The sequence below is a fragment of the Lepisosteus platostomus genome, chromosome 25 (assembly GCF_059453375.1).
Source record: "Lepisosteus platostomus isolate fLepPlt1 chromosome 25, fLepPlt1.hap1, whole genome shotgun sequence".
Lineage (NCBI taxonomy): Eukaryota > Metazoa > Chordata > Actinopteri > Semionotiformes > Lepisosteidae > Lepisosteus > Lepisosteus platostomus.
In genome coordinates, this window is record NC_142635.1 from 14,340,193 (window position 1) to 15,490,762 (window position 1,150,570).

General features: G+C 44.3%; 23 protein-coding genes and 9 long non-coding RNA genes across 100 annotated transcripts; 20 read left to right on the forward strand and 12 right to left on the reverse strand.

The window, feature by feature from the left end:
* Positions 1-6,351: 6,351 nt before the first annotated feature.
* Positions 6,352-10,455, reverse strand: LOC148641186 (uncharacterized). Its single transcript, XR_015930231.1, has 3 exons — positions 10,201-10,455; positions 9,296-9,417; positions 6,352-7,778 (listed from the first exon to the last, which is right to left on the reverse strand). It is a non-coding gene; the product is annotated as an uncharacterized LOC148641186 (long non-coding RNA).
* Positions 10,456-10,627: 172 nt separating this feature from the next.
* LOC148641187 (kin of IRRE-like protein 3) lies at positions 10,628-196,239 on the forward strand. Of its 4 annotated transcripts, XM_088618885.1 has the most exons (16): positions 10,628-10,770; positions 11,262-11,388; positions 131,921-132,070; positions 136,907-137,056; positions 153,171-153,328; positions 160,460-160,610; positions 170,507-170,612; positions 178,272-178,420; positions 179,234-179,361; positions 180,422-180,548; positions 185,171-185,271; positions 186,964-187,174; positions 187,753-187,860; positions 188,609-188,718; positions 189,587-189,673; positions 193,413-196,239. In XM_088618885.1, the coding sequence occupies exons 3-16, from the start codon at positions 131,932-131,934 to the stop codon at positions 193,878-193,880; spliced, it is 2,193 nt and encodes a 730-aa protein (XP_088475011.1). In that variant the 5' UTR covers positions 10,628-10,770; positions 11,262-11,388; positions 131,921-131,931; the 3' UTR covers positions 193,881-196,239. The 4 variants fall into 4 exon arrangements, with proteins under 4 accessions (XP_088475011.1, XP_088475008.1, XP_088475009.1 ...); XM_088618882.1 differs by lacking the exons at positions 10,628-10,770; positions 11,262-11,388 and adding an exon at positions 16,714-17,250; XM_088618883.1 differs by lacking the exons at positions 10,628-10,770; positions 11,262-11,388 and adding an exon at positions 16,714-17,250 and having other exon boundaries at positions 186,964-187,162.
* Positions 196,240-210,338: 14,099 nt separating this feature from the next.
* On the forward strand, positions 210,339-318,533 carry LOC148641188 (uncharacterized). Of its 3 annotated transcripts, none has more exons than XR_015930391.1 (3): positions 210,339-212,782; positions 312,714-314,672; positions 317,871-318,533. It is a non-coding gene; the product is annotated as an uncharacterized LOC148641188 (long non-coding RNA). The 3 variants fall into 3 exon arrangements; XR_015930390.1 differs by lacking the exon at positions 210,339-212,782 and adding an exon at positions 304,820-304,992; XR_015930389.1 differs by lacking the exon at positions 210,339-212,782 and adding an exon at positions 306,707-306,819.
* barx2 (BARX homeobox 2) lies at positions 286,704-306,664 on the reverse strand. The gene is made up of 4 exons (XM_088619949.1): positions 306,064-306,664; positions 293,127-293,445; positions 289,576-289,660; positions 286,704-289,252 (listed from the first exon to the last, which is right to left on the reverse strand). Exons 1-4 carry the CDS (start codon positions 306,248-306,250, stop codon positions 288,971-288,973), a joined length of 873 nt encoding a protein of 290 aa, XP_088476075.1. The 5' UTR covers positions 306,251-306,664; the 3' UTR covers positions 286,704-288,970.
* rbm7 (RNA binding motif protein 7) lies at positions 318,324-325,782 on the reverse strand. The gene is made up of 5 exons (XM_088619950.1): positions 325,014-325,782; positions 324,110-324,272; positions 322,791-322,878; positions 321,989-322,091; positions 318,324-319,345 (listed from the first exon to the last, which is right to left on the reverse strand). The coding sequence occupies exons 1-5, from the start codon at positions 325,104-325,106 to the stop codon at positions 319,016-319,018; spliced, it is 777 nt and encodes a 258-aa protein (XP_088476076.1). The 5' UTR covers positions 325,107-325,782; the 3' UTR covers positions 318,324-319,015.
* On the forward strand, positions 324,889-332,325 carry rexo2 (RNA exonuclease 2). The gene is made up of 8 exons (XM_088619948.1): positions 324,889-324,973; positions 325,780-326,122; positions 326,887-326,970; positions 327,103-327,180; positions 327,775-327,886; positions 329,189-329,297; positions 330,150-330,203; positions 330,924-332,325. Exons 1-8 carry the CDS (start codon positions 324,912-324,914, stop codon positions 331,051-331,053), a joined length of 972 nt encoding a protein of 323 aa, XP_088476074.1. The 5' UTR covers positions 324,889-324,911; the 3' UTR covers positions 331,054-332,325.
* Positions 332,326-333,833: 1,508 nt separating this feature from the next.
* LOC148641192 (CXADR-like membrane protein) lies at positions 333,834-391,213 on the reverse strand. 3 transcript variants are annotated; one of them, XM_088619235.1, is made up of 7 exons: positions 390,757-391,213; positions 345,861-346,018; positions 344,390-344,591; positions 341,922-342,089; positions 340,621-340,743; positions 339,097-339,238; positions 333,834-338,815 (listed from the first exon to the last, which is right to left on the reverse strand). In XM_088619235.1, the coding sequence occupies exons 1-7, from the start codon at positions 390,857-390,859 to the stop codon at positions 338,491-338,493; spliced, it is 1,221 nt and encodes a 406-aa protein (XP_088475361.1). In that variant the 5' UTR covers positions 390,860-391,213; the 3' UTR covers positions 333,834-338,490. The 3 variants fall into 3 exon arrangements, with proteins under 3 accessions (XP_088475361.1, XP_088475363.1, XP_088475364.1); XM_088619237.1 differs by lacking the exon at positions 390,757-391,213 and adding an exon at positions 363,244-363,268; XM_088619238.1 differs by lacking the exon at positions 390,757-391,213 and adding an exon at positions 352,550-352,741.
* Positions 391,214-396,345: 5,132 nt separating this feature from the next.
* Positions 396,346-410,104, reverse strand: LOC148641193 (uncharacterized). The gene is made up of 2 exons (XR_015930395.1): positions 410,016-410,104; positions 396,346-396,570 (listed from the first exon to the last, which is right to left on the reverse strand). It is a non-coding gene; the product is annotated as an uncharacterized LOC148641193 (long non-coding RNA).
* A 10,586-nt stretch (positions 410,105-420,690) lies between these two features.
* Positions 420,691-443,789, reverse strand: LOC148641194 (uncharacterized). The gene is made up of 3 exons (XR_015930139.1): positions 443,571-443,789; positions 442,874-443,082; positions 420,691-420,770 (listed from the first exon to the last, which is right to left on the reverse strand). It is a non-coding gene; the product is annotated as an uncharacterized LOC148641194 (long non-coding RNA).
* Positions 443,790-443,888: 99 nt separating this feature from the next.
* Positions 443,889-632,178, forward strand: LOC148641195 (protein Aster-B-like). 16 transcript variants are annotated; one of them, XM_088619612.1, is made up of 25 exons: positions 465,146-465,388; positions 518,546-519,639; positions 529,189-529,254; positions 539,416-539,442; positions 588,613-588,823; positions 593,760-593,780; positions 595,859-595,882; positions 598,759-598,779; positions 602,003-602,026; positions 610,815-610,899; positions 611,771-611,874; positions 612,659-612,754; positions 613,170-613,250; positions 613,834-613,949; positions 615,500-615,668; positions 617,005-617,176; positions 617,609-617,752; positions 618,485-618,603; positions 618,731-618,873; positions 619,126-619,229; positions 620,178-620,378; positions 620,814-620,904; positions 621,918-622,025; positions 622,603-622,723; positions 622,997-632,178. In XM_088619612.1, exons 2-25 carry the CDS (start codon positions 519,266-519,268, stop codon positions 623,084-623,086), a joined length of 2,712 nt encoding a protein of 903 aa, XP_088475738.1. In that variant the 5' UTR covers positions 465,146-465,388; positions 518,546-519,265; the 3' UTR covers positions 623,087-632,178. The 16 variants fall into 16 exon arrangements, with proteins under 16 accessions (XP_088475747.1, XP_088475738.1, XP_088475740.1 ...); XM_088619613.1 differs by lacking the exon at positions 465,146-465,388 and adding an exon at positions 501,615-501,979; XM_088619621.1 differs by lacking the exons at positions 465,146-465,388; positions 518,546-519,639 and adding an exon at positions 443,889-444,275.
* LOC148641196 (uncharacterized) lies at positions 452,656-457,444 on the reverse strand. Its single transcript, XR_015930257.1, has 3 exons — positions 457,068-457,444; positions 456,549-456,750; positions 452,656-454,469 (listed from the first exon to the last, which is right to left on the reverse strand). It is a non-coding gene; the product is annotated as an uncharacterized LOC148641196 (long non-coding RNA).
* An 8,982-nt stretch (positions 632,179-641,160) lies between the features above and the next one.
* On the reverse strand, positions 641,161-674,500 carry scn3b (sodium channel, voltage-gated, type III, beta). Of its 7 annotated transcripts, XM_088619656.1 has the most exons (8): positions 674,170-674,500; positions 663,869-663,982; positions 654,010-654,116; positions 649,984-650,144; positions 647,806-648,031; positions 645,956-646,094; positions 644,888-644,976; positions 641,161-643,376 (listed from the first exon to the last, which is right to left on the reverse strand). In XM_088619656.1, the coding sequence occupies exons 3-7, from the start codon at positions 654,059-654,061 to the stop codon at positions 644,913-644,915; spliced, it is 642 nt and encodes a 213-aa protein (XP_088475782.1). In that variant the 5' UTR covers positions 654,062-654,116; positions 663,869-663,982; positions 674,170-674,500; the 3' UTR covers positions 641,161-643,376; positions 644,888-644,912. The 7 variants fall into 7 exon arrangements, with proteins under 7 accessions (XP_088475782.1, XP_088475780.1, XP_088475781.1 ...); XM_088619654.1 differs by lacking the exon at positions 663,869-663,982; XM_088619655.1 differs by lacking the exons at positions 663,869-663,982; positions 674,170-674,500 and adding an exon at positions 654,517-655,581.
* On the forward strand, positions 668,437-673,213 carry LOC148641198 (uncharacterized protein CXorf65-like). Its single transcript, XM_088619665.1, has 6 exons — positions 668,437-668,909; positions 669,261-669,347; positions 671,315-671,431; positions 671,815-671,889; positions 671,974-672,078; positions 672,562-673,213. Exons 1-6 carry the CDS (start codon positions 668,885-668,887, stop codon positions 672,651-672,653), a joined length of 501 nt encoding a protein of 166 aa, XP_088475791.1. The 5' UTR covers positions 668,437-668,884; the 3' UTR covers positions 672,654-673,213.
* Positions 674,501-674,628: 128 nt separating the features above from the next.
* LOC148641199 (uncharacterized) lies at positions 674,629-744,232 on the reverse strand (the record flags this gene model as incomplete). The annotated part of the gene is made up of 99 exons (XM_088619611.1): positions 674,629-675,362; positions 675,914-676,045; positions 676,937-676,971; positions 677,104-677,171; positions 677,273-677,376; positions 677,520-677,632; positions 677,829-678,173; positions 679,139-679,270; positions 679,361-679,448; positions 680,918-681,048; positions 682,461-682,593; positions 683,040-683,200; positions 683,566-683,636; positions 684,536-684,698; positions 685,272-685,483; positions 685,669-685,795; positions 686,111-686,278; positions 686,776-686,908; positions 687,096-687,243; positions 688,205-688,332; positions 688,791-688,936; positions 689,419-689,631; positions 690,521-690,720; positions 691,319-691,445; positions 692,195-692,419; positions 693,304-693,483; positions 693,801-693,926; positions 694,432-694,571; positions 695,536-695,644; positions 695,988-696,156; positions 696,760-696,911; positions 697,262-697,426; positions 697,761-697,907; positions 698,297-698,517; positions 699,754-699,968; positions 700,250-700,353; positions 700,817-700,966; positions 701,729-701,950; positions 702,812-703,003; positions 703,216-703,395; positions 704,063-704,269; positions 704,381-704,560; positions 705,164-705,267; positions 706,645-706,807; positions 707,412-707,576; positions 707,936-708,038; positions 708,167-708,345; positions 708,641-708,856; positions 709,104-709,265; positions 709,366-709,533; positions 709,968-710,186; positions 710,681-710,842; positions 711,865-711,981; positions 712,160-712,315; positions 712,663-712,770; positions 713,056-713,202; positions 713,516-713,655; positions 713,918-714,068; positions 714,268-714,388; positions 714,585-714,772; positions 715,713-715,946; positions 716,342-716,508; positions 716,855-716,954; positions 717,101-717,254; positions 717,632-717,738; positions 718,239-718,457; positions 718,975-719,189; positions 719,507-719,651; positions 719,735-719,839; positions 720,149-720,364; positions 720,736-720,888; positions 722,375-722,524; positions 722,849-722,965; positions 723,844-724,023; positions 724,675-724,824; positions 726,889-727,092; positions 727,280-727,413; positions 727,649-727,775; positions 728,096-728,167; positions 728,896-729,081; positions 729,644-729,784; positions 729,908-730,109; positions 730,784-730,936; positions 731,350-731,484; positions 731,569-731,737; positions 732,724-732,872; positions 733,693-733,887; positions 734,337-734,519; positions 735,196-735,336; positions 736,293-736,484; positions 736,668-736,791; positions 738,022-738,163; positions 738,856-739,080; positions 739,424-739,560; positions 740,637-740,829; positions 742,002-742,112; positions 742,738-742,929; positions 743,468-743,569; positions 743,905-744,232. Coding segments are annotated over 99 exons (15,627 nt in total), but the record flags the coding sequence as incomplete, so codon positions are not given.
* A 1,638-nt stretch (positions 744,233-745,870) lies between these two features.
* On the reverse strand, positions 745,871-757,160 carry LOC148641200 (uncharacterized). 2 transcript variants are annotated; one of them, XM_088619653.1, is made up of 6 exons: positions 757,025-757,160; positions 752,059-752,620; positions 750,787-750,904; positions 749,892-749,979; positions 748,836-749,024; positions 745,871-746,111 (listed from the first exon to the last, which is right to left on the reverse strand). In XM_088619653.1, exons 2-6 carry the CDS (start codon positions 752,177-752,179, stop codon positions 745,965-745,967), a joined length of 663 nt encoding a protein of 220 aa, XP_088475779.1. In that variant the 5' UTR covers positions 752,180-752,620; positions 757,025-757,160; the 3' UTR covers positions 745,871-745,964. The 2 variants fall into 2 exon arrangements, with proteins under 2 accessions (XP_088475779.1, XP_088475778.1); XM_088619652.1 differs by having other exon boundaries at positions 752,059-752,819; positions 757,025-757,114.
* On the forward strand, positions 747,132-758,845 carry LOC148641201 (uncharacterized). Of its 5 annotated transcripts, XR_015930259.1 has the most exons (7): positions 747,132-747,428; positions 747,980-748,095; positions 754,040-754,110; positions 754,482-754,722; positions 755,570-755,884; positions 756,232-756,276; positions 757,107-758,845. XR_015930259.1 is itself a non-coding variant. In XM_088619662.1 (6 exons), the coding sequence occupies exons 2-6, from the start codon at positions 748,088-748,090 to the stop codon at positions 757,175-757,177; spliced, it is 510 nt and encodes a 169-aa protein (XP_088475788.1). In that variant the 5' UTR covers positions 747,145-747,428; positions 747,980-748,087; the 3' UTR covers positions 757,178-758,845. The 5 variants fall into 5 exon arrangements, 3 of the variants coding, with proteins under 3 accessions (XP_088475790.1, XP_088475788.1, XP_088475789.1); XR_015930258.1 differs by lacking the exon at positions 747,980-748,095 and having other exon boundaries at positions 747,135-747,428; XM_088619662.1 differs by lacking the exon at positions 754,482-754,722 and having other exon boundaries at positions 747,145-747,428.
* A 1,728-nt stretch (positions 758,846-760,573) lies between these two features.
* LOC148641202 (cell adhesion molecule CEACAM20) lies at positions 760,574-783,386 on the forward strand. Of its 6 annotated transcripts, none has more exons than XM_088619639.1 (16): positions 760,574-760,725; positions 762,149-762,490; positions 763,155-763,463; positions 763,549-763,866; positions 764,767-764,874; positions 765,775-765,802; positions 767,145-767,191; positions 767,296-767,346; positions 768,282-768,394; positions 769,139-769,976; positions 770,397-771,505; positions 775,330-775,494; positions 777,133-777,411; positions 777,630-777,659; positions 779,172-779,204; positions 779,791-783,386. In XM_088619639.1, the coding sequence occupies exons 1-10, from the start codon at positions 760,656-760,658 to the stop codon at positions 769,286-769,288; spliced, it is 1,536 nt and encodes a 511-aa protein (XP_088475765.1). In that variant the 5' UTR covers positions 760,574-760,655; the 3' UTR covers positions 769,289-769,976; positions 770,397-771,505; positions 775,330-775,494; positions 777,133-777,411; positions 777,630-777,659; positions 779,172-779,204; positions 779,791-783,386. The 6 variants fall into 6 exon arrangements, with proteins under 6 accessions (XP_088475765.1, XP_088475762.1, XP_088475763.1 ...); XM_088619636.1 differs by having other exon boundaries at positions 775,330-775,397; XM_088619637.1 differs by lacking the exon at positions 770,397-771,505 and adding an exon at positions 778,516-778,545 and having other exon boundaries at positions 775,330-775,397.
* A 3,360-nt stretch (positions 783,387-786,746) lies between these two features.
* On the forward strand, positions 786,747-789,152 carry LOC148641203 (sialic acid-binding Ig-like lectin 5). Its single transcript, XM_088619668.1, has 4 exons — positions 786,747-787,064; positions 787,587-787,904; positions 788,280-788,351; positions 788,530-789,152. The coding sequence occupies exons 1-4, from the start codon at positions 786,944-786,946 to the stop codon at positions 788,622-788,624; spliced, it is 606 nt and encodes a 201-aa protein (XP_088475794.1). The 5' UTR covers positions 786,747-786,943; the 3' UTR covers positions 788,625-789,152.
* Positions 789,153-789,349: 197 nt separating this feature from the next.
* nrgnb (neurogranin (protein kinase C substrate, RC3) b) lies at positions 789,350-837,715 on the forward strand. 5 transcript variants are annotated; one of them, XM_088619634.1, is made up of 8 exons: positions 789,350-789,427; positions 791,532-791,727; positions 792,629-792,699; positions 793,899-794,032; positions 797,302-798,400; positions 825,157-825,373; positions 835,602-837,070; positions 837,179-837,715. In XM_088619634.1, exons 2-7 carry the CDS (start codon positions 791,574-791,576, stop codon positions 835,655-835,657), a joined length of 1,731 nt encoding a protein of 576 aa, XP_088475760.1. In that variant the 5' UTR covers positions 789,350-789,427; positions 791,532-791,573; the 3' UTR covers positions 835,658-837,070; positions 837,179-837,715. The 5 variants fall into 5 exon arrangements, with proteins under 5 accessions (XP_088475760.1, XP_088475758.1, XP_088475755.1 ...); XM_088619632.1 differs by lacking the exon at positions 789,350-789,427 and adding an exon at positions 789,708-790,070; XM_088619629.1 differs by lacking the exon at positions 789,350-789,427 and adding an exon at positions 790,921-791,375.
* A 3,946-nt stretch (positions 837,716-841,661) lies between these two features.
* On the reverse strand, positions 841,662-856,087 carry LOC148641205 (uncharacterized). Of its 2 annotated transcripts, XM_088619667.1 has the most exons (7): positions 850,138-856,079; positions 848,462-848,507; positions 847,824-847,883; positions 845,752-845,832; positions 844,721-845,520; positions 843,542-843,609; positions 841,662-841,985 (listed from the first exon to the last, which is right to left on the reverse strand). In XM_088619667.1, exons 1-5 carry the CDS (start codon positions 850,144-850,146, stop codon positions 845,390-845,392), a joined length of 327 nt encoding a protein of 108 aa, XP_088475793.1. In that variant the 5' UTR covers positions 850,147-856,079; the 3' UTR covers positions 841,662-841,985; positions 843,542-843,609; positions 844,721-845,389. The 2 variants fall into 2 exon arrangements, 1 of the variants encoding a protein (XP_088475793.1); XR_015930260.1 differs by lacking the exon at positions 843,542-843,609 and having other exon boundaries at positions 850,138-856,087.
* A 2,500-nt stretch (positions 856,088-858,587) lies between these two features.
* LOC148641206 (hepatic and glial cell adhesion molecule-like) lies at positions 858,588-883,529 on the forward strand. 5 transcript variants are annotated; one of them, XM_088619651.1, is made up of 13 exons: positions 858,588-858,865; positions 865,275-865,616; positions 868,046-868,327; positions 871,033-871,126; positions 871,916-871,983; positions 872,816-872,883; positions 873,198-873,242; positions 874,521-878,102; positions 878,516-878,573; positions 880,937-880,996; positions 881,668-881,748; positions 882,276-882,367; positions 882,622-883,529. In XM_088619651.1, the coding sequence occupies exons 1-8, from the start codon at positions 858,778-858,780 to the stop codon at positions 874,785-874,787; spliced, it is 1,254 nt and encodes a 417-aa protein (XP_088475777.1). In that variant the 5' UTR covers positions 858,588-858,777; the 3' UTR covers positions 874,788-878,102; positions 878,516-878,573; positions 880,937-880,996; positions 881,668-881,748; positions 882,276-882,367; positions 882,622-883,529. The 5 variants fall into 5 exon arrangements, with proteins under 5 accessions (XP_088475777.1, XP_088475773.1, XP_088475774.1 ...); XM_088619647.1 differs by having other exon boundaries at positions 858,642-858,865; positions 874,521-880,314; XM_088619648.1 differs by lacking the exon at positions 882,276-882,367 and having other exon boundaries at positions 858,642-858,865.
* A 2,002-nt stretch (positions 883,530-885,531) lies between these two features.
* On the forward strand, positions 885,532-897,820 carry ccdc15 (coiled-coil domain containing 15). Of its 2 annotated transcripts, XM_088619646.1 has the most exons (11): positions 885,532-885,883; positions 887,415-887,564; positions 887,974-888,165; positions 888,485-888,601; positions 889,406-889,564; positions 890,156-890,275; positions 891,186-891,289; positions 892,546-892,740; positions 894,264-894,412; positions 896,014-896,167; positions 896,541-897,820. In XM_088619646.1, the coding sequence occupies exons 1-10, from the start codon at positions 885,683-885,685 to the stop codon at positions 896,130-896,132; spliced, it is 1,506 nt and encodes a 501-aa protein (XP_088475772.1). In that variant the 5' UTR covers positions 885,532-885,682; the 3' UTR covers positions 896,133-896,167; positions 896,541-897,820. The 2 variants fall into 2 exon arrangements, with proteins under 2 accessions (XP_088475772.1, XP_088475771.1); XM_088619645.1 differs by having other exon boundaries at positions 885,533-885,883; positions 896,014-897,820.
* A 2,695-nt stretch (positions 897,821-900,515) lies between these two features.
* Positions 900,516-913,395, forward strand: slc37a2 (solute carrier family 37 member 2). Of its 3 annotated transcripts, XM_088619642.1 has the most exons (19): positions 900,520-900,668; positions 901,200-901,285; positions 903,984-904,065; positions 904,212-904,302; positions 905,022-905,100; positions 905,251-905,386; positions 905,674-905,750; positions 906,503-906,669; positions 907,055-907,092; positions 907,388-907,543; positions 908,278-908,368; positions 908,486-908,548; positions 909,064-909,149; positions 909,646-909,694; positions 910,197-910,270; positions 910,747-910,825; positions 911,396-911,493; positions 911,933-911,997; positions 912,971-913,395. In XM_088619642.1, the coding sequence occupies exons 2-19, from the start codon at positions 901,227-901,229 to the stop codon at positions 912,984-912,986; spliced, it is 1,506 nt and encodes a 501-aa protein (XP_088475768.1). In that variant the 5' UTR covers positions 900,520-900,668; positions 901,200-901,226; the 3' UTR covers positions 912,987-913,395. The 3 variants fall into 3 exon arrangements, with proteins under 3 accessions (XP_088475770.1, XP_088475767.1, XP_088475768.1); XM_088619641.1 differs by having other exon boundaries at positions 900,517-901,285; XM_088619644.1 differs by lacking the exon at positions 912,971-913,395 and having other exon boundaries at positions 900,516-901,285; positions 911,933-912,001.
* A 3,360-nt stretch (positions 913,396-916,755) lies between these two features.
* LOC148641209 (high affinity cGMP-specific 3',5'-cyclic phosphodiesterase 9A-like) lies at positions 916,756-938,453 on the forward strand. 5 transcript variants are annotated; one of them, XR_015930057.1, is made up of 22 exons: positions 916,756-916,978; positions 918,206-918,260; positions 918,909-919,112; positions 921,885-921,955; positions 922,484-922,561; positions 923,077-923,120; positions 923,341-923,395; positions 925,305-925,375; positions 925,730-925,817; positions 927,574-927,655; positions 928,658-928,732; positions 929,561-929,647; positions 930,173-930,277; positions 930,866-930,948; positions 931,342-931,498; positions 932,544-932,657; positions 933,058-933,162; positions 933,678-933,806; positions 934,194-934,289; positions 935,198-935,276; positions 936,689-937,195; positions 938,088-938,453. XR_015930057.1 is itself a non-coding variant. In XM_088619292.1 (21 exons), the coding sequence occupies exons 3-20, from the start codon at positions 919,044-919,046 to the stop codon at positions 935,246-935,248; spliced, it is 1,560 nt and encodes a 519-aa protein (XP_088475418.1). In that variant the 5' UTR covers positions 916,756-916,978; positions 918,206-918,260; positions 918,909-919,043; the 3' UTR covers positions 935,249-935,276; positions 936,689-938,453. The 5 variants fall into 5 exon arrangements, 3 of the variants coding, with proteins under 3 accessions (XP_088475418.1, XP_088475420.1, XP_088475421.1); XR_015930058.1 differs by having other exon boundaries at positions 936,689-937,128; XM_088619292.1 differs by having other exon boundaries at positions 936,689-938,453.
* A 3,125-nt stretch (positions 938,454-941,578) lies between these two features.
* Positions 941,579-948,644, forward strand: LOC148641210 (uncharacterized). Of its 2 annotated transcripts, XR_015930060.1 has the most exons (4): positions 941,579-941,729; positions 942,471-942,631; positions 945,721-945,887; positions 947,677-948,644. It is a non-coding gene; the product is annotated as an uncharacterized LOC148641210 (long non-coding RNA). The 2 variants fall into 2 exon arrangements; XR_015930059.1 differs by lacking the exon at positions 941,579-941,729 and having other exon boundaries at positions 941,741-942,631.
* Positions 948,645-949,227: 583 nt separating this feature from the next.
* LOC148641211 (uncharacterized) lies at positions 949,228-951,595 on the forward strand. The gene is made up of 2 exons (XR_015929933.1): positions 949,228-949,414; positions 951,341-951,595. It is a non-coding gene; the product is annotated as an uncharacterized LOC148641211 (long non-coding RNA).
* Positions 951,596-977,515: 25,920 nt separating this feature from the next.
* On the reverse strand, positions 977,516-983,321 carry LOC148641212 (uncharacterized). The gene is made up of 2 exons (XR_015930475.1): positions 983,066-983,321; positions 977,516-982,889 (listed from the first exon to the last, which is right to left on the reverse strand). It is a non-coding gene; the product is annotated as an uncharacterized LOC148641212 (long non-coding RNA).
* Positions 982,749-1,003,809, forward strand: oafa (OAF homolog a (Drosophila)). Its single transcript, XM_088620161.1, has 4 exons — positions 982,749-982,979; positions 997,592-997,726; positions 998,775-998,955; positions 999,945-1,003,809. Exons 1-4 carry the CDS (start codon positions 982,749-982,751, stop codon positions 1,000,220-1,000,222), a joined length of 825 nt encoding a protein of 274 aa, XP_088476287.1. The 3' UTR covers positions 1,000,223-1,003,809.
* Positions 1,003,810-1,012,755: 8,946 nt separating this feature from the next.
* Positions 1,012,756-1,035,141, forward strand: pou2f3 (POU class 2 homeobox 3). Of its 5 annotated transcripts, XM_088620157.1 has the most exons (14): positions 1,016,235-1,016,979; positions 1,017,310-1,017,475; positions 1,017,915-1,017,971; positions 1,025,259-1,025,293; positions 1,027,280-1,027,381; positions 1,027,819-1,027,915; positions 1,028,724-1,028,812; positions 1,030,266-1,030,445; positions 1,031,148-1,031,289; positions 1,031,715-1,031,848; positions 1,032,126-1,032,290; positions 1,032,432-1,032,495; positions 1,033,156-1,033,270; positions 1,033,581-1,035,141. In XM_088620157.1, exons 3-14 carry the CDS (start codon positions 1,017,917-1,017,919, stop codon positions 1,033,621-1,033,623), a joined length of 1,221 nt encoding a protein of 406 aa, XP_088476283.1. In that variant the 5' UTR covers positions 1,016,235-1,016,979; positions 1,017,310-1,017,475; positions 1,017,915-1,017,916; the 3' UTR covers positions 1,033,624-1,035,141. The 5 variants fall into 5 exon arrangements, with proteins under 5 accessions (XP_088476281.1, XP_088476285.1, XP_088476284.1 ...); XM_088620155.1 differs by lacking the exons at positions 1,016,235-1,016,979; positions 1,017,310-1,017,475 and adding an exon at positions 1,012,756-1,013,714; XM_088620159.1 differs by lacking the exons at positions 1,016,235-1,016,979; positions 1,017,310-1,017,475 and adding an exon at positions 1,013,778-1,014,228.
* Positions 1,035,142-1,035,353: 212 nt separating this feature from the next.
* Positions 1,035,354-1,042,628, forward strand: tlcd5b (TLC domain containing 5b). Of its 3 annotated transcripts, none has more exons than XM_088620162.1 (3): positions 1,035,354-1,035,759; positions 1,040,204-1,040,526; positions 1,041,562-1,042,628. In XM_088620162.1, the coding sequence occupies exons 2-3, from the start codon at positions 1,040,331-1,040,333 to the stop codon at positions 1,042,086-1,042,088; spliced, it is 723 nt and encodes a 240-aa protein (XP_088476288.1). In that variant the 5' UTR covers positions 1,035,354-1,035,759; positions 1,040,204-1,040,330; the 3' UTR covers positions 1,042,089-1,042,628. The 3 variants fall into 3 exon arrangements, with proteins under 3 accessions (XP_088476288.1, XP_088476290.1, XP_088476289.1); XM_088620164.1 differs by lacking the exon at positions 1,035,354-1,035,759 and adding an exon at positions 1,036,793-1,039,435; XM_088620163.1 differs by lacking the exon at positions 1,035,354-1,035,759 and adding an exon at positions 1,039,457-1,040,038.
* A 606-nt stretch (positions 1,042,629-1,043,234) lies between these two features.
* LOC148641216 (uncharacterized) lies at positions 1,043,235-1,046,226 on the forward strand. Its single transcript, XR_015930476.1, has 2 exons — positions 1,043,235-1,043,436; positions 1,043,995-1,046,226. It is a non-coding gene; the product is annotated as an uncharacterized LOC148641216 (long non-coding RNA).
* Positions 1,046,227-1,050,558: 4,332 nt separating this feature from the next.
* Positions 1,050,559-1,137,183, forward strand: arhgef12b (Rho guanine nucleotide exchange factor 12b). Of its 8 annotated transcripts, none has more exons than XM_088620145.1 (41): positions 1,050,559-1,052,285; positions 1,092,047-1,092,070; positions 1,093,468-1,093,559; positions 1,097,615-1,097,671; positions 1,100,229-1,100,327; positions 1,103,067-1,103,116; positions 1,103,629-1,103,686; positions 1,104,183-1,104,379; positions 1,104,960-1,105,037; positions 1,106,351-1,106,470; positions 1,106,619-1,106,762; positions 1,107,852-1,107,986; positions 1,108,467-1,108,562; positions 1,109,268-1,109,378; positions 1,109,754-1,109,852; positions 1,112,720-1,112,762; positions 1,113,687-1,113,792; positions 1,115,582-1,115,719; positions 1,116,231-1,116,263; positions 1,117,162-1,117,279; positions 1,118,036-1,118,141; positions 1,118,934-1,119,149; positions 1,119,866-1,120,016; positions 1,121,060-1,121,095; positions 1,121,308-1,121,465; positions 1,122,377-1,122,523; positions 1,123,822-1,123,907; positions 1,124,475-1,124,597; positions 1,125,220-1,125,334; positions 1,126,480-1,126,580; positions 1,127,210-1,127,287; positions 1,127,973-1,128,048; positions 1,128,494-1,128,661; positions 1,129,776-1,129,863; positions 1,129,950-1,130,027; positions 1,130,442-1,130,539; positions 1,130,825-1,131,091; positions 1,131,589-1,131,873; positions 1,132,444-1,132,676; positions 1,133,377-1,133,449; positions 1,134,772-1,137,183. In XM_088620145.1, exons 1-41 carry the CDS (start codon positions 1,052,254-1,052,256, stop codon positions 1,134,780-1,134,782), a joined length of 4,524 nt encoding a protein of 1,507 aa, XP_088476271.1. In that variant the 5' UTR covers positions 1,050,559-1,052,253; the 3' UTR covers positions 1,134,783-1,137,183. The 8 variants fall into 8 exon arrangements, with proteins under 8 accessions (XP_088476271.1, XP_088476273.1, XP_088476272.1 ...); XM_088620142.1 differs by lacking the exon at positions 1,050,559-1,052,285 and adding an exon at positions 1,064,737-1,064,813; XM_088620143.1 differs by lacking the exon at positions 1,050,559-1,052,285 and adding an exon at positions 1,064,737-1,064,813 and having other exon boundaries at positions 1,130,445-1,130,539.
* Positions 1,137,184-1,150,570: the final 13,387 nt, after the last annotated feature.

Sequence of the window (1,150,570 nt, forward strand, 5' to 3'; positions counted from 1 at the left end):
TACAGCAAATAAGTTGCATAATACACATCTTACAACAATAAAACATGCATTGTGTTTTTTTTTTATTTCCATATGGTCAAATCCCAGGCGTCTGCCTAAACTAGTTTGCCACTCACTGTGCACGTTAGGTTTCGCTGACTTCTTTCCTAGTTGGGCCAGAGTTTTCTGGTTGCTGTTACCCCTGCAGGTCTATCAAGGGGTCTCTGGAACGCCGAGCTGAGAAAAATCTCAATTACTGCTCCCTGGCTCTTTCGCTGTGCTAAAGCATTGTGGGGCCTCAGCCTTCGACCCCAAGTGGGAAAAACGTCCAGCAGCCATATCACTCTCCAACTCACATCTGGCAGCCCCACTGGAGCTCAGCAGGTGTGAGCCTGGTCAGTACCTGGATGGGAGACCTCCTGGGAAAAACTAAATGTTGCTGCTGGAAGAGGTGTTAGTGGGGCCAGCAGGGGGCGCTCACCCTGTGGTCCATGTAGGTCCTAATGCCCCAGTATAGTGATGGGGACACTATATTGTAAACAGGCGCTGACGAAAACGAGACGAAAAACCAAGGTCCTGACTCTCTGTGGTCATTAAAAATCCCAGGGTGTTTCTCAAAAAGAGCAGGGGTGTTACTCCGGTGTCCTGGCCAACTTTTTCCATTGGCCCTTGCCAATCATGGCCTTCTAATAATCCCCATCTAAGAATTGGCTTCATTACTCTGCTCTCCTCCCCACTGATAGCTGGTGTGTGGTGAACTTCTGGCGCACTATAGCTGCCGTCGCATCATCCAGGTGGGGCTGCACACTGGTGGTGATGGAGGGGATCCCCATTACCTGTAAAGCGCTTTAAGTGGAGTGTCCAGAAATGCCCTATATAAGTGTATGCAATTATTTTTATTATTAAATCCTGCAGACAGGGACAAAGCCACAGCAGGCTCTCCCTGGTAATCCTGGGACGTAGGGCTCAGAGAGGAGGGAACGGTGTTGTCCGAAGACAGAGATTCCGAGGGAAGAGCTCAGAGGTTAGACCGGAAGCATCAAAGAGGAACATCGAAGTCTGAACTGAGACACTGGGTTTGATGGGCATTAGTGCCAACAACTGCTTAAAGTCACTTATTTTTTTTAGCTTTTTTTTTTTAATAAGGGAGTCAATGCAGCTACAGAAATACGTGAACAGATGTTAAATGCTGAATACACAATAACTCCTCTTTTACAATATTTAAACATTAAAGTGACATGCTTAAAAAGAACTTTGCAGAATTCACGGAATACAATTGTATTGATATATACAGTATACTGTATGTATATAACCTTGCAGAAAAGAGGCGAATCCTTTCCCTGCCCCTAAGTCCAAGACAAACTGAATGAAAAGAAGAGCTCTCCGCCCCAAAGAGGGATCTCTGAAAATGTAACTCTTGAGTGAAAGAGAGATCAGTGTTTTTCAAAATGTCTTAAGACATTACCCAATTCTGAACATCTGTAGTGCGAGGACCTTGTGGAAAATCTTTAGGATAAGACCTAATTAAGACTCTCTGCAAAGCGAGATTCAGATCTCTAACTCCATCATATTATACAGATGAAACACTGTGCTAACCATATCATCAAGAAGATGACTAACAACCATTTGCAAAAGGTCAAGGAAGTGCCTATAAACAAACACTGAATTTATATTTCCTAATTCCCACTGAAATTTCCAATTATAATAGCTGTTAAGCTCTTGGTTTAGTGGTGGAACTGGAAGTCAAATTTAGTTGTTAAAAGCTCAAATATGTGTACTGTATAACCCTGAAATACATAAAGCCACTGCATGTCGTGATATGTAACGAAAGGGTCATTGGAGGACAGTGCCAATACTGGAGAGTTACACAGGGGAGGAGTCATAAATGGGGATCCTGTATCCAGCAGAGACCTTAGTCAGAAACCAGGCTCACTGTGACTGTCAATTAAAACTATGAAACCACCTAAACTCAATTCTTTTGTGCAATAGTCTACATCGGATGAATGGCTTCCCATCTGTTGGGATCTGACGTGTTTTCATCTAACAGTTGGCAGCATCTTCCAACAGTATGGTGTTTTTGTTAAGGGAATTAGTTAAGCATATACTAGTTAGAATTTGATTTCTTTTTTGTAGCAACAGTGGTAATCGTAATGTTAATAATTAACACGGATGCTTAGCCTGACAGAAAAGAGCTCAACGAAACCAACTCCTTTTTCAAGCTGTTAATTCAGAAATGCAATACCAAGAGGAAACATAAAAGAAAAAACGGTGAGAGGCATGGTGATCACACTTCAAGAAAGCAGGCACTTCTGTTTGACAGTTATACAGAAAAGGTGTCCCCCCCCAAAGAAACCTCATAAATAAAAGCACGTGCAGGGTCCCATTTCCTAGACAGATATTTCTCTTAGATTTACCTATAACAATTCCTGACAACCAGCTATGTATCCAACACACACAGTATTTACACTGCAAAAATAAAACTGAAACGCATCGAGAGAGAGAAAATGAGAACGTGGCTGGGAATCTGGGACGTCCCTGCATTTCCCAGTCTGAACCGAGAGAGTGAACGGGGCAAGCTGGGACGAGGAGCTCTGCGCCCCTCTTAGGTAAACCTGAGCTGAGCTGGGAAATGTGCGATGAGCACCTCCTTCCCCTGGACGCCTCCTGCACAGCAGACACCTGGAGCTCCTCAGTTGCTCTTCATTCGCCTACTCCGAGGCCGCCGAGGAAGAGAAAAACCCGTCTGAAAGCTGAGGTCCTCTGCACATGTCCCTCCCCCCTCTCTCCGCGTCTCGTCGCCCCACAGATGTAGGGAACGGTCATAAATCCAGGTTCAATGGTTGGGGTCTCACGAGGCGGGGAAAGAAAAGAGTTTTTCAGACCGACGCATGTAACATTCTACAATTTAACCTCCTCAAATGATAGTTCAAGGTGGATTATAGCACATTATTATTAGGAAGACGCTGATTTTCAATTTAAATGTAAATCAGCCCCCTTTTTTTCCAATTATTATAGTGCTGCAGAACTTCCAGCAAAATGTAATGGGCCACAAACTTTGAGAGATTCCCTCAAAATTAAGAAGCGCCTGCAAGGCAGGGGAGAAGCATTAAGAGTTTAACCATTGCTGCACTGCTGGAGAGGACCGCTAAAAGAGGTCAACCAGGCAAAAACGCAAACAAAACCACCAGCGCGTTTGTTACCTCATGTTTGAGATTCATCTTTTCTGACTTCACTGGGAATGTCTTAGCTGTGACGGACATGTTTTGACAGCTTCATTATCTGTCTCGTGGGACAGGTTAACAGTTATAAATAATCAGTGTTTTCGCCAGGCATTCCTCTGTGAAGTGTCACGCTAAGGTGCATTAGACTAATACTGGCAGCCCAATGAACTGAAATAATATCAGGAGGTAGGACGGCTTAGTTGCAATACATTTAGGAAGCGTGACATTATTAAAGTATTAACAGGACTGGCAGTATAATCTTAGCAGGGATGCTTATGAAGATTGCCGGCCTGTTGTGAAGAAACCTATTTTGAAATTTGCACTGCCTCACTGTGGGAAGACGCCTTTGGGTACAGATGAAGTTCAAGTAGGGAGCTGCGTCAGCATGCTCAGGCTGCAAAGGAACAGGTGGAAGTTTATCCCTTGCTGAAATAAATGTCATACCTAAACAATCTCGCACCTGAGAAGCCTCCTCAGCTGAAACGTTGTGTCTCTTTTCTTTTCAGTGTGGAATAAACCTTTCCCTGTTCCTTTGCACTTACAGATGAGACCATAAACAAGAGAAAACGTCAGACAACACTGCAGTTCAGTGTTTCCGCCACTGAAGCCCAAAATGACCTACATAATAATCCTTACACCTATTTAGCTGGTAAAAACTTTAATTTTAATATTAATTCATTAATATTAAAATCACATCTCTTCCACCCCCACCGGGAAACCTATAGTCGTACTGATCCCGCCACGCAAGGGGACACACTCCTTAACACTGAACTACTTACAACCCTCGTGTGACTCCGTGGAAGTACAGTACATATAGAATATCCCACAAGTACATGAATGAGAGGGTATGAGAAGTTGTTCATTGACCTCTATGGTCATCGTCCACAGAAATCATCCCCTCTGTAGCGATGCAAGGAGTCACTGCGCAGTCCGGTGGAGGTTTGAGATGAGTTTAATCTATGAAGACTAGCTTTATTCCCAACCTTGTCCACAGTTAGATCACTGTTACACAGAGTTTTATAGTCAGAATCCAGCCATGGTCACCTTATCTTATCACTACTGATGGGGGTTCGGAAGTGACCATTCCGCCTATGACCTAGTGACTATTCCTGATGATGGTATTCCGCCTTTCAGCTATTCCTGATATGTGACGTACAGTATGACAGCAGGTGTCTGTTTAAAACACACTCAAGCCAGAGCTAGATTTCAACACCTTGTTACCAAGATTGATTGATTCAAGGCGCATGGCTTTCATGGTATAGTGTATCGAAAATATTAACTATTTAAGCGTTCTATTAACTGAAACACAGTACCCAAACTGCCCTCAACGCAGCACTCCACCTGTTCACAGGTAGCAGAACAACAGGAAAGCCATTGTGTCTGATACAGTAAGAAGTACATAGAAAGAAAACGAGGCTTTGGTATAGAATGCAATGACGCAGACCCAGGAAGAGCACAGGTCCTGGACTTTTCACACATGTAGGTGTACACTGATGATGTAGGAAGCTTGGGTTAGAGAGCTCTCCCTGCTGCTCAGAAAGAAAATACCTACAATTGCAAAACAAGGATAAGACTGACGGAGTATGCAGCATCTCTGAACCAGTCCACAATCGCTTTGAACTGGAAGAAGAAACTAAGGATGTCAAAGACGTACAAAAATGTGACTCAAATGCTTGAACTCCAAACAAGGGCAGCCGAGTGGCAACATACGACTGAAAGTTTGTTAAAAGCAGACGAATGTGTCGTATAAGAAAGAAGAGACTGTCACATGAAAGAATGAACCTTCCAATCCAGGCAAGACCGGAATAGAAGGACAGAAGCATAAAGGCTTCTTTATATCGAAGAATCAGTTTTCTTCTGCACTGACGACAAGATTGTTATTTTAAGGGTAGAGCAGAGCTCCTCCAGGTAGTCTGTCACTGGAGAGATTTTAAATCCCAGGACTTCAGTAAATCTTATGGATTTTGAAGATGTTTTAATGACCTAAGTCATCCCCTCATCTCCCACAATCTGATTATTAGCACTGGGGAGGGCACCAGGCTAATTGAAGTGTCACTCAGTGCAGAACTGTATTTTTACTTCTCCAGCAAAAAATCATCTGTTTGAGTAAGAAGTTGCTTCTTCCTTTTCAGGATACACAGTGGAATTCGATTCTGCAAACTGCTTAAGCTTTGTGGATTTTGCAATAAGAACATATATATATATTAATGAGAGCCAATCTTTAAAAGTTTCCATTAGTAAGAACATATTTATTCAGCGTGAATTTCGATGCTGGTCAGTACATTTAACTGCAGTGGTCCCACCTTCTAGCCTGAACCAGGACAGTGGTGTTAGTTGACCAGAGGACACGACATTTCTTAAACCGAGCCTAGATCAACACTTAACTCAACCTTTCTCTCTCTACACAGTGAGAATTGCTAGATTAACTTTACCCAGTCAAACCAATGGAAGGGATCTGCTAAGCACAACACAACATCTAATTGTACAGTAACCAGAAATAAAGATATAATAAGAATAAACTGTATTTTATATAGCACCTTTAAAAGTGGCTTCTCAAGGCACTTTACAGGAATACACAATAAGACGAGACAGCAGAATCACACATTATCTATATAGGGCTTGAAAAACAGTTGGAAAGCAAAGGGGTAGACACAAAGTTAGTTAAATAAATGCCCTTCTAAAGAAGAAGGCTTTTGGTCTGGACTTGAAGGCAGCTCTCTGATATCTATAGGGATAGAGTTCCAGGGCTCGGGGGCGCAGCAGAAGAAGGCCCTGTCACCCACAGAGTGCAGACAGGCTTCGGGGACAGGCAAGGCGACCAGACTTATACAAACGAAGGTTGCGAGACTGGGAGTAACTCAGACACGTACTGAAGTGGCAAGACACGTGGAGCCTTATAGGTGGGCATGGGAAAATAATATGTTCATAGCTGTTAAAACCAGTTGCTAAATACCATATCCATCCATTTTCTACCCACTTTATCCAATTCAGGGTCGTGGAGGAGCCAGAGCTGAGCCTGGCAATCGATGGGCTCAAGGCGAATACACCCTGGACGGGACAGCAGTCTATCACAGACCAGCCACACAAACAGACACACACGCACGCGCACTCAAAGCCCAGACGCAAATATTCACCTACCGTTAAGTACTGGGACTGCGGGAGGAAACTTGAGCACCCCGAGGAAAGCATACAAACTCCACACAGACAGTACCCCGGGAATTCAAACCCACAGCCTGCGAGGCAGCAATGCTAACGACTGCGCCACCGCGTCGCCCAATACATATCTTACTTTTGATTAGAATAGTTTTTTATGAAGAAAATTATTCGAGATGCAGATTCGAAGTGGCCTGTTATTCTTGGAAGGTATGTTGCACACAACACAGCATGATGAAGCCAGAAATCCATTAAAAATGTCTAACTCAAACTCCGGCGACAGAGCAAGCAGGGTCATTCGTTAACACGCTTTAAGAGAGAAGAACTCATTGCACTCGGTACTGCGTTTTGTAGGCGCATCTTCCTCTCTGGCCGCAGAAGTCTGGGGATTGGAATGAAAAAGTAAAACCAGACGACCTGTTTTGCCTAACGTTTTTCAAGAAGAAAATCCAAATTGGATCAAAAAGAGTGTTTTGATTAAAGCAGAACAACCACTAATATAACTAGAGTTAATAAAATGTCATTTTGCCAAGGTGACCCAGTTAAAATGTGTAACTTGCAATCATTAATGCTGTACTTCCAGGGACTTTAGGCTTTAGTTTAGCTGCAGTGCTTTCTGTGATTACTACAAATAAGTTCTAGGTCAAGGGTGAGCTGTGCATTTCCGGCAGTAAGAGCACAGTGCGATATAGGCTGCTGCAGCTTGTCATTATTTTTTTCCCAAAGACGTGTACAGATGAGGATCTTCCATCTGAGGGCAGGTCTGCACTTATAGCCATTAATCAACCCCTTTCCAGACAAATACTGCACTGGATCCTGTCAGGGGATAACGCAGGACGACCCATATAAAGCTTTCATTGATCCAGCGAGTCCCATAATCCTTGGGGATTAGAGCTGGCTAAAAGTAACCGATACATTTGCAAATAAAAGCTGCTTACATTCAGGCCATCCTCACAAAAAAAAAAACATTTTCCGCTGAACAAATCTCCTTCTCTGTTTGCACACAGCTCTGGGCAGCGGTGAGTGTTGTCTGCTTGCCCACCATGGGCGGAGAGATCACTCAGGGACATGCCAGACAGCCAGTTCCAGGATATGACCTAGTGATCTTTGTTACTTTCGATGCAGGATATGTGCAGAGAGTCTAAAACAGGGTTTGTCTTCTTTCTCCAGGCCTGCAGCAGCTGTGAAAGAATCTTGTCTAAATACTGCATTCGTGCACTGAAGGTTACAGACTTTTTTTTTCCTTTTTAGGAGGAGGACATGATCTGATGGTCTGAAACTGTGGACTCTGAAAGGGCACAGAAAAAAAAACAACCCTGCGCCACTACAGCAAGACATCTGTCAAAACACTTGCCTTCGGTGCTCTCCCGCTGTCAGTTCAACTGCCGGTGAGCCAATCCCAGCTTCTGCAGACAACGAAGTTACCTGTTTGGGAAAAAAAACAACAACATCTTTTCATGCCCTCAAGCAGAAAAGACGGTGGATTCTAAATTCATCAGATCTGATCAGATAACCAGATCGGTTTGCTTCTCACCAGCTTCTACTGCAGCACCTCAGCTACTGTATCCATGACAGAACAAAATCCCTGATCTATATTCAGCCGGTCAGCAGTCTCAATAGTAATTAAATAGATGCTCAATAAAAGAGAATAATTTAGTGCATGCACAGTAATTGGAAAAGGTTTGTTTTTAATCGCTCCAAATATCTGACACCACCGCTATTTAGTGCTCTTTTATGATGTTTTGTAATGTCTCTGCGAGATGGTTATTTTTCAGGAATGTCAACCCAAAACTGAAGCAATGAAGCTTTGTGTCAAGTCAGTGAATACAAGGGCAAAAATTTCATTTTTAAAAGAGTTTTTTTTTTTTAGTATAAGCTGCCTAGAAAATGATTTAACTGTACCAACCTGCATGCAAGCCCTTTTCTAAGCAGTTTTCTACTTTTAATGTGGTCTTAGTCCCAGGAGAAAATTAGCTATTGCCCTTGCGCTGGACTCCATGTAGTGCCCTGAGCGATTTTCTCCTAAAACGTCCTGTCCCTTATTTTTTTTTCTATTTTCTGTTCTTCTCGTGTTTTGCTTTAATCATGATTGCTTAGTTTCTTCTTTTTAAAAAAAAACACGAGATCCGCACGCTGCAATGTTCCGCAGTTGCACGATGCAGACGGTCAAAACGAAGACGCACAACAAAGAGGAACGTGCTTAAGAAGACAGCTGCGTCAGCAATGCGTAGGCTGCAAAGGAACAAGTACAGGTTTATTCCATGCTGGAAAGAGAAGAAAGGAAACAACGTTTTCGGCTGTGGGGTCTTCTTCTTCTTTCGCCACCCGAAGAAGGCTCCACAGCTGAAACGTTCCTTCCTTTCTTCTCTTCCCGGCATGGAATAAACCTGTACTTGTTCCAAAGTGGGGGATACGTGCTTCAGACATTCAAAGTTGCGCAGGTTAGTTAGCAAACGAGTTACCTGATCTCCGACAGCCCTCCGTCAGGCTGTCGGGGTCTGTCTCCCGATCAGAAGAATCGGATGTGTGCTGTGTTCGGCGCAGAGCTGTCACTCGCTGCAGTGCCACTCAGCAGCACAGAATGGAGTGCAGATCTACAAAGACTGATGTGCCATGTAGCAGGCCAGGCACTGTACAATCTCGACATCTGATCTCTTCAATGCACTTTTTCCCCAACACCGGGTTTACATTGCTATTTATTTCTGTATATGTATTTAGCTTTTGAGAAATGCCGAACAGTTTTGCACTAACTGAGCTGTGGGTTGAAGGGCACGTGCTTTTTAACATCGATGATCGAACAGCATAAAATAATTAAATGGACCCATTTAAAAACAACCAGCCACCAAGTATTCTCTTAAGAACTTTGGCCATGCCTTCTCTACCTTACAGAGGCAACACTGATGCTTCCATATAACATGCAGAATTAAAAATGCATTATTTACCTGTTGTCCCAGATGTTCACCAACATCTGTTGTTTCTTTCCAACATCTTCTTTATGCAGATTTATAAGAACAAGATGTCACAGGGTTGTAAAAGCTGCATTCCTCCTTTGGAGAGTTTGAGCCTGGAATCAAACGTGGGAGAAAATAACGGTTTACTTTTTGTGTAACCGTGGGGCTGGTGGACTAGTAAATATCCCATTCTTGCAACAGCACGCTTTCCGCTTTAAGGTTAAAAAACCTTCAATAAGAAATTGAAATAAAATCCGCGTTTTAACATCTCGGCAGGTTGTTCACATAATTCTTTTTAACGACAAACGAGATGGGAAAACGTTATTTTAGCCCGTTTTAAATGTGGGTAAAGCGCATTGAGGCAAGAGTCTTACAAAGGGGGAGATGTAGACCCAACAAGATCACATCTGGACGTCTGCATTTGACATTACTGAAACACCTCCGTAAAGCACCACAAGCATACAGAAAGGAGGTACAGCAATATCGACGCCGGCTCCTGACCTGCGGTAGCACGGGCAAACCCACACAACGATATTCTCGCATTGACAGCAGAATCTCCCTGAGCGGTAGCTTTATGAGGTATTGAATAAATATCACCTCATGCAAATACGTCTTCAGCCACATAACTCGCGTTTTCTACTACAGGAATTCACATCGTGTAGCGCTTCTTGCTGCCCTGAAAAAGGCGTGTTGCTTGTTCCTGAGTTTGCATAGACCTACCATAAGGAATCAGGGTGAATTATTTCCACGGGGGCGAAAAACAACCCAGGAAAATACAAAACAGGGCGTTCTCTGTCTCATGCGGTCAGACATTTGAGTATTTCACTCAGTTTTGCTTGTGAGCGTAAGATACTGCGACCTGTTGTGGTTATCGTAGCACACCTCGCCATATTTACCTGACACATTCTCGTCAAGCAACTCCGGGGTCCCAAGACCGGCCGTTGTCTGATAGACACGATAACAGCGTAAAGACAGGAAGAAGGTTTTATATCCACAGTTTTAAAAATCTGGCATCTGTGCTCTTTCAGAGAGTTTTCGGCGATTTAAACGCTATCAAGTCGCGTTACACGTGTTCTGCAAGCGCGGAGTACAAGGTTACTGGACGTTAAGATAAAGAACTTGGAACCTCTTGGAACAAGCGCACACAGTTTAAAATAACTTTACAATCAATTCATCTGAAAAACAAATCACACCTTCGCGCCAGCACAATAAGAGTGGGCGGGTTGTTTCGGAGTAATTGTCCAATGAAACCATAAGCTTTGAGACGGACATTGCCAACAACCACTCAGATCGCAACATTCCGATCACGTGTTCTATTTTTTTTCCGTCACACGGCAGGCTCGAGTTCGCGGCAGAATCCTGTCGAGGAAGTTCAAGGGTATATTACGCGAATTTTACCAGGATGTTCATTATTCTTCCCTCAAACGTGCTGACAAAGATGCAAACCTCGTAACATCCATAGATAAGTGAGTGAATAATTATAATTCACGATAACGTATAGTCATAGCTACTGTGTTTAAATAGTAAACCATTGTCAGTTCTTAAACCTTAAACCTGATGGAACTGTATATGTTAGTATGACGACTGGCAGCTAAATTTAAAGAAAAAAAGATACACACTTAGAGGAATTAAAGAGACAGCATTTTTTTTGGTCAAAAAACCGTATTTAGTGAGTAACTTCTCTTACCTTGACCAAAACAGGCGTAATAGTCGGGCGGTGCACTTTAACAGCAATGTGAGGCAAAAGTGTTTGAAATGGGGCTCGTTTTGGCATAGTATGGTATTTTATTCACACAATACACGACAATTTTAAGATTACAGAAGACGGTGATTTTGATTCCTCTCACATGACAACACATGAGTTTCACGTTTAATGCGTCGTGTCGCCCGCGTTATTCGGGCGACGAGCGGGGGATTCAACACGCCTGTTGTGTTTTTTTTTTATGCCTTGTTAAAGGTGCACCGTCTTAAGAGGTGCTGAAGACAGACGGCTTTGAACGGCAACTTTCCCTGGCGGCAGACCAGGGCACGAACCAGGTCCGAACCAGACCGAAACCCCCCGGGTACAGTTTGGAGGACTAAAGGTAGGAGGGCGCTCAGCTTCCTCGCGGAGACAAACGTCTCTGTTGCAGATTGTGGAGCGCGAACGTTCTGCAGCGACGTTCTGCGTGATTTCAGAGGGAGCGCGGACGTTCTGCGTGATTTCAGAGGGAGCGCGAACGTTCTGCAGTGACGTTCTCCGTGATTTCAGAGGGAACGCGGACGTTCTGCGTGATTTCAGAGGGAGCGCGAACGTTCTGCAGCGACGTTCTGCGTGATTTCAGAGGGAGCGCGGACGTTCTGCAGCGATGTTCTGCGTGATTTCAGAGGGAGCGCGGACGTTCTGCGTGATTTCAGAGGGAGCGCGGCTGGCTGTGGGGACGGAACCTCTTTATTTTCCGCCCCCCACCGGGTCAGAGCTGTACTTCTCCCGGATAACACGCAGAGGCGCTGTAGAAAATGGTCCGGGGTTCGAGGTTATGGATGGACTCCAAGTCATTTCGGTGGGTTTGGATTTCATTTTTTAAAGTACACCTGTGTCACAATCTCTTTTTTTTTTTAGCCCAGCAGGGTGGGCTAACTGGTTCCCAGTCCTGGTCCAGGTGACTCACACACCTGCTGGGTTTCAGCCCAGCCCACCTTCATTGGATAACTGAAGCCTTACTTGATCGAAGACGTTGCTTCAATTGCATTTTTGAATTTCGTTTCTTGTCGCAAGGTGGGGATTTTATTTCACTGGCAGAACGCATCGTTTAAAGCTCCGGCATGTTTCAGACCTAGGAACAGACAGTTCAAATCTATCATGATTATTGATATAATTAAGTCAATGAAGGGTTTGAGTGTGGAACTGGGGGCTCAGCTGGAACAGAAACAACAGGTGTGTACAGGTCACCAGGACCAGGTTTGGGAACCACTGCTTTAACTACTGAACTGCTGCCGTCCAGAGCTCAGGACTCCTTTTCAGTGCTACAGTAGTTCACTGCTTGTTTGGCTGTGATAGAGTAACCAGAAATGTACAGAGACAATTCTCCCTCTGTATCGACGGGTAAATGAACACAGTGACTGATGATTGCACTAAAAGACGATCATTTGGAATTTAAAAACCCACAGACGAGAAAGAAAACAATGTCCATCGAGGCACAGATAGCTTTCTCAATGAGCGAAAGCCGTGTTGCTTTAACATCACCCCGGTAGACGGTGGACTTTTTTTTTTTTTATCAATGAAAACATTTCTAATGTCTCTGCTTTCCGAGCCAGTGCCTCCTTATTTAATTCCATTCGATTAGAACTGCCGCTCTCTGGTTTATGAGTTGATTAAAATAAAAATCAAACGCATCAGGGGTTGAATTCTCTGTTCCCCCTCCGGGGGCCGTTACAGACGAAGGATGTGAAAATGTCCTGCTTTAAAAGGCAACTTGATGATGGCGCCTGTTTAGAACTGACACAAGTAATGTTAACCGCCCACCTCCCACGTAGTCGTTCTTGCACACAATTGCTCCGCGCTTAACGACATTCATGTGGCACATAACAATAGTATAGCGCCTACGAAGGCACGGACCCGGTAAACAGTCACGTCACTTTTTATCTGTCTCAGGACTGGAGTGGCCGCCTCTTACCCTCCACGCTAGAGTCATTGTAAATGTGATTCTGAGTACTTAACAGTAAAGTACAGCAAACATGGCCTTTAGCAATCTATGCAAAAAAAAAAAGGACGAGTTCCTGGCTTTTCTTGGTGTGTCTCCTTCCTCCTGTAGTCATATCCTTATCCTGACTTTGGGATGGAAGGGATCGGTATTGAAGGTAGTGTTTAGGCAAAGCCTGCCTTTAAAAAAAAAAAAAATAGCAGTGTGCTATTGATCCGAGGAAAAGTTTAATTTCACAGTCATGTCACCTGAAATGACTGTATCTGATTAGTTGGTGGACTCATTTGTTTGAATTTTGTTTTAGTTTGGCAGCTGAGTCCTGCTTCGCAGTTGGAAAAGGACCTTGCAGCGATTCTGACTGGCTCGTTGGATCTGAAGGGTTTCAGCACTCCTCACACTGTGTCTCCGGGCCAAAGAGCATCGGCCTCGGGCAGATCAGGAGAACTAGGCAGCAAATCGCAGTGAGGCGCGTGGTCTTGTTCTGTATGTGCAGAGCTTTTTAAGAGATCTCTGTCCAAAAGCGGGTCTGTGTTCCTCAGGCCTGTCTGCGGTGGCCATTAAGGGATAGCTTGATGTTTTCATGCCTTGAGTTCTAAATTCTTAATTGGCTCTGATTTCAAATTTTACCCTGTTTTGCAGCGTGTGTGGAGTTTGCTTTTGTACAGCATCTTAAGACATGCGCTAGAGCAAGTCCTCTATAAATAAAATGTATTGCATTCCCTTCCGAGGGGGAAGAAGAAACATCCGCCTGCTGTTTGTATAATAAGGATTATCTTTAAATAGGAATCGCATGCACGACGCTGTTCTGTGATCCTTATGGAAAAAATAAGGCATGGCTTTTTCATATTATTGCTATTTTCTCAAAGTGATCTATTCAGCTGTGCATTGATTGCAGAATTTAAAAGGAACATGTGAGATAAAAGAGGATTAAAAATGTTGCTCGTGTAAAAATAGTCAAGTCGGTAAACTAGTTGTCAAGAGTACAGTGCCATGCAAAGAAAACACTCAAAAATAGGACATTAGGAATACATATTCATGATAAACCGAGGAAAAGCTACAGATTAAAGCAGATAAGGCACTGGTATGAGTGAGCAGCATGGAGTAGCTTAGCTCATTAGGGAGATGTGGACATTATGAAGTATGTCATGGTTAAACAGGACTCAAGACTTGCATATTAAGGTCCTGTAAAAAGTTTTTACACATCTTCTTCCTACAGGTTCAAGATTTCCTGTTTTTGTAGAGGTTTTCCTGCCATTTTATTAAAATATTTTTACCACTAAAACGAAGTTTGTTGCCGTTGCTCTGGAACGCTATCGAGAACCCTACAGAATACGTATCAAGGTAACTTGGGCAGCAGCTGCTGGTTCTTCCCAGCAAGTTGATGGACTCAGTTGGAGCCGAAAAAGCCGATGATGATGAAAGAAAGGTGGGGTGTCTCCGACGATCACTCAGCAGCTCTCACGTTGGCAATTAGGCCCTGGTCTAATTTTCAGTAGGTGATTGACGTAAATGTGCATGTGGAACTTGTAATTGGGCAATGACTGATGCACTGCAGCTGTGCAAGTGGGACAAAGTATCGGTCTTACAGAGCAGATGTGCATCTTCAACGCAGGCGAGTTATAATCTTGACGTGCAGCACAGCCGTTGTGCTTATCCAGTGAGTAATGTAGTGCATAACACGTCTGTTGTGCTCCGGAGAATTGGGTGTTAATGGCAAGTCGTGGGTCTCTGTCGGTCAGTGGCAGTATAATTTCTTTACCGAGTGAGTGCCTATTGGTAGCCATGCTAAAGGAATGCTGCCTGTTCTTGGTGGACTGATGGGGTAATCAGTGTGCCTTGTTCCTGTGTCCATTTCCATGTCTATTAGAGTGATCTTGGAAACCAAGCTGGGCTGCACCAGGGTAGAAGCGGGGAATATAATGTAGCTGCTGCTGTAAGTGATGCTGGACCAGCAGGCGGCGCTCTTTCGGTGCTCTTCTGTACAGTGATGTACGCCATGCTGTCCCCTGGATGAGATGATAGACTGAGGTCCTGTCTGCTCGGTCAGTAAAGATGCCATGACACTGCTGGTAAGAGCAAGGATGTTAACGCTAGCGTCCTGGGTAGATTCCACTGTGAGCTTGCACTGGCATCTAGTTGCCCTACATTTCCCCCGTAATTCAGCTGGTGTGGGAATTTCTCGCTTTTCTGCCTGATCTGATGTGAACCATCCAGGTTGATGCTGTGGGTGAAATTGGTTGTATCCTACTCTCTATATAAAATGCTCTTGGATCCTTACACTCCCTCGGAATTCTGTCATATAAATGCAGCACCAGGTAGTAGTGTTCAGGGTTATGAACTCAATATGGGAAGGCTGTGAGTCATTGATGTAGATCACTCCTCTTGTTCTCTCCAGCAGAGTCCTGTGTATCTGTTGGAATGATACAGTAACTACCCAGTAAGTTGTTTTTGTCCAGTAAGAAGACAATGACACTTGTTGTCTTTTTTTATTATTTTCTTGTCCTGATTGGACAGTTGTAATTTTCATGTGGGGAAATGGCAGATCGCTTGTGATTTAAGGCATCCAGAGGTGCTACAGCAAGTCCCTGGGGAGTCTCCTTTAAGACACCGAAACACATTGCAGTGGTCTTCTGTTCCACTGCGCTGGTTTCTGGAAGTCGATATCCGTGGTTAGTGTTGGATGGGAGTATACACACATTCCAAGTTGGTCCATATTGATTGAGTAAACTGTACTGCTGGTTCAAGTGCTTATTTGTTATTTAAAATTCTGCGCTTCTGTTCTTGTTACATTGCTAAGCTTTCTGCACATGAATGATACCATTTTTATTCGTCCAATATAATCGAAAACTGGCAGACACTGGCGTTTTAATTTCAAATTCTTCTGGAACAGATGAGGTGTATGAAAGTGATTTGTATATATACAGTATATTACCCTGTGATATGTAAAAATCACAGAAAATGAACTTCGTTTATATATACAAAAGTACAAAATGCTCATTAAATATTGATTCAGGCAGTATTTGGAGTGATCTGCTGGAGATCTCAGCTTTTGAAAATCTAGCAGAAAGTCATTGATTGTCAGAGCTAACAAGCACCCTAGGCATACATTTACACTAAAGTTGACAAACTTTCTCCTTGAAAGTCAAATATCCTCATTTTCCAGATTTGGCTGGAAGCTGTACTTGCTTACTACCGGCACAGCAATCGGATTTCATTCTCAGGAAAACAAGACATAAGTGTTTACATTTTTTTTTCTAGCATTGATTTCTGAGCATCATACGCATCATACCCATCATTAACTTGGCATTTCTGCCTGTCCACTAAACGGTTCTCTGCCGATTGTTAATGCTCATATATACAAAGCAAAGGAAATTAAAACAAGCTGCAGGAAGACGGGAGACTCTGGCCCATTGAAAGTCGAGATGGGAATGTTATTTAAAATATTTATTAGTCGGTACAAACTTGGTGGATTGCAATACACAATGCTGGAGTTAATTCTCACAGCAGTGCCCTGTAGGATAAGCAAGGTACTTTAAAGTGTGCGTCTCACTTTAGCTGAAGACAGTGATGCATTGAATCAACATTGTGATATTGTGGAAACAAACAACCCAGAAGGTGGAGATGCTCTCTTTCCTCTGTTACAGGTCTGCCTTGTGGGTCTCCTTTAATTGGCACTGCTGCCTGCCTGCCTTCCCCTGGCAGCCCGGTTCCCAGAGATGAGGTCTGATTCTTTCAGCGCCCCGCTGAGGCACAGTCACTCAGGCAGGCAGGCAGGCAGACTGGCAACCGGCTGAGGGAGGAGCAAAGCTGGGGAGCAGTCTCTGCTGTTCTGTGCCGAGCCGAGTCGCTTGCTCGCTGTGTGTGTGCGTGTGTGAGTGAGAGAGAGAGCCGCGCGCTGATGCTCCGAGATTGAGAATGGAACAGCGCTGAAAGAGGCAGAGAGCAAAGCCGAGAGCTCACTTCAGCTGGAGAGTAGAGCGAAGCTGTGCGCCGGGCGACTGGGGGAGAGCGGGCTTAGGGGTCGAAGAGAGAATTGAGGGGGGGGGAAAAAAGAGGACGCTGAAGAGAAGAACACGACCTCACCCTCAAAAGAAAGAATAGAGGAGCTAGGGAGGCTCGAATTACTGTCCTGAACTGTAATATAGAACACCGTAGTATCTTGACTGAAGTTAATGTCTGTTCTTGCTTGCTGCTCCGTACATATGACTTCTTCACCAGTCATGACCGCCTGCATCTTTTTCTACTTTTGGCTTGTGGGACATGGTAAGGAAACTGGTTCTACCTTCTGTTTGCCCTTAATCTCTTGTACTGTTTTATGTCTAAGATGAGCAAACCTGTATTCGTGCGTTCCTGCCTTAGTTTTCCCAGTTTGGAGGGCATGTGCTCCCAGCTTAGCTCTGCTGAAAAAGGCATGCTATTGCATACGCAGCTGGAGAAAAACAGATTAATTTGCAAGTTGCATGGAGTGAGCCTCGAAATGTAGCTGGAGGGAATCTTGGTTAATACTTGAATACCTGCTCTTATTAGGACTCTGCTGTTTTGTGTATGCCAAAAATCCCTTAGCAATCCCTAGAGCGTGTTGAAAACAGTTCAGAGAAACCGTCTGTTCCTCAGGGACTTGCAGGGATGGGAATCCATCCAGCTCAGGATAGATTGGTGAGAAGGGCTTTTAAATAAGCGCTGGAATGACCATACAAGACAAAACGAGGATTTGTAGATGTGGTGCTTTCGGGAACAACTGTGGCTGACATCCCCACCTGGAGAGCCACAGCATGCTGCTTGCTCTCCGATATTTCAGATGTTTTTTTTATTGTTGAAAATATCAGTACAGTGCTTCACCTCTTAGCCACCAGGTGGTTTCCTCAAGGGTGGCCAAATAAACACCTGGCAAAAGAAGAAAGTAACTGAGGTGATTTTTTTGGTGTAATCCTTCAGGTTTGGTGTTGGTTGCGTGCTGGTGGTTTCTTCCAGACCTGTTCCGAGCAGTGCCACTGGTGAAGACCTGCGAGCTCTCTCTGTCCACGTTTGCAGGCTTGCACAGTGTTGGCTCCTTCAGGTTGCAGTGTTGTGTATTTGCGTGCCGGCTAGTGTGCCTCACCTCCCAGTGCCATTGAAGTGAAGGGTGGCAACACGATCCTTTATATTGGAGTCACATAGCTCATAGCACTGTCTTTTTGAGGGCCGTGATTGAAAATGGAACATTTTTCACACTTCAGCTTCTTGTCCTTACAAGCTGTTTTTTTTCAGTTCCTAAAGTTTTATTTTCACCGACGTGCATATGGACTTGATGAAATCAAACCAGATGTTCTTCTCCTGTACATTTGTCGCACACACGCGCGTCTGCGGTGATGTCTTTTCAATTTAAAACTGGCAGTTCCTAATGTGGGGGGGGGCGAAATATGGCTTTTTTTTTGACCCAGCAGACTCAAAATCTCAGCATCTGCACACTAAGAGAACATATTTGTGTGTACCCAACACATACCACTAATTTGAAACTGACACCAGTAATAAAGGTTTTAATATTGCTCTCGGCAGCGCTGTTTCACGAACGGTAGATCAAATCTCAAGAGGCTGTCAGTTTTATTATCTGTTTTTATGGGCGTGAGAGTGCGTGCTGCGAAGTTGGAGCAGGAAGAATGGTTTCAGTCTACAGTTCGTTAGTCTGCAGCGGGGTTGCTGGGCTCTCTGCTGTTGCTCCCAGAAGAGCACTTGCTTCTATAGGTGAGGTTTTACAAGTGGCCCTGCCTGCCCCCTGACATGAATGAGCCCCGTTTTACAACAGCGCATGAAAGGGCAAACGCAGTTAAGATGAAACAGCCTTTTCTCGCCTCGTCCCTGGTGAAAGTACGGCGTGTAAATCGCAGGAGAGGTTTAATGTACGTAATTACTAGAACAGGGGATCTCTTTACAGCAGATAAGAACGGAGCTGTAAATTCCGGCAGTGAAGATGTCAGGGACTGCAGAGTAAAAATAATCTTTTTTTTTTTCTGTAATGCAAGAGTTGGAGATGAGCTGATAGTTCTTTTAATTCTCTTGATAGGGGGTGTTGGGGGGGGTGACCTAAGTCTAGTTTCTATTGTGGAAGGTGATTCCTCTTTTCAGTTATGCCATGTTTCTTTGATTGAATCCCCATTTAAAAAAGAGAAACGTTTTTTTTTGCAGTCCATGCCAGTTCGGTTTAAATCTACACGACCGCTGCGACGTGGGCAGTGCATGTCTGAACGGTCTACGGGCAGCGTAATTAAGATGTTTTTGTGTTAACAGATTGCATGAAGACCAGTACATTCAAGGCTTCAGAAATGAAATAATAAAATGGTGCTAATAGACAGGTTGATGGATAAGGTGAGGAATTAGCAGTCCGGTGTCATTTTGTTCTTTCTCACCATAATAGGAGCTGTCAAGCTGGAGGACAGATACTTGAAGCCACTGAATTCTTGAGTTACAGCTGACACAAGGCTGTATTATTTTACAGTTCAGCTCAGATGGTTATTACTATAATATAAAATAATGTCGGCTCTGCCAGGTAAACATGAGCTAACAGCCTGCTCCTCTCTTTTTTTTTTACCAGCCCCTTGGGAGCCCTCTTTTTCCCCCTGTAGCTAATTCTTGTTTTACAAATTATTGCTCTGTTTGTCGCAGCTTCTGTCGGCAGACAGAGGGGTGGAAAAGGAGACATTTTCTTGTCCGTCACCCCCCGCAAAGCAGGATTCTTCCTCCGTGTCTCTCTCAGCGATGCCTTGTCTCTGTGAAAAATGAAGTGCGCGTGGAAGCTCATCTTTGTGCCACAGAGGTCACTCTCACGGGCTCCTGTCAGGCAGTTGTCAAAGGCTGTCATGAAGCCTCACCTAAAAACCTCTATAAATAAACATGGGAGGTCGCGGGGCTGTGAGGCAGCCTGAAGACGTATGCTGGCATGTTAATTAATCTGTGACAGTTTAACGGTACCGCTATTATCGGTGAGCTAATGAGATCCTTTTCCTGTTTCTGTCTTTGATGTCTCGGGTGATAAAAGATGGGGCTAATCAGTATATTTTGAAAGGATATAGTCATTTCATTTCCATAGAACAACAATCCCTGTGCATAATCCCACAAAATGCATTTAAGATGAATAATTTCTTAAAATAAGGAGCTGCTAAGAGTTGATGGTTTTCCTCGCACTTTTCCTCAGCACTGCTGCCCCTAGCTTTCTACACTGGGGGCACTGCTGCACCACGATCCCCACGCAGTCTCTCTCTGTGCCTCTTCCTCTGTCCCCCCCCCCCACCCCCCCCAACCCTACCAGCCTCTTTTTTTCCTCTCCTCACAAGCACACGTTCGCCATCCCTAATGACTCTCCTGCAAGCTCCACACATCGGAGTTTTAAGTCGCAGGATTCTCATCAGAGCTCGTTTTTAACCTGGTAAAGCAGCCAGGACTTCTCCTGGAGTTTTTTTTTTTCTTTCTTTCTCTCTACTGTGAATCCCAATCCTGTAATTACGCGGTGGGAACACTCTGAAAACCCATGTTTAAGCAGTTGAAGCCGTTGGGGGTTCGAAACGGGCGATTGTTGAGCACGTTGACCCATTCATATTTATTGGCGATAGTGGCGAATGACGTCTGCTGTTACAGGGAAAACCTCATTTTGTTTTTGGACAGCGGCGTGTTCTTTTGATGCTGTTCTCCCTTCTCAAAACCAATTGAAGGAGGGCTTCATAAACATCATGCCCTGTAAATTCTAGCTAGGGCTAACATGCAGAAGTGAGCATAAACATAAACACAGCACTGACCAGGCAAAATGACATCGTTTGTGAATTAGACATGTAGCATTCCAAAGTGGTGCGGGGATATTAGAAGTATGGATTATGTTCCGTTTTTTTGGCTGATCTGTATTTTTAACGACGGGGAGTGAGAATGAGATGAACAGTTCGAGTGTGTCGCTTTCGGCTTTGTTTGTTTGCAGGGATGATTCCAGCAGTTGGCCTCCAATCCTCTGACCTCCTGCTTCCCTCTGTGTGATGTCAGCCGGTGCCTAATCCACCGCAACCTGGAGTGGCTAAAATGGCTATCTTAGGGCTGCTAGTTTAACTCTTGGTAAATAAACAAAACTGAAAGGCTGGTCGTGAAGTCTTTAGTCCATCTGGTCTCCTTTTAGTTTGCCTTTGTGGCCCGAAAAACAAAACGTTTTCTGCAACCTGGCTGTTGTCTGAATCAATAGGCTATGCCGAATGAAATTGGGTTACATGCACTGGGTGATGTTCATTGTGGAAAGCAGGGAGAGAGATTCTCTTGCGCTGGGTTAACGAAGCACAAACCTGCTGTACAGGACATCTATGTTCACGTCTGGATGTATTCCCTTTGCTCTGTGATATTTTCAGAATTATGGATTTTGATTACCTTCTTGAATTTTTCTCCTACCAAAACAGGTAATAAAGCACCACATTAAAATGTGCAGCAGAATATAATGTATTTAGTCTCTGATTGTAACTACAGCGCGTGCATATAATGTACACGCATGTAAATCTACCCAGATTCTTTAAACAATATGCTAGACAGCTGCTTGTTTTCCCTCAAAAACATATTTGCATTTACTAATGTATTTATGATGGTGCTTCTATGAAATCATAGCCATTAAGCTTCTTCAGGAAATAAAAAACAGAATCCCCCCACCCCTCCCTCTTCCCTCTCTGAGAAATTCTGCTTGGATGTCATTCCCATGGGATGAATTTATCCAGATTGGGGCACTCTCGGCAAAGGGAATTATCCTGGATTACACGCTGGCTGGGTGCAATATTAAGTAATTCAACCAGATGCTGCTGTGATCGTAGGTCACCTGTGGAGTGAAGATTTCACACTGGCTCCTCCTTCGACATATTTATTTGATACCAGCCTTTTTATTTAATCGTATTCCGGTTTATACGGTCTCCCCCGCCCGTCCCCATTCTCACGGATCTGCAGGAGCCTCTTCCCGGTCCTTTTTAACATATTACAAGATAAATTAATGGCTTTGATATTGCTACTTAATGGACGTAAAACACAAGCAGTGTTGTTTTCGTCTGTGCATTTCCACTTTACGAGCCTCAGTAAACACTTAGCCTGGGACTGGGTGGAATGCAGACTCCGTCTTCAGCTTTGCCTCTGAATGCAGAAATGCCATGAAGTATACAATTCATTGCCTTATCCGTCAAGAGCTTTGACCTCTCTTTTCGCAGAGTGTTGAGGATGTTCTTTTAACGATCACGGAGCTCTCTCCAGGGCAATCCGTCACTGAACCTGGGAAATAAGATAAAACTTGCAGTTTGTGGTGAGCTCAGCTTAGCTGGGGTGGAGTTCTAGTTCAAGATTACTTAAGACTCTTCATAAGAACAGAGCAGCGCTATATTTTAAGAATATTGTAAAGTATTTGAAATATTCAAAAAGCTGCATCTTTACACGTTGAAATTCAGGGTACACTTCAAATGTAATTTGTCACTGTAATTTTTAATCAACACCTTCTCCCAGTTTGATTTTGTTTTTCTACCAGAGAGTAATTGCTTTATGGATTATGTTCACGTAAGATGATTGTATGACCATCTGCTCAAGAGATTATGGTTATGGTCTCCAGTGATCTACTGTATTTTAACGGAGATTTAGGGTTTCTTCAAAGAATTAAAAACGTTCTTAGCAGATTGAAGAAATGACCTTATGAGAACTTTAGTTTCACATTTTACAGCAATAAAAAAAGTCTGAATGTTTTGTTTTTTTTTGCTGTTGCAGGACAGGGTTTCTCAAACCTGGTCCCGGGTCACCTCTGTGCTTCCTCGTATTTACTCCAATTCTTTAAGGTGATCTGGTCTATAATTCTTTTTTAGACTTGTTTAAAAACAACTTGATTAACCTTGATCAAGGAGAGAACCCAGGAGATGCAGGAGTACCCCATTACTAGGAGACAATGCATTTGTTATTATACATTTATTATCATCGTTCAGCATTTTCTTTACTGGTTACTGTTCGCTAAAGCATGGTCTCCTGCAAACCATCCCCTTGCTGGGTTTTTTTTTTTAAGTGTTGCACCTCCATTCTGCTGTACTGCTGGGGTCGTACTCCATTGGGCGTTTTCACAGTGCAAAATGTACTCTTTTGACTGGGAAAGGAGCATGGAAAGATGGGGGTTCGGTGCTCGTTTCTGACGGTCCCTCTCTGAGCTGTGCGACCGGTCCCCCAGCGCGATTCTGCAGGAGGCGCTTTCAAAAGGCTCAGCCTCGCCGGGCAGCCGTGTGTGTGTGTGTGTGTGTGTGTGTGTGTGTGTGTGTGTGTGTGTGTGTGTGTGTGTGTGTGTGTGTGCGTGGAGGGGGGGGCTGCTCTGCCACACCAATTACGGCTGCAAAGCTGGCTCTGCAATATAAATGCAAATCAGCCTTTTAACTTGTGGGCTGGGGATGAAGAGAGAAAGGAGCGTCTCACCTGTGGATAAAGTGTGCGCTTCCCTGCTATTGTAATAGGAATGCATCTGCCAGTAAACACTGTGGCGATCAATAGCATGCCGCACCGCGGGAGGCTGGTCTGTGGCCGCGTTGTGTTTTATTCGCGGTCGCAGGTCGGAAAGCGCGTTGAAAACGCCTCTCGCGTCCAGCCGCGTCTCCGCGGACAGGTCCCCCCCGTCATGAGCGGCTGGCTCTTCATCCTGCTGCTGCTGCTTCAGGGCAGGACACACTCCAGCGCCCCGGGTTAATCCTGGCTTTGAGAATTTCTTCTGGTGAGCAGGGGAAGGATATGCGCCCTGGTTCTGGAGAGGCCCCGGCGGGGATCGAGCGAGGAGAAGGGGATGTGTCCGATGGGACTGGGGCGCGGATTTGGAAGGCTCCCCCAAAACGGAAACAAAAAGAGGCAGCTCTTCCCACCGGTGCCGGGTGTGGCGCCGAGAGGAGCGTCTGCACGGGGCCAGAGGGTGAACTGGCGTGGCCCGTTGCTGTACTGCTCCGCCGGAGTCCGGACCGCCTGCCTTCGGGCCCAGTCCCGTTGGACCGGGCCGCCGTGTCTCCCAGGGCTGGGATGTGCTGGGCTAGGCTGCAGTCGCACCGTGCCAGAGGGTGGCTTCGCAGTGCCTGCTGAGGGAGCCTGCTGCAGGACGCGGGAGAGCACTTGCCGCGCCACCTTGGGCACGAGCTGGGCAGAGTGCAGCCCCCTCTGGAGTCTTTTCCCCCTTTGCCCCTCAGCGGCCTGACTGCTCCTGCGGTGCTGCCCCAGAAGGGGCAGTTTCCCGTCCCACTCAGTGTCGCAGCAGGTCCCAGACTGCAGCAGCGCTCCTGCCCCAGCCGCCCCCACCTCTCCCAAGGAAGGCTGCACCAGCACCCTGCCTGCTATATCTGTCTCGCCGTCTGCCTGTGTATCCAGCCACATGCCCACGCGTAGCTGTTAAGTTCTAGATTTGTTCATAGCAGGTATCTGGTGAAGTCCCAGAGGCTGGTTTTGCCTCTTCTGCCTCTTCTATACCTGACGCTACCAGGCCAGCTCGCACCTCTCCGACCCATGGGAACGGGATTGGGATTGGGATCCCCCTCCTTGGCAGGCTTTTTTCCTCAAGGCGCCGTTTTCCCCGCCTCCTGTCCCCGTTCTTATCTCATAGGAGTCCAGCGGGAGGTGTGTGTGCGTGTCGGAACGCAGAAAGCTGGCTGTCAAAAGCAGGGAGACGGCTGTAATTGATGGGCTTCGCTCTGAAAAGGAACGCGGCCCACACAAATAAATGACAGATTAGCGTGCTTAATTGTCTCGTTCTGCGGCCGTCATCCTTCCTGACATGATTATAGTGGATCTAAGGGCTGTTTCTATTAGGAGGGCTGGGGGGGGTAGATCTTCTTGGGGCAGCATTGACCGAAACCAGTGAAGTAATGATCATGTGTGCATGAATGCGTGGCAACAGCAGTGTGGATAGTGACACCCTGTGGAAGCACTTCAGCTAAATTTTCAGTTTATTTAAGCATGGAATTCCTCAGTTCAGTTCTCAAGTTTTTTTTTTTTTTTGCAGGTTATAGAAAGGCCGAAGGTAATTGTTATTCTGATGGTTTCTCTATGTAAATAACTTTTCTGAAGTGTGGTGCCATGACAGTTCAAGGATTTTCTAACGTGAAATCATTTTTTTTTTAATGATTTGAACCCTGTTAATTCCTGTTCGCCCCGCACTCCTGCTGTTGAGTTCAGTTACAGTTTAATATTCTGAAATTTGTTTTGCACGTGGCATTGGAAAGTGCTAATGGAAGATGGGGGCAGTGCAAATAAGTGTTTTTTCTCTTTGCTCAAACCTGTTGACAGGGGGGTTTAAATCTGGCTCTGGTGCTGAGGAAATTGATGTTGGTTGTTGCTCAGTCCCAAGGGGACATTAGTGCAAATCTCAAAACCACACTGAAGTCATCACAGTTCACCACTCTCTCCTGGCTGTGGACCAAAGACTGATAGCCTTGGTCTCATTGACACTGCTGTGCTGGTGGCTGGATAAAACGGAGCTGAACTGTTTGTATCTGCAAAAAAAAAGAAAAAAAAATTGAATACTGTTAAAGATGTCTAAAGCATCACTGAAGACTGGGGATGAGATGCTGGAGGAGATTTAAAAAGAGTGGATTGATGAAACTGAACGCTTCAAGAAAGGGTTGATAATCTTTGCATGAAAGATTGGATGAAAAAAGAGAACTTGGAAAGGGGATTGCAGTTTAATGTATCTCCTTATCTAAGTGATATCACACGGAGGGCCTTATAACGAGGGGTGAGTGTAGTCTTATGAAGGCATAATGTCAGATCAGATTGCTAACGGATAGGACTGAATTATATAATATTTTTTCAGGATCAGCCACTGCAGAGATCTCTGAAATGATTGCTGAGAATAAAGTAATCTCATGAAGTGTGAGGTGCAAAATCACAGATGCATCAACTACGCTGTTTTCTCTTTGTCCTCGGAAACAGGTGACCAGCTGCATTCAGGCGCGCCAAAAATGTGGTTTCTGCCAGTAGTCGAGCGTCCTTTTCCTGTTCCTTAACCTTTTCCGAGACCTCCTTGCGCTCGCATGTAGGGATATGGAGTTCTAATTGAAGTTTTATCTTGTTATGTTTCATCAAATCATCACGTAAAATCTATGTCTGACAGCAGCAGTTGCCTGGGAGGTGTTCTCATTAGGAAGGTTAGCGTTGGCGTGTTCTTCCTGCGATGCAGCACGTGCAGGTCTCGCGTGTTCAGTGACCCCTCGTTCGAGGTGTGCAGGTGAGCCAGCTGCTCTCCCTTCTGAGGAGGGGGCTCTGAGGTTTTGTGGTGCCCCAGAACACGTTCTCAAATTGTTGTCTGATGAGATCAAAGCAAACACAGCGTCCACAAGACACAGACGGGGTCTGCTGTTGGTGCTGCTGTTTCTCTTCCTTAGACGTTTATTTTTTGACGATGGATAAATACTTTGTCTTCTATTGTGGAAATTTGTTTTTGGCTTCTCCCATAGAAGTATAAAGTACACAAGCAAAACATAAGAGTCGCATGAAATCACAACAGCGGTATGTAAGAAATGGATACAGTATTTGGGGGGTCTACATTCACAGTACTTACTGTACATGCATTGAGCAGTTTTATTGCAGAGGGATCAAAAGATTTCTTATAAATGTTTTTGTTTGGTGCTGTATACCGTCTTCCTGATGGGAGCACTATGAATTGAGAATGGAGTGGATGTCTGGTATCAGCTGTGATGCTTTTTTGCCATTCTGAGAACAGTATTATGATGTAACTCGCAGGTCTGGGGCTGCTGTTTCCCACTTATTTTCCCTGCCATTTTCACAATCCTGGACAGTTTGCTTTTGCTTTTCAACCCCAGGTTATCATCCCAAACTGTCACGTTAAGTGCCAGGATGCTCTCAACAAGGCTTTTATATTTTGACTGACATGAAAGTTCTTCAGCCTTTGAATTGAAAACAGACTCTGATTTGCTTTCTTAAAAATGTCCTATATTCTCAGCGTAATCCATGTGTTTTCCCAGATATTTAAAACTCTATAAGATGAGTAACTGTCCCATTGCACTCTAGAGTGTTAGGACTAAAACTTGTTGTTGAATATTGTGGAATTCGTTTTGATCCAAAGACCTTGAATCATGTTGCCATTATAAAGGTTTTAATAGAGAAATAGAAGGGTGGCTCAACCTTTTATTCAGTCACATCTTGCGTGTCGGCAAACCACAGTTGTTCTTTCCGTAAGATCTGCGGGACTGTTGCATCATGGGTCCTTCTGTCTTGAGTCAGCATTGAGATCATCTCTGACTTTCGGATACCTGATCCTAATCGACCAGTAATGACACAAGCCGTTGCCCTGTTGATGTGAATGTGAATATTAAAATAAAAAAAGATCTAAGATTCATTGTTCGTGAAAATGTTTTTTTTTTTCCTTTCAGAGGAGTCAAAGGCTGTCATTTTCTTGACAGTGGTCCTTGTGTACATGCTGTGTAAATTATTTACAGCCTCTCATTAAAAAGCACTTTGCAGCAATGCGGCGACAACAGGCTTCAGCTTTGCTCAGTGTTTGTGTAGATGGTGCTGAATGGAAATGTGTAAGATCAGCGCCGTGAAGCCCCTGGCCCCTGCAGTCTGGAGGCTCTCATCCAGATGGACGTACTGTAGCCACACCTCGTGGTTCGACTTAACTTCAAATGGGACGGGCTTTTCATCTTCAGTAAACTTTCATTATTCGGAATGTACTTCTCCCGATGGATGGCTTCCCTGTGAATGCACAACCTGCTCCTATTCCCATCTTCATTGCTTACAGTATGTGCAGTACGCTTCTAGCCTTGGGAATGTGAAGTGAATTGATCCGACTTTGTTTTCTAAAGACCCTTCTATCAGTGGACGATGTATCTCCAGTCATTTCCTTGAAGAATATCATCCCTTCTTATCTTAAGACCAAATGGTTGCAGTCACTTTAAACAGGATATTGCAAGCACAACAAAAGCTAAATGGAAGCCGGTGTATGTGACAGTATTGCATTTTTTTCTTACTGTGTGTTTCTACATAGCATGCACTGTCAATGCCATGACTGGCTTGTGGGCCAGCGTTTAGGAGCGAAGCACAATTTCATTTTATTTTTGCAGGGATTTTTTTTTTGGGGGGAATGCAATAATCCAGGAAGAGAATGCTTTTCAGCATTATCCTTACATGTAATTGTTAACAAATCAATCCTTGTTGAAAGCCTATGTGTCATAGGTATGTCAGCTACGACCTGCGTCTAAACAATTCAGTGTTGGAATGAATTAATAAAAAAAAATGAGTGAGATCCCAGTTTTTAAAACGTTGTTTTGTTCTCAGCTCAATTTTGGACCTGAGGGATAGAGCAAAGTTTTTTATTTCTTATTTTTGCAGCCCTGCTGGTCCCTCGTTGGCTGCCAAGTGAACAGACAAGTTAATGTTTCCTGTTGAAACCCCAGGATGTTCAGCACACCAATGCCGATAAGCACTGTTGGATCTTCATGTGCGAGAAAGTGGCCTTGACTGTTTGAACCGAGACTGAGGTTTGGGGATGTTGTAGCACCACCACTTTTGTAGATGTTTTGGGAAACCTAAACAACTTCTCTTTTTCCTGAAATCCAGAATCCACTCTGCAAACGTCCTAATTTATCATCAAAATAACTTCTGTGATGAAGCGCTTTGCCATTAGCGGCTGTTCTTGACATGTCCACGGGATCTAGCAGCAGAAGTTCAGCTGTTTTATTCTTGTTGGTACTGCAGCGCTGCGCCGTGCAGGTGGGCAGTGTCCAGGCTGATCAGCTTTCTCCTGCTCTTTGCCCCCACATGTCCAGAAGCTAGTCTTGTTGAGGTGCATCTCTGACGAAGTTCAGGAGAAGCTCTTCTCCTGCTGTCCTCTTCCTCCTCCCCCCCACCCCCCCACTTAGAAACAGGACACTATCTTTAGTTTTGCAGTGCTGCAGTCCTCGGGAACGACTTGTCTCTGAATAAAAAATGGACCTGGAGCTACTGCGGCCCAGTGAGACCTGAACCAGATTTCAACCCAAGGTCCCAGGAGGTGACGCGTGTGGCGTCCGGGCGGGAGGATCCCGGGACTGGACTGCGGGTTTCGGCCGCTGCGGAATCGGAACGATTTTTAAAAGTAGGGCAGCTGCCGGGGCAAGGATGTGGCCTGGCAGAGAGAGAGAGAGAGAGAGAGAGAGAAAAGAAAGCGAGAGAGAGAAAGAACATTGCATCATTAAGAAAGACAGTTCTAATAAATTAAGGCGGCGGACTGCTGAGAACAAACAGCCTAATGGAAATAAAGTGCAAATTATTATAACCAAAAGAGCAAGGGGAAAAAAAAGTTGCGAGAGGTGTCTCTTATTGCAAAGGCAAATTACCACTTGGAAAATGAAAATGTTTTTTTTTTTTCCCCCATTATTATTTATAATGAAAGTGGGAAAAGGAGAGAGCTTAATTCTTCGCCGGAGATGTATGCCTCCCCCCTCCCGCCCACCTTGCTCAAAGTAAGCCGTGCTCTACTAATACTGCGCGGCTTGAGAACGCCTGCGAGCATATGTCATTAAAATGCTTAGACATGTGGAAAGGAGCGCGGGGAGATGGGCGAAAGCTGAAAACTGGATGTCTGGGTAGAGTTTGTCAGATACGATCAGGGTGACCCTCCCCCATAGTAAAGCTCCTGCCATGTAGAGACACGGGATAGCATGGGCTGAGATGTCTGAGTCGCGGGTTTATTTACCGAATTCATATCAAGAAAGCCCTGAGCCCCGACAGCACCCCGACTGACCTCGGGAGAAACGTCTGTGCCGTGTTTCCTAGTTGCTGCGGAACTGTCGGATGTTGAAGATGCCTCCTTCGGGTGAATTAAAATTTTCTTTTAAGGAGGTGTGTGGAGCCTTGTGATTCTGTAACCCCCCCCAACGTTAATTTAAATCGGAGTTTGTAAAAGATCTATAGAGGTACGACAAACCCCCAATTGCTGCCAGTCTCCGGCTCCCCACGGTCTAAAGGCCTGTAGCCGATTATGCGTGCGAATACCCCACTGCCAGCGCAGCAGCTGTTTGGGTTAGTGTGGAGGGGCCAGGCAGTCATTTCCTCGAACGCACCCAGTTAAAGACAATTGCAATGGAGTTGTTGCAGTTTCATTTGCTGAAAAAAAAAACGGATTAAAAGCCGTTTTAGCTTTTGGAACAAACACTTCCAGCTTCTGACAAAATGTTTCCTCTTTTTGCAATGAAAAGTTCAGAATTCTCTGACAGATTTGAAATGTTTGGGAAAACCTACCTAAGCTCAGAGCTTTCATACAGCAGTTGAGAAGCACGTCCACGTTCAGAAGTTCAAAAAGCCAACTTTTTGCATCTAACAATTGTGTGGAGGTATATCTGAACCCAAGAACTGCTGACAAGGATAAATGCACTTAATATGCTATCAGATTGTGTACATTTTCTGGAGGACATGAAAAAGTTCATGTCTGAGGTAGCAGAGGGTGAAAACTCTGAATGTAGGAAAAACTACAGGTTAGTAGGGTTGCATACCATGGACTAATGGGTCATTAAATGTAATTTTGCTGTGAGCAGAGGAGAAAGTTGGGGGAATTGTTATTATGGATGGTTCAGGGCAAATATAAATGGAGCATGGCGCAAGTATTGCTGAAAAAGTGGAGGCATGTTCAACAGAGTACACAGACGTTGCAGAAAAGCTGGAAACACCCAGGACTAGGCTTGAGGAAGCCTTGGAACAAGTAATAGATTTATTCCAGGCTGAAAAGAGAAGAAAACGCAACGTTTCGGCTGTGGAGCCTTCTTTGGGTGTGAGGAAGCCTTGTAAATCCCAATTACCAATTACCGATTTGGGCCAGCGGGCGTGCATGATGTCAGCTCCACCTCTTCGGACCTCTCTGTTCCCTCTCGTCAGGGCGAAAACGTCGGGAAGCTGCTCTCCCTCGGGCGAGACTTCCCCACTGCGAGGCGTGGTGCAGCCTGAGGAGTTGGGAGGAGGCCTGCTTGGCCAAGCCAGGAGGAAGAGGAGCAACCCACCAGCGTGAAGGGGGGGAGGCGGAAAGGGATGGGGGACCTCGGTGGTGGCAGGTGTTGGGGGGGGCTGAGGGAGAAGCAGGGAAGGAAGGCGTCTGCAGCACAGGTGCCAAGACGGGTTTGTCATCGTGGGAGCGGACTTGAGGAGAGAAGGAGACCGAAGACACTGAGCTTCCTGAGGCATGGAGCGTCTGTCATGCAGATTAAGCTGCTTCAGAGAGTGCGAGTTGGGAAGTTGAATGGGCGCGTGCTGGGGCTATGCCTCTGCAGCTGTGCATGTTGTGAAGGAATAAAAAAAAAGTGTTAAAATTACTGTGCATCAGAAAACCACTTACCTTGTCTAGGGGGTTTTAAATACATTCTGTAATAATGTTTTTCCTTCTCGCAGTCTAAAACTACTCAAGCCATTTTGAACTTTGCAGAACACGATCTCGAGTCTCCACAAGAGGCCCATAAAATGCTTTTATTATTACTATAACACGCAAAGAAGCTAGTCGTAAAGTTTCGCCTTCGGGGCTTCAGAAGTATTGGAGGGGAGGTGGGATACAGAAGCGTGTTCCCGTGCTATGAAGAAGAGGCAAGCTAGAGGAGAGTCGTAGCAGTACTTGTGGTGCTTTTCTGGACAAACAGAAGGCTGGCTAGGCTTTGTCTAGTGTCCTGTCCCCAATCAGGATATAGTCTTTTCTTGCCCCCTGTGCTTTCAGCTTGATTTTCCCTGGTTGCCACAGACCTTCCCTGGAACAAGTAGCTTTCTGATAATGGATGACTCTGTGTGTATATATACTGGATACACAAGTGCATATCCTGTGGTGAAGTCCTTCCTCTTGCCCTTTGTCTTCACAAATTAATGTTAATGTTTGTTTCCCTAGCAGCAAGGTCCTTCTTAATATTTCCACATCACCTGCCTAAAAGTTTCCCTCAGGTGAGCTTCTGTATCATGCATAAGAGAGATTAGACAAGGCACTTCCTGGCGCTCTTGTTATGCTTTCAGTTCTGCAAAACAGCTAGTCTTTTTTTTTTTATCTTCCCCTGTTTTAACATGCGGCTTGCACCACTCATCAGATCCTTTTCATTCATCTGGGAACAGTGATTCTTGGAGAACCTGGGACTTCAAACAGATTGGTAATTGGTACAGAGCTGTGCTCAAACTGGATAGGAGCCCTGAAAAGACAATGCAATGAAATATGGAAATCGAGCAGGGTAAACGGCTCAGATAACGAGTTTTAAATGGTATTTGAAATGGGTTGCATTTTCTTTTTTTCTTTGACCTTCTAAAGCTGGTTTGTAGGAGATAAGTGTTTTTTTTTCCTTATTTTAACTAGAATTGGCTGGGATTCTGTCACATGTCTTGCATACTCAACAGAATCAGAGAAGTGCTTGAAAATGACTCATTGGATGGTATTCCTTCGAAAAGGAACAAGAAATTTCCTTCACTTCATTATACTTTATACAGTGTTGTATTTATCTAGATAATCTTAACAGGGGTTTTGGCGAGTAAAATGGATGGTGCTACTGTTTTTTTGCTAATTTTTTTAACACTTACAAGGGACTTTCAGACACCAGCTTTTTGAACAGGAAACCGATCTGAGGTCTGCGGTCCAATGATGACATCCTGAAAAGAGAAAATGGAGGGTATTTAAAATCTCAATTGCCTCCTCCACACCCCCCCCCCCAACAAGAAAAAGACTGCCCTGCTCCATAACATCACAGATGGTTGAAGCCATTGCCAAGAGTTTTTCTGACAATTTTACAAATTCCTGCAGCCCTCCTCACTAAGAAGGAAGAGTGGGCTTGAAGAAGCTGATTTTTGGGCTGCAGCGATTCCTGCATGCAAGTCAGGATTTCAGAAGGGATCTGGTACCCTCAGGAGCAGGGGGGTGTTTTTTTTAGGGTCCATGCTTTTAATGAAAGCTGCCCACCCGCCCTGGCCCCTCTCTTCGCCCATGTATGGAAATCCTGGCGTTTCGGTCTTCCAGATGCCCTCGTCTCGAGTTGTCCTGCCAAAACGGGGACATCCACCTTACAGATTGTAACGCACCAGACAGCTGAAAGAAGAATTCTGCCAGGAACAGCTATAAACAAAAAAACAGCATTCAATATTGCTTATTTTCGATGCTGCAATGCAGTCAATGTCGCTTCATTTCAGCGAATGACTGTAAATATGATTATTTATGCAAATGTGAACCACTGTGCTTTACTACAGAGTCTTTCAACTTAATTTTGGTCATTTTCTCGCTCTGTAATGCGGTTTTGAATGGTGCTGGTCACATCTAGGGCGATCAGTTTTCAGAGTTATTAACCGATGTTTATAAGGTAAAGTATCCATTGGGAGAAAAAAGTGCATGAAATGATCTAAGTGCTTCAGGTCTTTGTTTTCTTGTGCTTACCTTTGCAAAGTGATTCCCAGCAATCAATCCCTCCATCCATTTTGTGAATGCTTTATCCAATACAGGCTTGCAGGCTGGACATTATCCTGGCAAGCAGCAGGCCCAAGGCAGGATACACCCTGGATGGGATGCTGGTCCATCGCAGGGCACACGCGGACGGAGAGACATACTGTAGACACAGAAACATACACGCTGACACCGGCGCCTGTTTTCCCCAAAACCAGCTAACCTACCAGTTGCTCTTTGGACTGTGTGAAGAAATCCTACAGGAAGCTCCTGAAGGAAACCCACGCAAACGCAGTGAGGAGATACAAATTCCATGTGGATCGCATCCCAGGAATTAAAACCAGTCCCCAGTTTGGTTTTGTCAGCCATCCTGACATTGTTAAGTGGTTTAATACATATGCAATGTGTGTACTTGGAGTTAATTATTTCTTTGTTATGAAAGAGGAGAGAATGAATTTGTTCCATTATTGTTTGTTGAATGCTATCCAACTCGGCTTTTGTAGAGGAAACACCAGGAACCTGAAGGGAGGATTGATTGTGAAGCATAATAGGCAAGTTCCTGTGTGATAAAAACAAATGAAAATGGAGAGATTATATTGTGATAACCAGCCTGCTCTGCAGAAGAAAGCCAACTGAGAAAACTCCCAAGATTAGCTTGCTTGGGCTGCGCCCACTCTTGGTAGGCCAGTTATCGGTCTCTGCTTTCTTATTGGTTCGTAAACGCGCAGAGCGCGTTCTTTGTTTGTGTTCCAGTGCGTGTGTTGGTCAACGTGTTGATGGTGGCTTTTCAGCTAACCTGGTTCATCTTATAAGTAGAGTGCCCAGATTAAAGTGCTGCATTTAAGGCGGGGATCTAAAGAGGATTAGAGCCCTGCTTTAATAGTGTAGTGTGTAAAAGGGTGCTTGAACCCTGAGCGACAGGGCTCAGATTAGGACAGTTAATGCTGCCGTCCCGTCATATGTGCTGTTTTTAACGGGTCTGTCCTTGACGCCCATCTCAGAAAATCACGGCTCCATTTTTTTTTCCCTTTGTTTGAATTTCCCGTTGCTGGTGGATCTAGAAGAGATAAGCGATCACTTTATTACCCACATACAATTTCTTGCATTAGGAATTCAGTTCGTCTTTTCGCATACCCCAGCTTGCTCTCCATGAGACACACAGGCACACAGACAGGGAGAGAAGCTTGTACAGCGCCCCTGGAGCAGTTGGGGTTGAGGGCCTTGCTCAGGGGCCCAGCGGAGTAGGATTCCTCTTCCGGCTGCGGGATTTGAACCGGCAACCTTCCAGCCCAGTGCCACCACTCTATATCGGTCTAGGAGATTGATATAGAGCTCCGACTCAGGTCTCTTACCATCTCACCACCCTGATGCTGTCTCTAATATCTGCTTCCTCTTCATTGTGAATGACTGAGCCAAGAGAGCAGCTAAACCTCTCCTTAATCAGGTACTCCCACCACTTAGTAGCTTAATCAGTTAGATTTGATTGTTGAGGCACAAATGTCTCCAATCTCCTTCCCTTTAATAGGTAGGACAATGGTACAACACAGTAAATATAAACAGGGATGCTTAGTGCCAGATAATAAAGATAGACAAGGTCAAGAAAAGTCACCTTGACTTGAGCTGTGATGAGGTAATTCTGGAAAGCTTTTAAAAAGGGAGAAAGAAAACAGGAAATGTGAAAGGGTGTCTCTCCCTCTACCTACTCTAAATCTTGCACGTTAGGGGACTCCATTGCTGGGGATTCAGAGCCGATTTGTTGTCCGAGATGAGCTCTACTTCCAGGAAAATGAAACAGGATGATGGAGATCAGTGACAATGCGAGAGGATAATCACGCCCAAATCACAGCCATCTGGTCTCAATCTCTGCCGCTATCCCCACGCAAAGCTGCCAATCCATCCCCCTAAATCCCTAAATCCCCACAATCTGCACCACTCGGTTTACTGGCTGCATAATCCCCTCGCCCACTCTACAAGAACCTGACCCCCCCCCCCCCCCCCCCCGCAAGGCTGTTTTCCTGAACTGCAAGCTCACCAACTCCATCCCCCCCCCACCAGCACCGGTTTCAGCTGACTGTCCTTCTGGCGTGACTTCCTCTTCACCCCAAGCAGAACCAGAACCGTCTGGCTGAACCGTCGGGTTGCCGGCCTCTCACTTGCACGCGTGTAAAACAGTCGAAAAGGACCGTGGCTTCCTGGCTCCTTCGGGGGAGGCAGGAAAAAAACAAAAGTCGCAGAAACGGAAGATCTTCCAGATCTGTCTGGGGATACTTGCTGGGTAATCTGATGTGGGAGGAATATTAAAAAGGGCGCAGCAAAGCCTCAGAAATCTGGATTGCCGGTAGAACTTATTAAAGCCAAAGATCTTGTCTTCGGTGACAGCTGTAGGCTGCCAAGCTGGCAGCTTGTGGAAGTGTGGGCTGCCCAGGTTGATCCTTCTGGCCTGCGTCTGTGATCAAGCCCAGTATTCTTGCATCCTCTTTTGTGATGGGCCACGCTCTTAATTTACGTCCCCTTAGCGAGGTTGTAGCACGGTGGCAAGTGAGACCTCGAACCCGAGCTCGAGCGCGAAAGTGAAATGTATGTTTGTGGCTTTTCACCAGTAATAAATCGTTCCCTTCTCTTTTGCTACAGAGTCTTATTGCACTAGTCTTGTAGCTTCCTTGCGAGCAAAAAACAAAAAGTGTCATTGCAGTTCACTGCTTAAAAGGAAAGATCCCTGCTTTCTCAAAGAAAATATATAGTTTGGGGAATTTTAGTTTTTAACTTTCAAATCTGGAATGTTTTAACAGTATCACAACATGACTATCTAGAGGCGAGACAGAATGTTTTAAAACTAGCGTTGTTATTATGTTTAAAAGTCCGAAGAGCAAGGTACCAATTGGACTCCATTATTAATAGTGATAGCCGTTAACGTATTAGTAATGACTATTGGAAATAATCTGTTTTCAGCGGGGTGTTTACATCTCTGCGAGGAGAACGGAAGGAGGAGCAGTGATTTTAGAGGTGGATGGATGGGACGGGGGGGTAAGAAGACAGCCTGTCATGAGTGTGTGTGTCTGTCCAGGGAGAAAGAGAGAGGGAGAGACATTGCAGGAGCGCGATGCTGTTGGTTCGTCCACGGGGACCATTTGACGCAAATGAGCGCAGTGTTGCATTTAGTCACCAAGGTCTGCCTCTTCCCATCGGCTGCCTCGAAACAAACAGAAGTTTAAAAAAAATAATATTCCCACCGGTGTAGATAAAAACAAATGTGCAGTAACTTGTTCACTGCTGAGAGAACGGAAGAGTGTGCAAGAGTGGAGCGTCCGGATTCGAGACGTCTGCTGGCTCAGGGCAAGACTTCTAGAGAATCCTGCTGCTGCACAGCCCGGCTGTCACACGGGTCATGGACGGACCGTGTGCGTTCCAGGTGGGGCATGGGCACGGTGGGCAAGGAAGCGCTGCGGTTCTGAAGCAAGAGCCTTGAAGGTCGTTCCCGCCCATCTCGGCCCCCGGGACAGAGCGGGTCTTGGAGACGATTCTGCGCCACTTCACAAGCGGTTCCGATAATTGCGCAGCTCCAATCCGCACGGCGCGTCACTCCCAGGCATTCGCGTTTTAATCTTTGAAGTTCAATATTTATGCTTGTTAAAAGATGCGCCTGCTTCTAATTTCTGTTCTTGGGCATGGGGTCCTGACTTGCACAGGCGCGGTATCGAAGTGCGCTGGCTGGCAGTGAATCCTTTGGCTCCTGGGATCTCCAGGCCATTGGCACTTGGACCCTGACTCAGAGTTGGCCGTCAGTAGCCCAGGAGGAAGGCTTTCATTATTCATTTATTCAGAATCCACATTTTTCTTTTTGTTTTTGCATACATAGCTGGAATCTACAGACACATTTATTCTGTTCCGTTTTAGAATGGTTGTCACAGTTTCAGAGGCAGTTAGTGGTGGTTTTGAAGGCAGGCAAGGAAAAAAAAACAAATTCCCGATAACTATATATTCAACATCGGGCAAAGCTTTCTACGCCTCACGAGAAGCTCCTTTTCCCTTGATATGAAATCTATTGATTCCGTTTTACGGACCTAATATAAACTAAACATGAAATGATTTTAATTTTTAATCCACCCCAGATTCATGACACGTTACTGAGAAGTGTCCCAGATAGTTCTAAAACTGACTTTTCATTTCTTTTTTGTATTTATGAGATTCTGCATATATATGTTTTAAATATTCATGCCCCCGGGTTACTAAGGCGGCCACGCTTTAGTGTAAGAGACAATTTAATAAAAGCTGGAACTCTCTGAGTGTGTCCCTTTACCACCACCTCAGTGAGCTGTGCAGACAGTATGATGGAAAGCAGGGGAAAGCCTGTAAAAATACTGTAAGTCACTTATTCAGGAATAGTCCTGCTTTGTAGACCACCCAGTCTGGGAGCGGCGGGTGTTGGAATTTGTCGAATCCGAGTGCGAAGAGGGACCGGGGTTTGAGGATAAGGTGGGGCAAAGCCGTTCAAGGGGGAAGAAGAAGAACCCGCCGTGTTGTGAAGGCGAACTCACAAGGGATGTCGGTCTGAGGAGGAATGGGAGCATTACGCTATGAGTGGGGCGCATCATTCCCGTTTAAATTTTTCATTCGCCACTTTTGCGCAGAATGATCTGTGGGGATTGTCTGTTCTGGAATTGGTATTGTTGTGTTCAGACAGATTTTACTATAAAGCCAACATCCCTCCTGTGCCAGGCTGCAAAACGGTTGATGTTTGCAATCTTGGAAGTCCTCGACCAGGTCAGCGCGGGGTGGGGAGTTCCTCAGGATCAGTGATGAGAGAGGGAGCTGGGGGCAACCCGAGAAGGTTTCAGGGTGGAAAAGCGTGACCTGCTTCCTTACGCCACGTGGGAATGTGGGAGTCCGTATTGTGGTCCTCCGAGGGGTTTGCTCCTATTTACAGTACAATGGGAATATGAGCCCTGCCGGAGCACAGGATGCCCTGGCACAGGGGGGGCGCGTTTACTCAAAATCAGGGATGGCGGAGGGTTAATGAATCGATTAACAGACTGCGGGCCAGTGCCTTCTGCCCGTATTGAAACAAGAGAGAACGGTTATGCAACTGAACTGCAGTCGTAGCCCAAGTGGGACAAAAGAGCCGATGGAACTGGCTTGGCCTGTCATCCTCCATTCCCCTTACAGACCTGGGAGAGCTGTGGGTGCAGCCAGAGAGCCTCTTAAACAGGGCTCTTAAACAGGGCAGTCAGTCTTGTAAAACAGCCCCCCGTGCACTGAAGTGAAGTAGGATTAGACCGAAGAGGAACTGAGACAAATGTGTTTTTACAGTATGTGTTTTTTTTTTTTGTGTGTGTGTTTTACGTGTTTTCATTTTCCAAGCACTGGGCTAAAAAAGCCTGGGGGCTCCTAGTCGAAGGACTCTTGAAGGCACTCGCCATCCTTTTGACACTCCACTTAATCCCTCGCATTGTGCGCTTATGAATATTAAACAACAGGCTTTTCCTGCGCCGTGTTCCAGGCGATTTCTGCTTGGCGCCGGCTTTAGCCAGGCAAGGCAGATCTGGCCGCCCTCACAACACTGGCACCCCTGTGGAGATGGGCGCTGCAGTTAAAATTATTGCAGTTAAAAAGATCCTTCCCAGTTACTGCATCTTAGGAGCTTTAAAGTTGGCCGTCGTTTCAGTTTCTTTATGTGTAGTTCGCCCCAGTCCATTTTAGTATAGTCTCTCAGCTTTGCCCCTGCACTGCTTCAGGATGGAGGGGTGTTTGCTTGTTAGCTCATCCGGCACTCAGGGCCAGCTGCGTCCTTTTGCTGTTTCTGTAACATTCGGTTTTTACGGGACAGGGTTGTTAGCCTTGTGCCCCACCTCCAACATGGAGGACCCAACATGGGACACGAACCCACTGCCCTGAGACTGAGTCTCGTGCTCTACCAACAGAGCCAGCTAGGGCCTCCGCACTGCTTCAGGTTGCGATTCCAATGTTTTGTTGTTTGTTTGTTTGTTTGTTTGTTTGTTTGTTTGTTTGTTTTTTCCTGCGCGCTGGAATGCTGAGCCTAATTGGCTGTCGCTTCTTGGATCTGACGGTCCGTTTAGCGCACTCAACGGCTGCACTGCGCAACAGGTAACTGCTTCCGTGCTGACTGCTGCACGTCAGCAAGTTGCTCGTTAATTTTTGCTTCCCCCCCCCTGCTTACAGTTCTGAGGCCTTATTTCAGGGAGTAATTACTCAATCAGCCAATGCAGGTTCTGTTTTTAGCACTAAGCACACAAGATTCATTATCCAAAAAGCAGGAGGGGTGGCCGGCTGTTTCCACACTTGTTAGTCGGGCCTGGAGTTGTGATGCGGGGCGAGACCACGTGAGGGGCCGCGGTGAGGTTGGGGTGGTTCACGCTGGGCCTCCGCGTCGCGTCCCCCGTCATGCGGACACGGCGCACTCGAATCATACGTGTGAGCCGACTGAGGAGGAGTGTCGAGAGCTGGATGAGCACAGACCAGAGGTGGTTCTGAGTTGCTCAGCAGACTTCCAGACCCCGGCTTCTCCTCTTCTTTGGAACGGGCTCTCGGTATCTGCGGAGCCAGCTGTCGGCTCTCTCTGTAGTCGATGTCATTCAGTGCGGAGGATAAAGAGAAGAAAGTAGATTCTATCTACTAAATTGTTTTATGTAAAATAAGGCAGTGCTTTGGCTTTCTTTCCTGTAGGATTAACTAATGTAGTTATGGTGGGGAGATGCTTATGGATGTGTTTTTATTTTAAGCAGCTTGTGAGCCCTGATGCCGGTTCAGGCTGAACTGAACAGGGATAACGTGTTTTTTATTTTTTCAGGCTGAAGCTGATACTGGTGTGACTGTCTCTAGATTTCTAGAGAGAGAGAGAGAAGGGCAAAGAATTAAAAGGAAAGCTTTGGTGCAGTGATATTTTTCTTTCTGTTAAATTGTAATTTGTAAATTTGGCACCTTGTTAAATATGAACTTGGTTGTAATTGCAAAAAAAAAACCCTCGCTCACTGCTCTTTATCTTTTTGTACTGTATTTTATATTTCTGTAATCTTTGTGTGTGTGAAAACTGTGCAGCACGCATGGAGCTTGTTTCTTTGCAGGAAAACTGGGTGCTCAGAATAGACATTATCGAGTTCTTGCTCACAGCCACTGGCAACAGGCATCCTTAAGTCTGATCACAAATGAAAGTGAGTAAGATATATCTAACATTATCTCTGAAGGCAGTGCTGTTTAATGAAAATTTAGAGGGACAGTTTACATTTTGTATCCTCAGCCCTAATTTGTTGTCTCTTCTCCAAATCCTATTGATGATTTTTTTCTGCTACATCAGTTACAATAAATGCCTTTTATGCCTTTTGGCTTTCATGCTTGTGAAGTTAATTATTTTGATGTATACGCCCCACCTTAATTCACATCCATTTTGTAATGTGTTCATCACTTCCTAGCCACAGGCCAGAGAGGTGAGTGAGCCTGGGCGAGACGTGACCTCTGGGCCCAAGAAGCCATCGTGCTCTTGCCCGGACTTCAGCAGATGGGCGTCGATGTGCTGGGTCACTACAGATCTATCCTCTTCTTCTCGCCTGTGAAGTGTGCTCTGCTTTCACAGAGTGTTTGGGCTAATGTGAGGAGACTGAGAAGAAATACAGCCACAGTTTTTAAAACAGATGGTACATCAATTGTTCTAGTGTTACTGGTAGTTTTTTTTATGAAATCTTCAAAGTAGGCCTACTTTTCCATGGGGATTGTTAATAAATAAGTTGCTTGGGATTTATAACTGTGGAAACCACTTCTGCATTCCCAGTTTAGAGCAGTGAGCATTTTCATTATTTAAGAGTGGATGTGTGGAGCTTAAATCTATTTTTTTTATCGCTGGTGCCTTTAGTAGAACATGTGAAATTACAGTCATGTAATGTGGTAATTAACAGCCTTTGTTAATTGTTAAATGTTCTGTCAACTGATATTTTCTTAGTTGACCAAATCAGCGATATGACTAGAGCAGATTTTTTAGAGCTTAGATTTTTTTTTTACACTTACAATTTAGAGATGTTATCTATTTAAGCACGGTAGTGGCCTGCTATCGTGGGGACACACTTCCAGAGGTCTCCCAAATAGAGTATTGGTGGAATTTTTACCTAACACCAGGTAAATTCGTATCTGCACATGAGCAGGTTGCGGTCATTGTGAAATAAGGCACTGCAGAGATTTAAGTTATCTTTGCATCTGGCCAAAAAAAAAACCACGCGTTTTGGAGAATTTGATTGAGAGGAACAATGCTGGGTGAAGATGCCTCTTGCACACTACAGCACTTTGACTGTTAATGAGCATTTTAGAAGACTAACAGCTTTCAGCTCTGCTTTGAGAAAGGGAAGAAAGAAAAGCCTTGCATTAATGCACAACTCCGTTGAAGATCTGTAATATTCTGTATCTCTTCAGCCTACTCCTCTCCCCACTTAATAAAAATTTACTTACAGAGGAGGCTGTCCGCGCTCTCCTGCCAGGCGCTGTCAGAGCCTCTCCCTGCTGAAATCTGGGGGAGGGAGAATTTGTGCGAGAGAGAATCCAAGCAGTGCTTTCACAGTATGATCTCTAAACCAAGGGTCATGCACTCATGAGTCCTACCTTTGTTTTGTTGTGCAGCATCTTGCTCCTCTCTCCCGGTCGTCTGTTTATGCCGAACCTTTTTTTGTGGGGAGGGGGAGGCATGTTCCGTTTTCCATTCCGTGCGTTTTTGTTTCCCCTCCACAAAATGGAAAAAGCTGCAGGGAACCTCTGTATTGCCAACAGGACTGTCTGTGAATTAAAATATTTTGATTGGTGCACTCCATTGCTCCTAGCTGCTCTGCTCCGAGTCGTCACTAGGCCGCCCAAAGCACTGATAAGCGCGCTATCTGTGAGAGCCTCTGCAAGCCTGGCAGCCCCCTGTCTTTCGAGATAGAATTATTTGGAGAAATGGCATAATTCAAAGTGAAGTATAAGTTGCGCATGATCTAGCCGATGCAGATGCTGCATTATCATAACATTAAATTAGCTTTCCATATTTTTCATAGACTGAACCTCTCCCTCCTTAATGACGTCCACTTCCGTTTTGATTTGTTGCTTTGTGTTATTAATTCCCATGCGTTTGCTCAATGAATCCTTCTTTTCTTCTTCCCCAGTTACATTGTGTTTCCTATAAAAACAAGCCGGGCGCAGTGGTGGAAAGCGCGCCTAAGGCGTTGTGGCATTTCACAATCATTGTCACGTCTTGCTTCATGTGTACATCTGCCCTGGTTATCGTAAGGCAGATGTGTTTTGTGGTAGTGATCGATCAGGAAAGTCCTGTTTGTAGCTCAGTGTTCGTCTGCCCTCATTATTCAACACAATTTTTCAACACCCATCCATCCATTCAGCACAAAGCTGCCTGCTTATATCTGTGAGGGTCAGCACATGCTGGTGTCCTGGGAACACTGCACGCTGGAGGGGGGTGCCACACCAGAGCAAGTTAGGGACAAGAGGTGATGTAGTTAGCCTGTCAGTGGGACGCAAGAGGAGGTACTGAGAATTTGCATTGTCTTATTTTTCACTTTTCTTTAGAAGTCGTTTACTGCATGTTTCAAAGAAGCATGAACTCAAAAACAAAAAATACCTTGCCTTAACAATCTCTCTCACCAAGTTTGTTATTGGCAGTAATTTTCTGTCATTTAACAGATGGGACCTATTTATAGGGGCTTTCTGCTAATCAAATATTTTGAGCAGCAGTCTCGTATCATGTTTAACAAACGAGAGAGAGATTCAATTCCCAAGACTTTTTTTTTTTCAGCGAACGTCGAGATTGGTCACCTTGCTGAGCCAACAAAAATGGCTGAGGAATTGGTTTTGTGAAGTGCAGGCTCAAGGAGATTTCAGACTTATGAATATCGGTTTGTTTTACAAGACAAAGCAAGAAGGATTCTGCCTTTTTGTTGCCTTGTTTGTGCCTAGTACATAGTAAATAATTCAGTGAATTCACACACAGCTTCAGTAAGCGTTCCAGTACCTCTTTCAGTTTTCAGAGGAATTGTTCTTCAAGAATTACTCAAGCATCACATTTCCTGATGCGAGTTGCATGCAGTTCACTACCTTAAAACTAAAAAGGATGCTGGAAAGCCAGACACTTTGTGAACAGTTCTTCTTTTTCCCCACTAAACGCTGAGGGACAAGGAAGTAATTCCAAGTTTTGCCTATAGTTCAGTCCTCCTACCTCAAGGCCACAATTTAGTCTCTGTAGTGTCAGACTAATTAGTAATCATTAAACAATTGAGTCACTGGTTTTCTGTTTCCTGGGATTATCTCATTACTATAATCTGTATATTAAGAAACGTGCTCCATTAAATGCCACTAACCTTTTTCTAACCTTTACCAATGTGTCAGATTTACTTAATTTTTTATTTTTGTAATTAGACTTTGCACAGGACTGTTTTTTTTCACACACATTGGATAGTACCTGAAGCCATTGTGGTTTCTAAAAATATAGTTTTATTCACTCCTAGCAGCATGTAGGGGTATGTATTGTGTAACATGTAAGTCCATTTTTATTCAAGTCTTATTTATTAACTTTGAATACCTGCAAAGTTTGCAGCAAAGCCTGAAACATTGAAATGGAAGCTATGGAAAGGCTGAGCTGAGACTTCAGGATGAGTCATTCGGCTGCTTCTGGGAAATAGAGATGGAAAGGGAAAGAACAGCTCCACTATGGGAGTCTGGGGTTCAGTCTTTGGACAGCACCCAGAATCATCGATGCTGTGAACAGATGAACAAAGACAACATCTCATGGTCCCACCTGGCAAAAATAAGAGTAATAATGGAACAAGAGAGTCTCCTTCTGCAGACCAAACCGGTTTTCACTTTTTGAGTGTGGCATTAACTTTTTTGTGTTTTGTAGATCCTCCTCCCTGTTCAGCTGCTACTGATATTTTTTTGCAGACTTATATTTGCACCCATTTATATACAGTAGCTGGACCTTTTATGGGAGCAATCTGAGTGAAGCACTTTGCTCAAGGATACAACCGCAGTTTCTCACATGGGATTTGAACCCACAACCTTCCAGCGAGCACTCCAGAGCCCTGACCACAACTCTGTGCTCCATACCTTTTTTAGTAGGAAAACTGACTTTAATGATTATTAGTACAGTTTCACACTACATAGACCAATAGTTTTAAGGCAACCTGCCTGCAGTGGACATCTTTGACTGTGTTACTGAAAGGCATTTGGCAGTTCAACCTCTGAAAACGGCCCCCAACCAAGGGCTAATTAATTCCACTTGAAGCTTCTGTGCTCAGGGTGGTGTCGCCTCCGCTAAAATATTTCTGAGAAAGAAATGGTCAGTAAAGAGCAGTTGCCCCCTTTCAGCTTGGAGGTCATGCCCAGCTGCCCTTGGAGAATTCTTCAGTGCTTCACTGCCTTTGTCTGGCCTGTCTTGTTAGGCACAGGTGATAAAGGGAGGTATTGAACTAGAGAACAGGCAGGCCAATTACAGTGTAATCCTGTTCCCTTTGATCCTTCTTTTTTTACTGGGTTTCAAAGAGGTTGTTTCAGAAGGAATCTGTTTTAAGTTAAAAGTATATATCAAAGGGTCTATCAGTGCCTGAGCAAATGGCAGTGACTATTTTTCCGCTGCTTTCACAGAGCTATGGCTGCCTGTGAGAAATGACAAAGTCCCGCTAATTAAATGCCCTGGTAGATGCACACAGGTGATGAGGACCTCCGCGGCGTGTTACGGATATAATGTTACCACCCAAAGACTGTGCAAATCTGATTAAACGGGCTCTGAATCCTGCTTGGTGTAGCAGCGTGTTCCGAAACTTTCCAAGACGTTAATTAAAAGGGCCCTTTGTGGTGCAGGCCCTTTTTTTTTCTGCCCTACTTGGCAAGTGGTGCATCTTAGTTTATCCCTCTGCCTACTGTGTTTTTCTTCTTCAACAAGAGAACAAGCATATTGATCAAAGGCTGGTAAGTCATTTTTCTCAGTGGACTTAAAAAAAAAAAAAAACAACACATAGAAAAGAAATACGATCTGCCAGAACTGTATTTTGCCTATTAAATGAGCCACTTTTGCGAACATCAATACTATAATCCCACGAAAATGTCATTCATTTTATCTCTGCACCTGTTCTGCATACGACTGATAACTATATATCGATCTGTTTTTTTTTTTTTAGACTCGCTTTTGGCAAGTTTCAAAAGAGAGAAAAACCCTTCATTAGAAACAGGTGTGGAAGATTTTAAGAGCTGGTTCAATTCCAGTACAAAAACCCCTTCGTCCTGCCAAGCCTCTGAAACAGTATGACGCTTCTCTGACCTGGAGTTTATCTCCTCTGTGGTGTGATCCTTTTGTCCCATTCTCTTTCCTGCCCCCCCCATGCGTCAGAGCTCCCGCTCTCTCCCCATTCTCCGAGATTAATCCGAGGCGCTCGCCATGAAATTAAGAATCGATTATCGCGAGTCCCCCCCTTGCTTGGTTAGCCCTGTTCGGCTCTGTCTCCACGCCTGCTCTTCGCTTGCCTCGGCCTGTCATCAATCCTCGGGGAGCAGAGCAGGCCCACTCCTTCGTTGAAAGATTTACTCTGGCAGGCTGCGCGCCGAGAGTCCTTGTCGGGGGCAGAGAGAGCCCCCTGACAGAATAGGGTGGCGTCACAGGTGGGTGCAGGTAAAAAGGCCCCTTTTCCCAGTCTCACCGCTGTTTTTAGAGATGTCATTCTGTGATTTGGGGCCTTATTGTCCATCAGAATGAATCCTGCGTCTCATTCCGGAGGTGGAGGCCAGTGGAGTGTTAATAATCCACAATAAAAGTCAGGAGTTCTGCAAGGCTTTGGCCGAAGGTGCGGGTGCGCGCGATGTCGGCTGCCGTGTATTCGTGAAGCTGCAGGAATCTCCCGGACCAGGATGAGCGGCTGTATGTCCGTCTGGAGTTGGTGCCGTTGGATGACTCATCTGTGTGCCACTTCTGTTGCAATTTGCAGAACGTGCTTAAGCGAAAGAGAAAGCTCCCCAACTCTGAAATGAACCGTAAAAGCATGGAAGCTGTTTGGGGGGGGCAATAAAAAACCAAACAACTCCTCAATCCTAGAGAAAAGGGAGACTCTTGAAGCATGGGAAGATGAGTCAATAGGTTATCAAACCAGTGAGATTCATCCATATCTCCCATTCAGTCATGAGGTTGAGCAGGAGGAACTAGACCTCTACCAGTCTTTTCTGCTTTTCTTTTTCATGTGCTCTGCAACGCTCCAGGATGCATTTTTCTGCACCTGTCATGTGAAAGCCTGCAACCCCTTGTCGACAAAGGAGCTTCTTCCTGCGTTGCTTCAGTTCTAGTCTGTTTTACTGCACTTTTTATTTGCTTATTTTATTTTGTTTGGGATGTTTAAATTCGCCATATACCGTCTACCTATTTGAACGAACTCCAGCTCTTGATTAGAAATAATGCTCTGCCAGTGATTGTCAATAATGCCTTGCATTGATACAGGGCTTTCCTTCCCAGATGATCCCATCTGACTGAAATGTACGCATGCGATGTCGGAGGCCACTCTAAACAGCAGGGCAGATGGAGAACTGAGCCCTGCTTCACCAATGGAAAGAAGGGGGGACCTGAGGGTGCCAGGGATAGCACCCCTAATCTTTCAGGGTGTGGCTTTCAGGGGGAGTCGACAGAACCCTTCTAGGGCCCCGTCCGGAGCTTAGCGGGGCCGCGCCGAGGAAGACTTTGAAGTGGCCATCTTCCCCATTCATCAGCGCTGCTAAGTGGCTGCTTTGAAGCGATCTCTCCCTGAAGGGGCCCAGAGACAATGCAATCGGCTCCCATCTCTTCATTAAGACAAATAAGATAAGAATTGCAATTAATCAGCTAGCGGTCTGCGGCCGAGCATAGCGGCAGGCTGAAGAGGCTGTTAGGGCCCCTGCAACTCGTTACGGGAGGGGAAGCGTTCAGATGATTAAAAGGCTTCGTTTCTTATGTGGTTATTGAAATGCAAATGCCTGAGAAGCCCAAGCTGCATATGTTGTGGGCTCCTGGTGATTCTCCTAATTCTCCTTCTCGCCAAACTCAAAGGCTTCGTCGAGACACACACACACAGCCTGCGATTCAGTCGGCAGCGAGAAGATCTGAACCCAGACCCTCTCCCCCACCACCAACCAGGGAGTGCAGGCAGAGGCCTCTTGGAAGTGAGGAAGGCTGCTCTCATCTTCTGTGAACGTTGGAAATGTCGTCCCTGTGGGTTTGAGCACCAGGGGACGGCTGGAGATTTTTCTTGTTCATTTTACCAGTTTGTACACCCAACCCCCTGATTAAATCTTAGAGAAACATCCCTGCTCATTCTTTCTGAAGAATGTGGTTGCCATCAGGGTATTCAGATTAAGTCTCCAAATGGCCACACTGATTATACTTGGGGGGGGGGGGGAGTGAAAACAAGTTTCCAGTGAGAACAAGCATTGTTTTTATTTGTGGGTGATTCTCTGATTCCCAAAAATCATCATTAGTATTTGAATAGTAAAATACAAAGGATTAAACGTAATACAAGTTTCTGGAAGAATAATGTTCTGGTCTAAATGGATCAGACCCATCCCATAGGATTAACTGGTGATCAGCAGCTCGCAGTCACATGTGGTTGTACTCCGCTCTCACCAGGAGTAACTGGTGAGCAGTAACGCACACACATACAGGGGTGCGTTACTGCTCACCTGCTCAATGCTCGTCATCGTGCTCTGCTCTCACCAGGATTTGCCGATGATCAGCGATGCACGCAAATCCAGTTGGATATCATCGTTCTTGGTTCTGCTCCTCATACAGGAGCACCCTGGAAACTGACACGACCAATCGGTCCCCTTCCCTTTCCGCTCCGCGACTGTCCAGCGCATTTGCACGATCCCCGTTTCCGCCTGTCAGCGGAGGAAGTTCCAAATGTCAGCCTTGGCACTTCCTCGGAAACAGCCCTCCGTTCCCTGATGCAGTAATTCCGGCTCTGTGCAGGTTGATATTTGTTGGCTTAAAGGCTGTGTGGGGCTCTGCCTGTCACTCGCCACGTCGGGGCCGCCTGCTTATTTGCGATTCTATTTTGAGTCGTGATTGACGGGTCGACAGGCTTGACATTCTCAGCAGAGGCGCGCAGCCTGTTATTATGCTTACATTAACATTCTGATAAACACATGGTAGGCCATTGAAGAAATAATTACAAGCCATCACTCCACTGTCTCAACCAAGGGAACTTTTTTTTTCCCCCCCCTTCCTCCCACCCCCACCCCCTCTGCTCTCCCAGCAGCGCTGTCTCTTTCCCTGTAGGGACGCTGTGTGTTCTTAATATTCACATTTTTGCAGCAGCATCAATTATCGGTTCACCTTTCATGTCATGTCTGGCTATACTTGAGTCCTCGGCATTTGTGATGCTCCGCAACACACAGACAGTTTGCACTTTCTGTCTAGGAAGGTGTCAGGGAAGGAAAGTTCCATTTCATTTACCTTCTGCTGCGGGGAGCGTGTTGGCTCCAGTGAACTGTTTTTACTTGCTTATTTATCGTTTATTGTTATAATATATATTTTTGCAAACCTAGATATAAATGAAGATATGAGCAATAATAATATTACATTCCGGTATGATAAGTGTCAAAGAATAAAGAATATACAGTATAAATATTAAATTAGTAATAATAGTCTAGTTTTATATGAGGTCTGAGTGAGACTGCAGTTTACTTTGGCCAAACAGGAAGAAAGCCTGACCCTTTCAAGGAACTTGTCAGTAAGGATCAAAGATCCCTCCCAGCCCATACGTGAGATTTCCATTTCATCTCTCCTGGTTGCAATTACTCCGATCTTTGAATCTGCATCCTTCTGTTTTCCAGTTCCAGATAAACGTCAGCCGCCAGGATTATACTCCACCAGCTCTCAAACACACTTATTTCCTTCTAAACCCCTTCATTTACAGTTTTCAGCTTTTCACACTTCTGGAGTTTGTACCACAGGTTTCTGTTCATTTGGCTTCTTTCTATTTTCTCGCCCGATGTGCCCATTTGCACGTTTTCTTTTATCGTGCAAAGGTTTTATTTTATTGTAGGAAGGTTCAACAGCAGAAGCGTTGCGTTTTTGCCATTATTTCTGCCACAGAAATAAATCCATCACGGCGCTCATACAGTATGCCTGGTAATTTTGGGGGCTTCTGGTTCGGAAATTTTCTGCATGTTTAAATAAGCTACAAAAAAGAAATGGTCAACTTTGACCCAAAATGGTTAGTTGTAAGGATGTGAAGGAGAAGTACAATAAACCATTTATCAAATATCAAATATAATTTTGAGTTTTTTTGGCTTTTCTTCATACACATTATATATGCACTGTGAGGAGGTTTTGGAAAGAGAAGTGATAGAAACTATGCTTAGTATTTCAAGCCAGACGGAAGATACTGCCTGTTATCAAAATAACATTTCTCCTGGTAATTCTTTTCCCCTTCCTGTTTGAAAAAGAACAATATATTTTTGCTTCTTTTTTTGATGCTGGAACTATTCTTGGATTTTGTTTCATTTGTTCCATTTCTTTGGACTTCATTCTCTACAGAGATTATAGAACCTGTTTTATATTCAAAATACCATCCTGCAGTCTGTAACTACTTTCTGTGGAGTGGTGTGTGACTAGCAAACATAAGCATGAAAAGTTTTGTTGTGTGGGGACTGGGTGGCACTACAGGTCAGGTGAAATGAGTTATTTCCCAAACTGGAGCATGTAGAGGAAGAGCAGACCACCGTGCTCAGGGACAACGTTTGAACCAGTCCATCCATCCATCCCCCAGTTTTCGAACCTATTCATCCAGTTCAGGGTCAAGGGGGAGCCAGGGCCTGTTCTGGCAAGCAACAGATGCAAGGTCGGATACACCCTGGATGGGACGCCAGTCCATCACTGGGCAGGCAGGCAGACAGACACAAACGCAGATGCAAGGTCGGATACACCCTGGATGGGACGCCAGTCCATCACTGGGCAGGCAGGCAGACAGACAGACACAAACGCAGATGCAATGTCAGGTACACCCTGGACGGGACGCCAGTCCATCACTGGGCAGGCAGGCAGACAGACAGACACAAAAGCAGATACGAGGTCGGATACACCCTGGATGGGACGCCAGTCCATCACTGGGCAGGCAGGCAGACAGACAGACACAAACGCAGATGCAATGTCGTGACCGTGTGTGGATGCTGTTGAGATGAAAGCAGGACGTCCTAATTCCCTGATTGTGTCCTGGGACAGTTTCTGAAAAGAAATCCTAATACATAAATGTTTGCATGTTAATTGCTAACTAATCTAAAGGAGTGGACTCTTAGATGAAGTCTTGGGCTGTTGTCCGAAGGATATCCATTTGGTTTCTAAAATTCAGGTCAGGATTGTAGCTCTGGCTCCTTACCCCTGGCTTTCTTCCGTGTCAAGGGTAACCGCAGGGCAGCTGGCTTGGCCCCTGTGCGAGTATTCCCGGGAAAGGTTCCGTAAAGTTCCAAATACTGTAGGTTACCCAATCCATAAAACGCAAAGCGATGCCGTAGTCCAGGGATGTAGAGCAAGGATTTCAAGAGCCAGGAAAGACGGTAAGGTTGAGAGTGTTAATCCAAAGGGAGAAGCTAGGAAAGGGCTCGGAAGAGGGTGCCTCAATAGTGAGCGGAGACTGAGTGGAGTGAGAGGGTGTGGAAAGAGAAGGGGTTAATCAGTGCGTGGTCCTTTACGGTGAGACGTGCTCGCGAGTGTGCAGTGACGTCTAAGCGCCCGCGTGCGGTTCGTGACATTACGTTAGAGACAAGAGCGCGGGAAGTTCTCGGAGTTATGACTGCGTCATCGCAGACTTCTCCTCCTCCCCCCCCCCCCCCGATTTGCAAGATCGTTTTGGAAACCGCCGTCGCCGCTTCCCCTAGGGCAAGCCGGGTCTCGTTGCAGAGCCACCCGGAAGGTGCTGGTGTGGAGACGGCGGCGTTGATCCAAAAACCTGCGGGAGGGGGCTTTTCGTTTTCCATTTGATCATGGCTGCTCTTCAAAACGCGCCAAGCCAACCTAAAACCTAAAAGCAGGCCCTCCGAGGTTTCAGCGAAACCCCGCAGTAAACGGAGCGCGGCGCATGAAGTGCTTTAACGCTATTAAAAGTCTCTTCTGACTTGAGGGAGCCCCTCAGTAAACTGCTGTCTACAAAGAGTCTGCTGGAGATTGACTCTGAGCTCTTCCTGCCTGTTGGGGCCCCTTTGGTAAATCAAAGTCTGCAAACAGAACTGTTTTACCTTGAATGGGGCTCCTTCACGCACCACAGGGAATCCAACAACAGGCATGAATAACTTAAACAGCTGCATCGCTTTCTGCTATTAAAGAACTAGTGCAATCAGATTGCAGGCTGATCTTGACATGTTTCCTGGAGAAGCTTACCTTTAAAGTTGTTTTTTGTACTTGCTGTTTTTTTTTTGGGGGGGTGGGGAAGTGTGTCGTCCCTTATGCCAAGTTGCTGTCTTGAAGCCATGAAAGCTGTTCTCGCCAGGTCTGAATCAGAAAGCACAATAAGGTACTTCAGATTCTTTTACATCTTCCCTTTGCTGCAGTAGGTACAGTATCTGAATGAAAGCTGGCACTGTGTGCTCCACAGGTGAAGGCCGAAGCATTGTACTCCGCAGCGTGAAATCAGATCTTATTTTTTTGTTGTATTTCTGGTACTTTATTTTTGAAGCATTAAGCACGGTAGATGCAGCTGTTAGTTAATTGACTGCAAAAACAAGATGACAGGGAAAATGGTAATTGATAATCAGAAACTGGCTTAATTAGCAGCACAGCGTCTCTGATGCTCCGTTTTACAGGTAGCAGACTTGGTGCTGGCAGAAGCTAAAACACTGAGAGCTAATTAATCTGCTGAAATTTCCGTCGGTTAAGAATGAAGTGCAGCATTTAATTTCTAACAACTGATTCATATCCTACGAAAATCCCTGGATTCAGGAGACTTTCCTCGGGGGAACAATTATATTTTTACAACACTGGAACGTTGGATTCACGGTTTGGGTAAACGGAGATCGTATGGGATCACAATCGTTGTGGCATGTGGTAGCAGTGTTGCACTTTTGCTCTGGCATGTCATATGTGTACTACTGAAATGTCATGTTCCTTGAAGAGAATGTTCCTGGGAGGCTTAATCCGGGCTCCCGTGTCATTTCGACCTGTATCTGAATTGCACTGGGAGTGGAAGGTCTGTTTTGAAGCGCAATACCTCTGACCGGATCTGAAGTGGTAGGTGATGAGTATCCTTGATGGGCCGCGGGGATGAGCAGGGCTTTTCCTGCTCGGCAGCTTATGCATCTTTTTCCTCTCTCGCAGGGGGGTTAGTCCACATGGCTTTAAACAGCCAGGCCAGGGCATGCTGATCTCGAGCTGCCGAGGAGGAAATATTTTTCAGAAATATTGCTTTTTTATCTTTAGGCAAATATGTTTCGCTCCTTATCTGCTTTCTCTGTATCGTGGAACCTGATAGCCGGGGTGGTGAGGAAGATTACTGCTGGTGGTGTTCCTGACCTGAAATCAAGCTGCGCTGCTTGTTCCCAGGGTGGGATTCAATCTCCCTTCTCCTTTATCACTCCGCAGAGACACCCTTTCAAACACTGGTGTGACCTTTAGTGAAGACCTCCCCTGTTGTCTTCTTTGAAATAAAAGCTGACCTTTTTAGTCATTTTAGTCACCGCGGGTTATCAATTAGCTCAGGCTGAGCTTCTTATAGCTAGAAATCAGAGATGGGGGGAGGAATAGTTTTCCGTCCTGCTTCCTCACTGAAGCAGTACAAGAGCAGGAAAGGAGGGGAATCCGGGGGGAATGTACTACCTTGAAAAACACATTTTAGATGATTTGTATTAGTAGTAGTTTTTTATATGGTGTTGTTCTGGAAGAGACTGCAATAAAAATCGTTAGGAAGAAGAGCAGAGTCCTGCGTAGCACTGGAAGTGAACTCTCCTGGCCTCTATAGGATGAAGAGCAGAGACTACAAGAGACTACTAAGTATGTTTTGAGAAGGCGGTGCCAAAGTAAGCTTGCAATCAAAGAACGATTGTTCACCCTGTCAATTCAAAGAAACAAAGGCTGTTCTATTTTACCTTGTGGCAATGGAGGCTTCGATAATAGAAGTATTGGTGTTCAGGCCTGCGTGACTGGACTTTTTGAGCAGTAAAAAAGATTTGTGCTTTAGACATCCTCCATCACTTCCTAAACCTCTCGCTGCTGCCTTAAATTTTTGTATCACAAAAGAACCTTGTCAGTTCGCCCTCTTACTTCTTCCATAATCTGTGGAATTCATCTTTCTAGGTTTGATGCTGACTCTCTGTAACATCGACCTTTGAACCTCAGCCTCCAGATGCATTGAGGAATGGATGTGCTTATTTTTGGCCCCCCTCTTCTCTATTAGAATGAAAAAAGCACGTTCTCGGTCTTGTTAGGGCGCCACAAGCCAAAAGGAAAATGACAGAGTCGAAGCCCTGGCTTAACGAGATGTTTGTCATTCACAAATGAATCTAATGAGCACACAGGAGCCAGCACAGCAATGCGAATGGAAGTGGCTGCATAAAGTTCAGTACTGGGCGACGTGTCCTCACCTTCTTCATGCTCATCTTTGTTTTTTTGTGCATTTAATAAACTTCCCAGCTGGAGGGCCCAGGGTCTCGCAAGTAGAAGAGGTGTTGACTGCTTCTACAATTGATTTTGATTCATCCCAAAAAAATCAATCGAGTTGAACGAATGTCCTGAAGCCAGATGAGGCTGGATCTTCTAAGCGGCACCTGCTGTTTCCAGTTGTGACGGCAGTCCTGGCATTTTGTCTCTGCTTTTTTTTTTTCCCCTCCCTGGGTTTTCACTCAATTCAGCTTCTTGCTTCTCGCGTGTAATGAAAGTGCTCCCTTTTCTCATGTTTTCTTGGTATCATCTTTCAACTCGTAATATTACAGTAACATCCTGACCAATTTTTAATATTGTTACTTATAACACTAGACGAGAGTCTAGAATGCCATTTGTGAATAGAATATATTAAAGTATTAAATGAGTTACATAAATGTGACAATAAAATGACTGCTGTAGTTTAATTACATGTTAAGTATTTAATCCCAAACCTTGGATTATTTATACCTTTTCATAAAGCCTTGCTACTCCTTTACAAATGCCTCAGCAGAGGATACTGTTCAGTAGATTTATTCTGTAAAATCTGAATCATGGAGGGCTCCTGCTGTTGGAACTTCATGCAAGTGTATGTGAAGGTGCCGTGATGTCTTGATTTTAAAAATGAAGGAATGCTTAAATAATATTGAGAAGAGAAAAATAAAATCCCTCATCACATACCCCTATGGACTAGATTAATATAGATGGGCACTTCGATGTCCTTGTAAGCATGAAAAGTCACACAAAGTCATGCATACCCATGCTGACCTTCCCTCTGCCGTTTTATCCTTCCTAACCTCGAGAGTCTCATTTGCGAGAAACTCCGACTGCTCCAGTGTGCTGAGCTTGGAATCTCCTTGTCCCATTTGGAAAAAGAGGAGGCTCGTGCAATTCGCCAAAGGTTAACAACTTCTTGCTGAGGGTACCTTGAGCTTGCACACCCCCCAGCCACTTCATCACTTTGATAAATTATAAACCCCTGTGGAGTGCACGAGTGTAGATGGTCACAGTGTTGTACTTGTAATCGTGACGTTAGATCTTCAAGGTTCCTTGTGATGCTTCTTCCTTCCTAACCTTGATAGTCTCCTTGCCCCTTTTCCTTCCTCTTCAAGAAGAGCAGCTTCTGCAGTGGGCCAACGGTCAAGTCCCCCCTTCTCTTTAGGCAGAAGAACCGACTTCTGCAATGCACCAGACTGAGGTCAGGTCTCCTGGTTTCTGTGGGAAGAAGACCAGACTGTAGTGCTTTGAAAGTCTCCTTGTCTCTTTGGGCAGAAGAGCAGACTTCTGCAATGCAGTGAATGTCAAGTTTCTTGATCTTTTCAGGAGATAGATATGCAATGGGCTGAAGGGTGCATGTCTCCCGGTCTCTTTACGAAGAAAAGCAGCCTCTTGCAGTGCTCTGGAAGTCATGTCTTCGTATCTGTTTTGCAGATAAGCTAGATTCTTGCAATGCATTGAGGTCAAGTCTTGTGGTCTCTCCAGGAAGAAGGACAGAATCCTGCAAACGAATTTGAAGTTGCCTGGTTTCTTGTGGAGAAAGAGCAGGCACTCACTATGCATCGAAAGTCAGGTTTCCTGCTCTTTTTGGGAAGAAGAGTAGACTAATGCAATGTGCACAGTGTCAGGTCTCCTAGTGTCTTTTGGGAAAAGAACAGACCGCATTTTGTTGAGGCTCAGGTCTCCTGGTCTCCTTTCAAAGAAGAGCAGAGTACTGCAATATTCTGAGGGTTAAGTCTTCTGGTCTTTTCTGAAAGACGAACAGACTCCTGCAATGATCCCTAGACTTCTGTGTTTGGAATACTGTTAAATAGCAACGAACTGGAAGTCGCCTGCTCTCTTTTGGAAGGAGAGCAAAGACTTTGCAAAGCATCAAAAGTCTGGTCTCCTGGTGTTTTGGGAAGAAGAGTATACAACTGCAATGCCCTGGAGGTAATGTCTTTTTGCGTTTTTTGGAAGAAGTGCCTTTTTCTGATTTATCCTATTTTTGTAATTCCTCCTGAGGGCTTCACCGATCCCTTAGGACATGATATTGTCAACCCCTCCAGCTGGTGCTGTGGATAGAGTGTACCTCCCCTAAAGAAACCAAATAAACATCAACCACCCACTAACAGAAGGGAAGTATTTTCCATCTTTGGCTAACTACATGGTTAGAGGAATTCAATTAATCTTCCTGTTCTATGTCAACATAATATGCTATATAGATTGTGTAAATATGTTTTGCTTTTTGTTATTCTTAGCTGAATGTTTACCTAGAACAATGCTGTAGAGAACAGCCTTAATCATGGGGACTGTATTCACACTACTTTAACCTGGTCCAGTTCACCCATCTCTATGTATATGCAAAATATACATTACCCATAGAAACCCACAGAAATAGAGCCATACTGTTTATGTGTAGTATATTTTTGCAACTCACAACTGGCAGCCCACTGAAGCTCAGCAGGTGTGAGCCTGGTCAGTACCTGGATGGGAGACCTCCTGGGAAAAACTAAGGTTGCTGCTGGAAGAGGTGTTAGTGGGGCCAGCAGGGGGCGCTCACCCTGCGGTCCATGTGGGTCCTAGTGCCCCAGTATAGTGACGGGGACACTATACTGTAAACAGGCGCCGTCCTTCAGATGAGACGTAAAACCGAGATCCTGACTCTCTGTGGTCATTAAAAATCCCAGCTTTGAGTGGAGTGTCCAGAAAAGCGCTATATAAGTGTAAGCAATTATTATTATTATTATTATTATTATTATTATTATTATTACTCTGAGTAAGAGGGTTGGAAGTCAATTTGTCCCTTCAGCAGCAAATAGCTGTGACGCATTGCCTTTTCTCACATAGCAAGTATTTTCAGTGCCATCAGAACAAGACAGTTTTGAGCTGTAGTGACAGAGGAAAAGACCGATTCATTATTAATACTGAAACATCTGTGTGCTGCTTGTGAAGATCGCTTTGAAACCCCCGTTTTTCTATTTTCAAGTTTCAAACACAAGTACACAGCCATGGTGTGGTTTCATAACACTTGTTTATTGGAGTGGTTTATTTGGTTTATTCAGACCACCATCTTGTGCATCAAAACATGCTCAATTGTATTTGAACTGTAGACATTTAGAATGTGTGCGTCTTAATCTAGTTGAGGCATCATGAATTAATCTGTACAATAATATTAAATGCTGTTGACAATGCTGTTTTATTTTATTTTTCCTTACCAGTAAAGGTCTGCTTTAAAACACGGCTAACGATGGTCCCTGGTAATCTGGAATTCATTCTTGTTAATGCTGGGATTTCCCTGAAAAAGGTTATGCTTTCACATGTACAACAGCTTCCCACTCTCTCTCTCCACAGTCTAGTGAGGTTAATGCAATGACCAGTTGTTGGCACACTCATGCATTTGTTCCTGTGCTTAAACTGCTCTGAATGGCTTAAGATCGAGCATGCCTCTTGTTTAGGGGAGGCTTGTTGGCAGAGTCATTGCGTGTAATAAGAGCTGTTCTGCATAAATTATCAATTTTCTAAACCACAATGACTAGGAGCTACAGCTAATTGGAGTCATGTAGATCTGCAGGGCTTACAAGGAGGAAAAAAAGGTTTCTGAGCAGTATGGGGTTAAAACAGGGGGAAGCACACTCCGAGATTAAAAAAAAAAAGTGGTGTGCTAAATTTGAGCCTGTTTTTTTTTGCCAGCAAGCTCCATTTGTTGTTTACTGATTTTGCACGGGCGTTTTGGCATTTTGTTAGAACGAGCTCTCTGCTAGAGTCGTGCAGGGGTCACAGAGAAGGACTGCTTGTTTTATGATCTCATTAAGACAAGTACACTGCTCGGAAGTGCACCTCTGGGAGCATCTCGCTCATCAGCTGAGAAAGCCATCCAAGCCCAGCTGATCCTCTGAGAGCGAATGACACTCACACAAACCATGTGGAAGAACTAGCACAGGACCTTAATAGAACGCAGGAGACCTTTTTTTGCAAATTATCAAGGCTCTTAAGCTTTCTACATTACTTTTCCTCCTCGGTTTTAAGGAACACATTTTATACTAGATTTCTTGCATAAACTTTTTAGTCCTTAAAGCAGTTTAAAAGTTTCACAAGTAAAATCTTGAACTCGTGAAGGGGAAAGCTGGAAAGGATTAAGGCCTGCTGGCTGGCTTTGACGCTCTTAATAAACACTGAACTACTCCTGGCTTAGGATTGAAAACTAGGAACAGCTACTATGGATTTCCATGCATTATTGCGGAGTTACTTCCCAGCTGAATCCTAAATTGGTGAGCAGGGGGACCTTCTCAGCAGTTACAGGTTAGCTTATCAGCCTGAGCAGATGCTCAGGACTCGCAGAGCTTCATCATGTAAGCGCAGGGACCTGCGACGGGTAGCAGTCAGCCATTACCTCTCTACGAGAGGAGCAGCCCTGCTGCCCTCTGCATCGGGGGACTTGTGCAGTCATACAGCCTACGGAGGGAAAAAAAAATCGTATCGTAAATGTATTACACCCTGAATGAACCTAGGGTTTGTGAAAAGTGGGGAACATAGAGTTTACGGAGAAAACAAATAGTGCAGAAAGGAGCGGAGGCAGCTGCTCTGACTGGGTCCTTTATAGTTAAGATTAAAAGTCCTGCCCATGCTTACCGAAGCAACTGAATATTAGTTCACAGCTTTCCAAGTAACTTTGTACCAGCGCAGCACAAAAAAAAAAAAGAAATAAGGCTGAAAATTTGCCTGACTCGTCCAGAGAGATTGAAGTCCTAATTATGGAATAAAATGAAGCAGGATTATGACAGGGTCGCCTGAAAGCCTTCAGTTTCTTGTGTAGTAATTAAAAAATGATTGAACTCCTTTCGTGCCTCCAAGAGCGCACACGATTCAAGATGGGGATGATAGCTTGTGAAAAGATGTCCATAAAATGTAAAATAGTTGCGTGTGTGTGTGGCATTTTGGCCAGTTAGAGCCGTGTATTTCTTGTCCTCTATATATTATCCCTTAAGTAACCAAAAAAGCTTCTGAAATGGGTTTTCTTTTCATTTCTTTTTCTCTTTTTTGTTGCTACAAGAATCGCTAACCACAAAAGGAGGAATAAAGCACCATTTTGACTATGTCTCCACTTTAAAACTACACAGGGCTGCTTTCAAAAAACTGCACCATGGGGTGGGGTGGGGGGGGACCTCACCAGTTCAGAGATTCGCTGACCTTACAAGTTCAAAGGCTTTTTTTCTTATTTTGTTTGCCTTTTAGATATACATTTTTAATCAGCACATCAAAAGAGTTTTCGGAATTAAAACCCTGATCACATCTTGCTCTTGGTTTGTTTGGTATTAGGAAGTGGGGGAGAAGGCATGCCGCTTGCAGACATTACTAAGCTCAGCTTTCTGGACAGCTGGGCTCTGAAAGTTTTAGTTTTTTTTAGTTCATTATGTACCGTGGCCACTGTTAGCTACACAAGTATGCTGTTGTGCTGTTGTAAGTCGAACCCCACAGGTAGGGGCTGTTGTCACAGTTAAAGGTGTTTCCTTTATTGAGGAAAAAGTGAGGTACTCCGTTTTCACACTTTCAGTTTTCTCATCATTTTCTCAACCGCCGGACACCATTTAAAATGTTATTTTTTAGCGGAGCGGATCTTGTGATTCCGTAAAGAGCGTCGGTGAGACACCGCGCCGCCCTGGTTGAAGAATGAGGGCGCCAGTTACGAGAATTTGTAACTTCTGTGTCTCGTTTGTTTTCATCAAACCGATTTAGCCTCCCCATATAATGGATAGAAGTATCCCTTTCCACCATTTGCAGTAACACACAACCACCTTACTACGTTTACTGGGGAAACGTTTCAAACTGCTGGATTGCTTGCTTTATGAGTTTGCTTTAGATCTAGACTTGATTTCAGCTTTTATTCGTGCATCGTAGTAATAACAGAAATTGTAATTGCAATGGGTGGAAAAAAACACAAACTTCAATAGTTTTTAGTTTAAATCCAATATTATTTTATTAAAGTTATTTTTTATCTTGTGACATATGCCAGAAGCAACATTTTAATGGTTTTCTTTTTTTTTTTTCAAGAAATTAAATGAACTGTCGGGCACTTTCTGTGGTGCTCGGGGTAGAAATCTGCTGTATGCTTTCCATCCTTGAGCCTTTAAATGTGATTTGCTGTTGGGCTCCTCTTCAGAATTTCTTCAGGATTTGCCATCCCCCTTGGGTTTAAACCCAACCATGTTGTTTGCAGAAAGCAAATTTCAGAAATTAAATTTGCACTGGGAAAGTGATAAACTGGGTTCTATCCAGGTTTCGTAGTGCTGCAATTCAGCACTAAAATGTCCTATAAATCATCAGGCATTCCTGATCCCAGTCTTAGTGACCCACATGCCTCCTGAACTTGGAGCCAGCCAAGCTCCCCTTTACGCAGCTGAACCCCTGGTAGAACTAATCTGAAACAGTTTACTTGTTTTCAGCTCTTAAACATGCCTTTCAAAACTATCGCATTTCATACCTACCAGAGAATGCCAGCCTTCTGAGGAGAAAAAAAAAAACTGTGTTCCAATCAGGCAACATGTTAGTTCAATGAAGTCATGAAGCTGAGCTGGAATAAATCGGCTGGTCTGTGGGCTTCTAGGAACAAGCTTGGGAGCCCTTGCTGTAGATGAATGTGTGCTGCTGTCCATGGTGCTGAAAGACCAGGTTCGCATACTGTACGTGCTGTATTACTCGGCCTTGCGACAGAAGCACTGTACAGACTTACTACGTCTTGAGATGCTGTACAGTGCCAGCTCATTGCGCAATCCAAAGTTTTTACATTAGCATTTTATCAGGCCCCTTTGTTGAGAGATTTTAAGCTGATCGTTCATAAATGCAGCGAGCAATTGAAGGACACCAACTTGACTGATCAGCATTGATTCAAGAGGTGTCTAAAGTCAAGCAGCTCCTTCAGAAATGGTTCTCTTTGATCTTATTGAATTCCCCTGTGGTGTTCTGGTATTTAATGAAAGAAAGTACTCCTCAATTTTCTTAGCTGTTTTTTTTTTTTTGCATATGAAACAGAATAGTAACTTTTAGAGCAAGAATAGTTATCTCGCATTCAGGTTTTCTGAATGCACTTCTGACCTCTCTGGTGGAGTATTTACTTCTGAGTCAGACTCCCAGTTGTCGTGTTGTATGCTCTGAATAAATGTTATGCATTTCACTGTCTGAAAATTAAACCGAATGCCCCAGGAAAACCCTGAACCCTGGTTTCCAAGGTGGTATTGCACCATGCCCTGAATTTTATGTGATATTAAAAATTTGACTTGGCATGTAAATCTTTTGATGGCCAACCTGTGCATGAGATACCCAGCTCCCCTTGACATGAGTGACGTAATCGGCGTGTGCCGAAAGCGTGGACCCGCTGCTGCAGTGAGGCTCCTCTCCAGGGCCGTCCAGGTGTGGGAAAGGCCAGCTGACTGGCGGACACAGAGGCAGGGAGAAGGTTAAACTCGAGGCGGCTCTGGGGAGGGAGGGGCAGTGTAAGAGCTTGCTTTCCTTTTCTTTCTTTCTCTTTTCCCTTCCCCGAGATTAGTTTGAGAGGAGTTGTCAGTTTTGATTTATTTAGTGCAGCCTCCCTCCCTGACTGCTGGTAACTTGTCAGTTTCGACATAATGGATGGAACTCACAGCTCAGTGCTTCGTGATTGGCTTTTCCCCGTGCAGAGAATAAGGTGCCTCTCTTCATTCGCGATCTGTTTTTAATTAATTCATTATTCACGCTCGCCCTCTACCCCCTCGCGGCGCGGAGCAGCGGAGGATGTGCTTGCGCGTCCTCCTATTGCTTCTCTTTTTCAAGGTTTATTTCCCCCCTCCCTCAAGTTGATGGAAGGAAGTGGCTTCTCCTCTAGCACCATCATTCTTCATGATGCTCTTTTTTTTTTTTTTGTGGCGCATAATGATTGCTGTTTGACCACTACCACCAATCAAGGTGAGCCCGATGCGTCTCCTGACCGGGGGAGAGGAGCTGAGCCGTTCTTGCGGAATATTGGCTTGAACTCGTCTCTTAAGATTGTGATAATTAGGCGACGTGTTCGTTGGGCGAGCCGGTTGTATACTGTACAGCAGTCAGTTAAACTTCATTTTACACTGCTGCTTTTCAGCCTGACTCCTTTCAAATGCCTTTAATCCTATAAGGAGTTGATGTCCCCCCAAAAAAACAAACACTATTACAGCAGGCAAATGGTCGTGTTGGCTTGACCAGATTGTTGACGGTGTGTGTAGTGCAATGCATTGAAGCCTTAACTGTGGCCAAAAGGAGTTTGCTAATGCCGCAACAGTGGAGCAGTGCACTACACACCCTAACTGCACTCAGACAGCGGGGATCCTTTCCAGGTAGATCCTCATATTTCTTGTACTCCGGATAGCATCTCTTGAGTAACCAACATGCTTCTGAAGTGGGTTATCTTTTCATTTCCTTCTCTCTTTTTTTTTTTTTGCTTGCTGCATGAATCGCAATCCTAAAATGGGTGGAACTCTCTCCCTCCCTGGCCCCGATCAGAATCGGACCCGGGTCAGTACGTTTCTGCCAGGTTGGACGGGTGGATTTCCAGACACCTGTACGCTAGCCGGCGAATGTTGGAGCGCGGGGCTCTCGCACGAGGTTCATCCCCGTTAACACCTGTTTCCAAACGTGGCGGAGGAGTGGTGCTTCGGGCGCACGCGTCGGTACAGCTTACAGCTCGGTGGCGGGAAAGGAGACAGCGTGTTGTTGTCCGGAGATGAGATGACCGCCGACTCTGACGGTAGGGGAGGTTTATACGACCTGACAGCGTGGTGGGCCTTGAGAAGACACCAGAGCAGAGCCCGGGGGCCCGAGGGCTGATCAAGGCACGAGCCGTGCACCCCCCTGACACCCGCACCGCGGAGTGGCCGCTCGGCCGGCGGCGTGCGCGAGCTGGTGGGGCGCGCCGCGGCCGCCCTGTGGCCCTTGCCATCCCCGGCTGGTTCTCCGTGGTGACGTCTTGAAGGATTACCACCATTGCAACGCAAACGGAAATCAGCTGTGCGGGGAAAAAGTGCTGCGTGTCAGAATCCTTCCAGAAACGAGTCCTCCGGCATTGATTTTCCGCAGGTGACTGGGGCGGGAAATCGCATGAGATGAAGTGCTTCTTTGATTGCACCGTGGGGTTAAGTTAGAAACCGAAAAAGAAACTGGGTGAGCTTGTTTATCAACTCGGTTAAAATACACCCTGACCACTGACTCTGGATTACTATCGAGATGACTAAGTTGTCAGAAAGCAAAGCTTGAGTCAAAGGAGAAAATGGAAATAAAAGGGATTTTAGAGAAATGTATCCTGAGGTGTGTTGGATGGCGATCCACATGGGGGGCGTGGGGTGGGGGAGAGTGAGAGCATTATTATGTAAACCAGCATGGATTCACAATTCAGGCTTGTACTGCATGAAAACCATTGGAATGAGCTTCCAGTAATGGGGAGGGTGTCCGAGTTTCAGTCTCGGGGCATATTTTAGTCCGTTTTCCCCACCCTCAGTGCCTCCGCGAACACAAATCTGTCAGCTATAAAGGCTCATCTGAAAACCCTGCAGAACAAATATCTGAGGAGCAGAGAATAATGCATTCCGCAAGAAGGATTGACAGACTTGTGCAGTCGCAAGTCCTTCTCGGCCAAGGCTTGAGCAGTGAAGCATTAGTATCCAAACAAGGTGAGACTGGCAATGAGTTTTCATTGTAAAATATCTGTGTTTTCAGTGGTGGTGTACGCAGGTGTTGGAATAAATCAGGACTCCTTAGATAGCTCACAGTGAAGCTGTCATTATACAGCAGTATTTCCAGGACTTTCCAGGGAGCAGCTTATCGATTTAAATAAACCCACCCCGCAGCTAATGGGGTGCAATGTTTTGTTTCCTGAGAGCGGGCACAATTTATTTCCAATTTGTCAGGCTTGGCATTAGGCGCCCGCTATTGTTTTGGTGATTTATAAAGAGTTTTGTAAAAGGGGCAGTTTGTCATTCAGAACGGTTTGTGTGCAATATCTCAATAGCTATTGAAGCCGTTGAATGGTGCTTGTGCTGAAATAAAAAAAAAAACAGAATAAAAACAGAAATCAATGCTTTTTTGGACAATATTACAAGAAGGGCACCTGCATCTAGCTTTTCGTGTTGATCTGAGGTTTGGGTCGCAGCACGGTACTCCAATTTACTTTTTTTTTCTTGTCTTCATTTTCAGCATAGACCTACTGTACGGTAGCTGTCACCCCCAAAGAAACCAGTCCAAATGTCAAATCATTGACTTTTGTATAAAAGAATAGTAAATACTGACTTGCAGCTCAGTCTTAAAACAATGTTTTCAGAAATGCTGGGAGGCTGACATGTGAAGGTCAGAGTATATGAGATATCAAACCAGCACTTCTTGACAGACAGCGCTGGTGATGTTTTTCCAAGCTGATATGTGCTTGGCATCTGGGAGGATTGTCTGAGTGATGTGCGGGGCTGGTTGGAGCACCCTTTTGACTTTCCACAGGAGGTGTTATTGAGAAAGTGGAGCTGCATTGTTACCGCACTGCCTTTTAAACGTTCGGATCTCGGTTCCTGCTCTGTGTTCTACATTAAATTCGCTCGGCTCTGGGTTTAACGTTGTGGGCTCCTGGCCTGAGACGTTTAAAACTGTCTGCGTACATCCGATGAAACCAGAAGAAAATAAAAGAGCAGAAAATACACAAAAATAATGCAATGCGTGAGTTTTACCCTGAATTTTAAGTTTTCTCATAATGTGTGAATTCTTAAACCCTTTTCCCCACCGTCCCACAGTTACACAGGATGAAAAGGTCGATGCGAGAAGAAACTAGCAGGCGACATTTTAAAATGAGATTTTTTTTTTTAAATAAAGCCAGGCGGTCAGGGGGAATGCAGCTGTTGGGCACATGCACTGTAATCCATCTGCAGAGCTGAGTGACTGTTCTGCTTCACGTACGGCTATCAATGGCCTCGATCACTGTTGCTGTTTGTGTTTGCATGCTGTAATGGGTTTCAGCGCTGTTTCGTGTTGGTTTGCTGTCACACAGCTTTTACAGTGAAGTACAAGAGCCTTGTCTCTCAGTGACATTCCCCACAGGGCAGGACTTTGAAGGAAGGCAAGCGCTGGAAGTGTCTCAAGAGGCACAGTGAAGTGTTGACTTTCTCGTGTTCATCCTTATTAATTTTAATAGAGTGTTCTCGGCACTACCTACCAGCAGCCCCTGTGCATCCTCTTTGAATAACTGTAGGAATTACTCAAGTGCGCCTTATAGTGCTGGTGGCACCAGAACCGTACTTCAAAATATCTTGGGCTTTTTTTTAATCGGAAATTTGGAAGCAGTGGCCTCATTGCACTTTCTTGGAGGTGTTAATGAGCAATTATGATTGGGATTTTCATTTTGGAAAAGGCTTGCCTCTAAAAGCATTTTGGGGTTCCAGCTCTGAGATTTTCACTGCAGTGTCAGAAATCACCCTATGGTGGCTAAAAAAAAAATCGTCTCGTGGTCGAAAGGCCATGGCCTGACACGCTTGGCTCACCGTCACTGCATCTCTTCAAGTCTGATGTCATGCATCCTCCTGGCACCACCAGCTACTCTATAACACCGATTTTCGGTCACAACTCCCAGACACGGATTTGACTGGCTATGGACTGTAAAGACCAGGTCACTCAGCACGGGGGCCTGTGCTAACTGGCGGTTATTCTGGCTCTGAGAGTTTAACAGCTCTCGAGATCATGATTGCTTGGACTGCCAAAGTGGTTTTCTGATGGGCTCCCAACTTGCACTTCTCCCCACACCTCCTCTGGGAGTAACAGAGGGCGGTTTTACACAGTCTGGGGTCTTTCATAAGCCCTTGCTCTTTACTTTTCATTCTGGGAAAGGTGCTTTTATGTGTCTTTGTTTGTGTTTCTATTTTTACTGTTGTAAATCAGAATTGTTGATCTTTGTGTTGGCCGTTTGTACGTGTCTTTTCTGTTGTGGATCCACAGTGTTGTCCTTGTCTGTCTCTTTCACTGTTTTGCTGTGATAAAGACCCTGACTTGCTTCTGGTTGAAATGAAGTCTACTTGTTCATCAAGAGGGCCAGAGGTGCCTTAGGAGTATAGTCACATGTCTGAAGGAAGAAAGGAATTCAAGAATGATTTGGAAGAACAATAGAAATGCTTGTACCTGGTTTTTTTACCTTGCTTTTCATCTGGGGCGGAGTGGTGGCACTGTTGCTAAGGATTTGCACCTGTGGCCAGTTCAAGTCCTGCATCAAGTCCTGATAGTAGAGGAATCCTACTCCGGATTAGCCTGTAGCCTGGCCCAGGCCAATTTCAGACCAACTGCAATTCAGTTTCTTATCCGGAGAGAAGCAAAACCATGTCCTGTTTCCTTTTAAGAGGGGTCAGAGGTCAAATGGAGATCAGGGCCTTGGTGCATCAAAGAGAATTAAACCAGCCCTATGGTGGCAAAATAGTTTTTTTTTTCCAAGGTTTAGCGCCTTTGAGTTATTTGGTACAAGCAGTTTTGGATCGCATGGAGGTGTGCAGAGCTCGAAAAAGGCACTATGTCATTCAGACTTGAGATTTCCTGCAAGCTCGCAGTACGAATATAAGCTGTGGAATTACTTGGCAATGCAGTTCTTTATGCAGAAATTGCTTGCAAAGCCAGGCTTTACTTTTGCTTAGGCAGAGTGTTTTATTACCACATGACGATTGTGGTTGGGTTTGCATGCTTTGGGAGCGGGTGCATGCAGGGTCGTAATCAAAAGAGGATGGGGTTGGGCCTTGTGAGGACAGTTGTGACTTTGTGCTTGGTCCTCGTGTAACATTAGGTTTCTGTTTCTTTTTTAAGTATACAAGGATGGGAAAACAGTGGGAGCAGAGTCTGGCACTTTGTTGGGGCTCCACTAGAGGGCTTCAAGTGATGAAACACTTCCTACAGGGGAGGAATGTACATGCTGCCCTGCATGCCTGCACACTCATGGGTTCAGATGTTACTGATGTCCTGGATGTCTCGTAGAAATAAAACAAGTGATCCTTTTTATATCAAGTAAAGACTGGAATGGTACTGTACATCACACTTAATGATTTACTGTTAGGAAATTAAATAGGCAGGAAATAGGCTTTCCTTCATGCAGGAAAAGAATAAATGTCTGAAAACACTTAAGGAACAGCATTGCATTTTTAAAAGAGTTTGATTTGATTCTTCAGTTGCACAGATATTTTCTCCATACACTGGTATTTAATTAACATAGACCAGCATAGTCATTTCTGTGCAAATAAGCCATCCTCTTGTGGCTGTGATCAAGTTCCTTAAATCCCCACAGGACTTAAATGCAGAATTGTGTCGGTATTCCTGTTATGAGGCAGGAGTTTATTTCTGTAAGCTGATCTCATACATTATGAAAAGCAAAGGAAAGACCCTTGTGTAGTCGTCTTACTGCTCTTCTCATTTTTGTGAAGCTCTTGGAGGAAATTAAAGCCGTCAAAACACTACTGCAACCCCGTGATTGCAGTTTGAATATTTCCCTTGTTTCTTCTTTAGTCATAGTGGGGCCTTGTGCTATACAATAAGTAGGAGCCTTAATTTGCAGTTAATCCTAGAAGTATTTACCTCTCTGACCGGCAGAGAGGGGGAGATCTTTATAAAGCAATGTAATAAAATGCCTCTCAAGAAGCGAACTGAATTATGGGTGGCATGATGTGTCACATGGGTTCTGCATTTGGTTCCTTCCTGGGCATCTTCTCAATGGAGTTTGCATGTTCTCTCTGCTTGTGAGGAGCATTGGCCCTTCTGGGATGTCCTGTCTTGTTCCCCGTGTTCCTGGGGTGGGCTCCAGGCTCTAGTGGTCCTAAACAGCAATAAGTAGCTATCCTAGCGACTAAATTGAGATTGCTTGATATGTTGTTTTTTTTAATCAATAACAGCATCTGGAATCTTACCAAATTTGACTTATTGAGTTCCTGGACTGTTGAATCGCTACAATTGCGATTTTTAAATAGTTGGCAATGCTTAAACCAGTGTTGATATTTGATTCCTTTTTTTGTCAATATGTTCACCTGCTCTTATTCATCATCATATCATAGAATTGGAAAAAAAAGAAAGCCTTTTATCATTAGTTTGCCTTTGAGCAGCAGTGATCTTTGCAGCGTGTTGCCTTTAAGCCCATTGCTCGCCAGTTTAATTCTGCATCGTGATGCCCTGATCCTCCTTCACTTGGAGGATTTGGATGAAGTTGGGGTTTTTGTCATGGGACATGAGGGTAGGGCTGGGCGATATGGCCAAAAACATTATCACGATAAAAATGTTCATATCAGTCGATATCGATAATTATCACGATAAAAGTCAAATCATTATTTCTTTCAACTTTAAAAGCAGATTTTTTCTCCTGAGTGAAAGTTGAAGAAACCAGACAGTTAATTGGTAAATTAAACAACTTCTTATTTTAAGAACCCAACAAACACTTGCCATACAGTAGAAACATTAAACAAATCTGTTAGCTACCCGGTCTGCAACATGCATGCGCACTCGCGCACAGTATTTTGTGTGCATGTGCAAAGCATGAACATATATATCGAACATTTATCGAACTTTTGTTAAAATTATATCGCAGAAAATTATATCGCAATAATTATCGCCCAGCTCTACATGAGGGCATGCCCTCCTGTTCCTCTCCTAACCAAGACGTTAATTATTTCGCCCTTCGTTTCTGGGAAGAAATGGCATGTGTCCGTTTGTCAGCTGTTGAGAATTCTCTCACCTTCCATCCTGAACAACTTGCTGACTTGGATAGCGGTCCCACTGTCGCCTGCACACCTTTGACTGCTCTCGAATCGTTATGCCACTACCGCCTCGTGGGGCAGTGGAGCTCTGTCCCTGCTGAACCTGTGACAGGTGGCACGGGGTATTTCAGCAAACATTGGCATGCTTTTTATGCCCATGAGGAGAGCATGGAGATCAAGAACGAGCACAGCAAATGTCACCTTTGTTTTCAGCGAAACTGTTTCCGGCACTGTGTGGTATGTCTGTGTTCCACAGAATATCACAGCTCAGCCTCCAAAAGCACAGTGGGTCCCCACTGACCTGAACCGTCACGATCCGCCTCTGTGACAGGGCAGGGGGGCCTGCGGTCCTCCCTGGAACCTGTCTTGTACGTGTGCACCAGCTCTGCGGGCTTTTCTGAGGCGTGTGTAGTGTCTCAGAAAATCGTGCACCGTGCATTCTGTGGGCCTGTAATTGAACCAGGACACTGGGTTTAGAGCCAACCTTGTGCGGAGTACAACCCGGGAAAGGCGAAAGGTTCCGCTTTTTATTGTTTGCTCAAAAGACAGAGAGCGGTAGGCATATTCTTTCGCATGTCACCTTCATTGTGTCCGCCAGTTTGAAAATCTGTGGGTGGGGCCGTAGCCCCCGGCGCTGTCCGCTGCGAGCTCGTCAAGTGGGGCAGAAGAGACCTGCTTCCCCACACCACTGAACGACAAAATGAAACAAGCTGCCATCCTGGCTTGTCTGCAAAACAGCTTCTTTCTTTCCTGATTTCATTTTTCCGTATTGTTTTCAGTTTCTTGCTTTGATAGGCCTCCTTCTCTGTTTCTGTCGGTTTTACTCTCTCTTTCTCCCCCTCTCCCTCTCTCTCTCCTTCCCAATAATCCAATAATTCATACTCACGATCTGCGGGGCTCCGGGACCTTGAAGAACACAAGCCAAAAAAGCCAACGATAGCACATAATTATCCGCAGCTGCTGGTGGGACTTCAGTGGGTTTTCTGCCAGCAAGGGTTGACAAAATTGTTATCAAACGCAATTAGAAAAAGGCAGGCAGTTCTAGGAGATTAACTAGGCGGGCAGGATGGAGGAAATGGAGAGGTGTGATGCCGTGGGGGGGGGGGGGCGGAGCAAAGGATAGTGGTTGTTTCAGTTTTTTTGGGTCCGTCGTGTGCTGTAATCACAGTGTGCTCTTGTGGGGATCTGGCTCCGAATAGCGCAGCACCGGGTGAACCAATTCAAAATTTGTAAACTAGGCTTCTGGTTGGGGATGCAGGAAAGGGGTTGGGGGGGGGGGGGAGGGGTGATGTGAGGTTGCTGGTGCCTCATTAGTTAATGCACCTTGATGGTGAACCAGGGAATAACAGTTGGGCACAAGGCGCCGGCCCACGTTTCCGGTCATACGGGCGCTGCGTCGGAGCTGGGGTGAGTGGACGCTGCCTGGGCCTGGTCTTGGGACAGATTTTAAAACAAAAAGTGCTCTCCAGCAGCCGGCAAGCCTGTGCCAGATCCAGGAGCTTCCAGATGGCTGGATAGGTAGGGAGGCTGACGTTTGGGTAGACTTGTGTTCATCAATTTCATTTAAAAAATATTTTCAGACATGTAGGTGATGCCCTAGGCTTGCTCTTACATGCTCCACACTGTTTTAATGAGGAAACTGGATAGGAGGCCTTGACCGACATGCAGCCTACTGGAGTAGGTCAGTTCGTTACACAGAAGCAGCTTGAAGACAAACGTGATCTCCTTGCATCTGGTGGAATGGTACTGGATGTTCATATTTCAGTAAAGTGATATTAAGTGAAAAGAAAGCTTGTCCTTCTGCACATCATCAATTTCCATTTTTCATACTAATTAAATAAAAGAGGTTCTACTTGTTGTCTGGAAACTTGAATTTAGCGGGAGATGAAAGCCCCAGACTCTTTGCAGATCAGCACTTCTTTTGTAGATAGAAACATGCAACAGAAAAATAAAATCCTCTCCTAACAAATTACTGTCTTTGCTTCTTTGGCAAACGTTTCCACTGTCTGGTTTTGTGAACAGATGAAGGTTAAGATGCCAATATTAATTTATTTGCGTTTTTCTTCATTTTGACAGACAAAACAGATTAAAATGTTAAATGTGTAGAGAGTGGACAGCCTCTGCAGAGTGATGTATTCTGTTGGAAGGGGATGGTATGCGAATTAGCCTGAAACTGGGCTTATCACTGAAGACTGTCTGGGCTCTGGACACAGCAGGAGGATTCAAGAGCTCTGCGCTCAGTGTTTGTCCCTGGTGCCTCTCTGGGCTCTGGGTTGTGCAGGAGAATTTGAGGGCTCTGCGCCCTGTATTTGTCCCAGGTGCCCGTCAGGGCTCAGCGGTAGAGTCTGAGGGCTCTGCGCCCTGTATTTGTCCCCGGTGCCCGTCAGGGCTCAGCGGTAGAGTCTGAGGGCTCTGCGCCCTGTATTTGTCCCCGGTGCCTGTCTGGGTTCCGGACACAGCAGGACGGTTCAAGAGCTCTGCGCTCAGTGTTTGTCTGGACACAGCGGGGGAATTCGAGTCCTCTGCACTCCGCGTGTGTCCCAGGTGCTGGTCCTGGCGCGGGGCCGAGCTGGGGGGAGGTTGTGGCTCGCCGGGGCGCCGGCAGCGGCTGGAGAGAGGCAGCAGATGTGAATTGTCAAGCACCGTGTTTGGCTCATTAGCTGCTCCCCCACTTGCACCAAACACAGCTGTCGCCACGAGAGGACTTGGGAGGGGGAGGGATGATGAAGTTGTTAAGCTTGTGTGCGCTCATCTGCGGTGGCATCTGAAGAGGCTGGCTCCAGGATCACCCCTCCAGGCCTGCCCCCCCCTCCCTCCCCTTCCCTCGTGCATCGCACCACAGACTTTGTCCTCCTTATTCTTTCATCTTTTGTCCCTTCTGCCTCTGTTTTTTGGAGTCAGCATTCCCCTAGCTTCTCATAGCCAGCGGTCCCAGGACCTGCCTTTGCATATGGTACAGTGTGAGCTCTCGTGATCCGTGTGTTTCCAACAGGACAAACGGGCACGAGAGATGTGAGCGTGTTCCCTCTGCGCACACCCCCAGAGTACCCCCCTCCACACAGTGTCTCTGCTCAGATTCTGTTTTTTTCCATTTCGAATCTTCTGTTGTCTGACTGTTCAGCTGTCTCTTAACAGCTGTCAGGGTGGGCTTGGGGGCAAAGTACTCTTCCCATGGCCCCACTGAACTTTCTGCAGCTCTCTGTAAAAACTCCTCGCGCCTCACAATCACAGTTCTGTCTCCAAACCCTTTGTGCACAGACAAAGTATATATGGATATTAATCTGGATTTTAATTGTGCCCCCTGAATTTTAATGTCTTACATTCTGAAATGACAGTCAGCACCCTAGGCACCGGCTATTTGCAAAAAGACAGCATGACCATCTGCTGGTGGAAAAGTAAAGGTTTTATTGACATGTAATTATTTCTTTCCTTTGCACAGACTTAATTGTTTAGCAAAACGGACCTTTTAAAACGTAAATATGCACATGCACGCATGAATTTCTGGGAATTGTCTGGGAAACGGCTTACGTACTGTGGAGAACTGATGCCTGCAAGGACAGACTTTTCCAGAGGTTCCTTTTGTGCTGGTAATTTATTTTTTCTCCCCCCCAGTGACTTCACTGAAGTGTTTTATCATTCTTTGAAAGCGTCTGAACTGTAATAGTCAGCTCATGGAATAATTCCTGATTCTCCATGTTTGAGCCCTCTCGCGTGGACCCCAAACTGTGACACGTCTTCTGAGGGACTTGTAAGGCAAAGTGTCTCACTTTTGAGGGTGAATTAAATTAGACTTCATTTATTAATGTGGCTACGTGGTATGGGTCAACCCCCAGCCCCTCACACCTACAAGCAGGTGTTCAATACATTTGGGGATGATGGCTCATTTTTTGATGTCCTTTTAAAGCTGACATTCAGGTTACTATGTGGGGGTGGAGAATTGGCATTGTGGCTGTGTTGCTTTAAGGTGGGATGTTAATGATATGAGGTGCACTGTTTATGCAGTAGCAGGTCCCCCACCCCTGTTTCAGATTTAAATCGTGTTTGTTGTTTTTTTCTAAAGTCATTAGAATCAGTCCCTGCTGGAAGGCCTCCTACTGTAGGTCCCCTGTCTGCTGCAGTCCCATCCAAATAATAACTCCTTTCATTGACTGTACTTATCGCTTTTCTGGACACTCCACTCAAAGAGCTTCACAGGTAATGGGGACTCCCATCCTCCACCAGTGTGTCGCCCCACCTGGATGATGCATCACTCACTCAGGGCACACCAGCTGTCAGTGGGGAGGAGAGCAGAGTGATGAAGCCAGTTCATAGATGGGGATTATTAGGAGGCCATGACTGGTAAAGGCTGAAGAGAAATTTGGCCAGGACCCTGCGGTTAACAGGCCTACTCTTTTTGAGAATTTTTAATGACCATGGAGAGTCTGAACCTCTGTTTGATATCTCATCCGAAAGACGGCACCTTTTGACAGTATAGTGTCCCCATCACTATACCGGGTACATTAGCACCCACATAGTCCTCAGGCTGAGCGTCCCCTGCTGGCCCCGCTGACACCTCTTCCAGCAGCAGCCTCAGCTTTCCCAGGAGGTCTCCCATCCAGGTACTGACCCGGCTCACACCTGCTGAGCTCCAGGGGGCTGCCAGCTGGGAGCTGCAGGGTGATCTAGCTTGCCGGCTACCTTTCCTTCCTCAAGCTCATTTTTCCTTGAGCGCTGCTTCCTCCAAACGCGGACAAGACTGCCATGCGAATTGGTATTGTGCGCTGTATAAATATTTACATAAACTGCTGTCCTGCGGTAATTAACTCGAACGAGGCTCGAGAAATTCTATTATCCACTTCACAGGGAGCGCTGACAGGTTTCTGGGCTGCAGGTCAGTAAGCGGTGGGGGGAGTGAGGAGGGGGTTGCAGTGGGGTACGGCAGGACCTGCCAGAGCAGCACCAAGGTAATTATGTCAAGATCCCCTCCCTTCACTGCGTCCAGCGTCCCTCGCTTCCTTTCAGACGGACGGCTCAGGCTGCCGGCTCCCCAGTCTCCACAACGCGAGTGGGCAAGTAACACACGTGGTGAGAGCCGAAACCTCCCCCCCCCACCCCACCCCCAAAAAAAACCTTTCTGACTAAGGAAAGAGACTGGTGCATTCGCAGCTCACAGTGCCCTGCCCCCTGTGCAAGAGCCCCAGTCTCCACAGTGGGCAAGTAACACGCGATGAGAGCCGAAACCTCCCCCCCAAACAAAAACCCCTTTCTGACTAAGGAAAGAGACTGGTGCATTCGCAGCTCACAGTGCCCTGCCCCCTGTGCAAGAGCCCCAGTCTCCACAGTGGGCAAGTAACACGCGATGAGAGCCGAAACCTCCCCCCCAAACAAAAACCCCTTTCTGACTAAGGAAAGAGACTGGTGCATTCGCAGCTCACAGTGCCCTGCCCCCTGTGCAAGAGCCCCAGGTGGACAGATTCGCAGGTCTTCTAGAGTTTTTGGAGAGCGTCTGGAAGAGCATGTTCTGGCCCATCATTATTTCGCTTTTGTGGTCTCCTCTCCTGCCTCTGGTTCGGGGGTTGTCACCCAGCTGGAGCTCGCTGGCAGGCCTTGCCCACGGGGATCTGAACCTTCTGAACCACGCAGACGGCCCGCCCCAGAGAGCTGGGATTGGCGCCGCAGTGAGCCGTGATTGAAGGGATAGAAAAAAGGTTTTGAAACATAACTTTGTTTGCTCTGAACGGTTGCTTGTAAGCATTTCAATCAGCACTCTAGTGCCATTATAATTTAAAGCAAAAAAAAAGGAAAATAAGAGTACTGAAGCAGAAGACGCTTTGGTGGTGCTGGTGCAAGTAGAAACCCTACCACTTGTTTTTTAATGAAATCCCTCCAGCCTAATTATGTGAAAAGCACAATATGTTTGCAAAGCACTCTGCATGCCACACAATAGGCACTAAAGAGCCATTGACAGCTAGCAAGTGACAGGCCGCATCCAATATAGGACTGAGAGCCACTGGGGCATTTACTGAACCTCCACTGTTTGCACACATGACATCTTAATAAGATAAGCACAGAGGAATGTAATACATTTAACGGGAAGAGAGTGCAAGACCCACCATTTCTTTTACTTTTTTTTCTAAGACCAAGGTCCATGTTCAGGTGAACTCGATCAGAACTACTGCTTTACTTTTTTTTTTAATATAAAGGTGAAAAGATGGTTCTTCTGCAGGAGCAGAAGAAAAGTACAGAATTCTGCAAACTGTAGGAGTGTAAGTGGAGGTTACTGGCAAGCAAATTATACAGCACCACAGTAGTGTAAAGCGATTGTGTCTGCTTTAGAAAGAAAGCTGAGCCAATTTTAATAGGTTTCATGTAAAGTAGTAATTCTGAGTTCATTAAAAATCAGTTAGCAAGGCATTAATGAGGCGCTCCATTGAGAGGATATCGGAATGCACCAAAAAACTCTGTACCTCTGAAGAGTGATTCTTCATTTTATTGACGTTAATAAAGTCATGAAAAGTCTTTTTAGGTTTAAATGAAACAGACTGTGTTTTCATACTAAACTTTTAAGCACTTGGGGAAATGTCAGTCATTTGACAACACTACGAGAAAAAAAAAAAGTATTCGCTGCTTTAAACTTCTAGCTCCAGAACTTTTGTGAAGATTATTCGTTTTCTTCCTGATGTCCGACGGAGCTGGACACGCCGGTCAGGGCCGATCAAGCCTCTTCCCTGCAGGTGAGCCACACTCCCCTGTCAACAGGCCCCTCTGCTGCGGGGCGGCTGGCTGGCTCGTGTCTTTCTTTAACCACCTCTGCTGGCTCGCGGCACGCCGGGGAGACGCGGGGTGGCTGAGGAGGAAGAGCCACAGGAGGTCCCGGCCATTCGCACGCGCTTCGGGGCACGCCGCCCCAAACGTGGGTTTGGTTTGCAGGCCGATGTGTCTCAAGGCACCGCTCTGGAGATCTGCTGATGAAGCTGTTTGCCACGAAGGAACGCCCCTCGTCCGGTTCCAGCTCATTAAATTGGATGTGGGGTTTGTTGGTGCATTTAAACCAGGAACTGGAATGCGCATTCCAGTCCGGAATTCGATTTGACTTGGAATAGTTTTTAAAAAGTTATTGAAATGAATGAATGCTGCCTGAGCATCTCTGCTTTCATAATACAGATTTTAGGCTTGCAATGTGTATAAAACGGTAAAAAGAAAAGGCTGAAAGAAATAAAGAAACGTTAGCTCTGTCTGCCTGCTATCCTTTAATTAACCAAGCCAGATGGATTTAATTGCAGTCATGAGGTAATGCCAGGTTTCAGATTGGTGCCAGGGATCAGCTGTCTCAGAGGTGAGAGCACTTGACCATGCTGCACAAGAGAGTGTGCCTGACTCCTGCTTCAGGGAGCTGGCAGCTGCTGTGGACGTGTAGCCCAGCTGTTGAAATGCACCTTATTTAGAGCCTGTGGGTGGGCAGAGCAAGGCACTGGGCAGGGTGAGATCCAGATGTGTGACTGTTGTAGTGGGCGGGGCACGGCACTGGGCAGGGTGAGATCCAGATGTGTGACTGTTGTAGTGGGCGGGGCACGGCACTGGGCAGGGTGAGATCCAGATGTGTGACTGTTGTAGTGGGTGGGGCACGGCACTGGGCAGGGTGAGAGCCAGATGTGTGATCGTGTTGTAATGGGTGGGGCACGGCACTGGGCAGGGTGAGAGCCAGATGTGTGACTGTGTTGTATTGTGACCGTGTTGCAATGGATTTTGTAATGGACACCCATGAACATCTGCAGTGTTCAAAACTAAACACACAAGATCTAATTCATAAAAGTGGTCATGTGACATGTGATATACATTGACTTGGTTTGACATGGGTGCAATTCCTCAAAAATGAGTTGTTTGTCTCATAGAGGTGCCAGTACTCTGAAAAGCCTTCAGATGAAGCTTTTGTACAGTAAATGCTTTTCCGAAGTGCACCCCCAGATGTAGTGCTAAGAAAAGCGTAAAAGACTGTAATTGCAGGGCTTAAACTACTTTGTTCCAAGTGCCCTTCTTTCAGCATCACCTGCAATGTGGTTAACTTCTTTTTGGAAAGTGTTTATTTTACCTGTAAAAAACAGTGGAGCAGCTACAGGAGATTTATTATTGATGCCACATATAAAGTAGGTTCTGCCACTGAATTTCTTGCATTATGAATTAATAACCGAAGTCTCCGGAAAATACTAACTTTATTAGGATGTGAAGCAATTCTGTCGAGGTATTTTGTGAGCTACTCCCGGGAAATGTGGAAATACACGTTTACAATACATCCAGACAACTGGGACTCAAAGTGTAATACAAATGTCATTTTTAATGCATTATTTACTAAAAGGATTACTACTGAAAGACTTTCAAATGAAAGAAAAATTGAACACTGAAAGGACAGAAATCTCTGAGCCATGTTTCTAAATGTGGTTTTTAGACGTTACTTGAGATAAAATACCATTCTTTCTACCTCTTTATTGAGCCCACTGAAGACTACATGGGGTTTTGAATCTCTGATGGTCCTTCAAAGGTGTTCTGTTTGGCAAAGCTTTTAAGTTTATTTTCTCACATACTGTATTCTCTACCTTGAGGGTGATGTTTAAATCCAGAAAGATTTAAAACTATAATATGCTGAGAGTAATGAGAGACTAAAGTATGACAATGCCTAAAGAGCAGTAGTAAAAGGTCAGATTGCCTGAAGCGCAGTGCTTCCGATTTTCCTTGCAGAATTCAGTGGCGAGTAAGCCAAGCGCTCTGGATGTTTCCTTTCTGTGATGCATAACTTTCGTTATTGAATTTTAAGAAATTAAAGCTGTAATTTATCTCGCAGCTTTAAAGTATGCAAAGAATGTTGGGCAGGAGGCATGACGTCTGTTACTGCAGGGTTTTTTTTTGGTCTTTTTTTGTCTTTGTCTTTGTCTTTTTTTTTTTTTTGTTCCACCCGGTAGCTGCCAACTTAGATTCTTAATCACGAGGATTTCTGCTGTATGTTTTTTTCATTTGCGGTATTTCTAAACTTCCACTGCCCTTCTAAGCACAAAACCAGGCAACACTGAACTGAAAGCACTTTTCAAGACCCATACCAGCTTATTTAAAACAGGCAGCCACTGGCGAGGCCCAGCTGTCTTGCTGTGGAGTGTGTAGTCTTGCCAGCACTTTCTGGATGATAACTTAGGATAGATGTGTGTTTTCCTTCTTGCGACTAATACATTTTGGCATTTTTGAAAGGAAGATACGCGAGGGGCAATTTTATTTTTGGTAGGGGCTGGTTTTGCTTTCTGTGTCATTTCCCCACCGTCGGTAGGATGTTCAGTCTAAGTTAAAGGGGGGACGCATCAAGCAAGACTCGTTAGAGGAAGTGGGCAGGCCGGCACATCGGAGAGACTGGCGCAGCCGTGACCCTTGAGCTGTCGGAGTCGGGAGCAGGAAGGAGAGCTGCATGGCGCTCCGCCGGCAGGAGCTTCCTCTGCGACTCTCCTGGGAGAAAAATACCTTGATGAAAAGGCGATGTCGCCCACCCCCCCCCCACCACCACAGCCCTCCCTTCTGCGGTGTCTTAAGCTAAAGATCCACAGACACAATCTTCAGCCCCCTAACGTCTCGTTTGCTCCACTGCCTTTGCTCCCTTTGTAGAAGTTTTACCTCTGTAGGTTTCAAAAAGCCATTACAGGATCTCGCAACCCCGAGCTGCGGCTGGAATTATTACCCCCCCCCCCCCCCGGGGTTCCCCAGTGGCTGACAGGGGGCTTTTAAGTGCCCTGGCCTAATTCGGTTTGCTCCTGTCCGTCCCCGCGACATGCTTCACTGCCACTTAGTGCCAGGAGCTGCGGCCGTCGTGTAGGTAATGCATGCCGAACGCCCTTTTGTGTTTTGCCGCGCAGAGCAAATTGCGAGAGAAACTCTGAAATGTAAAAACCAGGGTTTTCTAGAAAATGGGATTCCTTGGTAATGGTGATCGCCCGGTTCTGCCAGGGGCGCTGAGATCGCAGCCGTTAGACGTAACGCGCTAACAGACGAGTTGCGGGCAGCTGAAGTGCTGGGAGGCGTATCTCTGCTGTGGGGTGGGGAGGGGGGTCCAGACTACAGTTGTGCAGTGCATTTGTTTAAATGCACAACCAGAATAAAGGCGCACTTGGAACCAAGTCATCTGCTCGTTCCTATTGTAGATGCAAAAAAAAAAACAAATGAAAATTGCTTTTAAGAAGAATCCTGTTTCGGGGATTTTAGTACTGCACTTTTTGTGATAGATACCACCACAGGAAAGTAATTAAAACCATCGTAAATGACCTGTCGTAGTTCTGGTCAGTTCACTGAGGGGCAGCCAGCTCTTCCCTGCCATCCGTTAGCTGGAGTTCTAATCATGGTCACCTGTGTCCACCTGAGCCAGGTGTGTGTTGTTTTGATGGGAAAGTCCGATTCCTCCTGATTAGCTGGTCAGTGTGCTGAGATGGCCTTTAAAGGGGAAATAAATATCTAAATGGTGGGAAAAAAACAAACCTCCTGGTGGATTAGTTGCTTTGTTTCTATGTGTGTATTGGTGTGTGTGACCTGTAAGGGATTTGAGTTCTGTGAGGAGCGAGTTCAGTCTTGAAGCAATGGAATGAGCAGGAGTGTTAAAAGATTACAGGGATCAGACCTAGAGGATGAGTTCAGTTATTGGACTTGGATTTGACTTCACTCAAAACGAGGTCTGTTCATTCTGCAGGTTGCGGAGAGAAGCTGTCTGCAGGGCCACGGGGGTCGTTTTGGAAATAATGTAGAGACTATTTTTGCTTCTTTGGGGATAATGTGACCCAAAAGAAAATAGCCGTTTCACAGCATAAGTAACTCTTCAAGAGGTCATTTCAATTTCTGCGGGATTAAATAGCAAGCGTTTTGGCAATTATTCAACAGGGTATGGTGCTCTCACGTGTCCACGGACTTGAGCACTACTTCATACAACACTGACTTTTAGCTCACAGCGATTAACTTACGAGTCAGCGTCTTGGTTTTAGACCAAGTTCATTGCTCAAGGGGGTGAGATGGTGAATATCAATCAGGTTAACTGACTGCAGGCAGTGAAGGTGCTTACTCAAACACCCATCTAGCTGCACGAGCATGGGTTCGACCTTGGATCACATCGTTAGCTAGCTGTCTAGAACTACCAGAATTTTTACCAGGCTGGGAGTGTGATTTCATAAGCTGAGATCTTTCTTACTCATATTTTTAAGAATAGTTATTGTACTTTAAGAAAATGCAGTTCAATTAATAGTTTTTTTTTTCATCAACGTTGTTAACGGAAGCTGATACAAACCTCTGCAAGGGAGGGATTTTCTTTGTCGAGGAAGCGGCAACATCTCTGTGAGAATAATCATGTGACGTTGTGATGCCATTGAACTTTGAGTTCGTATGAAGTCATTTTAGTGTCCTTATCATGGGAGTTACCTTGTGTGTATAAATATAACTTCTTCAAGAAACGTCAAATCAGCTCATGGCTCTGTGAATCTGTTTGAAGCTGCTTAAGAGAGACTGGGACCCGAATCAGAACAGATGCGCAAGATTGTTAATTTTTGCAAAACCAAGCAGTGATCTCAGAAATACCTACCAAAGTGCCCAACGCTTCAAGCCTCAAGCTATTCGATGACCCTGAAGCGCACTGTGGGTTTATCAATGGCGCACAAGTTCTGTTGTACTTGAAATATCATCCCATTCACGTTAGAAGCAGACAGTGCTGTGCTGGCGTAGCAGATAATGGGTAACGAGCTGGGTAACGAGTTCGTTCAGAGTGGCTCATCATGTGCAGATGAGGCAGGCTGTGGAGGGACGTTGGCGCCTCTGGAGGAGACCCGTAGCCGCAGTCCCGTGGCAGATGTGCATGTCACAGCCTGGCCCTCTTTCTGAAGGCAGAACGGTAGCGGCCCTGTTAATCTGTTCATCTCGCGAAGACGCAGCACGCTGGCCTGCGGGTCTCGGACGCCCCTCCAGGGGTGGGCCGGGCTTTGCTGAGCTGTGGAGCAGGGGGGAAGAGGAAGTCTCCCCCCAGGTTCAGCTGACGGAGGTGGTTCTGTAGATTAATCTGTCACGGAGCTCCGAGCATCTCGCTCGAAGTCCTCTCTGCACCTCGTCCTCTCGGGCGGTGAAAGGCGCGGGTAGATAAAAATGACCCCTTGCAGGCAGAATTCAGAAGCCACTTTCTTTGTATCTTTGTCAAAAGTAGCTTCCACCCCCCCCCTCACCCACCTTTTCAAGTGCTTGGCAGCTCTGTCTTCACAGCCAACGCCGACAGCCTTACGGTAGGTGCAGCGAATGCATAGTGATGGTAAGAGTATTGCGGGACCAGGCCTGTGTGGAGCAAAGGCCAAGCTTTCCCAGTAACTTAACTGAACTGGGAAATACTGTGCATGGTGGTGCAGACGTAAGGTACTCTAGGGCAGTGGTTCTCAAAGTGTGGTCCGGGCTCCATCATCAAGTCATAAAAACATGAGCAAAATATGCAGTTCTGTTTGTAAAAATCTGAGTACTTGCATGAAATTTAATTCAATATTAATTTTAGTGCATTAATAGGTGAGGCTTTTTACAGGGTAAGAAGTGGGCGAGGGCATACGATAGGTGGTCCACCGCATCTGTGACTTGGTTTAGGTGGGCCGTAGAACTTGGAGAGCCGCTGCTCTAGGGAATAGAGCGCATACCTAATGAAGTCTTTAGAAATTTTTCAATTGGGTTTTACGGAACTCTTAATTTTTTTTACCAATCCTCACTGAGATCTCTTCTTTGCAAGTCAAGGCACTCATTTTCTTATGGGTTTCTTACCATTATTTCTGTAATATTCCCCGGCAGTTTCTTAGAAACTTTTCCACCCAAGGAAAAAAAAAAAGTTTATCATGCTATATTTCACCACAGGGGTTTTCAGAATGATTCAGTCTTTATTGGCATCCTTTGGCCAAGGAGGAATTGTTAAACGAGTGTGAGAGTGGAATCTGCAAGTCCCCATTAAAGTTAGAAAAAAAATAAAATCTCCACTTGAAGTGAGAGTGCAGAATTATGCTGCTCATTAAGGCACAGTGCTGAAGATTTCAGATGTGTCTGTGCATAGGTTAAAAAACAGAAACATTTCTTGCAATGAAAGGTTTTATTTGGGATGTTTGGACGGGGTTTTTTTCTTATGTTCTCTCAAACGAGTCTATCGCTGTTGTGACAGCAGTGGGCAGCTGAGACAGAAAGGACGAGAAAGTTTTTTTTTTGTGTGTTCTGGCGGCGACTTCGTGTTTTATTGTCTTACCTTTGCCCCTACGAATACGGTACAGCTCTGTTGCTATGGCAGATCATTTTGTTGAGGGAATACTTGGAAATTAAATGCGGCTGGCTTTCATTTTGATAGATGCGTGTTAGGAGTGTGGGAGGGGGCGTTTGTGAACGCACAGTATACCCCGTACATGTAAATATTGACTTAAGCGTTTAGATTTATTGCCGTGGTTAGATTTATGAAGCTGCCTGTGTCTGGGTGATTTACCCTCTTAAAGAAAATGAACGCAATTTTTTTCTTTTCGTAGAAAACATTCCTGGGACACAAATATTGGGGGAAAAAACTCCCCCCCCCCAGCACACCTGTTCCGTGAGTCCTGTGCCAACTCCAAAGTGGTATTTCAACACGGTCAACTGCTGTTTTAAGAGGATACACAGCCCCCGACTCCCCCCCCCACACACACACACACACACACCCCTTCCTATTTATTGAATGCAGCTGAGTTTCCTGAGGAGAAAGCGCACATTTACGTAATAACAGCCTGATGCATCCAGGAAAACAAAAGCCAGAATTGATTTCTAGCCTTGAAAACGTCCGCAGCAGATGCCCTGCGTGGCTGCAAATGACTGGAAACAGCTAAGCCTTGGAAGGAAGGGAAGGCCAGAGCCGGCATGTGCTGGAGCCGCAGAATATGAAGAGCGCAGGCAGATTTAAGAGCGGAATTACACCAGTGGGCCGTGGAAGCAGAGGCATCTGCCTCCGCCTGGGGAAGAGGAAGGCAGGAATAAAGAAACGGGCAAATTCCACATTTAAATAAGCACAACCCCTGGAAATCCAAACGCCTTTTATTTCACCTCGCGTTGCTTAATGAACAGTGGGGTTTATAGCGAGTAACCGGGTGCAGGTATTGTGAGGGGATTACTCACAATTTGCTTGTGCCTCTCCAGTAATTTCAGGAAGAGGATAAGATAGGCTTTGGTTATCTCCTTTGGGGCTTATTTGGGTTATGGGGAGGAAACAAATCTGATGTCCTTCCCTTAATAAAGTATTAAAGAGACTTAAAGGCAGAAATAAGGCTAAAGTCTGTCTGTTGTTTTGGGAGAGGTTATCCAAAAGCATGGCTTACGAAATCTGTGTAAAGCACCTTGCTCAAAAGGATGGCCCAGCTGGGATCTGAACCATAAATATCTGGTTTCAAGTCTGGAATTCCATCCACTAAAATGTTATCGTTGAAGCATACCTGTTTTGAACCTGCGCTCTGACTAGAAATTCCCAATGGAGCAGATGTTGGAGGCCTAGAGTAGAGAGGTCTCTGTGCTGGCTGTACCCTTCTTTGATAAAAGAGTAAAGAAATAGGGCCCAGCATTGCAACAGATCAGTAATAACATTTGCACACACGCATGCACTGTTGTGCAGCAGTCTCAGACGTTTTGCATTAACTCTGCTCTGTTTTTCCTCCTTTGTGCAATAAACAAAAGTCAATAGGAGTGAACTTTTAACCATGATATATTTAAGAGAATCTAGTGGCTAATCCTGATAGATCTGTATTTTGGAGTACAAAAACTATCCTTTTAGCTTTACGGACGCGTGGAAAGAGACAGACAACGTTAATGACAGGCGCAACAATGAGTCAATTAGGCTTGAGTAAACGTGATGGATGAGCTCCTGCATCACTTCATATTGGCTGGTGATGTATAGTCTACCTAGAGCAGCTGTAATGGAGTTCTTGGAGATTGTGTTCGATGGATGATCTTCTCACCCACGCTCAGCTGTATTAATAACAACTGTAATATAACAGCAGAAACCACTACTGATTAAATTGCTGATGCTCATACAGTACAATACATGCATTGTACTTCTTAATTATGATAGTGTTATATAACAATCCTATTGTCTATAATTTATGCTTTTGAACATCGGTGTGTGTAGGTACTGTATATGTAATGTGCATATTATTTTATATTTTGTATTGTTAGTGTATAAACTGTTCTGGTCTGCTTATGGCATTAATCAACATTGAGGCAGTTGATTTGGGGATTTTATGGCACTATTTCAGTGTTGTTTTTGCTGTAATGCTTGTTTATTTGTTTCTGCTGGAGACGTGCCTTCATACTCCTCTCCGTGGCTGGCTGGCTCAAGCCAGTGTCCAATTAAGTGCCTGACCGTCATTCAGCATCCTGTCCTTTCTTCAAGTTATGAAGCATTTAATGGGTTTTGCCTGAGTTGTCAGTTAAAGCAGTCTGTGTGCAGTTAATACATCTTGCCATTAAACATTATATTAAAACCCTCTGGATATTAGATACAAGTATTATTTACCCAGATCTTGAAGTGTGTGGTTCTAGGTTTGTTCTTTATATATATTTATATAGTATATCTTAATATCTACTGTTTAATTACTGTTTACTTTCACTGCTATAATGTATTTAATTTTAGTTCTTTTTGAGCTGCTCTATTATTTTTAAATGCTGTAAACGCCGCTTAGAATGACAGAGAATACATCATTGCAAAAAGTTCATAAGAGCGTAGCCGCTGTTGGTGAAGCCGCTCGCTTTCAAAGGCATGACAATTATTTCCATTTTAACAGTGTCTGCCATCTGTTTCTCCACCAGCCTTCTTTTGTACTTCTCAAATCAGCAAAGGGTTGTTTTCAGCCTTTCCACTGGTGAGTGCCCTCTTGCTGTGCAGTTTCACCTTATTCACTGAACTGAAGAAAACAGTCCTTTCTTGGTAACAGAGCTGTTTTTTCCCCCCCAGTAGATATTGATTTAACAAAAGCATGACTTTGTAATAGTGTTCTGTTTTTCACTTTATTGAAGGCGACGGGCTAGGATGTTTTAACGCTCTTTATTACTTCCAGATTATATAAATGCTAATCATTATTTAAGAAGATTTTGTGCTCCATTAAGGCCTTATTAAGACAAGAGAAATGTGTTTGATGAAGAGTGGCACTGCATATTTCAGTGGGATTTAATTCTGTGGAGCTGGTTGGTGTGGGTGCGGGTTTGGAGTGTGGGCTGTTAGACTTCTCATTGTGGTTTGTGAGAGACTGGAGCACCAAATGAATATCACCATGCATTAAATAAAACGTACCTACTTCAAGCAAGGGCTCAGAACAATAAAATCAATTTAGATCAGTCTGTTCTTTCATCAGTGTGGGGCTGAAAGGATTAACCTTTTGGTTTCATTTTTGACTAATTGCAATCATTTTTAAATTAAAAATTACAGTCTTCTTTGTTAGTGTGATATTCTTTGGCACAGTCATCTTCATCCTTAACGCACATGAAGACACGGCAGTGCTTGCAAAGGAAGCCATGATTTTGCATCTTCTAATTGAAGTCAAATTTGAGCTGATAGAGGGCAGGTGCCCGTGTTGTGTTATTGCTGTGCTTCATATTCAATCATAAGTCATGTGCTTGTGGAACATAAAGACAGATGTTTGGGGGCAAAGCAGTATTTTTTTTTAAATCTTAGGTGCACAGGACGCAAACATGAGGGTTACTTTTCCAACTGGCGTGCAGGAAGCCTGGACCATGGTGATGAGACGTGCAGATGTCCACTTTTGCAAGGGAAATGTTTTTTTGTGTGGTATGTTGCCTTCTTGAAAAGATTATCATCAGCAGGTAGTGTTTTATGTAAAAAAGGCAAGCGGACCACAGCAGCTGCTGGGCAGTGCACTTCCATGATTCATCCACTTCAGTTGTGGGGTATCGATTATTTCCTCACGTTGTCAAAACTACCAGTTTTCCACCGAGTGAGGCTCTTTTTACAGCTCCATTACGGCTTTTGTAGTGCAAGTCTGTAATCAACATTTAAACCTCCCTTTTAAAGGCTCTCCTGCTGTTTTCTTAATAACTGCACCCCACATGGCCAGCCGCAGTGCCTTGTCAGTGCAGGCTATACCAGCGAACAATTCCACAACTTTGGAAAAAGGATGAACAAAAGGTAAATATGAAACATACTCATCACTTGCGGAGGACAGAGAATGCATAATGGGCAGATCATTTGCAGATGCAGTGTTGGCTCGACTCTGAAATAGCAGTATTCAGGTTTACCATTAATGTGAGTAATTAGGTGTGCAATCCATTGATTTTCCCTTGCAGGTACAGTATATCCTGGTTAATTGTGCTTCTGCCTAATTGCACATTGTTGTGTGGATCATGAACTGGAATGTGTTGTGCCTTAGACTGTGTCCCCAGATTTGCCAGCAAGGCTAGGTTTGAAACCCCCTGGAGAAAACATTGCAACTCAGGGCAAAATTAATCTGTGTTGTTTTTTTTTTTCAAAAAGAAAACATTTCCATTGTCTCTCTTGCAAAGAAATAGGTTCAGAATTTCCCTAGACTAGAACATCACGTGCTCTTCAGCGCATCTCCTGTAAATACAGTAGGGCTCCAAATCCTGTGAATCCAGGTAAAGGCTTTGAAGGCAAAGATACGAGACAAATGGAAACCTGTAAATCCTTCGGCATTCACTCCTGACTCAGGCAAATTTTCTATTATTATTTTTCCTCTGAGACAGGAAGAGGATCTGCTCAGGTGAGGTAGTAGCTGCAAGGCTTTTGCAGAACAGGAAAGGATCAAGCCTGACACCCTCCCATCGTTACCTGGAAGTATTAACTTGTATTAAAATAACACACAGAAACTGTGGCTTCGCAGCTGTTGTGTCCATATACAGTATTGAACATTGTGATGTTTATAAAAAAAATCAGTGGCTTTATGCTGTTCAAAACGTTATGGACAGAGGAATGTCTTTTCTCTGCCTTTGGCTGATGAATGACTATATTAATCTGTTGAAGTATTTTCAACTTTTTTGGTATTATTGTAGGGGCGGCGTGCTGGTGCAATGGTTAGGTTAGCTTTGATTGCTGCCTCTCAAGTCCCCCATCCTCTCATTGCTGGGGCCCTGGGTTCTGTTCTGGGCATGGGGCACACTATGCGTGGAGCTTGTATGTTCTCCCCGTGTTCGTGTGCGGTTCCTCCGGATGGCCAGCCCAGAGACTGGTACTGCCGGTTAAGTACTGGTGGGGTCGTTGACTCCTGGGCCCTGGTGTGCGTGAGTCTGTGCATGTCTGCACCTGTGTGTGCAGTTGACTGGTATCCCATCCAGCGTGTTCCCGTTGCTCGCCTCTGGTTTCCCCCTCACCCCATATTGGATAAAGCCGTTAGAAAATGGATGGATAATGTTAGCGGAAACTGCCGCCATTAATGCATATATTACACTCGATGCTGAAATGGTTTTGTGCCATATTGTCAGGGCTGTATCGCACAGCTGCCATGCCTAGTTCTTGAACCGGGAGCGCTGTGCGTCTCTTCTGTCGATGTATTTTATTAGTGTGTATTTGAGCAGCCTGTGTTACAGGGGCCTCTGTAACGGTACACAGAGAACAAAAAGTGTCTCTTTGTCACTGTCTCTTAATTAACATGAGAAACAGAGTTTAGGGATTAATCCAGGAGGGGCAAGGAATTAAAGTGCTGCTAATGAGTTGAGGCTGCTTAATTTGTCCTCCCCGTAATTCCAGTATGGATAAGCAAGGCTTTCTTCGCCTTTCAGTTCGATTAGCACTCGGTTTAGGAAGCAAATCGGGAAGGGATTAGTGAGCTTATTAGGAGACTGGCTCGATGCGTTCTGAGCTGTTTGTGAGATAACGGCGCTCACCTTTTTCTAAATTTGAAACAGTGTGTAATTTTCCAGAGGAAAGTCAGAAATGTTTTAATGAAGAATATCTCTGTTCCTGTAACGGTCTGACCTATGGAAGCCCATTTCCGCCAGGGAGTAAAAAAAAACGCGCTATGGTATCTCAGAATTGCGACTTAGTATCTCAGAATTGCGACTTTGTTTCTCAGAATTCCGACTTAAATCTCGCAATTGCAACTTTTTATCTCACATTTGCGACTTCGAAATAGCCCATATTTCATTGTCTGTCCTTTTGTTATTGTAACGGATTCGGGTTCTAGGGCTTGTGCCCTCGCCGCTCCCACCCTACTTCGTGCCTCACTGCATGGGCTCGAACCCGGGTCTTGCCGGAAACGGGCTTCCATACTGACCAGCACCTTTCACCTTTCTCCTAAGAAGAGCTTGCTTCAGAACAGTTTCCACCATCAATAGCCTTTTTAAGGGCTGCTGTTCTTTTTTTTTTAACGAGAGAGCTGAGTCCACTTCGAAAGAGCGTGGGGCAGAACGGCAATCCCAAAATAGAACTGCCTGAAAGTGGGGCAGGTCGGTGTGTTGTTGCAGCTTGTGTCATTCCCGTTGCGGGGGTGCTTGCGCCACGCCACGCCACGCCCCGAGCCCTCCCGTGATCGGCGTCGATGCCCGTCGATGCCCGCCCAAGGCCGGCGTCAGGCATCGCTTCTCGGCCTTTTGGCTAAATTGGGGCGGAGCGGTGGCTCTGTGGCTCAGGATCTGCGCCTGTGACTGGAAGGTTGCCGGTTCAAATCCCGCAGCCGGCAGAGGAATCCTACTCCGTTGGGCCCCTGAGCAAGGCCCTTCACCCCAGCTGCTCCAGGTGTACTGTATAAATGGCTGACCCTGCGCTCTGACTCCAAGCTTCTCTCCCTGTCTGTGTGTCTTATGGAGAAGAAGCTGGGGTCTGGGAAAAGACAAATTCCTAATGCAAGACATTGTATAGGGTTAATAAACTGATGTTATGTTATGTTATGATGGAATCCTGCCCTCAGAGACACGAGCGACTCCAGCAGCCGGGCGGGAAATCTAACCCTGTGTCACTTCCCCACATGCTCCTGCGTGGCCTTCAACTTCAGTCTGTCCGTTAGGGTTAAAAGACCCCAGAGCTCGGCGGGGGTTAGCCAAGCATGGAGACCGAACCTGGCGTGGCACCTGATGCTTAATAATGAGAAATGACAGGCCTGCTTTTAATTCTCCGGCTGCAGGCCATAGTGCAGCGTTGCACAGCGGCGCCTGAGGGGGAAACCTACATCTCCAGGCGGTGCTCCTGTTAAGTAGGGCATTTCCCAGCCTCTGCCTGCTGGACGTTTGGGGGTTAATAACACAGAGAAGGTTTCTTCCTTCTTTAATTAGAACCCAATCAGGCACTCCCCCACAGAATACCTGCACGCCTGAAGTTAAAGGACAGATATTCAGCAAATTAATTTTGCAAATCCTACCTTAAATGCACTGCCACATCCGTAAAAAAAAAAAAAAAAAAAGACTATGGAAGGATGATCCCTCTGCTTTCATTATTTTCTTTTCAATATCATGAGCTTTAATTGAGTATTTCATACTTAACGATTTATGAAACTGAAGGGACCATTGTCATATTTCTAATACGATTTAAATTTCAGTGCTGGGAAAAACTCGGGTCTTCGAGATGAAATTCGTGCTAAATGGTATCAAATTCCCTTTCTTAACCGGCACATTCTCTTTTCAATTTGTTTTCTATTAGCTGGAGTGTGCTGGCAATCATTGTCAGGCACTGGGGGCTACATTGCACTGTAGTCTGGAGGAGATTATTAGCACAGAACTCTTACAGTACCTGTGCATTTTCCCTGGCAGGTTTTGCTTGAATTAATTAAACTTCTATGACACTCTCGGTGTCGTATTCTCACATCTTTGAGATTACTCCCCTCCGTTTCATCTACGTGAGATTGTTTTGGCCATGAGTACCAGTTTAGCTAAGTTTCCGAAGCTTCCCCAGCCTGAGATGATGATAAATACGAACCTGCTGTACCAGTTTCCCTCTGCACGCTTCATTATTTGCAGCTTCGGCGCTCATCCCTGCACTGCGAAATAACACCAGCTATCCGGGTCGGCTCACGCGCCCAGAACGATCTGTGTCCTGCTCTTTTCCCTTCGGAGGCCTTTGTCCGAAGCCCAGCGGGCCTTGTGAATGCCCGTCCCATTGTGAGGAGCGCTCTAGCGCCGGACACAGAGAAGGGTGTTGGTTCCCTGCTTCCCCACACCTTGTCGGGAATGTTCTGGCCCCCGGGCACCCGTCACCTGTGTGCATGCGCTCCTTTCAGGCCTGGCTGGTGAAAGCAGGAGGGAAGGGAGTACAGAGAGTTCATGAACTCTGGACCCTGCAGCGTTCTCTTTCCGGGAGGCATGCCACCTGGGGGGGGGTTCGGATGGGCAGGGAGTCCGATAAGCGGGCAGCCGCTGTGGGGGCGAAGGGGTGGGGTTTGCGGGGTAGACAAGGGGAGTTTTTAAAGTCCAGAGGCCGGGGTGAAAACGCCACCGTGACCGGGCGTTTCGACTTTCCCTCGTGCTCGAGGAAGGAAGTCCCTCCTCCCCCCCCCCCCCCTGAAATAGATGTCAGAATGTGGCGTTCCGTTTAATAACCAGGCTGGAACCGGCGTTGTGCAAGGTCTACCGTCTGTTTGTTTAGCGCCGTGTTCCCTGCACCTCCTGACTGAGAAACGAACGGAGGAGGGTATCGCCGCGAGCTACAGACGCCCCAAATCAAAGTCCGTTCTCTTCTGGCTGCAGCCACGGCCGGCGATGAAAATGGAAAGCAGACCAGGAGAGGGATGGAGATGCAGGGGCCTCTGGCCATCACTTGGAACCCCAAGACCCTGAGCGAACAGTAGGGGGCGCTGTGCACCAGTAGCTCTAACGCTAAACTAGAGTGGTGGTGCTTCTTTTAACACACGCCTCATCATGGGCATGCCAGCAAAAGAATGGGGCAACAAAGGGCACGTTAAACTCAAGACGTCACAGTAGGCTTCCCTAATGTTAACTTCACAATTTCACTTTGTTTTTGGCTTGTCTTGCAATCTGGGAATACCAAACAGACGCAGTCTCTTAATAGCCCATACCGCTTTGTTTTCTCTTTGGCAAGAGATATCGTCTACAGTAGCATCTTGCAGGCAACTCGGCTTATTTTACCTTTGAGGTTGTTTTTTTTTTATTTACCATATGCGTTAGAAATGTCATCTAATTAAAAAAAAAAGAAAGCAGAAAAATATATTGAGATGTTGGAAAGGCCTTTCATAAGGGGTTTCCTGCTCATTTTTCTAATGATTTTTACTGCAAAATTATCTTATTTTTTGGGCACTTTTGCTGACAGTTTTGCTATCGTCCTTGTAGTAGCTGCTGTGATGGCCAGTCTACTAGTCATCATTAAGAGGGATGATTTATTGCTTAGACCTAGTTCCTTTTCTTCCTAGATAGAGTCTAAAGGATCCACTCATGGCTGCCGCGCTGCAGCTCAGGGAGAGAAGAGAAAAGGATCCACTTCAGTTGAATCCGGGGGTTGGCGGGCAGCCGGGTTCGGTAGGCCAGATGGGTGAAAAAAAAGTGTTCTAAAATTATCCCAGCATAACCATTTTAACCTCCTGTTTAGGTGCTCCGGGGGGGGGTTCTGTGTAGGCAGCTTTCTCAGTCCTACAGTAGCATGGCTCATCAAGACCAAAATTAAACACTGGGCAGATACTCGGCGACTTCCAATGTGGTGGCATTGAATCACTCTTTATGTGATATAATGATAGAATTTAAAGACTTTAAATTTCGCAAACTCGTTGTCGCCGCCTGTCCGTTGCGGTCCGGGTTGATTGTCTTCCGTGAATCCCAAGGTGCTGGAGGAGACCGGTGGGGCCATCCGTGCTCTCCGGTAGGTTGAGCAGGTGTTCCAACACCTTTGTGCTTCATCCCCAGGGACTCTCGCTTGTACCTCCCGAAGGCTTCCGTCAGGGGAGGCTAAGGGATCTGCTGTTCGTCCTAAAGGATGCGTGCACAGTACTTGCTTTTTTTTTTTACCGTTTGTTCTTGTGCAAGAACGCAGAGGCTTGCTGCTTAATTCTGCAACGTAGGTTGACTTTGTGTTACTTTTTGTGTTTGAGGAGACTGTGGGAGGGAGGTTTACAGTGAAATAAAACATTTCCAGCTGAAAAGGCAGCCTGCCTTAGAGACAGTTTGACTGACTGCCCTCTGTGCTGGTCCTCGGGCTCACTGTAACGCGTGAGTGGGCCGAACGGCAGCCCAGGAAAGCCCCCCCCCTTCTCAGGCTCCTGATTACTTCAGATGGAACGATATGATATCTGTGATTCCTGACTTCCCGTGTTAAAATCTCCAGTGAGCTTGGCAGAGTCTCCCTGAGACTAATGCTCTGTGGCAGGCCCGGCACTCCGCTGTCCAAACACATACATCACGTTATGTCACACTGACACGCCGGCCAGCACCTCCCCCTCTCTCGGCGGCAGGGACCGAAACCCAGCGCGGCACGGCTCTCGCGGGTTCTCCGCTAACATCATAACTCTCCCCCTCTGACCCTTTCTCTGTGCCCCGGGCTCGCTGTGCTGGTCTCACTGGGTCACGCTTTGCAGTGAACCTCAGCTCTTTCCTTGTAATAATTGAGGAAGGGCGATCCCTTTGTGTCTTGCATTAGTTCCTGCACGTTGTCGGACTCCTGGACCAACTTTTGGTTAACCAGACCCTTGTCGACATCTGTTAGTGGGGAAAAAATCACTTTGAAATATTGTTCCTCTGTTTTTTTTTAAGCATTCTGTGTGCTATGATTTAAAAAAAAGAGATAATCTGATCACAAAGCATTCCAAAGGGGGAAATTAGAGCATTCAGACTATTTATGATGCTAACCCTTCTGCGTTCCAATGCTGGCACACAGAATAAATTACATAAAGCTGTAAAATTCCTGAATACTATAAAGGGCAAAGCAGTAAAGCAAAGCTAAAAGAACTGGCAAAAATGATAGCTAACGTGTATTACTTTTGCCATGGTACTGATTCACAAGATTCTCTCATGACTTCGCACGCACACTGGTTTACTTGCCACAATTCTTTAAATACCTCAAACTGGGGGGAAAAAAAGTATAGGGAGAGGCATTTGAAATGCAACAGATGATATTGGTTCCAGTGCTTTTTTTTGTATATACTGTATATATAACCCCAGTAAATATTGACATGATCTCCAAAGTGCAAGGCGATGTTCCCTTGTCATCCTCTGCAGGAGCTAACCAGATGTGACTGGCACTGTTCATTTGGGTCAGGTTGCCAACTGTCAAAGTTGGAAATGCAGAGTCTCTAGGGCTGTGTAAGATAATTACAAGTTCAGTGTTACATGGCAAGATGACAGAACTTCTGAAGAGGAGGCATTTGCAGGAACGTGTGATGGAGTGGGGGGAGTTGCGTTGTAGATTCTGGGAAGTGACCTCCGTCCGATTGGTCCTCCATGATCGAGATGTAGCTCACTCCTTGGCACATTGTTCAACTGGAAGGATGGGGGAAGGGGCGTTCTCCCTGATGAGCTTTCTTCCTTGGTGCATGCCACAATGAGAACAATGACTGAGCATTCAAGCAGCAGAAGTTAAACATACCACTTGCTATGCTCAGGTGTCCTAAATATTTCTGACAGTCTGGATGCACGGAAGTTGCATTCTATGTTCCCTGTGACCAGACATGGTCCGCCAGTACCAAACCAAGTCTGCGCTAGGCTGGTTCTGAGGATCGTCTTCTCACCGTGGGGAGATGCAGATGAGACTCCTATTTAACATCGCTCTCCGTCGGCACATGTTGATTTTAGTGTTTTATCTGTCATTTAGTTCTGTTGTGCGCCGTGTGCCTCCCAGGAGCCTGTAGTGAACAAGATGTTACATCTTGGAGAGATCTTCTGGGTCGGGTGTGTTTTGAATTCTTTCTGCTGCACCTAAGGCGCTCTTGTCACAGAACTGATGCGTACATTACTTGAAATGCGCTGCAGCGTTCGAAACAGTGTAGCAATGTGGAGCTGATGTAGGATTTTGTTCTGAGATATTTAAGAATTTAATGTCGGAGAACGTCAACCCAAAATGTTCTTTTAAGAGTGACTTTCCGAAAGTCTTTCGTGACTTACCTATTAAAACAAACTTGAAAATTTAACTGATTTTCGGTAGTTTTCGTAGTGAAAGCAAACGGACACCTATCAGTGGTACTGAGAACTAAATCAGTATAGTGTGTAATGACCTGTGTTGAAGCATTCACTGAAATATCAAACCTGAGGTGTTTCCTTTCAAAGACCCTTACTGTTGCAGCAGCTACTTTTTCTGACACTGAATAACTGACATGCTGCCAATACTGTAGCAGTTTATTGATCTTCCTAGAAACGCAGAAAAAGATCATGTTGGAACATTAAGAAACCCAGCCATGTCAATATTTTAAAAGGTTAACACAAAACGGCTCGTAATGCATGGAACAGAGCAAGACTGTGAGGGCAACGGGTTGGATGATGCGAGTTTTTAGCTCCTGTGCACACCGCTGTCAGCAGAAGAACAGGCTACAAGCTGAACAGACCTGGCGTAAGACTGGTGCAAACATCTGACAAAACGGCTTGTAGTCTAATGCGGCCCGAGCAGTTCCTCAGGAGCTGGAGAGTGACGCGTTTCTCTGGGGAGTTAAACTCAGCCGCAGAGGAAGCGATGGGTCCCGCCGCTGGTGGATTCGCCTCCTCAACCACGGGCTCGACCCACTGGGGGGGCTGCTTCTTCTTTGCCCAGCGGAGAGGCAAGCTTGATGACAGTGACCTTGTAAAGCCGCAGAACGAACTTCTGGCGGTGAGCTGTACGGACTTGCTTCTGAGGAGAAGGTGTGCTCCTAATTACAGACCTTTCCTTCAGGGGAAAAGACAAGGCTCTTGACACCCCTTAAACAATAAGGACTGAGCAGCCAAGTGATAGACAGTAGTACGTTCAGTAGCCAAATTACGTTTTTTTTTTTTAAAGATGAATAGTTTACTTCCAAATCAGTACCAGCCTTCTGACTGCTTCATCTGAGAGCCTGGCTCTGCAGCACTTGACGAGAGCAGCGCTGGGGACTGGCTGAAGCTGCCCACACCAAAGCAGGGGTGTCATCAGTTTAATATACGATCCCCATATCCCAGCCTGACATAGAGCACGTTGAGGGGGTATGAGATTTTTAATGGAGTCTTTGAAAACGAGGGCCCCAGCCGAGAGATTCATCTCCTCGCTGTCTTTTTTTATTTCTTGGAGGGGAGTGTGGGGGGCCACAGAAAACATGCCAGAGGGCTAGAAGGAAAGAGAAAAGAACAGCCCCACTTCTAAGGACAGCTAAAATACAGCTGCCGGTGAAGGAAAAAAAAAGATCTAATGGTGATTAAGGCAAGCTTATCACGATGGGCAGCTCGAACACTAATTATGGAAGTGGAGAACATGAAACGAGGAAGGAAAATGGAGGGGAATATGAGCTCTTTAATTATTTTTTAATTGTCAGATTTAAGCTGATTCTAATGATCAGCCTGCTTTGCTCCATTTCCCCCATTTCCTTTTTTTTCCTTCAGTTATCCGTGTTTGTATCGGCACCGGTTCCCGATTTCCAGCACAGCTGGAGGCGGACGCCCCCGGGCTCGTGGGTAATGGCCCACAGTGCGTGCACATGTTCTTTCTGCCGTCAGCCGCGGTTCAGTCCTGACCGGGCAGACCCAGTGTGCCTGGGAGATCAAGCTGTCCTCCAGGAATATTACGTTTGGAAGAAAGAAGTGCAACTGTCTGATGACGACGCTTCTGCGACTCGTAAATGATCATGCATTGCAAGGGGTGCTCTTTCCTAACTTCTTTAGGACTGTATCTTTTGCACCTTTATAGTTAGGCTTGCACGAGCTAGTTGCATTTTCACACCTTGAATTTCTAATGTGTTTTTTTGATTGTGTCAGTGTCTCCTGAAGCGGTTTAGTCTAGATGCATGTGTCTACACTGGACTCGAGCTGGGTGTGTGGTGGGCAGACCTGTCCGGATCTGCTTTTCCGCTGATCCTGCTCTTCAGACAGCTGGGGAGTGACGTGGTCCCGCTCCAGGAATGCAGGATGGATGTGGCATATGGCCAATTAGGACCCATTATGCCTAATTGCAAATGATGGAGCAGGTGTCAGGTTAAACATACCTGCTAAGTTCATGCACGGGTGTGGGGAGTAAGCTGTGTGCGCTGAAGAAGAGGATGAAAAGAAGAGTTTGGGGGGAGGGTGGGCTGAAGCAACACATTTGCCAAAGGAAACACTGCCTGCCTTGATCTGTGCAATACAGCAATATAGTCTTTGCCTTTCGGTTGCTGTACCACAGGCTGCTCTTGTCATCAAGAGGACACGGCTCTATCTGGGTATCTGGTAGGCTGACAATCTTCTATTGTCACACACAATACATCAGTAAAATAGCAGTATGGCAGTGAAGGGCTCCCTACGATTTCACAATTGAATGCTGCATTTAGAAGAACAGACATGAGCTGCCATTAGTTTGATTGCCGGAAAGGTTAAATGTACACCGTGTTGAAAGCATTTTTAGAAAAGTGAAAATGTCCCCGGCAGTTTAAGAGCACATTAATTGGAGGATCTTTGAAGAGCTCCCCAGTCGGAGGATTAGGATGATGTGCTGAAATCTGAAGCACTGGTTTGCGCAGATAGTCATGAGCCCCTTTTCCACAGGTACTGTCTTCTGGCTCTTCCGTGCTGGCAGCTGCAGTGAAATCCTTATTGCAGTCCATTCCATGGGCAAGCTGCACCACTAGTGGGTACAGTACTATGTAGTATCCTGGATTGTTTAGCTCTGACTCCTTATCCAGACGTGGATGTGGTTCTGATCGGTCCCTGGTTCACTCAGAACCATTCGCCTCCACTGCCCAGAGGTAGCACTGCTGAAGGACTGATGTCTTTTCACGTCCGTCTGCAAGAATTCCTCCTCTCCTCCTCTCCTCCTCTCCGCGTGCTTTCTCAGCCCAGCCTGGACTTTGCTCTGGAGGTCTTAAGATCTGCTCCCACGCGCTGAAGTTAGAGCCGTCCGCTTGCAGCGTGAGCGTTTTGAAAAGCCGTGGCAAATTGAGACAGTCAGTCTAAACTCGCTGCAGACAATCGTTAAGTTAAGGTTGACCCCAGTCAAGTCTAGACAGCGCTTTAGAAAGGAGCATGGTTATTAAATGACCAGTTCTAACCATCTGTAACGACCTGAAAATGAATATTACAAAACCATCAGCATGAAAAGACAAGCTAATATGGGAGAATGCTATTATTTTCACATGGCAGTACAATAACCCCTGCTCTTGACTTTCATTAGAATGAGTGAGTGTGATATAGAAAGCGATTTACTGCACGATGTCTCTCTGCTCAGTCCCAACACACAATTAGGGGTGTCTGACCTGGTGTTTTAATAATCTGTCACAGCTGTAGTACTTTGAACAATTCTCTCTATAAGGAAAAGGCCGGTCTGTAGTTAGATTTCTGTATAAAAGTGGTTCCTCACACACAACGTTTGGATGCTCAAAGTTCACTTAAAGTCAGTTGCACAGAGCCTTTTTCTATGAGTGAAACGGAGTCCAATTACATCTTATATCTTGATCTGCCTTTTTTGCCATTAAAGAATTAAATGCCAGTTTTTTTTGATTGATAACTAAAGTCTCGAATTGGTGTTTTGGAGTCGATTACAGTCGAGCGGTCGATGACAAGAAAGAACAGCTCTGATCTAAAACTTTCCAAGTACTGCTGGATGAGCTGAAAAAGAGGCTACTGGTTTTTCCTCGATTTAAAAATATCACCGTGACACTGAAAAGTTGAGTATGCTCCTTCCTCCTCCTCCTCCTCCTGAGGTTTCGCCTTCTTGCGGCGTCCGGCTCGAATGTGTTCTCGGCGGTTCTAGAACGCTCCCGGAGCGCCTCGGGGGTTCCGTTCGGAATCGGAGATCGTGTTCTCCCTCTGGCCTCTGCATCGCATCACTGCCGCTTCCTGACATCCCCCTGAAGGTTGCGCCGCTCTGTAGGTTGTAAAGTGAAACAGCGGACGGTTTCAGTTGCAGGCCCGGCTGTTCTCTTAGTAAGACTCGAGGGCCGCGCTCGGGGAACGCGGAAAACGTGTGGCGAGAGAGCGGCGGTAAAACACGGTGAAAGATTTCAAGCGGTACAAGACGCCCGGGCCGAGCGGTTTTGCAGCACAAGGTCGACTGTGTTGGTGGGGCGCAGTGGCCTGGGAGTGGGGAGGGGGGGGGGCAGAGGAAAACTGCTCGACGAGCTCGTACGGCCGACGGACGGGGCGGGGGGCCGCAGCTCGGGTGACCAGTTGCTGCGCACATGTCCGGTTTTTTTTTTCCCGCCTGGTTAAACTCCTCTGAGCGTCAGCCCTCCGAGCCGGGTGGCTCCCCCATGCTGGTTCCAGCGGGTTGCTCAGTCAGGCAGCCCCCTGTAGTTTCCTCTCGGGACACCAGAGTCCCACCCCAAGCACACACCCGGAATCCGTTCTCCTTCCCTTCGACGTTTTAAAATGTCAGGGCAATACGCAAGCCCTTCTCTCTGCTGCACACCAGCGTGCCTTCTGTCGTACCTGGCTGGTGAGGACCTGGTAATTAAAAGCCCAGCTTTCCACCCCCGACAGCCTCGCAGCTGAGCCATAATGGACACCGCTGACACACGCACACAGCATATGGATGGAGGCTGCTGTCAGACGGGGAGCAAATGGTGCTTGCAGCTTACCAGAGCCCAGGGCGCCTCTGACCCAGAGGAGTAGCTGCCGTCAGTCGTCAATGTTAGGGCTGCTGCTGTGTGACAGCTTTCTTTTAGGGTAGTCCAGCGTTGAAAGGCCACTGCCATCGTGTGGTTCCAAAAGACGGAGATCTCTTTTTTTAAAAAAAAAAAACAGGGAATTTGTGAATTAAAACCAGTTGCAGGAGCCCTTCCAAACTGAGGGCTGAAGTGGTCAGTCTTGACAAGGGTTGTGAGAGTGTCATGGTCATCATCGCTGACTTAAAGATGGGAAGCCTTTAATTTGGGTACTGTTGGTCACACTGCCCAGATATCAGTGTAGCAGCCTGTTTTTTGATTTTATCGAATCCCATGTGGAGCGCTCCTGTTGCATCTCCGAGCCAAGGCACGTCACTCTAGTTGTGCCAGTAAGATCCCTGCTGCCTGAATAATTGATTAACCTGGATCATTTAAAGGGAGTAAATGAAGATTCGGGCTTCGGGCAGAGCTTGCGCGTTATCTTCACTTCTGCACCTCGTACCAAAGACAAGCCGGTTAGGTCAGTCTGCGCGTGTACGTTTGCGTCTGCCCCGCGGTTCGCTCGGCTCCTGGTCTTGCCAAGCGCCCTGCGTTATTAGGAAATAATCTTCCTCAAATGAAAACCATGGAAAATAAAAGAACAAAACAATAGCAGCTGGCATGAGAACTGACGCGTGTAGGTGTTGCTTCGGCAGCTGTGCTTACTCAGCTGGGCCAGCAGAGCGCCGCCTCTCATAATTGTTCATTCCAGCACTTGCTCTTCTGGAGCAGCTGTGATAAAACCTGCGAGATCTGCAACCGGAGCTCCACCCTGGAAACACACATTCGAGCGGAGCTGCTGTTGCAGAGCCCTCAAGCCTGGGTTGATCGGCTGAGCATGCGGTACCCTTCACCTTCTGCCCTGCAATTTGAGGCCCTTTGCGGTGAAGCACCAGGCCGCCACCAGGGTCCAGAACGCCTGCCTTAAGGAACGCAGTGAGTTCTGGGACGCTGCGCTGACTGGCCATCAAACTAGTGTACTCTGAAGCAGATTCGTTTTTGCAGCTGTATGTAGGTTAAAGAAAAAGTGAATGGCACATCCATGTTAATGTACAGTAACTTGCTTGTAGTGAAGGTTTCAACTTGTGGTGCTACTGTAGCCTTTATTTTCTGTTGTTATGTGCGGTGTCAGCGTCGACCGCATTGACCTTAGTTGCTTATAACTGGAAAAGACTAGTCACAACTCCCCAGCCCTGTTCAGTCCATCGCAGCGCACGGCACACATCACATACGGGTCGGGCGCAGATGTTCTGCTGTACCCGTTCCCAGTTCCAGTCCTAGGGCTGTGCTTGACGGGGCAGAGCCATGAGCCGCAGCTCATATTAAGTTTCCCAGCTATCCATTTTCTGACCCCTTCATCCAGTTGGTCCATCCTGTCCCAGCACGCAGTGGGGGCAAGGCAGGGTGCAACCTGGGAGAGATGGCAGTCCAGCACAGGGAAGATGCACAGACGGGCACACTCGCAGCAGAGACAGTTTTCCCAGGAGGTGTTGGGCTGTGGGGGGAAACCAGAGCAGAGAACCAGAGAAGGAGCTCCATGTGTATGTTAAATATTATTACATGGAATTAATAATTCAACGCAGTTAATTCTAGTATACAGTATGTCTGAATGCCAGCAAGCATTTTCTTCTCTGAAAACACCAACCCCCCCCCCCAAAAATAGCGAACGTGTCCTTTTTTTTAAATCTACGGAGAATGCCAGAGGTATTTTCCCCTGCAACAGGGCGAGAAAATAAAACCACCAAAAGCAGAAACCTCATAACCAAACATTAGGAAGCCATCAATCAGGAGGTGTCGTGGCCCTTTGTGAAAATGCTGCATTCTGCTCTTTTTAATGTTAGCACTATCATGAGAAACCCCTTTCTTCAGGATGAATGGTAGCCTTATTAATCAGTCAATGTAAGAACACTTTTTGCCGAATGCGAAAGGATTGTACAGGAGTCTTATTGCCTGTCGGCCTGCTCCTGACGGTTTCATTGTGCTGTTGTGATTGTTTTTTCCCCCTCTCTGTTCTCGTGTTGTGTATGGCCCTGTGGGTTTGTAACCAACTTATATACTTTTTCAAAGGAAAAAAAAAATGCTCTTTGGTAATAAACAAAAAATAATAGAATATAAAGAAAAATGGAATCTGACATTCCCTTAAGAGTCTCCTGGCATGTTCAACAAAGCCCACTCCTTCCAGGGTGTATTAATGTCTGTCACGTGCTAGCACGCCTGCATCGTTGCAAAGAGCTGCATCGCGAAAAGGAGAAGGAAAAATAAAAATGTTCCTGCAGGAGCAGCGCACCACCCAGAGAGAGGAGAGGAGGGATCTCACCGGCGTCTGGTGTCAAGAAAGATTGAGTTCCAGTCTGTCTGGCACAGATCACCTGAAGCTGTCAAGCCCTAGGAGTGATCATCTCGCACTTGGACAGTTTTCTTGCCTCTTAAGCCTTCACTTAGTGCTTTGACTTTCTTCTTTTTCATTTTCCTGCCGGGGAGGTGATCTTTTAAAGTCCCGAGGAACTTCTGAGAAGACGAGAAGAAGATTCTGTTTGGGCGGCTGAATAATTAAGACTGTAGTAGTCTTATCCGTATGGGCAATGTGGCCCACTCCTGCAGTCTCTCCCTGGCCCACCAATGCTCTATTATTGATGCCGTGACTGCATTATAATTACTGTTACCTTAGGCTGTCGCTGTTTATCTCCGATTGAATAGTTTCCGTGACCGCGGAGCATTACAGATGTATAAGTAGTTAAGCAAACACTTGAGAAGGCGTCACTGGAGGCTGTACAAATGAAGAATCCCGAGCCCGAGTCCAGAGTGAGTTATTGATCTCACCGCCCGGAATGTCGGATGATGGATGACCAAATCCATCAATGTGGAGAAGGGAAGGAAAAAAAAACACGTATGCAAAAAAAAAATAGTTGTTAGAACCTCCTGAAGTTCAAAAATGCACATGGGGTCCAGGCTTTCCTCTTTGATTAACCAGCTGCTGTGCACTCGGGAACAGAATCTTCTTGAAGGAGAGGAATTAGAAGTTGCTTATTCTAATTCCCTATACCTACAGTATACAGTACCTTTAAATCAGAACGTTGCTTTTAACCTGCTTTTGATGTTTGGTTTGTAAACAAGCATCTGTTTTTTTTTTTCTTAGCTCTCGCTGAAGCTAAAGACAAGTAGAAAACTTTTCACCCCCCACCCCCACCCCTTTGTAGGAAGAAAAGGTGTCATTTTAGTCCAAACTCCTAAGCTGTCACCTTTTCAGCCGCTCCGCATAGGACGGCTGTCATGCTTAAACCACAACAAATATTTCTAATTGAGCTGCGCGCCTCAGCGGCGCGGAGCTGTCAGAGCCTTCACAGTCCCCTTGACATTCGGGGGAACCTCACCGCACAAAAATCCTCCTTGACGTGGCTGACAGGCCTGCTGTGCTTCAGGTAATCGCTGACATTTCTTCATTTGTGCGCTTAATTGCTGATTTACACGGTCACTAATGGCTTCTGAAGCCTGATCCACAATCTCTGCATTTGTTGTGTCCCCGGGCTTACACTCAGCTTCTCTCTCTCTCTCCGTTTTATTCTTCCGATTTCTTTATCTGGTTTTTCATTCTGTGGCTTCTCTTTTTTTTTTTAAAAAAAAAGGAAAATCAAAACTTTTCCCAAAAATGTTCTCTCGTATTTCCTTATGTATGACTGCTATTGCCGAATAAACACATTTAGGATGAGCGGATATATAAACAGGCTGAAAATCTGATAGGAAATTAGAAATGTAAGTACAATTTGAAACTTAAAATGAGAGCTAGTTGTGACTTAGCGTTAAAAACTGTCCCTTTCAATACCGTTCCAGTTTGTCTGATAAATTATTCGCTTTGTAATGGTATTTCCAGCCTTGTTTAAATAATTTTGTAACAAAAGTGAAGACTGGGTACTTTTAACAACAGTAAAAAAAAATCTAAGTCTAATTCAATATAGAGGAGTTGTTCAATATACAAATCCAATATATATGAAATAATATACTGTATGAAGAACACCACAGGTCTGCTTCCACAAAATGTCAGGCTACAGTATATTAAATTGCTGCACATCAAACCGCTGTGTTTGTGTTGCCAATTCAGGAGATCAATTTTTAAGCATTGCGTGTTGGTAAAATAAAGATGAGCACACAGATTTAAAAGGCTGGCGGCTAGGTGGGAGACGGCCCGCTCTGTGGCTTCTAATTACGGCGAGATTAGTTCATCCTGCTCCGTGTCCAGAAAGCTCATTTGCTGGGAGGGGGAAGAGCAGTGCTTAATAGCTGTGGAGGCTGATCATGGCGCACAGGGTGTACACTAACCAAGGCTGACATTAATGGATCTTTTAATGAAAATCGTGAGCCCTAATTAAGCCATGTTCACATCATTGGGGATGGCTTAACTTCCTTTTCCCCATGTAGGCTTTCTCTGTCTTCGGTCTTGGATAGATTAACTTGACACACACACGCTGCTTATTTAGGTATATATTCAATCATTCATTATTTTCCATATTTATATATGATGCATTTTACTCCTCCCACCAAAGCTATTTTGATTCTTAACAAAATCAGCTGGCAGCCATGTTCAAATGGTAGATTATTATTCATTAGAAACACACGTATACTATATATATATATTTTACAGGAAAGTTTAATGCAGTCATTCATTGACATGCACGCTTTGAGGAACAAAATCTTCTCCCCAAAAATAATCCAGTGCAGTTGTAGACGGAGAGGATCCTGTGGTATGAAAGCACATAGTTGAATTATGGAGGTCCGTGGTTGAAATGATTAATGCTGTGCAAATTTTAAGGCATTGATACGTTCCTAGAAGCATGCAATTAAGTTAAGAAGAGCACATTGCTTCAGAATTTCTTAGTACCAGGATTGAGTCGTGTTTCTTTTTAGTCCAGTGCTCTTCGGATGACCACATTCCCTTAAACTGTATATTTGTATCTGAGGCTTGAAAAGGACTCGACAACTGCATCACAGGCTTCCTGTGGCTTCGCCTTGTGTTCCAAGTAAACAAGTAAACCAGCACCAGGTGCTGTTGTGAGCGGGTCTGTGGGCACGGGAAGCACATTGTCTGCTCAGCTTGCTGTGTCAGGCTGGCCCCGGTGTGTCTGTTCCGTGCAGGGATGTGTTTCGATTGGCTTGGGAATTTGTTGCGCTGTACCAACACCGGCACAAGCGAGTGATTTGATCGAAAGGGTCGTTCGTAATCACTGCCGATCTGGTACATTTAAATTCCAGTGGCACTAATTTAAAAGTTTGCAACGGCATAATTTTCCTTCCCACCAATGCTTTGATTTCCTTTAATGCTTGTTTTAAATTATGTGCCATTTGAGATGGGCATGTGAACGGGTGATGTGATAACTCCATGGGTCTGTGACAATTATATGTAAAACAAGGCTGTATGCTGTACTGACCTTATTGTGACTGACAAAAGCCTGCAGACAGCAGACGAGCTCTGAGTAGACATGGCTGCCATGCAGACTCCTGCACCCTCCTCTGCTCTTTCCAGATCTCTTGTGGTATTGTTATCGTACCTGCCTGGAGCAATCTGTTGTTTTCTTTTCCAGTCTAACTTCCCTGCAGGTTCCTAAAAGAGCTAACTCTGAGTACAGGCGTGGATTCCATGCGGTTTGTTTTTTCAGTAGTTCGTTCTTAATTTTTTTGGCAGAGTATTACTAGCATTGCAGAGTATCGTGACATTGTAAAACATTTAAAATCCTTTCCTGAGGATGTAACAAAGGTTATGTCATGTTAGGATGTTCCTGAGAGGCTGGCAGTTTGTAGTGGTCTGAGCACAGTCTTCATTTTCCAAAGAGCACTGAGGTCAGACTGGGATGCTCGCTGCCAGACTTGACTGAATGCAGGTATTGAAGGAGGACTTTTTCTGTACAAAGCTCCAATGGCTACTGAAGTAACACATTCAGCGAGCTACCTGTGGATTCCTTTTGACAATGATGAATCCTCATGGATGTTTTAATCTTAATGTGAGAAATTAAGACCTTCTTCTAAATGAAAGCTGTTTCATGACTTCACAATTCATTGCTTCATTAGTTAAAGAAATCCCATGAAGGTGTAATATAAAATGAACCTGGACTGGATAGATTTTAAAAATGGAATATAACATGTAGTGCTTTTGCGTGCAGAGAGATTTAAAACGCAATGAGCAATTTTGATGCCAGTATTTCCCCCGCCCCCGGAGAGGATGGAGAACTGACAGGGTGCACCCCCTTATCATTGAACACCCTTTACTTCGATAAGGGAAACAGTCAAACGTTATCAGATTTGGCAGCATTCTGCCTAATACATAAATCTGATATGCTCCTCTTTAGTAAAAGGTGATGCGAAGCTTGTGGCCGTTTTAGTGCCTCTCGTTTATGTGAATTTAGAAAGCACAGGTATAGAATGCAGCAGCATGTCTTGTTTTGAAATCCCCCGGTTGCTTATGTTCGCAAAGTGATGAACACGGTGCTGCTAAGCAGCCTGTCAGATGGCCGAGTAGGGCTGTGGAGAGTGGAGGGGGAAGAAGGCAGCACGCCCACCTCCTTTCACTCGGACCCGAGAGAGCCTCTGAACATGTGCTGGAGTTAACGGCCTCAGAAGAGCTGTGAAACGTAGACACGTCTCACCTTTGGAGGAGGTGGGAGCTGAAACACCATCCTGTCTTTTTTTTTTCCCCCAAGTATAAATTCAATCCACCAACAGCTGGGTCTAAACTGTACTACTCATTAAGTGCCTTGGGGCAACCTTGTTGTGAAAGGCGCTATATAAAAAATAAATTGAATTGAATTAAACGCCGACATTGGCTTATCCGACATTGGCTGTTTTTTCTGGAAGTTAATACTCCTGCTTTCCTATGAGGTGAAGTTCCAAGTCAGGCACAAAATCTAAAGTCAAAGCAGAGAGTGTCCACGTTTTCTGTTTATCGCGTTTGCTCTACTCGAGAAAAAATCTACCGGCCACATCGTGGGGCCAGTGTAGGTGGCTCTGAGGTACAGTATCTCCTTGGAGATTTCATCTCCACCATGTGGTCTTACAAATCCTGCAGGTCTCCCCTCCCTGCCCACCCCACACCATTGTCGCTGTCACCCTAAAGAGGCCCTCTCAAAAGCCCGTGTGCAGTTTTCCCACAGCAGGGGTGTCGAGTCAATCACGGTGGTACAGTAAGTGGAGTGAGTCAGAGCTTCTGGCTTTCAGTTCCTGTGAAAGGAGACCCAGCTGCTATTAAAGAAGCCAGTCTCGTCCCTTCTGTGAAACCTGCTGCCTCCTCTGCGCCCAGGCTTCAGAGAGGTCAGGAATGAAACTCTCTGCTCTGGGGAGACAAAGAGGAGTTAAAATGGAAGGCAGGTACCCTGCCTTTCACGGAAACTGGAGGCTGTTAGTCGAAAAGATGAGCCGCCTGGATGTGACACAGCTGACCCTTTCATTGAGAAACTGCTGAAAGGGGAAGAGTTCAGCTGTGAAGTTCCCTGCCTGGAGAAAAGTCAGACCATTAATGTGGACAAGCCCCGACGCTAGGGATTTTCAAGGTGTTTAGGATGGATGTAATGTCTTTAAATCTCTATGTCATTCCCCAGCCTTCTATTACAATAGTAGAACAGGGCAATAAATATTACTTGGTAGGGCTGATAAAAACTGAAGAGCATTTTGGAATTGTGCTTAGCAGTCCTGTTTTTTTTTTTTGAAGGTTATAAGTAAGCAATGTCAAAAAAAAATCATCTGCGTATACAGACACTGAAATTACAGCTGTGTTGAGGTCCTGCTGCATTCTATACTTATTTCTCTCATTGTAGTGCACCTGAAACTTTCTACAGGAAATGAGGAAAAAATATTCTAGTACGAAGGAACAGGTAAAGGTTTATTCTGTGCTGAAAAGAGAAGAAAAGAAACGCAACGTTTCGGCTGTGGAGCCTTCGTCGGGTGTGAGACACCTGAAGACACCTGTGTCACTTGTTCCTTTGCAGCCTATGCATGCTGACGCAGTTACCCACCTGAACTATTCCAGTACAAGTTTGTTACTCAATAGACAGACTTTTCATCAGAAGACAAAGTTCAGGGAAACAAAAAACAGGAAAGTATAGTCAAGTGATGCACGTTTCAGACTGGAGGTGTGTCACGATTGTAATCCGGCTTGTTCACATTTTAGCTGATTTTGTGCACCTGCTCCCTGTCCCAGCCTCCCTAAAAAAGCCGGATGCTCACTCTGTTCCGGGCTCTGCATTGGAACAAGGACGCCCGGAGGCCCGCCTACCACCGAGTCGCCCTGCATCCGCGGCTCGAAGGCATTGGCCTCCTATCAGCGTCCTGAACCAGCCGAGTCCGGGACCTGGAGTGCCGTTATCCCTTTTTTATATCCCCGACCCTTCGCCGGATCCCACTCCGGCTTTTAACTTTGTCGTGTCTGTCTCGGATTGGATCACCCGGCTCTGGACCTTTGCCTGTACTAGATTTCCCTTCGGACTCCCTTTGGACTGTTTGCCTGGACCTCTCCCCGCCCCCGAGCACCTTTGTCACACCCCCTGTTCGTCTACCAGCCCAGTTCCTCGTCTGTTCACTCCTTTCCGGATTGTGCTGTCTGCATACGGTCCTAAAAGACACTTCGTCACAAGGCGTTGAAGAGAAAATGTGTGGTAGCAAAATATTTAACATAATACTGACTGGCCTGTAAAATTGGAATGAGCAAAGACCTGGACAAACTTGCATGCTTATTGATTTAAGGGAACTTGCACGTGTGTATTTGGTTTTTTATAGCAAATCTCATGCCCACAGCAATTGGCTGTATACTACATCTATATTGAGACACAAATAGCCTGACTAAAATAATTAATAGCATTGCACCTGAGAAATTGAACTAACCAGCATTATGTCTAATATTTTAATGTAGTCATGCATTATTAGGTATCTTTGACCTTCTGTGGTATCATGCATGTTTAAACCTTCCAGTACACATTATTTATGTAATTTTTCAAGGTTGAATAACAGCAATAGGACATTTCACAGAGCATTGCACAAATATTGAGCAAAATTGGTTGTTTACTAGCTTTTGCATGAAAACATATTGATAAAGTAACATTTTCAATAATTAAAACAGTAAGGAAATCGTGTTTTAGACCAGGCTATGCTACAGTATATAGAATAGTGCTTTGATGCAGTTCTTTGAAGTCATTGCCTATAGAATATATGTACTGGAAATGCATTTTGTATTCCTCTGCTGTCTGACTTTCAGCCTGTGTTAATGCTTAAGTGAAGTACCTGACTAATGTCATTTAACAAATTTTCTAAGTGGGTGTTGTGCCTTTCATTTATTTATTAGCGTCATTGGGAAAGATTACTCTCTTGATACAGGGCAGCTTCAGCTTGCGATGAGATTGAAAGATTGAAAGACAGGATACTACAGAGCACTGTATGTGCAACTCTTACATGCTCAGATACAGTAGCAGGGAATAAGCATTCCAACCAAAGAAAAGATGCAATTTCTAGACCTCCTGGAGCACATCCTTTCTTTCTTCCTTCCGCACAGGGCTGAAGGAGGATGGATGTTCTCCTTCTTTGCTCCACCAATGCAGAGCAAATGGACACTCTTGTCCAAGGCCTTCTCTTGCTGAGCCTGACAATGAACTTTCCTTTCCAGGCTGGGCGAGCAGGAGCACAAGGCGCCCATATTTCTGTGTTCTACCTGCGCAAGGGCGCAGGAGGTTGGGACATGTGCCTTCTCTCCCAGCAGCAGTGGGGGAGGAGGCCGTTCATATTATATTTAACCCCAACCCCACAAACACACCTCCGTTGCAGCAGGGGCCTGGGACCTGTTGCCAGGTTGTCAGCAGCTTGTTTACCACGTCCAGGCTGCAGAGCTGACAGTGCGTGTTAATGAGGAGTTGATGCGCTCGGTTATGACACATCCTGTCACATCGGCCTCAGCGCAGGCAGTCATTTGTGTGTGTGGAGGTGGTGGCAGCGGTGGTGGTGGTGGGAGGGGTGGAATGGGGAGGACACCAAGCAGCTTTGACATTTTAATTACAGAGGAACGTGCTCCGGCAGAGCCAGGTGTGTAAATGCCAGCCTTCAGTGTCTCCGGGACTCAGAAAGAGAGAGAGAGCTCTGCTCCCTGCTAGACTGAGTGTTTGGCTTCAGTGCCCCTACACCAGCTGTTGGTCTCAGAGGGGTGACTTTGCTTCAGGAAAATAAGGCTGATGGTCCTTTTCCAGCATCCTACGGATGATCGGTTGAGCAGCCCTCCGATATATTCGAAAGTGTTCGGTCATGTTCACTTGTTGTACGCCGATTCCTTGCATTCCTCTGGAGGTGTTCCGGTTTTCTTTCGACTTTTTCTATTTTAGTTGCAAGTAAATCGTTTGATTAAACCTTGCCTTTTGCTTAGTGCTTTTTTTTTACCTACAACAGACACAGTAGTTAGAGTAAGAACACAAACGTTAGTCGGAAATGGATCCACGGTGGTCTTCTGTAGTACTAAGGCACAGGACATGCAGTTGCCAAATCTGCCAAAAAAAGAGCAAACCGAAGCTGTTTCCTTCAAACGTACAGTACCATGGTAGCAATAGATGTCCACAAACATGGAGTCTTGGAGTGTTTGTGGGCCTTTTCCGCTAACCTCCCCTACGTTGTTTCCTGCGTTGATCACGCCTGTGACACTTGCATGCCCTCCCGTCTGTAAGCCGTCAGCTGTGAAAGGGAGAGAGATGGGAAGGAGGAAGGGCAGGAGGCAGCAGGTGACCGTGAGATGTTTGCAAATGGCCGTCCTGCCGCCCTGTGACTCCGTTCTCCGCTGCTTCCCGCCGTTCTCCCGCGGCACGCGCGTGTGGGCGGCGCCCCCCCCCGCTCCCGGGCTCCCACGCAGCTCAAGTCGAAAAGCATCTGGTCTCTCCCCCTGTCAGAGCCGCGGCGCGTTCAAGCCGCGCCAGGCCGCCGACATGCGCTGGGCCCCTCTCGTCGGGGATTAGAGTTGATAAGGTCAGGCTGTCAGAACGGGAGCGCGCGCTCTAATCCTCCCCGACTCGACCTTTACGCCGCGCATTAGCTCCATTAGTTAAAGGCAGCCGCTGCGATGAATTATCGCCCTCTAAATTTAGTCGCGGAGTGAAGGACTCGCCGAGCTGGCTGCCACAGGTAATTCAGCCATTCAGGCAAATGATATCTTGTATAATGGCTACAAACTAGAATAATCCCAAAGGCCAGGGCTATGGTAGGCAGACATGACGCAGGCTGCCTGCATATATATCTAGCACAGCGGCGGGAGAAGGACGTGTTGGAGATCTGGAATTCAGTCAGTGGCGTTATTTGGTGTGGTGTTTTTCACACACACCCCCACCCAGTCAGACCACAAGACTGTAAGATGCACGCCCATTGCTTTCTGAGTTTTAAAACAAACTCGGCCGGGAAGACTCCCTCCACCCATGACATCCCCGTGTGGTGGACGTAGCACAGTACTCTCTTGGTTTTCACGTGAATCGAATTTGGGTTTAAAGGACAAAATCTGATTGAGGGGAATTTTGTCTGTTACAATAAGAAAAGGACTTTCCTTGGGACGGCAAGGAAATGCACAAATACAACACAGGTGTAAAATGCTGCCCTATTGGGGTAGGTCAGTTGTTTGTGTTGATTGTGTCTCATATGCTTATGTGAATGTCATACAGAATATTTATGATGTGAAATAAACAGCTTATATATTTCTGATAAAAAGGCTGAGGAACAACTTTCATTGACTATTTGTTTTTGAAAATAAGTAAATAAGTTAATCTTGTATATGTGCGTTTTTGGGGCTGAAAAAGCGTCTTTAGTGGTCTAACTCCCCTTCCCCCCTGTTAATCTGTTAAATCAAGGGGTTTTGCTGTATTTCTCAATTTAATAAAAGTAAATCATTGGGATTGCTAGTGTTGCCATTGAGGAAGGAAAAGGTGTGGTGCTATACTCCCTTAAAAATGCACAAGAGTAAAATGCAGGAGCTGTTGGATTTCGTACCCTGGCACCTTAGCCCATGTCCTTCTCCAAGGACTTCCAGCTGCCTAACCCAACCCCGTGGCACTATGGCCCTTGTAGAGCCCTGGCCTCCTCCTCCTCCTCCTCCACGCGTCTCGGTCCCGAGCCAGTCCTCGCCATCCTCTCGCTCTCAACTTTCTGAGGTCTCCTTGGACAGGGTCCATCCATCTCTTGCGGGGACGCCCTTGAAAGCTGCCTTTCCTCCGGCTTTTAACGGAAGACTCTCCGTTGCAAGTAAATCGTTTGATTAAACCTTGCCTTTTGCTTAGTGCTTTTTTTACCTACAACAGACACAGTAGTTAAAGTAAGAACTCAAACTTTAGTCGGAAATGGATCCACGGTGGTCTTCTGTAGTACTAAGACACAGGACATTCAGTTGCCAAATCTGCCCAAAAAAGAGCAAACCAAAGCTGTTTCCTACAAACGTACTGTACAGTACAATGGTAGCAATAGATGTCCACAAACATGGAGTCTTGAAGTGTTTGTGGGCCTTTTCTGCTAACCTCCCCTACGTTGTTTCTTGCGTTAATTACACCTGTGACACTTGAATGCCCTCCCGTCTGTCTCCGGTCTCGTCTGTCCCCTCTAGGTGTCCAAGCCAGCGGAGTCGTGCCGCTCTCACCTTGGCGGTTAGTGAGGGTTCCTCATACAGCTCATGAAGCTTCCATCTACCTTCTGCAAGTTTATTAACGCCAGCGTCAGAGAGAGAGAGCTTGCTGTCTAAGTTTAGTCATATAAAAACTTAACACATTCACATAATTATCCGGAACGTGCTCCCGTCCCTTGCTCCCAGAATCCCATTAAGACCAATGGAGTGTGATGTGCTTTGGGCCACAAAGGAGAGTTACTTTCTCACTGGTGTTAATAAGATGGGAACATTTTATTCCTTTGTTTTGTAAGAGAGTCAGATTGTTGTCAGAGTTTTTAATTATCACGTTTTGAGTCTGTGTGAGACAGTTAACAATCTCTCTAGACCAACAGCAGCAGGTTAGGCCTTTACAGTAGCACATTATATAGTATCACATATAATAATAGAAGTTCCTTGGTGTATCAAATATGCTTTTGCAGAGATGGACATGAGAGGGTTTTTAATTGTCTTCAATAATTCTTCTGGTGATCTGATTCTGCTCTTTCTTTGAGAAGGCTGGCTTCCTGTATTACCAGCGATTCAGTTGCTTAAATATTGTGTGCAACTTGGTACTCCGCATGTTCAGCTACATTTACTGCTGTCTTTGCTATATTCGGTTAAATGTGACATAGTTCACAGTACACTAGTAATATTTATCCCAAGTTAGAGAACACTTTTTATCTTACCGTTCTGATGACTTGGCTGTGGGGATGATAATGCAGGTCAAATGCGTCGACTTCATATCTAATGTATTTTCTTCTCTTACACAAACAGCAAACACATCCTTTGTACCTGGACTTCTTCCATTCTGTTGACTGTTGCCATTTTTACCATTCCCGACAGTGAGTGTGATGTTGTTCACAGTTTAGTTAAGTGAACATTAAACTACACAACAGTGTGGGTCTCTGTGCCTTTCTTTCAGTGCGCTCAATCCTGTACATCGACTCCTCCACTGTCTGGGTTACAGGGTATTACTGCTCCTGAGCTGCGGGAAGCAAGGACTCGCATTAATACACAATGTTGTTCAGCACTGCGATATTATGACTGTTATTTCAAAGTTAATCCGATGGATACATTAATCATAATGTGCCAGGGTTATGGGAGCAGCCCACACATCAAGTTAAATAGGGGGAAAAATAAACAGAAATGAAAGGCGAGCAGGAGACAATGTAAAAGGCTTGCAGGCCGTTGGGGGGTGTATTGTTGCCGGAGGCAACGCTGGGGGCGAGAAACAGTCCGAGGTGCAATGGAAAACCCAAAGAGCTTCGCTCCATCTTTATAGTCTTATTATAGTGCAGCTCTTAGAGGATCTGGAGGTGTCCTGTGAGGCTGTAATGAGATCTTACAAAATTGTGATGGAGAACTGTTTAAACCCAGAGCAGAACCTTCTTGGTGCTGAATTCTCTTATTTCCTCTGCAGAATTTGGGATCCTTCGTGTTTTCAAAGCCCACGGGTGCACACATGCATATATACTGTAGCTTGCGTTTTGGGAACTACTTTGCATGACTTCCTTCATGTTCATTCACAGAAAAAAAATAATCAAGGCCGATCTGGCACATTACCGGTGGAACTCTGAGATGGAGGGCGTTTCAGATTGAGCGTCATCTCCGTTTCTGACAGACACACGGGGGGCCTGCAGGTTGTACTCCTTTTCAGTCCAGTGCTGTGGTTTGAGGGAGTCAGAGGCAAGCAACAGCAGGCGAAATGCCACCCAGGCCTGCATGCGAGTCCTGCACGGTCAAGTGTGTTCTCGAAGAAGGCTCCCTCTCGGGACTGGAAATCTGCATCCGCAGGAGGAAAGTTGATCGTAGAGCAAGAAGCCGCATTTTGTTTTTGATGAGGAGGTTTATTGCACAAAGAACAATCGTCACACCAACCTGCACAGAACAACCGGCATGTAACATATTGAAAACAGTATAAGTAAGTTTGTGGCCAGTGTTACAAACAACCAGAACCCCAAGAGGTCATTGTGCTGTTGTAGCTCACCAAGTTGGTATTTGATCGCAGAATCTCATTCTGCAGGTGGGGAGCCCCGAGCAAGAGGTTAGTCCAACAGCTCGGCTGCCTAACTTGTTTCAGACTCCCATTGCGGGAAGAACTGCCTCCTGTTTTTAGTTTTACTCTTTGTCCTCTGGTTCAGGTTTCACTGACTTTTAACAATACCTTCGAGGATTCACGTGAATCATGCGCCCTTGTAGCACTTTTTTAAATTCAAGTCTTAAAAAAAACCTGTTCTTTTAACCTTTGTCTGTTCAAAAATGTGCAGAACATTTTGGTGTCTTATGCTTTTAGGAAAACTGGCTGTTGCACTGCAAACCTTTTTGGATCTTTTTATAATCTGCTAGTGTTTGAGGCTCATTTATAATCAACTTCAAACCCCCCTTAAATCCAGGCCTACATTTACATAGCACAGCTGTGCACTTTTATGACATTCAGCAATGTACTGTAAAGGACATAAAATACAAATAGGTTCGTTTTCTGCCAGCCTTTTTTTTTCCCAGGCAGATGTGGTTTTATTTACATGTCGATTCTTTGGAACGTGTTTTTGAAATGCAGAATGGTCTTGATTGAATGAGTTTTGAGGCCTGTGTGGTTTAATAACGTCGAGGAGATTACCGGTGGGGTGGGGGGAGTAAAGCAGGGATTTTTTCGCGATGGCTTGTTGCCTGGAAAGCAGCCAAAGGGATATTTTTAAAGGCAGTCTTGTTTTCAGATGGGATTCGCAATTTGACAGATTAGGTATGTTTGTGGTAAAGCAGAGGTTTACTGCTTGTTGCTGCTGATTAAATACTCCAGCGCTCTGTATTTGTTTGTTTTGTTCGTAAATTTAAACACATTCTTCCATAGTTTCTGTGGTCTGAGGACGATAACTCGCTCTGTTGCCTCTTATCAGGACTGCCTATTCTCCAGCCCCACCTAGATAGGCTCTCTTTGTGCTGGCACTCCCAGATCTGTTGTGTAAAACTAGCTCTCCTGTTCTGTCCTTTACTTTTCCTTTGGTGCCCTGTTCCCTTTCTGCATCTCACAACTATCTTCTTTGATTTGGTTGCTCCATGGGAAACACACTCTCGCTGACTCCTGTGAGCCTCGATATGTCAATTGCAAAGACTGGCTACGGCAGCAGCTGCACAATTTTAAGCTGCCCGAAATGGCTCCTCTCTACAGCAGGATCCACTGCCTGACGTGATGCTTTCATTCTCCGCAGGAATCATGAGGCTGAGGGGAGGAAGAATATAGCTTTAACAAGAATCCGTTTGTCGAGGACAATGAAATTATTGGTCATATACAAATGTTACAAAGAAACCATGCCTCCCTGACTTTTACAGCTTGATTACTTTGTTATGATGCGAGCACAACAGAACACGCTTTAAGATGAGGCAGCTATCTTCTGTCAGTGTCTGCTTGCACACTTTCTCTCTAATAACACTGCTATCTACGCCACACCAGCTCTAACGCTTTATTCTGACAATGCTGCTGACAAACGCCTGCTGCTATCCATTCTGTGCTCGTACAAAGGCGCTCTGCTCTAATGCTGCATATAATATAAGACGTTTTTTGGGCTCAGGTCAGAAATATATTAGACTCTATCAGTATCTTCTCCAGTGTAGCATGACGACTGCTTGGATCCCGAGGAATGTGTCCTAATGAGAGAGAGAGCTGTATTTTTTTAAACCCTATTACAAATCCAGTGCCCATGAAGAATAACAAAATTCGGATCTACCCTCTGTAATTATTGGGCCTTTTTTTGTCTGCCGTGGCGAAATACTCCCGCAGGTGCAGACCTTTTTTCTTTGTCTTGGAATTGGACCTGGGAAAACAGACTTCACTCTTGACTCCCATCTCCTCCTGTGGTGAAAATGTCTAGAATGACCCAACTCCCACCTACTGTACCTGGAGGCGACCTTAGACCTGTCTTTATCTCTTTATTGGACCTTCTCCGGACACCGGCAGGATCTCCCAGACACTGACCGTGACACCGGCCTCTTCTGTCTTCTCTGGGTCGGGAGCCGACGAGCCCAGCCTGGTCGATCTGTGATCTCGGTTGAGGTAATGCAGACCGTTGCCAGGACCCAGAAAGAAACCGGTCCAGTGGCTACCGGTCCTGGCAGACTGCCGCCAGCGATGTGTGCAAGCATGCAGCCAGTGACAGGGAGGTGATTGAATGGGGAGCTATCCGCTTCTCCCTCTCCGCAGCATTTCTGTCCCGACTCGGCACGTGGGTCCTTTCTGGATATGAGCCCTGTGCTTGTCCAGTCACAAGATGGGGGACTCCAGGGAGAAAGCGTGGACTGAACACATCTCCCGTCGGGGGGGGGGGGGGGATTTCCACTTGGTTCAAAAAATTCATGGGCGACTCTTGGAATTGTTGCCGTTGTGACCTGTCACATCAAACGTTCTCCTGTTGGCGAGAGTGGGGACGCTCAAACCACACGTGGCATCGCGCTGCTCCATCCAGAAGATCGAGGGAGGTGTCTTGGAAAGGGTGCTTGGACTGCCGGAGAGCATGATGTTTGGCGTGACCTTCTGTTGTTGCTCCAGACTTGGTACGCAGAAGACAAAATATATATTGTGATAAATAAACATTTCCAACATTGATTTTACGAGACGGATTTTACAGTTTTCTATTTTTTTAATTTAGTTTTCTTTTGTGTTGCCAATGAATAAACAGAATTTGAATAAAAAGTGCAATCTTTCAAGATGACACCACTTAATGTAGACTTAATGAAAACATCTTTTAAAAGCTGCAAGAGGGAAGCGGCATACTTATCTTAATAACATGTGGCTTTATGTTTGAGACACAACAAAAGAACTGAAAAAGGCAATCTGTGTGCTGTTAATGTAATGAAAAATCCTATTTAGGCATATCATTAAACTTCCTAATTATAGCCTACACTGCAATAAACAACCAGCAGATCGTTACATCAAAGTTTATGATTCCAACACAACTGTGCATGGTAATGTCTGTAAGAGTCTCATTTCTGTTACTCAGCCCAGGTCTTAGTTTGCAAGTACAGAACCTGGAGTCAGCAGTCTGGACAGGCTAAGGCTTTGTTTCAGGGTGATAAGCTGGACTTGATTGTTATGTATAATGTTAGCTCTCATTCACACAACTGAATGGAACAGAAAGAGAAACATTTGATTAAAAACATCCGGTTGTCAGTGTCAGTAATGCACAGAAACTGCTTTCAAGGTAGAGCAAATTATTGCTGCAGGATCACAATGCATAATTTAATCTTCTTTAAAAAGTGTGAATTCTGCAACATTATGGTATCACCATTCTTTTAAATGCATGTATCTGTCGATCTGTTGGGGTGCAGTGTTATATTTTAAATCGACTAGGGAGAAATGTCTGGCAAAATGTTTATTAAGAAAACATAACATGATGTTTGAATGATTAAAAAAATACAGATTTGTTACGCAAATAATGCTGGTAGCTGGATCCTGCTAAAACCTTGATAAAAGACTGAGCTCTTTTATCAAGGTTAATAGTCATGCTGTTGTCTGACTACTGGTTCAGAATCCTCTCAGATCACACTGGGGTTCGTAGAATGAAACAGTGTATCTGAGCACTTTTTGTCTTGCCCACTTAAGACAAATCATTAAGATCTGTCTTCAATTTCAATTTCATCAATTTCCCTTCGGGATCAATAACGTCTTATCTAATCTAATCTAAGAATTTCTTCAGTGTCCGGATCATTTGAGTGGATAGAAACACCATCTTTTTCAGGATGCTGTAGCATTTACCGGTAAGTTGTTTTTTTTAGTTCCCGTTTAATTCCTAGTTATCCGAGGAGCCTGTCCTATTATGGAAATGAGGCTATTAAAAAAATCAAGTAATTATCGTCTATTAAAAGAATTACCGCCAGTCCTTGCAACAGGTGTTTGGGTTTTTTCACAGCTCTTATTAGCAGTTGCGTCTCCTTGGTGCTTGAATTTGTTGTTCCGTATGCTGTATGTTTGATTTTTCCCTGAAAAGGTGGCACAGTAAAGGAAGACGCCAGCACTGTGGTGGGGTGAGGGGGGGGGGGGATTTCATTGCTACGGCGGCCTCATATCTGTCATCGTTATTCAGGGTTTGTTGCCGAGCTCTGTGTGTGTGTGGATGAGAGAGACCAAGGCGTGCAGCCTTCACTTCTTGCTTACTGCCTCAGATGTCTGTGTCGGCAGCGGCTTTGGAATTATTTTTTTGTTTAATGAGCTGACAGGTCTTGTTGGGGGCGGGGCCCTACCCCCTCTCTCCACCCCCCCCACCCCCCTCGTGAAGCACAACTGTTGAAGCAAAACAGAAAGTCGAGCTGCTCGCAAAAAATAAATTGAAGGGAAAGGAAGATGACGAATGAGAGTTGTTACAGTTCCTGCGTTGTGAGCCATAAACGGTGAGCCCCAATCATAGAAGGCTTTGATTGAGCTTCTTGGTGGATAACAGTGACCCCTACAGGGAGACAGGGGTTTTGCCACATGTATACTTTTACATGACTAACTTATAGATGAGCTTCGCAAGAGGGTCTGGCTCCAGAGTAGAAATGGCCCACATGCTGGCTTTCAGCACAGGGGAGCAGCATTAAAATCCCATTTTCACTTCTCTTGTTTACTGGCAGATACTCGGTTAACCCAATCTACAGTATTAAGGCCTAGAAGACGAAATATTTAGACGCTTGATTTTCCGGTTTTGAATGAGCCATGGTGTTTCATGATTTCTTTTTACTTTTTTAAAAAGGGTATCATTAAGCCAACAATAATATCACGTTATGAGTAGAGAGGGCTGCCGATCCAAAGATTTGAGTACGAGCAAATTCAGTACATCAGGACCGTTTGTAGTAGAGGCAAGTTTCACTGTATAAATGTATTATTAAAATTACGTGCTCATAAATGGACTTAAACCTAAGTCTTTTATATAAAAATGAAAAACTGTTGACCCGAGCCATTGTGAGCCCCCTCCACTGCCTTTGTCTGAAAAACCAAACTGAAATACATTTTGATTTTTAAAGCTTCTCTCTGATTTCGAAGTTTTTCTCATGCGGGCGGCCTTGGGCTCTGTTTTGGAGTCTTTTGTACTTTCAGCAGGAGAATCAATCCAGGAAATCAAAGTCTTTGAGGCTACATTTCTTCTCTCTTTTCTCTTTTTTTTTTTACTTCAGTTCACTGAAGACTACGCACACAGAGCCTATTGTCTGATATCGAAAGCCTTTCAAATGAGAAAGGAGCATGCAAGTGCAATGTTCCACTGTATGCTTTCAGGGACCAAAGCATAATTCTTTAATTTTTCTGCTTGAAACTCAGAACACAACAAACCCTATTCCTTTATGGTAAATATATACTGTATGTGAAATGTACAGTTTTTTTTTCTGGCTTTCTTTCTGTGTTTTGAAAGCCAGTATGTTCTGCAATTGTTTTGAGATTTGAATATTGGTCATGCTCTTAAAACGTGTAATAAAAGAGTGTGAAATGCAGTGTAAATTGGATATAACAAATCAAGGCCACTTTGCCCTTCATTGTGTTAAAACTGTAGGTGTTTTACCAGCAAAGGCTTTGGAATTATTTGAAAATCAGTATTACTCCACAGGTTTTGTAATTATGAGTTTCCATTCTCTGGGCTTTAGAGCACTGTGATACTTTTAATATCCTTGTGGCCACTACTGTATATGCTCCTCTGCTTCTTAGAACAAAGATCTCTTCTAAAAACACCTATCGGCATCTGTTGGCCAGCAAAGTTTCATGATCCTGAAAAGAGGGTCTAATACCTCAAGTCGCACTGTTTAGCTGATTTTTTTAGCCTCACGAACAATAAATCACTGTTTTGGTTTGGTGTGAAGTAATTCAGAGAGTTTCTGTAGTTACAGTGTGGAAGTGTAACTGCATTTAGACCAGCTTTAGAGCAACCCACCATTGTGCCTGGTTTAATTAAGTTTTATTCCCACCCACAGAGGTATTTAGGGAGAAAACAAAATTGTACAATAAAATAGAGAATGGGGAGCGATCTTGATTTGAACTGAACTAGGAAATCATCACTGGTATTGTAATTAAACTGCTCAATTCCTACACTATTTCTTGCAGGCACTCATTTCCGTTTCCCCTTGGACTATCTATTTTGCAATCTGTTGTACAATACCAAAATCCTACATGTGATGTGTTACTTTTCTGTTTTTAGTGTTTGGTATAAGACAGCCTTCTTCTGTCTTGGTTGCCTGAAAACACATGTCAGCGGTGTGCTGTTTTCTTCAATGACAACAGCCAGTACTCAAGAGGGTGTGCAGATGAGGTAGCCATTCTTCCCACATACAGTAACTCTTTGGTAACCTTAATAAAATGGTAAAACTGTAATAGGCAATTCTTTCGTATTTGCTGTGCATCAGGTCAGTTGGGTCAACAGCATTAAAATGCATTATATGTTTTTGGACATTATAGACATTTTAAGTCAGTAGCACTTCCGTACTGATACAGCGTTAAAATCCATAAAACAAGGCACATCTTCTGAAAAGCTACTTTCCTGAGCTTTCAGGGATTGTAGCCGAGTTCTTTGCCATGCCTGTCCATAAAGGAAACACTTTGTGCTTTCTTATTGAGAACCTTTATCATCGTTTTGCTCTGAATTACTTAGCTCAATTATTCCTCTAAAAACATATTTACACAGGGCAGCCGAGGGCGTCGTCCTGATAAGGTGTGTAGCTCTTTCATTTGAAAGGTGCTTGAGATTGCATGAAACTGTAATGAACACTGTTGCTATCATTTATTTTTCTCCCCTACCCCCAGCCTTTAATCGAATGGCTAAACATGTGGAAATAGAAGGTGAGGCACAACAGTTTGGTAGAAATAAGACTCGTGTCTGATCCGATTGAAGTAAACAATACCCTTTCGCTGATGGCAATATTGTGACCATGCTGTATGTTTCCCATTAAGCAGCAGCAGTAAGTGCAGAATGATTTCGTGGAGGTAAGGGTAGGAACCGATTTAGCTAGAGATAATCATCGCAAATAGTGACAGTTGCAACAGTTATTTAAGGTCGTGGTGAGGCAGAAGCAGAAACACTGGCAGCCATCACAATAGTACAGTGGAGTTATACGAATCTCCGCAGCAGCGTATTTCTGAAAACGATATGCTTTCATGAAAATGGGACCCTAAAAACTGTAAGGCATCAGCCATTTGTACATATAAATCGGTCCTCAGTCCTCGTCTCCTTGGCAGTTTTTTAAGCGCGCGTGGACGTACTGTCTCGCTCAGATCATCGTTTTCTGCGGTGCATTAAAAATATTGACAGCAGTGTTCCGCGAGGTTAAACTGCATTGTGTTTTAATAAGGGAAGACAGGGGTGGCATAAAGTTTCTAGAACACTTTGGACAGCAGTTACCTTGGAAACAAACCCACGGTACTCAGAATTCTTTGGTGAAAATGCTAATTCCAGGTCAGCTTTTTATATCATGTCATTTCATTTATTCCATTTATTGTTGATGCGGTGAGATGTCGGCCTACCCGAGGGAAAGCATAATCAACCGTTTAGGTGGTGGAGTTGTTCTAACATTAAACCTTGGATCTCGCCTCCTTTCTTCTTAGACATGTTTTCCTCGCAGCAGAAAACAGACTAAAACCTGAAGCGGCGCATCCTTATCTGTGGAGGAAATCGTTATACCCTTGCTTCCTCGAACTTCTGGGTGCCTTGCAAATCCTATTCACTTCCTCCCTAGACATAATATCTCCTCGAGAAAATTAGAAAGAGAGTTCCGAGCGTGACTTGAGAAAAGGTTCCTGGGCTCAGGAAGCCTGCAAGCCCTTTTTCAGCTGTCGGTTTTATTACCTCTCCTCCTGATTCTCTGCTCAGCTTCTCATAGAGCACTTTCATTCTCGCCTTTGCACTGGCCTGCCCTGCGACATCCCCTGTGTCTCCCTCGCTGTCAGGTGCAGCACGTCTACTGTCTTCCTCCTCCTCCTCTGTCTCTTCCTCTGATATTTACCTGCCCATCGTCGCCCACGGTCGGTCTTGACTCTGCTCGAGCGATCTTCTCCTTTCCCTCACGATAGCAAAAAATGAAATGTAGGAGCTTGCAGCAACAGCGATGTTTATAGTTCCCGCTCAGGACATCTACCGTAGCTGTTTTTTTTTTTCAGAAACGCGTTTATTAAATCGCAAAAACTGTATCCCAGTGCGTTGGCTGGGCCTCCTGCTGTATTTATTATTCCCATCTATGAATACAGTACATAAAGTTCTATTATTTGGGGGGGGGGGGTTCTGAGGTGTTCTTTCAATGGACTTAAAACCAAAAAAATAAAATATTCACAAAAGTATCGTCTAAAGAAAAAAAAATGGACTGCTGAGATTTCCGGTGCCGTTTTAGGGATTAACTGAAATCACTCTTTCCCTCCTGAAAGCAATAAAAGCACGAAACTCTTTTGTGCTTCTCAAGAGTAGTTTTTTGTACGCAGTCTGCGCTGTTGAAGGCTACCTTTTATCTGTTTAGCAGTTTTGTACATGGGGCTCGGCCACGTTTTTGTTTACCATTCACAGCCACACATCCTTGTGCTTTTTCTACACTACACTTAGCTAATCTTGGATTATGTCTTCCCCTGTAAATGTTTCTACTGGGCTCTTTTCCAGTGTTTGTGCCCTGTCGAAGGTAATTTTACACTTGCCAGAAATGTCGGTGGCTAGATGGAGATGAAAGCAATTACTGCTAAATCTTGCTCTTACTGTGAGCATGATTTGGATTTCTGAACATCTCCTTTAAGCATTCAGGTGTAATACCTTCAATCCCTGTACACAGCGAGACGCATCAAAGACATCTTACTCGGCAATAGCCAGTTAATCAAATCGCATCACGTTCTTTCTCTCTCTGCCCCCCTCGTCATCTGCTCTGTGCACTGCCCGCCACGCGATGGGCAGGAGTCAGAATTGGAGAGTTCAGCGCAGCTCAAAGACAAAACTCAACTGCAACAATGGAGAGACTCAACAGCAAGTGAAAAGCAAAAACAATGGCCGATAGCCATGGAGCAAGAATGGCCATTTTTCTTTCAGCATTTCTGGTAGGATTTATTTTTAATTGGGGGTAAAAAAAAAAAAAAAGATGGATGGGTCAAAGATCCCAGTGTATGTGCTTGCTTTAGGAATTATGGGCGATGTGACTGTATTCTGTGCCGTGAGCACACCTTTATGAAGAGCAACCCAACTGTAACTGCTGCACCTGTTAACAATTTTTCTTAATTTCATGTCGTTAGAATGTGCCCATTCAGCAAGTTTTTTTTTTTTTTTTTTTTTTACAGATTGAAGAACAAATGCATTGCTATAAATCTTGCAGCAGAAGCACGCGGTTGACCTAATATTGTTTGCTTTAGGTTCGACCCATCACAGTTTAGGATTCAGGCCTGTAAATGCCAGAGTACTGCGCACAGTGCTCTACCAATCATTGCTTAAATCATTTTTCTTGACACGAAAGATGGCTGTAGTTCTAATGCTTGATTAATGAGTTTTCTGAATGATGGGAACTTTGCCTCTTCGCTCAGATTTGTTTTTATTCTAGTTTGGTTGAATGCTTTTTTTTTTTTTCCAGAAGATGCATAATTTCTAGACTGCTGACAGACTGTCTTTAGGTAACATTAATCTCCCATCCACTTGGCCACCTGAAGGAGTTTATCACTCCAAAGATGAAATTAATACCTTGAAATTGATACCACTCCGCATTAAAGCTGAATGTTTTAGTGCAGGTCTCCAAACCCGTCTTAAGAAGACAATCAAGGAAGAAACTGACCCTTGGCTATGAGGGCAGCTACTGGAGGTTGTATATTTATTATTACGAATATAAATAGTTTATTGCTAAAAACAACAGAATTTATTGGATGCTGTGTTTTGAAAAAGCATATTTTAACAAAAGCACACATCTGCACAGTATATTATACACACGTTTGCTCAATTTAGGGTAAATGGAGGAAAAAAATAAATGTCTGAAAATCGTTGGGTCAATATTAGGAATAAAAATTAAAAACCACTTTTTTGGGAAGCCATTAAACATCATATTACAGTGAATTGTAATAGGTAGTTGGAGATGAAGCCCCGCGGATGTATTGTAATGGGCAGAATGCTGGCGGTCCAAACAATGCCTGGACTGCGGCATTTCATTTTCAAGTTCCTGATGATATAGCACACGTTCAGTAAATGAACAAAGGCTTTAATCTGTATGCCTGACGTGTTTGACGGAGCCAGTGCTGTAGACCATACATAAACCGTGCAGCAGTCCAGAAGTGGAAGCAATAGCTGTCAGTCATGACAGCTGGGCCCTCTGTGACGTAGCCCCTCCTGGTCACTCAGGCAGGGACAGCGTTAACGCCTGTTGCCGCCGAGCCCACGCCTAATGAAAAGAAATAGCATTCCGTTGCAGCAGAGCATTAATGCATTCATCGAGCCCCGAGATCTAAATGAAATGAACCTAAAACCTTTGCTCGAAGTAATAAATACACTGCCTTTCTCGTTCGCATTCCCTTAATTAATTGATGCACTTCTCGGCAAGGTTCTGTGGGATTGTTAAATTAGTGATTGCGCCGCAGATAATTAAGTACGTCAATCAAGTGCTGCACCTACATGCCTACTGGTTTCGAGGAGTTAGTGTGTGAGTGATCGGCTTGCGTTGACGAAAGACTGAAGTGTGCGAGACTGTTTTCTCTGAGTATAAAGGACTCAGGGGAGAAGGGAATGGTGGGGGCTTGTCTCTTTGTCTTCTTATTAAAGCTCCGGGCCTCTTCTTTTGCTCATTACAACATGAAGGCTTGATAATATAATTTGACTTGACTTGGGCAGAAGGCAGTTTCGGGCTGAAATTCCGTCAGGGCTCTGAGCAATTAGTTAGAAGGCATGGCGAAAAGGACCAGATCGATATCGACCTCGGGGCACCTCCTTGTAGGATGGACATGGAGATTTGTCTGGAGTTCAGAGGCAACTTGTTGCACAGCTCTGCCCGGTGCTTCTTAGTCTTCCTCATCCTAGGGGGAAAAAAAAATCTCGTTTGAGGAAGTTAGTGAAGTTTGATGTAGTGCCTTCCAGTGCAGGTTGTTTTAGTGACCCTCCCAGTAATTTTGAATGAATCGTAGTGGGTCTGAATCATCCAGTTAACAGCCTCCTTAGTCGAACTGATGGTTTAAACCGTACACTTGGGGTTTTGAGAAGGAACAGTTCGTAAATGACCATTTATGCCAGTGTGATGAGCGCTTATAGCATTGGCTTGAATTGATTTCTTTGATTTGTGAAACCACATGCCTGTTGTTTTTGGGTCTGTGTCAATAATGGGTGTTTTTTAAAGTTAAATGTACTATCAGAGTAACAAATTCAGATTTTCGCTTTAATGCAAGTCAGAAATCTTCCTTTAATCTCTATGAAACCCTTCCGTGAATCTGTGTTGGCTTGCATGAAAGCCTCTGTTTCCTCTGTTTCGGGCCCCTTGTGTTCTTGTAATTGTAGACAGTAAAATAGATGTGACATACAGTACTGTACATACGCCAACATAGAAGTCTGTCCTTTTTATTGTTTGAAATCTATTCATATCTCAAGGGGATGTTCCTTCATTTTTATAGACGCCGGTGACTCTTGCCTTGTGGGTTTTACATCACAATTACCGCAGTTCATTTGAAGCCTGTTAGTAATCAGTGCTGCAGTGTGTCTATGCTGAAGTGAAGAGATAAGTGTGCAGAGTCTGTCAGGCCAAAGCAATGAGAATTAGTGAACCAAATTGATGTATAGGAAGATAAGCTGATAGAAGAGCCAGAGATAAACAGTTAGATACGGATCTATAGGCAGAAAGATAGAAAGCACAGATTGATCCAGAGAACAGGTCATCCCAATAGGCAGAATTCAATTAGGTGGAGATCAGATTAGATAAGGTAATCCATATTGCTTGGGTTTGTGTTTATTTAGGTCCTCAGGCATGGATTAACTGAACCGCGGGAGTTCTGTAACCAATATTATATACTCAAATAACTCAAGCTGCTTTTGTGCAGGTGGCATCAGAGTTTAATACATTAATTTGACTCTAAATCTTGAATTGAAAGATGCAATTTCCATTTTTAAACTGTCCATTTTAACCACGCTCGGCTCAGTCACTAGCTGCTACAGGATTATAAAAAAAAAACAGTTATTGTGCTTCAGTTAACCTGCAGGGTATTTCTCATGCAGAGCTGTGCAGTTTTGGCTGTTTCAAGTGCAATATGAACCAATATAGATTTTGGTTCAAAATAGAATAGAATAGGTTCAATATAGAATCCTTTAAAATTAAATCTTATTTGCATTTGGTGCCAAAATGCCTTCTTCCGTGTCAAAGTTGAAAAGTGAAGGAGGCTTCCCAGGGAGTTTGCTTGCCTGAAAGGATGGAGCACAGTTTCAGATCCACTGCCCCACCAATGGCAGAGGAATGGAGCAGCTCTGGGGGGACCAGGACCACCTTAACGGCATCCGATCAGAAACATGGAAAACCTACCAGCTCTGTTGGGACCACTTACTGATGCATTTCATTGAAACTTGCACACAAATGTAAATGCAGGATATATCAGAATAATATGCTGTGATTATGAAACGGAATGAAATATATCTGCATTCTGCTGCAGAATAGCTGATTAGTAAACATGCCAGCTCAAGTGGATGCGCGGTTTTAATGGTAATTTCAAAGCTGATTGGCAGAGTGCTCGAAGATTGGAGTCTTAACAGCGAACAGCAGCATTGCCAGCAGGTTGTACCGTATGCAAATATCTTAAGTCTTGGAAAGTGGGTTCAGTTGACTGATAAACAAATTACTCTGGGCGAAATAGAAGTAATGGAAAGGCAACATGCAGCATTTCTTTTCTGGGAGGTATTATTATGTCCATTTGCCATGCTGTGCACCCCCTTTCCAATGCGCACACACACACACACACACACACACATCTCGCTCTTCATTTTCACTGTATCACTTCAGAAAGCATAATCAGGAATTACCGTGGGCACAGAGCGAGACACTGTTCCACCCTTCCGCTGTGTGATGTGTTTTATCAAAGAGACGGGCAGCTTCTTCTCCTCCCCGCATTGCCTGGCTAGATGTCCACAGCCCGTGCCGTTCCGAGGGAGAGCACGTCGGGGAGGGTGCTGGCGTCTGGGGCGATGAGTAGAACAGTTGTCGGGTTCAGGTGGCGCCGGCGTGCGATGGGGAGAGCGAAACTCGGGGTGAAAACGGACGGGGTTGTGGCCTGAGGAGCGAAGCGTGACTTTGGGACAGAGGCTCCAGCAGATGCCCGTGTCAGAGAGGGGTCACCACGCAGACGAGCTGCAGTGGGGAAGGGGCGTTTATTTCAGGGGGGAAGACCATGGGAGGAGTTTAGGTTTCAAAACCTTCTTCTGAACTGGTGCCATCAGGGGTCGTAGGGGTTCTGCAAATCACAGAGAACAAGACGATTCATTTTGATTAATTAAAATTAATTAAAGCTCTTAATTGTTACTGTATTGTCTTATCCTTTATTGGTTGATAGCAGTCAGTTCTTTGTGCTTTCTGAGTCAATCATCTTGACAAATGGGATCGGACTGTTGAAACAGAAGCCATTTGTGCTGTTGGTCCTGATGAGGATGGAAACGCTGTGCTGGCGGTAAACAAGCAACAAGTTCTTGTGGTTCAATTTTAGTTTTGTCTTCCGGCATCATATAAGATTTTGATTGCAGAGGTTTTGTTTAATCATTACTGACAAAAACAAATAGAGAACAAGCTAATAACTCTCCCTCCTTAATTATCGTTTGCCCTATGGGATCCTGCGTTATGAGCAGTCTCTGTCCTGATTTAAATTGCACGGCTCCACTCTAAAAGTGCATGAATGGACAGGTCCCAGTTGCTGTATCTCTTACCAGACGCAAAGCCACCTTCACCTACTTGTACTCATCAGTGTCCTGCAGCTGGGACAGGATATTCTTAAAGCAAATACTGCTGCACACTCTTCGGCAGCTGAAAACTAGCAGAAAAAAAAAAATCCAATCAGTCATCTATAATCTAAACACAATCACGTCCCCCACATCCACAGCATACTGGTAGGATAAAGATTATCCACAAACTAAGCCGGCTGCTCACAGTGCACACAAACATCACACGCGCGTGCACGCTCTGGCACAGTGGAAGATTGGAGAGATTCAGGTAATTACTAAACTAAACAGCTTACCCCCCTACAGACGCACACTCGACGAGTTGGCGCTATTAGATAAAGCACCTTCAGGTTATCTGAAATTACAAACAGAACTGGTGGTGTTCAGGTGCAGAATCATGTGTGCCTGATGAGTAGGCCTACTACATAGCTGCTTTATTTCAACCCAGCTCTCCAATCTCCCTTGCCCACCGCCTCTCTCTCGAAGCATATTGCTTTGTCTAGACATTTTCAGGGACCATTCTCCTTTGCCATTAGTGAGGCTAATAAAGCGTTGTTAAAAGGGATTTCTGCAGATCAGCCTGCCAGCACCTGAGCTACAACAGAATCAACAATACCTGGTTTACAGTCCCTGCTTGTATGGAGCCTGATGCTCTAAAGGAGATGTTTTGTTTTTGTTTGTTTTTTTCTCCTCCTTTCTCGTTTTCCAGCTGCATGGCTCGCGCGGTTGTTTTGTTCTGACTTCTGATCATCTGGTGTTATCGACCCATTCCTCATGGCTGACGGGAGGGAGGGGGACAAACCTGTTGTTTTCACTTGGTTGAGCGCAACGCTCTGATTCACTCGGGGCTGCGCCGGCGTGAGGAGGGGAGCGAGGGGGCCGGCGGGCCCTGCTGCCGACCGGGGCCTCACTGCCCCCCGGAGTGTGTGAGCGAGGCAGATGGGACGGGCGCGTGTGCGAACAGCCCCCGTGATCCAGCCGGGGCGCGTTCGCCAGACCTTCTCCTGCCTCGGCATCTGAAGAAGTAACCCCCCCCCCCGAACAACACACACACACACGCTCCCCTGCGCGTGTCTGTCTCCTGGTATCCTACATATGTCTGCCGCCATCTGAGAGGGTGAATCGCAGATGACTAAGCCCCACTCGATTTGACTGGTCAGCTTTCCTTGGTGATGCAAGCGTTTGCACAGTCCTCTCGCTCTTGGGGGGGCAGCGAAAGCCATCTTTTCGGAGGTCTTTTGGGGTTTTCTTGTTCCTCGTTCCGAGCAACGAGTGGTAAAGGCGCGAGAACGGCCCACTAACGCCTTTGAGAGAAGCACACCGCTGGTTTGGAGCGCAGACCCGAGACGTCCGGAAGACCGCGGGATTGCGTTTGTGTGGTCCGTGCTTTTGATACAAGAACAAATAGACAGTTCAGTAAGGCCACCTACTGTATCAAGAGTTTGTTTTCGTAACGTCCGTTCCACATAAAACACGAAACAAACCAGGGCCGCTGCGCCGTCGGAGCCCGAGACCGTCGGCAAACGAGAGAGTCGGCGGGTTGTGGCCACGTTCCCGTGTCATCGTGTCCGTGCAGCGCAGCGCTTGGCCCGGCCTCCCTCCTGGGCGGAGTCCCCCTCCGCTTGGGTCTCCCGGTGGGAGGAAATCCCTTCCTCGGGCAGAGGAGCGCGGGCCCGCGGAGATCCGGGAGTTCCGGTCCGTTTCCCCGTCTCTCCGGCGGTTCGCGGCGTGCGCTCGGCTCCGCCGCGGGTCTCCGTCTGAGAAATGAAATAGAGGAAGCTCCAGTCAGGGGAGGGTGTTGGCAAGGGGGACGCGCGGATATTTGTGTTCACAGATGAAGGGCTGGCTTTTGTTTTTTTTTTTTCTAATTAGCCGTTAGCGATAATCAAAATAATTACCCTAGGCTGTGTGGTAATAATTACAGGAGAGCGGGAGACCTGACGCGAGGGGAGGGCAGGCTGAAGCAGCACTAGAGAAAGTAATCATCATCTGTCTAATTTGTTACTGTGACAGCAGGGGGTTGACATGAAGGGAGAGAAGGGTGTTTTTGAGGGGGGAGAAAGCAGGGGGGAAGTGTGTGTATGGGGGGGGGGGGGGGCGGGGGGTGCTCATTCTGTGGATATCTGGGTGTCTCGAGCATTTAAGCACCCCAAGACAGGTGGAGCTTCTTGATCCCAGATTGTTTCTTTTTGGGGAAAACGCATATCCCTCGGCCCTGGTTTGCCGCTTGCGGATCTTCACAGTAACACCTCCTGGCGCACAGAGCCTTTGTTCTGCGAGGATCGTGTGGGTCTTTCTCGAGCGCACGTGCGTGTTTGTCTGGGAACAAGCGCGCACTCAAGACGAGCCCCTCTCGTGGGGTATCAACAAAGCGGACTGGGTAATACAGTAGTCGTACAAAACAACTTGATAGCTCCACAGAGCATTCCGAGAGAAACCAACAACGAGAAAGATAAATAGCACAATACGGGCTTAAAAATTCAGCTTGCGCATGGCGGAATGCTGATTTAATAATGGGCAAACGGAGATAATGTCAGAACTGAAAGGGAAATCTATATAAATCAATCCATACACTCTGCGTTCACCTTTCAACAAGCCATCAGTCAATTTGTGCAGGGTTTAGAGTATAGGGATGACTGATTTGTTCACTAATGTAATATTTCTACAAAACGGAAAAGCGCTGCATTGTAGTATTTTAAACAGCTCGGCTTATTATTTTTTTTTTGTCTGAAAGAATAAACGCCGATGTATGCATGCTCTTAACTAAAAAGCTTTGAATAAATCAGAAGGTGAATTAAAATAAAGTGGTCGGGGTTTGAATTATTTAATCTCTGTCCTCAGAATTGCACATCCGTTATCTTGCAGTAAACATAAAGTTGGTTGTCCGTGTTAGGATTTTCTTCCATTTAAGCATGTTAAAAATGAAGAAAAACACTCAGCATATTACCATATTCCACCTCCCATTAGTAGAAGCCATTTTTAAAGGGGCGTCTATGTTTCTGGCCGCTCCCTTTTATTAAGATATGAAAAGAACCACCGGTAATGGCAGCCATAGAAATGCTGGTCATTAAAATGCAGCAACGGACCAGAAATGGAAGGGACAGGCTCCGCGTGCCACTCAACAAGTGTGGATGCTGAGAACGCTTATAACAGTCGGTCCATAATAGTTCTTCAGGTCTAAGGGAACTTGGTAACTGCTGTCTAAAGAAAGAAGAATGAAAAAACGTTGTTGGCTGTACTGTAATCTTCTTACTTGCACCCTTCCCATCCTTCAGGACCCCACAGTGCCTCCACCTATAGGACAGGACACTTCTCCCCACTGCTGGAGAACAGCGTCTGCCTGGGCAGCGCACAGCACGCCTCCGTACCGCTGGACGGGTGGGGAAGTGATAAATGGCTTCATCAGTCGAAGTCTAGGGGGATACTCCGGGAGGTCGAGTTGTACAAGCTCACTGCGTAATTGAGCCCCGGATAACAGCGACGTCTCGTCGGGAAGCGTGCCACCTCCCGCAGCGCAGGGCCACAGGTCAGCGCGCTGGAGGTGCTGGTTCGGGAGTTCTGGTCCGTGGAGAAGAACCAGCTCCTTTTCGGGGCTCTCCCAGCCCGGTACCAAGCAGGTGCGACCTTTCCCCTCGCTTCTGAGGACTGGTAGGGGATGAGGTCAGGCTGCCCGGGGATAACACTGCTGTTGAAAACCATACCGTGGAAATTCAGGAATGCAGTCGTTTTCTCCATTACCGTGCTCGTGCTCTGCGTATCACAGTAAAGATCCGCACAGTGTTGGGAATAAAGCATCAGCCTTCATGGCTTTATATTTGAAAGCATTTGTATTTTTTTTTTTTAACCTAGACAAGGGACTTCAATTAGGCTGTTTTTTTTTTTATTTCGTGCGGGAGAGATTATTTACCCGCTTCAGCGTGGAAAAGCTTTTACCATTGCTTGTGTCCATGTCGCTAACACTTCTGCCTAAGAGCCCCCTTCCAATAAGTTTCATCAGCAGGCACTCAGAGCCCCCGCACTTAGAGGGGTCTGCCGCCGCCATCACCCCCCCGCCCAGTGGCATCACGTTTTCTGCCTCGGCACAGCTGCTCTGCATCAGCACAATTTGGGGGGGGGGGGGGGGGATCTATTGATGTGTATGCGCTGGGGGGTGTGAGGAGACAGACGGATTAGCCTCACACTCAGGTCAGCAGCTCTAGTCTCAAGCCGCAGTGTGCCTCAGACCTGAGAAGTAAAGAGAAACGCACCTTTTCAGAAGCAAAACCATAGTTTGACAGAAATGTCTGTCTGTTTCCAGTCCTTTATGTGTCCTGTCTGCTGTTGAGATGGAGATGGAAAGTGCTATTCCTTTAGCTTCCCATCACGGAATTGTTAAAGGTTCCATGCTTTTAGTGTTGATCTGAAAGAAAGGATTGTGATCTTCAACATGGGAACTGTATTGGAAGTATACTGTTTGTATGGCAACCTCAGCCCGATGAAATGTGTGCGTGTGTGATCTTGTATGTAGATGCAGTTTACCTGTATGTCAGCGGCTAGCATTGCTGCCTCACAGTACTGGGACTCCGAGTTCAACTCCTACTCTGGGATGCTGTCTTTGTCGAGTTTGCTCATTGTCCTGCGTTTGCATGGGTTTCCTCTGATTGCTCTGGAGACTTGCTGGTAGGTTAATAGGCTTCTGGGAAAACTGGCCCTGGTGTGAGTGTATGCCATCTTCATGGACTGGCACTCCAAGCAGGGTGTACCCTGCCTTGTGCCCGTTGCCTGCCAGTTTGGGCACCGGCACCCCTGTGACCTTGGATTGGAAGCAGCAGTGGGAAAATGGCCCGATCATGACATTTCATGATTTTGAGCGGTTGAGCAAAGAATTTGCAGGCTTCTAGTTCTGACAAAGAAACCGCACAACGCGTAGCTAAGCTCAAGAGTTACTGGGTGGGGGTGGGGGGTGGTCTCCATCTGTCGGCCGTGGTTTTAGGAGGTGTCGACGAGATCTGCCCCTCTGCTCGGAGGTCCTGCAAGGTGCGCATGGCCCACGCCTGTGTCCCTGACAGGCCCCTCTGCTCTCCTCCCTCTCTTTCAGGAGTGCTCGCCATGTTTGCCCAGCAGCCGCAGGACCTGGTGGTCGTCGCCGGGCAGCCGGTGACCCTGCACTGCGCCATCCCCGGTTACCATGGCATCGTGCTCTGGATCAAGGACGGCCTCGCGCTGGGGGTGGGCAGGGACCTGTCAGGTGAGCTGCTTCCTCTCCCTTCCGCCTGTCCTCGCCTTAGACAAAGGGGGTCTGCAAAGCCTTGCCCTCTTCTCCTTGACTTTTAGAATCCATGTAAAGAAGAAAAAAAAGCAGCAAACAGTCATAAAGCAGCAAGAGCCCGTGACATTTATATTGCCAGGGTGATCAAATCACAATTGGCACCACTAATGCAGTTTGATGGACTTGCAGAGTCCAGTCGGGATGAGAGGGTTTTCAAAAGCGTTTGCTTGAAGGGGTTATAAAGCATCTAAGCTGAAAACCAGGTTCTTACTCATTGCAGCAAACATCAAGCAGGACATGTGCCACCTCTGTTGCAAAGGGATGCATCGACACAACACATTTTCAAGTTTTAAGGGGCTTTTAGAGAGTAAATAGATTTGAAATGAAAGCTTCAAACTATGCTGCTCATATAATTACCTTGATTGTTTAATTTGGACTAGCACTTGCTGCTGTGCTGTCAGTGCTGTAGCCCACAGATTCCCCCAGATAGTGGCATCTAATCCATATTCATAGAGCATGATAAATATCTGTATAAAGCATCTCTGTCTTTTATCACCCAAGCACATAAATATTTACTGCGTTTTAAACTAGTAGCTGTGCAAAAAATAAACACAGATTTGAAAGCTGACGTGATTTAATTTGAACATCTGTTGCCCTGAACTGACGGTAAAAGTGCATTTTGAATGTCTTTGTTTCCCCCCCATGTGAGCATTACAATGGCAGAAACAAGAGGTTTCCGTCTTGGGGGGAGGGCAGGGGGGGGGGAGTTGGTGAATTAGTCATTACAAAATCCATTAACCCCCCCCCTCCCCCGGTGTGAGAGTTAACCATTGCAATGTCGTCGTGACAGGGGGAGTAGAATGAGCGCGTGCGGGGGGTGGGATCTCTGGGGAGCAGGGAGTGTGGCCCCCGGTCCGAACCGTTTTCCCCCTTTTGCATCGGTGTCCTTAAAAATCCATCCTGGAGAGCTGGGGGAGAGGGCGGCGCTGCTCCCCCGAGCCCACGGTGCCACGCTCTGCTTCTCCTGCGCAACACGTCCTCTTGGATAGCTACACTCTAATTAGGCCTCTGAGGGCGCTGGCGTCCCATTAAAGCCGTTCGATCACCCTGCCAGCATCCATCAGGCCAAGCGAGACGCTGAACCGCGGCCCGCTAATAGCAGTAAACACTCCTGAATGTCTGGCCCGCGTGACGTTTAAACACACTCCTCGGTGGTAAAGCGAGTGGCGTGTGTAAGGGCGGCGTGTGTGTGTTTGTGTGTGTTTGTGTGTGTTTGTGTGTGTTTGTGTGTGTGTGTGTGTTTGTTGGTGCTCACATGCTGCTTCTGCTTCTCCGAATGAAACATCGGGCATGAGGCGAGCTTTTGCAGGCTTTCATTCGTCGCCTGCCGTATCTGTATGTACGGCTTCTGGCGCTGTCACAGCAGTGTGATACAAAGAGTCAAAGTTAGAATTGTTGTAAGAATAATCTTTACAGTTAGTGCTGTATTTCCTGGTTTCTTGCTTTAGTACTTTTAATATACCATGTTTTATGAACGAATTGCACAAATGGTGAATAAACGCCTTTCTGATATTACTGTATATGGAGGGAACAAATCTGTGTAAGAAAATTAAAAGTCACTGCAGCTGCAGGGGATGTCGGAAGTTAACTACTGGTGAGGTTGGGGTATGGGCCGTTTCCAGAAACAAAATGTAAAATGTAGATTTTAACTTTTAGCCCATCGGAATACCATAAACTAAATAACACAGCCCATTTTATGTCATGTTCCCTTAGTGGCAAGCTGATGCAAGTACCCGTTCCATTGCACGCTCTGAAATCCCGGTTGTGCGTTTTCACGCGAGTCTGCAGCCTGAGTCCTAAGTCTCTGTTTCTGTACGAGTGGCCGGCAGGTTTGCTTGGCCCTGGTGAAGACGCTAATGAGTGGCAGAGAAAATGCCACTTTCACAGCACCCCTGTATAAAACAGCGCACTGATAATTGACATTCAGTTCCATTCCCTGACACTGGTCTTCCACCCACTTTAGCATCCTAGAGTTAAGTACCACTCCTGACAGCCTTTCTTCCCATTTCTCTCCACTGACGTGTCAGTAGGATGCCTGCACTTTTCTACGGTGGAATAAATCACTGTCCGTGATACTATTCAATACCATTTCCATGCTATTGATCCACCATAACGACTAATCCATTCATCCTTTGATGGATTCATTACCTTTAATGGGACCATTTTACATCATTTGCTCCCAGTGACATACGGTGTCTTTAGGAATTCATTAAGGTCCAAAGGGGTTTTATTTAATACCTCCTGGAGCTCCAGCTCTCCCGCGCAAAGCTTGCATTTGTGTTGACTATTTCTCCGAGACTCAATCCCCCGCCTCTTGTGTCGTGTTGAAGTATTGGTTTCTGTTCATTATTCTTCCAGCAAAGAGCTCAGCGTTCCACTGGGTCGACTTGCAAATTAAACATGTTAATAGTTAGAGAAACTGGCTTAATTGACATACTGTATATAGTTGCAAAATTACTCTCCAGGTCTTGGAGTCCGTCTTAGAAATAGTGTGATGTCAGCATGTATTTTTTTATTTGTCCATTCGTTTCAAATACTCCATGGGTTGAGAATAAGAATGTGAGAATTATGTTGTATATAAGGGAACAAAGATGTTTCTGTTTTTGAAGTTAATCACACTTCTGTGCTTATTTATTTTAAAGGCCCTGCATTTCAACCTCATGCTTTGACATATTGATCGTTTACTGAATTGGAAATTGCAATGATTTACTAGAGACTTTCTGTATAAAACTCTACAGAATGGCTTGAATTGATATGCTGAGAGTACTATTACAATACATGTGTCTGGGCTTTGAGGGCATTCTGAATGCTAATGGTTGAATGACCAATGGTGTGCTTGTTTTCCGTTAGGTTTAGCTGCACAGAGTGGATTCTTAGTGTTAATAGGCTCCCCTCTAATGTAAAACGAACTGGGCCCCAGCTGGGTATCAATGGTTATAGATGGTGCAGAGAGAGAATTGATCTCTCAGTGGCAAAATAAACCATGGCATTTTATACAAAATCAATGTTCATTAATGTTATTTACTGCGTGCAGTTATGTTTGATCTTTCCTTTCTTTAACCAAAGTCTGACCTTTCAGAACCTGTGTGCAATTCAATCAAGCAAAAGCATTTTTAATGACTTACTCCACCTCCTCCCAATACTCTATATATTGGAAATTTAATCTGAATAAGATACTGAAGAAGAGATCTCCTCGTTTCTCCATCTGTTTTCCCCAGAGCATTTAATGAGATAAACGAGGAGCCTCAGGGGACATGTTTACAGATTTTCCCAGTTTTTTTTTCCACGTTACCTTGAAACAAAATTAAAAGCACTTTGTAGAGAAATGAAATATTGAGTGCTGTTATGGGCAGTAATCCTTCCCTCAATGGGCAGATGAGTGGTACTTCATGGCCTATTAAAAGTGAATAGGATTCAATGATGCCATGGACGCTAATTGAAGTTCTGGAACGCTCTGGCCTAATGGGTGGACTAGAGAACATAAAAGCAATTGAACACAGGCTGAATCTATAAAGATAATTCAGGTAGACATCAGTCTTTAAGGCTTTTTGATCAAAGTGGGAAAAAAAACATCTCTTGAGGGTATATTGACTTCTTTGGTAAGTACGTTGGGCCGAGTGGAACAGTATACCCATACAAGAGGAGAGCAGAGAGTATTCGGATCTAAAACAACTCTTTCTGAATGGTCATGAATACTGGACATAGTGGGCACAGGTAGGAGTTTATTAAGTGCTATTTTTATATTTTAGAATAACAATGTAATATATTTAATATAATTTATTATATACTGAATATTTTTATTATATTATTTAAAATTACTTGTAAATACTATACTTTATCTTAAGTCATCTGTATCCTACTGTGCAAAGTCTTAGAAAGAAACAGTATTGGTTCAGAGAGTTGATGGACTTGCTGTGAGTTGAAAGTTGATGGGATGCATTGAATGTCCTGAACATGTACATGTTTCAATTGTAAAACATCATGTTAAAGAAGTCACTTAGCCTGGAAAGCACTGCTGAAGTCAAAATCACATCACCTTGGAAAGTATGAAAATTCTCCGACGTGGAGCTGGAGAGCTTGGAACGTCGGCAGGAAAGGAAATGTCCCGCCTGCTCACGCCAGCGACGCACAACTTCTGCTAACCGGAATTGGCCAGGCTTCAGAGCCTGGGCGTTTTAGTCAAGCAGTAAAGCAGACAGCCCTTCTGAAAGCACCACTCTGTGTTATTAAACTGTAAATCATGTGCTATTGTATTACCAACACCCATTTGAAGCATTCCTGTCTCATTCGGTTGTAGCAGTAATGAAATTACTGCCTTTTTTTTGTGGCTACAAGTAAAGGTTTGTTACCAAGCTAATATTGTTTATAGCTTCTTTCTCACCCTCTTTAACGTCATTCTGTCTACATTATTTATTTAGCCAGTTTTTGTTGTTTATACCCCCGGAGTGTAATTTATCGTTCGCTGCTAATTTAAATATAAAATCCTGCAACAGGCGTGTCAGTGGCACAATAGTCCAGGGGAGTTTTGCGGTTTTTAGTTCCTGCCCTTCCCTTCCTCTAACATCTGTGGAAGACACAGGGCTGCATGCTGATACCAGTCCTGCTCGGCAGTGCCTTCTTCCAGCGCAGGGGACCAGTGAGGAGACTCGGGTCTCCTGAGTGGCTGCAGAGAGGCTCTAGGCGCGCGCGAATTTTCCAGTGTGGGTGCCGGCGGAACCGAAGGGCTGATGGCGACTCCTCTCCCACCTGTCCTAGGGTATCCGCGGTACTCCGTCGTGGGCGACCACAGCGCCGGGGAGCACCACCTGCGCATCCAGAGGGCGGAGCTGATGGACGACGCCGTGTTCGAGTGCCAGGCCATCCAGGCCGCCATGAGGTCGCGCCCCGCCAGGCTGACGGTGCTGGGTAAGTGGCGGCGCGAGCGAGTCTCCCGCCGTAGGGCCGCCCGACCTGGCCGTCCTCGTTGATCTGCGGTGCGCGTCCGTCCGCGTTGAACGGCCGCACCGCGCCGGTGCCAGGACCCTGTCGGTCGCGAACACTGATTTTCAGAAAAATGGAAACGTCATGATAAATTCCGCAAGGAAGTGTGACTGTTAACAGCTGACGTGCGTTTGTGGTCCTTTTAAACAACTTGCATGTCTTAACAGTCGCACAAAACCCTCCCCAGCAGCGCTGGTACTGCATGGACGAAGACTCTAAGGTCTCCAAGCCTTGTTTCCATGCCTAGGGTAACAAGAAAGGGTAAAACCAGCTTGACAGGGTGGAATGGTGCTCCAACTCACAAAACCCTTTTCCAATCAAAACCCATTTACAGCCTTTTAACAATAAATGAAGCTGCATTGCGACGTCTGTGAATTGTTTTTGTGGCGACCCACTGCATTATAACGATTTCCTCATTGTTGTCTGTCAATCAGATGTTATAACCGCAGGTCATTCTTAGCCTTTCAATACCCCCTCGAGTGCTTGTTAGCAACTTCTGTCACATGAGATGTTCATCCGAAATCTGCCTTTATAATAAAGCTCTGATAAAGTTGTTTCCTGTGTATTTTTCTTAATCAAACATGACTGTTTATTGCTTTTGCTGAAGACAGCTGATTATTCCCCTGAAACATCCGGGGGAGGGGGGTAATAAAAAGGGAAGACACAGTTGGTATCATTCTTCCCCGTTTCCACTTCTTGCTTCCACTTTTCTGTGTTTTGGCCCTTCTCCTTGCTCCCCTCTCCTCCCCTCTGCCTTCGCTTCTCTCCCTTCACCCCTCTCCCCTCACTCCTCTCTCCTCTCTCCCATCATTCCTCTCTCTTTCCTCTACCCTCTATCCCTTCTTTCCTCTCTCCTCGCTCCCCTCTCCCCTCACTCCTCTCTTTCCTCTCCCCTCTCTCCTTGCTCCCTCTCCCCTCTCGCTCCTCTCTCTTTCCTCTCCCCTCACTCCTCTCTCCCCTCTCCCCTCACTCCTCTCCCCTCTCCCCTCTCCTCTCTCCCCTCTCCCCTCACTCCTCTCCCCTCACTCCCCTCTCCCCTCTCTCCTCGCTCCTCGCTCCCCTCTCCTCTCTCCTCCCCTCACTCCTCACTCCCCTCTCCCCTCTCCCCTCTCTCCTCTCTCCCCTCACTCCCCTCTCCTCTCTCCCCTCACTCCTCTCCCCTCTCCCCTCTCCCCTCTCCCCTCTCTCCTCGCTCCTCTCCAGCTGTGGTGGGAAGGCGGGGGGTGACGTGAGTGGGGGCGAGTGTGAGCGAGCTGGAGCGTGGCATTGCTGCGTCAAGGGGCTGTGCTGCGTTATTGATCTCCCCTAATGAAAAGTGAAGCTAATGATCTGTAAGGTGGGGAAGCAGCAGACGGGGAGAAAAAGAGAAGACAAATTAGAACCCAACATCTTTCATTGCGAAACGCTTCTTGGAAATGATAATTAATTGATAACCTTTTTTGTATTTTTAAAGATTGGAGAATGGAGATTTTATTTTTTCGTTTTCCTCCCTTGTTTTCTTTTCCAGGGTTCCAGTACCTGGATTCAAAATAAGAAAATATCCTAGTCTTGGAAATTGCACTTTACGAGGGGCAATTCATTGTAAAACGTTGGACATAACTTTTAATTTTGTTTACTGTGTTGTTTGTTCTTATTCGAAGGTAGCAATCCATTACTTACGTTTAGAAATAAATTGACTCCCGTATCACAGCTGACATGGCGCAGGTTGATATGCAAAAGGCATTCTGTGGCGATTATAATTATTCATTTACCTGTTTATTTTAAACCTAAAGGGCTTTTTTATCTAAGTGAATTAATAGGTGATGTGTCAGTTCATTACTTTCCTCTCTGCTAACTGCATTAGTTACACTCATCTACAGCCCCTATCCAGCCATTTAAGAGCAAGCAGAGAGGTCTGTTGCTGATGTTCCATTAAAATGATTAATTATCAATAACTACAGGACAATTTGTTTTTATTTTTCGTTCCTGTTGGGGGGAAGACAAATTGCGGTCTTCCTAAGATACCATTATCTCCGCATTTAATCTCGGGCTAACTGGCTTACTTCTGAAACGGGAGACAGATCAGCACACTGATGGGAGCAGCAGGGTAATAAAGGCGGAGAGTCTCGGTCGCCCCTGGACCGCCTCACCCCACTGTGGGGACATCGTGCCGGACAGGCAGCTCCGTCAGCACTGCCAAGACACTGCCGACTCTTGAGACATCCTGCTTGTCCTCTACAGATCCCGTCTGCTCGCACGCTTTTTTTTAAAACATTGTTTATTAAGGATTGTCTTGCAAAACAAAGCAATAAAGGAAAAGGACGGGCCAATTCACAACGATGACAGGCACGTCCTCGCTCACTCCCTCGGCACTAGCTGCAGTCAATACCTCTCAGATCCTTGGCGATTTGCAGTAAGGAAAGATAAGTAAATAAGAGAAGGTAACAATAAAGAGTATGTATTTTACATATAAATAGACCTCCGATTTAACACAAGCGTGTACATGATGCATTGCGCAGTACCTTATAGAGGGGTACATAATGCTTCGCACGTGGAGGTTCCCATGGGGAATTAGAAGGTTTTTCACAGGAGCAGTTGCTCCTGCTAAGTGGCACTTTGTGTTGTTGTATTTTTATTGTCTCCTTTGTAGTATTTCAGGGAAATAACATCTGTTGCTGCGGTGGCTTTGGTATGAGTTCTGCCCCGGTCCCCCTCCGCCCTCCCCCCGTGCCCCCAATTCCTACATCACATCCTTTCTCGCAAGGCCGAGCACCCCCCAGCACACACCGTGCCGAGATCCGGCCCCAGTGGTGTGGGCCGACAGTCTCCTTCCACTCGCTCATGTTCCTTTTGCGTCTTCGCCGGGATTCACTCCAGGCCGTGCAGTCATTCAATCCGGCAGCTATAGAATATTGTTTAGGATCCAATAGGTTTTAAGACCCCCAGAAAAAAACAACACTCATTGTTTCCTCTGAACTTTTAGTAAATCCGTGCGAGGTGTAAAGCTAATCACACCGCACACTCAGAATGAGGTGCTATACACAATACTTTAGGTAGCCTGGTCTGCCTTTTACTTAAACTAGGTAAGTAAATGGGGCTTTCTATTATCAGGGCTGACCTACTGTCGCTTCACAGCGGACAGTAGCTTAAGAGCCTTTACCGTACGTGAGTGCACTGCAGAAGAGTCATGTGAATATCATTTAACAGAAGGAGGAGCAAGAGTAACTCGGGAGCCGAATTTAAACCTGAAAGCCTACCCGCGCTGCCTCTCGTAGAAAGGATGAAGCCATACTCTTAGGGTGGCCTCCTGACCTTCGAACCCCACCGAGTTAAGTAGCAAAGAGCAGGAGCCTCCTCAGCCCCAGCTGCTGAATGAAACATGAGCTCCAAGAGTATGCGGGTACAAGAGGAGACCCCAGAGGCTAATTATATGCCTGGAAATCCCCTTAAGCGAGGTAGAAAGCCTGCACACTTCCCTGCAGGTCCAGGTGGTTTGTTACAGAGAAATGGCTTTGAAAAGGTCACCCCTGGATTTTAATGGACCTGGGACTACTTTGGTTTATTAAGGTTTAAGGTTTATTTTTTTCCCCACTTTCCAATATTCTTAACATTTACCTTGAACACGGGCACCCGCTGTTCCTACAGCAGACCCTGTCTCTGCAGATACAGCTTCTATTGATCTTCCTTGTTTGATATTCGACGAGTTATTAAGCACACGTGCAGGGTTGCTATTCTTTTAATAATTTGCTGCACTTTGCAAGCCTGGCAGGTTTTTTTTGTTAATACCCACCATACCCTGGTGGTACTGACGTAGACCGAGGTGAAATTCTGCTTTAAAGAAGTGCTCAAGAAGGATCATAGTACATACTGTACCTGATTGTTTCTCTGTAAGTGAAGATTCAGAATCAGTCAATAAGAAATATTTTTGTTATTAGATAGTTGGAAAGCATCGAAAAGTATGTCTGTTTTTCTTTCAAGATCAGCTTTTGCCTTAAAGTAAAAACGAAATTAGTAAATGAGGACCAGGGAGGGTTTAGCTTGAGGTTTCTTGCATAAAGGTTTAAAATACAGACCTGTTTTTCTTTATCAGTCCAATATTTTCTTATAAACCTCACTCGTGGTTTGCTTTTTCCCCCGTTTCCACAAGTGCATTTGTTAGAAAAGAGCTCCTGAGCTTGATGTCTTTTATTTTAGGAAAATGGTAATGTTTCAGGCATCCATGTTCAGTAACTGCTTTATCTTTAGAGGGTCCTACTGAAGCTAAGCTTAACCTGGCAGGCTCAGGGCCTAAGGCAGCTAGATTCTCTGTACTGGACGGCAGTCCATCGCATGGGTAGGCATTCACTCACGTCTGCATGCGGGGAGTCACTTAGAGGTGCCGATTAACCAGGACAGCATGTCTTTGCACCTGGAGCAGCTGGAGAAAACCCACCTGGACACTGCGAGAACATGCAGAGTTCACTCAGAAGGTGCCCCAGGCCGAAAGCAAACCCAGGACCCCAAAGCTCCGAAGCAGCTGCGCTAGATTCCCTGCCAGCGTGCTGCCCTGATTATAACGGTCCGTTTGAAATCATCTCTAAGCTTTAAAGTTCTGATCTTTCAACAGTCAAGTTCATTCAGTTCATCATGAGCTCTGTGGCTTTTCTCCACGAAGGCGAAGGTCGCAATAGCAGGTTCTGTATTTTAAAAACGCAGAGCAAAAGACAGCGCTTCATTTCCTTGAGAATCTTTATTGGAAGGGTATTTTATTGTGCGAAGGTGTGTTTATCCTTAGGCACATTTCATTCCGAAGTTTCTTTATTGTGTACAGTGTAAGCTCCCCTACTCAAGAAACAGAAACCAAATGAAATGAGTTGGTTTCACTGCCACAGACAAATATTGATAGCAGTTGTATACAGGGCACCCGCACAATGCATTTTTTTCTTCTGTTGCTCAGGTGATTGATGGGCTCTCTGATACAACATGCCATTATTTTTATCACATGCTGCCGCACGCTTTCCGCGCAACAAATGTCTACTCCTTCTTTAATTTGGTAATACCGCAGTGCTTTTCCGAAGACTAAATGCTGTCTTTAAAAAGTCTGTGCGGGTTGGCAGCTGCTGTCCTCTGAAAATTGAAAAATGGTTTGATACTGTTTCAGGCCAGTCAGAGCACTTGCTCGAGTCTGAAAAATAATTTTCTCCTAAGTATCTTTAAACCTCTCTGTCTTTCACTGGAGCCAAGATCTTATCAGTTGAAAATGAAATCTTTTACTCTTTTCAGAGCCCCTTATTTGAGTTATACTATCACTTGAAGGACGCCTTCGAGTTCCTTAAATGAAGCTTCTTGCTGATGCAAGAATCAAGGATAAAGAGTTTTGACCGTGAGCCTGAAACAATAGCGAGTGATTGCATTTGAGATTTGAGATGGGAGCCAAACCACAAGATTTTTTTGTACTTATTACTTTCAGGAAATTCTGCCATCAGGGAGGTTTGTTTTTTGTTTTTTTTTTAATCTGCACGAATACCCAAAAAGATGTGGAAATAAAAAAAAAAAGTGAACTACAGGTCTTTGATAAGAGTGAGAGGCTTTTTTTGAGGTGAGATTAGCTACCAGAAACTTCACTCTCTTCTGAGTGTTTTACCATTTGTGCATCGACCAAAATAAATTACGTACTATGACAAACTCCGCATTTGGCCAGAGAGGTCCCAGGGATCTTAATTAACACATAATCTCAGCGTGGGTGGCAGAGTAAATTACATTGGACCTTATTCTACAGCTGTTCCAGGTTTTATCACCAAATAAGAAGCCTCTCTCAAACTCTACTCCTTTCACCATTTTCAAGCTCTGCCACTAAATTAAACCCATGTGAGAATGTGGAATTCAACCATTCACTGCTAATCTCATGACATAACACCCAGTGAGCCTATTTACAGGTGTTAGAGGCTTTCTGTGACTCCTAGTTGCAGGTTCTTTTTAAAATATTTTTAATAAGCAGTTGCAGAATGGCCTTTTAGACTGCACTAGCACGAACAAGTGGTCAAAGAGCTGCAGCAACTGCTTCTCACAGCAGATAAATGGTGTCTTCCCCAGTTGCTGATCTGAACCTCTCCGGTAAGAGAAAGCACAGCACATCGGTTACGGTGTTGGTTGACAGAGAAGTTCAACACAGTTTGGTAGCCCCGTACTGGAACTTATTAGCATGTTTTGATTTCTCGTATAGTTTTAGGAAAAATAGAAAACATCGTTTCTCTTATTTGGTCATTTCTTTTTATTTTATGTAGTTTGCGATCTGAAACAGGATCCATTGTGAGGTATTTTGGGTGTTTTCTCTCATGTGAAGAATAGATCCTTGGAATTGATTTGTGCTAGACTATACTGTAGGTCTGTACAGGTGTCTCGGATAAATTTGTATTTACTGTAGAAGCAAACGTGAGGAACAACAAATCCAGATAAAATTAACAAGACATCCATCCTCCGCGGAGGATGGTTCGGAGCTCCAGCAGGTGCATCCCGACAGTGTTGGAAGTCTCTTGTCTCAGCCCTTTGCACATCTTTTCGGGATCCATCTGTCATGATAGGGGAGGTGGCATCAGCCCTCGCGGGTGATGATAATAATAATAATAATAATAATTGCTTGAACTTACAGTATATAGCGCTCTTCTGGACACTCCACTCAAATTGGCTGTAAGGTGGTTGGTGTGGATTGGTTGGGCAGGGTTTCTTGAGGAGGGCGACGTGGCATCGGGGGGGGCAGCGCCATCGTCAACCCTCCCCTTTCTGAAAAGTTCTCTCATTCATCGTCTGCAAATTTGCAAGGCGGCGGTTGCCAGCCTGCGTTAATGATCACGCCAGCAATTGCATTAGCAATCTCATCCTCCACATTTTTCCAGTTACTATGACACTTCACATTATATTGTAATGCTAGTCTAATTACAGGTCGTGGAATAAGTCTCGGTAAGGTTGCCCTGTTTTTCTTCTTTGCTGTTTCTCTTCATAGCATTCCTGACCTCACGACATACATAGTAGGAACGCTAGATAACAGCAAGCAACATGTAATCACATTCGTTGAATGCTACTTAAGTTTCTAAGTTTTAATTGCTTCGCACGGTTTTAAGGTCAAGCAGCTCAGATGTTCTTTTTTTAGATCTTTACGTTCCTGTCACGCGATCTGAACTCTTTTTTAAAGGAAATGTCCGTTTCTGGCTGACGGAACTGGGCACAGGCTTCTCTTCTGCTTCTGTCATCACAGGCAGGTTTTGAAAAAGCCTCCTCACGCCCAAGTAGAGATGTAGACCAAAACATTATCTCCCATGCAGGCGTCTGCTTCGCTTCCAGTTTCCAGTTTGCGACCTCTTCTCTGTACACAGGAGGTGGTGTAACCTATGACAGATGGCCTTTGCTGAATACTCAGGTCTTGCTTCACTAAAAGTGGCTACAAAATGTATTCAAATATAAAGCACAGTAGATTCGACATTGATCAAGTTATCTGCAGTGGTCTTGGCTTTAGAGTGACTTGTGGGAGGAGTGCTGATGCTGTAGGCATGCGTTCTGCAATTTGTGTTGTGTGTAATATCGGAGAAACAACTCTTTGTGCTAGTAGTAGTCTTGCTGTAAGGATGGCTGCAAGCTAGATGAGTGCACCATTGCAGAGCAATGAGAGGTGATGAGTTTTTTTGCCTACTGAAGGTGTAAAACCATATGACATTTATAGGAGAATGGCTGTGCAGAATTTAAACAAAGAGAATGTGTTAAGAAAGATGTAATGTGGACAGTTTTTGAAAATTATAGACCATGGGAGACAGAGAGGTTTAAAGATTACCATGCTGTAGACCCGTCTCATTGGATCTGGGAAGCTGATCAAGGCTGGGTCTGATTAGTGCTGGGATGGGATAGCAGTTTGCCATTGTTAATGGTATTGCTCCACGACCAGGCAGCATCCTTCCCTCTGGACAACAATCTCCAAACCAGTATCAGTTTGGTGAGCAGGGATGCAATCCTTTAGATGAGTCTTTAAAATAGAGCTCCGTAAAGTTTGGTAATTGAAAGATCCCATAAATCCTCTGGACTACGGCTGTCATCTGGTTTACATTCTGGGGCTGCACCTGACATCTCTCTAAATTCAACTAGTGAAGCACTTTCTCGCTTCTGCACCTGATGTCCTGTGAAGTGGGTGGCTGGCAGGCATCGCCCAGTTGGCTATACGCTATACTTCAGGGGTGAATGGTAAGGGGACCCTCTGATATAAGAATGCGAGAATGAATGAATGAATGAATGAATGAGGGGAGGCCGTTTGCTCCATCTAGCTAGCTCATTCAGTTGCTGGTAGTTGATCTAAGGATCTCATCCGGCTAATTTTTGGAAGAAGTGATGGTATCCGCTTTAACACCACGTGGATGGGTAGCACGTTCCAGACTCCCACAAGTCTCTGTGTTAAAAAGTGCCACCTGTTCTCAGTATTAAAGGAACTTAATAGTGCTTAGTTTCCATTTGTGTCCCGTGTTTCTGAACTTAGACGATTCTGAATACTTGAACGTTTGCAAAATGCTTTCAGATGAAAAGCTCTGTGTCAATTGTTGCTGTTAAAGGTACTTACCAACGGCAATGTGTGAAACAAGCAAGTCGTCTCTGCTGGACAACTCTCTTCACACAAACTCCCTTGATTTGCTAACCTGTCTTCACAAACGCACAAACGTGCTAGAATATCACTGGCGGGAAAGGCAGATGTCTTTCAGACTCTGTCCCTGGTTTTTCAAAGGGGTTGTTGGGAGACAGACTTTTGTCATGTAATGGAGCGAGGGAAGCCGTGAAAAAGTGGATTAATCCACTTCAAAAGCAATTCTGGCAAAAGGGCACTGAAAATCTCAGAAAGGATTCGCTTCCATTATTGGGGTGTGTCACTCTCCCCTTGGAGCTCGTTTTTTAAGTGGGTGCTTATGATCTCAATTTTCCCTCTCTGAATACAGAATTACTTTGCGCCTTATGTAAAGGTCCCATAAATATGAGAAAAAAATAATGAGAAGAGATGTATAAAAGGGGGGGAGGAGAAAACAGCCGCAGCTTGAATGAAAAGGGTTTCGGGAAAGCAAACCTGTAATTAAGGCAGAGCAATCAATCTGAACCGCTGACCAGCTCCTGAGAAAGCTATCGAGTGGCTGCAGCAAAGCGCTAATTTGAAACCATTAGGGTCTGCCGAGTTTGCAAACAGACCCGTAATGATGATTGGTGACGTGGTTAGAGCCCAGAGACTCATGCTCCAGTCAGGAAATCAGCGCTGCCAGTAGAATACCGAAACCAGAACTGCAGAATGGAAATTGTTCGATGCCGTTTGTCAACTATTATCTGTATTGTTTGGCTGTATTCTCTGTTACTGCAGTTCATTTCATGGTGACTTCTGGAAATCCGGTGAAGGTTTTTGTTTTGTGAACACCTTCTACATCACCTTGTAGCCTAGTATTGTCAGATCTTGAGCTGGGCCTGCTCAGTACCAGGATAGGAGTCCTTCCTGGACAACCAGTTCCTGCTGCATGTGTTGGTGGACCAGTAGGTGCTGCTCTTCTTTCCAGCCAGTGCGCACTGTAGAAGATGCAGCCCTTTGGGTGGGACATGAGTCGAGGTCCTGACTGCTGGGTCTTTGGAGATACTGTCCATAAGTATGGTCTTGCTCCTTCTGGCTTGCCTCAGTTTCCTCTTCAGTCCGACTGGTGAAGCAGGATACCGATTATCCTCCTGCACTGCTACGCAGTGGGGCTGCTGGTGCCCATTGGCTGCCACGCATCACCCAGGTAGAGCCTCGTTTCACTGATGGGTGAACTGGGTCCCATCATGTCTGTAAATTGCTTTGGGGCTTCCCTGGAGGCAAAGAGCACTTTACCAATGCAGGGCGCTGCTATTTATCAAAAACGTGGATTGTAAATCAGTGGAGTGGGCCCGTTCCCTGCGGACTGCAGCCTGTCAGGGAGGAGACGCGGGGGGATTCGGTGAAGCCGGAGAGCTGCAGCTGGTAGTTGTGCGGCCTGTGCACTTCCTGGCAGTCCCACGGGGCAGGGGGACTCCCTGTCGGTCACAGTGTTTCCAGACGCCACTCCTCGGACATCTCCCGCTGCCACAGGCGGCACAGTACGTACTGTAGGTGTGGGTAAAACCCAGTACACATGTGAGATGCATTCTTCAGAAGTGCCACGTGTAGCAAATCGTCGGATCACGGATCGACTTTCCCCAAAAGGATTCATGTAACGGGGGGCTGTTAATGTAGGTTTTGGGACTTGGAAATGTAGTCCACCCTGTTGCCTGGGAAGCATTTTTGTACTCCTATTCATTTTTTAATACATTTATCTGTACAAAATAAAAGAAAACACTGATAAGGAAATACATTCGTACCCTATAAGAGTAAAAAAAATCATAATCCTATTGTGTTTGAGCTTGGCTGTGCAATACCCTGTAGTGTGACGTTCTTCGAGCTTGGCAGTTGTTTTCCTGTAGTGATTAGCACACTGATGCCTACCATTGTTTCACACGAACAATAGAAAAGAATTGCACTGTTAAAAAAAACTTATGCACTGCACATATTTGTGTGGTACTGTCTGGTGTCGCACGGTGATGTGATAGTGTGGTAACATACATTGAAAATGAACATAAGACACAGTGTTTACGATGTGATGTAAAGTAGTTGTGCCGAAAGCTCCCTTAAGACTTCTTAATCGTCAGAGCAACGTTTTCAGTAAGCACTGGGCAACAGGAGCCCAGTGGTGGTGTAAGTACTGCAGCAACATGTGCAAATAAGCAAATTTAAGCAGGGTACACCTGCATTTTCTTTTATTATTTTGTGCTTTACCCCCCTCCCCTGTTTTACCCCATGACAGCTGAAGTGTGTGGTGAACGAGGAGAGAAGTGAGAAAATGAATAGAGCCATGGCACACGGAGAGATAGGCCAGGAAAATATGACAAATGCAAAGCAACAGGAAGTCAGGCAGCACATGAAATTAAACCTGTCAATCTCACTATATTGTACTTGCTGTTTTGTGCATTAATTTCATATCTGACAGTTGCATTTGTGCAGTTATTACTGCAAATGCTGTACGCTTTCTAGCAGCTGTGACATTTTTTGAACAAATTTACACTCAAAGCTAGGACAGGCTTTGCATTTCTTAGGACCTGCTGCTTTTGGGATTTTATCGGTGTCCATCACGAAGCAGTACCTCGACGTTCTCTTGGGAAATGGTTCCTTCCACAAGGCTGCGGCTCTTTTGTGGATGAAAAGAGCTGCTTACTTAGAGAGGTGGAGAGAACGTTTGAAAGCTCGCTGGCTTTTTCTTGGAAAAGACAAATTGAAAGGAAATGCCACACTAACCATCCCTCTTTGGTAGAAAAAAGCCTTATTAATTTATTTTTGCTTTAAAGAATTGAAAAAGACATTTTTTGACGGATCATCAAAGCTGCCGCAGAACAGAGAGATGCTCAGATACAGCAGACATATTAAGCGTCAGGGGCTGTACGGCTCAGTACATTTCCTCCAGTCACGTCCTCGCTGATGGAGCGGGCAGGCTGTGGCTCTGTCGCCGACTGAACACCGTTTCCACCACGTCTCCAGTCATCCCCCCTCGGTATCGCTAAACCCATTTCAGACACATCCACCTCAAATGCGGTTTTGATGAGAAAAATGGCTTCTGAATCTTTTGTTTCTCCGCTTCTCTCAGCAAAAAAAAAAAAAAAAAATAGCTTGGGGCCACCAGTGCTCATCTCAGTTGATGGGATTACAACTCCCCAGCCCAGTGGCTGCAGGCGCATGCTTGCCTACATGCACAAAGCACACTTAACAATGTTCCAGGAGTCCTGCCGGCCCCATTTCAGTCAATGCAATTTGCTTAATTTTGCCTTTCCAGTGTGCACGTCCACATATGCCTGTTTAAAGCAGCAGCGCCATGGACCCCCACCTTAGTGAGGAATTGTAAAGCACAGAGATTAGACAGTAAGAGGAGACCCAGGCAATTCTGGAAGCACAGCAGGCAGCGGTAGAACATGAGAAGGGTCGGTGAGTCGCGGTGCTACCCTGTGCCCTATTAAGGGGCAGTAACGATCTTGCAATCAGTAGAAATGATACATTGAAGGTGATCAGCTCCCTGAGTCTGTGGAATTTCAGCCCATCTCCTGCACAGAGTCTGTAATAATGGAATCCCAGGAAGCAAGATTCTCTCTGGATGAGTCGATAACAAACCACATGGATTTAATGGGTTTAGAAATTGGTCGGGGTGTGACGAGAGTCATGTCATACAGAACTATAACAACAAAGCTCCCTGTGCATGCAGTGAAGATTGTTCATAATTGTGCAGTGTGTAAATCAGACGGGATATCCATGAGCACGGTTTGATAACGCTCAAATTGTTAGCACACAGCAAATTGCCATATACAGTAAACAACTTGTGTGTTTGGAGATGAAAAGGGTTTACATTTCTACAAAGAGTATGCAGTCTGGTTTAGTCAAAGTACAGTATGTGCTTTCTCAACACAGAAGCACATCAACCACATTAGCGGAATACTAATAAGTATAGAAAAAGTATAGTAGTATAGAAAAGACAATTGCGTCCGAGGCAAATGCAGTCGTGAAATGCAGTAAGGAGTCGTGAATTTATGAATGAAAACGCAGATGTTGTCTGCAACAGGAAATCTGCTGATCTGAAAATTCGACCAGCCTGATTGTCCGAGTGTTTTTCAGACCCTGGTTTTAACAGCGTTGTTGATCTTTGTTCCTTTCTATTTGTTTCCTGCTGTTTAAATTCAGTTACAGTCAAATGTGGAATGCAGATCTATCTTCTGGGTTGGTCTGATTGATGGGAACAATTCTGTCTTGTGCTTTTGAGAGAACGAGGGGTCAGGCAGGATTTACTGTAAGACAAAACTGCTTGGCTTCTGCTTTCCAAATCTAATGCTGCAATGCTGTAATCTTTTATGTTTATTTTAAAACACAAATTTAAAACACTCTGATTGTATTAATGTCTTAAATTATACTATAACATTATATGATATTGCATTATATTGCATAATTAACATACTTTTGCTATATAATATGATTATAAAATAATGCAAAATGATTAATCTTTTCTTTCATTATTTTCTATTCAATATATTTCAGTCCAATATAAAAGGCTGGTCATTGTATTTCAACTTTAAAGCAATAAAAATGGTGCTGTCGGAAACTTCAGAAAGAGCTGTACGTAACACAGAAAGCTTTAAGTGCAACTTTTGAACAGTTGTCTATTATCTGTTACGCGATGGGCAAATGTTTGATATTGACCAGATGTCTTAACCCCTTCCCACATTGATTGGTCCCACCTGAACTGAGAGCACAGATGTCAAAAGATAGAGATTAATGCCCTGTGCCAGTAGATGAGACAGATCTTCGGCGTGTTCGCTGGGAATCAAATCCAGGATTGTAGCCATTAACCTACACTGTCCCCAGAGCTGATTATTCAAAAAAAGATGGAAGCATGGAAAAAAAAGTCACCCTCTTACCATCGTAAATACAGTATTTCAAAGAAATTCTGAAATACTTCCTTAAAGTTTGTCTTAAAGTTCTTAAAGATCTCCGCCCCTGTGTAAGGAACATGAGTGTGTGAATCATTTTCTGTGACTCATAACCCATAACCAGACCAGACAGAGCAGGGGCCCATAGACTCAGCTGAGCCACATTGGCTACAGGACCGTAGTAAGCTTGCTCTTAAAATTACTCCTGCCTTTCTATTGCAGCTTTCGAAAGCTTTGTAACCATTAATGAATCTGTCTTTTAGCAATTTTTTTTTTGGGGGGGTAGCAGAGATAGGAATGGAATATGTTACCTGTAGGTTTGACATTGTTTTTAAGCTTTTTTCCTTGAAAGAAAATAGAATCACTTGAGCCTGAGATAAAAGTTTTAAACATTGCCACTTCTTTTCTATCTAGCAGCCATATCACTCTGCAACTCACAACTGGCAGCCCCACTGGAGCTCAGCAGGTGTGAGCCTGGTCAGTACCTGGATGGGAGGCTCCTGGGAAAAACTAAGGCTGCTGCTGGAAGAGGTGTTAGTGGGGCCAGCAGGGGGCGCTCACCCGGCAGTCCATGTGGGTCCTAATGCCCCAGTATAGTGACGGGGACACTATACTGTAAACAGGCGCCGTCCTTCGGGTGAGACGTAAAACCGAGTTCCTGACATTAAAAACCCAAGGGCGTTTCTCGAAAAGAGTAGGGGTGTAACCCTGGCGTCCTGGCCATATTTCCCATTGGCCCTTACCAATCATGGCCTCCTACTAATCCCCATCTATGAATTGGCTTCATCACTCTGCTCTCCTCCCCACTGATAGCTGGTGTGTGGTGAGCGTTCTGGCGCACTATGGCTGCCGTCGCATCATCCAGGTGGGGCTGCACACTGGTGGTGGTGGAGGGGATCCCCATTACCTGTAAAGCGCTTTGAGTGGAGTGTCCAGAAAAGCGTTATATAAGTGTATGCAATTATTATTAATTATTATTATTATTATTATATATTCTCCAGGCTGAAACTTGTACGAGTGGTTTTTACATTAGAAATGATCACATTGCCAGACCAGCGTACTGATCTTCACCTTAACGGATGTGCTCTCGTCACATTTGGCTGTGCACTTTCAACTAAGACGCCACTGTGATCTGTAACACTGTAAGTGAAGGTGGGAGATACTGTAGCAGTAGGATTCAGGTCTGTCCAGCACAGACCCCAGAATGGCTCAGTTTACCCATTGAAGGGGAGAGTTAAGGGAAGTGAGCAGTTTATATTAAAATATCCAAGTCTCATTGTGCGGCTTGATTAAAATGTTTCTGAGACAAATGCAGTGTTTGCCGAGGGCTCATCAGATATCCCCTGTCTACAGGAGAAGAATAATAAGTGACAGCCTTTGCTGGGTTTGAATTGTGACGTATATTGGCCTCCATTCTCCTGTTTTTGGATATTAATGTTTTGGTCAGTTTTAGCTACAGTATATACTGTATGTGTGTTGTGTGACATGCATTTTGGGCACTGAAGGTGGCTAAAAAATCTCTTTATCTCGCTCTGTCTCTCCCTCTCCTTCTCTCATTCTGTTTCTCCCTTCCTCTGCCTCGCTCTCGTCTCTCTCTCTGTCCCTCCCTGTCTCCCTCTATCTCTGCCTCTTTCTCTCTCGCTCACTGGTGTGCCAGCTGCTGCCGCCGCCTTTGATCTCCTCCTGCCCCAGATCTGCACTCTAATGAGCTGAGAGTCCAATCAATAATTCACTGGAGTTTGAATAAAACTGGGGTGATCAGCGCTTGTTTAAGAAAAGAATGCAATCAGTGCTATTCAAGACTCTTTTCTCTCCCTATCTCTGTCTCCCTTTCACTCTCTCATGCACAGAAAGTGTTTTCCTCTGCGTCTTCCTGCCTTCACCATTCACAGGTTTCCTCGCTTGCAGTTAAATCTCCCGTAATTGAATACACATCACACACCTGCGCAATCCGTGCCCAGCGGATTTCCCTTTCGTCCCGTAATAAGACCTGCTGTCTCCCTCCCCATGGCTCCAGCACTGAAAAACGTACAGTGCAGCCTGTACAGCGCCAAGGCCTGCAGGTGCCTCGGACTCCAGGGGAACGTGGGGCGGTACTGGACCCTGCAGAAGCTGGTTCTGAAGAGGAGAGGTTATCCTTCTGTCAGGAGTGGATCGATTCAAGGAAATTCAAGGAATAAACAGGCTTAAGCCGAGACGAGGCCTGTTATCATAGCAAGGCGACAAGGGGAATAAAGTTTCCCATATCCTGGACCCATGATACTGTATATCCTTTCATTTACCTTGCCCATGTGCTGTCAGAGGTGCTGAAGTCATTCCTGTAAGTCCAGTGTGTGGGATTACATTACTTGTAGTGCTAACAAGACCGTGAGCTGAGCTTGTGTGGTGTGTGCTGTTGGTCATTCTAACCAGTATTAAATCTGAGCAGGTCCTGAGATGTTACCATGCTCCCTGGTGCTCCCAGTTCCCATGCTTGGCGTGTTTTACTGTCCTCCGTAATCGGGGAGACAGCTGAGCCAGTTGCTTTCCAGCTCCTTATCCCTCCTGTTTCTCATTGCAGTCCCCCCCGATGACCCGGTGATAAACGGAGGCCCGGTGGTGAGCCTGAGGGCAGGGGACCCCCTCAACTTAACCTGCCACGCCGACAACGCCAAGCCTGCCGCCTCCATCCTCTGGATCCGCAACGGCGAAGTGCTCAACGGGGCCATGTACTCTAAGGTGCGCGCATGCCGGGCTCGGTGCGTTCCCCTGGAGGCGGGTCAGAGAGACGAGAAAGCTGTGGCGCGGGCAGGCAGGGAGGAACTGGCTGCAGAGGGAAACGGGTGTGCCACTGCTTCAGAGCCAGCTGCTGCTGCTTGCTGCAAGCTGATCAAACACTCGGCAGAAGATATACACAGTACCGTATGCGAATATAAAATAGATGTCCTTTCCTTCACCCTCCTTTATCCCTGCTTTGCAGTGTGATGCACCTTTGCTGAAATGCATTAAATACATATTTAGGACCATTCAGATTTATTGTGTTTACGGACTATAAATGAGCCTCATTAGTGGACGATCAAAGGAAAATCTGTGGGTTCACATCAGATGTCTTTAGTCTCTTGTCTCCTGTTAGATCCAGTCTTAACATTTTCGTACCCCATTGTGTAACGCATTCAGTGCAGGAGCGTCTTTAGAAAGGGATAGCTGTTGATGAAAGTACAAACCAATCTTTCCGCGTTTCATCTTTGATGAGAGACAGACCTGCGCTTTGTTCTCCCATTCAGCAGAAATGAACTCGTTTTCCTGCCTCCCGTTATTAAAGTGTTCTAATAGCAGTTGGCTCGATTGTCAGCTTTTTCAGCTGTTTGTGCTTGCTGAAAGAACGGTTGGGAAAAGCACTGCCTTGATGAAGGATCCTTTACATATGACATTCCTTTTTCTTTTCAGAACTCTCATGCCTTTAAATAACATTCTTTGCTGCTTTTACCACAATTAGGCAGAACTTGAGTAATTTTGCCTGAGTGTGTTAGCTTGACCCACGGACAGGAACTTTGATGTTTTGAACTCTCTGCCTGAACACGTAATCAACAATACCCCGTAAATTAACATATAAATGAACACAGGATATGAAACCTTATGGGCATCAATGAGACTAGCAGTTTCTGATCTCATTACTGGCCTTTCAGCTGTTTAGAGGGAGATAAATAGCGTTGATTGAGCTAAAGTACAACGCAATTTCCCTTGAAAAATGACTACTTGGTGTGGTGCTGATTGAGGTAATTTCTCAGCAAAATGCTCAATTCTTTACACGCAATACTTGAAATATATCAAGGAGGATTTAAATCCAGACCTGTTTGCAACTATATATTCATTAGAGAGTGGAAAGCTCAGTATACTGTATGTACTATAATATATATGCATTTGCTAATGTGATCAAAGTCTTGTGCTGGGAAGATGTTGACCTAAGGAAGGATGTTCATATATTCTGAATTTCACATCATTGAAACCATCTGTGATAAGTGGGGGAGTGGGAGAAGTGTGTGTGTGTGTGTGTGGGGGGTGAGGCAGGAGTCCCGACTGAACTTATGTGTTTGAGCTTGATAAGAAAACACAGAAAGGGTGCAGATGACGTCCCACTACAGAACAACACACTCTAATCAGCTGTTGTTCTTGTCTCCTCACTTGTAGGGCATCTACTCACAGCCATCACTGGGGGGGGATGCCCCCTAATGTGCCCCCCCAAAAAATTATTTTATATTTTCTAATAAAATATTTTTTTTTGTAGAAATATTGGACAAAATATATGCAACTAATCTAACATTTCAATAAAATTTTCATTTTCTGTCACAACGAATGAAAACACGTACAGTAGCGTCATATGTATCAGAGTCACGTGTCTCAGACAGGCGCTCGAACCAGGACCCCCTCCCTGGTTAAAACCAATTCCCCACCCGTGCGAATTGTTCTAGCGAGGGCCCTGCTGTACAGTAAAATGTGAATTTTGTCTTGGAAAAAAACGTTGCAGGGTAGTTAATGGCAAATAATACATAATTGCAAGTCGCTGGACGTCAGAAGCAACGGATTCAGTGTTTTATCTCAGAGGGTAGGTCACAACCTGAGCTGCAACATTCCTCTCCCTGATTGTTGGCTTGGCGTGGGTCTTGCTGAAGAACGGGCCTGAGGGTCAGAGGTTTCCAGCCCGAACGGGGGTCAGGCAGACACTTGGCTAGCTCAGATCAGAGGCTCTTGATCAGGAGTTGAAGATTATGAAAGCCTCCTTCTGTTCTCTTAAAGTTATCATTTGTAGGGAGTGAGGAGGAGTTTAGCTTACCTGTACTTCATAGATAAGTGCTTCTTTAACTTTCAAAGCAGCTGCTTTATCTGTCTGTCAATTTCATTATCCTCTGTACAGCCTTCATCTCAGCCAAACATTGCTGTATAATTAGTCTTTTTTTTCCAACTCCATTGGTCGCTAAAAACTCTGGAAAGTGTTACTAATTATCTGTTGAAAATACATTATAATTGTCATATATTCCTTTGTTCATAAGACAGGTAGAGCGTCTAATTGTAGACTAGAATATTAATTTTAAATATGTCTCATTTGCATTCCTCTCGACTGTGTGACTTATTTTTTTTCTTCGTTTTACTTTTTTAGTCAAACTAATTAACCTCCTTGGCTCGCAGTAATAAATGCTAAAGAAATTAAAGGTGGATGCTGGGAGAAGGTAAAGGAGGATTTTTAATTGAAGAAGAAAAGGCCTGAGCTTCCTGTGATGTGATGGGGTTAGGATCAGAAAGTAAATTACAGCAAGGCAAATCTCTTGTCTGCTTAGTGTGAAATGCATTAAACTGCACGCACTACCCAAAAATAACGGGAGTTTTATTTTCTGAAATATTACTTTTGCTTTCCATGTGTACCCCTCGATTTGGAACTTCTAATTGCTCGTTTGAACATTTGAAATCACTTCTTTTCACTTTTGGGGTGCCATCGGGAAAAGACTGAGGGCTGTACTGTTGGAGCCATCCACCGTTTCCAACACGCTGAGGCTCAGCGTAGCTGCTGGAGAGCTGGCCCTGATTCGAGGAGCAGTGCAGCTCTCACTGATGACACGGGTCAGCTGGCAGGTTCCCGGGAAGATACTGAGGCCCTTCTTGTTTGGGGGGTTCAGGATTGTCTGGTCAATTGAAATCATCCCACCACACCATTCGAAACCAGTGACGTCCTGAAAGTGAGGCTCTATCTGCTCTTCCAGGTCTCTACTGGTAGTTACTACTAGGACCCATCAGAGAAATAATGTACTGATGCATTTTTAAGTGTGATGCTCTGTAAAGGGGCAGTAAAATTGCATTAGATTTAACTGTAAAAAAGTGCCATTTTGAATCTGATCCAAGCGTCAATATTCATCATCCTGTTAATGTTGAAGGTCATTTCAGTTCTTCATTTGTTGAAGGATTAAAAACGATTAATTTTGACCAAATAAGCTTATCATTACTAATTGGAAGCTTGGAAGTAATAATGAGAAAGCCCTGCTATTTATAGGGGCTGATGTAGTTACTGATGTAAGATGCTAAGAATATTTGTAAAGTTTTAAGAATGACTCTAAGAAGTATTTTAAAGAAAAAAAAACATTATTTTTTAATTTAATGTGACAGGTGTGCCAATTCTTATTTTTATGCTCAGAATATGCCAGTATGCTTCATTTATCTCCATTGAAGTAGTAAAATATAACATTTTTTGGTTAGCTCAAGTGTGAATAAATTCATAATCAAGGGAATAAATATAGTTTTAGTTTGTTCAAAGTACACTCTTCTTTCCCCACTAAAAAAATCAGTGTAGGCTGGTTCAGAATTTGCTTTGAACTGTTTCAGTAGCTTTTTTTTTCTGGTAGACTAGAAACGATCCAACAGGTAATCAATTTAAAAAACGGAAATAAACTTGTCTCTGACTGAACAAGTCAAGTAATAAGTATAAACTGCACAGAGCAAATTAAACAGGAGCCATTTAGGTTCAATACAATTTTAAGCAAAGGATGGTTAATGCAATGATATTTTATTAAATGAAATTTGCTGCATAATATGAAGGATGAAGGGGTTTGCTTCCTCATGTTTGAAGCACCTGTGTGTGATTGTGCATGTGTGTACCCAGTCGGAGATATTCTAATTACACGCTACACAGATTCACCAGTAGTTCCTCTCACTAAGGGGAAGGCCTGGAGAGAGTGTCATTTTGTTCACAAACAGCTCATCGCTTACGGGGACAATCATATTAATTCATTTATTTCAATTTTTTAAATACTTGTAAAATTGCCTTTTCAGCTTTCTTCTTATCAATAGAAACCTGCATGATCATCAGGATTCTGATTGGAGCCCAGTGGAAGTATGGACTTGAAAAACTGCATATACTATCTATCTAATATACTAGATAGATACTTTATTGATCCCGTGAGGGAAATTGCAGTGCAACAGCAGCTTAGCACAGTGTAACGAAATGATACAATAATACAACAATACAATACATATAATACAATCAGTTCAGTCAGTGAGAAGTGCACCAAGAAGAGTTGGTCACAGACGAGAATATACAAAGAACAAACCAGAACAGTACACAAAAAGTTGTATAGCACATTATAAATATAAATATATTGCACAAGTCTCTGGCATACAGTATATTGCACAAAACAGTTGTAAATGGGAAAATCTAGATGTAAGCAGAGAGCTTACTGTTTAGTCCAAAAACAGGTCAATGTCAGTGTTGCCCCTGCCCAGACACAAAGTGGATGAGTTGTACAGTCTTATGGCAGAAGGCAAGAATGACCTCCTGTAGCGCTCCCTGTCGCACCGTGGATGGACCAGCCTATTGCTGAACGCGTTCTTCATTTCTACAAGCATGTCATAGAGGGGATGGGAGACGTACTGTGGGATAGGATTTTAAAATCAAGAGAAAAATGAGAATTAAAGTGTTTAATTTATGGTAAATTTGCATTTTCTCCTAATTAATCTGAATTCATGTTTTCTCCTTCCAGAAATAAAACTTTTTGTGCTGTTTTGTATTTAGAATGTCTCCAGACAGAAATTTGGTAATGTTGTGAACTTTTTTTCACACCTCAATAAAGTCTCAAAACTGTGATGTTGCACACGTTGGGCTCCATGTTCTCCTGTTGATCGAGACATTTGTGACCTGGCTCGTGCAGCAGAGCTTCTGTTCATGCCTTGCTTGCTGTTTCCTCTCTGGCCTTTGCAGAGGGAGCGGTACAGTATGTCCTCGGTCGTGTGCGTCCTCGCTGACAGGCAGCAGGGGGAGTTCGCACTGATTTGGCAGCCGGTTAGCGGCACCATCCAGCCTGTCTCCCAGCACCAGTTGCTATGGAATCCAGTTGACAGGAGGTTTGGATCACCTGGAGATGATTTACGACCACACCTGTTCCATGTGATTCAGATGATAAATACGTGGATCTGGCAGAGCTGGGGGCTCAGTCATAGAGTTTCGTCTTTGAGCCCTCCGAATCTTGCTCCTCAGGTTCTCTAGCTTCTTTAATCCTGACTTCTGCTTTGTTTTGTACCTCACAGATCATCCCCTGTGCTGGTTACTTTGCTGTGTTTTCTCAGCTTCAGACCCTGCTTGTTGTTATCACTACATCTCCTGAACTCTCGCCTGTGATCACCTCGCTCCCTGGTCCTGACCCTAGCTTCTCTCTGACCACAGGTCCAGAATTCCCCTTTTTTGCTAAATTAATTTTCTTGACCCCCGCCTGCTTGACCACGATCTGGGACTGTGTTCATTTCCTGGTTGTGTGTCTTGCCACAGAACACTGCATGCACTGCTGCACTTCTGAGTCCCAAGCTGACTACAGCACTGTGCCTCCTGCACAGTTCCCTAAATGTGTGCAGTACCCCCCCCCCTGGTTTTCCTGTCTCATTTGCCTCTTGCCCAGCAGTTGGATTCACTCTTTGCCTCAAGATCTGCTGCTAGTCCCATCTCAGCAGCGGATTATTACAGTATGACTGTGCCCTGAGCTTGGTCAGATCCGAGTGTTTATCTTCTGCATCACCTGGAACAGGCGAGATGGTAAATCGCCTACAGGTGATCCAAGTCTTCTGTTAATTGGTTTCCATGTCATTTGGTGTCGGGAGACAGGTTGGACGGTGTTGATGACCGGCTGAATGGTGGATTGTGATTTTCATATAAGAGTAGTACCGGTGCAGTTAGTGTTCCAGTCTATCTTGTGTTGACTGTTGCTTTGCTGAGGCTGTGCAGTTGTGCTGTACATGGTTTATGGCTCTCAGGATGAGTCCAGGGCCATGAAGAAACAGTCCTGATAGTGTCAGGAAAGGTAACGCATTGACACAGTCTTCGCAGGACAGCTTTAGAGGTAAACGCCTGTCAGTGTTTTTAAGTACAGCGGCCTGCTCACCCGTTAAGACCTGTGTTGTGATTACTTAATCACCAATCCATCTAAAGGATTTACTGCTCATTTTAAGGTGCCTGTGAGTTTGGTTTAACTTCAGCAAAGCTAGACGAGGATTTCTCCTGGAATTATATTAGTAAGAGAAGATAATCTACACATGCTGTACAGAATGTTCTTTGCTGAGAGAGGGAATATTTTGTGTTTGCCATTACTTTGTGCGCTCCTGGATGCTTGTTTCCGCTCCATATAGAAGCCAAAGGAGAGCTGAGGCACTGCCAAACAATCCAACATATTGTGGACCCCAAACTAAAGTAATAACATGTTTCTTGGCACATTAATATGCATTCATTATTCATCTCATTTAGGTAGGATGTTAATACAAGGTTTCATTAGTTTATCAACTTAAATGAAAGGAGAAAAATGTAGGACTAATTACTGCCATTAGTGAACAGGCTGTCAATTTTCTGAAACTCAAAGACAAAGAGTAATTAAGATGTAACTTTTATTGCTATTAAAAGCCGTATTACAGACGCATTTTATAACCTTAAAAGATGGTTAGAACATATAGGTATTTGAAAGGGTTTGTGCTGTAGGGCAAAACAACTTCTCTTACCTCCTACACAGGTAATAATATATGGCTTACATACTGGGTGATGGTCTTCGGAAAGAAACTATTTTAAATTGCTTTAGTTCCGCATAAGCTGTTTGCTCCAAATAGGAAAAAAAAATACATACAGTAGGTATTACAGTTTGCAGGGGTATTTTTATTGAAAACTGTCTGTTTATACACCAACCCGTGCTTGAAATTGCTAATCACTTATCTTAAATCTTAAATTGAACGATGACTAGAGAGAATCTGTTTTAAGACGGCCGAGCAGTTCTCCTCCTCTCAGGTGCGTAGTCGTCTTGCGCCGCTCTCGGGCGGTCTGAGGGCGCTGACCGTGTCCCCGGCCTGTTTCCCCAGACGCTGCTGCGGGACGGCCGGCGGGAGAGCACCGTCAGCACGCTGTACGTCTCGCCCTCCAACATCGAGACGGGCCAGCAGATCGTCTGCCGCGCCTCCAACAAGGCCGTGCCCGGGGGCAAGGAGACCAGCGTCACCATCGACATCCAGCGTGAGCAGCCCCGCTCTTCCTCTCTTCCCCTTACTTCTCTTCCACTCTTCCTCCTTTCCTCACTACCTCTCTTCCTCACTACCTCTCTTCCACTCTTCCTCCTTTCCTCACTACCTCTCTTCCTTGCTACTTCTCTTCCTCCTTTCCTCTCTTCTTTGCTACTTCTCTTCCACTCTTCCTCACTTTCTCTCTTCCTCCTTTCCTCTCTTCCACTCTTCCTCACTACCTCTCTTCCTCGCTTTCTCTCTTCCACTCTTCCTCACTACCTCTCTTCCTCCTTTCCTCACCGCCTCTGTTCCTCGCCACTTCTGTTCCACTCTTCCTCTCTTCCCCTTTTCCCTCGCTACATCTCTTCCTCGCTTCCCCGGGCGCCACTGGAGGACAAAGCTGACGGAGTAGTTCTCCTTCGCGTTCTTCTGTGTCTCTGCTGCCTCCGCCTCCACAGCTCCACGCCGCGGGACAGAGGTCCCTCTGTCAGTCCCTTGGCCGCACGGAGCCGGTTCTGCCCGCGGTAGCTCTGCTCGGCACTGCAACGTCAGACAGGCTCAGGCGGGTGCAATGCTGGAATGCCCTTCCTCCCTTCCATTTACTTGTAAAGATGTGCTGAAACAATCTCCTGAATTACTGTCCCGCCTTTGGTTTAAATCAGTTTCCATTCCGTTTCCTTTCTGCTGTTTTCCTCCCTCCTCCTCCTCCTCCTCCTCCTTCTCCCCCCGTGGCTGAAAGCGTTTTTATTCTACAGAAACGTGTCTTCCACAGTTAAAAAATATGAACTTGCCTGTGTAAGATACCTCCAGCTTCAATTGCCAGCGAATCCTTTTAGATCAAGCAGCACTCACTTTAAGTGAAGGATTTCAAACAAAGGGATTTAGCATCACTCATGGCTCCTCCAAAGCTATTAAGTATGACTAATAAAGCAGAAAATGCTATTTAGAGATCCATTACTGTTGACGGCTCCATCCTTTTTTTATGTATGTCAGGCGAAGGAAGAACTCCTCAGTGCAGTGCAACTGAAAACAGAAAGGAGTGTAATATCATTGATTAACAATCATTGCTGTTTTCACCATTGGAATGGTTTTATTATTTTTATTAGGCAAAACAAAAGAAGGAGTAATACTGTATGTCTGTGTGTCATGGGCGGTCCTTAAGAGGCAGTGCTTTTTTTTAATGTGAATTCTCACCACCGGTTCAGACTGAGAGAGCAACGTTAGGTTAAATTTTAATGCCCTCTAATTCCATTGCGTGATTCCTTTGTACTGTATTACAGTAAGAGAATGAATAATACAGACGGGGCCTACCTAGATTGCAAGATTTGTGACGAGCAATTTCAAAACAGTTTAAAGTAAATATCCTCCCGAAGGCAACTGGACCTGTAACGAGCTAACGAGCAGTCAGACATCGTCATCGCCCCTGGCTGGAGGCCTCAGAACCTGCTCCAGAGAGCGGCTTGTTCAGTTAAATGTGTCCGTTTCCACTTTCCTGCTTACAAAGGGAGAGCAGGAAGCAATTTGGCAGAGGGAAGCGGGCTATCAGTCTCTAGGATTGCGGCTTACAAGGAAAACAGGTGTTTCATGAATAAGTAAACAGCGTTGAGTTTGCGAGGCTTGTGCTGGAGCCTTTCCTCCCACAGGCCTGCGGCTCCGCGGGAGACCCCCAGACCCACAGGGGGCGCCGTCCTCGCAGAGCACTGCATTAATATTAATGAGGGACAGCTGTCAGCCAGGGGAGCCGGGGGAGCCAGGGGCCAGCCAGGAGCACAGGCAGGGGAGAGTGGGATTGCATCAGCAGTCAGCGACCGGGCCTGCAGAGCCGAGGAGCGCTCCAGCTGAAGAACAGCGCGGCGCAACGCAATGCTGCGTTCGGAAAAGGCTCTTCGTTTGTCTGACGCTGATGCCATTTTTTTCTTCTCTTCACACCTTTGTTTTTAATAGTTTTGCCACTGTTGCTTCCTCTTACATGGGAAATCGCCTCATTATAAAAAAAACAACAACATTCTGATTAAATTGTGCTTTTTTTCCTGTCTTAAAAATTAAAATAAGATTACTCCTAGCGTAACTAGGGGCGAATGACCGTTCAAGGACATCGCAGAGTTATACACCTTTTTTGCAAACACTTTTATTAACCAAAACTAAGGAAAGCCAAAAAATTATTTCTTGTGCTTTATGTCTACTGTAAGTGCATTATTGCCTTGATATATATACTCTGAGTATTTTCTGACTTGTGTCCTTCTGCAACAATTGAGTTATGATTGAATTTGCTATTCAATCTCTGTGGCCAAATTCACTTTGCCTTTTCTTCTGTCATCAGGGGAGCGGCTGGCCCTCTGCCAAATACCTGCAAATAAAAAGGTCACAGGCTCCTTTTTTTAATGTTTGTAGCTCAGAGTGACCCTCTAAACAAATTGAATAGTGTCCTATTCAGATCCCATGTACTAAATACGATCTTCAAAATGCCCATCGTCCATTGAAACGTACAGTTGGAGCACTTGGCATTTCTGAAACGACCTCAGGGACCATTATTCTTTCAACTCACTTTTACTGAGTGCTGCTGTAAATGCCCTTCATGATATTCTGCTTTGCCTTGTGCAGTCACTTCTTAATTCAGTTCTCATTGCCTTAAATGAATTGATTATGCACGGTGCCCTAAAATAACTTTTTCAGCAGGAGAGGTATTGTGACTGTTTAGAGCCGAGATCAGGATTAACCTTGAGGCCAACAGGCAGCTGCCTGCCCGGTGCGCAGGCGCCCTCTTGGTGACCCTGCTGCCTGAGCTTGGGCTCCAGCAGTGGGAGAGCTGTAAGTGGCGCTAAAGTGGTTTCACAGGGCCCTGTCCTATTTTTTTCTTTCTTCTGCTTCTTTAAAGCCATCCTGCGTCTAAGCCGCCCCTGGAGGTTCGGTGTGAGGTACGCTGCAGTTTATTAATTCAGCTGAATGGAAGGAACTTTAACGTCGAGAGCACCAGTCTTGACTTTTCTGCCCGACAGCGGTCTCTTTGTGGGAAGCATGGGGGTGACATCCGATACAGGAGGGAGGGGGGTGGTCTGTGAGTGACAGAGGGCTGTCGCGTGGGCCGCCGCGTCCCACCCAACCGCCCGGCCACAAGAACAACCTTCCCCCTCGACTCGGCATTCGACCAACTGACTCCCCGGCTCAATGCGATCATGTCAGCTCCAGCACAGTGTGATTGAAGGTGTCCTGGAATGAGGCGTTAACGGCGAGCGTTGTTTTGTTAGCCCCTCCTGATCGGCCTGAGGGACAGCTGATCCATTTCTCTACATTTGCTCTGCTCTTTTTCTCCTTGCTGTGCTGCAAATATTTCCGCTGTGGAGATATAATTGTTTTTTTATTTTCCCCCCAATAAACACATACGTAGGCTCGCAGCCCTGGGCACTGCCTTGCGTATCTGTAGGTGACCCTCGAGTCCTGGTCCTTCTTTGTACTGGGGCCAGGGCTGCTTTCAGCTCTCGACTTCTTTGCGCGGTCTCCTCTGTTGCCGAGCGTGTTGCCAGGACCGGCCCGCACGAGGGGACCCAGAGTCAAATCTAATGAGCAAAACCAGTGAGGTTTGCCGAGAGCGATGAACGGCGCGGTCGCAGATGCGTTCGCAGGGCCGCGGTAAGTGACGCTCGTCCTGCCTGGTAAAACATTACATGTGACGAGTTTGTCCGTACAGAAAATGCCTTTTCCAGTGAACTGCAGGACCTTCAGTTGCCGGTGCTTTGAAAGGCTCTGCGGGGGACAGAAGGATGGGCAGAGTCGCCGGGGGAACAGCAGAAACTTCCTGGGGCCTTGTCGCCACACGCCATCCTGGCATCGCAGCCCGCCCTGGGCTTCAGGTTCGCCCGCGCCCCGCTGCTGTTTGAGTCACGGGCCCTGTTCAGGCCAATTGGCCCCCCGATCTGCCGCCCTCTGAGAACACGCTCCCCGTGGTTAACGAAACCGTGGATCTCGGCGTGGGCCGTGGCACTGTGTGCTGGAGATTTAAGAGGCATTTGACCCCGCCACCGGTAATAACTTCCTTCCGGGCCAGCAGTTTGCCTGATTTATTGCATCTTTGCACTTCCATTAATCCTGTTTCCCCACCCTCTTGGCACTCCTTCGCAAACCCTCTCCACTAAAGCCTGGGTAATCAATCGGGGGAGACGGACTCCACTTCCTGACAGTTTCTCCTTGAGCCAAGTGGGTTTTCCCTACTCTGAAACAGCCTGTCACGTCCTTATTCCTCCTCTGACATTGTTCCCGGGACACACTCATTCACTCTTGCCTGTGATTTATATCTCCCCGACAATTGGACGTCGTGTCTTTTTTTTTTACTTTTCAAGGCAGAGACTTTATATCCTTTATTTCAAAGCTTGTAGTTATTTGCGTTGCTCTTTTTTTTTCACCCGATTGCTGCACTTCTTTTAAATTCAAAAGGCTAACGTTTCTCTTTTAAAAATGTCCTTGAAACTACAGTAGTGGTACAGTAGATCCTCAGAAATGTTATGCCTTATTAAAGGTGGCATGTTGATTCGCCATTCTTTTTGCGAGCCTATTTTTATGCGATGTGCTTTTCTTCTGACATTCTCTGATGTGTACAAGTCATTGAGAAAAAACGGTATTCAGTTTTCTCTTTTTGACTCTCATTACTAGGAGAATGCACTCCCTCTTCTCCTACCCCCCCCCACCACCACCACCCAAAGGATCAGGGCAAAAGTTTCCTCCAATCCATACCCTTCAAAACAGCTGCATAGAATGCCCTAAAGTGAAAGTGAATTCCGCTATAAGAAGAGGAAGACAGCAATTACGCTGGTGCATCTCGGCAGCTCTGGAGAAGTTGGCCGATTATTTAAAGTGCCATCTGGTCTTCTCTTTGAACTTCCGATCAAACACCGAGTGCGGGCCACTGTTGTTGATTTTTTTAAAGTTATTTCTCTTTCTCTCTCTCTCCCTCCCTTAAAAAAAATAATTCAAGGAATTAGCGGATTACATATTAATGCCCTGTCGCGTGAAGCCTCCATCAAGCTCAAACCTCATGCATTTATGCATCAAAGTGTGATGCCACTCAGGATCGACTAACGGTTTCCTCTATGAATTGTTTGTCGCCATTCTGTTGTTACTGGAGTCTCTGGTTTGGTATTGAAATCTGTTTGGGGCACCTTGACTAGGCCATTCATTCAGATGGGGAGAGCGCACACCTTCACTCAGTAACACCTTCTGTGTGATCTGTAACCCATAGTCAGGTTATCTGTTTGTGGACGTGACCGTTTTTTTTCCTAAGGCGGATGGTATAGTTTGGAAGGACAAAAATTGGAAGTTTAGTCACACGTTGATCGATTTCCTAATGTCACAAGTTGTAGATGGCAGGATAACTCAATTCAGTTCAACTCAATTCAACTTTATTTGTCATTATACTTACACAGGTGCATAGTATAGTGAAAGGTGTTTCTCGTGAGTCACTCAGGTGCAGTATATAAATAGAACAGAAGATAAGACAATAGACAGTAACATAATAACAGTAACGGTGTAATAATATAACAGATAATCAAAACTGTGCAAATACGCAAACAGAGAAAGAATACAACAGGACAAAAACAGTGCAAAAGTAACTCATACGGTTTGAAGTACAATTTCGGCTTACATTCAGTTGTGTATGTACAGTAGTGGTGTTGGAGTACAGTCCTTGTGGGTACAGGAAGAAGTGAGGAGGGATCATAGTATGATGGCAGGGAGTGGGGGAGTGTTCACGGGGTGGGAGAGCGTTAAGCAGGCATTTGATTATGAGCCTGAAGAATTCGTCCGATCAGTCAGAAAACATTAGCAGGTAAGGCGGGCTGTGCAGAGTTACCGGATTGCGATCTTCCAAGAAACGCTGCTTTTCCGTGTCCGGGTCCGTGCGGAAGTCCCTCTGCTTTTCCACGGCTCTGCCCAGCCTGGCCCTGGAAGAAGAGTGCCGGGCTGGGGGCTCGGTTAAGGATTGTCCCCGCCGCTGGAGAAACCTTGCGGGGCAGAGTCCCGGGAGAGCGGACGAGCAGGGGGATTGCACCTGGGCCGGGAGCGTCTCCGGGGAGCGGCGCCGCGGCGCTGCCTGTCCCAGCTGCGCGGCCGCGGGGTACCCAGGCGCGAGTCTGTGCTCAGTGAGGAATCGGCACCCCCGGGGTAGCCCGAATGGGGCACAGCGGCAAGCTTACTCGCATCGCTCGAGGCATGGGGCAGAGGGAGAGATGCCTGTGCTTTTGCTAGCAAAACAGAATAAGGGAACCCATCTCAGAGAGTCAGGACTCATTTGGAATGTCAGTCAATTATTTTTAGTTGCAGCATCTTTCAGTGTAGGCGTGTTTTTCCAAACCTATGCTTTTAAAGTGCCCACTACCCACTTGAACGCTTTCAAAGGACCCACTAGTTTGAGTGTTCCTCTATGCAATGGGGGTGTCTGGCTGGAGAGTAATAAAGGAACTGCAACAAAGAATTACATTTTCATTAAGAACAAACAATACTTTCCTCTCACAAAGGGTCGGCGAGGCAGAATTCGGTTCCACGGGCTGCAGATGAGCCTTTTTCACTCAGCGTTAGGAGGCCCTGGAGTGGTTGCCTTACTTTATTTGTGACAGTTGTGAAGGGTCTGTGTTTTGCTTGGTTAAGTGCAGTGCGCTTAGAGAGGAAGATTGATGGGTGTTAAGGAAATCCCAGGGCTGTCACAGAACTTAAACTGTTCAAATAGTCATTCATATTGTTGTTGTTTATTAATCTCGCCTAACGGGTGATATACACACGTTTACAGTATAAAAGGTATATTCTTACACCGGTAAATATGCTGTTGCTTCCCTTCCGTGGAGGATGATTGCTCAAGTCTCTTTCTTCATTTCAATTTCGTTATCCATTAGCACTGCCGTGGAAATATACGGTTGCATCCTGTAAATGTGCAGTTGTGTGTTAGAAATAACAAGCTGTGCTTTTACACTGCTTGCATCACCATACCCTTCTTCAGAGTAGTCGTCTTTCGAAGTCCCCAGGGGTTAGGCACGACACAAAGCACACGCCCGGGCTTTTTTAGCCAGCGGCTAACGATTAAGTCATTTCAAATCGTTAGAGTCAACCGGGACGCTTCGGTGCTCTTTAGACGGTGAGCGTGTGGAGCCGATTTCCTTTCTGGACATCAAAGTGAAGTTGTGACTTTGCAGAAGTATCCCCCCCACCCCACCTCTCTTCCCATTGAGAAGGGAAAGAAAGCGCTCAGTTGACTCGGTCGTGATGAATAGAGCTCTGTGGCGCAGTTCCTGCAGTGGATGCTGGAAACCAACAGGAAACCTGTGAAAGGCCTGACGCTCCTGGTGCTTTTGCAGCGCCTTCACTTATGGCCTGAGGTGTCAAAGACTGATTCAAGAGAAAGAAATCCAAGCTGCCTGCCTGCCGCTCCGTTCTCCTCTATGCTTTTTTTTTCTCCTTCTGCGCCATAAATGCTCGTGCTGCACGGTGTTTGTTCCCTCAGAGGTTTCGGACCAGGGACTGAGCCCTCCCTGTCAGCTCTGTGCAGATGGGACTGGGGAGAAGCCCCGCGAGCTTGCTCTGTGGGTTCCTGCCCTGTAGGGATGGGGTGCGTTGCAGAGACTCGGGGGGAGGGGGGCGCAGCACATTCTTCAGAACGATTCTCTCCCGTCCTTGATGAGCAGGACCGCGGGGGGCTGGAGATGAGCCGCTGCACTCGGTGACACCCAGAACCGCAGTAATTGAGCCATCTTGTTAATGGCCTCAAAGCAGAACATCGCATTAACCTCTGTCTTCATCCCCCCCTTAAAGGAAAATAAGTTATTAGCGGCTCCTCTTTCAGGCTCGCCGTCGTTTTCCAGCATTAGCATAATGCGGAGATAACGACCCGCACCCTGCAGTTCCAGCTCTCAGCGGCAGCACGTGCGCGGGATTCCAGACCTACCTGGCCAAACCCGCGCCGAAAACCACTGAGCAAAGAGTGGCACACTTCTGGTGAAACAGCCACGCATACTGAAACATGGAAGACTGCAAACACACCCTGGCAGATGTTTCTAAATGAGTGCGCGTTAAATGAGTGGGGGTGGACCTCCACAGATTGATTTTTACATTTCTTCCTTTAGGAATTAAGTGCGTTTTGCATGCACTGCGTGCATTTTTCACTTAACGGTACTCTTACAAACAATGGTTTCTGACTTTGCGGGGATTTCGTGCGTTATCACAGAATGTGAACTTGGCGTGTAAAGTTGGAATGCTTTGATTTTGAGGTGCTTCAATCACCTGGATGTAAAATGGTCTTCATTTGCTTAATTGGCCAGTCTTTTACAGCCATGAACTATATTCAAATCAATCGAATCCTAACGTCTTAACTGTAAGATCTTTTCCCTGCTTACATACAGTATAATAGGATTATTTTTACTTTAAGTCATCCGATGGGGGAGTATTAGAAAAAAAGTCTCAAATTGAAATGCTGTTTGGAGTTAAGAGGTTAAGAGGTAGCATTTGTAATTTTATAAGGCATTTTTAGAAACATCCGTTAACAGAATCATTGCTTCAAACAGAATCAAGGATGAGTCTGCATGCACTGAACACATATACTGTAAGTGAAATCAAAGACTTTAAATGCTCTATTGAAGACCATGGAATGTGTACAGGCCTGCCAATATAAGGCCACTCTTTTAGTGAAGCTGTACACTGTATGATTAGAGGAAGAATTAAATAAAGCCACACTTTTACTTTGTGACCCTCACTTCCAGCTTCCATTGTGCCTGCTTTACAAATCTGTGTAATAATTGAAAGATGACTCACTCTATTTTAATGAAGTGCATGAAGACATTATTAGAATTAGCATTCAACTTCTGAGTGAAAATGCAGAGTGGTTTAAAAAAAACACCCCTGTGCTATTAGGATTAGTCAATCACCCAATTAGTTAATTGAAACATTGGAGTTTCAGTTTTGTCAAAGTTGTGTTTTTTTTGTTTTTTATGCTCAGTATGTGTACCAGTACCCAAATACATCCTCATTTATATATCAAGAGCACACCAAAGAACTAATTTAGATATGTAATATGATGTGGGGTAATTTGCAGATTATTTGCTTTCTTATTTCCTGATGTAAAAATGAAATGATATACTGATGTATTTTTAATGCACAATAAATCTTGTTTAGCGAATTTAGGTCCTTAAATTAAAAAAAAGGTGTTTTTTTTCAAGTTGACATCAGACCTGCCAGAATTTGGACATCAACTGTTCACTTAACTCTCTAAAATACCCAACTCCTGGTTTCTCCTGGTTTCATTCTGATTGATCGACTGACCAACCACTACCCTGTCAGAACAGACAGACAGTATGTTGCAATAAAATGCATATTGAGAACTGACCTCAAGAATCCTTATGCACCCCTGAGTTGGAATGCAGAAACAAATACACGTTTCAGGCTCTCAGAAACAACTTTGGAAAGTCTGTAAGGAGGAATCTTAATGACAAGTGGCCTTGTGTGCCTTTCCTTCGCTTGGAGTCAGGTGTGGCTGTATGAGTAGATTTGCTCAATGTTTTTATTTGCACTGGGAGAGATCTGCAGACCTGAGCTCTACGGAGCTCAAGGCACCTGCGGAGGCAGTAGTGGCGGAGTTATTTAATAGTGCTGATTGATCACTCTGCTTTCCTTCAGGCCTACTAATTAAAGGTGCTCTGCCCGGAATGAATGTCCTGTTTCAAGTTATTTAGATCAAGAGGAAAAGAATGACTTGTTTTAATCCGAGCTTCTGCCCGTCTGTGTTTGTGATACCCTCCCTGTTCGTGCTCTCTTTGTTTTTTGCTAGTTCTGCATTCTGGCGTTGTGGGTTCAGGAGCCAAGCTATATACAGTAGGGTGTGAGCGGGCTGGCCTGACAGGGCCACTGAACCGAAAGACTGTGCTCTCTTTTCTGATGCAGACCTTCCCCTGGTGAATCTGTCGGTGGAGCCCCAGCCCATCCTCGAGGGAAACCTGGTGAAGTTCCACTGCTCTGCCAAGGCCAACCCTCCAGTCACGCAGTACAGGTAAGAATGGGTTTTCCTCTCCGGAAAAATTGCCTACAGCCGGGACCTGGTCCCCCTGCTCCTTGTGGGACCTTCTTGCGGGAGACGTGTCTCTGCACAGCAGACACACAAGGGCGACTTGCGTCCTCAGACCTACAGGTCCTCACGTGGCCTAGTGTCATCGGTATTATAGAGTGAACATTGAGACCACTGTCTCTCTCAGTGAAAGTAGGCATGGTGTAGTTTTATAATTGTGCCGCACACGCACAGGACTGAGGAAGGCACTATGGTTGTGTAATGGTGAGATGAATGTGACCATCTTTGTCTAAAGAAACGTCTCTGGAGATTGCAGGGTAACAGCAACTCGGAACATATGAATGTTTTATTTGTACTTTTTCTTTCATATTTGTATGAGTGATTCGGAATCCTTGCTGAGGCTTTCAGAATGAAACCTATAGCTCATCGGGATAAGTGTTTCGTGTTTGCTGGGTGAAATTGTGTTTTTTTTCACCTGTTAAAAAAAACTAAATCTAAAATTGGATGCATCTGTTAACTGATGTTTTTGTGTGTTACTTCTGGATGCTCTGGACTCCTTCCACCTATCAAAGATGTCTCTGGGTTGCACCCTGTGTCCCTGTGTCCCTGTGTCCCTGTGTCCCTGTCCATGTGTCCAGGGAGTAGTTTTTCCTTGCACCCACTGCTTTCAGAATTGGCACTGGGTCCTTACCAGGAATAAACAGCTTCCCCACAATGAATGGATGAGTATATGTCCCTGTTGAAGAACTGCTTCATAAAGGTACTGGGGTGCAGAGATGTATCGCTTGTTTTTTTTTTTCAAAAGACAAAAGAGGGCTCTGTTTGGTTCCTTGAACCCTCAAATGGAAGCGTGCATTTCACATTATCACTTGGGTTTCAGGAGTCACTTGCCTGAAGCACAGGGATGCCTCAAGTGAGAGACATGAATTAGTAAAGTCCTGCAAAAGTTCTTGTGCGTCTCTGCTTATTCACACAGGCTAGCAGCCCTGCCAGGGGTACAACACCTCCGCTTTTACCTGCCGTAGACTCAGGCCCCTGTCTCTGCTCAACAGATGCGAGCCAATGAATAATTGATACCACTGAGACTGGGAGTGTTCCACATGTTTCTCCACCATCTGTTTATATCATTTTAATTTTTTTTAAAAAGTAACAGTAAACTGTAGGCAAAAACATCAGTGCTCTTAGTCAGATGTTGTTGTTGTTGTTGTTGTTGTTGTTGTTGTTTTTTATTTCACTGAATGAAAAGTAGGAAAAAAACAACATTTCGGCAAAAAACAATGGAGACGTGGAAAGTAGAGGATAAGTAAAATAAGGGGTCGGTCAGTCCCTGGCCAGTCTTTGAAACTGCCTCTGTGATGCTTTTCCACCCATCAAAATTGTGTTACCTTAATTTAGAAGTACAGTACATAAGCATTCACTGTACAGCTTTGACAAGAAAATACCCTTAAATAACCTTGTAGTATGAAAGCTAGACGTTGGGAATATCAGAGAGGCATCTATTGTACCAATTATTGCTTCATACAAGATCCAGCTCTGGTAAATGTATAGGAATTTGTAAGGAAATAGATACACAATATGGGTCATATTTATGGCAGAAACCATTGCCTATTTTGAGCAGCAGGGAGGAACTGACTGTCACACAGAACAGTGAGCTGCCATGATTCGTGTGAAGAGGGCTTTCAGGAATAAAATCTGATGCTCCAGAAACAGCTGAGATGGACAGCACTGCACCTTAAGGAAGAACCTCTCAAAGATATAGAGGTGTCATGAGCCCCTGCTCTCTGTCAGGGTTTTCCGTGCAGCCTGGTAGGATCTCTACAGGTCACACAGTGTATGCTGGTGTTAGCCAAGCTGTTAGAAATATTTCTGCACTCTCAAACAAACCTTCCTTGGTGGGTTGGGACCATGCGACCCTTGGGGACAACACAGTGGTCTTTCAGGTGGAATATGATATCTGATTGAATAGGGGGCAGTGGTCATGTGACCTTAGGGACAATGCAGCGGCCTTTCAGGCAGAATGGGAGATCTGATTGGATAAGGGGCAGAGGTCAGGGAACCCCAGCGACAGTGCAGTGGCAATTGGGTGGTTCGGTCCCGTACGGCTGGGTGAGTCCACAACCACAGGCTTCCGTGAAAGAGGTGGAACAGAAATTGAGTGAAATAAATGAGGAAGGAAGAGTTTGCATCTTCATTAGCAAACCGGAGGGGCGGTCAGCAGCGATATATCACAATTATGCAAACGCACCAGTGATGAAGAAATAATTCATGCTGGGTGGCAAACCTTTGCGCACAGGGACAGGAATGGAATCCATTAGCAGGTGTTTGTTTTATAGTCTGCTGGCTGTCTGAGAAAAAGATAGAAGGTGGGGGAGGGTGTTTTTGAGCAAGATTTCTCTTGTTTAGTAGTGCAGCACAATGAAACTGAATGCTGAATTCTCAGTGGGTTTATTTTTGGTTTGTCACCTCGTTTTCTCCCAATTAATTATCAGGAATACTTGATGAAAAGCTGAAGCCTTAATTACACAGCTTTGTGATTGCTCATAAAATCATCTGATAAGTACAGATGGACATAAATAGTGCCGTCTGTGGTCAGTCTGTTCATTTCCTTAATTGTCTGTTTTTTTCTGTGGGTAAGTCTCAAGTTAGTTTGTAACAACTCATTATATTGAATTTTGATCCATTAACTAAAGACAATCTGCAAAACAATACAACTAAAGAAAACACATTGCATACGAGCAGCCCAACGAGGTCCAGTAGGTTGTGTGAATGGCCTCATCTCATGTCTAACCTTTCTTTCCTCTTATTAGAATATGCAGATACAGTGTGAGTTAGAATGCAGGTTATTTTTAAAATCACCCCATACTTCTGTATCTTGCAAAGAATATGTTACAGGGTTACTTTAAGATCAGGCGCTCACTATTTACTATTACACAGAAATCTTATTATATGAATTATTGTAGCCCGGGCCATTTCTTTACACAGGAATAATAATAATAATTGCTTATACATATATAGCGCTTTTCTGGACACTCCACTCAAAGCGCTTTACAGGTCATGGGGATCCCCTCCACCACCACCAGTGTGCAGCCCCACCTGGATGGTGCACCAGAACACTCACCACACACCATCTATCAGTGAGGAGGAGAACAGAGTGATGAAGCCAGTTCAGAGATGGGGATTATTAGGAGGCCATGATTGATAAGGGCCGATGGGAAATTTAGCCAGGACGCCGGGGTTACACCCCTACTCTTTTTGAGAAACGTTATGGGATTTTTAATGACCACAGAGAGTCAGGACCTCAGTTTCACATCTCATCCGAAGGACGGCGCCTTTTTACAGTATAGTGTCCCTGTCACTATACTGGGGCATTAGGACCCACACAGACCGCAGGGTGAGCACCTGCTGAGCTTCAGTGGGCTGCCAGGTGTGAGTTGCAGAGTGACATGGCTGCTGGCTAGGAAGGCAGGCCTGTCTGAACAGATTGTTACTTCTGCTTTGTACTGTATATATGAAGTCAAAGCTTGCAGCCCTTGGCAGAAGATTCACCCTCACCAGGGCTCATCGATGTGACACAGGTAAAGTATGGTGACACAGGTGTGCATACAGTTGTTCTTTTCACTGGGTCTCGGAGTCCTCGCTTGGCACATCTGGCTTGGTGTTGTTGTTTCCCATGACTGGGACATGTTTCCATTTTGGACAATGTCAATCGAATCCATATTTTTGATATATAGTGTTTGACAGCAACCCTATGCCTCAAGTGAACTGACCCAGCACTGCCTGGGTTCTTTCAACCTTATATGTGTATCGCTATACCTTCCACCTGGTAAGGAAAACTACTGATTTTCTCTGCTGTCACAAAATTCAGCAGAGATCAATGAAAGAATGCTATCACTTAAAAAGGCACCAGGAGAAATTATCTTCCTTTCACTTATGTTAAGTCTGAAATTAATTCAGCAAAACAACTGTCAGAAATTACTTGCATTTGGAAAAAAAATAACACTAGATTTAATTATGCAAATTTAAGGTTCATTCATTTTGTTAATATTATGGTCTTCAACTTATGTAATTCAATTGTACACATCTGTGAAATGCTTAATAAACATTTTCATTCACTGGAATTGAATTAAAAATAAATTACTCTTGTTTATAAAAGGCCGTTTTTGTTTTGTTTTTTCAGCAGACTTTATTGCAGGCCAGTGGAAGCTGGATTTCTTTTTTTTTTTATCCATTTTTTTCTGCCGTACCTTCCCAGCTTCAGAACACAGGCGCCATAAATGTTAGACATATTACAAAAATGGTGAGGGCTGCATACAACATGAGCAGGGTGCCTGATAATATGAGTCACTGTTGGAAGTATCCTCCAAACAAGCAGCAGTCACACTTCTAAATAGGACTGAGGCTGACTTCATTGAGTCATCTTCTGTGTGTCAGGACACAGTCTATATATACACACACACAGTAAGTTAAATCTGTACTTGGGGGGGGGCAGCACTAATGGTGTCTATTCCCAAAATAACAAATAAACCCTAGTTTGAATTTCCAGCTGTCAGCTGACAGGCCCTTTTCCCAGGAAGAGATGCAGGTGCCTAGTGGCTCTTGTGCTCATATGCTTTGGAGTGTTACCAACCACAAGCACAGCTTCCTCGCTTCCCGCGGCTGCCGGTACTTTGTCCAAACGTAATGTGCCATGAATCGCTGGCGAGAGAGCCCTCTCCGTCTGCAGTGTAGTTGCCGGATCACTTTTTCGACGAGCCTTTTTCGTTTAACCCTTCATACGTGCGGGAGTCTTCCATGAGGAGAATTTCACCGTCTCTAGGACCTCGGGTTTTCTCCGTGTCCTTGATGCTGTACAGGAGATGAATACAGATGTTCTCAAAATAAAAAAAAACAGTTTCCTTTTCATGTTGTTTAGTAGTGTGCAACATTGCGTTACGTGTAGGTTTCAACTTCTGTGAGGTACAGTAACTGTATGCTCTTTGACCTCTTCCACTAACAGCCATTTGCTCAGATCCTTGTACTGAAGCAGATGTTTTGTGTGATTATATGATGGAAGATGGTTTCTACAGTATGTCCATAAAAAGCACTGTGGTATCCTTCGGGATTGAAAGCATTAGATAAATGCAAAGAATTTCTGTAATTATCATTCTAAACCCGGATGGTGTACTGAAAGCATTATTTATCCAAAGTGATGAAGCAGCAGCGCTGCGGGGATTGAGCCTCTTCCTCATTAACATGTCATGAATATGAACACATTATACATTGTCTGGGAGCTATTTAAGTTTGGAAGCAGTGTTGTACTGTATATAACCTATTCCGTGTTGTGTCTTTTAGCTGAAGTGTGGAGAACTGTGAGGAATGGAAAATAGATCATGCTTCTTGTTACACTGTATTCCAGTAAGATAACATTGACAGAAGACAGCGAAGGACTAAAATAATTGTGAATCAAGACTTATGAAGTTGTGAAAAAAGAATGCTTGAGAATCACTCCCAAGTTCTAAATAAAAAAGGACAGCCTTGGTCAGAAAAATCTTTTTTTCTGAATAAAAGAAAAGAAATTGAGAGGCAAGGCTCTCCCAGAACTCTTGGTGGTGCTTTACCATGTTTTTGTGTTCTTCTTTGTCAGTACAAACGACTCCTACATCTCATTGCCAAGGTCGTAAGAACATATCGGTTAATGACAACATCGTGCTTATGCTATCATTCTGTTTATCAGTAGTCAATGCAGTGCATGCAGTTTGAGTTCTGAAGAGTCTAGTGTCTAGACCATATGCTGTATATCTTGTAAGTATACAACATTAAACAAAAAGGATTCTTAAGACCACTGAGGCATTATTTCCTGTAAATAACATCGCCAATAACATGATTTTCCAGGACCGATGTGTAAGTGTACCTGTGAAATACACTTTGTCTAATACTTTTTGACACTTTAGAAGAGAGTTGAGTGACATGGCTATGCCCATGAATAACATATAATGCCAAATCACTTCTGCCAAATATTAATTATGCCACTGTTTGGGAAGTGTGCAAAGTACATTTCATTAACTATTTGACTGCTGGGATAGGATACTATGTTTTTGGTGTTGTTATCTGATAAAATGTCTTTTGTAGTTGAACTCCAATACTATTTGTATCTGAATGGTATAAAATGTAAGAAGGCTTTGTTCAGTGTGCTTAATAGTTTAAAACATTTCAAAACATAGTGTCTGCTATTTTATATGACAATATGACTCAGATTGCAAGCTTTTGTTAGCTCCAAACTTAGTTGCTTATTATTGCTGAACATTTCCAGCTGCATTTCACATCTACTGTAGGGATGTACAATGCAAAGATAGGTAAATTCACATTAAAGACGTTCGAGTGGGTACAGTACCTGCATCAACATGAATGGGCTGCAAAGGACGAGGTAAAGGTTCATTCCATGTTGAAAGGAAAAACAAAAGAAACAGAACTTTTTTTTCTACTTTAGAGCCCTTACCTGTTCAGTTCAGGACAATCGTGTTCTCGAAATCTTTTAATGATGGTAAGGACCCTGTGCTGTGAAAGTTTGCTTGAATGATGACCATGTACAGTACATTATCCCGCATGCACTGAAATTACAGTATGCAAGAATTCTTTGGAATTTTTATTGCTACCTACGGGGAAATAACTATTTGACATTCTCTGATTTACACTGTATTTCATGCAATTATTGCTGCTCAGTAATGGGGTATTCTGCCTGTGTATTGCATTGGAGCAGCACGTCACTTACAGAGCCATGTCTGTGAAATATGCTGAGGCAAGCAGAGATCCATTGCTGAAATGATGTATTTATATGACAGTGCAATAACTCCTTCATCAAGTCAGTGGGCATTGAGTACAGCATCTGTCTGTATTTCCAAATTCTGGCGACTTATTTTCGAGTGCTTTTGCATCATCATCATCATCATCGCAAAAAAGCTAGTTAAAAGTAGAACATTGAATAGTCAATAACAGTCAATAAAAATATACATTCTCAGTTCCAAAAGCAGCCAGACATATGGCAGTGTATAAATTGAATGTATAAATGTCAGATGCACTGAAACAGCCCATTTGTAGCCCTGGGGTGTCCAAATGAGCCTACATTTGTGGGCTGAGGGCTGTGTTGCTGGGTTATTGTTTCAGAGAAAGTAAACCTGAAAATCTGCCGTGATCAGCTGAAAGGCCCTTGTTTCTGCCAGGGATCTACTGAGCTCAAGCCAGTGCACATGTGACGATGGCAGCGCTCCGTGGTACAATCCCGGTCACTTGCAGGGCCAAGATGTTGACGGTGCCACTACCTAGACAGCGCATAGCTCCGCCACGCCAAGAGGCCACAGCAGAGCTCTGCTGTCTCAAGTACAGAGAGGAGTGAAGTCCCATCTCTAACTCGCATTGGAACTCCTGTACCTATTGCATGCTCCAGTCCACAAGCCCAAGGACAGATTAACAACTGTGCAGAAAAACTGAATGTGAGAAAACTAGTCAACCCAATCTGCCAAACAAAATTGGGAACAGAGTCCAAGCCTTTGCCATGAAGATGCAGGTTCATTAATTGTTCAACTCGTCTTTTGTTCCCTCGTGTTGCTGTAAATGCGAGCTGGTATGTGATATGTCAGATCTCATTTCCTGTCTGTCTCGTTCGCGCAGGTGGGCGAAAGGTGGCAGTGTGATCAAGGAGGTCACGGGTGACGTGTATGAGGTCATCGTGGACCACTCGTTTTTCACCGAGCCCGTGTCCTGCGAGGTCACCAACCCTCTGGGCAGCACCAACATCAGCCGAAACGTGGACGTTTACTGTGAGTAACTCTCCCTGCAGTCTCTGCCGGGCTTCAGAGAAAGGCTCCACAATGAATCCAGTTCTGAAAACACACGAGTTAGTAAACTCCGTGTCACTTGCTCAGTTCTGTAATGGTGATGAACTTGCAGCAGGAGAAAATAAAAGCTGAAATTTCTCTCCGTTGCAGAATCTTTTTGGATCTGTACGAAAAGAAAGATTTGTAATAAATGGAAGTCATCATATCATTTCACATCTCAGGCCTTGTGAGATGTTTTTGCTTTAAATTCACATGCATGTGACAAGGGAAGAGTTTGGCTGCTCTAGACTGGTCATCTTACAGTCTCATGTACATTAATAATGTTTCACTGAACAGTTTTAATGCAGTGAAACGGAAAATGTTGCTGTTAGGTAGCAACTGCAAAGAAAACCATCCTTAAACTCTGGACTGACCGTGTTATGGGCACTTTATGTAGCTGTCTTGTTAAGTTTAGGGACATAGTCTGGACAGATCCACTTCCATTTTGCAGGGTGCAGACGTAGAGGTGCATTAGAGGTGTGGGATCTGGCCTCAGCTTACCTGGCCAAGTGTCCGCTATAGTGACCAATTCATCAGCAGAGATTTTAGCACTTTATATATCTTAGTTCTGGTCTGTCAGTTTCTTTCCTATTTTTTTTCCTCTTTCAAAAAAGAAAACCCCAGCATTTACAAATCCTGTGAGACATTTCCTGTAAATGACAGTGTGCATTTTTTCGTGACGTGTTTACGCCTGTGCTAAGTGGAATCGACTTTCTCCCCCCCTGCCCCCCCCGCCCGGCGCGCTCTGTTTGCTAGTTGGCCCCCGGATGGCCGCAGAGCCGCAGTCCCTGCTGGTGGATCTGGGGTCCGACGCCGTCTTCAACTGCGCCTGGACCGGCAACCCCTCCCTCACCATCGTGTGGATGAAGAGAGGCTCTGGAGTGGTGCGTACCCGCGAGCAAAACTGGGCCCTTTGTCCCGTGCCCCCTGTAAACTGGTGCTGCCCCTTCGCTGTAAAGCCCTGCTAGCCTGGGGATCTAGCCCCTTCAGCCATCTTGTCTTGAACTACCACAACGTTGATCTTCCAGTGCAGATAGATCGTCGAGGTGGTAGTGATCTTGATGACATTTCCAGATTGAATGAAGTACCCTCGCGTTTGACTTGTTCACTTTGATTGCTCAGTCACAGTTACTAATTGGCTTTTTTTAAGGTTAATTGTAGCCGTTTTCCACACATCATTGATGCCTGGCTCATAACAAGGCTGTTTCTCCATATGTAATACTGTATGTAAATTACTGTAGGTTGGAACAGTTGCTCTCAAACTGCATCTCCAAATGCAGCATAGAGTAATAAAACACGCTGCTCTTGCAGGATGGCAGTATAATTGTGAGTCTTAACACTCGGGACACTTTTAAGTTACTTACCTTAATTGGAAGTGATCTTTATAGAAAAGCCTACATTTATATCTACAGCTTAGTTTTCAGCAAGCGCTGCAAGAGGCCTTCTCTTGGCAGAAGTCAAAGATAGTACCATGTAAGAGAGGAGAAAAGTAATTATTTTGAATAATTCTATATCCGGATTATGCACATGTATATTGTAAGCGTTAAACGAGAATAACATTTAAGCAGTTGAAAGGGAAAAAAAATTGGGGTCACACACCCCCAAAATCCTATTAATACCAGCGGCGCTGGTTTTGCAGGTCTTCCGAGGCACCAGCAGCTGCAAGCCCGATACGTGAAAGAAATGCAATCTGCTTAAGGCGAGAGGACTCGTGCGCTGGCTAGGAATGAGCTGCAGATTCTCAATCATGTCTTAATTCTGTCCGGCAGTTCCTCATCTGAAAACATGTTTTTGAATCAGTGGTGTCACTTTCTGCAAAGCTCCCCCTAAATTGGATTTTAATATTTAATAAAGAGTTCACAGTGGCACAACGGGCCTTGTGTCAATAGGCAGTGTGTCCCGGCTGCCCTTTTGCCATAACCTCCTCCACTTGCATCCCTGCAGGTGCTGAGCAACGAGAACATCCTGACGCTGAAGGCGGTGAGGCAGGAGGATGCTGGGAAGTACGTCTGCCGCGCCGTGGTCCCCCGGGTCGGCGCCGACGAGAAGGAGGTGTCGCTCACCGTGAACGGTAAGCCGCCCTCACCCGCTGCTGCTCAAGGGGCAGAGCTGTGGCGACTGGCGTGCCCAATACTTCGCTTGTTTTGTTATACACGCGGTCTCTGGGGACAAAAAGAGGCACTTCTTTACACAAAGGGCTGTGGGAGTCTGGAACAACGAGCTGTGCTGTCGTAGCGGAAACCTTGTTTTCCTTCTGGAAGTGGCTGGGTGAGATCCTTGGATGAAACCCGGATGTGCTTGATTTGAATAGTCTCCTCTTATCTCTCGTTTTCAGACCTTCTTACAGTATGTCCTTCTTTTCGTAGCCAGGTTGATTTGGGGCAAGGGGTGACAGAAAAGCAGACAGATGTTCTTGTAGATGTGTGTCGTGCTGTGTAGCGTGGGCTGAGCAGAAGGATGTGTGATAAAGTACAATCATCAGGAAGTGCAGGGAGATGTGGAGGGATGCGATATGAAAACGTTTGAAAATGGTCAGTTCACAGTCGGGTTTACTCCATTCACCCACTGGGACAGAGCCAAGGGTAGCCCCCAGTGTGGGCATGTCATGTCAGGAGGGCAACAGGGCACTGATTTCAAGCGTCTGGTGAACTGCTCGGCTGTGCCACACTGCCTCCGTGTTTGACTGAGGCGAACAGTGGGGAAACTCGGGGCTCTGGACCCGTAACGGGGAGGCCGTGGGTCCAAATCCGGGCAAAATACCGCTCTGTATAAACGGGTGCAAATTTAAGTCACTTTGGATAAGAAAATAAGAAAAAAATAAGGTCTCTCACCTTCTCAGCTCTTTCCGTAATCCCCGTTTTAAGCCACAGCTTCATTTTAGAACATTGATTTTAAGGAGGAAGCAGTGCATTAGAAGGTTCAATGTGAAATAGATTTTTTTTTTAATCAAAGGATTTTGGATGTTTCTACTGTAGCTACTTGAGACTTTAAAACAGTCTAACTTTCATGTACTAAAGCTTTGGTCGTCTTGGAAATAATGGAAATAATTATGGAATGGAAATAAAATGTCAGCATTTGCTTAAATACAGATCAGATCATGGTTATGTTTGGTCCTATTTGCTCATGTGTAGTACAGCTACTGTTTCCTTTACTGGAAACACGTACAGACCAAAGTAGAACAGTTTGGATTTCATGTTGGTGTTCAGTCATCTATTTGAAGTGTCATGTTCTATTGCTTTTGTCTAAAATGCTGAAATAAATAAGGATACTGTAAAATGTATCTGTATATGCAAAAGAATAGCATAAATTGATAACTTTACATAAAAAACAGGCACTTTAAAGCTCAGTATTTTGGTATTTCAAGAAATCTGTGTTAAATACAAGACATTGTTTACAATACTTATTTAAATTGCAAAGAATTCAGAAGTAGTAGAGGCACAGGCAATGACTGACTAATGAATGTGCAGAAATTCTATGAAATCAGCAGTTTCAGACAAACCTCTTCATTATGATTGCTTGATATTAAGAATTATAATCGCAATGGCTTTCAATCTGGAATACATTAATCTGTAAAGTGTCTCTTTATCTTTCAGTCTATTTAAAGTGTGCTAAAGGAGTGTGTCAATGTGAATTATTGGCTACACTATTAAAAGAAATGTCACTGAATAATGACCAAAGCAAATTCAAAACCTAAATCTAGTCTTGTGGCATTTGTGCTGTCTCAGAACTTGCTATCCTTATCTCCTTATATTCCCAGATTCTCCAAAAGCTCACCGACATGAAAACGCTTCACATGCCATTTCTGCATGAGACTGTCCTCTGTTTCTTGAACATTTAAATGGAGTCAGATTTCAGTGAAGGGTTGGTTATGTGTGTGGCCGTGTCTCAGAGTTCTGCTATAAAGAATTCTTGGGCCTGTTCTGTCTTTTAACCATTAAGCACAGTTTCAGGAAAAAAAAAAAACAACAACTTGTTTTTGTAACATCTGAGAGTTTTGTAACATTATGCAAATGAGATATTTCCAGGGGGTTTTAACAACCTCTCTGTAGTGGTTAAAACTAATGTGTGAAGAGAAAAGACAAAGAAGAAATGCTTTCCAGTGACGGCCTTTCCGCCTGTCAGTGGATGTGACATTCCTGTGAGCAGCTCTCAGCTCTCTGCAGACCCAACGCGATCAGGAGGTCTGGGAGCCCGTCTCTGTAGGAGCCGCCCTCTCTGCTAGTGCAGGGCCCTGGGTGGTCCTGAAGGATCCCAGAACAGCTTGCCGTTTCTGACTAACGACTAGACCTTCAGTCTGAGCGCCAGCACGGCATTAGAATGGTTTACTTTCCTCTCTGTCTTTTTCCCCAGCACATGGCACCAGTCTCCACAGTGTACCAGCACAGATTAGAGACTCACAGCGTTCCCCAGGGAGGGCCGTAATTTAATTAAAATTAAATAGCTAGCAGGAAGAGCAGTTTATGTAGAAACCACTAATGGATACATATTGCTTTGTTTTGGTTTGTATGCGTTCCTTATGTGTGCTAAGAAATCAGATGCAATTTGTCAAGCAGCCCGGGGAGATAGGAGTGCGATAATGGCCAGAAAGTTGCTCCTATGCCATCAGAAACCCCATAGGGTTCATCATTTATCTTTTTAGGATAGCAGTGTAGACAATGCCCTTGATTTTGGCATAAATATGCAACTTTGTTTTCACCAGCAAAGCCAAACAGTTAGATCATTTCTGGGAGATGCATTGTGGGAAAAACAGGTTGTGATGGCCACGTAATGGAATAACCCAGCTCAGAAATACCATTCAACTATAGGAAAACTGATAAATAGCGATCACATAGCCGTTGTTTTTATTGTGAATGAAGTTCTGTAACAAACAGAAGTTATTTTTTAAACAATTCTTAAATGTATTTCTCTCACTTCAGTTTGTTTTTTCAAAACAAAGTACCGCAAGCCTGCTGCTAGGCACAGTAAAAAATCATAGTAAAAGCCTGGATGGGTGTATTACTGCAAGTGTAAAAAAAAAAAAAAACAGGAATACACGACCCATGGTCCAGTCTTTGTGGTAATATCTGCTGCTAGAGTAGAAGACACGGTCCTGGGTTTTCCGTGGTCCTAGGTTGGGCTCTCGTCTCTTTTCATGGCCTGCGTGTGTGCAGTTTGCGTTTCCTCTCTGCGGTTGTGTCCATGTCCTCCAGCCTGCCGAGGATGTACAGGGTGGGATAGATTGTCCCTCGCAAGATCTGATCCCTGGTCCCCGACCTCCTCCCCTCTTTCCCTGGCCTTGTCCAGAGTGGCTCCGGTGCCTCCGGTGTCGTGTCCGAGTGGCGTTAATAGACGGGGACCAGGCCGATGTCAACTCATTAAAAGTGGGGCTTGCCTCCACCATTTGCAGATCTGCACCAGACAGCTGCTGCAGTATGCCGAGCTCCCAGTGGCTCTTGCGATTTTCCTTGAGAACTGCAAATGAAGCTAATCGAAAGGGAAAAGTAGCAAGCGCACACAGCCCCTTCATCATGTTTCCCCTGCGTGTAACAGAAAGTTATCAAGGGTTTCTATGGAGGGAAATGGCTCCACATACAGCCAGGACGATAAAACCATCTTATTAAAATTCCTCGTTTGCTGCTGTGATCTGGAGTGAGATTTGTTTCGGGGGGCCTTGCGTTTACCTTGCCACCCCGGGGGAGATTCATCGGAATAAATTTGCCGAAGAAACCCTCGAAAAGCCCTCGTTCCCTCTGCCTATCGAAGGTTGAGAAGCCCTGCATGTCGAGAGCGGAGAGATGGGTTACAACATGACTAATTTGCGCCACGCCACATTTGTATGCAGTGAGCCTTGCACCAGGTCGGCCTTTGGTCTCGGTACATGTCCTGGTAGTCACACACGGAGACACCGGCTGTCAGATTCTCATTAAAATGCAAATTTATTTTAATTAGAGACTGCTAATAAACTGCAATTATGAGTGGTTAGAGAGATGGGGAGGGGGGTGCGAGCTCAGCCAGGCCTTCCCCGGTTTCCTTCATGCTCTACTGTGGGTCATAAGTGCCCCTCAGCCGTCGCAGTTGGGACCCCAGTGGGGTGTCGTGCCCGGCAAAGAGAACATGGAGGCGCTTGTGTTCCTGGACGTGGCCGGCCGAGTGAGCGAGCTGGTCAGTGCTTAGACCGCGGTAGGTTTGGCGCTGCAGACAGGACTGACGGGCTGCGCAGTCAGGGGTCCCCCTGCAAGAGCGACCGAGCGACAGCGGGAATGAAGTGAGGTTCACAGAGGTTTTTTCCTTCCATACTATCAAATGCTTTTCTTTTATTTTTCTTCTCTGCTCCCCCCCCCACCCACTACGACGGAAGCAGTGATGGAAAGCTAGCCTGCGCCCCGACAACGATGCCGTCTTAATCGATTCCCGAAGGCGGCTGGGCAAGGCGCCCTTGCTTGTGTGCAGCATCTGAACGTGAGCGTGCGTGTGTGTGTGTGTGTGTGTGTGTGTGTGTGTGTGTGTGTGTGTGCGTGCGTGCGTGCGGAGGGTCCTGTCTGTCTTTACAAGAGCGGGCTCACGAGCAGTACAAACAAGCCTCCACACCTGATGGACTGAGCCCGGGCGGGGGTACTTCCTGGTGCGCTCTCGGGGGGTGAAGGCCGGCCGTGAGAGCGCGGCGCGGGTGTGCCCAGCGACGCCGGTGCTGATGCCCAGCTCTTCCTGTTGCAGGCCCGCCCATCATCTCCAGCACCCAGACCCAGCACGCGCTGCACGGAGAGAAGGGCCAGATCAAGTGCTTCATCCGCAGCACGCCGCCTCCCGACAGAATAGTGAGTCTCTCCGAGCCATCGCCTTTCCAGGGCCCCAGCTTCGCCTTTGATGACCCGTTATTGTTGTTGTTATTGTCGGCATTCTTAATAATCCACTTGTTTTGTTTTTTGTTTTTTTCCTGCTGCAACCTTCTTTTTAAATACAGGCACAGATACTAATGTTGCTAATGTTTCTTTCGCCTGACTGTTCGTAAGACAAATGCAAAAATTAAAATGAATTCCCACTGGTTTATATTCGAATCCCTCCCATTGGTTTCTGAATTCCAGAAAAATAGCTCAATCATTTTCAAACTTATCAGCCTTACAGTGAAAATGGTATTATTATTTATAATTCACCAAGGTTAATTCATTGTTATTGTTTCCATATGTTAAATGATGTTTACATTCCACAGTAGCAGTGGGATTTAAAGTAGTTTAAAAAGCGACTGAACAAATAGTTCAGGTGACCTTTTTCTTCAATGAAACCTTGATTGATGATGTAAAATGAAGTGTATTCCTTTGCCTACAACAGGATGGTCAAAAGTGAAAGAATTTGTTACAGCGAAAACATATTTTTCAAAAAATGGGTATAGATTTGCACGCTTCTTTGTAGAGAAAATTGTAAAATTGGTTTTCACGGGATCAAGCTATGCCTGTACATAAACATACTGAATGTTATATACTGTATGTAAAATAATTGAATTGTGGCTCCCTTCTAATTTTGTTGGAGCACTCAGGGTAGAATACTTTGCTGAAGAATGTACAGTATCTATCATCTTTTTGAGATTTGAGATTTGAGTCAAGAGACCAGCTCCCCAGTGCTCTTCACCTGTATACATATCCGATCATAACGTTCTGGGACTCATGTTGTTTTTTTAGCATTACAGCATTGCCTGCAGAAACGTTTTCTACTACATCATGAAAATACAAGGACAAAAGGAGATCCCAAGGCTTTAATTGGAATCGTTTCTCAATTACAGAGTGAAGATAATAAATATTTAACCACGTTGCTGATTATTTTCTGGTGTACAGAGTACAGGTGTATTGTTATAGGCATAAATTGTAAAATTGCAACAGAAACAGGGATTTCATTTGAAAAATGAGTGCATTTTCACAAATGCTTTGCCAGGGATTTGGAAGAACGGTATATTTTGGACCTCATGGATAGCCACACGAATTCCCTGTGGTTTAGAGTTGTGGAGGTGATGGTGTTTGAGGTGTGCCCATATCCAGACTACTAATGGCAGTATCGCTGATTACCTGAGGCGCACCTAAATGAAGACTTAGATAAGCTTGGTACATCTCCAGTTTCTTTTTGATTAGCGTATTTTCTCTATTTAATTTTCCACCTTTAACTACCTGTCACAATGAAGGCATTCAGAGCTGTAATGCTCACAAAGGGAAAAATATTTTCAGTCGTGAACATGAATATATTAACAAATAAGAAATGTACGTGTACGATGAGAAAGAATATACAGTATACACTGTGTATACTGTAAGTAAAGCAAAACGTTTTGTGTTTTAAAGGCAGAGCAAAAATACAATCTGAAAATCAAAGTAGTCTAGCCTTGTGCTGTCTCACAGGATTTGTTCAACACTAGAGTGCACATTACATCTGCGGTGCGCGATTTTCTTTGGTTCCTTGGTTACTACCGTTAGAACGTTTGGGGATTCTCAACCCGTCCTTGTAATGGCCTCCATGCTCCCTCTCAGGCCTGGTCCTGGAAGGAGAACGTGCTAGAGTCAGGCACATCCGGCCGCTACACGGTGGAGACGGTCAGTACTGAGGAAGGGGTCATCTCCACACTGACCATCAGCAACATCGTCCGGGCGGACTTCCAGACCATCTACAACTGCACCGCCTGGAACAGCTTCGGCTCTGACACCGAAATCATTAGACTCAAGGAACAAGGTGGGAGCCAAGGTTCGAGAACTCTACTTCTCTTTACACCTGGGGAGAGCTGTCCGCTGCAGGGATGTGGGTGACCTCCAGTAATATACTGGACACAAAAAGGCAGTGCTTTCATGTGAAAAATGCCACAAAATTAGAAATAATAGATATTTGGGAACCAGAGTCGCCAACCCTGGTCCGGGAGAGCCCCAGTTCCTGAACGCCTGGAACACCTTCATTGTGATCCAATGAAGTCACACAGGTGATGTGTTCCGTTTCAATCAGAGATAGTTTCATTTGGTAATTTAGATCATTGTGAGGTAATGAGATCGTTTAAAAAAAAAAATCAAACCATTCCTCAGCCCTTAAGAACCACTGTTTCTTTCATTGAAATCTTAATTGAACAATTGCTGAACAAGTGTTATTGTACTCTGACATAACAATGACTGGGTTGAGTCCCTCCTGATTTAAGCTATATTGTAGCCAAAATGTTTACTGCAGGAAGTATTAGAGGTATTGTGTTTTCAAGCAATATCTGTACATGTATTTTGCACCTGTGAAGTGCGATGCTCTGGGGTGTGTGATTGTAGAAGGCGCTGTTTTCTCCACAGAGTCGCTCCCCATGGCGGTCATCATTGGCGTCGCGGTCGGGGCGTTCGTCGCCTTCATTGTTCTCATGGCGACCATTGGCGCTTTCTGCTGCACCCGCTCCCAGAGGAGTAAGTGTTGTTGGCCAATTTCCTTGAATAAAAACACACGCTTCTCATTTCTATGTTTTCGGAATTATATGGTGCTTCGGCTATAAGTGCATGTGCCTTTTGTCTTAAATCTGTTAAGCAAAGGATATTTAATGCACAAAATGTATTCATGCGTAACACTGCTGGTGATTTGTTTGTTTGTTTCGTTCCTTCCATATGCCTAAAGCCTTAATGTAGAAACCCCCTTATATCAATGGGGTCCGGATCAATAATGCTGTGCGAGTGCCTCCTGGCCCTGAAACCCTGCAAAAAAGGTTCAAGCAAACCTTTGACTGATCTTCTAGTGAGTTTCAGAAATTTGTCAGTAGGTGACACTTCCAGATGTAAGTTCAAGTACTAAGAAAGACATAACTTTAAAGTTCTTCAGGAATGCGCACATTAAAATTGGGGCCCTGGGATTTTCAGTTGCAATTCAGAGACACCAGTGGTTCTTCTGAGGTTTTGCAAGAGCTGCCCTTAAATAAAAAAATCCTTTTGAAGGATCACATAACCAGTAGATGCAGTATCGGTAATAATTGGCGACTTACTGTAGGTATGATTTTATATTTAATCACACAGTATTCAAATTTTGATTATTTTTGTTAAATGGAGTCTTTCAATTCGAAAATTTTGTAAAGCCCTGCTCTGGATAACACAGGGCATTGTGGGAAGACAAAATGGTGTCGTAGGTACAGTAGTTAAATATACTGTATGTTCCTGTTCTTTTCAGACCTGAAAGGTGTGGTTTCTGCAAAGAATGACATCCGGGTAGAAATTGTGCACAAAGACCACAGCGCCGCTCGGGAGACAGAGGAGCACGCAGCCATCAAACAGCTCATGGTACGTGTTTTCCTGCCTCATGCACCTTGACGCTGGGATGACTCCCAGATCATTCTCCGTGCTTCAAATGTCATTGAATGAGGAGTTAAACATCTTAATATAATTTATGCAAATTATTTGTACTGCATATACTACTGCTAATAATAATCTCCACTTGGATCGTCCCTATGAATAATGCACAGCACTCTGGAATATCAGGGTTTGTTTGAGTACGGCACCAGCTATATTTAGCAATCAAGCTGATTTTCCTGGGAGGATCAGAGCCAGCCATGTGTAGCCTTGGTGATCTGATGATATCTTAACGGATCATAATCCAAGGGGGTATGGCTGCAGGCGAAGATGGGAACCTGTCAGAATCGCATCCGCTGACGTTTGGAAAGGGAAACGGAGGTGACACTCTGATAATAGCAGAGGGCTGTGGCGTTCGGTGCCACAGGAGGCTCTTCCGCACACGTGTGATGGTTCGTCAGTGTGCCGTCCCTTTGCCAGGAAATTGAGTCATTGAAATGCCCGTTTTAAAATCACACGTATTCATACATCGGGAACCCTGCAATTAAGGAAGTGCTTGCGAGGTATCGTTGTACCATACACTGAGCCCGCAAAAATGCCTCTCGGCGGACCTCTGCTGTGAGTGCTGGCCCAGATTTGCTCTTAGATCCAGACACGAAGCTATTCCAGGTGCCAAGATGATGGTTTCCTCTCTGTAATCCCACTGCCATTGTGATTTGCACCTCTCCAGGCCACATCATAGCCAGTAAAGCAGTGCGATACGCACGAGAAGCATGTTTTCTGCTAGTCCAGAAAGTATTTCATGTTTCTTAGATTGTATGGACGATTTCAACACCCCCCCCCCCCCCCTTCTCCCCAGATCGAGAGAGGAGAGTTCCAGCAGGAGTCAGTCCTGAAGCAACTGGAGGTCCTGCAGGAGGAGGAGAAGGAGTACCAGCACATCAAGGTGAGTGCTGGGGCTGAGGAAACCGCACGCGCTGGGTACTCTAGACCCCCTTGACCCGCCGTGTTCAAACAAAAGAGTTTTTTAAATCGCTTGCCCTCACGGTAACTCCTCCAGAACGAGAGCCCTCTATACATCACAGATCACACTGGCAGCAGACATTCTTTTTCACAGAGTGCAATGCCCCATTTTCCCAATGACCCTTTTTTTCCCCCTTTGTTACAGTAGTTCGCTACGGAAATAGCAGTTTTTGGACCAAAGAAAAAAAAAAGTCGAATGGTTTTACCCGTCTCGGAGAGTGGAAGTCACGCAGGTCCCATGCTCTCCAGGACTTACTGGGGTTTTGATAGAAAATCGAGTCCGTTGCGCCAGCCCGCTGCGTGTTTCCACACCGCTTGACACATCCATCTCCTCACCCTGTTTGTTTTTTTCTCTTTAATGAGAGGATTGATGAAAATCAGAGTGAATCAGAACTGTAAAAATGATAATTGATGTCATGTTGAATTGGGAAGTAGTTAATGGAGTTCCTTTCTGGTTAGGAAAATGGCATATAATTTATTGCAATATTCATTATTTACACCTCAGTAAAGCACAGTTTAAATATTTTTTTCTCTTTTTAAATAAAGTTTCTGCAATTAAGGAGCTTAAAACAGAGATAGAAATGCACAGAGCTGATCTATTCAACCAAAACCAATAATTTCCCATTCATGTCCTTAATTGCTTTTCCTATACTTTCGGTGATCACTCACTCAGCTATGCAAAACACTTGCAGTGACTCAGCTATGAAGTGAAAAGTAAGTGCAGAGGATTTCCTGTCAGGCAGTTAAGTCTTTGAAGATCTGCGTGACACCATGCCAGTGTTCATCCTGCATGGGAGGATTTTGAACAGAGCAAGAAATCAAGCAGGTCCAAATAAAGGATGTTGGGCCCTAAACCCGACTAACAAACACATTCAAAAGGTCTTGTAACAGGATTACATGTAATTAGACTTCATAGGAGGATTACAAGTGTTGTAAAAAACGTACAAGACAACCAACACTCAACTCTGATACAGGCTCTTTCAAAGCATTTCTAATTCAAAAAGCACTCAGTTTTACTTTTTACGACCTTTTATTATAAATTACCTTTGGAAAAATTATAAATTGGTAATTGCTTTAGACTCAGTAATTGATAAAAGGCTGCAGCGCAGAGTAGTGCCGCAGATTCTGGACTCCAGCCCAGAGGGTTGCAGGTTCAGCCCCTGGCTGTGTCACACGTCACCCTTAAAGAAATGCTCTAATAAATACCATGCTGGAAAAATGGGTCTGGACATTGTCTGTTTTACAATGAGAAAGTGTTTTCATTAGGCTAATGTGGTTTACATGCTACAAAATGCCACAATACATATTAAGGCTAAGATGTCTTGATTTAGAAATATTGTAGCATCAGCACTGGGATGGTAAAAAAAGGGGCAAAACTCACAAAAGCCCAGATTTACTCATACAGTAGGTCATCCTACTTCAAAAGACAGGCACATTTTCAGTGAATTAAGCAAGTATTCTGATAAAAACAACATAAAAAACATTTGTTTAGGTCCCTGAATGGCTGAAAGATCATCAAGATTTTGATCCTAAGCACCTGCCAAAATACTCAATTTAATGAATCACCTGTTTGATCAATCACAGTGAAATTCTCTTTGTTAATTGGTAATTTCATGGTGATTTATAAAATGTGCTGGATTGCGTCTTCCCAGGAGTGGGCCAGAAGCTCCTGCTGCTTTGAATGTACTTTTGAAAAAGTACTGAAAAGTACTTTTCAAGCTCCATCTATTTATGTTGTTTTTACCCTTCACTGGTGTCATCTGATGCTGATGTACGACTATGGCTTTCTGCCATTTTCTGTGGCTGTCACATAATTTTAGAAAATCTATTTTTTTTAAATACTCTAAAGGTTCACTGGTTCAACCCGGGATTGCGGATTTGTAATTGTTCGGGTTGGTTTTGTCACGACAGCCAAGCTTTCAAAGCTGCACGCATCCCCTACTTCAAGATCAATCAGTGCCCCACAGTGATTGATGCACGGTGGTGTTTTCTGGGACTGGCAGGGAGACGGCGTATGTGAAATAAGTGCTCAGATTCAGTATGAGGTCTCTTTAACTAAAAGAACCCCCTGGTTTTCAGGTATGTTAATACCTCAATTAAATGAGTGAAGAAGTTCATAAAGTTTGGGTTGCCTACATCGTGGAGAACTTGTTACATTGCTTAACTCCTTTGCATTCTGAAAAAAAAAACAGAAGACCAAAAGACTTTCTCATTCTCATCTTAAAAAAAAAAACAAAAAATTTTACAGTTGACAAAACTATTCTTCTTGTCAGTTTTTTTTTTCTTTTGCACTTTAAAGTTAAAAAAAAAAGGCAATGAAGTGTGTTGAAGGGAATTGGAACCGAAACGGTGATCCTGCGTCTGCGTTGTCTTTCTTCTCCTCCTCCCGGTGTCTGCTTTCATCCCCTGGTTTTGATTTTGCTGACGATGCGCACCGCTGCTTTTTATAATATCGTTTTCTGTTTTGATCCCCCCTGAACTTTGCATCCTTATCCCGAGTCTCTCCATGCGCCTCCTGCTTCCTAACATGCTTTCATGTGCTCCATAATTTGTGAAGTATCAGCGGGAATAATGATAGTTTTTTTAGCTTGTCATAGTTATGTCAACTTTCAGTGATTAACATCACACCCCCGAGATCCTAGAGCACGAATGACATCTATCTCTTTTATAGCTGTTCCTTGGTAGACTGCTTTGTAGCAACAATGAGCAATATCACCAGACACAGACCACAGCAGGCTTGACAAGGGAATCATTTTTTGTGTACTGTGCGCACGTGCAGAGCAAAGGATCTGTGAAACAAACACCCTCCGAACTGCAAACTGATTTCTTTTTTTATGAGAATACTGCACAAAATGGGTCACCCAGAAAATCAGCTGCACAACTTCTGGGATTTTGAAAATAAACACATTTGAAGAAATAGTGAACTTTTGGGATTTGTTCACTTACTGTATATTGTGCTTAGTTCTGAATTGTCAAGGCTTTGTCTAATTAGCTGATAACAGGATTCCTAGGTTTATGTGCGGGATGAATGTCTCACACTGTTAAGCCGTTTAATTCCTGTTTTGCTTGGAGCCTGAAGCTCTTGTCTCTTTATTTACTTGGCTTCCTGGCTTTAATTAATGCCAGTTTGACCTTGACGTGGTTTAAGTTATCCAAAGCATAATATAAATCGGAAATGTGTTGTTTTCTCATGCACAGAGAAACATTTGAAGCACCTCCCCTAAACGCTGGTACTATACTGGAACAGGCAAATCCCCCAAATCCTTTAGAACTCGACAACGAAAGTTCAGTCGATTACAGCAAATCTATACGTGTTATTAAGCTTAAACAATATATAACCAATATGTATAAACTCGAGTTTGTGGAACATGAGCATCTTCGTAGTTTGTAGACTGCTTTTTCCATTTTATTAGGTGATTCTGCTTGTTTGTGATGTGGTTGGTTTGGGTGCTTGTTCATGCTTGAGCCTGCTTGTTCCGGACAGAGGGGTAACACGCGAAAGATTCTCGAAATCTTCGTAGAAAAGGTTTTACCACGTGGAAACAGCTTTGTAAACCAGTCCACCTGTCCCCTTATGAAAATCATCCTGGACCAAAGTGTACATTATTGAAACCTCTGTCTTGTTTTTTTTTTGTTTTGTTTTTTGTTTGTAAAACTGAAAGGACCCCACCAATGGGTACTACAGCGTCAACACGTTTAAAGAGCACCACTCCACCCCCACCATCTCGCTGGCGGGCACCCAGACCACCGAGCTGCGCAGCACCACCACTGCCACCATGGGCAAGCAGCGCGTGCCCACGGGCATGTCCTTCACCAACATCTACACCACGCTGGGCGCCGGGCCCAACCGCCTCTACGACTACAGCCAGCGCTTCGTGCTGGGCATGGGCAGCAGCTCCATCGAGCTGTGCGAGCGCGAGTTCCAGCGCAGCTCCATGAGCGACTCCAGCTCCTTCCTGGACACGCAGTGCGACAGCAGCGTCAGCAGCTACAGCAAGCAGGACGGCTACGTGCAGTTCGACAAGGCCAGCAAGGCCTCCGCCTCCTCGTCCTCCCACTACTCCCAGTCCTCCTCCCAGAACTCCGACCTCACGCGGCCCCTGCAGAAACGCATGCAGACCCACGTTTAACCTCCGGGGGGGGGCGCTGGAGAGGAGGGGGGGCAGGGGGAGGGATGGTGGCAGGGTGTAGGTTCACCCCTTGGGGAAAGCAAAAACCCCAGGGGTTCAATGGATGGGGGAAACTTCTTAAGAGCACATTTTTTTAAAAAAAGGATCTTTTTATAGTTTACTTACGTTAAGGAGAGGCGTCTGAGCCCTGAAGATCTGGAAATCCGGGCTTGTGTCAGCGGAGCGAGCTGGGATGGCCTGAACGGCCTCCCCTCGTTCGCAAGCCTTCCTGTGTCCTCGTACCCGATTCCCAGCCCAGTCCGTCCTCGGCGAGAGCTCTACCTCCTCGTGCTTCTGAGCAGCCAGTGAGGTGCGCGCTGCAGTCCCGCGGCCCGCGGAAAACGTCTCGGGCGGCTTCCCCCAAGCCTCAGCTCACCTTCGCTGGGAGTGTCTGCTAGGAGTGTTCAGCATGACAGCTGCTGGAGAGCATAAGCGGTCTGCAATTTTACCCCAACTGGGCGTGCGAAGGAATAATCCCAGGATTTCAGAGGAAAAAACACACCTATTTTCATTACACATTAGCTCTTATGAGCTTAAATTCTACTGACCATTGCATTTTGAAGCACAAAAAAAAAGGAGATGGTTCACAGCATTCTTGTCACAGAAAAGATGTGGTTTTCCGGCCTGGATTATTAAACTTTACTGCCCGGTGGCTCCATTCAAGCTGTTAGCATCCAGCTTCCAAACTGTTTTTGTTTGTAGACGTGCAAACGGACAAGTAGTGCTTGACTGTTTCTTCAGTCCTGCTCTGTGAAAATCTACAAAGAATACAGGATAGTGGGACGGGAGGAAAATTGTGTGCCTCGTTTTGAAACAAATGTCAGTGGTTAATAATGCAGAGAGGTTGCAACCCACAGCTAAAGAATTGTTGTTGTAAAATACTATGTAGTATTGCTTTCATTTAAAATGCTGTCTAGTATTTTTTTCAGTTCATCTTTTTGGGAATTTGACTGCACACTATATGTGATTTGATTTCGCCTTCTACAGAAGACAGAGGGGAAAAAAAGAGTTAAACGCACAGAGCCACAGGATTCCCACACACAGGTTTGCAAGGCAAGAAAGAACACTGCTTTTGAAGTTTCACATCTCTCTAGATGCAGTTTTCCATCTTTAAACCATTCTGTTTCAGGCCCCTTTCTGAGGCACAAAGAGGAGATTCTTCCCATACTGTTCTCTGTTCTTTGCTGACATGGCACATAAACTCACAGATGAAACAGAAAGAATAAAATGGGATAGCTCTGAAATCCTTTACTAGCTATAGAGGCACTGGGTCTAGGATAATGGGAGTGCAACACTGTAAGGCTCAGGACAAACGGAGAGCAGACCATGCCCACATCTGGGATGTGAAGTCTCGTTTCGCAGGACAACAGGGGACCTAACAGCTGATATCCAGACTTTCACTCATGTGACCCAGATGGTTCTGTCCTTACTAGGCACAGTCTTGTTTACATTTTAGTTTCGTGAGCCAAGCTTTTTCCCCACAGTCAGCCTACTGAATTAAGGGTTATATAGGGAGTGTATATGTATATAGTTTGGTGTAGTGTCTTTATAATTTATTGGGAAACAGTTTTCTCTGCCTAAGTCCGTTGTGTCACTGGAGTAATGAGTGTGTTCACTATTACTTGTGAACTATTCTTGAGCTCATCTGTAATCTGCTAAATGGATGAAAATGAAGTGGTCAAGACCTGCGGAGCCTGTTGAATTCCACTGTAAACTGATTTAATTTGAAACAATAGATTTGATGTGGACACGATGATGACTTTGTAGAGACTATAGTCTTATTAAAGCAGTTTGTGTTTCCAGCTACCACAAACAGTGCAGAGCTGAATCAAAAGGTTCGCAGGCAATATGCAGTGCCCAGTGATTGTGACAGAGTCATCAAGGGAAACAGGGGAGTTTGCTTATTTATTTGCCTTTCAATTATAAAATTAAGGTGACAGGTCTAATACTTCTTGTGATGTTGTAAATGTTAGAATACCGTTTGAACTGAAGTATCAGAACCACGCTATCCGTCAAGCTCATGACCTGATTGGAGTGCAGTGAGTCACTTTACATGTCTGCTGTGGTTTCTGTACAAACAAAATCTGTAACAAGCTCCTCCTTTAGTGCAGCTGCTCCAGCCCCACCTGTCTGTATCATCGCCAGCATCACAGAGCAGAAAAACTGGTCCTTCTTCAGAAAGACACCGTTTTCAAAATCCGGTCATCACATTTGAAACTTAAATGGTTACGTGTAACAAAGCTTTTTTTAAGCATATAATGATTGTGTCAAAATGACAATCCGTACGATCTCAAGCTTCAATAAAAATGATGGATTGGCAGCGTGCTGCCGTCTGAAATTGTCATTGGTGCCTGTCATTTCAGTGTGGTGAGAAGACCACCTGCAACCCCCCCCTGATTCGTGCATTTGAACAAAATGTGATGTGTATGCGGAGGAGTCTTGCAGGAGTTTCGAAAGTCTGAAAAACCAAAAACAGTGTAATCTTCAGGTGAGAACAAGAAAATGTCAATGTTCTGAGTTCTCTGTAAAAGTATCTGACTTCTGCTTAAATTTCTTGCTGTAGAATTTAAGTCCCTATATTTTGCTTCTAGTTGTTTTTGGTCATTAGAAATCTGACAAAACTGTTGACTGTAGCAAACCTATCCTAACCTTCTCTTCACTGGACCAGGAGAGGAATGTTCCCAGTCGTCCCTGTAGTTGCTAACACCATGTCACCTTTGGAGAAATGTTGACAATCCCTTGTGTTAAAAGCCTCCATTTTTAAAAACAGAAGTGACAAAGGAGTGAATTACTGCTCAATGCACTTTATATATATATATCTATTCAAGACTTTTCAATGGGTTTTATATATCGGTGGTAAAGTCTGACTTTTATTTAGTTGCATTATGGGGTCAAATCCATTAGTAGAATGATATGAAAGGGTTTGTTTCAATGGATGTAATGTCTGAGAGCTTTGTCTGGTGTATATAACTCTCAGATACTTTCTGTACATTTTTTTAGTCATTTTATATTTTAGAAAAAAAAATCAATTTAATGATCATGGTAGAGACAATCAAAAACATTTCCTTTCCTGCTCTGTATGTCGGCAGCTGAGGTTGTCTGCACTTTGAAGTGCTGTTTTGTCCTTTCAAACGTGCTTCCCGTTGGAAGGAGACCTGGTGATATCCAGTGGCTGCAGTCTGTCACTGTGTCACTATGAGTTGTCTCAAGTGCTTTGAAATAGTCTCTCTACCCGGTGGCTTGACTACATATAATGTAGCCTTGTTGGAATGGTTCGCGCACCAGCTAAAGTTTGGTGTAAGCACCTTATTCCGTTGTTAGCCAGACCGTGATTTCTTCTATCGCCAGTGGAGAGGAAGATGCATTTTTCATTCCGTGATCTAAAACCCAATCTACTAGAGAGAGCAAAACCCTTGGGGACCCATCAGACTGCTGCTCTGCTCGTACCCTCTTAACTAAATGAGGACATCCATGGCTCTTTAAAAGCTGGTTTAATCCTTGCTCCATGCAAATTATGGACTCACTCCATGTTCCTTTTATAACAACTGCTCTTGAATAGCTGCAACAGTACAGGCAGAACAAAGAAGTATAGAGGAAACCCGCCTATTACTTTTATACACCATAGTCTTCTGAGTTCAGGTAAATTAATCCTTCCGGCGCAAAATCTTTTGCCCTTTTACCAAAGCCAACCTCTTTTCTATAACTCCCTCAAGTCGGTTTCATATTGTAGTCCAGTATTTTAAAATACAGTATATGTGATTGCTTTTTTTGAAGATCTGAAGGAAAATTAAAAAAAAACAAACTCTCCCTATACATATATACCAAACCATGAAATAAGTTTCCCTTTTCCCATCACTCTTAACAGATTGTGCAGTGTTCCCTGAAAAGTTCTTATCTGCTAAGGTCTTGCGAATCCCCCAGTTGTGTGGTGTTTCTGATGTAATTTAGTTCTTTTGCTGTGTTCTCAATGCACTGTGTTGCTCTCCATCCCCGAACAACCGTGCTGTACGTCTGCAGGAAATAAAATGGATGAATATTTATAATAAAGTCTCACTGGAGACATGATATTCAAAGTGGTAGATAATACATGATTGATTATGTAAGTTTTGCATCATAAAACGTCACTGAGTTTTCTATAATAAAAAGCACAGCATTGTTGTACTCCAAGGGCACATCATAAAATAAGATCATTTACAGTACAGTGGTATCCCTCAGTATGTGCAGCTGTACTGTTGTATATACAGATGTACTGCGGTATCCCTCAGTATGTGCAGCTGTACTGTTGTATATACAGATGTACTGTGGTATCCCTCAGTATGTGCTGCTGTACTGTGCTGTTCCTCAGTACAGTATGTACAGCTGTACAGTTGTACTACTCTACTGTTATCACACAAAGAGAGACTGTTTCTTGGGGAAGCAGGTTTCAAACAATAATTGTTGCAGTATTGTTTTTTTGAGAAATTCATTACCTTTTCGTGAACTGGCTACTTAATTGCAGTGAAAAGCCTATAAAATGTTTTGTATAAAGGAGTAACTTTTCATTTTTAAGCTTCATGCTAAACACTAGCACTTTATCAACACACTGCACTTCCTGAAATGTGTGGTTTACAGTTTCCGAAACCTGAAACGTTGTTTTTCTTACTTATGTTCAGGGCCCAGCGACCATGCTGGCCTTTACTGGGCCTGCTGTGTGTGGCCTAGTGTGTGTGCGCTCCCCGAAGTGTGTCACTGTACAGTCAAGTCTGCTGTCAATGCAAGGATAACAAGCCCACCCTCTGCATCATCAGCGGTGTGAGACCACTTAAAAATACTTTAAAAGTATTTTTAATTAAGAATGATTCATCTCTCCATTATCTTAAAGCAAAACAAAAAGTGCAAATGAGTGATAACCCGCATCTATGTACAGTCAAATTGAAAACTTGCACAGAACAAAAAAAAAGTAAACCACTACTTTCAAACAGTGTATTACAAAAATAAAGTTCTCTAATTGTATTAGTCTGTGAATCTATGATGCTATGCTCTGTATATTTGGGGAAAAAAAATACAAAGATAAAAAGAAAAAAAAAGTATTCTATGTGTTAGTGCCCTGTTTGCCAGGGTCCCTTCTGTGTTCTTGAGTGTGGTGAAGACCACAAGCATTAACATTACATCTTCGTCATCGTCTGGACAGAGAACTGTGAGGCTTTCGACTGTGTGTGTAGAGCGGTGTTACCAGTGATGGATCGTAGCTCTTTTTTTGTGTTTATCTTCCTGTATGTATCCATCTGCGCTGTAGAGATAGATAGTAACTTTTATATCTTACAAGGGATCCATCTGAAGACTGTGAAATGGCTTAGCTCAGCACGGAGAGTTCAGGTTGGCGTCAGCAGTTATCTTGGCTTCCCAGCCCCCAGCGCAGCTCATGTCTACTCCTCCTGCGCTGGCACAGGGGAGGGCGTGGGCCGCTCGCATCGCCCGCTGACAAGCCACGCCCCCCCGCAGCCCCTGGCAATCAGACCTGCCCCTCAGTGCCCTGCGGAAGGGGCAGCTTCGCTTGGCGGAGAGCGGCTCCGCCGGTTGTGCGAGAACCCCATCCCCAGTTAACTGAAGGAGCGCCCCAGGTTCGAGCTGGGACATTTAAGTGCCCTTCCTGGTTAAGCTACCTGGGAGCACCCGGCGTCTGTCATTGGAATTTCATACTGTATGTATACCACTAAAGTTCGACTCAATTAAGCACGGCAACACATGAGCCCACTGTATGGGAACAACCTGTCTAATCGTGTTGTGTGCATCATGCATTCCTGTGCTTCCTAAATTGATAGCCTGGCACTCACTTTCCCCCTAACATTCAGTGGTTCCTAATCTCATCCACAGTGCCACAGTGGGGTAACAGGTGAAAATTGTGCTTTCGTTCAGTAAAAAGCCCAAAATTCTCAGAAACACTCAGATTCCTTTGACATACTGGCTGATGCCAGATAGAAAAATAATCTCTGCTTTGAGTGAGATTGCCTGAAAGTCCAATTTGTTTATTTAAAATGGTATATGTATATTGCATTCACTTTTTGCTAATACTACTAGAATCTGAGCTCACTTTAAAACACATTTAGTGCAAAATGTGGCAGTCCGGTGTCTCTTTGGGAAGGTAATTGCTTTAATGATATACTCGCAGGTGTGCCTTTTTGTCTTTACATTGATAGCTCCACTAATGAGTCCCATCAAGTCAGTAGCAGAGCAGAGTGTTGTTCAACATGGGTTTTTACTGAATCATTGAAGAGAATCGCTTCACAAGATGATGTGGCCGCTGTAGTTGTCCTGGATTCCTTTTTTCCCAATGAAATCAGTGTGCAGTGATCCAAACACTAGCTAGACTCTTGAGAGAAGTGTCAATATCCTGCAAAAGTCTAGCTTTCCATAGCTTCTGAGCAATTGCACATACAATGCTTCCCTTGCTATCATTTGTTTAAAGTCAACTGTAGTAGAAGAAAGCTAATTCAGAAACATCTGTCTGTTATTAATTTATTACGCTTTAGATCAGAACCCCCCACAGCTCAATTCTCAACAGAAATGCACATTTGTAATTGCAGAATTTACCCATTACAGTTTTACCATATGGGTTTACAGTAGGTTTTTATTGGTGTGTGTTATGCACAAACTAATTTTTCTAAACATTGCTAGTAAATATTTCATTGTTTTAAAAAGAAATATTGCATCAGAGAAAGATGTTTTTTTTTTTACATAACATGAAAATAAAAGCCTGCCTTTTTTTTCTTTTTTCTTTATAGCACTAAAAAAACACGATAAAAATCGTAATTCCTATTACTGCACTCACTTATTTTACTTCTTTGTTGTAGTGTCATTTTTGCTTATAAGGAAAATATCCTCGTTTCATTAACCAAGTATTAATTCTGACATGTCGCTCTGACAGGTGTATCTGCAGAAACATGTCGGCCTCCAGGTCAGTGGCTTTTCAATACTGCTGCAACTCGGATCACCACCACCATCATAATGATACACAACAAAATGCAAAGGTGAACTAATGAAAAAAGAGATAACACCTTAGTCATTATCACTAAGCTGAAACATTTCATTGCTGTAATGCATTCTGTACTGACTCCGTTCTTTGACAATAATATTAAATCAATGCAGTTATTTGTGGATAAAAAGCTACAATTTTAATGCAGTTCTGCTGTTTAGGGTATCTGCAAAGACCTTATCATCTTTGTGTACAATTTAAAGGCTAGTGAATTCCAAAGAGCTGGGCCCTTAATAACTATAATGCATTGACATGCATGACAGATGAGATTTCTCAGTAGTATACACAGATAATTTACCATCAGTGCACTTGATGACATTTGGTAAATGCCAGAATGCACTGGGCTACTTTCCAGTGAATAACTAAATAAAACATATGTTGGAAAATGTAAAGAAGAGCATGATGTGTAATTAACATTTCTTCGAATGCAAAGCCATTCGAAACCTTTTGAAGAGCTTGTGAAATCTAATATAATCCAGAAATCAACTTTTCAATAACTGTTTAACTAAAATATGTATAAAATATATTTTGTTTACAGCACACCAATGTTATTTTTAGAATTTCAGTTTTCTATAATGGAGAAGTCCATTTCAGCCATTTCCCATGGTCTTTCATGTAAGCTTTTTGGAAACATCTCTCTGCCTCCATTTTGCATTTTGCAGCTGAAACATCCTGAGCACCCTCAAACATGAATGTTGTGTCTAAAGTTTTACTGTATCCTGAAACAATTTAAAAGACATTATCTGTGCATATTCCCCATATAGTTTAATCAGAAATGTTTGTTTTTAATCAAAAGGGAAAAAAAGTCCCTTATTCTTTGTTATGCATTATTCAATTCTCGTATGCTTTCTCCTTCATTAAGAATTTAGTATAATTATACTCAACACCTAATGCTATGATGTAGAAAAAGATGTGATCAATCATTGGCCTAAAAAAAAATACTGGTCTCTGAAATATTGAATGTGTTAAAAACATACTAAATAGGCATCACTTTAGCATTTGATATACTGTACATGAGGCTAATTTCTTCAGTGATGAACCAGTAGGAGGCTGGAGGCTGGATCTTTTAGAATAGCACCAGTGAACTTGGAAATTCCTTCTGAAGGACCAAATATCTGGGAGTTTCACTGCTATGCTGTCATTCAAACATGGGGGAGTACTTACTGAATTAAAAAAAAACAGATTTGTAAAGTGTGATATTTAGGGATTATAAATCATTTTACACTGATTTCGAGCACTCCTGAGTAGCTCAACCAGTTAGTGCACCTGTTCAGAGCAAAGTGCTGAACGCCGTAGTCTTTGCTGCTCTGGACCTGGGCTCTGACTGGGGATCTCCCAGCAGAGTGGGGCCTGAGCAGACTGCAGTCACTCGGGTTGTCCGCGGCTCACTGTGACACCCCCTGACTTGTCAGCCTGGCATCTACTGTATGTCGCTGCATGCTTACTCACAGGCCCATGTGTGCTCCTGCCGTTGGCATTTTGAGCTCCTGGTGGATTACAGAAGCAGATGCTCAGACTGTGCTTATTTTTCAGGGTGCATGTCTTAGCCTTTCTTTGCGCTATGCACATTGGGCTGTAGTGGTGAGTTGACTTGATTAAGAATTGGCTATTCCAGACTGATGAATATTAAAGTAATTGTTAATTTGATTTTTTATTAAACAAGTGGTTATTTCATGCACTCGTTTGCCATTGTTTATAACGTCGAAGCTAAGCCATGCTTTAACAGAATTAATAATCATCCAGATACTGTAGGTTTGTACTGGCTGCAGTCCCAAACTTTGTATATTTTGCTGCCAGAAGCTCTGCTTTTTTATTGCTATAAAGAAACTTCACAGCTGTCGCGCAAAATTGGGGAGAACTTATTTTCCCAGGCAAACCGACTGTTCTGACACCTGTCGAACTGCAAATGCAGTTAGAAAAGGCGAAAGTTTTTTATTCATTTATAAAGGCACACCCCTGCTCTACTGAGGCACTTGTGTTTAAGCGCTTAGTCCTGTCCTCCTGTCTGTGAGATCCTTGCTGTTTTAAGTCAGAGAGATTCATGACTCTTCCTCATGCCATCTGGCTGAACACATCATGTTCAAATTATTGAGAAAGGAAACTTTCTGGTCTGCGGGTCAAAGAATCCGAAGACAAGCGCCAGAGCATGACGGGAGCAGGCGAAGGGAAACTCGCTGCACTCCCCGGCCACAGAGCTGATGTAAGAAGGCCGTAATTGTGCCCCCCAAGATGCTGCAGAGTCGAGCAAATACGTCTCGCAAGATACCGATGTCGACATTTGTTCAGAATGAGTACAACAACATGTTGTCACGCCCTCTGCAGCCAGAGGGCGTTCCTTCTCTGTCCTGTCTCTAGTTTCCGGTCTGCTGTCCTTTCTGTCCCTCTCTTTCCCTTGGGCTATATATTTCCGGGTCTTGCACTCTGTCCTCGCTCAGCATTGATGTTCGGATGTCCTGAGACCCGCCTAGCACCAGGGCGCCCCACGTCCGCTCCCTGAGGGCATAGGTTTCTATACGGCATTCCTGAACTCTTTGCACTAATGAGCCCGGGCCTTTTTCCCGTCTCGCCGCTACGCATATGGGTCTTTTTCCGCTCTCCTGCTCCCCACGGTTAGTCCCTTTGGACGTCCGTGACACATGTGGGGTAAAAAGAGTCATGCTCAGGTTAGGCCACAACGCCTGATGTTGTTGTACAATGACAAACCAAAACGTAAAATAACCCTTTCATAAATATACACAAAACCATCGAAACCAAAACTGCTTCTTCACATTTAGGGTTGTAGGGGGAGCAGTCGCGTATCTCAGCCAGCTACAGGTGCACGGCAGGTCACACCACGGTCAGGACGCCAGTCCATCGCAGGGTGAACACACAGAGACACACTCACACCGGGCCGGTTTTCCCAGAAGCCATTTAAGCTTCCTCTGGACTGTGGAAGGAAACTAGAGCACCCTGAGCAAACTCATGCAGGCATGGGGAGAACCTAAAACTCCATACAGATAGCACCCCAGGAACCGAACCCAGGAACTAAGCCATCTGAGGCAGCTATACTAACTGCTGTGTCACTGTGGTGCCCTATACATAAAACCACATTTTTAAAAGGTTGTCACACAATTACAACATCATTTATGTGTGCTGCATTCTGAGCTGTTAATGTCATATTAGTTTGAATTGCATGTAATTTGCAAACCTTTCCAAACCTAATTGAAGGATAGTTTGCAGCCATCTAAAACAGCCTTTAGATATGTTAAATCAATTAAAATGGGAGCCTGTCCTACCATTTCAGCGTTTTGAAATGGGGAACTTTTTAATTTTGCTCTCATTTTGCCTTAGCTGGATCCTTCTTACAACGAATCTCTGCCTCCCTCTAGTGGACAGCTCCAGTTAAAGCCAGTCTTGGATTGAAGCCCTGCGTTTTGCACTTGTGCATCCCAAAGAAAATAAAGGGTTAGGTGAAATTAAATAGTAATAAATGTAAACATAATTAAAGTCAAGCTTGTTGTGACAGTCAGTCAACACCCACACAAGCACAGTGAGAAAGACTGTGTCTATGAAACCAGGTGATCTATTTTTGCCATGTACTTTGTATTTGTAATTTGAGATATTTATTTTTAGCTCATTATTACATGCACTTAATATTTAACATTAACACAACTAAGCACAACCTGTGCAGAAGAAACACCAAAACAAATGTGGGCAATTTTACACCTTAAGATCTCCATTTAGATCACTCTCTCATTGTATCTACCTGTAGCAAAATCAGAAGAAGTATTTTCCCTACACTCAAGTGAAAATATGATCAAAATCTGTAGGTGTGTCAGAATTGTCCAGAACACAAGAGGCTTACTTTTATATCATCAGTGCTGTGTGACTGTTTACCTGTGCTAAAGGGATGTATTCCTAAAATGTCATTACTGGATGTCAGTGATGCTTAAGTAGAGAAGAGTATTGCCTGGCTGGACCACATGGGGCTCAAACATCTCTCGTGACACCCTCTACACACTTAACTGTCGGTGCCAACAAGGCTCTGATTTGCATCTGGGCGTGTGTGTGTGTGCGTGTGTGTGTGTGTGTGTGTGTGTGAGAGAGTGAGCGTGCCCAGGTGCGCGTGTGACTGTCTGCCACCGATCTCTCTCACAGCTGCTTTCCCAGTCGCTATGAAAGTGTTTCCACTGTCCTGTCTGTACACGGAATTGCCTCGCACAGGATGTCCTGGTTTCTGTACCTTGCCTTCCTCCCTTTCCCAGTTTGATTCCCTATCTCCCTGTGTTTCTATGTTGTTGCTCTGCATGAGCCGCAAAGCTTGGATATTCCAATAAATCTGTTACTCTAAAATTGACTCCTGTTGTTTTCTCTCTCTCCCTTTTTGGATGCATGCCTCGTGCAGCTTTTATCCTTTATCCTTTTTCCTTTAACCAGTTTCCCTTACTAACTCCCATCTTTTGGATTATGCAACCTGCTCTGCAAAAAATCTTAGACCAAAATTGTTGTCATTTTATGGTTTTCATTCTTTTCTCGGTGATGAAACACTGCGGTCGCCATCTGCAACCATTTCAGTTAGAGCGGTCAATGTGGTAAATCCATGTTTTGTTGTACAGTAAGTTGCATTTTAGGTCTAGGGATATGTAACGATTTTAAGAAAATGATGTCAATGATGGGGAATACTTGATTGAGCCAATTCGATTTGATGGGTAAACGTAATGTATTAAACGTTAAAACACTTTATATTGGTTCCATACTTTTATAAGGTAGTGTTTACTGTACTATGACCTTGGATTGTTGTGGCCAAGCTTTTGAAGATCCAGATTAGTGTGATTAAAAGAATGACTTGTTTTCCTTTCACCCAGACTAAACTGCATTAACAACAATGTTATTGCTGCTATCAGTAGAAAACAGCAGAGAAGCCTTTGCATAAATTGTTGATCCACATTACATGTATTTGAACTCCAAATTGTGCCTAAGATATCGGAGGCTTGTGCATGATCCTAAAGACACTTTCCCAATTGCATACACTTCACAGGGTGTTGTGAATACTGAACAACAAAATAATAGTGCTCAGCCTGTTTAGAGGAAGTGAATGACAGCGAAACTGGTGGAAAACCATTTTGCTGCCTGTTTTTTGCTCTAAGTGTAACTGTGTGTGAGAGTTCAAGGGGTGAAGATGATTATCAATAATAGACGGCACCTACTGCATCACTGCATGTTGTGTTGGCTATGAGTCACTTCTATGCCAGCAGCTATATCACCCAGAAATTAACAACTGGCAGCCCCACTGAAGCTCAGCAGGTGTGAGCCTGGCCAGTACCTGGATGGGAGACCTCCTGGGAAAACTAAGGTTGCTGCATGAAGAGGTGTTAGTGGGACCAGTAGGAGCCACTCACCCTGCAGTGTGTGGGTCCCAATGCCCCCAATATAGAGACGGGAACACTATACTGTAAAAAGGTGCCTTCCTTCAAATGAGACACAAAACCTAGATCCTGACTCTCTGTGGTCATTAAAAATCCCCAGATATTTCTCAAAGAGTGGGGGTGTTACTCTGGCGTCCTGGCCATTACCAATCAATGCCTCCTTATAACCCCCATCTCTGAATGGGCTTCATCACTCTGCTCTCCTCCCCACTGGTGTGTGGTGAGCGTACTGGTGCATCATCCAGGTGAGGCTGCACACTGGTGGTGGAGGGGAGTCCCCATTGCCTGTACAGTGCTTTGAATGGGGTGTCCAGAAAAGTGCTATATAAGTGTAAGCCATTATTATTATTATGTTTTGAGAAAGAGTCGTCAGGTACAAACATCTAGATCTTCAAGTAGCAGGGTTCTTTCAGAACCTGTTTAAAATACCCATTGCAGAGCTTTGAGCCGGCAGGTATTTTTTTATTTCTAATTCTGGAGCCCCTGCTACAGAAGGTCAATTAAATATTGATTATTTGGAGCAAGGTGGGGTAACAAATTGGTGGTGGTGGAGGGGAGTCCCTATAAACTGCTCTATAACTGTCTTATATTTCTCCAAATCCCCCTTTCAGTAGGAGATCCACAGCATTCCCAAGAGTTTAGCCTATTGAAAGTGTCTAAATGTTTCGTAAAAACTGCTTTTAATCCAAAAAGGTGTCTGTGTGCCCTTGCTGCTCTTCTCTAGAGTAGAACATTTCTTGTTGGGTTATGTCTGCATGTGTCTGCCTATCTTTTATGGGAAATATGCAAATTAAATTGCTACATTTCTCCACATCAGAAACAGAGCCGTCATGAATATTGTTAAACAGTTAAAGATATTTAATTTGCTTATTTCTCACAGCTCATAGCTCTTTTTTGAACACTCAGACGATTTTTGTGTCTGCCAGCCTGCCCATCCACCTACTCACCTGTCTGTTTTTGCTTATAGATTTATATATTTTTTAAGACTATCGGGCTAATGTTTTTACATTCCTGTGTAATATCAGGTCCCAGACAAGTCAGGTTGATTGACTAGTGTGTGTTCCACAACAATCTCCCCTTGCACATCTAAAACAAATGATCAAAAGAATAAATACCATGCTTAAATACTGTAGCTAATGATGCTATTTAAGAACTACATCTAATTGCAAAATAATTACAAAGCTACACATTAAAATAAAGCTCAAAGGAAACAAAATAGGTCAGTATTGTGTTTCAAATCACGCACGCATGGTTATATTTTCTTACCTTTCCACAGAAACAGTTTAATATGAAGCTACAGTGTACATCATATTAATCACACTGCATTATTTCAATAGGCCACCTAGGAATTTTTGGCTGGGTGTGCTGGTTAAATAAAATAGATCCTCATGGATTTTGGAAAAGTATGAATGTTGCAAGAATGTTTTATGAATGTTTTTGTTTGCCAAAACAAATTTAAGTGTCCAGAATGCAGAATGCATCCACATTTCATGTATAGTTAAGCTTGTTAATTAGAACTGAATTTTGGGCTTAGCACACACACACACAATTCCATTCAATTCAAAGGGTTGTGAGAGGCAGCTCCTTAAGAAAGAAACATCTTTCCACCTTAAAGCCAAGCTTGTTTTTTGGAATTAGTTAATTATCGTATTTAAATGAGCATTTAAGCACCTGTGCACACAGACTGGTTGAGTGATTTAGATGTATTAAAAATGAGAAAAGCTCCTTTTACGACTCCTACACCGTTGTTTATGTATTTATTTTTGCAATCACTCAGTTAAAGGATGAATATATTAAATCAAAAGGTATTTTCCTCTGATGCTTCTATCATCTCACAGCACAAATTAAAGAGAATTGGAGTGAAAAGCCACCCAAATCCCATGTGGGCTATCAATTATGGGACTTAAACCAGAGGATAAGGATGTCTTTTAAGGAGAAAAGTAGTAGCAGATCTGCGTTTGTTTTGCATCTGGCACCCTGAATTGTTTGATTTTCCTAAGTCCATTCAATAAGTAAACCATGCAGTTTTTGCTGTATTACATCCATTTTCACTTAATATTTTCTGCTGTTTTTTTTTCCACTAACATTTTGGCACATAACCAAGCTGTAGTGGCATTAAGACCTACTGTTTTCGCTCCAAAGATTCTACAGCTTTGCCAGTTCAATACAACATAGATCACAGAAGCACTGTGGATGGGATTTTACATCATGTTGAATCAATAAACTGTGACATCTGGCACCGGGCATCGGAGATCTGGCAAATTCAATAGAGTATAGAAAAACAATATCAGCTGGGGAAGAGCCAGTATACTTTACAAAGCATCACAACTGGAGCAAGGTAACTCAACCCAGTTTACTCATTGTGTGCCATTCTGCATGCTTCATATAATCCCAGGCCTTGCACTAAACAGAACCAGGAATCTGGGAGAAATAAATAAGATCAATATCTTATAGATGGCAGCATCAAAGAGCTGGGAGCTAACCAAATCAGTGCAATAAAAGGTAGAAATTATTGAGAAGCACAGAACTGAGGCCTAGGGATCCAAAAGCCCTGACAATGCAATTGATTAAAAGAAACTCAGAAGCTGGGTTCCAGAGGTAAGCGGATTCAATAAACAGAGCTCTGCTTTAATAGAAATTTCTCAGTGCAAGGATCAGAGAACTTGGGGAAAATTCCATCCACAGTGCTTAATGTTAAGAATTTTGAGTATGCTGAAAACTCAGGTAGATGTACTGTATGCAGTATATATATAATCAAAGCAATTGGACACGCTGAGCTCAACGCAGGAGTCTGACACCAGATGCAAACAATATAAATAATTCTGTTCTGGTATTTTGGAAATGTGCAGATTCATTCTGAAAGCCCTGTATTCATTTCAAATTCCTCAATTGGGCTTCTGGCTGTCAGAGAACAATTCGATTTGACCTTCTAGCTTTGAATGGACAAGTATGAGGTATGAACTACTTCATTCCTGCGATATGAATAAGGGAAAAGAATCCCATCTGTTCTTGCTTTACCTTCAGAAATGAGCACAATCTCCAGTAACCCTTTAGATTTGAGGAACCATTCAAAGTGGTTTTACATTTATATGGAATATATTAACAGTAACCAAATAAGGAGAAGGATATTTGCAATACTTTGCAAACATTTTAAATGTGTTTTTGTAGCTATTTATGTGTGATCCAGATTCAATGACTTTTTAAACTAAATAAACGTGTGCATTGCGCTTTAGACTTTATACAGTACTTCAGAAGCATTGCAGAAGATGAAACAATGCTTTTTCATGTGATTATGTTTTTTTTAAATCCTAAATTGTACGGCTTTACAATTGCAGCACACATCAACATACTTTCTGCTTTGTTTCTATTGTGTGGGTCTGGAAACTTAATAAAGTTCGAATCTTGTAGGTGAATTGAAACAGGTCACAGATTTGCTTATAGGAGCATCTTTTATTGCCTGAGTGACCTCTATGTGACAGCAAGCAAGGAGGAACTGAAGGCGTATATAGCCATGGCGTTTGTAATTAAAACTCTGAAAGCAGTATATACACACAGACATATTGCCGAACTGTTGGCCAATCTGGCCCAGTCCTGTCAATGCTATTTGATGGCAGAGCTCTAAGGTTAATTAAAGAGCCTCCATCCCTCGTCCCTGCCAATACAGACGGACAAGACAGCCTGTAATTAAAGTGACACCTGTTTGGTCTCATTTGCAGCACTGTATACCAATCTACCATCCACCAGCTCTCAGGGTTCAGAAAGCTCCATAGAGGTGAGGACTGCGTTTCAGGACTGCTTTTGTGCGTGTCTATAAACTCAATCTAAGCTTCCTCAATTTTTATGTGTTTGTCTGTGTATGTGAACAGCCTGCTTGCCCAAAACCTGGCTGTAATTAGTCCTCTCTACCTGTCAGTGCCTGACTGAGCCAAACATACCACCTTTTGGGAGGACAATGCCCACCCAATCTGTACCTGGACTTGCTATGGCTATGAAAAGTCTGTCCTAATTCCTAGTGAAGTTTTTTTTTTTAAGTGTGTTAGTCATCTTAGCAAAAGTTTTAAACGTGAGGAAAAGAGACCCTTTGTTTCCAGCTCCAGCCTTGGTCTAGTATGTTAATATGATTTTATACTATAATAGTTCCTTTGCTCCCACATTCTGTAGCAGTGCCACAGTGCAGATAGCGACAGCGCTGTAGCGTTGGGGATACTCACTCCTCCTTCCTTGAACAAACACCTTGACTTGCAGTCCCTCAGGCATCTCTCTAAACACGGCGCATCTCTTCCAGCGCTCTGTGTGCTGTAGAGAAAGAGACAATCAAACATTGTTATCGCAATGCCAGACTTCCACCTTCTGTTTTCTCACCACTTGATCCAGTACAGGGGCGCAGGGGAGCCGGCAGGTGAAGGGCGCAGGGCAGGTTTCACCCTGGACACGACCAGGGCACGCACACACATACACCAGGGCGAATTTTCCCAGAAGACAATTAGCCATGTCTTTGGACCCTTATGAACATGCAAACTCCATGCAGACGGTTCCCCAGGATTCGAACCCAGGACCCCAGCCCTGCAAGGCAGAAATGCCCAAAGCCAGACTCTGTCCAGATTTGGACAGATTATTGCTGTCCAAATAGTTTTTAATATAGCTATCCTGCTGTCCATAGCACACGATTATACAAGATCAAAATCACTTTATTAGCCCTGTACAATTTCTTGCATTAGGAATTTGTCTTTTCGCAGACCCCAGCTTGCTCTCCATGAGACACACAGGCACACAGACAGGGAGAGAGAAGCCTGCGGTCAGAGCACAGGGTCAGCCATTTATACAGCGCCCCTGGAGCAGCTGGGGTTAAGGGCCTTGCTCAGGGGCCCAACGGAGTAGGATTCCTCTGCCGGCTGCGGGATTTGAACCGGCAACCTTCCAGCCACAGGCGCAGATCCTTAGCCAAAGTGCCACTGCTCCACCCCATTTAAATAATAAAGGATGAAAAGCATTTCTGTAACATGCATTTTCAAATAATGTGGAAATATAAATTATGTTAAGCATGTGATGTTTTGCATTGATTTTTATCACTGACATAAGTGCTTATGAGAAGTGGCATAACCCTAATCCTATGATATTCGAAATATATATATATATAAAACGAAAAAATGAATCTCTTTGGCCCATCTAGACCGTCAAGTACAGTAGTTAGTGGTTAATCGATTCCAGCATCTCATCTACCACTTTCTTGAAAGATTGATTTTGAACCTGCACCTTGCGCAGGAATGAAATAGACGACAGGAAATTACGTACGAATAGTACCCGTCCCGTCAGTCATTTCGAATATAACGGAAAGAAGCCCGAAGCGCTGCTCTCTTCAAAAACCGTAACCGAGAACGACCATTAAAAATGAGAAGGAGGGTGTTAAAGTTATCCGTTTGTCCGAGCCGAGTCCACAACGTGTCCGCGTCGTCGAGACTAGACGCGCAGCTCTGAGCGTGAAAAGCCCTTCGCAGGCTTTAACTTCAAAAGTTTGAGAAGTAGGTGAATTAACGAACAACAAAAGCTCGCATTGTGTAAAAACCGAGTCGAAGGCGGACAAAAGACGGGTGAAAGTGCGCTTTTTTTTTAAAGAACTGTATCCCTCAAAGTCACATTACAATCGTGTTTAAACCAAGAGAAAAGTTCGCAGTTGGCCGGTTTTTTTTAACGGAATACAGCCGCGGGCGGAAAGGCCGCAGAGCACCGTCCCCAACGGTCACATCCGGGTGCTCCAGTGTCCCGGGACGCCTTCGGGTCCGAGCCGCGCTCTTCTCGGCAGCCAGAGAGATGCGCTAAGCCGCAGCGGGGGACATCGGGGGTCTGAGCACCCGCGTTGGGCGGCGATATAACGCATAAATTGGATTCAGTGTCCTGGGACATTGGCAACATCTACTACTCCTCTCGGCTCCGGGAACAGCCGTGTGGCAAGGTGGACCACGTGAGAGGTACCGAATTTTATGAAGACTGCGGGGGCTTTAAAACGCCGCCAATTCCAGGCCTTTCGCGAAGCATTTTTTTTTTTTTTTTGTGAAGGAGAGGTTTTTACCCGCTCGGCAGTGAGAGGTGGCGCTTCTCATGAGGACAAAAACCCGCTCCTCGCAGGGGCGTGACTGCGCAGCGGGCAGGGCAGCGAGTCGCAGCCGAGATGCACGACGGCGCAAGTGGAGGAAAGGAAAGGAAAAAAAAGGGCGCGTCACGCCTTTTTCCTCGTTGGCAGAGCCCTAGCTCCCTTCTTGCTCACGACGTGCGCCACTTTCCCAAATGCAGAGTTGGGGGGCCTGCGTTTTCAGACGATCGGCGATTGAGTTTGCAGGTCTTCGGCAACCGGATTGAGGTACAGTAGACGGTCGCGGTGCGGCAGATCCCTGCATCAGACCGCTCGTCGGGTCTGCTCGACCCATGAACCTGCTCAGAGCAGCAGTGAGGTAAGAAACGCGCTTGCAGTCTTGTCACAATAATTCTTTCAAAGCACGAACACATTTGTCCCTAGACCTGACGTTATGTTTAGATGATTATTTCTGATCGTTACAGAATTGTGGCGAGGCTCTCTGATCTGTACATCCAGAATCGTGACATTGTCATGTGGCCTGCACTGAAACTGAGTCTGACACTCCTTTTCTAGAGAGCTTGCTGTGCCTCCTACAATGAGCTTGACCTGATTGTACCAAAAACTAGATCAAGTCTACTGAATCCCTTTTAATCTGCTCCTTTGCAGGTTTTTGATCCAGCCATTTTCTGAATCGCTTTAATAGCAGTCTCCCTGATTGCGAGTTAATTAAGGATCTGCCTGCGGCAGATTTGTGTGATGGACTGTATTGGAGAGGAGCTAGGTTGAGTAGCCCTGATCTAGATTGTTGACGGACATTTTGGAAAGAGTAGCAGTGCTAAATAAGGATCTGAACAGGCTACCCAGCCATGGTGTTGGATACCCTGTCCTTTTTCAAGAAACGGCTGTGGGTGATCCTTGGCTAAAGGAACTATTTCACACCAAACAGGCCAGATGGGGCCAATGGCCTCCTCTCATTTGTAAACATTCTTATGTTCTTATCTCTGCGGTACACTGCTAATTATATCACCGCAATTTGAGTATTCAGCGCTTATCTGTACTCTGTTTTCTAGTCAATATTAAGTTATTAATGCAGTTGCCTGCATTTAATTGACTGCCTACTGCCTTTTTGAGATTTGAGAATTAATCTTTTATGAGGATCTTTTTTTTTTCAAAAGCCTTCTGAAAATCTAAATATATCATATACTCTGTATGTATTACTGACTTTTCTGACTCATTAAGTTATTTAAACAAGACCTACCTTTTCCGAATGCATGTTGACTAAATCTGAGAAGCAAGAACAAACTGGGCAGTCTTGTGAAAACATGTCTGAAGTCATTAGTGCTGATCTTCCAGCCCTCTCCTCTATCTGTCATTCACGTGTTTTGCGTAAAGGCAAATCCATCTGTGGCGATCCTTCACGCCCCTTGTTGGATAATTTCCACTTACTCCCATCAGAACGCAGATGCCGGCTCCCCAGCCCCAAAACCAACAGATTCAAGTTCTCATTCGTACCTGTAGCCGTGTCCTTACTTATCTCTTGATTGTCTATGCAAATCTGTATGTATATTGTTATTTCTTTTTTCTGTCTGTCAGTAAACCAACACTGCTGCTGTAAAACAAATTGCCCCCCCCCCCGGGGATAATAAAGACTCTCTCACTACTCACGAGGATCAAAATGCCATATTTGATCCTCTAGTTCTAGTTATCATGTCTGTAATGTTACATGTAATAGGAGTATTTTTTTATCTATGATCGCTTTGTTTGGTTACATTAACGATTGTCGCATTAACGATTTTCCAATCGGTGTTATTTACACCTTTTCGGCGCTGCCGTAAAGATAGCTGGTGTTACAGTGTGAGAACAAATACTATTACTCTGGCTGTGGTGTGTGTATGTGGGAACAGAGGTTCAAGACAACATGCTTTGTCTACACTAAGGGAACCCTCTCTGTTTGTCCAAATGCAAAGAATGTGCCGCATGTATATAAATGCGGCACCGCAGTCCCTTAGTCTAGAGACATAATTATTAGCATAATCACCATATTGATGATTGTATTTAAATTAGAATAATTGATATGTATATGAGGGTTGTTGTTTTTTTCCCAACACCCTTTTATAGACCTGTCTCATCAAACCAGGAATCATTTGATTAAGATTCATTAAGCGTTTCACCAAGCATTTAATTACAGTATGCTGCCTTGAAAAGGGTCAGCATATCTAACTATATACAATGATTTCGGAACTGTAAAAAGGATGTATTATATAGACATCCATTTTCTCCTTCAACTCTCATTACCATTGAAACTAAGCAGCTTCAGAATCTTTGGAACCACTTAAGTCCATGAGATTGTGTATTGACTGCCAAAGGATACTGAGCAGAAGCCTCCTGTACAATGGAATATGCGATAGCAACAGAAATGACAAAGGAAAATCTTAATTCTCAAGCTGGATTTGTCAGCTAAATTCTCAGAATGAAGCTGTATGTTTTGTGCAGCTCAGTCTTCCCAAATGAAGGATCCCTTTTATATAGGACAGCCTCCTAAGAGATGTTTTGACATTTGTCATCAGTTAAAACCCTGTTGTATTTTACAGATTTGTGATGCAGTCAATAGCTTCTTTAAAAATAGCTTTTTTTGTTACTTGCTTCATTCTGTAGAGTTTGTTTTTTTAAGATAAACTGATTTTTTTTTGACTGACCCCAGCCTAAATAATAATCTTATGACACAAAGGGCAATATTTGGACTAATGTGAGTCGGCAAAAAAAAAGATATGTAAAACTGTTCTTAGATTTGCTTACCCCTGATATAAGTAATTACTTAACAGCTAAATTAAGAAAAAGGAAATTGCAAGGATGAGAAAAAAGGAGCTGTTTATAAAAGACTGTAGTTGCCCATTTTTTTCTTTGTTCTTTAAATGAAGTCACAGACCTTAGATACAAGTGCAGAACGTAGAAAAGTCTTATGTTTATTCTGCTCTTGAGTTAGCATTTGGAGATGGGAGGGTGCGGTGGGTATCTAAACTGATAGTGTACCAGTGCTCCTGCCGATGGTGACACAGTGACACGTTCCGTGCGGCAGGACCCATGACGATAAATGACCCAGAACATATTAATGAAATTATCTAAGCAATATCCATTATGTTTTATTTAAAAAGTGTATCCCAAATGAAGTAGTTAATCCTGCTTTAATGAGGGCTCCAGGGCACAGCAAACACATCTTTCAAACATTTCGTCTGCAAGAACATCAGTGATAAATACCGATTCATGGTGGGGGACATGGCAGCAGGGAGCCTATCAGAAGACATGTTCTGGGGAATGGAGAAGCAAGAATCTCTCCTTTGGCCTTTAGCAAGTAATCCCGAGCTGGTTTATTTTTTTCCAATGGGCGGTACCTAATTATTTCATGAACGATCCCAGGACGTCTGATTCACCATCAACAAGAAAACTAGTACCATTAATTACTCTATATTAGAAAATACAGTATGTTTCCAAACTTTGTTTGATTTTTTTTCATGTGTTGTGTGAAACTCTTTCTTTCCCCTTCTCTCTGGGATGTCTTTTCTTAATTCAGCACCACAAACATTGTGTTCTCAGCTATTCTTATGGTCATGTTTCCGTTTAGATTTTGAAACAGTTGTCATACTGTATAAATTTAATATTGTCAGTATGCAATGTTTACCGCTTGTGGTATATACACATGTAAAGTATACAATGGTGACTAAATAGTTTTGGCACAGGCTGTAAATTCATATGCTCTTACCTGTATAGCAGTTGTAGCTCCTGAGTGTCTTATCTGTAACTTCCATGCTGAAGAAAAAAATGTTGTGTGTCTAGTATACCTCAACTGTGTTTTAACACCTTGCTTCTGTAACTCGGTGATAGCAAGGAGACCAGACTGCTTCACTTGACAACAGCTCTGATGAGTGCAGAACCTCTTGGAGATAGTGGCCTTTAACCTCATGTCCTTTGACGTTTTCCTTTAGAAGGCCAAAAATTTTATGCAATTCCTAGCCCTTTGGAGAACAGAACTAATACAGAACATAGCCCGCAGCCTATTGACATTTTTGAGTTAAAAATGTATATATGTGTTTTTTAATAAATAACTGCATATTAAAGGTCATGAAAGCACTCTCATTCTGGTACCTAAAAGATTGATTTTTATTGAAGAGGGATTAAAAGCCAATCTTTTAAACTTAGAAATTGATGCAGGAACCCCGCCTCACATTCACGTTAAAGATTTGTTCCTAGCTACATTATTTTTGGTCATGCTCTCAGGTCATTAGCTGGAAAGCTAATGCATTAAACTGTGAGGCTTCTATCTTTTACAGCATTGCTTTTTGAGTTTATCCATCTTCTTGCAGGTCTGTTGCACAATGAAATCAAATGCAAAGATCTGTAAAATGTCTTACATCTATGTGACCAAAATGAAGATTTGTTAATTAACTTTGCAGGATGAACATTTTCTCTTTTTGGTTAAGAAATAACTGCACATGAACATATTTTTTTTCCCTAATTTTAGCCATTTCTTTTTTTTTGTTGTTGTTGGGAGGTGGAATTCTTCAGTGAAGCGATGTGTAACGGTCTATTGTATTGTCTACCAGGAACAAACCTGGAACCTCCTCAAGCAGAAGAATAGGAAACTGCTTGAGAAAGAGCTCTTGAATGTCTTCTTGCCAAAAGGACCAAAGCCTGCCAAGCAGCTGACCTGTGTGATGCTTATACATTGTTTTTCATTTAGTTAAGCTAATTATGTAATAAAATCAGACTAACTCCTCCTTCTAGTTTCTTAAAATGGCAAAGTGCTTAAAACCTTATTTCCCTGCTTATTAGTATTGCCAATATTTGGGGACATAAAAAAAAGAAGAAAATGAGTTTGTTACTCTTTATACGTAGATACAGTATGGTATAGAGCATGCTTGGAAAATCTTGACAGACAATATTGCAAACTCGGCTGTTGTAGCAAGCTGTTTAATTTCCTGACTCTGTCAGTGCCTTTTTTCTTCCTGCTCTTTATATCATGTTTTTTTTTTATTTGAGCCCACCATAAAGACACTGTTACGACCGCAAGTGTTTAGGGGTAAAGGGGTGTGACATTTAAGATAATTGTTTTTGAAGCGGGTGGGTTCTGGTGAGGGACTAGGAAGCGTGATGACAGAGGTGGGTGCAAAAGTGAGGATTTTAAGTTGAACAAGTGACTGGTAAGACACGGTAACACACAGGGGTAAGGAACTAGAGTGGTGCCAAAGGAAAAGAAAATAAACAAAATGGAGCTGGCTAGGAACGTGAGGGAAAGCTAACCTGCCTACAAAAGAAAACCCGAAACACATGGTTTTCGGCATCTTCAACACCCTAGCTATCCTCCACTGACTACCCAAAACCATACAAGACAAATGGCACTCACCCGTACTAAACTAGTGTACTAATACAAAATCAACTAAGTGTGTAGAATGTACCCAACAACCTAAACTAACCCTTAACACAAAGGTTCACACAAAAACACAATTGAACTAGGAATACAAATAAGGGAAAACGAGAGTAGTCAACAGGAACGGGGTACAAAAGAACACAAAGGTTGAACATATAACACGTTAGGGCAAGGTAATGGCAAAACATGGATAAACACACAAACGAACGAAACTACAAAGAAACTAACATAAACCAACGAAACAACAAAGCTGAAGCTATACGAAAATACACTTACACAAAGCAAAACAACAAAGCCGAAGCAAAAACTAAACGAAACGATAACCGAAGTGAAGCGAAACCAAACGGGACCGAAGTCAAATGAAAGGCCTCTTCCTTCAGAAAACCTCCACGTTTTATGCTGAATAAGATGCACTCTGATTGGCTGAGAAGCTAATTGATCATGATGTCATACGGAACTGTGGTGTAATGGTGGGCCAATGGGGGAGGGAGAACAATGAAGGGTCAGCAGTGTGGAACATAACAACAAAAACACACAGACCACACACTGGGACGGAACTGACACTTAAAAGAGTTTTTATTTTCCTATAATTGTCTTTCTTAGTTCTAGAATATCCTGTCATACATTTTCAGAACGGACCTGTCCTCCTTGGGTGGTTATTCTTTCTCTGCTAACTAAATACTTCAGGAAAGAACACCTTCTGGCACAGATTCTCTACGACCATTGGTCGACAGTTTATGAGAAAAGCTGCTGTAGACCATTGGTAGTGCTATGTATAGCACCCGCAGTAAGTACAGCACAAACAACTTCTGTTCAGTTTTAACAAGTGGTTTTGCAACTGTTTCCTTAAAAACATATAACTGTTTTTTTTTGTACATGCCGACTCCCTTTACGGTGACATTGGTCATCCACTCAGCCTTGCTGATCAGAGCCTCGCTGACCTACAGTATATGGGAGGAATGAAGATTGAACATGCTGACTGCTGAATTCTCATTCATACCATCAGCCCACAACCTACAACCTATTTGAGATGGCATCAGCAAGAGGAGTGGAAGGCCAAACAGTGGCTGGACAGCACACCATGGAAGCCCAGGCTCACTCAACCCCATCCAGTTAAGACAGATTCAGATGGGGAATCTAGTTAGAGTAGACTAATGAAACAGTGTGGGCTCATGCTTGCAATTTCAGATTGTAGGACTCCATGACCGCCTTTTATTGGTAGGGATGCTTGGAGAGTATGTTTTATTAGTACATAGGCCGAACAATATGCCACAACAATACAGAGAATCAAGTAATAGGTTTATTCCATGCTGAAAAAAAGAAGAAAGAGAACACAACGTTTCAGCCGTGGAGCCTTCTTCAGGTGTGAGAGAGACAGGGCAGTAGCTGCCCTGTGTCTGCCCTGTGTCTCTCTCGCACCTGAAGAAGGCTCCACGGCCGAAACGTTGTGTTCTCTTTCTTCTTTTTTCAGCATGGAATAAACCTATTACTTGTTCCTTTGCAGCCTACGCATGCTGACGCAGCTACCCACCCAATATGAGGATGACATATAACAATCTAATGCTTAAGAAGTATACTCTTTTTCCTCTGTAATCCTATTGCTGTGCATTTTTAAAGTCAGTCTCGGAATCTAACAGTGAAATCTTTATTGTTCAGCAGGCGTATTGACCTACTAGAAGGGTTCCTCGAGCTATTCAAAAGAAAGATTCTTTGCCAGCTTCATCATTTTCAGCCATAAGCCGAAAGGTCCAAGAATGGCACAATGTAATAATAAATCTCAAAGGCGGTCAGAGCCACAGCGGTGCAAGCTAGCCTGTGACCTCATGGGCCAGGAAAGGCTGAAATCCCTAGCTGCCCTCCAGGGAACCAACAGCATAACTGCTTCCTTCAGCAGGTGTGGAAGTGATTCTGTTGTTGGACATCTGCTCTTTAAAATATTGTATTGACCCTAAACATGGTGTTCTGTAAGCCATGCTGAGTTTTGATTTGGTGTATCGCCGTGAGAGAAGGCTGCAAGAGGTTTATTTCCTTGCCCATTTCAAGGTGTTTGGTAAGAAAAGGAGGATTAGCTGCATGTTTCCTGTAGTCTTGTGTTCTGTAGACATAACACCATGCAGTGTATCTGTTGTGTTTTTTTTTCTCGGTGGAATGCGGTGGGGGTGTATTTATGTAGTTTTGCTGCCTTGTTTAAGTAACACAATGGTGTGATTCCAGAGGAGGAGGACAGTCTTCTTTTCTGAATACAGTGATTAATTCCCCCTCGTCCTCTCATCCCCCTAGTGAGTTCACCCTATGGCATGATTCACTTTAAAGCTGCCCTGTCTTGGAGTAGAATTTCCTTTGTAAAACATACATTTGCTTGTTTTCTTTTGATATAGTCCTTCTTCATGCCTTATTTCTGGTCTTCACAGGGTCCGTGTATGGCTGTTTAGTTTGTTCAGTTTCGCCTCACTTTCCAGTTTCCAGTTCCAGGCGAAATCAAAACCTAAGCAAGCAAACTACACAGTTGTGGATGTAAATCTGTGTTATAGGTTTACTATGTAAATATGCAGTGGTTGTGTATTTTAACTTTATCAAATTGCTCTATGGGGGAAAAAATGGTGTATCCAGTATTAAGACTAAGCTCAGAGTTCTCACCATCTACAAAACATTATTTTTCTTTGGCATCTTATTGACACATTGTTACCATATTTACAAGGGTGTTTCTGGTTTGGGATTTTTCACAGAGATTGTATGGAATATTTTGATTTTTTTGACATTCTACCTCTTCCTGTCCCAACCTGCAAATGAACCTTTTAAAGGTGTTAAAATCAGCTGAATGATCTCTTGACTTTGCTGAATAGTACTAGCACTACAGGGCAACATTTTAATGCTCTGAAATGCTTTCCATTCTCTTCCGGATTTACAGTAGGAGATAAAACTTCAGTGTTTCGACATGACTTGTATAATTAAAAACCATTCCCCGGCTCCTGTGTCCTAGTTCACTCACTGTGGTGTTTTTTTGGGGGGTATGATGAAATATATATAGAAAGGTATTTTTAAGACTGAGGTTCAAATGCATATTTGATTCCATGCTCTGTGTCAAAGATACCATAAAGTTACTATTAATAGCTCATTCTGATTTATTATGGTGAGATTGCTACCTCTGTGTTACAGCTGGCAGGTTTTCAGATGTGATGCATTCATTTGTGTTGCTTATGTTGCAGTTTTGAAATGCCTACCTCTATTCAAGAGGCTTGAAATATGAACTTGAAAGCTAACGCAACATTCAGAGTTGCTCATTTTAAGGTCTGCAAGGTCCAAGATGATAAAGTCCACAAATGCATATTAAGTAGGAAGTATGTGTATATACAGTATACTGTATTTTTTGCGTTATGTAGTTTTTCTGTCTTTAATGTTCTGTTAGAAGTGAATTACAATTCCATGGGCTTCTGCTGTTCTTATTTTTGATCTAATATGTCTTATATCACCTCCCAGTATATGAAGTGCAGCTGTCCAATTCATCTACAGTCTTTTGTGTATGCAGTTTTAAACATGAACCTTTACTATAATTGTCTTTATTGGGCTTAGTCTGATGCAAAAATGTGAGAATCCCAATGATGTCTTGCAGCCTGTTATGTTTTGTGCCTGGTGTTTTGTCCCAGCTATGTTGTTTTAATGTTCATTCATGTTATATATAACTGATAAATATACTATGTGCCACAACATATTATAGAACAGAGCACAAACTGAGTATATTACTGAATTATACTCAGTGTGTTGTCAGACTATTGCACAGGCTCCCCACAGCAGATTAAGAGGGTACTAGAGAGTAAAACAAGGTCAAGTTTGAAAGCATTTAAAATAGCCTTTCCAGAATCTGGCAGGTTATGGGTTCATTTTAACTTCTGTGTGTTTTCAGTCAGCATCACACAAAGGGAAGATTGATTTTACTTTGCACTTCAGCTGGGATTCGGCTTGACAAAGAAACGAGCACGGCTTGCGAATCGTCAAAGATTATAGGACTGTGGGATGTATAAAACAAAGTGAAAAGCAAACTCCTGGACCCAGGGTCAGCAGTGCTGTATTAAGTGCAGTGTTCAGGGAGAGGAGAGAGTTCTTGTTATACCTCCAGGTGGCCATGTGTTTTTGGAAAGTAGTTATAAGCGACCTTGAAGGGGAAAGAATGGTAAAACAACACTCACATATACACTCACATAAACACACAAGACAAACACCAAAGAGCTCGTGGAAAGCAGCCAAGATGAAATCCCTCCCGGCTCCAAAGAACTCATTAGAACCAAGAGAATCAATATCGAGATTTTGTAAGCATGAGTGGGAACAGTGGACTGCTGGAGCTCACTGGCTTATTTTGGATCAGCAGTGTAAGCTGACTTTGATTCTTTTCCATCCTGGTTTGTGGCCCACAGAACTTCTCTTCTGTCATCCCTGAGCTCTCTGGCCTGGTGAGCATGATAGGGTTCATCTGTCTCAGCGAGTGGGACTGTTTCGTTAATTAACCCTTTTTCCGTGTCTCTGAACCTGACTGACTTTACAGTGTTTTATGTACAGTACATACTCTACAAGATTTTGAAAGTGCTACAGTAAGTGTCACCTTAAAAATAACAATCTAATTTTCTACTAAAATGTGCAGATCATTCAATACGATAATTTTATATCCAAGTACAGTAAATATGTGTCAAAACATATGTGCCTATACTGATTCCATCTGGTTATGCTCATTACCGCTGTCAGTCTTCATCAATTATGAGACAGCTAGGGCATTTAATAATAACCACTTGGCAATCTTCCGAATGATATGCCACAAATATTTCATTTTTACAGTTTCTATAATTCCTTACTATATCAAATATCACCATCATTTTCGGTAACCCTGAACAAGTTTGGGATACTGTGGCCAGGAGCCACATCTCGGGAAACCCTGGAGAGGATGCCAGTCCATCACATGGCACATAAAGACACACACACTTTTTCCCAGAAGCCAGTTAAATTTCCAGTATGTCTTTGGTCTTTAAGAGGAAACTGGAGTTCCTGGGGGAAGCCCACACAAACATGGGGAGAGGATACAAACTTCATGCAGATAACATTCCAGGAATTGAACCCAGAGTCCCAGTGCTGTGAGACAGCAATGCTGACCATTGCAGTTTCTCCCATTCAGTGCTACCCCTCCTAAAGTCTGCTCAGTGGGAGCTGTGATTACACTATGTTACATCATGTTGGAGAAAAAGATGGGAAGGATCAGGGTGTTTTTTACACTTTTACAAGATGGTAAATGGTCCAGAGCCATGTAGAGAGACAAACGGCGCTCCCTTTCGGGTATAAAAGGCAAAACTAATCCGCCTGGGGCAGAAGAGAAGAACAGGCATGGGCCTCTGCTGCTGTTGCTGCTAATTACCTTGCATGCCTCATTAAACAGCAGCTATAAAAAAACATCTCTGCTTGTTATTGAGCTGTAAACCTCTGCTCTTTCTATGCTGGATCTTTAGCTTTGCTGGTTTATTTTTTAGGCCTGTCACAGGCAGGATGCAAATTCAATCTCTGAGCATTGCTTAAAAAGTGACCTCAGGCCATTAAACATGTTCCCTCTGTGTCATAACTTTAAGAAGCACCTAGCAGTCTGGCCTCTTCATTACTCAAAACTGTAATAATTCAGGGGTATAATTTTCCAGCTGGCCAACCACATTATACCCATATATCAGGTGTCTGACAACATGGTAATATATACAAGTATATTCTCATCTCCTGACTTCAGCGTCTATTAATAAAGTTTTGTGCTGTAAAATTGGTTTGATCTCGACTATTTTTACCAACTTTTGTGGTGCACCAGATGTTATGGAGTCTGATTATACAGTGCCTTCAGAAAGTATTCAGACCCCTCCACTTTTTCCAAACTTGTGAATTGATGAATGATGAATTGATTCTCAATCAACACACAATACCCCATAATGACAATGTGAAAACACGTTTTTAGGAATGTTTGCAAATTTATTAAAAATTAAAAACTGAAATCTCCCATTGACATAAGTATTCAGACCCTTTAGTCAGCACTTTGTAGGACCACCTTTAGCAGCGATTACAGCTGTGAGTCTTCTTGTGTATGCTTCTTTCTGCCAGCTTTGCACACCTGGATTTGGGCAGTTTCTCCCATTCTTCCCTTGCAGATTCTCTCAAACTCTGTCAGAGTGGATGGGGAGTGTTCGTGAACAGCCGTCTTTAGGTTTCTCCACAGATTTTGTATGGGGTTCAAGTCGGGGCTTTGGCTTGGTCAAGTCAAGGACATTCAGAGACTTGTTCCGAAGCCACTCCAGCGTTGTCTTGGCTGTGTACTTCAGATCGTTTTCATGCTGAAAGGCGAATCTTCGCCCTAGTCCATGGTTGTGTGCACTCTGGAGCAGGTTTTCTTCAAGGACCTCTCTGTATTTGGCTCCATTCATCTTTCCCTCAATCCTGACCAGTTTCCCAGCCCCTGCCACTGAGAAGTATCCCCACGTCATGATGCTGCCACTACCATGCTTCACTGTAGGGATGGTGTTAACCAGGTGATGTGTGATACATGGAGTTCAGTTTTTGTCTCATCAGACCAGAGAATCTTTTTCCTCATGCTCTCAGAGTCCTTTAGGTGCCATTTGCCAAACTCCATGTAGGTTGTCATATGCCTTTTACTCTCAGAGTGGCGTCCGTCTAGCCACTCTACCATAGAGACCTGACTGATGGAGGGCTGCAGAGATGGTTGTCCTTCCGGCAGGTTCTCCCATCTTTACACTGGAACCCTGACGCTCTGTTAGTGTGGCCATTGAGTTCTTGGTCACCTCCCTGACCAATACCCCATTTGGCCAGACGGCCAGCTCTAGGAAGAGTCTTGGTGGTTCCAAACTTCTTCCATTTGACAATGATGGAGGCCACTGTGCTCCTTGGAACCTTCAATGCCTTGCCAATTTTTTAATACCCTTTTCCGGATTAACAGATTGACACAGTCCTATCTCGGAGGTCTACAGAGAGTTCCTTGGACTTCATGGCTTGGGTTTTACTCTGCCTTGCACTGTGAACTGTGTGTGCCGTTCTAAATCATGTCCAATCAAGTGAATTTGCCTCAGGTGGATTACAATCAAGTTCTAGAGACATCTCAAAGATGATCAAAAGAAATAGGATGCATCTGAGCTCAATTTGGAGTGTCATAATAAAGGGTCTGAATACTTTTGTAAATGGGAGATTTCAGGTTTTTTTATTTTTAATAAATTTGCAAAAAAATCTAAAAACTTGTTTTCATTTTGTCATTATGGGTATTGGGTGTCGATTGATGGCAAAAAATAATTAATTCAATCAATTTTGAAATAAGTCTACAACACAACAAAGTGGAAAAAGTGAAGGGGTCTGAATACTTTCTGAAGACACGATGAGCTCATTGAATCTAACTCTACTTGCTCTTGGATATTTCTTCTACATATCACCTTGAAGCAACTAATGGACTGCCACTTTTGGGGGGAATTCAAGAAGCCTTTCAGGAATAAGAATGCAATACTTTTCTATTTATAAAATACTGAGAGACTAAGAAATGGTGGAGATTAGGGCTTTCCTGTTCATGTACTGTACAACAAAAAATTAGTTTGACAAAATAAGGCCTCTACACGTTTGCACTTATCCATTACTTTCTTTGCTTTGGGGATCCCTTCAACACTGCACTTAAGAAAACGTCCTTCACAAGGGCATCTAAAGGCACTGCCTTGTGACTGGAGGTGACCTAGCAGAGGACCTAGGCCATGTGTATGAAGATGGGCAAAGAAACTACTGACAGACATGCTAACAAGAATCTTTCAGGAATACCAGGAAACATTGTTTCTTGAGCAGGGGTTTGTGAAATGAAATGTGGGAAATCAGTTAAGAATCCTCACAGAGTCTTTAAAGAGTGAACCTAAAAGCACTTTATAGCAAATTTGGAATTGTTAGGCCTGGTTCTTTGTTGTGTATGGGGGCATGGTCAAGAGCTTTTATGCTGTGTGCAAATTCGTGCTGTCCTTCTGAGACCTTACCTTTTCATCTCCCTCGCTTGCAGTGACTGTGAGAGGCAGTAGACTACCAAAACAGAATGAGTCTCATGTTCTTAACCAAAACATAGTCACCACAGGACAGGGAGGCCGAAGAACACTACGTGAGGTAGCGGTGTTGTAATGCAAAACATCTGCTCTGGCCTGCTTATTATTTTCATGAATACATTTGTAAGTGTTTTACAGATGTTTGTATGCAGCCTTCAACGCTAGACAGATGGATGAATCTTCATCCGACCCCAGATATTCTACTACTGAAACCTTCATCTCTTGCTCTTTCATATAAACATTCAAGAGTTTTAACAAGGAAACAATATAAATTAAGCAGATTTAATTGTTAATTATTTTCTTTTCGGTAGCTGCTTCAATTAAGAGAACCACATAGAGTCCAATGCTCATTTGGGAAGTGCCAAGTATCTCTTGACACTGCCATGCAGGCAATAACAGACCTACAGAAACAGCAGACTAAGTCCCTCTAGTCTGTATACCCCTCAATACAGTACTAAAGATGTGGAACACAGTGTACAAGCACAAGCTCACTGTAGCCAAGCCAAAACCCATACATGAATATAAATAGAGGCCTGGGGCAAACTGGAAAGAAGATCTTTAGATTGCATCCCCGTAGGATGTGTTTGGTGATTCTGCTTAACCTACCCATAAAGGCAAATAAAACACACTATGAGGTCCCAGAATGAACCTGCCCTCGTAATGTTGCATTAATTGTACGCTGTAGTTGCAGATGTATGCCCAATTGGGATTCTTTCTCAAGATGTTTTTGGCTCTAATTTAAGAAACTAGGTTAACAAACTTTTACTTTTTTCCCATATTCACTCATGTGCCTTCTTAAAGTTTCAATGTAGTTTAAAAAATCTCTTTGGGATTAACCAATTAGAGGTACACGATTCTGTGCTGTTATGATTACAGTCGCTTAAGAAAAAAATTAAAATATAATTGACACTAAACGTTCACCATCAGTACCTGCTTTTTGTAATTCTGGATGGAAATCCGGTATTCTGCTTATTGCTTACAGGGCTTCAAATTATTTTTTGATGGATGTTGAAAATATTTCAGGGCCATTATTTTAATCATACTGTATTTGCTTGTGCTTTTATGAGCAGTGGACAGTTCATTTTACGATAGTTTAGAACTTTATGAATCATCATCTTGCACAAGGTACAGTATATAATGTATAATATATAAATTGTTGGGCATCTTAATTATTGTGCAACACAATAATTATGTTTTTTATTGGGGGCTTAAACATTTGTCCTGACCATTTGCAATCTTTAACCTTAAGCTGTTAATATTCCTCACCTTTGTTTGCTAAAGGAATGCATGCCAAAGACCGTTTTACCGTCTGCATGTAACTGAATTACATTGCTCTTGTGCCCTGGGCATGATTTTGGCCTGTGGCTCCTTCTGTGTGGAGTTTGCAGGTTCTCCTTGTGGGTTTTTTCTGGGCTAACAGTATTAGCTTGTGGCAGAAATTGCATTACTTGATATGTGTGGCAAAGCAAAACTAACACTTGCTCTTTCTCTTCCTAAGAGTACTTCGTTATTGTCGTTATAACACTCAGCACCACTTAGTGTATATTATGTTACACTGATAGAAACAAGCAAATCATCATTGGTATGTGGTATTTCAAGAAAAATTAATCATGTCACTTTGGATCACACAGATATGTGTACACATTATTTTATCTTTCTTTGGTGTGCTCTGATTAAAAAGCTTTGAGTAGTCCCACAGCAATTTCAGTGATCGTACAGAGGATTGATTTAAGGTGAACAACTATGGCAGAGAGATCCTTCTGACTAAGAGGGAAAAAAAATCCCCGAACTCTTCAAGCATTTAACCCAGGATTAGTGCTAATCTTTCAGGTATTCCATGGAGAACATACATCTCCTTCTGAACAAAAATAAGGAAGAAGAAAAAGCAGTTTAAATATTTGTCATTTTCACTAGTTAAGAAGCTTAGAGCAATAGATTTGGCAATGCTTAGCACTGATCCAGGCAGTTAAGAAGGCGACAGATTAAAGAAGAATATTCTTACAAAGGAAAAAATATGTCAAGGCTTTTGTGATAAGGTGGTATTAAAAGGAAAATACATAGTTATATAAATAACAAACAATCTGTGGAAGCCAGCAGCTGTTTCTTAAATCTTGTTAGTGTTTGGGTGGGTGGGGGCCTACTTCACAGCCCATTTCACTCAAACCTTAAACTAATCTCACTCCCACACTGATGAAATGCCCTTGGCAGTCCTCATCGGTTTCCTTAGGAGTGTGCCTGCTGCGAAGGTGCAGTGGCTTGCAGCTCCTGTACATATTTCTCTAGTGCCATCTCCTGGTTTTCAAAGGTGTAAGCAGCTTCCTGATGTTTGTCAGACAGTTAGTATTGCAGCTACAGTACCTGTTTATAATTATTTACACTTGCCTACGTTAAATATCATCTGCCAGATTTTTATACCATCCTGGCATTTTCACTAAGCATGTAAACACAATTAGAGAAAGTGGGCTGATGTTGCTTGCAGTTCTTTTTGCTTTGACTCTTCAATTCTTCTTTACGTTAGAACATCTATTTACTGTAGAAGAGTCTTGTGTATGATAGGCTGGAAACTGAAATGCTGTTACTGGTTATTGGTTCTCAGCAATACAGGTTATCAGTTGTTTTTTTGTTTTCCTGTGAATCATAAAAAAGAATTTCAAGAACATGATTTTGTGCCATGCAGTGTTAGCAGTTTCCTCCGAAGAGGATGCTGGCCAGCCAGTGCCTTTCAGCAGCATTCATCTGCTTTGGCGAGGGATGTGAAGAAGAAGTGTGCTTTTTTGCATGCTTTTCCCCTATTCCACCTTTTGGGAGTCTGTTCATTTAATGATGCTTGTGTTCATTAATTCCCATTAAGCTGTGGCCTCTGGGCTGCTGGGAGCCAGGTGCCTTCAAAGAAATACAGAAAGCTCAGAAATCGGGGCTGTACAAGCCTATCAGTAACACTGCGCTATACTGCAGATCCTCTTTTATAAATCACTGATGACTAACAAGGTGATGTGTTCTAAATCTTTATACGTTTCTGTGTTTAACCACTAGAGGGATCATGATGTTATGTGTCAGAATAGCACTCAGTATGAAATAAGGATGCACATATTTTTCTCAATTTCATTTTTCTTATTACAGTAATAGAATATGAAAACCAGCTCTCCTTTTGTACTGGCTTATAGAGCTCGTCTTTAATCCTTTGTGTAATGTCCTATACACAGTTGTACAGTGAACCTTACAGTTGGGTTGACTGTGGAGCTTAGAATGAGCCTTTAACACCAATGTGATGCAATGATTTCAAAATAAAAGGAAAAGTACACACAAAACCCAGTGTAGAAATGTTTCTATGATGTTTAGATCCCTCTATCAGCCATGTAAGAGGGCTAGCACCATTTTTTAACTGATTGATTTTCATTCAGTCCCAATGTTTAGGCCAAACATTTTCTTAACTTCAATGAAAGTCTCTATTCTGATTCAGTCCAGGTTAATTTCTATGATATCTAGCCTCGGCATGGTTTGATAATGTGGGTAGAGGCACAGAGCAGACCTGGAGAAAACAGCTAGTGAGTGTGGGATCTGAGTCTTAAAGTCAGCCTGCAGGAAAAGGGCACTGTTTGCCGAAGTTATGAAAAGTGAAGTTGGGGGGATTTGTCGACGCAGCCTAGGATTGCAAGTGGATCCGCTGAGAGAAACGGCTAGGCCTATCTCTAATCCACTGGAAATCTCTCTTTTTTCTCCAGCTGTCTGCCCTCGCAGATCAACTATTTGCTCAATTATCTTCTGTCTACTGCAATAGCTCCTGTCGCCATCGCTTAACTCCTTCACTACAATGTGTGTCAGTAATATGCACAGCCTCCTTTTCCTTTCTCATCACCTCCACATAGTGGTATGGGCTAGTAGCACTTCTCTTTTCCACGTGTAACTAGAGTAAATGGAAATCTATTGTTTGTCTAAGCCTGTAGGGTATGGAAGGCTCTAAGACACACCAACACCTGACAGGCTTTGACAAGTTGTTAAAACATTCTGAATAAGACCAGAATGACATGAAGTAGTTAAATAACAGCTGAGTTGGAACAAAAACCTGCGGACAGATTGGCTCTTCCGGACCAAAATTGGAGATCTCTGTATTAGGACACTTCATTATCCAGTCCAGGTCGTTAGAGGTCATTGACTTAGGTGACTGAACGTCATTATGATAATTAAGGATTAGTTAGAACAGAAACAAAGTTTATTCCCAGCAGTGGAATGGAATGAAGGTGTCAAGGTAGCTGATTCCTGTCCTAGGCTATCTGTTTAGCCAGGCCTCACTTTTCAGGTCAGGAGTGCCCAGTCTTTTTATTCTAGCAGGGCCCAACAGGACTTAATTGGATCCAACAGTTTCTTAGCTGAGGAGAAATTAACATGCTTTTTACATTCTGCTTTGTCCATCGACCTTTTAGGGGCTCCTGTAAAACCCGTAGGGGTGCAAGTCTTCAGATCCAGGTCAGGGGACCAATGAGGTGTGTGTGTGACATCACTGCTAAAGGAGCACATTGTATATTGTTTCTTTAGGTTTTTCAAATTAGAAGGAGAATCTGTTGAGTGAGGCAGGATACTCCATTGGCTTAGATATTAGGGATCTTTTTGTATTAGGAAAACACTATCAATAACATTTTCTAAGAAAATACCATTTTCTCAAGATACTTGAGAAAAAATGCATGCTCCCTAAATATCTAAATATACTGTATAATTTTGCTGGTCTTTATTGATGTCTTGTCAGTATCTAATATTTATGATCTCTAAAAATGATTACACTGAGAGGAAACTGATTCAGACGTGTACTGATTCATGGTATTTCAAGGTTCACTGCGATTGCCAAGTGAAAACAATTCTTGTTTTTTCCATATGTAGTTATGCCCCTTGGCAGTGTTTGTTTCTCTAGGAATGACACATTTGAACATTGTACATGGTGCATTATCCTGAACTGCGCTGTAATGTGATTTAGCGGATCCTACCACAGTACACCAGGACATGGGTTGCTATGACAAATTTGTACCACTAGAGGGCTACTGTGTTCAGTAGTCGTGACGAATCTTTCTCAACAATGATTACAGCCCCTCCTGTTCTGCATTCTATCATCCATGATAAACCGATAACAGCAGTAGGAATAAAATCTTAAAATCTTAACCACATTCATATAAACTGAAGAGCTTGAAAATATACTCTGTATATTCCAAAGACATCAAATAGTATATTGTATTTGGGTTTTTTTTACCAATAGAACCTACTATTTCTGCTTTAAAAACAAGTTGTGGAATGGTATCCAGAAATCCAGAAATGAACACAGACTGTATCTGAGCTTTATCTGGGATTTTTTACTTCATAAACGTTAAATAGATAAAAGGTCAAATGTACAGTAAGATGAAGAAGGTATTGTTTTCATGTGTTTGCTGTAGTTTCATTCTGCAGGGAGGTTGAGCATTAGTTTAGAGGTCACGATACATGACTTGTATCATTAAGTGATTTTGCCTCGTTAATCTCTAGTGAACAAAAAACAGGTACATGCACACCACCCCAGTTAAGGACCCTTTCATCTCTAATAAGCACAGATTATGTGTTGTGGTAATAACAGCACAGACTACAGCTTAAAAGTCTAGATTTCTTCTGTTATGTGTACTCAGTTAATAAGGAACATATTATGTGTCCCATATTTCTTCAGCATACCTATACTAAATACCCCCCACGCACACATTGCCAAATGAAGCTTAATGTTTCAAGACAAAACATTAAAACATGATGAACCTTGTGCAACGTGTGATTGTTTTTACTAGAGGTCCAAGTGAATTAAAACTACAGATAAGGTATACTGTAGAAGTCTGTCACTTTTCTAAACTGATTTCATATATGTCAGATTTCAGTGTTGTGTGCCATTTACAATTGCAGCTCTTGGTCACTGTCCTAGAACCTGCAAACTTATTTGATGTTATTTTGTCATCATTCTGTCTTTGCTGATGAGGTACTGATTTTCCTTGTTTTTTCTCTAATACTTAGTGTTTTGTCTTTTGGTCATTAATCGCACCCTAAATTTCACCCTGAAACATTGTTTTATGGAATTTTAATTTTACTTTGCAAATTTTGTCCTGTCATCTAAATATTTGTATTCTTGACTTCGAGGTAGTACCCCACATCCCTCAATAAATGGGAGTTTGTAATCAGAATTATATGTACATCTTGTAAGTTGAACGCTGCTCTCTTAACAATGAAGGATGATAGTTCAGACATATGAAATATGAACGGCATGCTCCATGTCTCATTACCCAGTGACATTTTATTAAATATGATTACAACTTCTTTTTATTTAAATCTTTATCACTCAGAATCTGTTTAATTAAAGCATTGAGTTAACCTGTGACTTAAATGTTGAGGCAAAGATAAAGCAAAGCCTGCAGCTTGTAGCACTACGGTAAATGTTTTTTTTGTTTAGTCTTTTTTTTTTACCCAATGAGTAAAACGTGAAGGCGTTAGATGTGTTTCAAATTGAATCTCTTTTGTGGCAGGGCATCAGACAAGTCCCTGGTATTTGCCAATCTCCCCACTCCCCAGATCAGAGGCAAACTCACCGACGCCACTGTGTCGCATTCTGGGGATGACATTGAGAGTGGCTTTGTGAAGAGCCACCTGGTCTGCCCGCTCCAAAAGAACTCTCCCTGACCTCGGAGAAAACTCTTTTGCAACCAGAGCAATACCAGGGGAATCACTGAGGGGCATCTGAGTGCATTTTATACCCCTCACAATGACAGGCCAGAGAGAGATTGCTGACACCTATTGGGAAAAGTGTCTAACTCTCAGATCTATGTCAGCCTTGCTTCATAGCTGCACTTCAAAGAAAGCCCCAGTAATAAGTGTTTGACTGGTGTGTTTGCCATATGCACACCTAAGAGATTTAAGAATGACAGATGTGCAGAGAACAAGGCAAATAATCAAAACTTTAAACTTTAAAATTTCATCGAGAAGATGAGTCTTTGATGCGTCATGTGATTGATGATTTAAATTTCTGTTGCAAATCATTTCGAGAGAAAAATGTTTCAGATGTTTAAAAAGGCCTTTACATTTCCATCTGGTTTAATTGTTTAACTTTTTATTAATGTCAGAAAAGCTGTTTTATTCAGGTAAATTTTTAATTTATATACATTATTTTTTTCTTTTCTGGGTTCTGTCATTATGGAAATTAGATAACAAAGATCAAAGATAAAATATACTGTAACAATAGGGTCAAAAACTTTTTGGTTGCTATGTGTTTACATGATTTAATTTTTTCAGTGTTTCATTATTCTGCAAATCACATGAAATATAAATTACATTGCACAATTTCAGTCTTACTGAAATATTCCCACCACATGTTCATTAAGGATTAGATGCAGAAGCTGAATTACTTTATAAACAATAAATTTAAGTAAACTGAACATTTCTGATCCTGTTTCCAGTTATAGTTTCTATGTTCAAGTGACCTGTTTTGTGTGGTGATCCTGAAATAAACTGCATTTCAGCATCGCCGTGCTTAACAATTGATGACTGCCTGAAGAACCTTAAAGAGTATGTGGATGTTTTTTAATTGCAATGCATGGAATAAATATGCTTTATAATCAAAGATTATAAGTCAGTCAGTGTAGAGAAAATGAATCAAAGATTGTTGTAATTTCATAAATTGAATTAATTGAAGTAGAAATACATTTATCCTTTTTACACTCCTTAGTCTCTCATGTCTATTGAGAAAAGATCACAGTGCTGCCTGTAGGTAAACTGCCCTGTGTTCCTCATTACAAACTGAGGTACTCAATGGCATTGTAAAGAAAACATTCATCAATGTGGTGGAGCTCCTTTCCAAATCACAGAGGACATAAGTGAGTCCTAGGTCAGAGTTTACTTACTGATGTCCTTTTACATCTTAAGCACCATTTGTATCGCTGGTGAAACATGAATATACTTACATTATCTCTTCTGTGCGCTTTCCAGTGAAATTAGACAATTAATCAAATACTATATGAAATGCATAGATTTGGTCATAAAAATAACTTTAAAAAGTTTAATAGCTATGCATTTTTATTGGAAAATTACTCTGCAGTTTGAACATAAACATTGAGCTTGTCACCTGTGAGTGAAAGAATGCATCTGACCTTAATGCATCTCCTGCAGGCTGACAGGCACATGCATATAGTACATCAATACATTCAGATGCTTGTTAAGTATTTATTATGTCTTCTTGCGTATTTCTGATACTGGAGTTTTTGTTCTGTCGAGTTTGAACAGTCACTGTCAGGAGTTTTGCTGAACTTGGAGAAATTTAAAAGCACTCTGCTTTTGCCAAGTGGAAACATTTATGTTTATCCCAGGAGTATCTTGATTCCACAGATTCCTATTTCTAAATGCTTGAACTAAGCTGGTTTCAGACAAAGTGCAGGAACTGTGCTGTGCCAGAAGTTTGAACTATAGAAAGTTCAGTATGTATGGAAGAGTAAACAATTGAACCATTTATCACTGATCCTTTTTTTTCTTCTTTTTTTTAGGTATGGGAAGGTTATTGTTAAATTAAACTAGACAGGTGTTTGATATTCATAAGCCAAATCATTGATCCCCCCACTGTGAGGACAAATATACCATTCATATATCTGACACACGTGCAGTCAAGCCCACACACATTCTGTGTAACCATGAAAACTCCCTTCTACTAAATACTCATATTTGTATAAGTCTTTGAAACGGGGCAGTGTTCTTCCACTTGATGTGCACAGTGCTGAATAAGCCCTCACTCCACCTGTTGCAGGTCAAAGTTTAATGTCACCGGTCAGAGTTCATTTCTGCAAGGACTGGGTAAATAAAAATGGATAGACAACTCTCTCTAAAGAAAATGTTTCAGAAAATGATAATGCCATTATCAAATATACAGTATGAAGCTTCAAACTGTATCATGCAGATCAAAGAAAAATGTTCAGATGTGTACAGATTTAATTTGTTTGGCACGTGGGTCATTTTGAAAGCTTTTGACATACAAAAGAAAAAGGCCTATTTTCCGTGCAACAGTATCCTCTACAGACAATTCTGAAATGGATTTATGTGTAAATTGAAAATTCTTACCATGTTAATGTCAAACAAGGCCTGTCAATTTTTCAGTTTAAATGGGACTTATTAAAGGTGTTGATAGGTGTTCAGGGTAGTCTACTTTCACATACAAAACAATACAGTACTTGAAAAGCAGAGGTACAATTTGAAATTAATGTTCTCTTCCTGTTTGAATGTTTCCCTTCTCTTACAGAGCTCAGCTGTCGTTGTGGTTCTGCAGCAAGTGTATCTGATGACCACAACTGACAGCAGACAGTGAGAGAACTCTCACACTGTAAAACTCTCTCTGAAACCTGTTTTTATTTGAGCTGGCTTGTTTGCAGTGAAGCTCCGTACTGGGGCGCATCAGTAGGGTAACTGAGCCATCAGATCCTGACATACCATAGACTTTTATGGATCTTTTGTACTGTACCGGTTGCAGGACTCCACTTTTAGAAGCATTTACTCCCAGTCCCACCTCTAAGGGATTGGAGGCATGGACTCAGCCTAATTAGCCTGAAAAACAATAGCTCCCTGATCGACATTCCATTGTACTCCCTAGCATTGTCCCACAGATCCTGTTTCATTCTCTCGATAAACAAGAGTCTATATTGGACATGCAGTTGTTAGCATTGTCCTGATTTCTGATACTCAAGCTCCCCAGTGCTTATTCTTTCCAATGTAAGAGCAGGTCGAATTGGAAGGTACAGCTGTCCCAAATGGAATATAAGTGTATTGTAAATGGCAGACGGTTGGTGCTGTTTTTTTTTCTTTCAGTTTATACCAAGTGAAGGGTAAGGCCTTGGTAATTAAGTGTCAGAATGACTGTGGGAGGGGAGGGGCAAAATGTTAATGTTATTTTGACGGACGGAGTCAAAAGTGATTTCTTTCGGTAAGCAAGGATTATAACACAGCTGTTCTCAGAGCACCGGGCTCAGTTGAGGGTAGACATGCGTCCCTTTTAACCTTCCTGAATGATGGAAATTCATTTATGTTCTCAATTAGGGACATATTAAAAGAGTTCTTTCTGCAAAGGATTGATTAGTGTGGAAAAAAATGTGTGTTACAGATGGCTCATGCAATACTTACCAATACACCAGTTTAAAAAGTCTAAAATTAGGAGAAAAGCTATTGAAAATATTTTGAAATATGTTTTATATACCTTTGGTATATTCATATTTTGTCTTTCTTTGGAGAGTCATTTCCTGTTTTGGTTAAAAGATACTGTTCTTTTTTTCCTTTAAAACGACATATTTAAAGCACATCATGTTGGAGGAGACAGAGTGCATTAGCAAACTGATCTTTTGTTCTCCTTTTTTATTTAAAAATACCTGCCAAGTTAAAACATGTAGAACTTCACTTCAGTTTTATTGCTTCTTGACACATGAACCAAAACAAACTGAAGAGATATTAGTCACTGTATTCATTCAGTATGTCTTTTAACAACTTTGTTTTTACAAGGAAGGAGTTTATTCAGGAACATTCTGTCAAAATTCTCTTCAAATCACATTGCTGGAGTAATCCGGAGTGCAGTTCATTAGTATGTAAATTATTGTTCTAATTTCTGATTGGTTGTTCTGGATGAAACCATTAATTAACTTAAAAATGAATAAGATATCTATGTCTGTTATCACAAACAGATAAAAAGAATTACTTTATATAAAAAGCAAATTTGACCACTAGCAACATTTTACCTTGGAGAAGCAGTTGTACTTTTGTTAGATTAGTACATAATAAGTAAAAAAAAACATAAAGCCATAATTCCATAAATAGCCTTAAATTATTGACTGCAGGGAGTTTCAGAAAGCAAGGACAAATGTAATGAAGGCAATCTTCTTGTTTCTGTAAAAGCGCAGCCTCTCATGGTCTTGGTATGAGAAGCGGCAGCTAAGAAGTCACACACCCCTTCACTCAAATACAGGGCTTTCTCAAGGGGACAGAAGAAAGAACGGAAGACATTTGAAAATATTTGGGCAGCTGAGCTATAGCCTGAACCTGTTAACATTAAGCACCCAGTTCCCTAGAGAGCTCTGAGGGACATGTATCAATAACCAGGAACACATGACAAGTTACAAGAATGTATACTATTAAACTATACTCCCAATTAAAACAAGTATGCTCATCCTTATTTTGTTAGCTGGTCCTTTGCACAACCTGCCTCAACACATTAATCGATTTCTGTGGTGTATGCTCTGCTTATTCGAGTACAAGTACAAATTTCTGTACGGCACTCGAAGTGGAAAAACATACTTCCTGTTGACACAGTAAAGTTTTGTCACTTTTATTTGTTACTTTTTAATTTTAATAAATGTGTTATAGTGGCAAGACTCCTGTCTTCAGTGCATTTGTGTCCCTGTAGATATTTGGGAATAGCATTATAAGCTGAAGTTATAAAACTGATCTGCGCTCCCAGCTGCAGTTAGCGATGCAGTATTTGTCAAAAAGTATATATAGTACCATTTGTCAACAAGCATCTGCAAAAGCAATTTCTGTTTAAGTCAGAAGATTTTTGCATTTTTATAGATATAATTCCCTTTGCTTTTTACAGTGTTTGGAAACTACCCTAAATATTACTCAATATTATTATCATCTGCACAGACAGAACATTGTCTTCAGACTTTTTTTCCATTGCTTTGGTTGCTGTACTTACACAGCTTTAGAAATAATAAATCAGTATTATCATCTAATGGACATCCTCAGTGCTCAACCATTTGCAGTGTAAAACATGGTTAGCCTCTGAAATTCATAGACCGGAAATAACGTTTTTAATTTGCTAATGTGCAGATGTGTTAAAGAGTACAGACATCTAGCATGTAATAGTGCTGATGATTGGCGTGAAGCATGTGCACTTGATCTTTATATCTGAGTGTGAATTTCACCTTAGAGCAAGATTAAATGTTAATAATTCATTTTTAAACATAAAATCCAATGGGCACTGAAGATGTCCCTTAGTAATGACATTTTTGGTAGCTGAGGTACTGTAGGAGTAGCTGGTATTTTTCTACTATTGAAAAGAAAGGAGAACAGTCAAGGCCAGCTGATTGTCAGACACTGGTTAAGCGTGAGGACTTTGTGCCATTGGGACTTTTGAGCAATGGTTGGCATTCTGTGGTGCTGTTCTTCTCACTCTGCTCCTGGGGGGTCGCTACCACTATCGCTAGCACTGTTATGTCTAGAGAAAGCAGACAACATTTGGTGTGAAAGGTGTTAAAACTAAAAATAAACAAATAAAGAACAAAAGGAAGATTGGACAGATTCAATTGAAAAGGCTGACACTTGAGTGAGTGGCTCTGCTCCATCTGTTTATTAATGTCACATGTGGCATTTGGAGCGTGTCTGTTTTTCCCAAGAGCTTCCATACTACACATCTTTCTGGACTCTTATTTCAATGCTATATGCACCCTGATGTTTAGAGATGATCAAGACAGGAGCCTTTCAGTCTACGGGGGGCCTATTGTAACTGCAGTGTGATTAAACTCAGTATAAAATGATTTGACCCTTATGTTTAAGTATCTGAAATGTTCTTTTTCTGTCTTGTGTAATGAACTGTTTTCTTCTCCACTGTACTATTAAGGATTAGAAAAAAAACTGTTCTTGGCATATACTATCTTTGTCTTTGCATTCCGAGTAGAGGAAGATGTAATGCAATTTCATTCTGCAGAACCAAAACTCAGAAGTATTTCAAGAATAGATTTAACCTTTTACCTTTGCATGGGCTTTCTAGTTTTGATTCCACATAGACATCTAGTCCAAAGAGACTTTGGGGAATCTCTGTTCAATTACAGATAAGGAAACAAAATTCCCAGAATACATGGGACAAGTGCATTCTTCTTTTTGAATAAGTTTGGAATTCCCTACTGTTTCGCTATATACATTACACCTTGTGGAACAGGTAATTGTAAAAAGAATCAGTGCAAGTAGGGGTGGTGGATGGAGGGATCTGTAGGCTGGAGGATGTAGGCTATCCTCAAATCTACAGTTGGCCTGATATTTGCAGACTGTGCCTGCATGAGAGCTGACATCGATCAGAGGAGTGATGCAGCTCTTGTTGACAGCACTGCAAACTCGTAAACACTTACCTAATCACAGAGGTTGCTGTCGAGAATTCAAGAATACCCTGTCCAACTCAAGCAATCCTGGTGGCACTTAGCCAGTTATGCATTGTTCTTGAGAGAGTTTCCAGGTCCAGTTCGCCAGGCCTGCAATGTCTGCATAGGGATATAAGCCTGTGTGTTCTTTGAGCAATGCAGGAACCCAATGTAAATGTTTCTTTTAACCCATGTGAAAGGGAAATGAAGGGAACTCAGCTCTGGCGAAGGCAGCTCATGTGTGGTTGAAACTAGTGCAACACGTCTGTTAGTAGGGACACAGTTCCTTACCTGTGTGCTTTGTTTATGTGCAGAAATGACAGAAGTGTCATCAATGAACAGAATAGTATAGCCTGACTAGAACTCTGATGCAAACTTTTATTTGGGCCAATGTTTGTCTTTTCTTTGCGTGGTTTAAAACTGGAATTTGGCCTCCCAGTGTTTGCCAGGGCTTGCTTCATGCATGAGTGCCTGTTATAACAATTATGGGTTTTATCTGTTCAAAATGGATCTGGTTAGATTAGGCTCTTCATAGTTTAAAAAATATTATCAGCCAGGGTTTCATAATATAATGTGAATACAATATCTCTTGTGGTTTGTACCATTCTAGCCTTCAGATAACTCATACTATTTGTCATAATTAGCAAAGCCACACACGCACAAATAATATATAAACACAGCTGAATTTGCAGTCTGTTTAATGATGTGAATTGTCTGGTTTCGTTGTTTTAACTGCCCTAAATACAATTTTCATGGATGATGTTACTTGCCAAAGGCACCACAGGGTATGGTACAGTATGTGGAGCTCCTGGGATGGTGTGATAGAGGTCTTAAAGAGACATCAAGGTTTTTTATAAAGTAAAAAGCCTTATTTCCCCTATATGCCTTATTCTATGTTAAGGCAGCAATTGAATTTCTGTAAAGAATAGGTTTTGATCATGTTCTGTCCTGATTTTGCATGGATTACAGTATTGGCATAGTTTAGATTTTTTTGCAGATCCGATGAATCCAGAGAAATTCAAAACAAGTGCCACTGTCAGGGTTGTTTTTATTTTCTTTTAAGTCCTTCAATCTGGTGGTCGGACCACCCTGAATGTGAATTCAAATTTAATGGCTGCCTTCTTAGCTAATCAATTTCACTAGGCACTGGGAGGTATTAGCATATTTACAAATTTTCAAAAATGTATTTTGTCTTTTTTTATGTTTACCTAGGATGCCACAATAACATGAAAAAATACTAAATATGTCTATCCTGCCAGAACTAATCTTCGGTTATGTAAGTCAACTGAGAATACATTATCACATTTTTTAGGTGACGTAAGACTGGATTAAATCAAATTTGAACCTTCGAGTTACAAATTATCCACCAAATACTTGATGCAAGCATTTATTTTTTGCCAGAAGAATCTTGGTTCTGTCAAACAAAATCTATGAAATATCCCAAATAGATTGGCCATTTGACCGATCTTGCTCATTTGCTTGCTAGAAGCTCATCAGTCGTACAGTCTCCTTCACCCATTTCTTAAGTGTTTCCAGAGAATGAGGTGCAAAAGCGTGACTGGGTAATTTATAAGTATCTGCTACTCTCTCGTTAAAGAAGAGACAGTTTTCTCGTCATAAATTGGTCTCATAACCCCTTGTTCTCATTTCACTACTGATATTAAAGTGTAGTTCTTTCAGTTGACATTACTATCATTGAAACCAGTCCTTGCAAAGTCTCTTTGGTCTCTTTGCAGTTGGCAGGGGACAATGTGTATGTGATCTGGAACACAGTGTCAGCAGTATGGGGAGAGTGAATCTATTGAATAATTAAACTTGAATGTGTCAATGACATACCATTCTAAAATCTAAGATGAGTGTTTATTAAGGAAGTCAGTGCTCCCTGTACATTCCACACTGGAAACGAAATCTTTAATAAATGGTTATCAAGCTACCCATCGTCTGCTACCATAACAGAACATCTGAAAGATGGGATAACAATTGTTGTGACATTTTTGATGGAAACTTTTCTAGTTTTTAAATGATTCACATGCATTACATAACTGCAATAAGAATGTGCTATGGTTCTAAACAGAACAAAAATGTGACTGTATATTAACATCTGGCTTAATATATTTGTTTAAAGTGGTGAAAAGCACTTGTATATTGTAACCTGTAGCCTTTTTTATTTTTTTTATTATTTTTATTTATGATCTGAGTATACAAATCTCTTATAAAGAAAAAGTCATGTTATGTCAGATAAGGGAAGGTACTACAGCCATCTATGTAAGCTTTATGTGTTGGTAGTGTATTTCTCTAGATCTTCATCTTTATTTCCCCCAACCTCTCTTCACTTTTTTCTCTGGAAGCAAGCAGATGTCATAGAAATGGAGGAGACACTTGAACCATTAAAGGGGAACTGCAACACTATTTTCATATTTTGGGTGATTTTAAACCGCAATAAAAGTAAAATGTACACAGTAGGTTGTGAAACTTCCAGTTTGCATCACAAAAATAGACTACATTTTCAGGCATTCGTAGCAAATACTGCGATACAGAACGAGGCATTAAAACGTCCAGTGACATGTGCAGCCCTACAGTATATAGGCTTGCGAATACATCTCTTTTAATCCAGTGGAAATATTGCTTTCAATTTCGAGAATTTTTTGCCAAACAAATACTACTTACTTGTTAACTCTGCATACAAATTACATTGAAACCTTTCTGCGGTGAAATATGTGCCACACAACCTGTATTTGTTTGCTCTTCCATCACATCACATTGGTTATTACATTGACTAGTGAGCAGGAAGGGCCACATCTTGTCGCAATTCGTGGCAACATGAATGCGAGTTTGCAATAACATGGCGACCTACAGTACTTTCACAAAGTTCTCGATTTTGTCCTTAATTCCAAATTTGTATTTTGTTCCTGTACCGTTAAGGAATATTTAATAACCAGTGTGAGAAATTGGGGCAGCAGTTCCCCTTTAAGTGCTTGGCATGATGGATTAAATATAACATCATAAAGAACGTAGTAGATTCTCTGCAGAACATTCACAGCAGCTAACCTTGAGAGTCATGAATTTGCACTACTGTAAAGTGAATCTTAATGTTTGTGTTGGGATTCTGTTTTGAGGATAGGCTGCCAAACAAAAAGTATTAGCATCTGAACTGAATCGGCTGTTATTTTTCCAGATCCGACTGACAGCATACAGTGTGTACTGGTTAGTGATGACCACTAAGAAGCAACACAGAAAAAACTCTATTTGGTTTTCAAAGCCAGCAAGAAAAGTGCTAAAGTGCTGGCAGTAACCACGGCATATTGTCATGTTGTAATAAGTGAGGGTCAAATTTCTCAGGACTGATATAGGCTGCAAATTGCATCTATAAATTCCTGTTTCATCCCAGCACGGCTAACAAGGTAATAACAGTTGCCTCCTGCAGCCATGGACAGAAAAGGAGGTTCCTAAAAGCTAGGGGCAGTGGACAACTGTACACCAGCTTTTCTTTTATTGCAGAAAGCATTCCACTTTTCTATTATCAGCCCATTAGGAAATGTAATTGCATTTTGCAGGCATCTAACTAAAAGCTTGATAAAGGCTGACTAGTGCCACTTTATTAAGGCTGGATTCCTTTTTTATTTAGTTGCTTCTGCAGAGAATCTACACTTGATTTATTTTGAGCACCCTTTGTCAGTTTCTGAAAGTAATAACAGCTTGGTAATTGACTTAGCTGATGTGTATGTGGTATAGAAAATGTAAGCATCTTTTACTTTTCCCCACTAAGAAATGGAGGTTTTCTTGGAATGGGCCACGCTCCCTGTCTTGGTTTACTGGATCCAGGCCTACCTTGAGATCTGTTCTATGGAAATTTCTGCGGCCTGGGTCCATAGTGCCAGAGGGGGGAGGGTGCTGGAGGTGTGGTGTGCTGTTGCTACAGAGGTTAGTCCAAGTTAGAAGCTGCTTTATGTATGTGCTGCATTAGCAAGGGGCAGGTGATGGTTATGGGGGGTATCCTGTTGTCCATGTTGGGTTTTTTAGCACCTACGATATAAATTAATTTTAAGAAAAAAGAAAAATATAAGGGCAAAAAGAAACCAACTGAGATGGATATAGCATCTGTACAAACTGACACTGGTTTAAAAGTCTTTTTCCCATTTTGGATAGAAAAGCTAAGTGAAAGGGAACTGTATGTTCAATAATAACAACAATGTGTCTAAGAATATGGAAATCTAGGTTTGATAAAGCATACTTTAGGAACAGTAGATATGTTCTTTTTCAAATTCAAATCACTCTGCACAAGCATACGGTGGTTCAGGATTAAAAACCTGCAGCTGCATGGTGATAATTATTACTATTTATTGTAAATTTCAATAGGGGAGGACTTCAGGTTTAACCAGAAAAAGCATGCTATATTAACTGCGTTAACATTTCTTATTTTCAACAGTGACTCCTCTGTGTATCAGTAACCTTTGGCAGTACATCAAGTAGATTTTACACACACTCCTGACAATAAAAAAATAGCCTGGAGCAAAAAACTAAATATTTATTAATGAGTAATTTTCTAATACAGTAGTTTACAACCTGTTTCCACTGCATTTTTTGTCTTGTTTAGGAGTTGATAAAAAGGTATTAACACCAATCTATAATAAAAAAGAACAGAAAAAATTACAAGTAACTAGGTCTTTAAATACAAGTTGCAGGAATGTCCATGTCTGAAAGTGACAAGACTAAAGCAGAATAAGGCAGGCTGCAACACCAATGGAGATAATTACAGAAATGAGAAGTATTGCCAAAACCACACTTTACATTATATTGATGTATTATATAGGGGATGAGCATTTGTCCTAGGGTCTCTGGATTTTATACTAACTAGATCTTAAATAATTGAGTTGGTTATTTGGATCAGACATTGAATCAGACATCATTTTAGGTGTTAATTATTAACTAATTGAAAAGTGGCCCATCCCTGTGTTTGATTAGGTTAGACATGAAGCACTGAACATCACTCTAGGTGGGTTTTGTAGTAGCAGAACCCAAAACAGCAGAACACAAAAGGTCTGGAAACTAGTACTAAACCGTTCAAGGTGGATGTTAACAGTGATTGTTTTTTTAAAATATTTTTTAAGTTAAAGAGCAAACACTGTACTTGTTTGGCTATTTCTGCAAAACCACCTTGTTCAGTCAGCCATTTGCTGCTGCATATCTTTTAGATGTTTTTTTTTTCCTGTGTAAGCAAATAAATAAGTTTGTTCCCCACAACAGATTATGAATCAGTATAGCTGGGGTACATAATGGGGGTACAGTAATTGGGTTTTATGGTTCCATTCTGTCTTAAAACATTTAGGACAGATTTATTGTTCTTATATGGAGAAACAGCCATGTTCTGCTTCAACAGTATAGCCGAGTAGCTTGTTCTACACTTCCACAAGCCTTTGCGTAAAGTCATGCCACCTGTTCCCAGTTTTAAAGCCATTTCACACTTGAGTCTGATTCATATTTCAGTTTCAACGCTCTAAAATCACACTGCTGTGCCTCTTAAAACCTAATATACACAAAAGACTGTAACTGACAAGTATTTTCTAACACTTGGACAATGGAGCTGCATTGTCCTGAGTGCCCGTTGCATGGCTTCAAGGTGTTAGGGTGTGTTTCTGCGCTGATGAAAGGGTTAAGCCCCCGTATGCCACCTCCCCACCCAGCTCCGAGTCTCTCCCTCTGTGATGGGTAACAGGAGTTGCCTTCGGAGGAGCTCTGTAAAGCACATGGGCGGGGGGGTGGGGGGGGGGGGGGGTTGGAAGGGGGTGCGAACAGCGGCACAGATGCCTCTGGGGTCAAGCCTTTAATAATGATTACAAACTGGAGCTGGCTGCTGGAGCGACAGACTGCAGCTGTGGGACGGGCAGTCTTTGAAGTCCCCCCCGCCTGTTGCGAGGTCTCAGGCCCTCTTGTATGAGGAGACGCTGGAACTATGTGGCTGCCTGTGGGAAAGAATGTCACGGGACGCCAGGGTGACGGAAGACAGTGATGTCGGGGGAGTTTTAGGAGGTTAGTGAGTGTCTACTAATTGAGGTATGGCCAATAGAAAGGTGGATGCACTGCGAATTACCGCACAGCCAAAGTCAATGCAGCTGGCATTTGGCAGTTCATTTTGGAAGAAATCTTCAAAGCCCATTTCATTATTTTTTTGCCATCATTTGAGTATGCATTGTTTGATTTCTGAGTTCTTGGTGAAGTGACATTTCAACTGGAATACCCAGTTGAAATGGGTAGACTTTACTGGAATGGTAGACTCACATGAGTTGAACAGATGCGATTGTATCCCCTTTGTCTTTGCGTGTATTGTCATCTGGATGCTTTTTGAATCTCCACAGGTTTAGGTGAGGAAAATAAAATGGAAATTTCATCCAAAGTGTTACACAACACCATTTGTGCTGTTGTGTTTGTAATTCCTTTGTGCTCTGTGGAATATACAGAGCAAAATAAAAGATGATTAGGAGCCACTCTGAAAATAATGGCCAGAATTAGAAATCTACAATATTTTAGAATCTGCTCCTAGAATGTTTTAATAAACAATTATATAATAGTTGCATCCCACATAACTTAAACTAAGTTATCTATAGGGTATTTTGATAATAATTCCTCTCAACACTAATGAGAAGTCATAGCAAAATTCCTTCCAGAAACCGCTCTGAAACTAAGCAAATCTTGACTCCCTCACAAGAAGAGCAACATAATACAATCTCCCTACTTTGGGAATAAAACCAACTTCAGTAATCCTTGTAGTGCTTTAGAAGAGTATTTTCATGTTGCCTATGTGTTGCAGGCCTGTAAATGACACAGTATTGAGTTTTAAACAGCAGGGGGTGATCTAGTATCAAAAGAATGTAAGCTGAAAAAAGGGAGAAATCCTTGTGCATTTAATTTTTGGGTGTTTTAAAAAAAATGTATATTAGGGTCATGTTTTCACTGTCTGCATAGGACTAGACATCTGGACAAAAAGTGATGTGAGGGCAGACGTATACTCTGAAGACAATGGCCTGTGTTTGACCTTGATGAATTGCCCAGTATTTAAAAAGGCTGGGTGTGTTCAGAAAAACATATGAAGGCAAACTTAGCAAATTTATATAAGTTTGTTAGATGGATGAAAGTGTTAATTTATTTGTAGTAGCAGTAGTAGCTCAGTGTTCTTGGGTCAAAATGAACACATTCACGTAGTATTCAGATTTCCTAGTCAGTATCGTTAAGCAAAACGTAGAGTTCACATTTTAAAAATGTCTAGATAAAAACAAATACCAGACAAGACTAAAGATGTAAAAATAATTTGTTGAATACTTTAGTGTTATTCAATCCTATATGTATTAATTTAAAATATATATTTTTTACTTTACTCTGTACATACTTTTCTTAAATTAGTGGACTGCTTAGTTTTCTAAGCGGTGTTGTGTGATTTTTATATCTGTTTGGTTTCATTTGTTTTAAGAAGAGTGAGTAAGGTTTTCCAACATTATATTAGAAATTGTTTATGATTTTATTTTAAAAGGTGAATGTCCAATTGTGATATCAAATCAAATATTTTAAAACTTCACATAATGTGCATTGCATTTCCAGTTCTGTAAATAGTGAATTACTAAATCAGAGATTTCCGGCATTCAGTTTACCCATTACTGTCTTTATAATTAAATTACACTGGTGACTTTCTGGTGACCTAATCAAAGATGCACAAGAGGTTCATTTCAAGTTCTGATCATTATCGGAACTAACTGGATTTAACCTCTTACCTCTTAACTGGATTTAAGCTGTACCTTCTCTTACCTTAGTTAGGTGCATCATTTCCTAAAGTACTGTCCACAAGAAACTGTAGAAAACCTTTCCATTAGTGTGGTAAATTTGCGACCTTTCCACACAGTACTTTCACCCTGTTAATTTTATGCTTTTGAGCATGTCTTCTCTAGTTATGCTATAGTTAAATTATTTTACTTAAAAATCCCTGAGTGATACAAATAGATCAACTTTAAATACAGAATTGGCAGCATTTGTAGAATGTTAAGCAACTTTGTTGGCGCTAATATGTTAAGTGAGAACGAATTATATGAAATCTCACTATTTCTATTTATTTCTTAACGTAAGGTACAAAAAAAACTGTCCAGGCATCAAGTGGCCTGTCATTACATGACAGTGTAACACCACTTGAAAACTGCTTGCTACACTTTCATAAACTCATTACTGTTCTATAAGTGTAGCACAGCACTTTATTTTATCTAGAGGGTACCCTTTAAACATGCAGACCACAAGCGTAAGAGCAAAAGTGTCCCATCTCATCGCCTTTTGTGTGTCATTCACTCCTTTTTTTCACTACTGTATATAGTGAATACATATTTTGAGTATTTAAATAGTGCTCGGATATAAAGGTAGATTCCTAAAATATTTTACAAATTTTGCTTTTTTTAAAAAAAATTCCAGAAACAAGTTGAGAATTTCACAACAGATTAGAGAACAAATAAAACAGCAAAGTTCCAGGAATGTACTGCATGCATTTGAGTTTACCAGTTAAGTATACTGTATACATTGCAGTAGGCAAGGGAAATGGGAGTGCGAATGGTACAGTTAGAATTAGATCACTTGAAATGTGTTAACATGTTAACGCTTGCATTCACTAATGCTGAACATGAGGTTTAGAGAACACTTATTGCCTGCTTTGTCTTGAAAAGATTTCTTTCCTGTTTCTTGTTGTACTGAAGTACAGAATTGAATCTTTCTTTTTTCTTTTAGTGTGAAATTTGGTTTTCATGTATGTCTCATTGAAGAGTTTTTGGCATAAAGTCTGTCATGAAAGTTACAAAATCGTGTTGCCATTTAATTTAGTCCGACCAAAGCAATTTCACAGTCCATAATTTTCTTTTGCCCCAAAGGGCATAAACAGACATGACATCATAATATTTAAAGATCAATGAATTATTTTTGTATGAATTAGAAATGGAAGAGTAACAGGACCGATAAGCTGTGCATATGACCTCATGTGCTCTGTAACAATGATACATTGTTTTTTATGGCTTCATTACAAGAAATTACAGTTCATATTTTTTTTATTTGACATTTTATTGCCATTAGATCACCTCTAAACTACACCATTCTTTAAGGTGGTCACTCATGGGTTCTCTTGCTGTGCTTTTTTTTTCCACACAGAAAATTGGCCTTTGCTGCTTACTCTGAATTAGATTAGGAGCCCCCAAGGTTCAGTGTAAGGGATCGGTTTTCTGTTAGAACGTACCCCAGTGAGCTTTTATTTCTTACAGATGGCAATGAAGATGTGAAGGAGGAAAAGGGTTGTCATCTAAACTACCTGCCAATACTTTGAACATAATGTTAATGTAAGGGCATCTAATGTAGAGAGTCTTCAGAGGGTTTCTGTATTTATTGTCATTGAGACTGTTTATTTAATGGAGGTAATTGTATGCTGCTGTTTCTGTTCCACAGGATAGCATTTACCTGTAAATTGAAGATGATTTAGTCTGTAATTTTGTAGTATTGTACAGATTTCTCCATCATGAATATGAAAAACAAATGAAAAAAAATAAAAGTATAGACCCCACAATTCACATCAATAAATTGACATCTGTCAGTTTACTGTGATATTCATTTGGAAAAAAAAACAACATAATTTCAGCTATAAAGCTACTATATAATGAGGATTGTTATATACAGTAGTTGTGCTTGTAATTACGTTTAATGCAGTTAACGTTTACTCATTGAACATATTAGCAATTACATTATTTTTTTATAAATGTTTTGTCATTCAAAACTAGATTAATTGCAACTATTATTAATAATAAGAAGAAGAATGTTAAAGTGCTATCAAATAAAGTTCAGTGATATAAAAATGTAGGAATCAATAGGAAAAAATATTTTTTTATATAATTATGCAGACTATATATGTGAGGTTTTGTTTTCTCTGGAGCTAAATTTAAGGTTTATCAGCAAAAATCCTTTTGAGTATTTTTCCTCTGGATCAATAACACATAGAATATCACATCCCAGAATCAAAGTGGAAAGTATGTGTGGTTATTATTTCAGTTCTTTATTAATCAATGCTTAATAATTCAGTGAAGCCAGAAAATTAAAAAAAATAATAGTATTGATTGTCAGGAACACTACAACTTGTTGAACATTTTATTCAGTAAAACACTAGTCATTACAGAAGCAACCAGAAAACATTTAAATTATACATGTAATTATAAAATTAAATTCAATTAAATATTAGAGAACTAACAATCTATCTGAACAGTTGTGGATTTATGGATTTTTTTAAATATAATGCTTACACCTGAAGCACTATATACTTTCATTATCTATTTATTTGACATTTTATAGAGTTATTCTTCAGAATAAATTAAATATTTATTTTCTTTAAAAGGGTGGTTTTATGTAATTCCATTTTTTCTGCTTTATGTATGTAATTCATTATTTGTGTAACTCATTATTTTTAAGAGGCTGATAAGCATGAATGCGGCGATGTCTCCTCAATCAAGAAATAAGCCTCAGAGGGTAGTGCCGTGTTTGAGATATTCTGACCAGATGCATCATAGCAGTGGATGATCATATGAAGCATCTGGTTTCCTGCACTTTGCCTGAGCTGCCGTTGTGTGTCCCTTAAACTGACATTAACATTAAAGCTTTTAAAATAAATGATTAAAAGGTGACTTGGGAATCTGGCATGTCCCGACATTGACTTCAAATATTCCACTTTTTTGCTCATAGATTTGTCTTGTGTTATAATGCCAGTGTTTCTAAGGCAACTTTAAATGTTTTGTTACACATCGAATTAGATTGATTGTCCTCAGGCCAAGAAACAAAAAATACACGGCACAGTATTACTGGACTGGCAAGGTCTCTTTATTGGGTGGAAAGAGAGCACTGTGGGCCATTCAATTGCTCTTTTATGTTATTATATTCTATTTCATTGCCCTAAATTCTAATCGTAATAAAATGTATGATGTAGTATTTGCTTTTGGTAAGATTTCTGGAATTATTTATGTTTTATTTCGTGGAACAAAAACTGTTAGGAAGAGTTATTGTTTTGCGTGACTTCATGAAAGATAAATGTGATTTGTTTATGTAAAAATAAACAGTACAGACACCACGGCACGAAGCACATGGAGAAGATGTGGCACTTGCCCATTCCTTTTAAATATTTGGTAGCCAAACTAGATACCCGTTATACTACATAATATCTATACTGTATACTGTGTATTAATCACATTTGCAGTAGGTTCTTAACATCTAATGTAAAACTAAGGAGTATGCAGTAATTATTTGCAAAGCTGCCTGTTAGTGTGGTAAAAAAAGTGAACAATGTAAGAAAGGAAAATGGACCCATGGCATAGCAGACACAAAAGCGGAAAATGGATTCTACAAACAGGGTATCAAACAGAACCTGTAAACAGTGCCCGCACTGAACCAACTAATTGATTTGTCTTTTCCTGTCTTTAGTTCAGAATCGCACAGGAATCAGACTACGTGAAGAACCAATACTGAGTTGATTAACGAAGTGACAGGCTCATAGATCATGAGCTTCTGTTTATCCCGAGCATCCAACTGCAGTAGCTGCGTCAGCTTTTTCCACACTGCTGATTGTATTAAAACACTGCTCCTGGGAATGCTGTCTTAGCGCTACAGCATGTAACAGCCTTTCTTGGAAAATTCATAAGCAAATGTGAGAAATAGGTTTTTACGTTCTGCACAAGCCATGAAGCATATAATACATATTTATTATGTATTGCAACATTAATTCCTTTATATAATTAAACTGATATGTAGCTGATATAGAAAGGTACCACACCTTTATCACCACACCACTATTATCATTTGCAGAGATCAAATTAATCATTAGTAATATCGTAGAAAACTGTGACATTATCCAGTCGTACTTTCTTGCTCTGCCCAAATAGTCCCTCCAATAATAAATAACTACTCTGCAATTAACCTCTTGTTTGAACATTTGCAAGACTTAAAATGTTTTGTGTCTCTACATTTGGAAGAAGTTTAATTTACTTAATTTACTTAGATAAGCAGAATCAAGTTTAGGGAGAGGATTACATTAGACAGTTACAAATGAGAGGAGGCCATTTGCCTCATGTAGCCTGTTTGGATGTTTCAGTGTCTCTTCCAGTCATTTCTACAATTATTATAGGAAGTCAGACAGTCAGCTTCAACAACATGGCTGGGTACCTTGTTCCATACTACTGCGGCTTCTGGTTAGATTTCAGATTTACTTCAATAACACTTTGTTTCAATTTTCTTAATAAACAAACATGGGTTGCTCTGGGCCTTTTCTGTTATTCATGTTTTGTTTTTCATTGAGCACACCTGTGAAAGCATCATGCATGCTTACGCTGAGAAGAAGATGTGAGGTTTTCTGTGGATTTGTACACCTCACCTATGGATGTCTGGTTTGATGTCCCTGTCTCTTTAAATATCTTGCTTTCATTGTTGTGCACACTTGCAAGTTAAAAGAATATAAATTAGTCTCTTGTTAGAGTCATGCCCCAGAGGATTTCCAGCAGTAAATGACAATTGATTATATTACGCAAATATTCATGTCAAGGCATTCTCCTTTAGAATTCCCTATATTTAATGTCTCTTTTAAAAGAATGATAAATGATTTAAACATTTTTTCCATTTTTTGTATTTAGAATCTACAGGATCCAGAAACCCAGACATTGCCTTTAAATTTAAAAGATATCTACACAATACTGCAATGCAGATTTGTTTTTTTAAATGTGGTGCAGAAATACAGTATATATACTGTACCAGTTCTCCAAACTGTGTATTTGATCTGTATGGAACTGAAATCTGTCTTTCTAAGTTTTGTGGAAGACTAATACAGTATATTGTAATTAATTATTTTGTCAAATAGACTAAATGATCTCCAGTGAAGTTTCTTTCATGGTTGTTTGTTTTGACATTTCAATCAGCTGTGGTACCTTTTGATTTTTTTATTTCATCCTGTATTCTCATGTTTTTAGCAAATGGGTCACAAATTCCACAAAAATTAAACAAAACAATAAGGAAAAGAAAGCCCTTTTAACAAATTTGAATTGCTTCCCCCAGAGATAGTCATAGCTTGAGACTATAACCATTGAAGCACGCTGGAGTGCTGGCATTCTGCCGAGCCGGCGTGTTACAGAGTGCCTGACAGCACTCTACAGCTTCTCCCTCGGAGTGCAGGAGGTTATTTTGGTAATATTTAAGTTCCACCTTAATAGCACTGAGAGGATTTCCCCCAAGGCAGAGTAGCAGCGTGCCAAGTGAAATGAATCCTGTGATTGTTGTGTTTCACCTGCTGCAGAAGTACTCCGAAAGTGCGCTTTTTCTATAACTGCCAGAGCACCAGAACTACTTAAAGTGCTCTCTTACATCATTCGGGTTGGAGAGACTCCAAATCAACACTGGCTTTTCCCCAAATACTGTATATATATATGTATTTTTATCTTTTTAAATGAAGTTATTTTATAACTTGCCAGCATTTGTTTTTTTTTTCCTTTCCCTTTTCCTTAATTTGTGGTTATTCCTTCCTCAAAACTTATAAACCTCATTCATAGAAGATGTACTGACTATTACTTTAATACTAGATACTCAATTCTAGTTTTGAATTTCATTAGCTTTCATTGTATGTCTACTGTCCGCTGTGGTAGAGTTTGTCTTAATTGGTTGATCATATTTGACTTAATACATGTTTTTACAGAAGCTTTTATAATACTTGATGCTGTGAAAGGCAATGCATCAATACTAATACTACTGCACTACATGATCCTTAAACATTTTTTAAAACTTTTGTTACACTTGTAAGAACTTTCACACAAAAAAGAACTATTACATGCAGTATATATACTCAAAATGTAAACAAATCATATGAGAAACTTGAACTTCATTTTATTGTATAATTAAGTAATTGTGAAAAGAGCAAAAGTTTGCAAACCTGTTCACAACAAGGCTTTTTAAAAATAATAAGCGGATAAAAAAAAGACTAATAAGTCTTTAACAGCTGAATGTTGTCATACAATATTTTCAGTTATGTTGCCCTGTATCTTTCCTCTGCCTGCTGAACTTTCCTTTCTTGATACTCTCTGATGCTTAATGACTTTATCTCTGTGACCAATCAGCTGCTGAGCGGTGCTGCTGAAAGCAGTTATATTGGTCATGCCAGCCTATGTCATAGTTGGCACACAGGTTGTGCACTGTCCAGAACAGATATTTAAAAAATATGCATGATAGCTGAGTGTTACTATTCCCACTTTGACCAAAGGAACATCATCTTTTTGTGTCATGGAAAAATATCCTGAGCATTACATGCGAAGTAGTACCGCCCTATAATATGGAACTGTGTATTGTTTGCATAAGTACTCCTGAGGAATCCTTTGTTGAAAGATCTGCTTATCAGTCTATGGGAAGAAAGTCTATGAACCGTGGCCTTGTAACAAAGCGTCATTTTGAAAGGTGATGAATTTGAGATTTTCTTACCTCCTTTTACAGCTGGATTTTCCCTACAGGCAAAATTGGTGGTGATCTTGGGCCTCCAAATATACTGAAAGGCATTAAAATTAGCCGTGATGTTAGAATTGAGCACAGCTTAAAAATCTTAAGTAAAATAAGTTTTCAAACAGAAACTCTATATAGCTTTATATAGTTGTGAATCAAATGTTGCATGGTTGCTTTCTACTATTTTAGTGGGTATACGAACAGCTGTTCAGCTGTCAGAAGAGCAGTTGAGTCTGTCCTTCCCTGTACTGCCTGCATCTTGTCAATTATCTGTAGTGACAACTTTCATGGGCTTCAGTCAGTAGAATGAAAATTTACTTTCTACATCGCTATCAAAATGAAGCATCTATTTTGTATTTTACCACAAAGAGATGCTAGGACACAGTGGAGGAGACAAAGTGCTGTGTTTTTCTAGCCCATATCATGTCAGCAGAGAGCTGAATGAGATTCCTCTCCGAAGAGTGTAAACAACGTCTTATAAACAGAGAGCACTGCCATAGAACTTTTTTTCAAAGAGGTTGAATGACATAATTTTTTGGAATGTAAGTCAGGAAACATTTTCACTCTTTGGAAATCAAGTTTCTTAGATGCCGTTGAAAACGTATTAAGTGGCCTTTGTGACTTTCAAGTTGGTATGCAGAGGGTTGTGATGAATTCTGTGACACAGTTCTATCAAAAGAGAATCTTATGAATAGGTGCGTTGTCATCAGCCAAGTGCTGATGAACTTGAGCCAAAGAAACCTGCATTGTGTCACACACAGTAAACAAGAACTGAACTCAAAATGAAACTTGAGATAGATCGCTTCTACCTTAACTGTGATTTTGGTTTTATTTTTATTCCCCAAGATGGAGGATGATAAAACATTAGTTTCAAAGAAAACAATCTTGAACTCTTAAATGTTGCAACTTAATTTCACAGTTTTTTGTTACAATTATTGCATACATTATTATGCATTTATAAAATGTAATAAAACATAACTTTCCAAGTTCTGAAAATGCAGTGTATCTTTACAATAGAATTTGTACCAGTAGCAACTTGAAACATCATTGCAAAAAAATTAAATAAATATATGGACTGTATAGATTATCAAATTAATCTGCCCATGACATAGTGTCACATAGTTAGATTTTTGCAGGGGCAACAGATCAGATGATATCCAGACATATGGTTTACTGGACATTATAGAGAGATTCACTGATATTTGTTACAATCAGAATCAGCATTTTAATCAGCAAGTCTTAAAGAGATCAATAAAACCTGGAAAAAGATCTGCAAGTATGGAAGGACCTCACAGTAAGAATATTAAATGAATCGACAAGAAAGCAGTTTTTCATCATTTTTTGTTGGCTCTCTGCTCAAATGTTATAACTGGTTTGAGCTTCAAATAATCCATTACTGCCTATTGATAAATGTGAGGAATTAAGCTACTGTATGTAGTCTGAAACAAAGGTAAATTAAAAACAGTTTTATGTCTGTATAATGTCTTTATGTATCTACAATAATCAGTTCACTCCACAATTACCTTCATTAACTTAAATTAGCATTTTGTCTTATCAAATTAGTAAACCATTGTCCGATCAGTCTGGTCTGATAGTTTCAAATGGAATGTTGTTTGTTTTAGATGAAAAAAACTTACTGTAAAGAGTAATTATTTTTTCTGTACTATACTGTAAGTGTAGGACAGATGAGGAATACCTAGTTAAGGAAAACTGCTTTAAGTAATACATATACTTATTGTTGGTGAAAAGTAGGAAATGACAAAGATTCTTGGATTAGCACATGCTTTAAATTCAATGTAGACGAGGGCAGTGATCCTCTCTGGATTTAGGAATATTCACTTTCTGAGATCTGTTTGTCTTTGTAGGTTCTTCCCTGTCCTTCTCAAGAGTGTGGAGAAGCAATAATAAACAATAAAAACAATGCTTGACTATGTTGAATAAGAAGATTTTTTCAGTCTATAACAAAGGAGATCATTAAAAGAGTAATAAATATAATACAAGTGTATAAAATCCTTAGGGGTGTAGAGTAGATTGAGTTTTAGAGTGGGGACTGTTTCAGACTCCGTTGTGAAACATGGGTACACGTTCAATATCAGGATGTAAAAAGGATGGGAATTTGTTTAGAATATGGGAATGGCTATTCACAGTCATTGTGGGGGTCTGGATTGAGCTAACCTTCAGTGGTAATAGCCAAACCACTGGACTCCTTTAAGAAATGCCAGGATTAAATTTTAGATGACCAATGTATCTTGATAGGCAAAGATTATAATGAAAGTCTGGGAGGGATAACCCCAGCCAAGTTCAACCAGCCTCATCTGTCTGTAACTAGTAACCAATCCTGATGTTATTTCCTCACCTTAACGTGATAAACCCTACACATATACCCGACTCTCTTGCGTGTGGACCGACAAACAAATGCATCTTGCCTATTTTACCACCACTGCTGCTTCACCTTGCAGTGTATTTTCAAATCTGCTGCTCTGATATAGGTCTTTTTGGTCTCAGGCCTGGAATCCCTGGGTCCTCACACTTTTTCTTTCCCTGCAATTTTTAATCTGTTATGCCGCCTAAGTCCATCACTTCTAAACCAAGCATATTTCAATCCTCTCGGCCATCAGCTGTCTTTCTGAAAATCCCAGATGATCTGGACAAACAACCTTGCTCTAAAATTCGCATCACAGACATTGAATTCCATTTCAAAGAAATGCTGAAAAGAAAGAACTGTTTTTTTCTGTACCTTTCCAAGTTTCAGAATCAACAAGTCCTGGTCTTCCAGCAAATCTCCGCACCTCCTGCTGACCTCACTTGCAGTGCTACAGTCTAGTTGGGTGCAATGACCTCTGAGCTGCCCGTGCTTCTGCCTGCTTAGTCTCTCTGTATGTCTCGCACATCTAGAGTATCTGTTACCTCTTCAGTTTCTGTTTTTTCTTTGCCTCATTTACAGCCAGCCTGTTTTCTCTTCTCATTCTCTCACTGCTATTTTTTTTTCAATATCTCAATTCCCTGGGTCTCAGGCCTTAGGTTTATTTCCTTCTTCCATGCTGTTTAACACACCTTCCACTCATTTTCCTAGCTCTGTCCCCAGCATCCTATTCAGCTCAAAACTTATGTTGCCTTTGGCCCCAGTTTCCTCCCTTTGGGCTCCTGCTGCTCCTGCTTCTACCTTCTCGGCTCCAGATCTGTCCAGTGTCCTAAATTTAGCTCACCCATCAGGCGTCCTATGATCTTCTATGCCGCCTGATGTCCAAATTGACTCTTGGCCACCTCTTTCTGTACTCCACACCAGCAATTGAATCTTTCAAATCAAAATCCCCAGTTTTCCTCACCAAGCCCCACCGAGCTTCAGGCTCCATGTCTGTCCAGTCGAAATGCCCTAATTTAAAATTATCCCTGCTCTCTTCCAACTGTTCTACTTCTGGCTTAATCTGTGCCTTCTGCCCCAGGTTCAGGTCTTTTGGCCTCTGCTGTCCCTGACGCCACTTTCCTTACTGGTACCACTAATGCCTTGATGTTTACTCCGACTTCTGTTCCCTTCTCCCTCAGGCAGCAAATCCTGAAAAAAAAAAGGTACAGATGTCAATCATCTTCTCTCATACTCCTTCCAAAGCAGAACTGTTGACTGCATTGCTCTTTCCGTCACTGTTAATCTTGTTTCAGCCATTAGAGCCGTATCTGATTCAGCGTGTAAATTAGCCGTTAACACGACACTTTTCATGACCATGTGGAGTGTCCAGAGAAACGCTACTGTATACAAGTGTAAGCAATTATTATTATTATTATTATTATTATTATTATTATTATTATTATTAAGTTATAAACTGACAGATTAATTGCATAACGCTTATTAAAGTGCTTCAGACACAGCACAACTGTTGGATTGAATCTATTTTTGCTACCAAAATCAAAATACAGTACCACTGACTATATATCTCAAGGCAATCTGAACTTTAACACCGTGTATTTCGTAATAGATACAACAGGATAATGCAAATGAATTTTGGATTATGCATGGCAGATAATGTATCAATTATCTGGCAAAACACAATTGTAAAAGTAAAAGAAAGGTTGTTTTCCTCTACCTTGCAACATAGTGATCATTTCTTATAATCCCGCATTCCTCTTCTATTCTTAAAATTTCTGAGTTCTGTCTTGCTTTCAGTATTTTCAGAGATACTGTATCATGTGTTCAGTATTCCCTGACCATCTCAATGAACTGGACGATTATATGCATATTATATTGGCTCTATCCATCCATTCTAGGCACTCACTTTTTTACAAATACCGCAAACAATTTTCAAATATTATGCTCTGCTTGTCCCATGTTGCATGGGGGTCTAGCCTCTTCGTCCTTAGGGTTTAACCCTCTGCCAGTTGGATTAAGACAAATTATTGTAATTTAAAACACTCAATAATCCTTTTAATACACCTTATTCTGCTGTGTTTCCTAGTGCATAATACTTTATAGATATAATGAATCACTCTGGTAAATAATTATTAGTCACGTATTAGACAAAATGTGTCAGTATCTGTAGCCTATTTATATGGGTAATAAGTATACTGTAGTGCTTAACTTTGAGTTAATATTCATTGCAAGTCCACACTGGAGATGAGAAGGTTTGAAATCAGTTAGGAGTCAATTTCATAATGCAGTGAAGACACAGCCTAACCTGTCAGCTTAATCTGAGCAATTGCAGGCTGGAAAACGCCCTGCTTTGATTCATATCCTTTTTCAACTATCAGAACAGTTAATGTATTTTTGTACTACAAATCTGTGCTCCTTCTGAAACAGGACATTGTTACAACAGAAGGCAAACCTCTAAGCCAGTAATTAGCTACAGGTGATAAAAATGCTGCTTGTGAATGATAATTGCCATCACCAGGAACATTTGACAATCTAATTTTCAATAAAATAAATGAGACCCTGAGCACATACAATTAAAGGCTAAGAGAGTTATAAAACAAGTGTTTTCTTATACAACAGAATGTTTGTTTAGATACCTTGTTATGGATATGTAACAATTTAATTCCAGGTATTGTAATGGCATTATATTGTTCGTTAATTATAAACAACATTCTTGTTAAGATAAATTAACTCTTCTGCTATTTATGGGTTTCTATTTGTTATTCAAAGGTTCTAAAATAATTACAGTTGCTTTTAAATTCTTCAAAGCTCTCTCTAAGTAAATCTGAGATATGTGCCTCACTATCTAGGCAGTGCTTATTGTTGTGCATCATGAAGTGATTAGAGGTTTTGTTTTTCATACAGTAAATGAGTTCTTTCTGCATATAATGTATGTCTAAGATGTTTTACTTACACATCTCAGAAATTGTTATATCCTAAAATACATGGGTGGTGGTTGTAACACATCAATAGGCTGAAATACCTCTCAGAACTGTGCAGTTTCTTCTCTTTTCTCAATAAGAGCAACCATAATAAGACTAGTTAGTCATTCTGCAGTCGTCCAGCGTGCAGGTGTTGATGTTGGGGAAAACAGCAGGTGTTGCAAGCAATTAGTTAAGATTGTTTTAGTAAACATTCCATAGACAATGAGGAATCAAAGTATTTATTTCTGCTGTGTTTCTTAGTAACGGGTTTTAATCTCTTGATCAGTACACAATGGCGAAATAAGACTGCTGGCAATTTCTCACAGTCAAAAACCAACTATTTTGATAAAGTACAAAAAGTGAATCACATTTGTTGACAGCTAAAGGCCTGTTAGAGCCCCTAAGCTCAATATGCTGCTATCTTATAACAGAAACAAAAACATTTATCACATTGAAAATCATACATCTTTGCAGCAACACTAGGTGCCATTGTTTCCCCTTACCTCACCCTCTGTACAAGTTTGATCCTGAAAGAAGCTGATTTCAAGAGAACTTGCAGATAAGCTAACTTAATATCAGGGAATACTTAGGCTCAAACAAACCATATTATTTTGAGGATTCCATTTTCGGACAGGCTCTCATCCTCCTGATATCTCCTAGGAACCTTATTATGTGATGCTCCACCTGTCCTCAATTCAACAGTTCAGCCACTTAGTTGCCGGTCATGTCTGCCAACTCTAGCTGGCTTAAGGTGTTTTCCTTTGAATATCAATATTTGAAAATGAACGTAAAAGAAAGGCCAAATTGCATGGTTGTATGGCAGTTATTGCTGCTGCCTCACAGTTGTTAGGTCCTGGGTTTGATTCTGGAATGGGATCGTTGTTGGTTGGAGTTTGCATGTTTACCTGTGTTTGGTTGGTTTTCCTCTGGGTACTTCAGTTTCCTGCCACCTTCCAAAAACATGCTAGACCCCATGTGGTTGGATGTGCTTCCGAGAAATGCTCCAGGTTGCCATGACTTTACCAGGAATAAGTGGCTTTTCAATACAGGTAGGATGGAAAGGATTAGCCAGACTTTCCATTTAATCAGTAAAATAATTTCCATGCATGCTTACAGTGCTCTGGAAGTACAGGGCAGTAAGATATTGCAGATGGAGAGAGAATTTCTCAGTCATCCCATTGTGGAGCCACAGGGCATCCTAACTTTAAATCTAGAGGAGGATGCCATTTGAATAATTGTGCTACTATAGCCTTTTCTAAAAAGTAATAGCAAAAGTAACTGGGCAAAAATGAACAGCCGTATACATTTCTATTGAGTCACTCTTGCTCATTCATTTTCTCATTTATATTATTGCAATTGCTCACCTGTGAGCTCGTAGTTATCCTCCCTTCATGAAATGCAAATACTAGTACTGTACTGTGTAATAGCTCTCCAGAAAAACAATACAGTACATAGCCAAAGTAACTGAAGAGAATGTTTTTACTTGTATGTTTTTTCATTGGCGATTTTTAATTTTTCATGTTTATTAATTATTATGGGAAAAGTAACCTTTTCTAGGTTTTAGTAAACATGTTCCTCTTCCTGGGACAAGGGCAATACAAATCTTAAGCTCACCCAGTTTGTCATTCTGAGACATAATGCAATATTTATGTTCGAAGTCAAATAAAAATAATTTGTGTGTCAATAAATTTTCATTCTCATATGACCTGTCACTAAGATCATAAATATAGGCTTGTTACAGAAGAATTGCATAAGCCCTCCTCATAAAAGCAATCCATTGTTTTCTGTTTTCAAGGCAACCAAATGAAACATATACAGTACAAAGGTAAAATTTTGCAATATTGCATAAAGACTGGCTATTGAAAAAAGAATGCTAGTTTGATTAACTGACACCCCAAAAGCCTAGAAATAAAAAAAAGCAAAAAATGAACCTGAGTCTTCAATGTCTTCAAAAATAAAGTCTCAAGGTTAACAATTATTCGGTTCCCATGCACACTGCAGTCTCACATACCACATACTGTACCTTAAGGTCATAACAGCAACCTTTCCAGACAAGAATGAGAGACTGAATTTAAGTTCAGGAAGAAATATGTACAGTTTAAAACAATTCAGTACTTGTTTACTAGTGGAAGTGAAGTGAAGAAGGTATCTACAAATGTCAGATTTTTTTTCAAACATGTTGCTCATTGATTTTGTTATTTTTTCTAGCCGAGTCTGAGAACTAAAGTTTGAACTCTTTCTTCATCCTCGATATTACGTGAGCCCATTTGTATTAAACTTGTTCCAAATTGAACGTCAATCAATTTAAAAGCTTTTAATTGGCCTTTATCTATCAATGAATGTGATTTTTATACTGTGTATATATTTTCACAATTCAAAGAACTAGTTCTTTTGACTCAGGAAATTCAGCAGACATTGTTTTAATGATCAATTTAATGAAAGAAAATATTCAGATAGATTAAACACTGAAACAGTCCAAATAATTTTTAAATCTACACTATAGTTTATTACAGTTTATGCATGGTTCAGAATTATGATCTATTATACAGTACCTGGGCTTTGATACAGAGACATTAATTTATGAAGATGGGTGAAAACTAGTTCTATGAGGTAAAGTGTTTGTTTAAGGATTTAAACAGTTGTATTGAGGATAAACCTGTGTTTCTTTTATGCATGTGATTTGCACACAGCTTTTTAGAAACATTGACAGACTAAAACATATGACTACATGGAAATATACATAAAATGAAATGGAAATGCACTGAATTTAAAAATAAAATGTAACCTTTTATTTGTTTCAAGGAGTGCTTAAAGTGTAATAAGATATAATGAACTATGAAGAATTGGAGAGATGCTGGGCTTGGAATCCAGTGTCAGTCATTCTTAACATACTACATTCTGAGATTATAGAGGCTTTGTGTTTATTACTCTGTAAGGATATAATTGACGTTGTGTTTTATATTTGCACAGATTAATTTCAACATGCTGCATTTTTTTATATACTGTATATCAGATGTTATGATTTTGGACTGATTCATATATTTCCTTTTTCACATAATATGAAGTGGGGGGATGGTTTTGAGTGTTGTTTAATCTTTTAATTAGGATTCTCACTTTAAATGAAAATGGTGTTCTTTGCAAGAGTCTAATCCCCACCAATTATTACTTTGGTTTATTGTATTCATATTTTTACTTATACTTATATAAACAAGTGTAGGTTTGAATACACACAGAGGTGCCACCTTCAGTAGGCCTGTTGCAACGGTTTCTGTTACAGGATTCTACAGTTCTACCAGTTGAAGCAATCAGGCTCAAGTTCATTGCTGCAGGAAGCAGCAGAACACAACCTCCAGTCAGGGATGCAGAGTGCTAACTCCTGCTGTCTGCCCACCAGTCTACTTGTCTAATGTTCCATTGTCTCTTTTGATACATCTGTCCATCTAGTAGTACCCGCGGTGAATGGGATCACCACCCCTCAGTCACTGTGAAGCCCCGTCACTCTAAAAAACTTGTGTCAGAGTATTTTTTCCCTTTATTAGAGCACTTTTTGCACCAAGTTTGGTAATTTGTGCTGTTGTAACTAATGTCAAGTTTGCTTATACATACATTCATCCATTGTCAGAAGGAGTATATTCCTGGTAAGACTTGGGAGTCTATTGTGGAAGCAAAGGTGGCAAGATGCACACACAAGTGCAGGCCTTCAGGGCTGATTGATAGACACCAGACTGTGTTTGGGACGTCCTGAATACCCATGCTGACCGGGGAGAACGTGCAAGCTCCACACACAAGGTACTCATCTAAAATTAAAGGAAGGGCCTAAGCGTTGTGAGAAAAATTGAAAGATACTTACCTGAGCAAAGCTCCAATCTAGAATTGTGAAGATAATATACATAGAATTACAGTTTTGATTTAATAAATACATACCTGTATGAATCTTAGACTTTCAGTACTCAAGACCATGCCTTCTCCGCTCAGCTGTTTTTTCTTAGCCCCTTACATGATGGGTAGTAAATGTCCATGGGTAATTACAAAAATGAAAGAGTAGAGAAAAACTGAGGTGTCCAAAAGTCAAAACTTTTTATTGGATGATGTCTTACATCTGTCTTGTATGTAAGATGTCTTACATCTTACTTACATCTGAATATTCAAACTGTATCAGAAGAAAGCAAAATAGCCTAATAAAGCTTTTTGAAATGTTTATAATGAGATTGTCCACAATCGTTTTTTTGATAACTTAATGTTTCACAGCTTCTAAACAAGCTAATGGAAAATTAATATAAGAGCTGGGTTTAGGCCTAATAACTGGGATTAAATGAAGCACTAAGAATTAAAACATTTAGATAAATTGATGGATTTTCCTTTTAATGTTGACAGTCTAGATTTACGCCCTGAAAAAAAAAAAGCTGGGTCCCTGCCCAGTTCATTTAGTTGTTGCCAGATCCCCATTTTCTGTATGGTTTGAGTTACTTAAGAAGGGAAATTAATTAAACTTTTAAATTTTAAGAGCCAACCCTTGCCAAGAACATTTACCTAAAGCAATAGTGCCTCACACAAACAGCGTTCGGTCTTGTTGCTGTGATTCCTTACAATGGGACGACAAATATGCTTCTTCATGGTGCCAAACTCCATGGGGCACACAGCTGGCTCGTACCACAAGAATTCCCGACATGCTCCAACAGCCCTGGAACAAAATGAGCTGATGCCGCACACCCAAGACAGGGGGTCTGTTACTTTCCTTGTAAATGCATCTCCAGGCAAGTAAAACACCTGTCACTTTTGCCATCATCAGAAAACAAAGTGTAGCTGTCATGCACAGTAATTTTAATGTTGGTGTTTACAGTCGTTCTAGTTTAGAAGGCATGCTGGGTCAAAAAGATATCAGCATGTCAGTCAAAAATAAAATTAGATCTTTCTTGATTTTAAGCAAGTTAATTAACAAATTCCGTGAATCACCTACAGAATTTAAAAACAACAATAACAATGTCTTTGTTTTGAGTAGCACCTTTCACGGTCCATAATTGTGGTATTATTTCATGCATGGGCTCCTTATGAACTCTTAAATGCATCATACAATGAATGTAGAGTACTTTGTAGAAATTCCAGGTTAAACTGCACATTTTTGCTAAATATATATTAGGACAGCTCGTTAAAGATGTTAATAAAGGGTTTTGAGAGGAAAAGCGTCATAAAGCTGATTCACCTTACCAGTCCACTGTCAGTCCTAAGGAAGCAGAGTTGTTCCTGTGCTTCTGTTCAGTTAAATACAATCCTTTTCTCAGCTTCACTAAGGATTAATGCAAGAACAGAATCTCTTAAGTGCCTTGCAAAAGTATTCACACCCGTTGGACTTTTTCACATTTTATTGTATTACAGCATGGAACCATGATGTATTTTACTTAGAATTTTTGCCATGTGAAAAAGTCCAAGAGGGGTGAATACTTTTGCAAGGCACTGTATGTCTGATCACTCGTCTTTCCTGGCTGAAATTTGAATTGAAATGCTTTCTACCTTTGGACAAAAGTGTAAAGTGATAAATTATTGCAAAATAAGTTTACCACTTAACATGATAAAAGTATAAGAATTCAGAAGCTGTTGCAGGTGTCCCCAGTGGAGGATGTGCATGCGGATCTGAAATGAGCTTTTTTCGAACGAATGCAGGTTGCAGGTGGAAGAAAGCTCTGAACATTCTGCACTTGTTACTTTTTCATTTGAAGGAAAGAAAAAATAATGGGGAACCCCTGGGAAAAAAAAATTAGTGGGAGGCAACACTTGTGATCTAAATTGTCCAAGGCTAGTATATTACTTTCCTGTAAAGATAGTCCATATTTTGATTGCAGGAATTAACACTGTTCTTCCCATTTCACTATGTTAACCACAAGGCTTGTTATAGGAGATCCAGCAAAGTACTGTACGTTCATGTTGTAATAAGGGTTTTCATTCAAGGGATTTTGTTTTTAAATTCACATTAATTTTAAACTTGCACAGACAGATTCCCTCTATTGTATACAGAACCAAAAATAACCTGTTACCCAACTCATAATTGTTCCTAGTTTTGTTTGCAATTAAAGGGTAATTAGACTTAAAATGTGCCCAAGAGAAAGAATACAGTGTGAAACCAGCTTCATCACTTTTGTTTTCTGCAGCAGGCTAAACTTCTGTTTGTTGGTGTCTTTAAGGCATCTGTTCTCTGTGACACATGAGTAACCTAATTGTTGTATGAGCCCTACCTTTCAGTGTTTGTAAAGCTGTGTAAAAAGAAATGCAGTGAATAGCACAGAGCATCCATACATGTTTTAGCTTATTCTGTTTTGTAAACCAATCAAAGGGGCAGGTGACCCACAGTAAAGAATGGACCCCACTTAAATAGGCAGCTATATCAGTATTACCATGTAAAACCCTCTTGAGACACAAGCATAATCCTTCCAGGTGTCTATGTTTACAGCACTCAAGATTTTTCAAAGCATTTTGGCCCCTAAGACCCCTTATAGAAATGAGGAAGTTACTTGTTAAAAGTTTTGTGCAACTACCAAGTGGCTCTTAACCAGTGCTGAGCAATGCAAACCCAGAAAGTCAATGTTTGTTGGTAGATGATTTACAATTTTCGTTATGCTAAAGGAAGGACCTTCAGAATTAAATTAATTCAAACCATACTGTATATAGAAATAGAAAGTCCCAAAAATGCTTTTAGGCAGAGGTAGGAAGGGGTACCTGAATATTTGTAGCCCATTTGAAGGAATAAAGTACAGTATCTGTTTATTCTATGACATTATCCTCCAGGGCATAATGCTACAATATTGGTTTATTATTGACCCTCCAGTAGTTTCAGCTCCTCTGAGTAGGTGCACCACTTAGCCATGTGATGATATAATGTGGCTGCCATTCGCATTGCTGGATTCAAGGTGAGGATTGACATTTGTACCAGCTGTCCATGACACCCCCCCTGCAAAGAATAAATGAAATGATGCAAATCTCAAGCTAACAGCCCTTTTAAAGTTAGCCATTTCCGAGGAGTTCTCAAAGTGTGTGGTTGTCGGCATACAGTATGAAGGATAGCTACATCCCAATGTGTGTCTATAAATGTATGTTTGTTTAGCCATTTCACTCTGTATACAGTTTAGGGTGTTTATGAAGTAAGTTGATTTAATCAAACAACTGCATTTTAAAAATTAGAATTACCAATGGCAATTTGTGTGGAAAAGTCTAGACTACTTTTTACATTGTCTGTTGTTTTGTACACAGATTGGCACCAGGGAGCATGTTTGCATTGACAGCGCATGCTGAAGTGCACTTGCACATGAGCTGGGGATCTTGTTCCTTTAGTTGTTTTCTGGAGTGTGTCAGAGAAGTTAAAATGCCCTCTACTGCTATCCATATGGTCCCACACATACTGTAGAGTACTGTATGTACTGTGAGCGAGTTTGTTTCACAACGTGTGTTTTGCAGGACATTACAAGCGTCCTGTACAAGTAGTAATGTTAGGGTTTAGGGTAGGGCAGGATGAGCTAGGATAAATGTTTGGGCTCTCATTTGAATACAAAATGATCAGGTTTGTTCAGGTAAACCTTCATAGATGTGGTTCAGATAAAGACCTGAAACATTGGCCTCTCCAGCTCCAGAATGTTACTGTAGGTCAAATGTAGTAAGGTGCACCCTTTTGTTTTCTTTCTGAGGCTTAGACTTTCCTTACATTACTATAATGCAGACAATGCTGCAGGTGTTTAAATGATATTATAAATGCACGTCTTCAATAAATAGTGGTTGTATAAATCCTTATTGTTGAAATAAGATTACAAGAAATATCACTAAGATTGGGTCTTGTATAAAGAACATTCCCTTTTACAAACTTACTTTATTGCAAACAGTACACACGGCAATTACCCTTGAACCTGAAGTGAAGAAATATATGTAGCACTGTGAAGAAGTGATTATCCTCTTATTTTGGCTATGGTACTGAAATGTGCTTTGTAAAGTTTCACATTAATGCTGTAGCGGGGGATGAAAAAAAACTGCTTAAATAAAGTAAATACATTTGACCACATTTTATTCCAGTAAAAACACAGATGTTTTCGATGTAGTTGATTTACCTAACACTTATGATTGTGTTCCCTCTGTGGACCTAGCTTTTGAGACCTCTGCTTTTTGGTTTTGTTGTGAAATTTGATTAATGTTGGGGTCAGTACAACACTGTAAAACTCACAGATGATGCTGGCATTTTTATCATAGTGCATGTTCCCATCCGTGATTGGACTCTTGTCTACTAGTTCATCTCAGGAATGCGCCCTGTCAGCCCAGACAAGCAGTAAAGCATCGAAACTACTGTACAAGTATCGCTTTAGACTGGAAGCGATACCTAAACACAGCAGAAATGACAAGTATTTGCTGAGAACCTGATTCCAGAACTTATTTTAGTCTGTCAATTGAAGGTGTGAGTGTTTTTTTTTTAGAATTTTCTGTGTGATAAATGGTAGATTGAGGATATTATTTCTCAGACCTGAGGTATCTTTTGTATCAGCAATTAGAGGCTGTGCAATCATAAATATCACGGAAATTGAAAGTTAGTGAGGAAATAGGACAATTCCCTGACATCCGCTCTCTGTTTTTAAATCAGTCTAGTCTTTGGCTGTTGCCATTCATTGTGGAAATGTTGTACTGTACTATCTTAGCCCTCTCAGGTGGTAGGGGAGAGACGGAGCCGCAGGCTTAAGATTTATTATTCTGTCTTTTGAGGGGATTAAATCAACATTGAGGAGAGCCACTGTTTCTGGGAGTTTTGGAACTTTTCAACAGTTGTATTTAATAATATCCCATTAATGAGTTATCCTTCCATAAACTCTTGCTTATGTGTTGTGTTAAATTTGGCAAAAAAAAATTCTGAAAGGGCTGGATGGGCGAGGCAGGAAAGAGTGTATGGCACTTAGAGATTTAAAGCCAGAACTGGTGTAAAAATCAATATGTAACATTTAAAATAATAGCTAGAATTTGTTTTCTGCAAGATTAGATGATGCAAAACCTAAGGATTTCTTTTTTACTTCCATTTGTGAGTTACTGTTGATTTTGTGTGGTTTTAGCATGATTTCTTTTAAGTGTTTGCAATGGGAAGTGATACTTTTTGGTTTTGTGCAATCTGACACAGGTTATGACAAGACTGTTGATGTAATTGCTTTTCAACACTAAAAGCTCAGTTTGAATTGCAAGTATCCCTGCAACAGTTCTATTGCTGTTAGATAAGTATCTTATAAAGTTGCAGTTCATAGAGAATGTTCATGGAAGCGATGACAGCATCAGTGACTGTGAAGCTGGTAAAGGCCTTACTGTCACCATTGTTAAAGAAGACATCCTACAGTATATGCTGTTTGTTTTTTTGAATGGGAATTTAATAATTCATGCCTTCTGCATTTTGGTGGAACATTTACATTGTGGCATGTATTTTTGTAAATCAACTGATATTGCAGTATTTTACTGTTAAAAACAAACAATTATGCTAGCATCTTTACTGCAGGAAATAATTTATAACATACTACATAAATCTAATGTTACCCCCAAAACCTGAAGAATATATAGTTGTATGTATACTTTTTGATATTTTGTTGAACATTTTCACTTTACAACATGCATGCAAAATAGTTTATTTCTGTGTTTATTAATGCTTTTTGTTTACTGAATTACAAATTACAGCACTTCAAAAACAAGAATCGGGGGGCACAGACCAGCATTGATCCTTTCTTTAAAGTTCTTGCAAGTTCTAAAGATCTTCTGATCATTGCATGGAGAAGGAGGAAAAAAACAATTAAATACTAGAATTTCAGAATGTCTGATACTTGGAAAGGATCCCTGTGAAACTAGCTCCTATGCTCTGTTGACTGGACCCTGTCGCCTGAGGCTGATTTATGTGAACATGTCTTTTCCGTTGCACTGTTTGTTGGACGAGTCCCTTAGCAACTGCAGGCTGTTTTCACATCCTCGTACCTGTTTTTGTCTTACCTCTGACAAGTGCTGTAAATCCCTCCACGGTGCTCCGCTGTTTTTTCTGCATTATTTATGATGACTTCCCTGCCTGTCTGAGGAACACTCAGGCATTGAAACATTGCTTCTTCACCCTTCGGCCTTTGTTGACATCTGGGTCAAGCACCCAGGAAACAGCGAACACCCAAGTGTCTGTGGAAAGGAATCTCTCATTTCTGCTGCTGCTTAGTTTGTGCCTCTAAATTGCCCACCCCTCCTTATGCAAGTGTGTCTGTCCTGCGATAGACTGGCATTCTGCCACGGGTCCATGTCCAGATTTCTCTGCTCACCACACCCCTACATTGGACTAAGAGGTTACTGACACTGCCGTTACTTTGCTGGGAACCTATTACCTGACATGTATGCACCTATGCTGAGAGAATCATTTTGCAAAGTTTAGGTGTGGTCATTAACAGTTTGGGCAATTTGTAACGAGTCAAATAAAAAAGCACAGCAAAATGTGCTCATTAATCATTATTTATTTTTTTCTAGAGGTATTTTTATTTTTTAGTGATGGATTTGTAAAATAATCACTGGCTTTTTCCTTTTTTTTATCTCACCTTTAAAGGCATCTGGCTGTGATCCTGGCTTATGGAAGATCAACCTTTTTGTCATGTATGTTGTGGCTGGACAGGTTGTAGGTGTTTCTAGTCAACAGGAATCCATAATTGAAACTTCATCTCTCCAGCAGTCATTTTACCAGCGGTCTTGGTCTGAGGGGTCTTTTGCACTCAGTGCAGGTCATGTCAAATGATTGAACAGAGCTGTTATTCCAAGAAAGCCTTTGTATATTTCTGGTGCCTAGGAGGTGTGACATGGTTCAGTGAACAGTGTTCAATCCATGCGAATGGTCATCAGATTGCAGACATATAACTTTGTTAATCTTTGAGACTTTTTATTTTCAATCCCTGTTTTGCATTAGTGTTTTTAAAAAAACCAGGGTGTACCATGTTCCATTGCACTAAGACAGTATAAGATAACTAACTTTAGTCATATATAGCTCATTTTTGTCTGCCCTGTTTCATTGACTACCTTTAAACATCCTGATATGTTTAGAATCTTTAAATGTTCTGTTTTTGCTAGTATAGATTTCTTCAATAAAGTGCGGCACATCTTTTTGCACATCTGATGTTGTTTTTGCACATTATCTGTTACCTTTTTGTTGTTTTGCACATTGCCTGTTGTTGTTTTGCACAATTCCTGTTGTCTCTGTCTTTCTTTTATTATACAATTGTATTGTTGTTGTTGTTGTTGTTGTTTTTGTACTATGTATCGTCTGAGAGCTAGCTAAATAGCATTTCGATGTACCATATTCCTGTATATGAGTATAATGACAATAAACTTGAACTAAAACTAATGCACTCCCATAAACTTGTTGCCAATGGTGACTTCAGTTATCCTATGAGCCATTGATTTACAAACTCCAATGAAGATATAATAAACATAGTTTTGACATAAATATAAGTTACTGTACTTCACAATAGACATCACTGCTTTGTGCAATGAATACAGTTAAATGGTGCTGCAAAAGGTAGTTTCTCTGAAGTGCCCCTTCACACATTTCAATGTCAACTGGAGTTACAAACCATACAGTACATTAGAATGGGTCTGCTATTACAGGTGCTGCCACTGTCTCTCTCTGTTCGCTGTAAGAACTGCTCTCTGCTTCCAATTCCCATAGATCTGGATTTAGGCATAATCCCAGCTAAATCTCCCTGTAAATCATAGAAGATTGTGTTCTTTTGGTTGTCTGATGAGACCCTCCCTTTTTATGTGGGAGTTGAAGGAGCTAATTTCACCTTGTTCATGATGGATGAACTCGATTTAATTTAGTGGTCTGTTCCTCTTCTACCTTTTCAAAGCTTGGACTGAATACATTTCTTTTTCTGGATTTGCTACAGTTTTGGTCAGTTCTCTTACAAATATCCATGGCCATGTTGTTTCCAGCACTTTTGAATTATACTGTAATCCTCATCATCATCGGCCTTTCTGAAATCTATGGTGGTAGAAGCCCTTACCAGGGCTCTGTATGAAACAGCCCAGTTTGCAGTACGTGTTCCATCTCCAGAAAATGCTCTGCATAGGACTTCTCTGTTGATCCTGCTTCATAATCTGTACAGAAATACTGACTATCTGATACTGACATTTCACTTGTCAAGTACTGCAAATCTTTCCCCTTAATCTGGGGATTTGTGGTGACTAAAGAGTTAAGGCACCCGGGTCACTGTTGACTTTAACAGGATATGTTGTTGTCATTTGTCATTGCATCACCCATCCTGTTACCTATGAGCTAAAATGGAAAAGACATGTCAACAGTGCCACGCAAAACTGACAGCCCATTAAGGATTACTGTCAGGACAGCATTGTAGAATACAGTACCCTATAACACTCCAACAAAGAAAGCAATCCTTGCACATGAGGCAACATTTTCCCTGCAGATAAACAGGGATTCATCATACAAGATGAAGAAGAAGTAACCAGTTGTTTATTTTCAGTTTGTGTGCCAAAGAAAACCTATTTTGACATTTTTTGTGGTGGAGATGATAGGTTTATTACAGCAATAACATAAAGAATTTGTAACAAGGGATCCTTTTGAGGTAACAGTTGGAAAAAAATGATCATATTCATTATTAATGGAATTATAGGATCGTTTGGCGTAATGCTGAGGCTTAGATGTAAATTAAATGCAACAAATGATTCAGACCGTGATTCATAATATGTCAGTGATGCTTTAATCTGAGCTTTTTACAAAATTGAAGTAGAAAAAATACTTAACATTTTTTTAAAAAATCTGAGGCAGTCATTTGTTAAACTAGAACAGTATGTCGCAACATAACAATACAGGACCACCCACCTGAGGCTGTACTGTAGGTTTTCCTGTAGGGAGTTCACCTAAGACACGATGTGTTTTAGTCACTGCAGTTAACTGGGATACTAACTTAAGTAAAGATGTGCTTTAGAAGCACAAGAAAAATTACTGGGAGACTTTGAAACATGAAAGGTTAAGGAAAGGTTGATGAAAATTAACAAAAAGTGATAATATTGCCTTTTTTCTGCATTTTCTCCACAATATGTATTTCCTTTGCTGTACTGCCTCAGGAAATTCAGCTACCTGTTTTCTGAAGTAAAGACATTGGTGTAGTGACTGGGAGTAGAGGATTTGTACAACTACTTGAGCATAATTTATATCTGTTCTTGTTCTAAAAGCAAGCAGTATCAGTATTTTTGGTTTTAAACAAAAAGCTGTTTAGTCTGTTAAGATGATAGTGTTGCTTAAATGCAGAAGCCTGGATTTTTGGGAGATATTCTGGGGCATTGTATCTGCTTCTTTATTCTGTGACATGGAACACTAAACGCTCAGCATTAGTTTGTTTTTCTTTCATTCACAAGCTAAGTTTGCATTCCACAAATATTTTCATTTAATTATAGGTTGCTTAACCCTCTGAAATATAAGTGCTAAATAAATCTTTTTTCACAGTAATATGTATTTTGTCAGTCATAGATAACAGTGCTTGCCTTGTCATAGGCCATTTGTTTTGACAGATACACACCGCTCTGAATTGAAGTGAGTGTTCTTTCAATTTTTTCCCCCAGTAATGTTTGCACCCAGCAGTTCTCCCTGAGGGCCAGCAATGAACAATAGCTCGTTGTTTTGTTCCCTCCAGTGATTGTCAATGATTTGGAAATCGTACGTATAGACAGGGTGCCTGACGTCCTTCCCTGGACAAGCCTTATGTGTATGTAGTTTTTCTCCAGTGAGAACTTTACTTGTGGTAATAGCAACAATATTAACAGCTGAAATTTTTAAGATGTACGAATTATTATGCATCTCTTCTGATATTAGTACTTGATCTTGATAGTTGAGGGCGCACATTTTTGTATCAACAATTTGACTGGCCAGCCAGAATCTGTTACAGTGTAAGCTAACTGCATTAAGGAAACTGGGCCTATCAGCACATATGCTGGGGTAGGTAATGTCAAATGGGAGCCTCTTCTTCTACTCTTCGCAGGTAGCTGCTGTCTTGAACTGTTTGACCAGTTGATGTAACAGGCACCTGTTCTGTGTGACTCTCTGAACGTTCAGGTTTTAAAGCAGTGCCTTCATGTGGGCAGGCACTTAGTGGCAAAACTAAGCTGATCAACAACTCAGTTTCATGCAGACGAAGCTGTTAAAAGACAAAAAATGTTAGTTGCATTTTTTTAAATAAGCAATTTTAAAACAATTATATATAGACTAGTGTACCCATGGCAAATATTTTGCCAAAACTGTTTCAGAGAAGAAGTAAAGATTAATATCAAAGTAATACAAAAACCTCTCCCTTGGCTCCCTTTGCTGCTAGCTAAAGTGTCAGTGGATGGATTTGGGTAATAAAATATATTTTAAAAAATGACTAAAAATGCAATTTGATAATTTTTTGCGTGTATGACTATATCGTCCTAAAAATGTAGTTATTGCACAGAAATTATCACAACAGTTCTTTAAGTACACATTTGTGGGTAAAAGTTCTGTTGTTTTCTAAAAGTTTTCCCTGATTGTCTGCATTAGCTATGAAGATTTTCAACTGTTTTTCATCTCTGGACCTGGAAACTGCTACGTAAAGTTGTCCATGAGCAAAAACTGGTTCCTGTATGAAAACACCAACTTTGTTGAAAGTCTGACCCTGAGATTTGTTGATTGTGATGACAATAAGATTATAGGAAATTGTCTTCTCTTGAAAATAAACGGCAAGTTAGTTTCACTGGGAGCTAAATCAGTTCTCGGGATGAAAACTCTTTCTCCTGTGTTGCTTCAAGTTAAAATCTGAGCATCAGTGAAATGTAATGTAGTGTCTTCACAATCAGTCTGGTTCCATTAAGCAGTCCTTTTTTCAGATTAAGATTCCTGATAAGTAAATGGGTGAAAGAAAGTGAAGTTAGAATTTTCAATGAAAAGTGGCTTGAAATGTGTGAATTTCAATGGAGATGTACTAACTCGCATTTATGGAGAGAGTTTTGCTGGAAAAACATTGTTCGATTTTTCATTACTCCAAGTCAGAAGGCACACCTAATGGGAAAACTCTAAATGTTGTAGACGTGCGGAAACCAAGGTGATCATTGGCATATATTCTGGAACTGCCTAAAATAAGGCTTTTCTGGAAGGAGTTACATGAGGCCCTGGAAACTATATTTGAAAGGAATGTACCCTTTACATTTGAGGCTTTATATTTTGGCAAACTGGATTTTGATTGGAGGGGAACTGATGAATATTTGTTTGGAATCCTTATATCAGCAGGGAAGAAAGCTATAACAAGGAAGTAGCTTCTCCCAGATTTACCAACAATGACTGATTGGATTGAATTAATAAAGGAAATATATATAATGGAAAAATTAACATTTCACTAAAATTACAAATGCATAAATTTGTCAAATATTGGTCTAGATTCAGTACATTAAACCTTTAAGGTCAGAATTTGTTGAGATACAAAATAACTGAAACTTAATAAGGTACAGTACATTTATATAGTCTCCTCCCTTTTCATATTCATAAATGTATACATCTTCCTCATTTTGAATGTTTATAGTTTTGTTTAAAAGTTATATAATTGTAAAATACTAAGGGAACAAACAGGAATAGACCATTTTGCTTGTGATGTATAGTCGAAAGTGTATTGTAAAAGTAAGGCAGAATAACGGTGATTATACCTGCATGTAAAATTTTTTGTTTTGTTCTCTAAAATAAAGAAAAAGATTTCTGATAAGCATCACGATAGCTCCGACTTTTAGGTTAAGTTTATGAGGAGGCACCTGAAGGTGTTTGCTCGTTCAGAAACTCAGTTGGGAAATTTAATAGTGTTTCCACATCATCTGTTACAATGGTATCCACACTTTGATATTGCTTAGATTCTCCAGGAATAAGCTGTAAGACTTTATGATTTAGCAAAAAGGCATCTTTATTCTTGGAAGTTAAAATGATTTGCTGGAGAGCTCTGAAATTGATTCTAAGCTGTTGCCACTAAATTTGCTGCCATAGATTGCATCAATTACTGTTGGTTTCCTCCTAACATTTCTTAGGGATTTCAGTCAAAGTTTAATCAAGGCCAGTATTGTTGCTTATTTGGTCATCTCCAATCGAAATAATCCAGTCATTTAAAGCTTCTTGTTTTACAGATAGCATTTTTGATGCGAGACATATAACTTCTACATACCTTCATAATGGTGAGCTCGTAATGCATATTTCGATGACATCAGTACCTGATCCTCTTGCCTCTACATTTGTTGTCTGTCGGAAGTCTCCTCCCAGCAGTAATAGCTTAGCAACAAATGATCGATCATCTTTCATGACTTCTTTTAACAGGAGATCAATGCATCTCAGAGCATTTGATGATAACATGGATGCTTCATCAATGCTAAGCAAGCAAGCATACCTTAATTTTTGGGCTTCCAAGGAGTTCATCTTCATGCTGGATACAGTAGTTTCGGAGATTGGAACTGGTAATTTGAATCCACTATGTGCTGTTCTTCCTCCTTTCAAAATGTCCGCTGCAATTCCAGTGGTTGCAAATGGAAGGACAGTTCGATTGTTCCCTCTTAAGTAGCCCATGAGTGTGCTGTACAGATATGTTTTTCCAGATCCTCCAAAAAAATGAAACGACTCTCTGCTGTTTCGTTTTTCGTTAGCAGCTAAAATGTTTTTAAAAGGAGGTCGTTGCATTTCATTAAGACTTCTTATCCTTTCTACTGCCTGTTGAGCTTCCGTCGCTGTGTTGAAGTGGTGCTGGGAATTCATAATTGGTCCTGGATCTGGTGCACCAAGGGATGCGCAACTGGAGGCATGAATTTTCAGAATTTCCTTTATGTCTTGCAATGCTCCATTTCTGGATATTTGCTCATTGAAATCTCTGCTCTAATCTTCCATCATATCATCCAAAAACTGTTCCCATAAAACCAAAGGATCCCTTGGTTGATTAAAAATGCAGATCAGGGCAAAAGTTTGTCAAAGTTGAGCTGCTTCTTGCCAACACATGAGCCATTCTCTATCATCATCGGGTAAATTCAATGGGCAAGCCGCTTCTCGAAATGTTGAACAAACAACTCCGTCAGTTTTTCTTTAGCTGACAAAACTGTGAGCTCTTTTGACATGTAGAAGCAGCAGACGAAGGTAAAAACGCTCAGCATCTTTCGGACTTACCAGGTACCTCCTGGGAATGATCTTAACTGCTCCTCGCTGTCGTCGTTCCCATGCTCTATCCCACTCTTGCTTGTGCATGGCTTTCAGCATTTCCTTGAAGCCTAATTTGATTTTGCTCAACAGTTTCGTGAGCCACTTTATTTACAAGTCTTTTTTTCTATCCAGCTCACGTCGTCTGTCTGTTTCTTCCTGTCTTGCAATCTTTCGCCTGTTTGCTTTACTTTCAGCCCCTTTTCTTCTAATTCCAGCTGTTTCTTCATCACTCTGCTGAGCTCTAAATCGCTGCTTTCGTTCTTGAGCTTGTCGGCGACATCTTTGAGAAGCTGTTTCTCCTGGCATTTTCTAAAATTAAAAAAAATAAATGGAAATTTTGAAAATCGTTCGGAATTTCTTTGGGAAATGTTTACTGCAAATAGTTTTTTTTTTCTCCATTTTACTGCTAAATAAAACCTATTGCAAAAGGAATCAGGTCAAAAGCTTGTTTTGTCTTTGAGTTATTCAAGTTCAAAGAGTATTCCGGACAGATGTATATGAGCAAATTAGCATTTAGATATGTTTTTTTTTTACATGAAACAAAGTGCTAAACAAAGTACAAATTTTGTCACAAAATGTAGTGCCTGTAATGTGAGCAAGACAAACGTCTGCTTTCTCATTCTCTGCACATTTGATTCTTTGGTTATCTTTCCATGGTTTGTGTCTGATGATATTTATCAGGGCCAAGATCAACAATTTTGAGTGATGAATTTGTCACTCAGCTACACTACTGTTTCAAATTGTCTATACTTAGCTATATCCTTCTGAAAAAAAACTTGACAATCTGACCACTGGTGTCCTGTCAGATATTAATGGTACACCGTGCTTTCTTCAAGATGTCCGGTAATGCAAATATGTGGTCTGTTCCTTTGTTTGTGCAGAAACAAATCAGTGTACATATAGTGTGAAATTTTCCAAGTTTCCAGCACATTGTTTGTTTTGCACCCACCTGTATTAATAACAGCTTAAAAAAAATCTGCTACTTAATCTTTATGGGTGGATGGGATATACACTTAAACCCATTGGCTTATCTTTAGTCGTTAATTAAGAATGCTTATGAAGTTGTAAATAGGTGCAGCTCTAATGAAATTCTGCTTCTGTGTGCTCATGGCTCAAAACATACAATTAAACAAATAATATCTTTGTTCATGTGTTCAAGCTTAGTTAACCCCTGGTAGAAAATAACAAAAGGTTTAAAACAAACACACCTGAGGATCGAGACAGGGGAATCTGAGTAGGCGCAGTCTACCCCTGTGATGGGGTGTTACATCTTGAGAGAGGAATTATTCTAAATAAACTAATCTGCTGACAGATTGTTTTTGCAACTAGACCTGTTGCAAATGTCTACTCAGTGAATCCACAGCAGTCATACTCAGTGGTTCTTCCCTGAGACCCACGATTTATTCTTTTAGCTCATGTTGATTCTGCTTGCCTTGTGGCAGATGCGCACACAAGAAACAGAAACGAGCGAGTTTCAGTTGAATCTTTGTGCAGGATTGAAAGAACCAGCAAGTTCTTAGTTAGCTGCAGGTGCTAACGAAGATATTACCATTGCATTAGGAAATCAAGGCCAGCTACTGGACAGAACTGCCCTCAAAATGTTATATAATTGAAAACAAGTAGATTGTAATAAAATTAAACTGATCACTTGCACATGTGAAGGATAATTAAATAAGAAATATATATACAAATGTTTACATAGAATAGGCAAAACATTTATACAGTATACTGTACGTAAATGCTTCAGATATTTCAGGTGGGTAGCTGCGTCAGCATGCGTAGGCTGCAAAGGAACAAGTAATAGGTTTGTTCCATGCCATTCCGTTCTTCGAAGAAGGCTCCACAGCCGAAACGTTGTTTTCTTTCTTCTCTTTTCAGATATGTCAAGTTTATTTTAAAAAATACCGATTTTTATGCACTGCACTGTGGAGCTTTGTTTACTTTGTGAGCACAGTGTGGCTACATTGCCCATCTAATTAGTTTATGCTGCAATGAGCAGTGACAGCACAGTGCTAGAGTGGTAAGCATTGCTGCCTCGCAGCACTGGGGCTCCGGATTCAGTTCTCGACCTGGGACGTCATCTGCCTGAAGTTCGTGTGTTCTCCCTGTGTTCACATGGGTTTCCTTCAGGAGCTCCAGTTTCCCCCCACCGTCCAAAACCATGCTGGTAGGTTCATTGGGTTCTGGTAAAACTGGTCCTAGGTGTGAGTGTGTGCATTTCTGTGTGTACCCCTTGATAAACTGGTGCCCTTGTATTTTCAGGCATATACAGTACAGTGGACATCTAAAGTCTACACACGCTTTATTGAAATTTCAGCTTTTGTTGACGTAAAGGCTGAAATCAAGACAAATCACGTCAGACGTTGTAGCCAACAATATTTAAGTAAAAACAAATGAATCAATTTTAGGAAAAATAATTTAAAATACAAAAAACTTTCAATACATTGGTGGCATTGAATATATATTGATATCCACTGTATGTTGCTTGTCGGGATAGGCTTAGGCTCCCCTGCGGCCCTAAATTGGAATGAGAGGTTAGAACATGGGTGGATGGAATGAACAGTTTTCCCATGTTCTGCTCACAGGGAAAGTTCAGTCCAAGGTGCCCACAGTGGGTCTAAACAGAATTTCAGGATGAGATTATTCCATCTGGAATCACACAGAACAGCTACAGATCTGTACTGTTGTTTCTGTTGCTGTCAGTCTGAAAGAGCTGAAACTGTCACTGTATTTACTCATGAATAGCTGTACCTTGTGCAAAGTATTTACTTTGACCAGACAAGATGGACATAGAGCCATGAATGTGTTCTAAAGATGTTTTTAATTGAAGCGTCTGATTTTCTGGTCCACGTGGTGGGATGAGATCTTGGTAGGGATGGTGGAGTGCAACTTTTCTTCTTGGAGGCCAGTGCACATGTAGGAGCTCAACTCTGTTCACATGCTGCTGAATCTCTTCCAGCGTATTTCATCTAGATGATATTTATAAAATTATTATTGCAATTCCAAAGTGTAATAGATTAAACTGATTGTTTGTTTTGGTCTAGTTCTATTGTTCCCGAACTGTAGGGTGCACCATCTTGGAAGAGCATGAGATGAATTGTTTGAAAGAAAAAATGTAATTTGCTGTAATGCATCTCATCTACTGCAGTAGATTTAACTGAATTTACACTGATTGAGTTGTCATTCAAATTCAGACATGTTGTGTAGCATATGAACATGGAAGGATCGACTGAATTCACACATTTGTGTCATGGAGTTTACTATTGTGGCTTTGATTAAGATTTTTGACTCTTTCAAGCTAAGATTTCTGTGTATATGGAATCCATCGTTTCCTTCTGTTGGTTGAATAGTGACACAATACCAGTGCTGCAGCCAGCCAATTATTCAGTTTTACTGAACACCTTCTCACAGTTAGCACCAGGGTATTCCATGAGCTGTATCATAGTAGGGTCTGGGAATTGTTGAGATTTCTAGTTGTGCCTTTCATCAGAAGAACTGGAGGTAGATTCAGGTGTGCAGCCATGTGCTTCAGCTGTGCTGCAGTGCAAACTGCCTAAATCCCTAGTGTCACAGCAACCCTGGTAGTTGCTACACCATGCTGTGCAGATGAGTGGTTACCTCCGCCTTTCTCCCAAGCATATCACTGATCCCCAGCTAACATAACAAAATAAACAGCTCATTTGTTTCTTTTTTACCATGAAATCCCTTTTCTGGAGCAAAGCCTTGCGCAGGTTTTAGATGATTACAGTGATACAACACGTGGGGGTTTCATCGCAAGGCTTTTTTTCCTCTAAGAATTTAAGAACACTGGAGCACATGAGAGGAGATGGATTAGGACCACTGTCCTATCATGTGACATTTCCATCTGCTGTGCGGATCGGGTTCTAAAGAGTTGTGATATCGGGCCTGCTCATTTCCATCAACAGCAGATCCACTTCAAACAGCTTTCGCCCCCCAGAAATCCCTCTGGATTTGTTCATTTGGTGGAAGAAAACAGCACAGTGACTTTTTGTTCAATTGCTGACTTTGCAGGCTACATTAAATGCATTATGTCCCTTCTTCCATAATTCTTAACGAAAAGAGGGTGGACAATTTCCAAAGCATAATCAGGAAATATCTCATCCCAAGATATTAGCAAAATTAAATCATTACCACCCACAACACTGGAAAAAATATTGTACTGTATATATAATTCAAAGTGCATTTGTTTTGTTCCCAGATAATATTCAAAATTCAAACGTCTATAAACTTCTCCAAGGTCACACAAGTCACACAAATAAACGGCAAAATAACTGTAATGCAGCTTAAGTGCCTTACACATTTGATTTCTACATATAAAGCTTTTCAGTGAAATAGGTTTTGATTGATGTGCCCTCAGCAGGAGTGCTAAACTCATTTCCCAAAAGATTCAATGCATTCTGTTATTTTTTGTTCTCCCTTGGGTAGTTAATTAAACAATTAAACTAATTATTTCCATAATTACGTATAGATATTATGTTTCTAAAGGTCTTCTGTAGTTGCTTACTCAAATTCACTTTATTAAGGGTACTATTATTTATAAAACACTTCATAGCCAGGTTAAAAGTATTACAGTTACTTAGTTAAAAATAATAAGACCAACTATGAAATTGACTGCTTGGCTGAACAAAAACGAGAAGACTCTAGATACTCCAGGATAGCTCGGAAGAATTCATCACAAATTTTCAGTTTACTTTTATTTCCATTTTTATTTCCCCCCCACCCCCCATTTTTTTTTTACCCTTTTCTTTTATAAAATGCAAGTGAAAGTTGACCATTTGAAAATGAGGAAGATCTATAAAAAACACAGTGTTTGTAATGAAAGTAATTTTGGGGTTTGTTATTGACCAGGCTGCCCTGGATGATGCAGTTATTGTATTGAAGTTTACCAAGGCCACAGCAGCATTTCGGGCCAGAGGTCATCCTGGTTTCTGCAGCGTTAAGTGGACTAGAGAAGTAGAGAAGTACTCCCTTCCCCTGATTGGGATGCCAGTCCAATTGCATTTACAGTACCCACTGGCAATGCAGGTCCCCACTGATACAGATGGGTGCGGTGGAGCAACCTGGATAAAGTACCTTAGTCAAGGTACAACAGCCGTGTTTGCAACAGGGACTTGAACTTACAACCTGTCATTCGTGAGTCCAAAAGCTTAGCCACTACACTACACCACCCACTGTACTGAAGCCAGTCTTGGAATATTGCCCTGGGACTACAGCTCCGCACCGAGCACACATTTTAGGAATTTTCTGCTTAAAACCATAAGGTTTCCATCTTCCTCTTTAAATATTTTAACTGTAATGGTGGTAAGAAAAAATACAAAGAGAATCCAGTAGATAGCTTAGAGGTGTTTGTTCTTCTGCACCGCCCAGCAGCTTCACATCATGTGTCACCCTGGAGGCAAAGAGTTCTCACATTGTTAAGGACACTGGTGAAGGAGATTCCAGCTCCCTCCTGCTCTCGGCGCTCTGAATAGAGGGCACAATGCCAGTTAAACAGATAACATCTTGAAGGAAATATTACAGCATCTCATACTTATGCAAATTGCCCAAATGTTTATAGCAACCAATGGCACAACACAAGACTACGGTTTCAATTAGAGGAGCACAGGGGCAGGTTGTTTATGTGCCGTGGTTCATGATGGTTTTGACAGGTTCTCAAGGCAGCCTTCTCACCTGAGAGGGTACCACATGAGAATGACCTCTTCGCAGGCAAGTAGAAGCTCACGAACCCAGAGTGCATGAAACACCCCTTCTTAATGTTTTGCCGTATTTTAAAAGTGGTTTGAACCTGTGCTAAAATAAATAAATCACCTATTTACATGTATCTTTCATAGATGTCTAATAACCTTTTTGCAGACTCGTTTGTCAGAATAATTGTGTTTTACATTTTGCTAATGCACTAACCAGAAGCAGCTGCAGTTTGGACTCGTTACAACTTTCCAAGTTTAAATGCGAGACTTTTGTAGGTAACACAAAATGGTATTTTTATGTTATTTGCACCCTTTTTTGTTTTCAACCTTTATAGCACAGGGAAACAGCAGATTGGATTATTCCTTTCTGGGGACTCCTTAAGAAATGGGGATTTATATGAAAATCATTAAACAATGCTTGCAGCAGAAATATGGGAGACTTTTGATGCATATGGGCTTTCCATTCACAACTACCAGAAGAATGATAAAAACTGAAGTTTGCTTTTGCACTAGCTTAGTAGTCATGACAATCATTGTTTAATGCCACATTTCTGATTCTATTCTAATTATTATCCTGTCACTCCTGCTAGAAGATGATGGGCTCATGAACCCCAGCAGAAGGTAACCAACGTTCCCAGAAGGGATAGCAGTTCCCAGTCTTATACTGTACATACTGTACATTGAACTTGGCTCAGTGTTTGCTTGTTTTGTACAAATTAATGTGCAAATAAAGGGTCCTGCCCCTCTGTGCTGGATTGCATGACCTCCTGACAGCCTTTGCTGCTTCTCCATCTCCTTTCCTATGCAGAATGTGCCCTGGAGAGATAACCTGCACAGTATATAGCTAGCAGTCACCATCTGCCATTCCCAGCCCATTAATGCCTCACTGTCCTCTGTGTGCACTCTGCTATCAGCAGGGCTAGATCAAACAAGTGTCTTTGTGAAAGTTATGACATTTGTCTTCTTTAGTGTCTTCAAATGAAAGCAGAAACATTCAGGAGTATGGTATTTTAAAGTGGAGTTGTCTTTTTCTTTTATATGCATTAACAACACACACTTTGTTGACTTGTATCCCAAAAATAAGCAAATAAAACAATCACAGATCAGCTTTAAAATCTTATTAAATACACTTTCAGTAGTAACAGGCCCTGTCTCAGAGATATTAATGCTTTTTCCAAGAACAATTGTATTTAATGAAGATGAAAAACACTTTGTCACAAATAACTCACGAGACTTGTAGGTCCAATTAATATTTAAGGTGGCATGAAAGACCCAATCAATCTGAAATTCGTCTGGAACCCCAAGACAACTTTTGGCAAACTGTTAGGCTTAAAAAGTCTCCCTTCGCCACCACAAAAAGCAAAACATGTTTTGACTCTAAACACAAAGCAGGACTCAACAATCCTTAAACCGCTTCTAAAACCAATTGCGTTAGACTGACAAAATAAAAGCATGGTTCTGAAAACGACATGACGATGTATGATTAACAGTTTGTTTTGCATTCTTTCACTGGCAAAATGGCATTTTTTTGGTTAGAACCTGAATTTATAGATAGTACCATACAGTACATTTGAACTATCAAAAAACATCAAAAATCATCTATCACTGATCTAATATCAAGCAGTTTGTTGCCAGTTTTGCTGTTACAGAGGACAGTATGTGTCATAGATTCACCACTTCAGTGTAAAATGTAGGTTAGAGGCCAGCTGAGACTTATTTTGAAGGAGTACCTTTTGAAACACTGGGAAACAAAATAAGGCCCGCTGTTCTCTCATGAAATCAGAACAGACAGGACTTGCATGTTGCCAACTCTTTTTATCTATAAGCCAAAACTCTGTCAGTTACATTTTATTAGTAATAATTGTGGAAATTATGCATTGGAACAGAAACTTGGTAAAATGTCATTCTACATGCCTATGTTGAACACTCTACAGAACTAAAATCTATCACTGTAAAAAAGAGCACAACAAATTACAATTTTTATGGTGTCTGTCCAGTTGTGCTTTGTTTAAACTGCTGTGATCTAAATACAACCGTAAATGAGTTATTATTAACCTTTTAATAAAACATTATAAATGTGACCAAGCATTTTTCCATGCAGGCTGTGATATTTTTCCCATGTTGTGGCTACCACCTGCCTGAGAGACAGCTGATGAGGCGCACAGTTCTCTTCCAGAGTGCACTTCCTTCTGCTACTTAGTGAGGAGTGTAGGACGGTTTGATGGAATTTTGCTGCTGGCAGAACATGAGCTTGTTACTGCAGCCTTTTCAGATAACTCCCTAAAACAGGGAGCAGTTGGTATAAATGTCCTCACGGCCCATTTGTTATCCTGAGAGCCAACAGAGGACTTCTGTTATTTGTAAAATGTATACAGTGATCTTTTAGGAAGGCAGTCCTTTCTCTGCAGGTAGATTATTGAAATGAGCTGAAGTGAAAATAGGAAACATAATTGCTGTAAGAAGTAATTAGTTTTTTTTTTTAAGATTGCATATAATTTTACAATGAGAAATTAAACTGACAGTAACTAACCTGAAAAAAGGAGTACAGAAAGATCAGTATTACAGAAAGTAAGATTTTTGTCTGTTTGACCTTCTTTATGCCACACACGAACTTCTAAAACGATGTGATGTGTATATTATATATACTGATTATGACATTGGTAATCTTCAATCTGTGACACCTACTGTAAGGGCAATTTCCTGTGGGGGCCTCAGGAAATCTGATTTGATAATACACTGGTATTGTCACACAGCCTAGACAATAAAATCAACCTTTGAGACATGTCAAAAGTCATTGTTGGGCAGGCAGATTAGCATCTTGTAAAGGTACAATTCTGAATCTGATGTCTGCATCTCTGTCTCAGGTGTGGTGTGGTGCCCTTCTAGAGGTGGACCTGAGCAACAGTGTTTCTCTAAGATTTTACAGTTAGGTGACTGACAGTGCCTATGTTAGATCTCATCTGAAAAGGTCTATTCCTTTCCATTTTTTTGGTGTAAAATATTTATGAAACTAGTTTCTTGTCCTGGATCCTTGTAATTTCTCCTTTAGAGATGGTTTAATATACAGTACCAAGATCCCCAAACAGGCATGCATACAAGGGGATTCTTCCACAAGCATAAAACATTAATCTTTTTTTAAAATCATATAACTGTAATAATAAGTTACAGTTTTAATACTGAATTTGCTAATAGGTTCCTAATATAGAAGCTTAAACAACAGAGCCATTGCCTACCTGACAGCTGTACTGCTTGGTAACTCCATATAGAATATGTTTGTTTTATCTTGATATGTAGTTTATATTGCTTTACTATCAGAACAATGATTTTTTTATAAATTCTCTGTAACACTTATTACCTGAACAGATCTAGGCTGACAGGTGTAGGCATGCAATAGTTGTCATTCTGAGAAAATTGACTTTATTTTGGGCCCAAAATGAGCTCCTGACCTGAGAATGAACTTCAGCCTTAGAAAATTACAGGTTTCCCAACAAGACTGCAGCTTTTACTGCAGGCTATTTCTGTAACCCTTCCTTGCCTCATATAAAAACAACGATTACTAAGTAGAAGGCAGCGTGTGCTTGCTGTAACCTGCAGTTATACAGCAAAGTAGCATATATGCCAGTTCTCAGCATCTGCAACTAAAGGCTGGCAGCTCAGATTTGAAGGTAGAAAATGTTCTCTGCAGTAGTGCTTTTGTCCAGTGACCTGAAGTATTACATTGATCCAAAAAGTATTTCTTGAAAAGCTGATTAGCCACAATCACCGGGTTACTACAGTGAGTGAACATAATAAAGAACAAAACTTCAAAACAACTTGTAAATGCTGAGGTGCTCTGACTGATCTAATTAAAAAGGTCCTTCTCCTCTATTGGAGGAGGTTAACACCAAAACTGAGGGTCACCTCAGCTTTGGAACTGAGGATAGCTGACGCCAAGCTGCGAGAGGCTGTGACAGCACAGTTTGATGCACATATCGGAAAAGCCTCATTTATCAGTAAGAAGGAAATCTGCCCCATGGGCTGGCACGTTATCGATACCTTACATAGAAGGGTCCAACACACTACAAGTGTTGATTTTAATGGTTGTACAGTATGTGACAGTGGCTGCTGTGTTTGATTCCTGTTTAGTTTTCATAGGTTTGGATACACTGCCAGATGCTATTCATCACGGCTGTATGATATTTCACTGTCCTGGCAGTTAAGCAGAGCAACAATTTGGAGTTTTCATGTCAGTGTGCAGTGATTTGTATCCCTTCAGAAATGTGCATTTGGGACTTCATCGTTTCCCATTGAAACACATATTTCTTGCTCCACCTCTCCTTCACTTATTTAGGATCATATCAGCAAAGTGTCCTGAGTGGAGGGGGTAACTTTCTAAATGAGCTCTGCTTCTCACAAATTCAGGACATTACCTGTGGGTGACAGCACTGGACCCATCCCTTTCCTTTTCCTTTCCCCAGGGCTCAATTTGCCTGCTCTAAACAGCTCTGCTCATTTGTTCTCATTGAAAACAATGGTGGTATAACTTCAAAGATTAAGCAGGTGCCTTGTGGCTAGTCTTGCAGTCACTTAACTTAAGAAATAGTTGTCTGTTCATCCCAATGACTTAATATGTGTGGTGTACTTAAAAGATAATGTGAGAAATAATAGCAATGATAAGAAAAATATTACTTCTTAACTTTTTAAATTAAAAACTAGAGAGCGCACCTGATTGCTTGTTCCTTTAATTCTGTTCAAACCTTATAAATATGTGGATGATAACTCATAAAAACTATTTGACCTGTTATACTGCAGTGTCTGAGTCCCATATTAATATAATTAATTAATCAAATATTTGGCAAATGTGATATATTTGTTATTTTATACATGTTTTAAATAGGACAAAGTGAAAACATTTATGTGTTTTTATTAAATGGTTTTAAATACTCAGTCACGCATATACAGTAGAAATTACAGTGATACCATGAAGAACACATTAACACATTCTCAGCAAACATTTTTGTCTTTCTAAAATAAGTCATTAGCTTTCCCAACAAGCTTATTATTTACATCAGAAAAATATTATACGTTTTTATATGAGACAAAAATAGATTTTTCTGTTCTTTACAAAAAAACAAAAATTGCAAATGAAAACATATTCCAAATGGGAAAAGCTGCTGACATGCAGTTCGGGTCACTTTCATGTTTGGGAGTTTGTACAGTAGGTTGTCAGTCAGCTCTGGTTGAAGCGCTAGTGCCACAACCTTAGGAGTGAAATCATTTTTTAACCTTCAGAAGTTTGGCAGTTTCCATAGCTTGATGGCTGGCTGGGAGCATTTTTCTTATTTCTGAGCTTCTGACAGCTTAAGAAGCTTTAACTGAGGCAATAAAACCCTTATGCTTTCATTGTTAAAACAGTTTTGAAAACAATCACAAAAAGATTAACCATAAAAGCCTCTTGTTAAGTATCAAAATTAGATATTTCAGGTAACTGGTATAACATTTTAATGTTTGTTTTTCCTAACTTATCTTACACAATTACTTTACCATACACTTTATTACATATATGATATTTGTTTATGCTTGTCCCGTGCATGGTACAGGTCTAAATGTTGGAAAATGTATGACACGTCTTTCAGAGGTGGTTCAGTTTTACTGTGGGTTGGAGGATCAGGTGATGGTTCGGGTAAGTCAGTGATGAACTGCTTTAGGCCATTAAGTTGCAACGAAAACTTGTAGACAGGTTTGAGTATCTGGCCTTTCAATACCAGGGTTGGACACTCCTGGTAATTTCATGTTTTTTTCACCATCCTGTATTACAGTAAGTTTTCCTTAGAAACATCTCTCTGGGGCATATCATGATATTCAGTGTAGTAAACTGGAGCCATTTAAAACCTTAAGAAACTACAGAAAGCATTGTGAAACCTTGGCTGAAGTGCAGTATGAACATATGATAATGAACAAGCTAGAAAGAAAAAAACGTTTCTGCTGTTGAGCCTTCTTCAGGTGTTTTACCTGACCTGACACCAAAACAGTGTTTATTCTTTCTTCTTTTCAGCGTGAAAATAAGCCACGTTTGTTCCTTTGTAGCTCTTACAAACGGGAAGGTATGAAAGACACATTTGATTCAAACAGCGTGATCATTTCTGCACACTAAGCAGTGTACATGTGTACATCTAAGTCGCTGATTTCCAATGAATATGTCCCACTAACAGTAGAATTCTTGAACAAACTAGACAGATCTTTGTGGAATCACCTAACTTTTGTTCTTAAAGACTACAAATCATCTTTACCAAAAGAAATATAATCTTAAAACCAATACCTTAACAGGACAAACATATCACTATTGTCACTTTGTGTTTGGATTTTGAACAAAGGCACGTTTTAAAGTACAATGTTAATTTCTGTTCTCTTGACGTTGTTTTATCTACATAGAAGATCTCAAAACCCATCATTCCAGTCTAGCCTGTAGCCAGAGGCATATCTAGGTACATATAAGCCATTAAAACACTTTCAAATATTGTAAATCTTCCCATATTGAATATAATACTTTGCATTATTCACTTTACAGGAAAGTAATTCTTTGCTCGTTATTGTTATCAGTTCAATTTTTCTTTTCATCTGAATAAATACATCTTGAATAGCGTTGTATTTTTTAATGTGAAGAAAATATACAAACGCCAACAGTTTAGCCTTTGCAGGCCAGACAAACCTGATCTGGGAATTGGCCTTTCCCAGTAAAAATAGTTTGTCTGAAGATTAGGGAGTAGCAGTGCTATTTTATGCACAATAAAACACTGATCTCTGAGGCGGAACTTAATGGAATTACCCACAGGGCTCTGCTGGCAGAGGCAAAATATACAGCACTTGGTGGACATTCTGTAGACTTGATGTTAGCAGAGATTTGTCATATGTAAAAAACTAAAACAGAGTTCTGTTTCCATAAGGTGCGGGGAGACATTAATTACAACAGCTGGAAGATTCTCAGAAGTGCTCTGCTGCAGTCGCTTCCCCCAGTCATTGCTGTACTTTCCAGTTTGGCCTTTATCAAACCTTAGTGAGCACAGAGGCGTGAGGAGCAGTAGTCGAGTCACGGTGTCCGTTGTGCCGCAGTGTTTCCGAGACACTAAGTGCTTGTGTGATTTAGAGTCTTTCCTCAGAACTGGGGGTTGGCTGTTTTAGCTTGACGATGGCTTCTCTAACTGCTGCTGCAGAGGAGCCTGCTCTCGCGTCGGGGGCTCCGGCTCTGGGAGGCCGCTGGTGTCGGCAGCAGATGCGCTGTGATCCTGCAGCTGGGAAGCTGGCACCTCCGTTTGGCCCGATGCTGCCTTCATTGCCTGCTGTTCCTCTGCCTGCCGTGCCAGTCTCTCCTCAGCCTCGATCTCCTCCGTCGTGGGGATGGAGTTCTTCTTAGGGCGGCCTTTAGGTTTCGTGGGGGCTTCCTGGCCTCCTTTGAGCACCTTGAAGGATAATGATGGGGTTGTGGTGGATTAGAATTTGTAAAAATAAAATGAATCTAGACAGCACTTGTAAAATAGGCTCTAAGGCTCTTTATGCAATAACTAGAGGCTCCAGAACCTGTTTCTCAGGATGTACATTACTTTACGACATAAAAACTTTTTGCAGCAAAAATAACATTAATTTCTCAATTTTGTTTTCATGTTTTCATTATGCTCTGTGACAATGACGCAGTAGAAAGTCGACATGCATGTTCCCCTGTGTCTGTGGTATTGATGACCCCCTTCCCTTTGTCTTCTGGGCCACCGTGGCATAACAGCCTTACCATCTTCTTCCACTTCATGCGGCGGTTCTGGTACCAGGTCTTGACCTGCAGTTGCGTCAGCCCCAGGGACTGAGCCAAGTCCAGCCTGGTGGGAAACAAATGAACTGATCACACTTTTTATAATCTTGTGTTTCTTGTGCTACCTCCACATCAGCAGCTCATCTTTATCATTTCTCTGCTACTATTCCCAGGCTAGTCCTTAGAATGACCCTGCTAGTACAAGTGCTGGCATGCTACTGTACATTGGCTCAGACCACTCAACAAAATAATAAAACATACAAAATACGGACAAGAATATGGATAAAATAACATGAAAAATGATTTTATAATTCATTTAAGTAAGTCTGTTCTTGTTTTATTCAAACAGAGACCTGATTCTTATCTTGAGAGCTGTCAAAGTAACTGTAGTATACAAAGCAGTCTGCATGAGTATGCCTTTGTGTAGTCGGAATGTCATATCTATTGAGAACAGGGAGGATGTCAGATTCTGTGATCACATTTGCGCAGGTTGTAAATTTGAATTTTGGCTTTTTATTGGCAGAGGAATGAACAGACAAACACTGACCCAGGGGAGTCCTTGCCTTCACATCTGCAGATAATAAAATAAGTAAATCAAAGCTCCCATCGCTAAACATTCGATGGAGCCCAGAACACTTCCAGAACACATGCATGCATCCATGACTAATTAAAATATCAGTTTGCCAGCAATATAATACCCTGCAGCTATGCCCAGTTCCCAGGAACAGAGAGCGTAGCTGAGATTGGAATACTGAACGAGGACAAGAAAGGGCATAAAAAATAATCGAAGGCTTTCTTTTATTTATTTATAATAGCTTAATTCAGCACTCTTTTGTGTTTTTTTAGCATTCTAATTAAAAGATTTTCCACCTTTGCCCTAGAGTACTGTGATCTTTCTTTTATTTTAACTGCAGTGAAATATCTTCAGGAAATGAGGAGATTACCACTCGACCTTCACCAGTCCCTCCTTTTCTGTTTCAGTCAGTCAATCAAAATCTTCTGCCCTGAGAGTTTATCTCCTTTAATGAAATCCCCCGGAGAGGTAGCGATTGCTGCTGTGGCCAGTATAACATAGTCATGTTGGATGACCCTTAAAGCACTTAATATAGATCATTGCAAAAGGTATGCACTGGGTTAGAAACTACCAGGTTAAAATTAAAAGCTCTGGCACTCCAAATGTCTGTTATCAATCCTATTTCTGTGTTCACTGTGAACTCTTAAGAGATGACAAAAGTACATGAAATGTGGAAGCAAGCACTTACTTTAGTACTTAATAGTAACAAATGGGTAAGACTGCACTGCCTTACAGCCAATTATCATCATTAATTTTCTCTGTAGGGAAACACTGCTGGCCACATGAGCAACAGAAAAGATAAATTATTCTAGCTGACCTCACTTGAAGCACTTTGTCAGGTTTAAGGGTTCATTCTATGCAGTGTATTGTGTAGTGCACGTACTGTGAATACTTGGATGATGGTGGTATTGAATAATAATTTCATTGTTATGTTTGGAAGATTATTATTGTTATTTTAATTCACTGTTGTCATAATAGTGAGTCAGAGCTTCAGACTGTGCGATGGCATTTTCTTCCTGAGAATACTTGTGTACTTTAAAATAGGGGTGCATCCATCCTTTTGTAATTGATGCTGGACATCAACATTCAGAATTTTGCAATGAATATTTTTCGCGAGTTCAAAATGTAATAATCTCATTACACCAGAGTCTGATTTGGACATGATATCTGGCTTTGTCTCCCCGAGCTTATTGTCACAATCTCACCCATTGTGTTGCCCACGCCATTATCTCACTTGAGAAGCATGCCCCTTCATTGGCTTGCCGAAGCCCAAACAAACAAGGAGTGGAGAGAGGCTAAGACAGAGAGGTGTGCTTTGTCATATTGGGACTATGTGAAATTTTCCAGGAGTAACATACACCTGCAACTCGTTGCCATGAAAACTAAGTCAACAAATACATTCCCATTTTCCGAGTCAAAATTCACCTCAGACAAGGACTCCCAAAGCTTACAAGGCAGGTGGAAACTTGACACAAACGCTGCTCTTTACAGTCTTTATCGAAACTGTTGTGTTTCAGTTTTCCAAAGTGAGACTACCCTCCCCTGACTCTCTAATATTGATAGTGATGATACTGGAATAACCACAGCCCTGTGACTGAGCCCCGACAATAAACCATGCTCATCACTGTACCCCCATGAGCATTTTAAGTGCACGTGATCTCTCACACACATCACATACACCCATACAGGGCACACTTAAACTTGCACATACTGTACACACACACATATCAACCATGCACACATTAATTTGAATGTACAGTGCATTCATATCATACACGTTCACACTCACCAGTGCACATACACTCACACACGTGCACACACACAGTATGGCCAGTTATCAGATACTAGCTTTGTTGTTGAGAAAATCCATTTGGGTTTCCCTGGAAAATTTTTATTTTGTTTATTGACCAAATTTAAATAAGTAAATTAAACGTATCTTAGTGTAAATATTGAGGTACATTTGGTATGCATTCAAAACACCACATGTGCTCAAAGGCAAGTGAAAAATATGACATGGTCATGAACTCAATACATTTTATTTTCCATTTTGTAAGATAATGGCAGGCAATGTAACTCATAATTCGTATATTTTTCCCTCCCGTTTTTAACTGTAGGGTAGGTTGAAAAAAAAAGTTCTTGCTTTCAAAACCCAAGAGGGATTTTAATTAAACTTTGTCTCAGAACAGTGTGATTGCTTGAAATGTTTCCAGTAAATGGTTATAGTGAACCACACATTAAATCTAAGAAAAGCATTAATCACTCTAACTACAATGTAAGTATGACTTTAAAATGAGATCATAACTACATTAATAAAGTAGCTATGAACTCCAAACACTGAATCAAGACTGTGTGATCTTATAAGAAATGAAAAAAAAAGCGACACTGATGAAACACTTTGTTTATGTCTCATTTTCCCAGGCTGTTCTGTGTAAGACTCAATAATCCTTGACAGTTAATAATAAGTCTAAATAAAAAAGCATGAAAATCAGCTTATTCATGAGTGAGATCTCAATGGTGCAGGGGCTTTTTATGAAAGTTTTAAGTCTTTTCAGAAAAAAAAGTACCAAGAATTTGATTTTCAGTATTTTTTCACTGCAGTAAAGTTAAGGAATGTTTTCAGGAACAGACTGGAAAACATGTAAGTGTTGAAGGCAGGCTGTGCTGAGAAAACCTTCCTCACAGTGTTTTTCTTTACCCACCCTCACAATTCAGAGTTCCCAATTCTTAATCAGTCTAGCTCACCAAGACTACACTTACACTTGCATGGTAGGGAACAGAGATGACGACTGGACACACATTCTCTCAATTTCTCTCTAGAGGCACCAGGCTGTCCACCTCGGGCAGCTACAGTTGCAGCTCTGATTGGCTGATCAAGAGACCCCGCACTCACACACGGCTCTTCTGTAATCGTCCAGGTGCTATTCTGTACCACGGATAAAAAGTGGCACCGCTCGCTTACCTGTCTGGAGTGGACAAGTACTTCTGCCTCTGGAATTTCTTCTCCAGCCCCATGAGCTGCAGCTCGGTGAAGATGGTGCGGCTGCGACGCGGCTTCTTCAGCCGGGGGGCGCTCTGCTCCGTCTCGGACTCGCTGCTGATGCTCACGGGGGTCTCGCTGGCGGGGGGCTCGGGGCGGGAGCTGGAGAGGCCGTTCGGCGACGGGGAGAGCAGGGGCAGCGGGACCCGGGTCTGGGGAGAGGGCTGGGGCAGGTGGGGGAGGCTGGGGGGCTGGCGTGTGATGACGGAGAGCAGGGGGTAGGCACGGAGAGACGAGGGGCCTGTAAGCACAACACAAGGCCAGCTGTACATTCACTGTCGTCTGCACAAGCCATCACATGAAGCACATGGGTGCTGTTCAGCAACATGTAGGACTGCGTGAATGTTGATCTGGTGCTTAATGTTTTGGAACTACTCCCATGGACTAAGCACACAAGCAAAACAGCAGCAACACCATGCCATGTTATGTGTTATGTAAAAATCAACACTTCCATTCCACTAAACATAGTTCACTTTCGTAAACCTGTAACTCATTATTGCCAGTTTGCCTTCTTACTATGTAAATTGTGTGGTAAGCACAGAGAGCAGCACAGTACCTTTGAGAAAAGTTCAGAGTTTAGCAAATTTCGCTGAGACTTGTATAGAAATGAATCAATGTGCTTCAATTTCGAATGTGTTTATAATTAATAAACAAATTTCACCATGTTGATAAAATTCTGTTTCATTTTACTCTTGTGAAATGACATTATAATGATGTATTTTAGGCATGTATTATTAGGAAGGGAATTATGAACGTGAGCTCAGATGTAAGATAGAAAAAAAAACAATCAGGTAAAATGCTACTAAAATTGATCTTTATTGCAGTGTTTTTCTTTTGAAAATGAGGCCATTTGAGAATTCCTCAGTGTGATTTTGATTCTTGTTTACCTCAGATGTGTCTTTTATGGTTTATACAAAATGCCAATTCTGATTCAGCCACCTTCAATCTTTATGTTAGGCTCAAAGTTAGAATTTAAAATCTAGCCTTTTACTTTAATCATTTTTTCTTTTTAACACACAAGTATTGGAAAAGTTGTTTTGGACAACTTTTGTGGATCAAGTGATATGTTGGGGCAGTAGTTTTTCATTATTTTCCATGGAAATACAGGCAGGTAGAATCCAGGTGTTAAGGGAGTTACTCGCAGCATGTCTTACATTGTGAAGTCAGTTAAATGTTTTTTTTTCATGCTTGTAGATATATGACTCATCTGTGTACTTAGATCTGGAGTGCTCATAGTAAAGACTATAAATCTGACTGGTAGGGTTTAAAAAATATATGTTTTTCTTGTTTTCAAAGTTTTCGCAGACGGCAGTGAGACGCCATAGTCAATAAAAAGCTGCAGTTGTCTCAGGGAGGCATTTGAAGAGGCCAAGAATGATTCCCTTGGTGTAAATTAAGTCTCGGTGATGGGCAGAGTGGCCTTCATGTGTAATTAAAAATGACATATATGTACTTAGTTTTTCTACACTAGAGTGAGCAGAAAAGTGCACAGACAGGCATGCCAACTCACTGCTGTATGATACAAGGTGCAACTTTTGATCAGTCAATTCTGTGTCCAAGACAGTTTTGCCTTTACGCCTTGATGTGTCATTTACTGTTTCAAGCATGACTACAGATGAAAGCAGCATGGTCTGTTGTTCTTCATTTGTGCTGGTAGGTTGGTTGGGTGCTACCACTTTCAAGAAAAACATCCAAGAAACAGACATGTTTTAAACATTGCAACCCCAGGGGTGATGGATGAATACTCCCAGTCCCTGCCAGTTACACGATTATAGGATGGAAATATATCAAAGGCAAACCTGCCTCAATGGAGAGAAAATGTCTTGTAATAAAATTAAATGTGCACTTGAAGAACCAGCACATTTTAATTCATAGGCTGTAACTTTCTTTAAAATGGAAAACAAAAGTCTCCTCATTACGAATAACTTTATCTATGGTAGCTTAACTTGCAATTCCATTGATGGTACAGAAGGATGTCAACTCAGAAGCAGAAATCTGTCTCTTAGGACACCCATGGGACAGTTAGAATTGTGCAATCTTTTCTCTTAATGTGGGCAGTAATTATTTTAATGTGTTGTATGATATAATGTGGCATGGTATGTTTAATTCGTGCTTGCATAATTTGAAAACTACTAGTGTAGTTTTGTTTTTCCATTACATTCTGCGAATTTAAGTAATTGAGTGACATATTTCTAATACTCAGATATTATACCTATGTTAAAAAATATATAGTTTGTAAAACATGCTTTCTAAAGTGCATTAACTTTGAAAGAAGCGTATTTGTGGTACAGTATATGCTCTTGTCACATTTGTTGTAAATGTGTATGTCACTGTCATGACAATGTGTTACCACCTTGTAGCCTGATTTTGTCAAACCTCAGAAGCTAAGCAAGCTTGGCCCTGATCAGTACATGGATGGGAGATCTTGAAGGAAAATCAGGTTGCTGCTAATGTTGGTGTTAGTGGACCTGTAGGTAGCACAAGCCCAAAATTGAATACCGAATTAGAAGGTATGCTGTAGGAGGTACTATCCTTTGCATGAGACATGAAACCGAGGTTTTGACTGATTGGTCATTAAAAACATTATGGCATTATTCCTAAGAATAGGGCAGTTATCTCTGGTGTCATGGCTAAATTTCACTGTGGCCTTGCACAATCTGGACTACTTAAAATCCCTACTTAATTCAGCTGGTAAAGTGATTTTTTTACTTCTGTACTTGAACCACTCTGTAGTGGGCCCTCTGGGCCTATGTGATAACTGCCATGCTTCACCAGATAGGTGCTGGATGAACAGTCCGCTCTTTAAGTGGTTAGGATCCTTTGGGAAGAAAACCGCTATAGGAATGACAAACAATTATTATTTATTACTTTTTATTCTAATCACTTTTAAAATATGTCTTCCCCACTATAAATAAATCTTCCTTTCGTTGAAAGAAAACACAAACAGCAGTCTGGTACTTCAGGTGATGAGAGATTAATAAATTATTTACGGAAGGTAATCAGTTGCTGTAATCTCATAATTCACCATGTGTAAGGTGCCGAGGGGTAAACGTGCAGATGACTCAGTGTGTGCTGTAGCCCGTACCCTCCCTGCTCTCTCGCTCCCAGCGACAGCACTGTGGTTGTCTGGAGCATGACATCATTGGCATTGGTTATCTCATCATCCAATATTCCACCTCGGAGAATCATTAGGAGCTGCAAGTCTCAACATACATCTCTTTCTCACTGTGCACAACGCGATGTAAGTCAGAAGGAATCTGAGCGCCGGCAGCCTGCCTTGATCAGTGTAATTCCATTGCTTTTAATTAATTTTCGTTACAAAGCAGGAAGTTTGGTTAAGGTTCCTAATAACCAGTAGCTATGGATAAAACACAGTGGTAACAGAAGGTGAGTTATTTTTCCCCACATATTAAAATCTATGTTGTAGAAAGCTATGAAACATACACATGGCGTTTGCATCATGCACATGAAAAATATAAATTAAATTATTCATTGGATTTTGAAAGATAAAACTAGTCAGTAACTGTGATACTAAGATCATCGTGCACTAAAATCTTGACTGTCACATCTAATAAAAAGTTATGTTTTTATCGAAATGGCCTTAAATGTAGTTGATCAAATTAGTCATTCTTTCAAAGGGTAACAAACTTGATAAAAATGTTCCAATATATCATCAGTTTTTTATGCTATTTTAATTTCCCTGCCAAACAGATACAGTTCTACTGCAGCTCAGTAGGAGCGTCAGTCAGCTTTTTTGTCTGTGTGTATCACATTAGCTGAAACCCATCCCAGTGTGCTTTACGGAATTCTTTGCACCTCCCCTGATTTTCCAGCACTGTAAAAACTCTGTTTTTACATGTCGACTCCATCACTTGCTTCTGAAGTTCATAAATCAGGTGTTTGTGTCATATTGAAAAGACATTGTTGCCTGTCAGCAAGTGTCAAACTGCAGTTTTGAAGAGCCAGGCAGTCTGTCAGTTGGGTGTCATTGGGGGATTTTAAAGCAATGCATGCTGTTTGGCACATGATTAGGGGTCAAATTCTAAGAGCAAGTTTATTTGGCTCTGTTTTCAAGATGTTCCAGAACTCTAATAGTGTTCACAGGTTTTCTTTTTACCATTTGCGAAGAGAAACAGTTAAGGATAACATATTGAGTCCTTAAACATGGTGCTGTGCAAATATCCTTACCAGGATACTTGCGTTATACCTAAGACTAGGATGCACAGTAATTTTCAGACAAACATGTAACATGACCCAAAAATGAAGTGGCAAGTTACAGTATCAACTTCCTTCCTGTGTAGCCAGTACTACAGAAAACTAAAGCTTTAAATATTTTCTGTGTTCCATTTTTTATTGGCAATGAAAATACACTACCAATGTACTGTAAATGAGATATATCAGGCCTCACACTAGACCTGTATATCCTGTTCCTATCCCCAGTCATCATGTGACTGCAGGCTCTTTGGTACTAGAGAGTAAGAGGAAATCTGCAAAGTGTCAGCCTGTCCCTGATGGGGATCCTGATTGTGGAATCATTGAGGAAGCCTGGCTTTTATATACAGAACTGTTCTTCCAGAATGACCATATTATAAAGCATAGAAGTGTCGTGATAAATCACATGTAAAGACTGCGCTATTTCTGGACCACGTCCATGGTCACTATGACACGTGAACAAAAGAAAAGTTTACAAATGACAGAAGTGTTTTTTTTGGGTTTGCTCATCTGGGTGATGGTAGTTTATCAGTCCAGGTATTCGGTGAATGTTGTTGAAGGATCCCAAATTGTCAGGCTACATCAGTGTGTGGTTAAGCAGTTCGTAAAGGTGAAAAGCAGCACTTTTACATCAAGCACAAGCTAAAGGTGAAGCTGTGTGTAATTTAAGTATCATTTGCCTGCTTTGTTTATTTAGATATTCTTATCATAAATATTTTAGCCTAAACTATAGTACATAAAAATATCCTTAATAAAAATACATAAAATATCCTAATATTATTTTTACTATAAGGTTATTACTTTCTGTAAAGCAAGGAAATGGGTAAACACCATAATTCTATTGCTATGATGAAAGTGATTACCCTTTCAGCATGATATATATGTAATAGTCTCTAACTTTGGACAGAGAGGCCTGTCTCTGATCTGATTTAGTGTCGGGGTCTGGCTGTGTTTCGCTGCTGTTGGTGTCAGCCCTTCCCCTGGTAAAGGATTATACTGCAGGTTCTGCGAGAGGGACAGGTATCTGCGCTTTCCCCCCGGAGCCCTCCCCTGTAGCAATGAAATCCATTGAATCGACCTCTGCTCAGCAGCCTCACTTTCCTATTTGCACATTTTTCATCGCGCTGTCATGTCAGATCACTCCAGCGCTGATGTTATCTCCCTACCTTTTTCCAGAAATGCCACTAAAAGCTTTGCCCTGGGTTTTGATGACGGATGACTTGCCAAATGAAATATTATCTTCCTGTGTTCCACCATTCATTTATCTCCTGCCTTGTGCTGATCCACTGGGGTCCTAGTTTTTCCCATTATCACTTTAAATCAGTAAGTGACTTTCAGAAGAAGCCAGGGCTGAATTGTAACTCGTTTTTTTTTTTTTTTTGCTTCTGTTTTGTGGTACTTTGCTTATTAACTGGCATTAAGTGAAGCTACAAATGTATGTTCTGGAAATGGACCAAAATATAAAACAACTTAAAATAATTACATCTGGTTAGTTACACCATGTAAATTAATCTTTTCATTAACCAGCTGGAACCATGCAGTTAACGCTAATAACAAAGCTAACTTAAAAGAAACATTCTGTCTTGCCCAGTAAAATCCTAAGGCCTTGAGTTCTGTGTGGTTTTGCCAAATACTTCAGTTTATTTTTGTAATAATACGCAACAATTCTGAGTTATTTAATTATACAAAATGAGCCAGAATCTTGCAGTGATGTGTAAACAAGGCAAAATAATGTCCTAGTTTAGAAGATTTTTTTTCTCTGCATATGACATGGATTAAAATCCCCTAAATGAAATGAGCAAGTTTTAAGTGTTACATTATGAGTATGTGACTGAGGATGAAAGAATTAACAGAGAAGAGGGAAAGTGTATGAAGTGGTGACAGAGGCTGACATACAGTAAGTGGGAACGAAGACGATTGAGTTGGCCAAGGAAGGAGCTGTTATATTCTGTTAAACCTTTTGCTTTTTAGAAGTTTTCCTAAACTTTTTTGGGTTTTGCCCATTTATTAATGGATCCCCACATTACCTGTACTGCAAGGATGCAATCCCCCCTTCTGGAGCTCACTTCTTAACAGCACTGTCTGGCAGTGACACCTGCTGGAGGCTGTGCTCATTACACCTCTCCTGAGCCTGAGACTGCACATGCTTCTCTGAACACAAGAAGTGGAGTTAGGGCTCATGGCCTTTAGAAAGGGAGGTCCTCTGAGCCTGCCAGAGTCTAAACTGGGAATACAAGCCACCAAAGTTTATGAATATACAGTGTCTCACACCCTCTCCCCGGCTTCAAAGAAATGATGGACACTGTGTCCAGAATCTTGAAATGTTACTCTATCCACATGGTGCAGGGCTGCCAAAAACTCTTACAGTGCCCTCAAGCACACGGTGAGGCCTGAAGCAATGATACCAGAGTATTGGTAAATGTATTTTTATCTCCCAGCACGCCTCTCTGTGATCAAAGGTAAAGTACCAGTCTCACTGCTGTTAGATTACTTTCAGTTCTACTCCCTTTACAAACGATGAATCTTCCCGTCATTCATGTTAGTTTTGCTGCAAATTGCTGTGGTTGTACACCTAACAGTGTAGAAACGTTTCAGACATTTTCCCATGTTTAATCTTTTCCTTTTCTCTGACAGCTTGTTACATGTTTCATAAAGGCATAGAAATGTTAACCTCTAATCGAGAACAATTAATGTCAGTGTGAAAATATTTCCGTTTCAAAATTTTAAAATGACAAAAGTTTGTGATCAGTAGAAAATGTTAAATGAATAGCAAAAATGTGTGGAATATTTTATATGCAAATATTGAAAGCTTCATTACTTTGAATCAAGTGTTTTTACTACCACAGTGACTTTAAAGTACAAAAACAATTGTAGTAACACTGATAATAGTAATAGTAGCAGTAACGATAAGAGAAAAATACTGCTTAACACCAGACTGTGAAATTCCTTTCCTACAAAAAAAGAAAGATGTAACCACACACCTTCCATAAAATAAGTAACTGAGAACTTGGTCTTCTTTAAGTTAATATTTTATAAACCATTTTCCTTTGGAAAGGTGAGGCTCCTTTCCCTTGAAATGTTAGTTCTAAAATTAATATCAGTCAGGATGCCATTTCAGAGATAGGATCTCAAACAGGTTTTAGTAAGGCTGTAATAAAAATGCATTATTTAAACCCTTTCTGATTGTTTCTAGATGGTTGAATTAAAAATGCCTTTTTAAAATGCTCGGTACCAAATGTATCTCTCAACACCTAGGAAAGTACAGTAAACAGATTTACACATTTTATTTGTAATTCTTGTAAGTGTGACCCATGCATGCTATCATTTAAGCTGTTCACTATAACAAAGGGTTAACAGTTGGGAATATGTACAGTAGCTAGGAATCTACTGTAGTTTTAGGTATAATTTAAAACTATAAGATCAAGACATTAGTCTGGAGGATTATAATAAAGTTCTCTCTCCCTTAGGTTTGCTGCTTGTTCCCATGACCTTCTGTTGTACTTATATGTCCTTTAGATTGGCAGTTAACGATAGTTTCAGAATTTAAAAAGTAACTATTTATATGAGTGTGTTTTAAGTACTACTATATGTACTTAAACTTGCATATGAATAGTTCCGTTTATGTGAATAAAACAGATAAATATTGAACAAAATTATTCTTATATATCCAGTTATTTTCCAGTGTTTTGTTTTGTTACTGCAAACAACATTTTGAATTTGAGGTTGTTCCTAATTTTATAAAGTGGCTTTAATGGGTAAGCACTTTGTAGAATCAGTTAATAATGCGACACGGTGTATGTACAACTAGAGTAATACTTGGTAATTAGGTTTAAAATACACAATTTTTAAAATAACTGAAAACTGGTGCATTGGTTATACCAAAATGCCTTTAAAATATTCAGTTTGAGTTAAATTCATCTATTAATAATACCGGGTTAGTCAAAACATTGTCGACAAGTATAAATGCCAGTTATTTTACTAAAGTTTTGTTTTCTTCTCCACGGATGGCGAAGGATTGTAAGGTAACTGTTAGAAACTTTGAAATGTATGCCTTTGTTTGAAACCTTTTTTGTCACAGTAACCCATGCAATTAATTTGTAATAACTGTCAAAGTTGTCGACAGCATTTTGACTAACCCTGTATTTGATTATTTTAGCTGGATTTTGCTCCAGCAATGTTAAAGTACAGTACAGTTGATTAGACCAGATATACAGTATGACAGCTGGGGTTCCATGCCCTCGGCACAGGGGAAGACGGCTGGGGGAGACCCACAGAGCAGCGCTGTGCTCTCAGTGCAGATGTGAAGAAGGAGAGGGCGGGCCTCTCTGTCCAGAACTGCCAGGGAGTGAGATTCATCTACGCACTCGTGTGTGTGTTGTGTGCCACACTGTCAGATGCTTTAGTTGAAAAATACACTGTGACAGTGAGACACAAAGTTTTATTGTTCACTTTGTTGTCTACTTTAGATTTGTCAATGAAAGTGGAAAAAATGAATTCATGAATTACATTTCATCTTTCTTCATCCCCTTTTAAGCATAAAAAAGGGTTAATTAAATTTCTTTTGAAACCAAATCACAGAAATGTTTTTTTTCTGTTTGTTTTCTGTTGGGGAGAGGGGGCAGAGTGGAGTCACTCAGATTTAATATCATTTGTGTTTTTGTTTTCCTGTCATTAGTATTGTTTTCTGACATCTACTGAATGAGTCTGGGGGGGGGGGGGGACAAAAGTGTTTGGAGGTTATATTTAGGATATGAGGACTATTTGCTAAAAATAAATGGTTCCAAATGAGATAATTGAACTATTTTTACAACAAAGTTCCTCCTTTTATTTTAAGGACAAAAACAATTCCATGTTAATTGATGCCCTATTCCCCTTTGCTGAGCCACACTTTTTAGCTCTTGGGGTTAAACTGTCACCTGAAACCGACACATTGAATTAAAGGCTTAAATCGCTAACTACTGTATTATCATTACAATAGTATTTTTATATTGCGGAAAGCTTGCTGCATGTTGTGTGTGAATTTTTGTAGCCGTCCCAGGAAGCAATAGATGAACTATGAGGGGAAAAACAGAAAACGTGGTGATATTAAAGCAGCAGAAAGAGTGTTACTTTCTGGCATCACCATATAATTCAGGAACCATTTCTCAGCTCTGTCAAAACAAGCTGGAGACAAGGGACAGTCCAGGCCAAGACGAGCCAGTCTTCCTCATGCCAGTCAGCACCGCCCACATACTGTATTGCCTGCTGATTTCCTTGGGGGAATTAATTTCTGTCATTGAACAATTTTTTTTTTTTAATCTGTAAAAATATGAAATGTCCTTCATTATAAGGAACGCTAATAAATGTACTGCATGTAAAATGATTGCATTTGTCTCAGTTTAAAATCTAAGATTCTCAGCATTACAGAGAAAAATAACAACTTTGTGGCATTTGCCAGAGCCTTCATCCCAAAAGGCAATTAAGTTCATCTTTTTCAGTAGACATTGACTTAACCAGTGTTAAAGTGGGGACATTTTGTTTCTAACAGGAGTGGCGTTAACAGGAGCAGTGCTGGTTTCAGGTCAGCCTCATCAATAAAGTAAAACATGACCTAAGAGTCAAGAGAATATATTCAGTACAATTGTAATTTTTTTCTGATACAACAAAATACGTATGTGCTCCCCTTCCCCAGTGATAGTTATTTTACTTGGTTTTTGTTACTTTGTTTTGTCCATCCAAATGAAAGTCAAGTAAATTGCTGCCATTCAATTACTAATGTTCTCGTAGCACGACGTGTTGCTTCATGTGTTCAGAACACTTTTTATCTGTATGCCAATGTGTTAAACAGAGCATGTTTGGAAGATTTGGGCTGGTGTGATTTTGAAAACAAACTATATTGTTTCCCGCACCTGTAGCCTCTCAGTACGCGGCTACATCCTACAGTAGCTGTTTCATATTGCATGTAAGCACTGAGAATGTGTAGCGTCCCTGCATCGCTGTTTAGGATCCACACTACTGTACCTACTGTATGTGAACTTACAGTTTCCTTTTTTTATGGGGGCAAGACTGGTGTTCCACTTGTGTTACTGTGCTTACCTTTATTCAGTTATATTGGATTATTTCAATTGTAGTCTTTTCTAAATACACTCATCGTAAAATACAGTAAACACTGCACGTCTCCCTGGATAACAGCCGAGCAAATGCATACAAAATACAACAATCATGTTCTACATAGCTGAACAAATTACAAATGCATGCTATTTCATGGAAACATCTTATTTGCGGCTGATTTGCAATAGCATCTCTGTCCAAATGATATCATGTCATGTCATCCGCCAAATCACTTTATACCATACATTGTCGCGGGAAGCTGGAGCCTACCTGGCAAGCAACGAGCGCAAGTCATTGTACACCCTGGACAGGACGCCAGTCCATCGCAGGGCCAGTGCAAGCCAGTCACACATGGGGACAGTTGGGAGGGCACGGTAAAGGCCGAGGGGGGAAATTAGCCTGGACACCGGGATAACTCCCTACTCTTATCGAGAATGACCACCGAGAGTCAGGACCCCGGTTTAACGTCTCATCCGAAAGACGGCTGTCCAAATTATATCTCAGATTATTTAACAAATTATTATTTGACTAATAGTAACAGGGCAGATTGACCTATTCAGTCATCATGCCTCCGTATAGTAAATTGTACACAAAAGAGCAGAAATACGGCTTTAAGAACATTAACCCTTCCTTTCCCTCTCCATCCAGGTACAGTGTTATGTTGACACCTCTAGCTGTAGAATTTCAAGACACATTAACATGACCTCAAGTGTGAAATTCAGAGTGAAAATCAGTCCTAATTAAGTCCTAAAGAGTGAAGAAACATATAATATTGGAAAGTACACAAAAAAACAGGCAAAACCAGTAATTACATATGTTTCAGTGCTGGCCAGAAATAGAAGATCTCTAAATTCTGCATCAGCTCTTAAATATTGGTGCCAGTAAAGCACATTAAAAATGTGCTTTTAAACTCGCTGTGTACTCTTCATTATACCAGTGTTTACTGCAAAGTGTCTCGAGGTGATACATCGTAAAAGGCACTATTATTATTATTATTATTATTATTATTATTATTATTATTATTATTATTATTATCGTTGTTGTTGTTGTTATTGCGCTACAAAGTACCTTCATTCCCTATGTTCTACTTAATGAGAAATTCTGCATTTCCTTCCAGAAGTGATGTCTGGGTTTGTAAGTTATTTTATCGGCATTTAACCGCAGCTTCGAAATCTTATCTGTTGTCAAAAGTGAAAGCGGCGCTCAGTGTTTTTCTTCTGAAGCCGTTTAAAATCAGTGATCAGAGACACTGCATTTAACTGACCGATTTTCAGCAATTTTGTGTACTGTATATTGAAAAGGTGACATTGTATTGGAAATGTTTGGAACGACTTGCGCTGCTGATAAATCAATAGGCCTGGTGTTCTCCGGATAGCGCTATTGGCATTTCTTGACAAGTAACAGGTTTAACTAGAATGTACGAAAGAGAAACATTGAGCAATCAGCAATCATTTGGAATAATTTAGAAAATGTACAGCGAGATCCTGTAAGTATGACAGGTTGCCTTCCTGTGCTTTAGGCTCTTTGTTCTATATTTTCATCAGACAGTAAAGATGCCACATTAAAAGTTGTGTTTCGGCAAATACGGAAATTTCGGAAACTTAGTTTTCAATGGCGTTGAGAACTAAAGTAAACGCAGACAGTGCCGTCGCAGTTATTGGCTGCTCTTATTTTTAACGTTAATATACAAGTTGGCTCATTTCTGTCGATTTTGTTGACATTGATCGTTTCGTCCGCCTGTTATCTTCGGATTTTCGTAACTACGGGTGGTTATTATTGTTAGGAATAATTTCTTATGTTCTTTTGTTGTTCTGATGTTCATGGTGCTAACAAGTGTAAACGTCCTTTCACTAAAGTCATTGTATTTCTGCGCAAGCGACGGTCCGCACAAACTGAAAATACACAACTTTACATCTGAAAACCGTGTATTTGTATGAAATTAATAAGCAATATATTTATAGAAGAACAATACAAGGAAACATATTTCTCAGCATTACATAATGTTTCATACATCGGTTTTCTGCAACAAGTGGGCGAGACCTGCCTACCGTTCTGGATGCATCGGTAAATACGATAGTTGAAGTTACTGTATAAAGCAGGCGTCTCTGTGAATACCACACCATGTGCTCTCCTTTTCCCCCCTTTAACTGTCAGTGGTCCTGAGTTACCAGTTCAAATCTTCATATATTTACTACTTTGTTTTTTTTTAAAAAAAGTCCATCTTAAGTTGAAAGATCTTAATCGATGCATGAACACGTAAGAGTATCAATAATGGAAAATTAACTGAATACATGAGAGTTATATATATATATTATCTCATGGTAGAAATAATAATGTCCCGAGTAGGTCCTTCGAGAATGGTATCGTTTTCAGAATACAATGCCAACCAGCAATGCCATTAAGACAACACACACTGCAGCTGCTGCTGAGCTCGCAGTGCCAGTGCGGAAACCACCAGAACGGGACAAAACAGAAAATCGGTGTCACACCAGCGGGTCTCTGCCCTGCTGTCCCTCAATTAAAAGACAATTTATTAAAACAGAAAAGTCCGACTTACCCGTGCACGAATGCAGAGGCTTGGGTCTGACAATGAGAGAGGGGCACATGGAGTACAGGGAAAGTTTTTCGAAGTAATCGCAAGTCTCTTTGGAGAGAATCTCGTCAATCATGAAGGTCTTGTAGCGCCGCCTGGCTGCTTTGAGCTGTCCGGGAGACGAGAGTCTTAACTCGGCTTGGCAGTGCATGATCGCCCGCTGTACAGGACCGGTGCTCTCCTCACAGAATGTTATTGGAAAAAAAACTGAACAAGTAGATCTGAAATTAACATGTACGGAAAACTGAAAGAAAACAAAATCAGACGTGTGCGTTAAAAGCGGTTTCCAATAATCGTTTCTGTGTTGGTAGTATTCTTCGGAGACACTGCTTGCTCCTTGGTGTCTCAACGTGTTCAGCGCGTACCGCAAGTAGTTATTAATGAACTGAGCACCAAGTGCCCCGGAGCCTCTGCTATATAAACGACCCGCTGATATACATCTCCAGTTCCATCTCAGGACACTGCAGCTGTCAATCAGAGAGCCTCCCTCGCTCGTGCGCGTGTTGCTAGGGGAATCGGCCTGACGCCGGCCGAGCGCTCCCCTTCCTACCAAATAAAGTGAAGTTCGCTTCGGGAAGGAGCCGGAAACGGGAAAACTGCTGTTGATTCTATCAACGCCTTAATGCGTGGAGGAGGAGGAGGAGGATGATGATGATGATGATGATTTGTAGCAATAAGAAGCAGCAGAGAAGGGAGAATGAGTCGCATCGTTCATTACAAGTAATTTGCCTCTTTTTCTAGCATTGCATTTTTTGTGGGTCATGTTTTTTGTTTACATTGTGCTCGTTAGTAATTTGCACTGGTTTATTTTTCTACATGCAAGGTGATGTGTTCGCTTGCCCTTTTGAACTTTATTGATACTGTAACCCCATGTAATGGCGCAGTGAAACTTTTTTTAATCCGTTATTTTTACTAATATTGATTTCGATGTTCTTATTTTACTATTCAAATCTTACCAATAATACGTTCAGACTACAGCCTTAAGTGCCTGTCTTGAGATCTGCTGAGTGAAATGCAGTTTTCCATAGCAATTTGTCGATTTTTAGATATTTTTCAATGGCCTTAAAAATATTTTTTTACAGGTGTTTCTCTGGGGTTTTTCCTCTTTTTAAAAATCTGTATTATGTGCTCTAATTGTGTTTTGTCTTCATACAACACCCCAATATTACCTGGATTATTAATTAGAACATACTGTAACTATCTAAACACTTCCTGAGGCGAAAGACGAGCTGTCCTCCAGATTTAAACTAACACTTCAGTGGTCATTGGAAACAGCAAACTGTTTATTCTGTTACAATTTTCTAAAAATGTCCCATGTAGATTTTAGACAGGTTTTTTTAACATGGCATTATTGGGAATGTACTGTATTGTATGTATACGCACGTTTTCCTGCTTTAGTCTGTAAACTCGTAACCTCAGTCGTTGTCCCAGCCTGCATCTTATCTCCGCCTCCCCGCCCGGTGGAAGAAGCTTCTCGGGGTTCCCCCAAAAAAAACTTTAGACATGTTTTCCACCAACCCCACATTAGCCCACCGGATTTAAATGCATTGAACGGCGACAATAGACACGCGTTATTCAATATTTGCGACTAAGTCTTAACAAGTAGGCCTGTTGATCACAGGGCTGTGTAAAACCTTCGGCCGTGCGCTGTGTCACTTGTGGGTGCGCTCGGTCCGTTCGCCCTTTTAATACGATCGCTTGTCAGTAAACTTCGTTTTCTCAGCTTCATTCACCTGAAGGGAATTCTTTTCCCTTTTTACAGTAACCTTGCTTCGAATCTTTTTTTTTTTTTTAGTATTGCGCTTTACACTTATTCATGATTCCAGTCGCATTCCGTCAAGATGCAGAGAGTGCGTTTCATAGGTCTGAACAGGGCAGAGGTCCGTGCGTGTCTGTCCCATGTTGAAGCCTTCAGTCCTCTCCGCGCCTCCTCCCCATCCGTTGCTTTTATGGTTAATTACTGTGTTTTTCATTCATTTTCAAGATTAACTTGTAGCGTCTGAAGTTCCCTTGTGCTTGCAGTTCTGTAACAGAATAACCCTCTAAAAATAAGGTTCTTGCGTGCCTGTATTTTTTTCTGTTTAAGTGATTTTTTTAATTCCGCGGTTATTAAATAATCAGTCTGATTTACGAGTAATCAATCAATACTTATTGTTTTTGTTTAAAGCTTTGAAGAGCGTCTCTTAAACGCAGTTCTGATTTACATTATACATTTGCTTCCACTTATACTGTACACGAAAATTAACGAAACAGCAGGTAACACTGAGCTATTACTAATAAGTTCAACATATTTTTCAAAAAATTCTTAAACCATGTTTCAAAATAAATAAAATATTATCATCAAGACTGAAGGAAGGTAGCTGAAATATTTAAATCGTTTTAATGTTGTTCATATTTTTCAGTCCCTCTCTCAGTAAAATAAAAACAAAATACAGCCAAAGGTTAGAAGAGAGAACGATCTGCAGTGATAGTAGTAATAATAAAGGTTCTTTTAGGTGAATGCAGCTCATTTGCTTGTATTGTCTAAGATTTGGTGTAAATGAATGAGGCGCAAAGACTGTCAGTGCTGGCCTGAGCGGAGCGGGAACGGTTTAATCTCGGGTTTGTAATGAGTTTTAACATGGCTGTATTCCCGTTCCCGGGAATATAAGAACAGTATTCATCTATAACAAATACAAAAAAAAAAGTGTTTGTCAACGACAAGCCTTCAGAAAGGATGGGTGGACAGCGGTCAGAGGCGCCAGCGGCGCTAGGCAGTTCGTTTCTTTTAATATTACACACAGTGCATGTAACACTGACGCCCGGGTTTTTAAACTTTCGAGTATACGGGTTACTGTGTTTGCCTGCTGCCAGAAATTTACATCATCTATTTTTAGTCTGCACCCATATGTACTGTAAGTTCATTTTAACCCTGTAATTAAAGCGCTCGGTTTACTACTGTCAGGTCTATCAGATTTACGACAATGTAATTTATGGTTAACACAGCATACCTGTTCGATTTCGAAATAGTAATAAAGCTTTTATTTTGTGCAGATTTATTGTTGGAGTGTTATTCCAGCAGTCTCCTTAAAAGCACACTACGAACTTCGTTTAGACTTATTAGAAATATATGTTTTAATCACATTTAGTTATTTAGTTTGTTGATATATGTATTATTATTTATCTCTTTATATAACCGCATGCATCGGTGTAATCCGGACATGAGCAGAGATCATTTACAATCATGAGGAAATTATACGATTTAATTTCGATCTTTTAAACCTCTCAGAGAACGTTGCAAAGACAATGAAAGAAAATAGAAATTTTGAAATATTGTCACTTAGATTGAGGAAACGTAATTGTAATCTTTAAATCTGCGATGTAAAATGAGAGGGAATAACAAGAGAATAACCCCCCAAAAAGGAAATGATTGTTGACATTTTAGGAATATCTGAAAAACCAAATGTACAATTCCAATTATTATAAACATAAAGGTACAGAATATAACACATTGCATTTTCCAAAAAAGGCTGTGATACGTAGTGTGAATGTAACATTACATCATGTTTTGGATATAAAACTTGGGTACTTTAAAATATGTTTATTTATTGCATAAGATCGTTGGATTGTCCACTACTGATTTGTAAATTTATCTCATTGCATTTTCTGTGGTGCTTGAAGGCACTTTAATAAATCCTGTGTTTTTGTCTCGCTTAGTACAGAACATCATGGCAAGCCCACCCATACTATTGCTCTTCGTTGTTTTTTTTCCTGAAATTTTAGTTCATATCCCAGTGTCCTTCACTGTTATCAGTGTAGAATGTATCATTGTGATCCAATATGTTGAAATCGCACTAGAATGAGCCCAGTGGAAGTACATTATCATGTGCCGTGTGCATGTCCCACAGCATCAGTTCTTCTCATCAGCAGTTAAAGCGCTCTTGGGTTTTCCTTCTATGTGTGATCTTCATTATTAGCTCCTTGCTTACATCTGTCCATTACCAGAAACAGATCATTATTGATGATTGATGAAGGTCACAGCTGATCCTGAAAAAACAGAGTGCAAGTTGGGCCTCCATGCATTGGGCAGGATGCCAGTCTATCACGAGGACAATTTCGTGACACTGACTAACTTGTCTCTGGGAGGGGGGAGGAATCCTGAACACCTGGACAACATCGAAATGAGCCCAAACATGGGAGAACATGCAAACTCCACACAGAAGGTGCCTTAGTTTAGATTCAAACCCAGGACCCAAGAGCTATGAGGCAGTGGTAGCCGCTATACTTTTTATTATTTTAAATACGTATTTGTATAAGTAATAGGTGTATGGACACCTGTTTCATTTTAAGCTGGTGCTAATTTTGACAGTAACTCTTTAAACCTGCATGACTCCAGTCGCTACCTTCCAATTGCTGTGCAATTGCACTGATCATTTCTTTATGGAAACAGTTTATTGTGTTACCCATAAATGTGCTATGAAATTTCCTAACTGCAATACAGTGATAATTTTGTCATGAACCACATATTTGTATAATACACTTGTTGTAGTCAGTACCATATAAAAGGTGTGTATTTTTTGTTTATATTGGTGCTTTAGCAGAGCTTTGCAGGATATTCTACATAACAAATGTAAGCAGTTGCTATGTAATTAAATTCATTAGGGACATTTAATTATCTAAACAATATTTACAACTGCAGAACCTTTCACTTTTAAATAAGTAATAAAATGTGCTGTAATTGATTGTCTCTCAAAAGCAGCTATTTTGTTTTGCAATTTACTGTACCTTCAACATTGTAATAGTTTGAGGTAATTTCTTCCAAAGTGTGGGACGGCCCCTGCTCTGTTACACTGTTACAACATGACACGTTTACATACAGTATATTAACGCCCATTACATTTTTATTAAAGAAATAATATAATATAAAACATCTTTGCCAGGAGGTATCAGTAATGAACAAGGAAATAAAATGGAGGATAAGAAATAAGAGAACTTGTGCCCCATGTGTACAATTGTGTCATTGTTACAATGTCCATCTTTTAGCTGCACATTTTGAAAAAGTATTTGCAGAGAAATTAAAAAAATACTGTTTAATTGTTTCACTCGACATCTTGGTGAAATGGCATACGGTGTTATAAGATTCATGCTGATATGTAGAGCCATAAAAATCAAACTAGGCCAATCCTAGCTTTGTGCAAAGAGGCATTTGTAAGTGAAGTCCTGAATGAGCGAGGAAGTGACAATAAGTGCAGTTGATCCAGTAACACTTGTACAGTAGGTTTTAAAATCAGAACTAAATAATAGACTCCATTTTAAAAGATTGAAGAAGCCAAGTCCAGAATCCAGAAGCTAAGTCCAAAGCTGTCAGTAAACCCTATTTGTGAGGTTATAGGTTGTTGGTTGAGTTGTATTTTTAACATTAAATTTCAGTATGTTATTAAAGAGCTCCTTCATGCGCCTCAGTCTTAATTTATACAAGTAAGATACTAATATCATACACGTCAGAATGTTGCAGTATTCCACAACTTTTATAGATAATTAAGGTGTTAAGAGAAATCACTCTCTAACAATATTATATTTATTCGAAATAATAAATTGGGCTATTGGGAATTTTTTGCTTAATGGAGGTGAATGCCTGAGTACTGTCTGTCACAAACAAGAAATATTAACACACAGATGTTTCAGTATGAACATATACTGCAGAAAGTATTCAGCCCCCTCCACTTTTTCCACACTTTGTGGTGTTGTAGATTTATTTCAAAATGGATCGAATTGATTCTTTTTTGCCATCAACACACAATACCCCATAATGACAAAGTGAAAACACGTTTTTAGGAATTTTTGCAAATTTATTAAATATAAAAAAAAACTGAAATTTGTCATTTACCTAAGTATTCAGACCCTTTATTCAGTACCTTGTAAGACCGCCTTTAGCAGCGATTACAGCTTAATGTCTGGTGCATAGAGGTGAACTGAACATATACTGAACATTTTCAAAACAATTAATAATTGACTGTTTTAAGTTGCCCTTCTTTTTAAACTGTAGTAATACATGTTTTGGGAACTTCATTTTCAGAACTATGGATTCCCCACCTGAGGAACTTGCACAGTGTGAGGCATCAGCCTCCTGATCCTTAAGCTTCTTTGCATTGGAAATATGAGATAGAGTTGAAAAACATGCATTGCCTTTTCTTTGCCAGTTCACAATACACTTAATTTTGCTGAACTTTTTACCAATTATGTTCTTTGCTTCCCTCCCATAGTTTAACATTAAAAAAATGGTGTCTATATAAACATCAACATATTTTTCATAAGTTGCATCTTTCTGTACAGTAACATCTTTTAGCTTGATTTGCAAATGTTGATGTGTCCTTGAACAACTTTTATAATTGCAAATAAAATGTCTTCTTCTTTTCTCTATACTTTGTCAGTTTCCCCTTTTCTCATTCAGTTTGATCAAAGACAGGTTAAAAACATCTCAGGAGGAAATTCTAGTGGATGTAAATTATAAACATGGATATGTGCCTTGATATTCATGCCTGGGAAAAGGATAAGTGAGATGGCAATATTTAAATGACAAATTTGCAATGGAAAGACTTTTGAAGGTTTGAAGCAGTTGCCTTCATTGTTTTCAGAGGCAGTGAAGACATCTGCGAGGCTGCAGTATATGGGGCTGGCACTGGAGCCCCTGAAATCCGAGCTGCGGGACGCAGGGTCCCCGGTTCCTGGTGAAGATCACCTCCACTGCCGGCGCTCTCAGGAATCTCTTCTATAAAAGTCCACTGGAGTGAGCACAGGACGCTGTAATCCCCTCTCTCTGGGCCCCCCGACGCCAGCCAGATTAACCCATTAAAACAGTTATGCTAGACCCTGTGTTTAATGACGGCCTTCCCAGCACTGTCCTGCAGTGGGGGGGCTGTTCTTCACCAAAGCCCTTTCCAAGCATCGAAAATATGTCAAGCTTCTGTGTGTGTTTGCACACTCTCTGCAGTATCATACTGTAAGTGGATTGTCCGCTAACATACACATTACGTGTATTTATGTTGTACTGGTACGGATCTATTTATTAACCTATTTTGTATTGGGTGTGCATGTTAGTATAGAATTGGGACACATTAATAAGCCACTTTTTCAAGGGAAGCTGGTGAATTTATTTCACATTCCATAGGATGTCACCACCTCCCTCTCTTTCAGGTGTTTAGTAAAATAAATGAAACATGCTCACCAACATGTTCTCTTCAGCAATTGTATCCTCTCCACATAATTGCAATATATCTTTCAGCATATGCAGTATATATTTAATGACAGCTTCAACACATTATCTCAAAATAAAAGGCTGTTATAGTGAGATACTATGTGGGTTAGATAAGCAGCCTGAGGGTGACTATTTTATACAAATGTTTTTAACAAGGATATATCTTTTAACCTTACTGAGCTTACCCCTTTTCCCCATCCATTTTATATTGTAAGCTTTACTTTGTAAAATTTACTTTGCGTGTAAACTAATTTGAAACTTTATACATTACATATTAGAACATGTTATATTTATATCGTGAACTACATTTATTTGACACAGCTAGGATCCACAGTATAGTTTCCCTACTTCCCGATGATGTACAGCATGCTGAAAGAGCTTCAAACTGAAATCTCGAAGGGTGGGTTGTGGCGCCATCTGCAGACAGCTGGAGCAGTAGGGGCGAGAGGTGCTGCAGCTCGGCTCTGACCCGCCTTGCCATGCAGCAGTCATCGTTGCCAGCAGAGGGCATGCTTTGTGCGTAGAGGTTTTGTTGAAAGCCCGTCTATTGACAGGTTATAAACATATTTACTGTATGGCGTGTAAATAATTCACACATTTTGCTTTCTAAAGCCGACAACAGTTTCCTTCACTTACTCCAGAAGCTTGCAAGGCTACTTACCTAAAGCAGTACCGTGACGTTTGACTCTTAAGGCGCATCGTAACCATGGCGAACAAGTTTAATCTGCGAATTGTTACTTATTATCGTTTTGTGTTGTCACACGTTTAAGCGGCCGCGTCGTGAATTAAACAGTATTGTAAATGATCCCTCCACCGCAGAGCTCCCTTGCGCGCCCGTGTTCCCTCAGTACGGTGCGCAGCCTGGCTGTCCTGTGTGTCGGCATCCCGTGTGCTGCAGGAGCCGCTGGCCGTGGTGCTGAAGGCAGCGCGTCTACTGCATGGGGAATGTAGGTTTTGCTCATTTCAAACACATTTCAATAATTAGGGAGGAGATTCTTTAGGAGCGTAAATGTTAAAAATGAGGATCTCTTTGCATTAAAATATTCTGACAGGGTTATAGCTGGGCATGTACTAGACTCCTGAAAACTGCCGATTTGTCAACTTCTAAACCTCTTTAAGCTTCAAGGTTTATAGTTCTGCACTGTTTTTTTTTTTTTTTTTACAATTTAAACATCTGCAATTTCAAGAAATAAACAAGTTTTACGTTTTAGGGTCTGTACTGGAATGCCAGTCCAAGCTCCTATTTTAGAAAAAAAATATACCAGTAAAGCATCATGTGACTGAGACGCATCCAGTCGGTTGAAGTTGGTTCTATGGAAGTGGCACCACTTTCAGAAAGGTAAGTTCATTTTTTTTGTTTTAATAGCATAAAGAACAGGTTTTGGTTTCAGTAATAAAATGCACTGTTAGATCATTGCGGTTTGCATTCTAACTTTATACATTTTTTAAAATTTGGGTATCCAATGTGCACACACACAATTGTACAATTATACAGTACATATATCTACAGGGTTATAGATCTGTGTTATTTACTTACATATATGGTACGACAGTTGATATTTGTGACTTCATTATCGGCACACACCTGTGACAACAGCTGTCCACCACTGAAGGCACCACTGCTGGCTGGAGCCTGCAGGATGTGGCCATGGCCGGGCAGCTTAGGGCCTGGCAATGCAGACAGGAAGACAGCCGGTAGTGACCCAGGGGGAGGTGCTCCTTTAGAGACTGCAGCATCTCTGAGCTAGATCTAGCTAGACAGATTTGATACCAGGGTTCTCCATGACTGTGCACCCTGGAAGGCAGCGTGCGCTAGCATCTACTGCCTGCTGTGGGGAAGCATTAAGGACAGGGTTACACTTGCATTTATTAAGATGTGGTTCATATGGAATATGAAATGTTCAGCTGTAGAGAAATCTGATTTAAAAGCTGTTTAAATGTGAAAGTCTGCATACATTCGAGTTGATGTTTTTATTGGCAAAAACATTTCACTGACAAGAATTCAGGTATATTTTAAAATCTTTGCCATCATAACACGATCTTCTGACTCTCAAACACAGTAGAGCAGTGGTTCTCAAACTGTGGTACACGTACCAGTAGTGGTACGCCGAGTGCTGCCAGCTTTGTTGTGTGCGCTGAAAAATCGGGACGATTTTCATATTTTCTATTTTAATACGTGTCGAATATGCAGCCTACGTACTGCGATACAGTGCGCGCTAATACTTCAGTGGACACAAGAGATACTCTGTAATTCTATACCACTCTATAGGAATGCGTGCTACGGACGAAGTGACCAATTGTATTTAAAAAAAAACGATCTCCAGCAAATAGGGAGGTAGGAGAATGTGCGTGATTTTGGAACAATGCCAATGTTGTAAACACAGGAATGCATAGAAATACGTGCTACTAACGCTTATAATCTTGTGAGCACAGGAAAGCGTGATAGATAACAGAAAAATATTTAAGAACTGTTCTAAGTTAATTTGAGAAAAATACACAGAGCGTCTCAGTTTTTCTCTCCCATGCACATGAAATATAAACTTAAAATAAATACGGAAATAAAAACGGAAACGGGGAAAAATGCAAGCTTGCGGATTGCTAAAGCAGGTAAGCCACACACTATTTTTGAAGAACCTTATTTACCGTTGGCAAAAGAGCTGACACGTATTATGTGTGGAGAAAAAGCTGCTAAACAGCTTGACCTGCTGCCCCCCCCGAAAGACACGGTCATTCATAGAATTATTGAAATGATATCAAAAGTACGTTGATAGAGCGCGTTAAGATGAGCAGGTGTTTTTCACTGCAATTAGCTGAGTCTATTGTCAATTTGGCCAATTCACTCGTTTACGTTAGATACGAGTTTGAGGGCATGTCCCATGAGGACTTTCCGTTCTGTAAGCCGCTACCAACAGGAACTACAGGAGAGCACATATTTCAGCTTCTGAATGAATTTATCAAAGTTTGTACAGATGGTGCTAGAGCGATGACAAGCCGACCGCGTCAGCGGTGTAGTTGCACGAATTAAAGAGGTTGCTCCAGAAATTAATGGACGCATTGCAACATTCACCGCGAGAGCTTTGCCATCAAGAAAATGCCTGACTATTTAAAATCTGTTAGACTCTGTTGTGAATTGTATCAAGGCTCGAAAAATTAATTCACATCTACTTTGCTTGACTAAACAAGCTCACCCCCTCTCACCGAAATGGTGCTTTTTTATTATTTTTATTTGTTGTTGTTACTGTTCTGTAAAACGCTTTGAGAAGCCACATTTAAAGGTGCTATATCAAATAAAGTGTATTATTATAATATTTATTATATGTATGTGTGAGTGTGTGTGCACGCACACTCATGTTGGTCATTGAGAATTTCTGGGGTTCCTACGAGATGATGACTTGTAGGTGGTACTTGGATGCATTGTTTGGATTAGGGGTGGTACTTGGTCCAAAAAGTTTGAGAACCACTGCAGTAGACTATACAGATTTAAGTTATTTACACAAACAGCAGTACGAATGCACATTTTCTTCTAGTTTACAAAAATTGATTGTTTGGGTTCAGATGGAGTAAATTATGATAAACGCATTCTGTTCTTATTGCCCTATAACTATCTTTCAGGTTAGATAAAAGGTTAACAGTGCATGCATCCTTCAAGTCTGGAAAACACTGGGATAGGCAAGCTGGTTTTTGTGCTTATGTGTCAGGAAAGGCTAAGAGACCAAGGAAATGTTTTAAAATAAAACTATATTCACTACCAGCAGTGAAAACAGACTTGATGGATGATGTTTTGAAGGTTAATCCCTTTTGGGCTGTTGAACAGCAAAATCCATAAACATCAACAACTGTGGGTATCTGTGGTCTTTTGCACTTAAAATACTAAACATTTACAAAAGCCTGATGTTGTTGTTTCACTTTGAGTTCAGTTCTACTCTCTTATACACCCCCAATAGCTGACCGATAGTAAAGATGCTGAATATCATTTGTAGTTTGTAATATGTTGGTATACAGAATAACAAAAAAAACATGTTTACCTACCTTTTCAAGTATACTTATAACCAACATCCACTTTAGGCTCCCTTTTCACAATAAAAATATATGAGAAGGTATTTTCTATTTTTTTAAGACAAAGTATGAAAACAACTTTATGGCTTTTAAGAAAGTTTTGATGTTGAGTATTGAAATGCTCCTTTCATCATGTGTCTATAATAATGAAGTTTGTTTGCCAGCAAACAAAACAAAAATGAGAAAATAAAGTTTTTTTTTTAAAGGGTATACAAAAATGTAGCTTCTCATATATTAAATACAAGGATAAAAAGGTCTGCATCAAGGGCAGTAATTCTTGTCCTGGAAAGACAGTCTAGTAGGTTTTACCGGTTAGCCTCTCCAGTTATGTCACCTTCGCTGCTCTAATGTGTACTAAAGCTCACTTGACATTTACCACGTCCCCAAGAGGTCAGATACCTCTGCTGTGCCCACCCCTGTGCCAACATTCACAAGTTATATCGTCTTCACACACGAAAAAAAGTTCTTCTCTTGTTTTCAGGCACAACGAATGGGTTCTTTTTTATAGTAGGAGCTTGATGTAACACCAAGATACGATGAGGAACCACTGGTACATTTCAAAGAATCGACTGATGAACATTACTGCTGCCTCCACTTTCTTTCCATGTAAATCTTTAGCTAAGTTTTAGATTATTTCATATTAAAAACAAGGGTAGTTTTTAGCTTTTCTGTTCTGCTTTTAAAAAAAGAGTCAAAAGGTTTGCACACAAGCACTGTGCTCAGAAGTGTTCCTGAAATTTCTACCATTTTCAGGGCTTTTTTTGATTACCTACTGTATTTATTAAAACAACACCGTGTCCCCCGCAAAGTCTGTGATGCTCTCTGTATAGAGAACACAAATCACAACGGAAACATATTGAAATGTAAAATTGCATGTACTGTAAATACCTGAGTTTTTACACAATGCACAAAAATGTATTTTTTGGCAGCAAAAGACAGTACAAAAAAAGTTTTAATATCACAACCAGAAATATACCTTGTTTCAGTCTCTGTTGGTCATTTGCATCATATTTACAGACAAGAAACCATGTACAGTTCTTAAACTTTTTTTAGTGTCTTATTTTGTGATGTTTCAGGTCCTTTGAAAAAAGAAACTGACCTATTTGTATCTCATAAAAAAAACAATAAAAAATTCAGTATAAAATATGCCTGTCTGTTATTAGTGACCTTTATGTTACTGACTGCATGTATGAGCCAGTCCTGAGTATATATGTGATTATTATCTCTGTACATGTCACAATAAATCCCAAATAACACCAGTATCAGCATTACTGGTGAATACAGACCCATTATAAAATTAAATCAACGTTCAATATGTAATTCAGCCTTGCCACTGCACCTCAAAAATATGTAATGCAATAGCTTAATAATGCATTATTCTTCCTATTTTTGTTGGGTATCTCAATGATTTAAAATTAAGTATCAAAACCAGTAGGAATTAAGGAATAATCTTAAATGATAAAAAGATAAAATGATCTCATATTTGCTTGCTGCTTTCTACAGTCTCTCTCTTAAGAGTTCTGGTTAATCAGAACAGCACTGGGTTTTAGTGGAACACCCTATATAAGAAAGCTCCTCACACTTAAAATAAGGCATAAAGATTTCTATCGTAATCTCCAGTGAAGTCTAGGAGTATCTGTGCTGGCGCCACCTGCCCTCCCTGGAGGTGTCCCTGCGCCGCTCAGGGTGGTCTCTGCTGCGGGTGCTGCTCATCCTCTCATCCTGGAGATAGTCCTCCCGCTGCCCTCGGAAGTGCCACTCGGAGCCGGAGCCGGAGCTGGAGCCGGAGTCTGGGAAGCGCTGTTCACGGCTGTAGTGCCCGCCGTCCTGCTGGTGGTGGTGCCTGTGGCCACGGTGTGGGCTGCCCTCCTCCTGCCAGGGGCTGCCCTGCCTGTACTGCTGGGAGCCCTGCTGCTGGAATCCTCTGGACCGCTGCTTCTGCCACATGTTGTTGACCTGCAAGAAAAGCCAAGGACTCAGCCACCTGTCAGCCGACACCCTGGTCCCACGGCTAACTGACAGATGACCAGCAGCTGTTAAGTGATCCACATACATGAAACGCAAGTCAAAGAAAATGTACGTTTTGGCACCCTCAGACTGCTCAGCCTGGTCTATTAGTCATAGTCTCTTTCTAGTCAGCTAGAACAGAATTACTTTTAGTCACATAATCGTGCAGAGAAATGTATGTAATAAAATCTATAAAGATTTTAGCTATACATTGTTAGTCTAAAATTAATTACTTAATTTATATAATTTATTTTTAGTCTTAAAATATTAAGGAAATTAAGGTCAGGTTCTTTTTTCCCCCAATTTACAGTTAAGTGTTCTAACTGGATAGGCTTCTATTTGTGTGGCAACATTTTATTTACCAATTTAAGCAAGGAACAAGTGCATAAAACAGATTAGAAATTTTAACCATTATTATAAGAAAATATTTCATACATCTAATAACACTTCCAAAAAGCACAAGTTTTTTTTTTGGCACAATCCTGTATTGTTCCCCAGAGAGGTCAAATATCAAATACAAGAAGTAATCATGTAATAAAGGGTAAATGATCTCTGAATAAATGATATCTCTGTGTAAGTCTTTCCTCCACACAGCCTTGGCTCATTTGGATGATCAAGACATATGTCAGAATGCTATTCATTACAGCTCTGCCTTTGACACTCTAATCAGCAAGCTTAATGACCTGGGCATCAGCACCTCTCTATACAGCGGGATTATGGATTTCCTGACTGGCACACTCACAGACTGAGGTCGATGGAAAGCTTTCTTCCAGACTGACCGTCAATGTAGGTGCCCCTCGGGGCTGTGTGCTTAGCCTAATGCTGCTCTCCTTGTTTACCTACAATTGTGTGACCAGACACAGCTCCAACTTAATCTACAAACATGCTGATGACCCTACCATCATTGGCCGAATCACCGCTAATGATGAGACAGCCAACAGGGATGAGGTCAGGAACCTGGTAGAGCAGTACTTTGAAGATCTCTCCCTCAACGTCAGCAAAACCAAAGAGCAGGTTATCCATTCTAGAAAACAGGGTGGGAACAACACCCCTTTTTACATCAATAGAGGTGGCTGTAGAGATGGTTAGCAGCTTAAAGTTCCTGGGTACCTTCATTGCTAATGATTTAACGTGGTCCCAGCATGTAACTGGAGCTACAAAAGAAGGCACAACGGCACCTATACTTCCTCAGACAGTTGAAAACATTTGGTCCATCTTCAAGTTAGACAGGAGCACGAAGTTTCTTGGTGTGCATATTACAGGTGACTTCACTTGGTCCCTGAATACCACCTCCCTAGTCAAGAAAACACAGCAGCGTCTCCATTTTCTGCAGTGACTTGAGGAGGGCAAACCTTCCCTCCCCCATTCTTACCACCTTCTACAGAGGTATCATTTAGAGCACCTTGACCAGCTGTAGAATTGTTTGGTTTCGGAATTGCAACACCTTAGACCACAAGACCCTACAACAAATTGTGAAAACATTATTGGAGCATCCCTTCCTTCCATTCATGTCATCTATCACAAACGCTGTTGCACAAGGTTTCCAGTATAGTAGATGACCCCTCCCATAAACTCTTTGCCCTCCTTCCATCTGGAAAAAGATATCGCAGTATACGGGACAGCTCCATCAGATTCCCTAACAGCTTTTTCCCCACAGGCTGTTAGGCTTCTCAATGCCCTGGTACCTATTGCACCTACTCCAATTCCAGAAACAAGGCTTAAACTCTCCCAATGTTTAGTGTATATTATGCGAAGTATTTTTTATACAATTCTGTAACGGTTAAATTGCATTATATATATATATCCTGTGTACACTGCCTCTGTTCCGGTGTACACTGTCTTAGTTTGCAATCTTATTTATTAATATTAGTATTATTAGTCCTGTCTACATTGTCTATGTCACTGTCTTGTCTGTAATAGCACCATGGACCAGGAGGAATGATATTTCATTCCACCGTATACTTGTATATGACTGGAATGACAAACTTGAACTTGAACCGTCCTTACCACATTTTACAGGTGCACTACTGAGAGTGTGCTCACGTGTGGTATTACAGTGGTGTTTGGCAGCAGCTTGTTGTCTGATCAGAAGGCGTTAACAGGGGATGATCAGGTCAGCCCAGTCCATTATATATCACTGTCTCATCTTAATATACTCAAACAAAGGCAAAGGCATTTAGTCTTTGTCATCATCACTGTAGATTATTTTTGTAAGCGTTTCATCATCTCTGACTAAAATGAAAAACAAGACACTGCAAACATTTCAGTCCTAATTTCCATCAATGAAATTAACACTGTTGCTTGGTTGCAGCTGAAGTCCACAACAGAAGACCAGTTGTGGCTCCCAGTTGAAAGTTAACTATGTTGATTTCCCCTAGCTACACTACATGATTTGTAGAGAAATCGATCAGCTTCCTAACACAGAAAACCTTAATTTTGTCTTAACAGTAAATTTAATAGATCAGTTTAAAGTACCATATTCTTCGATGAATTACAAGCTAAGTTAAATCAAAAGGGTCTGATGCATCCATGAATTCCTGCTATTTGCCTACTAAAGACAGACCGCCGGTGTGGACCCAAGGGGACACTTACCATGGCTTGTCTCTGCAGACTGTCTGGGGAGGAGTAGGATCTCTGAAGCTGTGGAGGGGTGGAGTAGACCTGGGAGCCCATTAGATCTGGCACTCTGTCATACCTGAATTGGGGATATACCTCACGTTTAGAAAACACAGCATGCACAGAATGAAATCTTAACATGGACCTACATCACATACATGACGCAATATAAGGGTCACATAAGGGAAAGCATTTTTTTTCTAATTGCAAACTGCACAGTTTGTCCAAGCTTCTTAAGAGACATTCACACTTAAAAACATGCCTAAAAAGTTGATAATACCATCTTTGCTCAAATTACATAACAGACCAATTATGCAAGCAGGTCCCTTGTAATAGACAATGTTAATAAAATACTCACTGTATAAGGGTATGGCCCCAGGATGCAACCCATGTTATTCTTCGGTTTGTTTGTGCTTATTTATTTTAGATGTTCAAGTATACCTTTACGGTACAGCATTATTGTATAATCCCTATTCATTTTAAGTAATTCAACACTATCTTTAGAATTGCTCAAATACTGGGCAAGTGTATCTGCAAAGCAACGTTTACAAAATCTGGAAAAGCCATATGACAAGCAAAAGCTGACAGGTATAATTGTTTGATGAAAGCTTTCGTGATGTGCACATCAAAACAAGTTCAGAGGCGTTTTGACAGCAGCCTTAATCCTAGTCTCCGCATTACACAATATCTGGCAAACACCTGCTGAAATAACCTCCATCACCAAAACACCCAGCACCCTCGTTTCTTCAGCCATGTTTCGTAATTGTGAAGTACGCACCTGCCGCCCTGGGGTGAGGGCGTCCCCGAAGAGCTCAGATTCTGAGAGCTGCCCGGGCTGTTTCCATCTGGGCTTCTGTGGGTGCTTCCTGACACACCAGAATAAGAAAAGGTTCATGTAAATCTTCATACCTCAGAGCACAAAGCCACATGGTTCTGATGGATTTCAAGCTAAACTCCTACATTTAAAAAAGTATAGGAAGAATGTTTCATGTATACCCAAGATTGTATTAGCGCTGGTCACAAATGTTTCCTTCCGTCTCCATTCTCTAAATTCAAAACCAAGCGGTCTGAATGTGGAGTGAGAGTGAAGAACCAGAATCTTATAAAGATGAGCTCTAATTCTGCTTCTAAAAACAAGTTCTCAAGTAATGTAAGCAATTATTTAATGACATGCTTTTTCCTACTGATTTGCTGGCGTTTTGCCTCTTACCTAATTAAAGGTAAATGCCGCTAGGATTGCAGCTTATCTCAGTACCAAGAGCTCTCCGAAGTGAAGGGAGAATTAACACGGTCTGCCTCCAAAAGAGCCACAGACCTTTCCATTGTTATGACCATCATTGATAATACATGACTTGTGTGGTGACAGAGGACTGTACTACTGCAAAACACCACACTGTTGATCACTGACCTCAATGGTAAATGTCTTAAGATGTTATACTGTCACTTCATAGGAAATTACCATGTTTTTACACAGAAAGTGTCCCTAGTAGATGTAGTCCATAAAAATGTATTTTTCTGAAAGCAAGGCAGCACATCTGAAATGATCATGTATTTCAAATAATTTAAATTAATAAGCAGTTATATTGGAAATTGTATTTTCAGACCAGAAAATAAATAGCAAAACATCTCAACTGATTTTAGCTCCCCCCCCATCTCAGTATTATTACTGCTACTTTCCACAATCTGACTATGGCTGTAGTGTTTTCTGCGGCAGCCAGTCTTGAAGATCAGCACAGCCCAGTGTCTGGGGTCCCACGTCTGGACAGAGACCTCACAGTGCTGAAGGACAGCCCATTGTCCGGGGTCCCACGTCTGGACAGAGACCTCACAGTGCTGAAGGACAGCCCAGTGTCTGGGATCCCACGTCTGGACAGAGACCTCACAGTGCTGAAGGACAGCCCAGTGTCTGGGGTCCCACGTCTGGACAGAGACCTCACAGTGCTGAAGGACAGCCCATTGTCCGGGGTCCCACGTCTGGACAGAGACCTCACAGTGCTGAAGGACAGCCCAGCGTCTGGGGTCCCACGTCTGGACAGAGACCTCACAGTGCTGAAGGACAGCTCAGTGTCAAACAGATGACATTGGTTATCAAGTTACCTGATCGGAACTGTATTTTCAGTGGCCTCCCAAACAGGCTGGTTCCGTTCAGCAGGTCCATTCCATACGGCACAGACACCTCGTGTTTGAAGTTCACGAAGGCGAACGGTTTCGGCCTGCCATCCTTGTCCTTCGGGATTTTCACGTTAATCACAGGGCCAGCCTGTTGCAGACAAGGGAAAACCAGCCCAACAAAACCCATCAATCATCTCACAATCTCTGGTACTTTTAACATAAGTTAAGCCTCCCGTAGCTTTGAGATATGAACAAGTGGAACAACTGAGGTAAACAACAACTGAGTTTTGCGTGTCTGAGGGCAGAGTTACCACTGGGAAAACCAGGCTGCTGCTGTAGGGAGTACTGGAGGACCAGACTGGCACCCTACTCGTTGAATAAAACTGCCCAACTGATACCCACTGCTGAACTAGGGTCTGAATTCACTAGGTCGCAAACATACTGTGAAGATATTAACCCTTACGTCCCGTCTAAATTCTTTTCTGGACCTGCGCGAACCGGTATGGGACTTCTCTACGGGTACCGCACTTCTCCTTACCCCGTCATGCGCCTAAACTTTTACGCTACACAAATAATGGGAACGCCGTTACATTTCCGTCGTTTAATAACGATTGTCATATGAGGTAATTAGCTACAGCGGGGCTGCTGGTCTGGTCGACCCGGTGGGCCAGCGACCGGAAGCCCGGTGAGCCGCGCGCAGCCCTGCCTCACGCGCCGGCTTTCAAACCGCCAACGTCTAAACCGCGTGCTCTCGCTCCGGGCGGACCGCCGCCAGATACAGCGTCCGATGGGGAAAACAAAGCCGAACACTGTGGGGAAACAACAAACATGTCCTACTAGTCCGCTCGAGTGAGACAGCTAGGCTCCCCCCCGTCCTCCTCCCGCTTACCTGCAAAAATAACTCGAACAGCAGCTCTTCGGTCACTCTTGTATCCAAATTTCCAACAAACAGCGTCTTGTCGACTTCATCGGACACCCCCATTATTTAATTTAAATTAAAATAGTTTAAAACATGAATTACAGAAAAAAACCCCACAAGAGCAAAAGAGAAATTCGTAACCAACAGGCAGGCAGGCCGCTGTTCAAGCCTCGTTTCCGTGCAATTCAGTTTTGCCCCGCTGGCCTCGTTTTCGTGCTGTAACCTCTGACCCCCGCATGCCTCGTTTTCGTGCTGTGACCTTTGCCCTCCTTGCCGCATTTCCGGGCAATGAGTTTTGCCCCACAAGCTTCGTTCTTGTGCTGTAAACTTTGCCCCGCAAGCCTCGTTTTGAGTTCACTGTTTCTGCTCTTAGGATGGTTAGCGTTGTGTGAAGAGTAATTCATACACTTTTAAATGCATTTAAGTAAAAAAACAGTTACCTTTATGACATATAAAACAACAGTAAAAGCAGCCAAAATATATGTAATCCGTGTACACGTGATTACCCTTATTATTCTGCAGGTTCCCCAACTATTCTAAATGTAAACTTTGCATTGACCAAAAAGTTTGCAAAACCAAGACATGGAAGAACTAGGTTAATTACGTAACCAAGTAATACCCCTTAAAGACCCCGGTCTTTAAGGTCGTTTAAGATCCAAATAAAATTAAAAATTATGATTGCATCCTGTGAATCACTTTTTTTCCCCCGCTCCGTGACTGTTTATCTTTACGACAGTCGGGATCGGAAGTCGACCAGGATGCCGGTGTTCCCCAGATCGGCGTGGACTGCTGGCAGAGGGGGTCTTGCGACGCTGTTGAAACTGCGTGGCGTGACCGGTCTGCATGCACTCGGACCCGCCGCCTCGGTCCCCTCCGCGACCCGCACGCTATCCAGGACTGCTGCTGCGGGCCGGTCCTGCGCAGTCCGTGCTGCGGCGGTCAGATCGGGCGGACGAGCAGGCGGGGTGGCCGGTCTGTCCGAGGCTGGAGTGGATCGCTGCCCCTCAGCCGAGATGACATCTTCCACAGCTTCTGTCGCGGAGAGCATGGGCCAGAGGCTGGTGTGGGTGGATCTGGAGGTACCGAAGTAACTTTCAGCAACTTCCAGTGCTGGTTCGGGGACCGTAGCAGTAGACTCGTGCTTTGTTCGCGGACGTGTAGGGAACCAGCGCTTTCGTATTTCGCCGGAAAAAGCCTAATGCTATTGCCTCTGGGTGTCATTAGCTGACCGTTTTACGTGCAGCCCCTTTCTCCATTTCGTATTAAAGTTAAGAAAGCAGATAGATTATCACACTCGGTAGTCTGGGCTTTGTTTTTAAAGTGTTTTTTTTTTTTAGTTTGTGTGTGTGCGTTCTCAGTTTCGTTGACGCCAACCCAATCTTAAGAAAGTAGCTCCTGCGCTACTTTTACAACAGATACCAGTAATTCTGATCTGCGTTTCCAAAAGGGTCGTGAGAGAGACTGTAAGAGATAAATGTGGGGTGGCGGGAGAGCAGCAATAGTTACTGCTGTGACGATTTTGTCCAAATAGTTCAGCATCATTTCGTTCCCTGCACGGCAGCTAGTCTTCCAGGCGTGGGTCTTGGAGACCAGCCCTGCGCTCCTCTTGGCTCACACCATGTAAAGCCGAAAAGCTTGTCGTGTTTTCTGGTCGGGGGGCCTTTGTTTCGATAAGAAAAAAAAACCACAGTCACTTGCAGCAGCTGCACCGAAAACCAAAACCGAAGCCGAGAGCCGAAGCTTTACAGATGTCTCGATTTCGCTCTGAAATGCGCGACCTTTCAAACGAAACTGGGCCTTAGGAGCATGAAAACGCGTTTCCTCTTGTTCTGTCTTCCCGCAGATGACAGGCCTGGACATCGAGAAGGACCAGATTATTGAGATGGCCTGCATCATCACAGACTCTGAGCTCAACATAGTGGTGGAGGTAACTACTTAAACTACTGTGGCAGCAGCTGATGACAGTGCTAGTTCGGGTCTTGTCCTCTCTCTCTCTCGGTTTAGTGTGTTTAACCCTCGCCCCAATGAGAATTTTGTTTCGTTGTCTCTGGATGAACAGGGCCCCAATTTAATCATCAGTCAGCCAGACGAACTGTTGGACAGCATGTCAGACTGGTGCAAGGAACACCACGGCCAGGTAAGTACGCGGATTCTCTGCTGCTGCTTCACGGCCAGGGCCTGCTCACGCTGCGAGCTGTGAGTGCAGGCGTCCTCGGCACAGCACAGTTCCCCGCGCCACCTCGGACGTTTGCAGCAGTGCAGCGTTTTCCTCTCTTTTCAATGGTTGAAGTGGTTCGAGGAGGCAGCTGCGTCAGCACGCGTCAGCTTCAGAGGAACGAGAACAGGTTTATTCCAGGCTGAAAAGAGAAGAAAAGAAACACAACGTTTCAGCTGTGGAGCCTTCTTCAGGTGTCGCAGCCGAAATGTTGTGTTTCTTTTATTCCAGGCTGAAAAGAGAAGAAACCTGTACTTGTTTTACGGTTGCATGGCTGAAAATGTATAGAACAGTCTAAACACCCATGCTATGTTTTTTAAAAGAGTTTGCCGGATTTCTGTAAGCGGTCAGAGAGGAGGAGTTGCACAGTGGCTGTTAGCTGCTGTGTGGCTGAGTGGGGCCCGCAGGCCTCTGGCCCCATCGTTACTGGGAGAATGGGCCGTGAGGAGACGCTCCGTCACTCTCACTGGAGAGGTTCAGCCTTCTGCCCCTGTCTCTCCACTCCTTCGTCCCCAGTCAGGTTTGACGCAGGCGGTGCGGGACAGCAAGATATCCCTCCAGCAGGCCGAGTACGAGTTCCTGTCCTTCGTGCGCCAGCACACGCCCCCGGGACAGTGCCCTCTCGCAGGTATGCAGCCCGGCTCTGAGCGGCTCACTTTAGTCTGGAGTTTCGGCAGAAACATCATATACAGTGGAAATCAAGAGTCTACACAGCCTTATTGAAATTTCAGTTTTTGTTGATGGGAAAGGCTGAAATCAAGACACATCATGTCAGACCTTTTTCACCTTTAATAAGATCTTGTAACCAACAATATTTAAGTAAAAAACAAATGGATCATTTTTAGGAAAAGAAAATTAAAAATAAACTTTCAATGCCTTGGTTGCATTAGTGTGCACAGCCTTTATAAAGGTGGATGTAACTGTGTTCAGATTTAACCAGTCACATTCCAAATCATGTACAAAGGTAATTTGCCTTCACCTGACATAAATTCTGATTAGTCCTAAATAAAATCAGCTGTCCCTGTAGGATTTCCCCAAAGGTTTCTTGTTTACTTAGTGCAGAGATAACCATGGTCCACAAAGAGCTAACAAGATCTATGGGATCTTATTATTAAAAGGCAAAAAAAGAACATCCAAGCCCATGCTTCTCTTCAGCAGGGACAGGGGCTCTGGTCAGGATAGAGGGGAACATGCGTAGCTCCAAATATCAAGATATTTTGACACAAAACCTGCTGCCCTTTGCCAGAAAGCTGAAGTTCAAGAAGAATTTCACCTTTCGACATGACAATGATCTGAAGCACACAGCCAAGTCAATCAAGGAATGGCTTAAAAATAGACCAGTCAGAGCCTGGATCTCAGTCCTATAGAAAATCTGCGGACTGACCCAAAGAGGGCTGTGCACAGGAGATCCCCTTGCAATTTCAATTCAATTTATTTTGTATAGCGCCTTTCACAACGAGCTTGCCCCAAGGCGCCTAACAATGCAAGTGACCATACATGTTGTGGATACAGAACAGAAAAGACCAGAAGACAACGGACAATTTGACTTAGCTTAAACTCTTCTGCAGAGAAGAGTGGGATAAAATTGCAAAATCCAGGTGAGTTAAGTTGACAGAGACTTATGCAATCGAGGCATTGAGAGTTTTTTTTTTAAACTAAAACTAATCCATGATTCCAAGGTGAAATTTCAATAAGAGTGTGTCAGCTTCAGTCAGCTGTTCACATTATCTTAATCCATGTTAGAAACAATTATCTAGTCTTCACATCATTGCTTCTGTTTAACATTCCCTGTGTCCGCAGTCACAGTGCTGATGTAATCATTTTCCTTAAGGATGCTGTTGACATATGCTGCAGCACTAGCAGTTAAAACAAACTGGGCTTTAAGAAACGCGGAGATGTGTGTGCTTTTCTCCGCATGACGTCTTTCCAGGGAATTCGGTTCATGCCGATAAGAAGTTTTTGGACAAGCACATGCCTCAGTTCATGCGCCACCTTCACTACAGAATCATTGACGTCAGCACCATCAAGGAGCTCTGCAGGTAAAACACTGAAGGGGTCTTCATTAAGGCTTTGGGACCGTGAAAGTTTCAAAGGGTGCTCTAAAAGAACAGCTTTCCCGATAATAGGAGTAACAATTTTTCTAGCGCACCTGGACGTTTTGTAAGTGTAGATGCGAGTGCATGTTTGATGACAGTCGCATATTAGGGCGGCAGGAAATCAAAGTGCCATGTGTGTGGTTTCATGTCCAGATTTCTCACTTGCCTAGCAGTGTTCCTCCTCAGGCCACAGGACAGGCTGTGTGCCTGAAGATGTTGGCCGTTGTTCCCTTTATCATACACATCAGGGAAATTTCATCAGGTTTTTTTAAACTCTTGGTTTAACAGCTTAATAGGGGGGAAGGGGTGTCTGTTATTGCTGAATGTCCATTAAATCATGATGTTTTTTAGCCTCAAAAGGCACTATTATATGAGAAAATACAGTATCTATACAGTGTATGTATACATACTACATATGCTTACTGGTTCTTTTGACTTATTTTTTGAAGAAGCTGCAGTCAACACAGTCAAAGAAATGTGTTCCTGTGCTTTTTTTATCATAAATATACAATATAATGCGTCATAAATTTACTGTATAAAATTTGCTAAATCATATGAAACACAAACCCATCATAAGCAATCATCTTACCCCTATAGGACATACTTGATATTCCCGAATTTCAACCCTGTGTAGTATTTATTTTAATGCGGTTTTATAATTTGTGCGTTGCGTCATTATTGCGGGGAAAAGGCCGATCCGTATTTCTGATTTCACAGACATAATTAATTCCTCCCTTTTTGGATTTTGTCTGTGAAATCAGAAGTCTGTTCAAGTGAGGGTTTTTGCTCTTCTAGGCGCTGGTTTCCAGAGGAGTACAAGCTCGCCCCAAAGAAGAAAGCTTCACACAGGCAAGTCTTGGGATCTGTTGGCAGTGTTGGAAGGGGGGTCTGTCAAGTGTCTCAGGAAAGGCTGTAAAACGCTCTTGAGTGTTTCAGAAGCCTGTAGTGCTTTCATCCTTTCCTTTGAAAGCCACGCTTTAAGTAAAACAAGAAAGTCAGTGCCCGGATTTCAACATCTCTGAAAGTTTCTCATAGCATTTTCATTGTGGTTTCCTCTCTTATGGTTTCAGCAGGCCTTGGCTATGCCAGACTGTGAGCAAAGCCTGGCATGCCAAAGGAATTAGTTAGAAACATCTGCTGTGGTATGTCATGGATTTTCCTTGATCCAGTACAGTAAAGCACACCATAGCAACACTAATATCAAACTGCCCTACAAAAGAGTAAAAATACCAATTTGAATATACCATGGTAAACTTAACACATTCACTTCAACCTGGTTCCCTTTGTCTGTATGATTATTCTTCTCATTACACGCCTGATTAAAGCACACCTTCATGTAAAAGTACAGGGCTGACTCGGTACTGCTACTTTAAATGTACAGTGCACACATGTAATGCTTGTGTTTTTTCATCCCGTTAGTTAATTAAAATTATATATGTGCATGTATATACTGGGTATAAAGAATGATAAATAAAATTCATAAGCAGGTGTTGCTGTTGATTGAGAGTAAAACTCACATGTATTGCGAGAAATGTCTTCTAGAGCACTGTTTCATTGGGAATTTTTCAGAGCATTGGATGACATTCAGGAGAGCATTAAGGAGCTCCAGTTTTACAGAAGGAACGTCTTCAAGCCTAATACAGAGGAGAAAAAGCGTAAAATAGTGGAGAATGGAGAAAATACCAAGACTTCCGGCTGAGCCAGTGGAATAGAGGAGAGGGAAGCTGTGGAAGTCGTTGTAAAGGAACAACTTGAAAATCTCGTTTGCACACAGTGGCCAACTGTTGCCTTTCTGTGGGACTGATGGTGTTCAAACCCTCCTTTATTGATGCTGCACATGGCAGAAAAAGCAGTATCTCTCTTTTTTAAGTTACTCTTCCTTTTCTTACCACAGTTGGTTTTTAATTTGTTCAGAAGAAATGCCTTTGTTGAAATTCCCGGAGTGCTTGTAATTAAGCCCCGTTATTTGTCTCTCTTTACCAGGACATCTGCTTTTAATTTTCTTGCCCTGGTGTTTAAAAAAATAAATAAACCTGATGGATGTTAAGAATATAATTTCTTATGTTTAATATCATTTGTAATAACTTGAAGCAAGCTTGATGTTATTCATTAATGTTACTTATGTAACTAGATTTGAAGACGGGTTGTTTCTGTTAATTAAATGAATCCCATCTAATCATATTAGATTTTTTATTAGGAAGTTACCATACACAGAAAAATAATATTTAATGATACAGGCCATTTAATGTTTTGTAAATAAAGTGATAGAAGGGTGAAAATGTTTTAAGTGGGGAAAAATGGCTTAAATATAGGAGTATTTAAGTAGTAGTTAACATCTAAACATCTAGCAATGGTAGTATTTTAAAGAGCCCTTAATGGCATTGCTAAGTCTGTATTTTAGTGTGGTCTGTTAAAATAAGAAGCTGCCTGTATCCAGACAGTCACCCATTGGTGCACTCCTTTCAAAAACAGAAGTGTTCACCTCCATTATTTAAATTTTACAATCTGTTCCCTTAATAAAAGATTGATGAATCAGTACTGGCACCAGGTGGCAGTGTTGGGCGCTTTTCAATGTGAGGACAGTCCTAGTAGCACTACTGACAAGCCACCTCATTCGGAGCAGACTGCGTTACTCCTGAAACAATATGCCATACAAGCTATGCTTTTAATTTACCTTTTATCACAGCCAGCCATTAACCTTTGGTGAACTGCACACTCAGGAGAGCTGCCTTCTCTGAAAGGGCTTCAGCAGAAAATTGCAGCATGTTGAGCAATTCTGTTTCCCCTGATGCGGAGTTACAGCAGAGCTCTTCAGTCAGAGATCTAATCCAAACTCAGTTCCTAGGTATTCACTCACCACACTGCCAAAAAAAAAAAAAAGATTAAAATGGACAGACTTGAGAAGAGCTGTAGGATAACAGTCATTTTTTTTTCTCAACATGAAAATAAAGGCACTTCGGAGATCTCTGAACTGACGCTGTTGTACTTTTGTTTCCAAAGCACTTTCGTTGTTAAAATATTTAAAAAAATCTTGGGAATTGGAGCTGGCCAATGCTGACGGTCTTTCACCAGAAACTGAGGAGTGGGAGTACAAAGGAAGAATGCATCAGACTGCACTGAATGCAAAAGCACAGTACTTAATGCATAATACAGGAATTCAATTTTAAAGAGTGGGAAATAATTTAAAAATTGTTCCTTACATGGTCTGGCAATGTCAGACCAAAACACACATGCACGACCAAAGCATGACAATAATATCCAGTGTGCTTTTCAGAATTTATGCACAGTGTAGTTAATACTCCAGATTAGCACACCAGCTTTTCTTCATCAGAAACAGAGTGGTCTGAGTTGCATTCTACTTCTTGTGCTACTGTAAGTCACAGAAAAAAAAACATTGGTGAATGCTTAAATGTTTAGCAGGAAACGCAATGGTTTCGGCTACTGTTTGAAAAAAAATGATCTTCCACATCTAATATCTGATGCAGCAATTCACTTGCTAATTATATGGAAAGTTTGCGTGTTGAACAACAGACAAAGGCCCTTCTGAGAAGCTACTTAACTCTAATATAACAACAATATTTGGGGAAATGGGTGAGAATGAAAGGTTTCTTGTTTCTCTGAAGATGGCAATACAGTTTGTACCACTGTGTCTGCTTGTTGAGGCAGACCTTTCCAAGGTTTTAAAAGCATTGGAAGAGAACGCTGGGCCCAGGAGATATTTGAAAATTAGAGAAATTAAATCTCCTGCACTGTATACTTCAATATGAATGTGATTTGGAAAGAGTGTTTCTTGTATTGTGTTGTAACATTTTGTAGGCACAACTCATTAGCGCCATCATTTCAGCTCCCTGTGAAAAGGTAGAAAGCTTGTCCTTGTGTCTTGTCTTAACTTGTGTCTCATGAGATGGTCTCCAGCTCTGACTCCACAGAGTGACAGGTTTTCCTCTGACCTCTGGAGGACGTTTCCTCAATGACTGCTGTGTAACCAGTTTCCCAGACCTTGACCACAGACCACATAAAGCTGCCTATAAACCCCCCAGGACCAAGATCTGTGCAGAACCAGAGATTGCCAAGTCTCGGTGTCTCGCTGTCGGTACTCACGCTCAGATCGGTGAGTATCCTGCAGGTGTGCACACTCAACATTTTCACGCTCAGATCAGTGAGTATCCTGCAGGTGTGCACACTCAACGTTTTCACACTCAGGATCGGTGAGCATCCTGCGGGTCGGCACACGCATGTTTCACATTCAGATCAGTGAGTATCCTGCAGGTGTGCACATTTACGTTTCACGCTCAGATCGGTGAGCATCCTGCGGGTCTGCATACTCAACGTTTTCACGCTCAGATCGGTGAGTATCCTGCAGGTGTGCACACTCAATGTTTTCACGCTCAGATCGGTGAGCATCCTGCAGGTGTGCACACTCACGGTGTTTTCACACAATGCATCTGCTACCTGCGACCCACCCACAGAAACAAACAGTTTGGTACTGATTATTTTATTACAAATAAAACAGTAATAATCCATAAATCGTAAAAATATACAATTTACTTGTGACGGACATATTTACATGTGTTTTTTTTTTTAAACAACCCATTGGTTTACAAATCAATCAAAAGAGAAGAAATGACAATTATGGAGAAATGAAAGCAATCAGTGGTTTTAAATCCTCTTGCTAGAGGCACAGGCCGAGTGTGGACTTCCACAGACACTGCGCCCCATACAGTTGTTACAGGCGGAACTGAACCAATGTAAGCACAGTTTATAAAAGTGCAAAGTACCTGGAGTTAATTAAATAAAGAAATATACTAAACATTTTCTTCTGATGTATTTACAGTTTTAGAAATACAGCATCCCCAAAGTTGCATTTCTATTAGAGCGGCAGGTCAATGATCGCTTTCCGATGCAAATTCCTTGGAACAGTAATGCAGTCCCCCCCCTCCCCAGATTTTCGTTTCATATGCTAAAAAAATCCATACACGCTTAAAAACACAGGACAGACATGCTATTCAGAAGACTATATGTTGTGTCATACATGTACTGAAAGCACCAGGCAGAGAAACTGTCAAGTTCAAATTAAAGTTCATTTATCCTGACCAAATAAATCCCACTTTTTTTGTTTGTTTGTTCACTCTTTCAGTGTCTTTTGCCATTGGTCGCCGTGTTCCGCCCGGGGTCCGTCTGTCTCGGAGTGCCATTTTGTCATTCACGTGCGAGCTTGCCCAGAATGGTTGGCGTTATTTCGGCCTCTGGAGTTTCTGAAAGTGGGTTGGTTTTTCAGGAGCTGCACAGTTCGATCGGCTTGTTGTGTGGCTAGCTGCGTAGGTGCTTAAAAATAATTTAAAAAAGGAAAACCGCGTGCCCCTTCGTCTGTGACGACGGTTTCCCACAATGCGTCACTGCGATGTATTGAAGGATGGGGTGCCGGGTCGAGGGGCTATGAAGGAGAAACTGATGGACACATGATCCCGCCAGGAAGAAGGAAGCGCCCTAAAAAGAGGACACCCCTGGGCCAGGCCAGCCCCTAGTACCCTTTTGCTGAAGGCAGAAGGTGTCGTTCAGAACAAAAACAAATCACAAAAATCATATTACGCACAGCTTTCCTTTATAGAGCAGACAGAATCCAACGGGCCTTCGGGTGCTAAGAGTTACTGTTCTGTTAAAAACCCCACCTGAGAATCACAGCCCTCGCAAGCAGCTTTTCTGCCCCCCTCACGCCCTTCCTGCGCCACACTGTGTCTGGAAGGAGCTCGGCGCTGCCATGCTATCTAAGACGAACACACAGTGCTATCCTTAAGGGAGCTGCTCCATCAGTCACTCTTAATATTTCCTGACAATTCATCCATCAAATTTATTCTGGGGGAATAAAAATAACAAGCCCGTCTCTTCTGGGAGAAGCACTCCAATCACTGAAAGACCAATCCGTGGCTATTAAAAAACCCCAGCAACGAGTTTTCAGCTGAAAAGTCACATTACATTAGATACATAAGCTGCTGTTGTTCTGGATCTTGGGAGTACCACAAGGGAGACTGGACTGCTTTAACACTTTAGGAGACACGCCGACAATACATCTCTTCAACCTTGCCTTTTTTAAAAAAAAACTTGTCTGATTGCTTGCTTTTGATGTTGTTGTGTTATAATTAATTGAAATTATAATGTGATGCATATGAGGAGCAGCTGTCTGCCCGAGTGGTCCTTGTCGGTCTCAGCCGCTGGGGGGCGTCTTAAGAACAGTTGAGTGAAGAAAAGCTGGCGTCTGGCTACAACAGGATCTGCTGCAGCTGGTTGCAATTAAGTTTTATGAGCCACTCTATAAACAGGTAAGGAAGGGGGCTGCTAGTCGGTTAGAGCAGTTTAGTGAGTCGGCAATCCGGTGAAGGTTACCTTCCCAGCCGTGAGAGGGTCCGGTCCGGTCCGGTCCGGTCCGGACGGGACGTGTGAACGGAGCAGCGCCATTCGCTCTCCGGGCTACAGGCGGAGCGCTCGGGCGGACGGAGTAACCTCATCCGCCAATGGGTTTGACCACACGGGCTCAGCGGGGGGCGATTTCCGATCCCCAGGGTCGTTCCTGGCCCGGTGCCGGCCCGCATGTCACTCGTACAGCTACGCCCGTTTTAGGAATGTAATCGATACAAAGACAACGCAAATGAGTGGTTACTGTAGACGAAGCTATGCTGAGTTTTGGGAAGGTGTAGGCGTGGTAGGCGAAGCATTTTTTTAAGCTAGTCACTTAGAGAAGGTATGTTTCTTTCACGCATCTTAAGTGTTTTATGTTCTTGCATTTGTGAATTGCTGCACGCTTTGGCTATCGAAACGAATACCCTAAAATGTATGACTTTTTGTTAAACTCTCTCAATAAGGAAAGAATGTGAAATGTTCGCGTGATTTCATTATTCTGCTCCATCTCTGCCTCGCGTCGACCAAGTCTGTTTCTGCGCCCTCTTGGATGCCGACACTCGTGTAAGGCTGAAACGCCAGTCAGATGGTCATTATTTTACTTTTTTAGAGATAAAAAATAAGTGACTAGAAAACGCTAACAGGCGTTACAGCCCATCCACTCTGCTCAGCCTCCGCCAGACAGTAATTAGTGCTTTATTGCTCACAGTTCCTTTCGCAGCCGCACAGTATCAAATACTGGAGTTCTTGAAGACACAGCGGTGTACTAATCGAGTCTGAAATACTTGCTTCAGTCCTTTAGCAGGGTATGTCACCTACGTATTATCAGGACTGCAAAAGGTTCAGTGACTTCCTCTAGTTTCAGTATACAAGTTCCTATATTTGCATTCTCCTTAAATAAAGAAATGTGACCCCTCATTTTATAGATGTGGGTCATATTTATATGTGTCAAGGTTAAAAGGATTAATGTCCCTGTAATATCAAGTAAAAAAATATTTTGTATTCCATCTTTTTTTTTTTTAATATAACATTCCTAGTTTCATTAACTGATTTTGGTGTAGGAAATCTATGATGCAGTTAAACGGGAAAAAAAAAAACCCAGTGATGTACCAGGTCCACCATCCCAAACTGGATGCTATTTTTAGATTCTAACAGATTCACAGCTTTTTTTTCCATTGGACAACATCTTTAAGAATCTGTACCCAAGTGAGTCATGATGGAGAAGAAAAAAGATTCTGTACTTTCCCAATTAACACCGTCTACAGACATATCTATAGAAAATCCATCATAACACTGAAGGTCATCACTTCTCGCTGAAAATTGAGAAGAAGCTACCGCGAATAGCTATTGATTTAAGAATAAACTTTGCACCGTCCGCTGTTGCTGCAGATGAACTGACGAACAACTTTTCTTTGTAAGGTTTTCTACTTTCTGCTTTTTTATCTTACAGAAAAAAACCGTATTAACAGGGCCTCTTAGGATATACAGCAGCTCTTTCACTGGGAAAGCGGGGACAGCCACAGAACCGTTTCTAGGAATTTTCTCTAAGATGAATCATGAAATGCAGGACGTTCAGGGTGGAACCTCGTTTCCCCCCCCAAACCTACAAAATGAAACGTAAAGTCGACCCCTTCCACGTCACTCCTCTCTCTCCCTGCATCACCAGTCTAGCAGATGAGGGACTGACACTCATTATTGACACCCATGTCGATTATTAAACAAAACACGACAGGACCGGAAGGGATGTTTAAAGCTCCTTCTACTAATCCATTAATCAGCTGTGGCTTTGGTTTTTGATCTGCCCTGATCAGCCTCCACATACTTCCTTGGCTGCCTGCTGATTCTGATACCAACCAAGGGAAGGCGCCCACGTCAAGGGCAGAGCTCTGGGCGATTTCCCATCATCCACGCGCCCGCGATCGGAGAGTCTCGGTTTGTGACGGAGGCGTGATACAGCACTAACCTGCAAGGGGAAACCAAGGCCACCTGGGAAGGTCTAACTTGCCGCGGCCCTCAACCATGCATAAGAGGCTTTTCGACAATGGACGGATAGACGATGGCCTGTTTAATTCCTTTGCTGCCAGCACCTGGAATCTGGAATGCACGTGATGTGTCCCGGTGCCTGAAGATGAGTATATGAGGCGATGAAAGCTCGCTTGTGTTTCCTACAGGCTTACAGTATGCATGGCCGTAGGTCGTTACGAGACAGAAGCAAATGATGAAGCAATGCAGTTTCTCCACAGTCCCCCAGAGAAACCTGGTTAACAACAGCACGGTGGCTGATCATTGACATATTTCCCTGGAAGGTGGAATGTCTTTGGCTTTTTCACTTAGTTTTTTCTTCTTCAAATGGAAACGTTTACAGTGCCACTCCACTCTTCTCTCCTGAACGCGGCGATTCTTTGACAAAAGAACAGACAAATACAAACCTACTGTCTGCCAACACACTGGGGGCTTTTTTTTCTCATCCTTGGCTTCAAATTTGAGAGCAAAATGAAAAACGAAAAAGAGAAAGGCATTATCAAGGTATTTCGCAAAGAGGGGGCAAAGTCACTCCTTATTTTCCCTTTTGAATGCATTCATTCAGACACTGAGCTCTGTCTTCAATTCCTCACCGCGATACCTTCAGCTACATCCTTTCATGTGATTTTTTCTTTAACTCACAGTGCCTTTTTTTTATTAATGGTACGTCAGTGGGCTTCCGTTTCGTCGCTCTCTGGGCGTCCGCAGTGTGTAGGTTCCCCTACACAGTCTGAAAGGCCTTGGTCTGGGCCGGGATCATGACGGGAGTGGCGCCCATCCTGACCAGGTTCCCGGGGCTGAGCCTGCTGCTGTCGGTGTCGGGCTCCTTGGTGATCACCTGCGTGTAGGTGGGCGGAGACTGAGGGAAGCTGGGCAGCTGCCCGTTTTCCTTCAGGCAGGCTGCAGGGCGGGGCCTGTGGCTCCGGGGGGCGCTGCTGTGCACCATGGACTGCGTGGAGGAGGCTCCCGAGCGCGAGCTGCCCGAACGGGATGAGGACAGGGAGTTGGGCTTCACCAGCTTGGCTTTAGGAGCCTCAGCATCCTCCCTGGGTGGGGGTGGGGGTGGGGGAGAGGAAAACAAAGCAGAGGGTTTATGAGACTGGACAACAGGAAGCACCATGCAATGATTACCCACAATACCCAGTGATGCTACAATGAGCAGTCAACACCTGCCTCTAAAACTAATATCTTATTTAGGTTATTTTAATACAAAGGGGACATAGCGTGCAGACAATGCATTAAATGCCATTTTTTTCTTACAACAAAAAAAAACCAAACCAATCTCATTCTGCGCGCTTCTTTCGCAAAATTAAAAAAAAAAATCCACCTTATTTCATTTGGAGTTTCTTCTTCCTCGTACTTCTTCTTTTCCTTCTTGCGGAAAACCAGCCAGATGACAAGTAAGATTAAGAGTACTCCAAACGCCACCCCGACAATCGCCCCTGCAACCACACCAACTTCCCGGACATCTGAAAGAGAGGCACAGCACACCATCTTCAGACCAGGAGTCCTGCTGCACTGTGCGCACACTGCAGAAGTGCTATGTGGTAATCCTGCACTGCTTCCTACACTTTTAAGGCACTCTATCCTAGCATTAGCCATTAGCACCATAACCACATCCTGGCTTGGCAGATTCTTTCCACTCAGATCGTATCGCGCCTTTATGTGCAAGTTGCTTTGACCCGTGAGCTCAAAGAAGATGAAGGATTTTATTTTCTCATTACATTTTCCCATTTAATTATTCTGTAAAGGGAACTGGTTAAAATAAAAAGAGCACCAGTAATATCAATTTTTTTTGTGCATATGAATCACGCAGGACAGGTTGCTTGCGCATATCCACACAAAGGCTTTTCTCAGTTGGCTCAAAGTGAGCAAGTTTACAAGCCTAGGTAACTGTAATAAATCTGTAGCTGTGAAAGCAAAAATGTACGCATTCTGCCTAACTGCCAAAGCCCAGTGCCACCAAATGGAATTTATAACAAGAGCGCAGGAGCCAGGTTAGATCCTAATGTTGTCTACTTCCACTCTCCTAGCTATATATACAGTATATCGTCACCGATGTTGGAAGGACAAGCCGTGGAATGACAAGGAGAGCAGTAGCAACCCTATGCATAGTGGCAAAAGGGGCAACAAGGAGGTTAGCCCAGGCTCAGGGGGTTGGATGATGTCAGTAAGGAAACCTATGCCCTCAGGCCACAGACGTGGGGCGACCTGGAAATAGGCGGGTCTCATGACATCCGTACCCTAAATGCTGAGCCAGGAGCAGGGCAGACACAGGAAGTAAAGAGGCTACTCAACAAGACACACTGGAAAGACATGAATAATCACAGGGAACTAGGAACAGGACAAAGGTAGAGCGCCCTCTAGGAGTACAGGGCGTGACGCATATATCTCACCTTCTGGTATTCCCTTTGTGCATCTCTCTCCCATCTCCCCTGCCAGCCCATCTACACCCTTGCAGCAGCTCCCTGGCTCATTCCTCACAAAAGTGTTTGTGTGTATGTATGTGTGGGGGGCGGGCGGAGGGGGGTCAGTCAGCCTCATCCTTATAGTCGGGCTGTTATTCTCTCAGCTAGGCCAGTTACACCAAATATCCTATGTTATCCCTCCATCACATTCATTAGCATGTAACCAAACTACTACATTGATTGTGGAGAATCCCAGTTGTCTGAAAAGGGCAGATCAATCAATGCAGTCCCAGTGGTCAACAGATACTGACTCTTGGACAGGCTTCAACTGGGTGGGCGGGGATGTTCATCCATTGTTAATTAAAGCAGTGGTACTGCGTGGCCTACCAAAAGTACATGAATCCTTCATTACACAGATCTTGCAGAACTGTGCTGGTACTCACAGTGGATGTCGATCTCAATGATGCAGTTCTCCTCTCCCACATCATTGCTAGCAGTGCACTTGTACTTGCCGCTGTTGTCCTGTGTCAGGTTTCTCAAAGTGACAATTTCAGGGTTTTGCAAATCTGAGTAAAAAAAAGTAAGAATCCCACACGGAGGAAAAACTTTAAAATGCAGAGAAATGACCAATCAAGGATCCCATCATCCCATCTTAAAATCCCATGAAAGTAAGGGAAGTAGAGAGTGAAAGTGTTTTGTGTTACAAAACTAATCTATAGCCCATTTAATGGATTTTATAACAATTTTTAGGAGGAAGGTTAGATCCTAATCTTGTCAACTTCTGCTCTCCTATCTAGGTCTTGCACCCAGGAGATCCCTTCACACTCCCCTCCTTCATCCCATTTACTACTCCCAAGCTCTTCCCTCACAAGATGAAGGATGTTTTGGCAATCTTATTGCTAGGCTGTCCTTCAAATCAAGCTTTGATTTAAGAATTTAAATAAAAAATTACAGTAATGCATGATACCAATATGTTTTTTTACTATTTAACTGGTTCAATCTAGTTATAATTTACTTCATTTCTTTTATTTAACCAGATAAAAAATCCATTTAGACACTATTTTTTTTCATTCAGTGAATGAAAAAAAAAACAAATAGAAATCACAGACAGATGTTTAAATTACATTCAGCACAAAATGGGAGTTTTAAATAGAAATTTAGGAGGAGGTCAAATTGTCATCTTGTACTTTTGCTCCCTTACATACACATACTCACATGCTAAACCCCCATGCTTATTCCACACATCTTTTCTCAAACACCTCCCTCAAACCCATCTCCAGACTTGCAGCAGCCTCCATGGCTCAATCCTTACAAGGGGAGTTTTGTCAGCCTCGATCTTACAGCCCAGGGAGTGATTTCCTTCTCCAGGTTAATTAATGGCAGATTCTTAGTATTAAGTACACTATACCTTTACAATTCTTGGGAATGTAAGAAAGGTTGCAAATGAGAGCAGACTATTTGACAGACCTGGCCTGTTTGGCAGTTAGTAGTTAATCCATTAATTACATGGAGCTCACCCAGCCATTTGTTGAAAGATGCCAGGGTACTGGCTTCAACAGCATGGCGAGATCCACTCTCCCACAACACTTTGCAAAAGGAAGTACCTCCTGTTTAAGCGCCTCAGATTTAAACACACTTCCATCGAGCAGGAGTAATGGAACCTGAGCACACTGTTGTTCCAACTGAATGAGGATGAAACCTAATGCACACAGACAGGGGAATCATTGTGGAACCCCCAGCTCACCTATCAGCGCTTGCTGTGGCAGTTTGCCCACATTCTTGCCGTTGCCCAGAACTCTCTCCCACCGGTACTTGATGGGATCAGACCCGTCGGAGGATTTACAGCTCAGCTTCACACTGCCGCCTTCCTCCGGAGTCCCCTCCTTCCAGCACCTTGGTTTCGACGGCTTCACTGTATATAAATGAAGGGATGAAAAAGCGCACAAACACACATAGTAAACCACATGGATACGCAGAGAGGGTCTCGCCTCTGCCTTCATCATCTCACGGGGGCAAGTTTGAGCTGAACTGTTAAAAACGAGAGAAGATGATCTTTCTCGTGTGTCCTGTGCGTTACTGGCAGAATTGTTGAAGCTTCTCAAGAGTGGCTGGGCTTTGGGTTCACTGCCAAACCATCATACTCTCTTGCTGCATGGAAAAAAAATTTCTCTCTTGGAAATTGAAGGGGTCATCAAAAAGCAGTGAGTATTCTTTTTATATATATATACAGACACATGATTAAGTCTCTGTAGCAATGTTGGAGAAAAAAGGAAAATTGGAATCTTTGCAGCTGCAGTCTTGCTACATCAATAAGCCAGTTAAATTAACTGTTCTATAATATCATAAATTGTGGGTGGTGCAGTGGGTGGCTCTGCCACGTCATAGCTCCCGGGCTTGATTCTGTCTCTGTCCATGAGAAACTTGCATGTTGTCTGCATAATCATGCAGGCTTGCTCCAGGTACTTCTGTTTCTTCCCACAGTCCAAAGACATTGCAGTGAAGCTACTGTCTCTCTGCGGTGTCTTGGTGGGTGTAACACATTGGAAGGCAGCTTCACGACTTGATTGGAGAGAAAATAAGGGCAAGCATTAGCTGCCCTTCCAACAGAGGAATCTGAGGCATTACTTAAAGAGGAAGAGAACACAGAAGAAGGGGTCTCTTGGACAGATCTCCATCTTTTGGTCACACTCGTTTTGAAAGTTGTAGAGTTCTCATCAAAGTGAGTATTGATGGTTCAGTGCTCTTGCACTGACCTAGGGTCTACTGATTTCAATATGGTTATACTATGCCATAATGGAATATAAGCACAGCAAACACGCCACTAATGTGGTGTGGAGGAGTTTCTCCTCCACCACGCTGTTGGTTAAGGAGGACTCCGCAGAGCGTTCAGATCAATTAGAGTCTCTTAATTTTCTCCAGCATGTGTGTGTGTGAAGAAATTAGCTTGTGTGCCCAGGAAAGCCATCCAGGTTGCACCTGCTGGATCACCATGACTCAAGGAATATAGCAGCTACTAAAAGTGACTGAATGGATCATAATGTTCTCTTGTCTGTTTTAAGATTTCCATCTAAAATTATTTATTGTGTGTGTTACACCTGTTGTTTTTCTTCTAGATTACATCTTGCACAAAAAAGGTGACTGACACTTTAAAAGCAGTTCCCCCAGAACTGAAAATACATATGAACGTTATTTTCCAGAATCCTGTTGTACTGCATTGTCATAATTATGAAAGCAGAATGAAAAAATTAAGCACCAGATGTAAAATATTTAAATTACACGGTATGCATTTCTATTCTAATAAAGTAAAGAAAAAAACATGTCTGGGGTAATTGATAGAGGATTTATATAAACATTTGGTCCATCCAGGATTTACACAACTCCCATTATCACAACCCACTTAGACTCTAGACATAAAATATACAAATAAAATAAAGCAACTTGATTGTTAGATGATCGAACACAGCGGTATGAGTTTAATATTGAATGGGGTTTCAGCTAAGTAGAAAATGTAAATCTCTGAAGTGACAAATAGCAGAAAATACGAGACAGGGCAGGAAATAAATAAAAGTTTTGTTAAACCACAGTTCAACACTATACAAAACACTGTACAAAATATGGAGGAGGGACATAAGAAACAAGGAATGACGAATGGTTTATTGTTACAGAAACATTTGCATTTCGATAAAAATGTCTTAAAAGTGACTGTGATTGCATAAGTGTTTTATTTGGTAAACTGAATGCCACATCTTCTCACACAGTTTTATTAGACTCCTTTAGTAAGTCTGGTTCTGTTATAAACACGCTTGTCATCCCTGCAGTATTCCTCTGCCGTCCTCAGCAGAAACAGTATGTGCTGTATCTGTATCTCGCCCCTGTATTTCTGCCTTTAGATACTTTCTGTGTTTAAAGTATTACGTTAGGTCAGGGGTGCCTGAACCTGGTCCTGTAGAGCTCTGTGTCCATTGGTTCTCATCACAACTTGGCCTCCCTCATCAGCTTAACTGTCCCAGTTAGCAACTTCACACGCTGGTGCTTCAAAGAGAACTTGTAAGCCTGCTTGTACACCAGCGCTACAAGAACAGGAAGAGAGACCCCCTTTCAAGCTACCGCATATTTTGCACAGTGTCAGTTCTCTCTCCTAGGCACTTTTTACAACTTCCCTGCCCGCTCATGATAACACCCGAAAGCTCAACTCAGCGCGGCGAGACCCACCCAGAACCGTGAGGTTGATGTTGCTCCATTTGTAGTGCCCCCCGTTCTTCACTTTGCAGGTGTACAGCCCCGAGTCCGCCAGCAGGAGGTCGGCGATGCGCAGGGAGGCGTCGCCCTTCAGGTAGTCCGCCGCGAACGCCACGCGCCCCTTCAGGCTCTCGTGCAGGTCGTCGTACACCGAGCTGCCCGAGTAGGTGATCACCTGCGGGAAAGCGGCGCAAAACGTTTCTCTCTCTTTTTTTTTTACAGTTGTTTTTGATTTTTCTTCCCCTGAAGGTGGCTTCCAGCACGATGAGGCACAGCCCGTGCACACCAGAGCCATGGGGGGGGGTGGGGGGGGATTTCTCTGAGAAGCGAAAGCTCAGTGCAGTTCTCACATCCGTGTACAGCACACCTGGCTGCTCTGTCCTGGCTGCCTGCTAAGCGCCGGTGCCAGACTGCATCAAGCTGCACGGACTGCTGCTCTTTCTAATTCTTGTTTACTGCCTGCTGCGCACAGACGACCAACATCTGTTGCCAGCGGCAATGCAGAAGCCCTCGTCTCACAAACGATTACCTATGGAACACAGAATCTGACTGGATGCTTCACTTCAGCTGCTAACCAGAGCTGTGTCACCTACAGCTGTCAGCAAAAGTGCTACTATGCATGTCCCCATCAAGCCTCCTGCTGATGGGGGAGTTGGTGATGTTCCTGGGCGTACTTCCCCATGCCAGACTTGCGGAAAGGGGAACAGGTCTACTGCCCTGGATTCAGACAAGCTTCAAAAATAGCAAAGTTGCGGCAGTCTCTTCCTTCGAAGCCTCAGCACTGCCGCCTGGCAACCCGTGACCGTGGTTTTTCATGAACGACGAAAGCAAAATGTTGACAAACTCATTCTTTTTTAGAGCAGAACAAATATATATATATATATCATTTATTCTTTCTGTAGCACGGCCAGCTGATGTGTCTTCTTCCAAATCCAATGTTCAGATCTGTTTAATTTTAATTATAAAACCCTCAAATCTCTGTTAACAACCACTTGAATATTAAAATCTATGTTCTTATATATAATAAATATCAAAGCATTAGTTCTTTTTTCTTACACTGATATTCCCCAGTCTAACTGAACTACTTTGATGGTTCAACACAGTGGCCTTTGTGTAGCACAGAAGATTAAAATGTACAGAATCAAGCTTTTAAAACTTCGCTCCCAGGAAGTGAATCACTTTTCCTGGTTCACTCAGGTTAATTGTGTCTCAAGCAGATTTTGTTCTCCCTCCGTTCGGCGGAGGACTGCGTGCAGGTGGTCTTGCACAGTGCTCTCCAAGGTGGTTTTTAAAATGCTGCTGGCGCCTCAGAAACGTTATGAACGGGGTGGGCATCCGTAATCAGCATGGGGATGTGTCGAATGTTAATCATGTTTTCCCAAGGTTAATGCCGATTAGGACATGCAAAATCCACAGCCAGTGCTGGAGTGGAAGTCTGTCTTACCGCCCTCTGCTTGGAGTTAGTCCTCTGGAGCAGCCACTCGATGTCCAGCGTCCTGGGGTCCATCTGCCACAGCTGGTGGTGGCAGGGCAGGGTAGCATTGTCCCCCACCACACTCTTCATCTCCGTTTCGGCTCGGACCATCAGCACGCCCAGGAAAACTGCAAGCAAAACCAAGGCCCATTCATTTACAGCATTTGACACTGCTAATTTTAATTCTTTATTATTATTTATTGCCGACAAGAAACGGAATAGCGGCATTCAGTCCTGGTGGCTCAAAGCTGGCTGCTTTGGAGTTGGGAATATAATTTTTTAATGGGATATAAGATCCCTGGATTACAGCTGGCCCAATATTAATATGAATTAATGACACAAATGCAGGTTAAATACACACTGCAGTCTAGATGCTGTGCACATTTCTTGGGCAGAGCTCTGCTATTTGTTCTTTATCTTTGTCTTCTTGCTCAGCCTCTCCATGCGTTCTCAAGCCTGCCCTGCAGGAAAAAGTGCTACATATTGTCCTCTTCCTACAGAGGAGTTGGTTATGAATACCCCTCTCTGACAAGCTTCCTGTCTGTGTAAAGTCCAGCCAATAGCCCCTGTGCGGGCCAGAAAAGCGCCTGGGGGGACAGCTGTACATTATTTTTTTATACAGTATTTACAGAGTCATTTATCTTCGTGTTTTGCTTTTGGATTTAGAAGTCGCAAAGGTACCCTGCAGAGTTAAGTGCTCAGCACTCAGGAGGCTTTCTGGCTGTCCTTGATACAAGTCCCTAATTGCTTCAGGACCATTGCGAGAGCTGGCATGGTTCTTATGGGCTGACACTGTCTACAAGGGGGAGGAGGGGCTGCAGCCTGCAACACAAACCAATCAGGCTGTTGTCCAGGTTGTCTAGCGCTGGGGCACTATCACTGCTTTTAAGACCTTCAGATTAACTTCATCACTGGTTTCTGTGATAAAGGCTTTCACCCCACGTCAATGTATGCCGATCCAGAAAAGCGGAACAGTACCCAGTGATGCAAATTCATGCATCAAACAGAGGTGTTTATATCTTTCTGCTGCAGGGATGAGGATCTGTTGGAAGTTTGAAACAATATATGTTTCACAATGTGGCTTTAAATGCACTGAGTACTGAACATAGAAGAAGATCGCTCAATTCAGATTCTTTTTAATACTGGGAGAGCTGAGCTGGCACAAAAATATCCGTTAACACTTATTTTGCTTGCATATTGGTATTTGATATATACATGCAGCATTTAATGCAGTTTCAAGGGGACGAGGGACGAGGCACTTCAAATCTATTCGTATTTAAAGTAAACCATTTCAGGCTAAAAATAGCGATTCAGAGGTTTTCCTTTCATATACAGTATGTGTTAGGTGATCTAGGATTTACAGTAAACCATTCAACCCAATACTTCAGGGCTAGTTCGCAGTATCTGAGGTTGAAAAGACTGATCCCACTTCCTATATTCGTGATGCTTATTGCTATGAAGCTGATTTTAAGCTAATCTTTCTCCTTTATCCATACGCTTTCTTGTAACAAAGAGTTTATTGAATTATGCTAGCATGGATATCTGCGCTTCAACCAGACACGTTGCAATAAGTAAATGCAGGATTTTATTTGAAAAATAAGAACGCAAATGCATTTCCTTTAACTTTTAAGCTGCTGCCTCAAAATCTTGTGGTGCTGTTGAATGTGTGACTTATTTTTACACTGCAGCACAGGGTGACCCAGTGGAAATGCAATGCAATGTTAAGGAGCCCCTTCTGTCTGAAGTGCTGTGGCTTTGTTGCAGTGATAAACTAGCTATGTCAATGACTGTGGGCTACAGCACGCTCATGCTCTCAGTTATTTTTTCTCTTTTTTTTCCTGGATTATGATCAACAGCAGACTGTAATTTTTGGCTCTGCAGACCGTGGTTTAACTCAGTCCAGGCAGAGAAAGAATGCAGGATAATTAACAAAAGGAAACAGGCAGCTTGGCTTAGGGAGGCTCGAGCGAACGAAGGAACCAATTTCTATGAAAATGCCCTAGGGGGAGTTGTGCTCCAGTAAATTCTCCTCCCCGCAGATTCTTGAAATCTTATTATAGTACAGCCAGTGGGACATAACCAGCCCAATACCCTTAACATTGCCCAAAGTCAAGATCGCATCCCAGTCAGCATATTGCCTTAGCTAAGGTCTTGATAATAGGAAAGCTCCTGACTTAAAACTCAAGTTATAAGAAAGCTTTCTTCATGCTAATATACACACATGGCAGACCAGACATCTTTGGTCCTCTTCTTGAATTGTCACAGAATATCACAGGAAGTCTGAAAACAGTCTGGCAATATGTACAGTATGTGGGTATTTTTGTTTAATAAAAAGCAGGGGGATATTAATAGCAATAAACTATCTATTTAAACTAAATATTTGTTCGTCTACATTAATCCCTAAACTGGGGGTTGGTATCGGGACACCAGCCGGCCAGAAGTTATGTTTACATCGTGCGTTATCACACTTGCAGTATATCTACACTTCAAGAGGTGCCAAGTGCATCTCCTGCACATAATGACTTAGTGGGTGAAATGAAGATTTAAGAGCACATTTTGGTTTGTAGGTATGACCACCTGTGTCTGGCCACCTGGATGAGCTAAAACAGCCCCTTCTTAGAAAGCGGGTCTCTGCATCAGAGGTGGCTATGAAGCTGGTGGCAAAGAGCCCAAGGAAAGAATGCTGGGAAAGGAAGTGTGAAGTCCTCTCTTATCACAACAGAGAGCAGCTGACTGGCAGGAGCCGGGGACACTGTCTCTCTCCTGAATGTTTGTTATGAACTCCATTAAAAGTCTCTGATGAAATATGACAGTTTCATTTCACAAATATTACACGTTAACTGACTGATGTATTGTAGGGAGCCTTTATGCTCCCAGAGCACTACAAGAGCTCCACCACTGAGTAAAACTTTAAATCTCACCCCACTTGACAGGCCTATCAAGCAAGGAAAAGAGGAGGCACTAGTGCATTGCTTACAACGTCTCAGGCTACAGTGATAAATATGTCCGTGATACCAACCTCATCTGGTTTTTTTTCCATTTGCAATCTGAGACCTGGATTAAATCGAAAAACTTCGACCCACCCGCCCATCACAAATTACAGACCCACTACTTGATGGCAGGTTGCCATTAGGTAGAAGGAAGAGGTCTGTCAAACAAAACGATGCCATCGAGCACTGGGTTTGTGAGATGTGACTGGCAGGAGGATCGAAGTCGTCTTGATTTAATCCAGGTGTAGCAGTATAACCCCTGACTATACATCTGGGGCAAACATTGCTTAAATATTTCAAACATCTTTGTAGCACCACACCGTGCACTAAAACATTTTCTACATTTCGTTCCCCACTGCAGATTTGCTCCAAATTCGATGGCATCACTTGCTTACAGAGTTTAAACTACTGCAAGAAATATAACGAGTCTGCATACCAGAAACTTACTTTGAAAAGTCTGATAGCTGCGTGCTTCCAGCTAAACGAAATCCTGCCCAAAACTCGGTGTGAGCCAGTATATTCTGCAATTTCCCTCACGGGATCAATAAAGTATCTATCTAGATTTAAGCTGTCTTTTTTTGTCAAAAGAAGCAAATATTCAATTAATAAAATGAGCCACACGCCATAGCTAGCAATCAGTAATTTTGTCTCAAGTTTATTAACATTAACAAGTGTGAATAGTGCAAACAGAATTTTGATATGCGATCACATTCATGTTTGCTGTCCCTTGGTTACCCTGCAGGAGGGGGGGGTCCTGGCTTCATTATATTGGAACACTTCAAGCACCCCAAATTTGTTTTACCCTGTGCCTTCTTAAGTTACAATTCCTGAACATTTTCATCCTTTTAAAATCAAAGGCTGGGTTTACTGACTGCAGGCTGCACTTTAAGAGGGTAAGCCACATAATCCACTCCCTTCCACGCTGGCAACAAGGAATTTTCCACTCGCAAGTTACAATACTATTTAATATCAGGAGTAATTCCAGCATGGAGCCCACAGCTGATAAAAAAAGATGCTTAATGTTAGGAATGTCACTTATTTTGATAGATTCATAAGAAGCTTGGATTAATGGTTACAGACTACAGATTCTTCAGAAACTAAATACACACTAAAGAGAACGTGTTTAAGGAATGCACTGTATTGATTAAAATCATTAGGTGATGCTAAAATGGATATATATATATGTTTTAATTTTGCCCTATAAATTTAAATTGCTTCCTGGAAGAGTAGTTTATGCCTGGTGACTGAATAAAAAAAATGTTTTATTGGGATATTGGTTTTATGACAGAAACTTTTAATTCCCCCAAAGATTTCTTTCTCAGCAAAAAATGTATTTACATCATTCCCAAAGGAACATCCTGTCATAATAAAATGTGCTTACTTTGTCTGATTTGTGTCTGTGCTCATGGGATACCTGAGTTTGGCTCTGCTTAGAAATTCAGACTCTATAGAGAAACAGGAGACCGCTTCCTTAATTCTGTTCTTCTGGGGTTTGGCATTACTCCAAAATCCAAACCTGGTTAAGTGTTCTGTGTCATTGTTCCTGCGAATGAGGCAAGCCATCACAACCACTTCATCTCTGCTGCTTTCACATGGTTCCTGTAAAGTTCAGACACTCACGACTCTCTGTAACAGACCACAAGACTCCAGCACACTCACTTTTGAAGCCACAAGGTTCCTGTCCTGGAAGAATGAAAAACATTCCTCCCGCGGGGGTGAATAAATAAACAATCTTACATACACAGGGTGTGTGAGTGAAGGTGGTACGTTTTGTACTGGTGACACTGGATAAATGACAAGCAACTCACGACGAAAAGTCACGTCTTTCATGTCTCGGAAGAATACCTTCTGGAAGTTTACAGCTGACACTTCTGAAGCTCAGCTCCATAAAAAAGTGTAACAAATCCTACTTTTGTACAAAACCATGAATAAATCTGATCCGTAACGCCACAGACAACCCACACCAAAGACTGTCTGCACAGAGAGCTCTTCTTTCAAAGTGTGCCTCTTCTGTGGGACTCAGATTGGAGTCCTGTGTTTTCTTTGGAGAGCTGCGCCGGAGCCAAAAGGGCACAGTCTCCCCGGAGCACCGCGAGCTGCTCCAGACGCACAGCGCTGACGCCTGCGCACACTCCACCCCGTCCCAGCACCGGCGCTCTGTGAATTGAGGTATTTGGTGTGAAGAGGCAAAAAACAAAAACACAAGAAACCCTCTACGTGTTGTAAAAAGACAGCAAAATGCCTGCTTGAGGCCTGCTTTTCCCCAGAAGATGCGCTGTCGATGTGCTTGAAAGAAAGGCCAGCCGGTGCCATAAAGGAAAGGGCTTGTCAATGGCCCTTAATTGGAATCGCATGTGTGTGTACAGTAAGTCAGCCAGTGGCCTTCTCTGCAGGATTCGAAAGCAGCAGTTCAGCACTTGTCGAAATGAAAAGAAAACACATCTTATTCCTGTCTATATCCCTGATGATTCACTTTTTAATTATCTTTTGTTATTATTATTCCATGAATGATGTTGTTCTTCTCTCTTCCCCCCCCCCCCCTTGAGTGGCATTAAGTTATTTATGTTTTTATGGAACATAATAACATTTTTTGTTTCATATGAAAAGGGTGTGTTTAATACAGAGGGCTAAAATTACATCATGAAGAGAGAATGAGCATGAAGCGTGAAAGAAACAGACTTTTCTCCTTTTGAGAAACAAAAAGATTCTCCTTTCACCTGCCGGAGAAGCAAAACTGCTTCCCTGCACATCGGCTATTACCTTAACCTGAAGATTACCTGGACAGCTACAGCCATGTTCCAAACGAGGTTTTAGAAGATTAGATCATTAATTACCTTGGTTCTGTTGTGTCAAGTGCTGATAGAAAAAAAAAGAATTGGTTTTCTGAGGGGAAGAAAGCTGTGGCTGGTTCGTTCCAGCCCTTCTCAGTGACGTATCTATTCCAGGACAGGAATGAGGCAGACACCAGTCTGGGATATACTGTATGAGTGACTGTCCAAGCTGTTGCATACTCGGGACCCACTCTTTAGCATTCTGATAGGGGATGGGGAGCAGGACTGCAGCCCTTCCCAGACTTCCTTGGCATCACTGCAATTCCTTCATATTGAGTGAGACGAGAATCTCAGTCTCAGTCACACACCAACCTTCCTACTGCTACCCCAAGCCTATGAGCTATAGTATGTTTGGCGGTGGTTCCAATGATGCGGACTAATTTTTGTGTGCAGCTTAGCCGATGCCAAACTCCCTTTACGTTGCTAGAGCTGGATTTGAGCGCTGACCTCCAGAGATCAATACTTAATAAGCTTTTGTGCTGCCAAGCCCCTTTTGCTGCAATCTGCAATTTTTTATGTCCATTAGGTGGAAAATACAGCTGACTAGGTGTGGGTGCAAAGAATGTGATATGTATCTTAGTCGCCCTGCTCTTGTGATGGGTGCTTTATTTTATAGCAGTGGATGGCTAGTGCAAACATAAAATAAAACCGCCCCCTTCAGTATTGTTCTACTGGTTTTACTAAATTAAATTTAGTACCTTTCTGAGGTTTTAAAATACATCTGCATTTTTCATTTACTGCTTGTAGGAATGCCATAAAACATGCATAAATACAAAGGCTACCAGTACAAAAAAAAAGACAAATTGAAAACAAACTCTAAAGTTTCTGCTTTGCTTACCAATGAACTTGAGAAGCACACACCATTAAAACAGTTCTCAGTTGTGGTTGGGCACACTGGTCCATTTCCAACGATATTTCGGCAGCTAGGAAAGTCTTGTGGTTTGCAACACTAAAAAATGATGCCTGCTGGCTTCCTCCATATGATAAAATACAGAATCAAATGTTTTACTGCCTCGCCCTGCACTGGAAGAACAAAACTTTAGCTGCACAACATTCCAACTTTTTGTCCTTAAAATAAATTCAGCTCAGACATCTGTGGATTTCACCCTCACAAAGCACTTGGTAGAACGTGAAAGGATCTCAGTTGCTCATGCTAAAGTGATTAAAATACAAGCGCATCCGTGTGATGTCTTGCGTTTTTCTGTTGAGTTTAATCGGGCTGTGCACCTCCCTCAGTGACTGTGGAAACTGGGCTGAACACGCCCTGCATGGGCGAAATAGGAAAAGCAAAAAGCCAGCAATCATGTTTACATTTAATAACCTCCTAATTGAAACCACATATGATTCCTCACCCGCTAACATCTGCACTTAAAAAGCCATGGCAGAAAAACAGTTTAGTTTGTTTATATGTAAACTGTTTAGAAACACCACAAATAGACTAAATAGTTTACAGAGGGATTTTAACTTGATAACTGTAGTTGAAAATTAAAACGACAGGAACAAACTGTAATCAGAAAGCTGAAGACACTGTGATTTAGGGTGCAACGAATCTGTAAGAAAACTATTGTTCACTGCTCCATCCCCAAGAATGCATGACATCTGCAGCGTTCAAGCGAATGTCTACGTCCACGAGTGTGTATTCACAAAGACTGTGGGTGGTGATGCTGCTGGTGTTGGCTTTTAAACATTTCTGGTATGTGAAATCTGACCAAGACTTTATCGACCCCACAAAAAATGGGGAATATAGGCTTCCATCTCGTGGGCGTTGGCGGCATGAGCGTATTGGCTGTTTTTAGGTTTCAATAGGAACAACAACACCCATGATCAAAGCGTGATGAACTACTATGGAGCGGATATTGGCTTAACCCACTTGGCTGAGGGCCGACCTCCTGGCCATAGGACAAGGAGGCCAGGACCCCCCCCTCCTGCAGGGTAACCAAGGGGCAGCTGCAGAGGTGGAGTTGTGGGTGGAGGTGGGATGCAAAAGACATAGGCGAGGGAGAGTAGGAAATCACGCTGGTATTTATAGCGTTTGGCAGAGGAAGGCTGAAAGGAGCGATTGCTAATTACTGACAGCTGAGTACGATTGAGCTTGGTTGTTGTCATCCCTCCCGAACCTTCGTTATAAACCCCATTAGGCCTTCAGTTCACCACTTTCCAAAGCCATTTCTCAATGGTGCTTCCTGTTGCCCTGTTCAGTTTGTAGAACTGATAAGAACTACAGAACCAAACGTGGAATTCTGGGAAATGCATTACCACACAATCCCAGCAATCTTAGCTGGTGTCAAGCGATTACCATGGTCTATAAAAAACAAACACGCAGACTGGCTTTGAGCAACTAAAGAGTGTCTCTTATACCAGCATCCCCAAAATATAAATCGGCTCATCATTATTTATTTATCATTTTGCAAAATAAAGTTGATTTCCATGGGCCAAATGTGGTCGAAGGTGGCCTTAAACCTCCATGTAGCCTATAGTCGTGTTTTACGTTACTACACCAAATGCCAGGAGAAGGAAACAAAAATGCTTTTTTTAAAACGAAATCCTGCGCTCAAGCATGGTACTGAAAATATATTAAATATTAAAACCCTATTTCAAACACAAATAAAAGCTCTTTATAACCTTGATTCGTTTACTCAGCAGTTAAATAACCGAAACCCAATAACCTGAGGGTGAAATATAAAAATAATCTCTGGCATATGGAATCATACCCTGGTCAGGCCTAACCGCAGAGTGCGACTGAATGAACAATTTGCTGGCAAGCCCTGTCTCAGGGGAATACTGTCCCATTAATGCTCCTGTCCGACTGCGGCATTTCCCAGTGGGACCTGAGCGACGGCAAGGCCAGCGCTGGCCTCAGAAGATGACTCCACATCTTTCTTATCGCCCCACATTCCCAATGCTGCTCCATCCCTCCCTGCCACTGAGCGCGGTTTCCCGAAGGACAGCAGCGCAGACGTCGGGAGCACGCCGATGTTTTCAGCAACAGCTGTTGAATTCGAGGTTAAAAGAAAAGGGAACCACGGGTAGCCATTACTCAGAGGACACAGTGGAAGACGGCGTTTCGGTCTCTCTGGTCAAGTTCCCTGCGCTGTTTTTTGTCTCTTTCTGTCTGATACAGAAAGTCTCAGAGTGAAGGCTCACCTCTTCACACGGGAGAGATGGAGATTGGAAACAGATGACCGTTCTCTGATCTCATCCATTAGCCCAGGCCAACGTCTCATCCGCAGAGCATGATTAACAAAAGATGTGGCGTGAAGGAGCCAAGCGGTTTTCCTTTCATTCTGGGGGGGATTTTAGCTTTAAGATTATACAGTACAGGTCAGAAACACAGCTGAAGGCAGATCTGGACATTTGGTTTTTAAATGAACCCATTTTTAAGAAGACACATCACAGTTGTTTAAGAAATTTACATCGTTTACAGTCAAAAGCAAGCTGTGGATATAATTAAAACAGATACTGAGGCATGTGTTGAATGACATGGTTTCTTTTTCTTGTGCAAAGTGAAACATGGAAATAATGTTGGATTATACAGAGGAAGGTGATGGCTGAGTGCTTACTGTACATCCCTGATTAAAAGAGCCTATGATGGGATGTCAGACATAACCTCAAAATAAAAAAAAATTGAAAAACAAATATATCATAACAATTCAGGCCAAGTGCAGCTGATTACTCTACAGTACAAACACATCAGAGAGTGGCTATCAGCAATAAGTCCTTCATACACTTTTTGTTGTCGCAATGAAGTAAAAAAAAATCTGGGAAATGGAAAAGACAATACATTGCAGATTGCAAGAGGGAATAATAATACATTATGAAAAAAAAACAGGAAATTGAACAAAAGATTGCTATTCTGAAACTTGCCGTGTGTTGTCCGCATTGCCCTGCCCTGTAAATATCTTAAAAATGTAAAAGAGAACATTTTTAGGGAGTGAATGATTGCAGGGTTGTGCTCAAGTCAGACCATACACAGCGAGGATCCTGGGGGACAGTGCTGCAGTTTTTCCAGTCCAAAATTTATCACACTGACAATGCAGCTGTCCTCTTGGGTATAACGCCAGGCTTGTATTTAATACAATTTTAAAGGATCCTGTTGGAAATTAGCTGAAGGAACTGTTATAGTGGCAGTAGAAGCTATACCAAGGAGATGGAAGTAGAAATCTCTCCAAAATGCTACTAAAGTAAACATGTGTTCTTAATGAAGCTCACAGGACCTCATATCAACCCTGTGGTTTTACTGCTACAAGGGTTTACAGTGCACACATATAGGTATTCCAAAATACATGTGTAACTTTAACCTTTGAACATTATCAAAGCATTTTTTCAAACTACCATGTCAAAGTCCATTTTGTCTTTATTGTAGTTTGGAACTGTTTTGATTTTGTGCGTGATATAACTTGCAAGTTATTAATACTTAGACTGCTATATATGAATGGCATAGCTCATTTTAAAAAAATCCACCAAATATCTCTTTATAGAATGCAACCTGTGTACTATTATAGAAAGTGTCACTGTCCTGCAGAAATGCAACAATTATTTTAGTTTTAGGAGAAGATCATATATTTTTTAACTGCTGGAGTGATGTTTTAATGTCATCATGCCTTGTAAAAGATTACACTAAAGGCCACAACAAAATGTTATTTTTCTGTATTTTTAGGTAGTTTTTAGGCATGCTTTCTGAAGTTAAACACAGTGCCTAATTTTCCATTTTTGCTTATGCAGAGATTCTGAGTAAAGATTAATGGAGAATTCTTTCACCATTTGGACTTTGCACATACTGTACATCAAGGACTTTTGTTGCTCCATGAGAAAGCAGAGTTAATTCCCATACTATACATTAAACTCACTTAAGAGGTGTTTTCAGTTTCGGTATTTTAAGAAAAATAAAATCTACAATTTGCAATAAACCTTCTTTCCTCCCTTGAAAGAACTATTGTTGTAAGAACTAATTCTAACATGAAGTGGGTGCTATTAAAAAAAACACCATGCATATCAGTTGTTAACATAGGCTAAGCCAAAATGTATCATATATTAAATCAATAGTATTCTTTTGATACTTGTTTTTTTCTGTGTTACACCCTATAATAGGCAAAATTCTCTCTATTGGTACTCAAGGCCATACATAGCCTTACATTAAAAACAAAGATTTTGTGAAGTCATAAAAAAGAAAGAATGATCACAGGAAAACGTTAAAAATCCCAGAGCAAACTTTGTACCATTGGTACCCAAAGCGTCTTACTGCATGCATGCAAAGAAACTGTTTTTCTGCAGCTGTGTTCCCCTGGAGAAAACTCTGATATCAAATGTATCCTTAATCAAGGCTTAGGCATAGTTAACGTCACACTCTCTAGCAAGCCACTTCGGGTAGGTTCGCAGACCTAGGCTTGCTTACATAAATGACCATTAGGAAGCCCGCGATTAGTAATTATTACAGTCAGTGAAACCAGTGAGGTGAGCAGCAATTCTGTCTGAGGCCACTGCTAAAAAAGTTAAGACACTTTACAGGCCATACCACCTGCAGTTCTCAAGTATGGATCTAAGAGGACATTTGCTGACAGAAGCAGAAAATAGCAAAGCTGAGACACTGAGATTAGAGACTAATGGAAGACAATACAGCAATTTAGGATTGATCCCCAACAACACTGTCCCACTGCTGCAACCTTCCTTTGAACCAAGTTGTTATCTCAGAGACTTTAAGAGAAATGAAAAGAAAGAAGTGTGTGTGTGTGTGTGTGTGTGTGTGTGTGTGTGTGTGTGTGTGTGTGTGTGTGTGAATGGCCATATACAAGATGCTAAAATATGCAGGATTATGTTTTCTTTTCCATAGCCAATTTGACAGACTTGTGAGCACATGGACACACAGGTGTTCTCCCTTCACTCCAAGCTAAGTTAATGACTTTCGAGCAGAGTGCCTCACAGATGTGTGCTGACCACCCAGCTGGGTTAGAACCACCCACATAGAGAACAAATAGTGCTGCAGCTTCAGCCTTGATACCAGTGACCAAACGTACCTCAAGGTAGCCCCATGTCCAGCTACGAGCCTGGTCAGTGTTTTCCTTTCCACGCCTACAGATCCCTTCTGACAAAACACACACTTACTGTAAATAAATATAAGTAGAACAAACCACTCTTCAACTAAATAATGGTTCAACTTTCCAGACAAAACACCTCAAAAAATAAAATAACAACTGCCGTGGTATTCCACAAGACACGGACACAAACAGTGTGAGAAAAATAAAACACCGCCTTCCTTAAAGGAAATATGATTCACTCTCAATTTGTCCCGAATCGTCCCTGCCAGATTCTGGTGGGTACCACATCCTCAGTGCAAGGAACAGTATTTCTGAAATAACCACCAAGGTCTTAATTTTGGTTGCCTCCTGTGTGAAGCGGGGGGGAGGGGACACAGAGCCCTGAGGAGAGGCTGCTGTGAAGCAGACACCTCACATTGCACAGAGCGCCTGAACACAGCGACAAGCCTCAGCCTGGATGGCAGGGCGGCTCAGAGCTTTGCGCAGTCAAGGAGAATAATGCACGTGCTATGCATGGGTGGACTAATGCCAGGGCAATGACAACATTTCCCCAGGATTTAATAACAAGAACTGATTAAATCATCTTCAGTTTTGTCCCAGATGCCAGGAGCTTCGTGCATCTGGAGTATGGATGGATCAGACTCAAGCCAGCACTGAAGGCACCCTATCTGTTTCAGAAGGGCTTTGCTGGAGGCTTATTTATCCCAGAGTGCACATCACAACAGCCAGGACACCATTTATTCTCCTGTGGATTTAGATAGCTTAAATAAAAAACAAAACTAAATAAAAAACCGTCTTTTCAGATGACTATTATTACTAGTTGTGGTGGTGTCCACATCATACAGTATGGCACAAAGAATACAGAACGCTGGCGACAATTTAACTGAAGAAAAGGTTAAAGAGACGACAGGATAATTTTGAAGAATTATTTTTTTTTTTTAATATGTAGAACCTGCTGGGGATTAAATGGTGCACAGATATTACAGACATGCATGCAGAGAAATGTTCCATTGTTTTGATTCTTTTATCCTTTTTAGAAAAATGCCTTAAAAATGTCTCAGGTATTCTTTAATAAGCAATGTCATGATTTTCTGAAGTCCCATCTTGCAAGAGACAGCCACACACACTGAGCAGTGGTGTTCCCTGGGGCACAGGCAGCCGATTCAGTGATGTGACCTTCAAGACTAGTCTTCTAATCCCTATCCGTACTGAGACAACAGTTAGCAATTAGCTCCTGGATGTCAGTGAGAGGCACCTGACCCAAGCACACTGTGACTGGAGCCCTATCTACTCTGCCAGTCAGGTGAATGTCTGCTCAAGAGAATGAATTCACCAGTCCAACCACACACATATAAAAAGTGTCAAATGCATTAAAATGCACACTGGTTAGCTTTGCTGCCTGGCAGTGCTGGGACCCTAGGTTCAAATCCGGATGTGGGGCATCCTTCCCGTGTTCATGTGGATTTTCTCCAGGTTGCTCTGGTTTCTTCCCGGAGGAAAATAAAACATACTGGGAAGATAACTGGTTTCTGGGAAAACTGTCCCTGTAGGGAGGGGAGCTAGAAAAGATGCATGAAGAGTTGTGGGCAATCGGTGAGTATGTATTCACAGGAGAGCAGAAGTGTGAGATTACTATTTGACCTCCTCCCGAACCTGTGTTAAATAACATCATGGTTTAAACCACTGTTTCAGGTAACAATCTCTCTGCAAACATCCCTGATAACCTTGATAGCCTTGACACCAGCAGACTGGACCTTTCCAGTGAGACGCTAGAAGGCTCTTAAGAGCTCTATGAGGGATGAAAGGGTGGGGACACCATCACCATCTTGTCTTATACTGCAAGCCTAGTCACGTTTGCAGTGCAGCTAAAGAGACAGAGGTGCACCCTGAAGTCTAAGCTTTTAAAAAAAAAGACTCTTATCAGGCTTCTCAGTTCAGGCTGCTTAGGACATGGTTGCATTCTGGAGCACCAATCTCATGGCACCCAGCTTGAACAGTGTTAATTAAGCCAATTAAGACTCCATGATGTTACATTTCTGCTCCCAGGGGCAGGACTGTCTCCATTGTCACGGGCCCATTCATTGCAAATTCACTAGATATTTTGAGAAAAGTCAACTGCTTTTTGGCAGGTCTCCAAAATGTCATAATCTTTCACCAGCTTGGAATAATTTCCTCTTCTTAGACTTTACCTGCTCACTGTTGCCTGCTCCCGGTGACATCTTTAATGACAACAGTCTGTGCGTATTTCAGATCTGAGGGAGACTTGTGTCTCACAGATGAAAACAGTGGTAGCTAGTACATACTTCCACATCTGGGAAGTGTTTTGGGTATGTGTGTGCTTTCAGAGCTGACTATAGCTCTGAGGCCTCAACCACTCCTTCTCAGTGACTATTTCTATAAATAATAATAAAATAATCCTTGTGGACAACACAGTCACAGCACTTCAAAGAGCTTTATAGGTATACACTTCTGTGTTATTATCAATCTTTAGGTAGTGCGTCTTTAAATTCACAGCTCTAAATGAAGCATAAAACTTTTTTCACAAGTTGGGTGGAGGAACCCTCAAGTAATAAAACTGCACTTTGTTTCCTTCATTTGCAGAAATTGTTTTAAGGGTAACACACACCCTTTTAAATTTTATTTTGCTAGGACAGAACTTACAATAGTGGGCTCATAATGTCTGCCATCGTCACTTCACAAAACTTCTTTTTTAAATTAAACCATTTTCCTCTATTTAAATGCATCTCTTGCATTTTGTTCTTTTGCTTTCAAAATCAGTAAACATTGTTGAAAGAGATGAGCAGCACATTTAAGAATCTGGACTGGACAGAAACTTTCAGACACCTATCTTCTTCAGAGACCCTCAAGTAAGCCAGTAAAAATGCTAAAAAATATTTCTTCTGAAAATATAAGAAAAATTAATGAAAGCCGAAAAAGCTATAGGTTTATTTTAATTAGAGTGGCAAAATGTAGAAAGGAAATTAAATTATTCTGGAATATAAGCGAAAAATCACTATACTTTAGGCAACTAGGTGCAAAAGTAAGGCCTGAAAAATTGCCTGCTTAATGTCAGTAGTTTCCTACAATAAATTAATCTTAATGTCAGTTGATTTTGATGCTTGAATGTCACTGCATTTTAATTGAACTTCACAAATGGCAGGATTGCTTGTGACTGTGAGCAGCAGAAACAAATAAGAAAACGGCACTCCAACCCAAACCAAGTGACCTCCCTGCATAAAAGCCAGAGCAATGTAATTAAATGCAATAGCAGAGAAGCATTAATGACAATATTGATTCTGGAGATTCTGCAACTCAGTTCAACAGCTCCTGCAAACGCCCACTCTGTCTCTTTACCAGAGGGATTTCTCTGTTCCTCAAGGAGGTGATGCACAGAGACAGGGCTGTCGTTCTGGCCCGCTAGCCTCCCTGTGTGTTCCGGAGGGCAACAGGAGCCTGCTAGACAATTATGACAAGTGTGTCACACTGCGGGGATGCTGCTGCTATCCAAACATCACACTGCAATTATACCATCCTGACTTTGTCACTGATTTCAGTTTATTCCGGTCGTTCTGCAGTGAAGGGCTACAGGAGAGGAAGAGCAGGTCCAGCACAAGCAGGCGTCCTTATAAAACATTCAGTCACTGCAGGCCAGCCGTGTCCCGGGAGGGGACTATGATTGCAGTGCAGACATGTCTCATCTGTGCTCCAGTCATCACTTAGGATGACGTTATACGCAAAAGCCTACAACTGGGCTTCAAGCAAGACTACATGAGAAGCATTAAAACCACCTGACCAGCATAGCGCACACTTAAGATTGTCCTGAAATTGAATTAAATAGACTGAAAAACACAGACAAAAGTGAAACATATATTACATGACAATATTTATAAGATGCAAAGGATCAAGTAACAGGTTTGTTCCATGCTGATAAAAAAGAAGAAAGAGAACACAACGTTTCGGCCGTGGAGCCTTCTTCAGGTGTGAAGAAGGTGTGACACCTGAAGAAGGCTCCACAGCCGAAACGTTGTGCTCTCTTTCTTCTTTTTTTCAGCATGGAATAAACCTATTACTTGTTCCTTTGCTGCCTACGCATGCTGACGCAGCTACCCACCTGAACTATATATTTATAAGATGTTGATGATAATAATATTGGAAATCCCCCCACATTGGTGTGACCAATGATTTGTTAGTCTTCAACCATGCAAAGGTACAGGAAAGGGGATATAACATTTTTGTTGCTGTTTTTTTCCAAAAGTTTTTGAAATTACAACATCACACTGAGTATGGCTAAATCAAATTTCAAATTTCCATATGGGAATCCAATTTGTCATGAACTAGCAATGTCGAGAATTTGTCCCTTTCTTTGGACAAATTTAGAAAATACCTGTGTAGAAAATCACAGGAAACCTAACTAACCCCGCTGTTAACATAAACATAAATCACCATACACATAGCCAAAAATTAGTTTAAAGAAATGTCCGAGCTGAATTCAGAATACACTGTTACTGGTATTGCCCTAGTATAAGGGCTGTATACATTCTGAATTTCCCGTCCTTCAGGCATTATTCTAGTGCTTCATCGGCCTGATTAATCTTGACTATACATGGCAATCAGGTGAAGCTGTGCACCCTGCCAAGAAGCATTCCACCTTCAGTCTAAACTCAACACACACACACACGCGCTCCTGACAGCTTCAAAAGCCCCGAGTTCCCCTGATTCAACAAACAGTCCGCATTCCAGATCTGGTGGACCTCTTTGTTTGGATTAGCTGAGACAGAACAGAGCAACAGCAGGCTGCCAGGCTTGAACGGCACAAGTCTTTAAGCTCCGTGTCACGCTCCTCACTTGAACTGCTGCAGCCCCTCCATCTCCTTATACAGTAATGATGACCAATATTGCCTTTAAATGGGAGAGCAATTTCCTGTGTATCTCTCTCTCTCTCGCTCAAGGGTAGTTCTTCAGATCCCACATAATACAGAGAGAAAGCAATAGAAGAAACAGCAATATTGGCTCTTTGGTATTTCTTAAAGTCACATGGTTGAACATGCTGTAAGATTTTCTCAATAGGATCAGTCTAAAAAGTCTCCCTGAACTTGGACCTTACTCAGTGCCATTTCAAATTTTATCTACAGTGCACATGAAGAATTTCAGACATGAATGAAACCAGACGTTATTAGCGGAGCAGTGGCAAGGCTGCAAACCATTTCCTTAAAAGAGCTGAGGAAAAGATTTCTAATATCTTCTGAGCTGACTGAACGCTATCATGTCTCTGAGCTGAGACTATGGAAGTACTCCAAGAGCCACAGCTTCAGTGACTTAAAGTCACTTAAAAACAAAATATCAAATACAACTACTTTACATTTTTGCATCAGGGAGAATTAGTGTCATTACTGTGATAAGTACCTATGCAAATGTGCCTGTCTCAACCACACACCATTACACTAATTTGTCGACATCATCTACCTCCATCTGAAGCAATAAACTGGAAATGATTCTTTACCTGAATCCATGTATAAAATGAGAATAGAAAGCGATCTTCAGATTTCTCATCAGTTAATATTTCTTACATTATTTGAAGAAGCAAAAACAACAAACTAGATTTGCATTGGGTCCAGCTCTCGGTCTAGAAAATATCTGGTGCTCGCAATTACGTGGATAATTGCAAACAGAACTTCCAGGACTCAACAGAAGCACTTTAAAAGCTCAGAGAAGCTGATAAAGCAAAACATTTTATGCAAATGCATGACAAAGCTCTTATGATATTTGTGGGGGAAGGGGTCGAATCATTCAAACACCGCTGCTGAAATGTTTGGAGATTTATTTTGTGTCTACAAGCAGCCTCCTAACGGAGGTGAAAAATGCAACTGAGCATAAAAACCTACAAAAGCTCCTATATGATGAAACTGTGTTTACACAATCGCACAATCTTCACTGCATCTCTTCATCATTCGGTGAAGGGCTGATCTCTAAATAGCGGTGTTAAGACCCACAACAGTGTGGCTACTTGGGCTAATTGCTTTTACCCTTTGTTTGCACTGTACTGTATACAAAGCTAGACGTGACATTAATCCATGTCATCTCTGGTGTCAGGACACAATTACATTTCTCAGGTGATGATGCCATTTTGTAAGAACTCCAATAGTTGACAAAAATATAAAATATACCTTTTAACATGGTTTGGTGGTTTCTGCACCACCCGGTAGTTTCTATTTTAGCTATAAAAAAGTTTTTTTTTAAATATATATACACTCAGGAATATAATCAAGCATTGTATTTCCAATGGCAATTGCTTTTGTCTAATTTAACCTTCAGTTTTCTGTGTTTCTGAGAGAACAGGGACACAAAGCAGGCTTGCAAAGACCGTAGTTAACACCTACAGTAAGTTTTTGTTCTTGCTGTAAATAACATACAGGTAATACTACTACAAAATCAGCAATTAATTTAAGCATCAATATATTTATGAGTTGATCCACTGTCAACAAGATCTCTCTTTGTTGCAACCGCAATGTGAAATCAGAACGTTCTGTTTCCGATGTAGAAATCAGAATTGCAGTAAAGATCTGATGAAAAGAAAGCATTGTACTTCACTAAGAGGTCGATCGAAAAGAGCGTGTCTTTTTTACTGAGCCTTTCTTTAAAAATCCATCTTGTAAGTAAAGAGTACAATCTCGTTTATAAAAATATTTACCCTAATCAGGATTTAAGCCACTGCTTCTCTGATGATCCTTGGTTATGTGCCATAAACGTTTTACTGCAATGTGCGTCTTTAATCGATTTCCAGCCAGGTCTTAGCAGATCAATCAACCCACAAGATCCTTTTAATTCTACAGGGTGTATAAGAGATTATATCAGTAACTGTTTACTTCTTAAAGGGATCCTTTTCCATTTATTGAAGTACACATTACATAACAAATGTGTTTGCTTGACTCAACCAGGTGATTTACCACTTACAGTATAACATTTTTTTTTAGCTTTCCACAATACTAAAAACTTTTTTCTAAAAAAAAAAGTAAATAAGAGAGACGATATATAGCTGTTCACTGAAGAGTGATCAAAACTTTTTAAATTAATACCGAAAGAGTGATAAACAGCTTTCCTTGTTGCTATGACATCTGCACAAAAAAAAATTGTTGGGTTAGATGCCATACTTTTATAAACATAAATTACATCCTGGCATTTTTTTTTACTGCTAACTTGTAATCTCATAGGTCACACTGCAATGCATTTCACAAATGCACTGTATATCAATCTTTGCAAGAATAGCTCCAAGACAACGTTTAAGGAAAAAACTCTTCCCCTGCAATACACCACTCAGAGAACTGTCCTCCGAATAGGAAATTTGTGCCTCGCAGAGCCGACCACAGAAGTTATTTCTCGGCAGACCTTGACGAGGCCCACGCATCACCGTGAGGTTTGATGTTCTGCCAGGTTTATATGCTGCCTTGTGAAAAGATTAATGTTCTAGCGAAGCAGACCCTTACTGGTGGAGCCAGAAAGGGAGTAAATAGATGGTCTCACACAAGGTGCAGGTGTTCTGTGCATCTTGTTTTCTTTTTGTAAAATTATCCACTTTGTGAGGAAATAGTCTCATAGTCTTCAGTCTCTTCCACACTTTCTGTTTTGATGGCCTTTTACGCAACATCCTCTGGTTTCACATGGTCAGATAAAGCTGTCGCATAACGTGCCCTTCACATCCCAGTAGGCCTTACATTACATCCATACCTGCAATAGCATCCCAGCTTCCAGGTAAAAAGAAGAAAGACGGCCCTGTGTCTTTCTTTCAGGGTGGTAACACTAAAAGACTGATGGTGCAGCTACTACACTGGTACAGTACTGACATCTGCAGCCATGTCACCATTTCGTTGCATTCAGTTACAAAATGTTGTGCCCAAGGCCGTGTCCTTGCACTTAGGCAGTAAATACTGTGCATCAGCTTGTATTTTAATCATGGGGATAAGACTGATAGCCATGCCCTGTCGTGTTAAGTGCTATCATTCATCAAACCTCAAGCTTTTCACTTCTGTCAGCTCGGGCTATAATGCAGTTCAGCTATCAAAGTGAGTTAGGAGGTCCCAACCTAAGCACTATTCTCCATCCCAGAAGAGAGATACCACATAGCTCAGTATAACCGGCAACACTGACAGCTCACCTTGAAAAAGAGATCACAAACTTGATGGATATGGACATTGATCCACTCTCTTACCTCTGCAGCAGCTAGGGGTCACCATGAGACATTACTGAAGCGTATCAATGGGGCGTGGAGGATAAAGAGGTACAACGCTGACACTGCCCTCCAGATCAACTTTATTTTGATTGTTCCTTGTAAGTGAATCTGATCTGCAATCTCTTATTTTCCACCAAAATATAAAAAAGAGGGAAAAACAATTAAAACCTCTCTTCAGAAAAATCTGAAGCACTGTAGCAAGAGTGCTGACAAAAAAAACCCCCAAAATCATGATCATGCACTTTTGCAACCACTGAAATCGGGGGTGGTGGAGGGAGACTGTCATGTATCAATGCAAAAAAACAAACTGTTTCCAAAGATTGCACATCTGGGAGTGGAGTTCTCTTCTGCTGTCAACATCTGGTGTTTTGTCCTGAAACTGGATACCCAGCATTGCACCCTGATGACTTCACTCACCAAGCCTCCCATTAATAACAGCCTTTTGATTGTTTCGCATTGAGCTTTAATAAACTCCCACATAACCCAGAGAAGGGCATGCTGCAATCATTTTCTTAGGCAATGTTTGCAGCTTTCCTGCAGACCTGCTGAGTCCAGCTGAACCAACATGCTGTGGCAATTATGGAGACAGGAGCCCACACTGCATTCTTTCCATATCCTCCACGACTGGAAAAGTTCTGGGGTTTATTAATCAAGCCTTTTTTGCCAGTACTGTTTTATTATTGGAAAAATGTGTTTGACCAACTTATGAGCTTAGAAAAAATCCTACAAATGTTCACGACAATTCAATTGCAGAAAATGTTTCATGTTTATTTACAAATCATAAACTCCAGTAAGAATCACATCTTACTAAAGGCAGTGCAAACTTAGTATTTAATGTATGTTTTCCATTACAAATCACACAAACTCTTTAGAAGATTGGTTTATTTAGCAGTTTTACATTTGATGGGGTTACAACTAAGTTGGATATTATGTCAAAGCCCACGATTTCCAGCCTCATATTCAGTAGTTCTGTCAAACTGTAATTAAGGTGAAACAAGATGACGAATATAAAGAGACAGTCTAATTAATATTTCAGTGTTTGGTGTTAACTCATCTAGCTGAGGAAATGACAGCTCTGGTCATAAGGTCAAGCCTGCCAAAACACCCTTCACTTGCAAAAAATGAACACGGGAGGCAGCTGCAAGGATGGAGTTGGGGTGGAAAGAGGGTCGCTAGGAAATATGTGTGAAAAGGGGTACTCGGCTGGTGAATATTTATAGACAACAGAGAGGAAATGTAAGGTTGCAATTTGACCTCCTCCCAAACTCTCTGTTATCTATAAATACTCACCAGCTGAGTACCTCTTTTCACACATATTTTCTAGCTCTTTCTAGCTCAAGATCTTTCCACCCCAACTCCATCTTTGCAGCTGCTTCCCATGTTCATTCTTGAGGCGGAGCGGTGGCTCTGTGGCTCAGGATCTGCGCCTGTGGCTGGAAGGTTACAGGTTCAAATCCCGCGGCCGGCAGAGGAATCCTACTCCATTGGGCCCCTGAGCAAGGCCCTTCACCCCAACTGCTCCAGGGGCGCTGTACGATGGCTGACCCTGTGCTCTGACCCCAAGCTTCTCTCCCTGTCTGTGAGCCTGTGTGTCTCATGGAGAGCAAGCTGGGGTCTGCGAAAAGACAAATTCCTAATGCAAGAAATTGCATAGGGCTAATAAAGCAACATTATTATTATTACATTACTTCTGTTTTACAGTTCCATAAAGTGATGACTAAATGCACTTGTCAGTATTCTGAGTTTTGCTCAGTACTCATGTGGAATATTCACTGTCAGGATAATGACACACAAATGAAGAGCATTATTACAATAAAATAATTCAACCCCAATACCAGGTTACTGCGTGCACTGCAGTGCAGATGATTTAGAATTTGTAGAGGTTTATGACTGAGACAGCAGAAACGCTTTCCGAACTGTTTGGTCTGGAGTCATTTACATTTAGAGGAAGAATGTAAACAGTATTTTCACAGGGTACTAAAGTCCCGCAGTGCCTGTGTAACAGAAAAATACAGCAGATGTGATGTGCAGGAGCACAGGTGAACTCCCAAGTAATGTGAATTCCAGTGTGTGCTACATGCTACCAGTTTCGGGAGCTTATCTCTGTGCGGCTTCTGCATTTTAATTCTTTCTCCGGCTCTTACGATGACTGGTGGTTCTGTGCTCCTCTGTCCCTGCCAAACACTGTGCACACACCCTTGGCTCCTGGACAGCCAGAGATTGCGTGCCCTTGAAACATTCATCTCAGGATGGTCTGTTATTACAGTACACCATGGACCTAATTCTTCAAAGGCTCTAGAATGGCAGATGACGTACATAGCTAGATATTTAGTCATGTAGAGACTCTGTCCTCGTGAAAACCCATTTATTTGACACTAACTATACTAGTAATATTAGTACTCTTAGCACTCTTAGTACTCTTGTTTGCCTGGTTAGAAGAGCATTGGTTCTTCCATAAGACACAAGCAGAATATAGTAAAAGGGTAATGAATTATAAGATACCCACACAAGATATAAAACAGCTCACTGAACTTGAGCCATTTGAGTGATTTCTTCAGCAACAGAAGTTGGAACCAAGGTGGAAAGACGAGCCCATTTTCAGTTATAAACAGAGAGGCTTTGTAAATTTTGAGAACATTATCATTTTTCATTTTCAAGCTCAATTTTTTAAAATACATTATAATACGGATGTATGAGCAACAGAGCTGCAGAGCTAAGCAGGGCTGGGACTGGTCAGTATGGTGATGATGTATGTGACATGCAGGGAAATCCGGTTTGCCACTGCAAATAGTGTTGTTGGGCCAGTAATGGGCACCCTGCTTTCTGGGCCATAGTCTCCAGGCGCAAGGCCCTGGTTGTCATTCGCCCCTTCAACTTTGGACCTCCATCTTTTGCCCGTGCTCGTGTTTTCCCCCTTCCCAGGGATTTTAACCTTGTCGCGTCCCAGGCTGGATAACCTGTTGATGGACACCCGGACTGTGCCCTGACCTGCCTTTGGACCTGTTTGGATTTGGATGCCATCCTTTGTCTCCCCCACTCACTGTCTCACGGACTGTCACTATTATTTTGTGCACTATCAAACCCCTGTGTGTTCACTTTTTACCACACCTCCTGTTTTCTCCAGCTCTTACCGCATCGCATAGGGTCTACTACAACACCCGACACGGACTTCTGTCCAGGGCCGTAACACTGGTACTGTGACCTGTACCTGGTACTGTGAAAAGAGTAGTAGTGTCCCTGGCTAAATTCCATTCTGGGCTTGCATAGGCCGGCCTACCTAAAGCTCCCCTTAAGTCAACTGGTGATATAATTTCACAGCTCTCCACGTGAACTGTGGTGCAGCGGGTGGGTGGCACAGAAAGGCTGCTGTTTATCACCCAGGTAGATGCTACACGTCTGTGATGGATAAAGCACATCCCCTGGAAAACTCTGTATAAACTTAAAGAACTAACGGACTGAAGAACAGTGTTTTGCTGAGAAAAGAGAAACGACAAACAAACAGGTCTGATAAACAAATAATAGAATAATTGAACTATTAATGATTGTGTTTTACATTCAGATCTTTTTTGGACTTTGCATTATATAACAGAAAAATATCACTTGTGTCAGTCTGGGTCAGTATGAACTTGTTAAACACAATTTGCATTTATTGGTAGAAGACTCTTTTACGTCTGTCAAAACCATACTTTTTTTTAAATCAACATTTCTCCAGAGTGACGGTGAAAACAAATAAACTAATGACATGGAAATCATAATCATTTGGAAATCTGAGGAGAAAATGTGCTTGACAATAAAACAGTTTCATAGATTTTTGGTTATGGATGAATGCATGCACTAAAGCTATCATTTCGTTAGACTTCCAAAATGGCAAATACACAGTTTTAGACTTACAAGAACAGAGACACGCAAAAATCAACCTCCTACCACTGAAATATCTGCAATAAAACTAGAATGGGCAAGTTACTAACCTAAATCCCTTAAAACACTGTTTATGTGTTTTAAACCTAGTCAAAAACCTAGTCTACCCCATACACATAAACAGTCCTTTTTAAAGACATTTTGCTGAAAGACATAGAGACAAGAGAGTTAAAGCATCATGGAATGAGACAGTGAATAAGTGAGGTTAAATCGGGCACACTCACAAAACAGTCATTAAGTCTACAGCACAAGCCACCGCTGATTATGAGCTCCACTTAATAGCTAGTCAAGGGGGCGCCAGGTGCTTTTAATTGTAAATTAGGTCTGTTTATTATGACTGATGAACTGATGCTCGACGGGACTTGCTTAACAAGTTTAAACATCTGTGCGGTTTCAGTGCCTTTTGCCAGATTCTGCTGGCTTGGTTGAAACGGAATAAAAGAGGGATTAAAAAAAGGGAAAAAGAAAATGAAAAAAAAAATCGGAAGTAAAATAAACATGCATCTCCTCTCCCAACACACCTGTGGCTCTTCCCACGATGCAAACCTGTGTGTGGAAACTGGATGGCGAACATCTGCTCATCCCTGCTCCTGCTCTGCTCTCTCTAATAATTAAGAGGGTGATATGCGACTGCACTGCGCAACTTGGGCTGAACGGCACTGTAGTGATTTACATTGCACACTTACTGCAGTGTAATTTTTTTCCTGAAATCTCACTGATATTATCTGAACCTAAAAATATAATGCCACAGATGCAGATCTCACCTATTTCATAGTGCCCCTCATTTCAACAACAGCCCTAACTGTTTTTTAACTGTTCTTTAGACTACTGAATGTCATGAGGGTGTGACAGTGCCGTGGTGATTACCACCATCTTGCATCTTCTGGGTATGATTCTAGACAGGGGAGCATTCTGTGTTGATTCTGCCTGTTCTCTCCATGTTCACATGGATTCTCTCCAGACGGTTTTTCTTCCACTTTCCAAAGACATGCTGGCTGGGTCTCTAAACTATCCCTCTGTGTGTGTGCCCGGCAATGCACTGGACTTCCAGCTAAGCTGAGTTCCTGGCATGTGTCCTTTGCTTTCAGCATTCAGGCTACACGGATCATCACAGTCATAGAGGCCAGATACATTTCTAACTGACAAGCGAGGGCACTGGAGATGAGAGTGGCTTGGGAAGTACGGGCCCCAAAATCCAAAAGAGGAAATGACACCATCCCTCCCAATGCAGACACACCTACTGTACCTACACAGAAGCCAGCAGCACAGGAGTACTGTAAAACTAACTGGTCTACTGCAAAGTCTACAGACTCTCTAGTCCAGAATGAAGTGGAAATGACAAGTGTCAAGTTACTGATTAGTGCTAATTCTCTGAACAGCTACCTTTGGTTGGGGGCTGACCTGAACAGGACTTGGACACAGGCCTGGAAAAGACCTTGATTTTGGAAAAGCCTTTGTTAACAAAGTGCAGAATGTTCTTGCGATTTTTTTTTGCCATGTTGAGTTTCTGTGTTATTTGAACCCTGGCTTTATAATATGCCCCGACATTCAGCGTATAGTGGAGAATTCGGGCAGTAGCGCGGTTTCGGCTGCCGAGTAAGTGGGCAAATCTTTTAGCTCCGATTCTAGTGGTAGATGCTCAAAAGACATAACAAGACCTGAAAGCCTCTGAGCCAAACAACTATGGTGATTTGCCAGGGGGTAAACACCACCATCAGTGCTTGAAGATATGGACATCCAACTGGACCTAGCAAGGCTCCTTTCTGGTTTTGAGTTGCCAGTTAGATGAATAAAGCACAGAGAACTCTGGGTAATAATGCCCTAACAAATCCTTCTCCCCCCACAATGTGCAGCAATATGGATAACAAATGTAAGAAGTGGTTTCATTTAATTGGTTCTATAACTTTCACCGTGCTATCAAAAATAAAAAATAAATAAACAGTAAGGCTAGATATGGTGAAAATGTTTCACACAATAGGACGTGATGGTGAAATCACGTCCTATTGAAAATTAGCTACATTTAATGTCAGACTTGTCAGACAATAAAATCAGCTGTTTATAAAACACTTTAAGTGACTACTTCTGATAATTTACCATCAATCATTTTATAACATGTTTATTTGAAGTTGTTAAATATTTTTGAATTTCAATAATAGAATTCTTTGTAACCATGATTATTTATTAACAAAGAGTGGTACTGCAAATTAAAGTGCATTGCAGCTGCGATCCAGCTTCGTTGTATAGAAAAGATACAGTAGCACCACACTGTTGCTAAAAAATCTAACCAATAGTTTCCTGTTTCGTGCTCATGTTCGAATTGGTCATAAATGTTGGAAACAGATAACAGGATTAAGCAGAAGTAATGAGATCTTCATGTGAAAACGACATTAAAATATAGAGATTTTTTTACTGCAGTTACATAATCATAGGGAGAGCCAAATGGGCACGCGTACACGCTTCCTGCAGCCCTGTCTAAAGTGCAGTACTCGAGCGAAATTCTGCCTGTGTGACAGGAGCATCGAACGCCCAAGTACAGGCCGAGCCCAGAGCGAAATCTGCCTGCACAGCAGACACACGAGACGCAGGGCTTCAACCTCTGCTGAGGGAACAGGATGGTCCAGTCGGGGGTCATGCTCTCTTTTGGCTCTGTGAATGGGGGCAACAGTCACAGAGAAGCACGCATTGTATATTCATGACCACCACTGCATCTGACCGTGGCACGTATCATTTACAGCAGCTTGCAAGGAAAGGCATCACTGCTCCCAGTAATAGGCAACTGCCACCCCCTATAGCTCTGCAATGACATCATCTATCCACCAGTCATTGCATCAGCTGTTTCAGTTCCCTTTTAACTGTTTGCTCCCTTGTTATAATACTGAATGCAATTGAAAGACTCGATTCCACATTTTTACAAGGAAGTAAACCAATATAAAGTAAATATATAAAACAAAACGATCTGTTTTCAAATCAAAAAGTAATCTGCTCTTGCCGAGTACTTCATTTGTTCTTACCGTACGTGTGCATCGCTTTTTCTACTCCATTCACTGAAACAGCCATGCGGGCGAATATTGGTGTTTGTTAATACTGTAGATGAAAACTATGCTAATAGAGACAACAGGTGCTCTCTGTGCATGGCTGTGGCTCCGAAGCCCCTGGGGTACCTGTGTAGTGTTTAAGACAAGTGAAGCTAAATATAGCCGAGGGTTCCATCAAATTATTTCAACAGCAGAACTATAAAACTTCATTGATATTCTCTTTTAAAATAAAGCTCCAAGTCCCACTGGCAGAATATTTCCTGTAAGGGTATGGTAGTGAAAAACACAACAGATCATAATCAGTTTTCTCTAAACTGAACATTCAACTCAGAGGCCTCGGTATGTCTCCCCTCTGGAGCATGCCGGAGGTTAGGTAACAGATCCTGCTCATGCTTTTTATTCCTTCACCCAGCCACACCCTCTGACAAATCACCGGGATGTCCACAAAAATGTATTTTTTTTACAGTACGTGTACTGTAAAAGAGAAATAATGACTTCTTCCGTGAAAAAGATCTAGCCACGAAGGCGAAATTATTTCTGTAACCTCAATTGCTTCCTCATTTTCTCTTCATGCTCACTGTGCAGTAAATAGAATTGAGATTTTCCTCATGTTTAGTGTAATGGTAAGTAGCAAAATCCCAAGTTTTAAATAATGTATTTGCTGATAATTTATCACAACAAGCAGAATAATAATAATTGGATACATGAGAAAGTTTACCCAGTTCACCTATAACTAGGCATACACGTTAAACACCAGCTTTGAGAAACATCACTGCAGAAATATTAATTTGATAAAAAAACCTAAGAATGTCAATGAACACATGATACTGTATTTCAAGTTTATTTTCCTTAAGTGTTTCTTTTCCTTATATCCTTACAGCTCTTTTCTCTGCTATGTTTCTCAGGCTATACTTCAACCCTCCTGTCACTTCAAATCTTAAAACTCCCATTACAGCAAATTTCTAGCTTCCTAAAAAAAAAAAAAAACACTTCCAGTCTGTTTAAATACATGTGACACTCGGTGATTCTAAAATGCCATATGCAGCAGAAATCTGAAGGATGATAATCAGCCAGCTTCCATAATGCGTATAAAACACTGCATTTTTTTTCATGTGCTGTAAAGTTTCTTTGGTCTTGTAGGTCTCAATGTGCACCAATGGAGTTTTTAACACATAAGTTTGGGAGGAGGCCAGATTCTGTTCGCCCACTTCCGCACTTCTATGTACTAATATCTCACCTCCCGAGCGCTCCTTTCCGCTTTTTTCCTGTACCCCTCCCTCCTCCTCATCTTCACCCTTGCTGCAGCCCCCTGGCTCATTCCCTGTGAACTCCTCCTCCCGGACACTTTGCTATTTTGTTTCGCTATACATTATTCTAATAAACTTGGACCCTGCTTTGCACTAATTACGAGTTTCCTGAACTACTGAAATGATATCATGGTGCATGGGAAAAAAAACATTCCAGATGAGATGGATGGAATTTATTTCTACTCCTGTACATAATTTCAGCCAAAAGCACTATGGAGAATGATTAACCAAATGGCAGCGTATGGAAAATGACAGATTACAGGTATCAGTGTGAGAAAAAAACAAGGCATTAACCCTAGGTTCACAGGGAGTCAAACACTGCTTCTCATGCTGTTACTGACTCGAGATTTATTAGCTTTTACTCGGCTGGTGAAAAAACCAATCTAGAAAGGAGAGTGTATTTACTTTCCTGTTTTAACGAAGACTACATGACAGCCTACTGACCCCTAAAGTAAAAGAACACCCACATGGGATAACAAGCTGAAGTTTCCCTGACCTGTTGTCATTTAGCTGCAGTTTCTGTGCTCTCGGTTGAAATTTCTCATTGTAATGATGGCCCTGCTTCAATAAATTATGTTTATACAGAGCTTTTCATCCCAAAGACTCAGAAAGAGCTGTAGATATAGGAAGGGACCCACGTCATCCACCACTGAAGTGCAGCACCCAGCTGGGTGACGTGAAGTAGCCACTATAATCCAGCTATCCCACTGCACCGCATGTCAGGATGAGAAGCAAGGCAATTAGTTGGATTAAGGGGGACACTACATGCCAGCAGCAGAGCTACAAGCTATTAAAATGATATAAAAATCTTTTTGGATCACCTTAACAAGAACAGAGCTTTGAGGTTCACCCAGCAAAAAGCTCTCCAGCCTTGTGCTCTTCCTTGATGTACATGGGAACACGATAGAGTTTCTAGGATGTGACGGGATCATCTCCTTGGTCTGTCTTTAAAGATGAAACTCTCATTCACATTGTATAACAGTGGTAGCTCAAAAATATTCCACCATCTGCGACACCTCGGGATGCTGGCCACAACAGCTAGGTCTTAACCTTTAGTGTGCAAAAGAAAAGTTTCTAGTGAGCTCCACGACACAATGTAGACATTTTGACCATGTTGCAGGGGACTATATATATATACAAAATCTAGCTCACCCACTGACTGCACTAACTGAGCTCTTCTTCAATTACTAATTAGAGACCCACATAGCTGAGCTGCTCACCGGCACAGACTAAAATGTCTCTACCTTTTGCATGTTACAATCCAGCTTGAACTTCAATGTCTCAACTGACTTCTCTAATGACTCCTTCTCTCATTGATGTAGTGCATCTCAGTGGACCTGCCCTGTGTTTTCGGATTGCACATAAGGAGTCCAGGAAGCCTCTTTTTCCTGGTTTTTAAATTGTATGTGATCAATCATCTTCCACCGATTTCCATCGTTGCCCAGCTGAGTACAGGCCATTTCAAGACCACCCCCTCCTGGGATCATGCACTCCTCTTATCTCCTCACCTGTTCCTTCACCGGAGTTTGAGGACATTGGCCATAGTCATAGTCTCTTCTCTCTCACTGGCTCAAACGGTACCCTCCTTTCTGGACAACTGGATGACTGTGGAAGAACCTCCTCACTAAGTGCGGCAGTGACCCTTATTGTCAATCTTCATCTTTTTGTCCATCTGGACAAGTTCAGGTAGCTCTCATTTCTCAAAACGGGAACTTCTGACGTCTCCCCTTGTTCATCCTCTTCTCAGATTGGGAACCTCGGGAAGCTCTACTTTTCTCCCCCCTTCAGCTTTTGGCCGGGGCAGTGGCACTCTGTCACTGTCAGGCTCCCTGATATAAGGTATGAACCAGACTAGGTATGACCTTTCATCACCATCATCGTGATCCCCTTCATTTGGCTCATCTTTGGATTTTGTTCTAGTAATCTGTGGTGGTCCCTTCTCACCTTCCTTTATCGCTTAAAGGTCCATCAGCACCCTCCTACAGGGAGCTCTGGTAGATCTTCCTTCCCTCGGTCATTCAAAGGGAATCTGCCTGCCTCTCCTCCTCTTTTCTTGCCACTGGGCTCTCAGGAGATGTGGGAATTGGTGGCTCAGCCTGCTCTGGCACCACTGGGGATGGCTTCTCCCCCCAGTTCCCCCCGTTGTGCAGCAGCTGTCAATAGCAGTGATGCAGTTCTCTTCTGCTGTAGCATCTCCATCTCTGTAGTGTTTCCTTCTAGTTTTACGTATACAGACCTTGGAGGTTTGCCAACATTCTCCACCATATGTTGACCCCTCAGGGTACTGGCCACCACAGCTGGGCTATTTTCACCGCATCATCCAGCATGCAAAAATCTCTCTGACACAACAGATAAATCTTATCCCTCTTGCAAGGATGTGTTTACAGAGAATCAAGCCAAACCAAACCAAAACAAAACCTCACCATCTATTGACTGGTCAAGTGACTGGTCAAGGGCAAGGATCTCCATTCTGCCACATGTCCTAGAAATCATCCTGCTACATCAAAAACCATACGGAATGAACATAATTGAAGTAACATACTATGAAACCATGTAAAAGTATGAAAAGGCTGTGGGGAATCATGCCAAAGGAAGGAAATGCATGTTGAAACCATAAAACCACTGCAAAAATACTCTGAAATGTTACCAAGGTAAACATTTAAAAGGGATGCTTAAGTGTGAATACTTTCTGAGAAATGCAGCCTTTTCTCTGTAGGTATTCTCTGTTTACTTTTCAATGAAACCCCAAATAATTTACCTTGCTTAAAAGAGAACTTTTAAATGTTTTAATAGATGGTACCGGGCACTTCTTTCCTGATTTTCATTGTGCTCTTCAAGAGCTAGAGCACACTCCCAGGATTTCTAATACAATTTTCCGATAACTCATGGAAGTGACAGGAGATGTCAGATCTTGCAGCTCTTTTTAAGACCTGAAGCCTCTAAAAGACAAAGCAGAAGGACAGGCCTTCCCTTTCTCTTCCAAATAGAAGAACCATAGCACCATATTATCTTTGTTTCATTTAAACAATTATTTCATTTTAAAAAGTTATTTTTAAAGATCAAAACAGAAGAGAACATTTTCATCTTTAATTTGAATTCCTTATAACAGTCAGACCCTCAATAAGACTGAGCATTGCAGTACAAAGATCATTTTGTTTTGCCCCTTCTAAATAATATGGTTCTCTTACTGAGAGATTCTGAAGCAGTGAATGACTGCTTGGTACTGGTAACCTGTTTAAATAACACAAAGCTGCTTGAATGGAAACTTTATTACTCCTACTATATGTATATATACAGTATACATACTATATAGAGCTGCTGAGAAAATATAAAGAGATGCAAAGTATACACATACACCTAATGATCCATCTAAAGACTTAGACTCCAACTACCTGTGTCTGGAAGATAAAAATGTATACAGTATGTGCTCCATACGAAAACCTTGAAAAAGCTGATGTCCTCCATAACTGGAGAAATATTGTAGCTAGCTCATCTTATCTGACTGATAGGTATCCAGACCAGGACTACTATTCACCGGCACATTTCTCTCTCCATCTTTGATATTATAAATCTCACATAAAAGCAGCACTAATGAGGAAAAATAAACTACCTAAGATATTCGTCGAATTAGATGTTATATTGACTAAATCTGTAGGATAAGACTGTATTTGAAGAAAGAGATAATAATCTTTTGAGCATCTGTAAGACTGCCTTTATCTGTCTTGTACTCATTTTAATTGTGCATCACTTAAAAGCATTAATACAATTCTTTCCCTTGCTGTGACAGTATACATTCGCTCAGCCATGAAAAAAGTAAAGTAATTGATGTCACTCTAATTTAATTGGAATCTGAAACTTCTTTCTTCTCATCTACAGTATATAACAAACAAGAGAATTTGAAAAATCACAAAAAAAACAACTTTTTATACTGTTCATATAGTCTCTATCCATTGTGTAAAATTATATAAATTAAAAAGGATTTAATAATTTCTTTATTTCAAAAAATAAAAACTTGTATTTATCATACAGAAGCTTAATTTGGAAAACAAATGTACTACAGTAGATGTCATCTCAGATGGAACAAGGCTAGGTACTTGCTTATTTGGTGGAATTAAAAGCCATGAACGTCTAAGATTTGAGCTTGAAAGCCTTAGTCAAGCTACAGCAACTATACAGTTTATTAGGTTTCCAAAATTTAGATTTATGCAAAATCCTTTAATTGATATTTTAATTTGTATGTAACTAGGTCTGAAACATCTGTTGATTTTAATCCTCTTTGCATAAAAAATAAAGTACATTTTGGTAGTAAAGCAAAGCTAAATACACCTGTTCTACCAACAGATTAATTTCACTTTCACTTACATTACTTACAAGAGAATTTGATTTTTTTTTAGTTTTGTTTATGAAAATAATCTATTTCACATTTATCTGCAACTACAATTATATGACGAATAAAACTGATAGTTCCATATATAAAATACCTAGATATATTGAAAGACTTTAGGCCCATCATGTTGTAAGCATGGAGAATCTTTAACTGAAGATGTCTGGCAAAAGTCACTGTGCTGCAGGCAATTGAAAAATGGTGAGGCTGACATGGGCAAGTCACTGCTTTTTCTCTCTTGATGTTTTGCTTTTCAGTTACAGGAAATGCACTGCTACGCAGATCTGTTTTAGTAAGAGAAACACCACACACTAACAGAATTCATGCATATACTGTATATATATATGTGTGTGTGGTTTTTAACAAACACGCAAATTTGCATTCATAAAAAACGATGAGACATTCGATTCACTTTTGCAAGATCTTTTGATTTAATTTTGGCTAGCAGCACTAGCTTACATTGCAGAAGGGATCTTATATGATGAGACCCAGGCACAATTCTATCTCCAGTTTCCATGATATTTTAAGACGTGCCTGCTCTGTGATAATACACAAGCAACAGTTCTCGGTAACAGATCCATCGCAAGCCTCCTTCAAGTTAAGAGAGGAGTCAAGCAAGGCTGCGTCATCTCGCCTATGCTTATATTTCCCTTACTGCAATGCTACATCTGCCCACCAACAAGCTCTCAGCTGGGGGGTACTTCAGAATGGAAGGTACAGCCAACTTCATTTCAGAACATACATCATCCTGACTTTAGCCATTGAGCTCCAAAATGCTGAGGACACCGTAGGCTATATTCACTCAGAAGCGGACCTCAGATATTTTAAACGAGGCATAGTTGACATTGAACACTCAGAAGACTATGGTGCTCCATCAAAAAGCTCTCAGTATAGAGTCACCTGCTCCAGCCATTCAGTCTCATGGGTCGAACTGGTGGGATACTGAGTGTCTCCTGTGGCTCAGAAGTCATCTACTGTACACTAAACAGACGTACAACACTGGCGAAGACATCCAACTTCACCTCCAACGTCTTCTAAGACAGCCTGCAGCCGCCTGAGGAAATGGGTGTGGGTTGAAGATCTCATCATCAGATTTCAAAACCAAGCTAATAGCCTGCCGAGAAGTCATGATCCCTGCCCTAGCTGAGATGGAGAGAACATACGCAAAGTGAATGATAATAATAATTGCTTACACTTATATAGCGCTTTTTCTGGACACTCCACTCAAAGCGCTTTACAGGTAATGGGGACTCCCCTCCACCACCACCAGTGTGCAGCATCCACCTGGAACACCAGAACGCTCACCACACATCAGCTATCAGTGGGGAGCAGAGTAAATGAAGCCAATTCATAGAGTTGAGTGAAGAAATTGTCCTCCATTCTGCCTGCAGAAGATCCTTAAAGTATAGCAAAAAGACAGGCGAAGCAGCAATAGTGTCCTCTGACAAGCAATTCTTGTTACTTGGGAACATACACCCAAACTGCAACAGACTCTGTCTATCCTGGACTGCTATCATGGGCCATGTTGAGAGACACAGATAAAACTGATAAGACTGATTTGAAAGTCTGTTGTGAAAATCATCCTCAATTGTGATGGGTGCTGACAGAGAGAGCTGTATAAATCAGTATAAAGTGTATAAAGTTTTTTTTTTTTTTTACAGTGAGGAGAAAGATATAATTGTGGAGGTGAAGGAATAAATCTAAAAAGATATACTGTATTGAAATAAAATGTTCAAATTAATATAATGAATTACCATGGATTAGGGACAGAAAACCCTTGTGTTTCTGAAGCTCAACAGTCCCAGAACAGGTATTTTTAATACTGTTACCTTTTCCCTAAGGGCACCTGTCAAAAAATGCTAATGTTGTTTTTAGATCACGTCACATCTTAACATTTTGACTTATCTGACAGTGCTCATCTGAGAGTATTTGGTATGCTCCAATCATACAACAATCCCAAAAGACTACAGTGAGGAACAGGCTATGCCTACTGTATATCCCAATATCATAAAAAAGCTTATGTGGTGCACCTATATACACCACATTTTAAGATAATGGATTCATGTTTTTAAACTCTCAAGGACAGGCTTGGTAACTACCAACCCTTGTGATACTTTTATCTTTGTCAGCTTTAGTAAAAAGAAAAAAGATGAATAGAAAAAAAAAGAATTGTATCAATTGGATTTCTGGTGAACTAGTGAAACATACAATTTACTGTATATCTAAATTTAAAAGCTTACTGAAAGAATGGTAATAGATAAAGATAATATCATAATAGAAAAAGAGAACTTTCAAGCAGCACCTTCAATACTAAAACTTAAGACACAGGGGATTTTATAGCATTTCATTGCTCATAATTATACCCTTACGCGTGAGTCGCTGTAAAGGGAAAGCAGTTATTTAGGTTTCTCTAAACACATGACTGTCTGTGGGATGTAATGGGTCTGATACAGTATGTGCTGAGACAGCGGTTGAATTCAGTTTACTTGCAGAGACATGTTCAGTCCGATTTAGGTAGACTTTATAATTGCTTCATTACCGAGATGCTTTTTGTGAAGCCCACATTTCCATATTGTTCACTGTCAGTGGTGTATCAAAGGGGAAGGGTGAACAGGGAAGACAGAATCACTCCTGTATCATGTGAAAGATAAAAAGTATAGCTACAGTATATTTTAAATAACTACCGCTATGAGTCCAAATCTCATTATTTTTCATTACTCACTTGTGAAATAAATAATCTTAAGGGTCTGAATGGATTATTTTAATGGTCTATCTTTCTAAATAAAAGAGAAAACGATAGAAGACTAAAATAAACCCACATCTGCTTAATTTAAAGCACTCAATGTTTTGTTGTTGTTGTTAGAGTAAACTTTGAATTATGAGAGTGTCCTGTCACTTTTTATTCTCATTTAATGGCATCTTTGAGTTCACAGCTCGTTACTGAAGACTGGGGCATTACGCCAGCTCTTATTATCTAACTTTCCAAGGTCTTCATTCTGTGACCTTTGCTTTTTCAACATAATGAATCTGTAAGTCTATCAGTAAAGCTGAACTAAAATAGCAAACACCAATTTGCACTGACTATAAACCACATACAAATGATGGAAAAAATAAGCACTGAAGATAAAAGGCAGATCAGTTAATTTTTTAATTAAATTGGAGTTAAAAAGGCAGGATAAATGTAATAAGCCTCCCGAGAATTAAATGCATGGAAAAAAAGGACAGAATTCGTGAAGACAAGAATTCATGATACCAAGACTAATAAACGTAGAAAGATCTATTTATGATGGCTGCTCTCCTGATATCCATCTCAATAATATTTTAATCAGGATATTTCTCAATAATGCATGTGCACTTTGTTTGGTAAAACGTAATTTGTAGTTTAGCAGATGTTTGCTCATGTAAAACAAAATGATCCTACAAGGGCTATAACAGTAAACTGTGCCTTGACCAAGATATGCAAGAATAATTATATAATACTTAAAGTACACCTCCTTAATAGACCTCAGCCACTTATCCTTTATCTAACACAGTGTATTAGAGCTATGCTGTCAAGCAAGATGAATATTAAGGTAAAGCAACTATGAATAGACTCAGGAGAGACACACAATGACTAGCATTAGTACATCAGTTTAAAGAAAATAGCAACATCTGCATGACAGTTGCTGGGAGCTTCAGTTGTGTTGAAGACGATATTAAATTGTCTCCTTAGACAGTTGTACAACAGAATAACACAACTGTAATGCTAATGTATCCAAGACCAGAACAATATGCTATCTAAGGAAAATTTTTAAAAAGAGGCTTTTTGTGTCTATAGTCAATTCTTTCATTCACCATGTTGGGTATCTCAGTGAAATGTGTTTTTAGAGTTTTGTAAGGTAAAATTGTAATACAGGGATATGCTGAGTTTTGGGGGTGTTAGCTCTTAATGGGACAGTAAAGCATGGAGGAAACATTAAAGCACAAAGATACGCATCTGCGTGTCCAATATAGCGGAAAGGCTCCATTTCATCATGAAATCAAGTCTAACGACTCGTAAAAAACAAAGGTGGTAGAGCCATCTGTTCACTAGCTATTTCCAGGAAAGAAAATGCATTTTCAGCACCACGGTGCCCTAAAGATTCTTGATAGTGTAAGCAACTTAACTAGCAAGTTTATTTTATAGGTATCAATGATGGTAGTTTTTGTTTTTTTTCCATTTGCACGTAAAAGGTTGAAGCAATTTATTAACATCATGAACTGCAGTACTGCATAATTAACTACATTACTTATTTAATTGTAGTATATCATGCGCCTGATCAATGATACACATTTTGATGTTTTGTTCTGGTGTGAAAAATGCAACTCTGTATTGTTCCCCCTTAATTACATCATCCATCACTGACACATCTATCACAAAACCACATTTCCTAAAGAAATATCACATATTTTATTTAAAAAACAAGCTGAAGTGACAGTCTACCTATTATGTATCCATGACCAAAAAAAGGTGTCTTGGATTTTGGAATATTTGCAAAGTGTGGTCCATGCTCTTTTTTCTCTCGCAGAAAAGTTTTTTTTTTTTCAAAACACGGAGTAAGCACAATAACACACTACTGCATTGAGATCCTGTATTTGTTATTTGAGCCTTGCATTGCAAACCTGTGAAAACCTTCGCACTGAATAAAAATGCCTGGTCCTTTCTGCATTAAATAGTCATCCGATGATGTGCTCCAACCAAGCAGTGCGTGAACAGAAGAAAGAAGTGAGGGAATGATAATGGGCAAGTTCAACAGTGCCTGTTGGGTGACTGATTTTTGCTGTTTTGCTGTCACTCTTACACATTCCCATCCTGCAGGTCACTGTGTGTGTAAAAATACCGTAATCAATAACCACCAAAGCACTGAACTTTATCCGCCTGAAAAGCTTAGAAACTACATTAAACAAAAAAAAACTAAAAGGGTATGAAGACAAAATGCCAAGAAGCTGAAGAGCTCTGCACATTATTTACACAAGAACAGGAGAAAATAGGCAGAGGGAAAGACACGGTCTGAGACAATAGTGCGCACAATTCAAAACTTGGAATGTAGTGTCCTACAAACAGTGGCAACAGACTGTGTCACATAGAATGAAGCTAATAATGTTCTACTGCTATACTTATAATAGCTCCATGACTGTTAAATACTATTGTTAAAGAAAGCAGAAAGGTTGTTTTGGGCTTTTCTCTTTCCTCAATTCAGTAATCCAGCTGTGTCTCAGAACTTCATTTCACCACAAAGGACCTAGCAATGGGGTAATGATTCAATGTTCTCCTTGTGTCCCAGTGAGTAGTAAAGCCTTTGTAAAGCCATGCATGAGAATCACAGGAAATCTCAGGGTGAACTGCCCTTTAAAAATCAATCTACACTATCAAGCTCAGGGTGATACCTTGTCTTTAAAACGCCAAGGTTCCAATGCTCTATCAAACATTTGGTTTAATCCTTGCAGATGAAAACCTATGTATGAAAACATACTCCAGTTGCCCAGGAAACAGAAGTCTGAGTCAATTTATCAGAACGAGAACATGAATTCAAATTCTAACAGAGTTCAATGGGGAAGCTAAGGGTAATAGTGTGCTAGTGAATCGGTATTAAACACCTCGGCAGCTTACTGACATCGCCGTTCAGATCTAAGAGCGTATTGGGCCTTGCGGTATGGAATCAAGCTATTACATCAGAAACAAACTCCTGCAGAACAAAAGGAAGTTGGTGTCTCTGTGTGAACAGATAATGAAAAAACAATTTCACTGATTAGCCTTCTTACTAGATGACAACAATGTTCCCCCATTTATGATACATTATCATTATTATTTTAAGCTGGTTTCTGCTCTCCCTCACCAGATAAGGATATCCCGTTATCCTTAGAGGTCCCTGGATCAATAGGCACTCCTGATCAAAACAGACTACTGCACCCAGACATACTTTATCCCAACAGTTTAGTCACATGAAAGCAAATAAAACTTAACATCAATACTTCTATAGCATACATATATAATATTGATGTTTTATATAATAACATAAATAATGAGCATTCTGCTTATCACTATGCAGTTGTGTACAGTTGAATTATGTTAATATATATCCAAGTAGGCTTGCCATATATTTGCAGAGGCAGGAGAGTAATTAAACCTGCACCACTGAGTTTCATGGTCATTTAATTCTGCTAATAATGTGGAAATAGGTCCTAATCTCTTGAAACTGACCAAGTGTCATTAACAGTAGTTCAAAGCTTTCTGTGGCGGAAACCAGTTTAAAGTTTTAGGTTGTAAACCTATTAGAAAATTCAGGACATCCTTTAAGATGTATGAAACCAGTCTTTTAAGAGATTCCCCTTTCTGTATTCAACTAAAACCTTGAGATGCATGCATGCTGCTTGAATTAAAGAAAATTAAAACCATCCCAGTACATCTGTCAAAGGTTAGCTGTAAAGTAAAACCGGCAGTCCCTGTATCTTGAGTGCTTTACCATAATCTGGTAGTAATTTAATCAGTCAGAACTCAGAGGGGAACTAGGATTTGTAGGTTTTGGAGAACAGCTACAGTATGATACAGTACAGTATGTCAGTGTCAGAAAAGGCAGGTATGAAAAACAGGAAAAAGAGCTGTTTCCAATTTCTACCCAAACCTTTAGCCTTACAAAGTGTAAGACCTTGGGTAAAGAAATAAACAGTTGATGAAGTCCAGTAGGTAGTCCAGTTTCTTTTTCTTAAAAGACAGCCAGATCGATACCACACATAGTTGAATGCAAAATGAAAAAAGTGGTTGAAATACTAAGGGAGAAATGGCAAGCAACTGATGGGTTTATGATACAGAAATTTGTTCATTCTTTTTATCTTGCTTCTGTTGAGATTTGTAGACCTGCTCCAACTAGGAAAATGCCATAAATATCCCAGAGTGGGAAGGGCTGATTATGGGAAAAAACCCTGTCAACCCTTGCAAGCATTTTACCTCATAAACCTCAAAGTGATCTCTAAAGGAAGATCTAATCCATTTACTGAAAATAAAGCTTTTTCACTTAACATATCATCTTCAATATCTTGGAAATGTGTCCAGAATGTCTGCAGTATTTTAGGATACTAAAAGGACCACCCATCTTTAGTCCCAGATCTGCTGTTAAAGTACACATTTAAGCAAACAAATTAAAGGTAATTGTGTTTAGCAAGTTTAGAACAATACCGCAACATACTGTTGTGAAAACCAAACTGGGATGAACGGAAAAGAAAAAAAAAAGCAACACCACTTTGTTCGGAGCTTGCAGTTTGGTCCGAAAGGCAAAATGTCCGGAAATTGCAGGTTACGGGACAGCAGAGGAGCTCCTGTGGGTCCTGCAGACACAAGCCTGATGCAAAACACTGTAAACTGTGCCCATTGCAGGGCACGCACTTCAGTGAGGGCTTCAGAACTCAGGAATGCCTCACAAGGAGCACAGAGGCTGCGGTGTGACTTTGTCTGTGAAGGGCTGTGTCTGAAGTGGCTCTCAGGTCCTTGAAAGCACAGCACTGGAAGAACAGGGGGTGTCACTCTGATCTCTCCCTGCTCTTTGATGTGGCCGCTGGTGAGGTGTATACCGCTGTGCTGCGCCCTGCTAATTAAAGCTCGCCTGCCTTCAGGCATGCTTTTATTTATCATACAGTTTGTTATATTTGTAGTGGAAATGTACCGGATGCATTATTATTTCTCTACCGACTGTCTCATTTATAGAAAAAAAGTCTCTAATTTTTCCACAAAGCCCCGCACCCTTACTCAGAACGTGAAAATGTGAACCTCACCTGGTCGTGGACCGTTCGCTCTCGCCAGAACAATAAACACTGATGTACGGTACGGTATACACATACGGGTTTCTTTTGCATCATCAGCTTAATAGGAACCAGACAGCTTCCTTTCCCAATCCCTCAGGAATGCCAGAATCAGTGCCCCAGCCAAAGTTTCAAGGAAAGAGCGGAAAGTCTGTGCAACTAGTGTCAAGAGCAGAATCTTGCAGCGCTCTCTGGGAAGCAGTGAAAAACGAACTGATTGAAAAAAACAACAACATCTAATTCAAACTTCTGTTTTGTTTTTGTTTTTTTTAAAAGGGGAAAGTAGTATTGTAAGTACCAGCTCCCACACCTTTTTGGAACACAGATCCAATATCCAGACAATGATCGAGCTGCCTCTTCAAGTTAAGATAGGACTAGACAGGCAAAAAACAGGGCCAGTGAGAAGTGAATAGGTAATAAGCAAACCCATTAAGATGACTGTTATGCATTAGGATAACGTCTTTCCAGTCACCAGGCCAGCAGTTCTCCTACATTTAAGCCTTTGAGCTAGCAGTGCCTATATTTTTAAGAATCCTTGGCTGTGCCCATCATGAAGGTCCTGTCTGTTTGTTGTACTAAATAACTGGGAGGCTGCATGGAGACGTGACTTCATCACCCCTGGCCCCAGAGACTGCAGCCATCACTAGATTTGACAGATACTTTGACTGCCTCTGGAGATCCATTCTAAATATAGTCTTCATACAAAACTGTGCTTTCCTCCTTTAATTCTGCTGGAACTCAGGGCTAAAAAATGATTTTTACAAATCCTCCTCTCAAACACAAATGATGCAAAATGAATATGAGTACTATGCAATGTCATATAAATGATACAAGGTGTTTTTCAAATTGCCATTTTCATGAAAATGCATATCATAGTGATTCTTTATAGTTCACATACTGTAGAATAGTGAATGCTAAATATATTTATACATAGGTTATAGATAATATATAATATATATGTAGATACTGTATATACTATTGGACACTGAATGTGTTTCTGTGATGTGCACAAGGATTAAATGATTATAGATTCATCCAGGGCACTTCAGACAACAGCAGACAAGTGCTGTAAACTTGTTGTTCAGATAATTTCTGTGCATGATGACATATATTCACTCACATGCATGTGTACTGTTCAAATGTATTCTGTTATAATTCTTAAATGCACTTTCTGGAGAGAAATTTAAAACAGATTTGTCATTCCAAACCCCAAATTCTTCTTCACAATGGAATGCAATCTGTCTTTGACTCCACTGAATATACTGTTCACCTCATTTTTTAACACGGTGCATGCTCCCACATTCTCCACCAGACAAGCGAAGGATTTTAACACTGTTTCGGCATCCTGTTGCGTCAGCGGGCAATCCATTTGCCACAGTACGGTAGTGCGTATTACTGACTTCTTCTTACAGCAAGGAAGGAAATAGGGAACATACTGAGGGTATGGCACAAGAGAGAAATCTGATGATTAAATATAAAGCTTTTTAAAAAAACAGGAACTATCCTCTGCCATTCGGGGACCCTTTCACGAGACGAACATGAAAGTTTTGACTGGTCTACCATGGGTATGTCCTGTTTTTTAAAAACTGTTGATGAGCAATCCTTTCATATATACTGTGAGATGATTACTGATGTTCGGGGACAAATGTACAGGTGGAAAATAAGGCTCCTTTTTTCTACCAATCACCCATCACCTCATCTGTACAAATACAATTCAGACTTCTATTCCTTACGGTCGTTGCTCAGCAACAATCCCATTCGTCCACCTTTGCAAAAGCCTCTTAATGGGATGCCAAACCCCAGTTGTGAAGTCAGATGTTACCCCTTCGGCCCAGGAGGTTGAAAACAAAAGCAGTTATTTAAAACAGTTACTAACGACCGTTTCAGCTTGTCACTAATTACTGTGCTGGAGTTCTGATACCCTGGAGAACATTAAAAAGTTCACTGTCAGCTCAGTTCACGGCAGTGACTGGTCCCAGAGAAATCCGAAGACTTCGAAACAGCTTGAAAAGAAAAAAGAAATGTGTCTGGTGTTGTACAAGTACAGGTTACAGTCCTGCTCCAGTGTTCATAATAAGCATGTTTAATTTTGCAGGCGGCTCTGCTAGCCTATTGTGAGTGGGGGATTAAGCCCACTCAGTGGATCAAAAGAGTAACAAAAATTATTCAAATACAAACTCTCCGTTTTAACCTGTTGACATTCCTTTGCATTTTTATTGTTTCGTGGGGATTAAACACTAGGAATTCAATGAAAAACAACCATGTCTGTGTTGAGAAAGACAAACCACGCGCGAAACAAGCAGTGGAAAGCCAACCTCACACAAAAGAACGAACCGCCCAGTGAGGGGCAGTTTAGTTTGGTGTCATCGTCAGCTGGCCAGCTGTATCTCAGTCACGGAGACTGAATTCGAAATTCCCTTCCTTGTAAGATTTTGGCTCATCTGTTTGGAACCTGCGCCTCTCGCCGTGCTGTTAAGCAGATACAGTATACAGTACATCCTGAAGCTCATTTACTCTCTCGGGGCTGCGCACGGTAATTAGCAGCACCCGGGAAACGCACGTGCGCATAATAAAGAAAAGCAGTAATATTAATTTCTTAATTCCACTCGACACGAGTTGGGTGACACAAGACTCCCATTACCGGCTTCGGTAATCAAACCAAATATTGCCTTTTAAGTTTATGGGTATTCATAACGTTTTTCTTATAAATCTTCCGTTTTTAAATACAATAAAAGATGGACTATCCTCATCAAGAGGAGAGAGAACCGGTTTGTCTTTTTGTTTTGGTCTCAGACCGGTAGTTTAATAAGCAATGCAACAGCGGATAGCTAATAGCTCGCAGCCACGGGCAGAACGAGCGATTTGTCGTGGTGTGTCGCGGTGCTCAAGTCCCCGCTGTCCGGAAACCTACACAGACAGCCCGTAATCATGCACACCAAGAATAACAGCCTGACACACTTTTTCTGAGATGCTAAAAATGGCAAAACGCTATGTGCGTTATGATACTTTTAGTACCAGGCCTTCCCATCTTTCCAATATAATACTAATTCATTTTTGCCGAGGTGGTTGTTACAATAGAGAGATTCTATCTATATGGTTAACTTCAGTGTATCCATATCCAGTAGACTGTTCTTTAAAAATGAATTGCGTGCTGTATCTCTGAAATATATATAAGGCACACCGAAGGCGAATTGTAACCAGATGGTTAAACGCACGGCTTGTGTTATCTGTCAGAATGCGCGGCAGATATGATTGATCATTCTGCAAAGTCTGGTGCAGTGGTTACTAATACAGTACTTCATGTTCAATAGAAACGGAGAATTTGCTGGGCAGTAAATAAATGGGTGATGACTGTGCTGGGCAGGAATTCACGAAGGACAGCGATGCAACTTATTCGGAAAGTATATGTTAGCCCTCTTGTGCGTAAACCGAAATCGCAGATGGCTGAAATAAAGAAAAACATAAGTTTTTTTCTGGTTGTTTTTGTTGTTTTTTTTTTAGCGCTGGCGTCCGTCAGTGCCGTCCCCGGCACTAGCCTCGCGACTAGCTGCTGGTGCGCTCTGACCCCTGCACGCGCGGACACGCGATACCCGGCCTCCTGCCTCGCAGAAAACTACCAGCTCGTGGCACCCGGCGCCCGAGCCACGCTGTGCTCCATTCACCACAGGGCATCTACTGTGGATATTAATTCGTATTTTTGTCATTCAGTGTCATAACACATTAGATTTTCAGGCTGGTGCGTCGTCGCGTCTCTTGGTGTTTTGGGCGAGGAGCTGGGTTTTTTTTTATTTTCTTTTTTAGATAAAGAGGCAAGATTTTAGGAATGATTCTTTACGTGTGTTGGGCTCTTTCATCTCATGCAAGCGAACAAATGCCTCACTGATGGTTTAAGTCACTCGCACACACACACACACATCTGCTTTCAATTTACGTTATAGACGCCTGTTGGAAGAAACAAAAATGATTTTAATGAAGTGAACTTCCTTCTGGCTAACTTAAAAAAAAACATTTTAAAACGTGGTCGCTTCTGTTACTGTAGCATTTTTCTTTTTAAAAAAAATACTGTATGAGACATGAGTGGTATAAACGTGTTTTAAAAAGTCTTTGTTCATATTTTTTAGACCATGAATGACAAATGGAAACGACAGTCTTGAGAACCTTGCTGTAGCGCTGTCACACACCCCAACTTTACAAACGTCTAACAAAGCCAACATTTTCGCAGGATAGAAAAATGCAGAATTCCGAAGCTGCCGTTACCTGTTCTCTCCTAAAGCTGGAATACAGAACAACAGAAAGTTTGCCAATACACACGACGTGCGCCAGACAGACTTACCTATCAACAACGAACGAAACGCAGACATAACGGCCACCACTTCAGCGGAAAATCCAAACTGAGGAAGCGACAGCGGAGGGGTTCTGAGTCCCTTAAAAAGCATTTGAGTAACCGAGGCGTTCAGCCACGCTGAAGCAGGTCTGAAGTAATTCAGGGGGAGAAAATGGAAAATAGAATTCTGTTTGTAATTGCGTCCGTGCGCTTCATATCTCAATGGGTTCCCCTCTCTCACTGTTCACATGGAAGCGGTACAGTTCAATGTCTCCATTCCCACTGCCAAGAGTAGCCGGCACACCAAAGTTCGCCTTGGTCTCACTGTGGATGCGAGTCTCGGCGTCTGAGCGCTCTCTCTCTTTCTCTCTCCTTCCCTCCCTCTCCTTCGCTCGCAGCTCACGGTGAAAAGATGGGGACAGGAGGGAGACCCCTAGAGTCTGAAGCGCTCACATTTCTCCGTCAAGAGTAGCGGGAGCGGCAGGAATCTCTGCACTTCCACGCGTGATGGACAGCGGGACAGTGTCCCAAACCCCGCATCGTCTGGAATAACAATACCTATTACTGTAGGTGGCATTTTCGTAAGAAGCACTTAGCGTTCATTGAGCGTGTGATGGCTATTCATTCAGCTAAAAATGCGAATTCAGCGTAGAACAGTGCATTTGTTTCTTTAAATACGTTTTATTGCAGAAAACTGTACCATATTTTAAATGCCTTTAAAGAGTGTGAAATAAAGCGAAATAAGATAGTTAACTTACAATGTGAACATTTTAAACAGTATACATGCCTCTATAAAGAAGTTTAAAACATAGTTTCATCCCTTAATACATATTGCTTTTAACTGTCCCCTCTTTGACTGATTATATATATATAATCATTTATATATCCATATTTAACAAATGCACTCCTGTAAGATCTGGGGAGTGTATTCCATTTATATATGTGTATGTTTAAATACAATCTTTCACGCTTTTACTTAATTTTACAGTGAATTTAAACATTGAAAGCCACAAAGTTCACAAAGTGATTAAAACAGCTTTGAAGCACTTTCATCAGGAAAAGATAGTTAAAGACCGGCACAGAAATCAATGCTGCCCTCCATTAATTTGTTTACTTAAGTGGAGATGATCTCACAAGAGGCCTCTGTTGCTAGTTTATTGCAGAAGATGCAAAAAAGAAAATCGATAGGTGGAACCATATTATTTTTTCTCCCTGTAAAGCAGCACACTTCTAGGTGGCTTGTGTTGATCAGGAAAACTCTGCAGGTACTTGCATCGACCATAGGGTTCTACATGAGGAACAAGTCAATCCTGTGCAATCCCACCGAAAAGGAGCAACATAATTATTCACCAAAAGCAATCGTGCATTCCAAATTAGAGGAACACACCTGCTAATGACAAATTAGCATCGATTTCAAGGTACACAGGCTTTGAACACTTAATTAGCGGATAGTACTGCAAGTTAGGAACAAGTAATAGGTTTATTCCATGCTGAAAAAAGAAGAAAGGAAACACAACGTTTCGGCTGTGGAGCCTTCTTCGGCTTCACGGCCAAAACGTTGTGTTTTCTTCCTTCTTTTTTCAGCATGGAATAAACCTATTACTTGTTCCTTTGCAGCCTACGTGTGCTGACGCAGCTACCCACCTGAACTAGTACTGCAAGTTATGTCTTGTGACATTTAACTGTTTTACTTCACAGTTTATTCGGTGATTTGTTAAAAAAAAAAAATGAAATGTCTGAATGGGTGAATGAATGAGGCTTGCAGGCTTTATGTTGTATTAATGCCCTCTGCTGTTTTTGCTCTTAAAAAAATAGCACAGGCGGGGGCATACTTGTGACAGTACAACTGTGTAGAATGCATCTTGTAAAAGTACTTCTTCGGGCGTTGAGCTACAATTCTCTTATGTCCCAATAACTAAACAGCCCTGAATTTCTTCCTGTCCAATACCATCAGCATTAAGCTCCGAAGAAAAGACATAGGCTACAAGTCATTGTTACTGCTTTGAGGGTTTCTGAGTCCACACTAAAAAAAGGAAGGCAGCTGTTCCTACTGTAGTTAGTATCTGACTGAAACACAGAAAACGCACCTTCGATGTTTGTCTTTTTAAGAACAGAGCACTATGACATGAATTCTGACATTAGAAAGGAAATGTCAAAGCTTTTGCCCTGGGACAGAATTTACCCTTACTTTACTTAAAGCTTTCAAAAGTTTGAAGATTCCTATCATGCTAAAGACCAAATAGATGCAGAAGGCAAAAACAAGATTAATGTTTTTTTCACTTAGAGATAATTATGGTTTTTAAACAGCACTCTATTTTGAGAGTGAATATGGGGCACATTTTGCAGTCTAGCAAAGTGTTTTTAAAGGGGTCCTGAAACTTTCTTTATCAGAGTGTTTTCTGGACTCTTGTTGTATTTGTCCTCAGTTCTGTTTTGTTTTTGAAATGAGACGTGACATTAATAGCCCACTGCATAATATCACAATACTGTTGATTCTATCAGAGATTTAATGTTTTTTTTTTGCATTAGTTATTACGGTAATTAGCAATCAGGACTGTTTCATTAAAACAAAACAAAACAGGTCCAAGAAAGGTCTCTATTCATTTTTTTTAGATTTACAGTGATGTTTGTGCTTTACTTTTGCATACCATTGTACTGATAATCAAAATATAAACTCCTACCTCAAGACATTAATATAGATACACTCCTGTTATTCAGAATCAAATGTTGTAAATTAGGCTATCATGTGGGGAAAAGGCTATACCCTTTGTTACAGCAGTTTCAAGAAAAATTAAAATCTAAGAAATAGAGTCCTAGAAATTGAAATAGGCAACAAGAGTAACCCACCTGAACAAGAGTAATCCTTTCTTGCTCCTAGTATTGTACATACTTTCTGATGTGACACAGGCAGGTTTAAAACTGAAACTACAAATGCCCAAATTAAATTTTTGAATAGTGTTAGGCTCCTTAATATCTCTGAATCACCTTGGGGGGGGCGAGATGGCAATTGCCTCCAGGTGATCCAGGTCTCCTGTCAATTTGTGTCCATGACAACTGGCACAGAGTGACAGGAGGGTGGAGCAGAAGCCGACTGCCAGGCCAATGCTCCACTCACAGAGCAGCAGCTGGGGCAAGCCTGAAAGATTGCTGCCTTCAACTGTTGTACAGCTCAAAGAGCTTTGCACTATCATTGTACTGTTAAGAAGTGTTGTGGGTTCATAGGATCATAGGGATCATATGATGCGATTTACCATAAATTGGTGAGATCCACACCATTCGCTGTTGCAATAATGCCCAATCCATCATTAAGGATCCCAGCCATCCCTGTTCTCCCCCCTACCCTCTTGCAAGCTGTACAGCACTGTTAAAGCAAGGAACACTAGGCTCAAGAACAGCTTCTATCCCACCGCAGTGCGTATCCCCAACAGCTAACTGCAGGGCCTCAGACTCAATACACATCTGCACGCCGCACTTTTTACATAGTCTACGATCTTTTTTTTTCTCGGTCCCACTACTACATATCTATTGTTCCTATTGTGTGTAGTGTTTTCCGTTGTACTGTGAATGTCCCGGGAGAACAGCGCAATTAAGAATTCCACTGTATGTGTACATACTGTATGGCAATAAACTACTCTACGCTACTCAAGTGTTCAGCTTGCCTGTTGAGGTTGAACAGGAAGCTGTCAGACAGAAAACATCAGTGCAACATGATACAAATAAATATTTTGGCACCTTCTTGATAATCCATTGTGAAATTGTTGGAATTATATGTTTCCTTTGATACTTGGTTTGGTTCTATTTCACCTTGAACTTTATTTAGCTGTCTAACACCCAACCAATGGTTTGTTTTCCTATGTTAACAATATGCAAATGCCTTGTCTTTGACATGCTACCTAATTATATCCTGTGAAGCACTCCAAGAGGATGGTAATCCCCCTCCCTCCCATAAATCTATTCTGACAACAACAATGCATAATACCGTGTATTACTTCTTTTAAAAGAAAATATATTTCCATTTTTACATTATATTCAGAAGGCCTAGACACTAGCCCATTCAGGGCTGTTAGGTTTAGGGTTTTTTTATGGTATGAAAATGTAATCTTCCTAAGTGCAGGTCCGTAATGTTTTTAAAAGCTTGCAACACAAACACAACTTTCATTTTAGCCCGTAGTGGTTTGAGCTCTTGTAATGTATTATATTTGCATTGCAAATTTAAAGTAAAAGATCACACACTGTGCCAAATGAGAAGAATCAAGAACCTGGGTTTTTTCATTCGGCAAGTTTTACACAATATTACATTCCTGTGACATCATTCCTTGTGTCAGCTGTTTTTTTTTTCCACTGTGTGCCCAACACAGACAGACTTCTATACTCTCCTCCAATAAAGGTACCGACTTCCCGACCTTTAGAAACCAAGACCAGAGATAAAAGGATTCTTGTGTAACAATACGGGGAAAAAATGCCTTTGTTCAGTTTGTCTATTTTTAGTTACCACTGGGATTCTTCGCAGTTATCGCTCCTCTGCTCATAGATCTTTTATAATTTAATGAGGAAGGGGGTGGGCCCTTGGAGATTTATGGTCAGCAACTCAAGGCACAACAGATCACAGCGCTTATTGATCCCAATCGGATGTTTATTTCTTGGTGGTGGTGTTGGGGGGGGGGGGGGGGGGGCGTCACTCAAACACTTTACATATTCACTGACAGCATGCACTGTCTTCTTAGCACAAATACCTAAACCACTTGACCCCCATTACCATCAGAATCTTCCAACCATGGCTTGCTTCCACAAACACAGGGATGAAGAATGACAACTACAGTACTGTAGATGAATCACAGGCGATTCCTAAAAAAACTGTGAAATAATCACATACTGTTGTTAGGTAAAATAGACATCACCAGCAATATATGCCAGAAGCTAGAGAAACAAACTTATACAGTATGATTCTTTTTCAAAGGACAGGTTTGTTTAATAATAAAATAGCAGAAACACATAATGTGAAGTATTTTTGCTGTATTAAAAATCATTTATTACTTTGAAAATAACATGTAGTGTAAAGACTAGTGGCAGTATCCTTTTAAATATCATCCTGCCGATTTTATTTCTGGATCCCTTTTGTGGAGGAACACCTGTAAATTGTCTTGTCAAGTAATAGTGAAGAAATGCCTCATAATTTCCCAGCGACACTAGACCCTCTCACAACTTGTACTGACACATCTTTGCTCTCCTTTAGGCATCTTAATATTACACATGGAGTCTTATGTTTTCTGTTAGAGATGGCTACGCTCAAGGCTTTTTCACTCACCAGAAGGTGCAAAAAATCACAACCTTTAACTAGGATATGTGTTTTTACAAGTTTCTGTCTTGCTCACCATTCCCCTTTGGACAAGACTTGGTTTTTATGCAGTTCAAAAAGGAATATCTTCTGAGAGGGAACCGATTATTTCAGTAACAGATCACGACAGGCAGCTTTACAGGCCACTGGGTTGATCTCCAACTTTATTTGTATTCGCGTGTTGATGAGAAAAATGGTACATAAGTTAAGTGGCAGAACGCTGCTCTTCTATAAGCAAGCAGACCAATTCAAAGGGACAAAACGAAAGTCGAGAATTATTTTAATCAATGGAACAAGCCAAGTAGAGGCTATGAGCAAAAAAAAAAACTCGAGAGCTTCACTTGGCCTTCTGATGTGTTTCTTTGGGTGTCCTGGGTCTCTCCTCTTTTGATGCTGGTATGCTGGCTGAGTAACAGACATGTTGGAAGAGGAAGGGAAGGCGGAGATCTTCCAGCCTTCCTGTCTCACGGGACAGATGTTACAGCATGCTGGCAGGTGTGGTGGGGAGGTGGAAGCCACATGAAATGAAAGATGCAGACAGGTGTGCACAGAGCAAGGAATATGACACAGACACTGGGAAGGAGCAATAGGAACAGTAAAAAAAAAAGAATGGGCTTCATCTCTTAGCCTTTTAGAATCACACAAGCAAATCACTTTTCAAAGCAATAATATTATGTTGTTCATAAAATGACTAATAATATCTGTGCATTTGTGTAATGCTTTTCATGCCAAAGGATCCAAAAGTGCCCTGCAAATGTTATGAATGTTGACTTCATCCACCACTGCTGAAAGAAAAAGAGACGGAACATTTCGGCTGTGGAGCCTTCTTCAGGTGTCACCTGTTAGCTGACTCCCAAAGAAGGCTCCACAACCGAAACGTTATGTCTCTTTTCTTTTCCTTTCGGCACAGAATAAACCTTTACTTGTTCCTTTGCATTTTGTGCATGATGATGCAGCCACCTCCTTGAACTTTTTCATCCACCACTATCGAACATCACTCAGGTGGCAGCCATTGTGTGCCAGCAGATCAACCAACCCCCCCACCCAGCAGATCAAGTTTAAAAGTGAAAACTCGCCACAGAACCTTTTTGATAACACTGTAGTCTTGGGGCTTGAGTTCTGACACCCTCACTGCAGACACTGGGCTACAGAATGTCTAATGTAGGGTCAGCATCAAACAAGATGGAGTCCAGAAGGATTCCTTCACTTCTAAAGCTGCTTCAGTTACTGTGAAATTTCTCGGCAAAATGGCTCTGGCAAACCAAGCTTTCAATGGAAAAACAGGCAGAAGAAGGCATAACATATACTGTAGGATATTTCATTGGTTGTTCTGGAGGATGAAGGCTGCATCAGAATAAGACCTTTAAGGGCGATGAGTACTTAATTTAAGATGATGAGTACCACATGACTCTTCATCTTAAATTATCAGGAAACAAATATGCCTACATGATTCTGCACTTGGAGCTAATCTACATTCACACAATGAAACCAAAGATGCTTTTTATACAAAGTTTGAAAAAAATATCTCAATGGAATCCTAAAAGATGACAAGTTTTATTCTGCTTGGAGACTTCAGTGTCAGAGATGCTCATGAGTGCTGGAGCAACTACTTTCATATGCATTTGGTTATGTCTATGAAACTAGCTCTCAAGCATTGTCTACAGAAGAACAAAAAGAGAGTTTTCGGGGATGCATTAAGGAAAAGCTCTCATGCCTAAGTCAAGAATAATAGAAAAGTGTCTATACCAATTTGAAAGATCTCATAAGACATAATAACAATGCCTTTGTAAAGACACTTACATTTTATACAAGGAATCACCATAATGGGATGATCAGAACACTAGGCTTTCTGTGCATGACAGAAAGAACCAAACTCAAGCAAGTTTGGTTCCCAAACGTTTGCTTAAACCAGCAAAAGAAGCTGGCCTAACATCAAACAATGGCATAGTTTTATAGGAAAACATGAGACATAAAGAGTGTGTGGTGGACTGACTAGGCAAATGCAATTCAACATTCTTGCAGATATACTTTACTCTTGTGTAAAAATCCATAGGTTTGAGACATTAAAAGGAAAAGGACCTGATTAATGAAAGGAAGACAGACAATGCCTACTGGAAAGAGCATTTTGAAGATCACAAATCCACATTCGATAACATATCCAATTACATGACACAAAATCAACACATTTGGTGCCTTCAGCCCCGGTCTCTTCCTTTTATCAACGACTGTTCGGCCCCTGGAGCCATTTAGTGTACTTCCCTCAGCCTAGCCAGCAAGTGTCCTGCCACCATCAATCTTTACCTGCAGTACTTCGCATGACCCATCAATCATATCCAAATATCCGTTCCACTTGCAATGCAGTTTTCTGCTAATAACACCCATGCTAAATCCCAATTTACTGAGGTTCCAGGCCAAGATCTCTATCAATGTCTTAATCAATGTATAACCTTATTTCTCTTCCAGTGGCCTTTCTATAGTTGTCTCCTGTGTCCAGCACAGCCAAAAACAGATACGTTTGGTGCCATTGACTCTGGTCTCCTGCTTTCAGCCTTTACTACTCCTGAGTCTGTCCAACATTCTAACCTTGGCACAGCCAGAGGTTTCATTCTACATTCTCTAATTTTGATGTCTAGGTTTTCTTTATCTTCCATTCTAAGGGTCCAGAATAGCCCCAAATCAACTCCTTTGGTGATTTTTTATTCCATTTGGCTAATTGGCTAACAGCACTCTGGCTTTCTGAGTCTTCGCCCAACTCACCTTCATGAGCTTTTTGCATTTTATTTGAATAATAACCAAACATTGTACCTGCCTGTCTTGGGACCACAGTTGTTTTCATTCATTGAGAATGATCTCAATCTTATAGTCATCTATATAATTGGTAAATGGAGACTGTCATCCAATTTAGTTATATAATTTCTCCATCCTCTCAACTGACTTTCTGTTACTAATAAATTTCTAATTGTTGCAGCTGACAACCCATCTCAATATTGTTTCAGAAGTTCAAAAAATTGGCAGCTGATATCCAGTCTATATATCCTTGCCCAATTCCTTCTTACTCTGATCGAATCAGCCTCTGCACCAAACTTTCCACCAAAACCTTCAGATGACCCCCAAAATAGTAATTGACAATCATACAGCTCTCTCTTAGTTTTTACTGGACTGAAAATGTTTGTTATCATTCTACAATTGCATCATCTTTGCTATTTAGCATTTCCTCCTTCATTTTCTATTGCAAAAAACACTCAAGATCACGTCATCCACAACCAAAGATCGTCTGAGTGGAGTTCAGTTTTTCCCATAAAAACGTTCTCTTGGATCTGAACAGAACACAAGAGCATGACCCTTTCTTTGTTAGTTCAGGTGGGTAGCTGTGTCAGCATGCGTAGGCTGCAAAGGAACAAGTAATAGGTTTATTCCATGCTGAAAAAAGAAGAAAGAGAACACAACGTTTCGGCCATGGAGCCTTCTTTAGGTGTGAGAGAGACAGGGCAGTAGGCAAAGGTAATGTAGCGGGAGAACAAAGGCTGGGAGGGAGGAGGAGTGAGAGGCGGGAGCAGGGGACAGAAAGAGAGGCCAATCAGGAGGTGTGAAGTCAGAATGGGTGTAGAGAGGTGTGAAATGAAACTTCCAATGAATGGAGAAAATTTAAAAGAACAGTAGTCTGTGTCTGGTAGCTATTTCTTCTCTCATCTTTCTTTGCAAAACCCTGATAAAGTCCAGTTTATCTGCATAGCAATTCCCTGGCCACTCAGTTTGGATAGAGACAGCTTCCCCAGGATCCTATTAAGACATTCCTGATGGATTATCAAGCAACTTTGTTGTTGATCTTCAAAGGCATATCACATACTAGTAACGATACCAATACCTCACAACAAACATTCCACCAGCTTTTAACATAATCGCCCAAAAGAGTCCAACCATTCAGGCCATTCTTCCCACTGCAGTATTCTCCTAGTGCCTGCGGTTTCTTCTTGTCTTCCCTTTGCTGCATTCATGGTTTTGGGATCCTGTTTCTTTCTTTTGGGGGCATTCTAGCCTCCTTGTTCTATGGCAAATAGTCAAATACTCTCCACAAAACCATCTAAATCTTGGGTGACTTTATTCCTTGAGAACAATAATAGTGTACAGCGACAGACTACATTTGAAATGGATCTAAGCTTCCAAGAGTTACCATTCACAATTCATAAAAATCCAGATTTGCATAGGGCCGTTTATTTATTGATCCTGCTCCTGTGTTTTTGCAGCAATGAGGCAGCCGAGAGTTCAGGGAGTGCCAGCTTGGGATGCAAAAGTACTTGAGAGACCTCCTAAGTAAATCACTAACAATGCCCTCAATGTTAGAAGTAGAATCACAATTTTGTAGAAGCCACTTCACAGAAACACTCTTAGCCTCTGAGGAACAAAATAAATCGTGTTTTATTTTAGTTTTTGAGGCCAAGGAGAAGGAATAACGGAAAAGCGAAGGGAGCAGTAGAATGGATGACTGTATCCTGAGCTGCACAAATCATCCTTTTGGAGCTCCATAATTTACTCTTTCTATTCCTCTTAATGTCTGTTCTGGAATATGCAAACATGCAATGGATAAGTAAGTCTAGAGTTGGGTTAGTGCACACATTTAACAAATCTTTTTTTTTTCAATCTGTATCTTCATGCTGTCTTTTTAAAAGGTTACCCAATAGAAAGAAATTAAAAGGAAAATAAATAATGCATGCATTTATAACGTAATGTAACATATTATAAATATAAATATTTAAAGACATCTATTGCAAACGGCAAAGTTTATGCTTTGCCCTTTACAGAACATTTTGATTAAAGGGAAAAAATCGAGGATAATGCTTGAATGAGGGAATGCTTTAGGACTAAATGACCTCTGAATCTTAAAGAACAATAATCTTCAAAAAAGGAAAATTCATCGGTCACAGAGAAATTCTGTGCTTCAGGTCGTTGTTTAATCCGGCACTGAGGGTATTTTCCAGAACTGCGACTGTCTTAGGCGTGACTGACACAGAGACTGGCCGAGCAAGATAATTTGTTTGACAAGCCCCACAGAAGAGTGACGACATATTAAAAATTGAGGACAGAGGGATAATAGCTTTTGCTCTGATACACGCAAATGTCTTCTCTTTGAAATTCAAGAAATTATTGTCTGTAGATTTTAAATACATTTCTTATAAAGTTAAAATAATAATTAGGTACAGTATGTACGTAAAGGCACCTAAATTATTAGTGTCGCTGTTTTATTTCAAACAAAAAAGATAAAAAATGACAAAGTCTTGATTGTTTTCTGCAAATGTTAAGGTTTTTGTTCTCAGGCATGAAAACAGAATTGCACAAAATTAAAATACCCGCTGATGGTTACATCTGAAAGCATAAAAAGGGCTTTCCAAATTTTCTACGAGGGCTCAAATGCATGCCACTTACAAGCTTACAATTTATGTACTGTTTAGCACAATATATCATGTTGAAAGAACAGCGTAGCACAACAGCACAAAAAGATACCAGTAATTGCTGCAGGTAATGATAGTGGCAAAATTTCAAAAGGAAATACATCACATCAGTGATATGGTGGTGCTTTGCCTTATACAGCTGTTTGATGTCAACTGTCACAGAGATTAGACATGTCAATCCGACGCCTTTTAGCGACTTAAATTTATGTAAATAATGACAAATGGGAAAAAGAAACAGTAATCCTAAAATGCTGTTTTATGGTAACACTTCACTACGGGGGATGCATATTCATCTATAAACCTGGTAGTAAGCCACCCTTGCATTAGTTATAATAATTAATTATTGATTATTAATAACCTTGCTAGTTGTGACAAGATATTTGTCATTAATTCACTAATGGCTACTTCAGTGATAACAACTGCTATGCATTAGAAAGTGTGATTTACACTTCCTAAAACAATGTCACTATTTTTTTTATTTCGTCCCTGAGACGAAACACACACTCTCTCACATCCTCTGCTGCACATATGACCTTTTGTGTTGAGTCTAGGTTTCATTTAGCAGAAACATAAAAATAGAAATCAGTATAGATTTTTCTCAAACCAAAAAAAAACACAGCAGAAACAGCAGTTTGACATTATCCAGACCATTGATTACATAAAATATGCGAGTAAAAAGCTGCAATTTTTCAAGAACAGCTGTCAAAGTTAATGATAGACTATTGGGAAGCCATTTTCCAGTCACTTTTCTTTCTTTTCCACCCATTCAGACTTTACTGACAGGATGCCTGACCTTTACAGGTAAAATACTAATGACAAACTACTGTATATTGAGCATTTCATTTTCATCTTCAGTTTTTCAAATCTCGTGACTGTACAGCCTGTGCTGTAGAGCAGTGTCTTTTCAACCTGTTTTAGTTTATGATCCACCAGTTAAAAAATTATAACCCATCCTGAAATACAGTGTAGTCCTTAGCTTGAGAAAAATCCCTACCGAAGGACTTAAAGAGTATTGCCAGTAGAATGATTTTGCTTCATTTTGCTGCAAAGCTTGTTGATTGTTCGCTGACATGATGCATGAAGCTATAGCCATTGCTTGTTCCTGATAACTGCCTATGATGAAAAAGCTGCTTCACAAGGGTATTTGATAGCATGCCTGCCAAGTTTGAGTCTGAATAGTCTAAATCATGTGCACAAGGGATATGACAATCATTGTCACCTGGCCCTTCCCTAGTGTGATAAATCAACTACAGAATAACTAAAACCCCAGGTTCAGTTACCTTAAGTGCCCTCCAGGGGGCACTGCCTCTGAGTGGCTGATGCTCAACCCCTTGGGTTAAGCTTGGGGGAAGGATGTGTGATGGACTGACTCCAGAACAACCAAAATCATAGGTGCAGTCTCAAACTGCTCACTAGAGGGATAACAGGATCAGGCTTTCAATTCTGGGTCAGCACCTGACTAAGGAATGTTAAATACCTGCATTCACAAGAGGGCCTGTAATGCAATACAGCTGTGGGAGGAGTTAGGCTTCCCTTTATAAGGAGCAGTTTAGCACAGTTTGGCAGACATTTATGAGTCCAAATACATAACAGCAATACTGCTTGTACGTTTATTATAAGCTTTGAAGCATTTTTAGTCCCTGCAGAAGTACAATGCCAAATCTCAAACAAACCAGAGGTGTCTTACAATTTGCAGATATCAGATTATTGTGTTTGCTGGGAGGAGATCTGAATTCCAAAGAATTAGGTCCTCTGGCCTCAACAGAGAGAACAGTGGAAAAAAGACTGAGGCCTTCTCCCAGCAGAAAGTTAGCTGAGGGAAATTCTGCTCTAGCTACAGTACGCTGCCTGCTGTCTCTTATTAACAGGAAACTGTATTTTCCTTTTATAACTGTTGAACACTGATATGTTGCATTCAGTTTCCCCCCCAACATGACGCCCCGAGTTCAAGTCAAGACTGCAGGCTGTACAACGGTTGTACACTTTACTGTCATGGTTTACATACACATGCAAAATGAAGATGACAAAAAACTAAAAACACAGATCTGAGGGTTTCCCTGTGATGACCCCTTGTATTTGCATTAGAAACTCATTCCTTACTGAGCACACGCGCTCTTTCTTTGCCATTCTTTCAGACTACCTGCACTGCTCAAGCACTTAGCAACACAACGGGTTTGCATCGGTTTCCTCTCGCTTCACCTTGCGGCTCCAGTGAATTCTGCCATGCTTTTGCCAAATTTAAGTGCACTTTGCAACAGTTCTCTTTGCTTTCACATGGTATTCCACAGAAGGTGTCTCATATACAGGCAGAGTGATGTGTCTGTTATGGAGCCATTCCATTCACACTTCTTGTACAGCTTTGCTCTCAGCCAGAAAAGGCTTTTCACTTAATCCCCACTTAGCCACTTGTCCTTCTTCATATTATGTACAGTAGATAGTGGTTTCATTCTAGTAACAGGACTTGATCTTTATCCCTACAGGTCTGAATGGTACTTTAGTGTACAAGGATATGGTGACTTGATGGTTAATCCCACTGCTCCTATAATGTACACTGATTTGTTGTACAGTACTGTATACTGTATATGCTTGAATATCTGTTTAAATTGAACTATTGGCAACTATTTATAGGCATATAGGTACTTTTCCATAAAGCCCAGCTGTTACTGCCTGCACAGCAGAGAGTCAGACAGATTTTTGTGCAAGTTATAAAACTAACCAAGCAGCGTAATCTTTGAAAGACCACTGAGCTCTTTACAAGGCAACATAATGAGTGCTTGTAAAAAAAAAGGGTCACCATATATCTTGCGAATTAACTTTAGTGCATCATCTATTTCACTGCTGTATGTTTAGTACGTACAATAATAGAGGTTTACATACATTCTGCACACGTTCATCTCCTTTTTAAAATAAAATACAGCACTGTACTCAAACACTCAGGGGATTCGGCCTTTGAGTAATGCTCAGAACACGTTTCTGCACTTAATGAAATGAGTAAATGAGATTTTTCCGCAACAGGCTCACAATAGAGATATTTCACATGTGGTAGCCTTGACAACGCATATAACTTCAAATTGCTGGGGAATGAGTGACTAAACTCACTATGTGTATCCAAAATAAAGCCACCTTATTCTTACTGCCATATATTTAACTTTGCTTGTAATTAGAAACATATTAGACTATTCAGACGAATACTGTTAAAAATATAAGGATACTCTGCATCTATACAGTATAACACTATCCAACCCGAAGAAGCATTTTGCAAGAAGGAGGAAATTCTCTTCTCCTGCCCCCCAGGGGTGAAGGCAGAGGCTAACTACATAGCAGAGAGTATGGACAAATGAGGAATTACTTAGCAACTTAAAGTACAAAGGTAAATTATGTTAGAACCTGAGCTGCAATTTAGGGCAGTAGACTTATCGCTCTTGCTCTTTTAAATAGTGCTGTGGGCTCTACTGATCAGCAGGATCTGAGTCTAATGCCTCGTCTCAGAAACAGATCCCAAAGGTGAAATAGCACTAACAGCTCACTCAACTTAGAAATTTGACAGCCAGGCCGGTGCGGTTACTTTCTTTTTCGTGAAATCATTGCACCATTAGAAGTAAATGCAGGTAACTGGTGGGAGAAAACAGAGCAGTCAAATCTTTTTCACTTTCAACATCATCAGGGGCTCCGATTTCCGCCAGTGCAGGATGATATTTCAGGGGCGGTGAAATACATGTGCTCAAGTTGTCAGTGTGGCCCTTTGCACCTGGATTTAAGAGGAGGTTGTGTGTGTGTGTGTGTGTCAGGGGGGCATTTAGTTTTGAACAAATAATCTCCTTCCGTTTTGCTGCTGAGTGAAAAAAAAAGGCAGAGAGTAAGGCTCTGATTTCGTTTAGCAGATTCCCTGTGCTCTGCGCTGGAACCAAGCTAAAGTTACTCTCATTCAGCTGCACTGCTGTTTGGCTTGTGCAGGAGGGGGGAGGTTCAATCCCTGCATTAGCACTGCAATGTCAATGAGGACTATATATCACTGACTGAATGAATGGATTTATGCATATCCTTTGAACGGCAGCATTTAAAGGCAGAGCTCAATATTCTTGAGAGAGGAGTGATAAAAACATAAAAATGAAAGATAAAATATAACTCGATGAAATAAATAAAAACATTTTCTAAATTGGTAAATGGAGCCATCATAATCCTTGCATGCATTTTTTTTTATTTTCACCTTCATCCAGAGTAATCTTTCTATTTTAAAAACAATGTTAAGGCAAGTGGTGGTGGTTTCACAAAAACTGTGTGGGTTGAAGCTGCATCTCCTACTGTAGCTAAGCGAGGACAAGGGAAGGCATTTCTGTGTTATTCTGACATGTGGCGCAACGGGACACGGGCTATATTATACCGAGAGGAGAGGAGCAAAGGCCATGTTCTATAAATAGCCACTGTCTAACATCTTCTCTACCTTCAAGCATTTTGACTAAAAATAGTAAACATTTTGTTTGCAGAAATAGAAGGCGGAAAATATAGCCCTATTCTTTCCTTCATGCTCAGTTCCGGTAGGATTATTTTACACAAAAGGTAATAGGTACTGAAATGGTATAAATGCCATTATGACATAGACAAGCCTATTTATGGGAGCAGGAGTTTTATTTCTGCAGATAGTGGGGAATATTGCACATTGCAGAGCACTGAAGCACATGAGCTTCACTTTGAAGTAAAATTATTTCTGCAAGAAATAAAATCAACAATAATGTTTATCCACAGTGGCAATTCATTCTTCAGACTGAGACCTGGGAAATGTTTCCACTATGATTCTATTATTTTGCACTTACACAAGACAGCTTTTAATTAATAAAAATTCACTAGGAATACCAACACCCAAGAATAAAGCATCACGAACGGATTATGGAGTGAAAATTTGGCTTAGCTCACTTGACTGAGAGCTGACCTCCTGGCCAGAGGACGAGGACACTGGGTGAGGACTGACCAAGGGGCAGCAACAGGGGTGGAGCTGGGGTGGAGGTGGGATGCAAAAGGCATACATGAGGGAGAGGAGGGGATCTCACTCAGTATTTATAGTGTTTTAGGAGAGGAAATGACATTGGGAGTGATTGCTAATTACTGACAGCTAATTCTGATTGAACTTGGTTGTTGTTATCCCTCCAGAAATTTCATTGCAAACTCCATTTACTGTATAAGCAGCTTTTATCTGTAAATTCCTAAAAAAAAATTAAAACTAACTATATGCAAAGTGTTAAGAGGTTGAACTGGGTTTATGTTTTTCTAAAAATAATTTTTCTTATTATTATTTTACAAATAGGGTTCAAAACAAAGCTCACATTGTCATCATGCATCGTATTTATTTTCCACCAGATCATCTGAACTACCCTTTTGGGAGTTGTCATTAAACACAGAAGAGTTCCAATTGACTGTTAACAGTCAGTATGAATTACCCTTAATAAATGAGTAATTAACTTTAATTCAGATACAACATGCATGTCTCCCACTGTGAAAACAAAACAAAAAACATGAATGACTAGTGTAACAATTGAACAGTCATTCACAACTGGTCATCTGGAAACACTGCAGTGCATGACGGATGCTCCCATCTTACAGGAGACTTAATCAGTCTAAGTGTATTATTTAAATTAGTTAAATATCTCTCTAGCTTTGATTTCTTAGACTATAAGACATGCAGATCCATTCACCAAAAAAGAGCCTGCCTCGGAGTGAAAGAAAATCCACTTATCTGGCTCATGGAATGAGACGTCCCATGTCTCATGTCGTTGTAATCTGTGACATCACTAGCCTTCTTGTGCTTAGATAAACTGTGACAAAAACAATCCAAGGATCCAAGGCAATGCTCACAAGTGGAAGATTTTCTCACTTAAGAATGCTAACTGGGATGAGAGCGACAATTTGGCTAACCTCAGTGGGTCGGATTCAAACACAAACATTGCTCATGAAGCACTAACCGTAACCCACACAAAATCCCACGTCTAGAAACGTAAACAGAAGGAAACGCTGAATCCTAAAGGAATATGGAAGGAATCTGTTCTGTAGGAATACAGAGGCAAAAGAACGGGATCTTTCTGAATGACGTTCTCCAGCGCACTGCCAGAAGAACATGAGACGTGTCGCAAAATTGCATAACGTATGTAGAAAAGGTGAATCATTCTATAATAGAATTTTTCATTTACAGCAGAAAGCTCAAGGGGAAAAAACGCTTGTACTGTATGCCTTAAGACAACGGTGTCAGCTTTCAGCATAGGAGACGGAATGAAGACAAGGGTGAATGAGTTTAGAAAGGGGGCAAGGCACTGAAAAAAGAAAAAAGATGCACCATATCTAAATTTATGTCAAGGTTTCACCACGTAAATAATCTTTTTCTAAAAAAAACATATGCTGCATTTAATTAAGAGAACCTACATTCTAAGCCTTCTGTGACTTTCATATTATAAAAGGTCAGATTTGCTCAGCAAACAGTAGACCACAGACTGCAACCACTATATTTTAATTAAAAATAGGATGACTCCATAAATAAATCACCAAAAGCAATGCACGGCAATAAAAATATCCTATGAAATCAGAAATTATGATCTGGATGATATTAAGGAGATACAGCAAACAGATAATAAAATAACTAAAAAAAAATGATAGAATTGGACTTTGGTCCTGAAGGATTTCATAATTATTGTTAGTATAATCTCTTGCTTTCCGGGAATTTCCCCATATAAAGAGCAAGTGTCACTTTTCAAACTAAAAGAGGCATTCTTATACTCTGGGGAAGATCTGTGATTGGTGTATCCAGCATGTAAGATGATTTCAGTCTGATGAAAATATAATAAAACTGTTTCCAAATCTGGATGAGAAATGAGCTGGATAAAACAACATGCTGGAAATAATTGCACACACACATTCTCATATTCTCTTGTATTCTCTCTCTCCCTACTGCTGCTCACCAGACATTTTCCATGTCTTATTATGCGTTGTGACAGGTCGGACCTTTGACATTTTTGCAGATTTCTTTCTCCTGCCCAGCAGGAGGCTCAAGAGAAGCTGTGTGACTGAGTGCTGAAATAGTACAGTCAAGGTCTTTTCCAGGGGACTAACAAGCCAATTATAAAATTCATTGTGTGCCCCATAATGGTGCAGAAAAAAGAACTCCAATGATCCATTTTTGTTTTTTTTTACACTGAGCAGTGAGAAGGAATAAGTGAGAAGCTGACACTCTGCTCCAGTGATTTCCAGTTCATCTCACAGCAGCTGAAAGTGGCTGGAAAGATTGGAAACATAAAAAATTTGATCTTGTTAATGCAGAAAAAAATATAAATTATTCAGAAGCAAGGTTACTTGCAGCAAGAAGGGGGAAATTTGCTAGTGTCTCCTTAGTAATGTAAATCGAGTAAATCCTGGCTTCATTTCTTGTAGCTCATGGGCTAAAGAGGCCAATACATAAAAATAACACATTGCAATTCCTGACCCAAATCGTATTCAAAAATACCTCAGCCAAATTCACTGCAAGACTCTCTCACAAGTGTTTTGCACTACCAATTCACGTAATGAGTCTATGGTTAACTGAAAGCGACATCCAATGTAAATGCAAAACGTTGAGAACGCCCGTTACATGTAAAAAAATGTTTTTAAATGATGTCTTGACTATTTTATGTTGAGAAAGTAACGAGAAACAAATGTAAGCACTGTTTTTTTCTTACCAAAGCCCAGTGCCAGTTCCAGCTTCCACTACAGACTTTCTGTTCCTGCTGTGGTCATTACAGCTGCAGTTCACCTTTGTGACTGACTAACAGACTGGACCACCCAGTTCCTGAGCACTATTTTTAATCCTGTTACCATGACAGCCAATTTGTTAAGGCGTTGTTTCTTAATTGGAAAGTAACCTTAGCCCAAACTCAGCTGAAAATTTGTGTAAAGGAATTATTCAACACATGAAAAATACAGCAACCATATCTGATTAACTGCAGAAAACAAATAATATTTTTATGTTTGTCATACCTCCTTAACACTCTTAAATAACATGTCCTTATATTGTTGTATAAAATCTTCAAAGCAAACAATAATACATTTATTTTGCATAATAAAATGCAAAGTAAGGAAGGGGTGTCATCTTGAGACATTCTGGTGCAGACGACATAAACATTCTCCTTCTTGTGTTAAGGAGATGAGTATGTGAATTTAAGCAAATCATATTTTTGTCAGTGAAGCATTTTAAGCAAGAGACTATAATCACACTGGTGACTTCGAGTTAATGAGACTACAGTAAAGTCTACTCCCAATCCCTGATCAAACTAGCACAGAGAGATGTGCTCTTCTAAGAATCCAGCTAAATCCTCTTATTCCACATTTCATTGCGTTTTCTCTGTTTCCATCTTCTGAGATTTGAAAATAAATTAGCCAAACCATTCATTATAAACAAGATCCCTGAATAAGTGCTTAAGTGGCTCATATGATAGTTGCACCTACAGAGTGCTTAATGTACTAGTACTTACAATGCACACATGTCGGACTGTAGAGGCCACAGGTCACTGGAAACCAATTTTTTACCTTCTAAGCTCATCTGCAAGTCCCCTTTGAATCCTGAAACGAAGCAGAACATTGTAGAATAATATTTCAGATGTCTGCAGATGTCAAGTTGGTATAATTAATATTAACCTTTAGAATGTTTCACTTCTCTTCATCCATTAAAACAGATGCCAATATCTTAATCCAGGGACATGACTTCAATTTACCAGTAATTACAGTCGTTACAAGTCAAAACACGAGGAAATGTGCATATTTGTAGAATGTTTTTTGGCCAGTTTGATACTTATTGACATGATAATTCTCTGATATAAACATTATTCCACATTATAAGTCCTAATTCATTGAATTCATTTGAAAACTATTTTTAATTGAGAAGGACACTTATTTTTCCTGTCGTACTGATATCTGCACATTAATGCTGGAGCAATTTCTATTAGAAAATAGGAAGTGAACATCACACTGGCACATGAAGAAACCCTTGGAGAAAGGTGGTAACAGTTTCCTATTTTTCAACCACAAAAAAACATTTCTTTTTGATTGTAAGTAAGACCTACAGTATATTATACAAAAGACGATTTTGCAGGATCCTTTCCATGAAAAAGCTGTGTCACAGAGATAAAGTGGCCTTCCTGGATCCATGTTGGAAGGTAATTGAAAGTTTCCCTTCCCTGTACTGTATTCTCAGACCTCGTATGGGGATAGACAGCCTGTTCCATCTCTGTTTGAAAACTTGCTCAGCCAAAATCCCCTCTAGCATGCTTTGTTTACACCACAGTGTGACTATGCCATCTCTCAAATATATCTTGCCAGGCAGAATTGGCCCCTATTCCTTCCTATTGCTCGTCTTCTAAAAATAAATCGCTCAGTCTGAGTTCAGACGTAATAGTGCCTACTTTTCTTCTGGGCAACTTTAGTCCTCCTTTACAACACATAATTCTCTCTTGTTCACTTATCATCTTTTCTCAATAGATGTTCATTTTCTGAGGTAGCAACAGTTAACTTTATATTATTGTATGTCTTTTCCACCTCAAATATATATATATATCAAAATGTATCACCACTGACCCTTACATGAGATGGTTGGCCTATTTTTATTTTAGTTAGGAAGCTTACACCAATGTGTAAGCAAAAGGTGTTTGCCTGGTAAATTCTAAATGAATTCCACGGAGGCCACATGAGATTGACCCAAGGTAAGGAAGCCCAACCAAGGTTGAATTGTTGAACGTTTCAGAAGATTTATAATATTTTATGAAATCCTTCTGCTAAAGTAAGGCCTGAGCTGATTCAGAACAAGAAACTGAACAAAAAGAATGATCCGTCAGTTCTGAGAAATCAAATTTGTTTTGATTAATCACCTGTACTTTTATGCATAACCACAGTGTTGCTCATAGTCAGCTGTTCTGCAGGTAATGAATTGCAATAACAGCTCATGGGAATTATACTGAGCTATGAAATTTTCCATCTGTATTTCTCAGGAACCTCCACAAACTTAGCCGTGGATATAATGATATCCATATCATGGAAACAGACATGGTAATAAAGGAAATAAATTATTATTATTATTATTATTATTATTATTATTATTATTATTATTATTATTATTATTATTATTACAACTGTTTGGGATATCACTAGAAATCACTGAAAAAACTAAAATAATTATAAATATAATAGCATAAGAAAAAACGGTGATTCTACTGAAAAAAAACAAGTAGAAAGTATTTAAAAGGAGACTAGTAGGACAGGAGCATATGAGACTTTTCATGCACCATTCCAAAGGAATATACCGATCTATGCAGTTACACTGCGCAGACAGTACTGTACATTGCTACATCAGCTGTTTTTGATATCTCCTGCAGCTTGCCAAGTACCTGCAAATCACACACTCGTGTCACCGGCGCTCTCGAGTGGCAGGATGCCATTTCAGAGGCCATCACAGGGGTCATGGAGCGATGAACTGTGCACCTCCCCTATTGATCCCATACAGATACCTGAGACTCCGCGCAAGATGAATCAGTGACTCTCAGCAAAAATGACTTCCTGTTTTAATGATATATTTCTGGGAATAAATAAGGCAATAGATCACCAGATTGATTTTTTGGGGGGGTCTTTTTTTATATTTTTAAAGGATAAAGGAAGGGTAATGCGTAAGGAGGGAGTAGATTTTTTTTCTTCAAAAAGGCTCTCATAATAACCCTGAAATGTGTCTGACTGCCTTCACCAAGGTGAACTATCTCGACATTTTAATTTAGATCTGATTATCCAAAGTTGGTAAGGCCTTCAGAAAGAATTAAGACATAAAACACTATTAGAAAAATTGATTAAGACTGACGTACAGGTATTAAAAGGAATTATGGTTTCTATTTAGTTCCATTATAAAGGAATCATGTACCATTGATCAGTGTTTTTCAATCCCCGGTCCCACAGATCGTCTCTGGTCCCCATTGCAATACTGACCAGTCCTTGTGGTGACCTTACAGACTGTGCCAGCGAGGCACAGTTATGATGGATGCATTCATTTTTTTTCTTCCATTGTTTTGTTTTTAGCCTAAGTGGTCTTCAATGAGGAAGTGAGAAATAACATCACTTTATTAGCCCTTTACAATTTCTTGCATTAGGAATTTGTTTTTTCACATACCCCAGCTTGCTCTACATGAGACACACAGACACATAGATAGGGAGAGAGCTTGGGGTCTCTCAGGGGGCTCAGGTGCCCAACAGAGTAGGATTTATCTGCTGGCTGCGGGATTTGAACCGGCAACCTTCCAGCCACAGGCGCAGATCCCGAGCCACAGAGCCACCGCTCCGCCCCAGTTATAACAAACACTATAACAAATACTGTTATAGTGTAGATTGTATTAATTTTGGAAGACTGCAAAATGGGAAACATGTTACAGGTTATGCATTTGAAAACCTTTCCCCAGCTATGAAAAATCAGGGTTGGTGACACTTTGTTCAAAAGCCTATGTAGAGACAAATCACCAATATCTGAAATGTCTTTGTTCTTGACAACAGCTCATAGTCTGAGCTGGATTATGGATTTTTCTTATGCTCGTGTCTCAGCAGAGACCTTTGTCTTCCGTGAATTTCCAAGACTTTTCTATTTTTCCTAGTGAAAAAAATTGAGATTATGCATAACATGATTCACTTGATTTAACCATTCAAACAACATGATTAAATCGAAACGATCAAGCCAGAAAGAAAGCCACCATTATAGAAAAATGAAGTAATTAGTTCTGCCTTGCAGAAAAAGTGACATTTTTTCCTCCATTTATACTGAAACATGAAGAAATTACGCAGAGCCGGGCAGGGAAATACTGTTTGAAGCTCAGACAGGGGCACGGAACTTTAAACTCGCAGAGAAAAGGCAAATCAGGAGCTTTAAACAAACATATTAATATGACGGGCCAATAAAACAGACACATGCATATGGAAATTGCTTATTAAATTCTGAGACCAACAAAGATTAAGTGCAAGCTAGCTAATGTGCTCAAAGACATCAGGGTTATTGAGTATGGCCTTCCTTCTCTTTAACTCGGAAGATGTTTCTTTTCACTGCTGAGGTACTGATTAGACTTGACCAACAAGATCAGCGGGTAGCAGAGCCTTTTCATGTGCAGGTAATTTGAACTCGCGTGAACGATGGAGGGTTTAAATTAGGAGGGAGATTGGATGGGCCAGACAATGATGGAGTTTGTCTCTGTGTCTCTCAGAACCATGGCTGAGCTGTAACTACACATGAAAGCCCAAGAAAATACAGATATCCTGAGTTGTCACCGATCCCTGGGGGGGGGGCAGCAGGGGGGCTTACATGCTGCCCCCTGCCCCCAGCCACAGCCCCACCCCCTGCCCCTTACTCTTCATGAGGACAAAATCCAGATGAGCGCAAATCAAACAGCGACCAGATCGAATCTCCGCCCGGCTTTCGCCACTACCCACCTCTCCATGCTGAGCTGAAATTGCTTCAGGATGAAAAGACAGGAAGATTAAAGAGGGTCACCTTGACATTAGAGCTCTCTTGTAGAAGCTCCAGAAGTAAAAACACCCCTTAAGACTGCTGGGTGCCAGCCAGTATGCTATATCTAATTTCAACCTCCAATGAAAAATGACACATCTGCTGTCTCTTTCCTTAAGTAGAAAAAGGGGGCCTCAGTGTAGCTGGTAATGTTTCTTATTAGGTGCTGCCCAATCAATGAATAATTAACGTGCTAGCGAACACTCAAATTTTCTTTCCAAGTTTGCTGATACAAGTGAGTCACTTATAAATTCACTTGAACGGGCTGCTTACAGGGTGTTAGTAAGAAATAAATAATTTGCTATGGCGTTTCACTTAAACTGATAAGTAAGAAGAGGTTCACTGAATCATAATATCAGACCTGACTACCCTATAGTCTCTGGAGAGCCAAGTGTCAGTCATTTTCAGGGAACAAAGGAACGCCCTTCCACAACTCAAATACAGCCCCTAGAGGACACCTGTGCGAAAAAAAAAAGCAATCAGCACAACTTCCTGTCAAGAGGAAGGACAGAAACACTGACAATGCTTCTCTAATGGTTTATGGGTGCTAACACCCAAAACAGTATGTTTAAGTCTCAGGGGAAATTCCAAGGTAATATGAAATTTAAAACAAACATAGAAAAAAAAAACACTTGGTGAAACACCTTCCAGTTTTTGTACTCTCTGATGTATTACAGTAGCTGTAACTTAAAGCATAATCCAGCTTTAAGCACAATTGTTACCAATGAAAATAACACAGGCTTCTGAATTGAACACCAGTGTGACAGCACTCTTCTTACAAAATGGAATAAAGATGCTGCTCCTTCCCATCTAGTGTTATTGGATTCCATTCAAAGAGCACGCTTTATCATGTTGAAAACTCGGAGGATAGGAAAAAAGCTCCCGATAGAGTGCATTAACCCACTCTAAAAAATGAATGCACTATCCACTGGGAAAAAATTGCACGTCGGATACAGCTTCCACCAATACACACTTATGCACTGACAAGAACCAGCGAATGGAAAATTCTGAGGGGATGCAATATCCAGATTTATTGCTGCCCAAACCCAAGCACTGCAATAAGTTCATAAAATACTTTTTTTTCTGTCCTGAGATTTGCTGAGAATAAGTACAACACCTTTCCATTGTGACGTTTTGTGTGTCAAATGCAAACTGGAGGACGAGAGACAAGAGAGATTTATTGACTTGAGGCAACAATTATTGCTTCAGCTCTCCGTGAAAATCTTCCTGATGTTTACAGACAGCAAAACAGAAGGAAGTGAACAGCAAGCGGAGGGAGTGGGAGTGTAATGTTCGCAGGAGGAAGGAAAGCAAACAAAGGTAAGTTCACCCACTGATGTGATGTAAAGGAGTGTTGAGGTAAAATCTTTTATTGCGCCTTCGTCTCGATAACACCCACTCAGCAAACCTGCTGTAAATATCCGACACCCCATTTCTTAAAAGCACAATTAAATGTCTCAGCGTAAAAGAATAGGACATACGCGCAGGACTGCTTTACCCAGAGCAACTTCCTTAGGCCAGTGATTGACATCAGTTTGTAACTGATCTGTTCTCTGTCTCCAGGAAGACAAAAGGAGCCCACTCTTCATCTCATCTGATTTCTGCCTGCCAAAGCAGATTATCAATGCTTAAATTAAGGTTATAACTCCAGTTACATACGGAACGAACATGCTGACTATAATAACTATCAGCAAAATTACTTTACAGAACAAGACACCTACAGGCACAACACGGCTTTTGATTTCTTTTAACAGCAGGGCCCCGCCCTGCAGAGTGGTGCTCACTAGACCACTTCAAAGACAGGAGTGAGAAAATCTTACAGAAGGGAGATTGAGTGCAGAAGACCATATAGGATATATTCAACAACAAGCAGTATTATTATATAGATATAACTGTCAGATAAGGGACTATGATGGTGAACAATCACCAATAAACTACAGTATGACACTAGAAACAAAGTAAAGATAATTATTTAAGACATTACAACAGATTATCCTGTCCAGTCTTTATAACTGTACTCTGCTGGATAAATGGGTGTGCAATTAGAATTTGTGGTAAAAGTCACCATCACAAGGGCCTTTGAATGTGTGGCTCTTTAAGCAATATATCTGTCCCATTGCAGTGACTCTTCTCACTGTGATCTCCCTCTCTGCCTTACAACCCACCAATTGTTGTCAGCATCACTACAATAATTGGCACTACCCTCAAGGGAAAATGAGCTAGCAAGCACCTTTTGTTGAGCCTAAGCTGTACCACAGTCCCATGTTACTGAGTTTGAGCATCAAAGTGTGGCCCAGTTCATTAAGTAGATGCCTTACTTGCTATGGCCATTGCATAATTTTGATTAAGAATTACTTACGGATATACGGACATAATTATGGACATCATAATGTTCCATTATAGATATTCTAAATAAAGTATTTCATGTAATTTGTTTCAGACAAGGGGAGAACAAAAATCAATTTATGGCCTCTGTAAACTAATCCTAAAATCTGAAGAGTATGCAGAAGCAAAAACTCTTGGATTGCCAAGACTGAAAAAGACATTCTAGCTGAAGACGCACAGTGACATATTAAAATACTACATAACAAGTAAGCAAATATGGCTGCAGTGTAACTTAATGTAAATGTGGGGACAGTGCCTGGAAAGTGAATGAACTGCTTTGGCCTCTGGTACCTGCCTAGGGTTCTGAATTACCCTGTATACTGTATCTACCGGACGTCATGTGTCTGATGATCATCAGCTGAGTCATGCTGACTTGCAGTTTGGGCAAGGGCATTTTTAGCTTTGTCTTAAAATCTTTCAGGAGAGAAAAACGTTTTTTTTTTCTTCTGAGCCATCAGTGACAGAAGATTTTTTTTTTCATAGAAACGGCTTCCTTCATTATATAATGCCTATTGGAGCTTATTAAATTACCACTTGAGGCATGCTAAAATATAAATCGGGATATCCATTTATTGGCAAATTAATGGCAAAACTAAATCAGTGTATGGCACGCCATTTCTTTTCATAAGCCAACAGGGAGCACCACTGTAGGTGTCTTTGCTGATAGAATTTCTGCCCCCTTGTATTTGGTGAAAAAAACCTCTTGTACAGATTGCAGATCAACTGTTTCTCATTACGCCATACATCCTTGAAACCATGAGCACATTTCCACTCCAAGCTGTCAAGTAGTTTCCATGCTTCAATTATTGCTTTTTGTCCCTTCTATATTGTTACAGCTTTAGAACTGTCTCTTAAATTTTAGAGGTTTGTGACACTTGGAAGAGTAAACACTTCTAGCTTTGAAGTACAGAGGATGTTTGCTGAGGTCTGGGGGTCCCTTCAGTAGAAACAATTGTAAAGTTTACCTTGGTATACTGTACCTAGATAAGTTGTGGGTAAATGATTGTCAATGAGCAGTACAGAAAAACATATTATACATAGTAAGTTCACATTAAGTGCACAGAGAGAGGAGAAGAAACTAGGAGAAGCAGGGAAGGAGGAGAGGACAGGTGAGAGGAGAGACATGAGTCTGGCGACAGCCTCTATTTCATGATCGTCCAGACCAAACCTGACTCGAGCAAAGTATTTGAAGCTTGTTAGAGAGAGCTTGCTATTTTGTGTTTTTGGGGAACTTGGGTTTCCTGGGTAAAGATACCTCAGTTAGAAATGTCTTTCCTGCGTAGGGTGCATTTTTAGAAGAAGGAGATAGGCTCCCATTTATTTTGTGGCACATGGGGTGCAGAGAGAGATTTAACTGCAGGTTGTATCACATTTATTTAGCAGGCAGCTTATCTCTTATTTGGCCTTTGTAGGCATTAATGAAGAGTTCCATACTTAGTAGGGGGTTTTTCTGGGTGATTAGGATGTTAGGCCTCTGAAATGCAACTTGAGTTGAGTTTTATAGTGTCTAGTGTAGTTTGTGTCTTGTTATTGTAATAAATATTTGTTTAACCAAGTATGACTGGATTATTACTGCTCTCATCCAAAGCTGTGCCAGAGAATAAAGAATTCACATGCCTCTAATTATACCAGACGCTCGGTTACATTCAAGAGAAATCACTTACAATTTTGGGCTTATGAATAATTAATTATTGACAAAACCACTTGGTCAATTCCCAATTTTTTCCAAATTTCGTAACCCCCCATTTGTAACAATATATAAAATCAAACATTGACAATAATGGGGAATCACAGATAGAAAGCATTAGTTTCCTATATTGATATTTAGTCAAGAACACACAAGTTTATGAGAGGATTTGACACTACCTTTCAAAGTCCTGAAGGAAATTGCCGAAGTCAACCCCGATTGACTACTTCATGCTTAAGAAAGGCACAAATGTTTGCAGGCAGACCTCAAAACACAAGTGAAAATTAAAAGGAGGCTGGTAAATATGGGACTGTAAATATTGAGCACTTGTTTACAAGGGGAACAAGTTACCCAGTCATATTGTTGCAGCTGACTCATCTGGATCTGCACAAGGGGTGCCTTGTGAGGAGTCTCAGATCAATATCCTACTAATATCCAAAGGATATCACACAATTGCCTCAGCATGATTCTGTCCATTCTTTAAATCATAAATTGTCAATGCAAAAATAAGTCTTCCCTTTCCTCACAGTGTGTTTTCAAACTGAAGCTCAGGACTTGCAAGTCGACTCTTTTACAGAAAGAACCCCAGTGAGATTGGGATGAGTATGTCAGCTTCCTGCACAGTTTAGATAGGACACGTTGATTGCTCTCTCAGCTTGAAAGGCCTCAAGTGGCTTATCTCTATGTTCCCAAAGCGAGCTATTTGTCTGGTAAGCTCCAAGTTGCATCTGAAGAAGTCAATGTGCTATATTACTGTGCCTTCCTAAAGTCCAATGTAAAAAAGAGCTTATTTTAAAAAAATGGACATAAAATTATATAATTGTTTGCAGCCTCTGACAAAAAACCTTTTTTAGCTAGTTTTGTTAGCCCAGTTCACAGCCTTTAGAAATAGTTATTTTTCCTCATCTTATTCTCAATTTTTTTTCACATTTTGTATTTTTCCCTTTTAATGTACAGCAACTCAAGACATGAGAAACAACACCTGCCACATCTGAAAGAAAACCATTCACATGTCACTTTGCTTATTTGCTTGTCTACTTGCCTATGCTTTTGCACAAAAATATAATTGAAAGTCAGGGTAAGTCCAACTCACACATAACCGTTTTCCCTCTATTTAATGGTAACCATATCCTTGCAGTCAGAGGAGAACAGGAGCATGAAGGTCAGTAGGAATTTCTAAATTTAAAATCACTCTGTGTTGCTTGCTAATGCAATGAACGCTTGCTTCACTCGTTTTCAATTTAGCCTACCGTTTTGTGCTGCTGATACCTCTAAATTAATCAGTAAACGAAGCATGTTTTCTGTCTCAACTGTTTTAATACAACCAGTTTTTACTTTTTAGTTCAGCTCTCCTTACCTTTTATGAGTTACCTACATCGGTTTAGGCACTGAACATTAAAGGCCATTGGCCCACAGCTCAGCTTCTATTAAAGAGCTTCTTCGCAGAGCAGTCCTGGCACTCTTAGACAGAAGCCTACAGAGCACATCAGATGGTTGGCTATTGACCTCAAGTTTGGAATATGTGATTTTGATTTGACCACATTTTGTCTGACGGAGGCGTCGCTTGACTGTCTACCCAATGGAAAATGAAATAGGGAGATGGGCTGGAATTTGGTGAGTCAAACCTGTGATTCAATGTTCAGACATACTGTAGGTGTTGTACTTATTGGCTCTGGCCTGCTGTCTTATGACAGGTCTTCTTTTTCCAATATAAAAAAACTAACTTATTCATTATCAGATAATGAAAATAGCATTTAAAATGTAGACACAGATCATCAGCTTTGCAAGTCCTTATGAGTTCTGAAAGTATTTCAAGGGGGACTTGTTTTTTTACAAAAACAAAGACACCATGTCAGATTTTAGACTTTCAAAATCACACCTGTCAGTCCCACAGTCCAACAATCAACAGTCATGCGGATATTTGATCTGAAAGGTGTTCAGGCTGATATTTGGCTCTGCTCTCGGGGAAGTCTGAAGTTGGGGGAGAATAACCAGACAATTGTTAATGGCCCCTGTCTGCCATTAGGAAAGTTCATGGCACTTGTGGCTTTGTGGAAGTACACTGTCCAGTCCTGTAACGTCTCGCATAGAGAAAATCTGGCAACTGACAACCTGTCTTTTTCTGTTCATCTCTTGCTGAATTATTTATAGGCTTCTCATCCCTCAGGGCCTGACCAAAGACATATAAGGCTATTTTAGTGGCCTGTCTCTTTCAGTAAGAGTTGTTTGAAGATGCGCAGCCCTCACTTTCTTTCAAAAGTGATTTTAAAGAACTAGAGATCTATCATATCTCTCCATTCCTGCACTGTACACTGTCCTCGCCCTCTTCAATACCTTCAATATCTAACGCTGGATTGTAAAATGATAGATTCTTACTTAAATACCTTTTACTGGGTGCGATGAGATGGGCCATTTAGAAGTACAATGCCCTCCATAAGTACTGGGACAAGGAATTGTTTGTCTGTGCAGTGAACCCTTCTGATTGTGACCAAACCAAAAAATACGTGTTTTTTTTTCCCCTGACCTGATGAGAGAATGCACGACCATGAACTCACCAGTGCGTTTCTGGCTAAAATTAAACTGCTGGATCCTTTTGGTCGAGGGTTCACAGCTGGGATGTCCTTGTCAACATCTCTAAAACAAAAAGGAGAAAGAAACAGATGTTGTTATAGAGACAGAAGGGAGTAATGTACAGTAGCAGCTATACAATCATCTGAAATATGAGAACATCCAAGTCTTTAATTCTAGGGTGAAGGGCGCCTTACTTCCTGACATTAAGTATTTATAATTTATTGTAAGTAGTGTAAAGTCTAATAAAAAAGTTTATAGATATCCTGGAAGAAGGTGGTATGGTTGCACAGTGGTTAGCATTCCTGTCCTGCAGTTCAATTCTGGACCTGAAGTTTTATCTGTGTGGATTTTGTATGTCTTCCCCATGCTTGCATGAGTTTCCTCTGGGTGCTCCAGTTTCCTCCCACAGTCCAGAACCATACTGGTAGATCAATTGGTTTGTGGGACATTTAACCCTGGTGTGAGTGTGAGTGTGTGCATGCTATCATAGAGCATCCTGTCCAGGGTGTATCCTGCCTTGCTCCCACTGCTTGTCAGAATGCGCTCTGGCTCTCCTGCAACCCTGAATGGGATGAAGCAGTGAGAAAGTGGATGGATGCATATCCCGGATGAAGCCTGAAATAATAAAAAATCCATACTGAGATGTAAGTTTTGTTGCTTCTGCTGTGTGGGTTAAAGTCAAGGGTCCAGAGCTTCGAAGCTCTGACCACACTCTTCACGGAAAGTCTGCCACACACACCTGCCCTAGCTCTGAGAAGGGGAAAGCACTTGGCAGGAGCAACACTGGAGGCAGACCGTACACCTGCTACTGCCCCTGGTGGTCAATGTCAAAATCCAAAAAAGGAGGGTCATGCCAATCAAAAAAGAAAAAAAGAGAACTAATCACAGCCTATTAAAATGAATCCAGCAGGAAGGGCTCTGTCAAAAACAAACAATAGCAACCCAATATAAAGTGACACATGTCTCTTTTGATTGTGATTTCTTCACTTTTTTGGGAATAACCCTGCAAGTTATTTTTTTTTTATTTTCTTATGAAGGTCCTGTCTTGTCAGACTACCCAATGTTTAACTGCAGAACATCAAAAAGCAAGGGCACATGTCGGATTATTTCTCATACTCATATATTTTTAACAAAAAGTCTCTGTGGTGTTACTCATCCAAACTAAATGTTCACAGAAGTCATCTTTATGTAACACCACTCTGTGATTCACAGCGTGATCAGCAATACTTGGGAGATTAGACCAGAACTGTCACTTAGCTTTTTTATATCACACACTGATTGGGGCTCAAAGCTGGGCTGACAGCTATTCTGTGGTCTATTGCTCAGAAGCAAAGCCCGATGCCCCCTTATGAGAAGTGTGGTGACCTTACGATCACTTCTTCCAAAACATTTCTGCACTCAGTTAATAAATAAAACAACCTTTTTTATTAGGTGGACTCAAAAGATAAATAATAAAAGCATCAGTAATTAATATTTGCATGTGTACACCATGGTGGTATGGTGATGTGCTGCCTGGCACTGCTGCCTGCTAGCTCTTGGGTCCAGGATGTGATTCTGAACTGGAGAACCTTCTGCGAGGAGTATGCATGCTCTCATCCATGGTTGCTCTGGTGTCCATTGGCGTTACAGTTTCCTCCTCCAAACCAAAGAAACACCAGCCGGATTAACTGAAGTGGGTTAGCACGGAAGCCTACAGTACCACTGACTAGCAGCTTTCTGATTCACAGATGAGATGAAAGGGTCGATGCCTTAATAAGATCAGTGCATATCAAAATGGATCCCCCTGATTCATCAGCCAGTGCCGAGGGGTGGCGTGCCCCATCCCCTTTCATCTTCTGGGCAAACTGAGGACAACTGGAGAAATAAAAGTTTCTAAAACTTAAAAGATGCAGACTGAAAGAACCTGGACAACGCAGCAGTGCAGATTTTTTTGGCCCAGCGAAATCTTAGCCCATGAGCAGTGCTGGTGACACGAGGGTCAAGAAGCCCTGGGTGACTGCCATCTGTGAAACTGAAGCCGGATGCAGGAGGCACTCACTCCCACAGCCCCTTGCCAAGATACCGCAGATGCCACTGCTGCCACACAAGTCTTTCTGAGTAGGTGTAACCGAGACAGTCACGGTATCAAACGCTCCAGAACAAAATAACATGTTCTGGTTGCAACATCCCAGGACTGTCCCTAGGGGATAAAAATCAGGACAGCTGTGGTGATTCCGAAACGCACTGCGGACCTTTGTAACGACGCTGTCATCACGCCGCCTAACTTGAAACTCAGGGGTGTTCAGTTGTGTGCGTGGTTTAGGCCAATACAGTATGTGAGCTGCATTAATTAGAATTATTCTTTTTTAAATGAAAGTCTTGAAACACAGTGGAGAAGGTTAACTGGTTGAAATCAAGCTGGCTTACTTGCCTTTTTGAATTTCATCAAAGTAAAAATTCATTTTAATATACAGGATTCAATACTTTATTACCATTACAACTAGTTGCATGGAATTTGGTAAAGCACACAGTGTTTCAGCTGTGCAGCATTCTTCAGGTGTGTGTCAGTTTCCACAGCTGGGAAGCTGTACTTTCCAGTGTGGGATTTACTTTTACTTGTTCCTAACATGCTGTTGCTAAGAGCTCACAGTCTGAACCTCATTTTAGAATTTATCTATTTTACTGTAGCTATCGGAGCACCAGAATTTATTGAAATACAAATAAACAAATGGTCTGATCTGATATTTTGTGCAATACTGCACAGTAACTGTCTTCTGTGTGCATTGCATTAATTACAATAGCAATGAAGCTGTCCTTATTACTGTTGTATCTGTAATGATCAGTGATTTGTGCCACTGGGAGAATTGCTCATTGAAAGACGCTTGAGACATATTTGGGAAACTGAAAGAGACAACGGTTTGGAAATATGTGTCATAAAAAGTAAGCAGCAATAGAAAAGAAATGAAAACAGCAGAGCAGAGAAACATGTTGCCTTTATCCCAGGACATCTCCTGTTATTATTACTGGCAGCTTCAAAAATGCCCCTCAACCTCAAATTAAAATTAGTGAATTTTCATATTAGTAAGCATGCTCAGCATATGTTACATTTATGTAAAAGCAAAATGCAATAGCATTTATGTTGCCTTTGTCTGACCTCCACAAAAGCAGACTGCATTTAGCAGTCCCATATTTACTGTACATTTTAAAATTTAGGAGAAAAAACATTGCAAATCAAGCTGCCTTTGTTAATTTAAGAAAGTATGAACAAACCCCAAAATTGTAGTAGTGATGAGAATCTTTTTGACGTTTTGTCTTTTTCTGGGTTTAAGGGGAGATCACATCGCCATATGGACAAGGAAGTCAGAACCCCACGAAAAAAGATAATACTGCATTGGTGTTTTGAACCCCACTTACCAAAAAGAGAGAGTCTTCGTAATGTTGGAAACTCTACCATCATTTTATGCAAATCCTGTTGAACAATTTACACATTGATGCAGTCTCTGAGTCTTAATATATGCAAAATGACAATTTTATAGGTTGATCCTAATCTCCCTAAAAAGACTGAGATAATGCTGATGTATTTTCCTCGGAACACAGAATATGCTAAAACGGTTTACCTATTCATAAATGGTTAAGAGATTCGGTCTAGCAAGGATTACTAAAAGCAGAAGAGCATACTGTATTTGCAATGGTACTAACATGTAATTCTTTCACCTGAGTAACAGACCTTGATTTCCCTGATGGATGCTGAGAAGTTAATACAGGCTTTTGTATATTCATGAGCACACTACTGCAATGTTTTACATCTTTGTGTATCCAAGACAATGTCCTTATAAAGCTGCAGTCTATTCAGAATTCAGCACCTCAGAGTTTAACTAAAAGTAAATCTCATGAGCATATGACACCAGTCTTGTCTTTAGTTGCCTCTCTCCTCCTGTATTTGTTTGACATGTACGACTTGAAGCCCAGCACTGAAGAAAACCACTCATGTGTTCATACATTACCCACAGTATTTAAATGTTTTTAAAGACTATTTTAAATACATCTCACCTGGACTTTGACAGTTCTTTTGTTCACCCTGTGGTTGCAAGGCTTTATATCTTATCCTGCTTTTACCTCTATTAAAGAAAACTCCCCTGAGATATCAGATTTTCACAAATGACCATATAAACAGTTGTTCTGAGAACCAGGCAGGAGAAACTCTGGGAGAATCACATTTATAATGTAGTAATTGAGTGATTTTAAACAGATTGGCTCCACAAACCAGCTTGAGGTACTGTACCATGACATGACATCACTTGACATCACCTCTAACTTCAACAGCAGTTGAAGCACTTTCTATTCCTAGATTTCTCCTGTCATTGGAGTTTCCATATGGGCAGCAGCTGTAACCCTGCGTCACATTAATAATCAACTGTAAATGTGTTCTCCTGCTGTCTGGCTGTGCGGGAGGTTAAAGTAGGGAGGAAAACCAACATTTTGTTTTTTTTGGTATTACCAAACAACTTGATATAAAAGTGTATTTTTGAGGTAGCCTGCAACTGTTGAGAAATATAGTATTACGTCACTATACTTTAAGCTTTTGTGTGTAAAGACAAAAATCCCATTTGCAGCCCAATGCACAACATCTGTCGCCCCATAAACTTTCTACCCCTGTCCATCTCCTGTTCACCTCACCTCCATCCTGGCTGACCATGCCCCTCTGAGCTTTGGGGTTCTCATTTTTTTTTTCTTTCTCACTACCTAAACCCCGTTTTTAAAGGCTCCACTGTCAGCCTACAGTAGGAAGGAAACCATAGGGGGATAAAACGCTTCTTGAAGAAAATGCAAGACGCGTCCCCCGGCGTTTGTTCCGCAGACAAAGGGAGAAGAGACAGGCAGGCAGGCAACAGCAGCACGACGGTCGCAGGAGCCGGGTATGAAATATGAAAAGCTCAGGCGCCGTTACCATTAGCGGCCCCCGCGCGCGTGATGCGATGTGACAGCGGGAGCCGCACCGCGAGGTGGGGTGGGGGGGGGATGAATTCGTAAATGGCGGCCTCGGGGCGCCTGGGCTTGAGAGACGCCACGGCTCTGGACGGGGCTCGCCCCGCGGGGCTGTCGATACAGGAGAGCCGGCCGCCGTGATGGCGCGTAATGAGCGCGGGGGAGGCCACTCAGACAGAGGGAGAAATCTCATCCACGGTGTGCACCGCCGACGGAGGCAGCTGCTATGTAGGGCGCACACACACACACAACACCAAGACCCTTTGGATTCCCGGGCTTCTGGGCCAGATGCGCCAGAGCGAGTCTTTCCCTGGTAGTGGTAGGATACAGTTGGCACAGACCGTGTGCAGTGGACTGCAGGAACAGCAGCACGGCGGCTTGGAAGTGACCCAGCATACACCTGTCTTTAGAGCCAATATCGCTGCACTGGGCGCCGTTGCAACACTGACACTCGTAACAACAGCATCGGTTTAGTCAAGTACCAAAACAAAAATAAGGGAAAAAGTTGGTGGTGCTGGTGGTGCTACACTCCAAATATTTAGTTGCTGCACAACACTTTTGTTTACGTACAAAAATGTGTTGGGGCATTTTTTTTTCTAAAAAAGTATACTTTTGATAGATAAAGAAATTGTCTAGCTGCACACGTGTATAATTATGTTTTTACATACAGTATATTTCTGAAGTTCTGGAGGTCTTATTTGTCAAAATGCACTCCACACGCTGGCAGTGGAAAACTAGGCTCCTGTAACTCACACTCGGGCTCTCTCCCAAGTAAGTAAGTTTCTTAAAATATTCAAACAGTCACACATATAACTGGGAAATCATATTAATATCCCTCTTTGGTCCCAACAGAAAAGCAGTAACCCACATTAAAGTGGTTAAAAATATGCATTTTTATCCACTGCTGGGACAAACAAGACAGCTGTTGGGTAAGCTTTTACAGCTTTTTGTGACGGTGTTCCATTTTAGCACAAACCTCAACTTCTATGACCTGTTTTTAAGCAGCACATTCTGACGACATTGGCTGTCAATCAATCAACACATTCAACTAACCATACAATTTATCTATTATTTTAAAATGTGTTTTTTATTCTCAAAGCACAGGCAATAACTTTGTCATTACTTGCACAGCTAGAGGGGAAAATTTTAAAATGAACAACAGCTTCCCATGGATTACGTACTGTAAAGCTATTATTGGTAATGACTGATGAAGTACAGTATCAGGGATGGTTACAGCTTTTAATTATTATATAATTAAATTAAAGAAATATTTAAATATTGCTGTAATTGAGACAAATAGCTGTGTGATTTAAGATTTTGTGTATAATCTGTAATCTGTCATTTTGTGTAAAAGAGAAAATGCTGGATTTATTGTCTGATTTTATAAAAGGCTGCTTAATCTCAGAAAAATCAGAGCTCGTTTAATCAAGGAAGCTCATGAACTGCTTCTCTTCCGACATCTAACTGTCTATAATTGAGTCGATATCATCACTTCTCTCTCAATTAATGTTTCATGTTACAAGCCATATTATCTGGGATACAGAGTTTAGTGTAATTGGATGAGGAACATTCATAATACAGCTTATTAAGAAAAGATCTTCTGTGCTTCCTGTTGCATCGGTGGTAAAGTGGATTTTAATACAATAAGTAGTACTCAGCTCTGTCATTGTTAAAAGTCATTTACTCACTTTCTTTTATTGTACCAGATTGGAAAATTACTGTTCAGAAAGGTAAAAGACAACACAATACACAATACATTCAACACAACATGAACCTATTAACAAAAAAGAGACATACTGTACATGTATGATAAGAGACTGGTCATACACTATATTATGACATATACACATATTAATTGATTTGCAAATATCATTAAATCATAACGCAGTTGTCTGAAACATACAGAGACATGGAATCAGCACCAGAACAACTTCAAGTACCCGACATCTGAGCTTTCACACACATTGTCCAGGCTTCTCTACATTGATGAGGCATCAAAGAATACTTTGGTGGACTTGAATATGCTTGAACGGGAGCACAGTCCAAATAAAAGATCACTGTTGCACATGTTAACATAGTAACAAGTAAAGGTTTATTCCATGCTGAAAAGAAAAGAGACAACGAAACGCATGGAATAAACCATTAATTGTTCCTTTGCAGACAACGCATGCTAACACAGCTCCCTACTTAAACTTTGTTAACATGGTAGCATGGCGCCAAGGGACACTTATGGTGATGGTGACCTGCCTAGGCCTCTCCATAGTGCAGACTTCTCCTTCGCTGGGGGGTCAGACTTTTGGCATAGGGGGATTCACTGCTGTTGGAGGAAGCTGTGCGTCTTCCTTGGGGCTGGGAGGAAGCCTGAGTGATGCTGATTGAATCCTGGCTGCAGTTGAACTGTGCTCTCCACAACGCCGCAGTGACTCAGAAAATTGGGAGGCACAGCTCCTCTCCAATGGAAATCCAGCCAGGGAGCGGGCCGCACCCTCCGAGAGCTGGAAATTCTGCTACAACAAAAATGGAGGCCAGGGATGGGGGGGGGGTGTTATACCCCTTTAACTGAAATGTTACTATGATGCCTGGGACACGCACCACAGTAAAAGCAGAGCAAACTGCAGCTACACACAGAAAAACTCATTTGAGTAGCACAGAGTAATGGGAAAGCATGATGAGGAAAAAATGCATGGAGTAAGAGTGACAAAACCACGTGGAACACGTCAGAAACATAGCGCAACGTACCACAGTAAACGCTCACAAAGGAGACCAGAGTCTTCCACATTTGTCTTTCATCTAACATCACACAATGTGCAAGATTCAGTGAAGTCTGCCAGGGGAGATACCTTGTTGCTTTCCCCTTCATAGCAATCTACTGCACAAATGTACAGCTACCGTACCTGCCTTTGTTGCTAACTGCTTTTCTCTGGAGATTCTGTGTTGTTGTTTGAACAAAACTTTCCGAGGTGCCTCAGTGTTTAATGTAATGAAAGCTGGCACTGGAGCCGGGTGCACGCGCAGGAAGTGGATCTGAAAGCGAACAACGATTTAAAATGCATCGTGGAAGAGCTTTTAACAGCGCGGCAGCTGTAGATGCATCACCCAGACAACAGCGCCTTGCCGCTCTCTTCTTATCGGCACTGACAGAGCTACTTCTAGAAAAACAGATGTGCGGCTGTTTGCAAGGCCACTCCCTATGATTAATTCATCATGTTCGTTTGTTGCCACAGGTTCACACTGCTGATGCACCTGATTAGTTTCCCAGTGAAAATAAGCATGAGGTTTCTATCCTTGCATTCCATCATCACTGTAAGTCTCTTATTTTTCTCTTTTCTTTAAACAATGATAATAACTAATCAAATGTGCGCATGAGAATGTAGGTACTGAACATTAATATAATTAATTGGGCTTACAAGTGTCTGCCTTCTCGCGCTGTGTGGAGTGCAGAACTGGAAGTACCTTGTAAATAGTTATGTGAAATGGAGGTTTCTAACCAAAGTTCTTGGGAAAGCTAGTCTCGACGGTCTAAACACAGGCCTGTAAACGATTATTCCCCCAAGCTTAAATTAGCATGGAGGGGCCAGGCAGTGAGCTACTCGAATCCAGCCAGTTAAAGACAAAATAACAATCGCAGTCGCATAGTTGGAGTACAGTATGACTTGGCCTTCCGAAAAGTGTTTTCAAAACCCAAGAATCTGAAATGATTTAATGTCTGGCGAGTTGTTATATAAAGCAATGAGCTCTGACAGTTGTGGAAATGCGAGTTGAGTGACTACAATAGGAAGGGGTAGCCAAAGTGTATGAAATTTGTCCGTTTCGCTGAGACCTTCTCAGGCATTTCACACAACTGCCAACACTAATATATTTATTAAAACACTGAGCTCATGCTTTTGTTATGTGCGTTGAAAGGCAAAAAAAAAGATTTAATTCTCCACATCATATCTGTAGAACCTGACATGCAAGAACAATGCATTGGGTAAAATGCTAAATTTATCAAAGGGGGAAGTGCATTTGCACTAAATATAGAAGCTTGATTTCTTTCTCAGTCCTGCACCAGAGCTAACCTCGCTTCATGCTCACAAGAGTTGACAGCTGTTCAAAGGTAGTGCCAAGAAAATAAATGGACGTCAATTTCTTCAGGTTCATGCTGCTCACTTCAGTAGGTGTAATTGCAGTTGGCGAGTAGTTTTCTTCAGAACGACCCTTGGGGGTCAGCAAAGAGTGTTGCTTTGTGTAATACAGGAGGCAGGCAGTTTAGATACAGAAAGCATATTGCTCACTGCAATTACAACAACATTATCCGTGAGGAGAGTCACGTCTTCAGTCCTGAAAACAATTTAGACTGCTACAGTAAATGAGAGGTGGTTATCCAGATACTTCTCGTGTAGTCAGGAAACAAAGTAATTGGATAGTGTTGATAAGACCTATCAAGGGCCTGTAAAACACCATAGGGAAAAATGACAGTACCACTAGACTGAAACCCCAGTTCTGTTACTGACCGCAACTATTTTGAAGGCAACTGGACTTTTCAGAGACACGATCACCTGGCACAGGCAGATGTGCAAAGCTTTTCACATCACGCATATTTCCAGACCTGCTCTCAAAAGTCTTTTACTCCAAAGTAAAACCTGTATGGGATTTTCCATCTCTACATAAAATCCATAAATTCATTATCTCAAATTTTAAAGCAATGGGAGAACACAAACAAAAACACATGGCTTTCTACCACATTCTCTGAATCATTTACCCCTTGCTGCCATAAAAGCTCTCAACGTCTAACAATATTTATTGAAAAAACTTTGCTTTGGATAAAATTGTCTCAGACGTGGAGATCACTGCCTTGTTCCATAATGTAGTTACTCACAAATATGATATTGAGCTTACAAGTGCCAAATTACTTTGCTTTTAATATTGAAGATGAGAGTGAAATGTAGCACTGAGGCAGGAACATTAATGACTGAAAACTATCAAGGTAAGATTATAAAACTGCCTAAGAACTGAGATGATCTCAGCTGATTCTAAAATGTTGCTTATATACCAGTGTAAATGTTCAGTTCATATTCAAAACCTCCGAATGTCATTGCATCTCTGTGGCTGTGCCAGAGCTGAGAAGATTTAACATAACTCCTTAACTATTTTCCTTTAGTTCAATGTATGGCTGCCTGATAATTTCTTCTCAACATCAAATACAGATAATCATGTTGGCTGCTGACTGAAACGACAAAAGTGTAAATCAAAACTGATGAGAGTGTATCCAGCCATGAGCTTTTATTCGTTCGTTCTTGCAGCTCAAATATATATGCTTGTGCTCCCTCGTTATACTTAGACACTTAATCACTTGCATGTTGTCTAGAAAGAAAAAAAATGTATTTCATAATCTCACACATGTGGGTTGTACACTGAATTAGCTCCAGTTAATTTGAAAAGTAAGATAGGACTTTTTATAAGTCACACAGGCACACAAGGAAAGGGCTTGAATCTTAATTGCAAGAAGTTTAGTATGAGTAGGTTAAATTGGAGGTTATCAAGGGAGTTTCCATCAGTTGCTACAGTCAACTATACAGCGTATCACTCACTTTATCCTGTTGTACAGTACATACATATAAATATACACTCTGATGTATTTCTAAAGCTCATTCGGGCTCCCTGAGACCACCTAACACAAAGCTTGCCAAGGCACACAGACCAATGGGAGAAGAAATTTTGTTTCCTTCATTGCAGAAATGCAACACCTAAAACATTTTTAAATATGCTCGCTAGAGCAAATCCAACCTTTGATTCATAAACAAGACAGATATGGGATAATTTGCATGTGGGTTAATAGCAGACCAGCATCAGTCTGTGATCTCAGATAGTTCTGCCACTACAATAATTTATGCTAGAGTTCTCTAGCAGCCAGTCACAGGTACCAGCTCCAAAGAGCTGCTCTGTGTTCTCCATTGATGTTCGTCAGCGCATTGGTGTATATGTCGCCAGAGGGGACTCTTTTACCACTCCTACCCTTTGTGAACACCAGACACTCAACATAAAAATAATATTTCATGATACCAAATCTCATCACTGACCCAAATTCATTTTGACACTCCACCAATAAATGGTTTCAGAATTTGATACATTTTGATTTTTGGGTGCATTATTACAAGTGGCTACTGTTGCAGACATAACAGTTATTTTAGGATACGTTCTAGTTTCCTCTCTAACAGATTGGGCACATTAAATATGCAGCCTGTGTGCTTTACCATGTCTGAGTTTATAGTAAGAGATATTTGAACACCATGTCTTTCTGCTTTGGCTAAAACTAAATAAGCTTACAGCATTAATTGTAATGTTAGTGTTCAAATAAAACCGCATTAAAACAGCATTTAGTTTAATTTAAAAATATGTCAAGTTAGAGCTGCCATTTAATTTATTCACGCTGAAAATAAAGAGTGCCAGTTAAAACATCAAGAGAAACACACATATGATTTAGTGCCTCATTTTCTCTTTGAATTCTGCTACACTGTTAACAAAACCTTTTTTCGTCATTATAGCACTCTTCTCTAATAAGCGTTATTAATTAAAGTGCAATTTCACAAGAACAAATGCTACAATTATTCAACACACAAGCTCTTAATCAACCTGTAATGTATTAAACATGAATTCCATTCATAGAGAGAGATATCATAAATTACTATATTGAGTGTGACAGTAATGTACTTGAACTGTAGTTTGTCATAGTATGGATATATGAAGGAATCCTTAGCTTTTAACTTCAATAACTGTACCCCAGAATACACTATATCTTTTATACTGCAACATATTTTTAATATTACCCTGAGGAACAGCAGCATGATTCTGAAATAATACTGTTCAGCCTGACGGAGAAAGTGAGGAAAAAAGAATAAAAATAAATCTCCATTCTCACAGGACCAAAATGCATATTTGAAGGTTAGTTCTTTTTGCTTTAAGCCACTGTAAGGTTTGTACTCATTTCAATTATTCCATAAAGGCTCAGGCAGCAATTAATTCACACAGTGAGCGTTGCCAACAAGATTGAGGATTCTTTGACCTTCTTGTGCACTCTGCAAATGGTAGGCTATACAAATTGCTTCCTCATGCAATTACATGGCTAAATGCCTCCTCCCTCATGCAATTGCATGCCTAAATTCTGGATGTTTAGAATTATTCTGTTTTTTAAATTTGTCCTTTACATCTTCAAAAATATTCCCAAAAAGTCCTCTGCAGAAATCCGAATGTGCCCCATGTCCCCGGAGTCAGCAAACATTTAAAAGGGATTCAAGAAATGGAAGGGTGAAAATCTGATGAGTGTGAAGAAGGCACTAATGCCTCACTCCTTAAAAGTAGGATATGTAAAATTGGCTCATCTGATTCAATCAACTACAGTGTGAGCTTCTTTCCGGGCTCTTGAGTACTTAATTTAATTTAAGTAATTAAACAACTTTTGTGACAAAGGCACTGAGAGGGAACTGATTTGAAAACTAATAAATTCTGATTCTCTTCTTTGCGTGCCAAGGCAGATTTTGAGTACAGGGCGCCTTCTCCATCTACTGAATAAAAGGTGGCTAATGACCTCACTCCATCCTGTGCAGCCTGTAGACTGGATAAGGGAGTTATCTACAGTGTGTGTGCGCACACACATACACATGCTAAACTGTGCGATAGCGCCCCCTGTGGCTGCTCGAACACTAACAAGAGTTGTGTGTTTTCCAGTTGGCACTGGAGACTGCAGGTGCAGCCATGGTGTAGAAAGGTGAAAGGGCTGTCTATCATGACCGCATGTCTCCGAAGAAGAACGTCTGCAGACGGTCGTGTGACGAGACGTGGTGATTGAAACGGGTGATCTTAACTCGAAAATGGAAAGGAGAGACGTGTTTCAGTCAATAAAAAATGCAAGGAAGGGCAGCCAATGCCAAAAAGCAGCCAATGACAAAGACTGTTGTTTCAGGTCACATCACATCACAGCTCTTTCTTCACTGTTCTTTTCTAGGGCAGACTGTGCATCTCCCTAGATGAGATATGTGTCGCACTTACACGCACGGTCACCAAAAGTGTCGGCAACAGGCTTCTCTGCTTTTCTCCGCTCGTCCATCGATCTGTCATGAATTAAAGGTGCTGAGACTATTAGGTTTCCTTTTGCGGAGGGAGCGGAGGAAGGGAAAGGATGAATCAGTGCCTCGGTGGTTCATTCCCACGGGGAACGCTGAACCTTTCCACAGCCCCAGCCAAGCGCCAAGAATATGTGTGGTTCAATAACCTGGTTTACAGAGCACTGCCTCTGAGGAGCTGTGGTGCCGTGTCTCCTGAAGTCCATTTCCCGACACTGCGCTGGCTGGGAAGGCCACTGACCCCCGACTGAGGTCACGTTCTATTTCTGCTGCAGGTGAATCAATCCGAGTCCCCTTATGCCATGCCTGAACGGGTAAACCTTCTGCAACTCTGCCAATCATGCTGAAAAGTCACAAGAACTGCTAGAGTGTGCAGCTATGAGGAATCAAAGAGCTGGCTCATGGACTTTCTTGCTGGTCCTCTTGTAAAGTTTTGTCCAAATTAATAGTTTAAAAAAATGCGTTGCAATATTTTTCTGCTTTTCTTTTTGTCGATAAAGTAATCCTAAGGATTTTGAAGGGAGATTCATCTTACACTACGTATGCTAAATTTTAATCAAGGTAATGAAAGTTTTTTTCCTTCCAAAGGGTAATAAATTTAACTACTTCTCCAGTGGTATACTGTACAGTATATATCATCACTGCTTCAGATTTTTGCATACTGCATCTTTTTGACTGTGGAGGAGAGGAGTAAACACTTTTGATGATATTTATCTACAAACACACGGAGTAAGAGACAAAGAGACGGGGATGGGAAGTTTGGACGATCTCTATGTATCCAAAATAGCCAGGCATGTGTCTTCTCAGGACTTTGCCATTCCCCCTGTACTGATCATCACTGAGTCTCCAAACCTACCAGTCTCACCTTCAGAGTTGCCACCACGTTGGCACTGAGACAAGAAATGTAGGTCAATTGGCACAAGAATGAAACTATTTTGAAAGAACTATTTTTGATTGACAATTTTTGTGCCAAGTCAGGAAGGGACACAGAATCTTTTTACCCCTGTTCACCCCCGGCAACCCTAAAATCTTACAACTCCCCAAACAAAACAGATAGATCTGCACATATGTTGAGACATTGCCAACATGCCAACACGCCAACATTGTTGACAAACCTCCACAAGACACCTGAGCTCTGAAGAATTAAGGATTCAGCAGTACTACACTTAATCCCTTGAAAGTAATCTCTATTAATTTAGTCTCTATTAATATAGTTATTCAAAAGCAAGCTCACCCAAGAGTGCACTGAGTGTAAAAAGAGGTAGGACTTGGAAAGGGGTGATGTTTATATAAGGACAGGGCACAAAATTGGCATTAAGCATGCAGCCATGATGCATGTCCATCCTGGGGTGGAGAGGAATGGAATAATTATTCTGTCATATGACAAAATGTTTTGTCCATTTAATTACATCATATCGTCATATTGCCGTATGGAATATAAAAAATGAATGATTGAACTGAATGTGAAAGTAAATAAATTATGATAGCAACATGTTAGTATGTCTGAGAGCTTCATGAAAGACATCCCATTTAAGGACAAGGACCACACCCTCAATTAAGGACAAGGAAGCAGCAGGAGGATGAAGAGGAGAAAAAGGAAGTCAGAAACGCAGTGTTACATCACAACTGGGTTGAAATGACACTATTTAATATTTGTGTCCTGAAACTCTACAGGAACAAAGTTAACATAAGTGCATCTGAGCCCATACCTCCCATTATCAGCGTTTTGTGTTTTTTCTCCCTTGAGCCAATCTCTTATAAAGCCATGAACCTCCTGACGACAGCTTATTTTATTTCCACATATACTGTAGCCTGTTTCAGAGGGCGCTGTCTTTACCTCTGTCAACTGGAGCGTGTCTTCCCAGGGTGGAAATTCTGGCAGAAAATCTGGTGGATAGTGGTGACATTCATGCATCCTGGGTTCTCACACCTGAAGAAGGCCCCAAGGTTGAAACGTTGTATTTTCTTTCTTCTTTTTTTCAGCATGGAATAAACCTATAACTTGTTCCTTTGCAGCTGACGCAGCTACGCACCCAAACTACTTATTTTATTTAATTTGACAACCTTTTCAATTCAAACTGTGATATATCTATATATATAAATCATCCTTAAACTTTATACCCTGGTTCTGTTGATCTTAACACATTCATAAGCGCAGACTTTGAGAAAGCATTTGTGTGACTGTACAGGGTCCTAACATCTAGCTGGGCTGGCCTGTACTAGCAGCTGCAGCATGAAAACCGTGTCCCATATAGAAGCGTAGACATTGTAGACATACAGACAAACAGACAAGGCCACATGGAGTGGCCATACAACCCAGAATGCATGAATGTCACCACTATCCACCAGATTTTCTGCCAGATTTTCCACCCTGGGAAGACACGCTCCAGTTGACAGAGGTAATGACAGCGCCCTCTGAAACAGGCTACTGTGTTTGTGGAAATGCGCTCTCCACAGTCTCTTTTGTGTGTGTACCAGTTTATTGCTCTAGGGTGCACATTTATCATGGCATAGTTGGCTGAACAGGCCAGCTAGCATTTATAAGCCCACTGTATATGTACAGCAGCAGTACCTTGACAAGACCGAGAAAAAAAGTTTTAATGTCATGCAATGCCCCCTGGTGGTGGCTGAATGTTTTTTTTCCTTAAAATAATTCTGAGAATGGTCCTGAAAGTTTCAGAAGAAACCTTGTATAGAAATATGTGAAAGTACGCAGAAGTGCATTCAAAATTGAGAAAAGCCGGCACTTCATTATCCAGAGGATTGTGGGAGCATGAAACAAGCTGCCCAGCTTATAACCTGACTTCCTGCAAGAAATAACCGGATAAGATTTTTGGATCAAGCTATTAAAAACCCAAAGGAGCTACATCGAAAAGTCATAATTATTCTTATGTTTGTTATTATTCTTATGTTCCAGAGTGCATCCTCCAAAATACAGTGTTTTTAGTTTGACTGACAAAGCCATAAACACAATGTCAGTGTCACTACCAGCTGTGCACCAGCCATCTTCTCTCTCGCTATAGGGAAACAAAAGAGAAAAATGAGATGCTGGGTAAAGGTAATAATTAAACATAGAGGAGGTGAAAGAAAACCAGGCATAAGTCTGGCTAAAAACATAGCTCTTTCGCCTCAAGGCTTTCAAATCTTTTCAAACATTTTTATTTGTTCTTCTCTGCCTTAAAGTGCATTCAGGGATATCCTCTCATTCGGCATGTACTTTTCTAAATAGTTCCAGTGCTCGCTGGCACAGACCCTATTACTCAGGAGACCTGAGTTGTTCATCACCTGGAGAGCTGGGAGAAGCTGTTACTCTCATCCAGTTAACCTGATAATTGATTCCAATGCGTCATTAAGAGCTGAGCTGGAAGTGGCCAGCTGGACACCCCTTTCCTAATTTCGGGTTTTCTCTTTGGCAGTCCTTGCATCAGATGAGAGCATGGGACGCGCCCTGAAGAAAACAAGATGCAGGCAACACATTTTGTGTTACAGGCTCTCCCTCTAGTGGAGAAAACTGATATTCTTTATTGTAGTCATTAAAAATACTTTTAGGATAGTAGTTCAGGTGGGTAGCTGCGTCAGCATGCGTAGGCTGCAAAGCGTAGGCTTCTTCAGGTGTGGAGAAGGCTCCACAGCCGAAACGTTGTGTTTCCTTTCTTCTTTTTTTCAGCATGGAATAAACCTATTATTTGTACTTTTAGGATACTCTAGTTTCCTTTTTTGTTGAGGCCAGCCGGTCTGCAGTTGGAACTTTCTGTGCAGGCTGCGTCTTTAGAAAATAAAGCTGGATATGCACAGCTCTGTAGTAAAATTAAAGCCCATATTAGACCACCTGTGCCCTTCGCTCAAATGGCATGTTCAGTCTTAACATGTCTCATTTTACAACACGTGTCTTGAAAACTATGTAGTATTGAGAGACTTCAAACAAAATGCAGTTCATTAGTTTTTGCCCCTGAATTTATGCTACCGACCCAATTCTGCAACCTGCAAACCGATATGCTCCCAGGCTTCAGGATAAATATGATTGAACACATATTTTAGGTTTCATGTTCCTCAGGGCAGTAGAAAGCTATTATTTCATGACTTGGTATTCTTAAAAGAACAAAAGAGTGCAAATAATTTAAAATTTGTAGAAGTCTACAACAAAAGGACAATATGGACAGGAATGATCACAATGAACACTACACCCACTTACACTGAGGGTAAGTTGCCGATCTAATTAATATCATTCCAAATGGGCGTTTTGCCCACTGATCGCCCACTGGGAAAGCTGGGTGCACAGGGTGTCACAGATGGAAAAACATACAGTACCATAACAACTTTAACACAAAGCATGACCATATTTCTATTTATGCACATCTATATTGTTTCTAGAAACGCTTTCAATATAAAATAAATAATTTTAAAAAATACTACTAATATTTAAAACTACGTTTTCTTGAATTCATGTTATCCTCAGTGCTGCTGGAAACTTTTCAAGAGCCAGGCATGAAACCTATAGTATCCCATGATCAGTCTGACCATCATGCCCACACTGGATGTTATATTATTAGAAATTCACTGATGTAAAAAAATGAGGTTCAAGACAGTTTGGAGGAGATGACAGCACTTTTTGAAAACCAAAAGTAGAAAAAAAAACATTATTGATGTAACAACTACGCTTTTACTGGAAAGCTCCCATGAAACAAGAAAACTGCATATACTGTATAAACCTTAAAATACATACTGTAGTTCTTAAATACAGCTGCTTCTAATTTTCATTTGAATTTGGTTATAAGTAGCAATAGATAGAAATCTAAGGGTAGTGAATGCTTATTAATGGAATGGTGATTCATAATTTGTCTGAGCTTCTGGATAATGAATGAGAATGTTAAACGACAGGGCTATCAGAAACCATAAACAAAGCAGGAGTATGAATGAGCAAATTTTGCCGATAAGCCATATGGATGATTAACTGCTGTGTAAGTGGCTATCTCCTCAAGCCCCTTGCATTTTAGGGAAGCTAAGTGCCGGTCACAGTATGATGAGAATTACTCTGTGACCCAAAATTAAATGACTACTCATTGTCTGATGGTGTCACTAATTATAGCAGAGCTGAAAAACCAAGAGGAGAGGTTAACAGCTTGCTATTTTTAAGGACGTTGCTGAGATTAAAACCTCATTATTTTCTGGAAAAAAAAAGAAGAGAAATGTCCCTGAAATGGAACACTTGGTGGAGCTTGTGGAAATCGAATGTCCATCCATTTCCAGAGAGCCGGTTATTGCAGATGAGGGTCACAGCAATGCAGGGCCTTTCCTTGAAACACACTGCACTCTGGGGTGGAGCACCAGTCCATCACAGGACACACACACAAAGGAACAAATTAGAGACACTCCTTAACCCAGCCAGAACCTCTCTGGAAGGTGGGAAGAAACTGGAGCGCCCTCTGAAAGCTGCCACAGACGACAAAAAACAACGAAAGCCTGCATCTATTACGCAATGCTTCATGCACACCTAAGGCTTATCGGTGCAGAATCGAACCCAGGACCCAAGAGGTGTAAGGAAGCAGCTCTGTCCACCACTTCCGTGTATCAGAATGTTCCATGAATAAAAAACATCACATTATCCTCAAACCTAAATGCAAACTTACAGTTTGTGAGCTGAAACTCCTTTGAGGTAGCTAGTGCTTATTGGGAGTACAAGTGTACTTAATTGTCACTAATAACCCTTGAATTTTGAACAGGAAATTAATATCATGCACAAAGTAATTGTGCTCAAGGTTCCATGCGAATTATACTCTGGAAGAGCACATGGAATCAGGGTAACAGTTCTTTTTCACATGATAAAGAACCAAGAACCTGTCAGCAGTGCATTAAATGCTCCAGCCAGGAATTATCAACAACTTGACTAAATCGTTTTTATGAAAGAACCTTATTCTTCTGTTAATTACATTTTTAACCAAGCAGATCACAGGCTATAATAATCTATAATAAAGTGTTAATTGCGCATCACACTAAGTGCTCTGCAAGGTCCCCTAATTGCTTCACTTACAGAATGGCCTTGCAAGTTATAGTACCTCTGGTGCGCACTGAATGTGTGTGTTATGGCTTGATCAAAGCCTTAAGCATCTCCTGTGCTTGAAGGGGCTTCCACACTCTGCTGAAGTGCTGAAGGGCACATTATAAAGATCATTTTTCTGTTTGCATTTATTAATTTTTAAGTCAATGTGTGGTAAATGTGTATGGATTGTCATCACCAGAGCTGAATTAACAGCCAGAAGTCTGTTATTAATCTGCATTTACAAGACATACTATATCACATGGTAAAATATTGCAGACTTACACTGCATACGGATGTACTTTGCTAACTCCATGATAAAGATCAACTGAATGGTAAACGAACATTTGTTCACAGCACAAATAATTTTTCTTTGTACTTTTTAGATATACTGAAATGATACAAATGGCCTTGGCAGTGATTATCATAGAATTTAAGAATCCAGTGTAATATTTACATGCACTGAGTTAACTTACAACTCAGACTGCAGTAAATACAAATACCCTGTGCAAATCTTACACAGTATTAATGTCATTGCACACAGTACTTCACTTGAAGGGATATGGCATTCAAGGCACTGAGAACCACCCATAACATTTTCTGTGTGAAATTACCAAACTGAACTGTGCATGCAGCAAAACCGCCGCACAATGAGATTAAACACGTGACTAATTCTGAGCTGCAAACATAACGTTCAGCAAAAGGAAGCTACTGACACCAGATTAAAAAAAATGCTGATTGGCTTTACAGTAAGTGATGACTGTAGCATTCCACGGCTCTGCCTAGAGCCAATCAACTGGATTGAAACAGACGCTGAGAAGAATTTTAAATTAATGGAAAATGAATTGCTGTGGTGCAAGAATTTGTCTAGAGAAAGTCCGCAGCCTTGAAACCCCCCCAAAACCTCACCAAAACTTAACATCACATGGCTCATGTTCCTCTGATGGTCAGTACAAGTATTGCTCTACTGCATGCATACAGTAGACGGTATATCACATTAGCAATACTTTGCAGTGGCTTGGAAAAAATTTGCAGACCCTTTTAAAGTCCTCAAATGTTGCTAGACTACAATGATACGTACACATCCTTTTTTTTGCTCAAACAAAAAAGATAAAATTCGTTATTTGTCAGCAGATATCTTAAAGCAACTAAAAAACTGAAATAGGCAGCTTGCACGAATATTCAGATCCCACGTGTTCATATTTGGCAGTAGCCACCTTTTCCCACAATAACAGCTTTAGGTCTTCTGAGGTAGGTGTTTATCAGCTTTGAACACTGTTTAGGAGAGAGGTTTACCCGTCCCTCCTGGCAGATTTGCTCTGGCTCATTCATATTTATTGGACAGTGCTTGTGGACCTCAATTTTCACATCGTTCCACGGATTCTCAATAGTGTTGAGGTCTGGACTTTGACTGGGCCACCCAGGGACATTCACTCTTTTATTCTTGTGCCAGTCCCATTTTGCTTTGACTCAGCAGTCCTGTTGAAAGGTCAATATTTCCCCAAGCTTCTTTTTTAGCACACTGAAACATGTTCCCCTGCAATTTCTCCCTACACATCGCTCCATCCATTTTTCCCTCAGTTATCACAAAATGCCTGCTGCTGAGAAGCATCCCCACCATATCTCCACCATGACCCTGCTGCCATCATACTTTACTGTATGGATAGTGTTTCCAGGGGCACGGGCAGTATTAGGCTTGTGACACACATAGCTCTTTGAATTTTGGACAGAAAGCTCTATCGTGATCTCATCTCGTCACAAACCCTTTTAGCAAACCTTAGCTGGATCATTCTTGTGCTGTCAGGCAAACTCCAGATGGGCTTTGAGATGTGTTCGAGATGGTGGTTTTTCAGTAATGGCTTCTTTCTTGCACCTTCCCATTTAGGCCAGTGTTATGCAGACCTCTTGGTACAGTATAGTTGAAAGATGCACCTTTACTCCACTCTCAGCCCTTGAACTCTGTAGATCATTCAAAGTAATCATTGGCCTCTAAGTGGCTACCCTCACAAGTCTCCTTCTTGTCCGGATGCTGAGTTCTGAGGAACAGCCTTTTCTAGGCAGTGTGATGCAGATTCCACTTCTTGATTATTGAGCCGACACTGCTCACTGGGATATCCAAAACACTTTGATATTTTTTTCTACCCTCTTCCTCATCTATACATTTTTAATCCCTTTATCTCTAACTTTACTTAGAATGCTGTTTAGTCTTCATTTTCATACCTTTCCTCTCCCTGACCAAAGATCCCACAGATCCCTAAACACACCTGGGATTATGTCCAGGAAATGTGACAGTTACTTCAGTGGTGCACAGGAACGGCAATTACAGTATATCTTCGTGACGGCCATTTCTTTCACCTGTGTAAACTTTGAGCTGCCAGAGCACAGAGGTCTGAATGCAAGCAGCATATCTCAGTTTCTGACTTTCTTCGAGCTATCTGCTGACAAATAACTATTTTGGCCTTTTAAAAAATATTTGGTTTGAGCATGTGACAAAAAATACTGATTGGAAAAAAGATGTGCAAGTATCATTTGTAATCCAGCAACATTTTAATACTTTTGCAGGGCATATCGCAAAGTCCAGCTTCAGTTAAGGTGCTTTTCCACTTTACAGTTTATCGTCTTTAAACAGTGTTTTTTTTCCAGATGTGTCCTGCCTTGGAATAAAATGATCACATAACAGCACATGACCTGTAGGAAAAGGGCCCATACTGAGCTTCCTGTAAGGCCTGAGAGCAGAAAATCCCCACAGCTCTTGTCCCACTGGTCGGGCCCAAACTCCTTATTGCACAGAATTCTTGTTTTTTCTCGGCATCAAAAGACACATTGTAATCACACACAAAAAAACAACAATTCCTTGCATTTACTGTATACAGTGTTGCTTTTTACATGCACTTCCCAGCGGTACCTCCAAACTACCTCACATACAGTGTAGCGGGGGCCTCACCTCAACCACAACTAGGTGATGCGCAGCACATCGGCGTATTAAAATATGTCACCCCGACAGTACAAGTGCCGTCCAGTACAGTATGTATTAAAGAGAAGCAACAGCAGCAGTCATGTCTCCTCACCGGTTATGCTGCAGGTAGGCTGCTGTTGCAGGCTTCCCGCAGGCTGGAGGTCCCACCTGTAACGGCAGGTGAAGCTGTATCGGCGGCCGGACGTGTGTTGTGTCACAGTAACGTGTGGTCGTGGAAGCCGGGGCCTCGGAACACTCGTCCGACACGTTTTTCTAGATATCCTTTCGTTCCTCCAAAGCATGGAGAGAGAGGCGACCAACCTGTAAGAGCCAAAGTGTGAAAGTATAAATAGGACGTGTTGTCCACGTCTCTTCCTGATAAGAGAAATTTTCTTAATAGTAATAATGAATCGCCTTTACATAAAACCGTTGAAGAGGGCCTGCTTTTTTTTAAAATTTATCGTCCTACTTTTATGCAGTGCAGTACGAATCCAACATCCTAAACGACCCTCAGCTCACCCAGACTGCTCCGTCTGAACTCTCATGATGAACTTTTCCCTTCTATGAGGAGGTCCAAACCCGACTCAGGTAAAGACTAAAATTATTGAAAGATTTTAAAAAAAAAACGTAGTTTCTTTAATGTTGCTGTCCCTTAGATCAACGACATACCGTGATATTGATAAGTAAATGAGGTAACATACACTTATTTATAATAAAAAGAAGGCTTCACAGTTGAAGACTTTCATAATCACGGTTACTTTTAAAATTACTCTGCGTTTCATAGGAAAAACCGATTAGATTCAACTAACCTCAGTGGGATTTTTTTCGTTGTACTAGGGGATAATAAGAGAGGCGATGAAACGCCCCCCCCCCCCCCCCCTTTGATATTAAAGACGATGGAGACGAGGATAAAGTACTTTTACTTTTTACAGAATACGGCTGCGGCGGTCGTATGTGTTTTTTTCTTCCCACCAGACGCCGCCCGGACAACTTTCGAGCTAGCGCGCGGCTGTCGAGGCTGGGCGCGAGCGCGCGCGCGCGCTCCCGGGGGGCCCCCGTCGCCGGCGCCCGCCCTTGGTAAGCAGGTGCACGCGACCGGCGCCTCGCTCCGCGAACCCGGCATCCTCCTCCTCCCTCAGCAGGGAGCCGCCAGCCTCTTCCTCACGGCGAGCCGTGGTGTCCTGGGGGGGGAGAACGGGAAGAGAAGGTCAGAAGACGGACAACAGTTCCTCAACAGACACGTTCTCTTCTCCTTCCTCTTTTTTTTTTTTTTTGGTTTTTCATCCCCAAAGTTTGCTTTTCCGTCGTGTACCCCAGCCCCTCTCCGTATGCCCGAGTGGGGGTACGCACGACAGAATGGCTTTTGCGAACCCGGGGCACATCATCCCGCAGCTGAAGCTGGAGGACTCGGCGGAGGACAGCTTGTTCAAGAGCATCTCCCTGCGGTCTTTACAGCAGATCCAGCAGCAGAGGTTCAAGCCCACCTCGCCGGCCGGCGTCCGGAAGCCCCACAGGTACGAGGGGGAGCGCCGGTGGAGGGAGGGGGGTCTCTGTGACACTGGAGTGCCAGAAAAAAAAGGTTTTAGCCGGTGCAAGACGTTCCCAGAGAAACGCGGGTTAAAGACTGAATTGAAGTGTACACATCGGGGACGCGGCAGGACGGGACGCGCTGCACCGCAAATCGCACGCAAATGCGGTTGCGTCGTCCGAGGTGGAAATGTGCGCTCTTAACGGCAGAGGATCAAAAAACCCCCGTGCTCTGGTGGACCCTGAGAATTAGAGGGCTTAATGACGGCCACGGAGGCGGCTCTGTGCTGACTCCAGCTTGTTCGGGCGCCTGTGCCCACGCGTGTGCGGGGAACGGGACAGCACACGGCTGCACGCGCTAAGAGTGGGGTCGGGGCGCCCAGCGCCTGTCAGGCACACTGTCAAACTTACACATTGTTGCGCCCTGATGGCGGCTTCAAGCGCGTTTCACTAGCCCGCGGATTCAGATCGCATTTCAGCTTGCCTGTTCAGAGATACTGTAGCTCCCACCTGGGGAATACCCGAGTTAACCGTGGAATTCCGAATGAGCCGCACCTCCCTGTGATATGGACCCTCGATTAGCTCTCTGTGCGGTTTTGATTGCCCTTAGAAAGACAAAGACATAGCCACAGCAACTTTAAGACCATAAATAAAAGGAACGATTTGGAATTTTCTTGATTTTTTTTCCCCCCACCACAGAATACTTGTCGATTTGGAGTTGCTGGTGTGTATTGTATGGTCAGATCAAAGCAGGCTGAGCACAAACGTTCAAAGTGAAAAAGATCGTTTTAGAAATACAAAGACCGGGCTTGGATGGACTTGGATGAGCACACAGTCCGTGGGAGATAGTTATTATGCGTTGGTACCATCAGCTGCGTGCACACAGATAAGTACCCTATACTCGCTCCACAAGGTGTTGCAATCCTGTTCTGTTCATGGATCTTTCCCAACACAATGCCAGGTGTACAGATGTAACAGTGTGGTACAACAGACGTCATAACAGTGATTCTTCACAATTATGTACAGTAGCACTTTTCATACCTCGCTTAATGATAATGATAATGTTTCTTTATGAGCCCTATACAATTTCTTGCATTAGGAATTTGTCTTTTCACAGACCCCAGCTTGCTCTCCATGAGACACACAGACAGGGAGAGAAGCTGGGGGTCAGAGCGCAGGGTCTGCCATTGTACGGCGCCCCTGGAGCAGCTGGGGCGAAGGGCCTTGCTCAGGGGCCCAGCGGAGCAGGATTCCTCTGCCGGCCGTGGTCTCAGGCGCAGATCCTTATAAGAAGAGACCCAGTTCAGCCCCCACCTGGGTGACACGGAGCAGCCCTCCTGCACCAGTGGGAGTGGGAGTGGGAGGTCACCCCACCATTTGAATAGGGGGGAATTCAGGTTGTGCAAACCCAAAGCCCAGAGTGGAGTTTAACCAGGCAGCCCGAGTCATCACCCCTACTCTTGCAAACAGAACCATGGGATCTTCAATCAGTAGCAAATAATTAGTTAGGGAATTCCATTTAATGCTTGAGAGGATTTTACGATTTGCCATTAATTGAATCTAAACCGAATAGAAGGGTCCTCTAAGAGTCCTGGGTCTGGATTCCCAGTGTGACTGTGCAGTCCAAGGGAAGGCTTAAGACTTTTTTTCTATGAATACCAAGGAAACATTGAAAGAACTAAATTTCCCTGTTCTTTCCCGAATATGTGTCACATGTAGAAGTTGTTGTCATAAAATGACTATTTAGAGACTAGGAAAGTGTGATCAGGGGAACTTTATTGACTGATCTTAAGGTACAGTATATCCGATCTTCGTGCTAGGATTAAGGTCTGTTTGGTACAACAAATAAAACCAGCAATAATTTGGATTAAAGTTAGTGCCATTGTGAATTTTCACCTCTGTTTAAACTGATCTCATGCTTTTGTTTTATATATCTAATATTTTTAACTGCAAAGCAAATTTCTACAGCAGTTGCCTGAGGTTTTTGTATATTAAAAAAACATTATTGGAAGACAGTGATTATCAGCTACAGCAACTGTATTTGAAATACACATGAATGTCAGGAATGCTCCAGAATGTATTATAAGCTTTCATATCTGCAATATTGTGGTTTGAATTTAGTGCAAAAGAATAATTTTTGTACTGATGTTTTTACTCTGTAAGCTTCATCCGAGATGTCCGTACTGTACATTATGAATACAATTAAGTTTCTATTTCCAGAACAGTTTGTTATTCCAAAAAAATTCCATTAGAAGCTTGACGAATAATCGGTGATAGATCAGACTGTTGCATCAAAGTAGCATGTAAACAAAACAACATGCAAATCATAGTTTTTCTGTGTTTTCATAATTATTTCGGGCAGTGGAGATCAGTGCTTCCTAATTGTGCTGTGGACTGAGGGGCTGAGTCGGATCAATAAATGGATTGTGTTCAGCTTATTTTGGGCTCACGGTGAACCCTCTGTCGCCACAATCGCGTCCTCCATTGATTTGGGTCTGGGTGTTCATGAGTTTGGACGACAGGGTCACAAGAACATGTTACAGTATGCTCCCCGTCCACCACAGGAGGACTCCTTGCCAAACGGCACATGTGTTCTCTTTGAGCAGCTCGAAGAGGAGGTGGCATGTCTTCCTGAAGGTCTTGAGATAATTGCCGCCTCGTCCCTTTCCCAGCAGGTCAGTCTTCATTTGAGGCTTGTCCCAGCATGAGTTTTCGGTTGGATTCAGGTTTAGGAATTGTCTGGGTCTACTGCCTATTCTGTCTGTTGTCAGACTAACCACAAATGGACTTCCTTTTCGCAAATACATTTATTTGCTTGTTGCTGGGATATCCTGATATTCTGGCCAGGAAGTGTGTTTGACGGGGTCGAGAATAAGACAGTTTTAAGAACGCAGCTTGATCTGGAGGTTGCACATGTCAGGTTTCGAGAAGGAGATCTGCTGCTTTACTTTCCCAGCCAAGCCTTTTCGATTCCTGAATCTCAAAAGTGTAGAGAGCTTTAAAATGTCATGCAGTGCACGATGGGATTGGAGCTGTGGGAAACGAGTGGCCTGATCTCGCCAGTGTGTTCTGGACCATCGTGAACAGTTCTGTGAATAAGGGCTCTGTGAAGAACACTTTGTCCTCAGCTGGTTGATTTTAAGGATTAGAGCTGAATCTTCCATTCTGGGAAGCCTGTGTGTTGCCTGAGTGACACCAGACAGATGTCCTTAATAGCTGTAATGGGAGGTATCAGATAGAGGTATTTGATTCTAAACTGTATGTAATCTGAAGTAAGCTCTCGTTAATTTGTGGTGAGGGGGGTCACCCATCAGTTTTTGTCAGAACATTTCCGCATTGCGATGCATCTCGTGACCATTAGCCTTGTGATTTAAACCCAAGAGTGGTGCTGTAGTATTAAACCGCATAGTCGTATATCTGTCATGCTTAATGGTTCCCGAAACATAAGGAGTGATGTTTTGTTTCTTTTAAATGACATTTTAATCCTCTTTACGAAAGTAAGGAGGTGAAAACAGACGTAAGGTCATTCTCTGTTCCTCCCGCTAACTGATCTTATAGAGAGGAGCGCAGTGCCTGTCAGGGGTTGTGTGTCACACTGAGGCAGCTCCTGTGTCCCTTTGAAATCTGGCCGGCAGATTTCCTCCTAAAGCACAGCCCGACTAATGCACACCCAGTGCTCTCTGTGCTGACTGAACCAGCTGACGGAGCTGGTGGATAATGGGTTTACGTGCAGCATCACTGAAGGCTCTGCATGGCTACTGTACGATACTCTACACACGCTCAGTACTGTCCAGTCCCGGTCCTGCAGGGCCGGTCCGTCTGCGGGACACCCCTAATCTGAAAAAGGAAAGGTACTGCAGGGGTTAGCTGATGGAGCTGGGGGATAATGGGTTTACTGAAGGCTCTGCATGGCTATGATACTCTACACACACTCAGTACTGTCCAGTACTGGCTGAACTGGGACCAACTGAGCAATTTCTCCCAGAATTTCAGGTGTTGGTGGGGTTTTCTCTAGGATCTTTGCTATGGTAGAGAGAGAAGTTTTTTTAGTTCATATTACTATGGAAGAATAGTTAAATACTATATATGCCCTGTCCTGTCCAGGTTGTGCCCAGAATGACCCTGTTGTTTTTCTGGACTCCGGCCCCCTGTGACCCTGGACTGGATAAAGCAGTTCGAAAATGGACGGGTGGAATATACTATATAAAGATCATTTGCTGTGGCATCTGTCGGAAGCAAATTGAAACAGTGTATTGAGGCTCAGGCAATGGCGCTGCATGGCGCAGTACGGTATATTTTAAACCAGCTCTACGACTCTGTAGCTCGTGTGAGACGGGCAGGGGAGCAGAAGCGTACAGCTTCTCCCGCCACTGCGTTGAGCGACTGCAGTCTTACCGTACTCGTGCAGTGACAGGTAAGATTCGGCCTGGGCAGATGCTGCGTCTTGTCTCATCTTTTCTGGTGTGAGAGAAAGTGTGCCAGTCGTCCCCCGGCGAGGCTCTGTAATTTTTAGCCTTGAATATCTGGAGCTTCCCAGGTGGGACGCGCTCGGCACCAGTCCTGGGAGCCTCGGGCCGTGCGGCTGATCCCGACCAGTCGGTGGAGGCGCGAGCGCAGGGGAGACCCCTGCATTCCTCCGACCGGCACCGGGATCGGTTTCATCCGGAAACCGGGGGACCATTTCCATCGCGTCTGGCCTCCGTCTGCTGGCGGTGCAGAAGAATTTGTTCCTGCACCAGCAACCCTGAAAGTTCAGGAAAGAAAGAAGAATAATCCAGATTTCCAGAACTATAGGAATGTGCTCAAAACAGAAACGCTCTGTTCAAGGGTTATAAACCTGTAAGACCGCCAGCGTTACTCCAGCTGTAGTGTTTTGAAAGTTTATGGCCCACAGTTAGTTTTGTCAGATCCTCATACTGTACATCCCCGTTGCTTCTAAAATAAAGAGTATCAGCATTAGAGTTTAGGAGGAGGTCTTAAAAGGTCCTTCTTTTGTTGATTTGGCTCTAGAGGAGAAGCAGAAATGCCTGAGGCCAGCTCACTATGACATAAATAACGCGTGTAGATACCCATTTCAATATTTCAACAGGCCCTCTGGCTCCTCTCCAGTTGCATTGTGCTTTATATCCCATTTCTGCAGCCTTGTGTTAAATGACAGTGGGCAGGGAGGGGGGGGTTAATACATCCTGCTGACACCACACCTCTCTATCCCCATATTCTTCTTCCAAGCTCTAATTGAGAGTGTTCCTTGGCTTGCCTGCACTGCGATCTGCAAACGGGCCAAATTGCCTCCTTGCTCCCATGTTCAAGTGCGTCATGACAGGCTTTTCAAAATGGGAATGAATAAAAACCGCTCTGCAGGGGTGCAAGGTCCCCTTATTTCAGCGTAAATACCAAAGTGAAAGCAGGGTGATTTCGGACTCTTTTATTTAGAGATGAAAATCAAAGATTCCTGCCGGAACTCTCTGACTGATGCCTACGGGAGAGCAATGAAAAGAAAAATCAGATTAAGACGTCTTCCATGATACTGTATAATTATGCAAATAGAGGATAGTTTTACACCGCGATTTCCTGCTATGAAATTTCACACTATTCAGACTCACAACAGTGAAGAATACCTGCTTGGTACCTGAAGCCACATTAGGTATATTAAACTATAAACAGTACAGTATATATAATATGACATATACAGTATATGTATATTAAAATATTTAAATATTACAGTTCAAATCGTCATTGTGCTGAATCACTACCATGACTCACTCAAGTAACACCATGTACTGTAGGTATATATTGCTGTTAGTGCGTTATAAACAAGAGCACATATGGCAGCAGAGCTCAGCTCAGTGATGACACCCGTGGGACCAGAGGAAACAGAGAGAGAGAATTAATTAGGCTGAGCTGTGATAGATGATGCCATGGACTTAATTTACTTAGAAAATTGCACTGCTTGCTGGAAACATAGTTTATAAGAGTTTTGGTCTTATGCTTTCAGGCTGGTTTGGATCGGTACCTTTTTTGCAATGCAGTACCCATTATGTATTACAGTAGCTACATCAGGCTCAATAAAGGGCTACGACTTCAAGTTTCATCACCTGAAAATGACATGTACTGTATGTTTTAGTGTAGAATGTCCCATCACAGTGTTAAAAATGCTTTGCTGTCTGTAACGTTTGATTTTAAAGAATAGTTTTCAATTTTAAATGATACTTTTCAGATTTTATGTATAGAAATAATGGGGCAATCATATTTTGCTTGGTAATGTTTGTAGTCATCCCAAGGAAACACGGCAGAAAAAAACTAAATTTCCCAAGAGGCAGTAGGACAAATGATACCCAGGATTGTGAAGCACACCTGTTGTGTAATGCTGTCTGAGTAGAAAAGTGTGTGGCAAATGGAGCTTTTGGTCTTTTGTTGAGATGTTGTGTTAGAGGGGTGTTTATTACAGAAAAACATGATGTTTGAAAGCATGACTAGCAGTGAAACACTGAAGGCTCTTGTGAAGGGTGTCAGCTGTGCTTGAAATGTGTACATTTAAAATATTTAATGTAATCTGGGAAAATGATGTAGTAGAGGATGACGTAATTCAGATTCACTTTCCTTGCCTGTTGCTCCCAGATGTACAATGTACAGTGCTTGGGTGCCCTCTTGTGACAGTAGATCATACAGTATTCTCTGCAGAAATCCTCAATTAGAGCCTAGTAGAGGCTTATAAAGCGAGCAGGAACATTGATCCAAGCGCGATCAATTCCAGCACATTTTGCAAAATCAAACAGTAATGACGTAGAGCTCCTGGGAGTATTCGTTTTCTTTTCTCTTTGATTAAAACATGTGTTTGATCTTAAACTCCAATGTTAAATGCCATAATTGATTATTTCATTTTTTGACCAGATGTACTGTAAAAATTGCAGTCGAAAAGAAGAACTAATTTAGAACCCCTATTACAATTCTTTTAGGATGCTGGCGTGGTGAGGTCCTGCTCTCGTGTAATTAGGTTTGCAGAGCTTCTAGACTAGGGATGTGCTCTGCACTAATCAAGACTTGTTGAAGTGCAGAACAAGTACAGTACCTATTCTAAAATATCCGCAGAATTATCCAGCGCATGGTATGTTTTTCTTATTTATTTCTATTAGTAGGTGTTTGGTGTCCCAATGCTTTTTAATGGGAAAACCTTATTTAATGCATCAGAGATGTAAAGAAACCTTCCTTCATCATTTGGTCAGAGCCTTGAGAGCCTCCAAACCCGATAGTACAGTTTGTACTGTATGTTAAAAGCAGAGCAGTACTGTAAGTGTGTGCTGCAGTGTGTGGGGAGGGGGGAGGAGAGGGGCTGTGCACTATTTGTTCTGCTCTCCGCTGAATTGGAATCGTGACTGTAATCGTGTGCAGGCAGCTCTTTCAGTGGTGGGTTGCTTCTGTTATTTGGACTCAGTGCCTTTCCACATGGGGGCAGGCTTGTTTCAGTAATTCAGATTGTCTCCCGGATTTCTTTTTCTGCAAACACTGTGTTTCGTTCAAGTTCTCCTGTGTGCATGAGCACAGATCTCTCTGGTTTGCTGAAGAGATGAAGATGCCTAATTAACACAGGTCCCATTTCCTGCCCCCGTGCTCTTAAGCGCATATAGTACAGGGATAAAAAACAGTGCTATATATGAAACTTAAAGTTTCTCTTATCTAGTCCTATATCATAAATAATTCAGGGTGTCACAGTGGTTAATATTGCTGTCTTGCAACACTGGGGCCCTGGGTTCAATTCTGGACCAGGTGTGCTATCTGTGCAGAGTTTATATGTTCTCTCTGTGTTCGTGTGGGTTTCCTCCAGGTGCTCCAGTTTCCTCCCACAGTCCAAAGACAGGCTGGCAGGTTAATAGTCTTCTGGGAAGATTGGCCCTGGCGTGTGGGTGTGTGTTTGTGCCCTGTGATGAACTGCTGTCCCATCCGGGGTTTCCCCTGCGTAGTACCCATTGCTTGCCCAGGATAGACTCCAGCTCCCCAGCAACCCTGTGTGAGATCAAGCAGTTAGAAAATGAATGGATAAATAATTCATCTCCATTCATAAAATTAATGAATGAAAGAACTCTAGTGAACAAAGCCTAAGGAATAACCTGCCAGGGCCCATTGTCCCTCCTGCTTTTGATAAATGATGTTCATGCTGTTTCACTCTGCCGTTTCTCTGTTTTGCAGTCGGGTTTTTCTAAATGCTGGAAATGTATCCAGCTTGGACTGGTTTGCCTGAACTTCCCGTTAGGAAGCCCTCTGATGGCATATGATTGCAAGGCTGATAGCTGATTAGGCAAAAGCCGTGGAGGAACAACACCAGGGGGCAGTCTTGAGCTGCATTAAAAGATGTCCTCCCAAACATTGCATTTTAAGTCCAGCTTTGATTTTATTAATTGTATTAATCTGTGATGATCCTTTCAAACATGTTTGTGAGATAATTATATCATATTACTATTCTTAAATTATGGTATAACTAATTAATAAAATGTATGTCTCTTAAATATAATGAAATGTAATGTTTTAATATTATCTGTCTGTCTATATACAGTAAAAGCATGTGCGTCAATGTTTTTTTTAATCGTATTAAGATTCTCAGACCAGCCCATAACCCAAAGGTAGTTGTCATCTGTAGCACAATCTGGTCTGCTGCTCAAACAGACAAAAGCAAAGTGACTTAGCCCCAGCTGGGGGTCAGTGAAGTAGGTGCTTTTTTGTTTGAGCACAGGCAGTGTTCATCAGGAGTGTGAGGAATCTCAGAGCACAGCTCTTGGTAAGTAGGTCCTGACTCAGAAAATCCTCTTTGGCTAAAGACCACGTCGTCCATGCAGAGCCAAGACAAATCCCAGCACTGGTTTGCATTTCCGTTTAGCTACTATTGCTGCTGGTTCGGAGTTTGGAAACAGTGATGAATGATTTATTCCTCGATGAGGCCTTGTATGAAGCTGTAAGTCATTACTATAAGCAGTGACTGCAGGTGAAATACTTCCAGACATGAGACAGATTTGTCTTTTTTTTTTAATGACCGGGACACATCTTGTAGGTTAGTTGCAAAGAGACGCCGCTACAGCAGAAAGCAGCTCCCTCCAAGTTGTTGTCATGATGCGATTTTACAAGACGAAAGATTTCCATTGCTGCACAGCTTTTGGGTACAAGTTAACAACCAACATTAACGAGGGGAACAATCTGTAGACACACTGACCATGAATTTGGTGCCGTTCAGATCAAACAGGCCGCCTGTGTGTATTCCTGTTACAGCTCTGGTTCCAGTTACTGGTTTCCTTTTAAAACAGTGATGTTGACAGTATCCTCAGAGAAGGAGCCAGCCCTTGGAGCTACTCTTCAGAGAAAGCTTTCCACGTACGCTGTCATTTGCCGCTGGCTTTGTAAGAGTGCCCGGTGGGCAGAGGTGTGACTGTGAGCAGAGGCGTGGCCCGTCGTGCTGGTGAACAGAGGCGTGGCCCGTCGTGTCGTGCCGGTGAGCAGAGGCGTGGCCCGTCGTGCTGGTGAACAGAGGCGTGGCCCGTCGTGTCGTGCCGGTGAGCAGGGGCGTGGCCCGTCGTGCTGGTGAACAGAGGCGTGGCCCGTCGTGCTGGTGAACAGAGGCGTGGCCCGTCGTGCTGGTGAACAGAGGCGTGGCCCGTCGTGCTGGTGAACAGAGGCGTGGCCCGTCGTGCCGGTGAACAGAGGCGTGGCCTGTCGTGTCGTGCCGGTGAGCAGAGGCGTGGCCCGTCGTGCTGGTGAACAGAGGCGTGGCCCGTCGTGCCGGTGAACAGAGGCATGGCCCGTCGTGTCGTGCCGGTGAGCAGAGGCGTGGCCCGTCGTGCTGGTGAACAGAGGCGTGGCCCGTCGTGCTGGTGAACAGAGGCATGGCCCGTCGTGCTGGTGAACAGAGGCGTGGCCCGTCGTGCTGGTGAACAGAGGCGTGGCCCGTCGTGCTGGTGAACAGAGGCGTGTCCCGTCGTGCTGGTGAACAGAGGCGTGACCCGTCGTGTCGTGCCGGTGAGCAGAGGCGTGTCGTGTCGTGCTGGTGAACAGAGGCGTGACCCATCGTGTCGTGCCGGTGAGCAGAGGCGTGGCCCATCGTGCCGGTCAGGTGGGGAAGGTTACTTTCAAGAGCAGGCAGGGCCGGTGAGCTGTGCACGAGCAGGCATGTGCAGCATGTGTCACGCGTCCTCGGGCTTCTGAAACAGAGGGAAAGGGGCCTGTGGGTGGCGGCTGTGGGAGATCGTATTCAGCATAAGAACTGAGCTCGAAATTGATTGCTATTATGTAGATTTACAGGAGCTGAAAACAGTAGGAATGAGTCAAACACAATGTATTGTGTATTACTACTTATTAGTAATGAAGTTGTTTTTTGTTTTGATGGAAAACACTGCCTACTCCTTTTGGATGTTTTTCTAGGGAATAACCATCTTTATTTCTGCCTGAAAGTTTATGGTGACAGTATTTTAACTGGTTTCTAAGGCTTTATCTCAGATTTATCTTGGTTGTTTTTCGGGGTTGCAACCCTTAAAGCATCCTAAAAGAGCTTTCTTAACAGAGATAGCAGTGGGCTAGATTTCTGCATCTTTTGGCAAGCAGCATTCCCACGCATTTACAGCTTTCAAAACGCATCATATCAATGGAACGAAACAGAAAAAAATCCTTATCTTGCCCAAATTATTTTAAATGATCTTTCTTTGATAATTCAGTTCAGTCTCTCTTGAGCCTGCAGATATACAGTATATTTAACAGTCTCGCGTCAGAAAAGTAACAAAGATCTACAGTGAAGCTCAACAGTTCCAAAAATCGGTGCAGGTTCCTATTAAAAAGCATTACAAATGATCCTTATATTAATATCCCAATAGTTTTTAGGTTGTTTTATCTGAGACATCTATCTATGTTACATTGAACCAACAGCAAGGAGAGCTTATCATATCATTTGGTATTCTTACAATAATCCTAACAATAGACTGCATCAGCTCTCTTATCGAATTCACGAAACATGTTTAAAATGCACCACAGACCATCGATCCTGTTCTACGGCTGTTTGGCTTGAGAGCATCTGGCTTGAAATCGCGCCTTAACGAAGTCACAGCCATCACGCAGAAAGCCCCCTCGGCTTCAGTCTTGTCTTAGGTTCCCTAGAGCTGGAGTTTCTTAAAATAGGCAGAGCGTGGAGCAGCGCAGCGCAGGAGAGCGCGGGGGCGGGGAGATGTGTGGGGGTGTGTGACGTCAGGGTCACACTAATAAGACCGGGCTTGATGTCCGGAGACAGAGCACTGCTGCGCCAGCTGACTGATTGAGAGCCGCCTGGCAGCCGCTCGGAGATGTGTGTGGAAAACGTCTACGCCCTCTCAGCCCTTCCAGGAACTCATTCATTCGTGTACAGCGGTTACGCTGGCTGCCATCTGTCATTTGCCTGCTTTCTAATGAAAAGAAACAACAAATCTCATTGCAGAGCTCTGTGGAATTTGGCCTCCTCTGTTTTTTTTTCCTGAAAGGATATGCAATTAAGATGATGATAATAATAATAATAATAATAATAATAATAATAATTGCTTACACTTATATAGCGCTTTTCTGGACACTCCACTCAAAGCGCTTTACAGGTAATGGGGACTCCCCTCCACCACCAGCAGTGTGCAGCCCCACCTGGATGATGCGACGGCAGCCATAGTGCGCCAGAACGCTCACCACACATCAGCTATCAGTGGGGAGGAGAGCAGAGTAATGTAGCCAATTCATAGAGGGGGAGTATTAGGAGGCCATGATTGGTAAGGGCCAATTGGAAATTTGGCCAGGACACCGGGGTTACACCCCTACTCTTTTCGAGAAGCGCCCTGGGATTTTTAATGACCACAGAGAGTCAGGACCTCGGTTTTACGTCTCATCCGAAGGACGGATGATCCAGTAAAAGTGAGAAGAGATCTTAAATCAGCATGCAGCAGAACTCTGTGTCCAGCGACAACATTTTCTGTGAGATTGAGAGAAGGCGTGAAAAACATTGCTTGTATATGTGCTGTGTGGATAAAATACTACAGGAAATCAAAATTCAGACAGGCGCAATGCTGTAAACTCTTACAACTGTAAAAAGGTTTCATAGGCACGGTATTGAGATTACATTGGTTTATCTTTTCCATTTCACTTTCAGCGGGTGATTGGAGCAAATTAGTCTAAATATCTTTTGTTTCCTGACATTTTTTAATGAATAAAACAAAATTGCCCCAAATATAACCAAAAGGTGATTCACAGTTAATAAGCAGGTCGGAGAAACGGACCCTTTTTGCTCTCTTACTGCTCATCTCTCTTGCGGATTGCAATTGCTCGATTTTAGACAGCAAGGAGTGATTTCATTTCGTTCCACGGCCTTTATACAGTAGCTGTTTTCAACAGGCAACTTCTGCACTGTCTGTGGCACTCCGGGCTCTCAGCAGGTGTGTCATCTATGCAGAGCTGAGCAGGCAAAAGTCAGATGAGTTCCTGAGGGAGCAGGGTGTTTCAATTTTCATATACTGTTTCACGAAAAGCGGCCAAGGGCAGCAGGGAGCTGGGACCATGAGCTAGAAAGCTTGAAAATCCCCGAATTGAAGGGCAATGCCATCATACAGTATATGTAACAGTTTGCGTGTGGAAGTCATCGCCATGATATAAATAAAAAGAATAACGATTGTTATATAGAAGCTACTGTATATAGAAGGATCAAATGTCAAAACTGCAGGAATAACGGAATAAAAGACTGAAATGTTCAACACCAGAATGAAATTCATGAAGTAATTTGTCTTTTGGCTAGGCTTTACCAGGCTTCTCATTTTCTTTAAAATGTCATCATTCCCGGCATTGAAGATGAATTGGCCTCCTCAGCTGTGCGGGCTCGGTTCCTGCGGTGGACACACCGGATGCGGGCTGGTTTTGTTTCGACTGCCCTCTGTCACCGGAGAGACGCCCGAGCAGCAGCAGCAGCAGCAGCAGGAGGCTCGGGGCCAGAGTGACAGACGGGCAGTGTCACAACAGTGGAAAAGCAGAAAGCGCGATCAAGCAGCCGGACAGGCAGGCGGGCGGGTGTTTGATACTAACAACAGCAGCGAGCCCGACGAGGCTGTGCGCGGGGAGGCGGCCGGGAAAGGCGGACGGGCACGGCCACGAGCCGACTGCAGCTCTGCAAGATCCAGCTGCGCGCGACACCACAGCCGCGGGCCGCGTCTGCTGCGTCACATCCGCCTGCCCCCGGGAACGCCCACCCCGAGGAGGCCGCCAATTAAACAATCCATCTCGTTATTTTCTTAAACATATGCGGGTTTTTCTTAGGTGTTTCTAACGTCAATAATGAGAATTACACTTACTGTACAGTAGAAAAGAAAACCTAAAAAACCCCAGATCCTGGTTAGAAGTCTTACAATCAAGCAGGTAAGAAAATAACAAGACCAAGTGTGTAAATGGAAATTTTGAGTGAGCAAAAACAACAATAATAATTATCCTTACACTTATGCAGCACTTTACTGGACGCAACACTCAAACTGCTTTTCAGGTAATGGGGACTCCTACACTACCAATGTAATCGGTCGACCAATTTCACCACCAGCCCACCTGGATGATGCGACAGCAGCCAAAGTTCACCAGTACTCTCACCACACACCAGCTACTGTATCAGTGGGGAGGAGAACAGAGTGATGAGGCCAGTTCAGAGACGTTTGGTCAGGACACCGGGGTAACACCCTTACTTTTTTTTGAGAAATGCCCTGGGATTTTTAACGACCTCGGAGAGTCAGGACCTCGGTTTCCCAGCTTTCCCAGAAGTCTCCCATCCAGCTCCTGGCCAGGCTCACACCTGCTGAGCTTCAGTGGGCTGCCAGTTGTGCGTTGTGGGGTGATATACATGTAGCTGCTATGAAGACACTGTCTTTTGTGCTTTGCCTGTACTGTGCTGTCTGTGGCCAGTCCTGCAGGAGGTCTTTTGTGCTCTCCGGGTTCACTTGTTCTTGTAATAGTACAATGTGATTACTGTTTATCTGGGCTTAGGCTTAGTAGCACTGTTCCAAATAGTTAAGCCATTTAAAAAATCCATATCCTGCATTTATATCCTGTGCATTTCATGAGTAGTGTTGGAATAGCCATTTTTTCATGGAAAGAAGCGATGGGGAACTTTAGAAGAAATGTACTGATGATTTATCTTTGAATTTTAATACGTTTTTGTTAAAAATACTGGAGGAGTCTTCCATGGAGATGGGGTATAGAGTTTAGCATTTGGAATTCCAATTAGAATTGTGTTTTGTGGATGTACATTTCAGAGAATTCCAAAAATAACAAGAATACAGCTGTCTCTGGCAGGGTAAAATAGTAAAAAATTATTTTTCAGACAGCTGCTTCTTGATTATCTATCGAGGTAGCCTTGGTAATAGTCTCCTACTCTCCTGCTCTTGACAGCCTGAGACTACAGTTACTCTGATGAGTTTTGTTGTCACGAACTAGATTCGGTTTCCTCATGCATTTATCACATTCCCAGAAAGCCCCTCAGCTCATCCAGTCAGTGGACCCACTGTGGAGCCAAAGGAGCAAAGTGTTAAAAAAACATTGTTACAGGTGAAATATCCATCACTGCCCATAGATTCAGACACACACACGAAGGACAATGCCTTTGCATGTCAGGATCACAAAACAGAGCTAGTGAACCAGCTGGCTTGCTGAGAAGTGGCCATTAGTTTGAGTACAGTGTGAAATGAAAGACTAATGTGTAATGAACTCTGAGTGCGGAGGTGCTTGAAGGAATGACAAGAGATCCCATTACCTGTAGTCCTGCAGCTCAGTGTGAAATCAGAAGAACCGCATGCACTCGCCAGTACACAGCCGTAAAAACATGTGATCTTTTCCCGTCATTTACACTGACAAAGCTGAAGGAATACAGTCCAGCATACAGCTCATTAGATGGGCGAGTGACTTACCTGTCACCTTTTAATGCATATCAAATTCACTCTTCCCTCATGTCATCACTTTCCCCAAAGCAAGAACATCGGCTTTCATTTTTGAAAGATGTTGTGAATAACTTGTATTATCACCTTCATTCCAAAGCATTCCAACCGGGCAGCGTTCAGAAATGCTGATGTTCACACGCGCACACATACTGTACATCACACAGGGTGAAGAGACAGCGTAAATACAATGTAAAATAGGACACAAGGAACAACATTCAGTTTTCTGGGGAGACAAATGGGGATAACAGAGCAACATTACTTAAAGACTGTGTGGGTATTCCCACGTATAAAAGGGGAAATTTCACAGAAAACTGAAGTAAAGCAATTTAGTGCACTAAACAAGTTTTTATCAAGTGGTTAAGAGATGGAACTAGAAAGGAGAAGCTAATCAAGCAGAAGGCTTCAGACAATGTCTGAAAGGATGGAAAACTGCAGTGTGAAGTTATCTAAAGGCTGTAGTTTGGTTTTGTTTTTGATTGTAAATCCCTTCTTATTAGTTTATTTCATAGCTTCTGCCACACCTCTTCCAAATTGTGATCTGAACGCTTTAAAAGTTTAATAATGTGAGCTGAGGTTATAAAAATAAAAACAAATGCTATTTTCCTAGTGCAACTAAAAATAGCAATTAAAAAAGTAGCATGGATCTGCTCATGTTTGCAGTTATCAATCATAAAATAAATTAGATTTTATTAGTAAATACATTGTGGGCGTACTGTAAGCGAACAATCAATTTTATCGGCGGCGATCACATCATATAATATCCAAAGGAGTTTTTTCTGAGTTGGGCACACAATACCACTCTGCTGACAGCAGCACCGATGTTATGTAGAGGACATGCAGTGGAGTTTCGAAAAGAAGAGATGTCTTTTCCATTAATAGACCCGTAAAACCCAGGAAAGGTGCCCTGGTTAGTGTGGAATATACCCAAAGTTCAAGATAAAACTGCAGGGTGTTTTAAAAACAGTTAAAATCCCCATTGCACAGAGACAGAGTGACATTTTATTTGCCTGTATCCAGCAGTTCAGAACTTCTCAAAAGAAATCTGCCAGTAATTGCATGTTATGCCTCTGAATAACCATGTGGCACCCTGCAGGCCAGATAAAGATGATCAGACAAGGGTGCACATTAGCAGCAGCATTTTCCCAAGCCGTTGCGAGGCAAAGCAAATTACAGGTTGGAGAACAAGATTTTAATAACGAAACGGAGGTTTGCACCCTGGGAGGGCTGACAATAACACTGAACCACCGTTATTGCTTGAAGGACCTTTAGATGCTCTGCCATCAGGAAGTCGAGATGAGTGATTAGGGAATCAGGCAGGGAGAGGTGGGAGAATAGACAGACCTGGTCCGGCAGTATGTTCTCTAAGAACAAGCTGAGACTAACTACACAGCTAGCTGTTCCACAGTAGCATTGGTCGTGTGTTATTAGCTTTTTTTATTTTGTCCCTTATTAATTTCCATGGAGTTGTCACGAGGTGATTTTCAAAAGAACAAATCAGTAGGCAGCAGACAGATCTGGGTTGTGGACTGGAAAAAACATGATTTATGCGCTTTTTCTGAATGGAGAATGATGGGACAGATTTTAAAATAGCCTGAATATCATTCAGTTGCTGAACGATCGTACAATACATTTCACAATCCACATTTTTCAAATCACATTTTTTACGAAAAAAACGGGCCACCAGTCACAAACCCCATTTACAAAATACAATCACAGCATCGGCATTTTAAAGCTTCAGACTTTAAAAGGTGGGAAGATCTACTCATTTATATCAGAGAAGCACAGATACTCTAGTTTTACTGTCTGTGCTGCAGGTGCCTGTGTTCAGCCTGTAACTACAAAGATGCAGATACATTTGTATACAAAAACACACACACATGTATACTGACGTGGGCTGAAGCATCTCCATCAATAGTGAGGAAAGTAGCTCTTGGAGGATTTCGTTTGAAGACTGGTATCTTTTGTCTTAATAACCAGAAGAGCGTCTGTGGCACTGTTTCACTGCAGGATTCCTCTCAATCCTTTCATTGCCCTTTTCCCACCCACACAATATGTCCCAGATAGCTCCCCCCGGGGTTCGCTGTCCAGCAGCTCGGGAGAAGCCCGGAGTTGCCCCGACGGCTCGGCTGTAGGAACACGCGTGTGGGTTTCAGGGCTTCTCGCCTGTGTGCTTGGCTTGGCCAGGGTGTCTCGGCGAGACTCGGATCAGCGCCGGGGCTCTCAGCTGCCATCCTGCGTGACCTCTTCCAGTGGCCATGCACTGGCACTGCACAGGAGACATGCAGTACGCGTCGGATCCTCCACGGGATACGTTCGGAAAGATCCAGCCCCGTTTATTTCTTTTCCATTGTGCGAATGGGATTTTAAATTTCTTTCGACATACATTCCGGATTTCGCACTCCTGTGCTGTTGTTTTGTTGTTGTTGTTTGTGCTTGCTGTGGTCAGTACTCCGTAGTACTTTCCTTGTACAGAAATGAAACTACAGGCCCCCATGGTTTACCCTGTGCTGTACTGCTGTTTCTCACGTGAAGCTTTTTGTGTGTGGATTGTCCACTCTATGAATTTAGTATGAAGTGTGTGTTTTTCCCCATAGAGAAAAGCAAGGAGTGTAATGATTACTGAGTGGATGATAGAATAGGTTCAGTTTAGTTCTGGGTTTTGCTTACAAATGGATGTTAACTACCATACTTGTTTAGACTGAAAGAAATGCACAGTCCTTAATTGTATAATAACCCAGCTGAACCAAATCAACCGGGCCTCAGCAGTGAGACCCAGCTCATTCACTTCTGTCCTGCTGTGCTTTCAGGTTAATACCATTAATTAATTTACACCCTGGAATTCTTAACGAGGGAGTGTCCTCTATTGCTAAATTTGTACATAAGGTTTCTATAGCAACCAAGCTGGAATTTGCTGCTCTCAGCAGATACAAAAGTATGAACGCTGTTTTAATCAGATTTTTCCTTCTTAAGACTAATCTGCTCTTTTTAATAATACACTGCACCCCTGGGTGTTTTACCCAGAGACATGTCATTGAACGCCCAGTGTAAGTGGAAATGCAACAGAACGATAATGATGGCAGTGTTTCGTTATTGCAGATGTGTGTGTGGAGGTGGGGAGGCTGAGCCTGCTTTTTTTCCTGTGTGTGTTCAGGCGTGCAGATATGATGAATGTGTTTGAGTAGATTCTCTAGATTTGTGGTGTTCCCTTCAAAAAGAAAGCACTGGCAAAAATAAAAGAACTTCTCTGTTTTCCAACATACAGTAATTATTCATCTGCAAATGAACACTTCAACAATCTCAGAGTAACCAAAAGTAAAGACACCAGTTTTTAATTGGCATATTTTGATTTGTCATAGTAATATATACTGTATATAGATCTATATTTCCTTTGTATTTTGTTTTAACTGAGCATCTTAGAAGGTGCACTTGACAGGTCCTTTGTGAACTGACCAGCATGAGACTGTATTGGATTGTCAAGTGCTGTTGGATTTTCCTCCAATTAAGTACTGTAAAACAAATAACTTATTTTTTTCTTCTCCATGTACAGTTGTTATTTAACAGATGTTAAAAGGCCTTTTATACTGTAGCTGATGACTCAAACCGCTCGCCTCATTAAAGGTATATGTTACAAGTACAGAGATCAGGTACTGTAGTTAGTAACAGTAAATAATTAGACCCCCCATGTAACTGAGAGCTCGGGCTGGAAGAAAGCCCAGAAGCACATGCCCACCAGCACCTGGGCCTGACACCCCTGGTGGAATACAGCAGTCCCGCCCTGTGCGTGGTCAGGCTCGCTCCCCTGCAGTGCCAGCAGCGTGCCTGTAGCAGCTCCTGACTTCTTTAAGAGTGGCAGCCTCACTGCGGGGCGGGAGGGGGAGTGACCCGACTAACCAGCTGGCTGTGTCGCCTGCTGCTGTTCATGAGAGCCGCTCTCAGGTCAGAGGTCAGAGGTCGTCACATTGGTGCCAATAGTGGACAATCACTTACAGAGGAGCGAGCTGGAAAGGAAGTGAAGGAACTGTTTGGGGACAGTTTTCCCTATGGGCAAACTGTAGGCATTCGTCTCATCTCATTAATTTACTTTGGAGCATGCAATTAATTAATAATTAATGGTAACGAATACGAACTGAGCTGTACAAGAGGAGATACACACATAGAAGAAATTCCCCTCACACAGCCAATTGCAGCATCTTCCATGAGAATTGCTTAATCATCCTTTTTTATAGATGGAATGATTAAACTGTCGCTGAACATAATTATTCAGTATATGTTTCTAAAATTGGCAGGCTCGAATTACACTGCTGATTTTCACATTTCAGAGGAATTCTGCAGGAGGATAACAGCAGGAGATTAGTCTGTGGTATCTAGGAAACTGCAACTTGATTAAAAATCGTAGGCGATGGCTTCAAAGCGATGTATCAGAGACTTCTCAAAGTGGCCCACTCTGCAAAACAGTTAACCGAGACAAAGTGCGATTCTGGCTGAAACAAGCCACTGGGAGTGCTGGAGTGCCTTCCCCACAGTGGTGAGCTTCTGGGCGAAATGAAATAATGAGCAGAACACTGCAGATGAGGAGTGCACACCTGGCGCGCAGTCTCTGCTGTACGTCTACGCAGGTCTGAAACTGCAAGAGCATAAATCACATTCTCCTCATTCAGAATGACAAAAACCGTCATGGTAAAGAAAGATCTAGCATGAGGGAAGGGTCGTTGAAGCTGGTTGATTAACCAGTACACACCAAATCAATTAAAGGCTTCCCTTCTCGACCTGTGTTTGAAGGCGTCTAAATGACCTAGGAGTGTATAAAATAAAGACATGCATTGAACAAAAAGTGCCTCCAATCGGTCAATAACAGCAAGCTGTATAGAGTAAGGCACTGGTGCAGACAACTGTAAAAATCCCATCTGAGTATCAGTCTTCATGTCTAATACTTCCTTTGCGAATAAAAGCATCTTTAACCACTTCCCTTCCTCCAGCTGCGTTTTGTTGACAATAATAGACAGGGCTTCTTTGAGAAGGATTTTAAAGTGATTTTCACAGTCATTGTAGACTACTGTACATCTCACACCCAGTCCAAGACTGGACTTGTACTGAAGCAGAGAATTGTCTTCTGCCCACTTCAACATTAGATCTTTAAAATGTGACCTCTGGTCTTCATGGAAAAGAAACAAAGAGAAAAAGCTTTAGATATTTTTTTTTGTACTACAATCATATTAAAGACCTCCTATGATTTAATACATTAAAGCAGATTGTATTCTGGGTAACATTGCATGGTTAAGACCCCTTCTTTGCCTATTTGATGTTGAAATGTAGCAAGTGAGAATGCCCGTAGTCATTAAAATTGTCTATTTTGACAGAAGAAGGACAAATGTTTTCAGCTTGTCTCTGCATGTTGGTTAGTCTCATGCTATGTATGTTCTGCAACCATTTTTTAACCAAGATCTTGCCTTTTACAATCTAATGCTTAAACCCCCTTCTTACTCCGGTTGTTAGATGTATTGTATTGTCGATGTCTTACTGTAATTCTGTACATAACCTTCCAGCTTTTAAACAAACGCTGTACCACCCCATCTCTCTGCCTGCCAATTTGCTATGTTATTAATGCAGTTAAACTACTGACCTAGTTTGAATGTGCGATTTCAATGTGAGATCTGCGGGGGGTGGTGTGCGAGCTGCCCAGTGCACTGCAAACGGCACACACTCCGTGTGCTGAAGCCATATCGCTCCTCTGCACTGCACTGGGGGGGGTTAACAGCACAACGATGGTGGAAGGAGGCAGGCGATAGTCTTGATGTGTGTAAGAGAGAGAGAGACTGGGAGCAGGGGAGAGAGCATGCGAGAGAGATTAGAGTAGTCGCGCTGGCAGAGTATAGAAGTAAGACGTGCTTCTAAAGAAACAAAGGAGCATTCCTTTAACCTCTGCTCTGGATTTCAGCTGGTGTCTGCTTAAGAATTCTGTTTCACCTTTGAGTGGTCATACAGTTGGATAAAAGGACACATTATTTTTTAGCAGCTAACTCTCCAATTGTTATATAGCATTCATCCCAAGTGAATGTTGGAAGACATACTCAGTCATTTTTTTTTTTACCTAACTCCAGTCTTAATCGCTGAAGTGTTTGGCTGGGATTACACTTTTTTGCTTCATATCAAAGGTAAAGCTTGCTCTTTTATTTCCTTTGAGTCCTGTTGTTATCAGGAACAGAAATGTGTAGAATAATGCATGAATGCACTGGTATCTGTGCATGCCTGTATCTGTGTGTATGTGTGCAAGTGTTTGAATGCAGCACAAATAGTTAAACTAGAATTGATAGATAACACACTTCCATGTAAAGTATATAATACTTAACCATTAACCATTCTTAGTACTTTTTACATCAGAAGCAATCATACATATAGGACAGTATCTACAATCAGATATGCAGGAAAGCTCAGCTACAGCTTTTAGACAGCTCATTGTAATATATTCCTTTTCAGCTATACCACAAAGCACACCTGACATATTGACACCTCATCATTGACCTGAAATTCTTAAAGGAAAGTTGAGCCAACCACTCTACTTCACTAAAAGGCTGTCAACAGGAGAGCAAAATGCATAGCTTGTGTGTCCTAATGCAGTTCAAGCTTAGTTTCCTTAATTCGTGAGAACAACTGAAATAAGATGGTGTACCAGAATAATATTCTGCACTTTGCACTGTCTTTTAACAGTGCTGTTAGAGGACTCATGTTACAATGAGAGCATTGTAGCTCTGTTGCCAGACGACACAGCAGACCGGCGCTAAAGCACGGCGGAGTCTTTCTCTAGCAGGCAATGAGGCGTATAAAACTATTCCTGGGGTAACAAATCCATGTCACAAGTCGGCTTTTTGACCCCTAAGAAAAGCCAAAAGGTTACAGGAGAGAGTAGGCAGTTAGTAGTTAATAGCTCTGAGTCCAGACTCCCACAACTCTTTGTGTACGGAGGTGCCTCCGGTTCCGGGTCTTAAAAAGCAATTCCGATGAGTTCCCACTTGCGTCCTCGGGGTTGTATTTTACTGTTCATTCTGAGAGAATATGCAGGGGGGGCTAAGTGCTTTCACTGAAGCTTGGTTCAGGTCCCCTCCTAGACGTCTTTGTTCAAGAATGAAAAAAAGATTTGCTTCTTTCCGCATGATCTCAGTCACCATCACAGCATGAATGCACGGTCGCCTCTTGGAACACATCCTCACATTTCCCCCACCTTTCCTACTTCAGAAGCACTTTGTCAGAAGGGGAGATTGGCCTCAGATGGTATTTGTCACCAGCTCAGTGCGGAGAGGGAATCCTGGGCAGGCTACAGATGACAGGCAAATTTAGGAAAGAGACAATCTAACGGAGTATAAATTGCTGTCAGAGCAGATGTCACTTTCCTTGCATGCCCTTGGTCAAAGTTCAGCAACACTCTCTTCTGTTCAGTTGCTTTTACTTATTTCCTCTGCCTTTTTACCGGCTCAAGTGATAAATCACTTCATTTCTCTTGAGAGTCATGACTCCAATCAGCCCTGAGAGGCAAACTTTAAAATTTCTTTCAACTCCTGACCTGTCTTTCGACAACGCAGACTTATGGTTTAGATTTGCCCAGCTGTAAAAGACATTCTTTGAACTAAAATATGGTTTATAAATAAAGAATGAAGATTAATGTAACATGAGCTACTGTATAAATGAGTTTATTAAAATAGCTTAAGGAAAGCTTATTTGGTCATTCTGATTGCACTTCGGACTGAAATATGTTATTTCTTGTAGAAATATTGAATTTGTTTTTTATTTTTCAAGGAATATCGAAGTGTCTTTTATAGAGTGAATCAAGTTCTTTTCAGAAAAGTAAGAAACATCATGAATCCTATTAGCCTTGCAGTTTTGTTAAGCAGTTAAGTGCTTTCTAAATTTAATAGGGTCTTTCTGTGAATGCAGATGGAAACTTGTATCTGTAATTGCTCCACTTTATTCATTGCCTACCTGGCGGTTCCTCTGTGCCTGTGTCTGTCAGTCCAGTGCACTTGCCACGTCAGGTGTGAAGAGCGCACATCTGTGTAAACAGAAAGAAATTACAATAGTAATATTAAAATATTGTATATTTGTGTCGTAAATTAAAATGCTGTGTAAGCGGCCTGTGTTTTGTGATTTAAGGTTTCTAAATTGCCGGGCAGGGCAGCTGCAATCGGTTTGCTTCAGCAGGTTTCAGAGATGTGTGTTGCAGCTGGTGTGAAGGACATGCGTCGTGTTGTGGCGTGGTTACTGGTGGAGTTTCGGACTTGATAGGAAGTGGCCGCGCGGCCGATCGATTCCGATGACGATCGATTCTACAGGGGATTTAATTGGAGGCTCAATTCATTGAACCGTTTCAAAATCGAACAACAGCCAGAAGATGCGAGTGGAAACCAGTCGCGTGGCCGTTCTGACACTTTGATCAATCCGGTTCAAAGACAAACAGGCGATACCGTACGTAAACCTTGGCAACTTACAGAAACCAAACAGCAGCCGGTATAGCTTGTGCTTTCAATTCAGTTTGTTTTCCCCAGGATCATGTTCAATATATCGCTCATCAGTGGAAATACCTTTTGTTCCCCTGCTCTTTGCAGAATGAGCAGAACCGGGGGGCGCAAATGAAGCCTAGGCAGGAGCGTGTTGAATGCTGGGGACAGGAAGCGCTTTCTTAAACAAAGGGTTCTGGGAGCCTGGAACATGCTCCAGCTACGATGTTGATGCCGATACCCTGGATTATTTAAAAAGCAACTGGTTGAGATCCTAGCAAGTTTCTCTAGTAACCAAGAGAGCTACCGTAGATGGGCCGAATGGTCTGCTCTCGTTCGGAATCGTTCCTGTTCTTAAAATAAAAATGTCCAGGAGCCTGTCGTGATGATGCCGCGAAGCAGTTGCTGCAGTGTACCCGAGAGTGGAAGCGGTTCTTGCGTGAGTTTTTGCGTGAGACGCTGTGTGAGACGCAGTGGAGTTTCAGGAATGGTCAGAGAGCGGGACACGTCGCTCGAGGTCCAGTATGCTGTGGCCTGTGGCTCTGGCCCTTCAGCCTGCATTCTTAACCAACCCCCTGCTGGCACGCGTTCAGTGTTGCCTTGGATACCAAGCAAGCTGCACCCCCCACCCCCTTCTGTCACCCCCATCCTGCCCCTGAAAGTTGCTCATTAGTTCTGTGTTTGTGCATTTTTTCCCGCTGTGAGCATTCTGGCCGGGTGACGGCCTCCTTAAATACCGCTATGTCTCTGATCGAGGTTTCGAATGCCGCGGTTCTATCACTGATCGCCCGCAAGGGCTTTTCCTGTTTGGGAACTTCTCGGACTCTGACAATGTTTCACATTTTGGTCGCTTTTGGAGTTGAATCTCTGTGTAGCCCAAAACAAAATTAAGGATACCACAAGGCCATAACCATGACCACACGGTACATTACAAACCAATCCCAGAGGTTGGTGCAAACTCCCCAGGTTTCCTTCACATTCTTTAGGAGTCCCCCGCTCCTTGGGAAAGTGGCCAAGAGGCAGCCCTATATGTGACACAGATGCTGATAAGAGTTGCCATTGCTGTCAGCCTTTATCGCTGGCATTTATCCGCTCAAATCCTGTCTCTAACAAGCTTTCGGCAAAAGACTGCAAACCAGAATTTTTTTTTTAATAAAAGGCAACAGACAGATTGGCATCTTGCTGACTGAACTGCCTCCAATCAATTGGCTTATTTACTTTCCCCATAACTGCTTAACACACATCTCTCAGTTGGACACATTATGACGTTTGATTGAATTCTTTAGTTAAGAGAGAGAAGATACAGACACAAATCCTCATTCTTTCCCTTTATGTGTAGAGTCTTGTTTTCCTTCTGACAGCACAGGATTCATGTTTGAGTTCACCCCTAATGGATTAAGTCTGGTTTAGTGCGCTTTTGTTATGCTTCTGAGTACCACCCTTTGAGTCGCTAAGCAATTGATTTCTTAATTTATCTCAAAGAGCAATCTGGGGAGAAAACAAGTCGAATCAATAAAACATTTTTGACTGTATTGGTTGTGGATGACAGTAGTGTCACCCTAATCCGTCCAATTGTAGACGAATAAATGATGCAATATTATTGATATTGTTACAAATAAGGGGTTACAAAAAGAGAATGACAGAAATGGACCGAGAAGGGTAATCCATAATAAAATAAATAATCACAACCCCCAAATTGTAAAGATATGTCAAGCATATTCCCAAGAGGTCAGTATAGTTAGGGACGCTTGAGTTCTTTGTTCTCTGGCAAAGCTTTGGCCAAAAAGAGTAATAAATCAAGCATGTGAGGTTAAACAAATATTTATTAACAATAACCATAACACACAGCACAAAATACAACATACTGTACAAGTTATTCTATTTACAAGCAAAGTCTCTTAGAGGCCTACCGTACTGTATGTCCTGACCAACCAGAAAAACCCTAGACTGCTGCCAACTATTCATCGTGCAATATAACACCTACACAGGCCAACATGAGAGAGAAAACAGAATGCGACCTACTGTACAGTTAAATCTCTCACTTTATAAATCTGGATACTACAAACTGAATTGGAAACCTATCTCCCCCATTTTGAAAATGCATGCATTTACCAAGAGTGACCGTTTTTAATCTAGTTCTTTCTCTTTGTATCTGTCTTTTTAACCTGGTTTCTTGGACTGTTGATGGCTCTTAACTGTTTATTCAGAACGTAATCAACCAAGGTAAAGCAGGTGATTCCTTTGATTCATGTGTCTCAGACCCCCTATCACTCGGCAAACACCTTTCATGCTTTCTGAAGCTCAAGAGAACTGCAAAGGCTGACAGTTGCTAGATGTTGTGTCACGGAAGCGTTCTTTCCAGACCCTATGCAGACGACACAATCCGGAGATGAGTGAGGAAAACACGGGGGAAAAGCATGCAGGAGTCGGGAATGAAAACAGGGGGCGTGTCCATAATGCGCAGGTGTTCTGGGGCAAACAATCCAAATCAGAGTCCAATGGGAAATCCAAGAGGAAGGCAAAAAGTCCAAAGCCGGGCGGTCCATCCGAGACGAGGACAAACAGGATTAAAAACCGGAGCGGGATCCGGTGGAGGGTCGGGGGGGGAAAAGGGGGAACAGGACCAGATGCTCAGATCTCGGACTCGCTTGGTGTGGAAACCAATGCAGAGCCCGGAAGAGAGTGGGCGTCTGGCTTTTAAGGTGGGCTGGAAGGAGGCTGGAACAGAGCCGGAGCGCCCTTAAGGGGGAGGGACTACAATCATGACATGTTGACCATTGTTTCGAAATTCTTAAACTAACTCAGTGGCCCCTTTTAACAGCCGTAACAATATCATTAAAAACATGGATATCAGCCTAACCTACGATATACCAGGTTGTTTTATGAAGTTTTTTTTTCTTAACAGCTTAAAGATGTACTGTTCATTTCAATTGAAACGCAACAGGATGCAGACTGATATCATTACTGAGTATCATAACACCTCTCCCTAACCAGCACACTCACTGATACCGTCTGCGGTTGCTGAACCACAACTACAATACAACACAGATAATACTATTGAATTGCAATTACAGCACAAACCATTATAAATCTGTAGGATTGCAGTACACTCTTGTGTAGATAAGTGGAGAAAACTTTAGAAAATGGCGAGTAATCACTTTCGTAGAGTGTATTCATCTGTTACACAGGTCATTTCTGAAAAGATATTAATACCGGGTTCAGATTTAATGAAATAGGAGTTGGTTAGTAACTGGTGAAAAACACTTCCTCTACTTTCTCAAAAACTAAAAACAAAAAATGTGCTCAGATCTTAAAACTCATGCAAATGACCACAAAACCTGGGCAGGTCTTTGGATGAAGCAGGAGGGTGAGATAACACTTGATCATGATTTGTTTGATTAAAACCTTTCTGCTAACGAGATAAAACTTTTTGCCATTCAAAGAGTGCTCCTTCACCGAGCCTTAGATTAATTTCCCGGCTCAGGCCGTCAGTCATTACTTCCTGGGTGATCTGTTAATTTTGTTAATGTGCCCAGTGGCCTTCCCCAGCTGTTCTGCTAATGAGATGGAACAACCTTTTCCCACCAGTAAAACGGTTAATTTTGTTAATTGAACTGAATGAGGGGTTTCCTCTGTGATATTGTGGATCGCTCCCAGCTTCTGGATTGAAGTGTACCCTCCAGCTTTCCTGCATTCATTGAAACACATGCATTAACTGTTACTAAATATTTAATACATTGAGCCTTAAATGTTATTATCATAAACTCTAAATTGACTCATTTTATCATATTCACTGATATATTTACACCGTTTTTGAGACATTCCCTTAAAATACAATTTGACATTGTAGAACATAATTTTGGGTCAATATAAAATAGTAACTTGTGATATATTCACTATAATAACTTTATGGTTTATTTCCCAGGGTTGTTATATCTGCTTTGTAATTTAATAAACCAGTCAATACCTGAAGGACAGGATTACTGATTTTTGGCTATAAATGGGCTGCGGTTACAGTTTATTTTCATACACAGCAGAAGAAACAGCACTCAATTTCACCTTCATGTTCAGCTGTAGATAATCACCTAGCAGTGGCTTTGTGAAATCAACATGGTTGACTTACTTTGATTGCTTTATGATGTAGTGTCAATCCCGCATCCCAGTTAATGAAAAAAGATTGTGTACTCTATTATGTGGGTTTTGAAGGGCAATACCTGTTCATCAACAGACCAGTAAAATGTTACACAATACAGCCTTCAAAGGGAGGACTTATTTAGTAATTTAAGCCACAGGGATTGTAACCTTTTGGTTCCTAGATACAGCTGTAGTTCACAGATGGGAGTTGATTTGCAAACCTGTTGCATTCACAGATTTTTTCGGATGCTTTTCATGCCGCGTAAGACTGAAGCACTATTGTGCAAACAGCAACATATCGAAATATTCTCCTTTTCACCTCTGAACAAACCCAGCTGTGTAACTTCCAAGCTTTGGAGAGGAGGACGTACTGGGCGGAATGTTGAAATCTGGCGCAGACCAGCTGTCAACCCAAACATTCCATAAACCTTCAGAGTGATGTCAAAATAGCGACGTTTCACCATAATCCTGCCTGTGTAAAAACAACCAGGCTGCCTGCCTTTCTTTACAGGTCTGGTGTTTCTATTATTTTTACTTACCCAGATTCCAGTGAAATAACTGAAAAGCAGTTATTGTCTTTTTGGATGTTGGAGGATAGGCACAGATTATTGTTGCTGCTGTGCCTGCACACTAAATTCTCTGAAGTAAGACATCTTTCTGTGGCAGGTAGTGGTGTAATAGAATATTTACCTTGACATTTGTGAGTAGTATGTGTGGAGTGTAAATACGGTCTGATTTTTAATGTGAAATTCCTTCCCCGTCTCGTCTGATGAAACGCATCTATTTGTTTGAGAGCACTGGCATGTAAAGCTTGTGTCAGGAACAGTCAGAGCTCACATTGCCCTAAGAGACTGCATTTCTTTTCTTTTAGTATGTTTTTTCTCAATGGAGTAAGTCTTTGCTTTCTTTCCCATTGCGTGTTTCCAATCATAGGAAAAATTGGCATTACGTCTGAACAATAGCTCATCATGCACTTAAACACCTGGATCATACAGATGTGATGGTTAATTCAGGGGATTAACACAAGAAACAATTACAAGAAAGAAAACTAACAACAGCTGGAAGCTTTGCAAACTGCAATAAAGAGCTGTTTGTGTTGTTTGGCTTTGTGTAGTTAGTGGCTGGGTAGTTTGGTAGCTGCTTGTGTGAGTTTGCGCTGCTGAAATAAAACCTCCTGTGTGTTCAGTGTCATCTCCTTAATGCATTTAAGGCAAAAACAGGCTCTTTTTTTCCGTCTTAAGGCCAGATATGACAGCCTTTTTCACTGGTTGCACACAGCAGCGCCCTTCAAATCTCAGATTTAGCACCTGTTGAACCAAATATAAAGCTGAAAAGGCATGAATCCCGACCGAGCGATCACGATCCTCCATGAACCTCTCCGCTGTGTATCTGACCGGATCCCTGCCAGGATTCCCCATTTGGCAAAACGGCAATCCGGATCCCCAGAGCGCAGGGCTTCGGCAATGGAAAGGAGCACCCTGGGCAGAAGTTCACGGGAGTTACTGTACAGTATGCCAGCCTTTCGTCAGAATGGGAAAAGGGGGTTACTATGGTAACGGGTCATGCAGGAGTGGCGTTCATGGCAGAGATCCCTGCAGAGGAATGTCATCAGATTAACTCTTTCATTGCCTTGTGGGATTTCACCGCCCCGTAACACAGACACAGAGGAGAGGGATCCGTCCGCACTGCATGTAGACTGAAAGGCACTTTTTTCTTCAGAAGGAAGATAAGAACTTGAACATCTATATCTATCTATCTATATAATCCATATGTATTAGTGGGTTGTAAGAGTCAGGGCGTTAGAAAAAACCGAGAAGCTGCTATGAAACTGGCAAATAACAGATACATCAGATACATCATCGACACAGGGAGCAACGTCTTTCCGTTCTGCCTTAAAAGATCTTTTGGTTACACCTGTGGTTCTGAAGTCCCGGCTTGTAGAGATTTTCTGCTTTTTAATCCTGTCTCAAATGTTAATTGGGAAGAGAGTGACACAGGCACCTCTGCATGCATACAGTATTTGTCTAAATCTTGTATAATTCAAAATCTTGTTCATTGTCTTTTTTCTGCTCTCACAAGAAAAATTAAAGAGTCAAAGAAATGGAATTGGCTTAAAAAAGCAAAGGTAACTTTTGGATTTAGGTTGGAGCAAGCATTGGAGGTAGTAAAGCCCTGGTCCCTGCTGTTTTTTATCAGTTCATTTGATAATTAGCAGTTCATTGTTTAAAGATCCCATCCTGCTGTTTCTTGAGAGCCAGTGTACTGGCTTCAGCAGCATTGCTGGGTAAGTTGTCCCACACTCCCACAGCACTTGGGGTAAAGACGTGCCTCCGGTTACCAGTTTTCAACCTGAAGTTTCCTGTTGCGTCCTCTGGTTAGTGCTTTCTGTGTACTGTAGGCCTTGGTACCATGAGTTTTATTCTTCCCGAATGGTGTTGAGCTGCAAGAGAACACAGGTGTGTGCATTGTAGAAGGGATACATGTGCTGACTGATAATGAGTACCGCCTTTCATCTCATTGTGTTCATTCAGAGCAACAGGGATCACAGGTCTGGACCTGTGGAGTGTTGTGCAATATATTCTATGATATCACTGGGGTTTAAAAGCTGTGTTTATTCTCTCTTGTTCCAATCTACTGTACATTTCTCACTATTAAGAACTTGCTGTAGTTAATTAGCCCCTTTCTTATACTGGACCTTGCAGAAGCTTTTAGTTATGTTTTGTTGTTCTCTGTATACAACTCTTTTGTGTTAATTCCTTCACTGCTTGAGATGATATATTATGAAAGGTGCTATGTAAAGTTATATTATTGCTGTTGCTATCACTGTACTATTAGCGATATATTGCTAGAACTATTTATATGTGCCTTTTTATCATTGCATGGAAATTGCCTTCATTTCCACATTTGCCTTGAAGGTTTACTGGAAGAGAGCAGGTTATCAATAGTGTGGAAGCAGGGGTTTCCGGCTTGTTAGCGCTCATTTACATATGAAACGGTGAGCTGGCCCTTGCACAGTGATGTGCACCCGTGCGTGGAGCTGTTCTGTAAAGAGGCAGAAATCCAAATGTGCAGGAGGAATGAAACCTCAGAACATGCTGACTGTAATATCTGTTATTTTTGTCTCTGCTCCAGTTAAATACATCTTTATAAACCTATATACATACACTCCACAGTTAGGGAGCTACAGGAGGCTTAAATGCAGTCCATCTTCAGCTGTGTTAAATAATACATTACCCCAAAATGAATGTGTTTTAGTTTTTTAAAGCTGGTGTGCAAAAATTACCTTGCTTTTAATCCTTTTATATATACTGTATATAGTTTGTTTGCTGAAATGCCCATTTTCAGTGTCAGAGTTTTAATGGAGCCCTGCATTATGAAATATGTTTTGGAGTCCATTCATGCCATTTAACATTTCAGACAATCGTGCTGTCAGGTGTGCTGGACAAATGCTGCCTTTGCTCGCAGGGAAAATAAAGCAGGCTGCTCTGAACACTGCCTCTGTGCGCTGTAATGGTTCGACATGATGGCACACATCAGGCAAACTTAGCTGAACCTCGGTAAGGTCATTTCTTATCAGTTCATTTATTTACTCCAGCTGGACCAACATGTCAGTTCTCATCTCATCAGAGGAGACGAACACACTAAAACATCAAGCCGCAAGCCACGCGAAACTGCTGCATCGCGAGGCTCTTGAGAAGACCGACAGAAGGAGGGTTTGGGGACGTCGGCCGAGAGTTTCATTCTGCATGTTTGTTTGACCTTGGTCTGACCTTGACCCCCCCACGCCCCCAAAAAAAAAACAGCACACGACGAGGACTTCCCAATGCAGTGCTGTCAGAAAACAAGGAGGAGGGTTGGCACTTCTTTTCCATTCGTGATTATTGAATCCGAAGGGGAAAAGTGGTTCTCAACACAGAGATTGGAAATACTCTCATTATCACTTCCACAAAAGCACAAGTGACATCTTTCCCCGTGCTGCACGTGTAAAGAAAGACATGTACAGCGATTAAAAGAAACTCCACCTGATGCTCAATCATTTCAGTTTGTTTTTGTTTTTTACTTCTGAAGATAATTGCTTTTCATTCACTACATTTCTTCTGCCAGCTGTAGCAAAATCGGTCTTTGTCTTGGCTGTGGTGCACAGAGCTAAAGCTTTTCATTCATGCTGGAGGGCTTTTGCATTAAGATTAGGCGAGAAGAAATTCATATTTAAAGCGTGGTGACAGGACAAACTTCCAGTTGCAGATTCTCAGAAGACTCAGGATTTCACCAGCCAGTATTTTTATCCTTTCTCATTATTTTGAAACATATTATTTATATTTTAACTTATTGCTATATTATTTTTTCTGTTTATATACTGTATTTCTGAATGATGTGAACGATTTGTGAATCGTTCTGAAACTTGCACTTATTTTATGCCCCCTTGCTTCTCCCAGTGTGGTACAGCCTGGGGAGAAAGTTGGGGGTCACCATTCCGCAGCAGACAGCAAACACGCCGTGACCCCCAGCTGAGCCTTAACTCTTGTTGGGGGGGGGGGGGGTATGGCTGTTGGCTTCAAGGGTTAGCAACACAGCCCTCCAACAGGCATAGCACACTTGTGCCTCTGCTGCTGCAGGCCCTGGCGGAGGCTGGTGAAGACATACAGAGCTGTGTCAGCAAGATGCACGAAGTACAGATGCAGTGCGTCAGCCAGTGCTGTGCCCTACTTAAACTATACACCGTGGCGTTTCTGACGCCTGAGAGTTGTAAGCAATTAGTTTTCTATATTTAGTACAATCATGTCTGGTTATGGGGTGGTAGAGTGGTTTGCTAAGGCCCTGGGTTCAATCCCAGACTTGGGGTGCTGTCTGTGTGGAGTTTGGATCTTCCCTCCATGTTTATGTGGGTTTCCTCCAGGTGCTCCAGTTCCCTCCTGCAGTCCAAAAACACACTGGTAGGTTAATGGGTTTCTGGGGAAAAAAACTGGCCCCGGTGTGAGTGTGTGTCTGTGTGTGCCCTGCAGGGGACTGGTGTCCTGTCCAGGATGTGCTCTGCCTCGTGCCCCTTGCTTGTTGGGATTGGCTCTGGCACCCCCACGTCCTAGGACTGGATGAAGTGGTTCAAAAATGAAAGAATGTCTGTTTGTCCATGAGAAGAAAAAAAAAGATTTTTGTTTTGCTTGATATCACAAATGAAACCACCAGGTTAAAATCAAATCCTTGTGATCATTCTTAATAAGCATGTACTGTACATGGTCTCTACTGTATATTGCAGTTATCTGCCTGCTCAGACAGACAACTCAATAAACAACTCAATAATATGAAGAGTTACAGTGTAATAGAGACAAAGAATAACTCTGATGAATAAGTCCTGTAGCTTTCATATCCGGGGATGGAAGTGTTACATTTCTAACCACTTAAAACTGGGAGATCGGTTTAACATTTCAATGACCAGTCAGAAAAGCCCATGAGAGAAATGAAGCGGCCTCTGGTGGTGTTTGCTTCAGGGAATGGAAAAGAGGCTGAACTCTCCAGATCAGGAGGATGAAGCATCAAAGCTAATGTGTGGTGATGCACCAGCCCTCCAGCTCCTGCGTTTGTAGTCATGAAGTGTAGAATCAGGGCCTTGCCACGGGCATGAATCAAGGCCTGGGCAGGAAGACATTTGCCTGTCCTGGGAGATCTTCACTTCTTAGTACCTGGAGACAGGTACCATATCACAGGCGCTTCACCTGCGAACCCCGAGAAGACATTAGCCCACCTTGCAGAGCTGACAGGTGTGTGCCGAGGCTGCAGGGCGGAGAGCTGGCGAGGACGGAGCTGTGCTTGAGCCTGCAGCCCTGGGCTTTGTGATGCTCTGTCAGCCTAGTGCCTCTGCGGTAGGCAGCATTCCACTTTCTCCCTGTAGTGGATCCAGGCAGGAGAAGAGAAACATAGAGTTGTTGTCCAGTGGTCACTGGTCCATGCAGTTCTTTACAGCTGGTTATCCAAACAAAACTTTGAGAAATCTCACACAAGCTCAGCAGTGCCCTTGAACATCAAACAAACAAAAAAAAACTTCACAGAGGGAAAGAAGTCATGTTAAATACTGATATGACAGCAAGTAATAATAATAATTCATTGCATTTATACAGCAATTTTAACCCTAAGGTTCCCAAAACCCTTAACAAATCGGAGGGAATACACTTAATCCCCTACTGATGTTCAACACCCACCTTGCTGATAAGAGAAGCTCCTCGCTTCATTTTAATCTTTAGTTTTTCAGATGATCATCGGTTTTAAAAAGCGAACCACATCGGACCCCCACAGAACCCATGGTGGTGAAGCCGAGGTCAGACAGGCTCTGATAACCCTGATGGCGAGCAGTGTGCAGGGAGCTGTCCCTTCAGCACCACCTTCAGCGCTGGTGTGAGCACTGAGGACTCCTGCCTTCAGCCACGTGATGCACACGGGGCACATGTGGAATCACTCCTTGAGGATCAGACAAAAACAGAGCTCTCTCTGTCTAATTGAGGCTCTCGAAAAGCCATTAATATACGCTCTGAAAAAAACCCATGCTTGTAAAAAAGTAGGAGACAGAAAGCCGCGAGAAGTGGACTGGAAATAAGCTTGTTTGCCATCTCGCCTGTAAGTTGCTTATGACCAGTTATTCTTTCTGTGGCTTCTGTGGTTAACATGGAAAGGGGTTTAATTTGTCCTAATGACAGGTTCTAATTAAACTGACAATAACGGAATTAACCAGGAGAAGAGTACACATCAGTCTACCTTTTCTGCACTGGGGTTTTAAGATGAGCAGAAAGTAGGTCTGTTTTGTTTTGCGTGGCGGTTGAAAGTGGCTTTTAAATTTAAAAAAAGAAATATTCCCAATGATTTTCATGAACTGCATATTCTCGCCCTGTCCATAATTCGTGCCAGACCAAGAGGCTGCTAACTTCCAAGTTTTTATTTTCTATGAACATGGAAAGAGACAGCAATGTATTGACAACAGAAAGTGAGCTGAAGTAGGTTCTTTCTTTTTAACTGGGTTTTGGCATTTCTGTTTTTCTGGCTGAAATGAAAGACACATCAAAGCTTGCTGTGAATTCACTCCAGTGAAACTATATTGATTTTGCAATTGCTATAAAACTGATTACTCAGAAAAAAAAGGTATGCGAAAATAGAAAAGGCCATTTTCAATTGGACTGCGTCACATGTCACCACTTCCTGGACATCTGCAGAGGTGCTAAATGTTCCACAAGAAGTGTTCAATTGGTCATGCTTCCCTGCAACTGCACCCCTCAAGACCACTAACCTCTGCATAGCCTGTACCTGCTGACGAATCTGCCTGAAACTCAGCTAAAATGTGCAAGCAAGCAGCAGACTCAACACATATTTTAGAAGAATAGTTACCAGAATGTATACTCAATATACTGTACTACAGTCATCCATTTACACCTGCAGCCTGAACACACTGTATCACCAGCACCTAGGAAGAGGCAGCCATTCTGCGCGTCTAACGAGAAAGATTCTCACCATGACTGTGAACAGCTATGTAGTCTTCACTAATTATGAATACGATTATTTATTTTTGAGTGGGCATGGATTACAACTTTTAGAACACACTTTAATTCTGCTGCTGAAGTGTGCGTTTTCTTAACTGTGTTTCACCATTTTGACAACAGAAAAAGGGGGGATTTTAACATTTTCTGTCTAAGCTCTGTATGTAAACATATGTGTGCAGTGCAATACAATCAATCTCGATTGTAAACCTGGCATGTTCTAGAGTTTTGCACAGCATTTTCAATTAAATGTATTTTAAGCATCCACACAAGGAACAGCTAATGGGGGCATTTTTTGTAATCACAGCAGCGCCTACACACTTAAAGCACAATTCGTAGGCTGTGTTACACTGCATACCACTCACTGATGGGTTGTTCTTTGGAAGCAGGAGTAAATAAATACTGTCGTTGCCTTTTCAGTTTTAAACACAAAGAAAATGCCAAAATGCACTGAATATCAAAATCTACAGTACCTAATCTAGTTAGAGCTGAGTTTGAAAAGAGTTTAACATTACAAAGGTATGTGCTGTATGAAGCAGACATCTGTGTCTTTAAATTTAGTGAACTGTGGGGTCCAGGGTTATTAAAAAAAAGATACCAGAGTGAAGTATTGCATGTATAATGAGAATAATGTATATTCATGAAATGGCTTGATGAGATTTCCAGATCAATTAGCTACTACCAAATGAGTTGGATGGGCCGAATGGGCTCCTCTTTTTGTAACCTTTGATTTTTTTCCTATTTGTGTGTTCCTGCTATAGGTATTGTGCAGTTTCTCCAACAACAGCCCTTCAGAATGGCTGTTTCCATAACAACAAGGGGAATCTGAACGAGACCTTAAAAATTCATCGGTTCTCCAACCTGCAAAAGGTGATGGACGTGCTTAATCATGCACAGGCTAGGAAAGGTTCCCCCATCAATCAGCACATTTATAACAAAATAAGCCAAAAGAAAATCTGAAAATGACAAAGAGGAGAATTAGATACTGACATCAAGCAAGTGAGGACATTGGTCATGCTGCTCAATTATTTGTTCTAAAGTTAATTCTTACAGGCGCTCAGGGTTGTTCCTGGTTTAAAGCTTCATCAGGTCTTTGTCATCCAGAGGGTTCAAGCCCTCCAGCACCCAGCACATGGAGACTCTTCCCTGCTCCTGTGTTCCCAGTGTTCAGCCCAGTGCATCAGTCTGTCCTGCTAGGCCTTCTTCAGTCATCAAATACTGTAGGTCCTAATGCCCATCATGCCTGGAATTAAATATCAGATGTGCAACTTTTTTATGTAGTTATCCTGGAAGTTGAGTGATTTAATAAACGTAGACAATGAAGTTTAAATCATAATAAGTCACTCCGAGTTTATGGCAAAATCATATGCCTGAGATTAAGTGGAACTGATAGACAGCTGAAAGGAAACTGATCCATTTTTTTATCATACAATGGGATCAGGGCTGGGTTTAAAAGTTGTGTTTCAACGGAGAGGGCCTTCAGTGTCTTGACACATGTCGGATTTTTATATGTGCTACAATGCTTAGTCTCAATGTTCTTGTTACCAGAACTAGACTAAGCACTACAAGTGTTGTAGAGAATATGGATGGTCAGCTTGTCACCCATCTGCCCCGAGTAGATTCATTGTTTTACTGAGCAGGTAAACTGCAGTAAATTTTAACAATTAGATGCATGAATACAGGGTTGAAGTTCTGCTTCAGCTCAGTCTCGAGTGTTTTATTGCAGATCTTACAATGAATGTTCGTGACAGACAACAGCAGTCAGACTCACTTTCATCTCCACTGGCTTAACTCATAATCATTCCTGATGTCTCTTCCCCCAAATAAATATCTCTGAATACCATTTGTTAGCCTTTTCTCCTCTGCTTTTATTTTTGTATCCTTTATGACCATCAGCCAAGCAGATTAAGCCAAATCTTACCATGTCTGAGCCCCTATACATTCAATACATTTAATGCATCTTGTTATTCTTTGTGAAAGAAAGTTCATCATCATTTTCGAATCATCTAATTTATCTATGATAGCCTGGGTTCACTGTCCACATCATACGGGAGTGGCTCTCTCCTGCAAGAGGATCCTTGTTACAGGAAATAATACAAAAAGTTAAAGAAAACGATAAAGTTAAAGAGAACAATTACTGCTCTGGAATCAATGCAGAGATGAGCACCCAGGGAATGTTGTACACTGACATGCGAAATTAACTGATTTACTCTTCAGCAGAGAAGACTGCAAGGGAATGATACAAATTATTCAAAAACCCTAAAAAAAACATCAACAAAGTCAAGCTAAGGAAGCTGGGAAGTTGGATGGAAGGCATTTCTTTACCCAAAGGGTGGTGGGAGTGTGTAACGAGTACTTACTGCATGTGTTATGTGTGTTGACCTCCCGTGAAGAGGGCCTCTGAACACTTGCGACAGCTGAACGCCGCCACTGGTACAAGTACGGTGTACATGCTGGCTCGGCAGGAATTCCCCATGGGACAGGCATGTCTCTACGGCACCAGAGCACAGCTGGTGGAGGAAGGGGAGAGTGTTAATGAATACACAGCGGGCAAGCTTCACCTGCAAGATCAAACCGACTTTCAGATAAACAACTAGGCCATCGTAAACAGATCAGGCTTTCTGGAGCTTGACAGCAGGCTCCAAGATCAGCGTTTTCTCTCCTTCTTAGAAACCCGTGGACATCGCGGCCACACTCAACACCTGCTGCCGCTCACAGCCACAGCAACGCTGAGGCCAGGACCTTCTGCAAGCCAGACCTCGTTCTCTTCCTCACACCTTTTCACACCACACTGCTGGAAACGTTTCAGCTTCTCTTCTCCCTTTTCATCCTCTGTGCATGGAAATAGCCTGGCAGCTCCAGTTTAACACCCCGCCGCAGTGTTTTTGGCCAGAAGAATGGGGCTCCAAACCCAAACTTACAGTACTCCTTGGACACAAGGGGGGAAGAAGTTGTCTTCTCTATCTTTAAGTAAAGTGCACCTTTAAAATGAAACAGCGGGGTTCAGTGCAACAGGATTCTTGCTTTGCGTGTGCAGTCCGAACATGCTGCTCTGTGATCTTGTGCTGAGTTGTCTTCCTTGAGTTGTGCTACCCCATACCAAACTCATATTCTATTTTTGCATATTTCATTGGCCTTGAAGTCAAATTCCTGCTGCGATGGTTCTAAACGTTGTTTTTGGAGACTCATTTAAAATTTCAGAATGTTCTCAATCCAAGCCACTAATTAAGCACTTTTCACAGCTACGTCAAAGAAGTCCTGTGATGACTCAGCCTTCAAAACCCGCTTTTGTTTTATTTATTTTAGAGCTGCTTTCCAGCCCATGCCTGGGTTTTATCTTCGCAGAGGGCTAATTAAGGAAATGGCAGCTTCCCAAATTACATTTAGCCATTGTTTCTTTTTTAAAGACTCCAGTACACAAGAGATATGTAAACCATGTCTATTTACACAAAGCCCACAACAGCCAGTCTTATACGGTTCGGGCTCTAAATTTAAAAACACTTTGTACAGGGTGATGTTCAGTACAACTGTGTAATTTCTTTAATTCATTTATTTCATTTCCGAATGAATAAAACAAGAGCGCACGAATGGACACTCTGCAGTAGTGTTCTTAAAACCGAAAACATGAGGTACTTTTTAACCCAAAGGTTTGTGGGAGTGTGGGACAAGCTGCCCAGCCATGTTGAAGGTGATAATCTGGCTTCTTTCAAGAACCAGCCGGATGAGCAATCAATTTCTAACTACCAAATGAGTTAAAGGGCTAGAAGACCTCTTTTCATTTGTAACCTTGTTCTTGTGTAAGGGAGCATCCCCTCTCACCAGATGAGTTTTATCGTAACATCCTAAAATTTTCAAAGAAGTGTTGTGACAAGGCAAATCTGCAGACCCTAGGACAAGCTGTCAAAACACCCTCTATAGTGTTGTCACAACTGAAACACAACGTTATGCTAATGCTCCTGCAGTGTTCATTTGCTGGCCTGGGATTCTGTTACTTTGCTGATGCTTTAATAGTGGGTACAAGACATCCCTGAGAAATGACCTTTAAATGCAGATGCAGTGCGTAACAGAAATAGGTCTGGTTTGTGTAACGTGGCTACAAGTATTATGCCTGAATGTCCAACATACCTCAGCTGCACCTTTCTAGAGCTGGTGTCAAATTTGGTCTAGAATGGTCTAAGCTCAGCCTATGGGATTAACAACATTTGGGAGTGTTATTGCTACAGAGATGATGCTTTTACATGTAGGATTTTAAAAGAAGACGTTTGACAACAATGTCTTTGTTTTTTGCGTGTTCTTTGTGCAAGGAGTGCAGTGCAGCTGTTATATAAGGTTTTGCTCATCCGCACAGCGTAGGCAACAGCAGAGGAATGTGACCGCAGGAGAAGAGAGGCAGAGCATGTTTGAGCCTCCTGCTTAGGTAAACACTTGTGTTGTGTTAGAGTTATTTTTAAACCTTTCTCTCTGGTGGTCTTTTCTGATACTCTACTTCAGTTGCATGTATTTCTTCAATATATATTATACTATCACATACAGCAGTGTTCTGAAATAAGTTTTCATTCTTAGTACAGCAATATTCAAGTATTCCTTATTGGTACAGTTGATACCTCCCAATATGACTACACTTCTTCACACATGTTTCTCACTAGGCATTGTGTTGATATTAAAAGGCTTTAACTATAATGCTAAAATTTGTACAGTACATGTACTGTATCTCTGTGCAATACTGAGAGCCTGAAATTATCTTTAGGCAAAATGTAGGGAAATTGTTACCCGTTCAGCTGATGTGTTTCCTGTGAGCAGTGTTCTCTCAGTTTTTCCTGAAGGAAAATAAAAACCTGACAATACAAATTGCATTTCCATGTTTTACTTTAACATTCACCTTTTTAAGCACTTTATCCAGTAAAGGGGCGCAGGGGAGCCAGAGCCTGTCCCAGAAACCTTCAGGCTCAAGGCGGGGTACACCCTGGATGAGACACCAGTCCATCACAGGGCAGACAGACACGCACACTCACACCAGGGATAATTTCCCCAGAATCCAATTAACTTACCAGTATGTCTTTGGACTGTATCAGGAAATCCAGGCAAACACAGGCAGAGCATACAAACTCCACACAGCTCAGTACTGAACCCGAGGCCCCTGCGCTGTGAGGCAGTAATGTCAGCCACTGCACCACCGTGCTAGCTGTGCTACTTAACCGCTTCTTAGTGCTACTTAGCCACTTTGCTACTTAATTTTAGATGTGTTAGTTAAAAAAGTAATAGTACTAGTCTGACGGAGCGTACTCATGGCTAGACTATACTGTACAATACTGTACATCTTAAGGAGAAAGATTTGAATTAGTATTTTTTTTTACAATTTTAAGGTTTTGGAAAGTTGCTGGTGATCCTATGTCTCTTTACGGGTCTCATACTCTGTCTTGTTGCAGCGACGGCCACTGAAATTTGAATATTGGTGAGGTATGACCAATATACACCCAAAAGAGTTGTTAAAAAAGTCACATTTAAAATCACTCGCATTGGTTTAAACCAATAGAGGCCCAATTTTTCTTCAATTTGCTCCTGTGTACCAACGACTTCAGAGCCCCCAAGAACTCTTTTTATCTCGGCTTCCATATTACTTTATATTTTAAGGGAAAATGTCTACAAATGTCTACAAACGCGGAAGTACTCTAATTATGTGGTGTCAAAGCAGCTGCCATGGCACGATGCCTTCGCCTTTTCCATGATGATTTGAAAACCTCACAGCTGAGGTAAAACAGCAGCGTGGGCTCAGCTACTGAATTTGAGGACTTCATCCCTGGTTTACTAAGTGTTGTTCCTGTCTGTGCAGCATTGAGAAAGCAGGCGAAGTTGATGTGGGGTGGGGCGGGGGGTAATTTCTTCATACGTTATGGGATTTGAAACTCGAAATCAAGAGTTTTTCAGCCTGAGCAATTACTGTTGGTCTTCTAGGACCTGAGGCTGCAAAACTGACAGGTGTTGAAGTTGTGCAGCAGGAACCCAAATTCCCACAGTGTAGCTATGCTGCACACAAACTCTGACTCTGCGTTATTTTCCCAAATGGCTGAACCTCCAAATCATGCTGTGCTACAAGAGCAAGAAAGTTATTCGTTAAAAGTCAGAAGCAGGATCTCTAGTTCAGCGTTCTGATCTGTTTGATGGGATTGAGATGAAAGAAAACGGGATCGTGGGGTCATTGTTGTGCACTTCTTCAAAAGCTCAACCAGAAGACACCAGAAGTATCTCTCAGAATCTTGGAGTATTTCTGCAAGTGGAGGACTAGCTGCTCATTGACAGTTTTGATCACATAACAAAATGTTCCTTCGTGAGCTTCATCCTCTATCTTGTTGGCTGTATGGCTGTGAGCTCGCGGTTGTAATCCACAGCTGTGACCACTGAGCTGGGACTCAATCCCGGGTGACCAGTCCAGGTCCTGCAGAGCCACAGTGCAGAAGGTCTTGTAGGTCAGCCCGAAATATCTGACCTGTACTGACAGCTGAATGTTTGAGAGATTTGATTGATTGAGGAAGTTAATTGGCTTAATTATGTCAGGAGGAGTCAGCCGGGATCCTCAAGAGCAGTAGGGTGTTGGCAATTTCATTTCAAAAGATCTTTAACTGAGCAAACAGCCTGCCTATGTGGTCAAAACAAAATGGTTTAAAAAATGTATGTGTAAAAATTGATGAGTTATGGGTTATCTAAAAAAACATACGTGGTGTCTCAGTGTCTTTGGCCTGGTTAAGCTGGGTTTTCAAGAAAGCCAGTGTTTAAACCCCAGAGCAGAGTGATTTCTCTAGGATGTACCAGGGCATTTGGTATAATCAGAGTCATGTGAATTCTTTATTCTCTGGCACAGCTTTGGTGAAAAGAGTAATAATCCAGGCAGACGTGGTTGAACAAATATTTATTATTAATGATGGCAAGACAAACACTACACTATACACAACATATGTTTCAACATACAGTACAAGTTACTCTATGTATACAGCATTTACAGAGTGTTACAAGTGTTTCAGAGGCTTAATGTCCTAATCAGCCATAAAAACCCCCAGACGTCTACTAAGTATTAAATCAATGCCTATAGAGGCCAAAAAAGAGATAAGCTGCCTTTCTAACTAAATGCAATACTACCTGCAGTTAAATCTCTCTCTGCACCCCATGTGCCACAAAATAAATAGGAGCCTATGTCCTTCTTCTAAAAATGCACCCTAAGCAGGAAAGACATTTCTAACTGAGCTATCTTTACCCAGGAAACTGACGTTTCCCAAAAACACAGAATAGCAAGCAATCTCTAACAAGCTTCAAATACTTATTTTGAGTCAGGTTTGGTCTGGATTGTCATGAAGTAGAGGCTATCGCCTGGCACAAAATTCAAGTTCCAATACCTCCTGACTCCTTTCTTTTCTCTCTCTTCTTCCCTCTTCTTGTTTCTTCTCCTCTCTCTGTGCTCTTGAAGTGATCTTATAATGTGTGTTTCTGTACTGCTCATTGGCAATCACCACTTTATTACCTAGGCATACCAAGGTAAACATCACAATTGGTTTTTGCTCAAGGGATCCTCCACATCTCAGCAAACATCCCTTCTGCTTTGAAGCTAGAAGTGTTTATTTTGCCAGGTGTCCCAAATGTTATCTAAACTCTAAGAGACACTTCCTAGACACCTAAAGCTGTAACAGAATGTTAATCCTTTGCATTGAAATATTGACTAAATTGTCCTTTGTTAAATTTAGTAAAGAAAATGTTTTCATACAAAGGAAAGAACACTTCTAATAATAATAAATATAATTGCTTACACTTATATAGCGCTTTTCTGGACACTCCACTCAAAGCGCTTACAGGTAATGGGGACTCCCCTCCACCACCACCAGTGTGCAGCCCCACCTGGATAATGCACCAGTACTCTCCCCACACACCAGCTCTCAGTGGGGAGGAGAGCAGAGTAATGAAGCCAATTCATAGAGTCAGACTTTTCAGACTTCTGACAGAATTCAGACTTCTGTCTGGCAAGCAATGTGTGCGTCTTTCTTGATTAGTGTATTGATACAACAGTGTATCGATATGACTGTTCAAGGCAGGGTTAGAGAGCAGCCAGAAGGCTTGGGAAAGGTTTGCCACTACTTGACCTAGCAATGTGAGTTTTCCTCCCCTTCACATATGAATGCTAGAAAAAGCCAAAGGCAAGGAGCTGACAGTAATTATCCCAGACAGGTGGAGCAAGAGGAGAGCTTGTGATCAACATTGAGTGTCCTCTGTGACTCTGTGCAGCTTCTCTAAGATTCTCTGCTCACACGTTGCTAATGCTCCATCATAAAGACTCACAGGCAGGGCCGTGGCCTTGTACAGTACTCCAGGTCAGCAGAGTGATTCCTAAAGACAGCCAGCCCAAACATACCACCGCAAGCAGCATTACTCATTTTTAAGCATTATTAGTGTGTTTTGTAATCAGCTGCATTTATTAGTTAAAACTAAGCTGCTGCTGGAAGAGGTGTTAGTGGGGCCAGCAGGGGGCGCTCACCCTGCAGTCCATGTGGGTCCTAATGCCCCAGTATAGTGATAGGGACACTATACTGTAAACAGGTGCCGTCCTTCTGATGAGACGTAAAACCGAGGTCCCGACTCTCTGTGGTCATTAAAAATCCCAGGGTGTTTCTCTAAAAGAGTAGGGGTGTAACCCCGGTGTCCTGGCCAAATTTCCCATTGGCCCTTACCAATCATGGCCTCCTAATAATCCCCCTCTATGAACTGGTTTCATCACTCTGCTCTCCTCCCCACTGATAGCTGATGTGTGGTGAGCGTTCTGGCGCACTATGGCTGCCGTCGCATCATCCAGGTGGGGCTGCACACTGGTGGTGGGGGTGGGGAGTCCCCATTACCTGTAAAGCGCTTTGAGTGGAGTGTCAAGAAAAGCGCTATATAAGTGTAAGCGATTATTATTATTAGTTGGTGATGTGTCAGTTTGCCCACGCGATTTCATCATCTGGTTTCAAGCTGAGGGCAGCTCCTACAGACAACAGGACCTCACAGTTTTTGTGTCCATCTGCTCAGCCTGGCAGCTGAGACATGATGCACCACAGGCAGGCATTATTTTAAATGAGAAAATACAAATTCCTTATTTCCTCAGCCTTTTGCTTAGTATAATATCAGTTGAAGGCGTCTGTAGGCCGTAATTCTGTCTAAATTCCATTTCCCTGAGTGGCACTTGAACAGTTCGAGAGGTGCCTTACACCCCTAATCACGAGTTCTCTTGGTGTTGAAGTGCACTTTAACTGGAATCAGCTCTGCAGGATATGGTTGTGGTGACTCAGTCTGAAGGGGGTGCAAGTGTGGGCCCTGTCTGCCCCACCCCACAGAAAGGGCTGTAGCCAGTCAACCAGTCAGCTTTGCAGAAAATACTAAACGTGGAGGATTAGCAAACACTGTGGAAGCTGCAAAGGAAATTAAAAAAAGATTTCGACAGAATTCAGCTCTAGGCAAATATCTGCCAGATGTTTATATTTGATGTAGACAAGTGAAAGATGTCATATTTTGGGTAGCAAAAAAAGAACTTATGAAAAAAGCTTTCATGTTGACGCATCATTTTCATCTTCCAGGTGCTTTGGCGAAGCAAAAAATGCTATGATTTATAGTTAAAAATTTGGAGATTTTAAATTAAGGGTTGTGATGTTGCAATACCTTTATAAAGTAGAGCTGCTACATCTTTAGGATACCTCAGTGCCTGTATGAGTTAATATAGTATCCTGCTCGTGTATTTCTGGTCTCCTGTCTATCCCCCAAGCCCTTCTACACTCTATGGGTGACAGGGCCTTCTGCTGTGTCCCAGAGCTCTGAAACTCTATCCCTAAAGATAACAGAGTCACCTTCCCTAAACATCTTCTTTAGAAGGGCGGTTATTGAACTGGTTCTTTGTGGCCCGTTGCTTTCCTGCTGTATTCCATACTCCCATCTACTGTCTCATCTCAACGCGAATCTTTGTTGTTGTTCTGTAAAGCGCTTTGAGAGGCCACTCTTAAAGGTGCCGTATAACAATAAAATGTATTATCTTGATTATTAAGGTAATGATGCAGCCAGAACCTGGGTATCTTGGAAGTTATGAACATCAAGAGAAAAAAAAACATTTGAAAATCAGCTTTGTGCCACACAGCAGTGACATTGAAATGGAGCACAAGAAACCCAGATCAGAGGCCTCGAGACATCCCTTCTGCTCTTGGCGAATTGACACATGTTCTATTGCTCCTCGGAACCCCCGCGCAAGAGATGTGCTGGGTGGTGAAAACTGGCTTCATTTGATGCTCCTGTTGCCAATTAGTGTGAGACAGCAGGGCGGCGCAGTGGTTAAGGCCCCTGGTTCATAGTCTCAACATTGAGGGTTTGAATCCAGTAACAGCCTCAGCTGCATACAGAAAATGGAGGCAGATACTATATATAGTAGGTCACTTTTGACAAAAAGTGCCAGACAAATACAGGGCGGAGCTGTGACTCAGGATCTGCGCCTGTGGCTGGAAGGTTGCCAGTTCAAATGGCAGAGGACTCCTGCTCCGTTGGGCCCCTGAGCAAGGCCCCTCACACCAATTGCTCTGTATAAATGGCTGACCCTGCGCTCTGACCCCAGGCTTCTCTCTGAGCCTGTGTGTCTCATGGAGAGCAAGCCGGGGTATGTGAAAAGACAAATTCCTAATGCAAGAAATTGTATACAGCCAATAGAGCAATCTTATCTTACAGTAAATATAGAAGCTGCCATTTTGACTGTGTGAGTTGTTTGTTTACGATGTGTGGTTTCTTTTCGTCTCCCCCCTTGTTGTTTGTCATAGTGTGTGTGGGACGAGCAGTGCCCTGCTACTGCGCTGGCACTCTGTGGGTGTCTGTTTCACAACTACTGTGCCTTCCTTTGAAAAATTTAAACAGGGCTTATCTGATAGTGTTAAACACCACTGATGCTTGATAAATGAGCCGTTATGTTTTTTTTATCTCAAGTCTCGAATCTGTTGACACATTTAATGATAAATAAAGCAGCTGTGGATTCACATGACTAGATGAAAACATGCGTGATGAAGTGTTTTGTTGTGCATTGTGGATTTTTCCTGCCCATTTCATTGTGTGTTAATGCAGTCAGGACAGCACAAAGAAAGCTAGCCAGGTTATTTTCTTCTTGTTTCCCAGGTGTCTGTCCTGTTGGTTTAGAACTTGGGAACCAAAGATTATTCTCAATAATCTCAAGGAAAAAGCAAAGCAAAAATGTTAGAGCAAAATCTGACTTTTAAAAACAAAGCAGATTGTAACTGTTATACGTAAAATAAAACCGCGCCTTCAGAAAATGCGGATGAAAAGCCACAGTCTGTCAGAGTGATTATCTATTGTCGGTCCCTGGCGACAGAGATAATGGCTTGGACAGTGTTCATTAATGGTAAATCCCCTGCCTGATTTTCCTTCTTTCTGTGAGACTCAAACCCACACCAAGTGAGGGTTCAGAGTCAAAGAGCCAGTAATAACAGGAGGGCAAACAATGGCCGATCCTGACACATCTCTGATGACAAACCTTCAGTGGAAAAAATGCTGCATCTGAGTCAGGCTTCCAAAAGCTATGAAAACAGGTACACTTTGCAGTTACCATCTTTATGAAGCGTTCTCTTTGATCTATTTTTCCTTGCCTCACAGCAGCCCTGCTTTGAGAGAAAATGCCCTCCTGTGTTCATTACAAATTCCTGGGTCCATTGCAGCAATGATGGCTAAGCCCTAAAGCTTATAGAGGTATGAGGGAAAGACAGGGAGAGGGGATGAATATCCTGAGCGCAGTTCCTTCAGTGAACAGGAAGTTACAAAGACTCTTTCATAACGTTAACCCCTCGAGGTTAGATATGAAATTATGGACTCGATCGTTCAAGACACAATCAGAGCTGAACAATTGTGTTCTGTGAGCAGCCTGTGTTAAAACTCACAGTCTCACGTGGTTGGTTATGTCACAGAGATGGTGTAGATCATGTTATTGTCTGAGGCCATTTTGTAATTCCTAGGTTTTAAAGCAGTAAATCCTTCAAGGACAATTAGGGTTGTTTTATTTCTAAATTATGAGGCTAAAGCAAAGCATAAGTCAGTAACTTTAAAAACCTGTAGTAGTTCTGTCTTATCCACTGCTTTCAGTTGAGATATTGCTCTGTTATAGTAGTATTTTTAATTAGAAAATTGGATGCTGAAGTTCACTTGGCAATAACGAGTAATTCTGAAATCTGGTTTCTATTAAAATATTAATCTATTAAGATATCCTCTGGAAAATATACTGTATGTCTGTCATCTGCTGAAGAACAGACTACATTTGTCGATTCAGTTTTATATTTTAAAAACAGGGCTACTGAAGCAAGCAGGAATCTTGATTGATACAGTAGGTAACAATAACAATACCTTATAGCTCAAAGGGCTTCTAGGTATTTACAAGCAGGTCCGAGAGAGAAGAAAAAAACTAATAATAATAAAATTGGATAGATCCTTATGGAAACCTCCATCTATCTGTCCATTAAAGGAAAGCTGTTTTTTCCTGGTGTGGGTTATACAACCCAGAGCCTGTCCTGGAAGCACGTAGCACAATGCGGATCGGTGCTCTGGGCAGGACCTGGCACCTGGCAATCCTGCGGACTCCACACAGAAGGTGCCCTAGTCCAGAATCGAACCCGGGACCCAAGAGCTGTGAGGCAGCAGTGACAACTGTAACACCCCCATGCTGCCATTAATTGAAAACTAAAATCTGAAAATAGACAAATGTATTTTTATAGTGCTCACAATGTGATTAATTATACAGTGGGTTACAGGCCCTAAAGCTATTATTGGTGCCTACGTAACAGTGTGACTTGATTAATGCTATGAGGTTGCATAACCTAGTCAATAGTACATTTTTAGAAACCCCAGTGTTCTGAGATTAGAAAGTACGAGCAGTAGAGGGGAAGAAAAAAGCACACTGGACTAAATACAGAGTCAGGAACTCATGAGAGGTGGGACTTCTTTTCTATATTTGAAAGGCCAGCTTGATTTTCTTGCACTTCTGTCTAGTGCACTGAGCCGTCACGCCCCACACCAGTCCTGAACGTTCACCCTGGCCTCCTCTGTAGCATGGGAGTTGAAAACCTGGAGCCACGAGCTGCACCCGTACCTGATCCCAGAGGAGAAGGATGATTCCAAGAAGCTCCTGTGGTTAGCCGAACCAAAATGAAAGCACAAAGCTGTCACGGACGCCCAAAGGGACTAACCGTGGAGAGCAGGAGAACGGATAAAGACCCATATGCGTAGCGGCGGGACGGGAAAAGGGCCCGGGCTCGTTAGTGCAAAGAGTTCAGGAATGCCGTATAGAAACCAATGCCCTCAGGGAGCGGACGTGGGGCGATCTGGTGCTAGGCGGGTCTCAGGACATCCGAACGTCAATGCTGAGCGCGGGCAGAGTGCAAGACCCGGAAATATATAGCCCAGGGGAAAGAGAGGGACCGGAAGGACAGCAGGCAGGAAACTAGGGACAGGACAGAGTGGGAGCGCCCTCTGGCTGCAGAGGGCGTGACAAAAGCAAGACCTAATTTAAATTAGAATAAAATAGCTTGAAGGTGCAACAGGTGAGGTACTGTAGGAGGTTTTTCGTGAATTTCCCTTCCTGTCTGCGGAGGGATACTCAGTAGTTCGGGTGGGTAGCTGCGTCAGCATGCGTAGGCTGCAAAGGAACAAGTCATAGGTTTATTCCATGCTGAAAAGAGAAGAAAGAAAACAGCATTTTAACTGTGGAGCCTTTAAGTGTAAGGGATACTAAGTAATAATAATAATAATTGCTTACACTTATATAGCGCTTTTCTGGACACTCCACTCAAAGCGCTTTACAGGTAATGGGGTCTCCCCTCCACCACCACCACCAATGTGCAGCATCCACCTGGATGATGCCACGGCAGCCATAGTGCGCCAGAACGCTCACCACACATCAGCTATTAGTGGGGAGGAGAGCAGAGAGTAATTAAGCCAATTCATAGATGGGGATTATTAGGAGGCCATGATTGGTTAAGGCCAATGGGAAATTTGGCCAGGACGCCGGGGTTACACCCCTACTCTTTTCGAGAAACGCCCTGGGATTTTTAATGACCACAGAGAGTCAGGACCTCGGTTTTACGTCTCATCCGAAGGACGGCACCTATTTACAGTATAGTGTCCCCATCACTATACTGGGGCATTAGGACCCACGTGGACCACAGGGTGAGCGCCCCCTGCTGGCCCCACTAACACCTCTTCCAGCAGCAACCTTAGTTTTTCCCAGGAGGTCTCCCATCCAGGTACTGACCAGGCTCACACCTGCTTAGCTTCAGTGGGTTGCCAGTTGTGAGTTGCAGGGTGACATGGCTGCTGGTAGCTTGGTTCAAGCACAAGTAGCTTGGTTCAAGCACAATTCTGGAAATATACTGTATATATAGAGGTGCCACCAGTAACCGTGCAGGCCTGTGTGAAGAGTATGTCCATATGTCAAAGAGTCTGTAGATTTGGTAAGTGATGCCAGTCACTATCAGGCAGTTGGGTTTAAATAAAAACATACAGTAGGTACAAACAGGCCTGTTTATTATGTTGATCGTGAGCTCAGTTTCTTACCCTAGCAAGAACAAGGGCATGTTGTGTTAAACCTGAACCACAAAAAAAATGAACATCCACTAACATCCCTGTTTCACCTGTCTCTTGCCGAAAATGAGTGCTGTTGATGGACTTTGGAGTCTCCAGAAATTCCTTTCAGGAGAGGCAGCCCAGCTACAGTACCAGCTTTTCCTCATTAGAACCAATCTCGGTTTTGTTCATCAATTGATCTGAGACCTTGAGTGTACAGTCTGGATTTCCCAAGAGATCCAGAAGGGCTGCCTGGGAGACGTGGGATTCTCACTTGCGTCATGGAAGCAGAGGGCTAGGCAGCTGTAAGCACCAGCACGGCCCCCCCCCGCTCCTAATTCCCACTTGAGGTCGATTGATTAGAATGTAATACAGTCAAACCCAGGCTTCTGACGCCCCTCTTTCAGAGCAGCTGTCAAAACCTTTAAAATCGCTCAAAAGCTGAAACCACCAGAAGCCCCTTGTTGTGTTCATTTTGCCCCGGTGTACCAGCGACTTCAAAGCCTCGGGGGGCAACCTTTTTTATCTCCCCTTTCATCTTCCTTTTCTTTCAAGGGAAAATGTCTGCACAGCACCCGGAGCCGTGGAAATATTGTACTTTAATTACGTGGCGCGATCGCACACGCCTCCCCCTTCTCAGTGGCGATTTGAAAACCTCACAGCTGGGTTAAAACAGCAGTGTGGGCTCAGCTATTTCAGGACTCCATCCCCGGTTTGCTGGTCATTGTTCCTGTGTGTGTGGCATTTGACAGAGCTGGCTTCATTATCGAGGGCTTACTTTCATTAACTGTTAAGATGAATCTATTACTTAACCGTCAATTAAGTCAATGAATCACTATCGTTAATTAGCGTTGGTAAGCTATGGAGCTCTTTCCTGCTTTGGCGAGCTTTTTTGCAGTTTTTTCCGCATGTGTTTTAAACACAGTGTGAACAGTAGCCGCATTCCCAGGATTATTTATTTCATTTCATATCAAAAGGGCAGTGAAACGTGACCTTTAAAATAACATCTATAAAAAATGATATCTTGGGATGTTTGTTTGTTTAGCGATTCCTTCAGGTTTTGTTATGTGGACTGTGATTTGTGCACTTAACCCCAAATCCTCTCCTGCAGTGCTAGACAGTTTGAGTCTGGGTGTGACCTGCGATGGACTGGCGTCCTGCCCAGGCTGTATCTTGCCTTGGGCTCATTGTCCCACGGCATTTCTCCAAAAGAATAGGGATGTAACCCTGGTGTCCTGACCAAATTTTCCATTTGCTTTTTACCGATCTTGGCTTCCTAATAATCCCCATCTTTGAACTGGCTTCATCTTCATCCCCCTCCCATTGCAGATGTGTGGGGAGAGTACTGGCGCATCATCCAGGTGGGGCTGCACACTGGTGCTGGTGGAGGGGATCCCCATGACCTGTAAAGCGCTTTGAGTGGAGTGTCCAGAAAATTGATATATAAATGTATTATTATATACTGTATATAAGAGAATTATTCATTATTATTGTACCAGTTGGGAGATATAGTTAGAGTGGCCCCTGATGGTAGGAGTTGGTAGCACAAATGGGTAGTACTGTACAAGAGCACAGATTTCTCATTCTTACACGCAGGCCTGACCCTTGTGGGGAACAGTAGCCTCTTGGCTTGGCAAGCTGATCACCTGTGTTGGACTCCTAGTGCCACTGGGGCCCCTTATACTCCGGGACGCTCTCGGACAACCTGACCTGACTGTACTCTCCCATCAAGCAGCTTCTATTACAGTACATTTTGGGATAGCATTTTAGGGGCGATGATGATGATGTAATAAATGCTCAAGAATTCAGTATTAGGCTATTTCTTGCAATGGGCATGAATCAGTTCCTGCCATGTTATTAACACTCTGTAAATGTTTTGTTACTATATAACTGGTTATAAAGAATCTATAAAAGGAATTTAGATCCTCTCATATGAAGTTCTACCCTTTTTGGTTTGACTGAATATCTCCATGTTTTGATGCTGATTTGACACTACAGGTACTAAATTTATATTTCTTTGTTCTTAATCAAAGGCATGTGGTTATTTACAGCTTTATACGGTATATATGTGTATGTGGGCGTGATATTGTAGCCTGTCTGTTCACGATCAACCAAACAGGCCACTGAAGACAGCAAAAAGATGTACAGTATGTACAAAAGCCTTTTGATGTCTAAGGAATTGGTATCCGTTTTCAGCATTTTTTTATTTAAAAAATAAAAAAAAATCACGGGTTACATCATGTCAAAATAAAACTTACAAATCTAGAAAAGACCTGTTTCACATTGTTCTTCAGAGAGCAAATTAGAGGAAGATGAGATGCTTTAATGATTTCTTCACTGATATATCCCTGATGACACACAATGCCTTCAGTTTGATTTGTTATCTGTGAAAGCCATGTGGCATTACAATCCTCTACTTCAAAACATCTTTGACACATTGTGACTCAAGAGGTTTTAGTATTCACAAAGTGCAGATAGTGATCAATGAGAAGGATCTGGTGCAGCAGAGAACTGAAGGGACTGGCATTACTGATTTTGATCAGCCACAAACAGCTCCTCAGCTGTTTTATTCATGTATTCTGAGCCCACGTTCATTTTTTCAGGTTGATTTCACAAACAAAATGTAAAAATAGTTCCTTGTGGTTAAACACCTTTGCTTTAAAACAAGGATCTCCCATGCCAGGCCTGGCTAGTCACAGTTACTGTAAATCACCAGTTACTAAAGATATGGAACTGTTGTTCTGCTGTGATCAATTAAAAAGGTGATTTTATAAATCAAATCAAATAAATAATTTAGAGATCATTTAGGACTAATATGTAAGTGCAGTTCACCCTTTAAAGATCAGATTGATTTTTATTGAACATATTACTTGATTGTTTCACCCATAACTTCATCAGACTAACTGAATTGGGGCTCTCCAGGGCTAAAGGTGGAGATCCCCGCTTTGAACAATCAGATTCGTGCTGGTGGGCGATCTCCCCATCTGCCTTATTTTCTGTAAAGGGCGGCTCGTCCACAGGGAGAAACTGATGTGTGCGAGCTTGTTTTTCCACCTCCGACTTCTAGCATAGACACCGGCAAACCTGCAGCGATCTGTACCCTATGGCAAAACCCACAACCATTTTTATTTCATCCATCCATTTTCTTACCTGCATTATCCAGTACAGGGCCGTAGGAGTGCCAGAACCTAGCCTGGCAGCAGATGGAACAAGATTGGGACACACACTGGACAGGGGAGACACAACACCAGGGCCATTTTCCCCCCAGAAGGCCATTATCCTACCAGTATGCCCTTGGTTTGTGGGAGGAAACCCACACAAACATGGGGCACACATACAGACTCCACACAGACAGTGCCGTGCTACCCACTGCTCCATCATGCCACCCTTCTTCTCCACCAGTGTATTACTATTGTCGTATTTATATGAGACTTTGGAGCCTTGTGTATCGAGACTGTTTCTACGGTATCTCGTTTTGATTTTTAAAAAATACAAATATCTAAACTTTCCATTTTTCGGTGCTTTGTGAAAAAGACTGCAAAGCCTGCTGTTCCAGCTGAGCGAATCACGGCAGACGGGGGTGTTGCATATTCTTAACAGCTTGTGTGTTGGAAACCCACAGGCTCATCTGTTACATCCATTTAAGAGCGGGCATTGGCTGGGCTACATTTGTGATTCATTATTTGGATGTTCAGTTCAGTTCCTGATCAGTCTGAACATTAATTAAGTCAGTATTAGAACATACATAATGCGTACTGCAATTTAGAGGCACAGTGTATTTTATTAAAGAATTGCAGGGCAGAGAGTGGATAACAATTGGACTGTGTATTGATTTCTGTTCTATCAGTATAATTCAGTAGGTGCTGTCTGAAGCATAATGACAGCATAAACATTGCATTCAGAGAGTATAAACGTTTCTTCAGCTGAATCTCAGGTCAGGTCAGTCTAAACCTGCTTCCTCTTTTTAAGCATTTGAGCAGCAGAAAGAGGCCTGTAGCATAAAAACTGAACTGAAGGGCTATTTTAAAATGCAGAACTGAGGACTACCTGACTGCCTGGGTGTTTCCACTGTTGACGGGAACCGTCAGCGCAGCTGCTCGCCAATCCCTGATGAAGGTGGGAAACAAGGGTCAAGTGCCTTCGGTCGTGGTCGTTTCCGCTCACCAAACTCAGAAATCCATCTCAGAAAATGAAGGATTGAGCACAGGGATACTGCGGATGAAAATGAAATTCAAAAAACATGTATTCCCACTGCCTTTAAAAACCCCCATTTGCAGCTGGTAATCTTTGACTCACAGTAGCCCGTGGGTTAACATCAAAAACTGCTTTATTGCTCTGTAAATCTTCATCTGTCATACCTAATACGTATAGCCAATTGAGACGGTACTTTGTCATGAGGATCAAATAATAATAACTGCACTTGTACAGTATCACACTTTTTCATCCCAGTAGTTCCCAGAGTGCTTCACTTACAGTGGGGTTCCCTCCTTATCTGTCACAGAAGTGCAGCCCTCTTTTGGGAAACACAGGTCTGCCATCAAGCCCCACGGCACAGAAGAGGTCACTACATGGTCACTACACCTTGGGGAACGAATACATTGCCCGACTGTCCAGTTGCTCAGCTCTATTCCGGAGTCACCATTCGTAAGAGAAGTGGAAGAACAGGGCAGCAGGCACCTTTTGACAGGAGCAGGGAAGATAAAATATCTCATGATGACAGTCGGGAGCATCATTAACAAGCTGTAGTGTGGCTGAGCATCTCATTAGACAGTTAATGCGGTCCGGACAGCCCACCACTTGCTTTAAACATAACTCATCTTTCAAGACGCAAGGCGAATATGTCTGCAGGACAAACAGCCGCTCTGTAAAGTATGACAAATGATAGTGCCCTTAAAACAGAAAACAAAAACGCAGGGGAAATGAATGCTGGCACACACAGAAGGGCATTCAAGGGTAGCATTCAGACCAGAGCCACACCGAGGGGGTGGAGGAGACAGCAGCTCCACACTGCAGTCCAGGCAGTCTGAAAGGTCTTGATTTGTATTCTGAAAAAGGAAAATGATCATATTTGCAAGGCATGTAGACAAGAATGCATGACTGGGCACTTCCAGAAAGTCCCTGAGTCTGCTTCGGTCTGATGGCTCAGCGAAAGTGTGATCAAAGTTCACAGGATTCTTGTGCTTTCGGCTTTATTTGCTTGACATTAGATCCGCGCAGTAACCTTGTACTAGAGCTGTCCCGGAGTCTTTATTTCTCTGAAACAGTGTCTAGTCATTGCCTACAGTATGTTAAGACACACCTGTGGCACACGAGCACAGTGCCTTCCCATGCCTTATGTATGACATGTCTTTCACATGTGGGCCATAACCGTTAGCTTGAAAAAAGAACTGGCATTGCACTGTAATGTAAAGTGACATGCTGGCAAGAACTGTCGGCACGGGTTTGCACATTTCCAGTGATTTCCAGTGCCCAATCGCCATCCACTATGGTCTTTCTGCAAAAGACAAGACATAAAGCAACTTAAAGCACCATGAAATATTCTCTCTCGGCTCCTGGAGTTTGGAATTTCCTCTGTTTTATTGCTCTCCTTTTTTTCACTGCATGCTCAAGAGCATACAGTGTAGTAACAATTATGCTGTACAGTTTGGGGGATATCAGTGAAAAAAAAAAAAACAGAAAGATGTTGTTACCAGGCAACAGACTCCCAGGTTGCAAGTCTGTAAAAATAGATCCTGGCATCCGAGAGTACAACTGCTCATTTAATTGCAGTGATTTGATCATGTGAGCAGTGAACTGTAGCACTATGGTGCCAGAGTACATTACACTACACAGGTCCTGGGAATCATAGCCAGTGTGCTCTCACAAGACATGAACATACTGTATGATACATTAACATTTTAATCATTCCAAATAGGAAAAACTGCGCAGGCAAAGTATAGAGAGGTAATGTTCTTAGTGTTGCACAGCCTGGAATGAAACTCCACTGCGTCCAGCCTCTCATCTGTCTTAAAATTAAACTGTTTCTATCCTTTTTTTACCTTGGCAGTTTTTTTTAGGTTAGTTTCTCAATAGGGAAAAACTAGCTAATCAATCGAAAGATCCCACCCAGCCATTTCTTGAAAGTAGCCAGGGTATTGCCTACAACAACATGGATGGGCAGCTTGTTCCACACCCTCACCACCCTTTGTGTAAAGACATGCCTCCTGTATCCAATTTAGTCTTGTCCTTCCTACCAGCAATCAGACGTGTTTCTCGCTGGGATTTCTTTTGGTCTTGGTTTACAGGTTCTTTATTTGTGAAGTGCAGACTGCCCTGTGACAATACTGGTGCTGTACCTTTCTCTTGGGATGAAGAAGCCGGTGCTTTCTGCTGTGTGTGATTTGTACTTCTGAAGCCGCGACCGACTGGGAAACGTTCCGAGCGGTGCGCCGCGTCCCGGGAATCTCCATGTGGCCAGAGCCCACCTGCCGTTCCCGCGCGGCGGTGACACAGGAGCTCTGTGGGTCGAGCTGAGCCAGAGCTGTCTGGAGCACAGACGCAGAGAGGGGCTGAATGGGGCCCAGTGTGCGAGATGAACGAGCTGGTCTGCGGGGACTCGGGACTCGGGACTCGGGACTCCGGGGGGGTTTGGCAGCCGTGACATTTTCCAAGAGGAGCTACAATTGTGTTGCCTTGGAAAGAAAGGGGACCGGTGCCGGGCCTCGGGCCTCGCGCTGCCGTCGCTGACCGGGACTCCACGCCCCCCCGTCCTGTCAGCCTGTCCCCTCTGTGTGGTGGGTGTGTCTGCTGCTCGCTCGGTCTTTGAGCTTCGGGCATTCAGAGGCCCCTGGCAGAAGGAGATTGGAGATGCGAGTACGGTGTGTGTTGTGTGTATGTTATGTTAGGGTTTATGGTGTGAAGTGGCATTGGGAGCTCTCTGCTGGTCGTTGAAAGCACACACCCCCGTGTCAGTGAGCCAGGTCTGATAGTGCTTGCTCTGCCCAGTCTCAGCTGTGCCACAGGGGGGGACGTCAGACCTCCTTCACCAGCACCAGGCTTTTACTCCCGTCAAGGAAAAGACCCCAGACTCAACATTGATGCTATTCAGACAAACATCTTCATTATTTTATTATTAAGCAACAGTAAATGGTCCCCACGTGTTCTTACTGTATGTGTTTCAGATGGTCTTCCAGCCGTAAGCTTAGATCCGATCTGCTTACAGTATAGTGCATTCATACTTTAATCTAACGTTGTTGATGTCGTCAAGTCACGCTACAGTATTATTATTTTTTTCATTAGTTTGTCGTGTTTCAGATGGCGCCTCTAGCGCGGCTGCTCTGCACGCTGAGCGCTGATGTGTCTTTGAAAACAGCACTGTACATAAGCGGTGATCCCCCCCTCCCGCCCCAACAGGACACGCGTCCGACTAAACTGGCTGAGGTCCGAGCAGTCGGACTGGTGTTTCTGCTGGCGCGCTGTCCCGGGCGTCATCCGCCAGCCCCGCAGCCTGACCGCCCGGACAGCGTGTAACGGGACGCGGCCTCTCCTCCCGGGGCGAGCGCGGATTGGCCCGCTGGAGCGGCGCTCCCCGATTGGCCCGCCGCCGCGTCAATCTCCCGCCGCGCCGCTCGCTGAATGAACCGCTGGCTGCCGGGATCTCCTATGTCTCCCCAACACGGGGTGCATCTGCGGAAACCCTGACCGTAGGGCGCCTCTCAAACTCTAACACATATCGGGGGGGCGCCGCAAGCTCACCGCGGCTCTGAGCCGCTGTAGCGGGTTTGGAAGAAAAGCGGTGAAAAACTCGGGCTGGCAGACATTCAGCTTTATGTCAACATGTCCCCCCCCCCTCTGCCGGCTAATGGTACACGTCTGCAAAAAAAAAAAGAGAGAAACAAATCTGCGAACTGGAGCTGAAATAAAGTAAAATCAAATGAAAAATGTCGGCTGCAGCGTTAATGTCAGGTTGAGCAGCAGCGAGCAGCAGCGGACCTGGCGTGCGTGGGGCGCCAGCGATTGGGTAAGATTGGGTCCTGGACGTTTCTTGATGTCGGTTTTTTTCTACTTCCCTTTTACCTTTCCCAGTCCCAGTGCGGGATTTGCGAGCGGGGATGCCGGAGTGGGAACCCGCTGGGCTCTGGCTCAGATCTTGGCTTGTTGCGGCGCATCGGATAACTTGTAGCCGTTGTCCCTCCCGAGTCGGGCAAACTTTTCCGCTGCCGAGGTTTTCCGCCTCGTCTGTGGCCTCTTGCTCAGCTCTTCTGCTGCGCAGTCCTGTTTGCGGACAGACAGCAGGTGTGTTAGTTGTGGCTCTTGTGATGCACTGTGTGTTTGAAGGCTCTGTTGCCCCGTGTGTGATTGGCAGGGGCAGCAAGTGGTGGAATCCAGTATATCGCCACTGGATCGTATACTGTATGGATCATGTATTTTGGAGCTGTGGTATTCAGAATCCTTTCTCCCCCAGTCTTTTTTGTCGAGAGAAATGTGTGGATTGTAATGTGTTGTCCTTTTTCGTTGCGTGTCAGACTTTTACAGTATCTTGACCACTTACTGTACCTGTAGGGTTGATTCACATGCATTAGGTCTGCAAGAAGTTTTAACGTGGAATTTGTGGTGTGTTGATATTTAGGTGTTATGTAGCTTTTGGGGGGCATTTTGTGTAAGGAGTGCAAGCACTCTTGCAGAAAAATCCAACAAGGTCTCTGTTTCTGGTGAGGTGAGACTTTCAGTCGATGTATTCATAAATCCCACGCTGCTCTGCTGTTTGTCACTGTGCAGCCGTCTTCACTGACTGGGCAGTCAAAGGTCCGCTTGAAGATGAGCTTGGGATGGTTGTGATGGCTCTCAAGACCTGCGGAGTCAACCTCGATCATGGGATGTAAACCAATCACTCTTGGAGTAAAGAGTGTTTTTCGTGCCTTTTATCTGTAGTCTTTGCAATAAACTGGCCACTGTTTTTATCTTTCCCTCACTGTTTTAAAGTTTGTGCCCGTGCCAGTCAGAGAGCTTGGAAAAAAACAGTGTCACAGTGTTAAGGGAAATGGAACTGTCACAGAAAACTGCAACTGGAAAAATTATTATTCGTGTGTTACAGATGCAACTTCATAAACCTTTTTTTGGGGGGCTAGGGGAAAGAGTTTTTTTATATTAAAGTTAAGATGTGTTTTGGGGGCTGACAGAAGGTGTAGGGCTTCTGATGTGGTCCTTTGGAAATATCTGATCATATCTGACATTGTTCTTCCATCGCTGTCTGACGACTGAGGTATGGAAGAAATGGAGCTTTTTTTTGCTTTAAATTGCACTTGTGGATTCATCGCCAAAGGGTTCAGGGAACCCGTCGTGTCTGGAGTGCGGCGCAGTTTCGAGTCTGTCCCGAGTGTCTCCCGTGCACGGCAGCGCCTCCCGGGATGCAGTTCTAAAAACCCGGCTCTTCGCTCTGTCTCTGACGAACCTCTGTGTGTTTAAACATCCCCCGGCCCCGCTATCTCTCCTCGCCCCCCGAGTCTGTGGCCAGACACCGCTTTGATCGGCCCCTGGCAGGGAGTCACACCTACCTCACCCACACCCCGCTGCGCCCCTCACCTCAAGAGCCTAGAGGGTGCTGTAACCCCTCCACTGCGCTGGGGAAGCACTAGCAGCCCGAGCTCATCTGCTCAGACTGACGGCGTGCTAGGAGCGTCATGATCCCGTAGGTCACAGGTCAGATGGGTGAAAGGTCAGCTTGTCCTGCCTGAATGGGAGGCACAGCCTGAAACAGAGTAAGGGATGGTGGAGAGGAAGGAACTTTTCCCAGTAAACCACAGGAATGAAATGCAGTGAAAAGCCACCAGGTTTATCAGCACTCCATTTTACGTTTACTAAATGAGGTTTTATGGGCATGAAGTCTTAATCTGTGAAATCAACACTGAAAGCTTTAGTATCTGGAGGGTGGATTGTTCCTGGCTGCACTCATACAACATGTTCGTAGTCTTTTTGGTAATAACACACGCATTGATCCTTTTTCATTCTGTAGGAACCTTGTCTTGATTTTGTTTCTGAAATATTCAGTGTATGGTAGGTGGCGATGCCTCAAAAATGGGAAAAAAGATCACTGCTTCCCAGAAGAAGTAGTATCTGAATAAGAGAGTAATAACCAGCTCTCACAGTTTTTGTGTAAAGTGGCATTTTTGCATGCATGAACTAGTAATGCTCAGAGCTGTCCTTTCCTTTCCCAGAGTTTTCATCATGATACCTCGTGAGACATAGACAGTACAGCTGAGGAAATCGAGATTTTACTTAGATTTTACACGGCTTTGTCCATGTGTTTTCCATCCTGTCAGCTGTCGATGTACGTTTCCCTGGAGACAAGAATGAGACTGTGTTCCAGTAAGCAGAATTTGAAAGCTTTCAGGAATTAAAATGTATTTTCTTTTCCATGCTCAACTACTTACCTGGGATGCCTGGCCACTGAAATTTAAACAGACCTCACAGTGAGGCTACAGGCAGCGCTGAAGAGGTAAACACGGTGGTTAAGCTCTGGGATTCATCCTGTCTCGGCTGGGGACAATGGGGATCTTTCTTTAAACACTGCCTAGAATTCCAGTTATTTTAAACGGTGCTGGAGGAGGAAGGCTGTGGGATGTGTAATGTGTAGCTCCGACAGACACAGACTCTGACCTAAGTTTAACTCCACCGATTGCATTTCCTGCTCAGAGGTGGAGGGTACCAGCAGTTCAGGTCTCTCCTGCATCCTGGGGAAGAGACACAAAACCACCTGGTTAATAGCTAGGTTCCAGTGAACTCTGGAATAACAGTCCCTTGTGTTGATGCGAGATTTAAGCATTTAATGATTAATGAAGAATTCCTGTATTCATAACCCTTTACATTTTCACCCCCTGCAGTATGTACTGTAGTTCCACCTGGGCGACTCATGGCAGGCCTTATGCTCCAGTGCACAAGAGATCGGGAGGAGACGTGAGAACGTGATTTACCAGTTAAAATGAGGTGGAAATGGAGGGAGGCCAGGCTGAGCCAGCCCAAACTGGGAATCAGCCAGGATGCTGGGGTCAACACCCCTGCTCTTACGAAAAGCCACGTGATCTTTCACGGCTGAGTAATCCAGCGACTGCTGGATTCTCTTGGAGATCTCTCATCCCAGTTCAGAGCAGGCCCCGTCTTTCTGAGCTGCATCCCAATAAACCACATCTTGCCTTGAGTATTTACGCATTGCTCATACATTTAGAATTGTGTTTGCAATTCTCTTTACAAAAGTACTCCATCTATGTGGAAGAGATCCTTTCCGTGTTTTTCTGTTCCCCCAGTTAACATAAAACATGTTTCTAGCAAGCGTGGCACACTGAAACCACCATGTGCCACAGTGGTGCTGATGGCTTTGGTCGCAGTGCTTTCCCACTGTGCTTCAGTTCTTGTTTTAAGCTATCTTCCTGTTGGCGTGGGTTCACTGAGGCTTGAGCTGTATTCACGATCGCAGAGAGAGAGCTTGACCACGTCTCCGGGCGCTTCAGCGCTCCAGTCTGTCGTTCAAGTTATTTTTGCATCGGTTTCCAGGCAGCCGCGTGTGAAGAGCTACACCTGAGTCTGCTGGGCCCCTGTGTCTGCACAGCCTGTCCCCACCAGTGGCTCACTCTGCAGACGCCTGGGCCTTGCCTCAGTGAGCTTCCCCCAAGGACTCTGGGGCTCTGGCTTCGGTTCACAAAAACGCTGCGAGCTTACAAACGGCGGCGTTTGTTCCAGTCTTGAACTGAAACTCCAAGATAAATGAATTCTTGAAGCATTTCTTTAAATATTTACAGAGTGGGTGTCTGCAGGCAGTGGGGAGTAGCAAGTCTGTACAATGGTGTGATTTCAGGAACTTTAAATTTAGCAGTCGGTTTGTCATTCTGGTTTCCAGAATGGACTAATGTGAGGCGGTTTTTCATGACCAGCTTTCTGGCAAGTTGCTTTGTGCCTCACCATGACGCCAAGCATAGTGGGATACTGAGTAGTGTTTAATAGTGCTCTATAGAGTATTGTGTTCATTGCAGAACACCGTCTATGTGTCTGTATCTATATGCTATACAGAAATCTCCTGCTTTAGCAGCTAGATTGTCTTGTATAATCATTTGTGGAAGCAGGCAGTGGATATACAGTCTGCTAGCTGTCGTGTCATGGCAGTGTCGTGATGCTCACACCTTTTGAATGTGTACTGGACTCTCGGGGAATTGTGAGGCTTCCTCCTGCCTGTGACCGTGTTCCACGCTGGGAGGACCGGTGGGCTGGAACATCATCTTGTTGGATGTTCGCATGCCGATCTCTCTCGACCGATAAACGTGGCTCCCCTTTGTTGGCATCGAAAGCCGTCTCTGTATGCGCACGAGTGCCTATTCAAATCTGCATTGACCGTAAAAGCCACGTGTGTTACTGTAATTCAGGGTTCTGAGAGCAGCTAAAGAAGAACTTCCTGGCACCACAAACGCCATGCTCAGTTCAGTAGCGCTGTGGATAGATTTAGCTCTCATTTCTACTCTTTCAAACCCCATGGGTGGTGTTGTTGTTGGCGGCTCATAGGTACTATGTATATCATTTTAGTCATATGTGACGATTCTTGTCCCCTTTCAACTAATGCTGTTTTCTTAAAAGTCTTATCTTTTCTTCTCATCTTGACATTTGGCAAGTAGAGAGATTTGCACTACATATGGCCTCATACTAGAGAAGAATGAACATACTGTACCTGCACTATTGTTCGAAATCTAAGATGATTGCTTTAATGACTGTCTTTCTTACAGTGCACTCAACACATTCTCTTCATAGTTAGGTACTGTATGCCAGGGGAATAATGCAGCAAAATCATGTGAAAGGCCTCCTACTGTGTCTGCTGAGGAGAGTTAGAGCATTAAAACACAGGCCAGTCACTCTGGTCTAGAGGGTAGAGGGTGTCAACTCTACAGTAGGGCCTTTAGTTTTGTCAGAAAGACATGCCTTCACTCTTATCGCCTGCAAGGTGAGTTATACTAACCACACAGAGTGTACCTGCTTTGTAGCATACAGTAGGACAGAGAGGAACCAGACTGGGCAGTGAAGGGAGCCAAGGATCGACACTTTATAGAAGTCACCCTGTTGTTCACTGTCCCAAATCAAACAACACAGGAAGCTGATTGTGGGCTCAATCCATGGAGGCATCCAGATTTTTCTTGCTGTCAGCCATTCTGTGTCGGGTAAGATCTGGGGCCAAAGGCTTCCAGAATAGAACAGAACAGAACCACAGCAGAACCACATTTGTTCATCTTTAATACTGTGCTATTTGGCCTGATTCCCCTTCATGAACAGACATTCTGAATGTTATATTTCTGTCATGTAAGGAGGCACACTCAAGAAAAGGCTTGAGAGCACACCCTCAGCAATAAAGAAATGGCGGAAACCGCACACTTAGTTTCTCTTTAAAAATTCATTTAACCATTCCTTAACACAGAGGACAAATAGTCCTATGTTTTGAAACTGACGTGTCCGTTCCTTGTTTTTCAAAACGACTAATTTCTTTTAACTTGCATATGTTTAAGTGCTTCTTTAGTGTTTTTCTTTTTGCCTGGTTGACAGTTCTTGAGAGGTTTCAGATAAAGCCCGTGAAAAGATAAGAGCCTGCTGGGACCTTTGTTCACACACTGCGATTCACATTCATCATCATTTCAACTGGGGCAACGTTTCTGACAACAAAGTTTCCAGTTTGTACTTTAAGCTTCTCTCAGGACTGATGCATTTGGCGCGCCCAAGTTATGGCAAACGCCAAGCAATGGTGCAACAGTGGTCTGTTCTCTAACAACGCACATAAACTGGACTTCGATCGAGACTCAGACCCCCTTCTGCACTGGGCAGAAAGATCAGTCTGCCTTCATGTGACCATGCCTGTGTAACGTCAGTTGTGTCCTTTATATGCACTTACTCTATACCTAAAAAAAAAAGCTGCTGACTCTTCTATTTAAACCAGGACGTTACATCCTTCTCTGTTGTTGTGGTTGCTCTAAACCAGCCATTCCGAAGCGGTTCACATCCTGGATAACAATGGCAGCTTTCTCTGTCAGCGCCCGAGTTAGCCTTCATGCTTCCCACAGGGAGTTTGTGTGTGTTTTTCCCCCAGCTCGGTTTCCTCCTGAGTTTGAGGCGCGTGTTTCTGAACGGCCCAGTGCCCAGGGTGCGCAGTGGTGTGGTGCCGCCGGCCGCCCCGGGCTGGGTGGCTCAGGCTGGAGTCAGGGGCCCTCTGGGAGCTCCAGACAGGCAGCGCACAAAGAGCACGCTGAGCGCAGGCCTGCGGAGGAAGTGGTTTCCAGTAAAGGTCAGTCAGCCCTGAGACATCTCTCCTGCTGCACTCGGCACTGCTTCCCTGGCGCCAGTTTGATAGTTGCTGTGGATGCAGCACTACCTTGTCTTATTTTTATCTTTATTGAGAAGCCATAAATGCGGTGTTGTTTTTTGTGTTTGCCCTTGATTAATAAGGAGCTCGCCTTTGTCTTCCCTAGTGAAGTGATTTTTGGATATGCATAGCAGGTTTAAAAATGAGAAGTTAGATGCTTACTTGCAATGCATCAAGGATCCCGTTTAGGAAGCTGAGTAAAGTTTATGTTTAGAGAATTAAAGTGCTTTATCTCATCTCACTAAATGGCACCATAGTAATATGACATTCCTAATCCACTGACATTTCATTGCTGTCTTGTCGATTTTGAATTAGCCTTAACCTTACACTGTTTTGACTGTACAGCATGTGTGTTTATTAAAAATGCTTATCTTAAAAACAGCAAGCCTTATCAGGAGAATTGAACTCATCCGAACACAGACTGCATGAGAATACAGCAGAGACAGCAGGAGAATAGCTAAAGAAGGAAAGACAAACAGGATCAGCCCTTAGAAGGAGTGTGGTGATGGATATTTCATATTTTGTATGAATAAAGGCAACTGTTTCAGAAAGAGTATTTCTGCCTTTGAAACTCAAGTGCCCATACCAAAGAAAAGGGGAAGGAATTAGTCCTGCCTAACACAGTTAATTTAAATTAGATATATTTTCCGAGTGAGAATTAAGTTTTCATGGTATGTCTTTGCAAGTGGTGGAGTGGAAGGATTATTTCATTTAATTAAATTAAATGAGAAAATGCCCTGCTGAGCAGTGTAAACTACATAATAAGAACAAGGCGGAGAAGTGGAATTCACAGCTCTGTAGTCCACAGGAGCAGAGAGGTTCACTTCACGCTACTGCAGTTTGAGAATCTGTTCAGGTATTTTGATAGTATATTAAATCACCAAAGGCACACACGAAGTCACTTCCTCAGAATCAACACCGGCGCACCGTCCTGAAGACTGAGACTGAGGCTGCCTGGGCACCTCCTCTCTCCGCGGCACAGCGCGCCAGAGGCTCTCGTTCTGCCCTCACCCAGGTGTGGTGGGGCCGCCTGTCTTGAGCTCTCTCGGCTTCACAGTAGTTGCTGATCAAATAAAACGATGGCCTTTGCCCTCGATGTTTAGTAAGGGGAGGCAGTGTCAGTGGCCCATGCCTGCGCTGGAGCCGGGCTCCAGTCAGCCCGTGTGCAGATGACAAGTCCCTGGGAAAGGTCACTGACAAGGTTCTGCTTAATTAAAGGGGGATATGTAATTACTGTAGAATTATGTAATCATGGTGATGAATGCTAGTTACAAGCTATTTGCAATAATTTTTTCAAAGATCATAATGATGATGATAGTAATAGCTTTGTAAACATAAAGTATTTAAACACACAGTGTATATCGAGAGTAAAATACCCGAACCTGTGTACTATTTTTAAATAATAATACATAAGGGGAAAATATTTTTATCGATTAGAAGAAAATATCTGAGAAGAAGATCACTTTATAAGACATTATAAAGACAATATTTCAAAAGGCAGCAAGAGCGATTCTCAACCTGTTGAGCAGTGATTTGGTTTAAGGAGTCATGTGCAGACCTTTATCTCCGGCAGCTTTCGTGTACGAAGGACACCCAGTTGTGCTGTTCATTCATTCTGCCTGACCAGAGCACTGTGCAAGAGACATTTCTGCTGTGAACAGAGCTTTTTCATTCAGGTTTACAGTGCTGCAGGGGTGGTTTAATCTGAGCTTTTACTGGATGTAGGAAAGATGCTTTTTTCCAACAAATCCCCAGATGGAAAGAGTTACCAGAGATTAAACTTGGATTTATGGTATTTTTCAGTCATGAGACTAATCCGAGTCTGAATGGAGCCCTCTGCCAGGCTGGGCAAAGACGGGCTCTTTGTGCCTAAGACGAAAGCCTTGTGCTCGGGCAGGATAGCTGAGGTGGTATAGGAACTGGGCGCACCCATGGATCGAGGCTTGAGCTGGCGATAGGGGAAGTGTCAGCCCTCAGTTTTGTGCATGTGAATTCCTTTGACACGCGATAAAGCATTTAGCACCTACAGTCTAATCTCTTCAAAAGGCCGCATGTGGAAGTTGTGCAGGCCCAGTGTCGCCACAGAATCCAGGCTGCCTCTGTGCGCACACACACACACACACACACACACACACACACACACACACACAGTGCATGCAGTGGCTTTCACGGGTCTTGAGTCACTGGAGACCAGGAGTATTGTGCTTCAGCTGAGCCAGTTAAACTAACGATTTAAGGGCAAGTGAGTGTTGCAGTTTTGCACACTGAGAAACCACTTATTACCTTTACCTTGTTTTTATAGTCAGAATACTCTTTTTCTGGGTGTTGATTTCGGTTTAGTTTTTTCCTCCTTTCTTCAAGATTGCACATTTCACTCGGGGTGGCAGAGCACACTTTATGGCTGTGGACACAAATTACCAAGTGCATTTGTTTGTGCTTTCCTGCCTTTGCAGATGGATCAGTGGCTATAACAGGTACTCAGCAGGTTGCAGTGGTTTATTAACAGCTTTAAACTAAGAACAAGTCTTTAAAGAGAGTAGTTTTGATTCAGAATTCCAATTAAATTCAGAAAACGTGTCACAGGGCTTATTTATATTCAGCTGAAAAGCAATAGTGTGCGTCAAGTGCACTGCATTGACTATTATAATCCTTGCAGTGTGAGATTGTTGCTGTTTTTCTTTCATGTGTGTGCTGCAGTTGTGGAAAATGATGTTAAAAGAGGTCTTAACAATGCAGAAAGTAGTTTAGTTGTTAAAAACTGATGTGATTTGGTGAGAAATTTCTTTTAAGTACAGATAATTGTAAAAGACTTAAAGTAGGCACTTAAACCTTATGGGTTTTCATCGCATTTTACTTTCGTACATCCATTATTGTCTGATATTATTATTATCATCATCATCATCATCATAATCATCCCTGGATTTCAGCACTTTAATGTGGAAGTCTAACACAATTAGAAACATACAGTCCTAGGCAAAGTGCTTTTAAAAAGAAGGCAATGAATCTCTTTGGTGGCCACGTGGAATTCCCCAAGGAAGATGTAATTTTTTCTCTGGGTAATTACTTTAAGCTACAGAAAGAAACAGCAGACAGTTACTTACTGAGCCCTGGGAGCAGGTTTCAGAACACTGTGTCAGTAACAGTCTTGTGGTCTCTGGAGCTCTGTGTGTTTTACTCATTCCCCACAAGATATTGAAGTGTAACCAAAGTCACTAAAGAGAGCTCCTCCGTTTCTACAGTGTTGGGTTTGCAGTCTCCAGCACAGTTCAAGCACTATGCAAGATGCCAGACTGTGGAATGCCTGGCATGCCTTTTCGATCCAGTGACTGGGGATTCAAGCCTGTAAGGCACTTGATTCTGTACTGTATATTGCTATATTCTTTAAAGAGTGAAATAGACATTTATATATGACAAAGGACATATATAGAATCAAATGAGGGCATTTTAAAAAGAAATGAAGACCTCTGTTTCAGAACTGCCCTGCTGCACAAGCAAGTCCTTGTTGTAGGAAATGGGAAACACAGTAGGACATTTGTGAGTGTGTGTGTTTGTACATGAAAAGAAGTACTGCTGTAAATAGGCCCTCAGAAAAAAAAAAGTAAATACTTTTGGAAAGAAACGCAGAAGAGCTCAACTTTCCTCTGCCTGCTTGCCAACACACAATCAAAACGTTATGTTCAGTTTCAGCTGCTTTTTCCAGTTTGATCGTTAGGCAAGACTGAGGAGACAGTGTTGCTTGGACGTGTTTCTTTTTGACAGCAATTCAGGCTGTCTGCTCAAGACTGAGAGCCACATGGTAGTGAGGGCAGTGCAGCTTGTGATCCAGCCATCCCTCCAGAGCCTCACATTGATCAGGCTCAATCACACCTGTGATCTGGGCCGCCCAGAGCCCCACACTGTCAGCTCAGGCTTGGCAGGCTCTGACCTATGACAAGGGCATCATTTTGTGAGCTTTCCTTGGCTTTTGTTTTACCCTGTCAGGTGAAACAGAACTCCTCCGGGAAAGAGACAAAGAGGTCAAATCCATCTTGGTTGCTTAAAATGAATGAAGGTACCTCGAAAAAGGCAGACATAAAAACTGACCACAAAAAACCCTTCGCCCTTTTTTCATCTCAGTGAGCCATGATGTCGGCCAGCTGGGTGTTTTGATCTTTGCTGATGTGCGTGTGGACGCAGAGTAGGATCTAGGAAGTCTAAAATTAGACAAATGCTCTGCTTAAGTTCCATCAGGACCTCAGTCAGTGGTAATAACTAGCAAGTACATCAACACAGCAGTGATATGAAGCGTATTGTAGGTCTCTGCTGCCGAATGCCACTCGGTCTCATTGAGATGGTATGTTTCCCACCTGCCCTTAAGGACACCTGTGAAGTGAGCAGCAGAGTAAAGGTTTCGACGTGTATCCATCTTACATTAGCGATTCAGTCACAGAAGGCCGGCCAGCCAAGGCAGGTTGCCAAATCTGTATTAATACTGCATTGCACGGGTTTCTCTGCATTGAACCTGGGTTATGTTTCTTGCTCATCTCCCAGCCCAGTTTTATAACCCCTGGAGTTAAAATACAAGCCTTTTAATTTTTTACGCACCCCGCATGTGGCTTGTGGTGAGGAACGGGGGACCTGCCTGTCCGCTCCGGCTCGGGAGCTTCCCCGCCCTCCACAGTCTGTCCCGACTCGTAACGCGCCACGGCCCCCGAGCACCGGCTCCTGGTTTATTAGTGTTGACGGGGGAGTTGTTTGGGGAATTTTGGCTGTCTGTGCACCTGTGGAATGCTTCTTGTGAAGTGTGAAGCTCTAAAATTGAAGTGCGCTCTTTATCTATAATGCATGCTGCTTTCCTTGTGCATCCCGAAATGAATTTGGTTGGAGCGGGCAGGCAGGAGAAACTGTGTGGGCGTGCGTGCGTGCACAGAGCCAGATGAACAGCCATTTTGAGAGCACCAGTAGTAAAGTTTAATTAATATTTGTGCTGTTGATATACAGTAACAATAGTCCTGTGGGATGAAAACTCCTCTTGGAGTCACGGCGGTGCCGTGCAAGGTGATGATGGTGCAAATCGGGTGTTTCAGTGGTACATATAATCCAGAATTGTTTCATGGCTGTTCCAAGAACAGGTGTATCAGTAAATTCACTTGACCAGAATCTAGTTTGCTCTGAGCTTATCTGAACTGCCTGAAATAATTTCATCTAGTTTCTGTAACTGCATTTATATCACTGACCATCTGTTCATTTTCATGTGCAGTAGAAAAGGTGTCAGAAGTCACTGGCCTGGCAATGTATTGAGAGTCGAACACTATCGAGAATAAGGATAGTGAGGGTTTGAAATACACCCGTTGTGGTAGATGAATTCTAATGGAAATGAAATCAAAACAACATCAAGAGCTAATACATTCTTAAAGTGCTTGATGGTGTTAAGACTGTTTTTAATGTTACCTTAAGAATGAGCTGCTTGATGCGGACCGCTGCGGGGCAGCGCCGACTACACATGGGGGCGTGTGATTCACTCCCCCGAGGCCCTGCTGACGAGGATCTCTCTGGTCCTCCTTCTGGAGCAGAGCCTGTGCAAATGCCATCAGCCCTGGGTTTGAGACACGGCTCCTGCCGAGAACTTGTGTCTCAATCAACACGGGGAAGCTGGATTAGTGCCTAATGAAAGAAAGCTATAATATTGAGCACCCCCGAATTACCTTCTTCTTTTGGAAGCGGCAAGTCATCTGGGTGCCGCTAAGAGCAGTTTAATGAGGTACGAGGCCCTGCTCATTTTCCTCCTCCGCTCACGAGCCCTCTTTACTGCGTTTTTCTAAATACAGCGTCAAACAGGCAGTCGTGAGCAGAAGCAGGGCTTGCTAAGAATAGCCCAAAAATGCCTGCGCCGTGTGCGTTTAGGCGAGACCAACATCCTACCTAAGAGAGCCGCGCTGTGGGACTGTGGAGAGCGGTGGGTGTCGTTACTCGTGCCGGCTTCCAGCTCTGCGGAGGAGCGATGGTGAGAGGAAGAGAGCTGGCCAAGCCAGCACAGGGCTCGTCTGCAGCATCAGCAGCGAAAGAGACCGGAAGACACCAGCGGAAACTAAGAGGAAATGAGGTTGAAAACTGAGACTGGGAGGCTCTTCTTTACACAAAGGGCTGTGGGGGTCTGGGACAAGCGGCTCAGCAGTGTTGTCTTGGCTTCATTTGAGAAACAGCCGGATGAGATCTTCAAGCTACTAGCAGCTGTAAACAAGAGCCTTTTGGCCCTTCTTATGCTCTTTTGAATGAAAACCAGAAGAGCTGGGTCTATCAGAGTCAGAGGAGAGAACCACGAGTTACCTCTGCATAAATACTATGTATTAAATGAAGCAAGTTTGTGCAAATCAAAGTTTTAAATGTTTATTTCCATGAGTGTACTGTGGAGTGTAGGCCACAAAATGCATTTTCACAAAAAGCTGTTTTGTCACCTCCTAGTGGAGAGCAGGTGAGATCTGTGCATCACATGACCCTTTAGGGCTGTGTTGGTAACTGCGTTTGGTCAAAAACTGAACCTCAGTCTACAGGTCTGCTGCTAGTGAAGACTCCCGTTTGCCAGTGCGAACGGTACATATTTCTGGCAATCTGAAATAACAGGTTTGACCCAGAGGTTCAGAGCTTTGCTGAATAATCAGTTCTGCTGGGGCAGAAGTGGATAGCCTCTTCACACAAAAGGAAGAATGGGAGCTGGAAGAGGGTAATATTGATTTTAACTGCAGTTTAAGTGGTGCTGAAAACGGTCAAAACGCTGAGCTTGTCGTACTCTGCAGTACATGAGGGTTGCTCACAGTAAAACACTGACGGTCCACGCCCCACTTGTGCGTTTCACCTGGTTTGTAGAAACGTCGTTCTCTTTCTGTGCTCCTCGTATTTAAAAGATCTGCTGTGCAGTTCCAGTTAAGGTAGCCCCAACCTGATGGACGAGAAATTGGACTTTCTTGTTTTCCTCGGGGGCAGTTGTTTTAAACCAGACTTTCAGCTTTGAGTAAAACTTGCACATACATTAAGCCATCAGTAGACCATAAAGAAGTCGACATAAAAAATGATCTAGTGGGTCATTAGAGGCTGTATTTTTATCTCATTCAATGCTGTAAAAAGTAGCAGTAAAATTTTTTTTTTTACGATATGCATTTAGCAATAATTAGATTTTTACTTGAATTAACTCTTTTACTTTCATTAGTTAAACCTGTAGTAATGTGTAGTAAAAGAGAGATGGTTAACTAGAAGAGAAAGTTTCATTCAGAGCCAGAAGCAGTTCGCTGCCCACATGTCAATGGCCTTGTGAATTTATTAGTCAAATATTTGAACAGTACCTCTAGGTGAATATTCCAGTGGCTTATCAAACAGCCAGCACAGGGATTCCACCTGCTTGTTCTGAATGATTGTGATAACACTGTTTGCACAATGGGATTTGAGTTAATTTAGCCTCTGGGCCCTGATTGCTCAGTCATATAAATTGCAGTGTGCAAAATCCGGCTGTGATCCATCACTGTTCATGACTTAATGAGCATTCCACACATTCACACAACCTACAGTTCACTAGAAGAAGCCAGTTTCTGACAACTTTTCAAGTGAAAAATGTAGCACGTCTGGCCTGAGGTTTTGCTCCTACCACAGACTCTGTCCCCAGACAATGTGTTGACAACCACACCTGCTCTGTTTTTGTCAGCTAGGAAGAGAAGCAATCACGTTCTGCGCTGAATCAGAGCGATATTCAGATTTAGATGTACAGCTTGGGAGTAGTCTTCACTGCTTTTCAGAGCCTGAAGTTCCTGTCCCTCAGCTGGAACTACAGCTGTTCCTGTGCTGTGACATCCAGTGATTTCGTTCCAGACAGCTGTAGATCTGTTCTGAGGAACACCTCCAGTGAGACGCCTGGCTGGAGGGGGTGGGAGCGGCTGTGTCAGTTCAGTGTTTCACAGCCCTGCGTTGCCGGGCCTGGGCCTGCTGTCCCCGGGGAGACGGCCTCTGCTCTGGCCGGAGGCTCCTCACCCAGTTTGTTTTAGACGGTTCTAAAACCGTCCTGATCAAACGGTGAGCAGGAGGAGCCCCAGGTCCGGTTCTCTCCTTTCCTTCATTTCCTGCAGCTGATGCCGTTCCCCCCCCGCCAGCCCGGCTCCATTCCAGAGAGGGGTTTTCCAGCTGGGCTGACGGAGGGTCCGGTTCCGCTCAGAGTGGCTCGGGAAGCCCGTGACCCGTTCTTCTGAGCCAGTTCCAATGGCCCACTAGCAGCCGGCTCTTTGTTTTTGCGTTACTCCTGAATTCTCGCTTAGTTTTGTACTTTGAAATCTGTTATTGAGTCGTTCTGGGGAATTTCTGGAATATTGCCTCGTTTTCCGTAGTTATTTTTAAAAATGGGAAGATTAAGTCTTGCCTCCGATTTTGTTTTATTGAAATGCTATAGCCCTGAATATGTTTCCCCAGTACTGTAGCTGATGTGTGATCCGAATATACTGTTACTTGTTAAACTTGTGAAAAGTGAAACTTACTTTTTTTACGTGTACTTGGTTTTTAAGCCAAGTATCAGTTTGCTGATTCAGTTCCTACAGTAAGTAGGTTTTTACTTGGCACCTGTTCATGTGACTTTAGCTGTTTAGTTTTTTTTTCTTGATGCATTTGGTTATTCAGTACTGCGTGATAAGTTTTACTTTTCAGTGTGGAAATAACATCATGAGGCAAGAGAGATACATTTTTTGTCTCCTTTGCTTTACTTTGCTGTTAGATTGGGAGCCTGGATCCACTTCCGCCCTCACAGTAGACATCATACTAATGGAAGGCAGAAAAAAAAATGCACTAAAAGTGGAGTTGAGGGCGAAGGTTTGACATTTGTACAGATGAGTCTTTGTCTTAAAGAAATACAATGTCCCAGTTTGTGCTCTTCACAGCAGATTTTGGGTATAACACACGGTAGTAGCTTACAATAGTCCCATTTGTGATACTTTTTGTCTCTTTTGAAGAAAAGAGATATCCCTTGATAAACAACTGCCTCTGTTAACATACCGTGTGGCCCGTCTCAGCTGAACACAAATAGTCCTGCATGCTGAAGCTGTCTGCCTCTATTGCCACAGTACCTGAGCACATGGGGCTCTCCCGCTGTGAGTGAGTGAGGGGGTCAGCACAAATCGGGCATTCCAGTTCAGGGCACTAGTGGGCTAGTTAATCCCAAATGGGAATGTATCATGTTTTGCTGGGCCCATTTATTCAGAATTTGGGATGATCTTGCTGTTGCTGTGCTGTAGGTTACTGTAGATCTAGGAGATCGACCCGACTCTCCTGCATCCTGTTGTTCTTGTTGTTTTCACAGGAAGTGTTTTTCTCTTTTACACGCATCTTGTGGCTGGGGTTTTGATGTAGTCTATTAAATGTGGATGTTTTTGTGTGGCATTTTCAGTGGCTGATAAATTTGCCTTTGCTGTGCTTGTCCATGTTTAGAGTGAAATAGAAAGGCTCAGCCGAACTTTAAATGCCATTTTTATGCCCCAGTCTCATTTGGTTAGAATCAAAACCAAATTGTTAGATGATAGGATTCAATCTGTTGTTGTTACAAGGAATGGCAAATCTCATGGATATTTAGACTACGGTTTCAGATCGTGGAGAAGGCGGCCAGTCAGCGTGCTCTGAGAGGAAGTTCATTACCAGCTCTGAAAGGCCGCCATTCACCAGATCCTTATTTATTCTGTGTGTCCCAGATGGACTCTTTTTAAAAATAAGCTTGAATCTGCATGTTGGCCAGGGCAAAGGAGGAAAAAAGAACTAGTTGGAAAATGACACCCTTTTAAATTTTAAAAGTACTTTGTTTTTTAAACAAAATGGTTTGTTCCGCTTCTCGCAATCATGCCTGAGACCATTTTTTGTACACGCTATAAACACCATCTGTAATGACAAACCGTGCATTACAATCACACACATAACTTGGCAAGAACAGCCACTCTTCCACCTGTTGAAGCAGCCAGCCCTTACAATAGACAGTCCTGCGACCCACAGGCTCCAAAGGACACGGCATGTAGTGCAGCACAGGGCCTGAGCAGAGTGCACAGACAAGTGTGTGCCGCTGAGCGGCAGGTGGAGGCGTGCGAGTCCACGGCCTGTGTGGTTTTGTGTGTGTCCTGTGTGTGTGTGTGTGGGCAGCATGCGTCTCCTTTGCTTAGCCGGAGAGATCCCCTGCTTCGCCCACCCTGTCACCCTTACTCTAACCTCTAGGCTGCGTCCGGGCCCCGCTGTGTGGACGTCGCGAGGTGTGGGGTGTGTGTGTGTGACAGAGCCCCCCCCCCCCCGGGCCGGAACGCACAGGACTTGCACCTGAAGACCGCCCGCGCGAGCGAGCGTCGCCAGCTTCCCAGGCCGGTCGGCCCCCGAGTTCGGCCAGGGCTGCCGGTGCCCTTTGACCTCTTTCTGCCTGCGCCAAGTCAGGGCGCAGCGGGGGAGCGGGAGCAGCTGTCGCCCTGCAGCTCGGTTCCCAGGGGAGAGAGGAGTACGGTTACACTCCCGGCAGGCCCGCGTCTCATCTGCCGGCCCGAGAGCAGAGCCCCATTGTTATGTGACACAGCCTCTGTTCCAGCCCGCTCGCCGCGTTCTCAGCGGTATCGGCCCTCTGCCGAGGAGCACAGCCATCCGTACGCAGGACACAGCGCGGTGAGGACCGCGGGAGCCGCAGCCGCTGCGCCCCGAGCAGGTCCCAGGTGCTGGATGGTTTGAACTGTCATGGAGAACCTGCGTGTTAAAGCCCCGCGCTGAAAACGCCAAGCGGGAACCGGAGAAAGAGCGGGGCTGCGGTCGGCGCCTCTTCAAGCCTCTTGCTTCTGGATTTGGAATCGGTTCCTCTGGGCTCCGTTTGGCTTGACCGAAGAGCTCCTCTGTCCCCGCCGCTAAATTGTGAGGAGCCCTTGTTGCCCAGGGGTGACGCCCGGGAACGAGGGGACCATGACGGAGACGCTCCAGCTTCCCGCCCTCCAGGTGCAGGTGCCGGGGCTCGGCGGCAACGGCGGTATCCTCGCGGTGGACCCGGCCTGGTCCAGCTCCTCCACGCCCACCCTGCGCCGCAAGCGCTTCAAGATGCGGCGCATGAAGAACGTGCCGAGCGAAAAGGAGCAGCAGGAGAACGGGCCGCTGCGCCGCGCGGCCTCGGGCTCCAAGGAGTACCTGCAGCTGCCCTCCATCGAGATCACCCCCTCCAGCGACGAGGACGCCCCCTGGTCCAACTGCTCCACGCCCAGCGCCTCGCCGCGCCGCAAGCGCTTCCTGCTCAAGAAGTGGCTGAAGGTGCGCGAGAGGAAGGAGCACGGGAGCGAGAGCAGGTAGGTGGCCGAGCCGGGGCGCCCCCCCCCCACGGCGAGCCGCTCGCTCGACCACGCAGGCGCCACGGGACCTGCTGCAAAACAAGGGCGCTTTCCTTGAAAGAATTGTCTTTCCTTTTGATTGCGTTTGTGTGCCTGTGTGTTACCAGCTGCCCTCCCGTGTGTCCTCCGTCTCCTCACCTTGCTGAGGAAAGTGGCCGATAACCAAGTCCCCTCTGAACGTGCCTTTCTTCCTCCTTCCCGGGGTAATAGCGCTGCCGGGTTTAATGCTCCTCTGGTAGCTGCGGTTCTTTCTCCAAGTGCCGCGAGGTTTAAGATCACTTTATTGGCCATATACAATTTCTTGCATTAGGAATTTGTCTTTTCACATACCCCGACTTGCTCTCCATGAGACACACAGACAGGGAGAGAAGCTTGGGGTCAGAGCGCAGGGTCAGCCATTGTACGGCGCCCCTGGAGCAGCTGGGGTGAAGGGCCTTGCTCAGGGGCCCAACGGAGCAGGATTCCTCAGATCCTCAGCCCCAGAGCCACCGCTCCGCCCCAAAGTTAAGTTTGAGCTAAGTGTGCGTTGAGCTGCATGCTCATTCTCGCGCGAGTATTCTGTGTTGATTATTTGCCTGTCAAACAAGAGAGAAATTTCGCATTTTCAAAGCGGTTCTAATTGACAACACAAGCTCGGTGGAGTTTAATGATGCAGATACCGTGACACGTTGTCCAGCGGGGTGTTTTATTTTTCCTCCGTTTCCGCTGGTCAGCTTTGAGCTCAAGACCGTAGAGATCTGCTCTCATGAGAGAATCGCCACGCTTGTGGCCTTCGTGGGTTCTTTGTGGGTTTTCTTTAATATCCGGCTGCCAGAGGAAGGCAGAGCTGCTGAGGTGCTGTGACGGCAGGACTGAGACAGCTGAGGGTGTCCATTCCCTCCTGCATGCGTTCAGGACGTTCCCAGGGCAGGGGCGGCCCTGCCCTGCTGTCCAGCCTGGGTAAGCTTGCCGCAGCACGGGCTGACTTTAAACATCCCCCAAGTGCGCGGACACGAGGGCTGAGCCAGGCCTCCCCTTTTGGCAGCCCTGCTTCTTTTCCGGAGGCGCAGAGTGCCCTCTGGCAGAGCCGGGAGTGGGTCCCGCGTGGAGACGGGACCGTTCGATGGTTCGGTCCGTCCCGAAGCCGACCCAGGACCCGGGTCTGAGCCAAGACCGCGCACGGCCGTCGGATTCGTGCCCCTGCCAGTCCTCGTCACTCTTCCGCATAGCGACGTTGCGTGGGCTCAGCTCATTAAGGCTTTGGAGATGAGTGGCCCCTACGTATGGTGGAGCAGGAGCAGCCCTGCTGGACGCACTGGCCTCAGAGGGAGAAGGCAGCTGAAGACGCTGGAAACTGCGGAGTTCAGTTTGGTGTCTGATGTTCAGCACAGGAAGATGGTCTGATCGTGCTGAGATTGTTGTGTCAGTGCTGACCTCTCTCTTCTCATTCCAGGAACTGTGAGGGCGTAAAGGAACTTGTAAGGCCACCAGTTCTAAATGTTATTACTATGGCCTAGTGATAGTAGTCCTATGACCTACTAGTTGTACATAGAACCCGTTTGTGTTCTTAATCATTTTCACTGAATGATACAGATGTTACGGGTGGGCTGAGTCGTCACTGTGTCTCTGTCTGTTGAATGTCACACGGTGTGACTGATCCAATTTTGTAATAATTTTAGAATAGGTAAATATAAATGAAGCTATAGAAGCAAGTTCTGTGCAGAAAATGTGCAGTATTTCTTGAATAAAGGTTTTCCCATTAGAAGAGGAAATATAAATGTCCACATTTAGAGAGGATTTTCCATCAGCTGCTGTCAAGGTGCTGTCTGTGTGCTTCTCGGGATATTTTAGTTTTGCTGTTTTTAAGAGAGTTGGACAAAATAATTATCATGCTCGATGCCTGTCTGCCTGCACCTTTGGGTTCACGTTTGCTTATATGAAATAGTTCGGTTCCCAATTACTGTGAAAAGCTCCAAAAGTTCTATATAAAAAAAGCCCCATCCGCTTCTGCAGTGTCATTGTCATTAAGTTATTTTTAGCCTTCCTGTATTGCTCCCTGTGGTGTAGACAGGCATTAGCATTTCAAGTAAAACACCATATACAGTACCTGTGTTCGGGCCTGTCAGTTGGAATATCGTACCCCTGGTCAGAGATCTGCAGAGGCCTCAAAATCATTGAAGGACACAGAGAAGCTTCTCTCCTTCCTTCTCTTTCCTTTCTAGAAGCTTGAGCCACGGGGCTTGTCATGCTTGTGAGTGTGGAAACTCCATGTGTACAGGAGTGTATTTGTGATCCAGGTGAACATGCGTCTCCTTAGGCTCATGTCTCTTTGCTGCACAGAGCGGACGCAGGGACTCTTCAGCCCTGCAAGGAGACATACAGTATCCTGTTGGCATCATCTCTCTGTTGGTGGCCACCTGGCCAAAGTCAAGCACAGTTCCTGGACGTGCACTGATGCCGTGCTTTCATAAAGTGAGACATACAGTACCTTGCTGTGTCTTTCCTGAACAAGTGGCAGTCAGGGAACATCCTTTCTCATGGTACTGTGCTGCATCTTAATGCTCTACCCTGTTTTGGTACTGTACCAGCCAGGGATTGAGAGCTGGCATCATCTGGTCCACTCCACTCTTTGCCAAAAAGTGTTTAACTCCCTAACATATTTTATCATGCTGTGTATTTTAGACACAGACGCTACTTAACTCTAACAAAACATAGGCTTTTATCCAGACTTGAAACTTTGTAAAGCACACTTGTGAGCAGATGCACTGAAATACCTGTAGTTTTGTTTTTCAGCAAGTGTGTTGTATGGCAGAAACTAAAATGTTCTGACCGTAATAACGCCTACTGTGTGAAGAGAACTCGCAAAGAACGTTGACGTGTCTCTCTGCTGTGTGTTCAGTGCTGATTCTTCACTTCGTCACCACCACTCGACATCTGGAAGATGAAGAACACACTATTAATATTGAACAGGTTACATAAGCTACGAGCTGGTATTAACTGTCCAGTAAAATATTAATGTAGGCACGTTAAGAGCTATTCATCTCCCAGCACGTTAAGGGAAAAGAGTTGCACAGTTCGCATAGAAATGAGTCACTGAGTCCGTGGCTCACTGTGTGTGAGGCTAAGAGCCTTGAAGATAAGTGGGTTTTTTACAGTAGTTTCAGTCCTATTGGTAAAATCTGCATCACTGCATTCAATAATTCAAATGCATTTTTTTTTACTTTGCTGTTGTGTATCTCAAGTTAGTAATGAGTTCAAGTGCCTCTTGTCTTGATTTTTAGCACTTTAACATTTCAGTTTGGATAAAAGTGTGAGAGTCCTATAAATATTCCCCATATGCAATAAGCCCCATATTCATTAGCCACAATTTCTCTTGAGACTGTACTTTGGACACACAGTTTTAGATTTGAACTGTGTTTGGTTGAGATTTTAACCTTTGATTTTCTTGGAAGTCGAGTCGAGTGGCTATTCTTGTTCACTGGTGGATTAACAACCCAGACAGCAGCATCGTTCTCAGTTTAATCAGCAAAACCCAGATACGTGTGTTCCTGAAATTAGTCCCAGGATCTAATCCATCAACAATCACACTTTGAGCCTCAATGTGAAAAGCAAATATTTCTTTAAAAACGACTCCTAAAGACTTGTAACGTTTTTCCTCATTTTGCTGTTATAAGGCATTATCTTTCTGCACTTTCCTATAGCTGCAGTAAGTAACACTCTGGGTTAGTCTTCTCTTTTGATGTTATTTAATTGGTTTGCATCCTTACATCAGCTATTTATCACTGTCTTGCCTCGGGAACTACGGAATACAACAGTCCTGTTCACAAAAATGTCTTTCTAAAAGCACAAGGACTGTCTGAAGTATCAAGTGCTCCTGATAAGGTTTGAATCAGATTCTTGTACCGCAAGCATCTCCTTCCTGGTCTCCGCATGCCTGCTGGGCAGAGTTAATCTGTAAGCGCGTTGCAGGGTTAATGGTTAAGCGTTTCGAGGTGACTCTAGACGCGATCTCTGAATCCCGGGCCCGGAGTGTGAAATCAGAGGAAGCAGCAGTCGTTGCTGGGGCTGTTCGACCTGCCCGGAGGCTGCGGGGAGCCCGTGAGTGGGCTGCGCTCAATCCTTATCAAAGGATGTGGTGAGTACAGCCGTCAGCTCCTAATCGCTCAGCCAGCGCTGTGATGAAGCCATCTACATCACTGGCAGGAATTTCCCAGGCGCCGACACATCTCGCCTCCTAGGTTTTGTCGGCTTATACCCAGTTTGTTTTCTGCGCATTTCCACGTCTTATTGTTATTTTGTATCTCATCTGGGTTCGGTCTATAAGTCCAGTCTGTAAGGTGTGCACAATTAACACTGAGGAGAGCATTGCAAACCACAATGAATGTTAAATGTACACAGTAATGCCTAAAACCTCCAATTTGCATTACAAAATGGACAAAATTTGCAGGTCTGCGCACATTGCTGTCATTGTCTGCAATTCAGAACGAGGCAAAAAAACATCCGGTGAGGTGAAGCGGCCCTACGACACTGTAAACAAGCAGATTTATGACTAATCTCTTTTAATCCAATGGAAATATTGCTTTTGACTTTGAGACTTTTCTCTGGACAAATACTAGTTGTTAACTCTGCATGAATGTGGTCCCTGAATTTGGCTTTTGATGCTTTGTTTGGCTTTTTTCCACTGGGGATGTTATGTACTGCACCGTGTGGAGCTCCTATCATGATTCACCCGTTTTCTAACCACGTGAACATGGAGAGAACATGCAAACCTCAGTTCCCAGGTCTGGAACCCCATATCATGGTCATGTTCACTAGGTGAGACCTGATACAGACTTTCTATTAGTCATACACTCATATTTCTTTGCTGATCAAATAGATTCCCCGCCTGCCTTTCCTGTCTAGACAGACAGATGGCATTATGGAGAGGCCCTTGTGTTACTTCTGATTTTCATGACCCCTGGGAGGCAGGACTATAGCAAAGCAACCCCATTTGAAAGCTCAGAGCACAGGGCAAAGGTGTAAGAGCCGAGGATTCGTGATGCTGGGACAGCTCCTGTTGCCTTAAATAGATGCTGGACAGTGTGGGGAAGAACTAAAAATTTTTACTGTATGGATTCAGTGCCGAGTTTAAATGTTGAAATAAGTTATAGCAGTAAGACGAGGTTTAGAATATTATTCTAGTATAATTGTAGTCACTATGTTATCAGAAGAGCAATCAGTGAAATTGTTGGGTTTAAAGAGGAACTGCAGTGCTATTTTTATTTCAGGGTTAGAAAGAATCAGCATTGAAGAGAGCATTGCAAACCACAATGAATGTTAAATGTACACAGTAATGCCTAAAACCTCCAATTTGCATTACAAAATGGACAAAATTTGCAGGTCTGCGCACATTGCTGTCATTGTCTGCAATTCAGAACGAGGCAAAAAAACATCCGGTGAGGTGAAGCGGCCCTATGACACTGTAAACAAGCAGATTTATGACTAATCTCTTTTAATCCAATGGAAATATTGCTTTTGACTTTGAGACTTTTCTCCGGACAAATACTAGTTAACTCTGCATGAAGATCACATTTGAACGTTTCCGTAGTGAAATATCTGCTGCACCACCTGTGCTTATTTTCTCGTTCATCACACTACATTATAGTCACTACAGTGACTAGTGAGCAGGAAGGGCTGCCTCACGTCACAATTTGCACAAACACTCCTTCTCGCCCGTGGCGAAACCAGCAGTTTGCAACAACATGGTGACTTCCAGTACTTTCACAAAGTCAAAATTATGTGCTTAATATGGAATTTCTAAACTTTTGCGATACCTTCACTTAATTTATTATGCTACCGAGGTTCAGTAACCGGTCTGAGAAATTGGGACTGCAGTTCCCCTCTAAGGGAAGAGCCTGCACTGACGGGATAAAGGGACTACATTGCTCAGTCCTTTGCTGTTATGTTTTAATGAGTCTTTTCAAGGTTTACTGTTTGGCTAAACACAGGAAAATGTTGAACAATGGAAAAATACAGTTAGAATTGCACTCTTGTTTTTGCTTTCCTCTGTCTGCAAACTTTTTGTTCAGTGAAACAAACGCGCAGTTTGTCCACGGGTGAAATTGGGCCTTCTGTACTGTAGTACACTGAATTCCTGATTTACCCCAGCTCAGCCAGTTAAACAGAGCAGGACAGAAGTTGCTGATACAGTTCATCTTAACAGAGGCTGGAACTGAGATTTTTGTCTGATTGTAGTGTAGCTGATTAAACTGTAGCTGTAGCCTCTTAACCTACCCAAACCCTTCTTCTCTGACCTCTCCCTACGTTTTGCGCTCCGCAGTTAGCCTTCAGCTAATATGCCAACAGGTGACGCAACAGTGTGAACTTTGCCCTGTCGAGAAATGGCAGACTTCTGACAGGACATGGAGAAATTACTGAGGGTAGCAGTTTTTATTTACTGTGTCAGCACAAACACCGTCCCCTTCTCTGGGTAGGAAATAAACACGTGTGCAGGTCGACCATGAAAAAATAGTCAGGCCAGGCAGTGAAACATAAAGAGAAGTTAAAAGGTCCTAAATTTCCCAGGGGAAAAAACAGGGCCGCCTGCCTTCACCGTTCAGTGCTGGAGAGGAGTTTGTAGACCGAGACGAAAACGATCTGCTCAGAATCCTTTCCCCCGCAGCGCACTTCCTCCTGCAGCTGGGCACTTCCTGGCTGTGATGGGCGTGTGCGGGGCAACCCCACCTCTGCTCTGACTGGCTCAGCTCGCCCCCCCCCCCAAAATGTGCAGCGCACTGGTGCGTTCAAGCCTCGCTCCTTCTGCGTCTGACCTGCCGTTCATCGTTGGGCGTGCGCCTGGGAGGGTCCCTCAGCCCTCACCGCTCTGCACAACACTTATTCAAGCTCTCGGCTTTTCACAGTTTCACAAGTGGGGGAGGGGGGTGCCAAACTAAAAGCTGGTTACAGCTGGTAAGAGTTCACAGCTGTAGCGAGGCCGTGAGATGCCTTTTTTTCTGTCTGAATGTAAAATCCACTTGACCCATCTTCTTTTTTTTTTTTTTTTTGCTGTGTGAACAATTTAAAGTTCGAAGGCAGCAAAATAATTGAAATGGGTGACCGTCAGAGCATGTCAGCGCAGAGAAGTCTGGGAGGAAGAACTTTCTCCCAGCAGATAAAAAGACACCACGCCCATGTGGACTTGAAATACCTGCTGTGGGCAGGGTGGGTTGTGTAGCCTGGACCAGTGAAAACATAGCCAGTTCTGTTCCCCGGCTCACAGCCAGCCCTGGGCTTCCCAGCTCTCTCCCTGAAGTCACATGAGCGCAGCGGCTTTGTTGTGGGCCGCTGCCGCCCGGGACCGGCGCGTGGTTCACGCTCCAGGGATACAAGCACTTGGGTGGCGGTGCGCTGCTGTGAGCACACAGGGCCTGAAGTGTTTCCCTCATGGGCAGTGCAGCAGGAAAAGCAACAGTGTGAGTCTGAAGTGCTGGTTTGTCAAGCTTAGTGACGTTATAGAAGAAAAGGGGCATAACCTCCACTCTTTAATGTAGCCTGACTTGTATTTTAAATACAGCTGCAGGTGCTTAACTGCTGGCAGATGGTAATGTGCCACGAAGATGCGATGAGTCGATCTGCTTTGAGCAAAGACAGATTTCAGATTTTTGACTTTGTTGTAAATTGCTTTGGGCTGTTGACTGACACGGGCAATTAAACACGCTTTGCTGATTCGGTATGCTGTATATTATCAGTCAATGACAAAAGACGCAACATAAAACTACATGCAGAAGTTATTATTTTATTAAGATGCTGTTCATTTCCCATGAAAGGCTTCTTTATTGTTTGCAATAACAAGATTGCCGGATAATTTGTCTTTATCTACTTCTAACCAAAAACAGAATGTTTCTTTAGCCTTTTTGAGACTTGCAATAGCTCGGATATGGTCTGGGCAGCCTAGTTCAAGATATGTCAGTTTGGGATCTCTATTGATTTTGTTTTCAATAGATCAATTAGTTTTGTTTTACAGAGCAGCTGTATGTTCAGGTTTTACGAAGTACCCCAAATGCACAGATACAGTACATGTACAGTACATTAAAGTAGTAATGTGTGAAGAATAATCTAATAATTGTCATATCTTGGCAAGGAATTGGATTTAAGAAAGATTATGAATGCATCATTTTTTATATAAAAAGTTTTTTACTTCCAGATTTTGCTTTCAAAAATGGCTGAACACCGTTCAACCTTGCTGATCGTAAGGGGTCAATGGTGTTACAGCTTTCCGCTTGTAAGAAAAAAACACGGTCCGGAAAATTCCGCCCCAACTTAAGAGGTTTCAAGGGTCCGAACATCTTGTTAAATACAATCTACAAAACTCCTTCAAGGTGGTGTTGAATGTTTTTAGTGGGTTTTAGGGTCATAAATGATGGGTTTCTTTGCTGACGTGTACAGTATATACAGTATAATGTATGTTGGTGAGCTTGTAAGTGATTTCTCAAGAAAACCATTCTGACTGCTGAGCTGAATTTTCTTCCTTCTGTAATTTAAATTATACGGGTCGAATGGTTTCCTGAGTATTTTTAAGTGGCACAGTTTCTGACTCTGTTGCTGTTCACATAGGGGCAGCTTCATTTCTATCTTCGAGAAAAGGAAGTCGCAGACTTTCACAACTTTGCCTCTCTCGGTGCTCAAGTGTGGGAAAATCTTGTTCACTCGAGTGTGGTTTGCCTAACAGACAGATCTCTGTCTGAGTATTTGGTTCATTTGCAAACTTCAAACGGTGTTGTTTTAGAACGGTCCATGCTTCTCATGTCTTTTTACTGAGGGACACTTTGTGCCATCACACAGTTTTGTTTTTTGTCTCGTATTCATTCTAAGAGCCGGACTTTGACTAAAGCTGTAGTGAATGAGGGCTCCAAGGAGTGAATCAGATAATGCCCTCTTGTGGAGCGTGTTAGGACTGCTGTAATGTCCTGCCTTGGAGAATACTGTATCTGTTAAGCTCTCTTTTGGTCTTTTTCTTGCCATTAAAATTATATCAGTATGATGGATGCCGTGATTCTTTTTCTGATTTCCAGAAGAGAAAGCAAATTGTTTCCTTTTTAGACCGTTCTGATTGTGGGTGAGTACAGCCATTATGATTGAATTTCTGAGTGCTGACAGTTTGTTAAAGTGTGCTTTGTAGTTCTGAAATAAGGCCATGCTGGTTTTAATCTGCTGATAAATTACTTGACACTTGAGAACCTTTGCCTCCAGTTCTGAAACGATGGGGAATGTTGCACGTTGGTTTTTTGTTTTGTTAAATAAGTTGATAGTTCTTCTGCTCCGTCGTTCTTCTGCTTGTCGTATGTTTCTAGAAGGAAGGAAGCTTGATGAACCACAAGAGGCCGTACCTGAGATTTGAGCGTTCAATGCTGTTGATTGAAAGAAGGAAATAAAAAGCATTTGAGGATTTATTCCAGACGTGTGCTGTTTTATGGGTAGTGTGCAGCTAGCGGTGCCTGCAGGCTGGGCTGTCCTGTCCTGATGGCTCCATGTCTGTGTCTTGTGTTACAGCAGCCAGCAGAGCAGCCATGAGGACGACTCCATGCGCTTCCTGACTCCCTTCATCCGCGAGGAGAAGTGAGTACCCCGGGCTGGCTCCGTGTGAGCGAGCCTGCTGCTGCGCTGAGGGCCAGTCCGCTGGGGGAAGAGGGCCCAAGTGGCCGAGGCTGAGGTTACAGAGCTTGACCAGACTGACTGCTTCGCTGCAGAGAGGGGTGGCAGGAGGACAGTTATGCACATACAGCGGGGGAAGTTTTCTTTTGGATCCACAGAAGCAATGTTCTGTAAACGCGATTTTAAAAGAAACTTCACTCACGTCCGCTCACGGGGTTTCAGTTATCAATGCTTGGAGCTGAAGGTGACCTGTCAGTAGTGGTGTTGTGTATCCTGCAGGCCCTGTCCCACTCTCTCCGTCACTGTGTCTAAGATACGTGTTGAACTTGTGACAGATCTGGCCGCCTGGTCTTTACAGTACTGTGGCAGCAGCAGGGGCCTGATGTTGAGCTCCAAGCTGCTGCTTCTGCTGTGCATTACTGCACCACCCCATTTTGATTGATTGATTGATTGGTTCATCACTTAATCGCTTAAATTCTAAGATCAGCTGTCTTTTATAAAATATCTTCCAATGTTTCAAATTCTTATGAAAACCACAAGTTGACCAATGTCTTGTCAACCACAAGTTGACCAATGTCTTGTGGTTTTCAGGAGACGACGTATTTTGACAATAAGACCTAACAGTTGCAAATCTGAACATATATTTTATGTTAATCATTTGTGTATCACAGCATGCTTGCTAATAAGCTGAATGTATTAGTGGCTAGTTTAATATTCATTTGGTTTTTAATTATTACAGCAATGTTGTAAATGCATTTTCTTTATAAGTGCGCTTTCTCTCTTGCTGGTTTGTATCTGATGGTATAAGAAAGTTGTGATGAGCACAGGCCTGAAAGATCCAGGGCCCGTCAGACAGTCCAGACACTGACCTCTGCTGAGTCTGTGGCTGTACTGTATTTCCTCCACATTGCTTTCGGTTATATCCTGCTGTACACACTAGAGGGCACCATTTCTCCAGAGCTGTGTCTCTCCTTTGCCTCTGTGGTTTCTATCTGCGGTAATTCTACTTTGAATTTTCTGGGAGAAGCCTGGGTGCCACATAGAGAGAGAGAGATGAGCTCACAGTGATAATATTAATGATATTGATATTAACGGTGATAATAATGGCACAAATTTTAGAGAATGAATTTTACAGAAAACTGGTGCTTTAAAAGGATGTGCAAGCAATAGTGGATTAAATGCACCTTTCAGACTTACCATGTTTTGGGGAGTTCTAGCTGCCATAACACTGTCAAGGCACAACCTGATACTTTACAAGCAAACAGCCACCGAAATCGCAAGTGTGGTGACTCTGAAATGCCTCATCAACTGTCATTGTACAGTACTTCACTGTGAAATCTGTATTCTCTTGTTGGGTCACCAACTGCAGTGGACGAGGTGCTTGTGTGTGTGGACTATTGCAGTGGAGCAGAGTGGTTCTGGTCTTGTCAAAGCACATAGTGTCCAATCAGACCTAACCTGCAAGTCTTTGGAAAGTGGGAGAAGTCCTCGGAAATCTCAGAATGTGCCAACTCCACACAGCCAGACCCCGCAGTCCAGAATCAGACTGGAGGTGTGAGGCAGTAGTGCTAGTCTCCATGATGCTCTGCCATGTGTGAGCTTGGCCTGCTTTGGCAGGGGCCAGTTAGCTACAGCGCACATGTAATTGTGTGCACATGTTCAGGCACCCCTGGTTAAACATTGTTTCAGTGAATCTCTAAGTGAAAAGAAGGTGACGCAGCCCCTACATGGTACAGAGTTAAACCCAATATCTCTCTGCAAATTATAATTGGAAAAAATAAATGGAAAAGAATAAAAAGTGAATGTGACAATGCAAATGTTTAGGCACCTTTCCAGTTGATTTGTTACCACTTTTTAATTTGTATTTGTGTTTTTCAAAGGCCTTAAAACATACTTGACTCATTATGCCAGGTCAAGACAATTTTTAGGGTTGAATAGATACTCTGGCCCTTTAACCACTCAGGTTCTGATTGTTGTTCTGCCTTCATTTCAAGGTCATGGGCTCCTCCAGTCAGCTGTCTGAGGACTTTAAAATAAAAATAATTCACTCTCATCAAGCAGGGAGGGGGGACTACAGATACCTTCCAGCTTGCAATTTTAACTGTCAGAAAAATCGTTAAGTAATGGAAGTTGAAGGGAACGGTTGAAGTCATGCCAAGACCAAGACACATCTCTGCTACAACTGCTTGACAACTGATCTGCAAACCAGAACACGCAGATTGCTGCAAATGACCTGCAGAAAAGTTTAGCTGACAACAGAGTAGTTGTCCACAGGTCCACAGTATAGTATTTGCTTACACAAATATGATGTGCATGGGAGAGTCGTCAGAAGGAAACCTTTTCTGCAATGTCATCTCAAAAGCCACGCCTGAACTAAACCTTGGTAAGCCGGAAAAGTGCTGTGGACTGATGAAATAAAAATTGTACTTGTTAGCTGTTGGAATGGATTCAACTACATACAGTATTAGCACATCTTAGATGCTAAGATCTTCGAGTCGGTAAAGAAATTGAAGCTGGAAACAGGTTGGATATTTCAGAAAGACAGTGATCTGAAACATACCTCAAAATCAGCCTTAAAGTACTTAAAGGAAGGAAAGATGAAGGTTTTGGAATGGGCTTCACAGTCCCCAGTCTTGAGTATTATTGGAAATCTATGGGGAGATCTCAAACAAGCATTGCATGAAAGTCTCTTAGCTGTCTACAGGAAACCTTTGGAAGCTGTGATTTCTGCCAATGGAGTTGTTACTACGTGCTGACTAACAGCGTGCCAAAACATTTGCACATGCCATGTTCACCGTTTTATGAATTTTTAATTAGAATATCTACATAACTGTAATTAAATACTACTGGTGCATTAACATTTGCAGATGCCATAAACAGATGTCATGTTTACAGTTTTACAACGCAGAAATTCTTTTTCACTTAGAGATTTACTGAAACATACAATCTGACCGGGGATGCCTACACTTTTGCACACAACTGCACGTGCTGTAGTCTCCTGATGCTCTGAGAGGAAACAGGTGCTTTATGGGAGACTTGGCACCAACTGCAGCAGCAGGGCGTCTCTCAGTGACATCACTGGCTGGCCCAGTGGTCTGGACGAGGGGGAGCCTGAGGAAAGTGTCTTCTCTGTGTCTGTGTGCTTAAGTGGGACCCTGTTTGTCGGGTGTGTACACATAGCAGCTGTGAAATCTGCTTCTGGAAGAGCTGTGGTCAATTGATATTTAGGGAGAAACCCCAATGAACGCCTTTTCTCCTTTAAAGAATGAGAGGTGGTGTTGGTTTCTTTGAGCAATATAGTACGTGTTCCATAAAACCTTTTTCCCCTGTGAAATTTTCATGCTATAGAGCCAGACAAGGTGTTACCTAAACCATGGTATGTTTTGTACACAGCACAGTTAACTGTGGTTTTAGAGGTCCAAGCAATTACAAACTAATACTGTCTTCAATTGGCTGGCTTGCTGCTGTTGTTTGCCTGTTGCTGTGTTCCACCAGGTGGGATCGCAGCGGGAGAAATCCGACGGCGTTCGGCTCTCCAGCTTTACAGCGGCGTCTCTCTCCCCCTCCGCCGTCTCTCGCGGTTTTGTAAACATTGCCGTAGCAGGGTTGACTGGTGCCGTAATTGGAGACGTGCTCGCTCACTGCAGCGTCTCTGATTATCCCATCAGCGACACCTGCGAGGCACGTGCCGCGAAGCCTCCGGCACAGCTCCATCGCTGAGTGAAAGTCTAATGAGATCAGTGACTTCTGTTTATGCCCACTTGGTTCTCCTGCACCTGTCAAATAACTCACATGGCTTCCAGACCTCAACACCTGCTACCCAGACATCTCCAGGGCCCATGGATTTGTGTGTTAGGCAGCGCTGCTAAACCTGTACAGTAGAGCCTCCTGGTTCTGCTGCTTCTTCCTCCTCCTGTTTTGACACCAGCACGTTCTAATGAAAGCTGTCCGCAGACTCCTGGGAAGGAAATGATGATCTTGTGCTGACCGATGAACTAGAAGGCTTTAGCTGTGCATGGTTTGTGGTAATCCTAGGGATGTGAGATGTGGCAGCGCAGTTCATCAGCGTTTGAACGAAGTTTGTGACTGGCGTCCAACTGGAGAGCGAGCCACGTTCTCTCATTCCTTGGCTCCAGAACACGAGCCCCAGGCACGGCCCCCTGTATCTCTGTACTTGTCTCTTAGGACAAGAGCGCAACATTTATTAATCACAGAATGTAAAAGGAGATGTACAGTATGGTATAAGAATATGTTAAACATTGATACAGGATGTAAATTCTAATACTGGGCTGCTTCAGAAAATCAGATAAAAACAGTAAGGATTTTACTCAGCAGGTACACTGTCCTGCTTCTTTGACCTGGAGAAAGCTAAGTTTAAACCAAACCCAACACACGTACTGTACCTAACACAGATCAAACCTGACACATTGAAGGGATAAGGTGTAGTCTTGCAGGAAAGGTTGGGATCAGCCATTTCCCGTGGGGTGCAGTCTACAAGTCTCACAGCCAAAAAGGGGGAATCTTTTCATAATCCCGACACTGCACTGCATCAGCCTGGGCTATAACCGGTTGATCTGAAGCAGAAGTAAAAATGCCAAGGGTGTTGTCTGATTCAGTGTCATTCCAGCCTGTGTCTCTGTTTGCCTTATCTATTGATCACCTGTTTTAGACAGAAATACGGCAGCAAATTAGCCAGCTGGCCAGAGGCTGTATAAACTGTGCTCAAGTAATTGGAAATGAGGACAGAGTGCGGGTGATCAGTTTCATGCGTCAGTGAGCACCAATGATTTAGGGCCCAAATGGGAAGAAACCGAGTGAACACAGTGAGTGTCAGGACCAGAGCCGAGATCCACACGGCCGGTGGATGTGTGAACTTACAGGCTACGCCAGTTGGCAGACGCATTTGCATCCCGATTCACACTTTCGAGGCTTTTTCTGTCATACCCTACCCTGACTGATGAGAGAAATTGTGTGAAATCACATAGTGATTCTTCTGTTCAGCCATGATTGTTTGCCATTTAATTGGTGACATGTTTTGAAAAAGGGCCGCCTTCCTGCCATATTGTGCCTCTTAAAGTGGTCCCAGGGCTTCATGCCTGCTGTGACTCACGTCTGTAATTGTACGGGTGTTAGTCACAACAGCGCCTCTGACTGCTCTTGTTAGTTATTTTGTCCAGGCTGATTAGTGGCATTACTGGAGCTGAACTTCAGATTTGTCTTTTCCTTTAGATTATTTTGACCAATAAGTAGATCTCAAGAGCTGGTTAATCCTGTCTCTGGTGAATTGAGCGAATGTATTATTTAACGCTTTTCTAGGACAAAAGATACACATTACTGTAGATTCAGAATCCAAAAGACGGTTGAGCAGAATAAAGATTAGAATGACCTTTTGGTGTGTCCTAATTGTACTGCAGCAGTAACTGTGATCATGTGTGTTTGACAGCTAGTTCTGCTGCACACCTAGTTTAAACCATTTAAACTGCACAACTGATTTATACGTTTTTCACTACCCTTTGAAACCAGCTCAAAACGTTTTGCTTATAGCTGAATGGTTACTTGACTTGTTTGGCTGCAATCTGAGGTGAGACCAAAATCAGGATCTCAGACCTGAACAGAGTCTTTTATTGCATTTTGATCTGCTAACTATCTGTGAAATCGGTAGTTATTACTGAGAACGTGCGGAGGTGTTCTGGACGGATATGAATATCAACATGCTGCAGCTGAGTCAGCCCAGTTTGCGTGATGCTGGCTCTCTGCCTGATAGGAGAGGTGGGCACATAGTGTAGCATTTAATTAAAGAGGCAAGGGGATTGCCTGAGTGAAGTGACATTGAATACGCTGTGCCATACGTCTCCGGAGCGAGAAGGGATGGTGCTCCTGGATGTGAAGGATTCACACACATTGCGTCGGGGTCTTTTAGTCACCTTAAATCTTTCTTTTGTAATCGGTGATCTGCATTGAACAAAAAAAAAAGGTTCCGGACAGTATAGGTTCCTTACCCCTCTCTTGAGGCTTGTCCTCAGCAATGAGAACGTTCCTGCTGGTGGCTCTTGCAGTTTTCTTTTTCTTGGCAAGACGTGAGAATGGATTGCAAGCGAAGCCCGAGGAGGCCACGGCAGTTATTTGTAACCCGAAGCAATGGGTGAACAAGCAGCTGAGGAGCAAATGAGAAACTACAGTAGCATTGTTGGGAACCCCCGGTACGCATGAGGGGTAAAGAGCTCTCGTGAGTGGAGGCCACAGCACACGGCCCTGCGGATGTCTGTCCAGAGAGCCCGTCTCTCCCTCTCCCCCTCCCGCTCACCTCTTCTCCAGCTCAAGAGGATATTCTTTGATTTCCAGATGCATGATATTGAGAAGGTCGGGGCAGTGCAGGTGCAGCGTGCAGGGGGAGCATGGAAGAGCCCCTAAAGCACAGCTAGCTGGCGGAGTGGTTCTCTGTAGCTTTGTCAATGGAACGTCATGCGCGCGTGCAGCCGCAGCTGGGCACATCTTGTACCTGGGCACAGGATGGCATGTTTCTTTTGCAGGTAATAGCTCTTGAGTTGGATTTTAGTCCTCATGCAGTTCTGGTTTTAACAGGATATCGTGCAGAGTCATCATTGCTGCCGCACATGAAATATGCAGAGCCTGCTGGCTATACAGTGATTGTGTTAGGAGAAGAGTCTTTTTATTGATCTGAGTTTTAGAATTAAGAGCACCTAAACAAAGCTTTTCTTGGGTGTATTTTCAGATATTACTTATCAGAATTTGCCTTTTTTGGCTCTGTGAGAATTAGCAGCAGTGATAAAGCACTTGAAACATCTTGTTTTTTTTTTAAATAAAATGGTTGCAGTTTTTGATAAAACTGTATATTATTGGAGTTTAACTGTTTGTCGTCCTAAAATGATTTATACATTCTATCGATTAATTTAAATAAAAAGTGCCGCTAGATTAACTACTTTCTGACGAAAATCAAAGTCCCAGTTCAACCTGAGTGCTTTGTCCTGACTGTAGATAATAATCTGTAGTTGAAAGCATGTGCGTGGGACTTTTCATTCTCAAGTTTCCCCAAGCGTTAGGTACAGTACATACAGTACAGCTTATATGGTGGCAAGTGACTGAGATTCTGCTCCGGCAGTCCCAATGCACCGCAGGTCAGGGGGAGGAGTGAGAAATCGCTTCAGCAGATGAATTGAGGGCGAATTTCAAGGAAGCAGGATTGTAGAAGCACTGAATTAAACTTCCCCACCCGCACCTGTACTCTGAACAGCAGGGCCTTTGTATCTTTAGTGACCCAGCAGTCGGGACCTTGGTTTAACATCCAAAGGATAGGACCTCGCCCAGCTCAGCTGTGGCTCTACTGGGGCTGTGCCTTTTTTGGATATTGTGGCCCAGATTGAAGAGTGCCACTGCTACAGTAGGTCCACTAATTCCTATAAGCAGCTTTTCCCCCGAAGGGCTTTAAGTTCCTTACAGTTCCTTGGAAGGTCCAGTGGAGTGCACTTGTCCAGGCTCCTGTGGGACATCTGGAGGCTCCATGGGAGAACGGAAGCTGTGTTCTGGTTCTGAGCCTTTAGTTTTAAGAGCCCTGAAGGTTTCTCTCATATCGCCAAACAATATACAGGTACTCTACCCTTATCAGCAGGGATGTACCGTCTTCGCTGTTGTTGCAAAATGTAGGACTGGAAAATGCAAATACATGTGCAGCACTGATTATGGACATTATGACTCATAGACTCTGTCTATCAGTAGAAATCTAGAAATGTTTTGTACAGAAATGAGTCCCATAAATAAGTAAATGCTCCTTATTAACGTTCGCAGTTTGAAAGTGTATAATATTAAAATGGTTTGAATAGGGAGCTGCGTCAGCATGCTAGGGCTGCAAAGGAGCAGATAAATCTCAAAGATAAAGAAAAGAAACACTATGTAGAAGACTGAATCATAGCATTTCTTTTTTTCTTTACCTTTCAGCATGGAATGAACCTTTACCTGTTCCTTTGCATATGATTAAAATGCTCATGATAACATGATGCCCATGATTTGCTTTCTAGTTACACAGCATACAGTGTTTCAAGAGTTTTCAATCTCTTCCAAATTGTCTTGTGACCCGAGGCTTTGGGTATGATGTGATCACGACTTCTTGACGTCTCTTCTCCAGGTCTCACTGCTTCCTGGCAGGAATTGACTTTTTTTTTCCCCCCAGTGCAGTACGTTTGTCAGCCCACCTTTCCTCCTTGATTTTAAGAGTGGATTAACGAGGATCTGTTCGCCAAAGCTGTCCCGAAAATCCCCTCTCGTTTGTGCTTTGCTCGCCTCCTTAAGGAGGGGATAATTAGTTTGTTTCTGTCCTTCAGAATTACCAGAATCGGCGGTGGATGTTCAGAGAAGAAAAAATGGAAAAGCAAGAAGCCGTGGAAGGCGGTCGTTTTCCTTACGCAAGGCAAAAAAAAAAACATGACTCGACCACGTGTGACACTTGGTGCCGCTAAGCAAACATCCCTCTGGGAGCAAACAGTGTTTTCAGGTGGGGGAGAGGAGCAGAATAAAGGAGGCGCACAGGAACAAGACGTTGCGCTGTGTAACTAGGTCGGCAGTGGGTGAGGACTTCAGACAGCTACATTAGTCAAAAAACTGCAGAAACAGTGTTTTAGGGCAGCTGGAGGCAGGCCAGGCTGGGTCTAACAGCAGTCTAGTACAATAGGTGCTTGCGCAGCTGATCAGAGAGAGGAGGGCGATATTCTCCAAATCAGGGGCTCAGGTGATGAGAGGGAGGTATTCTCACCTCTTTCCCTCACTTGAAGAGGAGCGGCAGAGCCTGAGGGAGGGATCTGAGACCGCCTGGCTGCCTGCGGACCCCTGAGGAGGAGCTCAGGGCTCGTTTCCGGGGCGCGCTGGCGAGTTCTGGCTGGGCCCGGGCATGCCGGGCTCTCTGCCAAGCAGGCGCGCGCTGAGCCCTGAGAGCAGGGGGCAGCATGGTCCAGAGCGAGGGCGCGGAGCCCGTCTCCTGCAGCTCCGCCGTCAAGCAGGGCTGCCACATCCGTGTCTCGTCGCTCCGCAAGCGGCTGTCCTTCCGCAGGTCCAAGTGAGTAGGGCGCTGGGCTGGCGGCGGGGCCGGGCGGGGCCGGGCAGGCCAGGGCAGGGCAGGTGGGGGCTGGGAGCTCTCCACAGCAAGCGCCAGTCCGCTGGTGTGCACGGGGCAGGAGGCCCGCGATCTCAGTGGACTTTCCGTTGCAAAAGAAATGTCTGCCGTCTTCACAAAAGTTTAATTTAGGGGACACCTGGGCTTTTTTACACTGTTACGATAGTGTAGATAATTCCTTTGCTGTATTTCTTTGTTTTAATAATGTATTAAATACCCTGTTGCTTATTCCATTAAATTTCTGTACCTGCTGACCCTTTTCACTTGTTCTGGTCCAGTTCTGCTTTTTGTCAAATTACATTTGAATCTTTGTTGATCTTTTGATGTCCTTTGAAGACACACTAGGTGCTTATCTACTTCTCTGTGAAATCTAGGGGTGCTGTGTTTAAGGGGAAGGATCTAAGACTGGCCTGTCCTGAAGACAAACTGAGATCACCACGTTTACGTCTCTTTAGGTTCATTACACTGAACTTACAGTGACCATAAGTAAACAGCCTCAACAAAAGCACATATTTTTTTATATCCAGTGGGGTTTTGTTCACCCGTGAAGATATACATACAGTATGGCTGATGCAGTGCAAGTGTAGACAATTTTTGCAGCACTCAGTAGTTATTCTGGTGAATTGCAATGTAACCTCAGCCGTCTGGTGAACGCTCAGGGCCAAGAACTGTGGCATTTGTCCCCTGGAGGCTTCAAGCCCCTCTGTCTTGTTCTGGACAAGTTTGCTTGTTTTAGTTCTCCACGGCGAGTGCCGAATACTGCTCCTAAGGAAGATTTCATGCTGCTTTGAAAACAAGCTGATTGCAGTTTTCGGACTTCAGTCGGCTTGTAAAGTTAAATCTAGCAAAGGGGAAAGTTTTGGAGTGGGTCCCCACAGGGGCGCCTGTGAGGCGAACTCTTGCGGAGTGGAACACTAATCTCCGTGACCTTCCTGGTGGGTTGATGGTTTTGTGGGCTGGTCGGTGAAAACTTGTGTAAGTTGTTCTCATCTCCTCTTTTACAGGTCTGACAGTGGGGCGGAGAAGTTGAGGTAGGTGGCTTTTCATCTTTCCTCACCCCTCGTCTGTTTCTCCGCATTGGAGAAGCAGCATGTCCTTCTGTGTGATTGTCAGAGTCTCTCCGCACCAGACAAGAGTGCTTCATTGTTGGCCCTGGGATTGTTGAGTGCTATCCACATTGTTAAGGCTGCCTGTGAACACAGAGTGTCATGGTTAACCATCACGGGACAAAACAAAGTCACAGAGCACAATAGTAGCCTTTTGTAAGTTAATAATAGGTTTAGCATTCGCTTCTTTCCTTTTGTCTTCGGTTTTTGCTGAGTTTACTTCGTGTTTTACGCACAATGTTAAATCTTTCACTGCTTTCGTTTCGCTGTACCCCAGCAGTCACTCATCAAACATGCAGCAGCTTAAACTCTGGCAGGCTTGTACTGGTGTGTAAAAAGGTGAATGGTGAGTTCTTCGTTCACGTACCTTTGCCTGAATTAAACAGTTTCAGATGTTAGTTATCTTATAGTTTTCAGACTGTGTGGATCTAGTTTAATTATATCCCTTTCTGCTATTACTGATGTAAAGGTACTTTAATTGCAGAAACCAAATGTATCCGTTGAAAATACTGGCACATGACATGTGGAACATACCAACAGTACTGAGCAAATGAGCAAATGTTTTGGTGCCTGTGTCTCTCTTTTTACTGAGCTGGTGGGAACATAGAGTACAAGAATAGTATTGCTGCAGCTCTTGGATGTCGAAAGCCTTAAGAACTGGATGGGTGAGATGGATTGGACTGCCTCTGCTTGTATTCTTGTCTTTGTGAATCCACAGCAGTAGGAAGGCAATGATCATCTGGGCAGTTAGTTTGCACTGCCTTAACACACAGAGAGCTGGAGTGAGGACACTAGAGTTACCATTCCAGTTCACTGTTCAGCTGTACTGCATTATGATACAATACAAAGACTGACAAAGTTTTTAAAAATTAAATAATGACCAGTTGTTTACGATCAGAAATCCTAGTTATGGATACAAGTCGTCGTGTTCACTGTGGGCTCACTCTACTGTATGTGTGTTTCCAAAAATAGTCTGCTCACCGCTGGTTTTGGAAAAGCAGTGTTGTATGAGAGCTCTGTGCCTGAAACAGAAAAGGTTTAGGCTCCCGTCTGTCACCGGATGGTTTCAGCCATGTCCTGAAGTAGAGATAATGATTAGGAAGCTAACGCAGTGAAGAGTTTTTTCGGAGCGCTACGTTGTGTTAATTAGAGATCCTGCTCTGGCTTGTGGATCCCAGAAGCCCACAGAGACGGCAAGCGAAGGTGGTTGGTCTGTCGTGGTAAACCGGGGGCACGCCGTATTTCATCGCGGCTGCCTGGCGCGACTCCAGGGGCCCGAGACGTTAGCAAGCTGTAAGGGACAGGAAGCCTGGCTCGTCGATATCAGTGGGCCACAAGGACAGCAGAGCACGCAGCCAGGCCAGGGAGCGAGAGGGAGAATCATCAGGCAGTATCCATCAGAACTGGTGAATCTGGCATGAGTTCAACCCACCAGGAAGTCAGACGGTTGGCATCTATTTAAAGAGATTCTAAGCCACTCACATGGAGACAAACACATCACTGCTTCATACTGTACCTCCTCTGCTAGGCACAGTTTGATTTAACAAGGACATGGCAGACTCTTCTGGTTCTGATCTTCCACAGCAGTGCTTGTCCTGCCTTCTGAGTGGCTCCATTAGCAGGAAGTGGATGTGCAAGTTGGCACTGCAGGCTATTGTGATATTTTCTCCTTTTATGGACACTAGGGTCTCCATGGAAAATATCAAAGGCAGTTTGGCCTCTTACGGGCAGATGTTGTGTATTGGGGGCCAGCTGTGGTGCTCGATGGTGCGTGCTTTTAATTTCAAGGTCACCTCTTGAGAAAAATCTTTTACTGTTGCTTTGATGATACATTGCTGGCTTTGCAGTGAGCGAGCTGCAAAAAAAAAAGATAACTCTTGCCATGAAAGGCAGTGCGATAGTTTGCCTTTTATCTGCATTAACTGAGAAAGACAACTTTGGAGAATCCCATTGAAAATAATGCAAAAATGAAACTCCGGAGGACCTCTTTCAATGTTAAAAACTTCACAAAGTTCAATGAGAATAAAACAGTTTTAAGTCTTCTATTTGTTCTGTGATTGAAGCATTTTAAAATTAAGAGATTCAGAGATCACATACTGTAGGTATTTGATGGTGGTTTTGACAGCTTCTTTTAATCTCCCTTTAACACGTCTCCAATTCCGCTGAACACTATCGTAGTCGCACAGAGAGTAGAAAGTGCTGAGGCAAGGCGAGCAGTACCTCAAGGTCACAGGAGGCTGTGCCACAACGCGAGACCTTTTTCAAGACCGCTTTCCGCAATGGGGAAAGAAAGGGAGTGATGAATGTGTGCTTAAATGACAGAGCTCAGATCATGTGATTCACAGGCCTCAATTCAATCAGCACTTTCTGAGTGTTTCGTGTTTCATGTTCCATTTCCTATTGCTTTCTTTTGTAGATCAAAAGACCTGTTGCCCGATTTGAAAAATGCTGTTTGAATCTGACAATAATGTAATTCCATTCGAAAAATGGAAGGATTAAAGGGAGTTTTTTTTGTAGAAAAGTGGTTTGTTCTTTCACGTTTTCCTCCTACTGTACCTCTGTCGTTGTAATGTTGGCGTGACTGTGTCTTCACTCCAGGCTGTTTTGCCCTTGACAGATTGGCTGTACTGTGCCGTGCCTTGCTCAGGAAAAGACTGATTTGGTGCAGCTCAGTGTGAATGTGGTCAAAGGTTTAGATAAATCGAAGGCAGGTTTAAAGCAGTAAAAGACATTGATAGCTAAAGCTCCACTCTCCCCAGACATGCTAGTCATTACTGTAACTCAGGCCAGAGAAGACCTGTTCTTCTCTTTTCTGTAAATGTGTCTTAGCCCTGTGTACAGGAGCAAGCTGCTTCACTGCTGTATTGCATATTTAGTCCCTGTTTTGGGTTTGCGTGAATGCGAGAGGAATACCCTTTGCCTTGTGCAGCCTTTAATTGAGGATGCTGTAAATAATTCACACAAAAACACGTAAAGTTTTGCTTTATTTTCTGATTCTGATTTCTGATTTTTTTCCCCTTTTGTTCACAAAAACGTTTTTCCATCAAACCATGACTAATGTCTTTCAGCTATTATTAAAATGTAACTTTTGGTTGCTAAGTAGGGCTGACAGAAACCCTCCCATCACAACGTTGCAGAAACAAACGCTTGGGCCGGCTGTCCAGGTCTGCACATCTTCACATGCAGCGAGGAGCTTTTTGTCTTTGGATGGAAAAGGGGGGATGTTTTTTCTTTTTTCTGGTATTTAATTCCCAGAGGTTGTGCGCCTGGAATTAGACTGCAGCAATTCCATTTTGTATTTCACTGGGGACAGCAACATCCATGAATTGGATGCTTTGTGAACGCTTGGAATACGTGTTGAGAAAAGTCTTAGTTTAACCCGCTCGGTTAACGGGTAGTCTCCCGGCCACAGGACAACGAGGCTGGAGCCCCATTCAGACAGTGAACCCAGGGGCAGCTGCAAGGTGGAGGCGAATATGAAGGGATGCGTATGTAGTTCAGGGTGGTGGTGATGGTGATTAGGTACAGCTGTGTGAGATTGATTTGACAATTCTTATTAGATTGTGTGAGATTGATTTGTCAGTGTTACCCAGTGTCATTCAGTTAATCATTTCCATTTAAACAAACTAACAGCAGCAGTGATTGGTGCATTGGAAAATGATAAAACCTGTCAGTTGGACTGAAAGGGCAGAGGCTGTACAGATGAGAAGAATGCCAGCTGATTTTTCCCAGCAAGACGAACTGATCAAAGCATTGAAGTCATTCTTTCCAGATCTCACCCACTGCATGGAAAATGACCCTCTAAGGTTAAACCTGTAAAATGTATGTTATCTTGATCTCACTTATGTGTGTACAGTAGTTCAGCATGGTGATGATGGTGATGAGGTACAGCGGTGCGAGATCGACTTGTTGTTGTAATCCCTCCCGAACGTCTTTGTATGATTTAATGCCTCATACAAAGCGCACGGCTGTGGAACAGGCTCTTTGCGTGCAGCTCCTTGCCGAGATGAGGGCCGCTGCATGCGTGCTGTATGTCCATCCCGTGAGTTTCCCGCCTGCGCACCGTGCGTGCTGGAACAGGGGTGGTCCGGTCCCACAGGGCCGGGCCGCAGTATCCGGCACCTGCGCAGCTGGGGACAGGTGTCCGACTGGCCCAGCTGACAGTCTGACCCTGACAGTCACTTGGTCACCAGCGAGTTCAGAGATGGGGATTATTAGGAGGCCATTATTGGGAAAAGCCAGGGGGAAATTTGGCCAGGACACCGGGGTAACACCCTCTCTTCGAGAATCACTCTGGGATTTTTAATTACCACAGAGTCAGGACCTCGGTTTTACATTTAATCCAAAGTTCGGTGCCCTTCTAACAGTATAACGCCCCCGTCATTAGGACCCACACAGACCGCAGGGTGAGCGCCCCCTGCTGGCCCAGCTAACACCTTTTTCCCAGGATGTCTCCCATTTAGATACTGGCCAGTCTCACACCTGCTGAGCTTCAGTGGATTTCCAGGTGTGCGTTGATGGATGAAATAGCTACTGCATACAGTATTTGTGTGTGTAATCAAAAGTGAGAAAAGTATGGAAGAAGCTGTTCAAATTCTAGCTGAAATATTTTCTTTTCTTTTGAAAGTAATGTATTTGTGTGGCATTCTAAAAAAATACTATTTTTTTTAATAGGCTTTGTGTAGAAACTGTTTCTATTTGTATTTAGAATACGGCGGGGTCTGTGGTTGCTTTAGCAGGGCTCAGTTTGTTTCTGTGCTTCGCCTTCGCCCACATTTTCTCATTATATGCATCTGCTTGAAGGCTGGCTGTCAAAATGGCTGGGTCCATTGATCCATCGTTTGAATATGCATGCAGAAAATCTATGCTCTGCCTCATTTGTTCAAGTCAGCAGAACCTGATCCTCTGTTTCCCTCTGTCTTAAGCTCCTGGGAAGTGGGGAAAAAACAGTTGACAAAGTGCCCATTTCAGTAGCTGCTTGCTGAAGGAGCAGCATTTGGGGAATGTTTATTAATGAGACGGAAATGCTTCGATTCATTGTGCATGCCACTGGTAATGGAACAGAACATGGATTTCACACTGTTCTTTACAAGAGATTCTATTTTGAAAGCTGGATTTTTCGCAGCCTCATGTAATTGCATTGATGACAAATGGCACCCTGCCTGTTGGTGTGTCATTCCTCTAGCTGTATTCAGGTTGTGGCCTGCTTGGGTTCTAGAAAGCCAGCAAAGCTTCTTTCTTGAGTCACATTTTCATTTTTATTTCACACCTACAGCTTTATTTCCCCACTTCTGCCCTCTAATCTGAATCTGCAAGGAGTACAATTTTGAAATTCGTTGTGACAGAAGAGAAGGGGGAAGGGTGGATTTTTTGTTCAGTTGAAAGCAAAAAAAAAAAATAGAAAACTTGCAAATTCTGCCAAATGCCTGAGGTCAGTTAATGCCTTAAAGAAACCTATAAATAGGAAAGGTCTTTGTAAACTGAGGAGCGGGGGGAGTGGAGCGTCCTTGCTCTGGCATCTCTGCGGAAGTTGACGTTGGTGGGGATTTGAGCTGAAAGCGCAGAATTTCTGCAGGAAACATTTCTCGGCACAGGCAGCAAGGGGAGGCCGTGCCGTTCGCGCTCCTGCTCGGTGCCCAGCTGGGAGGAGGGCCAAGTCGCCCGCGTGGGGAAGGAGAGCGAGCCCCGAGTCTGCAGGAGGGCAGCCGGCCCGGCCCGGCCCGGGCTCATGGCTCGTCACCGGGCTGCACGCCTGGGCGGCCGACTGGGGTTCGCAGAGCGGCCACGCTGTTCTTTTCCGTGATGCCCAGAAACAGTGAAACGGACGCAGATTCTTCGTGAACAAGAAGGCGAATTTTCAAACCTCCAAGGACTTTGTGGAATTCGGAATCCAGGAAAGGTGGCGTCGGTTTACTCTGGGATATTTTAAGACAGACCGGGAAATTCTCGCCAAACATCTGCTTTGATGAGAGACTAAGGAGTGGTCTTGTGTGCAGGGTTCATGGCCTGAGAGAGCTCTCAGTAGGGTACTTGCCATTAACTTCTACCTGATTTAAAGGCTGAGAATTGTGTTTTCCTTGTCACTAAAGTGCCCTATTTTAAAAGTATTATTTTTGGTGAGACCCATGATCGCTGGGACGTTGTATAGCAGCACCTTGTCAAAGTGGAAACGTTGTCCTAAGACATCCCCGATGCCATCCCGCCGTGCCATGTAGGGACACCTGGACTGCGCAGTGTGAGAGGTGGCTGGAGGTTGCCTGGAATGGATTGCACGCAGAACAGCGGGACTGTGTGGCTGGGTTGCGTTTTCCATCGTCTCTTGCTGATATGTCACACGTAGCCCAAGAGGGGATCGTCCACTCCTGCGGCCCTCTTATCGGCTCTGTGCGACAGGCGGAGCTGCCTCGGAGGATGGCCGGCGCTCCGCAGCACGTGCACTGACTGAAAGACCCGGCAGCGGGCAGTGCGACAAGAAAAGAGGTTTATTGAACAGAAGGAGGGGGGGGCTCTTTGTCTATTTCTGCAGAGGAGGAGAAGAGGGTGCGGAAAGGACAGCTCTTCCATCCTGGGGCCAGGGGCGCGGCCCAGGGAGGGCCCTGTCAGAGCTGTAGAGATGAGTGTCTTCTCCCCGGTCTGCTGACCAGGGTGCGGAGAGCTCAGCACCTGGAGATCCACTGGCTGCTGGGCCTGTGGTTCGGCTCTGGCGATGACATGCAGCACAGAGGGCAGGATGGTGTCTGACTGCTCACAATGCATCAGCGCAAGGTCAGGTATTTTTGCTGTCTCTGAGCTCAGCTCTCCCACTGAACCTATTGCTCCCCAGTCTCAGGGGAGCCTAGTTGCTTCTGTAAATGCTCACAACTCAGAAGCGTTCTGTAAGGAAAGACAATTCGTGTCCGATTTAAAAAAGAGCGTGCCTTCTGAAAGTTTGAATCCTGCATTCGGAAAGGTCCAGCTAGTGTTGGTATCGCACCCATTTTAAAAATGCCACCTAATTACACTCATCACGGGTGGCATGAGTGAAAAACAGAAACTTTAAAATATTCACTTTGAGAACATCCATAAAGGCTTCTCTCAAAACCTTAATGCAAGTGTTTCTTCAGCATATAAACTGAAAGAAAAATAAGTAAAATTAGTTGACTTGAATGGACTAGATGGTTAATTTGTGGCCTTGTTAAAGGGTAAATCTGTGCATGCCTTAAAAACATTTGATTTTAGTTTCCAATAAGAAATAACATTTTAGGATATGGAAAAGCTTTTTAATTTTCTTTACTGCTTGTGATAGATTTAGATACAATATTAGCTGTTATTGACAATGTATCTATAACAATGTAATGGCTAATAATATTATAAATAAATAATAATTGTGCTGTTTTTGTTATCTCTATTCATATCTCTATTTAACAAGAAATCGCCTGTTTTTCGTCAGTCTGTCTTATTTCTCGGGTCAAGCAGGAATCAAGCAGGAATAGAGCTATCACTGCCAAATGCACTTCCTTAAGGCTCAGTGCACTGTGATTTTAATCCTCCCTGTAATTAATGGTAATTTAGGCAGATGTATTGGTCTTGGCATGTCAAGACCATTGAAGGGTTTCAGCCTCTTACGTAATGCAGAATTATTTTGAATCATGATGTGTAATTTTCTGCAAGTCTTGCATAACTTTCTGCCTCTGTGTTGTTAATTACTGGAGATGAATGTCACTGTAATGACCAGGAGATGTTTCAGATATCTGAAACCTGAAATCATCGTTTCCTGAGTGCACTGAAAGGATATTCTTAGACACAATTGTAGGGTGTGCACAGAAGGAGGCAGAGAAGGGCATGCTTGTCAGGCACTTTTCACCATCACCTGCTTCCCGTCACCCTTAGCTAATCGTTAATCTGTTATGTTACACTGAGATGATATGGAATATTAGATGCATTAGATCTGGCACCAATTGGACACTATATTCAATACATATTGAATTTAAGCATCATTTCCATACTTTCTTATAATTATTATTTTTAAATAGTTGTTTCTTCATCTGGATGTGTCTTCTACTATCTTTTGCAAACGTTGAATATTTAGCAAAAATATTTAAACTGTGGTCAGGGCGCTTCACTTACAGTGTTTTAGAAAGCCGCAAAGAGCAATCTCCGCATGAATCGAGAACAGGTTTTTGGAATATTTTGGAATATTCAGCTTGGCTATTTCATCTTTGCATTCAGATGCTCACTGTAATAGTCTGTAAGAGTATGTTTTTTTATACATACATAGAGACCTCTGTGGCAAATGCTTTATTTTTATATTTTCGGAATCTTTCATGACCTGGAAACCCCGAAAAAATTCACATGCTGTTAGTAGACTTTTCTTAAACTTAAAGGGTCAGCTGTGGCGATTGGCAACCAAGTTAAACATGATAATTCCATCTGAAGAATATGCTTAACTGTGTCAAGTGAAAGTGAAGTCTACTGAACACATACTGTACAGATAGTAAAAACTGTTAACCACACTAGGGGCACAAACCTACTTTCAAACACTGTGTTTTTAAGGGTTGAGCAGTCAGAGTGCTTTGGATGTGTGAGGTGAGCCGTGTCCACTCTTAAATAAGACAATAGAAAGTAATATCTGTGGCTTGTATCATTAATATGTTTTTTATGAATAAACTGCATATCATGTGCGAGGCTTAAAGGCATTGACTGGCCAGTCAAGCAATGCTTTATAAGGCAGAACTGCTTAATTCTTTCATTAGAGTCCGTCCGTCTTTCTTGGAAATGTGTGTCCAGGCTCACGTGTCGGGAGGTCCTTTGATCCTTTGTTGCTGGAAGCCTGGATTTCCCTGATTTTCACGTTCAGCCCATTAGTACTCTGATACCTGAGGGATGGTGCTTGGAGTCTAGAGCTGCTCACTCCTGCACCTGGAAAGATGATCAGCCGTCTGGTTTCTGTTCTGCCTGAGCTCTTAATGGCTTAATTGAATCAGTAATTGGTAGCGATTAGAATAATAGCTGTTTCCAAGTCTTCAGTCACTGAGAGGTTCATGTTTCCTGTTGGATTTACAGTGAAGTGGACTGGTAGGACCAGGAGTGAGGATCAGTGGTTTAGAGTAAATCCAGATTGCGCTCTTTTCATATCCAAGATATGAACTGCACACCTGTGTCTAGTAGGAGTTCACACTGTGCGATATGTGGCTTGATAACTGTGCTGTGGTCATACAGTATTACAAAGCCACATTCAAAAACCTTCCTCTGAGCCATATCAGCAGGCATCCATATCTGGTCCTCAATGGCTGCTTGAAGAGGTCTTATAGGTCTCTATAAATCCTCAGCTTTTTATAACAACCAAAAGCTGTCCATCTAGGACCACCGCTGCAAGCTACAGTAAGTGTAGATCTTATTTCTTATCTTATTTCTTTTTACACAACTTTTCATGTTATGACGTGAAAAAGAAACATTTAAAACTGCCTGCAGAGATTCTCCAGCGAACATGCAGAAAGATGCCCGTGGCACTAAACAGTCACAACTTTGCCCATTGGGTAGCGTTATGACGGTGGTGAGCTTTTTCTGGACCTGGCCCTTGTCTGAGCCCCGAACGCAGGGCAGAGTGAAGAAACAAGCCCATCCCTTACAGGAGGTCTTCTCGGAGTCTGTGCTCCTTTTACTCTGCTGAAAGGAAAGACGAGCTCTTCCTCCAAGGTGGTTGGCTAAGTATTGTTGAAGCAGTCAGGAGATGTTTTTTTTTTTAATTTACAGCTGCATGGAAGAGCTGAGCCCGGCAACCATCATTAATCACTGAGAGGGGAGCAGGACACTGTTCTCTGTTAACTACCTGGATTAAGCAAACAAGCCCATCCCGAAATTATCAGGGTGCTGCTCATCCTTTAACCAGAAACAAGTAAAAGGCTGAGTCTAAATCTACTTCCTAAAATATTTCTGAATTTCAGACAGGACACACCGACAGGTTAACATCAATATTACGCAAAAGGCTGATACTAATAGCCAAATCTATTATACTTGCTTGTCCAAGGGCTTGGATTTGTGTTCTCAATCCCTCAATCAGTAGCGGTTCTTTACACCACGTAGTAACTAAATAATTTCCTGATTTATTAATGTCGCACTGCACAACGTGTAGATTATTTCGGGTTATTTTTCATTGTAATATAATGTCTGTTACTTTATGGTGTTGCTAATGACAACCGGATGCTTTTGTAAGGATTGCAAACAGCAATCGAGTTTTGTTTTCTCATCTTGGCGCAGTTACATATACTGCGACACGTGCTGTGGATGTTGTGTGTGAGGGGGCCAGTCTTTAAAAGATGGCTTGTCCCTTTATTTTGACCAGATCGGCACTGTTATTCCTGTATTTATCACAGTAGTGTAGGCAGGCAGTTTATGCTTTCAAAATGTAATTTCTTCTCTTCTTGTGCAGTGTAGATTCCTCTGTATTTAAAAGAGGAAAAAAAATAGCTTTAGTCCTTAAACGCTGTAGATTAACAGTATAATCTTTAGCAAAACTAAAACATGAGAGCTCGTTTTCAGAATGGTATACCTACATTTCCTGCACTGCTGTCTTCTGTTTCATCTGGCATGATAAACCAGCGACAGGATCTTTATTCCCTTTCTCCTAGAACACTAGCTTTGTTCCGGAAGCCAATATTGATTTTCAGGTATGGGCCAAAAGCTGAATGCATTAGATAGCATCTGCCACCAAACTGAGCTGACGTCCATGAGGTCATTGTCCAATACCCAATCAGATGTGAGGCAGCTGCTGGCCTGTTACTCCCTGTGCATTCTGTTGGGTTGGAAGTAGCCCAGGAGAGGACATCATCTTTAGAGACAGACCATCATTTTATTGGCTAAAGCTCAAAACCAATGTCTTCTCCTAATGCAGGCTTATTTTTATTTTCAGAAACCATTTCCACTTTTGAAAGAAAAAAAGGATTAAACTACTATGCTTATCTACTTAAGACACCGAGCAGGATTTTTGGTTTCAAGTGTGAATATTTAAAAAATAAATGTTTTTTTTTTTTCCTGAATAAAAATAAAAATGGTCATGAATGACATTTTGAGCAGGTGTCAGAGTTAAACCTGCTTTTTCTTTCTTTTTCAAGGGCTTGCTACTCATAAAGACCTATTAAAAAGATTAGTGATTCGAAACCAATAGTTTAGGTTGTATTTCACTCAGCAGGCGCCAAAGAGGGTGAACTTCGGTTTTCACAGGCCTCGATCACAGAAAGGCTAAGCAATACATGTTCATTGGAAACTAATTTCTGTCTCTACTGCTGGTCATGCAGTTGCTCAAAAGAGAAGCTCTTTGTGGACTCCAAGAGACCACAATATCTTAAGAGCCTAAAACAGGTGCCTTACAGCCCGACAGGTGCCTTTACAGCTATTATAGGGTTTAAAATACACTTGCTATTCGTGACAATGACCAATCAAGTAGAACAAGGAAAGTGATTTGCATATCAGCAGCTGTAGTTGAACCACTATGGTCTTGTTGCCAGACACAAGCTGTGTCGGAGGTTTACTGGAAAGATCATTTGTGGGTGTGATGACACAGACTCTTTGAGAATCTCTGTTCTTAGAAATTCAGTCAACAAATAAATCAGAAAGACAGTTGGCCTCCCAAAGGTTCTGAAGCGGCAGTTTAAACAAAATGGTGGTAGAAGATGTACAGTATCAGAATGAGGGTTGTACGCTTTACGTTTTGAGCTTGTGGTCGTAATCCACTCTTTCTCGTTTAATGTGGTATTTGCAGAGGTGGGGGCAGTTGAATCTGAATCCTGGCTGATTCATTTAAAATAGAGCAAAGGATGTAAAAAATCGATCATTCGAAATGGATGTTGAACAATCCTCTTTCCAGTTTGTTTTTCTTCTCCTGATTACCTGCTACAACTGTTAAAGTATCAATAAATTGATCATTCTTTATATCTGTGCATGTTTTATAGCATAAGCAGTATAAAATATAAACACTTTTTGAGTGTCTTTTGATACATTAGTGACTGGTGCTGAATTCCTCTGTTACCTATTTTTATTGGTTCTTCATTTAGATATCTGTTGCAGTTCTGCTGTAGTGGTGGGTGACGTTGAGTGTGAAATTAGTATGATACATTTTCATGTACTGTATGTGATTAGACTGATCTAGACTCAGCAACAGTATTTCAGATTTCTGCACTCATTGGGCCTCGACAGTATGTAGGAATGGATCGGACTGTACAATCCTTCCTTAACTGGAAAAGCAAATTTAAAATAGAGGTCAAGAGATTGCAACTGTCGGGTCTCCTCGGCATTGCTTTCTGACTTGGTGCTTCCCCGCAGAAGCTGATCGGTGGCTTTTGAACATCAGCAGTGCTGATGATGTGTTGTTGCTCAGCAGGAGAGGAAGCGCAGGTTCAGACATGTGGTGTCTGTGCCTGGCTGTGGAACCGGCGGTGTGAAGCTCCCATCTGTGGGAACATGACTGAACGGCTCTAGATCAGAATCCCCCTCTGTGCTAAGAGGTGGCCCTGCTGGATGAGAACTGTCAGCTGACGGCACGGGTGCCTTAAGTCCTGCCGTTACCCCACGATGAGGCCCGCCAGTTGGGGTACGAAGGAAGAGATGTTGGGGAACGCCACATTGCTCCAGCCTCCTGCTCCTCGCTCTGCTGATTGACAGCAACGCAAGCGGAGCCGGTGCACCAGCTGATTCAGCTCTCCTACGGAGAACTGTAGGAACGATGTGTGTCTAAACTCTGTTCTCTGCTAATAGGTCAAGCAGAAGAAGTGGAAGAAACTGATATGGAGACCACAAAGGTAGGAAAAATTAGCAATAGGAGCCGCTCCTGTTTGGGTAGTCTGAAAAGACAGCATTAACTGCCCTGTTTCTTTGGGCGACAGATTATTCCACTCTTGGAAACCCTGGATACTTTGAGTTTGTTGTAACTGCTGTTTAAACAAATGGTAGAGGTATAACTAGTACAGTAGTTCCAGTTGGGTGTGGAAAAATATTTTTAGACACCATTAATGGTGTCTAAAATGTCACTTTTAAAACCAAAACAGTTGTTTCTGTGTTTTTAGAAGAGTGTGTTTTAAGACGTTAGTGACTCATGCTGAATGTCATTATTACCTGCAGTATTTGTTTTTGTTTTTAATTTAGTTATCTGTTCTGCTATATTTCTGGATAAAGTTGACTGTGAATTATTATGTGAAAGGTTCACGTACAGGGTGAGACTGAATGAGAGGTTTGGAAAATGATTAAAACAGGCTCATTTGCTTTTAAATGCTGATTTATAAATCATAAATAAATTTATAAACATTCTAATAATAAGTGTACCAGGATATTTACCTGTCACTGCAGAGCGGTATTACAGAATACCTTGCCCATTACTGTGCCAAACTTCTCTACAGCTGGGCAGCCACAGACCTGCTTTCTTACTGCATGCTCTTTTATGAACAGGTGTGTTTTGTTGTGTCATATTGTGTTTATTTAATGGGGAGGCTTGCAGGTACAACACTGAGATAATGCAGCATTGGGCGCATGTGTGAAAAAGGTATACTGTAGCAAGATTTTTAACGCCACTTCCCAGTTGGATACTGATGTTGTGGTAAATTCTTCAACCCAAGACCAGGAGTCTTGTACAGAAGTAGTCTTTACTGAGCTCAGTAATTGTGGGTCTACCCCACAGAAAAGACAAGCTGCCGAAGTTTTCTAAGCCTTTTATACAGTCTGGTCTGTAGCATGTGACAGTTTGGTTCATTTCAGGTGGTTTGCATCCTGTTCTTTGAAGTTGATCACTCAGTTTCTTAGTAACTTTTTACTTTGTACAAAGTCAGTTTTCATATGTTATGCTTTCATAGATCTTGAGGCAGTCTGGTGACTGATACAGAGCTTTATATTTAAGCTAACATCTTTCATGCATAGTATTCCATATTATTGGCAGTACTTATTTCATACATATTACGTATTAACAGTATAACATGGGATATGTGCTGATAAGTATCTCACTTTAGCATAAATATTAATCAATAATACCCCACAATGGCTCCCTGTCCCTACCCAGCTACCTGCTGGTTCCTACAGTAGCAGCCACATTACCTGCTGAGTGCCAGGGGCCACAGTATTGCCCCTTGCACAGAGACTTTGTGGCATTTTGAAAATCCAAAATCTTCAACTTTCATAGTATTTGAGAGCTTCCATTCTGTTCAAACTAGCATCCAAATTCAGTGTGTGTGTGTGTGTGCTTGCATGCATTGGGGAGTTACTGTAGGTTGGTCTGTTGATTTCTCTCTCACCCTCTGCAATACCCGGAGTTGTCACAAGAGGGAGCTGTGGTCATTAGCCAAGAGGCCATGTTGACTGGTTATTCTGCAGACAATGACATCATCTTTTGCTTGGTCAGGAAGCAGGGACACCTCCAACAACAGCGTGCTGTATTACCAGCCCTCATGATTCATGCCGCAGGGTCAGGATTGTGCTGCAGATTGATTCAGGCTCTCCTACCGGATGAGTCATACTGTGTATCTGAGCCAGTTTAGGCTTGGTCGAATCCAAATGGGGCTGCTGTGAAAAAAAAATTTAGGAGTGAATACGTTCTCTGATAGTGAAAATTGTGCATTTACATTAAAGCGTTCTTATGTCTGAAATGATTTACCCATCGCTGCCTTATGGCACTGTGGTATTTGAGAGAACTTTGTCTTATTTTGCTAGAGACACGTGTACACAGAATGGGAATCATATCTGAAGGTCTCCTGCAAATATTTCTTCCCAGGACAGCTGCAGTTCGAGGATGTTCGCACCGCACACCTCAAACTTCACGCAGGGCCAGGACACAACTCCCTTCACCTCTGGGGGAAATAAAGTGTGACGTCCTTTAGCGTATAGTACACAGTTTTTCACTTTGTCAAGGATCTTTTAACTGTGAGACGGGAGGTTTGTCGTATTGAATGTTTTCTACAACAGTGGGCTTTTCCATTCCAGTTCATAGTTAATGAGCAGCTGCCCTGACACACTGTGTTCGCTAATGGGGCTTCTGTGGGGCAACACTGGAGGAACAAATGGGATGCAGAATCCTGCTTTGTGGTATGCCAGTAATGACAAGATGCATGATGTTATCTGAATGCCTACAGAATAGAGGCAGCCCACATTTGTAGAAGTAGGAAGTTTTGATCAGTGCACAAAAACAATTATACATAGAAAACCAGCCACATATTATATGCTTGTTTATGGTAGTGCCGTTAAAAGACAATACTTTAGCACATACAATGGGTTTTACTTGTGCAAATACATACTGTACAGCATATGTACATACTGTATATAGAGTGTCCTCCATAAGTACTGGGACAGTGAACACAAGAAGTGCTTTTATTCCAAAATGGTACAACATATAATCACATAAATACCCAGGTGTCATTCTGTACATTTGCTGCATATTCATCTTTTCATATCAAATCTGAATTGCTTGAGTGTACAGCAAAAATAGCAATTTTGACATGACTGTCCCAATACTTCTGGGGGCACTATACAGTATATCATTACCTTTCTCATTTCCTATTGCTTAAAGATCCCCCTTCAGTTACCGTTGTGAAGTACAAATGAAGTTATAAATGTTATCTTGATGTCATAATATGCCATTACAGAGAAATTGCATAAATATTTAACTTGACCACCATGATGAATAAAACTGTAAAATAGCTTTCATCTAAACGGCTGTGGCAGTTATTTTGAAAACAATTCGGTAATGGTTTATTACAGAATAGCCTGAGTATAACCTGGTGGTAGAGATGAGTATTGTGAGCACTCGTGTGGGTGGGACTGAAATCATTGCTAATCGGTAAGCAACAAGTAACAGCAGAAGGCTGTGTGTGTACAGTGCTGCCTGCACTGTGTTGTAGTGAGGAAAATTATAGACAGAGCTTTTCAGCAAGCAGCAAATACTCCTGACTTTGAAACTGACGGGCCCCGTTAGTCTCCATGGAAACGTGGCCTTCCACTGCAGTAGGGGAGTGCAGTGAGCGTGCTCGGGAGAGGCGGCTCACTGCCAGAGTATACTGCCTCCTGCTTTCACAATTCACACTGCGTTTACACTCAGAAGACCGTAAACGTCCAGAACTTCTCCGAATCCGGACTTGTGTTTCCTTAGAAGCCTCCCAGCCGCCACCTCGTTATCGCCGTGTGAGGCCGCCTTCACAACCGCTTCAGTTTGGGCTGATCGAACACCACAGACCAAGCAAACAGCCGTACAATCTCGGAATTAGGAAACAGAACTAACTTTCCCCTTCCTCTTTCTCACAAATTGACTAGAGAGTGGCAGATCTCTCACTGGGAATGTCTGTTGTTTCACTGGGAGTCTCCCAGTGATATGCAAAGCTGAAACTTTACTGCAGACTGGCCTGGCCTTGCTGCCTGCAGATTCCTCCCTCCCACATCCAGCTTTGTTTGCACAGAAAACTCAATACAGGGGGCTTTCTGTGCAAATAAAGGTTTGAGTTAGAACCTACTGTCGGATGAAGCACCCTAATCATGGTATCATTGCTGTTGAAGGTGTGTTTTTGTGTTACGTGTTATGTGTTTTGAGGCGTATTGGGCTGAAGTAAGGAGGTGTCAGTGTGCTTTATCCCCAAATGTAGGGCTGGCAGCCTTCGACATGGCTGGAATGCTTAGCAAGTATGCAGAAGATATTGCCACTGTGTACCACTGTTGAGACAGTAAACACAGCTGTGACATAGTGGTTTCCTTATCCTCAGAGCTGTGAAGTAGTGAAAGGTTGTGTAATGCAGTATTTGCATTTGTATTCCTCACTAGCCCATGGAAAACGTGGCACTTGGTTGTTACTGAAACTGAATAGCATGGCAAATTTCAACAGATTGTCACGGATTTCTCCAGTCAAGGTTTCGATTTGTACAATCTAGAAAGAAAACACACTTGTGAAATAAATTTGTTCAACAGTATTCTTCGCCATCTGTCAGATTATCACCTGACTCGTACAGCACACGTGCTAAATCAGTACTCAGATGGGGCACCTCTACAGAAGACCAGGTTGCTGCTCTGCATGATGGTGGTGGACCAGTAGGTGTCACTCCTCCCCTTGGACCAGAATTTCTGAACCATTATGGTGACCTGGGATACTGTGACTATTTGGACATTAAAAGCCCAGGGCACTGTTAATAAGATTAGGTATGTTAGCCTCCCAAAAGCTCCCCCTTAACTCCGGTGGTGAAGACCTTTCTGACTCCTCCTGCTGATTGGCTGCGCAGTGGAGCCCAAAGGCAGGAAGTCTGCAAGTGTGTCACCCACCTGGAATGCAGTGGGTCCCCCTCCCTTATGTGAGGCTGGGACTGTCTTTGGAATGACGAGCACTATGTACCGTGCTTCCATTTAATTCATTGGTAATGTGGATAATTATTGTATTCACATCATAGTATTCAGCTGCCTCTTTTGATATTTTATTGAAGAAGACCTGCGTCTGGCGCAAGGACACCTCCATCTTGCTCTCTAGGGGGCTCAGTGAGGTTGTTTTCCTTGGTTGTGCCGTTGGGCTAGCCCATCCTGCTGAAGCACGTACCGATGACTTTGAGAGAGGTTTTGTTGTGCTTGTTTATGTCCCCTCCCCCCACTCCCTTAGTGGACAGCTAGTTAGCAGTGTTCATGCCTGATTAGCGGGCGACTCAGGCGGTGAGTGAAGAGCACGGAAAACAAACGCAGTCAGTGAGGCAGAGGAAATCTCCGCTTAGGGGATCTTGTAGAGAACGGATCCCTGTACACCCCTCTCTATTCTGCCTCTCAGAGTGTGTGAGAAGGTACAGAATGTGAACAGCGAGGGGATTAACTAGGAACCGATCTCAGATCTGGAGCTCGGAGATCTGTCCTAACAGCTGAAAATAAAAGGTGAAATAAAACTCCCAGAAGACTGTGGCGTTGGCACCGCGTCACCTCGAGACAGCACTGTGAAACAAGAGAAGAATGATAAAACAGGCCATGTAATCCCAGGTTCTGCCATGTGTCGGGCGTGCGCTGTTTGCCCATCGTGCAGGCTCTTGAGAAGTCTTACACGAACCCTCCTGCAGCATCTCCACCATGCTAGAGATCTTCCTGAAACCAGAACGGTTCTTCCCTGTGGTGGGTGTGTGGTGTTACCAGCTCGGCGGCCATGCGAAGCTGTGCCGATTTATCTAGCTGAAGGACAGAGCAGATCCGCGGGACTTCAAGGTTCTTTCGGTACCTTGCAGGGGTACTTGATGAGTGACCGCTCACAGCTATCGCCCTGCTTATACTGCAACACGATATGGGTTACTATAGAAACAGAGAAAGCTCAAGAATTCTTTTGAATTCTTTTACCACAAATACCCTTATGATATGTCTGTGCGTTAGAACACACCACCAATTTGATGGTGATGATTGAGAGGATGAGAATTCTCTGGTGGTTAAGGCTCCTTCCTTCTACAGTAGGTTGGTAAGTTTATGAGTTGGATGGAACAGTACCTGTACACAAACTGCCTAAATTCAGGTCTGCTCCACCTGCAGTCCCTCCACAGTTTCGCAACAGGTGGATCCTTAATTTTCGAATTAAGAAGTGGCAGGATCAATAACGCAGTTGAGGAGCAGGATGTATGAATGCATTGCAATGGACTGGGTTGGAAAGCCCACTAAATGCATAGCCCTGGTCTGATTTATGTTGTCTTTGTATTAGCTCAAGGGGGGACAGAGATGCCCTTTGTAAACGTATAGCAAGTGACGAGAACCAGCATGTACAAACAGTACGTACTGTATGTCTGTGTGCACTCATCCCTGCTCATTCCCCAGTGCTTTGGACTTCTGCATGCCTCAGTGAATTCTTTGCATGTGCCAGGCTAGCAGCAAATCTGACTTTTGTTAAAAATGAAGAGGGACTACAACAAAGTTAGGAAATTAACCATGTTGCTGCATTGTTATTTTGCCCCCTACGTTGTCCGATTCAACCCCTTGAAAAAGGGCGCAGTTCTGCGAAAGGGGAAGCATTAGTTCTTCTGAGTTCAGAAGACGTGTCGGAAACAGCTTCCTGTTTTATTTCTGCTGGACACCGGGGTGAGCAAGGGGAACTGGGCGGGCTGTTTTTAGCCCTCACTGTGGGATTTCTGAGCTGTCGGAGGCAAACGATGAAACCCAGGGGGAGATTAAAGACTTCATCATGAGCTGCAGAACAGTCATCTGGGCTCCACGGTCCCCATCAAAGGCTCATTTCCCTGCAGTGTTTTAACCCACAAGTCATTACCAGCAAGTGCTTTGTTTGGTGAAACACCCTTTCTATTACACAATAATGCACTTTTAACCCCTTTCCATTGGATGTAGCATCTGCGTGTTCCTCGTTGGTCACACAGTTACATAATGTGCATTGCTTATTGAGATATCACCGTTCGCAAAGATCTGCAAGGCACTTAAATATCGTTCTGCCAGAACAGCCTCTCAAAAGGAGCACAATGACAGCAGATGTTTCATTCCAGATCAAAGGATCCATTCCTGTTGATCTGAAGGAGGTATCGTGAAAGACAGGACGGGTTTAAGTGGAACCTGCGCCTGTCGCGGTGTAACATTGTAGTAATTCCGTGACAAACCTTTGCGAGAGACGGACGCTGTATGCGTTGCAGTTCATGCTGCGCAGGCACGTGACCATCACCAATGCTTCAGAGAGGCATGAATAACGGCGCAGACACAGCCACTCCTGATAATTCCCTCATTACGCTCCAGCCTGTGCATTAAAGCAGGCAGTTCAACACATGGGGATTGATCAGAAAGCATGTCAATATCCGTTCAGGCTTTCTCCCAGTTTAACAGATCCAATTAGCATCTGCTCACATTGCACTGGGATAAGTCAGGCAAAAGGGGCATGGCCTACTTTGTTTGGGGTGCTGTACACTTAACCCGTTAACGAGCTGGCTGACTAACGAGCTGGGTTCATTTGCTTTGTCTCCTGGTTCTGCCCTCTCCACTCTCTCTCTCTCTCTCTCGGAGGCGCGTCTGTCCTGATCAGGGACAGGTGGAAAGATCAGGGCCGGAGCCTTGATCAGTGCACCCCTCCGTGAGTCGGCCGCCCCCCCCCCGCCCCGCCCGCGAGGCAGCGCTGGGGTCCGTCGCGATCAGGAGCGGGGGCGCCGGTCGCAGAGCAGAAGCCGATGAGGGATTAGGAACAGTGCCGCACATCAAGGCTCGGATGGTAAACGAGCCTGACAGGAGGGCTTGTCACCTGATCGGCCCGCCCGCAGCCCATTGGCTCCTGAGCATCAACCTACATGCCTCTCATAATACCCTTTGTGAGGACAAATCCCGGGCATCGGGCAGCGTGCTGCGTCTGGGGTCGGAATGTCCCTTGGCCTTTTTTGTGGGAACGGATGCTCTGGAAGAAGCCGAGAAATTGTTTATTAGCAAGAAGGTCCAAGGTTGATTTATTGTCAAATTAATTGCATCCCCCGTTTAATATTAATGCGTTTCCTTTCTCAAAATTAGTTAGCTGGGCTCACAGCCCCATAGGGATGTACCGTGTAGTATTCCTTGTGACTCGTGGTTCTGTTCTAGGGGTTTAGGAAACATTTGTTAGCGTAGGTCCATTTTTCAGGTTTGTGGATGTACATTATATTGGACTGCCATCTTAATGAAACAAATGGTTAGTGAAATCTTCCAGCACACAACCGAGAAATAACACTAAACCCTGTAGTAGAACAATATATCAAAATCATCAGATGCTAGTAACTTTCACAGTGCAGTTGAGGCGCCGAATGGATGCGTGTTCTGAGATTTCCCTGTTAGGGCGGCCTCAGGTCTTGACCTTGTGTGATAAGAAATAAAGCCCATGTAGCAGTTTCAAGCTGTAGATCAGTTCTGTGAGCTTAGCCTCCATTAAGCTTCAAGAGAAGGTGCCTGGATATACTGTACTGTGGCAGCTATTTGCATTGACTTCTCATCTGTAATAGGCCCTTCATGAAATTGCAAAACAAAACTAATACGGTGATTTGTTTACTAATTTAGAAAAATGAAATTAGGACTAATGTGTAGTTCATCAGCACAGTGCCTAGGACTTCATCGTTAACAGTAAAGTAATAATTGATTACTGTAAGCTACGTTCACCTGCAGCCCGTCGGAAGAAATAGTCAGTCCATCCCGTTCAACAACTGGCGAAAACACGTCGTCCCACAGACAGACACCCAACTGCAGGGCCGGAAGTTCAGCTTGCTCAGGGAGTTGTGATCAGGGCCACCTGTTCCCCCCGCAGGAGAAACTAACGAGGCCGAAAATTCATGTCGCATTCTGTATTCGGGGGAAAAAAGCAGCTCGTCGTGATTCTTTAATTGGCAGAGGTTTCGTCGTTTTGGCTGGAGAAACGAAATTACCCAAAGGCGAGTGTAAAAGGGAGGTCACGTTCTGATAAACGACAACTTACTGTACACATTTACCCTGAGTGAAATTCAAAGCCGTGTTTTATGCACGCATCCCTTTTTTACTGTATATCGCCGCTCGTTTTTCGATTCAATACCAACATCTCGCGAATGTGAAGTGGCGTCCTCCGTATGTAGGCTTATCGTATCCGAATAGCGTTTTAATCGCGCCGTAGGATTGGCAAGTGCAATGCCAGTTTCACGCCATGCATTGATGACCCGAGCAGTACTGTGCGTGACTGCCGCAGCGCGTGGAGCAGTACAGGGGCGCATGCCCAGCGTCGCGCGGGGGCCTGGCACGCAGGGCGCTGTCTCAGTCGAGCTCCAGATACGGGCTCATCTTCAGTGCGTGAAGGGTGTTCCCTCCTGCGTTCCCATTACCTGTACAGGCTTGCATGTCATTTGATTAATACATTGGCCGCAAAAGGCAAAGTCTCAGCCTGAAATCGCTACAGCCGAGGTTACCGCAAGATGGAGTGCACGCATACCTATACAGTACATCACTGAGATCGTCTTCTGGCAACGGGGCGATTCGCGGGGGTTTGCTTTTGTACGGAAGACTTCTCTGCCCCTGGGCGCTGTGCTTAAAATGTGAAAAGTTGCAACACAATTCAGTATTCGAGGATTCAACCAGCATGTGGGGAATTGCGTGCTTAGCAAATGTTTTGAAACACTGGTTTCATAACACTCAAACTAGTTATGTCCCTACCCTCGTTATTTCAGAGGATAGTTGTGGTGCACCTGACACTCTGTGAGAAAATGCTTTCAAAGCGCACCGTGTGTTTGCCCGTTCATTAATGTTGGGCGGCTTGGGAGCAGATTGATCTTCGTCTTGCATTAATGCCTCTGTACAGGACCTGCCATTACAGTGATCTGAAGTTGCTATAGTGTTTACTCGGGGGTGCAGTAAGTAAAACCGTGTTCTCAGTACTGTTGCAGATGTGGAACATGAAAAGGGGAAACGTTATCAGTTTTTTAAGACAGAAGTGCGTTCGTTACATTTTACAAGTGTTTCGTTTCCACACGTTAGATTTCCACACTTCCTTGCTCGGTCCTGTGTGAACCGACCCGGCCTGGCCTCGCGCTCTGCCCTCGCGCGGGTGCCGTTCCTCGGGAGCTGTCCTTTCAGCACCACGCGCCTCCGGAAGGTCGTCTTAGACGGAAAAAAAAAAAGATCTCCTTTACACCAGCGCCGCGGTTTTTAGCAAATTTTTTTACAGTATTTATGGTCAGAAAGGGAAAATTTACCCCGGTTTTCCCCAGATGTCCCTGATCCACTTCTTAAAGGTTTTAGTTTTGTGCGTATTTAAAAAAAAATCGGCTATTTTTCAACCGTGCAATGTATATCCGTATTTTTCATGAAAACCTGCAGTAATAAAATATTACACAAGTTGAACAGTTTATGGCGATGATCAGAACAGCAGGAGCGGAGAGACGTGGGTAAAGTTCATGCTTTACGGGGTTATTTTATGACTGTTTAATCACGGGGCATCAGTTTCAAAGCAAGGCGCATCTGCTGGGCCCGTGGCTTAATCCGATGACCGAGAGGAATGGCTCTGATAGAGGACGGCTTCTGGCAACAAGAGTAGTGCAGCTGGAATTAATATTTACAGGGGGGCTCAGAATTCATTTAGGAAATCTGTCCACCCCCCCACCCCCGATAAATCCCACAATGGGGTGCGCTTTCTTTATTCTGGTGGAGTGACGATTGCATAAGCAATGGGTGCTCCACTCGCAGCATTGTTTTTCTGAGAAAGCTGGCTTCTCCAGTAAGCTTATGTAAGGGCTTTAGGTGGAATCGCTGCAGCGTGATCCAGCTGTTTGTCCGGCCCCACGTTCTGAGCCTCCGTGGCAAATCGGAACGGATACAGGGATGCGTCGTCACCCGCGGGGCACCACGGAGGAGGGGGCGGAGGCAGGCTCTAAATCTCGGGTACGGCCACTAAGGCTCAGTGTTTGCACGCCCCCTGTCTGACAGCAGCCTTCGGGAGAGCAGCAGAGAGCGGAGACTGGTCTGGAAAGTGTTGCTTTGAGCAGTTGCATAGCCGCCCTTCATGTTTGCTTTTCCTGTAGGGCTGCGATTTTGTAGAGCACAGCAAAATCCTGCACATGAACTTGAAAGCCATTAACACTGTCCATGTGCAATTGCAGTGCAGAAAAAGAAACCACTGGTTTCCCAAACGTACTCGTCATATAAACGCTAATGGTTAATTGAATCGATGGAAGAGCTTTTAATCTCCGGAGATCCCAAAGCAGTTTACATAGGGTATACTGTAAGAAGAGAAGCACTTCCTACACTGCTAAACTGCAGCACCCACATGCGACATGTGGAGGTCATGAGACAATAGCAGTTCTGCTACTCAGCACATGCACACTAGAGGAGAGAGAAATTCCTTCACTTTAATTCAGGGGGACATTTAAGGAAGCTAGATACTGTAGTATTATTGCCAAGACATCAGAGTTAGCATCCCTACTCTTACGATCAATTGCCATGTGATCTATGAGGACCAAGTAGTCAGTACCTGTTTAATGATTCATCAGGAACTGCTTATCTTACAGCACATTGTTCCCTGGTCTCCACAGCGGGGCTTTAGTTTGACATTAGAGAGAAAGAGCACCACCTGCCTGTCCACCAGCTACACAGCAGGAACCTGATTTTTCTTTGAGGTCTCCCATCCCACTACCAATCTGGCCCAGTCTTTCTTATCTTCTGACATCTTACGATGTCAGCTACCAAGTGGTAATGCTGTTCAGAAATGCTGGATAGGAAACTGTGATTTTAACAGCAGTTTTTAATGAGGGAAGATCTTAAGGTAGCCGTATTCTTGCGTAACAAGTACATTTGAACCCGATGTATCATCTAGTCTAGAGACCAGATTGTTACTCCTAAATGCCTGGGACACTACAGCAAGGTCACTTTGAGAGTGGTCATCTTAGAATCCGGTACCTGGGGTGCTTGTACGCATACAGAAGAGAAGCTAATTTTGTTTAAAATATATTTAAAAGAGGGATGTGTGTAATATAACTTAATGGCATGTTTTCCTACGAGTCTAATGTGTTTAATAATGAAATATACTCAGGCCTGTTATAAACATTTTGGAAGATCAGGTTTAAGCATGTTAATTACCCTCTGAAAGGAAGTTTGTTTTGCTTCATTCATAATTTGGACAGGGAGTGGGCAGTGTGGAAGCCCTGATTCTGGTGAGTTGTCCTGAACATGCTGGAGCACTCAGAGGCAGGACAGTGCACTTGCTCACTTGCTGGCTTGGGCCAGATGTGAAACATAACAATGCCAGACCCATGTAAATGCTACCAGTGAAAGGGAGAAAAGAGGGACCGCAGCGTTTCTGCTGCTCAGCCTTCTTCAGGTATGAGCAGCACCTCACAACCCCTCCTCACAGCTGCCAAGATGCTGTGCTTCTCTCTTTCTTCCGTTCAGGCTGGGTTTAACCTTTACTTGTCCCTTTGCAGCCAAACCACACTGATGCAGGTCCCTGCTCGAATATAACCGTCGTACAGTAATATTCAGAGCCTGTGAGCAGCTGAGTAATACCTGTGTTTATACAGTACCAAATTTAAAATGGAATTGCATTTTTAGTGGTTATTACAGTTATGGAGATGGTCTCATTCTAAATATCTTGGGATTCTGGATTTCTTTTGAACTCTGGCATTATTACTGTAGCAATTGAAGTCTTGTGGAAGTCATGTTTCTGTTATTGTTATTATCATTGTCGTGTTTTGTGCTGTCACTGGAAGCGAGTTTATAGTTGATGAATTATTTTTTGGCCGGCGTTGTAGCGAGACTTACTGTGCATTGATATCCTTGACTGTCAAGGCAGTGCTTGTGCGTGTTGTAGCAGATGGTCTTCATGTCAAGCAGAGCTTCTTCTGCTTTGTGCGACAGGGGAGGTGACAGTTCCTCAATTCCTGCTCTGTCTAAGACAGTGACGCCCACGGACACCTCCTCGACTCATTCATCATCCTGAGTGCAATGCACGAGCAGGGAGGTGTGAAGGTTTATGGAAAACCACCAAAATCAGACCAAGAGACATCAGTCGGCAGTATTCTTATGGACTAGGGGAGGCCATTCAGCCCAGGCTTGTTTAGGTCCCAGGAGGAAATTGATCTGAGGATCTCATTCAAAAACTGTTTTTTTATTTACTTATAGTTGGGAGAAAGACTGGTAAAAAAAAGGCTGAAATTTAATCGCCGCAGTTTCTCTCAGAACCCACCCCCCCGTCCCAGGATTCCACTCCAGGTGGGTCCCCCTTCGCTCCCCATCCCACAGAGGAACCCCTGAATCAGAGCGTGAAGGAGGATGGTGCCTCTCCTGCTGTACTGCTCAGACCGTGTCAGATGCTGCTTCTCACACCGGAGCTGTAGATGAGCAGTAAAGCCAGACTCCCTCGTTTCTGCCCCACAGACGGAGCGTGGGGAGCATCTGCATTCCGTCATGGAGTTAGTGAGAAGCAGGGAATAACTTTCCCTAAGATCCACCTGTCACCCTGTGTGACACTCTTGATTCTGAAGAAATCCATGGGCTTGAATCCCAGCATCAAACCTTTATAGCCATAATCATTGTGTCCAAGAGTGGGGAAAAAATGATCCTTTCAAGCCCAGGAGTGCTTTGCTTGCTTCTCTCTACATTGACTGTAGCAAAGCCGTGTATTTGTGTAGTGTGCTAACAAACCTGTCTCTTCTGCTCGGGCCTGCATGGTCTGAGTGAATACCAGCGACACTGCTGAGGTCTCCGAAGAGCAGAGCTACATAGAGCAGGCATTTGTGTGGGCTTGGAATTCCCTGCAGGTCAAAACCAGAGCTCCAGGCGCAATATGAATCGCAAGAAGAAATTAGGAAAATGAGACGGACGTGACGGGGTTAAAATATTCCCAAACTTTCTTCGGCTGGGACAGAGGGTTATAAAAACATGCAGGTCTGCCACACTCTCCTCACCCACACAATTATACTCTGTGTATGCAGTGTCCTGAAGAGATTACAGGGACAGCTGCTGATACCAGTTGAGCCTGACATGTGCTCCAACAGGTCTGGCTAATCCCGTCCCCCGGGAGACCGAGCAAAACCCCAGGGTTAACTGGGGAGTGGGGGGGTTTAAAAAAGGAAGTGGCTTGTGCCAGTGCAGCCAGCACAGCGTTAGGCTGGGGATGAATGGATGTTCTCCCTCTCGGTGCCAAACCCCTCTGCAGTAGCCGGAGCCTGCAGTGTAACATGAGCAGCAGGGTTAGCGACAGGAGGACACAGTGCGTTTGTGCAGGGGAGGTGTTTGGAGGAAGGGTGCTGGGCGGGGGGGGGATATTAGGAGAGGAGCATGCTCAGTAGAAGCTGGAGGACAGCAAGTGCAGCTAGAGCTCTCGTCTGCTGCAGGACCGCGAGTGTGTGCGTGTGTGTGTGGATGTGAGTGCGTGTGAGAGCCGGCGCGCAGAGGAGACATCCTGACAAGGCGGCAGGCAGGCAGGCAGGCAGGCACTGTGGCACTCAGGTTGGTGCAGATACCGAGCGGCCCCGAGTGAGGGGCTGGGGGGGGGAGAGGACAGGAGAGAAGAGAGGAGGAGGCGGCGAGGACCGACGGCCGGGCAGGCTGGACGAGAGCCTCTGCATGGGACACCAGGTCCAGCTGGGATTTACCTCCTGGGGCTTGCTCCCGAAATGCCATGGAAAGACTGGCCAGCTGAGCAGGGAGAAGACGCTATGGCTGTCGGGCACTCCTTGCCGCACTAATGAAAGGCTTCAAGCTTGCCTGGTAAGCCCACTTGAGAGAGAGAGGGAGAGGGAGAAGGAGAAGGAGAAGGAGAGGGAGGCTGCTTCACCCTTTTTCGGCCGCTGCCCCGTGCCTTCTCCTTCGGGCAGTCTGCTGCGGGCTCCTCTCCCCCCCGATGGCGGGTCTCGTCCGTGCGCGCTGTCGGTCGGTCGCATGCGTGCCTGGAAGTGAGCAGCCTGCTGCCGTGAGCGCTGTGACTGCAGTGCTCTGCCGGCCTGTGTTTGTTTATGCGCTCCCCTCATCCTCACCGGATATTTTTAGTGGCGAATTACAGTGTACTGCAGATGAAGCAGCAGCAGCAGCAACAACCGAGGGAACGTGGGAGAGATTCACTTCAAGCTTGTGAGACAACAGTCCGATGTCTTTCGATATCACAGATGCAATAAGACCCTTTTCTAACGTGTTTTATTCGCCTTCCTTCTTTTCCTTCTCTAGCGGGTTGAAACATGTTATCTGTTAGCTACATTTGCATGTAACATCCTTCGCCGCTCAGGTGTCTCTGTTTGCTGGAACTCTGCCGACCTGCTCTGACAGAATGAGAATGGGGGAAATCGGGGCTCTAGTTTTCAGTGGCTTAAATTGTCTGACTGCTTGTGGACTCTGGCTGCAGCTATGAGGGGAGACTTGGTAGATACGCATCCTTTACATATGTCATGCGTCTGCTGACTGCTTGTCGTAAGGGAAATACATGCAGTCTTCTTTCTTAATGAAATGAAAGAGAAATGAAAGTGCTCTTTGTGTCATTTTGTAAGTCTGTTGTTGAACAGCATCCAGTTTGTTTTTTTTGCCAAAGGGCTTCGGATTGCAATGCACTTGAGCTGCATTTCCCCATCGCAGAGGGTCTTGGCATGTTTCTTTCTGGTGCCCTTTGAAATCTGCTCATGCACAAGCTTTTTGAAGGTGTAGTGTGGCCGTCAGATTTGAAAGTTTTAAGGAAATAAACTGTTAGCATGCATTTGCATTTATGTGGGAGTTGGAGTGTTTTCCAGGCTGTCAGATTTGAAAGTTTTAAGGAAGTAAACTATGCATTTACTTTTTCTGAATACGTTTTCCCATGAACTGAACATTTGGAGTTGCCTGTTTAAAGTTGACGAGCAATTCAGAGTTACATTCTATAGGAAATGTGCATCGTGAGGGATGGTTTCAGATGAAGCTGAAGTTGTGGATTATCTTGCTGGTTTTCAGTCTGTGTGTGCAGCACAGGATTTCATTTGGATGTGACAGACAAGGACACTCCTAATAATCCAGAATAACAAAGCACTGTAGAAATGTATACACCGTGCTCCAAAAACGACTGTAACTGCAAATGCATTTAAAAAACACATCAAAGCAACATTGCTTTAACTTGCACAAGCACAGTGTGATTAAAATGAGATCAATTAAGGATCATTAAGGCTGCTGCAGTATAGCCTTACATTTTTATGCAAAGTAATGTTTACACTTCAGCAAGCATGCACATCTATAGGCAACACCTTACTGTAAATTATAAGTTGAGGTACCCATCATTGAAATGGGTTAACAATATTTTCAAAAAGCTGTTATTTTAAATGATTAATTGCTTTAATTAATTAATTGCAATTAATTGATTAATTACAAGGCATAGCAGCTTCAGTTCCCTCAAAAGGTTGCATTCACAATTTTAAGATGCTTTATATATTGTATATACCTGTATAATCCAGGGTTTAAAACAAGTAGAGGCACCTTCTGAATTGATTGCAGTCTTTGTCTGTTTAATATAATGCACAGAGAGGGAATGATGTTGGAAGTGTGCTTGGATGACAAGGAACAGTGTCTCGGATGACTGCACTCAGGACAGATACGAGGATTAATGGAATGGAAATTAAAGCATCTTCCAGTGAGGAGCCATCCGCCATCGACAGAAGCCGCAGTATTTTAAAATTTGCAGTAACCCCTTGAGGCACAATTGTTTCGAAACTTGCTGGCAGTTTGTTGGGATTTCAAAATTTGAGGTTGCAATTCCAAATACCTTAGCGCAATAATTTTAGATTGCTTTATCTCATCATGGAGGGCTTTTCAATCACATGCTGATCAAAAGAATGTATTCTGCGAAAGGAGGGAAAAATATATATATAAAAAAACAACCTGCCAGCCAAGACTTTAAGAGAGGTTGTAGGAAAAAACAGATCCTTCTGCGTAGCTACAGGGGCCTTTCTTTTGTTTGACTACTGGGAAATGGACTCGTTTATAACTGGGCACATGAGAAGAGTTCTAAACGAAGGCAGGCCTTTCGCTCCAGGTAGTCGTCACCTGAAGTTTCGGAGAAGAAGGCTGCAGCAGTCGCTTGCAGTGTCCCCCAGCGCAGCTCAGTCACTGGGCCTGGAGACTCAGCCGAGTTCGGAGCTGCTGGGAGGAGCAGGAGGAGTCTTTAGGGTAACACTTGAAAAGCTGAGCAGAGCCTGGACACCGAGACAGGCAGCAAAATCTGCAGATTGAAGCAGCGTTGGCTTCTGCTGTATCTTTTTCATTTCTTGTCCTTTTTCAATGAATATGCAGTCTTGGAGTGAAGGGTTTAAGGCTCGTGTTATAAATGCACTAAGAGCAGGCAATGACCCCGATGAAGCATTAGCACTGAGTCACCTGAAGCACTGCGTTTCCAGCAGGCTGGAAACCCCCCATGTGCACATGGTGAACTGTGGCCCCCTTTTCATCTCCAGGGAACACAAACAAGACATGTTAAAATGCATTTCGGTCACCAGTCGAATACCAATCCAAATATATTAATTAACCGTAGGACCGAGGAAAGACCGTGAAACAACAAAAACCTTGCATTTTCAGTGCTGGAACATCAGTGAAATCGGGGGATCCTTTCTGAGCGGCATTGCTCATTTCTTGGAAGGTCTCCGAGGAGGCACCGTGTGGAGGAGTTGTTTTCACAATAAGCGGCCCAGAATTGGCAGCAGAAGAATGGGAAGATGAGTTTATTTCAGTGCTACAGCGTTTGAAAGTGCTGAAGTGCCTGCAGGTCTCTTGACTACGCCGTTATTGTGGGCCTGTCTAATGAGCTGATGGGAGTGGATCTGCTGCATAGCGAGCCTTGTGCTGAAGCTCGTTACTGTAAGTTCGGGAGCTCGTTAAGCTCTTGCATTATCGTTAGGAGACTTGCCTCTTGCTTACTTCAGTGCTGTGTGGGAAGGCCTTGAGCTGTGTCTCTTCCCCAGTGGCGTTTGTTGCTCATCAAGCCTTTTCATTCATTAATTCCAGCACGTGTCTGAAACAGTTATTGAACTCTCCCTGGGCCCTCGTTGGCGAGGTGCTACTGTACACACTTGTCTGGAAGGCTTTTCCGCTGCCCTTTCTGGTAAATGATTCATCAGTCGGGAAAGCTCTGCTGAGCACGCGGAAAAGAATGGATCAGGCCGAATGGAGCCTCTTGCTTTTTCTTTCCCTTTCCACACAGCGCACCGATGGGAAGTGTCTGTGTTACGTTAATAGCAGCCATAAGAGATGGAAAAGTATGTACAGTAGTTCACGAGAGTATCAGAACAGGGAATCCACATTTTACTGTCTCATCACCCTGACTAATACTGCGGCCCAAATCCCTTGCCTGTATTTCAGTATTATTTCCGTTGGGCTGGAATGAATCCATACATCCGTCCACCCAATAACAGACAAGAATGCCTGGTCTTCCAAAAACGAAAAGGCAAGGAAAGAGAAAAGAGTTGGACCATTCCTCTGATGGCTGCTGACCTTTCAACAGACCCAGGATTCTTCAGTTCAGTCCGTGAAATATTCCCTGCCTAGTTCCTTAAGCACCGTACGATTTTCTGTAAGAGACAGAGAAAAGAAGACAATCTTATCTTAAGTGCACGTACAAAAGCATGAGTAATGCATTATATAGATGAAGCTATATATCTCTATGTATGTATGTAGAGAAGTGTTTAACTCCCTATGCTGTTTTCAGACCAGTGAAAAGCTGAAGTTCCCTTGACCCCATACTGTTAAGGCACAGCACAAATAACATTGCTGCTTTCTCTTCCAAAGGCTTTGTCCGTACCCACTGCGGGAGATTCATTCCAGAGCTATGAAGCCGCAGCAGAAGTCAGTATGGCAGCGCGATTTCTTCCCCTGTTCAGTGGGGTGATACTGCTTGATACTGAGATTTAGGAAATGGCTAATTTATGGCATGTCCACATTTGAGGTTAGTGCTTCTTCAGCTTGAAATCCTCTGATCCCAAACCCTTGGCCTTCTGCTCCTGGGTAGCTAGTCCACCTCCTCAAATCCTTTGTAACAGCTGGGGATTTCTCCTTAATGCGTTAAGGTCTTGTAGGGTGATGCTCTTCAACCCCCAGTGAGGAGTGTTTCTCCTGCCATGCATGGGAAGTACAGTATACTGAAGTATGTGGTTAAATTTTGTTAAGTGTATGAAGTATAATGGCTGGGTGTTTTTCAAAGAAAATGTACCGGACTGTTACAACACTAAGTGTTCTTTTTCCCCAAGCATGCCAAAGCATGTGGCATTTGATAAAGAAATTCAAGACCATGGAAAATGCTGCAGATCCGAGTGAAAGTGACACCTAGGATTAGAGTAGGGGTCTAATCCAGGGGTCCGAGCCCACAGGCTGTGCATTGTGCTCAGTCAGCACCTACAGGGTTAAAAGGCTGGTAAATCCAGATTTATGAAGTGCTTAAAGACTGCCAGCTCTCCATGTCCTACTTAAGATGCTGACGCGTTGCTCGGCTGCAGGAATCCGGTCCGCGGGGAGTTCTGCCCACGTGACCCCAGTGCCTTGCAATGAGAGGGCAGGGGCGAGCGGCCGGGGCAGGCCCGCGCTCATAAAACCGCCATTGTCGCCGCGGCTGGGTGAACTTCCCAGGGTTCATCCTGCAGCCCAGCCAGCTCGGCCCAGCTGAACACTGGGCTTCTTTTCTGCCGTGGCGCACAACCAAAAACGTCAAGACTGGGGACGTTTCTTGGGAGACATTTCAGCAGGACATTTCCACAGGGTGTTCCTGTGACTGGCCACGCGGAGCTGGGTCTGTAAAATGGTGTTGGGGGGGGTCTGCAGTTTTTCAGTACTCATCTTGCCTTCCCTTCCCAATCAGCATCCGTGTGGCTCCTGTGTTCATTCCCATCCAGTTGTTCATGTTTGGCAGTATTTGTCGCAGACAGGTTTGATTTCTTCTGTTTGTGTTTGTCGGGTGGCGTGTACGCTGTGACTTCTATGACCAGACTGCTTCAGAGGCCACAAGTGCGTGGAGGGGAGCGCGTCTTTACACAAAGGGTTGTGGGAGTAGGAAACAAGCTTGCCAGCCATGTTTTTGTAGTCAATACGGTGACTTTGTTCAAATAAAAGCTGGATGAGGTCCTGGGATCAATTAGCTTCTAGCAACCAAATAGACCAAGTGGGCATTATTATCCCCCTCTTGGTTTCAGCCTTTTTTATATTCCACAGGGCAGAGTTTACCCATCCTGGTTCTGTAGGTCCACACGCCTGCTGTTGTTCCAGCCAAACTCTCAGATGCACAGTGGCCTCCTCTTGTTTGTCACCTTTGTATGTGCCTGATTTATTTATAGTGAGTGATACTCCTGTCAGAAGGAAATGTGGTGCACCAGTGGCACACACCAGTGTTGGGATGAGCTTGAAATCACATGGACTGTTGTTATCGGCGAAAGCCTAGCTTGATTTTGACGTGCAAACTGGAAGAAGATCATTGACATAAAAAAACTGCAAACGCCTCATATTCCCCTTCACACAGGAAAGTGTGTGAAACAGTGGGCTGTAGGGGTTGAGTCAAACTAGATTTCCTCAAATTGTCTTTGTTTTTCATAATCCTCATACAAAAACTCAGTTCTGAGGATTGTCTGTGGTTGAGCAGCTTGGAGACGCTCAGTATATGAAAGGCGTGTGTGTGTTTTTGAGCAGCGGTGTGTTTTGAGGCGGAGAGGTGGCTCTGTGGCTCAGGATCTGCGCCTGTGGCTGGAAGGTTGCCAGTTCAAATCCCGCGGCCGGCAGAGGAATCCTACTCCGTTGGGCCCCTGAGCAAGGCCCTTAACCCCAGCTGCTCCAGGGGTGCCGTACAATGGCTGACCCTGCGCTCTGACCCCAAGCTTCTCTCCCTGTCTGTGTGTCTGTGTCTCCATGGAGAAAAGCTGGGGTATGTGAAAAGATGAATTCCTAATGCAAGAAATTGTATAGGGCTGATAAAGTGATGTGATGTGGTTATGTGTTCTGCTGTCAGTGTCATGATCATCTGTTCTGGAGCTGTTACAGCAGGGCTAGCATCAGGCTTTTCTGGGATGACATGTACGCTCTTATTCATGAAGTTGAAACATGGCGACGTAATTTCCTCCAGGGTGAAATGTTAGCGGCGCAATTTAACATGAACACGCTTTTAATTCAATCTGTCGGAGACCTGCCGTGCCCGATGCCACATTCACATGGTTGACATGCAGCTGCTATGGAATTAATATCAATTTTCTGGCGTAGCAATCAATTGTTTTTTTTTAAAGCCCTTGAAGTTTTTTGCCAGTGATTCCGGAGAGGAGGCTTTGTAGATCTGTCTTTGATTCAGAGGTGACCTGAGGAGATGAAAGTGACCACTGGATCCTGAGCAGGAAACAACTGGAGCCTTGTTTAAATCCCCTGTGTGCCATGGAGTTACTGTACAGTATATACAGGCGCTCCCTGTGTCCATACAGTGCATGAATTAGTCAGAAACAAATATGGTCTCACTGTTAAGCAGTCTTCTGTAGGCATCCTTGAAATCATCTTTATTAATGAGTTGCATGTCTTGATTGTCTATAATCAACGGTAACTGTAATTAATTTAGTTAATTGTCTTTTGAGCGTGCATACAGCTGTTAGACAAGAGGAGCGGTTTCCCTTTTTTTTTAACTGATTCTTCGGTAAAAAAACGACTGTCCAACCTGGAGCACTAAGATAGAGATCGGTCCTGTTGCTGTACGAATTGACGTGCCGCCCGCAAGGGTCTCAAAGAGCTTTTTATATCCAAGAGAGCGGTTCCCCCCCCTGAGGGATGGGCAGCAGTTTTCTAGCGTGGATGGGCCCAGTATATGGCACATCAGGTGGAGAAGTAAGAGTCTTCCCCAGGCTGTGCAAGCTTGCGGTAGAATTTAACTAGCACACCAGGGTTGGCACCCTACTCTTAAACAGTGCCAGGGCATCGTTAATGATTCAGGTTCTCAGTGTAACATCCCATACGAAGAACACCACAGCCTGTAGCACAGTGTCCCTGGTACCCATGCCTTTTAAAAAAAAAAAAAAACCTTTTGAAGCTACATTGTGGTGCATAGTCTAACACACTCAAATTCAGTACTTATGCATTGCACAGAAAAACTAAAGCTACCTTCCAGCTTTGTATTATTGTAATACAGTTTTGTAGTATGAAATGTGGTGTTCCTTTTCAAATGATATGTTGCCTAGAAACATGAGTCAGTGTCTTTACAAAGCCCCACTGAGAATGTAGGTGTGAGGAATTCAGGGATGGAAAAGCAGAACAAGCAGGCGTGTATTCTCTGTCCCTCTAGGATTGCATGTCGCCCGACTTTGGCTACACACACACATTCTGCCCATTTGCCTTTATTAGTTTTTATAGCTCACAGATTGGTCTTTTTAAATAAAATATCATTGTGGTCCTATATAAATAGCCAGGCAATGCACCTGCCTTTCAGTTTGCAGCACCTGAATCCTGTGCAGATTAGGAGTAATGAATTTTTGCACCATTTTAATACTTTAAATTTAAATAGCTGGACTGAATGGACCTGGATCCTCAGGTCAGGACTGTGTCATTTTCATCTGGATGCTGGGAGAATTAATTCATTGAGAAAATTAATGCAGATGTCAGCACACTGGTGGTGGTGGAGGGGAGTCCCCATTACCTGTAAAGCGCTTCTACTGGAGTGACCAGAAAAGCGCTATATAAGTGTAAGCATTTAATTATTATTATTATTATTATTATTATTATTATTATTATTATTATTATTATTAAAGTGCAGGTAGGAAAGGTCTATACTTGCACAGCCAGAAAAAGTGCTATAGCTGCACATGGTTTGTACATCCCAAAGGAAAATATACAAGACACTGGCGAGGTGCTACTGTATTGTTATATACTCTAGGATGTAGCCTATTCTTTGAACTTTTGAAATCATATTGTGGGAATTTCACAGCAGACAACTCAGATAAGTCCTTCAAATATTCAAACTACAGTATCAAGAATACAGATTAAATCTGGGACTTAATATTGAGTTGATGATACTATTCCTCAGTTTATTATAAAAAAGGAAAACAGGATCACCATTCGATCATAATAAACGTTACCTCAAACTGAATACAGAATATTTTTTTAAAATCTTGCAAAGATAGAAAACACCTTGCAGGTTATCTCCCAGGTTCTTGTGCTGATCGGGGGATGCTGACGGTCACTGGCTCTCCCCCACAGAGAGGAAAGCACAAGGGTTCGAGCAGGCCTCCGGAGTAACACTGTCGTGTGCACACTGCTGAGAGACCAGCTTTGGGTCATATCAACTCAAGTGTTTAATATTCTGATTAAAAACTTATGAACATCTGTACCAAGATTGATTTTTTTTTATGACTTAAACCTGAAAATAAAACAGCTAACGTTTATGTGACTATCTGAGGCTTAGCTGATATTTAGGGGCTGTTTTAAATGATCATATTGAAGTCCATCTTACAGAAAATTAAAATAGCGTCATTGTGTGATTAAACCCAAATGCACTCTGTTCCTGACATGTATCTACCCAAGCTAATATTCCAAAAGTCAGAAGTCAGAGTGAAAGATGCAAACAGGAAAAGTCCTCCCGATTTCTCTGACCTCTGTGTCATGCTAGAGACTTTTCACAGAACTCATCTTTGTGTGAGTCGTACTCCCCGCCAGACAGCGAAGAGCTGCCCAGAACGCCGAGCCTCTGGTTTTAAAATGGTCACTTATTTATTCCCCGCTCCTCTCCGTTGCCTGTTTAGCGAGTGGCTGCTCGCGGATGGCCGTGCCCGTTGCAGGCCCTCCTTCCCCTTCCGTTTCGCCCTGTGCATGTGGCGGCGTTCCCAGCATGCCCTGCTGAGCGGATGGCATGCCTGGCAGCCCGCTTCCTCCCCGGTGCTCAGCGCGCTTGGCGCGCTTCAGCTCCTGCTCCCCCCCGTTCGCTCCCCTCGGCAGAGCGCAGCGCTGCTTTTGAGGGCCCGAGACATCGCAAGGGCAAACGTCTGCTCGGCCCGAGAGGTTATTTCATCCCTTCGCTGGCCTCCCTCGTTTCTATGTGCAGGAGAGGTTTTCACACAGATGTGAGGGGGGACTAGTACCACAGTTCCAGGTTACAAGGGCTGAAAAAAGCCCAAGCTTGGCGACCGTTTCAACAAAAACAATTCTGCCTCCTTTCAGAAATGCATACCAACAGGGGTTCCCCTCCAGGACATCCGTGTAATTGCCCCCCGAGAATCGCCGATTGGAGCCCACTGACTCCCAGAACGAGTCCTTGCTGAATCTACTTGAGTAAAACATGCCTGGAGCGAATCATCAGCACTATCTCTTGTCAGATTGGCTTGTAATTAAGTTCTGTTTTCCTAATATTCAGGGCTGTCATCATTCAATTCTGATGTCATGTACAAAGACCCTATTACAGGGGAAAGAGACTCTTCTGTGCTTTGCCTTGCTCTGTGTTCTCTCTGCGAAGAAGTCCGATGTGTAGCTGGCAGTCATTTCCACAAGCTGTTGTTTTTACTCCAGAGTGGGGAGCTCACGCTGGTGTGCTTTGGCAAATGGTTCCATATCGGTTGCATGTTGACATGAAGATGTTTTCTTTCCCGTGGCTTGTAGCCTGTGTGGAAGGTTTCCATAGAAACTGGAGACCAGTGCTGGTTGACAGCCATGTCTGGGGCAGGCCTGTCACCCTCTCCTCCCGTTGTCAGGGTGACGGTGTAAACAGCGGACGGGCAGGGTGCCTGCAGGCGTGTGGGAGTCCGAGGTCAGTGTTCCTCTCGGGTATCGCAGGCTGAAGACACTCAGGTGCACAGCTGCCATGACTGGGGACAAAAGGCCCCAGGAGCCCATATGAAATAAAACTGATCCTTTTCCTCTGCATCTTTAACAGGCCGCAAGTTTAGAGGTCAAAGATAATTTGTGTTATTGGTTTTGAAATCCTTTTTTTTCTTTTAACTTTAAAAAAAAAAACAAGAAAGCGATGGAGCAGTTTACTAGTTAACTGTACGTTAACCTGTGAGGATACTATTTTTTTATGAGGATCCTTTCTTTCCACAGTTTCCTGGGCATTCATCATGTCTCATAAAGATGACTAAAGGGATTACTCTTGAACTAACCAACACAGATGCCTAAAGCAAGGAAATGAACTGTATTCCATTTCCTTTTTTTTATGTTTTAGGACTTCTACAGCAGTGGAGGATAAAGGCACAGACAGGCAACATGTTGTGAGACCGTGGTAGAGGATAGTCAGAAAGGGCTCCATCATTCCCCGTGACGACTTGCTTATAGTCACCCCAGCCTCCCCTCGGCTGCACAGCGGAGCAGTATCTCCCTGCTGTCAGCTGCCGCTCGCGAGGAATGGCTCCGGATGTTGCTCAGGACTCCCTAGGGAGTGTAGCCAGAGACTCGGTCCACCCGGTCACCTTGGTGGCCACGATGACGTTAAATTCCCTCAGGGGCGCCATGCTGGCAGGGGCTCAGGGCTCAGGGCAGCCCGATAAGAGGGCGTCTCCGCGCCCAGGGTCAGGGCCAGCAGGGCGGTTAGCGCGTTCCGGTGTTGCCCCAGGGTCTGACTGACGCAGCTTCGGCCCTGAGGGCGCCGTGTAGCCCGTCTGGGGCCAAGCTGGGCGGTTCATTCTCCCGGTCTCCTCGGGATGGAGCTGTGGATCCCCTGCCCTGTTCCGAGAGAGAGCTGGGGAGGGCTGCGTCTGTGCGGCCGTCTGGCCCGGTCAGCGTGGTGCCCTCACAGAGCCCTCACTGAATGAATGAAGCTCAGAAGGGCTGGGCATACAGTCACACTGGCAGCCAGGCACTTGGACGATAGCACAGGTTTCCATAGCAATACGACAGAAAGAACTTCTTGTTGTTCTGTTGCAGATGTTTTTTTTTCAGCTATGAATTTTGATGTTTTAAGTATTATAGCAAGGGCACCACTGGTATTGCATTAGCAAAGACATTCCTAAAGTTTCTATCCCGGCGAAGACATGTTGGAGGAACGTCTCTTTTCTCTGTCCCCTTCTGGTGCTCCCAGGAATGTTAATTTCTGATCTTCAGACAGATGATGAGGATTCTAGTTAAAACAGTGCTTTTTTGCTTAGATACTTTTTTTTATTTCTGCTTTGTTACCTGGGATTAGCTGTGACTACATTTTACACAATTTTACTTTAAGAAAACATTATATCAACATATAGTAGCATTGTAAGTATGATGAGGACATTTATCCTCCAGAAAACCGGTAAGTCTGGACACTGTATGTGTGTATGTGTTCAGACAGCAAACTAATTGGCTCTATGTAAATGACTAGTTGCAGCAGATGGGAAAATGACATCAAGAGTAATAAAAAAATTACCCATCATGGCTTCATGAGCAGTGAAGGACAGCTGATTCAATAAGGTGCACTCAATTAAATTTTTCTGGTGTAGTCAGACTGACCTGTACATCTGAGTGGTTATTTCCCGAATACGCTAGAATTAGCTAAATAATGTGCTTTGGGGGCTACTAAGTACAACATGATGGTTTTTTTTATCCGTTTCTTTCTTTGTAAAATGTCTAAAGTTTCTCAAGTGCTCCACGTAATTGTAATCCCAGATCGTTTCTTTAAGACTTTTAAATTCAAGTGCTACAAATTAATTAAAAGAGGCACTTGCGTAAAGGGCCTGTTTCGGATCAATTTCTTCTCAAACAGTTATGGGTTGATTTAGAGGGCTTTGCAGAGCTGTTGAACCAGTACCGTGTGCTGTTTCTTAATTGACTCTGGAGAGAAACCTCATGTATTTCAAAGATTTGTTTTTTGAATTATTTTTAACTAAAGGTTGGAGTGGGGCTTCGTACTTTTAAACCAAGGGGACACACGGTGCAGGAATATCATCCTGGTTCCGCAGCCTGATTCCTAGTTTTTGGGAGTTTAAGAAGGCTGGATGTCAATTCAACCTGTGCAGCATTTTTTTAAAGGCATTGTTTAACAAAAGCCAAAACCTCTCCAGCGTACTGAGAAAGCATTTTAGAATGATTTGGTTTTCCGTCCTAATCGCTGCACAAGCTCAAGTCGGCTGGCTGGAGGCCTTAAGAAGAACTAACGCTGAGCAAACTGACCAGCTGAGCAAACTGGAGCCCAAGAGAAAGTGTTTTTATCTCCTTATGTGGCATATTGTACACATCTAAAAGGGCAGTGCTGACCACCCGGGCAAAGATCACGTGTGCCAGGGGGCATTCAGGGAACCCACATGGCGCAGCCCTGGCTGAGCGGTCAGCGCAGGGGGTGTGTGCTGGGGGCTGAAGAGGAAAGCTGACCCGAAAGGCAGTGATGTCAGCCCCTCCATTCATGAAAACCATGAATAATTGAAAAGCCGGCAGGCTCACTGCACCAAGCAGAAGCTATTATGCGAAGCAACAGCTCTCTCTCTCTCTCTCTCTCTCTCTCTCTCTCTCTCTCTCGCTTGGCGTGAGCGTGAGTGCGCGTGTGTGATGAGAGGGAGGGGGGGAGGGAGAGAGGTTCAGTTTAGCTGGAGAGGACGCGAGCGCGCGGCAGGGAATCAGGCGAGCGGAGCGTTCGGGGGGAGAGTGGCTGGAATAGGAAGTCATGAGAGGATCCGCAGGGGAAGGGTCCCCTGCCCTGCTCTGTGACAGCGCGGCGCACGGACACCTGTAGCGGATTGCGCTGGAGAGGGCTCCGTCCGCGCGGCCCCCTGCCGGGCATGGTCAGTGCGGCGTCCTCCCGCCTCGTCCTCACAGAGTCCTCGCTGAATGAATGAAGCTCAGAAGGGCTGTTCGTTTTGGTACAGTCCTTCATGGCTACCAGGTTAGTGTAAGTCTGCTTCCTGAGGCGTACTGTTGAATCTCTTTCCCCTCTTCGGTGTGTGCGTGTAGGCTCTCCTCCGTGCCGATTCTGTGGGTCCTTCCCTCGTGCCTTGTGCCTTATGATCGTCGTTTTATTGTTTCAGCATCGGAACATGTGCGTTGTACCGAGATGCGTGCCTGTTGCCTTGAAGCCAGGCTCTTGCTTCTGTTTGTAGCAGGTGTTGTCAGGGCAATATAAAATGCTCCTTCGTTATTAGGGGATCACACCGACAATCCCGAGCTTAATCTTCCCAGCGTAATTCCCCCAGCCCACCCCCTTTTAGGTGCTGAAAGGAAATCAGTATTGCTAATTTGCTTCCTTAGGAGCCGAGTCAAAGCGTTTTGCAGGGGCTTGGGGTTAATGGTTGAATTTAGAATGCGTCACAGAGAGGACACAGGGGCTGGCTGCTGGGGGAGAGACCGTGCGGCGTGCAGTGTGGTGAAAATCACCTACTGTATATGTGCCCTCCCACAGCACAGCCTCCACCTGGGAGAGATTACAGCAGGGAAAAGCCTCTTGCCCGCTGACCGAGACGCAGAGCGTGTGTGTGTCGGGTCAGTGAGCAAGTGCAGAGGCAGCGTTTGTCTTCGGGTTTCACCTCGTTTCTTTCCCCCAGTGTCGTTATGTGAGGTGCGTTTATTCTTCTGCAAAGGAATGAATGAATCACCAAGCCCAGCCTTTCTTTTTTTGCAAAACATAACAGTTGTGATCCATGTTTCTTACGGTTCCTACAGTAGGAAGCTGTTTTCCCTGACTGTTCTAATCGACCACTGTACCTGACTAGTCAAGAAATATCTTTCTTTGCGACAGATCACAATAATAATGTCATATCACACCTTTCTTTCCTTTTTTTTTACCAGTTTTAATTACTATATTTTTTTAAGAAAGGCTGTATGGTTGTGCAAAGATCGTTCCATAGTGCCCTTGGTGTTTGTATTGCTATAACTGAGGATATTAAAATCGCAAGCCATTCTCTTTTTTATTAACAGAGGATGGGCCCTTTTCTAAATCAAATTTAGAAGCCAAGTTGATCTCCGCACTGCAGAATTGTTTTGCGAAACCCCAGCAGAGCAAGAGGAGACACCTGTTTGTGATGTCTGGGGGTTGAGGGATTATTCGAAACATTTTTTTTCTTGTAAAACAATGTAGAGAACATCTGACGGTGAAAAACAAGAACGGTGCTTTGTGAAGGAGAGAGTTCGTTTCCCAGAATCCTGATGTCACTGGGCTGTTGTCTGGAAGCCATGCGCCATGTGGAACAGATATAGCCTGCTGGAGGATCTGGTTAGACAAGGACATTGGTGGCCTTTTAATGAAAGGTAGCACAGAACCTAGTGAGACTGCCTAGTCAGACAGTTTTATTATACTGCCGGGAAAAGTGCTTCTGCACCTTCACTTACAGTCATCCCAAGTGCTGGTGTAATGTGTCTCCTCTGAAGTCCTCAATGAGTCAGTTGTGACTGTGAAGGACCATGTGCTTATCCATTTTTCTTGAAAGCCTTTCAAAGGCTTGTGTGTATCCAAGTACCCAGCTGCATGGTCTAAACTGTAGCCCCAGCTTCTTTAAAAAAAATAAATGACCAGACGAGATCCTTGGATCAATTAGTTAGATCTGGACAGTCCAAATGGCCTCTTTACTTTTGTGACCTTTCTTATAAAGTTATGTTTAAAAGCCATTGCATTTTCAATAGGACAGTTTGTACTAAATCACACCTTCCTGCTGGACGTTTCAGTAATTTGTTTAATGAGACAGCCTGCAGCTTTTTCCTTTGATGCTGCCGGCATTCATTTAGTACATACAGTATAGTCGTCAGGCATTGCGGTGTAGTCTGGGACATTCAGTCAGTTAGTCCTAGTCAAAAATCACATTGGTGAACATTCACCGAGGGCGAGTTACTGCTCTTTTGGTATTAAGAAAAGGGTTGCATCTATAGCAGTGAAGAATCATCCCCTGCGAGCAGGTAATGTAGTCATGGAGAAGCAGGTTTATCAGCAGGTATCCTTACCCTGTGGTTCTGTTACCGTTGACTCCAGAAGACTCACGCTCGGCTGTTGGAGGACAGTCTGGTCTCATCCATGCCGCTGGTTCGGCTTTTTCCTCGCGCTTGTGTTTCAGGGAAAATGTCCTAGCGCCAGCGAAAAAAAAACCCATTTCAGAGCGTATACCGAAATCACCCGAGAGGAGCACCAAACAGTCCTGTGCTTCCAAAGTCCTGTGCTTCCAAAGCACACAGTGCTGTGCTTCCAAAGTTTTTGCACCTCATATGTCAGTCCTGTGCTTCCAAAGTTTTTGCACCTCATATGTCTTTCAGTGGCACTTCGAGTCCGTAGTGTACAACGCACGACCGGAGGTTGGGTCCGTCTTGCAGATTTTAAGAAAGGCCAGTCCTCCTCCCGTGACCTTGCATCATTCCTGGTGACAGCGGTAGAGAAGTGACCGAGGTTCAGGGCACAGATCCTTTCCAGGCAGGACAGCTCTGGTCTCCAGGCCGGGGGTCCTCATCCGTACGGCGAGAGACCCGTTCCTTGCATCAGGGTGCTGAAACACTTCTGCAGAACTTGCTTCCCTCATGCTGTACTCTACTCTACTCTACTCTGTTCCGTGTCGTGCGCGCAGCTTGTGCCACCCTGTGACGAAGGGGGAGACGGACACTGTCCAGCAGGGACGCTGGCCCATGTCCACCTCCTGTTGCCCAGATCTGTGCCTTCTCCCTGTTGGAACCCATGAGAGGCGCTCTGGTGGGACACATCTGACAAGGCACAATTTAAAAGTGGGTGGTCTTCTTTGCGAGGGAAAAATGATAAGTCAAGAACTCCAAAGACATAAGCTTAAAAGAATGACTGATTACGCTCTGTGTTGTTAAAAAAAATAATCTCAAAATCAGACTTTTACAGAATTACATCAAAACATTTCATGCAGATATTGTGTATAGTATTTGATAGAGTGCATGTTCGAGGATTTCCACCCTTGGGGTCCTAGGTCCTGGACTTCCACACAAAATGCAGTGCCCCCACTGTCCTGGTAAAAATCAGGAATTGTTCGTTGATTCTCAGTGAATTTCCCTGTAGCAAGTATTTGGTTTAGTAGTGATTCATGAAATAGCAATATACCAGTGATGGAAATTGTACAAAATATAAATGAATTGTTCATTACGAAAGCTGTGCTTTGGGTTTAATGACGATATCATCATGAGCTAGGAAATGGGAAATGCTCTGACAGCTTTGGTCCAGACACAGTAGTCTTTACTGCTCCCTGCTGTAGAATGTCTTTATCATTAGAAGCAGTGAGAAAGCTGCTATCATGGGCTTGGAATTGCTTTTCTTCTGCAAATATTTGCAATTTTAATTCTTCACAAAGCACGCTTTTTGAGTGTTGTTCTCCCTGTCTGACTGGGAACTCTGGCCCATAGGAAGCTGCAAGCTCAGGTGAAGTTAATGGCTTGTTCGTCTTTGACCCTTTAATCCTCCACTTTAATGGTGGAGACGCCATCTTATTATGGAAAAGCAGTTTTTTACAACATGTCGGTTAAATTGAACTCTTTTCTTTTCGTGGCTATTCTTTAACAGTGCCTTGACTTTGTCAATTTGTCTGCTGTGGAAGCAGTGTTTTCCTTTATTTGGATTTATATCTGGATTTCTCTGTAGTATCGTGTATTTTCTTGTTTTCACTTCAGGTCAGAGTAGGTTTCTCACTTAGGGAACTGTTTCCATGCTTGTGATCATGGAACATGCCATAAATCTTGCTTTGTCTGCTGTGCTGAAATGTGTATTCAGTGGTCATAGAGTGGCTGTCAGTGGAAGTGACAAATTTAAAATGTGTTTTATGTCTGTACATTGCTTTTGCAGAAAACAGAATTCTTTCAGCAGGTTGTAATAACGGCTCCATCCCAGCCAGAAAAAATACACACATTTACATGATAAATTTAATCTACAAAATATGAGAAAGCATTGTAATTAATGCTTTTGTGATTAAAATGGATCCAAGAGGGATATCGTGGATATAGCTATCGTTTAGGAGGATTTTGCTGGTCTAAAGAGATCTGCATGGAGTACTGACATACTGAAGACATGATGGATGGATTAATATCCTCATTCATTTATTTCCTTTTTTAAATTCTATAATGTTAGCATGCCCAAAGTGGTTGGGCAACCAGTTGACCTTGGACCCCTAGAGTTTTGTCTCTCCTTACTAAGGAGTTTTTGGTTCCTCCCCTCCGTTGTCTTCTGGTCTTCTGTTCTGTATTCACAACATGTATGGTTACTTGCATTGTTAAGCGCCTTGGGGGCAACCTTCTTGTGAAAGGCGCTATATAAAAATGAATTGAATTGAATTAAAATCCCGGGCGGTCACTGAGAACCTTCACTCTGAATGCGGATGTGACTACATGACCTGCAGTTTCCTCCGACACACTTGAGGAACGGCGCCTAACCCTGTTGTACTGCCAGCTGAGTAGTGCTGTGTGCCACTACAGAGCCTGGGTCAAGGTGTCTCTGGTGGCAGCCTCTCCCATTGAGTGCAACTGGAGAATCAACGCACTCGGACCATTAACAGGACTTGAAAACGTTGCCCTTGTCAGCAGAGTGACCATTATTTCAGCCTCCGCTGAGAGCAGCAGTCTGGCCTCTCAGTCTGCCCTGAGGCTGAGCTTCCTAGCTCTGCCGTGGCCAGGGGGAGGGGCTTTGAAATAGCCAATGATAGCACTGCCCTCACACCACTTCTACTGTAGGCAGACATAGAAGGTTGTTTGCTGTTTTATTGAGGATGATTAAATGTGGTCTGCGCTTTGTGTTGATGGTTTGATTTAGATACTGTCTGGATTTGAACACTCGTTCATTTTCACGTGCAATTCATTTACGGACTGATAGACATCATTCAGACAGCGTCCATTGTAACTAGGGATTCTGGTTAAGAAAGGAAAGGAGATGTTCAAACACCAAGGGTTTCTGGTTTTAACAGGGACCGTCTTTCTGAAGGACGTTTATGAAGCAGGTGGTAACCTGGCTAGGAGGGGTCATCCGCAACCTTTCCTTGCTCTGGAACTGGATAAATCTTAAACGGAGGGCATTCGGCTTTGCAAGTGGCAGTTCTACTGTTCTGCGGTGAGGATAGGTGGCAGCTGCACTGGTACCTGCAAATAACTCGGCGAACTATCGTCATCGTTGTCTTGTCCGGGTATTGAATGCATTACTCCAAATTCCCGCTTTGCTCTTCATGCTCATGCTGAGCAGCCGTGGGCACGATTAGGATGCCCATCGGGATATCTTGCCCGCTGCAGCGGGCCTGAAAACACACGCCACCTGGCACGCGTTTCATTGCAGCGGCGTCGGGGGGGCTCTGTGACGCGTGCTGCCTCCTGTTTCTCGGAAACACGAACGCTCTGGCCGAGCTCACCCTCCTCCGGAAGAGCGCCTGCTGTCCTTGTCGACACTGTACACCTGCGCGCGTCGGGGCCGGACGGGGTGGTTCTTTGGACAACCGGTCAGCAGGCTTCAAAGTCGCCTGTGTGTGGAGGAGGGGGGCAGGTGTAATTCTATAGTGGCATTGTTGCTCCCAGGTGAGCAATGGGATTGGTGACGTAATGTGTTGTATAATGCCATCTAAAGTAACAAGGCCTTACAGGCTGAGCCTCTAAAATCACTCCATTAAAGGAAGTACTTCCTTGTACATTGTACTACTGATTGCAAGAGCGCGTGATATTACGTATCAGTTCAGAAGCAAGCAAATGGAGTTTATCTTCTCCTGTACCTCGGTGTGCCTCTCTCTCTTGCTCTTTTCCCTTTGTTTTCCTTCTTGTTTGTTTTTCCAGATTGGTCTTCTGTCCGGCTGTGTGCTTTGCAGTAATGCTGTCCGATTGAAGCACCTGAAGGGAGTGGTGTTCCGGGGTGGTGTGGGGGGGCCCTCTCGGGGGGGGGGGGGGGGTGTAGGGCCGGCAGGAATGGGGCGCAGACAGGCTGGGTGGCGGGGCGCCGCGGGGGCCGGGTGAGGTGCGGTGCGCCAGCTGCTCGCTTGCTGACTCCTTCTGCTCGTCTGTTTGTTTTCTTCACAGATCAGCGGCAGCACATCAAATCCAAACACACTTCACATTTAATCACATAAAAGGGGATGACAGGGCACGTGCACGAGGAGAGGAGAGAAAGAGCGCAGATGGCTTTTTGGAAAAGCAAAAGGGGCCTTTTATTTTGTTTTCTCATTTAGGAAGAGGTTTCCAAACTCAGTTTATTACCTTTCCGTACAATACAGTACATGAGTATGTAATCGCTTGACGGGTTTGTTTTCTCAGCTTTCCCAGCTAGTTTTTTTTTGTTCTCTTCCTTGGCAGTGCAGTACTCATCCACTCATTTACCCTTAAAGAGCTCCCAGTCTTGGGAGGCCTCTCCCTTTGGAGGTTGACATTGGTCCGTGTGCTGGAGACCTCAGAAAGTTGCAGAGCAGCTCGGAATCCAGCTCGTTAGCCCGATGCATGCGAGCTGTGTGCAGGAATAATGAGAAGGACCTGACGTGCTGTGCGTGAGGAAAGGTCGGGTCCAGAGGAGAGAGAGGAGCCCAGCGCTGGGCCCGTGTCTCGCTCTCTCGTAGAGGACTGGAAGAGGACAGCTCGTCTTCAGAGAAAGCGGGAGGTTGGCCTCCAAGCGTCTTATTTTTATACTCCTGTGGTTACATCTCAGCTGTGGCACTAGAAACTACTGAAAACCACACTCTGAATCAGAGTGCTTAAAAATCGGAGAACACTGTCAGTTTGGGAAAGTTGGGAAAAACCGTTGTCAAACATGTTTGAGTAAAGATGTACTGTATAAAAGTGGAAGTCTATCCTTGAGCAGAACAATAGCCCCAAGATCCTTGATTACAACCTGTTCACTCCGGGACCACTGACTGTTTCCCAAACCAACCTGTTGTACAGCAATCTCCACTCTGACCATCTTGTCCTCTGTCACTATGGCAGCTACCAAGGAGTTCACAGAGCACAGGGTCACTGGAACCAGGCCCAGAATGAGTCAGTGGGCTTTGTCTTGACGCACTGCTGGTCCCGAAGCTGCTGAAAACACTGCTACCAAATCGCGCATTAAACTGGGCAAACAGGGACCTCTTAAAAAAATGAAATAGTTTTTTTCTGTGCTGTCAAAGAAGTATGGATTTTCCATTAACAATTTTTCAGAGAACAAGGAATGAAGGGAACAACCCGTTTTCAGAAATTTAAAGAGTGCTTTTAAGTACTTTATTAAATGTATGTTATAAACAACGGCCATTAATGTCGTCCTGTGCATACAGGCCTGAAAGCCATCTGTTACCATGGAAACCTCTTCCCCCAGTGTAGAGCTGACAGGCCCACTCTCACCAAGTGCAGTAGTGACAGGCGACTTTTCAGTCTCATACAGATTGGGGATGTTTTTAAAGGGTTCTTTCTTTTACAGTTTGTGCAAAGCCTTGGATGAAAAATGGGTCTTACTCGTTACCAGATTTTTGGATTTAGGCTTTGTTTTAATGTATGATTATAATATAATATTGGCTCAGTCAGATGAAAGCTTGATGTAACTTGATAACTTGAAGAAGTTGCAGAGTCTTGCTTTTTTGTGATACTTTTTTCTCTCACATTGATGTCTAAAACATGCTTCTGTAGCATGCCTTTGAAAAGATCATTAATTCAATCTAAACCAGCAATATACAGTAATTCTTCATTATTCAAGCTTAAATCTTTCCTAAAATATACTTCTAAGGTGAAAACATTCCTGGTTAATTATTCAAGCAACTTGCTTAAAGTCATTAGCCGATGCATAAACAATAGGTTGTTAAACAATAAAACTGTCCTAAACATTTATGGTACAGTACCATAGGCATTAGCAAATAAATAAAAAGTTCAAATGTAATATAAAAAATACAAATAAATTAACGAGAAGATGAGAAAAGAAGGATCTCTGCAGTTCTTTAGGGAGCCCAGCTCGTTAGAGTGAAAATCTGCTCGTTAAATGAACACAAAGAAATCACTACATCGCGTACAAACCTCGTACAGCAGTTGCTCATATAGGGAGGGATGACTGCGTGTGAAACAGAAGCTGTCAAAGTGTTCTGGCTGGCTGTGGGAGGTGTGGCAGCAACAGCAGCACTGCTGCCTCCCAGCTTTTGTCTCTTGGGTTTGATGTACCATCTGCATGGCGTTTTCATGTTCTCACTCTGTACACATGTGTTTTCTCTGGATCTTCTGTTTTCCTTCCACCACCAAAAGGCCTGCAGTTTGACGCTGTGCCTATTAGCTGACTGAATATAGCTTCAAATCTTTCATTCCCACTGGAATTACATTCTTAAACAATGCAAAGTAACTACCTTGTCTCTTGTTTCTTATCTCCTGTAACACTACTGTATTCTCTTCCGTTTTGGTGATATTTATTTGTCATTGTGTTGTGTTTGACTGTGCCGTAAAACAAATTTCCCCCAGGGGACAATAAAGCTTGAATTGAATTGAAAGACTGTATTGCAAAAACTCTTGTACATAAGAAATTCACTGTTAAACCTTTTAAGGATTTCATCTGTGATGGTGGGCATCAGAGTTCCTTTATTGTGCTCTGTTGTTTTCCGTGTTCCTTGTTGCTAAGAAATGTGTTTACATATTTAATTTTGATTTGTTTTGGAGTTGTAATTTTTTCTAAGTTGAACCTATTTATAACATGGGAACTGGCTCCAACTCCGACATGATTATGAGCTCAAGAGAAGTAAATCAAGGCTAAACCGCTCTTAAACACCGTAGCTTTGTTCAAGAGGGGCAGAAAACGAATTTGCAGGTGCTCTGCGTGTTCTGTTTTCAATTTGTTTTGGCGGTTGAAAGTGAGTTTCGCCGCAGAACTCGAATGCTTGTGCCGGCGCGGTGAGGTTTGGGGTGTGCGAGGTGAGTTAACCCCTCTCCCCGTCTCTCCCCCCCTCCCCCTGTCTCCAGCACTGCCAGTAACTCGAACAGGAGCACGCCTGCCTGCTCGCCCATCCTGCGCAAACGCTCGCGGTCGCCGACCCCCCAGAACGTGGAGGGCGAGAACATGGTGGAGAAGGGCTCGGACCACTCCTCGGACAAGTCCCCTTCCACCCCCGAGCAGGGCGTCCAGCGCACCTACTCCGTGCAGTCGGCCCGCAGTAGTGGCAAGAACTCCAAGGTGAGACCCCGCCGGCCGCCGGCCGCTCGTACCCCTGCCCTCTCCGGGCCCCGCGGGCTCCCCCCCCCCCCCCCCGGCCCGAGCACGGCCTCGCCTGGCGCCCTGACGTGAACAGGCACCCAGCAGCAGGCTCTGAATTCACCCTCTTCCCTCAGGGCGGCTGCCGGGATCTTGCATGGGGGGCAGCAGAGCCAATCGAGTAATCCTTCGGATGAGACGTGAAACCGAGGTCCTGACTCTCTGTGGTCATTAAAGCCCAGGGTGTTTCTCGAAAAGAGTAGGGGTGTAACCCCGGTGTCCTGGCCAAAATTTCCCATTGGCCCTTATCAATCATGGCCTCCTAATAATCCCCCTCTATGAATTGGCTTCATTACTCTGCTCTCCTCCCCACTGATAGCTGGTGTGTGGTGAGCGTTCTGGCGCACTATGGCTGCCGTCGCATCATCCAGGTGGGGCTGCACACTGCTGCTGGTGGAGGGGATCCCCATTACCTGTAAAGCGCTTTGAGTGGAGTGTCCAGAAAAGCGCTATATAAGTGTAAGCAATTATTATTATTATTATTATTATTATTATTATTATTATTATTATTATTATTATTAAAGTGGGAAGAGAAATGCAGGAGGGTGTGAAGCAGGAGTGCTCCTAACCCTCTGCTCGTGCACAGGGTCTCTAAAGCTGCAGCTGCACGACAGGGCTAGCAGCTCCTCACGCGCCAGGTCTGAGATTACAGGCATGTTAGGATTGTGGGTGCATCATACTCTTGACATGCATAATACAACAAAGGGAGCAATGACCCTGTCATCTCTGAGGTTCATTCATCTCCTACAGATGCAGTGCGGCTGGTTATATACATTCTGGCTGGAATAAAATCCTGGTGTCAAAACAGAGAATGTGTATGGAATTGAAGGGGAGGTTCTTTCCATGAAACCCCAGGAGAATCTTCCATGTGGGCTAGGGGGTCCACAAAGTGATAGAATTCACTTCACTGAAATGTGCTTTGAAAGTGTTTCATAATAAAATGTATGAATTTAGCCACTGAGTGTTTCTTTTGATAAGATGACAGTAAGCAAACCCGAGGCAGAGGTAAATGATACTCTAACAAGCTTCTCGGATTGAAAACCTGTCTTTTATGAACTATATTGCCCTTCTAGCTGCTTACCAAAGACTGCTTGGCAGAACAACACAACAGTAGACAATTTAACAACCGCTGGCCATGTGGTGGAGAGGAAACACAATCTCCCAGTGGGAAATTATAATATGTAAGTTAGCCTAGTGACCTATGTAACCAGCCCCAATACACAATTGTGTTATCTGTTCATAATCCATTTGTTCACCAACTAGGATTTATTTCAGATGGCGTCATTTAAAACTCATAACATCCTTACATAAAGAGTTGTGGAAGTCTAGAGCAGGCTACCCAGCAATGTTGTCAAAGCCAGTAACCTGGCATTTTTCCAGAAACAGCTGGGCGTGATCCTTGATCAATTGGCTACTAAACACTAAACAAGCTGGGCTGAGTGACCTCCTTTCCGATCGTGAACATTATGTTCCTACAGTGCCGTGAAAAAGTATTTGATTTCCTCCCGATTTCCTCCGTTATTGCATATTTGTCACGCTGAATGTTTTCAGATCTTTAGACAAAATCTGATATTAGATAAAGGGAACCTGAGTGAACAAATAACACTTTTTTATTATTATTTCATTTATTTAATGAATAAAGTTATCCAACACCCATATCCCCTGTGTGAAAAAGTAATTGTAAGAACTGGTTGTGCCACCTTTAGCTGCAATGACTGCGACCAAGCGCTTCCTATAATTCAATATCAGTCTTTCACACTGCTGTGGAGGAATTTCAGCCCACTCTTCCGCACAGAACTGCTTGAATTCAGAAGCATGTGCAGGTTTTCCAGCATGAACTGCTCGTTTCAGGTCCTGCCACAGCATCTCTATTGGGTTTAGGTCGGGACTTTGACTGGGCCACTCCAAAACTTTAATTTTGCTTCTTTTCAGCCATTCTGATGTGGACTTGCTTTTGTGTTGTGGATCAATGTCTTGCTGCATGACCCAACTACACTTCAGCTTCAGCTCATGGACAGATGGCCGGACATTCTCCTTAAGAATTTTCTGATACAGAGCAGAATTCATGGTGCCTTCAATTATGGCAAGTCGTCCAGGTCCTGAGGCAGCAAAGCATCCCCACACCATCACACTACCGCCACCATGTTTGACTGTTGGTACTGTATGATGTTCTTACTATGGAGTGCTGTTTGCTTTACACCAGACATAATGGGACCCATGTCGTCCAAAACGTTCCACTTTCGACTCATCTGTCCATAGAACGTTCTCCCAAAAGGCTTGGGGATTATCCTGGTGCTTCTTGGCAAATGAGAGACGAGCATTTATGTTCTTCTTGGTTAGCAGTAGTTTCCGCCTTGCTGCTCTCCCATGAAGCCCATTTTTGCCCAGTCTCTTTCTGATGGTGGAGTCATGAACACTGCCCTTAGCTGAGGCCAGAGAAGTCTGCAGTTCTTCGGATGTTTTTTTAGGATCCTTTGTGACTTCCTGGATGATTTTACACTGCGCCCTTGGAGAAATTGTGACAGGCCGGCCACTCCTGGGAAGACACTACTGTTCCAAGTGTTCTCCATTTGCAGATGATGGCTCTCACTGTGGTTTGGTGGAGTCCCAGAGCCTTAGAAATGGCTTTTTTTCTGATCTCCAGGAATTTCCTTTGATCGTGGCATAATGTGCTTGTTGAGTCTTTGTGCTGGCAACTTTATGGTAAGGGTCAGAATACAGTAAGTGAGGTTTAAATTGAGCAGGGCTGGCTGTAATCAAGATTGGCTGTGTTCTAATTATGCCTTTAATTGGGTTGATTTAACTGGGGGGCAATTACAGTTACACAGTGCCAGTTGGTGGATAACTTTGTTCATTAAATAAATGAAATACTGTAAGTGTGTTATTTGTTCACTCGGGTTCTCTTTATCTAATATTAGATTTTGGTTGAAGACCTGAAAACATTCAGTGTCAAAAATGTTCAGTGGTAGAGGAAATCAAATCAGGAAGGGGTGTATGTGCCAAATTATTGGTTCTGTTTTATCTTTGTATCCTCTGTCATTCTAACACTGACGGTGCACCCTACCGATATCCAGGAAGTCCTCTTGTTTTAGCTGCATCAGCAGACTGAAACAGGAGTGCATTTATCTTCCTATCATTGTTGTGCATTAGCAGTTAAAAGTTGTTTTTTTTCCTCTGTCAGTCTACCTCTCAATGAGTTCGGTCAGCAGAAAAGCAGGTGAGACAATAATGCATTCTCAGTGCCATCCCTAGAATTAAACACAACTGTCTTAGAGATTATTGTGGGGTCTCATAAACAGCACATATATTATGTACTGGAGGTTACAGTGTGAGTTTTACGGTTTTGTGTTAGGTGGTAAAATTTCCTAAACTGACACTTTATTAAGAGATGGCAGGAGACTAGGGTATGGCCTCTCGCAATACACGAACCTTCATCTTTGTCTGCTGCACATCTCTGGTATGTGCATTCTTTAATTGGTTTCATAGGGTGTCTTTAGTTATCTGCCTAGGTGTCTTTAAAATAAACGAAAACTTGTATGAGTTTCACTAGCTGTCTCATGAAGAGCCATTCTCTGATTCACATTAGATGTGGCTCACTCAGGCGATTTTCTGCTTTCCTCTCATCATCAGGCAGGCTTCCCGGGAAAAGTATCTGAAATGCATTATTAATTTACGGTTTAAATCTGTGGGGGGGTTATGCTGCACACCGTGCATTGTGACTTATCGAGTCGGACTTGGTTTGAAAGTGAAGCCTGTCCGTATGGGAACGGGGGCGTTCCCCGATGAGCGTGCGCTGGGGACGAGCGGCGGTGCGCTGACATCAGAGATCAGAGCGCCCCCCTTGGATCAGCGCGCCTCGGGTGTGAGTCTGGGCTCCCGGGCGCCGAGTGAGACCCGGTGTCTGGGCCTGTGGGGGTCGGCAGCACTGCGATCAGACAGCTCACAGCGGAGCTCAGCCATTCCTCGACATGGGAGAGGAGCTCTGCGGGGAGTCACAGGAGAGGAGAGCAGAGGCGTAATTAAAAGCCTGAAGGTTTCTCTCCTAATTGCTTATTCTGGCAGATGCAGCTCAGTTTCTCTTCCAGGACTTCCTGTTAGTGTAATAAGAACAGCCTGTACCTTGCTACTGGGAAATTTCAAAGAATGCAAGTGCGTCTTTTCCTTGTACAAACTCTGATTAGACTGCAGCCTGGAATTAAAGATTTAAAGCAAGTAAGAGACACAGTATTGCTGGATTTGCTGAGCCGTGACAATTACGGCAAGAGCTGCACGTATGCAGCTCAGAGCCCAACTGGGCAGCAATAAAGTGTGATACTGGTTTGCTCTACCTTTACACAGGCTGTATTTTTGGCCTTTCCTCAGAATTCATGCCACATGTGTGATGAATAATTTAAGCAAACAGGATGTTTTCCTCTGTTGTTGTAACGTTGATGGGTGTACTCCTTAATCATATTTCAAATCAAATACCAGTAGTGGGGTACTGGGGGTCATTTCCTTAGGGCTGTGTAATGCGTGAATTAGACTGTCTAACAAGTGTGTGTCATTCTGCAATATCTAAGCCTGTCACCAATGAAGTCTGATTTTAGAATGTGATTATTTCAAATGTCAGTCCCGGGGATAAGACCCCACTCCCATCTGTCAGGCTATTGTCGAATGCTTCTTGTGACACTGGCATGGTTCTTGATGTCTTGTATTGTCAATGCGTATCACTCTGCTCATTTGCGTTGTGCACCCTCACACGGAAACGCGTTATTGTCACCCTGACTCGGCTGTGTCCGTTTCTTTTTTTTTTTTTTTTTTTAACCTGCTGTTTCAGTTGTGTGATCTGATTGTCTTTGTTCTCTTCCGTGCATGCTAGTCTCACAAGCGACTTTCCAAAGTAAGCCTCTCTCTTCTCTGTTGTAGACTTGGCCCTGTCAGTGCTGTGTCCCTGTCATGTATCTGTGATGTGCTGTCCCTGGAGCTCCCACTTGCCCCGCTGTGTCTGACCCGTTCCCACCCCCCATTCAAAATCAAGCAGGCTTGATTTTGGATATATTGTATCAGCTTTGGTTTCTAGATGGGCTGTGCTTGTTTCTCTGGTTTCTTTTCTCTTCCCCCCCCTCACAAACCAGTTTCAATATGCAGTATTTCAAATACTGTCCATAAATTACTGTTGTTTTTGTTTGGTCTGAATTATGAATTGCCCTGTTTTTTTATTTTTATTTATTGAATGATAGGAGCGAAAGTCGTTTTATGCAATTTAAGTCACTTGGTTTTGACAGTAATTCTAAATTAAAATCACCTGGCAGTTCAGTTTATGGCTTAAGACGTACAGTAGTTTAAACTCACTTTTTTATTTAATTTCAGTAGTAATTTTACAGAGACAGTCAGGGCAGAGGGTTGAATTGGGAGGAGGGAATAATCAATCCTGAGAGGAGGGTGGAATTATATTTCAGGTTATATATAATTATATATAAAATCACTGCAACACTGACAGTAATGTGTGTTCTCCCTCTGAGAATTTAGAACTGATTATAATGCTGCTCAAAACCATTTTTTTAATAATTTAAAAAGCACAATCTACAATATGCATCAAATTGATTTGTAAAACCAGAAAGACTGGTTCAAATTCTCAGGCTAATTTTAGTTTCCCGCAGAATTAAAATTGAGTGTGCGAATTTATAAATGGATATCTAGGAAAACAAACAGGAGTTTTTTGGCTTAAAATTACAGTTTTGATGACTGATGAGTATAGTCCCTTAGCTGAGATAAAGTAGATGTAACAACAGTACTATGGTTTGTGGCGAGAGAAACTCCTTTAAATGGAGCATTTCTTTAGAGATAAGATCTCTTTCTACGTCACACCCTTCTTGTACTGTACATTAGCCTTACTAAAGATATATGGACTCGGTAGCTTTTGCAGTGAATTATATGGATATTTCAAGCCAAGGTGTTTAAACCGCATGATGAGGTCAGAAAGAGTGATCTCTTAGCTGACATTGTTGATCGCCCTGGAGTTAATCAATACAAATCTGTGGAGAAGCTTCAGCTTTGAAACACTGATTTACATCTGTGCTGCCTGCTATACTATGAGCTTCTTTAAACTAAAGACAACCAAGGAATTGATTGAAAAGCACCAGAATTCAGTCAAAGGAATAGAATATGGGACTATTTTTGGAGAGGCTAGGCATTGCAAAAAAATACCTTAGAAAAAAACAGACAGCACAGTTTTTTGTTCTCCAGATAGAAAAGGGTTCAGAAATTTTAAAATGTAGCCACCCTCACACTTTTTCTATAAATCTAGAACTAAATGATTTTCTTTTTTTGTAGTCTTCAGGGGGGTAAGCATGCAGTTTAGCATTGATCAAGGAATAATGAAGACAGAGAATGAAACGTTTGAAACCACTTGACTTTCTCGGTTCTGCAGGGGTTTTCCCTGCAGGGCAATTTAGTGCCGGTGATTACAAGCTGGCGCCAGGTTATTGAGGGTTTCCCTTCACTTTTTGGTTGTACAGGACTGGGACATTGGCCTGGGACACTAGTCTGTGTTGTGTGTATATATTTGACAGGTGTTGATGCAGCTGCAGGTCACTCCACAGCTGTGTACAGTGGCACTCAGGACATCCTTCTCTCAGGGCTTTAACACAACACAGCAGACTTACACAAAATACTTCACCTGGAGCTGGTGACTACAGTATGTCATGACCACTATTGTGGACATGGCAAACAATTATACTAAAGCTTTTTTTTTCCCCACTTGTTCATAGTGCACAGGAATATAAAGAGATCAGGGGTGTTTTTAATGTCAGGGGGAAACATTTTCACTGCCTGCTTCGATCCGTTCTTTACAGTCCACTTGAGAGAGAGCACAGGGTTGCAGAGACCTGAAGAATATTGTGATGATGGCTGTGCCTTTGTTTGATGCATTAGGAAGGAACATTTAATTTTCTTTGCTTTTTGTGTATTTTCTTCCAGTATGACAGGCTAAACCTGATAAAAGTAAGGATTTTGCTTTTTTTAAAAAAATATCTTTCATTTGTTACTCCCCTCTCCCTCCCTTGTTTTGTAGATGTTAGAGACTCCCTTATAGAGCTAGAACTGAGAGCACATGCTTCTTCTGCAAACTCAGTTACAAACAGATTATCCAGGTCAATCTGCCTTCCTTCACCATGGATCGTCCTTGATTGATTATCCTAATCAATATTATTATCTTCAGTTAATTTTTTTCTGGATCAGGACTGAGATTGCTTTTTACATTCAGATAATTGATTGATCCGACCTCTGAAGAAAAGTGTCTTTTCTTTGCAGTAAATCCAGTGAGAATCTCAATTTTTACACCAATAATGAAGAATTTTGATAATCCTACTGAATGAGTAGGGGCACGGCCGAGGAGCTAGCGTGCAAAGATGTAGTGTTGCAAATAGTTTTTTTTTAAATGCTAGACTTTATTCATTACTGATCCGGGCCCCCTCTCGCAGCACACTGATGATCTGCTGTGCATGCCTTTCCTCCGCCTGTGGTGTGTCCTGTGTGTTTTCAGGAGTCAGGGGAAAGGGTAATACATGTCAAAAGCAATGCTATCCGATTCACAGAGCAAAGGGGAGACCTGGAATTCAGTTTGCAACTGGATGCATTTCGGGCTCGTCCCAGGACGAGGCCGGTGCACATTCAGTCTGGATTCTCAGAATACTGCTGATAGTTTGCACTTAGGAATTCCCTGTACTGCCTTGCGCTGAAAGAAGCTGTGTTGTGGATGTTCTCCATTGAGATTTTTGTCACGCCTGCTGCTTCTAACGGAGGAGATATTTGCCACATGGTCCTGTTTTATCAGTGGAGGGTGGTGCAGGAACGTTTGGGGAAACATAATAATACCCTAGGAAATGACACCTAAAGCAAAGCAGGCAAACTCTCGTGCTGCTCAGCTTTGCTTTTGAAAAATCGCCCCCCTGCGGTCGTGTGTTTTTAGTGCTAAAAAAAGGGAACCTGTAGCAGAACAGCGTCCTTTCTGTCACAGGACACGCCTCGAATTCTGAGGATAAGTGGGCCCTGTTGCTGAAAGAGTTTGATTTCAGATATTAACTGTATTAAATCACTCATTCTTACGTCCCGAGGTGAGTGATGGAGCTCGGATTTTACGTGGTCCTGCTTCTGAAAAACATTACTTCTGTACATCGCAACTGATATCTTCTTCTGTTTTCCAACACTGTCCTGCATTCAGAATGACAGTATGAGTCCTAGTGCAAGGCCTGTCAGGCTGGAGGTGTAAATCCTTTCCAATCACAGCCACACACAGTCATCCTTTAGTCATCCATAAGACATCCTCCTCAAAAATGTGGGACATTGATTACTCCCATTAAAGTATTTGTGCTCAAGTAACGGATAATCTCTTAAGGTTAACCTGGTTCTTAGTGTCTACCTCGTTGTCTGGCACTTAGCCTAGATTAGACTACTGTCTCCCTTTAGCCTCATCTGTTTCACATTGAATTATAACATCTTAAGAACTACAGTACATTAATCAATGCCAAAGCGACCGGCACTCTGTAGTGGCTGGGCAACACGTTTTGTGAGATTCTGTAGCATTAACGTGAGGACATCTCGTCAAAGGCGAAACATCCCAGATTTGCACAGGGACCTTGTGAAGGGTTAGATTTATCACCAGATAATTTCAACACACCCTGCAGTCCTGCCATCCATGATATGAACACATATTTTAGTGTTCAGAGTGCTACATGATATGTGCAGGTGATGGGAGGTCGAACATAGCTACTGGGTGTCACCTTTTGTTAATTGTATTAAGTTCTTGGGTTTCAACTATGCATCAGCTTGACCATTTTGGACCATTCATTCTTAGCTTTCCCTCCTGTTTAAAGTGCTGCACCAGTAATAGATGTGTCAGAGGTGTTATGTTTTGTATGAAATCCTGACTAAACTCCTCATCCTAGGAATGTCCGTTCTGAAGGATGTCACATTTGACTGCCCTGGAGCAAAAGCCCATTAATTCTATCACAAGTACATTTTTGTTTTAGGACTTTTCTGTTCATGTCGTTCATGAGTCAGATTCTTCTGCGCGTATGCAGCATGTGAAACAGATTCAACACACAGTGCACTCTCTCAGTAAACTGATCCTTGTGAAAAAAGATTAAAATACTCCCCCTGGAGGCTGGCAAGGAACACTGCAAGCCGTTTCCCGTTAGAATTACACGTCCCAGCACATGATCGATTTTGTCTTTGTTCAAAGGTACAATTTTAGTAACACACCCTTATAGTAAGTAGGAATAGTACCTTCATTAACACCTAAACTACTGTTCAAATGCAGCTGCATTTGATGTCCTTTAGCTTCGTTTGTATCATTCTGTCTTTCCAGCTACAGTATGATATGGTTCTAGCTTTCCAGACTTTGCCTTATTATTTTTTACGTGCTGGTTTGCTCTCTGTATGTCTTGAAAATATTTTAAATAATCATCCGAACTACAGTATGTGTCTTTGAATCTCAATTGCAGTTCTGAAAAGCCTTTTTGTTTTCATTTACATTGATGCAGCAGAGTTTGTAGGGGGTATTTTTTCTTTTATTTGACCAGTTTCCCCAGTCTGCCCTCTGTCACAGTCCAGTCACAAGTACAACCTGGCGTTCACAAATGAAAGCTAAAGAACTATTAAGCAAGAGATCACGACACTGTTTACAGAACACAGTGCCCTCTCCTGTGCCGTAAAAGGGGCTGTGCTTAGCCAGAGACACCTGAACTGTTTACCAGTTTATACATGACGTATAAATAACCTCTGAATGCCTTTTTCAGCAGCTCAGACAACCCACCAGTGCTTCTGTGACTCACTGTCTGTTTTTTCTGTTTTTCTCTTTTCTGTTTCCTTGTTCACAGAAAAGCCAGAGCTGGTACAACGTAAGTCACTTTTTTTCTTTCTGTTTAGTTGCCTCGATAAGTGGCGTTCTGCCTTGTGTCTGGAGGTCATTTGTTACAGTACGTGTGGCAGCCAAGCAAACCTGATTCTGCTTTTAAGCTGCAGAGCATGTGGTTTTCTCTGTTTGTATATAACCGTGGGACTCGTTAAGCCAAAGAAAGGTGCCTGTTGTGTTGTGTGCTTGCTGTTCAGTCTGTCAGAGACCTTGACCGTGTGCTGCACAGGTACGGCTTCACAGTGGAAGAGGGAATGTATATCAGCTTAGTGACTGCTGCACATTGTGTTAAAGCGCCAGGAGATTTCAGTCCAGTTGTGGCCTTTCATCTGACAGTCCAGGGACGTCAGGGCCAAGCAATAGACAGGTTTCTCTTCTAGATTTGCTTATGGCTTGGTATTCAACAGGTTAAATCACCTGATCGCCACTCTGTCCACTCGGCTTTTCGAACAGTGAGCAAGTTTAGTGCTTACGCAAAGGCCAGAGCCACTAGAGAGTATCACAGCCAGTCACAAGTCAGCTGATCCAAACGACACCAAAAGACATGGCATCAGTATCCCAAATTTGTATACTTTATTTGTCGCAAAGCACAGGGGGAGTGAGTAATAAGTGTGTTCTGAGGTGCAATTGGAAACTGCTTGAAACTTTTTTTTTTTCCAAAACACAATAGCTAAAAGGAAACCTGAGCTGTTTAAGAAATCAAAGAAGTTAATGATATTATTAGTTTAATCACGGGTTAAAGTACTTAACTGAAAGCTCAGATGGAGCATATCCAGCAAGAGTGTGGGTTCTGGTACCAGATTTTGGTTCCCCGGGCCCTGGGCCATGCAAGGTAATTTCTGATACATGGTAACAGTTCTAATGCCTGCAGCTTGTATTAGATACAGTAACCCCGTTTCTCCTGCTCCCTCGTTAATCCTGGAGCCTTGGGCCTGCCACTGTGTTGGATGGCTCAGGGCACCTCTGTGCACAGCACTCCATACTAGCTGCCTGCAGTGGGTCCTTTCACTGTCATACAGGGGGACCACCGCTGACAAATATACATGCAGGCGAAAGGAACGGTAGGTGTGGTATTAAATCAAGACATTGAGCGACCTGGCCAGTGCAAAGTCTTTCCACAGGGTTGAATGAAGTAGACACTGACAACCAGCACATCACAGTCGCCCCACATGGCTTTTTTTCATTAAGAATTGCTGGATTGATTGGAAAGGGGTTCTTACTGCTGTAACTCCGCTGTGTGCTAAAGGGATACTGAGAGGAGCTAAAAGAGAGTTATTGGTGTACAAATGTATCCAGACTTCAGTTGTAATTGATGTTTTCGGCCAATACAGGAGAAAACATCCGTATGCAGTGAACCTGAGTGGCCGCTAGGGGGAGTGCCGAGCCCTAATCTTTTGAAATGTCCTTCCTCGTTTTCTCTGAGGTTTCTGCCTGAAAACCCATACTGAGCAGGATGGGTCTTGTGCCGTCCGTTATTCTGTCTCTTAATTCCACATCTGTGTCAGCAGGTTGTGGATTATAGCATTTTCACGGTCATTTGTGTATGAAAACCAATAGACAGCATGTGGCCAGTACTACTGCCATAAGCTCTAGTTCCATGAGAATAGTTTCCAGCTAGAGGAGACCGTTTGGTAGTTGACAGCTTCTTGATTCAAGGATGTCATCCAGGTGTTTCTTGAAGGATGCCGAGGTATGGGCTTTAATTACATAGCTATATGGCTTGTTCCATTCCATACTCCTACAACCCTTTGCGTAAAGAAACCCCACCCTCCCCAAACACCCACATGCTTTTTTAATTTGAAATGCACTTCCACATAGTTTACACTTTCATACTCGTAACATATAGCTCATTAAGGTGTTTGCTTAAAATATAATATAATATATAATATATAAAAATATAATTTTCACTTACTCTTTACTTTTTTTTCTTTTCACTTTACTTGCTTGTAGTGCGACATCTTATTTACACATTTGCACGTGGGCTAGCTCCCTGTCTCACAGATCTCAGACAGCCATCACGAAGAAATACGGATCTTTCACTTCCTCTCTGAACACAGCAGGGCAGACGATTCTCACTTGTGAAAAACTGCACATCTTTGTGTGCTCACCTTTTAGCCAAAACAAGGACCCACAGCGCAGTGAGTCAGCAGTCCAATACAGTGTGCAGCTCTTTGTGTGGTGTGGCTTGTCCTGCACCTGCAGAAATCAGCATGACAAAAGAAAACACAGCTTATGTTGTACAGACTGATACAGTATGTGCACAAGTGACTTCCACTGATCACCATTGAGAAAAACGCTGATGCATTCCCTCTAGTTACTGTGTCCCGAGCAGTATGTAACAATAAATATGTACAAAGTGACACCAAGAGATGATTGCTTTTACAGGTGCTACCTAAAATAATATTTATTTTTAAATGGCAGGAATTAACCCCTGTAAACAATTCTAAATTATGTTGGGTCTTTTAATGTGATCGGAGTGTTATCTTGTGAAGCAATGCCTTTATTTGGTGACTCATAACATTGAACTTTTAAATACTGTGGGCAAGGTCTGTCTTGTGGTGTCGAATGCATTTCAGAATAAGCAGAAATAGAACCAGATTTATGTTCTCATCGAATGTGTTTGTTTTCATCGAATGTAAATTTGTGTTTTTCAAGAAGGGCTCCATGTAGTATGGAATTGCAAGACAAGACGAATGAAGGTGGATAACTCTGGAGGATAGAAATGCTGATTTTCTTAATCATGCTAAGTAAACCGCACAGGATGGTTAGATTGATACAGTCTGTATGATTTTGACCCAGAAGGAGGGAGTGTGGATGTGTTTCTTAGCTGGCAGTAGCTCAGGGAACTCAAGCCCAGGTTCTTGCACCCAGTTCAGCGCCCTGTGTAAACGATGCCCTTGTGTAGCACTCGCCCCTGCCCTCTTGACTGCAGCCTTCCTGCCTGGTGCCCTGCCAGTCAGAACGCAGTCTCGTGTCGCTGTGTGTAGGCACCGATGCGTCTCCGGGCTGGAATCTTCCCGGGAGGAGCCCTCGGCCCCGTGCGGGGGCATTGCGTCCAGAAACCTGGAGAATAATGTGTCTGCTTTTGCAGTCGGGCGTCTCGTCTGTTTTTTTTTTTTTTTTTGGGGGGGGGGGTTACTTGCTGTGTTGCTTTCCATTTATTACTTTTTTTTATTCTTTTCCCATGTGCTTCGTCTGTGTGTTTCCAGCATGAAAGACAGCACATCATGAGAGTAAGCATGACCCGTACTCTTCACGCCTTCGATTCTCGTGCTTGTCCCCGGGCCTGGTGCCCCTGGGGCTCTCCAACAACACCTTGTTTCCACCTGGCTCCCGCTGCCCTCACTGTCACCCACTTCGATCCTAGAATGAACCCGCACGCGCTCATTGGAGCAGTTTTAAATGTTTTGCATTCGACCAAAAAAGTCATCGTCTGCCAAAATAGACGCCATGAATTCATTAGCACGATTTGCCCAAACAGAGCTGCAATAGCAAACCCTGTTATTATTTTTCAACACATCTCACACCAGAAGCAAGGGCTTCACAGTTTTACCAGCAACTGCAACTGAACTTAGCTCTCCCGGTGCGGGAGAATTCGTTTGTTGGGAGGGATTTGATGAGAATGGAGCACGTTTGCGACACTCTTCCTCAAGCAGGTGGCAACAAGGTAACCCCGGCCTTGTTCCCAGTTTTCCTTGCTGTCCTCGAACCCGTGTTATTGCGCCAGGTAGTAGCTGTGAATCGGCACAGTTATGCTCGCCTACAGATCCCTTCAGACCTGAGCACTGTGTGCTTCATGCTCACACTGCGTTCCGGGAAGCGCTCTGTGTTCTGTGACAGTCTTGTGTCTGTCAGGTATAAGTCTGCTCTGTGCTCAGTCTTCTTGCACCTCTTCTGTAGGACACTTGCAGTGCAGATCGATTTACAGGAAAGGGCTTGTGCCACCTTCTTTAACTGCATCACTGTAAAATGTAAAAATCACAGAATAGAAATGACCAGTGGTGTGTCAGAGGTTCCCACAGGAAAAAGCAACTTTCCAGATTTCCAGGGAAAAATACTGTACAGTTTCAGGAACTCGTTGTCTATGAGCCTCACACTTGCACTTATTGATGTATAAAAATCAATTAAATTGCTCAGCGCTCCCTTCATTTTATTAGCATATTTATAGTTAGGAAATATATGAAAATGAGACCAGAGTTAATTAGAAGAAAATGCAAGAACTGGAAGATTAGATAACAGTGTGATCTTGAAGTGCATTTTTACCCCAGCTTGCAGCTAAAGTAGAAGCAATCTTATGAAGTAAGAATGTCACCTGGATTCTCCTTGTTTACTGTATGTCAGTCTTTCTTCTCAGAGTTTTAAGACACCGATGGCAGTTCTTGTTAAGCATATATACAGTACTGTACCTGGTGCAGTTTTGTGGCTTTTTATTCATGTATTGCTCTTAGTCTAACACTGTGCACCCTCATTCTGTTGTTCTACACTTGTCAGTGTAGTTTTTATAGTGGCATCGCATTCTTATGTACAACCCAGCTAGATAAAGCACCTTACAGTACAGTCTTGTTGTTTTTAGCCCATGACAAACTCTTACTCCTTTTTTATTCTGTCACTGCACTGCTGTAGGGTGTTGGTGTGAAAAAGGATTTTCCGACTCTGGTCCTGGTCTAGGGTGGGGGGGAGGGGACAGTGTAGCTGCAGGTTTTCAGTCCAGCTGGGCTCTTAACGACCTGAGTAATGACCTGGCTTAGTGAGACCAAAAGCAGCAGCAGCCTCACTGGCACTCCAGGAGCACGATTGGAAACCCATGGTGTAAAACTACAGTTTTGCAGCACGGCCCCCCCAGCAGAAAACCGGTGTCCTTCGAGCACATTAGTGTCGAGATGTGCTATTGCACTTTCGAAACTCGTGAGGCTTGTCAGCTGCACGTTCGCTGTCGGCCTGATAAGCCTGTACCAAGTACAAAGGATCTGTTGTTCGAGAGGATTTATAGAAGTCAGAGTCTCGCTGTTACTTTAACATCGGCTACTGTACACTGACACTGGTGCCCTGGCTCCGGGTCTGGCGCGAGGAGTTCGGTTTGCTTCATGGCGGGCCCGGGGCAGGAATCCCAAGTTTCATTCTTGCAAATTTCGTTATTTCATCCGTGCTAAGGAACCACCTGTTTAATGAAAATTTCCCGAGGAAGCCAGACCGCATGCAGAAGTGGGTGCCCCCATCTGAAAATCTGTAGCAAGTGCACAAAGTATTTTTAAAGCATAGCAATACAGTACAACTCGCTTGCCATGTGTGTTTTATTTCAAAATTTAAGATGAGTGTAAACCTGTTTAAAGAAGCTTTGTGGTATGTCTGAATATTATTCCTCCATTGGCTGGAGAGCTTAATGTGTAAGAAAAACAGGAAAATCACGTTGCTTTTCTGGGCATTCTCTCCAGACAGAATGTAGAATCACCACAGAATGACAGAGGCTGGACAGCGCTTTATCAATGTAACTGCGGCTTGTAGCGTTACAGTAAATAACTGCACATTCTGTACTGTATTTCCTGCCTGTGTAAATAGCTGGGTACATCCTATGCAGTATTTAAAATACTGCTGCACCTCAGGCAGTCGGAAGCAGTCTGTCCGCACAGAGCAATGATGAACTTCCATGGCAATGATGTCGCCCTGATTAAAACATAACCGTCCAATGAGTTCTGAGCTAGTACCACTCTGCTCCGGCTGCCTGCATCTTTGACAGAGGTTTAAGTGCAGTTTGATTGTCTTTTCTGCTGCTGCTGTCCCTTCAGTTTTCCCTCCTAGTAGTCCCCTTGGATATATTGTGATGAAGGCAGGGTAAATGCAAAAAGGGTTAAAAGGGTTAAAAGACACAAAGAGGTTTGTCTAGAACAATGTCTACAGGAAGGAAAATGCGTGAACAAACTCATGGGACAACAAGTACCACAAGTGCCCACTGTAAGGACTCTCCTTGGGAGACGAGTTGTTATTTTTTAGGGTTTGTGTCAAAAATGGTATGAATATAGTACAACAATAAATTAGGCTACCTCTGAGCTGAATATGAACAGAACTAGTGCCCTGGAAAATTCTCAGTGTCATAGAAATCACCTACAGTGAAAAAATTGTTTATTTTTGTAGTCCCTTCTTCCTCATATCCCTTGTTTAATTCAGCCATTTGATTTGACGGTCGTATTTCATAACACTCCATCAAATTATTTTGTTTAAAGGCAACGGGGAGTTGTCTAGATACTGCTGGTCTAGTCTTAACCGGAGTCTGGGAACCGGAGTCTTGCTCTGATGAAATCCAGTGGTGCTGTTAAGGGGCATTGACATGACCTTGACAACTCACTGCGATTTTTTTCCTGAAACGGGCGGAGGCTATAATTCAAAAGCTCTCCGGCAAAAGATGGGTTTTATTGCAAATGTCTTATTTTTTGTAGACCTGATGTTGCTGGTGACAGAATCTCCACCTGCCTGGAAGTGAAATCACCGATTTCCTTTGGTCCTTTTTGTGTTTCTGTGGGAGGCCCATGTTCATTCGAATCGGTCTCCTTGCACATTTGCCTTTCCTTTGAAGTTTAAAAAAAAACATGAAACAGTGTTGGAAATTGTGGCCTAGTATGCCAGCTATACGATACTATGCCAACACGGTGTTTTTGTTCCATGCTTAGTGTGTAGCTGTGCTCTGTTTCTCCACTTTGAGGACACGGTGTCAGGAGTGAGGAAGTTTTGTAATAGCGCCGGGAGAGGCTTCGCGCCGTGGAAGCTGTGCTGCTCTCACTTTTTTGGAACGGAAACAGATCTGGGCGAGAGGGGAATGTTTCGCAGAGGCCAGTGAATCACCGCAGTGGCATGAGTCAGGCTGTGCCTGCGTTCCTCCTCCCCACATTCCCGGAGAGAGGTCATTCACCCCTCTGGCAGCGAGAGGGAGGAGGGGGGGGGGGGGTTGTTCACTCTGAGCCCTGCTTGCAGGGGAAAGGTCTGTCACACAGGAGCATCCCGAAACACAAGGAGATTCACTTCGGCAGCAGCTGCCATCACCCGTGATGCGCACTTAGCGGGGTGTATACCGTATATTGCCTGGGAGTCTGACGATCTCAGCGCAGCGCTTTATTGTAAAACCGAAGGACCCATTTTTAAACAGGGGTGTTTGCTGAGCCTCACAAAGGAAAAGCACGCATTAAGTCGCAGACAAACAGTTCGGCCTCAGACGGAGACTTTCGAGAATCAGGAATAAATGCTGATTCTTTTTATTCCGTTCTGTAAAGCTTCCGAACATGCTGTCCCTCACTCATCGGGTCTCTCTCCGGTCCTCCGTTTGTCCTTGACCACAATAAATTGGTCACGGGGTGGCTGGCTGGCCTGAGTGATGGGCACTTTCAGCTCCAGGACTAGTGATTGTTCTGGCTCTGCGGCGACGGGCTCCCTTGACTGTGTAATCTGCCGAGCCCTGAAAAGGGAGGTGAAAGTTATAGGAACGGTGTTTGTTGTTTAAATGTACAGTACCTCGCAGACAAGGTACACATTTCTGTTCTCCCGTGTGCCACTGTACGTCTCTTTTCATTTCAGGTTAGGGAGAAGTGAGAAGGGCTTGGCTGACTAAAAGCGTACAAGCGTGTAACTCATTTCAGGGGCTTTATTGACGCATAGATGTGCAGTGAAGTAAGCGCACTGCCTCGCAGGCCGCCTATCGGGTGGGCAGGGTGGGAGAGGCATCTGCGCTTTGTCGGGTCTCACAGCCGATCCCTTCGGCCAAGAGCTCCGCTCTGCTGAGCGCTCGTCTCGCCCATCTGCTTCTCATTTAGCAGCGCAGCCCTGGAGCCGTGCCTGGAGGTGGGTGCGGGAGGTGCGTTTCTGAGTGAAACTAGAGCCCCCCCCCCCCCCCACCGCCCTGTTTCTCCACCCAACCCAGTTTCCCTCCCTCCCTCCCTCCCTCCCACCCACGGAGCGCAGTGAAACTCCTCGGGAGCTGCTTTCTAAGGAGCTCTCGGCTGTCGGCGAGGCAGCGGTCGGGTGTGTTCTAGGAGCTTGCTGGCACCTGCAGGTCACTCCCCGGCGGGGTACCAGTCACTGCCAGCTCTCAGTGTTTGCCTTGTGGTTAACGTTTAACCCGCGCCGCCGGTGAGACTTCCTCTGTGCACCGGGCGGCGAAGCAGAGGGCTTCCCTCTTCTGACACTCTTCCAGAGCTTTCACAAGAGGACCGCTGTGCCCATGGCTTGGGGCGCCCGCGCACGTGTGTGACTTCTTTAGGGGTTTACCTTGACGTTTTTTTTAAAGCGAAATATCCCGATTGCTTCGTTTCAAAGGGATATGTTTATCCACTGAACCAAAGAAAGTTCTCTCTTCGTCAGCAAGCTCTCCGACAGCTGTCCGAGTCGGAGTTTGGTCGATCCCACTGATGCTGAAGAGAAAGAGGGGTGTCATGACTACGGAAAAGCATTGAAGACATTAAAACCCAGCCAGGACATTTCATCCTGGTGCGTATCTTTGGTGCACCAAGTTGTATCGTTCCAGATTTTCCTTTGGACTTCTATTTGGATCAAAACTTTGGTCACACAGTTTAACCGGACGGATGTCCTTCACTCATTTTGGCTTGTCCACGTGTGGATGAAGCAGAAGAGCATCTGATTGTCGAGAAAAGCTGTTAATCTGAAGATGATTTCACGTCTGCAGCATCTTGGAAAAAGCAGCAGAGACTGAGTGCTGTTTCTGCCAAACTCACTCACTGTTTTGGGTCACCAGGATTGGCTACAGGAGGAGAGTTTTTTTATCATACTCTAGAAGCTTTTGAAAATGGTCAATTTCCCATCTGCGACATCAGCTGCTTCCGTTTCTTCACTTCTGTACCACAGTCGCCCCTGCTCTCGTCCGTACTGACGTTCTCAGTTAAGCCATCCTGTGCCACACAGCTGGACGGAAAAGCATCTTTCCCCAAAGGCAGACCACAGCAGTTGGGTAGGAGAGGAATCGTGCTGGGGCGAGAAGATTTTAATCGTGGAAAAGTTTCACAATGCGCCCTGGGGGTTCTGTTTGCCTAGTAACTGGATCACTGCTTTCTTAGTTAAAAATAAAAATAAAAACTGTAGTTAAAAAGCTACACGTTTCCAGGAACGTTCTATTTTTGAACATCACAGATTACGTCTTGTTTTGCTCTTTTGTTTAGCCCCATAAACTGTGGACTGACTTCAACAGTGGAATAGCGAGGGGCGATGGTGCTTATTTATTCCTACACAGAGAGTGGTAGCTGATTTGTTTGCTAATAATTCTTCTCAGATCTGCTGTAGCATCGTGTGTAAAAAAGGACTCTGCTATAACCCGAGTCTGCGTGTTTTCTGGCCGTTCTGGCAGTGTGAGCTATTCGTTGAGGAAGTCTGGTTGCGATTCAGGTCCAGCTGGCTTCACTCTGTTTCCCTAACGCTGCAGGGGCGTGCTGGTCACAGACTCAAGAAACAGCACGTGAGAGAGTGAAGTAAGAAAAACAGTACCTCCCAGCTTAGGGTCACTGTTACTATAGGGCATCAGTTATACAGAGAACTGTGACAGCTTTATATCTAAGTCATGTGCTTGAAATCGGCTGGGTTCAGTGGCTGGAGCATGGGGGTGAGATGGATTTGAAGAGTTCCAAGCTAAGGAGCGATCACTTGGAATGTTAAAAGAAAACTATCAGAAGCTTCTCAGTGTGCGTCGTCCTTGCAGCCTACTGTACATGATTGTGATGTGCTAGACTGACACAGACGTTCTCCTGGGTGCTGTAAATGACTTTGACGATTTGAAAAATCAGAAACGACAGCTTCTGGGGGGGTTCCGGCGCCGCCTCGCTCAGCGTGACCCTCTGGCGGATTTGGTTCGGGCTGCGGGCGTGATAAAAGGCTGCCCCTTCCTCCGGTATGGAGGCTGTGCCGGACTCTGTCTCCGACTGGGAAGCACTGCTGGAGGCGGAGAAAGTCCAGATGCGCTGGTACTGCCAGAGCTTCACCCCGACTCCAGGGGAAGAGGACGGGCCCGATTGGGCCAACCAGGACACCCAGGGCTTGGAGGACATCCCCGCTGTAAGTGTGTGGCCACCACCCAGGCTGTGTCCTCCTGGGACCTCCCATTACTGCCACACCGATGGCCGGCCTGGTGTGTTCCTGTTTGCACTGTGTGTTTCAATAGCGAGGTTCTGGATAAGCTTCTTGTACAGAGATGCAGTGTTGTTAGGGAAATCTCTGAGCAAGTATCCATCCATACTTATATCTTCAGTGAGATTAATATGTCCCACAGGTGTTCAGGCCTAACTACAGTAAGTGATTTCATGAGAGGTCACATGCTTGCATGATAGTGTTCTGTGTTTGAGATACAGTGCTACGTAGCAAGACGATTGTTAGGTGTTTTAAAGTGAGTAAGTGGTTCGCCCTGGTCCTCTATACTGTGTTGTTTTACTTTAAAGAAATAGACCATGATATGTAGATGAAAGAATGACCTTCTCCCGACTTTGAAAGAAAGAGAAAAATAGTTTTTGCACCGTTAATATTTGCTGGACGTTTGCAACAGCGAAAACAATAACTGTATTCACCTACAGTATGTAAGCAACTTTACACATGCAAATAGGTGTGGAACATTTGTATCATGTTTGTTTTAAGAGTTTCTTTGAATTATACTCTTGTGAGAGGATTTGCAGACTGATGAACATTTGAAAAAATGCATAATCTCATTAGGAGCTACTTTTAGTATAGGAACACAGATTTTAAAAAGCGTCTTTTGAGAAAAATGAAAACTTGTAACTGAAGGGGAGGTCTGTCTTTAGTTACTGCGTTGGCAAACATGGCTTCCTACAGCTGTTTTTCTTCAAAGACTGAGCAGCTGTTCAAAATGTTTTGAACATTAACAAATTCTCAGAAAAACTCACTTCCTTTTTTAAACAGGATTATGATGCGCAGTATGTCGAGGACAGGAAAGTCAAACCCTGAATAGCAAGAGAATAGCTAGGTCTTTCATGTGAAAGAATTCAGTGTTTTGTGTTCAGGAGGTGTCAGGCTTCCACTTAACCACAGAGATAAACTGGCAGTGTCCTATACCCACATCCTGTTCATTCCAATTATTTGAGCTGTGCAAGGAGATAAACCACATTACCTAGAATTAAAAAAAAACATATATAGATATACATACATATAAAACAGATAAGCTAAGATACTTAATTACTTCATGGCCACCATGGAGAAGGTGGTGATGCGAATGAACAATAATCCTTAATGAGATAAACGAAGATAAAGGAGATAGACATGGCAATTTGTTTTTAAAACTTTTATTATTACTGTAAAGAAACGGTTGCTTGAGTAGTTGGACATCTTGTCTTGGAAAGTCCTATATTGGTGTTAAAAAATAAGCTATTTAAAGTATACTGTATAGAGAGAGAATTAATAACCTGCTTGGTCACTCCCACTCTGGAGCTCCTGGGATCAGAGAGCACTCCAGGACCCACAGATTGTTTACAGTCGTCTGAGTTGAGCATTTCATTTTTTTTGCAAAACATTTTCTAGGACAAGAGTGAGGAGAGGCTCATTCCAGGAAATGTGTGTTAAAAGTTTGTTGGGCACAAGGTTTGTTTGTGTCTTGTTTATCGAGAGGGCCTGTCCCTGAGGGAGGGACACAGCCCGCGTCCTGCTGGAGTCCTTCAGTGTGTCAAAGGTGCCGAGGAAAACAAGCATGAGGAGGGTCGCCTGCAAACTTCACCCTCGGGAGCCAGGACTCGAATAGTATCCTAGGCACTGCCCTTCTCTTTTTGAGATACTGCGTAGATACAGTGACTAACCTCGGCAAGGCATTCCCCAGGCTTCCACATGAATCCAAGAATTCATGAGTGGCTCTTGTGAGTGATCTAAAACCCCGATGAGCACCGGTAAGCACCGGCACATTCCCGTGCTTCCAGAAAAATCAGGAAGTGATCCCTGTAGGATTGCATTGTATGGTGCTGCAAGGAGAACTTTGTGAGTCTCTCACTGGTTTTTTTTTTTTCCCCCCCATTTTGTTTTGTGTGTTTTTATTTGTAGGTGTTGAGCCCCACATACAAACAGCGCAATGAAGATTTCAGGAAGCTCTTCAAGCAACTGCCCGATACTGAGCGGCTCATTGTGGGTGAGGAGCTGTTACACCCTGACAGGCTCAGGGGAGTTTTTGTCACGATTCGTGAGATTGTCGTTAAGTTGTATTGCCTGCAGTACTGTACTGTATATCCTGTGCACTGAGGAAGCACAAGCTTTAAACGAAAAGCTCTATGAATTTATGTGGTGAACCTTTAAGTCCTGTCATTACATAAATAAATTTATAGGACCAAGTAAAGGTTTATTCTATGCTGAAAAGAGAAGAAAGTAAGCACAACGTTTCGGCTATGGGGCCTTCTTCGGGTATTGACACCTGAAGAAGGCTCCACAGCCGAAATGTTGTGTTTCCTTTCTTCTATTTTCAGCATGGAATAAACCTGTACTTGTTCCTTTGCAGCCTGTGCATGCTGATGCAGCTGCCTACTTGAACTAAATGTATTTCTATTCTGTAAGCAGCTTTAGGGAGTTTCCTCCTCTTGGTTTATCTAAGCTTATTGTTTAATTTGGGTGCTGGCTGGGTTTGGGCTTTATTAGAGGCTGGACTAACAAGTCTTCGAACAGATCGCTCTCTCTCAAAGACTCAAACTGTAGAAGATTGATTGACAGTACACAGAGACTGTGTGGAATGCAGTGAGTGCGTTCTACACTGCTGAAGTTGAAATAAGTCCATGTTGAGACATTAAGACATGTTAATGCATCATAACTCGTTAAACTCCATCTGTTTTTGAGATAAAAGCCATTTGAGCCCTGACTGCACCTGAATCGGGATTTTTTTAATTGGGCAGTTTGTGCACGTTCTGTGAGATCCGGCAGTATGAGGTGGGAGAGAGCTGTCTGTTGTTCGGGTTAGACATCTGACCTGGCCTGGGGATTGACTAGTAACGACCTTTCACCTCTGCTGGCAGATTACTCGTGTGCCCTGCAAAGGGATATCCTCCTTCAGGGCCGGCTCTACCTCTCCGAAAACTGGATATGTTTCTATAGCAACATCTTCAGATGGGAAACACTGGTATGGATCCTGGTTTCTGGAACTTTCTCTTTCCTTTCCTGTGTTGTGTGGCGGTGTAGTCGCTCTAAAACTGTGGCTCTGGCTCCTTCAAGAGAACGCTCTGCAGCTTTGAAATCGCGAGCCTGTCGGAAACAGGAACTGCCTTGCCAGGTTTTAAAAAGTGAGCATGATAAGGAAGTTCACTTATACAGGCCAAAGTGCATTGAAACACAGCGCAGGCTCTCCCCCTCATTCCAATTTGGAGTTCCTGAAGGTCCTTCCTTCAGGACACACACTATATCTGTGAGTCACAGTTTTAAAGAGCTGAATTCTGGGGGTCTCAGCACTTTCTTCCCCTCCCCCCCCCACTTCATTCCAAGGTGTTTTTCCAAACTTCCCACTGCGCTGCGGTGTGGGTAACAGTGCGCTGCTCTGCAGAGCAAACAATCGCTGTGGTGTCATGGGGCTAAAATAGCCCAGTTCAGTGAAGCTTCCTTCCCTGATCGCCAGCCTGGACACTCGGGGTCACAGCTGGAAATAACTCCCACGCCTGCACTTCCAGCCGCGTTTGAGTTCCGTTGAAGAGGCGGAATACCCGCTTCCTTCATATCGCCTTCTTCCATACTGTAATCATCTCATTGTTGTTGTCGCACAATTGAAAGTCTCATCCGCACGTGCTCGAAATTGTTGTGTTTTTCTCATTCTATTAAAAACCGAGGCTGCGGTCCGGAGGTGCCAGGGCTGCTAGGTGGAGCCCTGTTCCCCTCACTGTCCCCTCTGCTCTCTGCCCCCCCCCCCCCCCCAGCTGACCGTCAGGCTGAAGGACATCTGCTCCATGACCAAGGAGAAGACCGCGCGCCTCATTCCCAATGCTATCCAGGTTTGCACTGACACTGAAAAGGTAGGCGCTCCCCTGCGGCGGCTGCTCTGGTTCTGTAGGGTCCGATCGCACAGAAACCCACTGGCGCCTGCAATCCACACGCCTCGAAACACGCAACACGCAAAAACAACTGGGAAAACACGTACTGTCTATACAAGCACACCTGAAGAGTCACTTACCTTTAGTGCAAAACATAATGTTCCTCATTCTTATGCAGCTTCTTGAGTGTATTCATGTAGCATGCACACTCGTAGGGGTTCAGCCCTCAACAGCGTGCACAGCTGCCTTGGCAGGCCTGTGCTGTGTTAACACACCCAGCGATCGCCGATTTACCATTTCCAGGCCCGCTCGGCTGCACACGCCCTCACTGCTTGCTTGAATGCAGACCACATTCTCTTCTTCCTCATATCCGCGCCTTGCCTCGGCTCTTCCACAGCACTTTTTTACCTCGTTTGGAGCCCGGGACCGAACATACATGATGATGTTCCGGCTGTGGCAGAACGCGCTGCTCGACAAGGTAAGCGCCCCCCGCTGGTAACAGCTGAGAACTGTCTTTGGCGAGCGGCCTCAGTGGCTGCTGGTAAAACATGAATGTCCTTGAAGTGGAATCTCCAGAGGATAGAACTGCATCTTTTTCTGAAAAGGTCTGTGTTTCCTTTTGTTTCTGCAGGGAAGTAGAAAATTACATCCTCCTGTCAGAACTGTCAGTCAGTTCAGTTGAACAGTTTTCAGCAGGTTTACAGCGTCAGTACAATGAGGTAGAAATGAACTCAGTCTCGATCTTGACATTTTCTGGGGAGTAGTTATTATAATAATAATTATGATTGTTATTATTTCCACCAAGGCCATGCATGATGTTGTAGGGTTTGCCCACCAAATACATTACAGGTCCTCCGAGAAATTAAGTTGTAAAAGGGACACCATTTAGATGAGACTGACAACACTGTCACATTCCAAGAGTACAGTTAATATGTTATATGTTTCAAGGTATTTTGGAATTATCAGTATTGAAGGGTGGCAGCATAGTATCGCATCAGAATGCACAAGGATTCCTTGTAGAGCAGCAGGTGAACTTGTGTGTCCTACTCTCTGCCCTGCAGCCTCTCTGTCCGAAGGAGCTGTGGCACTTTGTGCACCAGTGTTACGGGAACGAGCTGGGCCTGACCAGCGATGACGAAGACTACGTGCCACCAGACGATGACTTCAACACCATGGGGTGAGTACTGATCACGCACTGGTGCAGCTATTGTTCCTTTGCCATCTGGCCCCTGGACCGAGAAGTGACATTCACACCATACGCCTGACCAGTTTTACATGTAGTAATAATAATTGCTTACACTTATATAGCGCTTTTCTAGACTCTCCACTCAAAGCTCTTTACAGGTAATGGGGACTCCCCTCCACCACCACCAGTGTGCAGCCCCACCTGGATGATGCACCAGTACTCTCACCACACACCAGCTCTCAGTGGGGAGGAGAGCAGAGTGATGAAGCCAATCATTAAAAGGATTAAGATTATTAGATTAGTAGGAGGCAATGATTGATAAAGGCCAATGGAAAATATGGCCAGAACACCGACATAACACTCCTACTCTTTTCAAGAGACACCCAGGGATTTTTAATGACCGTGGAGAATCAGGACCTCGTTTTTATGTCTCATCCGAAGGACAGCGCCTTTTTACAGTATAGTATCCCCATCACTATACTGGGGCAGTAGGACCCACATGGACCGCAGGGTGAGCGCCCCCTACTGGCCCCACTAACACCTCTTCCAGCAGCAACCTTAGCTTTCCCAGGGGTCTCCCATCCAGGTACTGGCCAGGCTCACACCTGCTGAGCTTCAGTGGGTTGTCAGTTGTGAGCTGTAGGGTGATGTAATTGGTGTGGTTCAGTGCCTACAGTAGACCAGATCCACACAAGCTAAATGGAAGGTAAGGCTCTGGGAACTTATGTTCTTAGATCTTCAGGAGGTGCGTCTTCTGCACTCATTAAGAAATTATATACAAGATCCATCTTTTTTTCCTCGACTTGAGACCCTGGAGCGCAGTTCATTGACACAAGATAGAGCCTGCCACTCTTAATACACTAGGTCACAAGATAGTCATACATTTCCAAACTCCCATTTCCATAGTTTTTCTAAATCGCTGTTTCCCAATCGTGGTCACACCTGCTGGTTTTAGTTCCAGCCAAACCACAAAAGTTCCACAATCAAACCTAATAATAAAAATAATAAATTTGATCCCAGTTCTTAAACTGTTTTAACAGCAGCATTTTGTAAGTGAAATACAACCCAAAACTTGTAACTTGTGACAAAAGACAAATGTTAAATTGAAGCAGCTCCTTGGATCAATGAAGGCTTTGATTACCTGATTAAGGTGGGAAGGAATGAAATCCAGCAGGTGTGTGGGTCACGAGGACCAGGGTGGAGGACCACTGCTTTAAATGATGTCAGCGGAAGAAAAAGTCAATGTTAATGGTATCTATCAACTATACTGTACAGTGTGTATTAATATTGCCAGCGGGGTTATCACTGAGGGGCAGTCCACTGCAGTATGTCCGTGCTGCCAGCTCCTGACCGGCTGAGCCGATATCACACTTGTGCTACTGGGGGGCAGGGAGGGCCGCAGGCTTGACCTTTGCCCCCGGGCCCCTTGTGTGAAGGCAGGATGGCCGGGGGCTCCTGGCCGCCACCCTCCTGGGTGGGCCGGTGCCTTCCTCGGAGCTGGTAACCTTGACATACAGCTGTTGCCCCTCCCCGTGGTGCAGGTACTGCGAGGAGATCCCGGCCGAGGAGACCGAGGGCAACGACAGCTCCTCCAAGAGCAGCATGGAGGTCAAGCCGGAGGTCAAGCCGGAGGCCAGCCCGCTGCTCCCCAAGAAGTCGGTGACCAACAGCACGCTGACCTCCACGGGTAGCAGCGAGGCCCCCCCCTCGGTGAGGACCACGCCACGCCAGGGGGCAGCACTGGTTTGGCTGCAGGTGCTTCCTCTGTCTCCCTGTGTTTCATAGGAAACAGAGGGGCCACCTGTTTCACTTCTAATAATCAGGGTGCAACATGGAAAAGGCATGGGAGCATACCACCTGCTTTTATTCTGTTAGATACAGCATGGGAGAGCAGTCGTCCCTGGAGATGTAATTGTGTTGACTTGTACTGTATTCAAGGTACTGAAACTCATTGCATTTCTCAGTTATAATGTTTGTTATTGCCTTAGTGTTGACGCAGTGTAAATGTGAGGTTAGCAGTAAGGTTATAGAGCTCAGTTTTTGGGCAGGAATACCAGACGCTGAAATTCGTTTGGCGTGCATGTTAGAGATTTTGACTGTAACGTCCCGCTCCCCGCTTCTTTGAGTAAAAGCAGCTGAGCTTCTGTGTGGTGATGGAGAAGAAGAGTGTTCTGTATGCACTGAGGGCAGAGGGGAAGAGGTCTGTGCTATAGAGGAACTTTTTTATACAGTGCAGGACATCCGTTCTGGGAGAAACCACTGCTGCACGCTACTCTGTTTGTGGCCTTGCACTCCAGTATACTGTTAGCATGTGTCGTGAGATGTGTAATGGCGCTGTCGTCTCAGTTGTCACGCAAAACCTGTTAATTCTAGATCAGGAAGATGCCTGTGCTGAACACTAGTGATTATTAGAGGTATGTCATAGTGGCTCCCCCTTGTGGCAACAAATAATCAAGTAATTCAAAACTGTGATATTTGTGGCACCATAGTTCTCTTAGTAACCATTCAGTATGTAGCTTTACCTTCCTGTGGTCTACCGTTAACAAGATACATGTCCACTGGCTTCTTAATGGACCTCTACTCATTTGCAGGGCAGAAACTCACTTTTTATAGAATCCATCTTCAAACTCCGCAGGTAGGAAGGAGCAAACTTCACCATATTTGTTGTCCATTATACCATAGTTGTACCACATTGGGACTATGAACTATGAAAAGCCTTGATTTCCAACAGGCAAAATGTGTCATTAAGAAAAAGTGGATGACAGGGTAGAACTGTTCATTCAAAATTCAACACAGTGATGTGACTGCAGATTGGTAGATCCAAAAGAGTAGCAACAATGAAAATGGCACAGTGGATATCCAATACATATACTACAGAATAAAAGACCGGAGATTTTCTGCACAGGACATATCCCACACCAGATCAAGCACAGCTAAATCACAGGAAGACTTGGAAAACCAATAACATTGATATTCCACAGCAATATCACCAGGATGAGCCATTCCTGATCATTGATCCTGTCGGATTTCTCGTTCTCTCCCCTAGTTTGATATCCCTGTTGGAGAGGATGACACGGACTACTCTGACCTCCTGCTCCCCCAGCTAAACATCGACAAGAACGAGGGCAGCGCGCCCGTCAACTCGCCCTCGCTGGACTTCAACGACAACGAGGACCTCCCCACCGAGCTGAGCGACTCCTCTGAGACACACGACGAGGGTACGAACAGGGCAGGGGGACGGTCTGCTGAGGTCACAACATCAGAGCGCCCGCATCATCCTCACCGCAGTGCACCCACACGATTCAGTCAAATGGCAAAAATGTTGAAGGAAAATGACAGACTGATTTTAAAGGCTTATTTATGAAGAATTCTGCCATGATCCTGTCTGCGGGGATTATGATTAAATTAGTGTGAGCGGTTGTGATGGCTGGGTATGTCTCAAGGACACAAGGAGAAGAGGGGAGGAATGTGGGAGTCTCTGGTTTGTAGCTTCTTCTGATAAGCTCTTGAAAACTGGCAGCTGTTGATTTTCAGAGGAGTACTCTGACGTCAGAATAGCTTGTTTAATTAGCAGTCTGTAACAGCAGAATACAAAATGAACCTGTGTCCTCTGTCTCTCTCCTGGACTCCACCTGTCCCGTGGTCAACAGGAGAGGTACAGGCCTTCTACGAGGACCTGAACGGACGGCAGTACATCAATGAGGTGTTCAAGTTCAGCGTCGACAAGATGTACGACATCCTCTTCACCGAATCGCAATTCATGAGGGACTTCTTGGAGAAGAGGAGGTTCTCAGGTAACTTCCATCTCTCCGGCAGATTGTTAAAACAGCCTTTTGGCCAATCAGCCCATCACACCAATCAGTAGGTGTTATCATTCACTTTGGTTTCCTATTGGCTGTGCAAGTCCTTGATAAGAAACCAGAGCAAGCAACAGGCACAAGGCAGGATACACCCTAGACAGGATGCCAGTCCATCTCGGATTAATATATACATTTACATAGATATTATTAGTAGAAGTAGTATTAATATTATTATTATTGTTATTAATGTACATATATTCATTTATATTTGTGTCTTAAAAGGAGCATGCAGTCAATATGACACTGTTGTCTTGGTGTTGTGAAAAGATCAGAGCAAATTAATACCCACATTTACTGTATATATATTTATTAAAAGGACAGAAAACCTTAGAAAGAATATGCTGTAATGTGTGGTAGCAGTTATTTATATTCCGATACACTCTTCTTTTGAAGAAACCCCAGTTTGAAAAGCAAAGCTTGCTGTGGCTCTAGAGACCGTGACTGTTGCGGATGGCATCTGTTATCCTGAAGGCTGCCGTTCCAATCAGTCAGTCTCTATTTGATGCCCTGCGGCCGCTTCTAGCACCGCACCCATCTCCTGAACCCGTTCGATTGCCATCAGATCAACCAATTAATCCGTCAATTGAATTAACCCGTACAACGGAGCCGACTAGCGCCAGCGAAATGTTCTCGCTCTGACTGGCGCCTGTCCTTGTCTGGGTTCAGACGTGGTGTACCACCCCTGGAGGAAAGAAGAGGCGGGGAATCAGACCCGAGAGATCATGTACACGATATCCCTGACCAACCCCCTGGCCCCCAAAACCGCCACAGTCACGGAGACGCAGGTGAGCCGCCTGCCTTTTCTCGCAGAAGGGCCGCTCCCGTTCGGAGGGCCGCTAAAGCTGCCGCTCAGACCTTTCCCGTTTCGCGATTCCTCTCCTGACACCTGCTTCTGCGTCTGCCCTGCTCAAGACACTGTACAAAGCCAGCCAGGAAAGCGAGTGCTACGTCATCGACGCCGAGGTCATCACGCACGACGTCCCTTACCACGATTACTTCTACACGCTGAACCGCTACACGCTGACGCGGGTGGCCAAGAACAAGTGCCGGCTAAGGTAAGGGTGAGCCCTCCCCCGCGCTCGGGTCCACTTTTCACAAACACAGCGGGGCTCCGTCTTCGGGCCCGAGCCCTGTGAAAATAGGCTAGAACGACAATACCAGCAGGCGATACACCTCTCCCGCCTCCAAAAGAGTGTCAGTGAAGATTATAATGCTCCAGCGGGGCTAGGGCCCAACTCGGAGAAGACTATGTGCCTCTCTAGAGGAGCTGGACAGAGCCAATAACAAAGCTGTGTGTTTCGATCTAGGGTGTCTACAGAGCTCCGATACAGGAAGCAGCCCTGGGGCCTCGTTAAGGGATTCATAGAGAAGAACTTCTGGAGTGGCCTGGATGACTACTTCAGACATTTAGGTGAGTGGCCGAGCTGCTTTCTGTGTCCATCTGGTGAACCGGCAAAGTTGTGGAATGCAGGGAGGAATGTTTAGGTTTTGCTCGAATGTCTCTGGGAATTTGTACGTAAAGCAGAACGAAGTGTACTTTCGGGCCGAGGCAGTGGATGTATGTGGTGAGTTTGGGATTGGGGCCGGCCTCCCCGCTTTGACGGTATGGGTCAGTCTGGTCACCCTGATGCCCCAGAGTCGTACTGGGTCTGGTCACCCTGCTGCCCCACAGCTGTGATGGAGCGGGTCAGTCTGGTCACCCTGCTGCCCCACAGCTGTGATGGAGCGGGTCAGTCTGGTCACCCTGCTGCCCCACAGCTGTGATGGAGCAGGTCAGTCTGGTCACCCTGCTGTCCCAGAGCCGTACTGGAGCCGGTCAGTCTGGTCACCCTGCTGCCCCACAGCTGTGATGGAGTAGGTCAGTCTGGTCACCCTGCTGCCCCACAGCTGTGATGGAGCGGGTCAGTCTGGTCACCCTGCTGCCCCACAGCTGTGATGGAGCAGGTCAGTCTGGTCACCCTGCTGTCCTAGAGCCGTACTGGAGCCGGTCAGTCTGGTCACCCTGCTGCCCCACAGCTGTGATGGAGTAGGTCAGTCTGGTCACCCTGCTGCCCCACAGCTGTGATGGAGCGGGTCAGTCTGGTCACCCTGCTGCCCCAGAGCTGTGATGGAGCCGGTCAGTCTGGTCACCCTGCTGCCCCAGAGCTGTGATGGAGCGGGTCAGTCTGGTCACCCTGCTGCCCCAGAGCTGTGATGGAGCGGGTCAGTCTGGTCACCCTGCTGCCCCAGAGCTGTGATGGAGCAGGTCAGTCTGGTCACCCTGCTGCCCCAGAGCTGTGATGGAGCCGGTCAGTCTGGTCACCCTGCTGCCCCAGAGCTGTGACAGGGGCTCGCCTGCCTGTGTGTGCTCACCCCACAGAGATCGAGCTGGCCAAGGCTGAGTCCGCGCTCACCGAGCCCCACCGGCAGTCCCCTAAAGAGAAGGCCGCCAAGGCGCCGACAGTGCGGCGGAGGAAGCGGCCGCTCACCCACATCCGCGCGCAGCACCTGGACGAGGCCCTGAGCCCCGTCACCACGCCCACCGACGAAGAGGTCGTCCATCGCATCAAGCATGTGGCAGGTGAGGGCCCGCCTCTGGGGCAAGAGGGGAACACCTGCGAGAGCCAAGAGCACCGTCTGCACCGCCCAGGGGCAAACACAGCCCCAGCAGCCCAGTGAGGGAGTGAGGGGGGGCCACCTGGGCAGGGAAAACTGACACCTGGGCCCCTTGGATAAATGGCTTCCGGAGGGCATGAGGTTCCACAGCTGGGAGAGGAACAGACAGGACAGGCTCTGAGAGGATGAGCCCCTGGGTGTAGAAGAAGAGGCAGGGGGAAGAGGGGTTCAGGACCTCCAGAAAGAGGTAGGGAGGAGCGTGGGAGAGCTCCAGGAGAGCGAGAAGGGGGGATAGGCGACTCTAGGTGTGTTGGATGACACCTGGGGCTCTTTGAAGCATGTTTGCTACCTAAAAAGAAGTCATCACCGACACCAGGGTGCATATTTACCCTCTGTGCAGGCTCCACTCAGACGAGACACATCCCTGAAGAAGTCCCCGGAGGCTTCGCGTTGTACAGCGTTTCAAAGTTACTCCTCATCGTCAGCTTCGTGTGAGTTCCTGCGGTCGTGCGCGTCTTGACCCCAGCTTGAGCAGCATTGTTTCGCCTTGTTTACAACTATCAAATCTGGCTTTTATTTTTTTCTTACATTTCTGGATTTCTAAGGAAAGTGGTACAGTACATAGCTCAGGCGGCTCTACCAGGCTTGTTAGCTGTGTATAAGACAAGTACAGGAAATCGTTTTTCGTGAGTAATTTGCTTGACCCTGGGCAGACACTGCATACAGACAATGAAAAAGAGTGGTCATTGAAGTTGAAGCTGTCTTTATACTTCAGTCAATAATTTATTTGCACGAATGTACAATTTCCTTCATATTTTAATATATAATTAATATATTGTCTTTCTCCTTTTCTTTCATCGCTTTCCATAGGATCTGTTTGAGGTATAAGCCTTTCTGAGTCTCCTCTTTGCCTAATAAAGAGATCAGAGACACATGGTTACTCTCCATCTATTCAGTGCAGGAACCAGATCTCGAACTTTAATATTAGATTTTGCAACTTCAGGATTTTGCAATATTGGCCTCAGTATTTATAAATAAGTTCTGGGTCACAGACTTTGATGCTATACAGGAAAAAACTTTTGTTTAGCTGTCCTATATAACCCACCTAAGCTGCAGCCTATATTCTAACTGCACCTCAGCAGAAACTCCTGTGCCAAGTGTCTAGCTCTGCTGTCTTTCCTTTATTCTCATTTTATTGCATCTAAATCTGAAATGATCCCATGTCCACAGAGTTACAATTTGCTAAAGTTACTGGTAAAGTTTGTGCTGCACATGATCTGTAAGGGAGAGTTACTGTAAAGGTAAAGCAGTAGTTGAACAGATCCTGATTAGCACTCGTCCTAGTGTTAATTTAGGTAAGCAATACCAGGACGAGTGCAAAGCAGGGTCTGTGCAACACCTCCAAAGTTCCTCTGTCTAAAGCGCTTGGATCTGAGGCATCATCCAGAAGCCTTGCCTGTGCTGTCCTGTCAGTGAGCTCTAGCTGCTGTGTGTTCTCCCACAGCCTGGTGCTGCTGGTGTTTCTGAACATGATGCTGTTTTACAAACTGTGGATGCTGGAGTACACCACACAGAGCCTCACCACCTGGCAGGGCCTGCGGCTTCACGAGAGGTATGAAGACAGCGCCCTCTGGTGGGCCCGGGTGAGGGTGGAAACAGCGCCCTCTGGTGGAAAAGATTCAGAAAAAAGATCAGAATCGGTTGGGGTGTTTCCCCTTTCATTATCATAATAATAATTACTTACACTTATATAGCGCTTTTCTGGACACTCCACTCAAAGCCCTTTACAGGTAATGGGGGCTCCCCTCCACCACCACCAATGTGCAGCATCCACCATGAGTTCCTAATGGGAAAACTACACAGTGATGATGTTATGAGGTTTATTAATAAACCTTTTTTAGATCACAATTTAATTAGCAAAGCTAAATATTATTTTTAGATTGTGTAATATTTGGAAACCACAAGCCATTCGTGGTATACATGATTTAGGAATAAAACCATTATTTAACAGGTTGCCATTGATTTTGTAGAACGTTTTAGTTACTGACCCCCCATACACACTTCCTCTGTGCCTGAACGTACAGTATTCAGCTTTAAATTATTTTAACTGTAGTTTTGTGAGGAACAGGCTTGTTATAATGAGATGATACATTTATATATATATATTTACTGTATTTAATCTATTCCAGCAAAATGCCACAGTCTCAGATGGAGTGGGCGCAATTACTGGAATCACAGCAGCGTTACCATGACGCCGAGCTGCAGAAATGGAGGGAAATAATCAAATCGTCGGTCCTGCTTTTAGACCAGGTAAACATGTCCACACACACTAGGGACACTGCCCTGAGCACTGCTGAACACTGACAGGGAACATTACCTGAAGCTTTACTGTTTTTGCAGTTAAGCACCTTGATGTTCAGTTTTTATTTCAATGTATTTTTTTAAATGCAGCTAATGTGCACGTTTTTTTTTTATTTTGTGTTCGGCTGGTTTTCTCTTTTTTAACTTGGCCCTATGTTTTTCACCCCAGCAAAAGTTAGGTGCAGTGAGGTTAAAACTGAAACTGCTTCTCTGTTTTCACAGATGAAGGACTCTCTGTTAAACCTCCAGAAAGGCATTGGTTTGAGGGACTACAGTTCAGAAACGGAAGAGAAAAGGAGTCGGTATCACTGACAAACAATTCATAGGCCGAGAGGGAATGGTGTGCAATATATAACTATACATACTGTATATAAGCGTACAAGTAAAAGGTTAACCAGTACCTGTACTGGAAACAGAGGACAGCGGGACTGTGTCTGACTGCTGCTGCCCATACCTTCACCCTCAACCACAGACAGGAAGCGGAGTGCTGTTTGCACTGAGGCATCATGGGAAGATAGCAGCCACGCTAACCTGGGCCTACACTACTTTTGTTTGTTATTTTTAGTTTTGTCCTTTTCTAGAATGTTGTACCGTCAGCTTTTACTGCGTTATTCCGGGAAGATGGTGGGGAGCAACAAAACCACAGAAAACAACAACAACAAAAATCATTGGCACGCGAAATTCGAAACCCAACCTTTGCTAGGGGCCTTCGAACGTTTCGACGAAGGCGTCCTTGTTCGGGTCCTGTTTGGTCTGAGGCGTCTCGGACTTGGGGAAAAAATCAGGTTCACAAGACAGCGGGACGCTCTTCAGACTAAAGAAAAGGAAAAGGGTTTCTTGCTGTTACTAGTCGTTTGGGATCTCTAGGCTGTTCCGAGCGAACTGTACCCAGAGGCCTGTGCTGCAGTATCCCTTTTATTTTTTTCTCTGTCTATACTGGGACCAGGTAGATTACAGAGCAGCAGTAGACAAACGCACTGATCTTTATTTGTAAGATAGGAATGTTGATATATACAGTATATGTATGATATATATATATTTTTTTGTTTATTTCTATAGAAATATCTTTGCTGTCAGGGCTCATTTTTACCAGGCTTCCATGGGGAAAAAAAAACAGGGCAGGTTTCCCTGTTAGAAATGTGCCATGGTGTTATGTTTATATGTTTATAATACAATAAGAATAGGGTTTCTTATATTGACCTCAGATCATCTGGAACTGCGTAATGCTAAAGGGACACAAGCCGAAGAAGAAGCCCGCGTGCCTGTCTGTGGCTGTGGCGGTCAGGGGCAGAGGTGCACGGTGTCGGTTTTGCCCCCTCTCAGCAAGAATGTAAGACTCCCCCCTTCCACCTTACCCTGCCCTGCCCCCCCCTCCCCTCCCCCCAGGGTCAGCTCCCAAGTCGAAAACCCATCGCACCCTCCAAGCACCAGGTGGCTCTTTGAAGGCGAATGTATCCTGAAGCCGGCGCCGTGACCCGCGGGGCCTCCGGGGCTGCTGCAGTTAGCGTTGGGCCTGCTCTCTCGGTCTGATTAGGGGGCGCCTGGGGCACGGCGCTCTCACTGGCACCCCCGAGTCTTGGCAGTGGCTGGAGTTCGTCCCCGTTTCTTAAATGATCTCATTCCACTCTCTGCCTGGCAGTAGCGCGGGGTCTCAGAGCCTGGTCCGGCCACAAACCCCAACAACCGGAGAAGCAGAAAGAAAGAAACGCCCGATGTGACGGGCGCGGTGGGGGGAGGCCACGCTGACCAAGAGATCTCGCAGCACGAGCAAATTCTTTAGCCGATTCCCTTGCAGTAGATTGTGCATCTGAATGTAGGAAGTGAAACAGAGGCCGGGAAGAAGAATGTACCCTTGGGCTGGTGTCCAGGTCACCCTCAGGGACCACAGCTCATCCGTGGGACCTCTGACGCAGCCGACGGACCTGCGGTTAGATACAGGGGCTGGACTTGGCCATCCGTTTCCCTTGGCGAAAGGTATTTGAGGGCTTAATCCTAATCTATCTGTGATATGAGCAACTGAAGTGTGGGGAAAGAGCCGAGAGCTCAGAAATGAAGGCCACTCAGAGGGCATGCCTGGCTGGACCAGGTCATCTGAGTGACCGCTTTCCCCCGACACCAGGGAGCGCGCACCGCACGTGACAAGACCAGATCACCCCCCGATAACTATTCACGAAACAAATCTTTGACTTGGAAAAGGAATACTGCAGCTGGACTACTAGGGGCGAGCTTAATGTCAATTACGAAAGTGTTTGAAAAATAAACTGTGAATATCTATATTGAACATGCTTGAAGATGGGAAAAATATATATATATAGAGAAAATATATTCAGAACTATGATGCAATTACCAGTATTTATTATTAATTTATGTACAGTATATAGCTGTTGTAGGTCGAAGATTGTGTAGGAACCAAAAGAGGGGGAAAGAGTAATGTGTATTTTCCCGGTTTGTCTGTTGGTGTGTTGAGGCCTGCCAGTGACATGCAGAATGCATTAACAATTCATTATCTCAGTCTGTTCAGCTCAAAACCCACAATGTGTGGATCCATGTGCGCTTAACCTTCTGGAAGTGGCACCCACCTCACTGAGTACAGCTCAGTTTGTGAGCAGCAGCAGATGGCTGGATTGAAAACAACTGCCCGACACTAAAAAAAAAAAAACACCTGAAACTTGCCTCTGTGTCCCAAGCATTAGGATGTGACCTGAATATTGCGATAGGATGAAGTCAGATGCTGCGGTGCATTTTTTTTTCCTGCACAACGCAGGAAAAACAACTACTGCGGTTGCAAAGATCTTTCTCAACCATCTGCGCGCTCAGCTTACATGAAGTCTGGCCACAAGGCTGCAGTGTGAACATTGTAGTATAAGACAAATTGAACTGGATGATGACCAAACAAAGTAATGGTTAATTACTATGATGACTGGCTCCTCTGGAAATAAAAAAAAAGTGATCTCTGCTATTTAACAAACTTTAAAGTATTTTTCTACCTGTAAAAATCTTAATATCTGAAAACCTGTCATACTATGTATACAGAACACATAGTAAGTGTAGGAAATGTACAGTATGCAGAATTTTTTGGACCAAAAGTAATATACACACCAAGAATGCATGTACTGTACAAAACTAAAAGGACAAATATTGACAGAATCACTAGTGGATATAAAGAAAAGAATCTAGCTAGTTTACAAGATAGTTTACTATTATAAAGCAAAGATTCAGAAAAATCCTAATTCAGATCCATGAGCTGTCTGACCAAAACTGGGATTGTGGCCTGTTGTAAGCTGTATCATCTGTCAGGCATCTGTTCAGCTTCACATGACGTGCTGATGTTGGACAGCTGGTTCAGTGTAAATTATATGGAACTGTGGTGCCACCAAGAGAGCACTACTGTATTATCTGTTCCCTTTAAAATGCACTGGTTTGATAAAATCTTCACTACCATAGCAGTGAAAACAGCCTTGCAATCTTTTTATTCAATTTTTTTATTTTTCTTAGGCACGTGCTTGATGTCTTTTTATCTAAGCAGCCACGTAGTGTTGTATCCAATGAATTAATATTTAATAGCTGAATTCTGCAGTGCTGAAAGATCTTACAGACCGCTTTTAAAAATGTTTTTTACACTTTAACTATACAGGACAACAACAACAAAAAGAAGCACATGGAACTACTAGTACTGTCATGTGTTTTAATAGCAGTATTCCTACAAAGCCAGTTAATATGTTCTGTGCTGTCACCTTGCTAAATCAAACCTCCTGTAAATGGTGTAAAATCTACATTTCCCCCTGTATAATCAGAAGACCTCCTGGGAAAAACTAAGGTTGCTGCTGGAAGAGTTGTTAGTGGGACCAGCAGGGGACGCTCACCCTGCAGCCTAAGTGGGTCCTAATGCCCCAGTATAGCGACAGGGACACTATGCTGTAAAAAGACACTGTCCTTCGGATGAGATGTAAAACCGAGGTCCCGACTCTCTGTGGTCATTAAAATGCCAGGCAGTATCTTGAAAAGAGTAGGGGTGTAACCCCCGTGTCCTGGCCAAAATATCCCATTGGCCCTTACCAATCATGGCCTCCTAATAACCCCCATCTATGAATTGGCTTCATTACTCTGCTCTCCTTCCCACTGAGAGCTGGTGTGTGGGGAGAGTACTGGTGCATCATCCAGGTGGGGCTGCACACTGGTGGTTGTGGAGGGGAGTCCCTATTATCTGTAAAAGCACCATATAAGTGTAAGCAATTATTATTATTATTTTGAAATGATTACCATAGTTTATTGTACATCAGATGAATCCTGCATCAGATTTCAAGTATCTATAAAGGTTCACTTTTCTACTCAGTAGGCTTTGCTTTGAACTTCCCAAACACTTCAGAACCAAATGTTTGTGCTAGAGTTTACAAAATATTTAAGGAAAGAGGAAACCAAAGACTGCGATTGGAGAAGTTCATTTAGCAAAGAAAAACTGAGTTTACAGAGAACTGGTAAAAACTACCAACAAAAAACTCACACACGAGAGAGAATGGCTATATACATCAGAAAGTAATCATACAAGAAAAGAAGTGCAGACGTGATTGTTGCTTTGTACCTAAATTATTCTGTATTTGGTCATAGCAGGCTGCAGATCACAAATGTGTGTAGAGGAGATTTTGCACTCTTCATTCCTGGGACTGCAGGGAATGGGTCTCTTGAACCCCCAGTCTTCCAATCCACTCGAGTGCAGGATCCTCAAGTAACCAGCTTCTCAGTTCCTTCAGCCATACCATTAAGTAGCAGGATCCGTATAACTGCTGAGGAAGCAGCAGCGCCGAAGATCCTGCACTGGAGTGAACTGGAGGCATCGCAGTGCGAGGCCCCCTGCTGTTGACTGACAGCACTGCAGTCTATGGTGTAGGACAGGTGGGATAGAACGGGTGAGACAGTATCCCTTTGGTGACAACAGACAAGCATCACCAGCCACTACAACCTCGTGCATTTCTGCATGTTAATGATGTCGAAAGGGGGATGTGAAGCTTATTAAATTGTCAACACCGTGAGCTTTATGTATAGCTGCAGACAAAAGCATCGACAGCCTGTATATGAAACAGGTTATTTCACTAGTACATCTCGGCCACCACTTGCAAGGGTGATTGAATATTTAGTCATCTAAGAACAGGCTTGACTGACCGGTATGTGTAGCTCAAAGAACAAGTGTTACCCTTGATAAACTAGTGAAATTAAGCAAGGTGCCCGCACTTAAGAGTTTTTTATGCATTTGTTTTCCTTTCTAATGAAATCTTCCATATGAAAATGAAAGATTTGGTGATTAGTAGCAGTATCTTCAGAGTATCTTTTTTAAAAAGCCTTTATGTAGAAAGATGGGTGTTTCAAGAGAACACTACTGTATTCAGTCTTGAACTGCAAAACTGACTTAAATTCAACAGGTCTGGTTCCACCAAGTCTGTCCCTACTGTTGGTGGTCACGACAAAGTTCTTGTTTCTCCCAGATGCAGAAATTTCTTTCCACATGGAGTGCAAGTGCTGAATGTACCCCGAATGACAAAGCAAAAAAAAAAAACAAGCTGCACTTTAGCAACCTTTCCGAAAGAGAACTGAACCTCCCAAGACAATAATTTCCAGGCTCCTGATTTATTAAGCTCCTGGAGCAGGAGAATTGACAATGTTCCAACTCCATTAGGGCACTCTGTGTTATTATTGGGGGTGAGGATTTAAGGGGTTTTATCGATTTAAGAATCAAATGATGGAAAACGGTTTATGCATTTTATCCAAAAATATAAAATCCATTAAATGAGGTTATTTTATAAATTAGTATTAATAAATAAAGTTTTAAATGTTTACGCTGCATCGGTGCAGCCACACCATGGAGGCTACAGACTTGACTGCACGCAGAGAGCTGATGGGCAGTTATGGCCTGCACTTGAAAATAGCACATAGAATTCATCGACTGAAAATCGAACGACTGTGCTGGATACAAAATCTGTTTTTAGGATCCGTATTCTGTCAGGACAGTGCAACAGCAGAATGTACTGTACTGTCTATTATGAGGTTGTCATTGGGCCAGGTTTTCACTTTATATTTCTTTATGGTAAATTGTGTTTTCAAAATAAAAAAAACACCTCATCCATTGTTCTTGTCCTATAAAGGACAAAGCTTACACAAATATCCAGACTCACGTGTTACATGTGGGAGTATTCAGTTTGTCTGTTTTCAGAGCTTTCTAACCACTGTTTTGCTGCCTTGCTGTGGTACTGTACATTTTGATTCCCCAGTTTGAAGTGAATATGGTTCGGGCATGCTCCTGAGCTGAGATCCATAATTTCCGTGTACTCTACTGGCAAAATATGGACTGTACTGTGAACCATATTCACTTCAAACTTGGGCATCAAAATGTTCACACTCCTTTAAAAGGAGTGGATTGGAAACACGTCCTTCAAAGCCTTTTCAAAGCCCAATTTGGCTTCGTCATCCTGAAAGATGATGGTCAATGCGTGCTTCATCGTCAGACATCTCTCAACTCCTTTGTAAAACGAGAAGAATTCTCTCTGGAGTATTCTTTTTTTCCCTCGATTTGTTACATGGCATTGTTGCACAACAGAAAATCAGGACGGGCATATTTCACAGCCATTATGCTACTGGAGGATTTGGCTGCGTTAAAAAAAAACGCATTAAAAATGCAGTTTGTATTGGTTAGTCTTCACTTAACGCAGTGCTGCTGTTGAAAGCTGCGATTGCTGCCAAAGCCCTGAAAGAACATACACTGGTCACAGGAGAGGTTGAGAACCTGTTAGTCTCTGTCCCCTCTATAATCCCATTACCAAACTCTCTTCTAAGCCTTCCTTTCCTAATGTTGGTACTCTTCCATTATCTAAAGCAAGATCAAAAAGGACCAATTATAACGCATAACCGCAGAAGGAAGAGCACTGATAAGAGTGCTGCGATTCCCTTTCAGTGTCACGAAGGCTGGCTTCACTCTTCTGGTCAGGCAGCAGCTTTCCTCCAGTTCACTCCTGCTGCTGAGCAAAGGAAAGTTTTCTGGCAACTCCCTGTACAGCTTAGGTACCACAAAACATGACTGTTCTCAGTGTAATTTTCTGCCTTTGAAGTATCCCTCTCATATGCAATTGATGTATTTATTGAAGGTTTTTTTTAAGATGAGTTGGTTCTGACCTAGTGGTGCATGCTTGTTTTAGCACGGAACGTAGTGGGGTGTCTATACTGTACTTCCTATGGCCAAGTGCTAATGGGAGCCTTAGCCACCGAGTTTCAAATCCAAATGTATGTTGTGTACTCCAGTCTTTCTAGATAAAGTAGTGGGCACACCTCCATGCAAACTGTATTGTTGTTTTTGGAAACACTGCGTTGTATACTGTGCATAAAGGCCTAGAAGGAAGGAAAAAAGCTACCTTTAGTATTTCTCAGTACTGTACTTCAGTTAATCTGTAACACTGTTGGCAATGAATTGTTAATATCTTGAAGCATGCTTTTGGCTTGGAATTGTATGCAGTGTTTGGTGTGAGCAGCTTAAGTGCAAAATAGTATTGATCTTGTCATGGGTGCAGGACTGAAATGAAATTCTTCCCTTGGGCTTATGGCTACATTTCTGAATCCCAGTGGTTGGATATATTTCTGTTTTATAGAAATTATTGCAAAGATGATCAGGCACTTGTTGAATCAAGTAGAATAAAATCTTTATAAAAGATATTGAGGGAACGCCTGCTCTGTGTGTTTTTTTTTAGAATACAGTAGTGTCAGCAGTATCTTTATTAATGTGATTACATAGGCTCCTTTATGCTATTATGACTGGAAACCACACTTGACTCAGTAAGTGATCACAACGTCTGCCTTCATGGTAATTAAAACATTCACTACATGCTGCTAGAAATCAGCAAAAGAGCTCGGCACTTTGTCACGGGATTCAGGTGACAGGTTGCCCAGCTGGATTCAGATCCTTACTGAGTGAAGACCATGTTGGCTTTGTTTTATTCATTCAGCCTTTCCATGCATTTGTTAAGGGTGTAATAATGTGAAAAACCACAGCGCAGAGCTTGGGCTGCACTGTTCTACATTTTTGTTTTCCCTCCCTCCTGCATGTGGCAGGGTCTCCCAGGGCTTGGAAATGAGCTCTCTTTAGCCCAACATCTGTTCCCCGCCATGCTTCACTGGGCTGCCCAAACTTTGGGAATCAGAAGGGATCGGGAGCCCCATGTACTGTAGCTCTTCCCAGCGTGCAACTAAATTAAACCTGTTCTCTTCACTGAGACAAGATCATCTTTCGCATTGCAACTCAAGTCAAAAAAGTCTAGACAAGTACATCTCATTATAATTAGAGTTTAGGTCTATGGAGCTTGAAATAAAGGTGATTTCTTACATTGTGTTCTTTATATTATTGAGTATTTGGAAATCAGCCCCCATTGCATTGTGCTGAAACACTCTCAGCTAAACTGCCAGCTTTACAGTAGCTGTTAAATTGATTTATTGTTAGATATTACATTTTTTCTTAATGCTATAATTTCATGGGCAGTTCCTCAGCCCAAATCCATCCTTCATCATCTAACCCTGATGAGTATTGTCCAGTTTTGTGCAACACCTGCTGGATTCCAACGACAAACTTAATTTTTTTCCCCACCAGGTAGCTGTAGAGCGACACCCATTGAACACTTTCCACAGAAGCCAGTGATCGGTTGAGGTGTTTTTGGAATTTGTTAATAAAAATGAAGAAATTCAAGTAAAGCTGAACAGCATTTACAGTCACTTGTTTGAAAAACTAACCTTTGAAAATATTTGAGTAGAACAGAATTAAATATTGGATTAAGACCAGCTCAAACGGTTACTGAATTAGGTCTGAACTGGACAAGATAAAGCCAATGTTAGACATTGATTTGAAGTTTGAGGGCAGTGTTAATTTGGGTTACCACTGTATACATTTGTGGTGTGAGGGGAGATAGGGAGCTCCAGTATTATTTCCAGATGTACTGTATCAAAGAATTCAAGGACTCCAGACAGCCTTCTGCTGAAAATGCTCCTGAATCTGAAGCCACCAGTTATTTAGCCTGCGGACACTGAATGACACAAGCAAATGTAAATGTATAAAAGTACATCTAAGAAAAGATTTTAAAAAGTGTGTACTTTAAGAGTGTCATGGCATTATCTAACTGATGTATGTGCATTAAGGATCTGATATGTTTTTTAGACTTGTTTTGATCTCTATATATAAAAATCTCAAATATATTTATAAATATATGCTGTATGTATACAGAATGTATATTTACAGTATATATACACAGCTGAAAAACTTTGCGCTGTGCGCAGGGTTAGGTATATACTGATAACTTTGCCTACTAGAGACTACGATACAATGGCTATCCAGTTCATGTGAAGTAGAGAATGGAGGTATGAATAAAGTATTGAACAAACTCTTACGGTGCCCTGTTGTTGGTTCTCTTTCATTTTTTCTGCCCAACTAAACATATCCATGTATACATCGTCCATAATGGCCTGAACACAAATTGTCATGAAGTGCTTCAAAAGGCCAGTCATGGGCCACATTAAGTCCAGACTCACCACCTCTCTGGACCCCCTCCAGTTTGCATATAGTTCCAACCGGCCTACCAATGATGCCATATCCCTCACCCTTCACCTTGCTCTGTCCCATCTGGATAAGAGGGACACTTATGTAAGAATGCTGTTCATTGACTTCAGTTCAGCATTCAACACAATCACCATGAACCTTAACACCTCCCTCTGTAACTGGATCCTGGACTTTCTGACCAAGAGACCTCAGACAGTCCGGATTGGAAACAACGATACTGAACACCGGAACCCCCCAGGGCTGTGTGCTCAGCCTGCTCCTGTTCACGCTGATGACTCATGACTGCCCTGCTAAGCACAGTGCAATTTACATCATCAGGTTTGCTGATGACACGACAGTGGTGGGCCTCATTGGTAACAATGTTGAGGCCCCATACAGAGAGGAGGTGGAGCAACTAGCGGCCTGGTGCTTAAACAACAATCCGTCCCTGAATGTCGATAAGACAAAAGAGATGACAATGGACTTCAGGAGGGCCTGCGCTGATCACTCCCCACTGCACATCAACGGCTCCCCTATGGAGACAGCTAGAAGTGCTAAGTTTCTTGGTGTGCATATCACAGATGACCTCACTTGGACCATCAACACCACCTCCCTGGCTGAAAAAGCACAACATCTTCACTCCCTGCAGCGAGTGAGAAGGGCAAACCTCCCCCCCCCCATACTATCCACATTCTATAGCGGTACCATTGAGAGCATCTTGGCAAACTGCATCATTGTTTGGTCTGGGAATTGTAAGGTCTCAGACCCAAGTCCCTGCAACGAATCGTCAATACAGCAGAAAACATCACTGGAGCTTCCCTTCTGTCGATTCAGGACATCTACCACAAACGCTGCACACACAAAGCCTCCAGTATTGTGGACGATCCCTCCTGCAACCTCTTTGCCCTCCTACAATCTGGTAGAAGGTATCCCAGTATACGGGCCAGCTCCACCAGACTTCATAACAGCTTTTCTCCACAGGCTGTCGGGCTCCTCAACACTCTGGTACCTACTGCACCTACTCCAAATCTGGAAACCTAGTCTTGTCTGTATTCGCACTGTAGACCTGGAGACTGATATCTTGCTCCTCTGTATACTTGTATATGGCTGGACTGACAAATAAACGAACTTGAAGTGAACGGCTCACTTCAGGATAAAGGAAGCACTAAGAAACTGCGCCTCCCTTTCCTACCACTAGAGGTCGCCACTGTTTTTAAAATGATTTGTAACTATACAGACCACGTCATTCACTCTGTTAACGCGAGTAGTCCTCCCTACTGTGAATTGGTTAAAACTTTATAGGTATCATATGTAGTGCTTGTTTTGCACAACTGTTGTCCGTGTTCAATTATAGTCCTACTGCGAATGCGTACAGGCCCAAAGGTAACTCCTTCAACAGGAGGGCTTTCCAAAGGGACACCGTTCTCACACGGCTCAGGATAAAGATACAGAGAGGCCCGGAGAGTCGAATGCCCTGGCTCTGTCCAACAGCATACACTGGGGCGACAGTTTGTTCAGCTACAAATACCTGTGTGCACTGGAAGCTCCCAAGAATTCCAACTCTTAAAGTCAGATTTGGACAGTGAAGGTCATTTAAAACGACCTTGTAGGGTGACCATGACCTCACAGGTGTATAGTGTTTGATGTGGGCAGACCAATGGCTATCCAGACCAGTTGTGCACCAGTGCTCACACGTGTGGAGTGACTTTAAAAGAAGAGCACGAGGTGCGCGGTCACTACTGCGTCTGGCTCACAGCCGCCTCCTCCAGCTGTGGCCTGCAACCCTGACAAACCCAGAGGGCAGCCAGGGCGATGGTTGTCCAAGGTCTGCTATTCCAGAAAACACAGGAAACCTGAAACCACTGAGAGATTTAATTCTCCCACCTGCATATTATATATGAAGCTATTATTAATAATACTTATTATTATAAGGGTACACAGAGTCCTTGAAGTTTTTTTATATATTTATTTTTCCCCTTGGCAGAAGGGGAGAAAAGAAAACAACAATCAAGCATAATGAATGAAAGATGTCAACATTATGCTCCGCCCCAATCAGCACACTATAACGTTTACACCATTAATTACTTTTTCTTTTCCTTGAAATGCTTTACTACAGAAGTGAGATGTTTGGTTTTGCTCACACAGACTCGTACACAGGTTCAGTACCGTCAGCGAAAGATTAACCCTATTGCTAACTCCAGAAAACCAAACAACAATGAGATGACAAAATCTTTTGTTTTTGCCTTTAAAAACACCATTTAGTTATTTTTTTCTGTTCCGTTTTTCCTACGAGCTTAATTAATTAAGCAAAATGTGAGCGAGTCCTCTCTCGCAATGCAGACGAAGTTATATGCTCACCCTAATCAGATAATAAGTTAGTGTACAGTTGTGGTACAGTATAGAACACAGGGGAATTCAGGTCCCAGACCATGTTAAGAAAATCTTGTAAAAGCTGAAATCCATTTAGAGGGATGGATTTACCATCTAGAATGTTCCTGGATAATTCATTTAGATATTCACCAGGTCTCTTGCTAATATATTCATTAAGATGATAATATTTTTAAAAGCTCCTGAATGAAGGAGCCCTATTCAAGGGTTAACCAAACGTATTACTAACCTGAATGTCATTTCAGATTGGGGAAATGTGTGAACACCTGTCACCATGTCAGGATCGATTATGGTTTTAGTGTGGCCTGGTGAAGACCAGGTCAGGTTCTGTCATTACAGTACAGTACAGTTCACAAGCAAATGTGAGCTCTCTCTGCCCTGGGGATATCTGTCCTCACTGGGTGATTACTGGGACAGTGCTACAGGTAACTCAAGACCAGACCGATGGATTACGACCTCAGTTCAGCCAACATTTGTGACAGGAGCCACACAAGCTCATTTGGGAAGTTACTGGACTCCAAAATTAATAAACTGTGCTTCGTAACACAAGTTAATATAAAATCAGATAGCAGATTCTCCACGTGATATAAGCAGTGCAAAAGAGCAAATAGTAGAGCTCATGCTGCCATATTGTGATCCATTTATAATATTTAATTTCAATGACATGGTCAGGCCCTGTCCCAGGCTAACTTGAGCTTGAGTAGAGATCTCTGGTCATTGCTTTCTGTAGCCAGAGCCAGATGTTAGATGTTTCCAACAAAACAGCCTAGTTAAAGGTCTATTCTACCACCAGTCAATGTACAGTATTTGATAACTGTCAGCATACTGTACCTGCAGGTGTTTGACTCTCTATATCAGCGGCTCTTAATCTGGGGTGCAAACATGCACCCTTTCTGGGGGGTGCGAGACAGGCCAGATTTATTTGGAAGGTATATCATCAAAAATGCAAATGCCAAAAAAGCTAGGTATTTCAAGGTAAAATTTCAAAAAGTGTACTTTTAAATGTATTCTTTATTTAACTGTGAGCATAAAATAATCCATAATTCTATCTCTTTTCATTCTATGGTGATGACATGAGTTAGGTTTAAAGAACTGAGCTGCTTCAGTGATTTGTGATCAGGGGTGTGAGAACTGATTTTGAGAACCAAAGGGTGTATCTGCAGTAAATGCTGAGAATCACTGCTCTGTACACATACTGAAACAAAGTGGATCTGATAAGCATAGTCAAGTGAAATATCATAAAAGCTGTGAAGGTAAAATCAATTTTCAGCCAGTCTCCTGCTGACATGCACTGCTGTTTCCCAGCAGAAGTGACAAGTGGAGACATTAAGGACAACCTGGGCTGAGAGCTGTTGTAATTAGGTTTCTTTATCCTGTCTGTGTCTTGTTGAGTACCTTGCCTATCCACAGGGCCAGCCCATCCTGACAGAACCAGAGTCTGAAAAACACCGTTCTGTCAGGCTGGTTATGGTGCTCTGGTTGGTTTATTCAAGGACAGTCATGCCCAGGGCGGAAAGAGTTTCCGTGCGTACTGTACACACTGTACTGGGTGAAATAAAACCCAGTAAAAACAATAATGCCCCTGACCAATAAACCACGTACCACACAAAATTTTTCATGTAGTACCCTTTTTGTTTTCTATGCAATTTTCTACACTGCAATTGTCAGTTATATCGCGTTTCATCCACATGCAAATGCAAATGAAAATTCAAAGCAAGAAGGAGACCAGAAAAGGTCACTTTTCTAATACTAATTTAGATAGATACTTTATTGATCCCGTGAGGGAAATTGCAGTGCAACAGCAGCTTAACAAAGACAACAAAGCAACAGTGTACTGTAACTCATGATACAATAATACAATCAGTACAGTGAGAAGCGCACTAAGAAGAGTTTCTCACAGCCAGAACAGAACAGTATACCAAAAAAGTCGTATTGCACAATATACAATATTACTGTGTTGGATTTCGTTTTCATTCTTGATCCATGCAATAAACCACGAAGGTTTCTGCACGGAGCTGCGCCACGTTTGTTCAGTAGAAGGCCAGCCATCGAAAATAAAAAAGAGAAAAATTGAAGGATAAGGTTCAAGGTTGGGAATCAGGGATTTTTTTTAAACGTTCAAAAGCATGTGACCTCCAGTATTTTCAGCACAATAACATGGTGAGCAACTCTGAACTGAGGGCGTGATTCCAGCCAGATAACTTGTTTTACAGTACATGTAATACTGTACACGTCTCTTAGTGCAAAACAGTTTTGTCACAACAGGCAGACGTTTACTCAGAGATGACCGTCCCCGTGGCTTTTGAATCCAATGAACACTTTAAAAACAGAGAGCAGTGTTTATATGCTAAAAAGGACGAGCTGTAACTGAAACTCGAGGGCTGGAAGATGAAGGATGACTCGCGAGATGATGGGGCTGGGGAAAAACTGCAGTCAAAGCAGAAATCAGGTGGGATTCTTTGATGTTCTGGATAAACATTCATTTTCTATATATACTGGTTTATTTGCATGCCATTTATTTATGCTTTTTATCTCCATTTAACATAATAGTCAGGAAGCTTAATGACCTGGGCATCAACACCTCTCTGCAGTTGGATTATAGATTTCCTGAATGGTACACTAACAGACTATGAGGTTGATGGAAAACTTCCCTCTACACTGACCATCAATATACAGTAGGTGCCCCTCAGGGCTGTGTGCTTAGCCTAATGCTGTTCTCCTTGTTCACCCGCGATTGTGTGGCCAGACACAGGTCTAACTCCATCTACAAACATGCTGATGACCCTACCATCACTGGCCGAATCACCGCTAATGGTGCCTTGACAATAATCTCTCCTTCAATGTCATCAAAACCAAGGAGCTAGTCATCAATTTTGGAAAACAGGGTGGAGACCACACCCCTTTTTTTAAGTAGCACGTCTTCGTACTTCGTAGCTGTGTCAGTATTTTTTTTAAATAATCAGTTTCTCACTGTGTCGCTTTAAATATGCAAATCAAGGGAAGTTTAAACATTTGACAAACACATTTAAAAATACCAGAATCTTCCTGTATTACAAGACCATTGTTGTAGTATCTATTTTATGCAAAGCAAATTCGGAAAGGCGAAAAAGAACCAGGAAATGTTTTTTTTTAAGGGGAACTATGTACTAAGTTGACCTAAGTTGGAAACGCTTACTGTCGCAAACATGCACGCCTTGGTAATATTTAACAATATTTTTATTTTCACATACTATAAAATACTTGAACATATATCTATTTTTTTTAAAAAGTCATTATCCATGTCGTTGTATTAAAATATTGATTTAGTAGGCTTATTAAAACTTTAATTGAACATTTATGATTTGTATTCAATTGAACTGAATTCAAAATACTTAATTCATCTCCAGGAATTCAGATCATAAATAGTAAACACGTCGTGACACCTAATGGTATAAAGGGACACTCCGCCCGGACATTAGCTGGGGTATAAAACATTTACAGTATGTCCTGCCCGAAGACATCCAACTTGAAAACTAAGCACAGATGTATTGAGAGGATCATTTAAAGATCATTTAAACCAAGGTCTCTTAGGAGCAAACACCATCGTCTCAAGGGCATACAGCGGAGAATATATTTCAATTCAGTGTAAAGAAATGAATAAAATGTTTGCACTTAACGTTTATACTGCCATTATTTAGTGTAAATCATGTCCTGCCCGAAGACACAAGAACAGCAGTATTTAGAATTTAAAGACATTTTTCAAATAAAGTATTAGTTCCAAGCGAAATTTTGACCACGACTATAAGAACATAATCACACAACATACGCTGGGAAATAATGAAGAAATATTGATTTTGTGAACAAAGATTAAGGTAAAGGAACATACGGAATGCGACGTTTTCATTTTGCCAATACATCTTTACTGCTTTACTGCCAATTAGTCTTTACTGCTACAACAGTGCTTTTCTTCCAACGTAAAAGGAACACACGTTGTCTGCGTACTGCAACACAAGTGGCTTGTTAAGAAAAGAGCAGCGTTGGAATACAGAAGACGCTCAATGCTATTTATATCCTAACGAAAATTCGTGTTTTACCCTTCTCCTAAAGGGTTAGACTACATATTCCGTGAGTTAAAATGTATCTACATTCAAATAAAGGAAAAATTCAAAGATGCGGAACAAACTCACTCAGCGTCCCTCTCTCTCGCAGAACCCGGCGGACAGGTGCGCGGGGCGTGGCCTGCGGATGATGTCATCCGAGTGGGCGCGGCTGCAGGCTGACGGTGCGGGTCGCTGTTTTTCTCGGCATCAGGGTAATGACAGTTAATACATTTATTCCGTATTAATATCTGAGACCCACAGGAAAGTGAATGAAAGAATTTAGAAATATGTAGCGGAGCTGTGGAGTCTGAAGTTCTCAGCAGGACACTGTTCTATAACCTGATTGATCTAAATGATGCGCCAAGAAGTCAGATTCTTCATCTGTAAAGGTTTATCATACACTCAATTTACTCTATGTACTTCTGATTAGTCATACTGCCGACCTGTTCTTTCAAGAACGTGAGACAGCTCAAATGAGAGGACAGTATTCGATCCATGTGGCCCTTTTGGTTACTGGTATCAGTTTGATTCGATAATCTCATGTGTGAAAGAAGACAGGCTATTGGTTTCAACAAAATGGCTGCGTCGCCCGTGCCAATCTCCCACAACTCTTTGTGTGCAGAACTTTTAAACCCAGTTCCCAATGACATCCTTTCACATTTCTCTTGGTTAATGTCAAAGTAGTTCACGCTGTATTACTGCAACTTAATGTTTTTAACTGGTTAACTGCATTAAAAACTTAACTCATTAGCACACTTTTGAACAGTAGTGCACTGTTCTGAAGTACATATTCAAATAAATTCAAATTTCTCAACCTCAGTGCAACCTAAACTCTAAGCTTCAATCCTGTCCCTCATCTTTATTCTGTATTCGGATAAAAGATCAGGAAAGCTGGAGTTTACAACAGAGGAATTGGAAGAATATTTGTAAAAACCCACAGTGACCACAGACATGAGGCGGAGCAGGAGGCTATGGCTATACTAAAAACCGGACGAACCCACCATTCCTTATGAAGTGCCGGAACCTACCTGCAAGGAGATGAACAAATTCCTAAAAGGGCTAGATCAGGATCAGTGCCAGAGCTAAATGGTGTCCCGTACAAGGCTCACATCTACTGCGAGAGACTCCGGCAGAGGCTCTGGAAGCTGTCGACAGCAGCAGGGAGGAAGAACGAACTCGGCGGATTGCAAAGAGGTGTGTGACCTCACTGGGGTGGCGGCTGCCACTGTGGAAATCAACAGGCTAATCCGACCCTCCTGACACAGCCTGCTGGGGAACTTTTTTCCACTTTTTTCTTTCTTTACCCGCACTGGGCTCCGAGAGTGGTGATGGTCACGGCGCCCATCATCAGAGCATTCCTGACATGTGGAGCACATGCGACGGATGGCTGAGCTCCCATCCTGTGGACTCTTGGGTCCAGAGTCTACAATTTGCCCTCCTCTCTGATCTTCTCCGCGATCCCTACCAGTCTTTAGGGTGCTGGGATTATTGGGATTATGGCTCAAAGGCCTGAAACACTGACACTTTGCTGGAGCTGCTATTTCCTACCCCAGGGTCAGGAGCAGGTCTCTGTGACCTGAACTACTGTAGGATCCAGTCGAAGGACAGCGAAGTCAGTAAGTAAACAGACGCAGCTTGTCACCCGTTTTCTCATCCTGACGCCTCAGTAAGATCTGGTTCAGTGTAGCTTCCTTCTGATTTTACAAAGTGTACAATTACAAATCCCCAGTATGGTTATATGTCCACGAGAAAGCAAAGACAGCATGTTACTTAAAAAAAAACATTTTATAAATGGATGGATTTATAAACCCCGGTGTGTCCAATCAAGAGTACTTTTATCTTTGTAGAACAGGATATCACTACAAGGCTTCACTTGGGACTTATTGTATCAGAGTGGCAAATGGAGAGATGTCTGTCTTGTGCTTGACGGGTTATGCTTTTAACTGTTCAGTACGTTTCTGGTGTGTCACCTCTAGTTCACTTCTAATTCAAAGTCCTTTTCCACGTCTCCAACGGATAACCGGGTGTTGTCACTTTTCGCACAAGGATTTGAAATCCTATGCCAAATAAATAAAAATTAAACACAGCAGTATTCACTTGTAGCAGTTTGTATTTCTTGGCACCACTAAATACTGCTCTTATCTGCCAAGGACATGAAAAACAGATTAATTTCTTTAAAATGTTGCCCCTGAGTCTTAGTGATGGCTTTTATGAGCTGCCTATGCTCATACTGTATTTCAGTCCTGTTTACCATTGGGAAATTTAAAAACTCACTTCTAATCATCCAGGAGTCGTTAAGGATCCTGCTTTTAAATGCGATGTGCAGTTTAAGGAAATTAATCCAGAGCATTCAGCAGAACTTTAGCTCTTACCTTTATTCAGCTTCTACTGTAGTTCACACCATCTCCCCAACACTGAATCAACAGACAAAGGTCTGTGTTATGCAGTTATCATCCATTCTGAAAGTTTGTTCATTTCCCATTTTAAGAGCTATTTAGCCGTTTTGATTTTGTTCACATTGTAAATTATTGCATACATAAGTAATGAAACACGAAATACTTATTAAGCATGCTGTTAATGTGGACGTCAAAAAAGTTTTTTTTTTGCATTTACCAGAGTACAGCAATTCAGTTTTTGTGGTAGATTTTTCAACTAGAAAGTACTTGGTATTACTGACATTAAGTGTAGTTTGGGATGTCACAATAAGTCCATAAATTATTTTAGAGGAGTAACCTGAAAGGCCATCGAAACAGTTTAATATCTGCCTTCAAGATTCAAGCAGGGAACGAGAACATTTAATAAGCATAAAACATATGTTCTCCTTTCAAACAGAGGAACTTTCTTTTATTCCTTGACCCTTGTGTGCACAACTATTAATATAAAATTTAATGAACAATGTACAGAGGTTTGCTAGAAGTAAATTGCCTGCAAAGTTATTCTCTTACCAGTTTAAATAGGTCAGAAATCCTGCAGTTTAGAGACCCAGTGCACACAGACCTGAAAGTCCATTCAATAGGATGAGCGTTTGAGGAAAATATGCAGAAAGACACATTTGGTTGTGTTACTCAGCCCTGGCCCTGGAGTGCTACAGTGCATCACTACATGTTCACACTGTCAATGCATGAAGACCTGGAAACAGTGCTAACAGAGCCCTTAGAAGTGAACAAAGAATTTAAATCAAGTCACGAAAGACTAAAAACCAGCAGACACAGTGCCCCCTCTAGGACTAGGAATGAACATCAGCAGGATCGAGGATTATAGAGGAAATTTTAAAAAATGACATTCCCGTTAGACCATAATATAAAAAGTTGAAAACACATTTTGATCCTTAATCTAGAACAAAATGAAACACTTTGAAGAGATGGAATTCATGTGGTCATGCATCCCAAAGACATTAGAAAAAATTTAAGAAACGTGTAAAATCGTATCAAGATGCCCTTCTCTCTGAACATCCTGGCCACAGCTCTCCAAGAGAGTAAAGTCCAAAGTCCTGCTGAGGCCTCCAGAGAAGACAGATAAATCTTTTGTGAGCCACTGGAGGACAGTAATGCAGGCAAAATAATTCTCAAATTACCTCGCTGTTTCCAAAAAATAAACAAAATCACACTGCTAAGACCAATATTTCTTTGCCTGTTTATATTGCCTTTCAGAGCTTGATTCCTCACCTGCTCTTACTGCTTAAGTTCCTCTTCCGAGGTGCTGACCACAGACCTGCCGAGGAAGAGACCAGTGTAGTGTTCTACTTTGCTCACACCTGCTTCTGCGCAGTGAGCTGCTGTAGGCCTGGAGTCACTTACAGGGCTCAGGTCTATATTGTGTCACCCCTGGGATAACACCCCATTGTGTTAGAGAACGTGAAGCCATACGGAATTTAAAAAAGAAAAGCAAAATCACCCATATCTTAAAACACTCATACAGTATGTAAAAGGAGGAAAGAAATGCATCCTTGTCACAGACGTTCCAGCAGTTTCTCTTCTCCAGTACGCCTTGTCCTGAAGAGGGTGAATGTTAAAATGTTTGTGGGCTTGGGTCCGAGCATCATGTCATTGTAGAGCTAGAGTGTGACACCATAAAGGTGACATCCTACAAACTGTCTTATCATGCTGAAAATTAGCTTCATGCAAATCTCTCTTGGCGTGAACCTAAAATAATTTCCAACTTCGTCGTCATGACAGTTACTACACAGTGCGCTTTCCAGCGTGTTTCAGTCACTGAGTGTTTGAAGCCATGGGTGACGCGCTACAAGCAGGAGACATTTACACCTTGGAACGCCGCTGGGCTACAGGACGTGCGGCAGGAAACCGAAGCAGTCAAATCAATCAATGACGGGAAAAAATCTATAGGAAGCAGCCACAGCTGTCTTTGCACAGGACACGTCACAAAAGACAAACACGCAGTTCTACTTCGCTAAGGTCACGATTGCTGCGGGCTGACTTGGCTCATGAGACGTACAGGAGACTGCCGGCGAGATATCCAGGAGTGGGACCGCGGCACGCTTTCACTGTTGGCTCTTTCCAGGAATGGAGACTCCACCCTTCTTCCTACCAGCCAGCTGGCTTTTTCTTGGCTTCAGTCCCTGCAACAACAACAAAAAAAAAAAACCACTGAGGTTCAGAGAGCTAGTATCTTCAATTTCACCACAGACGCTGTCATCATCAGGGTCCTTCTGCTTCTGTGTATAATGGAGTTCCTACCTAATGTACATACTTCTGTCATTTCATGTCAGCTTTTTTTAATAAAAAAATAAAATACAGTGCATAAACAACTGCTCCAATTTAGTTGGTCTTCAAATTCTAGTGCGCGATACTACCCAGATCAATACATTTTGCTGTAATACTGAGTATTCAATATGGTGCATTGTGAGATTTCTCTCATTATCCAGTGTCATTCTCATCCAGACAAGAAAGTGGTCATCTGGGAATAAACACACTTCAATTGAGTTAGGAGTTTTGCAGACAGTTCGCACAGATCTTTAAGAGTTGTTTGTTTTTTTTAGGACGGACTGCCCAGAGACCACAGGAAAGAGAAGCCTCAAAGGCAGTTAAGCAATCACAGTCAAGGCGCATGACCCCTGTGGGAAAACTGGAAACTTCTTTTAATAGAATGAGTTTTTTAAGAGAAATGCAAGCCTCAGTGTACTGCAGATCAGGTGGCTTGTATGAATTAAGCTGCAGTGACCTTAAGCTCGCTCCCACTACGGAGCCAGGTCTTGCTATCGACTGGTCTTGAGAGAAATGTCACATATATTGTTAATTACGAATCCTGTCAGCATGAGGAAAGTCCATGGTACGGAGAGACACATTGATCTCTCTCACTCTTTATCCGCTGAATGTACAGAAAGAGTCTCATAGGAAGCTGCACTGTCAGTCGGTTCACTAGAATTCAGCACACGACATAATAAAAAGGAAAGAGGAATAAAAAGGGAAAGAGGGAAAATATTGAAATGAGGAATGAAGGGGATTTTATTTTCGGTTTTGCATCCAGAACATCAGATCAAACTTTTTTGCACCGGTTCTGTAGTGTACCTTTTTACTGCTGTAACCACAACTGAAGTACCTCTATTCCTGTCATTGCTACTGATAAACAAAATGTAAGAATACAGTATATAAAGTGTTTTCAATGCATCCCAGAGAGGTTTACGGGACTAAAAAACAGGCCCAATCCTCTTAACAATTACAAAAAGGCCTACTATAAAAGTCTTGAATTTCTGCTGTAACTTAGGAGGAACTGTTAACCTTTTTTTTTTCTGTATGACTAAGGCACGGCAATCTAATTCCACCTACGCTGGGTTCGGGTTAGCATGACGTGACATGAAACGGCACTGACTTGTCCATTTCCTCGCCTTGCCCCGAGCGACAGAGGCAGCCGCCACAGGGAGAGGAAACCCGGAGACGAGGAGGAGGAAACGACGCAGCGCACGTTTCCGGGGGAGGAGAGGATGGACAGGAAGTGCACCAGGTGCAGTCGGAAACGGATGGAAGGGTAGTGACAGAGCCGATGGATCCCGTTAGTTGAAGCACAAGAGGGAAGCAGGGGAAGGTGATGGATCTGAGAATTAACAGATTCAGAAGGAGACGGGAAAAATACCATTTGGGGTTCGAGTTAACCCCTCTTACTCCGCTACAGGGGCACCCGGATTCTCTTTGTTTTCAGACGGAATGGCTAGGTAGTCCGTCCTGTACAGGGGTACAAAAAGAAAGAGAACTAAGCAGAAGGCCGAGCACCCCAGGGGACAGCAGGCAGGGGTGGGCTCGTCGCTGGCCGCGATCCCGACCTCTGCTGGGAAAAATCGAAAGCTGTGCTTCAAGTCCTGCTCAGGTGCAGCAGGGTCCCCGAGTGAGGCTCTCGGGAGTCTCTTTTCCTTAAACACCAACATCCGGCAAAAGGGCGGAGCAAAATATTGTTAAAACCCGGTCAGGTCACGTCAATGGAAAAGGAGCTGTCTTCCCTACCCTGCTGGGTAAACTGATGCTTCGGCCCTCTTTTGTTCCAAGTACTCTCATGGTCCCGTTTGCTGTTTTGCTGCTTGAGGGTTGGGAGATTGCTGACCGCACAATTTGCAGGGCCTTCTTGCAAGGCTAGTCTCTCCGGACTCCAGAGAAGACGGAAGTTAATTATTTGAATGTCGGCAGGTATATATATACTCTACAAATTGAACCAAGGTCACCCTACCTTAGACAAGGCTTTAGAAAGCCATACAGGCTGATTCCTGCTGACAATGCTTTTATCAGTGCAAAAGACCATAGACATAGAAATAAACTGGATTGGAACCCAAATTTTCTATGTAGGGTTTTTATGCCACGGATAACAGTAACATAACATTCCTGAGTCAAATGCTGGTAGGTTAGAAAGCTGAAAAGCTGAATAACTTGACAACGCAAATCGATGTGAGTATTTCTCCTCTGAGTGGACAGATCTCAGCTCGCGCCTAGCAATACACTGCTGGCCAACAGGTCACAAGGCACAGTCAATTTCCATTTTATGCGGTGTCACTAAAGCCCCGGTCACTCATGATCTTCCCACATTCCCACTCCCTCGGCTTCTCCACAGACCCCATTGTGAGGTTCAGGAAGTGTCTTTCAAACCGCGTTAAAAAACGCTGTAGCTCCTCCATCGGCCTTGGAACTAACAAAGCCTCTCTTAAGTAGAACTTACGCATTGTCCTGTGCTGCCTCGTCTGCCTTGGATATCTTTCTGTAGCAGTAGATCATCTCAACCAGGAGCCAGAAGGTCAGGAACACCAGCAGGATGTACATCATTATCTCTGAGTAGACTGCAGTGAAGTCTTGGCTGGCTGTGTGAAACACGTTCTGGGTCAGAAATTGCAAATTGGCAACGCTTTTCTTGTAACAAGCCCCTAACGTGCTAAAACCAGGGTTAAATTATGTTTGCAGGAATGTTCAATGAAAACAGTGGCAAACTACAGTAGATTACATGAAGTCCATTTTGAGGGAATTACTTGGTCTAGAAAAAATGTTTTATCACCTGGCAATGACTGGTTAACACTGGTATTTGATAAACAATGGCAAAAAATGAACTTAATCACATTTTGTAGACTTGCACGCTCTTTAAGAATGTATTTCCAGGGTGTATGTACCACTGATTCATCCTAGAGCAGTAGAAAAGATTTAGAAAGCTTTAGTTTATTCAGCAGGTGGCAATACTTTGGAATTATCTGAGTTACTACTGAACAAACTTTAGAAATGTATCATTGATAAAGAAGCGTAATTTACTACACAATCATTGAAAAATGGTGAAACTATCTCCTAATAATTATGAGCCAGCAAGATATTCATGAATTTACCTTGCTGGAGAAACTGTACGTAACAGAACAATCACACTGATCTTACACACCTTTCATGTCAAAAATTGCATTTAAATGCATAAAAAGCCAGATTTGGAAACAAAACCTCAAAGAGAGAGGACCAGAACCAGCTATCAGCTACTTAAGTTCATGTCCTGTGTAACAGAACCAGGAGATAAGAGTTACTGATGTTATCTCTGGAGATAAATGTCCCAACACACAAGCCCGCTGCAGAACTTTGTCAACAACACCAATAGCTGATTTAACCATGAATGTGGGGCACTTCTCTGCAACCCCCAGAGCAGGGGCTCCCAATCCTGGTCCCAGACACCCACACACCTGCAGGTTTGTGTTCCAGCCCACCTCTCAGTTACACAACTGAAGTATTAATTGATTTAAGAGTACAATCAACAGGAACTGTTTGACTGTTTTCAGCTCTTACATGTGTTAGACGTTAACTTTTTATGACTGTATTTCATATGTAAACTAAAGTCAACATTGCAAATTTTTCGAACAGGCCACCCATTCGTTCAATTAAGGCTCTGATTATATTAGAACCTACCACGTATTTATTGTTCTGGTTGTTTACTGACTGTACATGCTATCACTATTTACAGCTTTGTAATGTACTGTCTACATTGCGTGGTGCTGTCTGTACTGTGCTGTCCTGAGATCAGCACGCATCAGCATTCCAATGTACGCGCACATGTGGAAATAACCTCCTGTGCTCTGCTCTATATATGTAAGTTGGGCTGGAATGAACACCAGCAGTGTCATGCCCTCCGCAGCCAGATGGTGCTCCTACTCCGTCCTGTCCCGAGTTTCCTGTGCTTTGCTGTCCTTCCGGTGTCTCTCTCTGTGGGGCTATATATTTCCGGGTCTCTCATTCACCTTTGCTCAGTATTGACGTTCGGATGTCCTGAGACTCGCCTAGTACCAGGTCGCCCCACGTCCGCTGCCTGAGGGCATTGGTTTCTATATGACTCCTGAACTACTGAGCCCGGGCTAACCCCCTGTTCCGCCGCTACGCATATGGGTCTATTTCCGCTCTCCTGCCTCTCCAAGGTTCGTCCTTTCCGACATCCGTGAGAAGCAGGTGTGTGAGTCACTAGGACCAATGTTGGGAACCCCTGCCCCAAGAGTGCATGTTAATGGAGGACACTGTTTCTGGCCTTGCCGTGAAGCACTGCCAGGGCCTCACCTTCCTTATTCACCACCAGCTCGATCGTCTTGGTGTCCACGTAGTTGTGCTGGAACACGTTGAAGGTGAAGGACCTCATGACCTTGCAGGTGTAGGTGCCCGTGTCGTTCAGCGTGGCGTTGATGATGCTGATGGACACGTCCTGCAGGTCCTTGCTCCCGTTCCACTGCAGCCGGCCCTTCCACGGCCCCTCCAGGTCCTGTGGCTGACGGTCGTACAGGTAGATCTGCCAGCGGGAAACCGGGAGAAGGCACAGCGCGTTAGTGGCCTGCTCTCCAGAGCGAGAAGCTCAGAGCGCTTCTCAAGATTAGGATGTTCTAGATTCTGGAACATTTCCTCCAAAAGTATTTTAGCAGTACTATTTTCTTTTTCTTTTTCATTGACTTTTTCTATAGAATATATACAATATATACACAAAACGTTTGACACTTTTCAGCTGAAACTACACCATCCTGTTAGTTTTAATCAATATTGTGTATTGAACCATTTTATCAATAATGTGTTTCCCAAGTTTATGTGCCACTGATTCATCCTACAATCCAGGCCTTTTTTGCAACAAAAATTGTCTTCTCAAGCTTGACATCTTAAAAAGTAGTCAATCCCACTGTAATGTATAAATGTAATCTATTGTCTCATTGTTGAGACTGATAAGCACAAATATCCACTAATTGTTTTTTTTCCAAAAGAAAGGTGATCTTTGCCAAGCGCCAAGATCGGGCAAAGGCTTGAGCAAAATGTTCTAAAACCCTGTAAAATCACATCAACGAAAAAGGAACTGTCCTTCCTGTCCCGCTAACAAAACTGATGCCTTTGCCGTTTTTTGTGCTATCATTGTTATCACAGTACAAGATCGGTGTAATCACCACTCTTTCACGAGTTTCTGTATTAAACATGGAAAAGCCAAAAGCCTGAATGAGACTTGGGGATCTTCATCTCATTCCAAGGCCGGTTTGTCTCAGCCTGTTCGGGACATTAAGCAAACTGCGATTCTGCCCACTAGTGGTGATTGGGGTTGTTAGTATGGTCATTGATCGCTAAAAAGTGTTTAATCAACGTGAAATGTGTGAATGGAAGAGCCTCTCACTGCAGCATTCAAAGGTGTCAACATGCGCTGATATAACAAAACGTAGCTTTTCTCTGATTCCATACCTCTTCAACATGTTTGAGCGCCTTAAACTTGAAAGAGCTGTTATGATGGAGAATTTATTATTAGACTCACTGGCACAGATTCTTGATCTGATTCTTGCAAATAAGCCATTTTCTACTATCAGTTAAGCCCAATCCTTGTGGACCGGCTAAAATTATTTTTTATTAATCAGAAGGGTAAGGTCTGGACAAAAAGATCTAGATTCTGCCTTTATATGACACAAATGCAAGAGCTGCTATAAATATCACAAAGGTGCTTAGAATAAAATGAACAAAATCTGACAGATGTAGGTTTGCCTCAATGCTGTGTGCACACATATCACGAGGTGAAAAGACCGAGATTGGTGGAAAAAATTGCATCACATTTTATTTTTTGCTGCTGAATTTACTTTGAAATTTTGCATGAGGATACTTCTTTCTCAATGCTACATCCTGTCCCTAAGGATGTTTCCCGAGCTGAATTGTCTTAGAAGAAAGCTTAGAAAACAAATATCTTAAAGAATCTTGTGTCACATGAGCAAGAGGATTGACTGCTAAGAGCTGACTGACCTGCCCTACTTTTCCTCCTTTTATAACAATTTGTCAAGCTTACTTCATAGGTATTTTGCAGCAGAACAATCAGATACTATAAATTATAACAAATAAATGTTTCCCACCATCATACTAGAACTGAAACCTGACTACTTTCTCAATGAAAGTCACTGGGAAGTAAAGTCCATAGTAAAAGTAGATTGAAGTGGGACATACTGTATATATGTATTGCAAATATCCAGTACAGGAATATTACTTCTGAACCACATTGTGGAAGATAGTAGAGTAATTGCTGGGGACACTTTGACCAAAAGGTATAGTATAAAACAGCAAGGTGACTTGCTTTAACAGCTTCAGCAACTAATTTCCTTCTACAAGGTGTTAAGAGTAGAAGTAATCACATCTAAAGACATGACTAACACTGAGCTCATTAAAAACAGACAGAAGGATCTGCACAAGACTGAGCCCCTGCTCCTCCGATTCCCCTCAACACAGACCTACCAGGGTGTCCTCCTCTGCGGAGTTGAAGTACCATTCGACCCGCGTATTGGGCTCAATCTCCTCCCTGCTGATGCAGGAGATGCAGGTGAGCTTCATGGGGTTCCCCTGCACCGCCTGGGTGTCGGACAGCACCTCCACGCACACGGGCTCGCCCACCTCCACTGCGGGGACCAGAGAGCACAGACACGCCCCATCAGCCGCAGGTCCAACCCCGCCTGCTCCGCCGCCCGCTGCTGCACAAACTGCGGAGCGGTGAGCGCCGACCTCACACTCCCCCAGGAGGGCATTTTAAGGTCATTATTTGGCTTTTGCTGGCATTTCTATCCAAAGCTACTTATACTGCATACTGAATACACACCAGGGCATTTTACTGAGGCAATCTGGCCGAAATGCTTTGCTGAAGCAAACAACAACTGTGGCCACACCCAGGATTTGATCTGACAGCCTTCCAATTACCAGTGGGTGCAGAGACCAGACCAGTACTCCGCACTGCTGCTCTAATGAAAGTGTGAACCAGTCAGACATCTACTCTTAAGAACGGGCAAACTCAGGACAGAAAACATGCGGGAGATAGATTTATTTTGTGGTATCTTGCAAGAGTTTCTCCTTTATGCTGCTTTGCGTGTATCCTTTCAGGAATGGAAAGGAGGGGACAGGTTTTACCCAGGATCACAAATCAAAGCCTTTTGATATTTTTCTTGTGACAAAGACATTCCAAACCACCCTTACAGATCAGGCTCATCTAGATAAGCAGGGAGACGTTTTTACATCAAATGAGAAAATTGATTGAGAAACGCTGTGAGGGGAGTGGGCCACTGATCTGCTCTGTCTCTTTTAACGTACACAGTGCTCGGGATAAAAGCAAGAATGATTGCTGTGCATTTGGCATCTGTTTTTAAAGGCTGAAGGCAGTTTTGTGGCAATCCTGGTATTGTCAAAACTAGCACCAATACAAAAAGACATGCATCAAAAATAAGGGACAGCAGGGCCAGTCTTATTTGCAATCGTAACTGCCAGTGAAACAAAAATCAAGAGAAAGTAATATATTTAGGATTTAGGAGAAAGTAATTAAAGTTACTGGAGGTGGGTTTAAGAATGAAATCCAAGCCGTGTTAGTTTGAATGTTCTGGTTTTATGCAATTACTCACTTGGAGATAGAAGTTATCAGACTTTGATGGCTGGGTTAGCACTGCTGTATCTTCCAGAGAAGTTGAAAGCCACCCAGTTAATGTTCAAAGTGTGCCCAGGGTTTCTGATTAGAAATATATCTTCAGTGTACAGGACACACAGCTCCAGACAACGAAAACGGCACATATCTACCAGTAATTAACTGCATTTCTGTGGCTCCTCTGGATCATTTTGATCTTCATATGCTTTCCGGAACTGCTTTGGAAAGGATTAATCTCAAACCCTGCTCTGCTGTTTCTCGGTAAATTCTCTCTTTTATCCTCAGTGTGGTTTTGGCTGCTGCTGCTATTTTATTTTTACTTATGAAAAATAGTTATCCCAGCATCGCAGGCTTTGGTTTAACTCGTAGTAATGTTCCTGATGCCTATTTTCAACTCTCTTCAGCACTTCAAAAAGATTAGACTCTTGAGAGAACTCACAGCACAGCTGCTTGCCCTATCACATCATCTATTTAGAGAAACCCTTTATATAGAATATGAATCCCTGTACTGTAAAACCAATTTATTTCACTAATGAACATCAAGGTACGTTTGAGGAAAGTATGGATTGTACAGTAAAGGTGAAATGATGGGAGGTTTTTGGCTGATAAAGCTAGCCTGTTTTACAGTATCTCCGTGTTTCTTAAGGAGATAAAAGGGTTCATGAGGTTTAGGAAAGAAAACCACTTGGGAGACGGCTACAGAAATATCTACAACGAGACCAAGATAGGTCAGGAATTAAAACATGTAGCCAACTTATGCCTGGGTCTGTTACATAAGCCTCGTTAATACAGGGCAACTGATTGGGGGAAATAATTAGGTTAGGCATTAGAGTAATAACACTGTGCAGACTAATTAGTATCCATCAGTACCTGATATACTGTATATACAGTATATTTTAAAGGTATATAAATACTGTATGTAGCATATAGCCTATGGAGGATCAGACAGAACAGCCCGCACTACCAGGGACGAATTTACATTTTGTGCCAATGTAGGCCTGACTGGTTTTGGCATTTGGGTGTGTCCGTGAAGTGTCTGCTCAAGAAGGCAGCAACACTAAACTTTAAGACAGACACGATCCGTTATTTATGTCAGAAAACACTGGAGAATCCGTGATGCCTAAGGGTCGGGCTCGTTTGGCTTTCCAGCACACCAGACTGGTTTCTTATGGCGGACTATCGGTGCAGCGGATGTGGAGAGTAGATTTATTTTCACCGCGATCTCTTGAATGCCGTGGTAAAATATTCATGCGACATTAACTCGCGCCAAGTAAGAAATTAAAACCTCATCACTTACAAGCAAAGGCACAGAGACTTCAAGGTTCGTGTAATGGCTTTGTACAAACTTTTCTCCTCCGCACTGAGCAAAAAGCGATTTGTAACTGTCCGACCTGTTACATGTTAAAAAAAAACTCCACTTCCTATAATTATGGACGGCTTTTAGTATTTTTTTCTCTCGCTGCTGTTCTATGTTCTAGTTACCTGCTTGCGTATTGCAAAAGGCGCAGTAGGCGCCGTGTGTACAGTAATTTACTGTACGCATTCTGCTCGTAATGGTCATTCTTCGCTTTTAACTTATTGCTCACATACCGTATTTAGCAATGTGTCCGCCTCAGGAACGCGTTACAGCTGCTCGCCCGCCGGGGCAGCTCCAGTTTAAGCCGCTGGCGTTCTGCACGAAAACGGTGATCTGCCCGGAATTAACGTCAGTCAAAATACACACGTGTCAAAATGCCAACCCTTCGCTTGGTACAATTTCCTCTATTGTTATCCATCTAAATGAGTGCTTAGAATCATCGACATGATCGTGGCTGCAAACGTGCTGGTTGGCTCACAAACGGCCAGGTGACGGCAGATTCAGCTCGCAGGAGTTCACTCGAGCCGAGCCCACCGTGTGCTCAAGGCTGTGCTGAAACGTCGAGAACCAGATCATTATCCTCTCGTAGAATCGCGCTGCCATCACCGGCTCCGACGGTGAATCGCGCACTTGTCGAAAGGCGCTTTTTTGCTTTTCATTTTTGTATTCAGCAGAAAAACAACGTTGCGTTCAAGCAAGGGCGATTCTTGCCTTGTCATTAAAGAAAAATAAAAATCAATTTGACCTGTACTGCGGCTCTGCATTAAGACATTGTGTTGGAAAACCACACTGTTGTTAACGTGAGTTGATTGTAACAACACATCCTCCTCCAAACATCGAGTTCATGATTTGATTCCTCTAAGGGCAAAAGAGTCGCCAACAGTCTATAGCTTTTGGTTTTGCTATAAACACCTGTACACTATGCTTATTCGTAATATTCTGTAGCGAGTAATGGATAATTCGTGGATGAGACACCATTTCGCACCATAATCGAGAGCCACCTGGGAAGACAGACATACAGTACAGTACACAGGACCAGATTCGTTTTGACGTGCGAGAGCGAACTACAGTGTAAACCCTGTTTTGACGCTCTTTGACGCTCCCAATTCCATCGCATTTGCAACAACACTCTGTGCTACAAACAAGCGACTTTCTCGTCTTGCTGGGGAGATAAGAGTGACGGTTTAAGCTGTTGTTATTAAGCCATGTGACACCGCTAAGCACGAAGTTGGAGCACGGCGCTCTGTAACGTCGCCCAGACTCACAGAGGAGTTGAATTTGGGGTGTACTGTACTGTATGTACTGCGCTAAGGAAACAAGATTTGATGGCTTGCTATTGTATTTCACGAGTCAGATCAGTAAACCCACTTAAACCGATTTCAACTTCCAAAACTGGGGAATGAAACTATCATTACGTGGAGCCCGCATGTCAAATCGCTATTGCCAGGTCGTGAATCGTGTTCTTGATGGAGTGCCGTACAGCACACCGGCCATTACTTACCTGCCAACACCAACAGGGGCAGCGAATACAAGAGTGCCCTTAAAGGATGCATCCTGCTCCGAGGTCAGAGTCCCACTAATCGTCGGGCTCTTATGGCTTTCCTGTATCTAATAAGACAGAAAAGAAACAGGGTTTCCCAACAGGCTCGCGTTTTATTGATCCGCGGTGGAAATGGAAAAGTTACAAATGACAAGCTGTCCCCCGGGATGTCCGCCCTGTAGGGTGTGTGCACAGGTGCGAATGAGACTTGATCCCGCTGGGTGAAAGATGGCTTTTTTTTTCTTCCTTCTCCTCGGCGATCTCAGTGACGGGAGAACCGCTACTCGGCGCTCCAGTTGTCTTCAGGACTACGACCAAGGACAGCGCCTCGCAGGCTGGCGCAAAACAAAGCGCTCTGTGGATCAGAGCGATCCTTTCTTTAAAACTACCACGTGATTCGACAAAAAAAATCCTATTAAAAAAACAACCCTCTCCAGAAACATGTTCGCGTGTTAAACTCTTGCCCACCAGTGCTCGGCGCTTTTGGAAACAATTTCCCATCCGCAAGGCTTCGCCTATATTTTGCTGTGGTTTACCGACTCTTTTAAGCAACGACAGTTTCCACACTCAAATATCTTCTCCATTAGGAACGAGTGGTGTTGTTTAAAGGGAAGCGCTGCTCTTAGTCGGATCACTTGGCTCTGCTCCCGGCTACTTCGGCTCGGCGACCGGGGCTCGTCGCGTTGGCATGGCGAGCTCCCTGGTCTGGCACGCCGTGCTTGTCGAAGACAAAGCCCAAGTTAGGGTCTGAAAACCTGTAGATTCCGCTCAGTACCAGATCTTAGTCTCGGGCTTTCTTTATCTTTTGCTTCGGAACAAAACCCAAAGCCTTCTCTAGCTCTAGAAAACAAAAATCGGTTACAAAAATAAAGGGGTGAAAAAGGGGTTATCCAACGATTAAATGCGACGCAGGCAGATTCATTTAATTGTAAAAAAAAAAACACGCCAAGGGAATTGTGCTGTGTTATCGGAGAATGCGTTTCCTTCTCTCCTTTTACATCGCGCTGAATGATCCTTTTCGCTCCCGAAGCCGTGCGTGTTTCGTGGTTTCTTTTGTGTTGAGAGTAAGGCTGTCACATCAGTGTTTCCAGAACATGAAACTCATGGACGCGCATGCGTCTACGCCGCTCCCACTACTGCCTACTACTTCAATACCAGCTTCCACTGGTTTTATTTATGTCACAGACGAGCGCTGGGGGGGTGTCTTTCTGTTGTGATAGTGAGGTCTGGGCACGGAGCCCTAGCCCGGGTCTGTTGTTAGGTCTGTGGTTTTTCCAAATCGCCGTCTCCCTCCCACTGTGGCCTCAGCAGTGAAACACCCCCCGCCCTGATTCGGATCAGACTCCAGACTCCAGAACCGGTCTGTAGAAGAAGTGTGTGTTCGTGGCAGGCAAGCGGGAGACCAGTCAAATAACAAGGGCGTATAAAAAGGTGACACGTTTTCCCTGTGCATGAAAACATGCATGGATTTAAAAATGGGGAGCTGGGCTTAGTAAGTGATAAAGAATGGCCTGGCGTATAGCCACTGACGACACTGAAAAGTATACCATGGGTGTATTTTTATAACACTGTAAAACAGTAATAAAATGAAGATGACTGCAGCTGCCTCCTCTTTACTTGTATCAATTGTGAGGGCAATATGAGACACACCCGAACTGAGCACTAAGTTATTAGAGCAGTGGGTTGTTTCAGCCCTGAGTGCACTGAGAAGTCTTTGTTTCAGCACTGAGAAGCTCTAGGACGTCTTTCTCACGGGGCAGGGGGTATGTTTCGGGGGACAGGGGTTCATTTGCACACGGAGCGCGAGTGTGCTGTGTGTGCTGGCAAAGCCCAACGTCTGGATTTCGTCTTTTGATGAATTTTTTCCCCCGACTTCTGAATGTCATCTAATTGCTGGAATTGCATTTTTTTTTTTCGTTCCCAAGCTCTGTACTGCAGCTGCTTACCCACCGAAGGACTTGCCACTCCCTTTTCTATTCTGTTCTACTTCTAAATCAGATCCAGCCCCACAGGGTAAAGTAATCGCTGCCTAATCTACAAGTCCCACTCTCCGTCTACAGCAGCCACACTGCAGATGTCCTCCCGTTGTGAGAGGTACAGCAGTGCTGTTAAAACCAGTCTCTGAGCGTGGCTAGATACTGTAGGAAGGCATGTTGAGCTTGAACTGTCCATCACCCTTCTGCCACAGTACTGCCTTGCTTCAACCCAATCCAAGATGGAGGTGGGGGCTCTGTGGCTAAGGATCTGCGCCTGTGGCTGGAAGGTTGCTGGTTCAAAGCCCCCGGCTGGTGGAGGAATCCTACTCCATTGGGCCCCTGAGCAAGGCCCTTAAACCCAACTGCTCCAGGGGCGCTGTACAATGGCTGACCCTGTGCTCTGACCCCAAGCTTCTCTCCCTGTCTGTGTGTCTCATGGAGAGCAAGCTGGGGTATGAGAAAAGACAAATTCCTAATGCAAGAAATAGTAGGGTTAATAAAGTGATCTTATCTTATAAGTGCACACGTTTGGGCTTTGCAGAGCTGCCACTTGATCCAGACTCATGTGGAAGAGCCTGAACTATTTTTCTGTCCCTGGGCTGGACACTCAGCCCAGAGCACTGGTGTCTTTATTCACATTCTTTCGTTGGTCAGAGCTTGTAAACGGTGGGAGATCCCGCGGGTTTTGTGGAAAAGACGCATCATGGCTGAAATGTACTGTGGTTGGCACTTAAGGTAGGCAACAACATTACTAGACCGAGGGCGGGAGCAGACGGATTTTCACCAAAGCGTGAACGATTCCCAGAAACGAGAAAAGAAGACGGGGCGGCATGGAGGAGTTTGCTTGTCACATTGGATGCAAGGGCTATGGGGACGACTGTCTGAATAATAACGAGCTCGGCTGGAGAATCCTGCAGGATCGGCCGTGAGGGCACCCAGGGACAGGCAGAGCGGAGGGAGGGAGACAGCGATGTGACGGCAGACTGGCTGAAACACTGGGTGCCTAGAAGTGTTGTGAATAAGCACAGCATGATGCTTTCTGTTCTCCTACACTTAACGTATCAGAACACAAAGCAGTTCATTTGCACAATGCAGTACCTTTCTGCAGGTGTTCCCGTCGTTGATTTATTCATATTGCAAGCGCCGACTGCACTTCTCGTGGTCACAGTTTACCACAGTTTGTTTTGTGCCTCAAGGCAGCAGCTCCTGGAGGAATACTGTCTCTGCTTGTTTTCATTCCAGCCGAGATCCACAGCTCCAGTGCTAACTCATGACTTCATTGATCTGCTTGCTTTTTAGACTCTTATTCTGCTTGTTTCTTCAGTAGTCCCGAGTGTCGAAAACACCCTACTTCAAGGGTACTATTTCCAACAGCGTCAGCACACAGAGCAGCCTCTCCTCAACTTGCTTACCAGTACTACTGACTAAGCAGCTCGTACTGGTGGACAAGTTGATGGCAGACAGACGTGAGCGGAAAGGTGAGAATGAGAAGTGTCAGACATGCCCACAATGAGTGGTTTTCCTCCTGCAGAGATCCGGCTGGTTACATTTAAAGACAGCTCACCTGAGTGAGGGTGGTTCTGAAACTCAGAAACTGGTACTGCTTGGTTGATACCAATTACCAATCCCAGTTGGCCTTTTAAGAGCTGAAAGCCCATTTGTACATATGTCCCAACAGAAAACCCAAGTGAATTAGCCTGTGATTAACGTAACTTTGACCCCAAATGAAAGTCAAGGTCAATGTACTTTTGGAATGGATATACAGTACCCTATAATAATCTTGAATGATCTTGGAAAGTATACACAGTCCAGGCCTGGATATGGGTCTTGAACTTAATGGCACCCCTTCTAAATCCAGTCTGAACCTTCAGATATTTTATACGTCTTACTCAGTACACACTAGAAAGACATAACCACAACAGAAACAGGGAGGAAATAAAAACCAACAAAGACATTTGTCTTTTTAAAAACTCATCTTAAAATCTTAATGTTCTGGAGACAAAAACGTATGTCAGCAGTCTTCCATGACCAGGGCTAGGATTCACTGCTTTAAAGTCATTTTTTTTGTTTTGCAACACACTACACTGCATTTAGCATGCACAAACATTTGTGACTGCATGATTAGTTTTTTTTACAGTGTAATAGTGACAGATCGGGTTATAGTGGTGTATTACTTTAATTCCTGTGATCGTGCGATATCTGAGTGGCAGCCCTTCAACACTTCATTAACCTATTTTAACATCTGGATGGACTGAGGCATGCGCACATTTAACTGCAGTGCTAGTTGACAGCAGTTCAATGAATGAGTATTTCCAAAATCAACATTACCCAGAACCTTTGCATGGACTGCTTTGAACCCAGAGGCAGAGACTACATTTACCTAGAAAAATAAGTGAACGTATAACACAGAAAAACAAAACCTAAAAATAGATGAGCTACTCACATCGGGACTGATTAATGTTTGTATTTTTTTGTGCTCTCATTTAAATAATTTATCAGTAGGTGTCAAAAGCAAGGAATTCATTAGGAAGAAAAACAACACTTAACATTTTATTTCCAAGCATGTATCGGTGTGAAAAAGAGCTGATTTTCGTTTCAACAATAAATTGCTGAGATAACACAGTGACATATCTTAAATAAATCATTTTCATTGCTAGCTGTGTTTTTTTGTACTAACTGAATTGTTTTTTGAGAGGATGGGTACATTAATCACAGAATTCATTTAGGAAAGAGATTAGGAAACAGTTCATTATGCACAGAGTTTTGGGTATCAGGAAGAGGCTTTTCAGACAGATGGTTGAAGCCCAAACTCTGGTTGAAATTTTTGATTCACTTAGCTACTAAACTACCAAACGTGAAAGATGGGCTGAATACCCCCTTTTGTTAGCAGACTGTTATTATGTTATTCTTTATGTAGTTGTTCCTTTCTTGATTTTATACGTTCTCAAACCCACTAGGCTCATATCATCAGTTTGGCTCCCATACGACAGGACATCATATGCTCAAAGCTGTATTCTGCTGTTGAGTCTCAGGCTGGAGACAGGTCTTTCAGCATTTTAAAAAAGAGGTTAAAATGAGGCTACAGATCTCATTAAAACATCTGTTCAGTAAAGATCACAGCATTACTGGAGAAACCATTAGATTGTTAAAGCCCGAAGAACCATTAAGGCATTTGATAGCTATAATAAATTCAATGTATAAACTGGAACGAGACTGGGCAAAGGCTGTGTGTTGCACTGCAGAGATTATAAGGCAATGAAAGGTCTCAGCAGAGCAGGACGTGGATGTTGGAGGAGAGTCTGCGTTGTGATTGGTCGCTGGATGGACCCCAGCAGTTCATGACCTTTTAACCAATCAGAGTGCCCCCACGGCAGTTTGGACTAATAAAGAATGCGAGATGCTGTGTGAGTCAAGATGATTTCAGCAAGTCCAAACGGGCATTTGTTACAGTAAGAATCAGTGGACAAAATTAAATGTGCAGCATCTGCAAAACCGAAAAGCTTAATTAATGCTTAAATATTCTTCTTCTCTGCATTCCATTACTCCTGCGTCTCTTCAGTCACTGTATACATTCCTGACAGTTAAATGGCTTTAACAATGTCATAGTGAAGAGTCTTAAAGACTCTGACAAGTAAGCAACAGGAACAGTTGCAGAAGCAGCAGTACATTGGGAAAACACTCACAGTCAGTCTGAAAACCAGACAGTAGCAGTCTGAACATGCAGATCACTGCAGCTGAGATCCCAGGTGCTACCCAGTAACACTCCTACACTAAGCAAATGCAAAACAATATGCCCCAGATTTCCTGGAATACAGACTGGTTTTCTCCTTTTTACCCTTCCTTTAAACAACTTGAAAAAGTTTAGATGATGCTGCATTTATAGTTTCAAATCATCTCAGATCCTACACAATTACACACCTGAATGCCCGATGTAGGCCTGATTGATTTGTGATAGATGTCTTTGAGATAGACGCTTTTGTTTTTGAAAGTGCCATAAAAAGCACAGAAACCCTTGATCTATAACGGATTTCCTATTTGATGAAGCCGATTGAAACTCCTGGGATCTTCAGAAAATGCAACATGCCAACCCAGAGATTAACATCCGGGGAATCACTCTCTCACCGCTGTTAGTGCCGTGTTTTTTTTATTTCAAGGGGAACAAAAGTGTGCTTCCAGATGAGAGGGAAAAACCAGGTGTTCTCACAGAGGAACAGCATCACTCCTGGTCCCTGTCTGGAGGCTACAGTGGATTATTAAGATCCCATTAATATCAGTCGGAGCTGCAGCAGGCAGAAATTGGAATGCCCTTAGGTAAGCAAAAGATACTATACAGCATCGTACATCACTGCGAAACCGTCGACCTGTAGGACTGGTACAAAGTGCACTTTCACAGCCTCATGTGGCAGAAACTGCTGTCAGGCTTTGAACATGAAGAACTGAACAAAACAGAATTGAGGACTACGACAATCTGAGCCCCAGAAAGGATTACATTTCACTTTGGCCTCCTATGAGTTACGGCGCTATATTGAAATCGCATGCCTTAAGGAAATCTGCATTATTTGAGAAACAAAAGAAAAAAATCTCAATATAATTTAAAGTGTGATGGCTTTCAAGCCATTTTCATGCTGTGTGCTATGTTTTGTGTGATTTTGTTGAAATTTCCTGGCTACTTTGCATTTTTATTTTTGCTATTTGCAATCATCTTTCACTGTGTGTAATCAATGCTTATTAATGTAAGATGACCTTTTGCAGATGGTGACCTGTGATACCTAAATGACTAATCCTATAATTTTCCCAATCACATTACAGTAACTCTGGGGACACAGTTACATGAGTTTTTATTGTGTATTACCTTTCATTAGAACATGCTAGAATTTGTGGACTGAGAAATTATTCTAAAAAATAATACAATTCTGGCCTCAGGCTTTACGTCTTAAGTATGTGTTTTGTCAATGAGATAAGAGCCATATTTAAGAAGGTAATACAACCCTGGACGCATTTACTATAACAACCTGGCCAATATACTAATGTCACCGCTGAGTATTAGTTGCTTCTTCGTTAAAAAGGGGGTAGAGGTGATTATTTTATATAATGAATATGACTTAATAAATGTCTATGCTGGGTCCGAATTGTACAGGTTAATATTTTGTACAAGTCAGCTAACAAGAAATTAGAAAGGAAAACTGAAAAGCCAAAGAGATGCGGACATTAAAAAAAAAACATTACTAGTTTACTACATTAATTTAAATAACGAGCATTCAACTTTATCACATTACAGTATAGGCATTTGCCTAAATTATGCAACAAGGCCGTTCATTAGTTGACCTCATGCTCAGTACATTTGTGCCTCTAGACTGCTTGAGTATTTATAGACTTCTGCCACATTGGATTAAGAGATTCCTGTACTTTTCTACTCGCTTTTTAAAAAAAAATCACTAGAGACAAGATCCTTCAATTTCACCCTCCTGCTGTAGTGCTTAAAGGGGAACTGAAATGGTATTTTTATATTTCGGGTTTAGAAAGAGTCAGCACTGATGAGTGCATTTCAAACCACAATGAAAGAAAAATGTACACAGTAACAGGTTAAACCTCCAAATTACACCTCAAAATAGAGGATATTTCAAGGTCTGCACAGCTCCACATTCTGTGCTTCACACATTCTGTGCTTCACTGGAAGTCAAGAAAACTTCCAGTGACAGATGCAGTCCCCTTAATTGTAAAAAAGAAGGCTTGTGAGTACATCTCTTAATCCCATATTGCACTCCTGCCTCCTATTACAGTGACTAGTGAGCAGGAAGGGCCGCTTCACATCGCCTTTCTCGTGAGCTCTCAGTCTCGCCCGTGGTGAGACCAGGGGTTTGTGAAAACAATGGTGACTTACAGTACATTACATTCACAAAGTCACGGTTTTGTGCTTAATTCGGAATTGGTCAAGTTTTTCTACACCGGCACTACATTTACTTTGTTACCGAGATTTAATATCGGGTCCGAGAAACTGGGACTGCAGTTCCCCTTTAATTGCTTCGAAGGTAATTATTTTTTCATGGACCAAAGCTGTTCTTATGTCTTCAAAAGGCCTTCCTTACCTCCTGGGAGCAGCAAAACAATCAATTTCTGAGAAGGGACTTTGAAACCCTCAATCAATGTCTGCTGTACAAGGACATAACATGTAACTGCCCCTACCCTTGTGAGATTCTTTTTGGTTTGAAGATCAGGAAAAAAAGTACTCCAATAAATTTTGGTCTTAATTTTGGCCTCAGTTGTGATAATCCGAAACACATCTGCCATAGGAGGTGAGCATGTGATGAATGCTTGCAGTTCATTTGAGTCCTTCTGTGGATCTTTATCGATTTTCTGCATTTCAACAGAGACATTTCCAGGACACTGCCAATCAGCAACAGTCTTCACAGAGCTGATCGAGTTCCTAATTAAATCTCAGTCACCATTCTCACAGCTGAGTCCAAGGCACTGGAGAGTAACTGTAGGCCGGTCTGAAGTGGTGAGTTACTGTATCGATTATCTTTTGAACCATTTTGTATAACAAGTTCTCTTGTGCTGTCCGGACGGGTAAATAAAATCTTGCACACTGATGTCATTCTTACAAAAACAGGGAAGAAGTGACACACTTTAAATGTTAAATACACATTTGGCAAGATGGAATATACAGTCCATTCACTGTGCTATACAGTACGTATTCTGATGTGCTAGGCAGGAAGCAAGATGAATGCTGTTGATTATACATACACCTAACATTAATATGAAATAGGATGTAATCCAGCTGTCTTCACTTTTAAGCTGTTATTAATTTCCCTCTTTCTAAGTCACATTTGCTTTCATTATGTATTAAAATTTATAAATAAAGATTAGACAGTTCTAAAAACACAGCACATACACCTATGGTTAAATGCATTTTTATATAGGAATGCAGAAAGTCTGCTTGTTTCCATTTAATAATATTACTTTTTGAAGTCGCAAATGTTTTGAAACAATGCATTGATGAACAAGACTGCTGTCTCCATGTGTTTAATGCAATTACTGCCTGCTGGTGAACAAGGCTGTCCTTTGGAAACAGGGAAAGTGAACTGCTCCAGCATGAATTATTAATATCTCAAACAATAGACAAGTGAATTTAGTAACAGAACATGTGTGACTGCCATATACAGACATTCAATTCTTTTATTTTGTTTTACTATTTAAGGATGAGTAAGTAAAATAGTTAACCGTCAATTAAAACATTTTATGAATGAAAAGCAATAGTTAACTCCTAGTATGAAACACGAGCATTAACTACGAGCTCTGGTTTAACATCATCATGTTGCAACCCTGATGAAAAGTGCTCGTTAATTATGTGCTTGATTTGAGGGATGGTTTGCATATAATAAAGGCAGGGCACTACAGTAGTGAGGGTCAGGAAGAATCATGCTGAAGAGCACATTAAGAAAATGTATCCCAGTGAATTCCCTGAAGTTCACAACTGCCAAGGAAGAGCCATGAATCATCTTTATTGTTCAATATTTTTCATTTATTAAATATATGACCAGCCCCGGTCAGATCTTCAGCGAACTGAAGAGCTCCTTGACTTGTCATTCTGCCTAGACTTCCAAGCTGTGTAATGTTTCTTTTAATATATGTGCCTAAAAGACACTCAAATCTATTAACAGTACTAAAACATTCTGCTTGTTGATTTAATGTCTGTTAAAATTCCTGTTCTTTAATTTCACTTTGTAACTTGTTTGAAAATATTCCTAAGGCGTGTTTATAATAGCGCACCCACAGGGTAACCACAGTACAGTCATGATAGATGCAGGAAAAGGCTATAGTTCAGGGAGGGGGCCGGTATTTACCCAGCAGCTGTATCCTTTCTGCTCTGTCCTGTCAATCTGCTGGAATCCGGCCTGTATTGAGGCAGTGGACACAGACACAGCTGTAGCCCTCCTGAGTTTCCAAGCACCACATGCCTGAAATGTTTAAAGAGGATTATTGCCATTTTAATGGGTTTCAATGGCTTGTTTAAGTTTCCTTTTTTGTTAATAGGGTATGTTTTGTTGGTTTAACAGGGCCTTTAGGAAATCTCAACTAATTAAGTGCATTTAGAGCGCAAAGCCAAGTGTGCAATAAGGTGCCCATCCCCTGCTCTCTCCTCTGTAGAAATAATTCATGAATTTGAATATTGCTGGCAGCTGGAAAAGCTTATTAATAATAATAACCTTGTACATTTGGCACAGATATTCTTAAAAGGCTTGTAACCCAATGGGAGGTTTATTTTTTCTAAATGTCGATAGTGTGTGATGAGAATAATTGAAAATACTGTATAGACAAGGATATTACTTTGTGATATTACTCCTGAAACCAAAAATTAAGTAATACTTAATAAATCTGAAAGGGGAATGGATCAAAATATTGAAAGGCCGGACCAACTGAAATATTTTGATGCAAACACAACCTGCCTGTAAATACAGAACGCTCCTGGCTGAATTGCCTGTCGGCTGTAGTCAGATCGTCAGCTCTGAGCTCTGCCATTTCAGCACTGGGTTCTCACAGGGCCCAGGAGGCAGCCCTGTCGCCATAGCGACAGTAAGCCAGCCTCCCTCACCTGCCGAAAATAAACCGTTCCATGACTGGCCATTGTAAACAGTAGGGAAACACCCAGCTCAAATGAGGGGGAATATAGATACTGTATATAATTACAGGGCATTATTTTAATTCACGCGCATACCCAAACCCAGGCTGTTTTGACCACATATTCTTTGAATTCTTTCATCTAATATGGCCTGATTAGCGAGTTGAAGAATAATTTCAGTGACCCCTCTCCCTGCTTTACGTTGTCAGAAGGCTACAGAAACAAGTCCCCGCTGTGTCACCGGGCCGCTGTGACTGAGCGGAGGTGGTCATGATAGACCTGCTTTGCTTTGTAGAGAGTTTATGTAACGAATTATCGGGAGGACATGCAATGAGGTGGGAGATTGCTGAGAAGAACAACAGGAAAGTGTGGCTGTGCTATCTTAACACATATTCTATTAAATCGTATTCTAAATATGGTAGGAATATAATAGGTGTAGACTGTGATTTCTGCAGGAAACCATGCCATATTCTTGCTTCGACCCCTGTGACAGAACCCTAAGCCCTTTAGAACGCTGTTTGATAATGTTTGTAGTCTTCCCATGGAGCAGAGGGCATAAGAAACTACATTTCTCAGTGTGCAATGCATGAAGCATTACTTTTATTTCCTGGGTGAGGAGACACAGCTTTTGCTTATTAGGCAGTGTCTAAGAACATATAAGGGAATGGCAAGCCTGATCCTGAGGAAAAAGAAAAGGACATTTAGGTTAGAAACCCGTTTAGCCAGTGCTTTAGCAGTTCAGCCATGTTGACTACATTCTAGGCCTTGTTGAAACTTGACTGTGTGTACAATTGTGTCTTGGGTTGGTGCTAAACTAACCCAGATGGTGGTTCTGGCACCCCAGGTGATGGTTACTTCATTTTAATGGTCAGAGGAGAGCATTCCAGCGCAACTGTGACATCCTGGAGGTTTGACATGTCCCCCCCATCACTCTCTTTCCTGATACTGGTTTGTACTGTGAGTGAATGGACAAGCAATAACACAGCACTCCCAGTGAGAGGTTTCCTTGACGACTGCTCAAGGAGGCCTACTGAGGGATTCAAGTGTGTCAGATGAGGTGTCTTCTTCATTCGGACCCCAAATCCACAAACAGTAAAAAAGGTGTCTTTAAGGATCTCGGTTTTGCACGAAGGTATTGTGTGTTTAAGCAATTTACCGTACTTTAGAAGATTAGATTACATTGGTTAGATGAACACCGATATGTGCAACACTGTGGACTGTCCAAAATCAAGATACAGGAGCACTCCCTGTCTAGCAGGTTTTAAATTATATTTAATCTTTTGATGAATCTTGAATCAATTTCTAAAGGCCTGGAACAAATAAACGATGATCAACTCAACGGGTGGTACTCAACAAGGACGTAAGATATGAATTGGAACGGAAATCAGAATTTCCTTTAGCCTACAGAGAGCAGCGCACCCTTCATTGAAACTTTGCTTTGTCAATCGATCAAGTGGTTTAAAGCATCCATTCCCAATCCTGGTCCGGGTGGCCCACACACCCTCAGTTCCACAATCAATAATTTGAACCGTTAGTTCTCAGATCCTGAACATTTTGGAGCTTTGACTGTTGTATTTTGTAAGTTAAATAAAAATCCCCAACTTGTCACTGGAAACAAAAGGCAAATATTTGATTGAAGCACCTTTGTAGATAAAATAAGGTTTCAGTTATTGAATTTAAGGTGGACTGAAAACCTGCAGGTGTGTGGGGTCACCTGGACCAGGACTGAGAACCACTGTCTTAAATGTTCCTAATCTTTAATTGACATATTCATTGACATAAGAAGAAAGGAACTGGGGCCCTCCAGCACCAGAGTTGGGGGTGTCCCTGCTCTACTAAAACAGCTCCAGTCTCTTGCTGTTAGTCTGAGTAGTGATGTGAACTAACTGAAATAAGGAGCAGTTACGCAAGCTGATAGGAAGCTGAAGCCTCAGCCCGTCTGCTAAGGCAAGCAGAGAAAGACATCAAGCAGCCTGAATACTAAAGTGTGTTATTTTTCCAGTGTGAGTCATGGCTGGGTGATTCATGCCCTCAGCTTCTTGTTGGCACACCAGCACCCCTGTCCAATAGGTGAACTGTGCACTGGCTGAAGCTGAGGGCCGGAAACAGCCTGGCAGGGCTGGTGGGGCTATTTTGTTCAGATAACGGGCCCTTGGCAGCCCCACTGGAAAATGACAGGCCAATCAAGGACAAGCAAGATTAAAGCTACAGGCAGAACTTGAAACTGCCACACTGCAGACGTGCACGTTGAGCCTACTACAGCGATGATGCTCTCAAATTCCAGGTTTTACCAATGTGCGGCTCCGATTCAAGAATTTTTCATGAACAGAGTAGGCCCCATCAAGTATTTCCTAATGAGCATATTAATAAGGTCACAGTTTAAAATAACCACTTGAAATGGCAAAATAAATTATTTTACCTCACCGTAAGGTGTTTACGTTACAACACAAATTATGAATGCCGAAGAATTTCTTCTGGCCCATGGGAACCTACTCAGTCTGCGAGGTTAACCGGAACGCTCCGGAACTTCCTGTTATTGTCTAGGTTCTGGAAGGTTCCGGAAGCATTCCTGCCGAAGAGCAGACATCAGGGCAACTCTTCCACAGACTTGAAGGGTTCTAACATTCTAATAGTTACCAAGACAGCAGCAGGCCATGAGGATGGGAATAAACGCATTTCCAACTGGTTTTTTAGGGGTATCGCCTGTATAATTTTTGCAATGGCTTAGCTGACTTCTTTCTGGCTCTGGCCCTTTCATCTCAGTTCTGTTTCTCTATCCACATTGCATTGAGCCATTCTGTCATAAATAAACTTCATATTCCCTCAAGTGGCAGCAACACGGAACTGCAACCTAACTACAAAAACCGCTCTCTGCGTTCCCACTAAAAAATTAACAATGTACAGCTCTGTAGTGTGCCCTGCTTTTCAAAGTCTAGGGAGCCACACAGAAGAATAAAGCACAGAAAGGGTATGAAGCCTAACAGATCTCAGGCGTTCGTAAGACAAATAACACTGCCTCCATTGTAGTCAAGTAACTTTTTATATTGTCACATAAGATGTGGCAATACTGCACAAGTTTTGACAAATCTGACATTTGAATGTCAGATGTTTAATTTCTTCCCTTAGCTTACTCAGTATATCAGAACTGACACTGTACTGTATGTATTTTTTCTCCATTATAGTATGTTTCTTAAGAACAGTTACCATGAAATGAGAGGAGGCCATTAGCCCATCTAGCCTGTTTGACAGTTAGTAGCTGATTGATCTGATGGTCTCATCAGTCTCTTTCTGCTTCAGAAACATGGCTGGGTAGCTTGTGCCATGCCCCTGCAACCCTTGGTGTAAAGCAGGGTTTCCTGTTCTCAGTTTCTAATTTGCAAAGTCCCAGAAGTCTCGTAACCTCCGCTGCAATGCATACTTAAAGTCCAGTCCAGTGACCTCTGCTGCCACACAAACTAAAGGTCATGTAACCTCTGTGGTGACCCCTGCATTAAGGCATGATACAAGGTGTGCATCACGCAAGTCCACATACATTCTTCTGGTTAGCGTTTCACCACTGAAAACTGAAGACGTCTGCAGGGTTGACTTGTTGTTTTAAATACGTGGATAAGGCCCCCTGGTACTCTTCTCTGAACTACATGGGTTCGGCACTTTTAACCTGTCAGCATTAAACTTTACAGCCAAGCCGATCAACTCCAACAACCCCACCACACCCAAAACAAATTCCCTTCACGATAATCTGAAAGAAGGCAGATCATCTGAGGACCACAGCCTGTCTGGGGCTCAGTAGTCTTTTTTAAGCTACCAAAGGAATGCAGGCGAGAAGAGTGGATGTACTGTAGAGCAGCACCAGGGGGCGAGTCAGCCCAGCCCTGTGGCACTGAGACACGGCCCTTCATTAAGAGCCTTGCACACTCCTGTGCACAAACACTGAGGGGAGTGTAAGGGAGGGAGTGGGGTTCGAATAGCACTGGCCTACCGTGACTTCACAGCTCAACAGAGCCACACGGTGGTGATCCTCAGCTCTTCAATAAGTAATGAGGCACTTGGACTTGTCCCCCTCCTTCCCTGAGCAAACAGAGCACTGACTACAAGCCTCACCTTGCAATGCAAGGTAAACGATTAACCGCACTAGGAAAGGAGGGTTTAACACTGAAAGGTGGTAGAGAGATCTGCTCCCACAGCAGTGGGAACATTAGTTCCTTTTTGTTTTTGGAATTCTTGGTGCTTCTGGGCAAAGATGTTCATTACAGTGCTACATGGGGGTGAGTACTTCATATTCTGCTCGACATTCAGCCAGTCTTTCACGCCGTCTCTTCGCAACTCGGACGTTAGTGAGGCCATGTACTGTTTTGACACCTTTAGTTGTTCTTTAGGAGATAGATTCACAAATTATTGCTTTCCCATAACAAGTACATTTTATTTTTCTAAAAGGCTACCGGCACTTTTATAGGGTGGTATTGGCACTGAAAATATTTTGTAAAAAAAAAAAGCCTCAGCACTTATTTAATCCACTGAAGTACATGTAGATTTCAGAAAAGGTTTTAGGAAAACTTTTCCAAGAGAAATCTAGGCCGTAATTCTAGAGCTTTGTCCTCTCCTTTGTTGTTTCACAGATAATGAACAGACCCTGTTCAACACGGACTGCAAAACGATCACGCTGTTGGACAGTATAAAGTTACGCTGTCACTGTGCTAGCAAAGGTGAGTCCAGAACAGCTGTACCCTCAGTTTATCAGAATCTCATCCATCCCATCCACTGAATTATTATAAGGGCTCATTTCCTGCAAATTGAATCACAAGATATGGATAAAATTGATTGTTTTATTTTAACCGTCATTTTGTATTCAGTTGTGAAATTTTTCCTTGAGTAAATTCAATAAATCAATAACTAAGACTTTAAGATGATATAAGATACCAGCTATATCACCCTGCAGCTCACAGCTGACAGCCCATAGAAGCTCAGCAGGTGTAAGCCTGGTCAGTAGCTGGATGGGAGACTCCTAGGAAAGCTAAGGTTGCTGCAGGAAGAGGAGTTAATGGGTCCAGCAGGGAGAGCTCATCCTGCAGTCAGATATGTAAAGCTGAGGTCCTAACTCTCAGTGGTCATTAAAAAGTCCAGGGAATTTCTCTGAAAAAGTAGGGATGTTAATGCCAGTGTCCACATTTCTCCCCGGCCTTTACCAGTCATGGACTCCTGTCCTAAAACCCCATCTCTGAACTGGCTTCATCACTCTGCTCTCCTCCCCACTGAGAGCTGGTGTGTGGGGAGAGGACTGGTGCATCATCCAGGTGGGGCTGCACACTGGTGGGGGTGGAGGGGATCCCATTACCTGTAAAGAGCTTTGAGTGGAGAGTTCAGAGAAGTACAGTACAGTAAGTGCAAGGATGATTTATTATTGGAAGACGTCTGAGTAGGTAGCTGTGTCAGCATGCACGGGCTGCAAAAGGGTAAAGGTTTATTCCATACTGAAAGGAGACACGCGTCTTTTCTTTTCCTTTCAGCATGGAATAAACCTTTAACAGTTCTTTATTTATTATTATCCACCATGGACGCTACTGAAATTCTAACTGGATAGCTCAATATTATGAATCTAAATAGTAGATAATTTAGCTAGCACTTTTATTATTTAGTATATTCTATAATATACTGAATGAGACAGTTTCACACAGAGTAAAGTTAGGGGAGTGATATGCTTCTAAAGGTAAAAATACAATTATGATGAACCTCTCAGATCAACTGCAATAAATGCACGAACATGCATTTCATTGACCTTTATGGTGTAAATGGAAATGCCAAACTACCACATGGATGTTTAGCATGAATATTTGCAGGTTTGCATTAATATCGTGTCTGCAGGAGCTTGAAGCAGAAATAGCAGGATTTCTCCCAGGTATTGATAATGCTTTGTACGTGCTGTGTGTCTAGACGTTAATGAATCACACTGGAAAATCGTGTTGGGGAAAAAAAGCAGCCAGAGTGAGGGTATGCATGGTAGAGCTTTAAAAATGGAAAAAGAAAATCTTTTGAAATGCAAGTCAGAGTGTTCTGGGCCATGTTACGGGGATGTTAAAATGTTCTCTCAAATTAGAGAATCAGTTGAAGAGACCTGATAAGTGCAGCACTTCCTCATTCTTATAAAGGGGAAATAATGGATAAGAAGGTGGGGGTGGAGGGTGGAGCCCAAGGCTGAGCTGCCAAGAACATTTAACCAGGTCATCTAGCGTGCATGTCTGGAGGGACTTGACTTATTTAGCTGGTTGTTTCCAGGCTCTCAACGTCCATTACTGAGCATCCACAACTGCAATCACTCAATCCGAAAACCCTTTGCAGACTAGACGTGTCCACTAACCTTTTACCAGTTTCACTACAGGGGTCACCAGTTATCGTTCCATTTGGTATATTTATATTAACTGCTGTACTGTATATACCCGTAGATCGCTTCACCGATGTGAGGCCACTGGTTTCTAGTTCCTAGCAGTCATTTCTAAAAGGAAGTGCGAGCATATCGCAGCAGGAGATTCTAGCACGTGCACACACAGCGGATATATTTTAGTGCTCCTCTTGGACAAATGGTCTATACTGCAAGTGTGAGGCTGCACTCTCTTTAAATAAAGAGCCCTGCACAACTGGTGTTTGGATTATGAATTCTGCTTCTTGTGTCCGACAGCTGAGGTAGATCTGGCTGATGAAAGTGGCCAGGTGAGAAACCTTTTACAGCATCGGCAGCGATATGCATCCGAGCTCCTGGATGAGCGAGAGGAGTTTATTCTGGTCAGCGTCAGCTGTAAGTAATAAGCTTCCTCTTACAAGGTTTTGCAGCTGTAAAAATGTTTTATTTTTTTATGAAGTCTGAAACTGAGTGTGGTTACAATATGGAGCATTAGAAAATCCAGACACTTGCACCGGTAATGAGTTTTAATGCCAACCTTCTCAGATATTTTGTGCTCTGACTTTACTCATGAAGGCATTTCTTCTGTGCACCTGCAGTTCTGAATTTGTGTTCGTAGCCTTGAATCTGTAAAAACTGTGGCGTTTGAAATAGGACTGCAAAAATCTGGAATCAATCATTCAATCATCGATCGGATTAAACCGCCTGTGCCAATTTGTCAAAATATCGACCTGCAGTCAGTTTCTTGAAAGATTAAAGTCAGCAATATTAATTTGCAGGGCCTTCTGGCTCCCATCAGCCTGTCTACACGCCGATGCTACAGGATGAAGATCTCCTCAGTTCCAGATTTCTTGGTAGGTTTACATACAATTTGGATTATAATGGGAGTTAGATCCAGTTCAAAATGTTGTTCACACAACCCCTTCCTGTTTGTGCAGCTAAACTGGGGAGCAAAGGGGAGCCCAGGACAGGAGGAAACAAAACAAGAATGAAGAGAGCCAGCCAAAAGACAACCTCTTCAGTGTCGTCGTCTCCTGTAGAAAGTAAGGGATCCTGGTAAAACTGTATACCTGTCAGGCCAGACAGAAGCAAACAAACGCAGATACTGTAGTGTAGGCATTACCTGGATCCTGTTAGCTTGTGTTATGTTATAAATACCATTATAAACTGCTTATTTAACAATAGGTGCTAAGAAGTTAAAAGATTTAGGCAGCTGAGAGTTGATGGAATATTGCCATGGTCTCACAGTCTGATCAATCTTTAATCATTTATGCCTCCTCACTCTTTTCTGTAACAACTGTGACAAGAGCAACGTTACAGACAGTGTTAGGTCAGTGGGTAACAACTGTTAAATTACATTTTGCATGTGAAACTTTCCACACAAAAATGTATGCACACTGCAAACTTTCCGTTTTGAATGACTGCAGAAAGGCAGACCCGATTAACCTGACAAAGGATAATTGAGAAAGAAGACAGCAAAACGCGACCAGAAAACGCAAAAATCATAATATAACTTTTTTTTTTAGGTAAGCAGAGTTCATCTCCACAAAGGCTCAAGGCTGCAGGACACCCATCTTTACGAACCAAACATGGAAGAAAAGAGAAACAGAATGAATAGAAAGGGGATTCTGTTTGTGGAGTTAACAGCTCATTAAAGTAAATTAAAGTACTTTAAAGTAATTATAGTGTGAAGGTCAAATAAAAACTAAATGAAAACTTAAGGAAAAATGAAAATTCTAAGTGCATATAATGTCGTTGTCAGAGTCAATGTAAAAAGCACCAGAGTACAAACTGAAAGTGGTGGTGATCTTTTAGACCACGTCAAGCTGGTTTTCAGATAAGAGGAGAAAATGTTGATGGCTTTGGGTTTCTTAGTAACACAAACAGAAACCAGCAATCCGTATGGTGCCTATTGACACTGTAGCAGGTGTAGTTAGTTTTTGTATGCCACTGTAACTGTTTTGATTCATGTTGCTCAGGATTTTGTTGAATGTGTGTTGTCTAATGTACTGTATTAACAAAACATCAGAGAGGTTATATTTATCCTGTATGTATTGCCATATTCTAATCAAATTAATGCATTGTAAAGTGGGAAAAGTCCTGTACTGTATCTTAATCCTTGAGGATACAGAATAGCAAATGACATATTGGGAATTACAGGTTTGCTTTATAATCAAGCATTGTAGTAACTGACTTTTAAGTTAACATTCAGATGTCTGTGAGATTGTTGCTGTTATATTGCATCAGGACTCACAATCACAGACGGCAGAAATGGTACTAATATGTCCGATTTTTTGCAATGTTAGTCTAGTATCTGGAATAAAGGGCATAACAGGAAGATCACTGCATGTGATTTCAGCCATGGGACTGTACAGGCAAACTGCCCCGAAGCAAACAAAAGCCTTGGATTTACAGAAATCCTGATATCTGATATAATAAAGTGTGACAATTTGAGACTGAAATTCCTGACACCACTGTGAACCTCTGGAACAAATCTGTGTTTCAGCACATTGCTCTCGAAGTGTTTGGGCAATCGTGAGCTAAGGTCACTTAGTGCTTTTGGCATCAAATGGCTGTTTCAGTCTGGTAGCAGGTTCTTCCCTTTAAGTAACACTGTATTCCTGCCATGAGAGTTCGGCTGTCTGCTTGGAGACAAAGAAATAACATGCCCACTCCCCGCAGACTCTGTTTGTGCCCTGTTAGATATTCCAGAGCTTCTGGAAAGTTTCCAGGGCTCTGGAAAGGATTAATAGCACCGGAGAGCTTGCGCTCCACAAGTAGCATGAAGTGCAGGGGAGTCTGTTCCGTATATAGAAGCAATCTCTTGCAGTGGATAATATAACCTTAAAAAGCCCATAAGCAGAATATTACACATTAAAATGTAGGGCTGTACTGATTGCTGTAGTGTTGTTTCTGAGGTCACGATCAGGAATCCTTGGATCAGCAGCAAATCCTTCGGAGAAAGTGCGAAATCGTGCGATCGCATGCCTCAGTTCTGCTACAGTATATGCCTCTGGTAAATGGCAGTATGATGTACTACACCATAGTAAAGCTGGTACACAGGAATGGTGCAGTAAACACCTGGCATAAAGCAAGACCACAGGAAGAATAGTAATTAACCCAGGCCAACTTACCAAAGGGATTCTTCCGAAGGAAAAACAAGTCCTACCCCCTGCTCGGTCCATGCAGAGGGCTCCTGTGGCAGTCTCACGGGCCCACCCCAGAGAGAGTGACGCACAGTAGGCCTGCGTTTTCTCTCCTTCTGCTTAAAAGGGGATGTTTTCATTTCTATTGCAAGCAGGGATGTGGGCATGCAAGCGCTGACCTGTAAAGCATTTCTTGTTGGCTGACCTGTCTGACGCGCCTCCCACAGGGGGGGGGGGATGAACCCGTCTAATAAGGATGGTCCTCTTGGTGCCCAGAAACTGTGACCTTGCTATTTAATCGCCCCACACTATAAGAGACATAATGTCACTCTGACACACAGCACAGTAGTTAAACAGGACCCTCAATGCAGCGCTCTTTGCGAATGCAAAACATGACTGGTGTATATTGCAATTTTCCACCAGTTACCAAGGAGAAACAGACTCATCCATATTTTATATTATTTATGCCAACTGAAATCATCAAAGACTGGTCATACTGGTGTTCTTTACACACATGATTTACAGTAAAATAAAAGGAGAAACCATGTTTATTGTTCAGGCCCAGAAATCTGTGCAACTTTCACAGTTAGCGTATCTGAGTCTCTGTTTGCTCTTTGTTGCAGTTTTACATTTATTGGATAAAATGAAAAGTGCTGTTGAAACCACTTTTCCTTTCTAAATCCAACCCACGTACAGTAAGTACATTGAGATTTGAAATGCTCTATTAGTGACCTCCTATGCTGTTCAAGCCAAGCTGTTTTACACCAGATAACCTTAATAATAAGAGTAACTATAAATAAAGAATCCATGAAATCAACACAATAATAATAATAAATAATAGCTTACACTTATATAGTGCTTTTCTGGACACTCCACTCAAAGCGCTTTACAGGTAATGGAGATCCCCTCCACCACCACCAGTGTGCAGCCCCACCTGGATGATGATTGCACACTGCATTTATCATCTCAGCTGATGATGTTGGGCTTGCAATCTAATAAGCAAAATAGACTCTGATTGAACAGCTGTAGTCCTGCTAATTGTCGTGCGGCTGAGCTCCGATCTCCGCCAGCCTGCTGTGTGCCTCCTCCAGCCGCTGAGACAGGCAGCGCCTCTTCATCTCCAGCGCCAGAGCCTCACTCCTAGAGCTGGCCAGCGCCCTGAGCACTTCTTCCATCTCTCCCTGCAACTGAGCAAAGACACAAGCTGCTGCAGCAAATTACGACACGGACGTTCATTTAGCATGTAAAAATACCCCAATCCTCTTGAGCGCCCACTCAGTTCCAGGGTAACAAAAGGCAAAACAAGCAAGGAAAAGTTTGTTAGCATTTCACTTTAGCAAGTGTTTTTTTAATTACTAGATGTAGTTAAATTACTGGGCCTTCATTTATCACTATTATTTTCGATCGTGTCTTGGAACTAACTGATGGGAAATGTGGGAAAAAAAATATAACTATTATATGATAATAAATTATAAAGAAATAATATGTAAAACATCATAATAAGCCACACATTAGGGTTAGCTTTCTACTTCAATTCGACATTGAACATTTTTTTTCTCAGTATTTTCAAGCCTCTAAAAGCCTTTTAGTACAACTTATTTGATATCTTCTCCTTTTTTCAGGCCAGTGTAGGAGATGTAGTTCGTATTTTATCCATGAGCCGCAGAATGGAAAACGTTTAGGCATTTAACATGTAAGCAGGCTCCTCTTTGGGCAGCCCCGGGTCCATTACCAGCGCGGGCTCCTCCTGGTCTCGCAGCTGTTCCTCCAGGTGTTTGCTGTGCTCCGCTTGTTTCTGGAGCTGAGTGGTGACCTGCAGGAAGAGCTCGTTCAGCCAATCGATCTCGTGCTCGATGCTCTCTGCCTGGAACGCACAGGTTGGAAGACGAGTTTAGACATGGGCTTAGCTCTGTGAAAGCATCTCAGTGTGCATGATCAGCCACTGCTCCTAACACATCAGTGCTGTAGGCCAGTGGTTCTCAAACTGTGGTACGCGTACCACTGGTGGTATGTGGCGCGTCCCCAGGTGGTATGCCAGATGACCCTGGAAATGCACTGAAAAATTGGAAATTAAAAATGACGTAATCTGTAATTTACTTAATGGGTTTCAGAAAGCTCATGACGGGTTTTCATTTTTTCTATTTTAATAAAATAGTTTATATGTCATATATGTAGCCTACGTACTTAGCTGCGTTGATACAGCGTGCGCTAATACTTGAGTGGTCATACTCCTCTAGAGCTTTCAGAGACACAGCTTAGTGCCACATTCACCAGCAGAACAAGTGATCGAAAATCAATACCTCGCAAAAATCAAGTATTATGTCATGGCTGAAGGGAATAGACGCTAAGAGTACTGACGCTAGATCACGCACACCTGTTGAGAATGAGGAGTGTTATACATCAGCCACCGACACTAGCTCTGCTGCTGAACCTGACACAGACGGCACTGCTGGTGTTAGCAGCGTCGGAAAATGGCTACAAGGCAGTATGATCCAAATGATATAATTACACAGTACTATTTTCTGTGTGTGTGCACATGCTCATGTTGGTCATTGAGATTTTCTTTGTTTCCTATGAGAAGATGACATGTAGGTGGTACTTACACCTACATGTCTTTGGTTTGGTTTGGTTTGGATGCTTTGGTTTGATCAGGGATGGTACTTGGTCCACAAAATTTGAGAACCACTGCTGTAGGCAAAAGCTAAAGGCGTGAGCAAGGAGTATCACCCAAACTTCACAGGTAGCAGCCACTTACCTGCAACACTTTATCCCCCTGTGCTGGTACGGTTTCTGTAGCGATAAAGAAAAGTAAAAAGCCATTATCCATGACAGCAGAGCCTTTTCTTACACTTCCACACTGGTAAAAGTTAAAACTATACCCACTTTAGAGACTGTCGCACAGCAGGGTAAGCAACATTTTACCTTTCTCTGCATCCTGCTTCATGTCTTTTAGGTGCTGATACAGCCTGAAGCACTTGAACCTGTTCAATCTGGGAGGAGTGAAAAACTCATTAGTTCAGTATTCGGTGCCGTGTTCAAGCTGGGGGTGAATTTCTCCGGCCGGTCAGGAGCGAAATTTTAAAGGGCTCACCTCTCTGCCAGGCGCTCTTGAGTGAACCGGGCGTCAGGGGGCACCTTCATGGCAAAGAAATCTTCCCCAAATGTGGGAGCTGCCCTGTGCCATTTTCCTATCGGCTGGAAAGGGATTTTCCACATGAAACGTTAACAGCAGCAAACGCCGCCATGCAGTTGTTGGAACTGGATGTGACTTGGCCAGCCCATGCATGGTGTGGTTGGCTGAGAACCTCATCAAAACATGTTTTTTTTTTTAATATTACCTTGTTTCGTTTGGTAGTCTCCTCAGTGATGTCGCAGTGGGAGTAGAAGAGAGCTGTGCTTATTGCAGAGACAGCTTGGTGAAAGGCTCTCATAAACTCTCTTGTTTCTGTGCCTGTTGAGTACAACATCACATTTATCCGTTTACAAATGACAGAGGAAAGCAAGAATTGTGCAATAACCTGCCGCAGCTGAGACAGGCTGCTCTCTTATGAGCACTTAAACTGACAGTCCTTTTATCTTCGGAATGAAAACGGCGAGTCCCGTCGGGGCAAAAAAAAAAAAGGCTTTATTGGATTAAAAAATGTTACCTGAAGCAATGAAAGCCATGGAGTGCAGGAGGATGGCGATGAATTCTCCAGCGCTGTCCAGCTTGGCCTTGCGGAGATACAGGATCTGGTTGGGCCTGTCGTAATAGAAATCTCCGCAGCAGTAACTTTCCGGCCCGGGCCTCTCCCGTGTCCTGCTGGGGACAGCCTGGGCCAGCAGCAGAGTGACCGGCAGGAAGCCGCAGGTGCTGGTCAGCAGGCGCAACGCGTGGCACCCAAACAAGAAGACGGCAAAGTGCCGGGGAGGAAGTTCGCTCACGTCGGCAGGCACCAGGTCTGCCCCTGTCGGCTCCCCGGGCACCTCAGGCACTGGCTGAGCTGGAAAAACTGAAAAAAAATCCCAACAGTGAGACAGCTGTCGAGAAATAATACTAATAATTTCTTACACTTATATACCTCTTTTCTGAACACTCCACTCAAAGCACTTAATGTTATAAGTGGGGGGCTCTCCTCCACCACCACCAGTACTCTCCCCACACATCAGCTATCAGTGGGGAGGAGAGCAGAGTGATGAAGCCAGTTCATAGATGGGGATTATAAGGAGGCCATGATTGGTAAAGGCCAGAGGGAAATTTTGGCCAGGACACCGGGGTAACACCCCTACTCTTTTCGAGAAACACCCTGGGATAAACCTTGGTTTGACATCTCATCTGAAGGACAACACCTTTTTTTACAGTATAGTGTCCCGGTCACTATACTGGAGCATTAGGACCCACACAGACCGCAGGGTGAGTGCCCCCTGCTGGCCCCACTAACACCTCTTCCAGCAGCACCCTTAGTTTTTCCCAGGAGGTCTCCCATCCAGGTACTGGCCAGGCTCACACCTGCTGAGCTTCAGTGGGCTGCCAGATGTGAATTACAGGGTGATATGGCTGCCAGCAATGTAATTCGGAAAACTGCTTGATGTTTTCACCTACTGTGTGCAGTCCGATGCCTTTTCATTTAGACTTTGGGCACCTGCTGCCCAGCCGTGCTGACACTCCGGCTTCTTTCAAGAAAGGGCTCGATGAGATCCCTTTGGGTCAATAACAACCTAATGGGCTAAACAGGCCCGAACAGCCTTCTCTCTTTTGTGACCTGTCTTATGGTTTTAAGCAAAGACTCACTGTTAGAACTGTTTTAGAATCACAGTCTTTACTCCCACCTTCTGGTCATGAGTCAGTATGAGGCCAGTGTTAGGATTAATCATAAGACTGGTGCTTTTTTTTTTAAACAGGGTGACCGCGATTTAGGTGTAGCTGAGCTCTGCTGACAGGGACTTGTATAGATCACCTGAAAGGGGAGCCTCTTACCCTTCTCCAAACAGGAGCAGCTCTGCAGGGACTCCTGTATCTGCTGCAGGGTCCTGGAGAGGGGGGTCAGGGCCAGCAGGTCACCGAGATCCCTCTCGCTCACACCGGGAGCTGCACTCGGGAGCTGCCCTGCTGCAGAACACAAGACAGAGAATACCAGGCCTTCCTAAAGCAGCCTGACCTCCACTTTAGAGTGAGATAGGTCGAATGCTGTCAGCTCACCTGAACTGGGGGGAAACGGTTCGGGACCGGGTGTCCTTTTGGGGTCAAAAACGTCTAGAGAGGAATTGTACAGGGACTTCTGGAAAGCCTGTAAAAAAAACAGATGGAGTTACAAAGCCTGACCCCAGCGTCTTCTGGTTTCCCTTCCAGCCTGGTGTCTGTTCTTTATCAACGTCTAATTGGATTCAGTTTCCTACCTGAGCCGTGTTTTTCAGTTTGCTGTCAGCTTTTAAAAACGATTAATGAGATGGTGACTGGTATCTACCTCGCACCGATTTGTGTTTCAAATCGTCCCTTATTCCAGTGCGATACCTGTAATGTAGCCTGGACCCTACACAGTAGCTCATTGATGTAGTGTTTAACAGATTGTCAGCCCTGCTTGCCTTTGTTCAGCATGAATCGTTCACCTGTTAAGAGCTGTTCAGACAGAGGTAAGGGAGTAAAATTATTATAAACAGGCCTAGGAGGGATAGTGTGAAGTTCTTTATGCTCAGGTTATTGGAATAGTAAGGAATAAGTAAAAGTTTCTTCTATGCTGAAAAGAGAAGAAAAGAAAACGTGTCAAAGAAGGCTCACACCCGAAGAAGGCTCCACAAGTGAAATGTTTCTTTTCTGCTCTTTTCAGCATGGAAGAAACCTTTACATGTTCGTTTGCAGCCTATGCTTGTTGACGCAGCTCCCTACTTGAACTACTTCAGCCCACTTCTGCTGCGATCCACTATGCCTTCCGCTTAATCTTTTTCTAGCGCTCTTCATCGTTCCTTCTCTTCCTCCCTGGGCTACTTGCCCCCTTCTCTCACTAAACCAGCATTCCATCTTTTCACAGCGATCTGACAAGATTCCTATTCCTTTACAGATGTTGCTGTTCCTAAAGGATTGTCTGAAAGTTAACACTTTTTCCTTTGACGATACTCGCAGAAGGCTCCACAGCCGAAATGTTGTGTTTCTTTTATTCTCCTTTCAGCAGGGAATAAACCTTTACTTGTTCCTTTGCAGCCTACGCATTGCTGACGCAGCTGCCTACTTGAATGTATTGGAATCATATACTTGAAGTTATATTAGTTATATAACTAATAATATACTTGAAGTTATATTATAAACCAAGAGCTGAGTGCAGAAACAGGCATAAAAAGTCTAAACAAGCAAGTAGATAAAAGGCATCAATCAGCACCAGTGATTAAAGGCTCTGTGGTCCCACCGAACAAGGGAGCTACTGGCCTACAGCATACAAAGGGCTACAGTGAGAATTCTGTTTTGTACGTGATATACAGAAAATCCTGAAATTCACAGTAGCATTTGCCCTTTGTTCTTAGGTATTGTATGCGCACTCTGTGTTGAATGATGACCTCATGTGAGGATTTTATGTTCCCATCTTTAGTAAAAACGAGAAATGCCCGGGGATCTGTAACTACCACTGAGAGTCAGGACCTCAGTGTAACATCTCATCCGAAAGATGACGAGGTTTAACGTCCAACACTTATTTCCTGTAGTTTGCAGTATGTGAAAATGAATAATGATGCACGCCTAGGAGGGCTCGAGAGTCTGGGATACTGTTACCTTGCAGTTCCTGCTCTCTGCCTGACTTCGCTCCTTGGTCAGGTGCTGCAGGAGGGTGTTCTCACAGTCCACTCTGAAAGCCACGCCCTCCAGAGCCCTCAGCACAGCCTCCATCAGCTGCACAGAGGAATCTGCAGGTGAAAGGCAGGGGTCACTTTGACTGGAATTCCACCCAGAATCAGGCTGTTGCTGGGCATCTGAATTGAACATCTGGAAATTGTTCTACAACAGTCTCCACTTGCATGGCAGATTCAGAATTTGCTGATATTAGATAGTGCTATCAAGTTACATAACTAGTTGCGATAAATGAGAATAGGCTTTTGTAGGAAGATTGACTGAAAACTAGGCCATGTGCTTGAGTCAAGAAGGCTGGGTGAGCATACTGTATGTCCCTGAAAAGCTTCCGTAGGAAGCCACTATGTTGGCTCAAACCTGGACCATGGTGTTGCCTTGAGCCAAGATGGCTGCTAAGTGCACGGTATTAGAAGCAGGTGCTGAATTATACACACCTGGGCTTTGTTTGTGAGGCACTCAGAGATGAGTGAATGAAATTCCTCACAGGAACCGCTGTGATAAGCGCCCTTGGAATTAATTTCCCTACTGGAGATGGGGAAAAAATGCTCACAAAAGAGTAGTTTCTTGAGATTCAAACTGAGCTGTGTGGGGTTGGGCAACTGATTGCTGCTTTGTGTCAGGCGTGCCGATAGTTGGTATGGAGAAGTATTCCCTGGCCAAAATGGGCTCAGCCAGGGTTGAGAGGGAGATGTTCTTAGTGGGAGGTAAATTAGGCCGACTAACAGAATGCAGGATCTGGCAGGCTGTGTAATAGTTTGTGAAAATTCATATTGAGAAGCACACAAGGCCTGGATGTCGAATAGTGCAGAGGCATATTTTTTAGCTAGGAGAGAGATTAAAAGACCTGTGTGAGAGTAGAGAGAAATAGTGTGGCAGCACAGGGGAAATTATAACAAGCACTCTGTAGTAGCCACAGCGCCCTCTGCTGAGTAACTCTCTAGGAAGAGAAAGAACAGACAAAGGATATTCTTTCACGTAGAATTCAAGGACAGTCTGAACATGGAAAAAGAGCTGTGTGCACAAGGGCTCACCGGGGCAATGGAGAGAAACCACTCTGAAGGAAAAGATTAAGAAAGGAGATGAACGAAAGGGGACCAGAAAAAGAGCAGTGATCAAAAGAGACTTGATAGTGGCCTGATAGTTGAATCATGCTACCAAAACAAGCAAACAAGGCCATAGGATAATGCTAGAGAGTTGTAGGACCTGAGGTCACACTTGGCTGTGGCCTAGCATGAAAAGATTACATTTTCCTTCAGATATTAAACAAATTCTGTCAAAAACTATCTACTAAATCTACCAGGCTGTGATTGTTACAGCATCATTATGTTAGTACAGTATATTCCAGAAAGCACACATCTGAGTTCAAACTGCAGGGAGATCATACATCTATCCACTCCCTAACCACAGTATGTGTTAAATTAAACCATGCTGTGACAATTCTAGAATAAATCGTGCAACATATGTAGACCTGTTAATGGTTGCCCCTCTGGATCTGTGCCGGAGCGATTAGTTGTCTTCACACCATCTCCAGAAGGTGAGCCAGCACCAAGAGCCTTGCCCAGCTGGGTCAGTTCAGTGGAGCTCAGGTGCTCCACTATTTCCTAGAAACAAGGGGTCCAGACACAAAAGGGATTTAAAATCCTGGAACCTATACCTCCATGCAAATGTATGAAGACTGGATAATGTACATTTTTTAAAAGAGGGCCAGTTCCATTTCCCACCTTTTTACAGCTTTTGCATGAGTTGGATCCATCTACATATCTGCTAGTAGAAAAATGCTAATTGTGGATCCTGAAAGCACAGGGTACAAGGCAGGACTTCACACTAGAGACACAGGGTGCTGATGCACACAGCTAATCTGACTAGCACACCTTTGCGGGGTGGGAGGAAACCAGAGCATCTGGAGGATTCTTATCCTGACATGCAAACTGCACCCAGGTGCCAAGAGCTGGGAGTCGGCAGTATTGACAGCCAGACCATGGAGCTCTCCTGGGTTACATCCTATGGGCTTCGATCTGATGGTTGTTGTTTGCAGGCAGCAGATTACCTTTGCGGTGTTGATCTGCTGGCAGATGTTTTTGTAGAATTCTTGCGTGTCTCTGCGGTGCTTGGAGAGCTGGGAGGTCAGGTACAGGGTCTGGTCCTCCAGTTTGTCGTACAGGGTCTTCACGTTGAAATCCTCCAGCTCCCTGGGCCCCTTCCTCACCTCTGCAACAGCAACAGCAGGCCCCATCAGCCCAGGGACTTTGAAATATGAAATGCCGCTTCATGGAAGCGAAGCTTATACCCATGAGATCTGCAGAGCCTGTGTTCTTAAATGTCATGGCAAGTTTGTTGGCATGAAATAGGAGCAGAAAAACATACAATTAATCTTACTAACTTTTAATATAACAGACCTGAAAGGTTTATGTCGCTTTTTTGTTACTTTTCGTGAGCGATTATTTGAGAAACCCAGGTTTGTTAAAACCTGGGATTACACATGGACAAGCACCAATAGATCTGGAGCCAAAGCCACCATTTAACCGACAGCTAATTCAAAAAGCAATGCACGAATTATGGATTTTCAAACTCACCTCCTTTAAAAACCGCTGGTTCCTCAGCCTCTGCTCCTTCTCCCACAACCCTGGTGCCAGGAGACTCCCAGCTAAGGGGAAAACCCAGAGTCAACCCTTCAGACAGCCCTCAGCAGACACACACATGGGATAGAAAGTAGGCTGGGAACAGGACAACTAAAGTAAACTTCACTAGGATTAACACCCAAGAATTAAGTGTGAACTGAATGTTTTATGGTGTTGTAGTCTTCTCACAAGACAAGGAGTCTGAGACCCCCCTGCAGGGTGAGGAGTGACCTAGGGGCAGCTGCAGCAGTGGAGATTAAGTGGAGGAGGGATAAGATAAGATCACTTTATTGGCCATATACACTTTCTTGTATTAGGAATTTGTCTTTTCGTATACCCCAGCTTGCTCTCCATGAGACACACAGACATGGAGAGAAGCTTGGGGTCAGAGTGCAGGGTCAGCCATTTATACGGTGCCCCTGGAGCAGTTGGGGTGAAGGGCCTTGCTCAGGGGCCCAGCAGAGTAGGATTCCTCTGCCGGCCGTGGGATACGAACCGGTAACCTTCCAGCCACAGAGCCACCGCACCGTTGCAGAAAGACGTATGCGAGGGAGAGAAGGGGATCATGTGCAGGATTTATAACATTTAGGTGAAGAAAGGCGTCAGGAGTGATTACGAATTACTACAACTGAGCCTGATTGAACATTATCCCTCCCAGACATCTGTTAAAAACTCCCAATTACAGAAATGAAATTGAAGGTTTGGGTTCTAAAAAATCTAGGAAGTTAACGGGCTCAGCATGAAAACCAAAGAAAATGAACAGGTTATTTTCACAGCACAGACCTGAAGAGTTCCTGAGAAACCTGGCCTTTGTACGACACAAACGCAAAAATAACAGACGGCTTAGAGAAAAAAATCTGGGGCCACGTGAGACTCCGGTGGCTGACAGAGTGGTTTAAGAGGTTCAAAGCCCTGTAGGCACTACCTTCCCCCACTGCAGATATAGCCAGCAGGAATGCTGGGCTCTCCCAGGCTGCGCCATTTGGGTCTGTACTTCCTCAGCGGGCTCAGGTGGGTGTGAGCCGGCTTCAGAACCAGGGCAGACGTGGTCAGCACAACTACCACGAGGGCCAGGAATCCGAGAACACCTGCGAAAAATGGATTCATTTGAACCCTAAATCCATAGGAGAGTGGCTCCTGATCCGTTTAATGAATTCCACAGGACCATTTTGCCTGCTTTTTAAGCACCAGGTTAGCACCAGTCAGAGGCTCTATGTGTATGGGTTAGGCCACATTTAGATCAGTTTGTCCCTCGTTTATCAGGTTTTAGATTTATGATCATAGTATTAACAGAAATAGTTCATACTACTGTTTAGGATTTCCATGTTTTGTGTTGTACTGTGTGATTATCTGTATTATACAGTGCCTTAAGAACATAAGAAAGGAAACAAATGAGAGGATGGTATTCAGCCCATCTAGCCCAGAGATCTGCAATTTCTTGAAAGAAGCCAAAGTATTGGCTTCAACCACATTGCTGGGCAGCCTGTTCCACATTCCCACAAACCTTTGCGTAAAGAAGCACTTCCCGTTTTCAGTTTCAAATTCTGGGTCAGTATTTTATGTTTCACAGGTGCAAGACGCTCCTGGGACCAAGTTTCTTTGATGGATGGAGTCAACCGCGCTGGCCAGCCGGTTGACCAACGGCCGCCGGCGGGCCCTACCTGCGATGGCGCTCCAGTCTGGCTGCAGGTTGAGCCGGTGCCGTTTGAGAACGCCGTGCCTGACGAGCTGCACCGGGGAGGAGGGCTGGAACGCCGCGGCCCTGGGATGGCACTCCGCCCCGCGCTCGGTCACCACCACCACGAGGCTGCGCTCCGGCACCGCGTTGTCCAGGAACACGTACCTCCCAGCCTCCGAGAACACGTGGGCAAACCTGCACGGGGAAAACCCGGAGCTTGCAGACGCGTCTGCCCCCACGGCTCATTTAAGAACCTTTCGAAAGTGAGAGAATCTTGCGAAACTGCCTGCAGTTCAGATTTAATTGTAACTTTCCATAGTCCTATCCCAAGTGCCTTGACCCTCTTCTTCAAGCCAGTACAGTACAAACGAAACCCTTACCTGGAGGAATTTAACTGCGTTTCCTTAATCAGGTGCTCGAGCCGTCGAAAAGCACCAAAGTCCCAGCTAGGATTGCTGCTGAAGAGATGATCTTTCTGGTATACGGGAAAGTGGCTCAGACTGCGGTCTTCGGGAAACAAAAAGATAAAGGAATCGGTGACAAAGACATAATGATCCACGGCATTACAAGAATGATCCAGTATAAATGGATTGTGGCTTTTTTTGTACTGCTAAAGGTCCAACACATGTAATTCCATTATTTTTCCCCGTGATGAACACGCAGTTTGAAGGCCTGCTGCGATCACCTTTGTGCCATGTTAAAAAACACCATGTAAAATTCCTGTGTCGCTGTCTTAGTCAAGGGCTGTCTTGATAGTAAGTGGGTGAAGGCCTTAACAACAGAACAGGATAAACTGCAGGACGAGCTGAGAGAAGGACTCACTGCTGTGGCTGATGGTGCACTGAAAGAGCAGCATGTCATCCGGTTGGATGCAGGCGATGGGGTTGGGAATGCGGGATAGGGAGGTTCTATTTGTCTCCATGTCTCCACTAGAAGCTCTTTTCTTCCTGAACCTACTGTCAGCGGAGACTTCGCTTGCCCGACCCAGTCCTGCAAATAATGTACAGAACAGTACAACCAAATGGATTCTAGATTTATATAGATCAATAGTACTGTAGGCCAAGTTAGTCTGGAGAAACAATTAATTAGTTTTGTTATTTTGAGAGACCAGGAACAAAGCACCACAAACAGTCTCTGCTGTGGATCCTACTGTCTTGCAGGGAGTCACTCAACATGAACTGTATAGTGTCCCTCTTGTACATAAGAAGGATTTTTCCCTGTTTTTCTGGTCTCTAATTTAGCTCATGCAAATCTTCCCAATTAGACTATATTTCAATTGTTTAAATAAGAAAAAGGGTACTTTAGCAAATTAACTGCTTTATTTTTATTATTTTTAAGAGTCTTTAACGTTACTGGTACTTGCTAAATTATGTTTCATATTTTAAAAGGGGGGAACACTGTGAACAGCACCTACTTTTAGATTTAAATTTAAAAGAATTTAAGAAGTCTACCGTATATATAAGTTAAAGCACAATTAAAAAAACAACCTGAAAGAAATGTGTCTACGAGGCTGCTGTCTGTCAAGATCCATCCGAAAACGCCTTCAGGGCCGAACTGAACAAGGTGGACATTGTCACTGGCCTGGACTTGGACATCAGGGCTCAGGACATCCCCCACAGGCTGGAGAAAAACAAAAGTCTGAATAAATTCCTGGAAGTCCTTGTATGACTGATTCCACACACTAAGTTTCACTTAATTTTCAATATTCAGGATATTAACAGTACAGTACGCTTTCCCCAGATCAGTTTCTCATTGTCAATATGTCTGTATGCCTGGGCTGAGTTCCATCTCCCTGTTTGAAACTCACTCTGCTCCAGGCGTTTCTCGTCTCCTTGTCTCTAATGTTCAGGACCAGCTGGCCATCAGATCCAAAACTGGCAGAAATTCGGGGCACTCTGGACAGACAGGAGGCGTCGCAAAGCTCTTCAGCAGAGACATACTGCTTACAATGGCAGCTGGGGAATCAAAAACAATCTTATTCACCCGTCCTACAGCCGCCGAGAGAACACGCTTCCATTTCATTTCATTGACCTCTATGACAATATTACTGAATCTTTAACCGTACACATGGGACCAAGCGGAAGCATTTTTTCTGCGTGTGAAGATGGAGCCTGACACACCTCTTCTGTCTATGGTGTTTTACAGGCTCAGTGAGCTCTACAGAGACACCAGTTCACAGCAAACGGCACGAAGTCACGATATCTGAAATATGTCTTGATCAACAGGTTAACATGCAATATCTGCATTTGATTTAAACTTATATTTCAGTAATACAGTACATAGTAGAAGTCTGGGGGTTGTCTGGGTGATTAGGATTTTAGGCCTCTGAAAGACCTTGTCTGTAAATAATACAGTATATACATAGAGTAACAGTTTTTTTGTGTGTAGTTTTATTTACTGACTAAACTGCCTGGTCAATTCCTGATTTACACCATTTTTGTAACCCTCCCATTTGTAGCAATATTCTTACTGTAGTGGTGGATAATGTACAGTAATAGGTTGCCAGCATGTAATGGAGTCAATAATGGACAAACCAGTTATTGAGATTGGCTATTTGGATGTGGATGAATCCTGTTTCACCATGTGTTAAGTATGCGTGTACATTATACTGAGAAACGGTATGAATGCTTTGAAGCATTTTGGGGACCAGTAGCATTTTTATTGCTTTTGTAATGCCTCTCTGCATATGTGAAAGAAAGATAGTGGACCTCTTGACATCATGAAGTTCGGGGGCTCCTTCATGGTCATAGTGCACCTAATGTTGCCCTCCTCCGCTGCCAGGCCCTTGCCCTCTGACTTTGGTCAAGAGGGTCTTCTCTAGAAGCGATTCCTAGGGTACTCGTTCATCCCACTCCGGATCACCCCAATCCCCTCTGGCCCCTTGTTTTGTATGGGTCCTGGCGGCCCTGGACTCACACTCCGAGCTCCGCGCTGAGGCTGCCCCCAGCGGCCCCGCAGGCGGCGGCACAGGGGTACTCCGCGGGGGAGACGCACTGGCGGGATGCGGCCAGACGCACCTGCCCTGCCCTGCAGCGCTCGCTCACCTGGGGCAGAGGTGGAGAAAAGCCTCGTGTCACTCACTCTAGTGCGGCTGGTTTCCTCTGCATGCACAACACTATTCAACAACAGTACCGGAACTTGCTCTACAAAAATAAATCATACAGTATGTGGTCTTAAAAGAAAAGCAAGCCCTAAATAATAAAGGTGAAGGGCCTCTCTTTTTCGGTCATTCGGACTTTAGCAGACAAATGATTCTGCTCTGGTTTTGCGTCATGTCTGCATTGTGCTTTGAGAGATTCAAAGTGTTCACTCAATCGTGGCATTGAGTGTAATTATTCCATGAAGGGGATTTTGCTTTTTCCCATTTGAAAAATGCAGAGCAATGAAACAAGGGAACATGATAGCATGATGGTACAGAAAGCCGGGTGAGTAATAATCCCAACTACTCAAACCAGCTGAGCAGATTCGAGTCATTTACTGGCGCGCTGGCCTTGCTCCTGACCTCCGGCTGGCAGTCCAGATCGCTGTCACTGAAGGAGCTCTTCTGGTCCAGCTCGTTGTAGAAGACGAAGCCCGTTCTGCACACGCAGGTGCCGTCGGACTGCTGAAAGGCCCGGTTCAGGCCCAGGCAGGTACAAGAGGCTGCCCCTGAGGAATGAGCGCAGAGTTCAGGCTTTTGGATCTTTCAGAGAGGTGCTGAGCAAACAAATCTTCAGTGAAGCAACCGAGAGCTTCCCTGTGAGCATCCCTTTGAGCCTCTTGCATAGTCCTGTCAAATCTGTGGTCATATTTACTGTAGTGATCATAATAGGAACTATTACTTTAACTTTAAAAGTACTGCATCTAAATAATGGAGTAAAAGCCTTCCATCTAAAGCATGTCATTCACCATGAATGCAAAAGATACCAGTCTGTGCAGTAGTTAAAGTAAATCAGGTATATAAAAAAGGAGCTTCGCTGGTGTTCTTATACTTGTGCTTATCTAGGAGGAAACCGTAATGATCATTTTAAAATACATGCGTAGCTTTCACCCTGTGTTGGTTTGCAGCTGTGCTTTGTATCATACAGGGTTGCACAGCTCCCTCCTGCAGAAGAGGGACTACGCCCCACCCCAGAAAGCAGTGTGATCACCTGCGAGTGAGAAGGACGAGCTGCCACAGGGGAAACAGGCCTTCTGGGCAAACAGGTGATTGAAGGTGCCTGGGGGGCAAGGGTTGCACTCCCCACGATGCTTTGCTCGGGTGATGCTGCCATAGGAACCGGGAGGGCAGGGCACCGGCAAAGCAGACCCCAGGGGACAGTAGTGCCCAACAGGACAAGGGTTACTGAGGTACAGCTCGGTCCCTGAAAGACGTTCAATTGTATAAAACTTCAGCTTTACCTTTTCGTTACTTTGAAAATCATTTGTGTTAAACAAGTCAGATAAATGGTATTTAGTTTCCATCACATTCATCATTTCAATACCCTCCATCAGGAGTGGCTAACTGACTCTGGAGAGCCCCAGTCCTGTGGGTGTCATGGGTCAACCTTTAAATCATACATTTCTGAACACTTCCAATCAATTTCATTTTGACAATGCTGGTAGATGATGTGTTCAGTCATGTAGTTCAGATATCATTTGTCTTTTATCTTTTATTGGATTATTTAAAACAAACAGAATTTATTGGCAAGCTACATCCCCACCTGACACTGAATAAAGTAAACTTTAACTTAGCTAAATAAGTTGAAATAAACTTAAAATTTAAACCAAATTTTTTCACACAAATTTGACTCTGCTGACAATTAATAAAAACACTGTCTCGTTTGCCCGATTCATGTTCCTTTTTCGCAGTGGTTAGCATTGCTGCCTTTCAGCGCTGGGGCCCTGGGTTCAATACCAGGGCTACACTGTCTGTGTGGAGTTTGTACGTTCTCCCTGCGTTTGTGTGCGTTTCCTCTGGGTGCTGCGGTTTCCTCCTACAGTCCAAAAACATGCTGGTAGGTTACTTGGCTTCTGGGAAGATTGGCCCTGGTGTGTCTTGGGATGGACTGCTGTCCTGTCCAGGGTGTCCCCTGCCTTGCGCCCTGCATTGCTGGGATAGACTCTGGCTCCCCCACAACAATGAATTGGAATAGGTATTGAGGAGATGGATGGAAGTTCCTTCTAAACCTCCGTGCCCAGCAAAATCAATGTGCTTAAGTGCGACCGACACGTGAGCCCGGCCATGTGGCGAGGCCACTGCTAGAGCCTCACCTGCGGGACAGTGGTACCCAGAGGGGCAGGGCAAGCAGGCCAGCTGGGAGGCCACACTGGGGCGGTACGTCCCGGCCTCGCACGGCCTGCAGCTCTTGTCCCGCGAGTCTCTGGGACCGCTGACGTTGACCGGCATGAATCCGCCATCGCAGAGCAGAGCTGCAGAGCTGTTTGCAGGGCAGTAGTAAGGAAATAAGCACCTGCAGGATGGGAGAGAGGTCAGAAAGGGCTCTCTGCGCTGTGTCACGAGACATACATACAGTGGGCTTGTTACCGAATTCTTCATGCAGACAAATTCACACTAATTCCATTGAACACTGGCTATGTAACAGTGCAGAACACAGACAATTAGAAAATTGTGATCGCTATTTAATTTAGAGCACTTTACAAGTGCATTTTTATGGCTATAGTATAGCGTTTCATTTTCTCAACCTTTTCGATGGTTCCACTGAGATATCTTTAATTCTTCGAAATGGTTTGTATAAACTTCGGGGCTCTTTAAAATAGCCAGAAGAATAACGATTGAGAAAATTAAAACACCCTTATAAAAGACGAACACATTATCTAATGTCTTGTCATTCTGACTCGGCAGAAAGTGCCGTGTGGCAGGTCTTGGACTAATCGTTCTGGGTTGTAGTCAACAATTTAAAACCAATTCTTTTTTAAAGAAATCTTCGGGTCCAGTTCATCTGAACGGATATCGTGAACGCTCTGCTTTGGCGAAACGCAGAGTGCCGGAGGCGAGAGTCAGGGAGGACTGGTGTGGACTGGTACAGCCTGTGGATAAAACCGACGTACTGCTGCTGTGGTGTGTCGTACGTCTCTGATCCCTCGGCACAGAAGTAGCCCCCTGGGCAGCTGGCAGGAAGTCCCGTCTGGGGTCTGCAGTATGACCCCGCCCTGCATGGAGTCTCCATCATGGAGCCTAGACAGCAAGAGCATGGACTGACTCTGATGACACACAAGTGAACTCCTCAGTTCTCACTGCTCAGCATTACAACACTTTAGTTCAGCCATGAGGTCTCTAACTGGGCTGCTGACTCAGTGTTTGACCAGGGTGAGATTCTGCCTGGACACTTTGCTCTCGGAAATCCAGCTTATCTGAAACGTGTCAAGTTCCGCTCAACTGTTTGGCGGTGTTGATGTTGCATTTTTTACAGTGTATCCTGTAATATTTTTTTAACTTTCTGTTTGAAGCCCTTGTGCTTGGAATCCTTTGATATTAGCATGCCAAACCTCTTAACTGCACAGCGTTCATGTATTTTGTGTTTGCTGAAAGTAAAGGCATTCTTTGTATTTCATCTTTCATGCAACTTTCCTTGTCATCTTGAACTCCTCTGGACTTGCTTCTTCATGAGAACCTCAAACCAATAAAAAAGTAAAGTTGATAAAGATGTTGTGGCTACTTTTAAACAGAACACTAATCTAAGACGGAAGAGTTATCTTAAAACAAATGGGTAAGTGAGATTTAAAATAGCCAGCTTTCACAATTTGTCAAAAAATGAATTTGAGTGTCAAGATCAGTGCCATTCAAGGTCACGAACAGCCCAACTGGTGGTCATGATCATTATTTTTGAAGGACATGATCAGTTTTATCAGAGGTCACAATCGATGTCTTTGAAGGTCATCAGCATCACTAAAGGAAGGAGTGAGATGCCTGTGGAGGGAGTGTACCTGGTGGACACTGGTAGGCAGGGCGGCAGGGTGTGCCATAGATATTGGGCCGTCCTGTCTGGCCGGGGTCAGGGCAGTAAGTACCAGCCCGGCAGGGTTCACACTGGCTGGGAGAGGCTCCGCCGGGCTGAGGTCTCATGGTGCCAGCAGGGCAAGGAACAGGAGAGCCCGTCCCACTGCACCAGAACCCTGGGGGGCAAGGACGTCCCGCGTAGTCTGTCAGACCTGGGGGAAAGGAGACACTTCAGCTGTCGTAGTTCAGGTGGCGTCACGGATGTCAGAAGGGACGAACCGTGGAATGGCAGGAGAGCGTAAAAGACCCTATGCGTAGCTGCGAGATGGGGGTTAGCCCGGGCTCAGCTGTTCAGGAAATGCCATATAGAAACCTATTCCCTCAGGCAGGAGACGTGGGGCCACCTGGTGCTAGACAGGTTTCAGGACGTCTGAACGTCAATGCTGAGCCAAGGCAAACGAAAGACCCAGAAATATATAACCCCAGAGAGAGGGAGAGAGACACCGGAAGGACAGCAAAGCACCGGAAACAAGAGACAGGACAGAGAAGGAGCGCCCTCTGGCTGCAGAGGGTGTGACAGGTGGGTAGCTGCGTCAGGATGTGTAGGCTGCAAAGGAACAAGTAAAGATTAATTCCACGCTAATAAGAGAAGAAAAGAAACATTTTGGCTGTGGAGCCTTCTTCAGGTGTGGAACTCCCAGAGTAATTCCAGGAGATCCAGGTGCGGCACCCGAAAAAGGCTCCACGGACAAAACCTTGTGTTTCTTTTCTTCTCTTTTCAGCGTGGAATAAACCTTTACTTGTTCCTCTACAGCCGTCGAGAGCAAAGCAATGCACGAGAAAGAACACTGCTGCGTAACCCAGGCATAAGGCACTGAAAATGCATGCAACTGACATTGCATTAAACTGGACCTGCCTTGGATTTGTGTACTCCACTGTCTCCACAACTTCATCTTATTAAAATAAATTCTTTCCATTTTAAGATCATTTCTGTGTAAGATGCTGCGGAATGGTGGTGATGACACTGGACTGGAGAGATCGCACATGTACAGTACAGAATGCACATGAAGCCCTCCAGGATGCCTGCAGGCCTGACCTGTGGAGTCGCAGTGGTAGCCTGCAGGACAGGTCTGGCACTCCCCCCTGCTGCCCGCTCCAGGGGCAGCTCTGTAGGTGTGGAGAGGACACTCTCTGGGTCCTGCTGCTCCCTCAGTGCTGTTGCCGGTCAGCTCATCACAGTAGTGACCAGGAGGACACAGGTAGTGGGTTGGGTCCCCTACAGAGCCAGAAAGAAACACCCCTGTGTCTCACACGAGGTGGGATTGGTCACGCGATTAACCCTAGCGGGATCTATAACTCTGTCAAATGCTCTGGTAAAGGGGCTCTCAAAAGCTGAAAAAATAACTTACAAAGAAGTCATGATTCCTGCATGTTTTGTTTATTTAAAAAAAAAAACAGCAAATCATGTGAGGCAATGGTCCCCCAATGACGGTTTGCTTTGTGAAACATTGGCTTTGAGAGCTGTCTTAGTTTTCGGAGCACTAAGACTCAGACCTGTGAAGCGGGAGGAGAGGGAGGGTGTGAGCGCTGTACCTTCTTTGCACCAGTGTTTTGCTGGGCAGGGCACGCAGTCCTCTCTCCTGCTGGCCCCTGGGGAGGCTCTGATAGTGTGGGAGGGACAGGCCTTGGGCTGCTCGGAGCCCTCTGGACAATAGAACCCTATAGAAAACAGTAACACTTGGCTTTTACTGTAGCTCAGAATTTTGTATTAGAAAACAGTATAAAACAGTGATCTCCAGCCCTCATTCTGGAGGGCAGGTACATCTACAGGTTTTCAGTAAATGTGGGCTCCTAACATGAATCAGCTCATTACTGTCTTAATGTGGACCTAGTGAACAGCTCCTCAGGTGCTGGTGCTTTAAAGAGACACTGCAGACACACTGGGCTTCCAGGATCAGGACTGGGAGCCCCTGATATAAGATGCAATGTGAATAAATGGGTACTCCTGAATGAGTGATGGGCTCTTCCCACAGACGGTTGGGATCTTGTTGGTAACGAGCAGAAATGCTTCATTAAGGTCAAGGCGGTGATGGGATGTACCTTCAGGAAGACACCTTGAGGCGCAAAAGTCGGGAAAGACCATACGAAACCAAAGAAGTTGTCCCTTTTAAGCAGCTGATGCAAAGAAAGAGCTCAGCCTCCTTCTTCTGCTAAAGTGAGTTACCTGCCGGGCAAGGGCTGGCACAGCTCTCTCCCCCCTCGCACCCGCTCCAGTCCTGCAGCACCGGGCCCTGCGGAGTGAACTCGGAGCTGCCCGACACACACAGGAACCCCGCTGCGCAGCGCCCCTGGATCCTGCCTCCCCTGGGCAGCCAGCGAACAACAGCAGCTTCAGGGGAACTTCATCGTCAACACTAACTCTCAGGTCGCTCCACTCATCCTCATTCATTCCAGGAGGCTGCATGCAACAGCCAGACAAAGCTGCGATCATGGCAAATACAGTCACACCACTGACTTTCTCCATTCAGCAATCACTTTGTGCATTACTGGCTATCTTGGAATGGAAGAGAGGACAGGGATATGAGGATACGGAGCACAAAGGAAAGATAACGTGAAGACGGGCAAGAGAAGTTAAGAATTGGGTTTTCGAAGAAATGGGAATCTAGGTAATTGAATTTACAGGAATTGCGTGTGTAACGACTACGCCCCTGCGTATAACAGGGATCTCAGCCGCCTGGGCTGATGGAGGTCTCCTTTAGCTCAGCCGGCAAGTTCCCTGTTGCGTGACGCCGGAGACCTGGGTTCTCGAACAGGCAGTGAGGGAAGAACTGACAGGGCAGGAGCAGCAAGGGTGGAAACCCCAAGAACCGTTACAACGGTGGCCCTAACGGGGATGGCCCTTCGCCGAGGACGGCGAATTAAGCAGGGGGAGAATATAACGAATACGCCCCTGCATATAACAGGGATCTCAGCCACCCGAGCTGAGGGAGGTCTCCTTAAGCTCAGCCGGCAAGTTCCCTGTTGTGTGATGCCAGAGACCCACGCAGTGAGGGGCAAACTGGCAGGACAGGAGCAGCAAGGGCAGAAACCCCAAGAACCGTTACACGTGGAAGGCAGAAATCGATCATGATTCATTCATCTATGAACGGAAAGATTTAGGGACAAATGAGTTGGTCATCGGGCTGGACAGATCCCACAGATATGCAGTTATAGAATCAATCTGTTTTTTGGCCACAATGCCCATTTCCTGCAGTAACAGGATGCAGTTTCTTACTGATCCAGTTGTTACACAGACCTCTGGGACCTCACGAAATGAGGTGAGGGGTACCTGCAGAACCTCCCTGGGGGGCAGGGCAGGCACTCCTGCTCCTCCTGCAGCCCCCCCTGCTCTGGGGGGGTGAATGTCCCACGGGGGCAGAGCTGAGGAACCTGGGTGGCTGCAAGCACAAGCACAAGGCACTCGAGTACATAAAGATAGCAGAGCTACGAAACCAACCTGCGACACAGCTGTTGTACTGTATCCACAGTATGTGTGTGCATGTTCTACCATTTTTGTAATATTCTAATCCTGTCTTTTTACGGTTTTAAAGTAAAGTAAAAGAAAAGCGGAACTAGGGGAATGCTGTAGAGCTGAATTCCCAATATACATCGAAAGAAAGGAGCGAACTGTAAAGAAAATGGCACTTTTAAAAGCTATGATCGTCTCCAAACTCAACTGAGATGAAATGAGTGAGTGGCGGAGATGCCTGCTGCAGAGGTATGAGTAAGTCTACACTGTACCAGCGGGACAGTACGAGTGTGGCGGGCAGGAATGGGGGTCTCCAGTGACAGCCTCTTCACAGTAGAAGCCAGGCCGGCAGGGTACACAGTAGTCTGAGCCAGGGTTAGGCTGGTACTCTCCTGTGGGGCAGGGGACTGCGTGAGCTGAGCCGGGGGGGCAGTAGTGACCCTGAGGAAACAGATGTTCAACAGTGATCGTCGATGTCAGGATTATAACCTAATTGAAAAAAGTGCCTAATTCAGGTCCTAGAGGAACACCACACAGCAGGATTTCCAGGTGTCTTTCAATAACATCCTTTCTGCAAACTTGGGAAAAAAAACAAGCAGACAATTACTTGGGTAATTTCTGAGTCTAATGCAAAGAAAAGCAGAAGACGTAAGCAGCGTCATTCTGTGCAATCACTATATACCGAATAGTTAAGAATATAAAGTAAACCCATGTCCAGTGACAGCATATTTGTGTTCCATTGCAATCCATATTACTGTAACTTAAGTTGTGAATCTGGGAGGTTCATCGACTCAGCGGGCTTGTTAATTGGATTAACTTGTTTCAGCATACACGACGCAATTAACCTCAAGTTCTCACACCAACACCGCTCTGAGCTCTACAGTTAATGACTTGGCATTCTGAAGGTACTGCACGCGACTTGCAGGAGCCCTCTGTGCAAGAATGAAGAGAATGAAGGCTCAGCTCAGTAGTCAGCGAGAATCAGCCCGCAGAGGGAAAGGAAAAGCCTGTGCAGTTGAGATCCTTTTGTTACCATGGGCTGACCTTGGGGCACAGGAAGGCATGGGGGCTGATTGATGTGGAGGTGGAAGGGCAGTAGAACCCAGCAGCACAAGTGCCACTGGGGGAGGCCTGGCCTTCTCTGGCACAGTAGTGACCCGCAGGGCAGGGCAGGCAGCTCTCCATGAAGGACCCCCCTACGAGGAAGACAGCATCGTGAGAATCTGTAGCCCTCAGACTGTTCACTTCTCTATGGTCACATTTATTACTTTTTGCTTTTTTATCCCAACCTAAATTATCGTACCGTATCACTTACTGCATCCTGTTGGAGTCGGCTTTTTGAGGTTGATCACCAAGGAAAGCCAAAAACAATCATATTAAGGAATCAATAACAATGTGTTCTTTGGTCAACGGTGGGGAGGCATAAAATGCAGAGGATTTAAGTTAAGACCGATCCTATGGAGCAATACTCCCGTGGAAACCGTGACGTCTGCAGACGCCTCAGTGTGAAGTCACTGCTCCTTCCAGCCAGATACCACGAGCCCACCTGTGGAGTTCCTGATGGTGCCCACTGGACAAGGCAGGGGGGACGGTGCTCCAGCAGGGCAGTAGTGACCCTCCGGACAGGGGCCATTCCTGGGAAACTTGGCAGAACCCTGAGGCACAGCGTATGTGGCCCCACCTTGACAATAATAACCCGCAAGGCATTCACCTGGATCAGGAGACGGGGAGAGAAACATAGCAAATGTATTATCTTGGCTGAACCTGGAAAGTTTTCTTTCCCAAACCTTCAGACGTTGTTTCTGTGTTTAAGGTTATATAATAAGTGGCTGAAACACAACCCTGCTTGTCTCTTTCCAAGTGCAGTGCAGGTTAAAAAATTAATTTTGCTTCCTTGCTGACAGTGTTAGTGCAGCTTTGGAGAACATTTGTGTCTTTCACCGTGAAATTCGTCATTCTGATCCATGTATAGCCTGGTCCCAGTCATTGATCACAGCCATTGGTCCTTTCAGACAAGTGGGCATGAGAAGTGGGTGTGGACTTGCCATGAGGCTCATGGGCTCCCTCCGTGCTGCAGTAGAGTCCAGCTGGACAGGGCACGCAGGCTGAGGAGGACTGGGCACCAGGAAGGCTGTTCAAGGTCCCCACTGGACAGGGCAGGGGCGTGGCTGTCTTCGGGGGACAGAAGTGTCCTGAGCATGGGGCAGAAACAAGAGGATACTGAATAGTGCAGCTGTAAATAATCTTTTTCACATCACATGTGCCCGTCTCTGGTGCATAGATTAAATCTGGCTATGTTGCTCTTCTCATATGTCAGCGAAACCATCCACATTTCCACATCACTAGAATTACTGCTAAGTCTCTGTACGATTGCTGTGGGTCTAGTTACTTAAAATTGGCATGTACTGTACCTAATGTCCCTACGTGAGTTTCCTGCTGGCCGTCACATGATATTATGCATTGTCTCCACACCGTATAATTAAAAATAGTTTGGTCAGAACCTTGAGATTTGCCTGGGGGTGCTCACACCCCCACTGCAGGCTGAAAATTCCTGGCAAACGCGCAGTTGGAGAAACAGTACCTGCTGGGCAGACTGCAGGCTGCTCTGTGCTGGTGGAATTGCACATGGTGCCAGGAGGGCAGGGTAGGCATGCTGCAGCTCCTGGCATGGGACCGTAGGTGCCAGGCTCACAGGGGAGGGCCGCACCTGTCCCCATGGGGCAGTGAAACCCACTGGCGCACAGGTAACCATGGAGGCCATCAGTAGGGCGGGCACTGACACTGCCCCCAAGACACACATACCTGCAGAAAAACCCCACAACATAGTGTATCTGGAACCTGGAAGTATTAATACATCCTATGATAGACATTTATACCGAGCTGAAATTTTATAACTTTAGCAGAAAATGGAGTTTATAACATAAGTTCGGGAGGGATGACATCAACCAAGTTCAATCAGACTCAGCAATCCTGATGTCACTTCCTCACCTAAACACTATCCATACTACGCACAATCCCCTTCTCTCCCTCACATACATCTTTTGCATCCCACCTCCACCCCAGCTCCTCCTCTGCAGCTGCCCCTTGGTCACTCCTCACTCTGCAGGGGGGTCCCCAGTGTCCTCGTCCTCTGGCCAGGAGGTCAGCCCTCAGCCTCAGCGGGTTCAGCCAAATTTTCACTAAATACTCCATAACCTTTTCAGAACACTTGATCCTCGAGTGTTGTTATTTCTAGTGAAAGTTTTCAAATGTCAAATATTACATTGTCAAAGTCCAGCAAAGCAGATTCAGAACAGTAAACAGTATAGCAGTAGTTATCAAAGTCATGGAATCTCTTTATAAATGTCAGCTCTATTTACAGTATTTTCAGACAACCTTGTTTTTGGAAGAACCACAGGTGTTGTTTTCTGGAATAGGTAAATATCTTTTTCGAATACTGAGAATAACCGCATTAAAGCAGATAAGATTGTGGCTTAAACCGCCTCAAACCAGTAAGTGAAATGAAGCCATTAGAGAAGTTTGTGAAATGGAATGGATAACGCATAGTATATAGAATCAGAATCAGCTTTTTTGAAGATGGATGGAAAAATTGAGAAAGATCAATATTATGTGAAGTGATGTTATGTGAAATAATGAAGGATATAAGTACTGTTTGTTTAATTTAATGATTCATTTATTAATATAAAGTTAACTAAATTTGATAATGTAAATATAAAGGATACTTCCACTCCAAGAAATATCAATACGAAAAAATATATACATATTACATTTCAGATATATTATGTATTTTATATGTATCCTGCTTTTTTGAGGGGTAGGTGATAGGGGGGAATTGTGGGGTTTTTTATATATATATATATCTTTGTGTAAGTCTTTTGTTTTATAGGTTTTATTCATATGATAATTATGGAAGATATCTGATGGCAATGAGAAACAAATATAACAGAAAAGTAGTACAAGCAAAGAGCTCAAGAGCAGAACGGTCCATCCGCAGCCGGAGGTCAAGCACTGGGGTGCAAGAGGAACGTAACCAGTTACCCCGAGTCGCAGGGCGGCGCCTCCTCCGGGTGTGTCAGGGCAGGCCGGTCACAGAAGCGTCCCGGGGGGCAGGGCTGGCACTGCTCCGCCCGGCTCAGTCCCAGGAAGCTGGAGTAGGAGCCCGGGGGGCAAGGCAGGGGGTAGCCCGTGCCAGCCGGGCAGAAATGACCCGCAGGACACAGGTTCTTTCTAGCCGAGGCGCCGTCCGCCTTCACCTGGAGACATGCAGTACAACAGACAAGGCCTGAGAAGCAGCGGAGGGGCTGCTGGTGCAGTTTTGTCCAGATCACGGTCTCTTTCACCGGGCCAGGAGAACAAGAGTTAGGAAGAACAGGAGGAGGGGAACAAGGACAACAGAATCAAACAAAACACACCGGGTCGGAAGGAACAAGAAGCAGAAAGGTTACAGGAAGGTACAGTACAGTGTGAGCTTCGGAGGCAGAACTACTGCATGTGGAATAATAGAATTTCAGCCCACAGTGTGCAGATACTGTACCATATACTCCGTGGAGTTGGGGCTGCTGGATCCCGGGGGGCAGTAGTAACCAGCCTGGCAGGGCCCTGTTGCCTGGAAGAGGCCATGGAAAGCGCAGTACATGCCTGTGCAGAGTCAACGACAGCATAAGCAGGAGGAGAGAGCGTCGCAAGACACTCAGAGACAAGAGACCTTCCACGCTGAATCAAACCATCTGGTCTAGCCGTGTTTCCCTGAGGCTTTTCACGCAACAGCTGCCGCAGAAGCTTACCCGGAACCCTACTGGCACCTGACCTGCTTTTTAGTGTTTTACCAGTTAGCTCTATAACTGTTTCTTCTACAGCTTTCGCAAACCCCGTTTGAGTTTTGACAGTTTTCTCCATCTCTGAAGGCTGTATGATTGCACAGGGCTGTGATACAAGGAGGGTCACTCCGGTGCACAATTTTACCAAAGTCCTCTTTTCTGAAGCCCCATGAGCCCCTGCACCTGTTCAGGCTGATAAGCCAACCCATAACTGCTGAGAACGAGCAATAACTGATGAAGTCTTAAAATGACAAATTGTGCGGCCTGAGGTTTAAAGATTTCACCTGCCGGGCAGAGCTGGCAATCCAACACAGAGGTGGCTCCACTCTGAGGTCCGATGGTGCCCCGGGGGCAGGGGTATTCAGTGCCCACTCCTGTCCCAGGGGGGCAGTAATACCCTCGAGGACAGATGGCTGGCTGCACCACCCCACCTTCTGCACAACAAGGAAATACACAAGACTGAGAGTCATTGTTAGCACCGCCTTCTCCTGTAGCTGCATGTTGCACAAACTAACTAATGGCACAGTAAATGTCAGTTCCTGGTATCAGTAATGTGATCACAAATGAAAGCGTTATGATTTGAACAAATAATATGCATGTACTGCCAACATCTATATCACCCTGCAATGTATAATTGGCAACCCACTAAAGCTCAGCAGGTATGACCCTGGTCCGTACCTGGATGGGAGACTCCTGGGGAAGCTGAGGTTGCTGCCAGAAGAGGTTTTAGTGGGACCAGTAGGGGGCGCTCACCCTGTGGTCAGTCTGGGTTCTAAAGACCCAGTATAGTGTAAAAAAGGTGCTGTGTCTCCCTATGAAATGTAAAACTGAGCTCCTAACTCTCTGTGAGTGTTAAAAATCCCAGAGCATTTCTTGAAAAGAGTAGGAATGTTACCATGATGTCTCTGCCAAATTTCTCCCTGACCTTTACCAATCATGGCCTCCTAATAATCCCCATCTCTAAATCGGCTTCATCACTCTGCTTTCCTCCCCACTGAGAGCTGGTGTGTGGGGAGAGTACTGGTGCATCATCCATGTGGATGCTGCACACTGGTGGTGGTGGAGGGAAGTCCCCATTACTTGTAAAGTGCTTTAAGTGGAGTGTCCAGAAAAGCACTATACAAGTGTAAGAGTAAAAAAAAAATATATATAGAAAGTTATGCATCTGCCTCTGTGTTTCTGCACATCGAATTTACCTTCCAGTGAGTGGCAGTAGAATCCAGCAGGGCAGAGGTCACAGGACTCCCCTTGTTGCTGAGCTTGGAAGGATCCTATGTCACAGGGCTGGGGTGCTGGAGACCCCGGGGGGCAGGAGTGCCCAGAAGGGCAGCGGAAAGCAGCGGGAGTGGGGGAGGTCTGACCAGGAGGGCAGTAAAACCCCACAGAGCACAGGCCGTCCGGAGCAGCGCTGGCTGAGCCTGAGGGCAGATGGACAAGGCAGAACTGCAGCAGCAGCACCACAAGAGATTCCCCGGGCAGTGCTGTACACACCTGCAGGCAAACCCCCAGGACCAGACTACAGGCACACGTCGCAACAGAATCGGTTTGCAGCGTGCCGAGAAATGAGCTCCTTTGTATGAAGCAACAGCAGAACAATAAAAATATATTACACTGTATATATGATACTGTATATAAGGTTGCTGCTGGAAGAGGTGTTAGTGGGGCCAGCAGGGGGGCTCACCCTGCGGTCCACGTGGGTCCTAATGCTAATGCCCCAGTATAGTGACGGGGACACTATACTGTAAAAAGACTATCCTTCGGATAAGACGTAAAAACGAGGTCCTGACTCTCTGTGGTCATATTTTCCCATTGACCCTTACTAATCATGGCCTCCTAATAATCCCTATCTTTAAAAAAATTGGCTTCATCACTCTGCTCTCCTCCCCACTGAGAGCTGGTGTGTGGTGAGCGTTCTGCTGCACTATGGCTGCTGTCACATCATCCAGGTGGGGCTGCACACTGCTGGTGGTGGAGGGGATCCCCATTACCTGTAAAGCGCTTTGAGTGGAGTGTCTAGAAAAGTGCTATATAAGTGTAAGCAATTATTATTATTATAATATTAGATTTTTGATCATATATGTGTCATGTTTCCCCCCGCAATGCTAGCTTACTCCCCAACACATCAATAGGGAAAACTAAACAATGTGGAAAATATATTTCTATTACTCTGCTGTTATATCTTCCCATGTAATATATACAGTATATGCCATATATTATACTATTATACACTGTACCAACTTAATTTTTAAAGGAACAGCAATACTGATCGATTGTCTCACCCTGGCAATACTGCCCAGCGGGACACAGTGTGCAGTCTGAGCGCTGGCTGTTCCCAGTCACAGGGCTGAAAGTCCCAGCAGCACAGGGGATGGCGGTCTGTGTCCCTCTGGGGCAGTAAAACCCAGCAGGACAGGGTCGCTGTTCCGGGCTGCTGGAGCCCCAGTCACAGAGGAACCCAGCCGAGCAGCTGCCTGTGGAAACACAGCGGCTCTTCACCGACACGTTTCAGTCCTGATCTTCCCCTGCGGGTGACCGACCAGTGACGCTGCTCAAGAAGACAGGGCTTGTGTTATAAAAAGAACACTCCAAAAATCCTGCTGTTTTTTTTTGGCACCTCGGCTGCAGATTGTTTTAGGTTGTGGTCTGATGGGAAGCGTGCACTTAATCGGAGGCACAGTCCTACCTGACACAAGCCCGTGCTGGCAGTAGTGCCCTCGGGGACAGGCCATGCCCGTGACGTTGTCTCTGGGGTTGGGCAGCCGGGCCCCAGCAATGCAGAGAAACCCGGGCGAGCAGGTTCCGGTGGGCTCTGCAAGGCCTTCCGATCCACAGAACCGCCCCTCCGGACACTGAGAGCACTGAGCTGCAGCCCCAACAGCACGAGTCACAAGAGAGCCACAGATACAGTGCTACTCTCTGCTCTGCCAAACGTACTAGCATTCTGGAGGCCTGGAAGTGTTTTTTTACTAGAAATAACCTCTAAAAGAAGATAAGATCACTTTATTAGCCATATACAATTTCTAGCATTAGGAATTTGTCTTTTCGCATACCCCAGCTTGCTCTCCATGAGACACACAGACAGGGAGAGAAGCTTGTGGTCAGAGCGCAGGGTCACCCATCTATACAGCGCCCCTGGAGCAGTTGGGGTTAAGGGCCTTGCTCAGGGGCCCAATGGAGTAGGATTCCTCTGCCGGCCATGGGATATGAACCGGTAACCTTCCAGCCACAGGCGCAGATCCTTAGCCACAGAGCCACCGCTCCACCCCAACGTGTGAAAAGCAAGCAAAGGGAGTCCCTCTTTCTCAACTGCCAATATATTTGGAGCTTGCTGATCCAAGAAGCTCTTCCAGCCCATCACTGAAAGATCTCGACAACGTGACACATCAGGAAACAAACTCTAATCATCTGCCTCGCTCTTCTGTTTCCTGGCTGCTTGTACTCCACGCCTGTCTTAGCTAATACCAGCACGAGCCATCAGCAGCTGGAAGATGAGACAAGCTGGCACGAGGGATTCAGTTGTAAGGGCTTACCTGAAGAGGTCAGGCCCAGGATCCTGCTGTATGTGCCCTCTGGGCAGGGGTTCCTGGTGCCAAATGGCGTCCCTCTGGGGCAAAAGTGCCCAGAAGGGCAGGGCAGGGGGACAACCGCGCCCCGAGGCTCCAGGACAGCAGGGCTGCAGTAGAATCCGGGAGGACAGGATTCACATTCCGGCTGGCCGCTCAGAGCCTGGTACCAGCCTGGCATCCAAACACAGGAGAGCGTCAACAGCCGCCAGCGAGATGAAAGAGTGACCGAGTCTAAGCGCTGTTGTAAAAGGACGCAAGAAATACTCCTCATTCTCTCAGCACCTGCGGGGCAGGGAGTGCAGTCAGCCCTGGCTCTCCCCCCACCCTCTCGGCGATGTGTGCCCTCCGGACAGGGGGAGGGGACGCCACTGCCCCCCTCACAGAAGTGCCCAGGGCTGCAGATGCCCCCAAATGCTTCCGAGGTAGGAGCAGAACTTGGAGACCCTTCGAGGCAGTAGAAACCTGGAACAAGTGTTCAGGAAGAATGAAAGCACACTGTTCGGGAGAGATGTGATATCCACTTAACAGTGCAATCTTTAACAACAACCACAATAATAATAAATTGAATTAACACTTATATAGTGCTTTTCTGGAAACCTCTCTCAAAGAGTTTAACAGGTAATTGGCCAGCACACCAGGGTACCATCCCCACTCTTTTTGAGAAACGCCCTGGGGTTTTCAATGACCACAGAGAGTCTGAACCTCTTTTTTTACATCTCATCTGAAGGACAGTGCCTTTTTTACAGTATAGTGCCCCCGTTACTATACTGGGACATTAAGACCCACACAGCCTGTAGGGTGAGCGCCCCCTACTGGCCCCACAAACACCTCTTCCAACAGCAAGAGCACTATAAAAAAATATAAATTCTAGATGTATATTTTAGATCGATTAAAAGAAAAACATAAAAATGTTTTACAAATGAGTTTTCCCCAATGTCTCAGACATGCAATGTCATTTATAGTAAAGAGGCACACAAGGAAAACAAACAGCAACTTGTTTCCAGATCCAGTTCCAGCCAGCTGCTCCGCTCCAGGCTTGGCTGCGCAGGGAGTCTCCATGGTTACCTGGCAGGCAGGGGCCCGTCACTGCTTTCTGGCCCGGCTCGGAGCAGAAGTACCCCGGCTTGCAGACCTGGCACTGCGACGGGTCCGTCAGCCCAGACTTCTCGCTGCAGCAGCAAAGGAGAACCGCAGTGAGCGCGGAAACAGCGCCGCTCCCTGGCGCACAGGACGGGAGACAGACGCTGAGGAATGAACCTCTCGTCTCTCAAGCAAAAGCAAAACTCTTTGACGTGCGGATTGAAACGGACGTTTCCTGCTTTGCTCAACGTTCTGTTGAAAACGCCAGTCCAGATACGGACTGGCAAATAGAGAGTTAACAGATGCAGAAATCATCACTGCTCTGACCGTGTGGTTTGGTAGACAGAAATGATGCTTTGGGTTTTTTTTTAGCTCCCTGAAATCGACCCCCCTACAAACAGCACAAACGATGAAACCCACCTCATTCGTTAGTGCTACAGTACGTTCTTGCAGTTCATAAATAGCGCTTGTGCTGTTGTGGTCCCCAAGATAAAGCGCCTTGGTTTCCAGGTGATCACGTCCGCAGAGTTCAAGCGCTCTGTTACTGGTGCGAGAGTAACAGTTCTGCAATTGTGTTTCTCTGTTTGCCCGGGCGGGGCGCAGTGGTTGATTTTGCATTTAATACCACTATCTTCTGTGCATTTGTGTGAACAGGAAAATTAAATGTGTCACCAAGGTCACACCCTAATCGGAAGAGCTGCAGATGTAGCCTTAAAAAGCGAACATTAGCAAGCAAGTGCATGCTCTTACAAAGAGGCTTTAAACAGCACCTCTCAATACTTCGTAGCCGTGTCCATTTTCATAACCCAACTGCAAAACATTGGAAACTGTACCATCTCACACATGCAGACACGGAAATATTGGAAAGTATTTTTATTTTCAGATAAAATAACCGAACATACTGCATATTGTTACGTCCCAGTGTGTGGTCTATGAAACAATGAGAAACTGATTACTTCTTCTGATTTTAAAAAAAGGACACAGCTACAGCTAAGCATTGAGAGGTGCTAGTTAAAGCCTCTTTGTAAGAGCATGCAGTTGCTTGCTAACGTGATCTTTTTAAGGCTATATCCGCAACTCTTCTGATTAGGGTATGGCATTGGTGACATATTCAATTTTCCTGTTCACACAAATGCACAGAAGATAGTGGTATTAAATGCAAAATCAACTGCCGCTCCCCCACCCAGGCAAACAGAGAAACACAATTGCAGAACTGTTACTCTCGCACCAGTAACAGAGCGCTTGAACTCGCCAGACGGGGTCACTGCAGGTCAAAGTCGCCGTGCATGGTCACGTGATCAGCTGGAAATCAAGGTGCTATATCTCTGGAACGGCAACAGTACAAGCGCTACTTTCAACGGCACAAACATAGCATGAAAGAATGAGGTGGGATTCATCGTTTGTGCTGTTTGGAAGGGGGGGCAAATTCACGGAGCTGTTTTTTTTTTTCCAGGCAGCTTCAGTACCTGAACGTGCCCCTGGGACAGGGCTGTGGCATGCCCGTGCCTGCAGGACAGTAGGAGCCTGGTGGACACCGGCCCCCGGTCACTCCGTCAGAAGGGGTAGGCAGGGAGGACCCCCCGGGGCAGTAGAAGCCAGCGCTGCACAGGCCTGTGGGCCCGCTGTTCCCTTGGACACAAACACACACAGCGGCGAGAGATGCAGGCTTTCTTATTGCCTGATAAAAGAAAAACACAGGCGTCTTCGTTTTGCAGAAAGTGTCATTGTTTTTCAACTTTGTAATTAATGAAGGAGCCCTTCCAAGAAAGAGTGCTTCTACCATTTAGTGTGAAGTATCGCTAAGGATACCAGTCATCCTGGTTTCTCATTTTTCTCCCCCCTTCCCTCTGGTAAGCGTTATAGAGCATAAAGGCACATACGTCCAGGTTCAGAGACAGTTTCTTCCCACAAGCTGTCAGATTACTGAACTCTACCCCTACCACTGGCTGACACTGATGGCTTTTTTTTTTTAAGATGTATGTTATTTAACTTGGTGTTGCTGCTACTGTTCTGTGTTTCTGTTTTCGGTGTTTCCTTAATGCCTTTGTATTGGAGCATACTTGCCAATACGCATTTCATTACACTTGTGCATATGACAAATAAACCGAACTGATTTACTGTAGGTGCACCAACAATGAAAGTGCCTCAGTATATTTGACAAGGATTGTACTGCTGTCTTTGCAGCTCTGAGGGGCGTCAGAGTGGTGTAGTTACTGATCAGCAGTTCCTCTACCTGTCCCTTTACAGTACATCCCCGCCTCACAGGGCCTGCACTGCCCAGCCTCGGCCAATCCAGAGCGGTTTCCATAGCTACCCGGAGAGCAGGGATGCTGATTGGCTGCCGTCGCTCCAGCGAGACAATAGAAGCCCACTGGGCAAGGTGTTGGCTGGATCACTCCTGAAAGAAGAAGATGTAGGCGTCTGCTTTGTAAACAAACAAGAAATACCGGTCAACTGACTACAACATCTGTAATCAAAGGCAGGCAGGAAGACTCTGCCGAGGCTGAGTTCATCCAGGACGCCGCTGGACCAGGTTTCAAAGCCAGGAGGAAATAGCCGAGAGGTGAAATGTTGTGAAAGACTGAGTCACACTCACGAAGAGAAAAATCCCCTATAAGCGGAGGCTGGTATACGCATCATCCATGCCGATCTAAATGCAGGGCAAGGAACCGCAGAAATGCAAAATAGATGGCAGTTTTAGAAAAAAGGCAGAGGGAAAGGATCTCCTACCCACATGGCTGGCGCAGAGATACCCACCCTCGCTCGGGCAGTAGAAGCCAGCGGGGCAGACTTTACACTCCTGCTGAGCCTGGCTGGGCTCGTAGGTGCCTGGAGCACAGCTCCTCTCCCCGGGGCTGCCCTGAGAAGGACGCGTCCAGCCCCCCGGCCCGTCAAGGAGAAAAACACGAAGACAGGACAGTGAGAAACCTTTAAAAACACCCCTTCCTGAATTCGGAGCGTGCATCGGGAGATCCGGACCCCACTGACCTCCGGGCAGAAGTGACCAGGTGTGCAGGTGTGCGTCACCGGCCTGGCAGTGACTTGCCCACCTGGACAGTAGTACCCAGGGGCACATGGGCCGCTTGGGAATGCCAGTCCACTCTGCCCACAGTAATGCCCAGCTGGGCAGGGGTGGCAGTCTGCTGGCGTAGCTCCACCAGAAACAGCTGTAGGAAAATTTTTACATCCCGTCTCATCACTCAAGACATTACAAATGCCAGCCTTGTGCCAGTACTGGAGAAATAATGAAATATCAAAATTTAGAAATATTATCTATAGAATTCATATGCCACTTCATTGTTAAGCATCTACAAACAAACACACCTAGTGCATATAGATCCACACCTCTTCCCGCTTTGCAGGAATTACAAGATGCATCCAAAAAATGAGACAAACAAAGTGCCCTGTGAACTGCTGGTGCTGAGAAATGAACGACTACCCGGTTCGGTCAGCGTGACTCACGTCTCAGTGTCCCGGGCTGGCAGGGCAAGGGGTTTGGGGCGCCCTGGGGGCAGTAATGTCCTGGGGGGCAGGAAGTGGGATGGGGCACTGACGCTCCTCTGGGGCAGTAGAATCCCGCTGAGCAAGGCCCAGCTGGAGCAGAGAGGCCGCTCCGATCACAGAACCAGCCCAGGTCGCAGGGCACGGGGGTGGGGGAGCCCTCTGGACAGTAGAAACCTGCAAGTCCATTGACACGGCCATCGTGAATAAAATTTCAGGTGAGGAGTAAGATGAAAGTGTTTCTCTCCACAAGTTAAAGAACTGGCTATGCACTAAAATATACTGGAATGGGTTGCATGAGGTTAGACTGCAATAAACAGAAAAAAGTGAAACGGTAAAGATTTGTACAAAAGTGTAACAATGTCACAGTGGACAGGAAATTCACAGATCAGTTAAAGTTCCGCATTAAAATCCAAATATTTACCTTTGGGACAGATGTCTCCCGTGAAATTAGTGCAGTGCTTAGTTGTGTTCTGCGGTGTTCTCAAAGTGTTAGGCATGGTCTGGCCTGAGGTATTGACCTGGAAACTGTTTTTCAACCAGTCAGGTGAACCCCCATCCCTGATCTTGTCTGCGCAGGGACCGTCTGTTTAAAGACAAGAACGTTCACTTCGCTTCCACTCTCAGCCGAACTGGAGTTCCTCAGGAATACCGCGTCAGGGATCCAGCGGCAAACACACTCTCACCTGGCAGCTCAGAGGAAATGGTGCACTTGCAGACAGTGCTGCAGAAGACCAGCTCAGCAAAGGTAGCTTTGAACATGACATCCATTGAACACATGAGCTCAGTGGGACCCCTTTGTGGGGCAGGAGTGGCAGTGCCCCCTGTACAGTAATGACCAGGGGAGCAGACACCTTCAGAAAACACAGCAGGCAGAAAGATTACAGTGAACTGGAAGGTAATTTATACTTCATACAATATCTATTAGTATTAAACAGTAAAACAGTCGGAATACTCCAATCTGTAACCATAATGCAGTCCATATTTAACTACCCTTATGAGTCAGTAAGTAAACAAGTAAATAGCAAGTATTTGTTTGGAGAATTTTTACACATCTGTGCTTCATTAGGAAAAAGAGAGCAAAATATATTAATTTATTATTACTGATATAAATCAATAATTGTATAAAAACATTTGATATAATCAATAAATGATATAAAAACATTTAACTCAGGTCAGCAAGCCTCTGTCCAGCAATATATATCTCTAGTACAGTTATATAATTTCAGCTCATTTCAGTCAGACACTGAACAGCCAGGTGGTCTGGAGAAATTGTGCAGCACAGTACCAGAGATCTGACTGGAGCCCTGTGAGTCACAGTATCTCCCGGGGGGGCAGGGCAGACAGTGCCTGTGTGCCCTGGCGCCAGTGTCAGGCTGGTAAGTACCCGCTGGGCAGGGCAGAGGATAGCTGCTACTCTCTGGACAGTAATGCCCCTGGGGGCAAATGTCTCCAAACTCCTTCAGCACAGGGGCAGGCTCCTCTGCTCCCAGAGAGCAGTAGTGACCTGGCAGAAGACCCAAGGCACAGACACGCGAGAAGTCATTAGCACAGCCTCTCTCCCTGTTGTAACAGAATTCGAGATCCAGGACTATTCATTCTTGATCTTGTCATGAAAAATGCCTCATTGTTAAAAAAAGCATTAGAATAAACAAGGTTTCCAATGAAAGGAGGCCACTAAGCCCATCTGGTGGATAATCGATCTGAGGATCTATAATGTGAAATATATAGCAATGTGCAAATAGATCAAGGTGTTCTGCATTCATTGCCCATTGAAAGAGTGTCCTGGTGAACATTTTTACATATTTCATCATCACTTCATGATTATTACACTGGATTTAGATATGGGGGAATTTCAAAGAAAAGGAATCCTATCAGAATGTTACATCTCTGATTGGTAGCCAAATGTTAATTTCCCTAATTCATCATAGACTGAAAAGAACAGACTGTTACGGGCACAGTCCATATCCTGAAACAAGTCTAAGCTTTGGGTCACAGTACCTGAAACACAGGGCCCGGTGGGCCGAGTCAGTGCGCTGGTGCTGCAGTAGAAGCCAGGGGGACACAGGGAACAGTCCTGTGCCGATCGCAGACCCCCTGTCTCGCCCAGCCTCCCCAGAGGGCATGGGGCAGGAGAGGAGGAACTCTCCGGGCAATAAAAACCTGGTGATGGAAAATTCAGAAGAATGTCACGTATTTACTAGAACTGTAACAAATATTTCATTTGCACATGCAGAGATGGTTCCCGTTAGGAAGGACCCTCAGCCATAGTTATAAAATAGTTGCCTGAATACAACACCTCACAAACATTGCTACTAAAAGATACACAATGCAAGTTAAATTAGTTGCATAAATCTTTCAGGAGGGTTTTTGGTGACCCTGTAGCAATCTCGAACACTAGGATGGATGGGCGTTTGCCCATTATGCCTTCCGGCACTTAGGGCCAGCAACGTCCTCTTGCTGTTCCCGTAACATTTGGTTTTTACGGGACAGGGTTGTTAGCCTTGTGCCCAACCTGACGGGAAGAGTTCTTTCCGGACCCTATGCAGACGACACAATCCAGGGTGGAGTGAGAAAACACAAGGAAAAAAGGCATGCAGGAGACGGGGATGAAAACAGGGGGGTCGTGTCCATGGAGCACCGGTGGTCGGGGGAGGTGTGGCCGAGGCAAACGATCCAGGGATGAGTCAAACCGGAAATCCAAAACAGAGCAAAAGTCCAAGGCCAGGCGATCCATCTGAGACAGACGATTAAAAGAAACAGAACCAGGTCGGGACCGGCAGGGGAAACAGGAACAAGAAACAGAAACTTAAACCATAACGGAGCCAGGCGCATCCAGGTCCCGGGATCGCATGATGCAGGAACCAATGCAGAGCCTGGAATAGCGTCAGCGTCTGGCTTTTAAGGGGGAACTGAAAAGGGGGCTGGAACAGGGAATGAGGCAAACAAGGAAGGGCTGGAGCGCCCTTAAGAGGAGGGGTTTGCGATCGTGACACAACCTCCAACATGGAAAACCTGGCGCCCAACATGGGACACGAACCCACTACCCTGAGATTGAGTCTCATGCTCTACCAACAGAGCTAGCCGGGGCGCCCGAACACTAAGATAGAACACTTTCTCGAAGGAGACGTTGAGCAGATGAGGCATGATGACCACAAGAGCCAGATAGTTTGTAGAGGTGTTACCTGAGGGACAGGGTTCACAGGCAGAGTGGCCTGGTAGGGGCTGGTAGGTGCCTGACGGACAGGCCACGGGCTCAGCACTTCCAGGTTGGCACATATGACCAGGTGGGCACTGATGACCTGCCACAAAGAATTTTTTCAGCTCTTGCAACATGAGAGGAGCCCCAACAGACTAACGTTACTAAATTAATAGAGAAGTTAATGGACAATTATTTGCAGTTATTTGTTTTGGCTACAGTCAGCCTACAGAACTCAAGGTTACTTAACACTTGAGTTGAGACAGTGTAGCACCGCTCACCTGCCTGCTGTCCAGACACCGACCCCTCTGGGCAGAACCAGCCTGCAGGACAGAGGCTACTGGGTGACCTCTGACCCCAATCAGGGCAGTGGTAGCCTGCATAGCAGGGCTGGCATTCTACCTCTGACTTGGCACCATTCTTCTCCAAAAAGGTGCCTATAATAATAATAATAATAATAATAATAATAGGCATTTTACATTTAAAAAAGTAGGAAACTAAACTAAAAAATATCCTTCTATAAACAGTAATATTCACAATCCACAATTGCAGATAAATCACTAAAACCTACATACAGTGCAAAATGGACAGTATGTATCTTGACATGGTCTCTTTAGAAATACAATGGATTTGGGTGCAAGTTTTACCATAGTCTCTTACCATAGTCTACTTATACTATAAACTGGCTTAAATTATGATGTTACAGTGCCGCTTTTAATTCACAAGTGCTTCCAGCTGAGCTCTGTGGATGGCACAGTTAATAGGCAGTGGCAGTGTGGCGTACCTGGGGGACAGGGAGTTGGCAGGGAGCTCCCAGAGGGGCAGAAGTGCCCCGCAGGACAAACCCCACCAGTGGTCTGATAGGAGCTGAGCAGAGACGTTGCAGCGTGCCCTGGGAAGGAGAGCAAAGCACTGTTGATGTGTAATATTTTAACAAATACCCAGCAGAAGACACTGTCTTCTAAAGGCAGACTGTCACGCATAAGAAAGCCTTTCCAAAATAGCACAAAATGCTGTTAAATCAACAAAGCACTGACAAATACCAACCCCCCCCCCCCAAAAAAAAAAATTAATCCACATGCCAAGCCTATAAAATCCCAATCCTGACACTTGACTGTGATCTCTGCATAAGCCAGGACGGGTAACCCCCAAACCGCCCCACAGCACGGTGGGGCACCTGTGGCGTTGTGCTGAGGGGTGGGGGACATGGCCCCCAGCGTGCAGTAGTGCCCGGCCCTGCAGGGTCCGGACGGAGCATCCTGGCCGGGGCTCTGACAGTACTGCCCTGGAGGGCAAGGGAGGCAGGCTGCTGCAGAAGCGCCACCTGCAGGCCAGAGGCAAAAGACAAGGATCAGAAGCTCACCTCCGCTGTCTGGGGCAGAACAAGCTGAGATTGTTATAGCAGGAAGAGATCTACAAGCCTTAGAAAGCAATCATAAAGGAGTAAGTTGCATAACAGCACAGAATCGTTTTGCCTTATCTTTATTTCCTAATGCCCTTGGTGTCCCAGATCACAAGACTCGACCAGCAGGAAGCCTCTCCCATTTTCCACAAGAGGGCTGACTAGATTTTCCGCTCACTCCTTACTTTTGCACTCTCTTACATTTTAAAACTGCCCCACTAGCGAGTTCTCGTACCCTCTGACTCACTGAACGTTCCTGCAGGACAGGGCACCGTGTGAGCTGTGCCCAGCAGGCAGTAGGACCCCGGAGGGCACTTTCCCCCGCCGGCACCCCCAGTGGGCTGTGCGGAGAGCGAGCCCTGAGAGCAGAGGAACCTGAGCAAACAGACACAGCATGTCACAGACTCCAGCTGGAAGTACTCAGGGTAGATTGCATCAGAGGGAGAGCATTTCTTAAACAAACACAATATAGCTGCATAGGTATACCGATAAAAAAAACTGCAGTTTCAAGTCATGAACATGTTTGATACTTTGACAGCACGGCAATTGAAGTGTCCAGAGCGTACAGAACCATAATGCACTGGGCCACGCCAGTGTGAATTGTACTGCTGCTGAAAGGGAAAACCAGTTCTCTTACCCAGGCATACAGTCTCCCGTAGGTGCAGCCAGACCAGCTGAACTGCAGTATTTCCCCCGTGGGCAGGGCACGCACTCGCTGGCACGGGCGAGGCCGGCCTGGCCACTGAAAGTGCCGGCTGGGCAGGGGAACTCCACACCAGCTGCCACACCTTTCAGGAAAAAGCACAGAACCCGTGACCCCATGAATATCAAGGATCTGTTTCTGGGGTTCAACATGAGGGGGGAAAAAAAGAATAAAATGTTGTAAGGAATCCTGGAGCGAAAGAAAGTGGCTTGCCTCATCTTGACCATGACCATGCAGGTGATGAGAAATTGTGGAAATGTATTTCTAGTGTGACGTTGTCCTACCTGCTGGACAGTAGTGTCCTTTGGGGCAGGGAACTGGAGACAGCACCCCACTGAGGACCCCAGTCTCGGGGTGCAGGGCGCCCGCGCAGTAAAAGCCGGCAGGACAGAGATTGCACATTGCCTGGCAAAGCAAATGATGAAAGAGAAGAGAGCTTGAGTAACATCCTCCATTACAAGCATCTCCCTGTCAGGTTAATGACTTCTGTACTGTAGATCGTGAACAGAACTGGTGTGTAATCGAAATCCTGAAGACGCAAGACTCGCGGGAGATCTGACACCCGGGGCCAGGAAGATCAAAGCTGCCTCTGTGTCCTCACCTGCCCAGGATGGTCCTGGTAGGTTCCTGGGGGACAGGGAGTCTGGGAGGCACTGCCCTGGGGGCACATGTGTCCAGCCGAGCACGTGAAGGAGACGGGGCTGCTGGACAGCTGTCCAGGGGGACAGTAATAACCTTCCCTGCAGGGCTGAGACGGGGCAGACAGTCCTGAGGCCTCACAGGAGAATCCTAGAGACGCAAACACAAACAAGGAATCCAGGACGTGCTTTGGGACTAATCCCAGAAGACATGGAAAGACAGATCCGTGTGCCTTTCAGTGGGAATGCCTCCACCCACTGCTCCTGTTCTTGCTGTAGCTGCTGGCTGTGAAAGCAGAGGGAGGATAATTTCCACCTGTGAAGGATGAGGACAACATTCTCACAACACCTAAACACAGGGCTCATCTCAAAGCAGGAGACAAATGATCGGTCACTGGGCTCTACTGACACAGTCTCTCAACCAGTAAACATGAGGATTTAGGAATTTCAAGAACTTAATTGGAAACTCCATGTCAGGGAACCAATTGGTAGAATAGGAGGATCCTTATGCATAACCGTGAATCTCACAGGATGTGGAGTAGCACAGGGACAAACCAAAATACATAACCCAGGGGCTTGGTCCAAAAGGGAGGCAAAGAGTCTAGTAACAAGGGAAATCCAAAAGGCAAGAGCAAAGTTAGGTACTAGGCAAAAGGTCTGGAAATGCACACAAGAGAGTTCTACTAGAGGCTTCTCAATAGTGAGCAAGGGCAGGTGTGTTAGGGAAGTTTAAATACTGAAAGGAAAGGGCTGTGGTTGGATAATTGGTTTGGGAGTGAGAATTTGTGGAATCTGGTGCATGTGAGAATGTGATGGGTTCAATTAGGAGTGAGATTGTGAAACAGTGGGTTTGGGAATGCAACGCCGTTTGCGAGGGAGAGTGTGGGGCGTGACACTTCATTCAAAAACTGCCATAAACATTTACTGTAACTTTTTACTGCAACCGAAACAATTTGGTGTAAATTGCCAAAATGAGCCTGAATTTAACTCACTCTCCTCTTAAATCCAAATCCTCTTTCCTTGTTAGACCCACTTTCCTTTTAAATTTAGTGGTTTAATATGTGAGCGCGGCAGAGGGCAGAAACACAGACCTGCAGGGCACAGCAGGCAGAGAGAGAGAGCTGCGTTCCTGGTGGTGTTGCTGTAGTGACCAGCTGGACAAGCCTGTGGGACCCCAGACCCCTGGGGGCAGTAGTGACCTCTGGGGCAGATATCACCTGTCAGGCCATCCTGAGGAAAGGGGGTCACTGCCCCAGCCTGGCAGTAGTGCCCTGCGGCACACTGGCCACTGGCCTCTCTCAGGCCTGAGGAGGCACAGAATAAACCTGTGAAGACATGAAGACATGACAGGAATAAAACGAGCTAAAGAAGTGAATTTCCTGTACTTCTAGAAACCAGTCTCTAGGGCTCAAAGGTGTATTGAAGTATGTTATTAAAAAAACAAATACTTTGCCTCAGGAAAGAAGATAAAACTCCAGTGAAGTCTACAGGTGCAGTTTTGTCCTTTCTAGAGTATTAAAATGCTGCTAATTTCACTATTTGTGGAACGCGTGTGGCAGATTTGGAGTCTCAATATACAGCAACAAATGCCAAATGAATATGTCTGTAAACATGAATTCTAAAGATGCAAAGTGGCACAGTTTTTACAGAATTTTTCAGCTGGGACTGTCACTTGGGATTCAGGCTCTTGACAAGAGTTAACGTGGTTCCCTGGACTCACCTGGTGGGCAGGGCAGACAGTCCTGCAGACTGCGTCTCTGGGTCAGCAGGTTGTGTGTGCCAGGTGGACAGGGGTACTGGTTCTGGGAGCTGGTTCCTGCCGGGCAGTAGTGCCCTGGAGCACATTCATGACCGGCGTAGGAGGACGTGTTGCCAGGGCAGAAGAACCTGTGCAGAGACGCAGTCGGTAGTGTCAGGCACAAAGAGAAAAGCAGGATAAATCACAGAACAGCACTGCTGATACCACGAGTCCAGGCAGACTTATTTCACAGGTGGGGTGTAATACAGCACATATTTTCATATTTTAAAAGCCTCATATCCCCTGTCGCATGTTCTCTGTCAAGCCATTTTGTGTATGAATGGAAAACTGTCGGGCCCTGTTTTTGTTTACACTGGGATTTCAGCAGTTATCACTAGGCTTCTGGTCTGACGGTGGCGCTCAGTGGAGTGGGTCAGTTCGGCAGGGACAGAAAGAACAGGTACTGTAGCCTGTGGAAACGGGACTGGATCTCACCCTTCAGCACAGGGGCTGCAGCTGGCCTGGCCTTCCAGTGTGCTGCTGGTCCCCTCGGGACAAGGCTGAGGAGCAGCACTGCCTCTGGGGCAAAAATACCCTGCAGCCAGGAAGGCCACAATGAACAAATTAACAACAGAAAATATGCCGGTGCTTCAGTACAGAACAATAACACAACATCTTTTTTACAGCATTCTTTATAACTGAATCGCCACTCGGGCTGCAGAAACACCAGGCGACGGTTACCTGGTGGACAGGGCCCGCCCTTCTCGTCTCTGATTGGATTGTTGGGGAGCACCGCCCCCTGGTAACAGTAGAATCCTTCCCAGCATTCCCCCGTTGGCGAGGTGAGACCAGGAGCACCGCAGTAATGACCAGGAGGGCACAGCATACAGTTCTCCTGGACAGGACAGCATCACCACAGTTAACCCAGGACCAGACAGTCAACAAGTACATGTCTGCTGCACACCACTGATACAGAAAATGTCATTCTCAATGAGGAGCACATCCAGTGGTGCCATATTCCAACTCTCACGTCCCATATTTTCCAGTAAAATTCATTTATACACAAAAATAATAACAGATTTTATGTAAAAGCTGATTAAAAAAAGTATGCTTATGATTAAAAAAAGTATGCTTATGAATAAAACCAAGACAAAGTGTAGTGCACATGACTATCGACTGTATTTCAATACTGTTTGTAGAGCTGCAGCACCACATAAGTGGACAGTCTCCAGTGTAAACAAGGCAACAGCTGCAGTGGCCTCTCCTTCTTACCAGTGAGATTTGTCTGGTCATTTGACTGAAGGTGCCCGCGGGGCATGGCTTGGGCTCTGCTGTACCTCGGGGACAGTAGTGACCAGCTGGACACGGTCCACCTTCTCCTAGAGGCCAGGGTCAAACACCAGCACATCTTCTCACACAGCATTCAGCACCACACCCAAGCACCTCTGCATATACTGGGAGACCTGCATTATGTTTGAGCAATCTAGATTTTTACCCTTTGTACACTACAAATCTCAGTTTTGCCATGCTTGTTTTTCATTGACCTCGACGATGAAGTCGGGTAACTTTGATATTAATAACTAGAAAGCTCATCAAGTATCACATTTCAGTGTGAGAATATGAGCTGGCATTACTGAAGAACAGCTTTGAACACATCGCTGGTTTTACAAGGAGTGGGAGAAACTGAAACAAGTTGAAAACGAATGCAGGGAACAGCACAGACATCTGAATGCTCAAGGCCTCTCAATACTCAAATGAATTATAAAGAAATAGTAAAATACAGCTTTCATCTGGGCCCCCTTGAATTTCTTTCCCGTAAATGTGTAAAGAAAAGCAACAGAAGGCATCCTCCTGGGGTTCGGCGATTGTTGTACTGTACCCATGGCAAGGCCGTGTGGCTGAGGGGAGACGTTGCCGCGGAGACAGTAATACCCTTCCCAGCAGTCTCCAGTGACAACGGTGGCGTTGCTCAAAGCGCAGTATTTTCCCCCGTCGCACTCCCTGCATTGGGACACCTGCGCCAGGCCTGCATCTGGGCTGTATGTCCCCACTGGGCAGGGCCGCCAGTTATGCCCACTTCTCTCTGGACAGTAAAACCCTGCGAGATCACAAGTGTGAGAATGCAAGCCATTGCTCAACAAAGAACCCGGATCTTTTAACGATGAGCTGTTAATAAGAGAACAGGCATTATTTTCACTGTCAATGTTTCTGCAACATTGACAGGGGATTGGAGGCGTTTAACTTTGTTTCTCTGGGCAGCATCCTTCTGAATGTGTGTTTGCAGTGAAACAGGAAAAATTTGTAAACATTTTGGTGTAGCCAGTCTCTTACGTCATTTCCAATTTCGATACTTTAGTTAGATCCTAACGAATGCTATAGAGGGACAAAATGTGCAGAGAGTATGTGGCATGACACTCATAGCCTACAGTAGCTGTGAGAAAAGCCTGTCCGGAAAACACAAAGGGGAGATCAGTGTGCAAGACTTTTATATGTAGGTGAGTGAAAATGTGCAAGATTAGTGTCCAACCTACCCGGACCTCTTTTATAACCTCCTTGGAATGGGATAAATCTTGGGAGAAAAGCACATGACATCGGGAGGATATCGTCCTGCTTACCTGGAGGACACATAAGCGGTTCTCCGCCTGTCACGCAGTAGCTGCCAGAAGGACACGGCCAGCACTCAGTCGCCTGTGTCGCTGTCATGTAGGTCCCCTGCTGACACGGCACGGGCTCAGCCGAGCCCTTGGGACAGTGGTGCTTCTCTGGGCAGAGTCCCCCAGTGGTGCCATCCGTAGGGGAGGGCAGAGTGGCTCCCTGAGCACAGTAAAACCTGCAACCGGGACAGCAGCAACATCGGCACACAGGCTGACAGAAGCAACGTTCAGTTTTTCCATCTGTAGGGGTGTAGGTTTTACCCTGCTCGATCTGTCATTGATACAATCAGCAGTGAAGAGCAATAGGCTCGGATAATGATGTAAGCATTAGAGCTTTGGCGGGAGTCCGATTATGGAAATGCTGACAGACAAGTTATCCGCCATGACCCATTACAAGTTTTCAAAAAGTCCAGAAGTAACTCAAGTCAGATTGCAAAAATTGTCTGGGAATGATTCTAATCTGTATGAATTGTTTGGTCTGCGTGATACGTACCCTGCAGAGCATGGCGCAGTGGGGGCAGTGAGCCCAGCTGAGGCACAGTAGGAGCCTCCTGGGCAGCCCTGACATTCCTCCCGGCTTTTAAGACCAGTGCTGTTAGACCAGGAGCCAAGCGGACAGGGGACAGGAGACGGCGCTCCTACAAGACGCAGAGGAGAAGCAGCAAAGTGAAAAAAGAGCTACAGTTGAATAATCCGTCCAGAAACTGGAGGGCTGCATTACCTGCAGGACAGTAATGTCCAGGAGGACAAGGCATGCCCGACTGGCCATCGATGGGGACGGCTGTCTGGGCCCCTGCTTTGCACCAGAACCCCGCGTGGCAGTCTCCTGCACAGAACACAAAGCAGGACACACACCCTGCTTGTGGACGGTCATGTCTTTCACAGGCACTGTCACATCATTTCGCAGCAAAGAGTCTTCAAATGTCTTCTTGTAATTAGAATCAAGCAGTCTGCATCCACCAGATAAATCCCCGTGCTTCCCTAGGTTAGCTCCCTGACCTGAACTGTGACCTCTTGGATCAACAGTTTTCCGGCAAGCTTATGTTTTGTTATCCCTTAGAGCACCAACATTTCACATGTCAATGTTTTTTTTTAAAGATGGTGGAGACAGCGATGCTAGGTTCTTCAGGCCTACCTGAGGGCGCTGACAGTCCTGTAAATGAGCAGAACTTTCCAGGCTTACACTTGAGACACCCGCGCACATCCTCCAGGAGCTCTCTGGGGTTGAACGTGCCCACTGGACAGGCGTACTGGGTGGAGGAGCGTGTTCCCTGGGGACAGTAGTGTCCCTTTGGGCAGGGGGAGGGATTGGAGGCATTCAAGAGGGCATCTCTCCCATCACAGTAATAACCTACAGCAAGCAGGTTGAGCTGGTAAGCTGTCGAAACATACTTTGACTTCCAGATGCTGCCTGCACTAATTTTGACAATTATGGAACCAAGAGGTTCCCTCTTGATAACACAACCCAATCCCGCTAGTTGTTCTGTTACATGACTTTCAATATTAGCTACTTGTTAAGCTCCTTTGAGTACTGACCTCAGTAAATGCAGGAATAGTGCAAAACATTGTGTACAATTTTACAGTGGCCAGGTTTGCAAAAAGAGCTTACAGTAGTTCTCATGGCAACAATAAAAGACAACAGTGAAATTTGTGGTCTTTGGGCGTTTACTGTCTGGATCAACAGAAGTCTTATTTCCCTGCTGGCCTGGTCACATGACTCACCTGGTTCACAGGGTTCACATGTGGCCTGCTTCTCCAGGGGCTGGTAGTGACCAGAGGGGCAGACAACAGGAGCAGGACTGCCCTCTGGACAGTAATGGCCTGTGGGACAGGGCAGAGCTGTCCTCGCTGTTTGTCCAGGGGGACACCAGTACCCTGAGACATACAAGCAGGTATGGGAAATAACTGTTAATTCAGCAGAGCTGGTATAAACTGCAGGACTTGGACACAGCAGAGAAAAAACCATGTCAATGTTTTTGAGAAGATTTGAATAACTTGGGTTAGAGAGACAAGCTTGAAATGATACAAATGATACAAAATCACCTAGAGGTACATTTGGTAAATTCAGGAATATTGCTAGCATTTGTGGAAACCGAGAGATTCGAGCCTGAAGTGTCCATTCGTCAAGCCAAGCTTTATTGTATGCATACAAGGAGCAACACATTTCAGGCTTATTGTTGTATTGCTCAGAGGGGATATGGCTCTACACCCTCCCCCTCCTGTCTTTGAGGTAGCTTTCTCAAGAAACTCCAGGACTCAGAAAGCACTTAAAACATTCCTTCCTTATCAGGAGTTTAGTATAAACATCCAGTCCCCATCAGGAGTTTAGTACAGGTGGGAGTTCAGTACAGGGAGGGAGAAGTATCTGTGCTAAAGCAAGCGTGAAGGTTAAGAGTTAAGCATGTGACTTCAGCAGGAGTTCACAGCTCTCACCACTATATGGGTATAGAGTAACATACAGATTCTGCTAGCAGACTCCATCACATTTTAGAGGGTCAAGTGTTCATGTGAGGGTTTTGACCAGGGGTTAGGGTGATGGTCAAGGTTGGTGATTGGGCTATGTTGGACTGAACTGGAGTAAAAGTGTCAAAGAAAGACAGTGGCATCCTTGTGTTTGTGAATGGTAATTGATAGCATTTCCTGTATGTGCAGTAAGATAAAAGTATCCCCAAACACTAATATCAGTGTCTGGGGTTAGACAGGGATGGACCTTTCCACACATACCCCAGCTTGCTCTCCATGAGACACACAGGCAGGGAGAGAGAAGCTTGGGCTCAGAGCATAGAGTCAGCCCTTTATACAGTGCCCCAGGGGTTAAGGGCCTTGCTCAGGGGCCCAACAGAGTAGGATTCCTCTGCCAGCCACAGGATTTGAACTGGCAACTTTCCAGCCCCAGGAGCAGATCCTTAGCCACAGAGCCACCACTCCGCCCCAAGTAATAAGGCAGGGAATCCCAATCCTGGACATACTGTAGATGTTATTCCAGCCCAGTTTATCTAATCACAGCCTGAATTGAGCTACTCGTGTGGCTTGATGGGAATATTTGCATTGGGATTTTAGCTTCTCAAATGCAGTAGTTCAAAGGTAACGTCAACCCAATTTAAGAGCAGAAAGCAGTCCAACAGTTCTATTGTTACAGTAAGTCAATTAATACTTCAGTTGTGTAACTGAGAGGTGGGTGGAACCAAACTCAGCAGGTGTGCGGACGTCTGGTACCAGGATTGAGAACCCCCATATGAAGGGCTGCTGCACATTAAAACGGAATTGTTTAATGGGATGCCCAGACCCACTGGCCACTGCAGGTGTCCACTCCAGGAACAGCTCAAAGGGAAGATCGTTGTGCGAGCCTGATCAGACTCACCCTCAGTGCAAGGGCCACTAGGAGCCTCCAGGCCTGCCTCCTCGCAGTAGAAGCCCTCTTGGCACAGCTGGCAGTGCCTCTCCCCGGGCAGGCCGGCCACGCTGGAGAAAGTTCCTGGAGGGCACAGCGCAGGCTCCCCCGCGCCGACGCCTGAACAGGAGCCACAGAGAACAACACTGCAGCCTTTGTGGTTAGTCCATATTTCAGCAGAACAGAAAGTGGCCTGTTGATGGGTCACCATCTCTGCCTAGTTTCTCCAGATCTCCTACACAGACAGCGTGATGGTCTGCTCAAGGAACGAATGACAGACAGACTATACCGGATTTACATAACTATGTTAAATATACTTCAGAGTGGACACGGTCATGGGATGTGCTCTCCACAAAGTGGCAGAAGCACTTCAGCTCTTTGGTTTACAGGTAGACGAGAGTGGTGTCAGTGGTGAGTGGTACACGTCAAGGAGAAGGAAATTACCACAGTACGTTCCAGGTGGGCAGATGTTGCCTGTGAGTCCATCTGTCGGTTTGGGATGAGTGGCTCCTCCAGTGCAGTAGTAGCCAGGAAAGCACAGCCCCGTGGGCTCAGACAGCCCTGCAGGGAGCACATACAGCACAGCTGCACTGGTACTGGCCCACGGTCTCTTTCACCAAGCCACAGTCATCACACACACACACACGTTACTCACATGTAACACAAATGTTACTCATGTGTTACTCACATGTTACTCATACATTACTCACACTTTATTCAACATCACGTTACACATACTGTATGTTACACACATGGAAATAACAATGCATCCAAAAACCTCCTGAAACTGAGACACTGCTGTTAAAATACCGCTGTGGATCCTGAACAGCATGCTGTAGGTTCAAATATTAAATGTGTTTACAGTTGAAGGTGTACTGGCACTTGGTTTCCATTGGCTGCATCACTTTAAAAGAGGACACCTTGTTTGGATGACTTCATTATTTTCAAGAAATTTAAGAACAGAAATGGGATGGAGTCCAAGAATCTTGGGTGGAAACTGCACAGAGGAAGGAATAAGAAAGTTCCCTTTGAAAGCAGGCGAAGCAGAAGTGAGAGATACTTTATCCTACTACTTTATTCTAAGATGGTTGCTTGGCTAGCAATCTTGTGGAATAACACTCTTTATTTTATACAATGCCTCTCATGACACAAAATCTCAAGGACCTTGAAAAAGCAAAGGCACTTGAAAGCAAAAACAATGTAGAAACAATGGAGAAATACAGTAAATTTAACAGCACTAAAGAAAGAAACTTGAAGAAAAAGAGAGTGTGACTAATTTTATCACAAAGGAAATAGCTCTTGCTTGCAATAAGGTGGTCTTATAGAAATGCTAAGAAGGGCTGCCTCTTCTGCATTGGGTGACAGATCCACCTTAAAAAGAACAACAGAGAGGACAGCTGAGGAGCTACAGTATGAGGTCAGGAAACAGAGCACTGCACCTGACGTGTTGCAGAAGGAGCCAGGAGGGCAGAGCAGGGGTTCAGAGCTCCCCTCGGGACAGTAGTAACCTTCCTGGCACTTTCCTCCCGTGGAGGTGGCTGGGCACAGGCAGTTGGCATTAGTGTAGTTGTCCAAGTCGAAGGGCTGGGAGTTCCAAGCAGCAGACACACAGAACCAACCTGACGTGAGAGAGGGGGAGCGCAGGAGTTTATAGCAGTGTTTGATGATTCTGACTCTGGACACTTGTGTGTCCAGCGCGCACTGAGTACTGGCTAATTCACCCAGTTAATCGTCACACAAATGGTCAGCACTTTGCAACACTAGAGGATGAAAAATATTATTTCCCTTTACTGGAAAAGGGGATCAAATCTATGTGTAGTAAAACTGGCCTTTTGAACGGTGAAGGAAATCATTAAATTTCCCAGCACTGCTGCAGTGTAAAGGCACAGAGCACAATAATAGCACAGAGGCTTCCTGCACATGCTCACCATGATTTGAATTAGCCTGAGGCAAGAATACACAGAGGTCAGTTTGTTGGTATCAAAGCAGATGTTCCTACACCCTGCAGACAAATGCCATCTCTTACACACAGAAGATGGTGAGTCACCGTGGAGGAAGGGGATGTGAGCCGTCTGCAACAGCTGTCTTCGTGCCCATGGGATACAGCACTCCAGACAGGCTAAAATAAGCTTTTTCCATCTCGTTTGAATAACAGGAAGAACTGGCAACTCTGTCCTTAGAAGGGTTGAGCATCTCAATTAACATATTCAAACATCATTGAATAGGCCATATGTAAATTGCATGGGAGTAAATACAAATCTTCCACTAACCAGCTTTGCATTTTCCTGACACAGCAGTGAGCCTCTCCTTCTCACAGTAATGGCCAGGAGGGCAGGGCAGGCAGCTGTCCACGCTCTGGGTCATGGGCTCTGGGTTGTAGTAGCCCCTGGGGCAGGGAAACTCAGTGGCATACCTGGTGCCTAGATTCAGAACAGCATTGTAAGTATTATCTCTCAGGCTGAAATCGTTCTTCTCCCGCGCTTACAGGGAGAGGTTACAGTGTGAATTTGACCAAAACAGCAGGCAAAGAGTTTACTCCATAAACAACAATACACCTGGTTTTTCTCAAACTGTTGCTTTGTATGGTTATTAGGATCTGTGCTCAGTCTATGGTAATTGAATTGGAAAGACAGCTCGTTAAAAAAAACTCTGAATTTGCCTTCTGTACATTTAACTCCAACGTCATGTAGAAAGATAGAACATTTATGTGGTATACAGTGCCTTGCGAAAGTATTCGGCCCCCTTGAACTTTTCAACCTTTTGCCACATTTCAGGCTTCAAACATAAAGATATAATTTTTTTATTTTATGTGAAGAATCACCAACAAGTGGGACACAATTGTGAAGTGGAACGAAATCTATTGGATTTTTGAAACTTTTTTAACTAATAAAAAAATGAAAAGTGGGGCGTGCAAAATTATTCGGCCCCTTTACTTTCAGTGCAGCAAACTCACTCCAGAAGTTCAGCGAGGATCTCTGAATGATCCAATGTTGTCCTAAATGACTGATGGTGATAAATAGAATCCACCTGTGTGTAATCAAGTCTCTGTATAAATGCACCTGCTCTGTGATAGTCTCAAGGTTCTGTTGAAAGCGCAGAGAGCATCATGAAGACCAAGGAACACACCAGGCAGGTCCGTAATACTGTTGTGGAGAAGTTTAAAGCCGGATTTGGATACAAAAAGATTTCCCAAGCTTCAAACATCCCAAGGAGCACTGTGCAAGCGATCATCTTGAAATGGAAGGAGTATCAGACCACTGCAAATCTACCAAGACCTGGCCGTCCCTCTAAACTTTCAGCTCAGACAAGGAGAAGACTGATCAGAGATGCAGCCAAGAGGCCCATGATCACTCTGGATGAACTGCAGAGAACTACAGCTGAGGTGGGAGAGTCTGTCCATAGGACAACAATCAGTCTTACACTGCACAAATCTGGCCTTTATGGAAGAGTGGCAAGAAGAAAGCCATTTCTCAAAGATATCCATAAAAAGTCTCATCTAAAGTTTGCCACAAGCCACCTGGGAGACACCCCAAACATGTGGAAGAAGGTGCTCTGGTCAGATGAAACCAAAATCGAACTTTTTGGCCACAATGCAAAACGATATGTTTGGCGTAAAAGCAACACAGCTCATCACCCTCAACACACCATCCCCACTGTCAAACATGGTGGTGGCAGCATCATGGTTTGGGCCTGCTTTTCTTCAGCAGGGACAGGGAAGATGGTTAAAATTGAGGGGAAGATGGATGCAGCCAAATACAGGCCCATTCTGGATGAAAACCTGTTGGAGTCTGCAAAAGACCTGAAACTGGGACGGAGATTTATCTTCCAACAAGACAATGATCCCAAACATACAGCAAAATCTACAAAGGAATGGTTCACAAATAAACGTATCCAGGTGTTTGAATGGCCAAGTCAAAGTCCAGACCTGAATCCAATCGAGAATCTGTGGAAAGAGCTGAAAACTGCTGTTCACAAACGCTCTCCATCCAACCTCACTGAGCTCGAGCTGTTTTGCAAGGAAGAATGGGCAAGAATTTCAGTCTCTCGATGTGCAAAACTGATAGAGACATACCCCAAGCGACTTGCAGCTGTAATCGCAGCAAAAGGTGGCTCTACAAAGTATTAACGCAAGGGGGCCGAATAATTTTGCACGCCCCACTTTTCATTTTTTTATTAGTTAAAAAAGTTTCAAAAATCCAATAGATTTCGTTCCACTTCACAATTGTGTCCCACTTGTTGGTGATTCTTCACATAAAATAAAAAAATTATATCTTTATGTTTGAAGCCTGAAATGTGGCAAAAGGTTGAAAAGTTCAAGGGGGCCGAATACTTTCGCAAGGCACTGTAAAAATAACCATACAAGGAAATACATGTTCGGAAGTGAATTCTTATTATTAATCACTGGATCGAATGTCCTGGAATGGTGTACTAGGTTCGTTTCCTTGAGCACTATCTGGAGCACTTGGAGCAGGCGAGTGTGTTACCATCGGGGCAGTAGAAGCCGGGGGGGCAGGGGAAGGAGCTGTACGTGCTGGTCCTCTCTGGGCAGAAGTACCCCGCCCTGCAGCGGGAACACCGGGCCCGGCCGGTCAGGTTGGCGTAGGTGCCCGCCGAGCAGGGCAGGGGCTGGGCACTGCCTGCGGGGCAGTAGTGGGCAGCGGGGCAAGGCCAGCCTCTTCCTCCAGATCCTGCAGAGACGGAAGAGGGAGATTCGGTCGTCATCCCCACTGCACACCCTCCGTACCTACAGTATCTGTCCACCAGCCTGTTGTGGATCTACCGCACCTGTCTTTATTTCTCCCTGTGCGAGAGACAGCCAAAGACAGGGAGCCAATGGATTGCAACCCAGAAAAATGTATTCAAAAGAATTGTTACCGGTGGGTGAGATAGCCCCTCTGGGGCAGTAGAAGCCCTCTCTACACAGTCCTGAAGGCTGGACCAGCCCCTCCACGTCACAGAACTGCCCTGGGGGGCAGGGACTGCAGCCCGACTGCGCAGACACATGGAGGCTGTCCCAGGAACAGAGGGAGACAGAGAGAGAGGGGGGAGGGGGCCACATTATCACTCCTCCCAAACGAAAGCACCAGTAGGCTTGTATTCTCATTTCTGGACATGCAGAGCTCATTTCCGTGCGTGCAAAACACCGATCTGATCGCAGAAAGGAGGCGTTCCAGTTCCAAAAAACATCTGCTCGTGCGCAGGTGGGTCATGGGAGTGGGGGCTGGGCCCCCCCGTCAGCCTGACCTGTCAGAGAAGGACCCCAGCGGACAGGGCAGGGGCAGGCTGGTGCCAGCAGGGCAGAAGTGCCCTCGAGGACAGGGCCCCCCCACACCCGTGCTGATGTTCCCATCGGGGTTCTTGAAGTTGATTCCTGTTCAGAGCAAGCAAAAACTCTCAGCTTCACTACGCCGACACGGATGTTAATGAGCAACAGTCAGACAGTAACCACACACTCTCTTATTCAATGAGCTATACCGTACAAACCAGTTCTTTATCAGCACCATAAGCAGCACGTGCAAGTAATATAAAAACCTGCATCAAGCAGCAGGGGTGGCCGTTCCTGCAGTTTAGCATGTGGTCTGAAAACCTGTTCAGCATATCAGCAAACAAGGTTCTTTATTAAGGAATAGGATCTTAAGGCTAGCCACTCATTCACCGGGAATAAGCATGTAGAAAAGACAGACCAGCTACCCGCTAAACAGAAGTATCCAGCCTGACACGGGCCTGTGGGATGTGCCAGGCCCCACTCCTCACAGTACATCCCTTTGAAAAGAGAGGAGAACACAACAGGTTAGTTTGACGTCAGGAGGTAACTAAGAGAAGGGACATTCACTGTGCCTTCAAAAGCGTGCAAGTATCATAATAATCCTTTATTAAGCCAGATAAGCCACTCAAAAATACATTCCTATTGACAATGAAGGCCTGGCGAAGAAGCTCAGACCGTTGTGACACAGAAGGCGAAGCAATGAAGGGAAGCAAAGTACTGGCAATTAAACAGCAATAACTCAACAGGAGGTGGCGCTGGCAGGGCATGTGACTGCTTGCTCTTGGTTCAGTGTGACAAAAGATGTTTTGATATTTACAGTATAAACTGTGACTTGCTCTTACTTAAAAAAAGTGATTTAGTAAAAAAAAAGTGATTTTGTTATAAAGGGGGAGTTCAAAAGTTCAAATTATTCTATTGAATTGCAGAAATTTAGTATTGCCAAGAATTTAGCAGGGGCATGAAAAGATAAACTAGCACAACAGGAGGGAAACTTTTTCAGCTGGATTCATTGTCTGCTTTAAATAGTCATTAACATGGAATGGAAAATCATGATCTAAGCGAGGCTAAAATAGTCCTAGAAATTAAAATTCGTCACAATGACAACATGACTCTAGGCTAGTCATCACGTATTTATATTTTTCACAACTGCACTGGCTCCAACACTGCACTGGGGAATCCCAGGAGCCTACACAGAAGTCAGACATACAGCATGCTAGGTTTTTACCAGCAGGGCAGAGTAGGCATTGCTCCAGCTGACTGTGCCCGGGCGCTGCGCTGTATGTGCCAGGCGGGCAGGGTAGCACATCCATTCCCGTGCCCCCAGGGCAGTAATGCCCCTCCGGGCACATCTGAACCCCCTGATCTAGCAGGCAGTAAAACCCTGGAGGGCATTCCAGGCACTCTGCAGAGCCTGCAAAATCAAAACCACCAGCCAGTGTGCACAATTACTGTCCCGCACAACTCCTGTGGGAATATTTTGTCACTACTTGTCATATCTATGCCACTAGGGATGTAAAAGGTCCAGGTTAGCCGTCACAAAAGCTATGATAACAATCGTGGAGAGATGTTATGTTTCTATTGCACAGCCAGCACACTTGAAAGGTCTACAATAATTGTTCAATTGTGATCAACAAAGAACCAAACCTCGTGAGTCTTGAGCAGAGACTATTATGAAGGTATTCAAATCTACAAAGGCATTGACGAAGCCAACCCCAGCGGATTTCTTCAGAATGACCACTAAATCTCGATCCAGAGCACACAAGAGGAAGCTATGAGGAAGTGCATTTAAAGCTGAGAACAGGAAGCATTTCTTCACACAAATGGCTCTGGGAGACTAGAATAAGTTACTCAGCCAAGTTGTCAAAGCTGATGGCTCTCAACATCAGTTAGCTACTGACACCGCCAGCAAGCCGGCTGAGCCGAACGAGATCTGCCTGTCTGCAGCGTTTCTTACAGTCATAACGAGAGCGCACCTGTACTGTTGGAGAAAGTCCCATCCTGGCAGGGCTGCGGCACAGCTGTGCCTTGGGGACAGTGGTACCCTGGGGGGCACTTGTCACCCGTGACACCGTTCAGGGGCATTGGCGACGTTGCACCCCGCAGGCAATAAAACCCTGTAGCACCAAAGAGAAACACAACAGGAGGATGTGCACCATTTCCATGGTGGTGTCAGCTGGGAACATGCTATAGGATGGTGTCCCGGATGGGACGGTTGTGCAGGAGCAGGCAGGTCGTACCTGGGGCACACAGCCCTGTGGCCTGCCTGAGGCCTGTGCCATTGCAGAAGAACCCCGCAGGGCACGGCCAGCAGGAGCTCTCATTGTGCGCTCCCACCGCGTTGCTCCATGTGCCAGGAGGACAGGGGTGTGCCCGGGGGTGCCTGGAGCCCAAGGGGCAGTAATACCCAGCAGGACACACGTCTCCAGAGGACACGGCCACCTGCACAAAGGAGCATTCCTATATTAGAGCAAAGCAGAGAAATCACACATGTGCTCCTCCTGGTGCACAACATGCTGCATTCGAGTAGGAAAGAGCTTGGACTTGTTCACACAAATCAAATAAGAGGCTGCAGGGCCAAGAGATTCAGTACAAAAATTATACAGTGGGCTACGACAGAGCTGGGAAAGCCTGGAGACTATGTGCCTTTCTGATGCCACTGACATTTGCCGACATGGGAGCCCTCTCCAGAACCTGTGACTACAAGCACCCATGGAAAGATTGCTGGTCGAGTCTTTGCTAGGCTTGACTTTCTCCTTTGTGTCCCACAGACAACATTATCCTGCACTGTAGGACGTCGAAGACCTCATGGATTTGCAGACATTATTGATTTTCACAGCACAAGTGTGACGGTGTGGAAGAAGGACCCTAAGCAGAATCCAAAAGTACCGGCAGGAGTTTATCCAAAAACATGGGTCAGGAGGTCAGGCCAAAAACCAGTACATCCTCAGAGATGTAAGTCGAGATCCAGAAGGCAGGTGGAAGAAGGTGTGTCTGATTAGTGAATTGGAAACTGCACTGGAATGTGAAGGAGTTGATTAAGGGCGGTGAGTTCTCCGGGGGCGTGATGTAACACAAGAGTGTGTAGAGGGCATGGTTTGTGTTATTAGTGTTACCGGGGTGGCTGTGGTGGCCCCGCCAGCACAGTAGAAGCCGGGGGCACAAACCCCCTGTGGAGCAGACAGCCCAGAGGAGCCGCAGAACATCCCTGGGTCACATGGGCTGCAGTGTCCGACATCCTCAGCCCCACCCTGGGCAGAATAGGACCCCTGTCACAGATAGCCCAGTGTTACAGTAGCCGGGGCACAAAATGTGATTCAAACTAGACTCAGACTAACACAAAAAACAATGTTCGAAAGATGAGTACAGGTCACTTGACTTGCAGTTAACTAACATCTGCACACTTACTGTATCTGAGACAAAACAGCCCCTAATCTTTAAGGAGCTGAAAATATGATACTGATAAGACATTTATTGAAGCTGAACCTTTGCTGCTCACATAGATAAACTCTGAATCATCCGCATTTGAGAGGGTATTTCAAAATTTTTTCGCAATGGTTGTGAGTTGCATTCATAACCTGACAGCGTTTTATTTCTGCCACTTAAAACAGACTCCTGCAAGTGCAGGGCAGAGTTACTGGTAGGGAAAACAAATGGCGACAATAAGGAAGGGATATCTCACCACTGGACAGGAGGAGGGCAGGACAGCCCCAGGAGGGCAGTAGTGTCCCGGGGGACACTGCGTCGGCTGGACTGCGCCAGTCTGATTACAGAAGTGTCCTTGCAAGCAAGGCAGACAGGTGGACTGCGCCCTGTCCTGAGAAGACACAAAGTCTCAAGAAGACCAATAGCGTAAAGAAAGGATGAACACAGGAGGAAGCATAAAGAGATTAGTACTTACTGGCTGGAAGGTGCCCAGAGGGCAGGGCTCAGCTCTGACGGCCCCCAACAGTGTGTAGTGCCCCTCCTGTGCCTCGTGCTGGTAAGAAGAGGAGGACCCACCCGTGCAGAAGTACCCAGGTGCACAGGGGCCAGCAGGGGAGGTGTTATTGGACCCGGAGCAGTGCGTGCTGGGAATAATAGCACTGCTTTAGCCTCATAGGGCTTTAGAGACATAAGACACCTCTCTGACAGTCACAGGCAGCCGATGTTTCCAAAAAACAATCCACAATCACACAATCCACAATCACATCCATAGCGAATTCCTGTCTTCTTTAATTTCTCTTTTTCTCCTGTCGTAGCTAAGACTCTAACGTTCCCACCCCCCAATAAAGGAAATCGCCCCATGTCTCCTTCACCCAAAAAGACAATGTCCTATTTCCGAACCTTGACAACCACTCATTTCTGAAAGGACGCTGACGTCCGTTTCTCTGCTGCAGAATCAGTTTCTCCCCGGTGAAAGTTGACATCATGAAAAGGCAGAGTAAGAAGATAGATAGATAAGATAAGAGACGTAAAACCGAGGTCCTGACTCTCTGTGGTCATTAAAAATCCCAGGGCGCTTCTCGAAAAGAGTAGGGGTGTAACCCCGGTGTCCTGGCCAAATTTTTTCCAATTGGCCCTTACTGATCATGGCCTTCTAATAATCCCCCTCTATGAATTGGCTACATTACTCTGCTCTCCTCCCCACTGATAGCTGATGTGTGGTGAGCGTTCTGGCGCACTATGGCTGCCGTCGCATCATCCAGGTGGATGCTGCACATTGGTGGTGGTGGAGGGGAGTCCCCATTACCTGTAAAGCGCTTTGAGTGGAGTGTCCAGAAAAGCGCTATATAAGTGTAAGCAATTATTATTATTATTATTATAAGACTTTATTAATAGAGAAATTGATGTGTAACAGCAGTCCAGCCCAAGACAAGCAAAAACAGCCATCAGAATAGTTATAAAACAAAAGACAACAAAATAAATAAAAATAAATAAATAAAAAATAAATACATAGGTGTGTGCAAAATGTGGTGATCATAGTCAGACGCGTGAGACCTTGGAGTGGGTGTGAGACCTGGGCTGTATTTCAGTGGTGACTATGGGCATGGCGGTCGGCCCAGGGTGCACCTACCCGGGAGGGCAGACTGCACACTGCCCGGGGCTTTGCAGGCCTGTGCTGTTGCTGAAGGTGCCAGTAGGGCACGGAGAGGGGGCAGCCGATCCAGCAGGGCAGAAACTGCCCACCGGGCACAGTCCTCCTGTCTGCCCATCGGCAGGAGTCTGTGGAGGAGAAAAACAGCTCTAGGCCTTGTGGCTTTGCTGGTAGGTACTGTATCAGCCACAAGTCAGCCATAGCCCTGGACAGCCCTCGTTCAAGAAGATCGGTTTCACTCAGGCCTGTTCAGTCAGCTCATAGTAACTTCTTGGTGAGATATTTTCAAACTTTTAATTTTACTCAATACTTGCTTTTGAAATGACACAGCTGTAGATGTTTTGTTGCCAAGAAACTACGAAGAATTGTGTGTTTTGAGGCTGGGATGTCATGAAGATGTTTAGTCCGGAGCTCAAAAAGGAGCTTAGGCCTTGTTTTGTAGTGGTGTATCTCTTCCTTTATCTGCACTATAAATAAAAGAGCACTGTTTTTTTTAACCTTACAGCTGTGTGTGTATATATATCTGTTGTCCTGAACCCGCCTATGTTAAAGATCCTGTCACAACACGCCTAACAGACTGTCAGAGGCAGGAGGTCGGAAACACAGCAATCAGTACAGTTTTGAGACTTATTCATCAACTAGTGATTAATGATTATTTTAAAAAAGAGGTCCTAATCAATGTTCTATCAATGTAATCGAATTAAAGAGCTTAATGGACCTGAGCAGGTAAATTGTTCAGCTGTTATTCACTAAAAGACACAGGAATACTTCAGGAACAGGACTGAAATGCACCAGTATAAAGCAGCTATTGCACAGGTAGAAAAGTGATAAATATATTTTAATTTAGAAATGTATTAAAAACACAAAATGCCAACATCACAACATCCAGTTTCTAAAACCGGCTTTGTTCTGAATTGCCTGTGGACAGTATTCCTTGCTGTAACTTACTGCAGATCGGGCTCTTTCCTTACAGTAGAATCCCTCTTTGCACAGACCTGTGGGTTCAGTCTGAGCCACGCCAGTGCAGTACCTGCCTCCACCACAGGGGGTGCACTCTGAGCCCTGGCGCAGGGCCAGTCTGGGGCTGTAAGTGCCCTCCTCACAGGGCTCTGGGGTACTGCTGCCCTCAAAACAGAAGAAACCCTGGCGAAGTAACAGTTTAATAATTGACAAAGTTAATTACTTATTTGTGACAGATACAAGATCAGCACAGATACACTCAAAAGTCTTCTAATGGATTCTGGAAAATAAAATTGTCCAAGACCTGCAAGGCATGAAATATTCTTTTTTAAAAACAGAGAATAAACGTATGACCTATACGAGGAATTCATGGTGAATTTCCTGTGTCATAATCCTGTACACAGACCGCACGGTTCTCTTCTCACAACAAAATGTTTGATAGCTCCGCAACATGATGTCTGTTTCATAGTTTTTCACTGGAGAAATGCTCAGCTGCTAAGAATGGAATTTTGTGGAAATAAAAATGTCTGGCTGGGTGCGTTGTGTTGAAGAAACACAAGAATCCTTTGTATCTCTGTTGCTTGGCAGAAGCCTGTTAATGAATAAATGGTAGGAATGATGAAAGATGGTACCTTAGGGCAGACTGCGGGAGAATGCGTGGCAGCTTGGGCACAGTAGTGCCCCGGAGCACAGGGCACACAGTCTCCTCCCCCATGTCCATGTGATGAATTCCGGTACAGCCCAGGGGGGCAGGGGAATGAATAGGGGTACCCAGTGCCCACTGGGCAGTAATAGCCATCAGGACATTGCCCTGTCTAAAACACAGAAATGGGTAAAGTTTCACCCTGATAGCTACCGCAGCCAATAGTAGTAATCTACAGGAACCAGACCATTCGTGCAGAGCAGAGTAAAAGCCTTCGAGTGCCTATCATTCAGTGACCTTGTTAATACACAGTTAAATGAAAGCAGGACACAAATTGTTTCCACTGAAGCTGGACAGGCAGATTTTTTATTGAGGGACTTTTCTGAAATGTCTCTAGCTTCCTTGATTACAGGAAAGTAAGACTCTCTGACTAATGGCACTGAAAGCTTAAGTTGTGCTGGAACTGTTTTTAAAAACTGTGCAGAAGGGGGGGGGGGGGGGGGGTTGGTGACGTTTTTGTAATGCGATTATTTGGTTTTTACCTAAACCCAATACTTTAAATGTGTACTGCGCGTCTGTCTTGCCTTGTAAGGCTGAAATGTATTCAATGGAACTGCTGATCAGTGAAGATGTCTCTCCCTACTTAGAGAGGGAGCTGATCTGACAACATTGAGAGACTACAGTATCTGTCCCTAAAGTTTCTTATTTTCCTGCAGTGTGAGAACACCAATGACTATACCTTAAGTTTTTATTCTGCTGCAGACAATGCAAGAGTACATAACAATCCCCAAAGTTCCTTATTCTCCTGCAGAGACTAAAGGAGCTCTTTCTGTGTTCAGAGTGCTTACAGGCTGGGAGAGGCCATGGATGTGAGGCTGCTGATCCGAGTAACAGTATTTTCCCTCTGGACATGGGGAGCAGTCTGAGAGGTCACGCAGTCCTGGCTGGTCACTGTAAGTCCCATTCGGACAGGGCCTTGGATTGGGATCCTTGGGAACAAAAACATAACATGTTGGTTCCAAAGGCGAAGTTCTACCATTTTCTTTTTCTTGACAAGTATATTAATGAGTAGATTTGCAATATCTGTTTTAAGACTTGTTCCGTCTGGGAGGTTTTACAGCTGATGAAGTTCGAGCAGGTTGCTGAGTCAGCATGTGTAGGCTGCAAAGGAACAGGTAAAGGTTTATTCCATGCTGAAAGGGGAAGAAAAGAGAAACAATGTTTCAGCTGTAGAGCCTTCTTCAGGTGTTCAACGTTAATTGATGTTTTCCCATCATGGAAGATCATCATATTCTGTATGTGCATCACAAGGGTATCATGAAGCCTGGCTGAAAGTGGGCTCAAAAACTGATCAAGCTGCAGATTAATTAGATAAAATGGCTAAAATGGGATAGCCCCAAAATCCCAGTGCTGGAAAACCCAGATGTTGACAAGTGCTGTTTTAGAACGCCCTGCCCTGGAAGGCATACGGCCCTTAGAGACTGAGGGACAGGTTACACCAGGACTCAGCAGTGTCTCTTGGGGATGGTCCCAACTGTTAATATTGGGGAAAGTACAGTAAATTCTAATAAAGATGGTGCACAACTGGGATCTGAATACTTTGGCAGGGATCTGGGATTTTCTGTTTATGTCGCATACCTTGTTTGTAAATCTTGTAACTTGTCTGTTGTAGGTTTGTGTTGTGTCTTGCTTACTGTGTGAATTGTATTATTAATAAATGTTTGTTTAAAAAAAAAGATGAAATGGCTGGAGTGCTATGACTTTCTGAGCTCCAGATCTGGATATACTGTCCCAGAGCGACTCCGGAGTTTGTCAGAGCGAGAGCCAGAGTTTGCTCAGGAACTAAACAAGGATGAGTGATTTGCAAATTCCCCTGAAGCTGCACAGTGTGCGCAAAGGCAGAGCAGGGTCAGGGACAGGTCAAGAGGAGCTGTGCTGTGCTCACAATGCTGCCCCCAGGACAGTAGAACCCTTTGGGACAGAGGATGGCGGCGCGTTGGGGTTCCCTGTCCAAACCCGCTGAGCAGATCAGCCCAGCTGGACACACCATCGTGCTGAGCATCGCTTCCCGGCTGGTCGTCTCGTGACTGCAGTAGTGTCCCGGGAGACAGGGCGAACACGCAGCTGAGCCCTGATCCTTAAGAGCAGGAACACAAAAGAACGAGAATAAGAGCATGCACTCAAGAAACCCCTCCCCACAGCCTTTGTGCAGAGAGTCCTACTTCACAATCACTGCGCCGATATCGGAAGTGTTTGCCCTGTGCTCGTCCTTTCTCTTGTGTTCCCTTGCTTTGTGCACAGGAGGCTGGGAGGCTCTTACTGAATAGCTGCCAGCCCCGCAGCTGTGGGGCTGGACGGTGGCCAGGTGAGGACAGGAGTAGCCGGCAGGACACAGGCTGCAGTCCTCAGCTTGCTTCCCTCCCTTCTGCCTGCGGAAGGTCGACCTAGAAGCGTGGAGAGAGGACAGTGGCCCTGAGCACCACACAAAAATAATAATTCCTTAGACTTGAGCGCTTTTCTGGACTCTCCACTCAAAGCTCTTTACAGGTCATGGGGATCCCCTCCACCACCACCACCAGTGTGCAGCCCCACCTGGATGATGCACCAGTACTCTCCCCACACACCAGCTCTCAGTGGGGAGGAGAGCAGAGTGATGAAGCCAGTTCAGAGACGGGGATTATTAGGAGGCCATGATTGGTAAAGGCCAATGGGAAATTTGGCCAGGACACTGGGGTAACACCCCTACTCTTTTTGAGAAACTCCCAGGGATTTTTAATGACCACGGAGAGTCAGGACCTCAAAGGATGGCACCTTTTTTACAGTATAGTGTCCCCATTACTATACTGGTGCATTAGGACCCACACAGATCGCAGGGTGAGCGCCCCCTACTGGTCCCACTAAGACCTCTTCCAGCAGCAACCTTAGCTTTCCCAGGAGTCTCCCATCCAGGTACTGGCCAGGCTCACACCTGCTGAGCTTCAGGGGGTTGTCAGTGGTGAATTGCAGGGTGACATGACTGCTGGAAGAACACACAGCTCTGCTTCTCTGAGTTGAGCCGTCCTGAGACAGGAAGTCCAGACGCAGAACAGGGCAGAGGCACAGAGACAGCAGCGTCACACACCTTTGCCTCTGGCAGCATGCACGGCCCGATGAAGACGATGTCCCGGGACTCAGTAGGTGTGGCAGGAGACGAACCATCAGAACAGAGGTCTCGCGCACTCCGGGCATGCAGCTGAGGTCACACAAGCTCAGGAAAGGAGCACTTGTCAAGCGATCTCTGGGACAGGTTACGCAACCTCTAATACAGGTTGCAACAGAGGACCTATGGGGATGCTGTAGAGGCGATGTGGCCTCTGGGACACAATGCAGGTCACGTGACTTTCAATACGTGTTCAATACGAGGTCACATGACCTTTAGTACACGTCATAGCAGAGATCACGTGATCACACGCTCTTCGTAGCAGCAGCGGTCATGTAAGCTCTGAGATGCAACCTTTTAATATAAGTTGGCAACAGAGGTTACACGACCTTTAGTGAACTGCTAACGGTTCGGTAACCTGATTTGGGATGCAGGTTGGAGGTGCTCATGCGAACGGGACACAGCTTCCTCGGAGCGAGGAAGAGAACGAGAGAAGTGGGAAACAGACGCAGGCCAAGGCAGTGCTGCTGCTCACGCTGGGCATGGGCTGGGCTTGGCAGAGCCCTCCCGGCAGAACGACCCCTCAGGACAGGGACTGCAGTCCTCCGGCCGGCCACTGCCCATCCTGGTGCTGTACGTGCCAGCGGGGCAGGGGAACTGCGAGGCGAACTGGGTGCCTTCCGAAGGGTGCGGCAGAAAGAGAGACACCAGATTAGACACCGACTCCGTCCCAAGTGCAGCCATCTCCCACAAACTCAGGACGTTGATGGCGGTTCTTTGACTGCAGGAGGGCTCTTTACCCAGGGTAACTCAACAGGAAGTACCGAGTCTGTATATTGGGGCTGGCCAGCCAGCAGGTGAAACTGTGGAACTGTGAAATCGTTCTGAATTCCTACCTTCTGCTTAATGGAGTTTGCAGCAGAAGTTTGGGAGGGACGTCAACAATAATTACAATCAGACTGGACCGTAAATAATTCGCAATCACTCCTGATTTCATTTCCTCTCCTAAAACACTACAGATACTGTGTGTGATCCCCTTCTCTCAGTCAAGCCAAGCAAGTCAACCCTCAGACAAGCGGATTAAGCCCAATTATCACTAAACATGATAATAATCCTATTGCGTGTTGTTTTTCCTAGTGAACCTGGACAAGGCATTGGCATTTGTATGGATGACCAACGTAGAGAGCAAATTCAATCCAGTCAGTGGGTAATACTGTTCTCACGTAGCAGATGACCACTTTTTTACTTCGGAAAACAGAAGAAAACAGTCAACTGACACATTAACAAAAATAAATGGGTTTCCAAGAGCTCGGGCGCCGCTGGAAGTGCCCCAGCATGTCCTCTCCCGGGCCCGCGACCCAGGACTTACCCTCAGGGCAGTAATGCCCAGAGCTGCACCGGCCCGTCGGCGTGCCTGCACCTGGCAGGCAGTACCAGCCGCGGGGGCAGAGCCGGCACTCCCTCTCCGACAGCAGGCCGGGCCGCTCGCTCCACGTCCCCGCGGGGCACTTGTGCTGGGTGGGAAACATGGTGCCCGGGGGGCAGTAATGTCCAGCCAAGCAGGCAACCGGGGGTCTCTGGACACCTCCTGTACCTGTGCAACAGAGTGAGGAGCGAGAAAAAAGCCTTACCCAGCTCCACCGCTTGTGATGTAACAAGAAATTTGCATTTACATGGGAGACAGCCGTGTAATTCTGAGCGGCTTATGGGAACTGCTTTGCATTTTCAAAAGAGAAACAAGAGCTTCCAAGCTAGAGCACCATCAGTACACAAACGGGCTGCCAGCCATTGACTCAGCGCAAACAGGATGGGGTTATTCTGTCCGGTAAGCAAACAGCGTGACGCCAACAGGCGGCCTCCAGCCGTTGGCCAGAGCAAAACGACAATGAGAGGCAGTGGGGTGCAGCTCCGTCGGAGACGGGGGGGCTGCCGCTCACCCCGGAGGCAGGCGTGGCGCGCGGGACAGGGCTGGCACCGGGCCTTGTCCGCCAGGTCGCTGCGGTTGCTGTACGTGCCCGCGGGACAGGCGTTCTCGGGGGCGTTGGGTCTGGAGGAGCCGGGAGGGCACGTGAACCTGGCGAGGCCAGAAGCCGGAGAGGGCGAGAGAGAGGCAGACGGTGAGCCCTGCCTGTGGGAGGGAAGGTGCCAGAACCTCTGGAGGCAAACCCCAAACAGTTTCATTTTTGTCCGAAGGATTGTGAGTGTGGAAGGACTCCAGCCTGAAAAGACAAGCCAATGGGACTCTCCAAAAACCTTGGTGTTCTTTAAAAACACGTTCCCTGCCTGGCATGACCATCATAATGTTCAGTAAATGGCTTTTTTTTCTCTATTAACTCTGCGTGTTCTTTGTGAACACTGGCCAAGGGTGCTAATTTGCCTGTCAATCATCATGAAAATACCCTTAGGGTTGTTTTCTTACCATCTCACTCATCATGACAATAATTCAGAGAAACACATAAGGGCACCTAGGGGGAACCTGTTCCTTTTCCTGTGAAATGAGTTGTAGGTGTTTATTTTGGCACATTGCTTCCATCTTCCAGGCAGTGTTGGGAAGTCATAAAAAAGGCAAACGATGATAGGCTAATCAGTTAAATGTAATCAAGGGGTGTTAACATTAAAATAATGCATTACGTAGGGGTCTTTTAGCATACTGTATACAATTTTTGCCACCATGTTACCAAAAAGATATTGCTACTCTGTAAGATAACCAAATAAGAGCAACCAAATGGATTCTGGGACATATAGGAAGGTCCTACATGGACGGGCTGAAAGAATTGGACATTTTAGTGCTGAAAGGAGAAGACCACAGGGAGGCCTGACATAAGGATTCAGACATCTCAAGTCAACCCAGAGGACCTCTTCAGAAAGTCGACACAATATGAAACTGCATTTAAAAGTGAGAAGAGGCACTTTTTTACACAAAGGGTGGTGGGAATATGGAACAACCTAGTCATAATCTGAAGTTAATACTTTAGTTTCCGTCAAGATGGCTCGGTGGCATCCTTGGATCAATTACCTTCTGCCTACTGTAACAAACAGGCTCAACGGGCCCAATGGCCACCTCTAGTTCGTAACCTTTCTTACATTCTTGTGCCTCACCCAGTTCCTGAACTGCGAAGCCCAGCTGTTCCTGCGAGCTGACGCACTCACCCCTGCATGCAGTCCACATCTGGCAGGCGCAGGGCAGCCTGGGTGCAGGCCTTGCCGGGGTAACAAGCTCTGCAGTCGAGGGCTTCGTCCTGGCCCTCCAAAGGGTTAAACCAACCTGGCTGGCAGGGCACGGGGTCACTGGTGCCCTCGGGGCAGTAAAATCCTGCAGGGCACTTCACACACTCTTCCACACCTGCGCAGGATAAGAACATCAGCCCATATCAGACTGGACCTGCCAGTGCCACTACCTCTACCTCTGGGAGGGCTATAATACAGTGTACTAGTATCAGTATAGGTGCATGCGTAATATATGGGGGTGCATGTAAAAAATGAGTAAGTGTGTAAAAAAATGGGTGAATGGAATATTTATTTCAAACCCCTTTCAAACACACAAAGGTGTGTTGTTTTACTAGCAGACAATGGTCCCCAGGCCGAGACAAAATCAATCAGAGCTGCATTTTCTACAGTACTTTCCAATCCAGTTAACAATCCACTGCTATTTAAAATATTCAGCTGTGAAATCAAATTACACTTTTGGGAGGACAGTGGGTTCAGGTAAGTAGTGGATCTCATCTGAACTACATTTCCCAGGATTCTGTGGGGAATCACCTGACACACCTTTGTCACCTGTCCAGTTGGAAGATGACGATCGGACAGGTGACAGTTTAAAAACCAGGAAGCTGAGGCTTCTGCTTATGGAGGGGTGTAAAGAAACCAACTGATTGATGTCCATTGTGAGTTTAGACTACGTTTGTTCAGATTTGATGCAAGGGTTAAGCACCTTAGCTGCCTGTGTCAGAAAGTGATACATTTTGTTTTTCCTGCTGTGTAAATGATTTCACCTTATGGTTGTCTCCTTTGTGTCAGTTGTCTGAGTCCCTCCTTCCTAACACCCTTCTACACAATAGTGTTAAACCTCTTGAGGTGATAATGGATTAAAAGCAAGTGTGGTGTTGTTCTTCAGCGAGCATGATCACCAGAGCACTTCCTTAGAGAAAAACCGCTGCTAGCCCAGTCAAGCAGTTTCAGGTTTTGCTGAGCTGAAAGTTAGTGCATGAGCATTGTTGCTTTTGACATAACAGGGGCAACAATTGAAGCTTTCTGCTCCAGTGTCATTCAATGCCTATGCTCTCTAGCTCCAGCTTACTTTCCAAAAATAACCTTAACCAATGAAGGAAAGTGGTCTTTTTATCCATGCTCATCCAACAATTGCAACCTGTGACCTTTCTGTTTGGGAGAAAGAGGAGTAAGTCGTGCTGGAGATGCCTTTAAACTCTGAAAACCGGATCTACAGAACAAGCTTTGAAACGCCCTCCTGATCCTTCCAGGGCCCAGGGTGGTGGTGCACTGCTGTGGGTCACTTACTTGCAGCCCCTTGATGGAGAGTGAAGGTGCCCTTTGGACAGTTCACTTCCTTGGCAGTGCCAGCCGGACAGAACTTTCCCCTGGCACAGGCGACCCCAGACTCAGCTGATCCTGAGGTGATAACAGACGCCCCTTAAAACGAAATGCTGTGCAACAGACTTCGAAACCTTTTTGATCCATAACAATCTCCCTCTCTCTTGCAGGAATTAAATAATGAAACAGCCCTCAGACCCATTTCCTGCACCGTGAGACATCTGTTGGAGGCACCGTTTCTAAAGACACGCAGTTCAAAACAATTAAGATAAATAAGTGTTTGCCGAAGAAGAGATGCTACAGTTTCATAAAACCAGTTTGAAACTGTGTGCAGTTAACAGCGCCTTCCAAAGCCTACGAGACTCATGTACAGTATATATTTCATAGCAGATTAGTTACATTCATTGATAGTTCTCCCTCTGGAGAAAGTTGTCCAAGTTGGAATTATATTGTGGATCAAAATCAAAGGTAAATGCTGTTCCTTTCTCACCCTCGTCTCACAATGTGCCATCCAGTTCAGTTCTCCCTCCAGCTTGATTTTGCACATCGAAGAGACAATGTTTTGTTTCATCTAACATTAATAGGCTGCAATGTGTTTTAAAAGATCTAGTAAAGATCTAGCTGTTGTCGTGATCTTGTGGACAACATGCACAGTGTTTGCAACGCCAGACTCCTCGCTGCACTTTGCCTCTGCGGTCCGTACCTTCGGGACAGAACCGGCCCTCCGCACACCTCTTGCAGGCTGCAAGGCTGGTCTGACCCAGGTGGCCTCCGAAGGTCCCGGCCGGACAGGGGCTGCCGTGGGGCGCCGCCGTTCGCTCCTCGCAGTAATAACCCCGTGGGCAAATGAACTGCGACCCGGGACGCTGAGCTGTGCCCTCCAGACAGTAAAAGCCTGCTGGCGCAGAAATCAGATTGGTGAGTTTCCTTTCTGTTCAGAATACGTCTCCTGCTTCACAAACGTACAGCAAATTTTACAAAGCAATTGTAGCGATTCTTTTTAAAAAGGGATTTGTAAAATTGCATGGAGCTTTAAACACTCTTTGTACACTTTAAATGAAAATGCCTGTCACTGCTTTTAAAAGCTGCCTGTCTGTGATGGGGGGGTTGTTGCTGGTTGTCTTCCTTTTTAAGATTTAATGGCATTTTTTCGCCTTGAAACAGTAGGAGTTGTTTCCATACTTTTTTTTTATAGTTACAGAAAACAAGGACACTTAGAAATTTGCTTATCAGTGTGAATCTTTTCCATGAAATACTTTAAATCTCTTGGGTCAGGACCGTCCAATCCAGTTTGAAACTTGACCAAGTATTACATAACTGACCAAGTATTACATCATTTAAAATAGATGGACTATGCATTTAAACTTTGCAAGTGCAGCTAGAGTGAATTCACCTCCCTTCAGTGAAATCGATGTATAGTAGGGTTACAGTACCTGCAGGACAGGGGGAGCAGTCTTTTTGCCTCTGAAGGCCCTCCTTGGCTCCATATGTCCCTGCTGGACAGGGGGCAGCCAGACCCCCAGCACAGTAATAGCCTGTGAAATATCAGACAGTATGAAGTCACTCACTGTAACTTTAGCATGACCATAAATGGGGCTGCAGAATTTCTTCCAGATATGTATTTGCAACAGTAAATGAATAAAACTGAAATAAGAGATTCTCTTGCAGAATTTGTTGATGATTGGATGCTTTAAAGGGTTTATAAAGTTGTTTTAATAGTGAGCGGAGGATGGAAATGATCGTTTCGGTATTTGATTCTGGGGAAGTGGCAGGGGGGGCGAAGCAGGTCCGAGGGAAAATGGGTCGTCAGTGATCCCAGGCGGATCTGAGTCCTGATCGAAGGAGCCCTAAACGTCTCATCAGTCCTCACCCAGAGGGCAGAGCAAGCACGCTGGGCCCTCTCCGTCGTTCCTGTACAGCCCAGGGAGGCAGGACTCGGGTGCCCAGGATTTCGAGAGGCGTGGGTTGCGGCTTTCTGCCCGGGCACCTCCACAGGACGTCCCGTTGCAGGGCTGGCACTCTGTCTGCCCTGGGGCAGTTACGTGCAGCCCGGGGGGGCAAGGCAGGGGCCCTGGGGTGCCCTTGTGGGGGCAGTAAAATCCTGTGGGAGTGAAGAGGTTTTCAGACCCTGTTACAAAGAGAAGACTAGGGGAAAACAAAAGCTCTAAGAGGAAACCAGGTGTTCTAATGGCAGCTGTTTATCTTTGTGGCTCTTTGCTTTTTTTAATGAGTGTGGCTAAATGTAAATTTTTGTTATGTTCAAATAATCAACTCTTAATATAAGGGATATGCTAATTTTTGAAGGGAGCTTACTTAAATACAAAATGTCTCGCGTATTACAAAATAATTAACCAGCGCTTTTTAAAGGTAGTCCAAAATCATAGAAATGCTGAAACCACCACCACTGTAAGAAGTTCAGGTCCTCAGTTTACAAAACACTCCTGCATTAATCATGAGGTGCCCTTTACTTATTTATGTACAGAGCTCATTCAGCAAACTGTGTCCTTTGGTATGAATTGCAAGCACCAGGAGCTACAGTAATCCAACCCCCAGAAGCCGAATCCTTTGTGAAGCAGGATGTGTAAAAGCTGCGCAGGGGGAAATCACTTATTCCAGTTTTCCTGGAAGCCTGACATATATATGACATATGTTAAGCAAATACTGGAACTCTGCCTCAAATTTCATTCCCTCCCCATTCCCATATGACATTTGTTTTAAAATAAAAAAGAAAGATGCATCAATTGTTTTTGCAGAACGTGAAATTAATAGCTTAGTGTCGCGATTGAAGGGCTTTAAACTCGTAGTAGTTTTTCTTAAAAATGATTTTCTTCAAGCTGCCATTTCTAAACAAAATGGTGGACATGGACAGACTATTCAAGGGTTTCAGAACATTATAATAATTCAAGTTTAAAAGTCATGACCTGCATAAATACTTCGTTGCCCATGCAACGCAGGAAGCCTGACATAGACATGTTTCATTACATCTACTCATCCACATAATTGTGAATGGAAACCCATCGTTAAAATTCTTCTTGGTTTATTTAGTACCAGCTTGTGTCTACAATGATCTTTACTCTCTGTCACATGTTGCTGATGGAGTAGCACAGCAGTAGCAGTAGCAAGCTTGTACTATCAGTTTTCCATGGTTTTAATCAAGTGGCTGTATTTTTGTCATGCTTCACCTCCTTTATCCAGCATAACGTTCTAGACATGCGTAGATCACGAGCTGTAACTGTGCCAGTTCAAACAGAAGCAGATGCTTCCCAGACCTTTTTAAAAGGAAAGGTGCTGCAGACCTGCTTCACACTGGATTGTGCTTCTTTTGTGATGTGTGAAACAAGCTTATGAAAGCAGAGAAAAAGCTAGGACAAGTCAGAAAAAACAGAATTATAGATCTTAAAAATGGTCCTACCTTTTTTTTTAAAAAGGTGCCATCAAAAACTATTTTTAAGAAGACAAGAATGATTAATGGACTGCATTGTTTAAGGTACAATACTGTTTTGCTAGGCTGTGTGTAGGAAAGCCAGTATTTGTTTTGGCAGTGATAAAAACTATTGTGGCTTCAATCCCACAGATAAAAACATATTCCTTTGCCTACAGAAGATCCTGTTAGATTTTTCAATGTGTGACCAAAGTTAAAGGCTCGTCTTCATCAAATAGATTATAAGAAATAAGGCATAAGGAATGTGATATTTAGGTTTCATCTCATGGAAATTAGTCTATGAGGACTGCTGTATGTACAATTTCTCATGTCAAACTTGGTTCCACTTTCATAAATTACTCTCCATGTCCACGTGGAATGAGTTAACAGATGAACCATCATCAAAGACCTCTGTGTTCTTCCGAAATTCAGTGTCTCTGCTGTAGCTACAGCATTGTCTTCCCCTGACAGTGGGGACAGTGTGAAACCATGTATTGTTTCTCATTGTTTTAAAGACAAGGGACAGTGCGTTGAGTGGGCTGCTTGCCTGCCGGACACTGCAGACAGAGGCCGCGGGTCACAGTGGAGTAGAAACCCTCAGGACAGTCAATGCAGCTGGTCTGGGAGGGGTCTGGCTCCTGCCCGGGTCCACAGCTCTAGAACCAGACAACAGGATTAGCACCCGCAACACAAACCACCCAGTGTGCATCTCCCATGATCCAATTACTCTATGAGTGTGCATCTTGTACAGTTATGTCAAGAGCCCTATGCTCAACAAGGGATGGTACATTGAACAGTGCCTTTGTCCATGAAACAGTACAGAAAGAAAGTACAAAACAATGGCTCTATTAAAACTGTACGTTTAGGGTAATTCTGAGACAAAGTGTGTGTTCCAGTGTGCTATATGAAGGTACAGGCTGGTGAGGTACCTTCATGGTGAGAAACACTAATAACACACACTGGGGTGGAGCGGTGGCTCTGTGGCTAAGGATCTTCCTGTGGCTGGAAGGTTGCTTGTTCAAATCCTGTAGCCGGCAGAGGAATCCTACTCTGTTGGGCCCCTAAGCAAGGCCCTTAACCCCAACTGCTCCAGGGGTGCTGTACAATCTCTGACCCCAGGCTCTCTCCCTGTCTGTGTGTCTCATGGAGAGCAAGCTGGGGTCTGTGAAAAGATAATTCCTAATCCAAAAATTTGTATAGGGTTAATAAAGTGATGTTATTATGATTATCAAGGCATTAATTTCCTTTACAACTGCTGACATTTTCTTCCCTAGAATAGTTGCACAGCTGTGAATAATTTCTTGGCATTTGACCATAGCCAGAGAATTAAAATTGTTTTCAAGTAAACAGATGTCAGGATTGAACTGGCAGGAAAAAACAAAAACAGCCCCAAAAGCGAAGATTTCAGTTTCCAGTTCAGCACGTTACTTTACAGCAAACAAGCCACATTCTCGGTCATGGCCAGTCAAAACCATTTAGCCTGACCAGCCCTCACTGCCCGGAGATTCAATTTCAGTGTTCTCTGTTTCTCCAGTAGGATTTTAACCTAGAATGCAGCTAACAGTAGAGAATTTCTCGAGCACAAGACTATTTAAAAATGAATCTGCTGCACAGGAAGCATGTTTCACGTGTGACAGTTTGAAGATGGAAAGTTTTCAGTTGAAAGGTTGCCAATATTTATCTTAAGGCTTGCAGGGGGTGTGGGAAGTTACTCTTTTGCAAGCACTGTTTTGCATTGGAGACACATTTTCTGTAGAGATATTACGTAGGAAAATTAGTTTGAAAAGTTTCCTTGGTGTAGCGTCTGATGATGTGCTAGGATCAATGGCATTGTTTTTTTTTTAATTAACCGAAGAAAACGACAAATGAGTTTGGACTAGATGAAACGTCTGTATGGTTTAATATTGAATCATGAAGAGGCTGAGGTTTAAAAATCCTCAAAAGTGCAAAATGCCTTAAAGTTGAGGGAACTGGTAAGAGATTGACTTGAGTTAAATGTTATTTTCCATTGTATTACAACAATCTAAAATATATGAAACTGTTATGTTGTTTCTGTCTTGCTGTATGTTTCAATGTCAGGTCCAGCTATCAAACATATTCATACCAGTCTGTGGTTTTTCCCGTGAGTAATATATACAGTAACTGGTAAGAAAGGACGTTTTTTTTACAGGTCAGGATGGAAATTAATAATCACAGATGAGCCTTGACTTGTTCAACAACAATTTCCTCTCTGGATTAATGCAAGTTCTCTGCATTGTCGTGCGATGTGCTAAGAATTTCATCTCTTAACTGTCTGTGCATTATGCCTCATTTGTCTTCTGCTGTGACTCTGGTTTTCCATAGTCTGCCTTTTCAAAAAGGCCACTCTATGAAACAAACAGTCACAGCGACTCAAGTTCTACCAATAGCCCTGTTCGCATTGTGCCACACATAAATTGTTTCCCTAGGATTGTAGCCTTGCAATATGTTTTATAGGAGGAAGCAATAATATAATCCAGGAGCTCATGTCATTTTTTTCCATCAGGGACATCAAGAAGCAACACAGATTGGACACTAAGCATCAGACGCATAATTAGTGAAAGTGAAATCTGTAATGTTTGCAAAACAGGCTTATATTGCAGGGTGATTACTTATGCTTAGGTAAGACAATTTCTCTCTTCATTATTCATTTATTGAGTGCTGCAGTTGTAGCTGACAGTCTCATAAGAACAAAAAAACGAGAGTCTGTTTCAGCTCAACCTCCTGCATCAGACAAAAGAGTCAATAATACAGTAACTTCCTGTTTACAGATTGGATTCAAAAAGCGATTTCTGGCATCTCGCTAACTATAAAAGGCATTGGTTTTGTAGTTGTGTGGTTTCAGCTTTGATAAAGAGAGACAGTACTTGTATTTTGTAAATATAAGTATTTTTGAAAGTGATTTGGGCCCGCTTTCAGCTGTCTCGAAGAAATAGTCTGTCTGGTCAGTCTGCCAGTTCAATCCTGGAGAGCAGAGTGCAGAGTCACAGTCCAGCAGGGTTTATACTGTAGGTCATCCTTAAGTAATTATCTTTTAAGTGATTTTGTTCAAATAAGCTGTTCTTTTAAGTGCCTCAGCAGGTGAATCGTTCAATAAAGCAGTTCAAGGATTCATTGGAAATGAAAATCCCCTCAAACTCGAGCTCTCTCGTCTGGCCCTGCGTGACGTTACTGAAACAATTCAGTTACTAAATTTGATCAAAACATGTTCTGCATCTCTACAGAACCGAAGCTCTCAGGATGACTAATAAGCCCTGCTGGGCTGTGGCTCTCCAGCACCAGAGCCTGGATAGCCCAGGCGTGAGTATGTGTGCAATAGTATTTCCATGTTTTATATTTGTGCGGATGGATGTGTCCTGTACCTCCTGGAGGTGTCCGTCGGGACAGACGAAGCCCTCGGGACAGGCCAGGCAGTGCAGGGTCCCCTCTGGAGAGTGCTGGCCGGGGGCGCAGGGCGTCTGCTGGCCAGTGTCCGGGTCGCAGGAAGCGCCGGCGGGGCAGGGTCTGCAGACGGCTCCCAGCTCAGTGCTCACAGAGCCGGGGGGACAAGGCTGCGCAAACACAGAAGAGCCAGCCTGCGTGAGGTTCTGGGGAACAGCTGCCTTTCCATAACGCGTCCGGGGTTCCTGCGCTCCGCCTTTTCTGTTCATACCTAGACTCTTTTAAAGAAGGTTCTGGGTTTTCAGTTTTCAAGTTCAGAAGACATTGGACTCGTGCAAACCACAATGTGTACTCGATGCAAATAATATGAATCAATAATATTAATTGATGCATATTTAATACACGAAGGTCAATGAATCATATACTTTAATATTCATTTTAAAAATAAATAATAAATGTGTATTTAATAGACACCATTATTTTCAGTCAAAAATCTTAAATAATTTACGATTAAATAAAAATCTTTAAAAAATAATCTTAGATGGCACAGTAGGAATAAACAAGAGTGAATGTTAATCACAATAAATTAGGTGGAGTGTAAACCCCTGCTTGAAGAAAAAAACTTTGTAAAGGTTTTGTAGATCTTATTACTGGATTTGTATTCAGTAGGTTTGAGGTATTTGATGACAAGGCAGTCTCGGAGTTGTTACTGTTAAGATCTTGGGATCTTGGGAATCGGCACTTCCCAGTCCTCCGTATCTGTCAGCCCGGTAACCCTGGAGTTAGGTTAGCGATTACCAGGATTGAGCGTCACATCTTTCCAGTAGTGTTCCTCTCAGCCGTGATTGTGACTGTCAGATTCACATGAGCAGAGTGCATGTGTGCTCACTCCTGATAATGACTCATTTTCTGTTTCTAAAGCATAGATGACAATTAGTCACCATAGGTTTTTTGCTGAGGGGTAAAATTTCACAGTCCGGTTAGCATTTGTAACTGTGTTTCTACATACTGTAGTCATATCTTTTTCAGCCTCTTACCTTACAGTGCTGGACAGCCTCTTTCCCTGGGTGGTAGTTGTAGGTACCAGGAGGGCATTTTCTGGGTGCAGATGTGTTACCTGGGCAACTGCAAAAATTGCGCACATTTATTTTAAAAACACTGCAGAAAAGACATAACGCATTTCAGTACCCTCTTGATACTCTGGTTGTGGCTGTGTGATTGTACACACAATGTGATCAGAATGTCGATGAATTCCTATTCTTTACATGCAGATATCGAATATGCTGCCTAGAGACATGATAAGCTGTGAGGAGAATTTCCACACTTAAAAAACAGTGATGAAGTATGAATTACAGAATACAAAACATTAAAAAAAAAAGTGCTGTAAATGAAAAGTCTGCCCACACTCAAAAGTACTTTGAGTTATAATTTGCTTTCTTTTGGCAACAGTAACAACACAAAGTTTTTACATATTTCTGGTTTGGTATTGCACTGTACTGTATGTCTGCTTGTATCAAATACCACGTCGATGTGTGTGGTTTAAATCATCTCCAAAATATTCCCCTGCAGTACATTAATGCTCTGTATTTTATATTAAGGTATTTAATTATAGCCTAGTAACACTTTAGGAGGTCTGAGCTGTCTCCTAGTAATTATTTGCAGATGAGGCTCCCTGGTTACATCTCTGTCACTATCCGGTCTTCATCTCTCCTGTGTGAAAGCTCAGCCCATGCACAAGTCTTTTCCTCTCCAGACTATACCAGCCATGCCAGTTTTTGTGCTACAGAAATGATTAATTGCATAAGCAGAAGCTCAGTGAGCTGCTGTGTCATGTTGTTATGTTGTGCTCGCTCCTGGGAAGGGAAGTCTGATGACTGGCTGTAGTCAATCAATGTTCGTGGATTTAGTCAAAACGGGCTCTTAAGAACTTACTAAAAGCCGACCGGACACTCCAGACAGTTCCCAGACGTGAAGTAGGAGCCTCCCGGACAGGTGATGAGACAGTGTTTTTCGCAGCTGAAATCGCGGACCAGGGTCTGAGCTAAGAATCCTGTTCATGAAAGATATCGAAACTTATTTAGCAGTCACCTGAAGAATGGGAACATGGCCATGAGGAAGAAGAAGAGAAAGCAAATGATCACAAACAGATGATTAGAAGAAACAATGATACCCAGACCCTATGACTTGATGTTTCTCCACTAAAGACTCTGGAACTCAGCATCACCAGAATTTTTACTTTCTTCCTACACTTGACTTTTTTTGCTACTGGAAAACTGGGCAGCCTATTTTTCAGGACTCAAGTTTGCCCAGTCTCTGTAAGTACACCTTAATATACACCACATGGGCGCAAGCTAACAAGACAGCACCAACATCTGAGCGGAGGATTTAACATTGGAATAATAAGAACTTTTATTTATAAAGCTCCTTTCCAAACCCAAGGATGCTGAACATCATGAAAGAAGAAAAACAATAAATGTAAATGAAGAAAAGGAAAAAACAGGAGCGTACAGGTATTTACAGATTGACTGTAGGCAATCAGACATAGACCTTGGTGAAAAGGTAAGTTTGCAGTTTAGATTTGAGGTGAGTTAAAGAAGTTGTCTCTCGTATTGTCTGAGGAAGGTCATTCCACAACACTGGAGCAGCGACAGAGAGGTGTCCAAAAGTCCAAGATTCAGTCCTGGGAACTGTGAAAAGAGGACCAGCCTCAACTGAACGGAGTCTACAGCGGGGAGCGTAAACATGGAGGAGTTCAGAGATGTATAATGGAGCCAGATTGCTCAGAGCCTTGAAAGTCAGTAACAAGATCTTGTTTTGAATATGTGACTTTATAGGCAACCAGTGTAGAGACTTGAGAGACTTGAGTGTCAGGGTCTGGTGTGAGCTAGCCGCAGCGTCTTGAACATATTGCAACGTTTTGAGAAGAGAGGCTTAGGGAGCCCATAGAGTAAAGAGTGGGAGAAATAGAGCCTTGTTGTTTATAACCATCAAGGGAATAAATCAAGGACCTTTCTTTCACTTGTGGCATGCAATAGGAAGAAACAACGCAGCTTCTGCTCTGTTTTATTTCTCTTTGCCATAGCCCGGCTCAACATTCCCACTGGCTATCCCTCTAAGAGCCACTGGTCTCTGCCTCCCTGCTCTACCAGTGCTGCAGACGCGCTCTTGCAGGGAAACCGGTCATGCAATTCTATGGCCGCTCACCTGAAATCAGGAGCTGGAGCATCCACAGCGACTTAAACCACTGGCCTGCCACCCTGGGGGTCCCCCCCAAAATAATCCTTGATGCGCACATTCCAGATCTTGCACTGTCTTCCCACTTCATGACGACCTTGCAGTAGCGCGGCGTTCTCAGTAACGGTTCGACAAGCACCTGCCCGGCTCAGGGTCTGATTGACGGTCAGGTTAGGAGGAAAGGGAAAGAGAGGATGGAAGAGCCAGAGAAACTGACACCCCAATCATTGAAAGTGACATTTAAGCTCCCCTGCAACGTGATAGCGCTGGTGACAGCGGAGCCAGCGGAGGCTTCCAGGTGTGATCTTCCAGGAGTAGCATAGCTGGGGATTTCAGGTGTTGTGTTTGGCTTTGTAAGTCAAGTAGAGAGCCCACATCAGCTCAGCGGCTTTTTTTGTTCTCCTTTTCCATTCCTGTGGTCAAAATAATTCTGGGAGAAATGGGGGAACTTCTTGTACAGTCTGGAAAGCCCTTCCTCCAGCTCACCACCCCTCTGAAAATTCAAGACATTTCTTCTCCGGTTGTCCTCTTCCTGAAAGATATCGAAAATGTATTGAGCAGTCACCTGAGGAATGGGAAGATGGCGATGAGGAGGAGAAAGGGTCACGGGGGAGCCGGAGGAAGGGGCACAGGGCAGGCCAGCCTGGACGGGACGCCAGTCCATCACAGAGCAGACAGACACACTCACACCTGGGCGAACTTTCCCAGAAGCCTACCTGTATGTGTCTGGGCTGTGGGATAAAAAAACTGAAAAAAATGAACATGAAAAGAACATGCAAACTCCATGCAGACAGCACCCCAGGTTTTTAGCGCTGGGGGGCAGCAATGCACACTACTGCGCTGCCTGATAAAATGAGCATAAATATGCCAAAAATAAAAAATGACAGAAAATAAATACATTAGTGCTTGTTATAAAAGAGAATATTATTAAAGTTATATATTGTATACGTTTTTTTGTACAAATAGTGAGCGCAGATGTCTGCAGGAAGATATTGATAAAGTGGGAGAGATACAATGGGCAGCATACAGGAAAACACACGCTTGAATCTTCAGTTAAAATTCAGAGAAAGTTCTGGAAGCTGCCAGAACACCTCTCAGGCGAGCCTGTCCTGACACCACTAAAGCTACTTCAGTATCTCTTCATGCTCATTTTCTTTCTCAGTTTACCTAGGATCAGAGGCAAAGTCATGTGAAATGGGGAAAAAAAAACTTCAGAAGAAAAAGCACAGTGCTCGGGTTCTCTTGACAACATCACTGCACATTATCACCACAAGGTTTTAGAAACACAAAAACTGGGGACTGATGAACTTGCTTTGTTTCTGGTATTTTAACGTGCAGGAGACTGCCATAGAGGTGTGTTTTAAGGTGTAATTTTGGAGATGAGGAAATTTGTCTCAAACAGAAAATGGCCATTTTCTAGTATTACAGGCCTAGCAGGTCACAGAGGCCCAGACATGTTTTGTGTGGTAGAAGTCTAGGTGGAAGTCTTGACGTGTTGGCGTGTTGAGACATGCCAGCGAGATTAAAAGCCAATCTCAAATTGAAATATGAGAAACTGCAGATCTTATTTTTCTCTCCGTGAAGAAGCAAGCAGTGTTCTGAAAAAAGGAATGTCTGGATGGTGCAGTCTGTTGCAAGCTTTTGCTGCTGTTGGAAATTTGTCATATTTGTCAATTTTATAGCTGAGTGGTTTTTTTTTTTAAAGAAGCAGCTTCTCATAACCCATGGAAATGAGTAAATGGAAATGTATGAAAACAAGAGATCTTGCCAAAGCCTTAAAAGCGGTCAAGTGACTGACAGTGATCTCAGCTGAAAAGAATTCATTTATGTTTACAAGGAATTTGACGAAACTGTAACATACGGCGCTCCTGAAATGTGGAACTAAATCCTATCTGATTGTCCAGTGTTTTTGACACTAATTGCATTGACGGCACCCAACATTTTCTTCTAGCACAGAGAAGAACATGATTTGTCTCCTCCTGAGAGTGTTGCTGGTGTGGCTTTGTCTTCTTTCAGTCAGAGGTGAGTAACTGCAGTCAGAGCACAGCTTCTGCTGACAACTGGCAGCGCGAAAATAACTAAGGCACTGGGCTATTATAAGAGACGCGTATGTTAATTTCTAATTGAGTACTTGGGTGGTCTTTAAAGAATTTGAACCCTGAGGAGCAGATGAAAAGGACATGATATGAGTGCGAAAATCAGCAAATGAAATTGCATGTGTTGGTTAGTGATTTTATTTCATAGAGCTGTCTCAGTACAGTGTTCTTTCAGACCGAGTGTAAGAGATCCCACTGCCTGTATTAAAATCCCTTCATCTTGTCACTTCCTACAGTATGTCATATCCATACAGTGTTGTGTTTCTTTTCTCATTTGTGGTTTTGTATCTGTTAAAGTAAAACAGGGTATTTCAGAAGGCGTCAACAAGTGGTTCTATGGGGTTTTGAGACTCCTTGGTGAAAAACTCCATCTCACTGTACAGCTCCCTCACCTTCCTGTCTTCGCAAAAGTTATTTAGCTGGAGGGAAAAAAACAGATCCCTGACACATTAAAATGAGCACCATAAATAATGGATTGGTCAGCCTCAGCACTTTTTTTCCTGCCTGCATCTTTTTTGTCCCCACACCACGAACAAGAGCGAGTCAAGTCAGATTCTGCCGTGTTTGTGAGTGCTCTGTTTGGTGTCTAGCATTGTCATGCAATGCTTTTGTACCTCATTGTAAAATGTCTTGGCTGTGACACAGACAATACAGCAGGAGCACACAGCTAACAGAAGTAAAAAGGGCATTAGTGGGATTTCACCCCCTTTTATAAATGTAAAGTTCTAATAGATGAGTTGTATCTTATTAATATGTATTGTATGTAATATGTATGATATGGCCAGCATCTATATCATGCTATAGCTCAAAACTGGCAGCCCACTGAAGCTAAGCAGGTGTGAGCCTGGCCAGTACCTGGAAGTGTTAGTGGGACCAACAGGGGGTTCTCACACAGCGGTCTGTGTGGGCCATGATGCCCCAGTATAGTGAGGGGGACCCTATGCTGTTACAATACTACCATCCTTCAGATGAGATGTAAAATCCAACTGACTCTCCAGGAGAATCCTGACTCTCCATGGTCATTACAAATCCCAGGGAGTTTCTTAAACAAAAGTAGGAGTGCTACCCAGGTGTCTTGGCTAAATTGTCCCCTGGCTTGGATTCCTAATCTATGAACTGGCTTCATCACTCTGTTCTCCCCCCCACTGAGAGCTGGTATGTGTGAGAGTACTGGTGCATCATCCAGGTGGGGCTGCACACTGGTGGGGGTGGAGGGGATCCCCATTACCTGTAAAGAGCTTTCAGTGGAGGGTCCAGAATAGTGCTATATAAGGGTGAGGATTATATTAAATGCCCATGACATGTTTGAAACTCACAGAAATTAAAATGGAGCAGAATCCAAGAACTGTGCAAAAGTGTGATACGGCTTTCTATTTTGCTTCCAGGGAAGGGCAATGGCCGTGTTCAGTCAGCTGTGGGGTGGAGGGAAGAGCTGCCCTGCGATTACTCCTTTGAAGACCAAGGTGCCATCGCCGAGCTGTCTCTGCAGTGGAGGAGTCCTGCCTACAGCACGCTGTGCCGCTACATCAAGCACAAGTCGTTTAGAAACTGCACAACAGGGTACTCGCTTGACTATAAGCCTGGCCGGATCAGACTAATCATTGAAAATGTCAGAAAGGAGGATTTTGGAAACCACACCTGCTCAGTGAGCAAACAGCATGAATACTCTGACTTCATCATTCAACTTTCCCGCAGTGCAAGTGAGTGCCGACTGTGCCTTTGTAAACCTATTGCTGTACTGTGATCTGGCATCTGGGCAATTTCCATCACAGGATCAACCTTTCAGTGTGGTTCCTTAATACTGTACATGATTGAGTTATAAAAATTCACAATACCTCGTGTCTACAAAAGTACACCAAATGATGACTCAAAAGTTACTATTCTTTTCGCACGCTTTTCAGAAAATAGAGCCTGGGGCAAGAATTTGCTTTGGTTCAGTTACAGTAGGCAAGCTGACTTCCCTAAAATTCACTGTACTTTGAATGTACTTTCTGAGCACAGCATTGTATGGTATGAACTTGTGCATTTTCTTTTCTTTGATGTGTAGGAATTCTTATGCCCAGTGAAGATAATAAAAATGGGGTAAATCCAGGTAGGATTTTTCTTTCTTCTTTTATGGTGAGCGGACGTGGGTTTACTGTAAATATGATGTCCGTATGGATGCATTTTCTTCAGATACTATGGGAGGCAAAGTACTCTTTGTCCAGTATCTTTACTATTACAATTACTTTCTTGCTTTAGTCACTCTTGCTGTTGCTGTGGACCAGGGATCCCAATCTATTTATTCTTATAGGGCAATTGGGGTGACCTGTTTAAAGATTAGTAACATTTGTTTAAGCCATTGAAGAAATCAATCAAGCAAGGTTTCAATGGAAGAGAACACTAGTCCTTGCAGGTTGAAAGATATTCTTGTTTTTGTTCCAAATTAGATCAGCTTTAATTGAACACATCCCCGGTTTAATCCATGTTAGTGAAATTGTTGCAGGTGACCTCTTAATCCTGCTGGACTGGGGCTCCCCAGGCCTGGGCTGGCCGTGCTGCAGCCCCGTGTCTCTCCGTCATGGTCCTGGTAGGCCCATATGAAACCCTCCACTGCAGGAGTGTTGTTGCAAAGAGATTTGACAAACAGGACACTGCCGGTTCTTAATGGATGGCTAATTACTGGTGTGTTTTGCCTAGTAGAGACTCCTACTATCCAATGTCTTTAAGAGGCAGAAAAAAGGTTTTGCTCATCTACAGATCAATTAGACTGGCAAAATCCTAGCCAGGACAAAAATGAGTAGACAAAGGAGTTCACCAAGGCCACCGTGAAAAGCACTGGCTTTGCTCAGTCAACTTACAAAGGTTATTTGTGTTGAAGCTCTCGTTAGATGTGCGTCTCAGAACTCCTCTTGCCTCATGGTGTTTCTTTTCCATCCCCAGCACACACAGTCATCACTCTGATCCTCTTCAGCTGCCTGCTGAGCGCTCTGACAGCGCACCTCTGTAGATGAAGAAGCAGAAGGGCCTTCTGGACGTGAGAAACTGAATGCGACGCAACTTCAAATCTCGCTGTTTTGCTCCTGAAAAATAAATTCAAAATGCCTCTGCAATCACCACTGTGCTACGCACCTGGGCAACACGGAAAGGTTGTGTTTTTGTTCTTTTTTGAGAATAAAAGACGAGTTGTGGACTTTCATAGGGGTAGTGGTGATCTGCCACCACTTGTCATTAATGGCCAGTCTGTGGAGAGAGTGGACACCTTCAAGTGTCTTGGCCTGACCATCTGCCCCTCACTGAAGTGGGATGTTACTATCAGCAGGAAGATATAATTGTCATGAAGAAGGGCCTTCAAAGGCTGGACTCCCTATAACCACAGTTAATCAGGAACCAATGACTCAGTTCTGTAGAATACTGTATGTGTTTTGTTCATTTTGTTGTTTTTATCTGTGCTGCACTGATGGCACATTCCAAATACTGTAACTTTGGAATTAGAGAAATTAATCAAAATAAAAGGCTCTATAAATTGTCAATTTGTGTGTACAACATACCCACACTGCAACATGTTGGGTGCCTATATGGAGCAAATCTCCCTTTAATTTAATTAGTTTTTCTTTTGCAGTATTTTAAACTAACGATCATGTCTAAAAGACCAAACAGAGCCTGTCCATGACATTTCGTTAGAGGACTGTGGTGTTTGTTTTAATCAAGCTTTTAATTCTGTTACTTTATGGTCTTACAATGTAAATTCATTTTCTGGCTGTTGTTTTACCATGAAATGATGTGTCATGAGAAGTAAAATAAAATGGAGAAGAAATAAAAAATAAAATAGGTTATTGTGAATGCAGCAGCTAAGGACAAGATAATCCAACTATCCTGAATGACAAAACATTAGTATGTGAAGAAATAAGAATAATATAACAGGTGTTGCTGCAGAGGAGCTGGGGAGCAGGCGGGTTGCCATTAGGTGGTTGGTATTGGATGACAATTTAAGAAAACAAGTGATTGAGGAGACAGAAACTAAACACTGCACTTCCTCAACTTCAGAGGCAGAAAGGACAGAAAGACGTCATCTCAAGCATACAGGGTTACATGTACGAATTGCATGAGGTTGCACTGGAGGCTGACTGCCAAGAAAATGTTGGGGGAAAAAAAGCATTTGGGCACTAACGATGTGATATTTATAAATACATCTTTTGTCCTGTCACTCTCATTTCTGTTCAAGAAGAGCAGGCACTTGGGGGAGACTTTAGCTCATACTTAAGCTCCCAGGAAATGCAGGGCATCATATTGGAGCTCCACTGTCTAATCCCAGGGATACAGTTACAGCGATGATGTCTGCTGCAGAATAGGACTGAGCACTTATCTCTTCTGGCTATGCGATAATACACTTAAATGGCATAGAACACATTTTCTAAACTTTTTCTTGGGTATTGTCATTATGTATTATTATCATTACCAATAATTCTAATTTTGTGTACAATAAAAGCTTTTTGTTGCACTTATGCATACGACAAACTGAACTCTGAGTAAAATTGCCCTGCACACTCTGTATTGAGTACAGTTATGGTCAGGAACATGTTAACATTTGTTCAAATGACAGAACCAAATTTAAGAGCTAGACAAGGCATTGCTAGACTACCGTATGTCTTTGCTAAAATTAAATATCAAATTTTACAAGTCGCATGACTGAATCGTTATTCCAAAGCAATCACAATTCTTAATTTAGGTTTTACATACAAGTGAAAGAGATCATAGCAGTTTGGTTTTCTTGTTTCCTGGAAGAAAATAGAAACACATTGTGAAGATAAAATCTGCCTTGGTTCTCAGATGAAGTAACCGTTTTTCCTGTAAGAGGAAGGCTATCAGATTTTAGTTAAATTGCACTCAGAATCTCATTCCCAAGCACATTGATGTTCTGAACTAGTGGCTACATTTGTTTCTTCAGGTTTGATGAACAGGGTTTATCGAGTATGTCACAAAGACAGAGCTAGAGGTGAGGAACTGAGAGGTTTTCATTTAAGGATCCTAGTTTAAAAGAGACGCTTGAGGATCATGAGGTTGCGTCGGGGTGTTGTGTGTGTGAAAAAATCAGGCCAAACACTGTTGCTAAACTAGGCTAAACTTTACATGTGCAGGCAGCATCAGATGTTTCCTCCTGACATACACCACACTGTGCCTTCCTTTTGTTCCTGTTTAATGGCTGAGATGCAAGTCTGTCGCATCTCTGTGTTTCAGCTCTCTGGTGTTTGTGGACCCAGCAGGCTGCTTCTGCAAGCAAAGGGAAAAGAGCAGTGTGCTCGATCGTAGCTTCCAGGCCAACCTGAGCCTCATCCCTCTACACTGCATCTGTGATTTGAAAATCCATCTACAAACGTCCAACTGAGATCTACAACTCCAGTGCTAATTGATGGCTTAAATGAATCTGCTTGCTTATTTACGCTTTGGTTTGTTTGTTTCTGACCTTCAGAAATATTCACTTCAGGCTTACTGATACCAGCAAATTCAGCTTGTCAGAACTGCCAACTGGTACAGGCTCGATGCTAATTACAAATCCCATTCAATTTAAAAGACCTTTTTAAAAGCTGGAAATGAATTTAAAAGTACAGTATGTTTAAGGGAGCAAACTGATATCAATTAGCAGAGTTCGGGCAGTGTCAGACAAGTGTCAGGCAGAACAGATTTAGTCATACCACTGAAAATATGTCTGATACAAATTTGGAACGTTTGGGTTCAAACTGCAGATTGTTCTGGTGATTGGCCGCAAACTGAAATAACTAGAGGGAATTATTTTAAGAAACGATCTCCATCTTAAATGTCAAGATAGCACAGAGATCTGACATACAGCATGTAAGACGCAGATTGGCTATTTCTTATGATAAAGTAGAACTAGCCAAGTATAAGAGGTGTCATCAGCACATAACTGAAAAGTTTCCTATTGCTTGAGAAATATTGATATACAGTACAGTAGGTGGAAAATAGAGTGGGCCCCAGGACAGGACCTTGTGGAACACTTCAATGACTGTAATTGATTTGTTTGACTTTGAAAAGAGGAGGAACAAGATCAAACTTCAAAAACGTCTGCTGAGATTGTAACTGTGTAACTGTTTAAAAACTGATTGAACAAGTGAGTCAGTAGAACAGATTGTACAGTATATGATGATTGTATTGTATATTACAATTTCACTGTATATTACTGTGAAATTCTTCTACTTTGACATAATAAGACCTGCTGTAAGTCACCCTCAGTAAGATTATCTGCTAAGAAAGTAATATCACAAGGAGACAAAGTAGGAGGATTGTAAGGATGGGACAAGTGAAATGTGAAATGCAGCATGAAAAAAGAGACGTTTGCAGATACCAGCACAAGCCACTTCCTCTGCATGACACATATTTCAAAGCCAAGCAAACGTTTCTTTGTATCACGCAGATTGTAAACAGTGAAAAGTGTTATCACACAAGACCTCAAACAAAACCTCCAGCGAAACTGCAATGTGCAGAAGCTGTTCAGCGATGTTTCTGTTACTTCATTTGGTTTTATTGACTGGGTTTCAGATGAAAGGTAAGAGAAGCTTTTAATTGTCCTACTTTTTAGGCTGTGTCCTGAAATCCAAAATATTTGAGCAAAATTCAGGTACTAAGTGGTCAAATGCTAGTGTCATCACCTTCCAAATGGCGCAGCAGGCATTGAAGGATATTTATCGTTTATTTATTTATTTCTGTTTCAGAAAGTGCACCTGTAGGATAAAAACCCCAACTAAGATCCTAAACATAAATGAGCTAAAGCCGAACAATGGTCTTCAATTGAAGAACAAATCTGATATTTGAGAAAAACAGTGCTTGTACAGTTTATCTTTTAGTTGGCAGATCATATTCACATTGCTTATCTGATGATACCAATATAAAAGAGCCTTACGAAAAATGTCTCCTTTATATCTTAAAATAGTGCAAAGCATTAGCAGGTCTTTGTTTAGAATACTATGGTTAGTTTTGCTCATCAAGATATAAAAAGGGATTTTTGTATCATTGCTCTGAAATCAGGTCAGAGAAGACAGTCTAACCTAGTTGTAGAAATTGTTACCCTGGCGTCTTTCACCGAGTTGCTGGGACGAGCTCCTCGGATCAAGCAGCTACTAAAACCAACTAAATGATCTAAGTGGCCTTTCTCTCGCTCGCAAAGTTTCTTATGTCCTGATGTGCTTATATTCCTGTACTTTGAAATACAAAACAAAAACTGATGACACGTTAGTCAGAAATATGCAGAAAGTTATTTAGTTACTCTTTCTCTTTTATGTCAGCAATACATTTCAGGTCTAAAACACAGGGAGGAACAAATCAGAACAAGAGAGCAGTTCGTCTGTGGCAAAACGTATACCTACTGTGCTACCTACTGTGCTGAAGCTAAGCAGGTGTGAGCCTGGTCAGTACCTGGATGAGAGACCTCCTGGGAAAAAAAGGTTGCTGCTGGAAGAGGTGTTAGTGGGGCCAGCAGGGGGCGCTTACCCTGTGGTCCATGTGGGTCCTAATGCCCCAGTATATGGATGGGGACACTATACTGTGAACAGGCGCCGTCCTTCGGATGAGGTGTAAAACCGAGGTCCTGACTCTCTGTGGTCATTAAAAATCCCAGGGTGTTTCTCGAAAAGAGTAGGGGTGTAACCCCGGCGTCCTGGCCAAATTTCCCATTGGCCCTTACCAATCATGGCCTCCTAATAATCCCCATCTATGAATTGGCTTCATTACTCTGCTCTCCTCCCCACTGAGAGCTGGTGTGTGGTGAGCGTTCTGGCGCACTATGGCTGCCGTTGCATCGTCCAGGTGGGGCTGCACATTGGTGGTGGTGGAGGGGAGTCCCCATTACCTGTAAAGTGCTTTGAGTGGAGTGTCCAGAAAAGCGCTATATAAGTGTCAGTAATTATTATTATTATTACCACTGGAGATGTGAGTTGCTCAGTCCGTGTTTCTGTTCTGAATTCGATTGGCAGGTTGCAGCTCCAGGCACCAGAAGACAGGCGGACACTGGGAAGTGGTCCACGCCACTGTCGGCGACCCCCTCTCCTTGGACTGTTCGTACAACTGCTCCGCGGGCTGGATCCGCGGCTACTGGTGCAAAACCGACGGAGAGAGCGTTGAAAAGGGAAGGGAGTGTTTTCTGATAAACAAGCATCTGATCACGAATCAGAGTGGGGGGATGTGCATGGTGACCCTGCTCTTCCCAAGCTTGGCTGTAAAACAAGATGGACACAGATACATGTGCTACTCAGAGGACTTTAACAGCCAGCACAACACAGCCAAGGCAGAACGTCAGGTGGTCCTTGGGATTCAAGGTAGGTCATCCACCTGGAGCAAACATAGGTTGACAAGACAGGAGAGGAACTCATAGACTTCAGTGAATTTGTGAGGTCTCCGCCACGTGCTCGCCACAGAGATCTGCCCTATTTCCACACACAGGCAGTGTCTGATTTTTCAGTTCACGCTCTGAGGTCAGAATTTCACTGCCGGACCATTTGCAAAGGAGTGAGTGGCAGCGCGGCAGCAGCTCAGGCACAGACCAGCGCTTTTCGCTGTGAGGTAGCTTTGTACAGCAATGACAGAAGGGTTTCCACTGCACAAGACACAAGGGGTTGGAAGATAAAATCTCTGAATGATTCCCGCACGCTCCTTGATGCCATTTCCTTTGATCCCATGTGACGCAATAATAATAATAATAATAATAATAATTGCTTACACTTATATAGCGCTTTTCTGGACACTCCACTCAAAGCGCTTTACAGGTAATGGGGATCCCCTCCACCACCACCAATGTGCAATGCACTTGCCTGGTCAATGTTTTTTTTTTTCACTCCTTCCATCAATGTCTCGGGTGTTCAAATTAGAGTTTGACAGGAACTGTCTGAGTGGGGTGGGGCACCTGTCCCTAGACAGGCTTTACCGCCAAGGTCGTGCACTTATCAGACTGCAACTGACAATAGCGACTGTCTTCTCTCTCAGCTCGGCCCCGTGCCCAGGTGGTTGGCCCCCAGGGGGAGCTGGTCGCTGGCAGCATGGCATATTTCAGCTGCGTGTCCAAAGGCTTTTATCCTGGGAATGTCACTGTGAAGTGGTTCCACAACGGATCACCGGTTGTTGGCACAGATCCTCAGAGGAGCGTCTGGACAAGCAATGATGGCACGTTTGTCTCCATCAGCAACATGACCATCAGACTCCTGGCCTCACATCACGGATCCATCGTTGCCTGTCATGTCTTTCATATGTCAGCAAGTCAGCCTGTGGTAGACAATATCACTCTAAATGTGAACTGTGAGTATGGTGCTTCCCCATCTCAGCTCAATGCCTTTGAAACGTCACAGCAAACCTTGTTTTAACTCTAATGCTTTTGTTCCAGATGGTCCTCTAGCAATAAAGGTGTTTCACCTTCGTGCTGACTCTGCAGGCAGCACCGAGCTTCCTGTCCTTTCTAGTGTCATAAGGACCAACGCAAACTCTCACCTGGAGCTCCTTTGCAAGGCTGACAGCAACCCCGCATCTGAGGTAGATTGGGCCAGGGAAGGTAGCGATCTGTCCTGGCAGCAGATTCCCTCTCTGGATGGCCAACTGAGTTTGAACAACTTAAAGGAGCGAAACGCAGGAATCTACTGGTGCTCTGTATCTAACTCCTATGGAAAAACCAACATCTCTGTGCGGGTTGTGGTTGAGAGACCAGGTCAGTGCAGTACTGTATCTCAGAGTGGATTGATGACTTGCTTGTGTTGCCTGGCCTTAATAATCCTGTAATAACTCTTATACACTCCACTCAAAGCGCTTTACAGGTAATAGGGATCCCCTCCACCACCACCAGTGTGCAGCCCCACCACGATGATGCTCCAGTACTCTCACCACACATCAGCTCTCAGTGGGGAGGAGAGCAGAGAGATGAAGCCAGTTCAGAGATGGGGATTATTAGGAGGCCATAATTGGTAAAGGCCAGGGGGAAATTTGGCCAGGACAACGGGGTAGTCCTACTCTTTTTGAGAAACACCCTGGGATTTTTAATGACAGTGCCATTGATGGGGAGAGAGGGTGCAATCCAGCATTGCCCAGACAGCACACTTCCCAGCTGTCATACTACAGCTCACCTGTGAGTGCTGTGATCTCATTGGCTCCGGAGAGGAGTTGACGTCTGCAAGATGGAGAAGCTGGTCTTGTAATAAGGGCCTAGCCCAACTGGAGAGCTGTGAAGAAGAGTGCTATCGACCTCATGGCCCAGGGTGTTTCTCGAAAAGAGTAGGGGTGTAACACCGGCCTCCTGGTCAAATTTCCCATTGGCCCTTACCAATCATGGCTTTCTAATAATCCCCCTCTATGAATTGGCTTCATTACTCTGCTCTCCTCCCCACTGAGAGCTGGTGTGTGGGGAGCGTTCTGGCGCACTATGGCTGCCGTTGCATCATCCAGGTGGGGCTGCACACTGGTGGTGGTGGAGGGGATCCCCATTACCTGTAAAGCGCTTTGAGTGGAGTGTCCAGAAAAGCGCTATATAAGTGTAAGCAATTATTATTATTATTATTATTATTATTATTATTATTATTATTATTATTATTATTATGGCTGACCTTGTTCATAGGTGAATACAACTGGCTGAAAGGCTTGGCGGCTGGAGCAGTAACCGTGGCAACTGTGCTGCTGGTGGTGGCTGTTTACTTCTGTCTGAACACTAGGAGAAAGTGGAAAGGTGAGCTACTGCAGTCATCACAGCACTTACTGCGGCCCGGTGGGGACGGACAGCCTGTTCACGTCAGTCTGGTGAATCCGGAGGGCTGCAGAGACATTAATAAGTTCTCAGATACACAAGTTCTCACGAGAAAAAATCTATCTTAAATTAATTCCCCAAAACACGTGCTTTGTTAAATTATCCCTCTTCCTTCTTCTAATATTTGTTCACTCTTAATGATTAACATCAGTATTAGCTGAGTGGCCAGCTTTAGTGTCTTTTTATCTCAGAGGGTCATAAAGTGTTTCACATCTCATCCACTGCTGATGTGACTGCAGCCCCCACCTGGGTGACAGGAGACAGCCATACAGGAGACCAGTAGCCCCACCACACAGCAGAGAAGTGAGAGACTGTTTCACCCGTCCAAATAAGGGGAGAATTTAAAGGGGCCAGATTATACAAACCCAGCCGTTAACACTCCTGCTCTTATGAAAGGTGCCTCCGTCACTTTAATGACAAGTAATCAGGAATCTGCTTTAATGTTTCAACAGAAGGAGAGCATTTCTTAAACACCACAGCATCCCTGCTCAGCATACTGAGCTATTAGTGTAGAAAGTCCAGGGGGAATCACCCCCACAACACCATTTAGGGCAACTGAAAGAGGGTTCTGTCAACATAGAAGGGGCAAATGATTGAAATTTAATGACCAATAAGTATCACATTTATTAAAAGAGTGAGTAACTTTGTTTCAGATCTGGGGTACCTACAGCACACTCGCTTAAGAAAATATGCTTGCCCAGATATTGTCCAGTATCATTCCTTCTGAAGAGCCAGAGAATGGGATAAATAAGAAGAAACTCCATTGTTTAGGGCTTTCCAATGCTGTTTAATTGATTTGTTTTTTCTCCACATCTGTCGCAGGTCAGCCATCTATTGTTATATCCGAGAGGTAAGACTCCAATGTTTTCATTTCTTTGATAATCGATCTGTTACATATATAGGAAGGAGTAAGATGAATTCCAAACTGAAAAGCAGAATGAAGAAAGACATTTCAGCTGTTGGGTCTTCTTCAGGTGTTTTATATGTGACGCATATACAGTTCAGTATATATGTTCTTACAAGAAGGTCAGGAACACATTTAGGCAGCCTTTCTCTCACATGCCTTTCAGTTTAATCCTCTCTTAAAAGGATTCAACTCAAACAGAGGATTTTGATGATATATTGTCAACACCCGTGAGTGGGCAAGCCGTCGTATTTTGGAGACGAGTGAACAATGTACACATTCCTCCTGCCACAGGAGGGTGCATTTATTCACAAACCCAGGCCCAAAGAAATCAGCTGCCCTGATCCCTTTAATACGTCTCTGAAATTAAACTGGGTATTTTACAGCAGACTTCCTTTTTTATGGTGCTGAGAAAAAGCATGACTGATTCAGCTGATCTGCGGAGCTAACTTCCCTAGTTCACAGACATGTGAGTCCCAGTCCAAGGGGACCCTCTGAGTTCCACTGAACCAGATACGACCCTTAAATTTCTCATCTGTTGCAGTAAAACCCACACATACAGTACATCTCACTTCTTGTAGGAATGTAGTGGGATGCCATGCTGACCTTCACACTCTAAATGTGCCTTTGCCGTGGTTAAAACGGAGTCTGTTACTGTGACCAGACGTGATCTTATCCCTTCCTGCCACTTTTCCTCTATGCAAAGTGCATAGGAATCCCTTCCCCCTCACACACGCACATATTCGCCACTTCCTTGCATTTGCTCAGTCCACGCTGACTGTGTTTTTCTCCTGAAATTCAGTACTGTGGCACTCCTACTGCGAAACCCCCTGCAAACCGAGGGCTGCACTTTCACCATCTGCAAACATTCACACAAAGAACTGCAAACTGCATCTTATCTGTAAAGCAATCTTGTTAAGATACACACATAAAATTCTCACTGCTTCCAAGAAGATAGGAAGGTCAGTGTTTATGCAGTGTCTTAAATTTGCTGGTACTGCTGATGACTTAATTACCATTGCACATGTGTGTTGTTGTTGTTGTTGTTTTCTTTTAAACACGAGATTTCTGTGATCAACGTTGAAAACAAATGGCTTTATCAGTCACCAATTTAAACCATTTAACAGTCACCACGCTTGCAAGCTCATACTGTATACACACGCTCCTTAATAGAAGAGATTTTCTGGAAAAGGAACTGAATTCCATGTATGCAAGCTAAGACACATTGCGCAGACCCGCGGCCAGTTTCTAAATCAGAAGATAAAGTTTGTGTTGGTTTTCTTCACAGAGTGGAAAGTAATGAGGGGATCACTGAAGATCAGTGTAAGGAAGCAGGTAGGACAAGTTATTCTACCTGCATCTTCACAAGTAACAGTTGAGAAGGGCTTCATATTTAACAGTAATTGCTGACTGAGTAATATGTCTCGTTCTTTCTTAAGCTGAATATGCTATGATATGTAGAAGTCCGGTCTCAAAAGAAGATGCAACAGGTAAGTAGTTTACTTTGTTCAGTTTAAATTTAATTTTATGAAAATACCTAGATTTACTCCAGTACTCGTACTAGAACCATATTCCTTCAATGCCCTTTTCAACGCTATCACACCCTAATCCCAGCACTGGGCACATGGAGCCTGGTTATGAAACTATGGTTATATCTCTTTCATCAGACAAGCCACCTGCCTTTTTATCCCTCTTGTATATTTAGCTGATGCTGTTGTCTAAAGCAACTTACATTTGCATTCATTTAGTCTGCTGGGTATTTTACTGGAACAGTTCAGGTGAAGTACCTTCCTCCAGGGTAAAACAGCAGTTATCTCACCTGCCGTTTGAACCCACAACCTCCCAGCTCCGATTCCAGGGCCCTGACAACCGTGCCACACTGCAGCCCCCCTCAGTCTTGCGTATTGGTAAACACAAGCTCTTCCTGCTGATTGAAAAAGGCAACAGCCTGTACACTGTAAACACGGCCTGTACAGTTGTTCAACAGTCTTATTGAGGAATGGGATGGGCAAGATGGGTGAGGCTGCCTTTCACAGTTACTTTAATTAAATCTGACTTCCCTCATAAACTCCTGCCTGACTGGAGGAAACACTGGTATTGCCAACCCAGAATTCTCTGTGCACTCCAGCGTGTCTCTTCCTGTGTCTTGTGTACTGAAATGCCCAGTAGGCTCCTCTCTCCGGGGTCAGAGGAGAGCTGGGGTCAGAGGAGAGCTGGGGTCAGAGGAGAGCTGGGGTCAGAGGAGTGCTGGGGTCAGAGGAGAGCTGGGGACCAGAGGAGAGCTGGGGACCAGAGGAGTGTTGGGGTCAGAGGAGTGTTGGGGTCAGAGGAGAGCTGGGGTCAGAGGAGTGTTGGGGTCAGAGGAGATCTCACCACGACTTGTTTCAGTGACTTGAACCTCTGGGGTCTCTTGGGTGCTTCTCAGACAGTCTCAGTGTGAACGAAGTGCCCTACGCTGATATCCTGATTTCTGTGCGAGGCACGAGTACGCCTGAGCTGAGGCACATCCCAAGGCTGACCATTGGGGACGGTGGACAGGTAAGAGTCATGTTTCAGACAAGACATACGGTAGGACGAAAGACGGATAGGGACTGTTAGAATATGTGAATTAATCCAGCAAGTACTGGCATTGAATTCACTGGTAACATTTCATCCTAATAATCTCATGATATTCCTTTGCCCTTCAGAATGCTTAGATTTTCACATGGCAAGAGTAAATTGGAATTTAAAAGCATATTCTGACGATTTTAGCTCATTATCTTCATTTTTCTTGTCAGGTTCTATTTTGTAAATGTTTTTTTTTACGTCATAACATAAACAGGGGTACATAACACAGCTGCAAGTTACAGAAAAAGTTATATTTAGTACACACAGATGCAAGATTAAGTTCTGAGATTAAGTACACTAAGGTACGCACAGCTTTCCAATTCCGATGCTTAGACATAGTTTGGAAATATGCCCTTATGTCCATTTTAAACTGTTCAAAGGCGGGTCTCTTCCCTGGCCGTTTCATTCAATGCACTGTATTCAGAAGCGAGCAAGTATCATGATTAAATCACGGTGTTTTGTGGTTTTTTTTTTTCCCAATGCGACCAAAAGAAATAGCATAACATAAATGGAATTCATAAAAGGAAAGTCAAATTTAGAATCTTTATCTAATTTGGCAGATCAGTCAAGAATATTTTAACAACAGGATGTTGTGGAGTTTCCGGGCGGCTTTCACAAAAGCCTTTTTATCTGTTCCTTCCTTACCCGTTTCGTGGTGGCGGACGCTGCCCGCAGGAGTGGGGAGACGAGGAGCCCGCCGGCAACCCACTGCGGAGCTCGCGCTCCGTGGACAGGCTCCCCGTCCACCATCTGGAGGCCACGCGGAAGCTGAGCTCGAGCTCGGAGTACGCTGTCATTATCTACCCGAGCAAGCCTCGCAGCTGACGGACGGACCGGATTCTCAAGAAACAAACTAATAAAATAACGGCCTGGCGAGATAACACGTATCCTGAATTAATCCCTTAGTACAAGAGCAAACATTATTACCTTAGTACAAGATCCCTTAGTACAAGAATCCCTTGTACAAGAGCAAACACTATTACCCCCCCAATATGATACATATTGCAGCAGATTATTTTAAATACTAAGTAGTAGGAGCAGAATACCCAGAAAACTATTTAGAGCAAGAGGAAATATACCTGATTTTCATCTATAACAGACTGCTAAATGCCACATCAGACACAGATAACGTATTTGACATTTTTGAGAGGAATATGTTTACATTATACGACATGCCTTGTAATACTGATTCTGGGGAAAAGATTAAATTCGGTGTCCAAACAGTCCAGCGCTGAAAACCATTTCAGCCAGCTCTTGAGTTTCATTTCCTTAGGTACCATCTCATTTAAACCTCACGGTGTCCTGGTAAAATTCCTCCCTGGACTTAATTTAGCTTCCCCAAAGTTCTCCCTTAACTACTGTAATTTGGTGAAATAATTTCTCACTTCTCAGCCTGATCTGCTGTGCAGGGGGGCTGCTGTCAGCGAGACTGAGGGCTGTACTGTACTTCACCAGTGGATATAAAGTGGATCCCCTCCCACATACAAAGAGATTAGGGAGAAGACAGACCAACGTAAGCATTTTGCATTGATTGCCAACACTGTTCCTCAGTTCATCGTCCTCTTCGGAGCTTTTCGTCATTTTTAAAATTGAAACTACTGTTTGAGTTTGCTTCGGCAGTTCTGCTCTCGGTATGTACGTGTTCTGACGTGTTTGCTAACGATTCGTTCGTGGAGCCAAAGATCTCCAAGGATTTTATTTGCCATGACTTGTACTACGGGTCAGGCACAAACCTGTCGGTTGTCAAAGAGGTTTGTTTTAAAGGAAAACCACTTTTCAGCTGCTAACACAATCTACACTTGTCACGCCCAGTACACTTACAGTATAGGGCGCTCTACTTCTCTCCTGTTCCTAGTTCCCTGTGATTATTCATGTCTCTCTGGTGTGTAGCCTACAGTATTTACTTTCTGCTTCTGCTCTGCTCCTCGCTCAGCATTGAGGTCCGGATATCCTGAGACCCGCCTAGCACCGGGTCACGCCTGTCCCTGGCCTGAGGACAGGTTTCTATACGGCATTTCCAGAACAGCTGAGCCCGAGCTAACCCCGTCTCGCCGCTACGCATAGGGTCTATTTTCGCTCTCCTGCCTCTCCACGGTTCGTAAGCGTCTGATTTGACAGATACACTGTACAGTACACAGTGTACAGTATGTCCTTTATCTTTCATTGATTGTAACAATTTACCAAGAATAGAACTCATCTCAATAGGACAGTATATTGTCAGAAAGTATATCAAGAGTACTTGAAAGTAAGTAGAAAGAAAAAAAGATTGAAGAAAAAATAGATTCGTTCTGCTACAGTTACTAATAACAACAACTTTCTTTTGAGGGGGTTACTGATAATCAGCTATTTAGATTCCAATACCAGGAAGCCTTTCCCAGCGCTGTACTGGGGGATCCTAGCTGCAGTGGGCTCCCTCTACCCAGACCTCTCAGACTCCAGACTTCTGGTGACTGTGCCTTTTCTTGAACTCCAAAGTCAAAACTCACCTTTTTACCAGAACCTGTTTCTGATGGACCTATCTGTAAAGATCTGTATGCTCTTGGTTATTTGTTTTTTATGTTCATTGTACTTTTTTTTTCTTAAACACTATGTACACCTTTGGGTTTGGAATTGCACTTATTATTATTAATATTATTATTATAAGAGTTCTATCTTCTCAGCTTTTCTGCCGGTTGCTATTGACCGGGGATCTGCCGGGTTCCTCGGGTCCTGCTATTGTCCGATGGTCAGGACTTGGCGGAGTATGTGGGCTGTTCCCACGAGGAGAGCTATCTTCTGCACCTGAGCCGCACTCGCTTCCGAAATCCGACTCGAGGAGCTCCAAGAGCTCCGACTGGGATCGCACGTGCCTTTGAGTCCCACATGGGCAATACCTCCACCTCAAGGTCCTTGCATCTGCTTAATTGTTCGACCTCCTTAAGACAGACATTGGCGTCACCTGGAGCAGCTACATCGATGAGAAAACGTCACTTTTTCAGGCTGGTCATCGTACCAGTGATCAGGCGCTGGTAGGCCAAGCTCCTGCAGCACTGACCAGTGCAGGTACAGTAGCTAGTTATTCTGTTGTGCCGATGGGTATATTCTTTCAGCACTGGCATGGAGCATCCAGCAACAATACAGCTGATATGCTCCTCTTGTTGGTGACACAACCTATTATTATAGGTTATAGCCATATCACCCTGCAACTCACAACTAACAACCCTCTGAAGCTCAGCAGGTGTGAGCCGGGTCAGTACCTGGATGGGAGACTCCTGGGAAAAACTAAGGTTGCTGCTGGAAGAGGTGTTAGTGGGGCAAGCAGGGGGAGCTCACCCTGCAGTCCATGTGGGTCCTAATGCCCCAGTATGGTGACGGGGACACTATACTGTAAACAGGCGCCGTCCTTCGGATGAGATGTAAAACCAAGGTCCTGACTCTCTGTGGTCATTAAAAATCCCAGTGCATTTATTGAAAAGAGTAGGGGTGTAACCCCGGCGTCCTGGCCATATTTCCCATTGGCCCTTACCAATCATGGCCTCCTAATAATCTCCCTCTATGAATTGGCTTCATTACTCTGCTCTCCTCCCCACTGAGAGCTGATGTGTGGTGAGCATTCTGGCGCACTATGGCTGCCGTTGCATCATCCAGGTGGGGCTGCACACTGGTGGTGGTGGAGGGGATCCCCATTACCTGTAAAGCGCTTTGAGTGGAGTGTCCAGAAAAGTGCTATATAAGTGTAAGCTATTATTATTATTATCATCGATCTGCTTTGGTCAGTCCTGTTTTTCAAGAACTTCCGCACACAGGACTTTTACACAGTCCCTTCAACACTTGTTTATCATTACGCCTGACTAAACAGCTCCTACTTGTTGTCAAATTGATGACAGCCAGACGTGTACAGACAGGTGAGAAGATGCATCCGACGCCCACAGTCAAACCTTTTCTTCCTGCGGAGACACAGCTGGTTACGTTTCAGGCAGCACACCTGAATGGTACAGGGGTGATACCAATTACCTACCCTGGTATAATATACAAAACATATTCCCCAAATAGAAAACTTGAATGCATGAGCCTATGCCTTAAAAAGTCGGCAGTCGCAAAACCCAAGAAACAGTTTCTGTCCTGGACCGCGGCTCTATTCATAATGAATAATTTTACAGCAAATAAAAATATGTTTCAGTTGGCTCTTTTGTTAGATCTGGTGACTTACTGTATACTCCTCGTGATGCACAAAACAGCACATTTCCATCTTCTGTAAGAGCAGGGACTGCGACCGCCCAGTGTAGTTTGCTTCCTGTTATTGTCTTGCTTTGCGCTGCGCAGTGAAATTGCCTGCTCTTTGCGCCGGGTGGACTGGATAGCGGGCTGTCGCTGGACGCAAGCCGCTTAGGAGCATTATTATTTAAGAAAGACACCGAAGGTAAAAAATAGCAACGTTTTTCCATTGAGTTTGCGTTTGATTGTCGTTCCCACGAGGGGCTTTGCGTGTTAAGAGCAACCGTGATATTTTGTATCCACTTGGGATGAATTATCTGCAGTAGTTCGCAATTACTGTGCTTTGTGTTCCACCGCTGGGGAAAAAAACTGTAACACGTACTGTAGTTCAGCTTATGTAAGATAGTTACAGTATCCCAAGTCCTTGTTTGTAAATATTCACAGTCGTGGGGCTACTGCAGCGACTCTCTCCGGGAACATTAATTTTGAACAGCTGTTCCAGTGGACCACAAGACCTTTGTCACAGGATTTATTTTACTATTAGTACAAATCGTTTGAGGGTGGGGTTTAATATTTCGTTAACGTAGACATCTGAGTAGCGCCAAGAGGGTTACAGAACGATACAAGATTTAAGTAAAGATGCCGATTAGTTTGGAGAACCGCGGTGAGAGAGCATTACAGACAAGCTTTTATGGAGTTGTTTTGTTCGGGCGTGGTGTTTCGTGCTCCCGGTACGATGGAACATCTCTTCCCATATAAGTTATTAATTCGTTGTTTTGCCCAAACGTGTTGCCTCATACAATGCAGTATGGGTTAACATCTGTAACATTCGCCATTACTCCTGAAGTATTTTTTTCCCCATAAAATCTGATTTCCTATATCATCTGTTCCGAGCAGATTCCTGCTTTGCCATTTCACTACTACGCCGGGGATTTTGAGTATCCATTCTTCCCGGATAACGAAAGATTGTGAAACTGAGGGCTGCAGGCAGAGGTTTTAACGTGTAAAAAGAAGAATCATCGTTATTCTTAATACCAATAACAATATGCCTGTTTGCATGAAGTTGCCGCACTTTGCTTTTGCCAAGAGGCAGTTAAGCGAATTTAAAATACAAGGTTACCCACTCTCAATTCAATGGTACAACCCCGGCCACCCGATTCGCTGTATACTGCGATGTAACCCTGCTGATGACTCATATTGATAGAGATCTAGATAATACACTAAGTCTGATAGATAAATCGGACTATAGGCTTACTTTTGTTCCACTCTGTACTTTTTTACCTAGCGATGCGTTTTTCACGCAAAACCTTCTATCCCTTTCTCATTCGGGGGCCAAATACCCGAGATGTGTCGGGGTGTGAACAGAGCCTGAAATTTAAATTGTATGTAGTTCAGGTGGGTAGCTGCGTCAGCATGCGTAGGCTGCAAAGGAACAAGTAATAGGTTTCTTCCATGCTGAAAAGAAACACAACGTTTCGGCCCTGGAGCCTTCTCCAGGTGTGAGGGTTTAAATTTCATGTTTTCTTCGCGGTAGCAGCGTGCGAGCGAAGGTGCTGAGGTTGCCGTGCTGCCCACACGCCATGTCTTCGGGGCGAAACAACATTTCCGCGCTGCGGGTCGGGACTCGTCTCTTTCCCGACACACGAACACGTGTCGAAAATGCAGGCTCAGTTATTCGGGTCGCTTATACAGGAGCAATTCAAGGTGCTTCTCTCCATGCTTTGATGGTAGTTCTTGGATTGTGTAAACAGATCTTTAATCGCGATTGCAAATAATTTTCTTCTCTTTGGATACCGTGATTCTAGGGGTGACTCAGGCTTTTCAGAGTTCTCCTTTTGGTGGTTTCGCTGTTGTTACAGATGTGCAAGGTAAACTTCGCTGTATTTCTCTTAGCCCGTCGTCTCAAAGGGTTTAATGTTTTCAGATTCATCCCTGGCTGTCTTTGTTGCGTTAGTACCTTGTGAACAGGAGGCAGGAAGAGAAGAGCCTTATTATACAGTAGCTTGGGGGTCGAAATGGCTGCGGTGGTGGTACAGTGTGTGCTGCTGAATCCTATAATTATTTTAAAGGTACAGTGTTGTTGTTGTTGTTGTTGTTGTGTATTTCCCCACAAGGTCTAACAGTTCTTGTTTACACCAAACTCAGGCATTACAACATGAGAAAGGAGAAGCAGCCATTTGGCTGACTTGTTTTGCAGATTTCAATTCAATTCTAAATATTCAATTCGTCCCTGGGGGGGCAATTTAAATTCAGCCAAGTTGCTAATCACATCCCGCCAGTCTTCTACACTGCTGTGCTGCACTGAGCTGTGAGAAACAGCAGCCAGACCCCCACTGGGATATCGAAACTATTCAGCACCATCTCTCCGAGCTCAGCCTTCTGCACGACAGCGGGCTGCCTAGAAGCTGAACCACAAAGTGAAACAGTTCAGGGGATTTTACAAAACCTTGGTTAGCAGTTTAGCTTTATGAGTGAAACCTCTGGTCCTTCCTGTTTAATACGTGTTTTTGGCGAACGATGTTGAGCTGCGCTTTGGGTGCTGAGGTTCTGGGGAGTGAGCTTTAACAGGGCTCTGGGAATCGTTTGAATACCAACCGTTTGAAGAGCACAACGGAGGAAATGAAAGGAAAGTGTTAATAGGGACCATTAATATCTCTGTTACTGTCTTTCAGCTCCGTTATGACGACCAGAACCATCGTTGTGGCCCTTTTGGTAGTGCCCATCAGCCTCTGCACAGCAGGCAAGTGAGGCTTTTGTCATTTCCACTCTCTTCAGCCTCCACTCCGTCAGACACACCAGTGTTTTCTCCTCTTGGCTTGTAAAATCTCGGAATACCCGTAGGCTTCATCTGTCACTGCTGAGCCCCGCTGCGCAGCTTTTTAATGCTTCCAACAGGCGTGTTCTGGGGTGGCATGGATGTTAGCGTTGTTACCTCATGGCTCTCTGGTCTTGTGTTCTGCTGTGCGCTCGGTCCCCTTCTGTGTGGTTTTGCTTCTTGTTGCTCTGGGTTTGTTTCCACCTGGTTCCTTAATTTAACTTGAATTTGGCACCTCTTCTCTGTCCCTGTGTGTGTGGGCCCTCTGATGGACCAGAGTGGAGGGCCACCTTGTGCCCTGTGCTTCCAGGACAAGCACCCTGTTGCTGTGACCACCTTTCTGATGATGATGGGTGGCTAATTCTCCAGGAGTCCTTGTACAAGCTAAAGAGCTGCAGATCTGAATCATTTGAGTGTAGCTGACCAACCTGTTTGGAACTTCATTTTTATTTGATGGCTTTCATCAACCGAAAGTAAAATATAAAATATGTGAATTGAAAATTTAACTACCCTGTTAGTTTTTTATTCCAGGAGCATTTCTGCAGTGTATAAAGGTTTACTCCCCAGGTAGAAAATCAACCTGTTGGCATCACATCATGTCACAACATTAAAGATACAGTTGCTGTTCATCAGGGTGGATTCTGTGGGATATTTTTGTTCTGCTGTGTGTACGTTATGGGGGACATTTCCAGATTTAAAGTACAATTCTCAATACCCCTTTAACAAATTCAGTGAGGAGCAGGCGTTGGAAGAAGTCATTTCCACATTCCGCTTTGATGCGAAGCAGCGCTAAGAAGTAAGAATGACGTTAGATTTGGCAGCAGGCGTGAGGATGTGGTTCAGTAGCCTTCCAGCGAAATCAGACCAGGGGAATTCAGGCAAACGGTTGCATCAAGGTGTCTGTTTGATTTGCTAGCGTGGGAGGTACATACCGTAGGAGGCTTTTCAGTCTGGGGATCTTCGACATGGCTTTCGGAACACGTCCTGACGGAAGAGCAGGGCATCGCAGTAGGTTGTAGCAAAGGTGGGGATTGTACGTGCTATTGGAAAGCGAAATCAATACATTGTGTAAACATGGGGGAACCATGGAAAACCTGCGGAAGCTGTGGAAATCGAATTTCTTCTAAATCTAAATAACACTGCCACAATTGAATACACAATTTAAAGAGTTTGTGATTATTTTTTTTTTAGCAGAGCTGTCTGCCTCTAATGCTTAAATGCGCTGAGCTCGCATGCCGGCAAAGGGAATGTGCTCCCCAGCACCTGCTTCCTTGCCTTTCATGTTGCACATCCGTCCACCAACACCTCCCTTCCTCGATCCGGAGTCCGGGCGCACAGAGCAGTGCCTGAAATAGCTGTTCCTGAGAACTGCACGGGAACAACTAGGCAAAGTGCTCACTATCTTGTTTCTTGATCCCACCACTCACCAGTGCAGCCAGTGCGGGTGGAAACTCATCTGCAGAAAATTGCGTGCAGGTGAAGCTTGACGAAGCACAGTCTGACACCCCGGCAATTTCAATTTCAAGCCTTCGGTTGCTTATTTTAAAGGGACTCTCGAGTGTAAAGCAGATGTTTACCGGTTGCAAGCGTCACCAGGAGAGGCTTCCTGGTGAGAAGGGTGACTTCCGTTTTCTGTACAAGCTTTTCCCTTATTTTGCAGTAATAAAACAGGAAGTAGCCGTTCAGGGAGAAGGACGACTGGAGTGCCAGCACAATTACCCTCAAGCAGACATTGTGTCCTGGAAGCACAGAGGGACTCAGATTTACTACAAAGAAACTGGGAAGGAGAATACAAGTGCAAAATACAGATTAGAATCCAGTGATAAGAAGGTGCAGCTGATCATCACAGATGTGCAGAAAGGGGACGCGGGGGTGTACACTTGTGAAGTGTATTCGGGAAAGGATTACAAAGTTCTTGAGTTCGAACTTCTTGTCAAAGGTAAGAAAAAGGTTCTTCACTTCTACGTTGTTAACTGTGGCCATAATGGAGATTTCAATACATCCTCTGTTCATGAAATCCTTACTTGCATCTGTGAGGTCACAACATCTCCAGAACACCTGGGAGGAAGGTTGCACATGGGGAATGTGGCTTCTAGACTGTAGAGAGTCCATTTTATATCAGTTTTTCATTGATGTCCATGTTACTGACTTTTTCAGATAGTGACTCATCAAAAGGAAGATCTTCAGGTAAGAGTTATGAGCACAGTGAGCATCAGTCATGGACAGGATCTTGTCCTAAAACCGTTGATTATAGAGTAAGATAAGAGTACTGGGACATTAAGATGTCAATGACTCATTAATGCTTCGTATCCCTGTATATGGGAGGAAATGAACATGTGACTATTGTTTTGTTATGATTGCAAATGTGGAAACTAAACGTTTAATGCAGTTATTGATGTCTGCAAGGCTGAAATATACTTTGCTGATGCGAAAAGACGAATTCCTAATGCAAGAAATTGTATAGGGCTAATAAAGAAACATTATAATATGACATTATACGTAGTTATCCATCTGCATTATTTCACAAAGCATCCAGCAGACACCGCTGTTTTATTTTTCTCCCATGATGCATGTGCAAGATCTCAGGTGTAGAACCAAACACAAGAGCCCACAGTCTTTTTATAGCTTCACCCTGGAACGAGAGAGAGGCTTGGCACTGCCCTGTGTGGGTTCCCCTCATTTCCTGTGACACTGCAATTAAGCATCTGTGGTACTTAATCGTAAACTCACTGTTTTTTTGGGTACTCGCTTGACTTATCTTGTGAGAGAGAGTCCATGTTGCTTTCTTCTTTTGGAAAGCTGTGTAGTATGAGTACAGTCTGATCCATTTTTTAGGCCTGTTTATTTATGCACAGTTCTTTGCAGGAATCTTCTGCAGACATAGAGGATGCTGTGTATAAAATCCTACAACTCTCAAGCTGCTTTTTGTATTATTAGTCAGACAGTTTTAGGTTGTCTTTATCACCTCTACGTAATGCCAGATCAATAAAGAGTCCATTTTATATCAGTTTTTCATTGATGTCCATGTTACTGACTTTTTCAGATAGTGACTCATCAAAAGGAAGATCTTCAGGTAAGAGTTATGAGCACAGTGAGCATCAGTCATGGACAGGATCTTGTCCTAAAATCGTTGATTATAGAGTAAGATAAGAGTACTGGGACACTAAGATGTCAATGACTCATTAATGCTTCGTATCCCTGTATATGGGAGGGAATGAACATGTGACTATTGTTTTGTTATGATTGCAAATGTGGAAACTAAACGTTTAATGCAGTTATTGATGTCTGCAAGGCTGAAATATACTTTGCTGATAGATTTAGAAACTATTGGATGGGAGGTGTGCATATATTGTTATTGCATAGAATATATTGTTATAATATATTGCATATATTGGAGGTGTGTAATTATTGGTGCATTATCAAAATGGAAAATTGTGGGCAGAGTCATGTAATAATTGTTACAAATGGTGGTGGGGGTGTACAAGAAATGGATAAAAAGTTAGTAAATGACTCTGCTGAGTACTCAATTTAAGTAAATTAAATGACCATAACCCCCAACTTGTAAATGATTTTGCCAAACATATATCTGAGTTGTTAGCATAGTAGGAGACACATGAGTTCTTTTTTCTCTAGCACAGACATAAGCTTTACCAAAAATGAGGCAAGAAGGTTTATTATAGGTTTTTTTGGTCATTTCAGGTTTCGCCAGCACTACAAGAAGTTCATTGACTGGTAAGACCACTAACTCCGTGTCAAAGTAGAAACATTTTCTCTGTGCTTGACAAACACACTTAACCCTTTCTGTGTTCTCACATTGCTGTCTTGTTATTTTCAAAGGGACCATCTTTGAACATGGCCCAATAGCTAGTATACCTTTACAAACAAGATCATAGAAACCTATGAATCTCTCAGACACTTTGGACCAAAATATACTTATTCAAAGCTTCAATTATTTGGAGGTGAACAAAATACGAGGTTCCTAGAAAACAAAGAAGATCCTCAATGGTGTCATTCCTTCAGAGAAGTTTTAGATTACAGGCCCCAAATAGAGACATGAACATTAAAATGCAGGTTTTGCCTTTTCTTGTTTGTAGTGGCTATTTGTCTGTCAGAGTCCATTTGTCTTTTTTTAGAACATTCTGGTGTGGTACAGAACCCACTGCCACAGGTGTGATGACATCCAGATGCAGAAAACTTGTATAACTTGAGATCTTCAGAAAAAAGCCAGTTAGCTTTCAGATCAGACTTGGAAATGTCTAAGAGTTTTCCTTGCCATCAGTAGCCAGTTTCTAACTGTGTTTCTTCTCTTTTCTCACAGTGACCCTTGCTGGATTTCTGCTGCACATGATGCTTTCACGCCTCTGAACTCACCGGGCTCTTGGCTACTACCGTTTTTATTTGACATACACTTGCAGAAGAAACAATCACGATTTCAACGGTTTCTTAAAACCTTTTTATCAGTAAATTGATGCGGCTCCTAGGAATGTGCATGGGTGTCACTCAGGTGGGCCTTTTAAATCGGAGCAAATTTTAAGCCCTGAAATGAGAGAACTGTAATTTCAAGAAGGCAGTTCGTATTAAAGATCCCATGCAGACTGGAGATGCCCACGAGGACAGAGGTCGTCTTTTAAACAAGAGGTGAAACAAATGTCAAGGGGCAAATTGTAAACCTAGCAAGAGATGCCTGAAGTGAAGCAGTGAAGTAGCTTCAAATACACAATAGAGGAAGCTCCACCCTTGGATTTTTATGTTTTAATTTAACATTAAATTATTCAATTCTACGTCTCTGGGTGCAGAATGCCAGGGATACTGTAAGCCTCATTTCTACCTGTGAGCCTTTTTTTAAATAGTCTTTCTTTGGAACCACAACTGCCAAAATCACAGGAAGAGGACTCCTCATTCCCTCAAGGGAGAGGCCCAGCTGGGCCTGTGGACTCAAGGGGCTTCCGCCTCCTTTCCGCTCTGGAGGAGAGGGACTCATTTCGACCAGGCATCCCGAACCTGAGGTGTGTTCGGGGACATCCGGGTTAATGAATTTAATGAATAAGCAATCACTGGGCCAATATCATTTCAGTCCTCCGCAGAGCTGTGCCCACAGGCTGCCAGTGGGCCATGGGTCTGCAGTTTGGGTGGGGACTTCCTCGACAGGGAGTCTGGGATACCGCTGTAAACAACCCGGAAAAGGCGGATGAGGTGACTGAACTGGAGGGGGTGTTTTAACTTGGACACCAAACCATGGTTGCTGGCTTGTTGTTACGAGAGGAGAGAAGAAAACAGAGAGGCTTGTAAGTGTGGTCCAAAATATGTGAAGCAATCATTGCTGTCGGAACCAACATGGATTTGTGCAACAAGGCAGGGGGACAGAAAGGGACAAGACATTGTGCTGAGATGGTTTGGGAAGCATCAAGAGGAGCCAGATAAATGATTCGTAAAAGATGTGGCATTTCTGTTCCCACAGGATTAAGCAACTACCCTAAAGTATTGATTTACACTACCTGTCAGTAGAAGCTATAATTTAATTAAACATACATTGTGAAAACCGCTGTGTTCAGATTACTTATTTTACGGGAGTGGTCTATACAGTACAATAGTTTGTACAGGTCTGAACAGAAAGGCTGAGACATGAAGCCCTCTCCAACCACAGAGCTGGGAAAGCATGGCCAGGCACACTGGCAGTCCTGGCAGTACGGTCCAACTCAACGGGCGGAGGTTTCCAACACTGTCCCACGTTCTTCTAGCTCTGAGCAGCGGCACCTCTCTGCTTGAGAGACACAACCCGCACTAAAAGTCTGCTGACCGGAAGTGCAGTGCTGAGTGCAAGTGAGTCCCAAGTGCCATGGTGACAGGAAGGACCTGACCATGACACAGAACATGATAAGGACACCACGGCCGACATTCCTCCCCCAGGGGGCGCCCCACTACTCCTGTCATTAGTTCCGGGATTGTTGCCATGTTCCCCAGGTGTGGCCTGTTGTCTACCGCTATTTAAAGCCTAGATCCTCCAGCCCTCGGGGCTCCACATTAGGGTACGGGTGTCACGAGGCCCGCCTAGCACCAGGATACCCTACGTCCGTCTCCTGAGGGCATAGGCCTCATCCCCGACACCTCCCGGGGTCTGGAGGACCTCGCCCCGTTATCCCAGGATCTCCATGTCGGTTGTCTGTTCGTGTTTTCCCCAGTCCCAGGGATTTTAACCCTAGTCACGTCTCGGGATGGATCTCTTGTTAACGGACTCTCGGACTGGGCCCTGACCTGCCTTTGGACCTGCTCGGATTTGGATGCCATCCTCCGTCTCCCCAGCTCGCTGTCTCACGGACTGTCACTATTCTTTTGTGCACCATTAAACTCCTTTGTGTTTTCCCATACCACACCTCCTGTTTCCTCCAGTGCTACTACAAAACCGTTGTCCGTAACAATAACCAGTGTCGCAGGCAGCGCTTTGCATGTCAGCTGATTTCTTTTTTTTTTTTTAAATAAAGGTGCGTGCCGGCCGTACCAAATTAAAATCCCCCCAGAATGCCCCTCAGTGGGGCAGAGCTGCTGCGATGCTGCAGCCTCCATTTCCGGATGGAGAGCCGGTTCGTGTGAGGAAGAAATGGCACTTCCTCTTAATTTATAGCTTTCACTGCATGGGCGGGTTTCAGTTCACCGCTGTTTAAATGCACCGCGCCAGAGGTACGGCGGAAAGACGTTCACATTTCCTCTCCACGTGCCTGGAGGTGGCCTCATTGCCATATAATCAGTCTGATTTAAATGTATTGCATTAGCTACCCTCTGTGGCACACAAGCCCAAATATGGAAAAGGTTGTGGTTGCCCATGTGTCATTTTTGTATATGCAGAGATATTTGTATCTATTTCTCTGGGTCACTGGCAGTGGGTGTATAATGTCTTCAAAATTGTGGCCTTTTCTTCCGCAAGTCAGTATTTTAAAGACGTGACGTACTCAATGATGTTTCTGCAGTTAAGCATTCTTGTATAATTGTAACTTCAATCTATTATTCTCAGGTCTACAGTGTTTTTTACGCATCTCAGTATAGCTCTCGACAAACTCTAAATTTCCAATAGAATCACAGACATGCCATGTAGCCACTACCAGGGTTGAGGATTTGGGTGTTTTCTCTCTTATAGAGGTTTATCTTCATGAATTTAGGTGGCGTTTCTAGTTTATAACCTTCAGCTGTTAACAGTTCAAAAGAAAAATGGAGGACTGAGTCACACACTTCCACACCAGTATGAGTACTGCCATTTGTGTGCCATGATTTCACCTTGCTTTGTTGATGATTTACTCTGTTACTCTTACTCCTTTGAAGACTCTCTTCTCTTTCTGTGACTGTTTTCAGTAGTGTGGAAAAATTTACTCCAGTGTACAAACTTATTTGTAAGCTCTGTAACAGCCCTATCTGTGTTACAGATAGTAACATTCTCTGTGTGTTTCACAGATTGCGTGGAAGGACCTGAGTCTTTCTAGTTTAAGCCCATTAGGAGAGTTATTAAGGCACAAGAACAGCTCTTTGACTGTCTCATGTTTTCTTGTGTGCTGTACGAATATGTATGGTGGAATAACTGTTTGGGAGGGTGATAACCACTTGTTTCCTGTTGTTCATGAGCTCTGTAAACGCTGTGTCTGAAACCACAGATCTTCAAATTTTGTATAGCTTTTTTATGCGGCCAATGCAATGCTGATAATGTCCAATATGGTGTTGTGAATCAGATATGAAGGGCTCTATTGGTCAGTGAGACGTGTGTCTGTTCTTGTCTTAGGACATGCATTAAGATCACCCGTGGCATACAGAGGAAGAAAAACGTGGTTTTCAGTTTTTAAATATTTGAGTTAAAGCTGTATACTTCTATTTCAGCACACTGCAAAAATTGGGTTGTAGTCGTATGCTATAAAAAAAACTGGATACTCCGAACGGTTCCTTCTATAGTGGTATTTGTTTGCTCAAAGTGAAACTGTTCATCCCTAGGGGGAAATATCTGAGTGCCCAAAGGTTAGATGAGACCAGCAGCAAGGTTACATCACTACACATTACATTTATTTACAGTAAACAGTTCTGAGAAGCAAACAGTTCTGAGAAGAGCTGCCAGACATATTCCTGGGTTAAGGGAATGTCCTACACTGACAGGCTGAAGGACCTGATCCTTTTTAACCTTGAACCAATCTTGAACCAAAACGACTATGAGGTAACCTGCTGATGCCCTGATCCAAGGCATCTTAAGTTCTAGACCCAGAGTTTCCAGCCTTCCCTAATCAATTCTATAACGAGAGGCTTAGAGTAATTTAACTGTGATCAGATGAGCAGATTTATTAAATTAATTTAACATTCTGAAGCCTTCAAAGACCAGAGCTGTCTGTTTAAAACAAGTTGCTTAACTGAACAACACTTACAGGTCTAACTGGGCAAATGGGTAACTTGTAAAAGTGGGGCTCTCCAGCACCCAGGGTGGAGACCCCTGTTCTAGACGTGAAAAAAGCGCCAAAAACTTACACCATTGAATCGTTGTGTCAATTCATGACCGAATGAATTTGGTCATGGTCAATAAAGTCATCCCAATAGAAACACACAGAAATCATTGTCCCACAGAGCAGCCTGAATTATCACTGAGGTACAGTATATCATTAGTATCCTCATGGTAGCTTGGGAGAGCTCAGCGGGGTGTTAAAACCAAAAGATAAACACAGCAAAAACTAGATAAAACCACAGGCGACCCCTTAAGCATGAGAACATGCACATGTTGTAATTGATGTTGAATACATACACAGATCACTTCCTACCTATAATCGAACGGGAGCCCTGGGATTATTATGTGGTTTGCAGCAGTCCTCAGCCGTGTCTGCAATCGGTAAGACATTGGTTCCCAATCCTGGTCCGGGTGCCCCACACACCTGCTGGTTTTTGTTCCAGCCGAGCCCTCAGTTCCACAGTCAAACCCTTCGTTGACTTGATCATGATAAGATTAACTTGTTCCCAGCTCTTAAACAAGCCGGAGCTTGAACTGTTGTATTTTGTACAGCAAGTGAAATAAAATCCCAAAGTTGCGACTAGAAACAAAATGCAAATATTCAACAGAAGCAACTTCTTGGATCAAGTAAGGCCTCAGTTATCTAATGAATATCTGATGAAGGTGGGATGGAATAAAACCCAGCAGGTGTGTGGGTCACCAGGAACAGGATTGGGAACCACTGCCATAAGAAGACACCTGTGTTGGGGCTTGTCACAGTTGTGTACGTTCGGCAGGATGCCATGCTCATAGATTGAGAGACAAGGTTCCCATGAGAGAGACGTGACATTTCCTCTGAGCTTACCAGCAGGCTTCCTCCTGGTCAGTTGCGTGACGTGAGTCGAGCGCTGGTCCCCAGCCACTTCCTCCCCAAGCCCTCCTTCAAGAGAGACGTTTCTTGTCAGAACGCCTTCAAATGCACCTTGAAGGTCTGAGCGCCAGCAAGTGCCCCTGCTCAGACAGAGCTTCTGAAAGCTCCCCTTTCAGCATCTATCCGCAGGGGCCATGATACTGGCCATAGTGCTGGTTCTGGTTCTGCACGGCTCAGGTAAGCTGACAGCACTTGTTTTTGTTCATAAGAAGTTAATCTTCGAAGGCTCCAGCTAAATCCTGGACACCCGCCGTGTTGAACTAGACAACAGGGTGACACATATCATTACCAAGAGTCTTGCTTTTCTTACAAAGGCCAAAGCACTACAATGCACTTTTAAATTGACTTTTTATATGCATTTGCTTTTGTAGTTTGAATCCACTCCTGCAGTTGTTCATCAGATGTGCTGGGGGGTTGGCAAAGGCCCTTAATGCTAATGTCTCGGGATAAATGGGTCCCGTCTTGGTGCTTCTTGAAATTAAATCAATCTGTGGGCAGTGCACGGGAAACGTAGGGACTTTTTGAAAAGCGATGTGATACCAAAAAGAATTTGGGTACTTGGATTTCCCTCTTAAATTGATCAAATTCCAAAAAAGTACTAAAAATGTAAAAGATACTTGAAGTAAGAACTGTCCATTCAGTCGATCAGCCCTCCTAGGGATTCCTACCAAACAGACCAGGACTTTGAGATGTTAAAACTGCTCTGAACTGGAGCTGGGAAGAAACTCAGTTGAAGCAGGAATGAGCCAGTTCAAAGGGTTACTGTTTCAAGTATCAGATCCTTCTTATCACCCACATGAAGAAGCCTAAGCCAGCTTCTCATTCTGTCTTTTACAAAGACGGAACATTTTCAGCCCTCAGTGAGATAACACCGGTAGAGAAAGAAACTCACTTTTCTCATCCAAATTTAACACTACAGTAGGTGCACAAGAAGTTCATCGAAAGATTTCTTGCAGGATGAACTACAATACCTGACCTTGACGGGTCTCAGAACCTCAGCAAGGCTGAGCCTGGGCAGTACTGGGGTGGGAGACCTCCAAGGAAAACCAGGTTACAGCTGTTAGCAGGACCAGACTCTCTAAACCAATATCCCAGTATGGTGACTTGGGATACTGTGCTGTAGGAGTTGCCAGGCTTCAGGTGAAACATTGAACTGAGGTCCTCACTTCTCGGGCTTTAAAGATCCTAAGGCACTGTTCACAAAAGTAGGGCTGTTTAACACCAGAATTTTGACTTAATTGCATTCTGGTTTTGTACAATCTGTCCAACATCCCTTAAATCAGTTGGTGAAGCAATTTCTCACTAAATTGTACTACTGACTCTCTGTTTCTGTCTGCATCTATATCTGCTTACAGGCCTCCTTGCCAGCTATTTGTTTTTCCAGTCCACAGAAATTCATGCCATCGAAGGCCAGTCATGTACAATTCAGTGTGTATTCAGATTCCCCATGGAAAATTACTCAAACATAGTTGGGAAGTGGTACAAAGAGGATATGAAGAGCAAAAATGCCACTGAAGGCAACATAATGATATCCTGTTCCCATCCACAAAGAAACCTGATTGTATGCAACTTCACCCTACACAAGCCTAGACTCACTCTGAAGGATTCTGGGAAGTATCACTGTGAGCTCATGATGCCGTCTCCAACAACTCCAAGGAAAGGCAGAGGAAATTGGACGACACTCGTGGTCTATGGTAAAGTACACCCTTCTGTACACTGGCTTTGTATCTTTCATTGCACTTTGCCTAAAACTCTGGTTTGAAAAGGCTTTTTCAATTTTTGGCGAATAGACAAAGGAACAAATTCCGCATCATTCTTGTCCCTGTAACAAGATGTCTTTATCTTAAGATGTCCATAGCACCAGAGGAGGACAGGCCCTGAATGTTGTATGCCTGATTTTGTACAGAGCCTGCCAAAATCAAAGCTCTCAATCAAACCAAAGTGGATGTGATCGCAGGAAGAGAGGACTTCCTCTACTGCCAAGTCAGCGGTGATTACCTTGGGGGCATTAGCGTCGTCTGGCAGCGCCAAGGCTCGCCGGTGACCCAGGATGTGACAAACAGTCCCATTGAAAGGAACCAGGACAGAGGGGTCTCCATGACCAGCCGACTACAGATCTCCCCACGAGCCGAAGACATAGAGATGAACTACACATGTGCGGTCAGCTACAGCATGCAGCCCAGCCCCATATCCACAGCCTTTCAGCTGAGTGTGAAATGTAAGACTTGCGCACTGTACATGACCTAAAACGTCTTTGGAAATTATACAACATGCCTGACAGATGCCTGAATGTTCAGAGTAGCAGAGGAGGTACAATATCAGTACCAACCTTGCTGGCCTGCAGAAGAACTCTGTATTCTAAATTATCAAAAAGGAACCAAAATGAGCCACTGGGTGACCAGGTGACAGGTAAGCAAAAGGGCTGGTTTCCGAATCTGATATTCTGAACAAGCAAAAAATGAGACAGTTCTTCTTTTACACTTCCAGTCAGGCTTACACTTCCAGTCAGGCTTATAGACAGGGCTTTTTCTCATTTCATAAACGTCATACTTCGTGTCTGAACAGGCAAGGAATGAACCCGTTGAGAGATGATTGTGAGGCTGGGAGTTTTGCTATTTGCTCTGCCGCTTCAGGCAGTCCGCGGCCTGTTTCTGTCTGCTTCTTGATAACCCATCCCCTTGATTCTCGTGAGGGAAAGCATGGTCCTGGATGATTTCTTTTCTTGTCTGTGCCGCTGTAGATTCTCCCACCAACCAGACAGTCCTCCACCGCTCCTCTGACCAGGACCTACCCAGGGTCCTTTCCAGGAATGAGCTCCAAGCCCCTCCTGGTTCCTTCCTGGAACTGCTGTGTGAGGTGGAGAGCCGGCCTGCTTCCCTAGTCCAGTGGTACCATCCCAGCGGCGCCAAGCTGGCAGATGGATCCAACAGTGCCAACCTGATGCTCCACCCAGTACGGGCCGGGGATGAGGGGCCGTACCGCTGCACAGCAAACAACTCCTACGGTTCGCGCCAGCTGGAAATTTACGTTTCCACTCGCTCGTCTGGCAGCTCGAAAGGTACAGGGATAAAAATGCCGTTTCTAGTCAGGTCCCTCTCGCGCTCAGGGTGGCCCCGGTTGAAGGTGAGCTGCTCTGAGCTGCTAGTTTTGGGGGGGATCTCTCTTCCTCCTGCACAGCCAATCTGTTTGAATTTGTCTATTATCTGGTGCTGCCATCAGACCAGTGTGTACAACAGGCAATTTACTCTTCGGTTTATTCTGGAATTTCTTGAAAAAAAACTTAATTGTGAATTTTGGCCTCCTTCTTTGAGCTCATAGCCACTATCCTGTACCATCCCCCCCGCCCAATCACTGCAATTTTAGAGGTCAGCTGCTTTCCACTTGTAAAAGAGAAAAGGATAACACCATATTCACTGTTTTTAATTTCTTCCAGTCAGATGGGTCACATACCCCCTGTTCGTGTTTATTGTGTCCAGTCTGCTGCTCTACAGAAAACACACTGAAGGTAAGGGGGTGATGGCTGGCAAATGTGTTAGTTGGCGTCGTCGTCTACAGGGCCGCTGATGGAGCGTCGGTTGCGTGAAAGATACCTCGGTTTTCAAAGTTAACGGAAATAAAAGATGGGGGAAACTGAAACTAAACTTGTAATAAAACTTGTCAACTTCTCCCCCCCTTCTCTACAGACCTTCACCGTCTTAGTTGCTGTGTGCCAAAACCACAGGGCACCGAGGACATGGCCTCCCTCCCTCAGCATAAACTGACCGGCGAAGCCCCGTGACTTCCTCGGAGCCAGCAGCAACCACGAACGGGGCTCTTTCACAGGCCTTGACTTCTTGAGTACCGAAGGGAAAAAAAATAACGAAGCCCCCCAGACTGATTGATAAACGTGATCCGTTTTCTGAGGGACCTTCCACGCCGCTCATACCTCATTGAGATAAATATGCCCAAGCTGCAATAAATGTATTGGAAGTGTTTTTTACATTTTAAAAGTAAAACCTACAAACTCTTTTGCACGCCTGATTATAAAGATAACATAACGGTTTCAATAAAAATGTCACGATTCTATACAGAGAATTCCCTACGTAGATGAACGGGTAATTTCTGTAGAAACCCCTAGTTTTCGTAACCTTTTACAGTATGAGGTTTAGATGTAAGCCAACAACAAAGCTGGTTTCACTTTGAGTTACGAGCGGCGCTGGTTAAATCTGAAACAAACGGCGGCACTTTGAAGAAGAAGTTATATTACTGTAAGGCACAGAGTCACGTATATCTGTATCTGTTCTCTATAAAAGTTGTCACATTTATTTAACACCATTTCTTGTATGGTTTTACAAACCGCTCAGGGCTGTGTTATTTACTCGGGTAGGTGTTATGCTGAAGCGACCAGAGCTATCTTGATGAATGGAGAAAATGATGACATCTGGGTTCAGGCAATTGCTGCAAATGATCTGTGGCACCTGGGTTAATTACGCAAGCAAACGTAAATTGAGTACAATAAGTATTGAAAGTTTCATAGACCTGTAAAGGCGTGAAACTCTGGCGCCACGGAAATCGCGGGATCTGTACCTCGCACCTGTTCAGGTTCAAAACTTATATTTTATTATTTCATCTGTGTTTTGCGGTGGGTGCATCGCAGAAATAAAACTGCTCATCCGAGCAGTTGCTGCTTTCCTCGTAGATAGCTGCCTGTGGCAATCTATTCGGCTTAATCTATTTTATTTTTTTTAGTACAACTTTAAACCCCCACTTGTCTGTTGCACGTTAAACGCTGATCTGCAATTAACGGGTGATCCTCTTTTAAGTAAACGTGCATTTCGACGAGAACAGAAATCTGTAATGAACTGTGGTATTTGACATTCTAATCTGGGTCAAAACTGAGACACGCATCCGTTGTTATCTAGAAACAAAAAAGCTTTCTCGTTTTCTTTGTATTCAAGATCACATTGAATAGTGGGAAAGGTGATATCAGGTTTTCTTACTTTAACCCATGCTTTCTAAATACTTAGCAAACCCTCCATTCCGTTGGAAAGATGTATTAAAAGCAGTTTATCTTTAAAATAAACACATTTTGGTCTGTCTCTTTGCTCTGAATGAGGTCGGTGAACGATCGCGCTTCTCTGAAGTTTGTCCTTCCAGAGCCGCCTTAGAAAGGGGGTTCAAACTGTTGCGTTGCCTAGCAGCGACAGACAACACTAACTTGCGCTGCGTGGTTTTCAAACACACGGTAAGGCATGGATACGTCGAAAAGATTCTGCCAGCATAAAACAATTATATTCCACAAGTGCATATCGGAACACCGCCTCGTCCAGCATTTTATCAGAAAAATGATTTATGAAAGCAAATTATCAGCGGTTCTCTAGCTTAATGCAGAATGACATGCTAGACCAATCACACGAACAGGGCTGTCGAGTCGAGCTAACTGCTAATTTCAGATGTTTTGTAAAACTGAGTCTTGTGTGACCAATCGCGATAAAGACAGCCTTATCACATTAGTTTAGATATATATGTAAATACAAAGGGATGTGCTTTTTGGTGGTCAGGTGCAATATGTAGGCTTCAGGCTGCTTTATTTCGAAAGTCAGTTGAAAAAGATAAAAAGCCTTAAACTGCATTTTTCAATACTGTATTGTAGTTTGTTAAAGATTTGTTAATACTACTAGCTATGAGGCCATATGTCCTGTTAATTTTTATCGTTAAGCAATTGCCTTTGTATGTAGATACTTAGGATTTGTTGGAAAAACTCAGAATGTTAGTCAATCAAGCTTTGAGCATAATAAATTCAGTTCTGTATATTACAATGCGATGGCAACTGTTACCTAATTCTTGTATAATGTGACTATTCTGCTTTTTGATTTTTCTTAATTTTATACCAGGTACATTTTAAAATGGGCAGTGTTATTTACATAGACTTGTATACTCTATATAACCAGCCTAAAACGTGTGACAAATATCCTGAAAATTCACTGAGCATCAGACAGTATCAGTGTGGTTATGGATGCCATTCTCCATAGTCCAGTCAAAAAGCCAGCATTTTAACAACTTAAGTTGGAGTGTCTTTACTGTTGGCAGCACTACCTAAGCAGTTAAAATCACTATTAGGAGAGGCTGCAGACTGACTAATATTAAAACCCTCTGAGTTTGCGTGCATTGAGGCACAAGTACAAGAGTGATCTGAAGATGTGAGAGCTTGCTGTTCCTGGGATACTCTAGCAACACCTGCCCAATACATAACCTGTGTATATTGTTACCACACTCCCTGTCCTTAACGGCTGTGATCAGGTACTGTCCTGGGAGAAGGCAGAATTAGTTCTGAACAAAAGGTGAAGATCAGGTCAAGATAAGGGTGGAACTGTAAAACAGAAGTGGAAATATAGGTCATCGTACAGTATATCATGGAATGAGCCAGCTGACAATTCCCCACCACCAGATCATGCAGAGGCAATGTCTCATCATCACTGCAGTTTCTTTGAAACTGGGATTTTTTTTTTCTGTACGACAGATCTTTGCCAACAAATGCTTCAGTGAGATGGTAAGACATTGCCAACAAACAAAAATGTGTTAATGAGGAAAAAAAATGACGATGTTCTCTATCTCAATGGTCTGCCAGTTAGAGAACTGTTTGAAATAAAGAAATTTGATTTTTAAACACAATTCAGCAGCTGTGCGTCTCACCTGAATTTGCCAGGTTTCCAGGGCTGTGCCGGTTTTCAGTCAGAAGAGAGTTGGGATGTCTGTGCCTTTCTCGAACACTCACCTGCGGGTTCCCCGTGGATTCGGGAACATCCTGGAGGGACTGGCTAGGGAGGTCCTGAGAGACCAGCCCAGGGACATCCCTGCTTATGCGGCCCAGTACTTCAAAGCCCTGCTTAAAGAGCGAGAGGGTAATCTTTCATTCCTTTCATGGGACTTCTTAGGTGCTTGTTATTCTAAGCATTGACTAAACGTCACCAGCTCCTTCACTAATGGAAGCATACACCCAGACAACTGAAAGGGTTGTGTCAGATTTTCAGAAACATGAAACTTATTTCATTATAAATTTAAGAAGTATTTTTTTTTTATAAGAACCAAAAAACATAAGCTAAGCTAAGGTAATGAAAAATGTCTTTCATAAAAAAAGTTGTCTTTTAAGAATTAGACATTCGGTCTGAGCTACACAGAAGGTGCTTGATACTCGTTGTTGTCACCTGGTTTGTTAATAACTGAGGCAGACCCACATTACTGCAAGATTTGTGGCATTGTGTAAAAGCAGAAGTAACCTTGACACAGTGTATTTAACAGGGGCTGTCAGGTGCAGAATCTTCTAAGAGGTTAGAATTCAACACCATTGCTGACAGGGTGACAAGCAAAACCAAATCAATATGGAAAATGTGTGCATCGAAAACTAAGATAAACGGCAACTTGCATATCTATCAATGTTTATATTGCAAATAAATGTGATAGCTGAGAAAAACTGAAAGGAAAAATGCAATTTTCATGTCAAGTAGAGGACCCATAAACCTAAGTTAATTTTGAAATGCTGGCTCATAAAGAATGGTTGACACAAGGCTTCAGAGATGAAAAGGGAACCCTGCAGAATAGTAGTTCTGGACAGGTGAATCAAATTGTGATTTGTCTGAGTAAAACACAGAGTTCTTCCAAGCAGGGAAAAACAAATGGTTTTCACTTCCAAATTACCCTTTGAGTATATGAATGTTTGGGATATGGATTTCATGCAGTGTTTATCATTACTGTAATCCCAAAGTTTGATGTTGCTTCGAAAACTGTATGGGCATTTTTTCGTAGAAAGTGGCCTGGATCCAACTGAATGGAGTGCTAGACTGGAAGACCGATTTTACAACAACCATGCTTTTAAGGTAACATTCTTAAAATGCTTGACTGTTATCCTGCCCATTCTTATGTCCAGAATGAAATCAGTGCTTGCTGTGTTTTGCTTCTCAGCCTGATGAGCTCCTAACATTGCAGATTTTCACTGTACAAATTTTCGGTTATTTAATTCTCTGCATCTGTAAGATGTTACGTGGTCAGACAGGGTTCACACATAGCTTACACATTTCACTAAATGAAAATTAATTGTTGAAGTGCATGATTGTTTTAAGCCACAAGAGGGAGGAATGTTGCACATCGTGCAAAATTATAGTAATAGTATTATAGGGCTTTACAAGCAGCATATCCTAAAATTGCTGGACTTTAATTTTTTTCCCCCAAAGATGACAAAGGAAAAATAACAATATTCACAACTTCTTTTATTTCAATCTACAGCTGTGCAAAAACACCAACTAACTATTCACAGTTAAAAATGTAAAGTCCTTAAAGATGTATATTCCTGTTTGATCTTCGTGAACGTGTCTGTCTCATCCTCTTAAGATGTTGTAACAAATATATTGTAGCTCTTAGGAATAAACTAATTCTTTAAGATGTGAACTACTACATTTATCACTGCAGTAAGTAGCAGTGAGTTGATTTAAGTTGATATACCAGTCATTGTTTTATTTTTGAGATATATGAGCATAAAGACACATACGTTCAGGTTCAGAGACAGTTTCTTCCCACAAGCTGTCAGATTTCTGAACTCTACCCCTACCACTGGCTGACACTGATGGGTTTTTTTTCTAAGATGTATGTTATTTAACTTGTTGTTGCTGCTTCTGTTCTGTGTTTCTGTTTTTGGTGTTTCCTTAATGTCTTTGTATTCTTTGGATTGGAGCATACATGCAAATACACACTTCATTGCACTTGTGCATATGACAATAAATTGAACTGAACTGATTTGCAAGCCTGTATGAAGGGCACCTCCTGCTGTGTGAGGTTCACTTGTCCAGAAAACCCCCTCATCTCTTCCTTGGACAATCCCATGTTGTTCACAGGCATCAGAAGACCATTGGCAGAATACGGAACAGACTGAAGTTCCGCTGCAATATTAGAATAACAATACCTAGACAAAAAGTAGATTTGTTCTTGCTCTTTAACACTGCATTCCCAGATTACCAGTAAGTGATTTTATCAAGTAGAACCTTAAAGAGACCTTATTAACTCATTTATGTTTCACATCAAGCAGGAAAATCTGAGGAAGACTAATGACAGCCCAGACAAAGACGAAGCTGCGGTGAAGATCCAGGCTACTTATCGCGGCTATGTAGCACGGCAGGAAGTGAAGAAACTGAAGACGTCCACCACCAACCTCAATGAGTGAGTCTGCTTTACCTGCTCAGGATACAGGCCAGACATACAGTACAGGACCAGCTCTACTGCCGTTAGCATGAAAAGGAAGACGCAAGAGAGGGACAAACAGTATTTATTTTCAACTGAATGAATAAATGTGATTTTTCTACAAGGCTGAAGCCTTTAATTATTTTCTTTCATTTTAATGAGATTTTACAAAACAGCATTGCATTAATATAAATAGCAGGATGCAAATAAGAGGCACATTTCCTCAGTTCAAGTGCTGTGTCTAAACGAGTCTAATATTTAGCTCTGACCTTGGCTTTGGTTCCAACCTCAGTTTACAAAAACAATTTGAAATCTCACAATAACAGTATTTACATAATAGCTTTATTAATATCTGGATTTTCTCATTATACAAGAATGAATGGTTGTTCTACTGTCTTGCATCCCCAGGCTCTGGAGGTTGCATATTTGCTTGGTTTTTTTTTTACCACATACAGTAATCTAGAATTTTCTCACATGCTAAAGATATGCGGGTTAAATTTGATTACCTGCTCTTGATTGTCCATTACCAGGTGTGTGTGGGGTGAGGGGTTATAGAGAAACCAAGTCAGCTGACTTATGCAGACTGGAAGCCACTTAGTTATGAACTAGTGTTATTTTTTTTTTCGTCTGTTGGTTTGCAACAGAAGTGGAAGTACTTATCAAAGAGAATTTCCTGAATTTATAAGTGTAAAACTTTTCCAACAGAAGGCCACTAGATTGCTCCATTCTTTTAAATGATTAAACTGCAGTTTTATTAAAATCTTGTAATCCAAAACAGTCTGTTTGATTAAAAGCAAGTATTTGCTTAGCAAACGAATGTTGAATGCTTAGTTCAGTGTGCCAGTTAGACAACTGTGTCTTTCTGCTGTTCTGCTTAATAACAAGCTCTTCCAAGGGTTTAGCAGGAGTAGCTCAACACTAGGGGGAGTCAAACTCCACAGCTTCACCATTGCTTTAGTTATAAACATACAGCAGCAAGCAGTGAAATCCATATTTATATGTTCTGCCTCACACTCGTAACAATCACTGTACTCATCTGAACTATTTTATTGTATGTTGTGGTATCTTTATCTTCCTCTTCTCCCTGCCCTTTGCTTCTAATAACATCAAAGGTCTTTTATGAACAAGGAGGATACTTCTGAGACAAAAAAAGAGCAGCTACAATTGTAACAAAAAAAGTACATTTTCCTCTGTAAGACCACCGAGATGATTGATTACACCTAGAGGATGTAAATATATAAATTTATATTAACATAATTACCAAGAGCAGTAGCTTCTTCAGGGCTAGGCTTATCGCTTCTGTAATCAGAGCTGGTGACAGTGTGTGGGTGTTTATTATTATTTATTTATTTGTTTGTCTAAGGGTGTGTGGGTGCATTCCTTTATGTTGGAGAGGGAGAAGAAAGCAGTAAGGGGGAGGCATAGTGAAATGTTTAAACAGGCCGAGTAAGCAGAATTATTAAAAGCCAACCTTGCCTGTGCTGTACAGCAAGGCACAGTTTTACAGAAACTACCATGTGCATCAATTGTCTGTTCAGTTTTGGTGAATTTTGGTACCAGACAGCTTGTGTACAACTCTTAGAAACATGTTATCTTTGGAACAGGTGTAACCTTATTGTACATTATGTCTCAATTGCAGCCGTGAAGGCCAGCAGCCCAGTACATTTATTTATATCTCTTTTTAATCATCAGCAGCACAAGACTTAAGAAGAGTGTTAAATAAACCCTCTTAAACCCTTTTGCACAAGTCTGAAGCTTCTGGTGTTGTACATTTCAAACTCCTTTCCTAAATTGCATACCATCTTTGCTTTTTTTTCTTCCAAACTGATTAATCAATTAGGCAATTAACATAATTATTCTATCATTTCAACATTTTGAATTTGCTTAAGGATTTCCACAACTGAATACTTAATTAACTGCACCGTTACTTATAAAACACATTGAAGCCTTGTCTGAATAATTATAATTATACATTTAATTAATTAGACTTATTATGTAACTGAGAGCTTAGCTGGAACAAAAAAACAAAAACACCATGCCATCAGAACTTGAGTTTGAGACCCCTGGTTTAATGAAACCTAGAACAGAATCTTTAGCATTTGCTAATAAGAGTTCCCTTAAATTGACAAAGTTTTTCAACATACATGATTTAGGGTGGACTATAAAAGTTTTTGGTTTGTGGCTTTTCAGGATCAAGGATAAAAATTTGTTGTATAAGTAATTCATTAGGTGCAATTGCTATAGAAAAATATTTATTCTGACAAATTAAAAAAACTAAACTGCCAAGTGTGTGCTGGTATGTGTGAGTGCATGAGTCTCAGTTGGTTTTGGCACTGTAATGATGTCTCAGCCGTGGTATTTATTAGGCTGGCTCCGTTAACACAAATCCCAGGGACAGACATCCCACAACCTTCAAGCTGTAAGATGCTGCCATTGTTTCTAGAGCAAAGAGTGTCACGACAATTACAAGGCTCTGCCAGTTGTTATTCCTACTGTGTAAATATATTTCTGAACTAAGTACATTAGTTTGAGGTTTTGCAAATTGTAAAAGCAACAGCAAACAGCAATAGCAATATCAAATAAAAAAAAAACTGCAAAGGCCTCACTCATATTCTCTTCCTCTTCAAAGAAAGGTTGTACAGACCATCCTTTTCTCACGAATGGTACAGAAGTATCTAATGATCATTTAATACTGGAAAAAAGTTCTTTAGATTGAGTTTCTATATAGCATTGACTGTGTTCTTGTATTTAATGTATTTTCATAAAAGAAAGCATTCTTGATTCACTTCAGTAAGTTCCCTGGAGTCTTTTCAATTTAAGTCATCAGTAGTTTTTTTTCAAGAAAACCCAGAAATATTTTAAATAACTTTGACCTTTGACCTTTTCCAGCAAAAACATACTATTGTGTGCGTGCTTAAATGTTATGTTGTGCAAGGGGAGAACTTTCTTTAATGTTTTGCCAGTAAATAGACATCTTCACTTCCACTACGGTTTCTCTAGACCTGATAATTGAAATACAGTGGTGGAATACAACATACAGTACAGTAACACTAGAGTAAAATTGTTTCATTCAGTAAAAACAAAATATTTTTAAAAATTGTGCAGGCTTCACAAGATCAAAAAGAGAAAATAAAATGCAAAGATGAAAAATAGCATGCGTTTGTATGAAATATAATGCAGTGTGTTAGAAAAAAAGAGTCTGAAAAGAGCTGTTAACCTTTGTTTTTATTCCCAATGTCCTCCTTTAGAAAAACCTCAGGTAAAGATGGGGAACCACTTGAAATTCATGATCCTGAAATTATCGAACAAGTTCAGGTTCCAACCATCACATCTGTATATCCCAGCGTGTTTGCTGAAGACCTGGATGCAGAAATTGAGGGAGTCGATGAGAGTGACGCAGATATCGGTGGAGCTGAACTTGGTCATGATCCTGCTCATGAATTCCCCTATGGTGGAGTAGCCAATGTGGATATCTGTGCTGAGGAACTGAAAGGAATCACATACAATGAGGAGACAGTGGATCCAACTCCAGGTGAAGTGTACTTTTCTAACAGATCTCCAGCAGATATGGTGCTTTTCAGCCCAGGTGATCTCAGTGCTCTTGAGGTCTTAGACAGCCCCAAGCCAGAGGGACAGCTTCTTCCTCAGGGCGAAGAAGAAGATGCCGGGGAGACAGAATCCCAAGTTGAAGCCCTTGACAAACTTGGGGAGGATTTTGATGCAAGCGAGAAGCATATTCTCGAGACGGAAGAGTTGGAAAACCCAGGGTGTTCCAGTGTAGAGGAAACTCACTTGGGCAAAGCCAGGACAGAAGCTAAACCCGATACCGTTGAGGAAGACTGGGTTTCTGCAGATGGGCGCTATTCTCATGGAGCTTCGGAACGTGCAGAAGGAAATTTTGAGATGAATGAAGATACAACTTCTCAATCTGCCCCAAAGGAGAACAAAATAGAAGGGGATGAGGCTCTGGAGGAAACGGTTATGGAAGTCACCCCTGAACTTAAGGACATGGCAGAAGGGAAATCCCTAGAGGAAAAGCTGGAGGTTGATGAGGACGTTGGCCATAAAACTGACAATGAAGAGGAAGGATTGAAAGATGAGGATCCAGATGAAGATACCAAGTCAACCTTGAAAGATACGGTGAGTGAAGAAAAAAGCCTGCAAGAAGACAGTCAGAAGGAAACAGAATTAACGGACGAAGATTTGCACTTAAAAGGCAGAAAAGAAGAGCTAAAAGCCCAGGAAGATGGTGTTGAAACCAGACAAGGTGAAGATGATCAAGAGGAGCATGAGGATGAAGGTGAAAGAGGACAGGACCTAAACACCGAGCAGGGAGGTGACCAAACGGTATAGTGATTTGTTCCTTAACCTTCTCAAGACCAAGTAACTTGTGTTAGTCGTGAAAATATTGGCTCAACTGTCAGTTCTTTTGTGTTCTTGGCCTTACTTCATTATCTTTGGGAATATAAAATCATGTCATAGTCAATTGCAATTATGAAAGGGCATTTAATTACAGCAGCACATCATCAGTAATAACTTTTCCAGTATTACTTTTCAGCTAAATTTGGTTTCCCTGGTGGCACTCATTTTTGTCTAAATCCATAATTTGCATTCTGATTTATTCACTATTAAAAGAAGGTTATGCTTTATTGCTATAATAGTGAATCCATAATTACAAATTGCTTATTTATTCAATATATAAGAGTTGGAAATTTTCACAGACGTGTTCTGATTTTGTAAAAGACTATCTCAGTGACTTGGTCTTGTGTTCTGGGTTTTTTAAACATTGTGCAGTGTGTGTGAATACGTTTCAATATATCTGAAGCAATCAAAATGTGGGCTTGACTCAAACTTTCCCACAAAACCTGATTTCAAATGCAAAGACTGTTAGAAAATAATGAGAAACAATTAATGACTATTATTATATAATACATACAAGCAGTACAGTCAATGGGAGTGTTTTGATTGAATTTTGGAGAAATCGCTTTAAACATTGCATGACAATTGTGTGACTGTAAATTGTTGTTGATTGTATCCAATAACGCTATTTGATCTTCAAAAACCAAAAGTATAACATTTGCCTGTGTTGAATACATGGACTCTTGATTATGGATTACCAGAATTAAGCAATTCAGAATTCTGGTTTATTGTAATCTGAAATGTACATTTAAGTATTGATGATACCCTTCTTTATCGTTATCAAATATTTCTGTTGTACTAATGACAATAACATTAATTCCATTCAGGATTATTTTTATTTTTATAAATAAATCTTACCAGACTTGCTTTTATGTAAAATGGACACCTTTTATTCAGAGTAAACCATTCATGATCAATTATTTGTCTTAATTCAGGCTCCTCCATTGGTGATGTTTAATGGAGTGTACATTTCAGGTTTTACAGTAATTGCTTTCAGAATTTCATTTCTCAACTTTTTTTTTTTTACCATGGATTGTGCTTCTCACTAATATAAAACCATTAATTTATTAAGAAACAAATTTATTTGATGTGTGTGGGAGAACTCTGTATGTATTTATGCACTGTTACATGTTTGACTCTTCACTGAATCATTGGCACCCATGTGTGCGTGTGCCTTAAATTGCTGTACAACTGTTATTTAATGGAGGTGGCCAAGGTTTAATCCACTGGTGGTGGTTATAAATGAACGGCTTTTGAAATCATGGCTTCACTGTGTGTTTATTTCCTCTGCTAATTGGTTTTCAAATCTGAAAGGTTGGTGTGTTTGCTGTGCTTTGCCCAATATAATTAAACTTTTAAAAAATTTGATTTTTCTCTTTTTCATATTGCATCACTTTGCTGACAAGGTAATTTGATTTGGCATGTTGAAACCTGCCCACCCCACACACAAAAAAAGGGAAGCATTGTTCAAAGACAGTGCAAGGTGAACATGAATATGCATGTCCTATCACTCATTTTTATGCTGAGGTTCTAGATTTTTTTCACTAGTATCCCATGATAGCGATTTCTTCATTTCCCTTATCAGGACCCATGTATTGTGTGGTAGATCTGTGACTTTTTAACTCAAGTGTCAGTTTTTTGTGGTTTTCTTCTTACTCTGTTATCTTTGGTACAGTATGTAAAAATCATGTCTTCACTCAACACTCAGGTAGTCTTGAGTTGTTGATCTGAAATTCAGAGAGGAAAACGTATAGATCAGTGCTAAACTGCAACTAAGTAGTTGCATCTTGGAATATTTGGATAATGATGCAAATAAAAAATACACATTGCAGTACGTACATTATTTTGCTTACGAACAAATATTTGTACCATATTTTTTTTCTTTCCTTCTCTTTCAAATGGAGAATTAAGGATGGTCTAGAATTGTCTTCCAGCATGGAAGTTTTCGAGGATTTCAGTAATCAACTGCCAAGCGTTCTGTCACTGCTTCCTGGGTCCCAGGAGTGCCCTGATGGAAAGCATCCCAGAAATAGCTTGACTTCTTCGTGGCACTGAAAAATGCTGGAACGCTTGTAATGGGATATTTTAATACACCGAGAAAATGTTTGGTTTTCTTAATTTAATTGGGGATTGATGAGAATTCAGTGAGCAGGATAATTTCAGATTTTTTATTTGTTTTGCTCACTTTTCTCAAAATTAAGATATTGGACTGTCCAAGACAAGATAAAACAGTGTTACACAATCCTACGGTCCCTGTAGCTTTGCCAAATGTCAAATACCTAGTGCATAAAATAATACACTTCCCCAGAGCCATGTGCTTTGTCTTGCTTCACAGAGGAGAATGTTGCATAAACTGGTAGTTCATAAGCTGGCAGTTCATAAGAAATTAAAGCAAATCTGATCTTGGTATATGTGTTTGAACTGCTGAGTGTATACAAGCAGGTGCCCTATTTTCACGAAACGTATATTATTTACAGAAATCCAGGTGTATAATTTCTACTGTTTCCATATCCATCTGTTTGCACCAATATGATGAACCTTTTATCCAAAGCAGATTTGACTTCACAGCAAAGATTGCCCGGTCTGTTGATTTTTGCCATCCGCTACATGTGTGAATGTTTTTCATGAATGTGACAATCCACTTGTTGACAGTTCACTGCAGGATAGCCCGTTCCCTGAAGATCTCCCTATGGCTTCTGCCATTTCCTGTTGGCCAGCTATGCAGAGGATGACAGAACCTCATGTTTGTGCCATGGCTGTTTGCAGACGGAGCCTTCCTCTGGTCTCTGCCTCTTTTCTCTGGCTAGCAGTCACTTGGTTATCCTTTGAACTTATTTGAATTTTCGGGCTCTTTCATTTCTTTACATTTACGTGAATTATGTGCTCTCTGGAAAAACCTTTACATTAACGATGCTTTTCTCTCTTTGTCAAAAACAGCTGAATGGTAATTATATTCATCCTCGAACAATCTCTTGTGAGACTGCTGCTTCTTCCTCTTCTGGTGTGCTTGGGGAGGTCTTGAACTTGTTCTTCCGAACTCAGGCTGCCCCCAGGGCTTGTTGCTGTGCAACACAGCCTGCCCGGGTCTCAGCTCAGACAGATGCGAAAGCTGGGTAACCAATTAGGTAACTTCGTATTCCCAGCCTCCCTACCCCAGGTGGAGTCTTGATTGACGATTTCCCAGAATAGCTCCATTACAGCGCTGCCTCCCGGTCCCTTTTGCCACTTAGGGAACTGGGGGGGGGGTGGGGGTGTTACAGTGGAGGGACTCATAGGAGAGTATTGCCATGGAAACCAGTACCAATCCTTGCTCTCCTCTCTGAGAGACAAGAGTGCAGAGGCTGACACACTGTTTCACAGTGAGGGAGCCAGCTGTCCTGCCAGTGCAGAGAACGCTCTCGGACGGAGTTAAGAAATAAATTGTCATCTGACGTCACTCTGCAAGTAGGTGCATGTTGTCGCTGAATTAGGTAGCCGCCTTGTGGGACCCTTTCATTTGTTTCCTTTGCAGTTTCAGGCACTCAGTAATCACATTTTGCTGTTACCTACCAACAGCAACAACACAGAGAATCGCTACAATCGATACCTTCTGTAAGTTGCCGTGTGGTGAGCTAGGAATTTGAATTGGTGTCTTTCTTTGTTTCGTTTAAAATGTCTTTTACCCTTTTGCCTTGCGCCCTTAGCTACTTAGTCATTTCAGCGTCAACCTTCTAAACTTTTGCCGTAGTTGTTTTTTTTTTTTAAATCAGCATATATCTAAGTCGCATACAATCATTTTAAAATGGCATTGCTGTTTTCTGTCAAGGTGGGACCAGAGATTTGTTGTGTGCCGGTGCCAGGAATTGTTAATGATATGTGTACTCATTCAGGTGGATACAAAGCAATTTTTGGATGACAACAAGCTGTTGTGTAAATGGCTTAGTTCATTCAGATGTTCTTCCAGTTTCCAAACAGCATGATTGTAGGGTGGCCTGCTTCTGATCAGATCTTAGGCAGCTATATTTGGATGCCGTGCTACAAGAATGGAACTGGGTGAAATGTATTTGATATCGTTAGTGTTACTAAGAAAGGGGTTATCTGCCAAGGTTCCAGTTGCACACCTTCCTTTTACTTCTGTTTGAATAATATGTGTTTTAGTCACACAACAGGCAGCAAGGCAGAGCAGCCTACAAATTCATGTATACCCTAGATCAATCAAAAGTTAATTTAGCATAAAGATCCAGGTGTGCATTCAGTTTTTCTTGGTTCAGGTAAATAACTACAGACTTTTATGACTTTCAAAATCATATGCATAAACAGGATAGTTGTCAAAAGAAGTTAAATGAATTATGTTCAGATCTGTTCATACCCAACCATTTAGAATTTTGTGTACTCTCCTTTTGTAACCAGTAACTTTAAATGGGCATTAAAAGTCTGAGAGATATTCAACCATTAGAACCTTTTTCTTTACCATTTTCTCAATGAATTTGGTGCTCACTTTGTATTGTAAGGTCCAATTAATGACCCCTCTTGAGCTTCTTAACAGTAGCCACCACCATTCTGGGGCTAAAATATACAAGTAAACTTTGGAATCTATCTGTCCCTCAGTTCTATGTCAGAACCAGAGGATGTAAAACAACATTAAAGTAGAAGCGATTCATTTTCTGTGCTTCACTGAAAGGGTGATGTTCTTTTATCACACATATGTTGCGAGTTGACCTCCCAAATCAGTGTTTCGCATGATTGGGTAAAGCCTTCTTTTGCTTGCCCACTAGGGGGAGAATATCCCTTTGGCCTTGAACGTCTTGGTGAGCGGCACCACAGATGAAACTGGGATGTCTTATGGATTTTTTTATAATAGTGTTTGTTGAATAATAATAATCTTTCGCCTTAGACCTTCTGATCCTATTTGAAACCAGCACAGCTGAAAATATGGATTCATTTAATTTATCTTCCACATGTTTATAGAGCATGGATAAATGTTTAACATTGTACAAACACAAATGTATGTAATTATTTGGCTATCTTAGTGATATATGCATGGCTCCTTCTTCACACATACCTATTATATTTTCAAAATTAAAAAATGTCCATGTACACCTACATTTTATTTTCTAATCAACTTTATAAGGATTTGTATAAATGTGGAGGCTACTATTTATTTATCATTTTATATAGAAGTAATTGTCTTCATTTGATTAGCAGAGAAACACCAGTTACACCCAAATAACTGGTATTTTTAATTGCAGTAACCTTATTTAATGTAACCTTATCAGAACTAGTGACCATGCATAGCCTCTTTTAAAATTGCTTGAGATACTGTAAGCTTCTTTTAAACCAGACTTTAGGGTATCAGTCTGATTTTAATGTCAGACTGAGAGCTGATAGGGATTGAGACATTAGAGACCTCTTCTTGTTTTGCTTTGTAAATGTTTGTGTAAAAATGAAAAGCAGGGAAACATTTTTAATAAACATATTGTAAAGGGTGACGTACAGTAGGTCGGACATTTTCATTAAGACAATTCTTAAAGTGGTGAAAGTAATTGGTTAATTCGTAAAAATAAGGTAACATTTAAAGTAATTTTATAAGTAAATAGTAATACCAGGTTCCTGTACCTCACACTAGCATAAATTGAAAAAGACATAGCAAATGATTTGAACAATTTGTTTCTAACTTAATAACTGAAAACTCAGATGAGGTGTCTAACGTGACTGAAATCTGTAAATAAAGTCTTGTTTTTTTCACCAGTGTTTTTTTCACTAAAGCCTATGGAGAAGGCTTCAGTGAGTTAAGTGCTTAATGATAACTGACCAGACAAATGCTGCCTACTTAAAATTTCAGTCATCAGGCATGCTGTGTGTTTCAGGAGAAGATGCAACTTCCTCCCCAATGAACTCTGCTGAAAATCCAGGTTCCTCCCCAAAGGGCTGGTGCTGCTCAGTGTGAGTCACTGAAATAGTTATTACAGGTTAATTGGCTAATTATGAATTTGGTGGGGAAATAAGTCTGCCATCTGCAGTCTGCGTGTTCAAAGGCTAAGGCTCCTCGAGAGTCTTTACTCTCTATCTTCATGATGGTTGATTAAACAGCTTGTAATACATATAATCTGCAATGCACATAATTAATCTTTTCTTGTATACGTTCCATTTGTAGAAACAGACTATCATTTTATTTATTTTTTAAGCTAACAAATTGAAACTAATAAAAATGTAATAATCCCTTGCTATACGCAAATTTACCTTACCCGGTTTTGAGTATCCGTGTGGAATTTTCTGTTTACCATTGTACCTTGCAACACTCCCAAATTTAGCATGAGTTCGAGAAACATCCATGAGCTGCAATGCATGCTGGCTTGAGAGTGTTTTTAATGAGAAGAGAGAGCAGTCACGCGGCCCAATCTCTTCTTTCTCAGTCAGCCTCTTTTGAAAGTAGACTTATCTGCAATCTCTCATTCTCAAAGCGTACTGGGTATATTAGTGTGCATTATTGCCTTGGGCTTTGATGAAGCCCATGAAGAACAATATTCTCTGCAATAATAAAGCATTCCACTATGGAATGAGTGCTTATTTCTTTACCTGAAGTTACTTTTTCATCCTCTAAACCAGGAGTCAGGTCCTGAAGGGCATAGTGTCTTCTGTTTTTTGGTCTCCCTAAGCTCTCCATTACATGGTTGGTCTAATTAAGTAACTGCATAATTTAAGTACTTCTATCTAGATGTTTTATAAATGACTATACCTTTGATGAAATCGATGCTTTTTGCTACAGTCGTAAAAGTCTTAAGAAGCCTTAAGAAACCTGAAGAGTCGCAGAGGAACTGACGTGTTCAGTATTTTCAGGCAGTGATTGAAGATACATAAGGATACTTCTTTATGGAGAAGTATTTTTGTGATTTTCCATATTCAAAGGCCATGTGGCAAAGAGGAATGTGTACCCCACAGCCAATCGGAAAAAGAAAAAATTAATAAATTATAGTCTGTAGGCAGCAGTATGCATAAAGGTATTCAGCTTTTTGAGCACAGCATCAGGATAATTACAGCTTATCTTACATCATAATCATAGTAATAATGAGAGGGAGATATTAGCTGTACTTAATATGCTTGTGAAAATTGCTTCTTCATTTGCAGACTTATTCATGTTTACCAATTTATATCCATCAAGATATGTCTTCTTCAAGCACTGTAGCTAATATAAACAGTGTTAATTATCTCTGGAGAATGGCAGTCATGGGGTGCGTGGTGTTTTCAAGCATCATGGAATGAGTCCATCCCTCCTATTGGAGCTCTCCAGGACATATCCCAGCATTCAGTGGATCTGAAGCCCTCCCGCTGAATTATCATGTTGCTGTTAATAAGGAGAGCCAGCTTTCACGGTAACAGTTTTTTCGAGCTCATTAAATTGCAAGTTAGTCCTTGTTTCTAAGACAATTTAGCATCCGTAGCTAGACTGAAGCTAGACTAAAGGAAAACTTGTAGGACAGATGTAGAAATGTTATAGAAGTTTGGAACAAAACCTCTAATCAGTTCCTGCCAGTATATCCTGCAGTAGGCTCGGCGATCCTTTATTTATCATATGACCTTAGTCCTGTAGAATCTTTCACGTGTAGTTATTCAAACACTCCTGGGGGTTCTCTTCTGAAAACAGTGAGGACCTGGCCTCTGAAATTTTCCAGGATCTTTTTTTCTGTCTGTCTGTGTGCTCAGGACCCACCATAGCTCAGTTTTGTTTTACAGAATTCCCATAACCTTTTGCAATCGCATAAGCTGAAGGCTTCCAGAAATCCCGGTTGAGGCATGTTTAAGATGATAAGAGACAATAACAGCGGGCAGAAGTGGTGACAGGGTTTAAGGCATGCCGTGTTTACAATATGCATAAGTGGTCGTTGTCTTTTTCAGAAGTGGACGGCGCACATGTGTGAGGTGGTCTTAGCCTCCTGATCTGCCTGCTCGCGCTTCACAAGACGCGGCTGTGCAGGGTAAAAGCTTCAGAGTATGCTGACATGTACATGATAAATGTGACCCCTGCTGTTTGTTTGAAGGACAAGGGGGAGCAGGACTCTATCCGAGATTAAGTCAGTCAGCCTGTTTGGGATGTGAAAGATGAGTCGTTTAGATCCTGTGACACTCTCCTAGGTAAGGGCTCCGTTCAACCTGCCCGACTCTGATTAGATTGGCGGCTGCATAAACTGATGAAAGCCAAGTTTTAACCTGCTTAAGTGCAGCAGAGAAAGCAGTCCTTCTGTTTCTTTCCCCGCTTTTGGTTTTCCTTGAAGTAAGAAAATGAAAGATGAAGTGATCAGTGATGTGGGAGGGGAGGGGGATTTCTGCTGGGTGTTTTTGTAAAAATCCACTCACCAAAAAATGTCAGTCTGTGAACTTGAGACCGGGCGGCTTGTTGATCTGAAGTGGGGGGCCTTGGTTTTAAAGGAGTCAGGTGTCTGGCTCCCTTAACGTCTCCTGCTTACTGTCTTGCAGACGTCTTCTGTCTGACTTTGCATTTGCACATTGTCAAGGAATTCTGTAACGCATGCACAAGTCTCAGAGGAGAATAGAAACGAAGATTTGAGATTTGGTGCTAGGAAAGGCAATGCTGGGATACTAAGGATCGCCATGCCTCATCAGGCTACATGGTATCCTCTTTTACAGTCCAGAGGGAAGTTAATATGGGAAAACGTTCCAGCAGAACAGTGCCAAGATCACAACTAACTTGACAAATGACCTTGACGGCAAACAAGTCATGACATTGAAGTGCAAAGTTTATTTCCTGAGAGTCCTTACAATACAGGTAGCCGAGCATCAAGGAGTGCTCTTTGGATCCATTTTTTTTATTTGCTGTCATTGACATCACTGACCTTCACACCTGTATGTGTCTCTGTATACTCGACACACATGGACATAACAGCTGTTCCTTTAAAGGATTCGATTAAAGGGTAGAATGAGAACCACCTACTCGATTCAAATTCTGCATCATTAATATGATGTTATTGAACCCTGTGACCAATTTTAAAGGCTTTTATGGTGGTAGTTTTGAGATCAAGATTACGACCTCCTAAAAATAAAAGCACAAGAATACAGTGTGGAAACCCCAGACTTTTGGGATTAAGCAGAGGATTGATGAGCTTTAAATGCCTTTTGCCCCGAAGGTGTAACTCGACAGTCCAACTGTTATTTCAGTTTATAGCAGAGAAGTTGAAATAAGATCTTTTCTCTTTGTTAACTGAATTAATGGAGCATTAATGATGATCTTAAAATGTTGGTGTTTATGACTCGCAGCTCTGGCAGGCAAATTCTGATTTTTATTTCCAGTAATTGCAATTATGAGATCTCTTTTCCTGGAAATTGGATCATCCAGAAGCGGCTGTATAACACCCGAACTGTGATACCCTTTCCTCTGAAAATGTATCTTGACCCTCTGAAAAATGTTATTGTGCAGAGTGCTTTTTATTCTTCCAACACAGATATTTCAGTCTTGACAGTTTTCAGAGGTGTTGCTAAATCAGATGCAGAGCTCTTTTTTTCTACTGGCCTACTTAACTTCCTAACTAAAGCCTGAAAGTTTTGTCGATTATAGGCCACCTTCACTCTGCAAGTGCTTAGCCCTCGGCTTCATTTCCAGACTGACCTGATACATTTCAAAAGGGTAAGGTAGCATTGCTATTCTCAGTAGCAATGATCATAACACATGGCTTAATTTATCATTGGACATAAAGTCGCCCTACATTTTGAGGCTATAAAATTGAGTTGTGCTCTTCCATTCTATTTTTAGAATGCTAAAATTAACACAGCTGTAGCTGCATCGAAGGGGTGTATACAATATCACAGAAACCAGAAGGGTTTAAATGAGTTTCATTCCTAAGCCAAATACCGGAGCCTTTTGCCTTAAGAAACTAATTTCTCTCCAGGTCTGAAAATGACAGTAGTGCAATTTACAATTACTTAAAGACACTTAGGGTTTTATGATTGTAAAGTATTCATGCAAAGACTGACAACTAAGTGCTTGTGCTCCATATTGGAAACAGTTAATGCATCACTGTGGTTTTGGCTGCCTGCACTTGAGATGTGAACACTTGGAAGCAGAATTTCTGACATATTTTTTTGCAGCTATCGCAAAAGACCCGCTGACACCCACACATATGGTGTGATGTCTGAACAGTCAAGACTGCCTACCGACACAATGGGAACAACAGGCAGTGCTTGTCACAGAACCGTCCGAGCTAATAAGGGAGATTTTTCCTCCAAATTCTCCTTCCCATTTTTTGACAAAAGCAGTGTGAAGAATCTGATCTTTGACTGTTTTCTGCACTGCAGCCATCAGGAGCTGCTTTTGGTCATTCGGGTGATAGGTGCCATCAGAGAAGTGTGGATGTTTTAAAGGTGAGCAGCTGAAACAGAGGAATGGGCTAGGAGAGACACAGAGACCGTCTGTGTGTTTTATAGTGTGGGAGGTGCTTGGCGGTGGTGTTGTCCATGCAGGTGTGTCGGACAGAGTGAAGCCATTCCCAAACTCTGCTCATTTCACAATGACCCCTCTGATAGAAGAAAAGGGAGGTCAATTCAAGAACATCACCCTACATCCAAACTGTGCAGCTCTCCATCACTAGAAAGATTTGTGATTATGTGGCCTGAGGATTGTTGCACTCATTTAAAAAAAAAATCTACACTATATAAGCATTGATTCTTTTTTTCTGATTTAGTTCAGTCCTACGAATTTTGCTGATGCCTTTACCAGCTTGCAGTGAGCTTGCATGTTATGTATTCTGAACTTGACAGGAGTTAGGCTGAAGTTCTGTTTTTATTCTGGTGGAAATGAAAAGTAATGGATACAGTATATTCTTTCCTCTGCAGAAGCTGTACTTGAGGGTCATTTCTACAGCAGGGCGTGTTCCCTCTGAGCGAGCACAGGCCGAGAATAGAAGCAACACATAACTCAGCTGCATGAAACAGAGGAAAAACTTTTAAATGATTTTATTGATAACGGGCATGCTCACAGTATATCCAAATAACAGTGGCTTTTTTTCCTAGAAAATTACATTTTGAAAGCGTAGGATGGGCACAGTCGGATATCATTGCTCTTCTGCAAATCGGACCACATTTCTTGACTGCGGCTCTTTCTTTATATTAACAGTGGATTTTAGAACAATGGGCAATAAAATAAATTGTCTGCAGTCACACCCACACACCTGTGTTCGTCACATCCCTGCTGATTATATTTTCAGGGTTCAATAGCAAAGTCCTGCTACTTTTTCATCTCAATGCAAGTTGAAGGGAGTGTGGAAGAAATAAATGGTGCAGGCTGTATGGCACCCTTTTCCAGCCACAGCTGACTATGTACAGCTTTTATGCTTTAAATGAACTGAAATTGGGTAGAATCCACTCAACCGCCAATTAAATGAGGGAAGAGACAGTCCTCACAAAAAAAAAGATGGCTTGGAAATGAGAGATGAAGAACAGCTTGTATTCTACTGAGAGCACAGTAAAGGAAAAGCTGAAATACATGAGGTTTTTATTTTCCTTCCAAAACTGTGCACGGCTGGGAGGGGAGGAAGGGCTCTGATGAATAAAACATCAAAAGCAGAGCCTAGCTACAGAAAAAGGAGAGGGGCGAAAAAAAATGATTCCAATTAAATTATACTTATTGCCCGTGATTCACAGAACTCCACAGTCCTCCAGTGCAATAAAGAGCCTTGTTTATTGAGCAGGGGGAGAGGTACAAAAGCTGTGAATATCTGAAAAAGGCAAATGCTGCAGGGAAGGGCTGATTTTAATAGCAAGAATAAAGAGAGGAATGATGTACCACTCTACAGGGACAGAGATATGTATGTATTTTAATATTAATGCTGCATCTAGGAGGGTGTGTGGGGCAGGGGGCAGAAGGAGAAAAAAATATGCACTGGTACTCAGCCAGTGTTACTGTTTCTATAACATTCTGCGGCTTGTCCTTCGACATATGTCCAAATGTTGCCTTTGCTGTGCCTTTGTGCTTTTTCCATGATAAATACCTCGGGCCTGGCTTGTGACTTACAACTGGTCTTTGAGCGAGCCACTCTTCTGAGCTGCTTTTTCCAAATCAAATCTTTTAAATAGTCCACATAAATTAGAATGGAAAAAAAAAACGTTATTGTTCCTTAAATCCAGTATAGATAGGGGTCTAGGGGTTTCTCTGATACAAGGGTCGTAAGTCAACATTGTGTGAGAAGGCTCACAGACCACGGCTGATGGTTACTCAGGACGAGAAGCACCTGTTGCCTAAACACCGAGTCGAGTCGTTTTACAACAACATAGAACCTCTGGGGCCTCACTTTGATCGTCTCGTACTGTAACAGTTATTGATACAGAAAGCAGATACAGCTGCCATATTTTTTAATTGTCAGAAAGCAAGCAGAAAAATCCGCTGTGTATTTTTAGCGTGATGGCCCAGGGATAGAAAGGGAAGGAGAGCTGCTCTGATGAGGCACTGCCTCCTGGGAAAACCCCGTTCCTGCGATGTGAACGCCTTCAGGTTCAAAGACAACAAAGTTCCCAGTGGTGTGTGTCTGTGAGCGCAAGAAAAGATCCTGTTTCCTTTACTCAGATGCAAACAGGTGATTTTATGAAGCGGTTTGTTCCACGGCACCAAAAAAATTGCCAAACTTGTAATTGCAAAAGTTTGAAAGTAGCAAGCCTAGCAAGAGTCCGGAAATGCAAGGAGAGAACAAGCGAACGTATTCTTTTCGACATGTAATCTGGCATATAAATACGGATTTATCTGGAGTCCGAAAGAGAGCTGCAAATCGAGAGGCATTGATGGCCGTCCTGCAAGTTTTCTGGACTATCCTAAAAAATGGGATCCATGCTCTGGGAGCCTAACCATATTAGCAAATCATTTGAAAGTTATAATAAATTCTATCTTTATTGTGTGCCCTTCATGCCAAAGGATCCATTTAAATGCTAACATTGCTTATCTCAAATGCTCTCCCTGGGTCCAGAGACTGTGTAGCAAGCACCTTCGTCCATGAACGATTTAAGACTCATTAGTCTCAGTAAGGTTTTCTTGGAACCACATTTTATCAACCAATTGAACCTTGACACTCAACTGATATCTCACCAACCATTAGATAACATATTATTATATTATCTATAACATAATTATATATTAGAGGCATAATATTGAACATGGCTGCGTGATTCCGGCAACGACAGGTCTCTCTTCGTATTAGAGGAGATGAGTGAAAACTGTATGTAGCAAAGTTGGCATCTTGAAGGATATTCTAAAGATGACTCTTTCCCTGCTGGCAATTAAATATACAATGGGCTCGATAGTTATTGGGACCCTTGATAAAGATGAACAAAAATAGCCTTATTAAATAAACAGCACAGATAATGAATTAACAATCATTTGTCTCTTTTGATTTATCGTTTTTTTTGCCTTCCCCGTGGTGATGGATGACAAAATGTTTGCCTCATTTTTATACTGTTGTGAAATCCCCAAAAACATATCTTAGAATTGAATTGTATTTAAATAAGCAGAATTTCATTTCATATTTTATTTCGTTTAATTTTCTTTAAAAAACCACAGGGGATCCAATAATTTCGACACCTATGTATTTGTGGGGAAAAAAATTGTATTACTCATTTAAAAACATCTGTTTTAAAACAGTTATTTTAGAATAAAAGCCTATAGTTTTTTGTTTAATCTGTATACATGGAAATTGCAAACGTAGATTGGACATCCACGACAATCAGTCTCGTAATTTTGTTTGTCTGATATGCTGTCATTACAGACGATAAATCTGTTTTGAGTTGCTCCTGGGTGGTTTTGCATCTTTCACACTTGTTCTTTACTCCATCTGCACCCTCATAATAAACTTTCTGTTCAAAGGAATGACCTGTTCTTCATGGCCTTTTTTTAAGGGCTGGTATCCATGTGCCTCCCTATCTTCCTTTTTAAAAATGTGCCATGCACTGTACTACACATTCTCCGCACTCATTTTCCTGTACAGCAGCTTGCAAATCAATGCCTGACTCCGAGCCTCCTAGTTTTCTTTTTCTTGAGCTTGCTGCTGAAGGTGTGTGGGTGAAATGACAGCGCAGTCCGGTACAAGAAAACCCAAAGACAGAGCAGCAAAACTGATGTCTTTTGTTTCAGCAATATGTTAATGCGGAAACAATATTGAACTGAGAGGAGGTGGAGAGGGAGACAAACAGAGAGGAGGTTCTGCCAGACAAAGCTCCTGTATTCATTAATTTCAGTGTAGGTGGTCCCCTGTGCTATGCTAAGGATGTTTACACTCATCAATACCACGCTGAAAGTGCTGGGCACAGCTCAAACCGAGATCCCCTAGCACCTTGCCCAGTGACAATGTTTATTATAGAGACTGCCACTGCATTGATTTTGCAGTCCCAGAGATTGTTGCATTTGAAAAATAATAGCACTGCGTATGCAATATGCACAAAAGAGTTGCTGAGTGGCCCAGGTTTTACAGTGCTTTCGTCTGAGAGCACAGACCTGTCCAGTTCTATTTCTCATTTTTGCAAGTCATTTCTTTCTGAAATCTCAATGGGTCCATCTGTCGCAGGTTTAAACAGCCATGTGCATAACCTCTCTATTTTCCCTTCATTTCTTGTTTCTGTCATTGTACAATTCAGCTTTCCGTGTTGTGTGATTTATTTTAGGCTTTTCTCTTTGCTGTGTGCATCAATGTGTCCTCCGTCTGGTTTGGGTTGAGTAGTTAGGTTTTAGTTAGTAGTTAGGTAGTATGTTCTCCTACAGTAGGTGCTAGGTCTACACTAGCGACACAGCCAACAGAATTTTCTTCTACATGCAGCATTTACATTCGAAAAGTGACTAGCATGTTTTCACACGAGAATGTGCATTGTTGAAACTGAGTTTCTGTGTATCCTAAGTCTCTTAGATACCTTGACCATTTCTGAGTACTCTTCCATACTTGCTGGCCTTGGACCATGAAGTTCTGAAGCTTCTCGTAGGTGCTGTTAAAATGGCATAGGCTCACGCATCCTGCATATGGCATCCTAAGGCTTGTACCTGTCTAAAATGATCTGATGTTAAGAAAGTGCCAGGCCTCAGTTTGGTACTGAGCACATCACCATAAGATTTCCTTCTCAGGTGGGGGGAAAGGATACAGACACTGAGCAGAGATGCCCGCTCCTAGTTACCATGGTGACGCAAGAATTGGCAAAATCAGGGAATATCAACGGAAGCGGTTCAGAGGCCTAGGGCAGAAGACGGCACTGTTTCTACTGTTCTGGTTTTACCACATCCCTGGAAACTGAATACCAAAAAACAAAGCTGCATACCACAAGAAGTAGCAAGCTGACTGGGCACATCAGGGGTTCTCCTGCCAGCAATTCCTGTACGGTGCATCGGCTCGTTCTCGACACCAGCTGCAAGTGACAAGTGTGCCCCCCGTGACAGCTCGCACAACCTGCCTACACACAGACGCACACCCCCGCACACAGCTCTCGCCGCCATCTGCCCGAGCCGGGATTTTAAAGAGAAGCACAGGGGGCTCAGGGTTCATATCGTAGCCTCTTGCAGGCTTTTACTCCGGAAATACGGTAACACGTCTTCCAGGGCAACGCCAAAACACGCCTTACACCTTTCTCATCCAGATAGAAAGATCTAATTGCACGTGCTGTGTGGACTCGTTATAAGGCTTCAGCTTCAATACGATTTAAACCCACAGCTCCACTTTCCTCCATTTAAAAAACATTTCCCCCTTTTTATGTTTGCTTGGTGTTTTTAACAGTCATAACAAGAACAACACTGAACATTGCGAGGAAGTAGACTGTAAGTTAAATATAGTGCAATATGTTCTAGCAAATGTTTTCTTAGAATGATCTTCATGAAGTCTTTCATGGTGAGCCGAGAGTGCTGCTTGGAGCCTAATGGTTGTTAAGGGCCAGTGCACTCACAACACGCATCTTTACGAGTGGCACTTGAGGGATAGGTATAAATCAGATGTTTGCAACGGCAAAACATACTTCTTTTGAGTTTGTCTTTTAATCACCCTTCTCCCTTGTTAATTATTATTTTATTCTAATTATTCATTTAATTATTAATTGCTGGGGCACAAATTGCACTTCTGCACGATCATCTAAAACCCACAGCCTTTGATTGCTTACTGACCTGTCATGGTAACGTGCCCCAAACAAGATCATGGCTGACCTTTTGGGCAATAATATACTTCTAATTAAACTCTTCTCCCTTTTGAAGTTGGTCTTTGAAGTGCTGGGAAAGCTGCGACAGTTCTGAGAGGGGAAAGGATTTGGTAAAATGGAAATGTTAATGAGCAGCAATAAAGCTTGTGTTGTACACAACTGGAATTTAGGGGTTTTAATAGGCTGGAAGGCAAATGCTACTTACACACCACACCAACCTGAACAGTAGTATGATCCTGCAGTGCCCTGAGTCTTTGGTAATAATGAGGGTTTATATTCTATTTCTGAGTTGTAAAGAGACCTTTGACCTTCCCTATGAAGCATCTAATTCAGTTAGTAAATGTGAGAACAGTGAAAAGATTTTACCTTTTAAAATGCAAAATGAAACAATGCTTCTATACAAAAAAAAAATGGTACATAAAGATATTATGTTCATGCTTTATTCATAAATCAGGATATATGTAATTTGGATTGCTCAAGAAACTCAAACCCAGACAGCAACAAAGCGTAGAAACTTTTCAGGGAGTGAATATTTTGCAATACTGTGTATATCTAGGTTAAAAAGTTCTACTTTAGCATATAATGCTACCCTGAGGCAGAGGAGAAAGTCTGATGTACAGTGAGCTGCAACACCACTGAACATGAGATCATGTCTCTTTAGCCTCCTGCAAGCTTCAGTGCTTTGGCACATACTGTACATATTACAATTCTTCTTTACTTAAAACTTATCCCAACTAGGGTGGGGGCTGCTTTGCCATAGATCTACAGCAGACAGGGCAGATAAATTAGGGAGGAGCCCCGGTCTTGCTTCTCATGGAAATGGGCAGTTTAGCTCAGCAGATGAACCTGTCAGCATGCTTCCGGAGGAGATGGAAGGACAAAACAACACAAACTAGGAGAGAACATGCAAACTCCACTCACAAGTGAAGCCCAGGAGAGAACTCTAAGGGAGTGGTGCCATTTGCTACAGTGCCATCCTGTACTATGTAAATATGTGCAGATATTTTTAGTTTCGTACCTCCATGGCATTTTTTGTGAAATGCAGCATGAACTTCGGGTGCCATCTCTGTCATCGCTGTGTTCACTTTCCCTCCTGGTTCATTTTGTTCTGGAGGCTCTGATTCCCCTTTTCATCTTGTCTGGAACATCCTGTTGTGTTTTTCACAGCTAAATTCCATCCTGCGGTGAATAGTCTTGCTGTGATCCAGCACTGAAACCACTGAGCCAGGGACAGAAGATGTCCACCTCCTCACACTCAACGGGACAGAATTTCACCTCCACATTTCTTACCCCAATTCTTGCTCACTGAGCTGCTCTAGCTGTGTAGATTTTCATAGGTGACATATTGCAGAATTTCAAGAGATAATGTGCAAAGTTTGAGAAAACTATTTCTTTCTTTCTTTATTGAAAAAGCAGATTTTAGGTCTAACTCATTTTCTGCTGTGTCTGATCGTTAATCATCCTGCAAACAGCAGTTAGGTGACCAGTGTCTTCTGAAATCCCACAGTTATTTTCGAAGGTTTTAAGGATACCTATTTTCGCAACAAACGCTACCTTTGCAAACACACATCTTTATATATAGGATGCTTTAATCCTTTAAAATAATGGTGACAGGGCATTACATAGATAGCTGAAAGAAGGATGCTTGCAACACATTTATTTTAAATGCTGTTTTTAAGATGTAAGATCGGTTGAGTCCTTTATTTTTCCAGACCTTTGGAAGAATCTGTGTCTTGATTTGCCCTGCCTACAAACACCTGGGTAATGTGTGTTCACGATTAACGAAGGAAGCGTCACTCTGCTGGGTGCAAGTTTGGGGTTTGGGATGAAAGGCTAAAAAATTTGGCTGCACCACCGATTAATGATGTTTGGTCTGGGTTCAATACAACTCTTGGGAACGTGTCTCCATGGGAAATGACTGTACGTCATGCAGTGAACAGCTGCATGCACCCGAGCATCTGCCTCATCCTTTCAGACAAGCAGTGCATCCCTCAGATCTGACCATTCAGGAATAGGTCACGAGGGCACAAGTGCTTAAGGCTACAGCAGTGTGGTTCCCTGAAGAGCTGAAGGACACTGCAATCAGGGCTCTAATACATGTCATGCTCCCCTCCAGCTGTCTGGCAGATCTGCAGATGTGACCTCAGAAGCAGTTAGCCCGTGTCCACATAAGTAATCCAGCCCCATGTATTGTCACCTCTGTAATCTGAAGTTGAACATATAATGCATAGTGAGAAAATGTACACTGTATATGCGTTGTGACTTTAAAGACCTATTGTGGATTACACCTACATTGTGCTGTATACTGTATGTCCGATAAGAAGAGCCCAGCTTGTGCATCTGTGGTCTAGGAGGATACAATATATTTCCTTGACTTTATCCCGTGCTGTCTAGTGGCTCCTAGCTGTGAGGAGGTAGGTGTTGGAGACACTCATCACGAATGAGCAATCACAGTTACTCTTCAGAGGAGTAAAACAAAGTTCAGGCTCATTCACGACGGTATCTCTTTCGACCGTGCTTTACAGTCCTTAGCTACGGGGCAAGACAAGAAAATCGTCGCAGAAATCATTCATAGCCGCTTCAGCTTTCCCTCTTTAGGTTTCTTATTCTAGTTTAAAATGACTAGTTTAAAATAATTTCTTAGATCCTTCTCGCATTTCTCCTTTGCTGTGCGCATACGAACGTGCGACAGCCCCTTGGTTAGTTCTTATAAGCCGTCTGAGAAGCAAGCCGGGCATTGGAAAAGTTCTCTAGCAGTCTTGCGAAGTTGTCTGATTGCTGCTGATAGGTTCAGCTGCCTTCGGAGGGCTGGTTGAGCAGCAGCATAGTAGGGGGAGAGAGAGAGAGAAATCGCACTTGAGGGCTTGCAGAAGACGCACGGCGATACAGGCTACAACTGAGCGACACTTTTCTTCCCCGACCTGTTTTACAGTACAGTCAAGTGAGAGTCGGAGCACCACTAGTCGTAATCGCTTCGACGACAGCGTTGCTTTCCAAGATTACCATTATCAGCTCGCCATGGATTGCTACAGTGTAAGTCCAACCTGCTCTCTTTTTTTTCTGCACCTTCCCTTTAAAAGCGCCGTTTTTCCTTTTTAAAATAAGAGCGAGGTCGTGACAAAGGGGGACAAATTCTGTCTCTTTTCTCTTAAACTGGTATTTCATGTGCCATTACTTTTTATTTCGCCTCGGTGAGATTACAGGCACGCGAAAATCATTCATTTGACAGTTTGGCCATTACCGGCTGACGTGAGGTATTTTGTGTTTGCAACTGTACACAAGTTCTTGTTGGGCGCGATATGTCATAGGGTGGTGGCAGTCAAATGTGTCTATATTTTAATTTGATGTCATAAAGCATTTGTTGGTAAGGATTTAACCAGCGAGCGGTTGGCGGACTTGATCGCAACGTGGATGTCAGTTTCTGAATATTGTCTTTCGAGGGTTGCATCAGGAGCAAAATAATTGAATTTAGAAAGGGATATGGAAATGTGTGGCAGACGGGTCATATCTGTGTTGCTGTGTCCTGGGTGACATCTCTCTAGTAAAAACACATCTGGCTCTGAACTGCGAGGGCATTTTCGCAACGTGCACTAACTGCCCTTGCCAAGCTCTTCAGTGTTGCCTCAAAGGAGAAGTAAACAGACACGAATTGCCATTTTCAAAGCAATAGCTTTCAGGTCAATTAATGAAGACCTCAGCAATAAATAATTTGGTGTGTTAATTAACAAGAAAGCGCCTCGCCTGCCTTTACGCAGCGCCGGGCGGCTGCGCGGCCCCGCGGTGAGGACCGCTGAGCGCACCGCGCCAAGTTGCAGTGGGCGAAGGAGCCGCCCCCGCGTTCCTACTCTCCTCCTTTTAAACCTCCTGTACATTTCTCTTCGCAGATTAAGGCTTTAATAAACTGACGTTTATTTCGCGGGCCCCCCGGTTGCCTACAATTTTCCTTTAGCTTGTCGGACAACTTATGGGTCCAAGGGAAAGCCAGGACAAACCGTTTGTCTCCTGGGTGTAAGATGTGCCTCCTCAACTTTTTTTTTTTACCGTGGGAGCTGATGGTGTTTGCAGGAGACACTTTCACCGCATTATGACAACGTGAAAAAAAAAAACCAACAACCTAAAACGCCAGTTTACGTATTAAACGATAAAGGTATCCTTTAGCGTAACGTGTTGAAACACGAGGGGGGATTAAAGAGGAAGAGCGATCCTCACCTATTTAAAAGTAAATGCGGGGTATGCATCTGGCAAAACACTCGGAACGTCCAAAAAATTGCACTTGCATTCTGTGGTAAAACATTCACAGGGGTAGCGCGCATTCTCTGAATACTGTATATCAGCCCAGAGCAGCACCGCTGACTTGCTGTACTTCCAGACGTGCGTGTAGGCAGCTGGACACCTCTGTTCTCATCTGCAGGTGCTCGGAGCTGGGCAGGAGGGTGTCAGGATATTCTCTACTATGCTTCAATCCGAGCATAGTCATTTAATAGGAGCGACTCCCCAAAAAAGAATTCCATTGAGGACATTAAAGCAAAGCGACACAAACTCAGTAATTAAAGCATAGTTTACGCAAGACGTTATGACTGAGCGTGAAAACGCACAAATAAGTTATTTTGACATAAAGCAGTAAAGAAAGAAAAATCAGATGGATTAAATTGGAAACTAGCGCTGGCGGATTAAAATAACACCCTCCTGCTAAAAGTTTCAGGACATACTGGATTCTTTATCTGTAGTTAGCGAGTTTCTTCTTAATTTCCTCCACGCTTAGTGTTTTATTTTCACACCACACTACAGGCATTGCTGTGCTGACGCCTTGCACGTACTGCACAGATAAGATACATGCCGATCTAAGTATTTGTTCACTTTTCTTTTCTTTTACATTATTAAAGAGAGATGCCAAGTGGGATCTGTGTGTTTGGGAAGCCTTTTTCTCTGAAGCTGACAGATATTTTTTTTCATTGCTGTTCTTTTCATTTCACATATTATTTTAACAAAATGTAAGACACTGTTCAACAGAACTGCAAGCCTGTTTGTATGAGATATGGGAACCTGGGCAGCTTTAATAACACCAGTAAAAGCAACTAATGAAAGTCTGTTTAGACAGTGGGTGGTTACACTCCTACACTGTGGGAGCCGAAAAGTAAGATTCTCTCACACAATGCTCTTTCCTTTGTTGGCTGCATTTGGCAGCCTTATGCTCTGCTGTTACTATTTATTTATTTTTGTCATCATTGGTTGCTGTGTCCTCACAAACAACCCAGAAATCCTAAGTGTTTGGAAAACATCATTATACAGTGTATGGCAAGCCATGCCCATATTTATACCAATAAGAACGGGCATTTAAGAAAAAGGGCAAACAGATTTTATGATACCTTTACCTATCTTTTCCATAACATATGATTCTGGCTCTTGTCACCAATAGATTCAAATTCTGATAAATTAAATCATGGAAGCTGTAGGAGAGCACAGTGAATTAATTGGAAACATAACAAATGGCAAGCTGCCAGCAGGTCAGAGGAAGAAGTTCTCAATTTTCTGCACTGATACTTCATTTGTGATTAGTGCCACCAGCTGGCTGGCATTCTGTCTACATCCGAGGCCTCTAACCTTGTTTCACACCTGAGCTGTGGTCCGGCTGAGCAGGCTGTTGGGGCACAAAGCAGTGGCCTCACTCCTCTGAGCTGTAAAGGAGCTGTAATCCAGCATCTCCTACTCGCCTTCGCTCAAGGTGGCCACGCCTGGTCTGATGTTCAAACCTGTGCTGCTGGTTTCTCTCTGCGCAACACGTTCTGTGGAAAAGCACCCAGGGAAGATTCCAAGAAGGAAGAGGCTGGGGTTTTCTCCCATCCCACAGGAAGAAAAGAAAGGTGGGAATTTTGTGGTGGGCAGAAAGTGGCATTGTTTTAACCGCATTTCATTGCTTGTAGTGAGAGAGAGAGAGAGAGACACAAGAGAGTGAAGGTTCCTGGTGGAGAACCCATTGCATTAGCCTCTGTCTGTCCTTCCTGGCAGAGGGTGCTTTTGGGCTTGTGCTCATTATTACTTTTTTTTTGAATGACAGTAGAATAAAGAAATCGATCAAATGACATCTCAGCCTGCGCACGCCGTCTCAAAAAAACGCCCGATATTCTGAGCAGCCACAGCTGTCGGCTTGACAGCTGAAGAACCCCCCCCCAGAGAAAACCAAATAATATTCTTCCCCATTAAAAGAAGATTAAAAGCTGCACTCTTTATTTGATTTTGTTTTCCAGGCCGGCTGCGATGTTCCAGTTGTCTGTACAGATTTTATCAGTTCAAATCTAAAAAAAGCCTTCGTCAAGTGTTGAGTCCATGGGGGTGGGAGGGGGAGTCCAGCCTGTTAAATATTTGAAGGCACATCTTTTCCTGCGCAAAATTCAACACAGAGCATGTTCAGCCCTTAAACGGGTGCGATTTGATTTGTGTTGACTGAATGCCGAGCTGTGTTTGATTGGTCTGCACCTTTGCCACATCTGGCTTTACCACCTAGTGTTACCTGAGGAGCTGCTTATAGCATTTCAAAGCCACAGCCCTGCCTCTCAGCCAGGGGCTCTGTAAGGGAGCCCATACAGACCTCAAGCACGGACAGGGAGGGGAGTACCTCGAGCAGGTGTAGCGATTGCGGTCCTTCATCACCGAGCAACTTGGGGATGTAAGCGTGTGCGTCACAGTTTCTTTCTGCTTTACTCCTGTGGGTTTGCCTTTGCTAATCTCTGGTTGGTTTTTCTGTCACGGCAAAAGTTTGGCAATATCAGTCTTGTTCCCACAGCTTGTCGTGTTGTTCTGTGTTTTCCTGAATTAGCCTGCTCCTTAGTCAAGAGAAATTCGAGAAGTTTGCCTACAATGCCAAGTGCCCAGCGTCACCAATGGAAATACGTTTCTAAAGCTCTGATCCATGCCTCTGATGTAATTGCTTTCATTTAAAAAGTAACTCCTCCAAGTTTTACTCACGAGTCTCCACGGTGGATCTGCTGAGTTATGGATGCCGGTTCAGGTCGTGAAGAATTTGAACATATTCACCTTTCAATTCACCTTTGGGGTTAAGGATCACGGCCTTCTTTACTCAAGTGATTTCATGATTCTCAATATAACATATGGTCTTGGTGACAGTTTCTGTTTATGTGATCTGCCCTGTATGTCACACCCAGACACCCATCAGACCCCTACAGTATATGTCTGGGGCCCTATATTGGCTGACAGCAATGTCAAAAGACATAATTATGTTCTACGTTTAAGCCTTCTTTTGTTGGTAAATTTAAGATAATATAGTATTTTAGGTAACATGAACATGGGGTGACAAAGCTCTACCCCCCCTCTGTACCCCGGGTCCAGAAATGAACCCAGGCCCCCAGGACAGTGAGGCAGAAATGAGTAAGTGATGCTTACCACTGCACCACCATGCTGCCTGACCACAGCCTGTATCCTGTATCCTGGATTTGTTTTGTGTAAAAACTACACATTTCAAACTTGTAACATAAATGTCATCTAGTATTTAGCGCCAGTTCAGAGGAACAATATTGAGACACTTTTTTGCCGGCTTCATTTTCTAAGGATTCCAGTGAACCAGTGAACCAGCCAGGGAGGATTCCAAACTGACACCTGTTACAAGTAGAAAGCTAGACGGTTGGTTTCTTTTTAATTAGGAAAATTAAAGACACTGTGTCACAGGCTTAAGCTGCATCTTCGAGTGTTTGGCTGTCTGCTATCTAAGCTTTTGTTCCAACTAATCCTTGCTTATTGAAGCCGAGCTAATTAAGTAAATGAATGGCTGTTTCCACGTCCTGTGGTAGAGTGACATGGAAGATTCTATCTTTGTCATACAACACACACTGTGCTGTAGAGAGACATCTCAGTTACTGTGCTACGCTGCAGGACTGCAAGACTGATACACACAACAGTGACAACATCCAGCAGCCAGTAGCTGTATCACCTTGCAAGTCTCAGCTGGCAACCCACTGAAGCTCAGCAGATGTGCGCCTGGTCACTGCCTGGATGGGAAGAGGTGTTAGTGGGGCCAGCAGGGGGTGCCTACCCTGTGGTCTTTGTGAGTCCTAATGCCTCTGTATAGTGGTGGGGACACTATACTGTGAAAAGGCAGCATCCTTCGGGTGAGATGTAAAACCAAGGTCCTGACTTCTGTGGTCATTAAAAATCCCAGGGTGTTTCTCCAAAAGAATAGGGGTGTAGCCCCAGTGTCCTGGCCGAATTTCCCATTGGCCTTTTCCAATCATGGCATCCTAGTTATCCCCATCTATGAATTGGCTTCATTACTCTGCTCTCCTCCCCACTGATAGCTAGTGGGTGGGGAGTGTTCTGGCGCACTATAGCTGCCGTCGCATCATCCAGGTGGGGCTGCACATTGGTGGTGGAGGAGAGGAGTCCCCATTACCTGTAATATGCTTTGAGTGAAGTGTCTAGAAAAAAACTATATAAGTGATAGATAGATAATACTTTATTAATCCCGTAGGGAAATTGATGAATTGATGATTGTTTAAGTAATGATTATTACTCCTGTTTATATCAACTAAGTTAATTTAAGGCGTTACATGACACCAATGGAGTGTCTTTTTCTGATGGGTTTCCGTGTTTGCACATGAATGTGTGGAGGAGTAATGACTTCTCAGCGTTTCTGTTCTCCCAGTAAGGTGTACTGTAAGGTGAACCAAAGTTATAAACAGTGGGCAAGCACCCCAATGTAGAAATCAGTGTCAAACTGATTTTAAAAGATGGTGAAATCTTCAGTCTACAGTCTGTGGCAAGTAGAGGTACAGTGCAGACTGGCTTCTTGGTCCAGTCTTAGGCCCAGGAATGGAAAAAGCATGCGAGTCTCATTCTTTCATTACTTCCAGGTCTAGCCTTATGTAGTGCTCCATTTACCCTCATGTCCATGTATGGGCGAGCACCTCAGGGGAGGCCTTGTCTGTCTGCTGTTGGCTCAATCACTGGCCCCCCGGGTCCTCTGCGGACCTGCGTAGGCTGGGTCTGCTCGAGTCCCTTAGCAATTACCGGTGGCAGGAAAGCTGGGAAAACTCTGACCCTGGGGGGCAGAGCACCACTCTGACAGCAGGGAAATGTAAATGGATCTCATGGCTGGAGAGTACACTTGGCACGTCCTGCATCGATCAGAGATTTTCATCGGCATACATGGGAGACTCATAATGCCAGCTTGGATTTGATAGAGAAGACCATGTGATAGCCTACAGCAAGAAGGTGCAAGGTGTTCCTTTGTGTCTATTTCATTTCTAAGGGGGGTTGCACAATAAAACTCCACTCTCACGTTTCACTGTAGTGTAGCAACAGGGAAAATGTCTTTCAAAAGACTCGCAGCAAAGATATTGTCATTGGAAATAGCAGAACTTAAATGCAACCCCTAAAGAGCACACAGAATAGATGAACGAAAATGAGCCACCATGTTTCTTAGGCATTTAAGCAGTACAACTGCTTAAGTATGACTTTCAACAGGGATCAAGAAATTGCAATTATTGCATTGTGTATTTTTTGGGGGGCATTGACAGGATGCATAGGGAACATAACTCATGCTGGCTCTTTCTTCCTCAGAGATAAGGATAATTCCTATTTTATGTTTTACGTGAAATCTTAACTAATCTGCCAATCAATTGTGAGACTACTAATTTAAGCCCTCGCAAATATGAAAAGCCCCATGCCATTAACAACATCAGGATGTGACTGTAGGCTAATTGTATGTAATGGGTTTGTGAGTTAGAAAGAATATATCTCGAAATGCCAATGCTAAGTTATTTCCATGGCAACAGCATGGACTAACAGCAGCAGAATCATCCCAGAGGCAAGTTTTAACACCATTGCTGTTGCTGAAGATCTGAAATAATTGTAGACTCCTTCCCGGATGTTTCTTTGTTAATGGCTCTCACAGTACATTTGATGGTCGTTTCATCTGAATCCAAGAGGTATATCCTTAACAATATTTCCTACCAGTATAGAGTATGCAAATGGCACCGATATGCTACAGGTCTGGAGTAGTTCAAGTGCAAGTTAATAGTCAGGCTTTATGTCAGTATGAATAATGGATGAGTCTTATGAACTAATTGAAAAGCATAATAACTTGAAAGCTTTACCGAGCAGAAAGGTGAACAATCTCTAAGCGTTTCAAAAATATTTGCTCTGTTTTTCTGAGGTCCGTGCTGAGAAGTTTGGCCCTTATAAGAGTGCAGTGAGTTTTTGTAAGACTCTTCATCATCTCCCCCCCACAAACATCAGAAGGTCCACAAATGAGAAGAGTCCATCAGGGTCATTTGTTTCTATTTCTCTGTAGTGTGAACAGACCCTGCAAAAGACTGAAATTCCCTGGGCAGCCCCACCATCTCCCTGAGGGATGTTTGGGAGTAGCCGAGCACACAATGGAGCTGTGTGGCAGTAGTCTAGGCTCCTTGCCACTGCGCCACCATTAACCGGGCGCGAATTCCAGCTCGCTTTGACAGTAGCGCGCGCCATTCTCCAGCAGGGGTCCCTCTCCGCACTGCGTGTGGCCTGAGCTCTGTCTGTTCTGCGTGTGCCTACAGGAGGACTGCGCCAAGCAGCAGGAGGAGGACATCATGGACATCCCTCTGGACGACCCCGAGGCCAACAAGGCCGCGGCCAAGATCCAGGCCAGCTTCCGCGGTCACATGACCAGGAAGAAGATGAAGGACGACAAGCCCCGGGACGAGGTGAGCAGCAGCGGCGCAGGGGAGAGCTCCAGGGACCGGGAGTCGCTCAACGGGGGTCAGAGCGAGTCAGGTAAGAGCCCGGCGACGCACCCCGACACTCGCAACGCCTCTGGCCCCAGGCTGCTCAGCGCGCGCCCTTTCCAGCCCGCTCGGCACACTTCGTTACGGCTTCGGGAGTGTTCCCGCCTCCCGGATCGTCAGACTGAATCGGCAAACCCGCTGGTCTCAAAATCCTGCAGGGGAGAGGGCTAGAAAGACGGCAGGTTGAGGTGCCCTTGCCAAGCAAGCTCAGTGCAGGATACGTCAAAGTGGTACATTGTATCAGGTCAAACACGGCAGCAAGGCTATCAGAGCTATCATCTATCCCAGCGTTTTCTCATCTCTGCTTCCGCATCAGGGTTGTGGGTGGACAAGAGCCCATCTGTTAGCGCCGGGCTGTTGACGGACCCTTTGCAGGTCTCCAGACGCGGTCCGAAAGCAAAGGTATCCAAGACGGTCGGTGATTCCAAGCGAGGTCAAATCCAGGTAGCCAGAGCGAAGTCAGGCAAACAAATCCGAGAGGGGCGAGACGAGAGAGAGAGGAAGCGAGAGATCCAAAGCCAGAGTCGTAGGTGAGGGGGCCCAGACGAGGGGGAGAGGGTTCAGGAAAGGAGAGCGAGGCGAGCTCAGGAGGCGGATGAAATCCTCATACCGAGCGCTGGTAGCAGTGAGCAGAGGGTTTAAATAGTTGCGGGGAAAAGGTGTGGAATGAAGATTGAATGATTTGGAGTTAATTGGTGCTGGCTGTGCTTGTTACACAGTCCTAGGAAGTACACCCCACTGGACACTGGTCAATCGCAGGGCACGTCAGACACAGACACTCACACGTTCTAACCAGGGCCGGTTTTTCCCAAAAGCCAAGTAACCTACCAGCATGTCTTTGGACTGTGGGAGGAAACTGGAGGAAACCCACACGAGCACGGGGAAAACTTACAAGCTAGATAGATACTGTAGATAAGACTTTATCGATCCCGAAGGGAAGTTAATGTGTTCCAGCAGTCCAGCCCAAGACAAGCAAAATCAGACATCAGAATAGATGAAAAATTATACAAAATAAATATAACATAAATAAATAAAAATAAATACATAGGTGTGTGCAAAATATGATGATCGTAGTCACTGTAAAAACAATAAAATATGTGCAAAATGTGCATAGGTTTATACAGATTGATTGTCCAAAAAGTACAGTGAAGCAACATGCTGTCCATAGACGAGCAGATGAAGGGCTGACAGTCCTAGCCTAGGGCAGCGTTATACACCCTAACAGCCACCAGGAGCAAGCTCCGTCTGGGCCCTAGCGCTGCGAGGCAGCAATGCTGACCACTGCGCCACTGTGCCGTCCAGCTATTCCATGAGCGTATGGAGATCAGGGGCAGGTGTTTGTTCTGGTGCCGACTATATGATCTTCTGCTACCACTTGAACAATGGTGATCAACAAAGCCGTTTGCATTTAAGGGGAGTATAAAATGTAATGCTTTTTTTTTTTGTTTGCTCCCGTGAGAATGATAAACATGTCCTTTTTTTGTCATTGTATGGAGAGCATTGCATTGACCTGTCTTTTACACAAGGCTGTGATGCCCAGCAGGCTCAATTATTTGTTTTATTAGTCTTGTGGAAACTACAGATCTTAGGAGCTCATTGGCTGGAGCTGTGGGGATCAGTTCAATGGATGGGGTGTACAGGTATGAGCTCAGGCCAGCAGAGGGGAAGGCAGGGGCACTGAGTGACTTGGCAGAGAGGCACAGTCACTTTGCAGAACTCGAGCTCAGGAGGCATTGTAGGCTGATAAATCACCCAATCTTTGATGTGAAGAGATAAAGTCTTCCTATCCCTCAGCACTGAGAAGAGGCTGTTTTTAGAAGCTGCACAGTGTGATCATAGTTTGCATGAGGCTTTGCTCGGTCTGATGTCCTTAAAACAAAAATCTCCACATCTGTCTTGAAAAGACTTTACTAACAGCAAGTTTGGAAAAAGCCTACTTAATCTTACCGTTTTATTCCAAAAGCTTTTGTTTCTAGGTGCAGAAACAGAAGTGGTCTCCTTTTCGCTGTAATGAGCTCAGAAGCACGGTACTCAAGTGCTAAATAAGCTTGAGTTAATTGGAGCCCCAAGGGATTCAGAGCCTGAAACAGTGGCTTCCACCATGTGCCTGTGAGACGCACGAGTCATGCCAGACCAATTAGAGGAGGAAAAAAAACTCATTTTACATTGAAGGCAGTACCAAAAAATTCACTTTAGATTACAAATCAAAGATTTTCAGGGTTAGGTTGATGATTAATAGCATCGCAGTTTACACACAAAAAATATTTGGGTGCATGCATTATTGATTATTAATAAATTATTGATTGCTTAATTTTAAGAGTTGATTAAAGAAGAAATAACTGCCAAATCTCTCTCTGTGAAATATTTTGTTAAATCCCACATCTGATATTAAACCACCCACTTACTGTATATTTTACATACATTCTATATAAAGTGCTTCACTTAAAGACCTTTGCATGTAGGATTGGAAAGATGTATGCCATAGTACGGAATTAATTATTATAGCATAAAATGGCCATATCTGTGTTCATGCTTGAGCATTCTTGTGACTTAAAACTTTATATATCTGATCTGTTCTACATTAACAGTAGAGTCGTATGGATTGGTCACTGTTTTTTAAACCTAAGCTAAGGTTTAGCGAAAGTCAAGGAACCACTGTTGGAATGTACTACCAGTAGTGTACATTGCTGCGTTTACTTTGCTGTGCTCCTACGCAGTGCACACCGACTGTGACTGATAGTGGTTTTCACTGTGTCCTGATGTGACCATATATAACAGTGCTGCCCTGTGTCGTGGCAAAAGTCAATTAGTGCACCTCAAAGAGTCTTGTCTCCGGGGGCTGGTTTACATATTCCGTCCATTTGACAAACAGCAGAGCCAGGTGGCGTAGCACGTCCTCCCAGTTACATGCATTGTGCCTACAGGGTTAAGGGCTTATTTGATGTTGTAGGCAGCTGTGGTTCTTTCCTGTCCTCCAGACCTGACAAATGGTGATGCAGTGTTGCTGTGAGGACTGGAGTTCTTCATGGTGTGTCCCAGAATGAGCTTCTGCAAGAAAATTGAAAAAAAAAAGATTTTTGATTGATTTGGATTGTTTTCCTGCATATCTTCACACATATGTGTGACACTTCAATTACAAATCTGAGGTTTTGGATTTTTCTACCCCTGTGTCCCAATGACCCATGTGCGTGTGAGAAAAGTTGTGCTTGGGAGTAGAGGAGGAAATCTGGGATCACTCTGCACTCACTCCTGTCATTTCATGTGGTTTCTTGCTGGTCATTAAAATATCTGAATTTGTTTGGCATGCCTTTCATGTAGGAGCACCAAAAAAATGGACAAATTGGATCTGCATCATCTGTGACCTGAAGTCACAGCTTAAGGCTTATTTTTTTTGTTGTTGTCCAAGGCTCAGACTCAGACTGGGACTCCCTCTTGCCTATAGGAAAGCTGGATTGCTGAAAATAGAAATGCGCAAGTTGTAGCATGGAAATCTGTTTGAAAAACAATGAGATTGCACACCCCTTTACCAGCCTACCAAATAACCAGGTGGGTAGCTGCGTCAGCATGCGTAGGCTGCAAAGGAACAAGTAATAGGTTTATTCCATGCTGAAAAAAAGAAGAAAGAGAACACAACGTTTCGGCCGTGGAGCCTTCTTCAGGTGACACCACGGCTCCACGGCCGAAACGTTGTGTTCTCTTTCTTCTTTTTTTCAGCATGGAATAAACCTATTACCAAATAACCAGCCATCATCAGGCACTGCCCTCCCAGACAATGGCTGACAGGTGTTTTTACATCTGTGAAAAGCGAACAGTTTTTGTCCACTTTTAAAATGAGAAGGAGCAAAGCAAAAAGGTTATGCCTGGCAAAGTACAAATTCACAGTGGCAGCAGTTAACACCCCCTTCTATGAAGCCATCTTGTGCAACAGCTCTGGTCTGCTGCTGTGAGTTCAGTGTGGAGACACATGGGGACTAAGCCACAGCAGATGCCAATGGGAGATTGTGATTTGCATTGTTGGGAAACAGATCTATACCTCAGGAGAGCCTCAGCCCTAAAAAGCCTTAATAACTTCCTCCTCTCACTCGTCTCCGTTTATCTGAGCTAAATGTAGCAGTGAGCTACTCTTAAATCCTCATCCTGCATTTACATTTTATTTATTTCTTTTTAATTATCTCAGGCTGAGAACTGGTTCTGCAGCGGTACTGTTGGCAGGCTTGATTTAGTTCTGCTTCCAAGCAATATTTACTCAGTTGATATATGCAACGCGTGTTGTTTCCTTTTTGGGGGTCCTGATGTATTAGCTGCCCTTCGAGGCCTTAATGGACTCATTTACAGAGATCGTTAACATTCTCACTAACGTGACAGCCACCCCGAGAGATTTCCGATTCCCCGTCTTTGTGCGCGCTCTTCTCCCGCACGGGAGGTCACTTTTCGGATGATTTCCCGATGACAGCACGTGGGCAGCTCTGCGGGAGCTTGGAGCACGAGACCGTGTATGTCGCCACACCGCCTCCATTCTCAGCGCCCTGCCCTCTGGAAGCAGGCCGAAGGAGGAGAGGGCGTTCTGTTTCAGTGCCGCGTGCCAATCTCTCGCAAAGTTCAAGGGCCCCGAGACAACCTGGCGACTTAACGGAGGCCTCTGCTGCAAGTGATTCTGCCACCCCCCCGCGGAGACCGTATGCTTGCGTGACCTTTTCACGCTCTCCTGACAAATGACAAGGTCTGGCCCTCACAGCAAACCTTCCACCTCTGCTTTCAGGAGAGAACCTGCCGGTTATTTTGAGGCAGGTGCACAGAGAGCAAAAGAAAACTGCTTTGAAAACAAGAGAGCATTGCTCAGTGCCTGTAGGCCTCAGCGTGCTTGTACCCCAGTGACTGGACCAGTTCAGTGCTGCGTATTGAGCATCTCAGTTTGCCTCCTGTGAGACAGGGCCAAGTGGTGCTGTGATATTTCAGAGCCGGAACTTTAAAGCTCAGCTCCCCCAAGAGATCAATTGCTGGCGACTAACCTAGTCACAGCCTCCGGAACTAATTTACCTGTTTTTCATAGCAACGCCATGCTAATTACCAGTTGCTAGACAATAATGAAATCGGCAGGTATTTTGCACTGCAATGGAAAGGAAAGCACAAGAGAGGATATTCAGTGTAAAAAAAAAGTTGACTGCTGTTTAAAATTAACTCCCTTCACCGCAAAAATGATACTTTTGATTGGTTTTTAATCTTTAAAAGTGATCAGTTTTTTTAAATCTCTGTAACAGGGTGAAGGAGGATTCAAGGCCAAAACATTGTGTATTCTGCTATTTCTTCACATTTTTTACATAAAGTGTAATTCACCTCTACTTCTTCCCGTGCGGTTGGATTTCTTGGTTCGACCCTGGCCTGGGCATCTTTCTGTGTGGAGTTCACATGTCCTCTCTGTATTCAGCACAAAACATATTCATAAATCTAGCCCGGCATCAGCAGAGAAAAGTCAGCACAGCTTATATCTTAACCATACTGCTGTTCTGTGTGTTCTTTTAAGCTCATATTGTGACCTACACACGTAAGTGGGGCAGTTTGGAGGACAATGTCCTTTTTTATTTTGTATCCTGGCAAAAGTACAGCGCCTATCCCAGTTTGCCCTCTCCTTCTCTGGTTGGATGGTCTGAAAGCCTCTGCGGTCCCACCCTGAGGGTAGGCCAGGCAACCGATTTCCCAATTTAGGCCTTTCCTTAGCAACACCAACCTAGTTGCCGGTTGCTAAGCGTCCCCCGGTGTTGGTGAGTTATTTTTAGCTCCAGGTGCATCAGTGCGTCCTCCCCAGGAAGGTGGAACTCGTGTGCTCTATCACTGAGACACAGGCGTCCACAGTGAGCCTGTCTGTCAGGAGCTGCCCCCTTTTCCCAAGCACGAAACGATTGCTTTTTTTCTCTATTGCAATGCTACTGTAGCAATTCCTCCCCCCTCTTCCCTACTCCCTCCCCATCTGCCCCTGTGGAGAAGATGAATTCAGAATGAAAGCAGGCATAATCTGCAGAAGGTTAGGGTGCCACCAGAAAAAAATATAATAAAGTTGTGTATTTTGTTCCTCATTTTCCTTTACCGGTTACTTTTTCATTAAAAATCTATTTTTAGCCACACATTCTTGTTTTAAACAGGCACACAGCTCAGAATGACAGTTCTGGAGAGATTGAGCGCACTCGAGAGTACTTGTGCAGTGCGCTAGTTCACAGATTGGTTCGGTTCTCTCTTTAAGGGGTTACAACCTGCAAACAAATTTTAAAAAACACATTTCTCTCTGTTTTACCTGCCATACACATTTGTGTTCTTCAGCATGTGGGATATTATAGTTTTCCTTAAAAATGTTTCCTAAAAATGGAATTGCGTACTGTTTTCCAACATGTTTTGTAGGCTAACATTTCTTACTCCAGACTCAGGCTGCTGGAATCAGCCATTTTGATGTTAAATAACATTGATAATACTGTAGTTTATCCGAAAAAAAATGTTTTATAGCCCCAAAGGGACCTCCCTTTCATGTTTGCCTGCCAAGCAAAACAGTTTCAATTTCTGTTTTCATCAAAACCATTTTAAGCAAAATTCCAAATTAGATTAAGAATAAAAGTAAATAGGTATAGACGCGAAAGTAACAAATAATAAAGTAACAAATCTCTACAGTATTTACGAGAACCCAGCCACTGGAAATACAAAGTTAAAACACAACACAGTCATCAGAGTCCACAGGGAGTTCTTGATTTCCATTTAAGTGCATTTAAAAGCTTAATACAAGTTCATGTAGTTTTTATTTCTGTGTTATCTTGTATCCTAAAGACACGAATGAGAAACTGGGAACTGTTAAAATGTTAGACAGATACAAAATTACAAGCTACTTTACCTGTGGACATTTAAAGAAATATATCTGTTTTTCACCTGAAATATTGTACTGTCACATGCTTAACATGAAGACTCAGGCAGAGTTCAGTTCAGATTCGGTGAAAGTGCAGTAATGTGATATTTGCACACTGTGGTAAAGTTACTGCACATCTGGCACACCTGGCAGTACACTGTATGTACTGTGAGATGTGCCCTCTTAGTGATACCATTGGCCTAACAGAGGCAGCTGCTGTATCCAGGCATCCTCAGCAGCAAGGTCCTCAGCTCTCCAGTCGTGGGACTGACCCGCTGCAGGAGACACTTACAAAACCACGGAGATCCCCCCAGACCTCTGCGCTCCATCGCCCTCCCTCTGCACAGCACAGCTCACAGCGGTTTCTCCTGCGCCACGTCATTTCAGGCCTTTGTTCTCTGCCGGGGAGCAGAGCTTTCAAAAGCAGAGCCAAGGCTGTGGCTCGCAGAGTCTGTAAAATTCGTTGGAAAGCTTCGCCCTAGAAAAGCCACCTGTATTCGCTGAACTGGGTGGTTGCATAAAGGAAGAGGAAACTCCGAAAGGCAAATCGAAAAACTGATTTCACTGTTCTCGAGTCTGAATCTGAAGAAGAATAAAATACCCCACTGGAGCTCACTGCCTGCAGAATGGAAATCCCATTACTGGAGCTGGAGCTGAAAACGCAGGCTTGTGACTGCCACAACCTAGGATCTATAGGATGGCAGCGGTCCTACCAGGTATACTCATCACTGACACTGTCCGACACACTCACACAACACTGCAGCTTCCCACTTGCTGTTGCAGTGCAGCGGGTTTTTTTTTTTAGTTTCTTTAAAACAGTTAAAAAAATTATTATAATGTAAAAAAACTTTAAAGTGTGGCAAACTGAAATGTGGCAGACTGAAGTTTTTCCCGCAGTCAGCTGTCGTGACTCTGTGCCGGTGGCCCTATAACACAGCAGATCAGGTAGAAGAGTGAGAAACTGATTTGAATGAAGGGGGGGAAATGACCAGGCCCAATACTATAAGCTCCAAGTGGCATTTAGCCAGGACACTGGGACTGATACCCCCATGCTGTAGGATTTTTGATGACCAAGTAATCAAGTCCTCAGTTTAACATCTAATTAGAAGGCCAGCACCTTCTACAGCGCACCATCCTGGGGCACTGGCTTGGAAATTCCAGTCCAGAGGGAGGATCGCCACGTACTGGTCCGCACCACTTATTGCGGCAACCTGGGACTCCTCAGAGATCTCCCACTTCTGGTCTTGCTTAGCTTCTGAGATCTGACAAGATCAGGCAACAGGGTCAGAACGCCGCTGTTATTATGAAGGCCGAAGCACGCTCGTGTTTAAGCTGGAAAGGTCTTGGGTTTGATCTAAATAGGGTTGGGTGAGTTGGCACGAGTTTTACAGGGTGTGTGTGGTGCTGCGGGCTATTACAGCGAGAAGCAGACTCCATTCAAGCTTCTGATTATTCGGGATTTGGCCTGGAAAGTTGAACAGCTGTCAAGAAGAACGCCCTTAAACTTTGACCAACTCCACCAAGCCTGGCCGCTCTGACGCTCGCAAACTACAACCCCAGTACTTGATGGGGGCCATCTGTTGGCTGGAGTTTGCTCCGTCTCACTGATGGAGACCCGTCATCGGGTGTTGGGCCTTGCAGTTTGTGCTTGCCCAGTGGGTCAAAGTTTTGATTTCAGCCACACCTAGGAGCGGGTGAAATCAAGCCATCTGTGCAGTGTGACACGTTGGACAGAGTGAGAACAGGTACACTGTGCCAGGATTGAATCCTCCCCCGGGTGTCTGGCAGTGCTCTACGGATTGTTCTGATTGACAGCTCTGTAAGCCAGAAGAGATGTAAACCTATGATATAGAAAAGTGTAAATGAGTTTCTTTCGACAGGCTCCCCTGTAGATGCGCTGACTATGGTGCCACTTCTTCCTTGAGACTCCGCAGGAAGTTTGTAATCAATTTCTTTGCCTCCCAGAGTGAGAAAACCCATTTTTAACTCGAGTAGTGCCCTCTGATCCTTACCACCTGAACAGGTGCCCTGGGTAAAAAAAAGGTCTGGACTGACAGGGAGGTCAGAGGTCAGGGGGTCAGGGGTCAGTGAAACCTCAACTTCATTCAGCCTCCTGGCCTCCACGGAGTCCGACAAAGGAGAAGGAGGTGTACTAAACAAAAAGAAAGACGGCATGTACAGTAGGATTGATCACCAAGATCTATATTCTGGTCAAATGGGGTCTCTTCATCTATCCTTACTACATACTACAGGTGCGCTTTTAAAGTGTGGTCATGTGTGGTATTACAGTGTGGTTTGGCAGCAGCTCGTTGTCTGACCGGAAGGCATTACAGAGGGTGATCAGGTCAGCCCAGTCCATCACTGGAGTACAGTTCCCCTCTACTGTGAACATTTTTACAACTCGCTGTCTCAGGAAGGCTGGAAGTACTTCTAAGGATACCAGTCATCCTGGTTTCTCACTTTTTTCTCCCCTTCCCTCTGGTATGTGTTACAGAAACATAAAGGCACAAACTTCCAAATTCAGAGACAGTTTCTTCCCACAGGCCGTCAGATTACTGAACTCTACCCCCACCACTGACTGACACTGATGGGTTGCTTTTTCTTCTCAAACTGCTGTCTGACTGCTTTTTTTAAAGTTGTATGTTATTTAACTTGTTGTTCCTGCTGTTCTGTATTTATATTTTGGTGATTCCATAATGTCTCTGTATCAGAGCATACATGCAAATAAGCATTTCATTGCACTTGTGCATATGACAAATAAACTGAACCGAATCATGGCTATAACATTGGCTGACATTATATAAAATAAGATCACTTTATTAGCCCTATACAATTTGTTGCATTAGGAATTTGTCTTTTCGCATACCCCAGCTTTCACTTCCTGAGACATACAGTACAGTCACACAAACAGCGAGAGAAGCTTGGGGTCAGAGCGCAGGGTCAGCCATTGTACAGCGCCCCTGGAGCAGTTGGGGTTAAGGGCCTTGCTCAGGGGCCCAACGGAGTAGGATTCCTCTGCCAGCCACGGGATTTGAACCGGCAACCTTCCAGCCACAGGTGCAGATCCTTAGCCACAGGGCCACTGCTCCGCCCCATTTTTCTTTTTATAAGTCATCAATCAAGGGGTATGAGGAGGTTCGGGAATCAACACCACACCTGCAACTGAAAGGACATTCTAGGAAGAAGGATCCTCTTTCCTAAATATTCCAGTTTGTTGTTCGGGAGCTGCCGTCTTGACTGTGGCAGTGAAATGGGGATGTTGTTGGGGGTTGCTGGTGTGCCGGTGCAGACTCGACACGCCTCAGCCCCGGCGCCTCTTCCCTCTGTCCTGCAGGTGCCGCGGAGTCGGAAGCAGCAGAGGGAGACGACGCCTCCGCGCCGGAGCAGTGAGGCCGGCGGACCGCCGAGGAGCAGGCGGCTGGAGACGAGCGCGGCGGGCCTCCTTCCCTGACGAGACTCCTTTTTTCGTAGAGAGAAACTTTCAACACTTAATTACTGCTAGAACTTCATAGATTTGGAAATATTTTATCCGATGGGTGAACTCTTCCTCCCCCCACTTTCCTGCTTCCTGTTGAACAAGTGTAAATGTCTGTAACTTAAAAAAAGGCAGCAGTTCTCGTTTCCATTGCACGTCATGCGCAGTCCTGTTGTGATGTCATGGTGGAGCACCCTGTGTGGATATTGATGGAACCGGGTGCTCTGTCTGTAAGACTCTATTCATTCGCTCCTCCAAAAACCTTTCAGGTTTTGCTTTGTTTCCACTTCCCTTCTTAAATGGAATTCACCCTCTAATTTGCTTTGCAAAGCTTTGCTTTAACATGGTCTGGAATGAGCATGCATTTCTGTATACAAACAGTGTAGACTTTGCCTTCCTGCTTCGTTGCCCAAAGCATTTCCTCTCCCTACTGCTTGATCTCACAAATGGCTGTCATCCTTTGTTCACTCTGGGTCTTTCACATTCAAGTTTCTTACATCTGTAGGAAAGATAAAATATTTGAGATGCATTAACCTTTATTAAACTCCTCAAAACACAGACAAGCAATCAGTCTCTAGGCAACCATAGAGCTTAATGGATCATACTCATTTTTCGGCTCTTTTATTCCTGATTTATTGTGTCTCCCTCCTGTCGTCCCCTTCCTCTTCAGCTAGCAAGTCTCAGTCAAACTGAGCCTTCCAGTGTGAGCAGTTCTGACAGCACCCTGAGGAAAAGAGGAAGTGGTCACACTTACCAGCAGTGCAGTGCACACCCGATTCACCTCCCACATGCACTTCCTGGGGCACGGGGGGGATATTCCAGAGGGGACACACAGCGGACCTAGCAGCTGAGAGGAGGTCCATCAGCCCAGCCTCCCAGCCCTGCTCTCCGAGCCGATACTGTGGTTTCCTTCGAGAGACAGCTGGTCTGCAGGTACAGCCTGGGGTCCCCGTTAGCTGACCGGGGTCCCCTTAAGCAGAACTGAGATCCTCAAACCAATTAGCTACTAAAAACCAAAAGAGTTAGGTGGGCCAATTGGCTTCCTCTCATCTGTAACATTTCTCATTGTGCAATTTTAACATAACGTCCTTTGATTTTACATTCCACACACCTTTGTTCTCCCTGCCCTACGATGTCTTGAATATGTGAATGACGCGTCAGCATAGTTTGCACTTGTGTCCACTGGTTCGTGTTTTGGTTTTGACTTTGTCTGTGCCTTTAAGGATCTTGAAGACTTTCCATCAGGTCCTTTCTGTTCAAGGCGAGAAAGGTTCAGTTCTTTTAGCCTGTTGGTGTAGGACATACCGTTAACCCGAAGAATGTACGTGGTTGCTGTTCTTGTTTCATAACATATGTATGCATACAAAATGTAATGGTCTAGATATGTTATTTTTATTCTTTTGCATCCCAACTCTGCAGCTGATATATTTCAGGAGCATTGGCACAATTATCCCATAAAGTACATCACCCCCAGGAAATTGTTAAATTCCTGGCAAAAGTGTATGGCATTATAAAGACAATGACTGTTTTAGGTAAAGAATAAGCATATGCCGTCCGGTAGAGAATGTGCCCCATGACTTCTTTCTAATGTGTTTGTTTGTTCTTGTTTTGATTGAGTCTCATTATCGCTTTATTTTGCATCTGCACGAACTTGCTTTGGCGTTTTGTTTTATGCTCGCAGGCAAGGGAATAAAAGTTGTGTATCAGGTTTTTCACTAAGGCATGTGGGAACCAGGAAAGTGGATTTTGTAAGTGATTTTGTCTTTGGATGTGAACGTTCAAATAATTGGTTTCCTTCTCCTTTTCCAGCAGGTGGATGAGAATGCCAGTGTATTACGTGGTATAGACTGCGTGCATTAGCATGCTGCATGTAAAATCCCCACCTAGGCAGACAGTTGTCTGTCGCAACCCCTGTAAAGAGGTTACATCTGTAAAGACTTGAATCGAGTACTAATTAAACCTGACATTTTAAACACTTTGTCGATTTCTTGATCGCTTAGGCAGCACTGTGGAACAGTGATTAGGGCTCTGGACTTGGTAACTGGAAAGTTGTGTTTAAATCATAATTTGATCCATTACTTTTGATGGCAGATTTTCATTGGGTTGAAGCAAGAATCCGGACCTTGGTTGTAAACATGTTAATTAGGTATTTATTGTGCCTCAGCCAGCCCTTCAGAGCAAAGCAGTTGAATGAGCAAGAGAAAGGCATGTTTTGTTCCATGAATGATATCTGGAGTGCTTGTCTGTGGCAGTACCTTATAAGCACTGTCTAATAATGACACTCAGATCTGCCTCAGTCATTACATTGCATTGTTTCAACAGACATCATCAAGCAGCGCACATTTCTGTGAAGTGTTGCAGAAGAGCATGAAACCAAGAGAGGATGGCTCCACGTTAATGAGCCCTGCAGATGGTAGTAACACAAGCTGCCAGTGTTGTCAGGGTTCCAGTGAAACACCTACAGAATTATAGTATTTGTATTCAACACCTGTTCTGTTGCAACAAGAGATAGAATAATCACCAAACACATCGTTTTTTATATTATTTCCATGTCTCACTGAAAAGAGAGGCTAGCACCTAATTAATTAACTGAGCTCCACAAGGATCTGAAGAAGTTACGTACTTCATATGATTACTTTTGAGAAAGTTGCACTAGTGCCCTGCACCTGGCATATCTTCTAATAGCACACTTAATTGGAAAGATATATGTTCCCCTGTTAAGAGTTTGGAGAGTAATTTATTTCTACCGAATGTGTAGTCAGATTGTTATTGTTATTTTTCCTGGACACAGAGCTTACCTAATTAATCTTGCAGAAAGTGCATGGGAAATGTGTCCAAGGCTCCAACAAGCTTTCACTGCGTTAACACCTGATGCCATGTCATGTGCAGCTCAGTTCATCAGATTACAGGTTGCCACAGTCTGACAGTGCACCACTGTAGTTGGAAGGCGCTGACAGAGGTTTCTGGAAGACGTTTCATTCTGCTCACCCTGTTTCTTGAGGAACTCAGATATGGTGTCCCATTGACACCTGAAGAAATTGAATGCACTACTGGGTCACATAAAACAGCTTTATTGTGGCAGTACCCAGTTGAGGTTATTTGTTTTTTTAAGGAGCAGGATTTTTCTTGTGTCCCGTTGTGTAAAGGAGTACTTTCTGACAGAAAAGGTGACTCTTCCATTGCGCAAAGTGACAAGGAATTTCTAGTTATTTTGAAAAATTTGAGAAGATGAGCATCTCAAACTACTATCTTGTCTCTAAATATCCTAGTGAATATGGAGTCATATGCTTAGTCTAGTGATAATTGACGGCTTGAAAACAGCCATTCATTAGCAATCTATAGGACTATCATCATGTCACAAATGTTCTAATAGAGTTGTTGGAACACAGTTTAAGCTTACAGCGCAATTCAATCAAAGCCTGGAGTTCTCTGACTCACACTTCTACCCCTGCTAAATTATTCATGTCAGTTTCTAAATATTTTTAGCCTGCCTGCTTTAATGCATATAAGGATGGTGCTATAATATATCCTACCATACTAAGGGCGTGGTACAATTAATCTTAAGCTCTGTAAACTCCAGTGCGGTTTTAGGCTTTATTATCGAAGCGTTAAACACATTTCACTCAAAAAAGAAAAAAAAAATCAATCCCTGCCCACAAGCTGTATTCCCTCGCCACTGTCTGATATCCCCATGCGGCTGCCTCCGCCTTAATTACACTGCTGCGGTCCGCGTGGAGCAGCAGGAAGTGGAGCACATGGTAAAATGTGGGTTAGTCGTCTTCACTCCGCTCGTCTCCGGACGGCTCTGCTCTCGTTTCTGCAGCAGTCTTCCTCGCGGTCAGCAGAGGGAGACTGGAGCCTGATCGCTAGTGCACGTCAGGGAGGGTGTCGAAATGAATGCTCAGGCCACAGCAGCGTTCTAACAGCTGGCAATGGTATAGGTTCATTGGGGCTCTAGATAGGCTACTGGGGAGGTGGCCTTGCTCTGTGCCCACCTGTGTATGGCCCTTTGCGATGTGCATCCACACTCTCTTCCCACTGAAGCACCGTTCTGATGCCTTGGATAAGGTAAGGATGTTTTCTTCATGTGCCATCATATCTTCCTAGCTCTTGTGAGAATATCCTTCAGACATTACATTTTTTTTTTTAATCCGCCCCTTCAGTCTTGCTGAGAACTGGAAGAAGGTTTTTGTTGCTACTGATATGACATTAAAGTACAAAGCAACCGAGGCATTCTATCCTTTGTATCTGGAAGCATAATAATGCAAGATAAAACCCTGAATGACTATAAATACATCTCAACAAACTTCTACTTTGATGGAGAAATCTAATTATATTTGTAATTTATACCAATACCATACCATGCATTCATATATAGCTACATACCTGTATCTATATACTATATACAATAAACAAAGTTTAACATTGCATTCACAGCATTTTCGCACTTTCATACAGTGACTGCACTCTAATAACATTATATATTATATATATAAACATCAACAAAAACAAAAATACTATTATTATTTTAATCATTGTTATTGATAAGGACTTTCTAGAAAGGTTTTACCACACTCCTGAAAAAGAATGCAATATTTTAATCTTAAATTATAGTCTTAGTTTAAACTATAAAGATTAAATATAGAATTTAAAGTGTTAATGAGAAAACAGACCCCGTGACTCATGTGGGTGTTTTTAGCTGAATGGACTGGTAATATTAGAATATGCTGTGTTTTACCCCCTGTGAGCTAATAATGAGGCATATTAAATTTCACGCGCTCAATCGATGATTTTCATGCGTTGATAAAAGCTTAGCTGGTAAAAGCATTTTACTACTACAGTTGTCTGAAGATCAAGCTAGTTTTATCTTGTTGCAATGCAGACCACCTTTTCTAACGCATTGGCTGACATTAGATTCTCTCTCTGGTGTCTGAGTTTTCCACCACCTTATTCCCAACAACTCCATCAACAGGCAGCACTGGTTTTGCTCAATCCCCTTTTTAAAAGGTGGTCTAAATTGTTCATTTTATTTCCCCTGTTAGGACATGCCAGGCAGGCCAAGTGAATGAAAATGTTAAGTGATTCCTAAGTAGCAAAGAAGTGTTTGTTTTCCATTGGGATGATGGGCATTGATGGAAAGGGCAAACGTCCTCACGTGAAGTTCTCACATGGTGAAGTGTGTGGGCCAGCGCCTTGTGCTCCTAAGCAGCTCCTGAAATCAATCATGTCTGCAGGGAACAGTGGCTTCCAAGTTTAGAGCAGAGTGAGGGTCTGGGGTGATGGTCAGATTCCACAAAGCAGCTTTCTCCTACACGCACAGCTCCACGGAGCCTGCTGGACAGCCCAGACCTTCAGGGCCATAGCCTTGAGGGCCACAGCCGGAATTGAGGGCCACAGCTACACTTGAGGGCCACAGCCACTGACAGCTGGCCTTGAGGGCCACAGCTGGAATTGAGGGCCAGAGCCGTTGACAGCTAGACTTGAAGGCCACAGCTACACTTGAGGGCCACAGCCACTGACAGCTGGCCTTGAGGGCCACAGCTGGAATTGAGGGCCCCAGGCGCTGAAAGCTGGCCACGAGGGCCACAGCTGGACTTGATGGCCCCAGTTGGCCCAGGGAGCAATTAGCTGCAAAGGATGGCACACCTGTGGCTTTCGATCAAGCTGTAAAATAAATGCCTGTTGGGCGCTCACAAACCCTTTACAAATGGACACTAAAACAGAAAAGCAAAAGTCGTAACTGTGAATTCTGATGCCTACGCTTGACACTAAATGACCATGATTCTAATAAACTGTTGGTTCAGGAGAGCCGTTTCAGCCTACCAGTCTGCTGTGAACATGATTGCCTCTAGTTAATTTCATGGTACAAATGTGGCTATTTGTACATCCCGGAGATTTAATGTACTGTAGCATCAGGGCTTAATGGTTAAAGAACTTCTTTCTGAGACAGCTTTCTTAAAATGCCGATCTTGCATGAAAATGAATGAAGTCATTAAATGGTTTTCTTCAGCAAAAGTGCCTCATAGATGAGCATTGAGGAAAGAAAAGCACACAACCAATAAGCTCAACCACAGTAGCTGGAAGTTTCCTTTTGTAGTTGTTTAAAGTGTTTATTTTAAAAGGCAGAGAAACAAAATTGTGTATGATCTCATTCGTGATATTTATGTTTCTTCCACATTTTTACTTTATGTTGCTCCGAATGCAGATGCATTTTAATCATGTTCCTCTATCAGAGTCCCACACCTAAAAACCATAGAGAATAAAATTGATTAAGTGATAAAAAATGGAAATAATCATAGTTCTGTTGATGTGTATTGAATATAGTGTTATGATTAGGATATTGTTCTTTTGTTTTGCATCATTTATTAGGATTGCATTCTAAAACTTTTTAAACTATGATTATTTTTAAGTATAATCTTAAAGCGATTGTCAGATTGATATCTCATTCTGGTATTTCATTTTTCTGTCTCCAAATGAGCCATTTTTTGAAAAGAATTGTTTCTGCATTATTTCCTGTCACATTTTATTTTTTGCAATCATACTGGAAAGACTTGTTTTCCACTCTGTTCAGAAATTTCTGTTCAGAAAAATGTGTCCAACAAGAAATATTCTTCTATAGCTTTATCTCTGGGCAACACATTAAAACAGAAGTCTCCAACCCTGGTCCCCTGTCCAGTTAGTACAGTCCTGGCCCTGGAGAGCCCCAGTCCAGTTAGTACAGGGGTCCCCAGCCCTGGTCCTAGTCCTGGAGAGCCCCAAATTCAGGTAATCTATAGGTCACCCTATTCTAAAGAGTGACAACACCTGTGAAGCTGATGAGTCTGTTCAGCAAAGTCAGCTAAGATCCCTTAGCAATGAAGTTCTTGTTCTTCCAACTCTTCCAGGAAGGCTGAGTGGTAAAGCCATGGTAAGGTGTGGAGACTGATCACCCTCAGTACAGGAGTCATGCCAATGAAACCATGGTGCCAAGGGAGGTGTTATAAAACCTCGCCAAGCTGCCACAGTCAACGTTTGAGAGGCCGCTGACTTGAGATCACACCACCCATCCCACCCCCCAGCATGTGGTACTCCATGTGTTCCAGTTCGTAAGGAAACACCCGGGTGAATTTAAAAGGACACGCAGCATTCCAGCCCACACGCCGCCCACACGCCATCACACACACGCGTTCCGCGCGCCGCGGTGCCTGGGCGGCGGTGGCCGGGCGCCCTGCCCTCCTCGCCGGGGAGAACACGGGCCCCAGGATCGCTGCCGGTGGTTTCCACGGCAACGCGCAGGCAGGGGAGAGGAGCTCTGAGCTCTGCTGTCTCTGGATTCGTCCTCTTGACGAGGGAAAGAGTGGGAGGGAGGCAGCACATCTACTGAGAGGAGCGACGCCAGCTAGCCTTCCCAGCCGGCTGCCAGGGCTGCTCCTCACTGATGATGATACATACTGCAGTAACTGTTCTTAGACTGGCTAAGTTTTATCTGCTCATGCCTCTTTTGGACCACATCTCCAGCGTCATACAGTATACTGTACATCAACACTGTTAAACGTGCTCTGAGGAGGGTGTGACTCCCAGCTCCGATCTGTCAGATGGTCAAATCTTTGATCGAAGTGCAGAAAGAATATTTCACAGGCTATGTTTTGTTGTTTATTTGTAGTGTATTAAGATTTAATATTCTTTGAATCAATTCTCTATTAAGCGCTCGTAGTAGACTGGGTAAAAGTTACCATTGAACACTGCTATAGTTCTTACACAACGATTATGAAACGTGGTACTTATTAACCGATGAAACTTCAATCCAGCCTACAGTTTACCTGTTCTTACACAGCCGCAGTGAGAGCACACAGGGAAACGATTTTCCAGAGCAGAGCCCAGAATCCCTCTGTGGGTGGAGAAATGTGTTCAGAAAGTGCATTGTAATCATGTAGCTGACAGAATAAGGAGTTTGTACAGTGGAGTGCCACGGATTTAAAGGTAGCTTAACAAAGTAACTGTAAAAGTACTGAGCCGTGCAATAAGAAGAGTAGCCTAATAATGGTGGAGATAGTCTGACATAACCCACTGAATTAAGGACAATGCTACGGAATAGTCTGTGATCTCTAACCTTGGTCCTGAACAGGCCCATTTCATGGTTTTACAGGAAGCCATTACATCATCCATTTCTAAAGACCTGGAACAATGGGGTTCGATTATAAACAGAAATGTAGCTAAACTATAGAAATTTAGAGGGACAAGTACACCTGAAGTGGACACCTGAAGAAGGCTCCACGGCCGAAACGTTGTGTTTTCTTTCTTCTTTTTTTCAGCATGGAATAAACCTATTACTTGTTCCTTTGCAGCTACCCACCTGAACTACAATAGAAATTTAGAGCTTATTTATAAAAAATAGAATGTCCTTCAGCCACTAATGGGACAGAGTTTACTTAACTGAGTAACTTTTTTGCTTAATCGACAAGTCACCTCCAACCGCTGCAAATCTAAAAGAGCAGGCGGTGTAAGGTCACTGGTAAGGTCAGGATTGGGGCTCACCACTCCAGGGCAGGTTGGAGAGCCCAGCTGTAAGGCATCTGTTTCTACTTTGTGACTGGAATGTAGCTTGCCAAGTACTGTATTTATTCCCGAGTGCCGAATACATGCCTTACTGGTGATACACGAGTGGTATTGCTTTGTGACATATTGCTGACAGAAGTTAATAAGTGCTAAGCCAGCCTGCATACAGGGGTTGTCTGTTAAGACCTAGTGTTATAGTTTCCCATAATGAGATACATGGTAGTACATTGGTTAGCATTGCTGCCTTGCAGCACTATGGCCCTGGGTTCATTTCCTGGGCTCCTATCTGTGTGGAGAATAGCAAATGAAGCATAGTTCAAGAATTCACAGCTTATCCATACTCATAGGCATGAACATACTGTATGGATATTCCTGTTCACATGAGGCTTGGCTGTTTTGGTAAGATTCTCTTTTTGTAGTTGAAGGCTGCAGTGGTTACTCACCGAGGTGGGCGATCCCTGCAGTGTGCTCACATCCTGACGAAATCGGGTTATCCTCTGCAAACAGAATTAAGGAGATAAGTGCAGCTGGCTTTTTGAACCACAGAATCTGCTCACGTTTACTGGGCAGAAATTGTTATAGCTCGTGATGCATGGGCCCTTCCTACAGTGCTAGAGCTGTCTTCCCTGCTGCATCTCTGAGGAATGGATGGTGTGATACCCATGTAGTTTTCAAAGCTTTCACCTTCACAGCATTAACCAAGCCCCGCTTTTGTGCAGGGCTTTTCAAACCCCCATCCACCAGTGGAATTACAAACTCAGATTTCAAACCTCAATAGCTTTCCTGAGGTTTCCTAAGTGTGATGAACCTGAGCAGCACAGCTGGTTCAGTTTGAAGTGACACAAGTTAATTCAGCCTGTAAATCCTGCTAGGGCCCGCTAAAGTTGCCCTTGTCTGAGGTTAGTGGTGGGCAATTCAGCAGGACACTAAGCAAGCCATTCAGAGGGAACAGGATTTTTCTGGGAAAAATCAGAGGAGAGACAGTGCTGATCACAGGACAGTTCATAGACAGGGACTCCAGGTGTGGTGGCAGCCAGCCTTGGGTGAACACAAGTGAAGTGGGAAAAGGACCCTGCCAACCCTGGTACACACTGGTCTGGATACAGAGCGGCTCAGCTGCTTTGAAGAAGGGAAAGTCTTGCCCTGCCTTCGGTTCCTCCAGAAGTCGGGAGGTTGGAAATTGTGGTGGGAGCAGCACCATCGTTCAAGTCTCCCTCATCACCCATCACGGTGTTGTTTCCGTCTGTAAAACAAGAACATGAGAGGTTACAAACGCGAGGAGGTCTTCCAAATGGCTTCTTGTTCCATTCTCCCACAATTCTTTGTGTAAAGAAGTGTGTCCTCTAGAGTAGTTTTCTCTTGTAGTTGTCGCCCACTTGTAATACAATAATTCATTTCTAAAAAGCCACGTTTAGCCAGGGGAAACAAATCTGATGGCATCCTCTGAAAGACACGAGTTGGCCTTCCTGCTTACCTGACTTGGTGTTATTGATCTCGGTGCCGTTGCTGTTTCCTGTATCTATAGTTCCAGTGCCTTTGCGTTTTGTTTGTCTTTCTGTAGATACAGAAATTTACGAATCAATCATCCTGTAAGAGCATGTGTAGGTCGCTGTATATAGAACCGCATTATCTGATTAAGAGTCAGATTGTAGGCTGTAGCAATTAAGAGCCATGCCTTGTGTTGGAAAGTGCTGTGTTTAATTGATTTAATTCCTGGTTAACTACCTGTTTAAGAGTCATTACCCTGGTCCCCCCTCATTTCAAAGGCTCATTTTTGACTGTATTTTCCTGAACACTGTGGCATGGAAATCAGAGCTGATAATGGAGCTGGCTGCTTTTGTCAGCTCCTTCCCTCTCTGGATCTTGATCCTGCATTTGTGAAAGTTATTTTTTATTTGTTTTCAGCTGCTGACAGTTCTCACTTCTTTTCCTATTTCCTGCTTGTCAAAAACAACAGCATGCTGTAGAGCAGAAAATCTTGCATAGAGATTTGACTTCATTTGTTTGCTAGCTGGCTTGAGCTTTTTTTTCATTTAGTTTGTTGTGTCTTGTTGCTGAGCTGACTTTTTTTTTCTGTGTACAGGATGTGAAACTTCCCTGCAAGATTTTCCACTCCTCAGTGTCTTCACTGACATTGCTAGGAACGTGTCCTCCTAATCCCTTTAACTCTGTAGCCTAGTATCTGTAGCAATCGCAGTCATGGCAACAGTGAGACTAATAATGATGTCTTTCCATTTATTTTCTGTGATTAAGATATTGCCTCACGCCCTTCAAGCAAGCTATAGAAAGAAACAGGGAAAGTAGCCAGACCGATGTAATCAATGCTGGTGAGTTAACTCCACGACACGTAAAACACAGACAGATGTAATCGATGCTCACTCAAGCAGGGGCAAAGCACAGAACTGACAAAGACTCCAGCCTCAGGCAAAAGCCTTGGCCTCTCTCTTCCACTGCATTACACATCATGACAGGTGTCCAGCCTGGGAGGATCACTGCCTTGCTAGAAGAGTTGACATGGACAGTTCCAGTGTCATGTTCCTCTTGTCTCAGTGTTGCTTGGTGGAGTTCTAAATATTGCTTATATTTCACAATCAGCTCCTCAAAGCTCTGGAAAGTGCATATATTATAGCTATTAGGATCATGAGGGCAAGGGGTCCCTCTCGCTTGTAAACTTTCTGGCCTTTGGTGTAGTCGTTCAACAAATACTCTTCAGAATAAGCTTTATTTCTGTAGTTGAATGCCTTTTGGTATTATCATGCCTTCATGTATTATTATTACTGCTGCTACCACTGGTGCTTACGCCTTGTAGTGAAAATACATTCCTTGTCTTTATATGCTGTACAGTAGCTCTTTTCATTGCAAAGGCGCTTTACATGCAAACCTCTCCAGTTCCACCCCTGCAGTGTAGCTCTGGTAGTACCTCTCTAGTTAATAATAATAATAATAATAATAATAATAATAATAATAATAACAATTGCTTACACTTATATAGCGCTTTTCTGGACACTCCACTCAAAGCGCTTTACAGGTAATGGGGACTCCTCTCCACCACCACCAGTGTGCAGCCCCACCTGGATGATGCGACGGCAGCCATAGTGCGCCAGAACGCTCACCACACACCAGCTCTCAGTGGGGAGGAGAGCAGAGTGATGAAGCCAGTTCATAGATGGGGATTATTAGGAGGCCATGATTGGTAAGGGTCAATGGGAAATTTGGCCAGGACACCCCTACTCTTTTCGAGAAACGCCCTGGCATTTTTAATGACCACAGAGAGTCAGGACCTCGGTTTAACATCTCACCCGAAGGACGGCGCCTGTTTACAGTATAGTGTCCCCGTCACTATACTGGGGCATTAGGACCCACATGGACCGCAGGGTGAGCGCCCCCTGCTGGCCCCACTAACACCTCTTCCAGCACCAACCTTAGTGTTTCCCAGGAGGTCTCCCGTCCAGGTACTGACCAGGCTCACACCTGCTGAGCTTCAGTGGGTTACCTGTTGTGAGTTGCAGGGTGATATGGCTGTTGGTAAGCTAATATGTTCGTTACCTCCTGTTGGGTCCGTGGGCTCGGTGTCCCTTGTTTGTGCCAAGCACAGCTGCAGAAGCCCTGCAGAGAGAGACACGAGCCGTCACAAAGGCAGGCAGCTTTAGCTTAGAGACACACCGCCTCCGGATCTGCAAGGCTGCAACAGGGGCTACCTGTGAGCGATTGTCTTCTGTTGGGTTTTACACCAACATGAAAGGAACCTCTGGGTCTGTTTCACCAGGGAAATTATATAATAATTTGTTTTCTGGGTAGGATTTCAGATTCAAGTGCCACTTGTAAATGTTTTATTAATATTTTATACATACAGTAGTTAATAAAGAATGTATCAGGTGCAAACCTTAGCCCTGCAGCTAGATCGTTAAAATATAATAGCAGAAGAAACATTTTCTTATTTATTGTATTGCAGTATTCAGAAGATGTTACATAGAATTATTGCCTAATTTAATAACCAGTATTATCTGTAGTGCTTTATTAACTGATGCTTTATAACTTATTTATGAATCAATTAAATGCTTATAAATATTAATACATGAGCCATAGTTTAACAGATGTTCCACTTGTATTCTTTCTTATACAACTTAGCTGTCTGCTGGCTTGTTGCTGATGCTCAGTCTTGGATGAAGAAAATAAATCCTTACCAGAAAATGTCCCAAGGACAAGCAGGTTCCTCTGGAGCCGGGTGATCTGAGAGAGATGTGTTGGTGCCAGTTAGCAGCAAGGCAGAGACAGAGCAGGGTGACTTGGAGCACAAACAGATTTTCTGCCACGATTTTCTGATTCTTCAGGTCTCTTCCTTTACGCCGGCGCCATTCGGCTTCGTGTACTAACACCCTGGCCTTCCCTTGCCCCCAGCCTGTGGGCCTGAATGCCCTTGTACCCTCGAGGTATCCCACCAGCCCTGCAGCTTAGCCTTTCCCCCCAGTTGTACCTCTGAGGTCTCCTCGCTGGCTGCGAGACTCCCAGACTGCCAACGACGAATGACAAGTATCTTTTAGTAAGAGCCCCACTCTGCCCCACACCTTACGAGGAGCACAACAACAGTCACTAAATAGAACTGGCCATTCTGCCCATCTTCTCTGTTTGGTAGTTAGTAGTTTAAGGGAAGCAGCAACGTCATTTTTATATTTTAGAATGAAAAAAATATGAAATATTTATAGTTCAGTGCATTTCAAGCCACAATGAAAGTAAAACATGTAAAACCACATCACATAATTGACCAAATATCCAGTTATGCACAGCGCCATATTCTGCGATTCAGAATGAGGCAACAAAACTTCCTGTGACGTGACGCAGCCATATTACATTGTAAACAAGCAGGCTTGTGAATACTGAAATATTGCTCTCAACTTTGCAACAGTTTTGCGACAAATGCTACTTCTTGTTAACTCTGCATGCCGATCACGTTGGAAGATTTCTGCGTTGAAATGTCTGCTGTACAACCTGGACTTATTTCCTCGTACATCACATTACATTAGTCACTACAGTGACTAGTGAGCAGGAAGGGTCACTTCACATGGCCATTCTCGTGAGCTCTCACTCTCGCCCGTGGTGAGACCACGGGTTTGTCACAACATGGCGACTTACTTTACTTTCACAAAGTCATGATTTTGTGCTTAATTCAGAATTTTTTTTCACATCAATTCATTTATTTTGGTACCAAGATTTAATTACCGGCCTGAGATATTGGGACTGCAGTAATCCTTTTATCCCAGGATCTCACAGAAAAAAGCTGGGTATTGCCTACAACAGCATGGCTGGTCCACTTGCACCTTATACCCACACGGATGAGGGTTAAGTTGTCCTTCTTCTGCCTCACAGTGTGTTTTTCCTGTTTCCCACTACCTTTCTTTTTCTCTCATCTGAGCTCCTTCTCTGTTCCTCCTTCCTTTCTACTACGCCACAGAGTCGCCCGCAGACACGCAGCCTCAGAGCTGTCTGCTCTGCCAGAGATTTTACACCTGTCAGTACAAATCTTGACAGGTCCCGTAAACATCAAAAGCTGAAGCTTTCGAAAAAATTGTCGGCATTTTATGAGCCATTTGTTTTTGTAGAGGATTGTTTTAATTTTTTTTAATGCTAAACGGAAAGTTAATGTTTGAATGGGTCTTTTCAAAAATCACTCTGTTATCTCAGCATATTGAAAACAACGGAGTAAAATGTGTCATTTACCACCTATCAGTTATAATATTATGTGGTTTCCAAATATAAGTAGTGACATGGAAACAAAGTGTTTTTGATGTTTAAACAAATATTTATTAGATTATGGTTTAAAGTAACAATGTTAAAAGCTGACAAGGTTCCTCTTTGTACATACCACTGTCATCCTTGCTGTGGTGAAGAGATGCCCCAGGCAGGAAAGGATCTGCTTCAGAAAGGAAGGATCTGCTTTCTGTAGCAATCAAGAAGAGAGTCTGTCAGTTTTCTAGAGCAATATCGGTTTTGGAACCATGGCAAAGCTATTGATTGGTGCTTATTTCCCTGACCAAGACCTCCCATTGCGGAATAAGAGTTTTTTTTTAATTCAGCATTCATTAGTTTTGTCAGTCTAAAGTACGAATTTACATGTCTGTGAAAACACGGTTTTCATTTAAACAAATGATTGAAACAAGAAAGAGAGTTTGTAGTCAACAGTTTGTAGTTTCTGTGGCGGCAGAAAGGGTGCAAGTCCACACAATTAAAAGAGTCTTCAGCTGGCCAGATACGAAACTGAGGTCAATAATCATCTCTCACGTGACAAAGGCCTGTCTTGAGGCAAGACTTTGGCCGATCACTGACTATAAACTCCAAACCCAGCAGTCACTTCGGGGAGTAATGTATTTCATGCAACCCGGCGCTTGGGGACTTCTGTACACTTCCTGGTGGACAGGACTGTCTTGGTTTGGGGGGGGGGTGTCCTTTCTTATGACACAAGTCAGGTCTGCTTGAGATGGAGAGGTTCGGGGAACTTGGCGCGACTGTCATTTTGCATGCAGCCTTGCACTGAAGCTGGAAGCCTGATCTGGCTGAGAACACAGCAGGCATTTCAAGCAAATCCATTCCCTGGAGCCCCGGCACAATACAAACAGCACTGCAAGGCTGGATGGAGCTGAACTGCAAAGAAAAACTCTTGCAGTGTACCATACGCTGCCTGTTGACATTGCAGTGGAAAGTTGCTAATTCTTCCTTTGCTCTGGCATTTGTCTTTCACCATCACAGGGCGTGGCACGTTTGTTCAAATTGCAGACTCTACATGGGAAGACTCCCTAGACAGATTAAAGATAATGGTGTAGCACAGTGAAGAAAGCATTGCCTGCATCTATTAACGATTAGGGTTTATTTTTGCACACCCTCAAAAAACAGGCTTGTTAAGGCTCATTCTCAGTGTTTATTTTTTATTTTTCAAGTTGTAAAAGATCTTTATAGGGACTGGACAGTCTATTGCCTTATTAAAATGGGTTCTAGAGACAAGAATCTCTGTAGAATGCTGGTGAGCTTGTGAGCTGAAGGAGTGTGAATGATAGATTTGGGCAGGGGGATTCTATAGAATCCTATAAGTTGTTTTCAGATGGGTTTACACAATATTTGCAATAAATGATCTTGCAAATAAGGAAAATCACATTCCTGGCCTACGCAGACAGGATAAAGTAACTAAATCTCTTTAGTCGTGGATGAAGTAGAAAGATATTGACAAAGTTAAGCAAGAAGTCATCTTCAGGATCAGCAGTGAAGCAGGGAAACCTGTATGCAGCTGGAAGCTGATAAAAGGTCTATTAAGAACTAAAGACAAAAGTGCTTCCTCACTCAAAGGGCTGTGCAGTTCAGGAACGTAGAAGACAGTCATGTTTTAGAAGCTGGTTCAGTGGGCTCCATCCAGAAATGACTGGGTGAGATGAAATAATTATGAACCAGAAAATAAGATTGATTGTTATAACCATGTGGGTGTTTTATGCTGACAGGTGAGCTCAGGGTTCTCTTCTGTCTACTAAATCTAAAAAAAGCACTAGATGGCACTACTGTTGCACCAGCTAAATCACTGTTCAGGCTGTATTGGAGACTGGGAGGTTAAGACTGCTCAGCTTTGCTGACCTTGTTCTAAAATCCTTCATTCTCCTGTACCTCATTTAGAAACAATGTCAGGTTTCTCATTTCAGCAGAATTTAAAAGTCAAATTCACCAAAACAACAAATGAGTTGATGTGTGGTGAGCATACTGGTACATCATCCAGATGGGGCTGCACACTGGTGGTGGTGGAGTCCCCATTACCTGTAAAGCGCTCTGAGTGGAGTGTCCAGAAAAGCACTATGTAAGTGTGAGGATTATTTATTTATTTTTCTGCTTCAGAATTAACTAACTGCGGCTCTCCTAGTTAGTGTCTGGAAAATTATTTCAACAGCTGTCTCCTCTGATAATAATAATAATATTTTATTGTATTTATCATTTATAAGTTAGTATTATTATTTACAATATATCATATTGAAATACAAAAAAATGACATAGGTCTCAGAGAGGAAAACTCTTTTTATATAGCGCCTGGAGGCTTGGGGACGGGAGGCTCAGTTTAACCAGAGCCAGTTATTCTCAGGTTTGCTGTCAGTGGCTCCGAAGAGACAGAGCAAAGTCAGTCGTACTCGGAGGACTGACTCTTGGCTGGACAGACTGGCTGTTGAGGGGGGTTCTGGACTGGGGATTTATTGGATTTGAGGCCCTCCTTCAACAGACAAATTAAATCTTTTATTCTCCTTTATTTATGAGAAGTTTTTTGTCATTACCGCGCCGAGGGGATTAAAGGATCTGAATACTGGTAGCCCACAGTGGAATGGATTAGTGCAAAAGGACGGGTTGTAGCTCTGTGCCCAGTTCACTGTTCGATCTTGAGGAACAGGTTGTCTTGTTTTAAAGCGAGCCGAGTTTCCCCTTCTCCAAATCTCTCACGCACGCTCCACCCTTCAGCTCAAGAACATGGGCAGGTTAGGAACGGGGCTCAGCTGAAGCCCTTTTCATCTAGCTAGCTGTTTCTGTGTTCTGCTGACAAAGTGGCTAAAACTTCAATTTCGGCTTTTTGTGGGCTGGATTTGCTCCTGGTTGGGCTCTCAGATCAGATCCAGGCAGATTAAAACTGCAAACCAGCTGTCTCGTCATCCAGGTGGAGGCTACACATTGGTGGTGGAGAAATATAAATCGATTATTATTATTATTATTATTATTATTATTATTATTATTATTATTATTATTATTATTATTGCCCCCATATATGAAGGCACATAGCAGAAGCTCAATTATAAAATCTGGAATAGATCCTATGCAATGGGCCCCTCATTGGCATCCCTGCTATCTATAGAGGACTGCTGGGAATGGGTTATTGGTTCAGGAAGAATATTCCAGGTACCAAAGTCCTGGGATTTAAAGTGGACGCTGAGATCCGCTGACACATGGACCAGCTGGGTCAGATGGACTTCCATCTGAGCTCTCAGTTACATCAAGGACTTAAAAATCAGATTTAAAAACTACTTTTGTTCAGTTCCTAAACATGCTGCAGGTGCCTTTGAACTACAGTGCTGTGTTTCGTAAGTAACTTCCGATTTCTGGCTCTTGAGCACAGGCAACCACTTGCAAAAGCTCCAGTCCAGTGGCTTGTTAGTTCTGTTCCAGGCTCAGTGAAGTCAAGGGCTCAGCAGGAGTGAGGCAGGCAGGTGTGGGGGCCCAGGCCGGGTCTGGGAGAGACAACAAGGGGAAAATGACTGAACACTGCACCCCCCCACCACGCCCACAAAGCAGAGAGGGAACAGCAGAGCCGGACAGCGGGGTAAATAGCAGCTTTGCTCGGCCGATGTGTCTTTCCAAACTGGAAAGGGGAAACGTCCCATTGACAACAGCCCCAGTTTACAGGTCACAGGCGACACCCCCCAGCGGGGCTGCAGCTCCAGCCTTCAATTCAAAGTCCAAATGTCAGCCCCGTAATTAAACGTCTTGCTTTTGTCCGAGAGAGCAAAGATTTTCTCGGTAACAGTTCCCATCTTTCTTTTTTATGCCCTCTCTTCAAGCACTTCTTGTGTAGCCCCCCTCACCCCGTCTGCCTCCCCCACTATCCCCAGTCCTTTTCAATCCCCTTTTCTTCTTGCCCACATCCCCCTGTGTCCCTGCACAGCCTGGCTCTGGAGCGAAGAGCGCTGTGAGCAGAGTAACAACTCACTTCGGCAGCAGCCTGTTTTGGACCAAGAGGGGAGGAGGGGGGTAGGGGGGTTGTTTTTAAGGAGGCAGCTTTGTTCCTCTCCCTCCCTCCTTTACTCTCTTCATGCTTCAAGTACCTTCTATAGGATCTGAAGGGCTTCCCTGCTCATTGTGGGTTTTTTTCCCCAAATTCGATTGCTGGAGCAGCTCTGAATGCGCCTGAGCTGGGCTCAGAGCTCCTTCTCACAGTAATGGGCTTGGTGCTTCAGTGCTCTCTCGTCGAGCTACAACCCCATATTGTCTTGCATCTGCTGGTACCAGCAAAAGAGCACTAAAATGTAGGAAACGATTGCAACACATCTTAAGTGCTTTTTAAAAAAATGGACATTGTAAACCTGTATTGTCAATGGTCGTGTCGGCCAACATGCAGCAGAAAGTTGTAGATCGATCCCTTGCAGCTCACAGCCTGCCGCTGCATCTGTGGGAACTAGTCAAAGTGCTGTACATGTCCCTTTCTGCTTCTGCAATGTAGTGTCATACAAATGACAAACTTCAGGTGTCTGTGAAGCGGAAGTCTCTTTATTCATATGCATATGGAAGTCCGGCTTGCAACCACCAGACATAAAAAATAAGTAGCTGAAGATGGTCCTTTATACCTTAAAACTTAAAACTTTGACATATTCTTAACAAATGATAAAACAGCAACACCTGCCAATTAATTATATCTAAGTTGCAGACTAGACAACAGTTAGTTCTTTTCATATTCTGGGTGTACAGCCAGCTTACCAAATACATGCCCTTAATCTTGCTGACCAAGGACAGGCAGCATCTTTATATACATTTGAGCACAAAGCCTACGTCAAGCCACTAGACTGCATAGTTTGCAAAAACATACAAAAACAAGATAAAGATATTATTATCTCACTTCCTGGGCGTCTCTCTTATCTCTTCATTCTTCATTCCCCCCTTAGAACATTATTGTTCTACCAATTATGTTCTACTTCTAGATAAGAGATGTAGAAATCTTTCCCAGGAAATCATTCTTGACCCCGGTGTTCCCTTCAGGGCGTACAATTAGCACAGAAGCAGCAGCTTTAGTCCACATGTTGTTCAAGCAGGATATTAACAATATGATCATTATGATTAATACCAGACCCACAAATATGTATTGAACCAGAGACCCTCCCCATGTTCCCAGCACAGACTGTGGCCACACACCAATGCCCCAATCATCTAGATGATAATTATTATATTTTTTTATTGTTTTTCATCATAAATGTGCTGTGCTAAGTCATTAATGTGCTCAGAATTGTCTGGAATACAAGTACTGCGTAGTCTTCACTCACCTAAATAGCTGTCTATCACCCTAGTAGAGGATGGCCTAGAACTGTGTTTATAGCAGGGAGCATACGGTTCGTTCCATTCTCATACATTTGAGTTACACTCAGACTACAAGCAGAACTATTTACCCATGCCAATAAACCTAAATAATCACCTCTATTAAAGAGGATTACTCCCATGAGCGTCTTTTATAGCAATACAAACCCAACATGAGCTCTGATTATTATTTGTGGCTGATTGATAAAGTATTGATTCCATATCCCCATTTATCAAAGTAAAACTCCTTACACTTAACAGGCACACTGTCGGCCTCCCTCAGGAAGCTCAACAGACACAGAAACAGTAACAACATAATAATCAATGTTCACTCAGTCCCTGGTGCAGTGGCTCGGTGGCAGTGCGACGCGTTGATCCAGCGATCTCATCCTGTCACTCAGATGGCAGAGTCGGTAGTCAGTTGCACTTGATATGGTCCCTCCCCAGCGGGGGACAAACTTCAGGTGTCTGTGAAGCAGAAGTCTCTTTATTCGTATGCATATGGAAGTCCGGCTTGCAACCACCAGACTTAAAAAATAAGTAGCTGAAGATGGTCCTTTATACTTTAAAACAAAAAGAGTTACTTTGACATATTCTAAACAAATGATAAAACAGCAACACCTGCCAATTAATTATATCTAAGTTGCAGACTAGACAATAGTTAGTTCTTTTCATATTCTGGCTGTACAGCCAGCTTACCAAATACATGCCCCTTATCTTACTGACCAAGGACAGGCAGCATCTTTATATATATTTGAGCACAAAGCCTACGTCAAGCATAGTTTGCAAAAACATACAAAAACAAGAAAATGATATTATTATCTCACTTCCCAGGCGTCTCTCTTATCTCTTTATTCTTCTGCAATAATGCAGGACTGTTCAAGTAAACAGGCCTGTGTGATATTAATCAACAAAAACAAACAGAAACTGCCATCAGTATATACATTACATAATTATATATACATTGAGAATCATTCATTTTTATCTTACTCTATTTAAAAAGCTCTTGAAAGATGTGGTTCAGTATTGTGTCCACTGTGGCTCTCTGCACCAAACCGCTCTGCTGGCCAGTGTCAAGAGGGGTGCAGAGAAGAATATTGTTTTAAAATGCCTCCCCCAATTGGTGTTTCTGCAATGCCTCTGCCAGCCCAAATATAAAACCCTGGTTCTGCCACTGGGTAGTGCATTTAAGAACAGCAGGCACTTCCTTACCCAAAGAGTTGTAGGAGTATGGATCAAGGTGCACAGCTTTGCCATGGAAGCTGATACCCTGGCTTCTGTCAAGAAAGAGTGAGTTGGATGAGATCCTGGGAAGAATTAGCTACAAATAAAAAGAGAAATGGCTTACATAGGCCGAATGGCCTTTTCTCATCTGTAGCCTTACGGTTTTCCATAGATCTGTCGATTGCTAGCTGGCAACACCTTACCAAGAACATTGCGGAACATAAAGACTTTTTGATTGATAAGCCGACATGTAGAAACAGTGAAGGCTAGACTTTGTTAAACAGGACATATTTCTTAGAAACTGATATTAATCAATCAGTTTGATCTATTTTTACACTCACTGGACTGTCCCTGGGAGCCCTCAATGGGGAGCAGCTATATGGCTCCCATGGTAATCAAGAGTAGACACTCAGTCATATGGAGATTGACAGCAGCTGTAGGCAGCGGTAATTAGACACATCTGTTATATACAATGAGTAGAACAGAGCAGGAGTGTCTCATTGGGGGACACAAGGCACATACTTTAAAGGTTTACTGTATATTCAAACAGTTGGTGTTGTTCAGCTGTTTTGATGTTAGGATCTAGTCCTGCCTCATTTCCAGTAGTGTGCTTAGGACTCCAAAAAGGAGTTAAGTTTTTGTTTTGGTTGTTTTATTTCCAAAAGGATTTCATCAGTCTGTTAAAAGGAGACTGATAAACTACAGGTGTATCCTTGAGATAAACTTAGGCACTTTATAAATTATTAATCCATTGGGTTCACCTTGATAAGATATTCTAGACTTGTGTCAAGACTGCTCAAGACTGAGGAGATCCAGTTCCTTTAGATTATCTGCGCAGGTCAGAAGATCAGTAAATCAGCAAGCAATAACAACAGCTACTGGAGTTTCCAACATAAAGCAGACATTAGTCATTCAGTGCTTGCAGGAATATGCTGCACAGTGCCTAAAGGGGGTTAGTTTCAGTCGTGGAGTGAGCCACTGGCACCCTAACATGTATCCCAGGGCTGGTTTGATGGCAGTGGGCCCTGACATTGCTTTTAGACATGCTATATAAAATACATATTCTTTTTAAGAAGAAGCTCACTTTATTGGCCATATTCAATTTTTTGCATTAGGAATTTGTCTTTTCACATACCCCAACTTGCTTTCCATTAGACACACAGACAGGGAGAGAGAAGCCTGGGGTCAGAGCACAGGGTCAGCCATTTATAAGGCACCCCTGGAGCAGTTGGGGTTAAGGGCCTTGCTCAGGGGCCCAATGGAGTAGGATTTCTCTGCCGGCCCCGGGTTTTGAACCGGCAACCTTCTAGCCACAGGCGCAGATCCTGAGCCACAGAGCCAGGGCACCGCAGTAGCAAAAATAGAGTGGATTTATGTATGGTAGGTGGAACACTAATCGAGTTAACCTTTTCAGGCCCTTTGGATTCAAACAGCTGAGCACAAATGCTTGCTTGCATTGACACGGGTGTCTGCCTGTATTAGAGAACATACAGCTCAGCTCAGTTAGTTTGGACTCGCTAAACTCCCAGTGCCAGGACAGGACTGAGAAACATCCTGAAATAGTACTGGAATCATGAGATTACTAGTAAGAGCACCTGGATAGGCCACCAGACTGTAGGACACCCATCACTCTGTAGTCCTTCCTGCTCCTGTGTGCCTGGCAGTGCCATACAAAACAACCAACCAGAAATTAAGTTGACTTTTCAGTCAGCAAATCACAATTCATGTACCAGCTCAGAGCCACGCAAGTTATTATGTTTCAGAAAACATTGACATTGTTGCCTTTCCGAATTGCCATTTATAACTTGCAGTGAGGCTTTAAAGAATCGCAGCAGCACAAAGTGAAGGTGGCAAAAACCGTAACAAATGGCCGACAAGGGTTTGAGATGGCATATTTTAGGAAGGACAGAAAAATAAAAGCAACGCAATGGAAGAATTTCCAATCCTGCCATCTCCTGGCAGTGCAGGAGGGGGGTAGCGGTGTGAAGAGAGAGGCTGACCCACTGTGCTCGCCAGAGGCTTTGCAGTGCGCACACACACAGACTCGCAAACTCGCAGGCCCGTCATACACAAGTCCTGTGTGTGCAGGGCTTTCTTGGCAGAGCTCAAGGCTTGCGATCACAGCTCCGAGCAGTTCTCCGGGACGTGCCCAGAGTGGACAAATCATGCTAATTGTCTGGGAGAGAAACCCAGCGCTAAACCCAAGATGAAGGCAGAAAGTGGGGCTTCCTCAGGAGTTTTGGCTGCTTCTGCAGTTTTGCGGATCCTGTGCTTTCTTGCCTTTTCGCAGTCCGGTAAGGAAATCCTCTGAAACTTTCTTCTTTTGCTTGGTTTGTTTTTTCCTGAGACTGTGGGAATTGTCAAGTCAGGGAATGTTTTCCCTGGTACAGCATTCAGGGGTGGGAGGAAAAGAGAGGGCACGCACATTTCTCTGGGTATGTAGGTGATTAGACGCAGCCAAATCTTAACTTTTTCTTTGGGGTGTGAGGCGTCTTGAGGTTTTCTTATAGCCTTCAAATAAAATCTAATAAAATGTAAAATATGAATTGACAAGGGGTTCCAAGAAATCGAAGAAATGCAATAATTTAAGGATAGGTTGGGTTTTTTTTAGAGAAAGCATCCTTTTGGGTTTTTTGAGGTAGTCGCTGAATTAGAAAGGTTTTGCACAGGATAGATGACGCAATATGTGAACCGTGGGAAGGTTTTTCATCGCTGATCACTGTTTTATTTGCTTAGAGGTTCTTTTTTTCTGGGCTTTTCTTGTGGCAAAGTAACACTTGCGGCCTGACAGGCTCTTTTGGAACTAGGAGAGTTTTTCATTCTTTGAGGGAGCCCTGTTGGAACAAAACATTGAAATGCGCCGTATTCATTTTTTAAAAAGACGTTAATTCAGCACATCCCAACACACGATCTGCTACCCACAAATTCACGACACATCGAGACGGGAGCGGCCAACGTTTTTTTTTTTTACTGTTAGAAAACACACAGGCGTCAAAACAGAGAGAATATTGCCCTAAATTCTCTATTCCCTGCGTCCTAAACCAGTGTTAGTGAGGGAATCTCAGCCTTACGTATTCAAAATAAGTGTGGATTTTAAACAGGTGGAAGGCCAAAACAGTTTACTTCAGCGGCTTACTGAAGAACAAGTTAAGTGATCCGAGCTAAATCCATGTGGCAAAGTGAATGAAAATATTTCTTTAATTATTTTCTTGTAACTTAAAACATATATATTTATAATTATATGATATTAAGCCTCTGCTGCTAATTTGTCCTGTAGCTCAACATCTGTTTTTCATGTGATTAATTTTTTTTTAACGCAGAGGGCTTTATCAAAGGGCCTGTTCATGCCAGCATGTCCCCCAGCTTCAAAGACGAATTTGCAGTTTCCACAAGGATTTTGGCTTCAAATTAAGTTTAGTTTTTTTTAATTAACACCTCAGGCCCAGACGCGGCAATACCCTTCTCATGAATAAAACTACTATTGGTGTTTTGAAATAATAATATCCATTAAATAATCATTTTGGAAAGCTCTTAAGAAGCAGCTCCATTGCAACAGTGGCCAGAACAAATGTTTAAGAAAGGTATCAAACAGTGACAGTAATGACAGACATTGATGTAGGCTCCCTTGTTGATACACTATGTAATTTGATCAGAACACACTGTTGGCTCATGAATTTCATCTTGCTTCATGTTATTAGAAAAGAAAATCAGGCACTGTATTTAATGTGTGAGTAACTTATTTTGTTAAAATACAGGGAAAATTAGATAACAGGCTTTTCTCTGTCGGTCAGAGGCCTTATTGTATTCACAGCCCTACTGCCTGTAGGATGACAGCACTTTAGCCAGGATTACATTCCTGTCAGGCTGCTTTTGCCTTTAGAGGAATAAACTTGATTCTTTTAACCTACTGTGCTTCTGCAAGTCATGCCCTGAAGGGCCTGGTCTTGTAGTTCCTCTCCTCGGTACCACAATGGCCTTTTTGTAGCAGGGAGCCCAGACCTCAGCAGGTTTAATATGAGCATGAGTGTTGCTAACTCTCAGTACATGTGTTCCACAGACGCTCCCTGTTTCACGTCCATCAGATTTGAAAGCTCTGGAGAAAATAGAATTCGACAGCTGGCTATCAAGCAGTACAATCCCCTGGTAGCCTCTGTTGTAACAATGAGAAAAACAATTTCCTGTGAAACTGTGAAGCTTCTTTGATTAAATGAGGCGATTATTTTATGTAAGGCCCCCCGAATATAGCTGTAAAACTCATAAACTGTTCTTAATCTTAGCTGGGAAGTCCTGGGGATGTAGGAGCTTGTCCAGATTGCCCACACGGGGTTGGAGTGGGGTGCAGGCCGTTATGAACATGCACAAAAAGTGCAATTAAAAACCAAATGGTTCAGTACAAGCACACTGTAGAATATGCACCTGAACGTGGTTTTACAAAGTGCAACACTGGTTTGGCGTGGAGGTTAGCCCAGCTTGTTCTCGGGTTTTGGGTTTGATTCCAGACTGGGGCACTTTCTCTGTGGAGTTTGCATGTTCTGTGTCATTGTCGACTTATCCGAGTGATGTGCTGCCCAAATACGTTTGTCCCAGAAATACAACTTGCACCCTAGTTGCTTACCAGGAATTAGCAGCTTCCTGATAAAAGATGGATGGTTTTCTAGGCAGCATGGTGATATGGTAGTTAGTAATGCTGGCTACCAGCTCTAGGTCCTTGGATTTGATTCTGGGGGGAGAATGAATGTTTCAGCCAGGCAGAACACCACTTACCCCTGTTATCATTCTGCCTCTGAAGACATGCTATCCATGTTAATTAGGTATGCTAACTGAGTGGGGCCCCCTTCTCCTCAACCTGTAGATGCCACTCAGATAAAATGGAATTCAGACAGAAAAAAAGGACACTATCTCCTCCAACTGACACTTCATAAAAGTCCCATACAATGTAAAGACACCCTGTGGTGCATGTCTCAGCCGCCCAGTAGAGCAGACATCAAAGGATTCATCCTCCTGTCTGGATTAGGAGTAGGTCTGCTGCAATGTCAACCCCAGGTGAGCTGGAACAAGGAGAACATGAATATGGTTTTATCTGCTGGTGTGACTCTCCTGCTACATTTGTTCTTCCTTCCCTGTTTACTCTGCAGGGGATGAGTAATTCTGGGGTTTAGATAAGATCACTTTATTGGTCATATACATTTCCTTGCCTTAGGAATTTGTCTTTTTGCATACCCCAACTTGCTCTCCATGAGACACACACACAGGGAGAGAAGAGAAGCGAAGTTCAAAGTGAATGGTCAGCCATTTACAGTATATGGCACCCCAGGAGCAGATGGGGTTAAGGGTCTTGCTCATGGGCCCAACAGAGTTAATAAGCTGCTATGGGAAGGTTGTGGCTTCGAACCTCGTGTGACACACTGCAGTTGTACCCATGAGCGAGATAGTCCACCCACATGGCTCCAGTAAAAATACTCAGCTGTAGAAACGGGTGAAAATGTAGGCCACTTTGCATAAAAGCTTCAGCCCAGTACAACTTGCACAATAAAGTTCCCTTTCATTTGTAAGCTGTTCGGGATCTGATGCCCGCCTGGTGGTCATTTTCTGCACCCGCGGCTCACGGTTCTTCTGGTGATTATATACAGTAAGGTGCTGTCATTCTGCCCAACCTGAGATGGGGCGGGTGAGACCGCCTTCCAGCAGGCTCCTCTCCCTCCCGGGTGCCGGGCATGTGCACGTCCGCACTGCCCGGGTGCCAGGCAGGAGCACCCAGCTGTGGGCACACTCCTCCACGCCCTCAACGGTCTCAGCAGCCAGGCACAGGCAGTGACAGGAGTCTTCCTGCTGGGGGAGGCTTGGTCAGCAAAGGCCCAGCTTCAGTCTCTGTCCAGAGGCCCTAGCGACGGCAGCCACCTTCAGGTGGACCTCGAGGCAGCCGTGAAGAAAGGAGGGTGGGGCAGGGAGAGACAGGAACTGGGGGGGGGTGGTGGTGTTCACCGCTACGCACGGCCCAGGCCCAGAGGCTGGAAATGTAGCATTCTGTTGTGTCATTGTCTTGCGCTGCGATTAGCAAAATCGCTGGGCTCCTGCATCTCGGGCTTTCCAATGGCCAACATTGTCTTTCTCTGAGGGGCCTTTTCTCGGGCTGCCAGAGAGGAAATCAGTCCAACAATCCCGGCCTTTGTTCCCGCAGCCTGGCAACCCCGTCGCACTCTGCAAACTGTTGCCGCGGCGCTGTAGCGATGCCCGCTGTGCCACACAAACTCGCTGCCATCAAACCAGCCCTGCCATACACGCGAGGGTGCCAGTGGCCCACTCCACAACTGGAGACAAGGGCCGGCGGCCAATCAGGAGTGTTGGAATGTGGAGAGTGTCTCTTCTAGGACACTAATCTGCTTTTCCTGCTTATTCCCTTAAAAAAGTACACTTCACCGCCTCATTGATTGTGTGAGAGTCCCGGGGACGCAAGCAGTGCAGGCCCTGAGTGATTCAGTCAAGATCAGGAGAATCTGCAGACCCTCGTGTGACACTACCCCCCTTGGGCACTGTGCAGCATATTCCTGCAAGCCCTGAATGACTAATGTTTGCTTTATGCTGGACACCCCAGTAGCTGTTGTTATTGCTTGCTGATTTTCTGATCTTCTGACCTGCGCAGATAATCTAAAGCAGGGGTCCCCAACCTTTTTTGTCAGCTGAACCCCTTCAACCCAAATGATTTGCCTCAAGTACCCCCTTGAGGTTTTAACTAAATCAAACCTTTCCATAAATGTGGATAAATGCTTAAGTAATCCACTTAACGTGCTTCTTTTCGCTTTGTAAAATATTAATATTACGACTTTTGTTTTTCTTATTCTTATAACTACAATGTTATTCATTAATAGAGCTATTTAATTTGACATTGACATTTCCATCTCACGAACCCCTAGGGGTCCGCAAACAACCGGTTGGGAACCCCTGATCTAAAGGAACGGGATCTCCTCAGTCTGGAGAAGGAGGGGACTTGACCCAAGCCTAGAATATCTTAACAAGGTGAACCCAATGCATTTACTTTACGCCCTGCAGCAAAATGAGAAAGGGGGAGCACCACTAATAAAAACTCTGATAGAACTCTGATAATAAACACATTGGTAAAAGTCAAAGACTGGCTAGCAGCGCACCTAACAATAATCTGTCCTGATCAGCACGTGCCCGCTCCGTAGGTATCTGTGGGACTGTACCTCAGGGTGTGCAAATGACATTGCAGTGCACCGTGCCGTGGTGAGTCCCAGTGTCTAGGACTCATTTCACCTGTCTGTGTGGAGCTTGCATGGGAGTTTCCTCTCGTTAACTGTTCCCTTCCATCTAGGCGTGCAAGGCAGGTCTGGCTTCATCTATCTAACCTAAATGCAAACCTGCTTAAATGATTAAATTAAATTTGGTTACTCAGTTACTCTCTACTGATTTTCGGGCTTTGCTGCTCCAGAACTCATGCTTTTGTAAAGCATTGCAAGTTTTTAATTCTACTAACTGTAGTGAGAGAAAGGGATCAGATGGATGTTGATTTTGGGATCAAAAGGGGAAGAGCACTCGAAATGGGATTAGAGCACGTGCCATACTCAGGACCTGCCCTGGTTTTTTTGGGGGCTCTAGACAAGACCGTGGAAAGGGGTCCCCTCAGATCACGATTTGCACACACACTACTATTATTAGCTCCCATCACAACCTTATTTTACTATGTAGAACAAAAAAATAAAATTCTATACCAAGAAAAGTTTTATTAATTAGAATAACACATAACAAGAATACAAGGCACCCATTTTACAAAGTGGTAAAACGATAACATATTTTAACATTGAAAGCAATAAAAGGGAGCATTAATAACAACAAATCATGAGAAACAGGATCTCTGTTACTTCTAAATTTGAGCAAATCAGAACATAAAAAGTACCGCACAGAAACTTTGCAGAAAGGAATTGCAGAAATATAAAATTAAGTAAGGAAAAAAAACAAGTGCACTCAGTAACCAGGGATGTGTGATCAGTAAGGCTGAGCAGATGGGAATTTTTTAAAATAAAAAACTTTCTCGAAATCAATTTGCCTGCATTTTTGACAAATTTCGGTAAATTCTAATTCCCTCTGAGCTCTGAAAAGCTGCTCTCCGCTCCTGTCGCTGGACTGGGAGAGCGCCTGCAATCCGAAGGGCTACAGGATGGGTTCACACCACCCCCATTTAATGAATGTCAGGAGAAACCGCAGGGAAAACAATGCGTTATAATGCCGATTACATATAATCATCATACACTCAACACCACTCAAATTCACAGAAGAGTCGTTTGTACTGTACGTTCGCTTTCACGATTCTGCCTGGCCGGGCAGCGCCGATTTTTAGCCAGTTGTGGGAAATGTGTATTGTGTATTATAGTGTATTATTACAATGACTACATTAGGCTTACAGTACTTCTGGTTGGAGATCGTTTATCATTCTCTTGTTTTCTGCACGACAGACACATTATGTGCTCGATTATGATTGGTCCTGTTTTGGACTGGGCTTCCATTAGGAAGATCAACAGCAGCAACAGAAAGAGCCACTATAGGGCATTTTTATTTCAATATATCGTGTTGCACGTTGAGGGGACCCCTGGTGGCCTCGGGGCCCTGGGCCGGCCCTGGTGGTTCTGGAGCTTGAGAAGTTGCAGGGGTGGCCTGACGGGCTCGTCTCTGCTCTCCGGACCGGCCCAGGTGCGGTGAAGGGGGTGAACATCACGAGCCAGGGCTCTCTGATCCGGGGCACGTTGGGCGGCGTGGCTCTGCTCTCGGTGCGCTACACCAGCACCAGCTCTGACCAGCCCGTCATCAAGTGGCAGCTGAAGAGGGACAAGCCAGTGACGGTAGTGCAGTCCATCGGCACCGAGATCATCGGGAACCTGCGGTCCGAGTACCGGGACCGCATCCACGTCTTCGAGAACGGCACCCTGCTGCTGCACAACCTGCAGCTCTCCGACGAGGGCACCTACGAGGTGGAGGTCTCCATCACCGACGACACCTTCACGGGGGAGCACCACATCAACCTCACGGTGGACGGTAAGACACTTGGCACAGGCTCAGCGGGCACTGCTGGGGGTTCTGAGATCTGAGAAAGTGTTTCTGAATTCATTCCCACCTTCTCCTTCTTCTCCCTCTCCCTCAACCTCTCCTTCTCCCTCTCCCTGACACACTACCATGTAGATCTTGCCGTGTTCTTTTTCACTGTGCTTTTACAATGGAATAGCACTACTGGAAACTACTACAAATAACAAGCACATTTTTCACAGAAACTTCAAACTCCAGGGCCTAAATACCTGATGTCCCTCTGGATCTGAGATTGCGTGCCCTTTCACATTCTACAGCCCAGTTCCAGATGGTTTATAGGCCTAAAAGGATGCACATCTCTCTGGGCCACTGTAAAATGGCACCACGCAATCAGCCGCCCGAACCGAGTGACAGCCAGTCTCCAGCTACAAGCTCTGTGGCTCTTGCACAAGGCCGCAGGAGAGGGCAGGGCTCCAGGTTGGGTGCTTTCAGATGCCTAGCCTGGCTTCTGTTGGCCTTTTGCAGAAGCTTATGAAACACATGTACTTTTATTTTTAGAAATCATCCGAGGCTCCCAATGAATGGAAGTATGAAAAAGGGAAAGAAAGAGATTACTCATACATCGGGAAGGCTTTTTTAAGGCTCCTGGAAACATCTACTGGAAATTTAACTTTTGTCCTGAAATTTGACTGACTTTCTCTTTTGCTCATCTTCAATTAGTAGTCTCATGTTAGCCATCTCTCTTGCACTTTCCTGCTTCACTGTCTAGAATGCAGAAGGCCAATATAGTCATTGACTGTTATAGCAAACCCCTCACACAGTGAATCTGAGCCCATTCCACCAGGATATTGATTTAGACTACCTGGATTTAGGTGTAATAGAACATAGTAATAGTTATCCTTTATTTCCACAGATGCTAACCTGCTTAATTTCGACTAGTGATTGTATACTGATGCAAAAAAGAAACGCAACACCTCCTCCTCCACACTCTGGCCCTCCCACCTGCATGGAACAGGCTGAAGAGTGACTCATCTGTGAAGAGGACCTGATGCCACTGCTGATGAGTCCATCGCAGCCTCTGTCTGGCCCAAGCCAGTCGGGTGTGACGTCTAGGAGGTGTGAGCAGAGGGCCTCTGACAGGTCGCCTTGCTCTAAGGCCAGCAGCATGGAGCCTCACTGTCCTGTCACTGATGTGGGCATTGTGTCTGCTGGCAGTTTCAGCAGCAGTACGGGGGGCAGATCTGAAACGATCTCTCAGATGGACCAGTCCGATGTGTCAGTCCTGCTCTGGTGTGGTCACTCGAGGGCGACCGGATCTTGGACGGTCATCTGTCCCACCGGTCTGCTGAAACCTTCTCTGCAGTCAGGACACAGTGGAGCAGCTCACTCCATAGTGTCTGGCAATGCTGGCGCATGACAGGCCTGCCTGCAGCATGCCAGTGGCCCTCTCCCTTGCTTCTGGTGACATTCAAGGCATTATGGAATGCACAGAAAACTGACTAAGTGTGGCCTTTTTCTTGCAGTGACCTAATTTGAATTAAGACCTTTATAAAGGTGACCTGATCAGGCATTGTTCCACCTGGACCTCGTTGGGTAAAAGTGCACCTAACGAGCTTTCATGTGATTGGCAAGTTGCAATGCCTCACTGCACAAGCTGTATTGCTGGTCAGAGGGCTTAAAACAAATTGACAACTTTTTGTGAAAGTACATAAACTATAACTATAGTATTCTCATTCCAGAAGATGTTGCATTTCTTTTTTCCATCAGTATATATTTTACCTTATTTTTTCATCCCGCGTTCATCTGATGTATCCATCCATCTCACACACACCGATGACCTACTTTCAGTTTTTTTCTAAATTGTAAAAATTACTTAAGCTGCCAGCCTGTCTCATCCTATGCATGCATGTCTCTTGTTTGTTCATGTTGTGTTTAGTGTGTTATGTTTTGTGTTATTTCTTGTACCTGCCTGCAATGCACACTTCCCATCTGAGACAATACAGGAAGGAAGTAAGGCCAGCAGCCAGGCCAATAAAAGAAGGAAGTGAGCAACTGAAATTTGTGCACTGCCCTTATGCAGTTTGAGAAGCTAAGTGTATCCCTATGGGTCCGTCTGCAGACCAGCAGATGGGTTTGAAGATCTGAAAGCTTCATAACGATTGTGGCAATCTGTCGTGCACACTGGTGTTCAGGGTGATGTTCAAAAGTGCAGAATTTCACAAGTGCAATAGTAACTAAAGACTAGCCTAGTCTAGGCACAGAAAACAGATCACACAGAGCACAGGCAATACAGATAAGCAGGAGAAGACCAAAAATAATTTGATTTTGTGTTTTCTTCTTAGTTTGGGTAAAGATCTGGGCCTTCTGCCCAGTTAGAATTAGCGGCATGCGTTGTGCACCACAGCGCAAAGGTCTGAACCGCCTGTCGTCTGTGCCCGCAGTCCCCGTCTCCAAACCCTCCATCCACATGGTGGCGTCGACGGTCCTGGAGCTCAGCGAGCTCTTCACACTCAACTGCTCGCACGAGAACGGCACCAAGGTCGTCTACAGCTGGCAGAAGGGCGGAAAGCCCCTGGCCAACGACTCGCGCCTTCAGCTGTCGCCCGACCAGAAGGTCCTGACCATCGCCCGCGTGCTGATGTCGGACGATGACGTCTACAGCTGCACGGTGGAGAACCCCATCAGCAGCATGAAGAGCCTGCCCGTCAAGCTGACCGTCTACAGTGAGTAGGGACACTTGCTATAGGTATACATAGAGAGCTTGGTGCACTGGAGCTACTGCGGGGGTGATCATGGCACATGGCAGGAAGCTGCAGAGGATCTGTACTACAGAGCAGGGCATCCCAAACCTAGCACTTCGTGGACCTAACAATAAGCTCCATTTGAACTCTTCCATTGTTTTCAGTTCCTCAACACGGTCTCCTTCTAACTAACACGTTTCTTAAGCAGCTTAAAATCTCCAGCCTTTGGGCCGAATAAAAACAAACAACTTGCATACAGTAGGTTGCAGCCAAGCAGCTTGTCAGCTCAGTGGAGGACTCATTGAAGTCAAGAGCTCGGCTGCACTGAAAGGATTGGGAACCCCTGCTGTAGATACCCTGCAGTTTTACACGGGTGCCACAGTTCTTTCTGCAAATTACTACAGCAAACAAATGTGAGCAGAATATTCTTAAATGTCCCGTGATCCCGCGATGAACGACACTGTAAAATAAATGCTGGTACCAAGCACTCTACAGAGGAAACCTGTCCCAGGTTATGTACGTGTCCTGACAATGACAGCTCTTCTGTGTAATTCTGCAGGGGAGGCACACCAGCACTTTAAGTAAAAAACCAAGGTGAACCCTGTGAAACCAGGTGAACCTTGTGGTAAGATTGTATTATCACAGGATGAATACTTCTGGGATGTGTCAACAGTCCACTGTTGGAGCATTTACAAAACACCACACAGTAGTTGCCCTGGGATTGCTAAGGCAACAATCCTCCTAAACTGTCCCGTAATTCCATTTGTTGTAACATGTTGTATTCTGTATAAACACACAATGTTTTCAGAAGGGTCCAACATTATTGCCTCTATTTGGAGATTGAATAGGGTTGAGTGATTTTAAAAGTGTTTAACAGTAGCAGCCTACAAGAGAATTCACAGACTTGTGCAAGATTCACTAAATTAGCCTGTTGCTACATCCAAGTTACCTTGGGAAGCAGACCAAGACACCTGCTTAAGAAGGCTCAGGCCTGGCTGCATTTTATTTGCTTACTATCACCAGGGTGAGAGAAACCTGTCTATTCTAGATTGGCTTCTGATTTCACGGTGAGTGAAAGTGGCTGAAATCAGGGCTGACATCTAGGCAGCGATTCCCGCTCTGAGATAACAGGCAGAGAAGGGAAATGCGTGTATCTGTAAGATAAAAGCCACTGAGAGCTAATCCGGACTGAGGGTCTCAGAAGCCACCAGGAGCCTGTGAGCCCCCTGAGTGGACCCCTCTAGGCAAGAGAGAAAGGCTTTCGGCTGTGTTGCTTTGAAGGGAGAAGTGGACGCCTTAGAAGTGACGCCCTCTTTCACTTCTTTGCACACTGCACTGCACTTCCTGAACCAGGGAGACAAGGGCTGCATTATACCCCAGCCAACAGGCTACAATAGCAGTGACACCTCGTGACTTCAGGCCACTTCTATCAGCCTGCAGGACTGAAATCCACTGCACAATGAAGAAGCTATCAATTCCCATCCAGCACACGGGGCTCGGAGAGGGCTTCTGGTAGGCTGACTCCACTGTGCAATAAAACTGCTTTGGGGAATGGAAGAGGAAGCAATTCAGCAAACAATCTGTGGAATACTAAAAAGAGCTGCTCCGGCCACAAAGGATTTGATGTCTTTATTTATTTTCTTCCTCCATGGCACTCTACCAAAGCTGAAAGAATCTAGGCTTGGGTGCGGATGGGCCTCTTTCCTGCTCCATTCACCTTCAGAACACAAACATTTAGTACCAGCAAGGCATAAGGCTCCATAGCTGTTATATAAGGAAGCTCTGAGCCTTCCATTCTTTAAACTTAATTGGTGCCTCATCTTAATTATGCTGTATTTTTAGCTAAGGACAGGACTAATTGCTCATGTGCAGCTAGCCTTTTATTTGTCCAAGGACATGAACTCAAGCCCCTGGAATTCCCCCTTTTCCAGCTCACAGAACAGTTGAATGCTATTTAGCTCACGGAAATGTGGTTCCAACTAAATACACGACATCACAGATCAATCCAAATTCTGCACGAAAGCAGCGGCTCTTGTGAAACAAAATCAGGCTGTGATTTTACATCTGTCACTTTATCTCGCGTGGCGCCCACCTGTGCTGAGCACGATCTGAGAGCTCTGTGCATCGCCGCTGTATGCTCGCAGTGCACGGCAGATGTACAAAATGCAAATGAGTCAACGAGCTGTAAAAATCGGAACGAGCACCAATTCAAATGGGCTGGGCCTAAAACACCATAGTGATGGCCAAGGTTGATACGCAGCTCAGAGGTTTATGAAGAGCTGCAAGTCAACCACCAGACTGAAGCCGAGGGGATGCAGCTCCTCCACAGGCTGCGCTGATGCTGCGGGGTGCCGTGTGATGATGGCCTGCTGTGTGTGAACTCTGCTGGGTGCCATTGTGTCCTCTTGCGCTGACAGCCAGGGGCCTGACAGCACGCCGCTTCGCAGAGTCTCGACGCCCCACGCACACATTGTTCCCCGGTGAATTTTATTTTTATGTCGTTTGTTCGGTGCTACTACGACGCATTTCCCGGAGCCCCAGCGTTTTAGAAAAGAAAGAAGGCAGGTGTGATCTGGTTCCATTAAAAAAAACCCCGCCATTGACGGCGTAGTCTGGTGTGAGTGGAGCACCCTGGGAGTCTCCGGTGGCAGTGCAGCCCGGCCTGACCGCCCCCTGTTTCCCCGCAGGACGCAGCTCACTCTATATCATCCTCTCCACCGGGGGCATTTTCCTCCTCATCACCCTGGTAACCGTGTGCGCCTGTTGGAAGCCATCCAAAAAGTAAGGCCTGCTCTTGTCTCGCTCTTGTTTACTCTCACATTTGCAGTTTGAGGTTCTATGCCAGTGAGGGACAGTGGACAGTTGGCATTCACCTACTGCTCATTTCTCCCACCAAGGAGGAGGGAAATTGTTCCTCTACAGATCACTGGAGAATGCTTTCAGTGATTTCCTGTAGAGTGTTTTTAATTGCTACAGGGTTTTATCGTGTTTGCATCTTACATCTAATTTGCCTATCCACCGTGGTCCTGCTTGATCCTGCCCTGGTTTCAGAGCACTCAGCTGCACTTACTGCTCTCTTACGTGATGCAGCCCTATACATTTTTCATGGAGCTGTGCTCAATTAGGAGCAAACCTATTAGGGCCAGCTTCCACCGTAAGAAAATAAATCCTCCAACGAATGGAAACAATGTGAAATTTAATTGGTTGGAAACCTGGGTCCGTAAAGACAATTACACTAGTAATTCATAATTCCCCTAAATCACTGACTGACTGTATGAGCACCATTCCCTCATATCCTGAAAATCAGGCCCCACTTTCCCAAAAAATAAAGCCAAATTTGTCACCAATGTTACAAATAAAATGTATGTATTAGGTAAGAATTATTTGGCACTGTTTATATACCAGTGTAAAATTGTGTTATTACTCTACATTAATGAAAATACATTTTTACATTACAGTTATTTCACAATACATTTATTAACTGGTGTTTCATATGATGACAGCACTTCTGAATCGTGCCAGGAGGCGGGTGTTCTGACATCTTTTGGCCTTTCTTTTGTGGCGTTCCAGGGACAAGCAGCAGACGGACAAGCAGGGATCCTCGGAGTTTATGGAACAGAATGATGCCAAACACGATGGTAAGCAGTGCTGAGGGACAGCACACAGCCCAGAGCGCCTCACTCACTTCATTACAGGCTTGAAATCTCACAAGACCCAGCCACCCTGAGACAAGGGGGCACCGCTCAAGAACCTGGGAGCTCAAGCATCTTCACTGCGCTCTCTGGCAAGGGGAATAATGGACAATAGGGGTTGTGGGAGGCAGAGCTTTGCACAGAGAGGTGTGGGAGTATGGAGCAAGACACGCTCAAATTAATGAGCTACTAACAACTGTTAGTAGTTGCCCAATGAACTGATTGGGCTCGATGAATCCAATGGCCTCCTTTGTTTCATGGCCTTTCTGATGTTCTTCAAAATATCTTAAAACAACTTCTGTTTCAGGGTTTTTTCAGGTAGATGACAGCTTATTGCCTCCCAGAAGAGCCATAAACCTCACATTCTGTGGTATTTGGTTAACAGCAAATGTGAAAAACTCTATTAAATTTAACAAAGTTAAAATTGATTTTTTAGTATCAATTGATTTTCTTTTGATTGCTTTTTCCTTCTTCGGTGTCTGTTAGCAGCTACTGTACACAAGCGAAAGCAGGCCTCAGTGATTATATTGTAGTCTCACACCTGTGCGTGTTATTTCTTTAACACGTTTCGACGAAAGCGAAATTTTCAGATCAGTGAGCGATGTCCTTTCTCCTCTTCTTGTGCGAGTAGGCACCCACAGAATAAAAATCATCAATAAGAAACCAGCTGGTGCTGCGATAACGGGGTTATATTGTGGATGACTAGAGCAACACTGATGCTGGTGGGAGAGAACTTGGAAGACAGAAAGACTTTGACTCTGCCTTTTCATTTCTCCAGCGGACTCTGTCCCGAAACCTGAACATGAGCGCAAGAATCCAGTGGCCTTGTACATCCTGAAAGAAAGGGTGAGGGTTTCATTTTTTGCTTCAAAAAAAGGATTTCTCTTAACTGTGCGAAAAGAAACCAGAAGTCAAAAGATTAGATATACAGGCATACGTATTGCATTTATTGTCTAAGCAAAGTGATATTTTTCTAGCCTGACCAACACACCTGAACACGTTTTCACTTTTCCCTTTGGAGTTGCAAAAACGAGCCCCTCCACCCCCAAGCCTCAGAGCCATGGTGTGTAAAACTCTTTCACCTCTCCTGAAAACGAAAGGTGAGATAGCAGTGCTGCAGCAGTGGATGACACCCTAATCCTGCTGTTTGGTGCTTACAGAGACCAGACCCCCCCAGGAAGTGCATTGACATGCCAGTGCCTCAGGTAGGGTTTGTAAAACAGTGTGGGGTCCATCAGTCTTCTAATCGCATCCTTACTGCTGATCCATGTTCATTGTGTTGTGCCTTTCATCCCAGCTCAGCCTGCTCAAATGTTGGCAGCAATCAGGTTTGGCTGAATCTTGTCTGCAGCTGCATGCCCACCACTGGCAATAATGAATAGTCCTCACACATATATAGTGCTTTTCTGGACACTCCACTCAAGGTGCTTTACAGGTAATGGGGACCCCTCCTCCGCCAATGTGTAGTCCCACCTGGGTGATGCGACACTGTGCTCACCACACACCAGCTATCAGAGAGGAGAAGAACAGAGTGATGAAACCAGTTTGGTCAGGACATTGAAACAGGACCTCGGTTTTACGTCGGATCCGAGGGACGGTGCCTTTTTACAGCATAGTGTTCCCTTCACTATACTGGGGCATTAGGACCCACACAGACCGCAGGGTGAGCCCTCCCTACTGGCCCCACTAACACCACTTCCAGCAGCAGCCTTAGCTTTCCCAGGAGTCTCCCATCCAGGTACTGACCAGGCTCACACCTGCTGAGCTTCAGTGGGCTGTGAGTCACAGGGTGATATTTCTGAAGGCACAGGGTGGCTCAACAACATGGTGATGTTGCTGAGCCCTTCTTGTCTGATAAAGTCAGGAAAATTCAACAGAGCAAATCAACACTCAGCAGGCAACACAGAACAGCTCAGACCTCGGGCTCGAGCGAGACAAACCTGGCCAGCATTCGAAGGCTTGTGTAGAGCGTTTCACAGCAGGTCGTGACTGGCGACTTACTGTCATACAGTAGACTAGCGTGACATTGCTTGAGACATTTGCATGTGCATTTACATGTCCTGAACCCTCTTGATTCAGCACAGAGATAACAGCCAAATCTCTTGTCATTAGTGAAATGATATATTTTAAATATATTGTTGTTTTTCAACGCATTACATCTGCATGTTTGAAGAGACGCATGCTGTGCATCTTGGTTTTAAAAGGGATGTACTGTATAGCTGCATCAATGCCTTTAAATTATGTAATGACATGATAGGTGATAGGAAATTACTCTTGATAGCTTGAGAGCTGAAAATAAATCCTGTAGCTGATTAAATAAGCCCATTATCGCAATATTTAAATTTGCTATAACATAGTCGTCATTTGCTAAGCAGTAGAAACCCTTGTATCTGATACACCTGTCCTTGGAAGTACAGTATAACCACTCCATCTAAGTCGGATTTCTCACATGACAGTGACCAGAGGTGTCTGTTTCATTGCAGGACTCGCCAGACACCGAGGACGAGTCCCCTCCCAGTTCCCGCATCCCGTCGGAGTCCGGCAGCCCCCCCAGCTACTCCTGCACCCCCCCCCCCTCGTCCCGCTCCCCAGACCCGCCCGCGCGCACGGCCCGCCGGTACCCCCGCTCGCCCGTGCGCACGCCCCCCCACGCCCGCAGCTCGGGCCGTGGGGTGCGCTCCCCCGCCGGGGGGGTGCAGGTGATGCACGAGCAGGAGGAGGCCACCCCCCTGCCAGAGAGCCACACTTAGAGCCGGCCTCCGACCTCCGACCTCCAACCTCTGACCTGCCACCCACCTCGTGCCGTTTCGCTGGCTCGGAAGAAAGACATTCTTGTTTTTTATGAATCTGTATGTGTGTGTGTATACTGTATATATTTTTTTCGGTTTGGCGTTTTGTGTACCAGGTCAGGAAGGCCGCTACACAGTCAGATTCTACTGCTCACATGCCCCCTACAATTACTGAGTCCTCCTGGCCTCCCAGCTTTGCTCTGGATTCTGGATTCTGGACTGGGCTCTTTAGAGAATCGGGCTCTTGCTCCCAAGTACTGACCCTTCCTGCCCTTCATCAGAAGGACCATGTGGGTCTGATCTCTGGTCATTCATTCAAGCTCCTTGGACTGTCCCATTGCATCAGTATCCAACTCCTCCTGTCCAGCCTACCTGTAGATGTACAGTAGAGTTAAAGTTCCAGATATTGTCTTCTTTCTCCAGCGTTAGTCTGGACCTAACATTTCTCCCCCCAAGGATTGTAATTGCCTGGATCTATGAGACTGTAGATCTTTACAGAACGTGAAGAACTGTGAGGATTCATGCAAGCATTTAAGCAGTTTAGCAGGGTGGGGACTGAACAGCTGATTCATTTTCCTTCGCCATGATATGTACTATAGGTTTTGTCGATTTGCTGTTTTGGTTTGACAAAACAAAAGACAAAAATCTTTAGAGAGGCCACTTTCTGCAATGCATCTCATCAAAAACTTTCCTTTAACTGTCTTATTCGGAATATACAGGAAAAGCACATGTATCTTTACCCAGGGCTAAGAGATATTTTCATTTTAAAAAAGGCTTTGTCTCCACTGGCTTTTCAGTTTACCGATAGCATGTGGCTTCCTTGATAGAAATGACTTTTTTTCGTGCATGCGTCTTTCAAGTGAGTAAATAGAATCTGCGATTTCTGCAATTTCCCTCACGGGATCAATATCTATCTAAAAACAGGCCTTTCCCCATTTTTCTGTCCCTTTACGTTGATTTAAAGGCTGAGACAAACTGCTGATGTCCTTGATGACAGAGCTGACTAAGATCAAGGATATTAATTTAGAGTATATGTAATACATGCTACATGCATATTGAAACCTTATATATTAAATATATTAATATATCAGTATATATTAAAAAGATATAGTGCTGTGAATGTGACATCACTCCGAGAGAGAATATAGGTGTACGAATCCATAGTGGCAGATTATATTGCAAACTGTGAACAGAAAAGACAGAGTGAGTCTGAGCTCTCTTTCATGACAGTCTGGCCCATCTCCTCAGGGCGTTGTACATCAAAACAAATGAAACCACAGAGGCTTAAAATGAAGACTTGGATTCTATTTAGGCCTGGCCTAATCTGATCAGAACAATGCTGCCTCTCAGAGAGTTCCAAACACTGCTTATTTTTCTTTGTGTGTTGTATTTGATTTGATGTTAATGCAAAATAAGACATATGTCAGTTACAGTTCCACTGTAGTCTGGATTTGTAAAGCATCATGAACTGCCTTTCCAGAACTGAACAAGAACTGCCCTGTAACTTGGATATCTGGGTACATGAGCTGGATGCACATTATTGTCTGTTTCACCTAAACTGTACACTAAGACGGCTGACATTTTAAAATGCATTCATCCACTATTCCGTTTTGAATCTCCCCACATCCCTCTATTTCTAAACAAAACTGTGAAAATACCGGTATACAGTGTTGGGTTATAGCAATATTGAAATTGGTGTCAGAAAACATAGCTTAGCTGCTATACATCTCTAATTTTTTTAACAACACATTAAACAGTACTTCCTGGTCTGCTTAGATAAAAGGTGTAAAACTGAGCTGAAACAGATTATAGTCAGCATGCTCATGAGCTAGAAAATGCTTTCTGTTTCTTTCAATCGTGACTGGGGAGTAATCATATTTTATCTTTGATAATACCAATAAGATGATCATTTGAGCACACTGTTGCTTTTCCTCTTGGACAGGAAGAACCAATTTACACTAATTGGTTAATGAGTTTTTAAAGAGTGTCTTACATTGGCATTTTAATAGAATGTATTACCACATAATTTCAGTTCCATTTTTCCAATTAAAAAGGTTTTGATTGAAATGGAAACCATTTAAAGAGTAATATAAAGAAATACTATTTTAGTTGTCTATATTGTTGTGAACATATATACCACAAGGGAACCCTATGAAACTTTTTGAAGTCATATCCTTTATACTTATAATGTATGTATATATTTATATATAAATTTACATTGTATGCATTTTCATTTAATCAAACTAACCTACTCCTCTGTAGCCAGAATATAATTTGGGAATGAAATGTAATTAGCTAATTTCTATGGGTTTTTAATCTAGATGTTGTTTAAAGAACAAAGAAATCATTGTGGAAACAAAAAAGCCTTGATTTTTCGAAAAGCAAAATAAAGGCCAATATTATTTCACTCTCCACATGCATTTATGCCGACTTTCTGATCGAACTCTTTTGCTGCATTTGGATTGTCTGGTGTCTGGGGCTCACTAAGACTCATGAAGCACTTCTCCCCTGTGGTGTTAGAGCATGCTCAGGCTCAAGTTCCCTGATCTACAGGATCTGCATGCTAATCTCTCATTTTTCTCTGTGTGGTATCCCACTGCATCTAATGCTCGTTTGTCTGCACTTACACCTGAAATGAGTATTATATTACCAGCTGGGCGTAGTTTTTTCAACAGACCTTTGGCAAAGCATGTTGTGTGGGCACCCAGTTCCCTTGCATCAGTTATAAAGTAGCATCACAAATTAACCTTAGTCTTGCTTTGCCAGTGTTTTGTATTTTCCCATTCTAAACAGGTCCCTCATTTATTCACCCTTGTTGATTTATTGATGTGGACTAGCTGGGCGCTGTCCTTGACACCCTTATCAAGGCAGCTCATTGGTGAATTTGCAGTTGCCCTGGGGAAGATCATGCTGATGTTACTGCCCTTGAATTCTATGAATTGTGCTACAAAGGTCCTCCTTCATCGGAGTGAGAAGGATGAAAACAGTTAGCCAGTAAGGTTTTGTTTCACTGCACAGCCAGTCCTGAATTAGGTTAGCTAATACCCATGTTCTCAAGAGCTATGTCATAAAAATACTTTGCATACAAGCTTTTCAGCCAATTCCAACAATGAACTTACCTGTCAATCTCTTAGTCAATAGATGACTTTTTCCTAAGCTGCAGGAGGAGTCTGGTCTCCTGTATAGCCACTTATAGACTGAGTGTTATAGACACTCACTTCCAATCACAGACACCTGGGAAGCATAGGAAGAGCAATCAGTATTATCTCCCTGCAGGTAGGACAATTATGTGTCTGTGCAAGTGTTAATGTGTAGTAGCTGTCTGTCTATACTTGAGTCTGTGTCTATAGAAAATAAAAGAAATTTTAGTGCTCTACAATAAAGAAAGAAATTACTGTTTTTTAATATTGTTAATATTGTTTTTTTGTGATTTGGATCTGGTAATCTTGCGAACATTTGTTAGTAAAAGTTACAAATGGGAGGAGGTCTCATGCTTGTAAAACAGTATTTATGTCTATGACTTGTTTAGTTTTTAGCTCCTGGGTAGGTTATTTCACTCTTTAATAAGTACCGCTTCTCCGATCTGTTTATGAACAGCACTTTCCAAGAAACACCTTTTCCAAGAGACCAATGAGAGCTTTGTCTGTTATCTGGATTTTAAACAGTTATTACAGCTGCCTTTTTTCTAGTTCCACCCAGAGAGAATTTTGACCTTTTCCAAAATGAAGATACTGGTGCCTTTGTTGAGTGAGTACAATTCACCTTTTCTATCCTGGCGATCATCAAAACACCTACATGGGATTTGTGCTCATGAGAAATTGCTTTGCCCTCTATAATAAGCACTTGGTGCTGCAGGAGGTACATCTGCACCCCTGAAAGTTTCCTATTGTAGACTGCTGGAACTCAAATAATAATATTCCCATTATTTCAGTATAATGAAGTACAGATCTGCCACTTTCAATACGTCAAAATTGTTGTGCTGAAGTGCAGTTATGTTAAATAGTTTATAAAGAATGGATGGTAAAATTGTTATACTGTAAAATCTGTATATGTAAGAACTGACAGCAGCGTTGATGCATTGATTAAAGTGCAGATTATTGCTGAAAATTAACAGATTTGCTTGCCTGTATTTTCCGATGAGACAATACCAATAACATGTAAAATACATGTTTCCGTCAACCAAGAGGGGATTTTCTTTGACTGGTTATGCACCAGCTGCAGTGAATTTCCAGTGCTCTGTCCCGAAAGGAAACTGTCTTAATGACTGTGTTAATTTCTTAATTTACAATCTACTTTGCATTCCTCAGCAATGGACATATACAAGTGTAGATATTCTGGGATAAGAAATATGATGCTCATACGTATAGAAGCAGATGGACAATATCAATGTGACCATTTTTTGTTTTAATTAAACATGGTGGCATAGTGGGTAGCATTACAGCTATGGGTTCCTGTGTCTCCTTCTTTGTGGAGTCTGCATGTTCTCCCTGTCTCCTCCCACAGTCCAAATACATTGCAGGGCTAGGCTTTGGCTCACTGCAACATCTTAGGATGAAGAGGGTGCTGAAAATGGGAGGATGAATATGAACGATTGATTCAAGGGAGTTCTGTTGACTTTGGCTCCACCTGCTGGAAAGTTTAGATTTTTTCCACTTTTTAAAGCTTTGGAAAATACTGAAGCTTACTTAATAAAGTGATGTTGTTGTTGTTATTATTATTATTAAATCAGTGGTTCCCAATCCTGGTCCAGGTGACTCACACCAGGTTGGCATTCCAGCCCACCTTCATTAGATAGCTGAAGCCTTACTTGATCTTAGAAGTTGCTGCAATTGAATATTTGCATGTTGTTTCAAGTCACAAGTTTGGGATTTTATTTCACTTACATAATACAATAATTAAAGCTACACCTTGTTTAAGAGGTGGGAGTTAACAGTTCAATCTTATTATGATCAAGTCAATGAATTGTGGCACCGAGGGCTCGGCTGGAACATAAAACAACAGGTGTTTAGATCACCAGGACGAGGATTGGGAATCAGTGGCTTAAACCTTATAGCTACCTTGCTTTTCCATACTTTTTTGTGGGACCTTGTTATTATTTTGGTTTATCGCACTATGATATAGTGCCGTGTTAGAAGGGCTGATCGCCGGGGATGCTGCGGAAACCACAAAGCCTTTTGAACAAGACTGCAAAGCATGGTCAGTCACCCATGGGGCTTGACGCCAAGTTAGCTGGCTGTGAAGAAATTGTGCTTCAAGGCTGGGAGATGGAGAGGTCCTGCTTTGTTTGAAGTCGTTTGTTTGTCCTTCCTGTGTTTTAAGAGGCTGTACTGCCTTACATGAGGAGTTTTGCATGAGAAAATCCAAGGGGACTGGTAATTCATTCCAACTGGATTGTTTCCGGCCCCATCAGGACTCTCCTTCTCTCCCTGTGGGATCGTTCTCCTGCTATTTTCAAGACAGGAAGAAAATGATTCCTACGTCTCCTTAGGTGTGGAGTTTGCATGTTCTCCCTGTTTCCTCCCACAGTCCGAAGAAAATAAAGCAGAGCTAAAGGAGAAACCCTCTCTTTCACAGTGCTGCCCATCATTCTTTCTTCATTTGTATAAAGAGGCAACATCTTTCAGCTGAGCAAAGAGGGTCCAGTTAAAGGGGCTTCTGGACCTCTTGCTGGAGTTAAGTATAGGGGGGATGCTATGGAGACATACAGTAATACCCATAAACAAATAATGACTCCTGACGAATAGCTAATGACATCGCTTCAAGTGAAATAGCATTTCTTTAAGAAACCAACTTGACAGAGCAGAAAAAGAATGTAGCTGGGAGCACTTCATACATGTAGGAATACGAGCTAGGGAGTTTTTTGTGTGTGTAGTATGTTGCCTGTAGAGAGGAAGGAGACTGCTTGCTGTAAAATTTAGGAACCTGAGACAGCTCATAACGAGGGGGTCATGTCCAGCAATAATCTACATCTGCTGGACTGGGAATACATGTTGCTCCCTGAGAAATTTAACTGCGTCCTTCCCAGATGACTAGAGCACGAATCCTTCCTCTGCTCTCCTTCATCATCCTCCCTGAGGATTCATCTCATTCTCTCTCTCTGTCTTCCCCAGCATCCCTGTTTTCCTATGTTTTGAAGCTGGGATTTCTTACCCCGGAAATGGAGGCGATCAGTAAGTATAACATCTCTTTTCAGCAGCTGCTTTTTATCCTTGGCTGGTGGTGGAGAACTGGGGCCTTACTGGAAAGGCACAGGACACAGGGCTGGACTGCACCCCAGATGGGACGTCAGTGTGTCACAGGACACAGGGCTGGACTGCACCCCAGATGGGACGTCAGTGTGTCACAGGAGATGCACACATGCAGGGGACAATCTAGAGGTGCCAGTTAACCTAGCCAATATGTTGTTAGACTGTTAGAGGAAACCATGCAGCCACAGGAGAACGTGCAAACTCCACACAGAGGGTGCCCCCAGTCTCAAACCCAGGTCCCAAAAACTGTGAAACAGCAGTGCTAATCCATTACCCTATCATGACTACCTGTAACATAGTAGTTCAGGTGGGTAGCTGCATCAGCATGCGTAGGCTGCAAAGGAACAAGTACTAGGTTTATTAATAGGTTTGGAATAAACCTATTACCTGTAACATTTAGTGTTTCACCAACACTAAGATCGATTTTCACTTAGATGACCACTTGAGTGATTTTTTGCGGCTGGTGCTGGTGGATGTTTTCCCCTCTCATCCAGAAGGTTTAAACGGGGGAGTGAAGATATTTTTACTATACATATACTTCTCCCCAGCCTTGAGTTTCCTCTCCTGATCTGATCTTTACTTTTCCCTTGCAGGTCTGCACAACTGGACAGGGTTTCTGCCCATAGCGCCTGGGATCACAGAGAATCCCGTGCCAAGCAAATCAGAACCAGACAGTGAGTAGCATAGCCCCCAGTCCTGTCAGCGTCCCTCAGAAGTGATGCCTTCTACAACCACTGAAAGAGCAAAGATCGGCTCTCTGCTTCTTGTCACAGTCTCGCCATTTAACACTGACAGGTGGTTTATCACATCAAAAGTTCACAAAAGAAACCAAAACACGCAGCTTTCTTGTGCTGTGCGGAGAAAGTTGAGGGTATCCTGTCATTCAGTTCTCCTTGAGAAGTCACTGCCCTTACTCCAGCTTTCTCACAGTACAGTTGTAGACAGGAGTGTTGAGGGTGCTGGACTCATGACTGAAAGGTGAGACCCTGCTGTTTACCACTGAGCACAGTACTACACCCACAGTGTTCCAGTAAAATACACAGCTGGAGCAAATGTAAGTCATTTTGAAAAAGTGTCAATCAAATAAATTAGTATGTTATGAAACAGTACACTGGTATTTATAGACACACATTGCTGGACTCATTACAAATGTAGCTACTGCCAAATAAGAAGGATTTGCATTTACATGTTTTTTCCACAGACTCCCTAGTGCTTTACCTGACATTTGATGTCACCACAAATTGTACCACTGAGCCAAACACCCACAACATTGTTAAAGCCATTGTGCAAGAGGTAAGTGTTAAGAAAACATAACCATTTTCTAAAAGGTGCACCATACTAATTCGAGGACATTATGATTCGTATTTGATTTGGATGAGAAATTACGTACAGTAAGCATCGCAGTCCAGACAACAACTGCAAAAATCTATAAACCCGTATACCGTATGCAGCTGTAAATCTTACACAACACTGAAACGCTCCACAGCAAGCGTTAATTTGGTTATTACAGTGATTGACTCACAAGTGTGCATTCTCTTTCAACACAGATAAAGAACATCTTGAAGGCAGTCCTGAAGACAGAAGACTTTCAGCTGGAATACTTTGAAAGCGGAAAAGAGAATCCAGACACTAAAGCCGTAAAATGGTCAACCCTTTAAAATAAAACGTTGTTTGTTCTTATAGGCATTTTGCTTAACATTAGCTTATTACAAGAAAATAATAGATTCCAACGCTCAGTGACAAATAATAACTTCTCTGCTACCTGTAACAATACTGTGAGCAGCTTTGACAGCTTTGGGATATTTCAAATGTCTCACCAGTCTCTTCTTTAAAATGAAAGGCAAAGACAGGGTCTCTGCCTGATTGAGCCTATAACAAAACAGAATCCTTTGGGACCAAAAACAATATTTTTATAAAGCATATGTTCCAATTGCAAGCGATTTGCTTCAGAATTTCAAGTTTAAAATGCGGTAAATTAATTCCCTGTCCAAACTGACTTAAAACATACACACATATTAAGACATACACACTATGGGTGAGTACTTGTTCACATGAAAAACAACTTGCCTGACCTGTCGCAAACATAGCTTTAGAAGTCCAGGTCCTTAACAACTGCACTGCAGTACCCCTGAAGGTAAAGCAGCAGCTCTGCAATTTGAAAGGTTGCCTGAAAACAAAACGGCAATGCTTTTAAACAGGGACTCTATATGAACTTGCAGGTCTACCTCCTGAATACTGTAGCGCCCTCGCCCGGTGGTGAACAGGAAGTGCACCTAGGTGCTGAGGGTAAGTGTTCTCTGAAGCTTAGTGCCCTATAAATCAGTGTGCAGTGTCTGTTAAAGAGTGACCACCCTAAACCTGAGTACGTGTTCTGTTGGTTCACAATGTGTGTGTAAATCCTGTGGCTGGTGCTCTTGTAAAGGAGAATAAAAGCTGGTGCTTGTGTGCCTACTTCGTCTCTGCTTGTCCTTTGTCCTGCACGACCCCATAAGCGTTATATTGGTGTCAGAAGCGGGCAGGATGGACACCCCATGGCAGATGCTAGTGGACTCTGTCAAGCGCAGGCTGACCCTAAAGGAGACCAGACCCAGTGGCAGCGAACACCCAGAGCTTGAGCAACTCCTGGGTGCATCAGACGGTGCTGGCCTGCATCCGCCACGCTGGCCTGAGGTTTAACCCCAGCAAGTGGGAGCTCCTGCAGTGGGGGGTGACCTTCCTGGGGCACGCTGGGGCACCGTGAGGGGCGGCTACAGACCCAGGTAAGGTCGCTGCAGTGAGGGGCTGGCCGACACCCTGCGCCCTCGCAGAGCTGCGCAGCTTTCTGGGGTTGGCCTCGTATTACCAGAGGTTCGTCACGGACTTTGCCAGCATCGCCAACCCTGCTTCTCCGCCTCGCTCAAAAGGGCCGCCGTTTTGGCTGTGAGACGGCCTTCTGCTGGCTACGTGAAGCTGTGGCTGGCCTACCCCGACCCACGGTTACCGTATATTCCAGATACCGACGCAAGCGACTCGGGGGTGGGCGCGATGTTGGCGCAGGAGGGGCCAGAGGGCCTGTCTTCCAGCCCAGGGACTTACTGTAGTTTGGGGGTACAGCCCTAAGCTGGCGCTGTCGTGGGAGGGGCCCGCTGTGGTCCTCGGGGTGGTGGGACAGGTCTGCTGCCAGGGCCGGTTGCGAAACCGGGGGAGAGTGGTGGTCCTACACCGAGACCGCCTGGCACCCTACTGGGTCCGGGAGGACGAGCCCCGCAGGGAGACTCCAGAGGGGCAGCCGGGGCCGGAGCCGGCCGACAATGGGGTGACCGTGGATCGCCAGCTACCACCGCGGCGGTCCCTCGCGCAGGGCTCCACAGCCATTAGCTGACTTTGAGTACAGCCTGAGGGGAGTGTTCGACGTCTGCGGGACGCCAGGCGCTTCAGGTGGGGGCAGTGAAGCGGGAGGAAGTGCACCTAGGCGCCGAGGGAACAGCAAAGCAGGCTGGGAGTTGTAGGCGGGGGGAGTCCGAAGGTCTATAAGATGACCAGCAGCTGACCCTGCTCATGTAAATAGAACTGTGTTAGTCTGAAGCTTAGTGCAACACAAGTGTGCAGTGTCTGTTAAAGAGTTACCACCCTAAAACTGTGTACGTGTTCCGTCGATTCCCTGATGTGTGTGAAAATCCTGTGGTTGGTGCTCTTGTAAAGGAGGATAAAAGCTGGTGCTTGTGTGCCTACTTTGTCTCCGCTTGCCCTTTCTCCTGCACGAACCCGAGAGCGTTACAATACTACAATATTTAAAGAGGGTGAAAAAGATGTTTTGCATTTTCCAGACAGATTATTTTTCGTGCGTGTTGCTCTGATTAAAATGTACGCTTGAACACAGTTTTAATTTATATTACATTTAACACATTTCATTTAAAAATTATTTGCAATGTTTTCGTGCAGTAAATGGCTTTTCTTAGTGCCGCTGACCTTATGTTTGATACTGTAATTCGGTTTTCTGGATAATCCACTTGGAAAATAACATAGTATCATACAGCAAGCGCTTTGCTTATGTCACATGTATGCTTAATTCACTGGCATTGGTTTAAACATAAGACAACGACTCTCCTTTCCAGTGATTTTAAACCGCGACATTATTTTTTGTACGTTCTTCTGATCAATAAAGCCCTGACCTCAACGTGGCTGTTCAGTTATTTCAGTCATTTAAACAAAATTATTTTTCTTTTGTTATATTTTTGGACAAAAAATGCTTAATCATTTTACGACTATCAATTTCATATTCGAGTTATCTATACGTAACAACACAAAACTATTAAAGTAGTTCTCCGGAACTAAGTTCAATCAACAAGCGTTTCTTTCAAGAAGAGCTCAAGGACGCAATGTAGGCGTGGTTTTTAGACGCTTGATTTTGATTGGCACAAATGAAAACGTATGGACAGGCAGGATGGCTGAGCTGTAACCAATGGGGCGTTAGGAGGTGGGCTCTATGCCCGTTGCGAAGGCGGTGGCGTCCTTCCCTGCAGAAGTTTGAACTGTTAGTCTGGGAGGAGCGCCGATTCGTCGGACGTTGGTTCAGTGTAACCGGCTAGGAGGCTGCTTTACCTTCGTGTGAGTTTAGAGGACCGGACGATGAGTCCTGCCGAGAAGCGAGCCTCGGGCCCTGTCAGGGCATCAGTACACAGCCGCAAAAGCGAGAACCAGCCCGCCTCGATGAGACCCAAAGCCCTGAGACTGGTCGTGAACCAGAAGGTGCTTGCCGAGAGGAACCAGGCAGTGATGCCCGTGGGAGCCTGGGTGGAGATCGGCCAAGACTACCAGGAGCACCCCGCTGTAAGTACTGCAGCGCCTTTGGGCACCTGTGTGAACAGGAGATTAGACATCGATGTGTGAGACCCGTCAGAGTGGTGTCGAAACCACTACATTCAACACGATTTAACATCCCGTAGCTCAGTGCTGTGCTGTAAATGTTGTCAGTATTCCGTGCTTGGGTTGTCACGTTTTGTATCGGGGTTTGTGATCGTACTGCATGTGAAAACAAACTAATGTAGTATTAAAAAGACTTGCACAGAGTAATGCGCATTCATACTGTCTCTGCAGTTCTCTGGCAAGATACTGGATGTTGACGTTTGACCGGTGGGTTGTCCTACACTCATACAGAACGCGTTCTTGTCGGGATATTAGGACATCATGGGAAAAGTGGCGTTCAGCGGTTCCGAAGAGACGTGTTAAGTGACTTAATCGGCTTTCATTTCACTAGTCAATAATAATAAACCCCGATGTGTCTATACTGGTCAGTTCTGTAGAGTCTATTCTACATGAGAAGTCGTCGACAGGTGGTGCTATAAGAGCATGCTACTGTTTTCATTGTTATCATCAGAACAAATGAACAATTAATAATAATAATTGCTTCAAGTTCAAGTTTATTGTCATTACACTCATATACATGGTATATGGTATAACGAAATGCTATTTAGCTAGCTCTCGGACATAAGTAGTACAAAGAGAAAAAAACGCAACAACAACAAAAATACAATTGTGTAGCAAAAAAAAGACAGAGACAACAGGCAGTGTGCAAAAAACAACAACAGATGATGTGCAAAAAACAACAACAGGCAATGTGCAAAAAACAACAACAGGCAATGTGCAAAACAACAAAAAAGTAACAGGTTATGTGCAAAAATGCTTACACTTATATAGCGCTTTTCTGGACTCCCCTCCACCACCACCTGGATGATGCACCAGAACTCTCCCCACACATCAGCTATCAGTGGGGAGGAGAACAGGCCATGATTGGTACAGGCCAGGGAGAAGTTTATCCAGAAAACTGGGGTAACACCCCCAGAAGCAACCTTAGCTTACCCAGGAGTCTCCCTTCCTGGTACTGACCAGGCTCATACCTGCTGAGCTTCAGCAGGTTGTCAGTTGTGAATTGCAGGGTGATGTGGCTGCTGGCAATATCATATAAAGCCCATTAGACATTTTTTCTTTCTTCAGGCGCCAATGTCTCTGTTTAATTTATAAACATTTCTCTGGAATGTATCATTTTCATGAAGAAATACTGCTTCTGGTGGTAATGTTACAAGGAATCGTTTGAAACAGCACAAAGATAATAGGTTGCGTTCTGGAATCAGTATTTGGACATTTTCTGAGTCGGGTTACAACAACATCTTCTTAAGCAGAGAAATTTGGGTTGAGGAATCTGGCCCGTCCGGCTCCGGTTTTGTAGCCTTAAGTCATCCTGGGAACTGAGACCCAGTGAGATGCAGCCGCTCCCGGGTGGGTGAGACCGAGAGCCGTGCCTCGGAGAAAAGGGCTGGCGCAGCTGGGCGCGCGGTGATGCCTGCCCCCCCCCGCCCGACAGATTCAGGCCGTGCTGCTGGAGGAGATGCTGTCGGAAGTGAGCCGGGAGAAGACGGAGAGCCTGCGCAGGTTCCAGGCCGAGGTGCGGCGCCGCGTGGCCCAGCAGGCCCAGGCGCGGAAAAGGCGCCAGCTGCAGAAGTCCTACGAAGTGGTAAGACCACCCACATACAGTATCGATTAATGAATAGGTAACATCCTCCTATTAGCAGTTAATTAGCTGTCATTTCTATGTAACCTGCGAAACGCTGCAGGCTCTGTTGTTCACACACCTTTCCAACAAACACCGATTCCACAGGCACTGGGCAGTGTTCCTTCAGCTGTTCTCTGATACTTGTATTTCTTGGCTGAAACATGGATCAAAACGCACAAATACACAGGGAATTAATGGAATACCCAAAAGTATGGAATACCATTACCCAAAAATATGTTTTTACCATGTCTTATGTAGTGCCTTTGCTCTGGTTTATTTAAACCTCAAACCTCTGCAGGAGAATTAAGGCCTGAGGCCTGGAAGCAGGCTGGCAGGGATGTGTTTCAGACTCTCTGTCCTTGCCTCGTAGGCGGAGCATGAAGGAAGAGTTGTCCAGCAGTCATGTGATGCTGCCCAGCGCCTGACCCCCCGCAAGAACATGTGTACCTCCGACCACCAGGGGGAGCTGGCCATCTGCGGCCCTGGTTCCCGCTGGGTGAGCGCCCAGGGCCTGGGGGCTGGCGACACAGACAGTGGTGCCTTCCAGCAACAAGAACACCAGGTGAGAGCAGAGAGGGAATATGTCAGGGTTTGGACTCCTGGGGCAAATTCTGATCCTGGGAAGTATCAATAATGAACCTGAAGGGTACCTCTGTACCACCACATGTGGCTTGCAGCATTTATGTTGAATGCATTGTAACTCGGCAAATGGTACTCATAAATTTGTCTGAGTGAGATGCACAATGATAAAATCAGGACAGAATACGCGGTGTAATGAAGTGATTCATCTGTTTAAGAATCGCAGCGAATGCTGTGCTGCAAAAATCTCTTGTGAAGATGTGATCTGAAGGAAATTTGATGTGTTTTTGTGTCTCTCTCAGCTCGGCAAAGTGCTGAAGCAGGTCAGGCGCAGACTGGCTTCCTGTCAGACCATCTCTGCCGGGAAGCTAACATCAGAACTCCCAGGAGGCATCTGGAGGGTTTCGCCAACCAGGGATGTAAGTCTACACCCTGAAACCTTTCTGTCATGCTGGGTGCCAACTCTTTGTTTTGAATTAAGGGCACAGAATTAGTTCTGCATTCTCTTTCATCGTCTGGTATTATGCAACTAAACATAGAGCAAGAATCACCATTGCAGAAACATCAGCTCAGTGCAGTGCAGCTTTTTTATATGCTTTCCCCCTAAAGATTTTCCTGAGTAAGCATATTAGCAAACATCTGCAAAGAGTTTTTGATAAAGTGCTGGCCAATTGCCCTATCAGAGCACTCTCATGTGATCGTCTCATTTCTTAATCTTTGCTCTTGAGCCGAAGTTTTCATTTCCTTGTAACTTTCTCTCCCCTGACCTGGATTAGAGAAGTGTTCTTCTGTTGTGGTGTTTCTTTTAATCTAACAGTAATCTAACAGCTCACCTTCAGTCCTTCTTAGATTTTGCTGTGTGTGCAAAAAAACACAGATCTCTTTTGCAGTGGTCTGTTGAGGTCTTTTCATATTAATTAATATAACTGACCAGCTGATTAGATTGTTTCTTTAGTTTAATCTTACTTTCAAATGAGATGTAAAGACCTTTTCTAAGAATTAAATACAGCGACCATGATTTTAATAATGCTGCTCCTGGTTAACCCACTTGACCTATGCTTCTACTGTCGCAATACTCTTTTTGTTGTTTTTTTTGAGTTGAAATTCAGCCAAAGTGCAGCTCCAAGGAGATTTTAAGTTTTCAGTCTGGTAAATTGAGTGTAGCTGTAGAAAATGCCTTGCAAGAAGCTTATACCTGCTGGCATCTTTCTCGCACTGTCTAGAAGCCAGTATCCCGTCTGCTGCCCCCTGCTGGAGAAGGGGAGGAGGAGCCAGAGGAGGAGGTCCCACTGAGTGGCCAGCATGATCTCCCTTTGGGCCTAGAGGAGGCAGGGCCCCCTGAGGGCCACAGCGGCAAGACGGTCACCTTCCAGAGCCAGCAGGTGAGTGGACAGGGCTGCTGTCTGGGTCCCCTGAGGCTCTGTGCCAGCAGACACACATGCCTTTCAGTTCACACAATGTTCCTAATTATTTTTTGGGTTTAATGCGCCTCGGCAGTTTATATAGTTTGCTATTAGAACACACTTGATAAACTTGGGCACGGCTACCAACAGCAACGTGACAGGGTGTTCGAGTCCATATGCACTGCGACTTACAAACTGCAATTCTAAAAACCTTTCAGAAATAAGTGTGAGATTTGTTTTTATCTGCTCAATCCTCGGGTTGGAAGGGCTCCCAGAACACAGCACCACCAGCAGAGGCTAAAATATTTGCCTCTTCCCTTTGTGCGGTAAATAAGTCACTTTCAAATGCATGCTGTAGGTGACCCGGCTTTAATAAAAAGGGAAAGTTTCAAATTTAAATGCATGGGTTTCAAAGCTCTCAGAGAAGCTGGAAAACTAACACTGGTCTCTAAACAGAATTCAGTTTTTAAACATTTAGACTCGCCACCTTTCTCTCTTGTGCAGTGCATGGTGTTGCTAGTTGCCAGTCCTGTTTGTGACCCCTCGAGTTTGCTCTCCTCTGTCTCTTAGCTATGTGAGCGGATGTTGAGAGAGCCCTATCCCACTGGTCCCAGCCCGGGATTCAGCACAGACTACAGAGCGACCCAGGTCCTCTGGCCCAGAGAGGATCAGGAGGAGCTCAAGAGACAGGTAAATACAGGCAGGCTCCACTCCTTACTCTGGACTGACAGAGTGGGTTTGAATTGGACACTGCTGTTGTACTCTCTCTAACCTGACTACTCCAGCTCCCCATCACTCACAAAAAGGGGCTCAGTCTGAGTCTGAAAGGTGAGTATTCCCGACTGTGGCTATGCGGACAGCAGTGCTGGGATAACCCTGCATTGGAACACAGGGTCCCATCCAAGGGACGTATCGTGCTCTCAGTCCTCTTAACACCAGAGGACAAGCTCTATATATTCCTGTCCAGTCATTCAGCCTAGGAAAGTCATATAAACTAGATCTCAATTGAAGGGTTTTGACATTTGCCTTAATATGTGTGCTGCTGAATGCATATAAAAAAATAACGAGAGATCATCTATTTCGGTTCCTTCTCCTATGTGCATGAGTAACGAAAGGCACAGATGTTTTTTTAATAATTGAGTTGTTTCAGTTCCTCCTCTGAGTATCAGTAAAGTTATGTGTGTGCTGTAAAGCTAAAGAAATGACAATTCTTTTTCCATTATGCCTGCAGGTCACAAGTAAATACTAAAGCAAGGAAATACTAAATAATAAAGCACCTACAGAATTTAGTATGCTCTGGCTTTAATACTGTAGTCTCTTTGCATCTTTTTTTACATGGATGTTCTGTAAAATGTTTATATTTACTTAATCTTTACTTAAACACACCTACTTCAGAGAGGCAAACAAAGCCCTGGTGTCAATGAAAGCGTTGCATGTCCTGTTTGTCACAGTGTCATGTATGATGACAGCTGTATTTCTTTGCGGCCAGGCCATGTGTGCCATGCATACTGCTTGGGATATAAAAACGCAAAAGCTGAAGGAAAAGTTTTGAAAACAAAGCCCCGATCGTCCCTCAGCAGCAGATCTCTGGTTCTTCCAGCGTCAGTCTCAGTTCCTGATGTACCGCCGCCTCTTCATGGACATGGAGAGGGAGCAGGTGAAGGAGCAGAGGCGCCACAGGGAGCACCTGCAGAGAATTGCCAGGTGGGGTCATCCACAGTTGTTTCAACGTTTCCCCCTTCAACAGCAGTGTCGTACTTGCACAACAATCTGTCCTACATCTTCCACTGAATTGGACAGGTTCGGTATTACAGAGGCTCAGACATGGACAGGTCTAAGGAGCAAGGAAAAACATTAGCCAGTCATCCTGCAACTCACAACCCACTGAAGCTCAGCAGGTGTAAGGCTGGTCAGTACCTGGATGAGGGACTCCTGGGAAAGCTAAGGCTGCTGCTGGAATTGGTGTTAGTGAGGCCAGTAGGGAGTGCTCGCTGTGTGGTCTGTGTGGATCCTAATGCCCCAGTTTAGTGATGGAGACACTATACTGTAAAAAAGACGCCGAACTTTACATGAGATGTTATACTGAGGTCCTAACTCTCCATGTTTATTAAAAATCCCAGGTCATTTCTTGAGAGTAGGGGTGTTATCCTGGTCTTCTGCCCAAATTTCCTCCTCGCCCTTACCAATCATGGCCTCCTAATAATCCCCATCAATGAATTGGCTTCATCATTATGTTCTCCTCCCTACTGATAGCAGCACTTTGGCTGCCTTCGTATCCTCCAGGTGGAGGCTAGTCATTGGTGGTGGTGGAGGGGAGTCCCCATTACCTGTGAAGTGCTTTAAGTGGAGTGTCCAGAGAAGCACTATAAAATTGTAAGGAATTATTATTAAACACATCCCAGAGACTCGTGTCCACTCCCTCCCCTGCATTTTATCAGCTTCTGCAATGAGCCCTGTTTATCTTTTGCTCTCTTCACCCTTTCTCTTAGAGGGAAGGAGTGACGATCAGTGTGATAAATTATGCTGCCTTTTTACATAGATGAATGCTAGAGCTGCATGCAATATATACTGTATATATGGTGGAACTGAAAAGAAAACCTTTAAAGAGATATAGTTTATTAAATCTTAAACTGTACAGTGACACGAGTCACAAGTAAAACTGAGAAATATATACTAAATGCAGACAGTTAAAGTAAGTCATATTAATGGTTGCTGCATATTAATAGTCCATTTGAAAATGGTTTTGATTGTGATATATACCGCACTAAAAATAGGGGTTTGATTCTTATTTTTTGTGTAAGTTGCTTTGTCTCTCACCATCTAGCTACATGGGCAAATCATCACCCTGGCCCCTCGATCTGAAGTGTGAACTTCAAGTCAAGACTTTGTGTTGCTTCAGTTATAATTAACAAATGTCTGTGAAAAGTATCTCAGCATGAGCCTCTTCTCTGCTCCTGCAGGATCAAGGCAGACAAGGAGCGACAGAGGAGGGAGGAGGAGAGGCGAATGGAGAGACTGACAGAGCCGGAAGGAGAGGGGAGAGACCCCACAGAGAGGGAGTGCGAGGTCCTGGAGCGACTCAGGCTGGAGGAAGAGGAGGCCCAGGAGGAGAAGGAGAGGAGGGAGAAAGCGCAGAAAGACAGGGAGGTCACCAGGTACCCCTTCACACAGTCACAGGAGATGAGCAGTCACAGGAGATGCCATAGTCCTGTTGTTGGGCATGGGGAGGATCAGTACTACCTCCTGGTCAGTCCCTGCCTGCAGAAAACTCTGATTATTACTCACCCCGGTGTCCTGGCCAAACCTCCCCCTGGCCTTTCCCAATCATAGCCTCCTAATGATCCCCATCTCTGAACTGGCTTCGTCATTCTGATCTCCTCCCCACTGAGAGCTGGTGTGTGGGGAGAGTTCTGGTGCATCATCCAGGTGGGGCTGCACACTGGTGGTGGTGGAGGGGATCCCCATTACCTGTAAAGCACTTTGAGTGGAGTGTCCAGAAAAGCGCTATATAAGTGTAAGGAATTTTTTTTATTATTATTCACCTAGAGAATTTATTTAAAATTAGTTACAGCAACCTTTAATATTCTTCTTAAGAGGACAGTATCAAGTGTGCTATAAAATAAGTTGAGTATGCACTTATTTAACCTTTAAATACCTGAGAAGTGAAATCAGTTATGGAAAATTGATGTGTCATCAACTTAACGCATAAAACTGTCTTTATCAAATGTTTTATTAGGGGAAAAATGCAGAGGGATATTTGCAGAGCACAAGATTATAGGGAAGCAAATCCCATTTTTATAGGAGACTATTAATGCTTTATTATTAGGCTTTAATCTGTGTCTCTATTGCCTTAACGTACTACTAGTGGTTAGGAAATCCACAGCTTCAGATGATTTCCCCATTATAACCTCATGAACAACTCAACGTCTGTCTCAAGAAAACAGCTTTATCTTTGCTTTCATTGAGCTCCAAAGGCCTTTAGTATTTGATTTGTGCTGGCAGCTGATAAGTTAAATCAAGTCATGAAGTTATCAGTTAACATTGATTTTACCTCAGCAGTCCTCCAAAACTTTAACTTTACATACTTGAAGGAGGTACAATGAGTTCTTTATCCTTTTAATTAAAAAAGCACTCAAGTGCTCGGTATCGGAGGTATGCAGTAGCCTTGCTTGAGCAGTTTACTTGAGGTCAACTGGGAGTCCTTCAGGCTGATACCACAAAGGCTGAGCGTGGTTTCTAGGGATTCTCAGTTAAAACCACAAATGGTATGCTTTAGCCATCTGAAAGTGAATGGCACTGTGCTTGATAATGGCACTGTGCAATGATAATGCATTACCCCCTGCATCTGAAGCAAAGCTGTGCACTAATTTATTAATGCTGACATGGTAAGTTGAGCTACATGTCAACTGCACCTCTTCTTTGATTATTGAGCACTCGCTCTTTCTAACAAGTGGCCATTAAAGATGTTGTAATAAATGAACTAATTCAAAAGGTAACAAACTGACATCTGCTGTTTAGTCTTGGGTGATGGGTCATCTTAGACTGTTAAATCAAAACTAAATATTGGGAAGCTGTTCCAGATTGGTGGAGGTTATAAAGGAATTGTCATTGGCATGTTTTATAATAAATCCAGAAAGTAAAATTGGTTTAGTAAGAGTCCACTTCTGCTCTGGCACAGGTTCATGGAGGCTCTGCGGGCTCAGATGAGTGAGAAGATGAAGCTCGAGAAGGCTGAGCTGCCCCCTCTCTGCTGTTGTGGAGACGGCTTCTGGGATACACACCCCGACACCTGTGCCAACAACTGTGTCTTCTACAGGAACCCCAGAGGTACAGTCAGGGCCAAGGACAGTCCTGCCCGTTGTCATTTGGAGCAGGGAGGGACGAACCCCACCCGCCAGCTGGGCTGAAATCCGAAAACAGGAGGACCCCCTCCCCTCTCTCTATTTCTCAAGGTCTTTCTCATGCTCGTTTGAGCATGGGGAACAAATCAACCCCATGTGAGCTGTCTTGAGGTGTTTAAAAATCCTTGCCTTTCCTGGAATGTGGATTCTGTAGTTCTCGCTGGAGCTTCACAAAGCCTGCCGTAGTCAGAGGAAATACCTGAGGGTCTCTGTCAGGTGTTTGTGGGATCTATGATGATCGTCAAATCATTGCTAGCATGACATTTAGTACAGAAGTCATTTAAACGTAAAACCTGTAAGGGAGAATAAGGCAATAACAGATTTTTGGGATTGTATTTTTAATAATAATAATAATTGCTTACAATTATATAGTGCTTTTCTGGACACTCCACTCAAAGCTCTTTACAGGTAATGGGGATCCCCTCCACCACCACCAGTGTGCAGCCCCACCTGGATGATGCGGCGGCAGCCATAGTGCGCCAGAACGCTCCCCACACATCAGCTATCAGTGGGGAGGAGAGCAGAGTAATGAAGCCAGTTCATAGATGGGGATTATTAGGAGGCCATAATTGGTAAGGGCCAATGGGAAATTTGACCAGGAGGCCGGTGTTACACCCCTACTCTTTTTAAGAAATGCCCTGGGATTTTTAATGACCACAGAGAGTCAGGACCTTGGTTTTACGTCTCATCTGAAGGACGGCGCCTGTTTTCAGTATAGTATACCTATCTTATACTGGGGCATTAGGACCCACGTGGACCACAGGGTGAGCACCCCCTGCTATCTCCACTAACACCTCTTCCAGCAGCAACCTTAGTTTTTCCCAGGAGTCTCCCATCCAGGTACTGACCCGGCTCACACCTGCTTCAGTGGGTTGCTACCATTAACGCCTCTTCCAATTTAAATTGTCAGGTTCCCGTCACACAGCTTGTATCGTATTGCACGGCTGAGCTACTGAAACTGCAGCCCTTCCAGTCCACTCTGCGTATACTGCACTACTTTGATACAACCGGCTCCTCAGTGGCTCTTCCTAAATTTCGATTGAGCTACAAGGTCTGAGCTGGCTGTAGCCACATTTAATCACGGAGTAGATTGGATGGGCTGCAATTTGAGTATCCCCGTTGTGCTGCGCTGCTGTTTTAATTAAGCGGATCTGTTTCCTCCTTACATTTGGTCACTGTGACAACATACTGTAATTCCGTAAAACACATGAATGCTGTAAATTAGCCCCACTTGGAAATGGATTTCAGGATTCACAGAACACAAAAACATCGATCTGAATTCAGGCACTATTACACACAGAATCATACAAGTGCACCTCTCCAAACTCATTTTGCCTTAAGAAACCCATTTAAATCTTAAGGGCATCTCCAGGCTTACATGTGTGGTAAGTGAAAGCCTACATTTGCATGGAACCCATCAGAAGCAATGGATTCCCTCTCTCATGAGTAGGTCCCAAAACAGACCCGTGTCGTCGACCCCCCCCACAGCAGCTAACCTGCACCTCTCTCCCCCCCCCCCCCTTCCAGCTTATGCCCGCGCGCTGCAGTCGGTGCTGTCCTGCTGTGATCTGTGGGAGGCGAACCCAGGCCAGCGAGCGTCTGCAAGGAGGATCGCTTCCGCGCAAACACAGCCCCCCAGGAAGTAGGCTCTGGAGCAGGGACGGGGCTGCAGCCCGTCTCGGTAAAAACCGGCCTGTGGCAAGCGCGCAGGACACAGCACTTCGGCTCCCTTCTTTTTTTTTTTGGTAATCTGAACCATTTCTTTAACGATTTTGAGGTTCCTGCTCCCAACACGTGTTGGGACATGTGACACGTGTACAACACGCGTACGTGAAAGCACGTACGTTTTCAGGGCAGTGAATGGGTCCGACGGCAGAGCATTGTCCTTGTGACCCCCTGTTGGCCCCAACTCTCCTGGGGAAAGGTGGTACGTCATGGTCAGCTCCGTCATTGAGAAGGGACAAAGACTGTCGGACGCGTATTAATGAAGCAGTTCCTCTTAGTTTAGTTGTTTTTGCATCCAGTTGTACTTTTTCCTTGTTCCTGTTTTCTAGGATGATTAATAGGAGACTCGTGTATCTCAAGAGGACGTTTTTTGATGCTACTAGCTGAGGAGGAATGACACCAATTAGCTAGACTGATCGTGGAGCACCCACACTATGTGAAGAAGTGCCTACAGAGAGACAGTTGTTTAGTCTCTTAGTTCCGGTGGCCAGTTGTGTAGAAAACTCCTCAAGTTTCCCCTTAACTGCTTTTGGAGTAAATTTCACAGAGCATCTGAACACTAATGGTCAATGTGCTTGTTAAGGAAAAGGTTCTCCATGCTTAATATGTAATATAATCACTTTCATACCAAAATGTAAAAGGAAGGGAAAAGCCCACATTATGTCCCATTGTTTCTGAGGGCTGTAACGTAGTAGGAGATCAGGCCATTTCCTCAGTGTGCTGCGCTGTGGGATAGAAGATGTTAGTGTTGGTGCCTGTGCCTCTGGTATGCTGATGAAAGCAACAGCATATCTGGCTAACATGTCACTTCAGACAGCCTCAAACGGTTCACATGCAATAACTGGTAGATAAAAAATTAAATCAACAAAAGGAAATGTGAATCAGGCCACAAATAGCAGCAAAAAACTACCTGCATTTTATGGGTTGGTTGAGATGTCCATAACCGTGTGAACTGACCATCTGTTAGGACAATGCTCTAGTTTTGTAGTAGAGTGGTATATAATTACCTGTTTATTTATGTGTTTCATGTAACAGCCACAGAACCTGAAAACATTCATAAACCTGTTAAGGAAACTAAGATGCAGATAAATTCTGTGTTATCACTGAACCTTTTACAACACCTTTGTTTGGTGACCAAAGTCTGCTGTTGATTGCTAAACTAAACAGACTGCAACTAAAAGTGCAAACTACTGTAAACCTGATATGTGTTGTGAATGTGGTGGATTAGAAATTCTGAATTCTGACTATGGGCGCGTGACATGTAGCAGAAATGAATTTAATACTCCGTGTTTCTTTCATGCTGGTCGTTTTGTGTTTGGTCCAGTGAAATGGACTGGTGAGCACAAGAATACAATCTCAAAAACAATTCACATGTATCAACACCTCCTGTTACGAGAGTGAAACGCTGCATCTGCACACTTGCAGCTATATGAAACTATGAGACTCATTTTAATGAAGAAATTCCCATCATTAATGAATGTTTAAAATCAGGGTGGTGTTCTTTGCTTGTTGTGTTTTGTGAAATAGTTGCCAAAGCTTTTGTGTTGTTGGTTTTGTTTAAATCTTCAAAAATTCAATATCAATTAAAAAGAAGATCATTTTTATAGAAGTGTTTTTTTGTGAAAACAGATAATGCCGTTCTGCCCTCTTTTAGCAATGATAATATTTTGTCATTTTTTTCTGTTCTCTTAGCTGTTAGCCTTGTAGACTCATGTTGGCTCCTTTTGCTTATTTTTTATTTTTCTTTTATTGCAGAAATCTGACAGAGCAATATCTCAAATTTACCCTGTGCCTCTTACTTTTCCCATATTCTGAAAAATATTATTATAAATGTGGGGGTTACGAAACTGGTGAAATTCAGGATTTGACCAAGCGGTTTAGTCAGTCAGTGAAACAATTATTCATAACCCCCAACTTGTACCTGATTTCTAACCATATACCTGAGCGGCTTTTTTAACTAGAGGCACGTGAATTCTTTATTCTCTGGCACAGCTTTGTTGAGAGGAGTAATAATAAAAGTTACATTATATTCAGTATTTACAGACAAGGTGTTTCAGAGGCCTATCATTCTGGTCACCCAGAAAGCCCCAGACTGCTACTAAGCACTAAATTCTTAATATGCCTACAGAGGCCACATAAGAGATGAGCTGCCTTCTAACTGAATACAATGCAACCTACAGTGAGATCTCTTTATGCACCCTGGATGCCACAAAATAAATGGGAGCTTATATCCCTATCCATAAAATGCACCTTAATCAGGAAAGACGTTTCTATCTGAGGTATCTTTTACACCTCTAATAAGGTTCAAATACTTTGCTCCAGTCAGGTTTGGTTTTGGATGATCAAGAAGTAGGGGCTCTCGCCTGGCGCAAGCTTCAAGTCCCAACTCCTCTGGATTCCTGTTCCTTTTTCCTGCTCTCCATGTTTCTTCTTTTTTCTTTCCCTCTTTCTCTCTCCTACTACTCGCTTAATGTGAACTTTTACTGAGTCTTTCTGCCCTGCTCATTTGCAGTCTTTAATCCACAACTTCACTAGGCATTCGAAGATCAACTTTACAATTGTTTCTGCTCAAGGGACCCCCAGACCTCAGCACACATCTTCTCTGCTTTGAAGCTAGAAGTGTTTACTCTTCCCAGTGTCACAAACTTTATCTGAAAATCTAAGTCACACTTCTCAGTCAACCAAAGCAATATTTACAAAACAGCTGATGTATTTTACATAGAACTAACACAGTTCAAGATTTGGAACTACTCCCATTACTGCAGACACCCTGGGGCTGTGAGACAGGTCAGATTTTACAGAAGGTAAATCATCTAAAATGCAAATTGAGAACAGGCATATACAGTAAAGTACATCTACTTTGTTTCGGCAAACCTAGGGATATTTAAGGTAAAGCTAAAAAAGTGTTTGAAAATTAAAACATGCATTATTCTGTCTTTTTATTCTATAGGCAAGATATAACTTAGATCTTAATAACTAAGCTGCCACAACCTTTGTCATGTAGGGATGCAAGAACAGATGTTGAAAACCAAATGGGTATAGCTGCTTTACTGGAAAGTTAAGATTCCAAGCTTGCTGATTGTGAAACAACCAGTTCCAGCACACCATTCAGATGTGTCTTATTTCATACGGAATGGTTTTGCTCTTTCTTCTTAATGAGAGAAGGAAAGCTACACCCAGATTGTACGTCTCAACACAGAGCTACATCTCCTGCTGAGCTCTCCAGCATCAGATGACCCAGGGCAGTGGGCGACACCTGATCGTGCACCAGCTGTCTGTGTCCCGCTTACTGGCCTTGTCTGGTGGAAAATATGAAGCAGTTCTTATCTGAGCAGTTTTAGTTCCCTAAGTCAAAATGGGAAGTCATGTCACGTTCTCCTCTCCTTACCTCTAATTCTATAATTATGTGGTTCTTACAGGAACTGCAATTGGTGTGTGTTTCTCAGAGCCTCTACATCCAGGTGACTCAGACTGGGGTGAGAGGGACTCAGAATACTTCAGTATTGTTCACGGTTGTCCACAAATCTGATGGATTACCATAAATAGCAGTCTGGTCCTTGCAGAGGTTGTGGGATTATGCATGTCCTGTTGCAGGAGCTTCAGATAACCAGCGCTTAAGGGTCAGGTTTAGCTTTTTGCTTTTTGTTTTAGCATCCTGTGCATTTACCTGCTCGTTCGACAAAGAAACAGTTTTTTTTAACTGTAATAAAACCGGACATTTCACAGCCCAGATACTGTACGTTCACAGCATAATAAAGAGAGCAATAGAATAACAGGCAGCTCTGTTCAAGATGCCGTTTAAGAGAGTAAAACTACCAAAACCTGCATACAAATAGGAGGCCATGACATTTATATTTTATCGAAGCTGGGCATCATAAGAAATAATGCTTGATTGTGCATCTGTATATAGAGTGCGCCATGTCACGGTTTCCCCTAGACCAACTCGTTAAGTGCATTTCTGTATGTTTCAATAACCTCCTGCAAATGTGATGGATTTCAGACTTCTGCTTCTCTAGGCTCTCTATTTGGCATTTGGATTTTTTTCCTAAGTCTGCGTAGCAAAGACAATGACGTTTTTAACTGCGTTGGCAAAGCAGTTTCCTCCTGTGAATTAAAGTACTTGAGCCTATCGGGTCTGAAATGCAATCGAATCCCTTTCTGCTGACAACACGGGCGACGTCTTTTATTTCATCCCTCGCGGAGCCCTGTCTTCGTCATGGACCTACCAGGCTGCGATCTCAACTCGCTGCAGGGGCCGAGGGGGTTAACCGGGCCTGGGGGTGACGTCACCGTCACATGCTAGTCTGCTCACCCAGCCCGTAGCCTGCGGTAGCCCGGAGCCGGGGCTTTGTGGAAAAAATACGCGGAGCCGGTGAACGTTTTTAGCGAAGAATAACAATCATGTGATGGCGAAAAGGAAAATATAGCGGTAGAATTAAGCTTGCCGACCCCCTCAGGTGACTTTCCAGACCACGGTCATGGGACGAGATAAATTCATCATGGAAATTTGAGGCATTTTCTCCATAAGTCTTTTTTTTTTGGTGCTGGATAAAGGGAAGAGGACCAAGGACCTCCTCTTTGCTTTTTAAATGGCTATGCCGTTCTTCGTTTATTTATTGTAGCTGTGGATCGCCGCACAAATGGTGCAGTTGTGATCTCAGGTCTGCTTTGACACAAACAGCAGGGATTTTAAAACCGCCAAGGGAAAAGCCGGTGTTGAAACTTAAACGCTTTTGTTTACATCAACAACACTAAGTCGACACAGTTTGCCGTTACCAGTTTCTCCTTCCCGTGCAATTTTATTTACGCACAATATCAACTTAAAAGTTTTGTATCAAAACTAAATTACCTGTAAATTTCTGTGTTATTCCCTTTTCCTGGGCGAGCTTGTGCCTCATTGGTAACAATTTGCTTTTGGACTGTAAGGATACTGTGTTTCTACTGACGCGCTTAAATGTCACCGGGATGGTATTTTTTTCATTCTGAAGAAAACTGACAAAGCACATCGAGTGACAATGAGGTCTTCGCTGGCGCCTGGGATCAGGCTCATCACGTCTTTTTCAAGAGAGAGCTGGTAAGAGATCCTTTATATTTGAAGGAGGGAAGGTAATTATTGTCAGATTATCTTAACTGGGGCTGCAAGGGGTTTATTGCAACGCCATAGAGCTAACAAGTACATTTTTTTTTACTGATAATTCGAAGATCTGCAGAACAAAACGTCATCCGTGCAGGTTTGATAAGGATTGGCTAAATCAATGCCGCAAATCACTACTAACCGAGAGATTTCGTAAACATACACCCCCTGCTCCAAAACCAGCGTTGCAACACTGTTCCGCGCCCGAGAGATTGCAGTCGGGCTTTGGGTTGGTGCTGGAAATTGGATTACAATTAAATGCTTTTAAAATAAGTGAAGTAAACGCTGTTTTCATATTTCTTTTTATTGTAATTGTTTTACAAGTTATCAGCGTCAGACGAGGATGAATAAATGATACGAGATCTTTTGGATGTGAAAATGAAGTTCAAGCTATTACTAATCTACTGTCGTAATACTTTACTCTGTTCAGTGCACGTCATGAATCACGAAGTCCCATCTCAGGGCATTTCTTCACAGTTACAGACAAGAGCAGACCTGAGAACCTGCCGACGTCTGTAGATAAGATCTGTAAATCTTTGTGCGCCTCCAAGAAGACTTGACACTGTAACCCAGCGTAATTTCGAATATCTTTCCCGTAGAAGTATATAATACTTTAAGTTGAATATAGGCTGTGTTTAAGGTTCCCCATAGCACGGTGTAATACAAAGAACGCATCTGTTCGTCTCTCCTTGCTTACTCTGCTCAGGCAGACTGGCACCTTGTTTCCAGAATTGAGCTGTGAAGAAAGCAGTGTGGGTCCCTCTCTTGGGACTGTAGCCGCAGAGTAAAGCCCAGCTCTGAGTGAGGAGAGGGCGGGGGGGTAGGATAGTACCAGCTTAAAGGGTGTTAGAACAGGTCTGGTTTATAAGCCAGGGCCTCCTGGTCTTGCAGGGGTGTCTTTGTAAGAGTTTCTGTCGGGGTGGAGTGGTTTGCCTCTCTCAGGAAGTCAAAAACAGGTCAACGCAGAAGAGCTTGGGTCTGTTCTGTTCGTCACCTGCCTTCCTGTTATCTGAGGGGAAACCCACAGTGTGTGGAGTGGCTCTGAGAGGGAGAGCTACTGAAGGCCACTCAAATACAGACTCCATGAGCACAGTGTCTCTACTTGAGGCTTTTTTTGTTTTTCAGATTGATTTTTGTTTTAACCAAGCAGCAAAAAATAAATCTTTCTGAGGCCAGCTCGGTACTTAAGACAGCCACCTTATCAGTTTCCTCCCCACTAAACTTGCGACATACAGTACAAGGAGTATTCATTGCACTTAAAATATGAATGAATAGTTTTGTTTCAGTGCTATGATAAAAAGCAAGCATGTATACAAGTTTATATCAACTTTAACCCCAGGACTGGGTTTTCAGCTTCATTGCATTTCCTGTAGCAGAAACCCTGCAGCGAAGGTGCAGATACGGCCAACTGCAGCGTGCTATCTGGTATCGGGTGACCTCACTCCTGTTGTGCGTGCAGCCCAGTTTGGTTTGGGGGTGGCATGTGACTTCATCCAGGAGAGAAAAGACTTCAGTCTTTGCAAATGCTTTATATGTCGAGTAATATTTAAACTAAAGGCAAATCAAGTTTGGGATGCAAAAACTCAGCTGCTCTCTGTTGTCAGTCTGCCAGCATGTTGTTTTAACAAGTTGTCTTTCAACATTTTAAATGTACTGAAAGTCCCTTAATAACATAAGCAGTCCTGCTTTTAGGCAGGCATTCTTGTTTATAGCCCTAAGCCCAACGTTAGACTAGTACAATTGAAGAGCTGCTCTGTGAAATTTAGTCATGTAGAGGAAGGCATAGGAAAAAAAAAACTTCATTCCAGGCCTATTCATATCTTGTAACGTCTGCTGTTCAGCAGGTTGTTTATTGCTTGTGTTTTAAACAAGATCTTTATCATCGCTTTTCCCTGTTGCATTAGATAAATGTACAAATAGCATCGTCTTAGGTACTTTTATATAATCATGAAAACCACTATTTCCTGTTGTTAGTCTGTAGAGTAGAGACGTGAGATAGAAGTCTTAGTAGTACTTTGCTGTGCTTTATCGTTCTTTCGTAACTCAAAATGGAATAATTGCCTGGAGTTATGCTCTTCAGAAGAAGAAAAAAGTCCCATGAAGCCAAAGTGCAGCTTTAAACGCAGCTCTGAGGCCTGAGCAAATTTTCGACTAGTCCTGCAGCATTTGTGCAGTGTTTTTACAGTATAACTATATTTCAGCTGTACGGAGTCCTGTATTTCCAGTACTTCCTGTCTGCCATACTGTCAGATAATTGCAAGAAATCCTATATCAGGTATGTGGAATTTAGCCTGCAGCAAGTGCAGTCTGCAAGCCACTGTGCAGTTTAATAACCCGTGAGCTGTGGCAGTGCACAGGCTTGGAAAGTTACTGCTGCTATTGATAGTGGATTTTGCATCCAGAAGTGTTAACACTTGTACTTTCACGTATAAATATCCCTGTATTGTGAGAGTGGCTTCATTTTAACACCCGTGAAGTCCTCCTTGTGCCCGAACCCCCAGCCGACCCACTTCGTGTCCCACTAGAGTATGAGGGATTGCTTTTTTCCTTTTGTGGATTTCAGACAGAGCAGCGTGAACAAAGCAGGTGCGAAAGGTTGCTGGAGTTTGACACGCCCTCTCCCCCTCTCTGTGCGCAGGTACCGCGGCTTCGCTCTGTTCCTGACGTTCCTCTTCTACACCAGCTACCACCTGTCCCGAAAGCCCATCAGCATCGTCAAGGTAACGAGGCCCCGCCGGACTAGCCCGCAGTTTCTTGGCCTTGTGAGAGACCAGCTCTAGGCGGGAGCAGCAGGGGCACTCCGAGAGCCGTTTCTTGCGTGCCGTGTCGCCGGGCTTAACTCCCCTTCTCTCCCCTTGTCCCTCAGAGCGAGCTCCACAGGAACTGCTCCTTTGTCATCCGTCCGCCGGACTTCAACGCCTCCAACAATGAGACGTGGTGCGACTGGGCGCCGTTCGGTAAGGCTGGCCTCCAACCCGCACCTCCTAACGCGGCATGACAGGGTGATTTCAGGCTGGTGTTGTGAGTGTCGTTCACCTGGTAACTGGGGGGCTCTCTCAGCAAGGCCGGGTGTGTCCTGAGCACTGCAGGCTTCAGCGTCTCCCGTTCCTTCTCCCCAGAGGTTTCCCTGACTTGACCTGGGTTTTTACTGTTCAGAAGTTAGCGTCCAGCTCTGACCTTGCATTGAACGTCAGCATCCTCACCTATTGGTCCTGCTTGTAGTTTCCCACACATTTGTGCTGCCAATGGGCCCTGCCTCACAGCTCTGGGGGCCTGGTTTTAATTCTGGACCTAGGGTGCTGTCTATGTGAAGTTGTATGTTCTCGTGTCCGTGTGGGCTTCTCTGGGTGCTCTGGTTTCCTCCCACAGTCCAGAGATATACTGGAAGGTAAACCGGCCTCTGGGAAGACTGGCCCTGGTGTGAGTGTGTGCATGTTTGTGTCTGTGTGCCCTGTGATGGACTGGCGTCCTGTGAAGCGGTCAGAAAATAGATGGATGGTTTTTTGCAGCTACCCCGTACCTCAGTATCAGTGGGCCATCCGTTGGAGTTTTTCTTGTAGCAGGTTTATTTCATTTTATTCAAGCATTTCACAGCTGTCCAAGCCCTCAGTGTTGCAGATTTTCTATAAAGATCGTCACGTGATGAGTAACCTCCCTTTCCCTTTTCCTCCCCCAGACCAGGACAACTACCAGAAGCTGTTCGGGGCTCTGGACAACTCCTTCCTGGTGGCCTACGCCATTGGGATGTTCATAAGGTATGGGGGGGAGGTGCTAAGAGAGTAGGGTGGAGAGCTCTTGCCCCCTGTGGGCTCTCAGTCCTTGCCCGGCGTGCAGCGGGTACTAGCGGTGTTGCCCCTGCGGGTGGCTGCACTCGGCCTCACCCTGCCCATCTGTCTCCCCGGCAGCGGGATCTTCGGGGAGCGTCTGCCCCTGCGCTACTACCTCTCCTCGGGGATGCTCCTCAGCGGCTTCTTCACGGCCCTCTTCGGCCTGGGCTTCTACTGGAACATCCACAGCATCTGGTTCTACGTCTTCGCCCAGGTGAGGGTCTGGAGGCGAGGACGCCCACAGGGCTGGAGGGCCCTTGCCCCCCGCTGTCCAGCCCTGCGTCATGCACAGGCATCACGTGCTTGTGACGGCTTTGTGACGGCTGCCGCGACACAGGCTGGGTATCTGGATCGCACATCCTGCTCATTTCCATGGTGCAGGGCCCTGCCTAGAGATGCAGTGGAGAAGTATGGAAAGGCTGTGTCGGTTTGCTTGCTCTCTTTAGCGAGAGGCGACGAGGGCGCGGTACAGGTCCTCATGCCTGCTGCCTCTCCCTCCAGGTGATGAACGGGCTGGTGCAGACGACCGGCTGGCCGGCAGTGGTGACCTGTGTGGGAAACTGGTTCGGAAAGGGGAAGTAAGTAAGAAGGAGCCCAGCTGAGTCAGCATCTCTCTCTCCGTCTCCGTGTCCATAAATGCTGCACGAGCAGGAGGCTGGTTTCGCAACAGGGCCGGCCCAGGCTGTCGGGAACTCCGTGCTTCTCTTTTTCGGTCATCGGCAGTGTCGTCACCTCAGACACATTTAAGACAGCCGTGGTGATTGCAGTGATTGAAGGAACAGTACTGTAAACACAGACCTCTGGAATTATTCTAGCGCAGTGGCACTGTCTGTGTCAGTACAAGTACTTGGGCTGCGTATTTGACACAATCTAATTTTATTAAAATAGAAAATATGAAAACCCGTCTCTGAAGCCAATGAAGTAAATTACAGATTAAAAATGTAATTATTGCATTTTAAATTCCCAATTTTTCAGTACACACAACAGATTTCCAGGGTCTTCTGGCATACCACCTGGGGGCACTCCACATACCACCAGTGGTACGCGTACCACAGTTTGAGAACCACTGTTATATAGCGATAGCACAGAAATAGCACTACTGGTCTTTGGCAGGCAAAAAGAGAAGGTAGCTCACCTCACACCTGTCCCGTGCCGTTTCCTGCTCACCTATAATTTTGGAGTTAAATTGTGCATGCTGGAAAACCCTCAAGGAGCTGTTCAGTGAGCTTCTTCTGATATCTGGCAGGTGGCATGGGCCCTGTCTCCCTAGGGGATAGTGAAGAAGAAACGTTCAGGAGATAAGCAGCTCTGCCTTTTACTTTGTCTGCAGGCGAGGGCTGATCATGGGCATCTGGAACTCTCACACATCCGTGGGCAACATTTTGGGGTCCTTGATTGCAGGGGTCTTTGTGTCCTCAGCCTGGGGGATGTCCTTCATCGTGCCTGGCATCATCATCGGCTTCATGGGCCTGGTCTGCTTCTTCTTCCTGGTGGAAAGTGAGTTCTCCTCAATATCCTGTCTGCATCCCGGCACCCTTAGACCGTCTGCCCTTAGGGATTTTGCTTCTAAACAAATGGAATGGAAACCTGGAATGTCTCCAGGGAACTCCTTGTTCCTGCATGAATGAGAGTTTTTGTAACCAGAAAACATTAAAAACATAAAAAAGTAAAGTTGCATAACTAGAAACTTAGGTTTGTGATGTACTGTCTGAACTTTTTTCCGGTACTATAAAACTAAACTTTTCAACCCTTTTACATCTTGTTAAATGTTGTGACCAACGTTTAGTTTAGGTCCAGTTATGACACTTTGAAATATCTGTGCGACCGGCAATGGAAATCTGTTTTATTATTTCTAATACCTGTTTGTCTTGTTCATTTCCAGAGCCCGAGGATGTGAATTGCGACCCTCCTCAGCATCATGTGAGTGTTGAGAGAGCGTCGCTCGTCTGAGGGCGTCGTCGTGTGTGACAATAAAAGGGCGATGGCAGTAGTTTTTCACTTTGATTCTCAAGAGCGCTAACTGGCCTCCAGTTGAAGTCATTCCAAGGCCGATGTCATTTGGTTGGAAGCTGTGACGAAAACCACTTTAACTGTAAAAGTTTGACTTGTTCCTTTGAAGTACCAGACATACACTCTTTAACTTTCCTTGAGGTGCTGACCCAAAGATGGAGAACGTGCTTTTACAAAGTCCTTTGACGTGTCTGTGTTTACCCAGGACAGCCCAGAGCAGGAGCCGCTGCTCCAGAGCTGCTGCAGCAATGAAGAGATTTTCGGGAGCCCAACACATAGCCCAGTGAACGGGCCAGTCACCCCCGAATCCACGTACGAGGAGCCAGAGGCTATCAGCTTCATGGGTGCACTCAGAATTCCAGTGAGTCGGCTCTCCCGGGACCTGCACAGTGCTGGTTTCATTCTATATGCAAAAACGGGTGAAACATTAATCATGTTATTTAGGTAGTTTGAGGGCAGCACAGTGGCGCAGTGGGTAGCATTGATGCCTTGTAGCACTGGGGTCCTGGGTTCAATCCCTGGGGTGCTGTCTGCATTGAGTTTGTATGTTCTCCCCCTGTTTGTGTGGGTTTCCTCTGGGTGCTCCAGTTCCCCACCCCCACCCCCACAGTTCAGAAGTACACTGGTAGGTTAATTCACTTCTAAGAAAATTGTACCTGGTGGGTGTGTCTGCCCTGTGATGGACTGGCGTCCCGTCCAGGATGTACCCCGCCTCGCGTCCGTTACTTGCCAGCAAGGCTCCGGCACCCCCGGCAATCCTGAATTGGATAAAGTGGTACAAAAGTGGAAGGATGGCTAGTTAGTCTAATCTCTTGTAGAAGAGAAGGGACACCCGCTGATATGGTGGCTTTTCCTCAGAAGCAGATGAAACCAGTAACGCCACAGAATGAGACCAAGTCTCCAGCTCTTCATCTTGTCACTGTGTGCATTTTAGTGATCACCGTGGTTTGAGCAGGTTCTGTCGATTAACTTCTGATCAGTCTCTCGAGCCTGCGTGATTTGTTAAAGACTGGCTGGAAAGGTAATCTTTCGTTCTTAATAGGCGCTACACCACTGATAGCTGCAGTGTGACGTTTTCTGTTCTTGTATTTCCAGGGGGTGGTGGAGTTCTCCTTGTGTCTGCTGTTCGCCAAGCTGGTCAGCTACACTTTCCTCTACTGGCTGCCCCTCTACATTGCTAACGTGGGTAAGGACAGCTTGCAGAGTGAGATCTGACTGTTTCTTCATGATCAGCAGAAGAAAAGTTTCTTGTTTAACTGGAAGAAAACGGCAGTAGCTCACGGTACCCATCGTCTCATTCCAGCTCACTTTGAAGCCAAGGCTGCAGGAGACATGTCCACACTGTTTGACGTGGGAGGAATTCTGGGTAAGCTGTTGTGCAACGGCAGAAGTTCCTGCAAATCTGTGCTGTATCTCACCTGGTTATCCTGTATCATGCTGTATCTCTCCCAGCATGTACCCGTGTCTTGTGGGTTTGAATATTAATTAAATCTTGTAGTAATAACAATATTAATTTAGCTCTAGCCACAATCATAATTCATACTGACTGTCTTTAAAAGACAACGTTACCCTGAAAGGTGGTTTTTGTTTGATATATGCATAGTGTGAGTACGTTATATGCTAAAAAAGCTTTACTAATTTGGGTTTGGTTTAAAAAAGGCCATTTGGAAACCCTTTTTTCTGAATGGAAGAAGATTTCTCGCTGACGTCATGTTTCTCTTTCAAAAGCTTAAACGTCCCAAGCTGTCTCCAGTGGTTGTCTTAACTGTGAGCTCTGTGGGTGCCGTCCCGCCCCTCTGTGAAGACCCTAGAGGACGGGGTAGCTCGGCTCGTGCCTGCCCCCACCTCGAGGTTTCAGAGGGTCTGTTCCTGTTTCCACAGGGGGCATCTTGGCCGGCGTCGTCTCGGACTACACGGGGGGTCGGGCCACGACCTGCTGTGTCATGCTCATCGTGGCCGCGCCCATGGTGAGTCATGTTGAGAGCTGCGCTGCCGCGGCTCGCCCGCAGATAAGCTCCTGTCGAGCAGCCGAGAGGCCTGCTGACATCCTGATGGCCTTGTCCGGATATATTCCCTGTGTGTTGCTGGTCTGTTCAGGGCGCAGTGTGAAATACGCAGATGAGATGTATCTGCCTCTTCTTAAAATAGAGCTCTGGTCTTGACACAGGTATTTAGTTACCATGTTTGATTTTTCCCAGGTTTCTCTGTTGATATCTCATTCTCCTTGTCAAATTGGCCCTGTCCTTCAGGAAAGAGAACAGTCTGAGGGATTGACTTTCCTCTGCTTTTGGAACCATATGAGAGCCTTAGCTTGGAGCTGTTGTCAGTCTGTATTCTCCTAAATAGAACTGTAGATGTAGCTTGTCTATTGACAAAAAATATAAGATTTAAAAGTTCAGCACTTTGAAATTTCTGTTGCTAAGGGGTGGCAAGAATGTAAGTTTCCTTCTTTATTTCTTCCAGTTATTCCTGTACAATCATGTGGGACAGAATGGTCTGGGGACAACAATAGGTAAGAGACTAGTTCGTGTGACAAAGACTTTGCGTCCTTAAAAAAACACGGTCTTCTCATTTCTCACCTCGGATGTCTGTAACTGTGAGTTCAGGACAGGACTGCGTTGTCGCCTTCTTGTTTAGCCACAGCCAAGTGGGACTCTGTGCTAGTGAATTCGTTCGTGTTTTTTGGGTCTTTTCTTTTGGTAGCAAAAGAAAAGATTGTTCCGGCAGTTGATGGAAAGGCGGGTTTGCTCAGAGGCTAGCCAGTCTCTTGGTCTGGTTTCTACAAGCGCCACCGAGTCTGGTGCTCCGCTGTGAGAACAGCGACGCCTAGTGGTGCGCCTGAGGGCACTGGAGGTCGTTCCTCGTACCTCCGTTCGTGTGCAGCTGCAGTGTCCCCCACCCAGAGCCGTCTTGTTTCCGTCATGCGAGGGAGACTGAGTACTGGCATGGCGATCTTTCTTGCTGTGAGCTGCGGTGCTGCAGTGGTGTCAGTATGAAAGTGTGTTCTTCTGCAGGGATGCTGATGCTGTGTGGTGGGCTGGTGAACGGCCCCTATGCCCTGATCACCACTGCCGTGTCCGCGGACCTGGTGAGTTCTGCTGATAAAGGGCACTACCTTGATGCATCACTGTTTTTTTTTTCTTGCCTGCAATATCTATAGAGATGTGCATTTTGTTGACCAGAAATATTTCTTATACAGTATCTCTCCTGAAAGGAAAAGTTCAGGTGCTCTACTTCACAAGAGAACCACCTGAGTGATTTTATAAATACGGAGGAAGAATGAAAAGATAATGTGGCATTCTCTGCAAGCAATCCAAGTTAGAAGTGATTCACCACAAAGAAAAGAAATTTTATAGAAGTGGGTTTACAAAGAGGATTACAACAATTGACAGAGTCAAAAAATCCAGCACTCTGGCAGCCACAGATGATTAACAGTGGCTTGTGAAGGAAAAGCACACTTAAAAGTGTCCTGTCCTGACTGCATTCCTGCATTCAGCTCAGACAGCGATGGCTTCACTTAACCACTGTTAGATGCTCAGTTTCTTTCTTTACTTTCTCCTCCAGGGAACTCATGAAAGCCTGAGAGGGAACTCCAAAGCATTGTCGACGGTAACCGCTATCATCGATGGAACTGGTTCCATAGGTCAGTGGATTTTGCATTGGCACAAAGGGCTGAATATCGCAAATTTAATACCCTTCGTTCGCAGGGACACAGGCCTACAACTTGGGTTTCATTTCTGACTGTCATTGTCGCTCACTGGATTGAGGGCTGCTTGAATTGTAGGCTGTTTGCCTCAGTGTGTTCCTCTGCTTTGTGGCTTAGCTTTCAGTTTCAGAGACACTTCAGTCAGCTGTCTGAAGTGTCCCTGTGTTTCACCAGTTTCATGGACCTGACCTGCTGGCTGTATCTGCACCCAGGTGAAACTGCTGATAAGCTAGCTGCTTACTTGAGTTCTCTGAGGCAGGTGGATTTAAGGTTGTTGTGCTTGTTGGATAAAAAGCGTTTATTTTAAAATAAAGTTGAGCATAACACAGGAAAAGGGATTTTTTATCTGCTGGAAAGTTACAAGCTTATTCTTGTTTAATTGCTTCTGAATGGGCAAGTTGCCCAGAAGTCAGAACCAGGATGTCGTTTCAAAGGGAACTGTTTGTTTGTGATCTGTTGATATATTGCAGCTCTGAACTGAAATGCAGTTCCCTTGTTTTACTGCAGGAGCTGCTCTGGGACCTCTGTTAGCAGGACTGATCTCTCCTACCGGCTGGAACAACGTGTTCTACATGTTAATTACTGCCGATATCTTGGCCTGCCTGGTAGGTTACTAGAGTGTGCTGCTCCATCTTTTCTCTGAGGGTGAGGTGTTTTAAATAATCAGGGCATTGGGAAGGGCTAAAATCGAGAACTGTTCCGTTAGGAAGTTGTTCTTGATTTGTATCGGAGCCCCACAGGTCAGCTTATAACTCACTACAGAGAGGTAGTTTTGTGAAGCTGTGCTAATAGTATGTTGTGTATTCATTTCCTTTGTGATCATATTTGATATGAGAACTTGCATTGACAGGTATTTGCACCTGTTTATCCATCTGCATATTTTACTGTACCAATCTGAGTGACAGCACCTTGCTCACAGGTACAGCAGCGGTGCCACTTGAGATCTAACCCTTTCAGTGATGCATACCGAGCGCTGACCACACCTCCTCAGTGCTGCCCAGTGTTTTTGTATCGATAAGTACTAAAACATCGCTCTCTTTCCAGCTGCTCAGTAGACTCGTGTTCAAGGAGGTGAGAGGCTGGTGTGGCAGCAACGCGAGACAGAGAGGGTAAGTTTCTCCTGCCTATCTGTCTGGGGAATTTGGGGTTCAGACCTTTCATAAGATCGTTGGCAGGGTTCACACTGGCAGTGTTGCAGAGGAATGTTTTTTTTACAGACCGTATTGCTGTAGAATTTACATGGTTTCTCCACAATTCACATGCATGCAATTTGCATGTAAATGTTACTCCTTTGGCATATTCAAGTGAGGGGCCATTTGAATATTTTAAAAGTAACATCCACTGAATGCAGGCTTGTATTCCCCTTAACCTGGTTGGTTGAACAGTAACAAAAACCGTTTACTTTTTTAACTTATTGTTACTGTAACGTTTTTTAAACCTTGTTTGCAATTTTGAGATAAGCCATGAAAACATGTTTTTCACTGAAAATCCGTACTGTACTGACAAGGGAAAACTCTGCTGCTATCTGAAACTGCACCACCAAGACTTTTACGACATCTGTAAAGCCCCTTCACATCCATTGCTGTTTTTAACCTGTCGGTCAGTCTTGGCCTCTGCAGATTAAGAAAAGTTAACATCAGTTATCCTTCTAAGGCGAATAAATAAAATGACTTCACTTTTTTAATAAAGGAAACTGAACCTATGTCATACTAGTACAGTGCCCAGAAATAGAACATTTCAGTCTGAGCAATTATCCAGGTTCTGTTTATAGAAGCTCTCTAATCAGCCTGGCGAGGGAAAGAGTTTGAACAACCTGTGCTTTGCATGGAGAGAGGGGCAAAATCAGCGCCATTAGAGCCGCACAACAATGGAAACATAGGCTACCGGTTTAAAAATAGAGACTCCACATTTCAAAATAGGAACATTTAATAGACGGGGCTCTAGATCGAGAGTGAGGCACAAGTTTCACAGAATGAGTCGCCTGTCCTCCGTCTCAGGGTGGGTAGGAACCCCCAGACTGATTTTTTTGGGAGAAACAAAAATACAAAGTAGCTTTTCTCCCCCCCCATTTATTTCTCGTAGGTTTAAAGAAATCTGATGGCTGGATCAGTGGAGGAATAAGCTTCGCTAACTCACACGGAACAATGAAACGACAGCAAAAAAAGAACATGTGGGAAAATAAAGGGACCGGGGAGGCATCTACTGTAGCTTTGATGCCAGCCCCTTCTCTACAGGATATCCTTTGAGGTACAGAGGACAAGCAGATAAATGACCAAATAAGGGACTTTCATCACTCAGCTGGGGCGAAAAAACATCAATGGTACAAAGAGAAGACGGGATGAGATTAAAGGAGCCAAAGAAGAAACCATCAATATTGTCATCCCCCAGTTGTCAGGGACTGTCCACGTGGTGACAAAGCTTTCCTAATTAACACTTGAGTGCTCTAATGACTAATGTCTCTCTGATCTCGCCTTGTATTTCTTTTATCATTAAAATTGTACTAAAAATGTGTTTCTCTGTCTCTTGATTAATCCGCGCAGTCAGCCCTGTTTTCGGAAGGTGAAATGCATTCATTGCTTGTGTAGATAACCCACCGCTCTGCCTCTCTGGCCCTGGCTTCAGAACCTGTCCAGGAACAGGAAGCCAGGGCGCAGGACGTGTGTGGTGGTGGCACCCCGTCCAGTATTCTTGTAGAATCACTGGGGTTTGTCCCGAAAGAACTGTCCTGTTCTAATAAAAGCATAAACAGCAGTAGAAAAGGAAACCCATTGGTAAATGCATACATGTGGATGGTATATGTTTAGTACGCACATACTGTTATTGCATACATCTGTATGATTCTGTTTATGCTGCCTTATCTAAATATTAATGAATAACCCTTTTAGCAGGAGGATGGGAACTGCTTCTGCTGGTACAGCCTTCAGGCTGTCCGACTTGGTGTGCTTGTGCGCTTGGCTTCCCTGGTGCACCAGGGAACATGTGCCAAGGATCATGCCTCCTGCAAGGTCACTTGGCATCAGTCTTTCCTGTAGCGCGGCAGGAATCATGGGATATACCCCATAGTGGTTTAGACAGGATGGCTCAGACCCCCAGAATTTACATTTCTGCGTTGATTCTGGTAGGGCAAGGTTTGTGTGCATTATGAGGATTGTCTTGTAGATGACTATGTTCATAACATTTTGTAGTCTTGTAATTATGCCCTAGGGAGTATAACAACTGTTCTATTTATGTCCTAGGCTTTGTTTTCAATTACATGGTGCTGCTTCTGAATAAGGATGAAGGAAGTTTTTGCTGTTGTTCTCCTCTGCACTTAATTAAAGAGGCTTTTATTAAGCGCGAAGGTTTTCAATTAAACTCTCAGGACAAGCTTTCTCTTGCCCCTGCATGCTTACAGGTGCAGAGGGCTTCTGCTACATTGCCTCAGACGGTCTTGGGGGAATTTCTTTGCATAGTTGTTTTTTTTTCAGTCCCGGTCTGTAAACCACTGTCATATTATCATGGGAGTAATGTTGCAGTTGGGCAAGTACTCGGTTTGCATTCTGTGCCAATTTGCGTATCTGGATTAATGGTACATAGCAGTGTGAACTGACGAAAGTCACAGCACAATCTAAAATAATATCGGAAACGGCAAAACTGGAAATTGGTATCAATGAGTCCTTGAAGAACTCTTGCTTACAGACAAACGTTCTTAAGCTCATCTTCCTTACAGTCTTCATCAATCATTATCGGCGAATCTCATTTTTTTGGCGTTGTCATTGTTTTCAGATAGTTCATGGAACTACACAAAGCGTGCGAGAGCTGCACAGGTGGTCAGCTCAATGATGATCTCAACGCAGGGCCGAGGGGAAACGGAATCCAGCTCTCTCTGGTCTCCCGGTCTCAGGGATTCTCCTAACGTGTTGCTGGCGCACGTGTGTCAGAGCCAGACTGTGCGCTGCTCCCTGCATGCGTGCGGCACTTTTGTGTTTTCAAGATATCTCTGTTCCAATACAAGCCTGGAGTGGCGTCTCCAGTTACCCCAGTGAGGCTGGCTGGCTGGCTGGGGGCGGCGCGTTCTTTCAAGAGCCCCGCTGACGGCCTCTCTCTGACTGAACCATCTGTGGCCCCGAGCTCTCCGCGGGCTCTTGTCCTTCGTCGGGAGGTGACAGTAATCGGCCTGACCCGATTATCACCCATCCAGTGTCGTGTGCAGGTACCATTCTTTCAGGCCCTGCAGAAGAGCGCTTGAGAGAGGCTTCTGCGGGCGCGGAACTGTGCTTTCATGCAGCCCCCGGCACACAAAGAAAAACACAGGCGCAAATGAATTTGGTATCGATGAAAGGCCGTTATACGGTTTTATTCAACCTTTAATTGCAAATCACAGCATGCCAGAGCCCAGCGGCGTGTTGCTCGTCTGTGGGCACGTTGATATTTTTGATTTTCACTTAAAAAAAAGCGTTACTTCAGAGAACCCCTGAACTTAGAAAATGTAGCGCGGTCAGCAAATGTCAACTCCATTCCAGCAGCAGAACTGTGGGAGTTTTATTTTTTATTTGTTTCCAAGTTTAGAATACTCTTATCCTCACATGCAGTGCGAATTTGCTTATTTTTACAAAATGATTACTGTAACAAGTGTCAGAACGGTTACAAATGAGAGGTCATTTGGCCGATCTAGCGAGTTTCATCGTTAGTTGCTTTGACAACACTGTAATTTACTGGTCATGCCAATAAAGTGGTTTGAGTTTGAATTTGGTAACTAACTGTTCCATGAATTTCATGCAGCCGTTGCTTTTTCAGGTATCGGCTTTAGCGAGGTAGCTCGTTCCATACCCCCACAACCCTTTGTGTAAAGAAGTGCCTCCTGATCTTGGTTTTCAATACAGTTCCATATGGTCCACTTTGGCCATCTGTTTCATGTTTCACTGTTAATTCTGAAGAAGTCTGCTAGGTTGACTGCATCTGTGTTTTGAGTGCATGAAACAGGTCCCCTCACAAAGTTCTATATAGTCTAAAAAGGTTCAATTTTTTAGCCTGTCAAAGAAGGACATTCCTTTAAGTTCTAGAATGCATCTGGTTGGTCTTCCATGGATTAATTCTAGAGGAGCAACACATTCTGGAGAACACCTCTTTCTTCCCAAATGCTGAAATGCCATTGGCATAAATACATCAATAAGAACACCTCTGTTTACCTGATCCAAACCAGTCTCTTCACATTTTCCAAGTTGGTCTTCATTGTCAGATAGTCCCCAATTCCGTGTTCCTCGGTCGGTCCTGCTCCTGCACTGCATGGCTGGTACAAGACTTGCTTGTGGCTTCAAGACTGTTGGTCACTGTAAGAAAAGGGCAGGGATGTGTCAAAAAGAACAGAGGAGCTATGGTAGGAGCCCTTCAAAGCAGAGAAAGGCACAGCAGTCGAGCGATTCCTTTGATAAACCGATACACAGCACAGTTACGGTACTGGACTTTCATCAGGGAGCCCTTGTATAATAAAGACCCAGAAGGAGTCTCTTTCAACTCGACACATATTAGATATCCAGAGCTTCAGTGTGCCGCTGTAGTGTGCTGGGGTCCAGGATTATAACTCATTATAATGGTATTTCAGGCCAACAGTTTGTTAAGAGGATTATAGCTGTGTTGTTTTGTTGTGTCATACACAGCTGGATGAATGACTTATTAATAATAATCCTTAATTTGACGAGATCAAATATAAAGCAGCAGAGAAATCAGGGGACCACAAATTCTCATTTTCAGCAACAACCTGGCCTGCCAGCTTGCGAACAAGAAAGTCTCCAGTGCCCGTATTTTGAAGCGGTTTAATGATTTAAAATCAAATGTCATACGCATGCAGACACCTGGAACTGTTTGCGAGGTATTTCTGTAGGTGCATATTCAACCACGCTGTGCTTGGCTCAGAGTAATCCAAGGATAATGAGCGAGAGGCAGGTCTCTTCCTTCACCGTGGCAACCGTGCCTTGGCAACGTCCCAACATGGCCATCACATTCAAATTCTGCCAGGCTCTCCCTTCACTCCCTCTCGCATGTGTCGCCGGGCATCAGCTGCACCTGGTGAGCCGCAGGACAAAGCCGGACAAAGACAGCAGCACAGACGCAGTAAGTAATGAAGGACAAAGTTTTTTTTTTAGGTAAAGCTACAAAAAGGCAGATCGTGTCATTTCACAATGGGCTTGTTAAGTTAATTACCCAGCAGTATCAAAAAGCACACTCCTTGTGATCAGAAATGAATGGAAAAGCTGGCTAAAAAGTTAGCTTTGCATGTCTAAGGTCAGGATGCTTTCTTTCCACCTGCTCTGCTTCACACTGAACTTTTTTTTTTTGGTCCGTCCAGCTTTTGTATTCAGTTAATGCATTCTAAGATTTAAAACTGCTTTGTGCATGAAGCCTTCAACAGCTGGTGATCCCAGGCTCTGCCGTGCATTGTCTTTGGGAATAAGGAAGGTTTCTTAGAAAACACAGGTATGCATAACACCTCCAGTGACAGTCATTCATTGGGTTACACTAGGTTTAGGAGCAGAAACGTAGGTGAGTAATCAAATATATAAAAAATACTGTACTGAATCTACCAGGTGATAGTGTTTTAATTGTTCATTAATTGGAAAAGTTTCGTAGGTGAAATGCAACATAAATTAGGCATGCGATGCAAATTCTATTTTTATGGTGCAGTTTTGTGTCCTTATATCCATGACGTTATAAGACATAAAAGAGCTAAACTCATTATAATTTATTCTCCAGTGCTATCTTGGACACAAGCAGGAGCTAATATATATGCGTGTTATGAGCATCAGCAATTGACTAAAAATATCAGAAATCCCCTCCATATCTACATAAAGCTGAAAGTCTAATTCTTGAACTGTTATCTTTAAAGAAAAACAATAGAAGTACCTGTAGAATATGACCTTTCTATATGAGAAAGGAAAACACTGAAAAGAGTCGAACAACTACAAAAAGATTACAACCTTTTCACACAAGAATATAAATAAAAAACACTAGTTTTTCATTCTGACAACAATGCAAAAGCAACAATGTATTGGCTGATTTATTAAAAGTAATAAACAGTTTGTTCTGATATTATTTTTTTTGTGTGTGTTTATTTAAAGTGAATTAATTTTAAACAAAGAGTGAAAGTATTTGCATCTTGAACTCTATGGGCTGTATGATGCCATGACTTTGGGCTCACTCCATGACTTTGTTAAGAAGGTGCATCGCTCTGATTAGAGGTGAGGGATGCTGTGCTGTCAGGTGGGACAAATCAAGTGACAAAGAATTTGCAATCTGGGCTCTCTGTTTGTTTGTCAAAGCCCATACCCTGGGTTCTTTCAGGAAACTCCCAGGGAAGGTCATCACATCACTCCACTTACAAGCAACAGTGATCCAGGTGAGACGATTTATCGATTTTCAACTTGGATTCTTACGGTCTCACCCCAATTACTCTTGTTTGTACTTTTCAAAAATTCGGCAAATACTGTGGGTGGGGGAGAGGCTAGACATTAGCAAACGAAAAGCTCAACAAGGAATACAAGGATTTTGTCTTGTTTCTCTTACTTTGCTGGAGATACCTCTCAATCTCTCCGCCTAGCTGGGAGATGTATTTTTGCTGTTTGTGGCACTCTGGAGAATTCAAGTGCTGGCATGGTAACCTGTGACCCTGTTTGAAAGCAGTTTGCTAAATCACCTCTCCAAGCCAAGCACCCAATTAACCTGCTTGTCTCCCGCACAGCGAGCACGATTCCCAGACTCTTCCAGCACTGCAGAGCTACCCAGTGTCCGCCCATCAACTGAATACATGCATATCTAGAGTTTCCTTTTCTTTATCCTCTCTCACTGCTCTTTAGAAAGACCTCCATCTCAGTCAGACAAGGGCAAGCCCAAATTCCTGACCTTTTCTCTTAGACTTTAGCAAATTGTTTGTTTGCTCTATTTGAGAAAAACGGTTTGCATTGAATCATGCCCTTTAAAATTTGGAGTAAAGAGCCACTTGCAGTGCTCTGACAGAGGTAGACACTGTCGTTCCTGTTCTCCGAAGCTTTTCCGAGATCTGCGGACCTGGGTCAGGCCGTGCGTCTGAGATCCTGATTCGAAAAACCTCCCCCGGTGATCGCTTCTGTGTGGGCAGAGGAGGCTCAGGACATTCCCCAGGCTGGAACAGGAAACAGAGGAGATGGGATCTGGATCTTCCTCCTACGCACCCAAAACCGTCTATCTGGATGTAGACGGTAAAATCCAGAAGGTAATGTAGTTCAAGTAGGGAGCTGCAGCAGTAAAGGGACAAGTTAAGGTTTATTCCATGCTGAAAAGAGAAGAAAAGAAACACAATGTTTCGTCTGTGGAGCCTTCTTCGGCACATCAACCCGGAGAACTCCCTTCTTGTCCATTCCCTTCAGGAGTCACCAGAAGAAGGCTCCACAGCCGGTTTCTTTTCTTCTCTTTTTCAGCATGGAATAAACCTTTACATGTTCCTTTCCAGAAGGTAATTGCCATTAACCAGCTCTCCTGTGGACGGTGTAAGAATTTGTTTTTCCTGTGGTTGGTGCTGCACACTTTAAACTTATGCTGCCGCTGTCTTTGCCAAATCCACGGATACTATGCAGCCATTTTAAAAAGCGAGCGTCGTGCATGACACATGGAGCCATCAGCGTGGTGTCTAAGCAAAGCAGTGCAGATCCTTTTGAAGCCAAAAGGGAGGTATTTTTCAGAACACTTTATTTTACACTGGAGGTCCTGTGCTAAGAAGTACCGTACAGGTTATGGCAAACTTTAAATTATGAATGCACAAAAGCTGGAACTATCAGAATAACGGACAGGGCGCAATCTCTCGAGAAATGAAGTTTGCATTGTGGCCGAGAATCATTGTGTCCCCCGATTAGAACATAAGTGCAGGCAGCTGTGTGGAGGAACTTGACAATGGGATTAAAGATGTTCTCTGCAGGCCAGTGGAAGGAGGGTAGCAATACAGGAGAGTGCACTGCGTCTGCTCACTTCTGTGGAAGTGCCTTGTTCAATTACTGTGTCTGTGGGCACTGAGACTCCTAGCTGATGCGCAGCAGCTTCACTGAGATGCAGAACACAGAGAATCTTGCAGAGACTACAGACAGCTGGCTTCTCTTTAAAACGATTAAATATTTTGTTCATTTAACATTTCTGTTCTCCCTGGCAGTTTCTGCCCCTGAAAAGCTCAGTTATTTCCAAAATGCCCGCTGCAGTACCACAGTATGAATATCTTGTTTTTTTTGTGTGTAAATATCATATTCCCTCATCACTCTTTTTTTTCCTGCTGCTCACATGCGACTGTTTCTTACTAAAGCATTTGCTTCAGAAGAAATGTGTCTACAAAAGGTATTCAAAAACACAGCAAGTCTGTTACTGCAGGTATGTCTGTGAACTAAGAGCACAACGTTTCCTTGAAAGTTAGCAAGATCTGAGATTTTTATCATCACACTCTGCTCATAGCTGTGTAAAGACATTAGACTAAGGTATAGTGCAGTAAATGTAATGCTAATTTTAAGGAAAGCATTCTTTTAAAGACATGCTTCACTTTTTTTCGTTTTAGGTTGTTCTCCTTTCCTTTCCTCACTTTATAAGTTCTATTTCTTATTTCACCTGCTGTGGGAAACTGATGGAAGTTGCACATTGCATGACAATTGTAGTATCAGTGCTTTAAAAATAAACCAGGGGGTGCATGAGTCACAGGTGCTGCTGACATGAGTTGGGGTCTGTGACACCTGCTGCTAGCATGTGCATGTTTGTCTTAGCTGAGCCCATTGTTTGTCTCAAGCTTCCTTCTCCCATAGGTGTATTCAAGCATCTGTGTACTTCTTCAGACTCTGCTGTCTTTGACCAGAGAATTGAATGTTTATTTCCATGAAACAAATTGCACAAACCTGCCTTCCGTGAACGGTTACCGTTAGAAGCGTCATAGACCTAGAAAAAACAAGCTTGTTGGTTGCTAAATTAAAATGACCTGGCTTCAAAGGAACTTCTAACAGCCCGACAGTTTAATTTAGATCTGCCAGTGAATGGTTATCAAGTTCAGGACAAAAGCATCAATTTCCATGCAAGGTGCTTTTTCACACATTCGGCATTCCATCCAATGGGGAATGAATTAGAAATCAATTGGCGCTGTTTGGCAGCCAGGTGTTTCTGTTCGATTGATATGGATATGGTAGAGTTTATGACTAATTCATTTTGTCGTTCTGCACCTACTGATGTTATTGATGTTGTTTGCTTCAGTAAAATAACAGCGCTAGACGGGACTCTATTCCTCATCTAGTGTTACTGCTGGGATGTCCAACAGTGGTCCTGAAAAGTCTCTTGCAGGTCATCTTTTCTAAAGATTGGCAACACTTGTGTGCAAGGTATCTGTTCAATCAAGGGAACTCTAGTCCTCGTGAACATGCTTAGATTTTGGTCCCAGATGAATTCCACATTACATAATATACCCACTGGAGTATTCACAATGAGATCATGAGAAACCGATGATGTAGCAATTAACCTTTAACCCCTGGTGGACTAGGGCTCTCTAGGAGCAGAGCTGAGAACCCTAAAACTGGACTAGAGGTACGAGACCTTCCCTCTTATTTCTGCAGAGCTGAGCAAAGCCTTTAATCATTGGTTTGCTGGAAGTTCTACCTCTGATCACCAGCAAGGAGGAAGAATCTTGCAGCCTTGGCGAGAGTGCAGGCTTATGTGTAGTACTGTCACAGCTGTGGTTTAACCCTTCACACTCACTCCAGCTGTTAGTTCTGCCTCATGTTGTGAGTCGCTCAAGCTATAATGTTGTAAGTGTGTGGTGCACCTCTGTAGATCACATTGTGGTGTGGTGTGCTGTGCCTTTTCAGCTATGGACTTTTTTCAGTGGTGTATTGCTGTTTTAGTGCAGGTTTGAGATCAACCCTACCACACTATCTAATATCCTTTCAGCCACTTCAATATCAAGGGCACGAGGGTCTTGGGCATGTCTCAGCAGCAGGCAGATTAATGCTTCTCTGTTCTGTCTGTTCAGGTTGTTTTCAGTCGGCACTGCAGCCCCTGTGACATCAAGGAGCTGCTCTGTTCCTCTTCCAATATCCCCAGGTCAGTGTCATTTCTCTGACCGAGCGCAGGTATGGACTTGTGAGGCAAAAAAGTAGACTGCTGAGTGCTTTAGCACTAGTCTTCACGGAAAATTTGTGGAACTTTTAAAAAATCTCCACATGAGGGAGTCTACATCCTTCATGGAAGGCTCAAATATGGTGTCTCTTGAAGACAACCATAGAGGCAACATTGTGCATGTACAGATAATAATGACACTTACTTTGGAATAGAATCTAGCTGATAGATGGGTGAAAGGGCCCTTTTATAACATTCCTCCATGAACATTTGTCACATTATTCATTTAGTGTCTCAGTAGCAACTATGGTTTTGAAGCCTGTATGATCTGAGCCTGACCTCACAGGTACTATAGGTTCAAACTTGTGAGTATGGAGTAAACACAAGGACTGTGCAGCAATTGTGAAAGATCACAGATCGATTTTGATCTGGCTCATGGAAAATGGCCTCTTGGTTCAGCAGACTGGCAATTGGATGGATACCTGCACTGAACTGGGCTGTTTCTCTTCACAGGAACACAGCGATCATGCTGGTGGACCAGGAAGGAGCCATTGTCTCCATCGACCCCACGATGCCCACTAACTCTCAGAGGTATGGGGTCGCTAGTTTGTCACGAAACACGGTTCTCAGATTTTTCTAAAAATGAGCTGGTAACAGCCTTTTTTCTTTGTGCAGCATTTTTCTTCTGTAAAATTTAATAGAAATAAACAGTACAGGAACCTCTGCAGCAAACAGCTGTGAATACATCTGACCAACTGCATGCATCAGATTTATATCAAAGTGGATGTGGCACTGACTGTTTTACATTTTAACACATTTGCTCAAGAGAAAAGTGTAATTTCATTTACTTACATTTACAAGAAGTTACAAGCATTTTTGAATGTGTCACTCTTCAGAATTAAAATTGGTGTCTCCTTAAGGGAATGATATTTACATCCTAGAAACAGAGAAATATCTTTTTTTTTTCTTCCAAGAATCTGGAAATCCAGAAAATGGGATTTAGCCTTTGTTATACAATATTGACAAAAACATCTGCTGCGGGCAAAGTTTCTATCCTGATTGTTAGTAATTGTACTGATTCTGGGATTTCATTTGTCTTTTTCCAGCTCTCTGTACAAAGTTGTTCCTTTATCTGGTGGTCAGCTGGGAGGTAATTCTTTACCAATGCTTGTTCTCCTCAGGTACACGTGTAGGAAGAATCTGACAAATGCTCTTTAAATTTAAAATGAGTCCCGTGAAGAGTTTTTAACAAAATAAAGTTTTGATTAAAAAAACAAACACTACACATGCATGTCTACAATGAATTCACAGAACTTTCTGTTGGAACTTTTTTGGAATGTAATTCTGGGTTCTTACCATTGGTTTCACAGAGAAGGAGGACATGTTTCAGAACGTACTGTCTCAGGTGGCCGAGCAGTTCAGCAGGTAATTCGTTCTTCTGTTGGGAGCTTCAAGGCAGAAATCGGCAACGTATGAGGGGATAAAATTTTACCCTTCTCATCCCCTGCCCCCCTCCCACAGCTGGGTCTCTCCTGCAAAATGCCGATGGCCTCAGTGCAGTTTCCTGCTTAATTAAAGGCTAAATCCTTGTCAGTCAAACACTGGAACTTACAACCTACTACTCTGCAAGGTATTATCACCACCAACCCCAGTCGTGTGATTCATTGTTAATTGCCTCAGTTACTGTAGGTAAAGCAGGGTCTGGTTTTACTGAAGAGCTGGGGTGGACGTGCTGACTGGAGTGGAGCAGTCTTGGGCTCTGTAAATCTGAGGCTTCTGTAATCCGTGTCACTGAGTGTAGTCCACTTGAGTTACTTAATTGGCCCAAAGTGGTGAAGGCTAATTTCAAAGTATCAGCTAAAGCCTTGACTTGGAGATAAATGTGAGATGTAGAAGCATGTAACCAGTGAATAAGGTATTCATCCTGATGACTCTGAAATCCCCTCATACACATCAGTCAATCAATCAAAGTTTATTTAGCAAATGCACAACAATACAGCGTGCAGCAGTAATTGCTGGCAATGAAATGTCTTTTCTGCGAGCTCACCAGGGGGAAATAAAAATAAAAGGCACAAAATTAAAAGTTACAGAGTAAGGTTACGTAATAATAGTGCAGTAAAAATTGAATTTAAAAAAACTCAATATAAATAGAATTGCTGCATATTCAGGGTGTATGGAATACATTATGTCCAAACAGTGCAATATGCAGTGTGCCAAATACAATGGAAAACTGTATGTCCATATAACGTGCCCATTTAACAAAGATCATTAGGGTGGTTGCTGAATGTGACTGCAGCTTGGCTGTTTAGCAGTCTTATTGCCTGGAGGTAGAAGCTGTTCAGTAATCTGTTGATCTTTGACTGAATGCTTTGATACCGTTTACCGGATGGTAGGAGAGAAAACAGTTTATGACTGGGATGACTGGGGTCCTTGCTGAGTAGATATCTTGGATGTTTGGTAGCTCACAGCCTTATTGAGCTGTGCTGACTTCACCACTCTCTGCAATACTTTGGGATCCAGGGCGGAGCAGCTCCCATACCAGACAGAGATGCAGCCAGTCAGGATACCTTCAATAGCGCACCTGTAGAAGTTGGTTTGGATATGTGACAGCATGACAAACGTCTTTAGCCTGCGGAGATAGAATAGACACTGCCGTGCTGTTTTGACCACAATGTTGACGTGGTGAGACCAGGTTAAGTCCTCTGTGCTAACTCCAGGGAACTTAAAACTGCTGACCCTCTCCACTGCAGTCCTGTTGATGCAGAAAGGTGTGTGACCTCCTTCCTGATGTTTCCTATAATCCACAATCATCTCCTTAGTCTTACTGATGCTCAGAGAGAGGTTGTTCTCCTGGCACCATGCTGCTAGGGTTTCAACCTTCTCCCTGTACGCAGACTCCTCACCATCTGTGATCAGGCCTGTTATATCGTCTGCAGACTTAAGATGGAGTTTGAGTTATGTCTGGCAACACATGAGTAAATAAGGAGTAGAGGAGAGGGCTAACTACACAGCCTCGGGGGGGCTCCAGTGTTTGGAGTCAGCATAGAGGATATGTTGGTGCCCAGCCTCACCACTTGTGGACTACACATTCCCTGTGTCATAGTTCATATTGGTACTTTTCAGGCACAGGGCTGCTTTTCCTCTCTTTCTGTTTCAGAATCTGCACCCAACTCCTTTTTGAACCCAATTCCAGCACAATTAAAGCGTTTCTCATTTCTCTGGTTAATCTAAATCCAGCCTTACAAGTAAAACAAAACAGAATTGAAATTAATACTAACACAGGGGCTGCTGGCATTGTGGATGCTTCCTAGATAAGGCTGGGTCTGTCTTGCAGGGCTTTTCGGATCAACGAGCTGAAGACAGAGGTGACCAACAGGTTGGCGATGCTGGAGAAGAGAGTGGAGTGTGAGTTTTTCTTCATTGCATAGCAGCAAAAGATTCAGCGCCGTCGGTGTACGACTGAATTGTTAACGTGTGATGTTAAGATTTCCAGCTGCAGTTAAATCCTCAGTGCATTATACTGCAAATTATCTTTGCCACAGATTCTTGTGTACTGTATTGTATTACGGATTTCCCACACCGTCTGTGTTTTTCCCCAGTTTCTGAGTGATTCACTAGACTTACTCTAATTTTGCTGTGGTGACATCAGTGAGTGTGCTTGGCAATTAACGCACAGTAAGACTCGGGTGGACGCGGGGCAGTGAGACCAAGTGGTCAAGGTGGCGGACTCAGCATCGTGCGCCAATGCTTGTGTTTCAGTGGAGGGGCTGAAGGTGGTGGAGATCGAGAAGTGTAAGAACGACCTGAAGAAGCTGCGGGACGAGATGACGTCCAGGGGCGGGGGCAGGTGAGACCGCAGTAACCCTGGGATAGTAAGAGTGTAAGGAAGGCCATAGGCCATTCCCCGGCCACCCAGGGACCTTCTCCAGCCACTTCCTGAAAGAAAGCTGATCCAACCAGACATGCATCTATGGACTCTTGTTTGAACTCTGTCCACTGCAGTGATTTTCTTCTTGTAGCACAGGGATCACACCTGTTTGCGATATCCTTCTTGAAGCCTGACAGGCAGGTAGTCTGCAGTAGGGACTCGACATCCGCAAATTTGCTTACTGATGAACGGGTCTGAGATGAAAGAAGAGCAGTGTGGGTTGAAACCTAGCCGGAGGTGGGCCACCCCAGATTTCCCTTTAGCTGCACAGCAGATTAGGATCCTGAGACAAACCTAGCTAGAAAATGAGCATCTGCCCGCCATCGGCCCAAGTTCAGCTGGTCAAGCTGGTCTTGTTTTTATATTGTAATGAACACTCCAGGTTCTGTGTTGGCAGAATGACAGGCTGGAGACACCTTTACAGGCTCCCTGTCAGTATTTTTGCTCTTTTAAATACAGTGGGACGTGTTAATAATAGAGGCAGAGTGAAAGTGCAAGCTGGATGCAGAGGAAAAATTTGTGTTGTTTTTATTAACTGATTGCTATACGTCTGTGATTATTGCTATTTCTTTTGGTTGATCAATGTTATTGTAATTAACATAAAGCCAATTAAGCATTAGTACTTAAATATTCACATAAGGGAGGGTAACTCATGTTTTTTAGCCATACGTACTATATACTGTAGTACATTGAGATGATATAGAGATGGATTGGACATATAAGAATTTGGCTATTCGCAACAGATCTCTGCAGCAAGCCCTTCCGAATGTTGAGACCCTGTTGGATTTTTAGAGTAGCTTCCATTGATTTTACTTCCATGCTTTTTGGAAAAAGCTTTCTGTTGGCTTTTTCCAACACTTTGTTACATTTGCCTGGGGAGGGGGAGGGGCTGCCAGGGTTCAAATATGACAAGGATCTCCTTGAACAGACGGGTCCCTCTCAGCAAAACCACTCACCTGGGATTCCTGCTGTTACCCCAGGACTTCCTTCTTCTGCAGGGAGCCTACAGCTGCCGTGAAGGTTGCCAAAGTTGTTAGGCACATTAGCAAATACTATAACCTATAGAGAGAAGCACATTTTCTACAACTGATTAGAAGAAACACTTCTTAAAACAAAGCGTGGTGGGAGTATGGACCAAACTGTCCATCCCTGTCGTTAAAAGCTGATACCTTCTCTTCTTTTAACAAGTGAATGAGATCCTTAGCTCACTGACTGTAGCTACTCAGACTAAACGAGGCATTAATGGACTCCTCACTCATGTAAAGATCATGGTCCATGTCGCAGGCATTTCTCAAATCTCTTCATGGTTCTCAGGATCATAGTGTGCTTATTCCAAAAGGACATGATTGACAACATGGATAGTTACTGCAGGAAGCAGGTGCTGTGCTTGGAGTCTTAGCATGGTTACACGCCGTTTAACTCATCGATCCCACAACTTCTCCAAGATGCTCCTAAAGGATTCCAATGAATCAGGTTTCAGAACATCGACAGAGCATTTCTGACACATATCTTTCGCTGTATGGCCGACAGAATGCCCCCTCCCCTCTCCCCATTTCCTATGCTAATATACCTTTCATCTGGTTGTACTTATTGTAGAAAAAAAAGCTTGAGATGAAATTTCGTTGCATCATCCAAACAATTGCATGTACTGTAACTATGGTTTCCTTTGCTTCAGAGTAAACTGCCCTTGCAAATACAACTTTTCCGACGATGGCAAGAAAATGACCCCCAGAAGAGATGTCCCCAGTTACCCCAAGGTAACATGAACTTGGGGTGTTTCTTGTGTACCTGCTTTGTCTTGTACATAGAAAAATATAATGTATATAATGTGTGTGACTAACTGTGAATCACTGATCTGTGAGGGAAATGTTTGTGACATTCGTTTTCTTTTGGAATTGGGCAGAAATAAATCAATACTTTGGCTCACCCTGTCCAACATGGTATTTGATTAGACTGGGGGGGTTAAGTGGCCACTGACAAGAAAAATTGTTGCAGGGGTTCGGATGTCTTGTAGACTCCTGGTCTACAAGGGCATTTCAAAGTTTGAAACAGTTACTGTCGTGAGAAGTTTAGACTCCTTCTCTAAACCAAAGGAATGATCCACTACAGCCAGTGCTGAGCGTGCAGGAGCTCAGCTCCAGTAGCTCTCCGTATGAGACTATCCATTACCTCTGACCACGGTGCCTGCACCTAATAGTGACCTGAAGAACTCAACAGGCGCGTTTACAATTTCAAAACACGGCCCCCTGTTTCCTCTCCTTGACTCCAAGGTTACATTTCCACACAAAAAAAAAATCTGATCAGTTGCTCACAGTGTACCTTGAAAGTAGACTTGAAGAGTAAAACAAAGAGGACGCAGGGTCTTGTGTTTGGCCAGTGTAGACTGTCAGGAGCTGAGTAGGATTGACAGGGGATGGATTTTGCATCCAAGTGTTGCAAGTGCTCAGACATTCTGAGCTCAGACTTCCTCAGAGATGAGGAGAAACAAGTTTGAGAAAGCAGTACCTTACACTCCTAAAACCCGGCTAGCAGTGGAAGAGCCTGTACCATGAACAAAGAAGAAGGTCTTGTTGACTCTTACAATTCTTCCTTTCAAAGTAGAATCACAAAAAAAACAGGTGGTCCTTTACTCTCGGAACTTGGTGCTAATTCTAGGTTCTAGGTTTTAATTTAAACTCTCTTTCATCTCTGTAAATTCAGCTTTAATTGTGATGAACACCATTCTGCTTGAAGACCTCCTTTCCTCTTTATTCCGACAGTACACTTTATCCCAGGAAACCATCGAAGCGCTGAAGAAGCCAACATTTGACGTGTGGCACTGGGAGCACAATGAGGTGAGAATCCAGATTTCTGATCTGTCTACGATTTTGTCACTTGTGTCTTTAGTTGAACCCATTCATGAGTGGGCAGGAGGGCTCATTTACCTAAAGTATTGTCCCATCCATCAATTCCCTAACCACTTAATCCAATTCAGGGCTGCTGGCAAGCTGAACCATATCCCCAGAAGGGATGGGTACCAGTCAGGATACATTATAGTGGAGACGCCAGTCCATCACAGGTCACACACACTCACACCTGTTCACCTGGGCCTGTTCACTAACCAGTGTGTCTTTGGACTGTGAGATGAAACCAGAACACATGGAGGACACTCACTTGAAACACAGACAGAACATAAAAACTCCACACAGATAGCACCCCAGGTCCAGAGTTGAGCCCACAGCCCAGAGTGCTAGAATGCAACAATGCTAACCACTGTGCCACCATGCTGCACTTAAAGCAGTGACCCCTTTTTTAAAAAAGTTCCCTGCACCTGTTTCAAATAAATTCCCTTGAGAAAGACGGGCTTTGTCCTTGCCCTTATATTGTATGAGACCCTAATAGCACACCCCAACTCCCCTCTTTGTAATTTCCATGAGTGGCTAAAAAAACACAGAGATCCTCCTGTCGCTAATAGGGGTGTCATGTATTGTAGTGTTAGAGTTATGCTCTCCATTTTTGTTTTCAGAAGAGGAGGAGAAAAGGGGAGCTTTCTCTACGTATCTGGCACGTTTTGTGCCTTCTCTTTTGCTAGTGAAGTTTGGCTAAGATAGGACATTTGTTTCTTTTTTCCCTTTTGACATTATGGCACGGCGCTCCCCACTGGCTTGGACCCTGCGGCTCAGATGCTGAGCTGTCTGGAGTACATGTATCACGACCTGGGCCTGGTGAAGGAGTTCAACATGAACCCCATCACGCTCAAACGCTGGCTGGTAAGGAGCTGAGAGGCGATTTCAGAATTTGCGTAAGTTTAACGCGCCAGTACTGTGTGAGCTCTGAATTGCAAACCCTGCCAGAAGAACGAGGGACTTTGGTCATGGAAGCAGGGGTCTTTCATGTTGATCCAACAGCAGGAGCCCGGTCCCACTGTTGAAGATTGCTTTCTTACACTTACAGTATGCGCCTTCATCTTCAGCAGAGAGCGGTTTAACTGGTCCTGAGAACTAAAGAGAAAAAATATGCATTTTTCTGTCATTAAGCCTTTGAGGCAACAGAACACCAAAGCAAGTGAAAGAATCTTGTTAAAATGTTCTCGATCTGCGAGATTCATTGATAGTAGCCTCTGTGACGTCTAATTCCTCAGGGTCTTGGACTTCAAAGAATAAATATGCCTATAGGTGCACAAACCACTTCTTTCGCCCATGTTTTTTTATTTGAAGCTGAGAGGAAAGGACTCATTGCAAGGGGGAAATGCTGGGAGGCTCACTGTGCTCTGCTCTGTGTCTTTGCTGTTCCAGATCAGCATTCAGGAGAATTACCGCAACAACCCCTTCCACAACTTCAGACACTGCTTCTGCGTCAGCCAGATGATGTATGGCATGATCCACCTGTGCAATCTTCAGGTGAGAGCCTGACTAGGGCTGTCACATGACATGTACTCCCCAAAACACAGAAAGATAGTTCTGCTCTCCTGCTGTTTTTTTATTTTTCTTTCAATACTGGTGGATTTCATAAGAGAAAACGTCCCTGGCTTTGCACCTGACTAGCCTCTGGTATTGAAGTAGTTCAAGCAGGGAGCTGTGTGAGCATGTGCAGGCCTCAAAGGAACAAGTAAAGGTTTATTACATGCTGAAAAAAGAAGAAGATAAGTTTTCGGTTGCCGAAGTGTTGTGTTTTTTTCCTTTGCTTTTCCTTTGTAACCTCTGGTATTGTCAGGCAACTTTTTTCTTGTGGATATGCAGAAACAAAGCACCAAAAGTTCCTCAACGACCCAACCCTAATCTCAGCAGCCCTGCTAAAGGCAGCCATTCTCAGACTGTCTTTAGCACTATATCTTTAATAAGCAGAAACTCAAGCCCAGACTTCGCTGTTAGAAAGTGTCTGTTAGAAGCAGAAAATGTGTCATTTGTTTAAGGTCATTGCGTGCATCAGATTCCAGATATGTCTGGAGCGCACAAAAAAACAAAACAAGCCTTGTTTGCACTGTCCAGGAGAAGCTGACCTTGACAGACATGGGCATCCTCATGACCGCAGCAGTGTGCCATGACCTGGATCATCCAGGCTACAACAACACGTGAGTGGGCCTGACAGTACAGGGAGCCGTGCCCGTGCTCTGTTGACCAGCATGAGGATGTGAGCCCTGTTCCCCAGAGGTATCCATAATAGAGCAACAGAGTAAGAGCCACTCCTTCCAGCAGTGATGTAGACATGTGCTTTACATAGTGTGCATTGAAAAGCACATCCACATAGGATAGGTCATCATGCTGACTTCACTACATGTATTTTTTGGAAAGGCAAAATCACTCTCCTTATTTTGCAAAACTGCAGAGGGACTGTCGTAGATGAGTATCATAAATGGAAGATCCATGTGATCTGGCAACTTTGCACTGCTGTTGTCATATAAAGGCGAACAGACCGAAGGTCCCTGCATTGGCGACACGCCCACCCGTTGGCTCTCTGTCTCTAGTTACCAGATCAATGCCCGGACAGAGCTGGCCGTGCGCTACAATGACATCTCCCCCCTGGAGAACCACCACTGCGCTGTGGCCTTCCAGATCCTCTCCCAGCCTGAGTGCAACATCTTCGCCAACGTGGAGCCCGAGGTCTTCAAGCAGATCCGCCAGGTGAGGGCAGCCGTCTTTCCACAAGCCTCTCCATCCCGGGACAACGGATCCCATCGCCGGCTCGCTCGCATGCTCATCCAGGGAGGGACCTACCTGGGAACGCACGAGAGCCCCACCATTCGGAACTGGCACAGCACCTTATTGATCACTGCCCTTCTCATTCACATTACCAATAATGGGCTATCATTCGTTTTCTTAAGATTCCCTTGATGGAAACATGACATTAAATCTTAAGAATAGCTACAAGCTCGAGGCTATTTGGCCCCTCTAGCCCGTTTAGTAGTTAGTAGATGATTGTTCCAAGAATCTCATTCAATAGGATTCACCAACATGGCTGGGCAGCTTGTTACATACTCCCATCACTCTTTGTGTAAAATGGTGCCTCTTTGTAGAGTTTCTAACAAAGCTTTGGGTGGGATGGTAACAACCAAGTTCAATTAGACTGTCAGTCATTTGTAATAAATCTTTATGTAATTTCCTCGCCTAAACACTATAAATACTACACACAATCCCCTTCTCTCCCTCACATACTGTACATTATTTTGCAACCCTCCTCTGACCCAGCTCCTCCTCTGCAGCTGCCCCTTAGTCACTCCTCACTCTGCAGGGGGGTCCCAGCCAGGAGGTCAGCTCACAGCCAAGTGGGCTCAGCCAAATTTTCACTAAATACTCCATAATCTTTTCAGGACACCTTATTCTTGCACTTTCAAATGCACTTCCCCATCATTTTCATTTGTGTCCTTAATTTTGAAGAAGTCCTCGGGGTCCACTTTGTCAGTGGTTTGTTTGTGTATCAGGTCCCCTTTTGCAGTCTTCTAAAATAAGTAAATGTTAAATTAAAGAAGATGAACAGTTTGATCTTCTCATAATTTATTCTGTTACAAATGTTTACACCACCTGGGAAAGAAAGGAATTGAGAATAATTCCTCAAAGATCTCCAAGATTTGTGGATAAAATTCTGCTTTTGATTTGATTTATTTTTGTTATAGAACAGCACAATGAAACCCACATGTAAAATAGCTTACTGATTTATTTGCCCTCGCAGGCCATAATCACACTGATCTTGGCCACTGACATGGCCCGGCACGGCGAGATACTGGACTCCTTCAAACAGAAGGTCGACAACTTTGACTTCACCAATGAGGAGCACGTGACCTGCGTACGTACAGCACAGGACTCAGTGTTTATTGTATCCAGTACTGACAGCTGGTGTTATTATGTGGGTCAAACAGAATCTCATTGGAGGACATTTTGCAATATCTTTACCTTTTGCAGTTACGGCCCAGATCCTTTAATTCAACTCTGTCTTTGTGTAACAGTTAAAAGGAGATAGCACTGGACTCCCAGTTGGTATTAGTCATGGGACACTGAGTGAGTGCTGCATCATGACGTGTTTTCTATTTAGGACTGTTCTCTTGGTGGTTGTTCTTGTAACAGAAAAGTGGGATGCCGAACATGCCAGACATATTCTGGCAGGGGGTGGTACGCAGGTGAGGGCAGGGGGCGGAGGCAGACCCTGGCTGGGTTGAAAAGGTCGGTTGTGCTTCTCCCCCGTCCAGCTGAAGATGGTGCTGATCAAGTGCTGTGACATCTCCAACGAGGTGAGGCCGACGGAGGTGGCCGAGCCCTGGGTGGACTGCCTGCTGGAGGAGTACTTCATGCAGGTCAGTGAGTCCCGACGGACCTTCCTTCCTGCGGCCTCTCTCTTCCGAGCACTTTCAAAACCAGGAATGGGACAGAGCCGAAATCCTAACCGGCCGTGGCATCAAGACGAAATCGTGCTCTCTAAGGAGAGTGGGTGCTCAGGATCTGAAGTCTGTTTTGGGAGATTTTTTTTCGTTGTGCTACTTGTTAGGTGACCTATGTGGCATCTTGACAGCCTCTATTTCTACACACTGCCTTCTGTACAGAGTGAGTATTAGGATTCTATAGTGTGTGTTTCAATGCCTTGGTTGTGTGCTGCTCAGGGCATTTCAACAAAAATGCTTTTAAAAGCTCTTCTGGCACAGAACTCTGACCATGAACATCTGCTGCAGACCCGGAGTTTTCCGCATCAGCACTATTTATGCCTTACTACTTAGTTGGTGTACGCAGAGGCTCACAACACCTTGGCTGTTTTGGGCCTCATCTCGGGGTATCGTCTGTATGCATCTCACTCTGTTTTCCTGATTCTCGGCAGAGTGACCGGGAAAAGTCAGAGGGGCTCCCAGTGGCTCCCTTCATGGACCGGGATAAGGTGACCAAGCCCACAGCGCAGATCGGCTTCATCAAGTTTGTCCTGATCCCCATGTTCGAAACTGTCATGAAGGTGCGTGGCGTGAAAGACAGTGGGATACCTCTTTCCCTGCTGCACACTACCCAGAGTGCTGCAGCAAGAGCTGGCAGGGACAGATGCTGACGTCACTCTCGCACTATGGAAGAAAATACTGATTGGGCTCGTTGGCCTGGTTTAGCTTTACCCATCCTAGCAGAGGCACCAGCATTAAGTCAAAAATACTTTTCTTTACAAGTGAAACACCTTCACCAGAGAAACGTCAGACGCAGACTGCCGGGCGTTTCTGCTGGCTGTAACTGGCAGTAAACGCTTCCATGTGCTTCCCACGGTTTTAAGAAAAAACTCCTCAAAACATTTGAGCAAACTGCTCCTCCGGCCCCTGCTCACCGCGTCCTTTCTGTCCCGCCTGCTCCCGGGCAGCTGTTCCCGCAGATCGAGGAGATCATGGTGCAGCCCCTGCGCGACTCCCGCGACCACTACGAGGAGCTGAAGCAGATCGACGACGCCATGACCGAGGTAGCCCCCCGTCCTCGCCACCGCCGTCGCCCTCCTCCGTACTGCAGTGAGGCCAACGGCTCCACTGCCCGCCCCTTCTGTGTAGCATTGCGACCCATAGAGAGCGGAGGGATTTTTTATGTGCTCTATGTACATGTACATTGGGATTATTCACACTGTTCTCTCAGGCAGTACAATAAACACCACTTTCACACAATGTGCACAGGACAGAAAACTGTAATAAATAATGATCGCGCACAACGTAGCACAACGACACACAGCGGGTATTCCAGAGCCATAAGCACAATGAACACAAAGGACAACAGATATGTGGCAGAGTGCAGAGTGCAGAAGTGCACTGAATTCTGAAGATCTGTGCAATTAGCTGCTCCTGACGTGTACTGCCATAGGACAGACACTGTTCTTAAGCCTAGTGGTCCGTGCTTTAGTGGTAGTGATACAGCTTGCTAGAGCTCATGGGGGGAGAACAGTTTGTGACTGGGATGGCTGGGATCCTGAATGATGGATCAGGCTTTATTGTGACAGCAGATGCTGTGGATCTTGCTGATTAATGGTAAGTCAGTTTGCAGGGCTTCTGCTATTACTTTTATAACGTAACATCGTCAATGCGGTGACATGTTCCAAAAAAACCTTGTTTGTCACATCCTGACATCAGCACGCGTAGCGGAGGTGAACTGCATTGTGGGTGCACTTCAGGTCCAGCCTGACATTTGTAAACAGGTGGTAAAACGTTTTCTTCCTTCACAGTAACGGTTCTTTATGCCCACTTTCAATGCACTCACATTTCCATGTCTGAGCCAACCACCTGACCGTGTCTCTCCTGGCCTGAACTGAAAGAACAGGCTGAAAGAACAGGTAATGTGAGTGACCCACATGCTAACATAAAGGTGTGTCTTTTGTTCTACGAGGCGCAGAAGAAAAAAACTGAAAATATGTCATTAGGAGGGAAGAAGAAGTAGGCAAACCCACGGGCCAGCGTGGTGCTGTGTAAGTACGCGATTCCCTGGCTGTAGCTCTAGCGCCACGCACCCACCCTCTCACCTGCCCGAAGAGCCCTCTCTCACAGCCCGCTGTGGCAGAATAACGCTGCCCCAGAGAGACCCAGCTCCTTCACTTCTGCAGCAGCACAACGTTTTCATCCCGTTTTCCTCCGGGTTGACACGCCTCCACTCACAGAAGTGTTCAAGAACAATTCAGCTGGTTAAAGTGTCCTCACTTAAGTCAAGTCAAAAAGTTTAGAAGATGGCCCCTGACGCGAAAATGCTGTGACAAAGCATCATGCAACCCCTTGCTGCCTGGGTCTGCCTGGGTAGGGGTGTGTTCGTGTTTGTGCTTGTAAAGATTTAAAAATATTACTTCTGCACTCCTCTAACAATAATCGATCTTTAATTGAGGAAGACCAAGCCATTGTGCAATCCTAGGCACACGTTCTACATTAGATATTCTAAAACATGACTATTTTCACCTTCTCACTTGCTTGATTTACCACTAGCAGATATTTCTGTTCCTACTCATTGATTGGAGTACGGCAGGGTACCATTCTTGACTTGAGCAGTGCACAGCTGGATTTAGAGGCATGATATTTGCTCACTCAACCCCTGCCTGTTCTGGTACTGCTCTGTGCTTCACTGTTCTCTCAGCTCTGGCCGACACAGCTTCTGCAAGGCTCTCATTTCACCCTTTGCTTTAGCAGACCCTCAAGAGGCCAGATTGCTTGTGTGATGCAAACAGGTTTGAAGAGCTCCTCTTGAGGTGCTGGAGCGTCACTTTCTTTCGCTGCCTAGGTGCTGCTCACGCGTCTATGCTTTAGTCCTCCTGCTGATTAGTGTGATCAATTGATAAAGGCCAGACAGTGTTTTTGTTTGAGAAGAAATGTTTTACTGTATTCTGATTTTTTACGAGCTTGCAGAGATTCTCAGCTGTGCTCATGATTCTCGCCTGCTTCCACAGGTTAAGATATTTCTTTGGGAATGGTTAATCTTCATGACTGAATACATCTTAGGAACATGCCCATGTCCGCTTTTAAAAAGAACGAATGTTTTTTTTGGCACATCTTCCTAAAAAATGTAGAAAGCGACTTTTTTGAACAATGAAACCAAATTCATTTTTTTGAATCTGAAATCTTCCAGCTCAGATTCTTGAGCCGTATCTGTCTGTTCCAGTGAAGAACCCACAACATTTTTTCACTCTAGGCTTTAAAGTTCTCCACCAGCTATCATCCACCTACTTCACCTTAATCATCTGTGTATTCTCTGGTTCCTTTTTCCTCTTTGCTGTCCTTCGAAATGTCTTGAGATGTGGAAGAATTAGCCAGGAATCGTCATCTTTTAAGGACGGGGTATGGTGACCAGGGATTCAGGGGTTCAAGTCTGTGTCTCATTGTTTGCTCATTTTCACAGGGATCCCATCTGGTGATCCGATTTGGGAATTTTAAGCAGACCATCTAGAGTGGGGCTTATGCTGTGCAGGCCGTGGGATTTAATGTCCAGAGCGAAGGGGGCGACTGTCTGTAAGCGTACTTCCTCAGTCTTCAGCCACGTCGTGCTGGTTCGCCCCTCCTTCCTGCTGAGACAAAACCAGGCATGCTCTGAGCGACCTCACTTCCTCTGCTCCTGCCCTCCCACGGACGCACAGGAGCTCCGACGCCCTGAGCAGATGTCTTCGAGAGGACTTTCGTGGCAAAAAAGAATTCAACGATTCACCTTTGTCTCCTTCGGTGGCTTTTAAAGATGCCAAACGACGCGTCAACACTAGAAGAAAATCCTCCATTTTGAAAAGGCTTTTCTTCGTGTCTGCTTCTGTCCCCCAGCGTCTGCGGTTCTGTATCACTTTCTGGAAGGTGAATGTCATTTTTAGGAACTTCTTGAGGATGTTTTTGACACTGAGGATAGAAAATATCGATTCAGGTGAATTTCATGGAGTGATTTCTTTCTTATTTTACTCCTTGAATGATTTGATTTGTTTGAGTCGCCGTGCTTCAGGTGTTGTTATAGAGAAGAGTGCTGTTTGTCCTGGACTGTGTGTCACTCCCTGTATCCTACCTACCTCAGTCCAGGTGAGACCAAATGTGGGAAAGGAAGCTGTTAGGTCAGTTTATTAAGGCTGAGTGGCCTGTGGCTGTGAACACAGGTCCGAGCACTCTGGTCCTTTGTGGACAGAGGGCTGTAGATGTCTGGTTTGAGCAGGACCGTCCTGATTTGGCTGCCTGCTTCTACCTGCTTCTACTGCTTCTAGCCTTCAGGGACCTTATATTTTTTTCTGACTTTAACCTTTCATTGTTTCCATATGTGCTGATAATGAGAACAGGATCCATCAGATACTGGTCAGGTGAAAGGTTTAACACAGCTTTAAGATTGTGCCTTCACTAGTCAGCCACAGGAATGATCCTCCATGGCTTTGTGGTGGAGAGTTAGAAATGAGCTCTGCATCCTGGAATTGGGACTGCGGCAATTTCACTGATCCACACCAGGACATTTGTATATATATTGTAGCTGACTTTATCAAACGGTTTAGTCTGATAAAAAAAAGAGAGGGTTGTTGTTGTTGTTTTTTGGTGAAATCTTCTCATTTTAATCTTTCTTGTATCTAGAAATGTTTTTTCTTGTTTTTAAATATTGGACATGTTTTAAAACCACATGACAAAAATGATCTGGGCAGTCTAAGTAGAGTCCTGCAGAAGTGTCACAGTGCGTGATTTGCGCCCCCGTGTGGGGATTGGAGCAAACTGCTTGAGCTCTGCTACTCCACGTCTTTCTCTTGAACCACGAACAGACTCCACTTCCTTTCATACCTAAACAGATCTGAAGAGTGCAGAGAAGAAAGAGGAGGATGACTGTTCATCTCAAGCCTGCTCCAGCTACTTTATAATATTTTTTTAAACTCAGGAAGAATACCGAAGCAGGGATATAATTTTCATTTATCGTGTTTTTTTCTGCACGTGTGCATTGAGTCTAGTTTTGTTGTCTTAATCCTTGCTATTTTGTGTTATAATGTTAATCTGTTAGTTTACAGGATTCTGATCTTGAAACCTTAAATGGACCTCACCTTGTTCTCTGTTTTGTTTGATGCTTGTGAACATTTGTATGTTCAAATTGTATAGTAACTAATCAGGGGCACGTTTCTATAGGCAAAATACAAATCTGTAATAAATTAACTCAAACTAAATTGAACTGTATGACATAATGACAGCCCATGTAGGTCCTTGTCCCTATTACATATTGATTGATATTGATCTATGTTTTTGTCAAAGAATGTTTTACACTCTTCCACTGCATAATTTAAGACGTTATGAATAAAGAGTAAAATGTACAGAATAGAACATTCAAAGTTCAGATGAGAAAACATTCAAATTCCATTTTCAAGTTCCAAAACACTGTCATTTTCATACATCTTGTATTACTTTGTAAATCCTGCACAATCCAGGTTAATAACTAAAGCATGTGAGTAACACATAGTGCAGTGTTTATTGGATTATAGTTTGAAACTTCTTTTTAACACCCTTTGCACAGAACATGATTCTTCAAACCTGCTTGTGAGCTGCGAGTTTGTGATTAAGTCCTCAAGCTGCTTACCTACAGACTCAATGCCAGCGTGTGACATTTACATGGATATGAAGACATTAGCTTGATATATAGCCAAATACATCACAAGAAATGAAAGGTTTTATTTTAGCTCCCAGGCACAGATTCTGAGGCTCTTTATCGGAAAAGTTCATAATAAAAATCTGTAGATGTCATAAAGAGCATGAGCGAGGGGGCAACATCTGCTTTTGCTCATGAAAAGAAACCTATCTTCTTGCTAATTGTGTAAAATAAGCCGTGATTAAAGGATGCACGCCCCCAGGCACTTGAAAACGCAGACAGACACCCCTACCTTTGACAAGGAATGTGAGCTGTCAAAACAGACCTGTGTAGTCAGGAGGCACTTCAACTTTGTCTGTTTGGAAGATTGAACCAACCTCATTTGTTTTCTATTTTTTAAGCTTCCGAGCAAAAAGGCTCAGGTAAGGTTTTTGTTTTTAAAAAGAGATCCAGGTATTTCGTTCTACTTTTCCCTTCCTTTGGGAACTAAATTTGTTTCCCAACGAGATGTCCTAGGTCACCGCAGCTCCATTGAGATCATTAAGGAATCGTAAATAGGAAGCAAGTGCTCGCCAGAGTGGAACAACCATGTCCAGCGTCCTAATAATACCGAACATCGAAGAACACGTTAATCATGACTTACCTAAAGAGGAGAAAAAAAATCAGCATAGACCTCATTAAAATAATTTGTTTCACTCTTTATCCCTGCTTCATTCTTCTTTGTGTTGGGTGCCAGGTATTACATAGGTAGCTTTAAGGCACTGCGTCGTAATTAACAGTCACATTTTTCTAGCAGTGCAGACAATGCTGGAGTTTCCCTAATTCCAGATCAAGTTCGGCTCACTGCCGGTATGTTCTTTATATCTCACGTTCAGTGATAGTCTTCCCAAAGCTTAGAGCAAGACTTAGTGCCAATCCCTGATTAAGTGACAATTCTGCATTTTCTATAGCCCATCTTATTGACAGACTGCAGAATTTCACCATTTCACCTTAGGAGTTGAGAAGACACAAGACAAGCTGAACTTTTTCATTTTACATCACAGATAGTGTGCCAGTGTGTGTCTCTCCAAAGTGTATTTTAGAACCCTTTAATCTTTGTTCACACAAACAAAGACCTTTTTCAGGAGAGGAGAATTTTCTTTGAAGTGCCTGGCATTTCAGCTGAACTGGGGCATGAAGGGGAACTGAAATGCTTTTTTTATATTTCTGGGTTAGAAAGAATCCGCATTGATCAGTGCATTTCAAACCACAATAAAAGTAAAATGTACACAGTAAAGTGTCAAACCTCCAATTTACATCACAAAACAGATTACATTTCCAGGTCTGCAGAGAGCCACATTCTGAGATTCAGAACGAGGCAACAGAACTTCTGGTGCTGTGAAGCAGCCTTGTTACACTGTAAACAAGCAGGCTTGTGAGCACATCTCTTTTGTACTTTTTTGTAATAGAATAATGTTCAATGTTTTTCTTTTTTTTTTGTTTGCATTATATTTGTATGTACAGGAGTGCTGTGTGTCCATAAAAAAAATTCCCTCAGGGGACAATAAAAATCTTGTCTTAATCCAATAGAAATATCGATCATGACTTCAACATGGTATTGCCCACAAATACAACTTAAAATCTGCATACGGATCATGTTGGAACTTTTCTGCAGTGAAATATCTACTGCACAACCTGGACTTATCTGCTCCTCCATCGCATGGACTAGTGAGCAGGAAGGGCCCCTTCACGACACCATTCTCACAAACTCTCACTCTCGCCCGTGGTGAGACCATGGTTTTGCGACAACATGGTGACTTACGGTACTTTCACGAAGTCACGATTTTGTGCTTAATTCGGAATTTGTCGGATTGACCACTACCATCATTTATTTTGTTACAGAGATGTAATAACCGGTCTGAGAGGTTGGGACTGCAGTTCCCCTTGAAGAAGAGATTCAGCCCCTGGATGGTAGTCAGGGAGATTCTAGGCCACAGAGAAAGGGACTGGGCATGAGAAACACATGTTACAATTCTGCATTGTAGTCCTTTTGTGACAATCCCTGCTGGGACTGTCGCTTAGCCACTCTCAGCCAAGTGTCAGACAAACGCCAAGAGGCCAGGCCTCCTGTCACAGGAAATACAGCTCTTCCAAGTTCCAAGGAGACATCACCTTCTGCAGCCCCCTGTCACATCCACCTCTGGACCGCTCTACTGGAGACTTTTAAGCACTCTTTAACCAGGTTTGAAGATGCTGCACACCTAAAAAAAAGTATCACATTATTTTTCTTTTTGTAATCAGATATTACAAAGCCATTCCTGTCTGCATTTCCTGAAGTTGGGAGACCGACCCTTCTGCAAGACTGAAACACTATATCTCCTGTACCTCTAGTAGTGTTTTAGTTCAGATTAGTCACACACAACGACCCTGCATTACCACCGGAGAGACTAGGATCCAAATGTTTAACAGAATTTGGAATTATGGGAACAGGTGCAAAGGTCTTGACCATAATTTCTTTATGGCTCTGCCCATTTCGGATGAAAGTTGGACCTCCTCAAGCCTGAGTCATGCAAACAGCATCAACGTGACACTTCCCTGCCGTCTCACTGTTTATTAGGGTGTAGAGATCGTCCAGCAGACGTATACAATTAAAGTTGCCTGCTCTGAACACAGAGGTTACAGCTGGTGTGTTCTCTCCGGTTCCAGCAGGGTGATGCTGCACTAACCAGATCCCCACACATGGGGGCAGTGGTCTCCCAGTCCAGCAAGCTCCATCAGCTCATAGGCAGAGAGACCTGAACCAAAGCGACAAGAGAAAATTCACAGGCTCACTGAGGTGCAGGAGGCGGAAAAGAAACACATCCAGAGCAGCACCTCAGAAGTGCGTTAAAAACAATTTCTGTCCTGCTTATTTTGCTCAGTGCCTTCATCGGTGGGGAGGGGGTTATATAACCTTTGAAAACCACAATTGTATAAAAGGGGGTAAACAATTCGACCACTTAAACGACAATAATGAAGGCTAACCAGTAAAAGGCAAATCAATCAGAAGGAGGGAGCTTGGTAATAAGAATCATAAACTACATGTGAGTAAAGCGGTGGCAATTGAAAGCAATTCACTGGGGACAACAACATCCATGAATTGGATGCTTTGTGAACGCTTGGAATACGTGGTGAGAAAAGTCTTAGTTCAACCCGCTCGGTTAACGGGTAGTCTCCCGGCCACAGGACAACGAGGCTGGAGCCCCATTCAGACAGTGAACCCAGGGGCAGCTGCAAGGTGGAGACGAATGTGAAGGGATGCGTATGTAATTCAGGGTGGTGGTGATGGTGATTAGGTACAGCTGTGTGAGATTGATTTGTCAGTGTCATCCGTCCCCAACGTCAGTTAATAATTCTCATTCAATGAAATCAACAACACCACATGCAATCAATTGTAAAATAAGTATAGGACCGTTTTTGAAAAAATCGCATGTTAGCGTTTTGCTGGATGTTCTTGGGAGCGTGCTTCTGATTGTTACAGGAGCGAGTCTGTTGCTCTTTCGCTGGTCGGTTCACCCCCAGCTGCTCTTGGAGGGCTTCTGGGTGTGTCTCGGGAGGTTATTTTCAATCTGTTTCTTCACAGGCAGACAGCTAGAACCAACGAGACACCTCCCCCTGGCCGGCCCTCCTCCGCAGAGCCGGGTAGAGAGACCTGCGCTGAAGAGGAGAAGAGAGCGCCTAGGGGCAATCAGAAACGCGAGAGCAACATCGCTAGCAGGAGTGCACGGACGACCCACGAACAAGGTGGCCCTTTTTCATTAATAGGATTCCGTTCTAAAAACTGCAGGCCTTTAGGAAACGTGGGAGACTGTTGTTATAAGCCGGAGAATGAAGCGCCTGTTTTTAGTCCCCCTGATAAAAAGGCAGCCCAACTGCGTTGCACTGATTTTATTTTTCCTTCCTACTCCAGAAACCGCACCAGACACCGAGAACAGAAGCTTACTTAACGAATCGTGACACACAAATTTTTTTGTTTTTTGCGCGGAACAAAATCACACCACCTCTCTTCCTTGCGCTTTGCTCCCAACACCCACTCGCTGTTTTTCCGAATGTTTCAATTCCCATATGGAGTCTGCTCATCTGCAGGTTTAAAGATCTAACTTGTGTCGCCGCTCTTGGAGGAGCAGACGCAGCACCTCGAAGCGAGTCTGCCAGCCGACGCAGTAACACACTTCCGCTGGTTTGTTCCAGGGGAGGCTGCCAAGGGGGTTATTTCGGGGTGATTTCTGTCAGCTGTCCCGAACCCAGTCCCAACACAGCGCTGAGGCGTTGACATCTTCTGGTGCCCTCTTCTGCTGTGTGCAAGGAGAGGGCTCTATAGCAAAACCACTTGGGAATGCTTTTTACTTTTTTCTTGGCGATAAATGACGTTTGTAGCACTCTCGCGCTGCCTGCGATATTGAGGACTAGTTAGGTCACCGTGTTGGTTTTTAGAAACCTTTCCTTCTGTTTTCGTGTAACCAGTGAGTACACAAACGTACACTATCATTGCTAATTCGTAAAGCCTTTACTAGCATTAGAAAATCAGACGCTTAGAAAACAAATTCTTGGGTAATCTTTGTAATCCAGGTGCGTTAACACAGCACTGGCAACGGAACTGAGCCGGTGGATATGCACACTTACTGTACAGTTCACGTAAAGAACTCGTTGTCTGCAGCCCTGCCACCCAAACGGAACTGTTTGATGACGGATTAAAAAGCAATCTGTCTTCTTCACTCATGTTCGTGGGAATACCACCTAAAGGAACGATTAGAATCGTGCTACACGAAAAAGGAGCTTTTTTTAATCTTCCCAATTAAAGAGCGATAATGTGTGGCAAAGTAGTATCTCAAAACAAAGCTTTTCCTTCCTAACCATCAACAGGGAGAGATGTAGGAGACACATCGACAGGTGCTGTTGGCACACTGACGTTATTAGAAGTACGTGTTTTCTCGAGATCTGAGTTTAATATTAAGTAATGCACAACGTCTAATTTTGCCAACATGCAATCAAGCTTCACAAAATAGCCTAGCTTCTGTTCCGTGGAACCGAAAAGTATTTTTTCTTTTGTTCTGGGAATAATGCTTCACATGAACACCTGTTTCTCTTAATGGATATCGCAGTTTGGGTTTATTTTTATAATGAATGACGAAGGTATCCAGTGGGGGTGTTTGTTATCGAGAAAAATGAAGAGTTGATTTCTAAACAACCTGTGGTAGAACAAAACTATGTATTAGATATAGATACAAGTCCGTATCTATGTTCCTTGAACTCTTTTAATTGACGATGGATATCTCAAGTGGGTAGCTGTGTCAGCATGCGTAGGCTGCAAAGGAACAAGTAATAGGTTTATGAAGAAGGCTCCATGGCCGAAAGGTTGTTTTCTTTCTTCTTTTTTTCACTATGGAATAAACCTGTTACTTGTTCCATGGATATCTCACTGCTATTTTTATCATGGTCTCGATCTTTGAAGGGGAATTGCAACGCTATCTTTATATTTCGGGGTTGGAAAGAATCCGCACTGATTCATTTCAAACCACAATGAAAGTAAAATGCACACAGTAACGTGTAAAACCTCCGATTGACATTACAAAATAGACTGAATTCCCAGATATGTGCAGAGCCATATTTTGCAACTCATATTTTACCCATATTTTGAACAAGACAACAAATGTCCCATGATGTGTGCGGTCCTATTACATTGCATTCACAAGCCTTTAAATCTCTTTAAATCCAATAGAAATATTGCTCTTGACTTTGAGATGGCTTTGCCGACAAATACTACTTGCTAACTCTGCATGCAGATTACACTGGGACACTTCTGTGAAATGTCTGCTGCACAACCTGGACTCGTTCACTGGTAGATCGTATTACAATAGTCACTACAGTGACTAGCGAGCAGGAAGGGCCACTTCACATCGTAATCTGTGCAAACTCTTGCTCTCGCCGGTGGGGAGACCAGGAATTTGCAACAAAATGGCTACTATACGTTACTTTCATAAAGTTCATGATTTTGTGCTTAATTCAGAATTTGTCAAACTTGACGATATGGCCAATATATTTATTTTCTTACAGAGATTTAAAAACTCAGAAATTGGGACTGCAGTTCCCCTTTAAGTGTCTAAAGGCCTTCCTTGGATGCTAAGGGCCTCCAGGGACTCGAGGCTTAGTATCCTTGGCCCAAGCCTTGGAAAAGATTCCAGGTTTGGAATGCAGCTTGGAGATAGTTTGTGATTTATGCTTTAATATAGCATTCATTTGACTCATCCAGTTTTTACCAGTAGAAAAAAAAATGCATATAACAGGCAACATCACTCTACATACTGTATGTAGTAGTTTTGACAAACTCAAAATTACTTACCTTTACACACTATGTGAACATTTGTATCACAATAGTTAAAATAGGTAGCTGCGTCAGCATGCGTAGGCTGGAAAAAAAACAAGAAAAGGTTTATTCCAAGCTGAGAAGAAAATAAACACAACCTTTTGGCTGTGGAGCTTTCTTGTGTGTGAAGACACATGCACACCTACACACCTGAAGAAGGCTCCACAGCTGAAACGTTGTTTCTTTTCTTCTCTTGTCGGCATGGAATAAACTTCCACTTGCTCCTTCATATTGTAGTTGCATCCATGGTGAACCCCAAGGGTGTGAGGAGCACCCCAGAGAGATAACTCCTTCCCTGTGCAGTAGACTCTGTCTAGCCACACAGGGGTGCCGGTAGCTGGGGTTCGCGTTTTAAATACCATACACAGCACGGCATGAACTCCACTGCACTGCAGGTTCTCTTAAGGTTGTAAAAGGAGCAGGAGGAAAAAAAGAAACAGATGGTTCCATTTCACTTTCATCTTTACAGGCCTTGGCAAGCAATCCTTTGTGTTGACTTGAGAGATCGCCTAGAAAGACGTTGAAGTAAGAGAGACGAAGCAGAGAAAAGCCTGTCCTGACCCAGACTTGTCACTGTCGAGACAGCAGCTGCCCCCGTATTAAAATTTACAGGGACTCCAGTTCTCCAGAATGCAGGTTCACAGTTTCTATGATTTATAGCTTTGTATTGTGGTCACTGCTTTGCCTTAGGGTTTTTTTTAAAGGGGTACCAATGCCTTTACCAGGAACAGAGAAAGGAAGTCTTTGAAACAAAGATGGCTAAGGTAAAAATGTATTTTCTCACAAGATAATTATCGATTGTAGCCCTTCAGTAAATGTGGGGGAACACATATAAGGAATTGGATTAGAGTTTATAGAACGAATGTTTGGGAGGGAGGACAACAGCCAAGTTCCATCACCCTCAGCTAACTGTAATTTGTAATCAATCGTGACATTTCCTCACTTAAACAGTATTAATACCATTCAAGATCCCCTTCTCTCCCTCACATACATCTTTTGCATCCCAGCTCCACCTCTGCTGCTGCCCCTGGTCCGCTGGTCTCTCCTCAGTCTGCAGGGGGGTCCCAGTCTCCTCGTCTGGCCAGGGGGTCAGCCCTCAGCCAAGCGAGCAGAATTATTCCGACTTAAAACACTCAATAAACCTTTTAATACCCCTCATTCTTGGCTGTTGGCATTCCTAGTCAAATATTAAAATAGAGAGATCATACCAAACTGGTTCATAATAAAGGAGTGCAATTCTGTTTTAGCAACCTCTGTAAAACTGCTCTAGTTATCCTATTATAAATATTTTGTTTAAACCAAAATGTTTTTGCAGTTTGTGTTCCGGTCAGCCATCTTTTATATAAGTAACTGCCGAATTGGATTTGTAAAATTTGCCTTATTAAATTTCAGAGCAAGTTCCCAAGGAAGTTAGCTTACTGCTACACAGAACGCTATGCACACAAGTCAGACGGTGGAATGTGGTTTAGGCTGTGTGTTCTCCAGTATTGCCCCTGCTTTCACTGGCTAGTGTTTTTTTTTCCCTTGCCTCCGAGAAACTTTCATTTTAACATAGCCTCTTATAGCTGTCTGAGCCCATGGAAATTGATTTCAGGCTCAGATCCGTTTCATTCTGTAAAAAAAAAAAGATAAGTAACGCCTGTTCAGCAGAGGAGTAACTTTGAAAGGCTCTTTGTTTTGCTACATACTTTGCAACTGCAACTAAAAAAAAAATCTTATGCTGGTGTGAAAAACAAACCCACAGTAATCCTACCACCCAAAAAACTCAAAAGGTCTTTAAAGAGTCTCCTTATCTTTAATCTGGGGAAGATCATACTTAAAAAAAAAAACATGTAGGTGAAAATGTATCTAAGTTTCATCCTTGGCACATTAGCGATAGCTGTGGGTTTAAGACTGTCGCCAGGATGTCTTTAAGATCCACTCGTGTTGGATCAAGAAGCTAGAAAAAAAAAAGTGGTGGATAAAAAAAAATTCTGTGAAGAAGGTTCAGTTAAAAGGAAAAAAGTGGTTTAGAACCTTCAAAAATGAGGCTGCGTGAGATTCGAACCCGAATTCTTTCCCCCCTTCCATTTTCTATCCACTTCAGGGTCACAGGGGAGCTGAAGCCGATCCCAGCAAGCAAAAGGAGCAGGGCAGGGTACTTCTCCGGATGGCACACCAGTCCATCACAGGACACACGCGCTCACACCAGCGTCAATTTTTCCAGAAACCTATTAACCTACCAGAATGTTTTTTGGACTGTACCGTAGGAGGAAACCACAGCACATAGAAGAAACCCACACGAAAATGGGGGAGAACTTACAAACCCAACGTACCAACACAGACAGCACCCTAGGAATTTAACCCAGGCTCCCAGTGCTACAAGGCCAACCACCAGAATTCTTCGCAAATAAAATACTGATCCGCAGTTTCCAATCTCTTGCAGGGCTGCTCTAATCTGCGTTGTGAACAACCCTCAGGTCTCCATACTACATCTCTGTAAGGGCTTCAGGAAAGTCCACTGACTCGGGCCCGTCCCTCAGAACAGCCACCCACAGGCAGGACCCGCGGAGAAAGAACTTGACTGGCTTTTAAACATCAAAGAGTTCACCCCGCTGCCCTCTCGCGAGGTTTTTTTTCTAAAAATTCTGCTGTTGCCTTTTGAAAGCAAAGCTTCTGAAATATTGCTTTCTGTTTTCCAGGCTGAGACGAGGTGCTGTCTCGGTCGCTCGGAGGGACCGAGGTGAACGGGTGGACCCGGATGGGACAGCGCTGGGGGGGAGTCCGTGTGCTTTGGACACAGAATAAAGAGCCTGGGACAGAGATGGGTCAATTGCTGAGCTCAGCTGCTGCATTGACCAACCCTACTTAGGACACTGTTGGTCAGTTCAACATAGTTTTCCCCCAAACACAGTAGCAGCTTTGTTTGTCCACTCGGTGCATTGTGTCTACTTGCGAGCATTTGTGAAAAGGTAAAAGCAATGAGGTGTTGAAGGGTGGTGACCTCCTTGCAGGAGACCACCAGCTACCCCAAAGCACAAGTGGACTGAGTCAGAGGTTTTCACCTTGTACAGCACTTGATTATCAACCATTAAAACAATCCTTTCAAAAAGTTGAAGTTAACCAGCCCAGCTTGTAAAAGGAGCTTACAGAACCAAAGAATTAGTGGGAACACATGCATGCACACACCCATGAATTTGTATCTTCCAGTCTTTGTGAAGCCACACCGAAAAACCCCTTTGCATGGTTAAAACAATCTGCTTCTGCTTCATGACCTGGCTGTTGACGACAGCACCTAGGAGGAGACAGAATGACCTGCTGGACAGGGCGCTGCTTTCCAGCTTCACTTCTGCTCATCTCTAGGTGTCTTTTAACTCTGGATTCTCGCAAATAAAGCTGTATCTTTGAGGACCAGCCCGCTGAGTCATTTTTCTGAAAGTGCTCGAAAGGACAAGAAAGAGCGCACTCTTATTCAGACATCTTTGTCACATACAGCTCAGGAAGCAACATCAGCTGTTCACTGCAGTAACAATGTGTGGGAAACGGTTATACAGGGTGAAAAACACACCTGTATTGTGCACCAGTTGTATAGAAGGGTGTTTGTCCTGTCCAAATTTTCCCCTGCCCTTTACCAATCATGGCCTAATAATCCCAATCTATGAACTGTCTTCATCACTCTGTTCTCCACCCCACTGAGAGCTGGTGTGTGGAGAGAGTCCCCATTGCCTCTAAAGCACTTCAGGTGGAGTATCCAGAAAAGTGCTATATAACTGTAAGGAATTATTATATTATTCATAATAAAAGCGAATTAATGAATTGACTTAGTACTTATGGTAACAAGGCTGGTGGCAGCTCCGTTAACAGTAATGAACTGTCTGAAATTAAAATACGCCTTTCTCCACAGTTCCTGTTTGGATGACCGTAAAAGAAGCTCTGGTTTCCCTCGACACAGGTGTGCACGTCATGATTGAGCCGTTTGAAAAATAGCCAGGTGCTTGAACTGCACCGGAAGGTTGTAGCAGCTGTTGCTGCTTCCCATAAACAAAAAACAGCAGAGGTAGTTGAAGCAGGTAGCTGCGTCATCATGCGTAGGCTGCAAAGGAACGAGTAAACGTTTATTCCAGGCTGAAAAGAGAAGAAAAGAAACACAACGTTTCGGCTGTGGAGCCTTCTTCAGGTGTGAGGTAAACAGCCGAGTCCCCGACCTCCAGCTCTCCTGCAACGAGACGCCACCGCTTCTGTTGGCTCATTAAATCCCAGTACAAAATTGCGGCGCTGACGAAACTTTCGTTTGTATTTTACATTTTAAACACTTCTATAGTAAATTAATGCAGTGAACGGATATAGACATCGAATCATTTTAAAACAATGGGGATTTAAAGCTAATGGAGATTCTCAATTGAATTTGACGCTGAAAAGAAAACTGTCAGAAGTATGAAGTATTAAGCCACAACTGTCCATATAACATAACAGATGCGCAAGGTGACCCGTGATCAAATCCACCAAAATGTTAGCACAAACCAGCTTATGTCTATTTTAGTGCTTTCGAACACTAAACGCTCTAGATGTTTACTATTTGCATTACTGAAACTAAACGTGTCTTAATTCCGCCGTATATAACCACTCCCACGGGTGTATGACCTGGCAGTTTAACAGATTAGCCCCGATCTCCTGCCGATGACCGTCCGAAAACACTACAGAGCTGAGGAGCGTCGATATAAGGCAACGTTTTTCTAAGCTATCCTTAGGTATTATTTCCTTAACTGTAATGCTATAAACCAACAATGAATACACTTTAATTTGACAAATTCTTCTTGGAGATTGCATCATTGCATTTTAACACTGGAAAACTATGAGAGGAAGAAGGTTACATGTTTTTTTTATTTTGTCTGCCTAGATAACTTAAATACATTCAAAGGCCTTATTCCATGTCCTTTTTCAAGTGCGTTTGATAACTGTACAATTAAAGTGAAGACCGAGGCACGTCTTGCATATACTGTATATTAACGTTTCCAATCGCGTATTAAACATTTAAATACTAAAAAAACACCATATTAATCTAAAAACGAGGGCGTGTCTACTTATATTAAAATTAAGTTATCGTTATATTAGCATTTTAATAAAATCATGTTGAAGTTATCATGCACCCTTCACAAGCCTGTGAAGCTGTCACGGGTTTGAAGACGAATTTACCCACGACACGGGACTTGGATATAAGCGGAACTAAATTTGACAGCGACACAACACTTTTTAAACACTGCGACACCACTGACACCTACAAATTAATAAAAATGCCCTGGAGGAAACCTTTGCGCAGAAGATAAATTGTTGTACTCCATGTCAATAAAATGTTTTGACAGGTCTGAAGGCCTCATCTGTCGTCAGTCAGTGACTGCGCTACTTGTAACTAATCATGAGTGGTTTCCTAATGCAATTCTTCTCATTCCAACTGAAATTCCTTCGTGTATGTCTGCGTTAATGTATTAATTAAATTGTATAATATATTTAAATATACAATACAATATAGTGCATATGAATACATTAAATGTATAAATGTAAGGAGAGAAACAAACCACGTAAAAATCAGTTTATCCGTTTACCCTGAAAATTTGGAGCTTGTGAAATGTCTGTCTAAATCGTGGACGTTTGGTGTTTTTTCTGTTAAAATCTAACCGAACGACTTTAGCTGTGAAAGGTTTCTGAAAGCAGAGCATAAAATGGTTATTTTTAAATTTTAGATTGTTTCTATCCTGATACCCTACCTAGAGAAACCCTGTCTGCGCTACAGAAAAAGGAACATTGCTTAATCGCTCAGGGTCCTTGATATGCTAAATAGCAGTCCTTTGTTTTGGAAACAGCTTAAGTGCCAGAGTTGTAGTAGCCTTAAAGAGAAAGAGCTTTCAAGCATGAAATCCAGCTTATGGATATCATCTTTCCATTAGGATAGCAACACCAGACTCCATTGCTGTCACTTAGACTTTAAACCCCAGTATGCCAGGCCTGTTGACTGATCTGTTTTCTAGATCGGAGAATAATTCAGCTCTTCACAGGATGTTAAATGCACCGTTTGCTTTTCCTGAGCCTGAGCTGCTATTGTTTTATCTCCACAGGCTTCATGTGGGACTTGGAGAGAGGGGATCTCTGCACAGGTGAGCCCAGTTGCTACCAACTTGTTACCTCTGACTCAGTCCACTTGTGCTTTGGGGTAGATGGTGGTCTCTTGCAAGGAGATCACCGCTCTTCACCAGCTCATGGCTTCTACCTTTTCACAAATGCTCACAAGTGGACACCATGTTTAAAATGATGCCTTCTTTCCTTACCTGTAATCCTATTAACCTACAATAAATACACGTAACTTTTACAAATTATTCTTATAGCTCGTCATTGCATGGTTTAATTTTGTTTTCTGTCAGCCTGTATATCTCAAATGCATTCCAAGGCCTTGTCCAAGCAGAAATATCTGCTTACAGTGGGATTTATTCAGTCTGTTTCCTTGGGGACAGTGCTTATGCCCATTTAAATAGTTGTTCTGTGACAACGGTACACAGAAATGGGAGAACGAGGGAGCCAGTCCCATGGACAATGGTAGGACACAACAGGAGGTGAGAATGCATGTCAATGGCACTGTTTCTACAGGCAACTACATGTGCGCTTACAGGGCATCACTGTGGCTCAGAATTGCTAACATATACTGAGGGCACTGCTGGACTTGGCTGTGCTGCTGTTCCTGCCCTTTAATACCATTTCCAAGTGCAAGACACTTCATTTCCCCCACCATGCATGATTTGCATGTGAGTAGTTTGAATAGGACTCGCATTTTATTCGTAAGATGTACTTTTTCTGTAGTCTTAAATGATACTCATAAAACATTAATGTTAACGATATGTAAATACCAGGGCTCCAAATCTACACCTTTTACTTTTTAAACCAAAAGATATTTCATCCATTTTCTAACCATTTCTTCCAATTCCGGGGCCTATATCCTGGCAAGCACTGGGCCAGGAGCCTTCTTCGGGTCCCATTGCAGGGCAGACACACACATTCCCAGTCAGTTAAACTACCAGTATGTTTTTGGACTGTGGGAGAAACCCGGAGAAACCAGAGGAAACCCACGTGAACACGGGAAAAACATACAAACTCCATGTAGAATGTGACCCAGGTCTGGAATTGAACCCAGACCCCAGTGCTGTGAGGCAGCAACACAGACAGTGCCACCATGCCACCGTGCCACCACAAAACATCTTGAATGCACTAAAACAACACCATAACAATATCCAGATACTCATTTTCAAAACTTCTCGCAACACAGGAAACATGTCCAGGATGGCATTTGCTTGATTCAGCCTGGAAAAAGACAAATCAAACATCGTCTTAAACCAGAGGTGAAAAGGATACTTTACAAAACAGCACTTATAATTTTGCTTTTGTTCTTTGGGTGATACTACCTAAGTCAGCCCCATAATCAGATTCAGCTGTTACTCTGAAAAACTCAGAAGAATCATCTTTAGCAGTTTTGCCTCAGTTTGTTAGACCTACTGTAGCAAAAATAACAGCACAGACGGGATTTTTTTGTAATTGAGTCAACTGCTTTTGACATTGAACTCCACTCTATCTGTGGAATGATTCACTGGAATTTTATAACTTGAAGGGCTTTTGTCTTGTTTATATTCCCTGGTTTAATTAAGCATGCAATCACAGGATGTTCTTAATTAAAAGCAGGTTTGGTATGCTTTTATTTTTCTTTCTCAAAATTAATTTGACAGTCTTTGCAAATTTTCAGTACAAATACTAGTTTAAACTAGTAAGAAGTGAGGGGTTTATCATATTCATAAGCAGGTGTTGGACTGGAGCCAGTATTCCCTGGACGGAGAAGTACTGAGACATTGTTCTTGGGTGTCTGTTCCAAGCGACTCAATAGTAGTGCATCCTACTTTGTACTGTACACTGGGATTCTAGAATGTGTGTTCTCTTTGGCAGGAATTGAAACTTAAACCTGTAGAAAAATCTTTCAAGTAGGTAGCTGAGACAGCATGTGTAGGCTGCAAAGGAACAAGTAAAGGTTTATTCCATGCTGAAAAGAGAAGAAAAGAAACAACATTTCAGCAGTGGAGCCTTCTTCGGGTCCCAAAATCATCCGGAAACTAGGATCACACCTTCCCCCTTCTCTCAACAACAGACTCGTTCCTACAAATTCTCTCTATTCATTTGCAGGTTTTGAATTCACACCTCTCTTCTCCTCTTTTGACTTCACACCACCTAAAAAAAAAGAAAAATCTTTCAAGGCAGTGTCTCTGTTATTCATTTCTTAAGGTACAAATGCATTGGCCGAAATAGCTAGGTCACAACTGACACTGCAGGAATCGCCAGCATTGTTGTGAAAACTAATACTTGAGGCTTTGGCACATTTCAAATGATGGTAACATTTTTGTCATCTCAAACCAGTGCCGTTTGGTTCTAGTGTCCAAAATCAGTCTCTTGCACAGTAACAGGGCTCCCAGTTAATTCATTTTCTCTTTCTGCTGCAGTGCATTCAGTTGTGCAAGAGTTCCTGATGTTTTTGGTCTCTGCAGACATGTAACATTACAGTACATACTGTGTCTAGTTTATCACAGTACATTCTAAGTTATGATCATATCCAATTTGTTCATTGTATGCATGTTTGCAAATGTCAAAATAATGGATCTTGTATGTGTTGACCTACTTTGCTTCAGTAAATTAATCCAGCATCATTTTATTCAGCAGTGAATAAGAAAATAAGCATTAGAAAGAAATGGGTGTCGCTCTGAATTCAGTGGATTCAAGTTCTCATTCATACTTGTAGACATATCCTAACTTAAAACTTGATCTTCTATGCAGACTATCATCTATGTATGTGTATTGATGTTGTTGATGTTTATTTCTGTGTCTGTAATATAAATAATAATAGCTTACACTTATATAGCACTTTTCTGGACCCTCCAGTCAAAGTGCTTTATAGGTAATAAGGACTCCCCTCCACCACCACCAATGTGCAGCCCCACCTGGACGATGCTTCCTTGCCTGTAATGCTATAAACCAACAATGAATACACTTTAATTTTACAATTTTTTTCTTAAAGATTGTCATTACATTTTAACCCTGGCAAACTATAATAATAATTAATAATAATTGCTTACACTTATATAGTGCCATTCTGGACACTCCACTCAAAGCGCTTCACAGGTAATGGGGATCCCCTCCACCTCCACCAGTGTGAATTATCCACCTGGATGATGCGACAGCAGCCATAGTGCCCAGTACTCACACCACACACCAGCTCTCAGTGGGGATGAGAGCAGAGTAATGAGGCCAATTCATAGAGGGGGATTATTAGGAGGCCATGATCGATAAGGGCTAATGGGGAAATTTGGCCAGGACGTCGGGGTTACACCCCTACTCTTTTCGAGAAACGCCCTGGGATTTTTAATGACCACAGAGAATCAGGACCTCGCTTTTACATCTCATCTGAAAGCCAGCACCTTTTTACAGTATAGTGATCTAAAAAGATGTTTTTGCTCTTTTCATGCTGAGCACCATCTTGACACCCTTCAGAATGTCAGGATGGAGGCTTGGAAGTGGGTCCAGAGCTCTCGGAAATGCCATCAGAACTCCCCACTCCTTGTTTATCGCGTGCAACGGTTAAACTCGCTGCACATCACAGAGCCGGCTGATTGTTCACATCGCTCCCAATACTCGGGCACGTCAAAATTTCAGCTGTTGACCGATTAAAAACAGCTGACAAAAATGAAGACGGAACCCCAGATGTTTGCTTCAGAGCAGTTTTATAACGCATGCCGTGAGCAGAAAGCTGTGTTATATAAAAGGGGGTTCCAACAGTAGCCCCTTTCTCCTTCCATCACTGCTCCCGTTTCCAAAACAAATTCTGCCTCCGAAACAGCCTGTCAGCCCAGTGCTGGTAACTGTCACCTCAGACTGAACTGCATTCAGCAGTTTTGAATGGCGCTCTTTAAAATCAGAAGGCCCTCTCTCCTTTCATTCGTTCAGCGAGTCGTTTGGCTCGGTTTCCAGCAACACCTCCCTGTCAGTCAGCCAAGGACAAGCAGAGAAGCTGGGTTTGCTTGGTGTTGCCTTTTTTTCCACACTTTCTGCATTGATTTTTGCATTTACTCTCAAATCTCGGCCCAAGGTCACTTATTCTGTAAGATGTGTCAGAACCATGCTTGACAAACAGAGGGGGCCCATTATCTTCTTAGCTGAATTTCAATTTTAAGGGTTTGTTTAAAATTGGTCACACCAGGTCCACAGGAGGCGGCAGAAACGCAGTTGAAATTCCAAAGATCTTGAGTGGCTTCTGTAAAGACCAGCGCTTTAGTACAATCCGAACTTCTGTGCATTATCCAATGTCCGCACCTGATTTAGATATCGGAAAGCTGTGATATAAATGAATCCACTGTGCTTATCGTACTGTCTTACTTAGTTTGGCCTTGTCACCACAGCAACAGTGAGCGCTGTCCGCTCTCCTGCGGGGTCTGTGACCAGCACATTCCCGCTGACCAGTTAACAGAGTACCTCGGGCTCGGCTGTGGTCTGGAAAGGAACAGACAACACATTTACGAGGAGCTGTCTTGGGAAGGTGAAGTTCGTTTGAATCACGTCTTCAGTGGTCCGATATTCTCGTTTTTTGTTACTGCCGGTTTAGTTCTTGGGCAGACGCTGGGAGTTTTTCCCTGGTTTGAGAAATGGGCTCTTGAAAAGTGAGAGGTGTCGGCCTGAGAATTAAGCCCCCAGGCTGCTTTCTGTAGGTTGCCGCGCTCTCCTTGATGTTGTCTCAGATTAAGGTCCCCATTGTAATGCAGTGTTCTGACCTCCTTTTCACCCGGCAGTGGACGACCGTGTGCTATCCTGTTTCACAGCTCTTTTTCGCTGGCTTCTAGGAGCCGATTAGAAATGGCTAACTAACTCTTAGGATACATACTGTAGCTGAAAGCACAGAACTCAAATTGAGGGATGTTTAAATTACAGTGTGTGCTAGTAAGACCTCATTTAGAATATTGTGGACAATTCTGGTCACTCTTTGCACAGAGAAAAGTAACCAGATACGTTTGCCGGGCTTAAAGTAGTGAAAGAATTGGATATTTTTAGTCTTGAACTCAGAAGACTGAGGGGCTGTGGTCCACGTATTCACAAGCAAAGTAAAGGACTTCTGCAGAATCAACAGTGCCACACAAACCAGTGAACAAGTGGAAACTCCAGGGGAGTGCAGTTAAAACGGAGGACAGCAGGCACTTCTTTATCCTTCTTTACTTCTTTTGCTTCTGTCCCACTTTGTGGGAATATAGGACAAGCTACCCAAGCATGTTGTTCAATTGGACATGGATCCAAGAGGGACATCGTGGATATAGCTATCGTTTAGGAGTGTAATGGAGAGTTACTTAGAAAAGGTGTTTTATCCTAAAAATGTTGTTTACGGACAGAGTTGTGCTACAGTAGCAGCTAGATACTTAGAACAAAGTGTGATAGCACCCAACTCGTCAAGGGCAAGGGATGTTTTAATAAAGTTTATCTCTGCTGCTTGAAGAAGGGAAACTATTTGAATAACTGCTCTTCTTTGCTTAAAGCAAAAACCTATAAGTAATGAAAAATTTCTGCTTTGCCTGTCCTTGAAGTGTTGCATCAGCTTAAAAAATATATAAAACAAGGGCTCTCCCTGCTTGCTTTTGAATCAGCTTTCACTTCTCTGCACAGACGGGTGATAACTTTTTCCCATATTGCAATATGAATAAAGACCTTACTAAGTAATCAAGAATATTTTCTGTGGCTCCTTTATCCTAACCATAAAAGTTCCACGACAGGAGGAATTTACTGGTCCAAAGAGATCTGCATACAGAAGACATGATGGATGGATGGATTAATACCCTCATCATTTCCTTTTTTTAAATTATATAATGTTAGCATGCCCAAAGGGGTTGGGCAACCAGTTGACCTTGGACCCCTAGAGGTTTTTTCTCTCCTTACTATGGAGTTTTTGGTTCCTCTCCTCCATTGTCTTCTGGTCTTCTGTTCGGTATTCACAACATGTATTGTCACTTGCATTGTAAAGAGCCTTGAAGCAACCTTGTTGTGAAAGGTGCTATATAAAAATAAATTGAATTGAGTTGATGTCCTTCTTTTATGCAAAGTCTGGATGAGATCCTCAAATCAATTGGCTAATAACAGGCTGAAAGGCCTCCTCTCATTTGTAACCATTTTTAGGTGCGTCTGTGACTCTCGCGTGCGTCTTGTCGGCCTGTTTCCTCTCGCACTGTCCTGTCTGCTTGCCACTCGGTTCGACAGGCATCTTCTCAATAAACGCCTTTAAAGAAATATCGCCATTCTCTTTGAATTTGATAGATTTCTATTGTGCAGGTGCTGTGTACAACACAGGTAAAACTAGTGTTAACAGTAATAAAAAAATTCTTATATTCACTTATATTAAATTCTTATAATTCTTATGTGAATGGTTTCTGCCTACACTGGCTTCTGAGTGGACATTTCAGGGGACACCTAAGAAGGAAAAGCTAAAGACATCAAACCTAGTGCACTCATCTCCCAAGAGCATCATGAGCTAGACTAAAAAACCTCTCTCTGTGTTTCCTGTAAAAGGTGAATTAAAATAAGCTGATTTTAGTAGGTATACAGTACATTTGAGAAAGTAGTTTCAGAACCATTACAATCAAAAAGCCTGGGTGTGGGCTCTTGGTTAAAGTGGACGCTGGTACACACCGAGACTCAGTGCCTGCTTTTCCACCGGGGCAAGCTGTGGGCAAACTGTCAGGATGACTCACATGGAATGGGAAGTTTGCCCACAATGGAAAATAAGAACCCAAGAGTGTTGCCTCACAGGAGGGCCAATCAGTTGTAATTGAAGACCGCACTGCGCATAATTTAAAGCATACAATAACATATGAAGTATACACAAACATATGTAAACCTGTTCCATCTTAATCTGTGTATTTACTTCATGTGTTTTCTGGGTGGCTCCAATGGCTGCATTTATAAGAAGGTTTGTAACCATTCCTAACACTGTGGACGCCCAGGGGCTACTCGTTGACTGCTCAGAAAGTCTATGCTCATTTTCATCCATGTGAAGAGTATGATGAGCGTATCCCTCTTCCCAGATGCAGTCCAGCTGCTTTCCATTCCAGCAGATAAACTTGCTCACAGCTGGGTCCTCAAGACGCCGTGCTGGAGAGATTAAGTTTAAAAGCGGACCAATATCTCGGACGATTCGTAACGACAGAAACAAAACGTTTGTCGAAATGTCAGAGCGGAGGAGCAGGCACAACAGACAAAGTCAGTTATTGTGTTTGTGGGGTCGTGCCCCCTCCTACTCCCCCCAACCCCCCCCCCAGCCTCACTCCCCCAGCTCGCTCCAGCCAGGGGAAGACAAAAGCCATCTGATGTTATAGACAGCAGCTTGTGTGGTTTCATTCGAACAGAACAGGCCTCCCACTGGAAATGCCTGAATATCCCTCCTGAAATGTCTCTACTGTACTGTAGAGTGCTGCAGGAATGGCCTGTCAAGGTCGTCCTCTTTGTGTGGAAAGGCAGTGATCTGGGAGGGGGACAGGATTGTGTAATCCTCTCTGGCCGACAGCAGCCACTTGGTTTAAAACATGACGCCTTGTAAAGCAGAATAGATTTTTTACTGTTCTTTCTTCTTTTTTGTTTCTTTTTCTTTTTGTTTTTTGTTTTCAACAGTAACAATAGCGGTAAGCAGTCAATTTACAGTGTGCCCATCATTCAAAATAAAACGGCACCATCATCCATTGATACAAAAGGAAATAAACTATATTATGATGTGTTATGGCATATGAGGATACAATTGGACAGCCCCCCAGTACCATAATAATACTAGAAAGACAAAAAATCTATTAAAAATTGCCTTTCTTAATACGGTTTATAAATTCACAAGGGAGACCAGATCTTCTTAAAGTGCTCCAATCTCAAGTGGAGATCATACGTCAGTTTTTCCAGAGGTACTGTAGAAGTACAGCTACTTGGGAAAACCACATTTCACCATTCGGTACCTTGGAGACCGACCACAGCAGCAAAATACCTTTCTTAGCAAAATGAACAAGTATAGAAAATAGACACTCAAAACTGAGTGGTAGAATGGCTTTAAAAGTGTTATTTTTTAATCCACACAGCGCCCTCAACATGTTACAGAACGCGAAGAAACATGATCCTAATCCTATGGGGACCTCTAAAATGTCACGCCCTTTTGTTTTTGAAGTTCGTCCTCAAGCATCTTTTATATCTTTGTTTTCTGTCTGGTTAACGCAGCTCTCGCCATCTTTCCTAGACCTTGCTGCTGTGAAAGTTGGAGAGGTTGAGCTGTTATCAAATAAAAAAAATGACTTAAGACACAACGATTCAGAACACTGCCCGTTTGTTCAGAGCTATCTCTCTTGTCTGCATGAACAAACTGAATCATTTTCTCTTCACCACCTATGAAAAATGTTTTGAATTATAAAAACTAAGGTCAATCTGTTGTGAAACTACTGAAATGATAGTGATTATTCTTGCATTTTAACTTGTAAATTAGTAGTCCCTTTATCTCCACGAAGAGGCCTCCTCTCCAAAAACTACCTTGCGCAACAGCACTCATTACAGAAAAAGCGTCTTGATCTTCAGCAGGATGGCTGTGCTTACTTCTCTGTGCTGTGATCCCACTCTGCGATTACGCACCACTCGGGCTCACCCTGCACTTGTGTTATCTGGATGGAGCACTATCAATTAGCCGCAGCCCACAATTACAGCAGCCCCATGGCTCTGGGTTGCTCCCGTCGCTGCAGTGATATGGCTTCAGTCTCCCGCAGCCCCCTCTCAGCAATTACCCCAGCTCTGCCAAGCACTGGCTCGGTGAGCTTTAAATTATTCACAGTGCGGTCTTCAATTACAACTGATTGGCCCTCCTGTGGCGCAACAGGCTTAGGTCCTCATTTTCCATTGTGGGCAAACTTCCCGTTCCATGTGAGTCATCCTGACAGTTTGCCCACAGCTTGCCCCGGTGGAAAAGCAGGCACTGAGTCTCGGTGTGTACCAGCGTCCACTTTAACCAAGAGCCCACACCCAGGCTCTCTGCCAGTGTTAAACGGGCTCATTACGCGCCACATAAAATACTTCATTTTGGTTATTAACACAGATTAGAATAACAGCATCCAAATTACACACAATTCTGACCCTTTAAAGCCTAGGAGAGTACTATGAAATATTCGGCAGGGGCTTTGTCCTTTACCATTTCACAGGTATCTGTCCTTTGCCTTTTTAACCTAAAGCCAGAAAAAAGCATGCAACACAATAATATGAATATTTTCATTGTAAGACACGGGAGATGGTTTCCAGATCCTTAATGAAAACATAAGGGAGTGAAGTCCTTTGTGACTGTGCATGTCCTCTGTGACAGGGTTAAGTGTGTGCGGACATGGATTTGGAATCTCGCACAGCAGATTAAGGGAGATCAGAGAACACAACCGACCCTCCTATTGCATGAGCCCGGCAACCTGATGAATAGGCTGAGCTCGTGTAGAGAGGCCTCCATGAATACAGGAACACGATGTCATCCAACAAGCCGAACCCCGCTGAGCTTCACAAAGCAGAGAAAGGTAATAAACCATTGATTATTTTAAAGAAACCCTGAACAAAGTTGTGGGGTGGGGGGGAGTTTTCTCTTTTTAAAATTTATTCAGCAAATTTATTCAAACTGCACCTCGCGACCTCGAGGGAGTAAATCTCTGCTTTATGGGTGTCAGCCCCAGGTCAGGTCAGCTGTCCACTGCTGTGAAATGTGGGCGTCTTGACGAGGCTGGGCAGGTTTGTGTCTTCAGAAGAGAATGAATTACAGGCTTGCGGTGGGGACTGCAATGTGCAGTACAGACATCCGACCTTGTCCTCTCTCGATCTGTTGTGGGCTGTCCAGTGAGTGAAGAGCAGCGTTCGTAGTGTAACAACACAAGGCCAGTTTGAGATCCGGGACTCCTAAACTTTGCCACAAATCCTACCCTCCTGCCTTCCGCGTAGAGTTTTTTTTTTCCTGCGGCTTCAAAAGATACTTCAGCAGCCTTGTCTCTCGAAAATCCCCCACTGAAAGACCTGCTGTCCTAATCCCAGCATAAAGAAAGAGGATGTTAAAGATAAAAAGCTGGCAGTCAGCAGCCTGATGACAAAAAAGGATCAGCACGAAGGGGATTAAACCGTCTCATTAAATAATTTTCCTTTCATTTGGCTGCAGGCTAAAAATAATATTCTAGATGGAAAGAAAAGCACATGCACGCAAAGCTTGGAGAAAATACCAAGTGATTTACAAGCTAGATGCCTGCTCTACAATTGTGCACTACAAAGGCTGTAATTACGAAATTATATAAAATTATCCCAATTAAAGTGACACAGTCTTTTTAATCTCTCACAAGGCAGCTGTGCAGGACTGGCAGTGTAATTTGTTCAGATTTTGCTACCTTTGAGATAAACAGTGAGGACAGCTGACTTAACTCCTATTTAAACTTTGCAGATTACAAATGAAAAACTGACTTGTTTTGGCTCATTTGCACTCTGTATGACGTGAACTGCTTGGTAAACTGCTCTGCTCTAGAACGGGGATAGGCTGATGTTCAGAGAAACTGCTGGAGGTTTCAAATCGATACGCAGGAACTTCTGCACACCTGGTCAAACCTGAAACAGGTGTGTAGTTGAAATGCTCAAACCAGTGTTTGCAAGTCAAGGATTCACTTCAAAACGTTTCCTGCTTCTATGATGTCCATCATCTCTCGTTGTTTGAATGAGTAACAAGAGGTCATACCCCAAAACAGGGAGGTCCAGCCCCAGTCCTGGACAGACTGTCTGTGGAGTTTATGGGTCTCTTAAAGCAGTGGCACCCAAGGAGCTGGGAACAGTGGGCAAGCTGGTCCAGGATAGCCAATCCTGAGCTGATGCAGGACACCAAGAATGAAAGTCTGCTAGGGCCTGGAACAGGACAACCTTGCTCCAGCCTGTGATTTTATCGACAACAGGCTAAACTTAGATTTACATTTAGAGACCTCATTGGATCAACATCTCCTCTGAGTCTTTAGGGAGCATGAGAATGGCAGGTTCAGCCTTCTGGGGTCTATGCTTGCTTGTTTCGTTGATGAGTCAGTGGTATGGAGCTACCATCTGTGGGATTATGACTGAAGTCTCCAAATCTGAATCCCCCTCCTAAAAAGTTCAAAACATGTGGACTCTCATCTCAGAAAGGGGAAATTGATGCCCTATTTGCAGTGTCGCTGTGGAATCCAGTTCTGTTCTGTTGCGTGCACAAATGCAGATTGGTGCTCCAACAGGGACAGAGGTTTTGTGATAAAACTGGCAAACAGCTTAGCTTCTGCACATCCTCACGGCAATGAGTGGGAGGTTTCACAGGAGGCAGGGCAAAGAAGATGACCCGTAAAGGTTGTGAAGAGGAGCTGGCGGCCACATTGCCAGGGGTGCTTTCTTTACAGTTTAAAAAATAATTTGTTTTGGAGGAAAGACCTTTTGCCCGCTGCGGTTTCGTCTCTTCCTAAACCCTGTTTTACCTCTCACTTGAGAAACGTTCCCCCAAAATTCCAGACGCCCCACTGCTTCTCATGGGGATCCAAGTGCTGAAGTGTTTTGAAAATAGGGACCTTGGATTTAAGCTGAATGCAATAACTTGAAGAATGGCAAGAAAACAAACAACCCAATTTTACTTAATTGTTGCGACTTGACCCTGTGGCCTCAGGATGGAGCACAAAAGGTCGGGGGTCGGCTGCTTTATTCGGGAAAAATGTAGGAATAAGGGGCGCTTCCACTTGAATCAGGGTTGAAAAGAATGGAATCCAGCTGAAGAACTGAGAAGCATAAGACTGTGCAGGAGATGCCACTACACAAAAAAAAAAGAAATTTGTTTCAAAAGTAATTAGTGCATTCACTTCACTTAATAGAGGAAAATGAATGGCACATCCACAAGCAGGATTTAATTTTGGCTTGGCTTTCATCTTTCATTGGGGTCGGCAAAGGAGCAGACTCCACAAATGAGTGATTTACCCCAAGGACAGTGTCCAAACAACTTTATTTTCGTCATCCAAAGGCTTCTTTTTTTTTTCTTTGGAGGGAATTTCCTTAGAAACTAATATGGGGACCTGGTCTGAGAAATGTATGCTTCCTTTAATCACGCGGCTGTGGAATTCTCTTGGGACCACAGGCTCAGCATACTCACGTGTGTGTGTGTGTGTGTGTGTGTGTGTGTGTGTGTGTGTGTGTGTGTGTGTGTGTGTGTGTGTGCGCTCTGTAGCTCTTCCTCCCCATAGGGCTGGAAGAACCACATCTGGAAGCCATTTGCTGGAAGCAGTGTGAAAATCGGGAAGGCGGGAGAAGCAGTCACTGCTGAGAGGCCAAGCAGTGTGTGCTTTGTTCTCCAAATCGTCTGTCCCATCTGCCTGCTACCACTATGGCATGACTTCTCGGAATGTCTGCTCTTTAATTTGTCCTAAAATGCACTTGGTGAATCACAGGTCTGAGCTAGAATTGCAGCATCGCTACGCCACCCGGGTGCACCTAGCTCGTGTCGTGGCTATATGTGAACCGAGCTCACACTCCCTGTTAGCATGAAGTGCCAACACTTAGATAACTGTAACTGTGCTGGATCAAAAACAACTTGATTATGAGTGCATGGGCTACCGCAGGACCAATGCCTCCTGCCTGCAAGTCTGAAAGAGTCAGAAACTGATACTTTGACCATCTTCTCTCAAGGTGAACATGAAGATCGGACGACCTCTTGCCAACCTATTGCAACGACACTCCACTGAGTTTCCTCAGAGACTATCCAGGTGTATCAAGGAGATGCTTTTCCTCCCAAATGTTAAAACGACGACATAAATACATTGTTATATTGTGTTATATTGAGATTCGAAATAGTGTTCCGTTGTCTTGGTTTGTCTTGGCAGACCTTACTTCCCATGTCTGCCATACTGAAATATTAGATCCACAGCCCAGTGTGGCACTGCAGACTAAGCACATGTAAAGCACACTGCAGTCTTTGACGCTGATCTTTCTTTACAATGATTCACCCTCCTCTGTGTCTGGGCTGGTGTAGATCTGCCTGCTACTCTCACAGGAAGCGGTCAGCCAGCTGCAACCCAGCCTTAATGGCCCCCCTGAGCCCTCTGTGGCACAGCTCTTAATATTCCCCAGCCTGCAAAGCGTCTCTCCAGCATGTGCAGCCTAACCTGTTTATTTCCTTCATTGTTTGGTAGATCCATTAATGCGGTTCATACAAAGCATGTGTTGAATTTATTGCATGCGCTCCCCCCTGCCCATAATCACCCCCTCCAAACTTGCCTGACCATGTTACCCATTTCTTTCCTTAGTTCTGCGTTTGTATTTATAGCCTGGTTTCCCTGGGGAAAGTGGTTTTCAGCAGACAGAAGGACATCTGCTTTGCGTAAACCTATGAGCTTGCATGTCTGATTTAAGTGCTCGTTTATTTACCTATTATGCGGATGACAAGACCATAATTAGTAGAATCGGTCTGTCCTGGTGCAACAGAAGTCTTTTTTCCCCATCCTGTTTGTCTTGGATACTCGGAAATCTCGGAAGATTTTGCATGGCAACTGTCAAGTCCTGTAGCTAAAAGCTGCACTACTGAGCACTTGAAAAATAATTTAATGGCACAGCCTGAGCTACATTGGCACAAAAGTAAGAGCAGACAGACATCATTTCGGCCAAGCAAAACCTTCAGACGTCATTGAATAGCTTAATTTTCTTGTGCTAGTCAGACAGCTCTCCTGCTGTATTCCATACAGACCAGAGAGACTCTGCATATTTTGTCACTTCCCACCAAATTACATCTCCGGTGTTGTCAGATTTCCTTCTGCCACCAAAGGAAAAAGATGATAATTCCTAATATAGCTCTTTTCTGGAAACTTCACTCAAAGCTCTTTACAGGTAATGGGGATCCCCTCCTCCACCACCAGTGTTCACCACCTGGATGATGCACCAGTACTCTCACCACACACCAGCTCTCAGTGGCCAGGAGAACAGTGATGAAGCCAGTTCAGAGATGCGGATTATTAGGAGGCCATGAATTGTAAAGGTCAGGAGGAAATCTGGCCAGGACACTGGTGTTACACCCCTACTCTTTTTGCAAAATGCCCTGGGATTTTCAATGCCCAAGGAGAGTCAGGGCCTTCGGTTTTATATCTCATCCAAAAGATGGTGCCTATTTTACGCATAGTGTCCCCATCACTACACTGGGACATCAGGACCCAGACAGACCACAGGGTGAGCCCTCCCTACTGGCCCCACTAACACCTCTTCCAGCAGCAGCCTTAGCTTTCCCAGGAGTCTCCCATCCAGGTAATGACCAGGCTCACACCTGCTGAGCTCCAGGGGGGCTGCCAGCTGGGAGTTGCAGGGCGATATGGCTGCTGGCAATACACTTAATATTATATACTTAAGTGTTAAATTACTATTAGCATCAGCAGTGAAGGAGACATTTAGCAACACTGGTTCTTTATTATACTGCAATAACACTGCAGATATTTTATACAGTGCTTTTTATGAGACCTCATCTGAAGGCGCTTGACAATAAAACAATAAAGCCAGGCAAACTCAAACCAAGCAAGTGAACTGGAATGAAAAGCTGGAGTAGAAATGTGAGCTTTAAGTCGAAAGTGCTGACAGAGCGGGCAGCTGTGCGCCGCTGGCTCCGCACCAGCTGGTGGGGTGAGGGCAGGGATTAGCCACGCAGTGCTCTCAGCTCCCAGGAAAATGGTAACCCCTCCTTCTCCACATCCCAGGCATGGGCAAGGGACACGCCCCTCCTCCGGTTGCCTGCTGGACGTCTGCACGGAGAAACGGCTTGATGGGTAGGAGGGTGCCCTTTCTGGAGCTCCTCGGGGGCGACAAGGGGGTCACCATTATGACCCCAGACCTAAAGAGGTTCCAAATGGCATGGGCATATTGTGAGACAAATGGGATACCGTGTGAGAAAAATAATGGAAGAAAGAGAGTTCACGTTCTGGTTTCACATTCAGTATAATAATGCACCTGTACTTTGAAATGTTGGTATGTGTACCAAAAAATTAGTAATAAATATGACTCTTGTTGGGACCATTTTATGGTCCTGCAATGATATTTTTTTAAATTGTGATTATTCTTACCAATCATGGCCTCCTAATAACCCCCCTCTATGAATTGGCTTCATTGCTCTGCTCTCCTCCCCGCTGAGAGCTGGTGTGTGGTGAGCGTTCTGGCGCACTATGGCTGCCGTCGCATCATCCAGGTGGGGCTGCACACTGGTGGTGGTGGAGGGGATCCCCATTACCTGTAAAGTGCTTTGAGTGGAGTGTCCAGAAAAGCGCTATATAAGTGTAAAGAATTATTATTATTATTATTATTATTATTATTATTCTAGGTTTGGTAATAGATGAAAGCACTCTGATCACTATGCTAGACTCAAGTTGCCACCAGAAAACAGAAACCCGCCAAAAGAAAGCTGATGTAACCGTGGCAGAGGCTCAGAACAACAGGCCTTTAGTGATTGAACTGTAGTTTGAGATGTGATGTTTCCGCCACAAGCCTGACCTTCCTGAGACTGTTACAGCAAAAACTAAATAAATAAATTCTGGAAGGCAAAAATATAAAAGTATCTGTTTTGTGCTCTTCTTTTGGGGGACCTTAGCTTTTCTCCTGCGAAGGGACAGATCTAATTTTGATTTCGCTGGTAAGTTTTCAACGGTGAATGTTCAGCTCTATAGGACCTCTTAAGGGGGCAGTTAAAGTTGATGACAGCAAAAAAGGACTTTAACCAGTGATGGCAGTATTATCTCTGAAAACTATATGATGATATAAGCACGTTGCTGACGCATTTTTGATACAGTAGATGACCTGAGTCTCAACTGCATGAGTGGAAAACCCCATTTAGACTCCCTGCAGATAACTCACTCTGATTACCCAGCATGACATCAGCTGCAGAACAGTGGCCTGCTGACTCCTGTTGCTTAAGTAAACCTCAGCTTTCAGATTAGGTTAGGAGGTATACAGTTCAATTTGGGAACCAAATGCTATAATAACATAACACTTCAGATCTTTACAGCGGTTGGAACATAGTTCCAGAATTGGTTTCATGTTAAGAATAAGTAGACTGTCGCCTTATAGCTATCGCTGTTTTTGATACAGTGAGTATCTTGTAGGCTAATTTGGAAATGAGCATTGCTAGAAGTCATGTGAAGCTGTGCAAAAAGATAGCACAGGATTATCATTCTACCACTCATTTCTTCACTGTCGCTGAGGCTGTCAGAAAGAACCCAGACTGGCAGCATGCCGAATCTCGCTCACAAGCCCACAAGTCTGGCTTGGACTCACAGACAGTTCGTGGCATCACTGACTGCAGCCAGGAGAGACTGAAAACACTCGGAGATTGCAGCACAGTTTCTAGAAAGCAGATATACAATCGCTTATATTCTGAGTTTTGAATGTTTTTTTTTCTAGTGACATTCAAACAAAACATCACAAATACAACATTTAATGTTTGGGTTTCCATGTTCGTCTAATCATTTACACTAAACAAGGATTTTTGTTATTGCACTCACAAGGGTATTGGATTTTATTATATGCTCGCTTCTGTACTATATTAATTTCCCCGAATCTGAATGTGAGTTGAACTTGCTTTTTTCAAGGATCTGTGATTTTTGAAGTGTAATGCAAAGTCAGCTAGTCTACCAGAGGAAAACTAAATACTGAAGTCTGGCTTTTTTAAGGACATTTCGCTCCAAAACGTGCTTTGATTAAGCATGTAATAATTCCTCCAAATTACGAATCAAGGTGCCTTCTTTGTTGAGTGCAATACAGCAAAGTGAGAATATAGCCATCCTTATTCTTACATTAGAGTTACACTTAGTCTGGCGACACAAACAGTACAGCAAAGGAATTCACACTTCACATTCTGGGAAAGTGATGTAAGATTGTGATTTAAAAGAAGGAAAAACCAAGGAACTTTTGCTCAGCAAACCTAGGCAGGATTTCCTTCTGGCGCAGCTGGGGTTAAGCCTAGTGGGAAGAAAGAAGTCTTTGTTCTTGTGCTTCTGATGCTACGGGACAATGGTACATGTGCACACAAACACACTCTCACACGCCTCTTCCATAAAAGTGATAGCAGGCTTTACTGCGGTGTGATCTGGAACAGACCCCGCTGCCACGTCAGCTGCTGCTGCCGCTGCGGAGGCAAACCAGAGCCGTGCTGCAGCGCAGCGCCGCCTGTCTCCCACAGCAGTCCTGGCCACCTCCCGGGCCCGGGGACCTTGACCGAGCTCCAGCAGCACAGGAGAAACCCACTGCTGTAACTGGATATCCCAGATCTCCCCCCCACCCCATCCTCAAGGCCCCTTCAGTGTGCAGAACGCAGTGTGCTTTCTGATTAGGTGCTGCTTCTGCGTATCTAACTGAGTCATGACAATTGGTCTGCAGCCTGGAAGCCTAGATTCACTGCAGTCAGTCCGAGTTGTTTAATCGCAGATATAAAGAAACTTGAACTTCCCCCACACATGCAGAGAAACAGTATTGAAGATTAAACGTTGTGCTTTCAGGATTTCCAGCTGCAAAAGCCAAGCACTTGCGTCCTGAGCCTTACCAGGGGCCACACTGTTACTACAGTACTGGAAAGCGCACAGTGTGCGTACAGTGCTACTTTTAAGCAAAAGGTTGTTTTACAGATCAACTCCATACGTTTCAGGTGTTGTTTTTCTAAGCTAACACAGCTTGTGCACGTCACAACACTCAGTGCAGATATTTCCTTATGTGTACGGGTGTATAAATAACAATTTCAGCAAGGAAACAGCTCGAAGAGAAATTCACAATGATGCATAAAGGGACAGGGGAAGGCAATCTGTGTGAAGTGAGATCTCCCTCACACTTACACTTTCAGCTATTTCTCACCTCCGCTGTGAACACTGAGATGAGGGGAGAGTGGCGGGGAGGCAGAACAGCTCTCACCCGAGAGGGAAATCAGAACGTTCTCGATTCCTTCCCTCTCCACGCCTGTCACGAGCAGCTCATCTGCATCTGCTGGGAGACGGAGAGAGCAGGTATATTCCCAGCTCCAAAGAAATGCCCGCCAGCCTAGGGCTGAAAAAAAGAACTATTTTTAGGGCCGAGGGGAGAAGGTTAGCAAACCACCTGAGACCAGTAATCACAATGATCAAAGGCACTGACTTTAAAATCAACAACGAAACCTGAACCAGAGGACACACATGGTTTTAAATGCACTTCCCAGTAGTTCCTCTGCTCAGAAGGCCCTTTTGTGCACAAAGGGCTGTGGGTGTCTGTGACAAACTACCCAGTGACTTATTGAAGCTGATACTCTAGTTTCTTGCAAGAAACCGCTGGACGAGATTCTCAGATCAGCTGCCTACAAACTACCAAACCAAATATACCAGGTTGGCCAAACAACTCCCTCTCGTTTGAAGCCCTTCTGCTGAGAGGGGAATCTCAGCTTCCCACTTTGGTGGTACGCATGGAGGTCTACGCACAATACAGCAGCACCGGGAGATGAGGGACGTCAAGGAGGATGCCCGAGTGGCTCAACCACTGATGGCACTTGCTCAAAGTGCAGGTTGAGCCCTGTGCTTCAGACATAGCCGGTCCAAGCCTGCTGCGACTGGGATCTGATGGTAGGCCTGGGTTTAGCCTTGGCCTGCAATGGATCCTCTTGGTTTTCTGGCCAATAGGGCGACTCCGGAAAAGTGCAGGGGGCCCGCAGACTTGCGCTGGCATACAGCTGCTACCTGCTGGCACCTCTTCTCTTATCTGTGCAGATCACCTCTTTTGCAGGTGGGCGTGTCAGAAGAGCATATCCATGTGCTGTATCTGTTTCCTGAGCCAGTACAGTAACAGCAACCACTGTGGGAGCCTTACAATCGCCTATCCAGAGTACAAAAAATATCTAACGATTCCACATTTATAAAAACAAAGGGGTACTCACTGAGGCCATCAGACTCCTTCCAGGTGATCAAGCCATTGATGGATTATCAAGATATTTAATTAGTTGTTTTATCTCCTGCTGGGTGGTAGTCTTACACTGCAGATTCTTTCTTAATTCTGGCATTCAACTTTGACTCTATTCCCTGGACGCCAAACCAGTCACTGACAATGAATCTCTTTCTGAATCCCTGCTTGTCTAATCTAAGCCAGTCAAGATGTATAGAACACACTTCGTATTCAACAATTTGTTATTCTTTTATTAAGTGCTTTCTACTGTACATACTATGAGGGCTACAGCAAAGCACTCTCAAAGTTGGGTCGCAGCATGGTAAAAATACAATAAATTAATGTTTCAGGCAGGCTTATCATTGCCTAGTTTCTCTTTCCGTGCAAGTAAAGGCTAAACGGTTTCCTACGACTTTTCAAACAGTGCAGTGGAAAATCTTACAGCGAGATTCTAGGGGATAAAGGTGAGAGGGAAAACCAGCCATACATGAGACGTTCTCATCCCAGATGGAAAAATCAGGAAAACTTTAATAGCTTAGAGATTTTTTTTAAAAACTTTTTAAACAGGAAAAAAAAGAAAAGAGGAGAGATCAGAGTTTGGAGTGGAGGTTCTTTCTGAGCAAATATGAAATATTTTCAAGAAAAATTTGGCATCAGATTGGCCTTCACTTATGATAAAATTGTGAGCTTGAACATAACTTTGAAAAGCAAGTGATATAGTACAGGCACAGTTTTAGAAAAATAATTAAACTAAAAAAATAACATTTTACTGGATTATGTAACCAAGACTGAGGACTGTTTGATGAGCTTCTACGAGCCCTTATAACACAAACACAAGATCTTTATCTGGGTGGTGGAGGGGGGCGAACAGGTTTCTGCAGCTGTCAAGATAGACAATAAAGAGTAGACAAACAATCAAAGGGGCCTGTCTTTGCTTGTCCTGGAGGTGCAATTATAGAATTATACTGTAAACACTGAATGCACGTTTCTATGTTTACCCCAGTCTGATCTGCACCAGGACAGCATGGTGATCTGTTTCACAGAACCAGGCCGCATCTGAATGATACTCAACAATGGTACAGTTCGCTGACAGAACCAGGCCAGTAGACCACACCGCACGGTCCAGTATAGTATCGGATATTTATGTTTTTATCGTTACTGCTCAGTAGTCATACTGTTTACATTTCCAGTTTATACTGTTTGTGCTGTGAACGTACAGTAAGCTTTTTGATTTTCAGAAGTGTAAAGGAAATTATTTACTTTTGTACTTTGCCAGAGTTTTTAGGGTGATCGTTTAGGGTGGAAAAGATAGATAAGAAAGATAATTTATTGTCCACTAGTGAAGAATTTGTCTTCACCCTTAAAAGTACAAAACACACAAGCAAAACATGAATTCGCATAAAGTACATGAAATCACAACATTACGTAATACATAAATAAATTGCTAAATAAATACGTAGTGGGGGAACTACCTTTACTTACATTGAGCAGTTTTATTGCACAGGGGACAAAGGACTTCTTATGAATGCTTTTAAGTTTGTTAAACTTAAATTTGTATATGTGTGATGCAATAGCACTCTGTACTTTAAGTAAAATACTAGTTTACTAAGAGTAATGAGTTTTATCTGATAAATTACACGTATTTGTCAATTATACGTTTTTTTACACCCGTCACAGGAAGACGTTATAAAACGTTATAAAGACGTTAGAAAACTCCTACGTATCTATTCGCATTTTTGTTAGTATTTGTCATAGTTTGCGACTTTCCTTAACAGAAGCTATGCACAGGTGCAACCAGGCTCCCCAATTCTAACAGATGCTGGCGTAGACAAGTTTGTAGTTGGTGTAACTTTCATTAACATAATTAAATGAAACTGATCTCCTTCTGTAGGTTTGCAATAACCTTCGTTGGCAATGGAATTTGATTTCCCCTGCTCGTCGCGACTGGTTTCCAACGATTCATCCACCACTTTCGAGATCGATATATTTTAGCTTGACTTTTTAGACAGGTCAAATCTGGAAGCAGTTTTCTTTAAAAAAAAAAATATTTCCATCAAGTGTTGCAAACCGCCCAGTTTCGTTCAGCCGAAGTAGTGTAGGTCCCTTGGTGCGTTTCTTGTGTGGTTTCCATAGTTTTGAAGTGGTAGTCGTAGCTTTAATATACTGCATGTTTCTGGGGGAGGGGGAACACTCTTCCACATCTCTTTAACTTCCAACTAAGTGGTGACCACTTCCAATGTGTCTGAGCGACTCTCGGGCTCGGCCCTCCTCGCAACAGAGCCGTGCTGGTGGATCCCCCGTCAGTCAGCAGGATCATCACGCCTGAGCAGGAACAGGGAGAGCCAGAGGCTTATATCGGGATACTGAGTAAAAAAAATAGGTGCGGAGCTCTACCGCCGGAGCTTCAAGCCGCCGAACATTTCAAAACCCTTTCAGAAGGCGCGATTCTTCTGTTGAAACAGGAGGGTGTAACGTTACTTCATAATGAATACGCTTGAAGGGGTTTTTATTATTTACTATTTACAATATTCCGACAAAGCCTTGACCTCAGAATACCTTCACGTGACCACCCTTTTTTAAATTCGGGCTTTGCTCGGCTCTTTCCAGCCCGAAGCAGTTAAAAACTTTTTTTTTCTTTTGCCCACCTCGGTCATGTTCCAAACCCGATGGAGAACATCAAAGTGGAGTTACAAGTTACAGCTGTGGGAGAGTTTATTGACAACATCCTCACGCATGGAAAAAAAAATAGGAAAAATGAAGGACCAATAGAATATGCCAGTTTTCACAGAAGTTAAAATGTAACCTAATATTAAAGGAATAAAACGGGTGAGAAATTACAGGAGGCCATTTCGCCCAGTTGGCCTGTTGTTAGACGATTACTTTTCTTGAAATAATGCCAAATTATTTTTCCCAGGATCCCAAAGGAAAAAAAGAAGTCAAGGCAAATTTACTTTATGATTCTGGTAAGCAGGTAGCAGTGACACACCTGGGCACACACTCAAACCCCCACCCCCACAGGAGAGTGTGCAGTATTTTATTACTAATCCAGCACGGCAGGTTTACCGAACAGAATTTCGGCATTAAAAGAAGACGCGGGCATCTCAGCGTTTCGATGCTGGGGAAAACCCTGAATTTCATTAAGATCCTGCCTGCTGCATCTCTAGTTCAGGGGGTTGTTTTGTCTTTTCTTTTCTCAACACCCAGAAACAACAGTCGTGGACAAAAAAAAAACTCTTCAGAAATCTGAAAAGCCCTGTTGCTTCTTTCAGAAACCAGAAGAGGGGGACTGAAACCCCCTTTAGCTTGTAGGAGACTGCAGGGAAGGCACCCCTCTGTGTGGTCTGCCTGTAGTGAATCATCCTCAGGAACTACTTCTTTATTTAAACAGGTGGGAACTCAACTTGTGTAAAATCTTTTAAGCAGAAAACTTTAAACTTCCTGTCTTTTCAGCAGCAGGCGGTGCCTTCATATAAGAAACTCGTTCTCTGGTAAATAAATGTGTTTTGAAGTGAGTCTGGGGTGAGAGGGGGGCTGTAAGGTATGGCTCGCTGCCAGCTATTAAGTCACACTCTGTTGGCGATGTAACATTTGTCTTTCAACACGGTGCATGATTTATTCGTGTTTTGATGGCTAAACCGTCTCCTGCACAGATCCCAGCAAAGTCTTCACCTGACGTTTTATAGCCCTGTGCAGTGAGAGGTATTGCAATTTGGCACGACTCTTATTGTTCAGCAATAATAGGTATTAAATGTTGCTCACCCTCTAATGGTAAAGAAGTTTAAGATGAAAAAGACCTGGAGATGCATCTCTTTGAACACGGCTTCCAGTTTTGCGCGGTAAATTCAGCTGTCACTTAAAACAAAATGACAAACCACACACTTTTTCTAGGCAATGTGGGGAAGCAAAAAGCAAAGGCAGGCATGTTACGATATATAGTCAGAAACATACCCAAAATAGGAGAGTGGAGCTATCTCCTCAGCCATGTTGTAGAAGCCGATACCCTGGTTTCTTTCAAGAAATAGCTGGATGAGATTCATGCATCAATTAACTACTATCAAGTGGACTAGAAGGGTTGAATGGCCTCCTCTTATCTGTAACTGCTATTCGTCTGTTACATGTTGAAAGATCTCATGTCATGTATTTGAATTCCACTCAGCAGACAAGGCATTGTTTACCACTCTTTGATTTTGGTTTCATGTAACCATCGAAAAAAATCAATGCAAAAATATTTTGGGGAAACATGACACTTTTCTTAACCTTTTGAGTACCGGAGTGCACTTTTTACTTCCAAGATGGCAAAATGAAAGACTAGAAAAATTCAAATGTGAGTTTGTTGACTACACTAAATTTCACAACCTACTGCCTCTGTCAGAGTTTTTTTTTATATCCAGTAAGGAATGATGGCGACAACTTAGCTGTGTTTTGGCTGCAAAAAATGCAAATATTTGCATCTGAAATTTTCACACCGTTCCCTTTCACTCAGGGCTCGCTCAAGGAATGAAAACAACCCCCTCTTTCTTTGTCGCAGAAGGGAAGTTTAAATCCAGCCCCCTCTTTTACCAGGATGCAGACAAACACGCTGGGCTCTTGCATGAAAGAGCTTCCAGACGTTGGGAACCCACTGTTTAAACTCTACTGCTGTAACGCACATATGGGAATGCCATATTTTAAACAGGTTTGGTTTCTGAAGGCAGCTGTAATCTATAAGATCCCCTTCGCAAAAAACATAAACTTTGATGTTTAAACATTAAAAAACCGCCAGTACCCAATAAGTGCATGAGGTCATCCCAGCAAGTGCAAATAACAGATTAAGAGAGCTTTAGACACAATCCTGTGTTGGGATCTGAGTCCTGTAGTGGGGACTGATAATATTAAGCAGCTGGGCTGGCATGCAAAGACAATGAAAGCTCAACACTTCAAAAAAACACGTCACTGCAAAACAGTTACATCTGGCAGAAGAAAACACGCCGAATGAAACCGGTCCCACGTGGTGTCTTGATGCTGGTTCAGGGGATGGAAGCTCTCTTTTTCCCCTAGTCTTCCTCCAGTGCAAAATAAGGATTGGTCTGCTTGCGCTGAGAAATGAACAGATTTTAAAGCCAGAGGAGTTGCAACCCGTCGCAGCCTGCGGCCTGCATGTAGCTGTTCTCCTGTGGGCTTGCTGTGGATCTAGGGCAGCTGTGTGTTTTTTCCAACTAATAAACAGTTCGTTTTTTAATAGCCATGTTGGAGTGTAACTGCATTAACCCGTACACGGACAGCAGAGGGTGGCAGGTATTTACACACTCTGCCATCAGGATCCTTGAGCTCTAATTGACAGAAACAAATGCCTGTCCCGGAATCTTGGAATTCAAATAAGATTTCCAATTAATGTTAACCCATTAATTCTTGGCAATCAGCGGGCGCAAGGCAGGGTACACCCCAGACACCCTGGATGGGACACCAGTCCATCACAGGGCAGACACGCAAACAAACACAGACACGTGCACTCTCACACCAGGCCTGGTATTCCCAGGAGACAGCCTGTCCTTGGGCTTTGCCACAGCAATGTGATGTAAAAACATTCGTTTTCCATGGAAATATTCTGGAGGGAAAAAAGGTATGAAATTGTTTTCCATGAGCTAGATCTGTTACAGTCGTTAGTGGGGACAGAGTATAAAGCGTTTTATCAGGCTAAATTAAAGTAAGTATAAGGCAGAATGCATTGAACACTGCAGGATACAAAGGAGAAGCAAAAGAACACAATATGTGAAGTGAACTTTAAAATGCCTGAAACTAAACTGTATCTTCTTTTAATCAGGGATGTCCAGTAAAGGTTCTGGAGGGATGGTGTGTCTGCAGGATTTCCAGGTCTCTTTAAATGAGCAGCACCTGGAATACTGGGAGAAGTGGTTCAATTGGTCCAGTTAGGGCAGTAACCAGTGGGTTTAGGTTAAGAGTCCATCCGAATTGAGCACCTGCAGCAGGTCACCAGGACTGCCCACCCCTTTACCCAGCTATTCTGGACGACCCAGGCGGTGCCTGTTGGTTTGTGCTCCAGCCAACTTCTTACTCGCCAGCACATCGATGTCAGGGTCAGATGGGACTTGCAGATGGTACCAGCCCTGTCCCAGTTTCTGAGTCTATCAGAACTGTGCTCCTCCAGGTGTGCCACCTGAGATGTATCCAACAGGACCTCCTCAGCAGAAGAAATGCTTGTGTCTGATCGTCATGAATCCATCGAGTATCACGAGCCATTTTCTCAGAAATACCAGCCGGCAGGTTGAGGAGGAACAGTGTGAAGTCCCTTGTGCTAAAGTGTATCCTTGAAGTAGGGAAGTTTTCACACTCAAAACTGACCACAAAAAAAAACAAATTAAATAACAGTTCTGATCAATTAAGTCATCACTCACTGTGGAGTGAAAGACGGTGTTCCTGCAGGATCAGGTTTGGGCACCACAGTAGTAGACTGCGAGGAACCCTGTCTTCTGTAAGACACACCAACATTTAAACCACATTGAATACTGTTTGATTGGTTTAATAATAAGCACCTCTAGACAGTGCCACATCATGCTCTGTACAGTACACCAACCAAACAAAAGATTTTTTTAATAGAAAAAGATTAAAATAATTATAACATCCAGAGGGCATTTTGATCATTTGCTGGCTGTAGCTGTTCCTTATAGCAGAGCTGAAAAAAATCAAAGTTTATTTCTCCTTGTATCATTTTGTGTTAGAAGTATCATTTAATGTTAGAATGCAGTTCTAGGCAGCAGGAACTTTCCTGATATAGCATCTCATGCAAGATAATAAGACGATCGTGTCTGAAGGAGCTGCCATCCCCAGGCAATCGATCTCTTCTGTGTGTGCACAGTTTCTGAGAGTTCAGAAAAATAACAAAGTCATCATGGTAAAAGAGACACCTTCACAGAGGCCCCATAGAGGCAACAGGGCAGCAGCAGAATGTTCTCATTAAGAACTTACTCCTCAGACCACTAGTAAAAGCCCATCACTTAACTCAATTTCACAAGAGATGCGAAAAAAAATAAACTGATTAAAACAGAGGTACTCAACTGGTGGAGTGTGCCCCCTCTAGGGGGGCATACGAGGATATAAAACGTGAAGCGAGAGAGCTTTTTATATACAACTAATTGTAAATAGTACCTAATTTTTCCAACTATAAGGAAACATGTTTTACAGCAAATTATAAGTAGAAATATAGGACTCTCCTTCTAATCCAGCTTCTCACGATATTCAGTGTTTTAATCACCAATGTGTATTTTTGGCTAACCAGCAAATTCAACATGCATTTTTCAGCATTTTTATTCTGTGTTATTTTGATACAGAGATGACAGAAACCACAAAGTGAACAAACTTCGACGCAACTGCCCAAGACACCTTCCATGAGTTAACTTTGGAGGAGTTTTGGTTGTCTACTTGTCTGTGTACCCCAAAACAGGCGAGTATGCTCTGCACATCCTTGTGGCATTTTCAGCCACCTGTTTGTGTGAGGCTGGATCTTCTGCACTTTGGAGGATCAAAACTAAGCACTGCAACAGACATGATGTTGAAAGTGACTTGCGTTGTGCTCTTTCTTCCCCAGAGCCGAGAATTTCAAAAACTGTGGCAAATATGCAGTATCAGAGCTCACATAGAAATTGTTTAAGGCGGACTGGACTCTTCAGTTAAATAACCTGAAGTTCAAGCATGATCATACAACCTTCACTACTACAAAAATAATTGTCTTTGATGTAAGATTAAGTTCACAAATAGCAATTGAAATTAAATCAGTTTTTAAAATATGTTTAAATAAAATGTTTAACCTATACACAAAGGTGGGGGTGAGGTTTTGTGTTAACTGAAAGAGGGGCATTGTGTGTCAAAGATGGAGAACTATGGCTTTAAAAGATTCAAAGTTGTAATTAGCAAGGTGTTTTAATGCTTTACTGTGATTCACTGGGTCTGTTCAATATACTGTTCAGTGCTGTGAGTAAAGACAAACTTTTGCAACAAATAATGTTTTTGGTTCCTGTCTCTGGAAAAAGATGGTGTTACTGCTTTCAGGAATAGTGGAGAGTAGGCAGAACTAAACTGCGAAATACAAATCTACAGCAGACGTGTACAAAGGAATTTTCTGTGCAAAGGGCACAGTAACATTCTGTCTGTGTTATAGGCAAGGCAAGCCTGTTCATTTGGAGAAAACAAGCAGTTTGCCAGCAGTTTTAATACATACTTTGTGAGAGCACTTTCTGCTGCTTTTATGTTTGCTTTGTTTAAAGAGGAAACAGTCTTGTTAACCATTACACAGCAGCCTTCCCAAGTCCTAGAGACAGTATATGATCCTTTACAGTCCCTAACCTTGTGGGCTCTGCATTTTACAAGAGCCTCAGAACACAAAGAAGTTAATTCATAAGCTCGACAACTGATAAGGACAGAAAGTGAAATGGGATCACTAATGAAGTGATCCAAACAAATTAGGATGAGCTACAGGAATACAGTGTATACGCAGACCTCATTGTCCAGGAGAGTATCCATTTTCTTTCATCTTTACTCCATTGCAGCTGTATCAAATTTTGTTAGAATCCCACTGTTTAATAATTATAATAAATATGGTACTTCAGACTAGAACTTAAGATTCAGTTGCTGCCTATCGATACTTCTATTTACAGTGCCTGATTATTATTTCATTCAATTTACCTACTTTGTAGTTTACAGTAACAGACAATGGTATCAACTCCCTTCATTTGTAACAAAGTTATTCACCAAGTCATTTAGTTTGTATATTTAGTTCATGAACATCTTTGTATTAATAACTGTACTTATCAAGGGCTTCCCTCTGAAGTTTACTGAACAGTATTTTGAAGAACAGAAGCAGCAGTAGTAGTAATCTACTGAGGCCATCCAGGCAGCTAAAGCCACAACACAAGTGTTGCAGAGCTGCATTAAATAGATCCTGTATTTCAGCTGTTCTACTGAACACTTTTCTGTCTTTTCAAGGCGATTTTCTGAGATCATCTCAGAGGATTTCGCCTTTGCTGCCAAAATATCTCTACAGGTGGGTGTGTAGAGACCTTTAGTCACATTTAACAGCAGATCAAGATGGCAAAAACATGCCGTTCACAGATCACAGATCTGGTGCTTTCTTAAATTACACTCACTAATGAAACTCAGCCAAACAGTCGATTACTTAGGATAAATAAACAGCTTTTGGACTTTGACGTGTACAGTCCAGTGAGAGTGTTTGTTCAGAGAAAGAGCAGAGTGCCAGTGTTTTATGAAAGCCCTCTGCCCGCCTGCCCCCCTCTCTGCCAGGGTATCAACACGTGGCAAGCTGACGATTTACAGCTGGCTGTTATTTGCTCAGGCTTGAAGCCTCCAAGTGGGCTCAGCTCCCCTGCGCTGGACCCGGCCGTGCAGCTCCAGGGGTGTGGAGTGCTGTCACATGGGGTCAGGAGCCTGGGCCCACCCAGAATGTGAGTCGTCAATCATGCAATACAAGCAGCAAGATAAGGCCGGAGTGGGGAATGCCTTTCTCTTCAGAGTTAATCTCCCGTTTAACACCGCTCTCTGATAGCGAACAAGTATTTTCTTGATCTGAGATCATGATTCTGAAAAGCCGGCCTTCACAGAAAAGGCAGAGATGGGGGCATGCCGTGCAGGGGGTTGTGTTTCATGAGCAGAGGCAGGCCAGTCCTGTAGGTCCTGTGGTGCACTTTATCACCACTCTTGTTGCTTGTGAATCTGTGCCATGGGGGTCTCGGCTCGGCACAACTCGGCTAACTTTACTTTGTTTTCTTCATGAGAAGTAAGCAAAGTGTTTTGCCCGCCGCAGAAACCTCTGGGGAAAAAAAAAACAAAACTCTGCATTACCACTTTCTTGAGGCTCTTTTAGATGCAATCACCAGAAGGAAAATAGTTACAGATAAGAACAAGGCTGTGACTCTGAGATTGGATCTTTCCCAGCAAGGTGGGAGCCATTGGAGGACTGCCTTTCTGCTGCTGACCTCCAAAATGCTCCTTGTTTCCTGGGGGACTTTAATAGGAGCGACACTGATGCTTGCATGTCAAGTACTTGTGACTGTCTTTGAAAGTCAAATTGTGGTTCCTTCCAGTCTGAACAATGAAAAAGTAAAAAAAATAGATTATGTTGCGCAAAAAGGCGAAATTATAAAAACAGCCAAATGTAACACAAATTGCAGAGCACTGGGTTATTTATTGCAGGCTGTGGACCTCAGTCTCCTTCTGGGAAAGTAGAAGACGTGGTGCCCAGTTGATAGTGTATAAATTAGATCTTTGCTTTCATAATCAAACAATAAGCATTGAAATGTATTTTCTTCATATCCGTATTGTGTTTTGACTGCATACAGAAATAGGGATTGTTAAAAGTAATAATGACAAGGAATCAGGATGTCTGGGTAGCTGCTATATACCATGTGTTCAGCTGCAGCAGCCTTTCACGTTTGGACTCAACTGCAGTTAAGCAAGGTAAATAAAGACTTTGAATTCAAGTTGTGATTGAGATTTCTGTCATTGTGCTGTCACTGGAAGATATCACTCAGCTTTAGCAGTTCTGTGACGCTTTCTGGATGAAACTGTACACTGTACAGCTGGAGATCCTCAATGTTCTAAATCTTCAATACATGCAGCTGCCAGTGAGCAGGTGGTGCTTCTTTACACAAAGGGTGGTGGGAGCGTGGAACAGGGTGCGCAGTTGTACTGTTGATGGCCATACCCTGGCTTCTTTGGGGAAACATCTGGATCCTTGCATCAGTTAACTATTTCAAACCAAATGAGCTAGACAGGTCGAATTTCCCTTTCATTTGCTTTTTTGTTCTGATTTCGATTTTTCCATCCTGCAATGTTGCCTTTGTGCCTAGGTGGTTGACTGATATCCACTCATAGGTACAGACTTGAAGAATGGAATTGGTTAGATTTTTTTTATTCAACATTTCATGCAACGATACTGCAAAATCTCTTTTCAGATCTATTTTGGCTGCTAGCTAATAACATAATTTCATATTGCAGCGGTTAAGACTGAGCAGGATGTTGCCCCCTCTGATTTACTTGTTGGGAAGACCCGGAGACGCCGCAACAAGCACCAGTCGGTCTGCCCAAGCACGCAAACACACCGTAATTTGTTGTGCCAACTTCATAACAAATTACCACACCATACCCATCATTTGAAGGTTTTGTAAATTGTTAATTCTGCGAAAGTATGCTAGGAATTTATTCTCATAATCACAACTGTCAGTCTGTGTATATTTGTATGTTCAGTTATACAGTAGTTTTTTATGCACGGATTACTTCATCAGCGGTTTCTATGTTGTCACACAAGCGCACTCGATTCTTTCCCGTTGAACGACCACAATGACGTAGTTGGTGTTCTGTATTGTTATTTATGAAATATGAATTTGGGGAAAAGACTGTGTGTTAACTGTAATAACTTTTATGACTGACCCGGTGTTTTAGTAATGCAGGTTTATTGAGTCAAATTCTGTTGGTCTACGTTGTGACAAAATTATTTTTTTTCAAGTTTGTAATACAGAATAAACGTCAAAAAGATGAACGATAATGGATCTGGGAATAACGCAAAACAAAAAAAAAGGCCTTGTCATAAAACTGAATGGAATATCAAGTATTAAACACAGACGAATTGTGAAACTATATTCGCACCGCTCACACAAATTGTCAGACGGCATACGGCCAAGTACGCATCTATCATTTTTAGAGACAGAACAGGGGTAAACATTTAAAACTTCCCGTGACGTCGAGAAAGTTTGCTCCGTGGCTGTGCGTGACGGTGCGTTCGTAGTGCGGGTGGGGAGCACAACGGGTAAGTGCGTGGGAGAGAGTTTGTCTGCGTTGCGCCTTTAAGAGCTCCGTTTCCACCGCCGCGCCGTGTCCCTCAAACTTGGGAAGTCTGTGAGCACCGTGTGCCGCGGTGCTTCTGAAGGAAGTGACGGGATTGATTGAATGGGAGAGAGAGAGAGAGGAAAGTAAAGAGACAAAGCAGAGCCCGAAAAAAAAAGTAAAGACGCGGGGAGTGTTGGAGAGAGCCGGAGAGACAGATGGGGGAGTTTTCAACCCGCAATCTCCTCTTTCCAGTCGCTGCGTTTGTGCACGAAGACGCGAAAAGCCGTCCGCGCTTCTGAAGTGGCTGCTCCAGTGCTGAGCAGAGATTTGCGATTTCCAGGACAGAGAAGTACACAAGGAGCGCAGTTCTCTGTTGCACGCAAACTGAACTTTTTTTTTTTGGAGGAAGGGGAGAAAACGGAGACTTAAAATCCTCAGCATGATACCTTTACGGAGTTGCGTGGAAGGAGCGGCTCACGGCAAATTACCCCGCTACCCCAGCGGCGGTAGACATTGAAAACAGCTTCAACTTAATTAAAACCCCGCTTGAGACCTATAAACTAGAGCGAGTGGGTTCACTTCACACAAACGGTGCAGAATTAAAAGTGAATTCTGGGGAGGATTTCGACTTGAGACGCTATTTTGTTTTTCTCCTCCCGGTCCGAGTTCGGTTTTGCCTGTTCTGGGATGTTGACTGTGTGGATCTTGCCGGTGTCGGTTCGGATTACTCGGGTTCTCGCTGCGTTGCTCCTCCTGTCATCGAGTGGGTTTAGCTCCGAGCTGAAGGTCCGAGTGCGCGTCGCCGATGGGCAGGTCGCAGAGGAGACCCTGGAAGCGGACAGCGAGAGGGATGTGATTACCGTGGAGTTCAGGCAGGGGGACGGTACTCTCATCACCTTCGTGGCCGATTTCAAACAGGTGAGGTAACCCTAGTGTGCGGTTCTGATTCTGGAGCGGTTCGGCAACCCGGTCATTTGAACGGGGGCGAAACGAAACTTTCTAACCTGAGAAGCCACATATTTGCTTTCGTTGTCTTCCCGGCAGGGCAAAAGACGACCCTGTAGCCTTCTGAGAAGAGGGTGCAGTGATTTCCAGCCCTTCCTATTTCATAAGCCCGACATTATTTCATCGCTCTCTGCTCAGCCTACCCTCCCCGCCAACCGCCAGGACTGTATATTTAGTGGTCAGCGGTTTTCTGTCAAAGGGTAAAACCCACAGCCGAATTACAAACATGCTTGTTGGCGAGGCGACAGATGTTCTGTGTGGATGACCTTTAAAAACAAAAACATTTTTTTTCTTCTTTCCCTGTATGTCAGATTTGAAACGGAGAAGGTGGTAATGTCTCGTTTGTTTCTGGTCGTCTAATTACTCTTTTTTCTTCTTGCCAGGGCTTACAGCCCGTGTTATCACTGGACTTATCACAAGTGTAAATCGCTAGACCACCGTAGATCTGAACCCTGCAGTTTCGTAGGCTGGATTTTGCAAAAACATTTAGTTGGACAAGGGAGTCGACCCTGTTGTGAAAATATTGTCCTCTGCCTTCTTACTGCTGCATAACACAGGTGGTCACCTCAGCAAGCATTTCTTGGTTGGCAGTGCTGCAGAAGTTTATTAACTTTACCTTACTGTGGAACAGGCTGTTTCTTTCAGTATTGTTGGTGTTGTTAAGCACTGATATAGTTCGTGTTTGAGGCCTGTTACAGCTTTTCTACTGATGGTTAACAAGTGGTAATTTATACGGGGATTAATATATGCTAGTTCAGGAGGGTAGCTGCGTCAGCATGCGTAGGCTGCAAAGGAACAAGTAATAGGTTTCTTCCATGCTGAAAAGAGAAGAAAGAAAATGCAACGTTTCAGGTGTCAGTGGCTCCACGTTCTTCACTTTTCAGCATCGAATAAACCTATTATTTGTTCCTTAATATGTGCTAGCAAGCTAACGTCTTTAAAAAGGGACTTTTGGTTTCGATATCACAGGTGAGATGTTGGGGAGTACCTGCCCTGTAAAAGGCACGAGCGCTCAGAGCTCGAATTGCCAGCGCAGGGTTAAAAACGGGGGCCGGCTCACTGAGGAAAAACAGTTGTTCTCTCGTGAGGCAGGGCGTCGAGGGATCCCAGGTGGGCCAATTCTGAACCGTTTCCGAATTCCAGACCGTGCCGGGGATTAACAGCTTAGCCGCATCTCCGCTCCAGCGCGGGTTTGGAGCGCAGGAGCGCCCGGGCTGGTTTCGAAGCAGCTGTGTCTGTCCCCCTCGCACGCTGCTGCTGCTGCTTCCTCGCACGGGGGGGAGAGGGCCACTTCTCGAGCACTGGTTTCCAGTTGAATGTCCTGCCGACCCCCAGAAAGAACAGAATCATCTCTCGAGTCTGTTGTTGTAGGGTCACGCCAAGGGGGACTGGCAGGCTGGGAAGGAAAGGCCTGTGGAGTCTTTTCTTGAGGGCCAGGGCTGTTGGTTTAGCAAGTGGTGGCCACCGTGCAAGTCAGACTTTCCACGATGGCTGTGATCTGGGGCAAGCTGTTGGCACAGGCAAAGGAATTAGTCGTCGGCAGATTTCTTGCCTTGAAACCCTTTGCCAAACACTGATAACCCTCCAAACATTATGTGATCGTGGTGGAAAAAAAAAAACAGTTCTTGGGATTGCGGGATTTCTGAAAATAAGTATTGAAGTGGCAGAGGCAGGAATCCCACGGTCCATCTTAAATTCAGGCTCTTGACTGAACGCTGGGGAAGACCGAAGGGCCCTTGCTTGAAGAGACGCCGTCACAGGGTGTCTGCGCCTTAGTTACGAGCCCTGAGGGCAGCTCGTCTTCGAAGATGAGCAGTTAAAGCGCTTTGTTACCGCTTTGCTTCTCTTGAATGTTGGGAGTGTTTGAAACTGTGGGACGGTGGGTCTCGGGAGGTCTCCCAACTGCGCCACACGGCGGAGGGGAGCACGTTCCCGTTCTCTGGTATCAGTCCCACTTGGAAGCGTGGCTCCGGGCCCGAATTTCCTCACTCGTGCTTCTCCTCTCTTCCAGTTAGTGTTCACGCGGCATCTGGAAACTTGGATTAACCCTGACACTTAGGTGCCAGCAAGGGATTACAGAAAGGGTTGCCTTCCAGTAAAAAGTGTAATTGACCTGATGGTATGAAAGCAGTGAAGCAGGAACTAGTTTGAATAGTTTCTCTCTTAACCGCGTTTCCAAGCCTTGAGGACGAGCGCCCATGTCTTCGGCCTGCTGGGAAGACGCTTGCTTCTAAATGGGCTGAAATGAGGCAGTAGCACGACTGACGCCGGGCCAGTTCTGAACCAGTTCTTACTTTGGCCGAATGAACTGTGGGTTGGTGCTCGCCTGTTGGCTCTGTGTGTTGTTTCTCGGGTGTGTTAGGTTTTCCGCGCTCCGGAGAGGGAAAGCCCGGCTGAGGTGTGGTCTGTTCAGTCCCAGGGCTGAAAATGGAGGTTTAACCCAGATATGACAGCCAGTGGGGTGACACCAGGCTCGCCCTGCCCTCTCCCTGTCCCCCAGTCCCTGGGGTGAAGCCGCCCGAGAGCTGGAATTTGCCAAGTTTGTGAGCTCTTTGTCCCTTGTCCACGCACTTTGATTTATGGCCTATTCTGGTAAACATTTCATGGGCTCCATGCCAGACTCGGGGGGGTGGAGAGGAGCTGTTGACTCTTTCAGGAAAAACAGGAGATCGTGAAAAAAAACTTCTGAGGAGTTTGCTTTGGGAGGTCTTTGGCCTGCTGTAGGACCCAGCTGTCTCGGTGCCACTTCCTGTGGCCCCTCCTGAAGCCCTGGTTTCTCTGCGATGAAGGTGACTTGAGCCCAGGCTCAGACGAGGGTTATGAGGAAAGCAGAAAGCTTTGAAAAGTAAAGATTCGTGCCATCTCAGATACGCCCACCTCAGACGGGAATTGGACCGAACAGGTGGCTGCTCCTGTACTGTCCTGTCTGCTGCGCCTGCTGAAACAGGACTGAGGACCCTGGGAAAACTAGTCTTTAGCTGTAAAGCATTTAGTAAAATAATCAATAATCCCAATGGCCTTATAACTGTAAAACATCATCATTTTTTTTTACCTGCAATTGTTTATTTTTAGCCTACAGGCAATTGGACGTCCCATTTATCGGAACGGCAAGGCGGTTTGTTCGTTGTACACGCCCACTGTGGCCTCCGAGCGTGACCGCCCGCTTTTTCCAAGAGCCCGGAGTGTCTCTCCTGTGGGATATCGGTGAACAGGTTGGCTGCGGTCCATCCCTTCAGAGAAAAAACAAAATCTTTTTTCTGATGTTAACCTTGATGATCTTTTTTTTAAATATTTCTGGCCTCCCACACACTGCAAATTATTCATGTTTAACAGAATCTCAGATGGCTGTTCACTTTCTGAATGATTCATAGGCACTAGATTCTTATGCTTACTTCCTTGTCTCATGCAGTAAAAGCCACCTGATATTTCTTGCCACTGTGGCACTAAATTGCCGTTGTCTTTTAGATCACTATCGCCACATACACTTGCTGTAGGCCAGATAGTTAAGTATGAATTAGGTTAACCATCAAAATAAAATCCAGTGACACTGTTGTCCAAAGTCTACGTTCAGGTCAGAAATCCACAACTCGGACCTTCTTTGGCCGGTGTTAATTTATCGGAGATCTTAATGTTTTGGCTTTAAGAGAGGCAAGGTTAACACACCTGCAGTGTCTTCAGCACAGCAGACGGCTGAGTGTCCCGGGTCATGGGGTTTTGTTTCCTGAGCCATTTATCAGAGCCGCCCAGGTAACGTTACCGTTTTACAGAACAGAACATTGACACAATGACACTTTCTGTTCCGCTGCCTTTCCTAACGCAAATCGTCACAGTATCAGTCAGGAGAGTCTTAATAAATTATTATTATTAACATGAGTCTGTCCCAAACCGACTCACCGTTTCACATAGGATGGGCAGGGCCTGTCTTCACACGTAGCAGTTTGTAGAGGTTCTGCTGATGGGACGGCTGCTCAGAAATCCCTTTGGGGCTTTTGGCAGGGAGGGGAGGTTCCCAAAAACCACGCACAGCAAACCATCATAGCTCCCCGTACGATGAGGACTGCGTGTAATGCCAGATACCCCTGGCAGAGGGTTGTGCAATGTGGGTTATGACGCTGTGAAAGTGAGTTGCTTCAGTTGTGCTCTATCTGTTACGTTCCTTTGTGACGATCAGAAAATAAAAGTGGGTGTTCAAGTACTTTTTTTTATCCAGGGAGGGAATATAATAGGAACTCTCCTTGCCCACCCCAGCTAGGTGTCTTGTTAAGACCCCCAGAGGTTACGTCTTTTTTTGTACAAAAGCTTGCTCATTAGCGTTTTCCCTGTGCCAGTGTTGCGAATGACAATACACACTGTCGCCCCCAGCTATTGTGCTTCTGTACACTGGGAAAGAGGATTTAAAGTAAACAGTTCGTTTGCCCCTCTCGAGCTGCGCTCCTCCTGCTGTCCGCTGTCCGTTCTGTCACCCTCACCTGGCTGTCTTTGTTTTAAGCTGCAAAGCTGGGTGCATGCTGTGGGCTCTCTGAGCGCAGCTCGCATGAAGAACCGGCTGCTCCCACGTCCTGGGCCCGTCTCCAGCGACGTGTGGGGAAGGAGGCGGCGGTGTTGCGCTTCGTGCTGTGGTGCCCAGTCGTGTCTCACGAGGTGTGTTTTCGCCAGTTGTCACTAACACACAGAGCTCTCTGTATGCGGCAGGTTGGGGCTCTTGTGAAGAAGAGCACTATCTTGGGTTTGGCCTAAATCTTTTGTGAGGCCCTGTGTTGTTTTCCTGTCAGTCCTTTGAGTCTCTGGTTCCAAGCTTGAAAAGCACTGAAAAATGGACGGGGCCTTATCGGCCTTGATCCTTTTCGAGAGAATATCCGGAAAGAATGTCTCTCGCAGTTGCACGAAGGCTCCACTCGGGCTTTGTGTCTTTAATAAGAAACCGTAACTATGGGCATGTCCTAGACCCCTGTTGCCCAGCACGGCTCCGTGTTTAACATTTCCAGTTAGGACACGGCTGCTCTCTCGTCCTTCCAGTCAGCTCTGTTGCAGATGGTTGTGGCAACCAGCTCCTTAATCACTTAATTGCCGATTGCTGGCGTTAATGTAGAATTTGAGGGGATAGCAGCTTCAAGGCCCCACAAAGGGTTGGGAAAAGGGTGCGAGTGGAGCAGCCCTGAGCTGCTGTAGAGACTGCTAACCCCCAATCACCCAGGAATGAGTCTAATGACAGGGGGACCCGCGCGGTAAAGGCACAGGTTGTGTTTGTCCCTTGTCCTGCCGGGGGTGGAATGTTTTTACTCGTTTTACTCATGCTGAACTTTGAGTCGCATGCCGTGTGGCACCCTGTGATTGCGGAGGCCACATGGGCTCAGGGCAGCGCTGGTCCAAGTTCTCTCTGTGCTCATGTAAAAGGCTCAGTCCAGCTGCGCGCCTTCGTTGCCCGATTTAATTCGTGTCAGCAGTGACATTGCACTGGGAGAGAAGTTTGGCCACCAGTGGGCCTCACCTCCTCCCACTGAATGTTGAGGCGCCTCTCCAGGAGCTGTTGTTGCTGGAACAGTTACTTAGCATGATGACTAATCCCTGATGAGCCCAGAGTGTCATATGGTCATTGCTGAGAAAGACGTGCACCCAGCAGGAAATCCAAGTGCGGATAATGCCAGCACACACACACACACCAAATCTTGTTGTAATTTCAAACACATGTGCCAGGCTTGTAGGCTGGAGCGCCCAGGTTCGCATTACAAGTTTCATTTCTTCTGCCAGAGGACGCAGCAGAGCAGTCTGTGATTAGGAAGCTGACGCCTCCGCACCCACACCTGCGATTGACGAGTGAACCCTCGCACTCGCGGTGTGTGTGGGTCAATCCACCAGGCTAGATGTATCAGTGACTTTGCAAAAAACAACAGTGGTAAAAGAGTGATGCTCATGCCAAGTTTCGAGGTTCTATTTGATTCTTATAGCCCCTGCTACATAATACAGCACTTCACAAATTAAGACCACAGCTCTGCTCTATCACTGTAACTTGGTTGAAATTGCAGCAAGGGGTTTCCTCGTTTCCTTGTGCTATGGTGGAGCTGTATCCAGACACCGTGTGATGCAAGTACAGGACACAATGTGAGTTTCTACCTGAATAAATCGAACCGCTACTGTGCAGAATGTGGTGGCGCTGTTTATTCTGAGGGATTATTCGTGGGGGAACGAACATCTAAATTTGCAAGCCGTCGAAGTGGATCTAGGTAATCCTACTCCAAGCGTCGTTCTCTGCAACAGCGGCTTTTGTCTTCTGTGCAAATAAACCCTCAGAGACAGTGACAAGACTGCAGATGTGAAAAAAACAACTCCATTCTGACAGATCTCGAATCTTTAAAAGCCTGCATTTTATTTTTGGAATGGAAATTTTGAGCACTTTAGGTCTTGCATTGTTTCCGTGTAATAATGAAATTTTGTTTTTCTTTTTGGAAAAGGGCCATTTTCAGTAACGGCAGCTCAGAGAAGCAGCTGTAAGCTTTCCAGTCGGTGCTCCTGCCCCGCAAGACTGAGTTCACGGACAGAACGCTCCTTGTTTTGGAATAAGCCCCCCACACCCGGTCCCACTCCCTGTTCCTCTGACATTTAATTCTTTCCTCAAGTCTCGGCTTTCCCACAGACTTAAATTGTGGTGCGAAGCGAAGACAGGTAGAGTTTGGCTCCCACGCATCTTCCCTCATAATTCACACGGATTTGTGTGCCAACATCCGGTTGCTTTCTCACACTTTTAATTAGTGCATGTTCGATAGCACATTATCTCATATAAACTCCTGACTGGTGTAATCAGGGATCGTTCTGTATTGTGTGCCCCTGAATTACCATGGATAACAATGGTTTTTTAAAAAGGTTAAACTACATGGCTTTTCAGTTTTGATGGGCTTAAAAAACAAGAGCTTTTGAAAGTGTGCAAAAACATCTGATGCACGGTATTGTTTAGAAACGAGGACCATCAGAAGGCTTACAAATGAAAGCCATTTGGCTACTCAATTTGTTTTTCCAGCAAAAAGCAAAGTGTGTTTTATGTGTGTATGAATCAAAGTGTTTGCAATGATTGTAATCTCTTCTTCAGTATTGGGAAATGTTTGTTCCCAGAGCTTTCCGGCTGTGAACTTTTTGAATTCTGAATTCATTACTTTCGACCACCGTCGGCGAGACCATTTCCTGGCTCATTTCAGGTCATATCGGCAGCTCCGGCTTGGTCTCGTCCTGGTCTTAGTCCTTCATCTCGTCCTCGGCTGCTTTCAGAATCCCGCGGTGCAGTTCGGCTCGGCAGTGGAGATCTCCTTGGCGTTTGCTGCTCTGTGAATCGGGACAATACGTGCCAGCTAGCTGCGATATTTGATAGCCTATTCCCAGCTCCCCATGGGTGTGGCCTTCCCATCTCCCTACCGGGTTCCTAATCAGATAAGCCTCTCTGATGTGCTCCAGTGAGAATCTAAGACAATTGCAGTTTTTCTCACCTGCCTAGTGGAGTTGATGGTGGTGCTGCAAGTCTGGATGTGCGTGTGACTCTGACACCCTGGGAGAGTGAACCTTGTAACAGAGTGACTGTGTCTATAAACATGTTGCGTAGTCTCTCTCTCTGTGTGGGCTGGGTCTGCATTATTTGGCCTCTGTGTCCGTAACCCTTCGTATGCAGAGATTCACAAGTGAAAGGATGGCTCACTTGTATGGTGCTGCGCTCCCCAAATTCTGTGCCCCGTTTCGAAAACTTTTCAGGAGAAATGCCAAGAGTGAAACATTTCCAGGGTTTCCCAGTGCGTCGCCGTGCTGGAGCTCCTATGTGGACTGCTCATTGAGGAGTCCCTTTAAGGACGGAAAGGTCTGATAAATCAGGATGTTTGCGCCAAAACAATAGCAAATCATCCGGTGAAATTGTGGCTGTTTGTTGTCGAGCCGATTATCATTTTGGAGCGGAGAAGTTAGCTCTTGAGCTTTATGGATGTGACGAGAGGAGCACTTGAATTTAATGAAAAGGAGTCTGTGAGTTGGTGAAAGTCATGGATCAGCCACTACAGCTCTTCAGGTTGGCTGCTGTCTCATTTGTGTCTCATGACCTTTCAGCTACTGTGATCAAGTGCTTGATGATTCTGATACTAGAGCTCGGTTTCTTCTCTCTCGGAGTAAGTTTACAAGGATAACAGTCGAAGTACAGGCTGTGAGTATCTTGCTGGTGAAATTGCACAAGAACACAGAAGTATTGTGCACGTTAACATTTTGCACTTCTCAATGCCTGGGCAAATAGCCAGCCTGTGACAGGAAAGCTCTGTGAATCATTTGATTATGAGCAGTTATGCAGTTGTGTGGGATTTTTAGGGCCCTTTCTTTGCACTTCCACTTTTAAGTAAAAAATGTCATTTTTTTACTTGCTTGTGTGTATTTAGTAAATTATATGCATATGTCAGGCATGGTGTGGTGATCCTAATGTGTAACATGTAATGCTTTTAAAATTGACTTTAAAAATCCCTTCAAATTGAAAAATCTTAGTTTTTTCCTGTAAAAGAAAGCAAAGAGGAACATTTCTTGGCTAAAAGCAATGGGATAATGACAGTGTGTCTCACATAGCAATATATATCAGCGAGAAATCTGTAATTAAACCGGAGAGCCCCCTTAATATCTGTTTCTGTGTAATTAAATACAAAATAACTGTTAGAGCTTAAACAGAAGCATTGTGCAACTCCAAACACAGCCTGCCTTAGAGTTTGTATGTGATGTGAGGTGATTAGCTTTAATCCACAATCACAGTTTTGAGCAGTGAAAAAGGAAAATCTGTTTGTTTTGACTGGAGTTTGTTTTATGGAGAGAAGAGGTTTTAAGCACAAACATCCTCTCTTGTTACCAAAATTGGGCTTCATTGCAGGCGACTGATTTCACGACTTCCAGAGCCACGCTCTGAGCAATCTGCCTTCGTTTGTGATTTTCTGTTCTGGGCTTTGTTTACAGAGGATACAGCCAATCCTGTGTTTTGTGACCCTCCTGGTGGGTGAGGGGGTGTTGTTCTGTAGACACTGCCTGACCGAATGAGATTCCCCAATCCTCAAAACCTCATCCTGCAGGAGTCCCTCAGAAAAACTGTTGTCGCCGGAACTTTGCGGTAAATAAGATTTCTCTGAGCTGCCTGTGAACCCTCATTTATTTCTTTTGTGTGTTAGCTCTGGAAGTGAGGGGTCTTGCCTTCCAGGTTTTGTGGTTTTGTGGAAAAGGGCCATTTGTGGTTTTTCCTCTGGGTTTAGAGTGTCGTCCTATAATTCCAGTGCAGAGAGCTTTCTCTGTGATGTTGCCACCCGTGGTGGATCAGCTTGGGTGCCTGTTCCGGAGAAGTGTGGCAACACAACCGGTTTCCCGACAGGCCTTGCAAGGATTTGCACTTTTGCACACAAAAGGGAAATGTGAGTGATTCAGAGCAGTGTGGCTTCACTCCAAAGGCTCATTAGCTGAGCCACAGTCTCTTTCTCCCCCCCCCCCCCCCAACATGGGGCTGATCAGCCACCCTCCGCAGAATGCACGCCCCCCCTGGACTCTTAAACACAACCACGATTGTTTTGATCGTTTCCCCTGACATGCCGGTCCCTGGATCACTGGCCCTCTGGGCCACAGACGCTCGCCTCTGCCCTGCTCGTGCCAGAGCACCGGCAATATTGCAAGTGTTTCTGGGAATCTGATCTCGCTGAAGTCGAAAGGGGAGCGCTGTCGCTGATGAGCGCTGCCAAAACAAGTTCTGGCCCTCAAGCAAGTGTCAAACGGATCGTACAAAGTAGCTGATTATCAAACCCTTGGCTAATTGTGGTGCATCCCATTACATTTTTCCCCTTAATTCTCATTTTTCGTGAATTGACCTAATAATCCTAATTTTGGATTACTATGCTGCTTACTCACGTTGTCCCAGGTCATTCCAAGCAGGATCTGTCAAGCTAATGGGTTTTGAAAGGGGATTTGGGAAGCAGGAAATGAGTCAGAAGCTGTGAGCTGGCTGTGAATTGCACAGCCCCAGGTCATGATAAGGGATGTTTCCTTAGCTTCTCGCCGCTCTGCTGTCCTTTTGAGCGCCAGTTGAAGCCTGCGGCGTTCACACAGGGTGCTGGTGCCACTGCCTGCTCCAAGGGCAACGGTCTGTACGTGTGGCGGCCGAAATCTCCCGCGTTTGCTGTCATCGCTCCAGCGCTGGCAGAGAGAGAAACAGACAGCGACGAGAGTTTCAGACGCGCACCCCGTTGTGAAACGGCCTGTCGATCAAACATGACATATTTGTCTCGAGCTCTCCAAGTTCAAACTCGACTCAGGAGCCGACATCCGCAGCCATATAAATAAATAAATAAAAACCCAATTCGCGAATTCAGGAACAACTAGAAGTCATGGCAGCCCTATGCCACTCAAACTGGCCATTCTTCCTCTTGACCGTTGGATCCGACACTGGCGGCCTGACACTGAGGTGTCCTGTATGTAAGGTGAACACAACACAGTTTCTTTATAGATTGCACTTATGAAAAATGAAACCAGAAACTGCAGGGCAGGGGCTAGCAGCTGCTTAATTCACTTTGCACTTTGTCAGTCATTTATGTCTTGAATGTGCTGTGATAAACATTGCAGAACAAGGCTGCAAGTGTTTAACATTTCAGTACAATAGTCTCCTTCATTCTGTATTTTCTCCACTTGTATTGAGCCTTACTGCATCATTCCTACTGTCTGTGAGCTCAGCCATTTATATTATTGGGGCGATGCCCTCAGCAGTTACAGGAAAGCGGACGTTTGGATTCACGTCCCTGGGTCTGATTGTCATGGAGAGGTCTTTAGAAACCCTGTTTTTATGTAGCTTGAATGAGTTGTCTCAGTTCTGGCAAGGCTGTAATGTTTCTGGACACTCAGAAGTATTGGTTAATTATAAAATACAAAGTTTTGCTCTGTCGAAGCAGATGGGAAGTGAACCAAAACACAAGGCAGATTTTGAATCTGAAAGTGTGAGGTCATCTTCCATAGAAAAAAGGAAGACTTTGTTTGGGGTAATTCTTGGAAAACCAAGTCAGTCAAGATTTTTCTGTTTGCGCCATTCTCTCTCATGCACATACATGCTTTATGATGATTTTACTGTCATTTACCATGGTATAGGATAGTAAACTTCTACTGTAACATGAGTAATTATATCGGATCTTGGCAGTATTGGTGTTTCCATTCTAAGATGATTACTAGGTTTTGTGAGAAGTTCTAGCCTGCCTTAAATGAACAGTAATAAGTGGAAGCTGCCATTAATAGATGCTATCTTGTATGCAATGAAAAAAAAACATTTTAGTTCTATCTCCAGCCTTGTTCCTGCTTGTATATTTTTAGACAAAGGTGTCACTTTCACCTAAGAGTATATCAGATTGCGAGGGGAGGATGTGGGCAATTTATCATCACTCTTAAACATGCGCTGAATTTCTTCACAGAGTCTCACTCAAGTCACTACAGAAACACTTAGAACTGTCATGTTAAGTGTAATAAGGCTGTACTTGATATTGCTTACTGTATCTGAAGATATGTATCATTAGCGTCAAATATCCTTTGCTGAAGCCTTTGCTGTTTTGGTTGTGACCAGTCATGGTCCTGGTGGACCACTGTGCCTGCAGGTTCTCTGGATCCTTTCAATTCGGCAGCACCCAAAGAGCTGGGAGAAACTCCGCTGATGCAGTTCAGCCAGTAAGCAGCTGGGTGACCTCATAAAGAGCTGATTTGGAATGCAAACTCACAGACACTCCAGCCTTCCAGCACCAGGAGTTTACGATCAGACAAGTCTAGGGTCAAGGTGCATTCACATTGCTCAACCCCCGCTATGTAATGGAGCTTCACAGTAATGGAGCTCTGACTCATATGCACGTTATTCCATGCGCAGTACAAATGTGGCCTGTCCGGTAGTCATCAAATATCCGAAAACATCAAGAGCTGCGAAAGGGAGTCGCAGAAGCTTTCCAGATGGGCATTGTCATAACCCTGGAAGACCTACAGCTTCGAAAGCCATAAGCGGCCCATGTGGTTCGTACCTCACAGCCATGCTGCAAAGCTGTCGGCACCTCGCTCAGGTTCCTTTCCTCCTCTGTCATTGCGCAGCGCCTTCTCACCTGGATAGCTCTTTCTCTGGGGGCCAGTTTACTGCTCTGTCTGAGGGAGAGGTTTGCTGAAGACGCTTGCTTCCTTTTCTGTCCCAAATGAAACATGTATCTGCCTGCAAAGCAAAAGACAAAACACAGTACATTTTGACTGGGTATGAAGCCATTAACAAATAAGAAACTTAGATGGCCAAGATGACTAAAACAAGCTGGCAGTTTATGTCATCTTAACAATTTAGGAAAAAAACTAAGAAAATTGGGTCATCAGTATTTGAGACAGATATTTGTGTGACTTGTCCAAATTAAATGGGTTAATAGCTGTGAGAGTAAAGGATTGGTTAGTTCTATTGCTCTTAAAGCTGGGCGGAGCGGTGGCACTGTGGCTAAGGATCTGCACCTGTGGCTGGAAGGTTGCCGGTTCAAATCCTGCGGCTGGCAGAGAAATCTTACTGTGTTGGGCCCCTTAACCCCAACTGACCCTGTGCTCTGACCACAGGCTTCTCTCTCCCTGCCTGTGTGTCTCATAGAGAGCAAGCTGGGGTCTGCGAAAAGACAAATTCCTAATGCAAGAAATTGTGTATGGCTAATAAAATGATATGATCATTGAATTTAAATGTGATCTGGGTAGTCCAAATCAGTGCTCTGATGAAAGGAGCTCAGGCTCCTGTGACTTTCTGAGGCATTCTCTAGATGTACAGTATGTAATCGAGATGTTGTGATTGAATTAAATAAGCTGGTTTGACTCCACTGAGCAATGCTGATTGCAAGTTTAGTTCCTGCGTATTGATCCAGCATCAGTTTGCTCCATGGCCGCTAGGGGGCAGTACTCCGATTGCGAATTGGAGGCAGGGCCTCAGGCTGGGGAGCCTTTCCAGAGCTGGGAAAGGGAATTAATCAGAGCTGTCAACGCTTCCAAGGAAATAGATTCCCCCCCTCTAATTAGTGTCACTGTGCCGGGAGCAGTCTGCGTGCCTGTCAGGTTCTCCGCTGCTGTTTAAGAATGTATGGCCCCCCACCCCCGCCCCCCACCTTTCAGCTGCTCCACACCTTGTGTCTGCAGTCTGGGGGGGTCACCTGGGCTGTTTGCGCCTCTTTATCTCTTTTCCTTTTTTCTCCCTCTTCCCTTACTGCCTCCGTCATTCCTTCTGGCTGCTGTTCTCCAGTCCCTTCCTGACTCCCGTCAGGCAGGCTCTGGTCTGGAAAAGGCCCTGCCGCTCCGGAATTGTGGGATTGGTCTCAGTGTGGGTGGCTCCCTGAGCCCCTAAACTGTCCGCTTTTATGCGACAGGCGACAACATGCTTTATTGTGGTGTTCGTAGTAACTGCTTTATTACAACAGGACTTTTCTCTCCTAATTAAGCGCTTTAGTTGTATGGGGGCTCCTTGTCTTCCTACCATCCCAAATATGGTGATGCAGTGCGTGGGGAATGAAGGAGCCCAGGGTTTTATACCGTCCCAAACACCCTCTTCTTCCGGAGCGGCACACCTGTTGGCCGCCCGCTCGGTGAAAGGCACCGTGGGAAGGCAGGGCCAGCTGGAGCCGGAGGGGGGGACGGGCTTGATGAAGGGCCCCCACAGTTGAGACACTGAGCCCCCACGTTGGGTCGGGGGCTGGAGCCCAGGCCTGGTCTGTCACCCATAACAGTCCTTTTTCCCCCTCTGTCAGCAGCACATTCCTGCATCCGTTAAAATGGATATTAAACACCCGCTCTATTTAAAAAAAAAAAAGACACACAATTTAAAATGTTTTGGGCTTTTCCGTCCTTGACCGTTTTTTTTAAACGTCTTCATAAACGGTTATTAACTCTTTATTTAGGGCGTTGTTGTCTCGCCAATGAAAGCATTCACCAGTAAAACAGGAGTGTTAATTGGAAATCCCACGATAATCCATCGGAAACAGATTGCTTTATATTTCAGCTTTTGCTCATCTGGGAAATATTCATTTGGCTCTGAGGAGGCCGGATTGTAGTCTTTTTTTTAAACAGCCTGTCGGTTACGTCAACATTGGGAGGCTTCGTGAAGTCATGAGAATTTTCCAATTTGTCTGTCTGAGTTCAGTTAGCCTAGATGCTTATTTAAATGAGCATATATTTAGCTTTTTCAGCTGACCAACAGCTGTTTACAGTCGGGATGACTGGTCGCATACTGTGACCCTCTATATAGATTGACTCTATTGTATGCAGGTTCCCTCGATAAGGGGAATAACTTTGTTCATCTCTCGAGAAGAAGTGAGAATGACTCCAGTGACGCTCGGCCGAATGATTAAATGTCTCCTGGTTAGAATCCTTCAAGCCTTGGCAAACCACTCATTTCTAGTCCATTGTCACAGTGCTGCCACCCAGTGGTGGGGTTCGGGAACAGCATTCTCCCAGCATGCGCGTTGGTGAACGGTTCTGATACTGTAGATCCTGACGGACTGCTTTTCCCCTGCCGGCAGGATGTGAAGATTTTCCGTTCGCTGATCCTGGGGGAGCCGGAGAGGGGACAAAGCCAGTATCAGGCTCTGTGCTTCGTCACGCGGCTCAACCACAACGAGATCATCCCCAGCGAGTCCATGGCCAAGCTGCGCCAGGTGAGAGGTTCGCTGTAACGGGGGCACTTCTCCACCTCGGGGTACCCCAGGCCATCTCGAGTCCCAGCTGACCTTCCGTCCTGACTATTCTCCAGCCCCACTACACTGCCTTTTTCTGAAATGGGACGAGTAATGGCTCCAATTCAGACAAAAAAAATGTTACATGCTCACTTTGTACAAATAAAACCTTTTTTTTTTCTCTCTTCCATTTCTAAAATTGTGGATTTCTATTGGAATCTAGCTGAGAGCAGAGCAATACGTCCATATCTAGATCTAGAAATAAAATATGTAGCTGTGGTTTACAGGGGTCTTGAGGCTGGAGTTAAACAGAAGATAAGTCACCCTGCAGCTCACAACTGGCAGCCCGCTGAAGCTCAGCAGGTGTGAGCCTGGTCAGTACCTGGATGGGAGACTCCTGGGAAAAACTAAGGTTGCTGCTGGAAGAGGTGTTAGTGGAGCCAGCAGGGGGCGCTCAACCTGCAGTCTGTGTGGGTCCTAATGCCCCAGTATAACTACACAAAGGCGCCATCCTTTGGATAAGATGTGAAACCAAGGTCCTGACTCTCTGTGGTCATTAAAAATCCCAGGGTGTTTCTCGAAAAGAGTAGGGGTGCCGCCCCGACATCCCAGCCAGATAACCCCCTGGTCTTTACCAGTCATGGCCTCCTAATGATCCCCCTCTCTGAACTGGCCTCATCACTCTGCTCTCCTCCGCACTGAGAGCTGGTGTGTGGGGAGAGGACTGGAGCATCATCCAGGTGGGGCTGCACACTGGTGGGGGTGGAGGGGATCCCCATGACCTGTAAAGAGCTGAGTGGAGAGTCCAGAAAATATATACAGTAAGGATAAGGACTTTTCTTCTTGTTCTTCATTATTGTTATAGTTATAAAGAAATGTCTGGCTGTTTTGTTGCCACAGAATTTTAAATATTAAGGAGTATTTAGTCTCGGGCTGGGGGGGAAGAATTTAAGGTTCGCTGCGAACAGGGGTGCTTTTCTGGCCCGCGAGCCGCGCGAGATGTTGACGTCTCTTTATCCCTTCCTTGCAGAAGAACCCGCGGGCGATCCGGTCGGCGGAGGAGAAGCGTGGGGCGGAGCACCTGGCCATGAACGTGGCGGTCAACCTCAGCCAGGCGGGGCAGCTCAGCGCGCACATCCGCAACGTCTGCGCCGAGGCCCGCGGGGCCGTGTACTCCCGCGAGGCCGACGTGCGCCACTGGCTGGACCGAGGTGGGTGGCGGCGGGGTTAGGGAACGAGGCCGTTCCGGAGAGCGGCCGCACTCTGAATCCCGCCGTTTTCCAGGGCTGTGTAGTCATAAATAATCCCTTACACTTCCAAAACCGTTTTCTGGACACTGTTAAAAAATACACTGATAAAACACTATTGGTATTATTGATGTCATTATTAATACTAGTAATAATAAGTATTTAATAATAATCCTTACATTTATATAGCGCTTTTCTGGACTCTCCACTCAAAGCTCTTTACAGGTCATGGGGATCCCCTCCACCCCCACCAGTGTGCAGCCCCACCTGGATGATGCTCCAGTACTCTCCCCACACACCAGCTCTCAGTGGGGAGGAGAGCAGAGGGATGGGGATGAGGGTTATTAGGAGGCCATGATTGGTAAAGACCAGGGGAAAATTTGGCCAGGACACCAGGGGTCACACCCCTACTCTTCTCAAGAAACACCCTGAGATTTGTAATGCCCACAGGAGATCGGTTTTACATCTCATCTGAAGGATGTCATCTTTTTACAGTGTAGTGTCCCTATCGGTATATTAGAGCATTAGGACCCACTCAGACTGCAGGGTGAGCGCCCCCTGCTGGCCCCACTAACACCTCTTCCAGCAGCAACCTTAGTTTTTTTCCCAGGAGTCTCCCCTCCAGGTGCTGACCAGGCTCACACCTGCTGAGCTCCCGTGGGGCTGCCAGCTGTGGGTTGTACCCTGTAATCTAAGCACAGCCCCGTTCAGCCTCAAGACGAGCACAGAACGTATATTGAGCCACAGACCGCGACGGGGTTTGGGAATATTTCGAGGAGCCGGTCACAGAACGCCCGTTCCGACGGCGCGGCTGTCCGGGAATCCCGCAAAGCCGTCCCGCGCCCCAGTCTAGTCTGGCGGCCGGCCCGCTGCCCTGATTTCTGGATGAGAAACAGCCCCCCCTCCCCGGCCTGCCTCAGCTCTGTGCGTCTCTCTCTCTCCCCCCCCCGCAGGCGTGGAGGGCTCCATGTTCGAGATCCTGCCCCCGGCGGCGGGCGAGTTCCCGGGGCTGCGCGGCTGTCACGCCACGCGGGAGCTGTGGCAGCCCTGCGCCTGCAGCTACAGCCTGCGCCTGGAGTGGTACCCCTGCCTGCTCAAGTACTGCCGCGGGCGCGACGCCGCGGGCAGGGCCGCGCCCTACAAGTGCGGCATCCGCAGCTGCAGCAAGGGCTACCGCTTCGACTTCTACGTGCCCCAGAAGCAGCTCTGCCTCTGGGAGGAGGACGGCTAGAGCCGGCGGGCTCCCCTCTCTCCGAGCGCCTCTCTCCAGATTTACTTTTATGCCCTATTTAAAGAAAAATAAACGGAAGATGGTTTTATTGTGCAGCGGTACCCGATTTTTCTCTTGCCGGGGTCGGCAGGGGGTTTACGAGAGGAAACGATAACCTCGGTGTCTCGGAGCCGGATGTGATGTTTTGCCGGGGGAAACCGGAACGGCGTCGGCTGGGGGGGGCTGGGGGCTGGCGTCACGAGTGACCCCCCCCCCCTCAAGGAGCAGAGACCCGAGCTCTCATGGCCCGCGAGACATTCGGAGGATCGCCCCCTCTTTTTTTTGGGGGGGGGTGGGCGGATCGATGTAGTGAGGACGTGCTGAAACCCAGCCAGGGCACGCTGCTGCTCCAGGACCCCCTCAGCGCTGGCGCGGCCTCTTCCCCAGGCTGAGAGCCCCCCGCGGTGCCCGGGAAGCAGCCCTTTCTCCCCCAGGCTTGACACGAGTCTGCTCTCCAGCCTGCGAGCTGCCACAGACCCACAGAGCCGCGCAGGAATTTTTATGGCCAGATGAGTGATGTTGCAGCCCTGCCACTTAGGAGGGATGAGCAGCGGGATCTGCCGGCACGGGTTCTAAGGTGCCTCTTGAACTGTGGGTTGCTGACCACCTACAGAGCAACAGCCCTGGAAACGTGCCTGAAGAGTGGAAAGAAGCTCAATCCTGCAGCTCCTGAAGTGTGTTGACTGCACTGGATAACTGGAGTATTCTGGGACAGTCACAAGACCAAGCAGGCAAACCAGCGTTGCGACTAAACAGGGAAACATTTGCTCAGAGTTCCTGCATTTTGGGAGTGATCCATTTCCCTATATCTTTGATTTTCCTTTTTCTTATTTGATTTCCCGTTTATCACAAAGCCAGGTTGCCTTATTTCTCTCTGGACTGCAGGTTCTATTTATTTTCAAACAGAATAAAATGATCGATGATTAATCTTTTTTTTTTTAAAGGATGGGTGTATGTTTACAAGGAATTGTTGCTCATAGTCTCACTCATGTTCATGGTATTCTGCATGTGTCTCATAGATCAGGCCTTGCAGGAGAATTAGGAGGAGGGCCGGGGTTTGCCTTTTAAAACTGAAAATATTCATCTCGTTGCCGAACAGCCTGGCCATGAACCTCACACGTTGTATTCTGACCTCAGAGCAGTTCAACACAATGTCTGTACATTGCTGTCAGGGTGTATACCTGCCTAATTGTCAGCAATCCCTTATATTTGCAGCTTAATACTGTCCTTCTGAAGGATATATATACATATTTAATTTGAAAAGTTTCATATGATGGTGCTTCACAGACTTTTGAGTCTGTGTAAGAAGGACCTATTGCTGATTTGCCCCTAGGGTGAAAGCTGTTGGCCGTGAATAGAAGGATAAGGCCTTCATAACCCCAGACTGAGAATAACTGCTTTCTGTGTAAAGGCGCTGTTGAAGGAGTCCCCCGGGACTGTTAAAAGTAGGGGCAGTCTGAGAGGGTCCATGTCGGAGCTCCACTTGCGAAGCGGGGTGGAGCTGCTGTGTTCAGGAAGGCTCTCGTCCCGCCTGCGGCTGAGCCCGTGAAACACGGAAGGAACAAGGGCGTTCCTGTTTACCTGCGCTACCTGTCCTCCGAGCAGTGTTGCCTCGCCGCGCCGCGTCGCCAGCTGGCATCAGGGGCCAGTCGCCAGTCTCGGAGCGGTGCCGCCCGGCCCCACAGCCAGCTCGAGTCATCTGGGGCCGGCGCCGAGCGGCTAGGGTCGCAGCAGGGCCGCTAAACAGGAAGGGAGGGAGAAAGATAACTTGCCGATTGCAATATTGGAGCACCTTATGAGTCATTATTTTCCAGGTACTGTGCTTGTAAAGCTGAAGGTTAGAGACCTGTTTTTTTTCATAGGCGTTCCGAAAACTTCAACTACCTGCATCCCATACAGATAACCTTTAATAATAATAATTTATAATAATTGCTTACACTTATATAGCGCTTTTCTGGACACTCCACTCAAAGCGCTTTACATGTAATGGGGATCCCCTGCACCACCAGTGTGCAGTCCCACCTGGATGATGCAACGGCAGCCATAGTGCGCCAGAACGCTCCCCACACACGAGCTCTCAGTGGGGAGGAGAGCAGCGTAATGAAGCCAATTCATAGATGGGGATTATTAGGAGGCCATGATTGATAAGTGTCAATGGGAAATTTTGGCCAGGACACACTTCTGCCAGGGCGAGGGATCTAGTTTCAGCGGAGGGACACTGTGACCGCGGTGCACAGTGGGTGAAGTGTGGGATTCCTCCGCCGGACGAAGGCCTGTGCCCGTACGAGTTAGAAACTGGGGGGGGGGGACGATACATTCATATTATTACTGGGGGGTTGTCGAATGGGCTAATAAACTAAAGCATGTAGACGCGCCGTCCAGGTGTGGGGTGGTGCGAGGCGGTATCCCCATTACTGCCCTCTTGCTTCCACACCATGGGTTTCTTCTGAGTTGGGGGTCAGGTTCTCCTGTTGTCGTTTTTCTTAACCGTGTTCAGGGGATTTACTGCCCTCTCGCTTGTGGTTGGCAGTATTTTTACTGGAAGATGGGAGGGTGGGGGGTTGCATGTCAGTTGCTTCAGGTGAAACATCTGTGCCAGAAGTGACAGGGTGAGGAGGAAGCCCGGGCTATAAATTTTAACATCTGTACGTAAATAACAGGAGTGGCTTTGGCCTATTAAAATCAGTCCATTGCTACCAGCAGCTTTAAACTCAGAAGTGGATATGAAGGCTCTTTCTGACAGGTCTCAAACAATCGCTCCCATTGTAAGAAATCCCTTCCGTGCGATTGTTATGGAATTCGGGATCTGTGTGGGAGGAGGGAGAGATCAGAAGAGCAAGGGGCTGGTTTCTAGGAGTGTTGATGAGGACACTCGTGCGATATCGAAACGCCTTGCTTTGCGTTAAAAAGTGTGATAACCCCCCCCATGTGTCTCTAGTCAAAAGCAATTTTATGTTGTTGGACATGGTTGAAAATTATCACACGTCTTTTTTCTTCGCTGAAATAAATACTTGTTTTAATTTCCGAGATACCTGACCATTTATAATTCAATGACACAGAAATGAACCATATGACGGAAATTGACAGAAGTCAGATTGTGGGGATAATGGAGCATCAATGTAATTATTCTTTGAAGTGATATGATTCTCCAGCACTTCTGTGATCTCACTTCTAAATATAAGCTTTTCCTTTACAGCTGTGAATGGAGCCCTTTAATTCTGTGTAAATGCATACTGTAGAAATGTCAGTAATTATTGTTTCATTTTTGCTTACGCAGTTTTTTTAAACGTGTATCCGTATATCAATAACAGCCAAAATAATAAACAGTTTCGTTGATCTCGTTTAAAAATGCCATGTTATAGTAATGATATAAGTGCCTTAACACGGTGCCCTGTTTTTGATAATGAATAGAGTAAATAAGTCGCAGACGAATTATTTTTGTAATAAAATGTGTAAAAAAGAGTAATTTCAAATCTGAAATAATTTGTAAAAACAAATATATTTGTCTTTTATGGCTAAATAAAAGCCCTTTTGCACTACACTAGAAAGAGTGGGTTTTTTTTTCCAGCGGTCACATACAATGACATTAATACCAGTCTAACTTCAAAATACTTTTTCCCCCTTCACGGACGACAGAACAAAGTCGGTTTAGAAATCAAAGAAACTCGATCCTTTCCCGGGTGAAGTGTCCGGCTAATGGGGTTTGCAAAAAAAAAAACACGTTCTTGAAAGTAAATCTTTCAAATATAAATTGTCTACTCCTCTGAAGAAAATCTTTTTTGCACAACGACGTGTCACGGGTCAGCTCACTCGCAAATCTTCTTTTTGCAGCCTGTCCGCACACCTGTAGGTAAACGGTCCACATTGGAAGATACAGGTAAGAGCTGCTGTACTTGAGCATTTCCTTTCAGCGATCACCTCCTCCTCCAGTGCTTCTTATGCCCCCTACTGCCTAAATTAGTAGGAAAGGGAAAAAGTTGCAGAATTGCTTTAAGCTCAAGTGCAAGTTTGTCATTATACTCATATACAGGTATGTGGTATAACGAAATGCTATTGAGCTAGCTCTCAGATGGTAAGAAGTACAAAAAACAACAACAACAAAACAATTGTATAAAAAGAGAGAAGGCACTGTGAGGTTCAGATCGTAGGTGAGAGAGGCTGGGAGTTTAATAGTTTGATAGTGCGGGGGTAAAAACTGTCTCTGAGTCTGGTAGTCCGGGCCCGAATGCTCTGGTACTGTTTTCCAGATGGTAGAGGGTCAAACAGTCTGTAGCTGGGGTGTGTGGGGTCTTTCTTTGTTGATGCTTAGAGCTTTCCACAAGAACCATCTGTCATAAATTAAACGTGGTTCATGCAAACACGTTCACACCCGTGTGGTAGGAAGGGCTGAAGGGGGTGAATTATGTACTTAATAGCACTCGGGACATTTTAAAGTGCACCTCGACCTTCTCAGCCTGATATCTGGGACAGGACAGTTTTGGTCCTGTTCGTGGACTGTAAATGAATTCGGATCAGGCTTTCATAAGGCATACATTACATTTGGTAATGTAAGGTACATTACAATTTTTTCAACAGATTTTTATATAGCGCCTTCCACAACAAGGTTGCCCTGAGGCACTTAACAAAGCTGTGTGACAGTACAGGACATTATAGTACAGACAGAGGAAAAACCAGAAGACAACGGAGGAGAGGAACCACAAACTCCTCTGTAAGGAGAAAAAAAACCTCTAGGAGTCCAAGGTCAACTGGCTACCCAACCCCTCTGGGCATGCTTTCATTATATAATTCCAAAAATATTAACCCTTCCATCATGTCCTTCTGTGTGCCAGTACTCCATGCAGTTCTCTGTAGACCAGCAGATCCTCCTGAATGATAGCTGTTTGTGATGTCCCTCTTGGATCCATGGCAGTGATGCAGCATCCAACTCAGATTAGAAGTCCGTTTATCGGCCTGCTGCTTGTTTTAACTCTTTTAACTGTCTTTACTGTGTTCCTAACAGTCGACAACGCTTTTCAGATGACAAGTCCTCGTGCTGAGCTGCATGTTGAGCATCGCTGCCCTGTAGTGTTCATGTGGAAGCACAGCGCCCCCAGCTGCTTGAGAAGGTCGAATGGACAGTAAGGCCCTACTATCCCTTCTCTGTGGATAAACGCGGCGCATTTCCTCATCCCCCTGGGTCAAAGTACTGAAGTGAACTTGGGGTGTGCGCTGTCACGCTCCTTCAGTGAACTTCACGGTTGTTACCAACCTCCCGGGTCTTGACCACAGGACATGATGTCTTCAGCCACGGCTGCTTTCACTTTTGCTGCGTGCTTGACGACACCATTTCGCGTTTTCTTTAATCCACTCCAGCTTCTTTATCTGGGTCATCACCCTGCTGAAGCAGACCACAGGAATGCAGGATGTAGTATGTACGTAACTGCGGACCTGTGCATGTTCTTTGTGGGAAGGGTGAGGTGTTTGTAGTATTGATTTGTTTTCTGTGTCTTTACACTGAGACACCAGATCAGATTCCTTGTACACGTAACATACTTGGCAAATAAAAAGTGATTGTGATAAAACCTCAGGAGCCGCGGACGACACCCCACGAGGCCGGGCAGTCACTTGGCGAAGCAAGGGCTCTGCGTCCTGGGATGTGAATCCGGCTGCCCGATAGGAGACCCTCCTAGTGAGGAAGAAGAGGGAATCGGAGGCTCCGCGTGGAGCCATCTGAGGAGGCCGGCCTGGTCATGGGGGCAGTGAAGGTGCTCCAAACAGTAGAAGCCGGAAAAAAAAAGGTTAGTTACCAGTATCCATACAGGTGCCAACGAGCAGCTTGAACAGGGTTCTCTCCTCACCCAAGCCATTTTTTAACTGCCTTCACAGCTGTAATTATAAACGTGGTGTGAATGCCCCTCCCTGTGCATCTTATTAGCCCCAGTCTGGATGCAGATGTAGTTCAGTCTTGGCTGAGATGAAGAGAAGTTTACAGTTTCTGTTATATGAGAAACCTAGTGAGTTCAGTCTGTCTTCTGCAGCCAACCACAAACAGGAGAGCTCAGAACCCGATGTCATGTCTAATAATAATAAATTATTTATTTTTCAAAGCACCTTTCAGAAGTAACTTCTCAAAGTGCTTTACAGAAAAAAAAAGTTCAAAAGAAAATGGTAACAAAGATGGGAGATAAAATTAGCAGAACAAACACAGTAGACTAGGAGTGCAGTAGTAGGTGCAATGAGCACCTACTCATCTACAGACACCAGCTCAATAAAAGCCTTTCTGAAGAAGAAGGTTTTGAGTCTGGATTTAAATCACGCAGAGGAGGTGACTCTCTGATATCCTTGGGGATAGAATCCCAGGGTTTTGGAGCATAACAGGAGAAGGCCCTTTCTCTTATAGAGCGTAAACTAGCTTGGGGGACAAACAGAAGACCAGAGTTAGAAGAGAAAGGTGCGATGGGGGGAGTAGGATGAGAGTAGCTCAGACAGGTACTGAGATCCCAAGTCATGTACAGTGTTATAGGTGAGCGTGAGGGTTTTGCAGTCGACACGAAACCCGACAGGAGGCCAGTGCAAGGACTCCAGGACAGGAGTAATGTCATCACTTGCATTAGATCTAGTCAGGATTCTGGCTGCCAAATTCTGGACATAGTGAAATTCAGTGGGGATTAAGATATCTCAGTGAGTAGGGTGCTGCAGTAATCAATTATAAAGAAGACAAAAGTGTTGACCAGCTTTTCAGCCTGTCAGAGACAACATAGGATGCAGTCCTTAACGTAAGAGTGATGTTTTTACAATATATTGCACATGTGGGTCAAACATCAAGCTTGGATTAAATATCACCCTAAATTCTTCAGTTTAGATTGAAATTCTAGTACAGTGCTGTCCACATTGGATACATTGGTTTTACATAGTTTATTAGGAGGACCATGACTTTTTTTGTTTTTTATGTCAGAGGTGCAATGAGAGAAAGCACAACAAAAGGGCCATTTCTGTGTCTTGTTTAGAATGGATGTAGATTTGTGTATCATCACCATAGAAATGATCATTCAGACCATGTGATTTTAATAATTGTGGGATGTGTGAATGCTGAATAACGGGGAGCCGGTGTCGAGCCCTGAGGAACACCAGACTTAATGACCCCAGCTTCAGAACTGAAACCCCCAAGTGTGAGCTGACATTAAAGACAGAGTTGAATCATTTAAAGGGGAACTGCAGTCCCAATTTCTCAGACCAGTTATAAAACCTTGGTAACAAAATAAATCCATTGACGTTACAGAAAGATTATACGAATTTTGAATGAAGCAAAAAATTGTAAACTTTGTGAAAATACTGTAAGTCGCTATGTTGTGACAAACCCGTGGTCTCACCACGGGCGAGAGTGAGAGCTCACGAGAATGGCGATGTGAAACGACCCTTCCTGCTCACTAGTCACTGTAACGACTAATGTAATGTGATGTACAGGTTGTGCAGAAGACATTTCACCACAGAAATATTCCAATGTGATCTGAATTTGTGATCTGAAAAGTAGAGTTTGTTGGCAAAACCGTCTCAAAATCAAAGCAATGTTTCTATTGGATTAAAAGAGATGTGCTCACAAGCCTGCTTGTTTACAATGTAACAAGGCTGCTTCACGGCACCAGAAGTTCTGTTGCCTCATTCTGAATCTCAGAATGTGGCGCTGCGCAGACTTGGAAACTTAATCTGTTTTGTGATGTAAATTGGAGGTTTTACAAGTTACTTTTTACTATATACATTTTACTTTTATTGTGGTTTGAAATGCACTCATCAATGCTGATTCTTTCTAACCCCAAAATATAAAAATAACATTGCAGTTCCCTTTGAAGACCATGACAGAAACTCCAAACACAGTCTCAAGATGCGAAAGTAAGATGTCATGATTAATAGTGTCAAAAGCAGCACGGAGGTCAAGGAGAATAAGGACAGAGAACCAGAATCAGCAGCCCTAAAAAGATTGTTAGCAATTTTAACCACGGAGGTTTCTGTGCCATGTAATTGTCTGAAGCCAGTTTGGAAGAGTTTGAATAGGTTCTTTGCAATGAGATGGTTGTTTCATTGAATTGCAACAGCGTGGGTTTTCTTGCAAAAAGTGTCTATAGAATATTAGGAGCCTGTAAAAGTCCATTATCATAGGTTAAATTATACTCAAAGGCTCCTATCTGAACAGCTTTATTAACGTAATTTGATAGACAGGATTACAAAATAATTGTCAAAACTTCTTGTACAGACAGAAGCTTGGGATACTATCCACTTGAAGAAAGGTTTCAATTGAGAGGAGGTCATTGGGCCCATCTAGCAATCTTTTTAATGTTCCCAGTCAGATTTCTTTCTTTATTTTCCTAGATATGGCAAAACACACTATAAAATAAATATTGCTTTTAAGAAATGTCTGGATTATTGCTGTATTTATTGGTCAAACCGAGGGCAGAAGTGATTGGTCAGTACTGCACCACTGCTATCAGATTTGCATTTATTTGCATATGCCAGCTCGAACACAGAAAAGAGGGTCTCGAGAAGAATAGCATTTGTTTGGTGGGGAAACAGTTAATTGTTTTCTCCAACAGACTGCTCAGAATTGTGTCGTATTCAATGTCCTTATATACAAGAGTATGTGCGAGACAGTGCTCATGCATTACCTGATCAAAGCAGATAAAACATTTAACAAGAACTGAATATCATCATTCGTTTGTCATAAAGTGGTGACTCCCTTTTCAAACACCAGTGCTTATGTGACTCAGGATGGACAGTCTGTGCTTTGCTTCTGTTGTTGCTAACAATTATAATTGTAAATAGTTTCCCCCATTTTGAGTTCTGTCTGCAGGTATTAGCGGCTGAGAATCATTTGCTCAAATTGTACAGCATTCTGCAATGAAGGGATTTTGCACTGAAGTATTTTACCACTGTGATGGTATCCCAGAAAAAGAGTTACTACATGGGGTTTAGTGTCCTTGATGTTGCTACCATGGTCAAGACCACACCTTGATATACTTCATGGTGTAACATTTGCTGTGTTGAGTCGACCTCCCTGAAAATAAGGCACCAAATCGGGTGGCCGGTAAGTTTTTGATTTGAAGGTTAATCATTATCAAAAAGAATGGAAGCCTTTATTGATGTGGAGAGCTACTGTTAATACTAGGGTTTCTTCACAGAGATGTCTGTAGGCTGTGAATCCCCTTAGGTCAAACTCACTCAGTTGTGGTTGTTGCAGTTTCAGGATATTTGCATAGAAACGTCTATTTGAATGGTAACGTACGCATGGTCAGAACACTGGCACTGTGTTCCCCTCACTCTCCTTTAAAATCTTTTCTGCACCAACAACAAGGGTATAAGGGTGTAATTATGACTTTAGAAAAACCGGATCCTGTTTCAGCGCTGATTCTTCTTTGTTGGTGTGGGCATGAAGTGGTGTCTTTTTTAAAGAATCATCAGCACATTAACTAATTCATTCATTCTCTTTCAAATCTTGAGCTTACCGTGGTTTTTATGCATTGATCGTGTTCATTAAGATGTCTAATTCCGGCACGATATTCTTTTCAAATATCACGGATTTCCCACGCAGATTGAATTCTCTAAAGACAATTCCATTTTTATTAACGCAACACGCATTCAGACAGATTTTTGTTGAAGGTGAAAAAAAATGCGAAGTTGAACATTTTCGTAAGAAATATCTGAAATTTAAAATGCATGCATTTTAATAAAACAAGAACATACACCGAGGCCTGAACTCAGTAGGACACCCTGACCTCTAGCTGTTTGGAAGACGTAAGACAACGACACAGTTGAATTTGAAATGCATAAATCCTGTCTGGTGGAAGGCGGATGCAAAGCACTTTTATCGCTGCTGGGCAACTGAAGGCGAGCCGGTTTTCCTTCAGCTATGGGAGAAATGCTGTGATGCAGATGCACCAGGAGTTTAGGAAGCAGCATAGTTTTCTCTGCTCTCCTCACTCAACTGCCTGAGCCCAGTTCTCCTCTTTTATCCCGAGCAGCTTACTTGTGTATCTGTTTAGCTATACCTGTGCAATTAGCTAGGTCTGTCTGAGTGAAGTGCTGTACCGTATTCCAGGGCACAGCCTTCCTGTTCTGACCCCAGAGCCCAAACCACAGCTGCACACTGCTGCCAGGATAGTTAGACTCCACCACTTACACAAATAACCTGAAGGTCTCGAGAGAAACATGCAAGAGCACCGTGAAACAGGCGTCTAGAGGGGATCACAGCATTTCTACAGAAGCCTGCTGGTCACTTACAGGTTATTGGGTAAGGGTCTACCAGAGTGGGGCTCTTTCCCGGGGTAGGACAACGTTAGGGCAGAGCGGTGGCTCTGTGGCTAAGGATCTGTGCCTGTGACTGGAAGGTTGCCGGTTCAAATCCCGCAGCTGGCAGAAGAATCCTACTCCGCTGGGCCCCTGAGCAAGGCCCTTAACCCCAACTGCTCCAGGGGCGCCGTACAATGGCTGACCCTGCGCTCTGACCCCCTGCTTCTCTCTCCCTGTCTGTGTGTCTGTGTCTCCATGGAGAAAAAGCTGGGGTGTGCGAAAAGATGAATTCCTAATGCAAGAAATTGTATAGGGCTAATAAAGAAACATTAATTAAATTAATTAATGAAAGGTGTTCACTGAGACTTCACCAGCCTTCGGCATGAAAACCAGGATCTGTGTCAGCTCTTGTTTTAAGAAGGTTGGGTTCACCCTTGGCACTAATGGCTGAAAACAATTACCGGCAGAAGGCAGACTGCCTCAGGCAGCACAGTTAGGGAAGGCTGCTGATAAGCAGTTTGCGGATACTCTAATCGTTGTCTTAACTAACACATCATTCCTGTTTTCCACTGAGCAAACAAGCACCAGGCATCAGGCCATGGCTCAAAGAAAACCTCTGGCCAACTTTGAAGGTAAAATGGAATGGAAATGCTGGCAGAGAAGTGCCTCTAATCGCTAATGGGAGATTCTGTTACCTGCTATGATCGAACTCTGCCTAGAGAAATGTAATTGCAGACCTCCAGCAAATATACCGGTTTCTGAAACATGTTCTGTGCCAATCCCTGTCAGTTCCTACTGCTCACAGCCTGACGTGCCCTCCATTTTCCAAATAGACTTAAGATAAAGACACACAGTGATAGAAGCCTCACCAGCTGGCACAAACAGGCCCCGGTCAGCATTTCTGGTTCCACCCTGAAAACTGCAGAAACAACACTTCCATCGCGTCTCCATCAGCAGGTGCTGTGATGCACCAGGATTTTCGGAGCCGCTGCCTGGGCGACGCTCCACGTGCCCCTCCTGAACTGGAGCCACGCGAAAGGCGCGCCTTTCGGTCCGGTTGCGTGTGACGATGACGCATTCGCAGATGGGACCAAAGGAAAACCACTTCATCCCATAAATCGCTCATTTCTCCGTTTTAAAGGAGACGTTGAAATTGGATTTAAAGTTAGATCAATATATTGCAGGGTTATTTTATTTTTTAAGGGCTAGACAGGCTAGGGCCAGTTGCCCCTGACAGGATGAGCAGTTGTAAGTATCTTTGGGTTATTGCTAATTAACACCCATATATCTCCTGTTTACAAGCGACCTGTTTGCTCTTGACATGCACGGCAAATATCAAGTCAAACTTATCCTTGTGTAGCGATATTCATTCGAAAGCATCCTAGAGCGCTTAATGGAATTAAAAAAAACACAAACGTCATGACACAACATGTATATCCAAAAAGAAAAAAGCGGCAGTTATTTATCACCAAAGCGTTTTCAGCTTAGGGAATCGCAGTGTGTCTTGTGTGTGGCGGAATGGAGTTTGAAATCAGTTCGATGATTCACGCGTAACTCATTTGACCATTTTACCAGCATGATATGCTGAGGCCGTAATCTCACAGCTGCGCGTCGAAAAGTTGAAGCTTCTTATTTTAGAAGGAGGAAGACCGGCAGGCAAGGAATTGCAAAAACCAAGCCACTCGGATGTAAAAATGCCCTTATCAGCATGCACACTTCCCTCGAATCAAGCGCAGCTCTGTGCCCCTGAGCGCTCAGAAAACGGTTGTTTAATTGTATAATTGAATAGTATAATTGAAGTATAATTGAAGTGAAACGTTAAAAAAAAAGTTCGGTACAGCATCTCGTTTATTTCTGTTCTACATGGCACAGCAGACTTCCAATCAAACATACCCCAGAAACGCCTTCTTGTACGACTCGCACATACATGAGCGAGTCTTGGAGTAATAATAATAATAATAAACTTTATTTTATATAGCGCCTTTAAAGGTGGCTTCTCAAAGCGCTTTACAGGATGACAATAACAATAAATAAGAAGACTACAACAATAAATAAGAAGATTTCACAAGATAGGAGACAATTATAATTACAACAATACAACAATAACAATAGAGGAGACCGTGGAAGATGGTATTAAGAAGAGCAGAGGGGTGAAGAAGGGAACCAGTTAAGTAAAGGCTTTTCTGAAGAAGAAGGAGTAGGTGCAGAACCTAATTGCTTTTAACTCGTTTCACCCTTAGTAACAAAACGTTTTAAATGGATTCTTAATTGTGCTTCACGGTTGTTAGTAGCTAGTTGATCCGAGCATCTCCCGCAGACGTTTCCCGACAGTGGCCCGACTGTCAGCTCGTCCAGCTTGTTCCAGGCTCCCAACAACTGCTTTTGCAAATAATTGGCTCCTGATCTCACGTTTAAAAGCGCTTCCCCTTAAACAGCTGATTGGTTCTAATTAAAGTTCATCGCGGCGCTATACGCGTACTTTGACTGCTTCACACGTGTACGGTATTGATGCGGTATGACACACAGCCACAGATAAGCCCGTCGGAATGCTGTAGAGACAGTGTGATGAGCTCGTTTATGGTTGTTGCGTTTGGCCTAGGACGGTGCTATCATACTTCTAGAGAATCTGTAGCTATTGCCCTAACCCACTTTTCTGAGAAAAGGAGGGTGAGGTTTCCAAAGAAAACCGGCACGGTTAGGGAAAAAAAGGCCAAAGAGGAGCGTCACAGGGGGCGTGTTCCCTCCTCCGTTCTGCAGCGGGGCAGAGCAGTTGGAGCCGGAGCCCGGTGAAGCCCTGCGGCGGTCCGGCAGGCGGAAAGAACCGGGTCTGTCGTTTCTGCAGCTGGGACACTGCGGCCACGCCGGGAATATCTCCCCCGCGCAGAGGGGACAGCCCACCTCTGGCCCTCGCCGCCCCCCCCCCCTCTCCATCAGTCACCAGTGGGCTTCTATGCAAATCGTGGTGTTTTGCATGGGCCGGGAGCCAGGTGGTGCACAGCGCTGCGGGCGAAGACGTGGGGCGGGACAGGCGGGGAGCCGCGGCTTGCTCGCGGAGATGTACCTGTCCGGGTGACGTCAGGGGAGCGCTAAGACTGAAGCGAGAGGACCCGGGATCCACGGTTTTGTTTGGGGACAGCAGCGATTACAGAAGCAGAGGCACTAACGATGGTGGTGACATTCGACCCTTCACGCGCAGGTGAGCGGGCATGATTTCGTTTTTCTTCAGCACTTCGTTTGTGTGTGTGTGTGTTTTTTAACGACCCCCGTGAATCGCTCCACATAGTTTGGGCAGCCTCCGTGCAGTGTCAAGATGCAAATATACTTTCGGGAGTGTGGGCTGTCAAAATTAAATGCCGTCGTCGTTTTCCGATTTTTTTTTTTACGTTGTTTTTGAGGCGCCGTGTATTCAAATGCAGATAAAACATCTCTGTGGGCGCAGCTGATATTTAGGCAACACAAGCTGACATGTTGCATTTCGGCGTAGGAAGTGACTGAGGGCAGGCTTGCGGTGCCCTAAACCAGTGCTCTCTGTAATTTCGGTCCTGATGCTTCATGTCGAACTTCTAGTTGGGCTGAAGGTGCGAATCTGCAGCACCTGACGTCTCGTGGACCGACTCTGGCCGGACACTTGTGACTGGTGGTGTTTGCGTGTTGATGGGACGGGGAGGAATATTGAAAGATTGTGACTAACCCCTTCAAGCAGCCTGCGAGTAAGCTGTTTAACTCCTTTCCTAACTACTCCCGAAGGGGAGGGGGTGTTAGTGGGGGGTGGACGGAATCTGTAAGAACTGGAGACCCCCCAGTCTGGGTCAGGATTCCTGGGTGTATCCTACAGTTCTTGTTTTCCCTGGAATTACCCGATTGAGATTTTCCATTGTCTTTCCAGCTTCCGTAGTACAGTGCAGTCACGCACTCCAGGATGAAGGAAAAGGCTGGTCTGTCCTGATCGCTGATCTGACACATTTAGTCATCCCTGCTGAGAGGGGATTTTTTTAAAGGAATCCCAGACCTTGCTCCCAAGACTGGGGGAAATTGCGTGCCGTCGTTATTCCCGAGATCGACTTCTGCTGTTCCAGTATTTCTTCTTGCCTTTCGGGCGAGCTGCAGTGGGGTGTTTGTGTATTTTTGGTAGCAGACTTCAGAAATGAGTAGGCTTGTTTGTTTTCTTTAGAAGTTCTTGAACTTGCGCAGTGCCTAAGCTAACGCAATCTTGTTAGGGAGAAGAGCAGAGCAAACACTGTTCAGGACAAACACCAGAGGTGCTGGTATCTTTATCCCACTCCGGCTGTCTCCTTTTTTTTTATTCTGTCGTTGCGTCAAGCTACCAGCGGTATAGGAGCAGGACGGAAAACATCCAGTAAACATGTTTTTTCAAAAGCACACTCCACACGTAACCTGTTGAAAGCAGCTCTTTCCTTTCTCACTGTGCTATGACCTCCCTTCGGTCTCCCCACATCGCACTGCAGCCTGTGGCCTCCGCTGCCTCGTTCGCAGGTTGATGTTCGAAAAGGCCCTGAACGCCCTCCGGGGTCGTTCTGTGCTCCAGCTCGACCAGCAGCGCGGGGTATCCTTTCATGTCTTCCCTCCAAAAAAAACGGGTTTGCAAAACTTTAACTGTCAACCCTGGAGGAGTCAGGAACGTACTCTACAGCTACTGTACATGCATGCCACCACGCTTCGGTGCTGAATGTTCATCGCGATCGAAGTAAACTGTTGACAACTTGGCTGAGCTTTGTGCGTGTGCGCTTTGTAAATGTGTTTTTTCATTTTTTCATGATCATTTTTGTGGCTTGATTGCCAGTGATTCTCTCGTTTGTGTGTGTGTGTTTAAGCTTGCCTTGCACACGTGGTCTGAAATGTGGCATAGAATATTTCAAAAGGGGGTTTAAACCTCTGTCTTGGCTTGATCCAATTTGGCGTATTATTTCTGTATCTGACGCTGCTGTAGCAGAATATTTCAGTCTGGCACAACATCAGAGTGTAGAGTGTCTTTTTTTTTTTTAACTTCTCTCTCTGAATGGGTCCTGAACACGCACCACTTCTAAAACAGTGTTCAGCCCTTCAATCTGAACATTAAAACAGGGTTTGTTGGCTTCCTGCAGGTGTAAGGTCATGTGCTGGTGCCGGTGGGCAACAGGGCCTTACAAATCCATATTCACCATCAGAGAAGCAATTTTCCAAAATGATGGATTGTACAGGAGAAAGGATTGTGTTCACCTGACGAAACCTGGTCGTTAAGGATGCCATGGCAGGGTTCCTGGGAGCAGGGAGTAATACTGCTGTCCGGGCTGGACTCCACTGCTTGTGCAAGCTGGCTTTGCTAAGGACCTTAACTTCATTCAGTCTCTCCCTTCTCCCCGTGACCTGTGTGCAGTGGGGCTGCTGTGTGTCACCCAGGGGGGCTGCAGGGCAGTGGTGGGGGAAGTTGATCACCCCCCCTGTATGTAAAGAGCTCTGAGATCCTTTGGGATAGAAAGCAGTAGATAAATGCACAGAACTATCATTCATCCATTTAAAAGCTGTACAGTATGATGAAGAGGATGGCAACATTATGTATACAAGCCTCACTCCAAGTTCTTGCACTGAGGTATAGTATAAATTTAAAATAAAAACATTGCCATTCATTCATAATGACACTCATCCGTCCATTCCCTGACCTCTTCCTCCAATTTAGGATCTCGAGGGAGCCGGAGCCTATCCCGGCAAGCACCGGGAGCAAGGCTAATTGTAATTAACAAACAATGAAATGTTTATTTATGAACTTCTGCAAAAAACAACAACAAATTTTCCGCAGCCTAGCTTAGCCCGCTAAACTTATCTCCCCGACCGCTGTCTTCACGTCCACAACGAAAACCATAAGAAAACCACGGTTAATAACGAATCATCTGGTCCTGCTGGTGCTATCGGGCTGGTCGGTCGCCTGTCTTTGAATTTTGCGATACTGAGAGAAATGACAGCGCAAGTCAGCGCTATAGCCCGTAGTTTCCCAATCGCTAACGCCCTTCAGAATCCGAGAGAGCTTGTAGAGAGTTTACTGCATACTCTCTTAAATTAAACTTGACGCTTTACAGCGTCTGTAAACGGACATGGACATTGTACAACTCCTGAAAGGAACGCACGTGTTTTTTTTTTACTTTTATTTTTCCCCTTCACTTTTTTATTTTTGGTGGATTTATCAGTGTCCGGTAAGGCACACAAACCTGCAAACTTCTGCTTCGTTTTCACTTGTGCGTCACGAGGTTCCGAGCAGTCCTGGCTGCGACGAGCACGGGATCCCTTTCACGTGCGCATTTCACGACGCTGCGTGCAGGGGTCTGAATTTTATTCTTCTCATTTTATATATATATACACACACACACTTCTTGAATTCAGGCAGATGCATTGCATGATGTAAAGCGGAATACTGGAATGGCACGCCGCGACGGCCAGATGTAATACACTGAAAGCACGATATAAATGTGGTGAGTGTAATTAATGCTTATCCATTTAGTCTGACCAAGGCGTGATCGATATATAAACAGACAAGACACGTGAGGAAAAACACATTTTAGGTCAATGCGACTGTGTGCTGGGGAAAGAGGTGCGTTTCGCTGCTCTGGAGTCAAGCCTCTGCTCTATGCAAAAACGATGAGGACTTGATAGGCTGCACACCGGCGCATGCAAATAGTCTTCTTATCGGTCCACTTCGCCTTTTACGAGCTGGAAAAAAAAAAAGGTTAATGCGTCGCTCCTTGACCCACCTGTCCAAAAAGGGGGTTTGGGCGAATTTGAATAAAATATTCCCCTCGCAGTAACCGACAGGAGAGTCTTCAATGGTTTGGAGGCAGAGCAACGATTACAACGCGGACTACTCGTCTTCACTGAAATTGGGAGGCTGCGCTGAGCGCTGGAGAAAGAGTCCTGCGATTACAATATAAAAGGGACCAAACTTTGTGTATGCTTTTGAAAGGGTCAAAGGTAATCAAAATAGGACGCTTCTAAAAGTTCACTTTGTTTTAAAAAAAAAACCTTGAAAGGCATGAACTGTTGGATTTTTTGTAAGCTTTTGTTTTACTGTAACTGTAGTTGCAGGTAGTGCCAGATGTTATTTCAGGGCAAGGAGAAGTCTGGCCGTCCAAATAAGGGAAATTAGCGAACTGTGCGCATTTAAATTGAACGGAATTTAAAAACGTGACACCAGAAAGACTCGGAGAGAACTACTGTGGTCAAAACTGCTGGGATCACCCTCTAACTTATGAATATTATAACAGCAATTGCATGTCGGAGAAAACAAATTTGAAAGTCGAATATATTAGAATAACGAGGTCATTTTACTGTGTACGCGCAAGCCCTGCTTGCGTCGTTTCTGCCTAAAGTTGTGGCCCTTTATTAAAATAAGCTGTTTTTATTATTACAGATATGAAGATGAGCGGCGAGGCTGTGGAGCCGACAGAGATCCATAACAATCAAACAGGTAAGGGTGTTAAAAGTTTTCATCTCTTCGGTTTGTCTTGAGAAAGAGAATGTAATAATTTTTCCTAAATACATTTTTACTAAAAAAGGTTTCAACGTTAACGATTGACAGAGCCCGTCAGTTTTTCAAGAAGGGGGACAAAATAAGAATGAGGTCTAGACGCGTTTTCAAGAGTCACGGAAATTCTTAGTTTTTAAATATACATGTATTTGTATAAAAGACGCTGTGTACGCAAATAATTTCTTAAAGGATCAAAATAAAGCAATCCGAATTACGAAAAGGCGTGAGTTGGTTACTTATATCAGAATTAGAATATCAAAATTCGAGTTTTTAGTTTGACCTATTGAAACCAGGCGTGATTCGCACGCAGTAAATGTTAGGCAACGCGAGGGTGTTTTGAGAGATGTTGCAGCCAATGAAAACATTTATAATCGGGATAAGGTGCTGAACATTAAACATTAGGCTGGATTAAACATAAATAGAAGCATTTAATGTATTACTTTAAATATTCATTTATTTTGTGTGCCGGTCCCTCTTTTAATTCGTAAACTGGGCAGTTCCTCTGTTAGGGCTCCGAACGTGATCGCTTCACACTTCTAAATCCGGAACAGCTCCGGCCAGCGCTGACTTCCTGTGTGGAAAGGTGTCATTTTTAAAAGACAGTTTTGCTCGAAGAAGAAGTGGCGTGGGTATAATATATAAACATTTTGTGGGTGAGGAGAGGGTCAGCTGTGTTTCGCTTTAGCGTTTTCGGAGACGGGGGGGAACGCCTTGGGAACTTGGGAACAGATCTGTGTCATGTTGCTATTATTAGTCTTTGAGGCTTTTGTCCAAAGCGACACGGGTGTAGACACACGTACACAGGTGGGCTTATTTCTAGAGCAGTGTGAGTGAAGTACCTCGCTCCAGGGTTCAACAGAACTGCCCCACCCGGGAGTTTCCCTTCGGAGCGCTCGCCCGCTCCAGCGCATACAGTACAAGATATCCAGTATATCAGAGTACATGTTTGTTATCTCGCCTCATCGGGCTAACCTTGGTGGTCCAGCTTTGCGCCTTTATAGTGCAGGTGTGTTTTCTGTAATTATCTAGCTGGCCTGAAATAAAAACAAAACAATAAGATAAGAAACGGTACGTCTTATGAAAAGAGGAAGCAATTTTCTTTTCCAAAATAAAGTAACGGTTCAAAGTAAACTGAGGGCTTTTTAACGTTGCCTTTGGTGTTTCTGTTGCTCTACTGTTGTGTTTTTGTCTTGTTCAGGGTGTGGAATTAAGGTTGAAACAAGGTTATTACTGGTGCCTTGCGTTTGTTTTAGAGGTGGTTGTGTTGTGTGTGTGTAATGGGGAAAATTTACCTTATTTGTGCAATCTGTCCTAAAATAGTAAATGCACTGAGCACTGATGAAGCTGCTCTTCGGCTAACTACCCAGCTGGCTACACGTTGCTCTATCAGTATCTGTGCCTTAAAAACCACGAATGTTGGGCACTCTCTAGGCATCATGCAGGTCGGTGCGTGCACAATGCGGCTCGATGGAGGCATCCTTAGGCGTGTCCTGGTGCCTGCTCGAGAACTGGCAGTTTGTGGGTGGACAGGTCACCGTGTGTAAGTGAACCCCATCTTCTGTCAGGCTGAGGTGATGCACAGTCCAGGATGTCTAGACCTGAACCTCACTTGGGTGAGGTGGTTTTCAATCAGCACACGTCCAGCTGCGAATACGTGTAATATTTGGAAAAACTGCTTGGCTGTTTTCGAAAGAAAAGACTCAGGTGCTAAAGTAGCTTTGAGTGGGGACCTGCAGGAGTTTGCACTGGCTGCAGAGGAACAAGAAAAGGTTAATTCCATGCTGGAAGGTAGAAAGAAAACAATACAATATTTGGACTGGTAAGCCTTCTTAATTAACCTTAATTATGGTTAATTCCACATGCGAAAATGTCAGCTGTGCCAGTAGAGCGATAATCAATATCCCAGCCATTATGTGTGTTGGCAGCGTCTCAAACCGCAGAAAAGTCAGGTCACGCCGCCTCTTAGGAGGGAGTTTTGTTTGTTTTGGGTTTTTTTTTATGAGCGTTTTCAGGCTGAAAGACCTCAGTGTGTTGAGACACTAACTGGATCCTCCGTTTAATGTAGCTGCACCTGACGTGGCTCTCTTCCCGGCAGTTAAACTGCCTCAGATTAACAGGATGTGCTGTCTGAAGCTGTGTGTACAAGAGCCCGAGCCACTGCCCCCCAGCCACGATGGGAGATGGAACACACAGTGAAATTGGGAACAAACTGATACTGAAATGTGGAACTTCGAAACGGGATGCACAGTCTGCGGTGCCTTTTGAACAATAGCAGAAGATCTGATGCCCACATTGACGGGTTCTCAGGGAGCATATAAAGCAACTAACATTTCGTATTCAAATTTCGTCTGTGGTTCAGCCAGTTTCTGCAGGGCGCTCGCATAATATTTAATGCTTTCCTTGCCTGTTGGTGAGATCGTAAAAAAGCAATGCAAGAATAAACTTGGTGCTCTTCAGCGCTGCGGTGTGACAGTGGTGTATACCATTCGGTGTGTCTCGGAAAGCCGGAGCCTACCCGGCAAGCAATGAGCAGGGCATGATCACCTCATATTCGTACCCCACTGGGGTTGCCCTCTGTGCTGCACTGTTGATTTTACTGCTCAGACCGTAAGCTGACAATCTTAAAGCTAAACTGGTTTCTGAGAAAGTAGCTGTAGGGCAAGTTTTGAATTCCACTCTTCCTTGCACGGGAGGTGGGAGTTGCAGCAGCCATGCTGAATTTCTGTGTGGTGGGCACCAATCCTGCCTCACAATTCCAGTGTCCTGGATTCAGTTCTGAACTCGGGTGTCTAGCTGTGTGGAGTTTGCATGGTTTTTGCATTTCATTGATTTTTTTTTTTCTCAATTGCTTTAACTGTTTGCATTTTCCTCATTGATTAATTGAACCATTGGATTCCAGCCTGTGATTTACTCCGTTTTGGGATGAATCTGTTGTTTACTTCAAGCAGGATCTCTTTACACAGTTACCATCCCTTCTCTGCTGATTTCATGTTTGTCTTATCCCATTCTACATCTCTTAATACTCTGCTTTCTTGAAATTGTAAACCTGTGTTCTGTTCTGCATCAGAACAGATTCAAAATATACTTCAAAGCTATATTGTGATTGTCGGTCCCTATTGGTTTATGTTTCCTCAACCTGTCTTGACCTTGAATGCTTTCAAATGACTATACATCATTTCTATACAGGTATTCTCCCTAGCAGGTTAAAATTAAACTTTCGACCAATAATCTCTTCTTCCTCTACGCCCAACATCCCTGACTTCTTCATATGTCTACCACTGATTGGCTTCATTTCATCTGTCTTGCCTTCCTGTGCCTGAATACTCTTTCTGATGGCTCAGTGCTACATCTCTACTTCTTCCAGCCTTCCCCTTTCTCAGGAAGAGGTGTTTCTGCGATTCCAGTAGTTCCACCACATCTCCTGCTGTTGCTGCAGCTTCTGTCCGATACGTTTTGTCTCTGACACTCATGGCAGGCGGGTATAAGCACTGGATTACTGGAGCTTTGTTTTTCCTGCAGTTTGTTTCATTCTCTTCTCCCTGCTGATCTCGTTTGAGGATGTTCTTCGGGTCTTCCCCCTCTTCCATTCTGGTTTACAATGTTTTTGAAATCCTTTGAAATGTCTCATGGGCGGGTGGACAGATGTGCAACTTTCCAGCTGCTCGCCTTGACCTGAGAAAACCCCTGGCTGGTGAGAGCTCCTCTCCGCTGGGTGAGCAGCAGAGCGTGGCGTCACTAGAACTTCTGAAGTGGTTTCAGCTCAAGCTAGGGGCTGAGCCCTCCGGCTATTTGTGTTGCTTGTCAAGGAGCCACACTCTGTTCTTAGCTTCCCTCACCCTCCAGACATTTATTAAACTAATTCTGTGTTGTGGAATGGGCACTCTGACTTTTTAACTTCTTTGTTGCCTCTTGAAACAATACTGAGTCGGTCTGGCAGTCTGGCGTGTTCCTGTTATTGTAACGCAGAGCTCTGGTGCTCGCTGGTTGGGCAGCGTTTTGTAATTGATAAAGTGACGTGTTTTTTTTCTCATATTAGACTTATAATTTTAATATAACTTAAGAGTTAAGATGCCACCGAGTCAACACCTGGGTGGTGTAACCAGGCCCCGAGAGGCTCGCCTGCGGCGTTCGGCTTGTGTGGCGCCTGATTCTCCAGCGCGCCGTCCCGTGGGGAGAGGTGTGGGGAGAGCTGCTCCCTGGTCCGGGCCTTCTCTGCTACCCCGGCACCACGTCTTGCTCAGACTTGTCCGGGGATGGGGAAGGGGGCCAAGAGCGTCGCGCCTTCCCTCTTTGAATTTTGTGGTCTGCTTTTCCTGGGCAGATCCAGTTCTGCCAAGACCATGAATAACCTGGAAGCATCTATTTGGCCCTTAGGGATAATAAAGACACTCTCTCTCTCTTCCTGCATTAATAGGAATCCAGAGTTCTGTGAGAGCTAGGTGCCTGCATCTCCTACAGGGAGACTCTCAAGGTGCACTATTATTATAGAATAAGTTACTAACCTACTGCTCCATCACAGGGGAGCCTATCCCAGCCAGCAAAGGGTGCAAAGCGGGGGACACCCTGGACAGGACACCAGTCCATCACAGAGTCACACACACACTCACGCCAGGGCCAGTCTTCCCAGAAGCCAATCGACCTACCAGCATGTCTTTGGACTGTGGGAGGAAACCAGAGCACCTGGAGGAAAGCCAGACGAATACGGGGAAAACATACACGATCCCGGCCCACTATCAAAATAACTTAGTCTTAATCATAACCTCTCGAACAACAATAATGATTATTATTGATGTCATCATTAATACTAGTAATAATAAATATTTATTATAGTATAGCTCACGGCTCAGCCTTCTAGTGCATTGTGTTTTTACTAAATTCCCATACTTTCTTTTCCCCGAGATGGTGGGATTTACTGATCCAGATGTTGTGATCTTGAGTACAAAACGTTTGTCGTCCGTTTCTGTCTGCTCTGTGGTGCTGTACCAGGGTGTGTTGCCACAGAGTGTGTGTGGTTCTGTTGACAGGCGGGTTTCTCCTAGAGACGGCTGGCTGTCTTTTCCCCCTTCTCTCGGGGGGGCTGCCTGACAGGCTGCAGAGGGCTGAGTGGGGGGGGGGGGGGAGCTCTTGGCCTCCCCCTCCATCACTCCGCCCGGTCTCTCGCTCAGGTGGAGCTTATCTGCAGGCCAGCAGTTGGCGGCGCACCTGGGGGCCATGTGTGACCATTCAAATAAACAGGGGCTCTGAAGGTTGCCACGGATACAGACCTCAGCCTATTTGCATGGGCTCATCATTTCCATACTGGAAGTTTGGCAGCAATAGGAAAAAATTTCCATACTGTAGGACACCAGACCCAGTGGGCACTGCAGACATGGAGGGCTATAATTTGACATTCAAATCGGGGAGATTAAAGAATACACGAGAAGGCTGATCCTTTTTTCACCTGACAAAGGCCTGCTCCGGAGCTGAAGCCCGTGTTGCTTATTGGCATTGACTTGAATGTTTTTGGTAAGAAACATTTCTGCAAAAGGTGCTGCTGGGGAGGGGTCTTTTGTATTCTTAATCTGTAAAGCAACAGCTTTTTAACTCACCCAAATTAAACTTTTTAAATTAACTTGGTGGATATCTTTTGGGGGGGGGGAGAGGTTGACACATTTGTCCTTCTTAAACACTGTCCTTAAAAAGGGTGCTTAGCCCTATACCATGACTGAAGATGGTCTAGTTAGTAATAACATTAAGAAAATATACAGCACTTACATAGATAAAAACTGAATTAATCTTTAAATGTAACAAAAAAAAAATGTAAATTTGTTAGTAAGCCCTTAGGCTTTTTAGGTTTTAATTTAGCAGACCAGATAAAAACCACAAATATGAAGGAACTTGTAAGAAGAGTGAGAAAGAATGAGATCTTTGCCTGCTGTAGATAAAGTTCACAAAGTGCTGTCGGTATTCTGCAAATGAAGCAGACCACCACTGGGAGAACTAATAAGATGAGATAAGATCACTTTATTGGCCATATACAATTTCTTGTATTAGGAATTTGTCTTTTCGCATACCCCAACTTGCTCTCCATGAGACACACAGACAGGGAGAGAAGCTTGGGGTCAGAGCGCAGCCATTTATATGGCACCCCTGGAGCAGCTGGGGTGAAGGGCCTTGCTCAGGGGCCCAATCGAGTAGGATTCCTCTGCCGGCTGTGGGATACAAACCGGCAACCTTCCAGCCACAGGTGCAGATCCTTAGCCACAGAGCCACCGCTCCGCCCCAGTGAGATAGTACAGGGCAATAGCAGAAACTGATAAACTGCAGCTGGCTAAAACATCACAGCCTTGTAGCAGCAGTGAAGGCCACATTTGCACCACTGCATGTTACTGAAGACCATAGCCCGACTCCTTTCAAGAACTGGCTTGATGAAATCCTCAAATAAGTTAGCTACTGATTACTTAACCTGCTAAAGAGGGCTTGTCGTTTGTAACCTCTCTTATGTTTGTGCTAAAATACAGTGGTGCAGAAGTGGTAGAGTAATATCTTTACCCTAAGGGTTGTGGTAGCTTGTTTCATGCTCCCACAACCCTTAGGGTAAAGATATTACTCCTTTTCACACTTCCACATAGTTTCGACGTGGTTCATGTTTCTCTATTCATTCTGAAGAAATTCTCTGGGCTGACTTTGTCAGTGCCTTCGAGGTTTTTGAAAACAAGAATCAGGTCCTCTTGTACTAGTCTTCCATGTTCAAGACTGATAAAAGTTCAGTTCTGTTCTCCTGTTATCCTGTCAGTGTAGGAAATGCCTTCAAGTCTGGAAATGCTGATTCATTCGTTCTTGAACAGAAATATTTTCTTAACTTTGAGGTGACCATAATTGCACAGAATAGTCTGGTGTGTGTAGTTTTTATTCAAATATGGGTTTTCAGCATCAATAACAGGACCTGTTAGAATGCCTAATAGTGGGGATGTAACCCTTATTGACACCAGATTTTTAATTTGAAAAACAATCTTCTCCAGTCAAGCGTGGGCAAATTTATAGTAGGAAATCACAGTGGGTTTTGAATGAAGTAGATGACGATTTTGGTCTTAATAGAAATCGGTAGAATTTGCTTCTTCCTTTAAATGTACTGTACTTAAGAGACCAAGTATAAAATTCTTTGTTTTCTTTAAGATTCTTAAGAACACTGGCCCATCACATCAGAAACCTGTGTGAAATCTTAAGGTTGTTTTTTGTTTTTTGCAGACGATGAACGCAATGGGCTGGACTTCACAAGACAGGTAAGTGATGGAAATCCATAATCTTTAACCTTTTCCGACACCTTTGACCCTCATCGGCCCTCGGAGAGGTCCGGGTTCGAGGATACATGCACTGAGGCAGCTCTTGGAAAGAGCTCGCTGTTGCTCAAGAGTATGTGGCCCAGCCTCTACAGAAAGCCGCTCAAAACAGTTATTTGAATTTTTTAGCAGTGAAGATGGTCTCCAAGATTAATTGACTAAAATTAGCCTACGGACTTCATACAGTTCATTCCAAATTTTATTTGCTGTCACTCAATACTAAATACTTTCAAAGGGCATATTCAGATGAGACAATAAGAATACTGTCTCTTAATGATGCCTACACGCTGCAGCAACTCATCACAGAGTTCCAAAGTTTATGTACTGCTGTGCAGTCAACATTTTACATTCAAGGACAGTGAGTGCTCCCTGGTGTGTCTTGACTGGGAGTCATATATCCCTTTCCTTGAGGAATTTTTCTTTTATGCTGACAAAAGATGCATTGGTGCAGGTCAGAGTATGGCACTTGTTTTTTCTTTATAGCTTTCAAGGACTGAAACTTATCAAAGTTGGAGTTTCTAGTGTCTTGCATGTCCCACAAATACTTGTATTTAATAATCTCTTTGGGAATATCTCCCAAGAAATCCTTGTGCACTAGATATCGCAATGGTGAAAATAGATCAGATGGTTATTGGCTGATTTGGGTGACAAAGTGACTGGCCACTGTGACCTCACTTCCTGTTGTGAGAGTTGTCACCTTGCCTTTTCTTTTATTGACGCAAGTCCTGCTCACATTATGGAAGATGCAGGGTTGATGACGCGCGCAGAACAATCTGCACACTTTTTAAGGTTTATATTCAGAACTGCAGTAGCAGTGTTCTTATAGCACAGAGTGAGGAAAGATCTGCACACACTAAAATGTTTTGCTATTCCCAACACATGTTAAAGATGCTCAGCTGTACACTAACGCATACTGTGAGACAACGGATGGCATTTGTTTCGCCTCTTCAGGTGCACCGAGCTCCCTGTTGCCTGTCAGTAGCGTTTAGAGGAACAGCCTGCCAAATAGGATAATTAGGTTAGGCGAGTTCTGGGAAATGCGATTCTGAGTTCTGTGACAAAGAAGAGGTGTGGAACAGTTTCTGCAGAAGTTCAAAAACATCAGAAAAATCGAACGAGAAGCGAATGTGAAGGGATTTTGCCTTCACTACAAGACGCTCCTTGGCGCTGGGCAAGAGGGAGTTAAGGCCGCAGTAGGGCTGGTGTCTCAACTCTGCAGGAAATGGCTCCCAGGGTCTCCTGGAGATATTTGCATACCGTGTTGCCAGCAGGGAGGGAGGGAGAATGAGAGAAGGGGTGGGTGGGGGAGTTTGCTGGAGGAGCTGTCCTGTTCAACCGGTACAGGATCACATCAGCGCAGCACAGCAGTCACACTGAGTGCAGCAGCAAGAAATGGGAAAACCACTGGCACCGAGACTTTGTTTTTAAACGCTAACAGCAGGAGACGGTCTTCAGACCTGCAAGGTTTTCAGAGATTTCCCTTTCCTGTCGGGTGCCATAGGCGCTGGCTTTTGTGTTGGTGCAGCAGTGCGAAGGAATGGTTTGATTCTCAGCTGGCCAGAGGGTTACAGGTTCCAATCCCAGCTATGGCGCTGCTGTTGTAGCCTTGAGCACAGAAACATCGTTAAAACCCCCCTTTGTTACAGATGACCTAGTCGTGGTCACTCTTCTCAAACGCCTTGCCAACAAGATTGAACACAAGTTGTTTTATAAATGCTGGACATGTCCATGCCTTGTTCTGTTCTGGTGGCTGTATAAGGCATTATGTGACATGACTGCATTAACTGATGTGTGTTTTGATGGCCCTGTCTTCACGTGTGCATTTTCACACATGTCAATATTTTAGTTAACCAGAGCTTTTGAATACAGGCCATTTTCGATGAAATCATTAGCTAAATCATTTCTCCGTACCTTTGGCTGTGTTTTCAGATCAAGACGGAAGACCTCAACGACTCTCCCCACTCCGTGTCGGCGCTCAAGACGTGTCACCTGACACAGGGGTCCCCTATGGGCGGGGGACAGCTTTCTGGGGTAGGGCTTCACAATTCCTGATTGACTGACAGGTTTGGGGGGGGGCGTGTCTGATGTCAAGGTGGCTCCCCACACCTGCACCGCTAAAAAACAACCCCTGTTATCTTTAAAATTTGCAATTTGCAAAGTTTCTCTCTCAAGGTTAATAAAAATCTTTTTTTCAATGCTTTTTGTAGCGTGTGTCCAAAAGCCCGATGGCATTTGTTACAAGCGGAGCCACTAGGTGGCATGAAAACACTCATTAAAACATCCAACCCCGTGTGCCTTTTTTCCTTCTCTGAACCCCTGCTTTAGTCCTAGGGGTCCCCCCAAACGAGGCTGGCCTGTTAGAAGGGTGTCTGTGTTAGCCTGGTGGCCGCAAACAGGCTTGAACCCCAGAATGTTGGAGCTTTCCTTATGCTTCCTCGAAGACGTTTTCATGTCCGTCTCTCCCTCAGGAACTACCTTCCCTGCATCCACTGCTGCTGGTGTCTGGCTCCCACCTGACCCCCTCCTCTCCGTTCCTTCTGTCTCAGACCCAGACCAGCCATCAAGGTGAGGAGCAGTCGGACGCTGGGAAAACCGGTTTTCCCAAAAGCGAATCATTCCTTTCTGCTTGCACTGGCTCTAGAAGCCATTTCACAGATGGGGACCTGTTAATTATCTTGTTTTCTCAACATTGGGTGAATCTTTGTGGGCAAAACGTCTGTTTGGGACGCTGGGATGTGTTGGTCACTTGGAGCTGCAGACCCAGTTTTAGCAATGCTGTTGCCGGTTCTTTGCATTAATGCAAGTGTGCATCCGTCTGGTCTCTCCTGATCTAAATGAATGAATATATGAAGCCGCTTAGGTGTTTAACACACAGTCCATTGTGAAGCTCCTGGGAGATGATGTTTAACTGTCTAAGGAGATGTAATCTTCAAAACCCCATGGGAAACATGTTTTGACTATAGGGTAATTTATACGTATTTATTCACATTATCACTTATGTTTCATTGTTACAAAACACAGCTGTAATAGCTGAGCTTGCAGGTAGCATTTTGATGGGGGGGGGGGAAAAGGTTGTATTTCCAAAAATGTGTTGGGGGGGGGAAATCATAGAAGCTGAGTAAATTCACGGTTTCTGTTTGGTCATGTGAATCGACTGAAGTGATTATCGCTCTGCTGTATTAGACTAGCGTTGTGCTGAGGGTAGTGATTTAGTGCGCCTTGCAGTCCACTCTAGTGTCCAGTCCAGGGTGTCTTTCTGCCTTGCACCCAGCGCCTAGGTTAACATTTCCAGTACCTGGAAAAGTGTTTTTATGGGAAATAAATGGAGGGATGTGTTGTGCCTCAGTAGTGTTTTTTTTGCTATTTCTTCCAGCCTTACTGCAGCAGAACCTCCTTTCCCTGCCCTCCCAGTCCCAGTCAGGCCTGCTCCAGCACCAGCCTGGATTAGCGCTCACTCCCCAGGTGAGGGTCCTCTTACTGGGCTACAGCTTGTAACGTTCTTGCCTGTGCTTTCTGACTTCACACCGGGAGTAATAGCATGAAATAAATCATAAATTTATGTTGACGTACATAATTATCTTTAACGGCCATGACAGTCTCTTGCAATAGGAATAAAAAAATTGTTTTTAATTTTATTTTCCTTTTGTGCTGCACTGCTGTCAGTAATATCAAGGATCTTTCTTTTCCGCGGGATCTTTGATTAGATCAGTTGAAGTGCAGAGAGAAAAAAAAATACTAAACGAAGCTGCATCTTCTTTTTATCCAAATCAAACGGAATTTTTTTCTGTGCAGAAACTTCAGCTTTACTGCAGCAGTAAGACAGGCTTCTTAAAAGGATATTTCACTCAGGGGAAAAAGGATATCAAATCTGCTTCTAATGCCCAAGAATGTTAATCAATTTTATAATTTAAATTCCAATCAAATTGGGAAGGACATCCTGCGTGGCTCAACTGGTAAAGGAGCTCACGTGTTTAGGTTGAGCTCTAAGATCAAGGGTTCGAGCCACATTGTAATGGGGATTCCCCAAGTGCGGGTGCACAGTTGATCGAGCACCACCAATAATAATAATAACTGCTTACACTTTTATATAGTGCTTTTTCTGGACACTCCACTCATAGCACTTTACAGATAAAAGGGACTCCCCTCCACCACTGTGCAGCCCCACCTGGATGATGTGACAGTACTCTCACCACACATTAGCTATCAGTGGGGAGGAGAGCAGAGCCAATTCATAGAGGGGGATTATTAGGAGGCCATGATTGGTAAGGGCCAATGGGAAATTTGGCCAGGACGCTGGGGTTACACCCCTACTCTTTTCTAGAAACGCCCTGGGATTTTAAATGACCACAGAGTCAGGACCTCGGTTTTACATCTCATCCGAAGGACAGCGCCTGTTTTTACAGTATAGTGTCCCCGTCAATATACTGGGGCATTAGGACCCACATGTACTGCAGGGTGAGCGCCCCCTGCTGGCCCCACTAACACCTCTTCCAGCAGCAACCTTAGTTTTTCCCAGGAATCTCCCAGCCAGGCACTGACCAGGCTCACACCTGCTGAGCTTCAGTGGGCTGCCAGTTGTGAATTGCAGAGTGATATGGCTGCTGGCTATAGGGTAGGGTAGGGTGTTCTCGACAACACGGCGTCCCCTGTGACCTCTTGTGATGCAATTGGAAGAGAGGCAGCCTGTGCGTGACCCCCATGCACAGCACTGTGTTGCCCGTGAGGTGTTAAAAGATTAGTGGCAGGTCGCAGGAGTTGAATTTCCTCACTCCCCCGTGTGCAGTAACAGGGTTTGTTACTGATGTGAAACAAATGGATGGCTCTTCCAAAATCAAATGGGTATTATAGAAACAACTGGTGAGTCTAGATTTTAAAAATTTGTTTTCATTATTTATTTTTTTTATCACTCGCGCAGGCAGTGGGACGGTCAGGCCTGTCGGGGTCTTCTCTGGACGGACACTTGGAGATGCCGCCTCACCTTCAGGTCCCCAAGCACATGGGCGCATCCCAGCAGGAAGAGCCCAATGACCTGGAGGAGCTGGAGCAGTTTGCCAAGGCCTTCAAACAGAGACGCATCAAACTGGGCTTCACACAGGTGCTGGTGCTGGCAGCTGGGGGCGGGAGAAAGGATGGACAAGAAACTTTAAATCCCATTTGAGGCTGACGGCTGTCCCAAGTTATTTCAGATCCTCTGTTAGTAGCAAGAGCCCTGTTATAGTATTTATTCCAGCATGAACTCTCTGACTCTCGGCATTTGGGATTCAAATTTTAACAATGGCCATGCCAATAAATGAGTAACTAGTGTTGTGGATCTGGGAATAGCCTAGAGTTATTTGGAAAATACACTTCTAAATATTGAAACCACATTCTTTTTTTGTCCTACAATAACATCATAAGAAAGATAAAGGAAAGGAGACCGTTTTGGCCCTGCTTGCCCCTTTGACAGTGAGTGGTTAATTGACGAACTGATCCCAGGATCTCCTCCAGCTAGTTCTTGAAAGAAGCCTAGGTATCGGCTTCAGCCACATGGCTGGGCGGCTTACGAAAGAGTTGCAGGGATGCAAGTGGAAAAAGTGAAATCAAACGGGAGCTGCTTGTGTGGACACAATCCTGCTCTTCCTGCACCGAGTCTGCTAGACAGTCTCGACAGTGGCCCAGCCCTGACTCCTTGGAACAGGAACCCTACCTCTCCAGATTTCTGAGTCGTGAGCCCGCTCTGCACTGCGCCTCTCCTTTCCGGCAATGCGCCGCTGACACCAGTGTCTTTTTTTTTTTTTTTTTTTTTCCCCTCCCACAGGGAGACGTGGGCCTGGCCATGGGGAAGCTCTACGGAAACGATTTCAGCCAGACCACCATCTCTCGCTTCGAGGCTCTGAACCTGAGCTTCAAGAACATGTGCAAGCTGAAGCCACTGCTGGAGAAGTGGCTCAGTGATGCAGGTGAGAGGGTCTGGGGCAGAGCTGAATCAGGGGGTCTGGAGCGGGGTTGGGTTTTTAAAGGGCTGGGTCAGATGGCCAGGGCGGAGCTGGGGATCAGGGGCAGGGAGGGGTCAGGGCCGGTCAGAGGAGCCATGGAGGATTTAGGGAAGGGGTGGTCAGAAGGGCACAAACAGAATGTGTAGCCCTTCTATATCTCCTACTGACGCAAACGGAGTGTTATTTTACTCATAGCTGTAATATATTCCTTATTGCCACACATGCCACCCTTGGATACACGTGAAAAACAACAGTGCTCGCGGTGTGCACGGCGCAGGAAGGAAAGGGAGCTTGCGGTCTTGGCGCTGGCGAATGGGCGGCGCCATGATGGCTCATGGCCGAGGTTGACCGTTAACGCTGTCCCGTCTGCCTCCCCCCTCCCCCACCAGAGAACTCCCCCTCAGACAGCATGGCCAACGCCACCTCCATGCCCCCCCTCATCGAGGGCTTCGGTCGAAAGCGCAAGAAGAGAACCAGCATCGAGACCAACATCAAGCTCACACTAGAGAAGCGCTTCCAAGACGTGAGTATGGGCCCCTGCTGCATGCAGGGCCTGACCTGATAGCTTAGAGAAATCTTAGGCCTAGCTGACAGAGGGCTTCTTTAATCAAAGCTCACATATTAACACTGCCTCTTTACTCGACTTGAACCCCAGTGAGCGCACAAAACGAGTGTGTTCCAGGGGAGTCTGGAGGCTTTCAGTTATGCGCAGTGGGCTGATGTGTGCGTCACCCACTGAAAAGAAAATGCAGGTGAGTGCTCCTGCTTACCGCGGGGTGTGCTGTGTCTGTCCTGCCCAGAACCCCAAACCGAGCTCAGAGGAGATCACGCTTATCGCCGAGCAGCTCACTATGGAGAAGGAGGTGGTGCGGGTCTGGTTCTGTAACCGGAGACAGAAGGAGAAGAGGATCTGCTGCCCCATGTCGTCGTCTTCCCTGAAGCCGCCCACCTACAACTCCAGACTGGTGAGAGCTCATCCTTTTTGCTCTGGGCTCCTGTCTCTCTTGCTCCTCTGCCTGTCCCCAGCTCCCACCTTTTCATTTATGGATTTGTTAACTGAAGAATTCGCCTACGGCTAAGTAACTCCTGTCCACTTCCTGTTTCAGGTTTCCACTTCCAGGTCATTCAGTCCGCTGGCCGTCTCACAGGTGCACAGTACCATGAGTGGAGGTGGGTTTTCTTTCCACGTTGCATCGGAGATAAGAAACTTTAAAACCATAGCAGTGAGGCTGCTGAAATTAAAGTATACGTTTGTTCCCATGCTTCAGATGTTTTCTATCCAGAGGAACGGATACATACCAATGCAAATGAATTGCAGTGGGACTGCAATAATATAAACCGTCTTTTGTTTGCCTCCATTTCCTGATGTGGAGCACGTGTAGGTGTCCACTTGCCCACGAGCCCTGTGGCTGCAGCTTCTTTCTCCCCCTCCTTAGAGACAGATAATTCTGTAAACCTGACGACTTAACCAATGGGGGTGCAGACGTTTGGGCATCAAATGAGTTTAAAAAATCGAACTTTCCATCTTCAAAATCTTGTCTTTCAAAGCTTATGGCCACAAAGAAATGAATGAGAGGTGTTTAAGCTGCACTTACAGGAAACTGAAGGTGCAGATCAATGTTCTTGACAATCTGATAGTAAATTTTACAGGTTTTTAAAAGAGCAGATAGTACTTTAAGTACTTTTAAGTATAAGGTGGGTACAAAAAAGTGGGCTGTAGTATATTTGTAGATTGTAGACTTGGAGCAGACTTGATGCTAAATTTGCAAGATTGTTCATCCTGTTAGCTTTCAGAGTTCGTAAAGTTGTGTATGTGCGTCTCTATTGCAGTGTCGTCTAGTTCATCTCCCAGCAGTCCCAGTCGAGGCTCCTCCCCTAGTGGCCTGTCGTCCAATGGCGGCACTCTGACATCTCAGGCCGGGGCCCAGTCTCTCAACTCCACTGGGTACGAGCACTTCGCCTGCAGGCTGTGACCTGAGCTGCACAGCAGTCCAGAGTCCCATCAGAAGATCGTGACATCAGTGTTAAACCTGGGGGAATTGGGGGGCATTCGTGAGCAAGCACTGGATTAAAGAATCACAAGTGCCATTTGAAATGTTCTAGTCACTTGGGCTAAACAATGAATATTTTGATTGTGAAGGGCACTTTCCATGGCTTATGTGGCTCAGGACTAAGAGCCCAGGACTTCATGTCACTGAAGGCATGAGACAGTGAAGCCCTATTTCAATCATTTTTGTCTTGATTGTTTCCCTCAGGCCTTGGTATCGAGGATGGAACCACTCCTCCTATCTTCACTGAAGCGTCTACCCCTCCCAAACCGTTTGGCACCAAGGATATTTAAACACCATGTGAAAATGCAGTCAGTGTGAAAGAATTTATTTTTAAAAATGCAACACGGTAGAAAGAGCAAAGATGTGTAATGCACACAGAACTACTGTCAAAGGTGAACCACTAAAGTTTTTCTTTATCTGTCTAGATGATTATAAAACATATTGGGAAAGGTCCGTCCAGCATTCTGTGGAACTGCATTACATGTCGGTGCTCGTGTACAGTAAATAAGTCTAAACGTATGGTTTTTGTGGTGAGAGAGTGCCTTGGGCTGGCACAGTCACAGGACACTGCCAGTCACTATACCTGGTCACCCAGCCAATCTGCAGTTCATTTCTGTCCAGTCCTCTCCGCCACATCAGATCAGACTGGAGAAAAACCGAACGCGGCACTTTGCGGGGCTGATGTGCGAGTCTCTTGTGCGCCTCATGGGGTTTAGGTTGCTTCCCGCAAAGGGGTGACGTGTCGACGGGAAGGGAACACGGATCCCTGCCCGAGTCCGTGCCGATCGAGGGGCACGCGTGTGGCGGAAAGGTTGCGGACTGCAGGAGGGGGGCAACTGACCACTGACTCGCTTGGGGATCTGTAGCCTGAGCCGACATTGAAACCCAGAACTCGGGACAGGCGGTAGATAAGCAGTGCAGATGGAGCTTCTCATTCTTTAGTGCTTGGTAACGGTTTTTGGGCTTGTATCTGAATATCCGCTGCGCTAAGGGGGTTCGGACAAACGAGGACAGGAGGACAGCACGGCTCCTGTAACGAAGGAAGGGGGGATAGCTGGCAGTACCCCCCCAGTTCAGGGACCCCAACTCTTGGGTAGACTTTAATCACCAATTAATACAACTGAAGTGTCCTGCAACTTTGTTTAATGTTTACACTGCAATGACGACTGTACAACTAGAACTAGAATGCACAACACAGTCCCTCATAAATGTACATATGGACACATCATCCTGGACTGCTCACCTGGGGATCAATAATGTTATTTTTATAACTTAAACGTTAAACTTCTCTGTATTTACAGTATACAGCTTGATGAACCTCCTGTTTTGGCTTACAGACAGCTGTGTTTTAAAGGGAATTTTATTGTTATGGCTGTTACTGTGTGAACTGCCAAAAGTTTTAAGTACTTTTTTTTAATTTATTGTATTTTTCCACATTTCTGTTATTGTTGTTGTTGTCGAGTTTTGTTTTCATCTTTTTATCTGTAAAATGAACCTGAAGGACCTTGTTAAACAAAATGATTGTTACACACCCCCTTCATTCACTGGGTGCGAACTAGTGCCTTGAAAAAAACGTATTACAAGGTGTTGAAGTGCCTAAAGATTCCTGTAGTGAAGTAAGTCTGCCTTCGAAAGCACAGTCTTTCAAACTGTAGAGCTGGAATTTGGAAATGTTTTTTTTTTTATCATTGTTGGCTTTAGCGAATAGCTTTGAAGGGGAATTTTCTCAATTAAAATGTTAATAAAACTTTGTAAATATAAATTATCCAGACTCTTCGTGTGTATTTTTAAATGCTGTTGTAGTAGTGGGGTGAAATAGCTCTGTACCTGTGCACTCGGATTTACCGGAATTATGTAAAGAAAGATGCGGAGACTCAAAAAAAAAAAACTGATCAGAGAGATGAATGATCAATCATCTTCACCGCTCACACCGTGAAATACCTCATGTTGGACCTGTGCGCCAGCTGTCGGCTGAGCTGCAATGCAATCGCCTGTCGCAGGAGGGCGCTCTCACTCGCAGACGTGGATTCAGCTGGTCCTAGCGTTTCGGCGTTACCCAAGGTGTTGCAATGAGATTGCCAATCCAGCAGATGTCACTTCTATCCGACACGGAGAGCAAGTTGGCTCCCGGGAAACGCTCTCTTTCCAGGCGGCGTTGTTGACGGGCCCGTTGTCAGGGATGCAGGACCGAAATTAGGCGCTGAGGGGGCGGGGGGTTGGACAGACGGGGCAGCTGAGGACCCCGGGCGAGCCGAGGTCAGCTCCGGTGTAGCGCTCCACGGCCCTGTGGTTTCACGCCGCGATGTGGAATTATGTCCAGCTTCTGAAACACCTGGACGACAGCGCGTCCTGCAACGTGAAATTGCACTCATGTGCTTCTCAGGTAGGCATCCTCCCCCTTATGTGTTATAGCTCCTATCCAGTACTTGTATATCGATGATAAATTCTAAATGAATCGCGTATTAGCGTGACATGTCTCTACGCCTGCCACGTTATTATTAAAAGGGAGCTCCGGGTCTTTATTGTTCAGTTATTGCTCTGTTGCACAGACGTGCTGTTTCTTTGAAGCGCTCCTATGTTCCTATAATAGACGAAGGGAATTTCTCTCCGCGTTCGGCAGTTTATATAGCAGCGTGGTAATTCACGCTTAAAAGCGCTGCTAATTATGTTGGCAGGCTTGGATAACGGTTCCTGACACCCGGAGTCTTGATGCTATCACAATGAGGTAGAAACGCCGGCTGTTTTAGTTGCAATCCGGGGATTTGAGAGAGACCGCAAACGCTGAATATTTTTCTAAGCGTTCGATTTTAAAAATCCCCCGTACTAATGACAATAAAAGGGCATTAATTACCTAGACGCTACAGAGTAATTTAATAGCTGTCTGCAGAGAAGACAGGTATTAAAGCGTCCTGTAGCCTTCAAGTGCATTCATATCCATGACGAACTGTCATTAAAAAGTAATATGGAAAAACACAGGCGCGCATCAAAACGTAACGCCTTCAACGTTTGTGACTTTTAAGATTTCAAACGCAGTATATTCATGCGCTGTAAAGTCTGAAAATAAGTCTTTGAGTTTAACCGTATAACGTTTTCAGTCATGTAGTCGTTTCGCAAAGAAAGATGAGAAAGATGACAAGCTTCAGCAGCACGCCTTGATTCCCCTGGGAGCTGAAGGATAAACTGGAATAGGTGTCGGAAGACCCGAAGTCCAAGATTGCCAACCTCAACAGCTTTATTAATGGCTACGTCTATATATATATAAAAAAAAACATTTCAGGCTGTCCAGTTCATCAGGAAGTTCAAGATGTTTGTGACCCCACCAGGAAGAGGACATTAGAAAAGTTTTATCAAGAGGAGCTCCCTTTAAAGGTGCCATATAAAATAAAGTGTATTATTATTATCAAGATGTACAAAAAAATAGTGTGGGAGGTTAACTTGTGTCCAAGGGACACCATGCCTGGGAGTCTTCACATTGCTCTGGCATTACCAGGATAGTGTCTCTGGGACTGTCAGTCAAGTCTGTCACCTTATTTTAGCCCCAAACCGGTACTTCCTGTCAGGAAGCTCAGCTGGTCGCTTTATGACAATAATGCAAGGCGTTTGTCAAACATGGTGAACGGACGGCAGCAGACTGGAAAAAATCGGTGCTCTCAAAAGGTCATCTCGGACTCCTCTCAGGCTCGGCATGAAGGAATGGTCGAATATCCCTTAGGAGAAATGTCAGAACCTATTAAAAGGCATCAAACAGCTCATGCTTGTGGTAATCAAAGCTGTAGGGAGGTTCACACACTTACTACCACATATTGAATACATTTGCACATTGCACACTTAGAGTGTTGTAACTGTTTGACAGATGTGTTGGTTATATTGAAAGTCATGCAAGTCTGGAGTTTTTTTTTTTTGTTTCTTTTTCAAAGTACTGGAAGTGCACCTAGATTTCTATGCTTAATTAACTTCTAGTTACAGTTAATGGCGAGTGTGGCTGCGGTAGGTATTCACAGATCAGTCCGTTTGGGCGGTGGAGTTGCTCGGTGGAAGGTGTTAGCCCGGATCCGTGCTGGTCTGACACTGTGCTACTGAAGGAATCCCGCAGCGGAATCGGCATCTGGGATCTCCACTCTGAGCCCCGCAGTGACAGACAGGCTGCAGAAGAGCATTGTCTGTCCCCACTCCCCTGTGCAACAGTAATGAAGTCGTTAGTACAGGGTTACGCCTTTTTTTAATTTAGTCTGATTCTCAGATTACAAGAATCCCCCCCCCCCCCGATGCAGATGACTGTCCGCATGAATTCTTTCGAGTTTTTCTTTGACTCTGCTGGTTAACCACCGCTGACAGGCCTGTATCCCTGTCAAACCGAAGCCCTGCTGGGCAGACTCAGGCCCGCTCGACCTAGCAGGCCTGTCCTAGTTTGGGAGGGGGCTTGGACTGGATCAACCCCCCCCAGTTCCTTTCCTTCTCCCAACGTGTAAACCGACAGCGAACGAGTGTCAGCGCGGCGCCTGCCCCTGGGGCAGCGCCCTCGGCCTCGCGCTCGTCTGCGGCCCGGAGCTGGCGCGGGGATGCGATACCGGCTCTCCTGGTCTGGCAGAATCGGAGTGGCTCTCGTCGTCCTTCACGTGCTTTTCGGGAACGCCATTCCTTGGCCACTCCTGCTGTGGACTGGGTGACCCTGGAGTACAGACAGCGGGCTGCAACTCATTCTCTTCCAGCCCCTTGTTGTGCAAGCGGACAGCCAGCTGGATTGCTGTCAATTCTCCTTAACTGACCGTCTAAATCAAGTTCACAAGGTTCTTCCAGCATTCTTAAACAGTGATTCTTCCTGTTTTGAACCTCCTGTGCTTCTTCGTTAGAAGACCTGAAATATATGCTGATAACTGAGCCATAACGTAGCTCCCGAAAGAAAAACGGTACTGTTGTGGTTGCAATATTTCTTGAAGTCATGTCTCCGGTTGTTCACTCCCTGTTTTTAATACCAGAATGTCTGTGCTAATGTCATGGCATTCCAACAATGAAAACACACACGATTGCTTCCAGAGCTGTTTTTGCTCTGGCATGAAATTTGCTTCATTTAACGTTTTTTTCCCCCCGTACGCTGAGTGAAAAGCACACGTACCTTTTTGTTTTCCCTCTAAAACATATTGTGTTTTAGGAGAAGTGACATCTTCTCCTGATAATTTGGCAAATTAAGGTGCGGATTATACTCAGCCTGCAAAATTCCACTTGTATATAGATAATCCAACTGGAACTGCAACTGCTGTGTGACCTTTTCAATACAATATCGAACCTGGAGGACCTTTATCACAATAGACTGGATCCTCGTGTTATCTGAGTCCTCTTCCCCAGCATCTCAAAAACAGACCAATAAGTCTGAAAGTGCCCAAACTTGTGACTTTTATTATGCATTATCTTGTTTTGCTCTAATTATCATCAGTGGTTATCACCTTACTGCCAATACAAAAATGACCAGATATATCTCTTCACTTCCATTAATCATTTCCTTGTGCATTTTCCTTATTTCTACTCTGTCACATAGTGATCAGTGCCTGGGAGCAGAGACCCACTGTAAAGGACTTTGTTGAGGTATCTCACACTCTAGGTTCACCATCCTGTAGGAAATTAGTACTTCCAGGGTAACGAGTGGCTTTTCCTGTTATAGCTGTTGATTGTTTTGTGCAGGCGTTCTAGATGGCCAATTTAAAACATTTAAGAGTATTTCACCCCCCATCTAAGACACAGCTTTCGGGAAATGCCAGTAGTTCTGCTACACAGCCTGTTGCTCCAGTTTTGAACCAGTTCGAAAAGTATCTCCAGCTGTCCAGTGTCTGTCGTTGCAACATGCCTTCTGAGATGTTTTCCAACCCTGGCGAAGGAGGGCGAAGGGCAGGGATTTGTTCCCAGCGCTGAGTGCTTTCCAGAACCCTGGAGCGGGTTTCAGAAGCGGCTCATCTCGCCCGCTGCTCTCCTCGTCTCTCAGAGCAGTTGTGTTAGCGAAGAGACGGGCTTGGCAAAGCAAGTATCTGCCTGAAAGTGCATTTACGTTATACCATCGTGTATTGATAGTAAGTAATCTTATTACCCTGCTTAGGGTGTTACATGTGGTGTGGGGGTAGGGAGGTTGAGGAGTAATCTAATTTGGTGGTGGCTGTAAGTTTCTTACAGTGCTTGTAACACTGGAGCTACCAGGGTGAGGTGCTTATCTGCTAAAATAAGAACAGTATTCTTCCTTGAAAAATGATGTGGCACCAAGACGCTGATGAGAAACAGAGGATTTACACACTCTGATTTACGAACTGGAGATGGAGGAGAAGAGGCTGGTCAGCTACTAATGCAGCAGGATGTCAAAGCTTCTAGGATTTTTGCTAAGGGGCTGAAAACCTTCTTCAGGGCTGTGGCTGCAGGCTTCAGAAGGTCCACTCAGGTGCCCACCTGTGTGTCCTGCGTGTGAGGAGAGCCGGCAGGCCACTCCGGGGACGAGTGCTGGATTTCACGCTGCGTTTCGGAAGAAGACAGCCAGTCGGTTGCCATCTCCTTGGCTCTGACAGGAGGATGCTGCTTGATGACCGCTGGGAGTGTGAAGCGAGGTGGCTGTAAAAACACAGCACGCAGGCCAATAGTCTCCTGAGGTCGAGAAGCAGCACCGACTTCACGAATTATGAAGAAATGTAAGATGTTGTGTGTAACTGAAATCAAAATTGAAATATATTAGAAACAGTAATGCAGAAAGTGCAATGTAGGAAAAGGTATGGCTACGAGGGTAAGGGACATCTAGGAAGGAAAACAAATTAAAAAGCAAAAGAAATGCTGTTTGCTTGCTGTGCTTTCTTCAGGTACCTGTGGGACTGTTTCAGAAGGTGAACTGGAATTACAGCTCCTCCCTCAGAGGGTTTCTCTAGCAGCTGCTGAGAATCTCTTCTTGCGTTCCCGCGTGTGGGGCTCCTTCTGCTTAGCCAGGAGATGACATCGCTGCTCCTGGAGGTGTCCTGCAGCCTGATGGGCTGGATCGCCCTTTACGCCTCGCTCTGTCGCCTCGACGATCGCCACGGCTACGAGTGGAACTGCAGGCTGGTGACGCTGCTCCACGGAGTCCTGATTGTCTGCCTGACCGCCTACATTGGCTTCGTCGATGGCCCCTGGCCCTTTACCAGCCCAGGTAGGCTCAGCGCGTCGGGGAGGGTCTCCTGCGGGACCTCAGAGGAAACAATCACCACCACACCTGCAGTGCCTCTGTTTCTGCAGCATCCACTGATCATTTGTTTCGCTGATTATTGTTGTTATAGCAGGAACGCTTTTCCTGTTTGGGGAGGAGTCATGGAAGCTGAAGAGTGCCTGCCTGTGCTTTCTTGAGTTTAGCTCCCTGTGATCAGCATACCACACAATCCACTGTCGCAGGCAGTTCAAAATGCGGGCTCTTTGCAAGTTTTTAAGAATTGCAAAGATGTGAAAAAGAGACCAAGAGACCTCTTACATTACATGCTACACTGACAGGTTGAAGGGATGAGCCTGAGCAGAGAGAGCAAGGGGAGTTGATGTAAGCAGGCCCTCCAAGAGCTCAGGGGAGGCCCAGGCCATTTCACATTGTGAGGCCCCCTCATTGTTTGAGGAGAGTGGTAAAAAAATTATTTAAATGTAAAGAATGGCATGATTAGACGATTAGGGCGGACGTTTTGAAACTCTTAAGGAATGGTAGATTCAGCACTGAAAGGCGGACATTTTTTTACAGCCGTGGACTTGAGTCGAGAATCACAGTACACAGTAAAAGTTCCAAATTTGACTCAAGTCGAGGAACACAGCCAAAGGGTTAAAGTGGAAGACCATGCACCCTTGGGTGAGGTGAGGCCTGGGCCCTGCTGAGCCCCCCTTTCGTAGGGCCTGGATGTACGCATTCAAAATCCTCAAAGGCGCTGCCAAGGTCAACCCAGCAGACATCCACAGCATGAAAGGTGAAACACTCACCAGGGGCCACAAGTGGGCACCACATGATGGCGCATTTAAAACCAGCAACAGGAGGCACTCCTGTGCCCAAAGAGTTGTGGGGGTATGGAACAAGCTGCCCAGCCATGCAACTTGGAGCTTCTGTCAAGAAAGGGCTGGATGAGGACCCGGGATGAATTGGCTACTAACAAACAAGAAGGCGAGATGGTGCCTGGTATGTTCTCAGTGCGTCTTTGTGTCTTCTCTCCGGCAGGTTCGGAGAACACGCCTCTGCAGGCCTGGGCCATGTGCCTGAGCTTGGGCTACTTCCTGTTTGACATGAGCTGGTGCCTCTACTTCCGGACGGAGGGCGCCGTCATGCTGGCCCACCACACGGTGAGCATCCTGGGCATCATGCTGGCGCTGTGGCTGGGCGAGTCGGGGCTGGAGGTCTGCGCCGTGCTGTTCGGCAGCGAGATCACCAACCCGCTCCTGCAGGCCCGCTGGTTCCTGCGCCAGGCGGGGCGCTACGAGGGCCCGGCCGGCGACCTGGTGGACCTGTTGTTCGTGGTGCTGTTTGCCGGCGTGCGCGTCGGCCTGGGCTCCTGGATGCTGTGCTGCGAGCTGGCCTCCCCCCGGCCCCGGCTGGCGATGAAGGCCGGCGGCGTGGCGATGTACGCCCTCTCCTGGGTCTTCATGGCCAACATCGCCCGCTTCGCCTACCGCAAGAGCAGCGCCAAGTACCGCCGCTGGCAGGACCGCAAGAGGGCGCTCAACGGGCATGCTGGGAAGGCGGCGTGACCCCGAGTTCCCTCCGCCTTGCGGAAGCCGACGCTGGCTCTTCCCTTCCTGCTCGCAGAGAGATTGTGATGAGTATGCAGCCCGCCTGGGCGGGGGGGCGTTTAACGTAAACAAACCCGAATTGTTTTTTTATATCGCTCTGCTCTCTCACCCGAGTTCCCCAGCTGGCCTCGATTTTTTAATTAAACTCGGAGAGCGCTGTTATCTGGAGAACGTGTTCCTTCGGGACTCCAGTGTGCTGCGGATGAAATTGTTTCAGCGTAGCTTGAGGAAAAAAAGGCTGTATAGCAGCTCTTACAAGCAGGACAACAGCAGTGATCACATGTTCTGTTTACCAGCTTGACGTACACATCATATTCCTGATCCCATTTGTATGCCTCTCTTTCATCCCCTTATGTAGTTAGAGATCCAGATTTCCCTTTTCAAGCGGTTTAACTACAGAACAGCTTGATGTTAGTGGAAGGCAGCGCCACTTTCCTCAGTGTGCCCAGAATGAGGAATCTGGGCTCGCGTCAAAAGCTAGACACTCACTTTAATCGATCAACTTTTCGATCAACTAGCCAGCAGCCATATCACCCTGCAACTCACAACTGGCAACCCACTGAAGCTAAGCAGGTGTGAGCCTGGTCAGTACCTGGATGGGAGACCTCCTGGGAAAAACTAAGGTTGCTGCTGGAAGAGGTGTTAGTGGGGCCAGCAGGGGGCGCTCACCCTGCAGTCCATGTGGGTTCTAATGCCCCAGTATAGTGATGGGGACACTATACTGTAAAACAGGCGCCGTCCTTCGGATGAGACGTAAAACCGAGGTCCTGACTCTCTGTGGTCATTAAAAATCCCAGGGCGCTTCTCGAAAAGAGTAGGGGTGTAACCCCGGTGTCCTGGCCAAATTTCCAATTGGCCCTTACCAATCATGGCCTCCTAATAATCCCCTTCTATAAATTGGCTACATTACTCTGCTCTCCTCCCCACTGATAGCTGATGTGTGGTGAGCGTTCTGGCGCACTATGGCTGCCGTCGCATCATCCAGGTGGATGCTGCACATTGGTGGTGGTGGAGGGGAGTCCCCATTACCTGTAAAGCACTTTGAGTGGAGTGTCCAGAAAAAGCGCTATATAAGTGTAAGCAATTATTATTATTATTATTAACTCTGTTCTCTTGACGCTTATGGGTTAAAGCGAGTTGTTGCAGCATAGGGCTTAGAAGCAGCGCCTCGCTTTCCTGTCGCTAGAGGCCGCCAGTGCTGGCGAACAGCAGACGTCATCCCCAGAGACTCGCTGCGCGGCACGCTGCGTGGGAGTCTGCCGTCTGCAGCGCCTTCAGATAGAAATCTTGGCTGAATGTAGATAAGGTGAGATTTCCTGTAGATTGACTAGTGCCGTGCCATCATAACGGCACCGATCGCCCAAATAGGCTGTCATAGAATCTGCCTAGGGGCCGTTTTACAGCGGTACATCGTGTTTAACGTTTTGCGGAGAAAAAGAGACTCTTTTAAGGCATAAGTCTTGTAATACATTTGTTGATCAGCAAATAATGAGCATAAATGATTTAGTATTTTGTTACTTTTATATTATTCTATTTTTTTAGAGACAAGTATGGGAATACTGTCTATTTTTGCCCTGTGTCTAAAGATCATAGGGATTGTTCTAGCTTTTAGGAAAGAATGGTATTGTTTAAAAGGAACTACTGGATGAAACCTGCAGCAGTTTTTAATTTAAGAGTGTAAATAAGGGGGGGGTTGTATTATTTTCCAGATCAGCCCGCCATAACCCCGCTGTCTCCTCCTCTCTCCCTGACTCAAGGGCTTTTTATTGCAAATGCGATACCTAGGCTAAAACATGTCGCCTTACGGATTATGATCAAAAATCAAAAACGAGTTTATTTCGGTTTCCCGCGATCTGTCTGACAGCTCGGACTGCTGAAGCAAGCCGGGAGCTGCCCGCCTTCAAGTGAGGTCTCGGGGAACAGAAATACACGGGACCTGCCCGCTGCACCCTTACACTGGACGGTAGAGGGCAGCATGATCTTTTCATCAAGTCTCTTAAATCCCGTCACAATGCTTGTTCAGTCCGTGTGCATTGGCTGCCCCGGATCGCCTTACAAACGCACGTGTGACGTCATCGGTTCTGCACGTCACAGGTGCATGTGTGACGTCTTCCGATGCGGCCCTACCGGGATTTTTTGTAGGTGCTGAAGACGAACAGCTCCAATGTCACAGCGCTACCAGTGCCCTGGCTTTGCACTGCCATCGTTGCGACTCGCAACTCTCAGAAAATAAGGGCTAGCCGGAATACGGGCACGCGTTTGTCCGAGCCTCGTTAGAGCCGGTCACGTGTGGCCGCGGTGACGCGCCCAGCCAGCCCGCCCGTCTCTCAAAGCAGGAGCGATGGTACTGGGAGGCTGTGCAACTCTCTCTCTCTCTCAAGCAGAGGTGAGGGAGTAGTCAAAAGCTAAAATTACTTGACTTTTATTTTTTTAATTCAAAATCAACTCTACTGTACAATACACATTAATCTTAAAGTGAGTGTGTACTCTTAACAAAACATAACCTCTCTACTAATTTATATATTTTTAAAGAAGTTCTTAAAAGGTGATTGTCCTTTTTCAATCCATTTACTGTGCAAGTGGTTGCCAGGGCTGGACTTGCACCCTGAGAGAGTCAAAGTCCGGGCCTCCCCCCCTCTCCCGGCTCCGAAACTGCGATCGGCCGGGCCTGCCGGAGCTTTAGGGGAACAGGGTCTCCCTCCTCAGGGCCTGTACAGGACCCGCAGAAGCCCCGTTGGGCGACGCTGCGATTCATCCTCCCTGTCCGGAGGTGTAGGACCTGTACACAGGAGGCACCGAGAGGGCGCAGAGCCGGCGCGGGTGCAGATGATCCGGTCTGAGGTGTCGGTCATTTCCACCGCCGGGCTCGGTCTCCGGACGCGCCGCCGCCGGCCCGGAGCGGAGGGGACACGACAGCAGAGACGGCTGCTCGTCGCGTTTCACGGACGAAACAGAACGAAGAACAGGGCAGTGGGGCAAGTGTAAATCTACATCTTCTCCCCCGGCGCCTTTGTGAAAAGTAATGGTGTTCCTTGCACCCCGTCTTCTTGTCTGTTTCGGGGTGCATTGTGGTTGACCTGATTCAATAAGCAAAACAACTTCAGAGCTGCGGCGCTTTGGGGGGAAAAGAACAGAAGAGTTTAGTTTGAGATAATTGCAGCCATCGTTGATTCTCCCCGTTACTGTCCGATTCTTCAAGCGTTACGCGCAGGCCAACACGACGCAGAGCGGTGCTCTGTTTCTTTTGTAACCAGTAACCCGCCCTGGCAAGGGAAAGCGGGGAACAGCTGGTCCCTGCAGACGAGCGCCGTCATTTTTTTCCAGCGCTGTGGCTCCTGTCCCTTCGCGTGACGGCTGCGGGCAGCCCCGCGCGCAGGGGGTCCGGCGGGGCGGTGCCGGAACTGGCCGGGCCTGGCGCGAGGCGGCGAGCTGGGGCCGCGCTGTTCCGGGTTTCACGCGTCCGGTGCGCCGGGAACGCGTGGCTCTGGGCACCGTGGTCCGGCGGCTGAGCGCAGGGCCGGCGGGGAGAGAGAGACTGGTTGTTCAAAGCCAAGGACGTTCAGGATTGTCGGAAGAGAGAGGCGGGGCTTCAGAATAATGATTTTGCACAGATTTTGGATCCTTTTGCCTTTGGACCTATTTATAAACTACATTAAGACACCTTATTCTGTATTCTTACGACATGGTTGGTAATATGAATATTTTTTACACTTTTGAAACTGTAAAGCCACTTTTGAATACCATTGAAACTGTTTTTGACTGAAAATATGATATCCTGTGTTATTAAAATGAAGCGTTTTTATCCCTTCAATGATGATGGGGACGAGTCCAGAGGGCTGTTTGTAAACTTCCTTGGTTTATCTTCATCCTGGGGAATTTGGAGGGTAGGTTCCCTTTACCACAGTACACAGAAACAGCTTCTTCATTGATCACCTGCTGAGTCGATTGTGAAACGAGCTCATACATAAAAAGCTAAAACACATCAAACAACTGGAGGTCTTATTTTGTGGAATTAAAATGTCATATAACTAGAATATTTTTAAATGAGAGTTCAAGTTTGTATTGACATTAATTAAAACATTGAAATTCAGTACAATGTGGGGCTGGTGATGTCTTTATTAGAAAAAACAGAACTTAATTCCTTTTACTTTCCTTTTGCATTTTACAGATTCCGCTGCATACATCAGTAGTCATTGGTAGTCAACAGTCTGTTTAGGACTGTTATATTCACAAAAATCACTGAGAGGGACAATGTTTTCAGAAATGTCTTTGGGGTGAAAATAAGACTCAAAAACTCAAAGGATCAAAGTGATGACCAGATGTTTATTTAGTAAAAGTTAGAATAGTTCATGGGTGAGGATGCTGTAGCATATTTCATATCAGAAATAGGTTGACTGGAAGTATAAGTTCAGATATGTCAGTGGAGAGTAACTCATTAACCATCCAATTTGTAACCACTTCTTCCAATTCAGGGTCTAATTCAGAGACTATCCCAGCAGGCAAAGGGCTCAAGGCGGGGTACACCCTGGAGGGGACACCAGTCCAAGGCAGGGCACACACAGACACAGACAAACACGTTCACTCACACCTGGGCCAATGTTCCTTTAAGCCAATTAACCCACCTGCACGTTTTTGGACTGTGGGAGGAAAGTGGAGCACCCAGAGGAAACACAGGTGAACATGGGGAGAACATACAAACTCCACACAGACAGCATCCCAGGTCTGAAATTGAACCCAGAGCCCCAGCACTGCAATGCTAACCACTGTGCCACTCTGCGACACCCTTACTCATTATCACAAACTCAAATCATCTCCGAGAATGCTTTATGCACATAAAAATTGGAAATCTGAGGAACTGTTGCTTTCTTTAACTCCTTTGCAGGTTCCAATTTACATTACTTACCTGCCTTTCAGGAAACGCTGCAGTTGATCTGGTCAGGAATTGTTCAATTACTCCGATTGTCAGAGAAACATGTAATATTGCCATCTGTCCGGTAGGTGGCAGGTTACTCCACTTTTTCGCATGCTTTAGTTTTGCAAACAAAACGCCGAATTTGGCACTCGGGTACTGGGAGTCAAGTGGAAAGTCCACTCAGATGCAAGTTGCTTATGTAAGGGGTTACTTTTGTAAAATTAACATGAATTTGGGGTCGGGGGAAATACTTAAACATTGATCTGTATTGCATGTACAGTATGAAGTTATCGTAGAGAAACTATTAAACATAACAGACCCCTACACGAGTAATTGTATTTGACTACGTTCGTTACATGATCATGGTCACAATTAAGTATTTTTCCCAACACTGGCTGTAAATTTACTAGTCCAGAACAAAAAGCATCGCAGGCCTGATGGACATGAAATGGTGCTTTATCTTATATTTTCAACTTGCCTTTGATTTGTTTGTGTTCGTAACCATGAAATCTTCTTTGCCGGCTTCCGTCCTAAAATCAATATTGCATCTTACTACTTCCGACTCTCCGTCGCGACTTTTGTAAAACTGAAGTTCTGGACCCCCTATTACAGACTTAATCTGTCATCTTCCCGTGAATCTTCTTTAAACTGCCAGGGTTAAAATACAAAGGGAGGACTGGGACAGAGGCTGGGACATTATGTGAGAAATGCAATAAAATGTGGTGCACGTCTCGTTTCATACCTATTTTACATGGTCACAAATGCAAAACCAAAAAAAAAAACCAAACATTTACACGTCTCAACTATTTTTTGTCATTCTTGGGACCCTGAAACATTTTTGGATCGCTTTACAACTTTGCAGCATTTTCTAATAAATGAACAGCTACTCATTTCGGAAACGCATACAGCCCCTTGGCTGCGATTTAATTTATTTCTGCCTTGAGGAGGATGCAGTTTTTTTGCCCACAACCGCTTCAGATATGACAGGCGCTTTAAAAAGTATTGCATTCCCAGGGGGCTCTGAGCTCTCCAGCTTCCGGGGGACTGATGCTGGTCATCGGATTTTAGGAAGCCGTTCACATCGATCGCGATGGTCGGGACCGACCTCTGTGCCGCTTGTAGGCCGCGTTAGGAATCACACAGCCCTGCTTTCAGACATTACATCACGGATCCTTGTTTGTTTAGAGATAAAACCCGGAGATAAGCATTGCATTTATCCGGCGCAGATCTGCGAAGAAATATTCTTTTTTTGTAAATCATTAACTGAAAAGTAGGAAACAGTAAAAAAAAAACCCGAGCCGGGATGCGAGCATGCTCGGATTCTCTCATGACTAAATCCTGGAGGAATGGCCCTGTTTTCACTGCGAAGGGGCGAGGCTGTGTCCACTTTTATTTCTAGAAAATAATAATGAACAAGTAATAGGTTTATTACCTCTAGGTGGAGTATGGAATAAACCTATTACTTGTTTCTTTGCAGCCTACGCATGCTGACTCAGCTACCCACCTGAAATAATAATAATAATAATAATAATAATAATAATAATAATAATAATAATAATAATTGCTTACACTTACATAGTGCTTTTCTGGACACTCCACTCAAAATGCTTTACAGGTAATGGGGATCCCCTCCACCACCACCAGTGTGCAGCCCCACCTGGATGATGCGACGGCAGCCCTAGTGCGCCAGAACGCTCACCACACACCAGCTCTCAGTGGGGAGGAGAGCAGAGCAATGAAGCCAATTCATAGAGGGGGATTATAAGGAGGCCATGATTGATAAGGGCCAATGGGAAAGTTGGCCAGGACACCGGGGTTACACCCCTAATCTTTTCTTGGAACATCCTGGGATGACCACAGAGAGTCAGGACCTCGGTTTTACGTCTCACCTGAAGGACGGCGCCTGTTTACAGTATAGTGTCCCGGTCACTATACTGGGGCATTAGGACCCACGTGGACCACAGGGTGACATTGCTACTGGCTTGAGCGTCTGCATACAGCCCTATGTTCTGCGTCAGTGGCCGAATGGTAATGAGGTTTTCTCACCAAAGTGATCCCTGTAGTTCAGAACCTGCAAGGTGCTTCAGGATCCTGTAGGCCTAGACACCACACTGTACGGTGGTTAAACAAATACATTTCATATATAACTGGTCTGAGCACTTCCGTTATGCGTGTCCAGTCCTGGCCCTGGAGGTCTTGTGTATGTATATGGGTTTTCATTCCAGGTCATCTCTTCACGGGCTCAACCAGCTGGGTACTGGCTTAACTGGGCCGATCTTACAGCTTTCTGAGCTCTCTCTGTTTGTTAACGAGGTGCACGACACGCCGCGGTCCACCACCAGGACTGGACGCCTAACCCGTCTCCCAGGTGAACCCTGGCGGCTTGCGTCCTCCTCCAGGGAGGAGATCCACTTCGGGTTTTGCTGACTCTCCCTCTAAGGAGGAGTAGCTGAGACCTGCTCTCTTCATTAACGTAAGAACGAAAGAGAAGTCACAGGAAGGAGCGCTCTGCTTGTTTGGCTGCTGTTGATCCAGCCACCTCTCGAAATATCCCAGGAATCTGGCTTCAATAACATAGCTGGGCAGTTTGCTCCAGACACTCGCTACTCTTTGTGTAAAAAGGAACCTCCTTTTTCTAACCCAATACAAGCATTAGTATCATTATTCACTGGATGTATTTTGTCCTGGCTTCTGATGTCTTCCCGACATAAAAAAAAACTTACAAATTCTAGCAACTGTGTAACGATGAAAGAGGTCACTGGGGCTGTGGGACAGCCAGGAAATCGAGCTCCTGATAAATCTCTCTGCACAGCCTCTAGTGGATCCGATAACTGCCCGCTTAATTGCTTAATTTGTGTGCAGACTTTACCCTCTGCGAGAGACGATTGTCTTAACGGCAGAGCGCCTTGCATTCCATGCTGTTCTGTCACGTAGTCGGGGAACTGACGAGCACAAAACGTCAGGCAGCCTTGATAAAACCCACTCAATTCACTAAGCGTAAGCGCCCCCACCAGTCTTACAGAAAAGACCTGGCGAAACTCGGAGGGTGTGATGCAATTATAAGGGAGGTCAATACTATCTACCAGGCGATGGCTGCGTTTTAGGTACCGTGACAATTTGACACGATACAATCTCAGCTTGCCGCACGTCGTTTTAATGACATAATATACTCGGTTTCCAAGCATCATCCACGTAATATTGCTTGGGCATCGAGTTGAAAGAATAAAAAAAAAATACTCTAATGTGTTTTACAAATGTCATTTTCCCTTACCGTGATGTCAAGATATGGGAACTAAACAATGACACAGTGGATACATTAACACAAATAAAACACGCGTTATATACTACATTTCACTTTCTTGTCCAATTTATAAAACTTTATTATCAGGAAAATAAACCTCACAAATTAAAGCCATTTTCACATGGGATATCTTGTAAAAAATACCGATCCCCGTTCTTCCTACTGAGTTCTCTTTGGGATTATATGTTTTTGGTTGGGCGGAAGTAGACGCAGGAATGAGGGAGCGATCAGTCTGGGCGGAGTGATCGGGGAGGTATTGTCAATTTGTTGAAAGTAATAGACTGTAAGAAGAGAAAGGAAGACTTGCGGCCGTTAAAGAAAAACTCAGAAGTTTACGGTCTGTTGTTTGAAGAGTTTAAAATAAAGGGGTTTCTTCTATCTGGGAGCGTTGCTACCGTGCGGCAGAAAGAATAAGGGTGGGAAACGGGACAGAAGCAAAACACTGGATTGCAAAAACATGGAGACACGGAGAGAAGGGTATTCCGCGCAAGTTTGAGGGATTTCGTCTGCAAGTCCAACATATCGGGGAATTTGAAGTGTCGCCCGGAGCTTAAACCGGTTCGATTTGTAGCCTCATCCCTTCGCTGTCCCCTTTTTTGTGGAAAAGATCTGTTTTTGGATCGGGGAATAAGAGGGAAGCCGAGTATCGAGAGAACACCAAAAAAGTTTTTGCCCTGGAAAGCGCCGGACTGCCTTGCTGAGGAAATCTGGGAGTTCGTGTTGCTGGAAAAAAAAAAAACAACAAGGGGGGGGGGGGAGATCGCGTTTTAAAAACCACGCACAGCCGTGCGGGCGCGCCTCGGGTTGCTATGTAAGGATCGGGAAGGGGGGAATCTCAAAATTAGAAAAAAAAAGGACAAGAATTTGCAGGTTTTTGGAAGAGCAGGAGCAGGAGGAGGAGGAGGGGGGGTAGTCTTTTTTTTTCTTTTCCCCCCATTGGAATATCGGCAAAGCAGGAGGGCCTGTTTCTGGACAGCGGGGCTCTGAGGAGCCGGGAGGCTAATGGGAGTCCTCGCGGCCGGGAATGCTGTGAGTCGCGCGACCGGGACGGGCTGCTCGCGCCGGGCTTCGGGAAAGTCCCCCGAGCTGGTCGGGAGGGAGCGGGCGGCGCAGTAGGATGAGCGACGGCGGGCACGGCTCCGGGGGGGAAACCGAATAGAGATGTATATTCCTAAAAGCATCGTTTAAAAAAAAAACAAAAACAGAAAAAGCCGCCGCCGCAGCAGCAGCAGCAGCAGCAGGACGGGTGGGGGGGTGTGGAGGGGACCCCACGGTGGTGTGATGAGAACCTCGCCGACTGTAAAGGCAGGATTCGAAGGGAACAGAGGCGAAGCCGGAGAAAGGAGAGTTTTCCAGCGGGGAAGCGCCTTCACAATAGGAATTTCACTGCGCCGGCGGAATTGAGCACCAGGCGGCGGGGAGACGGAGCCAGGGGCGACGCGTGCTCGGGAATCCCGTCCTGCGGATTTTTTTTGGGGGAAAAAGCCTTTCGCGCATTCCCCGCGTCAGACCTTTCCGGATTCTCTTAGGATTTTACAGCGATCGCCCGGATCTGCTTCATTTTTAGATCCATTTATTTATATGAGATACAATTTTTCTTTCCCGCTCCAGTGGAAGGATCCCTGTTTACATTATTGTTGTCGTGCGCCCGGTGTGGGAGAAAGAGTCGTCGCGCTGCGGAATCTCGACAGAAGTCTGCCCGACATCTCGTCCACTGGGGTTTGTTCTTCAGCGATATTCGTATCATTGTTGGCATTTGTGACACACACGCACACAAGAGAGAGAGAGAGAGAGCATCCTGACGGATATTAGGAGGGACCTGCTACTTTCCCGACAGACGGAGGGTATTTTTATTTTTGTTAAAATGCTAATTGGATAAGAGCCGAAGCAAAACTCGAAACAGAAGCCCAATGAGCGGCACACAGTCTACAATCACTGACAGGTAAGCGATTCGCGGTGGCGTTTGTCTTGGCTTTTGTTGATATCATTTCCAGGCGTGCAAGGCAAAAGTGTCTTTTTTTTTTTGTTTGTTTGCACGGCGCGGCGTGATGTCTCCCATTAATGTTTTATTTTAATGTGGTTTATCACCCCCCCCCTCCCCTCCCCTCCCCTCAGTCTGTTTGTCAGGCGTTGATCCGGAGAGAAACGATGCTACAGTATGTGCAGATAAAACCTGGCGGTGGGAACAAAGCTGTGTCGGGGCACGCGGGAGTCGGGTGGGCTTCGCACGTCCCGAGCTCAGTTTCATTTCTGAACTGCGTGTAAGGTGGTCGGAGATGGGGTTGTTTGTATTCCCCACACCGAATGGTTTTTGACCTTGTGGCCGATACATGGACGCGAGGCGTGTTACGGAGCGTGACACATATGCGCGACGTTAATTGACGAAGGGCCCCCCGTCTTCGGTCTCATACGATCTCGCATGCTCAGATTTCCGAGGGGCGGAATGCAATCGAAGCGGAGCCCGAACGGCTTTCCGGGGTGGGGAAGGACCGGGTGCTTTTGCGCGCAGCGAAGTTGCAGGCGGCAACGGAGTGGGTTCCGTCTGCACGACAAGCGCCTCGGATTGCATAACGCGCCGCTGCGTGTTCGTGCGTGTGAGCCCCAGCACTGGGGCTCAGACCCCAGAGGCCCCGGGCATGTGTGCTCAGTGTCGGGGCTCTCTGTTCCAGTACCTGCGGTGCTTTCTTCTGGTGCCCAGCGGTTTTGGTGGCAGGTGTGGCGATGTGGACTGAAGCCACCCTCATGCCAAGGGACCAGCGGTCTGCCTGTCTGACGACTGGCTTGCATTGCGCGCCCCTGGGGTTCTTGCAGGGTGACGTCCCGGTCCGGCGGAGGATGGGGTTGGGCCGGACGGCTGACCCGTCCGCAGGGTCAGTTTTTACTCGACTGGTTCACCTGCTTGTGACTGCTCCCGACAGGTGCCGAGGAGCGATTTACCCTGGGACAGGGTGGAGAGAGGGATTTCTTTTCCGAATTCATTTTGTTTTTGTTTGTTTTCTGTGATTTAAATGGCATTTCTGCATTTCATCCTGGGGAGAAGAAGCGAGCGAGCCAGCGCAGTGCTCTTCTGTGCTGGTCTCCCCCTGGCGCTGTGTGTCGGTGCCCCTTGCCCCAGCAGGGACTGAGAGGGGGTCAGTCGGATCACGATCCGTGCGATCCGAAGGCCGTGCCTGAAGCCTCTGGTCCCCCAAGTACAGGAGACCGGAAGGCCGTGTGTTGGCGTGGCCTGCCTGCTCGGGAGCACCTTTGCTCTGAGATGTGTTGTCCGTTCTGAATAGCAGCTGAGCAGGAGGGGCCCCCAGAGGGCCCAGCCTGCAGTTCGGCACCCTCCTCGGCAGAGTGGCTCTCGGGCCGCCTGTCTCTCTCCAGCCCCGCCAGAACGGGCCTGCCCCTTGTGTGGAGAGGGGTTTGGGGTTTTGTGTTTCGGCCTCCCTGCTCCCCAGTATGGGGTGGGCTGGGTGGACTGTGTGCAGTGGGGGGGTCTGGGGGGGAAGTGGGCCATCGTGCGCAGGCCGGCCCCTCGCCCCCGCCCCCTCCCTGGTGTGCAGGGAGAGAGGCCATTGCTGCTCCCTTCCTGGGGCTCAGATGACAATCTCGGGGCTCTGCTGGCTGACCTCCGCAACGCCGTGGAGTACAGCCCCCCCACCCCCTGGTGGTTCGCTTGGCGTGAGGTGGCACTGAGCGCCAGCGCCCTGAGAGTCGGGGTGCTGTAGGCAATCGGGGGGCTGTGGCGGGCGGTTCGGCCCGTCTTTGGCCGGCGTGGTGGGGCCGTGTTTGAACCGGTGGTGTTGGTGCCGTCAGGGGGCTGCTAACCCTCCCCTCAGCCCGCAGGGAGTCCGGAAGCAAAACCTCATCCAGGCGTCGGAGCACCTCAGTCCCTGCCTGCGCCCGGGCGCCGGCCCTGTCCGCATCGTCTCCCTCCTGGCTTGGCCCCGAAGACCTTTCCCGTCTGCAGATCCCCCCGTTTGATTTCTTGTCCTTCCCTCCCCTCTTAGCTGGGGAAAAAAAACGAGCCAAGTCTTTCCCTGCTTCTCCGACGCGCAGATCTCTGCTGTGTGGCTTGCGTGTCGGTGGTCTTGCTGCCTTTGCCGAAGACTGAAGCCGTCGCTGTGTGCAGAGACGCCCCCGCCCCCCTCTGCTGGCGAGGAGTTCAGGCTCGGCACCCTCCCTCGCCTCGTCTTCCTCTCTGGTGTGCAGCCTGTGGCCTGCGTGGTGCTGTTTGGTGCAGCACAGAGGCTGCTGTAGTGGAGCTCTTGGGCACCTGGGAGCTGTCTTTCTTGTGGAGATTGTGTGTGTGTGTGTGGGATAGGACTACTCGGGTGTCCCGGGCTATCCTCGCCTGCGTCCCGGTGCAGCACCGCGTCACCTTCCAGCTGGCCTGCGGGCTAGCCTCCTAGCACAGGCTGTGCCTGCTGGCACGGCGCCTGCCCCTCGCTGCCACCCTCTCTGATGCTCCCCGGGCACCGCGCGGTCGAGACGTACGGCACAGGCCGGCGGAGCTGGCTGCTGGCGCAGTATTAATTAGACGAGCAGTGGTGTGGCACCAGCAGGCGGGCCCTGTAACCGAAGGCCACAGACGTGAGGCGCTAGGCCTGTCCCTCTGTCAGAAGGCTCAGTGTTGATCGCTGTCTCCGCTGTAACCAGAGGTGCCCGAACTAAACAGATCTGCAAAAAATAAATGCTCTGTATCCCAATTATTACATTTTGTGTGTGATGAATATTGATTGTATGAGGGGGAAAAATAAGGGAAATAGGAAAAAGTGGTTCTTTTAAGTCAGGGCACAGGACTGTAAATTAGCCGAAGTCACAACACTATTGGGAGCTGGTTTTCACACGCGCTGGATGTGTGTTTAAGCTCGGCGTGACGAGATCGTCTGGGATGGGGAGGGAGTGCTGCTCTCCTGTACAAACAGGGCCTTTTGTGCTGTCGGGGCTCAGAAACGCCGAGACAGGGCTGCGCGGTGCAGGGCTGGGTCACCTTCTTTCCAGCCAGGACTGCGTGTTCGGTGAGTCAGCGGAGATATTAAAGTGTGGTGCTCGGAAACATGATTCAAAAAATTGACAAAGCGGGCACTGTGCTGGAGGGACACGAGAAAAAAAAGAGCTCTTTCAGTCCTCTAAAAGTCAATAATAGTCATTTTTGAGGCAGAATAGCGGGTTGTATGACCACAAATGGCTTCCAGATTCTTTGCGCATAGCGGCCCGCTGTTTAAAGTAATTATAAGGGGACTGAATGGGTTCTTTTAGGTTTGTGTCTTTGATGGGCGTGGGGAGTGTGACAGCTTTGGTGTTTACTCTGAATTGTCAGGGGTGGAGGCCAGTGGAGGCCTTCAGATCCTCTTTCATGTAGGTGCTGCCTGAGTGTGGCACTGTGTTGCACAGTCCAGGGCCTGTAAGAAGCAGTCTGCAGGCTGCCATTAGCTGTGTTCCTCAAGCTTGCTTTGAAAAGTATCTTGGTAATAATTCCTTATATATATGTGTGTATATAGCACATTTCTGGACACTCCACTCAAAGCACTTTACAAGTAATTGGGATCCCCTCCACCACCACCAGTGTTGAGCCCCTCCTGGATGATGCACCAGTACTCTCCCCACACACCAGCTCTCGGTGAGGAGAGCAGAGGGATGAAACCAGTCCAGAGACGGGGATCATTAAGAGGCCATGATTGCTAAAGACCAGGGGGAAATGTGGCCAGGACACAGGGGTCACACACCTACTCTTTTGGAAAAGTGCAGATTTTAATTGACTACGGAGGGTCAGGACCTTGGTTTTATGTCTCTTCCGAAGGACGATGGCTTTAATGTGACCTTTATGAAAATGGAACAGGTGTGGCCGTTTTACAGTTGTATCGCGAGGTAAATGGCACATGCCCTGCTGGGATGTGACGGGTTAATGTGGTGTTTTTCTGACTGGATTCAATACGTTTGTAATGCAAAACGATGAGAGGACCTTTACCAAGTACAGCAGCACTACTGCACTGAGCAGATCAGCTTGCTGGTGCCGCCATTGAACCTTGTCAACAGCTTGAATTGATTCAGCTGATGCTGTTCTGCAGAGCGACTTCTGTTTGCAAACATTTAACCAGCTGGGTGGTTTACTGGAGCACTATGGGTTCAGTTTGGGACCTGGGGTGCTATTTGTGTGGAGTTTGTATCTGTGAGTTTGCTGCAGCGTGGAGGAGTCCGGGGCCATAACCTTTCCTGACCGGAGGGTTGTGGGTTCAGATCCTAAGTTGGACGCTGCTGTTGTACCTTTAATCAAGAAGCGTCTTTTAGCTTTTGCTGCTCCAGCAAAATTCCAAGGTCAAACATATAATGACCAAACCTTTAGGTTAATTGGCTTCTGGGCAAACTGACCCTCGTCTGTGTGCGTCTGCGCTGCGATGGACTGGCGTCCCGTCCAGGGTGTCCTCTACCTTGCGCCCCCTGCTGGTCGGGATAGGAGAGGACTGCTCCCCTGTGACCCTGAACTGGATGAAGTGGTTAGAAAAAGGATGAATTCTAATAGCTAAGTCAGCAAGCATGCCAGGTTCTCCATTAAAACAAGACCTGTACTACATTAATGTAAGGCACTGCCCCAACATGTAGCTGCTAATACAGGTAACATATTGAGTCCTGCTTGATCAAATTCGATTTTTCAGTCCGGTGAGCAATGTAGTTGCGGTAAAGGGCTTGGTAAAGCTTTGGCAGTTGTGTGTAGGATAGCTCTTCCATTCCAGGTGCCTTTACAACATGGACCAGGAGGGATGGATCTCTTGAGGGTTGTGGGGGACTGGAACAAGCTTCTCAGTCATGAGCTTCTTTCGAGAAACAGCTGGAGAGGACCCTCAGGTCAGTGCGCTACTGTCAGACGGGCTGGATGGGCCCAGTGGCCTCCTCTTATTTGCAAGTGCTCCTATGCTCCTGTCAGGCAGGCGGGCCGCGCTCTTTTCTCCTTGCAGGGATCCATCCTAGCTCCGAGAATGTGACAGTGGCACAGCGCCACAGCTCCTCAGGGCGGCCGCGGTCTCCTTACATGGTTAAATTGATCTGTTGCCCTGGGGCCTTGCAGTCAATGAAAAGAGTTGATTCAGTTAAAGGGAAACGGCGATGCAGTTTGATTGTCGTTTTCCAATGCGCTTGTGAACCCGGGTGTCTGTGTTTGTTTGTTTGTTTGTTTTTAATGGGCCTCCTGGGGGTCGGGCGGACGTGGCGAATACTGATGGTGTTGGGCCACCTTGCAAGCAGCAGGAACACGGCCCGGGGATCGGTGAGCCGGTACTGGAGAGGGGGGAGCGGGACGGGGCTGGGGCGCGACGAGACCGCAGCGTGGGCTTCTGCGTGCTGGCTGCCTCTTGACGGGGAAGACTGGCGGAGCTGGCGAGGCGGAAAGCCTGGGATGACTCGGGCAGCTCCGCAGCGAGGCTCGAAGGTTCCGCGTGTGCGTCGCGGAACCCGGCAGGCTCGAATTCTGCTGGGTGTGCCGGCGTGCCAAGACAAACACACAGCGCAGCCGAGTAGGTGCTGGAGAAGCCGGTGGGGGGTGGGGGAGAGAGGCGGAGAGGCAGAGCTGCCCCCAAGCACACCAGCCCTAATTAGATTCCAACTTCAGCTCGCAATAAACCGCAAAATTAGTGAAAGACGTCTGAACTTATTAGGTCTGACAGGCCTTTGCCCGAGCTGAAAGGCAGTGTAATTTACTGTTTCCTTCGCGCCCCGATCCCATCTCTCTGTGCGGCGAAGAAATCGGCCGGCAGTGGAAAATAATAATAATAATAATAATAATAATAAAAAAAAATCCAGCCACCCCCTGCGTTAAGCCCGTGTCTTCGTCCTGTGCCCTGAGCGAGGGCTGCTCGATCAGCAGTGTCAGGAAATGCCAGGCGATAAGTAAAAGGTGACTGGGGAGCTGGGAGTGGGGGGGCTGTCTGGGTGGGCAGACAGGGAGGTGGAGACGTCGTTGCTGTGGACTGGGATGTCGCCCGCCTGAAGAAGACGTTTCCCTCGCCCGTAGACACCAGCTCAGGGGTCGTCCTTCTGTAGGCAGAACAGGTTCTGGGTTTCAGTCAGGAGCTCAAAGGGATGGGTCATGGTGCCAACGCTGGTGTTTTTTAGTCCGTTTCGGAGGAGGCTCTTGCGGGGGGGAGGGGGTGGGGGGTCTCACATGGCTGCCTCGCTGCCGTGCCATGCCTCTCCTGCAGGGCCTGAGAGCCGATCAGTGGTGTGTCGCTTGTCCCCACCAAGCATGGGAAACGGCCTGTCCAAGTGATGGGGATCCAAGTCACGGTCACCCACGCACGTCTTGTACTAAAAGCAGGCTTTCAAGTCAAGATCAAGATGAGAGTGGGAATGTACAAGTCCGTAATGTGTTTCTTGGCTGTAATTAAGCCATGGTCGTTTTTAAGAGCTTTCCTGCTGTTTCCTCTGCTGTTCCCACTCGATTTCCTGGAGGGTTACTGCATGCGATGCCTGTGGTGTTCTCTTCCTGTCCTGCAAGTGTCTTTAAGTATCCGTTCTAATACGATGAAAAGCTCTTCAGCACAACACTCTCAAGTCTGGTTTTATTTCTGCTCCACGCTTCTAGTTTGCTTGTGCTCGCGGTCAGTTATTATATCTCATTGGAGTTAGAAACAGCCGCTGGAGTGCAGTTCTTCCTCCACCTGTCGCCTGCTGGAAACCTACTCCTCTTCCCGGAGTGCGGGAGTCGTGTGGGACAGTGGGAAGCTCTGGAGCAGGAGCGCGTCTGTAATAATATTATCTGTAATAAAAGACAGGTACCTCTGCTTGAAGGACAGATGTTGAAACTTTGGTAAATTTGTCCTTTTTTAAGAAAGAAATGACTTTGTGATTGTGGATTATTTTGAGGAAGCCAGCTATGGAGAGTCAATCTGGTCATTCTTGTTGGATTTTAATTTAATCCTATATTTGCCCTGATAAATCGGCTGAGAACAAATTCTCCTTTACAGCGAGGACCCGGAGCATCCTTTCCAGAGCAGTGCTTGTGAGAGGCCATTAGGGGCCGAAAGACTTGGGAGAACCAAGGTTGTTACTGGGTCCCAGGGGCCCAGATTGATAGACCCTCATCTGCCCCGTTCTGTCATTCTGTCCTCTTGAGTCTTTTCTTGGATTTGCCTTCCGGACTGAATCCTCCACAGGAAAGGGCTGGGAGAGAAGAGTAAGTTCGGAAGAGCTGCGTGAGTCCAGTGTTGAAGACCTTTCTGGGCCCTGTGCCTGTTTTCCATCAGTTTGGAGTGAGATGAAATTTCCGGGAGCCCCTTGAGCAGCTGTAAACCTTTGCCAACCCTGCAGGTCCCTCATGAGGTGTAAAGTGGTTTGACCCAGCGTTCATTGATCTCTCGTTACTCTATGAAACTGCGGCTCGACTTTGCACGCAGAGTGGCGGGGGTCTGGGACAAGCCGCCCAGGCGGCGCAGGGGCTGCCGATTTTCCCGTGGACGACGAAGTGACTCTGCCGGCTGCATGTCCCCCGCTGTTGGAATTGGGAGTGTGGCCGTGGGGGTTGCGAAGGGGGCGATGGCTCACGCAGCTCTGTCTGTTATTATCGGCTTTGGTTCTGGTCTGGCCGTGTGGAAAATCGGCAGGGACTCCATTGTTCAGTAATGGCTTTCTCCTGCGTTAGCCATTTGAGACGGGAACATCGCAGGGCTGGGTTTGCTTATCTTGGCCTTTGAAGTGAGTCTGCTCTCTCTTTTTTTTTTTTTTTTTTCCTCTTTTTATTCATGTACTTCCAACTCCATCTCGCTAACCTGCAGGCACCTTTTAAAGGGAGCTTGGAAGGACGGATCTTTTTAAACCGGTCACTTTTTATTGGCCGGCTGATGTTCAGGGCCGAGCGTCTCCCGCGAGCTCGGGGGTTTAGCGCCGGGCCCGATCCGGGTGCTGACCACAGCCAGGAAAGAGGCTCCGTCCTCTTTTGTCGCCGCGTTGCGCTGACGTCGGCGTTTTTTCGGAGGCCCTGCGGGGGAAGCAGCCACGTCGGCGCAGAGCAAGGTCCCCCGGCCCGTCAGGCCCCGCGGCTCCGTCGCCAACGCCCCTGCCGCGTCGCCGCGAGGGCTCATGGGAAGGGTGTGAGCTGGGCTGCGATGGCGGCTTGAAGATTGGTGAGCAGGGGGGGAGCAGGTTTTCTCTGCGCTTGTGACGGGGCCTGAGATCTGTCACAGAACTGTCCACTGATGAGAGATCTAGTTGACGTTTCTTTTGGGGAGGCTGTGTAACCCATGTGTAACCCATGTGTAACCCACACGTCTCTCGGCAGCCAGGCCTCAGGGCTGTCCCCCGAGCTGCCGTGCGGTACCACAGCGGAGCAGCACGACTGTGACACTGGAGCTGTGAGGCCTCGCGGGGTCGCGACCTCTGACCCCATGATGCCATGCCGCGGGGAAACGATGGGCCAGCGTGAGAGCTGGGGGTTTCCGCGGGAGCGTTCCTGGCCCCGCCAGGCGACTATCACGGTAGAAAGCCGTGCCGGATGAGTAGCAGGCTCTCCGGCTCTAGCAGGGCTGCTGGCTGTGTCCTCGGAGCTCCCTGCATGATGGAGGCTTTGTTCCTCGGCGGTCAGGGCCACTGCCGTTGCTCCAGCAGCAGTCGCAGCCCCGTAGAGCCCTTCCGCGTTTCCGGAAGCTCGCTTTCAACAGCGGCTGGCTCTCTTGGAAGGGCTCCAGGCCCTGGGACTTGTCTGTCACTCTCACGGAACGGGAGCGCGGGGGTGGACTGCTGCTTGCCCGCTCGCAGGAGTGAGGGGGCGCAGTGGAGCCCCGATTTCCTCAGCCGGGTGACCCCGTCTTCTCCAGTCCCAGGACTTAAAGGCTCTTTGCTTTTGTGCAAGCCCTTCAGGGCTCGCAGGAACATTTCTGAAAGTTCTGAATCCGTTTTAGCAACACAAACAGTGCTGTATCTCCCAGACTTTTCCTTTAATAGATGGACGAGAGAGCTGCCAGCAGAAAGAGGGCCTTAGTGACAGCCAGCATTTTGTCTGGATATAGACAGTCTGACCCTCTGGAGAGAACACTGCATCTGGTCGCTTGAGCCTTCATGACTCTGGAGCCAGCTGGAGCCGTGTCCAGTGTCCGGACACAGCTGACGCCTGTCTGGGGAAGAGGAGGGACGTGCCTCGGGGGTGGCCTGGCTCTCTCTGATGAGATGAGGCTGATCCCACTCTGTGGGGCCTCCTTGAGGCGAGCAAGGAAGAAGGTGGCTCCGCAGCGTGGGGTGACATCTGCTCGCTCAATTGCAGAAAACCCACGAGGTCATAATCAAAAGGAAAGGGACAGAGGGCAGCGGGTCTGAGTGCACTGCTGATCCCTCTGTGTGTCCGAGCCGCGCAGTCCTGCAGGGCCCTCAGCGTTTTCCAGTCGCTGAAAGAACAAACCACACAGCCTTAACCATCGCTCTCTGGCTCCGATCGCACGGTGTGTAGGGAGGGGGGGTGGCTCTGTACTGGCAGAGCTGTCCAGTGAGAGAACCGGTGAGAGTGCTGCTGCTGGTCTCTCCTGGGGTTGCCGTCTTCCTGTCGATCAGTGTGAAAGGCCCATGTGGCGCGGCGGTGGGACCTGTTGGTGTTCTGTGTGTTTTGCACGTGCTGACTCACCGCTCACGACTTGCCATGGGCCACCTACCCAGGCGCTGAACTCATTCGGCTTGATTCGTGCGAATCGCTCGGGCCTCGAACCTGGAAAAACGCCTCCCGTCGTTTTCTCTCTTTCTCATTCGGTCAGCGCTTCTGGTTTTGGGAAGCATTTGGCTTCAGGCTCAGCTGGCGGGGGGGACACCAAGGCAGTCTGGGAAACGCAGGCCCTGACTTGCATCAGTAGACGGTAGACATCACTTTAGCGGTTTTACCGGGATAATCACACTTTTCTTACAAAAAAAGCCCCAAAAAAGAGCTAAGCAGACAGATGATTAAGGAGTCTGGTATATTGTCTAGTAAAATGGTTCAGTTTCATTAGAAATACAGAGCTCGTTTCTGTTATCTGATGCATGAGTTAATTTTGCGTCTGTTTTAAGCGCATCTGTTTTTATTTTACATGAATTTTTCTGGATTTATTAAGTGCTGTCTGACTCTTGCCCATTCACCAGCTGAAGCACACTGTCCATTGCAGGGCACACATCCTGTTCATCACATGAAGCAGGTCATTTAGAGAGGCCAACACAACAGAGAACATGCAAACTCCACACATAGTTCCTCAGGATGGAAGAACTGCTTTGCTATCATGCCACCGCAGGTGTGGGTCAATCCACTGTCTGGTTTTTACAGGCCAACTTTCTGTGTACCGTAAGCAGATCTGTGTATTGGAATTGTGTCAAAAGTGCCGTGCTGGTCTCTGGTCCGCAGCTCTGCTTGTGCGCCGTGCTGGTCTCTGGTCCGCAGCTCTGCTTGTGCGCCGTGCTGGTCTCTGGTCCGCAGCTCTGCTTGTGCGCCGTGCTGGTCTCTGGTCCGCAGCTCTGCTTGTGCGCCGTGCTGGTCTCTGGTCCGCAGCTCTGCTTGTGCGCCGTGCTGGTCTCTGGTCCGCAGCTCTGCTTGTGTGCCCTGCTGGTCTCAGGTCCGCAGCTCTGCTTGTGCGCCGTGCTGGTCTCTGGTCGGCGGCCTAGTCTCAGCCTAGTGCAGTGTTGAGAGCAGGGCGCAGGCTGCTCTGAGCTGTTGACAGAGCTGGCCGTGCTGACATACAGTTTAATTCTACTGTGCAGTCAGTGAGGAGGAGGGGGCAGTGGGGTAGAGGGGATTGCTGCTGTTGTACAGAATGTGACAAGCTGACACTGCTCCGTCGCCAGGGGTAATTAGTGTTTTTTTTGTTTTCTGCTGGTGTCACGTCCTGCAGCCTCCACACGCCCCCCAGCACGCGATAGTGCCAGACGCGCTGGGCACCCTTAAGAGACGGGCGAGTCTGACAGATTCAGGCCTCTGCCAAGGTATGCCCAGTCCCTGGCCTGGTGGGGATCACTGTGCAGCATGGTTATCCCCAAGGCTCCACAATGAAGCATCGCTGAGCTGTCGCTGAGCCCGTCACATGTAGCAAACTGGCCATGTGTTTGCTTACAATTTAACAGAGCTCCGGTTTCCTGTTGCGGAGCATGCTGGCATGGCCCTGGCGCCCAAAGTCCACGTCACGTCCCAGCACACCTGCCAGGTCGGATCTGGCCGGTCTTGAGCCTGTTTTTATCGGCAGCACAATCTTGTGAGTCGTCATCGCCAAACTATCTTTCTTTTGCGAGCCATTACTTTCATTTTGCATTATAAGCAAATCAGAGTAGTACGGTCTTCGTTTCAATTTTACTTGCCAGATCCAGTCCCTGCTCTGCGTTGATGCAAATGTTAACAAGTTTGTCTTTATTTTTATGCGTAATGGTCTGCCCTCTGTGCAGAGTGGCATGGTTGCACAGTGGTTAGTGTTGTTGCTTTCCAGCGCTGGGGCCCTGGGTTCAGTTCCTGAGGAGTTTTCTGTGTGGAGTTTGTATGTTCTCTGTGTTTGTGGGGGGGTTTCTCCAGGTGTTCTGGTTTCCTCCCACAGTCCAAGGACATGCTGGTAGGTTAATAGTCTTCTGGGAAAATTGGCCGTGGTGTGAGTGTTTGCGTGTTTGTGTCTCTGTGCCCTGCAGTGGACTGGCGTCCTGTCCAGGGCGTACCCTGCCTTGTACGCATTCCTTGCCTGGATAGACTCTGGCTCCCCAGCCACCCTGTGCTGGATGAGTCGGGTATAAAATGGATGGATGGCATCTCTTGCACGACGGTCCAGGGATCTTTCCTAACGGGGGGGCTGTGGGTTCAGATCCTGGGCTGGACGCTGCTGTTGCACCTTTAATCAAGAAGCTTCATTAAGCTGTTGCTGCAGCAGCTAATTCCCAGGCTGTATCGATGGCTGCGAATGGGTCACCTTGGACAAAAGCAGCAGCCAAATAAATTAATAACAGCTCCTAATAACAGCAGATGCTATTGCCAATCAGTTCTTCTCTGGTATCTGGGGTGCCAGGCTGTTTCAGTGCGCGGCTGTAGTTGCAAAGACAGTTAAATCACTTTTTCCAGCGAAGGGCTTTAATCATGGTTTGTGTGTTTGAGCCGGGGGGGGGCGTGGCGGAGCTCCAGACTCTCGGTCTCGTACTTGAGGATGAAGTGGGAGGCCCTGCGGAGGCGGCGCTGTCAGCCGAGCTTTCGGATGGCAACAGTGATGCCGGATGTGACGGGCGTGAGGCCCGAGACTCGGTGACTTCGCACAGCCCTGGAAGAATCCCGGTGTTGCCTGGGCAGTGCTGCTGCAGGAGGGTGCAGCGTGCTTGTTTTCCACACCAGTATGGGAACTGCTCGCGGGTCTTCACTGCCTTCAGATCTGGGAGGTCTTATTGCTGCAGTTGTTTGTTTTCACCCGTTCGATCGGACAGTGGGGGAGAAGATGAGAAGCGCAGTGCGTTGTTCTGCCATGACGGCCGTCTCGGTGCCACACTGCGTCTCCGGAAGCAGGTTTCGGCTTCAAGCCAACATGTAAGATAAATCCGCCGGGCAGCACTGGAGAATGCTGTAGGTCGATAAAACGCCGGGACAGCGGGATGTTCTCTGAAAGCTTGCTCGACGCTGTTAGAGCGGAGCTGCTCGCAGGCCTGTGTGTGGGGAAAGGCCGCGTGCCGCCCAGTGCTCCCCGCGGAACAGGAGGCTCAGGAGCATCTGGAGCTCCGCCACAGGAGGCTTCCCAGAGACCTTCGGCCAAGAAACCGGCTCTTTTTCTTTCCCCCGCTTTTTTTTTTGGGTGCCGCCGGGGCACGACCGCTACTGGGCCACGGCCTGGCCGTCCTCCCTCCTTCCCTTCTCCTGCCCCTACCGGCCTCGGAAAAAGAAATCAAAGCACTTCCCGAGGCTGGCCCGACTCTGAGCTGCACCTCTAAACCGCCCTCCCCCTGTTCCTGGCCCAGACGGGGGAACTCCCCTCCTGTCCTGCCTGAGGGCTGCTTGCTAAAGAACCAGCTTTTCTTCTTACCTAGCAAGGGGGGGAAGAAGGGCAGGAAAGCTCGATTTCGGCGAAGTCTGGTGTTTTTGTTTTATTAGTCTGCGTGTGTAGGAGGTTGTCACGCCAAGGGGGGTGAAAGCGCTGAGCTGCTGAGCTAAACACATCCGTGACAACGACAGAAGTGGCGTCTGGAAAATGTCGCAGGACAACCGGCGTGCCCAGAGATTGAGTTGCCATAATACAGAAAATCAATCCAATTAAATCAATTGGGATTTTGGCGTGATTTCTGTCACGGTGTCCTCTACCGACGCTGGTATTGCCGCAGATCGAGCTTGGGGAGGCGGCAGGGCGGGGTTCCACAAGGTCTTCTTGTTTCCTGCATCTGCAAACACTTCCTGCATGTGTAACCCCAGCTGGTGGCCCCGATAACGAGCAGCCTGCCCCTCCTTCCCACTGCCCGCCTGCCTGCCCGCAGCTCGGAGCGGTTTGCAGGAGTCCAGGCTCTCTGGCTGGGCTGTGCCGGCTGTGGGTCCTCTCATGACTCTGCGTTCTGGGGCACGCCTCCTGAGCGCAGCAGTCCCCAGTCAGGAGTGAAACAAGCAGCAAAGAGACCGTCGTATCCCGTATCTCTCTGGGTAGCCTGTCTCAAGCTGGGTTTCCTGGAAAAGCGCTGTCTTCGCGTGTTGAAGGGAAGACTAGCCTGAGGCTCCTTCAGGAGCTTGTGGATTGAACTGGCCCCAGTTGGGTTGTACTGGTTGTACCCAGTTGGGATGTTCCTGCTCCGTCAAGTGGATGGTGCCGAGAGCTATCCTCAGCATCGGAAGCTGCCTTGCTCTTCTCCTCCTTTTGGAAATCCTGCTTTGAAAGTCTCGTTGGATTTTGAAAAGTGGGCAGGTTTCCAGATTGCCCTTTCCCCCTTTTTGCCATCTGATAGACAGAAGCTTCATACCAGTTTGGCAATGTAGTGGTTTCGGAGTACAAGACTGAACTTGTCCCACCTGGTGTTGGCATGCTGAGCAGGTGGCAGTGTTACCACCTTGAAACCTGATCTCAGAAGCTCTGCAAGGCTGGGCCAGGGCAGTAATGTGTTCCATCTCGCTTGTGCATCAAGATGTATTTGATATATTGCTCGGAGGGAGCACATGCAAACTCCACACAAGGTGCCCCATTCCAGAATTGAAGCCGGGACCTAAAACCTGTGAGACAGAAGCACTTACTGCCAACCAGTCCTGGGGTGGGAGACCTGCAACCTGGGAAAATCAGGTTTGTGTTGGAAGTGGTGTTGGCAGACCAGTAGGTGGCGCTTGTCCCTCTGAACTGGAATTTCCAAACCAGCATCCCAGTGTGGTGAGAAGGGGTGCTGCGCTGAAGGAAGTGCTGTCCTTGTAATGAGATGTTAAATTAAGGTCCTGATTACTTGGTCATTAAAGGCCTCTAGCACTTACAGAATTAAGGATCTTAGCCCCGTGTCCTGGCTAAATTCCACTTTGGGCTTGTTTCAGTCTGGACTCCCTAAAGTTCCCCCTTAATTCAGCTGATAAAGCAATTTCTCGCTCCTGTTCTCCTCTGGAGTGGGGATAGTGGCACATCAGCCGGGTGCTGCACCTCAGTTCTGGATGAAATGGGCTCACTCTCACACGGACGGTGCTTTTGGCAGTCTCCGGGCTGAAACGTGCTCTGTTAATACAGAGCTTTGTTGTAATGATCGGCACTCTGTGTGGCCGTGACCCCCTGTGGGCGGGTGCTGGAGGGAAGAGCCCCTCGGTGGGCAGGCGGAAGAGCTGCGGGACGTGAGAATTGGGAAAAGAGTTGCGACGCTTTTGGGTTTCAATGAGAGGAGCTGCCACTTCCACTCTGCAAGAGCCGAACTGCAGACCCTGCTTCTCTGCTGTGTCAAAGAGGATCTGCAGTGCACAACTGCAGCCACGCAACCGCGCTCCCGGGATCTCTCTCCGAACACGTCACAGGCCCCCGCACTGCTGGGGCGCCGAGCTTCGAAACCTGCCGTCCGTTTCAGGCAGCTGTGCATAGCAGGGACTTCATAGTCTCAATCCAAATGGCTGGTGTGTAGTTTCCATTTTTTTATCTACTCTGAAAGCTACAGAGTCGACATTGAGAGTTTCCTCAAAGCATTTTCAAGGTGTTCCACCCTAAAAGAGTCGTGCGAAGCCTTGCAGAACAGCACGTTTTTGTTTTCAGCTCTTAAGAGCTCTTTTGACAGAGGCCTTTTGTTGCTCAGAATGAGTGTGCGCTGGATGCCACATGGCCCTGCTGTGGGGCTCCTTCAGGTTATTACTGTAATATTTGTCTATCCAAAGCGACTTGCATTTGTACCTGTGTACACAGCTGGGTGTTTCATTAGAGCGGTTTGGGCAGAGTACTTGGGTACAACAACAGCCTTGTAGTTACAAGTCCAGAGCCCTGCCCACTGCCCCTTGCTGCTGTCAACAATCACTGATGGGATTACCTCCTGCCTCTGAGTGTAGCATTGCTGGGTGGCCGGAGAGCCTGTGTACCAGCAATCTTGGGCTTTGCCCTCCCTAAATCCCAGGCTGCGCACAAGGAAAGAGGGCTGGAAACAAGCCTGTCCCGGGACTCGTTCAGTTGGAAACAAGCCTGAGCAGATAGGAGGAAAGAGGAGGGGGGAGGGCTGGGGCTGCTATCAGCCCGCAGAGGACGGGGAGCAGTCTAGGAGCACCTGACCCCGATAACAGGGGCGTAGTCTCAGCAGAAACCACACTTTGAAACATCAGAGCCGGTGTGCTGCCGAGGCAGACAGCACTGTGCTTAAGCAAAGCCTTTTTTTTTCCAAGTTGTTCTTCTGGAATGCGTTAATTACTGTTTAACATTTTTGCTTTGCTTCCTTCAGATGTTGTACAATTGTGCTGTAAACCTGGTAAGAAAAGCTGCCAGAGGAACAGCGTTAAGACAGTATGTGGTTTCAAAATAGAGGAACACCTATTGCAAGCGCTGCGGACTGAGACCTGAGGAAAATAATAGAGTAGCCTTTCGAAGACTGAGATCTGACAGCTCTGCGGAGAAAAATTCCAGTAACATCCATTTACTATGACACTCAGTAATCCTACTTTGCTGGAAAGCATTGTGTATAAAATGCATTGGACACATGGCCTCATGCTGGCCTGGCTACGTGTTTTTTCTTAGTATGTCAGATGGAAAAATAGCTGTGACACTTTGTAAAAAATATTTGTAATATTTGTAAAACAATCTTAAAACATTTAATTAAGTGTTTGTATAGGGTAGTTGCAGCATTAACAAAACCAATATTTATTTATTTAGACCTCCTGTGCCCTCCTCTAGTGTAGCACCGATGTGATGTCATTGGCATGATGTCATCAGTGTGATGTCATTACAAGTCGGCTGGCCGGATGGTGAGCTGCAGTCAGGCCGCCGTCTTCAGCCCCGCTAGAGGGAACGACAGTGGATGAGAATATGGGAACGCACTGTGTGACCCCCTTTTCCAAAACTAATCTCTTTACAGTTTTTTTATGCCTTAATAGGTGTAAATCTGTTCGTGCTGATGTCCAGATTCGATAAAGCTCTTATCTATGAAATCGTTACAGTTAAAAACACTGTAGTCTCAGCCTGGCTTTTGAGCGCTGGTTGCAGATACCTCCCCCAGGCCTGACTAGGAGAGAGTGGGGCGAGCTGTGTTACACAGGCTCTGGTAACCCAAGGCAGTAGCTGACCTCACACACTTCAGTTAGGTCAGTGTCTAAACCAGCGATTTTCCTGTGAAGTGGCACCCAACTCATTCCCAGTTTTCTCTTCCACTTTGGACAAGGAAGCGACTCCTTCCTGTTCATGTGCTTGGGGCAGACCGGCGCTCAGCACGCTGGTCCAGAGGGGCGTTTCTTGGACAAAGGAAGTTTTTATGTTTAGACTGGAGGGCAAGCGCTCGAGAGGAGCAGGAAACAGGAAGTGTGGCTTCCATGTCCCCTCCCCCAGGAAAGATACTTTATAACTTGACATCGGTTGCCACTGTTGTTCTTTCGCCTGCGATTTGTGCAGCTCGTCAGACTGGAGTGGCCCAGCGCCAGTCCTTTTTCCTGGCGCTGGTTCCATTAATTTCTCATCCCCTCCTGGCGCAGTGTGCCCACTGTGCCCACAGCCACTTGCGCAGACAGTTCAGGCCTTTGTGTGGAAGAGGGGGTTGAAAGAGAGAGAGAACTCCCTGCTGTTCAAGGGCCCCCTCTCCGACTGCTCTGACACGGAGAGCAGGCGCAGCTGAGCACGCTGCTGATGGGAGGGGGCAGACACTGGCGTGGCCTGAACGACATTATTGCTAGATGGCAGGTTGAAAGCATCCCGAGAATGCTGCTCGTAGTGCACGCTACCTCACCTTTTCCACACTGGCTTCAGGCAGAAGTAAACAGCACAGAGCTTTGGCTTTTAAGATGAATACTGTAGTTTTACAACAAAGAGTCTTAAAGCCATGCCCCAGTTTTTGGTGTCTGTTACACCGGGAGGTGGCACAGGCTGAAGTCTGTTCTCAACTTCCTGAATTTTGTCATGTTGAGAAGAGTAACCAGGAATGTGAAGGTTCAGCTTGTAATAAGTAAAGGGCAGATACGAGTCAGAAATGAACTTAAAAGACTAGTTTGAACTTTCGGATGCCCTCAACCACAAGTGTGCACACTCTTAATTAAGTAATGATAAGAGATAAGATCACTTTGTTAGCCGTATATAATTTCTGGCATTAGGAATTTGTCTTTTCGCATACCCCAGCTTGCTCTCCATGAGACACATAGACAGGGAGAGAGAAGCTTGGGGTCAGAGTGCAGGGTCAGCCATTTATACAGCGCCCCTGGAGCAGTTGGGGTTAAGGGCTTTGCTCAGGGGCCCAGGGGAGTAGGATTCCTCTGCCGGCCGTGGGATACGAACCGGTAACCTTCCAGCCCCAGGTGCAGATCCTGAGCCACAGAGCCACCGCTCCGCCCCATTAATAATGGTAACAGAATGTTTTTGATGAGTCACATTGTCTGTTATCCTGCTGTTGTGGTTTTATTAGGACAGACGCCTGCGAGCGTGGATGTAGGCCAGTCACTGTTGGGACCCACAGAAGCAGAGGATTGTTCCTGGCATGTTTTCTTACAAGAAACCTCTCTAACCGTTGCTTAAGCATCTCATGTGGGCTGTGCAGTGGTTCTGTGGGGCTCAGGCCTGCGTGGGGACGGGCTGCAGGCTCGTGTGCAGCTCCCCCGATCCTTATCGGCTCTTTCACTCCGGTGGTGGACTAGCTCCCGATGGGAGGAAGACGCTGAGCCCCTTTGTTTTGTCGGCTGCAGTTATCTAACTGATCCCAAGATCTCATCCGCCTGTTTCTTGAAGGATCTCAGATGGATCTTGGCAGGAACGTGGCTGGATGTGGCCGACTTCTCCATCTTCTGTAGGCTGGGCCCCTGATCCAGAGGTCCCGGATGCGCCGGCCTGAATCCAGCCGGGGCGGCGGAGGTGACCCGTGAAAGGCGGGCGGCTCTCCGAGCAGGGTGCTGGGTTTCAGCTCCTCGGGGCCGTGTGAGTCGCTGACGGCCCCAGCAGACCCAGACTAGCCCACACCTTTTCGGTGTGGGGAAGGAGCCCAGACATCCCGGGTTGGCTCACCGTCCACATTGCAATATTTTCCTGGCTTTCCTTTGGGGTGAAGTGAGCTGTGAAGACTCTTATCTGCTCTTCCTTTGTGTCTGGGTCTGCCAGCAGGCTGGGGGCGCAGGCACAGTACAGCACAGGTGTGCGCCAGGCATGTCTGGGGTCTGTCTGGGATCGGTCACGTGACAGAGGTGGTGTGTCCTCACTTAGCCCGGCCGTTCAGGACTACAGGGGAGCCAGCTTCCACCTGTGGATTTTTTTCACTGCCTCCACTTGTTAGCCTTCAGACTTTGGTCCGGTTTTGTCCTTCTTTTTGTCTGGGCAGCTGTAACACCTGGAGCACGGTGGCACTTTGGCCAAGGAGAGTCTTCTGCTAGATACTTTGAAGGAGGGGGGAAAAAAAGCCGAGCCCGGGAGCAAATATATCATTTAACGAAATGACTAAAGGAGGCTCGTATGACAGCGCGGTCGTGACCCAGAGGTGTGTCGTCTCTGAGATCTGCCAGACGGCTGCATTTTTGCGGGCTCAGGTCAGCAGGGCTGGACCTGGCGCGGGCTGGTTTCTGTTTGCACGGGGCATTGTGGGAGCTCCCGGCCTGGGCTGACCACAAGCCAGCGACTGATTCCCCTTGTCAGTGACTCATCCCCGAGGAGTTCTGAAAGGGTGGGAGGCAGCGTGCTGGTAGTTGAGTCAGGTCCTGTAATATAACAGGGCTCTTGTCCACAAGCAGACACACACACACACACACACACACACACACACACCCGTGAGCAGGTTATGTAAAAAGTGAAGGTCCTGGTGCTCATGGTCCGTAAGTCACAGGCTACGTTTTGATCTCCTTCGCGCTGGGGGCTGGGAGAGTCTCCAGTTGGCCATGACGCATTTTAATTGTGTTAAAAGTTTAATCGCAGCTAACGAGTGACCCCAGTCAATGATTCACAGATGTGTTACGGGGGGAGCCCTTGGTGGTTGCATTTGTGCAGTGATCAGGTTGCAATTTGTTGTCACAAGGAGAGTTCAGTTGTGGGCCAGTTTTTATTTTTTCAGGCTCTGTTTTGTTCCAAATTCTCCCCAAGCTTAGTTGACACTGTGTTCTGTGCGAAATAATACAGAGGAGGAAGCAGGCAGGGCCCTGGTTCTGTGTCGTTCTGGGCTGCTCGGTGCAGATCCCAGGGCTGGCTTCCTTGTGAATAAGAGATGACAGCCGTTCCCCGCTCAAGACATCTGCCGGTTTAGCAGTTTTCTATTTCATTCTACTTTAAAGCCAGCGAAGCAGAATATTTCATTTCCTCACTTTCTGAATATTTGATCTCTTTTTTTTTTTTCACGAACGTGCTAGAGAAAGGGGAGGGAGGTGGAGGTATAGGGAGTGTTGGGGGGGGGGGAGGGGGATCATGGGTATCTGTTTGACGGTGTTATTGTGTTTTAGAAGAGCCCTGAATCGCTGCCCGGCTCCCGGCTCCCCGCTGTCGTTTTATTCATCCCTGCCGACCCGGGCCCTTACAGCTGAAGGCCAGGAGGGTCCAGCCCCGTCTTCTCCCTCCCCGCTGTTGCTGAATTTACAGAAATACGCCGCCTTCGAGGACTTTCCTGGAGGTGTCTCAGAGTGATGTGCAGTGCAGCAAAATCGCAACAAACGAATTCAAGCGGCAGACCTGGTACCGATACGAACCAAAGAGGAGATGAGTGGGATAAACCGCCACGTGGAGGCATCGGCGGTCGTCCCACCAGATCAGAGGAGAGCTGAGCAGTTTAGAAACGGCGGAGGACTCAGGGGTCTGTGCTAGACTTTGGGGGGGGGGGGGGGGTTTGGTGCATTGCAGCAAAGCGCCTGGCCTCCCGTCGAGAGCAGTCTCGATTTAGGGAGGCAGTCAGCTGTGAATTCCTCGCAGGGGTGTGGACTGGAGGCAGGTCTGCCAGGTACGCTGGGAGTGGGATCGGACTCCCACGGGCCGTCCGGGACTGCAGGGGGAATTGTGAGCGTCGCAATCAGAAGGACCGGAGCAGATTTCTCCCGTTCAGGCCAGGGGGGTCCAGTCCCGGTCCTGCAGGGCCGGTCCGCCTGCGGGTCTTCATTCCAGCTCGGCTCTTCTGGACACCTGGCACTGGGACTGGACACCCCTGATCTGAAACAAGAGGAAAGACACTGCAGGGGTTAGCTGATGGAGCTGGGGGGTAATGGGTTTACTGAAGGCTCTGCATGGCTACGATACTCTACACACGCTCAGTACTGTCCAGTCCCGGTCCTGCAGGGCCGGACTGTCTACGGGTTTTCATTCCAGCTCTTCAGGAGATGAGCCGGCTGGTTACGGGCTAAACTGGGATCAATTGAGCAGTTTCTCCCAGTATTTCAGGTGCTGCTGTTTAAAGAGCCCTGCATGTATTCCAGCCCTCCACAGTCGGGACTGAATCCTTCTGATCAGACATAATGCCCGTGTAGAGGGAAGGAGTAGCAGGTTCATACTGTTGCTGCTGTTTTTTTTTTTACCTGCGTGTCCTGTTACACCTGCGTACTGCCAGACCTCTTGTAAATCTTCGTTTCCTGTTTGGAGTTTCACCTGGCCCCTCTGGCACTGTGTGTGTGTGCCTGTGGTTTCCCATCTGCAGAAGCACGCCTACTCAGTGTGAGCAATGGACTTTGTCCATTAGTATTTCTTTTTTGTTAAGGCAGGCCTCGCTTGTTAAGGCACGCGAACCACAAGAGGCTAGACATGTTTAAAACCAGGCTTTATCACAAAATGAGGATTTTGAGGATAGACTTTTCTTTAGTGTTGTCTTTTAGACATTAATTCATTCTTTTCAAGCCACTTTATCCCATTCAGGGCTGTGCTATCCCAGCAAGCATCGGGAGACACCATGGACAGGACTTGAGACCATTTCAGGGCACACACAGACACACACTCACACTACGGCCAGTTTGCCCTGGAGCTGGTATGTTTTTGGACTGTGGGAGGAGACTGGAGCACTAGAGGAAATCCACACGAGTATGGGGAGAACATACAAACTCCACACAGACAGCACCCTAGGTCTGGAATTGAGCGCAGGGCCGCAAGTCTACAAGACAACAATGCTAACCACTGTGAGCTGTCCTAGTGCAGTTTTATTAAATAATACAATTTGAAATATTTATATTTCATAACAATCTAAATATAATAATAAGTACTAAAATATTTTTGTACGACTTCTTGTAATTATTGTATGTCGGTATTGTGTTAAACTTTCCTTAAGTTCTTTACCTTTTTAAGTACAATACTATCCTTCCATCAACAGGAAGCCAGAGAGTCAAGAGCCAAGAGTCGCTGCCTACAGCCCTTGTCAGAAGCACAGGGTGCAAAGCAACCCAGGCACACAGAGCTACCAGCTTCCCTAATCAGCCGTAATAATGACTTGGGCAGAACATGCAAGCTCCACACAGGAGGGGCTTATGTTTGCCCCACTTCTGGAGGGAAGCAGGTGAAAGAGCCCGAGTCTGATCCCTAGTGTTTCAGCAGGCCTGCAAGCCGAGAGCTTCAGTTCCTGCTTGATCCTGGTCTCGGCCGGGGAGCAGGACGGCTGCCGTGTCAGAGGTGCAGTCAGCATCCAGACAGGAGTCGTGGGCCTCTGAGGGGAACTGTTTGGTATTTTTGGCATCTCGGTCATTAGTTTCTGACTCTCCCTCATGCACGCATTGTTTTTTTTTCCCCTAAATCCTGTGTCTAAAAATAGTGCGGAGAAGCGGACCCTCCCTGCACATTGTTTCTGGAATGTGCAGCAGCTCCCGCGGGGGGCGCCGGTGGCCCCAGAGAGCGCGCCGCGCGGCTTCCTGCGCTTTCCTGCGCGCTAACGAGGGGCCGCCGGCGCGGTGCGGGGGGCTTTCTGTGCTCTCTGATGTTTTCGGCCCAGGGGGCGCGCTAAAAACCCACCCTTCAGGCGAGGCCCAGTGTCCTGGGGCCCTTCGGGCAGGGGCTGGGCCGGGGCCGGGGGTCCGCCAGCAAGGCGGGGTGGGTCACCGACCTCCTCGCTCGCGCGGCGCCCCTCGTCGTGTCCTTCTTCGACCGCGGCGCCCCTCGTCGTGTCCTTCTTCGACCGCGGCGCCCCTCGTCGGGTCCTTCTTCGACCGCGGCGCCCCTCGTCGGGTCCTTCTTCGACCGCGGCGCCCCTCGTCGGGTCCTTCTTCGACCGCGGCGCCCCTCGTCGGGTCCTTCTTCGACCGCGGCGCCCCTCGTCGTGCAGACTTGGTGGACTCTTGATTTTTTTGCAGAATCCATGCTTCTGATCCATTTTGCCATTCCTCCTGTTATCCAAGAGAAGTTTGCTCCTGGTAAAGGTCAGAGCAGTCTGGCGCCGGTTCCTGGAGCACCCAGGACAGTCCCACCACTCCATCATGGGGCGCACACGCACCCCCAAATGCCCCGGGACAGCTTAGACCCCAACTACGAGTATATTTTGTTGTTTCTGAGAGTCAGATCATTTCTGGTCCCGTGCATCTGACCCACACGACCAGGTGTGACAGAACAGTCACAGCTGTTGGCCACAGGCAGGTGTTCTCTTAATCTCTGGTTGGGTTTGATGCTGTAGTAAAAAAACTAAGCATGGCCCCACGGTTCACACTCATCTGTCCTAGGCTGCAGTCAGGTGATGGGGCTCCTTGTCTCCATGCAAGTTTTCTTCTTGTGTTCTCTATATAACTACACAGACTGATGCTAATCAGTGCTGCTCCTGTGTTAACAGCTCAGTTGGAAGTGCTGCAATGTCCTACAGCATTTGAGCAGAATAGAGAGATCGGAGGTGGGACTGAGCTGGCCGCGCGCCGGGGAGTTTCTTCACGCCGCTTCACGACGGCATGAAAAACCTGGCCTGCAGTGAGAGCCGGCAGCCTGGCTGTCCTGGGGCACTCCCTCCTCTCTGGGGAGCGCCAGTATCATGCGTCCGTGTCGGAAATCTGGCAGCGGTGGTTTGAGATCGGGATGAGGCTCGAGCAGTATTTAGGGTCAATCTGCAATTAGCCGGCGTGGTGTAGTCCAGAGCCCAGTACTGTTGAAAGCGCTCCCCTCACGAGCTCAGCGCAGCCCCCCGTCAGCTGGGCTCCGTTTCTGCGCTTTTACCTCAGTATCCCGACAGTATTGGCCTGTCGGAGCGCTTCACCAGCTTGTGAACGTCTTCAGCACGGCCAGGACGCGCGAGTACCCAGGTCGCCCGCGTGCTTAGCGTCTCCAGATAGCGTTTCCCATCTCGCAGGCGTCTTTTGGCCACTTGGACGGTCTGTTCTTTTGCGTTCGGACTGCGTCCTCTACCCAGCTGGCCTCTTCTTGGGCCGATGCGTACCGGTGCCGCCGGGCCTGCCCGGTCCCGTCCGCCTGACGAGCTGAGTCTGGGCCGTCCGGTCCCGAGGTGCGGCGCGGGAGGGGCTGCCCTCCTCTTCCTCGCCAGCGGTTTCTGGCCTTTTCCGCCTGCCTGAGGCCGTCTCTGTTCATCAGAGAGGGATAGAGAGAGAGAGGGAGGAGCAGAGGTGCACACTCGAGGGCTTGTTTGCACGTGTGTGGTCCACCACTAATTAATGCAGGATAATTAAAGACCAGAGTCTGTGATTAAAGGACTGCAGCTTGTGTGTGTGTGTTTGAACATTGGGACCTTTTTTTCTTTCCTGCTGGTGCTTCTGTCTCGGATGTCAGGTGGGTCTTGTCTTTTGTAGGGAATGTGGGTCATTCCCCTGACAGGGGGAGAGAAAAGCACAGCGCAGCAATACTGTTGGATTTCACTGAAGCAGTCGCTCCAATTAGAAATATAGATGAAAGAGTGAGGTGGCTCATCACAGCTTCAGTGGTGGATGATTCTAAGAAAAAGCTCCCAGGTGATAGTGTGGGAAGAGACACAGGATAAAATGACAATATCTTGCAGCAGCAACAGTATAGAGAATGATCATTGACCTGAGCACCATTATAATTCACCCAAATTCCAGTGTGCAAACCTGTGCCTGGTGCTTTCTGCTGAGCTCGTCAGTGCTGCAGGCCTGCTTTTCCACGTCAGTGGCCAATAATCTGACTGCTATACCATACTGCTGCTCAGAGCTCTCTCCTTTACTGTAACAGTTCCCTGAGATGGGCCCCCTCAGCCAGCCTGTTTGTGTGCCAGGAGCATAATGAAGTGTTACTTCAGCAGTTGGTGTTTTCACACTGTGTACCAGCCTTTAAAGACAAAGCTGAAACGCCACACTGCAGTGCTCCTTGAAGGAGGAATGGTCAGGGCTCTGGGCTGCAGAAGAGGGGGTTGCAGGTTTAAATCCCAGGTAGGACACAGCTGTTGGCCCTGTGATCAAGGACACTCAAATTGTTCCGTTCAAATGTCTTGGTGTATAAATGTGTCCGCTCCAGGTGGTGTTTATAAATGTTTATTTTTCCTTGGATGACATATCTGGTTAAAAAAAGTTAAACCAAAAGAGTTTCTGCAGTGTTAGCAAATAGGAGCACCTTTTGTCTCACTTTGATGTGTCTGTGCACGTTATACGCACGGTGAGCTGTTCACACAGTGTGTTCGGTTCAGTTTATTTGTCATATGCACGAGTGCAATGAAATGCTTATTCGCATGTATGCCCCGAAACAAAGATATCAAGGAATCCCCAAAAATATAAACACAGAACAGCAGCAGCAACAACAGCAAGTTAAATAAGATACAACTTAAAAAAGTGTGGTTGAAATGATTAATTCTGCACGTCTTCAAACCACTGCAGCAAGCAGCTTCTGTCGTGGAAGGGCGGACTGGTCATAAACCAGATGTGCCTGGGATCCAAGACAAACTGCTGTTTCGGATTCCAGATGTGTCACTTCCTTCCGGAGCACAAGAGTGATGGAACAGCTTCTCCAGGCCGGTAATCCCAGAGTGCTCTTTGCGGAAAAGTGGAAAATGAGCTGGCCGTCTCGCGCCGTGCGAAGACTCGGCCCTGTTACGTGCACAGCTCCTCGCACGTCAGCCCTGCGCGCCCTGTCTTCCCTTTAATTGCACGTGTGAGCGGAAGACCAGAGGCAGGAGAAATTAAAACAATAAATCAAGCCTCGCTAGTATCTGTTGTGCCCTAAGGTAGCCTTTGATATTGTAGCTGATAAAGCCGGGTGGGAGCAAATGCCAGGAGCTGCCGACATGCCAAAAATGTGTCTCCAGCTGCAGTTGCTTCACGTGTTGGTGTGGGAGCTCTGTGCCTACATGCCCTCACCCGGGTACATGAGGAATTTCACTGTTGGTGATGGTTTGTATCCGTGTGTTTTAAGTTTTGACTAATGTTATTTGTCTGTTTTTTTTTTATCCCTAACGTGTGGATTGGTGGTTTTTCTCTCTCATCGGCGGTTGGCGTAGCTTGTTTTCGCAGTTCTGTGCGCCCCCTCTCTCTCTCTCTCTCTCTTTCCTTCTCACTCCGGATCACAGCTTTACTCGCACCTTAACCTGGCTGCGATATCGGCGTCTGTGTTCAGACTGGCTGCGAAAGCAGAAAATCCTAACGCAGCAGGTGGGAGGCGGATGTGGACGTTTCAGCAGTCGATTCTTTTTTTTCCGTTGGGGAAATTAGAACAGCGATGTTAGCGGTGCTTTGGCTCTGGTGCAGTTGTTCTTCGGGCGTCTTCCTGCTCCCGGTTAACGAGCGGTGCGGTGTGTTTTGTGCTGCAGCTGTGTCGATGGCAGGGCAGAGACAGTTCGCCCTCTCCTCGGGCTGTTGACCTCCCGTAATTGAAATTTGGACAAAAACCCCCCAAGGACGAAGCGACGCCGACCTGCTACTTTTCCAGTGAAGTGTTGTTTTGTGTGTTATTTCGCTGGGCTGTGTTTTTGTCCGTGCGTCAACAGCTGTAACGTGTTGCCTGACCACAGCCCCTGCTGCCGCCCTCTGGCCTGCTCCTGTGGGGGCGCCTGGTGTTTGTGCAGTGGGGGAGCCCCGGCAGGGCTGAGGGTGGGCTGTGAACGAGGAGGCCGGCCTGGCTGCCTTCACGCCTCGCTGTGAAGCCAGACATGTGCACCACAGCACTCCTCACAGGTGCCCCCTTCCCCCACCCCCCAGGGTGCTGCGTTGTCCTCCTGGTCAGATCCCGAGACGGGAAGGGAGGATGCAGGGAGGCGCAGTTCGAGGGAATGGGATGAGACAGAGAGAGCTGGAAGGCGAGAGGAGTGGACATGAAGGCAGTAGGCTGATCTGTGTGTGGTAAGAGTGGGACCTCTCAGGCTCCTGGAGGCCGCGAGGCCCAGCCTTACTTTCACCTCAGAAAAGACTGGATTTTAGCAGGGAGAAGAAAGGTGGTGGTGGGGAGGATTATTGTACAGTTTTTAATTTCTGTGCTCCCCCCCCCACCGAAGAAACTACCAGAAGGAGTAAATAAAAGCTTCTCTTTCTCCACTGAGCGTGCCATAGCTTCTGTGCAGTAGCGTCACGTACCCAGTACGCCGACGTGTGGTTTAACAGTGTTCTTTAAATCTCTTAGTGGATTTGAGGAGCCCGCTGAAGCTCCTGAAAACTGAAACACAAAACCATTTCACTTCTCTGGGTTTCAGAGGCAGTTGAGCTTGGTGACTTTACCAAGGACCTAGCTGCGGAAATGCTTCAGACTCCTGCAGGAAGGGGGGTGTGCCTGCTGATCCCCATCCTTCTTGACTCCCTGTAACTCGGAATACCAAGGCGAGAGCCTCAGGAACAGGGCCTTATATTTGGAGATGCTGGGCTTGTTTGAGCTCGGGGGCGGTTGTGGAAAGGAAGGGCTCCCTCTGTGTCTTCCATCAGGAGGTTCCGATTGCGTCAGAGGTCAAGGAGCGGTGACCTCTCGGCTATCCTGATGAGCCGCGCAGAGGGGATTGCTGGAAAGGAGGAGCAGGGATGAGAGAGTCAGGTGACGTGAGGACCGGGAGAATGGCTGGGCTGTCCTAACGTGCTCGTCGAGTCTGACAGCGCGTCAGGGGATTGGGAAACCGTTGGCACACAGCAGTAACAAGGTGGAGGCCCGAGGCCGGTTTTGAAACTGCTGCCTCTGGATGAGAAAATCTCTGGTTTAATGCCAGGTTTAATGCCATTCGGCGTGTCTTGCTGGTTTGGTAGTGAGGGGTTTATAAATCTCAGGATCTCATCCATCTGTTTCTTGAAAGAAGCCAGGGTATCGGCTACAGCAGCATGGATGGGTAGCATGTTTCACGCTCCCACAACTCTTTGGTAAAAAAAGTGCCTCCTGTTCTTGATATTAAGTGCACATCCCCGTAGTCCTCGTGCCCTCTGGAGCCACAGTGACCATTTCATTAGGTCTGATGAGCTGACAAGTGGATGTTGTCTTTTGCTCTCAGTGCAATGCTTGCCCAGGTTATTCCTCTATTATTTGTTTTTGCTTGAGACCCCTTGTGAAGCACTCCAAGCTGCCATCGCCAGGTGTTAGTGGGTGTGTGGAGAGCATCTTTCTTGTGTTTCTTCCCCACTTTTAGATACACACCTAAGATGACAAAGAAAATGGAGAAACGGGGGCCTTGTGCTCTCTGAGCTCTTCATGGGACCACCTTTCTCTGCATCAGCAGTTCAGCAGATTAACATGAAAAATATCCCAGGACTCATGAATCCACACTTTCCATACCCTGGGGGTTGGTGATGGGATGTGGAAAAAAGCTGAAACGTCCTGTGTAAAAATGGGGATTCAGCCAAGCAGATTCATGTGACGTCATTCTACAGTCAGAGACATTTATAGACACCATGGCTTTTACACAGAAGGTTTTACTCCCTGTGCCCGAGTCGGAGAGCTCATAGCTCGCTGACACGAAAGGGCTTGTGATGGTAGTTTATTTTCCCGCAGACAGAAATGGCCTGACATAAACGCACTTGGCCGTCCGTGCTGTGACGCAGCGCGAGTCTTCAGGGTGAGCAGGAGTGGCCGGAGAGTGAGTGGCAGGAGGTTGGGGTGCAGGGGAGGGGGAAGGGGGGGGAGGTGTTGGTAGTGTCTGCTGAGGCAGATGAGACCAGACAGCGCAAATGGAATGTCGTGCTCGTTCTCTCCCTGCTGTTTGAACCTCCTCTTCTTCACCACCGTGATTAATCCTGAAGCTGAGCTGTGCGGTACAGCCCCACGGCCCTCTGCTTTGAGGGTCGCGCAGGGACCTGGGATTTGAGTCGATTTTCCTGCAGACTTCCGCGTTACCAGCATGCCTTTGTTTTTAACCCGGAAAACTGCAGCGGGAGAGAAGGAGACCGCGGAGCTCCTGCAGCAGCAGCGCCTGCCTTCCCAGGGTGTCCTGTGAAAGCAGCTCGTATCGGAGATCGCTCTGATCTCGGATCCTGTGACCTAGATTCGAGCGCTGAGACTCGCTCATTTGTGTGTGCGTGCGCACGCGCGTTCACGACAGCAGCTCACTTCTGTGGTTATTTGATTATGGTTTTCAGGGATGTCATGCAAATAATGTGGTGGGGGATGAATAATAGATTTTTCCTCTCTGCTGCTCGTGCACGCACGCGCCCGCTCGTGTCTCCTGGCTCTCGGCTGCTGCTCTGTGTTGAACTCGGCCTGCTGTGGACTGGCTTGTCCATCTGCGCAGGCAATCTGCTACTCGCTGGTCACACACGGAGCGGGCACGCTGGTGGGGGGGTGAGGACGGGCTCCAGGTCCTGCTCCGCTCGTGACGCGGGTGCAGAAAAGGCCCACGACGGGTTTAACTCGTGCGAAGTCGTGCCCCGAGCCTGCCCGTGCGGGTTATCGTTTCAGGCCGGTCCCTCTCAGTGCAGTGAGGCGCGAGGCACTTGCATGACTGTGGACCCCGGGGTTGTCCCCTTTCTCCTCGGCAGTGGCCTTGGCTGTCAGAGTAACGTCCAGGACGCTCGTTCAGAGTCACGCTTGAGTGGGGGCCGGCTCATTTGTGAAACAAGCGCTCTCCCGATCCCGAGTGCACGTGTGCCCTCCCTCCTGCGCTGCAGTGTTGTGTCCAGTGAAGGGCCGGTGTGCCCTGCCCCGCGCCCTCGTGTCCAGTGTCAAAGCATCTGCTCAAATCCCCCCGGGGTGGGGTGTACTGGGGTTAGGGGTTGGGCTTACCAGTCCCCCCCCACCCCTTACAATACTAAAACGCAAAGTGACAAATTAGCGTGAAGTAATGTTCGATTCCGAGTCCCGGCAGCAAGGCAGAAAGGGAGAGGAGCCCAGGGTTTTGCTTCTGGGAGAAACCAGGCAGAAAGACACTTGATCAGAGCTGTCAGGACAGCAGGCCGCATTACCAGAAACTGGTTAAAGACGACGAGCAGTCCCTGTGCTCAAGTGTGGCAGGACTCTCTGATGCAGCAAATTACCTGCAGAATTTGAAATTAAGGACATATTTGTAAAAAGGAGGTCAAAATGGGAAAGATGTGTAGAGACACTTTCTATTTGATGCAATAGGAATGAAGATGCCATTAGAAACCGTATGCAAAGGACTGAAACACTTCATGTGGTTTTCTATACACCCCATTTTTTTGTATTTTGAGTCTGTTTCTTCTTTTTGTGTGTGTGTGTGTAAAAAGCAATCCACATAACGGCAGGAGTGTGAGAAAAGAAAAGGGAAAGTCTGTCCTGCAGGCTGGAGTCCGTCCACCCATTCCAAAGAGCTCCTCTGCCACTGCCCTCCCTCCCTGCAGGAGATCACGGGCCCTGAGAAGGATAATGATCCTCACACTTATATAGCGCTTTTCTGAATGTATCCACCCCACTCAGGGTGCTTTGCAGGTAATGGGGATCCCCTCCACCACCACCAGTGTGCAGCACCAGTACTCTGACCACACACCGGCTCTCACTGGGGAGGAGAACCACTTCAGAGACTATTAGGAGGCCATGATTAGTAAAGGCCAGGGGGAAATGTGGCCGGGATACTGGGGTAACACCCCTACTCTTTTCGAGAACCATAAGGAGTCAAAACCTTGGTTTTATGTCTTATTCGAAGGACGGCGCCCTTTTTACGGTATGATTTCCCCGTCACTATACTGGGGCATTAGGACCCACACAGACCACAGGGTGAGCGCCCCCTGCTGGCCCCACTAACACCTCTTCATGCAGCAACCTTAGCTTTCCCAGGAGTCTCCCTTCCAGGTAGTGACCAGGCTCACACCTGCTGAGCTGCAGGGAGCTGTCGGTCGTGATTTGCAGCTTGTTATAGCTGCTGGCAAGAAGAATCCTTCACGTGTCAGTGGGGAAGGGGGGAGGGGGGATTCTAAAGACTTTATTCCCCAGCCTTTTCCATTAAACAAGATAGTTAAAAAGAACAGCTTCAAACATGCAGAGATGATCAGAAATCCATGGACAGGAGGAGCCGGTGAGCATGTTCTAGCAGAGAGAACCATATCAATTATTGGAAGAGACAGGAACAAAGCCTGAGCTGGTCAGTACAGTGAAGTGTGTCTCTGTGAGCTCTGAGCTGGTCAGTACAGTGAAGTCTGGGTCTGTGAGCTCTGAGCTGGTCAGTACGGTGAAGTCTGGGTCTGTGAGCTCTGAGCTGACCAGTACAGTGAAGTCTGGGTCTGTGAGCTCTGAGCTGGTCAGTACAGTGAAGTCTGGGTCTGTGAGCTCTGAGCTGGTCAGTACGGTGAAGTCTGGGTCTGTGAGCTCTGAGCTGGTCAGTACAGTGAAGTCTGGCTCTGTGAGCTCTGAGCTGGTCAGTACAGTGAGCTCTGAGCTGGTCAGTACGGTGAAGTGTGTCTCTGTGAGCTCTGAGCTGGTCAGTACAGTGAAGTCTGGCTCTGTGAGCTCTGAGCTGGTCAGTACAGTGAAGTCTGGCTCTGTGAGCTCTGAGCTGGTCAGTACGGTGAAGTCTGGCTCTGTGAGCTCTGAGCTGGTCAGTACAGTGAGCTCTGAGCTGGTCAGTACGGTGAAGTGTGTCTCTGTGAGCTCTGAGCTGACCAGTACAGTGAAGTCTGGGTCTGTGAGCTCTGAGCTGGTCAGTACGGTGAAGTCTGGGTCTGTGAGCTCTGAGCTGGTCAGTACAGTGAAGTCTGGCTCTGTGAGCTCTGAGCTGGTCAGTACAGTGAGCTCTGAGCTGGTCAGTACGGTGAAGTGTGTCTCTGTGAGCTCTGAGCTGGTCAGTACAGTGAAGTCTGGCTCTGTGAGCTCTGAGCTGGTCAGTACAGTGAAGTCTGGCTCTGTGAGCTCTGAGCTGGTCAGTACAGTGAGCTCTGAGCTGGTCAGTACGGTGAAGTGTGTCTCTGTGAGCTCTGAGCTGACCAGTACAGTGAAGTCTGGGTCTGTGAGCTCTGAGCTGGTCAGTACAGTGAAGTCTGGGTCTGTGAGCTCTGAGCTGGTCAGTACAGTGAAGTGTGTCTCTGTGAGCTCTGAGCTGACCAGTACAGTGAAGTCTGGGTCTGTGAGCTCTGAGCTGGTCAGTACAGTGAAGTCTGGGTCTGTGAGCTCTGAGCTGGTCAGTACAGTGAAGTCTGGGTCTGTGAGCTCTGAGCTGGTCAGTACAGTGAAGTCTGGCTCTGTGAGCTCTGAGCTGGTCAGTACAGTGAAGTCTGGGTCTGTGAGCTCTGAGCTGGTCAGTACAGTGAAGTCTGGGTCTGTGAGCTCTGAGCTGGTCAGTACGGTGAAGTCTGTCTCTGTGAGCTCTGAGCTGGTCAGTACGGTGAAGTCTGGCTCTGTGAGCTCTGAGCTGACCAGTACAGTGAAGTCTGGGTCTGTGAGCTCTGAGCTGGTCAGTACAGTGAAGTCTGGCTCTGAGCTCTGAGCTGGTCAGTACAGTGAAGTGTGTCTCTGTGAGCTCTGAGCTGACCAGTACAGTGAAGTCTGGCTCTGTGAGCTCTGAGCTGACCAGTACAGTGAAGTCTGGGTCTGTGAGCTCTGAGCTGGTCAGTACAGTGAAGTCTGGGTCTGTGAGCTCTGAGCTGGTCAGTACAGTGAAGTCTGGGTCTGTGAGCTCTGAGCTGGTCAGTACAGTGAAGTCTGGGTCTGTGAGCTCTGAGCTGGTCAGTACAGTGAAGTCTGGCTCTGAGCTCTGAGGTGGTCAGTACGGTGAAGTGTGTCTCTGTGAGCTCTGAGCTGGTCAGTACAGTGAAGTCTGGCTCTGTGAGCTCTGAGCTGGTCAGTACAGTGAAGTGTGTCTCTGTGAGCTCTGAGCTGGTCAGTACAGTGAAGTCTGGGTCTGTGAGCTCTGAGCTGGTCAGTACGGTGAAGTCTGGCTTATAAAATCTATCTATATTTTAGGTATATTTGACTTTAAAATGTATTTTTTTATTTCAGTAACATTTTAACATAAGCATTGACAAATGAGCTGAACCGCTGATCATCCCGAGAGTCGGCCCTCGCCTCCTGCCCCGCTGCGGAGGCGGTGTGGAGCGGAGAGCCCGGCTGACGGAGCCCTGGGCTGGGCTCGCGCGCCCTCGCTCCTCCGCGTCTCCTGCCAGCCCCCTGTTCGCCGCAGGCCTGAGCACACGAGCCAGCAGGGCGGAACAGCAGCGCTGGCACGTGGTGGCATGTTCATTCTGCAGCAATAATGATCAGTAACTGTTTCATATAGCACCATTACAGCAGAACAACAACAAACAAATACACAAGATATGTGCAATGAAAATACACAATGAGAGGAGACCGTAGATGGGGGTACGGAATACAGCAGGAGCAAAGGGGTAAAGAAAAACCAGTCAAATACAGGCTCTTCTAAATTAATAATCATAATTGCTTACCCTTATACCTGTATAGCACTTTTCTCCACTCCACTCAAAGCGCTTCACAGGTAATGGGGATCCCCTCCATCTCCACCAGTGTGAATTATCCACCTGGATGATGTGACAGCAGCCATACTGCCCAGTACTCACACCACACACCAGCTCTCAGTGGGGAGGAGAACAGAGTAATGAAGCCAATTCATAGAGGGGGATTATTAGGAGGCCATGATCGATAAGGGCTAATGGGGAAATTTGGCCAGGACGCCGGGGTTACACCCCAACTCTTTTTATCTAGAAACACCCTGGGGTTTTTTTTTGTTATTTCAGAGAGCCAGGACCTCGGTTTTATGTCTCATCCAAAGGACGGTGCTTGTTTACAGTATAGTGTCCCCATCACTATACTGGGGCATTAGGACCCACATGGACCACAGGGTGAGCGCCCCCTGCTGGCCCCACTAACACCTCTTCCAGCAGCAACCTTAGTTTTTCCCAGGAGTCTCCCATCCAGGTACTGACCTGGCTCACACCTGCTGAGCTCCAGGGGGTTGTCAGTGGTGAGTTGCAGGGTGATGTGGCTGCTGGCTTAAGAAGAAGGTTCACCTATGAGTGTAGACAGGCTTGGGGGACAGACAGGAGACCAGACTTAGAAGAGCGGAGGTTGCGAGGTGGGGAGTAGGATGATAGTAGCTGTGGTGCAAAGCCATGCAGAGCCTTATAGATGAGCATGCGGATTTTGAAGTCGACATGAAACCCGACAGGAAGCCGGTGCAAGGACTCCAGCAGAGGAGTAAAGTGATCACTAGAACTGGTCTGGCTGCCGAATTTTGCAGAATACTTGAATTTGTTCAATGTGGATTTAGCATCCCCAGCAGGTAGAGCATTACAGTAGTCAAATATGTTAATCAGCTTTTCAGTAACAGCGATAACATAGGACGTAGTCTAGTGATATTTTTCAAGTGAAAGAATTATGGTTTGACTATGTTGCACTTGTGGGTTGAAAGTTAAGCCTGAATCAAATATCATCCCCAAGTTTTTTAATGTTCTGGACTGCCACACTGGCTAATTGATCCTGGCCTTCGGCACTTATTCAGCACATATATCCCGGACTGGCATGCTGGCGTATATATCCTGGCATTCGGTACTATATTCAAGACTGGCATGCAATGGCTTTTTCATTCTGGCATTTGGCAGATATCTTAGATTGATCATGCTTGGCTCTTCAGACATTCAGTGTTGCAAGATGAAAAAAGGAAAAAAGCAACTCACCAAAACATGTCTGCGATGCTTTAGACTATCCTTGGCTCCTGTCTGTGTTGTACAGGTGTGTGTAAGGATGTTCTCTTTGTCTTTGTTTACTCTTCATTATCACAGGGTTTGGCAAGATTAGAAGCTCTTGGGTTAGAAGGCAGGTTGCTGGTTCTTTCACAAATGCACAAAGGAAGGTTTTTGTGATTGACAAAAAAGGCGTGTACATTGCATATGCCCTGTGTAGACCGGGATACACTTGTGTTTGCTAAGAACTAGACATTTCCCAATTTGAGGAAGTAATTAGGACAAAACAGTCCCGATTCCAGGGCCGCACGCTGGCGATTCTGACGATATTCTGACGATGACAGAAGCTGAATGCCCAGGGAGAGGCGCGGGCGAACTCTGTGACCAACACAAATTAATTTACTGTTAACAGTGGTTTGTTGGGGCCTTGGGCTCAGATATAGGCCCGGGGTGCTGTCCCTGGAGTTTGTACGTTCTTCCTGTGCTCACGTGGGTCTCCTGCAGGTGCCCCAGTGTCCTCCCCCAGTCTGAAGACGCGCTGGTAGATTGATTGACTTCTGGGAATATTGACCCTGGTGGCTGTGTGTGTTCCCTGTGATGGGATAAGGGATTGTGGGACAGCACCGGGCCCGTCCTCCGCTCTGGTGCTCTCGGCTCGCTGGGAGCGTCTCGGTGCCGTTCCTCTGTTTCCTTCCCGGGGTGTCCCTGACCCCGGTCCTGGCCCCTTTATTTTTTGCCGCGAAACAAAGCTTCAATTGAGCAGCCGAGGCCTCCCCCCCGCGCCCCCCCGCTCTCCTGCTCACCCAGCCTCAGCGCTCAGGGCTGACAGTCTCATGCTCTCCAGCGCGTCGGCTTCGCCAGCAGCAGGAACAGAAGCGGCGGCGACCCCCAACCCCCCCTCCCCCTCCCCCTCCCTGCTTGCCCACAGGATCTGCGCTCCGGAGAGCAGGAGGGAGCTCCCTCAAGTCCGTCAGTGTCACCCCGTCCTCCCCTGATCGCTGAGGTCAGAACGTGCTGGAAGTCTGGTCGTCCTGGAGCTCCCGCTGGCACACGGGCTGGCGGGAGGCGGGTGCGGGTCCGCAGAGGTCAGAGGTCAATCTGCTGACCCAGGGATGCGGAAACCTACAAGAGCAGGAACAAGCTGTTCACCTTCAGAGCCTTCAAGCTTTGTGAAACAAAGGAGATCAGACCAGTAATTAGTCCTGGATTAAATAAAAAAAAAAAACCTTGCAGCCAATTACAAATTAGTTTCCCTCAGTGTTAGATGGTGTCTTAAAGAGGGATTTGATTTTCTTTTAATTAATCTTAATTCACATGTGCATGACGTTGCATTAACCCTGATGCAAGGAAACTAGATCCCTATCTAAATGATGTGCGCAATGGAAAGCCGCATCTTTAAAAGATAATCTCGTTCAGCTTTAAAAGTTAGTATTCAACTGTAACACAACCCGTGCAGTGTAATGAGACTGGTTTTGTCCTAACACGTTGGAGGGGTGGACTTGTAGAACTGGGCTGTACTGCTGTGCTGGGAGGGCCCTCCGAGGTCAGATCGTTGTGCTGATGCTCTCTAGGGATTTGAACAAGTCGGGCCTGTTTTTTAATGTCATGTGTCTGTGCTCAGTCATGCCCTGATTATCCTAAGAGCAAGCAGAATGCTCTGCTACAGACCCCACCCCCTGACCCCCTCTGCCTCTCTGTGCCTCCACAGGCCTGTAGGCAGACTCAAGAATAACACCCCTGGGGCACTGCTTAAGAACAGGAAAAAAGACCTCCCTCCCCCCAAAAAATACACTGCATTAGGTGTTCATCCTGCAAATAGCTGCTGCTGCACCCTCTGACAGCTGGGCCGAGCGGCGCGGAGCCGGAGAGGGAATGCAGGTGCTCAGCTCCTCCTCTCACGCGCTGCGAACACAACTGCGGCTTCTTGGAACCCCGTCGCGGGCTGAACTCTGCGGGGTGCTGCTGGACGAAGAAGTGGATGAAGTGGGGTCCCCTCTTTGATGCGAAGCTCTTTGTCATCCTTCGGGATTATAGCCGCTTCCGCCTCCAGAGTCAAAACGTGAAAGCGTAGCTTGGCTTCTCTTTTGAGGATGTGGCAGGACGGTTTTTTGTCTTGTGTCCATTTCTGTCCGAGCTCCTTGAGGAGCGAGTCCTGACTTCCTCTTCGTGGAGACGGTGTCCCCACACATGGAAGGGCAGCTGAGTCTTTGTGCTCGTCCATCCTTGGTACCCCTGGATTGATCCCCCCCAAAATGCAGGATAACATCAGTCCGGCCTAATGACCCCCTCTGTGCGGATTCAAGCCAGCGGGGTGATTTAACTCATGACCCTCCCACCCCAACACCTGAGTTTCAACCTCGCTCTCCAGATGTGATCTGCAGGAGGATGCAGAATTAAAGTGCCATCCAGCTGCAGGATTGTAGGAATCTGGCCTAATGTAGGCCTAAACTCTTGCATAGTTTAGGAATGAGTTAGAGAGGGGGCAAAGATCCCTGCTCTGTAAGATCAATGCAAATAATTGCTATGGCGTTTGAGATTCTTTCTGGAGATGAAGGAATTATAACGGGCTCAGTGCTTACAGTTTCAATTTGAATTTCTTCGTGCTGTTCTGGAGATGTGTGTTTGCTCTGTTACCAGACTCCAGGGGTGCTAAATCCCGAGATGTTTTAGGGGGACTTGGCCAACATGTGAGGGGGATGCAGCCAGATCTGTAGCAGTTTCTCGTCTTCAGCAGGATGCTGTGTCAGCGCGGTGGCACCCCCTCGCATGGGGCCACTTCCTGTCAGGAGGAAGAGGTCTCGGCCCGCAGGCGGTTGAGTGCGGAGAGCCGCGGCGCTATCGGGGCAGCGCACTTGCCCGCCCACCCCCGTCTCGCCCCTCGCTGCAGCTTATCAGCCCGGGTACCCTCATGCTGAGTCACGTGTGCACCGTGGGGCCGAGGGCGCGTGGAGGTGGCGTGCCCTCTCTATGCTGCAGCCTAATCATCATCATCATCATCATCATCATCATCATCCTTACACTTCTGTAGTGGTTTTTTTATACACTCCACTCAAGGCGCTTTACACGTAATGGGGATCCCCTCCACCACCACCAGTGTGCAGCACCAGTACTCGCACCACACAGCAGCTCTCAGTGGGGAGGAGAGCACAGTGATGAAGCCAGTTTAGAGATGGAGATTATTAGGAGGCCATAAAGGGTAAAGGCCATGGGGAAATTTGGCCAGGACGCTGGGGTTACACCCCTACTCTTCTCAAAAAGGGCAGATTTTTATTGACTATGGAGAGTCAGGACCTCATTTTACGTCTCTTCTGGAGGACGACTTTTTTTTTACGGTATAGTGTCCCCATCACTATACTGAAGCGTTGTCCTACACCGACCCCAGGGTGAGCACCCCCTACTGGCCCCACTAACACTTGCAACCTTGGAGTTTTTTTCCCAAGAGGTCTCCCATCCAGGCTCTGGCCAGGCTCACACCTGCTGAGCATCAGGGTTGTCAGTTTTGAGTAAATTTGAAAGCATGGCATTCTCCGCCGGTGCTGAACTATCAAGTCAATATTCGACTTCATGTTGGTGATTATTAGTGTAGTCGGATTAATTAAATGTCAAGCAGGCTTATCAGAAGTCATTAATCCTTTTGTCATTGCTGTCTTTTAGGGAGCCTAGATTAACGTTTCTTTAACGCAGTGCTTTTAGGGTGCTGGGGCAGTCGCTGTCAGACAAAGTCAGCTTTTTTCTTGCACAGTGCAGCACAAAACCTCAATAACCAGCGCCATGTTGAAGACCCACCCCCTCCAAAAATAATTCTTTACAGTTTCATTTCACTTTACACAAATAAGTCTCTTTACAGTGCTCTTTCTTTGTGTCTTTAATCCTTCAGCCTCATCCTTGAGGTTTTCTCTCGGAGTCTTTTCAGCCCGGGACATCTGAAATGTAGCTTCTCTGGAGTCGTGGCTTGTTGGAGCTCGAAGCTGCTGCCTTGGTTTGTTCAACTCCGTTCCATGAGTTCGCTTGGGAATTCGCGCTCATCCGTTTTTAGTGCGTGCACGTTGGTGGTCTCGGGACGTCTGTTGCTGGAGGCAAGATTACTGCTACAAAAGTTCCTTTTTTTTGGTGTTCGATCCAACGTCCCGCAAGTTCTCACACAAAGAACATGTTCAGCATCGTTTTCCTCAAATACTCTTGAACTTCTTTCCACTCTACAAAGTTGGTTTGACTGGATTCCCCAACCCCCCCCGTGGTCACCCCTGTGTAACCCCAGACAGACAACCCCAGTAGGCGAATAATCCCTTCAGGCTGAATTAGCCGTCGGGCTCAGATATCTAGTTCATCTCTGTCTGCTTTGGGGCTGTGCGAGCAGGGCTGACGAGCAGGGAGCAGTGTTTCCCTCGCTCCCTTTCAGATGACGTGGGAGCTCCAGCTCTGCATTAGAGCCGACAGCAGTTACGGTCCTGAGACCAGCGAACCACACTTGAAAGAGTCTCTCAGCGGGACTGAGAGAGGCTCCCACAGCCCCCTCCTCTGCCAACTCTCCACCCCGCCCTGTCCTTCTTCAACATCGGCCTGCAAATTTCACACACTCAGGAAACGGGAGCCCAGCCAGGATCCCTCACAGTTTCCGGGAATCCTTCCCACAATTCAGCAGTGTAGTCAGTGGGCTTGACGTGAGTGCCATTGTTCTGCGGAGCAGGCTATTGTTCAGGGGAAGGAACAGCAACAAAACAAAAGTGACCCGCAAAAAGTCCCCGGCTATTTATAAAAAGCGAAGCTCTCCGCTCGGACTTGGTCGGGACACTGCTCGTTCCTACAGACACTCAAACAAATAAATAGATGCAGGCTTTGTCAAGGGCCTTTTGTTTATTTCATGGCTTTAGTGTTTCATCTCGGTTTGAAAGAAGAATCGCAAGAGACAGCTGTACTTGAACCAGTTTTTAGATTCCTGGTTCAAGTACAGGTGTTGTATCCTTGTGCAAGGAACTTCACTCAAATTACCTCAGGAAAAATGCCCTGCAGCATAAACCCCTCTTCGGGTCTCCAGTGTAAATAGGACGTTGGTTTAAATTGATTTACCAGATTAAATAGAAGTTTATTTACTTACATTTCTGGGTGTATTGAGTCTCACCGAAGTGTCCTGTCCGATCCGATTTCATGAGTCAGGGCAGTTTCCGCACGGCGAGTGGTACCCTCGGTGATTTTAGTCGTGGAGCTCTCAGGAAATGCCTCCGCCGCAGTGAGAAAATCCAACAGGTGGAATTTCCTGCACACCTCCTGATCATCTTCTCTCGTTTGTCTTGCAGGTTTCCCACCAAAAAACCAACCAGGTAAGGACTGTTTTATTGCCTGTTCTGTGGTCTGAGGTAGTGAAATAACCTGACAGCCGCCCGTGATCCCCAGTAACAAGAGAGCGTTCCCACGGGCGCCGAGCACAGCGCGACTGGGCGGACACTTTGTCAAGGAACATGGGGCCTGGTGCCTGATTACGGTATTAAAATAGTCAGCATGGCGACAGCTGTGTCTCACAGCTGCAGCCACATCATTTAGAAGCTGGAGATTGACCCTCCTAGTGCGAGAGGTGGCCGGTTGCCGGAACAGGGAGAACGTGTGTTTGTCCGACAGCCGATGCTTCAAGCTAGATTGCCACGAGAGGTTTTTGGGGACTTGTGGTTTCCGTTCCAGAGGAACCGCGCAGTTCTTAGTGATTGATGGAATAAAGACAGAATAGCTCAGGGACTGCAGCACCAGGCACAGATGAGACCCAGGGGATCTGGGGGCTGACCTGCTGTGAGGTGTCCTGGGGTCATCCATCTAGGTTTGTCCACTTAGGATGTCACATCAGCTTGGCGTTTTTTCCCATAACCTTCCCAAAGCAGATGTGCAGCAAGGGAATGAGAGGGTAGAAGCAACACACTTGGCTTCACACAGTGAGCGGAGCGTGCAGCCCCTCTCCCCCTGCAGCAGCCTGATTCCCCGAGTGCTGTTCGGCATCGACGAGAGGGAGGAGGGGACTTTTCCAGCTCCCTCTGAACGGAGCTCTTTCACTTCCAGAGTGGAACAGCCGGTGCTGAATCCCAGTGCTGGGAGTGGGAGGGGGGGGGGGAGCCTCACTCAAGGGCCCTTCTGTGTAGAGCCTTTCACGGCTCCGGGTCGGAGGTCACCGCTTAAACGAGCCCCTCTTAAAGCTGTAGAGGACCAAGGAGCCAGTCAGGGGGACAGACACGGGCCTAACCGCAGGGTCGGAGCGCGGAGGCTCTGAGCGGAAGGGGAGAATGCCGGTTTGTTAAGGATTTCTTCAGAAGTCCTAATGACAGAAGCCTTCATGAATAGAGTTCTTGCTTCCTCGTTGGCCCCCCAGTCTCCAGACACATTATATTCTTGCGCAGGAGAAGAATGCCTCTTTATTGTGAAATGGTAACGGCTAGTTATGTATCGTTAGAGGGATTTTGACTCCAGAATTGCAGTCTTTTTTTTTTCTCCTGAAACATTTGCCCCTTTCAAGGAGTGACAGTACCCTGTGTGAGGCTCCTTGCCCCACTGCTGGGGGGTGGAGAGTGGATTCTTCACAGGACTGGGCAGAAGGGTTTGAACTCGAGCTGACGTGACTTGACGCGCAGCCAAGGATATTACGTATCTTTTCCCGAGACTTTTTCCAGGTTCCCTGCTGTTAAACTGCGGCACCTGGTCGCCATGAATCAGCTCTGTCTTCCTCTGTATCTTTCAGGCAATGTAGCATCCACAGCAAGGACCCCCCTCCAGACAAGAAGCACAAGATTGAGAAATCCTCCGTCTCCTCGCATGAGTTTGACCCTACAGGTAATTCCACAGGAGAGAAGTGCCCCACTGCACCAGGTCTAGTTAACATACACTTGCTCTGAAACTGAACATTGTGCATAGGTACCAAGTTAACTTAACACACAGCTGTTTGAGGAGAACGAACAGTGTGCTGTTAAGTGTATGTAGTATGTTTTGCTAAACATGTACATACGCTCCTGAACAGAAAGGCTTTGTGCTGTGTGTGACATGTTTGCTGAACATGCACAAGAGCTGTAGTAGTGATACCTAGGTCTTGAGCTTTAACACTTGTGCTCAAAACGTAGGCTAAAGAGTTGTGCGCTGTGCCTACACTGCGCTAAACGGATGTGCATTATTTCAGACACATCACTCCATTTGGCTCAGGCACCAAATGTCCTCGGCACAGAACATGCTGCTTGTTCTGGGAGACTGCCTGGAATAATTCTGCTGCTTCCTGGTAATTCACAGGAAGAGATTATATTTGGTTGTACACAGAACGCAGGGTTCCACAGAACCGGTGCTGACTGAGAGAAACAGTGATCTGTCAGGGTGTGTTTAGGTTCTGTTTGTAAGATAGGCTGCTAGGGCAAAAGGATCCTATGCAGGACTCAAGACAAGAGAAAGACACTAAGCAGATCCGCTAGGCAAAAACGAAAAACCAGGAGGCAGGTGAGTAGGTCTGAACACGGAGAAACAAGGAGGAAGCAACAATCCAAAAACACTAGGCGAAATCGAATCCAGGAAGCAGGCGAGTAGGTCAGAACACGAAGTACAAACGAGGAAGCAGCAATCCAAATCACAAAGCGAAACCGAAAACGAGAAGCAGGCTAGGAGATCGAAAAGCAAGAGATAAACGCGCACTAGGGAGCTCGAAGAGAATCCGCAATAGTGAGCGGGGAAGTGAGGAAAAAGGGGAACTAAAATAGAGACGGGAGAGAAAGGTGATTGGCGTTTACTTGCGGCGTGAGCTTGTTTTACAGGGTGTGCGCGTGGGAATGCAAGAAGGAAGAGAGGGGCGAGTGGAATGCGGAACACTGTTGCTGGCTTAACTCACGGTGAATTCACTTTGTATGTAGAGCTCCTAGATTGACGCTCTGACGAGCAGAAAGCATAAGACTGATCCTTATCGCCATCATAAGACCCAGGGGGATGTGAAACAGACGTGGGGATGTTCGTCCTGCCAGCACACTGTTTGTGTATAACTAGAAATTCTCAGCGTCAGGATAGCAGAAATCCCGCTTTGCGTTTTCCCTTCTACTTCCAAAACTTATCAAAGGACAAAAACAAGTCCAAGTTGTCTGAAGAATCCCTCGTCAGATGCTGTCCAAGCTGTCAGCTTAGGCTGGGGTTATCCTCTCTAATCTCAGCCTGTCTTGGTTTGCCGTCCCAGAGTCTTTTGAAGACCCAGGGTTTCTGAAGCTGAAAGCATTTCCGATTTTTCGGGGCAGGGCCGACAGCAGCCTTAGTTTTGTTTCAGAAGAGGTTGGGTTCAAAACACTTCCGGGTTTCGCTTTGAGAGGATTGATCCAAAGATCCGCGTAAGGAGTGGGAAAGGAGTCGAAACCATTCCATTGGTTTTCCCACATGGATCTCATTGCGGGATGAGAGCGCAGAGTGAAGCACTTCTGCTTTTCTAACCATAAAAACCTTGACATTCTAGAGAACTTTTGGGATTAAGATACACTGTCAGTGTGTTTGGAATTGTTTTTGTTGCTGTTGACATCTGACAGACAAGTTTCAGTGGGAGTTGGAGAGAGAGCACTGTGTTGTAGTTGGGTGGTGGTAATAATAATAATAATTGCTTACACTTATATAGCGCTTTTCTGGACACTTCACTCAAAGCGCTTTACAGGTAATGGGGACTCCTCTCCACCACCACCAGTTTGCAGCCCCACCTGGATGATGCGACGGCAGCCATAGTGAGCCAGAACGCTCCCCACACAGAGTGGAGGAGGAGAGCAGAGTGATGAAGCCAATTCATAGATGGGGATTATTAGGAGGCCATGATTGGTAAGGGCCAATAGGAAATTTGGCCAGGACGCTGGGGTTACACCCCTACTCTTTTTGAGAAACGTCATGGGATTTTTAGTAACCACAGCGAGTCGGGACCTCTATTTTACATCTCATCCAAAGGATGGCACCCTTTTACAGTACAGTGTCCCTGTCACTATACTGGGGCATTAGGACCCACATAGATCGGAGGGTGAGTGCCCCCTGCTGGCCCCACTAACACCTCTTCCAGCAGCAGCCTTAGTTTTTCCCAGGAGTCTCCCATCCAGGTACTGGCCAGGCTCACACCTGCTGAGCTTCAGGGGGTTGCCAGTTGTGAGTTGCAGGGTGATAGAGCTGCTGGCCGTAGACGGGCCAAGTCTGGCCTGAGTATCGTCTTGAGAGCGCCGCTCTGCTGGGCTGTGGTTTTGCAGTGCTGTTGCGAACCCAAGTGGGCACAGGAGTGTATTTTATAGGTGTGGTCAGGGATGCAACAAAAGTCCTTTCCTTTCTTTTTTCTGCAAATTCAGATTTAGGTGCCAAGTTAGTTATTGCAGGAGGCACAACCTAAGTGCTAGAGCAAAGATTTATTTTTGAGTGAAAAGCATATAAACACACCCAGTAAAATAAACTTTTAAAAAAGATATTTAGATAACTGGTGTTTTGGTAAAGGGGAAGAATGTCTAATGTAGAACAAATGAGAATGTATATACCTTAACGTATGGCTTTGTTAGCTATTATGTTATGGAACATCAGCATTTCAGACGGTTTCAACTAGAGCTTGTATTGAATCAAGAATTAGCAAGCTGTGATCATTTGTTTCTTGAATGTTGTTGCCTTGCAATTATTCTGATTTATTGTGGCCCTAAAGGTATAAGTGAGTGTCACTCGGATTCAGATTTAAATCCGACACTTGTCATATTGTTGATCCTCCAAAAATGAAGACAAAAATGTTCACGGGGTTTGGGGATGGTTGTTGGCGAACTAGGAGGGCATGTTTTCACACAGGAATCTGGTTTTCTCAGGAGGCCATGTAGTGATGTTGTGATATTGAGTGTCCTTTACTGAGCAGTGTCCAGCCCCGTGCTGAAGCCAAGCCAGAGGGGCTGGCCCAAGTCACCCAGCTCCTCCCTGTCCCAGCTCTGCTCAAGCGGGCCGCTGGGTCTGGCGCTGCTCGGCGGTCACACGCATGGCACTGTGCTTCTCCTCCTCTCCAGCTTCCTCTTGTCCAAGTCTCCTCCCTGCCTTCTTGCATGCTGCATGGTTTTTTCACAGGCAGAGCCTCAGGAGTCCCACCCTCATTCCTTTCCATCATTTTCTGAACAGATCGCGTTGATTTCTCAGGAGTGCGAGCGATCTCGCGCCCTGCGCCCAGTCCTGCAGCTCCTGTCCGTCCTCTTGCCTGGGGGCTTCATCAGGCCAAACCCTGGCGTCTGTGCTCCATGTGAACCAGCCCTCCCCAGATGTGCTAAAGTAGTATATCACAGTAAATGGCTGTTAAAGAGTAGTATACTGCTGCTGTTTTCACATGCAGCCTTGAGTATCAGGGAAGAGCAATACTTTGAGACAGGTTATTTAATCAGAGGTATTCCACTCCCTAAGGAGAAAAAAAAGGCTTTTTCAGTACAGCTTTTTTCACCAATCCAAACTTTTTTCTTTACTTCCTTGCTCATCGTGGATACTTGGGGATAACCTGGCTACCTGATGTTGTTTAAGTGATGTCGGGAGGAGCCTGCAGAAAACGGGGTCCCCTTGATCCCGGCGCGGCGGCGAGGGGACTCTCAGAGGAGTTCGTATGGCCACGGCAGAGTTGTTGTTTCTGCCATGAAGTGCGTTAAAAAAAAAAAGCTTCAAGGCCTGGCAGTGGAGCACAGAGCTTCCCCTGGAGCGGCGGAGCGATTCCGAGGGCTGGCGCCGGGACGCGGGTTCGCCGCTGTCCTGCTTTTCCTTGAACATTTTCCATTACAGTTTGGTGTCCGTGTTTTCCCACATCTCTCTCTCTCTCTCTCTCTTCCATGTGTGTGTGTGTTCTGTTGTTGTGTGTGCCGCGCCGCTCGGCTCCCTGCCCCGCCCCGGGCTGCGGTCAGACCTGGTGTCCCGGACGAGCCGGAGCCGTGTGGACGGGGGGAAGCCGGAGCTGTGTGGTAAGCCCCCGGTCTTGGTGTCGCTGCTGCCCCGGCTCTCTGCTTGCACCCCCATCCTCCTCCCCCCGCCATCCCCCCCCCTTCTCCCAGCTCTGAACTGCTCCGTTCAGAGGGGGCTCGGGGCCCTCCGGCTGTGGCCCCCCCCCGTGAGCGCCCCCAGCTTCGTCCGTGCGCCCCGACAAGGTGTGGCGCTGTCCCTCCAGGGGAGCCGGGGGACGCTCAGCGGCCTCAGCTTGGGGGTTGTTTTTTCCGGAGGCGCCTGTCCGTCACAGACGCTGCCAGGGGGTGCTGGCAGTGGGGTTTGTGAGGCGCCATAGGCCGGGACCCTCAGCGTGTCGCCTTCGTGCCAGCAGAATGGCCGGCAGATTTTCTTCCCCCAGTCCAACAGGGCATCATAAGCCCTAAACGTGTGGCGGGGTTTTCTTTCTGAGCAGCCGGCGTCTGAATGCGAAAACGGGGGGGCTTTTCACGGCTAGAGTCTCCCCTGGAAAGCCAGGCTAGAGTCTCCCCTGGAAAACCAGGCTAGAGTCTCCCCTGGAAAGCCAGGCTAGAGTCTCCCCTGGAAAGCCAGCCCGAGGCAGTGGGCTTTGTTTTCACCACAGCGCCCGGGGCTGTTTCAGACCGGGGCTGTTGTCTTGGCAGTGTCTCGTCCAGCATGGGGGTGCCAGGGGGTGTTGTTCGGCCAGAAGCTGGGGCTCTCACTCCTCTCTAAGGTCTGTGATTTAACAGGGACACCTTGAAGGCAGCACGCTGTTTTCGTGGTTTCGCCTCTGCCATGGTGTGAGGAGAGGGAGATTGTTTGAAAGAAAAAAGTTGAAACGCTAGGTCTCCGAGTGCTCGCGAAGGAAGCTGGACTCTTTTTAGCTTTTTAAAACATCAGTCTTGTTCCTCCTTGCTCTGCCCTGTGGGGCGTCGCAGTGGTTTCTGATTTTTTTTTAAAACGATTTTCAGCTAGGTTCTTAACACCTCCCATCATTCAAGAACGATAAGATTAAGCCCACCATGAAAAGAAATAGTTTACAGTATCAAAAAGACATATAAAAATGAAATCTTCACTCTTCAGTTGCCTTCTAGCTCTTGAGTTACATCCGTCCCATCGGCCCAGTGATTTCTGAAGGGATGAGACCCAGCTTCTTTCACAGGGAGTAAATGGAGGGCTCTGGTCTGGGATTCACAGCTCTTATCCCAGGGTCCATAACAGCACACAAGTTTTACAGCATGCTTCAGAATCGGCAGTGACGGGGTGCTGGTGTTGGCTCTTGAGAATCCGTCCTTTCAAATACAGACAGCCCGTTTGTGCGGGGCTGTGTCTGGAACAGGGCTGCTCTCGAGAGTCTGGTGCGCAGGGGGTTGGTTCCGGGGGCCTGTGATTCGTCATGGCTGAGTGTGACATGTGTTTGGCTTCAACGTTTCTGTAAACCTCTTCAAGCGCGGCACAGTAAATAACAGTAAGAAATGAATTGCCCGAGTCTTCAGTCCCAGGCGCGAGCTGTCTGAGCTAGGTGCTTTGCTCAAGGGTACGGCTGCAATGCTGCAGCGGGGATTCGAACCCGCAGCCATGGAGTAACGAGACCAGAGCTGCAATCGCGCTCAACTTCATTCCGTTTCTAAATAAGACGCAACAAAAGCATTTCAGGGGGTGTCCTGTTTAGAATAACGACAGGAATTTAAAAAAAAAAGTACGAGCCCCTGCTTGCGAGATGTTCCACAGTAGCTGCAGTTACAGCCTGCAGTTCAGAAGTGTGGATTCATGGCAGAAGTAAGGGGGAGACCAGCGCCTCTACCTTTCAGCAGGAACCAGCTCTGACTGTCGAAACGCCAGCCGCCATGCTGATGCTCTGCGTTTGGAGAACTGGGCACTGGGGTGGGCTCTGCGTGTGTCACGGGAGGGTTTGCTGTAGCCAGTTCCTAGTCTATTGACTGATGGACCCGCAGTAACCGGTGAGCACCACATAGCGGTTCTTCAGACTGCACAGGCCCATACCTGGATGTACTGCTCAGCTCTCCTGCCGTATAACTGAGCAAGACATCTTGTAGAAAGTGAGGTGAGTAAATTGAAATTGTGCTGTCGGAAGCTGTACATCTGCCTCCTGTTTCTGGGACCCGTAGTAGTGAACAGTAGTGTGCTGCATTGTGGACAGGCTGAAGCTCCTTCCTGTGTCGTGTACCTTCTACATGACAGCTGAGGGAGTGAAAACCATGTGCTGGTGAGTTCTAGGCCAAGGGTTAAAATCAGACCAGTGGATGTTTTTGAAGCTCAAAACCACTGTGGTGGTAAAAACCTTGTTATGCTCATTATATTTTTACTTCAGGGAAAGCCAGTGCTCATTTGATGTAGGAAACATTCACTGCGCATTGCAGGTTTGAACATCTTCTAATTATTTAAAACATGCCTGAGATGTACAGGTTTGACTGTGTAGCATCACCCTTGAAAATATGATACTCCGGTGCTTTAGGGAGAATATGCGGTTCGTCGGCAGGCGTGTGTCATCTCGCTCTAGTTCCTGTAGATCTCTGTCTTCACCTCCTGCGTGTCTGTCTGTTTCTGCGCACACAGGGCTGGTCCAGAGATGTGTGATCATTCAGAGAGACGATAATGGCTTCGGGCTGACCGTGAGCGGAGACAATCCTGTGTTTGTGCAGCTTGTCAAAGAAGGTAACGCTGTCCTGTTGATTTCCAGGGGGTGGGGGGCTCGTTTTCACTTTCACTTCGTTGACTGAGGTGTGACGTGGGCTGGGCCGAGCAATGACCTCTGACCTTCTTCATGTTGGTCTGATGAGCTCTCGCACAGACGCGCCTAACCCTGTCCAACAGCCCACATCATTTCACCCTACTGTCCAGACCAGCGCTCTTCGCCTCTGCGCCTGGAGAGAAACTGCCTCATCTGGTTTTCCTTCTACCTAATCTCTTAATGACTTAACTGAATCAATTATTGCCTTAATTGGTCTTAATCACAGCAGTTTCTGTGAACTGTAACTCTCCAGCACCAGGAGTGAAGATCATTTACATTCTGCCTTTTATGAGTGTATTTTTTAGTGTTTACTCTTGTGTGTTTATTTAAAATACCAGGCTAGTTAATTTAATTTAATTTTGGATCTATCAGTTAATTTTATAGTGTTAAATCTCTGCCTACTGTGGAATTGTACGACTGTGATGACCCTCGTTACTCTCATGGAGATGAGGATGGGCAGACAGTTCTCTTCAGCCTTGAACCCTCAAAGTCTTTGTCAGAAACAACCCAGGGGACATCTGATGAATAACCAGGGAAACACCCACCAGAGGACACAAGGGCTACAGGGAAGTGCATTTACAATGCGAGAATAAGAGGGTGGTGAGAGTGTGGAACAAGCTGCCCAGCCATGCAGGTGAAGCTGATGCCCGGTTTTCTTTCGAGAAATGGCTGGATGAGATCCTCCCATCAGGACAGGAGACACTTCTCTAAGCACGGAGCTGTGGGAGTGTGGACCAAGCTGCCCAGCCACGTTGTTGAAAGTGATAGCCTGTTTTTTTTTTTAAAAAAAAAGGCTGGATGAGATCCTGGGATCCTTTCTCTCCAGATTACCCAAGGGCCTGGACGTGGCGCCTGACCTCTTCTCATTTGTGACCTTTCTCATGTTCACAGCGACGTACAGATGGTTCTGCTCTGATTGGAGCAGGGACGTCGCCACTAGCCCGCGGGCTCTCAGCAAGTGACCGTTCTCTGGGGAGCCCGGAAAGCCCTGGCGGACTCTTCCCGGTCCTGTCCTGGAGTGAATGCACTGCTCCCTGCGAAGTCCTGACCACTGTCGGTCACTGTGACTCAGTTGTGACCCAGGCTCTAGCTGCCATGAAACGACCGGAGTAATATTTTCCTTTCCACAATCTATACAGATATCACCAGCTCAAAGACAGCCTATCAGCGTGAAGTGTGGAAGTGTGTCTGTGCAAACGGGATATACTGCCTGGGGGATTCTGTTGCCCAACCCTTCATGGACATTAAACTGGTGTAGAATCATCATTTATCTTTTAGGTGCTGTTTGCATTTATTTCAAGCTAAATACAGTGCACCAGAGCCACTAGACTGAACTGTGTACAGAGCAGCGCTTTCTTATTATACAATGTAATAATTACTATGGCAACGCTAAAACTGTCTGCTACACTCTGTAATCCAGCAGATGCCAGTGTTTGGAATTTAATCCTATAATAAGACCCTTTTTACTATGAAAGCCCTGTATTTGGGGTTCAGCCCTTGGAAAGATCCTTGTATTTCACCAGGCAGACGGCTTGCATGTGGCGCAGTTTATGTTTCGCACACAGCAAAGGCCCCTTTTATTAAGGCTCATTTGAAGCCAGCAGTGTCCTCGCAGTGAGTTTGCTCAGATGGCCAAGAAGCGGAATATTGTGACTGGAGTGGAAGACGTTAAGGGTAAAAAGAGCCCCCCCCTTCAAAATCCCAGTGGATTGGAGCAGGCCTCCCCCTGCGCAGCCGAAGTTCGCTGGCCTGCCAGGCGACTGTCCCGGCCAAGTCGTCCGTGACGGCGTGGAAGAAGGCTGCTTCCCCGCAAGAGAAGGGCGCGGCCTGGCCCTGCGCGGTGAGCGCCGGTTACAGACCCCTCCTTGCACGGGCACCCCACAAAGCCTCGCCTCTGGTTTCGGCCCGCGGGATTATTTCTGGAGCGATGAGTCAGACTTCAACAGGGTGGGGGGGAAAGAGAGCCAGCGATACCTGAAATGCAGGCTGGGTTTTCCCGTCCTGCTACAAAAACCACTAGCGCGTCCACACCGAATTCCAGGCCCCTCCGGGTGTGCTTCGCACGGGTATCTGCAGGCTCCGGGCCGGTTCGGTCCTGAACCAGTCTGCGATAACCGGGACTCCCGTTTCAATATCGGTTTCCATGGACGGGACACGCAGACCCGACGCTGGATTTCCGTGGCTTGTGGGTTTGAGGAAACCAGCCCGCTCTAGAAAAGAATGACACGATTGTGCTCCACATCGTTGAGCTGAAGAGAACCCGACTGTGTGTGATCAAGGATTTTACTGATGCAAATGATGGAAGATTCCTACAGATCTTTGAAGAGAACGATTGCAAGCTTTTTCCCTGTTATTCAGCTGTAAAAATAGGCCTATGCGAACTTAACCTTAGCTATACCCAGCAGGAATAAAATTTAACGGCACACTTTATCGGTGCTGAGTAATAAATGGATTTATCTTTATTCTTTTGGAACAAGGGAATGCCCTCAGATTTGTTTTTATTTTGTGTCATGAGGGTTGTTTTCTAGTGCAGGTGAAGCTGTTTTCAGGAGCTCGTTTCAAGGGAAAAACAGGCTCGATCACATTGCTAGGTGAGTCTCTGTAGCACAACAGCAGTGCTACAACGGCCTGCAGCAAGGTGTAATTCTCTCTTTCTCCCCTAGATGGAGCTGCGATGCGTGCTGGCGTTCAGACAGGAGACAGAATCATTAAGGTGAGGTCAGGGCTGGGTTCCGGCGCTGCTTGCCCGCTGACGTCGGTACCCTCTCACAGCTGTCTCAATATCCTGTGAGAAAGGCCTTTGTGAGCCAGGCCCTGCTGGCCCGGAGCGAGCCTGTCGGGATGTGGACTGCTCTGCTGCACTTTCAGCCATCAGCACCTCCGTAGCGCGGCTTTTCCTTAAAGGTTCCCCCTCCTGACCCGGGAGGCGACGAGCGATTCGCTCTGCCCCCTGGTGGCGAGACGCGGGACTGCAGATGACGGAGGTCTCTGCAGAGACTGGTTCACGGTTCCCTGCGTGACAACTGTAACGCCCTCCTTGTGGTTTAATATCAGTGTAGTTTCCTTCTAACCTGAGCTACATGTGGCAGAAGCATCACAGCCCCCTCACAGGCCCTCTTCATTGTTTTGCAGGGGTTTTAAGAATTCATTAAAACAAATTCTGCGCCGACTGCAGGTGACGCTTGGTGTTTCGGTTTTGGTAATTGAGGAGCTGTTGTCTTTCAGGTGAATGGGACCCTGGTCACGCATTCGAACCATGTGGAAGTTGTGAAGTTGATCAAATGTAAGTAGCGCAGCCCCGTTTGACTCTGTCCTGCCTGCCCGCCACTCCTTACTGGCCCAACGAGAGGAATAGCCTTATTGATTACTGTAGTATACGCTGCTGAGAGATCAGTGGACTTTAAAACGTTTTAGCATCTAATTGAGAATCATTTCTTTATTCATCGGCTCCCTCGTCCCAACACTCACTTGATCTCTAGCCAGGCAGCTGTACTCAAGTGTCGTTCAGCACTTTAAAACAGATTGAGCTGGACTCAGTGTTTCTCTGATTGATTGATGGCAGTGGTTTCCTCTTGGCACAACAGCCCATTTAATTACGGCCCAGCAGCTGGATGGCGGCCTGAATCGGGAAGGTGAAATCTGTACCCTGAAAAGCACGAACGTTTGTTTTGGGACTGGGGAGTCCACGTTCTCCTCTGACGGGAAACGTGCTCTGGAATACTGTCTGTTGTTCTGAGGAAAGGATCTCTCGTTAATCCAGAGTGTTTTTTCCTCTGCAGCGGGCTCCTATGTGGCCCTCACAGTCCTGGGGCGACCTCCCGGGTTACCCCAGATCCCCCTTACGGAGGTGGAGGGGGACGCCGGGCCCCTGGGCCATGGGGGGTCCTCGGTCACCTCCCCCCACTCCCCCGGACAGACGGCGGGGGAGCACACCTCCAGCCCCTCGGATCGCATCACGGCCCCCGTGCCTGTCTGGGTAAGAGGCCCCCCGGAGTCCGTTCGGCTTGTGGTTCTGCGGTGGCCGGGCCGGGCCCCGCTGGAGCACGGTGGTGGGGCGGTGCAATCGCTGAGAGGAAACCGAAACCGAAACGCAGGTCTGCAGTCTCCGGGGTTAGGCGTCAAGGTCATCATGTGAGCCAGGGGCATGCAGCACGAGGGGAGTCCCACCTCTCGCCCCCACACAGTGGGGGATTGCGCTTCACACTGGATGGCAGGAAGGTTGTACCAGCTTCGGGATGCTGGTCTGCTCGGCTCTGATGTCAACAAGGTCGTGCCGCTTCTCCCGACCGCTCTCCTGAATCTCTCAAGTTGTTTGCTGAAACATCCTGGCCGGAGATTTACATGAATACATTTTACAGCGTGGCTGCTGCAGAAATTCTTGGTGCAAAGTTAAGGTCATAAGAGGGTGGAGGGCAAGTTGCATTTTGTTTGTGTCGTTGACTGTGCTGACTTTGTAATTGAAACCGTCTCAGAAAGGACATTATGAAAGAAAGATGGTTGTCATTGTGGGGTATTATATGAGAGAGATAAAAGCTTCTTTTTTTTTTTTTTTACAGGAAGAAAACAACATTGTGCACAACCAGAAGGTGGATATATTACAGAAGATGCTCTCCAAGGAACAGCAGGATTTACAGGTAAGGCTTCAGTTGACAGGAGAGAGTGTCGGTTCTGGAATAAACTAGGCAAGTAATTTGTGCTGCTTGGTGTCACTTTGAGCTGAGTCGGGCCTCACCTTATTATGGTACATCAGGAAGGGAAGCGGGTTTAAGAGGTGGAGAGGGGGAGGTGTGAGGAATTGAACTTTCGTCTCTGTGGGATTCCGCTGGAACCGTCTCTCCGAGGCGAATCTTGATGGCTTGGACCTTGCAGAGCAATTTCTGGAGAGTTAGCTGAGCGTAGGCTGATAAGGAAGAGGGTTTTCCTGCGGCGATGTGGGCAGATAACTGACTGCCAGCCCCACTTCCCTTGCTGTTGGCCCACCCTGGGCTGGGCCGCTGGGCCGCAGGGAAGGCGACTGCTGTAGTGCCCCCCACTAGCAGGTCTGGTGGGTCGGATCTGCAAAGGGCCTGGAAGGGAAAATCTTCTGCCCCCCACCCCCCCCCCTCCAGCTGCAGCAGTCTCACTTCCTCCTCGTCTGTCAGCAAGAGAGCGTTTCTCACCATGACGCAGCGCGGAGCTCTTGAACGAGGACATGGGAAGGCTGCTGAGGACAGTGGAGGAGCTTCCGTGGAAAAAGTACTTGTTCTGCTTCGGCTTCAGGTCTCCAGCTCCTGGCTGGCACATCTTAATCCCCTGGGGACTGTGACGGAGCTCGGTTCTGCCTGCTTTCATCTTCCTGTCTGTCTGTCTTCCTGCGTTCTTGCCTGTGCATGTCTTTCTGTGTCTATTTGTGTTTCCATTTGTCTTTATGTCTGCCTCTGTGCCTATCTGCGTGCAGTTACAGATGTTGTATGTGCTGTGTTAAAAGTTCTGTATTTAGGTCCAGACCTGACTTTCTGACTTTCACCTCCATCCCTGTCGGCTCCTGTTGCTTCTCTTCTCCTTTATCTCTGTCAGTCTGCTTGAGCTGTGTGACCAGAGCCTGCAACCCAGGTTTTTTGGGGTGCCTGAAGAAGAGGACCAGAAGTTTTTAAGGATAAAGGATTTTCTCTCTCCTATTTCAGCCCTTCTATGGTGCAGTAGCTCGGAGTCATCTTGAAAGAGACCGTTTGGCAAAATGTCCTTTTTTGTTAAGGAAAAAGAGGTGGAGACTGTTGCGTTTCCACATGTTGCTGTGGTGGTGGCTGGGAGCAAAGAGACAGGACCTCTGTCGTAACGAACCCACTGCAGCGGAATGCCAGGAGAGGGCTTGCGGTGCTCTTATATTCGTCCTGCTGGGGTGTTGAGATCAGTGCGGGTCAGAGGTGGCGCCGTTCACATCAACCCCTTCTCCCTGTTTGGCCCCTAGGCGATGAAGGAAGAGTACAGCCGAAACCCCACACCTAAACTACTGAAGGAGATCCAGGAAGCCAAGAAGCACATTCCTCAACTGCAGGTGCAGCTCAACAAGGCGACAGGCGGAGTGCAGGTAGGCTCGCAAGGCAGCCCCGGCGCCGCCGCGCGGTGGTCCGGACCGGACCGGGTCCGAAAGCCCCGAGCCGCTGCTGCGGTTCCGGCTGGTTCCGACGCCCGTGTCTCGGCGGCCCGGCTTGAGGCAGGCTGTGTTGGTGTTGCAGGACGGGCCGCTCCCCTCCAGGCTGCCCTCGGACGCCCTGCAGATCAGCGAAGGGGAGGACGGGACAGCGGACGTGGACCAGGGCCTCTCCCCGCGGGGCGACGGCGCAGTGGACAGCCCCCGGCCCAACAGCACGGCCCCCAGCGTGAGTGTCGGCTCAGTCCGGTGAAAGAGCTGGAGACGAGTTTCATTTCCCCACAGAGTCCAGCCATGGTCACTCTGTGTTATTACCATGAGTGACCATTACCAAAAATATTTCCGCTTATGGCACAGTGGCTATTCCTGATCATGTTACCCTTCTTTTGAGTTACTCCTGAGTTAAGTTCTGACCCAACACATGCAGCAGGTGTCTTGTTAAAACGCAAAAAGTAAGGTCAGGAGTAATGACTCCCAGGCCAGGGTCAGATTTCTACAGTGGGGAGCCTCTTGTTCTCAAGGTCAAAACAGGGCAGTCCGTCCTTTCCTCTCTTTTAACATTTTTACACCGCAGTGTGAGCTTGAGACACCACGGAGTGCTTCAGCCAGAGCTTCAAAACTCCTTCTGCTGCTGCTGCTGGTTCAGCGATTTTCCTGCGCGCCACCAGACCCGTTTACTGTCGATTTCAGGGAAACTCTAAAAGGGAAGCGCGCAGAGAGAAATTCACACACTGTATAAATCATTTCACTCTGACCGCTTTTTTTCAGATCCTCATTATGTTAATTATTCAGTGTCAAAAGGCTGTTGTTCACGCATGCGGCATTTACTTTTCAGAAGAGCCGAGGGGTAAGAAGATTCCAGCTGCCACATTCCTGCCCGATTCGGTCATGTTTGGTTCTCCCTTCTTCCCCTTTTAATAAATAGTGAGGTGAAAAGTATGCATTTTAGTAAGAGTTTAGTCCAGGATTGAGGAAGTGGGTCAGATAGTAGTGTGCTCGACGTGTCAGGAGTCCTCTTTCAGGCCATTCAGCTAACGCAGCCTCATTATAATGCTGTCCAGCGCCGAGAGCTTTTCATCCTCGCTGTCTTCTGCCCAGAGGCACAGGAGAAGTGCTCACTCGAGCTGAAGCGCTCCCCTCTCTCAGAGACGAGTGGCATTTTTACACAGCTGTAATGAGTTCAGCGTTTAGAGTATCATCTCCTCGTATGAAGATGAGATGGTATTCCGAAATGGTTTTTCCCCTGCGTGCTGCAGGCGGTCTCCGGTGGCGTACGGTGATGGAGCCGCAGCGGTAGCCGATCTGTTCTGTGTTGCAGATCTCGTCCGGCCTGCACTCCGCCCTCACGGACAGCCAGTGCCAAAGAGACACGCCCTGCCACAGCCCAAAGACCGCGCCCAGGGAGGGGCTCAACTCCTTCGAGTCGCCGGAGGCCGAGGACACGCCCGACCCGGTGAGACTCCAGGGTCACGTCCTGCGCTTGTCTTTGCAGCCCCGTTCGGTTCCGCAGGAATTTCCAGTGTGACCTGGAGGGATCCGTGTGTGTGAAAGGAGCCTGCCTGGAGCAGCGACTGTCACACCAGTGCAGAAACCACTGGGCATGACCTGGCTTCATTTCTTTTTCCGTCTTTGCCCCAGCAGCAGTCTTGTTCCCGGACGTCTTCTTTCGCCTGGGCACACTGCGTCTCCATCCTTACTGTTTCAGGAGAGAGACCGGGAGGCGGTCCACTAGAACAATCTGTAACGGAATGTGTTCATGATGCAACTTATGCTTGTTTTACCAAAGTCGTGTTTCTGGAGAAAGGCCTTCGCCCAGTCAGACTCGATCGCAAATAAAGGGCCCTGTAAATGGGTTTGAAAGCCCGCAGATGGAGAGATGTTGGCGAGGGGAGACAGGAAGGGGGAGGTCTGACAGTCTTGTGCTTCCTGGCAGGACTCCCACTCCCAGTCCAGCATCGGCAGCCCCTCGTCTCGCCTGGCCTCTCAGATTATCGGAGCCGAGGACGACTACTTTGAAACGGAGGATCAGGTAAGAACATTTGGAAGGAGGAAGTTTGTTGTTAGATTAATCTAAGCAGCTCTTCCAGCCGTGTCTTGAAAGATACCAGGGTACTGGCTTCAACCACATGGCGGGGTAGCTTGTTCCATTCTCCCAGCACCACTTCGGATAAAGCCGTGCCTGCAGAAGCCTCACACTGAGCTGTTAGAATGTCAGGAGTGAGATTTGAACCCGAGCTTCCTTCTCGTGCTGAACACATTGCTGTTTAGTTTCACCAGCTACCTGGGATGGGTCACGTCTGCAGTCAGGGAGGAACTGTAAAGTGCAGTCCCACAATTCCTTTTGTAATTTAGTTGGGCATGAGAGCGAGCAACCATGTGGGGGTGTTCTCCAAGTGGATTGCGTCGTGAGGTTTGCACCTCGGTCGCTCCAGTCTGAAACCCACATTCAGGCAGTGCAGTTACAATGCTGTGGGATATAGGTGGGGGACATTGAAGACCCACGTCAGACTCCAGGCTTAATGCCCAGTCCACTGTATCTAAAGCTGATGAGGCCCTGGAATCAGTAAGCCATGAGAGGAGAGTGGAGTGGGCTGAGTGGACTCTGGTTTGTAGCTGTTTTTTTTTTTTTGGTTAAGCTCCTCACTCCTCCTGCCCAGAAAGAAGGCGGATCCCTCACGCCCAGTCCCGATTTGGGCTCCTGACAGTCGGCTGTGCTCTTGTCCTCTCTCTGCAGATCAATGGCCAGTGCAGCTGCTTCCAGAGCATGGAGCTGCTCAAGTCCCGGCCGGCGCACCTGGCCGCCTTCCTCCACCACGTCGTCTCGCAGTTCGACCCCGCGCCGCTGGTCAGTGCTCGCTGCGGTACCCCAGATAGTTTTAGAGGGCGTGCAACTTCAGTAAAGCCTGATGGCACCTTGGGGACTTTTTTTACAGTTTTTATGGTGGTTCTGTTTGTTTGGCGTTTCCTGTGTTTCCTGTGCTGGGCTTTGATTGTGCTGACTTTTCATTCTTTACAAAACGCTTTAAGTGCTGAATAGAAGAATTTCTTTCGTTTGTGAATGTATTCATAGCATTTTCTTGAAAGGAGATGCCTGGTAGCCATATGGTGAGATTGCTGAGCATGTTTGATTCTAGCCGGTCGGTGAGGTTTTGTGGCAATTGCTCTCAGTGAGCAGAGGAACACCTCTGTCCTGTCTGACCCCATCCTCTGTCCCACTCAGCTGTGCTACCTCTACGCTGACCTCTACAAGCAGACCAACTCCAAAGAGACCCGTCGGATCTTCATGGACTTCCACACCTTCTTCATGGACAGAGGGGCGGTGAGTAATGCCGGCAGTGCCCTGTCTCCTTATAATCAGACCAGAGGCCCCCCGAAGACAGCTGTCCCTTCCTGCAGCAGCCCCTTGTCTCTTGCAGCTCGGCTTGTGTTACGGAAGATAAGTCCTTGAAGAAAAAGCCTCTTCCTGCGTCTGGTGCAGGCAGAACGCTTGTCTCCCTCTGAGGGTTTTATCTGCAGCTGAAAATGGGCAGAGCAACAGCACCACCCCAGCATGGGGAGAAACGAGCGAGGCCTAACGACTCGTGGTCTGGGTGTGTCTGCCTGCAGCCTGCAGAGCTAAGTAGCGGCTCTCCGGTTGTTGTTATGCCACGGGGAGGGTGGGCACTTGGCAGCCTGTTAGCGCCTGATCTCCCACGGGTCTCCTCCTCCTGCAGAGGTGTGGACAGGGTCCTTCTGGGCCTCGCTCAAGGTCGGAGGCTGATGCCCGGATTCGGCGAGCGCCGAGTCCCTGGCCAGGACAGCCGCCGGAGCGCGTGCGCAGGGGATTTCCTCCACGCTGCAGCACTCGTGAGAGAGTCAAAGCCCATCCTGCTCTCGCGCTGAGAAGCATGCTCTGCCGCCCCCTTCCCCCCCCGTCCCGCCCCTCCCCTCCCCGGCAACGAAAAGCCGCACAGATCCACCTCCGAGGAGCGGAGCTCATGCTCGTGTCTCTGAGCCCGTCAGACGCAGCTCTGAGGGCGTCTGTGTGTGCGCGAGGAAGATAAAGGGATTAGCCTCCTTTGCTCTCAGGTTATTTATCTGGCCTCCCTGTGATTTTGCCATTCCGACTCCACAGTGCTGCTGCAGAACTCCCGTGCCTTGGTGGAAATTCAGTTAATGAACCCAAACCACCCTGCGAAGAGACGCAGCTGTGCAGGGCTGTGCCCGCGGGCAGGCAGAATCAGCTCAATAAAATGAGACCAGCTGGAAGGGTTGCCCTTAACCACCGAATGATCGTCAGCCCCACGCGTGGTCTAAATTTAAAATCTCCTTCACGCTCATCAGTTAATTGGAGATGCCTTTGAGTTCGGGTGTGTTTGTGCAAGAGCACACGCCGAAATGAAATATGTTGAGGATGGCAGGGGAAATCTTGCAGGCCGAGAGCATCTGTCGCGAGAGGCCCAAGCACCCAGCAGTCTTGTCGGAGAAATGATTGACCTTCAGCACTGTAACTTGCAGCACTGGGTTTATTAGCCAAATTTTGTCTTCCGAATTTCTTCACAGCTAGTAGTGTTGAGCTGTGTATTTTCATCTTCTTAAACCACACCCAGACTGCGTAGCCCTGTGATAAACCGTGTAGCCCTGGAGGTTTCCTGACATGTAATGGGATGTGACAAGAGTCTGTTTATCAGAGATTATTCCCACGACAGGTTTGGGGTTTTTTTTTAGGCTGGGTCTCATCCTCATTAATGGAAAGCACAGCAGTCTGATTAGGCTGGGGCGGTGTGACTTGGAAGATTCATCGTCTGGCCTCTTCTGGGCACAGGAGGGCGGCTCAGAGTTCAGTGGCTGGGCAATACGGCAATACCTGTACTCTCAGGACAGCGCTTGGAAAATTTAATACATATTCGCTGCCAGCGTGGCTGAAAAACTTTAAAACTTTTTTTTGTTATTTTTCTTAGCCACTCATTTCCACCGATCGAAGGATTTTAGTTTTTTTTTTAAGGACTGTTTGCGGTTCTTCCTTTAAAATGGGACATTTGGATTATTGCATTTATTCCGAGACATTGACTCCTAAAGATTTGATTATTTCGGAAGAGTAGTTCGCCAAAAAGGAAATGTTCTGTTTTGACTTCTGAATAGGATTTATTGAAGGGGCCCAAACTTCTGTTACATCTGAAGGAACTCGGATCATCATTTCATTATAACACCTCTTCACAAACTTTAATTTTTCAAATGGTCTTTTCTTCTTTATTCTAAAAAAATCTCTTCTTTAACTTGTTTGCCAACTCTGACAGCAGTAATAAGAAATCAAGTTTGTTTATATAAATTACTGACTTGCAAAAAGATAAATCACTTGTTCAAGTAGGGAGATGTGACAGCATGCGTAGACTGCAAAGGAACTGGTAAAGGTTTATTCCATGCTGAAACGAAAAGAAGAGACAACATTTTAGCTGTAGAGCCTTCTTCAGGTCTAAATTACCTGTTGTTGCTCATATAAGCTCTGGCAAAAGAATAAACACTATAAAAATATTTAACACCACATTATTTTGTCTACAAAACTCTGAAGTAACTCAATCTATTTTTTTCTTCATATTCCTCTGTATTTAATCATTCATAATGCATTTGTCATTTGTTTAGAGATGCATTTTTCCTTCTATAGTCAGGTTTCGCAATACTACTTAATAGGAACAGGTGTTAAATAAGACTATACTGCTTCACCTTTACTGACTCATCTGAAATGATGGTTCTTGAGAAATAAATGTGTTTGGGCAGCCCTGGAATGTACAGTAAGGAGTACTTATATATGGTAAGTCGGAAAAAAATCCCTACTGTAAACAGGATGGTTATCGTATTGTGATCTTCATTGCCGAAAACATCTGGAGTCAGAATCTCCTCTTTTACAAAATTATTTCAGAACTACTGTTTGCCTTTTGGTTCATGCGTCTGTATCTGAGTGCTGCAGGAAGAACAGCTGAATAGCTCAGACTCTTACCTCAGAAAACTGAAGACTTTATGCTGAAAAGAGCTTGTGAACCTGATTGCTGATCAGCAGTTCTAGTTCTCAGGAGTTTGGACTCAATATTTTCGATTGTTTCCTGGCTTATTTTCCTTACATGTGCTTGTGCTGACAAGCTCTGCATTATGAGGCAGGACTGGAAACACCTGTTGCCTGTTGCTCATTTCGGACATATTCCTTATCCACAGAATCTGAAGGTAGCTGTGCCCGAGTCCATCTCCACAGAACTCGGTAAGCAGACCTCTTCTAATAATGTGTGATTTTTGGACAAAAACCTCCTCTGGTGCAGCCGTGAAAATCTACGCTGAATTAGTTGTGATTCGTGTAGAATGTAGATAGTGTAGAATCTACGCTTAAACTAAATTTGCTTTGAAAGCTTTTCAGTTTGAGATGTGGAGAAGAGATGCTTACGAAACTTTTTTTTATGATGACTTATTTCCAAAAACGTAACAAAAACTGAAAACTGAACAGCAGCACAACCCTGCATCCCAAACCTCCCTCCTTTTGTCTTGGTCTTCTGGCGTTGAAATTGAAATGAGTACTTGGCTTATTTTACCTGCGAAAGCGAAAGAGAAAGAGGGTCACCAGTGGTCTGGGTGGACGCGCAGCTTCCCTGTTGACAGCTTCCTTCCCCTTTGAAGTCATTAACCTCAGAAGAGCCTTGAAATCTCACCCATGATCTCATTTCCTGTTGGGGCCAATTAGTTTGTCTCATGGCTGTAACCACACTCCGAGTTAACTGAAATGAGATAGGTGAGAGGGGTTCAAGATATTTGTGGGATAGTTAACGCATTCAAAGTCATATATTTTGAAACACGGAGAGTCCTTGACGGACAGTTTCATAGCTGCCTGCTTTGCTGAAAGGTCTGCTTTAGGTACCTCAGAAGGGCTGCAGTAGGAGAGTAAATCTCCACCTAGCACATAACGCCAGCATGTGTGCTGTGGGTCCTTCTGGGTCCTTGGACAAGTTTTCCGAAAATAATTCGTCTGTTGGCTGTGCCGATGAGCGCATTGGGCCAAATCATGCTTTGCCTTACGCTGTGTTGGTTTGACTTGAAGAGGTCAGTAAAAGGATGCAGCACCGTGCTGCTGTGTTAGTCACTCTTTCTCCCCTGACCTTTGACCCTTGATCCTATCTTGCATGCGGACACACAGAGCGGCGGCGGCCGGAGTTGATCCCAGAGGACCTGCACAGGCAGTATGTCCAGGTGATGCAGGACACGCTACTGCCGGACATTCAGAAGAACCTGGAAGACTTCAGGTGAGACCGCGGTAGTGGATCAGGGGTTTTAATCATGGCCTTTGTTTTTAATCTGTTAATCTTGCCATCCGGCAAAGATGGAGTGATGGATTGGGTTGGATGGGCAAAGCATTGTCCATTGAAATACTGTTGTAGCGTTTGGACTTAAACGTTGCCCTCTAGTGGCCAGTCTGTGTTCAAATGGAGATCGAAAGGGGAGGCAGTTAGAAAGGTTTCCCTTTGTGTGCATAAAGGTGTCCCCTGGTTCACCCCAGAGGTGTCTCGCGGTTTTTCAGGGTTGCCCGTGGGCTGGGCTTTTGGATTGGATAAAGGGCGTTGCTGTAAAATCATGGGATTGATCAATGCAGCCTTGGGAGCTGTTACACCTGTCATTTTGTCTTTTGTAAAGGGGAATGGAAATGAATACTGTCAGCCAGGGTGTGAAAATATGTAATATTTGGACACCGGCAGCATCTTAAGAGTGTTGCGACAGTAAAAGAGCCATTAAGCAGCACCAGCTGGTTGTGACCCCAGAGAGGCATTCCCTTCCTCCAGCCGTAAGCGATTTCACAGGGGATTATCCCGGCCCTCCGAGAGCAGGGCGCTGCTGATCCTCTTACGGAGCGCCGGGACACCCTCTCCCACCGGGATGACGGAACGGGCATCCAGCTCTCCTCTGGAATTGCTCCCTGATTCCCTCAGCCCGACGTGCTTGTCTCCTCTCTGTCAGTTCGGATTTGGGATGGTTTTGTTGTTTAATCCGGGGGGCGGGAGCAGGAGAGGGGGTGTGGAAGATGTTGGTCCTGGGAGGTGGTGATAAGGACCTGTAAGGCAACAGCTGTCGGGCCCGTGCCTTGCTGGCTGGCGGGCGAACGCGGGGAAAAAACCGCGGCCGGGTCTGAATAACGCGTGCGGCGCCGCACCTTCGACCCGCTGCCTCTCTGCGTCCATTACAGGAAACCTGTTTGGGCCCGTGCGGGTGTAAATCCGTCAGGAAACGCAGGCGGATTTCCGGAATCCGGGGAGTGGGCGTGCACGAGGTCCTCTTCCCCAGGGAGAAGTATTCCACAGGGCTGATGTTGTTACAGACAGGGGTTCCGAAACTAGAGAAATATCAGAAATAACTCGGATCATTCAGTACGTAAATTAAATCATTCTAAGGTCCGGCTTGTAGAGATTTTGCCAGGGACATTCGGCTGTGGTTGGTATAATTACAGGCACCTGAGGTTCTCAGTTGAAGTGAAAAGAGTAAAAATTCAGGCACTCTGGATTCAACAAGTGTGTATTAACAATGACAACATAAGCATACCGCCACACAAACTTTCAAATAAGGTATACCAGAGGCCTAACGTCCTAACCACGAAGAAAACCCCCAGAATGCCACCAAATATTTTACTCATATTTAAACTCGTCTCTTGTTGTTTTGTTGTCTCCTCCTCCCTGCTTGTTTTTATAACCCGTTCTTGGACTCTTGATTGACCCTTAATCACTTATGAAGAACTTAATTAGCCAAGGTAAACCAAGATAAACTGACTTATGACTGATCACTGAATCTTTCGCCCCTACATCTCACCAGACATCCCCTTGCTTTGAAGCTGGAAATGTTGACACTAGCCAGTTGTTCCCCATTGTATCTAGATTCTTCATAAGAATAATTCTCCATTTCTGTAAAAAAGCTTCTCGTTTTGCCCCGCTCCGTGTTCGAATCCCTGCACGCGCCCTTGAAGGCTCTGCGGAAGTGTGGGTGGGCGGCAGCGCTGTGACTGACCCGGGCGCCTGCGTGTGTGCGCGTGTGTGTGTGTCTGTGCAGACAGAAGCGCAGCATGGGGCTAACGGTGGCTGAGAACGACCTGACCAAGCTGGACACCGAGCGCATGAGGGACCGCGTCGCGCTGGAGAAGGAGCGGACCTGCGCCGAGCACATCATCTCCAAGATCGAGGATGTCCTGTGAGTTCACGGTGCCTGAAAACGAGCGTGACCTGAGCTCTTTCTGGCATACAGCAGGTTATACTAAACACATCCAGGTCAGCCAATCTCCATGGCAACACTGTGCCCCTGTTGCCGGGGTGATGACTTTCTCTCACAGCCTAAGGTCCATTCAGCCTTATGGACACACATCAGCTCACACTACACCTGCCCAGTCACTGGTCCAAGGCATGTAACTGGTGGGTGGCCTGGCTGTGAAAGTGAAAACAAGTTTGAAAACAGATTTGTGCAGACACTTTAAAATTTAGCTGAGGTGCTCTAATCTCTTACTGTTGGTCTGGTGAGATCACTGCAGTGTTCATGAGTTTTCTGGTGATAAACCCGTTTTTGGCTGTGTGCCTATATAGCACTCTGACTATGAAGAGATTTTTTGAACTGCCAACACAAATGTCAATAAATAATAAGCGTGAGAATGCCAATGCTATTTTAATTCCCAGGGAAAAGTTTTTCAACCCTGTGTTTTTCATTCCAGGCTAACATCGCAGCCTACAGAAGAGGAGAAGTGGTGAGAACAACCTTTGTGTACTGTGACACAGCCTTGACATCTTGTGCAACATTAGAATCTTATAATTTTCAATTTCTACACCTCCTCACAGTAAAAAAAAAAAAAAAAGAGTAGCTAAAACTCTTTGGCTTCGCAATACTGCTGACTGAAGAATGTATATGATTGCACCAGTTCACATTTTTCCCAATCCTTACGTACGATTGATTTTAATGCTTACGTAGCTCTGCATTCACTTTTTTTGTGTGTGAACTGTAGTATCAAAATTCTTAATGCAGTAAAAACAAAAATCCGTCTCCAAGTAGTGTTAATACTGTATATTAACCTGATTGTAATATATACCTTAGTCAGAGCATTTCTATATTATTAAGCCAGGTAGGGTTGATGTCTATATTTATATATATACATTTCTATATGAATGAGCTAGGTGCGGGTTATTCCTATATTTATATATATTTCTAACCTGGTGGGGGTTAGCATTCTTCTAACATTCAGTGATCAATAATTTTTTTCTCAAGCCTTAAAAGAAGGTTTTAGTTCTTACTTATCACACATCTTTGATCCTCGAGGGCCGGCAGATGCCCTTCCATGCGATCTCCGCAGTCCTGAGCGTAACCAGTCGCCTGCGGGGGGGCTCGGGCACCAGTCCAATCAAGGGCATCAGTGCCCACGTGTTGGACCTGTTTTAGAGTTTAGTTTGGCTCCACCTAGTGGACGATTGTGGGACCTGGGAGGATGTATAGGCTTCAGCCCTTGAACCTGAACATGCAATTTAAACAGTGAGATCTGACACGCTGCAGTTGCCCCGGTCTGTGCCTGCGGTGCATTTACATCAGCAACAAGGGAGGATTGTGCTGCACTGATGTCCTGTCCCTCCCTCTCTGCTCACTCTCCCTGCCAGCACCACCATGCAGTACGTCATCCTCAGCTACATGAAGCATCTGGGGGTGAAGGTGAAGGAGCCCCGCATCCTGGAGCAGAAGCGGGTTCGCATCGGCGCCTTCCTCCCTAAAATCAAGGTACGGGTACTCCCTGCTCCCTCGCGATCCCAGGAATCTCCCAGTCCCTGGTCATCACAGGGAGCAGGAACGGATTGGTCTTGGGCAAAGCAGTCCAGTCATGGACATGAGAGTTTTCTGACTGGGGAAAGAGGGGCAGCTGAGAGGCAGGTGTGGGGGTGTGACTGGGGTACGAGGGGCAGGTGAGAGGGTGTGACTGGGGTACGAGGGACAGATGAGAGGGTGTGACGGGCAGGTGTGGGGGTGTGACTGGGGTACGAGGGGCAGGTGAGAGGGTGTGACGGGCAGGTGTGGGGGTGTGACTGGGGTACGAGGGGCAGGTGAGAGGGTGTGACTGGGGTACGAGGGACAGATGAGAGGGTGTGACTGGGGTACAAGGGGCAGGTGAGAGGGTGTGACAGGTATGAGGGGCAGGTGTGGGGGTGTGACTGGGGTATGAGGGGTAGGTGTGGGGGTGTGACTGGGGTATGAGGGGCAGGTGAGAGGGTGTGACGGGTATGAGGGGCAGGTGTGGGGGTGTGACTGGGGTATGAGGGGCAGGTGAGAGGGTGTGACGGGTATGAGGGGTAGATGGGGGTGTGTGACTGGGGTACAATGGGCAGATGGGGGGTATTCTTGAGCAGTAAGTTTGCAGCGTATGAAGAATAAGGCCCTTCGTACCAGGTGCAGAGTGTCTGCAGAGAAGGCCGGGACTTTTGCTGAACCCGAGTGCTCTGCGCACACTGCTGAAGTGACTGTGTTCTGTATTGGGAGCAGAAAAGCATCAGGACAGAGAAGGAGGGAGAGGAGAAGGTGAAGAAACCACGTTTTCCCAGCATCCTCGGCCCGCCCCGCCGGCCCAGCCGTCAAGACAGCATGGCCAGTGAGTGTCTCCCTCCCTCGGCTCCGCGGTTATCGGGCTGTCAGCGGTGCCCGTTTGGGTTACTCTTAAGAACATAAGAATGAAAGAAAGGCTACAAACGAGAAAAGTCCATAGCTGTTTATTCCAGAATCTTTTCCAGACATTTTGAGAAAAAAGCCAGGGTGAGCTTTAACATCCTGGCTCATACCCAATCTGTTCCACACTCCCACCCACCCTTTGGGTAAAGGAGTGTCAACCATTTTTTTGGTTTACAAGTTTCCACTTGCGGTTGATGTTCCCCTCCATATCTTTTCAGATGAAAGAAATAGTTTCTGATTTCCGAGGTGAATCAGTGCTTGTTGGTAAGAGCTGGTTGGGTGAATTTGCTGTGGATTCTGCTGTTGCTAAACAGACAAGTGAGGTTTGTTGCAGCCATCCTCCCAAAGACCGTCAAAGCTGAAGCTAATGTAACAAAGATCACTTTAACGGTGCTTTGAAAAGCTGCAGTGGTTGAACATACCATATTGGCATAGCAAACAAGGGCCGTATCAGTTGGAGGCGTTAGTTAGGCTGAGAACCCCGGCTCTGGGTTGTTGCACTTACGGTTCATAGTTGCAGAGAGTCCTGTCATGTGTGAGTGAGGTCCAGGCCAGCAGAGCTGGGAGCCAGCTGTGTGACGATGGAGCTTTTGTTTCGGGGGGGGCTTCGCCACTCCCTCCCGCATCGGCAGCTCCACCCTCCCGCGACTCCCGGGCACTGGTGGCACAGAGCGGCGGTACTGACCGCTCTGCCTGGCGGCGTGTCTGTGTGCAGTAGGCCGCGCCATGGAGCTCCACGGCAAGCGGCTGCAGAAGCAGATGTCCCAGCCGGCCCCCAGCGTCCCCGAGCACCCGGAGGCCGGCCGCACCCGGGGCAGCCAGTCCAGCGAGGGCTCGGACCCCACGCACACGCCGTCTCTCGCCACCTCGCCTCCCCACAGCGCCAGCGGGGGCCTGAGCGCCGAGCCGGGGGGGCGCGACTTCGACTCTGGTCAGCCCCCTTTCGCTCCCGTCTCGCTCCTCGGCTTCCTCTCCCTTTGTTTCCCTCTCGCTTCCCCTCTTATTCCGTGCTTTGTGCGCTGCTTCCCACCCAGGGAGCACGTGCCTCTTCCTGAGCCCGAGCCCTTCCTGCTCCGGCCTCTCGTACGGCTTTCTGTGCGTCTCTGTGACTCTGTGACTTGTTTGTCCTGCCTAAATAACCGCATTGCCTTCTCTTCATCCTCTGTCATTTCCATAATCAGTTTTCATAGACATATGCACTAGCAGAAATCTCTTTTTTCTGTCCTTCCCACTATGTTTCTGACTTGTTTGCTGTGTTTTCCACGTGTGGATTTTTCTTTCTAATTCAACTGGATGTTTAGTGTAGATTTCCTAATCACAGTCCAGCCAGGCTTCTTGTTTTTGCTGTTCATTCTTTGCTTTTGTTCTAGTGACGTGTTTGTACATCATGACTGTAGAGCATAGAAATTGGAGGGATTTAAATTTTTTTTTCTTGTAATGTTCTGAGTTGAACACGTCAAGTTTCTGGAATATCGGAAGCTCGGTTCTGCCTCGGCCTGTGTTTGCTCTCAGGCAGTTCGAGCAGTTTCCTGCTCTCAGAGCCTTGAGTCTGCAGCAGAGTGCTCCTGCCTGCCCCTCTCTGTACCCCGCCTGCTTTTGAGTGGGTCTGGGCCCCAGTTAACCGCCCCCTCCCCGCTGCCTGGACAGGTGCGGCCCCGTTCTCGGCAGCCCCCAAACACGGCGAGGGGCAGCACCCGGGCGACTCTGTGGATGGCCTGCCCCGGACCCCCAACACGGTCTTCGACTTCAACATCCCCGGCTTCGAGCAGCTGCCGGAAGAGGAGCGGGAGGTGGACAGGTGAGGACTTGCGGCTGAGCTCTGCCCGCGAGCGAACGAGTGCGTGGTCACCACAGGCCCCAGCGTGGCCTTCTGTGAGCGAACTGCGGGCAGCCCCCTGTCTGTGGTGACGCAGGCTCTGGGTGGAGCTTTTCGAAGGATCTTGTTTGGCTGCCAAGTCCACATTAGTTGAAACAACAGCATGCCGGGTGTTGGGTTACTGGAGCTGAGTTTGTACAGGGGCCTGGGAGAAATGTTTGGCCAGACCAAGCCACCCGAGGCTATATTTGTTCCAGCTCTGACTTTATTTCGAGAGCTCGCCAGAGGATGGAGCAGAGCTCTGCCTGTCTTTCGACGTTGCCTCCTGAAATGGCTTGATGTTTTCTTTTCATACGCTGTTGTTACTTTCCTTTCTCCCGTCTGAAGGCTGGAGGGGGTATATCTCTCGTGGTAAGTCTGGGGGGGGGGCTCTCTTCTATGTCACAGAGCTGTCGGTTTTTCGTTTTGAGTCACTGTGTTCAGCCTGCGAAGGGAATCTGTTCTTGCTTGCTCATAGTGACACTATCACATTAATTGTGGTTAAATGTAATTTTCTGCTGTAAGAACAAGCTGCTTGATTAAAAACAGCAGTAAGGCAACAGCATATCATCTGTCCTTATTAGTTTGTCAGACTAATACGTAGCTTAGGGTAAAATGTGTGTTTACTGTATGCATTGTGCTCTGGTGTGAGCTGGTGCTTGAGGTACCCGAAGCTGCTGAGCTTGAGTCCACTCTTTCCTCGCTGTGCTGCTGGCCAGGCCTGTCCCTGTCAGTCTCCCACTGGGCACTGAGTGACGGAGAGAGCCGTCAGTGGGAGCTGTGAGTAAGCAGCGTTAGAGCTGGAACAGCAGAACTCAGCTTCCTATGGTCTGTGATGCTGCTTGAATTGTTTTTGGAGAGGGGGGGGGGAGAGTTTGAATGGCATTTCTTCTTGCTCCTTCAGTCTTCATGTGACCTGTGACCCCTGTGACTGAAAAGAAACCAAGTCAGTCCTGAAGTGACTGAATCTCTGTGTTTCTTTGCAGAACCCTGGAGGTTGGCACCCCCAAGGCCATCAGAAGGTGACGTCTTGCTTTTGTTTTTAAATTTAGTTTGATCTTTCCAGGTCTGTAACGGCATTTGGGAATTTTTTTTTTTAAAAAAAATTTAATTAATTAATTGTAATTTCCACTCGTATCCGCGGAAGTTCGGCTAGCATCTGCAGGGGTTCTTCGGGGCTTCCTCCGGGCCGCGCAGCCTCGCTCACTTCTCTCTCCCTCCGCTGCCCTGTCAGGATGGACACGCTAAGCGGCGGCGAGGTGCAGAGTGAGGATGACCAGTGCTACGAAATCGACGCTGAGCTGGACCCACCGAACTGGCAGCAGCTGGTGAGCCGGGAGGTTCTGGCCGGCCTGACGCCCCACGAGATCAAGAGGCAGGAAGTCATTAATGGTGAGGTCAAAGGTCGTGTAGGAGTCTGGTCTCGTCAACAAGGCAGTGCGAGCAACCTGGAAACCTGTACTGGGGGAAAAAAAGACCTAGAGTGGGACCTAGTTTGTCTTGCACCTAAAACCTTCTGTTGCTGTGATCCCCTGTTTATTCATCAGTCTGCACCTGAAAGATTGTGAGTTTAGCACTATAACCAGATTTTCCAAGTGCTCTCCTGGGTTCGTTCTTCTTTTGCAAATGGGTTGCAAACAAGAGGAGGCCATATGGGCCAACACCCTAATAAGTTGGTCAATCCAGTCATCCAGCTGTTTCTTGATAGAAGATTAGAAGACCCATATTATCCCAAACCTGGGAATATCATTTGTCAATATATCTGTCACAACCTTTAAAAAGAAAAAGACTTGCATACAAGTACAGAAAACAAGATAGAAGATACATCATACAATACTACAGTGAGTCTTTACATTTTAGCATTTATGGGATTGTAAATGCACTGGAAGTGCTCATTTGACAGTGTTATTGCACAATATTATTGCTGCAGGAACCAAAGAGCTTCTGTGTCTGTTGGTGTTTATCTTGTGTTGCAAAGGCTGCTCCCCATTCTGTTATAGCTACGCAACCTGTTGTAAAGGGGGTGACTTACATCTCCCATTATCTGTTTCGTCTTTTCCTTCAGAAGATTTTTATAGAGCTCAAAGACAGTCATTTGGCTATTGTCAATAATTCAACTCAATAATATCGTAATAATTACGTAATTCCACTGGCAAGAATGGCCGAGTATCGGCCTCAGTCGATTATTATGCTGTGTTACGTCTCACTGCCCTCTGCTGTTCCAGTACTGTAATGGCCCTTAGCGCAGGGCGCGTGCGTGTGGTTCGCCTTGACCTCTGACCCCAGCCTGCTGCCGTTGACAGAGCTGTTCTACACTGAGCGCGCTCACCTGCGCATGCTGCGTGTGCTGGACCGCGTCTTCTACCAGAAGCTCTCTCAGGAGGCCATCCTGTCCCTCGGAGAAATCAAGCAAATCTTCGCCAACCTGGAGGAGATCCTTCAGCTGCACGGTACAGTCAGCCACGTCCCAGCTCTGTGCCTGGGCACCCCCCAGATCCGATCTGTGTCCCAGCTCTGTGCCTGGGCACCCCCCAGATCCGATCTGTGTCCCAGCTCTGTGCCTGGGCACCCCCCAGATCCGATCTGTGTCCCAACTCTGTGCCTGGGCACCCCCCAGATCCGATCTGTGTCCCAGCTCTGTGCCTGGGCACCCCCCAGATCCGATCTGCGTCCCAGCTCTGCGCCTGGGCACCCCCCAGATCCGATCCGCGTCCCAGCTCTGCGCCTGGGCACCCTCCAGATCCGATCCGCGTCCCAGCTCTGCGCCTGGGCACCCCCCAGATCCGATCCGCGTCCCAGCTCTGTGCCTGGGCACCCCCCAGATCCGATCTGTGTCCCAGCTCTGCGCCTGGGCACCCCCCAGATCCGATCTGTGTCCCAGCTCTGCGCCTGGGCACCCCCCAGATCCGATCTGTGTCCCAGCTCTGCGCCTGGGCACCCCCCAGATCCGATCTGTGTCCCAGCTCTGCGCCTGGGCACCCCCCAGATCCGATCTGTGTCCCAGCTCTGCGCCTGGGCACCCCCCAGATCCGATCTGTGTCCCAGCTCTGCGCCTGGGCACCCCCCAGATCCGATCTGTGTCCCAGCTCTGCGCCTGGGCACCCCCCAGATCCGATCTGTGTCCCAGCTCTGCGCCTGGGCACCCCCCAGATCCGATCTGTGTCCCAGCTCTGCGCCTGGGCACCCCCCAGATCCGATCTGCGTCCCAGCTCTGCGCCTGGGCACCCCCCAGATCCGATCTGCGTCCCAGCTCTGCGCCTGGGCACCCCCCAGATCCGATCTGCGTCCCAGCTCTGCGCCTGGGCACCCCCCAGATCCGATCTGTGTCCCAGCTCTGCGCCTGGGCACCCCCCAGATCCGATCTGTGTCCCAGCTCTGCGCCTGGGCACCCCCCAGATCCGATCTGTGTGCCAGCTCTGCGCCTGGGCACCCCCCAGATCCGATCTGTGTCCCAGCTCTGTGCCTGGGCACCCCCCAGATCCGATCTCTGTCCCAGCTCTGCGCCTGGGCACCCCCCAGATCCGATCTCTGTCCCAGCTCTGCGCCTGGGCACCCCCCAGATCCGATCCGCGTCCCAGCTCTGTGCCTGGGCACCCCCAATTTTTTTTTGATGTTAAACATCATGCTGTACCCCTTTATAGACCCTGTACGATCACTAGGCCTTGTTATAGATACTGTTCTGCCTCCTGTCTGGATCCTGTTGCTGGTTGCTGCGTAGTAATGCTCTCTCCCTCTCTGTGTCTTGTAGTTTCAATAAGCGAACAAATGGTGACAATCCGCAAGAAAAACGAGACGTCTGTGATTGACCAGATTGGAGATGACCTTCTGTCCTGGGTGAGAGGAAATGTAAAGTTCTGGGCTTTGTGCGGCAGCTCGGATTCAGAGAGCCAGATATACAGTACACTAATCAGGTGTTGGGGAAAATGGTCTTTTTCTTCTGCGGCTCTGCTACCGTTTGCTTAAATGTAATTTGGATAATTAATTTTTTTTTCTGTTTGGGGAAAAAAACAAGGGGAGCATGTTTTGCACGGCAGCAAAAATCTGCTCTTCCTTGAAACTGTGTTCATATGTTTATGAAATATGTGATAACTGTGTCCATATGTTCATATTATATTAGTCTTGATTTTTTGTATTGTTTTTTTTTTAATTAAAAATGTTTATTTCCGCCGTGACTCTTTTCAAAAAGGCAGGCGCTCATTGGGGGAAGCTCTTGTCAGTTCTCCCCAGTGGGAGCTGGGGGAGTGTCTCTAGGGCTGACACGCGGCCCTGTGTGTGAGCGCGCGGCACTGGGCCTTAGGCTGGGCGAATGAGGCGTCACTCCGGCGACGGGGTGGGGGGTGAGGGCAGCGTTGCCGTGGCGACTGCCGGCCTGACCTGGATGTGTCGGGATTGGTTTTCCAGTTCAGCGGCGGGGAGGAGGAGAAGATCAAGCGGGCGGTCGGGACTTTCTGCAGCAACCAGCCCTTCGCTCTGGAGCTGATCAAGACGAAGAAGAAGGACTCTCGGTTCACGGCCTTCATGCAGGTGAGCGCCGACGCTTGGGCTTGAACTGGGAGATTGACTTTCACAGTGCGTCACCATTCCTTTCTCTGAGCAGAATACATGCTTGGCGGGAACCAGGTATGGTACTTAAACTTTTTATTAATGGTTTGGCTCAGCAGCATCTTGTGAAGCTGATAAGAGTGGATCTGTTAAAGTCCTCAAGGGGAAGTGTGAAAGTACTCAATACCCAGTTAAACCCTCTGTTTACTTAATAATAAGAAAAATAAGTTAACTGTTTGTTTCACTGTATTTTGTAAGTGAAGTAAAGTCCCAAACGTGTGACTAGAAACATAATGCAAATATTCCAGTGAAGCAACTTCTTAGGTCAATTAAGGCTTCAGTTATCAAATGAAAACCATCAGACGTGTAGGTCACCAGGACCAGGATTGGGAACGAGTGAAAAAGGAGCACTCGTGGTCTTTGAAAAGCAGCCCTATCAGAGCTACTTGTGTATTTTGTCCTTATCTATGTGTTGCTGTATATCCAAAGTTATCAGCTTGTGTTTCCTGCTGGTAGTGGCACTCGGATGCCCTGGGCCATCCGTGAAGCTCTGTGCTCCCCGGTGTGGTCTGCCCTGACCGTGCCGTTGCGGTCTGTGTTGCAGGAGGCGGAGAGCAACCGGCTGTGTCGCAGGCTGCAGCTGAAGGACATCATTCCTGTGGAGATGCAGAGGCTGACCAAGTACCCCCTGCTGCTGGAGAACATCGCCAAGTACACAGGTTGGGCCTGGCTGGTGCTGCTCCAAGAGGCGCTCACTCTCACACTGGCTCTGGGAAGCGCTTTGATTACTTCATCAGCCCTGGAGTACTTCTCACAGTCAGTGAAATGTTTAGGAGTGGGCTGACAACTAAGTGCTCTATAATTCTTACCAATCCTTACACTTGCATAGCTCTTTTCTGGACTCTCCACTCAAAGCGCTTTACAGGTCATGGGGATCCCCTCCACCACCACCTGGATGATGCGCCAGTACTCTCACCACACACCAGCTCTCAGTGAGGAGAGCAGAGTGATAAAGCCAGTTCAGAGATGGGGATTATTAGGAGGCCATGACTGGTAAAGACCAGGGGGAAATTTGGCCAGGATGCCAGGGTTACACCCTTTCTCTTTTCGAGAAACGCCCTGGGATTTTTGATGGCCATGGAGAGTCAGGACCTCGGTTTTACATCTAATTCGGAGGATGGTGCCTTTTTACAGTATAGTGTCTCCATCACTATACTTGGGCATTATGACCCACACAGATCGCAGGGTGTGCGCCCCCTACTGGTCATACTTACACCTAGTCCAGCAGCAACCTTGTTTTTTCTCAGGAGGTCTCGCGTCCAGGTACTGACCAGGCTCACACCCGTTGAGTTGGTTGCCAGTCGCGAGTTTCAGGGTGATACAGATGCTGCTAAAAAAGCTACATTCCCATTCCATTAATTATTTGGAAAATAAATTGAATCACCTGTTTTTTGTACGGATCTTAATTAATTACAAATGGAAAATTCCAGTAGCAACTCCAAGTTGACACTTGAGTTGCCTGTCTCCGCCATGAAGGAACTCCAGGAACTCGCATTCGTGCCGAGCTCGTTGCAACAATACTCACGCAAGATGAAAGACACATGTCTCTGGTCTAACAGCCGCCGAGCATGTTAAGAAGCAGTCAATGGGAGGATGTCTCATTTGACGAATCCCTCAATGGCCAGATGTGACATCATTAAGCAGAGGCAGGATTGGGTGGAGCAGCAGACAGATGTGTCCAGACAGCATAGTGCTCTAACTTGTCTCTTTCCTTGGCATAACTTTGGGTTGTTTTTCCCAAAGCCCTATGAGGTGCCATGTCAGAATTAAGGCTCTGTCCGCTAAAGCTGTTGTCCTTGTGCAGAGGACGCGGAGGAGAGGGAGAAGGTGAAGAGGGCTGGCGAGTGCTGCCGACAGATCCTCAACTACGTCAACCAGGCCGTCAAGGAGTCGGAGAACAAGCAGGTAGGGGGTGTCCAGCAGGGGGCAGTGCAACACGCCCAGCCCCTGTCCAGCCCTCCTGCAGGACGTCTTACTGCAAGGCCTGTGGCTTCAGGATGAAACCGTGGGCCGCGCAAAAATCTTTCTTTTTCCAAAAACCTTGAGTTAGTTACAGCAGCTCAAACTGGGCACCTGCTTGTGGGAGGGAAATACCCTTTGAAAACTAAACTGAAGTATTCATTGAACAGTCACACACACACACACCCTATCTTCCAAGATCTTCACACTGTGATGCTCATTCAGCCCAGTTTAACAAAAGCACTGTGCATTTAAATGTCATGTAAAAAGCCAGGCGGTGTGTGTGTGTGTGTGTGTGTGTGTGTGTGTGTTTATCTGCTGTTCCTTACCAAAGTAATTGGTAATAATTGGTAAAGTGAATTATATGTTACAACTTCAATTAGAAATGTAGCTGTAATGAAAATGATGCACTTATAGCACTGTAGAGTGGTGTATGTTTTGGAACTGTGATAAGATAAATCAAACCCAAGGATTTTCGAAACCGTTTAATACTGTTCCATGTAAAGGAGCTTTAGTATAGTGCAGTGGTGGGCAGTTTTGTGGTGCTGATGTGTGTCTGTCCATCTCTCTCTCAGAGACTGGAGGACTACCAGCGGAGACTGGACCTCTCTTCCCTGAAGCAGAGCGAGTACCCCATGATCTCGGAGTTCAAGGTAAGAACCAGGGGGGGAACAGTGAGGTGCAAGACCTCCTGAATGACGTTAAACACCAAGGCATCCTTCATCCTTTCCTCAGTATAAGGGCTTCTTCTTTACAGATCAGTATATAATATAATCTAATAAAAGAGTGGTGGTTGTTGCGCTAAACATCCGTGACAAGCTCTCCCAGAAGCCTAATTCTGAGGCTAATGTTTCTGATTTTGGCAGGTCGGCTGACTGCAGCATTAACAGAGATGACAGTGTTGCCCTGCTCTTTAACGCTCTGGTTAAAACAGAACTCAAGACTGGGAGCTGCCCTAAGAAGTGGGTTCCCTAGATTGGGGGGTGAAAAGGACAAAGGTGGCTTCAGGTTTTTTTTGTCCTGGGACACCATTAGCTTTTCAGTACAACACCAGCTCCGAGAGAATTTCCTTTTAAGGTTTCTGTTAAAAAGGTTTTTTAAGGTTTAAGCAGTAACACTCCATCTGAGAAAACGAGATCTTGGAATACACTGGAATAATTTAACATTCCTCAGTTTCAGAATTCCTCCTGCTTCTTCCACATCGGAGTCAAAGCTTGAGTTCTCTAGGAAGTGCCGCAGAGTGTGGTGGGAGGGGGCGGAAGAGTTTTGGAATTGGGGAGCTCTGCCTGTCACTGGGAATTGCCTTGATGAAATCTCCCATTGTCCCTCCTCCATCAGAATCTTGACCTGACCAAGCGGAAGATGATCCATGAGGGACCTCTGTCCTGGAAGGTCAACAAGGACAAGACAATCGGTAGGCCCTCAAAGGACACTGCAGGATTTAATCTGTCACTCACAGAGCAGATTTTCATGTTGAGTTTCTAGAACTAGATCAGTAATAATATTACACATTTAACATTATTTCTGCACCTTTTGTTGCTTCTACACTTAGTGCATATTGCCTGTAAACGCTGTCTGTCTCTTTACACTGCCTTGTTTTTAAGACTCGCTTGGCTTGTGATCAGTGTCTGTCCCCATCCATGAGTGGGTAATATAAGGGGGGGGACAACTGCAAATGACAAGATAGAGAATCGGAGCTCTGAAGATTCATTTTTCTAGTGCGAGGTTCTTAAATAACAGGGCAGAAACTGAGCTCTGATGCCCCGATTGAGTTCTGCCCCGGCGTTGTGAAAATCCTCCCGAAACCTGTACAGCTATTGATGTTCCCTCCACCTCTCCCTCTCCCTCGCCCCCTCCAGAGCTGTACACGCTCCTCCTGGAGGACATCCTCGTGCTCCTGCAGAAACAGGACGAGCGGCTCATCCTCAAGTGCCACAGCAAGAACCTGGCCGGCACCGCGGACACCAAGCACATCTTCAGCCCCATCATCAAGCTCAACACTGTCCTGGTGCGCTCGGTGGCCACAGGTGAGCCGCCGCCGTGCCCTTCTCCTGGCTCCTCGCTGCTGCTGGCACGCCGAGGTCTCTACACTTCTCACAGAGCATCGTGGTTTCCACCCTCTCAGTAGGAAGTTGTGGAATTTGACAGCAGTGTGCTACAGCAAAAATAATGACAGTACAACCTTGCTATTTGCAAGTTCTACATTAGCGGTTTTGCCTACTCGCACGAGATTCTCTGTGATCACTTTTTTCAGATTAGCAGATCAGAATCGCCTCCTGGTGAGCTGCGCGGTGGGAGAGTAAATGCAGGCGCCCCCCTTGCGCATCTTCATCTCGTATATCTGCTTCACACGACCTGCGTCGGTCTCTGCAGTCCCAGCTTGGTTAAAGAAGAGTTCACGAGCTTATGCAGCAGTGCATCGTGGGTTAGGGTTTAGTCATTCGGTCTTTGTCAAGAAAGCATGGGATGTGTGGTGGGTGTAGGCCTGTTATCAGAGTAGTACCTGTATGTGAGTGTTGTGAAAAATATCTCAGTCTCAGTTCTCACATGTCTTGTGGGAAAGAATAACACGATAAATGAGAAGAAAGAGAATCAGACAAACCGCAGGAGCAGGGCAGTGATATATGGTTGAGTGAGAAGGGAGTGAGTACACATTTACATTCTTGTCTGTTGTTACTGTGCTGTAACTTCATTGCAGTACAGCAATGCTGCATTTACAGTATTAATAAAAACAAGATGTAAGAAAATCACTCTACTAGGAAAGAAATCTAGTAGATCTAGAAGATCTCTTAACACGGAGTGAGCTATAACATTGCAGAAACCTTGCACATGCAATAACTTGAATTATAGCAGGAATACAATGTTTTTTTTATTTCTAGTATTCATTTTCTTTATAAATACTACCAATACATTATTTCTGAAATACTGTAGTTAGCAGTTATAGCACAAATATTACAACAGAATGCCTGCTTCACAAGCAGAGGAGCCATGCCATTTTCCATTCCTGAAGACTTCAAGGTGCCGAACATCCGCGAATGCTGGGCTTTTGCTGAACCTGGCCGTCAAGATCATGCTTTTCGGAGCTGCCCTGTTGGTTTTCTGTGGGTGACCTGGATCTGGCCCTTTCTTGTCTCCATACAGATAACAAGTCATTCTTTGTGCTCTCCATGTCGGACAACGGGGCTCAGATCTACGAGCTGATGGCTCAGACGGTGTCAGAGCAGAAAACGTGAGTGTGCCCCACCGCCACGCTCGCGCAGTGATCTCGTCACCACAGGCCTGTCACTTACCTTCCTCTCCTCCTCTCTCCACTAGGTGGCAGTACCTGATCACGCAGAGGGCCGACTCCATGAAAACAAAGCCACACAATGTCATACCCTTACCTCAGCCTGAGTAAGCCCTTCTGCTTTTCTCCTTATCTGATCTTGAGAGTGCGTTTGCAGTGATAGATTCAAAACTTCAGGCTGTCAGCTGTCAGCTTGCAGCCCTTAAAAAGAAAATCAAAGAAGCCGGGAAGTAACTTGTCCTGTTTTTATTACTGCAGTTTCCACACTTACAAGTTACCACATATTTGTGTTCTTTAAAGTATGTCTTGTTTATAAGTCAAAGAGCCTTTTGCTTTTTCCCAGCACCATTTTTTCTTATTTAGATATAGAGATTTCTTTGAAAGAAGCAAGGTCTTGTTACTCGCAGTTGTGAGACGTTCTGTCTTGGAGGTGTAGAAGGAGCCGATGAGCAGAAGGAGAGATCACGCGTTGGCGTTTTGAAAGTGTGAGATGTCTAATTCCCCAGCACTGTCTCTTTCAGCAGCGAGCGAGATGACGCTGACCTGATCAGCACCACTGCGCACCACAAACTGAGCAAAGACTCGGACCACATATCCACGCCCAGCGTCCAGTCCCCAGGTGACCCCGAGGAACAAGCCTTCTCTGAAACTCCTTTGCATGCTGCCCTCCCATTTCCTCTGTGCACTTGTGTTTATGTGGCTTCGCTGTGAGTCGTGCAGTAAACTGTTGTTTGTAGCGGTTCACCTACATTTGGACCTTTTTATAGCACTATGGTGTGATGATTTTGCTTCTTCATGCCAGACCAGTTTTTGTTGGGATACACAACTGCTTCCTTCGTTAGTTTTGCCAGTAATAGTACCGATGTGTGTCTTACTCCCAATTGTTTTTACTGGTGTGCCACAGAGAAAGATGTGGGCGTGGCCTCCCCCGGGATGCTGCAGACTCCGCCCTCTGACTCCGCCCCCTTCGAGGGGCTCAAATCAGATGAGGAGGAGGAGGAGGAGGCGGGGCAGGAGGAGGAGGAGGGTCCCTACCTGGATCCCGAGCTAGATGATCGGCTACCCTTCTTGCCTCAAAGGTCACGCCAAGGTGTGGCCGTTGATGATGAGGAACTGGCTGCGTTTCACTTCCCGCCCTCCCCTGCAAGAGCTGAGGAAGCCCTTAAGAGCTGTGAGTGGAAGCCGCTGTTGTGTGCAGAACTACTGGAAACCCACACCATATATGTGTACACCAATAATTAGATACACAGGGAGACGGATACTTTGGAGACATTTCGGCTCACTTCACCCTGCAACTCACAGCTGACAGCCCACTGAAGCTCAGTAGGTGTGAGCCTGGCCAGTTCCTGGGGAAGCGAAGGCAGCTGCTGTATTAGAGTATTAGAGGAACCAGTAATGCCCCAGTTTAATGATGTGGGGACACTATAAAACAAGTAAAATGCCACTGTAAAATGGCACCGTCCTACAGATGAGACACAAAACCGAAGTCCTGACTCTCTGTGGTCATTAAAAGTCCCTGGGTGTTTCTCTAAGAGATAGGAATAATAATAATAATAATTAATAATAATACTATTAGCAAGCCAAGGCAAAACCTGGTGATGTGTGTGCGGGTGGCTGTATTGCGGAGCGGGGCTGCGCTGACCCTCTGCGTGTCTCCCTCTGTCTCAGTGGCGGCGCTCAAGCAGGCTCTGCTCAGCCAGCTGCTCCTGGAGGGCGAGAGGGGTCCCCCGGACGCCCCACAAGGGCGCCCCTGCTCGGGGCGGCTCCTCCGGACCACCTCCCTGCGCGGGCCCGTGGCGGCGGGCCGCTCCCCGGACAGCAGCGCGGGCGAGCCCAGCGCGGGCGGCGCCGGCCCGGCCGGAGGCCCGAGGCAGAGCCAGGAGGGCGAGGCGGGCAGGGAGTCGGCCTCCGGCGAGGCAGCTGAGGGGGCTTTCGAGCCGTCGGAGAACTACGGTGAGCCAATCCAGGCTCTGCTCTTCCGGGGTTTTTTGGTCGGTTTGGGTTTTGAGAAGGTTTCACCTGATCAGGTTTCTGACAAAACAGCTGTCAAATACCTCTGTTTAACCTTTTCAGCATCAGATATGAAACAAAGGGGCCTGAAATATCCACCACTTAACGCTGAATTCATACAACACCCAGCAGAGTTTCTTATTCTGAACTTTTCGGAGGTTAACCTGTCAATGAGGTCAGCAAGTACCAGGTACTGCGAGTTTCTACAGCAAACCCTGGGGATCCTAGAGAGACGGGACTCTTGTGAGTCCTCTTTCATTATAGACTATCTAGAAAATGGAGGAAAAGCCCTCATCCAGATGGAGAGATGGTGTGTGGTTGCTTTATACTTAATGAAGAGTACTGTTGTGCGTTGCGGCGCGTTACTAGAGTTCAACAAGGTTTCTGTGTCGCTCTTCGATTGAGTTCTTCTGATAGCGGCAGGTGTTGTTCCGTTTCTAGCTGTTTTGTGTTGTCAGACCCGGCCGGGAGCTGTGGCAGAGCCCAGCTTAGGAATGGTCTCTGCCTGTACAGCACACAGGTACCTGGTGCTGGAGGGCGACGAGGGGGCGGGGGAGAGCAGTACCGACGACGGCCTCTTGGGCGGCCCCGGCGAGCTGGGGGAACGCCGGGGGTCGGCCGGCGACGCGGGCATCGACCTGAGGAAGCTGCTGTCGCCGTCCTCGCTGCCCGCCAGCGCTCCTGACTTCGGCCGACAAGTCATGACGCACATCCGGGTGTTGCAGGCCAGCCTGCACCATCTCAAGGTACTCGTCGGGCCTTCTGGGAGTGGGGCGCAGGGGCGCGGGGCCGAGCCGGGCCTTGCATGCTTCAATGGTGCTTCTCCATGAACCACAGCGAACCACAGAAGCACGGTGGTCTGCGCTGTGGTACAGCTCTGAGCCCATGCCCGGTTCTCTGCCTCGTGCTGAATTACTCGCCTTCCAGCTGGATCAGTACACAACAAACAGAAAGGAATCTGAGACAGCCTTAAAGCAGTTTCACAAATTGATGGGACGGTTCGCACCCAGACATTTTGTTCTACTCGTAGGGCTTTTAATGCTGTTGAAACATCACTTTATTTCCCAGCTGCCAGGGTTGTTAAGACCTGTTCTGTTGTCGCTGCAGGTACGCATGTTGCTCAGCTCGTATTGCCGTCTGTCGCTGTAGTAGTAGTCCTGATGCATGTGTGAGAGGATGTTCAGTGTTCGGGTGCAGTCTTACTGGCTATATAGAGGCGAAGTCCCCTGGTCTGCTGGCAAGGAGTGCTGCAAGACTCAATGTGAACTCTTTTCCATTCTGCATTATTAAAGAGGCATTAATGCAGCTTGTGGCTGCTTATTTAATTATGAGTTCCATAATCAAGGAGCTGGCCTTGGGCAGGAAAGCGGTATGCTGTGGCCACAGTTGAATAGCCCTAGCTGGGAGCACCCAGACCCTCATTTGACCTGCTTTCTCTTTTAACAGGAGGTGGAGACCAAGTATAACCTACTATGCCAAAGGCTGGCAGGATCAGCTTCTGACACAGACGAACACAAAGGTACAGAATCTGCTCTCGGGCTCGGAGACGTCACCAGCTGTGCTCTGCCTTCAGCGCCACCGTGTGGTGTCAGTGTGCTATGACACTGTCAGGGTTAGAAGAGGACAGCTGATACAGAAACTCATTGGACAGCGCTGTCATTCTGGAGTTACATAGGGTTCTACATAAAAACCCGAAACGATTACTCCCATGTTGACATTCTGATTGTCAATAGCATAGTCGTCCATCCAAAACCCCTTTTGGAAAAACCCCTTGTTCCAGCAGAACGTAGAAAAGTGTTTTCCAGGCACCTTTGGAGTTAGTAGACATATGTCACAGTTGCATAGATGTCAGTTTTGAGCTCTCAGTTTCTACCTCTTTAAAAAGAGTTGTAGCGTTTGTAAAATTGTCACTTTGCAATTACCAGGTTGATGTAAACTTTCAGAAATGAGAGTGTAATTAATGCATTCAGCTGTTTAATTGCACTGAAGAGTGTAATTATAACATTTCAGGGAACTGGGAGCCTGGTACAGAGTAAAGCACACCCTCTCTATAGCAGACCTCAAAGATGCTTAGAATTAGTTAATTGAAACAACAGCTGTTTTTATTTTGCTCCTGTTTTTTTGAGGGGCTCTGTCTGATTCCTGTAAGCGTGCTGTCTCCTCTCCTCTCGCTCTTTTTGCATTTGAGGATAAATCATACACGTCTGTCTGGCTTTACTGCTTTACTGAATGCAGTACTTGCGAGCCAAATAAAAAACAAGCTGTAAAAGTCATTGATTTATGTATATTAGTGTTGGAGAAGCTGTGTCTGATAACAGTAGCCACTGGAGGGTATTAGACTTGTTAGTTTACAGTACAGGCCTGGTGTGTAGGAACCGGCATAGCATAAATCATGGAATTGGTTCCCATTCTGTTGTAGATGCCGGTGTATCTTAAGTGCTTCTGGGATCTGAGGGGTATTTTTTGCCATTTCTTGTTTCGAAACAAGTGGCTGCTTTTGGTTGACTCATCTTCTTTAGCCATTACAGGACCAGTTGAAGAATCTCTGAAATATTGTGCCCGGTGTGCGGTTTATTTATATTAGCATTGAGTGCTTGAAGCCTGATCTTCCTGCTGCACCTTGAGGCTTGAGCGGTAGAATTAGTCTTCACTGCTCTGCTTCCCTTTGCGCCTGATGAGATGACAATAAGATCGATCCTTCACCCAGGGGTCATGCAGCTCAGCTGGAGGATTAACAGTGCGGCCGATGAGCCAATACGATGAAGCTATAGTCCCTCCGTTTTACTGGTGATGGTTCCCACAAGTCCTAACAAGGCCTCTTTCTGTCTCCGCTCCATGCAGACAAGAGTTAGTGCTGGCAGAGGATGGCCAGCCCCTGCACCCCGCCCAGACGGACGACTGGCCGGAGGGACAGAGGGGACATACCGGCTCAACCCCTGGCACTGCGGCGCGGCCCCTCCTTCCACTCCTGAAGGGAGGGGGGGGGGCAAGGGGGGGCAGGAAGGCGCGAGAGAAGCGCCCGTCGGTCTCTCCTCTGTCACGCCTGCACCAGGCAATCAGGGAAGACAGCCTGAGCAGCGCACCCCCCAGTCCTCCCTGAAGACCCCCCTCTGCTCGGAGAAAGAACTTACCAAATCGAACAAGAAGAGGAGAAACACATAATCTGATAATAACGTCGTTAGATTTTTTTTGTTTTTTTTACCCCAAGATGTATTTATTTGACTTTAATTTTATTTGATTTTTTTAAAGAACTCTGAATCTCCTTTTCCACCATCCCGTTTCTGGGGTGCTGTGTGGCCTCCTGAACTCTAGAGGGCAGCCTTGGTTGTCTCTGTGCCCTGCCTGTCGGGCACAAGCGCTAGCCTTGTGAGAAGCTGGTCTGAAGTGGATCTTGCACTGCTGTAGTTCCCTAAGGGCACGACTGTGCCGAGCAGAGCTATGAAGAACGTCCTGCCCAGGTGTGGGGTTGGGCCTGGAGAAAACTAGCGGGTTTGATGACGGAATAATACACACTGCATTTTATTGTACTCCCTCCCCTGCGTCATTTTAAAAGCGTTTTCATTACAACTTTCTTCAGCCAGCCCTGTTGCACCCCGTTCTTATATTTATATAAAATGTTTAAAAAAGCGAAGGGATCTTGTAGGGTTTCCTCCACTTTAATTCGGTTCTTAATCACTAATCCTGGGCTGTTGACAAACCCACCTGGTTGCCAAAGACTGGCAGAAGATGTCGAGCAGTATTTTTTTGTTGTTGTAAAAGTGAGTATTTCGCACACAGCTGATGACTGTACGACTGATCTTCTGGTTCCGTCGGCCACCACGTTTTTATTCGCACCAAAGCGGAGCGCGTGGGGCCGGCTCGGGCTGGGGCGGCGCCTCCTGGCCCGGGAAGCGGTCCCGAGCCCCGAGCCGCAGCTCGAGGGTCCCGGGTTCAACTCCGGCTTGGCGCGGCCGTCGGTGCGGAGGCTGCGTGTCCTCGCCGAGTCCGAGCGGGCAGGCGAGTCAGGGGCAGGGGAATCCCGGGGGGTCTCGTACTTAGAGGCGCTGTTCGTGAGGGCCCGCTCCCGTCTTTTCAGTTGTCTGATGTTCAGTCAGAAGCAACTGCCCCTGGAACAACTTTGCCTCTTGGGCGTAACAAGCTCGAGGTGAAAGGGAACGGAAAAATCTCTTTGTTGGAAGCTTTATTGCTGTTTTTTGAAGAGTACGGATTCCCCTAAGACAGTATTGTCTGTGTGTACTGCGCTGTGGGTGGGCTTTCTTCCAGCAGTTTTGCCTGCGTTAGGGGCATTTCCACGTCAGGATGAATTTACAGCTGTCAACCACAAGGTGTCGCTCCAAGCTTAAGAAAGTGTCTGTGTGTGTGTGGGGGGGTTGCACAGCGTATCCATTAACCCCGTTTGATAGTTTGTCAATGCATTGACTTTATCTTTCTAGTCAGGACAGCCCTTAAAGTTGTGCCCTTGCCTTTACTAACCCGGGGGGGAGAAGCGAGAGGGGAGGGAGGAATCGGTTGCTGTGTGTTTCATTTGGATTTTTGAAAATGTTACTTTGTCTTTTGTATCGCGTTACTGTACAGGGTCCTTCGGAAATGGGCTACTATAGATATTTTCATTCACAGACGAAGGAGGAAAAATAAAGGGGGGAGAGACTGCGTGCCTCGCTGTCAGCCCGCCGCCGGGCGCGGATTCATCCATCGCTCCCCCGAAACACGGAAACCGCGGAGCAGGGAGCTCGGGGATCATGTTGTGTAAAAATTGTACAATTCTGACCATCACTGCATCTCAAAACAAGAAAGACGATGAGATACGTTCCTAATTATTTTTTAATTTGTTTTTGTGTGTTGTTTTTTTTCTGCTTTCTACATCATACAATCATTTATTATTTTAACAGAAATTACTAAAAAAAAAAAGAAATAAAGGACTCCGCAAAGTATTCCTAAAAATATTAATGTAATCTGTATTTTTATTGATCTTTTTGTCTAGACGTTTATGAGGCATTATTATATTATATTATTATATTATTATTGTTATTATCATCATGTGCTCTTTGGTTCACTGTTTTAAACAACATGTAAAATAGCTCTTTTAGTGGAGAGATTCTATGTAATTTGAACAAGCTGATATATTGTTCAAGAACAAAGCAAGAAGACAAAATTGTGTATTTTTTATTTGAATTTTGTTTGGGGGAGGGGAGGATTCTGGGCCTTAAAAAGAAAAAAAAGTGTTCAAATATCATTAAATAAGCTTGGTGGAAACTGGATGTCTGCTTTTTTTAATTGTAGAGCAGAAACTTGACAGGCAAGCGGGTGGATGTGCTGTGGGTTTAAATTGGTCTTGAATCAGTTCTTTGGGAAAGCAGAATCGTTATGGTTTCTTTACACCAAGGGTGGTGGAAGTGTGGAACAGGCTGCCCAGCCCATGCTGCATGGGCCGCCTGTCTTTTGTTACCATCCTTGTGGTTTCTGGTCAAACAAAGTTCTTGCTTATCCAGCGCGACCCATTGTTTTTGCACTCTGCCTCTTCCTTAGGGTCTCGTACAGACGCCTGTATCTCGAGAAGCTTGCTGTGGCTTTTGAGCAAAGCAGCCTGGGATTCCCAAAAGGCTGTACGTGTTCCTAGTGTTTTACCTTTTAGCCACAAGTGCTTGTAGCTTAAAAGAGATAGACTGATCCCCACAGAGGTGAGGCAGCCGTTAGGAAGCTGTGAAGCTGTGCGTTAAGAGTTAGTCTCTTAATTCTTTATCTTGTGGAGGCAATTCAGACAAAGTTCTACATGAATTGTATCACAGAAGTGAGTGTCACAGGCATTATAAGCGCATAAGCTTAACAACTCTTCGGGGCCTGATGGTGCTCTACTGTTTGTGCTTAAGGAAACGAGAGATGTTATTGTGGAGCCATTAATCGCTGTGCCCCAAGATTGGGTTTTCTTCTTCTGGAGCGATGAGCCCAGGTGATCGAACACCTGCAGCGTGGTGCATGCGATAGAGGCTTGTGAAATGGAGTAGGATACTTAAAGATCCTAACTGAGGGACCTGAAAACAAGGTGCGGAATGGCGTAGACACAACGAAGCACCTGCCCGGACGAATATTCCATATGAGCCAGCGTTAATCATTTCCTAGTGTGAAAATCGAAGACGCGCAAGCTTTAGTGAAGGAGCAGAGGGGACGAGAAGTGTGGGGTGAATATGAAATTCTTCTGATCTTAAGCGCTGGGTAACTGTTATTAATCACAGTCCTGAAATTAAACAAGTACAGTAGCAAAAGGAAATTGGAAAATGGTTTTGCTGAATGAATCGCCCTGGTGTTGCACTGTTCCTGTATTTTTTTTCCAGAGCTGACTCAATTAATCTTTGAGATGTTGAGAAATACTCGAGAGCAGTCTGTGAGGGGCTGTGGGACTGCAGGGTGTTGTGGGTCCAGAACGTGTTGCCCGCTGTGCCGCATCCTGTGATGCAAGTGGGCAGAAGAGCACCGCGTGCGAAGCAGGTGCCCTTCTCTAAGCTGCCCCAGGAGATGTGGCAGGTGTGGCTGGGTTCCCCCTGGAGTGGGTAGGTCTTCAGTTTGAGTGGCAAGCAAGGAGGGCTTTCATGGGATGCAGCACTTACCTGGCAACCTCCTTGAGATGCCACTGATGGAGAGGGGCTCGTACAGTACTACAGGAGGTTATGTTGTGTCAGAGGAATGGGCAGTTTAGTGTACAGTCCCTCTCCCCTCTGTTCCACAGACATCACAGGGACACCAGGACACCTGCAGGCAGTAACTGACGACCTCGCCGCCCTGTGGCCCCTGCTGGCCGTACAGGCACAGGAAGGACGGCCTCGCTGCCCTGTGGGCCCTTTTGGCTATACAGGCACAAGAGGAGCAGGTCTCGCCTAAGATCTGTGTCAGGGTCCTCTTGCAACCCCTTGCTGAGTTTCTCGAATCCCCTGAACACCAGTTGAAAGTAACAACAAATGAATGTGGTGTGTGATTTTACAAAAAAGGTTGCGGTACTGAATTCCTTTAGTTGTTCAGGTGGGTGGCTGCGTCAGCAGACATAGGCTGCAAAGGAAGTAGTAATAGGTTTATTCAATTCTGAAAAGAGAAAGAAAACAACATTTCGGCTGTGGAGCCTTCTTCGGGTGTAAGAGATAGGACAGTCGGCAAATCATTCTAATTCTCTCTATTCATTTGTGGGTTTCCTCACCTCTCTGGACCTCGACACCACTTAATTGGCCACTCTGCCTCTCCCCTGCCTCCACCACCACCTCTCTCCTTTTGTTTTCCCAAGCTATATTATCAAACTGACTGCCCTACAGTATCTCTCTTACACCCGAAGAAGGCTCCACAGCCGAAATGTTGTTTTCTTTCTTCTCTTTTCAGCATGGAATAAACCTATTACTTGTTCCGAATTCCTTCAGCCCTACTATTGATTACCGAGAGCTGGTATCTTTTGTGCTTTGTTTTGCCGGTGAACTTGACAGATGAAACCTTTAACTACGATGCACTGGCGGCCTGTGCTATTGTCATGGCGTTGGGTTGACAGCACCAAGGAAGTTTGTATGGGTAAGTTGCACATACAGGCTTTAGACATGAGGAAAGAGGAGGAGGGGGCTTGGGTAGACATCATAGCAGGGGAGGTTCAGAACGGGCCCTGAAGTGTCACAGACACACCATATTTCAGGATCTATTCCATTCAAGTTCAGAGTCACACCCTGTTCCTGGACAAGCACAGTTTTAGCAGGCTTTAAACTTAATTCTTGCTTTATTTTCTCAAGGCATCAGGGATGCTCATCAGTTCAGCCAGTGTTTCATCCAGTTACGTCTGGAGTGGCCAGGCCCAGCCCCCGATGCCCGGGGGAAGCTTGGAGTTCTCATTCCAGATTGCCTTTCAATTGCTTCAGGGAGAAAATTACTAGCCCGGTGGATCAAAATCAAGATCGCTCCAGGTTTACAGAATCTCTCTGTCACTGGGGGGTGGGGCTCTCCAGAACCACGCCTCCTACAATTTGAAACAAATCCACAATGACTTTAACACCTGGTGCCAATATTTTCATGTGGACCCAGCTTCGTTAGGAGTGAACTTTAATAAACTTAAAAGCTAAGCACTTTAGTTGCTTTACAGCTAACAGCTACACTAAGTCCTGGTGAACCCGTCTGGAGAGTTCCTTGAGCCTGTAGGATTAAACTCAGCCAGTACGGACAGCCAGAGAACTCGGAAGCCGGCGGCACCCCCTGAGTAGAAGACGTGGAAAACGAACAAATATTATTTAAACAAATTGCCCGCATCACAAAGGACTTTCAACCTTCCTTTCGTGAACACAAAATATTGTAATTTTAAAAAAAAAGTATTAAAACGCTCGCAGTCTGAAGTTTTCCTAATTGGTTGAACAAGGCGCTTCGGGCGTCCGAATATTTAATCAATTCCTTTTTTTAATTCCTGTGACAAAACCATTGAAATAGCGGCCCAGCGCAATTTTAATATTTATATTCGGTTTTTCTAAAGGTTATCGCTCGAAGCTGGCTCCGCCGGAGGAGTTCCTCTCCCCCTCCACCCTCACGCGTACTTGTCCACCGGCGCTGCGGGGAGCCCTTCAGCTGCCCCCCTCCGCGTTCATATTCGTCTGTCTGTGCGAGTCTGTCCTCAGCGGGGAATTCTCAGCTGTCCTTCATTTCAGTTATTGGTTCATCTCCCTTCTGTCTTGACTGTCTGGTAAGAAGTCGCAGCCTAGCCGGAGAGCTGACGGGCAGTCGGAGAGATAAATTACATTTTTAATACATAGCCAGTGCACGCTGGACTGTTGTTTGTTTATGTGTTTCTTTATTTCCCAAATAAAAAAAAAATCAGGTCCATCTTTGGTGATGAACATCTCTTGTACACCGTAGAGGGGGGGGATTTTTATTAATTCGTATTTATCTGTTCTGGGTTGAAAGGTCAGTTAAGGATATCGCCTGGAGTCCTCCACGTGTGTGCTGACACCTTTCTCTGCCCCTGTCACGAATCTGAATCCCGCGTGCGCCTCCCGGCGTGCACACCTGCGCCGCTTTTAGCAATCAGTCCATCACTCCCGGCTCTCTCCTAAACACCCCTTCACTGTTGAGAGAGCCTTCCACTTTCTCTTGTGTGCGTGATTTTGTCTCTGTTTACTGAATACCGACCTTGCTGGCTATTGACCACGATTCCGTCTCTACGCGTGTTATTTGGATTTGGATTTGGAACAAGTAATAGGTTTATTCCATGCTAGGAAAAAAAAGAAGAAAGAACACAACGTTTCGGCCGTGGAGCCTTCTTCAGGTGTTATTTGGATTTGGACACCTCGATTTCTGGATACCTGACCGTACTCTGCCTATCTCTTCTGGATTTGGATACCCCGCTGCCCGACTTCTAGTTTACCGACCTAGCCTGGCTACCCCGACCTCGTACCTTGTACCACGACCTTTGGAAGTCTGACATTACTCCTGTAAGCTCCGCACAGGGTCCGTTATTTTCCACCGGTTCAGACACTCGAGTCTGACAGTAGCTCTTTCAGAGCTGCAGGAAGGCGCAGGCGCGTCTTTTCCCCTGGAGGACAGCAGACCCGAGATGATGATGATGATGATGATGTGACGCCGAGGTTAGTGGATTAAAAGCGCAGTCAACCCTGGTATTGCTTTTGGGGTGAACCCCCCCGCAAAGCCCCAAACCACACACCGCAACGAGCCTTTTTGGGGGGGGGGGGGGGTGATTTTGGGATTATAATATATAATCTGTTTAACACATTTCACGTGAAAACGGGCGTGAGGAATAATGAAAGGTAGATCTGACTGGATAGATACAAAACTCACCCAAGTCAAAACAGTTTCAGGAGAGGGACTTTTTTTTTTTTTTTTTTAGGCTGCAAACCCTTTTTAAACTGGGCTCTGTGTGCAGTGTGATAAGTTGGTTTTGACGCCAGGGCGTCATCCCTTGTTTTCCCACCTGAACGATGATTGATTGAATATCCATTGCTAGCATCTTAAGTGATTTTGGGTTTGCAAAAGTAGAGAAAACGAAAATGGCCCTGGTGTACAAATCAAAGATGTTTGCTTTTTATTACTTTATGCAATTCATACATTTGCCGCAGATGACACTCCAGACTAAAACACTGGGGCAACTACTATAACCAATGGGTATATGGAGTCCATTACTGTATGATAGATGATAGATACTTTATTGCTCCTTTGAGGGAAATTACAGTGCAACAGCAGCTTAACACGGCAACAGTGTAAAGAATGATACAACAATACAATACAGTCAGTACAGTGAGAAGTGCACTAAGAGGTTACTCACAGTCCAGAACACACACACACACAGAACAAACCAGAACAGTACACAGTTGTTTGCACAATATGAATAGAAATATATTGCACAAAAGCATTTGTAAACTGGGGGGAGAACAGATGTATCAGTTTACTGTTCAGTCCAGAAACAGGTCACTGTCAATGTTGCTTCTGCCCAGATGTAAGGTGGATGCGTTGTACAGTCTTATGGCAGAAGGCAAGAATGACCTCCTGTAGCGCTCCCTGTCGCACCGTGGATGGATCAGTCTATTGCTGAACGTGCTCTTCATTTCTACAAGCCTGTCATAGAGGGGATGGGAGACGTTGTCCATGATGGCCTCTAGTTTGCACACCATTCTCCTCTCAGCCACTACCTCCAGGGGGTCCAGGCCAGACCCAATGACAGAGCTTGCTCTCCTGATGAGCTTGTTCAGCCTGTTAGAATCCCCTGCTCCAATCCCAGAGCCCCAGCGTACCACCGTGTAGAAAATGGTTCATTTCAGGCGAGACGCCGGCATTTTTACATCAGTTGCGGAGACGTAGTCATAATTTTGGACAGACAAGTAAAGAGTTATGTACATTATATCCCCAGCAGACAGGCGTTGAGTTGATAACCTAACGTTATACTGTTTTGTGGAATGGTGTTACATTGTCTAGAACCCTTGCCTTCGCATTTCGAGCCTCTAAGAATGCCTCTGAAAAGTAAAGGTGGACGGTTTGTATAATTATTTTTCGGCGCTTTGGTGCCTCTGGTTGTACCTCAGACCTGGCGTGGAAACCTCAGAGAAACGTTTACGTTGACAGAAACTAAATGTAATGTTTTCCCGCTTCACACAAGTTTCTTGAGTAATTGAGTTCTCCAGAAACATGGCGACCATAAACTGTAACTAATCCTAGTGGCCGCCTACAGGGGGCGGCCGTGGGTGTAGTTTTGCTGTGACCCACATTAGAATGATCTCTAATTTCTCTTCCCTCTTTGTCATGATGTCCCAGTAAAATAACATTGCGGTTTACAGAATCATTATAATTCTCTTAATGTTAAAAAAGTTGATTTAACCTTTGGAATCTAAAAAAAACATTGTGAAATATGTTTTAAATCCCTTCCCATGTACGTTTTGTTGTACGTGTGTTAAAATCAATAGCTTCGCAGTTTCAGGCTTGTTGCCTTTTGAGCTTAATGATCGTGATAATGCAAGATATAAACTGTAAACCGTGCATGAACTGTGAAGTTGGCTGAGAAGAAAGGGGGAAAATCTGGTGCTTTGACACGGACGTCTGACACGAAAAGCATCTGCAATAAAAATGATGGTCAGCACGTACAGCTCGTGGGTGAACATCCGAGCCCCTTCTGCAAGGTCAGTGATCGATTGTGGCCGGTAGCCCAACGCTTTACACCACCACATGGTTAAAAGGAAGAACAGTTGGAAAAACAAGCGAGAATTAGTGAGCATATTAGACGGAAAGCCCTTTAGAATTTGTGTTTTTGGAAAGGGTGTACAGAGCTCATTTCCACTGCTCTAGTTCTTCATTGACGCAATGGGAAAGAGGGATTTATTTCATTCAAACACAGCGATTCAGTTCTTTGAGTGTTTCTGAGTATTAATGACTATTTGCCGCTGCCATTTTTGACATTGTGTGTATGTGAATGCAGTATGATGAGGACTGTTAACATTTCATGTTAATTATCAACTGTCTTGTTGAGTTGAGTGTCTTTCACTTGATTGTTGTTTGGAAGTGTTCAAAACCTGAAGTGGGTCTGATCACTCCATTCATTTCTCCCAATCCGCCCCCACAAGATCTATTTAAAGATACTTTGGAAACCTGCTTTTTTTACTGGAATAGTATTTATGTATTTACAGTGTAGGGATATGTGTACAATATATACAGTACACTGTACCTCAGTAAACCATCACAGATAATTTGATTCTTAGATTATTGAATTTTTTACTACATACTCTATGTAGCTTTTCAAGAATAAATATTTTTTTTATATAAAATATATTACCACAAACACGTTAAACCTACAGTATGCAGACTAAAACCAAAGCCTATTTACTTTGGGTTGTAATATGTTTATTAATATATTTGGGGAAAAGAGGGAAAGTGCAAGGTTAAACACTATGATGTTTTCCTCGGGCACTTTGTATCTAAATGGAGTATGACACCCCATAAAATGTTACAGGGGTAAGACTCCAGTTATATCTTCTCACACATTTTGTGATTAGTTGTTTTTTAACAACTTTTTCTGCAGTGCCTCAGGCCACCATCACCCAAGATATTTATTAATTTAACTTAAATTAGAAAGTAGAAAAGCATTAATGCAGATACATCCAGCATGATATTTGTTACTTGCAGAAGATTACCCCAGCTTCATTTTGCTTTTCTTTTCTTTTTTTTAAGCAGAGCTAAATCAAGCTGCTTGTGGCATTATGCACAATCAATTCCCTGACAAATTTGAAAAAGAAGAAAAAGTATTTCCAGGGGAGTTAGGTTTGATGACTGAACGTGCATCATTCTTCACAATTAATGTTTATTTTAACCTCCTGTCCTTAAACATTGAGATTGCAGAGGGGAATTTGATAAGGTGTAATTAAATTGATGTTTGTTTTCTAGAAAAAGAAAAACATCTCTCCCCGTAATAGTTCCTACAGTATGTCTGACATTTTAATTACATTATGACAGACTGCCAGTCACCCTGATTAAGAAAGTGTAAAACAACAGGCAAGGTGTGGTGGTGGATTTGTAGATCGGAACAGAAAGTGCTAAATCACAGATGGTGTACAGGCTTAATCTGTAGCTGAAATCAAACTCTGAAAGATAACACTGTAAAGAATGGTAATATACTACTGTATATATGTACTGAGAGGCATTAGAAATCAACAAATGCTGTTGCAATGCTATACCCAGTTTTGGTGTTTGTAATACCTCTCAGCATACTTTTTAATGTTTTAATCATTTTAAATAAGCTTTTGTTAAATGTTTAGCTTTGTATTTTTTAAACATAAAATAGTGAATTCTTGTTCATTCATAATGGGAATTCCTTAGCACCATTATTTTGAATAACTTGTTTAAATTGTTACTTTTCTTAAGATGTGTTTTCAGTTTATATGTATATTAGCACTGTTTATGAATGTATGATGTCAGAGAATTATGTCGGTTTTAATATTGATTTGTTGCATGTATTAAGTGTTTTGATTAATTGGTCATTTGTGGCTGACAATTATACACACAAGTGCCTCATTTGTGATAGAATTGTTTGGGCACAGGTGAAAAGATTTACCCATTGAATGCCAAGTCTGGTTAAATACAAGAAGGAAAAATGCTGGAAGGAACCAATGTAAACTGCAGTTGAGATATGTTTTATGGTTCTCATCACAGTTTCCTGCACTCTTTACCCTGTGTCTATGCAGTCCTTTTAAAAAAAACTATGTAACCATTTTCTTACATGGTTATTTATCATTATTTTTTAAATTTAAGTTCTGCATGCTTCAGATCAATCACAGTTTGAGGCACTTGTGTCCATTTATTATGCCAGACATTTTCTGTAGGGAAAATATTATATAGATGCCTACAATGAGCTGCTGAAGAAAGCTAGGTTTAGTCATATACTGATGCAGTATAGAACAGCTGGACAGTTCCAGAATGGGTTGCATGCTTTGTGCAAGATATCAGAAGTCAGATCCATGAGGTTGATAGAAACATAGTGTGGATTTTCACAAATACTCCTATGATGCAAAAAGTGATTCTTGCCTTTGGCACAAATACAATGTAACCAATCAATGTAACCTCCTACTGGCCTCCTCAGTGTGCTTCATTGTTGATTACCCTGGAGAGTTCATTTGAAATGGATCCAAAGGTGATTAAGAGGCCAGTGATTTGGTTGAAGTCAGCAGTTCTTTAAGCAAACCCAATCTTCCTGTGTCCTCTTTGTAGAACACGGCTCCTTGGAGGAACCTTTTAAAAAAAATAAGGGTTTCTTTTCCACATCAACGGATCCAAGAACGAGCCCTTGTTTATAGTTATAGACCATGTTGTAGTTGAGAGGAATATCCAGTACAGCCTCTCCTGACTAGATACAGTGGCATGTACAGTTCTTCTGTATCTAGACTTTGATGTGTTTCTTTTTAAAAACATTTAATTTTCTTGATGGCTTTTAAGTAAATTACCCAAAAGCCCCCTTAAAGAGAGAGACTGTGTTCAAGGTTAAGATCACCTGTGATTTAAAAGTGAATTGCCTGTAAAGGACCATTGTCCAAAATTATCTTCTGATTGTCTTTATACAGGGTAGCCTATTTGCTCATTGTAAATGACAGGTGAGGAGGTTGCGGTAAGGTGTGAAAAATATGCTGTGGCTGGGAAACACATTGGATAGAGATGCATTCTGTAAACAGATTCTCTGAAGTGTCCCTAAATTAGTGCCTTCCTAATTCAGTGCAAAAGTTAGCAGAGGAAGTCAATGGTGTAGGAAGATTCCGGTAGTAAAAGATGGCTGGGAGAGACCCATTCCAAAGCTCAGAATATGAGAACCTAAAAAGAGTCCTAGATGTGAGAACCTAGATGTGATTTTAGTGAATGTGTTGTAGGATCTTGGTTTGGTTATTACTTTCAGCTGCACACATTTCCTGTTGTCAAATGTCTCCTGTCTTCAGTCTGAATTTGCTTCTGCCCAGTTTTATATTACTGTAAGTCCTGTACTGCTGGAGTGACTTTGACAGCTGAGGACAAGTGTGAGACAGGCTCAGCTGTCACTGTAGGGAAAATTGTTGAATGGGAAATGCATTTTGCCATATTCAATAAGTATTTTCTATAATCTTATCCTGAAACACCAGTGTTTTTAAGATTGAACGATTATTTGAAGACTAAGCTGAATTTAATGCACTACTTAAATGTTTTTCAATTTTTATATTGTGGTATTATAACCTACACTAGTGTATTATTTACTCGCAAGTTATGATGTGTGTGTGTGTGTTAAAATAGTCGGCAGATAATGTCGTACTAAATCAAAGATGACTGTATGAATGTGGACTCTATATTAAAACATTTTATGCAAGTAATACATTATCTGGGAATGGTGTCTCATCTCAAGTCTTTGTCAGAAGGAGCTTATTGATAGCAGCATTACCTGTAGCTTTGAAATGGTTTATCTGATTACAGATATCCACGATGTGTGGTACAGAAATAAAGAAACAAGTCTCTTCAGTACTGTGTGGACTTTAATGGAGTCATTTATTTGGGATTGACTCCCACACACTTTGACAAGAGTGTACTTCTAATATTTTGCTTTATGAGATTGACTGCATTAGTTTGTAACACAGGCAACAGAAATACTGCCCTTGATCACACAGTGACTGCACTTTCAAGATGCATTAATGGGTATTCTGGATTATTCAGATACAGTAGTGGTATGGAGCTGCTTGGGAAAGGGGGGTGCGATGCAGTTTGGGGGTGTTTCCACCCTTCAGGAAAATAAAGGACTGGACTTTGACTTTGTTTATTCAGTGAAGTATAACAGTAAGGCTTTGAGCACACAGAGAGGGAGAGCTTCGCTCAGATCAGCCACTTCTAAGAATGGTTTGAATTCTTAATTGAAGTGAGGATGTTTGCTCAAGATTTCAAAGCTGAAGCAATTAGAGCATTGGTTCCCAATCCTGCTCCTGGTGACCCAAACACCTGTTGGTTTTTGTTCCCGTTGTGCCCTTGGTAGCTTTAAGTGTTGTATTTTGTAAGTGAAGTAAAATCACAATCTTGTGACTAGAAACAAAATGAAAATGGAATGGAAAGGTGAGATGGAATGAAAACCAGCAGGTGTTTAGGTTACCAGGACTAGGATTAGAAACCACTGAATTAGACACCTAAGATTCTTCCATGGTCACAAATTCATAAAGCCTTAGACAAGCTTTTAGCAATTTGCTAGATCATCTTATAACTTTTCTTTTTCTAAAACTTCATGATGAGAAATGAATGGGAAACGGAAGTCATGGAAGGATTTGGCGAATCCTAATTAAGTAAACTAACTACTCTAACATGCTAAATCCACATAATTGAATTATTGTATCAAGCTACGTTGAGAACAATTTGTTGTTTGAAGTTACAGTTGAGTAACATAGAAATTGTTAATTTCCCCTCTAAATTAGAAATCACTTTTCCATCTTTACAACTGGCAGGCTGCCAAATCCATTAACCAGCTGTCTTTCTGTATGAAGGCAAGAATCTATATTGTTAGGTGATATAAACGCATATAACAGAAATCATTTGTTGCCCCAAAGAATCAGACCTGTGTGTTGTCAGATTCATTTCTGTGAATATTCTGTGGAATATCGAATACTCTCTTGGCTCATGAAGACTGCAGAAGTGATACTTGTGACTTTATTGTGAAAATCTATTGCACCCATGAAAATATACACATGTATAGAATACAATATGCTAAATACAGAAGGGTGATTATTCAGTAATTTTGTTAGTTTGTACTTGTTAGAATTTTTCTAACAAGAGAAGGAAACAAGCTAAGGAAAAAAAAAAGCAGAAACAGCAGCACTTTGGTTTCTGGAATGAAGTCCTCACATTGTGTTTCAGTGTAGAACTACAGAGTCACTCCAGGCCTGTTCAAACTTATCTATTGCTTATTAAAAATCTTTTATAAATGATAAAGAAGAATTCTCTGTGGTTACTTCTTTGAATTTAAGATTGTGTCCTGTGTCAAGACATCCCCTGACCTCTGATACAGGAAAGGGAGCTGACCTGTGTTCGTTCAGTCCAGGAAAGAAAGATTGCACCTGCTGCCCAGACAATTCAAAGGGAACCCAGACAATTCAAGCCGTTACAAAAGTAGCTGAAAGACACAATTCAGGACACTTTCCATGGCTCATCGTTCTGGTGTTGGAGGCTGTAGACCGAGCACTTGTTTATGAAATGCAATGGGACTGGGTACATAAACCTCAAGGTGTGTTTTTCCCTCCTTAAATAAGAACAGTTTGTCTTCAGCGACGTGAGCTGTATTCACTACCTCTTTGCTTTGAGGGTCGCCTTATTGACTTACAGTAGAAGGTATAATCATTGCTCAGGGAGCAGTTGTAGGAAATTTATTGACTTTCAACTCCTGTCCAATATGGTTGCTTGGCGTTGATTCTACATACCTGTCAAAATGCATCAGAGCAAGACATTGTATAATAGGTTGAGTCTTTTGTTATGGGGTTTCTGGTTCAGGTCAGAACTGATGATTCAGGTGTGAATGCCTGGCTTGATAACAGAGACAGAACCTGTAACAAACTTCTAACTGTTCATAGAAATAAAACTAAATATTTTAAGCATTATGTAAAAACCTTTGAGATGTGACAGTTGTGACAATTGCATTGAATACTGTACATATTCACAGTGGAAACACTTTTTCAATGAGGTGGTTACATGTTGCATGCAGAACTAAAATGGGGGGGAAAAAAGATATATTTAGAGTAGCCATTCATTTGAAATAAGAGGATGGTGAAGCAGATTTTCGATTAGGTTCATATGAAAATAAAAACATCGGCAACAGTAATTAAAAAATGACAGCATGCAGAAAAGTTCTACACAGCAGAACCCATTCTCAATGAATGAGTGCATTATTATTCCTGTTCTTGCTCATGCTGCTTCATGCTCATCTTTTCAGCATTGTTTGTCATGCTTGGGAAAACAGACGTAGAAATAGATTTCACCCCCTAGGGTTAAGCTGACAGTCTGTTTTTGTTTTATTTATTTATTTTTGCTTTTATTCCATGGTTTCTTTAGCACTGAGATAGCAGGCTGTGCTGGGCTGCCTTATTCATTTCCAGACAAATTGCAGTCTTTCTTGTCAATCGGCAGGTGTGGGGGCGTCTGCCGCCATCGGTATGAAGCAGAGTCACCCTTGGAGAAGTTTCACTTCTGGAGCTCAGAGGAGATGACAGCATGGGTTTCCATAGCTCATTGTCCTGGTGGTAAAGGCTGTGGATCGAGCACTACTTTATGAAATGTAATTGGACTGGGTACATAAACCAAAATGTTTTTTTTATTCTTTATTTTTCCAGGTACGCCTAATAAGATGTCTCATTTATACAGCAGGGTATATCGTGAGTGAACCTCGGATTTAAGTCCACAACCTAGCCTAGAGTTTAAAGCCCTAATTATTACTCTGTTGCTGCCTAAGATGAAATCCAGAGATATAGTATGATTATTTTGTATTATGTTATTTGATAGTGATATTCTAGGTGGCCTTCTGGCGTATACATAGTGCTAGAATAGAACGGACAGTGAGTTGTTACTAGGTAATGAACTTATGTATTTTCTGACATTTTAGATAAGCTGACCATCCTCTGTAAGTCAGGGCAGGGTTTTTCACAGTCTTGCAGGAGGT

Excerpts from the sequence above, each read along its gene's own strand:
- LOC148641187 (XM_088618882.1), top strand. The coding sequence starts at position 17,160 with ATGTCTGTTCTTGCTTGCTGCTCCGTACATATGACTTCTTCACCAGTC. Across the intron at positions 187,861-188,608 it reads CTGCACCCGCTCCCAGAGGA|ACCTGAAAGGTGTGGTTTCT; the intron begins GTAAGTGTTGTT and ends TGTTCTTTTCAG. Across the intron at positions 189,674-193,412 it reads AGGAGTACCAGCACATCAAG|GACCCCACCAATGGGTACTA; the intron begins GTGAGTGCTGGG and ends TAAAACTGAAAG.
- barx2 (XM_088619949.1), bottom strand. The coding sequence starts at position 306,250 with ATGCACTGCCAAGCCGAGTTAAGACTCTCGTCTCCCGGACAGCTCAAA. Across the intron at positions 293,446-306,063 it reads GCCTCTGCATTCGTGCACGG|GCCCCTCGTCTCTCCGTGCC; the intron begins GTAAGTCGGACT and ends TTGTGCTTACAG. Across the intron at positions 289,253-289,575 it reads GCATGAAGTGGAAGAAGATG|GTGCTCAAAGGAGGCCAGGA; the intron begins GTAAGGCTGTTA and ends TTATCCTTCAAG.
- rexo2 (XM_088619948.1), top strand. The coding sequence starts at position 324,912 with ATGGGGAAAACAAAGCCGAACACTGTGGGGAAACAACAAACATGTCCT. Across the intron at positions 326,971-327,102 it reads AGCTCAACATAGTGGTGGAG|GGCCCCAATTTAATCATCAG; the intron begins GTAACTACTTAA and ends CTGGATGAACAG. Across the intron at positions 327,181-327,774 it reads GCAAGGAACACCACGGCCAG|TCAGGTTTGACGCAGGCGGT; the intron begins GTAAGTACGCGG and ends CTTCGTCCCCAG.
- rbm7 (XM_088619950.1), bottom strand. The coding sequence starts at position 325,106 with ATGGGGGTGTCCGATGAAGTCGACAAGACGCTGTTTGTTGGAAATTTG. Across the intron at positions 322,879-324,109 it reads GAAAATACAGTTCCGATCAG|GAAGCACCCACAGAAGCCCA; the intron begins GTAACTTGATAA and ends CTGGTGTGTCAG. Across the intron at positions 322,092-322,790 it reads CCCTCACCCCAGGGCGGCAG|GTATGACAGAGTGCCAGATC; the intron begins GTGCGTACTTCA and ends TCCCCAATTCAG.
- LOC148641192 (XM_088619235.1), bottom strand. The coding sequence starts at position 390,859 with ATGCTTTTTAAGGGACTCAGAACCCCTCCGCTGTCGCTTCCTCAGTTT. Across the intron at positions 342,090-344,389 it reads CATCAACCTCACGGTTCTGG|TGAAGCCGTCGAAACCAAGG; the intron begins GTGGGTCTCGCC and ends ATTTATATACAG. Across the intron at positions 340,744-341,921 it reads GCCACAGCAAGCGCTGATAG|ATTTGCAAAACCCTGAAATT; the intron begins GTGAGCTGGGGG and ends TTTTTTACTCAG.
- LOC148641195 (XM_088619612.1), top strand. The coding sequence starts at position 519,266 with ATGACGGAGACGCTCCAGCTTCCCGCCCTCCAGGTGCAGGTGCCGGGG. Across the intron at positions 595,883-598,758 it reads ACAGGCTAAACCTGATAAAA|AAAAGCCAGAGCTGGTACAA; the intron begins GTAAGGATTTTG and ends CCTTGTTCACAG. Across the intron at positions 620,905-621,917 it reads CTCCTCATCGTCAGCTTCGT|CCTGGTGCTGCTGGTGTTTC; the intron begins GTGAGTTCCTGC and ends GTTCTCCCACAG.
- scn3b (XM_088619654.1), bottom strand. The coding sequence starts at position 654,061 with ATGCATCCTTTAAGGGCACTCTTGTATTCGCTGCCCCTGTTGGTGTTG. Across the intron at positions 650,145-654,009 it reads GCCCCTGTTGGTGTTGGCAG|TGGAGGTGGGCGAGCCCGTG; the intron begins GTAAGTAATGGC and ends TGGTCCCCGCAG. Across the intron at positions 644,977-645,955 it reads GAGGCAGCACAGGACAATGC|GACGGACTACCTAGCCATTC; the intron begins GTAAGTTCTACT and ends ACCCCTGTACAG.
- LOC148641198 (XM_088619665.1), top strand. The coding sequence starts at position 668,885 with ATGTTCATTACAGTGCTACATGGGG. Across the intron at positions 668,910-669,260 it reads CATTACAGTGCTACATGGGG|ATAATGAACAGACCCTGTTC; the intron begins GTGAGTACTTCA and ends GTTGTTTCACAG. Across the intron at positions 671,432-671,814 it reads TATTCTGGTCAGCGTCAGCT|GGCCTTCTGGCTCCCATCAG; the intron begins GTAAGTAATAAG and ends ATTAATTTGCAG.
- LOC148641201 (XM_088619662.1), top strand. Across the intron at positions 754,111-755,569 it reads TTGTCTTCTTTCAGTCAGAG|GGAAGGGCAATGGCCGTGTT; the intron begins GTGAGTAACTGC and ends TTTTGCTTCCAG. Across the intron at positions 756,277-757,106 it reads TAAAAATGGGGTAAATCCAG|CACACACAGTCATCACTCTG; the intron begins GTAGGATTTTTC and ends TTCCATCCCCAG.
- LOC148641200 (XM_088619653.1), bottom strand. The coding sequence starts at position 752,179 with ATGAAGTGGGAAGACAGTGCAAGATCTGGAATGTGCGCATCAAGGATT. Across the intron at positions 749,980-750,786 it reads GAGTGTCCGGTCGGCTTTTA|TTGCCCAGGTAACACATCTG; the intron begins GTAAGTTCTTAA and ends CAATTTTTGCAG. Across the intron at positions 749,025-749,891 it reads AGGCTGTCCAGCACTGTAAG|CCTTGTCCCCCCGGCTCTGT; the intron begins GTAAGAGGCTGA and ends GTGTTTGCGCAG.
- LOC148641202 (XM_088619639.1), top strand. The coding sequence starts at position 760,656 with ATGTGCAGAAGCTGTTCAGCGATGTTTCTGTTACTTCATTTGGTTTTA. Across the intron at positions 763,464-763,548 it reads TATCACTCTAAATGTGAACT|ATGGTCCTCTAGCAATAAAG; the intron begins GTGAGTATGGTG and ends CTTTTGTTCCAG. Across the intron at positions 767,347-768,281 it reads CTCAAAAGAAGATGCAACAG|ACAGTCTCAGTGTGAACGAA; the intron begins GTAAGTAGTTTA and ends GGTGCTTCTCAG.
- LOC148641203 (XM_088619668.1), top strand. The coding sequence starts at position 786,944 with ATGACCAGCCGACTACAGATCTCCCCACGAGCCGAAGACATAGAGATG. Across the intron at positions 787,065-787,586 it reads CTTTCAGCTGAGTGTGAAAT|ATTCTCCCACCAACCAGACA; the intron begins GTAAGACTTGCG and ends GTGCCGCTGTAG. Across the intron at positions 787,905-788,279 it reads CTCGTCTGGCAGCTCGAAAG|TCAGATGGGTCACATACCCC; the intron begins GTACAGGGATAA and ends AATTTCTTCCAG.
- nrgnb (XM_088619630.1), top strand. The coding sequence starts at position 791,244 with ATGAGCCAGCTGACAATTCCCCACCACCAGATCATGCAGAGGCAATGT. Across the intron at positions 798,401-825,156 it reads AGCAGGGAGGTGACCAAACG|GAGGACTGCGCCAAGCAGCA; the intron begins GTATAGTGATTT and ends GTGTGCCTACAG. Across the intron at positions 825,374-835,601 it reads CGGGGGTCAGAGCGAGTCAG|GTGCCGCGGAGTCGGAAGCA; the intron begins GTAAGAGCCCGG and ends TCTGTCCTGCAG.
- LOC148641205 (XM_088619667.1), bottom strand. Across the intron at positions 847,884-848,461 it reads TGTCCTTGGGACATTTTCTG|GGCTTCTGCAGCTGTGCTTG; the intron begins GTAAGGATTTAT and ends CTCTCTCTGCAG. Across the intron at positions 845,833-847,823 it reads GCCCACGGACCCAACAGGAG|AAAGACAAACAAAACGCAAA; the intron begins GTAACGAACATA and ends CTGTATCTACAG.
- LOC148641206 (XM_088619651.1), top strand. The coding sequence starts at position 858,778 with ATGAAGGCAGAAAGTGGGGCTTCCTCAGGAGTTTTGGCTGCTTCTGCA. Across the intron at positions 865,617-868,045 it reads CATCAACCTCACGGTGGACG|TCCCCGTCTCCAAACCCTCC; the intron begins GTAAGACACTTG and ends CTGTGCCCGCAG. Across the intron at positions 873,243-874,520 it reads TTGACATGCCAGTGCCTCAG|GACTCGCCAGACACCGAGGA; the intron begins GTAGGGTTTGTA and ends GTTTCATTGCAG.
- ccdc15 (XM_088619646.1), top strand. The coding sequence starts at position 885,683 with ATGAGTCCTGCCGAGAAGCGAGCCTCGGGCCCTGTCAGGGCATCAGTA. Across the intron at positions 888,602-889,405 it reads GGGTTTCGCCAACCAGGGAT|AAGCCAGTATCCCGTCTGCT; the intron begins GTAAGTCTACAC and ends CGCACTGTCTAG. Across the intron at positions 891,290-892,545 it reads CACCTGCAGAGAATTGCCAG|GATCAAGGCAGACAAGGAGC; the intron begins GTGGGGTCATCC and ends CTGCTCCTGCAG.
- slc37a2 (XM_088619641.1), top strand. The coding sequence starts at position 901,227 with ATGAGGTCTTCGCTGGCGCCTGGGATCAGGCTCATCACGTCTTTTTCA. Across the intron at positions 904,066-904,211 it reads AGCCCATCAGCATCGTCAAG|AGCGAGCTCCACAGGAACTG; the intron begins GTAACGAGGCCC and ends CTTGTCCCTCAG. Across the intron at positions 905,751-906,502 it reads AACTGGTTCGGAAAGGGGAA|GCGAGGGCTGATCATGGGCA; the intron begins GTAAGTAAGAAG and ends CTTTGTCTGCAG.
- LOC148641209 (XM_088619292.1), top strand. The coding sequence starts at position 919,044 with ATGGGATCTGGATCTTCCTCCTACGCACCCAAAACCGTCTATCTGGAT. Across the intron at positions 930,949-931,341 it reads CATCCAGGCTACAACAACAC|TTACCAGATCAATGCCCGGA; the intron begins GTGAGTGGGCCT and ends CTCTGTCTCTAG. Across the intron at positions 933,163-933,677 it reads TGGAGGAGTACTTCATGCAG|AGTGACCGGGAAAAGTCAGA; the intron begins GTCAGTGAGTCC and ends GATTCTCGGCAG.
- oafa (XM_088620161.1), top strand. The coding sequence starts at position 982,749 with ATGTTGACTGTGTGGATCTTGCCGGTGTCGGTTCGGATTACTCGGGTT. Across the intron at positions 982,980-997,591 it reads TCGTGGCCGATTTCAAACAG|GATGTGAAGATTTTCCGTTC; the intron begins GTGAGGTAACCC and ends CCCTGCCGGCAG. Across the intron at positions 997,727-998,774 it reads CCATGGCCAAGCTGCGCCAG|AAGAACCCGCGGGCGATCCG; the intron begins GTGAGAGGTTCG and ends CCTTCCTTGCAG.
- pou2f3 (XM_088620155.1), top strand. The coding sequence starts at position 1,013,684 with ATGGTGGTGACATTCGACCCTTCACGCGCAG. Across the intron at positions 1,025,294-1,027,279 it reads GGCTGGACTTCACAAGACAG|ATCAAGACGGAAGACCTCAA; the intron begins GTAAGTGATGGA and ends CTGTGTTTTCAG. Across the intron at positions 1,031,849-1,032,125 it reads TAGAGAAGCGCTTCCAAGAC|AACCCCAAACCGAGCTCAGA; the intron begins GTGAGTATGGGC and ends TGTCCTGCCCAG.
- tlcd5b (XM_088620162.1), top strand. The coding sequence starts at position 1,040,331 with ATGACATCGCTGCTCCTGGAGGTGTCCTGCAGCCTGATGGGCTGGATC. Across the intron at positions 1,040,527-1,041,561 it reads CTGGCCCTTTACCAGCCCAG|GTTCGGAGAACACGCCTCTG; the intron begins GTAGGCTCAGCG and ends TCTCTCCGGCAG.
- arhgef12b (XM_088620142.1), top strand. The coding sequence starts at position 1,064,752 with ATGACGGCCGTCTCGGTGCCACACTGCGTCTCCGGAAGCAGGTTTCGG. Across the intron at positions 1,118,142-1,118,933 it reads CCGTCAAGACAGCATGGCCA|TAGGCCGCGCCATGGAGCTC; the intron begins GTGAGTGTCTCC and ends GTCTGTGTGCAG. Across the intron at positions 1,121,096-1,121,307 it reads ACCCCCAAGGCCATCAGAAG|GATGGACACGCTAAGCGGCG; the intron begins GTGACGTCTTGC and ends CTGCCCTGTCAG.